Consider the following 967,105-nt stretch of genomic DNA (forward strand, 5'->3'; position numbering starts at 1 on the left):
GTGGTCGAGGCCCTTGCTGTATTTTGGGGCACCGTATTAATGCTGCAGTGGTCACATTGGGTCAGATTGTTATGCCTTGAGCACAAGCCTACTACGCCCCTCTAGAGATCTTTGAATTAGCACCAACCCCAACTTTACAGACTCTAACGGCGAGAGGGAGAACTCAATGCTCAAAGCAACGAATTGCTCACATTGCAGAACAGAGCACTCGGCATTCAAAAGAAACATTAATCCTGTTCCAAGAAATTGGACACCCAGTCCAAGAGGCCATAGGAGACGCCGAGTTTCATGATGGCACTCGACTAAGCCTGTTCCTGCAGCCTGGGAAAACCTTAAGGCTGAAGTGATCTTGGCAGTCGGCCTGTCTCCGAGAGGTCGGCCTCTGATTTTACGATTAGTTGGCGGCGCTGCGGACAGTCCCGCCCCCCGGACTCCGTGAACCGGCCGAGGTGGTGTTGTGGGGAGCTTCGAAAGCCACGACCAATAGAAATACCGATGCCGGCCTTCGGGGAGTTTTCATTGGTTTTTTCCATCAACGCATGAAAGGCGCGCCTAATCCATGAAGCATCAAGTCGCAAATACACCGCTGCCAAGGCCCCCTGTCAGAAGGTTGGGGGCTGGGTTAAGCTTGGTCACCAATAATTCCACGATCCGCCGGCGGCCTATTCCCCGAATGAGCCTATTTGGGAGGTGGGCAGCGGTCTAGAATGGCTGCTCGAGTCAGTGAGCATACTTTCTTTAGCAACCTGTCAGCAGTTTTGGGTGTAAGCGAGGAAGCATGCTGTTTCAGTCCAAGCCCGCAAACTCCGACAGAAACAACCAATAAATTGTTTCGGGTGGCCTTTGATGGGAAACCTCAGAAAATGGACAGACTTTCTCTAGCGGCTATGATTTGATGGTTTGACTGTAAGTAGCAAAGGCCTGTCCAGTATGACAAAATATCTCAAGGCAATTATGTCAGAGTAACATGGTCATTCGCATATGCTATCCAACGAATATGTCGATTTATTGAAGAAAACGAAAAGGCAGCCACCATTTTCTTCTCTCAGTTCCACATGGCTCGTGACCCAAAATAGCATGTTTTAAAACCACTTTATAGAATACCACACTATCTCTCATATATGTCGTCCGTTAAGGTCACCCGGTCTGACATATATATAGTCTAAACGGGGGGCTCTCGAGCCATTTAGAGTATCTAGTAGTGTTAGTATCCCTATTACAGGGTAGTTAGTTCGAACCGTAATTAACGAAGAGATTAATTAAATTATATAAATATCTGCGTAATAAGTATAAAAAGGAGGTTCTAACTATAAGTTAGGCTAGCTATAATAATCCTAAATAAGGCCCCTAATTAGCCCCTATATAGTTAATTATATACTATAGTTAAATTAAATTTCTAATTTAATACTAACTTTCTCTTTTTCTTATTAATTTATTTACTATAGTTAGAGGTATAATTCGACCTTAGGTCCGTTTACTAAGTCGTTTCTTTTTACCCCTTTTTTTTATTCTTTTTATATAACCTATTTTTTTATTTATATATTAACTTTTTTATTACTTATAAATTACTCTAACCCCTTATTAAGGGTTACTTTTATAAAAGCGTTAGCGAGGTTATTATTATTATTAATCTAACGGATCTTAAATATCTCGCGCCTTTTATACGATTACCTAAGGGCTATAATATTAATTATAAGCCTCTTTTTTTTTTATCCCTAATTTAATAAAGTATTTATATAGCGAATAAGAATCTATATAAATAACCGTTAGAATTAATAAAAGGCTAAGTTAATTAGTAATCTTTTTTAGCGTTATTAAAATTATATAAGAAAGGTTAATGCTGTTAATTATATTATAAACCTCTAACGTTAGTATATTTCTTATTATTTACTTATTTTTAGTTAACGAATAGTAAATTATATTATTATATATAATAAATTCGCTCTTATTTATACTCTCGTTAGTTAGTATAATAATATATTTTAATTACGAAGTAAGGTCGTTATTATTTATAAATAACTTATTAATAAAGATATAGAGCTTATTAATTATAAGGTCGATTAGGTAATAAACGAGGCTTTAATTAAAATTCGTTTATTATTATTTAAGTTATTTATTAAATACTTCGACGTCTTATTTAGTTAGATCTATAGCCTATGCTACTCTAATATAGTTAAAAATCGCCTCGGGCTAATATATATTTATAATATATACCCCTCGTATAAGCTTAGCCTTATATTACTTCTTAATATTAATTATATTTAGATTAATAAGGTTAATCTTCTCGCCCTACCCCTTTTATTAAAAAATAACGGTTTCTTTTTTAATAATAAGAATTTTATTATTAAATACTAAGGGGGCGTTTATTATAAAGACCTCTTTTAGTTTTATTATAAAGCCCGCTTTTTAAAGCTCTTTATGTTCTTTTTTTATAAAGTTAATATTAAATAGGCTTAATATATCGTTAGTTTATATTTTAATAATTTTAAATTAGTTACCTTAGTACTTAGAAATTAGTAAGTACAGGTCGTACGTAAATATAATTATTAATTATTAATTAATATAAAAATCGTAGTATATAGCTTATTAATAAGTACCCGATTTTACGAGCCTATATAGTAGCTTAAGCACTTTAATAATCGTACTTTCTAAGTACTTACTAGCTATTTCTTTTAGTAAATAAGCTAGGATTTTTTTTATAAGCCCTATAGCTAATTAGGTATAAGCCTAGGTAATATTATAGCTCTAAATCTTATATCCCTTTTTTTATAATAATATTATTAATACTATTATTAATTATTAATTATAGCGCTATATAATAAGTAATTATATAAGTAGCGTCGCTTTCTTAATATTATTATACTCCTATATTATATACTTAAACTTCTCGTACGGTTAAGGTATTCTTTTCTTTTTAATCTTACGAACTATTCGTAATTTAAATATATAGAGGTTTATATACTTCTCTAAGTCGTAAAAGATAAATTAATAGACCCCTCGATCGTAAAGAGTATCTATTTTAATAAAATCTAATCCCTTAAATAGCTTTTTAGTAGTTATAATTACGCTTTCTTTACGTAGTTTAATTACTAGCTCAAAATTAGCTTTTTTTTTTTTATATAAAAAGTATTAATTACTTCGTTATTAATAATAAATTACTATATTAAGGCTTACCGTTATATTTTTTCGTAACGACTCGTTAGTAATATTAGTACCCTTTTAGTAATTTCCTCTTCTTTATTATTTATTAATATTATTATAACGATTTTATTAAAGATAATTTCCTATACTTTTATTACGGGTTATATAGTTTCCCTTAGCTCTTTTTCTTTTTATAAATTAAAAATTACCTTATTAAAATCTATATAATATAATCTAATTACTATAATTAATATTTCGAGGGGCTAATTATAATTCCTTATAACTATATAAAATCGCTCGTTAATAGAAATTAATTTATATAGCCTAGTTTATTATTAAGTAATTTTATAATATACTTATATATCTAAATTTAATAATATATCTAAATTACTCCCTATATTAGGCTTATTACTTATAGTAATTACTTCGTTAACTTACTTTTTTATACTTACTTTACGTAGTACTTATATTACTTTTTAACTACTTAAGCTCGTTAGCTTATATTTAATAATAATAACGAGGCTAAGGTCGTTCTTAAATATACTCTAAATATTAATAGCGTTAGTATAAACCTATTAAGCTTTATAATATTATTATAGTATTTAAGTACTATTTAGAGGTATTTATCGTTAATAAAATTAGGATTTTCCTTTTTAATAATTCTAAATACCCTTTTTAGCTACTAATATACCCTTTTTACTTTTTTAATATTATAATACGCTTTAACGAGTACGACTTTTAGCTATATACTATAGGCCGTCGCATTTTCTCTAAATTTTATTAACTTAAAACTAGTATTAGCGTCGGTTCTAATACTATTTAGCGGTCCTTAGTATATATCGATCTATCCCTTTTATAAAGCTACTTATACTATTTTTATTTATAAATCCTAAAAGAATTATCTTATTTAAAAAGATATAGCTATATTAATTATATATAGGACTAGCCGACTATTTAAATAAAAGATATTAATAACGATTTCTTAATTAAAATTAAGCTTATTACGTAATTTAAACTTAAATTTACGTAGGCTCTGCGTATTTATTTAGCACTAATAGTATACTTTTATTAACTATTCTAGCGCTCCTATTTTAATATTATTATTACTTAATTACTTTAGGAGGTTATATAGCCTCGTAATTAATAAGTACCCGAATCTTTAGTATAGCTATCTAAGCTCACTTTTTATTAAGTAGTTAATTAACTTCGTATTATTAATAAGCTTTATATAGTGGTTTTTTTCCGGCTTTATAAGTATAAAAGATCGACCTTAACGGGATCACGCTTTTAAGGGAAATTATATAATATAGTATACTTTTTAACTATATAATACGCGTAATATATCCTAAGTACGCGCTTAACGTAATATAATAATTTTAATACGAAAACTACTATTTAATTCGGGATAGGTAAGCTACCCTACTACTTATTAACGATAGGCTAAGTAATATACTTACGTAGTAGCGCCGGCTAAAAAGGTTAATAGTAGAAGTCGGCTATAATAATTAGCTATAATAGTTAGAAGCGGCTTTCCTTAACCATAAAGGTTCTAAACTTTAATAGTAACATAGAGGTTTTTAAAAAAAGGGCTAAATAAGCTAATATCTACTACTTAGAGCTCGTAAAGATTCTTTTTATCTTTATTATTTTTAATATCGCCTAAAGCTACTTTTTATTTAAACTAAATAAATCTACTAAACAAATTTACTAAACAAATTTACTAAACAAATTTACTAAACAAATCTACTAAATAAATTTACTAAATAAATTTACTAAATAAACCTATTAATATATAAACTACTACTTAGATAGCTAGTTAAATAACTAATTAAGAGGTTAACTAGTTAAAATACTACCTCGATAAGAACCTACTCTCTTAGTATATAGTTAGTAATTAATAAGCTAAAGATGCCCGTTAATAAGTCTACCCCTCTCGGGCTAAGTGCCCTCGGTTAGCTCAACGCTATAACTATCGTAGCTAATATAAGTATGCCTAAGGATTAGTAAAGTACTTTTTAATAATACGGAATTTAGCTAAGTAATAGTACGAATATTATAAATAGCCGGGCCGGTATAGACGTTAAGATTTAGTATATCGACGCTAACTTAGTTATAATAATTATAATAAATAGGCTAGAGGTATATAGGGTTAAGGTAATAAGCCGGCGCTTTAAATAGCTCTTACGGGACCCCCTGGGTAATAATAATACTTATATAAAAAAATAAATTATACTAGACCTAGTTACTTACGTAGGCTAATATTAAGAGGTCTTATACGTATTAAAGTAAATAAAGCTCGCTTTATAAGCGGGTAATAAAAAGTTAAGAGCTATTAATAAAAGGGAGATAATAGTCGAGTTAGTTAACTATTTTAGTTAGTAATTAGGTATAGAGCGTATTATACTTAGTTTTCCTTAATACGTAATATACGGTACGGCCCCGGCGGATTGCTCTATCGGGGGGATTAATAAGCTTTATAAACGTATACCCCTATTATCGTTCGACTATTTTAAAATACTTACTACTAAAGATTTTATTCTTCGTATTATTAAATATAATACCTAGTCGATCTATATTTTTTAAATATAAGAGAAATAGGGTATTAATAAATAAAATATAAAAAGTTATCGTTCTGAAGTATATCTCTATTTTTATTATACTTAGGGTAACGATTTCTTTACTTAGGCTAAAGCTAATCTTTATAATACTCGCTATTAACGTATTAAGTATTACTAACGTAATCTTTTATAGCGCTTAAAATTACTTTTTTTATTATTAACTATTATAATACCTTAGTATTTAGGATAATCCTATAGAAATTATCTAAGCCGTACTTTTTATTCGTATAAAATACTTATATAAGCTTATTATTTAAAAGATCTAAATAATATAAAAAGGACCCCTCTAGCTACCCTTAAATTTACTTAATATTATATTCTTTTTCTTTAAATATTAAAAAAAATAACGTCTTTTCTTTAAGTATTAAAAGAATAGGCTTTTATTTTATTAAATTCGCCCTTTTAGCCGCCTCTATATCCGTTATTTAAAGGACCTTTTTTATTATTTATAAATAAAAGCCTACTTATTAAGAGCTTTTACTACACTCTATTTATTTAGCCTTGTATATTTTTTAGAAACTAACGGGGTAAAAAAAAAGTAATTAACGTCGTTAATTTCGTTATAATTTAATTTATTAATATAGGGGGCGAGATTTTCTTCGTTTTTTAAATTTTTTATAAGGGGCGGATATTCTAAGCCGCTACTTTAGCTATTATTACTAAGTTCTATACCCCCAGATCTATTTTTATATATAATAAAGAATTAATTAAATTAATAAGGGCTCGTTTTATTATTTATTACCCTCGATCTTTTATATTATTTATACGATTTTATACGCTCTTTTTTAAAATAGTTACTTAATTAATATTTATCCTTTTTATAAATATAATATTACTTTTTTTATTACCCTATTCGTAAGTTAAGTCTTTATTTATTTAACAAATCTAGGCCTCTCTATTAGTAATTACTATATTTAGCCTCTTTTCCTTTCTTATTATATATCTAATTAACTTAATATTATTAATAAGGGCCGTTATATACTTAGAGGTAGGTTTAGTATAGTATTCTCGCTTTAATATTAAAACTAGATCTTAGCCTTAAATAAAGCGTCTCGTAGTTTTTAAGTACTTAGTATAGGGTTATTTTTACTTTTAATATACGCTAAATTATAATATAGAGATATCTAACTTTTTACTTATTAATTCCCTTATTTAGCTAGGTTTTTACTAGCTTATTAATTTAATTAATAAGCTTTTTAAGGATTTTTACTTGCAATTTACCCTCTATTATCCTAACTATAAATATAAAAAAAATCGCTCGTAGCTTAAATAGGAGCTTTAGGTTCTTATTATAAGTTTTAAAACGGCTTCGGATTATGTTAATAATATTAAAAAAGTCGTTTTAATCGAAATTACGTACCGCTTTATAATAATAATTAGAGACTTTATTTATAAAAATAATATTAATTACTAAATAATATTAGTATTCCCTAATCCCGACCTTTTTATAATAATTATAAAATATTATTAAGGTTTTTTATAAGACCTTATACTTCCCCCTAAAGTATAATTTCCTTTTTAAAAAAATATTTTTAAGGTTTATAAATTACCTCGTATTTATTATTATATTTTTAATATTTATATACGATCCCTGCGTTACTACGTATTATTAATAGCTTCGGGTCGTTTACCTCTTTTTATATTAACTAATTAGTACCGAATTTTATATTAATAATAATAACGAATTATAGATCGAAATAAGTAAAATTATTAATTATTATACTTTTAGTACTATATTTTATTTTTATATATCCTTTTATAATAATAAATTACTATTAATAATTATAGGGAGGAAATCTACGTCGGTTACTATTTTTTTAAATTTATTAAAGTAATTATATACCCTATCGACTTATACTTAGTTTTATAATATAAATTCCTTTTTTATAATTATTATTATTAGGATTTCGTATAGTTCTTATAATTATAACTACGCTAATAATACCCCTTATACGTAGAGGAATTTATTAACTACTTTCGTAATTCCTAGGCTTATACTTATAAACTATTCGTTTAGCTAATAACTAAGGTCGTCTATAATTTTATAAAATAGGGGTTACCCCTATAGCCCCTTTTTTTTATAAACCTTAATTAAATAGATTAATATTATATTAATTTACTTATTATTAAGCTAATTTACGATTTTATATATTTACGTCCCTTAATAGTTTAGGTTAATATTTACTTATTTATAAAGGATTAGGATCCTATTTAAAATCGGGTTCCTCCCTTTTCTTTTTTTTTTAACTTATTAAAAGTCGTATTCTAGCTTATACTTATATTAGTAATTATTGATATATTTAATTGTAATAAGAATATATTTAATCCGCATACTAGCTATAATAAATCCGTACTTTTACTACTTAATAAATTTATTAAAGTCTAAAAGATTTTTATTTCTTTTTACTATCTCGTTACTACTCTCGTTTTTATTATCTCTAACGATTATTACTACCCTTTTAAATTACTAACTATCGTACTTATTAAGATCCTCCTTTTTATTTAATATAAAAAAAGTTAGTTTTAATAGTTCTTTTTTTTAATAATAGTAATAGACGTTTATATTATTACAAGAAAATATAATAATTAATTTTAAGATCTTTATTAATTACTAATTTCTATTATTCTATATACTTCTAGCTTTTTAAGCCTCGTACTCTCTATAATCTCTAAATAAACTTCTTTTTTTAACCTATTTTTTTTAGGGTAGTATTCTATAAGAATAGTTAAAAATAGATACTAGGCGGCTCGTAAAAGAGCTATATAAGCTATTAAGTATAATTAATAAAGTTAAGCCCTCTTTTTTATAAAATCGTAAATATTAAGGACTTATTAAAAATACTTATTTATTACTTATACTTAGTAAAAGTAAATACCTTAAAGATCTTTTTTTATAGCTTTTTAATACTTTATTTTATATTTTTTAAATAGTTTTTTTTATAACTTAATTATAATTAAGTACTTATTGCTTATTAATAATCCTTTCTATTACTTAATTAATTTCTTAAGATTAATAATATTATACTAAGAGCTAGTATAAAAAGAAGCTTTTTAATAATACTTTAAGTAATTCTTTTTTTTTTTTAAATCCTCGTTTTTTTAGCCTTTTCTTAAGCTAATAATAACTATAATAAAAAGTTATAAGACTATTTCAAAATAGCCGCCTTTTTCTTAAGTTAATTTCTAAAATCTATAATATTTTTAACTTAATATTATTAAAACCTTTAAATCCCCTTGTATTTTATTAAACCGTCCTTTATATCATATTCTTAAATAATACTCGGGGGGTAGTTAATAAGGCTACGAAGAGATCGTTTAAATCGTAAGCTTTAAAGTCGTATTTATAAAATCTTTATAATACTAAACCTTTTTATATACTATAGATTTCTTAGTTTTATAACTCTTATAAAGGTTCTTATTATATTTATTAAAAATATTTACGTTTAAAAATCCTTTTTTTTAATTACGTAGTACTTTTTTATATTATATTAATAAGCTTATTTATTATACTAATTAATTAAATAAGTAGTCGCTTTATAAGTATTTCCTTTTACTAATTTAACTAATTAATTTCTAATTATAAACTAGCTATAGAAAAGTTATTTAATAAAAAAGCTATTTAAAACGATAGTAAAAAGTTAGTTACTTAAGTAGTTTTATTAATTAATATAATTTAATATAGTAAACGTCGACCTTTTATAAATAATAAAAGGCTATAATTACTTAATTCCGTATAGTATTCGAAGATTACCCCTTTTTATTTACTTTTATAAAGTTAATTAGTACGAATCTCTTATTTCGTACGGTATTAAGAGGTCGTTTCTTTTATATAATAAGATACTTTACTAATTTATAATAATAGAATTTAATTACTAATTAGTATTAGTATCCTTATTATAAAGTAGTTAGTTCGAACCGTAATTAACAAAGAGATTAATTAAACTATATAAATATCTACGTAATAAGTATAAAAAGGAGGTTCTAACCGTAGGTTAGGCTAGCTATAATAATCCTAAATAGGGCCCCTAATTGGCCCCTGCGTAGTCGGCTGTATGCCGCGGTCGAATTAGACTTCCAATCCGACAAGTAGGGCTGGGTGCGTGTGGGGGACGTAACATACACAGAGGGGCAAAGTGCCAAGAAACAATGCATTGAGTGACTGGCCTTGACTTGTTCAGCTCTTTACTGCAGAGCCAGGTAGTATGGTTCAGCTCTACAGAGCAGAATTAGGTAGGTAGTATTATCGGCCTTGTTCAGAATGGCCGTCCGCCGAGCCGCACCAGCCCAAAATGGCTTTGAGATAGTCTTGGATCAATCAATATGAGGTTCATGGAGCCATCTAACCGAAAGGTGTTCGGACGTCACGAGCAATCGAAACCCGCGCCGAGAGTCCGGTAAGACTAACGACCTTGTCTTCATTGCCTTAGAAGGTCTTCAATAAGACCTTCATACTTTTCCCCTGAATATTCACTGCCCCCAATATGGAGTCTTGAACGTCAAAATCAGACAGGCCTCAATCTCGGAAGGCTTGGTTAAACATCGTGTTCTGGCGACTGGTTGGCCTTGATGCCACCCACGGCCCTCAACTTGGTCAGGCCAACTAAAGACGTCTAGAAGTTTGTTTAATTGCTATTTTCAACGTGAGACGAGGATTATTAATGCTCAGCTCCTTGGCAGATGCTTTGGTGATCTTCAAGATAGTAATCAAGACATCATACAAGCAAAGCATCATCATCATCAGATATTCGAGTATAAAGAGCAAGCCTTCGTCCTTTTCCAAAGCTATCATTTCTTCTTCATTCATCGCATCAATTTCCTTCCTTTCACTCAGACTCAACTTTCATTCGCTTTACAGCACACCCACATTCACTTTTCATTCATTTGATTCCTTAACTTTCACAATGGTTTCTTTCAAGGTCTCCAACATCCTGGCCCTCGCTGCCGCCGTTGCAGCCGCGCCTACTGAGCTCCTTCAGTCCCGCGCCGTTGTGGCTCACGACTCCATCAGCCCCGTCGCCCAGAGAATCCAGACTGGCGGCCTCGGCAAGGTCATCGAGACCTTCAACCCCCTTCTCCACATCGCCCACGGTTGCCAGCCATATCCCGCCGTTGCCGATAACGGTGATACCAGCGGTGGTCTTCAGGACACCGGCAGCTCCACCGGCGGCTGCCGCGATCAGTCTAAGGGTCAAACGTATGCCCGCGCCGGCACAGTCGACGGCAAGACGGTCATCATGTACTCTTGGTACTTTCCCAAGGACCACCCCACCGGCGGTGACGTCGCCGGAGGCCACCGCCACGACTGGGAGAACATTGTCCTCCAGATCGACGACCCAGCCGCGGCTACCCCCAAGATCATCGGCGGAGCTGCCTCCAGCCACAGCGGCTACAGCAAGGCCAACGGCGCTCCGCCCATGGACGGTAACAGCGCCAAGGTTGAATACTTCACCACCTTCCCGACCAACCACGAGCTTCAGTTCACTCAAACCAAGGGCAAGACTTACCCCATCTCCGACTGGGATGCTCTCCCCGCCGCCGCCAAGACCGCTCTTCAGGATACCAACTTTGGAAAGGCCAACGTTCCCTTCAAGGATGGGAGCTTCGAGAGCAAGGTCCGCGAGGCTCTCAAATAGATGGGCATTATATACATGACATAACGGCTTTATGGGCGCTCCATTACGATTTTTACGAATGTGTTCTTTGGTCAACCATTGTTGTGAATTTGGGTTCATTTTTCATTAGCTAGCTATTTCTGATCTATCTTTCCAATACGATGAGTCTGAGTTGTTCTTTCAAAACTTTGCAATGTAACGATTGACATTGAGTTGTTGTGACATGCCGGACTCTCATACTCTATCAGGAGTACAATGCATGCCAAGTATGCGCTTCGTTGAGTTCTTAACTCAAATTTCTCTTATCTATAATGTTTCAATTTCAAAAAGCGCCTTCGGTTGACGTGTGTAGAGACACTGTTCCGAAATCTTGAAATGCCAGTGTTGATTATCAGAGGCTGGCAAATTGTCAGCAGCTTTTTCTGCCCTCCATTGACTTCATGCGCTGTGCATGAGACACGAGATGGCCCGACCTCTCGGCCTGTATCCACATAACATAGGGAACTTCAGCGCGAAGATCCGTTATCTTGCCGATCTCAGACGGGAGTCGATTGACTTTCCGATGTGTTTGGTTGATCTAAATTCTGCTCACCTTCTCCGTGGATTTTATGCCCAACAGTTGAAACGAATCCTTCAGCTATCCGATGTCGAAGGACCGCAACCTATTTATCTACGTAATGCTCAAAGAAAAATAAATTCGATATTGCAACGACTAGGCTTCAGTATTTCTTTTTCATCAATCTTCATAAAATCATGTTAATTTCTGACAATATGACTTTCGGTATCCTCTCTCGGCCTGGGCGAATTGAGCTGGCCCCTATTCCTAGGTAGGTAACTCATTGTAATATCAAACAATCACGGCCAGAAATATACAACTTACGATTCAATCTCTGATCTTTCAATAGCTTCATTAGCCTCACTATTCGTTCATCACAAGATAAGGTAGTTCTTCCGACATGCTGGGCCCAGCTCATACTTTCGGATAATCACAGTCAGCCTGACAATTGATTCAAGGAACTTTGACAACATTACACAGGCTATTTTTGACAATTTTGTACATCAGACACCTTGATACACGAATAATACTGATTGGTCCAGACAATTGAAATTTCGTCGGCTCGGTCTTCATTAATGCCGAGAACATCATTTCCCCATGCCGGGTGAATCTACGTCTTCCGACGAGTCAGTCCCGCCCTTCATCCCGTCTTCGGCGGAGACGTTTACTTCCTCTTATTTCTCAACTTCATCACCCGTGTTGAAGCACGGATCGATTGCAGCAATTCCTAATTCAATCTCATCATCTCACGGCGTTTTTGAGATGTCAATTAATGGCGTGGTGGCTTACAATGTGGCCGTCTTCGTCAGCACCCTCTTCCTTCTCGAGGCCGGCGCCGACAAGTTCGTGGACAACACGGCCATCGTCGCTCGGCGCACCGGCATCCCGGACACCCTCATCGCCCTAATCACCGCCGGCGCCGAGTGGGAAGAAGTAAGCCCCGCCTCATCCTGACTCTCTTTACATCTTGTCAACCACATCATTCTCTCGGAGAACAGCCTAGACTCACAATACATCTCCAGCTCGCCGTGGTCGTCAGCGCGCTGGCGCAAGGCCGCGCCTCGCTCGCACTCGGCAACATTGTCGGCTCAGCCATCTCCAACATCCTCGGCGCATTTTCGCTGGGTCTCATTTTCCGCAAGCAAGGGGACGCGGTGGAGTTTGATCGCAGCGCGCGCATCTACTCGCTGCTGTTGCTCGTTATTACGACTGCTGTCATTCCTATCACGTACTTGCCACGTACGCTCCTTTGGCGGGTCACCGGCATCGTCTTGGTTGTTGTATTTGTGGTCTACCTACTATCGATAGGATGGGCAATTAGCCGAGGAACGCTGATAGCACCAGAAGGTTCAGACAGCGATAGCTCTAGCGATGGAGATGACACTTCATCCAGTTCTTCAGACTCTTCCATTTCTTCTCGGAGAAATAGCCGCGCTCCAGCATCGCAACCTGTACCAGAAACTAACGACACCGACGGCGAGCGACAACCCCTCCTCCGTCCCTCGGACCGATTCCTGCGCCGTCGCCGCGGGCTAACTTACCACATCGCCTACCTCTTCGCCGGCTTCCTCGCGATCTGCCTCTCAGGCTACATCCTCTCCCACGCAGCGACCAACATTGCCGACGCCCTCGGTGCCTCCGAAGTGCTCTTCGGTATCGTCGTCCTCGCCATTGGCACAACCCTGCCGGAGAAGTTCATCGCCGTGCTCAGCGGCCAGCGCGGGCACGGCGGCATCTTGGTTGCTAACACGGTAGGCAGCAACGTCTTCTTGCTGACTCTCTGCCTGGGTATCGTCATGGTTGGCACGGAGGGGGCGTTGGGGAGCGCGGGGAGCGTATCGGGCGCTGAGTTAGCTGTTCTATGGGGTAGTACTGCACTATTTACGGGGTCGATGTGGTTGAATAGGACTATTCAGCGGGTGGTGGGTGGTATTATGTTGATTGGATATGTTGGGTTTATTGTTGCGGAGTTTACTGTGTTGCGTAGATCGGGAGATTTGTAGGCTGATCATGGGTAGAGTCGTCTGTAAACCTAGTTGTGTCGTGATGATACTTTAGGATGACTGTCCTTATTCTCTTCGTCTGAAGCACGTCAGAATGTGAGGATGAATCTTCGGAAATTATCTTTCAAAAACAACTACGTCAACCATCTCACTCCAGCCGTGCCTTCATCCATAGATCAGGGGAGATAGAACCACCTTTCTTTGAACCAGTTGTAACTCAATCCTAGTAACGGTCTGCTTCGCTGTCTGGGTACCCAGAGTGGCAACCCATTTGACCGGTCAGTTTCCAACTGGAAGGTGGTGTTCACAATACACGCAATTCAGGCAAAACCCGTCTTGGCATGAATATCGTCACTTACCAAAGGAGCTTTTTCCGCTCCAAGGGATCATCTGCTCTTTGACCTAGTACTCAGATCCGTTTCATTGGGTAATTCTACACCGCAATACCATCAAACCTGTTGTTATCCATGACAACAAGGTAGCCTCACCTGGACTAAGTCTGGCACTTTGCCGTTTCAAAGATCGAGTTCATCCGGCGCACATATCTACTATGCCGCGCGAAACTGTCACAATTCGACTGTTGCTGGTCTTCTACACTCATAAATGCTACATCTATTCGCCTCTAGCTTAAATGCGGGATGGGTACACTTCAACGTAGCATCGGAACTTTCGATGTATGAAGTCCCGGCAAATATCTGCAGGTGAACAACCGGTTGGCATATGGAGATCCTCGTCTTGGCGCCTCCCCATTTCAATTTGAGAACCCCCAACTTGTCCTGAACGTTTTGGCGAATTGCCGTTTGCGGTAGCTTCTAAATGAACCATGATAGATGAACTGTCTCTGGGAAGATGAAAGAGGCAATAGGCTTAATCCCCGCAAACTCGGTAGTTGAATATTACCATCAGCTCGATCCCGCATACTCGCTTGGCCGGCGTGAGCCGTAATGCTAATTGCGTTTAAGGATCTGACAGCCATGTCTTGAGTCTCCATTATTTTGAGTATAAATAGAGTGTTTAAGCGTCTTGAGACAGATGATAAAAAGCCTGCACCAAACAAACTAAACCAAACACTCAAAACCACAAGCCATGAAGTCCATCATCATCGCAGCCACCATCTCAGGCGCCCTCGCCTCCCTCAACTGTACGGCCACAGCCGAAGTCAAAACCTACTGCTGCCCGGACACCAAGTCCGAGCTCGTCAAGACTGGGCCCGCTGGTGCCCTCATCATGATGGGCTGCGCTGCCGACAACACCAATAAGTACATCAAAGTCTTCCTGACCCTGGCTCAATAGCTCTGAGATTACTGATGAGAAAACAAGGAATTGGTATTGGAACTACAACGGCCTCTACACGGCCTACTCGACCCAGTTCAAAGATTGCTACCTTAACACCATCCCTTTCAACGACCTCAAGGGTAGGCCCAACCAGATTCCTAGGAATTCAATGCCTACATCCTCATATGTCCTAAAACATGCTGCTTGCTAACGATACTCACAATGACACAGTCCTCCCCGATTGCAAGGACGATACATACGTTCTCGACCTCACCCGCGGCAAGTCTGGACCCCTCGACAAGTGTAACCCCAACTGCGTCAGCCAGAACAAGTTCCCGGCCAACACCTACTTTGGCGACCGGCAGAAGGAGACCAACATGGCGTCTGATTTTCCGCGTCCCAATCCGAGCCCGGGATGGCCTGGGGTTCGTAGAGGGCGCAGAGTCTAGACTTCGATCCCTTTCAGCAATGAGGCGGAAGACCTCGAGTTCGATGTTGCGAGATGTGGTCACGAAATGAAATTGCAACGAGATTCGTACTTTCTTTTAGTTAAGGTAGCAGCGATATTGTGAAATTCAATTATAGTCGATCTTGCAGACCATCCAGTCTCTGATCCAAGTAAAGCAATGTCCAAAGACGGGGAATATCCAAGTAGAAATAGTCAACGCCGTACCGTTGCGGTAAATCCAAACTCAAAAGGTATCAAAGATATAACGTCAAAAAAAACCCATACCCACAACCCCTACCATTAATGGGCCGTCGAACTCTCCCCTCCTCCATGATGCCCCGGCTTCAGCATCCTCTTCAGACTACTCGGGTCCTCCAGCGCATCAAGCGCCTTCTGCGTCGTACTCTTGACCGGCTCGCCATCATATCCCGCCTGGTCCATGTGCTCCAGCGCGCTCTCGTTGGAGCTGAGCGAGCTCGAGCTGGGACTCCGCGCCACCATGTTGATCATCTTGCCCTCCTTCTTCTTGGCCTCGACCTGCTCCTTCTTGAGCTTCTGCAGCTTCTCGTCCTCGCAGTGCATCACCACGATGCCCAGCCCGGGGAAGTTTGCCTCGAGGAATTCTTTGAGTTTCGGCAGGATCGACTTGTCTGGTCGGTAGGTGCCCGAGTCGTTATCGATGTAGAGCTGGTAGTACGACGGGTTATGCGGCGGGTGCTCGTTCGGCGGGCCGTTGGGCAGCTCCTCCGTCGGGTGCGTCCGCTCAGGCGGGTCCGCCTCCTCCGACGCATCGGGCTTCTCGAGGCGCCGGATGAAGAACTCGCCCGAGCAGGCGATGTACGTCTCGACGTCGCTGTGCATGGTATGCTTGCTAAGCATGTCGATGCTAAACTCCTTACCCGTCTCCGTAAACCGGAACATGCCGTCGAGCGTCAGCACGTAGGTGAAGATGCGGCCGCCCTGGTCAAAGTGGACGAGCTTGAGGAACTGCAGCGCGGCCTCCTCGGAGCGGGCCTTGAAGACGCCGTACTCTGTCGAGCTGTCAAAGTTGTAGACGCGGCTGTGCTGCTTGTGCAGGGCCTTGTTGAGGATGCGGCCGCGCAGGCCGCTCTTTGCGAACATGAGGCCGATCATGGGGCGGAACTCGACGTAGCGGTGGTAGAGTTCGGGAGGGACGGGTCCTGAGAGCTGCATCTCGTTTGACTGGAAGCTGTGACGGCGTGTTAACAACGTGTTTGGCAGGACGGTGTCGGGAGATGAAACCTACTCGTATTTCTGGGTCTTGTTGTCCTTTTCCTTGTTTTCGGCCTCGTCAAACAAATCGGACCGCGCGTCGTTCTCCTCGTCCCGGTTGACCTTGATACCAGTAAGACGGCCAATCATGGGACTAAAGTGCTTAAAGTAGGTGGTCGGCCCGAGTGTGCACATCTGCGCGTGCGGCGGGTCAGACTGTCCTAGGAGCTCCATACTAATCCACAGCCTGGGGGACATATCAACGCGCGGGTCAAAGTGGCTGGTGATGGCCTTGACAAAGTAAGCCCGCTTGCTTCCCATGCGTTTCTTGGCCGTGAACTCCTGGCCGGGGCGCGGATACCCCTTCCAGTCCGGACCGACGTGGGGCACCCTGACGGTGACGTTGCCGAGACGGTCGTCGTGGTCGGGCCAGTCCTCATCATAGAGGCGGCATTTGAGGATGAAGCCGTCGGCGGGGACGTTGGCCACCACCCACTCGGTATCCCAGACGGGCTCCGTCGTCTTCCGGATGGTTTGGGTGCGGAGGGTGAGGTCTGGGTCTTCCTTGTGGCGCTTCGGAACGGCGGCGCGGAGGGTGACGTGGATAAAAGGGTCGGAGGACTGGGTGCCAATGTCGGCGGCGGGGAGGTTGCTCGCCTTGTGGAAGATGAATCGCACGGTGTAGCCGGGAGGCGCGTCGGGTAAGGGTGTCGGGTCGAAGCCGCCAGAGGGCTTGGTCTTGTCCTTGACCTTTTCTTTGCCCTCGGAGTAGAGGCCCTTGAGATCGCTAGAGTGGTGATGGGGCTTCTCGTGGGGCGGCTTGTGACCGTTAGCATCCGGGTTCTGTACGCCCTCGATCTTGTTCTCGAGGGCTGCTCCCTCTCCGTGCTTGGGCTCATGTTCGTTGGTTGGCGGCCCACCGTTTGTTGTTGTTGATGGGGCTGTGCCATCAGTGATCTGCTCGTTGGCGGCGGCCGGCGCGCCGTTGGGCGAGGATGAAGGTGACGAGTGCCCGTTCAAGTCCGGCGCATCGTGGGTGGTGGCATTGCCGTTGAGGGCCGCCGGGGAGTGAGTTGTGCCATTGGGTGCGTGGCCGTTTGTCGAGGGACCGTCGGCTGCGGTGCCATTCACCGTGTGGCCGTTGAGGTTCTCAATCGGCTCAGAGGTTGTTGCTGTTGTTGTCGCAGGCTGGGCGGCGCCGAGATCTGTTGGTGGCGCCGAAGTTGTGGCCGTGGTGGTGGAAGTTTCGGCGGCGGCGGCAGAGGTGGACGGGTCGGCGGAATGTGGGTGTCCGTTGGGCCTTTGTTCGTCGGCGGCCGACATGGTGCGGATGGTGGCTATAGTGCGCGATTGAAACAAGAAATACTTTGATTGGAATTACGGGAGAATGTCTGCGATCGCGACACAGACAGCGACAGCAGCGACGGCGATGGTGGCTTGAAATGCGCCCGTCGGGGGGGCCGGAGGAGGCGTTGGGAACCCCGGCAAGTGTTGGTTTGCGGAAGAGACAAGTCCCTGTGTCTTTCTCTCTCGTGTATCTCAATTTCTCAGAATCTGTAGGGCGCAGATGGAGCGAACAGAATAGCGCCAGATCCTGTCAGAAAAACCCTGCAGCGCCGTGGTGGCCGTTGCCAAGACCCGAGAGTGTCGATCCCCCCAAATCGTGGAGGGGCAGCGCGCTGCTGTGTCTTTCTTCAGTGCGAGTGCGAGCTCTCAGTCACTCTGTCTCTCTCTCAAAGCTGGGCTAAGCTTCACTTCACTTCTACGATGAGCTTGAGCTTGAACCGGGAACCGAGTTTGGGTTTGGAGAGCTGTGTCCAATGATGTCTTTGGGGGGAATCACCAAAAGCTTGGCATGGGGTCCGTGGTGTCCGCTTGCAAACGAAACGAAGCTTTGGCGGCGGGCGGGAGGAACGTTGGTTTGTTGAAGAAGATGCGCTGGCCGAGGTGACAAGGGGATTCGAGGTACTAGGTAGGTAAGGTAAGGTAGATGGCGCTTATTCGTCTGTTGTGTTTGAAGGAGAAGTATCTATGCTGACGGCCAAGGGGGTATCCAAAAGAACAAGATATGACGATGGCAGGAGAGAGTTGTTTGGAGGAAGGAAAAAGAGAAAAGAAGCTTTGAAATGGGAGGTAACCGGATGGAGCGAGAAGGAAGAGAAAGACTCAGTCAGACCAGACCAGACCAGACCAGACCACTGACCAGACAGACAAGACGATGCGAGGGGCTGGGGGGGTAACAGAGACGGGGTCCGAGGGAAATCACAGGCCGCAGTCCAAACCATCAAAATTGCCCTCTTTTGGGTTAGACGTGATCCTTGACTCTTGCGCGAGCTAGCTAGCTACTCCGTTCGTGTAGGCATAGTACGAATAGAGACTAGGACTCTTTGCGAAAAACAAGGGACCCTGCCCCCTGTTCATATCCTCAGCCTCTGTTCCCCTGTACAGATAGATCATCATTAGAGGCATGGCATGGGTACGGAGTAAAGGAAAAGAGAGAGAGAGAGAGAGAAACCGAGCCAACATCTCAGCATAGTGAGCACCTACACACCCACTCAGCATCACACAATACGAAAAGAATAAGATACGGAACCATAGAACGCAGCAAGATCAACAAAGCGTCGCAAGCAACATGCAACTCGCGCCTGCGCCTGACGTCATGGGCCCCTCCAAGATTTGGCGTCGAGGGTGCGGCTAGAAGATGTCGAAGCCGGGGTCATGCTGCCCAGCTGAGCCAATTGCCATCCTAATCTCGAGCCCCCATTCCGGCCATCAGCAGGCATAAGTTCCTCGAGCCTTGAGCCATGAGCCTTGAAGTAAGGTAAAGCACAGTAAGCTTCCATGCGCCATAGCCGGCCATGTCCGGGATGCTGCCGCCAGCACTCGCAGCGTTTCACCATCACGAGCCTTTTCCAACTTTGCCTTTTCTTATTACCCTACAGTAAACTTGGTAAACATTGTGCCGCTCCCCTTGCATGACAGGTGCTGCAGTCGCCCACCGGGACCACCAGTACGTAAGAAGACCAGCATCTGCGCAAATCTTATGTGGAGAGATGATGGCAACAACCAAGATAAGGTGAACAAGCGTGACACAAGGTCTCACCAGCTTGCCGACCATCCGGCTTCTCGTCCATTTTTTTTTCCTGTCTCTTTTCCTGAGCCCTGCCAAGATTTAAGGTAGGACCACTTGATTAGCTGATCTGCCGCCCGGGGCCCTGCGCTGCATTCCCGTCTCCGGCACAGTCCGTTCCGATTGTCTCGGCGCTGCTCCACTGAAACTCGGCCTGGCCACTCCGCTCCGCTCCGGGTTCTTGTTGACACCGACACTCCAGAAAGCATGCTGATTGGAACGTCTACAAACGTTGAGGATTGCTTTGAGCATTTATTCTTCACTTTCTTGATGTTGTCTCATCCATTCATGAGCTCGAATGGCGAGACGTCCCCACAAATCCATCTCATGTCAGATTGGCCAATTGCAGGATGGCGCATAGGTACCTTACTATAGTACTTGTACCCTCCACAGAATATCGCAACATCAGGATTACAGAGGCATCTCAAGTGTATTTTTGATAAGCGTCATGTCATCGTATCAATAAAGGAGATATCATCATCATCTTTGACTCACTCCAAGACATCATTTCTTTCTAGCCCAGACTCGAACCTTCGAGGTCATGTCCACTTTTCTTCAACATGATGTGCCCTGATTTTTTTATAATCACCTTCGTACCTGGAAAGGACTTGACCATTCGATTCCCTTTCAGGTGAAGAGAATCTCTATCTTGCCCCATCCAACTATTCCTCTCTACCAATTTTCTTTGCAGGATCTTGCATTCATTTTCCCTAGCCCTGTCCAGAGTTGTTCACCCTATTAATACAGCAATTCACGAACAAGCAAGTGATAATGGCAGGTCTCACCAATGCGAATAAGCTTACAACTATCTTTCAAAGCCGTTACCCAGATCAATCTCATTCCAAAGTTACAGCCCTTTCCCTAGTCCGGGCCCGACGGTGCCAATGATGAACTTCCGGGAGATAGAAATTTCCCTCTTTCTCCCGGGCCCGTCCCATCCATAAGACATATCGCTGCCTGACAACCATCTCTGAAAGCTACCATTCTTTGAGACCAATCTTCTCACTTTGACCTTGCAGTGTCTCAATATCAAGCCTAACTATTACTTTCACTGCCTAGTAATAGTTTCCGGGAGCTCCCTCTCTCATCGGAACCCTTCTACCCGCCTCGCCCTCACTTTAGACCATACCCTAAGATAATTTTCACTACCTGATGATGCACTTTATGGATTTGAGAGGAATCGAATTTCCCTGTCAGTCATGACCGCCTCGCTATAGCCTCGGAAAGCCTTCTTTCTCATCAATTATTGACCTTTATGGCTGTCTATCCCTCGATCTTGCTCATGATATGATTGGTAACCTGGCAGCCGCCTGCGAAATGATCTCTGCCTGTCATGGAAATAGGTCTTCCTGCACCGAACAAGTCCTCAAATCGGCTTCAGGATAAGGCATGGCAGATCGGCCACTTGCTCTCGACCCACTGCATATCTAATGTGATTTCTCACGGCCTGGCAACAGTCCTGTCTGGCTCCTACTCTTGAGGATCACTCGGCCCTCCCACTTCTCGCCCTGTAAGGCTATGCTACCTATGCTTAATGATGCTATTCACTGCCTTGGACCAGCCTTTGGAAGCTCTCGCCCTCTGCGTTCTCCTAAATCTTATCCTATTTCTCATGCTGTCTTTTTCTCCCTATTTGTCGTGCTGCCTTCTCGTGCCCCTTTTCCGTACTGCCTTTCCTGTACTGGAATCTTCTCGCGCTGTCTCTCTTGTCCTGCCTCTCTAATATTATCTCTCTCTTGTGCTATTTCTCTCACTTACGATGTTATCCTTATGATATCTCTCTTATGCTATCTCTCTTATGTTATCTCTCCTGTGCGGTCTCGCTTATACTATCTCTCTTATACTATCTCTTCCTCCTAGTCCCTCTGTTACTACCTTTTATATACTACGTCATTGATATCGTCTCTCTCCTTAACTTCAATTCTCTGTCTTGTATTATCTCTCTAGTGTTATCTTAATCTCCCGTGCTGCCTCTCTCTATTATAGTATCTCTTGCTCTAGTCCCGTACTATCTCTCCTTTTTACGCTATATCTCTCTCCCATAGTATCTCTTTCTCTTATACTACCTCTCTTTCTTTTACTATCTCTATTTCCGTACTGCCTCTCTCTCTTATAGTACCTTTCTCTATTGTGTTACCTCTTTCTCTTATAGTATCTTTCTCTCTCGTGCTATCTTAGTCTACTATATTACCTCTTTCTCTAATACTATCTCTTTTTCTAATGCTATCTCTTTCTCTAATACTATCTCTTTCTCTAATGCTATCTCTCTCTCCTATGCTGCCCCTCTCTCCTGTGCTGCCTCTCTCTTCTGTGCTGCCTCTCTCTTCTGTGCTGCCTCTCTCTTCTGTGCTGCCTATCTCTCCTGTGCTGCCTCTCTCTCCTGTGCTGCCTCTATTCCCCGTGCTGCCTCTGTCTCCCGTGCTGCCTTTCTCGTCCACCCCTCTTCCCTTCCTAGCTCCCGCCCCTTTCGATCTCGCCCTATCCCGTAGCCCATGATATTATCCACAACGAATACGGCGAGAGCTAGGCGGGGCAAGCGGTCATAAAGGGCTTTCTTTCCCTTTCAGCCTTGTCAACAAAACTTCTCCTCCACATCCACATCAAAAAGTCCATTCAAGATGGACCAGCAGTACCACGAGGGTAAGTCTGCCAACCTTTCTTTCATTCCGGTGTTTCTGGACCCCTCAAAATTCTGATCGAGGGCATTGGGCCCCTGGTTCACTGCCTCTGAGGCTTCCACCTCGATCGCGGTATAAAAGGAACTCTCTTCTCCCTCCTCGCAGCTCGATCCTTGGCTACCAGACACCGGTCTCTCGGCCCCAGAGGCCATGGGAGATTGGCCTCCCGTCGCTTTGAGGTGCAAGGAGAGATGCTGACGATGTATATTAGAGGAGCGCAAGCGCCTAGAGTACTACCAGGCAGACAGGGCCAGAATGGCTGGTGCTTACCAGTACGTCCCGTAAGTTCACCCCGAGTCTCGCTCAAAATATCCTCTTCTGATGCCAGAAATATAGGCCCGAGGAAGCCTACCCGGCCGAAGCTCTGGCGGACCACAACGAGATCGAGGGTCCCCGTCTTCACGACAACTACCACGAGGCCGCTCAAGGCGCCCACGAGAATCCGCTCTATGTCGAGCACCTAGGCCAGAACGTCGTGCTTCCCCAGCAAGCCAACAACGCTGTCGAGGGACCGTTTTCTCAGCAGGGCCAGAATGATGCCATCCAGGCCGAGCATTATGCTCCCATCGACCCCGAGCTCCAGAACCAGGCCATTATTGCCGTTCAGCCGGCCGGAAACGCTCTCAGCGAGCCTCACGTTGCTCCCGCAGGCGATTTCGCGCACCCGAATTTCAACGATCTGCTTCCCGATTACATCTATGACTTTCAGACTGGCGCTGCGAACATTCAGCCAGGCCACGCCGGCCAGATCGACAACTTGCTCCAGGACGGCTTCAACATCCCGTACCCTGACTTGGGCCCGATCCCTGCACCCTTCCCCGACTTTGGCGATCCCGCGATGTTCCTTCAAGAGCACGAGCAATGGCAGCATTACAACAACCAGGGATTCGAGCAGTATGGGGAGCAAATGGCCGACATGCAGGCTCAGGAGATACCTCATCAGGACGTACAGCTCCAGTATCCTGAGGAACAGCACAATGATGGCCAGGAGTATCAGCGGATGCCTTTCCAGCAGTACGCGCAAGACAATGGATATCATATTCATGGACAGGGCCATCACGACCAAGATCTTCACCAGCAGCATGATCACCATGTCCACCAGAACCACGCATTCGATCAGCCGCAGCAGGAGCAGCACCATCATGACCACAACGAGGATGCCCCTCTTCAGCAAGACGACGCCCAGGACGCCGCCGCCGCTCCCGACCCGCTCGCACAGGACAATAGCCCTCAGCCGGCCGCCAACGTTCAAGCTCCTCGGGCAAGAAACGGAAGACGGTCCCACAACAGGAACATTGAGTATTGTCAGTTCAACGACGGAACGCCAGACCCTGACCCCGAGCACTATGGCCTGAGAATGGTCTCTCCAAGACCCCCTTGCCGGGAGCTCCCGAGAATGGTGGATGGCGTCCAGAAGGTCGCGATCGAATGTAATCGATGCGACAAAGTTCTTTCGCGTAAGGACGAAATGCGTTGGCATCTTCGCCTTACTCACTACGGCAAAAGATACGGAAAGAAGGGGGTCCACATCGAGAAGGGCCGCCAACAGGCCCTTCTCGATTGCCCCCAGTGATTATACCTAGGATGGAAGGACTTGGGGATGGTTCTGGAGTTTGTTTGGTAGCTAAATAAAGAAGTGCTTTCCCGTAGACACTCGTCAGTAGATTTAACGTGACGATTCGTCAGAGAATAAACAAAGCGTGAGCGAGCGATCACAGAAGGGGCCAAAGAGGGTTAAAGTGCTGGCTCAAAGAAAACGTCTCGTACAATCCATACCAAGATATCCTCTTTTGAAAAGTCTTTCCCGCAAAGACGAGATACGCTGGCATCTTCGCCGCGACCACTATAGAGAATAATATCGCGCAGAGGGATTCCATATCGAGGTGGACCGCCAGAAGACCCCTTTTCATTGCCCTCACGAACGCAGAAGGAAGATGATGGAGTATTCTGGTGGGATAGAGTCGGTGGTCAATCCAGACGTGCTGACTGGGCAGTCCAGGAGATAGTGACACATTGGCCAGGGTCAAGATCAGGTCTTGCCAGAATGCTCCAGAGATGGTTATTAATCCCCTTTGGGCGAACTGGTGTCGAGGACTAGAACGGGCTTAATAGTTAATAAGTGAGCCTTGCTTGAGAACTCATCAACTTAACCACTTGATGTACGGACCGTACGGTAAACGGTGCGGGGGAGATGATGAGCTGAGTGAGAACAAAGCACCAAATACACGAAGCTATACCGAAGGTTCTAAGTGAAAACAAGGAGCAAGTGATTGACGACTTGAGCTGCAAATGCTTGCCCTTGAGTCGGACTCCAGTCATCGACTAAGACTAACTCTACCTACTCAAGGGATTCCATAGAAAGCGGTTTTGTAAGCAGGACTTACTGGGATGTCTAGCCCATGAACGATCGTACCATATATAAGTAGAAGGTAATTAAAGAGACTAGAAAGATACGGGAGTTCCGTCAACTGTATCTATAAAGAAACTTGTTTAAAAGAATCCAAGAAATACCATCGGACATATAAGTCTCCCTCAACCTTGGAAGCACGTTCTACGTGAGGATTCGATGACGAATAAACAACGCGAGATTGAGCGTTCACAGAGGAGAAAACTGCTATAGTTAGGTATATGTAGTCTAAGAGGTCTACCCACCTTATAGTGAATGGCGCCCAGAAGGTCGTAATCGAGTGCAATCGATGCGACAAGATTCTTTTGCGCAAAGACGAGATGCGGTGGCACATCTGCATAGTCTATCACGGGTAGTAAGGTATTTAAGTAACTGGTAGGAATTACGAGATGATGCCTTTGTGTAAGGGCAAGAGCAGGCCTTGCTGGCCTGCCCCAAGAGCGATTGATTACAATCAGGTCGGCCGAGTCTGGTGCGTTGGAATCCTTGGAACTTGATAGGATCATCTCTAGTGTATGCAGAACCGGACGATAGCTTCCAGCTGAGCCCATGTTTTCTGCACATCTCATCTGCCTCGGTATCAATTGTTGAGAGAGACCAAAAGAGACATCAGAACACTGGAAGAGTTGCCCCAGACATTTAGACAAACGTCAGATTCTTATTCTTGAAGGGAATCAGAGCTAGAATGACAGCGTGGTGATAGTACGACGTCCGATCAATGACACCATCAGTCAACATGCCAACAGACCCCTTGCTCTGTTTGTTATTCGTCTGGCCAAAGATCAAATCATCCGCGTGCCCCAACTCCATGCCCTGGCGCAGTAGCGCAGCACTCTCCTCGGGGAGGTAATACGCGCCGGTCCTCGCCTTGCCCACACGTCCGTCGCGGCTGATGACGACGATCCAGGCAAAGTTCATGATGGGGGCGCTCTGGCCGGCCGGCATGTCGATGCCGCCTTCGAGGCCGATGCAGTAGTCTGCGTCCTTTTCGACCTCCCGGGCGTTGCGGGCCCGGTTCAGGGCTCCGCGGAGGGTCTCTTCGTCGGTGAGGGGCTGGTCTGGGACGCCGGAGGGGACGCTGACGCCGCGGACGGTGTAGGTTGCGTCTGGGAGGGCTGATTCGAAGCCGAGTTTTGCGGCTTGGACTTTGACTGGGTTTTTGGAGGCTACAATGATTGAGATCGGGGTTGCCATGTTTGCTGTGGTGGTTGGTGTTGTGGTATGGAAGAAGGTAAAGCAAATTCTAGGATAATGGTACTGGCTGAAATGCTGGATTTGTGGTCACAATGGAAACTCGAAAAGATTGAGGTATGCTGGTATGGAATCAACTGAGAATGAGGTTGCTATTGAGTTTCTTATGAGATATCTAGAGTTGAGGCTGAGAAAATGAGTCATCCGGGGAACACCTGATGGAGCGAATTGCTTTGGTTAGTAGATAGCTGCATTTTCATGAGGCTAAAATGAGTGGATTTTGTACCTTTGAACGTGCAATTGGCAATTGCAGCTTACCTTAAGGTACCTTACTGGAGACGGCGGGCGGGAAGGTCGCCGGCACCCCTGGCCGCTGCCAGGCGTTAGGGGAGTGGAGTGGGCCCGAATATCAAAGTTAAGGGGTAGCACGCTGCACGGGCCAGGGATCCCACAGGGCTGGGCCGATTCAATCAGCGACCGTCAGCGACTATGACCCCTAACGTTGGTGGCATTAGATAAGCAAATCTTGAAGCGAGCTGGAGGGGAACCTGAACCTGAGGAGACACCTCTGGGGCTCTGAGAGATGGGATTTTGGGGGGCCATTTGAAGCATCTGGAGCAATTTGGGGGGCATCCATGTGCTATGAAATCTCACCACTGTGGCGGACTGCGCCAGGGCCCAAACTGCGGCGACGGGATTGGCGGCAGCAAAATAGCCTCGTCTGACGACCCCTGCGCCGTGGGCCGACCAAATGTCCCCTTACTACGGAGTACGTACTTGTAGCTTCCTGAAAGTCTGAAAGATGAACCACCCCCCTGGTCGAACCTGTCGTCCCTCGCCAAATCTCCCCTCCTCGTCGGTGATTATTTGGGGAGGCTTTCTTCCTGGCCCCGGTCAGCTCAGATAACCTAACCAAAAAGCTGCCAGAACGACGCGATTTCCGTCCGAGGTTTCGCATCCTCCTTTTTGCGGGAGATTCTTTCTTCTCTTCAGTCCTTCCCTCCACCCTTTCGTTATCTTCTACCGAATTACTTACCTCTGCGCATACCTCGACTTTTGCAAAGTCGCCCCCCCAAAAGTCAAGCGACAGCCAATCGCCCACCATGGCGCGGAGACAACACCTCACGCTCATGGTCCTCCTGGCCGTCGTCGCCTTCTTCAGCGTCTCCTACCTCTTCTCGAGTGGCACCAGCGAACCCTCATCCCCCGCGCCCCCGGCCGCCGCCGTACCCCTAAAGGGCGATTCCGTATCGTCGAGCGGTGACACCCCCGATCTTGGCCACATCTCGAGCAGCATCCTGTCCGGCGAATCCATTGCGCCCAAGTTGGAGAATGCGACGGCAAAGTAAGCCTCCCGCCCTCTTGCATGAGAAGAATACCCACATCCCGGGACCGTTCCCTCGGGTCTTCCTGGTTCTCAAGGTTATGCTAACACAGTCTCCTCCCCGCAGAGCCGAGCTCGGCCGCGCTTCCTGGAAGCTCTTCCACACCATGATGGCCCGCTTCCCCGAGAAGCCCACTCCCGACGACAGCCTCGCTCTCAAGACGTACATCCAGCTCTTTGCCCGCCTCTACCCCTGCGGCGACTGCGCCTCCCACTTCCGCAAGCTGCTGGCAAAGTATCCGCCCCAAACGAGCAGCCGTAACGCTGCCGCGGGCTGGGCCTGCTTCGTGCACAACGAGGTCAACACCCGGTTGAAGAAGGAGCTGTTTGACTGTAACAAGATTGGCGACTTTTACGACTGTGGGTGCGGCGATGAGGATAAGAAGAAGACGGAGGGCGGTGGTGATAAGCCCAGCGCTGAGCTGGCCAAGGACGGGTGAGTTATGTTGCTTGTGGCAATGACATTGGGATTGCTCTACATGGGGCTTCTTTCGCTGACATTATGGCAGTCTGACCAAGGGCGGTTAAAGTGTTGATTGATCGATATGTTTTGGATATCCGAGGCGCGTGACTGTTGTACCATATCTACAAGAATACCTGTACAAAGATGCATTTCCTGGGCTGGCGTTGTGGATGACCACCGGATCCAGCGGAACAAATTGATTTAGAAGGTTTGGACGCATTTGCTCTGATCTGTGTTGGAACGGAAATCGTCTGTATTGGGGTTAAATTTCACATGCCAGTATCTATGGTTCGTGGCAGAATCTCCATCCTATAAGCTATCATCCTCACGTGGGCCTCTCTGGAATAGCATTGAACAGCTATTGAAAGGGTGATACTGTGACCCTAAACACCCAAGCCATAAGATGAATTTTCCGTATAACGATATGAATTTTGTGAAACGATCACATTTTTCGTTGAATTCAAATCAGCTCAGTATCTTCCAATGCGCATGGCATCGTTGCGCGCGTCACCAACGACTGATTATGTCAGCAGTCACGTGGCTCATCCAATCGACCCGGGCGGGCAAGGCCAACGCGTTCTGGAGCTGCCTGAGCTTCGTCAAGCTCCGTTCAGCCTTCCACCGACGACACATCAAACCAATCCACCCCCCTTCGATATCTACGCCGAATCCTCCCCCCTCCCTCCGACCTCCAACCCTCGACAAACCGAATTTTCACACAAAGTAACGAGATACACACCACACATAAGTCATCAAAATGGAGTTCACCACCACCGGACAGCTGAACGAAGGTACGGGCGGGCAGAAGCTTGGATGATGCTATTGCGGGACCACACACCCCATAACGGAACACTGAAGCTGATGATTGCGGGCGGACAGACGGCATTCACATCGACATGGAGAGATTAAAGAAGGGAGAGGTCAAGTGAGTGATGATGCTACATCCTCGGCCCCCCACAGAACCACTGCTAACCTATGTCGTAGCCTTGGAACCTCAATGTAAGCTACCCCTCCGATCGCCCCTCCCCTCCCGCATACATCTGACACCTCGCGATAGTATGGCAGTCACCTTCAAGGACGGTGTTATTCTCGGTACGTCAGATTTACCCATACATGTCTTCCCAAACGCATACGCCCCCACGGCGGCCACTGTAGACATTGGTCACTTTTGGAGGGGCAAACAACCAGGGACCATACGAGGAACGTACAATTGACGACGAGTCACTCCATCTAGGTGCTGATTCCAGAACAACGACGGGCGCCTACATTGCCAACCGAGTCACCGACAAGCTCACACAAGTCCACGACACCATCTGGTGCTGCCGGTCAGGCTCCGCCGCCGACACCCAGGCCGTCGCCGACATTGTCCAGTACCAGCTCGGCCTGTACGCCATGCGCAACGGAAAGCCTCCCATGACCCAGACCGCCGCCGCCATCTTCCAGGAGGTCTGCTACGCCAACAAGGATCGCTTGACGTAAGTTCTCTTGCCTCCTGCTCTCGCGGAAGTGTCTCCGAGCGACCATGGGACATAGGGACGCTAGCATCTGGATGAAAACTAACTCGAGACGATTCACAGCGCCGGTCTCATCATTGCCGGCTGGGACGAGCGACACGGCGGCCAGGTCTACTCCATCCCCCTCGGCGGATCCCTACACAAGCAGTCATATGCCATTGGCGGCTCGGGTTCGACGTACATTTACGGATACTGTGACGAGCACTGGAAGGAGGGCATGGAGGAGAAGGAGGCCGTCGACTTTGTGAAAGGATCGCTCAAGGAGGCCATCAAGTGGGATGGCAGCTCTGGTGGTGTCATTCGCATGGTCGTCCTGACCGCCAAGGGCGCCGTGCGGCATCTGTACCTACCCGATGAGGACTACAAAGTGCAGCACTAGGTGGGAGTAGTTGAATGTGGGAAAGCCAGAGGAAGAGGCAGAGAAAGGGAGACGTTTATTGTGATGTGGCTTGAGGAAAGCCAACTGGTCGCCTGCATCGACACCGGCCGGGCATGATGAGCAGCAAGACGTCACACAGGCTAGTTTGCCGCGCGGTCACGAAATTGCCCCCCGAGTCCCGAGGAGAGAAGACAGAGCGAAGAACGTCCATGCCGGGGCGAGATCTCGGACTTGGCGACAAACGATGAATGTACAATAAATAGATTACCCGCAAGACGAGATTTCTTCACGAGAGGCTTGGGGGTTACTCCATGGGCTGTGACACTATGACACCCCAGAAGATTGCGATAAGGTACGGTACTCCACAGCACGGAACGGGAGTAGGTACGGGTAGTTCGCGTGGTCGATATGATAAGATGCGATTGCGTGCGATGCTGCAACGCCACAATAGACGCGCGAGAGCATCAGAGTCTGGGGGTAAGGTTAAAAGTTCAAGTCCTGGTATTGGTAGCAAGTGGCTGAAGGAGATGCCGGCACGCGAACGCTGCCACCCCGTATGCACGATGCAGGGAGGCCGGCACAGTCACTCTACGGAGTACCTACACGGTAGATTAAAAAAAAAATAAGGGGTGTCGGAGTGTCACTGTCGCTATCACTGTCGAAGCCTCGGATTCGGAGGCGGTGAGGGATGGTATGGGGGAGGAAAGGGGACTTAGCGCTGCTCGGTTCTGCGGGATGGTGAGTGATGAGCGGGAACAAATCAGCGGGCGGGGGCGGGGGAGGACGGGGGGGCGGGAGGTGCCTTTGGCTTCTCGTTGGAGGATTTGCGATGTGATGGTGCTGTGTAGGTTAGCTTAACCTGTAGGTGAGGTTAAAGGTGAGTTTGTGTACCCGAGGCACGCTTGATGGCATGGTGTGTTGTCTGGGCAAAGGTATCCGGAAGTTGAGTACGCAGTATGGTTCTTGGGAATCTTGACGCTGAGAGAGAATATCGACTACACAGTACCCAGTCGACACGAAGCAAAGCCATCCAAGTTGTAACATACGGAGTACGAGCAAGTCAAGCGCATGACTAAGTTGGAGAATGATGACGGAAGGGTGATTGCAAGTCGTTGGCCGTCGGTAACGATTTAGGAAAGGTCATGGAAGGGCGGTGGATAGGAACGTGGGACGGGGCTGTCGGGCTGCGGGCTGCGGGTGTGCCACGATGGCTGCCATGGGCTGCGATATCTGGCGATTGCGCGATATGCCTTGCTCCGTCCAGATTGATCATTAGGGTATCCGTACCTGGGGGCCGGGGCGGTATTGCGGTGAAGGCCTCATTATGTGTGTTGTACCTATCCATAAGGTATGGAGTAGTGTTGATTAGATAGGGGAATGTCTTGGAAACAAACCCCAAGATCCCAAGACCTCGTGCCGGAGGGAACGCCGGGTATTGGCCGGGAGTCACCATCCGTGCAGGCCCCGGGGGGGCGTCAAGGCGTCTTGGAAGGGGGAAAGGGGAGCTGGGCGTGGGATGGATGATGATGAAAGCTTGTTTTTGTGTTGCCCCTTTTGGCCGTGTTGGTAGTGGCAGTGGGCATTGCCGTTGACTAAGGTATCTTACTCTTAGTGTACGTAGTACCTAGGTAGGTAATGGGTGTCAGGAGGTGGGATAGCGGCAGCTGAGTGTTTGTAGATTGCTAGCGGTGTAAGCAGCAGACAACCCTTTGGCGCGAATGCAACGATCCGGCGGGCATTTGGTCGTCTCATGTGCCGTTAGTCAACATTCAGTCGGTGTTGACAGGTATCTCGCGTTGGACGGGCCCGGCGGGTACCTGGGATAGGTAGGCGACCAGGAACGACGGTCGGTCTGTTTCTATTTTCTGAGCCCCGAAATGACCGGTCGTCAAAGTCGCCGTGGCCTCCGTGTCCGTTGTCAGAGCTCGAGACAGCTTTCTTTTTGAGCAGTGCGATACTCTGTGGAAAGGGGGAAATAATGGGGAGAGCGTGGCTGGCTATGCGATTATGGAGTCAACAACGACGATGTTGCTTGATTTGGACGGAAGTGAGGTCCAGATTCGGCCGGGACTTGAGCGGGGGATACTGGAATAGAAATCCAGGATACCAGAGGGGCATGTACATACATACACAGTAGTGTAATGCCACTGCGCGGTGTTTGCGAATTTGCAGTACGTAAAATGGGAGAAGCTTGTCGATGTTTCCTCCGAGATCCATTTTGTGCCATGGCCAAAGTTGCATGCTGCAGTTATTTTGGTGGAGCTGGAAGGCATCTCGGGTCCAGCGTGTCGTATTACGGCAGGCAATTGGCGATTGGAATTACGATGCGAATGCTCCGTACCCAGGTATCTTACTGTGGTAGGTACGGGGTACCTATCTTAGGTATTGCTACTCGATTGGTTCCATTGGGTGTTCAGGTCACCTCAGGCCAGAAAGGGAGGTGGCAGGGCTGGCGGGCGGAGAGGAGGGGAGAGGGGAGGAGAGGAAGATACGTACCTTATCTTATCCGATAAGACATCAGAACGGCAGAACGTGCCAGGGGGTGAAAGTGTCGAAAAGTCGAGGTTCCAGGTTCCCCTGCCGGGCTCAGGTGGCCCCCTGCTCGCCAAATCTCTTATCAGCGGTATCGCGTTTCTGAGAGACCAATGGGAGAAGGGCATGGGCACACCCTCTCCTCCCGACGATGCGGATGGGTCGTCTGTCTTTCCGCCGCGTGTCAGTTCCAGTGGTCCGCCGTCTTTTGCAAGCGCTCTCTCTATGATTTCTTTTCATTTTGCGTTTTTCTATGCAGACGCTCCGACTCGAGGCTGTTGCCAACTTGCTTGGACGTGCTGCGAGTGCGACCTGTCAGGTCAGTCAGTCTCTGTTGAGGCGAAGTTGAAGCACGGTTGCGGGCTGGGGAAGCATCCAAGCCATTCAAGGTCTGAGGCACAAGGCAGAGAGAGAGTTGCTCTATGGCGAGAATAGTATTCGTTGGGCAGCCATCCATCCCATCGGGAAATGTTGGAGACTTTGGTACTCCTCATGTTGGGAGAGCTCGGGAATGCTTTGCTTAAGCAAGGACCGGGGCTTGTGAGGTTGCGGCTGGAGAGGAGCGCAATTTAGGTCCATGTCGAGGTGAAGCTCCAGCCTCCAGGACCTCGGCGCGAGGGACGAAAGAGTGAGAGAGAGAGAGAGCAAGAGAAGAGTGAGAGCTGGATCATGGATGGAAAATGGCGAGAGCAGGATCGCAATGAGGCTGTGCTTGGTTCGGTTGGGCCCGCCGACTAGGAACTGGGAGTTTCCGACTTGCAACGATGGCACGAGCAGAAATCCAGATTCGGGGGGCAGCCTGGGAGGCACGGAGGACCCTTGGATTTCTTGGCCCACAGGTGACGGGTGGTGTTGCTGTTGCGGGAGCTGTGAGTGGCTGCTACCTCACCTTACCTTGCCTTCCATCCATTGCTTGCTTGCTCGTGGGAGTGGCACAGTCGGGTGTTGGTGGCTAGCGCGGGCTTCTGTCATGTTATGTTTCGGGTGGCTCCTCATCTTTTTTTGCCATGCCGCCACACGAGATGCAGTGAGACATTCAGTCAAGATGAGATTCATGATGGTCACTAGCTGTACAGGTAGACCTTCTGCAGATTTCGAGCAAAGACGGAAGAGGTGATGAGTGAAGAGTGATAAGACTTGGGTTTCCATTGCTGAGAATCACTCACTCACTGCTCACTGAATTCTCACCGAGTCTTAGAGTGAATCTCAGAGTGAAGCTCACATGCCTGTGAATGACAACTCACGCGCGGATCCAAGACACGCGGGGAACCACGGCCGTGGCATCGCAACTGAGCGTGCATGCTGCCAGCTGCGCTGCGCTGTAATGAAAATGGAACAGTTCCGCTGCACGGCACTACTTACTTTTGAACCCGTCAGCCACCATGAGTGACGAGCGACAGACGGTTTGGAGTCTGGAAACAGTCTACAGTGTAACAGTCTGAGGGAGAGAGTCTGGAGTCTGGAGTCTGGAGTGATGCATCTGTGCAGTGTGCCGTCATTCGGGGAGCTGCTGCACATCAACAGGTGGTAAGGTCCTCTCAATGCTCTCTCATCCACTCATCCATGAATCGACTTAACCTAGCTGAGCCTTCTGGCGGCCATCTTTTTGCCATCTACCTCATCCGTCTCCACCAGACCGCCAATCTCATCAAGGGTCCCCCTCTAACCATCTCACTCACTCTGAGTATCTATCCTCTCTCATCAGGTCACAAAAGTAAGAGAGCTGTTTCCCTTCTCATACATCTCGAGTAAAGACCAACCAAGCCACACAAGTAACTCACATTCATGACCTGATACCATCATCTTTACTCGATATCTCATCCAGATAGGTGAAGCAAGGTGCCCATCCTCAGCAACACCAGCATCCACTCCCCAAGTTCCAGGCCCAGTCCATCGGCCATTGCGTCTCCAGCGCTCTCTCCACCAGCCCGCTGCCCCCTCTACCGTCCCTCTAAGGTCCCGCTGCCCAGGTACCTAAGCATTGAGCGCTGTTTCCTGCCTTCACCAAGTTTCCCCCTCCATCGCTCCTGCGCAGTAAAGGGTCACCCACCTGCCTGCCGCCTGCCACCCACCGCCGCCGCCGTCGCGCCCAAATCCTCCCGCCGTTCTTCTTTTCCCATCCCCCCCCCCCGTCTCTATTACCCGTCGCCCATTTTGCCAACCCACGCCAGCTTCTCCCCCGATTCATCCTTCATCCACCATCCATCCATCCATCCACACACACCCATCCAACCCGCTCTCCTCCAACCTTTTTTCTCTCTTCCTCCTTTCCTCCCCCAGTCTGCTTTCCTGTTCTGGCTTGTCTCGTCCTTCCTCTAGACTGGACGTCTTTTCAACAAGGGGGGCTTCTTTCGACGACTTCCTCTTCCTTTGATCTCGCCGACCCCCTCCCCTCCATCGGTACCTTGATTGTTTCTTGGTACTCGACATCGCAGACGCTCTGCGAAACAGAACAGAAACAGATTCTCGAGTCGCATAGTCGGACGAGCCCTCTTACCGCCTCGAGATTCCTGCTCCGCCAAAAGGTCGCCATCGCCGCCTCCTTCGACACCACCCAACCGTCTCTGTCAGGCCTAACGCGTCTCGTTGTGAGCCTACTGCCCTTCGACCCGACCCGACTAGACCTTGTCTACCTACGACCTCTTCGCACTCGACACCTCGTTGCTATCTCCGACGAATACTTCCTGCGACCGCGGCAAAGATACACCGTTGCCCCTTCATCGCGTCGACCTTCCCGCCTCTCTACCCAAATACTCAGTATCTAGTAGATCCATCGCCTGTCGACAGGCCCTTCCGCCTCTTTGTTGGACGACTTAGGTGAGTTCGTTCCGTCTTGCCTTCCGCCTCGGCGATTCTCCATCTTCCCTGCCTTTTCCCTACAACCCATGTCGCACTTCACTTGATTCGTCCTGGCAATGAGAGGCGCCCCTGTGACGTCGTTCGAGCCTGCGCGCGATGCTCAAGGCTGCCATCAGCTCTGCACCCAAGGCTGCTGCCATCACGATCAAGACGTTGGGCTGTGGTCTCAGCACGCTTGCCTGTGTCGTTGTTTCCCTGCTGGTGGATTCCGGCTGCTCATCTGCCATCGAGCTGTCCTTCTCATGCCTTGTCCTGCATGTGCAAACACTCAGCCTTGCTTGCCCACCCTCCGCTGCCCATACGCACTCCTCTTCTCCTTCCCCACGATTACGGCTCTTGCCTCACGTCACCGCCCTCGCACAAGCTCTTGAGTTAGCCTGAGGTTCGAAAAAATCGGCCTTGTGCCGCGCTCGTTTTCTCGGTCGGGAGTCTTGGGCGCCAATGTCATCACACGGCAACCGTTGCTGCCCCAATACTACTTTGGCCTTGTATAAGCGCAAACCACAAGATGCAATTTAGACATGATGCTAACTCGTCGTTCCTGCAGTTGCCTGTTCCAACCATCCTAATTGTAATTCAGTCTTGCTGGAATAATACGATGCTATGGCAGCTGTAATCGGTGACTACGTCTCTGATCCCTCCCGTTTCCATAACATGATTGCCAACCCGGGCATTCAACACCAACACTCGCACGATTCTCACTACCGATCCTCAAGTCGGTCAAGAGACGTCCCTGCACACCACGCGTCTGCGAGCCCGAGATACCAACATCCTACGAGCACCCCACCCACGCGTCAAAAGCGCCCCGAACAAGACTCGGCCGAGAAGCCCGCGCCCCCTAGCGCAGGTGCATCTCGCTTCCCCTCGCCTCCATCGTCTTCGTCGCCAACAGGTGCCAGGCCCCAGCATGCTGATAGCCCCGCATACATGGCAACCGATTCTCGCGATGCCGGCCATGCTGGTTCCGTAGTCGCCTCTGAACAGGCTCACCCCGCTCCTAGCCAAGACTCACAACCTCAGCAACCTTCGCCCGCATCCGATGGAAATGGTGTTGCCGGCGCCACAAACTCATACCCCCTCTCCGATGCCTCATCTCCCGTACAGCAACCCCAAGGCCAGACAATTCACATTCGCGACTTGGCCCATATCCAGAGTCTCGCTAAGGCCGACCTATTATCGGGTAATGGGCCGGGGATACTGAACGATCCGCCGCTGCAGGCGATGAAGTACGAGATCAGTGCGATGCCCATTGGCGACATCATTGAAATGGTCGCTGCCCTTCTCACCAAGATCACCACCACCAACGACCTGCAGCATGATGCTATGCAGCGCAACGTTGCGCATCAGCAACAGGCGAGCCAGAACAGCGAGTCAGGCAACGGCTCGCAAATGAGCCCGTTGAGCACGTCTGTGCTTGCTTTCCATGGCAAGAACATCCCTGCTATCACAATTCTCAGCTACTTGTCCCGCATTCACAAATACTGCCCGACCACCTATGAGGTCTTTTTGAGTTTGCTAGTCTACTTTGACCGCATGACGGAGCGAGTCAACGAGATGGTGGTCAAGCACGAGGAGGCACGGAGAGTGTCTACTTCGCAGTCAACTCCAAAGGCACAGTCGGCCGACGTCGAAATGCGTGACGAGGACGACGAAACCGACTCGGATCTTGCCGACGATGACGATGCGGACGAACAGAACACCAAGACGAGCGAGAGTACCGGTAGCATTGTACCTCAGCCGACACCTCCTGGCGCGCCCCCGGCGGCTACGTACTTTGTTGTCGACAGCTTCAATATCCATAGACTGGTCATTGCGGGCGTAACTTGCGCGAGCAAGTTCTTCTCAGACGTCTTTTACACCAACTCCAGATACGCCAAGGTATGTAAATGGTTGAAGTTGACCGATTTGTCTCGTCCAGTGCTCATTCTCATGTCTTAGGTCGGTGGTCTTCCGTTAGCCGAACTCAACCATCTCGAGCTTCAGTTCCTCCTATTGAACGATTTCCGCCTAGCGGTTCCCGTCGAAGATCTCGAGGCGTACGCGACCATGCTGGTCGAGTTTTACGCGCGGGAAGTGGTGGCACAGCGATCACGCCCTGCTGCTGTGACCGGTGGTGATTCCTAAGCAAATTTGCAATATTGCAATACTATGAGATTAATACCCTAAACTACGCTGATTTGGGGTCGAAGTGGTCTGCTATGGCTTGCTGGTACCTTTTACTAGCATCGCATCCTGGTAGAATCAACTTTTATACGTTTGGCTCGTTGGCACCTCAGAGCTTGGGAGGGATATTGGACATCTACTCATCCGACTGGGCACCAGAGGCTCGGAGCAGATTACAATTCTTGGGCGAACGGTGCCCACCGTTTCGTCAGGGCGTGTTTGGTATGACGTCGAGCGACCAATGGACCGATGACCAAGGAGAATGGATCAGTTTTTTTCCTCGAAATACCCGGATAGAACGGGTCTGTATGGAGTTTTCGTGGGCGGTATTATATTGCAAGTTCTGGTGGAGCGCATTTGAAGGCGACTTCATACGTTGATCTCATTACGAGTGGTGGATTTCGCGCGCGAGCTGTACATGGGCAACCAGACAGACGAAAGACGGAAGACGGGTTCTGTGATGAACGGGCAGGGGTTGGACTAGGCTACACTACACGCTACGTTACGTTCTAGACTTTGCGCGGGCATACTTGGGACAAGGCATTTGGTGTTCCGAGACTGACATAGATGGCGAGCATAATGAAATGTCCTGAGTACGAGAAATTTAATTGGAAGCCGGCCGAACTGCAGTCTTTGATTGATTTGTGATGGGCATGTGATAGGCAGTGTCTGTATGTGGATGACTCTTATTAAATGACCATGACAGGAATGGATTTGAAGCTAACTAATGATAGATAGTCTCGCCGCTCATCGAAAACTATCTTTAGCTACTCGCAAGGGAAATGCGGTTGAATGTGTGTCGGCTGCTGTCTCAACTTGCTCAGATTTCTCTTATCAAGCTACTTTAGGAAGAGTAGGAAGATGGTTCTCTTTACCAACATGTTCCTCGTAGGGTGGAAGAGCAGGTCAATTTACTGGAGCGTTGGGCAGGCTGACTGGGTGGGAGCAAATCCAGACGAGATGAGTTAAAAATGCAGTGTTAACTTGACATCACTACTTGCTTCACTGTGATTTTAACCCTTCCTGAGCGCTTGCGATTGCATCATCTACCGACGCATGAAGTATGCAAGAGGCCTACCTCCATTAGGCCTTGGAGAGAACGTGGGACTCAACACTGATTTCTGGATGTTCAACTACCTATCGGGGTGACTTACCTTATCTTATTTCGCAAAGTACCAGAGGGTTGCCTTTGTGGCAAGCCAGACATTAGGTGTTCAACCATCCAGGTCGTCTGTCTGACACGCTTAGCGCCGTCTAGCTTCGCGATGATGAAGTTGGACGGCGGGTGTGAAAACTGTGTATTCTGATGAAGAGCTGCCATTGAGGGTGCGAAGAGAGTAAACCAGGCCTTCCAAGACTTGCTATGCAACATAGTCATGCTGAGTATGGTCATCTCGGTGGTAGAATCTGGCGAAAGATGGTATGATCCTCCGTATTTTAACACAATTTTGTTGTAAGCATACTGAGGCTCTGAGCAGAGAGCACGGGAGGGGCTGAAATCGCAGTGTTCATGCAATCTTGACAAAATTATGTAGTCCAAATCAAGCGTCAAATGATTGGGGGCTTCCTCATGGTAACCTTGCTGGAGGCTTGCAGTCCTCGTGAATCATTCGTCCATCAATGTGCCCAACCCCAGCTGCCGCAGTCCCATGTTACATATGTTGAAAGCGATCCTGCCATTGAGAAACCAAACGCCAATCATCCCCTCATTGATCTTTTACTCCGTCACTTCCGGCATGTGGCAGACAACCTCGACGTTATTCCCCGAAGGATCAATCACAAATGCGCCGTAGTAGTCGGGATGATACTGCGGCCGCAACCCAGGCGCGCCATTATCCTTCCCCCCCGCCGCAAGAGCAGCCTTGTGAAACTCGTCAATTACTTTGCGGTCTGTGTTGAGGGTACATGATCAGCCAAAAACTTCTACAGCGTTACGAACCCCCGGCCACCAAGTACATAGTGAAGAACTTACTATCCGCCTTGAAGCCAATGTGGAGCGGGATATTCGCCTTGTCGACCTGGTGACAGGCGATCCAGAAATCGGGCCGCTGTACGCCGAGGCCGCAAGCGTATTCGTTTGGTTCGACGAACTTTTTGAAGCCGAGGGGGGCCAGGGCGGCGAGGTACCAGTCTACTGTTTCCTTGTAGATTGAGGCGGGGACGTAGAGGCCGATGTGATCGATGGACATGTTGGATGTAGTGGACGAGTACGCACTATGTGTGTTGAGGGATGAGAGAGACAAGATTCGTCGGATTTGTATGTTTGTATTGGGTTGAAGCTTTTGATAGTAGAGGAGGAGAAGAGAGGAGGGGAGGTTGGCGGGGTATTTTGTAGACAAATGGCGGTTTCCCTCTCTGCACGTTATCGCGTGGACTAGTTCGCGGGTATTGGAAAGTTCCGTCTTGGAATTGCGGCGCGAATGAGGCGCGAGTACACGTGCAAGAAGGGGGAACTGGGGGGCCAGGTATCACCGCAAGCAGCCGCCGGGTCTAGGAGGAGCACAGGAGTTAGACTAGAGTCGTGCCGGTCTGACTCAGATGGGAGCTACCGATGCCAAGCAATTAGGATAGTTGGTTTGCTGGGTAAGGCGCACGGGAATGTTTGCCATCTTTGCGCATTCAGATCATGTCTGTCAGCAACGTTGCCTGTTCGGGGTGGACTTTGGGAAGCTGTTGTACCTTAACACGGGAGATCCCCGCCCGGGGCTATCGGCGGGCTGAAGGCGCCAAGTGGGGCCGCGTAGGCAGCAGCTGCGCCGGGGCCGATGATTCTCGCCTTGTCTGAGGTGGGTCGTGCGGGGGAGATAAGTTTGGACGAATGGCGAGTGAAGAGATACCAGGAAGTTTTCACGGGTGCCTGCGGAGAGTCTGGTGTCTCTGCGTGAATCAAGGGTCCGATGAATACGAGACTGTAGAGGCTGATGTCACATTCACCGCCCCTTTGCATCACTCGCCGGCCGGCCGGTCTACGGTGTCTATGAGTACTGTTCATCCGGCCGGACTTTCGGCCAACGTCTGTCCTGGAAGGAGGTTACTGGTGATGAACCTGGAAACATGCTTTCCATCGTGTTACTACAATTTTGGTACAGGGTGCTATGCAACAGCGACGTTGCCATTCACGTCATTCTCAAATCTTTGCCAAGATGCTGCTGTTTATGCGGAACCTGACCATGGCGACTAGGCCAGCCGCCGCCAATGACAGAGAGCCAGCGTAGAACATGGCCGGACGGTACGCTTGAAGACCTCCCTCGGCGCCGCCATAGGCTTCAAGAAGATATCCGGCAATCGGCGAGCCCTACGTCGACCGCATTAGTATACCATACTTTTGAAAGGTAGTCAATATTGAAATCGTGCAACTCACCATGAGATAGCCGCCTGCCCATCCAGTCACAATCATGCTCATAGCGACAGAGACCCTCGCAGATCCAAACGTGTTCCCGACCACCGTAGGCATAGTCGAGAAGAAACCACCGTTCGAGACGCCATTGATAATGACAAAGGCAACCATGGGACCGAGCGACGTCGAGACGGGCCAAATGGCCAGGATACTGACCGCAGACAGCAACAGGGAGACGAAGAGCACGTTGAGCGCGCCAAATGCGTCGCAAAAGGCACCGCAGCAGATGCGGCCGATGGCAGAAGAGAAGTTGAACCCCGCTACCAGGCCGGCGCCCGTCGAGGAGGAGAGGCCGATGGATTTGGAGTAGAGGGGGAGGAAGAAGGGAGGGACGAAGAGGGGGAAGGTCCCGACTGCGCCGGCTAGGAAGACAAGGACGAAAGTGAGGGATTTGAAGAGACGCCTGCATTTCTGTGTTAGTGGCTGATACATGTTCCATCTCGGAGATCATGGCGAGAACGGGAAAAGAGGGCTTCTTACCACTCGACGAACCCAGTGCTACGGACGGGAACGCGCTCTTTGATGAGCCATGCTGCTGGGAGTCCCGTGGCCAGGGTGACAAGGGCAAGGACGCGGTAGGCCCATGCGGATCCGAGATGGTTGAGGAGGGCGTCGAGGGCGAAGCTGTTTACTGCGCCGCCGAGACCACCGCCGGCGAAGACGATGCCATTGGCAAGGCCGCGCTTGCGGCTGAAGTACTGTGCCGGGACCACAGAGACGATCTGGATGATCTCGTCAGCAACAAAGCTCAAAGCATTGGGCTACTTTGAGGAGCTCAGCTCACCGTGAAACATAAGCTTGACGATTTGTTAGCATATACAATTCGCAAAGAAGCTTCACGAAGGGACGACGTACCTCATCCCCAGGCCCATGATGACACCGCTCGTTGCAAACATGGCGCCCACATTCTTGACCGCGAAACTACTCAGCAACTCACTAACCCCCAACAGCGAAATCCCCAATAACCCCGTCTTCCTCGGCCCGATCCGCCTCATGACGCGCGAGTTGACAATAGCCAGCGCCGAGATGAGCGCCGCGGCCAGCGACCCGACGAACGAGAGCACGGCGGGGGTGCCGAGACCATCTTCGATGAGGGCGCCCTGGATGACGCCCCACGAGTACGAGGTGCCGATGATCCACCAGGCGACGACGAAGCAGCCGCCCACGACGACCCAGCCGTAGCCGCCTTCGGGGACGGTGGAGTCTGCTTCGCGGGAGGCTTGGAGGATCGGATCTGTGGCGTCGTCGACGTTGTGGGATGTGGATGTGAAGGGGGAGGGCTTTTGGGATACGTTGGCGGGGAGGGGACGGAGTTCTATGCCTGACGTGGAGGCTGAGGCTGATGCCGTTGCTGTTGTTGTGGTTGTTGACATGACGGCGAGTATTGGCTTGGTATGAGCTTTCCGGTGAACAATGCGAAGAATCAACAGCCTTCTCTCCTGGTGCGATTGTGCTCTCCTTGAGGGAAGACTATGCGATGAGCCAAGGAGTTGAATTGGTATCAGAGGTGAAAAGCGAGGTCAGCAATGGATGTCAAAAGTCGACGTGCCCCACCGACGCCCAGCGCGCCCTTCCGTTGACAGGCTCCGTTTCGATTAGCTTCCGGCTCGGCGGGGGAGTGCCGGACGCCGAGTGAATTGACCGTGGGCCCGCCAAGGTCCGTTGAACTGTGTTTCCCATCTTCCGGGGTGCCGGGACTGGAGCACGGGTTTAAGTTGACGGAGCCAAGATGTCGTTAGTATTCAGCACCACACTAGTGTCGTGATGGATGCATGCAGCTTGGGACATGTGCTTGTGGGTACAGTTATCGATACCGAGCTCAGGGAGCCGGTGTAAGTGAGAGGCATCCATCTTTCCTGGGAAAATTCCTCGAGCTCCTAAAGAAACGACTCTTATTCTACCACTGAATGTTTAAGTTGCAACGCTATCTAGAAAAAAAAAACCCACCATTATCTGTATTCGTATGGATATACGAAGTACATGATCCAGAAAGCTTGTCTATGAGATCGCCATCCTGCGGGGAAAGATGGCGAGGGCGGGGTTCTTCAGATTCGTCACCAATTAAAGTTAAATGACGTTGCATCAGCCCAAAGAGCAGCCCCATTCCGCTCGGGAATCGGCTAGCGAGGGCTCGGAGGACCCCTGCCAACCGCCAGGACAGGAGCGGGAGCTAGGAAACTGTAACTTGCGCCGGCCAGTCTCTGGGGTTGCAACTTGATATGGTGCTGTTGTGATGAACGCAGTGGAAAGTATCATCGAGCTTTCTTGGGTTTCTTGAGTCTTGTTGATAGAATCATGATCGATCAAGTGGGGATGGTCTTGGTCTTGTGCTGTTCCTCACTTAGTACCTGTAAAAACCAGAATTAAGGGCAGGTGTAATTCATATGCAAGTTGACGTGGTATTACACACAGAAATCGTCACAACATGACCTTGAATGTGAGAATTCACATGTCCATACAGATACTATGGAAAGTCTAATCCACAAAGGGGCGTTGGGAGACAGAACATGCCGGTGGGATGAAGAGGTTTGGGTCGGGCAAGAACGAGTTAGACCGACAGCATCAATTACATGGAGTGAATCCTAGCGCATCTGAAGTAAGGTCTTCCCCATGATCTGAGAGCGGATGAGATGGGATGACAGAACCTTGAGCCCGTGGCAGCATCCGAACTCCATACTACATAATGTATGAGCTTCACGGTTGGATATGATCTCATGCTGCGCGTCTCAACCTCTGAATGAATTAGGCGAGTACTGATTGGATTGAATTGGAGGACGGCCGTTTTGCGGTGTCATCCGGTTTGTGACGGAATCTGGAAGCGAGATTGAGGCACCTGCCCTGGTTACCTTAGGTAAAGGTAAAGGTAGGAGGAATACGGAATAGGTACGGAGTACGGAGTACGTATGAGATACGGGTATGCTAAACCGAGCAAGTCCCATCCCGTCTTGGCATTCGGCAGGCGCGCTTGCCAGTCACGATGCTTCCATTTCTTCCAGGTACCTTATCTTCTGTGACCAGTTTGCAGCAAGAAGGGTATTTCGTACCTTGTTCAAGTTGTGCGTGGCTTCCCTTTCTCAGGCCAGTGACGTACCACATCACGGGATGCTTGGGGCATTGGATGAAGCAAGGGAAGGTACGAGATTATTGAGGGAGGCACAAAAGGGAGAAAGAGCAGGAGAGGAAGGGGTGAGTAAAAATACACGGAAGTTGCTGCCGGTGGCTCTTGGCAGCTGGAATTAGGTGTGTTAGTCAGCCAGAAGTCGTCGTAATGCTTTCCCAAATTTTTCTCCAGGTGTGGATCCCCTCGGACCCTCCTCCTCCTCCATCGTCCCAGTCACCACCCGCGCCTTGCCCGCGTCTCCGCTGGCCTCGCCTTTCCTCTTCCCGCCCCAAAGGACCCCAAGACCAACGAGGACCCAAGACCCCAAGACTTTCTTGTTTTCCCCCCCATTCCCGACTTACTCGGACACACACACACACATACTCACCCCTCCAAGCGTCAAGACTTGCAACGTCCCGCCGCGCGTTCAACTCTTTCTTCCTCTTTCTCTTGTCCTCGTTCTCGTCTTGATCGCGCCGGCCCCGGATTCAGTCTCACCCTTAACCTAATCTCATCTTATTCTACCAGAGATCAGGTAGTCTCTCTATCTGTCTATCAGATCTCCCTTTCCGGTCCGAACCTTGTTTTGCGCACCTCGCCCTTCCTGGAACTACACCCACCAAGTACACACTTCGCTTCACTTCACCTACACCAACTATGGCTGCCTCCTCTTCTTCCCAGCAATCCAAGGTCCTCATCCTCGATGGTGGCCTCGGCACTTCCTTGGAAGACAAGTACGGCATCAAGTTCGAGTCAGCCACCACGCCTCTCTGGTCTACCCATCTTCTCGTCGATGGCCAGGACACCCTGCTCGCCTGCCAGAAAGACTTTGGAGATGTACCCGTTGACATCATCCTCACTGCCACCTACCAGTTATCCATTCACGGCTTTGCCAACACCCGCACTGCCCAGTTCCCCAACGGTATCGACAAAGCCAACATTGGCAACTTCATCCAGGACGCCATTCGTATTGCCGATGAGGCGGGACGTTCCCAAGGGAGCAAGACAGCTCTCAGCATCGGTCCCTATGGAGCTTGCATGATCCCTGGCCAAGAGTACAGCGGCGCTTATGACGCCGACCACGATACTCTCGAGAAGCTCCGTGACTGGCATGCCGAGCGGCTCCAGCTGTTCCAATCTGCCGCCGCCTTCTCTTCCCCCGTCAGCTATGTCGCCATTGAGACGATCCCACGCACAGATGAGATCAAGGCCGTGAGGCAGGCCCTGGATAAGACCCAAGTCTTGGCATCTGAGACTCCCATTCCTTTCTGGATCGCGACGCTTTTCCCGAGAGAGGACGGCCTTCTGCCCGATGGTTCTTCCATCAAGGAGGCTGTGACGGCTATGCTCAGCCGTGACGTTGCCACGAGCCATCCCTGGGGTATCGGCATCAACTGCACCAAGGTGTGGAAGTTGGAGTCTCTCATTCAGAGCTACGAATCCGCTGTCAAGGAACTCATCCAGGAGGGCGCCGTCGACGCCGCTCCCGCCCTTATTCTCTACCCGGATGGCACCAACGGTGAAGTCTACAACACGACGACCCAAAAGTGGGAGCTTCCCCAAGGATCACAACACCCTACCACTTCATGGGAAGCCCAACTCTCACAAGTGGTCTCTAACGCCGAATCTCGAGGATTGTGGAAACAGATTGTTGTGGGTGGATGCTGCAAGGCAAGCCACGCTGATATTGCTCGGCTCCGAACTGCAGTAGAAGGCCTATCTCGGTAGAAAAAAACAGGACCAACATTTCTTGACCGGCTTCCACCTCCGACTCCGACTCCGTTCTCGGCGTTCGGTACCGTGCCGAACGCCTCTCTCCCGGCCCTCCGAGATTGACCACCGCCGGCCTGGTTGTACCATGCACCATGCACCTTGCACCATGCTCCAAAGCAAAACAAAGACGTATCCCAAAAGGAAGCCCTCTATCCGGTGGTATCGCTGCCCAATGCAAAAGAGGGAGTCTCCCCTCTAGTGGCCAGTACGGCCAAAGCAAAAGAAAAAAAGAAAAGGCATTTCATGTCATCATTCCAAGTTGTCTTTTTTCCCTCATTTCTTCCAACCTTGTCTCGTTGTTATCGCTTGGGCTTTCCAGTCGTCGAAGCGCTTCTGTCTCTTTTGCTGTTCCTTCTCGTTCCACGCCGCGATCGGCTGGATGGGTAGCCTGGCGAGCATCTCGTCCAGGTCGAAATGGCGTCTGAGTTCGCCGTTGACGCGGATCTGAATGGTCCCGATGCCTTCGTACAGGGCGGCGCCGAAGTCGGCCCAATCACGATACATGGACAGGAGACCTCCGATCTGGCAGCACATGAAGAAAGCCAGCTTCTCGACCGGGATGAGGTGCTCCTTGCCTTGTGGCGGACGGGGCCAAGTGATCCCCCGGCTCTCTCGCTTTTCCGCGTCCATGACCATGGTGGTGAACCTTTCAAACATGTCATGGGCGGGCGGCCGCGGTGCACCGCCGGAGACGAGCCGATCGTGCTTCTGGCCAGGGGGCGGTGGCAGAACGTCGAGCACGAGGTTCTTGATGGTGAATTTTGCCGGGTCGGCGACGATACTACTGAAGGCGGTCGGGCCATACTGCAAATAACCAGACAGCATGGCGTAGAAATTCCAGACGATGAAGGGCGGACCGCCGCTACCGCCTCGAAACTGTTCCTCGTTCTTCCAGTCAGGGTTGACATCGGAGGGGGGGTCGAAAATTCGAAATTGGACTCGGACGCTGTCGGCATGGCGGGTCGCTCTTGGCACCGCGAGCCAAGTCGGCCACAAGCCACATTCTTTGACATACATTACATCGAGACGGCAATGCGTCCCCCTTGTCGCAAGCAGCGCCTTGGCTTCGGCGTGTATCTGTCGATTGACGAGGAAGATGTTGGTGTTGGGGGAGCCGGAAGGCGGGGAGCGAATCTTCTTCTCAACCCAAATGTCGTGGCCATCGAAAAAACCTTTGCCCTTGTATTCGCGCCTCTTACGGTCCTGGCTGACTGAGGGATTGGGCGGCGGTTGGCGGTCGGGAAGGAAGATGCATTCGCCGAGGATCAAGTCGCGAATTTCCCGCGGGATGCTGAGCAAACCGACGACCATGTTTGTTGTTGTGGTGTTGTGCGATTTTGATGTTTGCTGCAAAAAAGGGAATTTGCCTATACAAACGCAACCGCACAACTGGAGAGACGAACAGACACTTTGGGTGAGAGTGTCGCACAGAGAGGGGGTGGGCAGTGGGCAGTGGTGGTGGGCAGGGAACAGGACTAATCGACAGAAATTCGATGGGGTGGGGTGGCAACGGCGGGCAGCAAATGGAAACAGATGGGATGCAGGATGAACAGCAGTCTGGAAGTCAAGGACGACTGACTGGCAGGCTAGTACAAAGGTATAGTACAAAGGTACGGTGACCCTGACTGACCTACTGACTACCAGGTATCACCTGCAGCAGCAAGCAGCAGGGCAGCCAAAAAGAAGTCGGTCGAGTCGTGGAGGGCGAAAATTTACTCGAAAAAGGCACCACAGAAAAGTCGGGGTTCGAGGTCGAGTGAGGCGCAGCACGCAGCTCGCAGCGGCAGCGGAGTCGGCCCTTTGACCAACGACGTCATTCGACGGTGCGAAGGCGGGCCAAGAGGAGGAGACAGAAAAAAAAAAGAAGAAGGGCAGAATTTCGAGGGGCCGACGAGAGATCCAAAAAAGCCGGATACCGAATCAACGAAAAAGGCGCGATGAAAGTCAAAAAAGTAATGGGGAATTTTCGGATACCTGGACACGACGGGAGATGGTAGACGGGAACGGGAGGATGGATGATGGATGGGGTGGGCCGGGTAAGGTATTGTGTGTGTGCTTGTCGGTGTCGGTGTTGTGCACGAGGCCATCTACCAGTTCCCAGGAATTATCTGGGAGAGGGGATCGGATAAATGGGCTGCCATGCGATGCGTATTGTAGTAAGTTGCAGCGCCACTGACTGACTAACTGTGAGATGCAGGGGAACTTCTTTCTTTCGTTCTGGATTTGAGTTTTTGGGTGCTGCTTCGTGCTGCTTCTTTCGCGCTGAAAAAGTTGATGGCGAAGAGGGCGAGGTTGCGTACGCGCGAGTGCGTGTGCGTGCTTGTGCTTTTGCTTGATTCAGCTTGGGTTCTTTTGCTCCAGGGAGTGCAGCTGTAAGTAAGTAAGGTAAGGTAAATGTAGGTCAACTCGGTCTGGAGCGCGCCGAGCTGACCATATGGGAGAATTGTCAATGGATGATGGATGATGGATGATGCTACGCCTCACTCGAGCCCATGTCCATGCGACTGACTGACTGATGAACAGTCTACCTAATTCCAAGTAATTACCTACTACAAAGCAAAGCGGCAGCAAGAGAAGAGAGAGCATTGACCGACGGGCCAGACGTAAAGAGCTGTGGCCCGTGGCGCGGAACCAGAGTCATCGGTAGCCTCCCCGTTAGCTCCCCGAGACAGACACAGACAGAAACAGGAACAAAAGAAATTTTGGGAAATAAAAATAAATAAAAATCATACACCAGTGCCAGTACCAGTCCAGCCAGTCTCCAGTGAGTGAGTGAATAGTGGCCAGTCATCAAAGGAGATACCGGGAGCGGAGCGAGTGCGTGCGGGCGTTTCTGCGGTGTGTGGTTGTCAAATGCAGTGCAGTGCCGTACCTTTTACCCCATATCCTCTCGTCTCTCCATCCGGAAGAGAGGGGGGAAAGCCCATGACTGGATGGGGGGGATGGATCGGGGATCCATTACGCTGCTGCTGATGCAGAAACCAGCGGCCGGACTGACTAAGAGCAAGAAAGAAAGGAAAAGAGAGAGACGGCCAGGCCCAAGCCAGTTTCTTTACTGTGAAGCTGCTGCGCCTCGGTGGTTGTTATATAGCGCTGCCTGTGAGTACGTAAGTATACTTGATGTATGTCTGCTTCAGTACGGCGTTCTACATCTGTGTCCGAATTTCTGCGTATGTAGGCGCATGTCTTGACCGGTTTGGGGTTGCTGATGGCTCATACTCGTGGCTGGGTTTGCTGGGCATCGGCATCCAGGGTTCTTGGTCCTGCTCTGTTCTGTCGGGTCCGTCGCCCCTCTCACTCACGCGAGCTGCCGAGGGTTTGCTCAGGGTTCTCTTGCCAGGCCCTGCTGCTGTTTCCTCTGCGTTGCCCGGGCTCTACGTAGTATGCATTTCTGATGGGGGATCCTCTGGCACACAGAACGGAGGATGGAGCCCCCGGGATCGGTAGCTGGTTGCTGAAGGGGGTTTAGTAAGAGGGATTTTGTGTCCGGGGCATGTGCTTCGCGCCGCCGCTGCTGGTGCTCGTGGGACGTGGAGACCATCCCCATCAGCCAAACCAACGGGCGCGGGCGCGACGATGAAGAGAACTGGGATGAGCCATGGTTGAGAAGCTGGAGGCCGCCTACGGGACTGGGTCTACCGGCCTTGAACATTTTTCTCTCTCGCAGGACGCACTATCTTTGCAGTGAAGACCAGTTTTGGCGGGGGCGCGCGTGATGGGATCGACACTACCTTGGTTCAGCGGGTTTATCACTCACTCACTCTCACTCTTACACCTCACTGTGGGGGGGTTCCCAGTCTGAGGGAAATGCCGTTGATTGTGGTCAACGTCAAACGAAGCCAAATTAACAGCGCGAAAAAAAAATAAACCCCCCATCTAAATTAAGCGCGGCCGAGGAGGGAGCAGCGCGAGTGCTCTATACTCCGTACGTAGTAGCTAGATTATTTCCCCTTCCTTCCAGGGTTTCGGCGCCGACCAGTACACACACTCTCCTGGGCAGCAGAATGAGAGTGAGAGTGAGAGTGAGAGTGAGAGCGAGAGCAACGGGGCAAGCCTGACTTCGGCTTGAGAGGTTTTTTCTGTCTGCCCAGTGCAGTTGTTACAATGATGAACGGGCACAGCCCCAGGCCCTAAAGTCGGCACTCACTACTGGCACATACGCAGGACGGAGTAGGGCGCGGCGGTGATTTGTATTGATTGGAGACTCTTCGTGGTCGATCGCCGGTCAGAGACCAGATTTGGGTGTATCTTGAGCGGCCGTTTTGGATCTCTCTCGTTTTCGCCTTTCTTTGAATGACTGAGGTGCAAATGCGGCAAGCATCGCTTTGCGGTAGATGAACATTAAAGGCTTGGAAATCGCAGGCGAGTGGCAGTGTAAGTACGTACACACTGATTTGCCATCTAGACATGTAATTCAGTACGCAGTACGGATACCCAGTACATCTCTGCTTCGCTCTTCAAGTCGCGGCCCGAGGACTTGCTTCTGGTAGAAAGAACAAGAATAGAAGCAGGCATTGAACTAAACAACAAAGGAGTCGGCACATGGGAATGTAGGTAGGTAGGCGGCAAGCCAGGCCGGTTTAACAAGCGGCAGACTAACAGACCGCCGAAGAAGCGGGATGAGCTTGTTTGACGATGCGATGCGGCATCACCGCCTCTTCTTTACTGTGGGAGACCGCAATAAACAAGCATCGACGGATCATGGAAAGACGGGCTGGAGGGCAACGCGTGGTGGCCGCCGCAGCCTCTAGAAGTTGGCTAACGCCTCAGACACCTCACTGAGTTAGGGTGGCTCTGCTTCTCCAAATAACTTGCCCAAAAGTCGGCACATGCCGACTTCAAAGTGCCTGAAAATGTAAGATTGATGGCCGGCATGGGCGCCGGCGAAAGGGCCGGGTTGGATTTGGAGTGTGGTCCCGGGGGCTGTGGAGTCCCACAAAGATGAGTTCGTGAAGAGCAAATGAGTATCCGTAATCCCTCGGGTGTCCGTATCCCAGAGTGAACAGAAAAAGGCGCACAGCGAAGATGACGAGAGAAAAACATGAGGATAGCTGGCTTGAGCTGCACTGGAGCTGGCTCCTGAACACTCTCCAATTGGACAAATGACGCGACGCGGGATGTTGAAGCTGAGCAGACAAAATTTGGGGGTGAGGGAGGAGGACTGGATTCGGCATGCGTCTCGTCTTAGCTCCCCCAGCTTTCTTGTGTAACGAATGTCGCATTGGAATGTTGCGACCATGGATGGCACTTTGAACGCAGCGACCTGGCTCAGAGACGAAAGAGGATGCAGCCAGGCCAGCCAGCCCTGAGCCAGCAGCTCTCTGGATGTGGGCATCCCGGACGCGGGCACCGCTAACTGCTTGCAGCAAACCGAGACATGGCCACTGTTTTCTCCACACCTCACAACTCACATTGCAGCGGCGGTCAGCTCCTGCGCTGTGCCTGTTCGGCCGGTCCCCCGTGGTGGTGGGTGGGTGAGTGTTACTGGTGATGGGAATGCGTTGTTGTTGTTGGAGAAACGGTGTAAGAAGAAGCATGTCGAGCACTTGCACCAGAAGGGGACAGATGGATTGTGGCAGTGCCAGCGTAGCAAGCTCTTGAGTCTCCCCTCCTGCATTTCGTTCCTCTCTGATCGCCTTTCAACTGCTTTGCAGCGGCACTGCAGCAGTGTCTCTTGCATGTTCCCATATAGAACCTATAAGCCAGCGGCGGCAGACCGACAATCATCGGGAATGGAAACTTGTAGCGGGACCAATCTTGTTGGTTCTCTGCCCTCAATCTATCAAAGGTACTCGAGTAGCGAAGCTGGTAGCAAAGCTGGATTCAAGCTACACGGTAAGCTAGCTGAGAGGATCTCGAATGGACGGATGGATCGATGGTTCGGCCAGTGAGATGAGTGCAAAAGCTAGATGCAGGGCTGTAGAGGAGGGCAGACCGTAACGGGTTCTGCGGGCAAGGGAAGCGAGGGGCGTGAACGTGGACTCTCGAAGGGGGTAGGGGGTAGGGGGGCATTTGGAGGGTAAGGGGACCTTTTCTGTGTGTCTCAGTGAGTCTTGTCATGGACTACTCATGGCTCTGGGACTCGGGAGAGATGATGGAGGCCGAGGGAGGTCAAGAGACAAGAACAGAAACAAGAACAAGATCAGAGGATGGATCATGGACCAGGACGCACATGGGCGCGGGAGCCCTCTTCCTCCTCCTCCACACATCCTCTCCACAACCCGCACCAAAGCCAAGCCGAGTAATAAGTGGTCAGCATCGCCAACCTGGTCAACCATCTCTGGTCAGTGGTCAGTGGTAGGTCATACCTACTCCGTCTCCGTAGTGTAACTGTCTATAGTACGGATCCAGGAAGGGCTAGGTAGGTAAATAAACCAAAGGACCAAGGGACCAAGGACCCAAGGCAAGGTAGAGGACGGGTATCGAGCGTAGTGCCGCGAGCACGGGGCAGGATGCGCCAAAACCTTGATTGGTTGTCACTGGCAAAGTCCTTTGAGAGCCTCTCTTGCGCCAAGAGATACTTGGATATCCAACTCTCAAGACTTCACCAACGTGTAATTTCGCATCAACGCCTCCAACCCTTTCTATGAGCGATTTATCACCCTCAATACTTGCACCCTTTTCCCTCCTTTCATTAACTTTTTCTACCAGGCCCGTTGTTTACCTACCATGGCCGCTCTCTTTCAGTTCTGCGGCTCCCATTTTTATTTTATTTTTCCTTTTCCCGTTCTAAACGCCCTCCCCCCCCCCCCCCCCCCCCCAGCCAGACAACCAACCACCCCCCGTCCACCCCATCATCGTCTCCTCCAAAGCGCAACCGAGCCTCCTCCTGGCAGTGCCCTTCTCCCCCTTGGTCCTTGGTGCGGCCGCACGCAACGTTGTTTCTGTGACACGCCTCTCGCTCTTGATTTGGACACCTCTCGTCTGCTCGCTGGCCCTGCTCATTTCAAAACAGCCCGGCCTGGCTTAGCCGCGCCGGAGCAAAAAACAAAAAAGTCTTGCGCATGAGGCATGAGATTCCCGTGTCCCCGTAGGCTGTCAGACGTGTCGGCCACAGTACGCTCGGCACGTTGGATTCTCAGTGCCATTTCACCGCCTCCTGGCGCCGTAGATACAACCGCCGTCCAACCTCCATCCTTCTTCGCACGTCGCCCGTCGGCTCTGCTCGTCGAGTCGTTCGTCTAGTGCTCCGTAAGAGTAGTTGCTGATGTTGCCTTTAACGGCCAGGTCTTGGCCCTTGGGGCCTTGTTCCTGTTTGTCATTGCTCACCACATTCGTGCTCGTCTCCTCGCCCATGCCTTGTCTTGTCTCTTGTATCGTCTGCCCTGAACTGGGGAACGCGACTTGTGAACTTGCACCCCCATTCCCTCCTCCTTCTCTTGACTATACGCCCTGCCCATACCATCCCATCCCATCCAACCGACTCCTCGGGAGTCAGAAGAAAAAGCCGCTCGCTTGGTGTTTCCCGTGTCTCCCCCCCTCCCTTTCCTGCGACCAAAACAGGCTCTTGTTGTGTTCCTCTTACTTGACACCATCCCAAGTCGATCCAAGTCAAGCAAAGCGTCGAGTCCCAGCCCATGCCATGTGATGGAATAAATGCGGATGCCGCAATCTCCGCAATGGCGGTGCGGCGTGTACGGTACCGTACCTTTTGGGAGAGGCTGATTGTCTCTCGTAAACATTTGCATACCCAAATGCCAAGAGCACATGATAGACATGAGGGTTAAGACGGATACCCTCTTCTGGACTTCCCGTCCCGTCTATTGTCTCGTGGCCCTGCCTTGTCCATTTCGTATATAAGACCCTGAATGTTTTGCAGGACGTTGCAGTGCAGATCTGCTCACAGACTCGCTCACTTCTCACTTCCCTTCCTTCTCTCCCTCTCCTCTGAGTGAGGCCTCCCTCCTATTGTTGTCGTTGTTACTCTGAGCTGTCCTGACAACCCGGAAAACCCTATTCTACCCTTATTCTTATCTTGTGATCACGTTGCATGAAACTTGCCAACCCGGAAGAAAAACACCGCATAGAAAAAATGGACGACGAATCTGAGCTCAAACACCAGAAGGAGGCGGCCGGAGACCGCATTCGCTGGGACGCCGACGAGGAGGCCGGCAGGAAGGCTCACCGCTCTAACGCTGATCCGGCTCTTCATCATGCCCGGTCAAACACGTCAATGTCTATACACTCCGTCCGGTCGAGACGCAACTCCATTGACGCTGCTGCTGAGCTTCCTATCCAGTACCGCACGGTGTAAGTGTGGAACAACATGCGACAAATCAATGACAAGAAATGCCTCATCAACATCTTTCTCTCGGCTAACAACCCTCTTCGAAAAGTTCCTTTGAAATTGAAGAGTACAAGACAAAGACTGAAGCCGTCAAGAAGGCCAAAAATGTCGCAACAGGTTCGTGAAGCAGTCTGAAAAAACCCTCGTCTTGATCTATTGTGTTTCGAAATCGACGTGAACTACAGCGACTAATACCATCTGCATCTCTGCAGAACTCTCGGAACTCGAATGGCACACCCTCTCCGTCGACGAGCTTCTCAGACGCCAGTCGTCCTCCCTCGCCGACGGCCTATCCGCGGACCAGGTCCAGCGCCGCACAGCACACTATGGCAAGAACGCCCCCTCGCCGGCCCCGACAAACCACACAAAACGCATTCTCGGATACTTCTTCAAGGGCTTCGGTACAGTTCTCCTCGTGGCTTCCATCCTCGTCTTCATCGCATGGAAGCCCCTGGGAAGCCCGCCCGCCGTGGCTAACTTGGCGCTGGCCATCGTGCTGCTTGCCGTCTTCTTCATCCAGGCTGCCTTTAACATGTGGCAGGACTGGTCTTCTTCGCGCGTGATGAACTCCATCAAGACTATGTTGCCTGAGAACTGCATGGTTATTCGTGATGGCAACCAGGTTGAGCTCATGGCTGAGAACATTGTCCCTGGTGACATTCTCATTGTCAAGTCAGGCAACAAATTGCCTGCTGATGTGCGTTTCCTCAAGGTCTCTTCGGACGCAAAGTTTGACAGAGCCATCTTGACTGGTAAGTTATTTTCTTGTTGTGGCTTTCGTTAAATTAGGCACTGGTGGTCCAGAGGTTCCCTTCCATTCTGACGTTGGGAAAAACCACTGACAAAGTACAAAACAACAGGAGAGTCTGTCCCTTTGCCCGCTTCGGTTGACTCGACCGATAACAACTACCTCGAGACTCGATGCATCGGTCTTCAGGGCACACATTGTGTCTCGGGCACTTGCACTGGTGTTGTCGTGGCCACCGGTGACAACACTATTTTCGGACGCATCGCCAAGCTGACCAACGAGCCCAAAAAGGGGTTGACAACTCTGGAACGCGAAGTTCTGCACTTTGTGTTGATCATCTGCTCCATCATGTTCCTCATGATTGTGCTTGTTTTGATTGTTTGGTATGCCATCAGGCCAGATACATGTTTTTTTTATACAAAAAGTAAACGCCAACTCCTAATTTCCATTGACAGGGGTGCATGGCTTAGGAAACAGTATCCTAACTGGATCAACGTTCCCAATTTGATCATCTCTTGCGTCTCGGTCGCTGTAGCGTTCATTCCTGAGGGTTTGCCTGTTGCTTTGACGGCCAGCATGACCATCAGCGCCAACATGATGCGGAAGAACAAGATTCTGTGCAAGTCGCTCAAGACTGTCGAAACACTTGGTTCTGTCTCGATTATTTGTTCCGACAAGACGGGTACTCTGACCCAGGTAAGTTGCATAATTATCCATACCTAGTTCGTTATAGTATGGGAACTAACCAATCATCTTGCAGAACAAAATGATTGTGACCGAGTGTGCCATCGGTACCATGAAGATGACGGCCGACGGTGCCCGGGACAAGATCGCAGTCGACAGACACAACCACCCCAATAACAACTCCTTGGAGCAGCTTCGTGCGCTCGCTGGTCTCTGCAACGCCGGCCAGTTCGATGCCGCGACCGTCCGCTTGCCGCTCCACGAGCGCGTCATTCACGGTGATGCCACGGACCAGGCCATCCTGCGCTTCTCTGAGAGCCTGGGGCAGACCGCTGAGCTGCGCCGTTGCTGGCAGACAAAGTACGAACTCGCCTTCAACAGCAAGAACAAGTACATGATTCGCGTTCTCGGCATGTCACACCCTGATGGACTGTCGCTTGCTTTGCCTTCCGATACTGCTTCAGTCTTCCAGCCGGGCGATGTGTAAGTTTCCACGTCGAACAGGACTTCAAACAAATGGCATAATCTAACAGTGCAACCAGCTTGTTGACCATCAAGGGTGCTCCTGATGTGCTCATGCCGAGACTGAGCAACTACGTTAACCCTGCCGGATACACTACCGCTCTGGACCCTTCAACTCGTGCATCCATCGAGCAGATCAAGGACGAATGGTCAGCTCAGGGGCGTCGTGTGCTGTTGCTCGCTCGCAAGGCCATCTCAAGATCTGCTCTCAAGGGTCACCCGTCTGACAGCGCGTACGAGATGGAAATCAATAACCAGGCGAAATCCGGTCTTACGCTCGTTGGTCTTGTCGGAATTGTCGATCCTCCTCGTCCCGAGATCCCCGAGGTTATGAACACCCTCCGTGGCGCAGGCATCCGCATCTTCATGGTAAGCTTCTCCCGGTACTCTGCACTTCTAGGTTACGCAGAAGACTAACAACGTGTAGGTTACTGGTGACTTCGCTCTTACTGCCCAGGCCATCGCAGCCGAATGCAACATTATCAGTGTTCCTCGCTCGCAAGTCGACGACATCTCGGCTCTCCAACGCATCAATCACGTCGACCCCTCGATCAAACACATCGTGGACGACCTCGAGTCTTCCCCGCGTCAAGCCCTCGTCCTCTCCGGCCCCGAGTTGATGACCCTCAACGAAGAGCAGTGGGACCAGCTGGCTCAATACCAGGAAATCGTCTTCGCCCGCACGACGCCGGAGCAGAAACTCCGCATCGTCCGCGAGCTCCAGTCCCGTCACGAGATCGTAGGCATGACCGGTGACGGCGTCAACGATGCACCCTCTCTTCGCGCCGCTGATGTCGGTATCGCCCTCGGTTCCGGAAGCGATATTGCCATCGAGGCCGCCGACATGGTTCTGCTTGACTCCTTCTCCAGCGTCGTCGAGGCCCTGCGGTACGGACGCATGATGTTTGACAACCTCAAGAAGACCGTCGCCTACCTCCTCCCGGCTGGTAGTTTCTCCGAGTTCTGGCCCGTCATGACCAACGTTCTCTTCGGCATTCCCCAGATCCTCAGCAGTTTCCTCATGATCATCATCTGTCTCTTCACCGACGCCGCCGCCGCCATCGCCATGGCCTACGAAGCGCCCGAGGCCGACGTGCTTCTTCGTAAGCCTCGTGTGCCCGGTAAGGACCGCCTCGTTGATTGGCAGCTCGTCGTACAGTCTTACGGCCTGGTGGGTGTCTTGGAGACCCTGTCTTCGTTTGCCATGTCCTACTGGTACCTGGAGCGCAACGGCATCAAGTTCAGCGATATTTGGTTCTCCTTTGGCAACTTGCCGTCATCAATCGACCCGGACTACTATCAGCAGAAGCTCAATGTCGCAAGTTCAATCTACTTTGTCAACCTTGTCGTCATGCAGTGGTTCAACCTCCTGGCCATCCGCACCCGTCGGTTGTCGCTGTTCCAGCACCCGCCCATCGGCAACAAGCGCACGCAGAACTTGTACCTCTTCCCCGCCATTATCTTTGCGCTCCTGATGGCCATCTTCTGGCTGTACGTTCCCGAGTTCCAGACAACGCTCGCCACGGCCCCTGTCCCTGTCGAGTACTGGTTCCTGCCGATGACTTTTGGTCTGGGTATTCTTCTCATTGACGAGGCGAGAAAGTTTGCTGTGCGGACGTGGCCTACGGGCATAATTGCAAAGTGTGCGTGGTAGATGTAGATATCGGCGTTGGATTCGGGGGCTTGGGTCGGGGATCGTCTACTGCAAAGGAAATACCCCTGGGCTGAAGGTTCTTTCTAGTGGGAGTCAAAGGGAAGGCATATTGATGTAATATTGTTTTTCCATACAGCAAGCGAGCCAGCGTTGACTCTGCAAGCGAATTTTATATCTTCTTGTGTCAAAATTCATATGACGTTTTGCGCCTGTCTTAGACCCCGTCGCTCAATAACCAATGTTGAGAACCGTTTTCACACATATTTCAACACCTATAGCTTGAGGTGTGAGTAGTCAGGACATCATGCAAAATGATTTTGGCAGCCAATACCATGGCGCTGCTGGAGATGCAGTAAATATCTCTAATACCACATAGTCACGTCGTCCACGAGACGATATTGGATAATTTACAATCGGCCCATATGGTCAGCCTTCCTCAAGGCCTTGATCATGTTACAAAAAGCGGGCCCACTCAATGTGGGCAGCATTAACCACATCCATATCTCGTGACAGATCAAGACCTAATCGTAATTCTTGCCGTTCACGCATAGCGGTCATCTTTTCACACCTCATCTCTTCGTTGTATATTTCAATTTCCATCCATGATCAGCGGAATTGGGAATTTATAGCTTAGCTCTGAAAGAGCACCTTTTGATGCATGAGTCTACAGGGGCCACAGGACGTGCCACTGTCGAAATCCAGGCATTGCAATCATCTTCCTTTTCTCAGTGGATGATGCAGTGGATGATGAGCAGCTCGGGAATTTACCATACGACCAGACGTTGAGGAGGGAGATGCTACTCTAGCGCAGTTTGGGTCGCCCAGTACTCGAGGCGAGCTGTGGCATTTCAATTGAGTTTTGTCCTGCCAACGTTCCGGAATTTCTGGAAGAAGGTTCGTCCTGTCGGTGGTAGTCAATCAAAAAGTTCCTCTGTAAGCTCCGGTACTTATTGCGTTTCAAGTGGGTTAGATCCGGCAATGATTCCTGAATTCCAACCTGTCGCTTGATAGTTGCGGCTATAAGATGTTGAGCGAGGTTTGACCTCAAGCCGATTTCTTCCGAATTGTTCTGGAAGATGATCAGGTTGAGTGAGTTGCAGCCTCCGCGCGGCCGCTGATGACAGTGCGTCGCTAGCTGAAGCATTGCATCTTGGAGTTACGAGTTGTTGCCGCTTCTGGAAAGGCTGCCTTTCGAACCGAGCGACCCCGACCTTGGCATACGGCGCCGATCTATAGGCGATCTTGGCGACGCAGGCCTGGCACGCCTAGCGACTGGGATGAGGTAGATGGCGTAGACTTGACACGGACATTGCTGACGCGCTGTCGAACCAGCGTGAATCTTTCCCGTCTGCATTTACGAGCGACTTTGATGTACAGCGGTTTCGTGAAGCTCGTGCCAGATAACGTCAGCACTAAATCAATCCTTCGTGAGGGACAAATTGTACGTGTCACACGTTCTGACCGTTCAAACCAAAGTGCCTCCTATGGCTATGGCCGCTGATCAAGTAGATTTAGCCAGTAGCAAGTAAATCCTTCAACCCCAGGCAAAGCAAGGATGGGATGAAGGAAATATAAAGCCGCCGTCAATGCACTTTGGGATTTTCTAGTCTGCGAAAAGGTACCCAGAACTATTTGAAACCCCACGCCACCGCCCGGATGAAGTCTCCGAGTTTATTTCGTGCTACCTTCAACCCGTTCGAGGCGCCCAACGACACGGCAGGAAACCTGCAGGGAACTGGATTCCGACCCACAATCATGGGTTCAAGTTGGGCACGCATCAACGACGGCTGGGACGCGGCAGAGCTGCTCTTTGAGAAGCACCACGTCTTTCTCGAAATCTTCTGGATTTCGAGCACGTACCTGCGTTTTCTAGTCCCAAGTTGGAGGAAGGTTTCGACGCCGACTCATGCAAAGTATACGGCGCTGCCATGGATTCCTCTCATGATCCATGTCATTCTCGGGACCATCGAGCTGGCCCGATACTACTACCCTCTCGTCATCACCGGTGAACCCCCCGTGCCAAACTTGATCGACCTCGTTCTAGGACTGGCTTTCTCGGCCGGAAGCTTCCATCTGGCTGGGTATGTCCGCGAGGGGAATATTCCCTTCATTAGAGCCACGTTCCAGGCAACGTCTTTCCAGCGAGCGCTCGCCTCCACGTTGGGGTACGTGCATGGTGACGCGCAGTGGCACCGAGCGTCCATCAAGCTGCTGAACAACTTCACTTGGGTCCGATGGCTCTCCACGTTCGGGAAGCATCTCCAGGGATTCAGAACGTACGGGGAAACCTTCACGGCCACCGTGGTCATGGCTCACCCGCTTTCTTTGTGGGAGGGAGACTACCCCGCGGGGATTCCTCTCTATGCCTCCATCGTGCTCGCGTTGCTGGCCGTCGACAAGTGGGCATCACGAAAACTAGACGGAAAGTGAGTTGCGCTAGAAGACCGGACGATCCAATACCGCCGTCCGAAAATGTGGTTTTTGGGCTGACCTGAACGTCACAGACCAGGGTTCGTCCCCCGCGTTCTCGCGCATTGCGGACTTGTCACCGTGAAGAAAGCGTATTTCGAAACATCGACGTCTGGGGAAAAGCTGGAGTAGCTTGGTTGCGCGAACATGAGTGTTGGAGGTTGGAAGAAGGAAGCTTTCTGGGCACGTCACGGATTCCGCGAGAGGTTTTGCTTTCGGCTGCGCCCATTACAGATACGCACGCCTAGATTCATCACGGAACAGGGTGGAACCATGGCTCGCAATTGACACATTGTTTACAGTCACATCAGACTGATTACTTACTCACAGAATTCAACGTTTCAAGTTCCCAGACTCTTGGCTGCTCCTTGTTGAGTAACGTGGTCGTAAAGAGTTTGCAATGAGTATTGGCAAAACAGTCACAAGAGAGCCGCAACCGCAGGAACAATGTGGACTCGGTAAACCTCCGAAGCGCGGATGGATCACCGAATCTCGCATGCAGGTTACGGACCCAATCCCAAGTGCCGCAGCTAGTGGTCATACACCTGCATTGGGCAACGCTCGCCGTGAAAAGGGAGAGCGAAGCCGATCGGCTCGTCGCATTCGTAGCGAGTGCCGTCACCCGCCAGGGTCCGGCCGGCGAGGTAAGGAACACGAGGGCCGTCCTGAGACTTATATGCTTCCAAGATTCCACGCCGCACCAATGGCCCCTTTCCATACATGAGATCTGATCGAAGGGGAAGGGAGAGGAAACGGGCGCGGGCCTTATGCCGTTACCTTATTGCGCGTCTTCTAGAAGGCATAGCGCGTCTTACTAAGTTACGCCGTGTATTACGCCGTCGTCACTATCCCCGTTCGCGCCGTGTTCTCAGAGGCCGCGAGTCAGCAAGCCGGTCGTGACGTGGGGGTCTTTTCGGTTCGCACATCCACTGATAGTGGTCCTTTTGGTCAACTCTTGGCCTACGTTGGGGCCTTGGCATCGCATGCTGCCGTCTTGGCTGCTGTTGCTTAATTTTCGCCGCATTGCATGGCATCGTTATCAGTGCTGGGCGGATCATCTTCAACGGTTCAATCGTTCAACGACACTTCAACAGAAGCGCCGTGTGTTTGTAGGTGGAACCCTTTTCCCACAATCCATACACCGAACCATCCATTGCATCCGTAGTATTCTAAGGCCTGCATCTAGGCTCGTACGACCAAGCTTCTTTGGCTTTTTCTGCCCCCCTTAGCCGCCATGTACCATAGGCCGGTTCCGCAGCTTGCTTGCTGGATGGTGGGAGGGATTTAAGCAGCAAGGCGGGACCTGGGAGGGTCGTCATGAGCGAAGGCGGCGAATAGGTGGAACGACAATTCGTCTGAGCGTCTCCACGGGGGAGGTGTGATGAAGCTATCGCCCTCAAGGAAACGGGACGGGTGTGGCTGGCTCGGTCGACTTCCGTCCTAGCCCTGGCCGAGTCAACCGGGCCACGCACAACGGAGCGTAGTCGGCATTGACGACACAGGAAGGCCCGCCGTCGCCCGTACGAATACTTCGTAGCTTTGGTTCACCTTACGCTGCGGCTGGGTTACTCCGTCCTACTCCCTGGTACACTCGATACCTTGTCGAGCCCTCTCCAAGACTCCCCAGGCCCGCCAGGGCCATCTCCCCTCTCCTTCTTTTCTCCATCTTTTGCTCGCAGCCCCTCCACATTGCTGACCCTTACCTCAACGGAGAGGCAAGCTCGTTTGGAGTTTGGATTATGAATCTGCCTTTGCGGTCAGAATCCCGCGGGGTCTCCGCAGACCTTTCCCCACAAGGGACAGTCACATTGAGATGAACGCGGTCCGCTAGATGAAATTCCTTAAGAACGAGGTCGCCTCGCCTCTATGTCGTGTGCCTTTAGTTTGGTTTCTCTATCCCATCCCTTGTCGACTGTCTGTTCTCACTTCTACCGTGCGGACATACTCTCAGGCTGAACCTTCACCCGTCACCTGAAGAATTCGGATCACAGCCGTGCGTGCGCCCACAAACATCAGTCCTGATAATGGGTGCAAACTACTTCGGTCAGACAGGCAATGCCCTGAGCGTTATCCAGATCGCTCTCGTCGTCTGCCCGGCCTTTATCCTCTTCGGATACAACCAGGCTGGCCTCGGTGGCCTCCTGACTACTGAGGACTGGGTCAAGACCTTCCCTCAGATCGATACCGTCAACACCACCGGCGAGACCAAGAACGCCAACTCAACTCTCCAGGGTTTCGTCGTTGCTACTTTTACTATTGGTGCCCTCTTTGGCTCTCTCTCATGTTCCTGGTCTGGTAACGCTTTCGGACGACGCAATGTCATCTTCTTCGCCGGTATCTGCACTCTCATCGGAGAGATCCTCGAGTGTGCTTCCTTCCACCTGGCACAGCTTATCGTCGGTCGCCTCATCGTTGGTCTCGGAGTTGGTCAGCTCAGCTCTATTGTGCCCGTGTGGCAGAGTGAGACCTCCGGCGCCAAGAACCGTGGTCGCCAGGTCGTCCTGACTGGTCTCTTCACCTGCGTCGGTTACGTCTTGGAGAGCTGGATTAACCTTGGTTTCTGGGAGTTCAAGACTGGCCCCGTCACATGGCGTCCCCCTATCGCGATTGCCATTCTCTTCTCCTTGATGCTGATGGGTAGCATCTACTTCCTTCCCGAGTCGCCCAGATGGCTCGTCATGAAGGCTCGCTCTGCCGAGGCCCGTTCCATCATCGCTGCTTTCCGTGGCCTGCCTGAGGACTCCCTTGAAGTCCAGGCCGAGGTTGCTGGTATCGAGCACTCTCTCGAGGAGACTACGCAGAACGCCGCCAAGCTCTCCGACATGCTCAAGATGGGCGATGACAAGCTCGCCTACCGATTCGGACTCTGCATCCTGCTCCAGTTCTACCAGCAGATGTCGGGAAGCAACCTCGTTTCCGTCTACGCTCCCATCCTGTTCCAGCAGAACTTGGGCATGGAGCCCGAGCAGTCCAAGGCCCTCGCTGGTGGTGCTCTGACATGGAAGTTCCTCTCGTCATTCCTGGCCTTCTTCGCCATTGATCGATTCGGTCGCCGTGCTGTTTTCATCTTCAGCGGTTTCGGAATGGCTGCCTGCATGACCTGCTTGGCCATCACCACATCCTTCCCCAAGGACAACACTGCTGCCCAGATCGCCGCTGGTTGCTTCATCTACCTGTTCAACACCTTCGTGCCCATCGGCTTCTTGGGTGCCAACTTCCTGTACTGCACCGAGATTGCACCCATCCGTCTCCGCATGGCCATGTCTTCCATCTCTACTGCCAACCACTGGCTCTGGTAAGTCGCAACTATGTTTCTCGTTCTCCATCATCTCTCCTTACTAACAGTTGCCCAGGAACTTCATTGTTGTCATGGTCACCCCCGTTGCCCTCAACACGATCGGCTACCAATACTACATTGTCTACGCCGTCATCTCGGCCTGCATTCCCGTCAGCGTCTACTTCCTCTTCCCCGAGACTATGGGCCGCAACTTGGAGGAGATCGAAATGCTGTTCAAGGACTCTCCTTCCGTGTTTGCCACGGTCAAGTTTGCCAAGAACCGGCCTATCGCTATGCCCCAGGAGTTCGAGAGCGACAAGCCATCACAGAAGGCCGACTATGTTGAGAAGCAGACGGATGACTCTGCGTAATGTGGAATCTAAGAATATTACGGCCGGGAATTTGCAGGATGGACACTACAGGAACAGTTCAGCATTAGCAAGCGGAAGTCTTTTTAGCGAAATGAATCAATCGTGATGATCTTGGTATCTGCGAATACCACACCCAACTACTGTTACTCTTTCCCTGATTATACGTGAATATGCCTCAGCCTCAAAGGCGATCTTGATAATTCGTTGAACTACTCACTACAGAATCAAATGAGGAATAATCGAGAGTGCCGACAGAATGACGAAGCCAGTCGGCAGTGGTGCAAGAGTGGCGCTCGGGTTCCCTTGAACGTTGTTGTGTTGGTTGTTATTCCCGGGCCCACTCAAAGATTGCCCTTCCTCTCCAGCTTACCTTCCCTGGGACTTGACAGCAAGGCAGATGCAGCTCACCTAGGTAGACACTGACATCACCCCATCGCGTGTCGTCCGGGTGACTCGTACCCAGTACGAAGTCTTTAAGCCGGGAAAGATACTATCACTAGCGTTCGCTGTGACTATATTGTTGATGAGGGGGTGGGCCGGTGAGAGACAGTGCTGAGCGCTCATGATGCGTATGTGAGAATGGCGAATAAACCCCAAACGAAGGCCAGCCTTGATCGAATGCTTTTCGAAATCGAAAGAGGGGCGGATGGAAAAACTCGATTGAGTTTTCCGTAAACCTCGTCGCGTCAAGCAAGACCAACCACATCAGCGTGTTCATGTGGGAGAGTCAATAGTGCTTATCTATGCATATTGGATGCCCTTGATCTTGTGAGATTGCAGAGAGGTCAGACGCGTACCTGTCCGGGCCGCATCTGATAGTGGTCACCAACATTTCCCTGGTCTTACTTGCAGGTAATACACTAAGCCCCAATCTGGCAGGAAAGACAGGCTCGGACGTAACATCAACAGGGCTGATATGCTGGGGTAAGACCGCTGTGCCTGCTGGAGTGCTATCCTCCAGTTGGCCATGGGACGATCGAGGCCTCTGCCGCCTGTTGGCCGCAGAATATTAATCACCGCGACATCATTTAAGCTTGCAACGGACGACCTGTCAGCGACGCAATGCAACAGCAATGCAGCATCTCGTATTCGTCTATGTCTTGGCAGCCTCTGCACCGTTGGGGTGCGATAAGTTTCAGGGCTTATTATATCGAGCCTCCGCGCTCTCCGGGTAGAGGGTAATTCGGGTCTTTGCAGGTAGACTTCACTTTTCAGACATTTGCTTGATTAAATCCAGCGACAAGATGCTTGGCTCAATTCTCAAGACTGTGCTATCGGCTGCGGCTGTCGTATCAGCGTGCACCCCTCCGACGGAACCTCTCTCGAACAACATCACCGACGGTTTCGGAATCCAGGTTCAGAACGCTTCAGTGCCCATCATTCACAATCGCTACATCAACTTGTGGTCAGCAGGCGGTGGTGACCAGCATCTCTATTTGAGCCCAGCTGGAGACTCTGCTTTCAACTTGACCCTAGTCAACGGCGTGCTGTCGAGGGGCATCATCCATGCCGTCATTAACGGAGAAGTAAGTTGATCGATCGCAGTTTGGCGTTGGCGTTTTATTGACACTTCGTAGTACACCGCAGACGACAACACGACCAAGATGTTCATGACGGAACGTGGAGACCCCAAGGCCTTCTTCCAGCCGGTGTATGGATGCAACCCAGACACGGATGCTGTGCAGGTCGAGTTGGACTTTGTTTCCAGAGCCGCCGTGCCAGGTGGTTTTATCTGCTTCAGAAGTGCTTCCGGCGAGAGGCACGAGGCCAGATACTCTCCTCCCGGTAACACTGGTGAGTGTCTGGCTTCCTATCCTTCGATCTATGATTCTCCTCATACCAAGCCTTTTTTCTCTGATCTCGAAGCTAACTGAATATCTTAACCCAGTCGTCAGAGCAGACCGTCCTTGCTACGAGGTTACCTTGGCTGTGGTTCCTGCCCCGACAGCTTGAGAGGAACTGAACGCGATTGTGTCCACGTTAGGAAGAGAACCATGTAGTTCGTATAAGAATGTAGCGCATCCTAGTCGATGACTGTTCAAGTAATTTCAGAACTTTTCAAATCGCGACGACTTGATATTCAAGTCTGTGATGTCTCCGAATAGAGAATTGCTTCTCCATGATTCAATGACTCCAGCTCAAAGTTGTTGACCAGAAGTGCGCAACGTATCCCATCGGGTGCTTGATAGCGTCAGCATATCTCTACTTGGAATAATAGCAAGTTTGGAATTGTTCCTTTCAATCCATACTGTTGCCGTTCTAATCCTTTTCGATACGCCTAATTGGAAAATTCGAAAAGAGATCAGCGTTAGGGAAAACAGAAGGTCAATGTACTGACGCTATCCAGCATGTTGAAATAGGTCCACAAATCAATCCTTATGAACTATGACGGCAGGTACTAGAAACTTCTGATTGATATTCTTGAGTGTCAATCCAACTTTGGGTTAAGTACTAATTCATATGGCTTAGTGGTAACTGGCTGGCACCTATTATGAAGCTTGATGCACTGTTTACTCACGTGAAACATGCACGCTGAAAGCGCTGCGGAATCCTTGCCGAGGTCCAGCTCGCTTGTTTGGTAGCGACCTTTGGACTTCTAGGTAGCAACTCATCGCCAATTTCGCGTTCAATACACAACAGCAGCGCCTGTGCATTAACTACTCTACAAAAGGAGCTTTGTTTCATCATGAGTCGAAATCAGATTGACGGAAACTTACCGGAGACGGTCGCTGAACTAGAGGCCCTCCCTTGGTGTCGCGCACTCCTCAAAAACCCGTCAGTCGTCACTTTCATTCCGCCATCCCGGGTACCAGAAAACGCCAACCCACACGACAGGTTCTTCGGTAAAACACTCAATAACTTGACCGGTATACCAGCTTGCATCAGCTTTCACACCGAGGCCCCGGGTCGATCTGTCATCACCGAACTCTCGTCCCTATTCGCGCTTTCAAGAGGGGTTGATGGCTATCCCAACATCGCGCACGGTGGCATGACTGCAGTTCTGATCGACGAGGTCCTTGGCGTCTTGATTCAGAGGAACATGGACACGGAGAGGGACGACCCGATCTTCAAGATGAACACAGTCACCTCTTCGATGAACATCAAATACCTCAAACCCATCAAAACGCCTAGTGTTGTGCTAGGAACCGGGCAAATCAAGGAAATCCGTGGGAAAAAGATCCTGCTTAAAGCTGTCCTCAAAGACGCGGATGGTATGGAGCTAGTGATCTGCGACTCGATATGGATTGGGATTCCCAGAGTCAAGATGTAATACTCTATCGATGATAATTGGAGACTCGGAGGGACATCTAAATACACTTGCGCCATTGAGGGTTCGGTCTACACAACGTCAGGCCACATTCATTTCTTGGAAGTTATTGGAACCTTGACAGGGCTTTATATCTGCAGACATGATAGTCCACATGACTGTGAGACAGTTTTAGCTTCTTTCAAAGAGAGACACATGTTGAGCTTCTAGCTTTTGAACCTCCATGAATATGCACAAATTCATTTGAATTTCGAACTTGTAGATCCCCGTTCCCTGACATCGCACCGCGACTTTTTGTAAGTTCAAGCCTTCCAAGCAGTTTCCAGGATTTCCTTCACAGTCCAAGCCTTAATGTCAGGGAAGATCTGGTTAAGTGTTTTCTTTCCAGCGGGGGGGATATCGAAGCTTCCATTTTCAAACCAGAGACCGAATACCGAGGCCATGCCCTGGTATGCTTCTTTGGGAAAGAATTGATATGCAGGCACTTGGCTGGGAAGTTCTGTCGTCTGGCCAGTCTTGAGTTTCTCAACGCTGTCATACGCAACGTTGAATTTGGTGCCTTTTTGTATCGTCAGTTAGCCTGGGACCGTGCCTCCTTGAGTGGTGCATCCAATATGAAAGTACCTTTGGCAGCTTCCGCAAGCTGAACAAACTGGTTGAAAGTAACCTTGTCGCCAACGATGAAAGTGTCAGGCTCCCACTTGTCCAAGTCCAGGGCAGCCGCTACAAACTTCCCCACATCTTTGGTGTGAGTGAAGGCTGAAGGCGTGTTTCCCGAGCCCGGGATAGCTGCGGCATTGCCTGGAATATCGATAAAGAGTGTAAAAGGGCTCATATACGAGGGGACAATAGGTGTCGCCCAGTAGTCAAGGAAGAAGCCGTTGTGGACGACGGTGTACTCGAGATCCTTGGTCTCTTTCAAGAGAGCGGCGGCGCGAAGTTTGTTGGGCACAGAACCCAATTGGCTGCCTTGACTTCATTGATAGTTAGTATCAGGGTGCAATTCTGAAACTCTGGATATCATCCGCGTTCGATCTAAACTAACCTCTCGTTGTGAGGGACGCCCCATCCGCTAGATATCATTCTCTTGGTCGATGCTGATGCGTCGGCGGCGCGAATTAGCTCAAACTCAAGGGGAGTCTCTCCTGGTGGCGGCATCATGTTGATAGCTGAAATGACCGTATGGACATTGTGCTCCTCCAAAATCTTGGTAGTAGCTCCTACATCGGCGTAGTCAACTACGACGATCGAAGCTCCGAGTTTCTTTTCCAACTCGGGGTTTGCCTAAAGAAATAAATTAGTACCAATTCTAGTAGAATGACGATTCCTTAGCATTGTGACCTACCTTTCTTGCGAGAATCTTGACCTCATGCTTGCCAGTGGCCACGATTGCCTCGACCAAAGTTCGGCCCACGTTTCCGGTGCCTCCGGCAACTGCAATGACTGCCATTTTGCGTGTGGTGCTTTCGGAATACAAGACAAGATGAAAGTTTTCACAGTAATCATGCGAGTGAGTAAAGGTAGAGTTGCTGTCTAATTAATAGCTCTACGATAATAATCATGGCCGTGGTGGCACTGGCTCTTATAGAGGTCCATCATGTATTCTACGAGCACACAATTGCAGCCCCATCAATACCCCGCTAGTAGTTAGCGGAGTTTGTAGTGGTGTACCCCTATCCATATCCCCTCATTATCCTGGCGGCGGAAGCAAACAAGGTTTTCGGACTTTGTATTCGTAAAGGCGGATTCAATCGACACAGTTGTTAACTTATCGTGGTCGTGGTGGAATTAAATATTCGTACTTCGTACCCCGTAGTGAATCCCATCCAGATATCTCGGTAACAATTTGCTTCCGTGGAGCCATTGAAGGATCCATAAGTCTAGTGTGCAGACTCCAGAGTGCTCAAAGCGGTTGTGTCCCCATACGGCATAGATTACTTGCGGAAAGTTCCCTTTGCGGCGGTTTAACTGAGTCGGACCTGAGCAGCCTCCTTACCTAACCCTTTAGCACGGATGCATTTTACTTCCGGAAATTACGTGACCGGGCCAATCATGAAACTACTTCCTCTTCCTCTCTCATCTATTGTGAAAGTTTTCCTGCATTTTGTCCGATTCGATCCTGGAGCCTTAGTCGGATTCTCAATCTACTTCTCTTTTGCGGACTGCCGGCTGCTATTCGGAGCCGAGGTGTCATTAGCATATCGTAACGCGCCGCCTGGCCGAGTGGGTCGCTCAGTCCGGACTCATTCCCGAAACAGCCGTCCGATTCTCAACTGAACCGTCCGGGGTGTTGGCGGTCCGGTATCCCCACACCCCCGCGCACCGGCGTGGCACACCAACATACATGCTTTGCCATGGACGCTATGGATACTGAGTCCGTCCAGAGCGGACGGACCCAAGACAAAGCTTCTCGCATTGCGAAGGTTTGTGAGACCCTGAGAAGTAAGGACGTTCAACGACAGACACTTACACGTGGAAACAAAGGCCTGTCTCCGATGCCAATCGAAGAAGATCAAATGCGATGGAAGGACTCCATCATGTACACCTTGCGTCAATCGCAGTCAGGAGTGCGTGTACCAGCAAGTACAGAGGCGCCGTGGGCCTGGTCGAAGGTACGATCATCTCGTAGCCTGCTCACTTACATGACTCTTGGCTTTCTCAATTGAATATTGAAATTGACTTGAATATTAAAGCAAAATGTACATCCAAGCTTTAGAGGAACGACTATCCAAAATGGAAGCCGTGCTCAATCAAGCTGGGCTTCCAAGACCAGGAGCACCGCCGACAAGAATATCGCCGTCAGAAACTGATGCCGCCTCCGTCTCCGTGTTTGCAGGCCCGGCCATACCAAACAGCACAGTCCCGATAACGAACCACCGACTTGATGCGCCGCAAGCTGCAGCTAGTCATGTTCCGTCAGATCACCCCATGGGTGATGAAGCGGTATTGTCGGCGCCTGATTCAAGAAGCAGTCAGACACCCGTCCCTCAGCCTCGAGAGATCCCCGAACCGCCGTCACAACTTTCGGGGAAGATGCCAGTTTTTGCCGTAATTGCAAGCCGTATGAGAGAGGTCAATTCCGCCTCTTACTGCTCTACATTCAACAGACAAGTCTTCACTCCTCGACTCGAAAGGGAGGAAGCCATCACTATTTTGATGCCTCTCTACGACGACGTCATCAGCAATTACCCGCTTTTGAACTTTCATTACTTCGTGCGTCATTTCGAAACATTACCGGAAGCGGACGACACTTTCAATAGTACGTCGGGATGGGCATACATGAACGCCGTCATCTCTGTAGGGACGCGGTGGAAAACCATCAACAGCGCGTTCCAAGAAGTTTGTCAACTTGCCTGGCCTTTCTTCAAAAATGCATTTTCTGTCCTGACAGAGCTGATAGTGAAGGGTGGCGACTTGCTCTCTGTACAGGCCATTGTCGCCATGGCGGTTTTCATGCAAGGAACTACATGTACCAGAACTGCGACTCTGCTATCTTCTGCGGCAGTGAGACTGTCTCAAAACATCGGACTACATCGGCAGCCTTGTACAATGATGTCCATGTGTGCTCAGGATGTTGAAGCACGGAGTCGGGTGTTCTGGGCGGCCTACATACTGGATAAAGAAACGGGTCTCAACCATGGCCTGGATTCGATACAAGACGATGACGACATTGAGACTGAACTGCCCAGCGGTTGGGGAGAAGGTGTTGACATATTGAACCTCAGAGCGAAGCTTGCGATGGTTGAGTCTTCAATCCGAAGACGATTGTACACGGCGAAAGGACTCCGCCTTACCGACGCCGATCTGGTTAAGGCCATCATCGATTTAGATGCTCTCCTTGAAGAGTGGAGATCAAGTATGCCCGCAAACCTCCAGCCATCATATGAAGCCCCTGCATTGGGGTCAGACATTGCACCAGATATCCTCAACCTGCAGTTGGCATTCTATAGGTGCACAATGATGGTCCACTGGGCGGCTAGACGGCATGACCAATACTCGACTGTAGCTGTCCTCATGGGAACGCCCGCTGGTTTCGAAATGCCCTACATTCAGCTGTCTTTTTCGCAGAAGCGATGCCGCATGGCGGCGCACGCGACCTTGGGATTATTTAGGACCATTTCAACGCCCCAATATGCAGACCTATGGTAAGTCTCCGCGCACGAAGCTGTCACCCTTGGTCTGAGACACTCGACTCACATTTGCAGGCGAATCTTGTGTTACCCCCTTTGCGCAAGCATTACTCTTTTGACGGATGTGCTCGAGACTCCAGGCTCTGCTCGTGCTCGAGGGGACTTAGCAGCAACAAGGAATTTCGCCCATTTCCTTCAAAAGTTTGAAAAATCTGAAGGTTGCGACTTGAAGCGTGTCTTGACGGCGTGCGCCATGATGCAACGGACAGCGCAATATGCCGTCGATGATGCCCAGAATATAATGCGCGCCCAGAATTTGGTCGGCAACAACGGCGGTGGTGTGCCACTCATCCCGGGTTTTAGTCTCGGTGAAGATGCACAGGTGAGACATGATCTGAAGTGCGAGCTTTGAAGCCACGACCACAGACTAACGTTTCTTTTCTTTTGATACTCAGGTTTTGCAATCTTTGCTCGGCACGGCAACACATCCGATGTATCTCGTCCAAGGACTGATGGGGAACTTGCCCAACCGAGACCAGAATCTCACAATGAGGCTTGCGCAACTTCTTGGTACTCCCTTTGAGAGTGGCAAGCCTGGTAGCCCACTCGGATCTCAACCTTTACAACCGGAGACGTACGGTTTTGGGTTCGGTCAAGGCCAGGCTGGTAATGACCCGACGGCCAACTGGTCTTGAGATTGGTAAATTTCGCTCAGCAGACTGGAGCAGACCCATGCTGCACGAGTTTACCACATTGAACGATGGGAATTATCCGGAGCTATACGTGCTCGCTTCGGAAAATGAAAGGTGCCTGAGAGATGCCGAGACACTGTTGCACAACCATCAGGGACTTGAGCTGAGCTAGTCTACCGGCGTTCCATCAGGCAAGGGTCCGGGATCTTAGATGGGAATTGAGGCCAAGATGTGGCTGTTATTTTATATACGTCCTGCGCCGCAGACTTTCTTAAGTGTGTGCCCGGGTAACGAGCCTGATGTTGAACCTCAGTTGACTTCTAATCAGTACATATTCGCATTTTGCCCTCGAGTTGCGCTTCTTGCGAAACTTGCGACGTAAAGCTCTCAGTAGCTTTCTATTAGACAATGCATTTTATGATCATGTATCACTGCATGATTTGCAACAATCATTAAGATAGCATGAAAAACAAGTTGACCAAGCCGTCTTAATCTCTTAGATAACCCAAAAGCCAAGTGTCTCTGCCAAGTTGCGGGCTGCCGTCAGCCGCCACAGCATCCCAAGGTCGGGGTGTAAGGGCCTCTTCCGGTCACTGTGCGGCGTGCCTTATCGTCGACGGCCCATCATTTCTTCAATATCATACAAAAGTTCTTTCCAAGGCGAGCCAGAGCCCCTTGGCACACGATTTTCTCCTATGAGGAGGCGGATCGGCCACACAATTTCGGCTTCTTGCCGCCTCGGCTTGACTTGTTTCAAGCCTAATCGCAGGGCAAACGCCACGTCACCTCGGCTTCCTAGGGAGCAAGCAATTCAGCAAGGAGTATCTGTGAATGAGATAAATTTCACTTTGCCTGATGTCTTGCATGCGTACTGTATCAATATCATATCAGACTGATCGCAACCCGGGTTGACTGGTTCGATAAAGAGGCCCCTCTTCTTCATTTCTCCCCATCAAGCGTTTAGTCCAGTTGCGTTCTTATTAGCTTGGACTCTTTACACACTCTCTTTACACTTGCCTGGACTTTCGATCATTCCTAACATTCTTTACTTAGCAAGTATCCCGAAATGTCGGTCCTCAAGGATGTAGCATCTGGCATCATGGCGTGGACGAGGACGCCTATCAGGCCTCGCCGGTCAGGCCTCGTCGGTTAAGGAATAGCTTAGGGGGGTATAAAGAGGGGGACCAAGTAACAAAGGAGCAGCTTAGGTATATATAGAGCGCTAGTAGTATACCTCGAGGGAAGGGTAAATTTTAGTAATTCCTCTTTTAAACCCTAATAGTAGTTAGCCTCTATAAGCTTTTTCCCTATATCGCATACTTATTAATAGTCTAAAATCTCTACTTACGAAGGGGACTAGGCTAGAAGCTTAAAATACCGGTAAGAACGAGACGTAGCGAGAGAGCGCAGTTAGCGCTATAATAATAAGAAAAAGACGACTCTTTTCTATCGGACCCCCTAGAGTCGCCTCCTCCCTAGTAAATAATATAAGAACAAAGCGTAGTAAGATTATTAACATAGCGGCGACGTAAAAGGACCGTATCGCTAGGAGTATTAACGAATTTCGAATAAAATAGTAAACCTCCTACCCTTACTTACTAATACCTAAACTAAATAATAAGTAATAAGCTAATAGAACTATAAGAATAAGAACGATAATTAAAAAAAGAAATCCTTATCGTAACGTATAAAGAGCGCCTATATAAAAAACGAGTAAATTTAGAACGCTTACGGAGCTCCTCGGATAGCCCGGCCCCCGCGCTAAGGGCTACGGTTTTAATTATAGTAGCCTCGGACGTTAGCTTTAATATAAACGGAAACGTAAACCCCCGGACTAAGGATAGTTCGATAAGTAAAGCCGTACCTAAAGCGCCGCTCGAATAATAATAAAGCAACGAGTTCGTACTACCTAAGCCCCTATTTACTAGCTCCCTCCTAACTTAAATAAGCGCCGTAAGTAGAACGTCTACGTTTAGACCGCTATCCCTCCCTAACTTATTATATACTAATAAATCGGTACGGGATCTATAAAGCTTCTTCTTTAATTATTATTATCGCTTCGACCTATAAGCTTAATAAATAAGAATAGACCGTAATAAAGTAGCGTATATAGTTAGCTACCTAAGTAGTAGTATAAAAACCTCCTAAATATACTATATTTTCGACTACTAAAGGACCCTCGGTTTTATAATAGACTAGGTTATATAAGAGGAACTAGAGACCTTTTTATAAAATAACTTATCCGATCCCGCTAGCTAAGGAATAGTAATAAGTATATAACTAAATAGCGCCTCACAAAGCTAAAAAAAAAAAATTAACGAGTTCGTTAGCCGCATTAATAAGCTCGAGATAGAATTAAAATATATCTTAATAAAGAAATAGAGGATCTCTACGCTAATAAGTAAGCTACGGCCCGAACTACGCCTTATAATAGTATCGCAAATAGAACTTCTGCGGACTTACTTATAGCTAGTATCGCTAATAAGACGTATTAAATAATCCTCGCTATTAGTAAGGAGCCTACGAACGTCCCCTAGGTAATATTCTAACTTAAACTTAAATAAGCTAGCGGGAAGATACTAGGGCGCTAATAAGTCGAATATATAAAGAACACGCCGTAACTCGCCTAGTAAGGATACTACGTACTATAATTATAAAAAGACTAGCTATATTATAAGGGATTACCCGCGACCGCGAGAGTAGTATTAGTAATACTATAACTATAATAAAACCGGGTACCTCGCTAATAGCTACCCGAGCGTTATATACCGTAAATATAATTAAAAGGGGTATAAGGCCGCTAGCTATTAATTAGACCTCGCCCTAGCTAAGTAGCGCGGACCGGTAACGAGCTCGAATACTATCCTAGTAAAGAGAGTAGCTAGCGATTAATAAGGGCGGTACTTAGACGTCCCGACCTATATACGCCTAAACTACGTATAGGAAAAGCTAAGCGCCCTTATCGATTTAGAAATAGAAAGGAACGTAGTTAGTATCGGGCTACTTAATAGCTTTAACACTAATTTACGAATTTACCTATTACTATAACTAGTAAACGTCGAGGGTAAATAGATAGAGACGCTAAGAAGCTACTACTTATAGCTTCGAATTACTAATAGTAACTACGTAACGGAGACATAGCTATATCGCTTCGTAATAGCCGATATTACGGTACCTATACTTATCCTCGGTTTCCCCTAGCTAGAGGATATCGACCCGCTAATTAGTTAAAAATAAAAAAAGTAGCGGTATTTAATCTACGAACGATATATCTACTTAGACACCCTAAAAAAGGGGCTATTAGATAACTTAGTTTTAATAACACTCGCGCACATCGTAATTAACCTAGCTATAAATAGCGACGTAGTACTGGCGAGCGTAGCCGAGGACTAGAAGCTACGTTACTAAGACTTTAATAACTTATTTTTAGAAAAGAAGGCTATCTCGTTACTAAATAGAGCACCGCACGACTACCGTATCGAACTAGACAACGCGGCGCCTATCCCCTAAAGACCTATTTACCTACTATCGAACTATAAGCTCGAGATCCTGCGTAACTATTTAATAAAAGCAGAGGCTAGGGGCTAGATACGCCCCTCTATAAGCCCGGTAGGAGCACCTATCCTCTTTATACTTAAGAAAAGAGGAGAGCTATAACTTTGCGTTAACTATAGAGCGATTAATAAGATTATATAAAAAGATAGAACGCCGCTACCGCTAATTAAAGAGATATTAAATAGACTATTTAATACCTCTATTTTTATAAAGCTAGACCTTAAGAACGCGTACTACTATATACGTATAGCCGAGGGTAATAAGTAAAAAACGGCTTTTCGTACTAAATACGGGCAGTTCGAGTACTTAGTTATACCTTTCGGGCTAACTAACGCGCCCGCGACTTTCTAGGCGCATATTAATAACGTTCTAAGCGGCCTAGTTAATACCGTCTATATCGTATACCTAGATAATATCTTAATATATAGTAACGACTACGTAGCGTATAAAGAGTACGTATATAGCGTACTATAAAAACTACGGTAATAGAACCTATATCTAAACGGTAGTAAATATAAGTTCTATATATCGTATATAAGATTCCTAGGGTATATTATATTTAATAAAAGCGTAGAAATAGAACCCGCGCGCACCGAAGCCATAGCGAATTAGCTACTTCCGAGGAGCGTTAAAAATATATAGACGTTCCTTAAATTTACGGGGTTCTACTACAGATTTATTAATAACTATACCAAGATAATAGCACCTCTAATAGACTTACTAAAGAAAGCAAAACCGGGATAATTAGAGCTACTAATACTAGCCGTAAAGTTATTTAAAAAGCTATTAGTAATATTTACTAACGCGCCAATACTACGATATTTCGACCCTACCCTGCCCATATGGTTATAAATAGACGCTTCGGCTCGAGCTATTAGCTTAGTAATTACGCAATTATTTAAGGGCAATTAGTACCTAATTACTTATAGGTCGAGGAAATTAACGGATATAAAGAGCTGCTATAGTATAAAAAACGCAGAGCTACTAGCTATCGTAAACGTACTAAAGAACTAGTAATACTACCTCGCTTATAGCCGAGATTAGGTCGTAGTATTTATAAATTATTTTAACCTATAGTTCCTAAATATAAAAAAGAGACTAAACGGGAAATAGCTACGCTAGCTAGACGAACTCGTAGCGTTTAATATCGAGATTAAGTTTAAGCCGGGTATAAAGAACCTAGCGGATAGACTATTACGAAGACCTAACTACGGCAAAGGTAGTAACGATAATAGAGCGGAGGAGCTACTATTAAAAATAAAAGAAGACCTTTATAACGCTAAAAATATATAAGAGCCCCTTAGAATTACGGTAATAAAGTATATAAGGACGAGCCGCGGGAGCGGCTCCTAAGTAAAAGGGATAGTAAGTATTCTAAAAGCGGAACTAATAATAATATAAAGAAGTAAGCAAAAGAGGTTAAGAGCTCCGGCTCGAGGGAACTCCGAAGAGCACCTCGAGAGGCATAACGGGGCTACGAGCCTAGGGCGTTAGAGTTATAGCATAGTACTTAAAAAGCTACTTAAGCCTACTACTAAAACTATAAATTGCGAGCTACTTATTTTACGGGACTCTAACACAATAGGAGTACCTAAAATAGTATTTAGTAAGGAGGGGTTACTAATAATAAGTTAACTACGGGCCGCCTAATAAGAGGACGCTTTTATAAAGGATAAGTAGTAGACTAAGAGGAACCGACGGCCTCGCTTAGTTAAGAAAAAGTAACGACAGAGCTAAGTATACGACTCTAAAAAGCTATTATATTACGGCGGCCGCGCCTACGTACCGCTATATAAGGGGCTAAGGAGGGAGGTTATTAAAACATATTACGATACGCCTACGGTAGGATATTATAGTATAAAGCGGACGATAGCGCTACTAAAACGCTACTATTACTAAGATAGAGTAAGTAGGAATATAAAAAGTTATATTAATACTTATATAGTATATTAGTAGACGAAGCCTTATTACTATAAGCCGTATAGCTTACTACGCCCCCTACCTACCCTAGTTAAGCTATAGTAAGAAATATCGCTAGACTTTATTACGGGCTTACCTATATTAACTACGCTAATCGGGAGGCGCCCCTACGACGCGGTACTCGTCGTAATAAACCGATTTACGAAATATAACGTCTATATTACTACGAGGACGACCCTTATAGCCTAGGGATTCGCAAACCTCCTATTCGTAAAGATCTTTACTAAGTTTAAAATACTTAAAAGGATCGTCTCTAATAAGGGGTCGTTATTTATAAGCAAGTTTTAGACTTATCTCTACTATTTTTTAATAATAAAGAGGCGTCTTAGTACTACGTTCTACCCGCAAACGGACGGTTAAATAAAATAGTAGAACTAATACTTAAAGTAGTACCTTCGCTACTTCTATACCTAGGACTAATTAGATTAGGTATAACGTCTTTACCTAGCCGAGTTTATATATAATAATACCTAGTACTTAGTAATTTATAAAGCGCTTACTAAGGCCCTACTCGGGTTCCTACTTACGTACCCTATATCGATCTTAACGGGGACTCGAGATAGTATATAAAATATCTCGGCCGAGGAGCGTGCGGCCCGATTACGAGCTAACTAAGAAGCTCTACGACCCCTTATATAAAAAGCACGCGAGACGTATAAGTAATAAGCTAATAAAGCTAGAATAGATATATCGTACAAAGTAGGCGACTAGGTACTACTATTAAAAAAGAATATTAAGAGGTAGCGTCCTAGCTAGAAGTTAGCTAATAAGTATCTAGGCCTATTTAAAGTCAAATTAATAGTTAGAACGGCGGGGGTCGCTTACTAACTAAACGTACCGACGTAGTATAAAATATATAATATATTCTATATATCCTTACTCGAGCCGTATTAATACCGTAAGGAAGCCCCTCAGAAGCCCTTACCTATCGGGGATATAGATAGGGAGCTATTTTACGAAGTAGAAGATATTATATAATATAGAGGGCCGAAGAGGAGGTAATAATACCTAATCCGGTAGAAGGGATATAGTAGCGATAAAGATACGTAGGAGCTAGCTAGGCATATTAAAGACGTAGCGTTAATTAGTATATATAAAGAACGAGTTTTAATTAAGCGGCGCGCCCTAGTTCCTAAGGAGCTTAATAACGTAGCGAACTAGCTACTAATAACGAAAAAAGGGGGCTATATAGCTATAACTAAGTAGTATAAACGCGCTAATTACTAACCGTTTCCCTAATTCTTACGACGCGCGGAAGGACCGCCCTTATTTATAGAGGGACCGCCTTTGTGCGTAGAAGGGCCGCCCTAGTTATTATCCTAGGGGTCGTTACGGAAGAAATGATCTCCTTACTATTAGCGAATTTATAAATAATTAGCTACGAATACGGAGCGTAGGCAGGGTAACTATATACTAACTAGAATATTATTAGAGCGGCGTACTTCGTTATAGATAGTACGAAATAGCGCAATTATAGCGTCGTTATAAGATAAAGACGTAGCGCGGGAGGAGCTTATAGCTATTTTATTATCGTTGCTATTAATAACGGGGGTCGAGCGGGCCTCTTTACTAGCGCGCTTAAGCGCCCTTTACGTATTGCTAGCGGCGATTCGGTAGGTTTACTAGAGCTATAAAGTAATATTAGCGACCTAAGTAGTAGCGATAATAGAGCGATAATAGAGTAATAAACCTCCGAATTATAAACGTCGCTATTAGAGGCGAGTATAGTACTCTAAAGGGTTCGTACTATAGATTCTGCGGACTTAGGGACTTAAGACGTTATTAATATAATATTCGGGAGAAGCGATAGAGTAGTAATAGTACTAAGCGCTCACCGTATTTTTATAAAAATAGTTCTGCGTAGTATACTTAATATAACGCACGCTAGATCTTAGAGAAGTATTAAATAAAGGAGCGAATTAGGGGCTATAAATTACTAACCTAGCTAATTATAGTACTCGGTTTTTAGATTAAGTACTTTGTGCGTAACGTAAGTAGGGTAAGAGAGCGGGCGCACCTAGCCGACCCCGATCTTCTTAGCGTTTACTTTTTTCTTTTTTTTAATAAGAGTTTATAATAGTTAGTATAAATAGCGTATAAGTAGCGATATATGTACGAGGTTAGGGTAAGTAAAGGGGATATCGGGCTTTTTAAGTAGATTACTACTGCGGCCGCTACTAAGCGTACCCGTAGCGCTAATAACCGTTCTGCTATTAATAGTAGCGACGCCGCGATTAGGGGCTATAGTTATATTAGAACGAGTTAGTAATAACTACGGAACGACTTTAGAAAAGACTTACTTAGGCGCGGAGAGTATATAAGAATAGGGATCTAAAAGATATTCGTTAGCCGTAATATCTACGTAACGAGGGAGTAGCGTAGACGCTAATAAAAATAAGAGACTATATATAAAAAAGATAACTACGGATAAAAAAAAAGAAAAGAATTCGGAATTATAGTAGCTTAGAAGGGGGTTAATATTAGTAAATAAAAGTAGGGCGACGACTACCTAGGTACTAGTAGTTGTAAGGATAGCCTATAAGTAGGAGCGGCCTGGGTATAGAATTATAGGGCTATTATCCGGAGTAAGGGGTCTATATTCGGGCTAATGGGCGCTGCCTATACCCGCCCTCGTACTATATATTTAAGGACCTCCTAAGTAAGGGATTAATATAGCGTATACGAACTATAAGCGGGCTTTAGGACGAAGCCTAGGAGAGGGAGTACCCTATTAGGCCTCGCTAGTTAGGCCTCGTTGGTTAAGGAATAGCTTAGGGGGGCATAAAAAGGGGGACTAAGTAATAAAGGAGTAGCTTAGGCATATATAGAGCGCTAGTAGTATACCTCGAGAGAAGGGTAGATTTTAATAATTCCTCTTTTAGACCCTAATAGCAGTTAGCCTCTGTGAGCTTCTTCCCTATGTCGCATACCTATTGATAACGCCGCGCAACCAGACCTATAGAAAGCTTAACGCCGAGATTGATGCTAAAGCATTACGATCCCCCAGGTTATATGATAAGCAAAGCTCCTCATATAGACTCTATAGGATGTCCCCTAAGGCTTTGGTAAAGCTTATTGTTCTTGTCATCCTTTTCTCTGGACTACTATTTGCCGTTGTTAGTATCCCTCTGCCTCGCTAGGTGACAGCACAAGTCCTGACACATACAGAGTCACACAGATATCACACAATACATACCCGATTCGACCAGAGACGCACTGTCATCGTTGCCGCCTGTGGAGAAAGGTGGTCAGCGACGTCTCAGAATCATCGTGCCGGCCGATGGTCCATCTCCAGGATTATGCAAGATGCTCATGTCGGGTATTGCATCCGGCTATCCCAGCTCGGTCATTGTGAACTGGGGCCGCGACATTCAAAAGTCTCCTGGCTGGTTCGGAGGCTCTCATCTTGGCAAGATCGATGGCACCCTCGAGTTTCTTGATTCAATCACTTCTGAAGAAGCCCCAGACGATGAACGCCTTGGACCAGATGACCTCATTCTCCTCGTCGACGCCTACGATGTCTGGTTTCAGCTGCCGCCATCCGTCCTCATTCGACGATATATGGCGCAGAATTACGCTGCAGACGAACGCATTCGAAAGGAGTGGATAGGAAGCCCTTCTTGGTTCTCGTCAAACTCAGGAAACAATCTCATACCGCGGCAGACTATCATCATCTCGACCCAGAAGAAATGCTGGCCCGATGCTAGTCTTGGCTCTGACCCCCACTGCGACGATCTTCCCGAGTCTAGTGCACGGAAGGACATGTACGGGCCCCATACGGACGAAGATCCCAAGCAAATGCATGACCTCCGCCCACGGTATGTCAACAGCGGCAGTCTTATGGGCCCCGTCGGAGATATGAAGCGTATGTTCCGTCGTCCCCAAGAGAAAGTCGATGAAAAACAGTCTGCCGGTGCAGGTATATTCAGCGACCAAGGTATTTTTGCGGAGATCTTCGGCGAGCAAGAGATTTGGCGGATTTCTAAGCGACAAAACCACGATGAATGGGTGAAACTCCAAGCTGATCAGCCTGAAAAGTCTGCTCAGGAACTTCAGCAAAATGACTTCAGTGTCGGTCTAGACTATATCCAAGATCTTTTCACCCCTACCGTTTTCGAAGAAGATGATGGGCTATACATTGCATCGTCAGATGGTCCTGGACTCCGACAAGCCGCGGCCGATAGAGGCATTGATCCTCCAAGGGTAGCTGGCATCCCAGGAGACATGCTTGGTTTACGCAGTCCTATCCAAGAGACTGCCATTGACAAGAATATGGGATGGCAAGATCTTCCGCTTTACACCGATTTCTGGAGTACTTCAGTGCCAGTTGTGGTACACCATAATGCCCATCGTAATGGCTTAAAAGGCCAGAGACTGCGCGATTGGTGGAAGAACAACTGGTTCTTTCCTTATCTCCGAAGTTTACTAGAGCTGCACTCAAAACCACGAGAGGCCCTGGAGCCGCTGCTCAGAGTTCCGGGTCGCAATGGAGTGGAAGACTTGGTTTACACAGCACCGGCATCAGATGCTCAGAAGAGGAAGCCCCGCATCTTCTAGAAACAGGATCTCAAAGAACAAGGGTCGGCAGAAGCAGACTGGGACAGTCTGTGTAAGTCTGAGGGTCATGACGAGTGGTGGAACGACGTTTTGCAGGATGGTGACGGACCTCTCTAGATCAAAGGGTCGATGTGCTGTACGATATTACTTTCATTCCAATTACATTTTCCGATACAATTTCTTCAACGAATGTACATAGTTCCGAATCATTACACCTTGCTTTAGCATTCAATTGAGTTCGTGCTGTTCTCAGCAATGAATCGATCTGAGGGGGAAGATACATGGACAAGCAGGGATACTCAATCATCTTGATTGCTATTCTCTTACCTCTTCATCTCGTCACAGATATTTCGCCACACTTTCACTCCAATGATCGATGATACCATGTTGACTGATAAGCTGTGGACAACGAGATACACATAACGCCCTGACAGATTCATGTTCTATATGGATTGAGCTGGACTCGGGGAGAGGTTCAGCTTACAAAAATGATATCACTTTTTTTTTTTTTGCTTCACAGTCTTCAACTTACTTCATTGGCTCCAGTTTGTAATTTCAATCAATCTCCACGGCATCAGGAGCGTTCCACTCCCATGCACGATTGATACGAGGAAGAAATACGTCTTGGCAGCATGTGTATGGCTTTAGGCTAGACCCAAAACACAGCCTGCATCCTCGGGCCCGAGGCCACGAGCCATGGCAGACCGTTAGAGGCCACGTAAGCTCTCCCCATCAACAAAGAAATGGATCGATAAAGTATAGAGCTAGGTCTGTCACTCTGACTTTGATTCTCATACCAGCGGCTAGCCTCTTTCAAGTTTGACAAGGCTGCCTCCATCCACTGTCAGAAACTGTGTCTCGTCGAACCCCTTTCATATAGCATCTAACAACAATGTTCTTACCCCAAACACTGCTTGTACGTCTCTGTACTTCCTTGAGTACGTCAGGGTCCACTTTGTTAGACAATGCCCAGTAATCATTGTCACGAGGCCTCATGGCTACGGACCACAGACCCTCAAAAGCATCTCCAACCAGGGTTTTTGAAGTGCGGAGAGCCATATCCCAGGAATTCTGAATCCTCATTGATATCCAAGCCGGTTCAATCCACTAAATCATAGTTCCTGTATGGCTGTGGAACTGAAGACGGATTCGGCGATCGGCAGGGAGGGAACACGAGCTCTAGGTGCTATTTTGAGACGGCCAGGCAGCAGCATTTAGAGCGCTACATTTCCCCGAAGGATTCGACTGCCAGAACGGGGAACGGGCTCATAGTAACGAATGAGGTAACTTTTTGGCACAGGTCTATTTCGCTGGCCAACAGTGTCTCTGCCACGATGTAATTGGTTCCTATTGATAATGCCGGACAACATGGCTGGTAGAGCCTTAACAATGACTTACAGCGATGCATTCGGCGATATGCAACTGACGTCTGGTAGACTACAGATGGCAGGTTCCGTGTTTCATCAAAGGAACTATCCCACAGGTGCCGTGATTATTGGTCAACGGGGTTGCTATCCGTTGGTTGGGTTCCATGTTATTCGAGTGTGTGTTCCATGTCTATATGAATGCCTTTTCCCGGGCCCTTGACTATAACTCCTCATCAGTTATCTCATCCAATCTCAACCTAATACAATACTCGTTTTAGTTGCAATCCCAGGCATGAGCAAGAGTGAATTTGGTAAGATATATCATCTCTAGGCAGTTTCCACGACTTAGGCTAATTGGGACCATTAGAAACGATGTCGAACGCTCCCGAAGATTTCAGTATCCGATCTCCAGTTCCTCAATACCAACCAATGCATACTCCCGCGTCAACTGCCATCGGCAGCCATGATATTGCCGGACCTAATGTCAAATACTGTCACGTTGTCCACTGCAACCATGGCGAATCTCTAGGTGAAGGCTCCCGGGCAAACGTCGTGCCTGTTGCCCTCGTTGAGAGATGGCCTGCCTTGATCGAGTGCCCTGCTTGCAAGGGCGTCACTCCCACTACAACGGACCATACCATTGGCAAAGGAGCACAGTACGTCGTCCCCATGCCGTGTATCTCATGATTACTCGAAACGTTTGACTGATACTTTTATTTCTGTAGCTGGATGGCCGTCATGCTGTTTTTCACCACTGGTGTTGGCGTATTCGCTCCGTATGCCATGAGGCCTTTCAAGGACGTCGTTCACAGCTGCCAGCGATGCGGACGAAAGGTAGCGACTCGGCGATTCGGCGGTGGCACTAAGACGCACCTTATGTGAAGTGAAAATTATAAGCAGATGCAGGGACCATGATGCCATTATGTCATATCCTGCTACGATTCTTCTATTTGTTTGTGTCGGATTAGAAGTCCAATTCGACCGCGGCATATAGCCGACTGCGCAGGGGCTAATTAGGGGCCCTATTTACGATTATCGTAGCTAGCCTAACCTATAGTTAGAACCTCCTTTTTATACTTATTATATAGATATTTATATAGTTTAATTAATCTCTTCGTTAACTACGGTTCGAACTAACTACTTTATAATAAGGATACTAATACTAATTAGTAATTAAATTCTATTATTATAGATTAGTAAGGTATCTCGTTATATAAAAGAGACGACCTCCTAATACTATACGGGATAGGAAATTCGTACTAATTAACCTTATGGAAGTAGACGAAAAAGGGGGCGATTCTCAAATGCCGTACGGAATTAAATAATCGTAGCCCTTTACTACCCACGAGAGGTCGACGTTTATTACGTTAAACTATATTAATTAACGGAACCGCTTAAGTAACTAGCCTTTTACTATCGCCCTAAGTAGCTTTTTTACTAAACGATTTTTCTACGGCCGGCCCGCAATTAGAAATTAACTAGTTAAATTAATAAAAGTACGGTATAAAAAAGTACTACGCGATTAAAAAAGGGGATTTTTAAACGTAAATATTCTTATTTAATAGCGAAGGTAACCCTATAAGAGCTATTAAGCTAAGAGATTTATAATATATAAAAAAGTCTATTACTATAAGGATCTTATAAGTACGACCTTAAGCCCGCGATCTAAACGACCTCTTTATAGCTCCTTTAACTACCCCCTAGGTATTACTTAGGAATATAATATAGGGGACGGTTTAACGAGGGAGGAGGGGATTTAAAGGTCTTAATAGTATTAAGTTAAGAGTATTACGGATCTCGGAGATTAACCTAAGAAGAAGGTAGCTACCCTAAAGTAGTCCTACGACCTCTCGCTAGAGTTACTATTAGCCTAAGAAAAGGCTAAAAGGACGAGGATCTAAGGGGAAGAAAAAGAATCCTCTAGAGGGCCGCTAAAAGGCTTCTTTTTATACTAGCTCCCGGCGCGAGATTACTAATTTTAAGAAATTAACTAAGTAATAGAAGGGATCGTTAGTAAGCGATAATTACTTAACCGTAATTAAGTTATAAAAAAGACTACTTAAAAGATATAAAATAGGGTACCGAGAGGCCGTAAAAGATAAGATTTCTAAAGTATTTAACCCCACTACGTACGAGTAATAAGTAGGCATTTTTAGTAAGTCCTTAAAACCTACGATCTTATAAAAAGGAGGGCTTAACTTCGTTAACTATACTTAACGGCCTATACGGTTCTTAATAGCTTATATAGCTCCTTTACGAGCCGCACGGCGTTTATTTTTAACTATTCTTATAGAATACCGCCCTAAAAGAGGTAGGTTAAGGAAGGAAGCTATTTAGAGATTATAGAGAGCACGAGGCTTAGGAGGCTAGAAGTATATAGAATAGCGGAAATCGAAAACTAATAAAGATCCCGAGACTAATTACTATATTTTCTTATAATAATATAAACGTCTGCCGCTATTATTATAAAAAGGAACTACTAAAACCTACCCTTTTATACTAAACAAAAAAGAGGATCTTAGTAAGTACGATAGCTAGCGATTTAAAAAGGTAGTAATAATCGCTAGAAATAATAAAAACGAGAGTAGTAGCGAGACGGCGAGAGAAAGCGGGAATCTCTTAAACCCTAATAAATTCGTTAGGTAGTAAAAGTACGGATTTATTACGACTAGCGCGTAGATTAAATATATCTTTATTAAAATTAAATACGCTAGTAATTACTAATATAAGTATAAACTAAAACACGACTCTTAGTAAGTTAAAGTAAAGAAGAAGAGGACGAAACCCGATCCTAGATAGAATCTTAATCCTTTATAAGTAAGTAAATATTAACCCGGATTATTAGGGGACGTGGATATATAAAATCGCGGATTAGCTTAATAATAAGTAAATTAACGCGGTATTAATCTATTTAACTAAGGTTTATAAAAAAAAGGGGCTATAGAGGTAACCCCTATTTTATAAGATTATAAACGACCTTAGTTACTAACTAAACGAATAGTTCGCGAGCGTAAGCCTAGGAATTATAAAAGTAGTTAATAGATTTTTTTATGAGCGAGGGGTATTACTAGCGTAATTATAATCGCGAGAGCTATATAAAATATTAGTAGCAATAATTATAGAGGAGGAATTCGTACTATAGAACTAAGTATAGGTTAATAGAGCGTATAATCGCTTTAATAAATTTAGAAAAAGGGTAAACGACCTAGATTTCCTCTCTATAATTACTAACGGAAATCTATTATTATAAAAGGATATACCGGGGCAAAATATAGTACTAGAAGTACGATAATTAATAATTCTACCTATTTCGATCTATAACTTATTACCGCTATTAATATAAAATTCGGCGCCGATCGGTTAATAAAAAAAAATAGATAACCCGAAGTTACTAATAGTACGTAGCGACGTAAGGATTGTATATAAATACTAAAAATCTAATAGCAAATACGAAGTAATTTATAGACCTTAAAAAGATCTTCTTAAAAGAAAAATTATACTCTAGGGGGAAGTATAAGGTCTTATAAAAAACCCTAACGATATTTTATAATTATTATACAAAAGTCGGAATTAGGGAATACTAGTACTATTTAGTAATTAATATCGTACTCGTAAATAAAGCCTCTAACTATTACTACGAAGCGGTGCGTAATCTCGATCAAAACGACTTTTTTAATATAATTAACGTAATCCAAAGCCGCTTCGAGACCTATAATAAGAACTTAGAGCTCCTATCTAAGCTACGAGCGATTTCTTTTATATTTATAGCTAGGATAATAGAGGGTAAATTACGAGTAGAGATCCTTAAAGAGCTTATTAATTAAATTAATAAGCTAGCGAAAACCTAGCTAAATAAGGGGATAAACGAGCGGAAAGTTAGATATTTTTATACCGTAATCTAGCGTATATTAAAGGTAAAAATTACCCTATACTAAGTACCTAAAGACTACGAGACGCTCTACTCGAGGCTAAGATCTAGCTTTAATATTAAAATAAAAATACTATACTAAACCTACTTCTAAGCGTATAACGGCCCTTATTAATAATATTAAGTCGATCGAACGTATAATAAAAAGGGAAAAGAGGCTAAATACGGCAATCGCTAATAAAGAGGCCTAGATTCGTTAAATAAGTAAAGATTTAACTTATGGGTAGGGTAATAAAAGAAGTAATACTATATTTATAAAAAAGATAGATATTAGTTAAGTAATTACTCTAAGGAAGAGCGTACTAAATCGTACGAATAGTATAAAAAGTCGAGGGTAATAGATAGTAAAACTAGCCCTCGTCGGTTTAACTAATTCCTTGTTATATATAAGGGCAGATCCGGGGGTATAGAACTTAGCGACGGTAGCTAAAGTAGTAGCTTAAAGCATATACCCCCTATAAAAGATTTGGAAAATAAGGAAGATCTTACCCCCTATACTAACGAATTAGATTATAACAAAATTAACGATATTAACTACTCTTTTTTTGCCCCGTTAGCCTTTAGAGGATATACGAGGCTAAACGAATAAAAGGTAGTAAAAGCTCTTAATAAGTAGGCTTTTATTTACGGATAGTAAGGGAAGGTCCTTTAGATAATAGATATAGAAGCGGCTAAAAGGGCGAATCTAATAGGGCCAAAGCCCATTTTTTTAATAATTAAGGAGAAGACGCTATCTCTCTCGATATTTAAAAAAAAGGAATATAGTGCTAAGTAAATCTAGGGGTAGCTAGAGGGGTCCTTTTTATACTACTTAGATCCCTCGAATACTAAGCTCGTATAGGTATTTTATACGAGCAAAAGGTACGGCCTAGATAATTTCTATATGATTATTCTAGATACTAGGGTATTATAATAGTTAACTAGAGGAAAAGGGCAATTCTAGGTATTATAAAAGACCGCGCTAGTAACGCTTAATACGTTAACGGCGGGTATTATAAAGATTAGTTTTAGCTTAAGTAAGGAAATCGTCGCCCTAGGTATAATAAAAATAGAGACGTACTTCGGAATAATAACTTTTTATATTTTACCTATTAATACCCCATTTCTCTTATATTTAAAAAATATAGATCGACTAGGTATTATATTTAATAATACGAGGAATAGAATCTCTAGCGGTAAGTACTTCGAGGTAATTAAACGACGATAGGGGTATGCGTTTATAAAGCTTATTAACGATACGAAGTCGATTAATTACTTAATAAAAAGTAAGCTTAGAAAACTATACTAGAGATTCGGGTACCCGTTAGTTACGAGGCTATATAACCTCTTAAAGTAATTAGGTAATAATAATATCGAAATAGGGGCGCTAGAGTAATTAACGAAAGTATACTATTAATATTAGATAAATGCGCAGAGCCTACGTAGATTTAAGTTTAAATTACGTAATAAGCTTAACTTTAACTAGGAAATCGTCGTTAATATCTTTTATTTAAATAGTCGGCTAGTACTATATATAATCGACGTAGCTATATCCTTCTAGGCAGGGCAATTCCTCTAGGATTTATAAATAAAAATAGTATAGGTAGCCCTACGAAAAAGCTAGATCGATATATACTAGGGACCGCTAGACGGTATTAGAACCGACGCTAGTACTAGCTTTAAGTTAGTAAAATTTAGGGATAATACGACGGCCTACGGTATATAGCTAAAAGTCGTACTTATTAAAGCGTACTATAGTATTAAAAAAATAAAAAGGGTATACTAATAGTTAAAAAGGGCGTTTAGAATTATTAAAAAAGAAAATCCGGATTTTACTAACGACGAATGCCTCTAGATAGTACTTAAATACTATAACGATACTATAGGGCCTAACGGACTTATATTAACGCTATTAGTATTTAGAGTATATCTAAGAACGACCTTAGCCTCGCTACCGTCGCTAGGTATAAGCTAACGAGCCTAAGTAGTTAAAAAAGTAATATAGGCACTGCGCGAGGTAAGTATAAGAAAGTAAGTTAATAAGGTAATTATTATGCATAATAGGCCTAATATAGGAGATAATTTAGATATATTACTAAATTCGGATATATAAGTATAGCGCGAAATTACTTAATAGTAGGCTAGGCTATATAAGTTAATTTCCGTTAACGAGCGCTCTTATATAGTCGCGAGAGATCGCAACTAGCTATTCGAAGTATTAATTATAATAGTTAGACCGTACTATATAAATCCTAATAAAGTAATTTCTAACCTATAAAAAGAAAAAGAGCTAGGGGAAACTATATAACCCGTAGTAGAGGTATAGGAAATTATCCTCGATAAAATCGTTATAGTAGTATTAATAAATAACGAGGAAGAGGAAATTGCTAAAAGGGTACTAATACTATTAGTAAGACGTTATAGAAGACTACGACGGCAAGCCCTAATATAGCAATTTATTATTAGCGACGAGGTAATTAATACCTTTTATATAGTAAAAGAGAAAGCCGATTTCGAGCTAGTAATTAAACTATATAAGGAAGGCGTAATTATAATTACTAAAAAGCCGTATAAGGGATTAGATCTTATCGAAGTAGATACTTTTCGCAATCGAGGGGTCTATCGATTTATCTTATACGACTTAGAAAAATATATAAACCTCTATATATTTAAATTACGAATAGTTCGTGAGATTAAAGGGAAAGGAATACCCTAGCCGTACGAGAAGTCTAGATACGTAATTTAGGGGTATAGCGACGTCGAAAAGGCGACGCTACTTATATAATCGCCCACTATATAGCGCTATAGCTAACGATTAATAATAGTACTAATAGCATTGTTATAAAAGAAGGGATACGAGATTTGGAGCCGTAATATTACCTAGGCCTATACCTAATCGGCTATAGGGCTTATAAAGAAAATCCTAGCCTATTTACCGAAGGAAATAGCTAGTAAGTACTTAGAAAGTACGATTATTAAAGTGCTTAAGCTACTATATAGGCTCGCAAAATCGGGTACTTATTAGTAGGCTACTTATTACGATTTTTATATTAATTAACTATTAATAGTTACCTCTACGTATAACCTATACCTATTAGTCGTAGAGTATAAAGGCGACTAATTTAGGATTATCGGAATATAAACTAACGATATATTAGGCCTATCCGATATTAATTTTATAAAAAAAGAGGATAAGGAGCTTTAAAAAGCGGGCTTCGTAGCAAAGCTAAAAGAGGTCCTTATAATAAATACCCCCTTAGTATTTAATAATAAGATTCTTATAATTAAAGGGGAAACCGTCGTCTTTTAGTAAAAGAAGTAGGGCGAGAAGATTAACCTCGTCGATTTAAATATAACCGACGTTAAAAAGTAATATAAAGCTAAGCTCGCGCGAGGGGTATATATTATAAGTATTTATTAGCCTAAGGCGACTTTTAACTACGCTAGGGTAATATCGGCTATAGATCTAACTAAATAAGACGTCGAGGTACTTAATAAGCGGCTTAAGTAGTAATAAACGAATCTCGATCGAGGTCTCGTTTATTACCTAATCGACCTTATAATTAGTAAGCTCTACGTCTTTATTAATAAGTTATTTATAAATAATAACGACTTTATTTCGTAATTAGGGTATATTATTATCCTAGTTAATAAGAGTATAAGTAAGAGCGAATTTATTATATACGGTAATATAATCTATTACTTATTAATTAAAAGTAAGCGAGTAATGAGAAATATACTAGCGTTAGAGGTTTATAATATAGTTAACGGCATTAACCTTTTTTATACGATTTTAACGACGCTAAGGAAGATTACTAATTAAATTAGCCTTTTACCTATTCTAACGGTTATTTATACCGATTCCTACTCGCTATATAAATACCTCGTTAAATTAAGAACGACGAAGGAAAAGAGGCTTATAATCGATATTATAGCCCTTAGGTAATCGTACGAAAGGCGCGAGATACTCGAGATCCGTTAGATTAATAATAAAAATAACCTCGTAAACGCCTTTATAAAAGTAGTACTAAATAAGGGATTAGAGTAATTCGTAAGTAGCGGAAAAGTTATTATACGAATAGAGGGATAAGTTATATAAAAAGAGTAGAGAAAAGGAAGAAAAAGAGATAACTTAGTAAACGGGCCCGAGGTCGAATTATACCTCTAACCGTAGCGGTTAAATTAATAAAAAAAAGAGAAAATTAGTATTAGATTAGAAGTCTAATTCGACCGTAGTATATAGCCGACTACGTAGGGGCTAATTAGGGGCCTTATTTACGATTATCGTAGCTAGCCTAACCTATAGTTAGAACCTCCTTTTTATACCTACTACGCAGATATTTATATAGTTTAATTAATCTCTTCGTTAACTACGGTTCGAACTAACTACTTTGTAATAGGGATACCAATAGTTTGGGCATACGGTGTAAATGAGACACGACTGGTTCGTTAAACACTATCTCCTACCTAAATAAATCTAAGCTTTATTCCATCCCGTTCCAAAGATGGACCCTTGTCATCGTCAAGTCTTAAGCGTCCCAATGAAAGCCCGCCTGGGGATTTATCCCAGGCAGCCTTCTTATCGCGAGATGCAGGGGAGTTGACAACTGCCGCACGGCAGAAGGCAGACGAGGTTCTGAATTTGGGTCAGGATGCATTCACACGTTGCATCCTGGTATCAATGAACTGGCGGAGCAGATTCCGTCCGAACATCACTGATAAAGTAGGGTGACTTCAGATGGATGAAGAGTAGCTGATCCTGGTCGAGATTTGTTCAACTTCCTGAAATGGATTATGGGGCACGACCGTTGCAACCGCCCATGGCACCGTCCCGATTTTCTGTGAGACTGGTTGCAGAAGATGTCAAGATAAGTTCGTAATCTTTGGGCATAAAAGGCCTAGGTAAGTACCATCTGGATACATCACTTCGTCTCGTCTCAGTGGGTAGAGGACATTGCGGCTTTCATCCTCGGCTTGAGAGATCTAACCCAACATCAATACACCGCCAAAATGCATCGCGCAATTTTCGTCCTCCCTCTACTCTTTCTGGCCAATCCAGTATCGGCGGTGACCTGGTATTTCCTCCGTTACTACCCCGCTTCAGGTCAGAAGTTCACCTCTCTCTCGGGCGAGATGGTGATCCCGTCACTACCGCGCGCCGGCGTTTACTACCTCTGGCCAGGCTTGCAACCGACCGATAACAGCGGCGTATACCAAAACGTACTCGACGGCCGTAGCGGAACATGGTGGCTCGGCTCCGGGTGGTGCTGCTCCAACCCGAGTCTCCCTTGGGGCGGAGGTTTCAACACGTACGGCGGGGAGACGATTTCGTTCCAGAACATCCTGAAATCGGACAATTCGGCGTGGACCAGCACTGTGACGAGGCAAACTGGTGGCCAGGTTGTTACCAATGACTTCGACTTGGGTAAGCCACCATTGGATGATGGGGGATGCCGTGTAGTAATACTGACTTGAGGTGCCTACTCCAGCCGATAAATCTTTCAATCAAGTGCTCTTTGCCATTGAATTGTGAGCTTCACCCGATGTCAAACAACGGATTGTCGACTAATGTTCTTTAGGTACGACGTCTCATGGGACTTTGGTCCACTAGCATTCGACAACGTTGTAATTGTATGTCCAACTATATCCCAGCGTCAATCAGGGAACCCAATTGACAACCTTCAGACCTCCACTGGCAGTTCAGATTCAAGTTGGTGCACCAGCTTGCCGCAGAATTACAACTCCGCGACCAACTATACCATCACCGGCACGAGTGCAAGTGTGAGCGGCGACACAGTCACTTGCGATATTCAGTCAGTTGTGCTCAATGCACCGGCGTGAGAGACGAGCCTAGGTATTGCGACCATAATTGGTAACATTATGTTATTCTAGAGGGGCGATCCTCTGCGCTCAACATAAGGGGCTATCAAGAAAAGCCAGCTCAACGCTACATATCAGCCCGCAGCCTCATCCATCTCTTTCTCTCTCATATCTATCTTAGTCATGATTAGACGTTAATCAACGAATGTATGTGAATCAAAGGATTGATCTAACGGAAGACCCGCCGCGGTTCACATCATTGCGTGCCCAACAGAAGCAGTAAACGCTCAGTGGGACAAGCAGCGATGAAGCAGCTCAGGGGGCGGGAACCTGGGAGGGGTTCCACCAAGGGTAGAAGCGTTCGCCCTCGGCCAGGGACTTGAGAGTACATGCGGAACCCTCGCAGCCGGCGCCGATCTGAGAGGTGCCCCACCAGTTGACTTCCGCGCCGAGCCACTGCACAGTGAAGAGCATGAGAATGCCCGAAAGTGCAATGCCGGCGGAGAAAGAGGCCGACAGGACAAAGTTATACTTGGACCAGAAGGCCAAGTAACGGGTTCGGACGTAGATCCAGGACAGCCAGGCGATGGGGACGGCGGGCCAGGCGTAGGAGAAGCTGTACGGAGCCCAGTTGATGCCTCCGTAGAAGAGAGCAACAGGGTGGAACTGGCGGAGGTAGCGGTTCTTGGGGTAGAACTTGATGAGGTAGTAGAACAGGACCGGCAGAATGATGCCCAAGGGGAATCCGAGCAGGAGGTAGTTGTACTGTCCCTGGTGACCGAAGACTTTGATGGGCCCAATGGTACCCCAGAGCACGGCAGCGGTGAAGAAGGTGTTGGGACCTGGGCAGAAGAAACGCATGGGCGCATCGGGAGTGCAGACGTTGGGGATGTTGATTTGGAAGTTCATCACACCGGTGCAGACGAACGTGGAGATGAGAGTGGCGACCATCTGGCAGGCAAAGGTCTGACGGGGAGGGATCTTAAGGTAGTGAGCCACCTTTAAGTCGTTGGCGAAGTGGACGGCATGGGCGCATGTCACGTAACTAATCAAACGCTATTAGAATCAGGCGTAATCAAAAGGATTGAGAGACTTTTAGGACTTACCCGAAAGACTTGAAGAAGTTCATGGCCAGAGCATTGCCCTGGACCCACATACCACCGATGAACTCAGCCAGAACATTGAGGGTAACCTCAATACCTGTCATGGCCTTGATGATTCCGATAGGAATGACGAAGATAACAGCTAAGAAGATACCGTAGGGAACAACGCCTGGCGTGGTGTAGGTAGGCCACGCCGCAACACCCGCAAAACCGAAGCCCGCAGCGACGATGAGCGTGCCAAGGTACCACCACTCGGAAACTAGAGAAATAATCAGTGTTTGCCGCATTTAGTTGCTGTGGGAAGCAACTTGCCTTCGGGATATGCAGCCATGAGACGGTTGTGGACATCCTTGTACTCGCCAGAGTCCTCGCCTTCGGCAACGGTCTTCTTCTGGCGGCGAATGCTCGCCCACATGTTCTTGAAGCCCATCACAATCTCGTAGCGGTGGAAAATCGCAACGTGGGTGACAGCAGCAGCGTATAGGGCAAAGAACGCGCCATAGACCAAGGTGTTGGCGGCTGCGAGGTAGGCAGCTGAGTAGTTCATGTACTTCTCGTGGTCATACATGCCGCGGTCATCGAGAGCGCGCGAGACGTTATAGAGGTTTCCGAAATGGTCAAAGACACGGTTTGAGTTGATTGGGAGGTAAGCGGTGTTCCACGCGTTCGTGTAGTAGAGACCCATAATCACGAATCCAAGCAGCCACATGCCGAGGGTACGGTTGAAAGTGGAAAAGGCAGGGACCATCTATTTAACATCAGCGAAGCCCGGAATAAGACGTCATGAGAGGACCAAATAGCACTTACCAAGGGATCGACACTATCGAAAAGCCTATACCGAGGGAATCAAGTCAGCGAGAAGTTCATTTGGATACGAGTAGTGCATGGTGAGCCGAGAAGAGTCCACTCACATGACGTTCCAGTCAAAGGTAGGCCAGGGGTTGAACATTCCCAAGCCATTGCGGAAACCTGTCAAAATCTCCAAGTTGTGGTTGTCGGGCGAGATCCAAGTCATCCAGCTGAAGAAGGTGAGGACTTCAAAGATGTAATTGGGGAACCAGAAGTACACAAACATTGCGGCAAAGGACCACAGGAAGAACTTGTATCGAGTCATCGAGTACAGTCTCTTGAATGGTCCCGGGACCGCAATATTGTTTTCGTTGTGGAGCGCCGAGTTGAGGGCGATGGTGACGAGAGACGCTGGCCACACGCAGTACGAAGGGTATACGATGAACCGACGGGTGAGGCCTGCTCTGCTGTTAGCATGAAATTTCCCTCAAAATTACGCCGTTGCATCACTCACCAGCGAGACCGTAGCCAATGAAGTTTGTAGAGAGCGCAATCAGGATCTGGTAGGCAAAGCTCTTCGCGTACGGCTGGTTAAAGTACTGGGGCAAAACTTGAGTCCACACGATGTACTGGGTGTACGGCAGACTCTTGGCAGTGTTGGCCATAATGGCAATAAGCATGTGCTCCTTCTTATTGAATCGGCCTGGGTTGAGGGGGATCTTGTAACCGAAGACGCTGAAGATAGTGTTCGGCATGAACTTCTCCCATGCCTTACCGAGGGGGAATGCGAGAAGTTGGGCAACGTTGGATTCGATGCTGATGAGGGGCTGACGGATACTGAATAGCTGTTTCTGTCGTTAGCACTGTGGTGCGGACTGGCGGAGCGGCAACTTACCTGGTTGATGAAGGCCAGGAAGACCGAGAAGAAGACGCCAATGGTCCACGCTCGGATCGTTCCACACGGAAGGGAAGGGTCGTCCTTGTTGTCAACGACGGCTCGCACCTCGGCGTAGGGGCTGTTATTTGTGATCAAAGCAGCCTCGAGCTTCATCTCCCAAATCAGTTGCTCGTGCTTCTCGGGTCTCTCGAAGACGTCCTGGTTGTCTGCCGCTGTGTCAGTCTCACTGGCGCCGAAAGTCGCCATCGTTGCGCGTGCTTTACTCACCAAGGAACTCGTGGATTTTCATGAGAACACTGTGAGGAAAGTTCGGGTCTCGGTTATGGATTCTCAGGACAGTCTCCATCATCTGTGTCCTGTGTCAACGACTTCTTGGTGCTATTTAGGTCGTATCTAGACATACCTTGCGCACTCCCTCCAAGGAGAGGGTGGCAGCAACGGCCTTGGCCTCAATTAGATCGTCTTCTGTGACATTGAGGTGCCTTGAGAATTCGTCAGCTCTAGCTAGTTATGGGGATGATCAAGGCGTTTGTTGGGAAACTCACGATTCAAAGGCTTCTTCCTCGGAATTGAGACGGTGGAGCTCCTCGGTATGTGCGCCCTTCATAAGTTGGTTAACTAAATCCGCACTGTTTCTTGCTATTAGAACTTACAGCAGCAAGTTTCTCGTCAGTCAAGACGCCCTGGTCCCTCCCAATGTCAATGGGAGAGACCGGCGAGTCGTTCTTCTCGTCGTTCGCCATCACGCTTTGGGCGGTTGTGAAGTTGGACCTGGGTGTAGAGCAAGAGGCCACGACACAAGACCAAACCCGGCAGCGTGGGACGCAGCGATAAATAAACATTTTCGAGAAGACTGAAGACGGCCAGGTCGCTTATCAGCGGTACCACATGGTCGGCGCCCAGATGCCAACCGGGTACCTCACACATGATGGGCTGCCACATCTGAATGATGCGAACAGGTCGGCAGGTGGCAAGGTATCCAAGATGATTTTCGGAGGCAGTCCCAGTCTAGGCCGGCTGGGCAACATCTTGGCTGTCTGGTCGAAAGGATCGACCTTCTCGGTCAGGCAGAGAACCGATGAGATGGGGTGGATAGCAGATATGCAAGAGAACGAGGATTGGTCCGTACCGCCAGACCACTGGCTTCCAGTTGCGAAGACGGCGACCACAAAGTCTCGGCGCGCGGTGCCACCAGACCAGGAGGCAGGGGAAGCATTTGGGTTGCCAGACGACAGCCCAACCATTGGTTCCTCTGATGGAACAGAGGGACAGGGAAGGGTGGTCACAGAAGAAGCAGGGTCTTGGACGATATCCTTGCACAGTACTGTCGGATACGTGGGGGAGGGTCAAAATTGGTAGGTTAACGACAAGGCTGGTGGTACGCGCTTGTTGCTTGCCACGTTCTGTGCACACGGGGAAGGTAACGGGTCTAACCATGCTCTCGTACTTTGTGACCAGAGAGTGAAAGTGTGTTCAGTGTGACTTGGGCGGGATTTGTTGTTCGATTATAGATTCTTTTCAGAGACTTGCAGCAAGCAGGAGTACCAAAGACTGCATTTGTCGTGATCAGCCTCCGGCATCAACATGAGAAATCGAGGGTCTCTGACGACAGGTCACGGTGATGTTGAGTAAGAACCTGCTATGCCGTCATCATAGCAAAGAATGAGTCCATTCTAATGGGCCCAGTCTGCCTGGCAGAGGCAGAGGAGTAGGTTGACTTAGACGCCCAGTCGGTCGCGCTATCTTTCCTGACCGCGCTCCAATTGCCCCTTATGTTGAACATTGTAGATAGGGAGGCCTTGGCAAGTCTGATGTTTCCCAGAGGAGCGTGTCAAGGTTCAAAATATGAGAGACGGGAAGGAGCCCAATGTTCAAATGGAGCAGGGATTCAGCCACAAGACGCAGAGAAGTGGTTAGCTCGAAAGGGTGCATGCTTGAAATAAGCTAAATGCAGTTCTGCCCAGCCTTTCAAAAGGCCGACGGGTACTTTTGTCGTTCTTGGACAATCATATAAGCCGGAACGATATCCGTAGGTTAGGAGGAAATGGAAGAGAGCACTCACAGCACAATAGAGAAAGAAGAGGGAAAAGGGACGAAAAGCAGCCCCCAAAATGGGCACTGAGCATTGTCACGTGTGGCTGTGTGGGGGAAATTAAGGTTAATTTGGCGCTAGCACGGATCACCTACGAACCGATCCGGCTCTTTTTTGTGGCGTAGTGTTCATATGTGGCTGGTGCAGTCTACGTACCGATTGGTGACAGCCGTCGCCTTTTCCCAGCTGCATCCATCTCTACCTACCGCGTATATTCACACTGCTCTTCTCCGTCCAAATTCACTGCTTGCGATAACACGACCAACTTGTCGGGATTCCGTCTCGATGCGAGACTTATCCGCCGACGACGCTAATGATACGATCCTCCTCGCAATCCTCAATTAGGCGCCATGTCGGGAACTTTTGCCAGTCACTCACGAGCTTACTTTATCTAGGGAGGCCTTCCTCGCATCGCAATGACTGTGAAGAGCGGGGAAGAAACATTGTATGACAGGCCAATGCCGTCTTCATGGAAGGCAAGCCGCAAAAGGGTCTCGTTCTCGGTGGTTTTTCTTCTAGCGGCCGTTGCTGGACCCCTGCTTCACACCCTGTCTCTCCCACTCCTCGAGACTCCTTGTCGGCAGTGCCCAGATCTCGCTCGGGGCCAGTCGAATCATCTCGTTGCGCGCAAGTTGTCCAGCCGTACCTTCAACGTCCCGTTCAGGCAGGAGGATAACACCCGCTTTATATAAGAACGGCACCACCACTCTCTTGGCTTTCCTTGGTTTCTCTTGGAATTTGCTTGGAACAAAGCCACCGTCGGCGATTAATCCTCGTCCACTCTCGCTATCAGCCATTTTCTTCGTCCTTGGCTCCTTGGCACGTTCTGCTATCATTCTCCTCTTCGCCAGAAACTCTCCTCTGCGCGATACCCCTCACGACTCACGAGCGGTGCACACGATCCCTCTTCCCACCCACTTCAAAGTCAAACACCATCAGCACCAACGGGAACAGGCACCAACTTGCGCCTCGCAGTTACATCCATCAACATCTCGGATAGCTGACGTCTCCCGTCTTGCCCTGCTGCAAGTGGCGTTTCTTAGCTTCTTCGCAGAAAAAGGAAGGTTTTCTGGAAGAATTTGAGGAGAGAGGCGAGTTCAGCTGACGTCGACCGCGGCTGTTGTATTATTCGTCAATCACCCCGGGCTTATCGCAATCTCTCGCCAAGCAATCAAGACCCCTGATGCTCCAGACTGAGCGGGTTTCTCTTTGTTGGAGTCGTCGTATCCCGGTTCACAATTGCCATAGTACGACCCAACCGCCGATGGCAACGAATTTGCGGTACGGTTGCTGCAGCTGATCTCAGTGGCCCCCTCCTGCTGTTCCACGAGCTTCCTACCTCAGGTAGCTCCATGCAGTCCAATCCTGGCGTCGACTTTGTCGGACTGTGAGCGCCAACTTCGAGAGTGTCGCCCCACATCCCGCGTCCTTGCGTGCCGGTTGAGGACGAATGCTCTTGGGTTCTGAAGCAGATACCTTGTAGATTACGAAAGGACGCTTCTTGACCCGCGCCAGACGGAGCCAATTCTCACGATGCGGACTGTCGAATTAGCATTTGCCCACCATCATCACAAATTTCGTGTGGACCACCTCTTCTTCTGCAGGCAGGAACATCCGAATAGTCCATTCGAGATGCAAAAGGACAGAGCTGTATCAGCCGACATACTGTGGATGGTGGCGTCTTGATACCTTTTTCAATATTGCCACATCGATCTTCAATCAAATCGTTACGCGAGACGAAACGGCAATGATGGTATTGGCTGCAGTTGCGTCTACACAGAAGGTCGTCGTTTGAGTAGTCTCGCCGATTTCCACCATCAAATCGTGTTGCGAACTGGCCAATCCGAACGACCTACCTACACGAGAGACGGGGCAGACTTCCTGTTCTAGCAGTCGTGGGATTCAAGTCCAGAGGCCACATCACGCAGACATTCAGCTGCGCCGCAGGTGCAGCGGTCTGCGTTCAATTTTCTCAACCAACACTCTTCTCTTTGGACCTCGGTATCGTACAGCTGTACGGTGTCAATGCAGTCTGGTGGTGCCATAGTCAAAATCTACTAACATGTATAGATGATAACAGGATACCGTCGGCTCGAAACGCTTTGCAACACTCGGCCATTTGAATGGCGCCCCCAAGCTGATGCTTACACCAGCCAGCAAAGTCTCCACGGATGATGAACTCCTCATTGGTTGAAACGACAGATGCGACGAAGTCGTTGCCACCAGCTGTGTGGTCCCTTGCTCATGTATCACTGCAACGAGTTTGTGGTATACGAGAGCTCGATAAACGACACATGCTGCTTGCCTTTGACCAGGCGCTATGGCATCAGAGCTGCACGGCGAGTTCTGCGAGCCCGTCAAGAGACTGTCACTGTCTCCTCTAGAAATGTACCAGCAAAAGAAGGTGAATCCAGGAAAGTAGACCCGGCTGGTTGGTACCATTGTGGCATTGCAGAGACAGACGCACATGACATCCACGTCCCTCCGAACCCCCCCAGTCTCTTGCCTTCCTCGACCCTGACATACTGTGCCACTCTTGGATCGGCTCGGGTTACCGATGATAAGAGTGTATTCAGACCCAAACAAGTAGGTGAAGGGGTGGAAAGTCAAGTACGGTAACTGGACCGGTTCTAGAGGAACTTAACCGAGAACACGGGGGGCAAAACTCAAGATTGTCAAAACCAAAGCAACCCGATGATTTTCGACGCAGCCCAACCGACTAACACGATGTTCTGCTTCATGCGCCGAGGCTGTGGCAAGTTTGTCTTCGCCGCCGCCTTTCACACAGATATCCATGCTGCAGCTCGCAGCTCAATCCCCTTCTAAGCCAAGAAGTAGTAGAATCAGTCGGTTACTCCAGCAGATGTGTGAATGCCACTGTCATTGCATGCGCGTCGTACGGTTGCTCTCGGAGATCCGCAATGTCGGAATATCGCTGGCGTTCGTCGTCAAGAATCAGAGACATCTTCCTTTTGTTCCTTATCATAGAAGGGCTTGGCTTAGCAGCACACAGGGCGGGATATGATATCAGACGTGCCGAGTTGAGCATGATTTCTCATTCTCTCGCCTCACATCTACTCTCGTTCCAGTCACTTGAATTCTATGGCCGAATGGCAATGTCATCAATTCTAGCGCCACGCTGTCTTCTATCGTCTTACTTTGGTGCCAAAATCTTCCGATCATTGATGATTCTTTCCAATATAAGGGTCCTACCAGCTGTACCGGTGGTTCACCGCTCCAAGCCGTTCTCACTGACGTGGAAATCAGTCTTGTGTTACGGCTTATTGACCAGCACCTCACTCAATAGTCAGATATTATTGTTCTAATACTGTCGTTCACTCCTCCGAATCTTCCTCTGCTATCTGCCACTCTATTCTCAACTTATGTCAAGGATCATGAGGTCATCGTCTACGATTTCACTTTACGGATGATATTGCTTAGCCATATGGAAATGAGAGTTTGTCGAGCAGGTCTCCAAAAAGTACCAAAAGGTCACACTTACCTTCAACTTGAAAGAATAATAACAACATGTGAAACCCTATCTGACGACATTTGATCGCGGTCTCATGTTAACAACTCGCTGTTGCTGACCAGCTTTACGTGGAAATATGCGCAGAGGGCTCTTGGTGAGAGCAACCTCTCATGTAATTGTCGTCATGCTGGCTTCCCATATCTAAATAGAAGGATGAAGACCCCATTGAGCCACGTCCTCCCTCTCGTCTCGTCTGATTCATTCTTCTCTTGCTAAGAAGTAGACAGAACGTGAGAACGGCTGTGAGGTAGTACCCTTCGAGAGCCATAAGAGTCATTCAACCGAAACGTTGAAAGTTCTACCGGTCGACGATAACTATTGAAGTTCCTTCGAAAGCATTAGCAAGCACTACCGTTTCCAATTGAGACGCATCTCTGCAACTGTCCATCGGGAATCCCGTCAACAAAGAAAGATCAATCACCGGTCGACATCATGACGTTGGCAGGTCCCCCCAGAGCCCTCTTTAGACCTGCACTGGCCGTCATTGACGAAGTAGTAAGAGAGCTACAGCAGCGCAGCACTTCGCTTCCTCGGCTTGGGCCACGAAAGTAACAACGTCACATTACGAATGCTGGCTCTCAGCTTCAGACGACGAGATATATTTGAGTGGCTGATATACTCAACCTTTCAAGGTCTGCCGCATGATGGAGTCAAGATCGCGGCTGTGCCTCATGCCGATGGGCCGATGAGGAGGTCTCGCAGGAATAATATATACTTGATGGGTGAAAGACTGACTGCTGTCTCCGGCTGGATTTCCGGCGAGAGACGAATCCTTGGAAGGCCGAAAGGCCCGAAGCCACGCTATATGTTCATGGCACAGATGGATCCCTTGGGGGGACATCACCATCACAGCGCTGTCGGCTTCCAAGAGAGAATTGGGATGGAAGGCTTCGAACCCGACGTGGGCTCGACCATGTGGCACCGAGCGGCAGACTTCGGGCTTATCTTACTCAGTCTCTGCACGCAGGTCTGGCTGTGAAATGCCGAAATGCTTGTCTGAACAGAAGCTGAGGACCACAATAACGCAAGGTGTTCTTGCCGGTCCCGCCCACCTGGGCGGGTTTCCGTAATGAGATGTAGTCTCATCGTACCTTGAAGGCCCGGACTTTGTCCTATCATTCTCGTCTCTGAAACCCGCTGTCTCAGTCTTTACCAGTAATCGACCTGACAGCCCTGCCGCCCTCCTTGCTGCATTGTATATTCAGAGACGGAATAATTTCCGATGGGTGTAGTATTAGCAGAGCACAGTAGACATGGGGAAGCAAACAGGTGTCCAGGACATTCATCATCCAGTTGGAGTGACGATTATCTGGTCAAGTATCAATTGATACATGCTCTGTCACATCTAGAGAGAAGAGGTTCGGATCAGCTGAAGAGAAGGATGGCCAGAATGTCGCCGAGGAGGCCGTTTCGTATAACACTGACGAGGCACATGGTATTCGCACTCGCAAAGGATGTTGAGAAATGATGATGGGCCCATAGTACTCGGGGGCAGATCAAGAGCATACGACCGATGAAAGTGGTGTATGTGTCATGAGGGTTTACATCCTGTCATTGATTGACCAAACACTGCAATTCGGAAAGCTCGTCACGAACCTGAAGTACTTCTTCAGCCGGTACTCACCCTTCCAATGATGAGTGAGGTTACTCACATAATATTCCGACAAGCTGAAGGCGCTTCTTGAATGCTGCGAGACCTAACTGCGATTAAGCTTGAAAACATTCCGTCCGTTGCACGCGCCGCGTGTTCCCAACTGCTGTGCTCCCACAGCTATGAGAAATGCCATTCATGTTAGTCTGTCCCAGCCCTTTCTTCATTCACGTTTCAGCGGTGGCTACGGTGTTGAGATCTTTGTCCTTGTAAAACCCTCATCTTTTACCAGCGCCGGGTGTTAGATGCCCCTGGAGATGTCGTCAAGTAGCCCATGTCGATAATTGAGGCTGCGCACGCCAGATCTCGTGACTGTCGCGAAGGGATGTGGCTGAGTTTCTTGTGTCACAGAGAAGTGTTTGAATACACACACCCGCGAGACAGTGACCATAGATTTTCCGGTGTCACCGGGAACATGGACTTTGAGATTTGGGTGGATTGAATATAGGATCCCCCTTCCATTAGACTGCACACCTGGATCACGACCACGGATATGGTGGAGGAGCGCACACACACCACACACATCTGTCGCTCGGCCCAGTTCGTCCCGCAGATCGTCATCAAGGTCAGGGTCCCGGCCAACTAAGCTAGATCTCAAAAGTATTTTGTCGCACAGAATTCTTCAGTAGAAATAAATGACCTTTTGATTCAGATCTGCTGAATTCGTTCTCTGACTGGTGAGACACACTCATCAATTGGGAGAGTTGCCTTGTGAACCGGCTAGCTCGGGGCATGGGGAATGCAATATCTGGTTATTAATAGCATTGTATAGAAAAGAAGGAAGAATGAGAATGAGGCGCCTAAATTGATTGTTGTGCCATCCGCCAACCTAGTCTTGCTCGACTTGCTTCCGCGACTTGGATGGAATGTTGGCCAGGCATGTCTCATATTCGATGTCATTATTGTCATTATCACCTGAGGAGAGCCGCACCTGAGAGGTTCTGGCAGTGCCGGTAGTACCATTCACTGTGGCCCTGGCGACGATGTCGCGACAGCTGACTGGTAGCCTGACAATGTGACCAACACTGCGAGCTAGGATTGATGCCTAGGTAACGTTGAACATCACTACTGGGTACGGCCATGAAGTAGGTCCTCGACCAGAGCCAATAGTTATCAATGCTGATGCTGCGGGATACTCTGAAACACTTCAAACTGCTCTGGAATATGGCGAAGATGTAGGCTGATTCGTTGTTCACCAGAAACATGAGAGATGGATTGAATTCCTCAACGAAGGCGCCGCTTCCTGCCAATGCAAGTTTCGGTGGCCGACTCTGACAGCTCGTGGTGATGTGTCTAGCCCATTGCCCTGCATGCATCAGCAACGTCACGGAGGACAGCTGGCATATGCAGAGAACGTGTCCCGCTAGTCGTTAGAGACGCCTTGACATTCGCGTCTTGGGAGCTCGGTCGGTAGTGGTTTTCAGCCACCGCAATGCGAAAGACTTGAGAAACCAACACAATTTTTTTTGTTTAAGCCTGATGGGGAAGCGCGATGCCGGCAGCTCTAGCGGCGATTTCCATAGAACCAAGTACGGATAAGCGCTGGCGGTCTGCAGTAACCCTTTCAACGGCGTTGCACCTGGCTCGGGTTGGTGCAGCGCTTATCGACACCATTGGAAGGCACTTGCCGAGAAGCTTGGGTACTGTCAGCATAGGTAGCTTTCATTCAACTGTTCTGAGGAGGCTGGGGCCAGAACCCAGGAACTTCAGGAGCTTCAGAAACGTTGGTGTTGATGATGACCCCGAGGTCGCCGACAGCCATGTTCGCGGGTCTTCTCAGCATGTGCTAGGCCGTGCTTCATAATGTTTTGACCCTACGTTACCAAGAAAAGATAAGGGCGGGTGAGGATGACTCGGGTCGTGAAGATGGGATGAAGGTGCTGCGGCTGGCTGGACGTCATTGTGCCCGGGACAGATGGCAAGAATAATCATGTGCCATTGCTTCGGATGACCAGAGCCAAGTGCACTGACACTGCAAAGATATACTGGAAGAGGTTGAGGACGAGAAGTTACCTCAACGAGAGTGAGCCGAGGAAATGATGCCGTCATGGCGATTGGTCGTGTTTGGTGCAGGCGCTTACTGAGGTCATCGCGGCGGTTACTTTATGCCCAAGGTCGTATCAGACGCGAATGAGTAGTCGATCCAGATGGGCGATACCGATGGTGAGGGCACCTACGTCTCGCGTTGCGGACTCGCTGTTCGGATGAGATGAAATGCGGCAGCATTGAACAATTGTGAGAGGAAGAAGAAAAGAGGCGTGTTCGAGGAACCGTCGCATCACAGGATAAGGTTAGTTGGATGATGTGCAATGACGGCAGGCCTCCAAAGTCCTCAGCGCGAGAAACAATCAGAAACGGCCGGGGCGTTTCAATTGACGTGCCCTCCAGTTCGTGGTGAGTCTGACGGTGCTCGACCATCGTCTGAGGTTTTGTTAGGTAAGCACCCGAGAAGGGAGGAAGACGTGCATGAACTCAGTGTCATGTCACAGAGGTGTGGACTGTGAGTGACATGAGTGTGCGTGTGGCAGTGGCCAGTGAGTGAGAGTGTGGATGGGAGCGGCACTTGCGAGTTGAGAGTAAGCACTCACTCAGAGTCTCAGGTGCAGTGAGAGTGAGTGAGGGGACGGGAAATGACACTGGAGACGGGAGATGAGTGGATCGGACCTCCGATGGGTCCGAGTGAGGCAGTGAGCGGGCGGCCGATAGTAAACCCGGGCCTGGTTCGACGCCGGGCCGTTGATCTCAGCTGAAGTGTGGTGACAATCACAGCTGGACAGGCGGCGATGGGCAGGGCGAGCAGGCAGGAACCCGACAGCTTTTTTGACGGTTGAGAGACTTTTGTGGGTGCCGTAGATGCGTTGTTACTGGTGCAAATGGTGTGCGTCCTGTCGACTCTGGCGAGTGACTGAGTCGCGAGAGGTGGAGGTACACGGGGGGAGGTATCCTTGCGGACCCGAGCCAGATTGACGTGGGTGGAGTCCCCGGTGGGCGGTACTTGCGATCTTGTACCTAAGCGAGAATTACATCTGCAGCTGTGGGCGGATTTGGAGGTCTCGACTCATCTGGCCACTGTCTACAGCATTTCCTTTCCATTTCCTTTTGATTGTTGCCCTCTGCAGAGTGCAGACCGACAGTTGGATTGACAGCCTGCGCACAGCTGGCCAAATTTGGCAGTGCATATTCTCTCAACGTCAGAAGCTCGATCTCTCAGAGCTCACTCGAGTAAGGTAATCCTGGACTTCGGGCCAGACCACGGCTGCCGTCTGCATGCTGATATTTGACAATGTCCGGGTGGATCAAGGACATTGTCTCCCCGTTGCCATGGCGGCCTCTGAGTGGTTCAAGGTCCAGGATTAACCTCCCACCCTCCCATGCAACTTCACAGTGAGGTCGAGTGCTGGTGCGTGACTGTGACTGAGTGTGTGTGTGTGTGTGTGTGTGTGTGTCCCCTGGCGGTGCCATGTTTCGCGCGAGGTTCTGCAGCCAGAGAGCCTGTTCTTTTCTTCGGTTTCCCAGCTGGATGGCTGCAGTGATGATCCAGGGCCAGCACACCCACTTTGACACAGCCTGCATTCGTCCAATCTGCCGCCTGCATAAACTGAGATCATGATTGCAACTCTTGTTTATCACGCTGGTGGGAGTCAGGATTTCTGGGATTCATGGAAGGAGTATTCTCTCATAGAACATGTTAGTGTTGTGTACATGCACCACGGACATTGCGCTCTGCAGTCGTTTTGACCACTAGCAGAGTACGTACCCGATGTGGAAATAGAACCTGTCGAGATACCTCACAGATAGTACCTCAAGGTAAGTACCTGCCGTACAGAATACCTGGAAGGAGAGACTTTTGCATTGCGGGAAGTGAGGAAGGAAGGGGGAGAAAAGGTACGTCCCCTCCAGGTACCGCCGACATCTCCGCCCCCAATCAGAAAGGGGAAGAAAATCTTCTCCACGTCCACCACCTCTCAGGCTCTCCCTCAACCGCGAGTCTCCGTGTCTCTTCAAACTCCTCCCATCCATGATCCCTATCCCGTCCCTCTCTCTCTCTCCTTGATTCTTCCCCATTGGCATCTGCATCGGATCCTGTTTTCCCTCCCCCCCTTTTGCCCCGTTTTGCCCTGGTTTTTTCTTCGACAACACCGCCGGAAGGTTGTTCGTCCTGTCTCGTCCGCTGTCTTCCCTGTCCCTGCTCACTTCACTCTTGTCTGCTGTATGCATAGCTCAACTCATCGTTGATTTGCCGCTCATTTGCTTGCTCTCTCCAATCTGCCGTCATTTCGGCTCTACCCAATTGCCCATTGCGTCTTCACCCCTCCTCATCTCCCGTCATCTGTTTTTTTTTTCTCACTATCCTCTGCCATTTCGAAAGTCTTGGACTCGGCTCGCCATCTACCTACCTCGAGTCTCCTCTGGCATCCCATCCATCATCCCACGCTCGCTACTTTTACCTTGCCTTAGTATTCTTTGGATCCCTTTCGTTTCACTCACCCCTCCAGCCCTATCCCGTCCGTGCCTATCAATTGACACCTCTGCATTATTGTCCGGGTCTTCATACACTATTACATGCCGTCGCTCGCTACCTCACCTTGCCAACAACGCATCCATACCTTAGACCTCGACATACCGCACCAGTAACTGTTACCGCTCTTCTTACCGCTAGATTGTCGCCGTTCACGGACTTTACATCGCTGTTTCCTCTATCCGTATCCGTACATTCGTTCACTCGCCCGCACCGCACCAACAATCGCCAACACGCACATTCTTCCATCACGTATCATACTATACAACAAGTCCCGTACAATATCAATAACCGGACCCGAGGTCAACGCTTTCGGCTGCCATCATCCCATTTTGTCCTGATTATCGACGCATACTCCCATCACTGCGTGCTGTCCATACAACACGTCCTGTGACCTTGACAACCGGCCACCCCGCCGTCACTATCCCAGCCATTTCGAGACACTTCACCTGGGCTTTCGTACACGCTGAGCATCAAGGGGTCCCTCCCCACAGACAGTCTGCCTTCGTCTCGTCTCATCATCCCTCGTCAGAAAGACAAGACGACCAAGCACCAGCCAAGCCCTGAGCCAGGGATTGCCCGCTACGCATAATTGCGCCTTGCGAACCACCCGCGCAACCCGCAACCACTCTCCCACCTCAAGGTTCCAACGCCCAGATCCCAGCAATCATTACAGCATAGCCTGGTCCATTTCCCTTGCTCCACCAACCCGCACCCAGACCCAGGTCCCGACTCCCAAGCAACCTGCCCAAGGGGCCCTCCACCATCCACCCTATTCTGGACTGTTGCCCCGTCCTTCCAAGGCCTGGCCACGACAATCTCGACCAGAGATACCGCCAAACAAGCTTTTTTTCTTGTTTTCTCTTCCTCCCATTCGTTTCCTTCCTTTTCCTTCTCCTCGATACTCGGCGATGCAATGATGATATACGGGCATCAAGACGTTGATCTCGCGGGTCCCAGTCCAGGTTCACCGCCAGGTATGACGTCCTCAAAGTCGTCAAAGTCCTCTTCCTTCAAGTCCTTCCATTCCGACGACAATAGCGTCCTGGACGACGTTAGCCATTTTGAAGAAATCGGTCTAGATGACGATGCTTCTCATTACGACACACAACGCGTTCGCGAGTCCCATTCGAAGCCCTCTCAACCTTACTCGAGATCCTACGCCAACGACTTCCGCCCTCCGTCATGGAAACCACCCCATTCCCGCTCTCCGCCGGTGACACGAGACCTCGCGAAGCCTAGAAGCTTAGGTCCCACGGCAGACCTCGCTCCCCACTCTCGCGGTTCCTCTCGACCCCCTTTCTTGAGCTTGAAGACCGACAGCCACGTTCTCAACCGCCGCAGCCCAAGCGCTGGCCGCCTTCCCGATCCCCGTCGAAGCCCGGTGAACCCGGTAAACCCTCGAGGTTTCGCGAGCCACTCGACGACTTCCCTTCAATTCCCTCGCAAGAACCGCAGCCCGAGCCCGAACTTCTCACTATTGCCGAGAGACCCCAATGTACCCCTGAAACCGCGTCGGGGCAGCTGGCAGTCGCAGTCGAACCAAGACAGAAAATCCACATTTGAGTTGGAAAAAGAGTGCGACGAGGATGACACGGACGACATTCCCGACGGCCTTATTCTCGACAATGTTCCCATCTCTCCTCGACCCAAGCTTGAGCGGACACCGAGCAGGCCAACTTCCTCTGGAGCATCTCCTAACCGGCCGCCAAAGGAACGTGTTCGCAGTGTTGGCAACGGAACATCTCCAATCCCAGTTGAGACGGGATGCCTGCGTTCACCGTCGTGGAAGTCCGACACTGCTCTGTCCTCGATTGGCGAACGTGGCCCTGAACCGCTCAAGACACGGGCAAGAAGCTGGAATCTCGCACTGGCAGAACTCAATGCCGATGCCAAGGACTTGACGGAGAAGCTCGAGGAGCACTCGGATTATGTGCGTGAAAAGGCCGCTGAAAATGCCAACCCTACAGGACGTCACACGTGGAATGGCAAATCTCTCGAACAACACGCCCAGAAGCCCCGCGTCAAGTCCGCTCTTCCCGAACTTCCTTCACTCCGGAGTCAAACCAACATCATGATCGACCCACTCCCAGTTTCCAAGGAAAAGGAGGCTGTGCTCAGTCGCACCAGACCATCATGGCTTCCTCCCAAGGATCCCGCGGAAGAGAAGCGTCATCTGCGTGAATATAAGAAGATGATGGCACGCAGCGCCGAGGCAGATCGCCGCCGTGAGGCTTCGCGTCTCGCGCGGAAATCTTCACGCGATCTGAAGGTCGACAGCCTGATGCATATTTGGGAGGACGACATCATTCCGAGATGGACCGACGCAATCCGCGAACGTCGCACCCGTGAGCTGTGGTGGAAGGGAATCGCTCCGCGCAGCAGAGGTCAGGTCTGGTCCAGGGCCATTGGCAACGAACTTGGCCTGTCGGAAAAGTCCTACAAGGCCGCCCTCGGCCGGTCCCAGGAGCTCGAGGAGCGAGTCAAGGCTGGCAAGGGCGATTCGGAGGATATCCAGAGAGCCGCATGGCTGTCAGCTATCCGCAAAGACGTGGCCGAACACACATGGCAGGATCTTCGAATTTTCCAAGTCGGCGGGCCACTTCACCAGAGCCTCGTTGACGTCCTGTTCGCCTATGCGCTGTACCGGAGCGATATCGGCTACGTCAAGGGCTGCAACGTAAGTCCATCTCAAGTCTCACAAACATCGTTTGGGGTGCTATCATGAACTAACTCCCTTCGCAGACCGTCGCCGCCCTTCTGTTACTGAACCTTCCCTCGCCGTCCGCAACATTTATCGCCCTGGCCAACGTCCTAAACCGCCCGTTGCCTCTGAGCTTTTACTCAGAAGATCCCGGTGCGAAGGCTTCAGCCTACAACCTCGTGATGCAGACTTTGAGCGTCAAGGCTCCACGTCTTCACGAGCACCTGACCAAAGATATTTCCGAGGGTGACGCAGATTTCTACCTCGGCAACTTCTTCATGGGACTCGGAACCACACATCTGGCTATGGACGAAGCCGCTCGCCTGTGGGACGTCTACGTCTTTGAGGGCGATGCGGTCTTGGTGCGAGCAGCTGTGGCCACGCTCATGCGTCACGAAATGGCACTCCTTGGCGCCAAGTCGGCTGGAGAAGCCAAGAAGCTGGTCGAAAGCAGCGCCAACAAGGATGGCCGTAAGGCTGTAGTTGGCGACGATGGTGCCGAAGACCAGTGGATGCGATCCGTTCGGGAAGCGGGCAAAGCCTAGTCTGTTCCGAACGGTCTCGTATTGAAAAGTCCTTTTACGCTTGATGAATATTTCGGCATTGGAAAAATACGACATGATCCTAACTGTTTATATCTAATCTCCTGGGCCGGTGTCGTACCGGCCCTTCCATCGGAGGTAATCGCACATACAACGGAAAACCAACAGCACTCAACTCAGCTCACATAAGGCAGTCCGCTGCAAGCTGTCTACTAGTGGGCGTGTATAAAGAGCAACCGGCGTCTGCGGCGCGATGGACATTACCTGTGGGAGCTGGTTTTTTGTAGCAACCCTTTTTGTTTTTTTTCGTCTCTTTACCTGTACGGGATATATACTATTCTCCTCTGTCGCCTGGAAGTTTCGCAGTGCGCGAGCATCCTCATGGGCAAAGACAGACATTCTTATTGTGGCATGTAGATATACAGACGCTGGGCGCCGAGGAACTTGACCATGCGGAACGTGGCAGGCCCGGCTTTCCCTGCGGATAAAACAATGTTCATGTTTCTCCTGGGACGAGAGACGATCCCGGATAGAGGATGTAACCTGTATTGGTTCTACACCGTCGTCGTGTAGGGGCGCGTCGTTTACCCCGTAAGACAGACGACCCAGGGGTTGGATTTTAGCATCAAACATTTTCTGGCGTCGCTAGCGATCCGCATCTTGCTTTATTTTCTTGAACCGGGCGGGGTTCATGGCTTTATTTTTTCCCCAGAGCAGAGGTGTCGATCACCTCTTTGATATCCCATTCGTATCATAGTCGTATTGTAGAAGAACCCATGTGTGCTAGTATTACAACTCAAATCTGCGTCTATGGTCCATCCAGACAGTGAGACAATCGTGACAACTACTGTGACGTAGCTTTACAAGGACTATCACAAGGTCTTTCACAAGGCAAATATGACTTGTCAAAGACTTCATCTGAGCTAAGATATACTTCGATGTTATGTGACGTTCGATTACCATTGGCTCTACAAGAGTATCGTCCATCTCGCATATCAAGCAGGATCCCTTGGGCTGTATCGTCGTGTATGCCATCACCGAGATACCCCCAAACATTTAGTCACGATAGACATCATGAACAGCTTGACTTCAGCTGCACTCACGAGCGTCATGCAATACGTGTGTCTTCAAATCCGTGAATTAACCTTCCTGTGCAGATGCCTCAACCTCACCTAACCGCCCAAATGGGAAAACAACTGGGAAAGGCTTGTTGTGACGGGCCCCCTTTAGACTTTTCACTCCTCATCATGGCCCCCTTTTTGGCTACTTTTTCCAGGAACTGCGACGACAACTTGTGGGCGGACGATGGCTGGTTTGCTTCCGTCCTCATCTAAAAAACACAACGAAAAATATCACCCAACCTCTCCATGTGTCATCTCTTGCCTTAGCTAACCCTTTTAGTTGACAATCTCCTCCGTCTCCTCGAGAACCTCCTCCACAATCTCCTCAATGATCTGCTCCTCGCCCTCGCTGGCCTGCGTCTTCTGGGAGAGGAGGTAGGCGACAATGTCCAAGGGCAGGCCGAGGTCCTTGCGCTCCTCGGCGACCTCCTCCTCGATGGACTCGCGCCAGGCGACCCACTCGGCGAGCTGGCGACGGCGGGCCTCGACGACCTCGCGGTCGGCAGAGGCACCACGGTCCATATCCTCCTGCTCGAAGACGCGACTGTACTCGCGCAGGTTCTTGCGGATCTGCTTCTGCTCCTCCTTGGTGAGCAGCGTCGGGGGGCGAGGGCGCCACGCGAGCTGCTTGAACTTCTCGACGGGCTCCTCGCGGAGAGCCTCACCCTTGAAGTCGTAGATGTGGTATCCGTTTTCCATCTATAGTCCGTTTCGTTAGTAATTGCGTTCATTTGGTCAGGGAAAAAGCATGACCACATACAGAGTGCTTCCAGGCGGAGGCCCAGGTGGCGACGAAACGTCCTGAGGGGTCCCACTCAATGTCGGTGACACCGTAGTGGTCACCAGTGTTCATGAGCTGGATGTTGGCGGTCAGGTCCTTGTCTGACTCGGGCTTCTCACCCTCAAAGTCGAGGTCGAAGAAGTCAAGGTCGGAGCTCTGCTGGTTGTGGACGGTGGCGATAACGACGAATCTACCGCGGGGGGACCAGTAGATGGCATTGCTGTTCTTCTTCTCCAGGGTGCGGAGGTGCTTGAAGTTACCAACGACGTTGCCCTTGGCCTTCTCGGGGCAGAAGAAGGAGACGGAGGTCTTGGGGGCGACGGCGACAGCGCCGACGGGCTCCGTTGTCGTGATGATGACGAATCTGTCACCCTTGGGCTCCCAGGCAAAGTTAATGACTGTGTCCTTGATGGTGTCGACAACCTCGACGGGAACGCCCTTCTCCTTGATGCGGAAGATCTCGAGAGTGGTGGCCTGGGACTTCTTGGACTTGGAGTGACGATCGACCTTGACGCAGAGGTATGAGGCATCGGATTGCCAGTGGAGCTTTGCGTCAGAGACGCTGAAGAGGGGCAGTTGACGGACAACCTCCTTGCTGGGGATGCTCATAAGACCAACCTTGGCGGGGTTGCTGCCAATTTCGGGTGTCCAGTAGGTAAGAAGCTGCTCATATGTCTTGATACCATCTCTTTGGACGCTAGCCGGGGCCCAGTCGAACTCCATGATACCCTCGATCTTGATGGAAGTCTTGTCGAGGAGGTTCATGCGGGGGAGCTCGTAGACGGAGATACCGGTCTGGTAGTTGAGACGCGCGACGTACTTGTCATCGGCGGACCACTTGAAAGCGGGCCAGAGCAGCTTGCGCTGCTTCGCCTCGTCCATACCCTCCATATCCAGGTTGGCGAAGGAACGAATGGGCTTGCCAGACTCGACACTCCAGATAACGTAGTTCTTGCCATCATCATCGACAGACAAGGCCGGGTGGCCCTCGTCGGGGATGGAGATGGGGCGAGCAGACCATGTCACCAGGTACTTCTCGGAAGGAGACCAGTCGACAAAGGTGACAAAGGGGTGAGGGAAACGCTTCTGCCTTGACCATGACGGGCCACCCCAAGTCTGAACACCCTGGGCGTGGACCGAGGTGAGGTAGGTTCCCTGTGGTGACCAGCGGATGAAGCTGTCTGTCCAGTTTTGACGGTCAACAACGTTCTCGGGGACGTCCTTCTCGTTGTTCCAGAAGACGCCAACGGTGTCGCCGCGGTACATGGCGAACTGGTCTCTTCCACGTCCGCTAGGGTCCTTCATGAATGATCTCAGGTGCTCGGTCTCGGTGAACTCCTCAATGTGAGGCGGGGTGTACTCCTCGTGGACCTTGCCTTCGCGGCCGTAGCGGTCGACATCGGTGAGCTTGTTGACGCGGAGGGTGTGCTTCTTGTCGAGAGGGACCTGGTCGAGTCCACGAACGGCAGCGGCGGCTTCGCTGGGGGAGGAGTACTCGACAAAGGCAAATCTGAGCGGTCATCGTCAGCATCGCTGTCTTGTCTCGAGCGCGATCTCCATCTCTCTGGGTCAGATCCGAGACGGGGATCCACTAGACCAAACGTACCTCAGCGACTTTCCATTGTCGCCCATGGGCATGTAAATCAGATCCTCTCTCGTCTTTCCAACAGAGTTCAGCTTCTTCAGCAAGAACTTGACCAGCTTGGGCTTCTGGTCCTCATTGACTTCGGGAAGGCCATCGATGACCACGAAGGTGTCGTATCCCTGCTCCAGCTGAACCTCGTACTTCTCGCGCAGGTCGGAGATGTCGATCTCCTCCTCATCGTACTCGTCGTCGTCGAGATCTGCCTCGCGCAGATGGTCGAAAGAAGGCGCCATGATTGCGACGACTGGATCAGTCAACAGTCGAGGTGTGGCGGTTGTGAATTCTTCGGATCGGGGGACGGAAGGGGAAGGGGGTGCGTGTCTCTCGGCGAGGAAGCGTTGCGATGGCCTTTCTGTGGTGGGAAGGAAAAAAAGAGGTGCCAAATAGAGTGGGGTTGGGGTGGCTTTCGAGTGGTTGAAAAGTGCCCCGCGATTTTCTCGGTTTTTTTGTGAGGGTTTGCGGCTTGCGGAGCGCTTCAATGTGGCTCTGGGTGCAGGGCAAATTCGGTGCAAACTCTACGAAACGGCTCTGGAGATTTGGATGCTAGCGGCTTATCGACTGGATGGATTTCACGTCTTGAAAGGGAGTTCTACAGGGGGTGGCAAAGGGGACCAAACAACTATCGCGCACACAATTTGGACCTCGTTTTGGAAAGTTTTTGGTGATATGGCACATTCGTGTGGGCTGGATTATTCGGTTGTTCCGGCCCCGAGAAAGCCCCTCGCTACTGCCTGGGGCCTTGGGTAAGGTACTTCAATACCTCGTCGCAACGGCCACCTCTAGGAGAGTCACGTGTGGATTCTGCCGGCCGTCACCGTCAGGTACACTTTCCCAATCGGACTGCTTCAGGGTCACGTCTCTCACCGCCCAGAGAAGCTCCCGCCATAAGAAGTACCCCGCCAGGTGCCCATTGCTGCCATGAGCGCGCACTGACCACTAGTAATTGCTACAGTGGAGGATGGACGTCTGTAGAAACACCACAGCAGCTCTGCTTCGCTGACCACACTGCCTGGAAGCTCCTGCCCAGCACACCCCACTTCGCCAGGCTGAACCCCCCCAAATTTTCTACGACGATTTTCTCGGTGAAGCTCTCCCAAGGCTGAGGATTGTACAACCCAGATACCTTTGCTTTCCCCCCACCCACCCAGTCACCGATTCGACTTTCGATACAGAGTGTCTGCATAATACACATTCACCATGGTTCGTCTCAAACACCTATACCCCCTTGGGTGTGGCCCAAGATGCTAACAAATGGGTGCCCCTCCAGTCGTCCTTCAGCCCGACACAAATCTTCGAGGACGGAACTACCGAGGAGAAGGGTGAGAATGCCCGTCTCTCCGCCTTCGTTGGCGCCATCGCCGTCGGTGACCTCGTCAAGAGCACTCTCGGCCCCAAGGGTATGGACAAGATTCTGCAGTCTGCGTATGTTGAACCCCGCCAAATTCAATAACCCCCCATTTACCGCCTTGATCCACTGACATGGCTGACAAACGTCCAGATCGACTGGCGAGATCATGGTCACGAACGACGGCGCTACCATTCTGAAGTCCATTGCCCTCGACAACGCGGCGGCCAAGGTGCTGGTGAACATCTCCAAGGTCCAGGACGATGAAGTCGGTGATGGTACCACCTCCGTTGCCGTCCTTGCGGCGGAGCTTCTGCGCGAAGCTGAGAAGCTCGTCGACAAGAAGATCCACCCCCAGACCATTATCGAGGGATACCGGATAGCAAGCCAGGCCGCCCTCAAGGCCCTGAAGGAGTCAGCCGTCGACCGCAGCAACACTCCCGAGGCATTCAGAAAAGACCTGCAGGCCATTGCCCGCACAACCCTCAGCTCCAAGGTCCTGGCCCAGGACCGCGACCATTTCTCCAAGCTCGCCTGCGATGCCGTGCTGCGACTCAAGAACTCCTCCGACCTGAGCCATATCCAAATCATCAAGAAGGCCGGTGGCAAGTTGAGCGACTCGTACCTCGACGAGGGTTTCATTCTCGACAAGAAAATTGGTGTCAACCAGCCCAAGCGCCTCGAGAAGGCCAAGATCCTGGTCGCCAACACCTCTATGGACACAGACAAGATCAAGATCTTTGGCGCTCGCGTCAAGGTGTCAACGACGAGCAAGCTGGCCGACCTCGAGAAGGCCGAGAAGGAGAAGATGAAGGCAAAGGTGGAGAAGATTAAGTCGCACGGCATCAACTGCTTCATCAACAGACAACTCATCTACAACTGGCCCGAGCAGCTTTTCACGGACGCCGGCATCATGTCTATCGAGCACGCCGATTTTGATGGTATTGAGAGATTGGCGTTGGTGACGGGCGGTGAGATTGCCTCAACTTTTGACCACCCCGACCAGGTCAAGTTGGGACAATGCGAGCTTATTGAGGAGGTCATCATTGGCGAGGACACCTTGATCAAGTTCTCTGGTGTCGCTGCTGGCGAGGCATGCACCATTGTGCTGCGTGGTGCCACAGATCAGCTTCTGGACGAGGCAGAGCGCAGTCTGCACGACGCGCTTGCCGTCCTGTCACAGACGGTGAAGGAGCCATGGACCACTCTGGGTGGTGGATGTGCTGAGATGGTTATGGCCAAGGCTGTCGAGGGTGCCGCCACTCGCGTTGAGGGCAAGAAGCAGATGGCTGTCAGCAGCTTTGCGACTGCGCTGCGCCAGCTGCCCACCATTTTGGCCGACAACGCAGGTCTCGACTCTGGCGAGCTTGTGGCCCGTCTGAGAAAGGCGATTTACGACGGCATGACGAATTATGGTTTGGACCTGCTGTCGCCCGGCGGTGGTATCACCGACATGCGCGACTTGGGTGTCGTTGAGAGTTACAAGCTGAAGAGAGCGGTTGTTTCGTCTGCCAGTGAGGCAGCAGAGGTACGTGCCATACCCGCCTAGCAACGCCTTTGGTTTTGATTGAGAGATGATGTCCGGGATGAATGACTAACACACAGTAGCTTCTTCTCCGCGTAGACGACATCATTCGCGCTGCTCCTAGACAACGGCAGCGCGCTTAAATGACATGCCAGTGATGGCAGCACATGAGGGTTTTCTCGGCAGGAATGGGAGGTCAAGAGAGAGCAAGAAAAAAGTCATATTCGCATGTTGACGTTGGGTCAAAAGACAAAAAGTGAATACCATAGACCGGAGGGGATCAATCTTGGGCTGAATGAATCAATGGCAGTGTCATGAATGATTTGAGCGTCCATTGGTGGATTTCGATGATTGCAGCGTGACTTGACAGGATGTCGACACTATTTGTGATGGCCGAATAAGGTGGTATTCACAGATTTGATGCTCCCGATGAGAGCAAGAGACCGGCATCGGACAAGACGAGGTCAGGAGCTGACATGTGGCTGAAATGTGAGGCTTCCTTCGTCTTACCGTATCGGACGGTAAGGTATGGTGTATATCTTGCATGGGAAAGATGCGGCTTAGAATTGGACGACAATAAGCTTTGCGGTGCCGTTGGCTGGCGAGGAAGAGGAAGGTTTCCTTGTGCATGATCGACGCGGAAAGCCGATGACAGCTAGGGGTACCACGGTAATTGAAATAGGCAGAAGGATTAATGACTTGATTTCTCCGCACGACATTGGTTGAGAAGTTGAGTTTCTGGGTGTCCGTGCAAGTTGCAAAAGTGCCAGGAACTCGTGTTTGTATCAGCAAATGAATGATGAGTTCTTGGAGTTTCGTCCTTCCATCCTTTGCGCTCATGACATCCGAACTCTGGCCAACGTCGTTCATCTCAATCTTGCCAGCCGTACTAGCATTCCTTTCCGTCTCTTGTATTCTCCCGAAACTACGGCTCCGGATTTCTGGGCCAAGAAAGATGAGAAAAGGATGGCAGCATTGAAGGTCAGGTCCACCGGGCCCGTAGATCGGAATGTCGAGGGATGGAGCCGGAGGGCAAGCATTGTCCATGAGTCGCAATGATTCCGTTCTTTTTTCTCCACACACAACCACAGCCGCTTTCACCAATGACCAATATGTGCGGTACGAGGTACACGTACGACTGTGGCCGTGCAGAAAGCATCCCTCCGGATCGAAGTCAGGAGTAAGGCGTACGAAGTAAGGATTCGACTCTTATTCCTATTCTCTCTGCCGGTTCCAATTACTTGGGCATGGCTTGATGAACCCGTCAGCTAAGGTAAGGTACGGACCTAAGTACTTACGCATCCCGCTCCTGGGAAAGCCACATCAACCGTTACAGAAAGCTGCGCCCATGACGCCATGCTTTCGTCTGTTTGTGTTTCCCGTTTTTTTCCCCCTGGTACTCCATACTCCGTACGACTTCTTCGTGTTCTTCAACCCCAGTATACAAACGGCCCCGTTTGTACGCAGTCTCTGTAGCGAAGCGACAACACAGGTCCAGGCCCAGGCCCAGGCCAAGGCCCATAAGCATCCCAACCCGTCGCGTCCAACGCCACGTTCCTTGGACGACCATTGACCATGGACCAGTGTCCAACACGATACGGGCCAGAGAGTCGGAGAGACTACTACCTATTCCGTACCAGACGGGGATTTGCAGCTTCCAACCAAGGTTCTTGGTGCACCCTCGTGTGTGGACCGGCTGTACGGCACAATGACGGTAGAATGCTACGCCGTACTGGACGGGAGGCCCGCTAGAACATGATTGGCCCGTACCTTGGTCAGAGATAGAAAGAAGGCACAGCAAACGCTGGATGGACTCTCCCAGCCCCTCCAAGTTCCCCGAGTCCTAACTAAAGGGTGAGAAAGAGGAAAGGTTTGGCACTTGGCAGTCGTCGTTGGTGCCATGGTGGTTGCTTGCTTCCCTTCCCGTCTGCTTGTTTGCCTCGTGTTACCTACCTTACCTACCTCTCTGTAATTACCTTACACAGCAATCAAAGCAATTAAGTGCCTCATTCGATACGTCTTGGGTGTGTGTAGCGACAGTAGCGACTGCAGCCAAGCAGGCCCCCCATTGCCCCAAGATACCAGATACCTTAGTATTACCTGATAGTCTCCGTATCGAAGTATCCCATCGGGTGGACGTCTCTGTTTGTCACTCGTGTGTGTGTCGGGCGTACGCTAGCCATTCTTCAGAAAGCACTATCCTCGAGCCGGCCTTGTCTTGCATGTTTCTTCTATTCCTTCTTCCCCCATTCCCCCATTCCCCCCCGTCTTTGTCCTTGTTCCCTCTCTTCCATTTCTCTATTTCTGATCTTGGCTTGGTTCAGCTTTGACCTTGCTTTAGCCTTAAATCCCTCCGTCAGCTTACCTACCTACAAGTACTTACCTCCCCTTGGGTTGTCTTGTCACCTTGCCTGCCGCTTCCATCCTTTTCATAGGCGCGCGCCGCGACACCACACTAAAGCAAAGTCCTGTTTGCCTCGGAGTGTAGGAATTAGACCAAGGAACGTCATGGTCGCATTGGACTTTGCTTACCTCACAGTAGCATGATCCTTTTGGCATTCTTCTTTGGTTCTTCTTCGCGCATCCCAGATCACTTCCCCGTCATGAATTTATCCCGTTACATCTGGAGTCGACGTCTCTCTGCTTGCCAAGCCGGCGCTGGGTAGGGCAAGTTGACAAAGGCCGATGGCGGCCCCGCTGAAGAGACATGGCATCTTGGCGGCTTGGTGAGTAAACGCCCTCATTCCTTGCTGCACTATGTGTACCTTCTACCTGCTATGCGGTCTCAGATGGCATCAGAAAAAGTCTCAAAACTTGCAGCTTTTTGACACAATTTCTCCCATGTCTCGCCTAGTTGTATTTGGATTTGCGCCAGTGACATTGCTGACATTAACTCCGTTCCAAGTATTCTACTACTTGCATGCACAGCATGGATATCCTCACGGTTTAACAGCAGCGCTGCTTTTGGTCAGTAAACCCACGGACTCTCTCTACCTCACCTTGCTTACAGATTGCGACATAACCATTGCATGGACGACAATTACTAACACCAAGCAGAGCGGCCCATACACTTCTCCATCTTGACGCTCCTCGAGTCCGGTCTACTCATTGCGATATGGTGCAGACAGATCTCGCCCTGGAAAAGTGCAACCAGCAGCGGGTATCAACTGGCAACCTTTTCAACCTCGAAAAATGACTGGCGAAAACGACTCCAAGCTGGCATCGATGTCGCGCGCAACCCTCGGTTCTTGTTGTCGCCCTATTTCTTCCTAGGATGCGCTATCGTACTGCGATCGCTGCTCTTTTGGCGCACTATCCGCACGATCCACTGCTCTTGGGAGAGCTTCGAGGTTCGTAGACCGAGAGCTGTCGCAATGCTGAAGAATTCCCATGGCCGCGAAGAACTAACACGCCGCGCACAGGTATTCCTCCCAGCGCTTGTCGTCCTTTACACAACGTTTTCTCCCTCCACCATACGACTCCAACAACACAATGGTGACCAAGCTCGATCTCGACGCTGCTGTAATGTTGCTCACTTGCGCTACTTCGTCATCGCCATCGCTTGGGCCTGCGCCACGAGGGCCACTCTCGCCCTATCAACACAGTCGGCCGGCGCAATATGTCCAGCAGGCTTTCTTCGGTGGGAGAGACAGATCCCCATAGCCCAGGTCGTTACTGTCATTTTGGATGCGCTGCTGCTGTTTTACCTGTCGAAATGGCGGCAGGACACTGTGGAAGATGCACCGCAGGCTTGGGGATTCGTGTCAAAACTCTTTCTAGGGTCCGCAGGTGTTCTGGCTTTGCTTGCCTGTTTCTCCCTCCATAACGCTCGAAACACCCGTTGGGCGTTTGGACTTCACTTTGTCGAAATCAGAGATCTACTGACGGACAGCACAGTGGCGTCGCTGGGGCTGATATTGGGATTTTATGTCATGAGTGACATGCATCCTAGCACGTTGGGCATGATTGTCACTGCTTCAGGCGTTTATGCCCATCAGCTCGTCCGCATGCTGCAAACCGCGCTACCCATGGACGGCTCTCTGCCCTACATGATAGCTAGTGGTCTTACGATAGTCGGCGTCGGCCTCCTTTTGCGATACGAGAAGGATATCGCCAGCGCTTCTGGATCTTCGCCGGGAGATCCACGGCTCATTAGGTTTCTCTTGATGTGGTACGTCGTCCTGGTTGGCGTCCTCTGCGGAACCTACCTTATCTTTTACCCGGACTTTAACTCCACCGATACTCTATCCTTCCCCGATCTTCTGTCTGCGGCCAATACCAAATCCGACGCCTGGATCGCGAGAGCGAATCAGAGCTCCACCCTCGAGGTCGCGGCGAAAGAATATCAACAGCGTTATGGTGTGGCACCGCCTCCCAACTTTGATAAGTGGTACGAGTACGCTGTCGCCAACGGTTCGCCCATCATCGACGATTTCAGCCAGATAAACGACGATTTATTCCCGTTTTGGGGCGTTGAGCCGAAGGTCCTGCGAGATCGTACCAAGCATTCCTTGGAGATACCGTGGCTTGGCATTGGAGGCATTCGGATTCGGGGGGGAAAGGTTAACGTGGCTCCCGGTACGCCTGGATCCCACATGTGGATGATGACCTCTATGAAGAACATGATTGAGGACTTTGCCGAGCATCTCCCCGACATGGACCTTGCCATCAACCTGAACGACGAGCCTCGCGTGGCGATCCCTTTCGAAGACATGTCTGGACTTCACGGCGTTGGCTTGGAATCGAGGACGAAGCTCCTCAATTCGGAGGATCGAAAGACGTTTGACAGATCCAAGTCAGCAGTTTGGGGTGATGACGATGCTGTTAAGGGACCTGAGCAGCGGTCACCCTTCTTCGAAGACCGCATTCGAGATCAAAACTACTACGACTTTGTTGCTCCAACCTGTCCGCCCGACTCGGCCGCCCGGAACACGAGATGGTGGAGTCGTAAAGAGGCGTGCCGTGGATGTCTCCTGCCGCATGCTATCCGCGTCTTTGAGGCGCTCGAGAACCCCGTTGTGTCGAACTGGACCTCAGCTACAGACCTCTGCCACCAACCAGACTTGGCATACCTTCACGGATTTCTATTGTCTCCGGCGCCGGCCCTTTTCACCAGAGATGCGTTTCCCGTGTTCAGTCAAAGCAGGACGTCAGGGTTTGCTGATATATTGGTGCCTTCGCCTTGGAATTACGACGACAAGGCCGCGTACGATGAGAACGAGGACATGGAATGGAGCAAGAAGAAGAACACCATGTTCTGGAGGGGGTCATCGTCGGATGGGTATGCAGCCTGGGGCTCGTGGCAGGGTTTCCTCAGGGCTCGGTTCGTCCAAGCTGCAAATTCGATTATGAGGGTTACGAAACTCCAACAGGATGGTCGGACACTGGTCTTGGGACCGGATGATCTGCCAAATTTTGATGTTGGCTTCGTGAGCAGATGGACCAAGTGTCACCGAGAGGACTGCCAAAGCGAAAAGGATACCTTCTGGGGCATCGGCCAGGACTCACCCGACAAGTCCCAGGTCCCCTTCACCGACCATTGGAAGTACGCACACCTGATGGACCTCGACGGCGCGGGATTCAGCGGGCGCTTCATCCCCTTCCTCCGCAGCAAGAGTCTCGTATACCGCTCCGGCCTCTTCCGGACTTGGTTCAACGAGAGGGTCCACGCGTGGCGTCACTACGTCCCGGTCGATGTGCGACTCCACGAGCTGTGGGATCTCCTTTCGTACTTTGGAATTGACACGGAAGGCAAGAGGCGAGCAGAGGCCATTGCGGAAGAAGGCAGGGCGTGGAGCCGCAAAGCGCTCCGGAGAGAAGACATGCGTATCTACATGTTTCGGCTACTGCTGGAATGGGGACGACTTGTGGACGATGAGCGAGATCAACTTGGTTTTGCGGTTTGATGAAATACCCCTTTTTTTCTTGATCTTCATTGCAACACCGGTTCGATAGCATTGGATGCATGGCGTAACTTGGATAAGAACTGGGCATCCGGCGTTGGGTTGATCAGAAGGCTGGCTCATGCTTGACATCCCATTGATAGAGCATCTAGGGATAACGAGGAACGAACACGATTATAGGTAGCGGCTTTTGGCCACCTTAGGCACATAAATGAGGACATCGCTGTTATGTGGCACTTCAAGTTGGTTCTGTTCAGATCCATCATTGTAAACTGCTAAGGTCTTCTCATCAGAGTTGTTATAATCGGCTTTCGCATTAATTCATTGTGCTGTGTATACCCACTTCAAGTATCGATAATAACCTCCCGGCCATCGATTCGCAACTATGAGTTTCGACTAAGCCATTCTCCGTGCACTCAGGCCGAGATACCGCTCATTCTATCCGCTGACATCCATCAACAAAACATATCTAATCTTCAGTGTGTCTCTAAGTTCTGATTGGAAGGTTAGGCTTGCCGCATCTGCAGGAGTGACAGGATAAGCGCCTGCCTTCACAATCTGCTTGGGCTTACCTTACTCCCATTGGCACCTTGCATTGAGGCAACCGCCGCAGCAGGCAAGAGGCCCGGCCGGCTCTTGACCGTATTCAATCATGCAACAGGCTGGTGTAATGACATAACCGTGACCCCAAAATGGCAAGTTACTGATTTCTCACACACCGCGAAACTTCAGCCTGATCACATTTTCTTGTCATCACCCTCATGACGAGGCTTCTCCAGTGCTGCATGCCCTTGCCTCTTGTTCTGCCTTTTCAATCATGGGCATTAATCGCTAGTATCCTCGTTCCTCAAGTCTACCAAGTCTTCCGAAAACAACGACGATCGCTCAGATGCTGGCACCGACTTTTGAAATGATAGTCCATCCTCCAAGGACACCGCAGGAACAGCAGGCGACAAATTCTATGGCAATCTGGACGCGCCTGCGTGGGAAGAAACGACCTCCTCACGAAAGACAGGTAAATCTATTGCACGTACCGCTACAAAGAAACCAAATGCATCTCCTCACGGCATCATGATCCTGGTCCCGCAACCGTCGGACAAGACAGGCTGCTTAGACATTGTGGCCATTCACGGGCTCAACGGTCATCGCGAAGAGACATGGACGGACTCCGAAACGGGATTGCAGTGGCTGAGCGACCCTTCATGTCTGCCGAAAGACATGCCCACGGCACGAGTGTTGACATTTGGCTATAACTCCAAGACTTACTTTAGTCGATCTGAATCAGATATACCGGATTTTGCCTCAGACTTACTCTGGGCACTGAAAACCCAGCGTACAAGCGAAGAAGAACAACAACGCCCTATTGTCTTCATTTGCCATAGTCTTGGGGGTCTGATTTTTAAACAGGTACGCGCAGTACCCTCTATTCCTGCTCATTTTTCCTGCCTTGTCCTCTTTTCGCGTTTCCTCTGCAATCTTCCGCAGGACTTCGCTGCTTTGTGAAGCCACGAGGTACTTCTTGCTGACAGAGAGTCAGGCCGTAATCATGGCCCATGTGCAGGATCGCCACTACTCCTGTATCTTGGACCGTATTCACGGTGTGGTTTTCTTCGGCACCCCACATCGTGGCTCAAGCCTAGCTACGTGGGACGAAATCGGCACTCGCATTGTCAAAGCTACTACACTCGGATACGCGACCAATAGCAAATTATCAAGCAACCTGAAAGTCGATTCAAAGTTTCTGAAAAGTATATCAGAGTCTTTCGCAGCTCGTGGGGAAGAGTTTGAAGTTAGAAGCTTCTATGAGACTGAGCGGATGAAGGGTCTAAATTGAAAGGTACCGTGGTCAGCTAGGCATTAGGATCCTCCTGAGCCATGTAGTATGTGTGGAAACTGACAACTAGAACTCCAGGTCGTCGAGAAAGAATCGGCCACATTGAACTGGCCTAAAAAACTACCCATTGCCTCGAACGCCAACCACTCAGCCATCTGCAAGTTTCCGTCACCAGAAGACTCAAGATACCAGGCTGCTTCTCTAGCTATCCGTGAGGCGGTGGGAAAATTGGGATCAAGAAGTGATGTTCGTGAGTAGAAGTAACGGCAAACGCTAGTGACTATCGACATATCGACTAATGGGCCCTGAGGGTTCGATCCGGCGGCAATGGCTTGTCCAAGGAAATTGAACTCAGAATACGAATACCATCTTGGCCAGATCGACGACCCGATACCCAAGACTTGCGATTGGGTTACATCACATGAGATATGGACTCTATGGGGCTCGGTACCAGGCTCAGCCCTCCTATGGATCTCAGCCGATGCTGGCTGTGGAAAGTCGGTAGTAGCGAAGTATCTTGTCGACTTTTTCCAGAAACGAACCTTCGGCGCACATCTCCACACGCATGTCTGATACTTCTTCTTCAAGGAAGGACTAGAAAATCAGGACAATGCTTCGTCAGCTGTTTCGGCGGTCCTTCACCGGCTACTCTCCAAACAAAGTCAGGTCATGCATCACGCCATGGCCAAATACCTCAGCATGCCGAAGAGTAGCCTCAATCGTTTTCCCACACTTTGGTCTATTCTCCTAGCGACAATGAATGATAGAAACACAAAAAGCATGGTGTTTATACTAGATGGTCTAGATGAGTGCGAAGAGAAGTCCTTGGATGAGCTCGTCAAAGCTCTGGCGGACTTCTTCCAGTCTCGCAAAGAAATAACCGCCGAATCGAGACCAGCCTGCAAAATCGTTCTCCTAAGCCGACCGCTCAACTCAGTCGAAAGCAGGTTTGGACTCCGGTCGGGTAATGGTAAGCTTAACATTGGCTCACAGGACAGGAAGAATGGTTGCAGTTTCAGGCTTAGTGCCGAGGAAGAGAGTGTCTCCGTTGCGAAGGATATCGCTCAATTCGTAATATCAAAAGTTTCGGATCTTGGTCAGCAATCAGAATTGTCTACCAAAATTCTTGATCGGCTGAAAAAACGGCTTATCAGCAATGCTGATTACACTTTCCTCTGGGTGTCTTTGGTCTTGAACATCGTAAAAGAAGCTGAAGTTGACGGAATTTCAATGGATCAGATCGAAGCCATCTTGGCCACTACCAGGCTCGAAGACGTTTACGACAAGCTTTTGTCCGGTCGAGCATCACCTTTGAAGACCAGGAAGGTTTTACTACTCATCCTTGCCGCCGTTCGCCCATTGACTTTAGATGAATTATGCGGAGCTGTGGAAGTCAATCAAGACTACCACCAACAGCCAGATACAAAAGAGTCAAAACGAGCTTTGAACCACTCAGAATTGAGGCTCTCTGAGGATCATCTCGGAAAGCAGACGAAGGTGTCAGAGCTCGAGGCCTTCCAAAAGCCCAAAACTGCCAGGGCCACGACGGTCTTATCACCAAACTCCTCATCTTCCGCAGTCAGACCAGTGAAGAAGAATACGAAACGAAGAGTCATCACTAGAAACGGAAGCATAATGAGATCAACAAACCTTACGCCGAAGCTGAGAAATATCGAAAGACGAGGTATGACGGCTGCTTCCCTCCGGCCTAAGGCGAATTATGATACCATCAATCGACAGCCAGCAACGCAGATGCGAACGGTTTCTAATCTGCAAGAGCTGCAAAGTTTTGTGCACAGGCCGTTCATAAATCATCTACGCCAAATTTGCGGCCATTGTGTCAGGATCCGCAATCAGAAAATATATCTAGTCCACCAGACAGCCCGCCAATTCCTTCTGGATAGAGACAGCGAGCTGGACTCCAGGATGATTTTTCGATGGAAAAGGTATTCTCTAGCCACAGACCAAGACAGGCAGAAACCAGGAAGCTCAGAGCTTGTCTCGCAATGGCAACATTCAATTAATCTGGCGGATGCAAATATGTACATGCTTCAACTTTGCGCTGATTACATCAATTTGATCTAGTCAGCGGAGCCATTCAATAAGACTGTCTTGGACCACCACGAAGCGAGCGTTTATCTCAAAGAGTGTCGCAACGATCCTCGTCGGGCATTCCTAAGATACGTTTCACGTCACTGGCTAGACCATTATCGACCTGTACGGGAAGATCTGAAGCGCCCCTACGACTAGCTCCTTCAACCAAACACTTCTCACTTCAACGCATGGATTATCTCCCATGATTCTTGGGTGCCGGAAGGGCAACGGAGAGGTCTAGAAGCATCGGGTCTCTCCCACCAGACGGGCCCTGGCAGAGTCGAACTACGTCAGGATGATGCCAACGCCGGCCCTTCGGAGAAGAGAGAACGGGAACTCCAAGCGGCTCTGCAACATTTCAATCTCATGGGCAACGAGATTGATTTGTACGATGAAGAGTATATTCATGGGGAACGATACTGGAAAGCAAAGGACTACATGGATTCAGGCGATGCCAGCACCTCAGACGAAGATGAGGAACTTGATAAGGACTCGAAGGAATCGAAGGCAACAATTCCTGATCGTATGCAGTACTATCGCCAACAGCAGAGTCAGCGGGTGGTCGAAAGCATTGCCGAGGGTCGACGCGCAACTTCAGCTTCCATGGCAAATCCGATTTCGTCTCGTTCCTGGCTGACGTGACGAATCCATCGAAGTCGGATGTTCACCACCAGACCAGTCGTGGAATAGCTGTAGATATCCAAGCTACTAGACGATGAATGGAGAGACATGGCTTCTTCAAGTCAAACCTGATCTTTTTGACGACCGAACTTGAGCTGCTGCATACGAAACGTCATAGGGAAGTCGTGAGGTAAATGAAAGGATATGATCAGGTGAACGAAGGCGGTTCAAACAATTGTGATGCTCGCCATTTCCACACATGAACCAAGTTATGATAGGATCAGTGGAATGATCCATTGTAGAGCAGGCTCACGGCTACGAATATGAGTTTCACTTCATTAAGAGGTTGAGAGTATACAATCCATCTTACGTTCAACTTTTACCTACCGAATATCACGACTTACGTGCGATACGCACCATCTACCACACCAGCTCTGCTTCAATCGGGGTTGTACTCAACGGCTTTCCACCTGCCTACTTCAGAGCAGCGCCTCCTGAGCTGCACATCTATATCCCAGCGCCGGCAGTCATACGGAAGCACGGGGAGCTCCACATGAACAGTAACTCCGGCTAACTCAGCACAAGAAGTGGAATGCCACGACACCCTAAGAGATCCAAGATACCTACACTTCCTGTCAAGCTCTCCTCTGTGACTTGGAGATGGCGTCTCTGAGACGCGGGGTCGGATTGTTGGGTGTCTCAGCCGCGACGGATGGGGCTGGCGCTGTCTGACAGGAGGCGCGACTCTGAGCGCTTCTGATAGGTAGGTATGCCGGTGACGCCTTGCAGAGGGTGTCAGGTAAGGTGGTAAGCTACAGATCGCAGTCCGGACCTGTGCTGAGGTCTCGTCTACAGAAAGTCATGCAAATCTACTTGCGGAGCAAGCCGGGAGACATCAAGCGTATTGCAGCACCTGACGATGAAGCTGTTGAGAACGGCGGCATGTCAGGGTGGCACGAGTGACATCAGAGACGTGATATTCGGGCATTTCCTTGGGGAGGGAAGTGTATTTTCACATGTCTTTGATATGATCTGCGTTTCTTTCGAGAGGTAAGGCAGCCAAACAGCAACGCAGGTTAGTCGGATACCGTGACATTGAGCCTGCGCTAGGTATTGTTCTGCAGGCTGTCACGAGGCCCTGGACGACAGGTATTCTTGATAAGGATATGAGTGATAATAGGTGTCGAAGAGGGGCTTGTTTGTTATGCAGCAGGCTGTCTGGGTGAGAAACGGTATTCGCGTATCGTGTGATTGGCGGTCAGGGAAGCGTTGTTCCACGTCTCGGGACTGAGGCGGTGAATAGGAGGCCAAATATGGACCTGACTGAGACTTGGGGGGATCCTCCGTAGTGGTAATCTGTGACACGATTCGCTGCGATTTTGAACCGGTTTCAACAAGTTCGATTACCTACTTCAAGTGAAGACAGCATGTGAGTAATTAGTGGTAGGCAAGACTGAGAGAAGCATGAGTAAGGTAGGTATGCTCGAGGCTGTGGCTCTCGGGGATGTCTCATCGAAAACTCGCAACTCGTAAACTCTCCTCGAGTGACATGCTGGAGCTAGAGCTGTCAGTCATCCGGACTAGTACTGGGGTAACCGAGACAAAAGTGTCGTCAGCTGAAAGCCCTACGAGACATGGTCATCTATAACCGCAAGAAGCAAAATCTTTCACAAGCTACTGTTGATTGGTGCTACTACGAATCTTCTCCTCTTCTTCCTCGAAGAGACGATGCGAAGCAGATACGGAGTAGGTACACAACCCTGGATTTCCTCCAAAAAAAGCTAGGGTGAGTAAACCTGCTTGAGCGTTAGCCCTCCGCGGCCAGACGGGACGAAGGGAATGTTCCGCCTCTAGCCAGTGGCACTGCTAGGCAAACGATCTCTCGCCCCCGAGTCGTGCTTGGTCCGTCAACTCGCAGGACACTTTGCCGAGAGGGGGAGGTATCAGCAGAGTGCCAATACCATCGTTCCCTGATTCCTCTGCAAAGCTAACGGAACGGATATACGTGCTAGCAAGGGGTGAAAAGAAATGTCGTGACCTTTGGAGTAGGTTGTGGCGCCTGTCAGTGGTCACTGCCGCCTCTTCTCGCTATCCTATGGAGGGGAGCAAATCACATGTGAAGGAGGTCGGCCCTGTGGTCCGTGAAAAAGGGCCCGGCCTCGGGTTCGTTAGGAATGAGAAGCGGACGGCACCACACCACAAGTCCACGACAGTAGGCGACGGTGGGCCCGACTTGCACGAGTGCCACGATGAGCAGACAGATTGCAGAAGCGTCGTGCAAATAGCCGTTGTCTGTGGGCCGTGGCCTCTGAGTGATGGATTGAGGAGGCATACTTTTGCCCCTGGCGTGCTCTTCGTCTACTGCCAGAACGGATATCATTCCAGGCTGGGCGGGAGACGGAGCAGGATCAATATCGAACAATTACCATGTGATAATTGAAAATTGGCTGTAAGCAGCAGAGAGACCTTACCAACAAGCTACTTGCCAGCTTGTCCCAATCCTTGTCCCCCGTGTAATTGAGTATGTTGGGATTGGTCCTTGGGGATCTCGATGGTCTCAGCGTTAGGTGGAACTGAAACCTCGATAGAAGGTCTCCACGATAATCGGGATTCTGAAAAGGCGATGGAGCTTTGTTTCCCAGTCCACTGAATATCATAATGGCCGGCATTGCTGTGTGCTTTCACCGCAAGGTATCCATCGGATGTGAACATTCCAGGCTCAAGAAGGAATCAAGACTGGCGTGTGCTAAAGTTCCCGAGGTACGTATCCCTAGGAAGAGAGCAGGAAGTCACGACTTGTGAGAGCAAAGACCGGGGATTCATCCATCTGAGTGGGGTTCTGTCAGTACGTACCAATGAAGCTCTGCCATCGCGACAAGGCCCTGCCCTGGACTGCAACCATCTCAACAAATTTGAACCCCAACAGAAAATTTCAAGGGCAGCAAATGAAAAATAAAAATAAAAGAGTAATAGAGGGGGGGGAAGGGAGTGACTGATCTTCACAGCGCTACCTACAGAAGCGAAGCAGGCAAAAACCGGACCCTGGAATGCCATGATGCTTCCAGAAAACGGCGTTCCCACCCTTGTTTCAGGGTCTTTACGTCCTGTTCAAGCTGTGAGCTGTGGAGGTCGTCGAGCGACTCGATCCTGGGTCGTTTCATCCTCTGTCTCGCGGGTTTGCCCGAGGCAAGTCGAGTAGAGTCCAGTCCAATTGCCGTAGTGTCTATCATCGGTCTTCCCTTGTGCATTGAAAAATTCCGGTGTGAAATTTGGATGCCATGCGAAGCGATTGAGAAATGTTGCCAGCTGGTGAGAGGCTCATCTTTGGCCACTTTCTTTCCTTGGACGTCGTCGACGAAAGCGAGGGCGTCAATTCAAGATTCAAATCCCTTCCCCAGCTGCGGGCCCTTGATTGGCTAGCCGCGTCAGCAACTTGCTCTACTCCCGATTGGCTGGAGCAGGCTGAAGACGTTGCTGGCCAATCGTGAGGCTCCAGTCTGTCGCGTCTTCCCAGTCCGCTCTGCTTTCCGCTGCTTCGTTCGTGGGGTTGAAAGAATGGGAACAGAAAACATGGAGGACCACTTCCTTGCGTGCAGAGGTACGTATACTTTGCTCATCCCTGTCATCCCACCAAGAAGCGTGGGGAACCCGGGTACGTACTGCCGTCCCTGAAGGCTGAACGACGGCGGGCACCTTTTATCGATCGTATCCCCAATGATGCCTGGATCCTGTCAACAATTCGAAATCCAGCATGTTGGCCCTGGCCTACTGCGACGCAAGAGGAGTCTCCGCCGTGTACTTATATCAAGTCTCGCCCCAGAGACATCCCACAATGAAGTCAAATCTCCTGATCGCGAATTAGTTGGAGGAAGTCGGCGGAAAGGACTTCTCAACGCACGGCAACCAATGTACAGAGTGACTGCTGCGGTGCGGTTTTCGGGCATGTAGTGAGATCAAAACGGACCAGAATTGCTGTCGCTGGTCGAATGGTGCAGGGTTGGGGGCGGTTGTTGATCTGACTCGATATTGGCTAAGCTGCCACACCACCGCCGTCTACGACTGGAGGATTTTCCGATCTGAATCTTGCCCCGAACAAGCGCCATCTTCACATGCACGGACGAACGCCGGTTTGTGCCAAACGTAGGCGACATTTGCGTGAGTGACTGGTGGGCGCGCGGTGACTGCACCACCTTCAAGAACAAGGCCAATCGACAGTCTGCGTGTTGCATGTTTGCTACGAGACAAGACGTCAGAGAGCGCAAGTATGACCCGGGAGGAGGCAGAACGGGAGCGGCAGGACGCCTGATGCATCTTGGGCGGCAAATCAGCTTCAACTTACATGGTTGTGTCTTGGATACTGCCAGCCCGTAGGTTGAAGGCCTGGGTACCACAGCAGTGACAGCATAGGCTGTCTTGCGCAAGATATGTCCAACTCGGGTCTCCAAAAGAGGCTGTCCTAGGATCTGCAGGCCTCCGATGGAAACGGTAGATACAGTAGGTATTGTGGTTGAGTCCGACGTCAAACTATCGAGGCCATCCGGGACCATTTGAGGGATCTGGCATTCTGTTGCTGCTGCTGCTGCTGCTGCTGCTGGTGATGAACCAAATTGACTTTGCCACAGTCTGGCTCTGATCTGCCTCTCAAGCTCCAGAGTTCAGCCGGCTAGCTCGAAGGGCGGTGAAGTTGGAGCATGGCCAGAGTGGGCCACAGGTAAGGATGCATCAGCATGAGCCAGGCGGTAGTGAAGCACGAGGAGACAAGCCGCAAAGTGCCAGAGTGCTTGAGAAACGGAGGGCTGAGGGGGAGGCATGGGGCGAAGAGATACGGTTCAAAGTCTCGGTACTCCTAACCCCGTCGAGGTATGTCGGTGCCGAAAGGTACGGGTACCTGGTAAGAGCTTCAGAAGAGAGCTCCAAAGTCCAGACACCAGTGACCAAAGAGACAGCGGATATGGTGCCTGTCTCGCGTTGCAATGGAGCGGTCCATGTGTTGCCCTGCCAGGCATGAATTCGCCTCCCAATAGGGGTAGATTTGCTGCCGGGAGCTGGAACATGACCCAGATGCAAACAGTGGCAATGGCGGGGACGGCGAGAGGATCTAGACTGATGCAAATACCGTCGCGTGTCAATAGCGGCTCCAAGAGGAAGGGGAAGAGAAAGAGGGCGAAATTCAGCACGGTCAATGGAAGACTCAGAATGCCTTGCCTCGAGTCTGTGCGGTAAATGCAGCATTGCAGCGTGGGTGAGGAACGGTCAGTCAAAGGCACTTTTCCATTGCTTCAGGTCTCCAAGTACCTTACCGTACCTCACTGCTGCAAGCTGCGTCTGATGCAGGTGGACTGCATAGGTTGGGTTAGAAGGTAGCGGCTACAATGTGTCTAGGCAAAGGAAAGTCAGAATCTAGGCGGGAAGAATCTTGGTGGATGTAGATGTACATCAAAGCACGACTGATGCATTCCCAACTCCCATTCCTTCCTTCCTTTTCGCCTTATACTAGAGCCGGGTACGTACCGAACCAAGACCCTTCAGACCGCCGACTTCGTCCCAAAAATTCTTTTTCAGCCGATCTTTTGCCTTCCCCTCTGGCGCGGAAAAAGAAAAAGAAAAAAAGGTGTGCCTTCTCCAATAAAAGGTTTGGGAAAGCTGCAAGAATTCTGTTCATATTCGGCATCGCCAAGCTATTCATCCACCAAAAAAAAAAAAAAAAAAACGGTACGCCGGGTTTTGGCTCGTGAGTGTCGAGTTGTTGCTGCTGTGGGGAGGCGAGCAACTCCCGTTATCAAGAATAGCCGAGGAAGACGAAGTATCTGACAAAGTATGCCGTGATCCATCGATATAATGAGTACCTGAATACCTAAGGTAAGGTATTCAATGGCATTTGGCATAACCAAAGCCCGGTGTCTAGATGTCTGAACGCCGTCCAGATGCGCCCCTCCTGCCTTCCAGTGATATGAACTGCAATGCCTTCCTTACCTAATGATACTCCGTATGGGAAGGAATAGATCCAAATACTTGACCAGGCACATCTTCCAGCTTCGGTATTTCCTTCCGTCCGGCCTCTCATGGGATTCGGAAAGGCTACCTGAGGTAAGGTAAGGTACTCGCATAGATGGAAGGTAGTGACGTTACGGAGTACCTTAGCCCATAGACGGAAGGAGGTGGAGAGGAAAGATACCTCCCAACACATGATAATTGATGCAACAATCTTGTATCTCGCCCAAATAGTGGATGTACGGGTTACTTGACTTAGGTTTCTTGCCTCCTCCTTCCTCCACATCGTCCTCCTTTGGTGGGTAACTCAATCAACATCAAGGCCCAGCAGAAAAATCCAACAGCAATTGGGATTAGAAAGGAAGGAAAGCAACCGACCACCACACGGCACGACTTGACACGAACACATTTCATTGCTTTCACACCCCCCGGTGCCCCGGTGGCCCCCCATCCCTCGTTCCCTGCCACGCATTTCGTCCCTCCCGTCCCTGGTCCTGCTCTTTCTCCCCTTGCACCGTGCCCTGCAAATCCCCGCAGGCCACAAGCAACGGAGCTACCTCTCTTTCCCTCTCCAGTTCGTCCCCAACAAAAACGGAACCGAGGCCAGACAGACAGCACACAGCATACCATACACGGTAAGGTAGAGCACAGAACACCACCACTACTCCGTACGGATACCAAGCAGACCTCACCTCAGTTTATTACAGATGGTCCAGTTTACCTGCACACCACTCACTCCTCCGAAAAAAAAGTCACAGGGATCTCCTTTCGCTCCATCCGTTACGGTACCTGACCGGCCACTTGTTACTACTCGGTACTAGCGAGCCAAGGCCCTGGAGAGACACAGTTGACAACGGGCCCCGTCCCGACCCATCGTTTGCTAACTATTTTGTCTTTTCGCCTCCGCCACGACCCGATACCGACCTGAGGTTTTTCCCAGAGTGCCTTCATTTATTACTCCCCTCCCTTCCTCCTTTTTCCCGCTTGCGATTCTTGATTTCTGTTCCCTCCCCGCGACCCAATTGGTATCCCTCTCTCTTCTCCCAAGGGCCATTGGAACTTGTCAACCGTTCCTCTGAGTGTATTCATCCAATACCGAGGCAACATCACCCAAGCTGCTCTCATAGTCCCTCTTCTCTTCCCTAGCAGCAGCAGCACAATAATACCAGCCGCTATGGCTTCTACCACTTCGTCTGCGCCGGCCGGCCAGAACCCCGTTCTCCGCCGCACCGTCACCAGCAACACCGCCGAGACCGACGCTTCGGTTCCTTCTACTGCCATGGCTTCGCCCGTGGATTCGCCCCGTCCTTCTGCTTCGTCGACGTCCTTGTCGTCTATGGCTTCTGACGATGCCGTCCTCGAAAAGAAGGCCAACTACACCAAGCTGTACGACACCTACGGCAACGAGTTCACCCCTCCCGATTTCACCATCAAGGACATCCACAACGCTATCCCCAAGCACTGCTTCGAGCGTTCTGCTCTCAAGGGATACGCCTATATCGCCCGCGATATCCTCTGCCTCACCACCACCTTCTTGATCTTCCACAACTTCGCTACCCCCGAGTACGTGCCTTCCAAGGCTGCTCGTGTCGTTCTCTGGGCCGTCTACACCATTCTCCAGGGTCTCTTCGGAACCGGTCTTTGGGTCATTGCCCACGAGTGCGGTCACCAAGCCTTCTCTCCCTCCAAGACCATCAACCACGCCACCGGCTGGGTTCTTCACTCGGCTCTGCTCGTTCCCTACTTCAGCTGGCAGATCTCCCACAGCAAGCACCACAAGGCCACTGGCCATATGGAGCGTGACATGGTTTTCGTGCCCCGCACTCGCGAGCAGCAGGCCACCCGTGCTGGCCGCTTGGCCCACGAAGTCGGCGAGCTGGCTGAGGAGACCCCCATCTACACCCTCCTGATGCTTATCGCCCAGCAGCTCGTTGGCTGGCCCAACTACCTTATGACCAACGTCACCGGCCACAACTTCCACGAGCGCCAGCGTGAGGGCCGCGGCAAGGGCAAGCACAACGGTGCCGGCGGTGGTGTCAACCACTTCGACCCCAGCAGTCCCATCTTCGAGGCCAAGGACGCCAAGCTCATCATCGCTTCTGACATTGGTGTCGGCATCACCATGACCGTTCTCGCTCTCCTCGGCAACAAGTTCGGCTGGTCCAACCTTCTGGTCTGGTACTTCATTCCTTACCTCTGGGTTAACCACTGGCTCGGTAAGTGTCAAAAGGCTCGTTTCGATTCTGTGACTGTCAGCTAATTCTTCTTCTCAGTCGCCATCACCTTCCTCCAGCATACCGACCCTACTCTTCCTCACTACACCGCTGGTGAGTGGAACTTCGTCCGTGGCGCCGCTGCCACCATCGACCGCGAGATGGGTTTCATCGGACGCCACCTCCTCCACGGCATTATCGAGACCCACGTCCTTCATCACTACATCAGCACCATTCCTTTCTACAACGCCGACGAGGCCTCTGACGCCATCAAGCCCGTTATGGGCAAGCACTACCGTGCTGACGTCAAGGATGGCCCGGTTGGCTTCATCAAGGCCTTGTACAAGTCTGCGCGTATGTGCCAGTGGGTTGAGCCCAGTGCTGATGCCCAGGGCGAGGGCAAGGGTGTCTTGTTCTTCCGCAACCACAACGGTCTCGGTACCGCGCCTATCAAGGGTGCGGTGAACTAAGTTACGGAGTTGAGCGACTGAAAAAAAGAAAGAAAGGTCGTGTCTTCTCATGAGCTGGTCCATGACGGCCCTCTCTACATATGCTAGTGTAGGATTTTGGTGATTCGTATCGCCGAGTGCTTCTGGCTCTGGGCCATGCCGTCGAGTCTCCGTTTAATGTGCGATCTTCGAGGACGCCGTGGTAATGTCGAATCGAGCACGGGAGCTCAGGGTGGCCTGGAGACGGTACAGAAGATAAAGTGCAAATAACTGGCAAGGCGTTAGCATTTTTATACCTGCACCAAATGGATAGATCCATAGACACAGAAGTCAGAGAGAGAGAACAAGCAATAGAATGATAGCTTCCGAGCATTCCGATCACACCGCCACCTCTTGACAAGCGTGTCCAACGTGATGAGCATGGCAGCCGCATTCAGCGCCATCAACCGGGAGAAGGTCTAATCCGCGATCACTTCGTCTGTCACGAATCCTTGTACCGGTGTTCTGCTGCTTTGGGGTTGCTTCTTCGAGGTGATGTGAATCTGGGAAATAGCCCAGGAGCTAAGAGAATACGCAAGGTTCGGCTCAATTCATCCTGATCGTGGAGAGAATGCGGGGTGCACACGCGACCTTGCGGACGCCGGGACGCCGGACGCCCTCGAATCCGGACGGACCAATGAGTGACCACCCGATGGTAACAAAAGGCAGGCAGACAAGACCTGGGGTCCAAGGCGGGAGGATGGTGCTCAGGGTTGGAAATTAGTCTAGTCTAGTCTAGTATTAGTATACTAATTAGTATGTATTGAAAAAAAGATTTTTTTTAATTAATAATTAATAATTAATTATAAATATTAATATATATTAAAATAAAAGTATCAAAAGCTTATTTTATATAATTTTAAAAACTAAAATATTATTTTTTAAATAGAATACTCTTAAAATTTTAGTTTTTTATCAGATTTTTTAAGAATTCAAAATTTGAATTATAAATATTTTTTCATTAAATAGTTTTACTCATATTTACTATAGAAATAATTTTTATTATATTTTTTAGAATTTTTTTAGAATTAATTAAAACTAATATTTAAATTTTTAAAAATAATAATAAAATTACTATAAATAGTATATTTCGTACTAATTAGTATACTATTAGTATACTAATACTAGTCTAGTATTTTCAAGGGTGGACTAATACTAGACTTACTAGTACTAGACTAGACTAATACTAAATACTAGTAGTATTTTTTCCAACCCTGATGGTGCTCGTGGCTTGGGGGAGGAAGGGAATAGGGTCCGTGACCGCGCGTCTACGCGGTACTCGGCGTTAGTGCGCATGCGTGTATCTCGTGGGTATTTGCTAACCGAGATGACATTGTACCTCTGCCGTACTGCCGTTCCGACCGCTCCGGGTCGCGCGGATCCGAAGGTGGGGAGAAAAGAGGGGGCCGGAGTGCCGTTTAAGGATCCGAGGCCGGTGGTATGCGGGTGTTGTTATCTTGACGTCTTGCTTGAATTTTTCGGCGTACGCTATGTGTTTGCTATTGTATTGGTACCGGCTTTGGGTAAAATCTGTTTCACGTATCGAATATGATGTATTGGTGTGATCAGTCTAGTTGTCGAGGCTCTTTGGGTGAATGTATGCACTACCCGTCACCTCGATGCTTGTATCTGCCTATCTTATTAGCCTAAAGGTGCTCCTTGAGATTTAGACACCTTGATTGTATGAAACGCTGCAGCAAAATTGAAAAACGGAGTCATTGTTGATCCACCTGAAGAAGTGACATAAACCCGTTCCCAGAGTGGAAAGGTTTCCTTCTCGACATTCTATTCTAGAAGAGGGTGCTTGGCCCGTGAGGGCTGGCATGGAACACTTCGTAATCAATTTTCTCTCGCAACTTCAGATATCGGTCAATGTGAAATCAAGATATGAGCCATCTTGGGCTTCAGTCGACTTTGCCGTGTCACGCGGTTTCAAGGTACAGGGGAACTTCCACAGTCCCGACTACCTTTCCCACATAGGGAGCACACATTGCATATGAATCACCGAGCATGGCTTCTCTCTCTGCTTTAGTAGTCTTCCTACCACTCATTTGCCCCCCCAGGCCCCTGAGCTCTAATCTTACCACGCCGACCTCTGATTCCACTCTGAATACCCAATAACCCATCCTAAGGGCGATTTTTGCAAATTTCAACGCCGGTCTATTGATTGTATTACTTCAGTCGATGTGAATATGCGTCAGTAGTCCCCCAATCATCTTGCCTCAAGCAGTGCATTCGTGACGGTACTAAACTGCCACAATGCGAGACAACGTCAGCTACCTTGATGAACAAGTCCTCTGCTGTGATAATGGTCTTAAGACTAAATAAAGAACACCAATATATGAAAGAATGTTCCTGAATATCGGAAGAGTACTGGCATCCTACTTTACGTATTATATTACTGAGAAACAGGTCAGCCTTGAAGTCTGGATACGATATCTGAGTTGATCCCCTCGGTAATACTTGTCGTGGTTTCAAGATAGTATTTCGCAGCTGAGACTGAGATTGACTTATTCCTGATAGCTGAGGATACGTTTAGGCTTATAAGGCTATTGTGACTCTTCGCTTTGACAACATCAAGCAAGATTGGGAATTTAAGAGAGGGGGTACAATCATTGTAGGTGGAGATATTGCTTCAGCAGAGGAAAGCTTTACGTGTATGAGCATTCGGCGCGAAACTTCAACAGATGATTCGAAAAATTAAGAGGCTTGAAGACCGCTGGTCTGGTCTGGTCGTGATGGTGTGTGGTGTGAACCTAGGTCTTGCAGGGCATTGATACTGATGGGTTCCGCGCTATCGTAACAGGTTCTACTAGATACGACCGTAATAGTAATCGAGTGCTCGACTAGAAAAGGATACTGCAAAGAGACAAGTTCGAAAGAGACTAGGGCCTAGTTGGACGTATCCCTGATCAATTTGAAATATACTGTAGTGCCAGTTACGTTGAGTTGCTGACCGCCACACTTGACGAAAACAACCTGCAGCAAGACCTTGGACTCTCTGTCTAAACCCGCTACTCCATAAACTAGTGAACCCCGACTTCAAGCACGTATCAAATGTAAGCAAGAGACTTCGTCATGAGTGTTCTCGACTCTGGTCTGCGTGGTGTCTCAGTCACGGCAGTTGAAGCCGTGGACCGCGTGGACTTGTGCTGCAAGAAATTCTCCGTCTTCAACGATGCTCGTGGTCCTTTTGCGCGGGTCTAGCCTCGGAGCGCCGTGAACGTGGAAGACGCGTGAACGTGTTTGATGGATGCGGAAAGAGAGTACGTCTTGGGACAGCAGATCGTTTTTTTTTCTCAAGTAACGGCCCTACTCTAGGGAGGGGGGCAACGCCCGTCAAATGCACGGCACGTCGGAGTGGGTTCCGAATTGTCCAGGGTCCGGGCCTACATTCGACTTCTCTAGTCTGTGGAACCGTGATAGTATTTGGATCAGTATCGGAGGAGGACGAAGGACACATTCGAACTGCATGCGGAAGTTGGAAAAGCCATGCTTGCGACCCTCATGGCAGCAGAGAAAGAGGATGCCATGCGGAGAAAGCGTTTTCTCACGAGGGACTAACGTGGTCCACACGAGGCGGGACCGAGTCTCGACCGTCCCATTGCTGACAGCGATGTGGCGAGAAGAGCCAGGGCTCTTTGGTATTAGCAGTCTACCAACAGAAGAGAACGGCGGACGGGCAGTGTGGGCGGGGGCATGAACGACAGCACCGAGACATTGGGGCCGGCGGGCTTCCAGTCTCGAGGCCGCCGATTTTTTAGATTGGCCGCTTTGTCCGAAGAGGCAACGTCTCTCCGGGCTCTAAAGATTCGGTAGTTGTTTGGCGCCTTGTTGATATTGCCTCTACAGGTGCTAAAGTCGACTACTGGAGTGTTGTCGTCCACGATCCACGGGAATCGGAGCGGGATACCTAGTTGCTGGCGGTGATCTGAGACTATCTTCCCGTCCACCCCGGGCATCGGCTGATGTGACTTAGATTGAAGCCGAAATCCTGCTCCCGAGAGTCGGCAAGGAGAGGAAGGACAAGATGAAGGGCACACAGGCGCGAGGACTCTAGCCCAGCCTCAAAGAAGAGAAATGGGGTTAGGTACCTCCCGATCCTAGAAGAGTTAGAGCTATCTAGTCCGAACACGGCATATTCCTCTGAGACATCCTGACTTGGACGTTTCCTATGCTTACTTACACAGGCCCTTCCGGAACAATGTGATTTGCCTCGTCGTCACATTCAGCTGGTCGGCCAGGTTCCCCCGTAGACCATGCCCAGGCCACGTTTTCGAGACACGTTATTTTTGACGTTTGCAAAGAAGCTCTCGCGTGACAGGGTGCCTGGATTTGACAAACGGACGTATGATTAGGACCAGGTCACGATAGGAATGTCATACTGAATCAGATAGGGAGGAAGGAGGAAGTGAATCGACAGTTTGCAATAGTTTGACAGGTGGTGTAACGAGGAAACGAGAAAATATCGATTTCGTGTGACTTGACTAAGTTGCCGAGACGTCCTAACCAATCGTGACATCGATCGTCTCACTTTCAAATTCACCCGTCAAGACCCCTTCGCCAAACTGCAACTTCTCGAGCGTTGCCTGGCTAAGCTTGTCCGCCGTCGTGGGCCAAACAACCTGCCACTTGCCCTTGACAGCCACCCGTGCCGTCTTGCCGAGCGAATCGAGCGCCACGATGGGCTCCTTGAGGACAATCTCCTGCTCCTGGCTCTCACCGGGCTGGAGGGTGACGAGGTCCTCTGGGCGCGGCGGCATGATCCGGCGGAGCTGAACAGTGTGGACCTCGATCGGCTCGCTCTTACCCTCGGGCGTGATGGAGACGAGGCCTACCTGGATGGCGAGGGGGTCGAGGGGCGTGTTCCAACGGAGGATGGTCAGCGGGGCGTCGTGCTTGTTTTCCACGGAGAAGGATAGGGTGGGAGGGTTTTCCGACGTCTGACGGATGCGGAGGGCGAGCTTGGATAGCGCGCCGGCGTGCTGGTTCTCTTCCGCCATGGTGTCTCGGGAGGAACCGCTGCGATTCCAGGTTGAGAGGACGAAGATGAGAGCTACGATGAGGACGATGGGCCGAAAGAGCGAGCGGGCTTGGAGGTTACTCATCGATCTTGGCGGCTGGCTGGTGAGATGGTGTAGGAGATGGCGGTAAGATGGCGGTAGGTAAAGGCGTGAGCGAGTATCGGGGGTTTGTTGCAAGGGCTTTTTCTTCTCTCTCAAAAGGTATGTTATGTGGGATTGAGAGAAATAAGGCTACTCTTCCCAAGGCAGGCGAAGTGGACGTGGTCAGCAGGATGCGCCTGAAGCGGAACAGCTTCCTAAGGCGGGCAAGTGGCATGGAAGATTCCGGCTGACGTCAATTGATCAAATGCGGCCGCCTACCGGTGCCGCTGGGAGGATGGCTTTTGTTGTTCGAATGTCTGGTAAAACAAAGAGGCAACGTGGGTGAATTGGAATGACTTTTGTCGCGAGAACGCGCGCACTAAGCTTGAAATAGGAGAAGAAGCCGTCTGCCGAGGAATGCCCAGCGGCTTCAGCCACGCAAGTTTGGTTCCGTTCCTTTGGGACGGACGAAATGCCATGCTTGCCACGATCCATGGCTTGAAGCTACGAATGCCATAGCCTTCATGCGATGGTGTCAGCGGCGTAGTTGAAGTGTTCTACGGGAGAGTTCCGATGTATACGGCGATGCGATTCATGGTGGACCAAGCTTCCATCTAGAGAACCCGGCAGATCGGGTTTGCGCTTCTATCCGCGACGGAGGCTACCCTATCGCCAGCTAAACTTGCCTACTTGCGATGAACTACCTTAACTAGATGACAGATTCGGCCGGACGGCGGGAGACCCCGCACTCTGCAGGGTATCGAAGGAAGAGATGCGCCTTACTATCCCCTGCTCTTACACCCCTCTTAGAGACCACCTACCTAGACTCTAAATCGGTCAAGCTGGCGGCACAACTTCAGACGACGCTACATTGGCATGATGGAGACGCAATCCTTCGGCTCCAAGCTTGGTGTAGGAAAAACTTCGCGCTGGTCTACGGACGAAAGAGGAAGGTCGCCAAAATGCTGCAGGTAAGCAGTGATACGGGGACACGGCGCCGGTGACCCATAATTTCGGCAGACCCACTCCGAATGGCAGTTGCCTGCGCGACCACTGATCTCAGGGCCGAGACTCTTCGGTGATGTTTCCGTTCTGCTGCCGACGTCATCTCGAACGAGGAAAACGTGAAGACCGTTTCTAGACTCCAACCCATCACAGCTTGTCTCAGTTGATGTGCCGGCATTTCGGGACACACTTCAATTGATATGAGTAGGTACTTTGCTTGCTGCTAGGTCGGTGGACTGCCCCCCGGGCACGGAGAATTCCTGTCTTACTCGTCAGCCAGCCCGTGTCTCGCAGCGGCCTAGGGCAAACCTTTGGTGCCAGCCATGTCTCACTTTCGCTCCTTGTCTCTAGGAGATATACAGCAAGGTGCGGTGCGGTTAGCATCTACAGAAGAGGCTACGGCTCCCCGGGCTCCTTGCACAAGTCTTTATCCCCACGATCCCGGAGGCCGTTTGCGGATAGTGGACCTGCTGGCCTGAACAAAGACCCATGGAGCCCGCTCCGACCGTAGGATTGGGTCTGTTGGAGAATCTTTCACCCAAGGGGCACGGCAGTTGAAGACTCGTGGTCCTCGTGGCGACTTGCTGATCACTTGCTGATCGGCAAGAGCGTGTCTTTGCTCGGTCGTTATGTCTCCTCCCCTCCTGGTCTCCTAGCACAATCACACGCATGGTGCTTTCACCAACTTCCAAAGAAATTGGAAGACAACATGGGACACATGTCTAGTGGCGCCAGATGTCTCGTCCATCACCTCAATGAAGTTTCCGCATCTGCTCTTCGTGGCTTACACCAGCCAGGCTTACCCATCGAGTTGGAACCCATAGGTTTCCTCTGCTAGACCGCTTGAGGCCGACGCCTTTGCCGATTCTAGGCACTGCCTAACTTGTCGTGGAGGATGTAGGTCCCCAGCCGCGCTCCAGCCTGCTATGCTTTGGGATCATGATACACTCACCCTCCTTCTTGGGGTTCTCCTGTTAATCACAACTCAGGTGTGTCTGTCAATTCTTTAGCTCCGACAATGGGCAGAAGCGCCTCCCGCCCCATGGACTCTTCTTAGCCATCGGACCATCCTCTGGAGCCTCCAATTCCTTCCAGACAGCGATTCTCCGTGGCTTGAACCACGGCCGCTCTGCTCCCTAGGCCGGATCGGGAAGAGAAGCCCAGGTTTCATGTCACCTCGGAGTGTCATCGTGGGCTGAACGGTGAGATCCGTTGAAGCCTTGATTTCCTGTATAAAGACGATGAGAATTCCATCGACTGAATGGCTTTCTGTTTTGGATCATCACTCTCAACTCCAAACGGCCCTCTCTCAACTTCTCAGCTCCTCAGCTTCAACAACCGAGACACTCTCCACTTTGCCAAAGTCAAGATGAAGTTCTTCACCGGTCTCACTCTCCTGGCCTCCCTTGTGAGCGCTTCTCCCATCGAGCTCGCCCAGAGGGACACTGCGACTCCGCTCCAAGCCAACATCACCAAGAACGGCAACACAGCAGTCAAGATCGCCTTGAAGAACATTGGCAAGACCGATCTCAAGCTCTTCACTCCGGGTACCGTTTTGGACACGGCCGCCGTTGAGAAAGTCGCCGTCTTCAATGGAGGTAAGTAGTAGTACTCTCCCACATTTCAATATCAAAATGCTGACTCAACCTACAAGACGACCGCCTCCCCTTCGACGGCGTCCGCCTGCGCATGGCACCTCAAAACCTCCTCACCGACGCCTCCTTCCGAACAATCAAGGCCGGCGAGACAATCGAATCCGCAGTCGACTTTGCCGAGCTGCACGACCTGGGCGCGGCCGACGCCTTCAAAGTGAGAGTCAACGGCGGCATCCCCTACGCCGAGGCCGGCTCAACCACCATTGCCGGCGTCTTCAACATCGACAGCAACACGCTCAACATCAACAACGTCAACGTCACAAAGGCCGCCCTCGTCCGCACCTCGTACAAGCAGATGATCAAGCGCACCATTGTCCAGTCCGACTGCAAGGGCACCCAGAACACCACCGTCACCAACGCCCTCGCCAACTGCTCCAGGCTCGCCCGCGCCGCCGCCGACTACGTGTCCAAGGACGACAAGCGCTTGAACGAGTACTTCAAGTCGACGACCGCCGCCAGCAAGAAGATTGTCGTCGACACCTTCAACAAGGTCGCTTCCGAATGCGGTAGCCGCAACAAGGGCGTCTCCAAGCAGTACTGCAGCGACGTCTACAAGTCTTGCTCGCCTGGTGTCTTGGCTTACACCGTCCCGGCTTACAAGTACATGGTTAACTGCCCCTTGTACTTCACCGCGCTTCCTCTGCTCACCACTGGTTGCCACAACCAGGACCAGTCGACCACCACTCTTGTAAGTACAGCACTTTACTGAAGATCATCGAGCTTGAGCTAATCAGTTGGACTTTTTCAGCACGAGATGACCCACTTGCTCGAGGTCAAGGGAACACTGGATTATGGCATCTACGGCTACACTGCCTTGAAGACTCTCACGAGCGCTCAGAACCTCAACCACGCTGACACCTATGCGGTCTATGCCAATGGTAAGTCGATTAAGCTCTCAAAACACAATAAAGAAAGCCACGGCTAACAATGAGATTTCCAGCTGTCAACCAGGGCAAGACTTGCTAGTCGCAATCAGGAGTTGAGAGTTTTCGTACATATCCACCACAAAGACTATCCAGTTCTTCTGTGCATATTCAACGGGACCGACTACGCTAGGAGTTTACACTGCTCCATGTATGGGCGCCGGTTCCTCTTAATGGTTAATTACTAGTATCAGGGTTTGGGATCGCGAATTAGAGGGCATTTAGATCTGCCATTTTCAATCTTTTCCATAGAAACGAAATCACGATTCATTCAGCTTTAACAAGTGCCCGATTATATGATTAATGACTCAAATATGATAGGGATTATTGAAAGACTCTGCAATTACCCGCAGATGGCCTGAAATGGAAGCAGAAGAGCTAGGCAGGGCGCTTGTTTGCTCCAAAGCCTCCCGAGGCGACACAAGATAGTTTAGTTTTGCGAAGCAACGCTGACCGAAAGGCCGATGGCTCATTCTTTGTGGTACACAAATAATAGACATTAGCTTATCAGGGATTCTAGACTAAATATGAACGAGGTTGATGAATCGTTTAAACAAGGTCTTTGGAGAAGAGTAGTAGGAATAGAGCTACACACAACAAGACCACCGATTAGTGCCTGTCTGAATTTCTCCGTCAGTTACGTTCCATGTAAACCGTTCCGTTGGGGAAGGAAACGAGCAGAGACAAGTCTTTGCCAGAGACATGTAAGCCGGTATATACTTAGGTGTTGCACCAAACATGACTGACCATGGTCTCACTTGGTAACTCGCTGTGTTGCATTCCAAAGTCCCAACGTTCAACCAACGACAAGTCTGACACACAGCCCTGGGCCCTCGTACCCGTTGGAACCGAGACCTTTAGCGACCCAGGGGGTGCCCATCCGATTTTGGGGGTTAGGGGCGGCACTTGGACACAGATAACACGTCCGACAGGGCAGAGACAGTGACGTGCAGAACGACCCGATCCTCGCCTGTTGGGAATGGAAGCTTTGGAAGCTCGTCCCTGTTTGTGAGCCGCAGTTTTTGCAGATTCCGACTGGGGGGCCGGCTCTACAGGATGCTCCGGGCGGCGGTCGGGTTGGGCATACGTGTAGTCCCCGGGCGCTAACGGCAAGGCGCAGTAGCACAGTAGATGCGAGCTTGACATTTGTTGTAGGGCGAGGATATCCTGCCAGCAGCTCCCGCTATTCTGCCACCAAGTGTAGCTACGGCCGCCACACGACCGCCGGTCTCGGGCACACACGTAAGCTAGGCTCTGCGTAATCAGTATTTAAATAGATTAGACTAATTAGAGGCCGTTAATTAACTTATAGTTAATTAAATTATTTTAGTAAAAAGTATAGTAATCGACGAATTAGCCTAATTTAACGTAATTAACGAAGTAGCCTAATTAACTACTTAATTAACTACCTAATTAACTATTAATTACTCTATATAGCCCATAGCCCGTAATTTAATAACTTCTTCTACTTTAGCCTCGTGCTCTACTTTAGCCTCGTACTTATTAATAAGTTTATTTATCTCGCTTTCTATTATAAAATTAATATCGTAAGTATAATCCTCGTTAGCTGAATCTTATAGTACGTCTAACTACGTAAAATTACTAATTAATTAAGATCGTAACTTTATAAGCGTTAGCGGCCGAGGAGCCCCTATAAGATTAATCGTATCGCTATTAACTATATTAATTACTTCGTTAATAATAGCCCGCTAGTACTTCCGCTATATCTTTATACTAAGTTCGTACGTATTAAAATTATATATAATCTCAAGGCCTCGTTAAGTAGAAGTGGCCCTGCCTAGCGCTAGAAATATTATTAATAATAGCGGCGCTAATATAAGTACTACTTTTACGCGTTTAATAGCTTCTTTATACTTAAACGCAGAGGGCTCTTATCTAAAGGAGGTACTTCGATCGACGGCTAGCTTTTTTAACTTACTTATTATAACTACTATAATACCCGCTATAGAGCCCTATAGGTAACCCTTACCTCGGACTTATAGGGGATCGAATAAGGAGATAAAAGTACTATTATTAATAATAAGCTCTAAACGTCGCTAGAACTAGTATAAGTAGATCTCTTTTAATAGTATTAAGGTACCGTCCTTAATATATTACTAAAAGACGTAGTAATAAGGTAGCTTATAAATAGTTTAAATTAAGTAGTATGCGCACTCTTTTAATAGCTTTTTTAATAAACCTAAATTTAACTATCTACTTAGCGTACTAAGTTCTTATAAGAGTCGCTTAAGGGCATCGTAATATATATACGGACGTACTTTTTTTTAAAGTAACCCCGTAGTAGTACTTAATACCTTAGCTTAGTAACGGGTCTAGTAAGCGCTAATTATAGCCGCTTAACCTACTTAAAAAATAACTAATTTATTAAATACGGCTTTAAGGTTACCCGTATAGTAGTAGACTCGTACTTTAATACTCGCGTATAAGGATTCGATAATTAATATAATTAAGTAACCGAAGTACCTAATTTAGTTAACCTAAATAAGTACGAGTTTCTTATACTACGGCTTAAGCTAAGTATTAATAGTATAATTAACTACTACTATAGGGTACTTAGTAGTTTAAAATTTAAATAATTAGTCGTAGTATATAGTTATTAATTAGCTACGGAGGAGATTACCCTAATCCGTAAGGAATTATTAGAAGTAAAGGTTACGTATAACTGCGCTAGTCTCGTCCCTTATAGCTAGGCTAAAGTAATACCGGGTCCGGGCTAGTATATTAAGGTTAACGTACTAGTAGTAGAGTATATATAATATTACTTTAAATTAGGTATTATTATTAAGGGTATTAAGTAAAGTAATCTCGTAATCCGTATATATAACTTATAGAAAGGGAATTTCGTAAGCCCGGAATAATACTAATAGCTAGTTAATAGCCTAACGGTAGTTAGCTTCCTTCTTACTAAATAAAAAGTAGCTCGCGACTTAGAAGGTATAACTATTATTAGTTACTCCGCAGATATTAAATAATAGCATATTAAATTAGTTAGTTTTATATATAAAATTTATTAATAGAACATCCGGGTGTTATTAAAGTAGAGAAATCGCGGTAATAAGTACGATAAATAAGCTCGTAATATGGCCCGCGTCGTTATATTAGAAATAGTACTAATACTTCGTTAAATTACATAATTAGTTAAATAATTACTTAATAGGGGTCCTACTACTTAATTCGTTATAGCGGTAGGTAGCTAATATATTAAGTATATTGCGGGCGACGATGCCGCTATAATCGCTACTTTTTAACTATAGGTTTAAAAGGATTTAAATAGGTTAAATACCTTTATTTTATTAGTCGACGATTTAGTCCTTCTTACTGCGTAGTAGCGCGCGGTAGTAATATATAAAAGCGTTAATATTACTAAATCTAGCACGTATAGCTTTAACGAGGTAATGCGGGATATTCTTATAAAGAATATAAAGAGTGAATATTCATATAGAAGCAAGAATATATGAATATAGGGGATATAAGCGTATATAAAAGAGGTTTTTGTAGTAAAGAGAGTAATATAGTTGAATTACTATATGAGAAGTTGCTTGCTTAACGAAAGGTCTAGGTAGGCAAATATACGCCTATATATAAGCATAAAAACCTCCTACTAGAATATTCCATTGCTTATTAATTATGATATAATTAATAAGCGTATACGTAAGTGAATGCGTAATCGTAGTACGTAATTCCGCCTCGAGTAAATTCCAGATTATTCAGTTACCTTCCAGTACTTTCCATTGCTCACGTAAGCTTATATAAGCAGTATTGCTTACATAATCAATACCTATAATAATCTACAGAAATCGTAGATTAATATGGTATATAGTTTGCTTACGTAATACTGATAATAAGGCGAATAATAAGGTAAACAAAGTTACCTTCGTAACACTAAATAGGTAGTTATAGTAGTTACGGAAGTCGCTAATAATAAGATAAAAGAGCTAATTATTACTCGAAAAGCTAGTAGCGATTTACTAGCGGCAGTCTATAGACGAGGTCGAGGATTTATAATACTTATTTAAGTAAGTTAACTTTGCGAGGCGTTATTACTTTTAATCGCAACGCGGGCTATGATTATAATAATAAGTAATAATAATTAGCGCCTTAGTAAAGGGCTTATATTAAATAATTCGGACCGCGAAGCTAGCCTCGTAAATAGCCTCGTTAAGGACTACTTTAATATTAGATAGGGTAGGGAATCGCTAGCCGTAAAGTAAGTAATTATACTCTACGTAGCCGTAATCGTCGTAATTAGCTATATATTAGTAAATAAAAAGATCGTTAACTTCGCGATTATTCTCTTCTTATAATATATTAACGTTAAGAATAGCTTTAATTAGTAGTAGCGGTAGCGGTAACGACGGCGAGGTCGACGAAGTAGTGGTTATAGGTGGGTAAGTAGGTGGGTAGGTAGGTAGGTGGGTAGGTAAGTAGGTAGGTATGGGCAGCTGGCCTCCGGGCTCGGAGGTAGGGCCTGCCGCAGCCACACTTGGGGGCGGGATAGCAGGAGCTGCTGGCAGAATATCCTCGCCCTTGTTGTAAGATGTCTTCTTCTACGGAAGTACGGATACCTTAGAATGAGATGAAGTCCCGTTCTTAGTTCCTCAATTTTGAATATCAAAGGCGGGCCCGGCCTTGGGGGCCGAGAGGGGCGAAGCTCAATAATTCACTCGACAATTTCACATGGAATTGAATAGTTGGAAACAAGTTCGGAGTCCGGGCTGGAAACTCGCAAAGACTCGAAATAACATCGTATCAATCCCGACCCGCTGGGACATTGGACCGGGGGTCGCCGGAGCCAGCCGTTGGCCTGAACCTGAGATCCAAATCACACAATATTGAGCCCCGCTGAGTGGGATCGTCGGCCGTTTGTTCGCACTCGGGCCCATCGGCGGGTGCCGGCAATCGAACCTTCGAATGACTCCTCAATGCTCACAGTGTCGCACTTTGTACTCAGGAATCCGTAAGTGGATATTGCGAGATGCGTACGCATCGATCTATGGGCATTCGGGTGCCACTACTGTTTGCTCTGCTCGCCTTGGATGCGCAAAAGCCACAGACGCAAGATAGGTACGAGGTCTGCAGACTTAAGGCTGTCGTCGTGGGGGTCTTTTGATACGTGCTAGTCCTGCAGGACGAAAAGTATGCCGAGTCGTGGGCTGCATCTTGTCCGTGCATTATTACACGCGCGGGCGTCAGAGCCTCGAAAGGTGAAGGAGCAGAGGCAAGGTTTGCTGGAATGTTCCGTGAGCCCTTTTTGGTGCGTTTGGTACAATCTTTTTTTATTAGGTATCATTGCGGCGGACCGAGGAACGGCGCAGGGCACCCGCGTAGAGTTTTGGGCCGTTCGGACTGGGAAAAGTGTAAAGCTTGCGAAGAAAGCACCGAAGCAAGGGATATGGGATGAGCTTGCGTTGCAGGTCGGCACGTTGCGAAGGGAGACGGTCGCAGTGGGAGGAAGGGCCAAGACGAAAGGGATGGCGGGATGTCTGGGATGTCGCGTCTTGTCACTTGTCAAGTTCCAGATGGAGGAAAAATTCCGTACGAAGGCGAAGGCTGAGGGGTTGATCAACTTTGGGAAGATTTCGTCGGCTGAAAGTCGAAGAGCATGACAGTTCTTGTCGCGATTTGAGCCCAAATACCAGCGGAAAAGATGGTTACACATGTTCAAGCCATCAAGACTCGACAATCCATCCAGTCAGTCTCTGTATCCATACTGTATGCCGTGCAAAACACCTTGGGGGATAGCAACATGGTTGTTTGCGTGCGTTCTTGTCGTGATTTGGGAGGCGGGCTGTGGACAAGTATCAGGGGGTGGCGAGTTACGTAGTGGGGTGGTCTTCCATGTGCCGACAGGATATATCTTCTTGTGTGTCTTGCGAAAAAGGTACGAACGAATGCTGCAGCTCTGGGGATGCCGACACAGTGTGATAGGGCCGGTTCGGCTATTCTCCCGTGGCATGCCGCACCGAATTCTGGGTGTCCGTCGTCGTCGCTTGCTTCCCGCACCTCCATCCGCTCCTATTTTGCCAACCAGTGACGACAAAGCTGCAGGAACAGCCGGCGTCGAATGACGACGATCAGATAGCGGCGGTGCTAAAGAGAAGCATCCCTTGAGGACACTGTGTCTGACACACCTGATCTGCTGGATCAGCGATTCCGTCAATCAAGAATCCAAGATGGTCCTCCGCATCGACAGACTCGGCGAGTGATCCGTTGCTCGACGGGCTCGACGGGCTTGAGGGCGGCGTTGGATAGGTTCCGATTCGGCAGCCAACCATGGAAACGAATGGGGCAAACCCACCACTGACCTCAGACAGCCACGATCTCTCCAAGACACTGAAGACAGTGACGGGACCGCCTGGCGCCGTGTACACTGTAGACCGAGCCTTTGAGTGTCTGTGCTGCGTGGTGCGTGTGTACTATGTATTCGTATGCAGCGTAGTGGACAGCAGCAGGCCGGCCAGCAGCTAGCTCCCGGGAGCGGTGGAGAGTCGAGGTCGCAGTCCAGTCGGGTCTTGTGGATCGTCGTCTTCAAGAACGCAGGTCCAGCCACATTCGCAGGCTCGCAACCCGTCACAGAAGTTCCCCGGTGGTAAGGTACGGCGTAATGGTGGAGGACTCGATGGCGACGGGCATTTTTGCTTGGTGAGGAAGTGTGGAACGCCGGTACTGAGTATCCGTACGGAGTCCAACAGTGCACTGTGCTGAGCTGACCTCATCCCTTTGCAGCGAGCGGGCGAAACCTTGTAACAGAAAGCCTGGCAACTGCAGGATTGCGACACCGGCCACTAGGCAACTCGGGTCAAGACCGGAAAGCCATGTCGATTCGGACTGGGCGAGCGGCTAGGGGGGCTGGCACAAGGGTTCGGGACGCGGAGCCCTAACAAGGACCCTGAATTCTCTGTGTTGAATATCGGGAGGTTATGGTAGCATTGGTGGTATTGGTGATGGCTGAATCTAGGTAGGTAGTCGAAGGCTCGAAGCTACACTGCGTGTCTGGTTAGTAGATGGGGCGGTAGCACAGAGACTAAGGTAAGGTATGGAGGTTTGTTGGACGAACCTGATCACCAAGCTGGTGTTCCGCTTTTCCACCGGTTGTTATGGAGTTTGGCAGATCATGCTGTTTGGGTTAGAAAACTTGGGAAATCCCCGCGATTTCAGTTTGCCACGGTTTGAGGCTTCCAAGGGGTGGTTCTGGTGTCGCGAGAGTCTACCACGAAGTATTCGTAGCGGGAGGAGGAGAAGTTAGGTGGATGTACGTACTCCGTACTCCGTCGAGGAATAGAAGTGGTGGTGGTGGCAGGTGAAGGCGGTGGTGCAGTGGTGCGCTCTTTCCCCTCCCTTTTGAAACTGGGGGAGAAGTTGCGAGCTCTGAGTGGCCGAGGTGAGGCGGTGGGTGGGGCTCGCTTGACGGGAATGGCGGGGCTGGACAGTGCAAAAGCCCTCCATCGTGGCTAGCACAGTATACATGGCCTCTCCAGTGGTTTGTCTGCCCAGTGCTGTGCGCGTAGCCCGTGGTGTTTCCTCTCTCTCATCTCCTGGCCTTGCACAAGCCTGCAAAGGCCCCAAGGCCCCCCTTTCGGTCAAAGGTGATCCCAGTCAGCCGGGCGCTGCCCTGGTCGTACGACGGACGCCCACAAACTGTTTCTGTACTGCACTGTGTACTTGCAATACCCCCAAGAGCTTCCCTTGCCTTCCATCCAGAACCCGCCTGTCGCCAGTTCGACCGGGCCTTTCTGACTTCCCATTCATTGGCATGGGGCAAGGTACGGATTGCGGGCACTGGGCTGGCTGACAGAGACCCCAACTTCCTCCCTCCTTCCTCGAGGAACCGACCTTCGAGACTCAAAGTGACTTCCATACTTGGCTTACCCCCGGTGCGTGTTCGTGTACCTTTGCTTCACCCCCCCAAAAAACCCAAAGCTGACAGGGTCAAAAAAAGAAGAGAAGGTGAGCAAGAGCATTCAAACCATCCGCTCCTGCTCCCTCCTCCCGAACGAACCACCACTTCTTCCCCCCATCTTCAACTCCATCTTCATCTTCATCTTCACTTCCGTCCAACGAATTCTCCCATCCATCAACAAACCTTTGGTTGATACCCCAGACGCATCCACAGCTGCATCCATCCCACTTGTTGTGTGTGTACCTACTCTTCCTCGTTGTGGGCTCCGATTTACTTCGCTAGCCCAACCCACATTCACATGGTCCTCTGCCGCCGTCGGACCATCGACACCACCACCTCGAACACAACCTCGCCGACGCCCTCAGCTGCTCCTATGTCTCGCCTGCTCTGTAAACAACACTGGGAAGCGTTGATGTAAATCCCTTCCGCATAAAACACACACAGATCATGCTGCGACGGCCTCCAGGCGACGGGAGGCGCGTTGCTCGTCAGCGAACCTACCTCCTTGCTCTCGCTGTACTCGCCATCTCATGCCTCCCACTCGCCGATGCTCAACAACAGCAAAAACCCATCGAGCCGGTAGCTCAGATACATAGAATCCATCAACACCAAACCCCTGCTGGAAGCAGTCAACACGAAGCTGTTCGTGATGCCCTCCCCGACGCTGCCGCCCGCAACTGGGCCGCTACCAACATCAAGGCCGACAATGCTGTCGAGTCTCCGAGGCGCCGAAACTCCGTAACCTCGAAGCAACCCCAACCTCAACCCAATAACAAACAACCACACGACCGTCGGTCCAACCCCGACAACATACTTATTCCTCACGATGCGAGCGCCATCGCAACTTTGGCTCCGGCTCAGTCCGTCCGAGCACCTCCTTCTGGACATCGACCCATTGCCTCCCGCGTTGGCGGTGGTGGGATCTCTACGCAGCACCATGCGCGGAGTCTGAAGGATTGGGAAGTAGAAGACTTCGTTCTTATGGCGACCGTCGATGGACACCTCTATGCCACTGATCGCAACCACGCCACCGAACGCTGGCATCTCGAGGTTGACCAGTCCATGGTTGAGACCAAACATTACCGTCTCAACGCCTCCGACCTGGACGACGACTACAACCACATCGATCACTACATCTGGGCCATCGAGCCCAATCGCGATGGAGACATTTACTACTGGTCTCCAGCTGGCTCCACCGAGCCCAGACTACTATCCACCGGCTTGACCATGAAACAGATGGTCGACGAGGGCGCCTCGGCCCTCGACAATCCGCCAATCGTCTATACTGGTACCAAGAAGACTACCATGATTACACTCGATGCCGCTACAGGTCGTGTGCTCAAGTGGTTTGGCTCTGGCGGCTCACACGTCAACGAAGCAGAGAGCTGCCTACGCCCGAATGCACTCTACGACCAGAATAACGAAGAGTGCAGCTCGACTGGTACGATCACGCTTGGTCGTACCGAGTATGAGGTTGGCATTGCCCGCAGAGACGGTCGCCCGATCGCTACACTCAAGTTCTTTGACTGGACTCCCAACACAAACGACTACGACCTGCTTAACCAACACCACCAGTCCATCGACCAGCGCTACCATACCACCACCCACGATGGCAAGATTTATGGTGTTGACTACGCCAATGCCCACAAGGACAAACTGCCCATTTTTTGCAACGCGCAGTTTGCTTCGCCTGTAGTCAAGGTTTTCGACGTCTGCAGGCCCGTGGGATTGGAACCGTTGAGCAACCCCGACCTCATCGTCCTTCCTCAGCCTGTCCCACCAGCCAAGGATGACAGCAACGCTCGTATCCGAAGTCAGCGTATATTCGTCAACCAGACAGACATGGGCAACTGGTACGCCTTGTCTGGGCGCTCCTATCCTCTCATCTTGGATGCTCCCGTAGCCAAGACCTCGTCGCCAGACTGGCTGCAGCTTGCTCAGCCATGGGGCAAGTTAAACGAGACGCAGCGGGTCGGCGCAATGGTTGGAACCCACTACATGGATGGTGTCATCAGGGGCAAGATCTATCAGCCTCCCAGTCTACCCGGACGCGCAGAAGCGTCTGATGCAGTGGTGGACCCTGAAAGTCACCCAGTGCTGCCCACTACTGTGCCGCACGACGATCCTGTCGAGACGCCCACCATCGTCAACAAAGTCAAGTCGATTCCTCATCACGTTTCCAACAGTGTAATCGACTTTTTCTCCAACCCTGTCTTGATTGTGCTCATTGTTTCTGTTCTGTTTTACTATCAGAAGGATCTACGTCGGTGGTACAAAACTAAGACGACAAAATGGTATATGCGAGACGAGGCTGCTTCCGATACAGAGGATATGGGTGCCGATGCCACTCCTGAGCAAACGGTACATGACGAGATCCCACCATCCGCTCCTCAGCGGGCGGCCGCACCTTTAGTACCAGAAGAGCCTGTTGCCGACAAGAAGCCAGTATCCGAGGATGGGGTTCCCTCTGTTGAGCCTGCCCCTGAGAAAGAGAAGGATGATGACAAGATGCCTATCGCTGATCCATCGGCTCCCGGTGCCGAGACCCAGACTTCTGCCACCCCCCCTGAACCTGGCACCCCTGAGGTCAAGAAGAAGAAGCCCGCTCACCGTGGCCGTCGCGGAGGCACGAAGCACCGCAAGGGGAAGAAGAGAGAAGAAATGTCTCAATCTCGCGATGACGAGCCACGTGCTTCCGTTGAGGAAGCTGTCAATAAGGCAAAGAAGTTGGGTGTACAGGCTACTGGTCTGGAGCCCGATGTCATGACTATGACAAACGACATGCAAACTGTGGGAGAATCGATCATCAAGATGGGCGGCATCGAAGTTGACACCGAGAACCAACTCGGCACAGGCAGCAATGGTACCCTGGTCTTTGCCGGTCGATTCGATGGCCGCGAAGTAGCTGTCAAGCGGATGCTTATCCAGTTCTACGACATTGCCTCCCAGGAGACAAAGTTGCTGCGAGAGAGCGACGACCATCCCAATGGTAAGACAGAAACATGGCTGCTTTCAAGGAAGTATCTAACAATTAATTCTAGTCATTCGATACTACGCTCAACAGCAACGCGACGGGTTCCTGTACATTGCTCTCGAGCGCTGTGCAGCCTCTCTGGCTGATGTCATTGAGAAGCCTCATCACTTCACCCGACTGGCTCAAGCAGGCAAGATGGATTTGCCAGGTGTCTTGTACCAAATCACTAACGGCATCCACCATCTACACAACCTTCGCATTGTCCACCGCGATCTCAAGCCTCAGAACATTTTGGTCAACATGGGCAAGGATGGACGACCGCGCCTTCTTGTATCCGATTTTGGTCTCTGCAAAAAGCTAGAGGGTGGTCAGTCCTCCTTCGGTGCCACTACTGGCCGCGCTGCGGGAACGTCTGGCTGGCGAGCCCCTGAACTGCTACTCGACGACGACGCCAGGGACACTGCCACTATGGAGTCCAGTATCCAGAGTGGATCGGGCTCTATCCTGGTTGGTTCCGACATGATGTCCAACCGTCGTGCTACTCGCTCCATTGACATATTCAGCTTGGGCTTGGTGTTTTTCTATGTCCTGACGAATGGTTCCCATCCTTTCGACTGTGGCGATCGCTACATGAGGGAGGTGAACATCCGCAAGGGCAACTACAACTTGGCGCCACTGGATGCTCTTGGCGACTTTGCCTATGAGGCAAAGCATCTCATCGGCTCGATGTTGGATGCGAATCCGAAGGAGCGCCCTACAGCTCGCGATGTCATGGCTCATCCGTTCTTCTGGTCTGCCAAGAAGCGCCTTGCTTTCTTGTGCGACGTTTCGGACCACTTTGAGAAGGAACCCAGAGACCCCCCAAGTGATCATCTTGTTCATTTGGAGAAGCATGCTCCGGCGATCACCAAGGGAGATTTCCTTCGGCTTCTGCCACGAGACTTTGTGGACTCTTTGGGCAAGCAGCGCAAATACACTGGGTCCAAGCTGCTTGATCTGTTGAGAGCTCTGCGCAATAAGAAGAACCATTACGAGGATATGCCCGACGCGCTAAAGCGGGCAGTTGGTCCTTTGCCAGAAGGTTACTTGGCGTTCTGGACAGTCAAGTTTCCTAGACTTTTGCTGGATTGTTGGAACGTGGTGTGGACCGTGGAATGGGATAGTACTGATCGGTTCCGGGAGTACTATGAGCCAGCCGGTCTTTGAGATGTCGATACGCATAAAAGTCAATGATTTTGCCATGCTTTCAAACTTATTCTACTTTTCCGTGACCTGATAAGCGCTCCGAGTAAAATTGCAAGAAATGTTGGAGAGCCTCCTGATACCTACTCAGAATCTTCGATTCCAATGCTGTAGTAATAAGTATACTGCAAAAAGTAGTCTACTTTTCGTAACCCGAAGTTATATGTATCAGATCCACTACTTGCCCTTGCACAGACAGACGCGTAAGAAAATTACCTTTGGCAGGTCGCCAGGTCTATCCGGGTCCTCACTGCTCGAGACGATCTACAAGGTACATGTCATGACCCAGAGCGGTAGGTAGCCACACATTTGCTCTATTCATTCAAGACCTGTTACTTTTCTCTGGTCTATTGTGTCTGTTACTCTTTCTTTTCTTTATACCTCCTGAAAACTGCAGACCACCCACGTATGGCCAACTCCTTTAAGTGTTCAGCAATCTGTTACACGCTGCGAGGCTCGATGTACCGTCAAACAGTGTCGTTCATCACCCCCATCTCAGAACGCCTTGTGAGGCATCTCCCAGCTTCTCAACCCCACTGGACAAGCACCTTCTTGCCCTTCTTCTTCTTGCCACCTGTGCTCTGACCAGCTTCCTCGTCTTCCCTCTCCGAAACATTCTCGCTCGCGGCTCCGCTTCCTGGGGCCGATCCCCAGCTGAAGTTACTGGCAGCGCCGCCCAGATCGCGTCGCACACCTCGTCCCGATCCATAGCCAAAGATTGTTGTGAGGGGCTTCTGTGCCGGAGGCAACGCGGGGAAAGCAGATGATGGTGGCGGTCGACCGGCCGGCGTCGAGCGCACGGGTCCTGCGGAGCCCGAGGATCTCGAAGCGGAGGGGTTGTTCGGCCCAATCCAGGATGGCTGTGGTGCCGACGACTTGGAGGACGAGGCCGCGGGGAGGGCAGGGAAGGCCGATGGCGCTGGAGGGCGAGAGGAGCCCGACGTGGAAACCCAGTTCGCCGAAGCGGCCGGGGCCACCGGTTTAGGCCCCGAGGCGCCGGCTCGGGTGCTGTTCTTCAGCCTCAACACGCGGTTGGAGTGCTTTTGGTTCGAGCTCGGTGCAGCAGCTGGCGCAGTGGGGGACGGCGAGGCTGCACTAGCCCAGCCGCTTGAAGCCGTCGTCGCGCCGTGCATACCGCCCAAGCCAGGCAGAGACGGGTAGTCTTCGTTGATGGCTCTCCAGTCCTGCCACGCTTTGTGCAGAGCCGCGACCTTGCTCTTATCCTCGAATAGATCAGCAACTTCACGGACCAATGTACCCAATGCGTTTGATGATGTATCAGCGAAGAGCGAGAAGAAGGCATCCACCAGTTGAGGGGCGGTCAAACTCCCTTTTCGGAAATTTGAAATGTAATCGCGGAACTCCTTCATCTTAGACTGGTCGTGGCCAAGCAGGTTTGAAGCGCGCTCAACGACGCCTTGGTGGCGCAGCATCACCGCTCTCTCCTGAGGAGGCAATGATGCAATGTCAGTCACATTGAGCTGCTCCATCTCGGCCGTAGGCAGCGCAGGCGCAGGTGCGGCCGCAGCTGCAGGGGCTTGACGTGATGAACCTCCAGGCGCCGGCGCACCATTACCTCGGCGAGACGAAGAAGCGGGTGTCGTACTCGCTGGCTGGGAGAGCGAACCGCCAAAGGTACGGTTAGAAACTGACTGTGCCGAGTGGATTGCCATTTGTCTTTGGAAGGCAAGCTCATCCCGGCGGAGCGGTTGCGCAGAGCTATGAGGTATGGGTTCGGCATTAGGATCCCGGCCACGGCCACGGCCTTGGCGTCCGCTGGAGGGGCCATCACCACCACCGCCGCCGCTTCTACCGCCGCCACCTCCTCCACGTCTCTCGGTCTCGTATGTCGATCTGTAGTCAAAGCCTGACATGTTGACTACCCTCGCATCTCTCCGAACATCCTTGGACAGAGAGTTGGCATGCTCTTCCAGTTGATGCGCCTTCAAGTCCATTTCCGACTCAAAGACGACGAATTTCTTCTCTAGGCATTCCTTGTCCAGACAGGGGAAATGGTCTTTCTCAAAGTGCTTCTCCAAAGCATTGTAGTTGACAAAGTAGTGGGGGTGTCTCGAGTCTCTCCGGTCGCAGATGAAACATCTCTCGTGCTTTTCGCGGCAGTGATCAAAGAGCTTATCGTCGTCGTAAAAGCGCGATCCGCAGAACCCGCATAGGGGATGTCCCTTGAAGCCCGTCTGGTCAATGGCACCTGGCCTGTCGTCTCCGTGCCTCATATGCTTCTCGAGCTCCTTGTCCGCAAAGAGTTCATGCTCATGGGTAAAGACCTTCTTGTTTCTGGTACACAGGTCGCACATCTTCATGTGATGCGTTGACCGAACGTGTCTATGAAGATCTGGCCAGCCTAAGCCGGCAAAGACACAGTCTTCCGCGGGGCAGTTGTATCGCAGGAGCACGACAGTGTCGCCGACAATTTCCTCATTGGTATATCGGATGCCAATGTTGCTGTCGAAGCTCGTGATGTCGGCGTCGGTATAGTCCTCGTATCGCTTGTTCGCATCGTCCGTGAAAACGACAAAGGGAGAAGCAGTCTTGCTTGAAGTTAGTCTCGGCGTATCAATGGCGCGTCAGTGAAAGTAAGACTTACTCGACAATGAGGACAGTCCTTGGTCTTGTACAGGGCTCTCATGCGTAGACCACAGATGTGGCAGGTCTTATGGTTGCATGGTGCAATCGAGTGGAACTTGATGGGCTCTGCGCAAATGAAGCACACCTCTCCGTCGCTGCTCGCGGTATCATCGTCCGCTGCAGCCGTACGTGTGAGCACCTTGTTATCGGCTTTGGTGACGGGGGCCTGTGATGCGCTCGAGGTTTCTGGCTGGGTTGACGCAGCAGCGTTATTCCCGCCTCTGCCACGTCCTCCTCTTCCTCTTCCACGGGTTCCAGCGTTGGCTCCTCCTCCACCTCCACCACCGCCGCCGCGACCTCTTCCACGGTTGCGATTACCCCTCGAGGGGTTCGAGTCGCCGCCGGCAGCGTGAGTATCGGCCATCGGGACAGTCGTCTTTCTCGTAGATAATGAGACTGTCGAGTCGGCTGGACAATCCTGTCGAGACCAACGGTCTTACACTGGCAGTGCCTTTCTTGGATGCGCGGAAATTGGTCCCCCACTTGAGCTTGCTTGTGGGTTGGTGTAGCTGCAACTGAACAGCTCGTTCCAGATTGCGTGCAGTGACTTGAAGAGGTAGCGTGAATTGGTAAGAGAGTAGGAAAAGGCCGGGATACAGACGGGCAACCCGGTACTTTTAATCGGGCGCTGCGAGACGATGTACGTCGAAATTAATGATTATGTGTGGCTCCCAAGGGAACCGCGAGTGGGTTGGATTGGCTCTGGCATTGGTGGGTGGAGGGAACTCATGGCGGGGTCCAGCAAAAAAAGTCCCCTTCCATTGCTCGTCGAGGTGGCAGCTGCTGCCACTGAGGGTGCTAACTTCCATTCTGGTAAGCGACCGCCGACCGGGGTTTCTCCGTGCTCTCGGTGTGCGTCATTCACCCCTGCAACCGCCATACCGCCATGCCGCCATCTGAAGAAGCTTCGAGGCTTACATAACACAGCAACAACCACGAGCTGAGCTTCGCGGAGTCACCAGCCGGTTCCAGGCCACATTTGTGGCTTTGCACTCGACTCATCGAGGCGGTGCAAGAGGCATTCGAAGTCTTTCTCAATGGATGTCAGATATCTCGATTTAGAATCGCCTCTGCCTTACCTCAGGTACCCCAATATGAGTTGCATACAAAATGACTCATCTGTAATCATCGTTTCTCTGCTGTAGCTGAAGCATTGTTGTGCGGTGCCAGTTTCTCTCTCATTCGATGCCTATGGTCTTGCATCATTGACTTCCCAAAATATGTTGCGTCATTGGACAGGCAGAGGACTAAACCAGTATCTTAATAGAGTGTATTTCAAGGGAGACTAGTCTCGACCGATTCCAAAGGCCGAGCTAGCCTAGATTCTCTACCTCAGGTAGCGTAGAGCCTGCAGTTGCAGCCACAGCTGCAACATCCAGCATGGCCAAATACTAAGTATGTAAAGATGCCATGGCGACAACGAACCCACCCTCTACTGATATCCTCCTCCAACAACCACACTAGAAGGCACTTCGCGATTCGCCATCCATTTGCTGCCTGTACCCGGATGTCCAACCAAACCGCCCGGAAAGTTCTGATTGCCCATCCCAAACCAGAAAGACGCCATTGCTTTAAATCGCACCGCTTGTCCGTGTTATTTTCATCCTTGGACCATGTCCCTCCTTAAATATGCTCTCACTGCTCCTCAACCGGGTAAAGATGGGCCCCGATCATCTTGTTCATTTGGAACATATCCACCTTGGATTGTTTGAAAATCGCGTGCATCTTGTCGTCGCAAATGATTTGTCTCTTGTTTTCCGGATCCTGTAGGTCGTTGCCCTTGATGTGTTCCCAGAGCTTCTTGACAACCTGCGGGCGAGAGAGCTGGGATAAAAAGTCAGCATGTTGTTGTCAGACAGCATGTAATCCCGGAAAAATCATACCTGAGGTTCGCCAAGCAACTCAGACAACGGCTCGCTCAAGTTGAAGGGCTTTTGGAATCCACCACCAGCCTTGCGTTTCGGCGCTTCGCCGCTGTCCTCGACGTCGCTGTCGTCAATCTTCTTGTCGCTCTTCTTGCGGGGCGCCTTCTTCTTCTTGGCCGCTTTGGTACCCTTACTGCTTGCGCCATTGCCGCCTCGAGTTGTCCTTCCTCTTGCCATTTGGTTTTCCTGAGCTTGTAGCTTCGCAGCGAGCTTGGCATCGGCGTCTTCAGACGAGTCCTCACGCTTCTGTCTCTTCCGGACAGGCGCGACGGACACCTCAATCTCGCCATCAATATCATCGTCGTGGCCGTTGGCTTCGCGCTTCGGGGCGGGACTTGCGGAGTACGAGTCGGGGGCTGCGTCGTTGGAACCCGAGATGGCGTCGAAACGCTCTTCTATCAGCGCCTTGATGGCATCCTGCAAGCATCTGTGTTAGCTTTGACCCAGGTTATTGGTAGGTGTATGTCTGCAGCTGGCAGTGGGATTACTGGGTATATAATTACCTTCTGAGCAGTCAGGTCCTTCCCGCCAAGAGCTTTCTCCAGACCCAAACGGATCTTCTTGCGAGTGATGGTCGTCAAGTCCGCGGTCGCAAGGATGCCATCTATGATGGCCGTGTAGTTATCCTCATCTTCAGAGCTCACTGCAGAAATCAGTTTAGCGACAGCGTTGCAGGCAACAAGACCTAAAGCGCAGGAACATACGGGGAAGAGACATGTTGCTGCCAGAGTGTATGATGTTCCTGGAGTAGTGTTTTGTAGATGTGTCGATATTCGATCCGGAGCGACCGATAGTCGCAGGTGCACGGTCGGTTGGAGTTGTCGCGCAAGAGTATTGCGAAGCACTTGGAGACGCAGCTGGCCGGTCGATTGTGGAAGAAGCTGAGGGATCGGCAAGAAGAGAGTTGGTAGGTGGATTGTTTGGTTGGCCTCGAATCAAAGCATATCTTTGACGTTCCGTACCTCAGCTTGGCATCAGTGGGAAGGCGCGAGGGGCATGAGAATTCGAATTCGAATGGAAGATGCAAAGTGGGACAGCACGATCCACGCCTCTGGCTTCTTTATATCGCGGCGGAGTGCATCAACGTGCCGGCACACACACACACACGCACAAGGCTGAAGAGAGGACGATCTCTTGGTGGGGCGTGGCTGCCAAGGCGGGAGTCGCGAAAGAGAGCTGATGCACCTGATGGATATAACGTGTCGCTGGGGGACGTGGAAGTTGATCTGGGGGTGTGAGAATGGACCGGCGAGGTTTTGTCCCAAACGACCAGATGCGACGGATGTGCGGTGTCGGTGCAGTGTGTGCAGTGTGTGCAGTGTGCAGTGTGTGGTGCGATCTGTGGCCCGGGCAAGAAAAGGTGAGGCTCACACTTTCCGATGTTTGGTTCTTGTTCGGTCGGCACCCTAGCGTGTGGTCTGTTCTGAAGACCGGGTAGTCTGTTGGTAGTGTATCTGTACGTAGTACGGGAACTCCGTAAGGTGAGGTAAGGTCAGGTATCCGCAGCAGGGGAGAATGAGATACCTCAGCAACCAAAACAACGCCGACGAATAGAAAGCCCAAGTGCGGGTTATGTGTGGCTGAAAGGATGGAAAGACAGAAAAAAAAGTGGTCTTTGGGTTCTTTCTTGTCTTGCAGTTGTGCATTAGACGTTGGCTCGTGCTGCCATCAGTTCCAGACCTCGACGCCGTGCCAATCACATTGCCGAATTGACTCCCGGCTGATGTTCCTTCGGCAGCCCCACCCCACACCGGTCGCCTGACAAGCATCACGTGGCTCGGCTTGCATCGTACGGCCGGGGAAGGCGCCTCTGGAGGTTTCACCCAGTCTTATCTCATTGTCATGGTATATCTACCTTGGTAAGCAAATCAGGTAGTCATATTCAGTCATCTTCAAGTAAGATAATTACCATATATCAAGATGAATTAAAGTGCCTATAGAGAGTATTTTCAACCTACCTACCTTGCTAAGTATTGATTATGTCTTATGTCGACTTCGATCGCATGTCAGCACCTTGTCTGGCCGGTGGGATTCTTTTTCGGTGTGTAAGCCAATCAAAAACTAGATTAAGTCTCGGTGAGGTCTAGAGCTGTTCCCAAATCGGCAAAGGCGCACTCCACTATCCACAGTTAGCTTCGGGCCAATGAAGTCTCTGGCGGTCACTGCTTGACCATCTTCTGCAGACTATCAGTCTATCTACTGCGCTTGTGTCTAACCGTTGGATTGGTGACGTCGGTCTCTCTGATCGCACTTGAGTTATTCCATATTCTTATTACTCTCACTACTTCTGTCCTACATCGTCTAGGTTACGCCGTTTCTTGCCTCGAGATTGCTATAAGGGAGGCAAGTCAGGATGCTCAACCCTTTCAGCATCTTCACCCAGGCCTTTCCGCCGCGGCCGCAATTCACAGAGAAGGATATTCCCGATCTCTCTGGCAGAGTCAGTATCTCACGTAATACCCTCATCATGACTCGCTTGATACTTACACGTCGCAGATCTGCATCGTTACAGGAGCAAACACCGGTGTTGGCAAGGAAGTCGCACAAATTCTGTACTCCAAGAACGCCACTGTCTACGCTACCTCTCGTTCGGAAGAAAAGGGCCGTTCAGCCATCAACGCTATCAAGGAGGCGGTACCTAATTCTACAGGAAAGCTGGATCTCCTCACTCTGGATCTGGCCGACCTCACCACCATCAAACCCGCAGCCGATGCCTTCCTCGCCAAGGAGACGCAGCTGCATCTTCTCATCAACAATGCCGGTGTCATGATGCCGCCCCAGGGGAGCAAGACAGCCCAGGGGTACGAATTACAGCTGGGAACAAATTGTGTCGGCCCGTTCCTCTTCACCAAGTTGCTGACGCCGACTCTGGTGCAAACGGCCAAGACGGCACCCAAAGACAGTTGTCGTGTTGTCTGGGTCTCCAGCTCAGCCGCGGAGGTCTTGTCGCCCAACCCTGCCATCGAGATCGGTAATCTCGACTATAGTAGAGATAGAATCAAGGAGTTCAAGTACGGCATCAGCAAGGCAGGCAACTACTTCCACTCTACTGAGTTCGCCAAGCGACACAAAGCCGACGGCGTCATCAGTCTAGTAAGTCTTGGCAAATATCTGGTCAAGAGCATGTGAAATGGATAACTGACTATTCAAAGGCCTTGAACCCAGGAAACCTTTCATCAGAGCTGGATCGCCACATCACGGCGCTGATCCCGACGCTGTTCAGAAAAGCCACCACATATCCTGCCATTAATGGCGCTTACACGGAATTATTTGCGGCGTTATCTCCCGATGTGACCATTGAGAAAACGGGCGATTGGGGTGCGTCCGACCTTGTCTGCTGAATTTTATGAGTTGCTAATCGGACGTCTTACAGTTGTTCCCTGGGGTCGTTTTTATGCCATTCGGGATGACCTTGTCCAGGGCTCCAAGTCCCGCGAAGATGGCGGTACGGGTCTCGCCGAAGACTTTTGGAAATGGACTGAAGAGCAGGTAGCAAAGTATCTCTAGTGTACGAGCTTGTTCAATCACCTAATAAGGTCCAAAAATCTGCCAAATTTCGTCGTTCACCACTTGTTACTAGAGGCAAATCCAGCAATACAACACAGCCAGGGAGTCGTCAAGTGGTGAGTCACTAGTTCTTCATCACAGTTCAGACATCAAAAGAGCGGGCAGCTTTGGTATCGTACACTGAAGAATATATTCAAAACTAAGTCCAATAGGCACAGTGACAAGTCTTATATGCAAAAATGATATGTACATCAGAAGTGGTCCTATCCTCGCTTCGAAGTCCAAAGGGACACCCGAGCAGCGTTCGTTCTCCTCAAGCTCCTATCAACAGCGGAAACGCTTAGTTGTGCTTGGCGTGGTTGCGGCGGCGGCGGCGACGGCACGCGGGCTTGGCGCTGGCAGAGGCAGCGGGGGCAGAGCTGGTGGTAGGGACGGCGGTGGTGGTAGGAGCCGCAGTGGTAGGAGCGGCAGCAGCGGGAGCAGAGGAGGAGGCGGCGGCGGCCGAGGTGGCGGCGGGGGCAGCAGAGGAAGCAGGGGCGGAGGAGCCGGTGTCGGAAGATCCGGAGCCGACGGCCTTGGTGATCTCGCCGTTCTCAATGTAGACGCCGGAGAAGTAGAAGTCCTCGGTCTCGTCGGCGTAGCCGTCACGGGGGAGCTCGAGGACACCGACGTGCCAGTCGGCACCGTTGCTGGAGGCGGAGGCAGTGACGGGGGCAACGACCTGAGTCAGGGCCTCGGCGCCGGTAGAGTGCCAGAAGCCGACGGAGCCGCCGTCAAAGTCGATCTCGTAGGCAACGTTGTGCCAGACGTCAGCGTCCCAGTTGACGCTCCACTCGGTCTTGCCGCCGACGACCCAACGGAGGAGGGGGTCCTCGGTGCCGGTGGCGCCGCTCTGCCAGCCAGACTTCATCTCGACGAAGTGGCTCTCGAAGAAGGCGATCTGGTGCTCCTTGTTGAGGGAAGGGGCGTTGGTGTCGCTGCGCTTCAGGGAGAAGTGGTAGAAGAGCTTGCCCTTGCCGATGGCGGCGGTGGTCTGGGGGATCAGCTCGGTACGGCGCATGGTCTGGCCGTTCCAGAAGGAGGTGCTGGTCAGGGAGATCTTGGCACCCTGCTTGGAGCCCGTGTCGGCCGGGTTCTTGAAGTCGGAAGAGAGGTTGACGTAGTCGGTGGTGGCGCCGGAACCGTGGATGTAGTACTGGTAGGGACCGACCTGGCTGCTCCAGGACCACTTGTCGAGGTCAGTGGCAGAGGTCATGTCGTTGAAACGACCATCCCAAAGGATCTCGCACTGGGCGCGGGTGGCCAGCAGAGCCGCGCTGGCGATGCTCCATGTGAACTTCATTTTTGCGGGTTGGTTGTGTGGTTGGCTTGGGAGTTTTGGGTGTAAGTGAGCGTGTATATGCCTAAACCGACAGGGCGGCTTGGAGAAAGCTTGAATTCAAGGGTTTGAGCGAATGGAATGTTTCGAAAAGAAAGAGAGGACGCAGGACGCAGCAATCGATGCCTTGGCCTTGCTTGAGGAAGTTCAATGTACGATAGAGAATGTAGCTAAGCTCAAGCGAAACGAGGCATGCGTTACGCGTTGGCAGACCAGCTCCTTTATGTAGGTCTCCCTCGGCTTCCTGGACTTTAACCCTTGGGATGAAGATTCAACTCCATCCTCGCTCCGTGGTTCCTGGAAAGGAGATGACCCCGCAGGTTTAGCTGCGAGGAATAGAGTAGAAGGCTCCTTTGGGGAGATGGGCCTTGCAGAAGCACTTTGTTTCACGGCAAGGTTTCCCGGGTCAGCGGATGCATCTTGCAAGCCTCTGTCAAGCGAATTAGGCCTGTACGCACTACTACGTACTCCGTCCGCAGTGAGTGGGATTAGATTGCGGAGTTGTCCCTGACTTCAGGTGAGGCCATGGTTTATGAGGCCACGCCCTTTTCCGTACGTGTGCGGCCTGCAGGTCCCAGGTTGCGGCGGCAAGGCAAGGCAAGGTAAGGCATGCTCCATACACAGTAGCAACTTTGGCTAGGAGCAAAGAAGCAGAAACTGTAGGATCCCGCAGCGAAAGGAGTCATGGAAAGACCAGGGCCTGGGCTCGGGTGGGAGAGACGGACCAACACAGCCAGAGAGAAATGAACAGGGTGTTGAGTGGGCGCTTGACATTAATGAAGTCGAGCCCACATCTCGTTTGCATCTTGTATGGATGACGATGCAGGGGGTGCTACAAGACTGCGAGAACGCACGTTGAAGTCGAGAGAGAGCCGCCCAGGTGCGAAGCTTCTGCTGGTGGGAAATTTGCACACGGGGCTCGGGGTGGGCCCGCTAGGCCGGATCGGGGCCGTCTCCAAACGAGCAAGCCGCAAGCGCCCCTTTTCGGCACAACCGGGAATACCCTTCTTTGGGCCTTCGCCGTAGTGTACATACAATTGCCAATATTCAAGCACCCAAGTTCATCCCAAAAACTCAATTTGAGAAAGCCACCGCCCGCCTGTCAAACTGTAAGCCTTTGGCATGCCGCCTTCATCGGCTGCCACCGTCGGATTGTGGGCGACGGCGTGGCGGTGGGAAAGACTTCCAATGACGTGATGTGTTATACCCGAAATAACGTTCTTTCTTTCGGCTATCGCTCACCTTAATTCACCTTAAGTATGTAATAGGACACAAGGGTACGGATACACTGCTTATTGGGATTGAATGTTAAGAAGTGCGAATAAGGCGGGAGATCTCCCGAGATAGGCATGCATACCCGGGCCCGAGACTGTGGACTGTCCGCAAGCCGCCCCGATTTTCTCCCTAGGGCTTCACATCAGCCCTGATCAATGGACAAGCAAGATATGCAAGACAACAATCATCATTATGGAGAGAGGACAGCTATGTCAGGTCGAGAAAGGGCAGCAACCGTTGAATTGGTTCATCATTCCTGCTCTCCAGATACTTTCATCAGTCCATCTTATATTCCTGGCTAACCGACCAAAAACCCGCTTCTTCATCTTCTCTAGTCCTGGCTCTCATCACGACCTGAGGTACTCACAAACACTTTTGCCCCAACGCGACGCCCCTTTGTATACCCACATGCCAGGCGCATTACCCGTCTTCAACCCTTCTATGGCGTCCGCAAGTATGAGCCCGCACCCCTCCTTCTTCACCTCTTCTATGGGCGTGAGATACGTCTTGAATGAGAACATGATCGCTCCCGTCTTGGGAAGTCTGGTCAAGGTTTGTAGTTCTTGGCGCAAACGAGCCTGAGTGGGTGGTATGAGCTTTCTGGTAAACGGTACATTGAGTGTCAAGGAAGGCCATCTCACCTTTGAAATATCGACATCCTCATCCTCTTCTGTCTTGTCGCCTTCATAAATGTGCAAGTTGCTCGGGCTAAAGAGGTTCTCATGCGTCGAAACAGACCACTATATCAATTCATCAGCGGAAGGCCTCCGTATCCAAGAACAAGCAAGCTCACGTTCATCCGCTTCACGCTCTTCCCAACTTGTAATCGAGAGAAGAAGCGCTCCATGCTTGCACCAATCTTCTCATATGACGGCACCGAGGTGTGAATGTCCTTCATCAGCTTTCCGAGCTTGTTGGACGGATCGAATCCAGCAGGATGGCAGCAAACGAACGCCACGCAACGATGGCCCTCTGGTGTCTCAACGAGCAAAAAGATGTCGTCTTCCACGGTCTCTCCAAGAGCTTTGAGGGCAGTCACGGGGTCCTCCGGCGGCGCGAGGGGCAGTGATGTCTGGGTAACATGGTTATGGAACTTAGTCTTGTCCTCGGACAAGGAGAACATGGTTGGATATCGCTTCGGCAGATACTCTGAGAGTATATAAGTCCAGACCTCATGGAGAGCAGGTAAGCCTTCTGGCACAGCGCCCGCAACGGTTGACGTATGCTCTTCCAGAAGCTGACGACGCTCGGTCACTCGATCAAGGTAGTTGTTGTCTATAATGATGAGGTCTTCTGGCGGACTTGCTTGGATGGCTAGTATGATGATCCGTTAGAATGTAAGCAAGATTCATGTGCAAGGTTCGTGGTACCCATGGTGATGTGATAGACTGGCTCGAATGGCCGATGCTTGGCAGGATCGATGTTCTGCCAGTCAAAATCTTTCAGAGGCGTTATGTCGGTCTTTTCGTCTGATTTCTCCTGCAAGCTAGTCCCGACGAGCTTTTCCTTTACACAGTCAGACGTCTCCGTGGGATCTTTGAAAGATAAGGAGACACACCTTTGTGGCATATCGCCACTTCCACCTCCATGCGGAGAATAGCAGTACAGCTACAGCCAAAGCCGAGAGGAGGAACATATCGGCGTTTGGAAATAATGTGAGAGGCGAAGTCTAGAAGGCAAGATGTTTAGAGTGACTGTAAGAAGATGGGATGAGTTGAATCGTTTCAGCGCAGAAACGAACTCTTGACGTGACTCAGGATAACAGCCAACTTATACGGCGAGGATCCCTGATACAAGTCGAGGAGCCGAGAGGAGACCGTTATCGGCCCAGACAGCCGGACTCATTAAGTCTCCGCTAGTACTGGGTAGACTTTCCGAATCGTGGGATCCCGCCCCAGAGCCACGATACCTCTTTTGGGCAATAGATTGAGACCACCAGCAATCATCTGGCCTCGATTGGCTGGGCCAATGAGATGCACCTCTTTTGGGTAGTGAAAAGAGACCCTATCCTTCAACGCATGCCGTGTTCTCCAACTTTGCATGCATACATCAGACCCAGCGTAAATAGCGTATCAAGCACATAGCGTGGCATTCTACCACGCAGTAGATCTCCCGCCTGGAATGTTGACTTGACTCCGATGCTTCCCCGCAAACGCCTTGGCTTGCCACCCCACAAGACGACTCCAACGGATCTGATGATGTCGGGCTGTAGTGTCGCGATGTCAGGTTTTTGATCAAATTGTACGTAATAGAACCTGAGCATCGCATGCGACAATGCTTCAACCATCGGCTCGACCTTCCTGCCCCAGCCACATGTAGTTTACGGAAAGGGGTCATTTCCCTGGCTGTAGCGCACGCAACGTCAACATCCATCCTCACATACCTTTAGTCAGTTCCCGAACTGACGGAAACAGGGCCTACGAGGTCTCAAAGAGACACGAAGGTGAGTAGGTAATGCAGCTAGCTTCACATTCTCATGTCACTGAGTACTAGGATCGCTTATGGCATGTCTCCGCACAATCAAGCATTTGAGGAATCCTCACCAAGCAGAGCCAGGACGTGGTTATCAGACAATACATCTCACTGCCAGTAGTGGTGGACTCGAAAGACTCTTGTAAACAATGAAGCTGATGATGGGGAGTGAATGCCTCCCTGCCTAAGGTAGTGGTGACTATGCATGACTCTAAAGATAACGTACCTAAGGTACCTACCCCGCAATCGGACCTGACATGCCGGCAATCGATAAGGGTAAGGGAAGATAAGATAAAGAAACCAAGGATCCTGAGATTAGTCATCGTTCTTCAAAGTCGTGAGTGCTTCAGAGAGCTCATAAGTCAGCAAGAGCTTATCTCTTCAGCTACGTAATCACGCAAGCTCTGGCAGGGGTGAGCTCCTCATTCGACTCCACGCTCTCACCATCATCCATGTCATTGACCACTCACGTTGCCGAAGTCGCGACCGAAGAGAAGCGATCACTTCCCCGTGTGCCCCTCCAGATACTCCCAAAGCTCATTGTCGTCGGCGATGTCTGCGCTCTGGGTTTGAAACGTCGGCCGATAATCCAGCCGAACCGTCAGTCACCTTCTTGATTGGGCCAAGGGCTCCCCCAAGGAACCCAATCCTCAGAGCTTTGGGGCCAATATAACATATCCCTTGCTCCTAGAACTTTTCAACGTCTGCTATTTGATCGTTCTTGCTTCAAACAACACCAAAACGTTAGGTGTTGTCATGGATTCGGAAAAGAGCGGCATGTTGCCGCCGTACAGCGCCGCGGACCTTCCGCCGCCCTCGGCCCCCCGGCACTCTCATCATCACAAACGATGGCTACGACCCAGACGCAGCATGAAGCTCATCGTGGGATGTCTGGCGTTCATTGCCTTTGCTCAGTGGAAACAGATCTCGATACTGCCTTCCCGCGAGCCATCCTCCTCACTTTCTGCGGAGCGTTTGCAGCAGGACTTGGCGACCTGTGCAAAATTGCGACACAAGCCACAGGATCCAATTGGTCTCGGTCGAGAGAAGAATGCTCGTTTCGTCGACGGCCAGCGCCCGACGCTCATCCGTAATGCCACAATCTGGGTTGGCGAGGCCGCTGAGGGAACATCTCTAGAAGATGCGCGTGCCGGCAAAGGGTACTCGTGGATCACTGCCGACGTCCTCATCGATTACGGCCTGATTCAAAAGGTCGAAGCCGACATCTCCCTCGACTCCCTTCCTAAGGATACCCAGATTTGGGACGCCAAGGGCCGCCAACTGACCAGCGGTATTATTGACATGCACTCCCACGCCGGTGTTGGTGCCCTACCCGAGCTCGTCGGCAACCAAGATGTAAATGAGATGTCCAACGACATTACTCCCTACGTTCGTTCAATCGATGGACTCAACCCCCTCGACCCACAGATCCAGGTCATCAAGTCTGGAGGTGTAACTACCTCGCTGGTTCTGCCGGGCTCTGGCAATAACATGGGAGGCGAGGCCTTTGTCATTAAACATGCCGTTGGCAAGCCCGATGGCCGCACCGAGCTTTCTGCCGAGGATATGCTGGCGGACCCGGATCGCAACTGGCGGTACATGAAGATGGCATGCGGAGAGAACGCGAAGCGCGTCTACGGAAAGGTCGGGCACAGCCCCTTCTCCCGCCTCGGCGAGAGCTGGGAGTTCCGCCATGCCTTTGAGCAGGCAGCAAAGCTTGTGCAAGAGCAGGACGACTGGTGTGCGGCCGCCGACAAGTTTGGAGTGGAGAGCCAGTCATCCTACTTGCCCCAGGACCTCAAGTGGGAGAGCCTCAGTGCTGCCTTGCGAGGCCAAGTGCACATCAACACCCACTGCTACACGATTCCGGACCTTGAAGCATTCGTTGACCACACCAACGAGTTCAAGTTCCCGGTGCGGGCTTTCCACCACGCCCATCAGACCTTCTTGGTTCCCGAGGTGCGTCTTTCTACCCTCTTTGCGTGTGATCCTCCCATCACTAATAAGCTTATGTAGATCCTGAAGCGCGTCTGGGGTGGTCGCCCCCCTGCTTCTGCGCTGTTTGCCGACAATATGTATTACAAGTCCGAGTCGTACGTTGGCTCCGAGTACGCTGGCAAGATCCTTTGGGAGAACGGTCTTACTCCCGTATACGTCAGTGATAACCCGGTCTTGAACGCCCAGCATGTCCTCTTCGAGGCCGCCAAGGCTTACAGATATGGCCTTCCTTACCATGCAGCTCTGTCCGGTGTGACATCTGCCCCTGCCGAGTTGCTGGGTTTGGGCCAGCGCATTGGCAAGATCAAGCCCGGATTCGATGCCGATATTGCTGTGTGGGATAGTGATCCTCTGAGTGTTGGTGCCGCGCCTGTGCAAGTGTGGATTGATGGAGCTGCTCAATTCTCTGATCCTTTTGAGCTTAAGAAGCCTCTTGACGGCCCTATCTTTCCCGACCCTAAGCTAGCCAATACTACCGAGGACATCACCGATCTTAAGGAGGTCGTTTTCACTGGCATTTCCAACGTTTGGCTGTCGGGCGAGGTGGCCAACACAGCCAACAGCGAGACGGTGAACGTCGTGTTCTCAAACGGCGATATCAAGTGCATCGGCGCCTGCACCGAGGAGGTTGCAGCTGCCAAGTCCTCGTCTAAGAAGGTCGTTGACCTGAAGAATGGCCACATCACCGAGACTTTCACTGCATTCGGTTCTCTCATTGGCCTCAACGAGATCGACAACGAGGCGGACACGGACAACGGCCGTAACCCCACCGGGTTCAGTCGTGGTCTTGACGGCCTTGTGCTTGACAACAAGAAGCTGCACGTAGCTAAGAAATACGGCGTTACCAAGGCAATCTCGGCGCCCAAGTTCACAGGTGGATTGACGCACTCTGGAACCAGTGTTGGCTTTAACACTGATGCCAAGCACTCGCTCGAGAAGGGCGCTGTTTGGGCCGAGGACGTTGCCGTTCATCGTACATTGACTCTCGCCGCGAAGAGAGGTGACAACCCGTCCATCTCTGATGCCATTGGCAAGCTCCGACACACCCTCTTGGAGGCAGTTGCGACTAACGACACCGGATCGGATCCTTTCTCAGAGGCGGCCTACCTCAAGAAGGTGGTCAATGGAGAGCTGCCCTTGGTCCTGACAGTCCATAGTGCGGACACCATTGTCGCCGCCCTCAGAGTCAAGGCCACAGTCGAGGAGGCCTTGGCTGCAAAGAGTCAGTCCAAGGAGTCTCCCAAGCTCCGTGTTTCCATCATTGGAGGCGCTGAGTCTCATCTCGTCGCTTCAGAGCTAGCCGACGCCGGTGTTGGTGTGCTTCTTGCACCTTTTCAGTCGTACTCATACACCTGGGACCAAAGACGTTCTCTGACCGGCGCTCCTCTCACGAACGGTACCGCCATCGACACTCTCCTAGACGCTGGTGTCGTCACTGCCATTGGACTGGAGGAGGATTGGTTGATTCGTGACTTGGGACTACTCGCCGGCATTGCGCAGAAGAACGGCAATGGTCGGTTGAGCGAGAAGAAGGCGCTGGATCTGGTTTCCTCCAACGTCTACAAGATTCTTGGCATTGAAGAGTCGCAGTCGAGGAAGGCTCGCCACTTTGCTGTGTACGAGGGCAGCCCGCTTGAGATTGGAGGCAGAATTCGTGCTGTCGGCAGCGGCCGTGCCACCGTGTCTGTTTTCGTGTAAACGAATCGTGGGAAGGTTCCAGGCCTACTTTTACAACGGGTAGTTCATATTCACCGAAACCTGAAAGACCCATTTAATGACTCGGAAACTATTCCGATCCCGGTTCCGAGCCGCGCGGGGAAGACAGTAATACAACGCATGATCAAACTGCATTGGCGGCTCACTTGACAACAGATAGTGATACTGAGAATGGTCCATTCTAAGCACATTAGATCCAGCTGAATCAGCTCTAGCCGTTATGATTTGCCGCAGGGTCGTGGCGTTGATTCCTTTGCCATTGTGGTCCCGCGCGGGTATTACCAATCTGATCCCGGACGGTGACAATCCCGGCGTATCATACTTTGACCAATGAGAAAGGGTCAAATCGAAGCCAACTAAACGGATGCCGTTGCTATTTGAGCCTCCTGGTCCCCCCACCATCCGTTGGTTTAGTAAGGGTCTTAATAGCACTTGAATAGCATCGGATGACAACAGAAACAAGAACTCTGTCCTATTTGACTAGAACTCTACGACTTTCAAAAATCAATTGGATCAACAGACGAAAACTCAGAACATCATCATCTACAATGACACGCGCTGCAGCAATTTGCGTCGCGCACGGCGGAGGTACGTTGAGCTCCATTGAAGACCGATGGAACCCGCAGTGCTGACTTACACATCTTAGGTCCCATGCCTGTTCTTGGAGACCCTGGTCACGCTTCCATCACCGCATCACTCCAAAAGCGCGTGCCCAAGATTTTGAAGCTCAACACACCAGACGCACCCAGAGCTATCGTGGTTGTGACAGCACATTGGTCAGAGGGTGCACCGACCATCTCATCAGGGGATCACCATGACCTGTACTATGATTACGGCGGTTTCCCGCGGGAGGCATACTCACTCAAATATCCCGCTCCGGGATCGCCAAGTATCGCAAATGAGTTGAAGCAGGCTCTCGAGAAAGAGGGTCTCTCACCGGTAATGAACTCACGTCGTGGTAAGTACAAGCAATGGCACGCAAGCTGTAGTAAACCTAGATTAACGTTCAACCCAGGTTGGGATCATGGCGTCTTCATTCCACTCCTCCTCATTCACCCAGCCGCCGACATTCCAGTCATTCAGCTTTCAGTACTGGCCTCTGAGGACCCCGAGGAGCACTTCCGCATGGGTCGGGCCCTCTCAGCTCTGCGCGACACCAACGTCGCCGTCGTCGGGTCGGGTTTTGCTTCGCTTCACAACATGGGGAAGTTGCGGTCACTCATGATGGGAGACCCGTCAACGGCAAAGAGGATCGGGACGCAGGTCAACGAGTGGAACAAGGAGTTGACGGGCGCCGCACTCCTAGAGAAGCGGGAAGACCGGATCAAGGCGCTGTCCAACTGGCGAAAATTCTCTCACAGTTACGAAATGCACCCTCGTTATGGCGCGGAGCACTTCATGCCTCTACTGGTATGCGCGGGTGCTGCTGACGACGAGGTTGGCCGGGAGTACAATGACGACTTCCTTGGGGCGGATATCAAGACATACTATTGGGGAGATGTACGTGTCTGAAATTATTCTAACTAGCACCGTGTTCCATCTATATGCCCATTCCGAAGCGCCAGTTCCAAATCCGCATCTATCCAAGCGGATTGTGGAGAGGGCGAGATACTTCTCAGCCCTTCTATCCCATAATACATTTAACTCGTTATATCATGATTCTTTCAATGTCCTCCTAGCCAAAGAACTCCGACGCCCAATGCTAATGGAGAAATAATACAGTCCCCTGAGTGGGAAAACCCGCGAACATCCTCCAGTCCCGTCCCACTGAAACATCTTTTGTGAGCGATAAGAGTACAGAAAGTGGTGTAAACCATTACAAATTGGGGGGCCACGCTAGCGTAGACCAGGTCAGACAAGATTGTTAAAACTTGCCTCCAATGCCCATGGCATCGACGACGTGTGCCTCTTTTTCGACGACCCAGCCGGTTTGCACGTAGTTGGAGAGCCAACTGACCTCGCGTCCACGGTGGCCATCACAGTCACGGCATCCGCGTCTCGCCATCTCGAGCCCGGTGACACCGTCCATGACGCCGCTTCTGCCGCCGACAGTCGCTCCCAGGCCAGTCCAGCTGAGGCGGCGGCTGTCCTTCCGGGATCGGCGCGTCTGCGCGTAGTTTGCCATGGCAGCGAGCTCGCGCTTCTCAGCAATATCGCGGTCGATCATCATGACGTAGTCGAGGATACTGCTGGGTGCTTGCGGCGATGAAGGGTCGGGGAAGAGGGCCGAGAGGTAGTCTGTCAGAAGCATCACGGGTCGCTGGTCGGGAACCCAGTGGCCAGAGGGTTGGGGAACCTGGTTCTGGATCACGAAAACGCCGCCGCAGAATCGGCCGTCAAGCTTCTTTTGAACAGAACGGAGCACGCCCATTTGCGCAAAGGGGTCATTCGCGTAGGCGAAGTGCTCGATGTGAGGACCACGCTCTTCAACCACCGCGGTGGATCCATCCTCAAAGCGGGTGACCTTGCGGCTGGTTTCTCCGAGAGGCGCCACGAATTCCGAAGCCGCAGCACCAAAGGTGTAGATCTCCAGTTTGGAGAGCTTTTCCGCTTGGATGTCGGAGCAGAGGCGAGCGAGAACGTGCGCAACGGGCAGAGAGCCGTTGTTGTGGGCGAGTACGGCGACTCGGTGGACGGCGGCGTCGAGGAGGGCTGTGCGGAGCTCGGTGTAGAGGGCGCGCGAGGCTTGGGTGTCGAAAGGGAAGCACCGCTGGATGGCGAGGAGGAGCATGTCGAAGGGGAGTCCGTAGGTGGCCATCTGAATACCGCTGAAAGAGCGCCCAAAAAGGCGGGCGAGTCGAGGAATTGTGCATTGTTTGAGGTGCGTTGAGCTTCGTGAGTGTTAGTTTCCGTAGGATCGCTTCCAAAGAGGTGAAGGAGAAGGGGACTGACCTCGTGCCCATCCCGCCAATGAAGATCCATCTCTCCTCATCATCGTCAATGTCTGTTGTGCTGTTTCCAAACTCGTCGCAGTTGGTCATAACTTCGTTTCCGTTCATCAACCAACTCAGACCCAGGACCATGCTCATTGAGATTCCTAGCCAAGCCCCGAACAAGATCCCCGGAAGAATAACGAACAAGGGAACGGCAAGCGTCACTATCCCAACTTCAACAATGGCCAGACTGAGTTGGATGACGATGTCCTTGAGGTGGCTCTTGGAAAGGTGCTGACGATGGTTGGCGACGTGTGTTCTTAGCGAAGCCATCAAACCCGGCATCATCTGCCACATTTCCCGTAGATCTTCATGAAGCAATGGCAAAGTCGGCTTCTGTGCTAGTGGTACGGTTCCACAAGCTCCATCTATAAGTGGTGGTATGTATGTTACTGAAGGTCCGCATGTCTTGATCGGTCCGCATGTGCTGTTCCTTGGTGATGTGCGTGGTGAGCCGGTGGGTGACTGATACGATGGTGATCTCGATAGCCACGGCATGACAGGCGAGGTCGTGGGAGATCTTTTTGCTGCTATGAACGGCATCGAAGCAACCTCTCTGGGAAAATCCAAAACGCAGAATGAAAGAAGGATATAGAGAAAGATGGCAGATTGAGGTAGGGATGTAGCTAGTGAGCTCGGAACGAAAGCAAGGGGGTTCGATCAAGAAGTTAAGGTTACATCCATGAAGATTCACATGCAATCCCGTATTCTTTTAATCTTCGTTTCGTTGTTGTTGTTGATGTCTCGTCGTTCACGCCGAGTTTTAGTGCTCCCTCTCCCTTATCATTCCTGTTGCCGCTCGGGCAATCTTGTTGCAGACACCGGCGCAAAACGCTTGTTCGGTGGCGCATTCCTCGGCCAAATTCGCCCCGTGCCTTGACCATCTCGAATTAAATCGTACCCTATTTGAGCCAGAGTGAGAAATTGGTTTAGGAAGTCTGTTTGGGTTCTCGTCGAAGCTGGTTTGTTTACTTTCGAGCTCATCCTACTTACAAGACTTGCTGCGATCTCACGAGGGGTTCGTTGGACATTGTCTTCAAGAAAGCTGATTGGTGATGTTTTACACGATAAGTTGATGGTACCTTAATAATAGGAGAACAAGATCCCCCAAAAGCTAGCCTCCCTCAACCTTGCAGCCTTCAAAGACCTTGCAGCGGTCCGTCGATTCTCGTCCGAACTCTGGGCACAATTCAGATGGCATTGATCACCCCGGCTACTCGGGTTCCAGAGCCGGGTCGATCCCGTTGCGGCTGGAAGCCAGGGTCTTGCAGGAATTTCTTTGGAGTGAGCGGTGCACCGAGCAACAGACTTCCACCTTGCAGCCCTAAGAGAAAGAGGCGCACAGATGGGCCATTATTTCTGCCCGCTCTTCTTCCACTAAGCCGCTTGAGCTCAGGGTTCTGGTGAGCCTCAGGGGAACTAAAAGGCGAGAAGGCGATGGATTGTAAGCCGGTATTTTCGTCTAGGCTTTAGTAGCGGACTTTAGCCGCATGCTCCCTTGCATGTGAAGTTCTGACGTAAGTTCGTCTAGTCTCCCGCGCGCCCGGCAGAGCACGTTTTCCTTTGTGCCCGGATGGTGAGCTTCGATCTCCGATGGGGCCGTGATTCCGGCGTAAGACTCCAGTCGAGCTTCAGCCCACCACCCAGCGATGGGGAAAATGCGGGAGGACGAGGGCCTCTTACACACTAAGTAAAGCCAATTGAGGGTTGATCCCCAATATGATGGAGCAATTCAACCGTTTCAAGATCCCGAGGTTCCCATTTGGCACGGTATCTGCGGGTTAGGAATGGAACACTAATAACCCTGTGCATATATGGGTCTCGAGACCCTCGACGACGCATTGCAGACCAGCGCTTCCAAGGTGACCACATGCATTCTTCAGCAAGCTGGCCCGACTACTATCTTTGCCCAGGCACAGAGGTATCTTTATCCAGGTGAAAGTTTGCCTGGAATAGGAAGATTGGATTGAGATCTTTCTTGCCCTGGAGGTCAACGCCCATTTTCAAACACGAGGCGTTCAGCTTCTGTGAGTGAAAGCACGGACTGAACGTGGCGGAGGATTGCTATAGGCTGACCGTTATCCGTTTATCATTGATGGACTTGAAACTGTTTCTTTGAGACTGTCTGGTGCGTTGCAAACAGATTGTACATACGGAGTAGTCTTATGGGCGTCAGCCTGTGTTACTATGGCACTGAAGCTTGCGTGGTAGGGGTAGAAGCTTGGTGGCCACGCCGCCTCACACGAGGCGTCTCTATGATGGTCTTGTCTAGCCTTCCTGCCTCCGTGAAGAATGGCATTGTAAGTGGCAAAGAGAATAAGCCACGCTAATCAGCCACTCGAAGCCACATTTTTATCATGCCCAACGAATCCAACGCCATCTAATCAGATAGGGGTTGCAGCTCTAGCAACCGCGTTGTCAGAGACGACAATCTCGAACAAGGACACAATCACGGGCGTCGAGATTTTTTCGCTATCATCATGACAAATATCTAGCGAAAGATACGCATGTCTGAATACACCCAACCTGCGAAATCCTTTACATAAATATGGAGAGACGATGAACCTTCCACTTCCCGAAGCCCATGAAGCTTCAAGCACCATCCTTGTCTTAATGCCTCATCTGATCTTGAGATCGAGGTTCTGGGTCAAGCGTTGCATTACTTTTCTCTTCGGCAGTCCTTCACTTTAAGATTGTTAGTTGCTTAAATCCGAGATTCTCGCGAGTCGTACGAAAATCTATGTAAAACCCTGTCGGTGATTTATGCTCAGTGTCACAGCAATACTCGACAAGACAACGAACCACGATCTACAAGTGTCTATCGAGATTTCCTTTCGTGTGAATGACAATTAATAGTTTTGCTCTACTCAGAACCCACAACTCGTTTGGATGATCTCTTTGTCCATGAAGATGATATCGATCACAAGGTCGAACGGAGTTACGGCAATACGCGGGTCAGCAAGTAGCATCTTACAAATTGAGTCAGAAACTAAGGCTATTGGCTGATAGTTACGGGGACAGTGTGACAATACCACAAAGTAAGGTAATTTGGGTGACCTGAAAGTTTATTGGACGATCAGCAACAGCCATATGAAATACACCACAAAAACATGGATCTTGAGTCAATATCCTTCCTTGTCTCCTTTCCTTGGCAGATCTAATTGCGACATTCTTTAGCTTCCCGATCTGGCCCTCGATAAGACCAGCACCAAACTGTAACGGCAATTGATGGTTTAATATGCGAAGCCAGTAGCTTGCCCCCGAGGCCCTCATCGCCTGTGGGATGCCCGCACAACTTTGTTGATGCCGGCTCCTTACCTTAGTGGGCTGACATGATCTTACTGGGGTGGTCGAAGCAAATTTTGCTATTAGGGGCATTCATGTGGATTTGCAGAGTCATGAACTACGAAAGAAAACGCGAATGTATCAAACAACCCGCTCCGTGTCCTCAACTGGGCCGTCGACTGCTCACGGTGGCCACTGGGAGAAACATTGTCTAGAAAATTCACATAGTATTAGAACGCTGAAATTTTGGTATATGCAGGCTTAATGCTATTCAAGGTACTATGTACAGGAATGCAGAAGTGAGGTCGAGTTCCAAAAGACGGAAACTCGTGCCTCTAGAACCGTGCACCGGGCATGACACAGTAAGCCTGGATTGCACATCTGGTGTCTATGATAAAAAAGAACTCCAACTTGAGACTCGTGAGACCATCATGATTGAAAGGACCATCTATGACCGCTTAGTCTTACAACTCTATCTCTTCTCCATGGCTCGTTGCGCAACACTAATTTAGTGAGCAGAGCGGCGGGCCTTGCGGGAGCGGCGGCGCTTGCAGCCGGCGCTGGGGGCCTTGGTAGGAGTAGCGACGGGAGCAGCAGCGGAGCTGGAGCTGGCAACGGGAGCAGCAGAGCTGACAGCGGTGGAGAGGGTGGTAGGCTTGGCAGCAGCGGCGGAGGTGGCGATGGGAGCAGCAGTGGTGGTGGCAGCAGCGGAGGTGGCGGCGGCGGCGGCGGTGGAAGAAGCAGCGGGAGCGGCAGAGGAGGCGGGGGAAGAGCCAGAGCCGGAGCCGGAGCCGCCGGTCCAGACCTCAGGGCCGGGAGCCTTGTAGGTGGAGGCATCGGCGCTGTAGAGGTTGAAGTGGATGCCGGCGTCGGTGTACTTGTAGCCGGTGGTGAAGTCGAAGTTCTGGGGAGGAACATCGGAGCCGGTACCAGTGATCTCGAACTGAGCGCAGGCGGGGTAGAACTGAGCACCGCGGGCAGGGTTGACATCGTAGGTGGTGTCGGACTCGTGGTGGGCAATGATCTCCTGGCGGACGAGGTACTTGCCAGCCTTCAGGGTAGAAGGAATGGTGACTGAGGGAGACATACCCTTGTTGGCAACAAGAGTCTCAACAGCCCACTTGCCGCCCTCGTAGGTAGACTCCTGTATCTTGGTCCAGATGGCCTCGGCACCGCTGCCCTCGGTGTAGGGGGCGATCCAGGTGCTGATGGGACCCTTGTGGGAGAGGTCGATGATGTCGTCACCACGGCTGTTGTGGTACCACTCGAACTTGAACTCGTCACCGGCAGCGGCCTTGACGAAGCCAGTCTGGGCCTTGGCACCGTTGACGTTGCAGACAATGGCGTCGCTGGTGATGTCCTTGACGGGGTTGTTGTTATCGGGGGAACGGATGTACTTGGTGGTACCGGTGCCGGTGGAACGGCCATCGCCCTGGTCGGCACCGTTGACCCAGACGTCAATGGTGAGGGTGTGGGCGGCAGAGTAGCCGACGAGGGTGGCAAGAGCCGCGGCGGTGAATGAGAACTGCATCTTGATGGTGATGGGGGGAGTTTTCGGTTGAAAAGTGGTTGGATTTGAAGTGAAAGTGTTACTGAGGTTGTGCTTAGTGAGCGTGGGCGAACGTCTAGTTCGTAAATGAGTGTATGGCACAGCCAACAAGAGAGAGACTTGAGTACAGGGAAAGAATGACACCGATGTGATGATGAAGAAGGAGGAGAGCAACAAGATGGTGTCCTGAAGCAGGACGAGAGACTTTTATAAGACGTGTCTATGCTGCTACGGTTGCATGTAATTAGAGCCCCATCCACAACATCTCCCGAGCCGTAGGGTAGACCAGTAGCCCTTCTTTCCTGCTTCAATCTCGAATCATCTATGCCCATCTCCGACCCAGGCCCATCCAACCGCACTAAGTCGAGGTAGGCAGCCAATCTAGGATTGCATCTCGCCCCCCTCATCGCGCGGCTAGAGCTGGCGATTCCGTCAGTTGCCCAGCAAGACAGCCTGCTAGGGCCCCTGACCACTCCAAGTGGTCTTACACAGTAGTCCGCAATACAAAGTGTTGATGTGGACTCGTGGAGGGCAGGGGTTTGTCCTGGCAGTGCGTATACTTCGATGGAGTCTTTCGTCTCATCCTCCTCTCCTGCCAAGAGCTGCAGGAACGCTGCAAGACGTAGAAAATGAGATGAGGCTAATGGGTCCGTGGGGTGTTCTGCCCGTGGATAACGTGTTGGATCCCGCCAGGCCCTGTCAAGCCCTGCTATTCGGCCGCAACCGAGGATGGATTCATTAATGAAGCCGTTGCGATTAAAGTGAGGATGGGGTCGTGAAACATGCAAACAGGGTGGTAGTGGATCGTGACGAGGCCCCTTGCAGCGGCGCGGCTAACCCAAACAACCTTCTTGGGCCTTGATTCCCGGGGTTGGAGCGACTGGAAGACCCGGTCGAGTGGCCACACCCCCTCCAGGTCTCCGACAGGGGCACCCTCGAAGGGCCATCATTCCCAAGCTGGTCAAGCACTCGCTTGAGAAACATGGTCGAAGAAATGGAGACTTTCTCGTTGGTGGCTCACTGCCTACTGGTGGACTTTGGAGCCACTTGACGGCTTGTCAACTCTGTAATCAGGCTCTTGGGGAGCAGTGGGGAGGTGGCATTAATAAAGTAGAATGCAAAAGGAAGCAGTTAATCGCCCAGTTTCAGGTCGTTGATGCACGACGCGGCGCTAGCATCGGCCATCACAAGTTGACCATAACCCTCAGAGCCTCAGAGTGCTACGTCGAATAGCATTGGACTAGTCTTGAGAGGCTAGATCTGGAATTTGACCTGCTTGCCAGATGCCTCCAGTATGGAATCAAAAGGGCTGATGAGAATTGGATACGGAATAATGGCAGAATCATTCGCAAGGGCAGCTCGCCCGCCACGGTAAGGGTACCCAAAGCGCGATCTCCAAAAGATAGGTACTCCGTACATAAGAGTGTGATGGTTGAAGCAAAAATCAAGACCTGGGGAATGGGTGGGGAGAGTGGCACAGACAAGAGAAAGGGATCATTGGGAGATCGAGAGAATAGGAGAGAGCAAGAGAGAAAGCAGCGGAGATTATGGCGTGAAAATTGTGTCGGAGCCGGACCCGGACATGCACGTCAATCAATTTAGGGACCAGTTCTGAGAAGCTGGCTGGGACTCCGGGAGCCTTTGTTGAACCGAGCTGAGAAGCCAACCTGATCTGAGACGAACCGTGAGGCCGGTCTCTTGGTAAGTTGGTCCCACCACCAACTTCCGAGCCATAAGGCATGAGCTTTAGCCACTTGACTCGGGGATTGGACGAATTGTATGGTGTCTGTGGACGAGGGACGGGAAGTGGAGGTTGAAAAATACTGTGACGATGATGGCATGTATGGTTCAACGATCGTATGTTGCATGATCTTGCTGCTGACCACAGAACATCATTGCGACTCTGAGGTGTCTGCATTGTGCTGGGGGTCCAGTCAAGAGGGTTGGCCGTTGGATAGTCTAGCCGCTACGGCGAGCTAAGCGGCGAGAACCACACTCGCCTGTTCCCCTGTTCGGGTTCCTGGTGCCAGTGGCCGTCGAAGAATTAAACATACGGGCCAACATACTTCGTACAAGAAAGATTCGTCGAAGCGATAGAAGGAAACTGTGGGGGGTTTTGCTACTCGACCGAAGAGCAAACTCGATAAAAAGGGGCCAATTCCTCCCAGGCTGGTATGAAGACACCAGTGTCCATTTAGGCATGTGGCGGTGGAGATTGAGTACAAGTAGTGTAGAAGAAAACCATGCTGGGTTCGGGAGACGGGCCAACTCGGGGGGCATGGCAAACTCATTTCGCAAGAACCTGGCAGATCCGCCCGATGTTGGTGGTGATGCCTGCTAGCAGGACTGCGGCGGTGCAGGTTTATCGAGTGGCCTGCGGTAGGCATCGGAGTATTTGCGTCCCGTCTGCAATTTTCTCCCGTCCACCGCTCAATTCTTTGCGGTGTGAGTTAATAGGAGGCGGCCGAGGTGAGTAAGGTATGAGTTGTGATTGTGGGAACTTTGGAAGCTCGGGAAGAGTCCAGGCCCCGGTTCTGCTGAATAAGGAAAACATCATCCGCGGGATCCGTAGGACGGGGAGTCGCGGCAGTCCTTTACACGCGACGCACTCATACCCGTACCAAGACTTTCGTATGCCTTCCAGGTTCGAAGTGAGGTGGAAGTGTAAGGTATTAATAAGTCTCCAAAACTCTTCAGTCAGCCAAAAACGCAGTGTCACTGTGTCAGTCAAGCTTCGTGCCGGACTAAGACACGGGATCTGACAGCGCTTCTGAGCCGAGCTTGTGTTATATTGGCGATTGGTGTGGCTCTCAAAAGCAACGGTATGTCTCTCTTACAGTTGCCCTCCACATGACGGTTCTTGGCAGCGACAAATAAACAAGGTGTATCTCTCGTGCCGGTGGGTGCCGGTGGGAGGTGGAACTTGGGAGTGGACGTATGGGCAGCGCGGTGGTGTCCAACCAGGGAGAAAAAAAGACCAAAAAGGGGGGATATTGGCAGCTCTGTCCCTATTCCGTGTGTCTGTGTACAAAATGGCGTAATAAGAGGGGGAAAGAGAGATAGGAGGATGGATGCAGGTGGATTATCAACAAAGAAGCATCGTGGATACGTACTATTGTCGACGTGGAAAAAGAGGGACGAATATGGTCAAAATAAGGGCGAGGATATTCTGCCAGCAGCTCCCGCTATTCTACCACCAAGTGTAGCTACGGCCGCCACACGACCGCCGGTCTCGGGCACATATATAAGCTAGGCTCTATATAGTCAGTATTTAAATAGATTAAACTAATTAGAGGCCGTTAATTAACTTATAGTTAATTAAATTATTTTAGTAAAAAGTACGGTAATTAACAAATTAGCTTAATTTGACGTAATTAACGAAGTAGCTTAATTAATTACTTAATTAATTACTGAATTAACTATTAATTACTTTATATAGCCTATAGCCCGTAATTTAATAACTTCTTTTATTTTAGCCTCGTACTTTACTTTAGCCTCGTACTTATTAATAAGTTTATTTATTTTGCTTTTTATTATAAAATTAATATTATAAGCGCAATCCTTATTAGCTAGATCTTATAATATATCTAATTATATAAAATTACTAATTAATTAGGATTATAACTTTATAAGTATTAATAGTCGAGAAACCCTTATAAAATTAATTATATTACCGTTAATTACGTTAATTACTTTATTAATAATAGCTCGCTAATACCTCTACTATATTTTTATACTAAGCTCGTATATATTAAAATTATATATAATCTTAAGGCCTCGTTAAATAAAAGTAGCCCTACTTAGTACTAAAAGTATTATTAATAATAATAGTATTAATATAAGTACTATTTTTATACGTTTAGTAGCTTTTTTATACTTAAATATAAAGGGCTCTTATTTAGAGGAGGTATTTTAATTAATAACTAGCTTTTTTAATTTACTTATTATAATTATTATAATACCCGCTATAAAGCCCTATAAGTAACCCTTATTTTAGACTTATAGGGGATTAAATAGGGGGGTAGAAGTACTATTATTAATAATAAGCTCTAAGTATTACTAAAACTAATATAAATAGATCTCTTTTAATAATATTAAAGTACCGTCCTTAATATATTACTAAAAAACGTAATAATAAAGTAGCCTATAAGTAGTTCGAATTAAGTAATATACGTACTTTTTTAATAGCTTTTTTAATAAATTTAAATTTAGCTATTTACTTAGTATACTAAGTTCTTATAAGAGTTATTTAAGAATATCGTAATATATATATAAACGTACCTTTTTTTTAAAATAATCCCATAATAATACTTAATACCTTAGCTTAGTAATAAGTTTAATAAGCGCTAATTATAGCTACTTAACTTACTTAGAAAATAACTAATTTATTAAATACGGCTTTAAGGTCGCCCGTATAGTAATAAACTCGTACTTTAATACTTATATATAAAGATTTAATAATTAATATAGTTAAGTAACTAAAGTACTTAATTTAGTTAACCTAAGTAAATATAAGTTTTTTATACTACGGCTTAAGCTAAGTATTAATAACGTAATTAATTACTATTATAAAGTACTTAATAATCTAAAATTCGAATAATTAGTCATAATATATAGCTATTAATTAGTTATAAAGGAGATTACCCTAATCCATAAGGAATTATTAAAAATAAAAGTTATGTATAACTATACTAATCTCGTCCCTCGTAGCTAAGCTAAAATAATACCGGGTCCGGGCTAATACGTTAAGGTTAATATACTAATAATAAAGTATATATAATACCATTTTAAATTAAATATTATTATTAAGGGTATTAAGTAAAGTAATTTTATAATCTATATATTTGTTTTTTTATTTCTGCCTTTGCTGGCTGCTCGGGCGATTCTCGATATCGATTACACGGTAGTAGTACACAGTATCAATGGATACTCCCACTGTCTCGATAGACTATAATCTATATATATAACTTATAAAAAGGGAATTTCGTAAGCTTAGAGTAATAGTAATAACTAATTAATAACCTAATTATAATTAGCTTCCTTCTCGCTAAATATAAAATAGCTCGTAATTTAAAAAATATAACTATTATTAATTACTCCGTAAATATTAAATAACGATATATTAAATCGGCTAGTTTTATATATAAAATTTATTAATAAAACATCCGGATATTATTAAATAAAAAAATCGTAGTAATAAGTACGATAAATAAGCTCGTAATATAGCCCGCGTCGTCGTATTAAAAATAGTATTAGTACTTTATTAAATTACGTAATTAGTTAAATAATTACTTAATAGGGGTCTTACTACCTAATTCGTTATAATAATAAATAGCTAATGTATTAAATATATCGTAAGTAATAATACTATTATAATTACTACTTTCCGACCGCAAGCTTAAAAGGATTTAAATAGGTTAAATATCTTTATTTTATTAATTAACGATTTAGTCCTTTTTATTACGTAGTAGCGCGCGGTAATAATATATAAAAGCGTTAATATTACTAAATAAGTAGTTATAATAGTTATAAAAATTTGTTACGAAGGTAACTTTGTTTACCTTATTATTCGCCTTATTATCAATATTACGTAAGCAAACTATATACTATATTAATCTACGATTTCTATAGATTATTATAGGTATTGATTATGTAAGCAATACTGCTTATATAAGCTTACGTAAGCAATGGAAAGTACTAAAAGGTAACTAAATAATCTGGAATTTACTCGAGGCGGAATTACGTACTACGATTACGTATTTACTTACGTATACGCTTATTAATTATATCATAATTAATAAGCAATAGAATATTCTAGTAGGAGGTTTTTATACCTATATATAGGCGTATATTTACCTACTTAGACCTTTCGTTAAGCAAGCAACTTCTTATATAGTAATTTAATTATATTACTCTCTTTATTACAAAAACCTCTTTTATATACGCTTATTTCCCCTATATTTATATATTCTTGCTTCTATATAAATATTTACTTTTTATATTCTTTATAAGAATATCCCGCATTACCTTGTTAAAGCTATACGTGCTAGAAAATTACTAATAATAAAATAAAAAAGCTAATTACTATTTAAAAAGCTAGTAGCGATTTACTAATAATAATCTATAAACGAGGTTAAGGATTTATAATACTTATTTAAATAAGTTAACTTTACGAAGTATTACCGCTTTTAATTATAACGTAGGTTATAAATATAATAATAAGTAACGGTAGTTAATACTTTAATAAAAAGCTTATATTAAATAATTCGGACTATAAAACCAGCTTTATAAATAGCCTCGTTAAGTATTACTCTAGCCTTAAGTAGGTTAAAAAAGCGCTAGTTATAAAGTAAATAGTCGTACTCTACGTAATTATAATTATTATAATTAATAATATACTAATAAATAAAGGGATTGTTAACTTTATAATTATTCTCTTTTTGCGGTATATTAATGTTAGGAATAGCTTTAATTAGTAATAGCGGTAGCGGTAGCGAGGTTAACGAAGTAGTGGTTATAAGTGGGTAGGTAGGTAGGTAGGTAGGTAAGTGGGTAGGTAAGTGGGTAGGTATGGGCAGCTGGGCTCCGTGGTCGGAGGTAGGGCCTGCCGCAGCCACACTTGGTGGCAGAATAGCGGGAGCTGCTGGCAGATTATCCTCGCCCCAAAATAAACACCATGCACAAGAGCACCACTTGTTATCCAGAAAAGCGGTTTACGGATACCTTAACGATAGAGTTATAGAAAACCTTGAACTCTATTGAGGAAAGACCTCTGTTTGTCGGCAAAATCGGCCAGGCACGGCAGGCGTTGCCGGATTCCCACCCTTTAACGCAGTATTTGTCGACGGCAAAAATGAGCCGGTGCGTGGACACTGGGCAGTCAATCATAGAAGCGGATCTTAAGGTTCTCTCGCTGCTGGGCATTGCCCTGTGCTCGCTTCAAATCGCATTCTGCTGCTCGTTGCACTTAGGCTTTTTTCCCGTTTCTTCTTCTTGGCAGCCGGGGGGATATTCACTTATTCTTGCCTTAGTCAGCGAATGGGCGATTGGAGAAAGGTCATCATAGATGCCTTAAAATAGAACGCCAGGTCGCCAGGCACGAAACAGCTCTTATCTTATCGCAACCAGAACCTTCTCCAATCGTAACGTCACCGACGCAAATGTTCGTCGCGTACCGCCAACACCAATTCCCGGCGCATCGCACCTTCAATCGTTCCACGAATTGACCGAAAATAACCGAATATCACACCCCGAAAATCCTGCAGAATTCGAAAGAATACCTTCTATCGAAATGTCGGAACCTCAGAAGCCTGCGACGGCCGCACCCGAAAAGGTCGACGAGACCTACACCGAGAGCAAGGCCAAGTTTGAAGGGTAGGCCGGCCTGCGTGTCACGTTCAACCTCGTGACAATCGCTCAAACATATTGCGTAGGAAGGCGAAGAGCGAGTACTTTGATCCTTGTCAAGAGCTTGCGCAGAAGAGCATTAAATGCCTGCACCGGAATGGGGGAGACAGGGCCATGTGCGGAGATTACTTTCAGTAAGTGGGAGTTGCTACCTTTTCTCTGTTGTTCAAGGCTCTTGGCCGCCTTCTGAGCTGCGCGAGAATACTGGACTGACTTGATATCCCAGAGCATACCGAGATTGCAAGAAGGCTTGGGTACGCTACCTTCCCCCCTCACTCCGTTGGCGCAGCTAGCCGTATTCTCAGGCCCTAATTCTATAGCAGTTCGACAAGCTCAAGGCAGACCGAAAGGCGCAGGGTGCTTGGTGGTGATGTGAATGGGTGTAAACGACGTTCGCCAATGCCGATATGATACCGAGACGATCCGAACCGAATCTAGTCGACGAACTTTTTGCGGGTGCAAGAAGATACGACATTGTACATTTTGTAAAACAACATGCATGCATGGAAAGGAGTATTCATGTGTATGAGTAATTCGGTCATGTTTCAAGATAGATACCAGCTCTTCTCTTTGTGTCTCGATGGCTACCCTTAGACCAAATCTGCCATGTGTCTGCAGGCTAAGGTATCCAAGTCCAGGTGGTGCCCTGTAGAGACTTAGTTACTGCATGCTCGACAACGTGCGGAAGATGCGCCTCGTTTTATGATAGATTATGTGTCCCATCCAGTAGTCGACATGTCTCACTAGAAACCATAGCCAGCCCCGATCCGGGCTTGGAGGTTAATCGGCAACGTCGGCCGGATCGGCGTCGGGCTATCGGGAGAAGCGCGGCCGGCCAACGGCGCCGGAATCCCTAACGTGGGGGGTCGGCATTTCGGGAAGAGTGTTTACCCGAGCAACCAATCAAGCAACACAATGCCCATCCCTAAACGTCTCACAAGCTCCTGCTGCACTCTTACAGCACAGTGCCCCTCCAAGCTAATTCTGCCCCGCCATCCGATCAGAAGCATCACCATGTCCTGGAACCGGCCTCAGCTGAGGAGCGGCACCGATCTGCAGCTGCAGTCGGCTTTCAATGACGGACAATGGGCCAACGCCATCCGTCTCGCGGAGCAGCGATTCCGGACCTTCAAGGATCCTTATTTTGAGGTTTGCTCTCACCTCACCGCCAAATGTGAACCCTAAAATAGAACTAACCACATCATTCAGGCTGTGAAAATATGCGCAGAAAGTCAGTTGGACTCACCGTTGGAGAAGGCATCGCCCTTCATTGCTATCCGCAAGCTGGTTCAGGATCCGACTGCCGTGAGAGATCCTGACACTTTGGAGTTGCTTGAGTGGGCTTCAGAGGAGTTTATTGAGGACCGAGACTTTTCCGAGACCTTTGGCCCCCTGAAGCTGCGCTACGTCAAAGCCAAGCCCAAGGACAAAAATGGTGGAACGAGATGCTTGGAGTCATGTCTGCTACACTGGGATCTGGTTAGCGCGCAGCAAGTGAGTTCATCTCTGTCCTGAGCCCATGAAGGATTGAAGATGCTGATGCAGGCAAACAGATTGCAGCAGTGCTCGACAAGTCATTCCCTCAAGAAAGGAGCTTCCTTTTCTGGAACATCGCCATTACGCATCTGCTAGCAGTGAGTTCTTGATACCCTCTCAACGCCAAGAAGCACGCTAATTCTGTGTGAGACCAATGAGCAATGTCCAGCTGGAAAGAAGCAGCTCTATGGCATGCTCGCTCTGAAGCAAATGCAGCGTGCCGCGCAATTTGCAGAACAGGTAAGATTGATGGCAGTAATCCATGATGGCGGCTAATCTAGCTGATAGAGCGGTGCCGAGAAGAACGGCGAAGTCTCCGACCGAGCCATCAAGACGGAAGAAGAGATCCTTCTCTTCTACCGCATTCTCGAGGCTCATGGTTCTACGGCTGAATGGGAGGCGGCTCTGAAGGGCCCAACCCTCAACCCTGTCTACCAATTCAGGAAAGGACGCAAAGACTTGTTTTTACAAGCGATAGAAGTTCTCGAGCGGAAGGGCCAGTGGAAAACTGTCTACGACCTGTGCAAGGACTGCCTGTCAACGACAGACGAAAACCAGAAATTGAGCCTCCTCGCCTGTGACTATGCGGTGTGGAAGAAATTCCTCAATGCTGCTGGCCAGATAGGACAGACCCAAGAGTAAGTTGGACACCTTTGATCGATGACAACTTTGGCTGATGGTAGCAGGGCTTCGACCGAGGTTTCCGAACTCATTAACCGCTTCCTGACTCAAGAGGGTGTACGATCCATCTATAAGCGCAACGTCCGTCTGGCCAAGGTTGAAGCAGCTTTCCTCTTCCCCAAGAGCACGCAGTCTAGCTCTGATGCCGCATCGAATGAATTCGAGGAATTGCGCCAATACATTGAGGTTGAGTGCGAATCGCCCGCCTGTTTCGACGACGTCAGGGGCTTTGTCGAGCGGTTGCCACCACAGGAGATCAAGGCACTGGCATACGAATTCCTCATTGGATTGTCAGAAGAGTCTCAGGACTCCGCGAGATCAGCGTCTGTGAAGGCGCTTGCGTACAAGCTGCAGTACCTCGGACTATCTTCACCCAAGACCCTCGTTCGTGTCCCGAATGAGGATGTAAAGAAACCAAATGATTGGAAGTGTATAACTTGCAACACCACCAACAAGTCATCTACCTGCACCACCTGCGTCAAAAAACTCCTGGAGTCGACCTTGACTTTGTACTCCTCTCTCCTCAACTCTACTGAAATAGGCCACCTCGATTGTGTTCCGGAACTTGCTATCCTTGCAGCATCATGCTGTGTGAGGCTGAGCGGCGCGCACGAGCGTGGTATCGACAACCCTACCTCTCTTTCGAAGAACGGTAGACCTAACCGCTTGCTTCAAGCTGCCCTCATCATCGAAGACCAGCTCACCAGAACACCAAAGCACACACGACTCACGTTGGTCCTGGTGCGCATATATCTTGTACTTGGATGTGCTTCTCGTGCTCGCGAAGTGTGGGATACCGCAGACGTGAAGCGTACTATTATTGATTCGCTTGGCCCCTACTTCTTTGACCGTCTGGCAACCATTGCGCCCACTTTAGTTCTACCGCCAAATAGACCTGAAAGAGGGCTGATGCAGGGACTGAAATCCCACTACCGGGCGTCTCTCAAGCTGAGAATGCCTAGAAGGCTGGCTGATGCTTTCGAGGCCGAGAGCTACACTGCCATTCTCGATATCCCTAGCTACACCGAGCGGCTGAGGTCAAGCTGCACCCTGGTGATGGGATATGTGGAGGAGTCCCAAGCTGCTCGAGCGCTGGATATCCGCAGCGACTCGATCTTTGAAGAACCGGCGGTTGGTAAGTCATGACTAGGCTAACTTGGTTCCCTACGTCGTTCCCTCGTGCTGACTATTATTCGTAGAGGAAGTCACCGACAACTCTGTGCTGAACGAAGTCATCGACTACGGATCTGTGCCTAACTTCGAAGCTGCCTCGGGCCGCCCGATATACGACGTCCTGCGGCTAGGCCCTGATCCATCGGTATGTCCCCTTCCACTGTACTAGGTACCATTTCTAACGTCTCATCCAGAACCTGCGTTCCCACTTAGCCCTCGCCGCAGAAAAGTTCTTTGAGGTTATGACCTTCAAGCCCGCAACGTCTTACAAAGTGGCCAACGTTGCGCAGACGACCGCGGCAGAGCTGGCCTTCGTCCTGGAATCCCTTCAGAGGTTGGGCAACACCTTCAGCAGATTCCTCCACACTCGCGGAAAGAATCTCACTCAACAGGAGGAAACCTACTACGAAGTCGTTTCACTTCTGATCACCCTGATTCCCCTCACCATCTCCGCCAGTCGCAGCCCACCACCTCCCGAGCTTCTGGCAAGCATTGCGTCCGCGATCAAGTCTGGCCTGGAGGTCCTTCGCGCGCAAGCACTATCGACGCCAGCTGATGCAGAAGGGTCCAAGACACTAATGATGCTGGGCTCACTCCACGGTCTGTCGATTCTTCGCGACGCTGCCGCCGCCGTGAAGCTAGCGACGTCTTACATAGTGACTTTCAACGACCGTGAGAAGGAGAGGGACCGTTCCGGGCAGAGTAACGTGCCCAAGGACGTGATGGCGCAAGTCAAGGCTCTCGAGAATGCGGCTAGCACTGCCTTCACGGAAGGCAAGGCACGGGTGGCTCTCCTGAAGCAGGAAAGCAACACGCTGAATGCGAAACTGGGCTCTTGGACGTTTGAGACGGATTCTGGGGACGACTTGTCAAAACAGATACGCGAGGTGGCAGGTTCTCACGTTGGTGTTTGGTCACAGCGGGTGACCGACAGCTGGTGGACGAACGTGAAGGGTTGGGAATCGGTGCGATGGGAGTAGACGGCTCATTGCATTCATGATGTAGCCTATACCAACTCATGATTTTGTTTCAAGTTACCTAGAGTAGGAGGCTGTCACTCATAAGCTCGGGAGCCCAAAAATAGAAAACCGTCATGTCGCACATCAAATGATTATTACGCCGAGTATGCCCTTTTTCGTAGCGCCTGCCATCCCAAAACTCCACGCAATGCTAAAGGGGCCACGCAAGCGGCCCGAACCTTCCGGTAGCGCGGAAGCATATTCGTCTGATCGCTCCTGTGGTTGGGTGAACGCAACGCCTTCAATGCCTCCAGCGAACGGCTTAGTACACTCGATAGGCCTGTCGCTCAGTTGTACCCTGACTGGCTTCCTCTCCTCTTGTGTTGGTTCTTACGCTGGAACTCTTCCTGCTCCTCGCGCAGGGTCATCCAGACCCAGAACCAGCATAACATCTCGAGGAAGGCAAAGGTCAAGAACACACGGTTCTTGAGGCCGTCACCGCCCCAAGTCGAAGGTGTATAGCGCGGATTATTCGACTGGACGGAGGGATGGGCGAAGCGACTGCCGCCTTTCGAGGTTCCGCCATAAAGGGGGGATGAAGGGCCGAAGAGGAAGGTGTAGAGGACAAAACCGAAGGACATGACCATACGAGTTGGTGCTATGATTGGGTTGTGAGAAACTGCTTCGAACTACCAGCATAAGAAGGAAAAGCACGTTGCTTACCCTGTGTTCCCCAGTGGTAGATCAACCAGACTTCTTCGGGCATGCTGAGGGTAACGAGGTCGCTGATGCCTAGTATCCCAAGCACGGCAGCGAGGAAAGCGAGGGCGGGAGACCTGTTTTCGAAGCTTCGCGCATGGGGCTAAAGAGGAGATGTTAGCGCTCGACCTTGTTACGAATGGACCATGAAGTGAGGCTTTGAAGACTTGCCATGCCCATCGACTCGCCCAGCACGTACACCATCGCCTGGTCTGCGATGGTCGCCGGGTTCGTCAGAAAGAAGTATGCGAGGGTGACATGGAAGAGGGAGAGGGAGGTAATGATTGTCTTCGCTGATATGATCGCCATGATTACGGTTCTTTGCGATGCGCTGTATTCATCAAGGTGAGGGAACTGAAGCAAGGTCGTTGAGAAAGAGAGGGGGGGGGGGGGCAATTGACGTCGCAGTCGCAGGCGTAGTCGCGTCGGACAAGAAAAGAAATGGACCACCAGTCCAGCGCATGTCTTATCAGCAAGCAAACGAAGCGAAGTACCCAGGTAGTGGCTGCGAGGCTTATCGATCTGGAGCTTCTCATTCGTCCCATCTGTTGAGACGGGGCGAGGCTTCAGCGCCGTTCAGCGGCCTTCTAGTGGACCTCCTCCCTGCTAGCGCTGTCGTTCTTTCCAGCAGCTCGCTGAGCTAAACCTGCTTAAGCTGAAGGTGCAGCTTTGGTGGGGGGTGGGGTCCGTTCCTGATTGTGTCCTATGCCGGCCTGGGGCTTGAGGTGGGATGAAAGGTCCTGAAAACCATGGGGGGATTTTGTTCACTTGACCAAACGTCCCGGAGCTAGGTAACAAACCCCACCAACACTCTTCCCACCCGACTACGATCCTCGAATCCATCACGACCAAGATGGCAGCCGACACAGTCATGCCGCTCGAGAAAGCGAGGCACATCAAATACTGGCAACGCTGCCACAAGACCTTCCTCCCGCACCAGTATACGTCGTCCGACAGCACGCGCATAGCTCTCAGCTTCTTCATCCTCGCCGCCCTCGACATACTCTCCCCCTCCGAGCCGACCAAGGATGCCCCCCACCTCCTCACACCCGCCGACCGAGCTGCCGCGCGCAAGTTCGTTCTGGGTCTCTACCACCCCGGCGGCGGCTTCTGCGGCTCTCCGAACCATGCTCTGCCAAGCGACTTATACGCCGGCTGGGACTTTGAAAAGGCAACGCCTAAAACGAGGAATGCGAGCTCGGCGAATCTGGCCTCGACATACTTTGCGCTGTTGATCTTGGCCATTGTCGCGGACGGGCCAGAGGAGGCCAAGAGCGCCTTTGCGGGCGTGGATCGCGTTGCGACGTTGCGGTGGTTGAGGCGGCTGCAGAGGACCGATGGCAGCTTTGGCGAGCTCGTGCTGGACGACGGGGCCATTGCTGGCGGGAGGGACATGCGGCTATGCTTTCTGGCCGCCACGATACGGTGGGCTCTACGGGGCGATGCCAAGGAGGGAGACGAGGACTGGGTGGAGGACATTGACGTTGATGGCCTCGTTCGGCACATCCGCCAAGGACAGACCTATGACGGTGGAGTCGCTGAGAGCTCCCATGCAAACGAGTCTCATGGTACGCTCCTGCTACAATGGTGATGATGCTGAATACGTGAAGCTGATGTGAGGTTTGAAGCTGGCTACGCATGGTGCGCCGTCAGCGCGCTGGTCCTCCTCGATCGACCCCCAGACCAGAGTGGAACTCCACACGACAGCCAGATACTTCAGCAAGGCGTCCCTGACGCGTCCCTGTTGGTCAAGTTCCTGGTGTACCGCCAGTTCGAATACCTCGAGAAAGAAGACGACTCGGACGATCCCGACCATGCCAACTTTGCGCTGCCCGCGTCGTTGAGCGAGCTGACATTGGATCCAAACCTGCGCTTCGTTGGGTTCAATGGAAGGTGTAACAAGGTCGCGGACACATGCTATTGCTGGTGGGTAGGAGGGACACTACAGGTACAAGGAATATAGATTGTCGACTGCCAAGGGCCACGGTTTGCTGACGTTTTTAAGATGCTTGGTCACACCGATCTCATTGACGCCGAGCCGTCACGACGCTTCATCACCAAAAAAACACAGCATCTCATCGGTGGGTTCTCTAAGTATCCTGGAGGCCCGCCAGACATTTTCCACGGATTCCTTGGCCTAGCTGCACTCGCCATCATGGGAGACGCAGACCTAAAGCCATTCGATGCGTCCGTATGCGCGACAGACGCGACTATGCGTAATATCATATTTGCGAGAAACGGGCTCATCGAGACTACCAAGGCCACCAAGAAGACCTGAACTTGATAGACGCTATATCCTGGCGTAATCTGATCTACTTGCGCGCATTCGCTAACGGGAGGCTGGGAACTAACGCAAAGCACAATGACAGAATCACAGCGAGGTTTGGACATCATTATAGAGGAATACATCAAGCGTTGACTCGAAGTTTTATCTTCACTGCAAAGAAATCTCAACACCCTTTGTTTGGTACAAGGTATCCTCTAAGTATAGTACAAGTCGCCAAAAGGGGAATATACAGAAAAAAAAAAAAAACACTATGAAAGCTTTTGCCTGGACTCGTTCCTTGGAGCGTGTTTGATCAAACTCGCAGTAAACATTGTATTTGAGGAGAAAAAAGTGGCCATCATCCTCCTTGATGGACGGCAGAAAGGGTAGTTGGGGTTGATCATGTCGGGACAGGGGCGGCTGATGCTTTTGGCGTTACCGGAGGAGCATCTTCCTCCTTCTCCTCCGCCTGCTCTGCCAGTGCCTCTGTCTCGCTGTCTTCAATAATTTGCTCCTCGATGCGCTCTCCTGGCCCCCCAACAACGGGGCTGAAAGCGTCAACCTCCTCGATTTCTTCTTCCGCTTCTTCGCCTTCCTCCTCTTCCTGGATGGGAGCTTCGCCCGACCGTCGTCCGAGTCCAGAAGCACTTGCACTGCGTGAATGGTTAGAACTTGTGCTTCGCGAGCTGCCGCCCCCTCCTCCGCCACCGCCTGCGCTGCCACCTCCGCCAAAGGCCAGCATCGGACCCTTGAAGATGTTCCGCTTTCGCTTGGCAAATTGGATGCCCCCTCCCAGGGCAAAGGGATTAGGCGAGCCTGGAGCCTGCATTCCTGACGTTACCGGTGGGGGAGGCATGCCCTCATTGAATAGAGCAAGGGGAGCCGGGGGACCTGGCCCTCGAACTAGACGGATATTCGACGGGAAGGCGGTCGCGGTGGGAGTCGCTGGAAGAACTTTGACAGAGTGATGAGGCGACTGCCCGCGCTGGAGAGTGTTCTTGGACATGGAAGTCGAGACCGATCCGTTTGAGCTTGTTGATGAAGCTTTGGAATGAGAGTGATGATGATGAGGCATCGAACGAATGGACGAGACCGATGAAGAAGTGGACTTTCGGCCCCTCAACCCTGCCGAAGAGCGCCGCATCGTAGTTCGTGGGGTCATGGGAGACGGCGACAGCGATTGTCGCTTGTAAGATGTTGTGATCCGGGACGGTACCCGCGTGGGGACAGAGCCTGCACCAGAGGCCGGACTGCTGAAGCCTCCAGATCCTCCGTGACTTGGCAGTGCCTTGTTGGCATGGCCATTAGCCACTACGCCACGAGGCAATCCGGCCTTTCCTTGAGGTACGCCAGCATCCGTTGTTGGGTACTTGCTCGTCTGCGGCCGAGGACTCGTGTCCTTGGAGTGTTTACTGCTGCTGCCGGCAACACTGCCGTTTTTATCGACCAGGTTAGGCGTTGAGTGACTCCCTCTCTTATTCGCGTGCCGTCCCCTACGGGTGTTCTCGAAGAACCAGTGTGTCCAGTTCTTCCAATGCGCAATGATGGCCTGTGAGGGCTTCTTGCGAACCTTTTGTTGTTGTTCAGGTGGTCGCTCTGGCGTCCCGTTAGCCGCCAAAGCTTCCGAAGTGGTCACTAGATGAAGGGTCGAACCCCGAGATCGTGCGCTGCGGATCACGCCCTCCTTAGGAGGCGGAACCGGGCGACGATGTCTAGACGTACTGGCAGACCGGATTGAGTCCTTATCGATTGGTGGAGGTGGTTCCTCTGTATCGGGACTTCCGTTTTCCTTGCTGTGCTCGGGCAGGCCGGGCAAGTCCCCCAAGTCGGCGTCATGCGCGCTTCTTCTCTCTGACCGGCCTCTTGTCCGTGGCGTGATAGGGCCGTCTTCAAGTCTGATGAAGCGGTTTGTCAGCCCGCCGTCCTCATCGACCTCTTGCAACACAGGCGCAATCCGCTCGAGTCTGCTGGATGCGGCGGACAGACGGCGCAAGCTCCTATTCTCGGCCTCTCTTTCCCGCCGTTTCCTCTCTCTTCTCTTAACTTTCCGCTGCTCCTTTTCAATAAGCAGCGTCCACCAGCCAGCCAAAGCGTCACAGCGCTGCGCAAGCACGCTTTCGATGACGGAGTCAATATCGACACCCGCTCCCCGCATGCGCTGAAGGGTCTCCTTCTCTAGATGCGTTGAAAAAGGCGGAGGCCTTTGCAGTTTTAGGATCGCTTGTTGTGCTGGGGAATGTTCGGCAAGGAAAGGATTGGTGAGGATGTCGGGGAGGGAGGGTCGGAGTAGGGGTCGCTTAGAGAGCAAAGACTTGAGTAACGGAATGGCGGCAGTTGGGAGATGGTCGGGGAACTTCGGTTCTTCGCTGAGGATCTTTGTACGTGTAACGTTGTCGTCGTCATCGTCGAACGGTAGCTCTCCGCATAGCAGGGCATATAGGATAACGCCAAGACTCCAGACATCGACCTTTTCTCCAGCGTACTTTTCGCCTTTCAGCATTTCGGGTGCCGAGTAGCATATTGTGCCGCAGAATGTCTGCAAATAATTCGATTTCCCCTCGTATTCTCTCGTGAAACCAAAATCTACAAGCTTGACGTTTTCGTGCTTGTCGAACAGGATGTTTTCCAGCTTGAGGTCGCGGTGGACACATGATTGTTGATGTACGTATGCGACAGCGCCAACGAGTTGGGCAAAAATCTTCTGGACTTTGTGGACGGGAAGAGGGCCATGTTCGAGGAGGTAGTTGTAAAGCTCGTCGCCTATCGAGTCTTTGTCAATCGTCGTTTCTGTATCAGCAATAAAACGATAAAGCCTACCAGCACAGTATTCCAACACCAGCCACACCAGATTCTCCGTGACTATGACCTCGTACAACCTGGCAATATGTGGATGGACGAATTGTCGATGGTGATGTATTTCGCGTGCGAGATTCGAGTCGCCTTTATTTGCGGATTTGAGGACGACCTACACCCCAGTCAATGAGTATAACCAGCCCAGACTCGACAGTATTGTCCCAGCACGCATGTCGGCCGTTGCCTACCTTGGAGCCATTGGTGAGCTTGTGGGAGGCCAAGTAAACCTTGCCAAAGGAACCCTTTCCGATAAGACGACCGAGAGTGTAGTTGCCGACGGAGCTGAGGTCTTTGTTGGAGAACTCGCTGGAAGCAGCGGAGGTTAGCCTAGGATTCACACCGGAGCGGGCGGATAGTGGAACTCACTCGAGGAGCTCCTGGTACGAGCGAGCAAGCTGTCATAGTAGTATTAGCCAAATGGCCAACTTGGTGGAACACGACGCAGGGCGATTGGGAGGACTGCGAAACAAAAAGATGGATGGCATGATGGATAGTGGTATTTTTTGGGCGACGCACCTTGGCCTTGCGACCCAGGGCCTCAGCGTTTCCTCTGTTGGCCTGCATCCCTCCGCAAGGCGATGACCAGGCACGTCAAAGCCGACCGAAGCGAAGCCGGGCAAGGTGGGCGGACGGGCTCAGGCGAGACTCGACAAACTTATGGAATCGGGGTTTGGGTCCGGGCAAGCGTGAGGAGGTTTAGGATCGACTTTCGGGAGCCCACGGTGGCGCGCAAAGAGTGCAAGCTGCATCTAGAAGGGACAAGATGGGCGGAACGGATCGAATGGGCCTGCGAGGAGTCGAGTGCGCGTGGGAAAGATCGGTGGAAGGGATCACGGGGTAGCAATTGAAGCTGTTGGTGAGCGCAAGTTGAGGTTGGTAGCTCCAGGATCGTGGAATGCAATGGCTGGGGAAGTTTGCTGGGTTCACGAACGGCCCCTGTCTGCAAAGGTAGTGTACTACCTTAGGCGGTGCTCATCAATCCTTTGCTGGATTGCTGCTAAGGAGCGTTAGGTATGGCGAGGCAAGGCGAGCGAGAAGTGAGGACGGGGAACGAAACAGACCAGGTACCTGGGGGAGGTACCCCCATTTCAGCGCTCCAATCCAACTGCGTCCCAGAGAGGCAAGGAGCAGCGGCCAAGTGGGTCGCCCAGCGGTGGACACACGACCAAAGGCACATCACCTCGAGTAGATATCTACTGCACAGTAGGTACCTTGATACATGCTAAGGAATCCTTGGTAGGCACCTCAAGACGAGGAAAGAGTTGCAACATTTACATAAATGATGAGGTAAAATCCTGGTGGGGTGCAGACTGGAACTCGATGTCCACTGAGTTTGCCCAAGATTGGCAGATCCGGGGAAAGAGCGGGCGGACCTGTTCCCTCAACGGCGTGGAATTCTGCAAAGGTAAGGAATATCTAGCACTGCCAACTGCCATTGAACTCCCCAGATTGGACACTCCCGTCTACGCATCCCCGTATCTCGTTCTTGACTGGGCTTTGGTCATTGATTTTCAGTGTCTCGGACCGCCTGGATTAACCATTAAAGACAGCTGTGCTCAACGTCATTACCTAGGTACAAGAAGGATAGTATTTGGCCGTTTGCAAATAAGAGATGGTCACGTTGGCCACATCTTAAAACGGTTCGTTTCAGTCGCTTTGCACAGATTGCAACAAGAGCTTCGATACTACCGGTAGAGGCTGGTTAAGGTAGACTAAGTACCTAAGATGGGCGGCTCATAATTAGGTAGGTACCTAAAACCAGGCACATCGGTTGCTACCACTAATGATATTCTTCACCATTGGGAGCCTGACGCGGGAGAAACAGCACCTCAGCTAGACGGCAGCCGTGCAGTCAAGTGGATTGCGAGCACTCCAGTATCCAAATGTGTGTAAGCATCACTATCCCCAAGTCTACCTCGTTTGTCTGAGACGCTCGCTGAGACTGCACTGATGAGGCTCTCTCCCCCCACCGCCATCTCATTGGATCGAGGGACCAACCTGGAAAGCTTGGATCATCTCCCGCCCCTGCGGGAACATGGGGGTGGCTGACGGGGAGCAGTCCGTGCTCTTGGCTGGAGCCAATGACGGGAGCTTGGGATGGAATGACCTCATTCTCAGACCTCGCACCTCAGCCTGCACTCTGCAGATATCTGACTCTTATCACTCATATCGCTCACTTTATCGCACTTCCCGTCACCGTGATTGAGGCTTGAGCTCCCAGGCTTACCTTACCAGGTCGATCTCCGCCCACTTCGTTCCGACACCGCTCCGTTTGCGGTTGCACCATAGCCAAGTCTCCGGGAAACTCTCGCGCCCGCCGCCGGCTATTGATGATTTGTAGCGGCGACCAATCTCTCCAATTGAGACCTACATCCTTTGATCAATGCTTGTGAGCCGTCAAAAGCAGCCAAATTTTCTATAGGCTTGAAGCTCCGCCACCACCATGCGTGTCTCTCAGCTCATGACCTTGAGCTCTGTGCTCTCCCTTGCCGCCGCCTCTCGCATCCAGCAACCCATCGGCGTCGAATCTTCCCCGCCAACGCCTCACTCACCCTCATCCGCCGCTCCCTCCTGGCGCGACGACCTCATCTCTTTACATCGATCCCTCATTGAGATCCCCTCCATCTCAGGCAATGAGAGCGCCGCCGGGAAGTTCTTGGTCGATTATCTGACCGGCCGCGGCTATGTCTCCTCTCTGCAATTCCTGCCACCGCGCAACAACAACACGGAAGAGACCCCGAGGTTCAATGTCCTGGCCTGGAAGACGAACCAACGCCAGCCCACACCTCGCGTTGTAGTCACTTCGCACTACGATGTTGTGCCGCCTCATATTCCTTACGGCATATCCGATGACAAAATCACTCCCGACACTCGTATTAGTGGAAGAAGAAGCGTTGACGCCAAGGCTAGTGTTGCGGCTCAGATCATTGCTCTCGAGGACCTGTTCGAGGCCGGCAAAGTCAACCCCGAAGATGCCATGCTCTTATTTGTCATTGGTGAGGAGGACACTGGCGATGGAATGCGTTTCTTTTCCGATTCCCTCCAGGCAGCCGACCCGCCGGTACAATTTGAATCCGTCATCTTCGGAGAGCCTACAGAGAACAAGCTCGCTTGCGGTCACAAGGGCGGTGTCTTCTGCGATATCTCGGCCAAGGGCGTCGCTGGACACTCTGGCTACCCATGGCTCGGCAAGTCGGCCAACGAAATCATGATCAAGGCCCTCGCCAAGATTATCACGACAGATCTCGGAAGCACTGACAAGTGGGGCAACACCACCGTCAATGTTGGCCAGTTCAACGGCGGCGTTGCTCAGAATGTCATTCCTGCCTCTGCTCTGGCAAGGATCGCGGTTCGGGTTGCCATTGGCCCCGAAAAGGACGGCGGCAACATTGTCAAACAGAGAATCCAGAAGATTCTCGACGAAACCGATGCCGAGTCCCTCGAGTTGACCTGCACCCACGGATATGGCGTGGTGGAGGCCAACTGTGACGTTGATGGTGAGACCCATGCACTTTAACCAAGCAACCTGTGCAGTTTGAATAATTACTGACGACTCATCATCCAGGATTTGATACCCTTGTGGCCAACTATGGAACTGACATTCCTAACCTCAAGGGCTCGCACACTCGCTACCTGTATGGACCAGGCACGATTTTGGTTGCACATGGCCGCAACGAAAACATCACCGTTGCTGAGCTTGAGGAATCCGTGGGAGGTTACCAAAAGTTGATCCTGCATGCTCTCAAGGACTCTGCTTAGTGTCATGAGACAACCTTGAAGCAGTGTCCTGCTAATACGCTATATCCCCTATAGACAAAATTCAATTTTGAACATACATCGGGCTCCGAGCTCCAGCTCCAGTCTCTAACGCAAAACAAATATCATCATCATCTACGCTTGAAAGGAGAGATTCCCATCACTGGGCGACCACCTGCGCCCATCTCTCGGGCATGATGTGACGGAAATCAAATTGACCCTCGTCGTTCTTGACAATAGCACCCTTCTCCGTAACAACAGCATCGATCAGGTCGTGCGGAGTAACATCAAAAGCAGGGTTCCAGACGTTAATGCGCTGGTCCGCCGTCGCCACACGCGCTGTACGAGCGATATCGACGTTGCCATCAGCCTGGACGATAGCACCGGAAATCTGCGTGAGCTCCTCCCCCTTGCGTTCCTCGATCTTGATGCCGGCGCCGGTCTGGGTCTCGAGGTCGATGCTGGTGGTGGGAGCCGCAACAATGAACTTGACGCCGTGATGCTTGGCCAAGACGGCGAGTTGGTAGGTTCCAATCTTGTTGGCAGTGTCACCGTTGCGAACGACACGGTCGGCACCTACAATGACAGCAGCAATGTTCATCTTGTCCTTTTGCAAGTTGAACAGCGCGGCAGCCATGGAGTCTGTGATGAGAGTGCTGGGGATCTTTTCGTAAACAAGCTCAAAGGCGGTCAGCCTGCTACCCTGGTTGTAGGGTCTTGTCTCGGTGCAGTAGGCGCGCTTTAGAAGGTTGTTGGACCAGAGTGTTCTGATGATACCGAGGGCGGTTCCGTGACCAGATGTTGCCAGAGAGCCAGTGTTGCAGTGAGTGAGGACAGATACTTTGGCATCAGGTGAAGCACCAGCGACCTCTCTCAACCATTGCGCTCCATGGTCACCAATAGACAGATTGGTCTGAAGGTCTTTTTGCAGAATCTTCTCGGCTTCCTCAATGTATGCAGCAATGACGGTCTTGGAATCATCCTGAGGCGCGCTCCTAACGCGGGCCTTTAGTTGGTTGATAGCATTGGTCAAGTCGACAGCAGTCGGTCTGCTTTCCTTGAGGTAATCCAAACGCGAGTCGATGTAAGTGACGGCATCTTGTGATGAAGAGGCGGTGCAGCTGCCGTTGTGTAGCTCGACAGCGTGGGCGAGGGCGGCGACGATAGCAATGGCGGGGGCACCACGAACTCTCATCGACTTGATGCAGTCAAAGGCCTCCTCGCTGGTGGACACCTCATCGTAGTGGAATTCATGAGGCAGTCTCAGTTGGTCCAGGACTTCGAGACGACCCCGAGTGTACTTGACGGCTTGAAGTCCAGACATGGCGAAAACAGAGAAATTACGATGATGCTGTTGGAGAAAGAAATAAAGCTAAAGTCTTTTTCCTCAAGAAATATAGGGCACTTTATCGCTTCCTGATCCAAGGCAGAGGAGGGGCATTTCTCCCCAAAGCAAAACCAAAAAAGATTCTGCCGTGCCCCTCCATTGATGTTCAGCAAGCAGCGTCATCTTGGGCCAATCATTCCAGCACTGGGTAGCACACCGCTCTCGGGGAATCATCGGAGGCAGAGCTACCTTTGTACCTACCTTACATTATCGAGGTTCCTAGGTACCTCTAGGCCGGGGCCGACTAGGGGATCCCGCCGTTGGCTGGCGCATTTCGCCAGCTCCCATCCTCCCGCCCAGTGCTCCAAGGCTCCAATTCCAACAAACGGGACCGAACCCCTTTGATGTTCCAGCTCCAAGCTCGCTGAATCGCGCCCAGCGTCTCCACCGAAGCTAGAACCTCACCGAGGCGAGTTGTACACCTTGCATTCGACCGGCACCCACCCGCCGCGCAATTTAGTAAATGAAGCTGCGACGGACCATGTAATTTAAAAGTCCAAATTGGAGGAGCCGTTCAAGATGGAGCGGCCTTTTTCAACCTCCAAAGTCACAGGTAAGCTCTACGCGTCTCATGATCCTGTTGTTATCTCGTTGGCCTACTAGTCGTACCTTGACTGCGCTTCCCCCCAACTGACCAAGCATGCTATTCGCAGTCGAGTACTTCGATCCCCACGACGTTTACAAGCTCGTCACCCCGGGCCTCATTCCACGACTGCCCCTTCGAAATCTTCATTGGCAGTCGCATGCTGGACCTTTGCGCTCGATCGATACCCTTCACGTAGAGCTCACGCCCGCTGGCGGAGACCCTGCTGCCCCAATCTCGCCAACCATCTCCCCTTCGCTCCGCCGGTCAGTAAGCGCCGGCGCAAAGGACGATGGCTTCCAAACGCAGTCTATCGGAGGCAAAAGCACGTCTTCAGATATTTCCGATACCCCAACGATAGCGGCGCGACAGCCTGGCAAGGAACGGCGCCACCAAATACCCGGCCTGAGGCGGACACCTTACCTCAAAGTCCTGCTCGTTCGATGCGACGACAGCGATACCTACAAGTCCCAAACAAGGGCAGAGATCAGAGAATGGATCAAGAAGAATACACCGCCTTCGCAGTCTACCCGGAAGCTGAACACACAAGAGAACCATGATGCATTTGAGTTCCTGATTATTCATGTCGTAATACCCAACACTTTTGCGGCAAATCAACCTAGGGTCAGCGGAAAGGGCCTCGATGTTGCCGAGAAAGCAAGATCGTCAAGATGGGGCTCCGGATCCTCCACGTTATTGGAGAAGCTTCGGTCCGACTTCAACAGCTCTAGCAAGGGCGCGATCGATCGTGTGGCCCAGATCCGTATCGGCATCAACGACGTTCCATACGATGTACTGCCTCGAGTTGTTCCTGCCACGCCAACCGGTTATACCGAGTCGCGTCAGGATGCCGAAAACGCATGGGATGACCTCGTTGGCAAATTCAAGGAGCTGATTCTATCATCCTTTGACATGAGGGTGTCACAGTACGAGGAAGACATCAAGGAGAAGGATGCTCAGCGGGCTCTACCGGGTTGGAACTTCTGTACCTTCTTCATACTCAAAGAGGGTCTTGCGCGTGGGTTCGAGAGTGTCGGTCTTGTAGAGGATGCCTTGGTTGGCTACGACGAGCTCAGTGTCGGTCTCGACACAGTCGTCCAAGAACAGGCCACCTCCGGAGATCCCCAGACCCATGGGGGGTCTCTGTTGAGTCACACGCAAGACCTCGTGAAGCGAGCTGAAGCTGCCGTTGCCGCACTGGGTGCTGAGGACGGCTCTCTAGAGGATGACCAGCCTGTTGATCTACAGGCCACGGATGCCTCCAAAACCGACAAGTTCGACGATATCCCTATTAGCGCCACAAAGAAGCCGTACCGCGAAATGATAGTAGCCAATAATGTGTCAGTCTTTGACTTTCGCTGCTACATCTTTGCGAGACAGATATCGCTGCTGCTCCGCCTTGGCAACGCCTGGTCAACTAGGGAAGATCTCCTGGCAAAGCTTAGAGAGCAACAGGAGTCTGTCCTTCACGGCGTTGCACCGCAAGCGCCGCCCCCAAAGCAGACAGATGAAGCCGAAAATCTGTCCATGTTGGCTGAGATCTGCCGAAGGACCCTAGAATTCGTACCGGCTGTCTCGCAAGTTATGAGAGCCGACATCATGGCTGCGCTGAAGAACAAGCTTACCGAGGAAGATTCCCCGATTCTCAACCCCGTCCTGGCGGAGGCTATTGATAATCTTGTTGCATCATTCGCATTCTCCGTCGCGCAGCAGATTCTTGCTCAAACGTCGAGCAAAGCACTGCCCATCCCCCCATCGAGTTTGACTCCCTCCGACGGCCATGAGCCAAAGTCATCAATTCCAGAGTTGAAAACCATGCTACACCCGGCTCGAAACTCGTCTTTGCGTGTGGGAACGGGTTCCAATACAAGTACCAGACCACCGCCCAGTCCTGGAGTGTTTCCCGGGGGAACAGGCCCCAACCTTGATGACAATACAGCACCCAACGCCCAATTTCTCAAAGCTGGCCTAGAGGAACTCGCTGCGCGTCGGGCAGAGCTCTATGCTCTGTCTAGGAACGTCCTCCAAGGCAGCGGAAAGAAACGAGGCTGGGATATTGGATGGACATCTGCGCCGGTACTAGGGGAAATGGATGGCAACGACTTTGAAGACGTTGATCTCGACGGGGATGATCACAAGTCTCAGACAGACAACCCGGATCCGCTCTGTATAGGGCTGGCTGGTATCGAGAACGGTCTTCTCCACACTGCCCTCGACAATCGGGACGACTTCTATCGCCTGTACGAGACACTCACGGACAAGGCCTTGCGTCATTACACCGTGGCCAACCACACTCATGCAGTCAAGACAAGCATGGCCGACCTCGCCGTGCTCAAGTATCACCTTGGCGAGTACGGCCCGGCCGCTTCTTACTTCTACATGACCACTCCATTTTTCGGGGAGAACAGCTGGAGCCTATTGGAGCTTTCCATGCTTGTCATGTACTCTCGATGTCTGAAAGAGCTTCAGCGTAAGGATGAATTTGTTCGTGTGGGACTGAAGCTCTTGACGAAGGCAGCAGCTGCAGAAAATGAGAGGCTTCAGCAGAAGAAGCCCTCGCTTGTAGCTCACTCGGAGGTTCAGTACCCCGAGAAAAATGCCATCGCTGGCTTTCTCGATGAGGTATTGAGTACAGCTAAGACCCTTTCCAACGAGGTCAGGGTGCCTCTGGGGCATCTCTTCACCCAAGTCGAAGTTGTCGGGCATCCAGCCTACCACACCGGCAAAGATTGCTTCTCTCTTACCATTAAACTAAGAAGCTTGCTCATAGATGACCTAAGCCTGGAGAAGGCCGCCATACGCTTGTCCAGGACGTCATCCGGGGGGACAAAGGAGGTTTGGTTACACACTTCCGAAGCGAACATTCTCAAGCCAGGGATCAACGAGTTGCGGCTTACCAGCACTGTAAGTAGTATGCTGACGATACGAGAGAAGCTGAACTAACAGATGCTAGACCAATGTCGCCGGTCACTACAGGATTGACCGGGCAGATTTGATTTGCAACAAAGTTGACTTACACTGGGAGCGGGATGTCAACCAAACACCCAGCAAGACGGCGCAGATCTTCCGTCTTCCCGACCTGGAACTCTATCGCCCCACTGGCGGTTTGAGTTGTCGCTTAACGGCGGCAAGAGACATTCAGTTGGACAAGAACAATTCACTTGATTTGGAACTCTTGACGGGATGGAACACTATCAAGTCCTGTGAGCTTTCGGTCAAGCCATCGACTGGCGGCCTTCGAATCATTTCAACCGAAGCAACGTTTCTTGGACCTGCACTAGAATACGAGAAGCCTTTGGAGGCCGGACTTTTCCGCTTCGGAAGCATCTCCGCGTCGTCCGCCATCAAAATGCGTTTCCCGTACACCATCGAGCAAGATGTTCCGAGCATATCGGCTAGAATCGAAATCACGTACACTACAGACGAGGGCACTTTCACATACTCCAATGTATTCTCAGTCCCAGTGGCACTCGCCTTGGGCGTCAATGTACAGGACGTTTTCAAGCACAACGCCTTATTCTCCCGCTTCAGCGTCTCAATAGCCTCGTTGAGCCCACTCAGAGTGTTCAAAACACATCTGATCGACTCAGATGTCTTTGCTGCCCATTCTGCAGCTCCACCAAACAAGTCCATCATGGTGTTTCCGAAGCAGCCTGCCAGTTTGCTTTACAAGATCACACGCAAAGCTTCAGGCAACACCACACCCAAGACCCAGCGGACCCTGTATCTTAAGCTTCATTACAGCGTTGTCTTGGATGAGATTATTGCCCTTGTTGAAGATTCCCTGTCAAAGTACATCGAAGAATCTCCTCTTTCCTCCTTCTCAGGCCTTTTGATCAACCGCGTACTGGCAGAGGTGCGGTCTAGCCTTTCGGCTTATGACTTGGAGCGAGCTGCTCTCCTCGGCGAGGTTTCTACGGCCTTCGTATCGCCTTTACTAACAGGGAATATCTTCAGAGGTCTGGGCACAGTCCCGGGCGGCAAAGAAGACACCTCTAAAGCTCTTCAAGCATTCCTTGTTTCCTGGCAGTCAACGTATCCAAAGTTAACCATCAAAGGAATCGAGTCGATCAGTCGATCAATCCTCATCCCTGTCGACGTCCCCTCCATTCCCGTTTTCCACTCGGTCGACATTCAGCTTCCGCCACCCGACGAACAAATAGCAGGTTCGACCCTGGCCGTCAACCAGTTGCTGTCTGCTAATCTACGTTTGCGCTGGACTCGCATCTGGGACACGGCTGTCAGTGATGGCAAAGGCATCAATAGGGACTACGAGTTCAGCTTTGATGTGACTGGTCCAGGTGACACATGGCTCATCGGCGGCCGGAAGCGCGGCAACTTCAAGAGTCTGGGAGTAGACAAGTCGGACGCCAAGTTTGGAGAATCCGAGTTGCATGTTCCCGTGCTCATCGTACCGCTGCGCGAAGGACGGCTGCCCTACCCCAATGTGGAGATTCGCGAGGTCAAGAAGGAGGAGAATGACGAGACAGCTGGTCATCATGAGATCGATTACCAAAACATTGGCGAGACAGTACGGGTCGTTGCTGACTTGCAGCGGGTGACCCTAAGTCTAGATGCTAGCGGACCCAGTGGTGGTCCATTGGTTCTCGAGAGCGAGCGGCGCGAATTCCATCATCGGATCTTACTGTGATGATGCGATAGATGTCTTTCTCCAGCCATTTACCTGGCTGTGTATGATAGATAATGAAAAATACAACGTGAATAAGTCGAAGCCAATTCGCATTGGATTCCATAAATAGTGAGCTGAGATAATGTTTATGGCCATGCCGGCAAGCGCGCTGCCGCTCTTCTCGGGGTTGCCGTTCTCCCCCTACCAGCTGGCGGCAACTTCACGTTGCCCGACGAATCCATGTGACTGCCCGCTCGTTCCACTTTGAGGCTCCGCGATGGCTACCAAGCCAATACGTGTTTGCAAGCGACCAACATATCCACTTCGAGCCCAGGACAGGAAGGTGCTAGAGCTGTGCCTCAGTCCTCGTGACCAGCTGGGCGTTGCTCCCCGCTGCGCCGTAAAGTAGTCAACTAACAAGGCCTCATTCGTCACCACGGAAGTGGCCGGCACTTCATTCACTGTGCCAATGCACCTGGGCAACTGGAAGATCCAGTTATAAATATCGGCTACGACAACTCCTCTACATGTATTCAACTTGAGTCTACAACAAATCAAAATAATAATCACTTGGCGCCAAGAAAAGACGATTTGTGCCAGCACATCACTCGAAGACTGTTAATCGATTGTCCTCTGCTCAGAACCAAATCATATCAAGACTGCCTTCCGCCTACACTTACTCTGAACGAAACTCCCGCTACCAGGATCGAGAGCTGTCTACGAACCATTTTCTCTGAAGCACACGCGTTCAGATCAACATGTCTGATCAACTCAGCAAAACCGATAGTCAAACGCCGCTTATAAAGCACGAAACTTCCGAGTCTATGCCAATATCCACGTCGAAGAAAAGATCACTCTATCAACGCATACAAGACCGAAACAGAGTTGAGATTTTAGAGGAGGAATTGCAAAAGTACACGGGAATGAGCAAGGCGGGTCTGCAGGATTGGGCCAAGGACCGCCCGGGGGTTAGAGCAAAGACACCCGCTAACACGGGGAAAGAATTTGAGTCTTGGGAATCTATGCGTGTCACTACAGGGATTATGTGACGTTAGTGATTTGCATTGGTTGGGTTTGAGTATATAGTAACTGAGTTGCATTGGTTAGGTCTGAGGCTATCGTAACTGAGTTGCATCTTTTGATGATAGTCAACCCAAAACACTAAGTGAATACGTAACAAATGGTATGAAATTCGTTGTAAAGTCAACGGCTGGAACACATGTTTTGAGATGGGCTTATGATGCTCCTGGTGCCGAGTATGTGGCAAAAGATTTTCAGACCACATAAACTTCCATATTGAAATTTTGATTCATCTCCCCAACGACTAGGGTACGACAATGGCACAAAGACCTTCTGATATCATGATCTACCTAGAGTCATTCTAGACCCACTACGTACTCAGGACCTTTCAACCCAACCACAGGCCGCCGTCAGAATTGATTTAGCATATTGATGTTTTCGATATCTTCCTCGAAGGTCACAGAGTTGCTATTCTTGCATCATATTCGAGCACTGCGGGTGTGGTGTAATGCCTATCTGATTTCCAAAGAGAGAGATTAAATGCGCATCAAATAGGCTTCGATGAGTTTGCATGTAAGAAAGTGAGTATATGCTTGACCAGGCCATCCCATATTGCTTCTTTAATATCAGCAGAAGCTGATTGGTTTTTAATCATGTTTCCCCCAGTAGCTTTAACTGCTGTCCCTCGAGCGAGTTGCAGTGTGGTCTCATCATTGACCCCGGGTCCGAGCAAATTTATCTCAGACCACCCCTTCAGACGATACCAGGTGAGGCACGTCGGAGGGACGACGCAACTATTCTGCCGTATTGCTTGAGGACCCGAGCGGCGGGACGGCAAGTGGACTCCACGCCATCCCCCACTTTCCGTGCCGGGATTCGATACGACGTCGGCAGTGGGTTTGAGGGGCGGGAGCGGGGGATCGACACGAGCCGGGGCAAGCGACCATCGTGGTTCTGGGCTGAATAATACGAGGTTTATATGTGTTACAACTTGAGAAGGTTCCAAATGATGCTGTCAAACATTTCAAAATTGAGTACTGCTAGTATTTACATAAAGTCCGCTTATCAGATTGCGAATCTGCCTGGAACCACACCCTTCCCCATTCAAGCTCAACCCTCATGGCCGCAAACCAGAGTCTCGCGGGCAAGATTGCCGTGGTTTCCGGTAGTTGCAGTGGTATCGGGCATGCAATAGCGAAGGAGCTCAGCGCTCGAGGAGCCCACGCCGTAATCAACTACCCAAACGCCTCCCTAGCAGATGAAGCGGCCGCAGCAGTGGCGGCACTTTCCACCCCAGGAATCACGATCGAAGCCAACATTAGCACTGTGGACGGACCGAGGAAGTTGATAGAAGGTGCAGTTGAGGCTTATGGTCACATTGACATTCTTGTCAATAACGCCGCAATTGCCATCAATTTGCCATTTGAGGAACAAACGCTCGATCACTGGGATTCTTTGGTCAATCTGAACGGTCGTGGAACATTTCTCTTGACGCAGCAGGCTCTGCCATACCTTACTCGTGGAAGTGGACGCATCGTCAACATCTGTTCCATTAGCTCCCGCGCTGCCCCTCCTCTACAAACTATCTACGCCGGGACCAAGGGGATGGTAGATTCTTTCACCCGTGTTTGGGCAAAAGAGCTTCCCCCAAAATATGGATGCACCGTCAATGCTGTGTCCCCTGGCCCTACTGCGACGCACGGGTTCTTGAGTGCCGGAGAGGAAGCCATGAAGGTCCTAGGGCCTACAATTGAAGCAACGCCGGCAGCGAAAAGGCTAGGCAAGCCAGAAGAAATAGCGGATGCTGTGGCGTTTCTTTGCGAAGAACGATCCCGATGGGTCAATGGAGAACACATGTTCGTCAATGGGGGGCTATACATGGACTGAAAGCGACGAGGTTGTCGGAAAAGCCATAGGAAATTGTCACGTTAACCTAAGGCATATATGTTGAAACAAAGCGAGCAAGTCACTAGTTCCCTCTTGCTTTCTTCCTTCCAAATATTGCCCGAGTATCTACTTACAGCGACGAAGGATGTTGCGGGCACTGAATAAAGCGATTGCTACAGTAGCCTATTCGCCGACCTCCCGATCTGGGTGCCAGTGCAGGAACTGCCTGGAAAACTTCCACTTCCATGTTGCCTGTCGCATTCGATTTCCAAAAAAGTAAAAGGGTATGGTTGACAAGAACACAGCCGCCGATATACCCGCTAAGGTTCCAAATACGGAGAGATATCCTGACTCTTGGACCCAAACATTCACGTAAAAGCTGAGAAGAAATCCAAAAACGGCTACTAGAACATCAGCTACATGAACACAAAGAAACGCCCCCTCAAGGGTCGTATCTCACAAAAATATGTCATAGGCACATCTCAGGAATTGGCTCACCTTTGAAGAAAGACTGCGTTACTATAACCTCACCGGCTATGGGCCGATAAGAATCAAGAATATACACAAGAGCCACGTTGTTTGACTGAACAGTGGTGAAGTTTACTATCCAAGTTAGCTTGTGACGCCCTAATATCCCTTCCATAACATATGCGTGTCTAAAGAGACCGAGAGGAAGGCGGATAAACGTACCAAGGCCGATACCAATAGTGGGACAAATCCAGTGTAATTTCTTCGCGAAGCCTGCCCCGTATAAAATGCATGATAATGGACCCGTGATCAAGCTGATTATCATTGCAGGTAACCGCATTTCGGGGATCCTGGTTCCGCCACTCCGAATCGTCAGTTTGTCTGCCATCCAATCTGTGAAGTGTCCCCCGCAGAAGATGGCTAAGAAGGAGCCAAATATCGTAGAGAGATACGTTAAACCGGATTGCCAGGTATGAAAACCGTAGACCGTCGAGAAAGCGTTCGAGAAGTTCGCGGATATCACAACGATCATGCCAGTGGTGATTGCGTTGATTAAGGTCGCCCAGAATACGGCTGGCAAAGTAATGGCGACAAGAGGACGAAACATCAGAGCCAGTAGAGGTTCGCTAGTGTAAGTCCCCGAGAAGACTCTCATAGTCGCCAAATAGGTCTTCCACGTCGATGGAGATGACGTGTGCGACGAAGAAGGAGGGTTCTCAAGACACTGAGAAGACGGCTTGGTGGATTCGTGTCTGGATGGTACCACCTCTAGCTCCGTTGCATATCGCCTTCGATAGTGTGTTTCGGGGAAGGTGAACAGTACTAGAACCGTACAAGTTCCGACGAAGGCAGAAAATACCCAGAATATCATCCTCCAGCTGTAAGCTTGTGTGATCAGGCCCGAAAACACCACGCCCACACCAACACCCGCAGATAAGGAACATGTGTAGATACTAATGCAGATTGTCAGAATCGGTTCATCCTAATTGAGGCGCTCCTGGGATGTAAGCAAAGAAGGATAGACTGACACCATGGCACGCCCGCGTTGGTGCAAGAAGAACAAGTCAGTGATTGTCAAGGGTGCGACGATTTCTGCAGCAGCACAAGCAAAGCCGAGAAAGAGCCTGCCAACAAGTGCACTGCCAAAAGAAGCCGCTGCGCCACTCCATATACAACTTGCCGTAAGTAAAAGGTAGGACGCGATGTAAACGGGCCTTCTGCCGTATTTGATTGCCAGAGGCACCCAAATAAGATTGCCCGCACCAATCATGAGTGAACACCCGGTTTGAAGGTATGATGCTTTAGCAATGTTGTTTGGCACAGTGTCAGGCCCAGGGCCGAAGAATTCGAGAGTGATCAACTCTAGGGCAACAGCAGGCCCGACAATGACGGCATGGGCGAAGAAAATTCCAAAGCATGTCAGCGAAAAAATGTAGTATTTGCGTGTTGGTGACCTGGTACGTTATGATTCAGCGCAAGTCTCCCTCAGTTCGTGGTATTCGTAGCAATTTGGAATGAATCAACACTCACCAGTTTAAAGGATCGTTGGGGTCATTTGAGGGCGTGGGTACCAGAATGATTTCATTGGTTTCATTGTGGCGAAGCTGAACTGTTCCCAGCGTTTGTTCTTTCAACTTAGTGTCCACATCTTCTTGCAGCCGAATCTCCTGAACAGGCAAGATTGACATCGTGTTACTTTTGCAAAGAATACCACGATAGTCGAGAGCAGAAACGAAGTGAGATGGATGATATGATCACGGGTGAGGAAAAGGGGTCTCAAGAGCGTCCCGGGCTCGCCCAAATGGCTCATATTTAAAGACAGACACTACGACGACCGAACTCTGGGAGGTATTGGGTTGCAAATTTTCCAAAAAAAGTTGTATAGAGGCCCCGGGACCACCATGAGGTTTCATTGAGAAAGCATGAGGAGTGTCGGGATGTCCTGCTGAAATGCGGGGGTGGGGCCTCGGGGCGTGATAGCTGAGGTTCGTTCTGTGTTGGTGGCGACAGGATACGTGATTGGGAGTAGCCACCAAGGAGGAAGTACCTAGGAAAAATAGCATTTCCTGTCACCAATCTGAGAAAAGTGAGGTATAGTTGGCAGGTTACTACGGCAAAGTCACCGGCACGACGACACCCACTTTACCGAGAGGCTCCAAGAAGCGCCGTACCCCAAACGCATGAGACATTGCGAGTCTCCTGGCATAGTGCCCCAGACAATGAGTGACTCTTCGCGAATATTGTCATTGCTCATCCGGGAAAAAAGGCTGCCTGTATCGAATTGACATCATCAAGGACTGCGTGATGCCAACGTTCGAGCTTGAGGTATGCTGAAGGAATGTGCCTACCTTAGTTGACAACCTTTTAACTAGATTGAAACAAATCGATCTTCGGAGAAGCACTAGTGGGGGGACGATTCAATTACAAGTGTAAGTGATTAAATGTGGATACGTCTCTATGCTCCCCATACGCAAGGAGTCAACGATAGAAGCTCTATCCATGTTCCATAGGAGGGCAAGATTCATTCTATGAATCCACCCCAAAAGCGTAGGGGCTAAGATACCGTCCTATTATTCAGAGCCTCAAAACAAGGATTAATAAATGAATTCTACGCCAAGTTCGAAATGCTTTAACTATTAGCACGTCGCTATTATACTAAAACTATCGGATTAGAAGTCTAATTCGACCGCGGTATATAGCCGACTGCGCAGGGGCTAATTAGAGGCCCTATTTACGATTATCGTAGCTAACCTAACCTATAGTTAGAACCTCTTTTTTATACTTACTACGCAGATATTTATATAATTTAATTAATCTCTTTATTAACTACGGTTCGAACTAACTACTTTATAATAAGGATACTAATACTAATTAGTAATTAAATTCTATTATTATAAATTAGTAAAATATCTCGCTATGCAAAAGAAACGACCTCTTAATACTATATAGGATAAGAGATTCGTACTAATTAACTTTATAAAAATAGATAAAAAAGGGGGCGATTCTTAAATACCGTACGGAATTGAGTAATCGTAGCCCTTTATTACTTACGAAAGGTCGACGTTTATTACGTTAAACTACGTTAATTAACGGAATTACTTAAGTAAGTAGCCTTTTACCGTTGCCCTAAGTAGCTTTTTTACTAAACGACTTTTCTATAGCCGGCCTATAATTAAAAATTAACTAGTTAAATTAGTAAAAAGAAATACTTACGTAACGACTACTTACCTAATTAATTAGCGTAATAAACGAGCTTAATAATATAATATAAAAAAGTACTGCGTAATTAAAAAAGGGGATCTCTAAATATAAATATTTTTATTTAGTAATAAAAGTAACCCTATAGGAGTTATTAAGCTAAGAGATTTATAATATATAGAAAAGTCTATTACTACGAGGATCTTATAAATACGACCTTAAGCCTACGATTTAAATAACCTCTTCGTAGCTCCCTTAACTACCCCCCGGGTATTACTTAGGAATATAGTATAGGGGATAGTTTAACGAGAGAGGAGGGGATTTAAAAATCTTAATAGTATTAAGTTAAGAATATTATAGATCTTAGAAATTAACTTAGGAAAAAGGCAGCTACCCTAAAGTAGTCCTACGACCTCCCGCTAGAGTTATTATTAGCTTAAAAAAAGGCTAAAAAAACGAGGATCTAAGAGGAAAAAAAAAAGAATCCTCTAGAGGGCTACTAAAAGGCTTCTTTTTATATTAGCTCCTAGCACGAGATTACTAATTTTAAAAAATTAACTAAGTAATAAAAGGGATCGTTAATAAGTAATAATTACCTAATTATAATTAAGTTATGAAAAAGACTACTTAAAAGATATAAAATAGGGTACTAAGAGGCTATAAAAGATAAGATCTCTAAGTATCTAACCTTACTACGTACGAGTAATAAGTAAGTATTTTTTAATAAGTCCTTAAAATCTACGATTTTATAAAAAAGAGGGCTTAACTTCGTTAATTATACTTAATAGCCTATACGGTTCTTAATAGCCTATATAGCTCCTTTATAAGTTACTTAGTATCTATTTTTAACTATTCTTACGGAATACTACTCTAAAAGAGGTAGGTTAAAAAAAGAAGCTATTTAGAAATTATAAAGAGTACGAGGCTTAAGAAGTTAGAAATATATAAGATAGTAGAAATCGGTAATTAGTAAAGATCCTAAGACTAATTACTATATTTTCTTATAATAATATAAACGTTTACCGCTACTATTATAAAAAAGAACTATTAAAACTTACCCTTTTATATTAAATAAAAAGGAGGATCTTAATAAGTACGATAGCTAGCGATCTAAAAAGGTAGTAGTAATTATTAAAAATAATAAAAACGAGAGTAGTAGCGAGATAGTAAGAAGAAGCGGGAATCTCCTAGACCTTAATAAATTCGTTAGGTAATAAAAGCACGGATTTATTATAACTAGTACGCAAATTAAATATATCCTTATTGAAATTAAATATACTAATAATCGCTAATACGGGTATAAGCTAGAGTACGACCCTTAGCGAGTTAGGGTAAAAAAGAAAAGGACGAAACCCGATCCTAAATAGAATCCCAATCCCTTATAAATAAGTAAATATTAACCCGGATTATTAAGGGACGTAAATATACCGAATCGCAAATTAGCTTAACGGTAAGTAAATTAATATAGTATTAATTTATTTAACTAAAGTCTATAAAAAAAGGGGCTATAGGGGTAACCCCTATTTTACGAAATCGTAAACGACCTTAGTTATTAATTAAATAAATAGTTCGCGAGCGTAAGCCTAAGAATTATAAAAATAGTTAATAGATTTTTCTATAAGCGAGGGGTATTATTAGTATAATTATAATCGCGAGAGCTATACGAAATATTAATAATAATAATTATAGAAAAAGAATTCGTACTATAGAACTAGGCATAGGTCGATAGAGCGTATAATCGCTTTAATAAATTTAGAAAAAGGGTAAACGACCTAGATTTCCTTTTTATAATTACTAATAGAAATCTATTATTATAAAAGGATATACTAGGGTAAAATATAATACTAAAAGTACGATAATCAATAATTCTACCTATTTCGATCTATAACTCGTTACTATTATTAATACGAAATTCGGTACTAATTAGTTAATAAAAAAAGAGGTAGACGACCTAAAGTTATTAATAGTACGTAGCGACGTAAGGATCGTATATAAATACTAAAAATCTAGTAATAAATACGAAGCAATTTATAAACTTTAAAAAGATCTTTTTAAAAAAGAAATTATACTCTGGGGGGAAGTATAAGGTCTTATAAAAAACCCTAACGATGTTTTATAATTATTATAAAAAAGTCGGAATTAGGGAATATTAGTACTATTTGGTAATTAATATCGTATTCGTAAGTAAAGCCTCTAATTATTATTATAAAGCGGTACGTAATCTCGATCGAAACGACTTTTTTAGTATAATTAACGTAATCCGAAGCCGCTTTAAAACTTACGATAAGAACCTAGAGCTCCTATCTAAGCTACGAGCAATTTCTTTCGTATTTATAGCTAGGATAATAGAGGGTAAATCGTAAGTAAAGATCCTTAAAAAGCTTATTAATTAAATTAATAAGCTAGCGAAAACCTAGCTAAATAAAGGGATAAACGAGCGGAAAATCGGATATTTTTATACCGTAGTTTAGCGTATACTAAAAATAAAAATAACCTTATACTAAGTACCCGAAGACTACGAGACGCTCTACTTAAAGCTAAGATCTAACTTTAATATTAAAATAAAAATACCGTACTAAACCTACCTCTAGGTATATAATAGCCCTTATTAATAATATTAGGTCGATCGAACGTATAATAAAAAAAGAAAAGAAGCTAAATACGGTAATCGCTAATAAAGAGGCCTAGATTCGTTAAATAGGTAGAGATTTAACTTATAGGTAAGGTAATAAAAAAAGTAATACTATATTTATAAAAAGGATAGATATTAGTTAAGTAATTACTCCGAAGAAGAGCGTGCTAAATCGTACGAATAATATAAAAAGTCGAGGGTAGTAAATAGTAAAACTAGCCCTCGTTAGTTTAACTAATTCTTTATTATATATAAGGGCAGATCCGGGGGTACGGAACCTAGCGATAGTAGCTAAAATAATAACTTAAAGTATATACCCCCTATAAGAAATTCGGAAAATAAGGAAGATCTTACTCCCTATACTAACGAATTAAATTATAACGAAATTAATAATATTAACTATTCTTTTTTTACCCCGTTAGCCTCTAGAGGATATACGAGGCTAAACGAATAGAGGGTAGTAAAAGCTCTTAATAAATAGGCTTTTATTTATAAATAGTAAAAGAAGGTCCCTTAAATAACGGATACGGAGGCGGCTAAAAGGGCGAATTTAATAAGGCTAAAGCCTATTTTCTTAATAATTAAAAAAAAGACGTTATCTCTCTTAATATTTAAAAAAAAAGAATATAGTACTAAGTAAATCTAAGGGTAGTTAGAGGGGTCCTTTTTATATTACTTAGATCCCTCGAATACTAAGCTCGTATAAGTATTCTATACGAGTAAAAAGTACGGCCTAGACAATTTTTATAGGATTATCCTAGATACTAAAGTATCGTAATAATTAACTAGAGGAAAAGGGCAATTCTAAGCGCTATAAAAAATCGTATTAATAACGCTTAATACGTCGATAGCGAGTATTACGAAGATTAGTTTCGGCCTAAGTAAAGAAATCGTCGCCCTAAGTATAATAAAAATAGAGACGCACTTTAGAACGATAACTTTTTATATTTTACTTATTAATACCCCATTTCTCTTATATTTAAAAAACATAAATCGACTAGGTATTATATTTAATAATACGAGGAACAAAATCTTTAGTAATAAGTACTTCGAAATAGTTAAACGACGATAGGGGCATGCGTTTATAAAGTTTACTAACGATATAAAGTCGATTAATTACCTAATAGAAAATAAGCTTAGAAAACTATATTAAAGATTCGGGTACTTATCGGTTACGAGGCTATATAACCTCTTAAAGTAATTAGGTAATAATAATATCGAAATAGGGGCGCTAGAGTAGTTAACGAAAGTATATTACTAATACTAAATAAATACGTAGAGCCCACGCAAATTTAAGTTTAAATTGCGTAATAAGCTTAACTTTAACTAAGAAATCGTTATTAATATCTTATATTTAAATAGTCGGCTAGTATTATATATAATCGATATAGCTATATCTTTCTAAATAAGGTAATTCCTCTAGGATTTATAAGTAAAGATAGTATAAGTAGCCCTACGAAAAAGCTAGATCGATATATACTAAGGACCGCTAGATAGTATTAGAACCGACGCTAGTACTAGCTTTAAATTAGTAAAATTTAGGGATAATATAACGGCCTACGGTATATAGCTAAAAGTCGTACTTATTAAAGCGTACTATAGTATTAGAAAAATAAAAAGGGCACACTAGTAGTTAAAAAGGGCGTTTAGAATTATTAAAAAAGAAAATCCGGATTTTACTAACGACGAATACTTCTAAATAGTACTTAAATATTATAACAATACTATAGGGCCTAACGGACTTATATTAACGCTATTAGTATTTAGAGTATATTTAAGAACGACCTTAGCCTTGCTACCGTTACTAAGTATAAGCTAACGAGCCCGAGTAGTTAAAAAAGTAATATAAGTACTACGCGAGGTAAGTATAAAAAAATAAGTTAATAAAGTAATTACTACGCGTAATAGGCCCGATATAGGGGGTAATTTAGATATATTACTAAATTCGTATATATAAGTATAGCGCGAAATTACTTAATAATAAGCTAGGCTATATAAATTAATTTCCGTTAACGAGCGCTCTTATATAGTTATAAAAGATCGTAACTAGTTATTTAAAGTATTAATTATAGTAGTTAGACCGTACTATATAGATCTTAACGAGGTAATTTCTAACTTATAAAAAAAAAAGAGCTAGGGGAAACTATATAACCTATAAAAGAGGCATAAAAAATTATCCTTAACGAAATCGTTATAGTAGTACTAACAAACGACGAAAAAGAGGAAATTACTAAAAGGGCACTAATATTACTAGTAAAACGTTATAAAAGATTATAATGGTAAGCCCTAACGCGGCAATTTATTATTAATAACGAGGTAATTAATACCTTTTATATAGTAAAAAAGAAAGCCGATTTCGAGCTAGTAGTTAAACTACGTAAAGAAGGCATAATTATAATTATTAAAAAGCTATATAAAAGATCAGATCTTATCGAAGTAAACACTCTTCGTAATCGAGGGGTCTATCGATTTATCCTATACGACTTAGAAAAATATATAAACCTCCGTATATTTAAATTACGAATAGTTTATAAGATTAAAAAGAAAGGAACACCCTAGCTATATAAGAAGTTTAGATACGTAATTTAGGGGTATAGTAACGTTAAAAAAGCGACGCTACTTATATAATCGCTTATTATATAATACTATAGCTAATAATTAATAATAGTATTAATAATATCGCTATAGAAAAAGGGATACGAGATTTAAAATTATAATATTACCTAGGCCTATACCTAATTAGCTATAGGGCTTATAAGGAAAGTCCTAGCCTATTTACCGAAGGAAATAGCTAATAAGTACTTAGAAAGTACGATTATTAAAGTGCTTAAGCCACTATATAAGCTCGTAAAATCGGGTACTTATTAATAAGCTACTTACTACGATTTTTATATTAATTAATTATTAATAATTATTTTTACGTACGACCTATACTTATTAATTACGGAGTATAAAGGCGATTAATTTAAGATCGTTAGAATATAAACTGATAATATATTAGGCCTATTTAATATTAACTTTATAAAAAAAGAGGATAAGGAGCTTTAAAAAGCGGGCTTCGTAGCGAAGCTAAAAGAGGTCCTTATAATAAACATACTCCTAGTATTTAACGGCAGGATTTTTATAATTAAAGGAGAAACCGTCGTTTTTTAATAAAAGGGGTAGGGTAAGAAGATTAACCTTATTAATCCGAATATAATTAACGTTAAGAAGTAGTATAAGGCTAAGCTCGCGCGAGGGGTATATATTATAAATATTTATCAGCTTAAAATAACTTTTAATTATACTAAAGTAGCGTAAGCTATAGATCTAACTAAACGAGATATTAAAGTACTTAATAAGTAACTTAAATAATAAAAAACGAATCTCGATCGAGGTCTCGTTTATTACCTAATCGACCTTATAATTAATAAGCTTTACGTTTTTATTAATAAGTTATTTATAAATAATAACGACCTTACTTCGTAATTAGGGTATATTATTATCCTAGTTAACGAAGGTATAAGCGAGAGTAAATTTACTATATATAGTAATATAATCTATTACTCGTTAACTAAAAGTAAGCGGGTAATAAAAAGTATATTAGCGTTAGAGGTTTATAATATAGTTAACAGTATTAACCTCTCTTATATAATTTTAACGACGCTAAGGAAGATTATTAATCGAATTAGCCTTTTACTTATTCTAATAGTTATTTATATTAATTCTTACTCGCTATATAAATACTTTATTAAATTAAGAACGATAAAAAAAAAGAGGCTTATAATCGATATTATAGCCCTTAAGTAATCGTATAAAAGGCGCAAGATACTCGAGATCCGTTAAATTAATAATAAAAATAACCTCGTAGACGCTTTTATAAAAGTAGTATTAAATAAGGGATTAGAATAATTCGTAAGTAATAGAAAAGTTATTATACGAATAGAGGGATAAGTTATATAAAAAGGGTAGAGAAAAGGGGGAAAAAGAGACGACTTAGTAAACGGGCCCGAGGTCGAATTATACCTCTAAACGTAGCAGTTAAATTAATAAAAAAAAAAGAAAGTTAGTATCGGATTAGAAGTCTAATTCGATTGCGGTATATAACTAACTATATAGGGGCTAATTAGAGGCCCTATTTACGATTATTATAGCTAGCCTAACCTATAGTTAGAACCTCCTTTTTATACTTACTACGCAAATATTTATATAGTTTAATTAATCTCTTCGTTAACTACGGTTCGAACTAACTACCTTATAATAGGGATACTAATAGAAACTGCATAATTAGTGAATATCTAGAAACTTTTTAATAAGTTAATGTCGTGTCAACTTGAAGCTTAAGTTGCTCGTTTATCTTCAGAATCGAGTTTTTATTTGAAAGTTAGTTGTGTTAATTATTTATGAAAGCTAAAATCGACTTTTGAATAAGCAAAGACTTATGAATCTATGAGCACGAATTTCGAGTTTGCGACATTCTGATGCACTATAGAGGCTACTGCGTTAACTTGATTCTAATATTGGCATTGATAGGTTTAGGATCTAACCAAGTAGGCTAAAATGGGTAAGTTATAGGACTCGTAATAGCTAGATATAGCATTTGAAATAGCTTCTTAAAAATCATTCCCCAGCGGTCTTGCAGTTTGGGCTTATCGAAACAAAAATCTTTTATATTTAAGTAACTAACTTAAGTAATTTGACTAATCCGCCGAGGCATTTTGAACTACTATGTGGGCTTGTTATTGTATATTGATTTATGCGGTGTAATCGACTGCTCCTAGTAGGTCTGAAAGAGTGTGAAAATTGCCTTAATCGCTCACTATTTACTCCTTGAAATCCTGAGGCGTACGGAAGTACTCGAACCTAATATCTAGAGATATTTAGAGGATATAACCCCGCGAGAAGTTAGGGTTTACTTAACGTGTAGAAATGAATTCTATACTTTACTACCCCTGTTCGAAAAACGGTCTATTATTACCCCGTTATATATCGCAGCGCGTATTTTTTACCTCCCCGGGACTAAGATGAGAAAAGTAGCGTGGCGAGGCTATCGTATTTCTTCGGTATATATCCTATTTCGTTTACGGGGTTCTTACTTAGAAATCACTTTGCCGATCTTGCGAGTATAACCCTAATATTAATACGACCTGTTAATTAAGAAGAGAGGGGTAGTTAGGGGGTAAGGGAAATAGCGGTGAACGATCGAGGGCTATGCGAGGGGCGCCGAGGAAGTAGATAGTTTTATTCGACTATTATAGGGTTATGCGCGGCTTTTAACCCGGACAGAATATCGGCCTCGATTGGAGGTCGGTAGAGTAAGTAGATAGTGGAGATAGTAGAACGTGGCTAGGCCCGCTCTTTAATACGCCGAGACTCGTAGTCTTATTTATATATATAATATTTAGGGTTTTCTAAAAGGGAACTTAAGACGACGTTTTGTATATAAATAACTTAAACTTTGAGCACGGTTGGCTCGGTCCGGGGTTTGCTCCTAAGATAGTAATCCTAACTGTCTAGCGAACTTTGAGCTCTAGTATTTATGCCTAACTACTGTCGAGCTTTGTGAGGGATGGGACACCGGACGAAGATGTTGATTTTACTTGACTTCCTAGAGAAATTGAGTTTTGCTTTGTAATTAGTGACACGCCCCGTATTGTGTAGGAGCCGGGGTAGGTACCGCGGGGAAGATAACTTAGGGGACTTATGTTTAGCTACCCGGGCCTCGCTCTATTATGATAGCCGCTATTATGGCGCTATCTCGTAATGTGGGATATTCGTGTTTTAAGCTAGGTCCGGACTACTAGGTCCTAGTAGACAAAACGACTCGATAAGTAGTACGAGAATAATGCAAATCTAGGAATCTTTATTTTGAAATAACCGCGCGAGGGAAACTTTATTTAGAGTTTAATACTAGGAATAAAGTTTATTACTTTCTATCTTAAGATATTTAGCGGAGACGTAGCTTAGACCAGAGTTATATTAATAGATAAGGCACCCTATATTCCTCGGACTCCGCCTTATAATATATAGATAGTATCTATCGAGCTTTTAGATAGTTTAAATTAGAGATATTCTGCTTTAGAATGTGGTAATATCGTTCGTCTAGTCCTAACTTACCGAAAACTTTCTAAGTTAAGACGTAGAACTCGGCTCTCTTAATATGTTTGCGACGCTTCGAACCGAAGACCGAGATAGAGAGGTCGTATGTATTTTAAGTATATATTAACTATCGTAACCGGGTTAGAATATAAACTATTTTGCTTGTAACGGCTGCTAAGTAAAGAAGGTATAATTAATTAATTGACTAAACTTTATAAGAAACCGCGCTAACTTGCTTACTTAGTTGAAATATACTAGATATAGATTTGGCTATTAACGATGCCGAGACCGAAATCTAGTATATATATATTTTAATACTCTATTATAAAGGCGTCGTAAAGGTGGAAGGCCCCTAGCGCTATATAAAAGCGTAACGCCTCGCGAGATCATGCCGTCTACGTTAGAAGAACTGCTAATGATAGTCCCTTCTGAATTACCTAAAGAGCGATTATAATTAGCGCAATTGGAGTATTTGTCTGAACCTAAATGTGTTTTAAAGGGTGCTGTATCGGATTAAATCTTGTTACCGGAGCGAGCCGAGATTGATATGGACTCTGAGTTAACTAATTTGCTTATCTAAACCCCGATATTCGTTAGCTCGGGCTAATTACTAAGCACCCTGCTAGAAGAGGAGTCGTTTGGCATACCGCCTGATTTTGAGGATCTGGCCCTTCTAGATTATATAGAGTTAGACTTATATAAGTTTGATATGGACGACTTATAATTACTTGATGCCGAGATAAACTTGTCCGAATAGGAAGCTGAAGGCCATGACCTAAGCAAAGTATTTGTATCTAGTATAACCCCGTTTAACGTCTAAATTATATGGGAAACTAGCTTTGCTAGAAGTAGCTCATCGTTAGGTGAGTTAGAGCTCTTTAGTTTTTAGTTATGCAATACTACTTCTAAAAGCTTCTGCTATTGTTTAGATTATATGATTGATACTAAGTGGATGTAAATGATTTTTAATAAAATGCTATTTAGCGGTCTAAGAGCAATTATATAAGGGATGACACTTCTTATAATATCTCTTATGATTTCGTTGCCCCTAAACGGGCGCCGTCTAGTCTCTTATCGCACAGTATTAGCTCTACGGTGCCTTTTACCCCTTATTACTACTTATACAGCTTTCCTTTAAATGCCCTAAGTCCGTTATTTATTAACCGTAGCTATAGCAGCCTAATTACTGGGCCGGGGTTATAGACGAGCATCGTAGCTATAGCGCCTTGCCGCTATGTTGGCGTAACGCTAAATTTGCTTAAAAAAATGTAGACGTAGAGCAAAGTAATAACCTTTTATATAGCGGAAACCTCCCTATATCTACTTAAAAAGTCGATAACTATCAGATTAGAAGTCTAATTTGACCGCGGCATATAGCCGACTGCGCAGGGGCTAGTTAGGGGCCCTATTTACGATTATTATAGCTAGCCTAACCTATAGTTAGAACCTCCTTTTTATACTTACGTAGATATTTATATAGTTTAATTAATCTCTTCGTTAACTACGGTTCGAACTAACTACTTTATAATAAGGATATTAATACTAATTAATAATTAAATTTTATTATTATAAATTAGTAAGGTATTTTACTATATAAAAAAGACGACTTCTTAATATTATATAGGATAGGAGATTTATATTAATTAATTTTATAAAAGTAGACGAAAAGGGGCGATCCTCGAATACTATACGGAATTAAGTAATCGTAGCCCTTTATTATTTATAAGAGGTTAATATTTATTATATTAAACTACGTTAATTAACGGAACTACTTAAGTAACTAGCCTTTTATTATTATTTTAAATAGCTTTTTTATTAAATAACGTTTTTATAGCTAGCCCGTAATTAAAAATTAACTAGTTAAATTAGTAAAAGAAAATACTTATATAGCGACTACTTACCTAATTAATTAGTATAACGGACGAGCTTAATAATATAATACAAAAAAGTACTACGTAATTAAAAAAAGGGATTTCTAAACGTAAATATTCTTAATAAGTATAATAAGAACCTATATAAGAGTTATAAAACTAAGAGATTTATAATATATAAAAAGGTTTAGTATTATAAAGATTTTATAAATATAACCTTAAAGCTTATAATCTAAATAACTTTTTTATAGCCCCCTTAATTACTCTCTAAGTATTATTTAAAAATATAATATAAAGAACGGTTTAATAAAAAAGGAGGGAATTTAAAAGTCCTAATAATATCGAGTTAAGAGTATTACGGATCTTAGAAATTAATTTAAAAAAAAGGCAATTACCCTAAAATAGTTTAGTAACTTTTTATTATAATTATTATTAACTTAAAAAAAGCCTAAAAAACGAGGATTTAAAGAGAAAAGAATTTTTTTTTTAAAGTACTACTAAAAGGCTTCTTTTTATACTAGCTCCTAGTACGAGATTATTAATTTTAAAAAATTAATTAAATAATAAAAGGGATCGTTAGTAAGTAAAAATTACTTAATTATAATTAAGTTATTAAAAAAACTCCTTAAAAATATAAAATAGAGCATAAAGAAGTAATAAGAAAAAAGATCTTTAAGGTATTTAGCCCTACTAAGTATAAGTAATAAATAGGTATTTTTAATAAGTCCTTAATATTTATAATTTTATAAAAAAGAGAGCTTAACTTCGCTAACCGTACTTAATAACCTATCTAGCTTATTTATAAGCTACTTAGTATTTATTTTTAACTATTTTTATAAAATATCATTTTAAAAAAAGTAAGTTAAAAAAAGAAGCTATTTAGAAATTATAGAGAATACGAGGCTTAAGAGGTTAGAAATATATAAAATAATAGAAATCGGTAACTAATAAAGATCCCGAGACTAATTATTATATCTTCTTATAATAATATAAATATTTACCGCTATTATTAAAAAAAAGAACTACTAAAACCTACCCTTTTATACTAAACGAAAAACAGGATCTTAGTAAGTATAATAGCTAGCGATTTAAAAAGGTAATAGTAATTACTAAAAATAGTAAAAACGAGAGTAATCAAAATGAGAATAGGAAAGCGAAAATTCCAGAATTTTGGCCTTCCGCTGTCGCCTGTAACTTGGGATTGAAGTCCACGGATCGCGTGAATGAGGTAGGGTTGTCTGAGTACTCTTTCAATATACGATAATCACACCGGTTCTTGATGCCCTAAATCATGCCATTCTTATCGATCGAACACAGGACAGAGTAGTTACGCCATCTGATCCCCGACTATACCATGATAGTTTCACTCTCCTTATCCACCTCCGGATCCCAATAGCCAACATATCCTTCTCTTCCAGTCAAGTAAGTCCCCGTGGCTTGCTCCTCGGCTGTTGCACGAAACACGGCATGTTTCTTGTTCGTCCAGTCGAGGCCCTTCCAAGTAACACCTTCCGAGTTAACAAACTCTGCATCCATTTCAGGTCGCAAGAGGTAAACAATAGAATACTTGTGACGCGTGACTTCGTCCTTGTGGGGAATTATGCGGTGCAAGCTCGACTCCAGAAGTCCCCCAGAAATGAAGCGAAGCGCATCGCTGACGTTCACAACTGCGTGCACGGGCTTGGGCGCAATGTAGTACCACTGATCCTCATTCGGTTTTAGAACCTGGAGACCACCAACCTCGGTGAAGACGATTGAGAGACTTCCAGCATCAGTATGAGCAATCTGGCCCACTTTTTCAGGTTCAACGTCTGCGAGGGTGTACTTGAGAAGACCCAAGGCTGTTGGGCAAACGGCGTTTTTACGGTGATATTGCTGATAAGCAAGCTCTTCATTCAAACCCAAAGCGGCAGAAAGTCGAGACAGTAAGAGAATGCTGATTTCCCGGAAGTTTGCTGTAGCACTTTTCAACACGTCGAGCTGTGTTGCGATCACACTAGGTCCTGGAAAAGTCGAAGGATCGCTGATCTTCGAGATTGGATGTTCGAAAAGCTTCTCAAGTCAGGTTTTGCTCATATGAATGGGAGTACGAGACGTTGGAATTTGAACGGAGCCTCACCATAAGCCCTTCGAACCCGTCCTTCTTTCCTTCGACTGGCCCGTTGCCATGCCCTGCTGGTTTGTATCTATTGCAGCAGAAGGCAACCCATCGTCAGATTGACAAAAGCAGTGCACTAGTAGGAGATCGAACTGACCCCATGACTAAGTGCTCATCATGATCCCGGTCCACAAGCCACGCCATCTTTTCATCTTGAGGTAGATCATAGAAGCTTATGGCTAGGTCATACATGGATTGTACATTTGCCATGACCTGGCCAGAAGCAACCTCCCGACAGTCAAGATAGAAAAACCCGAGATCGGTACATGCTTTCAGCAAATGCTCACGGCACACCTCATCTCCATCGACGAGTTGCTGGAGGGAGATAACGCGCAAAGGAGCATTCTCCTCAGCAACCCTGTCAGGCAGCGACTCGGGATTCGGCATATTGAAATAAAGAGGTACTGTGAATCGTAAACTAACTGGGCAGACTGAAAGCCAGACGAATGAGACAGAAGACGTACACAACGTCGGAAATGAATCACAAGGCTAAAGTAAAAAGCGCAATGCTCATGGGTGGCTTTCGGCGGGTTACTACTTCGGGCGAATCCCGACTGTCGAATGCTCGGGCCACCATTTGTCAAGACCTCAGGCCCTTAGTAGTGTGGGTGAATTTTATTGGGCATCAATAAGTTATGAGACCAAAGGTGCAATATCTGGCAGAAGATCGGTACAGGTATTGCGCTTTGCGAGAGCGGGATTAGGACAGCTGGTGTGATTTTTGATGCACCATCTGTGGCACCAACAAATTTGATATATTCACACACTTACTAACTAACTTTTGCTAACATGAAATACAACGACTTAATCTCATTAGCGAGGAGAGCCTTGGCGGATGACTTACGTCTCCTATGTTTGGGGAATATCACTCATTGTAATGTGACTCGATGCATCAGCCGCTTGAAAGTTCTAGCACACATGGATGGACGTTGGGATTTTGCGGCTCATCTGTGCTCACCGACGAAGGCCCTCGTTGCTCTGATTGCCAGGTTGACGGAAGCGAAATAGGCCAAATAAGGCGGGAACTTCAAGAGTGTTGGTATCCCTATTACAGGGTAGTTAGTTCGAACCGTAGTTGACGAAGAGATTAATTGAACTATATGAATATCTGCGTAGTAGGTATAAAAAGGAGGTTCTAACTATAGGTTAGGCTAGCTACGATAATCGTAAATAGGGCCCCTAATTAGCCCCTGTATAGTCGGCTATATACTACGGTCGAATTAGACTTCTAATCTAATACTAACTTTCTCTTTTTTTTATCAATTTAACTACTATAGTTAGAGGTATAATTTAACCTTAGGCCTATTTACTAAGTCGTCTCCTTTTCCCCCTTTTCTCTACTCTTTTCGTATAACCTATCCCTCTATTTATATAATAACTTTTCTATTACTTACGAATTACTCTAATCCCTTATTTAGTACTGCTTTTATAAAAGCGTCTGCGAGGTTATTTTTATTATTAATCTAATAAATCTCGAGTATCTCGCGCCTTTTATATAATTACCTAAGGACTATAATATCGATTATAAGCCTCTTTTCCTTCGTCGTTCTTAATTTAACGAGGTATTTATATAGCGAGTAGGAATCTATATAAATAACCGTTAGAATAAGTAGAAGGCTAATTTAATTAGTAATCTTCCTTAGCGTTATTAAAATTGCGTAAAAAAGGTTAACGCCGTTAACTATACTATAGACCTCTAACGCTAATATACTTCTCGTTATCCGCTTACTTTTAGTTAATAAGTAATAAATTATATTATCGTATATAATAAATTCGCTCTCGCCTATACTCTCGTTAACTAAGATAATAATATACTCTAATTACGAAGTAAGGTCGTTATTATTTATAAATAACCTATTAATAAAGACGTAGAGCTTACTAGTCGTAAAATCGATCGGGTAGTAAACGAGACCTCGATCGAGATTTATTTATTATTACTTAAGCCGCTTATTAAGTACCTCGACGTCTTATTTAGTTAAATCTATAGCCTACGCTACTCTAGTATAGTTAAAAGTTACCTTAGGCTAATAAATACTTATAATATATACCCCTTGTGCGAGCTTAGCCTTATACCGCTTCTTAACGTCGATTACGTTCGGATTAACGAGGTTAATCTTCTTACCCTACCCCTTTTATTAAAAAATAACGGTTTCCCCTTTAATTATAAAAATCCTATTATTAAATACTAAGGGGGTGTTTATTATAAAGACCTCTTTTAGCTTCGCTACGAAGCCCGCTTTTTAGAGCTCCTTATCCTCTTTTTTTATAAAGTTAATATCGGATAGGCCTAATATATCGTTAGTCTATATTCTAACGATCCTAAATTAGTCGCTTTTGTACTCCGCGATTAATAAGCACGGGTCGTACGTAAAGGTAACTATTAATAATTAATTAATATAAAAATCGTAATAAGTAGCCTATTAATAAGTGCCCGATTCTACGAGCCTATATAGTAGCTTAAGCACTTTAATAATCGTGCTTTTTAAATACTTACTAGCTATTTCCTTTAGTAAATAGGCTAGGATTTTCCTTATAAGCCCTGTGGCCGATTAGGTATAGGCCTAGGTAATATTACGGCTCTAAATCTCGTATCCCTTCTTCCGTAGCGATATTATTAGTACTATTATTAATCGTTAGCTATAGCGCTATATAATAGGTAATTATATAAGTAGCGTCGCCTTTTTAACGTCGCCGTACCCCTAAATTACGTATTTAAACTTCTCGTATAGCTAGAATATTCCTTTCCCTTTAATCTTACGAACTATTCGTAATTTAAATATATAGAGGTTTATATATTTTTCTAAGTCGTATAGGATAAATTAATAAACCCCTCGATCGTAAAGAGTATTTACTTTAATAAGATCTAATCCCTTATATAGCTTTTTAATAGTTATAATTACGCCTTCTTTACGTAGTTTAACCGCTAGCTCGAAATCGGCTTTCTCTTTTACTATATAAAAAATATTAATTACCTCGTCGCTAGTAATAAATTACCGCGTTAGGGCTTATCGTCGTAGTCTTCTACGACGTCTCGCTAGTAATATTAGTACCCTTTTAATAATATCCTCTTCTTTATCGTTTATTAATACTACTACGACGATTTCGTTAAGGATGATTTCTTATACCTCTACTACGGGTTATATAGTTTCCCCTAGCTCTTTTTCTTTTTATAAGTTAGAAATTACCTCGTTAGGATCTATATAATACGGTCTAATTACTATAATTAATACTTCGAGTAGCTAGTCGCAATCTCTCGCGACTATATAAGAGCGCTCGTTAATAGAAATTAACTTATATAGCCTAGTCTACTATTAAATAATTTCGTACTATATTTATATATCCGAATTTAGCGGTATATTTAGATTATCCCCTATATCGGGCCTATTATACGTAGTAATTACCTCGTTAACTTACTTTTTTATACTTACCTCGCGCAGTGCCCGTATTACTTTTTTAACTACTCGGGCTCGTTAGCTTATACTTAGCGACGGTAATAAGGCTAAGGTCGTTCTTAAATATGCTCTAAATACTAATAGCGTTAGTATAAGTCCGTTAAGCCCTATAGTATCGTTATAGTATTTAAGTACTATCTAGAGGTATTCGTCGTCGGTAGAATCCGGATTTTCCTCTTTAATAATTCTAAACGCCCTTTTTAATTACTAGTATGCCCTCTTTACCTTTTTAATATTATAATACGCTTTAATAAGTACGACTTTTAGCTATATACTATAGGCCGTCGTATTATTTTTAAATTTTACTAATTTAAAACTAGTATTAGCGTCGGTTCTAATACTATCTAGCGGTCCTTAGTATATATTAATCTAGCTTTTTCATAGGGTTACCCACACTATCTTTACTTATAGATCCTAAAGGAATTGCCCTATTTAAAAAGATATAACTACGTCGATTATATATAATACTAGCCGACTATTTAAATAGAAGATATCGACGACGATTTCCTAATTAAAATTAAGCTTATTACGCAATTTAAACTTAAATTTGTATAGGCTCTACGTATTTATTTAGTATTAATAACATACTTTTATTAATTACTCTAGTGCCCCTATTTCGATATTATTATTATTTAATTACTTTAGGAAGTTATATAGCCTCGTAACTAACGGGTACCCGAATCTCTAATATAGTCTTCTAAGCTTACTTTCCGTTAGGTAATTAATCGACTTCGTATTATTAGTAAGCTTTATAAACGCATACCCCTATCGTCGTTTAACTATCTCGAAGTGCTTATTACTAGAGATTTTATTCCTCGTATTATTAAATATAATACCTAGTCGATTTATATTTTTTAGATATAAGAGAAATGGGGTATTAATAAATAAAATATAAAAAGTTATCGTTCTAAAGTACGTCTCTACTTTTATTATACTTAGGGCGACGATTTCCTTACTTAGGCCGAAACTAATCTTTATAATACCCGCCGTTAACGTATTAAGCGTTACTAGTACGATCTTTTATAGCGCCTAAAATTACCCTTTTTCTCTAGTTAACTATTACGATACCTTAGTATTTAGGATAATTTTATAAAAATCGTCTAGGCCGTACCTTTTACTTATATAAAATACTTATACGAGCTTAGTATTCGAGGGATCTAGGTAGTATAAAAAGGACCCCTCTAGTTACCCCTAGATTTGCTTAGTATTATGTTCCTTTTCTTTAAATATCGAGAGAAATAGTATCTTCATTTTAATCGTTAAGAGAATAGGCTTTGGCCCTATTAGATTTGCCTTTTTAGCCGCCTCTATATTCGTTATTTAAGGGACCTTCTTTTATTATCTATAAATAAAAGCCTACTTATTAAGAGCTTCTACTACTCTCTTTTTATTTAGCCTCGTATATCTTTTAGAGGCTAACGGGGTAAAAAAAGAGTAGTTAATATCGTCGATTTTATTATAATTTAATTCGTTAGTATAGGGGGTGAGATCTTCCTTATTTTCTAAATCTCTTATAGGGGGTATATACTTTAGGCTACTACTTTAGCTACCGTCGCTAGGTTCCGTACCCCCGGATCTACCCTTATATATAATAAGGAATTAGTTAAACCGACGAGGGCTAGTTTTACTATTTATTACCCTCGACTTTTTATACTATTTATATAATTTAGTACGCTCTTCCTTAGAGTAGTTACTTAATTAATATTTGTCTTTTTTATAAATATAATATTACCTCTTCTATTACCCTACCCGTAAGTTAAATCTCTACCTTTTTAATAAATCTGGGCCTCCTTACTAGCGATTACCGTATTTAGCCTCTTTTCTTTTTTTATTATACGTTTAATTAACCTAATATTATTAATAAGGGCTGTCGTACGCTTAGAAATAGGTTTAGCGCAGTATTCTCGCCTTAATATTAAAGCTAGATCTTAGCCTTAAGTAGAGCGTCTCGTAGTTTTTAAGTACTTAGTATAGGGTTATTTCTGCCTCTAGTATACGCTAGACTATAGTATAGAGATATCTAACTTTCCGCTTATTTATCCCTTTATTTAGCTAGGTTTTTATTAGCTTATCGATTCGATCGATAAGCTCTTTAAGGATCTTTACTCGCGATTTACCCTCTATTATCCTAGCTATAAATATAAAAGAAATCGCTTATAGCTTAAATAAGAGCTTTAGATTCTTATTATAGGTCTCGAAGCGGCTTCGGATTATATTAATTATACTAAGAAAGTCGTTTCGATCGAGATTACGTACCGCTTTATAATAGTAATTAGAGGCTTTGCCTACGAGTACGATATTAATTACTAAATAGTACTAGTGTTCCCTAATTCCGACTTTTTTATAGTAATCGTAAAATATTATTAGGGTTTCTTATAAGACCTTATACTTCCCCCTAGAATATAATTTCTTTTTTAAAAAGATCTTTTTAAAGTTTATAAATTACCTCGTATTTGCCGCTAGATTTTCGGTCTCTATATACGATCTTTGCGTTACTACGTATTATTAATAACTTCGGGTCGTTTACTTTTTTTTTTATTAACTAATCGGCGCCGAATTTCGCGTTAGTAGCGGTAACGAGTTATAAATTAAAATAAGCGGAATTATTAATTATCGTACTTCTAGTACTATATTTTGCCCCGGTATATCCTTTTATAATAACAAATTTCTATTAGTAATTATAAGGAGGAAATCTGGGTCGTTTACCCTTTTTCTAAATTCGTTAAAGCGATTATACGCTCTATCGACCTATACTTAGTTCTATAATACAAATTTCTTTTCTATAATTATCGCTATTAGTATTTTATATAGCTCTTACGATTATAATTGCGCTAGTAATACCCCTCGCCCGTAGAGGAATTTATTAACTACTTTTATAATTCCTAGGCTTGCGCTCGCGAACTATTTATCTAGTTAGTAGCTAAGGTCGTTTACGATCTTATAGAATAGGGGTTACCCCTATAGCCCCTTTTTCTTATAAACCTTAGTTAAATAGATTAATACTACGTTAATTTGCTCGCTATTAGGCTAATTTGCGATTCTATATATCTACGTCCCTTAATAGTCCGGGTTAATATTTACCTACTTATAAGGGATTAGGATTCTATTTAGGATCGGGTTTCGTCCTCTTTTTTTTTACCTTAACTTACTAAGGGGCGTGCTCTAGCTTATGCCCGTATTAGTAATTCTAGCACGTATAGCTTTAACGAGGTAATGCGGGATATTCTTATATAGAATATGAAAAGTGAATATTCATATAGAAGCAAGAATATATGAATATAGGGGAAATAAGCGTATATAAAAGAGGTTTTTGTAATAAAGAGAGTAATATAGTTGAATTACTATATGAGAAGTTGCTTGCTTAACGAAAGGTCTAGGTAGGCAAATACACGCCTACATATAGGCATAAAAACCTCCTACTAGAATATTCCATTGCTTATTAATTATGATATAATTAATAAGCATATACGTAAGTGAATGCGTAATCGTAGTACGTAATTCCGCCTCGAGTAAATTCCAGATTATTCAGTTATCTTCCAGTACTTTCCACTGCTCACGTAAGCTTATATAAGCAGTATTGCTTACATAATCAATACCTATAATAATCTACAGAAATCGTAGATTAATATGGTATATAGTTTGCTTACGTAATATTGATAATAAGGCGAATAATAAGGTAAACAAAGTTACCTTCGTAACACTCCCTCTTTTGCCTTATTAGCTATGTTGAAATAGCTAACCAAGTACCCTAGAGTAGATTTCTAGTACCCTAGAATAGTTTTTTGGTACCCTAGAACAATCTTTTGGTACCCTAGAGTATTTTCCTTAAAGTATTCATAAAAATATAAGGAAAATAAATACCTATATTAGGGGTATAATATAGGTTAAATAGGGTTATTAGGATTGTTTAAGCCTATTAGCTTAACGAATTCCTTATGTTTAACCCGAGGTAAGGGTTTTGTTAACCCATCGGCAGGCATTATAGTAGAAGGGAGATATTCTACTTTAATATTCCCTTTTTCTACTTCCTGTCGAGTATAATAATAATATAGGGCAGTATGCTTAGTCCTTTGGTGATATTCAGGATTATAAGCAAGAGATAATGCCCCATTATTATCGGTTTTAATAGTAATAGGTTTAACTTGATAACCTATTTCCGATAATAAATTCTGAAGCCAAATAGCTTCCCGAATAGCTTCCTGAAGTCCATTAAATTCAGCCTCTGTAGTAGAAAGTGCTATAGTAGACTGTTTTTTAGACTTCCAGCTAATCGGACCTCCATTTAGTGTAAATAAGTACCCAGAAGTTGATTTTCTAGTACTTTTACACCCGGCCCAGTTAGAATCAGTATAGCCTACTAATTCTACAGGCCCAATATTACCATTATAGGTAATATTATAGTGAATAGTGCCACTAAGGTATCTATAAATACCTTTTACTACCTTAAGTAGGTAAATAGTGGGCTTATGGAGGTATTGGGAGACGAAAGAGACTGAAAAAGCTAAATCAGCCCTAGTCACAACCATAGCGTACATTAAAGATCCTACTAGGTGCTGGTAGGTCTTTAATAGCTCTTTTGAAGGTAAATAGTCATCTTTTTCGTTCCCTAAATCACTATTTAATATACCCGGATTTATAGGTATATTAGTGATTTTAGCTTTGGAAAAATCATTATTATTAAGAATTTCCTTAATATAATGACTTTGAGAGAGAGAAATAGTCTTATTAGACCGATTTCTAGTAATTTTGACGCCTAGGAAATTCGAGGCTTCGCCTAGGTCTTTAATATCGATATATTTCGATATTTTACCCTTAATTTCCTCTATATATTTAATATTTTTATTAAATATAAGGAAATCATCGACGTGGGTAACAATAAAAGCAGGATTTTTGAAATCCTGGTTGAAATAGGTAGCCTCATCGGATTTTAGAGGTAAAAAGCCTATTTTATTAAAAATAGACTTCAGCTTTAGTTGCCATTGTCTAGGGCTTTGTTTGAGCCCATATAAGGCTTTTAAAAGCTGTAATAACTGATTTTTTGATTTATCCCAATTTATAGTATTTAAATTAGGGTATTTTTCAAAAAATTCAGTTAAAGGTATATTAGAAGGGTCTATATATACCTCTTCTAATAAATCCCCATTTAAAAAGGCACCAATAACGTCAATTTGGTGTATATGCCAGTTTAAAGGGGCAGATAGGGCTATAAGTACCCTATAGGTAGTAGGATTACTTCCAGAAGCAAAAGTTTGGAAATAATCGACTCCATACTGTTGTTCGAAGCCTCTAACTACTAATCGGGCCTTATATTTATCAATATTACCAGTATTAATATTGATTTTTCGTTTAAAGACCCATCTAGTAGATAGTGGATTTTTATTAGCTTTATAGACCTTATTTGGGTCTATAGCTAATAAAGTACCCTTTTTAATAATAACCTCTAGCTCAGAATATATAGCTTTTAACCATTCTGATTTTTCTGAGCTATTTAGAGCCTGTTTTAGTGTATTAGGCTCTGGAGGTAGGGTAATACTCTGAGTAAAATCTTTATATTTAGATTTTTCTTCCTCAGATAATTTGGGAATTAATACCTCTATTTTAGAAGGTATTTCCTGAATATCTTCGATTTTATCAAAATTTTAGAATATAAAGGAGGATTTACGCTTTCTACCCCCTCTATTCTATTATTTTGAATAAATCGAATATGCGAAGTCCGTAATAATCGAGATCGAAAAGGATTAGAAGGGCAATATATAACATATATATTATTACCTTCTTTTCCTAAATATATACCATTTTGAGTATAGGTATACATTTTATTCGAAGTGACTCGCTTTTGAGTAGGGTAATAAATAAGTACCCTAGAGCCGATTTTTCTTAGATTAGATAAATCCGGCTTATTATTTCTTTTTGGGAAGAAATAATCGAGAAAAGCCTCGATAGGGGTCTTTTCAAGGCGTATATTAGCGGTAAAATTAACTAATTTAGTTAATTCTTTCAAAATTACGTCCCATAAATATAGGGGTAATTTCTCTGCTAATAAAATAGTTCTAGCCTTTTCGATAAGGGCCCTATTAGTCCTTTCGGCTATACCATTTTGCTCGGGCGTATAGGGCGTGGAAGGCTCTAAAATAATGCCTTTTTCGTTAATATAGGGTAATAATTCCCCTATATTGAATTCCGTACCATTATCTAAGCGTATATACTTAGGGTAGGAATTAAACTGGTTAAAATAAAATTCCAGTTTGTTTTTGAGAATATTAATTATATTCTCTTTGGTTTTTGAGAATTCAACATCTCGAAAACCAGTAAAATCATCCGTAAACGGAATAGCGTAATTATTTCCACTAATAGTAGTAGGGGTAATTTTAACTGTATCAATACAGACCCTTTCTAGTGGAAATAATGCCCGATTATAGTTAATTTTAGGCTGTTGCCTAGTTAACTTAGCTGTAGTACAGCTCGGGCAATTTAGGTCTTTTTCCTTTAATTTGTCTAAAGGAATTCCCTTAGTTATTTTCGCAGTTTTTAATAAATAAGGGTAAGAAGGATGACCTAATTTTTCGTGCCATTCCTGGGTGATTGAATAGGCCTGATTATCTGAATTTTCAGATAAATAATCAGTATTTTTCTCTATATTACTATTATTAATAGTAATATTATGAAGAGAATTTTGAATGGATTCTAAAATATTTTTTAGATCCAAATACTGATTTTTAGGGTCCAAATCGTTTTGTTGGTACCCTGTAGTAGGCCTTCGATTTTTCCAAGCAATATTAAGGAAAAATCCATGCCTTTTGAAATCCAAATAAGCAAATACATTGCCCTCAGAATCCACTAAATAATTCTTTTCAATATATCCACCATTTTTGTAGTGTAATATACCTGAAAAGATATTAAGTGGGAATTCTGGAATATATAAGGTATTTTTTAACCTTATAGGTATAATTTTACCCCGTAAATAGATAGGTAAAATTAAGTCCCCAATACCCTGTGGGTAAACTGGGCCAGCTCCGGTTCGAATAGGGGGTAAATTGTCCCTATTATCGAAATTTTCGAATAAATCCATACTATTAGTAATATGGACTGTTGAACCCGTATCATACAACCACCTTTCAGTTGTATTTGTGCCCATATTAGCCGAATTATTGGTATTTTCTCCCGAAAGGCCCAAATTATCATTTGGAGTCGAGTTGGGTAATATATGAGGGAGAAAAGGTTGATAATTTTCATCAAGTGGGTCTATGGTATAGTGGTCGGAACCACTAACCATATAATTCCTTGATTGTAAGGGCTGAGGGTTCAAATCTCCATGTGGGCGTTGGTTTTTCGTAAAAAGATTGGGCTGGTTTGGTTGGTTTCGGGGCTGGTTTCGGGGTTGGTTTGGTTTGGGTTGATATGAGGGCTTATTTGAGGGCTTATTTGGGTAATTTGAGGGCTTATTTGGGTTGGTATTTGGGTTGGTATTTTGCTTATAATAAGTCTTAGACTTATTATACTTATTTCGAGAGTATTTATTACTCTTAATAGTATTACTAGACATAGGAGTATCGATTTCTCTCCTATTTTCGTCTAATATATCCGTAATAAGAGCCTCTAAAGTAGGGGGCTCTTTAAGTCTTAAATTAGACCTTTGACGATCAGCCCAAATCGGAAAGATATTAGTTAGGGCTGATATAAAGACCGTTTTTTGGTCTATATCCTCAATAATAGCTCCTACGCTTTTTAATTTGGAAATATAGCTTTTAAATGAGCTAATAAACTCATTTAAGCTATTAAAATGCTCCAATCTAATAGCGTGGAATTCGAGGTATAATTGTTGACGTAGAACTGGTCCTGTACCCTCATAGGATGCTTTAAGGGTATTGAGAGCCTCTTTTGGATCAATTTGATCAAAAATAAGTGAAAGAGGCTCAGGTTGAATATTTTGCCTTATTAATAATAAGGATTGGGTTTTTTGCTCTTCAGTAATATTTTCATATTCGTTTTCAACTTCGAAATAGGTATTTAATTTCAAAAGTCGAAGATAAATATGAAGAGTAGAAAGCCAAGTAGTCCAATTTTGACTACCTTTTAGGCGTTGATTTTCAGGCATAAGGCAGCCTGTAATTGCCTTAATAATATCCGCCATTATATATATTTTAGAATATATATAATATAAATATATACTAGTATTGTTCCTAGTATAAATAAGCTTACTTTAAGCTTAGAATTCAAGCTTGTTTTTAAGCTTGAAAATAGACTTATTTCAAGTCTAAAAATATATATAAGAAAAAGTCTATTTTGACTTCCTTTTCTTATAAATAGATATTTAATAAAAGTAAGTATATAGTATAAAAAGGGCTTACACTTCGTCTGCCTTTTTATATATATAAATCCTTTATTAAATATAAAGGTCGATTTCGAATTTTCGAATTCGAAAAAGTGATTTTGGGCGGAGTAAGGTATCTCGATATATGGATATGCATATACCGGATAAAGGCATATACCTAAATGATAATAGGTATAATATAGGCAAATAAAAATAGAAGAGCTCGGATAAGTGAATAATATTCACTTAAGTAAATAAAACCTCAGTTATATAATAACTGGGCTCATAACCTCTAGCACGTATAGCTTTAACGAGGTAATGCGGGATATTCTTATATAGAATATGAAAAGTGAATATTCATATAGAAGCAAGAATATATGAATATAGGGGAAATAAGCGTATATAAAAGAGGTTTTTGTAATAAAGAGAGTAATATAGTTGAATTACTATATGAGAAGTTGCTTGCTTAACGAAAGGTCTAGGTAGGCAAATACACGCCTACATATAGGCATAAAAACCTCCTACTAGAATATTCCATTGCTTATTAATTATGATATAATTAATAAGCATATACGTAAGTGAATGCGTAATCGTAGTACGTAATTCCGCCTCGAGTAAATTCCAGATTATTCAGTTATCTTCCAGTACTTTCCACTGCTCACGTAAGCTTATATAAGCAGTATTGCTTACATAATCAATACCTATAATAATCTACAGAAATCGTAGATTAATATGGTATATAGTTTGCTTACGTAATATTGATAATAAGGCGAATAATAAGGTAAACAAAGTTACCTTCGTAACAGTAATTACTAATATATTTAATTTTAACGGGGATATATTTAATCCGCGCGCTAATCGTAGTAAATCCGTACTTTCGCTACTTAACGAATTTATTAAAGTCTAGGAGATTCCCGCTTCTTCTCGCTATCTTATTACTACTCTCGTTTTTATTATTTTTAGTAATTACTATTACCTTTCTAAATCGCTAACTATCGTACTTACTAGGATCCTCCTTTTCGTTTAGTATAAAAGGGTAGGTTTTAGTAGTTCCTTTTTATAATAATAGCGGCAGACGTTTATATTATTATAAGAAGATATAGTAATTAGTCTCGGGATCTTTACTAGTTATTAATTTCTACTATCTTATATATTTCTAGCCTCTTAAGCCTCGTGCTCTTTATAATTTCTAAATAGCTTCTTTTTTTAACCTACCTTTTCTAGGGCGGTATTTCGTAAGAATAGTTAAAAATAGACGCTGGGTAGTTCGTAAAAGAGCTATATAGGCTATTAAGAACCGTATAAGCCGTTAAGTACGGTTAACGAAGTTAAGCCCTTTTTTTTATAAAATTATATATTTTAAAAACTTACTAAAAATACTTACTTATTACTTATACGCGGTAGGGTTAGATACCTTAGAGATCTTATTCTTTACGGCCTCTCGGTACCCTATTTTATATTTTTTAAATAGTCTTTTTCGTAGCTTAATTATAGTTAGGTAATTATCGCTTACTAGCGATCCCTTTTATTACTTAGTTAATTTCTAATCGCGGGCTAGCCGTAGAAAAGTCGTTTAGTAAAAAAGCTACTCGGGGCGACGGTAAAAGGCTAATTACTTAAGTAGTTCCGTTAATTAACGTAGTTTAATATAATAAACGTCGACCTCTTATAAGTAATAAAGGGCTATAATTACTTAATTCCGTGCGGTATTTAAAAATTACCTCCTTTTTTATTTATTTCCGTAAGGTTAATTAGTACGAATTTCCTATCCCGTACGGTATTAAGAGGTCGTTTCTTTTGCGTAGCGAGATACCTTACCGATCTATAATAATAAAATTTAATTACTAATTAGTATTAGTATCCCTATTATAGGGTAGTTAGTTCGAAGCGTAGTTAACGAAGAGATTAATTAAACTATATAAATATTTACGTAGGTGTAAAAAGGAGGTTCTAACCGTAGGTTGGGCTGGCTATGATAATCGTATATAGGGCCCCTAATTGGCCCCTGCGCAGTCGGCTGGATGCCGCGGTCGAATTGGACTTCCAATCCGACAATAGTAGTATTGATGTGCAGCCACGTGAAGGATTCTGGATCGGTGCATAATTGTGCTCTTCATGCTGCAAACCGAGGAAGTCACGAATCAGTCGCAACTAGGCTAGTAGAGATAATGGCTACAATCCTCCAGCAAGATGAGATCGCATCGGCCACAGAGACTTCGGCTTACGCAGGAGCTGTCAAGCCCGTCAATGCGCTCCAAGCTCTACAAAGTGACAGGAAGAAGTTCCACTCAGAACAGAATGTCGAGGCAGTAATCATGGCGGGCCAGGTATCCAGGCTCCGTTGGTTGATTGATCGTCACTGAGATAATATTATAGAAATTCCATATGACTCCCTTGCTACAGCAGTGCTCGACCTTCATCTGCACACGGTGCGATTTCTCCTTGATCAAGGGCTGAACGTCGAAGCAAGCAGCCAATTCGGGACACCAATACGTGCTGCAAGTTCAAAGGGGCACGAAAAGATCTTCGAAACGTTTTTAAGCTGCGGTGCAAACATTGTGAGTACGAGGGAGTTTTGGCAGCTGTAAGGAATGGCCATCTCTCAACATTGCAACTTTTGGTGAAGGTACCTAGCGGAAAAGGGGTCACATGTCGGGTATGATTCCGAAGTCGATCTCGCGCTAAAAGCCGGGACTGCACATGGTCACTTGCCTGTTGTCGAGCTTTTGTTTGGATCTTGTTCTGAGTCCAAGCAACACTATTATCGATACGGCTTGCAAGACCGGGCACGGGCATAATTATCGTGGAAGGGTTTGATGATCCTAATGATCACTTCCCAGACATTCCAACATACAAACGGTCATTAGGCCTGAGTAAGAAGGAGGGCTCACATCTACTGAGATTGCTGATAGCCTCTGAAAAATAGACAATATACATCTGTCTCAGTTCCGATCTTTTTTCGTTAAGTGAAAATCAATCGCAAGTGTAAACAAGGTAGACAAAACTTGAAAAAGCTATCAACGTACCAAACCGAGGTAATTTACCAAGCCTGAGCTCATGTTAGGCTTGGGATTGGTAACTGTCTACGTTCCAAAGTGGCGCTATATTCCATCTCTTAACTTGGTCTCCTTCTGTTTAATCAACGGTCATCTGTACAACTGCACAGATGACTTCCAGGACATCAATATGACAACATGCAGCAGTCAAGCATCACAAGCTACTTCATCATTGGTAAGTCACGTATGTTTGAATGACAGGAAGTTTTGAATCTGAAACTGAACCAAGCCATCAGTCTTCCATCTAATGAGATGAACGGCAAGCTTTGGAAGATAGAGAATATAGGCGCTTGCCCCTGAGAACGAGAACAGTTTATCATAAGAAGAAACGCATGGTCCTAACATGGCCGACTTGACCGAGTCTGACGATGGCTGTTCGCACGGATTCTGATTGAGGTAGAACAAGAAGATACTTAGATGAAATTAACTGCACTCATCTCTCATGCGTTGGCCAGCCTTCGCGTCAACATTCTGACCTAAGCTTTGGCCTGCTCGGTTATGTGCTTTGTTCATTGTGCTTGCCTTTATTTCACCTGCTGACGCCAATGTGAGCCAGGCCCCTTTTCTTGGACCGGCTGTAGGCCCAATCGCAGGTGGCTTCCTGAGCCAGGCCAAGGGCTGGCGATGGCTTCAAGGCCTGATGGCCATCTTCACTGGTGTTCTTTGGGTCCTCGGTTCACTTTGGGTTCCTGAGACTTACGTCGTCGTAATCCTGCGTCGCAAGGCAGAAGTTCTGTCCAAAATTACCGGCCATGTTTACGTCTCTGAATTCGATGTTGGTCACCCCAACAAAGCGTTGCTCGCAGAGCTCAGAAAGGCTCTGCTACGACCATGGCAACTCTTGTTTTTGGAGCCTATCGTTCTGCTCTGTTCTATCTTCCAAGCTATTGTTTTTGGGACCTTATACATGATGTTCGCCGCTTTCCCGATTGTTTTCCAGCAAACCCGTGGTTGGTCCAACGGCGTTGGTGGTCTTGCGTTTCTGGGTGTCGCCGTAGGCATGATGTTTGCTGTTGGGTACAGCGGCTACGACAATATTCGTTACATCAAGGTCAACAAAAGCTATGATGGCGGTGCACCTCCGGAAATGAGACTACCCCCTGCTCTGATTGGATCAGTTCTCCTACCTATCGGCCTGTTCTGGTTCGCCTGGACGAACGGACCAAACATTCACTGGATCGTTCCTATTGTCGGATCGGGCTTTTTCGCGGCTGGTCTTGTCCTGGTTTTTTTAAGCCTGATGAACTACCTGGTCGACTCTTGTGAGTATTCGGACTTTGTGTACATTTTCTCACGAAATGGAGACGTCTAACGTTGTAGATGTCATATACGCTGCCTCCGTTCTCGCCGCGAGCTCCGTCTTGCGAAGTCTTTTTGCCGCAGCGTTCCCTCTTTTCACCACCAATATGTACCATAGCCTTGGCATCCATTGGGCAAGTTCTGTTCCGGCTTTTCTCTCCCTTGCCTGCGTTCCGTTTCCGTTCCTGTTCTTCAGGTACGGAAAGTCGATTCGGTTGCGATGCAAATATGCAGCTCAAGTTGCCTGATGTTGTGTCCCTTGAGGGTTGAGACGAAAACAACTCGACTTCGAGGTCTAAGTTGAATTGATTGAGGGCAAAACCGCAAAGTTGACCAAGTTCATCGTAACTTGGGTAGCAGGAAATAATCAAGCGTGGGGCGACCTCTTTTCACTCAAAAAGGGAGACTTCTCCGAATGGTATATGTAAATATTCTACAATCAGTCTAGACAACTTGTACAATTGAGCTTAGCCTAGAATTTGAGTTGGTCAAGAGCGGGTTTCTGCACGTTGACTGAATTGGTGACGAAGTTGATTATTGAGGTTGTAGTGAGTGAAGCGTTGAGGAGGCTGATGAATGAGTCGATAAGCTGTGACTTTCGACTTTGTCGTTTGCATTTTATCAACGCCCTTTAATTCAAGACGCATATCGCCAGACTCACCTTACTAAACCATGCCTAAGCTAGAATTCAGCTGAGACTTAGCCTACCGCCACATTCACCAGCTGAATGAGCTTGGGATTGGCTGCGCCATCATCAAGATTCCAACCGGACTGGCTTGGAAACAGAACATAATGACCGGCGCGGTAATGCCTTATTAGTATTAGCTTCTTCTCACATCGCAAAATGCGAATCTCATGAGAGTCAGATCAGTGATGTCGCGCAAACCTCGTCATGCACTTGAACGAATCACAGCCCCCCAGTCCGCTGGAAAAGAGTCGCAAGAGCACCACTAGCCAGCTATGCCATTCCACAAGCTCCGACGCCGTTGCTGCGAAAGATATAGATCAATTATAGTTCTCTATCGTCGAACATGTTACAAGGGCTGAGGCATGCTGCGCCATCTTCCGGTATAGCGAGATGTACCGACTAAACTAGGCAAGCGCTGCAAAGCCAACCCTTAGACCTGTTCTTAGAACGATAGCTGCAATATACTGATGAGGGATATTAGACATTGACTTGAAGGCATTCGCAGGCGTATTTCTGACTTTTGCCTAGCCCATCAGTATCGCCCATTCCTAAATAGTAATAGATGTCTGAAAGAGTGAGAAAGTTAAACTAACAATACAACCCCAGTGTATCCCATCGACTGCTGCAAGGCGACAGTACATCTGAGTACGGGGAAAGAACTAATTAGGCGTTATTCCGATTTATTTCCACTATATCCGCAAATCAAAAAATTCATATCTCAGAGAATTTAGAGAAAAGCTGGAGACCATTGTACTGTCGCCTTGCAGCAGTCGATGGGATAAGCATTGCTTATCCCTGTGAATACTATGAAGGATAAGGCCCGGAAGCTAGCACAATGATATAGACTGCGCTAGTAAGTAGCGCCGATACGATAATTGGAGCGCAGAAGCTAACTAGTTAGCATAGGTCCAGGACGTAAGTGATGCTCCCCTACGAGAAAATGATCGACACAGACGGTGCAGAAGCTAACATGATGGGGTAGAAGAAGCCGGTAAATTTGGTGTTGTCCGCAGATAGTACGGACACTAACAGTGTTATTATAGCCTCGAGTAAGTATCGTGTCAAGTCTCGCTGCTGAAATGTCTTATTGTACCTTGATCCGAGACTTCTCCTTTATTCCCTACGTAGTAGGTTGCTTTTGTAAATGTCTACGTACAGAGTTGTGCACCATTATTTCCCAGGGAAGGCGGGGCTTCCGGTGAAGGGAGGTATTCTCGCTGGGTTCTGAACCTTTCTGCCTCTTTCTCTAATTATTGTGTCTTTGTCGCTCTGTCGTTTTGGGAATGCGACTCCGCCGGTAAACGGCGGGACTTTGGCTGCGTTCTTGACGCGACTAACACTCTCAACCCCACTAGACATAGAATTAGCACAAATATAATTACTCTACCTGGAGCTTTCGCCAGACTTACATTGACTCAACGGGAAGTGCGCTAGCCTCGAAAAGAGATACAGCGATCACAAGTGTAGAGAAAAACTTCATGATTACTATCGTTTAGCTGCGACGTAAGTAGTTTGTTTTGGGTAAAGACAACTCTTTCTCAGCTGTTAGCGAAGTTGGTGAGACTTTATAGTATTCTTAAACATTAGATCGGCCTCGGTGTTTTACATAAACCCCTTAAAGACCGTGTTGCTGGTGCACACAAGGTTCAAGACGACGTTTCTGTGTGTTTGGGAAACACGACTCGCGCTCCAATGTCGTTTCTAGTCGCCCGGAACGGCCGTTTTTTGCCGAGTGATCTCGAAATAAAGACGCCGGATAAACTTTAAGGCCTGATTCAGAAAGCACGCCAAGCCCAAAAATAGGTCTTGCAAACCATCCGAACTTTTGAGTGACCTCTGGAGATCATTGTAGGCCTGGTATATCATTCCGGGCTGGTGCACGTGATACAAGTACGACGAATCTTGGGTTTTGATCCATCATGTCTTGGATGTCACCTCGAATGTCCGTTCAACACAGGGTTTGAACCCGGTCCGATTCTCTGGGAAACATCTATAGAAGACAGACGCGATGATCGATCAATACTATTACCTCCATCACTTGGCACACTTGAATTCTAAATCATTAGTTGATCCTCAAGAACACGCCTTGTCATCCATAGTTCAATCGGATTGCATCGATGCTGTATCTACCACTACTTTTTGCCTGACATGCCATCTAAGCAAGTGACCTTGCTCGTTCTAGAAGCTCAATATAAGACATCAACCACCTAGGCAGCTTCAGCGGCGGCAACTCCAGCACCCGTGGACAAGTTGGCTTTCTTGCCAGTTTCTTTGCCGTTACCTCCGTTCTTCTTCTTGCCGTCGTCAACCGCTGTACCGTTGTTCTTGTTTCCAGCCTGGTTTCCCTTGCCGTTATCCTTGCCCTTATTCTTATCGGCATTCGCGTTTCCATTGTTCTTCTTGCCATCCTTATCGTTGTTATTTTTGTTGGTGCCGGCACTGGCGCCGGCGTTGGCAGTTCCATTCGCCTTGCCATTGTTGTCCTTCTTGCCGTCGTTATTGTCCTTGCCGTTGTTCTTCTTCCCATCGTTGTTCTTCCCCTTTCCGTTGTCTGAGGCCGTACCATTGTTTTTGTTTCCACCAGCACCATTATTCTTCTTGCCGTTGTTCTTGTCGGCATTGTTATTTTTCTTTCCGGTGTTCTTGCATCTGCATGCTTTGCCCTTTGCGTCTTTACCCCTCTTCTTTCCCTTGGCGCATCCTTGACAATTGTTGTTGTTCTTCTTCTTGCCGTCGTTGTTGTTCTTCCCGTCGTTTTTCTTGCCGCCTCCTGCTATTTGGTTAGCCTGATGATAATAAATGGTGCACTGTAAATTTCCTACCGGCGGTATTGTTGGCCTGACGTGCTATGAGCTCGCCAAAAGTGGCAGCCTCCTCAATGTCACGGGTGGTGAGATCATTCTCATCATCCTCCTCTGCTCTATCTTCAATCGCAAATGGATGTAAAGTTGAATCTTGTTCGTCTCTATCAACAAGAGTAGGGCTTCCCGTGATGGCCTCAAGGTCTCGGGCAACCTCGTCGCGGGTAGCGATGAGACCCGCGTCTGTAATAGCTGCGGCGGCGATGCCAGCCAGGAAGAGAATTGAGATAGGCTTCATTGTCGTTGGAGTGAATGTGAGAGCCTTGGAGACTGGGTGAAGTGGGAATACGAGATGTCAAATATCTAGAAAGACGAAAGCTGAAGTGAAAAGAAAGGAAAGCGTCCGGCGCAATGAAGCAATCTGGCAGCTGATGGTGTGATGATGGTTTCAAGGCCCAAAAGATTCATGGGAATATCCTGAGCTTTATAGAATCCATCGGTATAGAGTCGATGGACAGATATGAACATCGCAATCAGCCACATATCGAGGTGTGCTGGCCTGACGCCCCCCACACCCCCGGTCTGTCAACTCAATCACCTACACATCGTGCCGGCGGAACCGAAGGCTGTCAAAATAATCAAGATGATGTCTACAGGTCCGTGGGAAAATGGTGTGCATGCTACACAGCCATCGCGGATTTGTGTTCGTCTGGTGTCATGTAAGTGCTGCCATCCCTTCGCCTGGAAAGTCTGTACGGACAATCCAAGTTCGGATTCGGCTGTAAGCGGAATTTTCTGCAACACTTTAGACGAAGCCCTTGCTTGGAGAACCAGTACGTATTGAGCAATATGGTTAGGTTGTATGATCAGCAAACCAAGCATTTGTTATTCTGCTTGGGCCGCCGGCGGGTTTGTGCCGGTTCATTTAGCATTGCCTCCATTGCTTCAAATTTCCATGGAAAACTGGGAGTGATGCGAAGCTCGTGTCGCAGATCACTGTCGCCGTGGGGAAAGCATCTGCGGAGGCCGAGGCCAGCGATTGAAGTATTGAAGGTGAAGGGAATAGGCGGCCTGGGCTAACTGACTTGGTCAGTTGGCTCGTGCCGAACAGCTCTGACACCATACTACAGGAGCTAGTGAGTGAGGATATGCTGTCTCGTGTGGGCTTCCCCTTTGGGCTTTCTGAAACAGCGCTTTTTCCAGGCCATCGACAAGCGATCCTTTCAGTCTCATTTTTGAGATGGATTAGAGTTAAAATGTTGAGTTGAATAGTTCACTGTTCATGAAATATCCATCAACTGGTCGGGCTTTGACTTAGGTACTGAAAAATTCAGACTAAGATGTGTTGCGCGTCCCTGCTTGCTTGGACGCCCGATCCGGGCGTTCGGCCAGATCATCATCCCAGCTTCTTTTCACAGTTCTCTCTCACGGCGTCTGGAGTAATTGATTTCGATGTTGCAGGCTGTCCGATTATCCGCGAACTCTTTACCTGACGGGCTAGGAGCTTTTTTGCCGCGGAAACTAGTTGCCGTGTCTTTGTTAGCGACAAGCTAGGATTTAAGTTGTCTCAAGTAAAATGAGTGTTGAGCAGGTTTTACCGGGTGGGTTGAGCCTCTTCTATGAGCCTTGGTCTTCCAGCCAGGTGTATCCTTGCTCGAAATCTATCCCACGACCATGGAACTATCATGATGCTCTGCCGTGATCCGAGCTGCCCGCAAGTTAAGGAGAGCATCAGAGAATGTGCCCATTGTGATGAGATGAGTTCTGTTAGATCGAATGGCAGGCTGCATCTTTCTCCGCATGTGCAGAAACAGTCAGAGGAGGTGGATGAGCTCAACCGTGCGGTATTAGTCAACACTTGAGTCAGTCAGTAAGGATGACATGATCGTTGACGCTTCAACTTCATTGAGGCTGGAAAGTCACCGGTCCGTGTTTAAAAATTCTCACGTGGCAACGATCTTCTCAATCTTCCGCGGGATCCCATGATCTGTCCCGACGGGATAGGGTACTTAGGTCTTCATCGATGCTCGGAGCTCCGAGAGTACTCATACGTGACGGCCAAGAAATCTTTCAGTGGCTCTGCATCTCGCTTTAAGAGGCAGTAGCCATTCAGATCGCCACATGATAGACGGTCTTGAGAAGAGAGCCTGCTGAGTAGAAAGAAAAGCAAGGCCGACTCTTCTTATTAAGTCGGAACACCCCCATTCGGCCACCCCCCCATTCGGCCACCCCAAAAATCCCTCCTAGCTACCCTAATTAAAATCCTACCCTTAATCTATAAATAACTATAATAATTATAATTATTATCTAAATATATTCTTTTTTAATATATATATTTTTTATTATATTATAATATCGTATATTAAAAATAAAGTTATTTAAGTACTCGAGGTAATTAAAAATAGTACTTTAATTAAAAAGGCCTCGATTAAGTTCGGAGTTCTAAGGATTATATTTTAGAATTATTAATAAGGTTAATAAGCTAGGGTAATCGCTTTTATAAATTAATAAAGACTTCCCCCTTAATAAAAAAATAAGCTAGCTAAATAAGTTTATATTTAATATACTCTAAGAGTTATATTAATTTATAAATAAGTTAAGGAATTTATTAAATAAGTTTTATAAGCCTAGGGGGATAATTATTTTTTTAAAAAGAGATAAATAAATACTTTTTTAAAAAAGAACTTATTTATTAAGGTTTAAAAAAGTCGTTTTATAAATTTAAAGTGTATTAATAAAGTAATTACTAAAGTAATTAAGCCTTAGTTCTAAATACTTAATATACTAAAGATTAAGGATATTAAATAGGTTAATAAATATAATATAAATAAGATTAATATCCTTAAGGGTAAGGGATTTAATAAGCTAGTCTTAAGCATAGCTAAGGCTAATATAATATAAAAAAAAGAACTTAAATTGCGTTCTTAGATCTTTATTATTAAGTATATTTTTATTAATAATATAACTATTAAACTATTACTAATCTATAAAAGAAAGTCGGTTTAATAATAGTAGTTCCCCTTTAAGCTTAAGGATCTCGATAGTTAAGAGTTTATAATAATAAATAATAAGTAAATTATAAACTAAATTATTTTTATATAGTTAAGGGTAGTCTTTTTATTATAAACTAAGCCCCCCCTAACTAAGGGACTTAACTTATATTTAGAACCTCGACTATTAATTCTAAATAAGTATAGGAGTTATATAATAATAAAATTTATATAAGAATATATTACGAAGGTAACTTTGTTTACCTTATTATTCGCCTTATTATCAATATTACGTAAGCAAACTATGTACCATATTAATCTACGATTTCTATAGATTATTATAAGTATTGATTATATAAGTAATACTGCTTATATAAGCTTACGTGAGCAATGGAAAGTACTAGAAAGTAACTAAATAATCTAGAATTTACTCGAGGCGGAATTACGTACTACGATTACGTATTTACTTATGTATATGCTTATTAATTATATTATAATTAATAAGTAATAAAATATTCTAGTAGGAGGTTTTTATACCTATATATAGGCGTGTATTTACTTACCTAGACCTTTCGTTAAGCAAGTAACTTCTTATATAGTAATTTAACTATATTACTCTCTTTATTACAAAAACCTCTTTTATATACGCTTATTTCCCCTATATTTATATATTCTTGCTTCTATATAAATATTTACTTTCTATATTCTTTATAAGAATATCCCGCATTACCTTGTTAAAGCTATACGTACTAGAGAATATTATATTAATAACGTCTATTTATTATTCTTATTACTATATACTTCTTATATCCTTTAGTTATTAAATATAGCTATCTTTAGTCTTATTAAAACCTATTATAAAAAGGAGCTTAGTAAGGAGGATATAGTAAATAATTTTATTATTATTAAAAAGCGGTATTTCTTAGCTTATTATATTATAACTTATTTATTTAGTTTAATAAGGGATAATATACGAAGTAGTTAGAAAATAACTAGCTTATTATAATAGATTCGGGATGCGGCCGGCGATAGGACGCCGATAACTTAGCGACTAGTATACGGATCTTATTATAAAAGAACTTTTTAAAAAGCAGAGCCCTTATAAAGGACTTTATAAGCTTTAGTTTTATAATATACCTATACTTATATTATAACCTCGTTAATTAAGTACTTATAGCCTAATCTTTTATAATTCTGAAGCTTTTATTTTTATAAAGTAATTAGTATAAGTAATAATAAATTATAAAAACGAACGGAACGTTAACAAAACGATACTTAGTTATTAATAAAAAGCTGTTAGTATTAACGAGCTATAACTATCCGGAGTTAATTACTTAACCTTATTCTGTCCGGGAGAACGAGCCTATTATAGGGCGAGTCCTACTTAAATACTAGCGTTTATAAAAGAGCTAGACGAAGAAGATAATTAGGGTAAATTATTCTTATAAATTAGTTACCCCGTTAATACCCTAAAGACCTTATTTATTATAAATAGGGCGTTTATTAGTAATTAATCGCCGGATATACGAGGTTAAAGTGTGTATAAAGGCGCGGGTAGTATTAAAATAGCTAGTTTAGTAGACCCTATAGGCCTAATAATAACCTATTTCTATAAAATAATAGAAATAATAATTAAAGATTAAAACTAAAAACGGCGTTAATACGAGGAGCTCGTTTAATAGCTTACTAAGTAGCTAGCGACGCGTCTAAGTTAATAAAAATATAAAAAGCCTTTTTTTTATAATTATAAACCGATTAAAAAAGAGTTTACGAGTACTTAGGTAGTAGATTAGATTATTATTATAGAAGTAAGTAATAAGCTTTATATAAAAAGTATTATAAAATAGTATATTAAATAGGCCCTATTTAAAATATCCTTATTATTATAAACGTAATAGCGTAATTATAAAAAGAGCCTCTAGGATCCCCTCTCTTAGGGCGACTTCTTAGCGTTTATTTATTAATAATACGTAAACCCCGAGACTTAAGAACGGGAATATTATAGAGAGCTAAGAACGAAGAGGCTAAAAGAGGGCTAGACCCCTACCTAGTTCTTTATTAAATAGTTAGCGATCTATTATAACTTAAGTATAAAAAATATAAAGAATTCGAAAGTAGAAGTATATTAGTTCTTTTTTAAATTACTATCTTAGCTATAGGACGATTTAATTTATTATAAAGTCTTAATTAAGAAAGTACGTAATATAGCTTACGAAGTTAATAAATTATAATTATTAAATTAGTAAAAGGGCGGCGACTAGTTATAAAAAGATAGTAAAAAGAGGCTATATCCGTTATTAAAATAACCGCGTCGAATATCCCCCTTTTATAAAAAAAAGAGTAAGGAGAGCTCTAAAGGGCTAGGCTCTAGGGACTTACTAAGAGTAATATTATAAAAGTTATATAATAAAAATACTTATGCTAAGCTATTATAAAAGCGTTGTAATAATAATATTAAGTACTTTACGTATAATAAAATAGGCTATATATTTAATAAATATTAAAAAAATAAGTCGGGAAATAGGGGCGACGATAAGCCGACGTACCCCCGATCGAAGTTAATATTAGTAACTATTTAACGGGTTATTACTAAGCCAAGAGTTATAGAGGTTAATTCGTTAAAAAACGAGTAAATATAAGTAATATACTTAATATACTTATACTAAGTATTAAAAAAGTATTAATAAGAATAATTACGAAGGGTAGGGCGATAGTTTTGCGAGGTATTATTAAAAAGCTAATAAAAGTTAATATAAATATATACTCCGAGATAGATATTATTAATACTAGGCTCGTAACCTACTTAGGGTTAACCCTAGCTACTACTATAGCTCCTTTATTAAAGGACTTTTAGGGTAAAACTATAGGCTAAGGAAAAGCTTATTAATTAACGCTCTTTTTTATTAACTACTATAAGTAGCTAAAGAAGATTTAGTAACTATTTACCGTAGTTAATAAGGATAAAAAAATAATAAACCTCTTATTATTATAACTATTAATAAGCTAAGAAAGTATTCGTATTAATATAGCGACGAATATATAATTATACGAGCCTATTTTAGTTACCGAACTAGAGGTAATAGTTTATAATATTGTTAAGAATTACGAGAGGGCGTATATATTATATATCGCTATTATAAGAAGTATTATAGAGGTAACGGAGACTAAACTACGAGGGGGTCTATTACTAAAACTTTAATTAGAAATAAAAACGTTTAACGAGTAGTTAGCAAAGGGACCGTAGTTATATAGCGGGGTAGAATACTTTATTAACTTAGTTCTAAGTACTAAACTACTGTATAGTCCTATTTATTTATTAAATAAGAAATAACTTAATAAGCTTCGCGCATATATTACTAAGAACTTAGTAAATAGTCGTATTATACTTTTAGTTAATAAGGCTAGGGCACCGATCCTTTTTATATTAAAAAAGGACGGTACGCTATGCTTTTATATAAATTACTACGAGCTAAATAAAGTAATTATAAAGAATTAATACTTACTACTACTTATTAGCGAGCTCCTAAATAAGCTTTATAAAGCGAAATAGATCTTAAAAATAGATATTAAGGATACTTATTACTATATCTAAATTAAAAAAAAAGACCGATAGAAAATAGCGTTCCGGAGCCGATACGGTTATTTTGAGTATATTATTATACCTTTCGGGCTAACGAACGCACCCGCAACGTTCTAGGCATATATTTACCGAGCGCTAGCTAATTTACTAAATACTTATTATATAGTATATATAAATAATTTAATAATCTACTTAATAATAAAGGAGTAGTATATAGAGGATATTAAAAAGGTCCTCTAACGTCTACGTTTATACAGGCTTTTTACTAAACTATTAAAGTACTCGTTTTATTAAAAAAGGGTCGAGTTCTTAAGTTATATCATTATATTAAAAGGAATCGAGATAGACTCGTTACGAGTACGAACGATTACTAACTAAAAGGCGCTAGAGTTTATTAAGGATATTTAAGTATTCTTAGGGTTCTATAACTTCTATTAGAAGTTTATTACTAAATACTCGGGTATTATTATACTAATAATAATATTATTAAAAATAGAAAAGGGGTAAATAAGGGACTTTTAGTAGACTAAAGAAGTAGATAAGGCGTTTAATTAATTAAAGGTCGCTTTTACTTTAGTAACTATACTTATATATTAAAACTTATAATATATTATATAAGTAAAAACCGACGCTTCGGTTAAAGCTATTGCGGTAATCTTATTATAATAAGCTAATAAAAAATAGCGACCCGTTACTTATTAATTATAAAAGCTTATAGATACGGAGTAATAATAAGCTATGGGCTAATAAGAACTACTTATTATAATAAAAGGGCTAGAGTACTAGGCTTACTATTTCTAAGGCCTTTTATAAAAGTTTATAGTCCTAACGGATTATTAAGTACTTAAGGGAGTAATTAGCGCACTAGCACGGGACCTTTAGAAAAAGCTCGTAAAATAAGTATATAAACTATTAATATTTAATTTTAACTTAAAATACTAGCTAAAGAAAACGAACCCGGCGGACGGTTTATTTAAAAAGTTAGATTATATAGAGAGGGAAGTGCTTTATAAAAACGTCTTCTTTACGCTAGTTTAGAAGCTATGTTTTATTAATAAACTACTACCCAACGTCTAGTAAAGGATAATTAACCTAAAAAAATAAAATAATACTACTAAAGTATATATTTAAGTAGTTAAGGCCTCCCTTTGCGATCCTAGCTAGATATTAACTAGCTCTAAGGATAGGGAATCCTCTTTTTTATATTAATAACGTATTATAGGGCGTATTAATAAAATAGTAATAGTTATTATTATAACGACTCGAGGTAAGAAAGTAAAAGAGTTATTAATAAACGCTCGTTAACGGTCTAGTAAGGATAAAAAGGAGTTAGATAGAGCTAGGGTTATTATATTAAAATAGTATATCTTACGCCCTATTATAAAAGAGCTTATAAAGGGCAAAACGGTATTCGCTTCTCGTTTTTTATTAAAAATTAAAGAGCTCGTTAGAGGATTATAAGCTAAAGATAAGTTTTATATATTATAATTAGTAAGAGTTTGCGCTATAGCTAGCGAGCTAAGAGTATATTTATTTAATAAATAAGGTATACTATTTTTTAAAAAAAGACTTATTATTTTTTAGGTAGAGTCTTTTTAAATAAAGATCTTTTACTAATATTACGACGATTATAAGGTAGGTTATATAGGAGCTATAAAAACTCTCGAGCTAATCTAAAAAAAGTTCTATTAAGAAGATATTTAATAAGATATCTAAAAATACGTTAAGAACTATAAGTATTATTTAAGAGTTATAACTTTAAAATATAAGCTATATAGGTAGCTATAGTTATTATTACTACCCTTATACTTATTTTAAGAAATATTTATAAACTTTATTACGGGGCTATCGCTAAGCGCTCGTAATAACGGTATAAAGTACGATAATATTTTAGTTATTATTTATTATATAATAAAGTTCGCGAAGTTCTTACTTACTATTAAGACACTTAATATAGTATAAATAATAAATATCCTATACTAAGAGGTCGAATATAAGTTCGGTACGCTTAAAAGTATTATTATAAATAAAAATAAGCTCTTTATAAGCGTATTTTAAGAAGAGTTTACTAAGGAACGGGCGATACGTTACTAACTATTTATTACGTATTATTTATAAACGGACGGCTAAACGGAGCGAACTTATTAAATATTAAAAAAGTATTTAAGGATTTATACTAAGGGCTCGCTAAATAAGTAAGTAGCGTAGCTAGAGGAGGCTAAGTTTATATATAATAATAACTAATACTCTATTATAAAAGTATCCCTGTATATAGTATTATATAACTATTACCCTAGGTGCGTTAAATATATACCTAATTATAAGGTTATAGTCTAGGGGGTTTAGGAAAGGGTTTAGAAAATTAGGGAAATTAGGGCCTAGGCTACGTAAGCGTAGGTATAAGCCTTTAAGAGCTAAGTAGCTTATTATAATAAAAGATATATCCTAAAAGAGTTTAATTATAAAGAGGTCGTTAGCTTATTAATGAAGAATATATAATTTAAAAATAATAAACTAGCGCCGAGATATATTAAAATAATAATAGCTAAAAGGGTAGAGAAATAGGCTTATTAAGTATATTTATTAAAGTAATATTAGAGAATATATAATATTTTCTTAGTTTCTTAGCTTAAGTTATAAAAAGATTACCGAACGGTTAGTAATTAAATAGCAAATCTCCCGGAGTTAGAGGATAAGTAAGACGTTTAGGAAGTTAAAGAAATCGTTATAATATAAAATAAGAGAGGAAACTTATAATATCTCGTTAAATAAGCTAAGTAGTTTATTAAATATAATATATAAGAGCTTATTAAGTATTTTAAAGGGGTAGCGGAAGTAGTTAATAAATTCGAACGTTATAAGAAAAGGGTATATATAAAATAGGATAATAAACGTTAAGTTTATAATAAAAAGTCGCCGAAAATAAGTTAATTAATAATATATTATACAACCCTTTTTATTTAGCTTAGCGCAATCCTTAAGAAAAAAATATAATATTATAACCCTTAGTAATACGTCGCTAAGAGATTACTAAGATCTAGCTACGTAAAAAGAGTAACCTATGTAATATTAATAATAATAATAGTAGCTCTAGTATATACTTCTAAAGCTTAATAATTAGTAATAATAATTTATTTAGTAAGCAAGAAGCGGAGAGGCTTTATATATATACTTAACTAATTACTTAAAATAAAGCCGTTAACTTTATTAATATTATAATAAGTAAAAAAAAGCGGTTAAAGTTACGTAGAGTATTATATATATTAATAATAGCGGTTCGTAGAGCGTTTACTACTTAGTTATTATTAAAAGCTATAATAAAAAATATAACGGGAGCTATAATAAGAAGTATAATAAGAGTTATAATAAAAAGTAAAATAAGAGGCGAAATAGGGGCTATAATGCTATTATTATTAATAATAAGTCGGGGATAGGGGACGTTATCCGAGGTAACGCTCTTATAATCCTAGTCGAGCTAAGGGACCTTAATAATATTAATATTTATAAAGAACTTATTAACGTCGAACTACTTATTATAACCCGTAGCTTTAACTTTAGTACGAGTAATAGCCTTATTAAGCCGTTATAAAGCCTTTATTTAGAGCGAGAGGAGCGTAATACTAGCCTTATTAAGATTTAAAATAATATAACTAAGGGCTAGAGCACCCTTATTTATGTTAAAAAGAGCGTTATAAGTAGGGGTTAGCGAGTTATTAATATTAAAATAGTAGCGCTTATTATAATACTAAAAAAGAAAATTCTCTAAGTCGTTACTAAGCTCTTTAAATTTAGTATCCTCGCGCTAAGACTTATTAAACTTAAACCTAAAATCGTCCCGCTCGTTATTATTATTAAGAATATAGTTAATAATAAGAGTACGCTTTTTAACAAAAATCCGAGTCTTAGGACTATAGGAAATAGGAGTAGTACTATATATAATAATAATATAAGTAAGTACTTTATTTACTAAGAACTTAGTAATATATTTATAAAAAGTAGGGAAAGTAAAAAACTCCTAAATATATATAATAATAACGCCCTTAGGAGTCTTTTTATAATACTAAGCTAGAGTATTAAGGTTATTTTATAAAGTAATCGTACGGCTATTATTATAAAAATAAGCTAACTAGAGGCGACTAAAGCGAGAGATAATCTTAGTCTTATTATTAGTATTAAAGATACTAACTTAAGAAAAAAAATCTAAATTAGTAAAAAAAATTTACTAAACGATTACTAACGACTTATTATAATCGAGATTAATAAGTTTAAATACTCGTAGTTAATAATAAGCTCCTAGAGAGTAGCCTATTTAAAATAGACCTTTTTTACCTTACTACCCGCTAATAAGTTAATAATATAAGTAGCGACCTTTTTTTATATACTAATAATATAGTTAAAAGTATAAAAAACGTAGCTACGTTTATAAGAGTTAAGGCTACTTTGCTCCTCGGTATTACGGAACTTTATAAGGGTATTTTAAGTAAACTAAGCGGCGCTATATAACTCCTTAAGAACCTAAAAAATATCGTTAGCTAATATTTCGGTAATAAATTAGCGAGGACTCGACGACTTATAATAAAATACTTTTTTTTATTAATTTAATAAATAATATACTTAGCGACGTGAGCGTTAGTAATATAAACGAGCTCGTTAATATCGTAATATAAGCTAGCTAAGTAGTATATATAGGGAGTACCGCCGCGGAGACTACGGAAACCCTTTTTAAAATTATATTTTATATTAAGTATATCCTAGATATATAAAATAATAAATATTTTAGTAAATACTTAGCGATAGTATAGTAAGAGAGTCGTAATTAAGAAATAATGCGGAATTAAAATATCGTAAAAAGAAAAGTATAGTTATATAAAAAAGAATTCGTAAAACGGTCGCTAAATAAAAAGAGAGAAGAAAAAGTAAATACGTAACTAGTAATAGGGAAAAAATCTTTTACTATACTTAATAGCTTAGTAATAATAATAACTATAAAGTTAAGCGGGTTCTTATATATTACGACGGTCGGAATATTTTATTATAAATATATACTACTAACTTAGTAACTAGTTAGCGCGCTATTACTAAATAATAATAATAAGGTATTTATTAAATAAGGAGATAGGAGTAATACCTTGTTCTTAAGTAAGAAAGGATATTATTAACGCCTTACGGAATTTATTATAAATAACGATATTAATAGCTTTATTATTAGTATTAAAAAAAGATATTATATAATAACTTTAGGGACTAAAGTTACGTAAGGGGGGAGTAATTATAATAAATTCGGGATACGGCCGGTAATAAGACGCCGATAACTTAGTAACTAGTATATAGATCTTATTATAAAAGAACTTTTTAAAAAGTAGAGCCCTTATAAAGGACTTTATAAGCTTTAGTCTTATAATATACTTATACTTATATTATAGCCTCGCTAGTTAAGTGCTCATAGCCTAATCTCTTATACTTATAGCTACTTAATATAACTATACTTCTTAATAATCCTATAGTATTATTTAGCTTAGCTATATTATTAAATAATATTATTAAAACTAAGTAAATAACTATTAATATTACTAAAGTCGTTAATTAGACCTTTATAGCGTTTATTATTAACTAATTAATTCTTAAGAAAACTAGCGATTTTTATAAATAACTAAGGCTATTTATAAAGCTTAGGCCTAATTATAATACTTAACGCCTACTTTTTTATAAAGTTAAAAAAGCTTTTAATAAGAAGTCCTTTTAATTAACCTTATTTTAATAATAAATTCGAGTTTTAAAAGCTAAAGTTAAGCGCATAGTTTTTAAAAAAAAAAAAGAGTATTTAAATAGACTTAAATACTAAGTTTATTAATATTAAGGATATATAAAGGGCTTAAAAAGACGTTAATAATCGTTTAATTAGTCTTAATTAAATCGTAAAGGTTAAATTACTTAGTAAGGGTAGTAGCTATATTATAGTAGTAGTAGAAAGTAGTTAATTAATTAACTATAGTTAGTAGCGATGTGCCTAGATATACTTTTAATAGGGTGGCCGAATGGGGGGGGTGGCCGAATGGGGGTGTTCCGACTTACCCCCAGCAAGACCAGGCATTGGAATATTCTTACTGTCAAGAACCGTTTTCTGTCTACTTTGACCCTAGAAGAACATGATAATGATTTCGAATCTTCAATAAAGCCATAATTACGACGAGCCTCTACCTCTAAGAAATGCGAATTGCCGCACTATTGTGGTAGTGAATATCGAGGATGGATTTACTTATTGTGAATTCGTTGCATATTTACTTGTGTTTCGCTTCAAGTATTCAACCAAGAGAAATCAAGCAATGTCCCTGCGGATGGGCGTTGCAAAGGATCGTAACGGAAAATGGCCCTCAGAAATGACACGATCTGCTCTTCCTCCTCATCGCTAATATTGGATGCCTTATGGACCTTTACTAGCTTTTCGAGAGATTTGTGGACTTGTGGCGGAACGCGCTCACCTAACTCGAGTCCCGACCCATCCACATCTTCGACTCCATCAGAGCTACCATCTATCGAACGACAATCAGAACTGCTTTCTTCAGTGAACCCATCTATGATATCCGTTGGGACAGTGTCGAGTCTTTCTCCGCTAGAACCATAGTATTTTGCTGCATTGGGCCATTTCACCACAAGAGTCTGTGGGAGAGGTCCAATGATGTCGGTCAGCTGTATCAAATGTTCGTCTTTCTTCTCGCTATCGCTAAGGCCGAAAGGAGGAAGTTGAAACAGTGCGGCGCCTGTGACAAGCTCGTAGACGATACAACCAAAACTCCAGATGTCAATGCCTGTCCCGATAGCTTCGTTAAGGATCGCTTCTGGTGCTCGAAGGGAGACTGGAGTCCGAACAGACAGCGGCGGATCATCAATGCAAAAAGCTGGACCCATGTTAACTTCAAGAATTATAGAGACTCAGATGTGCCTACCTCCACCTAGATCTGATAGCTTTGTCACTTGGCATTGCCCCTCAAGCATGAAATCTGACAGGGGATCCGATACGGCCAGATATTTCGGCGCCCACCTGTCGAGCTTGCCATCAATACGCCGCAACATGTCTATCTTTGAGGCGTCATTTTCATCTTGCTTGAGCACTTGACGATCCAAAAGATGAAAATCTTGTAAAGCGAACAGGATGTTGCCTGATTGAAGGTCGCCGTGCACAATTCCAATGCTGTGAAGGAAGTTGAGGCCAGAAAGCACATGCCGCAAAATGCGTTTTGTTTTATCACTCTTAAAGCGTCGTACAGGAGGGTTTCGGGGATCATATATCTCGACCGGGGCGTTAAGGACCGAAGACAGGCTGGGACCCATAGGTTCAAGTACGAGGCAAAGGTGATTACCGTTGGGACCGTCGTGATAGAAGTAGTCCAAAAGACCCACGACAAACCTCGAGCTTTGGTCATTTGATACCTTATTGGCCAGAATGCGATATATCTTTACTTCAGTTGGATCCTTTCGCTTGGCTACTTCGATCTTCAGAGCAACGTAGCGGTCACGGCTGGATAGGATATCAACATCGCTGTGAAAATAGAAATATTGGAGATATGGATACAGTTGAAGACTTACGACGAATCGAATGCCAGCCAAACCGTGCCACAGGAACCGTTCCCAAGCTTACGAAGAATCTCGTAACGGCCTTTGAAGACGTCGCCAAAGTGGACCGGATGAAACCCTCCTGGACGATAAGACTCGGCCCACTCGCATGGTGTACCACTTTGAAGAAATCTGAAGTTCCTCTCAGAGTTTGGGTCCTTCGGAGAAGGCGTTGTTGCTGGCGAAGACATCGCACAATTACAGATGGCCTGAGAGATGTGGCAGAGAACATGCAATAAGATCATGCAGAAGTTTGGAGTGTTTGGAGTGTCGATTTGGACAAATTGTTCAATAAGCCTCCTAGTCTAAAGGAGAGTTGGCGAGCTGCTTTTAGGAAAAGGCGAAATGCGGATCAACCTGAGAGGTCCGGTTTTTAATGACTGACTGGGTGCTCAATTGGCCTCAATTCCGCCCCACCATTGACTAGAGTTTCGACGATTTGTCTTTGGTAACGATGAGTCCAACTCCAAAGGATGCGGCAAATTAGACAGCACGGAATCTTCGATCATCATTTAATGCAAGGGGAATAACCTCATCTTTCATCGTCGGTACTCCTCTAAGTTTCTCTCCAGAAGTTGTCAGGGAGACGCGGCTTCCATTGGTGACGAGTTCGAGAATGGTGAGGATACTAGCCACCTTTATTAGGAGGATACAACTCAACGCGATCTTTTTCGTCTTAGAGGTGGATTGTCAAACCGCCTCTGCGGACTATACGAGCATCTGGTTTGAAGTATTTTGCTGCAACTTCCTCAATAGATCATATTTCAAACCGCTGAATCGAATAATCGGGTTTTGATCCCGCCCCTCCCCACAATCTGATAGCCTGACATGCTGCTCTTGTAGCGCAGTAGTAATTCGAGGGCAACCAGCATCCAATCCCAGTTTCCAGACTTTCAATTAGATGCACACTCTTTCAGGAAGGTGTGTTGGAGTCATTGTTCTTCGGCTCCAGGCATCAAAATTTGCGGACACATGTAGTACCCGGTTCCGTTGCAATCAAGCAGACGAAGTGTCTTGGCCGCCTTACTTTGTTCCTAAATTCCTGGCGAGGGAATTACCCCTCATCACCTCACCTACCACGCCATGCAGGGTCTTTGCCCAATATTGCATGCTTGGCACCGCTCGGGAATAACTCTATACGACAAGACAGGCATGTCAGAACGAATCAAGGCAGGGCTCTGCACGTTACCATATTTGAAGGCTCGGCTTTTGGCTGGGGACCTTCTAAGGTGAATATTGTGTAAGACTTTAGTCAGTTCAGCGGCCTGCCAGCTAGAGTTAACTTCCGATGAATGACGATCAGCCCTCTGTTCCTGATTTTACCCGCAAACCTTCCATCTCGTAACGGATTTCCTGTCAATAATAGACGGCCGACTTCGGATCTTCGACAAGGATCCCGATTAGGCTTCGTTCCGAACCTTTCACCTTGACTTCTATCACAAGTTATGGCACGCAACAATAGGCATACAGAGTATAATAAAAGTAGCTTAACTATTAAAATAAAAATAGATAAAAAGAAAAGGTCTATATATATAATATCTAAAATAGATACGTGATTTAGTACGTAATAAGCACTTTATAAAATATAATTATTATCCTTATTACGTAATATACCCCCTAATTACTATTATTAAGGAGCTATTATACTTAAAATAGAATTTTTAAATACCCTTATAAAGGCCTAATTTAGTTAAATATAAATTAAAAAAAAATAAGTATAAGGGATATACGTTTTTTAAACTACGTTTATTATAAATATATCCCTTTATTTAAAATAAATAAAATCCTAACTTAAAATAGTACGTATTTTATTATTTTTAATATATAAATTACTAAAGGTAAGGCTACTTAGCCGCTTTATATATATCTAAATTCTTATAATATTACTTAGCTATTATTTTTTTATTTTTTTTAACCTCTCGTAGTTATTATAAATACCCCCGTTTATTATATACGCGTACTTATATTATTAAATCATTTATTAATTTTATTTTAAATATAAATATTTAATATATTTAGAAATAATAATAAGTTTTATATAATTTTTATAATACTTCTTATATATATATTATATAGTTTATTAAAAGTTTAGATAAGTAATAATATTAATAAGCTTTTTTAAGTTATTACTCCCCTTTATAACTTCTTATTTATTTATTAAAGCTTAGTTACTAAGCTCTCCCTCTTTAACTAAGAAGATATTAAAGTTATTAATTAAAATACTAAAAACTTTATTAAGTTCGAGGCTCTTTTTAATAACTATAATAAAAATAATAATAAAATAAATAATAATAATAAGAGCTTTAATAAGCTTTTATTTATCCCCCCTTCGGAGTTTAAAAATAAAAATAAAAATAATTTAAATAATAAGCTTTTTAAAAAAAATATATTATATACTTATTATTTTAAGAGTTTATATTTGATATTATTTTAAAGTTTAAAAAATATAAAACTAGCTTTTTTTAAAAAAGTAATGAGAAGTAAAAAAGAACGCTAAGAGATTAAAATACCCCCCGTAATAAATATAGTTCTTTTTACTATTTTAAGCTTATTTAATATATATTTAGTTCTTAAAAAGCTTAAAAGAGAGGTTTTTAAAGAATAAGAGATTTAGTACTTACCCTATTTTAAAGTAGCCCTTTAATATACTAATATTAAGAATAGTAATTATTATTTTATAAAAAATGGTAGCCGGTATATATACTATTTTAATAGCTATTTAGCTAAAGGGTATATTAATATACTAATTATTTTATAGCTAATAGCCTAGGCCCTTACTAAAGCTATTATAAATAGCGCTCCCTTTTTTATAAATATATTATCCTTTTTTATTATTAAAAAGCGCACTTTTAACTATAGTTTTAATAAAATATTACTAAGCTCCGTAATATTATTTATTAAATATATAATAATTAGAAAATATATAAGAACTATATTAGTTTTTATATAGAGGACTTTTTTAATACGCACCCCTAGTCCTCTTTTATATTTATTATAATTATTTATAACTAACTTCTTATTATATTACCCGCTTTTATACTTTAAGTTATTAATTTAATAATCGTTTTAGCTCTTATGCCCCCCGCTACCCCTACTACTCTTAGTTTTATAAATTTTAAAATACGTAAAACGCGTTTTTTAGCACGCGTACTAACCCTTTTTTTTAATAATATTATATTTTTAATAATTACGTATTTCGTAAACTAGGAGTTTAAATAATAAATATAAGCCTAGGTTTTATTTTTATATATATATACTTTATAAAATAAGGTTATTTTAAAAGTTTAGGCCTTTAGGCTATAAGAGGTTTTTATTTTATTTATTTTAAGCCTCTAAGCTATACTCAAAGTTCTATTTATTATTTATTTTTAAATATTAAGTTTTTCTAAGCGTAGCCTAAATTAATTATTTTTAACTATTTTAAATATTTATAATAGCTTCTTATATATTATAAAAGTTAAGAAGTATATAGAAATATTTAAACTTAGTTTATAAAAGGTTTTTAATAAGTCTATTTATTAATATATTTTTTATTAATATATAAATAATTTCAAAGCTATTTTTAGCGTACTCTTATTTTAGCTATATATTTTATATATTAATATAATAAAATTAAGTAGCTATTTCTTTTCTTTTTTTTATAATAAGTCGAATTATTTATTAATTATTATAGTTAACTAATTATACTTTTCTTAAATTAAAGGTAATATCCTTAAAAAGGCGCTTTAGAGCTATAATCTCTTTTATAGTTTTTTTAAAATAAAGAAGCTTAGCTTTAATAATTAATATTATAATTATTACTTAGCGTACTAATTTTTATTAAATTAGGCTATTAAAAAGGAACATTATATATCCCTAAAATAGTTATTATATTACTTCGTTATTTATAAAACTAATATTCTTAATTAAAAATAATAATTACGTACTTAATATACTACCGTAATAAAGCGTAAAATATCTCGTTATATAAAATATTAAATATAATAATTAATTATTTTAATATAAGTTATGCTTAAGTTAGTTAAGAATTATAATAATTATAAATAAGTAAAAGTAACGTTTAGTTTAATTATAATAATTATATAAAGTATATTCCTAACCTTTTTTTAGTAATTCTTTATTTCCTCTTTTATTACTTACCCCTCGTTTAGTTTAAACTCTTTTTAAAAAAAAGAGGTAGCTAAATATAATAAATTTATAAAGTTAAAGCGCTTAGTAACTCGCTTAATATATACGTTATAAATAAAATAAACTTTATAAATAGTATAGTTTTATAAAATCCGTACTTTAAAAAAGTAATTAATTAGGTTATTTTCCTTAAGGTTAATATATTCTTTTATATTATTAACGATCCCCTAAGCCGCCTTTTCATTATTTTAATAATATAAAATAATAAAATTATCGATATAAAATACTAATATTACTTTCCTATTTATAGTTTAATAAATATAGATTTTTTATAGCTATATATTATATTTATATTATAGAGTATAAAAATAAAAGTTTAGAACTAGAGAATTAGTAAGTTTTAAAAGCTATATAGAGCGCATTAGAGTTTATTTATTTTATTAATAATTTTATATTTTTTTAAAAGTTTAATAATTACTAGCTTTTCGCTCTTAAGAAGCGCGTTAAGGAATGCGTTAATAATATTATATTAATTTATTTTAAGGTTAAATTAAATAGTTATTATTATTATAAGCCTAAAGGCCTTTATAATAAGTATTAAAGCGTACGTATTTTATAAGGGGTTAAGTAGTGATATATCCCCCCTTATATATATATATTTTTTTATTTTACTAACCTCGTTATTAACGTCATACTTATAAATATATACCTATTTTAATAGAAATAAGATCTCTTATTTAAAATTATAATTAACCTCTTTTTATATATTAATATCCCTTAGCTTTTTTATTTTTATATTTATAATATCTCTAAGTAGTTTTTATAATTATAATAAGAGATATTTAATATTATTAAACTTTTTTAATAAGTTTTAAAAGTTAATTTTAATAAGTTATAGTTTTTAAACTCCTCTAAAGCGCTCTCAATAAGTCTTATAAACTATTCTTTTTACTATTTAATAAAGTATTATATATCTTATATTACTTTTTTTTATAACCTTTTACTAATTAAGTATAAAAATAAAAAAAGAATAGTCCTAGAGACGGTTATAATAATTATTATTTTTTATATTTAAATATAAGAGCGTTACGAAAATATTATTATTAAAGTATTCTAAAAGTTTACGGGCCTAGTTTAAACGTTTAGGACCTAATAGAGCTTTATTTAGTACTTAATAAAATAGTTCTTATAAGCTCTATTTTTATATAATAATAAAGGTTTATTATAAAAGTTCTTTACTAACGTCGATTTTAATATTAAGAATTATTCTTTTATAATTAGTACCTCGTTTATTACGTACTTTAGCGTTTTATTAAGAGCTATTAGGAATTAAAAGCTTAAGAACCTTTATAATATATATAAATACTTATAAAGAAAACTATAAACTATATAAAGCTATTTATAATTTAGTTATTATATCCCCTTTTTTACCCCTACCCCCGAGCTTATATAAGGGGGTTATCTTAGGGGTTAATAATAATAATAAGACTATATTAGCCTCTTTAGCCTTATTAACCGCACCCTAAAGTATATTTATTAATTACTTAGCGTCCTAAATAGTTAAAAATCTAATAATAATACTATTTTTAATTATAAAATTATTTTAAGTATTAGTATTTTTAAAGTTTAAATCTACTTTTTTAAGTACTTAAACTAACTTATTATTAATATTAAAAAGTTCTTATATTTCTTAAATTATTAAATTTACTTATTTACTTATAATAGCTTATTCTTTGTATACGGGATTATAAAAAACCTTTTTATTAAACTTAATATTTTTTATAATAAATACTTACTTAAGCGCAAGTATTTAAACTTTATATAAGTTATACGTTTTTAATATATATCTAACTAAGTATCCTATATACCCGCGGGGAAGTATTTTAGACTCTTTTTAATATATACCCCTTTTATAATCCTTATAAAAAGGATATATTTAATAACTATATATATAAAAGCTACTAAAATACAAAATAATCGGTTTAAAATCCCGTACTTAGTAACCCGTTTATTATTAGTATTAATACCGCTTTTACTAATTAGTTTCTATTATAATAAATAAATCTCTTTTATTAGCCTCTTATAAAGTAATATTATAAATAAAAATTATTATTAATACTATTTTATTTTATAAATTCGTAAAGAGGTTTATAAAAAGGCGCATTTTATAAGCTTTAGTAATTATAAATTAACTTACTTTTTTAGTATTATTTATAAGTTCTTTTATATATAAAAATAGAAGTTCTATTCCGATTTTTAGCTTACTATACTATATTTTATATATATATTTAACGTTTATAATTAAGAGAGCGGTCTTATTATTATTTATAAAAAAGTAAATTAAAGTCCCTTTTTAATAATGAATCGCTACCTTAAGGCTTTATAATATAAAAAGCACTTCTTTTTCTATTTTAATTCTTAAAAAGAACCCCCTAAACTACTTATTATATTTATTAAAAGCTATAAGTATATATTATTATTTATCAAAAAATAGTTCGAAATAGAAGAGATCTTAATATATATAGTACTATAGCTATAAAGCTCTTTTCGAGGGTAGTCTTTTTAAGACTACTATCTTAGTTTTAGATAATATATACACTTTATACTTAACTTATAATAGAGGTTTAATACGTATACTTTAAGTCTTATATAGTAATTAATAAAAAGTATTAAGTCCGAAATAACCTATTTTAAAGTACTAAAAGAGCGCGCTATTAAACCTCTTATAAATACGTTAATATAAGTAACGGAATGTTTTATAATTAATTAGTAATATAATACTAACTAAGCTCTATAAAATGTACTTAAAGTTTATAAAAAAAATAGGATTAAAAAAGCTTATATTTAAAAAAGAATTAGATTTGTTTTTTAAATAAGCTACTTTTTAATAATACTCTTATAAAACGTTCCTTATTATAAAGTATAATCTAAACTATAATACTAAAGTACGCTTTTATTTAATAAAGTTTTTAAGACTATATTAATATAAAAGTTTTTAATATAAGCGACGTTTTAAAGCTTTAAATCGTAAGTTCCCTTTTCCTTAAATCCGTTTAAAATACCCTTTATAATATAAGTACTATATATAATAATAAGTAATATAATAATTCCTAATTTAACGTAATTTTTATTACCTAATAATACGTAAGTCTTAAGTTTAAATAGGCTTTTATTATTAACTAAATATATTATTTTATAGCTATTTATTATTATATTTTAAAAAAGGGAATAAGTATTATTTATAAAAGTACTAAAGATTACGTTTATTTTTAAGTCCTAACTCTTTATAAATATAATAACTACGTAGCCCTCGTTTTAATTTATTAATAAGCTCGTTATAAGTTAATTAGAGGATCTTTTTAAAAACTTAGGTTTTTTAGGGGTTCTATTATTCCTTAGTTAACTAGCTTTTTTAAACTTATTATAAAGTAATTTCTATTTATTTAATTTAATAATAATAAGGACTTCTTTTATATAGCTCCTTAATATTCGTATTAATAACTTACTAACGTTTTAGCTTATAAGTACTTATTTTAATTTTTAATATATTATAAGGCGCTATAAATATACGTAATTATAAGGGTATATAACGTTACTTTTATTATTTACGTTATTAACTAAGTTAGAGTATTTAATAAAAATAAATTAAGCCCCTTTTTAATTTAAAAATCGTTTAGTATATACGTCCTAAGTTATTAAGCTAAATATATATATAATCTCTTCGAGGGTCCTCGTATATATTTTAAAAACTATTAATTTATTAAAGGTCTTATATATACGTTAGCTTTATATAGGGTTAAGTCTAGACTTAATTATAATTAAAAAGTTAAGTATAATAATCTCTTTATTAATTTTTAAAATATTATATATTTTAGCTTAAAAATAAATAAACTATTACTTTTTATATTAATATTAAAAGTTAATTCCGGTCCTCGCTTTATTAAAAACTTATTAATATTCTTTTTAAACTATATTTTTAATTATTAATTTAGAGGGCGTAAATTCTTATTTTAAATATCTAACGATTTATTATATACTAAACTTAGCGCTGTTTTTAATAGCTTTTTAAAATACGTATTTATATAATATAACGTTAACTAATTTTACTAATTACTAAATAAGGACTTTAATATATATATTAATAATATTACGTTTATAAACTATAGGTTACTTATATTTAATATTGAGCTCTCATTATTTTTAAATACTCTTAAATATATAAATCCTCTTTATAAATATAATATAAAAATAAATTTATTTATATAAAATAAGTAATATAACTAGCTTTATAAAAAAAACCTTAGTTTAGTTTTATAAATTACTTATATTTAAAGAAGTTAAAAAGTTCGTATTAAGAGTTATATTTAGAAACTATTAATAAAGGATTTCTTAGTTTCTTTAGTCGTTCTTAAACGCCTTATAACGGGCTTAATAAGCTCGTAGTTTTTTTTTATTATAAGTTGTAACTAATTATTTAAATTTTAAAAATAAAATAAGTATTATAAAGGGGTTAAAGAATACGTTAAAATTTAAAATATTTAAATTAATATATTTTTAAACTTTAATACCCTTATTTATAATACGAAGTATATTAAACTATTTAATTTAATTATTATAATTAGTTAGTTTAGTTTAGGCTAAAATAAATATAAGTAAGTTAGTTATTTTAAAAAAATTATAAAAATGATATTAATAAGTACGTTATTATAATATAAGGTCTTAATTAAGAGCTAGGCTTATAATTATTATAAATTATAGTACGTAATAATAAGTATATAGAGTATAATAAAAGTAGCTTAATTATTAAAATAGAAATAGATAAAAGGAAAAGGTCTATATATACGATATCTAAAATAGATACGTGATTTAGCACGTGACGGGCACTTTGTGAGATACGATTACTATCCCTGTTACGTGACAACTTTAGCAAACAGGCCGGGACCTGCATAAGATGCCGGAGCAAAATCCTCATTGGAACGCACAGTGGTAGTGTAATGCCTCTACATTCAGTCCGTGATGGTCTTTACTCCTGCGTGATGGCCGGGGTAGAAAGTCATTACCACCATTATGCTCGGCGCGATACCCGAGCTGGAAAAGTCTCGCCTTCTACTACGCCAGTTCCGTGATCCGTTTCAAAGACTTCAATTGGCGAAGATATGCCAAGATCCGACCACGGATGTCACCTCGGTAGAAACAAGGTGACCACCGACTATCACCGAGCAGGAAGCTAGCATCTAATCTAATCTTTTCCGTCTTGCTCGATCCACTCGAATGCAACTGAGTACAACCAAATCCCTGCATTCCACTTGATCCAGTTGACAAGATACTCCGCGCCAGTCGGGACGAGGAGCATTGGGAATTTTGGTAACATCCCCTACCTAAGTGTCTACGCCGTTGGCTTCCGTAGTACATAAGGTGACAAGAGCCTGCATCGTTGGTCATTCATGTTGCACTATCCCACCGGCTAAGGCTCAATGCTGCCTTGTCCCTCTCGTCAATCAAGACCTGCCCTGAGTCCTGAGTAATCGTTGTCAGACGTTACTTTTCATCATGGGAGTCAAGTCCCTCTTGGCTTTGGCCTCCTTCATCTTCTGTGGAGAAGTCCTAGGTCAGACGTCTCCAGATGACCCTGAAGCAATTCTTGGGCCAATTTCTCCAATCTCCATCGAAAGCGGCCGATACATCGTCAAGTTCTCATCCTCCGGCTCAGCCAAATTCAGAAAGCGTGACGGAGATCTTGTATAATTATCTCAGTCCCTGATTTTGTTTTACGAAAGAAATTAATTTCTCTGACACAACTACACGACACTGCCGGCTTCTTTATCACCCTCCAGAATGCCGGCAAAGATGCTTCCCCAGCAGTGAGCTTCAACTCGCAGCTGTTTCACGGAGCTTCCTTTGACTTGGGGAATGACACCTCTGAAACTGTAGCCGATATTCAAGCTCTGCCGGAAGTTGAGAAGATATGGTCTGCTGCACTTTTCTCACTTCCCATCACGACTGAAGCGGTTGTACAGACAGAGTTCCCCACTTGGAGCCCTCACAATGACACTAACGTCGCTCTTGCACATGCCAACGGCCATTTTGGCGAAGGGGTGACCGTCGCTATTGTTGACTCCGGCATCGATTACAATCATCCCGCTCTCGGTGGCGGGTTCGGCTCTGGGTTCAAGGTTGAGAGTGGCTACGATTTTGTTGGCGACAACTACGAACCTGGAGATATCTACCTCCCAGACGAGGACCCAATTGACTGCAATGGCCATGGCACACACGTTGCTGGCATCATCGCTAGCAGTAACGAGTTTGTGCCTGGTGTTGCACCCTCGGCTCGTCTTCGTGCCTACAAAGTATTTGGGTGCGGAGGTAGCACCTACGAGGATGTAATTGTTGCGGGCTTCCTTCGAGCTCACGAGGAGGGCGCAGACATAGTCAGCGCCTCGCTTGGTTCTAACAGAGGATTTGTTGACACCCCTCTTGCGGTGGTGGCAACCGCCATCCAAGCTGCCGGCACTTTTGTTTCTATCGCCGCCGGAAACGCTGGTGAAAGTAGTGAGTTCTCCTCAATCCAGGAAAAATCATTTCTGACTGATTGGCGTCAATAGATGGCCCGTGGTATACTAGCAGCGGCGGCAATGGCATTGGCAGCACTGCCGTTGGGAGTGTAGAGCATGATGAGCTCGTTGCATGGACGGCAACCGCGCGTTCCAGTAGTGGCGAAACTCGTGATTTTGTTCGTATTTGATACCCTAGCAACCGCAGTGGTTGTATCTTCCCGATTGGCTCGCAGCTCATACATGTTTTCAGATCTACCTTGCAGACAACGGGGTCCAGTGGTCTCTTAACAGAACGGCCCCAGCTTCATGGGCCCCCAATCCTCGGGACCACGCTGATCAGTGTGGTATCGACTTCACTATTCCTGACACCAATGTTTTGGTCCTGCCGTAAGTTCAAATGACTGCCAGTTTCCCTGAATCTCTCTAACACAGGACTCCAGCCGGGCGGACTGTGGATGGCAAAGAACCGATAGTGGCTTAATGGAAAAGGTGGACTGGGTTCTGATTTACAACTATAACGGCTCCGATTGGGAGATCCCTGGCCGTGTTCGATACGATGCTGAGCGGCAAGCCAAAGGGTGTAAGTTAGATATCTCTCGCGTCATGCACAAGAATGAGTCTGACCACTACTACCAGACAGCTTGATCAACTACGAGGACGGAGACTGGCTCGTCAGCCAACATGAAAGGAACTACACCGTGACCTTTGAGTTTGTCAACGACAACAAACCTGCTGCGATTGATCGTCCTTCCTTCGCAGGAGGTAGGATCGACCAGTTCACATCTTGGGGGCCAACCCTAGATGCGCGCATGGTTCCCCAAATTTCCGCACCAGGTAGGTTTCCCAATCAATCTAAGAGATTATGCGATTGACACTTTAGAGGCGGCTCGATATTCTCGACTTTCCCGATAGGCTCAGGCAGTTGGGCAACACTTTCAGGTACCAGCATGGCTACTCCTTACGTGAGTGTTGTATCGAGAGTACCGATGCGAGCTGGATGTTTGACTGATACCCATTAGATATCCGGCGTTGCTGCCTTGTTCTTCTCATCGCGGGGTGGACGCGCTGCCCTCGGGGATGGCGGTGCCAAGTTGGCTCATGAAGTCATCGTTTCCAGCGGCAAGCCCATTCGTCATTACGACGGCACTGATAGCCTCGCGTAAGTGGTTCCTTCCTGTCTCGTCTTTTTCTTGGGAGACAAACGCTGATACAAGTTCTATGCTCTTAGCTCTGTGATTCATCAGGGAGCAGGTTTGGTTGATGCCTTCAAAGTTGTGGGCTACTCGACCCTCGTGAGCCCAGCGGTGCTCAACCTCAACGACACAGAGCATTTCCAGGGTACTCAAAGTGTGCAGATCACCAACTCTGGGGATGAGTCTGTGACATACCAGTTCTCACATGAAGCCAGCATTACTGCCCTCACTAAGAGTGCCGGAACTGCCTGGGTATCCGTTTCACCTCCATACGTCTCCGGGGATGGGAATACTGCCACAGTCGAGATTTCCCCCGCCGATCTGACCTTGAGTCCCGGTGAAAGTGGATTTGTCTCTATCACTTTCACTGAGCCGTCTTCACCTGATGCTGCCACTCTTCCAGTCTACGGAGGGTCAATCGTGGTCGCTGGGTCTCAGGGAGAAGCAGTACGAGTGTCGTACATGGGTGAGTCGGGTATATTCCAGAATCCACATCCGTTTTAGCTAACCAGGCTCCAGGAATCAAGGGCTCTCTGTATTCCAGTGATATTTGGGAAATGGAACGAGGCGTTCCCCTACTACTCAGTGGATATGGCGGTCTCATGGAGGAGGGCCACAACTACACATTTGAGGAGGGTGGCGATGTCCCGCAGCCGTACTTCAATGTTCTTTGGTCAACTCAAGAAATCAGCTTCGATGTAAGACCGGTCACTTCACTTATTGGTACGAAGCTCTAACACTGCACCACTAGTATGTCGCTCGCGACTGGAACGAGACAGACTGGGCCTACCCAGCAGTCCCTGGGCAGGCCAAATACTTAGGTTCCTTTATCACAGTTCCCCAGGGGCTTTCGGACTCTATCACCTCTTTTCCTCTAAGGAACTACCCGCGGAACGGTGGCGGTGTCTATGCCCCTCCACAGAATGTTTTCGCTCATGGGGGTGATATCCCAGCTGGCGAGTACCGCATTCTCTGCCGCGCACTCCGTACCTTCGGTGATCCCAGCAACCTCAATGACTGGCAGTACAAAGTCTCACCCTGGTTCCGCATCACTAGGGAGAAGCCTCCGGTAACTGCAACCCCCACGACGGCGGAGGCTACCCCAGCCCCAACGACCTCTTCCGTCAGCTTGCCGGAGCCATGCGCCGCAACTTCGACACCAGTCAGCATCGAAGCAACCCTTGCTTCGGGCGAAGGTCCTTACAACCTATACCTCTACGCTGACTTTGCATCGATTGACCTGAGCGGATCTCAAACCCCGTTGAACTTCTCCATCACCAACGGCACTCAGGTTGAGACCTGGTTCAACTCCTCTTGGAGGTTCCTCTCTGTGCATACCAACACCAACAGCTTAATCTACGTGTACGCGTCGAGCCGTGTGACTGGCGCCTTTTCTTTCCTCGGATGCACAGTAACAGATGGTGTTTTGGGGTGCGAATCCAACGGCAAGTCTGCGCTTTACGTTTGCGATAGCACGACTGGACTTTTGCGTCACGGAACTCAGCCTCTGGATGGGTGCCAGACTGTCACGCTCAAAGTCGGGCCAAGAGAAAATCCGAACTGCGCAGCTACAACGACTTCTGTCACTGCTACGGAAATAACAGCGGCGCCTACTACTTTTTCGACTGCAATTGTCTCGGTCTCGTCGTCTTAGCTTGAATTTGCGGGAACTTTCGGATGTGATCCTGGGTAGCTGCTAACCAGAGTGGTACCGCCGATTCAGTAAATACTGTCATTCAACTCTGTATATAGTATGTTACCTTATCTGATGTAGCTACAAACGCTATGGGCACATTAAATCCGATGCACAAATTTCCCTCAAAACCTAGATGTTGCCTTGAATGCGTCAACGAGATGCTCTTAGCTATTTGCGTATCTATTTGCTTCTTAAACTATATACACGATGAGCTCATTGCACCGGAAAGTTTCCATTTCTCGAATGGTAAAGATTTCACTCTCAACTCCAGTCATAAAACATTTTTGCTTTATCTCTTAGTTGGGGTAGTCCTTCAGTAAAATTCCGTATCCCTCAAGCAGAGATGGGCCACCGGCAACAACCGTGATCTGGTCATTGGTTCCGACAACAACACCATAGAGGTACCGATCTCCGTTCTCGTTGATCCAGAAGGGACCTCCAGACTGTCCACCTTGAGCATCGGCATCAGTCACAACAGGAGAACCTCTGTCACACAGAGTCGCGGAAGAAGCTGTAATAGCCTCTTGACGGTAAGGCTGTTGTCCGCCCTTGTCGCCAGGGTATCCGTAGTGGAAGAACATGGCGCGGTTGAGCTGAGTGTCAGGGTTCACCGTCTTCAACCCAAGCCAGCCGTTGGTGGATCCAGCCTTCTCGCCGAGGACGAAGATGGCCCAGTCGTAGGCGTTGGCACACCAGCCTTCCTGACCGTAGTCGGGTCGGAAGACGCGGATCACGTCGTAGCCGCCGAGGGCCTCGCCGTTGTCGTAGGCGGGCTGGAAGCGGGCGGTTGCGCCATTCTCTGGGATGCAGTGGCGCGCGGTGACGACGTGGCGGGAACCGATCAACGCACCACTGCAGATTGCGCCGTTGGAGAGTGCGATTCTGCCCATGGCACGGTAAGGGTAGTCATTGTTGGTCCAGAGGACGCGGTTGTCGACACCCCCGATGATACCGCGCTTAGAGGGTTGAGAAGATCCGGGATTTGAGGGGGGGAAGTCCGTGAAGTTCGCATCCTGGCCGGTAAGGCTAAGCGTGATGACCTCGGGGACAACTCCTGCGACCTTGCGCTCCTTTAGCGAGGAGACAATGGTAGGGTCGAAGCCGATGGGCTTGATCAAGGTTGATGGATCTGGCAGTTTGGCACCTTCCACCGTGGGAGCAGCGAAGGCGCACGATCCAAATGAGAGAGCCGCTGTGGCTGCAATAGGAACAAAGCGAACCATTGTGATATGAGGTCTTGAGAATAACCGGTTGATAGTCATCGGGATGTGAGACTGGGATGAGCTGATTCTGGACTCCATGATGTCTGCGAGCAAGACAGACTTTATACTCCTGTATAGTAAGCTAAATGTCAACTTCTCATCAAATCAATACTGCATGTGAGATAATCTCGACCCGGCCATGACCCAAAGCTGGGGATGTTCACTAGAATCATTGCTGCCTGGGAATGCATGCTACCTCGACTTGGACCCCATCAACCAAGATCTATACGATGTTGCTACGCAGTCAGACTGAGCTGGGGAAGTTGGCCCCCATCGTCGGACTGGAAAGCGAGCATAAGCGCCTGGAACGTTCGTTCGGAAACTAGAGAACGGGTGAGATCCTAAGTCTACGCTATGAGTACGAGCGGCTATTCTGACTTCTGCCCTGTCGATCCAACAAGGTTCAGAACCATCAGCCGACGACCAGAGACCTTTGCAAAGGACCGCTTGGCGCATCCAAAGGAAGATGAGAAATGGCACGGTCTTCAGGGGATGTTCAGACAGTCTTGCAGCGCTGATAGGTGAGATCGCGTTGATCCCTGTCTGTTTTTTTAGGTTGCGAGATTGAGCTGAGGCGGATGCTACCCGCCGCGGAAGCAGTCAGACGAACTCCACAGAATCCTTCAGGGCCATGTTAAGTTGAAGCCTATTCGAGGATGCGGGTTGTGGAAACAGCACAACCGGATGAACGGTAGGGTGCATTTACGGTTGTCGGTATCGTTTTCAGTATTACTAATTACCGCACTTTCGCATAATATCCACATTGAACAGTCCTCTCTTGATCTCTACTTTCTCACCAAAGGCTTCAAGTTGGTCGCTAACCGCAAAAGACCATGTATCTCCAGTCATCTCAACTCTCCAAGCACCCGAACTCCGTTGGACATCCAAGGCAACATTCGCCGTTGACAATTCTAAGCACATGAGATGATGCACATTTGAGTTTCTGGTTAGTGAGACGAGAATGCAGCTTGATGAACTTTACCTTTTCCGTGATTGTCAGCCCGACCTCTGGGTAAGGTAGTGATCCCTCGGGGTGGAGCTGTGCAAGTAAGCAGAGCGTAACATCGACTGAGAGGAATTGAGTGCCAAGCTTCACAAAAAGCATTCACCAGTCACGGTAGAATCAATCGAATCACGCAACATTCTAGATTCCTCATTCTCACGCGGAGTATTTCTCTGTGCCTCAGTCGTCAAAAGTTAGTGTGGCTGTGTGCATGTTCGAATCCCAAAAATACACTGGCAACCTTGAACAGTTTGTAAGTCACCTTCTGTGGGGCCGCCGATGCAGGTGAGCCTCCTTCGTGGGCAGGGTAACTTCGCTCAAAGTGTCTACTACTCAACTTCTCAAGCTGTCTTAGCTCATGGTAAAAGCAAATAGCTGGTACGATTTTGGGACCGGCTTATTCATCGTTAACTTTCAATTGGGAAAAACCATGCGCAACTCTTCTGAAGCCCATCTTCTGTGAAGCACTGGAGCATAGGACATTGGGATTATGGTCCACTTAGGGTAGGTAGACCGCAGAGCTAGTTTACAAATGGAGGCACGCAATGACAACCATAGGGCCTTCGGCCGCAAACTCCTGCCCAGAGCTTCGGCCCGAACGGCATCAGAGTAACCACTACTGGTAAGGAAAGTGATAGATCGTGTAATACACTCTACTCTCATGATCCGTACTCGGCGGAAACCAGCACAGTAAACGTCATACAATCAACGGTCGACACAGATGATAGTGTACGGCGGACAGTGGATCCCGAAAACACGGCTGCAACACTCGCACAGGACTCGATCTCGGATCTGTCGTCCAGAGAAATCAGACGGAGCAGCTTCACAGACTCCTCAGTATCTTGTCGCCAACCTCCCTTCTACCTACCCAGGCACCGTTTGGAGGCAAAACAAGGTCCGTCGTGTAGCCGCGCAATCGACCTCCATGGCACAACCCAGATTGAGAAGTTTGCGCGCGCGTGGAAAGAGCCATTCCAAGTGCCTACGTGATGTGTAGCAGCGTCACAGACCCAATGGATGTATTTTCCAACTTTTGAGACGGTCGAGCTATGGTGGTAGGAGGCACGACACGCCGCCGTATTGGAAGGTTTGTGGCGGTGTGCTGTAATGTCTTAAATGTTGTCAGGTTCGGTGGTCCATCAACGGTCAACCGTCCCGACTGCATTATGGGTCCGGCGTCTTCAGAAATGTTACCAGGTGAAAGATTAGAAGATGGGGATCATAAGAATTGCTGTTTCGAGCAAAATGCAAAAGGTTCGGGCCCTAACCAGGATTCGAACCTGGGACCTCTCCCAGACGTGTCGCGAAGACCCTAAGGGAGAATCATACCGCTAGACCATCAGGGCGGTGGACCAGATCTGGGAACTGATTCGTGACTTCTCGAGTCAATTTGGGACTTATAAATGGTCATAGCCTCTCGGAGAGATGGGTTCCCATTACATCTGGTACAAGAAGCCTTTGGCTTGAATGACAAGAGCTTGCGTGGCAATCATAGCAGACGGCAATTCTTAGTTGACTAAGAGGTGTGAGATTTCGCACCGATAGAGACACGTCGGCTATTACATCAGTGCATCTCTTTGGCCACAACACATTTCCCCCAGTGCAAATATCATCCATTCTCCTGAGAGGTTGTTCATGACATCAAGTCTAAGTGAATAGACAAGGTCTTGTTGAAATTTCAGTCCTGTGCATTACAAGGTGTACTGGAAGTCTGGCCTCTTGTCACCGAGCGCCTCAATCTCCTTCTCAGATTTATTCTCAACCCAGTGATCTCTCTTCCCCTGCCTCCTCTTCTTATTCTCGATCCTGAGCAAAGTCGTCATGAGCGCACTGCCGCCACACAAGAAAATGGACATGTACGCCAACACAACGCCATGGCCCTCTGGGAACCGCGGGCCGTGGAAGTAAATGTTGGAGCTGACGATACCATTCAAGTTCCCCCATCCAATCACAAAGCCCAGTACCACGCCGCGCTTGTAGACGCCCTCATTGCTGTTGGCGACCCAGGTGATGGTGTTGGCGATGCATGGGTAGATGCCGAGAGCTCCGAGAAAGGTGCCTGCGTATTTGACTTGGGCGCTCTCGGTAGCGATGAGCATACAGAAGCCTACCATGCCGATGAGGCTGACTCCAATGTTGCATAGACCACGCTGTTTCGTCCTGTCCGCCACATATCCGATAAAGATGGTGAAAATCGCCGCCGCAGCATAAGGCGGGACCGTCATCAGCTGCGATCGTACGATACTCGTATTCCACCCAAGTTCGTTGACGATGGTGGGCAAGAACAGACTAAAGGCGTAAAGCGGCATGTCGCAGCCCATGTAGATGACCATGCCCAGCCACATCTTCCAGTCTTTGACGGCCTGCCAGAAGAACGTCATCTTGAACTCCTCGTGGTTGGCAGAGGCCTGCTGGTCCATCTTTAGACGTCGGATGACGCGGGCCCGATCGTCGTCGGAGAGGAACTTAGCCTCGTCGGGGAAGTCGTGGACCATCCAGAAGGAGGCGACGCCGAAGACCACGGTGAGGAGGCCTTCGAGGATAAAGATCCATGCCCAGCCCGGGCGGCCGCCGACGCCGGCCATTTGCTCGATGCCTGCTGCGAGGGCGCCACCGAATGAGCCCGAGATGGCTGCAGCTGAGAAGAAGACGGCCTGGACAGGTAAGCTTGGAGGGACGTCTAGTTGAGCTGAGAACTTACAGCGCGGATGCCAAATTCTGATCTCTTGTACCAACATGATAGGTAGTAGTTAACGCCCGGGAAAAGACCAGCCTCGGTAAGGCCCAAGAACCAGCGCGCGGCCATCAACCCACTCCAGTTGTGTACGAATCCCATGCCCGTCATTGATGCCCCCCAGAGAATCCTGTACTGGGTCAGCACACCATGCCAGATAAAGACTGGAACTAGGCTGTCCTTTGCTCACATGATGATGGGAATGAAGATTGACGGTCGCAATTTCTTGAGCAGAATGTTCGTCAAGGGCTCGAACACCGCATACGAGACGAAGAAAATTGTGAGCGACGAGTTGTACATGGAACTCGTCAGGCCCAGGTCTTTGTTCAAACCGGCGATTTTCGCATTTCCAATGTTGGTTCTATCAAGGAAAGCTAAGAGGTAAAGGATGCATAGCTGCGCCGGCGTCAGTTAGCCCGCAGGACATGAGCATGCATGATACGTACCCATGGAATCAGGATCCAGTCGAGCCTCCTGACTAACTTTCGCTCCTGCAATGTGTAGGTCAGTTTACTGGGCATTTGATTGGACACGAAGGCGTGACATACGACTTCAAGCCTCTCTTCTTCACTGAGGTGCGCGTCAGGGTCACGCGGAATATCCTGCGTGCCTTGGTCTGATGTATGGGAGGCCGCAGCCTTCTCTGTGTCGCTCATCGTGGTGGGGTGTATCTGAAGCCGATATCAAAGTTTGGTTTCGGCCGCGTTTGAGACGAAAAAAGAGAAAAGCCTCGCAATAGAAGGCTCAGATTTTGAGAACAGACGTAGTCAGATGTGGGGGGGAAGGCTGAGTAAATGCTGGCTCGGGTGGCGAACGAATGAGTTTGGGGTGGTAACCAAGATGCTTGACGGAAGCCAAACCAGAGCGGCGGGAGACCTGGTCAAATATAAACTAAGGAGACCTGCCCGCGACGGCGGGAGGTGGGGAACGTAAGAGCAACCTGACCCATCACCGGCAGACGACCTTCGGGATACACTCGGCAATGGAACCTTCTCTGTGACTGGTAGCCAAACCGCTGCAGCGGAACAAGTGGCTTATCGTTAGTAGCCATTGGGGGCTCCACGTTTGACGTGGAACAGAGGACCCGGTCAAGGGATGTTGATGCGCCGCTTTCGAGCGGCGTGATGAATCTGACAGAATACAATGCTAGGGTCTCCAGTACCGATTAGACCGCGTGGTTATCCTGCAGGACCAAGACCAGGAACGCGGGCGGCGACGTCAATAATAAAGGGATGAACCTCAGCAGCAGTATCTGCTTCTCGAAGGATGCGAGGGAAGCCAAGGGGAAGACATCGGAGACACGCGCGCATCGGTTGATTTCTCTGACGTGTCTTAGCCTTGCGAACTCCAGTCCATGACCACGAACAGGTATTCACCATGGACCGGAATCCCGAGACCCATGGTGGCTTGCGAGGTAGTCTAGAATCGTTGGGTTCACAGCATATTCTGACTCCATGCTTGGGGAAGTCACAGGTAGATGGGAGAGAGGGCGCATCTCATCCGCATCGAATGCTTTTCCCGACAAGGTGAGAGCTTGCCAGTGGAGCTAGTTGACAACATTGTATGAGCCGGGGGCTCCATCCGAGACTCCATTTGCCCGTGGGGAGAGTCTGGGGAGGGGGGTTCTACCCGTCGAGACTAAGAAGAGAGGGGGAATATAACGGTCATCGGTCCGCGTGGGCAAGCAAAGACTAGCTTATCTCCGGCGTGACCCCGCGGTTGCAAGCTCAGTCACTCGACCACAACAAGCATTGATCTGCGTCCTAGGCGCTCTAGCATTGGGGCGGGCTGATGCCGGGCAAGCTTGATTTGACGGCCGACACTTCGAACGGAAAAGAAGTACCGCTGGATCTGCAGTAAGCTCGGTCAATAGCAACTGGTTGACGGTTCCCCAAGATGATGCCAGCCACTCTGCCCTTCCTGCTAGTCTTAGTGGGACGGGGAACGGGCTGGGTCGTTGTGCACGTATTTGAAACACACCCACGTGAGGACAAGGGTGACGCCGTTGCTCAAGATCTGTGCAGTAGTCGCACGAACACCGCCGAGTGGCACAAGAAACACCGTATGGCGAGGTTGGATGGCCAATAATGCAGCCTGCTCGGTTGAGCTGGTCTTTCTGTGCGACTTAGATGTAATGCAGATGGCCGCCCCACACATAAGTCTTTGATAATCAGAATAGGCAGGTCCATGACTACAATGGACTGACGTGCGACCACGGGCATGATTCAAGCATATCGCCGGTTCGAAGAACGACGTTACTTGGGGGTTCGTCAACAGATGGGCCCAAAGATGCTGGCCGCATCTGCGCCGTTGAACATCCCCGGGATAGTAGGTCTTGTCCCGGCTTGGCATGCTGCAGCACCATGGTCCCTGGCAGAGAATGCTAGTAATCATGATGGGTCGTTGGGCGGATCGATGATCAGTCGGTGCTGAATATTCATCCGAAGATGAGTGGACAGAGGCTAGGTATTTGGTGCCATCCGAAGTTCTGAATAAACGTAGGTAGGCCCACTGACTGCACGAAGCCGAAGAGATATCCATGTCGGTGCGGCGTCTGGTCCCGAACCGGCCGTAACGGGTCCCGACGCCCTGGCTTGGCAATCCGCGCCCGGGGCCAGGCTGGCGGTAAGGAGGGCCCGTAGCTCGGGACATGGCAGAAAGCCGTCGATAGTTCTCTGTCGCAAGCCGACTGGCCGTCGTTGGGCCGCTCCGACCATCAGCCGTCTCGAATAGTCCCTGCTTTCATGTTCCAAGCTTTCGGGGCGGGAGCTTGCCTCAGAGTCCATTGACTGAATGGTTCTCTTCAGACTTCGGGAGCTTGCGGATAGCTGGACTTCCAGGCTCGGCGTCCTGGACTTGTTCGACCATTGACATTGGTCGAACTCAACCTGCCCGGAACAAGACATGAAGGCTTCCAGCATGGCTGGCATTCTGGCGGCGCTAGAGCTGACGATGCATGCCCACACGGTATTGCTTGTCAACTGCGGACGTTTCGTGCCTCAACTGCATTGCATAGATAGCGGACGTGTCGCAGCATTGTGTAACTAATGAGACAATGAAATTTCATGATGACATATTGGCGTGCGAAAAAGGCGATGCTTAGACCGCGAGCTGCAGTGGATGCGATGATGGAGCATGGAGAAAGAGGGTTGGGAGATGGTGATGACAGAGGCCAGTGGAGTGGACGGGAGTTGCCAGCCGGCAAAACGTCAAGCCGGCTGGCGCCCAACTAGACCAACCCAGCTGAGTCATCGCGGATAGCGCCGGCGTCGATCGGCGACAAGCCCCACCATTGCCGCTAATCCCCGACTGCGACGATGGCGCTTTCGGCGGTGGCTTCTGACGTGAGAACTTCATCTCTCAGGCGATGAGAGGTTGCAGTGCTCACCGTCACATGTTCCCGTCTTCAAGGGAGGCTATATACGATACCCTTCCCCCAATTCATCCCGAGTTCGACTTCCTAACCCACCCAACAGGGGTTTGATTCTGTCAGTGAGGGGCAATTCACTCACACACTCTCATACACCCCACCATCCCCTGCGTTGATACCCATCACCATGGCCAAACGTGTATGCATCGTCGGTAAGGACAACTTTCTCTCCCGCGCCCGAGTCTTTGCTAACACCATAGTCTCAAGGCGCCGGCCCCTCCGGCCTCGTCGCCGCAAAGACTCTCCTCCAAAACGCACCAAAGGGCGCCTTTGACGTGACAATCTTTGACGCCCAACGGCGCATCGGCGGCTTATGGCCCACGCGCCGCGACGATATCGACGGCCTCGTCCACCCTCTCATGCTCGCCAACCAGAGCAAGCACACCGTGCAGTTCAGCGACCTCGCCTGGGCCCCTGAGGACCCGGACTTCCCGCGCGCCTGGATGGTTGGCCGGTACCTGGAACGCTACATCGAGCGCTACCTCAAGGGCACTGATGCTGCCGCTGCAGCAACCTTGAAGCTCGGCCACCGTGTCGTCGAAACGAAGCTCTCTTCCAAAGACGGCTCATGGACCGTCACCGTCGAGAGCGAGGCTGGCGGAAGGGAGACGAGCGTGTTTGATTACCTGCTTGTGTCTTCCGGCTTCTTTGGCAAGCCCATTGTGCCAGACGTCGTCTCTGGCAGTGCCGGTACGGATATCCCCGTGGTGCACAGCAGCAAGTACCGGGATCTACAGACCCTGTTCCCGGACGGCGTCAAGAACGGCGGCAAGATTCTAGTCGTGGGAGGGCAGATGTCTGGCGTCGAGATCGCGGGGACCATCGCCACGCACATTTCCTGCGCCATCAACGCACCGGACCCGAACCCCGTGCCGAACGCGGAGAAGCTCACAGTCGAGCATCTCACCCAGCGTCCGACGTGGGTGTTTCCACTCCACACCACGCCAAAGGTATGCCCCATCTTCCAGACATGGAGAGACTCGACTTGCTGACACCAAGCTCAAGCCCGGCGCGAAAGCAGCCCCCTTCCTACCCCTAGACTTCCCATCCTACAACCTCAGCAACCGCCCACACCCCCTCGAAAACAGCCAAGGCCACATCACCCCAGACGCCGCACGCCTAACCCACGGCATCTACACAACCTCCCTAGGCCAAGACCAATCCGACTTCTCCCCCTCCGTCGCCGTGACGTCCAAACACCACTCGGACCCGGCCTACCTCGCCGTCTCGGAGAACTACATGGAATTCGTCCGCGCCGGCCTCGTCAACATCACAACCGGCAAACTCGACTCCGTCACCGGCACAACCGCAAAATTCACGAACCCTTCCTCCTCCTCCTCCTCCTCCGCCGCCACTCCGGAAATCGAGAACGTCGCAGCCGTCATCCTCGCAACGGGCTTCGACCCCTCCCCCTGTCTCTCCTTCCTCCCCTCCTCCGTCCTCACAACCCTAAACCACTCTTCCTCCCACCCCTCTCTCCCCCTCGCCCTCGCCTTCCACGGAACCCACGTCAAAGACCTCCCGACCCTCGGCTTCGTAGGCTTCTACCGGTCCCCCTACTGGGGCGTAATGGAAATGCAAGCCCGTTTCCTCTCCGCCCTCTGGACGTCCTCCCCTTCCACACGCCCGCCGGCCCTCACCGAAGCCCTCCTAGACGACGCCTCAGACTGGCGCACCGTCTCCCTCCGCGACGACCCCCGCGCCTCCCAGTTCCCAATGGGCGACTACGCCTACCTAATGCAACAATTCTCCCTCGCTCTCTCCATCCCCATCTCCCCGCCCGCGAGCCCCTTAACCCCGGCCCTCCCTCACAACAACAAACCAATGGACATACTCACCCCGGCACGCTACCTCTCCCCACTCGCCTCCGAATCCGCAAAATCCGAAGCCGACAAGTCTCTAGCACAAACAAACGACACAGCAATCGCAGGCCTAACCACATCCCGCTTCGTGCCCCGCGCCGTCTTCCGCAGCTTACTGGGAACATGGAAGCTAGAACGCGATCTCACGAGCAGACTACCGAGCCACCCAAGCGGCCACTTCAGCGGGACGGCACAATTCCTCCTCCGCAACAAGACCGCCGACGGCCTGAAGTGCGCCTCCGGACCCGCCTCCGCGGATGAAACCCCAGACGCCAACGACGACGGCGCCCTGGCGACAGAATACCTCTATATCGAAGACGGCGAATTCCGCGCCTCAAACGGCCTCGTCTTCCGCGCGACCCGCCGCTACGTCTGGCGCTACGACGAAAAGAAAGACACAATCAGCGTCTGGTTCGCAAAAGTCAACGAGCCGAAGCGGGCAGATTACCTCTTCCACGAGATCGAGTTCGAAGGACCGCCACAAGATGACCAGAAGAACCCCTGGCAGGCAAAGGCTGGGCACCTTTGCATTGATGATTATTATGACGTAAAGTACGACTTCGCCTTCAAGGCTGTCAACCTCGAGGAGTGGAATATCAAGTATACTGTCAACGGGCCACAGAAGGATTACACGATACATGGCATCTATAGACGCTAGAAACATCAATGACTAGAAGACGGATGAAGCGAAATCTTACATCTCAGGCTTTGAGAATCTAATCATTTCTATAAGTAATGCTTTTCTATCTCCTGCAATCGTGCATCATTCGCTATAGGCCAGCATTGCTGAAACCAGCATAGCCCAGTGTGCAGTCTCGCTATTGCACAACTCCAAAGATAACATTTTCCATCCTCGCCACTGTAAATGCATCAGTATCGCTCACCAGAATGTCAGTGTTTCTCTTGTGCCGCCTAATAGTTCATCGTCAGTGACCAATCCTAGCCCGCCTACAACATCGTCAAATCCCCATCGCCGTCCACCTTTCGCATGCTTCCGTCACCCAAGATTGCATGCCTTCGCACGAGCTTGGTGTTTCCGGTGTTCAATGTCCAGCAACGAGCCAAGCCCTCTCTTCCAAATGCCCAGATCATCATATCAGGGCCTGATCCCATCGAAAGGTCGACGATGCCGGAGCAAACGGCAACGACTTGGCCGTAGACATCAATTGGAAACTTTGGCCTTGAGTTCCGGTTGTCCTTGCTGTTCAATCCGCCGTTCTTGGCTTTGAGAAATTGCTGAACTGTATGCTGCAATGTCGGCCACCAATGAGCCCATTGATGTTCCCCTTGGCTGTCGACCAAACTCAGGAGGCTGTTAGTGTTTGAGAGATCTCGGAACATATCTGGTGGGATGGTGTAGAAAGCGAGAATTTGCTCCCCTGGTTGGAACCCTTCTCCTTCCGTCCACCGTGTCGTTGGGAAAACGGCAGCAATTCTCACACCATGTACCAAGTCCCTCCCAACGGCATACATGAGCGGCGCACTTTCGCATGCTGCCGCTGGTGGACAAAACTTCACCTTGGTCACAATGCCAGCCCTCGACCATTTGGGATCATCACAAACCAGGCTCAGGTACCTAGTCTTGGGGTCTGTAAAAAGGATGTGAGACCCGTCGCTCAAGGGCACGGCTCGATAGTTGTCGGCAGTGGATAATCTAGGCCTTGGGAGGACTCTTCCCGTTCTTGTCCACTGGCTTCTTTGATTGGCAAAGGGACCGAGGGAGGCGGACAACTGCTGCTCCATGATGGTATAGACGTTCGAAGCGTCTTCCTCTAGTTCAGACGTCTCAAGTCGTGAGATGATAACCGGGACCTGGGGGGTGAAGTCGATTTCATTGAAGCCAAGACCACCCAATACGTCTTGCAGCGAGCCGGCGTGGCAGTCTGAGATTGACGCGGCGCTGATCAGGCGAAGTTTGCGTCTTGGGTCGTTTGCGTCACCCGGAGGAAGAAAATAGATGTAGTCGCTGGGTGTGGACAAGGCAAAGCGGCGGGCATTTTGCTTTGCACTTCTATCATTGTTATGTATCTCGATAGCCGAAGAGCTGCCAAAGGCGACGTAAGAACGATGAGGGCAAATGGCGACGGAGCGAGGAGGACAGTCGGCCGTGCCCACGTTGTAGTGGGTGGATTGTAGCTTTGCCTGCAAAGGCAGGGAGTGCGATACTTGCCGTGCGTTACAGTTACACAGTTTGTTTTGGGTTGAGTACTTGATGGGCAATACGGGTAACCCTTGGATTTCGAAGACAAGGCCAAGACGGCCTTGGACGAGCACAGCAACATGGTTGCGTGCCCATGTCGTGTCCATGGCGCAGGCAAGTACAGGAGATCCGCAGGTAATGGCAGTGATAAGTCGAAGTTCGCCCTTGCGGCTCTTGCGATAATTCGAGTGCTCCTTCTAAGAAGATATGGGCCATGGACGCGAGAAGCTCTCTTCGCACTGGTGATGCAACTCATAGACCAGGATGGTGCATCCGTGGGTGACCATCAAGTATCGACCGCACACACTTGCGGTGTAGACAATGTTTCGTTCGTCGCTGGTAGATATCGGAGAACCGCCGATGAAGTGCGTCTGGCCGATTTCGACGAAAGCGGGCTTGCTCCCGTTGTGACGCGGGCCGAGAGTGCATTCTCTCGTGAGCCATTTGGACATGACAGACGCTCGACTTGGCACCGGCTTGTCCGTGTTGCTGGAAGCTTGATGGCCAAGTATGCTATTGATGCTCGAGGTCCACCCGCCCCTCGACAACATGCGGCCAAGAATAGTCTCATTCATGCCGGCTAAGAACCAGGAGCGGCAGGTGTGCCGTGAGGAATTGAAGTCGCATGGATCCAAGAGCAAGTAGATACCAAGCAATATCTCGATTGGGAGCCTTTGAGAAACTGGCAGCTGTTGCATCGCGTGATAGCCATGGCCATGGCTGTACAACAGCGGACGCTGGCCGGGCTGGTTCGTCATGGCAGAGTCAAGCCAGGGATCTGAGGTCTGAAATGTTGTCGAAGAAAAGATACCTAAAGAGAGTGATAGAGTAGAGACCGGGATAAAGGTTCAGGGCGTACTTCGGGCAATGATAGAAGTCCCTAGAACTGCTGGTGATGCAAGTGGTGACTTGGGTGATGTTGATGCTGGTCGGGGCTTGATGATTGAAGACGATGTTGTAGTCAAGAAATGAATTTCCGGGGACTCGCGATTCTGCAAACTCATAAGTAGGATACAAGCTCTATGCACGCCCCTTGCCAGCAGGTGACTAAAAGTTTCTGCAGTTTCCATCTTTCCAGTTGCAGTGAGAAGGTGAAGAGATAACGGCAGGTGAGTGCTGGCCGTGTGGGTTGCAGGAACCCAGAAAAGCAGTTGCCAACGACATCAAAGTGCCTGAAAGAGCAACATCTCCTGATTTAGATACCAGAGTGCTCCTCCCCATCCAAAGCTGTCTTCATTAGAGAGAGTCTGGAGAACACAAAAAGCGACAGGATGCACGGCAAAACTGAGGGGGAGGAAAAGTCGAGGAACCGAGCAAGCTGAACCTCCAAGAATGAGCCAGCTCTGGGGGGTTGTCACCAACTGGTCGGTTAGCTCAGTTGGTTAGAGCGTGGTACTAATATTTCACCTGCAATATTGTGTAATGCCAAGGCCGGGAGTTCAAGCCTCCCACTGATCAATCTTTTGCATTTTGATCGAGATAATTCGTACAAAACACCCATTACGTGCCCATATTATTATTGAAGACATTCCTTTTCGCGATTTTCGTGAGTTTCTTGTTCAAAAACGTTGTTGTGGTGGTAGCTTTGTGCGACGACTCTCGGATCTACACTCATTTGCTGACTCATTCAGTACCTCGAGCGTGTGTGTGGACCTGAGAGGGTGCGTTCATGTAGTTGAAGACCCAGCCCGGAAAAGCATTTAAGGTGAAGAGACCGATTGTTTTCATGGTTGGTTTTCCAACATGCATGAGTGAAGATGAATCTGAGTATCCTCAAATTCGTATTGTCTCGAGTCCTCAACCGTGAAGCTTGTGATGTCGATGAAAACGCTCAGATGCGACTGAAGAATTACTGGGCTCCCCTGAAGATCCAGGGCAGGGCGCCTGACAGTTCCTCTGACAGGACCGGACCCAGTGGGGTTGTAATTCTGCTTTCGGTTAGCGAGATGCCCAGAGCTCCCGACCTGGCAGAAAAGCATTCATGGATGGCGGGGTAGCTCTGGGCGCAAGCGAATGGCATTCACCACGCAGTCAAGCTTAAAAAAGAGTAGCAGCTGCAGTTGGGGGTTCATCCACGTCATATGGCAGAGTTCAGCTGGAAACTGATTTTGAGCGCCGGATTGGGCAACCACAGGAAGATGCTGACGCAGATTTTGCCATTGACACTGACATGGAGGAGGAAAGAACGCGGGCACTGCACTTGCTGCTCCCAATGCGGCACGAGGCAAGATGTACCTTGGATAGGTACCTTAAGGTAGCTACCTAAGGAAAGAGAAGGTAGGAGGGAGAAATGAGGAAGGAGGAAGGAGGCATGGCCCGTCTGCGGGCAGCCAAGAAGGAGAAGGAAGGAGCTGACGCGCGCCTTTGCTTGGCTTCGTTCGTTCCCGGCCCTCCTCCTTCTTCTCCTCTGTCTCTGCTCTCCCTCATCTTCATACAAAATCCCCTCAATTCGTACCACCAATTCCGATTAACTTTCCATCCTGCTCTGCACCCTCTTCTTAGACACCTTTACAGAAGACTCTCCCCAAATACCTACTCAGCCAGCTACTGTCTCTCCACGGCATCAATCTCTACCCCTCAATTGCGTCCGACCGCCACAATGAAGCTCGCCGTCTTCAGCGCCAAAGCCTATGACAAGAAATACATCAATGCCGCCCACGATGTCAGGAAGGAAGAGTTCAAGAAGCACAACGAGAAGCTTGTCGACGACAACACTGACTTTGGCATCATCTACCACGACTTCTCCCTCTCTACCGAGACCGTCTCGCTCGTCAAAGACGTCGATGCCGTCTGCGTCTTTGTAAACGACTCCCTCACCGCCGACGTCGTCGAGGAGCTCCACAAGGCCGGCTGCAGAGCCATCCTCCTTCGCTGCGCAGGCTTCAACAACGTCGACCTTAAGACTGCCGAAAAGTTGGGCATCTTCGTTGCCAATGTCCCTTCCTACTCCCCCGAGGCTGTAGCCGAGTTCGCCGTCGCCCTGCTTCAATCCCTCAACCGACGCACCCACCGAGCCTACAACCGAACCCGCGAGGGCAACTTTAACCTCGATGGCCTTCTCGGCAAAACTGTACATGGCAAGACGGTGGGCATCATTGGTACCGGCAGGATTGGCGTTTCCATGGCCCGCATCATGAAGGGCTTCGGCTGCACACTGTACGCCTTTGACCCCTACGAGTCAGACGCCTTCAAGGAGCTCGGCGAGTACCTGCCTCTGGAGGAGCTCCTTCCCAAGTGCGACTTCATCAGTTTGCACTGCCCTCTGATGGAAAAGACGAAGCATATCATCAACGAAAAGACGCTGAAGCAGATGAAGCCTGGCGCTATGCTCATCAACACATCTCGTGGCGGTCTCGTCGATACCAAATCTGTCGTCCACGCCCTCAAGACTAAGCATCTTGGCGGTCTGGCCCTGGACGTATACGAAGGCGAGGGGGATCTCTTCTACAATGACCACTCTGGTCATATTATCGACGACGACTTGCTGACCCGTTTGATGACCTTCCCCAACGTCCTCATCTGTGGCCACCAAGGTTTCTTCACCGAAGAAGCGCTGCAGGAGATCTCCGAGTGCACATTCCGCAACCTCGAAGACTTTATGCTGGGACGCAAGTGCGACAACTCTTTGGTCAAGGAAGAGTTTTTAATGTCTCGCAGAGAGTCTCTCCCGGTGCGTATTGTCTGAGGTTAGGAGAACCCTGCTGGCAGCTGGTGGATATGAAACAAAGACCTGTAGATTGGTGAATACCCTTCTCTTCAACTCTTGAGCAAATAGATGGCTACAGATTACGACTTACGAATAGACGATTCCCTACATCCACTGTCGCATCGCTCCTCTCATGCAGATGAAAAGTTTGACGAAGAAAGGATTGATATTTTCAAATGGTTGCATTACCCACATGTGCATGCACTTGAACCCGACTGTTTTAATTTCAATTTTATTTAGGATTATGAACGGCGCCGGCCGTTGGGCTTTATATGCGTCTATAGTCTAAATGCCTTTCGCTCCTGGATTCCACTATCCAACGCCAGCCTCCTCTTTACGCCGAATAAACAAAGATTACCATCGAATCCAGGGCCGATAGCCAAGGCGCCAGGAACAAGTCGCTGAGATACAGCAGCTCTCTGGGTGTTTTGCTATGTATCGAGATGTATACATATCGAATATCCGAATCGCTTACGAGGGCTCAAAGGTGCGGGTAGGAGCCAACGCGTTCTTCGGCGGCTTGGCCTTTTCCTCATCGGATCCCGACGTCTCCTCGTCATCACCAGAGTAGGCGTACTTGCTCCTGGCACGGATACGGGCTCCGTAGACCCAGAAGAGGAAGGGAATCGCACAGCACGCGAGACCGAGGAAGGCGAGGAGGGACGAGGCCCATTGGTCGCCGAGGCGGTCGTACATTTGCTCGGTGAAGAGGACGACGGCGGCGCCCCAGAAGGAGCGGATGCAGGTCTTTGCGGCGAGGGCGGAGGCGGCTTGGTGCTGGTAGGAGTCGACGAGGTAGTTGTTTGCCGAGTTGTACAAGAAGATGAAGCCGAAGCCGACGGGGAAGCCGCCGAACGCGGGGCCGGCCCAGTGGAGATCTGCGTAGGAGGTCCAGGCGAAGATGAAGAGGCCGATGGGGATGAACCAGCAGCTGAGCATCATGGGGATGAGGCGGGCCTCGGCGGGCGGGTGTCCGTTGTGCTTCGCGACGAGGGTGAGGTAGTGCTTGTTCACCCAAGGGGAACAGGCGGCCGACAAGAGAACGCCGACGGCGAGGGGGATGAACATGAGACCCGTCGAGGAGGCGGAGTAGCCCTTGCGCTTCTGGTAGATGATGGGGAAGGCAACGAAGAACATGTAGAGCAGGCCGTAGAGGACGGACATGTAGATGGAGATGAGGAAGACGATGAGCTCGCCAAAGAGCAGCTGGAAGGGCCGGATGAGGAAGATTCCCAGGCGCTCGCTGAAGGGACGCATGTCGATGTCCTGCTCCGTGACGTGGGTCGCGTCGCCGGTCTCCTTGCGCATCTTCGCGGCACGGCGGGCGAGGATCGTGGGCGCGTAGGTCTCGGGGACGGTGAAGGAGATGAGGACCCAGACGACGAAGGCCATGATGAGCTGGATCCAGTACAGCCACCGCCAGCCTGCCGCGTCGGAGAGGAAGCCGCCGACCAAGGGACCGATGGCGGGGCCGATGAAGGGCGCAGCAGAAAAGGCTGCCATCGGAACGCCGCGCTCCTCGTTGCGCCAGAGGTCTGCGAGGGTGCCGCCCACGAGGGTCATGGGCGCGGAGAAGGCGATGCCGTCGATGGCGCGGCAGACAAGCAACGTGGCGAGGTTCTTGGCGACGGCGCAGGGGATGATGAAGATGACGGCGAGAAGGAGGGTGGATGCGTAAATCACCTGGCGGCCGTAGATTTCGGAAAGGGGCGCGAAGGCCATGGGACCGATGCCGAAGCCGATGACGAAGACGGTGATGGAGACGAGGGCGGCTTCCTCTGAGACGTGGAACTCTGCTGCGACGCCCTCGATGTCGGCCGTAATTACCGAGGAGCAGAAGGCGACGACGAAGCAGGTTAGGGCGACGACCATTGTGCAGTACCACTTGTATGCCTTGCTCCAGTTCTTTGGGTTCTGGGGGTCGTTGGGGACGAAGGTGACGAGCTTGTAGTCTCCCCGACCTGCTGGAGCCGAGGCGTCGGTGACGGCGGGGATCTCGCCATTGTGGGTTTCCACGCGGTACTCGTCGAGGTTTGCGTTGGGGGAGAGGGTGCGGTAGGGGAGGTTTACGTCCAGCTCTGGGTCGATTTCCTCCTTCGTCTTTACGGGGTGGAGGACGTTTGAGGCGATGGAGGAGCGGCGGTTCGGGCGGGCGTTGCCTGATGGTGTGCGGGTGTGGGAGGATACCGGGGCGTATTGGGGTGCTGGTGCGGCGCCGTCTGAGTCTGAGGAGGAGCCTGGCGGTAGGGTGTGTGATGATGTTCGTGATGGCTGATCCATCTTTGCGGTTTGGGTGTGTTTGCTTTGGTTGATGTGGTCTGTCTTCAGGGGGTCCCTGGTGGGAAAGGGGGGTCTTGGGAGGGAAGTCTGAAGAGTTGAGGGTTAGGGGGTATGGCCCGGTATGAACACGATGATCAAGGAATAGTAAGATATCCTCCCGGATGAAAGGGGGGGCATCACCCTGACTTTATACTCGGCCTCATCTTGGGGAGAAGAACCACACACGAAGGGAACTGAGTCACTGTTGGTGTGAGATGAACAAGGTGCCTTGCATCAGGAAAGATACGCACGCCCCCCTCCCCTGCACTCCATTGAATGGGTAAACAACCTGAGAATAAGGGAACCGGTCGCAATTCGGGCTATGGCTTGGGAATGGGATACTTCGGCGGCGGCATTCGGGGTGGTGTCCCACTTATCTGGATGGACGGAGACCCGCTTTTCCCGTCCGAATCGCCCAACCCGGTTTATCGTCGTGACCCATTGTTCTCCCTCCTACCCCCTTGTTTTCTCTCAAAAATTTGCAGGTATAGTCGAGTCTAGACGCAGCGATAACAGCATGGTCCGCGAGTCGTTCATGTGAGGTTTTCCCTCCTTTTCTTCTTCTTTCTGGTTTGGACGTGCTGAGTACACGCGCGTAAAGTTTTCGCGGACCACTTTCTGTGATTATCTTTCCGCCATTCCATTCTTGATGGGGATGTTCCCCACCGCGGAAAGGCGAAGGGGGCGTGTGTCAATCAGCAAAACCTGCGAGAACGGAGGGGTGACATTCCAAGCTGCCTAGAGAGAAGAAACATGTGAGAGGTACGAGATAACGTGCTGCCCGTCCGCGCCGCCCTAGCAGATGCAATGGCAGGCTCCCTGCAGCGTTGGGTTTGGCGGCTCTGGTCGAAGAAGGTAATGGACGGCCATCACGGGGAGGCGAGAGCCAAGAATTCGGGTTTAAGGTGGGGAGCAGTAACAGTTTGTGTGGCCAGCGCGAATAGAGCCTCACAAAAATGTCGGCGGCGCGCTTGACACGAGCGCCGACTGTTGCTTTTTTGGCTTTGCTCTACGGAGGGCGGTACTGGGTTTGGGCGCGCGTGCAGGGGACTTCTCTGACCTTTCATATTCAGAAAGACTGAATCAGATTTTGAGGCTATCCCAGGATCGGACTAGAGCGAGAATGTGGTCTGGTCTGGTCGACGGGCCTTGTTTGGAAAAAGCTTTATTCGAAGTACTTACGGCTGGAAGAACGCGCAGCGGGAACGGGTCCAGCAAATCGACATCGCAACTTCACCCGTAATTCTCATGGGGATATGTGCACGGCGACCCCGAACTCAACAGCTTTTGAGGGAAAAATAAATGCTATTCCAAGTTTGAGATCTCAGTCAGCCAAAACGAAACCCTCAATACGCTTCTCGTTCTCTTCAAAGGTACATACTTCCTCGCGGCTCTGTCCGGTGACGCAAAAAAAGCAGAAGCGGGACGGGTCTGGGAATAAGAGGGAATGACTTTTGGGCGGCACTAGAGCGTCTTGGCCTCTGGATGACAGGGGTAGTCCCGGTCCGACGTCCGCGATTGTGTGGCCTTCCCAGGGCTGAGGAACAGGGGGGAGAAATCTCGGGACGAGCTCGGGGTGTCGTCATACTAAATCAAACTTGAGGCGATCCGCACCCAATTTTTCATCTGTTTTTTTTTCCAAGCCATAGCCGAGGACTTGTCAACAATTGAGGCTGCGAATTGTTGATATTTCTATCTGCGAAGCGATTCTCTTGTCTACTCCCCTTCTGGAGACGCCTACTCACGATCTCTCTCCGTCTGAGCCTCGAATAGCTTCATTCATCCTTCTTTGTCGGTATTCAGAAGTCAAGAACCACGGGCGTTCGAAGCCTGGGATACAGCTAACTGTATCGGTTGACCAGTTGGTGTTTACCGAAGCACCTTGCGAATTTACGATTCCAGAGCCGAGCTGGGCCCCTTTCGTCCGGGATGCACGGACCGTGTGGATCCCCGGCGGGCTTGAAAGTGGGTCCTCCGGCCGGACACACACAGTCAGTCGCGCAGATGGCTTCCCGAGATTTCGTTGCCATGGAACTTGCCGTTGGGATTGGCAGCTTCTTGAACTCACGAGTTGATCAGCTTGCTGCAAAATCCACATCTTTTTTTCGTTGAAATTCTTTCTATGTGCCTCCGAAGTCTTGATGATTGGGGTCTCGTCAAGGGTAACCAGCCAAGGTACATACTTCAGCTGGGGATGCTCCTCTCCAGCCAACATGAACGACACCGGTGGAGGTTTCGAAGCACGATACCTTCAACGTAGCAACAGCAAGTGGATACCGCTGCAAAAAGGTTTTCTCGAATTCCAAGGATCTCAAGACTCTTAGTGCATGCATTTGATTACGCTTGCAAGATTGTGCTTATTCCCGCCGGACCCAAGTGGGGGGGCCATGGGCAGGAACTCACTCCTTGATACCTTACTCACCACAGGCTTGGCCCCGCGGCGTTATCAGCGAGAAGCCCAAGTCACCTCGGTGTTTGGGCGTATCACCATTTCACTGATAGGCCACTAGGAAGTTCCGAAGTCGTGCTGCCGTTGTTCCCACATGGCGGTGGCCCCGATTCTCCTCCCTTGAGATGTAAAACCCACGAGGCGAGCCAAGAGGTTAATAAGAGGGCCCAGCGGGCGTCTCTCGAGCAATTCGAGACCTTTTCGACTGGGCGACAGTCTGACAGATGCCACCGATGTCGCAGAGATCAACATGTGATGATACAAGAAGAGGCTCCAGAGGCTCCAACGGTTCCAGAACTGACTGCAGGTGGATAAGGGCATACTGCAGTCTGCAGTGCACCTATCAAGAGTGGGGTGTGGGAGCCCGCGATGACAGAGCATCTTACGATTCTCCAAGGGGTGCTTCTCCCTGAACGCAGACCTGCGAGATGAGCCCAGAATGGTGGGAGTGAGAATAGGGGCAAGCTTAGGTTTCATTCTAAAAGAGCCTCTTTCTCGTGGTACAGATGGGCTACGATGTGGATGGTACGGGATGCTGACATTTCTTGGGAGATCCTGTGATCTCAACCATTGACGTTGGTTGCACTTTGGCGATCGCTGCTCGATGGACTAGCACCCGGTATCGTGGATCTTATCCCATGATCGCCTACCTTACTCATGTGTACGGCTACTAACCCTCGAAGGTAGGTAAATAAAGGTGTAAACAAACGGGTATCAACGAACCGTTGAACCATAACCAGCGCTATCGCGTACCTTGAGCTCACGAGGTAAAGACTTCAAAAGTAGTGGGTCCTATTTCAAAAAAAAGTCGGAGCTCGCGCCTACGGTTCCCGCGCCCCCATCCGCCCCGGCACACCTCGTGGTCGGCGTTTCCAGCCCTCTAGCCCCCGTCCCTAAAGCCGCCAAGCCTTTAAGGAAAAGCTTCCCTCCTGTGATCGTCTCCAGACAGATAGACGGAGTGACGCATTTTGAGCCTTGGGTTTTCGATTATCTACTCCTTTGGGCCGTTTGAGAAACAGCGCCGGTCGGTCGGCCACTCGGGTCTCGAGCTCAAGCAGTCAGATCTTGGCTGCCTACCCGTTACCGTTGCCGATGGGTGTCAGAGACAACCAAAGATACACACGCAGACCTCGCGGGGCTTTTACTCTCCGCGAGTAGACCAGCCGGTGTGATAGCCCATCTGACATGCAGCCAAGCAGAACCTGTCAATCTCTCTGCCCTCGCCTCCATTTCCGCCGACTGCTCACGACCTCCGACCGCGAACGTAGACCTCCTTGTCATTTTCACGATCCGGAACGGCCAAGCTCCGCTCATCGCGAGGTGGAAGATTGTTGATTTTAGTGGTCGATGATGGCGCTTTGGAAGTCTACGAACGGAGTGTAGCACCAGGGCAAGGATCCACTGAGCTTACCAGCTTCATCACGAGTTTTGCGATTCTTGAAAGTATTCTTTGATTGACCATAGCATAAACCCGCGGTCGGTGTCTTGGCAAGACCTATAAACCGGGGGGGTTCGTCTTGAGACTTTGACAGTATCACCACATGGACCAGCCTGTCACTGAATCCGTCTGTCTGCATCGTTCATGAATTCTCATTATCTTGATGGAAACACTCAATCACTCCAAACTCCAGTGGTATAGTGCTGTTACCCCCGCTACCCACCCCGGCGTCTCCTAATCATTAAGCAATGTTCCCTTATGCACACATGAGAATATCTACAAACGCAGCTGCGAACAGCTAGGCGAAGCTCCTACGCACTAGCGATTGTTGCTGTCAGCCTGCTGTCGCCAGATGTGCGTGTCGCCCAGGCTCATTGAGCTGTCTGAGGCAGCCGAGGCCGTGTTCTCGGGAGCATTTGGAGTCTCCGTATCCGGGCCGCTCTCTTCGTCGTCGTCCGTGTTATTGTGGACTGGCGGCGGATCCTGGTAGATCCACGGCTCTTCTAGACTGCGGAGAGTTAATGAACAGGAAAAAATCGACATGATTCAACATGGTTCAACATACCGAGAGGTCAAGCTGGGATTCGCAAAGGTCAAGCCCTTTTCTTTATCCTCGTCAATGGTGCTTCCGCGCCTGAGCAAACCTTGCGAGGGTCTCGGCCCCTCAAAGTCTTCGTCAAGTATAGCCGCATCCTCAGGGTCAATCTCAATGCGGATGCTGCGCAGAGATATGTATCGCGTAAGCGGCTCGAAACGACGCTTAAAGTAGAAGCTGTACCAGACCGTAAATGCAATCAGAGGCAAGACAGCAATAGACTGGACAAAGGCAAGCGACAGTGCCATGATACTGGAAAGTATCACCTGCGACACGAACAGACCAAGAATAACGCGGTAACTGATGATTCTCCAGGCGCCGCCGGTCGCATGCTGAGGCTGGTCCATTGCGTAGAGCAGTTGGTATTTGTAAGTGAAGTAGCCAAGGATGAAGTAAAAGAGGCCAACGGTCAGAATGAGCCAACCGAATCCCAATGTGCTGTACAACAGGCACAGCATGAAGATGAGCATTGCCGTCGGTAGGTAGAATCCGTAGCTGAACACAGTTGGCTGCATGATTTCGGCAAAGTCCCTAGGGGTCTTGGCGCCCATTCGATAGATCGGGTAGAGGAAGACACTGCCGACCTGGAGCAGCCTAAAGGGAAAGAGGCCAATACCTTGAAGCATGATGAAGTTGGTGTAGAATATTCCGAGGTCCTGGATCTGCCCGGCAATTTGTCGCGTCAGGGTAGCAGGACTTTTCCAGATATCCTGGATCTGACGAACCAAGTTGGCAACGGTGAAAGCTGCGTTGGAAGTGGCAAAGACAACAAAGATGTTGAAGAAGGTGAAGAAGAAGTTTTTGGAAATGATGGAGAGCTCCACGTCACCCTTGGAGATCATACCTTGCTCGTACGAGAGGTATTCGTAGAGATATGGCACGGCAACGTTCAGCAACGAAACGAGAAGCGTTGGCAAGCCGGTTTCGATCAAGGCACGTAGTGTTGGATATTGGTCGAAAAATCCAACAATGCCAGGGAACCACGTCTGGAAGTTGCGAACGCTTAGCAGACTAGCAATAGACGCAACGATTGTCAACCACAGCACGGAGAGGACGGCGACAAATATCGTAATGATCCATGAACGGAGACGACGAATCCCACGAGGTGCGTACGTGTTGGGCCACATTACATCAGAAGGAGCGGGTGCGGGCTTCGTAAGAAGCTGTCCCGGTCGAGGGTCGATGCGGGCCTGGATTGCCATCTGACAAGCGGCGATCGAGTCCATCGTGACGAAGGCCAGATCGGCCGGGGTGAAGTTCTTCTTTCTCGCCTCGCGGATTCTGTCGTCGAGGCGTCGCAGCTTCTCCTCGTAGTAGTCAAGGGCGTCTATCTTGCGACTCTGAAGTTTGAGCAAGCCATACCATAATCTCACTTTGGGGCGCGGTCTCTCGACGAGTTCGGGGTTGATGTTTTCGTGCCCTAGTAATCCACCATTCTCTCCAGCCTCCTCGTCGACTTCGTCTTCTCGAGGCTCCAAGACTGAGGGCTCGGCCTGGGGGTCGCGGAGGCGCTGGACTGACTTGGGGAGCGCTGCCTGTTTTCCGAGATACACGCTCCAAGTCTCTTCAAGCTGAGCCAAAGCCTGCGCTCTTTGAGCAATGAGCGAGTCGAGCTCCCGCCAGTCGCAGCACAGATTGACATGCTCGACCTCGCCAATTTCTAGCTTTTCGATGAGTTTCTTGATTTTCCCTTCGTCGCGTAGATTTCGAGGAATGCCAGTAAGGCGGAATGTTCTGTCGGTGATTGTAGACTGTGTGCCGAGGTACTCTTGACGGACATGAATGACTCTAAAGGTCGCCTTGTTTAGGACGTAGAGGGTCAAGCCCGTGAAGAAGTAGCCAAATGCCAGCCATGCCCAGATGTAGCTCTTTGCCATGTTGAAACTCTCGTCGTCGCCGTCCGGAGCATCCCAGACCGAGTTTTCGTCGTGTGAATAAACTCCCAGAGCGCGAGTCTCCATCGCGATAGAGGCCGTAGGAGTTTTACTAGGTTTTGGTTTCCTTGGAGGGAAAGTCTCAGGTCCGAGCGCAGCATTGATGGGTAGCATCACGGTATAGGCGAAGAAGGCCAGTATAGCCAGAATGCGGATAGCCATTTTGAAGAAGGCAAGAAACTGTTCCCGTCAGATAAGTATGCCCAGTCACGAGTGGTATCTTCGGACTTACGACAAAGGCATCGAGACCGGCAGAGGCGAGGACTTGCTCCTCAGTAACGCGATAAAGTCCCGGAATCCACCCAAAGAAGGTATCCGGCAGTGCGGGCAAACCAATTTTGGGGTCCAGTCTGCGCTTGCGCGCGGCGTACAGGGTCGGCCATCGTGGGCGCAAGAAGCAGAAGGTGGTGAATGCTGTGAGGCCAAGAACCAGGGACAAACCGAGTTGGACCCAAACGTCACGATCGCTCGGTTTGATGGCCTCTGGCGGTTTGTCTTCAAACACCAAATATTCCATCTTGCGTGAAGCAGGTCTCCCCGATTCGGATGCGACTGATGGAGCTGTTGAATCGCGAGTCGTTGGGTAGAAATTGGTGATGTGTTGGAGAAACTCCAAATCGTGAGGTACGGTAGTGGGTTGAAACAGGTGCTGGGAGCTCCAGGCACGAGGGAGGTCTCCACTTTCATCCGAACCTGTGACGTGATGATGCGTCGGGTGATTGTGGTTCTGGTGGTATTAGATAAGCAACGCCACAGTTTTAATGAGGTGGCTGGGATGAACCAGCGCTCCAGCCACACGAGGGATCGAAGGGCGCAAGTGCGCACGCTGTGCCTGCATTCTTCTGCATCAAAATGCACAAAAAGGCCCCTCAAGAGTACGGGGTGTTCCGGCAGCCCTATAAGGCTTTCCTTTTGCTATCCGGCCATGGTCCTAATTGTTCATTGAGAAGAAGAGTACGCAAGGTTGCGGCCGGCACATTGCAGATGCCGAATGAGAGGCCCTACGGCACAGCTTACTTTTTCGGCAAGCCACTTGACCTTAGATTTCATACGCGGTGCTTCAAGATACTCACCCTTTACTCCGTACTGTTCCTTTATCTGCAAGACAATTAGTGACGGCCAAGACGGACGGCTGCTCGGCTGCTCCCTCAAAAGTTTTGGCGATCATCGGCCCCACTGCCGTGGGGTGGGACCTAGGTAGACCGACGCTCTCCCGGCTTATTTCGGCCCTTCCACTCTGTTCACCACCGCTGATCCGAGGGAGATACTTACCTCCATTCTTGCAGGGGAAGAATTCAGAGCTCATGAAGTGAAGCTGCAGGGCTTACACAGCCACGCGGCGCTCTGTCTAGCTAGTTCTGATGCCCGGTGCTGCAGGCGAGCTGCATCTCGAACGAGCACGCCGAAAAGCTTCACCGTGAGACAGCACAGCCTCAACGAAGAAGCCGTTTGGCGGAGTTTTCCATGCTATCTCTGTTCCACGGGCAGAGTATTTGGCAGCAATTACCAAGTGCTCGGACGACCAAAAGTTGAGATGGATGGGAATTTCCGCCTGAAAATTCCACAGGTTTCAACGCGTTCCTGGTGAAAGTGCCATCTGGGCAAGCCGCGCACTGACAAGTAATGTTTGCAGTGTGCCCATCACAGACATCGGAACCATGTTCCAGCTTCGTGCATCGTACATCGTGCATTCATACCGATTATTGGGAAGGCGGTGCATCGCGGCGTTGTACCTCTTCCTCGATTCTTTGAATGACAGTGTGGTCATCTGCAGTCGGCGACAAAGAGCAAGATCATCGGGCGCCAGTGGCTGCAGAGACTTGGCGTCTGCAACGCGCCTTGAGTAACACCGTTTGCAGTACAGAGTTCAGAGAGGCATGACGCCCATGGACGCAGACGATGACAACTGATGCGCCCGTCTACACATGGCCAGATATGGCTTCTGCAGAGAACAAGTCTGGATTTGGCGCATGTACCTACAAATGCTGTGGACATACTCCGTCGGAAGGGTGTTGAAGTTGAAAACAACGACATGAGAAACGGGAGCAAAGAGCAGGCAGCAAAGGGAATAAAACGTCTTGCTTCAGTTGAGACTCGGGCGAAACAGTCTGCAGGGCCACTTGAGTGCCAAGGTGCGGCCCGGCCGGGGGCGAGTGCAGCGCGGGTGGCTCTGATGCAAAGACGGTCGAAGAACCATCTCATTATTTGATTGTTCTTGTTCTGGCTGGCCGCCGTTCTTTTTTATAACCGAAACTTCAGCAAACTTCATCGAAGCAAGGGGAGCGGCGGCCATTGCCTTTGTTATCGACGGGTCTGGATTGGTTCTCCTAGTGTCACTTTTCTCTCATGTCAAAGGTCTCAGTCTCGAGGTTCCCTGTATTTGGGTCTGTAAGCGGACATCCGTACCTTGATCGAAGTGACAAACTGCGTCCGGCGACATTTGGAGACGTTCCCAAGGTTCCTTAAGATGACCGGTCCCTGCCGCCGTGGTTATTAGCGCTCGTCTTCCCGCCCCTTCCCCTCCATTTACCCAGTTCCCGCCCTCCCTTTTCCCCAGTCCAGTCCCGTCCATTCCCGTCCAGACTCCAGACTTCCAGCCCTCCGCTGCACCGCATCCCCTCCCGAGTCGCTCTTTCCCGACGCTGTGGAATTGGGATCAGCCCTTGCCTTCCCATCCAATTGGACTGCACCTTCCTCCAAACCGACCTGCATTGGATGCACCTGCCTCCACGGCTTTTGTCGGCCCACAACCGGTACAAAGTACATCGAGAAAAAAAGGAAGGAAGGAAGGAGAGGAAAAAAAAAAAAGAGGGAAACCACTTCCCCGGTCGTTCCACTCCTCCCGGATTCGCCAATCGACCACGAAAATTTCGGCAATTTCCAATCTTTTCTGCCCCATTTCACGAACCCCTCCATGCCCCTCTCTCCTCCACAAACTGCCCGCCGACATCGACGACGATCTCCGAGAGCAATTGAGAAACAGGGACATGCTCGACACACTCAAGATGAGCGAGACCCAATTGACCTTTGGTCGGACCGACGACTACATCTTCATCTCCAAGCCCAAGAAGGGCATCGCCTATGTTGAGGCCCGTTTTAAGGATGGCAAAGGTGTACGTTCTGCCCCGCAATGCTCATTTTCACGAGCTTTTCCCCCCAAATTCTGTCGGACAGTTGCTTACAATGAGAACAGCTTGCGCACACAGACAAGGGATGCCAACTGGTATGTTCAGTTCTCTGATATGAACCTCATTGATCCCATTTTCCGTCATCTAACGTGCCTCAGCTTCTCTCCAAGCTTGAAAGAGAATGGAGCGCACCCAAACTCAAGGATGACACTGTCATCTCACTTGAGGCTGACCTCTTGAAGGAGCCAGTTTGTAAGTTTCTTCATTCTCTTTTGGGATCGCACTGCTTACCATCTACGTAGTCCACAAGGAGATCCCAAGCGACATGTTCCACTCTCTTCGTGTGGTTGAGTTCCAAGGCCTGGATCCATCTACTCGTGTCGTCTCTATCCGCGACGTTGCCATCAAAGTCAACCTCTACGGATGCACTCCAGAGTCACCTTCCGAGTCGGATGATGAGTTGGTGGACATTCTTCCAAGCGCCACTAAAGTCGATGGCATCTGGGAGCTGTAAGAATACCTCTTTCAACTTTAACGTATATATCACTGACCTTCTGGCTCTCTAGATGCTGAATCTGATCACTTCCTAGCTTGGTCACTGATTAAGCTACTTCATCTGAAATCAGCGAAAGAGACGCAAATACTGTGGCCGGTTCCCGTTAACTGGGACTTGGTACCGATCTCTCCCGGCGACATCTCGTACCGCCGTGCTGCTCACTGGGGGACGTCGGAGATCCGGAAGAGCGCTGGGCCGAGAACGCCGAACACGCCGAACACGCCATCATCAGCTACCATTGTGGGCGATGTTAAGAGCATCGGCTGACATCGCGAACCCGATGACGTCGAGCCACGAGTGTGCATGGCCTAATTATGTGCATCACAGACGCTCATTCAAGCAGCCTTAACAATCTAAGGGCGCGACACACTGTCTCAGGCAGGGCCACACACGGCATGATCGTCAGGCTCGACGACAACCTCTACGATCGAACATACGTCGTATCGACGAATTACGGCAGGAGGTGTCGGAACATGCGATAGAACTCCGATGCATGGAGTTGCAAAGTTCGACGGACAATGAGTCTAAGCAACATCGGCTCCTCGTCAGCTTGAATGCTATGCAGCTCTCGCCGATGATATCATTATCGAAATAGACAAAATCGAGGACTTGGGGTCACGCTTGCCCTGTCACTCTTGTTGCTACCAGTGTCTAGAGAGATGGATGCTCCGGGCGAGGTTGACGCAGAGGTCCGTTAGCTTCGGCGCAGAACAAAATATACTGTCATCACCGACAATAAGGTTTGGTGATGAACGTTGAAGACCTTCAAGGCATGACGAGAAGGATAGACATTCGATTGAACCTTCTACGGCCTTTTGATACTCATTGTGTTTATGATGAACTCAGTGAACGTTGGCTGTAGTCATTAGAAGTAGATCAATGAAAAGAGGAATTCTCGATCCCAATAGTTCCGCACTTGCCTTGCCATCTCCTTGGCCAATCGACGAATCAAGCAATCGCTTTGTGGTCAATCACCGACCAGGCATTTCTCTCGAGGGGAGAGCTTGAGACCTAGGGGTCTGTCTCGTTGCATTCATCCAGGGTTGTTGCTCAGCCGAGACACAGGTCTCGGCCAAGCATCAAGATCATAGCGCCTAGAATTGCCATGTTGAAATAGCGACTTCAGCCGCCGCGTGCCGTCCCCTTCGCCGGCAAACGCAGTGTTGTTATTGCTGCCGGAACGATGGGTCTAGACCAAGCCAGGGATTCAGCTTCACCGAAGATGCCACAATCTTTTCTTTGGAGGAAAAGTGCTTGCGTCTCGTATGGTGAGTCGGTCAAGTTCTTTGGGAGTTCCCCGCACTTGATCTGGACGCCAAGCTGAAAGTTCTAGGAACTCTCGCTTCTGCTATGTCTTGGATGGGAACCCGAAAACGGCATCGATCAATAACGGGCGGGAATGGGCCCATGGCGGATCGCCCCCAATTTCGAAAGGATGATATTGCTGGAATTCCCAATGATGAAGCCAAAAAGCCATCAATTGAAGTTGATTGAAATGCATTGTGTACGTATGCCTTTTTGTGTACTTGATTACATGAATATCAGTCGTTGCAATTGGTATCGACCTGGCTGGCCAATAAGTAGCACTTTCAACTGACGAAAACCACGACTGAGTAGACAACATCGTACTAAACAAGCCATGATTTAGTAATCCTTAATCCGAGATATCTATCAAAGAGCTTGAGAGAAGAAGCTATCCGAGCTGCCTGCGGATCTCGACCAATCGCATAATCAGCTTGAGTCACTACCGGCGTCTCTCTCAACATGGAAATTTACGTTCCCAGTGTTTTCAGGGATGGCATTCAGCTGGCGCTAAGCAAGCCTCAAACAAAACCCCACCGCCGGAGCAACACAGTCCATGTATGCAGATACCGCTTTCGAGAAATGGAGGTTTCCGTGATACTCGCAAGTATGAGCCATGTTCTAGGAGATTGAACCTGACGAGGAGGAGATGGTCCTGGCCAGCTCTGTCTCGGCCGCTTCAGCTTTCAGGCAGACAGCCACAGGACTTTTCAGCTGCCGGTAACGAAAAGGTGTTGTTTTTCGTTCGTTTCTCACGCCATACACACGAGTTCAAGACAAAGATGCTTGACCGCACAGTATCCTGAACGCCAAAAAATCACATAAAAGCCTTCAAGAGAACGGCGACGAAGCATAATCCCAATCTTTCTTCAGACTATAAGATGCTCATCATCGACCTCGTTGCTCGACTCTTCTGGTTTCCCTTCAAGCCATTCAGAAGATATCTGCCTCCTTCTCCTCCGTCTTCTGCACCTACCTGCAAACCCGTCACTCCTCACCACAAGCCCAATTCCCCTTCCATCAATAAACCTGACTCCTCTACGGTGACTATCAAACCTTCCAAGATGTATATCTACACCGGCAAGTTCACCGGGGACTATGGATCTGCCCAGGCTAAGGACGAAACCTTCATCATCATTTTGCCCAACGGTCACGTCAGCAAGGACGATGTTGCCTACGTCTTCTTCCAGTGGACCAAGAACGGGTACGGCCAGGAGAACGTCAACTGGTTCCAGACCTTTCCCATCGAAGACTTGAAAAAGATTGGAAGCAACGATGAGTTCAAGCTCAACCACCACAAGTTCAATTGGGAGATCATCGCCCTGGATGGATACCAGACACTCAAGGTCTACATGAGAGGGCCAGGAGGCGTTAAGAAGCCTGTCGAAATAATCCTCGAGCGCGTCTGGGATTCCGAGTCCCACGGCGGAAAGGCTAACGATATCCCGCTGGTCTGGACCGGTAAGGTCAACTACCAGGACAGCGCCAAGGACGAGATGGCCATGTTTGTTGTCACCGAGGGATTTGGAGCCGGACGACCCGTCGTTGCGCTTTGGCAATGGTACAGATACAACCTTCCCAAGAACGACCCGAGAATTGTTTGCTACGAGCCGACCGACAAGCCCCCGCCAAGAGTCTCGTTCGTTCAGTACGGAACGCAGAACATTGAGCACGAGAGTGATGAAGGCGTCAAATTCAGCTTCAAGCACGACTACGAAGTTTTCGCCTCCTGGACCCAGGGCAATGGCAAGCTTGCCCTCCGCTTGAAGGAACCCGATTCCAAGACCCCCCAGAATCTTGGAGAACTTAGCCTTTCTGGTCGCTTTGACCGCAACTCCTTGTAAGCTGTCCCGTTCTCCTCCTTCTATGATAGGCACATGTACTAATGTCTGACGAAACAGTGGCTTCCACCCCCCTGAGTCGAAGCCGGAGCACCTCAAGCTGGATGTCAGACTCCCCCAGCCGCAACCCTCGCTGCCTCGGATCACTGGCAAGATGCCTTTCCCTGAGACCCTTACGGAGACTTTGGCGCACACAGCTGCGTTCGTCGATCAAGCTGGCTACCTTGCCAAGTACGCTGAGGAGGTACGTTCTCACACATCTCCATGGTCAATAGGATGTCTCAGGCTAATAATGTCCCTCAGCAATTCAACGCTCTCAACGCCAAATATGGCCTGCGCGGCCAGCAACTCGGTGCTCTCAAAAGCAAGAGCGAGGGTCTGGAGAAGAGTATCAAGCAGAAGGAAGCCGATCTCGCAGCTGAGAAGAAGAAGCTTGAGGAGCTTACCAACACTCTCAACGCCGCTCAAGCGGCCGCAACCAAGAGGGAGACAGAGCTCCAGAAGAAGATCGACGATGCCCTTGCGGCGCTTGCGAAAGCCAGCACTCACGACAAGGCGGATCACGCTGCCATCGAAGAGCTGAAGAAGAAGATCGAGGCTGAGCGAAAGACTCTCAATGCAAAGATCTCCACCCTGCAACAACAACTTAACGATGCCAAGACTGAACTGGCATCAAAGGAATCTTTGCTCGAGAGTGCGCGGAAGGAAGCCCGGACCCTGAACACCACAATTATCGTGTTGAAGGGCAAGTTGGAGGCTTCCAACAAAGAGAGAGATGACCTGAAGAAGAAGGTCAGGGACCTCGAGGCGTACAAGAGGAACGCGGAGAACGCCCTGGACGATGCTCAAAAGGCATTCGATGCTGCTCAAGCCGAACTGAAGACTGAGAAGAAGCGGTTTGACGCACTTGCGAAGAAGCTTACGGATGAGATTGCGCTCAAGGACAAGGCTATTTCGGACCTCAAGGCGTCTGAGACTGCAGTCAAGAAGCTGGAAGAGAAGATTGCCGAAGATGAAGAATACCACAAGAAGGATAAGGAATGGCATGACAAGGACGACAAGTTCCATGAGGAAGAAAGAAAGCGGGCGTCGGAAATACAACCCTTTCACGCTCATTAGCCAACTTGTGGTATAAGAGAGGATGTTGAGTCTGGAATAGGACTTCGAAAGGGGTGATTGGGACTATTGTTTCATTTGTTAACTTTGTTTAATCATTTCAATCTGTTTGTTGTTTCATTCAGCTTTCCGTTAGTAATACAATCATTTAAACCGCCGCAATGGCTATACCCATCATGCCTGCATTCAAGACATCGTATTAGGCCGTAAAGGACTCCGAAAGCTCGATGTATGGAAATCTACTAATGGTTATGGTCTGACCCACATAAGTCATGAGATTAATCTAGATGTGCTGTCGGGCTGAGCTTATCATGTGCCGCTGTCGACCCGGCCTACACGTACCACCGACACCATGGTGCGTACTTATCAGAAATGTCGATGTAGCATAGGGCTTTTGGTTCGAGCTTCTGTAGACTTGGCAATCGACACTTGGCTTCGTCCCCCCTTCCCCCCGGTCTCTCCGTCTTCATAGTTGTTGGCGAGTACCCCGGCACTCGATCCAGACAAGAATCTAGGAGTGCCAAGACTTCTGGACTTGGAAGTTATTACGAAAGATAATCCAAAAGCGGTAACAATTCTCAGCCGGCGGAAACAAGCAAGCTAAAAGATGTCTTTAGGCATACCGATGAGCATCACAGAGATATTTTCTCACTGCTACTTATTGAGCTCAGGTTGCGCACTTCGTTGCCGCGTAGCCTCTCGGAGAAGTCCCGACAGGCTATGGAATCTGGCTTCTATGCCAACCCCACAGCCTCAAACTAGTTTTGTATAGATATCGAGGAGACATCATACACGTTACCAAGCGAACAGTCAACGGACGTAAGGAGATCTCCTCACGAAGCTCCAGAAATTTGCGGGATCTAGCCAATCCCATGGTCTCTAGGAGGTCTTGAATGGTTCATTCGCAGCAGACTTACACATTCTCATCGTTTGCGGAGTATACAAGCCTTAAGCATCTTCTAGAAATGTGGAGTTCCGTTTGAAATTTGATTGCAGTTTTCAGAATACCTACTCATGTGGCATGAGATTCACATGTTCCTCTTGTAGCTACTCGGTCACTGTCCAATAGGAATAAAAATAAGTTTTTTATCAGCTCTGTCTTGCCGGCCTCATCATTCATGCAGCAACAGAAACCATATTCGGCTAGCTGTTGTCAAAAGAAATCACACATAGCAAAGGCGCGATGATAAGCTCGAAGAAACTCCAGCTGACGGCAAAGCCCCTCTCGTGTCGTGTTCCGGACACTGCTATAGCATGAATTGCCAGGAGAAGAACAGAAATTGTGGTCATCCCCCATCCCACATTCTATAAGGTGTTCATAGGTTTCATCTTTATAATTATCACGGTCTATATTTATTCATATTCTCTATTTTACAGCCAACGTCGTACTTATTTCTAATTTTAATAAAGAACCGTTCTGTGTATTTGATATTGATGCCTCTATTATAACTATACGACAAAGATACTATAGCAGCAACATGTAGCGATATTATGTCCGCAGAATGAATTTCTATTTCAGGATACCTCGGCACGATCTAGTCCGCTTATTGACTGCCGACTTACAGTCTAAGATGGTTGCCAAGGCAAGAAATGAGCACGAGGGCTGTCACATTTGTGGGAGTGATGTCTGGAGGGGAAAAGGTTCAGTTGGAATTAAAATACGAAACCAACATATTCCAGCACAGCACCGCCATCTAATCCCAACCACCTAAAACCCTTCTACATAACATCATTATGTGCTTTGTAAGTATAACACTCAAATCTCCTTGACAAATCCAACCTCAACAACCCTATCCATCGCCAACCTCAGATTCGCAATCTTGGCCCGAGTATTATCCCGAATCCACAAGAAAGTACCCAAAGTGAAGCGCCGGAGAATACTCGTCCCTGTCCGGATATGCATCTGCCCCTTACCGACGATATACAGCACCTTGTGCGAATAAGCACGATCCAGCTTCGCCAGCTCCGCCGCAACTTTCTCGTCCCGAAGCTCCACAGGGCCTTCCGTGTCCTCCCACGAGGCGTCCGTCGTCGTCTCTCCGCATGCAGTAGCCGCCTTGCTCGCCGCCTGCTGCACGACAAATTTGCGCACCTGCTCGTAAATCAAAGCGCCGAGATCGGGACTGACGACCTCGTCCATGAAGCCGTGGCGCACGACGAGGCGGTAGCACCCTGCCAGATTTGCGAACCGCGAGATGTGGTAGCGCTCCGAATCGGGAACAGTAGGAACCTCGACGGGGTGAAGATGAAAGAACACCACCACGTCGGGGAGCGCGCCGAGCTTGGAGGCAAAGTGCGTGAAAACACTTGGCGTCTGCACGCCTGTCTTGTCGAAGAAGATACCGAAGCCGCTGACAGGGGAGAGGACATCGCCGCCCCAGCGCTGGGTGAGCGCAAGCATGCCCTCCTTGTTCTTGGTGACGAGCGTGCTGGGCTGGAAGCGGTCCTCGGCCTCGGCGCGCCACTGGTTTTCCTTACCGAAGCGCCAGAGGAGGAACATGCCGGCCATGAGGGCGGAGATGAGAAGCGTGAACCAGGCGCCGTCGGGGACCTTGTTGAGTGCCGAGGAGAGGTAGAGGCCGTCGAGGGTGGCGAACATCAGGGCCGGCAGGGCAATGAGCCAGACGGGCAGGCGCCAGACGAGGATGGCGACGAGGGTGACCATGAGGGTGTCGAAGAAGGTGACGAAGATGACACAGACACCGTAAGCGTGGCCCAAACTGGTTGTGTTGTTGTAGACTGCCGTGACGAGGATGGTGCCGAGCATGAGGAGCCAGTTGAGGAGGGGCACGTAGACCTGGCCGTGGAAGGTGGAGGAGGTGTGGACGACCTTCATCTGGGGGCAGTAGGAGAGTTTCATGATCTGGCTGGAAAGCTGGAAGGTCGCCGTGATGATGGCTTGCGAGGCGACGATGGCGGCGAGCACGGCGAGGATCAAGCTCGGGTAGAGCATGCCGGGCGGGACGGTGTTGAAGAAGGGGTTGGTGTACTTCTCCGGCATGAGGGCGAGATGGGCGGCCTGTCCGCTGTAGGCGAGGATCAGGCAGGGGTACGTCCAGAGCAGCCAGCTCATCTGGACGGCGCGCATGCTGAAGGCACCGAGATCGGCGAAGAGGGCTTCGACACCGGTGAAACAGAGGAGAACGCCGCCGAGCATCCTCCAGCCCTCCGTCTTCTTCTCCATGAAGAAGTGGATCGCGTAGTAAGGGCTGAAAGCCTTGAGGACGGTGTAGTCATACTTGACGAGGTTGTAGATGCCAAAGGCGCCGTTGAAGCCCAGCCAGATGATGACGATGGGCGCAAAAGTGGTGGCGAGCTTGGTGGTGCCGAGGGGTTGGATCAGGAAGAGCAGGACGAGGATGCCGCAGGTTGTGCCGACGATGGTCGACGTGCTGATGTCGGGCTTGACGACGGAGAGACCCTGGATGGCGCCGAGGACGGACTGCGCGGGGGTGAGAATACCGTCAGCGATGACCATGGAGACGGCGAGGACGCCAATGGTCTTGAGGAAGCCTCGTGTGAATTTGGACTTTTCAATGGCCGAGCGGATGCCGCGCGTGACGGGGCGGACGTCTTGGGTGTTGTGGCGTTCGATGCGTACTGTTGCCTCTTCGCGGGGATCGAAGTTTGTGATGTTGGCCTTGGTGGTGTTAGAGCACGTGCGCGTAGAAAGGGGAAAGCATCAGTGTTTGAGGCTGATTCGACTTACAAATCGGGTCAAGAGTGAGTAGCACGAAAAAGTACCACCCTCGCCCTCGTTATCGGCGTGTAAGACGATGAAGACATATTTGACCGTGACCATGAGAGTGAGGGACCAGATGATGAGAGACAGAACCTGAATGAGGTCGTTCTTGGTTGGAAGATCAGTGAAGGTAGACGAGTAGACGTAGAGAGGACTAAACCATTGTTAACAAAACAAGGAACTCCCGCATATGTTTCTTGATATAGACTCACCTGGTTCCAATGTCGCCGTAGATGACGCCAATAGACTGGTACGCAAGCCTGCCGAATCCGTCAGCACATAAACCCCCTCAAACCCTTACAGAGGGAGCGCATCACGGCCAAACAACATACCACATCAACGTCGTGCCGGTGAACACCTGCTTCTTCCTCCCATCATCGCGACGCCAATCATCGCCACCCTCATCAGCCTCGGCATTCGTTTCCCTGGTAATAGCGCGCGAGAGGCGGTTCGAAGCGACGCGGTTCAGGTCGCGGCTCGAGTAGATACCGCCGGCGATGCCAGAACTGGAGCCTCCATCAGGACCGGGGCGCGGGAATGTAGTCCACTCGTCGACGGTCGAACCGGACTTGTGCTTCTCGAGCTTGTCTTCGATTGTGATTCTAGGAGCGCTCGGGGTTGTCGGGGTGCCTTGAGCGTCCATGCCAGGCTGGAATGCTATTTCAGGGGATGGAAAGGTTAAGAAATGGGAAAGGAGAGGGAAAGAGAAGGCGCCGGCGTAAAGCACAGCGAGTGAGAGATGGGACCTAACAAAATAGTAGGATCCTGATGGCAGAGAATATCTAGTAAAGTGGTAAAAAGGGGACTTCACAAGAACCAATACACGGTAAGATCTTTCGGTTGAAGATTGAAAGGGCGGGATGCGACTTCTTTAAGTCCCGGGAATTTGGAATGACAGGGTCTTGATGTTTCTGGGTTGCCCTACCCTAATCTCAGGATTAAATCTTTGTCTCAAAAGACAAAAGACAAAGACGGCAAAGTTGGATGAAGGAAGGGGAGAGAGTGGGGGTGCCATGAGGGATCTTGGTTCATCTTGCCCATCTCGGGGACCCTCGAAGAGAGTTACAGAGAGGCAGGCCAGCATGGCGGTCAAGGCTAGCCCGGCTAGTGTAACGGGAATTTCGATGCATCCTTGATGAAGCGGACCTAGTACCGACGCGGCCTCTACTTTTTGTCAATTAGCCCCGGAGAGCAAAAGCCACCGGGCCCATATTAGCATCGAGGAACGACTGGGCGGTCGACAACGACGGCCATCCCCGGGGGTGGAATCCAGCCCACTTGTCCCCCTTCCCACCTTCTTGACGTTACCCACCTCGGGGCCTACTTGTGAGATCCCATGTGGCATGTGGCGTGCAGGTTTCCCATCTGCACATATGCACGGGCTTATCTGTGAACAGACGGGGATGCCCCTCCCCCTTTGGATGCTTATGAGAAAGAGTTTGATGACAGAAACAAGACTGTCACAAGCTTTCTTCGATAATGGGGGTTGGCCCTTCGGAAGCGGAGCGGCTATGACTAGGTGCTCTTCCTTCGGCTCTGGGGTTGGATGGGCTCGTGTAGTGGACTTCAGGCGAAGTGCGGCAAGGTGTGCCGGGTGGGAGGAAGGCCGGATGATGCAGGTGAGGGAACGAGCGCCCGCTGCTATGTATGTGCCGGCATGCTGTAAGTAGGCTGTATCCATTAAGTGGTGATGATGAACGTTTTTTCTGCGAGACTGCTTGCGAGTAGGTAGACTGAGTGGAGGGGCCGGTTGGCAGGGGTAGCTTGCGTAAAGGTAGGGGTAGAGGCGGCTCTCCTCCAGTCAGAGATGGTGGGAGAGCACGCTGTACCTAGAGTCTTTGACTCTTCTGAGACTAAGAATGCGGTGTTCGCGGGACCCGTAACCATAGTTGAGTTGGTGGTGTCAATTTGCACACGGCCATTGAGGCAGCTCCGGCGGCTTTGGACAGCCAAAGGATGAGGCTCGAAACTTTTGGCTTTCCATGGCAGAAAACGGGCCACACTCGCAAGAATGATGACGGCGTCTCTGTCCCTCTCTCGCGCGAACCTTGTTGAAGGTGGGATGCCGCTGGCCATGTTGTCTCTTGCTAAGAGTCTCTAGCGCGTTTTCAGCTCTCGACTTCTACACCCTCTCGCGATGCTAGGTATGTCTGAGTTGTTGGTTTTCTCTGCCAGTCTGACCTGATGTTGCTGCACGTGCCAGTGATCCAATATGCTGCCAAGCCCTGACTACAGCGCGTCTGTGAGAGCAGTCACCAAGGTGGGATGGATCCTTGGCCCTTTACTTTTTTCCCTCCGAACAACTAGGTAGAGCCAACTTGCCAAGGCGGCGCCCAAAAGAGCCAAGCTGCGGGCGTAGGGGAAATTGATGTTGACGATGTGGTCCGTGGATGGATGGGGGGCATCCAGGGAAGTGAATACCCAAAGAAGGATGGGATCTGTCAGACTGTGGCCGGGCTCTGCTCTTCAACTTTGAAGCAGCAATATAATGCCTCACTATATCCACAGTCCAACTCTGGCCACTTTACGCCGGATGCCGGTCTTTGCCGTACCTAGGTAAATGGTCCGGGCTGTGTAGACTGTAGGCCTAGGGCATGACTAGACGGTGATGGGCAGAATGACAGACCTCGGGAGGTTGGATGGACTCTTAGCTTTGGAGTGAAAGAGAGAAGAGAGACGGGGCAAAACAGAATGGAGGGAAGATGGGCGTCGGGAGGCAGCCCGAGCTAAGATGCTGGGTTCTAACATAGTAGCATGTACTCCATGTGTACCTATCCATAGTAAGAGTCGAATGCAGACAAAGAAGGGGCAGGTGGTGGGAGGTGGGAGGATGCAAGCGACACGCCCGTAGCTACCCCTGCCATCCCCGGAGGGTTTCTGCGGGGACATGCAAAACAAGTGGGTCCTCTCGAGAATAAAGTGGACCGAATGTTCGGAGGCAAGAACGGGTATCTGGACCCACCCGGCCGTGTTTGGTTTGTTTAGAGCTGCTAAGCTTCTGCTAGCGCCCGCCAAGCGTGCCGCATCCATTTCCTTAACAATTTCCAAGAGGTCGGCTATCCGCCCTAAGAAAAGGCGACTTTGGTCATGACAATCTCATCTAACTGAAAAAAAAAGCCTCATATTTGAGTCTCTCCGTCAAACTTTTTGGCGTGAGGGAATTTTTGGGCAAACATGGTCCCATTGGACCGCCAAGACATTGCTCACTTTTGTTTGCCAAGACTTTTCGTCTCTTCTCCCACTCTTTGGAGTCTCTGGCCTGTTTACTGCGTATGTGTACGAAGCACACGGCTAGTTGTTTTGCATAGCCACGCGGGATACTCGATACAGCTGTCGTGCCCGTCACTTTTCCAGCTTTCTTTTGCCTTCCCATCCCATTAACAGACTGGTCACCAGACGATCAACAGAGCTGACTTGCCCATGTTGATGACAACTGACAGATCCAATCCAGTTTACGCCCGCGTGTCGCGCCTGGCACGGACTCTGGCGATGCTGGTAAGATTGCATCGCATGCCTGACCGTCCCAGACTGTTGGAATCAAGCCAGGGTGAACATTGGTCTGTGACACCCGTGATGCCATGAACCGAGAGATGCTTACTGTCGGTTGATCTCTCTTCTCTCCGTGACCTAGCTAGGGCAATGTCCGATGTTACACGGGACTCGCGAACCACAGCCTGTCGCATCTGTCAACCCAAAACTCAATCTTTCTTCGGGACTGACTATCAGAGTAGTCCGTCAAGTCCCAAGTAGCCTGCGTCGCATGGCGCCGACACCATGGTACACCGCCCAAGCCAAACAGGCGTGACAAGACGCGCATCATTCCTACGCGAGGTCCGGTAATCCGTACATCTGGGTCCAATCAATGCTCTATTTCATTTTTGTCGCTTTTTGTGCTTTTAACTGATTTACTCCACTCCGATCAAGCCCTTCCCGAAACATATGTGCGCCACAGAAACTATGCCACTCTAGACAAGTCCTGGCGACGATAATGTCGTATCATAGACATGACTGACCCTTCCAACATCCTCTTCCTAAAAGAACACCCTAATCCATCTGATCAACAGTCTGCGCAGACCCATTCGTCTTGGCCTCCCCCACGACCGCCGTGCCGTCCGCCTCGCTGACGACAAAGTTCCATCCGAACTCGTCCTTGAGCTTGCCGAGCTGGATAGCCTGCAGCGTCGACAGAAGCTTCAGGCAGATATCGCCCGCCTCCTCCTGGCTCTCGGGGATGAACGTCACCGTCTCCTCGCCAGCCTTGGCGCTGCTGACGCGCTCCTGCGAGCTGCCGGCGAGGGACTGAGGGGAAGAGGCGTCGACGCGCCGCGTGATGGAGCGGATGGGGACCAGAGCTGCTGCCGTGCCGGCGGCCATGACCTCGGTGAAGGTGGGGAGTTCGCTGTACTTGATCTGTTGGTGCATCTTTGATTAGCATAGTTCCTTGACCTATCCCAAAAGAAAGGGGTGAGAGCTCAAGACTCACCACTCGCTTCTCGACCGCCCAGCCGAAGCTACGTCCAATATCCTGGATACTGGCGCTCGTCACACTGTCGATAACGCACTTGGAATCCGGCACGACGAGGGTAATCTTGTCGCCCTCCTTCTTGGCACCAATGAAACCACTTGTGCTGAACTCGTCAATCTCCTCGTGCTTGACACTGTCGAGATGCAGCGTGATCCCGTATCCCTCGCTCCTCGCGCGGTCACTGAAGCGCAGCACGGGCGCGTAGTTTCCGCCCACCTTGGCGTGTCCGGTACCATTCGGCGCAGCACGGTCAAAGTCGTCGAGGATCAGCGCGTTTACAGGGTGGCTGCCGTGGTAGACGCCCGTGGGGATGACAAACACGGCGAAAATGTACTCCTCGGGCGGGCTGAGGCCCAGCTGGGCGGAGGAGCCGTAGAGCTGGGGGCGGATGTACATGGCGGCGCCGGTCTCGTGGGGTGGGACGTAGCCGGCGTTGAGGGAGACGGCGGCCTTGACGGCGGCGATGAAGAGGTCTTCGGGGACGCGGGGCATGGAGGCGACGTCGGCGGAGTGCTGGAGGCGTTTCGCGTTCTTGTCGGCGCGGAAGATGTTGATTTGCTTGTCACCCGGGGCGCGGAAGGCCTTGAGGCCTTCGTAGGCTTGTTGGCCGTAGTTGAGGGCGGGCGCCATGCCGTGGATGCGCATGAAGGGGTCGGCGACGAACTTGAGGGGCGTCCATTTTCCGGTCGTGACGGAGTAGGTGGACTCGATGTGGCCGTTGACTGTAGTTGACGACGTTAGTTTGTGGTTGCTTAACGAACACGAGCATTGCAAGAGAGGTGGGGTTGAAGGAGGGGCAGTGTTGGGAGGAAGCTCTCACCTTCGCGGATCTTGAAGCCGACGTTGGACCAGTCAATGGTGTTGACCGGAGGGGGCGGGAAGGCGGCCATTGTGAGTGTCGTGTGTGGTTGAATCCAGGATCGTGGGTTCGCGCAACGTTGATTCTGTTTGTGTTCGGGACTCGCGGAGGGGTGGATGGCGGGGTGACTCTTAAGTCAATTGGATTTGACAATTCGATGTGGTTCGATGCTGACGAAAACTGATATCCACTATGGATCTCACGTAATAGCCTCCGTAAAGCTGGTTTCAATACAATTCAATGGAAGATTGATCGTGGAGGGGAAATTGGGTCAGGAGTCATAATTTCGTGATTTGCTTGGGCAGAGTTCAAACTTTTGGAGGGGCGCCGATCTCGGGACTGCGGGGTGCCCGCCTCCGCCGTGCGTCTACCCCTTTTGGTGTGCCGTGATTGGCTCATTGCTTACTGAGATGGTGGGGCGCCCCCTGGCGTAGCCTCCGTCTGCCGGAGGGCCGCATCTGCCAGACGCGAGGGGCCAACGGGATGGTGGTAGCAAATATTTGACAGCTCGATGGTAGGTAGACTATTCGTGATTAAGTAGGATCCATTGACTTGATGTGATGTCATTCCTGTAGTCTCGCACACGCGACAGCTGCAGGATGGACGGTCGAGGGCACGTGTAGATCAGATGAACTCTGCCGTCGTTGAGGGGAATGTCTTGGGGTTTCTGTTTTGGTGTCCAAGTATAATGCATGCATGTTGTATCAAGTCTATACAAGGCTGCTTGAAATGTACGCAAAGTACTGTCTATCCATTGAATAGACAATGGTTCAACATACAGGTCTTCACATGAGGCATACCAGGGAAGGCACATCGATCGGAGCGGCCCGGTTGATGGCTTCCACGTGGGCCTCTCGCTATGGGTCTTGTAGGTTCCCAAGATGAATAGTCACGTTCTCATGGGGAGCAAAATCGAAGAGGCGGATATAACCAACCACATCTTCTTGTTTTTGAGGAGAAGTCTGTAGGTTCTCTAGGTTCTAGAAGGCAATGTATACGTTAAGCAAGACCGAACGGAGTTTCCGTTCCAAAGATGAGTATCTGCTGCTCAAGGTAACACAACACCATAGAAGAATGCAGAGCTGAAGAGATGAACCTTCAACCAGTTAGAATTGACCTCGTGATCGGCTCTATACGGCGAGGACCACGAACTTGGGTTGGAGAAGGAGAAGAAAGTCAAAGAGGAGTCTTATCAGCGGTGGGTCTTCCCCACGACCGGGATGTGTCACCCGGGCCGCCTGTTTATCAATTACCCTGCAAAGCAAATGTGCGGGGACATTCCAGTCTCTGCCATCTCCCATCTGCCACCCATTCATCCATGGTTCAAACCCATGCGAGCCCATATCATGCCGATAAGACGGGGGGCTGAATCCTTAACCACTTATCGCCTCAGCATTAACGAGCTATCTTCAAGTCCGAGTCCAGCCCGAAGACCCCGGATTACAGACTGAACATAGACTAAGCTGGGTTCAACTACCATAGCGACTAAATTTCCCCTAATGGAACATGCCTCCCGATAGTAGCCTCATACATCTTGACGACTCATACATCTCTACGTACGGGAACAATACATCTCATTGACGCGTCTTGGATCATCCTTCACTGCGGAGCCTGAACCCTCCACTCCAGAAACCCACCCTATCGCAGCAACGCCAGCCTCTACCCTCTGGGGCTTCTTGACGTCTCCCTTGTGGTGATGGACGATGCTCGATATGCCAAACGAGCACGCCAGGCCTGCGAGCCATGTCGGTACGGAGGATCCGTAGTTCTTGCTATTCATAAGACTCTAACAACAATGGTAGTCGCAAAAAGTCAAAGTGCCCAGGCGAGCGTCCGACATGCTCATATTGTGAGCGACTAGGACAGCAATGCGTTTACAATGCGCCTGGCGGCGAGGTGCCAGACTCGCAACTCACAAAGCACAACAGAGAGATGGTTCGTTTTCCAGTCTAGGTTTGACTTGAGTATGCGACGGTGCTAATTCGAGGCCCGCGTCGTTAGGAAACCCGACTCAATAGTCTAGAGGATAAGATGGACCGCTTGATCCAGCATCTGAGGTTCGCCAACATTGTTCAGGCAGCACAGTAGCAAAAGCAACTCACGTTTCTAACTTGAAGTAGTCCCGTGTCACATCATACTCAACCATCCGTCGCGTCTCGCCATGTGCTCTCACCAAGACTCAGCGTATCTGCAGAGGAAGTAGGCCCAAAACCAGACTCAGCTCCGCCAGCATGGAGTCCTACGTATGTGAACCTCAATCATGCAATCGGTTCCATCCCTATCCCAAACATCTGCTTACACTCGAAAACCTAGAAGCCCATCAAGTGCCGCCGAGGCGCAGTTGATGGACACAGGGCGTCGCTACCTCTTATGGTTCCACGCCCAGCCCATCACCCTATTCGCCGAGGAGACCTTTCTGCATTCTCTCGCCTCGCGAGATCCAGAGCTGATCCTATCGCTCCAAGCCCTGGTCCTACGATGTCCGCCAGGGTCCCTCACGAACCAGATCAAACAGCAGGTGGACGACCTCGCAAGATCGGCACGCCGCATGGTCATGGAGCGAGTCACGGAAGGGCGCGTCGAGTTGTCGACGTTGCAGTCACTATGTCTCCTGAGCATGTTTGATTTCGCCAGTAAGTGTTCCGAAAAAGAGTCCTTCCTTCATCATCATCGACATCACCTAGCTGACATACCCTCGTAGCTGGTAACATTATGCAGTCCGGGCTCAGCATCACCACGGCGAGCCACCTCGCACACAGCATCCCACCAACAAACAACCCCAACAACGCTCAAGAAAGGAACTACTGCCTAAGGACAATCATCGTCCTCCAGCATCTCCAGGGCTGCATAATGCCCGCCCCGCGACTCATGGGCGCCCTCCCGGGCCCCTCCTCCACCAACAGCGGCTCTCACGTCCTCGGTCTCACAGCATACTGCGGCATCCCAGAGTACAACCTCGACGACAACCCAGACAAGAACATCTCCACCGTCGCCTCCGACTTCTGCGTCGTCTGGAGAATGGTTCGTGTCTACGCATCCTCCAAAGTCAGCCCCGACGCACCCCCGCCCTGGGACTCTCGCTCCGATTACTCCATGGTGCTGCAGAGCCACCACGACATTGACTGCCGGGCGCCGCAGAGGTTCCGCTTCGCAACGAATCGTATCGATCAGCAGAGTCCTGAGTCTCTACAGGCGCAGCGGCAGTATTGGATTCCCTTCCTCTTCAGCCAGTTTGTCCACGAGACTATCCCGTGTCTCCTGAACCACCCTTTCCTGCTGTCCATGCGCCTGCGGCATTTCCGACACACCATACCCGTACATTTCATCCAGCAGTCTTTTGAGAGTATGAATCGGACTGCCGGCTGGATCATCTTCTTCTTGGACGTGATTGAGAAGAAGTCGCTGCCGGTCATGGATCCGGTCATGGCACACTGCGTCGTCATCGTGGCGACAATCCACCTACAGCATAGTTTCGTCCATGATCAAGTACTCAGGAGCAGAGCAAAATCCGGCTTCGAAAAGTGTATGAACTTTTTACGGAAGACAGGAGCCGTTTGGCCAAGCGTCGCCAACATGGTGCGTCACCCTTTGACCCTGTCCAATCTACACTCTCAAACTCTTCATAGACGGAACTAACCATCTCCCAGGCAAGCAACCTCCGACGCCTCCAAGACAGCGTCGTAATGAAATCACCCCCTGATCGCGGCGACAACACCTCCCAAAACCGCTCATTCTCCATAAATACCCAACTTCTCTGGGACCTTCTCATCTACGACCGCGCCTGTCGCCCCGACGCAGGCTGGGACCAGTCCATGTTCGGCGCCACCCTCCGCTCCGACGCCCGCGAGCTCTCCACCGAGACAGGAGCCGCTGAATTTGACCTCGTCGGCTCAGCCGGCATCTCGGGCCACAAGGCTGTGCCCAACGACGTGGGCGTGTACGCTCCCAATGACGACATTGCGCCTGTGTCGATTGCGGAACAGGCCCCAACATCGTCGCACCTGGTCGGGCAGGGGTTGGGTGATATGGGGCCGTCGTTTGAGGATATCTTTTTCGAGGGCGTAGGACCGTTTGGGGATCAGTCGAATCGTTTTATTGAGGCGAATGATTATGGGAGAGCGATTGACGATTGGTTGAATCTTGAGAATTAGCACATTATCATGACAAAAAGCTGTACAGCTACAACGACTCTATTTCCATCCATAGTCCATCACAAGGTCTTCGTGCCCGTTAGATGATCTCTTAGTGTGATCCTTGGTTGCTCCCAGTTCCAGCCGAAATATCCATATCGGCCTCAACATCGTTCTTGTGGCGATTCCAGAATGTCTTCATCTCCTGATGATTGGCCCAAGCATTATCACCAAAGGCTTGGGAACGAAACCGGTCTGGATGTAAGATCACCTTACAGGCAGCACAATTCGAAGTGATCATTCTGATCAACACGCCAGAGAAGTCGCTAATCAATTTGTCTCCTTGCGCACCCAAAATCAAGGCTTAAACCAAACTCGCGCAGTACTCAACAACAAACGAAACGCTAGTCTACAATATGACGTCCACTGCTCTCCGTCGATGCTCACCAAGCCAACCCCTCAATCTGCCCCTGCCCAGCCCCACAATCAAGACTCCGACAAAACGACACATCCTCCCCCGTCTTGTCAGAGACATCATGCTTGGGCGTCGCTGGCCAAATCTCGCCGCCCTCCTTATCTTCTTGCTCCTTGTGCCGCATCACAAGGTTCCGCGTAATCTCTTGGAAGAAGAGCGGTCCCTTTTCTACGCGCGGGTGGAGCTCCCCGTTCATGAAAACGCCCGCGTTCAAATTCTTCTGCGCGCCGTTGCAGAGGTCTTTGTCTTCGCGGAGGACCTGCTTGAAGAAGTCTGAGATGTAGTTGAAGTCTTCGTCGGTGGCTGTGTTATGGCGGTAGACTTCGTATTCCATCTTGGATTGGGTTGATGAGACCGGGACGCAGCGTTGGATGTACATGAAGTCTGGGCTATGTAGACAAAATTGTTAGCCAGCATTCTTATGTGCTTTGAAAGTTTGTGAGTCGAAGGTGAGGGATTCTTACGTGACCGTCATGGATGCGTTAGGGTAGAGGTAGCAGCTGTGAATGCCCAGACCAGGAACGGTCTCCTTGTCGACGTTCCAGTGCTGGATCCAGTTTCCTTGCGTTTCGACCCAGTACCTTGTCAGGTCAGTGGTAGCAGCCACTGCAGGGTGACCAGTCTGGCAATGATAGCACTACGTTTTGATATCACAGTCAGCCTCAAAATCCAGAGAACACCCAAGCCCTCACAACTCAAGGATAAAATTTGCAAACGAACCTCATTGTAGTTATCCGCAAGCGTCTTCCAGTTGTAATCACCCAGCATGTCCCACGTGTGATCAAAGTGGTAGTCATCCAAATTAAACCCCTCCAACCGCGACTGCGTATCCACCTCGGCGAAGAACTCCTCCCACGGTACCGACGGCTTCTCCGCGCCATCCAGATTCACCCAGATGAAGCCGAGCTGATCTACATGAACATGGACCTTGAACAGACTGTTCTTGCTTTTATCGAACGAGGGCAGCTCTTGGTACTTGGGCGCCTTGGCCAGCTTGCCGTCGAACCCATACGACCATGCTAATATACCAGGGTAAGCATTGCACATTCTGACAGATAGAATTTTGCTGAATAAATCAACTTACCGTGATAGTTGCAAGCAAGCACACTCATATGTCCGCTGTCCTTCTCCACCAGGGGATACGCGCGGTGCCGGCAAATGTTGTGGTGGCCCCTGATCTCGCCCTTACGATCCTTGACGAGAAAGAAGTTAAATCCCGCCTGGGTAATCTGCACAAAGTCACCCGCCTCGACGAAGCGCGCCTTGTGAGAGACGAGCATCCACCGTTTAGAGAAGATGGCTCGCCTCTCTAGCTCGTACATGGCTGGAGAGCGGTACCATATCGCGGGCAGAGCACGGACGGCCTTTGGCTCGTCGGGTTCCGTTGCAGCGGAAGGTTTGCTGAGGCCGAACCAGCTCATGTCTGCAAAGATACGCTGGGATACAAGATAGAGAGATTTTGGTATAAGTCTGATTCAAAAGACTTTGTTGAACAAGCTCTAAAGTATGACAGGCAGTTGGACTGACAAAATGCGGAAAGAAATATTGTCTTTAGCTCACGATTATACTAGCTTGCGGAAGATGTTGCAATATTCACTATTTGTAACAGTACACACAATCCCTGTTCGTGATAACGACTCCGCAGTCCGGAGTCTACTCCATCGCTGTGAGGTATGCAATGGGGATCATCCCTTCGAACGTCGGAGTACGGAGCCGAGAAAGTGGGGACGGACCGGGCCTCCGGATCCATCTAATCGGGTGGATTACCCCGATCCAGGAGATAAACGTCCTTGTCCACCTCCGTGGCGTCCCTATCTTGAGCCATTGAGAAACTCTACGCCTATCGGTTTGTTATGATTGTCTCACATTCGATCTGCTCAGAGGATATGGAGGTTTGATGTTGCAATGGGAACGACGCCCGTACAGTTTGTTCTTATCTGCACTCCCGCATCACACGGGCCGTCTCCGATCACTCTAATCACGCGCAGCCATCTCTGGCCCTGCTTGTCCGCATCATGCAATGACAGTCTCTGGACTTATCAAAATACCTTACCTGCATTAAACTTTGACTTGTGACACTACATCATTGGCATATCAAACTTATCTCTACACTTTCTGATCTTGATTCTAAGACTTTCACAATCTGGCACCTGCAATATCAATCCCCCTTGCAAACTTGATCAAAATCCATTGTGACACCTAGCAGAGGCTCATGACCTTACAATGACGGCGAATGGTAAAGTAGAATTGAGTGCCAACGGCAGCACACATCACACCGTCAATGGTGTCAATGGACGTCTGAATGACAGTTATTCGGCGGCAGAGGCACCGCACAGCACAAATGAGACCTCATCACATGTCCATATCAACGGCACCTCCAACCGTGTCAACGGTAGCTACGTTGATCAATTTGACAATGACAATCCCAAAAAAGATCGTCAGCGGCTTCGTGTAACCATCATAGGTGCTGGGTGAGTAGACAGACCCATGGAATATGAGAGAGACTCTTGGCTTATGGAACTGTGACAGAGTATCCGGGATCTCGATGGGTGAGTCTCGATGATTCTCACTGGCTACTGTCGATCCCGTGGCTGACCCCTCTAAACCACAGCCTACAAACTTCAAAAGCATCTCAAAGACTATGTCGAGATACATATCCTTGAAAAGTCACCAGAACTTGGCGGGACTTGGTTCGAGAACAGATACCCAGGTTGATACCCCCTTGATATGACCTGCAAAGATGACTTCGCTCACTTTCCATAGGCTGCGCATGCGATGTTCCAAGCCACTGCTATCAGTTCAGCTTCGCGCCAAATCCCGACTGGTCACGGTTGTAAGCATGGCATGTCTTCGAGCAAGCAGCATCCGGTAAACTGATTTTATCACGCAGCTATGCTTCATCTCAGGAGATTCAGGCCTATCTTGACGGTGTAGCACGCCATTTCGATCTGCGCAAGTTCATCAAATTCAACACAACAGTGACCAAAGTAGAGTGGTCGGAAGATTCCGGCACATGGTCTGTAAACACCGCGGATGGATCAACGCTCGTATCCGAAATTCTCGTCAACGCCAGCGGCATTCTCAACAACTTCCAAATGCCAAATATTGAGGGATTCGAGAATTTTGCCGGCCCTGTGCTTCACACAGCCAACTGGGATTCGTCTATAAACCTGAGCGGTCAACGAGTCGGCGTTATCGGGGCGGGCGCAAGTTCCGTTCAACTGCTCCCCGAGATCCAAATAGAAGCTCGCAAAATCAGTGTCTTCATCCGAACACCGTCGTGGATATCTCCGCCGGTAGCCCTGCCAGAGGCCAATCGTCCCGGACACACATACGGCATAGACGAAAAGGAAGCGTTCAGAGAAGATGAGAAGGAGTATCTCGAAACCAGAAAAGGTCTAGAATCGCAGTTCAACGGAATGTTCCAGGCTTTTTTCAAGGCGAATCCAGAGCAGAGAACTATGCGCCAGCGGTTCGAGACGAGAATGAGGAGTCTCATCCAAGACAGGACTTTGCAAGACCAGCTCGTCCCAAAGTTCGAAGCGGGATGTCGACGGATCAACCCAGGGGAGAGGTATCTACTGACACTACAGGAGCCCAATGTCGAGCCGGTGTTTGACGGAATTGAGAGAATCACATCCAGCGGTATCGTCGCGGGTGGTGTTGAGTACCCTGCCGATGTTTTGATCGCTGCGACAGGCTTCAACACCTCGTTCCGACCTCGTTTCCCGATTCTTGGCCGCAACGGCGTCAACTTGCAAGATCTGTGGGCTGATGAGCCAACATCATATTGCGGGACCGGGGTCTCTGGGTTCCCCAATTACATGGTCTTCCTAGGCCCCAACACACCAATTTCAAACGGAAGCCTCATGGGTACGTCGTCTTTTGAGTAGATGTCATTGTTGTTGAGCGACGACTAAGTAGGTCCCTCCAGGTCCCATCGAGGCGACGGGAGATTACTTTATCAGAATCCTCTCAAAGGTCATCAGACAGCGCGTCAAATCCTTTGACGTAAGACCAGAAGCGCAAAGCGACTTTGATAAGCATACTCAAGAGTTCATGAAGAACATGGTGTGGACGGGCACATGTCGCAGTTGGTGTAAGTAAACAACAACCTCCGAGCACCAACCGCGCTCTCAACTTGAGAGAATCGCAATCACTGACAGTGTGTACAAATAGTCAAGAAGGGCGTCACAGGAAAAGTCAGCGCCCTCTGGCCAGGAAGTTCCCTTCACTACATGCAATGCTTGGCTGAGGACCGGTGGGAAGACTACGACTGGCGCTACGACGGTGAAAGGTACTCGTACTGGCGCGAGGGCTTCTCCTGGATCGAGCAGCCCGAGAAGGATCCACTCGGTATCGACCAGCGGGAGTATGCGACGTCCATGACTACCATCCCCCACAGGGCTTCTGATCTCAGCTTCTACCTGCAGAAGGCCGAGTCTCTCCCGCCAGGAGCGGTTGCGTTTGTCCCTCAGGCTCACGAACAGAAGCAGTATGTTGAAGAGGACGTGAAGATAGTGAACAATTTGGAGGGGTCTGGAAAGAAGGATGTCTCAGATGTCGTCAAAGACCAGACTTGTGCGTCTGCTCAGAGTATCCAGAACATCGAAGCTCTCAGACCGAGTGTTATGGTCCCGGTCTAAGAGGCAGGCGGTCATAGATGATTCCTTATATTTGCAGCTTCCTTGCAACCGCGATCGGACTCTATTAGCATAGAATTGTCGGAAATACTAGAAATTAGAGGAATGATTCTAAAGCATCTAGCAACAGCTGTGGCGACCAAGTATTTTATGGATATGAAGTAATGCCCAACACTAGAGGGAATCTACAACAAGAAGATATCTAGGAGAAGAAGGCTCACCACCGAGGGGTAAGCTGTGAAGCGTCAAGGGAATTCGGTGCGAGTAGTTCCTGTGGACATGGTCAGTGTAGTCAAATCTTTGATTCAAGGGTTCGATTTTGTTCCGTGTGTCTGTGAGTTTTACCAAAGGTAGAAAGGGTAAACGAAATTGATCGTCGGATGCTCGTCCATGCTAGCAAGAACATTTTCAAACTCCATAATTTGCTTACAGGAATTCCGTTGCCTAATCCGGCTCAAGAGAATCAAGACGATGTATCGCGGTATCAAACAGCCACGTAGAAGTCTCAGGGCTTAATGAAGAATAAATCGAATTAAGCCCTCCAATTTTTGAACCCTAATTCAACTACGATTAGGTATGATTCTGACCAAGGCGGCGATTATATACTACTCAACTCGTGGAATTGGTGTTTTCCACGTACCAGGAACCAAATCACGTCTTACACGCCCAAGAGCCCCCCCATTGGAGTTTATATCTCCACCCCCAGCAAATCATCCCAGTCTTACCCCAGACTTGCCAACCTCGCCAGCAATTCACCCACTTACAATTGATCATGGCCTAGCTTCACCAAAATCAAACCACATGAATTTCAACGTCGTACCTAGCTGAACAGAGTCTCACGTTCAAATTCATACATCATTGTCTGGACCGGAACGCGGTCCGGACGTGTGTCATTGTGCAGGACGAAAGTCAAAGTGGGGACGGACCGGTATCTCCGTGGCCCACGGGGACGATGAACCGCATTTCAAGGTGTTCCCACTCCACCACCATCCATCCCCTCCAATCCCCTCCATTCCCCCGCCTTTTGTCTCGACAGACGAGACGAGTTATGGCCTGGCTTGCTCCCACCGATAGCGGGCAATAAAATGGTAAGCAAAAAAACTTGCCGAATCAAGCAATTCTTCCCTGTCCTTTCGCCCCAGAGTTGACATATCAGCTACCTTAGAATACATATCTCGTCTAGCAATACATACCTACATGCTCCAAAATAGACAGACCCTGTAAAGAATAGAACCTTGGTCCCTCCTCTCCCCTCTTAGTCCACCTGAAATCACCCATCCAAGCGCCATCTCTCCCGTTTTGACTAACACTCATTCCGCACTTCACAAGACTCTCAGAACAAGCCATGGCTTCATCAATGGAAGTAGAATGCTACCTCCTCTCATCCAACCCAGACGCCCCGAACAGTCCCCTCCCCGTAATCCACTACAGAAACGTCCTCCCGGAACCCCGGAATGAGGAGTCGGTGACGGAGTTCCTGACCCGGAACCGGTGGGAGAAGAGGGTGAGTCTGTCATGATCACATCACAATGTGCAACCTAGACCTCAACTCTCCTTTTCCGCCACCCTTCTCTGTTTCAAGATCTCTCATCACCGTCACGATACGTGCCTCATATATATAGTGAGAGTAACCATCCATTCTCAACTGACACTTCCGCGTCCCCGGCAAAAGGGTACCTGGGGCCACATCCCCATCCGCCACTTCCACCCTAACAGCCACGAGTGCTACGGTACGTCCAACTAAACTCATTACCCCAACCAATTATTTTCCATTCCCTCCCATACCACATCGACTTGATATCGAGCCGCGAAGGAGGAAGCTCTAGACAAGTATCTGACCATCTCAAAGGCATCTTCAGCGGCTACTCAACCCTCCTAATCGGCAAAATCAACGAAGGCACAGGCCAAGAAATCTCTGTATCGACGGGCGACGTCATTGTTCTTCCCGCGGGCACGGCACATTCTTGTCTCGAGAGCTCGGAAGATTATCGATATATCGGCGTCTATCCCGAGGTCTGTCTACTTACTTCTGTTCACGCCACCCCTATCTACCTATCCTTCTCTTAACACATCCTCCGTCTTAATCATGCTATCCTGCTCCATTTTCTTTCTCCATGGAGATAGACCAACTACCTCTAGCTTCATCTCATCTTCCCCCAAACCCCAGGACACAAACGTGCACGGCATCTAGCTTACACTATACACATAATCTAGGGTTGTCCAAGATGGGTGAATGAGATGGGCAAAAAGCCAGCCGGTACTTTCAGCCCCGTCATCAAAGATGTAGGCATGCCGGAACGGGATCCAGTGTACGGAGTAGACGGGCCGTTGATGAGACTCTGGCATCGGAATGTGCTAGCAAAGTTGTAAAGAGCGGCGGTGGAGGAGGGATTGATTTGTGACGATACACATGATATACATCACTCACGAGAAACGTCACGTAACTTGGTGGGAAGGCTAGTCATTCATCCATATGTGAGCATGCCGTGATAGTTGGTATGATGCTACCCACGCCTCGATCTAGACCTCTGCAATCCTTCTAATCTTCATGCTTCTTTCCTCATCCCGCTTCGTACAAATACATGGACAGGTACCCTAATGATACCAAGGGGGCTCGTCTCAACCCTTAGCCCCCGATTACACACGATACGTAACAACAAGAATTTGATAATACAGCAGAGTAGGGGGTTGTGTACTCAGAAAAGTGGTGAAGCGTTTCAAGGTCAGTCATCTGCATCGTCACAAGCTTCACGTTAAAATCCGCAGGCAGCGAACATAACTAAGCGTTAACTCGTGAGGTGTGTGTGGTACTGAAGAGGAAACAAGAACTGGGAAAAAGAGTAAAAGAGAAAAAAAAGACATTAGGAAATATTCCTTTGCGAGAGTCGCCCCTCGTATGCGTATGATGCATGCCAATGCAGTCGTCATCGTTTCCCAAATGCCATGTTCGTGATCCTTCCTTCGCCGGTAGGAAAGAGTTCAAAAGAAAAAAAAAAGGAAATCCTAGCTGCCCTGTTTTATACGCCTTTGCGCTCCGTCTCTCCATGCTATCCCACTGTGGTATCATTCGCCTGGTGGCATAGCCAGGTCAATTACGATCAAATGTAGTGCGCCCAAAGTTGGCAGCACAGGGTTCACAGCGTAGAGCCGTTTGCTCGACTTCACCATAGCCCTATTAAGAGCTCGCTTTACTGAGTAGTGGCAAGCTTCTGGAGAGCGAGCAAGACACCTAGTCACAATTAATACTTGAGTACGAAATTGAGCAGAGACAATCAACTTACCACTCACACCTTGTGTCAATGTCGCACCAGCCTCAGTATTGCGGCTGTGCAAGCTGACAGTTACAACATCCTCGACAACCTTGTCTTCTCCAAGGGCGTTGGCCCACTTGAACACCTTTTCATCCTCACGCCCGTCACCAACGACCATGAGGAAGTCAACAGGGCTCTTGTGCTCCGAGTCAGGGGCCATGTGGACGCGGAGATCATCAAAGATCTTTTCTGCCGCGGTGCTCTTGGTCCAGTCAATGGGCTCAACGACAATGGAGCCATCGAGAGGAATGGCGTGGACACGCTGTGCCTCGCATGCATCGTTGACATGACTGGCACAGTCTCCAGCCTGGCGGGCTGCGGACTCGTAATCCTCGGCGCTCTTGTAGTGGAAGATCAAGCTGCAGCGTCGCTCTTCGATTTCGGCACCGGGGGTACGCTCGAGGAAGTAAGTCATGATGGACTTGACGGACTCTTTCCAGCTGGAAATCTGCTCTCTGTCCGCCATCTCCTGCCAGGTGTTCTTGCCGCAGTCCTTGAGGAAGCAGCCGTTCTCGGCAATGAGACCGAGGTTGGGTACGCGGCGGAACAATCGGTCGAGCTCTTCCGGGCGGCGACCGGACATGATGTAGACGGTGTTGCGCTCGTCGAGCAGAAGCTCGTTCAAGACATCCAGGGTACGCTGCTCCAATTAGACTTGTTAATAAAGCAGAGGTTCTTGAAAGGATTCTTACCTGAGGGCTGACAGGGATGATCTGGTTCATTGGGCCCCAACTAACCAAAGTGCCTTCATAGTCGAGGATAAAGAGGCGTCGATTGCTGCGAGAGTATCGCTGAGCCAGAGTGTTGATGTTGAGACGCGGGACCGAAGTTTGGTCGTGCTTGTGCTGCTCGTCGTATACGCGATCGAGGCGAGACAAGAATTCGCTGAACCAGTGCGATCCGGTGTGGTGCATGACGGCCGAGTAAAGCGCAGTCCAGCGGCGTTCCTTTTCTTCGTCGCCCATCTCGAGTGCTGTCTTGATCGCGTCGGCGCATTGGCGGTAGTCCCAGGGGTTGACCGAAAGCTCGTTGCCGCCAAATAGCGACGATGTACCAGTGAATTCGGACAAAATTAGCGAGCCATGCTTCTTCTCGGAGAAGACCTCGCCATCCTGGCAGAAGAGATACTCGTGCGATGTCAAGTTCATGCCCTCGCGCTGGCTCGTGATCATCAGCGCATCGGCCATGGTCAACAGGGCAAGGTACTGGGGGTAGTCGATATCCTGCTTCAAGTAGACGACGGGTTGGTAGGCCAGGTTGGCCCAGGAAGAGTTGACTCGGGTGACAATGTCGCTAACAGTCGCATCCAAATCAGACTTTTCGCTACCGGAGAGGGCGACTTGGATAAGGACAATCTTGTCGCGCCATTCGGGATTCTTGTTCAGGAACAGCTCGTAGGAAAGAAGCTTCTGACGAACGCCGCGAACGTGGTCGAGCTTGTCGCGAGCTACAATGAGCTTCTTGCCCTGGTAGCGCTCCTTCATGATCTCGACCCATCTCTTCACATCGTTGTCGCCGCGGTGTTCGCTGAGGTTGACAGGATCAATGCCGATGGGCAAGTTAACCACGTCGACAAAACGATCCTCCAGCTGCAGTCCATCAGTGGTTGCTTCGACACTCAGCAACCTGCTGCAGGTCTGCAAAAAGTGACGAGTGTACTCGTGGATCTGGAAGCCAATGAGGTTGGCACCCAGCATGCCCTCGAGAAGCTGCTTGCGCACGGCCAAGCATCTGAAAACCTCGGAAGAGGGGAAGGCAACGTGCAGGAAGAAGCCAATCTTGGCGTCGGGCAGCTTCTTGCGCACCATGCCGGGAACGAGCAGCAGGTGGTAGTCGTGTACCCAGATAACGTCGCCGCGCTTCCAGTTCTTAACAATCTTGTCGGCAAAGGCCTGGTTGACGTTGACGTAGTACTTCCATGAGTGATCCTCGAAGGCCTTGCTCTTGGGGTTGTCGGGGATCTGGTAGTGGAAGACGGGCCAGAGAATCTGCTTGCAAAAGTGCGAGTAGTGGCCGTCAAAGTCCTTGTCGGAGCAGAAGACGGTCAGCATGTCGTGCTCGGTGGCGAGCCTGTCCTCGATGTCCTGCTTCTGCTGGGTACCCTCGAGGGCGTCGGTGGGCATGCCGAGGGTGCCAACCCAAGTGTATTCTCCAAGCTTGCCATCGCGGGCAGCGGCCTCGGCGGCGTTGCGCAAACCACCGTTGCCCTGGTCGGCGTTCATAACGCGCCAGTTGGCGTGGGAAAAGACCCGGTCATGGCTGTCGCTTCTAACGAGCGGCCGAGGCTGGGTGATGCCCTGACGACCAAGTTCTCTGGCCTTCTCGAGGGTGCGACTATGCTCGGCGATGAAGGCAGGCGGGGGCGAGCTCGCGCGGGACTTGGGCTGGGTGGCTCTAGCACCCCACTTGGGAGAACCTTTGTCGATTGGCGCACCACGCTTGCGCTCTTCGTCGGGGAATATACGGAAACCGTCCTCGTTCGTGAAGGGATCTTTCGGGACAACGTCTTCGGTCGGGGTAATGGGAGGTGTAATGTCGCGGATCGGGTTGAAGAGACTGGGTTGGTTGTCGCCTTCGGTTCGCTGAGACTTTTCGGACTTTTTGGCGCGGCGCAAAGGGTCGCCACGTTGAGGCGTTCCAGGGAGGGCGAAGTGGACGGTTTTAGGGAGAAATCTGGACGTTGGCAAATTAGTTCTTGATCTTGCATGACAAGGCGATCAAGATTGAAGCCCAGCAGCCGGTGGGAGTCTTGGATGGTTGCATGAGAAGTATCTGCGCAGAGGGGGGTATCCTGGCAGATACTTCGTTGACGTTGATGTGACGGAAAGGCAAGTAAGGCAGACATATCATAATCTTGAGACGGAGGAGAGCTTACAATGATGCGATAAATACCGTCATGTTGGGCAATCTGGCTAGTGGCTAGCCGTCTGTGTCGTGAGAAAGTGGGAAAAGGCCTCGGGGAGGTAGATGGTCCGGTTTGGAAGAGGCCGCCGAGTGATGGCAAGGGATGGAGGTTGAATAGAAGTTGACGAGGAGGTCGAGACAGAGGAGACGGGTAGCTACTAGCAGCTTTTCGTAGGGCAGAACATGTGGGAAGAGTCAAAGTGGTGTGTGGTTGAAAAGATCAAGTGAATGTGTTCTGGGTTGAGAGGTTTCTCCGTTGTCAAGGCGAGGGAGAGGAACCGAAGGCGAGGTGACGTTGTTCGTTTGTAACAAAGTACCTCTTGCTGAGAAAAAGCGCCTACAAAAGGACGGGATGGTGGATGAACAGACGGAGGGGTGTGTGTTTGTGGCTGAGGTAAAATGTGGGAGAGCAGTGAGAGGTGATTGGATTGATGCTTGTCTCAGACACAGCCGTAGGTGAAATGTGAATGAGGATTCCTTTAGGTCAGGTAAGAAAAGTGAGGATGTGTGTAAAGGACTGGAAGATGAGGCGAGGGAGAATTTGGAAATAAAGAGCTGCCGGGAGCTGTGCAATTGTAGTTGTTGCTGTGGCTGCTGCTGCTGCTGCTTGCTGTTGTGTTGCTGGGAGCTGCGCAAAATGTACCGTCAGCTTTGAGCTTTTTTATTTTCTTGGTTAATCAAGTGCTGGTCCTTGTCCCCGGACCAGCCAGAGCCTGAGCCTTGCGTAATGTAAAATAGCACTGGCTGACACTGGGCTGGGCGGAGGCGCATGCGTCAGGGAAAACACAGAAAACGGTTGGGCCAGTGAGCGATGCAGCTGCGAGGAATCGATCGGGGTGTGTGGAGGGGGAAAAGGGAACAGTGGAAACAGAAGAAGTGAGGGTAATATGACGGGTACGGAGAGTGTTGTTTGTGTCTGTACAGAGAGTATCGTGAAGTGTTTGTCTTCTTCTCCTTCTTCTGTCTTCTCCGCGATGTTTCGGCATGCAACGTTTTCTCGAGAATATTCCAAAGTGGGGTGGGAATGCCGCTCTCTCGGTCTTTTTTTCTCAAACTTTTTTCTTCTCTCACCCTCAACCCTGGGCGAAAAAAGTCACGATGAGAGGGTGGGATTGGACGGGATGGGATGGGATAGGACAGGACGGGGATTGTACTTTAGTGCGAGTTTAAGGTGAGGGCGAAGTGGATGTGGTGTGGGCGTGGTGGATGTTGAAATTTGACTGGACTGTCACTGACCGGGAGAGCTGCAAGTGTGAAAATGTGGATGGAGCAGCGGGATTGGCCCGGAGGGAATTGGACGGACTCGACTGGGGTGAAGGCTGATGATGATGGGCTGGTGGATGGTCCAGGGATGTGGAAGCTCTCGGGATGGATTGCAACTGCAAGAGCCTGGAGAGCACGGGAAGTGGAATTGTGAGGAGGAAATGATGAAAACCGTCTCCTTGCTGTGTACTAAAGGCATGGGCTGGGGCATGACGGACTGCAATGAAGCAAGCGTAGTTTTTGAAGGTGACGCCATTCGCGGAACGGCCCAGCCCACTCACTTATTCTCTCATTCACTCACTCATCCGATTTTCTCTCTCTCTCTCTTTCTCTCTAGCCCTCTTACTCTTAGATAACCGGCTGTTTGAGGCCACGAGTGAGATGAGAGAGCGAGGTAGAAAGTGAGAATGAGATGAGGGTGAGGATGAGGTTGAGGATGAGAGTGAGAGATAAATCTTGCCGGGAAAGGAAAGAACAAAACAACAAAGGTGGACGGACGGGAAGCAACTGCCAACGGGCGAGGAACGTCACTGACGTAATGAGGAAACCGAGCTACGTACCCTGGACTCCTAAGCCTTGAGCCTTGAGGCGACGAATGCGAGTGGGAGCTAACGCAGTGCACGGAGACGTACCGTCGACAAGTCGAGACTGCGCAAAACGAGGCTAATGCACGCCGTCTACCAAGACGGAACCGGAGAGATACTCAGAGTCGATGTGTACCTCTTCGTATTGCGGGATAAGTGCTGGACAAGAGAGAGCCTGGAGAGGCAGCTGCAAGATGAGATGCAGCGGGCAAGGTAGACGGGACCTCGAGCCTAGAGATAGAAAAGAGGCTGCCGCTAGCCAGAGAAGCTACCTTGATTCGAACCGGCTATGCGCTCCCTGCGATTGGTAGGTATTCGTATGGTAGATTGTACTTTGGGTAGCTCGTCCGTAGCTTTGGTTGGATTTTGTTGGCCTTTGAGGCTTGCGTGGTGGTTGTGGCGGTGGTGCTATGTCGAGAATCCCGTTGGACCTGTCTTTTTTTGATTCTTTGAGGAGATAGGATTGTAGATTATTCCCCCTGATTTTCTAATCTGAATATGTTTCGCGTTTCGGGTCTGGTCATCAGCGTCCTTCGACTTTTTCTTCGCGGCGTCAAATGTCGTTTTAAGTTGGGCGCCCGGGGTAGGGTGTTCCACGTCGCAACAGCGATGCACCCTCGACACTGGAGACCGGGTGAACGGCTAGGTAGACGGGGGGAGCTCGACTTCGAGCGAGGGAGGGGTGGGATTGGGAAGTGTGGATGGGTTGGGTTCAATGGGTTGGCCAGCTGCAGCCCTGGCAGTCGACAACTGAACGCACGTGTGGAATGCGACAGACCCGACGGGCCCACGACGGAGCAGACGTCCGGGAGAGTGGACGGCGATGTTCAGAGAAGGGCGACGAAGATGATGAAGTGGACGACGATGAGGCCAAAGACTGGAGAAGATGGAGGGACGCTGAAGTTTGGCGGTAATGCTGACGACGATGCTGAGTTGTGGTGGATAGCTTCAGGAGGTTTTGTTCCGCCAGAGGATCCAACTACACGGAGTATTTTGGTTTGCAGATGTTCGATGAATTTTGAGCTCCAGAAGGTGACGGAGATGGCCCAGGGTAAATCAAGGAAGAGCCGAGAAGACCAAAGAGCTAGTGTGGGGAACGAGAGGACGAGGGACGGGAAGGGAATCGAAGATCGGGATGGCAGGAGACTTTTAACTAGTCACACCCTCACGGCTCGGGGGTGATACTGCGTGGAAGATGGAAGAGCATGATTGAAGAATCCAAGGGAACTCAGTGATCTTGTCCCATTTTCCATGTCTGTCCTGTTCTGCCCGTCCCTCCTCCACATCGCTGAGTGTGAGAGATGCCTCTTTCATCCTACCCTAACCACCCCCCCTCGAGATAGCATGCAACACCATGCCACGCCATGCAACGGACATTTTCTACGGTTCCAGAGCGAGCGGGCGATGGGGCCCAGGCCAGCCGCCGTCTCGTCTGGGAAAAGCTCAATGTGAGAAATGCAACGTCTCTCCTTCTCGGTGAGGCCTCTCCTTATCCGCGTCTACTAGGTAAAGAGGAGGAAGTACAACTGTGTACATTGAAGTTGGTGTTGCCCATCACTTGTTGCTGTTGTAGTCTGACAACTTGACAAGCATGTTTCCCACCAGAATAGAAAGGAAGCTTGTCGCCGTTGGTGTATCATCCCCGAGCAACACGACCGAAACAGAATCCTACCTCATGCGGGAAGAATTGGAAGAAGCCAGGTGCCGCGATGGCTACTACCGGAACGGATTCGCGGTACGAACATCACCACCCTAGCTAGACCTTTGTCTTACTCCGTCCAGTACGTATCCGCAGAGACACCTCGGTTTCCGTGCCGCTGTGACTTTTCAGAATCTTGGGGCTGACAGGGATGGTGATGCTGCCCATCTTCCCTGGTCAGTGGTCCCAAGGCAGCGTCAGGGATCCTTCGGGAATGACTGGACGGAAGCCACAGCGCCGCAAAAAGACTGGCCAGTTTCGACAGCCATGTTCCTCATTTACAGGCACCTAGCGAACCACCAAAGGCTGCTCCGTAGCTGACCGGACGACCGAAAGGTTTTCTTATTACCCCAGGGTTCAAGACATTGAGACACGGTGGCGTGCCAATGATTGAAGAAAGCCAAAGCTGGGAAGCGCAAAAGACAAAAAGGCAAATATGACTGATGATGGACTAATGATGTGTCGTTCCCTCAAGGCCGACAGGAGCCGTGAGTATGACCTTTATCGTCCATCATCAGCCGGGACTCACAGCATCACACTGCGAATGGTCGGATTCTCTCATTTGTGACTAAAAGAACTCCCTTTGGTCAAGCTTTCGGTCTGAAATTCCAACATGTCAGACCAGGACTGGCCGGCCTGGACTGTGCTCACTCAAGCACGCACTCGCTCATTCACTCCCATCATGAACAGCACGAGCCAGTAGGAAGATGATGCGCTTCGTGACCCTGGGTTGGGTCTGCTGATTTCATGTTACCATCAAGATTGTCGAGACAAGCCCGCTTGCACCCCTTCTTACCTCGTTCAGTCCGCCTCATTCAAGCTGAAGGGGCATGAACTGAGACTCATGTCATGGACGCTCTTTTCAACAGTGTTTCTTGCCTCTCTCTCACCCCTCCTGTCACGTCAATCAACCAAGTGCAACGCGCCAACAAGCCACTGCTATTTGGTGAGGTACACTTGCTAGATTGGCACAAACGGGGAGCGGAAGGGGCCCCTTTCGTGGGAAATGGAGACGAAAATACAATCATGCGTCGGCCGTGGCTGCTACAAGAAACATCCGGAAAGCATCACATCTGGTCTGGCAACATCACGTAGTCTTTCGCTTCTGACGTCTCTCTCACATCTTCGTCCAGTCTCTATCATCGCAGCCCCCTCTTCTTCTTGACCTTCACCTTGACTCCTCTTTTCTCCTTTGGGTTCGAATGAGGGGGAAACAAAAGACAAACACTAACACTAAACAATACCACCACCACCATCATAGCCATCACTACGACCACCTTGTTCATCTTTCTTCAGCAGCAGCTCCAACAAATCATCACTGCCAGCCAGCCACCACATCGCCGCTTAGTTTTGCCCGACGAGATTCGGCACGAGCATCGATCACCACCACCATGGCCATCACCAGGTCCTCCAATAGCTCGGCGATACCACCGAGCGAGGACGTTCCCTTCCCTGAGAGCGTTGCCGCCCACCACCCTGGCGCGCAGACAAGCGTCGTTCTACAGTACAGCACGCCTGCACATCAACATCGACGCCGCATATGCACCTCGTGCGACCCCAGCACAGCCCGATATTCAGAGATAACCTGGTGCTTCGCCTTACGACGAACAAAACCCTTTGGATTGACGATACGCCACCCTGGGTAACCCATCCACTCGCCGCCCATCGCGTGGCCACCCTTTGACCATACGTCTAAGCACGCCTCGCTGACGAAATCCTCAAAGCTGAGATGAATGATTTTCCGGGCGGCTGTTTGTCGCCTGCAGCGCCTCTGATAGACAACTTTGAGATCTTGTCATCGTCGCGGAGCATTACGTTATTGATCCATCTGCCGTCAAGGAAGACTCCCTCGTACCACCGCCAGAGAGCTTCAACAAACATTACTACGGGCCACGAACTAACATCGCATATTCCCCGGCAATGGTAATCCGAGAGCTTGTCCCCAGGCCTCCGTTGCCCACGTTAGACCTGGTGCAACGCGGAACCCCAAACTCAATCCATCATGCAAGCTCTTAATTCCACCATTTTAGGCTCTCAAGCAATGCCTGGTTGGTGTCGCCCAGTGTTGGGAGAGCTCTACAACAAGCTAACAAAAGACAGCTTGGGACCAGCAGAGTCTTGATTGAAGCTTGTGCAGTTTGACCGAGCGGCCAAAGCAACCTTCCAAACATTTTTCTTCTTCTTTGGCTCGCATGTCATGCTTCTACACCTTGGGTGGAATCTCTGGCTCTAGCCGGGTCCCTGGTCCCTGTGGAGTTGGGCTCGCGTTCCACGTTTTTGTCTTCTTCTTTTCTCCTGCCTTTCTCCCCCTCTGTTTCTTCAACGCTCAAGACTTTTAATGGACCACTCTGATATGGAGCAGCTTGTTCATGTGACAGGAGGCCCCCCTTGAAACTAAAAAGGGACTCGGGGAGAGCCCCAACTTTGTCTCCATCTTCAAAGATCTAGTCAATCACCCGGCCAGTTCGGCCCAGCTTCCCATCCACCTTCATCCACCGAAGCGGGTGTGGCTCAACAGTGCCCACTTCGATCTTGAGGTTCGGAGAGACCACGGCGCGGGGAAACTTCGCTCTGGGTTTTCGGGTTCCGTCAGGATGCGTCTTATGAAGAAATTCCACAGGAACCCATGTCTACCCTCTACAGGCCCTATCATCGTTCAGGCTATCGCCCACTCTCACAGTCATCCTTATTCCATAGTAGAAGCATGTGCTTCCTGCAACAGTCCCAAAGGAGCGACTCGCCAGCAGATATCCAGGCAAGCCGTAACCTCGTCTGCCCCAACAAGGCGGAGACGGCGAGGGCCCGACAGCCTAGAGCACCGAGAGGTCCGAACCTGAACCAGGACGCGTGTTGCTACAAGTCTGGGCTATCGTGCAGCGCACCTGGGGTCCTGTACTGGTGTGTTGACTTATCATTTACCTCCACGAATTCTTTGGAGGCCTCGGGAAATGGTTGAGGAGCGACATTGGCCCCCTTGTTCCTGCTTACCATTCTTCACGATGCAGCCACAACCAAAGCGCGATATTACTGAGCCTTGGTCCCTGGAGTTGTTAGTCCACACATTCACAACAGTGCCATTCGCGTTGGGCAATATGCCATTGCCAAGGGTCGACGCACTCGCAGGCCTTTCACTGCAACGCCGATCGGCAACTAGTACGGCAATATAAGCTCGGCTGTGAGTCTCTCCTATCGCTAACCGCTTTGCTTGTTAATGTTTGGGTTGGGCACCAGAACCAAATATCACCAAGTAAGAAATGCCTCAACAGCGGCCGTTCAGCCGAAGTGGCTGTGACTCTGAGAGTTGTAGCGGCCCAATCAACCTCGGGGCGAAAGAACTGGTTTCGAACATGAAGTCTTCCCTCCAGTCAAAGCTTTCATGTCAACCTCGTGGCATCCCACAACACAATCCACAGGAGAAATCCACAGCTTAATTCACTTCAACTCCAAATCGATGTCCCATCCTTCCCCACACAATGAGACCCCAGTCCAAACGACATGTTCCCCTCACATCAACCGCAGCCGCTATGCACCCCATTTCTGTTCTATTCCTTCGATCTAAACTTCTCAAGTCTTCCTGGACACCCTCATTGATACTACATCGCCGACCACTTCGATAGCACGCGCCGGTATATCCCGATGGTGCAGTGGACACTCAGTCCTCCTTGGTTCTATAGGCTGAATGCAAGACGGCAGAGAATCATCCCTTCGGCGCCCAGCGCGTCTCAGAATCAACTTGATCGAACAAGGCGCCGCTGAGTTGACTGAGAACAGCTAGTCGATTGCTCGACTGTCCGCCACATCATGCCTCTCCTCTCTAGGCGCCAACCGCAAACCAGCCGCTTGGCATATGCCCCCTTGTCTAGACACGGAAAAAGAAACATCATATATGATAGAATTTCCCCGCCCATCTCGTTCGAAGCCACTCCCAGGCCCTGGGCTCGAAGTACAGGTCAGCCGGATCTTGGTCACTCCGTGTCAAGTCGGTCCAACAAGGAACATTTGAATCCCTCCCCGATGTTCCAGGATCACCCGTTTGACACTCTGTCCGGATTTTGTCAGTGTTCAGAGGTCAAGCTGAGGATTGAAGATTCAAGCACTAGTAATGCACCTCCATTAGCGCTCGGCCGGTCAGGCAAAGCACCAAACGCCCCGGTTCGACTCGGTGACGGCGCTGCCTGGCCTCACTCGATACTTTTACTAGGGGCGGCCCGGCCCTGTAGTTCCGCCATAGCACTGGGTAAGGTAGCCACGAAATAGTGTGCACTTCCATGCACCGCCGATGGGATGCCATTATGCTCATGCCAGAACGAACCGATGGGATAGCCCAGATGCACATCCCATCAGCACACCAGCGGCACGGGATTTCTAGCCCAATCTGGATTTCAGATGGTCACGTTTGCCCATGGTGCGGAGAAGGACGTAAGGCAGTACATATTCTTTCTTTAGGCTACATGATAAGCTGTTGTTGGGGAAGAGGGACGGGCCAAAGATGGAACGATCGGGTTTGACGGACTAATGCCAAGGGCCCATCGCAGAGGTGCAATCGCATGCAGGCCGCGACGACGTGCAGCAGAGCATTCTCACTCTAGAAGGGATCTTCGGTACGCCTGTTCGTGCTGTCGCTTTCGTTCAGCCTCCTTCTGCCTACACAGATATTTAGGTGTTTGCTGATTGGTGCCATGGGATACCATGCTTAGAGACTACAGTATGCAGGGCATCCAATCCCATGGCTCGCTCAACCACAGGTACACATGGCGAATAGCACGTCTATCTCCATTCCCGACTTCGAAATTGACGAGGTCTGAGGGATGTTAGGATGTAGCAACAAGTCATTGCTGTCCTTGCGGTTGAGTGATGGCGGTTTGATTTCCGCCAGCGCACATCCTACACGTAGATCAGTGTGGTGGGTATATGGTGATCATTGCTAATGCCTGGGCTGCATGCAAAGGCAAAACTCGTGTTGCTCAACATTCGACGACAATGACACATCGGCAATACAGCACGTCTGAATCTCACGACTAACATGAGCTGTCTTGATTGTGTCCTCGATCTTGTGAAGTCACCCTATTGTGGACTTGCACTGTATCCACGGTAAGACCGCGGCTAAGGGGAAACAACCTGATCTGATCTCCCGGCTTGTTCGGCTACAAATCATTGCCATGACTTGTTTTCCCCCGCTCCCTTTGTCCCGACTCCCGACTAAATTCCGCGATTATGCTCCGATTTCAGGTTCCCGTTAGTCCGTAAGTGGGGCCGATGACATACAGTTCGGATGGATGGAGTGGGACTGCGTTCGGTGTGGGTTGAGGCTATTCGGGAGAGGGAGTGGGATTCAAGGCTGGCTTGGATTTACAGCAAGTGTGAACTCGCTAGACGCTATTTCATCAACAGCCATAATCAGTCTGTTTGTCGTGGTCATCCTTCAGCTAAACTATCTCTGGCCTACGCCTGTAGCACGAGATGATGATGCTAACATGGAGGTGCTTTAGGTGCTCTATCCTGAGGTACATAGTCCAAGATGGAGACGAGAGAACGGCAACCATACAGGGACTATTATATATAATATCAAGCTGCAATAGGTTTAATTCTGGGGGAAATACTATTCAGGCACATAATTAAATCAGATGCATTGCCTTCATGTCTTCATCAATGGCTGGCAATCGCCAACGAGATACCACCGAGGTTCTGCCTCTCAATCATAGTACTGCACCGAGAAACAGAAATCAGCACTTGACATAATTGAAGAGATAGGGAAAAGCAAAAAAGAGTTCACCACCGGTGTGGCTACATCTCTTGGTGCTCATGCTGGGATTCGAACTCGGGTACTCGTATGCGCTAAGCCTGTCGTCGAGTAGGCTGGTTGGCGATTTTAATTGTTGACCATGAACCACTCCACCACCCAGCCAGTTTGACCTGACCCGTCGACCTAGACGGGCGCCTGCTGGCTGGTGACGGGAATGGAGTTGAGGGGGGGTATATACCTTCAGACGGGAATATACTAGGCAAGAACGGAATACTCATACATTTAGGTTCGGAATACCCACTACGTCTATCTCGAGACTTCAATGATGCTATGCACAGCAGACTTCAACCTCCAAATATTGACAACACGTAATCCAACCGAGGTAATAAGCTCCCTCCACTGATCCTCTGTCCGCTCTTGACCGGCGACCATGGCCATCATCTGGATATCGAAGGCGGTTGTCTGCGGATGTGCTAGAGCCGTTTCGACAATGTTATCGTGGATGAGTAACTTGCTGAATCCGGGCGTCATGGCGTCTCTCTGAATTTCTAGAATCTTGCGGGCTGGGGCGTCGGACCAATCGTGGAGTATGGAGTGCAGTAGGTATGCTCTCGCTCCTGTCGCATGTGTGAGGGTGAGTTCTAGCCTACAGACCGGAGTAAATCAACTCACCTCTTATCGGCTGTGGTGTAAAGAAGTCGTATGAAACCCTGTGTACCCCCTCAGGCAAGAAAGCTTGTTCTACCACGGACCCTAAATCCTCGAGATACAATCGGGAGGCTGTCTCTGGGTAGAAGGAGTGGAACTTGAGTACATCGTGCCCGGTACTCCCGCCAACATCCACAAGCAAAGGCGTCTGAGCATCATCCCCTTCCATCAGTCTCTCGACTTGGAAGATCTCTGTCCACGCAGGATGTAGCCCTGAGATTGTCTGCTGAATAGTACTAAACTGCTCTTGCTGTTTGGGGTGAGCTTGGTAGTAGGACCATAGATCGCCGTCCCACCTGTGCGCGTACTGGAAGACGGTGTAGGAGGAGTCTTGCGGATTGGTGTAGTCCGTTTTTGAAAAGTATTCTGGCATTTTGGCGTACATTGGGAGGATCGTGTCATTGCTTGAGAGTGTCAGTCCAGGGATGCTCTTCTAGAAGATGATGGAGGGAAGGTTCCCACAAGCTGTGGATTAGACTGTCGAACAATGGTGCTGTGACGGAACCTCCGAATGACGTCGGCTTGAAGACACCTACGGAGGTTTCTTCAAGAAGATTATTCGATGCCATTAGACGTAGGAACCGATCTATATCGTTAGACATTATCAACTTTACGACATGAGAGGAAGACTCACAGAGTAGCGCGGGATCACAAGTGCCTCCAAGAAGCTCAGCAAGCTGGCAACTCGTCATTGGCTCGCCGTTCCGAGCTTGCCATTTCTCAAAAAGTTGCAAGTCCTTCAGAATCTTCAGAGTTGCGCCAAGGGCGGGCTGTGTCTGTGTGAGAATTAATGCAGCGAGCTGAGGGAAGTTGATTGGATATGGAGTCTATCTCTTACCTGTGTCATACAGATCCTCACCAATGTCTCCCATGGAGATTCTAGGCGCGCCATTAGAGCGTATGTTCCGAGGAGTGCTTGCATGCGGTCATCTTCACTTGCGAAAGAGGTTGAGGTTACATCTTGGATGCCCTTGAGAAACGATGCTGTTGTGAGTTTCGTACTACTCCCATCCTCCGACGCCTTTTCCCCCTCATTCTTGCTGTTCATTGCGTAGTTGGAGGTCTCAAGTATTTAGCTTAAAGGGTTTTCTTTAGGGTCATTAGTTGAGGTTAGGAACCTATCTTCTCGTGACCGAGGCTTTTGGCTTAAAAGGGCCTATTCTAAGGTCGCCGGTAGACGGCGGTTATTTATTTTAACGCTGTGCAGATCAAACAAGTCTGCGGAGGAGATTCTTCCATTGAGTCTTGGCCATCCGGGGTGATGCTGGATGTAATGGCCCATGCTCTGGGCAAAGCAGAAAGGCAAACTTGTGTCACCATTCCAGAAACGTAGTTTGGCTTTTGACAAACGCTTACGAAATGAACAACTGGTCTAGGTGTAGAGTTTATCTGGTACAGTTCATGTCAGATTGAGGCGAATGTGCAGTGCCCAACGACACAGTCCTGCGACGTCGAGCGGAGTGGTTCAAGATGTCTAGCAATGCAGGCCAAGGCAAAATTCGTGAGATAAGGCATGGGCAGCTTGGGAACAAATGGGGTATATTCTCTTTTGTGTATCCGTATTCTAGTTGCCAAAAACCCATCCATGATATGCGCAAGACCACGCATTGCAACAGTTGCCCAACTTCGCGCAGCAGAGACGCGCAAAACCTTGCCCCCTTAATGACACCACAACCTCACAGCCTTATCCTTTCCACCACTGCCCACGCGCTGGCCATCTCTGGGACTCCAGTCAACGGCATACACCTCATCCTGGTGCCCCGGAAGGTCTACAGCCAGCTTGTGCGTCGCCATGGACCACACCTTGAGCGTGGTATCTTTTGATGCCGTCACAAGCAGCCGCGAGTCCGCGGAGAAGGCGCACTGGTACACAGGCGCGACGTGTCCGCGCAGCGTGTTGATGAACTTGCCATCTCTCGCGCTCCAGAGCTTAGTATGGTTGTCCCAGCCCGCGCTGGCGATGAGAGTGCCATCCGGGGAGAAAGTGACGTGGTTAACCTGTTTCTGATGACCCAGCATACGCGCCACGGGCTTGGTGCCTTGTGACGGATCCCAGAGGTACATTGTGAAGTCGTCGCTAGCCGAGACGATGCGTTCGGCCACCTTGCCCTGGATCTTGGCGGCCTTCTCGAAGCGCTCCTTAGCCTTGGCGCGGCGAGCCTCCTCCGTCTCCGGCGTGGGAGTGTGGTCGAAGAAGCCCGTTCTTAGGGCAAAGTCGGAAGATAGGGCGAGGTGGTTGACCCAGTGGGCGTGTGAGGAGAGCGTGTGTACGAGAGTGCCCTTGACCGAGTCCCAGACCTTGACCGTCTTGTCGTGGCTGCCCGTGTAGACGAGCCCCGTACCGCCCCATTTCACGCAGCTGACGCTGCTCTTGTGGCCCGACAGGACGTGCTCTGTCCGACCCGTGTTGACGACCCAGATGCGCACCGTCGCGTCCTTGCTGGCGGATGCCAGGCGGGGAGTGCCGTCGCGCCAGAGGTGATAGGGTTCCCAGGCGATTCCAGTGACCCATTTTGCGTGGCCAGATAGGGGCTGGCCGACAGCGACGCCTTTGTCCGGATCCCAGAGGCGAACCGTCTTGTCCATGCTGCCCGTTGCGAGGCGGCGGCCGTCGGCGGACCACGCAACGCAGAGCACCCAGCCGGAGTGGCCCGAGAGTGTGAACTTCGGGGTGCCTGTCTCGGTATCCCATATACGAGCTGTCTTGTCTCCACCGCCCGTTGCTAACCTCTTGCTGGTCTCGGGGGAGAACTGGGCTGAGAGGATGGCTTCGCCGTGACCTGGGATGCGATGGGCCATGCGGGTGACGGCTTGCACCTTGAATACGGCCTGGGGCTCGGCACTAAGAGTGACTGTTGTTTCGAAGGGGTTTGCGACGCCATGGCTGCGAAGGAGCTCGAGGAGGTTGGTGGGGTATTGGTCGACGATGATATCTGTGTCGGGGATGTGGATTCGGAACTTGTACGGGAGGAAGTCTTCTCTATCCTGTGTTGGGGGTTAGACAATGGTCGTATACGGTACTGCCAACAGAAAGTATATGGCTGACCTTTCCTTGCAAAGTGTTGAGAAGGAGAGTCAAGTTCTTCTCAGAAGCGTCGGCGAGGGGCACCTCGATCACCTCAGCCAGCTGCTGTCCGTCGCCATCAACGAAGCGGGCCTTAAAAGAGCCCTCAAGGCCCGGAGCCATTGCTGTGACATCTTGCTGAGTCTGTGTCTTCTCGAGCGTCTCGCGCTTTTGACGCTTCGAGGGCGGGGGGAGTACCGTCGCCATGGTTGTTGCGTCGGTTGACCGCCTGCTCGATAATAGTCCTTTTTTGGTCTTTGAAATTGTCAGAAATATTTCGACTACGGCGATGCGGGATGGTGGGGCAGAAATTTTGATGCGCAGACGGGACGGTGGACCAGGGACCATCGGTCAAAAATTGCCCGTGGTTGCGACGCCCCCACTACAACGGCCTGAAAAAATGGCATCGCTAGCATTTGCAAGTGGAGAAACAATATGTTGTCTGTTAGTGCGGGCATTGACAAGATAAAAATGACCCCCGGTTCAGACGATGAACAAACTCCGAGAGCCATCCTGGCAGCTCTCTCCCGGAACTGTGCTTTTCCAGCGAGAAGAAAACTAAGTATGTCCGGGTCAGCTTGCTGCGCTGGTATCCTTATAAACGCCATGCCCCAGTTCCTCCATCCGGTAGGGTATCTGTAACCCTCTTACACATTACACACACTGAGCCCTCTCAAGCTCATCATACACAATCTCCCCTCCTCTTCTTCCAATGACTAACGGCACAAGCGGCGACTATCTTCCCATGTGAAGGCTGGGGTCGAGTGTCTGGTCCATAGCTGTCTTCTTCGGCCGGCCACGCCTCTTTGAGCCTGTGGCCGGCGAGGCACTTGACGCTCCCTTTGACATTGCATTATTCGTAGGAGCCGCAGTGTACTGATGGAACACTTGCGGCTGACCTTGCGCCGACTGCATGCCGAATTGAGGCACAGGAATAGGCGTCTGTTGGACAGCATTCTGCTGCTGGAAGGTGTTGTTAAGGTGCTGCCCGCGCATCTGCATCGTCCTCTGGTTGCGCTCCTCGATCTCAGCTTGCCGATCTCTATACTGCGCGTGCTCGTCGTGGGTTGTCTGCTCAAACGGGTGCTTAGGCATACCAGCCATGCCATCCCGGGACATCTGGTTCATCTGCTGCTGAACCCGATTGTGGTTATGGCCATGATTGTGGCCAAGATTATGATTCTGTACTTGTTGCTGCTGGTGCTGTTGGGGATGTTGTTGATATTGTTGATGCTGCACTTGCTGATGCTGCTGCTGTTGTTGCGGTTGAGGGGGTTGCTGTTGTTGGTGCTGTTGCTGTTGCTGGGGCGGTGGCTGTGGTAGTTGTTGCTGTGGTACCTGCTGCTGCTGTTGCTGCTGCGGCTGTTGTGTGCTTTGCGATTTGCGTCGACTTTCTTCGATCTCTTGATGCTTCTTCTCCTGCCTAGCCTGCCTTTCTTGTCTCTGCATATCCTCGTTCTCGACGGCATATATGGCTGCGATGCGCAGTTGCATCTGGGCTAGTATACCCAGGCGTTCAGGTTTCGACATCTTGCGGTACTCGGACTTGAAGTTGTGAAAGGTCTCGCCGGTAAGTCGCATCGTGTTGGGAGCGGCTCCCACCATGAGAAGGAGGGCAGCTGTTGTGGGATCTGGCGCCGGACCAGAGTTTTGCACTTCCGGAACTAGGAAGGTTAGCAAGGAACAACGGATTGCACCGGGGTAGGAGGCATACCAATTGATACGTCCTGAACGACGTCGGCATCTCCCTCCGCATCAGCATCCTCCTCATCGGTCGGCGGGTCGGGCGTACGCGCTTCATGGTTGTGTTCGCTGCATATGATGGTCAAGATCCATTTCCCCAGCGTCTTACGATTGACGGCTTTGGCCTTCCAAGGGCAATTGGTCTTCTTGGTGGATGTCTTCAGCTGCGTCGCTGTGCATTTGTAAGGCTGGCCACCACGATCGCAGACGAGGTCACATCTGACGACCTCGCTTCCTTTCTCGTAGGTGCCGCCGACCTTGTTTCGATGGGTACGTGACTTGACGACCTTGTACCCATCTTTTTGCATGCGCGTCTTCAGCGCCGCGAAGAGCTCGTCGAACGAGGCATATTCCTCAGTGCCGTCGCTGCGGTCGCGGGCGCCCAGGATGCCGAACATGTTGACGGCGGGGCGGGGCGACTAAACACCAATGTCGCGATGGCTTCAAAAGCCTGGTCCCGGATCGGTGTCGGTCGAGATGGGCAGTTCGAGTCGTGGTGTCGCGGCGCGACGCGGTTTGGCTTCCTGTGCGGATTGGTTTTCCAAGCCTGTCGCAAACTCTTCCTGGCGTGTCAGGGCCGTGGGGATGACGACTTGACTCCACCGGCCGACATCTCATTACTTTAGTGGCTGTGCATCCGATAGTTATGTGGCTAGTGCTTGTGGCTCCACTCCTGACAAGACCGGGGCAACCCCGGCTCGGCCGTGTAAGTCAGGCAGGAGCTGTTGCCCGTTGCTGCGATCTTGGTATGAGGTTCTTCGATTCTTCTCAACGACGCCCCATCTATTTCTTTCGAGTAAGGATAATCCCGATCTGTTCTGCTAGTTGAAGCCTCACCTCCCATCACTGTAGTCTACCAAATATATCCTGAACTGCGAGACCGCCAGTATCTCGGCCGGTGTAGTCCACATCGCCACAAGATGGATGCTCGATACTTGCGGCCGCCGAGACCTTCGACGGGTTACATGACCACTCCTTCTCAGACACCAGCGCCATACGGGAGGGCGTCTCCTTACTTCCCCCAAACAACCTCAAGAACGGGCACAAGCTCAGCAAATCCGAGAGAAGAAGGCTCCTACACGGCAACGCCGATACCATCTTCAGCGGAAGATCCTGTGTCTAGTTCTTACTACACCCCAAGCTACGACTACGGTACTGATACTAGTGGTATTATATCGAGACCTCGTACGACCCGGCCGAGCACTTCCCACACTAGTCGCACGTCGCGAACCCCTTTTCTGCCCAACAGCGCCAAACACACCATTGTGTGTGCCCTGAGCGAGGCTCGCGGAATCACTCCTGCTGTTGGAATTGTATTCTTCAACGTTGATACCGGAGAAGCTATCCTCAGCCAAATCTCCGACAACAGGTTCTTCGTTCGCACTCTCCACAAACTTCAGATCATGGAGCCAACCCATCTCCTGATCGTCAGCTCGTGCTGCCCCCCGAATCCCAAGTCGAGGCTTTACAGCCATATCGAGGAACATATGCCAGATACAAAGATCACATCTCTTGATAGAAAGTACTGGTCAGAGATGGATGGGCTCAATCGTATTCAAACCTTCGCATTCCGAGAAGACGCCGAAGCTGTAAAAGTTGCTATCGAAGGCAGCTTTTATGCGACTTGCTCATTTGCCGCGGTAGAAGTATCCTCGGAAATCCACGCTAGCATAATCACTGACTTTACGTCAAGGCTATGAGTTTCTTGGAGACCGAGTTCTCCGTGCGTGTTGTTCCACACTCTCTTCGCATTCGTTACCAGCCCTCGGAGGATACAATGATGATTGACGTATCTGCCATCATGTCTCTCGAGATCCTGCAAAATCGACGCCACGCGGCGTCTAGCGACAGCCTTTACGGTGTTCTCAAGCATACAATGACGCCCATGGGCGGCCGGGTACTTCGAAGTAATCTATTGCAGCCGTCTACACTAAAAGAGTCATACCTTGAGCCAAGATTTGCTGCATTGGAGGAACTTCTTGCAAATCAAGACATGTTTGCAGAGGTCCGAACAGGTTCGATTCTCCCATCTTTTTGTCATCGGCGACCGACTAAGATTGTGCAGCTTTGAAGGCTTTTCCTGATGTCGAGAGCATGCTGACCAAGGTACCGAACCACGATAACTGCTGATATCTTCCAGGCCCTGCTGACTGGGATAGCTTGTCATCATCCCTAACAAACCGTCCGTTGAGGCGTCAGAAAGAGCAATCAATCATGTTCTGATGGTCAAGACCTTCATAGATGCCGTTCCACCAGTGTTCCAGGCGCTAGGCCCTGCCACGTGCCCTCTTCTCACCAAAATCAGAGATCTCTGCCAGCCAGAGTTGACTGCAGCCGCCAGAGAGCTTGTGTACCAGAATATTCATGAGGATGTTCATTATGTCAAAAGCGCTCTAGACCTACGAAATCAAAGAACTTTTGCGGTCAAAGTAAGTGGCTTTGCGGTCAATGATGCTGAAAATTGGCTAACAATGCAGCAGCCTGGAATCAACGGGCTTCTCGATGTTGCCAGACAAGCCTATAAGGAAAACACCGATGACGTCCATAAACATGTTGAAGAGCTGAATCGTAATTGAGCTGACCCTCCCCCACCGTCCACTCCTCATTCTAACAAGGATTGCAGGCGAGCATAGTATCGAAGCTATCCTACGGTTTGATAACGGGCGCAAGTACAGCCTCCGAATGCGAGCAGTGGATTTCGAGGACCGGGCTATTCCTGCGGTGCTTGTCAACCGGACGATGAGGGGTCGTTACATCGAATGTCTCACAATGCATCTCAAGAAACTGAACCAGAGAATCACCGACTCCGTTGCGGAAGTGGTCATGCTGAGTGACAAGGTTATTCAGGACCTCATCGACAGCATCCGGACTCAACTGCAGCCCCTCTACCGCGTCTGCGATTCAATCGCACTGCTCGACATGATTGCGTCATTTGCACAGGCAAGTTCGACCTTCGATTGGAGAAGACCGGAAATATCAGATACTCTAGCGCTGAAAGCTGCTAGGCATCCCATCATGGACAAGGTTTGGCCTACCCACTGGCTGCCTCAACACATGCTGATCGTAAGCAGACTCTGAAGGGTGGCTTTGTACCGAATGATTATTACGCTACCGAGGAGCACCGTTTCCAGATTGTGACCGGCTGCAATATGAGCGGGAAAAGCACTTACATCAAGAGTATCTCTCTGCTTCAGATCATGGCACAAATTGGCTGCTTCGTGCCTGCTGAATACGCCAGTTTTCCCATTGTACACAATATCTTCGCTCGGGTGACTACCAACGACAATATTGAGTCCAATATGTCAAGCTTCTCGCTTGAGATGAGAGAGATGGCTTTCATCCTTAGGTACGTAGTGTTGACGCAGGAGGTTCCAGTACTGACGTGCCCAAGCAATGTCACCCACAAGAGCATCGTCATCATAGATGAACTAGGTCGAGCCACAAGCACTCGAGATGGACTTGCTATTGCGATCGCCATAGCCGAAGCCCTTATACAGAGCCGTGCCATTGTGTGGTTTGCAACTCACTTCACAGAGCTTGGTAGGTCCCCTGGCACAATCCCTTGACTTCGTTACAGGTGGACCTGGTCGGGAGCTAACTCAATATGCCTTAGCCGACGTCCTAGCCGATCGTCCCGGAGTGCTGAATCTTCGTCTCGTCACGCAGGTTTCGACGACGGACAATAACGTACCCAAGTTAACTATGATGTACAAGGTTGAGTCGGGAAAGACTGAGGAGTTGCTCTATGGCATCACACTTGCGAAGGCAATGGCATTTCCCAAACGGTTCCTGGAAGTTGCCGAGGAAGTTGCTATATCACTGCATCAACGAAGGGAACAGAATAAGCAGTCTTCTCAAGCGAGGAAGATGCTCAACCGACGCAAGCTGATACTTAATCTTCACGAACAGCTCAAACAGGTGAAAAGTTCAGCAATGGATGATTCATCGATGAGAAGCTACTTGATACGTCTCCGAGAGGAGTTCGTCTTGCGTATGGAGGCCATCGAGAACGGCGGCAATCAAAGCAGTAGCAACGCTAGTGAGGCTCTCGGAGACGGGATGGACGGGGAGGATAAGGAGTTCGAGGACGAAGACGTCTTCGACACTGTTGATGCCGAGTCACTTTGGAGCAGCTGAGTGGAATACTTGAGGAAAAGCGATCTGAAGATGACTTTCAAAACAACATGGTTCTTTCGTTGCTAGGTTGTGTTATAGGTATGGGTCGGCCACCTACTTGGCTGTTGTTCATGAGATGGACGTGTATCGTAGTTCGCTTCTTCTCATAGGAACACACAAGATAAGGCGAGAGGTCTGGTTCGCTCAGTGATTAGAAACGGTGTCTCCTAGCAGCTTGAGCTTCTGACATGTCTGTCCAAGACTGCGTACACAGAGCCATGAGGACAACTAGTCTTGTATTGGTCTTCAAATGGATGGTAGGAGCTTCTTGTGCATAGAAGCAGCAAGGTGCATCATCCCAGTGCTCTTGGATTGATGCCATACGCAATTTGGTACGTGTTGAGTCTGGCTTGGAAAGGGCAAGAAGCACCCACCGCTCCTTCCCTCCAGGGGATAGGGAGTTTACCGATCGAACGGAAGGCACCAACCACCCTCGGACCTTGCATCTTTCCCTCATCGCAACCTCCACGGTCGGTACCTCCCCATCCACCCACCTTGCCGCGTCTATCCTGTACAACGGTTTTCTTTCATCGATCGACTTCCCACTCTGCCTTGAGGCCTTGTCTTTTACATCCAATTCATTCCTCACCTCTGGTCTCGAATATCTTGTGCATTGTACCACGCCCCAGCGGCCTTTTGCGCGCTATGAAGAGCCCGCCTTGTGAGTATGGCGAAGAAGCCATGGAGGAGTTCGACCTACCATCGTGAGTTCCCCCAAGGGTCTATTTATCTTCACCTTGCTGACGTCCCATAGCCTCTGGGAGACGAAGAACGACGCCGACATTCTTCTTACAATGGGTGCCAGCAAATGGGAACTTCATGACAAGGCGGTACGCGGAAAGAGCGGCTTGATCGACCACATCCTAGAGATGGTTCAGATGGTAAGCTCCTCATGCAGCGTATCGTCTCGCGAGGTCTCGCATGGCCTTTAAAGTGGCTTTGACTACTAACGGCCGTTTCCAGAAAGAAGGAATAAGAAAGATTCCACTGAAGGAGCGCATGTTCCCTCATTCAGCTCTGAACACAGTGTTGAAGTACTTCTACTTTGGAGGTGGGTGATTTCTTCGGCCTTACGAAGGCGGAGTGTGCTGACCATTAGCAGAAAGCCTGATCACGGAAAAGACTGAAGTGATAGACCTCCTCTCCTTGTACGAGGTGTCCGCGACACTCGGCATTCTCCCGTTGCAAGAGAGGATTGCTTTCCAGGCAGGCTACTTGCTTGGCGAGATCCTCTCCAGTGGCACTGACAGAATGGGAGATTTCTACATCGTCATCGAGGTCATCATTGCGGAGCAGGACGACTTGTGGGTTTTCATGCACGAGGAGATGCAGCGAGCACTTAGCCCCTGTCTCCTCAAGCTTCTTCAACAGGACACCTTCGTGGACCTCATCAAACAGAACCCGGCATTCTGTTTGGAGATTCTTTCCACCGCTGTTGATCGCATCGAGATACTCGAAGACGCTACAAAGGAGGTGACTAGTGTGAAGGGCGCGAGTGACGTCGGCACTCAAGCTGTGATCGAACATGGCAGTGGTATTCCGAGACGTTATGGTAGGTACTTGGTTGTCGAGTATCGGCTCCGCCTTCACTGACACAAAGAAGTCGAAGCAGGAACACAAGCAGACATTCCGCTGCCGCACACCCCGAAAACCATCCCTTCGGCTACAGGTAACGATGACCAGCACCCATGCTCCGACGATGAGACGATTCCTCGGCCCAGAAAGCGCGTATCCATGGTAAATTTGGGCACAGAGTTCATCAGTCGACCGGATGATGCTAAACACTCTTCGCAGTCTATCCCTGGACCGGCGAACAAGTCTAGAACGGCGGAGAATCCCAATCCCACCTCCAAAGATGCCAGAGGTAAGTCCTTTTCCAGCCATTCGGCGAGTTCTGGATCCATTTTCGAAACACTTCGGGATCCTTTTCACACGTTTCACAGGCTGATTGTGCGATAGTGAGCCAAATTCCGCAAGACTTCAAGTTCGACTTTCAGGCAAAGAGCCCCGAGGTCAAGAGTATCTCAACAGGTATCAACCAGAGCCAGGTATGCAGTCTTTCGGCGACGCCGAAAGTGGTCACTGGAAACGGGGCTGTTCCGAATGTTCGCCCTCAATCATCATCATCATCACATGCATCTACTCACTGGGAGTCTTGCAGCGAGGGTGGTGAGAGAGCCGTCCCGGTCACCGAGATGAGCAAATCAATCGCTACGTCTGCCTCTGTCGAGCTTTCATCGCACATTGGTGTAGCGCCAGAGTCTCAATCCAAAGATGAGAAGGCACAAGTTGGCTCTGGAACCAAGAAAGACACGATTTTGGGGAATTTATCGTTGAATTTCTCTAGCCATATTCAGGGGGTATGCCTACCAATTTCGCTGCCCGAAGACTCCGGTGCCCGTCAGCCCGAGCAGACTGCAGTTCCAGCCAGTTATGAGCGGTCAAGTCGCTCATACGCTTTCAAACGCGACAGCCTCCCTCGAGGCTTTCAGTTCTTCCAGTCCTCTAGTGGACCGCAGCCAGGGCAATGCGATGTCTCTACTTGCAAGGCTGCTTCTGGTCACTCTCAGGAAAATAAGACAGCTGTTACGGGAGTCGTCGAAAGACAGCGAAGAGAATACGTGTTGCGCGGGTCTGAAGTCACACAGACCGAGGGGACATCTGCTCCCGCCATTCCGGAGCGGCCAAGTCGCCCGTACGGCTTCCATAGCGCAGACCTACCACGAAGCTTCAAATTCTCTGAGGGGGCCCAAGGAGAGCACTCCAAAGAGCCGAGTGTCAAAGCATCAGGCAGTAAGACACCTAACACCAAAGCCTCCACCAGCTGCGCTCAGCAGAGTACCTCTTCGTCTTCCCACACCAGAGTGAAGCCGAGCCCTTGGAAAGCCGACAAGGCAACGGCGAAGCAAATGAGAAAAGGACGGCTGATAGTCGAGCCTCCTGGTGAGTTGCCAAAGCCGTTCAACTTTTGGTGGTGCGGGGTTCTGCCTTGCCACTGGCTGCTCTGTTATCCAAAGGCCTTCTTCTCACCATCACCACAGAAATCTCCTCCAGCTCACGAACAAACTTCAACCTCGAAGGGGACAACTTGGAGGAATGCTGCAAACCTTCTTGAAGTTGACAGATCTCCCGAAGTTCATCAGGGAACTCAGTGACGCAGCATCATGCGAGTTTTTGGCCGGGATTCAGTATCCAAAGATACTGTATGAGTACTGGATGAGCGACAGGAATGTTAGGAGAGGATGCATTCGAGGACAGAGGCATCCAACACGTGTTTATCGGTACAAGGTATGGAGATCCCTACAGAACATCGCAGAGTATGACTGACATCACCTCAGTGCTGAAGGTTTCCACCCAAGAAACAAACCCTTGTGGATCATGTATCCCTGACCATGATGGTCTGAAGGTATTGGAGTCTCAGAGGGGATGATGATGGAAGAAGCAAGTGAATGTAGTAGCGGCCATCACGGAAGGCATGGCATGATACAGACTTCCCAATGTCAGGGTAGCCTCGTAGATAGATCAAGGCCAAGAAGACCGAATGCAATTTACTGCCTACAATTGGGCCTTCTCCGTCCGGTTGCCCTGCTCGTCAAACCAGATCTTGGTTCCCTTGATCATTGACTCCTGCAATGCCGCACCGATCTTGACAGCAGCCACTGCTGAAGTCAACTTGATCGGCACAGGCTTATCCTCCAACACACTCTCGGTAAACTCAATCGCCTCGGTCGTGAAAGCAGCCCTGAACCGATCCCAGTACGTTTGCGGCAGCTCTTGCCGGATGCCTCCCGGTGTGTAAATCTTTACATGGTTCTCCGCCGGCAACAGGTTGACGGACAACTTGCCCTTGGTACCAATAATCTCCGTTGAATCCTCCTGGCCCGCGGCCATCATGCGCGAAGCATACAGATACGCGATGCGCCCATCGTAAAACTCGACCGTGCCAACAGCGTTGTCGCGATCGTTGTGCTTCCGCAAGTCCGGTTCGACGGCTGTGATGCCCACGGCGTGGACGGACTTGACCTTGGTGGTCTCCTCGTCAAAAAACCAGAGCGCGAGGTCAATGTCGTGGATACTGCAGTCGACAAAGATGCCGCCCGAGAACTGGGCGTAGGCGACGAAGAAGCCTGAGGGGTCGAGGACGTCGCAGGTCTGGCTGCGGAGGATGGCGGGGCGGCCGATGAGGCCTTGTTGCATCTTTGCGTGGGCGTCGCGGTAGGAGGCGTCGAAGCGGCGGGAGAAACCGCACATTACTTTGAGATCTGGGCGTTTTGCGGCTGTGTCGACGACGGTTTGTGACTGTGGCCGTGTTGTTAGTTCCCTCTCGCCGCACATGTTCAGGTGGGAAGGACAAAACACTTACAACTTCAACAGTGGTGCCCAATGGCTTCTCGCACAAGACGTGCTTGCCCTTCTCAATGGCCTTGTTGGCTTGCTCGGCGTGGACAGAGGTCGCGGACGCCACGCAGATGGCCTCTAGGCCTTTGTGGGCGAGCATGTCGTCGTAGGACTCGTAGACGGTGACGCCGTGGGGGGCGAGGTTCTCGGCGGCCCATTGGCGCTCGCCAGCGTCGGGCGAGCTGACGGCCACGAGGGTCGCGCGGGGCACATTTTGGTGGAAGTTGAGAGCGTGGCGCTTGCCCATGCGGCCGAGGCCTGCGACGCCTACTGAGAGCTTCTTGGTTGACATTTTGCTTTCTTTGCGGTTCTGGTGACGTTTCGTGTGGTGATTACTGAGGTGGTCGTAGTGTAGTCCGGTGTTCAGGGTTTGACTTGTGATCGTGAGGAGGGTGGATTGCGGTCTATGTCTATGTCTATCTTCTCTGGTGCGCAAATCGAACGGGAGCTTGACGGTCGTAAGGGTACTAAAGATGAAAGAATCTACGAATAATGGCGGTGACGAGGACCGGTGGGATGCTTCTCCTCTCTAGTCTAAGACAATTGGCGCAAATGTACGACCTGGGAGGAGTCGAAAGGTACCGAGGACGGCTTAACATAGCTCTACAAACAATCAGGGACCTCTGGTGTCTTATATTTCACAGCCTTTCATACGGAACCTCACCGTCCTCGGAGCTCTATCGGAAACCATTTCCCGACACGAATAAAGAGCTCCATCGCGGGGCACCTCTGACGCCGTTGAGGGGACCATCTCATGCCAATTGACCAGTGGGAAAGTGGAAGCGCATGTCGGAATCCCACAAAAGCGCGCTCAGGAGTCAAGACGCGTCGAGGAGCCCACGTGAACTTGCAGCAATGCTGAGCTGTAAGAAAGCTTTGAGGCATCTCGAAACTTGGCTTGCAACCGGTGTAAGACAGCCCACTTTCTCCTTTTTGCGAATGAGGCAGGTGGGGGGTTGGAAATTAACAAAAAAGAGCTTCGCATTGGTTGCTCAGCTTGTCGGGGCAAGTTTCCCCGAATCTCGAATTGGCGTCTGCGGTAATTTTGTCCGGTCTTTATGTCTTACGGCCAGATTACGTGAACGAGACCGAGCTGCGCGTAGAAGCTCGCCACCATACGACTAAGTATGGTACATTACGAATATACCCCAATATCCCAAAACTAAAGAAGAAACTAAGAAAAACTTGTTGGATTCGTTTAGGAACCTGGGGTAGCCGACAAGTGTGCGTTCCAGAACTGGTCATGCCCTGCATGTGTCACAATCTTAGAGGTAACATGTATTAACCCGCATTACAGCTACGGGGTAATGTCCGTGTTCAATGAGTCTATCTGATCCTCCGCATTACCTAGATCCGCTTTGTCGGGATCACCAAATTCCATCCCCGTACTTCACCCCCTCCCTTTTCCCTATCCTTGGTGCCGGTTTCCTGGGGTACGGGGTAACAAGGGGGATCAGATGACTGGAAATGAAGTCGTTTAGTCCTGTCTGTACGTGCCCTTATCCCCATGTTTGTTACGGAATCGTCTCCGTGATTATTGGCCGTCCATAATAAGACATGTAGGCACACCTACGGGCAATTTTCGGAATCCTAATCCCGAACTTTTCATGTAACGTGCTGTGACTAAAGACACAAAAAACATCAACGTGGTATTACTGCAAGGTACAGTAGGCAATTATGTTCAGTACTCAAAGACATATTCAGTCATGAATCGTCCTCCCACCCCCACGCCCTCTTCAAGTGTGACTGTGCCGAAGCAGTGGGCCACATGTGCTCAACATCCGTCTTGACTAAAATATCCAATAGTGCTTTTTGCTCGGCATATTCGACGAACCTGTCCCCGCACGCCGTGACACCCATACAGGCCGTGAACATGGCTGGTATCGTCTGCTTGTTTGATAGCGCGGCGCCACATAGTTCTCGGACTTGCATACGAATGTCGTTCTTAAGTTTCCCATGTTAGCTAGATCTCAGGTCGAGATTGGTAGAATGATTGGAACCGCTTACATCTAGCTTTTTTCGAGCTCGGATTCGACTAGGTCCTATCTTGGGAATGCTCTCGTCGTGGCACATCAAGAGCGCTCGTGCCAACGCCCCATGCACATTTCCGATCACTAGGCTATGTTAGTGGGCTCGTTCACCATGTCGCCACGAGCAAAGACTGGAAAACAAGTCCTAGCTTCAGGGAAGGGAGAAGACTAACCGACTGCATGATTAATGTAAAAGATTTGCGGAAACACCAAGCCTGAAGCAAGGTCCGGCTCAGAGTACGCGATAGGCAGCCAAGAAAGCGGCCTCGCGCGTAGCCAATTATAGTCATACTCAACCAGCCGCTGATACTCACTCTTGCGGTTCTCCACCTCGCCAAAACAAAACTGCACCACCTCGGCGCAGTGCACGACGATGCGATTCGCCCAGCAATCGTCATCAGCCGGCGAAAAGGACCGGTCAATGAAGAGGTGGTCGAGCTTGACCTTGATCGGCCGCTGCGTCGCAAACGCCATGGTAATTTCCTGCCGGAGGCCTACCCAGAACGAAGCCTGTCGGAGGGAGCTCGGCGGGTCGAGGGCGGATGCGTTTTGCGTGTTCATGAAGAGCTGGATGCCGAGAAGATGGCCCTCGTGGTCTGTTCCTATGAGCGGGACATCGAGCTCTTCAAGGGTGCGGAGGAGGATTGTCGCCGCGAGGAGGTCATCGTTCGTGAGGGCCGACGAGTCGTTTGAGATGGTAGTGAGGTGTTTGAGGCATTCTTGGTGGTAGCGGTCCGAGGCGTAGGGGTCATACTGTTCATGGAGGCTGAGGTGGCGGGAGGAGAGGGCGAAGATTGCGTTGAGGAGGGTTGGACATGTTGTTGCTCTTCGGGGAACGACGATTGCAAAGTGCCGTCTTGCGTCGCATAGATCGAACTGAAAAGGGGGTTAGAACAGCCGTGGAGTTGCCAGATCATACTCCCTCCGAAGGTAAAAAGCGTATGACCACTCACCCAGGTGCACATGTACTCTAGATAGTACTTCATCAACCTCACCTCATGAGGCTGCGTGAAAGGAAACACGACATCGTCATGATGCTCAAAATTGGCTAGTCCGAGAGTTGACCCAGATGGAATAGCGCTGTAAACAGATGGCAAAGTTGTTGGTGTCTGCACCTGCACCTCTCTCCAACTCGCAGCCGGCGTAGAGGCGGGTTGGCTGTGAGGACTCGGGACTAGAAGCCGGGCATCACGATAATCTCGGCTATGCGAGTCGATGATGGGAGCTGGGGATGCGGATGCGGCGTCATCGGGTTGCCGTTGTTCTCGGCGTCGTTGTTGTTCTAGATCCACTAACAGCGCGGATGATGATAATGATGAGCCAGGATCAGGATGTGTCGCTGGCAGTGGTACCCGCCGACCCTCCGCCGGTGCAAGCTGCGGCTGTAGTGCTGCCGGTGGATGGAGTTGCAGTTGCGCTTGTGGTTGCGGCGGCAGACTGCCGTGTTCAGACCAATAAAGAGCCTCAAGTTCCTGGGTTTCATCGACAAAGTGTACTATGTGACCGAGTTAGGCAATTTTGACAGGAAATAAACGATGTCGGGATAAGCTTCGTTCCAAGATGATTCCAAACAAGGCATTTCTCGCCGTTTTTGCTCGTAGATCTCCTCCTCATTTTCCCCAACTTCTCCAACTTGCAAGGTCTTGGAGGTGGGACTGATAAACTTACATCGCCGCGGATAGGGCACCCACGTCTGCTCCGTAGCGCTCGGCGTCCTAAATCAGCGAGACAAAACCCATAGTAAGCGATCAGCGTTCCCGCAAAAAAAGCAGTATAATATGGCGCATTACGGAGTCTAGAGTTGCAGATTCGTTCCCGTGACGAAAACGAAATGGGGGTACAACGTATTGTAGTCGTAAACGGGGCGGGCGAGACCATTATCTCGGTTCCGCTTTGCGTAAATCTTGACTCTTGCTTCACCAATGTCGCAACTTGCACATTGTGTAGTGTAATTCGCAATTGAGCGGGGAGCGACTGGGGTGCCACAGAGCCAAGTACAAGTTTGCCAGAGTTGATGATAGGGAATGAGAGGAATTTGGCCGTCACTTACTCAGTGGCATGCTTGAATCGAATTGCGGGGGCCGGAATACAGTCCTTGCCAGTTGCTCTGCATCGAATACATGATTTCAAGTAGACGTCGGGCCGAGCAGAAGATGGAGACGCATCGTCATCTGTGCTCCACGCGCATTTGAGATGTTGCTTTTTGCAAGTCTATTGTTCATGTTTGTTAGCTTTGGAGTTGAGCATGTCCGCCAACGTAGGTACGGTGGGAGTCGGAATGGGATGCAAAGTCCGACCGGCAGGCAGTCCAGTTTGGTCATCTCATCCCACAGATTCCACATCGCCAACCCCAGATCTCTCAGTCAGCAGCAATTCCACAACTTCTGATTGCTTAGGCGAAATCTGGGGTAGAACACGGATCACGGAGGGTCGGGCGTGGGCGACAGACTCTGGGGAAATGGGGTGAATAGCCAAAGCGAATAGGGCCGACTTACCAGACATGTCGTCGACATGATTTGACTCCCGCCTCTTTCAGTCTCTTTTCGTCCTGCCTTGTCACGGTTTCGTGAAATTGAGACGATCGCGACGATGTAGGGAAGTTGGGGGATTAAAGCATTCCCTCCTTGGTGAAATCAGGAAATCTATGCACCGGGGCAAACTGCTTATTAGTGTAAAAGAGGAAGAAAGCTCCTAGCCTCTCACCCTAGGCCCTACAGCCGTCGCTGAGGCTCCTTCGGTTCAAATTTCCACGCCAACCATGTCCTGGCCTCCTCCTCCTAGCCTATGACGAAAGTGTTAATGCAGGTTGGAAATGGCCCCTGACTCGTGTTGGGGAGAGGCCACCCCCTGGTCGGCCAGCCCCCATCCAAATCCATGGAGGCTCGGCACTGCAAATCCACGGCCAGATTCCGGAGTATTCTGGTATTTCGAGACATAGCGTACAGAAACCCCACCTAACCCGTCAATTCCCCACGGGCAACTCATGTGCGAGAATCTTCTGACAGACGGCCCCTGTACTGCGTGGAAACCGCGTTCTTATCAGCTTGGAATTGCCAGAAGCACGCAGAAGACTCTAATCATGTGCAGCCAGTATCTTGTCCTCTTCGACGTCCTTCTATAGTCCCACCCAGGTACTCCGTAGTCGATGGTCGAACGGTGCCTGGAAGGGGCGCACATCGTCTGTTAAGTTTTGTCATCGAACTTGATCTCGAACGCGTCTTCAATTCTTCGCAAACACCCCCAAAACTCCAACTGCCAAGTTCTCCAAATACCGTGGGGCTGACGAGGGCGGGCATAACCCCGGCCGTATTCTGTCTCTCGCTGGTTCGTCGTCAGTGCCTGAATTCGTCCTCTCTGCCGGACGGATGGCCGAGGGGTGCCCCATGCTGTCTGTGTCTGTCTCTCTTCTTCCCACCCCCGTATTTGGTGTAGCGTGAGTCGTGATTGGCGTCTCCGCGCAAGGAACGCTGGAAGCCTGACACGGTTTCCCCAATATCCCCAGAAAACCCATCTTTGAAGCACACCCCGCGATTTAGCGGCTCCTCCACGTCCATTCTTGACCAACTAGCATCCGGCCATTGGTCGTGTTACTCGTGGCGGCTATTGTGCGCAAGCGTATCCGTAGCGTTCCTCTTCCCCATCCCGTCCTGTCCTCTCCCCCCCGGTGCCCACCCTCGTCACTCATCAAGGCTCGGCGTAAACAAGTATCTACGGCTTTCCAAAGATGTGGATCCCCCCAACCGTGCCCCCTAGGCCGTCAATGAATCTACTTGACGGGCGTAGTCGGGATGGCTTGGCCATGGGCCAGGCGGTGGCCCCGAAAGTCTCAGAGTTCTATAAAGACGACGTTGCGTGCCATGTTTGACGTTGATCTCGACTCCCTCTCCTGCGACTCAGGCGGGTTCGACCAAAGCTTCTTCCTTCTTCTTCAGTGATACCCCTCCCGATTTCTTCTATTCCAGTTTCATCAGACTGAACCGGTCTGTCGGATTCGTGTAACCTAAACCTCGTCCCTGGCTCATCCAGTGCAACTCCAGAACCTCAACCTCACGGCTCAGTCCGAGTGAGTTCATCCCAAGGACCCCTATACACCAGCTTAGTCACAAACCTGTTTCACTACACCACATCCATACAGCGAATTATGAAAACTTTGTCGAACTCCCCTCATACTGACGTTTCCACAACAACAGCTCAAAGATGGGTGCACGATCAACCTCCGCCTCCGAGGTGGAGAAGTCCTCAACCAACTACCCAGGCGTCTCTACCGAGCAACAAGAGACCGTCCTCTCCGATGCCTCCCTCGAGCCCTACGGACCCTCTGGCTTCAGGGGAATCTTCGCATCCCACTATGTAGCTCTCTGCGCTGCCTTCTCAGCAATCGGTGGTCTCCTCTTCGGTTACGATCAGGGTGTTATTTCAGTTACCCTGGTCATGGACCAGTTCCTCGAGCGTTTCCCAGAGGTATCTGACCACGCTGCTGGCTCTGGCTTCAAGAAGGGTCTCATGACTGCCATGATCACTTTGGGTGCCTTTATTGGTGCCATGAACCAGGGTTGGCTTGCCGACATGATCTCCCGAAAGCGATCCATTATGGTTGCTGTTGTCATCTTCACCATTGGCTCCTCTATCCAGACTGCGGCTGTCAACTACGATATGCTCGTTGGAGGTCGTTTCATCGGAGGTTTGGGCATTGGCATGTAAGTTTCGTCAATTTCCCCTTTTTGAACATATCGAATACTGACAATTCTAGGCTTTCCATGGTCGTCCCCCTCTACATCTCCGAAATTTCACCTCCCGAAATCCGCGGTTCTCTCCTCGTGTTCGAGCAACTTTCCATCGTCTTCGGCATTGTCGTAGCCTTCTGGATCACCTACGGCACCAAGGACATTCCCAACCACTGGTCCTGGCAGCTTCCCTTCCTCATTCAGATTCTCCCCGGTCTCTTGCTCGGATTCGGCGCCGTCTTCCTTCCCTACTCCCCTCGCTGGCTGGCATCCAAGGGCCGCGAAGAAGAGGCCCTCTTCAACCTGGCCAAGCTCCGCGTTCTTCCCGATACCGACCCGCGCGTTCGCCGTGAATGGATGGAAATCGTCTCCGAGGCTCGCTTCCAGTCCTCGATTCTCGCTGAACGCCACCCTACACTCGTCGGAGGCGGTAGCATTGCCAGCACTATCAAGCTCGAGTTTGTTGCTTGGGGAGATTGCTTCAAGAAGGGATGTCTGAGACGTACGCACGTTGGTGCTGGTCTCATGTTCTTCCAGCAGTAAGTTTATGTTACAGTGACAAAGAGTCGATGTTTGAAGGTTTGACTAATATTTCGATAGATTTGTCGGAATCAACGCCTTGATTTACTACTCACCAACTCTGTTTGCGACGATGGGACTCGACCACAACATGCAGCTGATCATGTCCGGAGTTCTTAACTGTGTTCAGCTGGTCGGTGTTATCCCCAGTCTGTGGACCATGGATCGGTTCGGACGTAGATCGCTGCTGTTGACGGGTGCCGTGGGCATGACGATCTCGCAGGCCGTCATCGCTATTCTTGTCGGGCTGTACTCGAACGACTGGCCCAGCCATACTACTCAGGGATGGGTCAGTGTGGCTTTCTTGCTGATGTACATGTTTGTCTTTGGCGCAACGTGGGGACCTGTGCCCTGGGCTTTGCCTTCCGAGGTGTTCCCTTCATCGCTCAGAGCCAAGGGCGTTGCCATTTCTACTTGCTCCAGTAAGTCGATAACGGCCTCTTGCCATTCAGCCCTATTTCATTTGCTGACACTTATCTTCTAGACTGGATCAACAACTTCATCATCGGTCTCGTTACTCCTCCCCTGGTCCAGGGCACCGGTTTCGGCGCATACGTCTTCTTCGCTGCTTTCTGCCTCCTGGCCTTCGTTTGGGTTTGGTTCTGCGTGCCGGAGACGAACGGAAAGACTCTAGAGCAAATGGACGAGGTGTTTGGTGACCGTACTGGACTTGACGACGTGGCGAAGAAGAACCAGATCTTCCGGGAGGTTGTGGATGAGCAGACCCATGCCACGGTTACTCTGTCAGCTTAGATACTTCTGAGTGATAGAGAGAGGAAGCAAATGATACTGAATATAGCAATCAGTGGTACTACTTTTGGTACTCAAGAGACTACTCACAATACGATGATGTTAAGATCTACCCACGGCTTCTTCGTGTGAAGTATGAAGTTTACGTCAGCGTAAAGGATGGAGAATATGGTTACCTATGTGTGATAGAGCAGGTATCCCCTTTTAGAATATTCGTTCTATTGGTAAGTGAGTATCCCATCGAGTGCTACAAGGCGATAGTATATCTGAGTGCGGGGGAAGAACTAATCAGGCGTTATTCCGATTTATTTCTACCATATCAGCAAATCAAAAAGTTTATATCTTAGAGAATTTAGAGAAAAGCTGGAGACCATTGTACTGTTGCCTTGTAGTACTCGATGGGATACCACGGTCTTCCGGCTTCTTGAAACATACGCAAGATGGTGCCCCGCTAACCTGGAAAATCAGGCAAGGTTGGCAAGTACTGAACTTCACCTGGGTGTCCTTACCATTTACCTTGGGATGAAAGGTGCCTCCTTGTTGTTTATGCCCCTCCGTGCGCCGCCAAACTCCCGCAATCCTTCCGAAGCCATAGTGGTGATGGCCTAAAGGTATGATTTTCGTTGTGGGGGCTACTGTTCGAACCGGTGTTCCGTCACAGTTCGGCTCCATTCCTTCTGATCAAGGAACAATGCTTCCTTGCTTTCAATAACTTGATATCTTAGATGTCTCATCTGTAGTGTGACGAAACATTGAGATGGTCAGGCTGATTCTCAATGAATTTCCCAAATGAAACAGATAGAACGATAGTTGGGTATGTTGGCTTGCTTTAAAACTATAATACAGAGAAGTTTTGGTATTGTACAAATGTGCCTTCTGCCTGATATATCGGACCTGCCGTAGTGACAGCGCTGGGGACAATGTCATAAGTCAGTGGCTCATCTGCTCCTCTTCCTCCGAACCCTTCCACGCCACTCCAGTTGCTCCGCTCTACGGTAGAGGTTGCCCCTTGTTGGGATATTGGTGAAGTGAGCTGGGATGAAGTTGAGGGGCCAAGCATCGGTGTGCTATGGGTAATGATTTGCCTCGGTGTCCCGTCCTGAAACCCCGGCCAAGCTGGCAATGGCCTCTGAGAGACGGGTGCGTTTGTTGCGAACGAGTATGTTTGCGTCATGGGAGTACTATCTGAGTAGGACCGTGAATGACCTTGGGTCGATCCCATTCGCTGCCCCATACTGGTGCTTGTCGCCATGACAGGTATCTTGACGCCGGCGTGGCTCGGGTTCGGGCCCCACGGTCCCGGTGGTATTCCTCCTATCTTTCTGGGACCACTATCGGAGGTTTCTGGCGGATATGACTGTGAGAGTATGCTCGATGGCAGTGAACCGAAACGGAAACCTTGGATTCGCTGGCGTACTTCGACGGGGTATCTGTTGAAGAACTTGTTCGTTTGCGAGGGGATGTAGCCAGCTGTACCCTTCCCTAACAACTTTGCATGCTCTTTCGTGAGCTCTTCGAGGTACGCTCTAGACGATCGAGAAGATTCGGCCTCGTTGCCGATTGCCGAAAGCTGGTATAGGCACTTGCTAACGAGTTCGGAAGAAGACGAAAAGGTCTCTGCTGCCATCGGAGAGCTGGCGAACGAAGGGAGTCCGATTCCAGCGCCTTGGTCTTGGCGGTCGTTGGTATAGTGCATCCCGTGGACGTGAATCGTTCCGGCCGTGAAGATGCAAAAGGAAATGAACGCCGGAAGTTCCAGCAACTTTGTCTGCATGGCGTGGTCGATCAGCTCAATGATTGCCGTGGCGTGTCGGAAGGCGACTTCCGTTGCCTCGATCACCCAGTGTTGTATCATCATGGCCCCGGCCGGCTCGCTAAGGTGCAAGGGGAGAAGCGGGCGGTAGATGAGGCAGTGCACCAGGTGGTAGATGATTTGGCACTCGAGCATGGTGTTTGCTTCTGCTCCTCTCGGGTCTTGGTAGAGGTAGTCCGGGTTGCGGCTGATTTCTGCCGCCCATTGATCGAGATCATGCCGGATCTTGTGGCGATGTGCGAATGCTGCTTGTGTTGTTGGGTCCGTCACGAGCAGGTATCTGTTGGCGTCGGAAAGGATGTGGGCGACCCATACCATCTTCTGTAGCCCGTTGTCTGGGTTGTCTGCGCGTTCGCTTGGAGGCTCGCATTCGACCGCCAAAGAGCACTCGTTGTTTGGTGGCCAGCCAGCCGGTGAGGCTTGTCTGGACGACTGGATAGTCGTCTTGACGAGGGCATCGTCAATGAGTGAGGGTCTCTCGAGCCATGTTGATACGAAAACATTCATCACGTAGCAGGTGCAGAACAACCTCCTCCTCATCTTGCCCTGCGTATGGTTGTAGTCGTCGTGTTGTTCTGATTCTTGGTACAACTCGAGCGCCAGGACTACGCCCACAGCTTGAGCTTCGGTTTTTCCGTTAGTTCAGTGTAAAGGAAAACGATCACACTCTCTCAACACTCACAAAGTACGCTGTAGGCTTTACGGCCGTTCCCCATTGCCGCAAAAGCTGTCACTAGCAACAGCAAAGCCTGACAGTTTTCGATTGTAGTGTCTCCTAAGTCTATGTCCTTGAGAGCCCAAGAGGCGTACGTTTCTGCGGAAACATGGCTGCTTGGCCCTCTACCGGGCTGTTCTGAAAATCTACTTTCATGTCAGGTTCATATGGTTTTAGTATCCTGATGGTTGCAAATCTACCTAGTTGACACTGCACAAATAGCGTACAGTAACGACTTTGGCATCTTGTTGTTTCTCAGCTTCTGTCTAGTGACCTCCTCGTCAAGGATACGGTACGGATTGCGGTGGAAGTGCGTAAAATAGGTGTCCACTAAGCCTTCTGCGTTGATGATGAATGGGAACTCACTAGCTCTTTGTCAGTCGGGGAGGTCCTTGGAAAAGTCGATGGATGTGAGATCGTTCTACATACTTATTGGCCCCAAAGCTTCCCTCGTGAAAAGCACTGTAGGGAGAAACATCTGATGATGCAGAGCCACAAGGGTCGGCACTGTTGTTGCTGCTGTAGACATACAGTTCGTTGAAATCGGCTGGAATAGCATCGGAACCAGGCGGGGTTGGGGTCTTGTCGGATTTGAGGAGCTCTTCGAGGCCATCGATTCGTTTGATCAAAGCACTTAGCGACTCTTTCTTGGGACCTCTCTTTTTTGGAACACCCTCTGGATTATGGTTTAGTTGCTCTGATGCACAGCGACAGTGATGATGGATGCTGTAGTTTACCATAGAAACATGACCTCTGATAGAGTTGACAGACTCCACACGCTGGTAACGCTCTGTCGCATTTGATCTGCATGAGTGCGGGACGCCGATCAGAAAACAATCTTATCGGCGGCAGTGGAAACAAAATACCTTGCGAACTTGACATGGCTTGCAATTCATCACACCCCGTGATGTCTTGGTAGCTGGGCTGTCCTGAGGACTCTGCGATTGTTTTGTGCCCGACATGTTTGCACAGGATAACGTCCGTTGTGCAATGAAGTGATCTCGACAGCCGAAAAAGTGCCAACCGTCATCCCAATCGAGTTCAAAAGTGTGCCGACACGGTCGATAATAAGTGTGGCTGATGTTTGGCTTCCAGGCTGGTCCAAAACATCACATCCAGGCTGAATCGAGGGCGATGAAATCCATGGGTCGTGTTCCGGCACCAACATTCCCGGGTGGGACGCTTGTTTTATGAAGTCATGTATTGTCTTCGCGGTATTTTCTCCAAGTAGTTACTCAACCCCCTCGCTGTGATACCAATTGCACATGGGGAAACTTCAGATGAGCTTATCCTCTCCCCTGAGCTTTCCTCGTTGAAACTGTCTTCACACCGCGGCCTGGTGGGGGTGGGCTTGGGAAAACAAACATGTTCGCTAGGGCCAGGGACCGCCCAGCATCGCTGTTCAAAGGTTGGGCCAGATGAAGTAGCCCCCTAGAAGAGCTCCAGAATCAAACGTTACCTTGTATGCAGTAGTGTTGTGTTCAGAACTTCAGAGGGGCTTGCGTCGCTAACCGCTGGGATGGCACAGACATGTCTGCCATCTGTGACGACTGACGTCTTGTGACAAGTGGCTAAGTGTCAATACATCAACTTCAGATGAAGCAGACTGAGACGAGTGCAAGGTGCCTAGTCCATCCATGGAATGATGATGAGGTACTCTTTTTCACGATTTGCGTCTTTTGGGAACCAGCGATGCCCTGGTATCTACCATCCCGTTGATTGCCGCGTCAGCGTGAACGCGGTTAGTGCACATCATTCCTCGGTTGTGCCCAGCAGTTCTTCTTCGCATGTGAGCAGATCATAACAATCGATCGCTAAAGAAGTCAAAGTTGACACCGCGCGGGTGGGCAACCTGCCATTCGATAGTTTCACGGTAGATAATGTTGCAATGCCTCGTCGTATGCGGGGCTCAAGCGAAGTCCATGTCGAACTGGTAACCATTCAGAGATAGTTGTTGGTAAGATGAGGTGCCGAAATTACCCACCTAGGTTAGTAGTTAATAAGGGCACTGCTGTTGCTTAGACAAAATGCATCACATCCGGACCGATTGCGAGTCGACTCTTTGGTCTTTGACAATGACTTTGGTAAATTGCTGCCTGCGTGAAGTCTTCTCAACAATTCAACATGACCTGATCTTCAACCATGATTCCATTCCGACAAGCGAGCTTTGGGCATCTGTGGATCTCCTAAAAAGGTTATTTCACTTGTAGATCACGACCCAACCCTACGGACTGAGGCTTAGAGATCAACAAAAGGTCTTAACTGACAGTCTTATTGAATCCGAGCACAAACCACATCGGGGCAGAGGCACCCAGTTTCAGTTCCCGTGTTCTAACACCACCTTGGGCGCGTGCAACCTCATGCTACTCGCAACGAATCTTGGCCCGCCCAAGAGTTGAAAACAGTCGGTTGTTTCCGCTTGTTACGAAGAGAAGGGTTTCCTGTCAGCTGTCATCCTAAACTCGTGGCAGCTCCGGCGTATCGATTCACGAGACGCTTGGCAGAAAAAGAGTATTGGTCCCGAAGGATCAAATAAGCTTGTTGCAGGTTGGGAGCATGGAAGGTCCATGACCAGATTCATAAACCTGAGACAGGAACGCGGCGATCGGTCTGGGAGCTCCCGGCTATCGACCAGGGGCTCTGTGAGCTGTCTACTAATGTCTTCTCCGTCGGCGTTTTGGGGGGAGAAATTCCGATGTGATCCGGTTTTTGGTATATTGCCCATTCCACTTGTAGTGTCGCACACTCCATTGTCGTCTTGACGAGTAGCTAAAACATGCTCACTCGCGGACTTGGGATGGCGTTGAAAGGGGAGCGCGGTATTCGTTCGGGCACAGCGCCCGAATGCTGGTGTATTCAACCGATAGGCCGCCGGCCTTCGAGCTCCCCCGCCGCCGAATATGGGGTATCATTGAAGTAAGGATTCCGCCCCCGAGCTGCTGTCTCTTTCTATGCCGGGTGATCCGCTTGTAAGGAGGCCTCTCCGACCGCGCAACTACATGTGACTCGGTCTACAGCTACCGGATGGTTTAAGACGTGCACTCGGCCGAGCCACATTAGTGTTGACTTGATATGCACGACTTCTGATGTCGTGCCTTCGAGCCTGTATGTGGTATATGCTCATACTAATCACAAAATAGGCTTCCGGGTCTTTCAGACACCACAACATGGTAGGTGCATGTGTAATACCCCACGCAGTTAATCTCTGAGTTTGGGCTGACATTGAGGCGCTCGAGCAACCTCGCCTTACTGATACACGCTCGGAGCTGAGACCCGACGCAGATGCCACATGGAATCAGCTTCTCCGCCTGTCTTCAAGGCTGTCATATCAGTCCGGTACACTAAGGTATGTCAAGACCATGTTGGGATGAGGACGTTTGACATGTCAGACGCCAGTGCGTCGGGCCAAAAGGTACCGGAGAACTTCACATCGTGACTCTGACTAGTTTCGTCTCTTTTCATAAGACATCCCACGGCTTGGCAAATTGATTCATTTCTTTCTTCCAGCGATTGGGACTTCACGACTTTGATCGCAAAGGCGTTGATGCTACACATGGTTCCTCAAGATTGCCGCCATCTAAGATTCTGCAAAGGAAGGTTACCATCGGCACTTTAGGCTGCTAAACTGAAGTCGCGACTAAAACGATTAAGGACTCTAGTGGGTTCTACTGGCGCTCTAGGGGCTTCGATTGCAGGGAAAGAAGAACAGACCTTAGCGTTGCGTCCAGCATTGTGATCCGCGTCAAAATTTGAGTAAACTGTTCAAGCCAGGGTTTAATCCTCGAGGGTTTTTCGGGCCTTCTCTTGCATCAATGATCATACGATCGTTAACACTTTTTTGACGCGGTTCCATCCTATGAAAAGTCTGTTCGCGGCCTCAATATTTGGATGATTGGTTACGACATCAAAGGGCTGATGTTAAGGTTTGCCGCTAATGTCAAGTACCGTGGTGATCGAATGTGGATGCAAGAGAGCCTCACTGAGTGGTTGGTATTGCATGAAACGGCATTGCCGATAGTCTGCAGCGAGTTGTTACCTGCAGTCCATAGGGGTAGTTACTGGGGTCGTCGGACTCGGACATCGCATAGCGAGATGCGCATAGCGCTGTCTTTCCAACGCTCAGCCTTTCCCAATGTAGTAATTACATGTAAGCGGTCTCTTCAAGCTAGTAAGGCAAGTCAACGCAAGCATTCAGCACATACTCATTGATCAAAATAACGCATTCGGGGCCTCGGGCCGAGGGAGTGGACATTCGCAGATCGAATACACGAGCTCGCAGCTTCACTTAGATGTGGACTAACGATCACCATCTGCTCTTCGGCCTTCAGGTTGCACTACGTGCTGCATTGACTTCTTACATGATGAGATTCATGCACTGGCAGATCCTCAGCTTATCCTGAAAGAGAGAAAAAGGAGACCCCAGAAGTATGAGGTATTTCTTGGGAAACTCGAGCGCCAATAGTCGCAGGGTACACCATGGAGTTCTAGGCCATGCTCGCATGCAGTGAAGCTCAAGATTGTAACCAGATAGTTTACTTGTCTGGTTCTCCGGGCTATGACTGAAAGTCAACTTCGTACGACTGCGGGCTGCGGGCTGCGGTGAAGCCGTAGATGGTTCTAGACTCGATTTTACAGGTCGATCGAAAGGATAATCAATTATCCCTACAATGGCAGAAGCGCCAGTAACTTTCACAAAGACAGGAGACTAAGGCTGGATCTTTCTGTGGCCCAAGTGAAGCGCCAGTACCAGCAAGAAACAATAATAGTTTTCATGACTCAAGCTGTTCACTCAATTGCTATCCTCAACTCCGCTATGCCAATGTCTTAATCCATTACATTACAGGCTGTCATTCTCGAGTATGGGTGGTCAGAATAGTGCCTTGATTCAGGTTCAAACTGGAGATCGTTTCGCTCTGTAGCCAGAGTAAAGGAGCCTAAGACTAGGGTTGAGAGTCTAACTGAAGGCCAAAGGACCAAATAGCCAGTGCTTTGGCAACGATCAATGTGTATACATGCAAGAGCACACTTACCGTAACACAAGGGATGAGTCAAGTGCGAGACTGACACACTGTGGTTTGGAGCTTGTTACGTACAAAGTTCTATCCGAAAGAACTCCTGGAAAGACAGCTATCCTAATTTCAATCAAACTTCAGGTTATTTTACCTCTATACAGGATCCACCCAGAACAATAATTGGGTAGAGAAATACAAGCGTAAACGACAGAACACATGCTTATGCGCTCTTGCTTGCAATGAAAGAAGTGACCATTGAATTATGCTTTACTGATTCAGGTCAATGTATGAGCAGTGAGCGACCTTTCTCGCTGAAACACCAGCCAGTCGCTCCCATCATCAATGAGGTCTAAGATGAAATGAGAAGAGAAGTACATGTACGCACTCATAACGATCTCCATGAAAATTCTTGATTGTTCGTCTGTTTGATTCGTGAAGGTGTACGAGGTTGTCAAGCTTACCTCGGATCTCATATTGGGTTATTTGCTGCTTCCGTAATACTCGGTAATACGTTATGCTAGGTAAAGTAGTCTACGAAGGTATCCTAAGCCAGGTAGTAGCTGCGCTTCACTCAACGCAATTAACGCGTTAATGACATCAAACTTGGACCGATTGAGCGTCGATTTCTAGGAGCTAGTTGTTTTGATTGTTGAGTTAATTATTAATGTTGCGTTGAGAGGAGCGCGAGAAATAGTAGGGAGTTGAAGCAGAATGTCTCCAAATCTGCGAGACCTGTACCAAGCTTGCTGTGGGCATTCTTGAGAGAAGCAGCGTTTTCAGTCTTTAGATCTCACATTTATAGATCACACTCAAGTACTATTAGACAAAAATTTGATGAGTCGGTCGGATGGGATGGCGTCCGGCTTCCCCACCGGCCTGAAGTCATGGACGGACCCACCTTCCCCGGAGGCATAATACGTACATACTTCGCCGGAAGCTTCGGCGTGGAGACCCCGCAGGAGCCTTATACAACGGGATCTTGGCCCGTACTTGCCCTCTATGGAGTTTGATTCAACGGCAGATCATGGATTGGGCAGGATCACAAGCAGTCTCGACCGAACTTTCGAGCATTTAAAAAGGGGCTATTGCAAATCATGCCGATCTGTTGTTAGCCTGAAGATTGCTTGAGGCATCTTGAGATCATGGGAACCTATCTTCGTTAAGCTCATTGTGCGTGCAATTGCTGTCTCGAGTCATTCTTCAAGCAATCGGCCGACTTCTATAAGCACGTAGCCAAAGGATGTATGGAATGTGTTGCACTTTTTGAAAGTTAGATCTTGGAACCAGAAAATGCGTCTTTAAGCCCTATCCGATCGAAGGTTTCATTGAACGATCAAAGACTAGAAGGTCTTGAATCTCGCATCAAATCATCGTTATCACAGGCGGCACCCGATTATCCTGGTTGATGAGAACAAGAGTTGGATACATCTAGCAAGGGACTTCTTGATTACGAATGCATGGCCAAGCATTCGCGTCAAGGACGTATTGTAAAAGACTTTCCACCAGTAGCTCGGCAGCTTTCCGGTGTAGCGGCGCCACTATCGCGTTATTGGAAGAAGTTTCATATCAAAGTCCATCTGCATCATCAGGCTAGGAGAACAACCGATAGAGTGGAACCCATCCCTCAGAAACGACGTCATTTTCAAGAACTGAAGCCAAAGCCCTGACCTAACGACCAAGGCCCAAAAGCAAGAACCGTTCACCGTAGGTGAGGCGCTCGCGGCTCACGTTGAGCGACCCAGCTCAGCCCCCTATCGCGGAAACTAAGGTACTGCAGCCAATCCCGCCTGACGTTTTGTAGCGACGAAGGGCCGATGTGCGCCCGCGCGGCTGACGTGAATTTTGAGGTCAATTTAGACACCTCACCGCAGGGTCACATAATGATTCTTGTGTGCTTTGAGTTGCCAGTGGTCCAGATATTGCAGGAAAAAACGGGAAAGGCTCCATTGTCTCGGAGCAGAACCACAGAGCCACAGGTTCGCTCAACATGTCACACCGTTCTGTGACCCGAACTGACGCCCCTCCTCCATCTTTCTCCTCAGGTTCTCTATCATCCCCTCATCCCCAGTTTTTCTCTAGTGACAGACAAAAGTCCACCGTAGGCTGCCTCTCTCACCTTCAAACCGGACTCTGACTCCGACCGTCACGAAGCATTTCTCTTGCACCTAACAGGCGGGCAGAGAGGCCCTGCGTTCTTTTGCAGTTGCTTCCAGGATCTCGATCCACTCCAAGTACAAGAAACTTGGTTTCTCGGTGTGGGGCCGAATTTGCAGAATTTTCCGGCCCGGTGAATCGGCGATGTTATCGGCGATGTTATCGGCGATGTTATCGGCGATGTTATCGGCGATGTTATCGGCTTGGCACTCCCGCCTCCCGTGCGCTGTCACAACAACACCAAAAAAAACTGAAAGGTTGATGCTCGATTTAATCGATTGAATCGAGTACTACTTACTTGATGGCAAAAGAAGATCTCCTTATTGTCCCGGGATATGGGCAGTCTCAAACAAATCCAATCTGTCCTGGGGTGGAGTTTCCATTATGAGTCTTAATCTCCCGTCCAAACCCCACGCGAGTCTACCCGATGTGTGAGACTTTAACTCCGGCGTTGGATTCCACCGATGGATTTCAGGTCAGCGAACCAATATGTCTACCATTCGAGATACATCGCAAACGCGCATACGAGGACCCGGTTTTCCCATGCGCCAGGCATCACTCGTCCGATGTGTGGAGACAAGCGGTACAGACAATCCTTCCAAGACGCCAAAGAGAATGCACAGCCAGGGTCCTGCCTTCTTCGGTTGACGATTCGATGTCCTAAAAGCATGTGCTGTTATGAAGATCTCTGCAAAATTGCAGTGATAGACGCTGCGTGTGCGTTGTACGTCAACAAAGGGGCCTGAAACATAACATGGAAACCACGTTCTGCCAGGGACCTCGACAGTTGACAGCTTTGTCAAACCGAGTAGTTGGTAATGAGATCGGCAGAACTTTGGCCCATCGTTGAGGCTATCACCAAGGTTAAAGGCCTCCAAATGACATTCGCGACTCATAGAGAGAGCCTGAAAAGTGATCATCCACTGCAATACGTCAGTGTACATACAGATGCCTGACACAAGATGCAGAAGATTGTTGCGCCAAGTAGGTCCAACATCGGCCTCATTGCCCATTTTGCGCAAACGTCAACCAACAGACTGTATATTTGTGGGCCCCCGAGTCAGTTCATTTTGGGTTTGGGGGAAATTTGACTGGACGTTCAAACCACACAGTCTTTGTCCACACAGGCCCATTTCTCCAGTTCAGTTCATGCGGGAATGCGGGTGAAAAACGGACTTGACACGAGGATACAAAGGCCCGTCAGTTTTTCCGTTCGTTCTCGCCGGGTCTTGGAAGCTTTTTGTCGCCTTTCATTGGTGTTGGTGCGAAACTTCAGTCGGCTTGCTGTGGGCTTGGCTCGTCTGCTGATGCGCCTGGCGCGCCTCTTCGGATTGCCCAAATGGGTAATGCCGAGAAGGGAGAAAACTCCTACAGTGTCGACGTCATCCCGAGATACTTGGTTAGTGTAGATCGGAGTTGAGATTTCAACCTTTAGCTCCAACAGCCTCCACAGTTAGCCGCCATTGGTCTTGGAGACTGGAAGCCATAAGAAATGAGGATTCACAATACTAAGGGATAAACATTGAACAAGCAATGGACAAGAACATTGGCATAGCTGCCAATGCCCGCGGTTCGTCTTGTCAAGGCTTGTGCTTGTAGTGCTTATTCTTAGCATCTAGTCAAGCTTTTAGCATCCTAACGACATGTGCTCGGTTCAGCATCTGCTTAATTACTCCAAAGCGACATGGGAATCACGAGTCGGAGAAAAAGACAAAACAAAAACTAAAGTCTAACCTCCAGAAATCAATATAGCCTGAACCAGTACGTCATGTGGTCCACCAATCTCGACGCACCTTGCTACCAACAACTGCCGACATTGACAAATCGCGTGCGAGTATTTTCAACTTGAAACCTGGTTCTGTCGCCCGTCGTCCCCACGACCGCAGGTCCAACTTAATCTGCCAAAGCAGCCAAAGAGAGAGATGACAATGGCCGGGCGAGCAGATAATTGATAGTCAGAATCCGCAGCTGCAAGCGCTCTCAGCGGTTACGATGCTACCCTGCCTTCTCAGTTCTTCCTCTGGCCAAGTCCCGTGTCCTCGGCGCTTCTCGAGAGGGAGGGCGGCGGTGGTCGGCTCAAGGTTGCCGCAGGGTTCGCACAGGGCCCCCTGACTCGCAGACGGCGCCGCTCGGACAGGAATAGTTCCAACCCAAGTCTGACTGAGCCAACGGTATTGGCCCAAGTTTAGATGTGAGATGCACAAAGGGCACTCTCGAGTCTCGAGGTACTTTTTCCCTTGCATTACTTATCAGTCTGCTATCAAAGTCTTCAAGGTATGACGTCGTAGTCTCCAGTACTTCTCCATCTAAACTCCACCGACAATGTACGATTACGGACACAATTGCGGCTCTTTTGGGTACTCTTTGCTCCGCTTTCGCACTGGTGCTGCCTTATCCTTTGGTCAATCACGGGCGTGATGGCAAAGGTACCATTCTCGCGTCGGTGTCTCTCCGAATTCTGCCGCGCGATAGGACGGAAACTCCACGAGTGTTCGCGTCTCAGAGCGGTGAAGCCACCGTATTGCAACGTCTTGTAATGTACGAACCCGCAAAACTCTTACCCTTCCCGGCGCCGTATTGGCTACAAGCGGCCCCGCGCGTTCCATGACGGCGTCTTGGCCGGACCTGACGACATGTCACCAACCGTTCTTTGTGTCCTCCCCTCGAGCCCCATTGTCCACCCCCGTGGAACCGGATGTGGAGTCGTTACCCCCCCCCCTCCTCAAGGTCGGAGAATGTCCCCTCCCCTCCAGAGGGATCTTGGATCGTACGGGGATTGGGGGAAATCGGGGCAGCCTTTCGTGGGACGGCTGGGGATTGGCTACTTGGTGTTTTCTGGGTTCGGTGTAAACAGCACCAACGCCAGGGTCCGAGGCTGGCACGAGTAGCCATGTTACCATGTCAGTGCAGGTTCGGGCATGTACTTGCGTCTTGTGGTATGAGCGTGAGTGGTGAGGAGAAAGAAGTAATTCCTGGCGTCGCGCTGAAATTGCCGATCTTTACCCTGTCGCGGTAGGTTTGGGATTTTCATCTATAAGGTCGACACGTTCGCCATCTCAATTCGCATCTGATCTTCTTGTTGTTACCTCTCATCCCGACTCAACCTCATCCCCTTCACCAACCGATCTACGACCTACAGCCCTCGACATTGTTTGGAACCCGTCGATCCAACACTGTCCGCTGTGAAAGAGTCTCCAAGATGGGCAAGCTCAACTACTTCGGCCTCAGAGGCAAGAGCCTTAATTGGGCCATCAGTATTATCGCAGGATGTGATTTCTTGCTTTTCGGATATGGTAGGTTTCAATCTCACATCACGGACTTGACTCCGAAACGGCCAAACAACATGGACTAACTTGTCATTCTCATCCAGACCAGGGTGTCACTGGTGGTATTCTCACTCTGCCTGCCTTCCAGTCCCAATTCCCTTCCATCAACCCCGAAGAGGCCGGCCTTCTTCCTCACATCAAGAGCATGCGCTCTACCAACCAAGGTATTGCCGTCGCCTCCTACAACCTCGGCTGCTTCCTCGGCGCCATTATCACCATCTTCATCGGAAACCCCCTTGGTCGCAAGCGTATGATTATCCTCGGTACCTCCATCATGGTCATCGGAGCTGCTCTCCAGGCTTCTGCATTCTCCATCGAGCATCTCATCATCGGACGTATCATCACTGGTCTTGGAAACGGCGGCAACACATCAACAGTCCCTACCTGGCAATCTGAGACTTGCTCATCGCACAAGCGCGGCAAGCTCGTCATGATTGAGGGTGCTCTCATCAGCGGTGGTATCATGATCTCGTACTGGATCGACCTCGGCATGTCATTTGCCCCCGGCTCTGTCGCATGGCGTTTCCCCCTGGCTCTGCAGATTCTCTTCTGTCTCTTCATCCTCGCCTTTGTTTGGAACCTGCCCGAGTCTCCTCGCTGGTTGATTCTCAAGAACCGTGATCAGGAGGCCAAAGAGGTTATCGCCGCCATCGCCGATCTGCCAGAGGACGATCAATACTGTAAGAATGAGTACATTGTCATGAAGGAGACGGTCGAAGAGATGTCCAAGGGCAGCTTCCGCGACCTCTTCACCATGGACAAGAACCGCAACTTCCATCGCGCCGCTCTCGGCTACGTCAACCAGATGTTCCAGCAGATTTGCGGTATCAACCTGATCACCTACTACGCCGCCGTCATCTACTCCAACCTCGGCATGACCCGCTTCATGGCTCACTTGCTGGCTGCTCTCAACGGTACCGAGTACTTCATTGCTTCTTGGCCCGCCGTCTTCCTCGTCGAGCGCGTTGGTCGCCGCAAGCTCATGCTCTTCGGCGCTGTTGGTCAGGCTGCTACGATGGCTATCCTTGCTGGTGTGAACTCCCAGAAGACCTACGCCTGCCAGATCACTGGAATTGTCTTCCTCTTCGTCTTCAACACCTTCTTCGCCGTTGGCTGGCTCGGCATGACCTGGCTCTACCCCGCCGAGATCGTTCCCCTGCGTATTCGTGCTCCCGCCAACGCTCTCTCTACTTCCGCCAACTGGATCTTTAACTTTATGGTACGTTTCTTTCCGAGCCTACTTACTATCGTGTCAACACTAACGTTGGAACTACAGGTCGTCATGATTACTCCTGTCGCCTTCGACTCCATTAAGCACCACACTTACACCATCTTCGCCATCATCAACGCCATCATCGTTCCTGTCACCTACTTCTTCTTCCCCGAGACCGCCTACCGCTCTCTTGAAGAAATGGACTCCATCTTTGCTAAGGCCTCCCCCGGACTCAAGGGTGCCTTCGACGTCGTCGACGTCGCCCGCAAAGAGCCTCACCGCTACGGCAAGAACGGCGAGCTTCTCATCACCTACGACGACGCTAAGGAGACTGGTCACGCCACCACCCGCGAGAACCGTCGCGAGGGCAGCACCAGCAGTGGTGAGCCTAACGGGCTGTGGGCGCGCCAGGACGAGGAGACCCAGAACGTTGAGAAGGAGGAGAAGTCTTAATTTGCGGTTCATTCCCGCCCTCAAGATTGCGCACTTGAGTCCCCTGGTCGGGATGCGGAACTTGGCCAGGGTGGCCCAAAACCGATATACCCCATCTCTACGAATTATGTCCTTTGCCGGGCAGTTTCCGGCCTTCTCAAATTGGGCACGGATTGATATCCGATGCCATTAATTCCTATTCTCTTATGAAGCCTGTAGGACTTCGACTGTTGTTGAGATACCACTACCTAGTTTATCTAGATTCAAGCATAGATACCACAACAAATGATTCAATTATCCAAATACCATGAATCTACGTCTCGTCTGCTTTGATCGTGGCCAACGTTCGTAACGCCTCTTGATTGATACTGCCGTGTCTCGGGATTGACTATTGCCGTCGACGTCAGTTAGTCCATTGCCACTCGAACAACATTGGTTCCAGTTTGCCTCCCGGACGTTGCCCGGAGTTGCCAGCAGGCTAAGGTAGCGCTTACAGCAACTCCCGGGTTTGACTCGGAGGCAAAACCAAACTTTACACTTCGGATTCAGTAGTCGCCAAGATCCAAATTCACCCGTTCAGCAGACTGGTATTGCCGACTGCAGGAATCCGACCATCAAATCAATCAGTCAGCCACCGGCGGAGTGCTGTCCGGCCTCGCGAGCCTCAGACACACTACTTCTTGATGGTTGCTCCGTAAACCCTACCCCGCATGTCCCCCAGGATTTTGCCGTCCCTGTCCCCGGAATGCAAAAAAGGCACCATTGCGACGCAACTAGACATCCTGGACCACCATAAACCACGCCATCTCATCTCTAACCGGGTCCTGACAAGAGTCTCTTTTGTTTCTTTGCACGGTCTCAGTCTCGGCTTGCCCCAAGAGGAAATCCCGGACAGGAATGTGCAACCGCTCATGCGCCGCTTCGGCCTCCCAACCTGTATCCGTAAACGGCTGCGTTCCTGATGCACTACTTACTTTTGTTGGTTGCATCTTTGCGGCTCCCAGGGGTCCAATTTCTAGCCGATTTTCCGCAACTCTTCACTTGACTCTCCGGCCCGGGTAACACGCCACCGGAAAACTCTATCTGGGCCTTTTCATCATGGATCGTGACGAACCCCATGGGGAACCACGTTGACTCGGGGCCATCCAGAAGCAGGGTTCGCGACGGTTGGCGAATCTAGGTACCGTACTTCTGGGCAAGTGAGTCAGGATCCGCACAGGGTGTTCGTTCTAGACTTATGCAAGAGAAGCCATTCCTGCTTTAGGTGCGTCTTCGCTAGTAATACCATCCCAGACTGTTGATTCGTGTTCTTGAAGTGAGATACACCAAATTGTTACGGACAATCAGGCTTGATATGTATGCTTGAGAAGTGTATAGAAAACGGGAGAAATCGATGGATCTGAACTATCAATCTCCTAACACCTGGAAGCCAACTTCTATCATACACTATGATCACGGCTTTCGAGTCTCTCGAGCACCCAGTGAGGTAAGCTCACATGTCCCCAAGATTCCGCGTCTGAATTCTAGCCTTCTCGGCTATTTCATGCGCAGTTTGCAGCTTCTCAATGACTCCGTCATAGTGCGAACGTCTCTCCATTGTCTCGTCATCCTCGCGAGCGAGCCTGTGAACTTCTTCATCAGTCAACGTGAAGACCCAGTCCGTGGACAATCCCAAAAGGGGCCCCTTGGAGAAAGATACGAAATCTTCGACAATATCGTTGGTGACGTATCTGATGAAGGCCTCGAGAGAAAGCTAGACGGTGTGTTAGAAACTTCTCAAGGTGTGGCATTGCAAGGGGCTCGTCTTACTTCGTAGTAAACTTTAACAACGTCATGCACATCGTTAACCATGTTGCCCTCGATTGAGTGATGTAACTGGTGAAAGAGAACCTTGGAGCTGCTCAGGTCCAGACCTTTGAACGAAGAAAAGCTGTTGCCAATCGCTTCGAGAAGTCGAACAGTCCGCAGAGCCTGCAGCCTTTCGTGAAACCTTGCGTCTGTCGTCTGGAGGTGAGTTTCTCTCTCGCGCCGGCAGTGCTCTTTGAGCTCTCGTAAAGCTTTCTGCTTGGCTTCATGCTGAAAGTGGGTGAGGGCTCGAGCTAGCTCCTCGCACAGAATTTTTGAACAATTGTCAGGCGAACAGACATCCTCGAGAATCGAATTAGAAGCCCTTTCTACATCGTCCGCAATGTTCTCAATGTGCTGTTCAGCAATCCGTTGCCACTGCTCTGACTGCGTTTTGTAGAGAATCTGAATGACCTCTGTGTTCACCATCCCGGGGAGTTCTGTTGTCTGCCAGATGTGAAGCTGCTCCCGGATTTCATCTACGAACGACGCGCCGCGATGGGACTGAGACTTGGTAGGTTGTTGAGGTGGCGGTGCATGTCACTTCTTTGGCGGTGTTGTCGGTGGCGTAGTAACTTGCTCATGCCCGGTTGGTGTCGGAGCTGTGGCCGGTTGTGGATTTGACAAGACGGAGATCGTGTCAGAGAGCTGGGTCAAAGGGTCAACTCCATGGTCTTCAAAGGCGTGCGTATGCCCGCGTGCAAGCATTTGAGCGGTGAAGCTCTCGTTTGCGCGACGAACTAATCCTCTGACCCGTAGACTGTCCTTGGCCAACGATCCGGGGCTCTTGAGAGCCTTTGTCGCCACTGTGTGGTACTTCTCGACCACATCCCTGATATATCGCTGGCGGAGACTATGGTTTGGGCGAGGCTCTCCGAGGCTCTTCCTGCTGTCCTTGGCGTCTGAGAGCAACTTCCGGACTGACTCTTGAATCGCGGGAAAGTTTCCTCGAATTTGAGCGCAGAGAAGATTGCCGAGATATTTCTGAAGCTGTACGGAGCCTCGTCGATTCTCCGGGATCCTGTCCCAAGGCGAGCGACTGAAGAGTTTGCGTTCAGCTTCTTTGAAGTCAAACTCTTCATCGTCGGCATCGGATCGATTTCTCACTACAAACCAGCCATCCTTGATAGATCTTGTAGAGTCTTTGCCATATCCACTTGCGATGTCAATGACCTGACGAGGATTAGCAGACATCTAGCAACATGAAGTCTCAGTCGCAGCTGACCTCGTTTGGATTCTCCAACCTGTCACACTTAGTGAAGACTCCAACAAGACGACTTTTGTCGACAAAATTGGCGGCCATCTTGAAGATCTCTTGCGTAGACAAATCAGCCGTAGCGGCGGCCACGCAACTGCTACTCATCAGCTTTACGAATGGCCAAACCGCGAGGTTCAACTGACATGACAATGTTCGCTGTTTGTCTCATGTACTCCTCGACCATCTGTCTCACACCATGCTCTTCGGCCTCGTTGACATCATGAGCGTAAGAGAAGATGCCAGGTACGTCAAGAATGCTGAAATGTGATCGGGAAGGACCTGACAGTTCTATCCGAAGTACTTGAGAGGCAAAGTTTTTCGTCGAATGTCCTTTGCCTCTCTTGATTCCCATGTAATTGGTGGTGATCTGCAGTGTCTGTAAGAGATGGCGCTGTGTAAGGAACATGAAGGGTTGGACAGGGCTTACACTTTCCATCAGCTGCGTAAACTCTTCGACGCCCAGATGATCAGTTACATAAGGCGGAAATTCTTTGTACGTATCATCCGGTGGATAGCCAAATTTGTCAGTAACATCAGGCTCTACTATTGTCACCTTGACGGAGCTACGACTTCCAGGCGCGGTTCTCCGAGACACGATCCTTGTCGCGAAGCGAGTGCAGCAGCCTGAACCGACTGGAAAGGGAATATCGGTCAAGCTCTGGAGTAATGACGACTTCCCTGTGGATTGACCACCGACAATGACAAGCTGAGATATGGATCAACTTGCAAACTTTGATAAGGTGCTAGGAGATATGCTAATCTTACCTGAGGAATGGCCAGCTCTTGGCTGACTCCACAAGATTGAAGCTTGTCAATGGCATCGAATAGAACCCTGCTGCTCTCACTGTCGAATGGATTTTCGGGTATTACATCAGATTTGTCTTGATAGTGACCGTTGTCGTAGCATGGAGAGGTGGCTCCAGAGCCGGCGGCATAGTCGACCTGCGACTCGGTACCCTGTGACTCGGGGTAGGTACCGACTGGAGATATGGGCAAACCTGGCGACTTGCGCTCGAACTCGAACAAGCTAGACGGGATTGAGAGGGTTGTTGGTTGAGCCATTCTCAATCGAATAAAGTTATTGTATAGTTAAAGGGAGTGATAAATTGCGGGTTGATGAGAGGGAAAGATAAGAAAGAGATATGACGATTTCGGTGTGCTGTGAAGACTTGCTGTGTGTGTTCATCAATACAAAACACGGGAACGAGACTTAAGACGAGTTAAGACATCTTTATACTCAGAAAGAGGAAGAGAATTTCAATGCCCATTTCCCTGTGACTGCCATTGTTAGTTGGCATAGGGATAAGGTTTCATCAATAACACTTGGAATTCTGCGCCAGGGGAGCTGACCCGACGAGGCAGATTCATCGCAGGTACGTGGTGTGAAGGCTGTGATCTTGGCATTGTGAAGCAATGGTGAGCAATCGAAGTGGACGTTGATTGAATCACCAACTCAATTGAGATGTAGCGGCCGATTCTGAATGCAGGGGTTGTTTGAAGTCGAATAGCACCATATTGTTGGTAGCAGGTTGGACCAGGGGCCTTTCAGGAGGCAAGGAACGACCCAATCTAGTTCGTCAACGAAAGAATGCTTATCTACCCCAAGAGACCCAAGACAGTGGTCGCGAAACGAGCTGAGCGCGATCCTGGAACCGGCCACGCCGATGTAACCACGTTTTGAATGCAGTCAATAGAAATGGGTTCTTACCGCCGTGCCGGGCCGCCTCGGGCTGGACCGCAACGGGCAGGTTACTCCGCGTGGACCGAACCAACAGGACTCTGGAGTGAACTCCGCTGTTACCCTCGAGGATAAACATATCGAAACAATTCTCAAAGAGGTTAATGAGACCACATCATGAAACAACCTAGCCTTTCCGTGGCCACATTCAACCACATTCTGCTACCAAATCTGGATTCTGGCCAGAATTATTTCTCGACTAGTAAGAGAGAATAGCCCCTACATAGGGGCTGAGCCTCTCATCAGTTGATGAAGGGGCGGGCACAGCACAGCTTTGGGAAACATTGAGATTTGGCAACGTGAGATTTTTGCCCCTGAGTTTTGCTCTTGGTTCAGGAATTAAGATAGATCATCTAGTGACCGCCGAATATAGCACTACCAAAGACTTCCTTCCGTGTTACGCCTTCTCCGTGTGTCTTGCGGTCACAACAACCCCGGCCTTTTCGCCGTCTTCTGGCGTAGCCTGAAACATGTCCTCCGCCTTGTACTTGCCGAATTTGCGCAGCGGGACCTCTTCGTTGAACATCCGGTCGATCTGTTCGAGAGACTTGCCCTTGCATTCAGGGATGCAGAACCACGTAAAGACAAGCGCCAGCACCAGGATTCCCGCAAAGATGAAACCGACTTTCGAACCTAATCCTGCGCCAGGAGTGTAGAGCAGGTATGGGATGCTGAAGTTGACGAGGAAGTTGGCCAAGACGTTGACCATTGACGCCGTTCGTTGAGAGGCGTCGCGCAGTCGGAGGGCCGGAATCTCGGTCGTAACGACGTAGTTCAGAGGCGCCCATGCAAAGACGTAGCCGGCGGCAAAGATCGTTAGCATGGCCACGATGCTCGTTTTGACGGCGAATGATGGTTCGGCCACTGTACCCAGGGAGCCCATGGTTACAATGGCGGCAAATTGCCAAACTGCACCGATCAGGAGAAGAGGTCTATGAATTTATGAGATTAGTACACTTATGGCCCAGAAGGCACGACAGAGACGGTCTGTGGTAGAGATCTACGTACCGACGTCCCACACGATCATTCAGGTAGAGTCCGACGAAGACCATGCAAAGGTTCACGACGGCATTGATGATGGTCATGGTAAAGGGGTTAACGGTGCCAATGTCCTTGATGAAGATTGCACCGTAGGTAGAGGCGAAAGCCTGCCCGGTCGCTTGCTGGAAAAAGTTCATGGCCATCACGATACCAGTTCTCTTCAAGTTGACACCCTTGAAGAGTTCCATATAGTTTCCTTGTTCGACTTCCTGTTTCAAAGCGTACTGGAGGGCGGCGAACTGTTCATCGATCTCGGAGTCAGAGATAGTGCCGGCTCGGAGTTTCCTTAAGGAAATTTGGGCTTCTTCGACTCTGTCCTGGGTCAACAACCAGCGAGGTGACTTGAATGAAAGTCAGTAGGTGCAGTCTATCGCATGGGGGGTTGTGGTCGACATATGCTTACCTCGGGGATGAAGAAGATCAGGCCCATGACGATGACAGGAATGACATAGAATAAGCCCATCGGAATCCGCCAAGATGCATTGCCATCCAGGGTGCTGGTTCCTCTGCAGATAGAGTTGACAATCAGAGTGCCAAACTGGACAAAAAATTGTTAGTTGAGCAGGCCTGTTACCTTAACTACTCCACTGACTGGAGACAAAAAGCTTACCATCAGACTGAATTGGTAGGAGCCGACTGCAAAACCACGAATCTCCGAGGGGACAATCTCAGACTGATACACTGGGACCACAGCGAGTTCCATACCAACGTAGATGTCTGCATGCTCCAGTCAGCAACTCTGATGCAGGACGAGGGAGGAACCGCTTACAGTTCAGAATGCGTGCAGCCATGATCTGCTCTCGGGTACTTGAAGTAATCGCGATTGTTGCAGGGATAACGGCCCACGCACTCATTCCAAACATGCACCACCGGCGACCCCAGCGAGCACTGACGAGGCTACCGATGATGACCCCGGCCGCGAAGCCGATGTAGTTGAGACTGTTGAACAAGGCGAGCCAGCCGGTGGGAAGCTTCCACTTGCCAGTTGTGGGGTTCTGGTCGCCAAACTGGCGCTGGAACGCGTCCATCGCCTGTGTTGTTGAGTAGCCGGCGTTATCGAAGCCATAGTTGAAGGTCGAGACGGCAATTACGGTAAAGGCCGCAGCCAGGGTGCCGTTGAAATGTTTAAGGATTCGGTTGGGCGCCATCGCGAAAGTGAGACCTCGGAGATCTTTGTGCGACTGTTCGAATAACCTCAGCTCCTTGCCTCAAGTGACAGGGTGCTCGGGCTGAAATTGGCGATGCATTCTTTGCCCGGTCTTTATGTATTCAGACGCGTTGAAGGAATCAAACTCTACGCCTCGTGCTTATTACGTTACTACGTCGTTCCCTGTCAAGTGGAGCCAGGACTCCCCGTTGATCTGAGCTAATCACCCCTTTCACTGGCAATAGAGTCGTCCGATCAGACGCACGAGATGAACCAACACATGGCCGAGGAGGTTTCCCCAACTTGGGGAACCCACTGGGGAAGCAAGCCGTTCACGGCGCTAGGGACGAATTCCTGGAGGTGAGTGGAGGAATGGAGAAAGCCACGCTGCGACGGAGCGACCCAGCGTACCAGCAGAGAGTCCAGAACGAAAATCTTTTGCGGGTGAGGAACCCGGTGACCGCCCGCTTGGGATTTTGGCGTCCAACTAGGGTGGCCCCCGGGGCCCGGAACTCGGGCGGATGCGAGAAAGACAAAATCAACGCGGAACTCGGGCGGAAGACATGTCATCTCTTCTTCCCCCGACTTCCCACCCCGTCCCCCGACCTTATGCATCTTCACTCTTTTGATCAGAAAATACTGCGGGTAAGACTCGAACATGGAGACGCCTAATCCATATCGCGCTTCGGGTCGGCCCCGAAAAGGGTTGCAGATATGTTTCCAGTGCCGGAACCGCAAGGTAAGTCGCGGTCAACTTGCACCCGGAGTCTCCCTGCCGCGGTCCTTCGGGAAGAGGGTCCCCTAACCCGTAGCCGATAGGTCCGATGTGACGGCGCACCTGGAGGTTGCGAAAATTGTCGTCGGCTCAAGTTTCATTGCTCCTTTGCAGCACCTGATCAGTTGCCGGATGCTGCAAATTCTTCCACTCCTAGCAGCAGTGACCCAAGCCATCTGAGGCTGGAGAAGCGTCGCGTGCGTACTGCTTGCATACAATGTCGTGACAAGAAGACAAAGTGCTGTGGCACGCAGCCCTCATGTCAGCGATGCTCTCATCGGGGTGTGGACTGCCAGTACCCAGATGTGTCTAAGTCTTCATCAACCAGAAACCCAAATTCGGATCTCCGACACCAACCACCGGCTACAGTGCGTGGTGGTTCGGAAAACAGCATGGAAAATAGAACTTCATCTATGAATCGAGATTCCTCCGTTGCGCATTCACCAGCCTCGTCACTTGGGTTGTAAGTTGAGTCCCTTGCAAGTCTACTTGGCAATTCCCTGTGTGCTGAAGTTTACTGAAATATGTTCTGTTATGTAGTGAGTTGAACTCGAACAAGACAATCATCAAGCAACACATCGATGCTTTCTTCGACTTTGTCTATCCAATACCCTGCTATGGCTTCATCCACAAGGCAACCTTCTGTCAAAGCTGGGCACAGGACACATACAACCCGCGCCTTCTGAAGGCAATGTGTGGTCTGACAACGCGCTATATTGCATCAGGGGACAGTAACCGTCTGCAACAAGCGACTAGATGGATCCAAGAGTCGGAGATGCAGCTCTTTATGCGGCTCAGTGAGCCTTCCATGTCGGATATCGAGGCACTTATGCTCACTACACTGGACCACATCATCGCTCGTCGATTTAGTAAAATGCTAGTATCTGCTTGCCTTGCAGCAAGACTAGCATTCATGATGCGACTCAACTATGAAGATGGCCGCCTAAGCTTCCTTACTCAAGAGCGTCGCCGGCGTCTCATGTGGGGGATCTACACCATGGAAACGCTTTACTCCAGCGGAAGAACAGAATTCACCGGGTGTCCGAAGGAAACAATACACCTCCAACTTCCCTGCCACGAGCGATCTTTTACTCTGGATATTCCTGTAATGACAGAACCTCTGAAGCCCCCGGAAAATCAATGTTCTCTGGAGCTAGGTCTGATGGCGTACAATATCCGAGTCCTCGACATTCGAGATCGAATACAAAGGTACAGTATCAAGATTTTATTGCTGCCTTGACGGTCTGTCGGCCCCAAGCTAACCAGTCTATCTAGGTTATCGCACACAATCACACATCATCGGAAGCCCTTAGTTGAATGTGTTTCGCTCCTCAAAGGACTTGTGGACGAACTCGATGCGCTGCGCCGTTCGCTACCGCCACAATTTGCATTCGACAAAAAGAACCTCTTTCTCCGAGCCTACACCCCACAACGCACCCCTTTCGTCATGTTCCATACATGGTGGCATCAGTGCCAATGCGATATGTACAGGTTTACGATACCGGGCTTTCGGGAAGGTCTCCCCGTGGAAGAGTTGCAAACTCTGCCTCAGGACTTGGTCTCTTTCTGCAGAGACAAGTGTCTCCAGCATGCGCTTGCTGTTGCGAATATCATGGCAACAGTGAATGAAATGGGGAGAGACATTTTTATCACAGATCCGGCCTTGGTGATGTGTACTTTCCACTCTGCCCGTGTCATATCACGGCTTGGATCAAGCCAGTTCGCCAACTTGCCCAAGGATGTCTTGATATCCAAACTGAAGGCGTGCTCAGATATTCTGGAGACGCCAGCTGAGATATACCCCACCACCAAGCTGTTGCGAGGTGGAATTGCAGATCTCATACACGATGTGGAGCGTGACTCTGGGGACTCCAGCCCGCTCAGATCTAATTGGGAGGCCGAACAGCCAGGATCCGACAACGAGGCGACCGGGGCTCAACAACCTGGTGTGGAGAGAGGTACGCAAGGGTCGGTGACGGAGGTCTATTCAAAATACAGCGTCACAGATGAGATTCGGAAACTGAAATTCCAACAAGACGGTGAAGAGGACAGGGATGAGTACCAGTCAAATGCGCCGGCAATAGGGGTGGGCGCAGATGGTGTCACACCTCAGCAGTTCCTGATGACCGATATGTCAAAGGAGCATGGCCCGCAGCCATACATGCCGATGCCTCAAGATTTGACAGCCAATGGCTTTGGCTTTTCAGAAGCTGGCTTCGGTACAAGTGCGGCACCGTACGATGTATCAATGACTCTGGGTTTTGAGCCGAGTTACGGGGAATGTCAGCCAGACTTATTTCTAGATACCTTCATGCCACTCCAAAACGACTGGAATATGGCTGATTCTGGTTGCTTTTGATCGTTGGTAGCACCGATCTCGAGATCTGGAACCCCAAATTCACAACGCTCTTGGCACTGCTGTCATCTTGCAACGGTTTTCAGTGACTTTGTAGCAGGCTACATGGAGCTATCGATGAGATCCTCAAGCCCTAAGCTTCGAGGCATTACGCAAGGTCTTTGTCTGAAGTCTCTATATAGAACAAATACTTGGTGCGTAGGTATGTGTACATGTAACATCTGCTCAAGCCCGACCACGCATATGGGGGCCTTTACTCAAAGGCCAGTCCAGAACACGTCCTTCTCAAGCTCAAAGGAGCCATCTAAGATCGCGCCTCCTGCAACGATTGAAGCAGTATATCGGCCTCTTTCACAACACCAACTGTTCCTCTTCTCATCCCAGACAGCGGTGCTATATCTATCGATAGGAATTGAGACTCTTCTTCTCTCCCCTGGCTGCAAGAGGACTTTCTCGAATCCCATAAGCGAGCGAACGGGACGCGAAAATCTTGACTTGGGAGATGTAGTCGAGTAGTTGATGTACAGGCGGACAACTTCTGCGCCTGCCATCCGCCCGGTATTTTCTATGCTGATGTGAACTCTGGAGGACGATACCTGTATCTCCGAGATTTGGAAGGTAGTGTAACTCAGACCATGGCTGGGAGAACGTCAGCTTGCAGGCTTCTGCAAAAGTACAAGCAAGTCAACTTACCCAAATGGGAATGCAACCTCCATCTTTCTCGCTTCGTACCAGCGGTACCCAACAAAGATGTCTTCAGAGTAGTAGACCTTGCCATTGTCGCTGCCGAATGCAAGGTACGCAGGATTGTCTTCTAGCCGAGCAGGGAAGGTCATAGGCAATTTGCCGCTGGGGTTGATGCGTCCAAATATAACGTCCGCTACGGCGTTGCCCGCCTCATTGCCGCCGTACCAGCTGTGGACCATCGTCCTGGCGCTATGCCTCCAAGGTAGGCTGATTGGATTCCCGGCTTGAGTAATCACGATAGTGTTCGGTTGCGCATCTAGAACCGCTGCGATAAGGTTATCTACTTGTGGCGGCATGTTCATCGTGTCTCTATCTTTGCCCTCCTTTTCCAAGTCCGCCTAGAGTAACTATCGTCAGCTTTCTGGGATGCAACAGTTGTTAAGAGTTTCTTACGTTTAGTCCGGCAACCACAAAAGTGTATTTGCATCTCTTCGCTAGCTCGACGGCTCTTTGGATGCCCTCTTCAGGATCAATTTTACGGCAACCACCTAACCGGCACGCGCCACCTGGGATCGCTAACAGTGAGCCACCCTTCACCTTTGATGTCGCAGCACTGCCGGCCTCAACGCGAAGGTGATACCGCTTCCCAGCTGTCATCTCATACGTTGCTCGCCTTTCGGCTGAGCCCTTGCCGAAGAACATGCCTCCCGGTGTCTGTTCTGTTGAGTTGTCAATGACGAGCTCATCATTGATGAATAGGTCACCAATGCCGTAAGTCGCCAAACCGAATTCGTACGTGCCGGTGTGTTCTGGAACGAAATTTGCACGCATAGACATGAAGAAAGTTTCTCCCTTCTGGGGATGCTCGTAGTCCATCAGTTGATAGGTGGTGTCCGGTATCGTAACACGATCAAACGGCATTCGCTGTTTGATCATATGCGGCTCGTTGAATAATTCGATCGTCACACCTCGTTGACCTTCATCATTGCACACGTTGTCTTCTGTGAAAGGCGGTAACAAGATATATCCATACACACCCGGCTCATGGTGTACTTCAGCTGTAGGAGGTAGTGAGTCCCGTATGCCCTTGAGTACGGAACTGGTGTAGTATGGTCGAAGACTCGCGCTGCCTCCTCCACAAGCAGCTGCGAGCTCAGCATTTGGCCCGATGATGGCCACTTCACTGCAGTCTTCGGTTGATATTGGCAATAGATTGGCAGAATTCTTCAACAGCACGATACTCTCGCCTGCTAAACGGCGATTCAGGGCCCTGTCTTCAAGAACATCCCGCATATTCTCTTCCTTCTCGACGCGAGCTGAAGCCGCGTCATTGACAAACTGTAAAACTTTTCGCGCTCGCTCGTCTATGGTGTGTTGTTGTACTTTGCCGGAGAAGACTGCGGCAAGGGCTTCTTTCTCTCTGTAACGACTAGGGCCGGGCATCTCAATGTCAACGCCAGCGTTGAGCGCTCCCTCACAAGAGTAGGTGCCGTACCTGCACGTGTTAGCCGATACACTGTTGAACGAATGGAGCATGAGACCTGCCAGTCACTCATAATGAGACCATCAAACCCCCACTCTTTCCGCAGGATGTCTTGAAGAATCATGGAGTTCTCAGAAACATGCAGGCCGCCAATTTTGTTGTAAGAAGACATCACTACTCTGGGATTGCTGTCTCTCAAAGCGATTTGGAAAGGTAAGAGATAGACTTCTCGAAGTGCCCTGTCAGACATGCGCACGTCGAGAGACATCTTTTCGGTCTCTTGATCATTAGCCACAAAGTGCTTCAGAGCTGCCAGAGTCCCTCGAGATTGAACCCCCCTGATGATAGCAGCTGCAAGCATTCCACTCAAGTGCGGGTCCTCAGAGAAGGACTCGAAGCCACGACCATTCAGCGGGGAGCGAATGATATTGACCGTTGGGCCGAGCCAGACATGGGCACCTTTGGCGTCGCATTCTTTGGAAAGCAGCTGGCCAGCTTGCTCGATCAACTCAGGGTTCCATGTTGCTCCTAGGCCGCTCCCACAAGGGATGCAAAGCGCAGGCACTGGGTTGAAGAATCGTGAGCCTCTGACGCCATTGGGTCCATCGGTGCATTTGATGGCCGGGACGTTGTGCTGGGGAAGAGGGGTGGAGTGCCAAAAGTCGGAGCCTTTGCCCATAAACTGTCAGTACTAGGGACTCAGCTTGATGGGTTTCTTTTCTTGGGGGGTTCTCACCGGCAAGCAGCGAGACCTTCTCTGCGAGTGTGGCATTTTCGATGATCTGATCAACGTTGACAAGCTTTCTTGGAGGCGGTTGCATGTTGGATGAAATCAACTCGTTGTCGTGAGACACCATGTTCAACACCAACAACCAGTATAATAAACGATCTCAAAAAAGATGAATAGAGAAACTATTGAAATCGAAATATGGAGTGAGCTCCTCAAACGAGAGCTGAGAGGTATACGGAGAGCTACCCGGATACCCGGGCTGCCGTTTCGGATGTCGGGAGCCGGAGCAGCCCGGAAGTCGCCGTATTTGGTGCGCTGCACGATGCGAAGGTGGAGTGAGCTAAAATAAGCTAGGTACTTGTACATTGCGGAGTGGAAATAGCGCTGAGGGGCATGTAGGTTAGCCTTCCAATTGCATGTGATTAACCACTGTGCCACTGTAATAGTGTGAGGACTCGTCTTTCTCATGAATACGTTACGCAGTATTCTGCAAGTCGGGCATGAAGACATGAGCTACGACTTGAACAGCCTTGTGGCTTCTTGTGATACTTCAATTTATGAATGGCTGTTGCCGTCAGATTGTCGGTCGCGGCGACCCCTTCCATGATTGAACTGATGGCAGAATCATGATATCCGACTGACAGAGAACGATGGAATGTTATGAACGTGGCGAGTATGATGGGACATGGGAAGAGGTGTGGAAGTCAAGTGAGTATTATTCGTAAGTTACCGTGGTTGATTCATGTACTCTATCTGAAAACGTCCATATAGGTGATCCAATATGTTGAGCCATAAAATCAGCCAAAATGAGCAAGGGTTTGACGATGTCCACCGTTTGCGCTGACAGCAGCTCCGTTGACCCAACGTCCCTCTTCACTCGCAAGAAATCCCACGATATAGGCGATATCATCAGTGTTCCCAAGACGTGGACCAACAGTCATGTACTCGATCTGCTTGTCGATGAACTCCGCATGCAGTTCCCTCGCCTTAGCGAGCGCATCGGTCTCCGTGGGTCCAACCGCCACGCTGTTGAAAGTCATTCCCTTCTCTGCGGCAAAGGTGTCTGCAAAAGACCTCGTGAAGCTATCGAGCGCGGCTTTCGTGGCTCCGTACGTCATGATCGGGCTCGGATTACCCACTCTACCGGCAATACTGGAGATGTTGATGACGCGACCACCGTACTTGGGCGCATGCTCCATGAAAGCCGTTGTCAGGCTGACCGGGGTGTAGACGTTTGCGACCATGATGTCGTTGAAGTCCTTGGCTTGCAGCGTCTTGACGTCCGAGGTGTTGGTAATATCAGCGAGAATCGCATTGTTGACCAGAATATCAATAGTCGTAACTTTCAGTCCGTTCAAGGCATCCTTAATGATCTTTGGGGCGATTGTGGGATCGATTGAATCCGCTTTGATTGCAACAGCATTTCTGACACCCAATTCGCGACATTGTGCGAGAGTATTATCGGCAGCGGCCTTGTTTGCCACGTACGTGATGGCGAGGTTTTCCACGCCCTTGCGGGCAAAGTGTACGGCAATTCCACTGCCGATTCCGCGGGAGCCTCCGGTGACGATGGCAGTTTTGCCCTTCAAGGACCACGGCTCAGCTGGAGAAGTTGTGCTAGACATTTTAGACTTGTTGACGATGTGTTCTGATCGGATGATTTTGATCGTTGGTGGATAGCTTGTATGGGACGTGAATGATGTTGGAAGAGATCGTCGGGTTTACTACCTGTAGACTGTAGGGTCCGACAGTCTTCATAAATAGTACGTTCGAACAATGTTCGCGAGTACGAGCGGTTTTAAATTTCAGACGGTGATATCATCGAAGCATAAGTAGGTTTGTCATCTTCGTTCGAGCATGGCGGACCGCAGATAGGTATGGATCCGGGGTATCTCAAACGTCCGAGCTGTAGACCGACCGCCAAGTCCGCAAGCGCAATGTTGATCGTCAGGGTATTTCTCATTCACTGATATGACAATAAGCATTATTCCGATTCAAGAGTATAGATGCAATGACATGAATGAATAATTCATACGGAGCCAGCAAACATGCCGTCTAGGTACGGTGTAACGGCGCTGTACTTCGTACTTGGTGGGAAAGGATGCTTTCGTCCGTTCTACTATTTCCCAAAAATTGGACGAGTTTTGCGCAACACTGATCTACACACATTCAGATCTCCCCACTTTCAATTCTTGCTATGCAGTAAGCCATGTCATCTGCGCCTCTGTTCACTTGTGTGTCAAACAAGACTTTGAGCGCTGGCTGCTTCGTCACTGGAAAGATGTGTTCCTAGTGGAGTTACTTGCGGAATTCATGCGGACTTGGCTAGTCCTAGTTCATCTGTTAAAAAATTGCAGTACAGCTTCTCGTATCCATGCTCACTGATGATTCGATGTGAACTGCACATCGGTTCGGCGGAGTGACAACGTTGCATAATAACCGGGCCGAATTCATTTGACATTAGAAATATGCGCCATAGGCCATGTCAGCTTGGATCCTGAAGACCTTTGGAAGAATTTTGAGAATTTTGTCTCGGCATGGACCACTAAGGTTGTGTTCAATCGCCACCTGGGCAATAATACTCGAGACATGTCACTCGGGCCGTGAGTTGGTTGGCCACTCGTTCAGCACTACGGTTCTCCTCAGTCTTAACCATGGTGGATTATGTCAGGTGCTGAGCCGGCCGGTCCAACACTCGGACGAACTGGGTGGGATATGGAGTTTGCGGAGGTTAGCGCCGGCACACCTTAGCGGAGCGGGTAGTCAGCCCCCCCATGTCACTGACCCGGGTCACGATCACGATTCAACGTTATCCTTTAGGCACATCCTCCTCCGGGAGGCCTAAGGGCTCCGATCCGGGCGAAAAGCTGCTTTTGATTAGCATTCTAGTTTCCGGAGACTTTCGCGCCCCCGTAATAAATAAGATCTACCCGACTATCCAATTCGCCCACTGACTTGATAGGGCGTCCACGGAAACCAAAGTGCTTCCCTCTCGTCGGAGGTATGACTTTGGTTGATTTTGTGTTCTATGCCGGTTTCTATAATAATCTTCTAACCTGGTAGAAGCCGTTGTGTTTCCCGAAATCTTCCAAGCAAGTATTAACCCCTCGATCTAGTTTTTCTTCTGGTTGATGCCGAACGTTGTGAGATGCGGCCAATCTAGAAAGCCTCATTAGCAAAGGACTCGATCATTACCAGTGAAGTAAGGTTGAAAGCTTACCGAAAGTCGTTCTGTCCGAATTAACGCGGGAGATTCGCGCTTTCTGTCCCACGCTTAGTATCTCTCCAACAGCTGATCCAAAGCAGTACCCATAACGTCCAAAGACAGGACTATACTTGGCGCCCTTGTCAACTCGGCGATCTTTATTCAGCTTCTTCCACACCAATCCACGATCGTCACTCGCAGTCTTGCCAGTTTCATAGTCAACAGTAATGCTCTGGCAACGATAAAAATTGGCCGTCAGAGGCATCTGGACACCGCCGTCGAACGTCAACTCGCCCCAAAAGTCCTCTGCAAAGGGACCGCTTGCGCCTTTGACGACGAGGTTCGGGCGGAACTTTCGAACGTCCATCGTCAAGTCGCCTTCTAGGCGAGAAGAAACCTCCGCGGTGGACTCTTCAGTGACGACGAGGTAGTGTGCAAGGTCGTTGAAGACAAGACGCTCCTCGGGAAACCGGGCAAATGGGACGAATGACCTGAGACGTCTAGCGAGTCTAGCCTTTTGCAGGCCTGCTTTGCTGTTTGGTGCCAAAGACCCCAGGACAGGTCGAGAGCCGTCACCAATATAGGCGAGTCTCGCCTCAACACCGAGGCGCTCCGAGAACCACGTCGCAAGTTCGTCGCCCATGTCGTAGGCTTTGGCCTGGCTCACGTGAAGGCTTGTGTCGATCACTTCTAGCCCCTCTGTACTTGGCGATAGGGCGAATCGGATTTCATCAGTGGTGGTGATGTTCGCTTCGTTGATAGATTTGCCATGCTCCGTTCCCCGGCCGTGCCATTTTACTATGACTTCTCCATCGGTCGCGTTTTCTTGCCTTCCATCATGCTCAATTGAAGCCCGGAATAGTGCCATATAGAGATAGTAGCCGATGAACATGGTCTCATACGTCTTCTTGGATGGGTCGGTCTTATCCCGGATGACCTTTTGCAGGGAAAACGTCCTATCTCCGACTAAGCCGTACTTGCCCAAATGTGCTCGTTGTACAGCGCATCCTCCTAGCCCTTTGATGGGATATATGTATAGCTATGAAATTTCAATCAGAATCATTCAAATTGGCTATTTTGCACACTGGGAGGCCAAGTCGTACTTGTGTGATTTCTAAGGGTTCACTCGCTGGTTGCGGTGACCGGGCTAGCCGGATGCCCAAAATGAGAGCTATGATCGAGCAAGCTACCAGTGCAACGGCAGTGCTCATAGTTGTCAATGGATTGAGCGTCATCTGGACTTCAGCCCATGTCTCATTCGTTGCAGGGTCCATTGTTGACTTGTCGTGAAGAGCTTACTCTTTATCGGGGTCGGTCGTTTGTCTACTCGAAATTTTGCAGCCATTGGGTTCAAGACGGATTATGACCGCCCACCGGATGGGCTTCCGACGCGTTCTCTGATCTGCAAAACAAGGTTTGATCCCGGATAACAGTTACAGCTGTCACACAAAACAGTAGACCGGGTCATTTTAACTGCCGCTAAACCCCTTGGGGAAACTAGATGGACCAAATCTCGCAAACTTTGGAGCTTCGTCGAGTCAATCCAGCCCGGATCCCATCCGTGCTCATCCCCCTATTCCCCCGCACAGCTTCCCCATCTACCGAATCCTTCTCGAGCACTTGGGAGGAGGGGCCTTGATACCAGACGGGAATCCGAACCCTGCTGATAGCAAACCACAACATCAGGCTTGGATCTCCACTCACTCGTCACTATCTGCTATCGCGAACGTCGCCGAGAGCTTACTAGTACCCAATTCGACATTGACGCAGCCTTATAAAACATCCAGCTAGCCGTCTCTTGACCGTTGGAGCCCCAAAGATGCCCACAAACAGAGTCAGGGTAGTCGAGGGATCTTGTTGGCCCTGCAAGAAGCGCCGCATCAAGTGCGACCTGACAAAGCCGCGGTGCAATCGTTGCGCCAAGATTGGCGCGGATTGCGACTTCAACGCTCGCCGCCTGAAATGGAGCACCCGGCCCACGATCAAGGCTCCGGCCATCTACCAGATCGCCACCAGAGACGCGCAGCTCGCGTCCTGTCTGGCTTCAGACGAACGGCGCGCCCTGGACTACTTCCACCACCGCCTGTGGCCGCTTCTCACGACGGCCCCGGAACCTTGCGCGGCCCCAATCTTACAGGCTCTTGAGCATCGGGTCGTACTTCTCGCGGCGTGCGTCATTGCGGATGCGCACCGGGTTCTCCAGGACGGGAGAAACAGCCGCAGTCTTCTTCGTATGAAGCGACTCGAGTGTCTTGCGGCCGTACGTGGTGAGGTCGGCGGCGCTCACATGGTCGATAAGAGTTCACTCATGACCCTGTTGCTTGCTGTGCTCTTACTCTATTTCCACGACGGATACCTTGAATGCGCTCAGGCGTCTGCGTCAACGTCCAGTCATCATGGGGGCGTGAAGGCAATCATCGACAGTCTCGGGGGCATTCTCCCGGTCCTGGAGACGAGTCATGAGTCGATCCACATGCTCCTCTCCGAATTTGCGTCAACGGATCTCACAACTATCATGCTCAAGGGAGGGAAACCCTCGTTCCCTCACGAAATATGGGATTCGATTGAGAAGAGATCCGTATGGTGGGGAAGAGACATCCTTGGACGCTCATCCCTGGCCTCAGTTTTCCAGCAGATATCTCGGCTAACAGAGTTCCGAGATGCTCTGAACAACGGCACCGAGCAACTCTCAATGGAAACTATCCGCAAGTTCGAGACGGCCTTGTCTCCGATGTATGCCAAGATCACGGACACATGTTCAGATACTGGAGATGTCGATCCGGACTCGGAGGCAAACAACGATTTCACTTTAATTCGCGCCTTTCAGCATACGGCTCTCATCTACATGTATCGAGCCATTTGCGGCCTATTAGTCTCTCATTCTCTCGTACAGCAGCACGTTCTGCCGTGTCTAGAGTGCATCATCGATATGAAACAGCCGTCAAAGGTGCTGAATTGTGTCATTTTCCCTTTGCTCGTTGCTGGTGCGCATGTTCAGTCCCCGAGACACAGAAAAGCAGTTCTGGGTATCCTTCATATTATTCGTGATGAGATGCGGTTTGCTAGCTTACATACTGTCTCTGAGGTTTTGTGCGGTGTATGGAAGGCCGCTCGAGAGGACGTAACGTGGTCGGAAACGTACTCCGACTTGGCGTCAGATGCCGTCGTGCTATAATTAATTCAAAAAGGAAGTTTGGGGCTGGCAATAGATCGTGTGGCTTTGGGCTTTCAAGATTTCTCTACTTGACCAGTTCACAGCTTGAACCCCATGTTGACGTGCACTGCCTTTGTCTGTGAGTAAGCAGCCAGACCAGCTTCTCCCAATTCGCGACCAATGCCACTTTGCTTGACGCCACCGAATGGAACACGAATATCAGAGTCATTCGAGCTGTTGATCCAGACCATTCCAGATTCGAGGCGGGCGGCTACGCGATGGCACCGCTCGATATCGCGTGAGAACAACGCAGCGCCGAGTCCGTATGAAGTGTTGTTAGCCAAAGAAACTGCCTCTTCCTCCGTCTTGAAGGGCGTGATGGCGACGAAAGGACCGAAAACCTCTTCTTGGAAGATCCTCATATCTTTCTTCACGTCGGAAAAGACTGTTGGCTCGATGAAGAATCCTTTGCCATCCCCGACGTTCTTGAATGGAACTCCACCAGTCACAAGCTTGGCACCTTCATCCTTACCGGCTTGGATGTATCCCAGAATCTTCTCATATTGGACCTTGATGATCTGCGGTCCCTGGAATGTGTCGTCGTCGAAGGGGTTGCCCACCTTGTTCTCAAGACATATCGCTTTGAACCTTGCAACATAGTCCTGGTAGACATCTTCATGAACCAGGATTCTGGATGTGGATGTGCAGATCTGGCCCTGGTTGCTCATGATGCCAACATGGCCCCATTTGCTGCTTGGTCGAGATCGGCATCGCTGAAGACCACGAGAGGTGACTTTCCGCCGGTCTCTAGCGTGATGTTCTTCAGGTTAACGCTCGCAGACTTCATAATTTGTCTTCCGGTTGCTGTGGAGCCAGTGAAAGCAATTTTATCAACATTGGTATGAGAAACTAGGGCGTTGCCGGCTTCCCTTCCAAGTCCATTGACAATGTTGATAACGCCTGGAGGAAATCCTGCTTCCTTGATCAGAGTTGCAAAGTACAGGACAGAGAGTGGCGTTTGTTCGGCAGGTTTCAAAACCACTGTGTTGCCACACGCCAATGCCGGACCGAGCTTCCTGGAAGTTGAATTAGTTCGTGCCTTTTAACTGTGAAGAAGAAATTTCACTAACCATGCTGCCATCATGATTGGATAGTTCCACGGAATGATTTGTCCACAAACTCCAATCGGCTGCTTGATTGTATACGCAAACTTCTGAGGCGTTGTCGGAATGGTCTCGCCGTGAATCTTGTCTGCCCAGCCAGCATAATAGCGTAGCGTTGAGATTGTTTCCGCCACATCTTCTCCGAGGGCCACGCCATACGGCTTACCGCCGTTCCACGTCTCAAGGGTGGCCAGAGTCTCTTGGTTTGCCTCGACGAGGTCGGCGAGCTTGAACATCAATCTGCCCCGATCCGTAGCAGAGATGTCACCCCAGCCTGGGGCATTTAGTGCTGCCCGTGCTGCTTTTACAGCCTTATCAACATCTTCAGGTGATGCGGCTTCAACTGCAGCGATCTCAGATTCATCACTATGATGTCGTCAGTCTCGTGGGATTCGACGAGTAACTTCAACTTCTTATCGTACCTTGGGTTGATGGCAGTGATCTTGGATCCTGAGCTAGCCTTCACGAACTCATTGTTGATGAAGAGCCCTGTAGGCAGGGAGATCTTCGTGCCATTCGGCGCTGTGAGGCTCAAGGTAGCAGCTGACATCTTGGTGCGAACTCCGGAGGGTGTGGGTAAGGGGAATGAAACCAAGACACAACTGCCGTAGTTGAGCAAATCAGGGCAGGGTGACTTGCTTCAAGTCGAAGACGTGAGGCAGCCCGCCCTCTTATTATCCACGCAAACTGTCAATGCATGTCGGACAGACTAGGCAATAAATGGGATCATTGTGTCTCCGCCATCAAAGTGTCCCAGACAAGTGGGGAAGCGGATCTGTGAAATTCTGCAGATCGTCAGCGGCTAGCTATCAGACGGGGGCCACACTGGCGGCTCGGAGATCCTGAAGCAGACAAAAGATGGACAAGATCCCGTCTCCTAGTCGTAAGTGCCCACCAGGTTCACATGTGTCCGGATACTTCTCCCCACCTTAGTAACTCCAAGCTGTGCAGCGTCAATTTCAACCATCCCAACGCCAATGAGAGGGGTGCGGGGTTTCCCGCAGGAGCTGTCCGAATTAGGCAACTTTTTTGACCATTGGCGCGGGGCTGTTGAGGTGCAGCAGCACAGGGTGGTCGGATAGCTTGAATTAGAGGGCCGGGAAGTGGAAGCTCAACTCGGTGATTGCTTGACATGATTCCAAGTTGCGGATACGAAGCATGAGACATTTTGCCCAGTCCCAAGTCGGGACTGGATATCCGAGACAGGCAACACACCACTACATGTAGTGACGCTCAAGTTGCAGGTTGGTCGCATAGGCCTCAACTTTGGCCACGGCGGTCCATCACTACCCTGAGAAGGTTTCTCAACTGGAGCAACCAAGCTCAAGTTATTTAAACTTACTTCAGTGCCGCCAATCAGAATTTTGCCAACAGTGAGCTTACTTGCGGGTTGCGCCACCGCTGCATTTGCAGCCGACTTTGTATCAGGATGAACTTGCGTCTTGGCTTGGACCTTCTACCAAAAGTATAGAAACTAGCGGTATCGTCGCAAGCTCGCAATGATACGTCGGAGTATTATTGGTGGTTAGTTAAGGTGAAGTTGAAAACTAACCTTTTTACACTCTCGGTATTCTACAGCCTAGCCATGGTCCCTTGAAGTCCACAAGGTGGTCCAAGGGCTGTCTGCAGTCACATAGTTGCATGTACTTGAAAGCATCAGAGTTGAGTGATTTTACAAAATTTCGCTCAGTTTGTCAAAACAAATGATGCACGGCAGAAGGCTATACGATGTTGCACTTGGTGACTGATGATGCTCTGAAGACAGATAGCCGATATGGTACATAAAGTACCCAAGACACCGCGCCGATGTTGATCGTGTCTAACCCACAAGATTGGGAAAGTTTCTCTTGCATCCTACATCCATGTTCCTTAGACGGGGATCAACGCTTCAACTTCGATTTCAACCTGCATCCCTTCCAATCCAAGCTTGCCAATTTGGATGCACGTCCAGATAGGTCTATGATTCGGGAACAGTGTCTTGAACGTCATCGTCATGATGTCGAAACTCGAGTCCATATTAAGATGATAGGAGCGAATCGCATAAATGTCCTTGAAGTTGAGGCGTGGGTGAACGGCTTGAAGAGCTTTGAGAGCATTCTCGAACGCAATAGCGATCTGCTTTTGGAGGTCGGTTGTGATATTCCCTTCCTCGTCCCAGCCGCCCTGACCTGATGTGCGAACGACGTTTCCGATCTTTACAGCTTGGGAGTAGTGGTGTTGCTCCGCGTTGGACTCAGTCCCTGGATAGTTGAAAAATTGGGCAGAAGCCATATTTGGGACTGTAGAGGATTGTGGTAGGCTTAACCTAGTGTGCTTGAAAGAATAGAGAAGCAGTATTGATACATAAGATTCGTCAGACGGGCAACAGTACCATAGTTAAGCTAATTATCTACGCGAAAGGCAGTTGAGAAGGGCAGCCAAGAGGCTCAAGTAGTTTGCATGCAGCTAGTGCGGGGGGTCTGTATGGTGAAGTAATGCCAAGCTCGTACCGCTTTAGTATTGCAGGATATGCTCTCGGGTTACCGCTTTCAGATGACCTGTCTTACTCCTTAATTGAGAAACCAAGTGAATCAACGATGAGGGCTGGCTTGAGTGGTGTTCCACAACGTAAGTCTCGAGTTGGTCCATCTTGTTGCCCCTTTGGGAAGGATGTTGCTCGTAAAATGGAGGGGACGGCTAGATTTCCAGTTTAACGTGATAATGAATCAATTCTTCCTATCTACCTTAGAAGCCCTCACACAACTCGGCTGAACTACTGCCCGAAATGCGATGGCTTGCACTCGTATTCGTGTCTCGCCAAATCGGAGAACCAAGATTATGTCCTTGGCTTGCCTCATGAGTAGCACTAGAACGAAGGGATCCTCTATGAGACTTGGTCGCCGTGACTTTCAAAATGCTTGGGTGTAGGGTAGAAATGTCAAAGACAAAAATGTATGCGGGCAATCCAGGTGTACTGGGTGGCCTACAAGGATTCAGCTGCGCGGTATTCAGCGCTGACAAGTATCACATGTGTAGAATAAGCTTAAGCCTAGGTGTAACTGCATGTAGGTTTTCATAACACAAACGCAGTGTGGTTAAAAGACCTCCTTTACACGTATGGAAAGAGCGAGAATTATTGCATTAAACTCTCTGTAAGACGTAGCTAATTTTTATGCAAAGACTCAGTGTCCTGAAAGGCTATGCTTTTCTACCATGTCCCAGTAATGAGCCGCCGCCATGCGTCGCAACGGTTTCCCTAAGTACATCATGACCAGACACAGTGCCCAGAATGTCACTCCAAGAACAGCTGTGACTATGAAGGCATCGCGAAGACCAATGCTATTGATCATCGGCACTACAGCATAGCTGAAAGCGAAGCCTGGGTATGGTGAGCTTTGAATCTGACGCCAAGAGGAATGACGGCGTCAACTTACCCATCGTGTTGCGAATAAGGATAGCTGACACGAAGCCCTCGCCAGCGAGGTCCTTGAAGCTGTCGAGGATATATGTGAACGCCATGCTGGTTCCCAGAGGGAGAGTGACAGAGATCAAGGCCAGCCCGAAAGCAATACCGACCCAGTGGATTTGGTATGAAGCCCCCACGCCGTATAGGATGCAACCGACAGGGTGGGCCACAATAGCCAGGAAGCATAACCAAAGACGATGCTCTGGTTCCATTACTCCTCCATGTCGGCGGGCCATCCACACTGACAAAGTATCGCTCGCCAAGCTTGATATCAGACATCCGATCGATACTCCAATCACCGAAGCAAGGTAAAAGAGGCCGATAACGTTGGAGCCAAAGTTGTATGGTGGGTTGCCAAGGATGAGAGCCAGAGACCCGCCAACTACGTTATATCACGAGAGAACACCTCCAACCAGAATACCGGCGAAAATGACGGAAGTAAATCGAAGGAGGTAAAAAGGCAACAGAGACTGCTTCAGCTGTCTTGGTTTTCTGTCGTCTTGATATCCCCATAGCTTGAATTTCAACCAGAAAGGGTTTTCGGGTGCTACATTGACGCGGTTCGGTATAGTGCGTGTCTCGATTTCAGAATTGACACTGGCTGCACCTTCCGCAGGCTGAGGCTTCTGGTCTTCGGTCCGCTCGGTATCGATTGCGCTCTTGTCGCTATCAAAGAGCCCCCGCTGCTGATCGGTGATGCCACCAACATCGACTTGTGAACTAGGCCTGCAGAACATGGTCTCTTCGAAGAAGAGAAATGTCAGAATGGTTATTACGCCACCTGTAATGGATAGGATGTACTGGATCCAACGCCAACCCAGGTCTTCGGCGATGAATCCTGTAGCGACTGGGCAGAGGAAGGCACCACACCACAACATCCAACTGTAGATACCCATGTAGAAGCCTCGTTGGTGGACGAAATACAGGTCGTCAATTACGACTTCGATCAGAGTCTCCATTGGCGAAGAGACAATGCCAATGATGATGCGATTAACAAAGAACTCGGCTCGAGACTTGACGTAGGCAGTCCAGAGACTGATAAAGGTCATCGCGACAATCGAATAAACGAGAGTCGGGCGCCTTCCGTAGTTGAGCGCGAAGTTCTGGGTGAGCAGAGTGCCCCAACCGAGAAAGAGGAACATGAGGCCATTGCCAGTGCTAAGGTCTGCTACAGAAATGCCGGTGTCTGCTTCGATTTGCAGGTAGGCGGGAGACAGGCCGGATATGATTGCAGCGCCGAAGAAGCACCATATCATGACCCAGGAGATGTTGAACGTCTTGCGCTTTCGCGTCCATGATAGCGGATCGTTCGGGTCGCTGCTCGGTTGTGGAACAAGAACGATGTTGGTGTGCTCCGAGCCATGCTTCACGTCGAGGACGCCTTGTGTGTCGACTAGCTGCACCGTGCCCGGGATATCGAATGTGATAGTCGTGTTTGTCATGATGGTTGCTGGCACGGCCCATACGCGAGACCATCAAGAGCCCCAGCGGTGGCTCGACAATGATATACCAACCGACCAAAATTCTGCTCTTCTTCCATCGACTAAGAATTCTACACTACCACCTCCTTTTCTACCGATTCAACGCCAACGAGGCGGACTGGTAGACCATTAAACTGATGCATGGACCATCGGGCCCTTTTCCAAACTCTGAGGCCTCATCCATGCCGGCGCTAAACCGTACGAGGGTAGCAGATGGTCCAGCACTGCTAAGCCAGCCCCTCGAAGCATGTGTTAGGCGTAAATTAGTTGGCTGCGAATGCCACCTTTCTAGGCAGTCTTATCAATGCGGTATCTAAGTTCTGGAGATTTACTGCCCAACGAGGCCGTGCACGCGCGAGGATTTCTGCGTCCGATGCAACGTGAAGACACAAGCCGGCCCCGCGATGATTCACTTCCGGACGTTTGGCCGTGGGGGGAATGCCTCCACTTGAACCCGGAGACGCGGTAAGACGTGCATCTTTAGATAATGCAGGTCCATTGGTGGGTTCGACGTGCACTGAATGAGGTTGCAGATCCGGATGCCAAAGAAGTGGTCCAACATGTTTCCGAATTTGGCCATGCCTATCTAGCAGAGTCGCCCGGTTTGATAAGACGAGATAACCCCGTGGATACGGAATCAATGTCTGCAATCTCTACGTTAGGTATGATGTAGTTGGACGGGAAAACGTGCATCACGCGACTGTTATACGGGCATGGCATGGATTATTGCGGCTTCGAAATGCGCGTGACATTTGATACGACCCAGGTGCGAGGCCATTGGTGCGATGGAAATATTGAAATCAAACATTCATGCCGGTGATACGTATGAGTACAACATGAAGTTCCGATGCATACTTGCGTGGCAGTCAACATGGGAATGTATCACCAATGATTGAATTCTGCGAAGAACGAAGAGACAACGACTTTGATATGAGTCTTCAGTCTCCTTGATTGACAGTCACACTCATAAACGGTATTATCGGTGCAGATAGTAAACTTTGATATTTTGATATTTGAAAGACTTGGCAACTTCAATCAGGGCATAACTCCAGCAGCGGTCTATTTGTGAGGAAAATCTTCTTCCCCATATCATTACAAGTAATCATGTAAGACAGCCCTGTTCTTGTGAAATAACCGTTATCAACATTGAAACCTCCCTATCTTCTCTCAGGCTCTCAATCTGTCAAAACGTAGGCTTATCCGCGGGATCAACGTTGAGCGAAACGTGTGGTATCCGAAGTCTCAATCCACATCAATCACAACCTTCAAAGCACCATGTTTAGACGCTTCTCCAAAGGTATCATATGCCTTCTCCATGTCACCAAGCTTGAAGTCTGAAGCTCCTGTCAGTCATGTTCTCATGGAATGTTGCACGGTCTTAAAAACAGATTCTTACGGTGAGTAATAAGTTGCGAGGGTTGCAATTTGCCAGACTGTACAAGCTTCAAAAGCATTGGTGTCGTTGTTGTGTCCACAAGTCTAGTGGTAATTGCTGTATGATGAATTAGAATTGGCGTCGATGTTTTCGATCACCCAACAGCTCGACATTTTGAACTCACAGATATTCTTGTCCCAAAGATTTTGGAGGTGAAGGTCAACCTTGGTTCCATGAACTCCCACATTCGCTAGAATACCACCAGGTGCGAGCAGGCTCTGACAGAGATCAAAGGTGGCTGGAATTCCCACCGCTTCAATGACCGAGTCAGCGCCCTTGCCCTCCGTCAACTCTTTGACTTTGGCTGCAGCATCTGCCTTGGAGCTGTTAATAGTTTCGGTTGCGCCAAATTGCCTTGCAACATCAAGTCGCTTGGGATCCATATCGATGGCAATGATTTGAGACGGGGAGTACATCTGAGCCGTGATAATAGCCGCCAGACCGATCGGACCTGAGCCGACAATAGCGACGGTACCGCCCGGCTGTACCTTCCCATTCAGCACACCACATTCGAGTCCTGTCGGGAAGATGTCGCTTAACATCACCAGTGAGGAGTCATCGGCGCCGTCCGGGATCGGGTGGAGACTGGATTCGGCGTGGGGAATGCGGACATATTCGGCCTGGGTGCCGTCAATGGTATTCCCGAGGATCCACCCACCGGACGTGCAATGACTGTACATGCCCCGGCGGCAGTACTCACACGTAGCGCAGCTGGAGATGCATGAGATGAGGACTCGGTCTCCTTCCTTGAATCTTGTGACCGAAGCTCCCGCCGAGTGGATGATACCTACACCTTCGTGACCCAACGTGGTGCCTGGCTGGCATGTCGCTACGTCGCCCTTGCGAATGTGGAGATCAGTGCCGCAAATGGTTGTCTTTGTGACTTTGACTATGACATCGGTTGGCTTCGAGATGGTGGGGAGAGGTTTATCCTTCAATGACACTAAGTTTGAACCGTCGTAGACGAGGGCCTTCATCGTTGACAAATGCCTCATCAACAGCGAGCCGGCAGGGCTCAAGTTTGTGCGAGTGAAGGCTGGGGAAAGGCAAGTCGCTCGGCTCGAAGCTGCCGGTGCAGGCAATATTGATCTTAAAGCTCGAAACAAAAAGGATCTGGCAGCTCGTGAGGTTGCAGCCATAATACAAGGTATTCTTCAATTACCTACTGGCGATTCAGAATAATAGTAGTGAATTATATAACATTCCAGGACAAACAAGTATAAGGCAATCATACAATGACGGAGTTAGATGTCAGCTCGGTAAATATCATTGGCAAACGGTCCCGAGGCTCTGGACTAGGAATCGTTAGATCATATAAGTAACAAGCAGGCTGTAAGCTTATGGGCTAACTATTAGTATCCCTATTACAGGGTAGTTAGTTCGAACTATAGTTAATAAAGAGATTAATTAAATTATATAAATATCTACGTAATAAGTAGAAAAAGGAGGTTCTAACTATAAGTTAAGCTAGCTATAATAATTATAAATAGGGCCCCTAATTAGCCCCTATATAGTTAATTATATACCGCGGTTAAATTAGACTTCTAATTTAATATTAACTTTTTTTTTTTATTAATTTAATTATTACGGTTAGAAGTATAATTCAACCTCGGGCCCGTTTATTAAGTCGTCTCTTTTTCCTTTTTTTTTTGTTCTTTTTATATAACTTATCTTTTTATTTATATATTAACCTTTCTATTATTTATAAATTATTCTAACCCCTTATTAAGTACTACTTTTATAAAAACGTTAGTAAGGTTATTATTATTATTAATCTAACGGATCTTAAGTATTTTATACTTTTTATATAATTACTTAAGGGCTATAATATTAATTATAAACCTCTTTTTTTTATTATCCCTAATTTAATAAAGTATTTATATAGTAAATAAGAATTAGTATAAATAACTATTAGGATTAGTAAAAGGCTAAGTAAATCGGTAATCTTCTTTAACGTTATTAAAATTATATAAGTAAGGTTAACGTCGTTGACTATATTATAGACCTTTAATATTAATATATTTCTCGTTATTTATTTATTTTTAATTAACGAGTAATAGATTATATTATTATATATACTAAATTCGCTTTTATTTATACTCTTATTAATTAGGATAATAATATACCTTAATTATAAAATAAGGTCGTTATTATTTATAAATAACCTATTAATAAAGATATAGAACTTATTAATTATAAGGTTAATTAAGTAATAAACGAGGCCTTAATTAAAATTCGTTTATTACTACTTAAGCCGCTTATTAAGTACTTTAATATTTCGTTTAGTTAGATCTATAACTTATACTACCTTAGTATAGTTAAAAGTCGCCTCGGGCTAATATATACTTATAATATATACCCCTTATATAAGCTTAGCCTTATATTACTTTTTAATATTAATTACGTTTAGATTAACGAAGTTAATTTTTTTACTTTACTCTTTTTATTAAAAAACGATAGTTTCTTTTTTTATTATAAAAATTCTATATTAAATACTAGGGGGGTATTTATTATAAGGACCTCTTTTAGTTTTATTATAAAGCCCGTTTTTTAAAGCTCCTTATCCTCCTTTTTTATAAAATTAATATTAAATAGGCCTAATATATTATCGGTTTATATTCTCACGATTTTAAATTAGTTACCTTTTTATTTAAAGATTAATAAGTACGGGTCGTACGTAAATATAATTATTAATAATTAATTAACATAAAAATTATAATAAGTAGCTTATTAATAAGTACCCGATTTTATAAGCTTATATAGTAGCTTAAGTACTTTAATAATCGTGCTTTTTAAGTACTTATTAACTATTTCTTTTACTAAATAAGCTAGGATTTTCTTTATAAGCCCTGTAGCTAATTAGGTATAGGCCTAGGTAATATTATAGCTCTAAATCTTATATCTCTTTTTCTATAATAATACTATTAATATTATTATTAATTATTAACTATAGCGCTATATAATAAGTAATTATATAAGTAGCGTTACCTTTTTAACATTATTATACTTTTAAATTACGTATTTAGACTTCTTATATAGCTAGGATATCCTTTCCCTTTAATCTTACGAACTATTTATAATTTAAATATATAGAGGTTCGTATATTTCTCTAAGTTATAGAGGATAAATCGATAGACCTCTCGATTATAAAGAGTATTTATTTCGATAAGATTTAATTCCTTATATAGCTTTTTAATAATTATAATTACGCCTTTTTTATATAGTTTAATTATTAGCTCGAAATCGGCTTTCTTTTCTACTATATAAAAAGTATTAATTACCTTATTATTAGTAATAAATTACTACGTTAAGGCTTATTATTATAGTCTTTTATAACGTCTTATTAATAATATTAATACTTTTTTAATAATTTCCTCTTTTTTATTATTTATTAGTACTATTACAATAATCTTATTAAAAATAATTTCCTAAGTCTTTATTATAGGTTATATAATTTCCCTTAGCTTTTTTTTTTATAAATTAGAAATTACTTTACTAAGATTTATATAATATAATCTAATTACCGTAATTAATATTTCGAGAGGCTAGTTACGATCTTTTATAACTACGTAAGAGCGCTCGTTAATAAAAATTAATTTATATAGCTGAGCTTATTATTAAGTAATTTCGCGCTATACTCGTATATTTAAATTTAATAATATATCTAAATTAACCCCTATATTGGGCTTATTATATATAATAATTACTTTATTAACTTACTTTTTTATATTTACTTTACGTAGTACTTTTATTACTTTTTTAATTACCTAGGCTTATTAGCTTATATTTAGTAATAATAGCGAGGCTAAGGTCGTTTTTAAATACGCTCTAAATACTAATAGCGTTAATATAAGCCCGTTAGGTCCTATTATATTATTATAGTATTTAAGTACTATTTAGAGGTATTCGTTATTAGTAAAATTAGGATTTTCTTTTTAATAATTCTAAACGCCTTTTTTAATTCTTAATATACCCTTTTTACTTTTCTAATATTATAGTACGCTTTAATAAGTACGACTTTTAGCTATATACTATAGGCCGTCGCATTTTCCTTAAATTTTACCAACTTAAAACTAGTATTAGCATTAGTTCTAATACTATCTAGCGGTCCTTAGTATATATTAATTTAGCTTTTCCGTAGGGCTATTTAAACTATTTTTATTTATAAATCCCGAAGGAATTACCCTATTTAAAAAAATATAGCTATGTTAATTATATATAGGACTAGTTAACTATTTAAATAGAAAATATTAACGACGATTTCTTAATTAAAATTAAGCTTATTACGTAATTCAAATTTAAATTTACGTAAGCTCTGTGTATTTATTTAGTATTAGTAGTATATTTTTATTAACTACTTTAGCGCCCCTATTTTAATATTATTATTACTTAATTACTTTAAGAGGTTATATAACTTCGTAATTAATAAGTACCCAAATCTCTAGTATAATTATTTAAGCTTATTTTCTATTAAGTAATTAATTAACTTCGTATTATTAATAAGCTTTATAAACGTATACCCCTATTATTATTCGACTATTTTAAAATACTTATTACTAAAGATTCTATTCCTTCTATTATTAAATATAATACTTAGTCGATCTATATTTTTTAAATATAAAAGAAATAGGGTATTAATAAGTAAAATATAAAAAGTTATCGTTCCGAAGTACGTTTTTATTTTTATTATACTTAGGGTAACGATTTCTTTACTTAGGCTAAAGCTAATTCTTATAATACCTACTATTAACGTATTAAGTATTACTGTTACGAAGGTAACTTTGTTTACCTTTTATATACGCTTATATCCCCTATATTCATATATTCTTGCTTCTATATAAATATTCACTTTTTATATTCTTTATAAGAATATCCCGCATTACCTCGTTAAAGCTATACGTGCTAGATATAGAAATAACTAAAAAGGCAAATTTAATAAGGCCGAAGCCTATTTTCTTAATACTTAAAAAAAAGACGCTACCTCTTTTAATATTTAAAAAAAAAGAATATAGTACTAAGTAAATTTAAAAATAGCTAAAGGGGTCTTTTTTATATTACCTAGATTACTTAAATATTAAGCTTATATAAGTATTTTATATGAGTAAAAGGTATAACTTAAATAATTTCTAAGGGATTATCTTAGATACTAAAGTATTATAATAACTAATAATAAAAAAAGGGTAATTCTAAGTACTATAAAAAATCGTATTAGTAATTCTAGCACGTATAGCTTTAACGAGGTAATGCGGGATATTCTTATAAAGGATATAAAAAGTGAATATTCATATAGAAGCAAGAATATATGAATATAGGGGAAATAAGCGTATATAAAAGAGGTTTTTGTAGTAAAGAGAGTAATATAGTTGAATTACTATATGAGAAGTTGCTTGCTTAACGAAAGGTCTAGGTAGGCAAATACACGCCTACATATAGGCATAAAAACCTCCTACTAGAATGTTCCATTGCTTATTAATTATGATATAATTAATAAGCGTATACGTAAGTGAATGCGTAATCGTAGTACGTAATTCCGCCTCGAGTAAATTCCAGATTATTCAGTTACCTTCCAGTACTTTCCATTGCTCACGTAAGCTTATATAAGCAGTATTGCTTACATAATCAATACCTATAATAATCTACAGAAATCGTAGATTAATATGGTATATAGTTTGCTTACGTAATATTGATAATAAGGCGAATAATAAGGTAAACAAAGTTACCTTCGTAACACTATATCCGTTATCTAAGGGACCTTCTCTTATTATTCGTAAATAAAAGCCTACTTATTAAGAGATTTTACTATTTTTTATTTATTTAATTTCATATATTTTTTAAAAACTAATAAGATAAAAAAAGAGTAGTTAATATTATTAATTTTATTATAATTTAATTTATTAGTATAGGGGGTAAGATTTCTTTTATTCTCCGAACTTTTTATAAGGGGTAGATATTCTAGGCCGCTACTTTAGCTACTTTTATTAAGTTCTATACCCTTAGATCTACCCTTATATATAATAAAGAATTAGCTAAATTAATAAGGGCTAGTTTTATTATTTACTACCCTTAACTTTTTATATTATTTATATAATTTAATACGCTCTTTTTTAGAGTAGTTACTTAATTAATATTTATCTTTTTTATAAATATAATATTATTTCTTTTATTATCCTATTTACGAATTAAATCTCGGCCTATTTAATAAATCTAAGCCTCCTTATTAGCGATTATTATATCTAGCCTCTTTTTTTATTATTATATATTTAATTAACTTAATATTATTAATAAGGGCCGTTATATATTTAGAAATTAGTTTAGTACGGTATTTTCGCTTTAATATTAAAGCTAAATCTTAGTTTTAAATAGAGCGTTTTATAATTTTTAAGTAGTTAGTATAGGGTTATTTTTATTTTTAATATGCGCTAGATTATAATATAAAAATATTTAACTTTTTACTTATTAGTTCTTTTATTTAGCTAAGTTCTTATTAGTTTATTAATTCGATTAATAAGCTCCTTAAGGATCTTTAGTCGCAATTTACTTTTTATTATTTTAGTTATAAATATAAAAAAAATCGCTTATAGCTTAAATAAGAGCTCTAGGTTCTTATTATAAATCTCAAAGCGGCTTTAGATTATGTTAATAATACTAAGAAAGTCGTTTTAATTAAAATTACGTACTACTTTATAATAGTAATTAGAGGCTTTATTTATAAGTACGATATTAATTATTAAATAGTATTAGTATTCCCTAATCCCGACCTTTTTATAGTAATTATAAAATATTATTAAGGTTTTTTATAAGACCTTATACTTCCCCCTAGAGTATAATTTCTTTTTTAAAAAGATCTTTTTAAAGTTTATAAATTACTTTATATTTATTATTATATTTTTACTATCTATATACGATCCTTATATTACTACGTATTATTAATAACTTTAATTCTTTTTTCTTTTTATATTAATTAATTAGCGCCGAATTTCGTATTAATAATAGCAATAAGTTATAAATCGAAATAAGTAGAATTATTAATTATTATACTTTTAGTATTATATTTTACTTTTATAAGTTTTTTTATAATAATAAATTACTATTAACAATTATTGGGAGGAAATTTACGTCGTTTACCCTTTTTTTAAATTTATTAAAGCGATTGTATACCCTATTAACTTATACTTAGTTTTATAATATAAATTCCTTTTTTATAAGTATTGTTTTTAGGATTTTATATAGTTTTTATAATTATAATTATATTAATAATACTCCTTACTTATAGAGGAATTTATTAACTATTTTTATAATTCCTAAGTTTACGCTTATAAACTATTTATTTAGCTAGTAACTAAGGTCGTTTACAATTTTATAAAATAAGGGTTACTTTTATAGCCCCTTTTTTTTATAAACCTTAATTAAATAGATTAATACTACGTTAATTTACTTATTATTAGGCTAATTTACGATTTTATATATTTACGTCCCTTAATAGTCTAGGTTAATATTTATTTATTTATAAGGGATTAGGATTTTATTTAGGATCGGGTTTTGTCCTCTTTTTTTTTTTTTAACTTACTAAGGGTTATACTCTAGCTTATACTTATATTAGTAATTATTAATATATTTAATTTTAATAAGAATATATTTAATCCGCGCGTTAGTTATAATAAATCCGTACTTTTACTACCTAACGAATTTATTAGGGTTTAGGAAATTCTTACTTTTTTTTACTATCTCGCTACTACTCTCGTTTTTATTATCTTTAGTAATTATTATTACCTTTTTAAATTACTAACTATTATATTTACTAAGATCTTTTTTTATATTTAGTATAAAAAAGTAGGTTTTAGTAATTTCTTTTTTTAATAATAGCGGTAGACGTTTATATTATTATAAAAAGATATAGTAATTAGTCTTAGGATTTTTATTAATTACCGATTTTTATTATTCTATATATTTCTAGCCCCTAAGCCTTATACTCTTTATAATTTCTAAATAGGTTCTTTTTTTAACTTACTTTTTTTAGCGTAATATTTTATAAAAATAGTTAAATATAAATATTAAGTAGTTTATAAAAGAGCTATATAGGTTATTAAGTACGGTTAGTAAAGTTAAGCCCTCTTTTTTATAAAATCGTAAACGTTAAGGACTTATTAAAAATACTTACTTATTGCTTGTATTTAATAAAGTTAAATATTTTAAAAATCCTTTTTTTTATAGCTTCTTAGTACCCTATTTTATATTTTTTAAGTAGTTTTTTTTATAACTTAATTATAGTTAGGTAATTATTATTTACTAGCGACCCTTTTTATTACTTAGTTAATTTTTTAAAATTAATAATTACGTACTAAGAGCTTAATATAAAAAAGAGCTCTTTAGTAGCCCTTTAATTTTTTTTTTTTTTTTAGAGCTATATCTTCTTAGCCTTTTTTTAAACTAATTATAACTTTAATAAAAAGTTATAAAACTACTTTAGGGTAGCTACTTTTTTTTTAAGTTAATCTCCGAGATTTATAATATTCTTAACTTACTATTATTAAAACCTCTAAATCCCCTTTTTTTTTATTAAACCGTCCCTTATATTATATTCCTAAGTAATATTTAGGGGGTAGTTAATGGGGTTATAAAAAGATTATTTAAATCGTAGGTTTTAAAGTCGTATTTATAAAATCCTTATAATATTAAGACTTTTTATATATTATAAATTTCTTAGTTTTATAACTTTTATATAAGTTCTTATTACGCTTATTAAGAATATTTATATTTAAAGATCTCTTTTTTTAATTACGTAGTACTTTTTTATATTATATTATTAAGCTCGTCCGTTATACTAATTAATTAAGTAAGTAGTCGTTATATAAGTATTTCTTTTTACTAATTTAACTAGTTAATTTCTAATTATAGGCCGGCTATAGAAAAGTTATTTAATAAAAAAGCTACTTAAAGCGACTATAAAAAACTAGTTATTTAAGTAGTTTTATTAATTAACGTAGTTTAATATAATAAACGTTAACTTTTTATAAATACTAAAGGGTTATAATTACTTAATTCTATATAGTATTTAAAAATAGTTTTTATTTTATTTATTTTTATAAAGTTAATTAATACGACTTTTTTATTTTATATAGTATTAAGAAGTCGTTTCTTTTACGTAGCGAAATACCTTACTAATTTATAATAATAAAATTTAATTACTAAGTAGTATTAATATCCTTATTATAAAGTAGTTAGTTCGAACCGTAGTTAATAAAGAGATTAATTAAATTATATAAATATTTATATAATAGGTAGAAAAAGGAGGTTCTAACTGTAGGTTAGGCTAGCTATAATAATTATAAATAGGGCCTTTAATTAGCCCCTGCGCAGTCGGCTGTATGCCGCGGTCAAATTAGACTTCTAATCCGATACTAACGTTCCGTGACGTCTGGGGTTGATGTGGGGATGTTGCTTGTAGAAGAGGGGAAGTACCTGATTCTAGGTCTGTGGTTCGTCTCGGCAAGCACGGGAACCAGGACTAACTTTACGGAAAGCCTGTTGAATGTAAGAGTATTCCCCCGCAATTGGCTAACTGGATATCTTCGCTGATTATGGGGGACGATGTTCCCTTGTTGTTGCGTTGGGGACAAGGTACAACATCAGGAGTTGCGGTTCCGCAGAGCCCATGCGGTTCCGCTCTGGACGAGTCATTGCCCTGTCATTCCCCAAAAGGCACAGCTTCAATTTATTCCAACGTGATCAGCGCACCACAGTATAGGATGTCGAACAAAGAGGCCCGAGTCTCGGGCTTCACATTCATAAAGGCAACCTGCAGAGAGATATCTGAGGCACGTGGCGTTGATACCTTCGATTCTTAGCTGTTTCGTTACTTAGATGTCGAGACTCCGGCAGGTCCTGTAGCATCATGCAAACAAGTCAATTGCTACTGCGGTCCATCATAGACTGACTTATACTTCTAGAGCTGTGAAAGCATCACTCGTGAATATCGAGGAGAGGCCGTAGTAGCGCTATGGCTAGTGTAAATGTCCGCTCAGCATGAGTCAGAGAATTTGGTCTCATACGGCCTTTCGTGTGTGGAGGTCTATATCTAATGCAGGCGGAATGACTATTCTGCTATTCTAGTCCACAACAAGACCGATGAGTCTATCCAGCATCCCAGGATTCTGGGTCTTCATCTTCACTTGCGGGGAGCTGCCTTTGTGAGCCATTCCCGAACCCTCTCTGATGCCAGACGAGGAACACCATCGTACTTCTTGTCTTCATATGTCGCGTCGATATCTTTCGCCAGGCGCTGAGCCTTGGCAATGGTAATCCTCTTCGCGTTGGTCCAGTGTGTCGTCGAAACAAAGTCATCCGCGTCGTTTACCAGCATTTGGCGCTTCTGGCGCAATTTGGCGTCGTCGGTCTTCTCACCAGCGCAAAGAGCGCAGTTGCACTCGAAGCCCCACGTCGTCATAAGAGCCTGCTGTCTCGCCTCGTAGTTGCTCGACTCATCGTAGCTGTGGAAGATTTCCTCGCCCTTGGCAATTGGTCGTAACGCGCGGAGGACCATTAGATCGCCGACGTAGTCCTTCTTGGCGTTGGCAATGCAGGAATGATTGATGTAAGCCGCCCAGACCCAGAGACCGGTGCTTGCGTTCCTCGCGCCCTCCTCTCCGTACTGGCCGCCGGGCCCAAAAGCGTTACGAGAGACGATATCGTGGATCCGGAAGACGTCGACCACCGGGCCCTCTGAGGTCTCTGACGTGGCCTTACCCTCACCCTGGTAATCTCCGTAAAGATCCAGCACCTTGGCGATTTGCGAAGGATTCCTAAGGAGCTTCTGAGAGATGGCCTTAGTTAGGCCGACGGGTGCCACCCTAATCTTGTCGTCGCGGACATCGTAGGTCATTGCGGTCAGAACCTCGCTCTCATGACCCCAGACCACACAGAAAGCCTTCTCAACCATGACTATCTCTCCAGCGGCAATATCGCAAGTTGCGAACAAGCCTCGGCCTCGCCCTTTGCTATCCTTGACCTCAGTCTTCGCAGTGAAGGTTGCCGCGTCGACCCGTGGTGAGACTCTCGTGAGATTAGCCCTGATCTTCTGCAGGTCATACGACCCCTTTTCCTGTTCGCGAAGCCGCATCTCCACCTTGCGCAGATACACTGCCGCACCTCTTTCCGCGGGTGCGAGTTCGTGAGCCTTTTCGAAGTACTGCTTGGCCTCTTCAAATTGGCCCAGGTTGTAAGCGCCGCTGCCGGCGCGGAAGTAGGCTTTGCTGTCGAGTTCCTTAGACTTCTGATCGTCGGCGCCAATGAGAGAGGCCTTAGCGTCAGCGATGGCTTCGTCTTGTCGGTCCATGAGCAGATGCGCGTGAGCTCGGTTCCGTGCAATGTCTCTTGCGATGTCCGGGTTCGTCTTTTGGACGGGCTCTTGCCTGGCAACCTTGAGTCCTTGGCTGTAACTTGTCCGAGTAAGAGGGAGGTCCTTCTTTTGCAGTGCCGCGTTACCCTTGTCCTTGCACTTCTTTGCAATCTCGTCCCCCTTGGTCCCATCCTCGACCTCGCTCAAGCTGCCTTTCACGATCTCCTCTCTAATGATGACGAGATCGGAGGGGTGGTCGATCCGCAGGGTAGCCTCACCCTCTTCCGTCAGCGTGAAGTACGGCTCCTTGATGATGAATCGCCGTGCCGACTCAAGGGTGTCTTCGCCATCTGTTGTCTTATGCAGGACCATCTCCAAACGTTCCGTCTCCTTCTCTTCCTCATCTTGGACAACAGTCCATGACCGGGCGGCAAGAGCCACCACCGGACAGCGCCTCGCACGCTGCACTGTCAAAGAACGCCCACGGTGATGAGTCTCTAGTATGAGTTCCGAAAATTTCATAGGCTTGAGTTCATCCAGGGATACGGTGCTTGGTGGATATGCCTGACCAACACCAAGAGCTGGGATTGTGTCCTTCTGACCCTGTCCACTCATTTGACCCATGTCCATCATGAGTGATGTACCAGTTGCCTGGCTGACAGTAGCGTGAGCATCTCGAAACTCTCTGGCGTTGCCCTTTTGTGTTGAGCATTTCTTCTGTGACTCTTGTACAGTGGTCCGAATCCGCTGGGCCTCTTCTTCGGTCAGCAAGACAGTGTTCCCGCCGTTCTGATGCGCCATTTTGGAGTACTGCTGGTGGTACGGTCTTCGCGTTAATGAGATTTGGACAACTGCTAGGCGACACAGCTGAAAAGAGCTGCTAGATAGAGTCGGCTATGCTCTTGGTCGTAGAGAGACGGAAGAACTAGAGGTGCCGGAGCCAACGAGGCCGTGAACTTAGATCAAGTTCTGTGTGCAGTTGTTCCGAGCAAGCTTTAGGGTTCGATCTGCATGACAAAATTTACGCATGCCACCTCCGCCGTTGTTCCCACCGAAAAACTCAGAAACTAGTCAATTCGCCCAATGGTTTGGCATTTCCACGGACCTTTCCTGCGTCATGCTGCCCACTCATACCCCACCATCCTCAGCGACGTCAGTGTCACCGGGATATCCTAAATAATACTAGAGTTAACGTGATGAGAGGTTGATAGGATTCATTGTTTTCCCCCCCAATACTGATAATGGCACTCTCAAACACAACCACTTGATGGGCCATGGAGACAAGCCCAAGGTATCCTCCCGAGCAATGTTCCAAGAGGAGTATACGTCCCTGGCATTGTGACTTATCGCGGCGCATCCTGTCAATGGTCCTTTCTGGGGTGCTAAGATGTTGAACCGCCAAGTCTTTGAGGTCCAACACTCGATAGCCACTACCGTATTACTCCCAAGGTAGAACAAACGTGAAGGGACCGAGTTTCTTCTTGAACCGGTTATCCAATTTAACCAAATTAGATGCCCTTGTTAGGTAAATGCATTCATCATGGCAGTCGAACACGGACTACGCAGGCGCTTGGGAATCTACGCTTGTTCCTGCAACTTCTACCCTTGGAACAACCTATCAAATTCTCCCATCGTCATCCGCCATTTCATGAACGACGGGGCCTGCAAAATGGCAATCTTACACTCGTCCGATATCTCTCTCGTTACAGAGGTGCTTTGTCGCAGCATGATTTTGAGGAGACTGTCGCTCAAAGTGCCCGAGGAATCCAGGTAGAAGTCGGTGGGATGAGGAGGTTACTACTCTAGAAGTCACCAGAGTCGTGCCTCGTTGTAACTCAATCCCGCGGAAAAATGCAAATTTCAACTTCAAGATTCCTTGCATTGACTTCACTGCGCGAAGGGGTACTGCGATTTTAACACTACCAACAATACTTCTGGTGACATGCAATTTCCACTCGATTCAAAAAAATAATAAAAAATAAAAAAGCCCGACACCCTCGGAAGCCGTCTTGTGGTAAAGAACCCTCTAGGCTTTCTGCTGACTTGCATGCGTTCACATGCATAAGCATACTCGTGAGGATTCTTGGGGCACCTAGTCTGTACGATCGTTGGATCTGACCCATGAGAGCTCGTGGGCTTTGCCAGGATGGCTCAGGTCGGCGTCCCACCATCGTCATACCCATCTACCTTATCTCAATCGAAGCCACCAGACATCAGCATCCGCCACATGGCCAATTGTTCCTTCAGACCCAATTATTACCTAAAGATTGTGTCTGGCATTCGGCTTGATTGGTTCTGGGAAAAGTTCGCCTACGCGCATGAGTGTTTACCAAAGTCCCTCATCTTTGGAAGTAGGTCAGAAAATGGCGGATTTGGCTTGAGGGCCTCGGTACCGTAGCTTATGCAGGTACGGACACAGCTCCGCTTCAAGTCCAATCCCTGGCAAGAATTGAGGCCAATCCTGACGGCCTAGGCCAAAATTAGCTGCCAATCCAATTCATGCCGTCTTCTTTCTCATTCTTCCCTGGTGTAACACAGCCTGTGGCACAAACCCACGCTTTAACTATGGCTTACGGGTGAACATCACGAGCGGCAAAGCATTCTCGTCAATGGCCGTCTGACAACTTACCGTCGCTCGAGATGATAGGGCTGTGCCACATGTATTCAGCCCCCAAAGTTCTCCTCGTGATCTGCCTCACCGCCCGAAGGCCGTGTAAACGCTTGCTTTGTTGGCTGGTAACCTAGGCTGACAGGACCAGGGTGTTCGGTCGAGGGCGGAAATTCATTACGGGGTCAGACAACGGCCAACGGCGCTCTTCGGCCCTATCAAGCGGCTCAGATTTCAACCCGCAATCAGCGCCAAGATGCGCTTTGTAGGCAGCCGGGCGGCACAGTCAGAAGCTTGTCCAGACTAACGTTGTCGGGTACCATTGAGTTAACCTGGAAGGGAAACTGGTTGACTTCGATTTCAGCTTGCCCTAGAAAATTCATTTCCTCGCTGGAGTCATCGGGCAAGGGTACCTTTGGTTGCTTGTAGGCATCAGCCCACGATGAACTGAAACTGTTGCTGGTCTCCCGATGATAAATAGTTGCTCTGTTCCGGTTGCGAATGAATGTCCACGATCTGTAATTGCATCAATAACCATTTTTAGGCCTCTGTCTCTTTCGAATAGCACCTATCAAGCCCAACCCACCTTGAAAAATCCTCCTACTTCGTCCTCGTTACTGAATCAACATGCGCGTTGCTACCGTCATCTTCGGCGCTTTCGCCGCAACTGTTGCTGCTGCCGCCGGCGACGTCCACCTCCAGCTCCATAAGAGAATCGAACCGACCAAGATCATCAAGGTCCTTGAAGCCCGCGGCACCCCCGAGTGTACAAACGCCGTCTACGCATTCGCCAGCGCCGTCACCGGCAGCGACCCCCTCCCCACCCCGAACTTCGCCCTTCAAGAGTGGGCCGCCACCGCGTCCCTTGCCAACGGCACGGTCGACCCTTGCAGCACCATCTCCGTCACGGACTCGATGAGCGCCCAGTACACCTCATGGTCGAACGCCGTCGAGTCATGGCAGACTGCCCATATGTCGGAGATGCGAGCCGTGTGGCATGAGTGCACCGATATCCCCATCATCGCGGCCGAGGTCAAGAGCCTTCTGGCCTCTGGAGGCTACTGCAGCACCAAGCTGGCAGCGCTCACCAGCGAGGGTGGGGCGGGGGCGACTGCCACCAGCAAGGGCGCCGCACCGAGAGAGACTGGAATGGCTGTTGCTGCTGCCGCTGCTGCCGGCTTCGTCTATGCTGCTATGCAGTAACGAGAGCTCGATACTGTTGGTGGATGTTGTCATGGTCTGAATATCCGCGATGCTCTTGGTGTTTGGTGTTGGGAATTGCCGGGATACAACAATTGGAACTTCGCCTGCTAGAATACACACAGTGTATGGAAGGCCTGCGCTTCATGATGCGTCAATGATATTTGATACCAATAAGCTTTTCAATATAATGGTTGTTTCTCGTCATATTCTTCGTCTTGTCACTGTGTTCTATAATGATAGTGCGTAACCATTTAGAGTTCAACATTCATACAGTCCTTGATTTTCTGTGAGATCCACGGCGCTTCCGAAATTTCTGCCAAGCTTCTAGAATATGGCCAGGGCATTTGGCGGCGATCCTACAAGACAGGAGACGTTCATAGGCGCAGAGGTCAAGAAGAACGAGTACCTTCCTGTCTTTTGGCAGTATGTCGACAGGCGACTGAGATCCCATAGCTCGCCGATGGGCATGCCGAAAAGACTCAAGAAGTAGGGATGAAGAACTGCAGCAAGAGTTAGCCGGGCTCGTTCTGCCATTGTTTCCTTCCAGCTCATCACAATGACGTACCAAGATCAGTCATATCTGCCAAAGTTCCGTCTGACTTGACAGGTGGAAATGCCTCAAAGGCATTGGAGTCGCCAGCAACAGCGGCAAAGTGCTTGTTCCAGAACCACTTGGCCGTCTCTTCTGTGCCATGCACGCCGGATAACTTGTACTGCCCCAGCTTTGCAAAATCCTCCGGCGTAGGCTTATCTAGGATCTCAGTGATGCCTGTTCTAAGCAAGAAAATATCGCCCTGCTTGAACTCTACGCCTTGATGCTTGGCTACAGCCTCGATATCTTCGATAGTGATACGGTAGCCCTCCATGGGATGGTAGTCTATCCCCTTCGCGTCGGCATATGCCTTGTAGTCGATCAGAACCCCGCGTCCCACCACGCCACCCCGCTCATGCCAGTGATCGATGGTGGGCATCTTGTTTGTCGCTGTGGACGTCGCCGAAAGTTCTTCTTGAGTTGGCTTGAGGCCATTGTAGGCGAGTCCCGTCGGCTGATGCTGCCAGTGGACAAGACTGTCCCACTGACTGCTGCCTTGTGTGTTGAACTCTAGCTCGTCGTCCCAGCCAATCCCTTGACTGAGGCCGGCGGTCTGCAGCGTGTGCACCTTATGAACCGATTGCTTGCGTCCAGGGATAGCCAGCTTGTTCATGCTGTCCAGAGGCCAGCTATATAGCGATGTGTTAGCCATGGGGCGTTGGCTCTAAGTGACTAGGTAACATGGGCATCTCACTTCAACGAGATGGACACGCCATCTCGTATTTCAGCGCCTGCTGCCTTCACCACTGAAGGGGTGAGCAGGTTTAAGGTCCCGAAGAGGTCTTTCTTTCCATCCTTGTCGAAAAGTCCCCAGGCACAGCCCTTGGGCATGCCCTCGACAAGCGGAAGGTCATCGTAGTCAGGAAGATGCAAGTCATCCATTGTGACGGAAGCCATGATCCCAGGATGCTTGAACTTGAGGTCAGCTATGATAAATGGGTGTGTGGGGGATACCTTGAACTCACTTACAGATGTTTTTTGGCTGAATACGTGGTTTCGTTCGATGCAATCATTCACTGGAGCAAGCACAAGAGTGAACTGGTCTGGCGATGATGCACCCGCCTGGAGTGTCAAATACCTGGCTTCTCCATAAACCCTCTGTTTCGCTTGAGGGGTAAATTCAGGGGGTCAAGGTGAACAGGGGGCCACTAGTAGTGCGATGGGCATGTACGAAAGTGGGTAGAAATGCCAGTCGGTTGTTAGATCGCGAGCCGTCGATTTTCAGTTGCGTCCAATTTGGATGCACGTGGGATCCACAGTTCAATTTTTGAACGACGAATACAAGCAGAACATTGCGCGAGACTGTTCGCTTATTCACAAACTGAGACTGGCACCTTAGTTGAGTGCTTCGCGTACATCCTTACTTACTTACTTATGTACTTCGCCCAGGTTTGTGATGGGCTCTCGGATCACTCAATGAATTGACATCGAGAGGGGTAACGTTTATCTTCATTCTACCGCACTGGTTGGAGCACCTGGTCCATAGCCATGGCTACACTGATCCGCGCCATATGGTTGCAAGAATGGATGAAAACCTGGTCAATCGGTGCTTCAGGTATCGGACTCAAGCTCATGCACAGACTAACTTACATCTGTCGCCAGCATGTGGTCAACATAGGCTCGGCCATCCCATACCCCGCTGCATCAAATTTGAGTTGATGCAAGCTTATCCCTAGCTTTAATACCACATCACTATGAGACTTGAGTCTGAAGACGAGAAGCGCATAAACATCAACGTCGCCCGTCCGTACTCACTTTATCTATGCTGTTGCAGGTCAATTATGACACCAGGCGAGCTGGTTGTGGCACACGGCGGTCGCTCCCGCGCAGTCTAGCGGGAAGTACCCGTTCGTGGAGTCGTCTGATCGGTTTCGGTCTCGTAGCGGTGGGCCAGTCGCGTTGGAGTCTCGAAACCGAGCGTGCTGCACGGAGCAATGTGCATCTAGTCGTTAGACAATGACACCATGGATACATGATGCAGCAGATGCGCCACTCGCCAGGCCCCAAGCGAGACACGCATGTTCATCTCCAAACGTCTTGAGATATCGACCTATAATAGTACTCTTAGCCACGATAACCCATCAAGACATGCAGGTGGTGTTTGAGGCCAGACCACGCGGAGTTTGTTGCATCTGGCTGTCTTTGGACGACAGCTTCTCCGCAATGGTTACCCATGCAGCGGAGCAGGAGCCAGGCCCTTAGAAGCTTGGTGGGTCTATGTAGATCCTGAGATCGTTTTAGTCTGGCAAAGGACAAGATCCACCATCAACTACCGCATTATTCTTTAAGCGACGTTGCTACGTTGCACTAGAAATGCGACGAACGAATACGAATACGTTTGTGTCGATCTGGACGCACTGATCCCTCCAGTAATGGCTCGTCGGGCTCACAGTACTCCCCGACTAGCCATAGAATTATGCTCCAGTACGACGACCCGCAGACACGCCCCGGCTCAGAAATATCGTGGTAGGCGGGGACGCTTGGCCCTCTTCTAGGGAACCCCAATGGAGTTCAGATGACAAGTGCGAGCATGGAATATGTCAATGGACCTGTTTGAGGACACCGCTTGGACTGTCCTCAACGGACATGTACCCGCATATTTTGGCGACTCAAAACTAGACGATTCGCCTCGTAGATATGATACAGAGGTCACCAAGCAGAATCACTTACCTCAACTACACCTCTATTCAACCTGCAAGTCAAACGTCAACATGGCCGCACCTCCACAGATCACGACAGACACCGCGGCCGGGGCTGCCGCGGCCGACTTCATGGCTCTCAACAAGAAGTACACAGAGGAGAAAGAGAAGCGCCAGCGGTCTGACGGCAACGCGCAGTACATTGAGATGGAGACAGACGCGAAGTTCAGCAAGCTGGCCCAAGACCCATGGGTCGATCATGAGAAGCTCAACGCCCAGACGCCGAGCCTCAAGGATGGCGACGAGATGAAGTTCATCATCCTCGGCGCCGGCTACGGAGGGCTGCTGTTCGCAATTCGATTCATCCAAGCTGGTTTCAAGCCCGAGGATATTCGCCTGGTCGACGCCGCTGGTGGATTTGGCGGCACGTGGTATTGGAATCGTTACCCGGGTCTAATGTGTGACGTCGAATCCTACACCTACATGCCGCTCCTCGAGGAGACGGGCTATGTTCCGAAGCACCGATACTCGTATGGCCACGAGTTGCGGGCTCATGCGGACCGAATGGCAGAGACATGGGACTTGACAGATAAGGGTGTGTTCCGCTCGCAGATCAAGAGTTATGAGTGGGACGAGGACGCTAAGCGATGGATCGTGGTTATCGAGCAGGTTCGCGGCCCGAATGATTCGCCCATCACGATGACGGTTCGATCACAGTTCGTCGTTCTGGCCAACGGTGTTCTGAACCATCCCAAAGCGGCCAAGAATCTCGAGGCATTTGAGGGCGACATGTTCCATACTGCGCGGTGGAACTACGAAGTCACTGGTGGGAACGCGGAGGACCTCGAGAATGTCCAGCTTACTGGCCTTGAGGGAAAACGTGTTGGCATCATTGGTACTGGCGCAACCGCCATTCAGCTCGTTCCACAGCTCGCCAAGTGGGCGAAGGAGCTCTACGTCTTCCAAAGAACGCCGTCATCTGTGGAAGAGAGAGGCCAGAGGCCTACTGATCCAGAAGAGTGGAAGAAGATTGCCGACGGCCCTGGCTGGCAGAGGCGTCGCCTTGACAACTTCAATTCACTTGTTTCTGGCGGCGAGGTAGAAGAGAACTTGGTAGATGATGGCTGGACGAAGATTCAGACTTACAAAGGCCTTGTCGGCGCACCACACGAGAAACCTCTTGGATTGGAGGATATCCCCAGCCATATCGGCAGTCTTCTCGCCCTGGATGCCCCGAGATCAGAGAGGATTCGACGTCGAGTTGAGGAAATTGTGAAGAATAAGTCAGTTGCTGAGGCTTTGAAGCCATGGTACCCATCATGGTGCAAGCGACCGACCTTCCATGACGACTACCTCCCGGCGTTCAACCTACCCAACGTACACCTTGTTGATACAAACGGCAAGGGAGTTGACCACGCCACCAAGAATTCACTAGTCGTCGACGGTACAGACTATCCCCTCGATGTCATTGTGCTGAGCACGGGATACAGGCCGCCTGCAGCAGACATGGCCGAGCCATCGGGCAGATCCAACATGACCATCAAGGGCCGGAACGGCGAGCTCCTATCGGATAAGTGGTCGGGAAAAGGCCCGTCTACCTTCCACGGCGTTCTCACCAACGGTTTTCCAAACCTGTTCCTGACCGGCCCTTTGCAGATCGGCGCCGCGGCAAACTTTGCTTATGCCCAGGACGTCCTTTCTCAACATTGCGCATACATGGTAGTCGAAGCTATGAAGCGCGCGGGGAAAAGCACTAATAAGATGACTATAGAGAGCATATTGGCGGGGGAAGAAGCATATGTCGGTTTCATTATGCAGCATGCGGCTTGGTTCTCTAGTTTGTCTATATGCACACCAAGCTACATGAACAATGAGGGCGAAAAGGCACCACTGGAGGCACAAATGAAGTTGGCCAGAGGAGCGCCGTTTCCACATGGTATCAATTCCTATGTAAAATTCCTGGAGGACTGGCGGGCAGGTGGCTCGATGAGCGGTATTCAAGTCACAGCATAGCAACAAGCTATATTAAAGTGACATGGACATTTAAATAAAAAGGCTAGGGGACTCAAATAGATAATATTATATTAATATATCGTAAAGTTACTATAGGGGTATCGACGTATATAAAGAGAACGGTTATTTATTAAAAATAAAAAATAAGTACGAAGCTCGCTCTAATATAAAAAATACGAGCGAAATAAGCTTTAATAATTATATAACCGAGGTTACGTAATATATAATAAGGCTATAAATAGTTAAAACTATTATAATATACCCCCTTAAATAAATATATATTTAGAAAAAGCGCGCTTAACTATTTATATTATTATAAAAAAGTCCGCTAAAAACGGAAAACTAAATACTAATATATAAGAATTTATTTATAAAAGGAATTATAAAATAAATCGGTTTATATATAAAGTTATAAACGAGGGGTAAATTAGTTATAAATTAACCTCCGTATTTATTATTATAAATAATCTTAAGGCTATATTATTAATAAAAAGTACGACTAAGGGACGGCTTTTTATTAATTAAATAATTAATTTATAGGTTAAGGGTAGTAAATATATAAAAAATTTATTACTACTTATAATACTAACTTTCCTTCCCTCTTTAATTTATATTTATATTATTATTATATATATATATTTTTATTTTTTATTTTTATACTCATATTTTTATACGTACGTATTATTAAAAAAGGATCTTTATTAATAGTATTATTTTTATTTAAATATTACTAAAATAATTAATTAAAAACTACGCTCATATTATTATAATATAAGAGATTAAGAAGTATAAATATAAAGCTACGGCTTTAGGGGAAAGTAATAGCTCCCTTAGCCCCCTTTATAAACCCGAGATAAGTAACTAATATTCCCTTATTTTATATTTCGGTCGTAGTACGTCCTTTATTTATTTAATATTAATTTAATTATTTTATTTAATAAGTAATAGCCTTATAGCTAAACGAGTTATTTAAAAGGGTAATAAAAACGAGGAGGGTTTATAGCCCCCTCTCTTATTCCTTTTTAAAAATTAAAAAAACGTCCTCGTTTTTTAAAAAGATAATATAAATAAAAAAAGGTTTATAACCCCCTCTTTTACTTCTTTAAAAAAAAAAAAAAAAAAAAGACTTTTTTTAAGAAAATTAGAAAAATAAAATAAATTTATAACCCCTTCCCTCGCTTTTTTTTTAAAAGTATAAAGTAATTAACTATATATATAATATTTTTTTAATTATTATTATTTATAAAACTAATTCTTAATAACGGACTTTTTTAGTACTATCCTTAGTATTAAGGTTTAATATAAGCTAGTACTTCTACTTCCCCTATTTAATTATAAATACTTTAAGTATATTAAGAGTACTCTTAATAGCCGTTCGAATAGTACGTACCTCCTAAGTTCGTATATTAATAATAAATATTAACGCTACTAAACTTATAAAAAGTTAGGTTATACTCCTATTTTTAAAGGGTATATACGGTTCTTAAGTATAAAGTTCTTATATTTTAAATAAAAAGTAATAAAAAAGTTAGTAATAGCCGTAATTATTAATATAAAACTACTTATACTTTATAAAGTATATTCTAAGCCGTCCTCGTTCTATTTATTATTTATAACTTAATATATAAACCTTAACTTATATAATAATAGCGTTACGGAAGGCCCTTAAATATAATAGTTTTTTAAATAAAAATAAGAATAAGGGGGTTTATATAAACGAGGCCTTAATAAAAAAGGTATTTATAAACGCTCTTTTTATATTAAAAGCGTTATTAAAAAAACTTATTAAGGACGTAATAGTATTAGCTATTTTATTTAAAAAAATAAATAGTATTTAAATTAGAATTAATACTCTTATTAATTTATATATCCCTTTAAGTATATAGCCTACGTTTAAATCTTTTTTAAATAAATATACGCTTACTTTCTTAAATAAATAGCCTCTTTTTAAGTAACCCGACGGGGTTACTAAAGTAATTTTATATTCCTTAATTATAAACTACGTTTTTTAATTAAGAACCGGGCCCCCCGGGCCGTTTTATTATTTTTTAAACGTCCCCTTATTTAATATAATTATCTCTCGTATATCTTTTATATTTAAAAGCGATACGAAGTACTCGAACTTCGCTCTAAAAAGGTTTTTTATAAAACCGTTAGTTAATATTTTATTCGTTAATATATAAATTATTTAGAATAAGCCTCTTAAGTACTCTTATCGTAGCTATATATTTTAAATATTAATATAATATAAGTAAGTTAAAATACGTTCCCCTTTTTTTATTACGAGTTTAATTATTTAACGATTATTATAATATACTTTTTATATATTACTAAGCTTAAGTAAAATATTTTAAAAAAAAGCGTTTAAAAACGAGTATTTTTTTAACTATATATTCTAAGTTTAATAATTTAGTTTTCGTAGTTAATATAATTATTATATTTTAATAAGCTACTTTTTACTAAATAAGGCTATTAAAAAAGGAGATTATAAAATCCTACGAGGATTTTTAAATCTTTTTATTATTTATAAATAAAGCGTTATTTATAATTAATAATACCTAACTACCCCCTAAGATCTTAAAGTATATTATTAAGTATTATATATAAAAAAGGTATTATATAACTTAATTTATAATAAAATAATATTAATAGGACGGGTTTATTAAGAACTAAGAGAATAGAGCGTATATAAAAGCGACGTTAAGCCGAATTATAATCGTTATATATAATATCGATCTAACCTTTTTTTAAAAAAAACTTAGTCTTATTTAAAAATATAATCCCTAAGTTTTTTTTAATTAGGACCGTTAATAATAGGGTTATAAGAGTAGTAAAGTTAGTAAGATTAAACTTTTTAATTACCCTCTTAAAATACTAATTATAAACTAAATAGATTTTTTTATTTAGTTAATTACGGACGACCCTTATTTTAAAATATTACGAAACTAGTCTCTAGTTTTTTATTTTATACTTTTTTTTAAGTCCCTCGGTTACTTAACTAACCTCGTAAACGTAGTCTTTATAATAAAAAATAAAGATATCATTTATATAAAAGAGGACTAGGACCTTTTTAATAAAATCTTAGAATAAGTATAAGTCCTCGCTTATAAATAAGAGACCTAGATTTTCAAAAATTAATATTAGCTCCTCGTATTATAATAATAAAGCGTTACGGGTATTATATAAGGCTTATTTAAGTTCGATATATATTTTTAGTTTATAAAAGCTATTTAAAAGCTTATAAATAACAGGGGGGTTACTTAGCTTTTTAATTATATTTAAAAAAGCGTTTATAATATTATATTAATAGATTTTTGAATTAAATTAGGTAGTAATAACTATAGCTACCTTAAATATTTTAATAATTAGCGTCGCTACGTAGGTTTTTTTTAGGGGGTATTATTTTTAAAGGTCCCCCCTAATATAAATTCTTATTTTATACTAATCGAGGTAATTATTATTATTAAGTTTATAATTAAATACTTATTTAAAAAGTATTAGCTTAGAAATAACTAACGTTTTACTAACTACTTTCCAAGTATTTATTTATTTTAGTTTTTAAATTTTTAATTATATTATTTTTATAAATTAACTTTTTAAAAGTTCTAATATTTTAAAAATATCCTTTTACTTCCCTAGAGAGGTAATTAATTAATTTATATAGATTTAGTTAAATTAGACTATAGTTAATAAAATATACTTTATTTTATTAATTATAGTATAAACGTAGTAATATAATATTTAATATCCCTAGGTCGCTTTATTAACTACTTTTTATTAATTAAGTATATACGTATTAAAAAAAGAGTTTTAGTTTCTTTTTATCTAAGTATAAAAAGAGTATTACTTAAGTTATTCTTATTAACTCGGGTTTTAAATAAATACTTTTAGTAATTAGTTTTTTAATTTTTAGTTTTATTTAATATACCCGTCCTCTTTTTAGCTATATATACTAATTATATTAAAATCGTTAACTAGGTCGTTTATTATTTTTATTTCTTAGTATAAGCTCGCTTATTAAAGGGGTTCGTTAGGGTTTAGTTAAATAAAAGGATCTTTTTTATAAGAGCTCTAAGAAGTCTCTATTTTTATTTATATATATATTATATTTTTAATTCTCTTAATAAGAAGATTAACTTCTTTTATAACCTTATTTATAACTTTAGTTAACTAAATAAAGTTCGTATTTAACTCCGGATTTTTAAAATCTACAGTTAATTTAGAAATAAGTAGCTATTTACTTTATTTATTTAGAAATAAACTAAGCTTTTTTATAGCCTTATTTACTTTTTATAAAACGAGTATAAGTAATAATAATTACTTTTTATTATTAATTAATATAGCCTCCTCTTTATTTATAATTTTAAGTAATTAAAACTTAAGTTCGATTATTATAAATAATTATTAAATTTTATTTACTATAGCCCTTAACTTAAGCAAACGAATTACGGTTTTAATATTATTTTTTAAGTAAAAAGCTATTTTATTAAACGTTATATTTTAAATAATAATAACTTTTAAAAATAAGGGGATTTAGATTTTATATAAGTTATAAACGTTCGGTATATAACTTACGAAGTACTTAATATATTCCCTTTATTTTATTTTAAAATATCTTTTATTAATTCTTTTCTTATAGTCCTTTTTAAAAAAGTACGTTTTATAGCCGTATATATACGTTTACCCCTAATAAGGACGTAAATTATAAATAAATTTTAGTATATTTATTAGTTATTACTATTTAAAATAATAAGTAAACTAGACTTTTTTAATTTAAATTAGTAATAGCTAGTTAATACGTTACTTAGGGCTAATATTATATAAATAAGCTACGGCTAATATAGCTTCTACTTAGAGTTCGTTTAGTAAACTAATTATTAATATTATATTAATCGCTTTATTAATAATTTCCTAACTAGCTCGTTCCCCTCCTTTATTTAGTTTTTTTATATATAGAGGAGTAGTTTCTAAGTCTATTCCTAGCTCTTATATTTATATTTAAAAACGAATTTCGCTATTAATTACGATTATTATACGTTCTACGTTTTATTAAATCTTATAAATAGCTACGCCCTTTTATATACGTACTTATTATTTAAAAAAGTATAAAACCCTAAATACTATATTATAAGTCTTCGTAACTTATAAAAAAACAAAAATCCTATTTAAATACTTATTTTTAATTAATATTAACTACTTACTTCGTTTATAAACTAATAAGTAATTAAAAAGGTCTTATAAAATCTTATAATAAAGTTAAATTACTTTTTATTTTAAAATATATTATAAAATAACCTATTTTATATAAGTAGTTATATAGTATTAGTATTCTAAATAGCTTAAATTTTTAATCTTTACCCCCCGAGCGGCTAGGACGAGCTTTTTAAGTACTATTAGTATAAAATATTTAGATTTAAAGTACTGAAACTAGGCCGTATTTAATTAGTCGTTTTTTAATTAGTATAAGGAACGTAAGTACTAAGCGCTACGTACTAAAATTATATTAATAAGTAAAGACTAACTTTTAAATAAAAAATAGGATAAATAGGGCTTATATTTAAAAAAAACCAAATTAACTTTTCTCTCGAGCTACTTAATAATAACGTTCTTAAATTCGTTACTAAACTAAAAAGTATAATTAAAACCCGAGTATTAAATATTAGTTTTTTAAAAAAGAGCTTTTAATACAATATTTATATAAAAGTTCTTAATAAAACTAATATTATAAAAAGTAAAATACTTTATTTTAGGCCCCTTTAGTCCTATAAAAATATTATATATAATCCTCGTTCCCCTTATAATAATAAAATAGGAGGCCGTTTTAAAATTTATATTTTTTAAATTATTACTTTATTAAATAAAATCCGGCTCTAAAAGCGATTAGTTATTAACGAAGTAAATAGTACTATAGTTATTTATAATTATATTCTTAAAAAAGAAGTATAAGTTAGTAAAGAGGATAAAAAATAATAATAAAATTACTATTCCTATTCCCTTTTATACTTAGTTTAGGGAGTAGACTAATATTAATAATTATAATAATAATATTTAAAAAATAAGTTCCTTTAGAGTTTTTTTATTACTTAGCTTATTAATTTTAATCGTTTTTTTAAAATAACCTTAGTTATTATTATTCTATTCAAAAGGGGGTTTTATATAAATTTAGCCTTTTTAAACGAGGTTAATACGGAGGTTAATATATTTTTTTTAATTTAAATAGGAAATTATTTTCTAAATATTATTAGTACTTAGCTAAATGTATTTTAACTTTGTTTTATTTATTAAAATAAGCTCTATTTTTATATAGTTTATTAGCTTTTAATAATAGGTCCTTTTATAAAAGTAATTAATAAACGAGTTAAGAGTCGCTTTATTTTATTTAAAAAAATCTAAATAACTTATTAATATTACGAATATTATAGGGGTTCGTTTATAATTCTTATTATATACTACCTTTTTATATAAAAAGTCGTTAAAAATCTTAGTATAATACCTTATATTAAGGATCGCTTTTCCTTTTTATTTTAGTTTAATAATCTTAATAAGCTTTTAATTAAATTAGTTTAGAGTAAAACGACGTATAATTATATAAAAAAAAGTTTTTAAAACGAGGGTCCCCTAGATTTTAAATAGCTTAAGCTATATTATTTAATAATAAGCTAAAAAGAAGTTTTTAATTTAAATTAATAAGTTAATACTAAAGTTTACTCTATTTATAACTATATTAAATTTCTTTTTTATAATTATAAATAAATTAAAGTTACTTAATACGTACTTTTACTTAAGAACTTTAATTATAATATAAAAAGAGTAATTTAAAGAATTAATAAGCTCCTCTTTCGTATCCTTTAAAATTTTTTAAGTAATTATAAGGGAGATTTAGTAATTTATTAATTCGTATAATCTTTCTTTTTATAAATAAAAAATCGTTTTAAATACGGTTTACTAAATAAAAGAGGTATATTTTTTAATAAAACGTACTTAATTTGCTATTATAGCTTTTAGTTTTATTAAAATAATTAATTATTTAATTTAATTAATTAGTTATTTAGTTCGAGTATTTTTAATAAAAAGTTTAACTATAGTCTTACTTTTTAACTATTCGGTTTATTATTAAGTAAACTCCTTAAGTTTTTATTAATATTTAGTTAAGGCCGTTTTATATATTTAATTTTAAACAGTATTTTATATTTTAATATATTCCTTAATTAAAAAAAATAAACTTAATAAAAAATAATAAATTTAATAAAAAAATAAGGTTATTTAGGTTTAATAAATCCTAAATATCCTTCAACCGGGCTTTAATTTATAGAGCGAAGTACTACTTAAACTAGTCTCGCTAATAATTAAGCTTTTATTTAAAAATATTAATAATTTCTTTAAAAAATATTAATTTATTTAAGAATAAGGTTAATAAATATAATAAGGGTTAAATAATATTATAAAAAAGGATATAATAAACCGTAGTCCCTAAGAAATAATTTTTTAATAAAAGTATAGGGGTCTAAGTTAGAGCTAAGTTTATAATTATTATAGAGTTATTATAGGGGTATTAATATATATAAAGAGAACGGTTATTTATTAGAAATAGGAAATAAGTATAAAGCTCGTTTTAATATAAAGGGTATGAGTAAAGTGGGCCTTAGTAATTATATAACCGAGGTTACGTAACGTGCGGTAAGGCTATGGATGGTTAAAGCTATTACGATATAATATATATATAGCGTATACGTAGCTCTTCATCTAGCTTAGCAGAGATGAGAAGCTGAAGGTGTTTTACTATGCCTTACTTTATGGTAATTGGCCGCCATTATGCTTGTCGGCGTTCTGTTCGTCTTGAAAAACGTTTGTAGAGCAGCGACAGCAACGAAATCCTGTCGGTCGCGGGTAACGAATAGGCATATGCCCACGTCATAGAGTCAATGGAGGTGACAATCGGGTAGATTCGATTTCCGGTGAAAAGATTTTAGTACGGGAGAGCTCATTTGGATATTTGAATCGACATCAATCCGCAGTTAGTCGGGTGTAGTAAGGTAGTGATAAGACTTGGGTACATAGACACATAATCAAACAACTCGACAGGAAAGAGTGATCACACGTACAGCTTATCTGTCCTCGAGAGATGACTCATTCGATGCTCCAACTTTCGGAATATAGGTAACTTTGCGTTTCGGAATTCATTAGCAGACTTGGAGTAATCTGCGGATAGTGATCTAAAATATGTTCCTTTCCTTTAAGTCTTGACTCATCTCACCAGAGAGTGCTATTGACATGGTACTCAAAACATTATTCATTGTTGTTCAATATACCAGTAACAAAGGCGATACTAAACGTGGACAAACCCCAATTACTTGAATGCCAGAATTCTAGTACAGCACAGCCAGGATACCGATGGCCACCGACAGCCAACTGCCAGGTTGTAGGGCTTGCGAGCCGGCTGTCGGAACGACCACGACTCCTGTGCCTGAAGCCGGACTTCTAGTCGTCGCGGTCTGGCCTGAGCCGCCGTTACCGCCGCCAGAGCCGCCAGAGCCACCGCCATTTCCTCCGTTGCCGCCGCCAGAGCCACCGCCGCCGGTAGCACCACCCCCGGTGCCACCTCCGCTACCTCCTCCATTGCCACCACCGTCTCCTCCATTACCACCGCTTCCACCTCCGCTACCTCCCCCACTACCGCCGCTACCTCCACTGCCACCACTTCCACCGCCACCGACGGTTCCAGTGGACGCAGGGGGGTTGCCAGCTCCGCCAGGTACAGTCGCACCCGGCACCATGCCTGAAAGATTATGGTCAGTGGTTGAACGCGAGCCTCGAGATTGGAATATGTCACTCACCACCAGTGGGATTGGCCCCGGGAACGCCCATAGGTACTGTTGGCAGGCCTGTAGGTATGACAGCGCCCTTAATAATATCAGAGATTGCTATTAACACATCTTGGGAACAGGTCAAACTCACGGAGCAATCAACCGTCGACGTCAGGGACATGACCCTGATCTCAGTAGTGACTGCCGCCGTCGAACATGCGTATAGCGCAACGCCTAGCACCATGTGGGTCTTCATTTCGGCGGTAGCTCATTCAGAGGAACTTGAATGTGGTTGTTCAGAGCCCAGTGAAAACGAACCGGACTAGAGGGCCGATGTGTGTTGAGTTTATATGCCGTGGGAAGGTAAGCAGTTGGAAGATTAACCACATCGGATCCGTGCAGATGATGTCAGTCTTGTAGAAAGCCGCAAGACAGCTAAGTTCTTGCTCATCATTCAAATATTCCGGAAGAAGATTAAAGAGTTAACTACCGGGGTAATCGGTGGCGTTGCTGTTGAGAGGACATCGCGTGGGAATAGATCCAGCGTCAGGTGGCTTCAGCCTTTGCAGACCTAGCCATTCTAAGTCTGCGCTCTAGTTTCTGTATCGCGCCATTGAAGATCCGCGAGGCTATCCGCTTGCGTCTTTGACTGATTATGAAATCTCAAGGTGAATGGGTCGTCAAGGTTTAGTGATGGAGATGTACTTGGTAATGAAGTATCCTGTACCTGTTCTTGTAGACCATGCCACGAACTCGGTGAAAGTCCGTTCGTGGCCTAGCGAACGACGAGGGTGTAAGCTTAACTCAAGCGTCATCAATGGATACTTCGTATCCGGACAAGATGCCGTCCTGAGCCCGGCAAGGAGGTACAGCCACAAGGCTATGCAGGGTCGAAGGGATGCCGGCCCTCGAGCTGAGCATGACTGTTAGTCTGGAAATATTCGTTTGGGATACTACTAGCTAAGCACGAGCTGGATCAAAGACTTGTGATACCTGCCTGGTACCCCACGCCGATCTAACTCCTCTATCATGCTAAGCTCATGCACCCCGGTCTTCTCGAAGCTGCTTGCAGATTATGAACGGACGTAGAGTTCCTGACTCGAAGCTTGAGCGTGTTCTAGGTCGACCCCATAGAGGTGAAGCTGAACTATCACTCTTGTAAGTCTCTTTAGGCTACAAGCCATAAGGTCGTTCGCTGCTAGGAATTCTCCCCGAAGCTTTTGCCTTCCTGTGGGGTCAACACCCAGCACCAGACACCAAACCTCGTATTGGAGTGAGAGAAGCTTCTACGAACTATGTTCTGCTAGCTGAGCTCGAGGATTTAGACAAAGTAGCTTATTCTTTGACCGCGATGCTACGTTGTTAGTTGCTTGGATTTGACCGCAAGCGTCAATAGGAGAGGTTGAGATTTCCGAATAGATCCAAGGGTTAGGCCGGTGTAAGAAGATTTCGGGATCCTGATTCCATGACCGACGAGTTAGTTAACGTATTTGAAAATGTAACATCTAGAAACAGCCTAAACAGGAATGCCAAGTCTAGTGTCTTTATTCCTTTACTTTCAAGATTCCGAAGTATCCTCTGCTATAAGGTAATTACTAAGATCCGAAGATGTTCCCATAGGTAGCGGATGGTATATGCGGCGGCAAATTTGGTAAATTCCAGCAAATCCAGATGATTTTACTGAGTTAGCTGACACAAACTGGAATGTGGCGGCGAAACCTCACACTTACTCTGGCTACCAAACGGCGAACGGCACAACGCTTCTGGCCGACGCAATGGAACTAAGAATCCCCGTGCCTGAGACTGGATCTGGGTGATCGCCCACACAGAACGCCCGCCGATTGTTGGCACTCAACGTCGCGGCACATTGTCTCAGTTGAGTCTCCACACAGTGTTCGCGCTACTGACGCTATTTCTGCTCTGGGTCGAGCTAACTTCTGGAGATGGCTTAATTGCCGAAGTTTATCTTCCAAGGAGGCCAGTCAGCTTTCCCCATTTGGACGACAGCGTTCTGTTTGCCGATAATGGGTATACCTGAAAATCTCGTCATGGTGCCCTTTCCGGGACTTCGGCAATACCTTTTTTCTCGCCTCTAGTCTTCCCAGCGGCACGGCCGCTACATGTGCCGGGCAGTGCAACCACCAGTCGGATGTCTGAATGGCCGGATTCTCGGACGTAATCCACTCAGCCTTGGGAGGATGCAGATATCGAGGAATGATGGAAAGCACAGGGCTTGCTGCTTTCCATTGAAGTTACTAAAGGCAAGCAGCCATCTTAGTGAGATCATATTGTCGTGATGTCAGAAGAAGAATGTGGCGAGCGTCCTATCACTAAGTACTGACTGGGGCCGGAACCGCTTGATCAATCCACAACTTACACATAAGTCGGCCCGCAAGAGGCTGTGATTGTCAGCAATAAGGTCCAATCAATCTTTAACAAAAGCTTCGCGAACTTTACTGCCCAAGTGGACCGCAGTCTCACAATACCCCTGATCACATCAACATGACCAATTGCGTCGGCGGGATTATCGGTATTGTCTCATAGTCAGCATACATGGCTAAAATCCGAAATCATAAAATCAGCATGTTCAACACAGGTCCAAGGACCGAATTCCTCATCTGCATGTAGCGAATTTTTACACACAGTGGACCCTCACGAGACTAGTCTGTATGCGAGCGGTGCGTCCCGTCCTCGCTGGAGCCGCTAGACGATCCAGTCAATCCACCAGAGAGCGGGTATCAAGCCATCTTTCCCCCATGCTTCAATTGTGCTAAGGGGGAGGTTTGGCATGCTCCGGATCTGGGAACTAACAGATAGGGCACGGCATGTGTTGTGAGCGATCAAAAACACCTAATCCGGGCACGAGATTAGCAACATTGACGGTCCCTTGGCTGCTATTACTTCGGAGCCTGCTCCTATTCCGAAGAGCGACGGCACCCCACACGCCCCCCCGCATGACCACTCAATCACAAGAACATTGATCCAACTAGCAAGCCTTGTATCTCGTCTATACATTGCAATCAAGTACATGGTGGTTCATATACTTTGCTCAGCACCGTCAGCCAGGCCCTTGGCACTCAACTCCAGAGTCATGTTGAACGGGCTCCCTTCAACCCTGGTTTCGGGCTCAAGATATTGACTGATTCCAAAGGATTCACGCCGCGCAAAAAGTTTCCGAGTTCGGTCTCGACTGAGCCGAGTTTCATATACTTCTTGTGAGTGTATGTACAAATAACTCTAGATGTTAAGATATTAAATAAGGAACGAAATGTTCTTGGATTAAAGTATGACCAACAGAGTGTGAAGCGTGCTTGATTCATGCAGGTACAACGCTCTAACAATCGTCAAAGGCTGTTTTCTACATATCTCATTTTGTAACAACCGGCTTCCTATAACTCTGCTGAATGGAGTTGCCATATCGGCATGCAGCATCAACACCAACTTGTTTTGGTCATTTAGTCATCTCGCCGGTGCTTCCGAGGCGTCAAAGGGCTTGCCTATTTTGACCTAGTCTTTCGAAGAAGAATGCTGACAGGCTAGCGAAACGCTAAGTTTTTCTATAGTCAAGCCTTCAAGCGTGCGAACTAGCGTCATTAGATCCCGGACACTGTACACTCCACTAAGGTACTATTCAACCGTACACCCTCAATATCTCTCGTTGTCTTTTGCACCAGGTACCATGACAGTCTAGTCAATCGCAGTCACAGTCTGTTCCAGTCTTGTTCCAGATAATAACGATACCACGCTTATGGGAACTAACGTGGTTTTGGAGCAAGAAGTATTGGCTACCTAACAACCAAACCTGCATAGGGATACGAACTTTGCCTCTCAACCATGGACTTTTGCTTCGTCAGTGTGACTGAGTGACACCCAATTAGAGTCTTGGGACAGGCTGATCACCAATGTCAGACAGCATATAGTTCCATGACGCAAACAGACAACATCTATCGAAGCGACTGAAGGCCTCAGTTTCCAAGAGATGTCTAGGAAGACCGGGTAGGACCTTCTCCGGCCGAGAAATACAGCATGTCTGCTGTTCCTAGTAGCAACGCCTAACTGGGTTGGCTGATTTGTTTGTTCGCAAGGCAAAAGAACGATCATCATGTTGAACGTTTGCGGAATTCTGCGAGGATGGCGTATCGCATGGAAACATCTTCAATTTGTTCTATACAACGACGAGCAACAATTCGAGATTAAAAGACGACCGTAATCTCTCTCTTAGAAGCCTTTACTCAGCCAGAGCATCAACGACATCAAGCTTCCTCTACTGGATCATCAGAAGCTCAAGGTAAGTATCGCAACAGTCGGATTTGCCAGTTACACGACAAGATGAAGTGGAAAATCCCACTGTCTCTCGTCGTCCACTGGACGGGGATTGCCAACGCCGCAGCCCTCTCCAGTAACCCACCATGTCCAACAGATGCCAAAGTTGTCATCGAACAGCAACCGTTCGCGATCCAATGTTCCGGGAGCATCACCCTCTCGACCAGGACTAGGTATGTCATCTATCTCAGACTCTTGGGTTGAAGAGAACAACATTCCTTAACATCTTGCAGGACCTACACTGAGTGGGTGACCACCACCGATGTTGTCCAGGGTGGGACCACGTCAAAGGCAACGATAGTTTACACCACTTCTAATCCTCCTGGTCTTATTACCGTCACTTCGACCGGCACTCAGACGGGAGCTACGACCATTCCCCCAAAGAATCCCGGCGATCCGACCACTATCGTCACCTATGTTCCACCTCTGCCCACCGTCACTTCCCTCGACAGCACCGCCGGCGTGACTACTGTTCCGCCTGGTCCAAACGGTGGCCCATCGACCGTGGTCACCTTTGCGACAGGCCCTGTCACGGTGACCTCGTCGGCAAAGACTACCGGCCTTACCACAGTTCCTGGTTCAAATGGAGGTCCTCCTACCGTCATCACTTTTGCCACCACCCCGTTGGTTCCAGTGACCGTAACTTCGACCGCTTCAGTCACCGGGTTGACAACTATTCCTCCCGGACCGAACGGAGGCTCGCCCACTATAGTAACCTTCGTGACACCCCCTGCTGCAGTCACGATCACCTCTTATGCCTCCACGACCGGCTTAACAACTCTGCCTCCTAGCCCGAACGGTGGCCCCCCAACTATCATTACCTTTATGACTGGGCCTCCGGGTACGGTAACAATTACGTCTTTTGCATCAACTACGGGCCTGAGCACCCTTCCGCCCGGTCCTAGTGGCGGCCCGCCGACTGTCATCACTTTTGCTACCACACCCCTAACCCCTGTGACTATCACCCAGACGGCATCCACGACCGGCTTGACAACAGTCCCTCCTGGTCCGAACGGCGGCCCGCCGACGGTTATCACTTTTGCCACGGGACCTCTGCCTCCCGTGACGATCACATCGACAGGATCAACGACCGGCCTGACCACGGTCCCGCCTGGTCCAAATGGTGGTCCTACTACCGTCATTACATTCATTACCGGTCCCCCACCAGTCACCCTCACATCCACTGCGTCGATAACTGGCTTGACTACCCTCCCAGTTGGACCTAACGGCGGACCTCCCACCGTTGTCACATTCGTCACGCCTCCTCCTCAGACCCCCGTGACCATCACCCAGACGGCATCAACCACCGGCTTAACTACTCTTCCCCCGGGCCCTAACGGCGGCCCGCCGACAGTCATTACCTTTGCTACCGGCCCTCCGGGTGTCACTCCTCCCGTCACAGTGACTTCGACCGGAAGTACCACCGGCCTCATCACAATCCCGCCCGGGCCGAACGGTGGCTCCACTACAATCGTTACCTTGGTCACCGGTCCTCCGCCGGTTACGGTAACGTCCTTCGGAAGCACTACCGGATTGACCACTTTACCTCCGGGTCCTAACGGAGGCCCGCCTACTATTGTCACCTTCGCAACCACCACCCCGCCAGTGCCGGTCACAATTACTCAGACTGGCACTACTACTGGGCTCACAACCGTTCCTCCAGGACCCAACGGTGGACCTCCCACAGTCATCACTTTTGCAACGGGACCTCCTCCTGTGACTCTCACCCAGACTGCTAGCACAACCGGCCTGACAACGATTCCCCCTGGCCCCAACGGCGGTGTCCCCACAGTCATTACTTTCGTAACCCTTCCTCCATTGACCCCTGTCACCCTCACTCAGACTGCGACCACCACTGGTCTCACGACAATACCTCCTGGACCCAACGGAGGGCCACCAACAGTCATTACATTCGCAACGGGCCCTCCCCCCATTACTATTACTCGAACTGCCAGCACAACTGGTCTCACCACCATTCCCCCTGGCCCGAACGGCGGCGTTCCTACTGTCATCACTTTTGTAACCCTTCCGCCGCTGACTCCAGTGACTGTCACTTCAACTGGTACTACCACAGGTCTTACGACTGTGCCTCCTGGACCTAACGGTGGCCCCCCGACGGTCATCACTATCGTCCCAGGCCCGTCCCCGGTAACTCTCACTCAGACTGCAAGCACTACTGGTTTGACTACCGTTCCTGGCGGCCCCGGTGGTCCCAACACAGTCATCACCTTCGTAACGACCCCGTCCCCGGTAACTCTGACTCAGACTGCAAGCACTACTGGCTTGACTACCGTTCCTGGCGGTCCCGGTGGTCCCAACACGGTCATCACCTTCGTAACGACCCCGCCCCCGGTAACTCTGACTCAGACTGCAAGCACTACTGGCTTGACTACCGTTCCTGGCGGTCCCGGTGGTCCCAACACGGTCATCACCTTCGTAACGACCCCGCCCCCGGTAACTCTCACTCAGACCGCCACAACTACCGGCCTTACAACTGTGCCCGGAGGACCCGGCGGCCCTAACACCGTTATTACCTTCGTCACCGGCACTCCTCCAGTTACCGTCACTCAGACAGCCAGCACGACGGGCCTCACCACTTTGCCTCCGGGGCCCAATGGCGGACCGACTACTGTAGTGACCTTCGTCACCGGCACTCCCCCAGTCACTGTGACCCAGACCGCCAGCACTACTGGTCTCACGACGTTGCCTCCCGGCCCCAACGGAGGACCGACTACCGTGGTCACTTTCGTTACTGGCACTCCTCCCGTTACCGTGACTCAAACCGCCAGCACTACCGGCTTGACAACCGTTCCGCCCGGTCCCAATGGGGGTCCCACCACCGTGATCACCTTCGTGACGAGCCCTCCCCCAGTTACTTTGACCTCCACCGCTACTACAACTGGCCTCACAACTTTGCCCCCGGGACCTAATGGAGGACCTCCTACTGTGGTCACTTTCGTGACCACCACCCCCCCAGTCACAATCACATCAACCGGCACCAACACTGGCCTGACTACAATCCCTCCTGGAACCGCAGGCGGACCTCCCACTGTGGTGACGCTCGTGACCACTACCCCTCCAGTCACCCTCACATCCACCGGCACAACCACCGGTCTGGTCACGATCCCCCCCGGCCCAAGCGGTGGTCCTCCTACCGTGATCACCATCGTACCTCGCATCGGTATCATTCGGACTTTTACTCAGACCGCCAGCCAGACCGGCGTCACGACTTTATCAAACTCCGATCCCTTCGGCACGACTACCGTCATCACCTTCGTCACGGTGCCTACTGGTGCTCTGACTACTGTCACTTCGACTGGTACCCGAACTGGAGCCACAACCATTATTCCCACGGATCCGGCCGGCACTACTAGTGTCATCACATTCGTCCCGCTAGCGACCGGATTCGTCACGACACTCGTGTCAACGGCAACCCAGACGGGCGTCACCACTTTGCCCCAGACGGACCCCACTGGCACAACAACCGTCATCACTTTTGTCCCTGTGACGGGAGCCATCACAACCCTCGTATCGACGGGTACTCGAACAGGCGTTACAACTTTACCTCAGACAGATCCCTCTGGAACAACAACTGTGATTACGTTCGTTCCCCCCGTGACAGGCGCGGTCACAACTCTTGTATCGACAGGCACGCAAACGGGTGTCACAACCTTACCCCAGACGGATCCATCGGGCACAACAACCGTCATCACTTTTATCCCTCCCGTAACAGGTGCGGTCACAACTCTCGTGTCGACAGGCACGCAGACGGGTATCACAACTTTACCTCAGACGAATCCCTCTGGAACAACAACTGTGATTACCTTCGTTCCCCCCGTGACAGGCGCAATTACGACTCTCGTTTCAACGGGCACGCAGACAGGCGTCACGACCTTGCCCCAGACAGATCCCTCTGGTACAACGACGGTGATTACTTTCGTTCCCCGTATAACAGGCGCGATCACGACTCTTGTCTCTACGGCTACCCAGACGGGCGTTACGACTTTGCCCCAGACAGACCCTTCCGGTACTACGACCGTCATCACTTTTGTTCCTCCTGTTACTGGCGCAATTACGACTCTTGTCTCTACGGCTACCCAGACTGGCGTAACTACTCTGCCCCAAACCGACCCGACTGGCACGACTACCGTGGTCTCGTTCGTACCCCCAGTCACTGGCCTCGTAACTACCGTGGTCTCGACAGGTACCCAGACCGGCGTGACTACACTACCCCAAACTGATCCGGCTGGCACGACCACCGTAGTGTCATTCATACCTCCGGTCACTGGTGTCGTAACTACCGTGGTCTCAACAGGAACGCAAACTGGTGTAACCACTCTACCCCAGACTGACCCTGCCGGCACGACTACCGTGGTCTCGTTCGTACCTCCGACGGGCGCCGTGACGACCGTAATCTCAACAGGAACTCAGACTGGCGTGACGACCTTGCCCCAAACCGACCCGGCCGGCACGACTACCGTCGTCACTTTCACGACGCCCATCACCGGTGCCATAACGACTATCGTCTCAACGGGTACCACGACCGGCGTGACCACCCTCCCCCAGACCAACCCGGCCGGCACAACCACCGTCGTCACTATCACGACGCCCAGCTGCACCCCGGGACTCCGATGGGCCTACTACGGCTTCTCCCGCGCAGCCTCCGACACCGTTAGCACAGCCGGTCGCATCCCCTACCACAACAACGACGACACCTCCAAGGCGAACTGGAAGACCACCTACTTCAACATTCCAACTGTCCTCAATGGCCAGACCCCGAGCAACACGGGCTACACCACGACCATCGGCCTCGCCCAGCAGTGCGACACCACCACCCGGACGGTATACGGTACAACGACAAGCGGCCAGTCCAACTTCATGATCGTTCAGCACATCGGCTACTTCCACCCTCTCACCACCGGCACCTACACTTTCAGCTTCAGCGGCGTGGATGACGGCGTCTATCTCTGGCTCGGCCAGGGAAGTGCCGCAAAGACGGGCTTCACCAACGCGAACGCGCAGAAGAACGTTGATTACTATGACACGAGCAGCTCCGGCACGTACACGTTCGCGGCAACCGCGGGGCAGTACTACCCCATCCGTCTCCTCTTCGTCAACGCTCAGCAGTGTGGTCTGTTCAATTTCTCGCTCACGAACCCCTCCGGTGGCGTCGTCGTCTCCAACACCCAGGCCGTCACGAACAACCAGCTCGTGTTCAGCTGTCCCACTGTCGCAGACGCTCAACCATTCAATTTCTAAGGTTTCTTTTGTCTTTTTTTCTTGATAATTTCATATTGGTCTACATTTTACCCTCATCTTCCTCTTCGTCACCTGGCAACAATATCTTGTTTGGTTCCTGTCTTGTGGCGTCTTCGGGGCCGGAAGATCATACCTCCTCTGTGTAGAAGGGGGATATCATCTCAATGGATATAATCGGGAGTCGCTTCGGACACGGATAATTATGTGGTTGTAATTGATCATGAGCTAGCATTATAAAGATTAGTTTTCTTATTTGCCTACAATAGGGTTTCTCGCAACTTGTCCTCATCTGATGACTGTTTTGAACCACAATTTTGCTATCTCGTAGCACGTATAGAACACTGCAAGCGAGTATATCAGTCGTGGATATAATACATTCCTTACATGAAGCATATCTTTCCAAAGGTAACTCTCAGTTGGTTCTCTACATGAATACTAGACATGATCACACGCCTCTGAGGGCGTTGCCAATCAAATGATAGGCAAACCGGTTGTCCTGACAGTGACTTCTACTGCGTTCGATCTTTCGAGTAAATTTGATGTGATTAAAAAAGAAGCTCAACTAAAGTACTAATTTCGCTCTCTTCTTGTGGTTGAAAGTGAGAAGTACGTACACGTAAACTAGCTTCAGCCCCGGATCATTCGTTCTCTCACTTGCATGAGGCACAGTGATGAGTTTGACCAAGGTTCCATACATTGCAGTTTGATGAGACTTTATTCAGGCTGCAAACTATGTTTCGCGGGAGCGAAGAAGCAACAAGTCGGATGAACTGAATTGCATCACCTTGGCACGCTCACAATCCGAGGTCCCACCCGTATTGATTATTTTTCGGCGGACATATTGACGAAGTATTGTCGTAACACAGTGATATCTTTACACCAACAGAAACCGGACTTGTAATGCCCTTGATAATTTTAATCACCATTTTTCGTTGCATTACTAATCTACTACGACGAGTTAGTCGCAGTAAGTTTAAGTAAGTCGGTACTTTGCCGTCTATTAGGATCTATTATCATGACTTGCTCTTCAGGGGTAATACAGGCCAGTCATAATCCCGGACAAAAATCGTCTTAAAATTCCATTCCCCCACACCTACCACCTCCAGTTTCTCTCCCTCTTCGCTCAGTAGCACAACCTCGGCGGTGACACCATGAGGTATACTCAGTCTAACATGCAACATCTCTTTGCCTCCATTGACCACTTTCGTCTCCCAAGAGCACTCGATAAGCCCATGACGACTCATATGAGACGCCGAGGCGTGGGAGAACTCAGCTCCAATAGCTGGAGCAATGCGGCATCTCGTCCACCCTGGCTCAAGTCTCTGAAGACCTGCTATTCTTTCAAACAGGAACTTTGCAATAGCACCGAAGGCATAGTGATTGAAAGAGGTCATCTCGCCTGGATTGATGCTTCCGTCGGGGAGCATAGAATCCCACCTTTCCCAGACCGTTGTAGCCCCCATAGTGATGGGATACAGCCAAGACGGGCATTCTTGTTCCAAAAGCATGCGGTAGGCTACTTGAACATGCCCTGTGATGAACAGTGCCTCGCAGAGGTATGGTGTTCCAGCAAATCCTGTTGCAATTTTGAAGTCATTCTTCTTCACGAGTTCCGCCAGACGTTGGCCGGCCCGAACTTTCTGCGACTCGTCCAACACATCCAAGCAGATGGCTAAAGCGTATGCTGCCTGGGTGTCTGACACAATCCGCCCATTTTCAGTCACGTATTCTTGATGGAACTGTGCTTTGGCTGCCCTGAACTCTGATTCAAAGTCGACCTTCCTGGTCTCTTCACCTAGGATGCCAGATATGCGAGCCATCAGCCGCAGACTCTGGATGAGAAACATGTTGGCGACCATCTTCGCGTCTGTCGGGGATTTCCACGGCGCGTCTGGGGGGGCGGTAGGATCGAGCCAATCCTGTCGAACATCAGTATGACCGCAAAACTTAAATCAGGAGAGCCACGCACGCCGAGCTGAAAGACTGAGTTGTCCCACAAGTGCTTTGCACCAGATTGGTTGCGCGGCAACTTGACCATCCAAGTCAGCATGCTGTCATACTGTTGGGATAGAATGCTGTCGTCTCCAGTCTCTTGATAGAGCGCCCAAGGAGCTAGAATAGTAACATCGTGCCAGATAGCGCAAGGCACTCTCCTACACCATATCGGATCTGGAAGTGTGGCATTCGGACTGACCATGGGCGGCACACCACCCAGAACCTCTTGGTCGTATGCTACATCAATGAGCCAGTTCTTCAGCATTCCATAGCAATCAAATAACAAAGTTGCCGTCGGTGCGAAAAGCGCTAGGTCACCCGACCAACCAAGCCTTTCATCTCGTTGAGGGCAGTCTGTCGGTACAGACAGAAAGTTTCCGCGCATGCCCCAAACAATGTTTTGGTATAGCTTATTCAGGAGGGGGTCGGAGCAGAAGAATGACCCAGCAGCCTTCATATCTGTATGGCAGACTATGGCTTCGACTGATGATATCAAGTCATGATCACTAGTCCACCCATCGATCTGTGCATATCTGAAGCCGTGAAATGTGAATCGAGGTTCATACCCTTCTCCTTCCGGGGCACCGCTCAAGATGTACTCATCTACAGCTTTACAGATACGCAGAGGGCGCGTTCCGAGCTCATCGTTCTCTAGCACCTCGGCGTGTGAGAAGGTAATTTTGTGATTTCTGGGTCCTTTGATGTTACGAAACTTGAGACAGCCGACGAGATTTTGACCAAAGTCGATGATCGTCTTGCCGGAGGGAGTCGTTATTTGGTTGACAGGCCCGACGGCTTGAGTTCTCCGCACCGGCTCGCCGTATCCAGCGACCAAAGTGGTCGAAATCGGCAAGAATTCCAGAGTTATCACTTTCTCAAAGCGAAGTCCGTCCGACATGCTGGCGGCCACCCATTTCGACCAATTTGGCAAGTCAAGGGTGGCGTCATACTTCTCTCCGTCGTAGATCTCAGCAAGTATGATGGGGCCACGAGCGACCTCCCAGGATCCGTCTGTCGAGATTCTCTGGATAATCCCATCGCCAGATATGATTTCCAGCTGAGCAATAAGTGCTGTGTGAGGACCCCAGATATTGCGCTGACCGCCCTCGAATCCTATACGCCCAGAAAACCACCCTTCTGCAACACGGACTCCAATGCAGTTCTCAGGCTGATTGCTAGAAAGCAACGAAGTCACATCATACGTCTGATACTGAAGTCTTCCTTCATAAGATGTCCATCCTGGAGCGAGGAAATAGTCGCCAACTCGCTGACCGTTAATTTCTGCCTCGTAAACGCCCTGTGCTGTGACGTACAATCTAGCCTGAAGGGCGGGGAAATTGACTGAGAATTGCTTGCGAAAGAGCTGCTCTGGGTCGGGAGCGACTGTTCCGGGGCCCCAGGGTGCAGCGATGCGCTCACTACTCCAATCTGTCCGAGCAAGAAGACCGACCTCAAGGTGCGATGGTTTGCTCCAATCAGTCGCCTTCTCGTCCTGGTCCCAGATTCTGATTCTCACCGAAATCCGCTGACGTGAAGAAAGTGGCTTTCGAAATGGCCACGGCACCAAACTTGATGCAGATGATACACATTTAAGGGTCGATACGACCTTTGAGATAGTAAGAATCGTCTCAGAGAGCTCAATCTCAAAGGAAATTTGACGAAAGTCTGTGGAGACTCCCTCGATTTTCCAAGAGAGTCTTGGTGTGGTCTCATGAACTCCAATACAGCCAGAGGCATGATAGTGCTCGAACTGAACAGAGGTAACCGTAGCCATGATGTAAAACTCGCTGTTGTGAATGATGAACTGTGATGGCGTCTTTTCAGAAGTCGGTCTTGATGTAGCCAGCGAGAATGGGTCTCAATAATCCGCAAAGGTCGTGAGCTTGCCCATCGATATGGCTCATCACACAGCATCTGTAGTAATTCCGACCTGAAATTCTTAAAGCCGTAGGCAGCATCTTCTCGGGTTCCTGGTAAGCCCCGAAAGATTGTTGTGTCGGCGCAACATACAGCGACCTCAGCTAGGAACCATCTTTATTGTCTTGTTTTGGTAATTTTCGCCTGGAGCACAGCGGCGGAAAACCAGGCGCAGATCTTCTAGTGACCTAAGTCCAACAGTCTCCACCCGTATTCGTACGTATATCGTATTGATGCCAAGTTACGAGGGTACTTTCAAGCAGGAAGCTTGGTTTTTGACGTGTCAGTTGAGCCTAAGGTGCCTATCCTGACTACTCCTCGTTAAGCATCCATGCTGAGTTATGAGCCCCTCCCCGCAGCGAGCTGACCAAGAACAGGATGATCGCTGTATCATCCGAACAGGCTCGGTGAATGTTGATACGAGTATTTGCTGCAGTATGTTGGTACTTAAATTGTCCCATTAGTCTGATCGAAGACTGCTTGACGCTTGCACCCAGCCCGGCTGGCATTGTCATCATCATTCCGATCTCAACCAGGCTTGTTTTCCAATCATGTCCAAAGAAGCGGCCATGTTCCAGGCTGGAGACCTGGTGGCATACAGTCAGTCAACCGGCCATAATCTCCTCCTTGAGGATCTCCGACTTCCGTCAGATTTTGTCTGGGGCACCGCCACTGCCGCCTTCCAGATCGAGGGTGGCATTTCCCAAGATGGAAAAGGGAAGTCGATTTGGGATGTGTACACCCATCTCGAGCCGTCAAGAACAAATGGCGAGAATGCCGATGTAGCATGCGACCACTACAACAGGGTAGCCGAAGATGTAGAACTCATGTCCTCCCTCGGCGTTGACGTCTACCGATTTTCTCTGGCCTGGACACGCATAATTCCTCTCGGGGGACGCAATGACCCTATCAACGAAAAAGGTGTCGCTTTCTATGACGATCTCATCAACCGACTCTTGGCAAACAACATCGAGCCTGTGGTGACTCTTTACCATTGGGATCTCCCACAAGAGCTCTACGAAAGGTACAAAGGATTACTCGACACAGCTGAGTATAGAGCTGATTTCCAGAACTACGCCCGGATCTGCTTCTCTCGGTTTGGCGATCGAGTCAAGAAATGGGTGACCTTCAATGAGCCCTATATTATCTCGATCTTCGCGCATCACAGTGGCGTACTGGCGCCAGGCCGCTGTGCTGCCAGTGGTGCCAACACCAAGACAGAACCTTGGCGCGTCGGTCATACGATCATTTTGTCTCATGCTTCCGTGGTACAAGTTTATGCGGAAGAGTTTCAACCATCTCAGAAAGGAGAAATATCGATTGTTCTCAACGGACATTTTTACGAACCTTTTGAGGAAGGCAATCAGAACGACGTAGAAGCCGCTCAACGCAGAATGGAGTTTTACATTGGCTGGTTCGGAGACCCAGTGTTTCTGGGAACAGACTACCCATCCTCAATGAGAGCATACCTCGGCTCGCGCCTCCCTGAGTTTACGGCGGAAGAACGTGCTCTTCTTCGGAAGACTGCCCCAATCAACGCATTTTATGGTATGAACCATTACTCTACCAAGTACGCGCGTGCTCTGCCAGACCCCCCAGCAGATGATGACTGGACTGGCAATATCGAAGAGACGTCAGTTAACAAGCAAGGAGTGGAGATTGGACCCATGTCGGGCGTCCAGTGGCTACGGCTTGCGCCAGAAGGATTCCGGAAGTTATTGAACTGGGTGTGGAATCGGTATCAGCTTCCCATCATAGTCACGGAAAATGGGTGTCCCTGCCCCGGTGAAATTGATGTCGATGTTGCGCGGAAAGATCACTTCCGTCAGAGATACTTTGGCCTCTACCTTGACGCTATATCTCGCTCCATTTATGAAGACGGGGTCAGAGTAGAGGGTTATTATGCTTGGAGCCTTATGGATAATTTTGGTAAGTTAACCCCCTCGAAGATCAGTTTTCGCAAGTCGACCCGAATGGATCTAACACAGCCCAAATAGAATGGTCCGCTGGGTATGGTCCACGGTTTGGAATTTTTCATGTAGATTTTGAGACGCAGAAGAGGACGCCCAAAGGATCTGCCCTGTATTTGAGAGATACATTCCGGCGACGAAGAGGGTCACCCTACTAGCTCTGCTCTTCTTTTATGTTGCTAAGAACAATGCAAATGACACAGGAGTAGTGCGATTGACCATGAGACCGAAACTAAACTTAGACCAGTTTTTAGATGAATCATTGGTGGAACAACGAGATGTCGTTGTACAAAAATAGAATCGGAGAGCCGCTTGAGTTCAATGATGACTCTTAGAGGTGTCCTGGAGCTCCAAAGTACGTATGAAACTCGCCCAGATCTTGCAGTCTGGCAAACACTTTCTCTCGTGATTGCAACATGCAGACATCTCTATTACGGTTTATTGGAAGACACCTTATTATGCCTTCAGGAGAATGGGTAGTCGGGGAGGATTTCCATTCCCACGACCGTAGGAGACTTTTGACCACATGGCATCCACTTGAGGAAGGTAGTATCGGGATAGACTCAGACGGAAACAAATTTCAAAGAGGGGGTGCTATTGGCATCTAGCTTGTTGTTCATGAGTCCACAAGTCGAGTTAGCATCCTCGCATGCTGAGCCGTATTCCGTATTCATGGGCCCCAATTTTCATGAGCGACGCTGTCTCCAGAATAGCCCGAAAGGTTCGTATCGGGATCTTCACGCCAGATTCAGGTCCGAGAGTTTTCCATGATCATAAAGACGACTGCTGGTCGCTGAAATATGTGAAATTGAGAGCACGGCTATATAGATGTGTCACAACGTTGTCGAGAAGCGAATTTCTCGATTTCACACAACTGTCTCAGCCATGTTATCTTCTATCCTCGCGGTTGCTCTCACAGCCAGCCTCGCAACGGCGGATACCGTACCTTCACCCCCACAACCAGAAGTATTCCATATTGTTGAGCTACCTCTTCCCCCCGTAGCTCCATCTTCCGATGAAGGTTCTTGTACAACTTTGATCAACCCTCGTGGAACAGGATGCATCGCCAAAGCCGTCGGCGACTTTCAGGCGGGAGACTTCACACCGGATGGCAAAAATGTTATCGTCAACGTGGTCTTCACCGGCGCCCCTACAGCTCCCAACCCTGCAAGCATCTACGATGGGGAGCATGTTCTTCTCATCAAGGCAGATGGCACCAACTTCACCAACGGCGATCCATGGAAGTGTCTGAGCTGCGGTGTTCCCGCCGTCAACGCCATCTCTCTTGACCCACAGAAGGACTACCCTCACGTCTTCCGCAGCGGCGACAAGGCGCTTTGGGGTCACAACATTCTGGACTGTGGCGGGGCGCCTCTGGAAAGCGATGCATGCACCCCGAACAAGACACACATCTACCCGATCCACTGGAACACTGCAGCCGATGGCTCGGGGAAGGGCGGCAGTCCTCGCGAAATGCGCCTGCACCCAGACGACGTTCACATGGGATGGAGCTCTTTCACCAGTACCGGCGGTCAATTCGCTTACACTGGCCGCCTCAATTTCAACGCTGAGCCAACTGTGGGCGAACCACTCGCCCCTCGCTATGATCTCGTCGACGTGAATTTGCTCTTCGACCCTACGCGCGCGAACCCCATCACAACCAATGGCTCCGAACTCATCATCCACAACAATGCTATCGCCGTTGGCGAGCTGCGCGGTTTCAGCGGAAACGGCGAAGAGATCACCTATATTGGCAACCCCGTTGAGTCAACCAACATCGACGTCTTCGCCGTACATGTACAGACGGGCGCCGTCCGCCGCCTCACTAGCCACCCAGAATACGTGGATCCCATGGCCTTCTCTGCCGATAACGACTGGTTCGTTGCCATGGACACGCGAGGTACGAACCGCCAGATGTGGATGTCCGGCATGCGTGGGATCCCGCCCCTGATCGACCTCGTTGCTGTGACTGTAGCCGCCTCCACTCGCAACAACGGCCCCCGTCGCTTCTTCCAGCCAATCTTAATCGATCGCTACGGCGATCGCGGCGACTATTATGGTCAGCGGATCAATGCTGCGGGGGTCGAGAGCGGCAGTGCCATCAACGACCCGAACTGGAATGGCAGAGCGGACCCGGCCTTCTCCTTGGACGGAACAAAGATTACGTACTGGCAGGCTCTCGTGGTCTCCCCTTCATGTGGTGGTGCGAATCCCCTTCCTTGCCCCGAGTCTACGGCCCAAGGAGGCAGGGAGTATCGCTTGATGTTGGCTCAACGGATTGGTCGCGAGGCTACCGCGCCGGCGCCAATTTACAAGATTCCGGACGTGATCCCTTGGGCCACGCCATTTCCTCCGGGCACAGCTATCCCGGAGTCGCCGTTCACGGTCGAGCCAGGCAACTATACACTCCGTGGGAAGGTTTCTGGTATTGCTGGTGTAAGCATTGCCCCGGACTCTACTAATGTGAGCGGGCTGGGCAGCGTTGCAGTGAACTACACCAACTACTCGGATGATGGGGAGCACATCCTGAATGGCTTTGAGGACGTCACGGTGAAGATTCTTCTCCCCAACTTCTGGACGAATCAGGTTGACTGGGTTTCTGATATTGTTCAGACTGGGGTGGTCAATGGGACTAAGAAGACTAGCGAGGGGGGTTTTCACTTGATTATTGACGCGGAGCTGAACTTATTCAACGCGAGTGGGACTTTGGTCACCACCATCGACGGTGTTGAGTATAAGCAGCCTGCTAACGGTACTTGATCATGGAGTATGTTGTGCAAGAGGTGACATGTACTTTGGGATGGCGGGTTTATCAAGTAGATTACGTCTTCTCTTGCAAGTCGACTTTCAAATGACACCATTATTCTGATTAATCAAATCAATTGCACCTTTCAGAAATCTGATCTTCCTTCTCCTTACCTGATATGCGAGTACTTGAGGGTACATGTAGATACGATCAACACAGTCTCAAAATTTCAAGGGGAAATGTCTTCGCCATCCCCCTCTCGTAAACTTGACACCTTCAGTTCGACCTACCTTATGTCATCCAGTGTCCTAGTCCTCGCATCCTCATCAATGACCATGGTGCCATTCCCGGTGACTCGGGTAGTCTTTCCTCAAAGCACCCAATAGTCACCCAATTCCGGTCCATCTTTTGGAGAATTTTCGTACGTTTTTTCGTACTCTCATCCAATGAGAGATATGGACGTTTACTAGCCCCAACCACCACGTCGCATTGCATCGGAGTTCGTTACTGCATAGTAAAGCGTAACTGACGACAGCCCAATGGGAAAGCCCTGTGTACGGCATACGGAAGATACGAACAGTCTCCAAGCTTGACATCAATCGTGTCAACGTCCCAATTCATAAAGGATTATGCGTGCTTGTCCCAGGTACTAATTAGCGATAGCTTCGGTATCCTCCGTACTTGTTTATAGTCCGAAGCCTCGGAACGCCCATCTTGGGTAAGTTCCCCTCCCCCCCCCTCCAAAGTAACCTAGATTATCCCCGTGGGGTCCTCGCGGGGTCCCATACCCCGGATCGTTCGTCATGAGAAGGCTTGGGAAAATAGACAACGAGCAGCGGACCCACAATACGAATGCGAGCAAATGTCCATGGCAGCGGACAGAAGTGTCCATTCTTTGGGCAAGTCCATCACACTATTGTATACGAAGGTCTTTGGTGAGCTGGACACAAGACGTTGTTTGCAGACTGTTCCGATAGGTCTAGACCACCACCGTCTCGACGAAAATCGATTCGTTTCGTGACAACACGTGCCGATGTGTCAAGATAAAAACCAAGCCAGATTCCGAAATAGAATAGCAATCATCATACCAAAAAGTTAGTAGCCATACTCTTTTCTGGTTTTGCCCTTTATCCTGTGCAGTAATGGCATCTCCACGTGGAACTCCCAAGAAGCCGGTCGACAACGTGGCCTACGTTGAAGACCCGGCGGATGATGGCCTGAAATTCAGCGACGCAGCTGTCGACGCGGCAACCCGCGGCCAAAACATTTCGGGATACGAGTCTCTATCCATATGGGAGACGGTCAAGCTCTTCAAGATCGCCTCAGTTGCGTGCTTCGCGGCGGCCTTCAGCGCCGCCACTGATGGCTATCAAATCGGGTACGTTTCACACTTTGCTCCTCCTCGCGCATCCATTTTGCCCCAATCTCTAGTTTACAATGCTAACCCCGTCACTCCACCCACATCCAGCATGAACGCCAGCATCGTAGCAAATAAGGGCTTTGTCCACCAATTCGCGACCCTTGCCGACGCCTCTGGAAAACCTTACCTTGACTCCCCCATCCTCTCGGGCTGGTCCTCCATCATGTCCGTCGGCCAGGTCCTTGGCATGACCACCATCCCCTTTCTCTCCTCTCGATTCGGCCGGAAGGTTGCCATGTATACCCTCTGGCTTGTCCTCGCCGTCAGCGTCGCCGTTGAGAGCGTCGCGCGCGCTTGGCCCGCCTGGCTCGTGGCAAAGCTCCTTGCCGGCGTCGGCGTCGGCTGCCTACAGTCGACCCTCCCCGTCTACATCGCCGAGGTCGCACCTGTTCGGATCCGCGGCGGCCTGCTCATGTGCTACTCCTTCTGGTGGACCGTTGGCACCTTCTGCGCCCACGTCGCGCTACAGAACCTGAACAAGAACGAGCCATACAACTACTTGAACCCTATATACACGCAATGGGCGCAAATTGGCCTCATGATCCTCATATACGTCTTTCTGCCCGAATCCCCAGCTTGGTGCGTCAATCGTGGCGATGAGTCGCGCGCAAAGAAGTGTCTCGCCTGGTTATATCGCGGCGTTCCCGATTTCGACCTCGACCGACAGTACGCAACGTTGCTGATGACGGTGGAGCACGAGCGTTCCGTAGCGATGGAGCAGAAACGCGAGAAGTGGACGGCGATATTCCGGGGCACCGACGGACTGCGGACGCTGATCTCCCTCTGGACAAACCTGTCGCAACAGTTTATCGGCCTCACACTGTTTGCGACCTTTGGGACATATTTCTTCCAGCAGGCGGGGCTACAGGACCCGTTCCTTATCAAGGTCATCACATCGTCGATCAACATTGCCACAATTATCGTGACTATTTTCACGGCTGATTGGCTTGGTAGACGGTGGATCGCGTGCGGAGGCATCACGCTGTGCTGGGTCTCTTGCGCAGTCATCGGCATCATCGGCGTGATAAAGCAGGTCAGGGCGTCGACATATGTATTCGTGCTGTTCGCCTGCTTTTGGAGTAAGTTTTCGTCGTACAATTCATCAAAAATGGGCGGACTTTATGATCATTGTACACGTGCCTGCTAACAAGATTGTTTTTGAAGATATTGGCATGACGGCTAGCGGGGCGGCCGGTTGGGGATTCATCGGCGAGATCTCGTCGCAGCGGCTACGCCCCCACACAGCCGGCTTCGGTGCCGCGTGTACCTGTGTCATTGGTATCGTCATGAACGTTCTAGTGCCTTATAGTACGTTGATTAACTCCGAGACGAAGGGGTACTCGATAGAAGAAGTGCTGACAATATGATCTAGTGGTCAACGCCAATAAGTGGAACTGGGGTCTCAAAACAGGCTGGTTCTATGCTGGCGTTGGGCTGCCTTTCGTGATTGGCATCTGGTTCCTTATCCCCGATACCGCCGGGTAGACAATCCATCCTACACATTTTGCCAGCAGAGTCACTTGCTAATACAAGTTCTTCTGCAGACGATCCGCAGCCGAGCTGGACGAGCTCTTTGAAAGAAAGATCAAACCGTGGCGGTTCCACAAGATTCAGACGGCCACACAGACTTTGGTCAAGCAACAGGAGTCGGAGCATCGCTGATTTAATCTGCTGCCGCAGGTCTCGCAACTACAGTGGGCAGCATGTGAGGGGTATTTCATCTTGGGAAAAAGCCAAATTCGTGGAAGTAACGGCTTTACAGTCAGCCATGTAGCAGTCAGTCTTGTTTCCCCACTATCTGCTGTTAGAACGGACTTCTGTGCTCCTGGTCTTTCCTACGGATCACTGCTCTTGAGCACTCTTGTCAGCACATATAAGCTTGTCAATGACCCTGTCATGGCGCAGCTACTCCGCTTATTGTGAAGTATTTGCACTATTCATCATGCGAGGACGCTTTCCTTACTGGAAATCTCCTATCCAGCGCTTTCTACGTTCCTTCGTATACTTGATATGTAATGAAACTCTAGATCGTCCATCATCCTAATCGTATAATACCTCATCTGCTCGCATTCTCTCTAAAATTAGCCAAAGTAGAACGCTAACTCAAAATATACCCGTATAACTTATCCGAGGATATTATTTGAACTAAGTGGTAGATACGCCAATGGAGTCAAAAAACGAGATTCAGAGGACACCCCTTCACTGGGCCTCTAAATCAGGAAATCTCGACTGTGTACGAAAGCTTCTCGACAAAGGCGCTGATGTGGAACCAAGAGATCGCGATGGTATGGCGGCGCTTCATTTTCCTGCCGAGTCGGACTACTTGGACGTTGTTGAGGTACTTCTCCAACAGGATTCGAACACCAACTCGGTGGCACACAAAAGACAGACACCATTGATGTTAGCGGCCAGAGCTGGTCAAAGAAAAGTCTTGAGGTTCTTGTTCAACATGGCGCCAAGTGTGGTTTACAAGGTGCAGAGGGCAGCACTGACTTGGAACATGCAATCAAAGGGTGTCGTTCCGAGGTTATCCCTCACGTCATCAAGACTCTAGTCAGGTTGGGTGCTGAAATAGATGCCCGCGGGAAAGCGGGACGTACACCTCTATTGGCCGCTGTTAGTGATAAGCATATCGGACCTGCGCTCCCAGCTGTGAAGCAATTGCTTGATTGTGGCGCAGAACTTGAAGCCACAGACTTGTGAGACAGAATAACATGGGAATTGGCTTCTTGTTGGGGCCGTGACAATTTAGCCGAATTTCTGCTATGGATCCGAAGATCGCGTAGGCTGCAAGTTGCTGAATAGTACACATGGCCTCTTGAAAGTCAATTTTTGCAGCTAGCCGGATACGGCCCGTCTCTGATATTCATCCTTCGTCGTAGTTGAGTAGTCAGTACCGGGATATCTTCTAATCAAGTATACAGACTTATGGTGTTTTCTGACGGAAAATTCGTATGCCACAAGAATCGCCTTCGTTGCCGTGATCGTAACCCGTAGTTAAGCTGCCTGGCACGTTCGCAACACACCTTCACCCGCAGCTGGAACCGCGGACGTAAGCATGGTTCTGCTGACCACCTGCCGAGTTACCATAAGCAGACCCTTGATAACTTCTCAGTAAACTACAGCTTGTGCTACTGCCCTGATAGAATGAAGCAGCGACACACGCTGAGTTTGCAGCACACTTCGAAATGCAATCACCCAAGCTTGTGGCATCGACGTAGCCAAGATAGTCTCCGGAGGCAAGCCTTCCGCAAATGATCTGGAACTTCTTCGAACTCAATGTCCAGCAGTAGCCGTTGTTTGCGGAGCAAGTTGGGTTGCTGGTCACCGTACCTGCGCATGCTGAGCCTGGGCAGGTTGAACACGTCCCTGGTGAAAAAGATGTCTGGCATCCAAAGCCACAGAAGTCGTCGCCGGTGTTGCAGTATCCATTCTTCGAGCTATAAGATAACTTGTCAGTGGTCTACTAATGCAAGAGTATAGGAAGAAGTATTGTCTATGACTTACCAACACAAGCCAGAAGGGCATGTATAGCCATTGGAGCCACCACAAGTGTTGTCTGGACTCATCTTGACGCCAGTGGATGCAGGCTGCGCTGCTGAAGAAGAGGCTGCAGCCCCTCCGCCTGAGGACGCAGAGCAGGTTCCAAAGGATGACTGGCAGCCGGTGCTGCAGTGATCGGTAGACGAGCCACAATATCCCCACTGACTGCAGCAGTCACCGAAGTTGCTACCTCGACACGTGTTTCCACCTGTTCCACCGCAGGTTCCATCCTGGCTGACCGTCTTGCCACCGTTGGTGACGGAGCTGCAGTCACCAAACTTTGACTGGCAAGAGTTGAGGCAATGGGCATCTGTGTTGCCGCAATATCCCCACTGGCTGCAACAGGTTCCGAAAGTGCTTCCCTTACAGGTGTATCCCGCGGTGCCGCCACAGGTGCCATCCGAGCTGACCTTGCCGTTAGTGCTGGTGCTGCCGCTCCCGCTGCTGCTAGAGCCAGTGGTGCATTTGCCGAACTTGGATTGACATCCTGTTCCGCAGTGTGCGTCAGTTGTTCCGCTAGTGTACCAGGTCAGCTTTGGTAATTCTTCGCAGTCATGTCTATCATCATCGAGGTTAACCTTACCACCAGTTGTATTGACTACAGCATTGAGATCCTGGGCAGGTGTAACTGTTGGAACCTCCACAGGTCTGATCCGGAGAGGTGGCCGCTGCAGCGATCCCCGCCAAGGACAGCAGTCCAACAATGGCGATTTTAACCATTCTTCACAAGACGACAAAGTATTGATGTTGATGGACCTTACAACAAAGAAAGCCGCGGTCTGCGTTGGGGGCTGATAGAATTGACGACAGTTCAGTCTGGATGACACGGTACTTAAACCTCCCGACTTTTGAGGCAGCCTCTAGTTGGAGATTTTGGTGCTTTTTGGGCGGCCATCGCTTGCGGATGCATGCGGCGGTCATGGGAACATTCCCAGGCTCTCTAAAGCGGATCTTCGATACGGAAATTTGGCTTCTAGCTTTACTCCAGTCTGCACTCCATATGATCCGTTTCCGGTCATCATGGACCACAGCTGGTCACTTCACCCATCCAAAAAGAGTCGAGATGAATTCTTCGGCCGGATCTGTCCGATCTATGCGGCCGGCCCGAGGAGATGGCATGACTATCGTCTCCAAGATCGGATCTACAAGATTAGTGCTGCCGCTCACGCCGCTCTAGACTTCCGAGAATTTGACTTGCCTTTAAGCGGAGCTACAGGAATGTGCGGGTGCAATGAGGTGTTGACTGAAAACGGAATAGATATCGAAAGTAACAAAATGGCTTTAGTCTAGATTACGTGCCGTAGAAATGGAAAAGATTAGCGCACTTGCGGTGATCGAATGGATGTTGCCGTCTGCCGATGTATGCAGTCATCCAGCCGGCTGGGTGCCTCGTGCCTGCGCGCTTCGTCTGATGACAAGCAGATGTCTCAAACCTTCTTCACTGTTGCTTTCTTCGGCTCAGCTTCAAGCCACCTCCACGCTTTGTTCAAATAAGGTTTGAGATTTCCATGTCGGTGTTCAACCTCATTTCCAACGTCAATGTCAAATTTTTTTCTTTGATCCTCTCCTAGTTGAGGGACGTTCTTCCCCCAAACACTTCTTCTCAGAATCCGAATACAAACAAGTCACGCTGTAGTTCTCCGGGGACTATCGCGCCAAGTCTGGGGATTTCCAGGGCTCGACGGCGTGATCCAGGCCATGATAGGGCTGTGGTAAGCGGCTTAGTAGCGCTGGACCGTGCGACGGTCTGGACAAGGCAAACATCTTCAGCGCTCAACTGAATCACGAATATTCTCAGTTTCCAACAAAAGCATTCCTCCTATCCCTGACATAAGGCTGGTACTTCAGCTGTGAGAGGACTTGTGCGTGGAATGGTAAAATGCATCGGAGTTTGCTTGTATGCAGGATATCAAGTCGCGGGTCGACCGCTGCAGACGCGTTCTTGTTCAATGATCCATGTCTCTGCCAGAGAGTGTGATTACGCCGAACGTAAGTGATTGCTGAGTATGCGGCGAAATGTCCCCAGTGGATTGGAATACGAACCTGAAGAGAAACTCTGATATTATGAGGCACTCGTCAGCGCAACGCATGGCAAGGACACAGGGTGGGCTCTCTAGCAGGCCGATTGGCAACATATACACAAATTTCGAGGCGGAGATCCAACAATCGGAAGGGTGGCCGAGTTGGTTATGGCGCCAGGTTAAGGTCAGCTTAACATCTGTTTCCTGGTGGGGCAACCCGCGCGAGTTCGAGTCTCGTCCCTTTCACTTTGAAGTTTTTGACGGGTCTGACGACTTTTCGGTCTTGTACCATCAACGTCTTGCTGCTCCTGGTCGTTAGTCAAACCTTTCGTTACCAAGATAAGTGGAGGGCTCATATCTTATGCCATTGGAAAGTGTAAGGCCGATGTGAGTAGACCTTCTTTTGTTTCTTCCCACAAGGCGAAGTTGAGCGTTTGAAAAGGAAATTGGTCAGTCTCCAAATGGCGATTCCCATGTGCTAGTGGGTGGGCTTTATCACTGGAGCTTGATGTATTTGAGCTTGGGACTCAATCCACTTCGACAAACTTTTATTGCTGCCTAATAGGTCTTACCATGTCTGAATGAAGTTGGCTATCTCGATCTTTGGCCGTGCTTAGTCTCTATCAGGATCTCGGAGACATACTATGCCGCAGTCCTTGAGTATCAAACGCTACAAGATACCTTGACTTTTATCTCACATGATGATTCATCCCATGAGCCAAAAGCGCAGGATTTAAGTCCCGTCAAGCAGCACTATTCCCACGCAGTGAGGCATTAGACCTGCCAAACAGCGCCCAGCTACTGCATTCATCGGGAATGCCCAATTTTTGGCCATGTATGAAAATAAGGAGGTGACTATTCCGATCTTTTCACATGGACCGTTAAACTTGCTGTTGGTGACCGAGTCATTCGTTCTGCTGGAGTATTTGGCTCAGCTAAGATTCTGTTTCGGAGTGAGTATTCCCCTCTCAATCCAATAGCGAGATGACTGCTAACACTCTCGAAAGGTGGGATTGGCCCGAAAGATCAGCTAGAGACTGCCCAGAAAACCGAAGGCGACGTATTCATCGACTCTACCCAGTGGATTGATCTTCCGGTCGGTCACAACCTCGACGACCATGTGAACGTAATACTTGCTTCAGCGTAGTATAATTAAGTTAATCCTCCTCAGACAAACATTCTCTTCGAGTACCCAGGCATAGCCAACTATGACTTCAATAGCACTTACGACAATCCCAGTCCGGATGACGCTGCAGCATACCTATGTGAGATAACAGACCTCTCCATGCGAGATGGTTTTGCTTTATTGACTGATAGTAATCTTGCGGCCAACCGATCAGGCATACTGACCCAAGCAGCCCCAGACATCAACCCCATCTTCTGGGATGCGGTCAAAGGAGAGGATGGCATCGAAAGATGGTTTGAATGGACGAGCTATGTTGGCGGGCCGCATAAAGGCAAGACATACAGTGCGTAGCCATATTTCTGTTCTCAGATGATCATTACTGATAGCCACAGATACTTCTGGCATGGCAGCTGCCCTTGGACTCGGCAAGACTTCGAGTGGTCGCACCACAATCAACTCGTCCCTCATCATGAACGTCAGTGTGTTTTCTTACTTCAATGACGAAGGGGATCACGACTTTGAGACTGTTGTAGCCACAGTCAGTGGAGTTGTCAAGGCAATTTCATCCATTCCTCGCGCTACAATGATCAACCCCGCCCCTAGTCAAGACGTGCGAGACTACGTCCAAAAGGTGAGTCAATCTTACTTTTCGCTCGGAAGTCGTCGATATGAAAGCAAGTACGCTGAACATATTGTGTGAGTAGTTGTTTGTGGATATTGGCCGTACTGCCAATCACTGGGTTGGAACCACCCGTCTTGGAACCGACTCTGCTCTGGAAGGTGGTAAACCCGTCGTTGATCTCAACGCGCAAGTCTATGGAACGAAAAACCTGCACATTGTTGACGCAGGAATACTCAATGGGATTTTCACTGCGAATCCGCAAGCTGGAATTGTTATTGCTGCCGAGAAAGTAGCCAAAGAGATTATCAGATTGCATGGATAAACGAGCTTCCAGAGTTTCGGCAGCGTGTCTACATGTAGCGGTGGTGGAGATTTAAGAGGCTCGCTCGATTGTTTAAGGTTAAGGTATCCTGGCTTAGTATGTAAACCTCGGTAATTGTCGCCTGGCAGACAAGCTTTCTGACCCGACGGGCTACTCCGGACTGATTGCCTGCCTTCGTGGGTGACACTTTAATATCGTGCCGCGATTGTGGCTCTCATCATCGTCTCCGTGATTCGTGAAGACTTTGAATTCGACGCAATCACGTCCAGGCAAGGATGGCCTCAGCACTTGAAGTTCATCGATCCCAGAAAACTCGTAGCCATACGCGCAGCTTGTACCCACGTCCGCGTTTCCACAGGCTTGTCTGTCAGCAGCTTAAGCCCCAGACTTTACCGGATCTCGGCACGAACGCCTGGAGCTCGAAAGTGACATCCTTAGCGCATTTGCAACTCATTTCCATGTTCAGATGACCTTCCTGTTTGGTCATCGTTCTTACATTCGTCCCCCCAATCTCGGGACTCGCATTCAGCCGCCCGAAAAAGCTTGAAATCTCTCGTACGGCTCACCAAGATGAATGATTCAACGTGTAATTCGTCACCAACTCGAGATTCGATGATCAGAGCTCATCCAGTTGCTAGTGGCACCGTGCTGTGGTAGCAAATCTTTGAAGTCCCGATGCCCTTCAAACACTAGCAGCATCATTGTCGCTATTGTTGCGCCAGATTGCGAGTCATAGCCCGACTCACAAGATTTCTCGCGTCCTGAAGCAGAATGGACGCTGTTTCCGTGTGAACTTACGATAGCACCCCAAACTTGCCGCCTAGGCGCATCAAGGGATCCTTGGCTTGATTGGCAGCACCGCATAGTAAAACACTAGGCGAGTTCGTCCAACAAGAGGTTCCTAAACTGTCAACTTGCAATTTCATCAATCGTCGCAGCCGCTATGGACAACTTCACGACCATCGCCGAATGCGAGGGGTCTTTTGGCCCCGATGCAACCGTATGCAGCGATCGATTTGACTTCACCCTACTCTTCGAACAATCTATCATGAACATTGGTCCGTCTGCAGTATTGCTTCTGGCCCTCCCCTTCCGGCTACAGCAGCTTCTTCATCAACGCCGCAAAGTCCTACGACATCCCTTGAATGTCGCAAAGATCGCCACCTGCATCGTCTTTGGCGGACTTCAGATCGCCTTGCTCGCGCTATGGACGCAAACACCGCTCTCCAACCGCGTCTCTATCGCTGCCGCAGTCCTCGGCATTCTAGACGCCTTGGCCCTCACTCTCCTCAGCCATGCAGAACATCTCCGATCCATTCGACCGTCCACCACGATCTGTGTCTACCTGGCGTTCTCGCTCATCTTTGACGCCGTACAATGCCGCACACTATGGCTGCTTCCCGGATTGCAAAACTTGGCCAGCGTCTCCTGCGCAGCGCTGGCAATGAAGTTGACGATGTTTCTTCTCGAAGTGCAAGGCAAACGCACATTCCTCCTCGCTGCTCTGCGCCACTTGAGCCCCGAGGCCACGAGCGGCATCATCGGCCGCGGTTTCTTTTGGTGGCTCAACAGCCTGCTAGGAAAAGGATTCAAGGCCACCTTATCTCCGTCGACACTCTACGACATAGATGATGATATGCGGTCCGAGCCCCTGCTCCAGAACCTCAACATCGCGTGGAATGAACGACGAGGACATGGGAAGCGGGCCCTATTACGCTCGATCTTCAGCACGACGAAGATGGCTTTTTTGGTAACAGCTGTACCCAGACTCTTCCTGATTGGATTTAAGTTCTCGCAACCGTTTCTCATCAACCGAATCATCAAATACGTCGATGGGGACCGCGGATCTGATTCCAAATCTGTTGGGTACGGTTTGATAGCTGCGACGGGCTTAGTCTACCTGGGCAATGCGGTGGGTTACAGTGAAGCTGCTCGGTTGTAGTTCTCTCCGCTGATACGGCTCGTCTTGTGTTAGTTGTCGACAGGTTTCTACCAGCACAAGCTCTTCCGTTATATCACGATAATCCGTGGATCTTTGGTTTCCCTCATCATGTCCAATAACCTCGAGTTAGACACAGCGAAGGCCACCGATCCGTCTGCGCCATTGACCTTGGTCAGCACCGACGTGAGAACCATTTGCAGGTCGTTCGAAACGATTCATGAGGTGTGGGCAAATCCCATCGAGATAGGCATTGCCATATGGCTACTTCAAAGACAGCTTGGTCTTGGAAGCGTTGGACCGGCTGTAACCATTATCGGTGAGCAACTGTTTCGAACTGAAGTATGATGCTTTTGATCTAACATCGACTTGAGCTTGCACAATTGGTATGGCGAGGTTGTCGAAACTTATGCCTCGAGCCTCGAAGATTTGGAACGAAGAAATTCAAAAGCGCATTACAGTCACTTCAGAAGTTCTTGGTGCAATTAAGGAGACGAAGATGCTAGGAATGGTAGACTTCCTTCAGCGTGCGATTCAAGACCTGAGAGTGGCAGAGCTGCGCAGAGCAAAGCAGTATCGCCGGTTCATCACTTATATGAACATGCTCGGTAAGCTTGAGGTTCTTAACCTTTTTATATCACAAGCTGAAACCTCGCTATCCAGGCAACGCTCCATCAATGATCGGTCCTGTTGTCACGTTTGGCCTTGCCATCCTTGCGCAGAAGATCAACGCCGGGTTGTCACTCTCTATCGCCACTGTCTTCACTTCTCTGACCATCATCGACTTAATTGCTGGGCCTCTTGCGCAGCTCATCACCTCGGTACCGAGCTTAGTGGCATCTTTGGGAAGTTTTGAGAGGATTCAGGCCTTCGTTGAACAGGGTAGGCCATCAACGGTCACAGATCCTGATTATCTTGAAGCTGCAAGCCACTCTGACGGCCTTGGGCATGCCGGAACTGATCATGGCATAGAGATGGATACGATACGGCCGCAAACGTCGTCCAAGCCATCTTCCGAGCAGAGAGATATCGCGACAGTTCAAAACGGTTCGTTCTGGCTCAAGGCTGACGAGGAACCCATTCTGCGCGATATCAACCTCCACATTGCCCCTTCCACCATGACTACCGTGATTGGCAGAATTGGCTCGGGGAAGACCACCCTTCTTCGGGGACTCCTCGGCGAACTTCCGACCAGCGGATCGGTCAAGACTCTTGGAGGTCCTGTAGCGTATTGTGCTCAGACAACCTGGCTGACGACAGCAACCGTCAAGGAAAATATTCTCGGTGAGACACCGACTGATGAGGACTGGTACGAAAGGGTGGTGCACGCTTGCGCTCTCGTACCCGACTTCTCTCAGCTAGCAAACGGAGATCACACAGTGGTTGGAAGCAAAGGCCAATCCCTGAGCGGAGGTCAAAAGCAACGGGTTGTAAGTTAATATTCTTCATCTTGCTGTCAATCGTGCATAATCGCTCACTGGCTTTGACAGGCTCTAGCGCGAGCAGTATTCTCTAGGAAGCCTGTCCTAGTTGTTGATGATGCGTTGAGCGGGCTGGACAACGCTACCCAGACTCACATCTGGGACTGTCTTTTCAGTCCACGAGGACTTGTCCGCCAATATGGGGCAACCGTGATCCTAACAACACACTCACGTAAGTGGAAACTCATATAACCCCGGCAAGATTTCACAAAATAGGCTTTGTACTCATACTGTCTGCAGTGAAATATCTCAAATTTGCGAATCAAATCCTCATCCTAGGCGATGACGGATATATTGCGAGCCAAGGCAATTTTGACACTATTCGGGAGAGCGCCTATCTTCAGAGCCTTTCTTTCGTGGATGCGCAGCCCAGTGATGCAAAGGACGCTGAGACTATTTCAGTCGCAGGATTTCGACAGCAAAGTCAACCACAAACCAAAGGGGTAGAGGCTGAATCAGAGCAGGACCTCTTGAGAAAGGCGGGTGACACTACCCTCTACTGGTACTACCTGAAGTCCATCGGTTGGTGGTATGGCTCCGCCGGTGCGATATCCTTGATTCTTGACTGCTTCTTCCGAGTCTTCCCTCGTAAGTTCATGTTCCCTTCAAATAATTGTGTCGACTATGGTTTCTGACCTCTGATAGAAATTTGGCTCAAGATCTGGACGGAGGAGGACGCAAGGACCGGTTCATCAGATACAGGCTTCTACTTCGGAGTCTACTCTGCGATTTCTGTCGTGGGCTTGTTTGTTATCGGCGTCAATATCTGGTACATTGCCAAAGCATATTCCTGCCGACTGATAATCCCGGCTCTGCTAACAGAAGCCTACAGGATCATGTTTGTTCTAATCGTGCCTAAGTCTTCTCAAAGCTTGCACTGGACACTTCTCCAGTCTGTCATGAGGCGGGTCACACTTTGCCAAACTGTGGTGCACATCGTTGCTTACTACTTTACAGGGCCCCGTTGTCGTTCTTTGGGTCAACAGACACCGGCGACTTAATCAATAGGTAATCATATCAGAATCATCTCTAAAGCTGTAGATGCCTAACATGTTCTACAGGTTCAGTCAGGACTTGTCTCACATTGACCGAGATCTTCCTACAGCGTTGTTCATGACCTCAATCGGTGAGTGGCTTGTCCCGGGTATCAGCGAGACTACGTAGCTAATCCCTCTCAGCTGTGCTTGATTGCTTGGCAGGAGCTGTCCTGATTGTCATTGGTGCCAAATATCTTGCAGCTGTCATCCCGTTCGCCTTGCTCGCTCTCTACTGCCTACAGGCTTTCTACCTCAGAACTTCTCGCCAGATGCGATTCCTCGATCTTCAGGCGCAGGCTCCTCTTCTGACCAAGTTGATCGAGACCATCGATGGCCTGTCAACCATCCGCGCCTTCGGCTGGCAAACTGCCTTCCGAGAAACTTCACTTGAACTCTTGGATGAGTCCCAACGGCCGTACTACCTGATGTTTTGCATCCAGCGCTGGCTCACTCTGGTTCTCGACATTCTTGTCGGTGCTATTGCAGTATTGCTGGTCTCAATGGCCATGATGATACCGGACGCTACTAGCACCGGAGCCATTGCCATTGCGCTCTACAATGTGCTCAACTTCAACCAATCTCTGGCAACTCTGATTACCTCTTGGACAGAGCTCGAAACATCCCTAGGAGCAATCTCGCGTTTGCGATCCTTCGTATCTCGAACACCAATCGAACCAACGGCTGAAGTGCTTGACAAAATCCCACGCCAATGGCCTGCACAGGGCCAGGTCGAGATACAGAATATCACGGTGTCTTACTCCGCGGAAACGAGACCGGTACTCAAGGGAGTTTCGCTATCTATCCAGCCAGGAGAGAAGGTTGCCATCTGCGGGCGCACAGGCAGTGGCAAATCGACCCTCACTCTCTCTATCTTCAAACTTCTTGGCCTCGACGCAGGGAAAATCCTGATCGATGGTGTTGACATTGGCAGTGTTCCAAACGATGTGCTCCGCCGATCACTCATCGCCATCCCGCAGGAGCCGCTCCTCTTGCCCAGAAGCCTGCGCACGAATCTGTTCCCCTTTAGCGACGACACAACCGCAGGCGATGCGCCGTCCGATGCTGATGTCAGGCCTCGCCGGTTAGGCCTCGTCAGTTAAGGGATAGCTCAGGGGGCATAAAGAGGGGGACTAAGTAATAAAGGAGCAGCTTAAGTATATATAGAGCGCTAATAATATACTTCGAGAGAAGGGTAAATTTTAGTAATTCCTCTTTTAAACCTTAATAATAATTAGTTTTTATAAGCTTTTTTTTTATATTATATACTTATTAATAGTTTAAAATTTTTATTTATAAAGGGGACTAGGCTAAAAGCTTAAAATATTAATAAAAACGAGACGTAATAAGAGAGCGTAGTCGGCGCTATAATAATAATAAAAAAATAACTCTTTTTTATTAAACCCCCTAGAATTACCTCTTTTTTAATAAATAATATAAAAACGAAGTATAATAGGACGAATAATATAATAATAACGTAAAAAGACCGTATTATTAAGAATATTAATAAATTTTAAATAAAATAATAAACCTCTTACCCTTATTTACTAATACTTAAACTAAATAATAAGTAATAAGTTAATAAAACTATAAGAATAGGAACGATAATTAAAAAAAGAAATCCTTATCGTAATATATAAAAAGCGCTTATATAGAAAATAAGTAAATTTAAAACGCTTATAAAGCTTTTTAAATAGCCCGGCCCCTGCGCTAAGGGCTACGGTTTTAGTTATAATAGCCTCAGACATTAGCTTTAATATAAATAAGAACGTAAACCCCTAAACTAAAAATAGTTTAATAAATAAAGCCGTATTTAAAGCGCTGCTTAAGTAATAATAAAGTAATAAGTTCGTACTACCTAAGCCCCTATTTATTAGCTCCTTTTTAACTTAAGTAAGTATTATAAATAAAACGTTTACGTTTAGGCTACTATCCCTCCCTAACTTATTATATATTAATAAATTAGTACAGGATCTATAGAGCTTCTTCTTTAATTATTACTATTACTTCGACTTATAAGCTTAATAAATAAGAATAAACCGTAATAAAATAGTATATATAGTTAGCTACTTAAATAGTAATATAAGAACCTCCTAAATATATTATATTTTTAATTACTAAAGGACCCCTAGGTTTATAATAAACTAGGTTATATAGGAAGAACTAGAAACTTTTTTATAAAATAACCTATTTAATCCCGCTAGCTAAAAAATAATAGCGAGTATATAACTAAATAGTACTTTATAAAATTAAAAAGAAAAAGTCGATAAGTTCGTTAGCTATATTAATAAGCTTAAAATAGAACTAGAATATATTTTAATAAAAAAATAGAGGATTTAAATATTAATAAGTAAATTACGGCCCGAATTATGCTTCGTAATAGTATTATAAATAGAACTTCTGCGGACTTATTTATAATTAGTATTATTAATAAGACGTATTAAATAATCCTCGCTATTAATAGGGAGCTTACGAACGTCCCTTAGGTAATATTTTAACTTAAACTCGAACGAACTAATAAAAAGATACTAGGGCGTTAATAAATCGAATATATAAAGAATACGCCGTAACTTATTTAATAAGGATATTATATACTATAATTATAAAAAAACTAGCTATATTATAAAGGATTACTCGTAACTATAAGAGTAGTATTAATAATACTATAACTATAATAAAACTAGGCACTTTATTAATAGCTACTCGAGCGTTATATATTATAAATATAACTAAAAGGGGTATAAGGCCGTTAGCTATTAATTAGACCTCGCCCTAGCTAAGTAGCGCAGATTAGTAACGAGCTTAAATACTATTTTAATAAAAAAAATAACTAGCGATTAATAAGAGCGGCGCTTAAACGTCCTAATTTATATATACCTAAACTATATATAAAAAAAGCTAAGCGCCCTTATCGATTTAGGAATAAAAGGGAACGTAGTTAGTATCGGTCTACTTAATAGCTTTAATACTAATTTACGAATTTACTTATTATTATAATTAGTAAACGTAGAGGGTAAATAAATAGAAATACTAAAAAGCTATTACTTACGGCTTTAAATTATTAATAATAACTATATAACGGAGATATAGCTATATCGCTTTATAATAACTAATATTATAGTACTTATACTTATCCTTAGTTTCCCTTAACTAGAGGATATTAACTTACTAATTAATTAAAAATAAAAAAAGTAGTAGTATTTAATTTATAAATAATATATCTACTTAGACGCCCTAAAAAAAGGGCTATTAAATAACTTAGTTTTAATAATACTTATATATATCGTAATTAACTTAGTTATAAATAATAATATAATATTAGCGAGCGTAGTTAAGGATTAAAAACTACGTTATTAAGACTTTAACGACTTATTTTTAAAAAAGAAGGCTATTTCGCTACTAAATAGAATATTATATAACTATTATATTAAGCTAAACGACGCGGCGCCTATTCTCTAAGGATCTATTTACTTATTATTAAACTATAAACTTAAGATCCTACGTAACTATTTAATAAAAATAGAAGCTAGGGGCTAAATATACCCCTTTATAAACTTAGTAAGAGTACTTATCCTTTTTATACTTAAAAAAAGAGGAGAGCTATGACTTTATATTAACTATAGAGCGATTAATAAAATTATATAAAAAAATAGAACGCTACTATTATTAATTAGAGAGATATTAAATAGATTATTTAATACCTCTATTTTTATAAAACTAGACCTTAAGAACGCGTATTACTATATATATATAGCCGAGGGTAATAAGTAAAAAACGGCTTTTTATACTAAATACGGGTAGTTCGAGTACTTAGTTATACCTTTTGGGCTAACTAACGCGCCCGCGACTTTCTAAGCGTATATTAATAACGTTCTAAGTAGCCTAGTTAATATTATTTATATTATATACTTAGATAATATCCTAATATATAATAATAACTACGTAGCGCATAAAGAGCACGTACGTAGCGTATTATAAAGACTATAATAATAGAACTTATATTTAAATAGTAATAAATATAAGTTCTATATATTACGTATAAGATTCTTAGGGTATATTATATTTAATAAAAGCGTAAAAATAGAACTTACGCATACTAAAGCTATAATAAATTAGCTATTTCTAAAGAGCGTTAAAAATATATAAACGTTCTTTAAATTTACGGGGTTTTATTATAAATTTATTAATAACTATACTAAAATAATAGTATTTTTAATAAACTTATTAAAAAAGGTAAAACTAGGATAGTTAGAGCTATTAATACCCGCTATAGAGTTATTTAAGAGGCTATTAATAGTATTTACTAACGTGCTAATATTACGATATTTTAACCCTACCCTACTTATATAGTTATAAATAAACGCTTTAGCTCCAGCTATTAGCTTAGTAATTATATAATTATTTAAGAGTAATTAGTACTTAATTATTTATAAGTTAAAGAAATTAATAGATATAGAGAGCTACTATAGTATAAGAAATACGAAGCTACTAGCTATTATAAACGTACTAAAGAACTAATAATATTACCTCGCTTATAGCTAAGATTAGGTCGTAGTATTTATAAATTATTTTAACTTATAGTTCTTAAATATAAAAAAGAGATTAAATAGGAAATAGCTATACTAATTAAACGAACTCGTAGTATTTAATATTAAAATTAGGTTTAAGCTAGGTATAAAAAACCTAGCGAATAGACTATTATAAAAACCTAATTATAATAAAAATAATAATAATAATAAAGTAGAGGAGCTATTATTAAAAATAAAAAAAGACCTCTATAACGTTAAAAATATATAAGAGCCCCTTAAAGTTATAATAATTAAGTATATAAGGACGAGCCGCGGGAGTAGCTTTTAAATAAAAGGGATAATAAATATTTTAAAAACGGAATTAGTAATAATATAAAAAAGTAAGTAAAAGAGGTTAAGAGCTCTAGCTCGAGGGAACTTTAAAAAGTACTTTAAGAAGCGTAACGGGGCTATAAACTTAGGGTATTAGAGTTATAATATAATATTTAAAAAGCTATTTAAGCTTATTATTAAAATTATGAATTATAAGCTACTCGTTCTATAGGACTCTAATATAATAAGAGTACTTAAAATAATAATTAATAAAGAGGGGTTATTAATAATAAGTTAATTACGGGCTGCTTAATAAGAGGATACTTTTATAAAAAATAAATAGTAAATTAAAAAGAACTAACGGCCTTACTTAGTTAAAAAAAAGTAATAATAGAGCTAAGTATATAACTCGAGAGGGTTATTATATTACGGTAGCTATACTTATATACCGCTATATAAGGGGCTAAAAAGGGAGGTTATTAAAGTATATTATAATACGCTTATAATAAGATATTATAATATAAAACGGATAATAATACTACTAAAACGCTATTATTATTAAAATAGAGTAAGTAAGGATATAAAAAGTTATATTAATACTTATATAATATACTAGCGGATGAAGCCTCGTTATTATAAGCTATATAGCTTATTATGCCCCCTACTTACCCTAGTTAAGCTATAATAAGAGATATTACTAAACTTTATTATAGACTTATTTATATTAATTATATTAATTAAAAAGCGCCCTTACGACGTAGTACTTATTATAATAAACCGATTTATAAAATATAATATTTATATTATTATAAGAACGACCCTTATAGCCTAGGGATTTATAAACTTCTTATTTATAAAGATCTTTATTAAGTTTAGAATATTTAAAAAGATCGTTTTTAATAGGGGGTCGTTATTTATAAATAAGTTTTAAACTTATCTTTATTACTTCTTAATAATAAAAAGGTATTTTAGTACTACGTTTTATTTATAAACGGACGGTTAAATAGAATAGTAAAACTAATACTTAAAATAGTACTTTTATTACTTTTATACTTAGGACTAATTAAATTAAGTATAGCGTCTTTATTTAACCGAGTTTATATATAATAACGCCTAGTATTTAATAATTTATAAAGCACTTACTAAGGCCCTATTTAAGTTCTTATTTATATATTTTATATCGATCTTAACGGGGGCTTAAGATAATATATAAAATATCTTAACTAAGGAGCGTATAGCCTAATTACGAGCTAACTAAGAAGTTCTACGACCCCTTATATAAGAAGTACGTAAGACGTATAAATAATAAGCTAATAAAGCTAAGATAAATATATTATATAAAATAGGTAATTAAGTACTATTATTAAAAAAGAATATTAATAAGTAGCGTCTTAGTTAGAAATTAGCTAATAAGTATTTAGGCCTATTTAAAGTTAAATTAATAGTTAGAACGGTAGGGGTCGCTTACTAACTAGATATACTAACGTAATATAAAATATATAATATATTCTATATATCCTTACTCAAGCTATATTAATACTATAAAAAAGCCCTTTAAAAGCCCTTATTTATTAAAAATATAAATAGGGAGCTACTTTATAAAATATAAAATATTATATAATATAGAGGGCTAAAGAGGAGGTAATAATACCTAATTTAGTAAAAGGGATATAATAGTAATAAAAATATATAAGAGCTAGCTAAGTATATTAAAAACGTAGTAATAATTAGTATATATAAAGAACGAGTTTTAATTAAGTAGCGCGCTTTAGCTCTTAATAAGCCTAATAATATAATAAACTAACTACTAAAAAAAAAAAAAGGGGGCTATATAGTTATAACTAAGTAGTATAAACGCGCTAATTACGAACCGTTTTTTTAATCCTTATAATACGCAAAAGGACTACCCTTATTTATAAAAGAACTACTTTTATATATAAAAGGGCTACCCTAGCTATTATCTTAGGGGTCGTTATAAAAGAAATAATCTCCTTATTATTAATAAATTTATAAATAATTAACTACGAATATAAAGCATAAGCGGGGCGACTATATACTAGCTAAAATATTATTTAAGTAGCGTACTTCGTTATAAATAATACGAAGTAGCGTAATTATAATATTATTATAAAATAAAGACATAGCGCGGGAAGAGCTTATAACTACTTTATTATTATTATTATTAATAACGGGGGTTAAATAGGCCTCCTTATTAGCGCGCTTAAGTACCCTCTACGTATTACTAATAGTAATTTAGTAAGTTTACTAAAGCTATAGAATAATATTAGCGACCTAAGTAATAGTAATAATAAAGTAATAATAAAGTAATAAACTTCTAAATTATAAACGTTATTATTTAAAATAAGAGCGGTATTTTATAAGGTTCGGACCGTAGATTTTATAAACTTAGGGACCTAAAATATTATTAATATAATATATAAAAAAAGTAACGAAGTAATAACCGTACTAAGCGCTTATTATATTTTTATAAAAATAGTTCTGCGCAGTATACTTAATATAACGTATATTAAATTTTAAAAAAATCTTAAATAAAAGAGCGAACTAGGGGTTATAAATTACTAACTTAGCTAATTATAATACTTAGTTTTTAAATTAAGCGCTTTATATATAACGTAAGTAGAGTAGGGGAGCGGGCGTACTTAGTTAACCCCGATTTTCTTAGTATTTTTGTTTTTTTATAAAAGTTTATAATAATTAATATAAGTAGTATATAAGTAATAATATATATACGAGGTTAAAATAAGTAAAGGGGATATTAAGCTTTTTAAATAAATTATTATTACTATTATTACTAAGTATACTTATAGTATTAATAACCGTTTTATTATTAATAATAGCAACTCCGTAATTAAGAACTATATTTATATTAAAACGAGTTAGTAGCGAATACGGAATAACTTTATAAAAGACTTACTTAGGTACGGGAAGTATATAAAAATAGGGATTTAAAAAATATTCGTTAGTTATAATATTTACGTAACAAGGGAGTAGTATAAACGCTAATAAAAATAAAAAACTATATTTAAAAAAAAAAAATTATACAAAAAAGAAAAAAAGAAAAATTTAGAATTATAATAGCTTAAAAAGGGGTTAATATTAATAAATAAAAATAGGGTAATAACTACTTAAGTATTAATAATTATAAGGACGGTTTATAAATAAGAGCGACCTAGGTATAGAATTATAAAGTTATTATTTAAAATAAGGGGTTTATATTTAAATTAATAAGCACTACTTATACTTACTCTTATATTATATATTTAAAAACTTTTTAAATAAAAGATTAATATAATATATATAAATTATAAATAAGCTTTAAAACGAAGCTTAAAAAAGAGAGTACTTTATTAAGCTTTATTAATTAGGCCTTATTAATTAAGGAATAGCTTAAAAGATATAAAGAGGGGGACTAAGTAATAAAGGAGTAGCTTAAGTATATATAGAGCGCTAGTAATATACCTCGAGGGAAGGGTAGATTTTAATAATTCCTCTTTTAGACCCTAATAGCAGTTAGCCTCTATAAGCTTCTTCCCTGTGTCACACACCTATTGACAGCTGACCTCATAGATGCCCTGACCACGGTCTCACTATGGTCAGCCATCTCCTTGAGTGGTGGTCTCGACACGGATGTTTCTAACCTACCACTGTCCAAGGGCCAAAAGCAGCTGTTGTGTCTAGCCCGGGCTATAGTCAGGAAGAATTCTAGCAAGGTCCTGGTACTTGATGAAGCTACCAGTGCCGTCGATCAAGAAACCGAAGACATGATGGCTAGGATCATCGAAAGCGAGTTCGTTGATCATACTATCATATCTGTGGTTCACCGTCCTCAGGCCCTCCGTGGCATCGATAAAATTGTCACCTTGCAGGACGGCCGAGTAGTAAGCGTGGGGTCTGCAGAGAACTAGGAATAACGCGGGCTTTAGAATGCAGGAGCGGGAAAGATATATCTAGACAATATCAATGACAAGTAGGATAAGTTTGGATCCTGGTTGTTCATTGTTTTTGTCTTGGCTAATATGAAAAAGCTGACGGTCAGCTGTTGGTTCTCACCGTAGGCTCATAGGCCTAGTTCCCTGTGTATTATACTGTAATTTCCAGAACGGAACTCCTTGGTATTGCGTCTTCAGCACGATCCGCCGGGTAGCTATCCGCCCTGCGATGCCGCCAAGGCTTTACTTCGCATTAGCCATTATGATGAGAACCAGGATGTGCAAGGGGGTCTTCAACGTCGATCGCTTTTCTGTTGCCGCAGTTGATGTTTGCTGGTTGCGTCAAAGTTGCCGAGGATCTTAATCTGACATGCGTGAAGTCTAAGAAATGGCGTTACTTTTTCACATAAATACACAATAACGCCTTCGGAATTTCTTTCATTCGACCCATGTACCTTGATAAGTGGCTAATACCATGCGTACTTGCACACTGATAGCCTATCATCTATATTGCGTTTCGTGTGATCCGAAGTCTCATTGTTTAGTGCTGTACTCCACCGTGATTGTCTTCGTCTGGACAATATTGTTTCCTCGCATGATGGCTTTCTCTGATGAATCATCCTCTGTCGGATCACCCTCGGTATGACTAGTCGCGATAGTAACTGGGTTATTGGACCCCATGCTGGCCATCACAAATGCCTCGCCATTGTTGTCGCGATCGAATTGCGAATACTCGGCTCTATTCCGCGTTTCATTTGTACCACCGATAGTCATTCGTGATATGGGCTTGCTCCCAGTACCACCGACAGTCTTGGTTCCCTTGCCATATGTGCTTTCGCCGATAATCTTGGGTGCGACGTGTCGGAAAAACTTGCGTAAGGTCGGCAGAGAGGCGCAAATTACGACTAGGTTCGCTTCAACGATACTGAAAGATCGATTTGTCAGAAAATACAGCCACGGATATTGGGGATAGGATCAAAGGAGGCCGAGCTTCACTTACATCCACAAACTAGCCCATGAGATGACCCAGCTTTGGTCCATGCTTGTAAGCATGGCTGGAAGGAGAGAAACGCGGACGATCGAAGTGACGACTGTACTACACGTCTTGTTAGCTTCGCCAGAGTCTCGCTACGTGTACCAGCATCTTGAAGAATAGTGGCGATGCTAACTTACAGTGACCCAACTGCGAAAATGAAGAACAGCCCAACTTTCTGCCTACGCGGAATCTGTAGCTTCACAACGATGGGTATCGGAAGCGCGAAAAGTATCAAGTCCGAGATGATGTTTGCCGCAGCAGTCGCAATGTATAGTGATGGTCGGTTGATGCATGCGCCTTCCGTGATGGTAACGTCCCAGCTCATTGCGATTGGATCACAGGCGAATACCAGAGCAAAGAAGATGCCGATACTGTAACCGGCAATGATCGCAAGAGAAATCCACACAGCTCGTTTGAACCATCTCTGAGGTGATAGTCGGAAGTCAAATATCAAGAGGGAGACTTTGGCGAAACTTCCACAGAGGGTATAGATGGCGGCGGCGAGGAAAACATCCTGCGTTGACGATTACGTTAGTACACCGGGCTCGCAAAAGAACATCCTAGTCTCCAAAGACGGAATGAACGGACAGTGAGATCCGGTCCCACTTACCATCATGTATATGTTGTACTTTTCGATAGAGATCTCCCATCCGTGGACACCTCCAGACCCATATGCAAACATATCTACCGAGGGCTTGTCAGCAACAACCTGGTAGCCGACCATCTCAGCTTGGCATTTCCACTCACGAACACATAATCCAATGGTAGCGATAGAGGTGAACTATAATACAGTCAGCGAGACTGGTCTCAACAAGTTGACCAAGCTTGTCAGCGTTGTGTGGCTGGGCTTGAGGCTGCACGTTGCTGCAAGTCGCGACCCGGTGTCCGAGATACTGGGACTTACCCAAGCCAGAAGAAGAAAGACTACCAAGACCAAGCGTTAGTCCACGCAGCTTGCCAAGTCGCTGCTTAAGATATGATAAAAGTCAAGTAGTGACGATACAGGATAGTGTAGGAAAGGAATCTCATGGTGCTTTTTGTTGGGTATTCTTACCATCGTCCCACTGCAATCGACCGATCAAGAAGGCTTTCGTGTACAGCCTTTGCGCCATGAGCAAAACACTGAGAAGTGTACCAAATCCAGCTACATAGTAAGCTTCGGGTACAGCCTGCCGCTGTGGGTTATCGAAATTGACCACATAGCCTTCAGGAGGCGGAAGAACAGTGACAACGCCCTTCACCAATGGCATGGCTTGGATACTACAAATCGGATGGGCAAGCTGCTGATTCCGTGCTGATGCTTGCGGTGAAATGTGTCACTCAACAAAGTCGATCAAGTGGCAGGAACACAGTATCATAAGTATGTGGGCGCCCGGTGGCTTAAAGGACATTACATCCTTCGGGCGAAAGGTATTTTCGGACGCCATGGTCGTTATGTACGAAACGATACGAGAGCAACCGTGGAAGTATTAGTTTTAGCATGTATCATTCTCGACTCCTTGACACCGACACTCTTTGCACATCGTATATAGAGTGTGATTCGCAAGCATGTTCACGTTTATGTTAAACCTGAGCTTTGAAGAGCGGAAGAAGGGAGGCCACATCCTCGGCCCCCCGTGCTTCCTGATGCAAAATGCCCTGTTCTTGTTCCACCGTCCTGCAGTCACAAATTTCTGTTGGAACCAACGCCGTAATACCCTTGACTAGCGGCTGGCCAAGATAATTCTGCGCGATATCACTTCATCCGGCATTCTGGCCCGAAGAACAGCACGTAATTGTCGATGTTTCCACTTTTACCTGTCGCTCAACAAGCCCGGTCACAGGGATGAATTGTGTTGGAACTAGGGTCTTGTGAAGTTGAGACAAATCCATCATCCTCTCTTTCGGCGAAATGCACGAGAGAATTTAGCAACCGCATGGCGGAACCGACGACCAGGTCGTTCGATTACCTATCTCGAGGCTCAAATACACTCGCATAAATGCGCCTCGTGCCTGCAGTTCTTGGCTGCAAGAGGCTGCATCTCAATTTCAAATGTCTTGGGAGTTATTTGCAGCATTTTTTCTCACTTGCCACTTGTCGGGTCTTGATCTCCGGTCCGACCGCTTTCCGTGCCACTATGTGGAAGGAAGTTGTAACAATGGCAAGTTCGATCGATGCCCCTTTTGCAAGGTCGCTTGGATGAAGAGGTATAAGATGCTGATAATTCCGGAGAAAGAGGTAGCTTCAGCCTTCCAAATGGACAACGCCGATCAGACTTTGTCCTAGCATACCTTCATCTTGCATTGTGGCGCTGTATCTGATAGCACCCGTACCGTCGATGAGCTACCCCGGATGATGGCGGGGGCTAAATCGTTCGATGCGGCATGGCCCCCCGTGATCGGCTCAGTCCGTTGAAGCGTGGGTCAGTAAGCATTTTCATCTGGCCCTGGCCGAGGCGATGTTGGTTGCTCGTTGTTGTCGGCGTAATGCCTGTAGATTGTCAGGGTTTCCAGAAGGATGGGCTTACGCGGAGGGCACGGAATCGAACCCCAGTGCCCGGTAGCAAGTTAATTTCTTCCCCGACAGCAAGGCCCAGGATCTTGGGTGGGACAACGGAGCTTCGGTGACTGGGATGGTATTCGGTTACTTCCAACAACATCGAGCAACGTTGTGGAAAGACATAGGATGGGAAGAGGGAAGAGAGCAACAGGGGTTGAAATCGCACCAACGATATTCTGTGCTGCCAGACGGGGGAAAGAAGCATGTTTGCCAAGTCTCCAACGCAAGGATTGCAGCAAACTTAGCCACATGCAATGGATGCTACCCACCCTTGCCAGAACTGAAAGACTGGACCGATAAACATCACATCGATGACAACTGGACGGTGCAAGCCGTGATGAGGGGCTGTCTTGTTCTACACTACTGCATCACGGCAGTAATGTCCCACCTTCATCTCAGTCCTTCGTTCGTCCAGGCCCTTTCATGGACCAATATTCCATTTCGGGCTTCTTGCGGTCCACCGTGCTGGATTGCAGCTCCGAGGTTGCTTCAGGACAGGGTAATATAAAGGACAAGCTGACGGCTTATCACAGAAAGTCTGCCTTCGTGTTCACATCTGTCAGTGCAACCCACTCCCGTTGGTCTTTTTTCACAAGTCGCTCCTTGGCTCTGGTGTCGGCCTTGTCACCAAAATTCTCCCCGTCCGTCCTATCAACTGACCGTCGCATTTCAATCCTTTCCAGCCTCCATGATGAAGTCTACCATCATGGCAATGAGCACTGCAGCAGCTTTGTTCGAAATCGCGTCTGCTGCGACTTGCTACTCACAGTCAACGGCATGCGTGAGTTCCCGTAGCTACAGACACACCTCCGTCGTAAAAGTTCAAACATATTACTGACTTTGACCAGTGCTTGAAATTGAACAAGGCCCCAGGACTCGCTGGCAAGATCTACTTCCCCAACTCCACCGAGTATGTGGAACGTATGGACTCGTACTGGTCCATCACCGCTGCCCTGGACCCTTGGTGTATCGCACAGCCCTCAACAGCCGAGGATGTCTCGACCATCATCACCACCCTCGCTGCGTCTAACTGCACATTCGGCGTTCGCGGCGGTGGCCATGGCTCCTTCGCTGGATCCAACAGTGTCAACGATGGTGTCACCATTGACTTTGGCTTCTTCAACAGCACCACCTACAACCCCGACACCAAGATCGCCTCCATTGGACCCGGCGGTCACTGGCAGACTGTCTACGACACCCTTGCCCCGTATGGAGTTGTCGTCACGGGTGGCCGTGCTGGCACCGTCGGAACTGGAGGCTTCATTCTCGGCGGCGGCAACTCTTTCCACTCGGCGTCTCATGGTTTCGCATGTGACCAAGTTGCCAACTTTGAGGTGGTCCTTGCTGATGGATCCATCGTTAATGCCAATGCCACTTCCAACCCTGATCTGTGGCAAGGCCTCAAAGGAACCGGCGCCAACCTTGGTCTTGTCACCCGCTTCGACATGTACGCCATTGACTTTCCCGACCCAACAAAGCCGGTAGTCTGGGGAGGCAACCTCATCTACGACTTGGAGTCCGGGCCCAAAGTCATCGATGCCCTCGTTGAGTTCACGGAGAACGTCCACAAGGACGAGAACAGCTCTTCCATCGTCTACTGGGCGTACCTCCCCCAGCTCGGCGGTATGATCCTCAACGCCGCTATCGAGAACACCTTGGCCGAGGTTGCGCCCCCTGCCTTTGACGCTTACTATGCGGCTGGCAACATTACCCAGGACACTACCAAGGTCGACTTAATTTCCATCGTCGCAAACGAACTCGGTTCCGGTCAGCCCGCCGGCTTCCGCAACGCCTGGTTCACGCTCGCATTTGACAACGATGCTCGGATCATGAACTACGCCGTCGAGAAGTTCTACAACCTGAACGCGGATCTCGAGAAGGCCGTCGGTGCTGACTCAGGCTTCAACACCCTCTGCATGTTCCAGCCCATCACCAAGTCCATCGTCGACAAGGGCATCGCCATGGGTGGGAACAGCATGGGGCTGGACCACTACATCACCAGAGGCAACGGCATCATGTTCCTCATTACCTTCGCCGTCAACGGAGCTGAGAATGAAACCATTTCCTTCCCGTACATCCAGGCTTACACAGAGGACGTCGAGGCTTATGCTGCGTCTTTGGACTTGAACTGGGGTTGGATCTTCCTCAACTATGCTCACAAGGTACAAGATGTTATCTCGTCGTACGGTGAGGCTTCCATCGAGAGGCTGAGGGCCGCTTCTACCAAGTACGATCCTACTGGTGTTTTCCAGAACCTTCGTCACTCAGGCTTCAAGATTCCCTTCTAGATTTCCGGTGTAACAGTTGGCGAGAGAGAGAGCCTCCAGCATCAGAGATCGTCGATCTACTTGGCACCTTAAAGAAGAAGGTCATTATCACATAGACTCATAATATTAGAAAACACAACCTCCCACTCTGGCGACCGTGTACACTCCGTGCTAAATCTACGTGCTCAAATTCCCAATCATCCTGACACTTCATTGGGAATTTTGATAACACTCAGTATGGAAGAATTAGAATAAGTGACTAGGTAGTTGGTATTAAATTCACAACCGCTAGAAGGAACGCTACGTTTGCTATGTACTCTGTGCAGAAAGCGACCTCTATCGAACAAATCCGACTATCAACAGGTGCAGCCACCGCTCAGGGCAAAACACGGCAGCCAAGTGCAAGACTCCCAGAAAGATCCATCACTTGCCACGCAAGTACAGCAGTAGCAACCAGCGCAACAACAATCCTGACCCAGACTGCCGCCCACATTGGCACCACTCCTCAAAGGATCCATCTGTTTTCCAGCCTCATACGCGCCATACACGATTCCGGCTCCCGCTCCCGTGGCAGCGACACCCCATAGCCCGTTCTGCATCGAATTCTGGAACCCCTTGACGGCCTTGTCCGGAGTAATCTCGGTGAGTCTATGAGTTGGTGTCTCAAGACTTTCCTTGAACCAGTCATAGTCTAGTGCACATCCTTCAGGCGTCTTGATGATGCTGCCGAACCTCTTGAGCAGCTCCCGGCAGTCGTCGTATCCCAGATCTTCAGCGGGAATGGATGAGCGCGCGGCAGCCCATTCGGTGTTGACTTCGTCTTTCGTCAAAGTCGTCCAGCCGATCTGACAAACGGTATAGTCACGGTTGTGATAGCCCTTGGACGGTGTCGAAAGCTGAAGTGCTCTGAGCTTATTCGTCTCTTCCTTTAAGGACCATGCAGCCACCCTCGCTTCATACACCCGAGCAGGCTCGAAAGAACTGGTCTTTTCGCTCTCTGGCACTGTTGGATTACGAGGCAGAAAAGGGGCCCTATTAGGTAGTTAGGTAGGGGTGGTAGGTAGGCAGTCTGGGCCCGTGCAGACGGACCCTTCCACCTACCTATACCCACTGAGGGACCGCGGGCTCTGCCCACGATCTTCCCCTCCTACACACACACATACGCAATAGACCTATACTAACCTATTAACCTAGTCGCAACCTAAAAAGTCTAACCTACTTACATATATACTAACACTAATTAGTAGTTAAATTATATATATATTTTTACTATAGGTTAGTAAGAATATAACCGTAAAAGAGATAGCCTCGACCTACCTCGCTAGCTATTCCGACTTATTAACTTAGTTCTATCTATCTAATTAATAATAAGCGGCCCAGTCTATACTACCTTAGCTCTCTTTTATTATTATTAATTAATAACTAATTAACTAGTCGTAGGCCGTTAAGAGCGCGCTTTATTATATATAATCTTTTTTACTAAGACTATTATTATAAAAGGATTAACTACTTTACTATTATTATTAACCTCGCTTTTATTATTAATATTATTTTTGCTAGCCTTATTACTATTATTAACTTCTCTTTAATCGAACCGCTCGTAAAAAAAATCTATTTTAAATATATTATAACTAAGCACTACTTTAAACTAATAATAAATAAAAAGAGATTAATTACTAAGAGATTAATTTAATAATCGCTAGCGTACTAGCGCTTAATAATAATAAGACCTTCGGAATTATAAATATGTTAATAACAAATCTCTTATTAATAGTAAAATATTCCGAGATACTAAAGAAAGGAAAAGATCTCGATAATAGTAGTAATAGGGATCTATTTTATATTATTAATAAATCTACCTCTTTCTAACCTAATAAAAGCTCCGAGACTAGATTAATAAAATAAAGTACGAGAAGTACTAAAAAGAATCGCTAATTAATAACTAATAAAATCCTCTATTTATTACTAAAAGTACGGTTATAAAAGGCCTTTCTTCCCTTTTTATAACCTTTTACTAACCTTAATAACCTTCCGTTTATATACCTCGTTAAAGGAGTAGAATTTTTTAATTAATAATAACAGCCCGCTTACTATTATTAAAACGATCGCTACGACTAACCTACTACTCCTTTTACCCTAACTAACGTTATATTATAATTATAATATAACGATTATATTTTATAATAATTTTTTACTATATAACTTACCTCGTAAATATATTATAATAACTACTAGCCCTAGTAATAAGTAAAAAGGGTTTAATAATTAGTTAATATTACCTCTAGCCTACCTATACTCTTAAATTATAAAACTATACCTAATTCTAATTCGCTAATAAAACTACGTTAACCTAACTTAATAGGGCTTATTTAATATTATACCTACCCTTATAAACAATAGAAAGCTTAATACCTTTATTTTTTATATAATAAAATACTACTATCGAGACGGCCTAACGGGCAAGGAGCTATAAAAGGACTTTAAAACCGACTTTTAAAGCTAGGAGGTAGGGGACTTTTTAAAAATAGAAAGTACGATTCTTAAGAAGCTAAGAAACTTCTTTATAAATAACAGTATTAATTTAATAATTAAAGATCGTAGTTAAATAGTAAAAAAGATCGCTAGCGCCTTTAATACTTAATACTTCCTTATTTAGATTTTTAAAAAGATTATAGCTTATTATAGCTATACTAAATACTTTAATATATTATATTATAATCCTTACTTCTTCTACTTATTACTTTTATAGTTAGTAAATACTAATAATCTTGTTTAATAAGCTAGAGAAATAGTAAAGGAATCCGCATAACCCTAACTCGCTTAATCTTAGTAATTAAAATTCTAACCTTAGCTTTATTATTAACTAACTAACCTACTACCTCTTTAAAAAAAAAAAGGAAGAAAAACTAGAGAATAAAGTTATTATTACTTAATAACGAAATCTACCCCGTTAGATACTATACTTCGATATAAAAACTAAAGATAATATTATACCTAATACCCGCTAATTAATTAACCTCGCTAAGCTCTATAATAATAAAAATAAGTATAATAACGAGAAGTACGATATTTTTAATAAAAAACTTCGGATTTTTAAAGTATTATACTAACGAGCGAGAATTAGTAAATAATACTATTTTAGTACTTTCCTAAATATATTTAAAAAAAAAAGGGCGTTAACTTTTTATTTTAACTAACTTAGTAATACCTCTAACCTGCTTAGCTTCGACGTAATATACTAGAGGACTTAAGAATATTTCGAGCTACTTATGAGCTATTAAAACTACCTCGCTAAGCTTTATAACCTCTACTAATACTCTATAGTTCGTAAAAACCTAAGTAAGTCGAACTAATAAATTCTATAAGTACTAATTAACTATATTATAATCCTTTACGAGGCGCTAACTATTTAGGGATTTATTTTTAATATAAATAACTAACTCCTCTACTACGTAAGTAATATACTAAAATATAAACTTACTATACTTAACCCGGTACTTATATTTACTAATATTTATTACTAACTTAGTACTTTAATTAATACTATAAAAAGAGAGTGCGACTATAATAAGTAGTAATAGTATCTCTAAAATAGTACTTATAATAAAAAGGTCCCTATTACTTATTAAACCGACCGCACTTACGGTAGCTCTAATAAAAAGACCTAATTTAATAAACGGAATTAACGCGGCCGCGGTATTACTAATAAAAAGTATTTTATTTATTATAAAACCGGCTATTAATTAACTAAATACTTAGAAAAAGAGCGACGTTAAGTATATAAGAAATATAAAAATAGTAAAAAAAGAAATAAGAAATCTATACTAAGCTTATACTTATAGTTCCTCGCTTTTTATAAAAGAACCGCCCTTATTAATAACGACGACGACGATAATAATATTATAATTTAATATTTTAATAGCCTCGACTTTAATTATAAGAATAACTATAAGAATAAAGTCTAGATTTTAATAATATACTTTACGACCACTACTAGTAGTAAAACCCTTATAAATATCCTCGCTACTTAGGTAATAGAGTATAGCCTTATTAATATTATTTTTATTAATAAGTTAACTAAGCTTATAGAACTAATAACCTCTTTTTTATTAAATAGGAGGTACTTATTAAGGGATTTTTAAAATATTATACTTAATACTAGTACTATAGAATTCTTAACTACGGGCTACCCTTAACTCCTTATATTATAATAATAACGACCCGAAGTTACTCTTAATACTTCTAGAGCCGGCGAGGTAAGTATTCGATTTAATAACGGCGAACCTATAAAATTATTAAGATCTATAGTTGTTAATACCCTATTTAGTAATATTATTTTTTATATCTTACTAACTAATACTCTTTTTTTATACTACCTAAGAGATATAAATAAGCTAGGAGTATATTTTAATAATATTAATAACTTATTAGTTAAAAGAGATATTATAATACTTATTATTTATAAATAGGGATACCCTTAGCTTTTATTTTTTGATAATAAGAAAGCTATTATTAACTATTTAATAAAGAGCGAATTGCGCTGCTTATATCGGCGCTTCGGTTACCCTTTAGTTCTTTATCTCCTAAAGCTACTTTAGTAGTTTAGTAATAATATAAAAATCGTAGCCCTTAAGAAGCTTATAAAGATCTATTAATAATACTAACTTAACGCTACTACTCCTAGCTAATTTAAATTTACCCTATAAAATAATTACGATTTTAATTATAAAATCGTAATTAACGTAATATACTTAATAAATTATAAAAATACTAACTGACTAATACTTTACGTCGTCGATATTACTACTTCTTTTTAAGTAGTAAGGTTCCTTACGAATATAATTACGAAGTATATATAAGAAGCTCTTTAGCTATATTAGATCGACGTCTACCTCGGTCTACCGGACTAGATTATTATAAATATTAATAAGAACTTTAGCGCTATAAAGTTTAAATCTTTTACTAAATCTATATTTATTAAAATTAAGGAAGTACTTATTAAAGCTTATAATAGTATTAATAAGGCTAAGAAATACTACGTAGTACTTAAAAAAGTATACGATATTATTTAAAATAAGTACTTATTAATAAGCACAGAGGCTATACTTTAGGCCGTAATTAAGGTAGTTAATAATATAGTTAGCCTAAATAGCCTCGTTCTTATACTCCTCGTTTTTAAAGCTTTTCTACGTACTTCTAATAAATCTTTACTATTATTAAATATTACTTAACGTATAGAAATAGTTAAAAAAGTAATAAGGGAAGTCCGCAGACTTTATATTAATAAGTAAATAAGCGAGGTACTAGCTACTCGAAACGGACTAGATATTTCCTATACTATTAATTTATTACTATAATTAGATATTAAAGTCTAGCGAGAAGGTAAGGGATAGAAAGGCCTATTTAAGCTCGTTTTAATAAATAGTACTACTTACGTAATATAATTACCTTATAGCTTAATAAGCTTTTAGGCTATTATAATTAAACCCTAGTACTTAGAGGAGGTTAACCCCGAGCCGCTAGCTATAATAATAAAATACGTTAACTACTTATTAATCCCTATAGTTAACTAGCTAACTAATAATAATACCGCTATAAATAAAATCTTTAATAAGATCGTTATTATAATTAACGACGACCCTTTATTATAAAATAAAAGGACTAAAAGAATATTAATACGGCGCGGCTATAGTAATATTTTTATAACTACGACCTACTTTATATTTAAAAAAGAAGTAAATTTTAAACTAGTTATTAAGCTCCGTAATAAAGGTATTATTATTACCCTAAGAGTACTTTTTATAGAATTTATTAATAAAGAGCTTTTAAAATTAATAGAGAGAGGGGTAATTAAAGTTATTTAACTTAGCCCTAAATATAAGGATATAAGGATATTTAAGTCTCGATTTATTAACGAGATTAAGAACCTAGGACTTAACCCTATCGAAAAGTCTTACTTAGTTATATAAGGGTATAATAACGAGGAGAAAAAGGAGATCTTTATATAGTTATTAATAATTTAAAGAACTAATTAACGTCTAATCCTTACCCTAGCCCCGACCCTAATTTAAAAAGGTTACGTTATTTAGCTATAAGATATTACTTAAATATATATATAATCAAACTAACCTCTTTATTATAAGGTTTTTACTTAATTACTAGCTCGGATCCGTTATTTATACCCTAAGGGCACTATTTTATACGTTATATAGCTACTATACGGTCTTATAAAATTTAGTACTTACTAATAAGTAATATATAATAAGTATTATTTAAAAATGCTCTAAATAATAATATCTACGTTCAATTTATACTTACTAGTCTTAATAAGAGAAAGCGGATTATTTAGTATTATTAATATATAGACCGATAATACTATTAAACTATTAAATAAGACTTTTAATTAAAAAAAAAAACCGAGCTTAAGTACGCTAAGCTACTAACTAAACTAAAATAGTAACTATTAACTAACGAGCTGCTTATTTTTAATAATAAGATTATCTTACTAAAAAATATCAATATAGTACTTAGATAAAAGAACTAAAAGAAGAAGTTTAAGTAGGTTAACCCCTCGGTATTAAATACTAAATAATAATTTATTAAATAATAAGCTCGAGGTACCTATATTATATTAATTTACTAATTAGAGATAGCTTTTAATACGTCGTTTACCGCTTAATATTAAGTAGATCCGTTATTTATTAACTACGCTATGCTAAACCGTTATATTAAATAATAAATAGATTACTTAGACTAAGGGCTTATATTCGTACTATTAGATCTAATTATAACTAAACTCTTCGTTTTTATAAATAAGTTATTTACGAATAACGCTAATTATATTTTATAACTAAGTTATATTATTATTTTTATAAATAAAGAATAGACTAATAAGAGCTTTACGATTAATAATAATATTATTTACTATAGCTCTACGAAGAGTAAAAGGATTACCTAGAGCGTATTAATATTAGAGGTCTACGGAATAGTTATAAATATTAACGTTACTTATACTATCTTAACTACCCTAGACCTTATTACTAAATAACTTAACGTTCTAAAAATCCTTACTATAGTCTATATAAATTTATACTTATTATATAAATACCTCGTTAAGCTAGGTACTACGAAAGAAAAGCGCCTTATAATAAATATTATAATACTTAGGTAATTATATAAACGCCGTAAGCTTTACGAGATTTGTTAGATTAGTAATAATAATAACCTAGCTAACGGGTTTATAAAAAGTATACTAAATAAGTCCCTCGAACGATTCGTTAGTAAAAGAATTATTATAGTTAAAATAGAAGGATAGGTAATATATAGTTAAAATAGTAATATACTATAAATAATAAGTTATTTAGTAAACGTATACGCCTCTCGGGCTTTAGCTTAGAGAGAAACGTACGTATTCGGGGCGTAATTAAACTAATAAAAAGCTCTTTTTTAATTACGCTAGATTTAATAATTTCTAAGGAGTTTAAGTATATAGATTATATATATTAGAGGATTAGGAAGTAATTAAAAAAAGGGGATACTAAAATTTCTATACGAATAATTATAATAAAAGCTATATTAAAATTTTAGTATATAGCTTTAAGTACTTCTGAATAGGGGATTAATTATAAATTCTACTACTAGTTCTTATTAACAGGGGACCTAGCCCCTATTCTAGCCTTTTTTATTATAAAAATAGAAGACTACTAATATTAAATTACGAGGTAGAAAAGGGGCCCTATTAAGTAGTTAGGTAGGGGTAGTAGGTAGGTAGTCTGGGCCCGTGCAGACGGACCCTTCCACCTACCTATACCCACTAAGGGACCGCGGGCTCTGCCCACGATCTTCCCCTCCTACACACACACACACGCAATAGACCTATACTGACCTATTGACCTAGTCGCGACCCAAAAGGTCTGACCTGCCTACGTGTATACCAACAGGCACCTTGTCCTTCGGGTTCGGGACACTGCCATTCGGTAGGCGGAGCTCGTATTTCTGGCCGTGCGTGATGATGGCCCAATGTAAAAGACACCCGTCGTCGACGCGGCGAGAGTACCACACTTGTTCGCCCTTGGTCGTGTCCTGTCCCTGCTTGCCGCGAAGGTTCACTTCCTCTTTCAACCTCTTCCTATTTTCTTCTTGTTCCTCTCTGGCCCTTAGGACCTCCGAATTCTTGAACATTGTATAACGAATTCGAGTCTCGTGTAGAGTTATCGAGGCGTGTGGCGTAATGGTCTGTAAGAATTTGACGACGATAACCTCACAAATGGAGTCGGAACGTATGGCAACTTTCGCTCAATAGACATCGGCATGTTACACTCCATAAAATAAACGTGGGATCCTGGTTATCAATGCTTCAACGAAGCCGCTGACGGCATGAGCTGCAGCAGTGCGGCGTGTCCAGACATCGCTGCGTGGGCTGCGCGGACTGCGCCGCAGATAGCTGCCAAGTCTTCCCCATATCATAGGGCAGTTCGCTCTCACGCATTCTCGGATTGACCAATGTCAGCCTACCATCAATGGGATGTTTTTGGGGAGGGTCTTTTCTGTCTCTCTTTACTACATGCAGGGAGGCGCGCCGCCTAAATGGACGACGAATATGACATCACCCCCTAGTCACGGGAAGATCTTCCCTGCATCGCCTCTGCTAAGCTTTCGGGCGGTTAATGTGGGGCGGTCTAATACCGGTCTCCTTCCTCCATCCGATCAGTGAAAGACTAAACGATACTTCATATGTGCACGGGAGACACGTCGAACTACATGTAAGTTTCGCGTGCCACTCGGCAGAGGTGATGGGCCATCCTTGGCGCGTGGTGATTTCGCCTTCTTGGTGGCTGGTGCCATCGGAAGACTTGCTCCCTCCAGTCCTGATGATATCTGTGCTCACTGCGCGCGGTCCTTTTGTCGTACCCTATTTAGACCCAAGCATGCAAGCAAAGTACACAAATTTGACATGAAATACTGACTGCAATTGTTACTGAATGATGAGCATGTAAGCTACCTAAATGTTTAAGCAGCTGTGCTCCACACGACCTGCCGGAAGAGCTTCGTACTGCCCTTCCGCCTATGGTATGCCTTTCGACGCCTACTATTCGATCCTTACTATTCTGGAAAGCATACTTAGTGGATGGTCGGTCTCAAGTCACTGGCGACAGGACATTCCGTCTCTTCATTGGCCATCTTCTTAGTCTTTTCAAAAGAATTCATCAATCGGTCGACACTCAAGTGGGTAACAAACCAAGATGCCAGTCAAGATGAGAACGCCTACCTACCTGCTTATTATACTTAACGTTCTTATTCTTCTTATCCCCTTTATTATTCTTATTACTATTATCATCATTTTTTATATATTTATTAAAGAATACTCTTTAAAAGATACGAATGAGAATAAGGACAATAGGAATAGGGATAATAAAAATAGAAACAATAAGAATATAAATAATAAAAAGAGAAATAATAAGTAAGAGCTAGGGAGGGTACTAAAAGAGCGGCAAGCGATTTTATCACCCGCTTAATACTTTAAATCTACCTCTGTCTTTATCTAACTCTCATTAATAGCGTGCAGCGATAGGTCGTAACCCGTTAATGAAGAAATAGGCCTATCCCATCGACTGCTACAAGGCGACAGTATAATAGTCTCCAGCTTTTCTCTAAATCCTCCGAGATATGAATTTTTGATTTGCGGATATAGTGGAAATAAATCGGAATAACGCCTGATTAGTTCTTCCCCTGCACTCGGATGTACTGTCGCCTTGTAGCAGTCGATGGGATATAACACTGGTAAACTGACTACCTAGCCATTGCTCAAAGGAAGCCAGCTGAGAAAAAACTTGACTTTCCGAAGCCGTCAAGTACCCTTGCGATTCAACGAAACATCGAAGCAAGGTGTCGCAAAAAACCCACAACACACTAATCTCGTCCTCAACTCATAAAGGTTTGACGCACCACTGCAAGACCCGACTTTATCCTCTTTCACGCGTCAAAGCTAAGCTCTGAGAATAGAATTGCGCAACTCACGAGCGCGGAGCTGCAGCCTCATGCACCTGCTGCCGGAAAACGCGGCATGCAGCAACGAGCCGCGACTAAGATCGCTGTTACCCAAGTGAGACTCCACATTCAACTAATGGCAACATGGCCGAGTGGTCCAAGGCGATAGACTTGAATTGTTCACGATTCAGACATCTATTATCTTCGGATGCGCAGGTTCGAACCCTGCTGTTGTCGCAAATGTTTTTGCTTGGCAGGCTTTCAGGATTTCTTTGCATCTTCGGCCAGTACAGCTGGGCGACGATACATGAATGGCCAGCTGTTGTGGCTATGGCTTGGCATGTCTGAGAAGAAGTGTGGACCTGGGTATGGAGTTCATGTTGGACATCAATAGAGCAGCAATCTCATCGAGTACATGTATCATTACAAAAGCCTCAAGTCGTTGCCAAATGTCAATAGATGTCTTGACTATGGCTTCGACAAAGTGTACGAAGCAATTGATGATGTATTGTAGTTAAGTGCGTAGCTAGCGTGAAATAAATCTGACCTGACCTGGCACTCTTCCCAAAGCAGGAGGAGTGAGTGCCTTTTGGTATTAAACATTAGAACCACGATGCAGAAAACTCTCCGCTCCCAGGTTCGTCACCTTGACAGACAACAGCAAAAGTTAGCCCACAGGGTTCTCAAAGCAAGTGGCCACGGGGTAAAGGAACCCAGAAAACATACCACGATCAGCAGCCATCCGGCCGTTCAGAAAGGCACTGGTCCATGCAGTGATTGCCCACAATAGCACCATACACCTTGCCAGAGACGTAGCTGCGCATGATGTCACGGCAGTTATCGTACACAATCTCCGCGGCGGGGACGAGCTCCGCGACGGGCGTCGGCTTGTCAATGAAGGCGGTCCAGCTGACGCAGCACCGCGCCGTCTCGATCTCGAGACAGTAGTCCTGAGGGGTACCGCGGATCATGTCGTTGGCCTTGTCCGTCTTGAGGACCTTGATGAGGCGATAGCAGATGCTGGCCATGGCCTGGTGGCCCTTGTCGCAGACGAGCTCGTTCTCGCCGCACATGGCGGACGACGGCTCGCCGGCGTCGTCGTTCTTGGCGGCGGTGTTGTCCTCACCGTCAGCGGCGGGGGTCTGGGTGATGGTGATGTCGGTGTAGTTCTTGCGGCCCCAGACGGAGAAGGTACCGATGTCGTTGGTGTAGAGGTCGAGGACGATGCGCGAGGGGAACTCGGCCTCCATGGCGAACACGGCGTCCGCCTTGGGGAGAAGGTGAGGCGGGAGAGCTCTCGCGACCTGCATGTTGGCACTCAGCGCCGTGGTGGCCTCGGGGATAATCATCTTTGGCGACGGTGCACTATCGATGATCAGTTGTCTGTATATTGCACTCTTTACACTTGGTAAGACTTGATGTGACCTTACCTTGAAGGCAAGATTGCCTCGACTTGCTTGTGTGAAGGAAAGGCTGTGAAAGAGGGAAAGATAGAGCTGCGAAAGGCAGTCCGTACGCCGCAGGATTTATACACGCCGTAGGAGAGAAAACATGTAATATGTGTACGTGTGCGTGTGGCTGACGAAAAATCCCTACCTAGGAAGTAGACAGCGAAATGAGAGACCGTGAGTGTAGAGCCCTCGAACTAAAGGAGTGCAGGAGAATAGTATCTGAAGTGTGGGAAGGACAAAATGCCGTCAAGGTCACGATACTCGAAAAAGCGTATCAACTGGTAGACCACCCTGCTAGAAAGAGAATGGCCCTGCCGCAGACCGGGGCACGGGGGATTGAGTTCTTTTCTAGACAGGCTATGTAGTTGTGGACTCCGAGACCTGCTCAGCAAGGTCCAAGGCAACGAATGATCTATCATGAATAGTAATGCCGGTAATGAGCCCTCAACCAAGTGACACTGAGTGAGCAATCAAATAGTCTCAGTGGCTGCATCCTCTGTAGCAAATACAGAACTTAATGCGTCCTCACCGCAAGGGTCCACGCTCTTTTGCGTCCCTCTTCCCAACAGAGCCTGCCAGCTTCCCACAGCTCGACGGCAGGTGGCTGCATATATACTTCTTCGTAAGCCCTTGCGTGAACGTCGGCGTCCCTCTGGGATGATGTTAGGTTGAGCTGAGCAGGCCCTCAGGTTCCAGACCGATAAGTTGAGCCTGGAGACTAGAAACTTAGAGGGAGGGTGTAAGTAAGGAAGTATGCCATAAGAGGTTAGTCACCAGGAAGCAGATAGACCGGAACACACGGCCATTAGAGTCACAAAAGTGTGGGAAAGCAACAAGGTTTGAGGTCTTGACAAACTTGATTTCACCCAAAGGTCCCTCTCTGCCCGGAGCGGAAGTATCCCTACTCATCCACCAACGCCATTCGCCCAACGTGGGAAGCCACTAGATAAACCACACCAAGCAATCTGCTTTTCGCCCAACGTACAGCGAGGCACACTCCCAAGTCCCAGACCGAATGATCATCAAGATTCCTACGCCAACCACCATCGAATAGCGCCAGCATGACCCTCTCGTTAAGAGAAACAGACAACGGGTTAAAAGGACCATGATACAAGGCGAGGACGCACAGCCTATTTAGTACTACAAGCAGCGGCAAATTCGTGAATGACTGAGGGGTATCGCAACTGCAGACCAATGACCGACCAACTAGCAAAGCAAACAACAGGATTGGTTCACACGCAGAACGGTCACGAACAAGTCAACAACGTGGCGAAAAAGCAAACTAAAAGCTAGGAAATCTCTGTTGGGGGAGTCCCGTGTGGAAGTAAGACGAATAGAAGGGGCAACCAAGTCGCAAAACCATCCGAACCCGACGCCCAAGACAAGCCCAGATGTCCAGGGAGGTAACTAAGGCCGCAAAGCATGCAATCGTCGTTCTCGTGATGTCTCACAATCGTATCCGCTATCCGTATGCCTAACATCAAACAAGTCCAAAGAAATATGTGTCATTCGCCCAGGTATCCATCGTGCAGCGTTAAGAGTCCAAGGCGGCGGCAGCGAACGAAGAACGATGAGAGAAGCTCGAGAAAGGGTGAAACAATAAGACAGTTGAGAGCGCAACTCTCAATATTTCCTCAAGTGCTCAACTTGAGCCCAGAGGCAAGGGGGCCGTCCAGGAGACCCTTGAAACCTTCGATCTACTACAGAGGATGTTAGCCCAGGTGTGTTCTGACACATGACCCATGGATGCTTACCTGAGGAGGGGCACCAGGAGGGCCCTGAGGTCCCGGAGGGCCATGAGGACCCGGCGCACCGAAGTGAGCAGGTCCGTAGGCGCCAGGGCCGGGAGCCGGAGCGAAGTAGTGAGGCGGGGGAGGGGCAGGACGGTAGGGGGTACCAACACCAGAGTTGTTTTGGCTGCGGCCCCAGCTCAAACGGACACGGGAGTTTCCAATAGGGTATCCCTGCATCTGGTTGATGGCCATCTCGGCAGCGTGGCGATGGACGAACTGGACGAAACCACAGCCCTTTCCAGGCGGGATCTTGACGTAGGTGATCTCTCCGAATCCTTGGAAGAAGCTTCGGAGCTCATCCTCAGTGACGTAGCCAGACAGGCCACCGACGAAAACGGTCGTGTTGTTGGGGTCGGTGAACTGGTTCATCTGCTGACCGGGAGGGTTGTAGGGGGCTCCGTAAGCACCGCCGTACTGGGCAGGCGAGGGAACGCCGTAGAAGCCCTGCTGGTGAGGGGGGAGGCCAGGCGCCATCATCTGGTTACCATGGTGCTGCTGGTAAGGGCCGCCGTGGTTGCTTCTGCTTTCGTTAGTTTCTTATATTCAAAATTTGGCAAGACGTGCAAGCTCACCGGTTCTTGGGGGTAGCGGTGGAGATACGCATGGGGCGGTTGCCGCAGTAAACTCCCTGCATCTCCACAAGAGCACGCTGCTGGTCCTGCTCGTCGGTGAAGCGGACAAATCCGTAACCACGCGACTGTCCCGACATGGCATCGGTCATGATCTTAGCAGACTTGCAAGAGGGGAATCGCGCCTGGAAGAGAGACACGAGAACGTATTCGTTGACCTCAGGGCCAAGGTCGCCAACGAAGATCGAGTACTCGGGACCACGATCGTCGCGGCGGTCGTTGATGCCGCCACCGGAAGCCCAGTTGAGCTTGAAGGCGCGGTTGGAGTTGGGGACGGGGGATCCGTTCAGGGTGAGGGCCTTGCTGGCGGCCTCGGACGAGGTGAACTCGACGAAGCAGTAACCGGCATTGCCCGAAGTCTTGTCACGAATGACCTTGACGTTGACGGGTTCTCCGGTGGCGGTCAAGAAGACACCCTTGATGAAGTTCTCATCCATCCAGGGCTCGAGCTCGCCCATCCTGTCTTGTGTTAGTCCAAGCTAGAATGCAAATCTGGATGGTCACGTACCAGAGAGTGTTCTTATTCGCGTCCTGCTGGATGGGGGCCTGGCCGCCCGGGATCTCTCCGGAACCATTGTTGCCGGGGAAGGGCATGCCGCCGGAGACGGGAGTACCGAAGCCATCGCCGTTAGCGTTGGGAGGGGGGGCACCGTTGCCCTGAGCGGGGTTGTAGGGGTTGATTCCGTCCATTTTGGTGGTAGGATAGTAGTGACAAGTTCAGAGCTGTAGCTGTCCGCTTTCAAAAAGGGTTGATGGTTTCGAGAATCGAATCAGAACGGCCTGTTTTAAGACGCAAAACCTGTACTCCGAAGGGAACTTGGTAAAAAGTCGATTCTCTCTGACGCCTGCACGCCCCGTTGTGAAAACGAAAAATCGAGATGTCGCGGGATGTTCGTGCAAAAATGCTTTAGCCGCCGACTCAAAGAACCGAGCAATGCTTCAAATTCGACTTTTAGGTCTGTTTCGCCGTGGCCAACGTGAACTTTGAACGGTTCGAGAAAAGGTCAGAGGAAGAATCCGAAATGATTGGACCTGACTAGGGTTAGCGTTCAGATGTACACATGTCATCCTGTCAGCTCGTTGTGACAGTTGCATTCACAATCGCATTCGCAGTCACTCCGCAGTTGCTCGTCCAGCAGCTGTGCCCGCAGGAATCATCGTGGGTGGTGGTTGAGAGCGCAGCACATGCGGCATGTGTCCAATGCCGGTCAAATTGGTACCGTGGCAGGGACGTCCCAGACAATCCTTCGCAAACGGACGCCTGAGGGCAGGTATGGTGTAGAGAGCTTGCAAGCCCTTCAGTCGCATACCTGCTTGCAGTTGAGGTGTAGCAAGCTTTGAGAGGGCGGTGGCCGGGCAGCTTGTGAGGCAATTGACGGAGGTCATCTGACCGTCTGCCTTTCGCGAGACACGTCATCTTCTCAGCAACGAGAGGCCTTGGTGACACAAGACCAGATATTGCCATCTAGCCTGGTGCTTTTTCCTGTCCTCGGTGTGTGATGCGCTGCGAATCCAATCTTCGCCCTCTCCAGTGTGTTGCGGCATTTCGGCTAGGCGTTGGGCTTCATGACGAGAGAACCGTGCCATACGTCAAGCCGATATTGCAGAAGTTCGTGATGAGGCCTTCCTTCCTTCCCCATGGCCAAAAGAAGCTGCGAACACGGCGCGGCGGGTGAGGTAAGACGGGACTTGCGGATATTTTGGGTGCGGGGGTGAGGAAGAGCCGGTTGCTGATGGTGCATATTTCGTTTTCCCGGGCGTCTGACGGTGACGACTCGTTGCACGACACGTCGAGGCTGAATGGCTTCGGCATTTGGTTGTCGATCTTCAAGCGCGATCCGGGATGATCCACGATGCATGGAGGGGTTCGATGATGCGCCCAGAACTGCAATTCCATCTTTTCTCCGACCAACATCCTCCAGAATCGCTCTTGGGGTCAATTCGAGGCGAGCAACGTCGAGGTACTCAGCAGAGGATTGCCGAGGATGCCGAAGGCCGGATGGTCGGACACGAGCGTTCGATTTGCGACTGCGGCTGCGGTTGCGGATGCGACTGCGAGAATGCGACGGAGGAGGGGAAGAGGAGTAAAGGCAGAGAGAGAGGTAGGAAGAAACAGCGAGGCAGAGATAGAGAGCATTGATTACTTACTTTTGGGCGCCAACAAAAAGACTCTTTTTCCGGATGACCAGGAAGAAACGTCGTGCGACTCGTAAGGAGGGTGGGTGAGAGTGGTGAGGAGGAAGAATTACAGAGTAATTTTCGTGTCGAGGGAGGAATTTGGGAATGGGGGGGTTAAACGACGTGGGAGGAACCGGACAAGGAAGTTGCGCGAAGAGATTTTTTTTTTCGCAGCTGGTGAAGGCCGTGGATCTCGCTCTAGTCAGTGGTGACGTGAGGTGGACAAAAAACGCGGCAGCTGGAGCAGCACGGATTTCTTTTGCAACAACCAAGACAATCGCTGAAAAGGATGCTTCGATTTTTTAGCAAAACCCGCAGAGCAACGCAGAGGAGCAGAGCAGATCGCAGAGAGCAGACAGAGAGACGACAGAAGAGGCAGAGAGAGGTGCAACTCTAAAGAAAGAGGAAGAAGGAGAAATGGACGATGATGGGGGTAGAGGGGGGAGTGGGAAGAAGAAGGAACCAAGGGAAGGGAAAGTGGAAGGAAAAGGAAGAGACCACCAGCCAGAGACTCACGCCAGACGCCAAACGGGGTACCTAGGCAAGTACCTTCCTTACTCACTGGCAATGGAGGACGCAGGTGCAGGCGCAGGCGCAGGCTCGGGACGTAGAATGTGGATTTTTGGGCGAGGGGGAAAGGGAAAGCACGACCTGAACTCTAGGGGTGAGAGGGGGTGTGCGAGGCGGAAGGAAGACAGGCAGGTACCTTCCTGGGTATTGATTTAGTATGTGCGTGTGTGCGCAAGAACCTAAGGTTGTGTGTGTCCATATGTGTGTGTGTGGGTGTGGAAGGAACCTTGGGCCCTTAGGGTGAGGTGAGCTAAGGTACCTTACCACATACTTGGCTATTCTCTCTGTCTGTTTCTCCCGTTTCTTCCGTCTCTGTTTTGCGTGTCTCCGATGCTGTTGCTGGGGACGGCAAGTGCTTGTGTCCGGTACCTAAGGCAGCTAGAAGTATGGGATGTCTGTGTGCATGTGGTGCTGTGCGTGCCTCCTCCCCAGCTCTTCGGAGCAAGCAGGGCAAGGTATCTCTTACCTTTAGGTAGCTTAGCTCTACTTTTTACAAGGTACCGGTGGGAGAAGGTAGGTACTTTTACCAAAGCTAGGTAGGGAAGGTATGGAGTCGAGGTTGAGGTGCCTTCCAGGTTGAAAGTTGAGCGCAGGTGGAGCATCAGCAGACGAGCCTGTTTCCTTACGTACCTACCTCGACTTAAGCCGCACTTTACTGTGTGTGTACTAGCCGGGTGCATCTCAGCAAGCAAGCGCACCGGGTCAATCCAGGTCAGCCGCAGCAAAATAGAACCTAAGAGGCTCAGACTCCAAATCGACGAAGCAGCAAAGTGGGCAAGTCTCCATTGGCCATAAGTCCATGGAGGGTTGGTGTGGGTCTGGTGTCGGTGCTGATGCCGTGCGCTGGAGTTGGGGGAGCCGTGGCTGCCACCAGCGAGCTTTAATAGAACGCCGGCAACAGGCGGACTGGCATCGCGTTTTTCAGGTCAGGTACGTGCATCTACGGAAACAGCACGAGGCGCCCCAATGTGTTTGTTTTTCTCTCTTGGTTTACCCTTGCCTCCATGTTGAAGTCGTCAGCGAGATTTTACTCCAGGACATTGGATATATCGATGACAGTTTGTGGTGAGGCAAGTACTCTCAGGGCTGGCCTGGGGCATCCACCTCGTGACTCCGAGGCCAGATTACCGAATCAGAAATAGGGTGTCGTGTGTGGGAAGGAATGAAAGGAAGGAAGCCGACAGGTACGGAATACAAGCAAAGGTGCAGGTGCAGCTGACAGCCCTCGCGGCAAGTGACAACCGACTTTCCTCGCGACACTTTGATTCTGTCCTGGAAAGGAGTTTGCGCTTCCCGTGTTCTTTCCACCTGGCCGGATAATATTCAATTCGATATACCTTAACGGAGCACCGATGCAATAGGTAATAAGCTCTTTCCGTCCGTCCGTTCATGCCCAATTGATAATGGATTGGCGCGTGCTCTGTCCCTTTCTACCCTGACCCGGGAAAAGAACGAATGGAGAGCGCCCCAATCCAATCCGGCCCAGCTTGTCCAGGTTCTTTGCACCTTGCAAATGGCAACTGTACGAAAAGGCAATGTCCGGGACTATGGGCAGCAGAGACTCAACCTCGGAGGCTCAGGTTGGCCCGGTCACTGGCGGCGTGAACGTGGACTTGCCCTGACAGGAAAGGCATCCCGGCTCCTGCCCTCGCGTCCCCCCATCTGCCTGAAAACCTTGTTGCTGCTCATGGGCTCCATCTTTTGCATCCTTTTTTGGCTCCGTGACTCCGTCCGGTTTCTTTCGTGGACCTGTTCCGCTTCCCATGCGTCTTTGTATCTTTTCCTCCCAGCTACATGCCGTACCGCATCCGCAAGATGTAGATCGCCCCAAAGCCAGACGACAGAGAAAAAAGACTTTCAGTCACTTCTGATGCATGCCGCCGGCCATAGCCAATCTACGATCTTGCACCAAAACGACGGTACCTTAGGCCTCATTAGGGCGAGGTAGGGCAATCCTCCGGGCAGATCATACGGGGGCGGGAGAGACACGCTAAGCGCAAAACGCAGTTGCCCTACGTTGACGCCTCGTCTCGCCTGCCTTACCTTGCCGTGCTTGCCTTAGCTGGAGGGGAGCTCACGGCGCGAATCCCAGTACGTACCGGATCAAGACGCGAAATGGCGTCACGCAAAAAGGGAGGAGCAGGGGGGTCCGCCGGATTGGGGAGGGGCTCTTTTCTTGACCCTGCAGCCAGGTGTCGCCTTATCCCCGATGCCTCACCTCAAAATCGGGAGGAAGGCACGAAGGTACCTATCTTACCACGGGAGGTACTTCGATATCACAGTTTGATACGGCAGTGAATTTTCGATCAACCTAGTATCTGCGCAACATGCAATACCCAGTCTGCCAGAAATCCATTCTCAACAGATAGGTAATACCTCATCATCACATCAATCAACCTTTTCATATGCAGCCACCTTGGTATATTGGCCTCAGTAGCCTTACTCAAGACAAGTCATCTCTCCACCTTCACGGTCGTCGGAAGCCCCAACCACACCAGCCACAGCAACAGGAGTGCGAGCTGTTTTTACTTCACCTTCACTGCGAGCCTCGAGGACAATCATCCCAGGCTTTGCTTGCTTTTCCGGTTGAGGCCATGCGAATTCACTCGCTACTCGCACCGCATCCAGCCGGACTCGAGCAACGTCGGCCCGGCAATGGTTCGCTTGAAATGCGCCGGCTCAGTCCCTCATTCCAGATGCCGCTCACCGATCGGGCCCTTCCCGCTCGCATGTCTCTCCATAATCAGCCGCTGGCCGCTGGACGAGCACGAACGACGAGATAGCGGATGCGACAAACACCAAAGAGCGAGCCGCATACAAGACATGGGCCTCCTTTCATTTCTTTTTCCCCGTCGCTGACTTCCTCCACGGAAACCTCCTCGACAACTTCTACATGCGCCAGCCGATGTTAGTCTTCGACGCGTGTTGACTCGGCCCCCCCCCCCTTCCCTTCGAACATGTCCCAGAGTCAGCGGGACATGTCGTGATATTAACCTTTGCCGCAGCTGTCTTCGAGCCTTAACTCGCTAACCGATTGTGCGCGCACCATGTTTCGAAACAGTTCGACGGTGTCAGTTTCTGCTCCGATCCAAGGACAGTCCTCGCTCTTGGCCACCCGTTCGCTCCCCCAACAGTGCAGAACACTCGAGCTTCTTCTGTCTGTGCAACTGCCGCACGACCGCCCTCATCTATATCGAAGAAGCCACTCTACAGTTTTGTACATAGTTCCGATTATCACTTCTAGCAACGAGATCAACAAGTAATGCGCCAGAGTATGCTATTTGCACACGGTGGACTTGGCATTCGTGGCCTGCGACTATCTCCTCCCAACTCGTCACGACAGCCAGCTAGTATGACCGTCACCGAAGATGCCGGCCGAGTAGGAGTCCTGGCCGACCGGCTAACCTTGACCACGAAAAGACACGTCAAAAGGCTCTGATATCGGCAAGTCATGGCTGCCTTGCCTTCCTTGGTACCCCCGTCCGGGAGATGGTCGAATAGCAGCGTTGACGTTGCACGGTACTTGCACCGCACTTTACGCGATCCTCGTCCTCTGAACAGGTCACCCCTGGCTTACCGGTGACGTTGGCAGAGGCATTGATTAATTGTTCGTCTACGGATACCGCGGTCGTCAACCCCGAAAGCCCCAGCGGCCAGAACGGCCCCTCCTTACGAAATCTGGTTAAAGTGCTGTCTCCGCGCCTCATTGACACGCTGGCACTCCGGCAGCTAAGGCACGCGTCTCCTTGTCCGGGGCGGACGGCTGTGAGGTTCAACAAGGAGCCGAAGCCTCGGGATCTGGGCATCGTCCGCCGCTGTGCCGCATCCACCCTGTCGGCTAATTGCCCGAGCGATGCCCAGTGGTGGTGATTTTACGACTTCGAATGGGCTGAGAGTACACCGCGCGTCCGCCATGGGTACTATTCAGGATTGTCCATATTACGGATTAAATCTTATTCGGATCGCTCAAGTTCTCATGTATGCAAAGGGCCAAAGCTGTCGTCGGGCTTGCAGCATTTGCACAGCACCCAGTAGCAGCCAGCACGACTCGCATGACGGTGAATGTCGGGTCTCCGTCGCATGCCGACTGACGCTTATTGGGTACATCAATCATTGGCTTGACAGTATTTTTTTTGCCCTGAGAAATGAAATCATCGGTCGGACCAGGGTGGAAGGGGGTGGCCGCATGAAGGAGAGTTCCCACTGCTACCGTGGATCGAGGTGTGGGAAGAGTTAGATCTCTGGATTTTCTAGCCCTTCTCTCTCACTGGTCGCTGCCTCGACGCGCCATGTGGCCCGGCCTCACTCAGAGATGCTGTGGGCTTGGATTGGTGGTGAGTTCAAATGACTCCCTTTCCCTCCTTCATTCCTACTCGTGGGCAGTGGTATGCTATGCGGCAGCTGTCTACATATGTAAATTACCCTGTAGGTCTCGGCCGATAATAGGCATCAAGTATCGCCCGCCAATTGATACCTTAGTCTGCCGTTGCTTGCTCCCGCGGCTCAAGTTGGAGCATGATTCAGCTCGCACTAGCAATCTCCGGTGCAACTCTTGAGCACTCGTCTTCTCGAGCCGATTGATGGCACCGTCCCCTATCGTTCGCGCAGGTCAGCCAGCTCACGGACGCAAACCTGGAACCTCTCGCTCAATGTCCATTTCTCCACACTGGTCGTCAAAAGAGCCTTCCTCAGCAAATGCTCAGTGTACGCCCCAAAAAGAGCATCGGTATCACAGGGGCATCAACATATCCCTGCCCGCCGTCGTGACCATTTCTGCGACGCATCAACGATCATACGAAGACTCGTCTGGCACCAAGGAAAAAAATTGTCGTTCCATGTACATCATGTCCGTGGAGGGCATTAGTCTCGATGCTAGCCCCAGTTGGTGTATTCCTTCTGGCAGCAGTGACTTGCGTCCTCATCAGCATGAAGACTAGCAGGGTTCGGCATGTCTCAACCGCATGTTGTCGCGACGAATCATCAAGGCGCTTTTGCAATTCTACCAGGTCGTGAATGCATCTTCTCCCTCATCAGGACACGTATACCAGCATCGTGACCTGCGCACAAATCCTCTGGCAGGTAGGACTGGCGCGGGTGGGTGAGACGTGCAGCTTGTTCCTCAGAGTACCCCCTCAGTGGCTCAGACCACATTAATTGACGAAAGGGCTTCTTCTCGAAGCCAAGCTGACAGGCACCTAGCTCCTCAACCGGACGTGTAGGTATTACCGTATCTCGTCTGATGATCCAGGGTCACATAGCCTGCAGACCACAAAGTACAGACTGCGAAGAAGCAATTTCCCTCCCTTTCTCGCACCCTTCAGTTGCGTTCCCCAGCTTTTGGAGGGGTCTAGGTACAGACTTGAGACCTTCGATCAGCGACTTCGTGCATACCACAGACAGGCCGGCGCTCTCTGCCTCGTCTAATTCTTACGTTCCATGGCTCCCTCGGTACCGGGCTAATTAGTCCGCAAACACATGGCCCCGGCGCCCACGGATTCAGTTCCTCATGCCTAAGCCCAGGAAGCTGAAGGGCCCAGGAATAACTCGTCGTGGGACTTACGCCCCGACGTTGAGGCACCAGGAGCCTGCCAACTCGCATTTATTTGCGCAGAACGAACTGGCTTCACCTTTTGAACTCATCTATCATTGCTTTCGTCTATGGTACCCGACAGGGTGTATGTCTAATAAATTGGTGAGCAACAACCTTCCCCCTTGACTCGCGTACCCAATTCTTGGTCTCAGTCTTGGGCGGAACCTGAGGTACTGGTCGTACTCTTGCTTCTTTCCATCCCTCTCCGGCTACCCGGCCATTGCGCTCAGGCAATGCAGCGGATACCACTGCTGACTGCCCAAGACGACATCGTAGCATCCAGTCGCGGCGCTTTGAATGGCAATATCGATGCCAGCTTTTTGCATCAGTCAGGGGAGCAGGCTTCTAGGTTCCTCCATAGGTACAGGAGGAGTTGGGATGGACTCGTTTGATTTTTTCCAACGAGTTTAGGAACTAGTCGCAACGTTGAGTGTCGTTTGCAACTCGCCAAAGTGGCTCGTCGCAACCTCGCCCGTCATGAACCATGGAATATGGAGCTCATCGACTCGGCAATCTGCCATGGATTGAATCTTCGTCCTCAGATGGTTTGGGGGCCTGATGACACAATGGTCACGCCGTCGCCCAACTTCTCTTCTCCCTAATCAGCTTCAAAACAAAAGAAAATGGTAGGTTGGAGTGCGTACGGGATACCGATATGGGGTTGGCTTGCAAGCCTGGTAAAGCCTGGAAAATCCGTACCTTCCAAATCGCGAACTTTAAAAATGAGTTTCGGAACAGGAGCTAGTTGAGAAGTAGCGTCTTCGATTAAGTGTGGGTGTGTGGGAGTATCGATGTGATGTGATGAGGTACAGGAAGACTTTGTCATGTGAAGCTGACTCTTCCCATGTTGCGGGGATGGTTTGGCGAGAGGGGAAGGAAAGGGGGGAAGATGTAGTGTGATATCAGAAGGACAGATGTGAGTCCTTTTTGAGTTTCTCCTACAGCTACCAATGAGGCTTCTCCAATGGCACTCCGCGTTGGTGAGGTGGTGAAGGCGTGCTGGGATCATCTCTGTAGAGTTGTGGGATTCTCGCGGTTTCGCTGTGTGCGTTTACTGCATACCAAAGTGGTGAATCGATAGTCGATGTTCGTGTTTAGGCCGATCTCGGATCGGTCTTGGTAGGATTGGAGAAGTGATGGGGTATGGCAGACAGGTTGGTAGGTAGACAACGTTGACGCGTCGATGTTGTACTCTGTGGTAGGTTGTAATCTTCCCCCGGGGCCCCGGAGCGGGCGCGCTTAGCGGGCGACGGTACCTTACGCCGGCCGCACGGCGCGCGTTCCATCAGCGAATGCTGTGTCCAAGTCGTATCTTTGCTCAAACTGCCGCCAGACTAAATTCTTACTAGGTTTGACAAGCGGTTATCGTTTAGCCGGCTGGAAAGGGGGGAAAGAAAGGCTTCCTTGATGGTTTGAATGTGCATTTGAGGCCCCTAGTGTCGAATTCTGAGTAGTTAGATGATCTGCCGGGCAAAAGTCAATCAGACTATCCTTCTGTGATGACTTTGGCTGAGTTACATCGTGGGCGGGGTTTATGTCGTTGATGCGCAAGCGTTACCGGTTGGCGATTTGGTTCGTGGAGACGATGGTGGGAGCTTGAGGCTAATTGTCAATGAAAAGACCGCATTATATGTTTTGTTACAGCCAGGGGACTGAGAGCATAATTGAGGCTGATTATTTAACCATCGGGTCAACAGCAACCTGATGAGTTCAACGTTTAGTTCAGCTAGAAGAAGACTATGAGGTGAATGCTCACACTGATAGGGGTCCTTGGTGTTCTCGGAAGGGCAACCAAACACATATTCATCAGGGAGTGGTAGTTTCGTCTCATGTGGTGTTGCAAGAACTGTTAGTTACCTAGGTTCAAGGGGCTAGCCTTTCACTTACTAGTTATCCCTCATGTTGGGGTTTCGTCTGGGATCGGCAGGCGGGAAGGAGTGACTAGGAAACTCAGCATCTGCGATTTGTTCCGGGTTGCTAAAGTAGATCCGAGTTTGGCCGAAGGGTTTGTTTGATCTTTAAGGTAGAACGCGATGCCCTCAAGGGCTTTTGATAGGTTTATCTGATTTCCCTCTTTCGGCGTCTGTTGATATCGATCAGGATCAGGGCATTGCAGAAGAGAATACGGATGGTAACTTTGACTTGAAAGCATGAGAATCATTGGACTCATGCTGCAGGAAGTGGTGGAGTTACAGAGAACAATGTTCACAACGCAGGTGTTGAGAGATCTTGTCAATGTCTATGTCAAGGGATCTTGAACACTTCTATCCAGCTGGATGGCTTATGAGAGTTGGGGGTTAGGGGGGAGCGTGACAGCTTTTGGCTGACATTGGCGATCTCATTTGGCACCTGAAATATACCGATGCTATGCTTTTGAGGATCATGCAGATTACATCCAAGATCTAAGCGGTCTCTGGCAATCAGAATGCGAGCTATGGGCTTTACGACCGTCAGGTAATCAAAAGATTTGGGTATGCTGTCAAATGCCTCCAGGCATCAATAACGCCCTGATGGCCAGTCCAACTCGGAAGATAATAATTCCGGTCATGTGCCTCTACTGCCATGAGTTCAATTGTCTCTGATCGCAACAGTACCACTGGATGCTTGATGGAGACACGCGCAATAAGCCTGATACTATGCGATAATTCAAATGGAGGGCATAGTTCATCTGACCTTGGCCTCAAACTTGGAAACACCTCGCAACTAATGGTGACAAGAGATATTCTGGAATATTATTCGAGACAGATAAAGAGTCTATGCAACTCACTTTGATGGAGGAAGTTGAAACTTGGGCAAATGAAATGATCTCGCGTTTGCGCGTGTGGCTCGACGACTTATATCGGCAGATAGGGAAGCTTTCAGTGAACTCTGCCTTAGCTCGTCCTGTCATACAATTACATGCCTAATCACTCTAACCAGTGCTCAATTATTGACACAAACCTCACGTTGAAATAGAGCTTGATGAGTTCAGATTCTCACTTTTCTTGAACGTCACTCCAGAGCCTACCCATCCAGTATATTCACACTTCGCCAAGAGTTCAAGGTCACTTCTGTACATATGGCTCTTTATTCAGGTAGCCTTAACCATAAGTTCACCATAGTTTTAATCTTGCAATCAAAGAAATTGAAAAAAGGCTTTCATCCCAATTTCCTTTGACTTCAGTTCACAACTCGACATAATCTAGCTTACTATCATCCACCTGCAGCAAAGTGCACATATCGAGGCCGTTACGGTTGCAAGCGATGTGACCTGACTCAACGGGTGTTCGACCATTTCTGTGGCAAAGAAGTAACAAGGGACCCTGAGGTAAGGTATAAAGCGCCCGGCTGAAGCTTCAATGCCGGATTTCATAGCACCTTTGCGCTTGCGAGCAGAGGGAGAGGCGGGTTAGGGTTTCACTCCCTTCGAGTTTCAGTAATTCGCCTGTGCCATATTTGTAAGTGACTCCATCTATCTTACTACTTCGCCTGATTCTTTACATGAAAGTTCTAGATTTCAAATCTCCTCATCTCACTGGTAGCATATGTTTGGGAACTGCACCCCGATGATTAAAGACAGATGCGGCTGAATGTGAACTCCAAGATGATAAAGCCCTCGCATGTTCTATGTGATCAAGATAAAATCACCCGGTAGATCGTGATTGCTTTTTGCTTGCCTTGTTGTTCCCTCACACATCCTGATAACAATATTCACAAATGAAATAGGACGGCACTGAACTGAGACGGCGAGTGCTCTCGCCTCTTATGATTAAGTGAAGGCTGCTTAGAAGAATTGTACCAACCCCCCTCACCTTGCATTGTTCAACTCTCTAGGCAGATTAATCCTGCAGGGCCATATCCTTAGGGAGAAAACCAAAAGAGGACAGTGCAGAGGTAAAATGGGGAGAGCTCTCGCCTTGTGTGGTTAAGACGACTATTGAGTAGACCCGCATTAATTACACGTCACCTTGTCTACCTCTCATGACACGCTGTACAGAAATACAACCAGAAACCAAAATAGGACGGTATAGAAAAAACCAGCGAGAGCTCTCGCCTTGTGTGACCATACACTTTGGAGCTGGGTAGCACCCGCCCTCCTAGTTTGTTTCTGTCTCGGAGTCTCTCGAAAACATCTCCGGCGTTTACTCGCTAAACCGATTTCGGAGCAAACATTGGCCACATTGTGGCGGAGGTAAGTTGCCGCCCCCAACTGTTTCTCCCCCTGTTCCGTTCCGTTTTCTGTGGAATTTCTGGAACCACTCGGACACCAAGCTTAATCAGCTCAGGCAACCGGAAGCAACGTCGACTCTTCCCACAGCACACGTCAGGTACATTTACATGTACCCCCACATCTCTCTCTCCATCATCACCTCTCATCATCAACCCAAATTCAACGCTGCGACAGCTTCTTCAAGATGTCTGGCGAATCTCCCGAGGCTAAGGAGAAGCGCCTCGTGGGGACTGTCCAGATTCGGCTTCTCGAGGCGTCAAACAACGAGACCAAGTTGAATGAGTTGTTGGGCAAGTACCTGTGCGCGCTGCTACTTAAGGCCAAGAGTGACTATCCTGCAGTCCGCACTGAGGCGAGAATCCACCACAAGCTTCACATAATTATTCCTGATACTGACGTTCGAGTTAGGTGATCACATTTGCCGGCAAACTCAAAGGCCTGATCATACACCCGAGGTCCGAAATTCCTTGTCTTCCGCGTCTTCCAGGATTTGAGTGTGGGCACTAACGGTGTACACAGCATCATTCTTCCGGTGGAGAAGCTCATCGACCAATATCAAGAGGTCGACTCACCTATTCTTCGCGTCTTAGATATTTCCTTCATCCAGCATAGCATTCTGCGTCTGGATGATTACGAAAGACGTCATCTATTCCCCAAAGTGGCAAAGGGCATTTCATCGCCCAACCATGCCGCCACCCAATCATCCATGTTCAATGTTCTCTTGAAGATCATTCCCGATATCCAGGTACCATCACGCGGCAGCGAAGAAGACGCGGTCTTGAGAGAAGCTAGCGGTCTTTCAAAAGATGCAGACGCCCTCTTCGTCGCAAGATGGCTGGGTAAGGTGTTACTCCTCAGGATCCCAGGTGGCTCGAACCCAACTCGACAAGATTTTGAGAGGATGAACCCGGCCCTGCTTGCAGCGGACCTGGACTTCCTGAAGCCGGAGCAGCGCGATACCGCAGCTGCATTCCAGAATATGCAGGCCCTCCGGCGCAAGATTGCTCAGCTCTTGGCTAGCGGTGCTTTCAAAGATGAGGAAAGACTCTTGCCTGCGCTATCTGCTGCAGCGAGCCCCGACTATCAAGTCTCACAGGCCGGGGAAGACATCTTGAAAAGAATCACAATCGACTTCGAGAAGGCGTCGGTTATTGAGGAGTTGTATAATGCACACGCCCGACTTCCTGCGCCCCACAGAATCAAGATTCTCCCTCTGCTTTCGAAATCGAAGCTTGCCACGACAATGCAGGATAATATCATGAACGTCGTGACGCTCGACTTTGGTACAGAGACTTCATCCATTGCACCAGCTCATTTACAAGCAGCAAGTGGCCTGGAGCGTACCAGACTTCACAAAGCTCTGTTTTATTTCCTCAACTGGTGCGCCAACATCGGACCTACTCAGGCCCCCTTCACCATCGGTCCTAAGTTGATCGACAAGATGCGGACTTACGTGGAAGACCAGGGCTGGCCTGTTTCACGGACACTGACGGCAGACGAAGAGAAGCTTCGGTCTATGGCCTACGACTTACTTGGTGTTCTTGGCGCGGGAAGTGCATCCAGCACACAGGACAAACTGCATCTCGTCGGTTGGCTCTTTAGATCCATGTCCGAGGACCCTACCGTGGAGGCGGTCTCTGCCATTGAGGGCTCACTTTCGGGACTGACCAGAAGCTTCGACCCAAAGACAGTCAGCGGCGACGGTCGCGGCAGTGGTATGATTAGCCTCATCTCTCTCCTCCTGCACTACATGAATCTCCCCGAGGAGAACCCTGCCGTGCGAAGTGCAAGATTCTCAGCGGTCAAGTGGGCGAACCAGACCATCGCATCATGGGATGTGCGAGGCAGATGGATCGATATCCTGGCCATAGCCGGCCGCAAGTCAGAGCGCACAGAGGTCGTCGAGGAAGGCAGAAAGGGCTTGGATCCCTGGACGTACAGAGACGCCGAGGCGCACAAGATGCCGGATTGGATCCAACTCATGACGTACTTCTTCTGCGACAAGATATCTGACGAAATCTCAAGTGACGAGTGGAGCAGCTCAGCGCCTCCCAAGCTTGACTTCGATGATGACCGTACGATGCAGAACTTTCAAGGCGAAAAGATGATGGCTTACTCTGTTGCCGTCGAGTATGTCAAGAGGGCCCTGTTCGTCGCCGCGCTTCCAGACTTTCCTTTGGTCCCTGATTGGAGTTCCCAGCTCGACACTCTTGTTCGGAACGACGTCAAGACCCGGGAAACCATCAGAGCCTACTTCCGTTCCGTTGAGCCGGAGTACATTGGCCTGTTCATCAAGATCTGCTTCGATGGTGTTCGTTACCTGAAGAACCTGGATGGAACCGATCGCGTCGTTGAGAGCTGCCTGAAGTCCATGGTTGATGTCGCATCACTCGCCCCCGCTGGCACTATCAACTACATTGCCCCCTCAGCATGGGTTCTGCAGAAGTGCATCGCATCAAACAACAGACACACCCGTGCTGCCGCCGCACAAGCCGTCGGAATTCTCCTTCCTCACCCCCTTAATAAGGTGGACCTGGCGATTCCCGAGGCGGCTCCCCACCAGACGAGGAACGAGAACGTTCAGAAGTTCCTGAGAGATCTCAAGGCTATGATTTGGGGATGGGAAAAGCATGTTGGAGCAGTCGCCAATGGTGTCGAGGGAGCCCTGCAGGCATTCGGCCACATCTTTTCGAGGGCCGTGTACTATGGTCTTCCTATCCCGATCGACGTTCATCTTCCAGCAAGGATGCTCATGGACAAATCGCGCCATGGCCCAACGTTGGAGAATGCTATTCTCGAATGTTACGGAGAACTTTGGACCGCGGGACTTTCCCAGTATATTCCGGACAATGTTAACAACCTTACGGCGGATTATGTGATTGAGAGACTCACGGAGAATGCAAATGCAGGAAGCGACAAGTCCATCTTTGCACTCGGCCGCCTTGCCTTGGCGTTCAACGAGCCGAATGAAGAGGCCACCCCCGAAGACGGCCTGCTGTACCCGTCTAGCAAGACTTCAGGCATCGATAGCGTCCTAAAGAGCCTTTTCGGACTTCACGCGAGAAAAGAGACCGAGATCCAGTTCACTGTCGGCGAGGCCATCACTGCCGCTATCGCCTGCTGGGAGTCTGACTTTGTCAAGCTCTCCATGAATGTCGACTGCACCGACGGTCCCTGGAGAAAGGGCAAGCGCAGCCAGAGAATCACCGCCGTGCTCGACAAGCTGTTCCGCGACTGCAAGACGACAAAACCCAGCTTGCTTAAGGCCTCTGGCATCTGGCTCTTCTGCGTCGTTCAGTACTGCGGACATCTCGACGAGGTCCAGTCACGTCTTCGAGAGGCCCAGGCCGCATTCATGAGATTGCTCAGTGCGCGTGACGAGTTGGTGCAGGAGACGGCCTCCCGGGGTCTGTCACTGGTGTATGAGAAGGGCGACGAAGGATTGAAGCAGGATCTTGTCAAGGACTTGGTCTCGGCCTTTACTGGGAACACCACGCAGATCAAGGTTGAGGATGAGACGGAGTTGTTCGAGCCCGGCGCTTTGCCTACGGGCGAGGGCAAGTCGGTCACGTCCTACAAGGATATTGTCAGTTTGGCGAACGAAGTCGGTGACCAGAGTCTCGTCTATAAGTTCATGTCTCTTGCGACGAACGCCGCGACCTGGTCTACGAGATCTGCCTTTGGCCGCTTTGGTCTCAGCAATATCCTCTCCGAGTCAGAGGTCGACCCTAAGCTTTACCCTAAGCTGTTCCGTTACCGCTTCGACCCGAACTCCAACGTTCAACGATCCATGGACGACATCTGGAAGGCGTTGGTCAAGAACCCGAATGAAACGATTGGCGAGCACTTCGACGCCATCATGCAGGACCTCCTGAAGAACGTCCTCGGCAAGGAGTGGCGCGTCCGACAGGCCAGCTGTGGTGCCATCTCCGACCTGATTTCCGGACAGCCCTTCCACAAGTATGAAAAGTACTATGCCGAGATCTGGACTGCGGCACTGAAGGTGCTTGACGATGTCAAGGGATCTGTCAGAGAATCTGCCCTCAAGCTGTGCATGGGTCTGACCAACACTATTGTCCGTCAACTCGAAGAGGGTGGGTCTTCGTCGTCAGCGCAGGCTATGCTGAAGCAAGCTCTTCGTTTCCTCCTCTCGCCCAGCGGTCTCGAGAGCGGTGTCGACGAAGTCAAGATGTTTTCGCTCAAGACGATTATTGACATCACTAAGAAGGGCGGCCCTAATCTGAAGCCCTTCATTGTCGACTTCATCCCTCCTCTTCTGGGTCTTCATAGCACAATCGAGCCAGAGCAGATCAATTACGCTTACCAGAAGGTTAGCGAGGACTCCCGTGACCAGCTTGATAAGCTCAGAGCAAGATGGGTCAACCAATCGCCAATCTCGGAAGCCATCGACAACTGCCTTCGGCAGCTTGACGCCGAGGGGATGAAGCAGCTTGCGCCGAAGCTCGAGGAGATTATCAAGACCGCCATCGGCATGCCGACCAAGATTGCATGTGCTAGACTGATTGGCGATCTCGTCATGCGCCACGCCGTCGACTTCAAGCCGGTATCACCAAAGTTCATGCAGATTATGGAGAAGCAAGCACTCGACCGCAACGACGAAGTCAGCAAGGGCTACGCCAGAGCCGCGGGATACCTGATGCGCATCGTTCCCGACGCATCCAAGGAGCGCCTCGTCGATAAGTTTACCGAATTCTACTTTGCCAGCGAAGACGAGGCCCGCCGCGCCAAGGTATCCGACGTTGTTCTCGGCGTGTCCAAGCTGGCCCCTGACCACTTCAACGCCCTGGCGGCCAAGTTCATCCCGTTCACCTACATGGGAATGCACGACACGGACGAGTATACCCGAAAGTGCTTCGACGAAGTCTGGAACCAGCACGGCGGCAGCTCTCGCACCGTCGCGCGCTACGTTCCCGAGATTGTAGGCTTCATCAAGAGAGGCCTCGAGGCGCCGCGATGGAATCTTCAGCATACCGCCGCCTTCAGCATCGCGAGCATGATCAAGGCTGTTGTTGCCTCCAGCGATGCCACTGGCGGACAAATGTCCGAGGCAAACCTGAAGCTCATCTGGCCCGTTCTTGACAAGGCGCTCGCGCTCAAGACCTTCCCCGGAAAGGAGAAGGTTCTCGAGTCCTTCCCCCAGTTCGTCGGCAAGGGCAAAGCTCTCTGGCAGAACGACTCGACCATCGCCGCACAGCAGCAAAAGATTGCGATCCGCGAGGCGAAAAGAAACAACGAGGACTACCGCCCGCTCGCCTTCAAGGCTCTCTGGCAATTTGCAGAGCAGCGCGACGACTTGGACCTTCTCGAGACCATCTCCACCATTGTGAGCGGGCCTCTGGACGACTTCATTGACGAGGACCGGATGGATGTCGACAGCTCCGGCGACGCGACTCGCAAGGCGGCCGTCAACGGCATTGAGACTGTCGCGCGGGGCTACAACCGCAAGGAGATCAAGGAGAACCCCAGCGCCGTGCTCAAGAAGATCTTTGAGCTTCTCAAGACGTACCTCGACAACGCCAAGTTCGAGGGCATCAAGCGAGAGGTGTGGTACGAGTCCGTCAGAGACCTGATGGAGGCTGCGCCTGCCCCTGCCTCCAGCACCCCTGCCAGCAACGAGAAGGAGGTCGCTCTGGCCTATCTCCGCAGCCTGGATCCCGAGTCCGTCGACAACGGCACCGAGGCCCAGCGTACGATGCGGGCCCTCGCTATTGGCGGAGTATTCAAGGCCATTCAGCGCGGGGTGTTTGGGGAGGGAGCGGCGGCGGCGGAGGAGAGGAAGAGCTTTGTGGAGATGGTGAAGAAGGCTTTGGGGGCTGAGAGGTCTCTTGAGGTGCAGAAGCACCTCAAGGAGATCCTCGCGGAGTTGGAGAAGTAGGAGGACGAGGAGAGGATACTTCTTCCTACTTCTCCAGCAAGGGAAGCTGATGTTTTTGGCCGCGAGGCGGCAGGATATGGCTCGCGGGGTGTTGATACCCCTATATTAGAACTTGCTTTTTGAATGACTGTTACAATGACGCCAGCCTTCCTCTCAACGTTTGATTTCGCAGAAACAATTCATCGATGTACACATGAAAGATAATGGAAAGAGGGCAGAGCCAATGGGACAACTCTGAAGCGCACTTTGTGTAGCTAAGGTTGGTTACGTATATATTGATGGCACCGGCTCGGAGTTGCAAGCTAGGGGATACCTGTCCAGTCCCGGTGCTGCTGCCTCGAAGCCTGAGTGAATCCTCTGATCTATGTCAGACTGCACCAGCTACTTTCCTTTCAATAGTGCGGCAGACCACAGAAAGCCTAGATGATAGTTCTTCTTGACAGGGACCTATTCGCAGGTAGTAAGATTCCTACATCTTGCAATTTGTGGGTGCGGGACATCGCGACGCTCAGCCAGATATCCGTTTCTTGAGATGGCAAAACCGGAAGCAGAAGCTATATCTTCATATCTTGATGTAGATAGAAATGGCAGTCCAAGGCAGGATGAATCTAGAGACGGGCCTGTGCATATAGTCAGAGCAAGAAAGAAGCAGGCTGCAATACTCTGCGTGGGGTGCTCTTCAAGACAAACATCTTTGTGTGTGGCTGAGTACAAGCCACAAGGTCAGCCACACGAGATTGAGCACCTTGGTGGCCGTGGCGCAGTAAATCACCTCATCGCATCAACATTCCACCATTTCTCCGAGACAGCCCAGAGCAGGAAGGATGGCTCCGAGGCTCGACCGGCGGTTGCGTCACAGAGTTGGACGCCTTGAGGGTGGCACTGGCCCGATAGCAGCACCTGCCCTGCGCTTCCACCCGTGCCTGCACTCATTTGCCTTTACACGCGCCGGGACAAGCCCGCAACACCATCCCGTCCTCAGATCAGTGGCGGCGCAAACCAACCAAACCAGCCTTGCCTTTCCTCTCCCAACAAGAAGCTGAACCTGAAGCTATCGACTTTCTTTCAAGTTGCTCGTTCGGAAACCGCCGTGGACTTCTTCACTTGACGGGGCCAGACAATTTAGACCCAAAGACCAACGCGCCCGACGGTGACCTGCAGCTACCCCTCCGCCCCGTGCCAGACTCCAGCACCTTCGGTTCAAGGTGGGGCAGAGGTGCCATCCGTCTCCCACCTTCAGCGACTCTTCTTCATTCACTCTTCTGACCGCCACCAGAAAAAAAACAGAATATCTTTCGACTCATTGCTGGCCGGTACCAACTGCTGAAGGACATCTCACGAAGCCACGCACGAAGCCAAACTCTTTTCAGCGACCTTAACAGTCAAGCGCACACCTTCGCCATGGACGAGGATATCTCCAACTTCGTCGCCATCACGGCAGCTAGCCCGGAGGCCGCTCGCGGCTTCCTGGAGATGACCAACAACAATCTGGAGCAGGCTATTCAGCTTTTCTTCGAGAACCCCGACATTCAGAGTAGTTTCAACCAGCCGTCCGCCACCTCCTCGACAGCGCCGCCAGTGCCCTCGAGCACCCGACCGAATGTTGGACGGCAGGACGAGCGCGGGGTCATTCACATAGATAGTGATGACGATGGCGATACGGCCATGACGGTGGACGATATGGACGATAACTTTGGACACGACGACTCCGAGATTGCGGCAAACGAACAGGTGGCGGCCATTGCCCGAAGCGCCCAAGAGGAAGAGGATGCCGCCATGGCCAAGAGATTACAAGAGGAACTTTACGGCGGTGGTCCTGGAGGTGGTGGTGGCGGCGCTGGAATTGGCGGCGGTCAGGATGATGTCAGATCACCCATCGCCAGAACCACCGAGACGCTGGTTGGAGGCTACGACGGTGACGATGGTATGGACATGGACACCATCATCCGGGCACAAATGAGACAGAGAGAAGCCGCCAGGGCAGCTCGAGGTGTGTATTGGGCAATGTCTACGTCTTTGGGTTTGCCATGCTAATGTTTTGGGCACCAGCTGGTGGTGGAAACCCCTTTGCTCATAACCTGTCCATCTGGGATGATGACAGCCCAGCTGCCGCCCAGCCCGCCCAACCCGCTGCAACGGAAGGCGGCACGCGAGCCCAGAGACTGGCAGAGCTGTTCCGGCCGCCCTACGACATTATGTCCAGACTGGAATGGGACGAGGCGAGACAGGAGGGCAAGGACGAGAAGAAGTGGATTCTGGTTAACCTCCAGGATATGAGCGACTTCAACTGCCAAGCCTTGAATCGGGATATTTGGAAAGATGCGGCTATCAGGAGGCTATTGGATGATGCCTTCATCTTCCTGCAGTATGACAAGGACGCCATGGCGGCACAGCAGTACATCAACTTTTACTTCCACGGCACCGGCCACGAGAACCCAGACAACTACCCGCATGTCGCTATCATCGATCCGAGAACAGGAGAGCAGGTCAAGGTTTGGAGTGGAAGACCGTTCCCCAGCGCATCTGACTTCCACGCGCAGCTGGCCGAATTCCTGGACCGCTATAGCTTGGCGGCGAACAGCAAGAACCCCGTAGTGGATCAAGCAGCGCCCCGCCCCAAGACCGTCGATGTCGACCGAATGACGGAGGATGAGATGCTGGAGATGGCATTGCAAAACAGCCTTGCAGCGTCCAACGGCGGTAGCAGCAGCAGCTCCAAGCCTAAGACGAGCGTGTTCGATCCTGATGCGCTGACCAAGTCGGACTCATCCAGTGGCCGAGGCCAGGGCATTTCTCCAGTCGAGGAGGCGGCAGGCGGCATTACTCCCCCTGCTGAGCCGGCAGCGGCGCAGAGCGCCTGGGCCCGGATTGCGGGTGACAAGCCGCACACGGAGCCAGAGAACAACCCGGCAACGACGACAAGGATACAATTCCGACACCCTACTGGACGTGTTATCCGTCGATTCAACCTGGAGGACCCGGTCAGACGCATCTATGAGTGGCTCAAGGCGGAGCCCCTCGAGGGCAAGGAAGGGATTGAGGTTGAATTGAAGCGTATGCCGCAGGGCCAGGACTTGAGTGACGGGTTGGACACGACTATCATGGAGGCTGGGCTCAAGAACGGCACCGTCATGATTGAGTTCATTGAGGACTAGAGCTGGCCTTGGTTCGACTCAGCGACTGATGATTCGGGCGGGAAACGTCGGTTACGGGCAAGGTGCATTTATTCAGCAGGGCCAGGGCCAGGGCATGGCCGATAGAACCGGAACTGGACAGGCGGAAGGAAGCCTTCTTTTAACATTGTTCGTTTGGGTTCTTCTCATACATAGTACGATATCCGGCGAGGGCAGGCAGGCATGCATGGAAGGACGTAGTTTATCGAGGACCACGGGTAGCCTAACAGAGTCAAACAGCGGGCCAGAAGATTCGGACGGCCATCCACCGTAAGTAGACGCTTGTTAACACAGAGACGGCATCAATAGACAGGGAAATGAAAGCAATGCTGGTCGCGTTGTGATACGATTTGAATCATTGAGACGCGCATACAGTGAATGACTTGACGCGCATGTGTCCCTAACGCGTGTAAAGGAACAGAGTACCAACGTCCAACGATCCGATGCCAATCATCTTCAGCCTCTGCTGTCGTATTCAGTGTAGATGTATTAGTGGAAATCCACACCCAGGGCTGAACGGAATCGACGGCAAGGTCAACCAAAAGAAGAAGCCAAAGGAACAAAGATGGCTCAAAGGTGCTCCGTAGATGTCTTGGGCTGAGAAATGTGGGTGTTTCACTAGGCTAGAGCATGAACTATCTATCTTTGGGAAGTGTGCTTGGCTCACCTGGGCATCGGTGGTGGCGCCGGTTGGAGGGGAACCAATCAGAGGGGGATGACGGACGGGTTCCTGGACGGGACGTGTCACTGCATGGGAGATGGATGGAGGGGTGATTGGACGTGGTGGGTTGCTCTCGTCTGTTAGGTATAGTGCTAAGGTAGTACCTATATTGATGTTGGTGTTGTTGAAGCTGAGATGGCGAGATGGTGAAATGAGAGGTGGGAGATGGATGTCTGGTTGGCAGCGTCTGGGTCGATTCTGTGAGGTGCAGTGCCAATTGATAAGCAGGATGTGATCTGTGCACGCTCGCTTACGTTGGCGATAATGCATTGCGTATGTAGATACTCCGTACCTTACGGCATTCCATTGTTTTGACTGCTGGAGGTCGCTGACGTTTTCACTGGACAGGGCCACCCCGAGGACCATACCGATAGCAGGGGGGGGGGGGGGGGGGATCTTGGGGGGGGGGGGGGGGGAACGGGGAACCCAATTGAAAAAAAAAGGGGGTGGTGGTGGGGAAACGCCCCCCCGGTTTCCCTTTAAGATTCACGGAAAAAAAAGGGGGGGGGGGGGGTCGGCGGGGGAGGCAGGGGGGGGGGGGGGGGGGGGGGGGGGGGATACTTGAGGTGGGATGAGGGGAACCTGGGAACCCAATTGACATCAACAGCAGTGGTTGCTGGTGAACCGACCCCTCGGTTACCCTTTCAGATCATGGCATAAACAACGGGCGATGGGAGGTCTAATACTACGTAGACACCTCCTGATTCTGTTTCTGCCTTACTTTGGCCATTCCAACCTGTTTACGAAGACCTTAGATTCAATACTTCCTAACGCTGGAGCGTCGCATTTCCGTTTACATGTATTTGGGGAGTCGATCTTACCAAAACAGTCCAAATCTCAAGGTGCCTACCTACCTACCTACATAGGTACCTACGAAAGTCCAAGCCCCGGACTAGCACCAACACCGAGACCGCACCGCAAACATTGACAACATCCCAAGACAACATTCAAGAAAGCGACGACGACGCAAAGACAGCCACGCCACCGCCCTCTTCTTTGTGGCCTCTTTCAACCGTCCAGAGGTCTGACTGCTTGGTCTCGGTCTGGCTTGGTGCCGTCTCTTGCTACCCCACAATCTGCCTCGTGTGCCCAAACATCAGATTCCCGTCCGTCGTTCCCTTGGGACCAAAGCACAGGTACCAACCGCAACCCCACGACGCTTTCTTTTTTGCGCGGCTCTTCCTTGCCATACCTTGAGATTGCCCATCTCTATCCGTACTCTGTAGGTCTCTTGAATATCCCCTGCTGTTTGTTGTGCCTATCTATGGACTTTCGTCTACCTGTAGTACCGTGGCCCGTGGCACTGACGTCTTTCCTTCCCTCTCCCTTTCCTTTGGCTCTACCAAATCCACCGACTCGCGAAGAACGCGAATTACAGCGGCCCGCTACAGTGTCTCACCACCACCTCTGGAACTTTTTTTTCCTCATCCTCACCTACCTCACCTACCTACCGTAGTGGTTTTCCCCTCTCCTTGTTTACCTCGTCATTCTGTCTCTGCATCTTGAAGAAAAAGGAGAGACGAGACATTCGACACGCGACAAGAGCCCACGTACGATTGACGCCGCCCCCTTGGGAACTAATCAACCGTTAGGCTCCGGCCGACTTTGTCTCTAGCACATTTTTTGCTAACCGCTCGCCTTGAACCAGATCGCTTTCTTTCTCTCCTTAGTTTGGGTCTTCAGAACCAGCCGTCTCGGGGGCCACTTGTGACCACCTAGCCCGGCCTCAATCGCTTCTACCTCAGCTCGACGACAAGCCGTATCCGTCGTCCCCCACCGCCTCTGTCCCTCTCCAGGTCGCTCGCCCTCAACTCCAGGATCCCCTCTTCAACCAGCTGCCCGCTGCTCGCTGCCCGCTGCCCGAGCACCAAGGGAAAAAGAGACTTTCCAGTCCGAGAACTCAATTTCCCGCCAACCGAACATTTCTCTGCCTGACGACAAGAGGCATCGGACCAGAGACGAACCACCACCGCGCCGACGCCGAACTACCGCTAATCCCACTGCGCTGACGAACTTTCGGACCCCTTGCAACCCCGCGATCCTCTCCTTTGCGACGGACGACAGCTCTCGACGGATCAGCCTTCTGTTGTTGCGCGGCGTCAATTGAACGACGGCTCCTCTCTGCTGGGAACACACCACCATCCTTCGCAGTGCTAGACCGCAATCATGGGCGATCGCGATAGGGATATCGAGGAGGGCAACGAGGCGCTTGATCCCGAGCTGCTCTACACCAAGGAGTACTGCATCGGTATGCGCGCTGCTTCCGTGCTTGGTGCGGCATGTTGCTAATACACTGGATTTGTCTAGGTGGAGGAAGCTTTGGCAAGGTCTACAAGGGGTAAGTACCGCCGAGTTCCCCTCCCCTCTCCAGCGAGAAGCACCAGAGGACTGACCATAACTCGTACAAACAGAGTCGACAAGCGCACCGGTCACGCCGTAGCCATCAAGATTATTGATATCGAGAGTGCCGAGGACGAAGTCGAAGACATTATCCAGGAAATCGCCATCCTGTCCGAACTGCAGTCCCCCTATGTTACGAAATACTACGGCTCGTATGCCAAGGGGGCGGAACTATGGATTGTCATGGAGTTTTGTTCTGGCGGAAGCTGCGCAGACCTCATGAAGCCAGGTCTGATTGGCGAAGACTACATTGCCATCGTTATTCGCGAGCTGCTACTCGGTCTCGATTACTTGCACACGGATAAGAAGCTGCACCGCGATGTCAAAGGTACGTGGATCACTCTGCAATGCGCACCATTTGCTATTTTCCTAGAGCTGACATGCGGATTCAGCTGCCAATGTACTACTCAGCTCCAACGGGCAGGTTAAACTCGCAGATTTTGGCGTTTCGGGGCAGCTCTCGGCTACCATGACGAAGAAGAATACTTTTGTCGGCACACCTTTCTGGATGGCCCCGGAGGTCATCAAGCAGTCAGGGTACGATCATAAAGCTGACGTCTGGTCGCTTGGTATCACGGCGCTGGAGCTTGCCAACGGCGAGCCACCGTATGCTGATATCCACCCCATGAAGGTGTTATTTCTAATCCCCAAGAACCCCCCACCACGGCTGGAAGGAAACTTTACAAAAGCATTCAAAGATTTCATCGAGGTGTGTTTGCAGAGGGACCCCAAGGACCGACCTACGGCCAAGGACCTGCTCAAGCATCCGTTTATACGCCGCGCAAAGAAGACGAGCTACCTGACCGAGCTTATCGAGCGCCACAGCCGGTGGGCTGCGACGCACAAGGGCGACGATGACGAGAGTGACCAAGGGGGTGAAGAATACTACGAGCGCCGGCAGGTCGACGAGGACATGTGGGATTTCGGCACAGTGAGGCTTGTAGGAGATCGTGGCGGCGTTGTTCCTCGTCCCGGACTTGGTGCTCTGGACGAGTCTGCCACCAACGCCAGAGCTGCGAGATCTACGGAAAGCATAGATGATTACGGAGAGCGTTCGAGAGACAGCAGTCCGACCAAGATTCGCGACTTTGGCCGAGACCTCGCCGTCGCCTCTGATACCCTCAAGGCGGCCAGTGCCAACACGGGGACCTCTCGACAGGCATCGCCGCAACGGAAACCAGTGCCGTCAGTTGCGCCTGCGCCGCAGTCGCCGGCCAAGGTGCCTCTTCCAATGTCACCTGAGAAGTTGCAAAGAGGAGGAGGAGGGGGTCCAGAGACACCGCGACCCGTCTCTCGATTGATTCCTCCTGCCGTCCCGGTCAGTCAATCTCCGGACTACGACCGAGAATTACAGGTTCAGTTGCAGAAGGACATGGGCTTGATGAGTCTAGGCCCTGTAATCCAGCCCGCCGACTTGCAACACCTCGATGATGCTACACCCCCGCGACCCCCTCTCCATGGGCCTCGGCCAAACAACAAGTTTGCACCGATTACTCTTCCAGAAATCCCACCATACCGCGGCAGCCCGCAGGCGCAACAAACGCCGGTCAGGATACCGAGCCAATCTCCGAATGGGCAACATCGCCAACCGTCTGGCCAGGCGGCGCCGCCTCCACCACCAAAGGCATACGCGCTGCCCTCAAAGACGCAGACACCTACTCCTGAACCCGCGGCTCCTTCATCCTTCCCCCCGCCAGCGCCGTCTAACCCCAACGGGGAGTTGGACGCCTTGAACGATGTCATTTTCCCTGCACTCGAGGAGGCGCTAAAGAGGAGACAAATTAGGCTGCAACAGGCATTCCGACCTCAACAGGGTTCGTCTAGCCTCGTGGCCATGAACCAGGTGACCCCAAAGCAACAACGAGCGGAGGCGGCTCACGAGAAGCTGCGAAAGCTCGTATATAAGCTCGCTCATGTGTGTAAAGAGATTGACCACTATGACAAGGCGGAGCCCGTGGGTATGGGCAGGGACGTTGGCACCTTCCTGGAGGGGTTGTTGGAGGAAATTCTCGTCAGGGTTGAACCCCTCGACGAGGAGGATGTTGCGGCGTGAACCGTCTGATGGTCCAGGCGGCTGTGTGTGAGGCGGAACGACAGACAGGGGTAATGCTTGGTGGGGCACCCGACGAGCACATGCTCGGATGCTCGCGAGTCGTCGCCGGCTGACCGGCGAGGTGGGATGGAAGATGGGAACGAGCTGCCCCGTTGATGACACGACAACACACGGGGTTCTGGAGGATATCTATCGCCCCAATGCGAAAACGAAGAGGCTTATTACGTACGATGCAAAGGGCTAAAGGAGGGAAAATCGGGGTTGATGGAATGCTGGAAACGACAAAGATGACAAGACGACGGATATGACATGACGGATAGGACACACACACATACACATACACACACTTGGCCCGTTCCCCTTCTCGTCTTTTGACTCGGAACTGGGAAGTAAACACCGGGTGGCGGATCCAGGGTTTGAGGAATAGAGGATGGGATGGGCAGGGAAGGGGACGCAGGAGTGGTTCACAAGACGCCTTTTTCCTTTCTGTTTTTCCCTTTTCTACAGTTCCTCATGTATTATACCCAGCATTTACCAAGAATAGAGTGCGTGCTCTTTCTCTGAGACTACCGGGCCACCACACCCCCGGAGAAACCGATGCAAGGCTGAAGAGGGAGGCTTTGGTGCACTAAGCCGTATGGGGGGGTTAATTCTTTTCTGCCCAGTGGCAGTGGCTGTTCCCGTGTCTGGCTGGGTATGTCATGTATGGGTCTATCCGTATGGGAATCGTTAGATGTTGCCGAGAGTCAATACTTTACTGTAAGCGAGCGAGCCTTGGCTTTGCCGCTGCAGAGACAAGGCAAGGCCTAGGGAGAAAGTCTCGCTCTTCCTTGGGGCCTGCCCCGGCTCTCCTGAACATTCGTAGAGCGTTCGGCTGGGGGAGGGGGAGGGGAAAGGAAAGACCGGTGGATCGACCGTGGAGTTTATATGGTATACGGACGCCAAGGCGCCGTATGTGTGTGGTGGTGTTGAGCCATGACTCTATCTACGACGGACCCATGTCCGGCGCGGCTGAAGAGGATGGAGGGGCCTGGAGAAAGGGTTGGCAGGCCGTACGAATCGATCGAATGGGGATAAAAAAGTGCGTGAGGGGGGAAACGAGGAATATGAGTCTTTTGAGGTTTCCGATGGCGGGATTCTGGGTGTGATGTTTGACGTTGTCTGTGTGTCTTTGAAGGCCCGTGGAATCCTTGTTGGAGGGATGAATTCCGACCAAGGCAGCACGAAGTTTACAACGGGATCCATCGAGGTATGATCTTTCTGCACTCCGTACGGATGGACATCCGTAGCTTATGGAAGAAAAGCAGGTTCCTGTAGCCGGCTTCGGCCGGCCTTGTGTTGGCAACCTCGGAGGGACTCTCGAGTCTTGAGTCTTGAGTTTCTTGGAGAGAAGGTCGCAGCGGCAGATAACCTGAAACCAGACGCGCGCGTGGGGCGGATGCTGCGGTGCTGGGCAGCCAGGAAACCCTGCGGCGAGTCATGGACCCTGAAAAAAATGCCACAATCACAGATACACTCACTGGTGCGAGAGAGCGAAGAAGGTGGGAAAGCTGCTGAAGGAGCTGGAACGGCATTGACGATGGCTGGCCTTGCTGGGCAGAAACTAGGCCGTGGACCTGGGTTGTTAGTACCCACAGATGGCGCTACGGCGTTACCCGTTGCTGACACCATGATCCCTACATCCTTTTCCCTATTCATTCAAGTCTGACTGGTTCTGTTCCCAAGATGTACGGACAGACACAGGCAGACCATGTTCTTCCGGGTCTTCTTCAGGCCAAGTCTGGGGGGGCCTCTTCTTGGGACGAGTCAATCGAGTCAATCGTCTGCGCCTCCACCCCGGTCTCTCCCTCAAAGTTGGGACGCTGGGCGCTGCAGGACAAGCAGTGCGGCTTGGCTCTTGGAGGATGGGATCCACCATCTCTTGTGTGTGTTCTGTATGGTCTTGTCCGGGTGCGGCTGCGGCTGCGGCTGGGCTGGCTTACCTACACATTATATAGTATCCGTGAAGAGTTGTTAAGTGGCATGGTAGCATGACCCCCGCGGGTCGGCGTGCTGCCGGCGAGATGTTCGTGGAGAACGGGACTTTTCTTCCCCCCCCTCATAATTCCCTCCTCCTGGGCAGCTTTTCTTCACGAGACCGATCCAAGAGGCGAACTCTGGATATGGGGCAGATGTGGTGGAGAGAGAGAGAGGAAGCACGGATCCAGACTGCCGTGGAGAGGAGTTTGGGATATGTGACTTCTCTTAAGGTCTGGCAGCGCCGCCCTTTTCTCGTTCGTTTGGAAGGAAGGTTTTCGGACTTTCTTTGCAACTTCTTCTCGCTCCTTTTTTGTTTGCTTCCTGCTTCCTGCTTTTCTCCTCCCTCCTTTGAAGATGAGAACGTGTTGATTACGTTTTCTCTCCCTCTCCATCTCTACGAAACCCGAGCAGAAAGAACCAAACCCCCTTCCACTCATTTTTAGCTTGTCCTTCTTCTTGTTCAGCTACTACGCCTTCTCGTGGAGGTAATCTTAATCCCACGGGGGAGGATCAAGGAGCCTTCTACTTATCTTTGCCCTTCTCTGCTACTGGTCTGGTCCGTCTGGTCTTTCTGTCTTCTCGAAGTTGGTTCCTGTTTCGAAATCCCTTGGAAGAGAAAGAGCGAAGGTTGTCGCCTTACCTCAAACACGTTGGCACACCACCACCCATAGCCCAGCTATTACCTGGCAGAACATCTTATTACTCCTCCTCTCACATCGCCCACCCCACCCCTCTTCTACACATACCACCACCTCCATCTCATAATCACTCCCTCTACCTATTCTTCTCGCCGTCGGACTTTCTCTTCCCTTTCCGACCTCCTTTCCCCGAACAAACATTCCAGCCTTTTGGGGGCCGGAGCCTCAGACTCGTCGTTCCTTTCGTCATCGAGCATCCCCGCCTTGTACGATCGATACCTTTGCGGCTCTTTTGAACTACTGTTTACGACTGCTTGGCAACAATAGAGGCTGGTTCTCTCGACTACACATCTTCTTGTCTTCGGCATCGATCTTGGTCGGGTTACCCTCTTCGGAATTCGTATTCGCTGGGCCAAGTGTATTTGGGAAAAGCAGAATCCCCTGGCCTAGTCAACTCTCCCGGCCTCTCTTACCGGGCTCAGATTCATTTAAACGACATCAAACATGAAGACGACGACAACAAAGGTGGTGCTGCTCACGCTGCTCAGCAGCAGCGGCTTCGTAACATGCGCCCGGGCCGCGGCGAACCTGTGCTTCTTCCCCGGCGGCGTGCAGAGTCTGGACGTCCCGTGCGATCCCAAGGCCGAGGTCAGCATGTGCTGCGGGAGCGTGAATGCGTGTTTGAGCAACGGGTTGTGCAAGCTCGAGGATACGTCGAATAACACGGGTATTGCGTATGCGAGAGGGACGTGTTCGGATCCGACGTGGCAGAGTCCAATTTGCCCGCAGCATTGCGTGTTGAGTAAGTCGAATCCTTTCCGATGACACAGGAGAATAGTTGGTCATGGGAGATCATGGACCGAGACTGGCGAACCTGAGATGGAGGGGTGTTTGGATTCAGGAAGGAACAGGAGTACTAACATGAGGACAACAGACCCCGACACAAGAAAGAACAACACGGCATACGACTTCAGATTCAACGGTGTCCAGGTATGGCAATGCGACAGCCAAGGCTTCGGCGTACCGGGCAAGTTCTGCTGCGAATCCGCCGCCGAGAAGACGAGATGCTGTTCCACGCCGCCCGCCATCTTCGGGCCCCTCATCGCCGCAACACCCGGCAATGCCGTCGCCGTGCAGACCCTTAACACGGGCGCCAAATCCACTCCCACGCCCTCAGGGTCGGGACGCGCCGGCGTCACGGGCGGAAGCAATTACCCCTCGCAGCAGACGCCTGAGATGACGGCCGTGCCGACGATGACGAGCAAGATCCCCGCCACGCCTGGCGGCGCGGAGGCCAGTCAGCCGACGGCGGATACAAATACCGGAAGCAGTGGAGATGGCGGGCAGAAGGGTATCGGGAACGTGGCTGTCGTGGGACTGGGTGTCGGCGCGAGTGTGGGTGGTGCGCTGCTCGTGGCGGTGGGCGTGATGTGGTACCTACGCAAGGAGAGGTCTCGCCAGGGACCCGTGGAGCTTGATGGGTCGAGTATCAATGGTGGGTACGGCGGCAGCAGCGGGGCGAGCGATCTTTCGAGGTCGAATACCGGACATACCGGGCGGATCGCGTACGGGGGGATGAATATTCACAATATGAACCAAAACGGGGGCACGGGGACGATTAGCTCCATGGGGACGGGAACGTATAACATGTCGGCGACGCCTGGGATGATGACCGTGAGGAAGGCGAGTAGTGAGTGGGATGGGAGTCCCGGCGGGTTGGGCGGGAATTATCAGATGGCGGAGATTGATGGCAAGGAAGCGATTGTGGTGGCGGAGCCGCAGGGGAGGAAGAAGAGTCTGTATGAGCTGCCGTAGCCCGGTGGTCTCTGGAGATGGCGACGATGTTGAAGATGGAGGTTTGGCACGAGGCAAACCATACTGAGATGGCATTTGTATAAAAAAAGATGAAGAGGGACGGAATGGTGTATGGTGGTGTGTGATACCTTGACACTTTTGATAGCGGGGGGGGTTCTTTTCTTACTCCCCCTTTTCTTTCAAGTTTATGGCTCATGAGAAATCAACTTTTATGAACTTTAGACGCCATTCCTTCTGGATGTCTTCAGCCTTTGTGACAAACAGGTGACAATTTGCACCTATCTACTCAGTCAAATCTTGATCTGACGTGACTTAAGCTTATCCCTCATCTATCTGTGATCTACAAGTCTGGCGGTTGGGTTGAGAAAACAAGAGCTCGGACGGGGAACAACGATGCTAGCGTGGGAAACAACGATGATGGGCACTAGGGCCTATTGGTTGACAGCAAACATCACGACATCTTCACCATCACGAAGCAGTACGAGATCAGCAGACACGTAGAAGACGCTAACGAGGTATGGTGGTACGGAGAGGAAGGGAAGGGTGCTACCAGCACTCCGGAACCTGTCACGGTCGGAAGCGCATCCGAACGGATCAGCGACCACCCAAACGGTATTGTGCTTTGTCGTGAAAGGCCCGCCAGAGACTGGAAGGGGGGAAGAGAGGGAAGAACGTGGTTTACCGGCCTTCTCGATCCGGCCACCAACACGTGCAGCGCCCTACGGCCTTGCTGGTGGGTGGTACTGTAAGTGGATGTCGACCCCCAAGGAGTGCAGGGGCACACTTGAGGGCTGAGGGGCTTGAGGGGATCGGGGACGTCTCCAGCCGTTGCTTCATGGTAGGGTAATGATCGGCAGGGGAGCGCTCTGCGGCTCTCTCGTCGTGCTTCGATGTGACGTTGGAGGGGGAAGAGCCGAAGAGGGACGGATACAGTGCGGCGGGCCTTGGATCCCACGCGTAGTGTTGGTAAGGGTTTCTGCAAGGTCAGAGAATCGTTCAATCGTCTTTCCTTCGTCTTCGTTGCCTTGGCCGCTACTCTGCGAATTTGACGCGGGGAAGGCAAGGAAGGACTGCCTTGGTCTTGTCTTCTTACCAGACCCGGATACGTCGATCATTCGCCATCTTCCATGCTGGGAGCGGGTAAATGATCGAGAGGAAATGCGGAGCAGCGAAAAGAGGGAGCATAGGAGATTTTGATGTCATAGCAGTGGCGCGCATTATAGATCAGAGGCCTTGTTGCTCGTACAAGACAGAGTCTGGGATGGTATCCTGAAGGGTGTTTGTCGTGTGTGAGTGGGCGGAATAGACGCAGGGACCTCGATGAGACTCGAGAGAGTGATCGAGGAGGGGATTTCGTTGCCGACGGCCCTGTCTGCGCTATGTGAGGGACCGGGCAGGGATGCAGGGGGTTAGAGGGCATAGAGTTTGCCGCGACGTCTCATGAGGTATGATTGTCGATGGCATAAGAGCGATGGAGTCGATTTGTACGGCACATTTGTTGCCTTTCTGATTGGTGTGTCTGTTGCAGGCTCAGTGTACACATTTTGATTTGGCGATGTTGGAATAATTGTATCTGGCCGGCTTATCGACCATGTTGATCTACTTTAAATCAGCAGCTTCACTGGGCTTGGAGGTCCAAAGAAAAGCCGTTGAAAGTTTGACTTGGCGCGTCTCTCTTGACATGTCTTGGAGTTCGGGTGGTGCCTTGCGGTGGAGGTGTGAAAGGGGACGAGGGACGAGACGAGTGGCAAAGTGTATATTAACCAGACACACGCTCGTCAATGTAACTTTTGGACAGAACCAGATATCCAAAGAATTCGGCACCAACGATGGTTGCATTCAGTATCCAGCCACACATCACACGCATCACATAGTCCGAAGAAATCGGACTCGGAAAGAGAACGAAAAAGAATTTGCATTGATGATCGGATTCTTTCGGTTCGACACAAGACGCCATAGTAGACGGTTGAGTATAGGTTATGTGGAACATTTTATGATACGGATCTGCGAGCCTATGAATAAAAGCCGCAAATGCGAGGACCTTGAGGGTGAAGTACACTGGAAAAGGCACTCAGTCAGCCAAGGGAAGCCGGGCGAGAACGGAGTGCGGGAGGACTGCGCCCCCTAGACAATGAACATCCCCGGCCCCACCGGTCCCGGGGTCGACCCACCACCGTACCGGGGCCTTGAGAAGAAAGCGGAGATGCGGTTCTGTCATCGGCTCGCGTAACTAGTAAGCAGAAGCGTGTGCTCACGACGGACCACTGACTGCCGGAACATCGCTTACTTGGGAACGTAAATTACCGATGACTGCTGGTGCGTCTGTGCCGTGTTTCCACTGCGGCGGGCGCAAGATGGGAAGTCTGGGGGCTGATCTTAAGTTTCTTGCTTCAGACGTTATAGGGGCCGCCCACGTACTATGACGCTGATGTGCACGGCGGTAAACGGGGGCCCTTTTGGGGAATTACGTGCTGATGGAGATTTTCTGCAAGTTTGTCTCTTGCCTCTGCCTGTGCGAGTCTGTGTGGAGAGTGTGTCGCTTCTGGGGGCCGTTTCGAGGAAAGATGGGATGATGCGCTATTCTTGTCGATCGGTCGCTTCGAGAATGTTGAGGAATCTGGGGTGGCATGATATTGGGCTTTGTGATCTGCTGCATCAAGTGCTTATCTTGCTGATCGATCATTAGTGGGTGATCATGGTCCTTCTGCTCGGTATCGCTGCCGGTAAATCCTCCATTGCAGTTACATCTGCGCTTGATCGACGTGATGTTGGATGAAGAATTCTACCCTTTCGAGAGGTATAGTAACCGGGGGACACCGTACCATGGAACTCTGTGAAAACTCTCACCTGGATGGTCATGTTGGTAAATGGCTTGATTGAGAGGAAATTTGGCCGAGATGAATGATTCAACTTCTTAACTTTCATTTAGGTGAGATGTCGAGATGCAGCTATGAAGGTTCTCCATGTAGAGTATTAATAGCAGTGAGAGTCAAGATGAAGTGCGCAGCAGTTATAGCAGGTGTGGCAGTACCACCCCGTGGGTAACATGTGAATCAGACACTTCGAACGCGAGACTGCGTATCCTATACGCATGGTTGTGATCCGGGTCAAGGTTCTCGATAGAGATTATCTGCCCACAATACAGGTTGTTTGAAGTTCAATAGATCGCGAGAGGGAGCGTGGATGCCGCGGGGAGGCAGAAACTCCCCGAACACGAATGAACCCCTCGATGAACCGCCCCCAACAATACGCATGAAGTTAATGAAGAGTGCCAGCGCGTTCCTGGAGTCTAAAGTTTCCTTATAAGGCCAGAAGCGTTGAGTCGCCGATGAGCCTTAGTAAGTCATCCAAGGGTTTGCCTGTAAACCTCTGGAAGAACCGTGATATTATGACACCATTTAATGTCCCGTATTCGGTAGGACACATTTTTGCACCAGTTCCCTACAGTGAAGATTCAACTTTGACACACACAGCACTATGACTGATCGAAAAATACCAGATAATCACACAAAGATTCTAATGGCATACGAGAAATAGAGGGTTCATTGCTGTAAAGACAGAAAATGAACTTCCTCGAATCTATCACTTCGATCTCTAATACCCGCAGCCGGATGGACGTCCTAGGACTGAGATGATGAGCATGAACAGACTGGGGTTGTTAGAAGCCACGCTGCCAATGTAGACCACCTCCACAGCCCAAAGGCAGCCGCTGCCGCGAAGATTTCAGCCATCTTTGCCCTAGTAAGTAGTGCAAACAGGAATGAGAAAATCATGGTAAGGACAATGACAAGTCCTATTCTATGCAGCATGTTCTGCACGAAGTACAAGACGAGGGTTGCAAGAGTCGGCAGTGCAGCGGATAGAGCTGCCAAAATGGTGTCACTATAGCGTGAGATCTTTTCCTCGTTGTAAGTACGCGTATCGTCCGGCCTAAGCTTTTCACTGAAATATGCGATACGAACATTAGTCGGAATCATTCGGAAACCATACCACGGGGAGGTTCGTGTAAGATGAAGTCTAACCTTGCTGTGTTGTTCGATCACTTTGTGATTCAAGTTGAAAACTTTGCCGTTCATGAATTTAGTGAACCTGTCCGTTTCGACCGCTGACCCCCAATATTGAAGGTATCGTCTTGTTTGGCCTGATTCCAGGCCATTGCTTCTATGCCTGTCATGTCAAGAAACCCATTTCTCCTTTGGGCTCGCGCAGCCATACTGCGAGAAACTTCCAATCGCCGTCAGATGTGTGGCCGAGGCAACTTACGTAAGGAAGAGGCGTGCCGAATTGCTTGATCTGGAATCGGTTTTGAAGATGAGATCATGCAAAGAAGAAAAGAAGTCTTACGGTATTCTTCTAGTTTCTTCCTAATCTCAAGCAGGAGTTCGTACTGTATTGAGTCCGGGTCTTCTGCGTGCTGCTTCATCACCCGAAAACTAGATTCGTATTCCCGTCGTATGGAATTTGTAGAGTTTCTGTCCTCTTCTCTGGTATCTTCCAGCTGCTGTTCAAGATCTTGGAGCTCAGACTGAAGACTACATTCCAGCCTGATCCTATTTCAAGTAAAACTGTTCTCATCGTGAGCGCAACTTTCAAGATCTCCTGGTGCCATCGCCCTTTACCTTTCAATAAGACAGACCCCTTGGGTTTTGTCGCATCGGTTTATGGGATCATATTCTCTCTTTCTGAGGCTCAAAATGCTTTTCGAATAGCATTAAGTCGCTCTTTCGAAAACGTGGGCGCCCAAGAGAGTTTACGGCGATCGGCTGCCTCGATGACGATGCTCAAGTTCGTGTATGTAGACTTTGGCCCTAAGGATCTCTATTATCGCATAGAGGCCGAGCCGGCCGCTCATAAGCTCGAACTGACTGAAGAATTTCACCTGGCCCAACTAAACAAAAGTCTCACTTGTCCGAGTGACAACAGATTGCGGAAAAATTATTTCAACCACGTGGCTGGAACGCCCGAAACGGTAATGCAGCGACTGAGGGATATTGAACAAACGTTGGTTGAAACTCAGGCTCTGAAAATCTTACGAGTGACTAACCGTCATAGCCTCATATTGCGGCGTATTGAGAGACTTGTCGTCAGATCCGAACAACTCCATTTGAAACGAGAGGCGGAGAGCAACAAAACACAACAAGCGGTAGCAGAGATTGACCAAGCTCTATCACTATACAAGTCACATATGGTAACGGATGGGAGAACACCGGATAATATTATTTAGCAGGCGTTAGCCGAAATCGGCTACAAGTTGGCGAAAATCAGCTCATTATCTGTAGGCGGAGATGCTTCAGACCGAACTTTTAACGAGCTTTCCGCAGCACTACAATCAACCATAGACAGATCTTAAGGCTTTGGACGGAACCGAGTCGTTTCTCTATTCGTCATACCAAAGCAAGGGGCCGAGGATGTGATAGCTAGAGTCGTACTCGACACCGGCGTACAGAACAATTAGATTAATACGAGAATACTGGATAGAACGAATGTGACATATGATGAGAGAGCAGGGGCACGTGAATAAAATGGGTGAATCGGGAGTTTAGGCATTTGGTTAAACCTATCATCTATCTCAAGAAGGCATAATGATACCTTTCATCTTTTCCGCAGCAATCCCGTGATCGAGGCCTTTCCGAAGTGAGCCGCTTGCCTCGCACCTCTGGACAAGACAGATCAGTTGCTGAGCAAGACCGAACGAAAAAGGCGGAGGAAATAAGAGGCTCCGTTGCCAGGTTGTATTCTCTACTCGCCCATGTCCCAATTAATTCGCTCAGAGCAATGGCTCTACGATTGAAGTTGAGCAAACATGAAGACATGATGGCAATCGGGCCTTTCGAGGTCCAAACGTTGATAACTTTTACTCAACACGGGACCAGAACTTACTCAAGAGGTGCGAGAGTGATCTACATTATCTGTATCAGGCCACAATACCAAGCATAGACTCTCAAAGTTGTGCTATACGAAGAGATCATGAGATCATGAATTCCCTGCTCACACAATCGCTGAGCACGCTCTGCGTCGACCTGATATCGGCCCGTCGCATTGACTACGAGCAATGCCCGAATGGAAATTGCTTGAGAACTTCTTGGCGAAAGGTTGACACTCAGAGCAGACATGTCAACTTCATGTTGCGTTCTACTACAGAGAATGCCATGGGCAGCTGTAGAGAGAATGATTGTCGTCCGAGCTATGCGCTAGAGTGGCCGTGTACCGTGTTTACCTACAACCGTGTGCTTATCAGCAAAGTTTGGACCACGGTTACCAGGACGCCATCGGATGGTTTAGCGCCCGGTTGACGGCATACGAAGAATTAGCAAATATAGGTTCGGTATGCTGAGATTGTTTCTCGTCAATATTTGCAAGGAGCTGAAGTTGAGGCAAGAATGCGGTAGCATAGAATTAAGCTCAGAGGGTATGATGAGAGTATACTTTGAGACCAAAAGAACAGGCTAACAGCCATACCGAGGCAATCTGCAAGCGTCAGCGACTCTTCGAGTCATTCTTTGTGCGGGGGAACGAGTAAGTTGGCAACCACAGTACGCTTGGCGCCATGTTGTGGCGCTTTGGTGAAGCTAAGGTGGCATCCCGCGGGCTTCCATTGAAGACCCTAAACAAAGCCAGCCTACATTATGGACTGGGATAGACTTCAGCGGTGTCTTGGGTGGGATGTATGATGGCTAAGAATGTTCGGACAATTTCACTCGTCCGTTCGACTTTGGGACGGATTACACGGGAGGAACTTGGGTCTTGCGCTAGACACCCTGCGATTCCTATTGCAGTAATCCTAGCAGCACTACCGAACTCTAAGATCAGCAAGACATACAATAGCACCGAGAATTGGGCATTTCCATTCGTTCCCCCACCTGAGAGATCGACAAAGAATCCCCCAGAGCTAGCTGATCGTCAAGTTCTCCAGCTCCCCCCAGAGAGCTTGCTCACAACACCTTGCCTAAATCCGCTCAACACGTCGTTAGGTGCAGTGTCACGGATCCGCTCTAGGGCCTCCAATGCCGGTAGCTTCGGACACGTTGTGGCGCGCACACTTTTCACACTTTGTTCTAGTTCTTACCTCATTTCAGTCCGATGTAGCTTGAGATATAAGTAGCTCCGGATCCTGATCCGAAACTGAGATCTTGAACTCTCCAAGTCATCAGCTTCCAAAAACAACCCAATTCATTCTCTCCCAAATCTTCAGTCTTTTCTTTCCTACTTAATCATTAGCAGGACATTTCTAATTTCACAATCCTTCACATAATAACTACAACAATGCGCTCACAGATTCAGCAACTCGTCCTGGCCGCAGCTCTGCTGCAGTCCGCTGATGCCGCCCCGGCCGGCCTTCTCGACGGTCTCGGAGTCGTAACCCAGCTACTGGCACTTCCGACCAACTATGTGTCCAGCTTGACCGGTGTTCTTGGCACGAAGCCCGGGAGCGGCGTCGGCGCCGGAGTGCTCAACGTCGGAGATCTCCAAACGAAGCTCGGATCGATCTGGAACACGGGAAGCACTGGTGACTTTTACGGAAAGCTGCAAAAGCAAATCGGCCAAGGTCTCGTCCCGAACAACCTCCTCTCTAGCTTCCAGGGACTTCTCGGCACTGGCCTTCTGGGTAGCTTGGACCTGGCCAACAATGCCAACAAGCTGATTGCTCCTCTCAACGGCATCGATTCGACGAGCAACAACAATCCGGTCAACCCGGCCAAGTCTGTCTACCCCAAGAAAGATGCCTCGGATGCGCCATACACCCTCTCCGAGCAGCAGCTTCGCCAGGCCATCTACATTCCCCAGACTTTCACCTACGGCCAGAAGCCTCCTGTTATTTTCATTCCCGGCACTGGTGTCTACGGAGGAGAGACCTTCAGCCCCAACTTGTTGAAGCTTCTCACGAACGTCCCTTACGCAGATCCCGTCTGGCTCAATATTCCTGGCGCTCTTCTTGGCGACGCCCAGGTCAATTCTGAGTACGTCGCTTATGCCATTAACTACATCAATGGCATCAGCAACAAGAACTCGAGCATCATTTCTTGGTCTCAGGGTGGTCTAGACACCCAGTGGGCTTTCACCTTCTGGCCTTCTACCCGCAACGCTGTCGCCAACTTCTTCCCCGTATCTCCCGACTTCCACGGAACCGTTCTTGCCAACGTTCTATGCCTTTCACCTGGCAACGGAGCCCTCAACGCTCCCTGCGATCCTTCTGTCATTCAACAGCAATATACCTCCGTTTTCATTAACACCCTTCGTTCCCGTGGAGGAGCCGACGCCTACGTTCCCACAACAACTTTCTACAGTGCTATTCTCGATGAGGTTGTCGAGCCCCAGCAAGGCACGGCTGCTTCCGCCTACCTGACCGATGCCCGCCGTGTCGGTGTCACCAATATCGAGGTCCAGTCTGTCTGCCCTGGCCGCCCCGCTGGCAGTATCTACGGCCACGCGACGATGCTCTTCAACCCCTTGACAGCCGCACTGATCAAGGATGTTCTTCAGAGAGGCTCAGGACCCGCCAAGATTAGCAACATCAACCTCAACGACGTTTGCAAGGACTTCATCGCCCCTGGCCTGAACCTCGAGGATGGCATTGCTACTGCTGGTTCGATTGTTGCTGCTGGCATTCGCTTGTTGGCCTACCTCCCGAAGCTCATTGCCGAGCCCACCCTCATGGCTTACGCACGTTCTTGAGCACTCTCTTGTGTAAACAAGATGTATTCTCTAGAGAGGCTATACTTCTTATGAGAATGAGGACGAGGTTAATGCGGGTGCTTGGGACGAAGTAATGAAGATGAGGGTGAGAATGAAGTGAATGTAAATCTTCTTTGTAACACTGTAATTAGATGTACAATTGGGTATAAATAGACGTAATTAGAACAGTTGAACATCGACCGCAGTTTCAACATTGGGGCGCTCATTCCACACGTGCACTAACGCCATTTAAATGAAGAAATTTGTGAACTCCATGGCTCGTTGAGTCTTGATTGGTTTGTGAAGGTATGAGTATGATTTGCAAAAGATCAATTCTGGATACCAGAAAATCCCAGAAGGCAAAATCACATCTTCGCATCTCTCCCAATACCCGTCTGCCCCACAGCAAATTCCTTTCTCTCATCCACTGACAACCTCGTCTCGGCTAGTTCACCAGTTTGTGACTGTTCCTCTACAGCTGCAAGTCTGTCGGTCTCTTCGACTGGGACGTGGTCTCTGACCACCAGCCACGTAGGATAAACGGCCAAACCTACATCGATTAGCATCATCTTCAACTTCATCATGGACTCTGCATGGCTTACCCAGGAGTATAGTGTTGACAGCAAGTGGTACTCGACCTCCCTTCCACTTCTGTGTGTTCAAGCCAAACGAGACAGCCTGGGAAAAGCTCTCCTGGCCTCTAAGAATACCCGAGAAACGAGTGAGCTCCGAGATGTTGTCCGTCTTGGTAGCAAGAAGGTAGTAAAGCCAGCTCTGCAGTGCTTGACGGGCGAAATCCCACAACAACAGCACAAAGAAACCCTCAGTAAATCCCTTATCTTCCCAATCGTACGCAGGTGGGTTGCGGGTGTACTTCTCTTGAATGACCCAGCCGTAAACCCACGCAATGACGTGCCATACAATGACGTAGTAGAAGCCAATAGTGATGCGCTTCTTTACACTGAATTTCTTGTAGTCGAGGAGAGTGCTAATCAGCTGCGATGACAGAAGCGTGCCGAAGTTGCTAACGAAACCGATGAGTGCGCGAGCTCGGATGCCGAAATAGTAGGCTTGAAAGTTTCCGCTGTACTGGTTGAAGTAGGCAGCCCAAAAGATGGGGAGAAGCAGCAGGATGTCTTTGCGCTTCGACACGCGGAGCAGCTCTCTGAACTCGGCCTTGAACGACTTCTCGGCTTTGATAATAACTTTGCTACCGTCGGATCTTTGGACCTTCTCCGGGGGAGATAGAGCGAGGGCAAGGGGCACGCTGAGACATTGTAGAGCAACGAAGACCAGGTAGGTCTGGTATCCAACCTTGCCCTTCTTCTTCGCAGCCGCATCGTTGTTGAGGGCCAGAACGATGGCTCCACCGACAAGAGGACCACCGGTTCTGAACCAGAGCCAGATGTTCATGTACTTGCCACGCTTAGACGGCTCTGGATATCCAAGAGCAACAGCGCCCTCGGAGGCCCAGAACAAGCCGGCAGAAATACCGCAGGCGGCAGCTCCAACAAGAACGAGCCAGACGTTGCCGTAACGGTTGTTGGTGTACAGTCCAGCGGAGTAAAGTGGGTAGCCAACAGCTCCAAGCAACAGCGTTCTTGAGAGCCCAATGCGGTTCGCGATGGGCCCACCGAATAAGCACAGGAAGGCCATGAGTCCGAAGACAAGCGCATTGGCGGCATTGACGAGGAATGGTTCCTGGGCACCACCTGCGCCGAGGGCGTTCATCGCATTCCACAGGCCAGGGGCCATGAAGCCTGGGTGATGTTAGTAATTGCTACTCTGACAGTGCACATGGCTTCATACCAACTCCTCCGATCACGAAGGCATTGAACAAGGTGCTGTGGTACCACACCCGCTTCACCGGTGGGTCAGAGACCGCATCGTGGACGTCCGACGACACGGACTTGGGTGATTCTTCGGCCATCTTCACGGGTTCTTGGACTCGAGGTTGACGAACTTCATTCACATACGTTGCTTAGAACCATCGTTGACTTATATGATAGCTCGTAGCCTCGGCTACCATCGCCACTTTGACGATGTTCTGGCCATCTCATGTTCAAAAGTCCCTCCAAATTTTTTCCATAGGATGAACTCCTCATTCTCTACATGAATGACGAATATGCTAGTGCAACGTTGAACCCACCGTTCAAATGACAATCGTGCAGCTCATTCGGCAGTTGATCATCGAGGTCCACTAAACTCCGCGTGGGTTCCTACCCCTCGGTCGAACTCCGTCGGAAAATTAACCGTAATGGGTAGGTCTATCGCGAATTCGGCTGGGAATAACACGCAAAATCGCCTATAGATCTCGCGTAGGAACTGGCGTCTTGGCAATGAGAAAAGATGGGAAAGCATTTGGTTAGAAAGTTGCGCTTATGAGCGGAACAAAGCTTGTCAAAGCAAGGGAAATTTCCTCTGTTATTCTAACACAAGAGTCTAGTGATTAAAATCCACTTGAAGCCGAAGCAACATGGTCCTGTGTGCTCCTACGGTCAATGTGCATCGAGCCTACAACTTGGACTGGATTTTCTTTGCCTCCTCTTCCTTCCTCTTCAACTCCTTCCACCACTTTTGCTTCAGTGCCAGAACGCCGAAGCCCAACAACGCCCATTCATCTTCCCACGCAGGCAACTCATAAGCATCCGTGTCCGGTGCAGGAGGTCCGGCAACACCTCGCAAAAACTCGAAATATTCTGAAAAGTCGGGCTTGATTTCGTGGAACTGGGACGTCGACCCCTTGTACTGCAGTCGCTTCACTTCCCACTCGTCCTGCTCTCGTGGAGAAGGCAGACCGCCTCCCCGGTTCGCGAAATAGCGAGCCACGGCAACGGCCTGGTACTCGTAGACACGGAACGAGATGGCCGCCTTGACTTGTCCAACGACTGTGAGTGACGGATCCGCGATGTTAAAGACGTGTTGGTAAAATCCTGAGAGGCGCCCACTTGGCGTCACGGGATCGGGACGCAGGAAAGGGTAGGAAAGTCGATAGCCGGTGCCGAAGTGAACTTTCTCGATACCGTCGACTTCACTGCCGTCCGAGAATTTGACTTTGACGGTGTTTCCAGATCCAACGGACACTCGTGTGATTTGCGGCTTGAGAACGACGTTGGGTAGTTCCCATGCATCCTGAAGAATTTCATTAGAGCCTCGCTGCGAGACATAAAGGGGCCCAGACACGATGCTGTGAATCTCTGAGACTGTGTCAGATGCAGAAACGTTGCCGCCGACGACAACGACTTTCTAAACCCTCGCGTTAGTCATGTTCATTCATCTCATTCACGGAGAAGGATAGAAGTAAGTAAGTACCTTGCCAACGTAGTCCTCAGGAGACCTGTAAGCCTTCGAGTGCTCAAACCTTTGAGGCAAAGCAGCAAAAGTCTCTTTAAGACCGTCAATATTCGGAACGAATGGTACACCGTAGTGCCCGGTGGCCACAACAACGGCATCGAATGTGTCTTGCCACCAGTAATCTCTCTTCTGGTTCTTCAGATAATGTTGAGTTTTCCTGAGAGTCAATTGCCATTTCTTGCTCACTTTCTCCACACGCTCCACATGCGTATTGAAAGTGAACAAGTGCGAAAACGGCTCTGCAATCTCCTCGAGGTAGCCAGCGACTTGCGCGAAGGGATGCGTCGGGTTCCTCTTGCCAAAGCGGTTGATGGAAGAGGCCGAGTTCACATCCGGAAACGGCTTGTAGGTGAACGCCATCACTTGGGAGCCGACATTGCTGTCCAAGGCGGGATAGAGACCTGTCCGAGCCGTGACATTTTCAGATGCTGGTGGCAGTGACTGTGGTAGCTTGGCTGGAATTTCTCGCACAGGTTGCGCCGAAGATGGCGAAAAAGGTTCTGGCTGCTCATCGTAGATCCTGGAGGCATATGTCAAATCGAGTTCAAGCATTTTATGATGTGGATTGCATACCATGTGCCACCGATGCCTTCTCTTCTGTCGAACAATTGGATTCTTTCGAAGACATTCTCTTCACTCAAGGCTTTCACAGCGGAGATGCCAGAAGGCCCAGCACCGATTACTGCGACACTGGAATATCTGGGAGCCATGGTTTGAAGTCGAATGCGAGGATGCCGTTTATTGAAAAGCAAAAAGCAAAAAGCTTGGTGAATCTGTTCCGACAATTTACGCCAAGTGAAGAACATATAGCCTCGAAAGCTCTGACGAATTGGTGTTGCATATGACGTGCTTGCACAACACTCAGAACTAGATGGAGATAGTGAAAGTCCCACCGAGGGCTTATCGCCATTATTTCCTTTGGGAGCTCGACTTGCATGTTTCGTTGGGGCTCTGATTAATACGATATGCTCCTCATCCAGTTATTACTTTACGTTGAGATCTGGGCCGAGAGTCGAGAGACCTTGAAGACGGTATGGAGGCTTTCAGCTTTCATGTCAATTGGTTAATTGATAGGCAGGAGGAATCTCATAGAACAGGCATCCTAGCTGATATTCAATGTTGTTTCTCCTTAGATCGTAATCTGTGTGACGTGATTGATGGATGCTTGCCAGAGCCACTTCGCGCAATCCTTCCCTGCTATGTCGCGACAAACGCAGCAGACAATAACAGCCTTAGAGGGGCAAGTCCTATCTGTATCATGCAGTCGGAAGCATTAATAGGCGACTTCCTATCAAGTACTACAGCCAAGCCTTTCTACTCGATTCCTCGGCCATTTTCTCATCAGGTTCGCATATCAAGTCTGCATTCATCAACCTCCGATCATGTTAGACATACACTTATTGATTCACCAAGCACATGGAGTTCCTCGAAACATATTCTCTTCGCTTTCCTCGGAATATGCGAAATGAGAGAACTGTTCAGTCAAACGTCTCACAAGTAACGTCTACGACTTGCAACACATTGAGCGTTCAGAGTTGAGTGTAACCAGGTGTTCAAGGAAGACCAGACATGCGATTGGCAGGTGGGAGAGTCAATTGATTTCCGCATTTGTTTGCAAAGTAAGCGGGTTCAACTTCCGCTTCCAATTTTACTCAGCTATTCTGTTATCAGGATCTGCGGGAAAACAAAGACTATCAAAAACGCATCTCCACTTGCGTTTGTCAAATCGACGGAAAGTTGTCACTTGTCGGCTCGTCCAGCTCAAGTCAGCTAAAGGTCTTAGAAAGCCAGAGCTACTAAAAAGTCTGAAAAAATCTGTATCATGCCAAATCACACGGAAGATTGCATCTCGGCAATTGGATGACATCCTGCGGAAGGCGCGCTGGACTTGGACTTCCGAGATGTGTTTCCTGATCATTGCGCGATCACATGCTTTCGTCTTCTGATACATCAATATTGAACTAGAAAGCTCATGATACTATAATCATTACCGTGAATTCTGTGTTGTGAATCACTATTAACAGACACATGCTGGCCTGAGTAAACCCTTGAGACTAAAGTCCATACATGTATTGAGTCCCCAAGCAGAATCCTGAACCTAACTCCGGATGACACCTCAACTTCTATAGCGATGCTCGTCACATATCTGGAGCTCATGATAAAATTCAAGTCGATTTCGATAATTTTCTGCTCAGTCTCTATCGAGCGTTGACACCAGCGACCTTTGACAACTTGTTGGTGAAGTCAAGAATCCAAAGGGCTCTCAACATAAATTATCAAGGCATGGCGGATGGCAAGACTTAGGCTGTCGATACAAAGAGTCTGGTCTCTAATTCTTCATTCCCCAAACCAAAAACAGTCCATCAAGAGATGGAATCCGATCACGAAGCGCTCGACTGTTCGAGAAGACATGCAGTGATCCAAATCGAAAGGGCGGCGGCGGTGGGCCCAGCATCGGCAGCTTTCGGAAAGGCAATGCTCCACCAACACGTGGCAGCCCGAACTGATGTGCCCCGCTCCAGCTCCCGCTACCGGCGTCGACCCGGGCCTGCGGTATGCGGGGCAAACAGCTGGTTGGATTCCTCAACGGCTCAAAGGTCGACGGACTCGGGGATAGCGCTGGGTGATCTTCAGCCCGGCTTATTTACTGAGTCTTCCTTTGGTCCTTACTGCGTAACTGGAGTCTTTCCTGTGAAGCTGTGTCAGGTTGAGATGGCATTAGGGCTCCGCGACACCCTTCCGTCTGGGCAACTGAAAGATCTCAAGCAGCGGATCATTGGTGGTTCTGTTGTGTGAGTGTGTTCCGATGTAGATGAATTGAATAGAGAAACATTACTCATCACCTGGCTAGATTATCAAAGTCAAACGCGACCAATGTGACTTATCGTAACCACTTTTTGTACTTATTTGTAGTGAGATTGCTTTCAGTGGCCTCTGCGGGCGAATTTTCGTCGCAGTTGGCTCGTTCACACCTAGGAAGACTTTCACATGCGTCATTCGTCCCCTGCAGACGCATGTTTCCTGCCCCGACGAACCCCATCGAATCCTCAAAAATGTTCCCGGCTGAACTAAACAAAGAAGCCAAAGGACTAGGGGTATAGGCGCGAGGTCACATTCTCACTCCATGTTTCTGTCTAGCGGATAGGGCCCATAGAGGCAAGCTGCAGGACTGCGTTGTGCGAGAGAAGGGCGTTGGACGCCGCAAGCCAGTCGGAGAGGCCCGTTGGTTTTGGGCCCTCGGTCTCCCGGCTCCACCCCGGGAAGTTCTCTAGTTTTCATTAGGCAGTTCTGACGGCAAAGACGGGCTCCATAAAAGTCAGGCCACCTCGACCCCATCCGCCTTGAATCATTCCCTCCTTTCTCGGGGCTTCCAGCCGTCACTTGACATGCTCTCGTTTGCGATTTTGCGGTACCTAGACATGGTTGCCGAGCATTCGGATACGCTTGATACGCCTGGCCAGCCATTGCTTTGCAGTTCTTCTTCTCTTCTTGGTGCTGGTTGTTGGCGCTATCCGAGGTCATGTTCAAGGCTCAGGCCAGTGACGAGAACCAGCAAGAAAGTTACAGTTACAACTAACTTACATGAACGCCCCCACGTAAGGTACTCGGCAGGCGGATGTACCATAATATGTGTTGCTCGTGTTACTCGGCGTGATCCTTTCACAAGCCCTGTGCCTCCCTCCATGTCGTGGGAGCCAACCAACCCGTCCAAGTCCGAGCGTGCTCGTCGGAGGTCCCACCTTGCCGCCGGGCCGCTGTCGGTGAGGTAATCACCTGGGGAGGTTCCCATTGTCCCAAAAGGGTCTTTCAGGTATCATCCCCGGGTTGCCTCTCGAAGAATAATTTCTGCCCGTTTCCTTGCCGTCAATCGTCGAACTTCCTCTTCTACACCACACTTTTTCTTTTTGTCCTTAATCGTTTTTCTTCCTCAATAGACCAAGTTCCTCTCTCTTTGCCTTTTCTTTTTACGACAGATCGGCCACGTATAGATCCAGGCCATTACATCTGCAGAATCATAAAACCAAGTAAGCCGTGATCATCCTACCTAATTCTCGCTCGGGCCAAGATACCCCGCGAGGTCGCAGTCGCATTCGCTGACCAGGCTCGCGTGACTCCAGATTCCGAGCAAACCGAACACTTCGCAACAAAGAAGTGAGAGTCAACAACACTCAATACGCACGTAAACACCAACAAACAAACCGCAACAATGGTCCTCATCACGCGAGCCATCTCTCTCACCAACTTCCTCGTCGCTTCGTCGGCCCTCGGCTTCCAGGTCTTCGTTCTGTACCCATGGCACGAGCAGCTGTCCCACGACTTCGAGGAGCTTAAGAAGGAACACATCCGCGTTCTTGACTACGTCAAGGGTGTCGACGCCGGCCTGAGAAAGGGACAGGGCGGTGCTCCCGCTGGTCAATCTATCCTGGAGAGACTGGGCTACAAATGAGCGGGGCCAATGGCCTCTTTGGGTAGCCCTCGGACTTTTCCTTCTTTTTCTTTTGGGGTTCAATAAGGGTCGGTCGGTCTGTCTATCTGTCCAAGTTGTCTTTCATTTCCACGATTGCATGCGATACTCCCTGAGAGCGAATTCAAAAAGAGCTTATTCCCCCAATTCGCAGCAGCCTCATTTTGTGATTGTTCCACAACATTGCGGACCGTCTAGTGAGTCGTCAATCTCTGAGATGCCACGTTGGATCGGCAACAGCCTCAACCAGAAGCTTCGATTGGCGCGATATTCTTGCAGGAGTGAGGAGACGTGATTGAATCGCCCCAAACTCACATTCAAGCGATTGGAGAACTGGAGTAACTCAGTACACCTCATTAAATGAGATCGCCTGCCGCAACAGAACTCGCTCAAACCACCGATCGGACACCACCAAGCATCCCGTGGGGGGAGACCCGCTTCACCGCCGGCAAATACAGCAGCTCCGGAGCCCGCTCCGGAACTGCGCCAGCGAATCGACGCGAAGATGAGCGATTCAAGCACTCGATGCATCTCAGGTCACTTATACACCTTGCGCGATGAGACTTAGGGCAGCCTGAAGCTTACCTCGCCCGGGTTTGGCTCATCCAGAGCGCATCCGGAGCGGTCAAGAGGGAGCACGCAGCACCTGGTTCTGTCTCACCCACCTCGAGGTCTGATGAGCGTGGCTCTCATTTCATACATATGTCCAAGAAGCGCTGGCTTAATTTCATGAGGCAGAAGTCGGACCGACCAACAGTGCAGCCATTTTTCATTGTGATGCGTTCACGAGGCTCATGAAAGCACTTGGTGTCTCATTTGATCTCATTCAGCCAGACGAAGCCATATTGCTCACGCAATTCAGCCAGTCTCAGCTACCTATGCTAGGGTATCGCGAATTCCAGAGTGAAGCATCAGTTTTCGTGGGCCTCCCTCCCGTCCTTGCCCTTCCATATCAGTATTGTAACGCCCGAGGTTTCTGCTTCTTCGATCCAGCCCAATTTTATCACGCGACTTGTAACTCCTGAATTGGCGAATCATTTCGAACGTGTCACTCAAAGAAAACGCCATCGTGGTAATGCTATGGTGCTCGACTAGGCGTAGCTCTCGGCCTCGGCGGGCCAGGTAGCGACCCAGGCGACGCCGAAGATGAGAAGCCACATGATGAGCCAGGTAGCGTAACGGCCGCCATTGCCAAGGCCGATAATGCTGCCGACGAGGATGGCGGCGTGAATGAAGGCGGTGACGAGCAGGAAGATATCGAAGTGCCAGCGACCCTGGGAAAAAACAAAAGCTCATTAGCTGTGGTCCTCTCATCTCACCAGACCCCACCTCATCTCAGACAAGTACTTACAACCATGACGCCCAAAACCTTGCGGCGACCCTCGGCCTGACCGATGACGGCAAGGGCCCAGGCGATGAACAAGAATCCCAAGATTCCGAGAATAATGTCGAGAATCAGGCTGACGATCTGAGCGTGGGTAACGTCGTGGACGATGCCGATGATGGTGATGGCGGTCCGAATACCGAGAATAATGATCATGCAGATACGTCGAAGGAGCACAGCCTTGTCGGAGGTTTTCAGGTTGTACGACTCCCAGGAGAATGCCCAGCAAGTACGCATGTTGGGGCACATGCGATTCTGGATGCTGCTCTGGCCGGCGGTAGTACCACCACCAGCGCCAGCGCCCTGCTGATCGCCGTAGGCCATGATGTCGCTGTTGGTGAGGCCGAGAAGGGGCTCAAGCTCGTCGTCCGAGTCGGAGGTGAGGTCGCCGGGCTCGAGGGTTGTGCGGTAGGTGATCTCGGGCCAACCACCAAAGTAGAGAAGAGCAGGATCGGTGCCGGGAGGCGGGGGGAAGATGAGCTGCGAAGGGTGAGGCATGGTGGGCGCTTCTTATATTCCTGTCCCCCACACAGACGGGTAACGGCCACAAGCGAGATGGGGAGAAAAAAATAATTGTCTTGGTGTTTGCGGATGGGGATCCCTGTGCTACGTGGCGCAGCGGAGGTTGTGCGAGGGTAGATGGTTTGGGGGTGGTGATGGGTGGAAGAAGAGGGTCGTTGGTTTCATTGCAGGGGAGGCTTGCTACCTAGGTAGCTTCGCCCAGGAAATCCATGGTGGGTTTGTTTATGATTTATTTTTCTTAATTGGACGAGAGTTATCGCGGTCCTCTTCTTGAATAGGCGGGTGCAATGGCTCGAGAGTCCAGTTGCTCTCGCCCTCTGGGGTTGTTGACGATAGCATCACGACTAAGCGATGTCGTGAGTTTCAAGCGGGAGTCGAGTGGTTGTCCAAGATGACTTGTGACTGCTCGAAGTGGGACTCAGCCAAATGGCAAATACTTCCTTCATTTAGACAAAGAACTGAAGTTTACCGTATAGTTGCAGAGTAAAACGTTTCATGCCGGTTCACAGCAACTACAATCTTTACCAAAATCATCACAGACAAAGACTTCTCAAGTTTGTTCGTTATCTTCGGGGTTTGGGCTTGTGGTTGGCTTTACCGGTGTAAGCCACCAAGCTGCGTCCATTGGGACCACCACCACTGACTGCAGGGGACCATGTCTCTCCAACAGATTTTAAGCTTAAACCATCTATCAATAGACAAGCCACCGTGGATCACTTGTTGGCTCTGGGAATAGACACCTGTCTGACAGCTCCAAGTCGTGGAACAGACGAACCATGACTGCAATAGACATGACGCCCCCTCCATCTCGACCTTCGATGTTGAGAATTAGGGCCATGAGACGCTTTGATTTCAGGGGATGGGACCCTCAATCTAGCGACTTCAGCCCTGTCCACTGTGGAGGTAGTAATTAATTAGGCAACGGCTTTCGGAAGCTCTGGCGTCTTGGCACACAATCCTCACGGATAGGTAAGCTTTGTAATTGCCTGCACCAGCCACATCCTGAATCCTTTGGTGAAGGCTTCCTAGAAGTTGTACCCAGGTCTTATAGGAGGAGTGTGCTGCCTACCTTAAGTTTTCATAAGTCCTACAGTGGAATCTAGAAAGAAAAGAGAATGAGTCACCCAAAGTTCTAGTCTAGGATTCCATCCTAGGCGACAGGAATTTGCAGCGCATTCAAGAAAGGTTTCTCATGCCCCTGTCACGGAGGTGGACTCCGATTACTAGTATGAATCTGGTCCGATTGGACCTCGTCGCGGCCAAGATACACCGAGCCATAGGGCTACGCCGGCCGGCTTAGAATGCCCGGGCACGTTAGGCAGCCGGGCGATCCCTGTTCTCATCCGCCGCCCCGCTTCCCGGAGCTCGGAGAGAGCGATCGCTGAATACTGAGTCCAATGAATGATGGCTTTTCTCTTCTGCTGGTCGCAACTTCTTCGAGTTCAACCTTGCTATACAGCAGGTAAGCAGTCTGGTACGTTGAAAAATAGAAGTTAGGGGCATTCCACAAAGACTTATAACAGGTGACTATTGACATCGGTGAATTCATATGGGTGAGTTATCTCATGTTAAATCCATCATCTGGAGATCTCCCCAGTTAGCAAGTAATTACTAGTCGCGGGGAGCCATTCACAGTCTGGACACAATAAGACGAATGTAGAATGATTGAGTAACGAAATTTATGAGATTAATCTTTGACAAAAAATCTAAAGACGATATGTGTGCAAAATGCTTGCTGCTGAAAATCCAAACCCTTCTCTGATCCAATGGTATACGTAGACTAATCCCGAAATAATCCATCCTTCACCTTCAGTTTCTCAAAAACTTCTATGCTGAGGCAGTCTTCTCAATCTGGCTGACGGCCGCCATGGACTCCTTCTCGGAAATTCTGTCAGTGGACTGAGCTCCGTGAGTGAGACCAGCAATCTCGGTCTTCCTGAACTTGCGTGCCGGAATGCGCTGATCAAAGAGAATCTCGAGCTCGCCATAGGTGCGGCCTCTAGGCTCAGGCAGACGGAACCAGGTCCAGACGAAGCAGATAGCACAGCTGACGGCCCAGAAGAAACCGATCTTGGCGCCCCAGTTCCACGCAGAAGGGTTGAGCATCAGCGGGGTCAGGATGTTGGTGGTGATTCCGGTGATGTTGTACAGGTTACGCGCGAGCACGACAGTCTTGGTTCTCAGGCGGGTCGAGCTCAGTTCAGAAACGAGAGAGTAGCAGACGGGGCCGACAGTGCAGTCGTACATGAAGGTATAGACGAGGAGCAAGCTGCCGATGGCCCACTGTGCAGCGACGTTGGACTTTCCAGCCAAGGAGGCGAAGCCAATGGCTGCGAGAATGGCGCACATGATGCCCTGGCCAGAGAGGTAGAGAGTGCGTCTGCCAAAGTGCTGCATCAGGAACCAGGAGAAGACTGTGCCGAGGGCGCCGAGAGCGTACTGGGCCAAGGACATGGTGAATGCGTTCTCCTTTGCCATGCCGGCTTGCTGGTAGAAGTATGTCGAGTATCCCATGAACGTCGAGCCGCAAAGAGTCTGAATGGCCCATGTGACGCAGACGATCTCGGTACGGCGAAGATCGGTGCCCTTGAAGCAGTCGATGTAGCTTGTTCCACTCTGCGCGGCCTTCTCGAGCTCGTTGGTGTGGACCATCATGGAAATGGTCTCGTCGGCGTTGAAGTTTTGCTGTTGGTTGCGGCTGGTGAGGCGGATGAGAGACTTCTTGGCGTCGTCGAGGCGCTCCTTGCGGATGAGCCACCAGGGAGATTCGGGAGCGAAGAAAATGCCGATGATGAGGGGGACGGGCCACATCCACTGAAGGGCAAAGGGAATCTTGTATCCCCACTCGTCAGTACGGGTGATGACACCTCGAAGAACACCGCTGGCAATGAGTTGACCAATGACCCAGCAGAGATTGACATAGGTAGTCTGAATAGAGAGTTAGCGATTAGCCCAAAAAAGGATCTGGCGGGAATATTGTGGCTCACAAGGTAGGCTCGCAGATGTGTGGGGCAGACCTCGGAGGCGTAGGTGACAGTCAGGGTCTGGAAGATACCCCATGGAATACCAATGAGCATCTCTCCGATCAAGAGCTGGACAAGGGTCTCGGAGAAGAAGATGATGAAGATGAATGCCGTAACGCCAACGAGGCCACCAATCATGGTCTTGCGGTATCCGTATCTCTCGGCAATGATACCGTTGAGGAATAGGCCGGTGATCTCGCCGACAAGCGCGCCGTTACTGAGGCCAGCCTGCCACGCCGCAGTCAACTGATAGCTGCCGTCGGGCTGGATCTCACCAAACTTGCGCTGGAAGACGTCGTAGGCATAGAGGTTGCCGATGAGGGTCTTGTCGAAACCCTCCATGATGACGGCGGTGCTGAAGAAGAGCGACCACATAACGGCCCTGGGGTAGAGCTTGATCGATGCCATGAGGCCCATACTGAGCTCGGCCTCGGTCGCTTTAGCCGCCTCACGAGCGAGCCCGGCGGCGTCGGCGTCGGCGATGGACATGCGGCGGGTGGCCTCCGAGTCGATCTGGATGGTCTCGGTCGGCGCCCTGCCCGCGGATGATCCGATGTGCACCATGGTTGCGGTGTACTGGTGTAAAATATGGGGAATGAAGAAGGATTGATCAACCGGGGATGAATGTGGGTTCGGGCTCGATCTTATAAGATCAGAGCGGGTGTTCTGAGACTCCTGTCAAGGGGAATCGAAGATGCTCGAGCTTGAGTTGTTGTCAATCCCAATGAAGTTGCTGAAGCTGATGTTCTGAAGATGTGTTGAGACTGGGGATATCAGATCATCTTATATCTTGTCTAGACGTTTGCTCGATCAACCTGATGCTATGCGCCAAGGAGGTGGTGGTGATAGTTCTTCCCGGAGAAGCAAGGTAGTCGATTAAGCGGCGCGGCTTCTCACTGGCTCGCTCAAATTCAATTCCAAGGTGGCGGAAAGAAGGTATGTATGATGTTGACGTTATGGACCATCCGTGTCTTAAGTCGCCGCACTTCAATGCGAGAAGACAGAACCAAAGAACCCCAAGGCTTCCTTTTCGCCCGTCCCCCCTAGCAGTCTAGGACCCAAGGCTTGGAATCCGGGACTAAGGACCACGCTATGCTCCACTTTCTCCGCGACCCATTGGCTCGCGCGGGGAAAGTCGAGGGATGGATGGTCTGGGGTTGGAGATGCAGTGTGGTTGGTACTTGTTTGCTGGTTGGGGATTGACAGCGAGATGTCTCGAACGGCTGGGTCGCATATGGATGTGGATGGGCCAAGTATTGGGAAAGGAAAGGGGTGGGAGGGTCACGGCAAAAGGAGAAGAAACCCACATCAGACAAAGTACGGGATAGCATTGCTTAGGCTCTGGCGGACACTTCTCGCCTCACCCAAAAGGAGAGAAAAACTGTCAGCCCAAAACTCAAAAAGACAAGGCCACAGAGTGAGACGGTAGTGCCAGCTGGATGTCTAGACTGCCGTACCGTACACTAGAAGTGTTCGCCGGCGACACCGCGTACATCCCTGCGCACATGTGGCGTACCTGATGCTGCTTCGGGTCAGCGAGCCTTTCCCACCAGGGAGTAGCTTGGTAGGGATCCTGTGCAAGAATCCATGTCTGACGAATGGCGGCACAGAGAACATTCGGCGATTCCACCCACCGGCAATTGGGGCGAAGATTTCTGCGAGATTTCGTATGGCGGGACGGCCAATAGGTCTTCTTGCCTGACGTCGCTGAAACTAGGCATCCCTGCCACAGACACTTGCAGATGGGATGACTGTCGCTGTGGGTGTTCTGGGGTTGGCGTTGGTTGCTCCTGTTGGTTCAAATTCCCTTTCTTTACGATCCTGACAGTTGGGGGCTGCGAGTGAGAGGAGAGATCTAGCAGCGATCGACCCCCATCAAGTTATCCCACTATTGCCGTACACTACTGCGTACGTGTGCCGTATCCGTACCAACTCCCAACAGACAAGCGCCTTTTTCTTAGCAAACCGCCTGATGATCGAACGGCGAACGGCAGCGTTCTTCCCCGCGTAGCCTCCCGCAGATACATCAAGAATATTGCGGGACGCTAGGCGGGGATTGGTGCCAGAGTTCCAGCGATTGGCCGGTACCGTCTTTACGCAACGTTGAAGGTTCGTTGGTCTGGTCTCTGGTCTCTTGTTTGAGTCTCTGGCGGGGGTACGGTGGAGTGAGGATACTTGGGATTTCAAGAAGAAGGTTGGGCGGGTGAGCGCCCCCAGACTGAACGAGTTCCAGGTCCGCGAAACTCAAAAAAGCACACTGGCGTATCACGCGCGAGCAGAATTTCGCTGAAATTAGGAGCTCCTCTCAACCATTCCCTAATCTTTCTGCCCAATTTCGTTCGGCGCGATGCCGGCCTCACCTGGATTCCTGGGTCAATCGTCGAGGCTCGACCAAGTCAACAGCATCTCTCCCCACGGGGACAATGTGGAACAAAGAGGTCGAGTCCGGGGATGGAACTTGTGGTGGACACAAGATCAAGCAAGCATCCGACAGAGCCAATAAGTCCCCTTTCCACCTGCCACGTTGTCGTCATTGCTCGCTTATGCGACATCCCCCCGCAGCCCATCGTGATCATCCCGAGTCTTGGCCCTCCAATCATCTCCAGATGTAGAAACCAAGCTCAACGGATAGATCTTACACGTGCCTCGGATATCGACGGGCAGTCAGCAAATGATCGAATCTTCTGCCCAAATCCATCGTATCTAAGTGACACGACAGGATATATGATATATCTCGATTTCTTCAGGGCAATGCATAGTGCGGCTCGGTCAGATCTACAGTCAGATCCTTAGACAGACAACCGCAAACCTGGCCAACCCAGATTTGAAGGCGGCTTAGGGCGAACTCATTATCGTGTCAATGAGACGTGAACCTAGAAAATGACTAGCAATTGAGGCTGACGAAGGCTACCACACAAGACTGCCGACGGGAGTGACAAGGATGGCACGAGTATCCCGCTGTACGATCCGGATAGGATTATCGCGAGTCACGAGTCACGGCTCCGTTCGATGTGCACCGTAAGTGGAGCCATAGGTAATCGGGTTCGGGCCTAAGCCCATCGTTACCGCAGCATCAAAATGGGGCAGCACCAAGTGGCCGGGTCCGTCTCATCTCCACGGCTCCGATTATCACATGCTAGGCCCGCCGGCTGTCTTCCGAAGTTTCCGGAACCCCTGAGCCCGGACCCGTCCCCGGGCACCAGGCTCCGCCCCGCACCAGTCACGGAAGCGGTAGAAGTAGTACGGACAGAATACCCCGCCATCGGGAGAGCACAGCAGAACTTGGCCATTGTAGAGATAACAATAGCCCATAGTCCTGTGTGTTCCTGTCGCAATCCATTCATCTCTTAACTACCCGCCTAATGAAAGTCAGGTTATCGTTGCCTTATGCAATCAAAAGTATGGCTCTATGGTTCTGACACGACAACATGATCACGGGTTAGCAGATAATGCATTGGCTTCACGACTTGGGGCGGAATGATGATTATTAGGAGTTGAACGCCACGCTAAGCTCAAGGACAACGAGCGGGTCTGCTTGAGCAAGTTCGCAGACAACCCCTGGGCATGGATGGAGCCTACTTTGAGACTGTGGCTGCCACAATCCATGATGCGCCATTGAGCTAAGCTTTTTTGAGGGATATTTATGATGGCAAGAAGCGTAAGAGTCACCTCGTGCAATGTTCATTCGCTTTGATGTTGAGAATACCTACGATATACCAGCATCCGGTGTCCCTCTGTGCCGACTATTCAATCATCGATATCAAGGCAAGTAGTATTGGATCCGGCCGTTCTTCGTATTCGTGTCCATGGCTCTGCGAGCAGCACGGACAGGTCAGACCGGCGCCTTTCCACAATAGGCTCGAAATATGGGTCTCCCGAAGACCGGCAATTTCATCAGAAAGCATGGTAAAGCGGAATGATGCCTGCAGAAAGGACAGAACGTTTCGAGAGATATCCACAAATTTCATCAGAATCCTCCATTGAGTGAGGACACGGCTCTACGGGAGCGAACGGGTTGTTGCATCATCTTCGCGATCCACCGTCTTTCCCATTTAGGCAGGGTTGACGAATCAGAGAGACTCCAGAGCTTTGCCCGAGTTAACGGTTCTGGCATCCGCAGTGGGGGTAGAGAGGCGCATTCGTATTCGGATTTGATTGCCATCGAGGAGCTTATCACGTATTCGTGTCTGACATCTCAGCCTTCCTTACTGTGTGAATGATAGAATCAATATGTCCAACTTATTGAATTGATGGTTGAAAGCAACGTTGAAGAAAAATCACTTAAAAGCAGAGGAGACGCTCGTGTTGATAAAAATGGATGACAACACTTCGAGAAGTACATCTTTCAACAACCTCTGCCAAGTTTCTACCAATTCTGGGCATCGCAAATCAACCGTTTCCAACTCGATTACAAGTCACAGTCATCTACAAATCCGACCTCGTCATTCATCATAATGGTTGGAACTATTCCAGAGGAAGGGCAGATGCTCTTGGCCAGAGATGCCACGTTTGAGAAGATTCTCCACAAGGGAACGTCCAAAGACGTCGGCATGTCAGCAATGTTGAAGAAGGACTACGAAGCCCAGAAGGCAGCCACGGACGAGTACTTCAGTCATTGGGACAATAAGAGCGCACAAAAAGAAACGAAAGAAGACCGTGATGTACGTCCAACATTACGACCACACTTTTACCCAACTTTGCCTAACTATTGCTACCATACAGGCTCGTACAGCAGATTACGCTTCTCTTACTCGGCAGTAAGCTCGATTCTCACACCAATAAGCAATCCTGTGGTCTAATTGTTGGCTTTCTAGATACTACAACTTGGCGACCGATTTCTACGAGTATGGCTTCGGCGAAAGCTTCCACTTTTCTCGCCCTTCTGCCGGTGAATCTTTCAAGCAGAGCATCGCAAGACACGAACACTACCTCGCCCACGTTATCGACATTAAAAAGGATATGAAGGTACTGGACGTTGGCTGTGGCGTGGGCGGACCTGCTCGGGAGATTGCCAAGTTCACAGGGGCGTACATCACCGGTCTCAACATCAACGAGTACCAGGTGGAACGGGCCACGAGGTATGCTGTGAAATCAAAGTTAGATAAGCAGGTCCAATTCGTCCAAGGCGACTTCATGGTATAAACCCTTACCTTCGATAAATCACACCTGCAAGCCTAACTAACAACAAATGCTCAACAGAACATTCCCTTCGAAGACAACACCTTTGACGCGGTCTACGCTATCGAAGCCACAGTCCACGCCCCGTCCCTACAAGACGTGTACTCCGAGATCTTCAGAGTCCTCAAGCCTGGTGGCGTCTTTGGCGTCTACGAATGGGTCATGACGGAAAAGTACGACAACGAAGACCTGCGTCTGCGCAAGATCCGCATCGATATCGAACAAGGAGACGGTATCGCCAACATGGTCAAAGCATCAGAAGCTGTACGCGCCTTCCAAGCAGCGGGCTTCGAGATGATCCAGAACGAGGACATGGCAGAGCGTCCGGATCCGAGCCCGTGGTACTGGCCGTTGGACGCGGGTAGCTGGAGACACGCGCAGACGGTGGGCGACTTGCTCTACACCTTCCGCATGACTGGGCTGGGACGGGCTTTTACGCATGGGTTCCTTGGACTTATGGAGACTTTGAGACTTGCCCCTCCTGGGATGATGAAGATGTCAGATAGCCTTTGTGTCGCTGCTGATGCGCTTGTTCTTGGTGGCAAGGAGAAGATTTTCACACCCATGTACCTGATGGTAGGACGCAAGCCTGCGAAACAGGAGTAGAGGCTTGCGCAGCCATTTCATCTTCCCACTTCGACATTGAAGCAAGACTAGAACTATAGACCTTTACAAGTTAATAATGCCTGGCAAGTTGCGTTTCACATCTTCTTTGTGAAGGTCCCTGAAGGGGCCCGGGGGGGGGGGGGGGGGGCGTGATCCGACTAGAACTATAATAAGGAGCAGAGAATGAAGGGCAAGGAACATGCAAACAAAGGCAAAAAAAAGCAAACGCCAAAGCAACCAAGGCTCCAGGAAGCAAAAGAATGGACGATCTGGGAATCGAATCCAGGACCTACCGCATGCTAAGCGGTCATTATACCATTAAACCAATCGCCCATGATGATCTAGCCCGGACTTGAACCGGAGACCTTCAGTGTGCTCAGGTCGAGTTGCCTCGAATCTGTTAGACTGACGTGATAACCAACTACACCACCAGACCATTTAAATTGTTGAAGACTGAAGTGGAAATTAGGCAATAGGAATCATTGCGGCGGGACGGTGAGGAAGTGTGGGATTTGAGTCGTGAAGCGAGGGAGGAAAGCCCTGGTGGGGCCGTGTCTGCGGGGCGGAGTCTAGACCGGTGGTTGAGCCGGAGCTGAGGCCCCGAAGCAGACGTGCCTGGCCGAGAGGGCTGAGGTGAGACCGCCAGCGCCTCGAAAGCCCCTTACGTAAAGTTCTCCGCTGGCCTGGAATAACCCTCTTAGAACAACAGGTGAGCTGTCTCAGAAGCCTCCGAGACTCTCCTAGAAATCGTTGAGAAGTATCATGATGATAGGCTGATAGATGATCAACCGGATTCTTGAGCTCGACCAACATTGAGAAAGGTTTGACCCACTTCCTGGAGAAATGAGCACGTCAATTCATAGAAGTTGGTTGACTAGACGCAGTGTTACTCGACAACGTGGTTCATGGAAGAATCTGGACAAGGGCTCCGCGTGGCTTGGATTCCCGAACGCCTCCGAACCCAAAGAATGAAAGGACGATTGAGTCTGAGAGCATTTCCGGACGAGACCCAGCTCCGCATACATGAATTTCACAGGCTGATTTAGCCTGGGCGTCGCGGCATTGCATATGCGCCCTGCATCATGTGCATTTCGTGAGGGGTAATGATTCTCTAGCCCCTGGAGTAATATTGAACTTCAGACATAGGACAGCAAGAGGGGATTATTGCTCTCTCCCTGCGACTGACACTCGACACAAAGGACCTTGGATAATTGATGTTATTCCCGATCGGGGCCGCATAGAGTCTCTTTTTGACTTCCGGGAAGTCCATAAGCTTATTCCACGGGATGATGGACCCAACCAATGTGAAGTATTTTTTTTGCATTGGAGCAAGGTTTACCCCATTTTCCGTAGATTAGGCTTTACCACCAGCCAACTGCATTTCTTACCTGTCCCTGCAGCCTGCCCTATTGCACCTGCAGATATCCTCTAATAACCCCCATCACACACCGTCACCTCAGGCAAAATGATGTCCATCTCGCTTGATTTTCAGCGGTCGGAGTCAACCTTGGCTGCGTCCAACATCTCGTCTTTCCCAACAGGCAAATGCTCTGCAACATCCCGTGCCATTTCTGCTGCATCCCATCATGGCCCGGAGTCTCCATTTTCCACCACTGGCAGTGGAGCGCCATCGCTAGCCGGATCTTGGCATGGCCTTTCCGTGGTTGCGTGGCTTGCCCAAGATGCTCGACCTGGTATCCTAGATGACTATCATTGGTGATGGTTTCTGCAATTTCTGCAAGGCATGTAGGGTTCTCCGCATGCTCGTAGGAAAATGTTCATGACGTTCATAGAATCGCGGAATAGCTGCAGATCCAGTAGCTTGGAACCTGGCTCGAGGCTCGGTTCCGGGTTTGAGGGATGCTGATTGACTAGCAGACTGTGAGCTCATGGATGCAATAGATGGTATATAAGTAGGACCAGGCACTGGCCTTCCAGTCAATGGGCCGTTCTTGTAGATCACGCAATCTGTTGTCCGTAGTGGTCATTCTCCCCTCTGTATCTTCTTTTCCGGCCCCAGTTCATTCTCAAGATAATTACCACTATGAGAGTCAGCGTCTCGGTAGTTTTCTGCGCCTTCCTAGGCTTAACCACTGCCAATCCCCTCGATTGGCTCGGCCTTGCCTCTTGGGAAGTTGAAGGCTTCGCGAAAGACAACCCACTTGGCAAGACTGCCGGAGGCAAAGGCGGCCCGACCGTGACAGTCTCAAGTGTTCCTGAGCTTCAGACCGCGGTGGCAGGCAGTGATCCCAAGATTGTGGTCCTGAAGGGCGAATTCGTCTTGCCTGCACGCCTAAACGTCGGATCCAACAAGAGCTTAGTTGGCTACAAGAACACAGCACATATTACCGGCAAGGGTCTCAATGTCTACAACGCAACCAACGTCATCTTGCAGAATCTCAAGATCAGCCACATCCTGGACAATGACTGCATCACGATCCGTAACTCTACTAGGGTCTGGGTAGATCACAACGAATTCACCTCAGATATTACCAAAGGCCCGGACTTCTATGTAAATGACCTTCTTCCGCATGAGCTTCCTAATTGGATATGTTGCTAACTCCAATCAAACAGGACGGTCAGGTTGATATTATCCGTGCCTCGGACTGGATCACTGTTTCCTGGAACTACTTCCACGACCACTGGAAGTCATCCCTCGTTGGGAACGATGCCACATTCCGCGATCTCGACTTTGGCCATCTTCACGTTACATACCACCACAATTATTGGAAGAACGAGGGCACTCGCGGGCCTGCAGGTCGCTTCGGACACCAGCACATCTATAGCAACCTCTACGAAGATTTCCTCTATCAGGCCATTCACTCTCGCTCCGATAACCAGGTTCTCGTCGAGGGCAATGTCTTTCGCGGAAACACCCGTGAGGCGCTCAGCACTTACGGCCTCGTAATCCCCGATGATTCTCCAAATACTTGTGTCTGTGGTGACGAGGAATTGGATGGCTTTGCTAATCTTGGTGCACGTATGTATTTGCTTATCCCGTCACTTGTTCGTGACTATCTTAGGATATGCTAACATGGTAATAGCCAATGACTGGGGAAAAGCTGGTGTCAACATCACCCAGAAGGGTACCTTCTACAAGGCGCCCTACCAGTTCAAGCTCACTCCTCTGCATTTGGTAGCACCCATTGTCAAACTTGGCGCAGGAGTTGGCCGAGTTTGAAATACCTTACTAGAGCCGATAGAGTGAGAGAGCCATATAAGTAGACAGAGTACTATCCAAGAAACTCAGATAAAATTGCGGGACTTTTGCTAAGCTGGCGCGAGATCCTACGTGACAGATCGCATCAAATCGCTTCTTCGAGCTTAGGCGGACGTTTGTGTCATCGCAAGTCGGTATCAGACGACAACCGCATTGGCCACACTGACACTGAGATGGTTATGGGGGTGGCCAGGGCGACTACATGTACCCTTCATGGAACAATAATCGGCATGTAGTCGTAGAGAATTGATTCAGTCGAGTATTAACTGATAAGAGCGGCGCCGCAGGTGCGCATAGCACAAACGCCAGTGATGTCGTTGCGAAAGGCCATGTCTTTCCAACCCCAAACTTCAGAAGACCATAGAGTCCAGCTCTAGTCCCCAGACGAACCGTAAAGTCTCCCACAAATTTAGAAGCGTAATTTCTCTACATTATTCAGCAAGAAGTTGAAGCTGTCCTGTCGGAAATCATCATCTATCAAATCCGCACTCTTGGCCATCATGTGCAGCATCTTATTCCCGTCTCTCCACTTAGGCCAATCGATCAACTTCACCTTTGCCTTCCCCGTGCCACCAGAGGAGTCATTGGGGTCCAGATTGTAAGCAAAGTTAAAGTAGTACGCCCGCGTCGCCGAAGCAGCGTAGTTCGGCTTGATCCCGTAAAATACCTGGAGGAGATCAGATCCGTGGAATGTTCCGAGTACAGGAGTACCGTAGTCGTAACTGGCGAGGTAGCTCCAGGTGTTGACTTCTGGCTGGACTGTTTGAGAGATGTTGAACACAGCTCGACGGGTGAGGGTGAAAACCGTGTCACCTAAGATGGCAGCTAGTCTCTTGAACTGCGGCCGGACTTCGTTGAACCCTGCGGTTCTGAACGGCGATCCTTCAGAAGGGCGGGCAGCGTAAGTGCCTACTAAGTCCTTGATCTGCTGCGGGGAGGCATTTTTGAAGTAGAGTTCGCCGAGGTATTCTTCAACCTCTCGAGTCCTGGTGATGTTCGGTTGGAACAAAGCGAAAAGGGTGCCCTCGTCTTCTTGATCTCCTAAAATGAAGGGCACCTTGGGGAGCTTCCCAGAAGTAGCAAATACTTCTGGGCTTGACACTATGTTCTTCCCGTCAGGTCTCGGGAGGTAGGAAAGCGCCACTGAGCTGTAACTCAGAAGGCCTGGCACAGAGTTTGCAGCTTTGCGCATGTCCTAGCCGCATATGTCAGCCATAAAAGTCAGAGATAGAGGTACGCTAGATAGCCTTACATCGTAAGAGAGATCTCGCAGGCACTTTAATCGATCAGGCGCTCCATCACATCCGGCAGCAGACAGAACCTTGTTATAAACCTTTGTGGCTTTAGGAGAGTCCATTGGATCAGTCGGAACAGCAGATCCGGAGTTCATTATGGCACCGCGGAAGAGGGCCTTGCTATTGCGTGTGATGTTGCCGTTGTAGAGAGAGAGTTGACTGAAGATTGATAAGTCGACCTACCCCCTTTTGGCCACCCCATCAAAACATAGTATTAAAACATCGCTACTAACTACACTTAATTAATTAACTATCTTCTACTGCTATAATAATATAGTTATTATTCTCCTTAGGTAATTCGACCCCTGCGAGTCGACTAGGACTAATTAAATAGTCACTAAAGTCTTTTTAAGCTCTCTATATATCCTAAATACTCGTAAACTTCGTATTTAAGTTTATTAGTATACTCTTTTTTTTCCGCGGCCTTAATTAGTTAACTTTAGCTTTTAAAACTCGAATATAGTACTAAGATATTACTAAATAGTAAGCTTACTTATTAAATACCTTTTTTATTTTTTTAAATAGTAGTCGTTAAGTATTATAATTTAGACTAAGCTCTATAAATAACTTTAATTAATTATAGAGCTCGCTAGCCTTTTTAAGTATTAATTAGTTAATAATAGACGCTACTAATACCTAGTTAATAGCTTTTCTAGTATTACTAGTTATTTACTTAGTATTTGCGGTCTTTTTAATTAGTATAACTAGGTTAAATAGGACTATTAAATTAGTAAGTAGTCTAGCTATGTTAGGGGAATATAGTTTAGTTACTTTTTACCTATTTTATATATTTAATAATATTAAACTAGCTAAACGAGCTTTTTAATAGTAGCTTAAGAAGTACTACTTTTTAATAATAATAGGATTGTTTACTATATCCTCCTTACTAAGCTCTTTTTTATACTTAAACTTAATAAGTCTAAAAATAGTTATATTTAACGGCTAGAGGATATAGGAAGTATATAGTAATAAAAATAGTAAGTAGACGTTATTTTTATAGTATTCTTATATAAATTTTATTATTATATAACTCTTATAGCTATTTAGAATTAATAGTTAAGGCTTATTAAGTATACTAAGCCCCCTAAGGGGGGGGGTCTTAGTTTATAATAAGAATACTATTTTTAACTACTTAAGGGCAGTCTTATTAATTATTTAATTATTATTTATTACTATAAACTCCTAACTAGTATAAGGGTTAAGTTTAAGTAAAAACTATTACTATTATACCGACTTTCCTTTATATATAATTAGTAGTTTAATAGCTCGACTATTAATAAAAATATACTTAATTATAAATACTTAAATACGCGAACTAGGCTCTTTTTTTTATATTATTATAATCTCTATTTTACTTAAAACTAGGCTATTAAATCCCTTACCCTCTAGGATACTAATCATATTTATATTATACCTATTAGCCTATTTAATATTACTAATCTTTAATATATTAAGTAATTTAAATTATAACTTAATTATATTAATAGTAGCCCTATTTAGACGCCTCGAATCGATAGTACGACTTCTCTAGATTTTAATTAATAAGTTCCTCTTTAAAAAAGCGTCTATTTATCTTTTTTTAAAAGGATTTATATCCTCCTAGGATTTTAAAACTTACTTAGTAAATTTTATAAGCTATTTATAAGTTAATATAACGCTTAGATTATATTAAATACGAACTTATTAAGCTAGTTAGTTTTTTTCTTATAAAAGAAGTTTCTAGAGGTTTATGAATATTATTACCCTTATTTAGTAGCCTCTCTTATAATTACGAAGAGTTAACTTTAGAACTCCGAACTTAATCGAGGCCCGATTAACTAAGAGACCTCTTTTAATAGCTTTAAGAACCCGAATAACTTTATTTTTAATATACGAGACTATTATATATTAATAAATAAGTATATAAAAAAGAATTATATTTGGACGATTTTTGTAATTATTATGGTAGTTTGAAAATCGTGGGTAGGGTTTTAATGCGGTGGCTGGGATGGAGAAATAGGGTGGCCAAAAGGGGGTGGGTCGACTTATAGCGCCAGCCGACTCTCCCCATAGAGTGACCTTGTCCGGGTCGCCACTAGAAGACAAGCAATCAGCATCTTTGACTTTTTCATTTTGGTTCAGAGGGACTTTGAGACCTACCCAAAGCTAGCAATGTTGTCCTGGACCCATTCTAGTCCCATTCGTTGGTCCAGAAGACCGGCGTTAGAGCTGCCTTCCTGCATGAGGTCCTTGCCCGGCATGAATCCCCAAGCACCCACACGGTAGTTAACTGCTACGAAAACGAATGGCTTGCCGGTAGACATCCCTTCTGCGATAAGTCCAGCACCATTGTATATGGAGGTGCTGCCTAGTTCAAACCCACCGCCAAATATCCAATACATCACCGGTAGCTTATCTCCCTCTTTGGTTCCGGCGGGGCGTTGCACATTAATAGTGAGACAGTCTTCTTGCCCAACGGCTAGGTTCTTGAGAATGGGTAGATTGAGGACCTTATCGAGAAGGTCTGGAGGGATAAGAGGCGAGCCAAAGTCTGGTTGTAGGATGAACTGCGGGCATGACTCTGGTTGTTCTGTGGTGGCATCGACTTCGCCCATGGCTTCGGTAAGCCGTACAGGTGGCTTGAACCTCAAGTCTCCAATGGGAGGCCTGGCAAAGGGGATCCCATTAAATGATTCAACTTCACCAGCCTTGGCTCCAAGAAATCCTTTCGTTGTACCTTTCAGGTTTGCTTGAGGTGCCTTGATGGTGACTCGAGGGGTTCCACCGCCCCCTTGCTGTGGTGCAGCCCATGTCTGAGCACATAGAGAGACGAAGACCAAGGTCGAAATAATCATGATGAGGTAGCAAAGTATGCAAGAGCGGAGAAAGGCTCATCTGGCTTGTTCTCATCCTTCCACTAAGGCGAATCCATCGATCCAAATGGGGTTGTGGCGGCGGATTGGGATCGATATATGGCGCGATGGTCATTACGCCTGGAGCTTGTCTTCGGAATGGATGGAAAGGCAATGACTTCATTACGATCGATGAACCAAGATTCCATCGCTGCCGTCTTGGTTTGTCCAATGAGCTTAATTCCAGATGAACCAGGTAGCGCCGCGCGGGAGGTAGCGATATGGCGGACACTGTAGGTTATTCTTCGCATCGCATGGCCCGAAACGGAAGTGTTTCTAAAATTTGACAGCATTCCAAGATAGGAGGCTGCTCGTTGAACCTCTCAAGAACTTCAACAAGGGGCTCTCCCTACAACTCGATCCCATGGGTGGAAGCACGTTTCTCTCCACCCTCGGCAGCGAGATCACATATGATGGGTCGGCAGCTGTCACGCGATTATGCTATCAGATGGCTGCGACTTGGGATACGACCTTGGATGAATGAGTAGTGTAATGTAGACGGGGGCGGGGGGGGGGGGGGGCACAAGGGCTGAAATCGGCCTGAATTGGCTGCATCGGCTACATTGGAGATAGTGTTAATTAAAGCATCGTCGCCGAATCAGGCAGAAACTTATGTTCTGCGACGGTCTGTGTTGCGAGGATTCGAGGGAGATCAGACGAAGACCGCTTCAGCCAATCTAGGATCCGAATCATCATACTTCCGAATTCGTGTTCGGCACCGTAATTTAAGTAGTATTGGGAGACAGATATCGGGGAGCGCTGATAGCTGAAGCGAAGCTTCGTCAACGTCTTGGAAGTGTCAATCATTGCCAGCTTCCAGGGAGATGCTGGCTAACTTGTGTACTCTTGACGCTACACAGAATCATTGGGAGAAGGCTAAAAGAAAGATCTGATTGGCTCTACCTTCATTACTATTCAAAGGTTATCTAGATCCTTCCCTGCGCGGCCGACTTAGACATGTCCCGAGATGGCCTTGGGTTGGTACAGTTCTTCAAGGTACTTCTCCTCCTCATCGGTTAGGACCTTGCCGTCAGCAGTGATTGCTTGGTCGATTCTCTCGACGCTACTGAAGCCGATAATGGGGCTCGTAATTCGTTTGTTGATCCATGCAAGAGCCACATGGGACATGGGCCAGTCCCGCTTCTCCGCAATCTCCTGAACTCGCTTGATGATGGTCAGGTCCGGCTCCACCGTTCCATGGCTTCCGGGCTGACCCTCCTTCTCGGTCTTGCTGCGAGAGGTGGAGCCGAAGTCCTTTGGTGGTCGGGCTAGGTGACCACGGCCTAGTTGATGTCACCCATTAGCGTGAGCCGAACCTGAATGTGAGGGCCATTGACTTACAGAGAGGAGCCCACGGAATGAGTCCGACTCCAGTGTCGTTACAGAATCGGTTCATCTCCCTTTCTTCTTCGCGATACAATAGATTGTATTGATTTTGCATGCTCACGAACTTCGTCCAACCATTCTTCTCAGCGGTGAACTGCATCTGGGCAAATTGAGTACCCCACATGCTGCTGGCACCGATGTACCGAACCTTCCCCGTCTGCACCAAGTCGTGCAGCGTCTTCATCGTTTCTTCTACGGGTGTTCTGGGGTCAAATCTGTGGATCTGGAGAAGATCGATGTACGGAGTGTCCAGTCTCTTCAAGGACGCCTCCACCTGGTTGAAGATAGAAGCTCTAGACAAACCCCACTGGTTTTGGTAGTCCTTCGATTTGTTGATTTCCTCGCGGTAGTTGAAGTGACGAGTCTCTACAATGTGAGAAATTCGTCAGCGATGCGACCATGATTGTCACAGCATCAAGTACCGAGTCACATACCAGGCTCTTCACCGACAGCAAAGAAACACTTGGTCAAAATGACCACCTTCTCGCGGGGGATGTTGTATTTCTTCAGGGCCTTGGCAATCGTCCGCTCGGATGCGCCATTCGAGTATGCGTTGGCGGTATCCCAAGTATTCAATCCCCGATCGTAAGCCGCCTTCAGAAGCGGAAGTGCCTACATGTTATGTTTCTTAGCCACGCTGGTCGATGATCATCGCGTAAGCGTTCAGTATACCTCATCCTCATTCAGAGCCCAGTCGATGGACTGAGAGTCTCCAAAACTCATACAGCCAAAAATGGGAACTGAGACACGCAATCCGGACTTTCCGAGCTGGCGGTACTCGACCTTGGTGCTCTCGATACTTTCCCTCAGGCGTGCTGGGAGCTCCTTAGATGCCATTGCTGCGAGTTGTGCTGAACTTTTGATGAGTAAGTCGTTGTACGGGTGAATATGATCTGCTGAGACCGGCTGGCAGGCAATTGTTGGATTGAAAATTTGTAGACGGTTGTGAAGGGCAGAGAGATGGTCTAAATAGCTACGTTGCCAGCACAAACGTCATCAAGCCCGATCGCGACATACTTTGGAGCGGTCACAGCGCGGGTCGGTGATGGAACCGAGAAGCGAAGAGCTACCCCGCACTGCGCTGATCACTGGCCTACCTCTTTTAGCCCACCATCTGGTGCAGCTTGCTGACCATCAGAGCATTGGTGATTCGGAATTAGCTCTTAAACTAAGCTTGAGCTGTGGTCACCATGCAAGGGCATTGAAATCGATGACTGGTCCTGAATAAGCTCCTCTGCCCCTGATTAGGAGCCGGACTTAGGATATATCCCATCGACTGCTACAAGGCGACAGTACATCCGAGTGCGGGGGAAGAACTAATCAGGCGTTATTCCGATTTATTTCTACTATATCCGCAAATTAAAAAATTCATATCTCAGAGAATTTGGAGAAAAGCTGGAGACCATTGTATTGTCGCCTTGTAGCAGTCGATGGGATAAACTCCGCCGTCCACCAGGAAGACTGGCAATACGTTGTCACATCCGTTTCGCTTGGGGCTGTGGTTGTTGGCAAGGGCCATTATGCCCAACGATTGAAAAATGGCTTGTATTGAGGGAAGAAGTTAGCATCTCTAACTGAAGCACTCCTCAAAAGTTCCCACAAATGGTCCAGCGCCACTGGGGTCGTTGTTAGGTTCGCAAGCACCGCGAGTGCTGCAGGTTCCTCTACCATTGTTACAAGCAGCGCCAGCATTGACTTCAGCATCCTGGTTACCACCTCCCAAGATGAAGTCGTCGACTTGAGATCGTCCGTTTCCAGTCTGACATTCCTTGAAGTTACCGACAAACGGGCCAGCGCCGCTCGGGTCGTTATTAGGCTCGCATCGTCCGCCTTTGCAAAAACCCCGGCCGTTGTTACAACTTTCTAGAAGTTTCATTAGTTTTGGCTTAGTTCAACCCCCATTTACACAGTTCAATCATATCTTATCGGGCACGGGAGTCAATTCGAGCAAGTCGGTTACCAAGTGATAGCCGATTCATTTGTTCCAGCGAACGAGGACACCAAAGTCGACCCTTACTACGGATAGGAGGCGAAATACTTACGGGCCAATACCGAGCTCGCTAGAAGCGTCAGGCAAGCTGTCAGAGTAATTAGCCGCATTTTGAGGCATGAAGAGACGTAGATGAGATGAGAGGTATTTAATAACAGATGATTGAATAGATGCTAACGAGATAGGTGGTACGAAATATGGCTCTGCGATTCTGTACCAGACAAATGAGAATAATATGAATGAAGTCCAATCGAGGGATGAATGAGATATTTTCTTTGGATAAGAGGGAAGTTGTAGCCAAATTTATCTCCAGTGGCCGATCCAGATTTGTCCTTTAGTGGGTTCTTGAAATTCTCTTACCATGCCAATGTTCCAGAATCTTGGCAAATCCGAGGTTGACTCAGGGATTGATTCAGGAGATCTTAGTCTGTCATCCCATTTGTTCTCGGTGTGATCGCTTTCAACGGGAAATATAGCCCTATTTTACGTATTCGGTATCGTAAAAGGCATCCTTTGACCTGTCTGACACGTTGTCCCGTCACATAGTCACCTTGTGGGGTTCGGGGGGATCTACGCAATGTTCTAGGTCAGTCTGATCGCCGTTAAGATGACATGCTATGATCTGCCTGACATGGAGTTTCCAGTAGTTTCATTGGACCGTTCATATGAAACTCAAAGAATCTCGTGAAGCTCGAATTAGCTTTGTTACTAGGGTCGAGGATACCTTGTTTCAGTGATTAGGAGCTGTTGCACATCGAAACCGCAGCATTCGGACTGCACCGTCAATGATCTCGCCTGCAAATAACAGACTATAGGGATAGCGTGCACAATCCCTCCCACAGTGAATATTATCTCGTTAATGGCATGCGTCAAAATATGTCTGCTACGAGGCGTTGCACCAGCTGAAATGAATACCGAGCCAGGCCTCGGCTTTCACGACCAAGATTTGCATCAATGCCACCAACTGAAACTCCGTTCAATACGAAGCGCGTGTACAGGTCACTTGTTCAAAAAGACAGAGGTTCTGCAACCTAAGTGATAGTAGTTACACCTCACCTCACACCAGGGCAGCAGCGACTGTAAGATAATGAACTTGCCTTAGAGCCGGAAACGAAGAGTAATAGTAGGGAGCCCTCGTCTTCGGGCTCAACTTTGCCCATTTTCATCTGTACTTGCACGCCTTTTCGCAAAGTCATCTCATATTTAAACACCATAGCTGGTCAGTGGACTTAGTAGGTCCTGACGGACACGTTGCCAATGTCGGTTGCCAGTGTTCAGCATGTGTACAAAGCGAACGGAAACCACGTTGCTAACATTGCTGCTTCCCATCTCGAATCTGGCACTGTAGGGAAATGACGAGAGATCTGTTGTTAGATCCCCCTTACCCCCTGCTAAATCGGTAATAGTACGCTGGTAACTCTTCAGGGCCGTAGCGTTGTACTATTTCTGGCTCTGGTTACTAGCTACTAGCAACGAGCCATGTTGCAATCTCTGTCACCAGAACACAAAGGCAGAACGGATGTCATATCATTACTCTCTGCCGCTTTCTTCTCAATGCAGAGCTGCAGCAATAACTGAACGTGGCATTTGTCAGATGCCCCTCAATCGCTGTCCTAGACTAGGTAGACGACAATGCTACTTCTTCTATCGTTGTTGTGCCAGCGAGCCAGCCTCCTCCACTTTTCGCGAACCTTAATAACTCGATGTCAATAGGTATACGACACAGGGAAGAAGCTCACAGAGGCCAACTGCTGTTAGGTCTAAAAGATGAATTGCTAAATCTGCCCCTCCCTCGAAGTGTACTCTCAGCGCTCTATATATACCTGAGCTGCTCCTTTGTTGCTTGGTCCTCCTCCTATTGCCTCTTATACTATCCCCTATCCGGCGGAGCCTGACACTCGACCCTCCCCCCCCTTCTTCTCTAACCTTTTCTGCTTTCCCATCCTCTTCCTCGCCGGGATGATCTCTTTGGCCCTCCATACTTACTGCTTGAGATGCCTCCAATTCGGACAGCAAAGTCTTCCGCAGCGAAGAAGTCTGGCTCTGTTGCAGCCTTCTTCGTAAAGGTAGACAGAAACAAAGCTCTAGCTCGCGCTATCAAAGTCCAGCCAAAGGCACCAAAGACGCCAGAACGCCTCAACATGTAGAACCCCCGCTAATGTCACAATCGACCACAGCGCTAGCCTCTTCAATGACAACAACAACGACGGACTCTTCGAGTCCACCTGAGGAAGGATACGACGTCATCGACTTGGTGACGACGGACAAAGTGGGCTTGCCTGACCCGGTGCCTCAGACAGTCACTGTTCCTTCTGAGCCCCAGCCGTCAAAATCAAGAGCATCATCAATCCAGCAATTGAAACACATCAGGCGCCCAGACACTCAGAAGGGCACTAAGGGTATCCTTTTCCAAGGCAATCGGAGTTGGGAAACGGAACATCTAAACAGACTGGGATCTTCGACAAGACAAATTATTCTCGGGACCGAAACGCAACTGACACGGTAAGTTAATATCTAATGACGCATATCCCATTCACCCTCGGCCAGTTCGATTGTAGAAGGAATAAGATTTGATTTTCTGCTCATGGCACCGCTTAACTCAGTAGCGTTGCATCTGCTTACCATTGTCCCCAGCGAAATCATCGACGACCTCATCTCTTTTCCCAAAGTTTGCCGTAACCTGTGGCACATTGAATTCCTACACTTGTACGACAGCTATCATCCCGATAACCACGCCAGAGACTTGACGGACGACACTATCGTGAGGCTGGCGGCGGCGTGCCCTAATCTTCGTTCTGTCAAATTGCGGACTACCACCCAATTGGGACACAGATCTTTGATCGCATTCTGTCAACATTGTCCAGGACTGGAGCACTTGCAGATAACTGGCTAAGCTGCCAATAGAACTCTCTTCGTGCACGAAGAATTCTTTGTGAGCTAGCGAGACAGCCCAGCTGGGCTCCCGAGCTCAGGAAGGTTGTGCTCTACGCTTATGGTGGTTGGCTTTGCGGGCCTTACCTGGAGCACGTGCTTGCATTATCGTGGACGAGGCCAAGGATGTCCATAGAACTTCAAAATATTCAACTGAACAGGAAGCCGAGATGGACGGATCCAAGGTCTTACCTTAACTCTTTCGACAGGACTGGATACGCAAATGGGAGAAAGAGATATGAGAAACATGGTGAATATCGTCCCGACGTGTAATTTCCTCAGCACGCCGTTGGTCGTATCATCTATTGCAAAAATTCTTCTCTCAACTTATTTCAAAACTAAAGGTGATTACATGTAGGCTCAATGCAGTCTTGAGATAATTGACGTGACAGCGGCGATGTACTCAACACCTTCGACCATTGGTCCGGCTTTGGCTTTGCTACATGTACTCACGTAGTCTAGTGTGGGAAGCCAGCAAATGTTCCAACATTCTTATGGCGGTTCGCAACAGATTGTGATAAAAACTAGCCAGTGAATGCGGCCAATTAGTCAAAGTAGTTAGCTAGGCAAAAGCTCTTTTCTTTTGCTATCACGTTTGTCTAAACGCCTCATTTCTTGATACCTGCTATGAGTACACGGGCGCTTGATTTTGTTAGAGACACTTGAGCCCTTGAACGGTAGTTGGGTGTTCCTCTAGCAAAACGACTAACTAATCCCATCAATCAAGTAGTATCCATATGCGACCACAATACCAACGCGATTCGGATCATTGGGCCCGGACAGGTGGGGGTGGTGGCAAATCTCAACAGGTCATGAGCAGATTTTGAAGAGCAACTTCGTAACTCAACGTCATGTAGCAAACTTTACAGTGATATGACGTTTTACAATACGTCTGAGCTCAAAGCATCTGATTTAAGAGTCCTAATGCAGGAGGACTTCTTCATCTTGGCTCAATCTACAGATGGCGAGCAAAGGTGAATAGATCCCTCTGTATGTTAACATTGTAAAGCCGCTTGTCACTCCAAGGATGATTCTCTGAGGCTCAATAGAAGCACTGAAAGACTCTTCGGCAGAAATGTGGCGGCCTTTCATGAGGACCAGTCTCTGAAATTTTACAGACGGCGGAACAATCAGAGCATTATGTTGATATGCGAAGTAAGAATTGAGTGAGTCACTCGAGAATGGCAAAGAAGGATAAGCGTGTTTTTTTCGCAGCGAGTTATTCAAAGGCAAATGATGCATATTGAGGCAAGCGTTGTATCAAGGCATAACAGCCAAAAGAGCATGCTCTATTCCGTCAGGAGATGTGTTAGTCCGTGACCTAACCACCTTGTCGTATCTTCGACACGCGGAATGAGTCCTCGATTTAAGACATGGGTCACCCGTTAGTTCTTGTATGAATATCTTGTTTGCATGTTCCTACAGCACCCGTATGAACAATCGCATGCAATCAATGTAGACTACCGTAGAAACTCGTCCAACTCGTATTTACGCTAGGCCGTGCTCCCGCTATCTCAGATAGCTTTCGACCAATACTTACCTCGATTCAGACTATACATCTCAATCAGTGGCGGATATCAGCAAAATTTTGATACCAAGAGAGTCTTAAATCATCTAGTACACGGGCTAGCGCAAATATGAGTTGGACGAGTTTCCACGGTAGGTATCAAAGTAAAGTGGCGAACCGAAGTCGAATACCGTCGATAGCCATGATTGGTTCTCCCAACCGATCTTTATAGGCGATAAGCTGGGTTGACTTTGAGCTTGGACTCCAACCATTAGAAATGAGACAGGCCACGCCACTCCTGGTACGGACGACCGCATGGAATGAAGAGGCCGCCGCCAAAGACCCTAGCAAGTCAACAAGTCTGCCTAAGCATCTGGCAGCCAAACGTATGGGACGAGGTAAGCCCTGAGGATAACAAGGCATACTTTGAATAAACCCATGGGCTAAGCAATATGCGGACCGGTCCAGGCCGCATTTCGACTATGAGAGCAAGGCAGTGCCTGATACCAAGCTGAGGCTATTTGTAGTTCAAAAGACAAAAATGACGACGGTTGGATGACGAATGTGGCAGAATATGACATGTTATAGCTTAATCAATCTTGAATAGTCTGTCCTCTCTGATCCATGGAGCAGTTTCACCGTATTGACAGCTCACACACTTATCACATCTCTCCGCTGGTGATGAGTCCACGACGTAACCACACTTCGGAAAAACAGCTGAGCCACACATGGCGAAACACAAGCGGACGCAATGACCTCTGGCGCCCTCGCCCTTTCACCGGCGCTTCATGTCCGCTTTAACCACACAGCTCCAGCCACATCAGCCCTATCGCGACGAACGCGGGATCCGCGTGCCATGCCGACCGTGCTTAATAAAGTGGTTTAAACTGGGACTAAGCAGGGAGGAATCGGGCTTTGATAATAATCCACCGGGAGTAAGCCGGTAAAAAGAACAACAAAATTTTGGAGGCCATGCAGAGAGCGCCACAATGACGTCGAAATGCAACAAATATACACACGCAACGAATGGAAAACAGCGGGACAGAGAAGCCAATGGACAAGGGCAAATAAGAGAGAGGCGCAGAATGCGATGCAACAGCGGACGTGGTTGTGATGCGGTAGAGTCTAGACAAGAACAGGACCTTTACAGTCACACACGCCGCAGCGCAGGACAAATTCTTTATCGAACTATCAGGTGGCCCCGGAGGTGACTCAGCGCGTAAGCCAGGAGTCGAGTCCGTCCGCTGTGTCCGCTGCCCGCGGGTTTTCCTTTGCCTCTCCCTCTATTCTGATGTGCTCGGAGCTTTCCAAGGCGCTGCTTTTTCCGGCCCCTTGTGTTATTAGCTGATGATGGGCTGGCTGCTAGCCCCAGCGCTGGAGCTCCCGTCCTCTTTAAGTGGTCTGGTGATGGTTGGACCCAGTCGGAATCTTCGGACATACCTCCGTCCATCCCGAGCAGCGTCACGAGAGATTAGAAAGCAATCCGGTTTGCGGCTCCGTCAGATCTTTCTCCGTTCTTTGACTGGTTGGTTTGCCATTCGGTCATTGATGATTGATCGAATGCCAAACAGACGAGTAAAGAAATGAGAGTACTATGTATAAAGGACTTTGGGCCGCCCATCACCTGTCCCCTTTCGCCTCTCCATCATTTCTTGGATGCACACTGTGATACCCAGCTTGTTTGCCTTCCTGCCTCTCTTGATTTTCTCTCTTCTGTTGGTCGTCTTACCTCTCACCTGCGGACAGAACCACAAGCCCCCTGAATTCCCTACAGCCGCACGTCATCTGCCATTCCACTCGCAGCCATGTCAGCAGCGGCAGCGATTGCGCAACCGCCATCGGCGACAACAATACCTCACATCGGTGATACGAGTCCCAGTCCCAGCGAGACCTCAGATGACGTCTCAACATTGAAGCCCGCCGGTCAGGCATCATGGAAGAAGAAGCATGGCCTGCATCTTGGCCGCAGCAATAGCGACCACAGCAACAACAGCGCAAAACATGAAATCAACCGCACAGCATCGCCTAAGCGGTCCAAGACGTTCTGGAAGTCATTCAAGTACCTCCTCGACTTGACGCCAAAACAAGTTGACGATTTTATGGCATCTTATGTCATTTACAGCCTTGACTGGGCAGATGAGGAGCAGATGGTTAAGACGCTCGGCCCGGATTACAAGACCAAAGTCGGCGACTGTTTGCAAGCTTACTATGGAGTCCTGAATCACCTCTGCGCGCTGGGCGACGTGGAGAAGATGTACATCCCTCCCCTGATGGACAAGAAGGCGTCCGTTCTCGATAATCAGATGCTGTACGAGGAGTCGATCGCCCAGGATATTGGTCTGAAACCGGGAGACAGGGTCCTGGACCTTGGATGCGGCCGCGGAAGAGTCGCGGCCCACATGGCGGCTGTCACCGGCGCCGTGGTCACCGGTCTAAACATTGACCCGAACCAGATCGCCCAGGCCAGGGACTTCACCGAGCAGATGGGTCTGGAAAACAGCTTCACGATTCAGGACATGAACGAGCTGCCGCTGCCCTTCAAGGACAATTCTTTTGACGCATTCTACCAGATCCAGGCACTTAGCCTGTGCAAAGACCTCCCGAAACTATTCAGCGAGCTGCGCCGCGTCCTGAAGCCCGGCGCCAAGATTTCGTTGCTGGATTGGGTTAGTCTCCCGGCGTACGATGCGACGAACCCGGAGCACGCGGAGTTGATGCGGCGGACAAAGCCACTGATCGGAGCTGTGGGGACACCGACGCCCGAAACTTTCGAAAAAGCCTTGAAAGATGCTGGTTTCGCCATTTTGAAGTCGGACAATGCCAGCATAGATGGACTACAGGCGCCACTCATCGACAAAGCCGACGTGTACTTTCGCAGTTTGCGACAGGTTATTCTTGGTCTGGTCAAGGTGCACTTGCTGCCGCCCCACTTCAAGACGCTCATCAACCGGCTTTGTCTGGATGGGCAGGCCTTTGTCAAGATGGACACCTTGCGGTTGGTGACGACGAGTTATAGAATCATTGCGCAGAAACAGTGATTCTTTGTGAGGCGCTTAGGGAGTGTGGATATTTGTTTAAATGGCATGGCATTGATTTTAAAGCTATTTGATGTTACTTTGACAGCGTGGCGAAGGGCTGGTCCACGCTCTCGATGGTCGTCTCGAGCACGTAGCATACGTGCTTTTCAAACTTAATTGCTGGATTCATAATAGACCATAGATCATGAGGAATCGTAACGATACTATGAAAATCCAATACATCCATCTCACCATGCATTGACTGAGACTCCAACATCTAACGATCATGAAGTATAAGTTGTATTGGAACGAGAACTTCATCCTTGCAGTATTCTTGAGTGACTATGCAACAACGCAATCATAGTAGACGGATTGGCTAAATGGAAAGTTTCGGCATAATGTAAGCGTGGCTGCGCCACCACTCAGTGCGGTGTGAAGGAACTTGAGAACAGCTAGTCCAAGGGGAAGGGAGTTACGGCCATGACTCCTGGCCTGGCTGACCACTACATCGCGTAACACAAGTCCCCAAAGGTGGAAGCCAGTCGAAGTCAACCCTGACCGTCATAGCTTTCAAGTTGATGATGTCTGACCACGTTTGACGCTATCTGGGTACCACTGGACTCATAGGTCTCGGGTTCAACTTCATGATTGCCCTATTTCGACTCAACATCAGAAGCTCCAGAACTAGCACCGTACTTTTAATTCGATGATAGCCTGATGACCTTGCCTTCTATGTTGTCGATCGTGATGTTAATGTAGCAGGCTCTTTTACGGTACAGCCTGGAATCTATTCGATAAACTATTGCCGAGCTAATTAACATCTGCATCAAATTGCCCATATCGCTCACCAGTCAACCTGGCACCTGATCTGAATGTTTTCATTCCATCTGCATTTGGTAGAACGCAAGCGTACTTCCAGGCTTTCCTTTGCAACTGTCGTATAGGGGTTTGAATATCTAAGTAATCTCTACAGCCTCACCTTTGAAGTTTGACATCAACGAGAGCTCAGAGATAATAAAGCCAAGTGGTACTATGTAGACTCGCTTTACCGGTAGAAAATGCTTGGTGTTACCCGGCGGAGAAAAGCCCGGGGATTTCAATGTTCAGATTGTGGCGGTGACGAAATAGATTCCTGCGGGTATCCGGGACGAGGACAGTCGCCTCGGACACAACAGACCACACATCTTAGATCGGAACTGTGGAGAGGTTTCCGCGGTGCCTTTTGCCAGATACACAGATGCGGCTAAGTGCTTTGGTGCTCTTGATCGAGGTCACATGTCACCTAAGAAGTTGTGGTGAATGCCACGATAGTTGCTCAAAGTCTGCTGTTCCCTTTTACGGGCGCCTAAAAATGGTCATTCTTGAGCCAAAGAAGTCAGCGATAAAAGGCATTGGACCACTTCCGATTCGTCCTCTTGAGGTTCTCAGGATATCGTGGCGTGAGACAAACGTGCGATCGTGGGAAATGGTTGCCTGATATCACGATGGCTATGCCGCTTTGGCATAATGTCCGCAACACTGCCATTACGATGTCGAACTACAACTTAGCGTGTCTCATTCTCGGTGGTTTCGGAGGCATTCATTGTACAATGTATGACGACTTCGTCGGAATGTTTCTTTTTCACGCTTCGTGCAATCTTTAGGCAATAGCATAACTTTGGTGGAATCTCATCCCAAGGTGTATGGCCTTGAGCTCATCTGATGTCATAATAAACTACGTGCGAGCTGAAAATACCATGAGTCTGGAACTAGAGAAAAAACCCTGGAGCTGGAACTGTATCTGTATAGTCATCCAGTCGGGGTCCAGGCATGAGCTGTGACGGCCCGGCTCGAGAACCCGAGCGGCCTTCAGTTCCGAACCTGGCACTGACTCGGTGATCTGGATAATTTAGGTCACGGGAGATGGCTTCCCAAATATTGGGTGGCAATCATGGATTCATGGTATACAGTGCCATGCCGTGCCTCCTGATGTGGCTGTGTGTTGGCCATCCTAGGCCAGATGAATACCATTTGTTTGCCTTGATGTAGCCTGAATATCATCAAATTTCGTGTCATCGGATTTGTGACTGCGATCTCAAGTTTGACCGGGAGATGAGATGTCTTGAGCTCTAGACGAGGGCCTTGTTTGTGGTCACACTGCAACGGCACAGAACGAAAGGCGTGCATCCCTGTTGGATTCTCTTTCGATGGTGGGACGAGCTTTAGAGAGGCAAAAGATAACATCGTGTTTGAAAATTTTCGCTCTTACCACCTCGAGGAACTTCGTTATCGTGTGCAGCGTTCTTGTAGTGACACAGATCATCAGGGACTATATCTCCTGAGTAAGCAATGATTGACGATGATTGGCGATATTGAAGCGTTGCTGGTGTTTTCGAGACGATACGGCCGACGATAAAAGGGGCAATGACAAGACCAACTTTCTCATGACCTCTTCTCTTCAGCTATTCAATCATTCGAATTCATAGCAGTCGCCAGATAATCATCATCAAGTACTTGATCATCCAAAGGTTTCCGCTCTCGCTTTGAAGCATCGCACTTCTCATTGCGCCCATCTCTCGTTACACAGGATCTTGATCTCATCCATAATGCTGGCCATCTTAAGCCTACCCTGGGTGCTCGCCGCTGTGCTCGGCATCGCCCAGGCTTCTCCAACCAACGTTGTCGATGTCGATCTCCCCGAAGCCGCAAAGCCCGCAGCTCCGACGAAGACTTTCATCCTCACTCAAGAGGACGTCGACGCCTACTACGAAGAGAACAGCATTACTGGCGTAGTGGGAATGAATGGAATGGACGATATCTCGCTCTCAGACTTGAATGACGCTCCCGTCTACAACATCACCTGCCCCGACAAATGGCAAGTCTATTATTATAATTGGTGGCCGTAAGATACCCTGTCCCCTGATCATAATGCTCATTGAGCATACTGAAGCAGACTCATCGCAGTTTACTCAACACGATGTGCCGCACAATAACCAAGATGGGAGGAGCTTGGACCGACGGGCCATGGACTGGCGTCTTCGGTGGCAATCAAGCCAAAATAGACAGAGCTAGAAAAGTCACCTTCGACTGGGTACAGACGGGTGAGGATTGCCAAGGAAGCTGCGTGCAAGTCTTTAGCACTTTGCGCAACGCGGGTTCGTGTAAGTGAATCTGCCCCCATCAGCTTACTTTACGTCCTACTACGGCCTCATGCCATCGCCTAGATGAGCAATACTGACGGTATCTCGATAGGCCGCGGCGACGAGTTCTGGATGCATGAAAAGATTAACATGAACTACGAGGGCTGCGGAATCGCAAAGTTCGAGTATCAATACCAGCAACAAGGGGTACTGGAAAACGGAAGAGGAGAATGCTGGAACACCAAGGATTACCGGCCGACATACCTGCCCGTGAAAGCAATTGTCAAGGATTTCTGTGAACAGTCCATCAAGACGATCCGACAGCGAGGAGCCGATCAGTTCGTCAAGGACGTTTCACGTGGAAAGGACGGACACTATTTCACGAGCTATAACCGCCAGGTCGACGATGCGTTGAACAATACCAAGCTGTACGATGTCGGCATGATTCACTTCTGGATCAAGCCGAGGAACAATACTATTGCTTGTCCTGCGGGCAAGACCGTTCAAGACATCATCGAGGATAAAGTACACGGGCTCAACGAGGCGATGTGCCAGCAGCGCATCTTGTCTATCGAGAATATGGACTGTAAGTACCCTTTGCGTCCAGGATAGCGAAGACGGCACATTGGCTGATTCTGAGATGAACCATAGGTGGAGCTCCCCTAGGCAAAAGCGATGGCGGACGCTTGTTTGCAGACTGTTTCGAGTGGGGAGTCGAAGCATCTGGTTACAATGGCATCGACATTCTTGATTAAGCTGTCGGGACAGGGCCGTACTCGCTTCTTTCGTACGGACTCACCACATTCATTGGCAATGTAAAGGCTGGCTGGGCTAGCCGTTGTGATGTTTTGGGGAGGATATCTCCGCGATTTCGCAGCCACAGCAATCTTTGACTGAGAATGCTGGCCAAACGCTAGGGCTTTTTTCCTGATTTTGACGAAATTCAATCATATTGTAAGCTGAAATTGATCTTGTCGAGATAACAACTGCGGGTTTCATTCTGCTGGTATCCGTGTTGTAATGAGTAAAGATCGCGCTCGGCCGAATAAAGTCGCAACATCGCAGATACGGCCAGGGAGGCCTAAGACCGACTTGGCGGTCTCACAAAAGGAGTGGAGAGGTGGGCTGGCGGGGATTTCTCCGGAAAGGATGGGCAGGCGCGGCTCACTAAGATATGAGATAGCCGACGTTGACCGAAAACGCCCGTATGAGAACTACGATTGCTGATGAGATGAAGCCTCAAATCAACACATGAGGCTACATATGAGCACTCATTGAGAGGTCAACGTGAGTTGATAAACCGAAGATGAGAATGAGCGAGTCACAATTGAATTGAGACACGTGACGTCGTGGGATACTGTAAATCCAGATCCGAGGCTCAACCGCGAAGAAGAGGGAACTGAGACGCTAAGACCGAAAAAGGTAGGGTGCCCCACGTTTGGTTCCTTCCCTTCCCGAGTGACAGAATTGCTGCACTGGCTGAACATTGAAGCAGGCGCGGGCACGGCGCAGTCTCTCTTTCCCGCGGATGTCGCCCTCCATTCTTCCGACCGCCCGGAAAAGAATAAAGCGGGTCTGATGGTCAGTTCCAGCCATTCAGATAACTGGAAACGGCAGAGAATTGGAGACCAGCCACTTACGGAATCCCCATGGTGCCCCACCTGCGCAGGCGTTGGAGAGAAAGAACGGAAAGCACGACGGCCAGCCGAGAAAGAGCAGGAGCAGAAAAAAAAAAGCCTGCCTCAGTCAGTATCTGCCACCTTCGGTCTGTACTTTGACCGTGTACCGTTCCCAGTTACCGTCCCCGTCTGTCGCCGTGGTACCTTGCTCTTGCGGCATTTGACAGCCAGCAACTCTGCCTTTCTCGAATTCCACTCTTTTTCTGAATTCTTCCACTCCCCAACTCCTCCGATCCCGAACAACATCTATTGCTCCGCGAATACCCTCACGAGGCACCAACGACCGTCACGATGCTTTCCCGAGGATCCGCCCGCACTGCGCAGGTACGTCGCCTCTTTGCCAACTCTCAATTGAGTCCCTTTCCTGCTGTGCCAGCCGCGACGTGGTTTTTTTCTTGGTGTGTGTCTGTGCATCGTGATCGCAGAGGCAAGGCTGCGATGTAAGAGGGGGAGAAACAACCACAACGAGCACCAAATTACGACCTGGTAGATAACGCAGAGAACATGACGACATCGGCCAGGATGAAAGATTTTGAAAGGAAGACACGAGAAGCAGACATAATCACAAGCACACAAAGCACACGGCCACCAGAAAATGGCCACACATGCAGCCAGATATGCCACGATAACCCACGGACAAATGGCTAACAATCCTCCCTCATACAGATTCTGCGCACCGCGCAGCCCGCGCGCGCCTACGCCACGGTCGGCTCTGACATCTTCAAGCCCACCAAGTTTGGCGGCAAGTACACGGTCACGTTGATCCCTGGTGACGGTATCGGTGCCGAGGTCGCCGAGAGCGTCAAGACCATCTTCAAGGCCGACAACGTCCCCATTGAGTGGGAGCAGGTCGAGGTCTCTGGTCTCAACACCACCACCCCCGAGAAGACTGAGGACCTCTTCCGCGAGTCCGTCGCCTCCCTTCGCCGCAACAAGCTCGGCCTCAAGGGTATCCTTCACACTCCCATTGAGCGCTCCGGCCACCAGTCCTTCAACGTCGCCATGCGCCAGGAGCTCGACATCTACGCCTCCATCTCCCTCATCAAGAACATTCCCGGCTACCAGACCCGCCATGAGGGTGTCGACCTCGCCATCATCCGTGAGAACACCGAGGGTGAGTACTCTGGCCTTGAGCACCAGTCCGTCCCCGGTGTCGTCGAGTCCCTCAAGATCATCACCCGCGCCAAGTCTGAGCGCATCGCCAAGTTCGCCTTCAACTTCGCTCTGGCCAACAACCGCAAGAAGGTCACCTGCATTCACAAGGCCAACATCATGAAGTTGGCTGACGGTCTCTTCCGCTCCACCTTCCACCGTGTCGCCAACGACTACCCCACCCTCGAGGTCAACGACATGATTGTCGACAACGCCTCCATGCAGGCTGTTAGCAAGCCCCAGCAGTTCGATGTCATGGTCATGCCTAACCTGTACGGTGGCATTCTGTCCAACATCGGCGCTGCCCTTGTCGGTGGTGCTGGTATCGTCCCCGGTTGCAACATGGGCCGTGATGTTGCTGTCTTCGAGCCCGGTTGCCGTCACGTCGGCCTCGACATCAAGGGCAAGGACCAGGCCAACCCCACTGCTCTGATTCTGTCCGGTGCCATGCTTCTCCGTCACCTTGGTCTCGATGACCACGCCAACCGCATTTCCCAGGCCATCTACGGCGTCATTGCCGAGGGGTAAGTTCTTTCGTCTCTCCTGGGATTGCAATGAGAATAGCTGCTAACAACCCAACAGCCAGGTCCGCACCCGTGACATGGGCGGTGAGGCCACCACCCACCAGTTCACCAAGGCCATCCTCGACAAGATGGATACCTTGTAAATACAGCTACAGACACACAAACCACCATCCCTGTAGCTATACGATAAACCAACCACAGCGGGCGGCTTCCCACCTTCCTCAAAACGACCCCCTATTTACCTACCTTTTCCCCCGACAACGCGATTAGACTCGAAATGAGGCGAGACTGGGACGGAGATAGATACCACCGACGCGGTCGAATTGCATAAACAAGCGGAGGAATAGATTTCTGTTTTGGACACTGGGAGGAAGGCTCGGTCTTGCTGGGAGATTGTAGTTGTACCAGTTGTACGTAGCATAGGAGTCACGCAAAGCATATGAGTTCCTTTTTCGTTGTTTGAACCAGACCTGACCAAGCTCCACTGGCCCCATGTGCTCTCTTTTATATGTTCAAGGTGACAATTGCCCCGGATTCTAAACTTAGTCCATTATCTATTGATGACGAATACCCGCGCTGCTATTCGACGACTCGTGGCCCCTCGAACCAGTTTCGCATTGTCATCAGGTATCTACTATCACCGACGTTGCTCGGAGTACATATAGCCTTGCGCCGAACGAAACGGCATCATTCTCATGAAGTTCTCAGCCTCGCCTCAAGCGTGGGGCATCTGCGGACTTGACAAACCAATTAGCGGTCGTGCTGGCTACATGGCCTCGGACGTGAGTTTGGCTTCGGCTCGGAGAGCTGGCGGCGTGCTGACTCGGATAACATCGGCAATCCGAGGTGGTGCTCGGGCGCCGATGTCTCGGCCGTTTGGTTGGTGGGCCTTTTGGTTTTGCCGAGGTTAAGCCTTTTGGGTGCGATATGCTTTCTTCAGTCTTGAAGATGAGTGAAGAATGTGGGTCGGTTGTGGATAAGAGACAACTTCGTTGCTTTTGTCACAGCAACGAGGAGTCTTTGGGAACAGTCTGATCGGTGTATTTTCCAGTCTGGCGTTGTAAATGTGACAGTTTTGTAGTGTCAGTTTGTGTTGAAGTTTAGGTGCAATCGCGTAGCTGGACTGTTTGCTACCTTATCAAAAACTGAGAGCCAGTGTTTAATTGAGTTGAGTGGTAATAATTGTTTACTCAAGAGATACTCTTGAGTTGTCTGAGTCCCGAATAACTGCAGCGACGCAGACACCAATGCCGACGACAGCAACTAAAGTAAGTTTTCCGGTATCTGCAACCCGAAGATTGCTGCCCAGAAGTTTCTTTTGCTCTCGACAGATTTCGAGGTTCACGTTGCTTCATCCAGATTTTGAACATCCTTTACAAGCATCGCTGGTCCCCTAAGTCTCATCATGCAGTTATTACCTATGATCAGTGATGCCACCGCGCAGGCAAGCAATGCTAGCAACTTATGCAACGAGGTAATGGATTAGCCTCAGAATCTGAGGAGTGTTGCGGGAGAATGCTTTTCAACTCAGGGCAGAAAAACATCATACAATTGACAAGAAAGCCACACTTCACCATTTGTTCTTGGTAAGCGAGCTGAAGATTGACAAACCTCCAGAGAAAAATACGGTCCTTGTCAATGCCTGAGCTAAGAGAGCTTCACAGATGCGTACTTGGCCAGTATTTCAGCTCCTCCCGACCACTCTCGCCAGACAGAATCTCTGTACACATTCAAAGCCTCCTAGTGCCAGTACGTATAACTTCCCTATCTGAGTCAACGAGGACAGGATCGATAGTCCGTTCATCTCATGTCTAACAAGCTTAAATAGCAAACCCAAAAATAACAGCTCACGTCTGACGATCAGCCATCCAGAGACAGTTACTCGCACACGACCGATCTAGCAGCCAGGCTCCTGGGTAGACCCAGATTACGCTCATAGTGTCTTGTGTCACATCTCACACCGAGGGGTTCAGTAATCTCTGATGACAATCTGCATCCACTCCGGAGCTACCTAGCTGGGGTGTCAAAGGGGGGTTGGAGGTGCACGCAAGCGCGTGACAAGATTGCTTGCCGCTCTATAGGTACATTCTCTGGCTCTTTTCCTATTGTGTCTATTTTATTGTCACTGTTCTTTTTTTCTCTATTTCTATGATCCCTATTTCTATGAACCCGATTCCTTTTCTGTCTTTGGAGAGCATTCTTCAATGGACATGTAGAAAGAAAAGTGATAGCAGAAAGAATCAAAAAAGGAAAGAACAAGATCAGGTAAGAGGGCGTGAAAATCTTGTTGACTAGCATTCTATTCTGTCACCAGATTGGCAGGAAGAGAGACATCTGAGATCTTGAGAGTGGTTGAAGCTGAGACAGCCTGTAATCTCTGACGAGCTTCCCCCTACTTTGTACGACTTGCGATTTTCTCTATGGCTTGAGAGCGTAACTGACTACCTCTCACAACTCACTGAGATAGTCATACAGTCCTGTACGAGATTCTTGAGTCTTGACTCCTTTTCCATCCTTGTATGTGGTTCACTGTGCTCCCATCACAAACCTACTATACCATATCACCGGACATCAGAGAATCCCCGACCTGACATCTTCAGAAAACTCAGTCGCCAAAGAAGCAATACAATCGCAGATCGCCTCCATCTTGCCTCAATTTTACTCATGAGAAACAGCAAAACAGTCCACACTGGCCTCGAAGCGCCGTGTCAGTGTGCTACCGTACAGGGCTCGCGGAAGTCAACTACATAAGTCCCCATTGGCCGAGTTTCAGCCACCCAATTTGTGTAAGCGATTCTCGGGAATCGAAGACGGCCGGAATTCTGGGTCCTCTGGTAGATAGATCTCTGTACGATCGATCGCAGATGCTCCGCCGGATCAGAAACAGAAACAGGTTCATGGGAACCGACACACAGTCACCCAGCATGAGCGAGCGATATATCGGTGCCCAGAACCCAGATCTGGCAGACTATCCTTGCCAAGCAGGGCATTTTCGGCGGAAGCACTGTCTGCAACACCGAATCACACATGCCCCCCTTGAAATGTCTCCTCAACATGGAGGCATCTGTCCATGTCGGCTTTATCACACAGGAAAGTCAGCGGAGAGCACATATATATCCACCAATCGCGAGACGAAATAATCAATTCAACCTTGGAACATCTCAAAGTATGCATGAGATTTACTTCATCTCGAGCAGAGCATGCACTGCGGGTGCATCTCAAAAATGACGATGCAGCAATAACCCGTCTTGCAGGGCAGGCCTCGAGGAGCAAGAACCCGAGTTCGCGCTGGGAGGTGGGGGGATGGAACGGGACAGGCGTCTACCCAACAGCCAACCGCTCAAGAGGCCAAGAAAACAGCCAACTCGCAAAGACTTCCCAACTTGTTACGCCGACATCAATAGTTTCCCCTTTTTTTCTCTCTCACTGTCTCCACCCCAGAATGATTGGATGGTCGGGAACTTTCGAAAGTTGGCATACGGCAAATCTACACGCCTTGAATTCAGGTGTCTCTGTAGGCAGACGCAATCTCTGTTGTCTCATTCGACCTGGAGAACGAGTTGCCGAGAGAAGGGGGTGCCTTGTTCCAAAGATCCGGGACCCGTGTAATCTCGCGGCAGCATCCGCTGTGGCCGGCACACATTGTATGCCATATGGTCTTTACCCTGTAACAAAAGCCATGCTTTCCAGCGGGCGTTGGCAGCTCTTTTCACCTACCCCGCTTCAACGGCACAATCCTAATGAGTTCAATGGTCAGCATGATAATCTCTGTCAAGGCAGTCGTGGAAGAAGATTTTGTTTGCCCTCTTGGCGCATATGCTTCCTTTTAACCCCCCTTGCACTAGACATTGCTTACATTCTCGTAGGAGTTTTGCGGATCGACTCTCCTAGCGTGGGCGTCAGCCATGCGGGAGCAAGGATCAGTCTCACTCTTGAAAATCCTGAGATTCTCTCTTACACCCGCTCCCCCACCCCTCATTAACATCAGGCCCTCCTCGACAGGGATGTGAACAGCGAAAGAAGCACTCATGTCTTTCCGGACATGCAGATCCAGTGGCTTGATTCCTGTGTTACAACAAGACTTGAATTATCGTTGTCTTGTGATCAAAGAAGTGCAGATGCCGGGCCAGGGTCATCCTGTCAAACATTTCTGGGAGTTGCAGTTGGTGGCGTTTTGACTTGGGTGGAAATTGTTTGCCTGTCTTGTCTTCGATACCGTTGGTCCGGACATGGCTTGGAACACCCCTGGCGAAGGATTGTGATGGCTTTATGGGGGGTAAGCATCGAAGTTGCAGATTCGGTCTAGGAAGAAATCCCTTTGGGTGACATGTTTGGCGGGTCAAAGGCCCGGTAGAAAATGGAAGCAAAGGTGAAAGGTGGAATATCGACAATGGCTTGCTTTTTTCTCCTCTGTGTTTTGGTATTCCTTCCTTAAAGATAGGTCTTCGCTCCTTCTCAAGGAATGTCGTCCGATCTTTTGGGAGCTCTAGACGTTTACAAAAAAGCTCAATTCGACTTCCAATCTACAGGCTTCACCTTTCCGCCTTTCCACCCACTTCGCCTTTTCACCCTTGCCTCCCTTTCTACCCAACCCATCCAGTTTTCGTTAAGAACTCTGGTAGCGACTCTTCTTAACCTTGATCCTAGTCCATCATTAATCTCTTCACTATTATCTCTCCTTCCGACCTGGACGTTACGCCATCCTTGTTCTTGCCCCTTGCCCTCGAACCATGGCTTTGAAGCTCTGCACAGGCATATCGCTTCTACTTGCAACTATTGGCATCAGATTCTTGTACCTGGATCTTTCTACTGCATTCAAGATCTTCTTGACTTCATTGACCTTGCAATGTACCGTTCTCTTAGGATATAATGCTTTCCTCTATCCTTTCTTCCTATCGCCGCTGCGGCACCTTCCAGGACCAAAGGTAAGGAGTGCCAACTTTTCTCACATACACAACGGAAGGATCGACACGACCACTTGAAAGATATGAGATATTGCAGAAGCGCTAATTCACAAAGCTTATAGGGCGGTCATTTCCTGATTGGTCAGATGCTCAATCAGATCAGAACCCCGGGGCCAGCCGATATCTTCATATCTTGGACAAAGCAATGGCCCGACGCGCCTTTTGTCCGCTACCTCTCAATGTTCAATGCTGAGACTCTCATGGTCAACAGTCTGGCGGCTTTTAAAGAGGTTCAACAGACGAAGGCATTCTCATTCCGAAAGTCACAGTTGGCAGCACGCATGTTCTCCCCCATCACCGGACATGGACTCATGTTCTCAGAGGGCGAGGAGAGAAAGAAGCAGCGAACCCAGTTGAACCGTGAGTTCCTTCATTTCAAGTTACCCTTTATTCACGTTATTTTTACTGACATTGCTACATAGGGGCGTTCTCAAACCAAAATACGCGCACGATGCTGCCAGTCTTCCAGCTCAAAGCCAATCAGATGTGTGAAGCAATCTTCCGAAACATGGGCGGAGAGGACGTCAAGCTTGTTGATGGTATGCTAAAGTACTGTCTTCTCCTGACTAACTGATGCTGACTTCTGTCTCAAGTCGAACCCTACATCCGAAAAGCAACTCTCGACGTCTTCGTCATTGGCTCGATCGGCTGCGATCTCGACGGCATCTCCATCCCTGAAGCCCACTTCTACGACGTGTACGAGCGCATTATCCGCCAGCCTCCTTCCGGCCACGTTCTCACCTTCATCGATGGCCATATCCCTGTCCGCTCTTGGCTCCCTCTTCCCAGTAACAAGAGATGGCTGAAGGATGTTGCCCTGATTCGGACAATGCTCCTCACCTGCGTTGAGAACCGCCGTGCTGAGATGATTGCTGAGAAGAAGCTTGGTCTCAGTGAGAAGATAACTGAGCATCGCGATATCTTGACCTTCATCTTGGAAGATTGCCAGTTTGACAATACCCAGACCAATTGGACTGACCTGGAGCTTCTGGAATACGTACGGAGACCTGTGATCCCGATGCTTTGATGTGTGCTGACATTTCATGAACAGATGCTAAACTTCATCGCCGGGGGTATGACAAGACACAATGTGAACAGCCAAAGATGCGCGCTAACCCTACGTTATAGGCCACGAAACTACTGGATCTATCACCATGTGGATTGCCCATATCCTTGCCACGGAGTCCAAGGTGCAGGAGCGCCTCAAGCAAGAAGTACTCGGTCTCTGCGCCGGCAAGCCTCGAGACTGGAACCCTACCTACGAGGAGACCGAACATTTGGTCTACGTCAACAACTTCCTCAAGGAGATGCTGCGCTTTTACTCCCCTGGTAAGCCTTATCGAACCTACATACTTCGGGTTCGATTTGCTGACCAGATTCATGAATAGGAATCTTCCTCCCTCGTGAGGCAGCGGAAGACGTCACAGTCTGCGGGACCTTCGTTCCCAAGGGAACACAAGTAACTCTCTGCCCGGCTGTGGCACACTTCAACCCCCTTGTATGGGGTGAGACCGCCGACATCTTCGACCCCGATCGCTGGTCCGACGGCCGTGCATCCAAGGACTCGTACGCCATGGAGTCGTTCCTCCAGGGCCCGGCAGGCTGCATCGCTAAGAACATGGCTTTGCTGAACGTTAAGAGCGTAATCTTTGCTCTTGTACGGAACTTCAAGTTCTCGCCACGTCCCGGATATACTGGCGTGGTAGAGCTTGCCAATCCAAACTTTACCCTGCGGCCCAAGGGTAGTATGGCTGTTAAGATGGAGAGAGAGAACAAGATAGACGGCGCTTATAGAATGCTGCGCTAGAGTCTACAGGGCGCCGAAGCATGTGTATGCTGGCACCGCGTACGATGGGGTCCTTATGAAAGGACCGATTAACTATACATAATTTGGACAAGGGGCGAGGTAGACTAGAATTCGCTCGTAATTACATTGAATACTAATGAAACTGGCGCTTTCTTCTATTCTCCCCATGATGCGTGAGATGAGCTTTATACTTCAGGAATAGTGATCGAAGCCTCAGGAAGCACTGTAATGTCTTGATAATATTGTCTGTTGATAGAAGTCTGAGGATTTACCTGAGTCTCTCTTCATCTTGACCGCCGTCTTGTCCCTCAAAACTACCTTATTCCCTACACCTGGTTTCTCAGATCAATTTCTAAACGAATTCCCAAAGGAGTCTTTGGCACATCCCAACTCAGGAAACTGACTCATTTTAATCGAGGATTCAGATATTTAGTTAGATGATGTAGCCGTTATAATTTTTCTTCTCGTTGAAAAAGAAGGAGGCTTAGACACATTGACCTGGTTGCTCCTGCCTTCCTGAATGATTTTGAAACCCCAATTACATCTGGAAGGCACGTCAAACAACTTCGCTCTCAAACGCCCCTTCCCGTACTCGCCTTGGACCTGCACCCATTTGAAAGCCCATATCGCCGCCTGCTTGGCCACCCTATCTTTTCCCTTCACCACACCTTTCCACCACTTTACGCACTCCCCTTCTCTGTGATACCCAACCCAAACACCAGAATATTCTTCAAAGGTACCTACTTAACACTACTGGCATCGCGTGAGAAGAGCTCTTTTGGCTTTCTTCTGTAGTGCTAATTTCACGTTGTCGTCATCACATACAACATTACATCTTTTATCAATACTAGCATCGACCCAAAAGACAAGGCCCAGGTCTGATCAGCGATTCATATCATCGTCATCACAGTAAGACCTCCTTTCATTTCTTCATCTACTGCTTCCCAAAGTAATCAGAAACGTTCAGCAAATCTCATTATTCACCCCCAAACCCTTGCCACGATGGCGGCTCCATCCAAGGTGATGCTCGAGTCTGGCTCTGACATGGATCACAGTGTCATCAAGCCTTCCAAGCCTTTTGACCCTCTGCAAGGCACACTTCATGAGAATCATGCTGCCTTCCAGACCATGCTCACACTCAAGCCTGATGATATACCAATCTACAAGGTCGACATGGGCAAGCCTGCTGAAGAGCGCTACATTGAGCTCGCCAAGGATCTTGCTCCCAAGATAAGAGAAGTGAGCCCTCTCTTTGACGAGGTGATTGAGGCGACCGTACCTCGGGGCATGTCTGGATTTGCCAAGTTCACTTCCCGGTTCACCCTCCGTAAGGTCTTTGACCCTGAGCAGACCAAGGAGATCAAGTCCATCGCTGAGGTTGCTGGCATCCCCGTTCACCAGCTCATGGCCCTCAACACCTTTCTTGACCTGATGCTCGGATGTACATCTGGAGCTGCCTTGGTCAAAAATGACTCCAAGCGCAAGATTGACGACGGTAATCCTGACCATCTGATGCACTTTCGCACTCTTGAGGTATGGCTATATCCCTTTCTAAACAAAAAATATCTAGCACTAACGACTCATCGCAGTGGGGCATGGATATCCTGCGTGATATCCTTGTCATCATTGAGTATGTCAACACGAACAATGGCTCGAATGAGGTGATTGCCAGATCAGTCACCTATGCTGGCTTTGTCGGCATGCTGACTGGTGTCCGGTAAGGTGCACTTGGATTTCCATTGAGGACTGACATAAGCTAATAATTATCTTAGCAAAGGTCTATCCGTCTCTCTCAACTTCCGCCCAAACCATTAGTGTGGTTCGGGCAGCCTTCTTAGGCACCAAATTAAGGTCCTATTCGGCTTGCGCGAGTCCGTTCCCTCAATGCTCCGCCGCATCATCCTCAACGAGGATATTTCCTTCAAGAATACCAAGGCCTATGATACCAAGGACCCAGACCCCCGTGAGGACAGCAGAAAGCTCACTCCCATCACATCCATCGGCAAGAAGCTTGCCTCTTCCGACGCGTCGCCCTGCTACCTGACCCTCTGCGATGGAAGAGAGGTAGTGAACATCCTCAAGGACCTTTATGACGGCAAGATCAAGACGAGCAGTGTCTTCCAGATCCAGTGCAACCACGACCCTGACCATCGACGCTGCTGTGGCCCCATGACTGTACGCCACGGTGCCGACCCTGTCCAGGCAAAGCTCATGGAATCTGAGGACTGGATAGAGGTGTCTGCGGATCGTCAGAATGCCTTCCACGACAAGTGGATTGAACATGTCCGTGCTATCACCAATGGAAATGACATCACCTGGGCCAAGCAGAATAGGTGCTGCACGGATCTTGAGCTTGATGCTGAAGCCAGCAAATGTGGCGAGATGACTGGCGTTGACGAGGCCAAATTTCGCGAATGGATCGCTAGCTATCCTACCACCAATGAGTCGACTCACTTCATGTGCATCATGGATCCTCTGACTGGTGAGATTCGCTGGATCTCTCGTGGTCCTGACCCTCTCGCAATGTTTGAGTTTGGCGACGAAGCTTAGTCGTTGGCCCTTATGCAATCAAGAGAGGAAGCAGCTGGACTTTGCACAGCGATGTTTCTCGTCTGACAGTGCTAGGAGGATACCAAGGAAAGGAGTTCTCGAAGCACTACATCGACACCAGGCCTTTGCATTTACACAAGAGCACAACAAAAAGTCGGCAGTGCAAGAGAGTGGCATTGGATGGCCTCAGGGTATGGGGTACATGAGAATAACGTCATGTAACGATAACAAAAGTCGTGAGAATAGAGCATGCCGCCAAAAAGGCCACACAAGGCTGTAACGATCAGGTGGTGATTGTGAGTGGTGCCTTTAGAGAGACCTTGGTGTAAGTGAAATGTGCTGGGGCTCAGCTTGCACGCTGTAGGGTGGGGAACACCTGCAGCGTAGCTTCTTCAGCGCTTTCCAAGAGCGACCCAGCACCATATCACCCTCAAAGAGAAGGCCAGAGGAAGGAAGTGCTGTCCAACACCACAATCCAAATTTCATGATTGAAATCTTGAAACCTCCACACTCCAACGACCACAAACCACCTCGTCGCGATTTCTTTCCATCACAGCTCCTATCAAAGCCGGATCAAAAGACCGCCAAATGCCAGCATCAGCACCAGCTCTTGCTCTGAACCAGGGTCCAATGACCAACGAAGTCCTGAGGGGCATCTTCGCGTCCGACCAAGACATGTACCCCGCGCCGCTGACCTGGGACCGCCTCCGGAGCTGGACGACTGCAGCGCCCGAGCTGGCCACTTGCTTCTACCTCTCTGCCGACGCCGTGGAGAACGACGACACCCAGACACTCGTCGGAGCCGTCATTGCACTCCCGATACTGGCACCTGCGTGGCGGGATTTGCTGGCGGGCGAGGTCAAGGAAGTGGATGTGGATGCTGGGACTATGTTTCCTCGCGATGGTGCTGAGCATCCAGAGGTCGGGCTGCACGTCTTTCACGTCGAGAGGTTCGATGTGCCTGAGGCGCGGGGTAAGGTGCGAGGATTCGCCGAGACCTCGATGCAGGCTGTCGTAGCTGCTGCAGAGAGGAAGGGATGGTCGATCATCGGCTATTCAGGTAAGTGATTCGTGGTGGCTGGCCATGCTGGCGTTACAGGCTTTCGATTGACATCCATTGTGGGAGGGAGATATCGATGTGATCTGACCTTTTGGCAGCACTCACAGCAACGCCAGAAGGACGAAGATGCTTTGAGAAAATGGCCTTCGAAGCGACGGGCTACGAGGAGTTCTGGGTTGACGATGGCCGCAAAGGTGTCCAACTGGTTACAATCACAGCGGATACCGCGCCCGAGAAACGGGAAGTGCGAGAAGCGGCGACAGTCCGAGGCCAGGCGAGGATGCTAGTGAAGCACTTGCATCCAGTCACCGATGCTTAGCTGCGCTTGAGGGTCATCGGAGATTTCGAGACTTCGAGAACAATCAATGAATGATCGACGATGCGGAGGGAGGGGCCTCCCGTGTGAGTACGGAGTACAACGCAAGGAGTGGAATGCCAGCGGAAATTTGGCTTTGAAATCAGAAATCCCATCACGAAGTGAAAGTTGGGTCGAAGCTCCTTGACGCTGGGGCAATCATTCAACCGAACATAGCAACAAGCCAACAATTGCCCCGGACCCCGTTTTCCTCGCCAGAATCCCGTTGCTATCCATCAACAAAGTGCGAAACGAACCTCGGCTCCTGTCACCCAGCAGACGTGGTCCAGACTCGCTGCGGATACCTATGATGCTACGAACTACCCAGTTGGCAGCTCCGTACGGTACACCAAACCTCGGCCTCCCGCCCCGCGGACCTGGCAACCGGCACGGCTCAGGCGACTACCGATGTTTTCTGCGCTGTTCTTACTTTATCGGGGCCCTCCTCCACCGAAAGGGGCAGCCAGCTCCGGGTGGTCGAGCGCCAGAACAATAACGGCATTGAGCTTGTGCTTTGTCATCATTGCTTCATTGGTACGGGGTAGAGATTTTCTTATGGCACGTTTTGGAGAACGGAGAGGCGACTTCGAGCAAGATTGGGTCAGGACTAGTCAGTGATGGGCCTCACCCTGACTCGAGTTTCCTGAGGCCGAGGCCATCCCGTTGAATCATCAATTCCTCGAAGCAAGAAGAACGATACAGCAAGACGGGCCCACCAAACAACAATGGCGGGAGCTGTGCAAGTCAAAGTCTACATACGACCACGACGATTGACGAAGCGATCTTGACCGCAGATCAGAGAGTCTGGGAGGCCCTGGCCTCTAATGGCCTTTATGGTGACATCGATGAGCTTGATTGGGCCTCTCAGACACACCGCCTACCCAAGCGATATCTGGTATGTGTTTCCGCATCTCAAAGAGGGATGTGCCCCGCCATGAACCGCGGCATATTTCAACAAGAAAAGATGGAGGGGCAAATGGAAAGGAAGAAAAAATCTAGTGCCCATGTTTAAGTGCTGCTGCTGACAGATCAAAAGAAAGGGTCCGTGGGGACAACAGCGGCCAAGTCCCGTTTGACAATTCCGCTATCCTTTTTCCAGGAACCACCTCACAAAACACGGTTTATTGGGCATGGCCAATGCCGGCGACCCCCGGGCTGTCGAAGAAACTCCACCGGTCGAACAAGCAAAGTGGGTGCCCCTCCTGGCAGTTCTTCCATCATGACGTTGCCGTTTCCAATGCCTTCCGTCGCCCCGTGTTCACCAGGAAGCTTGAGGAGAGCTGAACACTGAACCGTTCCAAGCGGATCACAGGGTCGGACCCGGCGCGGGCCCGATGGACCCTTTGACGGGATTCGTCATGATATGGAGCAGATGGTTTCTACGATATATTTAACACCAAGATAATCCCATTGTTTCCAGTCGAAGTTTGAAAGAATCACTTACATCTCTTCCCTATATATCCAATCCACTACATATTCCCTTTCTTGATATCCCGCCACTTAGACACTCACTATTGAAACACTTTTACAATGGCTCCTACTCCCAACAAGTCTTTCATCTTCAAGCAGGTCCCCAAGGGCCTGCCTGTCGCCGGCCAGGACCTCGTCACCGAGGATCGCCCCATCGACCTCGAGCAGGACCTCAACGGCGGCATCCTCATCAAGGTCCTCTACTCTTCCTTCGACCCCTACATGCGCGGCCGCATGCGCCCCGCCGAGGCCGGCAAGTCCTACATTCCTCCCTTTGAGCAGGGCGCCGTCATCGCCTCCTCCATCGTCGCCCGCGTCGAGCGCTCCGATGCTCACCAGTTCGCCGCCGGCGACCTCGTCACCTCCTTCATGGGCCCCAACGCCGAGTACGCCGCGATCCCCGCCAAGTTCCTCCCCGGCTTCTTCAAGGTCCCCAACACCCACAACGTCGACCTTCCCCTCTTCGTCGGCGCTCTCGGCATGCCCGGCATGACTGCCTACGAGGGTTTCTACGACATCGGTAAGCCTAAGAAGGGTGAGACCATCTTCGTCTCCTCCGCTGCCGGTGCCGTCGGCCAGATTGTCGGCCAGCTCGCCAAGGCTGAGGGCGTCAAGGTCATTGGCTCCGTCGGCAGCGACGAGAAGCTCGACTTCATCATCAACGAGCTCGGCTTCGACGCCGGCTTCAACTACAAGACCGAGTCCCCTCACGACGCCCTCAAGCGCCTCGCGCCCCAGGGTATCGACATGTACTTTGAGAACGTTGGCGGCGACCACCTCGAGGCCGCCCTCGAGTCCTTCAACCAGCAGGGCCGCATCATCGGCTGCGGCATGATCTCCGACTACAACACCCCGCGCGAGCAGCAGAAGGGCGTCCGCGGCCTCTTCCACCTCGTCGCCAAGAAGCTCTCCTTCCAGGGCTTCCTCGTTAACCTCTCACCCGAGAAGTACAGGCCTTTCCAGGAGAAGGTTCAGCCCATGATTGCCAACGGCGAGCTCAAGGTCAAGATCCACCAGACGGATAGCATCGACCAGGCTGCTGAGGGCTTCATTGGCATGCTTACCGGCCAGAACTTTGGCAAGGCTGTCTTGAAGATTGCCCAGGAGTAAGAGTCTCGAAGCATGGACGGATGGAAATATTGCATTGAATAAAGGTTTGGGAAAAGCATGTTATATGTATACTATAATGACAATTGATGACCAATGAACCAACGATAAAATTCCACTGTGATTGTACCTGTCATTGTCTGCTCGATATGACAGGGTGATGCGATTTTCGTCCTGTCTTGAGCTTACCGGAAAGGCTCCGAGCTTGCGTCCTTCTCTCAAGTGATGTCGGACCAAAAATGTGCATACTGGCTACGTGACATGGTTTTAATCGCAGTGTCGCAAGGCGTCAGGTCTTCCCTTTCACTCCGGATTGCTTTCTCAGGGCTCATAAATCACGTTTGCAAAGGTACGTGTTCGATTGAAGTTGTGTATAATTCTACAGAAATGGTATCAAGTACTATCTATCTCCAAGCCATCGCACCTGGCAAGTTCCCATCCCATGTCCCTCTGTACCAGAGACCACTATCTACCCAAAATGGGAAATCGGATCATTACCAAACGCCAACAGATCGTATCGCTAAATTTAGAATCCCATGCTCAAACTGAGGCCTGTCTCTCGGTCTACTCTTCCCTTTTAACCTCTACCAAACAGCTTCTTGGCAGTCACACGTCTCGTAGACGAGGGCGCGTGCTCATTGGCGTCATAATACCCTCCGTAACCATTAGCGTGCTGCTGCTCCGAAATCGAAGACTGCGAGCGGTGGCTATACGCATCCGACGCCGCATCCTCTGGCCTTAGCTTCTGGGGACGAGGAGGCGGGGGAGGTGCCTGGGCCGGCGCGGAGGCCTGTTGGGAGGAAGGGGCTCTATAGTACTCTTCATCTTCCCACTGAGATGTGCTGGTGTTTGTCCTAGCGGGCTCGGTGCGCTCCGGTCTCGAGGTTGGGACGGGAGGAGCCTGGGCCGGCGCTTGGTGGCCGCCGTAGGAGTAGCCGTTCGTCACCGACTCAGTGGGTTGTGTTCTCGCTGAGGGACGCTCCTCGCGCTCGTCGCGAGAGCGTGTTGAGCGGTGAGTTGTTTCGCGGCTCGGGCTGGCATTGTTGCTGACAGGCTTGCGCGTAGTTGTCTGCTTTGGCTTGTCTTCGTCTGAATCGGAGCTGTTGTCCTCTAGATCGCGGTCTTCATCGGCGTACTGTGAGTTAGTCGTTAGCATTGTCGATTGTGATGAGGTAAAACAGATGTGGCTTACCATTCTCAGCTCCTTGCGCATGGCCAAGCTGGCGCAAATGTCGCGGGCCTCCTCGATCGCAGTCTTCTGCGTCTTGAGCGTCATTCTGCGGTCGCGCGTCTCCTTGTTCTCGGCGGCGATAGCTTCGACCGTCTCGGCAGGCATGCCGAGAATCTCAACAGAGTTGAAGATGCTGTACATGCCCTGCAGCAAATGTCTCTCGACGACCTGTGTAATGGTGTTGCGGATGAAGGTCTTGGCCGCAAGCTCGTAGAAAATCAACATCTTCTCGCAGACTTCCTGCGCCTCGGTGTAGGTGGCACCATCCTTGGTGGTCTCGATCTGCCACTTGCGAAGACGCTCCTCGTATTCGGGGTCGTACGGCTGGATTTCGAGGTTCATGTCTTGCGTTAGGTGCTCAAGCTCGACCTGTGCGTCGGCCAGCAGCTTCTTCATCTGAACATCGAGGAATTGGTAGCGCAGGGGCTCGCGCATACGCTGAGGCCACGCGAAGTCAATGACCTCACTGAGAAACTCGTTGCACACGACGCCGAGATTGTCCTTATGCTCCTGAGCGAGCTTTGGCCAGTTCTCTGAGTAGCTCTGGAATAGCATGTAGACAGCGCGAGGCTTGGGATCCATTGGAAATTCGGAACCACGAATCTGTCGCAGAAGCATCTCGACTTCTCTACCGACAAACTCTCTCTTGCTGCTGTCGCTGATGGTAACACCATCTGCGGTACCGGGTGCAGTGGATGACGAGAAGCCAAACTTGCGACCGTTCTGGCGGATACGGTGCGAGAACTTTTCGTTCTCCTCAATGGCGCGGGCACGCAAGTTCTGAGCGGGAGTGCCGCGGGGGTCGGCTGTGGCGCGGAAGAAGTTCTTGCGAGGAGGATTCTTGTAGAAACCGTAGACGGCGGGGATAACTAGTTCCTTGGAACTGGAGAAGAGCTCAACAAGCTCGATGCGCATCTCCTCGACAGTGTCCTTTCCAGTGCCCATGGACTTGAGCTCTGAGTCGCAGTCGTCGAGCGCCTTCTGGATCTGCTTGCGAAGTGTCTTAACGTGACGACCAATGTGACGTTGCAGCTGAACACTCAGCTTTTGCTTGAGCGCATTGGCACCACACATGGAGCTGGGAAGAGCACGCCATTTTCCGCGGCCAAAGAATTCTTCCTCACGTTGACGACGTTCACGAGCTGAAGGCCATGGCTGGCCTTGGTCGCGGGGTCCAGGGTTCAGCAGAACGTACCAGCCGAGCTTGAAGTAGTTTTGCTTATCTCTGTTCTGGACGAGCTCGATGAACTTGTCTTCCAGACCGATCGACTCGCAAAGATCGGGTTTTGTCAAGACACCAATGGTACGGCTGCCAGAGGGGTCGAAGTGACGTGCCTTTGTGAGAATGGGTGCCTGAACGTAATCGGTGTTGCCGCCAACGACAGCAAGGATAATGGTTCGGGAACTCTTCATATATCGGTCGCAAAGGGTCTCAATCGTCTTGATATCGTCCATCGACTGGTCGTTGTTGGCGTTTTTGACGAGACCTGGAAGATCGACGAGGGTGAGCAGGGGCATGTCGGGACCTCTCTTCTCAACCACCAGAATGTCGCGAGCGGCGAATCTGCCCGGAATGTTCTTGGGGGCAATCATTTCCACCGCAGATCTCATGAGAGACTCAAAGGACATGTCTGTGTCGACAGCTCCGCCAAATTGTTTCAATCGCTCCTGGTCTCTGAAAGGCTTGTTCTTGTCGGGGATGATGGAGACGTTGAGACTCGCTTCGGCCGACCTGCGCAGGCGGATCTCGGTTGCGAATCGTGTGCAGGCGCCGGCATCACGAGGGAACGGGGTGCCAGTGATGGCCTCGAGGACGGAACTCTTTCCCGCCGACTGGTCGCCGACGACGACGATCTGTGGCAGCTTGACATTGTCGAGCTGGGCAAACTGCAGCTTGTCGATGAGCTCGAGAAGGCCGCGCTGCTCATTCGCCATGTCCGCCGTCCCCAGCGCCGAGTCGATATTCGGAGCCATGTCGCGTTCGGGTCTGATAGAGACGTTAGTTGGGCGGTGACGACTGGTTTCTGGAACCTCGTACAATGATCCCATCACAGTCTGGTCTCGATGTATGTGTGATGTGGGTGATTGCGCAAGGAAAAGTCTTGGACCTCGAAAACAGGGTGCGAATACAACACGGGGAAGGGAGAGCCTTTTAAAGAGGAGACTACTGTTCGCCCAGCCCAAAGACCAAAGAACAAGCTTATGTGGGATTACGCAGTTACGCAGCGCAAGCCTGCATTACGGCGCGAGACGTGTCTCGACCGAACATCACATGCCCCCCAGGTGTGAGTGTGCCCAATAGCCTTGAAAGGGTGCCTGGATCTGGGCTCCAAGTCGTCGCAAAGCCGCGTCGTCAGCCCCCAGTGACGACCTTGGGGCGTGGAGAAAAGGGTAAAGCTTCGCCTACTTCTGCGTCGCCACCGGGGAATACGGCGGTACGGCGACATTAGAGTTGGCATTCCATGGATGTTGCTTGGCTTGAGGCAGCCCAGCAAAGAAGAGGCATCCGTTTGGGCCCTACATCTGGCCCGCCACGGCAATACGGATACTGCAATTTCGTCTGTCACTCGGCGTCGGATACCAAAGCCGAGACCAGTCAAGGAGACTGGCAGATTGGATACTGTGGGCTAGAGCCTTTAGGACCACTCGGTCTCCGTTATGCAGGGCGAAAAAGACTTTGAACAACAGCGAGAAAGGTGAAAGCAGTCCCATGTGCGCAAAGCCACCGAACTTTGGGACGGGGACCAACGCGTTTGTGTCGAGTTTGGACGAATGACGTCGGTAGCTCGGCAGTGGCACAGCCTCATTTTCCCTGTCTGGCACATCCAGGAAGCCCGCCGTAAGAGGTGGAGGGCCATGGAGGCACACTTTTTCTGTCAAGCTTGTTGAATCGGCCGCCGCAAAGTCGCACTTCGTCTCGCTTCTTCGCCTGGTTTCGCCCTACGCATGACGAGCGTACGCGTCGGGAGGCACTCGAAGCCCCAATCAAAGGCGGATATGTCCGTCTAGGCCGGTGTGGGATGTCGAGCCAGCCAACGTGGTGCTAGAGACGACGACGTTCAACGCCAAGATGTTGCTGATGGTTGTTTTTTCGCCACTCGTTGGACTGCAAGGATCAGCCGGTGAAACAATTGGAGCCCAGTGGCTGTGTAAAGGAAACTGTGGCTAAGCAAGCACAAGTGAGGAAGTTTAAATGATTAGGTAAGTGAGAATGCCCCTCTATGTGGCTATGCTACAGGCTTTTCGAGCTGTGGCGAGTGCTCCGAATATGTGGCTGAAGCTACCCTCCCATCCTCCATCTCCAAGGTCCGCCGAGACCCTCGAACATCCCGTCCTCGATCGCTCTCAATCCTACTTACCTGTATAGCTACCTGACTCAGGTCCAGTAGTGAATCTATTCAAGCATCTTTACTCATATCTAATGCTCACTTCAGCAACCCCAAACCCCCCAAGGCATCAAGCATAACGGCGTTCGGATCTTTAAGGAATAACAGACGTCAAGGAAGTATGAGCGAGCGAAGGCGGGGGACGAAGTCATGAGAAAAAAGTCAAAAGTTCAGGACTCGAACTTGTGAGGTTCGAATTCCTATGAATCTCGGTTGTTGTGCCACGTCGTGATTCTACCGGTTGTATGCCGCTCGGCTACTGCGGGCGATGGCTTTAAGATGAAAGTTGTATTATACACAAAGTTGTATTATACACAGCCGTGTTTAACGAGAGGGAGAACGGAATTCACATAGTCCATCTCAGTATCTAAACTCCTGCCCAACAAGCTTCTCGCTCAGAGCCCACAGCATCTCCGCGTCGACTTTGCTCCTAGCCCAAGGATATACCTCCTCCTTCCACGGGTCGGCAACACGACAATCAGTAAGAAACTCCCCATTCTTGTCCTTTAGCTCTGGATCAAACGCCGCAAACACGTGCGTCGCGGCACCCTGGTCCATATCCTTGGGCTCGATATCCCCCATTCCCCACATATACTTGCTCCCCACCACAACATCAGCCTTACGCAGTGCTTCGAGGAACCCGGGGAAGTCATGCGCCTCGTGCGCGGCAAGGTTCGTGGGAACGTACCCCGGGCACAGACTAAACGCCATCACACCCTTTGATGGGCCCAGCCTCTCGGCAAGGGCAAGGGAGAAGAGGCTGTTGGCCGTCTTGGACTGCCCGTAGGCCATCCACTTGTCGTAGTGCTTTCCTTCGTTGAAGTTGTAGTCCGTCCAGCGCACGTGGCCGAGCCTGTGGGCGTTGCTGCTGACGTTGACGATGCGCGGGGGGGAAGGGGATGCGAGGATTTTGAACATGATGAGGTTTGTGAAGAGGAAGTGGCCTAGGTGGTTTGTCTGGAACTGGCTTTCGAAGCCGTCTTCTGTGAGGCTGTAGGCCGAGGCCATGATGCCGGCGTTGTTGACGAGGATGTCGATGTGGGGGACGTCTGGCCATGAGGTCACTGTCTCTGCTGCTTTTCGGACGCTGGCGAGGGAGGTGAGGTCTAGAGTCAAGGGCTTGACCTTGATCTCGGGGTGTGTGATTCCGAGTTCGTCGATGAGGGGTTGGGACTTTGAGGGTGAGCGGCCGGCTAGGATGAATGTGGCTGGCCTAGCTACGGCGACTTGTTTGACGAAGCTGTCGCCGATGCTGCCTGGGGAGACGCCCGTGATGAGTATCGTCCTGCCGGCGATGTGAGGGGCGTAGACGGGCACCAGCTCGCTCGCTTTGGTTTGGTTGTTGAACGAAGGAGACATGGCTTTGGTGTTCTGTGTCGTACTGAACAGTTTAAGAGTGCTTAGTTTGGGAAGAGAGAGTGAGGTATTGCTTGTAACTGCCCCTCGGACAATATGATGAGAACGCAGGAACGGCCTCTATATACCCACCAGTCTCAATCGATACCGAAAATCAATACTAATAAAGCATGTAAGACGCGAGGCAGCCCGCACTCACTGGAAGCATGCTTGGAACGGATAACTTTGGAATTGGTTCACCCGAAGATCACGACGCGTAAGATAAATGGCCTGCTCATGTTGTTCCGGGGCCATAGTTACCCGTTCTGCTACATGAACCCATCAGAAACCCCTTACAAAGGATTCGGTGCCGGAGATAGGTATACTTCATTGGGTGTTGGCAGTCTTGCTTTTCCTACATGGGAGACCTCAAGCACGGAGTTAACGGTCCTAAGAGATCATACCACCGTCAATAAATATCGTCAACGGGCTATGTTGGCACTGTCGGAGAAGTACCTGCGGCACAGATCATCTATAGTCATCTTGAAACGCGCAGAGAAGACATGTGGTATTATTGCCTATCGTGAAAGATTGCAGTCACATCCCCTTTAAAGCCCAACCTGGAAGTACACCATTCCGTTTCGCTAGCCTTCACGCATGTACAATTGTGTCCCTATTTTATCCCAACGCCCAGTTATCCATCCCAGATTCCGTCCCTTAAAACACCCGGAAAAAACCCATCGACTCTTGTTGTCGATGAACGCCTGCTGCTGTGCGGCGTTCGACGCGGCCTGACTCTGCGCTCAGTTCTGACGGCCGTGCCCGCTACCCCACGTCGCGCCGTTGCTACTCGGAGCGGGCGCGGGGCCCCGCATGTTCGCGCCGCCGGCGGAAGCCGAGGCCGACAATCGGTAGGCGGCAATGTTGTGGAACGGCGCCGCCGAAGCAGGGGCAGTCAGCCAGGTGTTGAGACCGTCGGATCCATTGGGTTGATTGTAGGTGAAGACGTTTGAGAATTGTGCTTGCCTGGGCTGGGGAATGGCGGTGTATTGAGAGGGGGAATGAGCTCGGTTGGAAGACATCTTGGCGGCTGTGAGAGCAAGACTTGGGTGCTTGTTTGTCTTTGCTGCGACTGAGATGATATGTGTTGTGTGAATTGCAATGAGAGATTGAGCGGCCCAGGGCAGGGGAAAAGTCACTCGACGGACCAGCTTTTGTATTCATGATGAATGCTCCTCATGATCCTCGCTCCTCACCATCATGAGGAGTGAAGCGGGAGGGTCCTCCTCCTCTTCCTCTTCTTCCTCCTCGCCCTCCTCCTCACCGACAAAAACATCAGGGGCTTTTCAGCGGGGTCTTTTTGCGGCTGACTCCAAGGTATCGAAGAGATTAATAAAAGTCTAAAAGTCGTTGCCCATGATGATGATGAGGTCTGAGAGCCGGTGATGATTGCCTCCTATCACCGCCGCCAGACGAGAGACTGGGCCGCCGCTCAAAAGAACCCTGCAATTCAAACCAGGCAAAAGTACGCAGGTACTTTTGACTCCCGAAGACTAGTGCAAGGCACGGCCGCTCGCCCTTGGTCCCTGATTGTCCATTGGATCATGAGGATTTGCGAACGGACGTGAGATAGCGGTGCAAAAAGACCATGACAGAATGCGAGCGGAATGGAAAGTTCGATGATCGACCGCTAAAGGTCTGGCACTTTGTCACCGAGCTTTTTGCTTAATCCTTCTGGCGTGGACTTTTGCCGCTTGGCCGCCGTACGGGTCAAGTTCCAGTCAACAAGAATATGGCTAGCATGGGTCATGCAGGGTACTTCTGCCTTGAGTTGGGCTTGATTGGCCGCCTCACCGAGGCCGCAGTCCGAGAACACTATATTTCAGAGATGGTCGCTTGCGTGGCAGGTCATGACTAGCAGGTTGGTACACGCATTAACATGTGAGCCTGGTGGCTCTCTTCATGGTTATGTGTTGGGAAATCCATACGCAACTCGTCTGTAAGTTCAGACAAAGTCGGCTGACCTTTAGTGCAAAAGAGCCGCACAAGCAGCACAACGCCAAGAGGAGCCTTTTGACTGGAGAAGATCCCCAGGTATCTATTCTCTCGCTCCTTTTCAGGGTTGATAATACCGTAGTTACCGTAGACTACCGACATATTGTACACACCACATGCTCGGCATGTGACATCCGTCTATTTTTCGCTGACGCTATGAGAAGATCAACTCCGCTCCCATCCGACTGTTCTGAAGACTTCCGCGAGCGCACCAAGAACTGTATCTACGATAGACTTGACGAAACCTTGGCGCTTGCTCTTGCCAGAGGAGTCCCGCAAGGGGTCTTCGCTTCCCATCGTAGGCAGGACGTTGTCGCTAGCGGACAAGCTCACGAAGAGAGCAAAGGGAATGAGCCAAACGCAGAGCCCAAAGTATGAGGCGATCTCGGTGAAGCTCGGGACGTCGGGTTGATCGTAGTAAGAGTGCATGTTCGAGTACGATCTTTGCTGCGCGGCAGAGAAGTGGCGGAACCAAATGTAGTGGTTGACGAGGACCAGAACTAGACAAGCAAAGGTTAGTTCCGAACGCGGATGTATAGCAGCACAGAAACATACCACAAGAGGCCAGGAACAGAGGGTCAGTCAGCCTAACGAAAGGGAATCGGCGCATGTTGCCGAGGTAGACGACATGGGAGACAACTCCCATGAGGGTCAACTTGAAAGGAAATCGGTCGACGATGCATAGCAAGAGCTGCAAAACAATAACCGAGTAAATCAACTTTGTAAGAAGGCGCTTCGCAAAAACGGTATGCTCCTCGACAAGCTCCGATAAGTAATACAGACCGGAAGCTGGACACAGGGGTGTTAGTAAGGAAGCATCCTCAACCTGAGTGCCAAGGGAGAATCCGGGGGATCAGGACGAACCGATGGCGAGGGTCAGAAAGCAGAAGCCCACGATGGAGCCAAGGTAGCCGACCAAAGGTAGAATCCACATGGTGACGGACGTTATGTTTAGAATGTCGTCGTAGTATGTCGCATGAAGTGAAGTGAGAAATGCAAAGAGAGAGTGTGTGAAGTTGTTGAATTATTGGTCTGCCGGGGGAGGAGGGTTGTGCACAGAAGCTCCCTACATTGTCTCTTGAAGCTATGACGGAGCTGGCCAGGGCGCGTCGTGAAATCCACTTTGCGAAAGCGTGGCCTCTGCGCGTCGGGTAGGTACCGCAGTGGACGGGCACTCGGGAGATTCCATGATCCGCGGTGAATGAGATAAGCGATCGTTTGATTGGACGCATCCTCCGGCCTTCGACCTCACTAATCTGAGTACCTTAGTGTAACCCCCGGCTGTCGCCGGGGACCTTATCCTTATCGATAATGATTGATGGTGGTTGTCGGGTTTCTTATCGATAACTATCCGTGACCCCCCAGTTGTGAATTTTTGAGGATTTCTCACGACACACAATTCACCGCCCAATTCTTCGATGCGCCGGCTTGACGACAGACTGCCTTGAAGCGAATATTGACGGGAGGCTCCATTCAAGATCAGCCGAGTTCAATCCTCCAACAGAAACTGCCCAATATGTCGCGCCCTGAGGATACCCTGTAGGCTACAGGCCTCCCCTCCAACCCCGCCATGTGCCTCCAGCTGACCAAATCTCTCTGCTCTCAGTGCGGCCGACATCCACTACAATGACTCCGAAGCCCGCAAGTACACGACGAGTTCTCGTATCCAGAATATCCAGGCGTCCATGACCCGCCGTGCTCTTGAGCTCCTCGACCTCAAACAGCCTTCCTTCATTCTCGACGTTGGCTGCGGCAGCGGTCTCTCCGGCGAAATCCTTACCGCTGAGGGCCCTGAAGATGGTGGACCACACACCTGGGTCGGCATGGATGTCTCACCATCCATGCTCGATATTGCTCTCCAAAGAGACGTAGAGGGCGATCTCCTCCTCGCAGATATCGGACAGGGCGTACCATTCCGCGCCGGTTCCTTCGACGCTGCTATCAGCATTTCCGCAATTCAATGGCTTTGCAACGCCGAGAGCAGTGATACCTCGCCCGAGGGCCGCCTCACCAGATTCTTCAACGGCCTCTACGCGTCATTACGCAGAGGAGGTCGCGCCGTGTGCCAGTTCTACCCCAAGAACGACACCCAGCGCAACATGATTACTCAGGCCGCAGTTAAGGCCGGCTTCGGCGCCGGTCTGCTCGAGGATGACCCCGAGACAAAGAACGTCAAGCTCTATCTTGTGCTGACTGTCGGCGGTACCGCAGAGGGCGGTCGCGGAGGAGACATCACAAATGTCGTTGATGGTATGGACAACGTTGATGTCGAGGACGCGAGGAGGAAGGCCAGTCAGCAGAGTGGTAAGGGTGACATCAAGAAGGGAAGTAAGGCGTGGATCGTCAAGAAGAAGGAGCAGATGGAGAGGAAGGGAAAGGTCGTCAAGTCTACCTCCAAATACACTGGGCGCAAGCGCAGAACCGCTTTCTAGACGGACGGTGCTTGGGCGGGGTTTCGGGGATGTCGCATGGCATGGCGTTCAGGGGTACAACGGAAAACTTGTTTTAAGAGATCGAAAATTGAATCAGATACCCTCATTTACCTCTCAGAGTCTCTCTTCTCCACCCGAATCTGTCCTCGTCACGAATTCTGGACTTGGAGAGACCAATGATCCCGGGTTTGCAATACGGAGGGAAAAAGGCATCTGACGACACCATGAATTGAACAACGGATGCAGTAATACCTCGGGAGACTTCATCGAGGTAGACAACAACTCAAGCATCCAACTCATGATGTGACAGATGACAGATGAGGCAACTTTGCATCCTATGACCCCTTTCCCCTTCATCTCAAGACCGAATCCACCAAGGTATATAGCCTGATACGGTATGATCCTTTACCACTTGCCTGTGCCATAGAGCGCTTTTCGAATGCCAGACGTCTTTAAAATTCCACCTTTCCAGCTAAGCCATGGATTTGATAAGATACGATTCTTTCCTCTTCATCAATAAGATGAGATAAACAGCATCTAGTAAGCGTAGATAACAGATCCACAGGAATATTTGTGCAGCTCATTTACGATACCACATTCTCGACGTTCTTCCCTGTCGCATCTTCCGTTGCAGTTGCATCATTCCATAAAGCAGCGCCTCGCTCGTGGGCGGGCATCCAGGAACATAGATATCCACCGGCACCAAGCGATCACAACCACGGACTACAGAATAACTGTAGTGGTAATACCCTCCGCCGTTGGCGCAGCTCCCCATACTAATGACCCAACGCGGTTCCGGCATCTGATCGTAGACTTGGCGGAAAGCGGGCGCCATCTTATTCGTGACAGTACCGGCGACTATCATGACGTCTGACTGTCGCGGTGATGCTCGGAACATGAAGCCGAATCGGTCTTGATCGTATCGTGGCCCAGCGATTTGCATCATCTCTACGGCGCAGCATGCGAGGCCGAATGTCATTGGGTACATCGATGACTGACGACCCCAGTTGGCGAGCTTGTCGAGGGTGGTTCTGGCGAAAGAGTGATTAGTAGCAACACAAGGGTGATGCGCCTGGGACTGGGGTACATACACAGCATATTCCACAAGGGACTTAGGCTGTGATTGTGTAGGAAGAGCGATCTCGCGACGGTTGGGGCGTGGAGAGACAGATTTCTGGTAGCTTAGGGACGTTGCTATGCATCGAACGCTGGCCGGTGATGGAATTGATCTCGTCGCAAGTCCCACGGCGCGGGGCACCTGGCTTGCAAGAGACTTTGACATAATGTACAGGAGAAAGGAAATTTCCTTCCAGAAGTAGGAGCAATAAGGATTGGAATAGACGGAGGAACGGAAGGGGTAGCGGACTTCTTAAAGCCCGGGAAGTGCGCATGGGTCCCAAGCTCTGATACTCAGGGCTAGTGGTAAGGCATATAGGAAGAATAGAACCAGGGGATAGGATCTCAGGGACTTACTAACTTGGTTTCGACTAGAAATTGAAGAGAGCAGCCAATTCGACTCACAGCGTCGTGAACACGAAGCTTTCATGAGGCTTCAGCTGATGCTTGTCATGGTCCAAGTCTATGCATCTTGCGAAGCCAGGCTTCAGATAAGTTTACCAGAGCCAGAGCAAGTAATCCAGAATAAAACGATAGCTCAAATACAATGGTATTCTCAAATACAATTATGAGATCCCTCATCAAGTTGTTCAAGATCGCGAGCTAGTAGGCCTTTCGCGCAATTCGTTGATCATAATTGGCCCTCCATCTAAGTCGAAGCGCAGCCCCACTTCGTTCTCGTCGCGAGTCCGAAGTGGGGCCAAGTGATCCGAACCCGCCTGCGCGGGCCCCGTAAATCCGTCGTCAGTAACTCGACCGCAAAGGCAACCCGTCCGCTTCATTCCTTTGACAGAACAACAATCTGATCAAGACAACCCGTTATGCGTTTTACCAGCTCCCAGACTCGCCGGTGTCGATGCTGCTAGATCCCTGGAGCAGTAACCCCTGACCTCGGCTGCAACCCACTGACGCTTGCCGCTGGACCCCTAACTACTTGATCCTTAATGCCCGCCAGAGCTGTTAACGCTAGACATTGACATGGAATACCTTCCTTCCTTGAGGAATGGGCCTAAGAGAGCTCATAAAAAGGTTCGAACGGGATGTGTTGCGTGTAAGACGAGGCACGTAAAAGTAAGGCAGGCGGCCATCCGAGGCCAAGTTGAGCCCATATCTAACTTCTATTCGGGACAGTGCGATGAGAGAAGACCACAATGCAGCCAATGCACCAGGCAAGCTATTGCCTGCAGTTACCCTTCACCAAAACCATACCCTCCCGCGGAGACTACGACATCAACTCTGTCTCATAGTCTTTCCTTCAGGGACGGAGCACTTGATCTCAATATGCTTGATCTCGAACTCATACATCACTGGACACTCTATACATACGATAGCTTGACAGTCAGCCCTGTGATTCGGACTTTCTGGCTGAGGAATGCGGCGCAAATCGGGTTCCGCTGTGACTTTGTCATGCGGAGCTTACTGGCCCTGTCCGCCGTTCACCTAGCAACTCTGAACCCAGCGCGAGAAGAAGCCCTCTTTCGACATGCACTGAAGCACCACAACACATCGACAGCGGCAACTATTGCATCAATACATCATATAGACCAAGTGGAAGATATCGCAATGCGAGAAAACCTTTTCCTATATTCAATGTTCATCATGTTTTATAGTACGCATAGTCCACTTCCCTACTCGACCAACATGTGGCGCTAACATCCCGGGTACTCTCGTAGTCATCTCACAGACGGAACACCCCCAAGATGCCTTGTTTGGCCGTCCGAGTCGAAAAGAAATATCATCACCGGACTGGATGGTGTTCTTCCACGGATCAAGATCAATCGCGCTGGCGTCAATGGCACTACACACCACGACCAGTCTAACTCACCCAGTCATTGGCTACACGATAGGAATGCTCGCAGACCGTGAGAGGACGTCAAAGAAGCAATACCTCAGCACCTTACTTGCTCGCATAAGACAAACCGAACTGAACGAACATTACGAAACGTACCTGCACGCCGCGGAAGAGCTTGAAGCGACTTTTGCGGTCCTGGCCGAGTTCCCTGAGAGCAGAGACATCTTTCACGGGTTCCTCTGGATTAGCAACGTATCGGACCATAGGGGAGATTTGATAGCTTTGATTCAGGGCCATAATGCCTCCCAGGAAGCACTGGTCGTGTACACGTACTTTTGCAAAATAATCCAAAGGCTTCCGACAAGATGGTGGTCTGAAAAATGGGTCCGGGGACTCAAGGATGGTGCGTTTGCCTCTCTTGATGAGGAACATCGAACCTGGGTCGTTGAACTGCCAAGTTGGACTTGATTCGTCCTCAAGCGCATGGCTTTATTCAGTCGCCTCGGACATCAGGAGTCACCCGCAGACGTGCCGGTATGATCTCCATATTCCCCGACATTGACTCGTCTTTTACGAGCATCCATGTTCCCCCGAACGGTCCACGGACAGCTCTGACAGCTAACCGATGACACCCTCATCGTCATTACCTTATGCACATGGCGTAAACTAGAAAGCAACGCTGATCCTAGTGCCGAGATGTCGGAAAGCAAACGTCAGACGTTAGGACCAATGCAATACCTTGGCTTTCATTGGCTGGACGCTAGGGTGGACATTGCGCGATAGGCGAGGAGCCGTTAAGACAAGGTCCGCCGTTCGGGAAACGGCCCCCGGCTTGGAAATTGAGACCCGAGCTCCTGGGAGATCGGCGGGCCGGGCGGGCTGCGTTGCGCAACCGAGCCGGAGCCAGGGGACGGACTGATAGGACAGAGTTGTACTTTTAGGCCGTTGCTCGGCGGACGACTCAAGTCGGTCTTGCGAGCGTACATGGAATAGAAATACCCTAAATGAACCCCTCGGCATCTGTTTACGTGGTTTTTGGAGCAAGAATCATCAAACCAAGCTACAATCTCCGTTACAAGATCTCAGTTGATACTCGTCTTCTCACTATCTCCCAGCAGTCACTGCAGCTAAGTCTGTAATCACATTCGCGATGCCTTCAGCCGCGTTGTCGCTCCTTGTTTCAGCGGCCGCGGTATGTCAGCCGGAAACAAAAAAGCCTTACCCAAGCTAATCACTTTCTCAGCTAAGCATCTACGGTGTGGCAACGGTCATCTACAACCTCTTCTTCCACCCCTTACGCCGCTACCCGGGACCCAAGCTATGGGCAGCTACGCCTGTACCTGCAGCCGTCAACATCCTCCGAGGCACTCCCCACCTGACCATTCTGGAACTCCACAAGCGCTACGGCGACGTCGTGCGCGTTGGACCCAACGAGCTGGCACTTGCACACGCTGACGCATGGAAGGATGTCTGCGGACATCTCAAGCGCGGACAAGACGAGAACGGAAAAGATCCAAAGTACGGCAACGAAGAGATGGACAAGAGTCTTATTTCGGCATCACGCGAGAGGCACGGGCCCGCACGACGACTTCTGTCTCACGCGTTCTCTGCTCGAGCAATGGCGGAGCAACAGCCCCTGATGGACCGATTGATCAGCCTCTTTATTCAGAGAGTACATGAACACAGCAAACGTGGAACGGTGGCTATGGATGCTTCCAAGTGGTTTGAGTGGACGACGTTCGACATTATTGGGGATCTGGCCTTTGGCGAGCCCTTTGGATGTCTGCAGAACTCGGCCTCGCACCCTTGGGTAGACAGCTTCTTCGCGTCCATGAAGATCATCCCGTGGATTCAAGCCATTAGCGACTTCCCTCTCTTCTCTGTGTTAAAGCCTCTCTACTTCATTCTTTTTGTTCCCAAAGATGTGCTGAAACAGCGGCATCTAAGCCAGGTGATGGCCGAGGAGAACCTGAAGAAGCGGCTGGCTATTGGGGGTGATCGGCCAGACTTTGTTCAAGCCTTGTTGAAGAGCGGCGAGAAACACGTGAGTACCAACTATCGAACCCACAGCCCAAATCTCCTGCGTTTTCATCTCACAGATATGGTGTGTAGGAAATGTCTCCGATGGAGATGAGGGATAACATGGTCCTTCTCACCACCGCCGGCTCTGAGACAACTGCTACGACTCTCGCGGCAACGACATACTTTCTAGGCAACCACCCCGAAGTCCTCGCAAAGCTGAACGCCGAAGTTCGCTCAGCATTCAAGAGCGAGCAGGAGATTGATGTCAACAGCGTCCAGAGTCTTCCTTACATGCTTGCTGTTCTCAGAGAGTCAATGCGAGTTTATCCTGCTGTTGCGATTGCCTTGTTGCGTCAGACGCCTCCGAGCGGTGCGCAGATCGCCGGGGACTGGGTCACTGGAGGAGTGAGTTTGCCTACCTGAATGATGACGCGGCTTGTTTGAGTTTCATGCTAACATCAAATACCATGCAGACGACTCTTGGTATCTGGCAGTATGCTGCGTATCACGATCCCACTAAGTTTCTTTATCCGGACGCGTTTATCCCGGAGCGTTGGTTGGATGATGAGCGTTTCGATGGCGACCAGAAAAACTTGCATCAGCCGTTTTCTTATGGCCCTCGCAATTGTTTAGGCATGAAGTATGTTTTCTGGTACTTGAACGTGCTCTTCCTCGACCTTGAGGTCTTGATCGAGATGGTTGCTAACATCATGCGTGTCTAGCCTTGCTTTTGCTGAGATGAGGTTAATTCTTGCCCGCATAATTTGGAACTTCGACTTGGAGCTGGCGCCGGAAAGTAAATCTTGGGCAGCTGGTCAAAAAGTTTTCTTCTTCTGGGACAAGCCTCCCTTGTGGGTGTACTTCAAGCCCCGACAAGAGCAATGAAGCAGTTGGTACCCAGTATGTGCAGATGAGGTGATTTCAAGATAGGTACGTTAGTATCAAAGTCTGAATGGCAACATCTTGCTTTGCATACGATACCTTGGTCTGCTCTCACTTGACGGCTCTATCACAATGAGTGGAATGCGCCGCCTTAGCCTCGGATTGCGGCCTTCATGTTCAGTGAGAAGTTCTTACATGAAACTACCAAGTTAGTTGTCGCTCAATTGAAGGTATGCAAATCCGCTCTTGTAACCTTGACAATTGCAAAAAGAGTGATCGAGTATATATATGGTAGCATTATAGGCAGGGAGGGAACAATTATGCATGCAGGCTAGAGACCAGCCAGAAGGATCTTAATATTTGCAGTTCTTGTTTGCCGTCTTAGGCATGGAAAGCAGTCGGAAAGAAAATTCTCGTGAAAGCTTGGAAATTTGGTTTCTCTTTTGTATGACCCTAAGAAGTAATCACGTAGGAGTATCAACATCATGGTATCACGATTGCAATCACTTGAGTACTGGAGACACCAAGCGCGGACACATTGTTTTTTGCATCCTATACTTTGCTGAAGACAGACTTAGCCAGAAAGATACAAACAGGACGCTCTTGAAGCCACTTACTTGAATGCTACGCCCGCGTCGCTTGAACTGATCCCAGTTTGGATAAAGGTATCAGACCACACCTTGTTATACCTGAGGTGCCAAATGTTAGGTTTTCGCTGATAGTTTGAAATCTGACGCTCGAACGGGAAGGGCGAACCTATTGCAGATATAATAAGGGTTGTAGGCACCGCGGTTGAATTGAAGAACCCTGTAAAGGAAGACAGAGGCGCATTGATCTTTGTGAAGAGAGTGTTAGACGTGAAAGACGGCTCGTGGATGGAGTAGACTGACCTGTGCACTTAGAGAGACACCACTGCTCTATTCCGCTCGTCACTCCCTCGCTTGCGCTATCAGAAGTGGCATCGTAGTCGGCACTAGCTACTCCATCACGCTCCAAAACCTTAGTAAAGCCTTGGGGAGCATCACTCCATGTCGGTTTTGGTGGCGGGGAAGGCTGTGCAGATGCCGATGACGAAGGCGCAGCAGAGGTTGGAGCTGGAACAGAGGTCGAGGTCGGCGCCTTTGGAACAGAGGTGCTGGTGGGAGCTGCAGAGGCAACGGAAGTTGCCTGACAGGAACCAGCGCCTCCCGAAGGCGCTGCTTGGCGACGTCTCCCCGCAGAAGATCCAGGGGCAGAACATGCCAAACCACGAGGGTCAATACCGTTCCAGATGACGGCGGGCTCGCCCTCGACTCTTGAGTATGCGAGAGATTTGACCATCTCCTTGACGTTTGTGGCGACTGAGCCCGGGACCTGAAGACGCGCCTTGTGCTCGTCTTGAGATAGCCAGACTGCAATCACGCCAGCGACTGCGGGAGCGGCTTAAGATTGAGTGTTAGTCATGTGTGCCTTTCAGACTGTAGTCTTTGTCAAAATATGTCAACTACTCACCGAACGAAGTCCCATAAAGCTCCTGAGAACCGGCAGATCTACCAGAGGCACAATCGACGAAACCGGGGGCAGAAACAGTTAGTTGATCTCCAGTGCCTTGGGAGAAAAATGCACGGTAGCCGTCATTCTCAGTCGCTCCAACGACGATGATATCCGTAGTAGGCCCGAAGAGAGCAGGGTACTCTGTCACATCATCCACGCCGTATTGCTGAACAATGAAACGTGATTAGCAAGATGGAAGGCCAAAGATAGAAGGCGCAATTTTGGAAGACTTACAGCATCATTTCCAGACGCCGTGACGATGACAATATCTTCGGCCATAAGGGCTACAAGCAGTAGCTTGTACGCGGTGGTGGTAGACGACAATTTGTCGGGGATACCTGCCATAGGTGGATGGTTAACACGTTCTGAGAAGTGCAGCACAACCAGGCCGATAGGGAACGAGCCTTGTCGTGAGACTTACGAGATCCTAGGGACATGTTGATGACAGCTTTGCCTTCAAGCTTCTTCTGGAAGACATCGTTGCTAATCTCAATCAAAGCTGTGAAGATAGCGGAGAGCGAGAGAGTGCCTGGTAGCTTCACAGCAATCAAATCAGCTCCCTTGGCGGTGCCGTATGCTGGTCCGGCTGCTTTCGAAGCTACACAGGAGCCATGGTTCAAGAAGTCAGTCTCGTCCTTCGTCGCGCCAGGGGCGTACATAAAGCCCTTCGTTCCCGTCATGCCCGTCCATTCCTGCCATGAGTTAGCAATTGGTCTCGGACGAGGGCATTCTTTTTGAGGATTTCATACGGAGTTCTCAGCATTGGCGCCCGTGTCAATGGCATAAATCGTGACTCCCTTTCCTGCTTCAGAAGCATATCCGAATCCAGGCAAGTCCGCAATGCTTGCTCCAGCTGGCTGCGAAATTGCCTTGAGTTCATCAACTGCATCCGATTGTAGCGCAATGTCAGACGGGTTAGGAACACTTGTCTTTGGCGAACCAGGAGGGCCAGTCGCTGTTGGCTGGCGCGATGCAGATGAAGGCGGTGCAGAAGATGACGGCGGTTGCTCTTCTTCCAGCCTCTCATCAGGAGTGACACCGGCAACCTATGTGTTCTTTTAGTATTGTGAGCACTTACGTACTTAAAGAAACTAAGACTTACACCAGGACGCTTGGACATAGCGTTTGCCTGCTCAGTAGTGATGTTCGCCTTGAACATGGCCACCAAGCCGGTGCGGTCACTAATGACCTCCTCCAGTGACCTTGGTGCAGCATCTCTTGAGAGTGTGTTGTTGAGGTCTTGAATCTCTTGTTTTGTGGAGTTTTGCGAAGTGAGAATGATGTAGGGCGTTGGTACAGCTGTGGATGACGGTGTGGAAGACGATGTTGCAGATGTTGAAGTAGGTGCTGCGGAGGTAGAGCTGGGAACAGACGGAGCAGAAGAAGGAGGCTTGGATTCTGCCGGATCCGAGGTTTGCGGATTTTGTGATGGGGCCGGATTCGAGATGTTTTCAATCTCAGGAGTATCACCGTTCGCTCCGGTACCGATGATTGACACAACAGCTCCGGGAGCTAGCGCGTGGGTGACACCTGCAACCACGAGAGATCCGCCGCCAGCGCCAGCTACGTAGGTTGCTCCGATAACTGCTACGACGACCTCTCCACCAGAGATTGTCTGAGTTGTCGGTGCTGAGCTTGACGTCCCGATGGTTGTCCATGTGGATGATACGCGTGTGGATGTTCTAGGGTCGGGAGTGATTAGGGGTTGTGTGGAGGAGGCCCTGGTGCTAGCTGGTCTTGTGGTGTTTGAGACGGGAGCTTGCCTCGCCATCAGGTGGCGTCTGCTGTGCATCAGATCGTTCCGGCTATCCTGGTGCGGGAGAGAGACGGCCCCGCTGCTGAGTACCAGCAGGGTGAGCCCGCGGAGTAGGCCGTTGAGATGCATATGAACGAAGGGGTAGGTAAAGAATGACTGTGCTCAAAGAGCGAAGGTAAAGATTGAATGAGTCTCAAAGGATTGTGAGCGGTGGACAGATGCAATCGATATGGAACGAATCATATTTTGGTACTAGAATATATAGAATTCTTACCGTCTAAGACGGGTCACCAAGGCTTCTGCTAGCGGCCGACGAACTGAGGCCCTAGCTGTCATCTCAACTTTCCCGTCTTGGCGTAAAGTTCAGTCAATCAATTTACTGTCAGGAGAACTTTGCGCCATGTTAATGAGCATGATCGCGAGAAAGCTCCCCCACGTGCCTGGGCTGACTGAGAGCTGCTGGTGCGGTTATTCTTAGCGATGGTGCAAGTCGCTTACACGATGCCGATAATTTAAGCCATACGGAGATAAACTTTAATAATGTTTGGACTGACAGCTCCAGAGGCGTGGCAGCCCTACGAGTTCATGACTCGTGGACGAAGAGTCCAGGCTCCGTCGCCCCTCCTTCAGGATCCCGCGACTTTATGTAAAGCATGGATATTGGCTGCGTGGTAATAAGAGGCTGTGTACCGCGCGCATCTTGACCAATACATGCCGGTTTAGCCGTTCAGGTCATGTTTCGGAATCCGCAGTGCCTTGGCTTGCGGATAAACTTGGAAATTCGTGGCCGAGCCCGAATCGACTGTGGGTTGACCTAATAAAAGAAGCCAGATCATGACGCGGTCGATGAAGTTATGAACAAAGTGCAGGGTCCATCTGGCAACTCCTCGTTATCGCTATGGAGGAGACGAATAGCCCTAGTAACAACCTAGTGATAGCTGTTCTGGACATGAATGTAAGTACTGACGCGCGTGTGGTGCGTCTGCGGCCTCGGAGGGTTCGGAGTGAATCTGAGACGCTCTCCATGCCTTCTGATTGATTACAAATAAGGGGCCGATGATGAGACCTACTCGATATTTGCGTCAAGCCAGAACTGAATATCCCAGTAACAGCCAGATGGCGTCAACGTATGTGGACGGGTTTTCCTATAAAGTGATAATGAATTATAATGACAGTCAACCTTACTTCCAATGTTTTCGTCTCTGGAAGGTTCAGAATTAAGCGAAAGCTGGAGAAAGACTAGTGACGGATATACTGACGGCTTCTAGTAGTTGATGGGATAACACGGCATTTTCCTAGCAACTCCTTAACGTGTATCCGCCAACAGTGAGTACCTGAGTGAGTCTTGAAGATCTCACAATGAGATCACCCGCTCTTGGCATGCTTTGATGGTTTCAAGGTGATACTGCGTGTCCGTTTGTTTCTCATCATTACATTGTTGATCTCGATGCCACCTCGACCTATTACTACTGCTCCGTTACCGCGATTCCCCTCTCGTGGTGCAATGTCGAGACGTTCGACATCCTATTCAAGGGCCGAAGTCACGTTCTGGAAACCAGGAGGTCCTGTCGTCAACTTAAGGCAATCTGAATTCCTTCTCATATCCACGTCGCTAATAAATGCTGTACTGCTCTAATTACAATTGATTTGTGAGCTGATCGTTTAGGTGGCACCAAGGACTAATGAGCCTAGCGACACTGATCATTTTCCAGCGAGCCAATTGGGAAGAGACGCTAAGTCCTGAGCAGTACCCGACACCGCTTTCCCCTCCCTTACTTTTCTCTCTTCAACATCGCACAGCAACCAAGCGAGACAGGTCTACAGCGCTTCATGCATCGGAAGTGATCGCTGCGTTGCTGTCATTTTGCATGTACTTGGCGCCAAGTTTTCTAGTCTAGTGTCCTCGTCTGCCGACAGCAGTAGCCTGGCGATGGCTCTCTTCTCGACGTTGAAGGATGCTGAACCTGAAAGATCCGAACCACAAGAGTTCGCCTACGCTCTCCGATGCGTTCAATTGCTCGCAGGCTATGGATCTCAGCCGATCAGTTGCAAATTGAAGCCATCTGTATTGGGACAGATCCAGCACAAGTATGAGGCGTTATCATACGCATGGGGCGACACCACGAAGAAAGTCGAGATTATTCTGGAAGGACAACCATTCAAGATCACCAAAAACCTCGAAACGGCTTTACGTCGCCTGCGGTTGGCAAAAGAAGATCGCTTGTTATGGATAGATGCAGTATGCATCAATCAACATGATCGTCCCGAAGTCAATCTGCAGGTCAAGAGGATGTGGTCAGTGTACAGATACGCTTCGAAGGTCATTGTTTTCCTAGGCGAGGGTACGACTGGTACTCATCACGCCGTCGATCTGATACAGGCTTTGGCGAGAGAGGGTAACCGGCTTGGCCATCGGCGCGTCACGTCTTTATTATTCACCAAAGATGCTCAGCCCACGAAAAAGGCTCTACAAGGGTTAATGAGCAGTCCATGGTGGAGAAGATCCTGGGTCATCCAAGAGTTCGCAGTTGCGACCGAGGTTGCCTTTGTCTGTGGTGACCTGGAGTGGTCCGGTGAATCCTTTTCCGAGGCACTGCGGACCCTGGTAGATGTCAGATTCAATGCAGCTCTACCGCGCGGACAGGAATACTTTATGAGGGAGATCGCATCGACACCAATAAGTCATCTGATGACGGCGCGCAAAGACTACCAAGATAGCCATTCGGAGGCGTCAAGGTCCAAAGGCGCCCCCAAACGAGACCCGCTCAGCCTTCTCTACAGATTTCGGAGTTTCAAAGCTTCCGACCCTAGAGACAAGGTATACAGCTTGTTCCATCTAATCGGAGAGGTCTCGATGCTACAACCGGACTACAACCGCCCTGTCAAAGATCTCTTCATAGATGTAGTCAAAGCTTCCGTCGGCTCGTCGGGAACTCTCGAGGTTCTCTGCCATCACAACAGGACAAAAAGTTGCATGCCCGACTTGCCGACTTGGTGTCCTGATTGGACCGTGCAACGAGGCCAAAGGATTCTCCTATGGCAGAACGATTATGCAGCTGGGGGTAACGGAAGCAAGCCTTCAGCTAAATTCGAAGGAGATGAGCTACTGTTGCAAGGTAAGGTCCTGGATAATATTGAGTGTGCGGTGTCTTTTGAGCCAAAGATGTTCAGGAAACCGGGGTTGGTCTTTGATCAGATTATGACAATCCAAGCCCAGGTGCTAGAACGGGCATCTTTACTTCCGAGTGGAAGTCAGGGGGCTACTTCGTTGGTCGACTCGTTTCGAAGAACTTTGGTGGGATCCCGCGTCAGGATAAGAGGGCCGCGTCACGAGGCGACGGTTCTCGGTCAAGGTGAAGCTGACAAGTTCTGGGACGCCTGGTATGTTTTGATGACTGACCAAGAGTCATCGGGAATGCATGGAGCTGCGAAAGCCTATAATGACGCTTTATACAGCGCATTAGCTGGAAGAGTCTTCTTCATTTCTGAGAAGGGCCGCATGGGGCTGGCTGACAACCCGGCAAAGGCCGGCGATGTCGTTGGCATTTTTGCTGGTAGCCGTGTCCTCTTCTGCTTGCAGGAGAAGGCGGGAGGAAGGTCAAAGAGCGATGAAGATTCGAGACGCACTTATAGTCTGGTTGGTAAATGGCGAGTGCTTCCCTAATCTTTTATGAGAATCCCAACTGTCTGGCTACTTACTAACAGTGTTGAATGGTAGTTACTTGCAAGACTTCATGGAAGGCGAGGGCGCCTCTCCTGAAGAGACAATGTCACCAATTTGTCTGATTTGATCACGTATTATAAGTGATTCCTAAGTCCCCTCATTGTCCATGGTGGAGGGCTAGGTTTTGAACAAACCATAAGGTTCGGTTCACTAGCGGAACCCTCCAAAGCACACGTGGTTTACAGGAATGAAGAGAACGCAGCTGTTTCGGTGGCTACAGGAGGTCCAATGTGAGGTAGATAAGGGAGACCCCAATCTAAACAAAACAACAAAGACGATGATAGCGAAGAAAAGCGCGCTTCGAAGAATTAGCGAGGTGTCCTAGTCCGCTACTGGCATACCACAAATTATCAGATGGCCCCTTGCCTCTTCCGAAGAAGGCAATTCAATCGTCGGTGCAATGCCAAGCACCGAGGCCCCTTGTGATTGCGGCCCGGAGCTTAACCCCGCAAGAATGGATTCGACTACACTACGAATAGTCTAGTCTCAACAATGAATAGGTGGATGCAACAGGCCACGACTGTCCTAGGTAGGCCAGGGGCTGGGAACATAAAGTGTTGCTGGGGCATTCCACTCCCCACAAATAGTCGAGAGCCGTTCATGCGCCGGCAAGCTTCTCGCCTTGACTCCAGTCTTTTCCAGATCTGACCTTTCTCTTCATAGACGTTCCCAACCACGCCAGATATTCTTTCCATTAAATCCAGTCTCTCCATTTATCTCTACTCAAGCAGCAGTATCTCTGGGGAATTGTCATTGTTGGCTTACACATAGCCCCCGAAACACCGATAAGAAAGAGATCGTGTCGTCATGACGTTAAGCGAAATCACCCCTGTCCCTGCACCATGGAAGCTCAAGGGCGACGTCTACTTCTTCAGCTTCTGGGTGCCCAGAAAGCAGGCAGAGCATCCTCCAACGATCACATACTCTCCACTCGAAGCGAACTCTTCATTTATTTGCCCAGATGGTAGCCGTCCCCTTGGAGGGATCAGCATGATCCAGATCATTCGTTACACTGAAAGTCCAGTCGGTCCCTATGATGAACTGATCTTGAGTCCGGGATTTCACGAGTATACGATTGAGGAGAACGGCAAACGCATCAAAAAGAAGAATGCAAGAATCACCAGGATCTACGTTTCGCAGAAGTACACATGCTGGAATGGGCGAAAGAGTGAGTTTCCTTTGTCATTCACCACAACGCTACGCTAGTTGCTCACAAAGGAGGAAGATTGGAACATTCCTAAACATCTAGCAACCTTCGACTGGAAAACAAACTCCGACGGTAGCACTTCTGTGAGAGTCTTCCCTCACGACACATCCGGTGACATCGAAGAAACCGCGGCAAGCACCACACCTCTCTTCCAAGCCACGTTCAAGCCTATCCCCTATGTGCCGTCGTTCCCCCTCTCTCTTGACATTTTGAAGTACGTTGGTGTGGATGCAACTCTTGTTCAGCCCCCATTGCCCCAGGGAAGTGGAAGTCAGGGGGAATTACCAGGGACCGATCGCTGGTGCAGCATTGCGCCAGGTCAAAGCTCAAAGAAGACGAGTCTAGGTTGGTTCGATATCCGACAAGCTGATGAAAAGGGTCGCATTATCGGGGAACACGAGAACTTCTGGCCTATGCTTGGAAGATGGCAAATTGGCATGAAGATGGAGGATTCAGTTGTTTCCTTTCCCGAACCTAAATATTGGGACGCACCCAAATCGGTCCTGTAACTAAGTATCGAGCCATTGAGACCAAAGGACCGGACTATTGTGCCAGCGCCTGTGTCGTAGTAGTAGACCTCAAGGTGAAGTGCCATGGGTATTGTACATGTATACATTATGTAGGACGCCAAGTAAGTTAGCAAGGAGACCAATTCGGGATCTTTCGCGCTTGACGAAGCCTGTCGACCCAGTCTAGATTGTTCCACCCATACCTCTGCAAACCCACCAAGGGATGACAGCTCATCGACAGGGGAAAAGACGTCTGGCGGTTGTCTCACTGATTACGCGGGGCTTTCCAGCCAAATCGAGTTATCGTCTCTGCCGCCCTAACTCAAGCTCGCCTCAGTGTGAGTCCCCCACTGCCTTAAGTATATATCCTGACAGGTAGGTGACAACATAAGGTAGGATGCTGGCCAACAAAAGATTGTGTAATGCTCAAGTACCTGCTTATTATTCTTTTGTATTAGTTTTTTATTCTTATTTTTGTTATCTTTATCATTTCTATTACAAGTCTTATTTCTTTGCCCCTTCTCATTTCTACTGCTTTTATCTTATGTATATTCCTTCGTGAATGCTATTTAAAGAAGAATAGGAATAAGAATGATAATAGGAGAGCTAGGTAGAGCACTTATAGACTAGCAATCGAATATTATTATTAGTATCCCTATTATAGGGTAGTTAGTTCGAACCGTAGTTAATAAAGAGATTAATTAAACTATATAAATATTTACGTAAGTATAAAAAGGAGGTTCTAACCGTAAGTTAAGCTAGCTACGATAATCGTAAATAGGGCCCTTAATTAGCCCTTATATAATTAGCCGTATGCCGTAGTTAAATTAGATTTTTAATTTAATATTAACTTTTTCTTTTTTTTATTAATTTAACTATTATAGTTAAAGGTATAATTCGACCTCGGGCCCGTTTACTAAGTCGTCTCCTTTTCTCCCTTTTTTTTACTCTTTTTATATAACCTATCCCTCTATTTATATAATAACTTTTCCGCTACTTATAAATTACTCTAATCCCTTATTTAATACTACTTTTATAAAAGCGTTTACGAAGTTATTTTTATTATTAATCTAACGGATTTTAAGTATTTCGCACCTTTTATACGATTACTTAAGGGCTATAATATTAATTATAAGCCTTTTTTTTTATTTTATTCTTAATTTAACGAGGTATTCGTATAGCGAGTAGGAATCGGTATAAATAACTATTAAAATAAGTAAAAAGCTAATTCGATCGGTAATTTTCCTTAGCGTTATTAAAATTGCGTAAGAGAGGTTAATACTGTTAACTATATTATAAACCTCTAACGCTAATATACTTCTTATTACCTACTTACTTTTAATTAATAAATAGTAAATTATATTACTATATATAGTAAATTCGCTCTCGTTTATATTCTTATTAACTAAGATAATAATATACCCTAATTACGAAATAAAGTCGTTATTATTTGTAAATAATTTATTAACGAAGACGTAGAGCTTATTAGTTATAAGGTTAATTAGGTAATAAACGAGACCTCGATTAAGATTTATTTATTACTACTTAAGCTACTTATTAAGTACCTCGACGTTTCGTTTAGTTAAATTTATAGTTTATACTACTTTAGCGTAATTAAAAGTTACCTCGGGTTAATAAATATTTATAATATATACCCCTCGCGCGAGCTTAGCTTTATACTACTTTTTAATATTAGTTACGTTTAGATTAATAAGGTTAATCTTCTTACCTTACCCCTTTTATTAAAAAATAATAGTTTCCTTTTTAATTATAAAAATCCTATTATTAAATACTAAGGGGGTATTTATTATAAGGACCTCTTTTAGCTTCGTTACGAAGCCCGCTTTTTAAAGCTCTTTATCCTCCTTTTTTATAAAGTTAATATTATATAGGCCTAATATATCGTTAGTCTATATTCTAATAATCCTAAATTAATTACTTTTATACTCCGTAATTAGTAGGCACGGGTCGTACGTAGAGGTAACTATTAATAGTTAATTAATATAAAAATCGTAATAAGTAGCCTACTAATAAGTACCCGATTTTACGAGCTTATATAATAGCTTAAGTACTTTAATAATCGTACTTTCTAAGTACTTACTAACTATTTCCTTTAGTAAATAGGCCAGGATTTTCTTTATAAACCTTATAGCCGATTAGGTATAAGCCTAGGTAATATCGTAGCTCTAAATCTCGTATCCCTTTTTTCGTAGCAATACTATTAATATTATTATTAATCGTTAGTTATAGCGCTATATAATAGGTAATTATATAAGTAGCGTCGCTTTTTTAACGTTACCGTACCCTTAAATTACGTATTTAAACTTCTCGTACGGCTAGGGTATTCCTTTCCCTTTAATCTTATAAACTATTTATAATTTAAATACATAGAGGTTTATATATTTTTCTAAGTTATATGAGATAAATCAATAGACCCCTCGATTATAAAGAGTATTTATTTTAATAAGATCTAATCCCTTATACGGCTTTTTAATAATCATAATTATACTTTTTTTACGTAGTTTAACCGCTAGCTTAAAATCGGCTTTCTCTTTTATTATATAAAAAGTATTAATTACCTCGTTACTAATAATAAATTACTGCGTTAGGGCTTATTGTTATAGTTTTTTATAACGTCTCGCTAGTAATATTAGTACCCTTTTAGTAATTTCCTTTTCTTTATTATCTATTAGTACTACTATGACGATTTTGTTAAAGATAATTTCTTATACCTCTATCGCGGGTTATATAGTTTCCCCTAGCTCTTCTTCTTTTTATAAGTTAGAAATTACCTTATTAGGATCTATATAATACGGTCTAATTACTATAATTAATACTTTAAGTAACTAGTTATAATCTCTCGTAACTATATAAAAGCGCTCGTTAATAGAAATTAACTTATATAACCTAGCCTATTATTAAGTAATTTCGTACTATACTTATATATCCGAATTTAGTAGTATATCTAAATTATCCCCTATATCGGGCCTATTACGTATAGTAATTACCTCGTTAACTTACCTTCTTATACTTACCTTACGTAGTACCCGTATTATTTTTTTAACTACTTAGGCTCGTTAACTTATACTTAGTAATAGTAATAAGGCTAAGGTCGTTCTTAAATATACTCTAAATACTAATAATATTAGTATAAGTCCGTTAGGCCCCATAGTATTATTATAGTATTTAAGTACTATCTAAAGGCATTCGTCGTTAGCAAAATCCGGATTTTCCTCTTTAATAATTCTAAACGCCCTTTTTAATTACTAATATACCCTCTCTACTTTTTTAATATTATAATACGCTTTAACGAGTACGACTTTTAGCTATATACTATAAGCCGTCGCATTATCCCTAAATTCTATTAACTTAAAACTAATACTAGCGTCGGTTTTAATACCGTTTAGTAATCCCTAATATATATCGATCTAGCTTTTTCGTAAAGCTATTTACACTATCTTTACTTATAAATCCTAAAGGAATTACCCTACTTAGAAAGATATAGCTACGTCGATTATATATAGTACTAGCTAACTATTTAAATAGAAAATATTAATAACGATTTCTTAGTTAAAGTTAAGCTTATTACGTAATTTAAACTTAAATTTACGTAGGCTCTGCGCATTTATTTAATATTAATAATATACTTTCGTTAACTACTCTAGCGCCCCTATTTTAATATTATTATTACTTAATTACTTTAGGAAGTTATATAGCCTTATAACTAAAGGGTACCCGAATCTTTAATATAATTTTCTAAGCTCACTTTTTATTAAGTAATTAATTAACTTCGTATTATTAATAAGCTTTATAAATATATACCCCTATTATCGTTTAACTATTTCGAAGTACTTATTACTAGAGATTCTATTCTTCGTATTATTAAATATAATACCTAGTCGATCTATATTTTTTAAATATAAGAGAAATAGGGTATTAACGAGTAAAATATAAAAAGTTATCGTTCTGAAATACGTCTCTATTTTTACTATACTTAGGGCGACGATTTCCTTACCTAGGCTAAAACTAATCTTTATAATACTTACTATTAACGTATTAAGTATTACTAGCGCGATCTTTTATAACGCTTAGAATTACCCTTTTTTTTTAGTTAACTATTATAATACCCTAGTATTTAAAGTAATCTTATAAAAATTATTTAGGCCGTACTTTTTATTTATATAGAATACCTATACGAGCTTAGTATTCGAGGGATCTAAATAGTATAAAAAGGACCCCTCTAGCTACCCCTAGATTTACTTAGTACTATATTCCTTTTTTTTAAATATTTAAAAAAATAGCGTCTTCTCCTTAATTATTAAAAAAATAAGCTTCGGCCTTATTAAATTCGCCCTTTTAGCCGCTTTTATATCCGTTATCTAAGGGACCTTCCCTTACTATCCGTAAATAAAAACCTACTTATTAAAAGCTTTTACTACCTTCTATTTATTTAGCCTCGTATATCCTCTAGAGGCTAACGGGGTAAAAAAAGAGTAGTTAATATCGTCGATTTCGTTATAATCTAATTTATTAATATAGGGGGTAAGATCTTCTTTATTTTCTAAATCTCTTATAGGAAGTATATACTTTAGGCCGCTATTTTAACTACTATTACTAAGTTCCGTACCCCCGGATCTACCCTTATATATAACGAGGAATTAGTTAAACTAACGAGGGCTAGTTTTACTATTTATTACCCTTAACTTTTTATACTGTTTATATAATTTAGTACGCTCTTCTTTAGAGTAGTTACTTAACTAATATTTATCCTTTTTATAAATATAATATTACCTCTTTTATTACCCTATTTGTAAGTTAAATCTCTACCTATTTAACGAATCTGGGCCTCCTTATTAATAATTACTATATTTAGCCTCTTTTCTTTTCCTATTATATATTTAATTAACTTAATATTATTAGTAAGGGCCGTCGTATACTTAGAAATAAGTTTAGCGTGGTACTTTTATTTTAATATTAAAATTAGATCTTAGCCTCGAGTAAAGCGTCTCGTAGTTTTCGGGTACTTAGTATAAGGTTATTTTTACTTCTAGTATACGCTAAACTGCGGTATAAAAATATCCGACTTTCTACTTATTTATCCCCTTATTTAGCTACGTTTTTACTAGCTTATTAATTCGATTAATAAGCTCTTCGAAGATTTTTATTCGTAATTTGCCCTCTATTATCTTAGCTATAAATATAAAAAAAATCGCTCGTAATTTAAATAGGAGCTCCAGGTTCTTATCGTAAGTCTCGAAGCGGCTTCGGATTACGTTAATTATATTAAAAAAGTCGTTTTAATTAAAATTACGTACCGCTTCGTAATAATAATTAAAGGCTTTACCTATAAGTACGATATTAATTATTAAATAGTATTAGTATTTCCTAATTTTAACTTTTTTATAATAATTATAAAATATCGTTAGGGTTTTTTATAAGACCTTATACTTACCCTTAGAGTATAATTTCTTTTTTAGGAAGATCTTTTTAAAGTTTATAAATTACTTTGTATTTATTATTAAATCTTTAGTATTTATATACGATCCTTACGTTACTACGTATTATTAATAACTTTAGGTCGTTTATCTCTTTTTTTATTAACCGATCGGCGCTAAGTTTTATATTAATAATAATAACGAGTTATAAATCGAAATAGGTAGAATTATTAATTATCGTACTTCCAATACTATATTTTATTTTAGTATATCTTTTTATAATAATAGATTTTTATTAGTAATTATAGAGAGGAATCTAGGTCGTTTACCCTTTTTTTAAATTCGTTAAAGTAATTATACGCTCTATTAACCTATACTTAGTTCTATAGTACGAATTCCTCTTTTATAATTATCGTTATTAATATTTCGTATAGCTCTTATAATTATAATTATACTAATAATACCCCTCGCCTATAAAAAAATCTATTAACTATTTTTATAATTCTTAAGCTTACGCTCGCGAACTATTTATCTAGCTAATAACTAAGGTCGTTTACGATCTTATAAAATAGGGGTTACCCCTATAGCCCCTTTTTCTTATAGACCTTAGTTAAATAGATTAATACCGCGTTAATTTACTTATTATTAAGCTAATCCGCAATTTTATATATCTACGTCCCCTAATAGTCCGGGTTAATATTTACTTACTTATAAAGGATTAAGATTCTATTTAAAATCGGGTTTCGTCCTCTTTTTTTTTACTTTAACTTACTAAGGGTTATACTCTAGCTTATATCCGTATTAGTAGTTATTAACGTATTTAATCTTAATAGGGATATATTTAATCCGCGCGCTAGTTATAATAAATCCGTGCTTTTATCACTTAACGAATTTATTAAGGTCTAAGAGATTCCCGCTTTTTTTTACTATCTCGCTACTACTCTCGTTTTTATTATTTTTAGCAATTATTACTACCCTTTTAGATTATTAGTTATTATACTTATTAAGATCCTCTTTTTTATTTAGTATAAAAGGGTAGGTTTTAGTAATTCTTTTTTATAATAGTAGCGGTAAACGTTTATATTACGATAAAAAGATATAATAATTAGTCTCGGGATTTTTATTAGTTACTAATTTCCGCTATCTTATATACTTCCCGCTTTTTAAGCCTTATACTCTTTATAATTTCTAAATAGCTTCTTTTTTTAACCTACTTCCTCTAAGGTAATATTCTATAAAAATAGTTAAAAATAGACGCCGGGCGGCTCGTAAAAGAGCTATATAAGCTATTAAGAACTATATAAGCCGTTAGGCTATTGAATATAGTTAATAAAATTAAGCCCTCTTTTTTATAAAATCGTAGATTTTAAAAACTTACCGAAAATACTTATTTATCGCTCGTACGTAGTAGGGTTAGATACTTTAGAAATCTTATTTTTTACGGCCTCTCGGTACCTTATTTTATATCTTTTAAGTAGTCTTTTTTATAGCTTAATTATAGTTAAGTAATTATCGCTTACTAACGATCCCTTTTATTACTTAGTTAATTTTTTAAAATTAGTAATTTTATACCGGGAGCTAGTATAAAAAAAAGCCTTTTAGTAGCCCTTTAGAGTATTTTTTTCTTTTCCCCTTAAATCCTCGTCTTTTTAGCTTTTTTTTAAACTAATAATAACTTTAGTAAGAGGTCGTAGGACTACTTTAGGGTAGTTACTTTTTTTTAAATTAATCTCTAAGATTTATAATACTCTTAACTTAATACTATTAGGACCTCTAAATCCCTTCCTCCCTTATTAAACCGTCCTTTATACTATATTCTTAAATAATACTTAGGGAGTAGTTAAAGGAGCTACGAGGAGGTTATTTAAATCGTAGGCTTAAGGTCGTATTTATAAAATCCTTATAATAATAAACTTTTCTATATACCGTAAATCTCTTAGCTTAATAACTTTTATAAAGTTACCTTTATTATTAAATAAAAATATTTACGTTTAGAGATCCCCTTTTTTAATCGCATAGTACTTTTTTATATTATATTATTAAGCTCGTTCGTTGTGCTAATTAATTAAGCGGGTAGTTATTACGTAAGTATTTCCTTTTTTTAATTTAACTAGTTAATTTCTAATTGCGGGCCGGCTATAGAAAAGTCGTTTAATAAAAAAGCTACTTAGAATAATAATAGAAAGCTAGTTACTTAAGCGGTTTTATTAATTAACGTAATTTAATATAATAAACGTCGACCTTTTATAAGTAGTAAAGGGCTACGATTACTTAATTCTATATAATATTTAAAAATTACCTCTTTTTTTGTTTATTTTTATAAAGTTAATTAGTACGAATCTCCTATCCCGTATAGTATTAATGTTACGGCAGTGGGCATTAGGGCCCCTGTGGGCCCCGTGGCTTAGCCTTAGGCTACGAGGCTAAGCTCCTAGTAGTTACGTAACGAGCTAGACCGCTAGGCCCAAAGGGCTAGCTCGCTAGCTTCTACCTACTATTCTATTTTTTCCCTCTTTATGTTAAGTCTTTAGTTAATTAGGTTAATATAGTAGCGTTCCGACCTACCTTAAGTTCCCTTTTATAATACTACTTAACGTTACTTAATTAACTATTCTCTAGAGACGGAACGATAATATCTTAATTAATTAACTACTTATTATATTAACTAGCTACCCTTATTAAGAAAGCGTATAAGAGAGCCGAGCGATAGCTAACCGAGTTAATCGCGCGTAAGTAGCGTAATCGATACTCCCTAAATATATACCCCCTTTACTAAACGCGATAGTTAAAGAATATAACTAGGGAGGCTAGGTCTCCTTTTATACTAACGGCTTTTAATAAAGTTACCGCTTTTACGAGTCCCGATAGAGCGTTATAGGCCTTAATAAAGGCGCTAAGCTCCTAGTTATCGACCCTAAGGTCGCGCTATTTAACTAGCTAGTAGAGCGCTTTTTACCCTCTACTACCTAGGCCGATTACTTAGCATACTTTAATAACGTAACTAACTAGCTTACCTCGCCTATTTATATCTATAACGATATCCTTTTTAAAAAGAATACTAAGTAATATATCGACCTCGACCTTATTTAGGAGCTATATTTTAAAAACGACGGAAAGACCTTACTTAAATAGATCGAATAGTAGCTAAAAATACGTATTACTTAGTATTAATTAGAGTAGGTCCTAGCTTTTATTATTAGCTAACTAAGTAATAATACAGAGCGCTTATATATAATAATTTATAAGAACCTCGACCTTATACGTACTATTATTATAGAGCTCTATATTATAAAAAAAGCCCTTATCCGAGCTTATATTAGTAATATAGCTATAGCTAAAAGACTAGAGTAATTAAAGAACGGCTCCTAGGCTAGCTCTATTTAGGATATTACTACCCTTAGCGCGCTAAAGTAACGGCTAATATACTTAGAGACGTAAGGTAGCTACGAGACTACTCTAGCCTCGTCCTATCCCGTTACCTACGGCTCTTAAAAAATGCTTAACGTGCCTATTTTTATAAGTAATAATACTAGCCTTAAGTTCGATTACTAGCTCTAGCGTATTATAAAGCGCTTAGAAAATGCTAACTATAGTACGGATAGGTACTACTTAGAGTATATTATTAATAAGATTAGAGGTAGTACTACGGAGTTTATATACTTAATACTAACTTCTAACGAGATTACTACGGCTAAGTAGCTATTCTACGAGCTTAAGTCGGCTTATACTAGCCTAACTACTATAAACGACGCTAGTTATAAGCTAAACGTACTTATAATTATACTTAAAAATATCTATTAGAAGCGCTCTACGTTCGCTAAGCTCGCGCATATTAATAAGTTTTTAAAATCTTAATAGAAGCGCCGTTTTTATAATAAGCTATTTATATATTTTCGTAACTAGGCTATATTAAAGTACTTAGATAACACGGCTACTTTTTAAAAGTATACTAAGTACGTCGCTTAGCTAGTTAACGTAATATAGCCCCTTTTTATAAAGGACCGCCCGGTTAAGGCTTTTAGCTAGACTCGCTAAACCTTAAGTAGAAATAATAAAAATAATAGAAATAATAGAAGTACTAGAGGTACTAAATAGGATCGAGGTTGTACCTCTACTTACGAAACGATCCCCAAAGCCTTATATTAAAAGCTTAAAGATAGTAGCGCTTATTTCGTTTATAATAATACTAGATATATCTCTAAGGACTGCTTTAAAAAGCCGAAGACTATTATAGCCGCTATTAACGCTACCGAGGGCCCTACTAAGATAAAGTCGGGTTCGGAAAACTAAAACCCTTAGTAAAAGTAAACTCCTAACTAGGGGATACGTATAAAAAAGATAGAAGATTAGTAATTAATTTAGTAAACCTATAGGATCTCGTAGGGGGCTAGCCCCTTAAGATAGAGCTTATATTAGTATTTAATAAATATAGAATTTGCCTAAGAGCCTTATTTAATACGGGAGCTAATAAGTACGGATTTATAAATAACCGCGTAACCCTTTTATTATAACGGTTCTGCGCAGCCCTATCCCGTAAATTATAATGCCTAATCCCTATCGCTAGATTTAATAAAGAGCGATTAAATAATACTAGCGTAGTATAGACCGCTAACTTATATATTAATCGACGGGTCTTTTTAAAAGCACCCCTCTTTTAGCTTAATACGGGCCGTTATAACCTAATCCTAGGGCGGAAGTAGTTCGAATACTACGGGGTAAACCCTAATATTCGCTACTAACGTTTAATATAGCTTAAGGACTTATTACTATAAGAGACGCCCTCTACTATTATTAGGGATATTAAGGACCTATATACCCCGGAAGTTATTAACGTATAATACTAAATCGACGCCGACCGCTAGTAGGACTTATTCGAAATAGATATAACTCGCTATAACTAAAAGCTCTAATAATAGCGGGCAAAGGGCATACCGATTAGGATATTACTATGCTTATTAAAAACAATAGCCCGTTAAATATAGCGGTTAGATAAGGCTAAGAATACGAGGAAAATAGAACGCGCCCTTAACGGTACTAATATCGCCCCCGTAGAGAGGGCTAGGTAGTAAAAACTATACTTAGTAATAGTATAAATAGATATTACTTTTATTAGCGCTCTTGCTTTTAAAAAAAACCTAAGGCGGAACGACGTTAAAATAGGCTCTATATTACTCTATAAGCTTAATTATATTATAAAAAATAAGAAGGAGGAAGTAGACCCCTTATATAACGACGACTAGGTTACTTACGACCTTATAATAACGAACCTACTAAAGTATCTACGGCCCTAGACCGACGTCTTTAGTAAGGCTATTAGCGATATATTAGTGCTTTATAGGCCGTATAACTATAAGATCGAGCTCTTAAATAGTAATAGGGAGAAGCTAACTTATTACCCTTTATATAAGTAGTTAGTACCCGAGCTAGAGGCTATAAGGGCCTATTTACTAAAGTACTTATAAAAGGGATTTATCGAGCTAAGTAATACTCCTTTCGTATTACCGACGCTATTTATAAAGAAGTATAATAGTAGTCTGCGCTTTTGTATTAATTTCTATAAGCTTAATAAGGTTATAAAAAAAGACCGCTACCCGCTACCGCTTATTAATAAGACCCTCGCGCGGCTAAGTAGGGTAAAGGTATTTACTAAGCTAAATATTAAGTAGGCCTTTTACTATATCCGACTCGACCTAGCCTCCGAGGACTTAACGACGTTTAGAACCTACTACGGGGCGTATAAGTATAAAGTAGTACCCTTTAGGCTCTATAACGGGCCTACTATATATTAGTAATATATAAATAAAATACTAATAAAGTACTTAGACGACTTTTATATAGTATATATAAACGATATCCTAATTTTCTCTAACGACCCCCTCTAGTACTAGGAGTACGTTACTAAAGTACTAGACTGCTTACGGAAGGTAGGCTTATAAATAGATATTAAGAAGTGCGAATTTAGCGTTATTATTACGAAGTACCTAGGCTTCGTAGTTTTAATAAAAGGTATATAGCTAGATAAGGAGAAAGTCTTTATAATTAAAGACTAGAAACTACCCATATTACTTAAGGGTATCTAGTCTTTCCTTAGGTTCTATAACTTTTATAAAAGGTTTATAAAGAATTACGGCCGCTTAGCTAGGCCCCTTATAAGGCTAATAAGTAAGGGAGTTCTCTTTAACTTTAGCGCCGGCCGCGAGACGGCTTTTAAAACTATAAAGCTAGTACTAATATTAGTACCTATCCTCTATTATTTTAAGCTAGAGCTACTAACGCGGCTAAAAATAGACGTTTCTAACTTAGTATACGCTAGGGCGCTATTATAATAATAAGAGGATAATAGGTTATAGTACTTAGTAGCCTTCTATTTAAAAATAATAAGCGGCGCAGAGCTTAACTATACTATTTATAATAAAAGAATACTAATAATAGTACTATACTTAGAGGAATAGCGCGCGGAGCTCGTAAGTTATAAATATAAGTTCGATATTATTATAAACTATTAATTACTACTATTCTTTATAACTAAGCGCTTACTTAACTTATAATAAGCCCGCTAGGCTAGTACGCTAGCGGACTTTAATTTTTAAATCTACTACTACCTAGGGAAAGAGAACGTGCTAACTAACGCCCTCTTATAGAAAATAAAAAATATCCGCACTTAGTAAGTACTAAAAAAGGCTAATAAAATATAAGTCCTTATATTATTAGGACTATTATTTTTTAATATCGTAGCGGAGCTACGGGCGCTATTAAGCGCCGCCGTTAGCTAACTATAGCTTATAGTTAGCTCATTTTTATTAAAAAACGAGCTATAGGGGTCCTTACTAGTAGAGAAGATTTTAAAGCTTAATAGGGACTTTATTATAACGTCTCTCGCGCTAATACGAGCGCTAGCGGCCGAAGGACGCGAGCGCTAGTCTATTTAAAATAACGGATTATTAATAATAAATAGGAAACTTATAGTACCCGAGGAGGAGAACCTTTATATTATAATTATTCGCGAGGTTTATAAATAGAAACTCCTCGCCTACCCGGGGCGTAATAAGGTTATAAAAATAATTAAATAGCAGTACTACTAGCCGGGCCTAATGGTAAATACTTACTAATACGTTTAGAACTACTATACTTATTACTAGTTATAGAAGCCGTACGATAAACCCCTAGAAGAGCTAAGACCGCTACTAGTACCCGACTACTCGTAATAGCATATCTTTACCGACTTTATAACTATCTTTACTAATTAGAAAGGATTTAATAATATATAAGTAATAGTAGACCGCTTAGGTAAAAGGGCGATATTTATTCTTTACTATAAGATTATTATAGCGAAAAATATAAGCCGGATGTTCTATAAGCGGGTACTACTTATTTTCGGCCTATTAAAAACTATTACGTCGGACCGAGGCCCCTAATTTATCTCTAACTTCTAGGGGGAGCTTTATAAGATTTATAGAGTTAAGTTATAACTATTAATAGCGGATTACTTATAAACGGACGGCTAAATAGAGGTACTAAACTAGTATATTTTATAGCGGTTAAGATTACTAACTAACTAATACTAAAATAACTAGAGCGATATACTACCCGCGGTCGACTTCGCTTATATTACTTAGCTTAGCAAGACTACGGGGCTATTATTATATAAAGTAAAAATCGGTCGCTAGTTACGGCTTTTTTTTAACTAATCTAAGCGAACCCGCTAATTCGGCTTTATAAAAGAGAAGCTAAACCGCACCGACGCGTAGTATATAGCTTAAGAAATATACGAGGCCTAAGAGATCGCTAAGGGTAATATAAAAGTCGCTTAGGTATAATATAAAAAGTATACCGACCGCCGCCGGTACCCGGACGACCTAAAGATAGGAGACCGGGTCTTTATTAATACCTCGTATTAAAAATCTACTAACGCGAACAAACTATAGTAGCTATAGGCCGGCCTATAGCCTATTATTAATACTAAATAGGGGGGTATATAGGTCGTAGAATTGCTAGTAAATAGCCGGGTATACCCGGTCTTTTACTTAAGTAAGCTAAAGAAGGCTACTAATAACCTACTACTTAGGTAGAACTAAGAGCCGCTACTACTAATTACTAATAATAACGGCGAGCCGGAGTACGAGGTCTTTAAAATAGTTAAGTTATGCTTATATAAGGGAAAGCTATAGTACTAAGCGGATTAGAAAGGATATAATACGGATCTAATATAATATAACGTAAAGAGCTTTAAGTATACGCTAGCGGCGCTATAAACGTTTTATTATTAATATTTAATTACTAAGGGTCCGCTACGGAACTTAGATATATAAATAGAAGCTACCGCGGCTAGCGATTTATTATTACTAAGGGACGACGATAATATAATAGTAGTAATTACGGCTATAGATTTATTAGAATAAGGGGTAATTAAGAGGTTTATTTTTTAGCGCTGCGGATAGCGCCCTCTAGTATAGAGGGGGGGGTAATATTACGGTAGTAGGCATTAGGGCCCCTATAGGCCCCGTGGCTTAGCCTTAGGCTACGAGGCTGAGCTCCTAGTAGTTACGTAACGAGCTAGACCGCTAGGCCTAAAGGGCTAGCTCGCTAGCTTTTGCCTACTGTTCTGTTTTTTCCCTCTTTACGTTAAGTCTTTAGTTAATTAGGTCAATACAGCAGCGTTCCGACCTGCCTCAAGTTCCCTTTCGTAACATTAAGAGGTCGTCTCTTTTACGTAACGAGATGCCTTATTAATTTATAATAATAGAATTTAATTACTAATTAGTATTAGTATCCCTATTATAAGGTAATTAATTCGAACCGTAATTAACGAAGAGATTAATTAAATTATATAAATATCTGCGTAGGTATAAAAAGGAGGTTCTAACCGTAGGTTAGGCTGGCTACGATAATCGTAAATAGGGCCCTTAATTAGCCCCTGCGCAGTTGGCCGTACGCCGCGGTCGAATTAGACTTCTAATCCGATAGTTGTCACCTACTCGTCTCCTAGAAGACATATGTTGGCGGCGGTCTGGCCATCTGAAACGACTAGGCAATAGCATCACAGGGATTTCCACTATAGTACTCTCGTATCAAAGTAGGGATTTCTCTGTCTTAAGCCGGCCGCTCCATTTAAGGTAGGCTTGTCAATAAATGTGTTCATCCAGGTATCGACCACTTAGTTTTGGGTTGTTTTGAACGGCCTGAAGAGCAAGAAGGGTCCTTGAGTTGATATTCGATTGTGAGACACTTCCATTAGTCGTGAAGACTTGATTGTGGAAGTGAAAAGATAGGCGGAGAAGATAAAAATGTGACGCTCGCTCACGAAGTAAGTTATCTGTCCGTTGAATCTACCTAAAACGCATTCTGTCCTTCATCAACAACCCGTGATTTACTGCGTTTACGGCCTCCCCCTTCATCAAACCCTGCACACACGACTCACCCACCAAAAGCCAGCAGTCTCCCTCCTTACGCACACAGTACGGCACATCGCCGCCTGCAAGCACGACAACAGCATCTCCCTGCCGAATATTTGATGGGCCAATGCCCATTCTCCCGTCTGCCGTGACCAAGAAGGCCCTATCGAAACCATAGTTGTGAACCAGGCTCTTGTAGTAGTCTGCAGCTCCACCGGATGATAAGTCCTGGAGTACGGAAAGAGCGTTCGGATCCCCGCTCTGCTCTACGCACAAGGACGAAAGTGATATGTCGTTTAGCAGAAGATGATGGATATAGGCTGCGCCGTCCGCGACAGACTGTTCCCAGTCCCGGCCAACAAAGGAATGCTGCTCGACTGTAGTTGCGCTAACAAACTGTCTCGTCCAGGCAGATATGGTCTCCCGTTTGAGTGTCTTCAGCGCCTCTGACAAGATGCGCGTCATCTGCTCTGTAAAAGGCTGCTCGGGTTCAACCTTGCGAGAAGGATTCACACCAAACGGCAAAGCTACCTCGACTGTGGTCACCCTGATACCCACGAGTGAGAGTACTCGCGGATCGCCTTCATGACGAATCTCGAGTTCAAGCCCAGACGCTGCAGAGAATTGTTCGAGAAAGCCGAGTCTGGCTGGCCTAGACTTGTCTCCGGCATGAACCCACGAGAGACTTGTAGCGATGCCCTCGTTGGGATTCTTGAAATCGCTCCAGTCCGGGCACCACGATGGTATATCTAGACTCTCCTCCCGCTGTCTTCTGGTGATACTGCCATCGACACAACGTGCTCGGGTCAAGAACGCAAGCGAGCGGCTCTGTTGCAGCATGTATCGCCCAACCCTCAGGTATACATCCGTCACGTCAATCTGATAGTCTGGTCTCAGCTCGAGAGGCATAGTAGCCAGATCCTGACATTCGCAAGCAAGACCCATGAGTCCATAGATCTTGTCCCTCTGGTCGGTGGCGTTGAACTTGACCTGCGTGATTGAGACGAGCGCATCAAGGGGCCACAGCGTCTGCGCTCGCTGGAGATTAGCCATGGTGTCGATATTACGCAGCTGTTCGGGCACTTGAGACAGTCGCATGTAGCCATTTTTGCGCAGCCAAGCCGCCGCCCAGCCAAAGTGACTCCAGGGGAAATACTGCTCCCCGTGGAGGAAGATTGGATCCTGCGTCGACAGGGCGACCTCCTGAACGACCCAGATCCTAGAAAACCACCGCCTCCTTACGAGGTTCTTAAGATGCGACCACCGAAAGTCTTCCCATGGCGGCAGGCCGGAGGCTTCGTGTGCAGAGGGTCGGTACATGCGGGTGGGTATGTCATTCGGCTCCGTGGCTCTGGGGTTCTGTTGCCTGAAGATGTGGTGTATGCTGTCCAGCAGCTCCCACGCGCCGTAGCAGTCGCTGGAGTCGGGACCGAGCCAGATAAGTGTTCTGATGGCGCTGCGGTACAGCTGACCCATGAGGGAGACTTGAGCCGCGCGCTCGTCGAGATTTGACTGATCGATGCAGATGCTGTCGATCCAGATGTGACGAACGGGAGGGTCGAGCTCGGAGTTGCTTCTTGCCAATTGCGAGAGCCTGTGAACGCAGGCGGCGAGATCAGCTCCGAGCGTGACGACTTGGCTGTTTATGAGGACGTCCTGGTAGCTGTGCTGGCTCGTCCAGCTGTGACTAAGGGCGTAATATGGAGGAGCCTCGCGCAGTTCCACTACTTCTAGATTTCCCACTTCATCTGAGTCGGGGTCTGGATTCAGTCGCAGAAGCCGAACTTGGTTGGTCTTGAGAGGGTTGTAGAGGCCGGCCTCTTTCGGGCCCTGGTGAGTGCTCATCTTCGGTTGTCACTGGAAAGATTTGAAGAAAAGCAGCGGGTTGTGGCTCCCTTCCGTAATTTGTACGAAGTCCTGTGGAGGATGAAACTTGGGATGCAACCCTCGTCGCAATCAGCCTGGCCTGCCTATCCCCCGCCTTCTTGGAGAGGAACCTCACGTCATTCGTGGAACTGGATTAAGTGCACAGGCTTACAGGGTTTACATGTGGCGGCGACAGCCACATACGGCTACTACGAAGGGGCTCAGCACACAATACTCTTCACTACGCATATGTCCTTCTACTCATGAGGCGGAATTCGTACAAGTTGAAAAAATTGGGAACCATTCTTGTGCATCCATGCTTGTATAGCGCGCTTAAGGCTGGCTCAGGAACTCCTCCGGATAGCCATCCAAAAAAAAAAAAAAAAATAGGCAGAACCCATGAGACACATGGGGTTGTTACTAAGGCTCCTAATCTGGCTCCTACACAGTGATCCCGCCGATTCTCGCGAGGCAAGGTACCATTGCAGCACGCTCGGACGCTGGAAACGTGGGTGTTCATCTAAGCTTCTCATGTCTTACATGACGATATGGGCAGAAGTGGGACCCTGCTGCTTGGGACGGCCCGAAGCGAGTGCCAGCGGTTTGACTGACGCCAAACTATAAACACCTGGTCACCAGAGTCCGACATGAGTCAAGACGGCCTCCCTGGCCTGCTGTATTCGCCGAGGAGTGTCCCTCATCCGCGTTCGAAGTTACACGCGATTTAACATGAAGATGGGGAACTCCAGTCTGGTTATCTGAGCTTGCATTAAGAGCCGTCCCGGGTCGAACGGTCCTACTATACAACAAGAACTACGAGAGACTCAACACTGAGATTGCGGCGCTAAGAGTTTTATGTGATCATTCTTTCGGCTCATACTTGACATTCACACTGAGTCAGAAGATCCTTCATGGTCATCAATATCACCGGTAACAATGGAGGATGTGGTCATGAATCGTAAATTTTACAGGATATCTAATGCGCCGAGCTCTCTACATGAATGGTGAAATCTATTGAACTCTAAGCTCTGACCCTCTCCTGTCCAACCTTGGCAGCAAGCTCCAAGCCCTCAGCGACGTCGTTCGGCTGGGACAGGAAGGGGGAGTGGGAGGCCTTAGAAGAGTAGGTGATGGCCGTAGGGCCGAGAAGAGTGGCCATACCCTGCTGGACGGCGAGGGGGATTGCCTTGTCCTCGTCGCAGAAAAAGAACATGGAGTCAATCTCGTGCCACGGCTCGTAGGTCACAACATCGTCGAAGACCTGGGCAGACTGGTGCTGCAGCTGCTCGATAGCCTTGGCGCGAGTCTCAGGCTCAACATCGTGGTAGAAAATCTCCTCGGGGGTCTGAGCGTAGACGTAGTTGCCCTGTGACAGTGTGAATATCGGAATGGCGAAATCGTTCAGCTTCATCTTACCTCAAACTTCATCCACGGGAGGAACTGGCCGCCAAGCATCTCTCTGATGCACTTGCCCTTGGGCACAACGAAGGCGGTAAGGTAGACGAAAGTAATGACACCGCCCTTCTTACCCTCTTTGATGCGCTGCTTGTAGCCAAGACCCTCGACGGCATTGGCTCCGACAAGACCACCGTAGGAGTGCACAACGAGAACGATCTCCTTGCCCTCGTCAGCGAGTCTCTGGAGGACAGCTCTGACGGCATTGGCATCGTCTGTGAGGCCCTTGGTAGGGGGCTCAGCGCCGACAGAGGGGTACTCAACGGCCTCAACGGGGTAGCCGCGAGACTCGAGGAGTTGCTGAGCAGGCGAGTAGCAGGTCTCCTTGTGCCAGGCACCAGGTGCGAGGACGAAAGTGGGCTTGGTGGTAGACATGGTTGGTAGTGTGTGGGTTGTGTTGAAGAGTTAAGCGAGGATGGTGAGCTCGGCAGGGGAATTCCAGAAAAGTCAAAAGCTTGAATCATTGACTGGCAGAAGGAAGACGCTGCCATGCTATTAAATATGAGTGATATCTGATCATGGGAGCCGGCGCTCAACTCGCGTCTGCCCCTCGCCTCACCGCAATCCATCCTTTCCCCTCACCTTTGTAAAACGGCAACTTTACGGCCCCGGTGATATCCCTGAAAGACGCGCCTTTAGCACGCCTCTAGCTCCCTGGAAACCCAATCCGGAACTCGGGAAACCCTGGAAAGAGCCCACTAACGTACGGCAACTGCCACATCTCTCGCGAGAGCTACGGAGTTGCGTGCGGGTCGGGCGACTCATGGGCTTCATTGCGTCGCACTCAATGCGGAGCATTCTTCAGCGGCACTCCCCAACGAGGTCGCATTGTCCAGTAATGGGCCGAATTCAGATTGATAGGGGTCTTGTCAAGAGGTGCGTGCGCACGTCAAGAGGGGACCTCAAGGATACTGTTCCCGGACGACTATGCCGGCGACTTTTCTCTTCAGGTGTCCTTGACTGGGGTCACTTCCGATGATTCCCTTGCCAAGTTGATTTCTGCACCGATTTCTGACAACAGCGTCGTAGTAGGCGACCCTTGTGTCATTTTGCATGCTTTGTTTGGAATGTTTGACCCTCAGCCCACGTGTAAAACGAGAGGGTCTTCGGAAGCAGGGTATTGGTGGAGGGGTTGCTCGACGATCAATGACCTGGGTCAGTCTCTGTTGGGGTGACGTTGGGCAAAAGCGCTGTTCAATCCACCACTCCCCGAAAGCTGACATCGCCGCTACCTGCTACCTAGGTCGCCTGTACATAATGTCTCTTCACGAACTTACCCAGCTAGCTCACGTTGCGCTACCCGCTCTCGCAAAATCTGGGACGTTGGGAGCATTATTTCTGATAGGGGCCGTATAATCGGCCCATCGGAACAAATTCATGAGGGGGAGAGTACTCAGCGAGGCAGCAAATGCCATTAGGCTGCTGATACGTCGGAAACAACCTGCGCGCATCATCGGTCGTCATCAAGACAAAGAAATAATTCGCCGCGGATATTGTCACTGCTGGTTTACTTGTGAATAGTGAGGATTGTTTTTAAAGTCATGAGCAAGGTTCAGAAGTGGTCAGCATCGTCCGCCGCTCGTGTTAAAGAGGGCTGGCTGGGTTTTGCCGCCTTCATGCGGTCTTGATCCCAAACGGTTCATGCGGCTGTAACAAGAACGCATAGCTGAGCAGGTCCATTGAAGGCTGACATCTTCGAAGCGTCCGCATTCGGTCCGCCCTACTGCGATTAAGTGCCACTGGTGCTGACGAGGCCATTTGGGAAGAAATAGGGCTGAGTGTGATGCAGGCCATCCTCAAAATGGTTAGATATCACCCAACGAAGTGGTCATTCGGGAGAGGATTCTCGTAGACAATGACCAATTAACTTACTCCGCAAGACGGAGTGAGACTGTTTCATTTCCTGCTCGGCAGAAAGGCGGGCGGGCGGAGACGTCAAGTCGCCATAGATCTTGCTTTAGTTTTAGTCTGGCACACACACGGCCTTCATTGGCTTAACGTCTAAGCCGCGAAGCCAAGTTTCCTGACCACATAGAAAAGCCTTCACGGAGACCTCAAGCATCTGTACTACCTATTTAAGGAACCTGCCAACACCTACTGAGCACCGTGAGTGCCAAACTAATGCTCGAGGCTTATGGGACATGATGCAGATGACCTGAAGCACATCTGGACTCAAACATGGCTCACGAGTGTAGAACAACAACGGAGTTATTCACAATGAGCGAAGAAGCACAGGCACTGACTCATTCATATGCCTCAGATTCAAGAGTGAGGCCGCAAGTCTGAAAGTCATGAGACGGTTAATGATATCCATAGACTAAATCTAAAAGAGACGGCAATGTTTGACGAGGGACCACGTCAAAGTAAGTCGTCGCATCTTAACCAAGACACAGCTAGAAGTCCTACTTGCGTGAGGGAGTAAGCAAGTGAAAGTTCAAAGTTATTACCGACTTTGTCAACTTGTCAAGAGGGCTTCGTTTCATAGGTCCTCTCAAAGACGAAATCAACTTAGCTCATTCACGTAAATCTATCGCCAATGTCACAACTTATTTGACGATAAAAATCTGGTTTAATATTGTTCTCACCGATGAGAGTGCTTCATTTTACCAATCTGTTGGGAACGGTGTGTTTCGATATGAACACAACCATGAGTGCATATGCACGATCTTGTGAGGAAAGCCGCAGCAAAGCCTGACTGTCTCACTGTGTCACAGATTAAGGCGCTTCCATCAAACGATTGGCTCCAACAAGCGGCGTCAGCCTTCGATCTAGATTCAGCGAATTGGACTATGCCACATCCCGTCATGCGTCACGCTGATTCTTGGATCCATTGGGCTAGCGCCGCATACCGATTTCAGTTGAGTTCCAGGGTAAGCGGACATCGGTGAGACGATCCAGGCAGCCTCGTTTCTGCCTGAAGCTTCACGTGGCTTCATAAAGTACCTTGCCTCGCGAAACATCGCAAAAGACTCTTAAATTCAAGGCTGGCCCCCAATTTGTTTTCTTCATCAGACTTTTACAGCTCAATTACGTCGTGAAAGCGATCATGAGTGAACTCTTTAGGCTCACCAAAGCCTCGCTTCTTACCAGCGCTACTGGCGCCACTGATGCAACGTCTCAAAAGTTATACCAAGGACTCAACGACTTCTTAGAACGTACTGCACCAGGATTCAAATTCTTTACAACTTGGCTTAAACTCGACATCACCACAATTATCCTCCTAATAACCTTGGGAGGAGAATTGCCAAGGGCTTTGACGGGCATTCAAAAGCTGGGAACTCAGATCTACTGGTGGATTACCCGCTTCTTCACGGCTTCCATCTCGATAGGGAGTAACGACAAACTCAACAGAGAGGTTCTCAACTGGCTAGGAGCGCACGTTCTCACCCGGCAAGGCACTCGTGTCCTAACAGCCCGAACTGAGGTGATCCAGAATGAGGCGTGGTATTATCGGAAGCCTATCGAGCGAGACGACCTCCATCACGAAAAGAGGGTACCAGTGCAATATTTGCCAACCTTTGGTACAACCTGGTTTATCTTTGAGGGAGGGTTCTTCATGGTCCGAAGAGTGTCTAACGTACGCGTCGGCTCTGCGTACACCGGTGTTCCGGATGAATACTCTGCCGCCCCGGAGGGCGATGAGCCGCTCGTCGTGATGCGCTTGGGGCGCGCTGTCCAGCCCGTCAAAGACTTCCTCAACAACTGTCGGCTCTTTGCGTACAAGCAACGTGAAGCTTTTATCACGGTGAGAGCAACAAAAAATCAGTATAATCAAGAGAGTTGGGACACCACTATCCTTCGACCGATACGGCCACTAGAGACTGTACACTTTGACGAGAAGACGAAGACAGAGCTTGTCAATGACATCGAAACGTATCTCAACCAAAAAACCAGGAAGTTTTACACGGAAAGAGGGATACCGTACCGGAGAGGCTATCTCTTCTACGGCCCACCCGGTACAGGCAAGACGTCTCTTTCTCTTGCCCTAGCAAGCTACTTCAACCTTGAGCTCTATCTACTCCATATTCCTAGCATCAGAGATGATAACGACTTAGAAAACCTATTCACCGCGCTGCCGCCGAAATGCATCGTCTTGCTGGAGGACATTGACGCGATTGGAATTCAGCATCGCAAGAAGTTCGAGCCGGATGATTCCTCATCGGAAGACAGTGACAGCAGCGCTAGTAGCGCAAGGTCTTTCGGGCGATGTCGTTGTACTTTATCAGGTCTTTTGAACGTCTTGGATGGAGTTGCGTCCCAAGAAGGCCGCATTGTCTTGATGACGTCTAATGTGGCTCACAAACTTGATAGAGCGCTCGTAAGACCAGGTCGTATCGATAGAATGATATTTCTAGGGAACATTTCAAAGGGAAGCGCCAAGGGCATGTTTGAGCGCATGTATCGACCGCACCTGTCAACCGAGACTCTCTTAGCGGACAAAGACGACGAGGCTCTGAAGAAGCAAACCTCAGAATTCGACAAATTGGCAGAAGGATTCAGTTCTCAAGTCCCAGACGACATATTCACCCCGGCACAATTGCAGGGATTCTTGCTCAACCATCGAAATGCACCGGAACAGGCCGTCAGGAGCATTGCTGCATGGGTTGTAGAAGAGAAAGCCGCGATGGATGAAGCGCAGCGACGGAAGAAAGCGGCAAGCGAGCGGAAGGCGAGGAAGAAGAAAGCCCTCAAGATGAAGGCGCTTAAGGCACTGGCTTCGGAGTCCGACAGTGAAGGAGCCAATGAGAAAGCTGGCGCAAAGGAAATTGAGAAGGCTAAAGGGGCCGTGGGAACGAAGACCAAAACCGCTAGCGACCAACCCCAGAGGCTTCCAGCTGACGGGATAGGGGAAGAGAAGGCATCTGAGGATGAAGAGTCGCGAATTGAAGGCAAAGAGCCAACTGAATGATTGATGATAGAAGCAGACATGAGGTTAGCGAACGGCATCTAGCATAGCATCGGAGTTACGGCAACTTCAACTTCTGGGCAGAGACTGTATTTGAATCCGAGTTGCTATGGTCATCAGTAATCACCATAGTAAATACGAGCAAGGCAACAGCTTACTTCTTGACGTAATAGGCCTAGTGCTGGTGATGCTAAGAGGATTTCGATCGGAGGCGGCTAGCCGATACGGCATAGTAGGGGTAGACAACTGTCAGGCCTCGCCGGTCAGGCCTCGTCGGTTAAGGGATAGCTTAGGGGGGCATAAAGAGGGGGACTAAGTAATAAAGGAGCAGCTTAGGCATATATAGAGCGCTAGTAGTATACCTTAAGGGAAGGGCAGATTTTAGTAATTCCTCTTTTAGACCCTAATAGTAGTTAGCCTCTATAAGCTTCTTCCCTATGTCGTATACCTATTAATAGTCTAAAATCTCTACTTACGAAGGGGACTAGGCCAGAAGCTTAAAATACTAATAAAAACGAGACGTAGCGAGAGAGCGTAGTCGGCGCTACGATAATAAAAAAAAGACGACTCTTTTTTATTAGACTCCCCAGAGTCGCCTCTTTTTTAGTAAATAATATAAGAACGAAGCGCGGTAGAACTATTAATATAGTAACGACGTAAAAGGACCGCATTACTAAGAGTATTAACGAATTTTAAATAAAATAGCGAACCTCCTACCCTCACTCGCTAATACCTAAACTGAATAATAAGCAATAGGCTAGTAGAATTATAAGAATAAGAACGATAATTAAAAAAAGAAATCCTTATTATAATGTACGAAGAGCGCTTATGTAAAAGACGAGTAGATTTAGAACGCTTATAGAGCTCCTCGGATAGCCCGGCCCCTGCGCTAAGGGCTACGGTCTTAGTTATAATAGCCTCGGACGTTAGCTTCGATATAAATAGAAACGTAAACCCCCGGACTAAGGATAGTTTAATAAGTAAAGCCGTACCTAAAGCGCTACTCGAGTAACGATAAAGTAACGAGTTCGTACTACCTAAGCCCCTATTTACTAGCTCCTTCCTAACTTAAATAAGCGCCGCAAGCGGAACGTCTATATTTAGACCGCTATCCCTCCCTAACTTATTATACGCTAATAAATCGGTACGGGATTTATAAAGCTTCTTCTTTAACTATTACTATCGCTTCGACCTATAAGCTTAATAAATAAGAACAGACCGCAATAAAGTAGTATATATAGTTAGCTACCTAAGCGGCGGCGTGAAAACCTCTTAAATATACTATATTTTCGACTGCCAAAGGACCCCCGGTTTTATAATAGACTAGGTTATATAGGAGGAACTAAAGACCTTCTTATAAAATAACCTATCCGATCCCGCTAGCTAAGGAATAGTAGCGAGTATATAACTAAATAGCGCCTCGCAAAGCTAAAAAAAGAAAATCGAAGAGTTCGTTAGCTATATTAATAAGCTCGAAATAGAATTAGAATATATCCTAATAGAGAAATAGAAGATCTCTATGCTAATAAGTAAGCTACGGCCCGAACTACGCCTCATAATAGTATTATAAATAGAACTTCCGCGGACTCGCCTATAGCTAGTATTACTAATAAGACGTATCGAATAATCCTCGCTATTAATAAGGAGCTTACGAACGTCCCCTAGGTAATATTCTAATTTAAACTCGAACGAGCTAGTAGGAAAATACCGGGGCGCTAATAAGTTAAATATATAAGGAACACGCCGTAACTTGCTTAATAAGAATACTACGTATTATAATTATAAAGAGACTAGTTATATCGTAAGGGATTACTTATAACCGTAAGAGTAGTATTAGTAGTGCTATAACTGTAGTAAAACTAGGTACCTCGCTAATAGCTACCCGAGCGTTATATACCGCAGATATAATTAAAAAGGGTATAAGGCCGCTAGCTATTGATTAGACCTCGCCCTAGTTAAGTAGCGCGGACTAGTAACGAGCTCGAATACTATCCTAGTAAAAAAAATAGCTAGTAATTAATAAGGGCGGCGCTTAGACGTCCCGACTTATATATACCTGAACTGCGCATAGGAAAAGCTAAGCGCCCTTATTAATTCGGGAATAGAAGGGAACGTAGTTAGTATCGGGCTACTTAATAGCTTTAACGCTAATCTACGAATTTACTTATTACTATAACTAGTAAACGTTAAGGGCAAATAAATAGAGACGCTAAGAAGCTATTACTTACGGCTTCGAATTACTAATAGCGACTACGTAACGGAGACATAGTTATATCGCTTCGTAATAACTAATATTGCGGCACCTACGCTTATCCTCGGTTTCCCTTAGCTAGAGGATATCGACCCGCTAATTAGTTAGAAATAAAAGAAGTAGTAATATTTAATTTACGAACGATATATCCGCTTAGACGCCCTAAAAAAGGGGCTACTAGATAACTTAGTTTCGGTAATACTCGCGCATATCGTAATTAACTTAATTATAAATAGTAACGTAATACTAGCGAGCGTAGCCGAGGACTAGAAGCTGCGTTACTAAGACTTTAATAACTTATTTTTAAAAAAGAAGGCTATTTCGTTACTAAATAGAGCACCGCACGACTATTATATCGAGCTAAATAACGCGGCGCCTATCCCCTAAGGACCTATTTACTTACTATCGAACTATAAGCTCGAGATCCTAGGCAACTATTTAATAAAAATAGAGGCTAGGGGCTAAATACGCCCCTTTATAAGCCCGGTAGGAGTACCTATCCTCTTTATACCTAAGAAAAGAGGAGAGCTATGACTTTGTGTCGACTATAGAGCGATTAATAAGATTATATAAAAAGATAGAACGCCGCTACCGCTAATTAAAGAGATATTAAATAGACTATCTAATACTTCTATTTTTACGAAGCTAGACTTTAAGAACGCGTATTACTATATACGTATAGCCGAGGGCGATAAGTAAAAGACGGCTTTTTGTACTAAATACGGGTAGTTCGAGTATTTAGTCGTACTTTTCGGGCTAATTAACGCGCCCGCGACTTTCTAAGCGCATATTAATAATATTTTAAGCGGCTTAGTCGATACTATCTATATCGTATACCTAGATAATATTTTAATATATAGTAACGACTACGTAGCGTATAAAGAGTACGTACGTAGCGTGCTATAAAGATTACGGTAATAGAACTTATATCTAAACGGCGGTAAATACGAGTTCTATATATTGCGTATAGGATTCTTAGGGTATATCGTATTTAACGAAGGTATAAAAATAGAACCCGCGCGCACCGAAGCTATAGCGAATTAGCTACTTCCGAGGAGCGTTAAAGATATATAGACGTTCTTTAAATTTACGGGGTTTTACTATAGATTTATTAGTAATTATGCTAAGATAACGGCACCTCTAATAAACTTATTAAAAAAGGCAAAACCGGGATAATTAGAGCTACTAATACTAGCCGTAGAGTCGTTTAAAAAGCTATTAGTAGTATTTACTAACGTACTAATACTACGATATTTCGACCCTACCCTACCTATATAGTTATAAATAGACGCTTTGGCTCGAGCTATTGGCTTAGTAATTACGTAATTATTTAAGGGTAATTAGTACCTAATTACTTATAGGTTAAGGAAATTAACGGATACGGAGAGCCGCTACGGTATAAGAGACGCGGAGTTACTAGCTATTATAAACGTATTAAGGAATTAATAATACTACCTCGCTTATAGCTAAGATTAGGTCGTAGTATTTATAGATTATTTTAACCTATAGTTCTTAAATATAAAAAAGAGACTAAACGGGAAATAGCTGCGCTAGCTAAACGAACTCGTAGCGTTTAATATTAAGATTAGGTTTAAACTAGGTATAAAGAACCTAGCGGATAGACTATTACGAAGACCTAACTATAGTAAAAATAGTAATAATAGTAGAGCGGAGGAGCTACTATCGAAAATAAGAAAAGACCTTTATAACGCTAGAAATATATAGGAGCCCCTTAAAGTTACGATAATAAGGTATATAAAGACGAGCCGCGGGAGCGGCTCTTAAGTAAAAAGGATAGTGAGTATTCTAGAAGCGGAACTAGTAATAGTATAGAGAAATAAGTAAAGGAGGTTAGGAGCTCTGGCTCGAGGGAACTCCGAAAAGTACTTTGAGAAGCGTAACGGGGCTACGAGCCTAGGGTATTAGAGTTACGGCGTAGTATTTAGAGAGCTACTTAAGCCTATTATTAGAACTATAGATCGCAAGCTACTCGTTCTATAAGACTCCGACGCGATAGGAGTACTTAAAATAGCATTCGGTAAGGAGGGGTTATTAATAATAAGTCGACTACGGGCCGCTTAATAAGAGGACGCTTTTATAAAAGATAAGTAATAGACTAAAAAGAACCGACGGCCTCGCTTAGCTAAGAAGAAGTAATAATAGAGCTAGGTATACGACTTTAAAAAGCTATTATATTACGGCGGCCGCGCCTACGTACCGTTATATAAGGGGCTAAAAAGGGAGGTTATCGAAATATATTATAATATACTTATAGCGGGATATTATAGCGTAAAGCGGACGATAGTATTACTAAAACGCTACTATTACTAAGATAGAGTAAGTAGGGATATAAAAAGTTATATTAATACTTATATAGTATACTAGCGGACGAAGCCTCGTTATTATAAGCCGTATAGTTTACTACGCCCCCTGCCTACCCCGGTTAGGCTATAGTAGGAGATATTGCTAGATTTTATTATAGGCTTACCCGTATTAATTACGCTAATCGGGAGGCGCCCCTACGACGCGGTACTTATCGTAATAGACCGATTTACGAAGTATAGCGTCTATATTATTACGAAGACGACCCTCATAGCCTAAGGATTCGCAGACCTCCTATTTATAAAGATCTTTACTAAGTTTAGAATACCTAAAAAGATCGTCTCCGACAGGGGGTCGTTATTTATAAGCAAGTTTTAGACTTATCTCTACTACTTTTTAGTAATAAAGAGGCGTCTTAGTACCGCGTTCTACCCACAAACGGACGGTTAAATAGAATAGTAGAACTAATACTTAAAATAGTACCTTCGCTACTTTTATACCTAGGACTAATCGGATTAGGCGCAGCGTCTTTACTTAGCTAAGTTTATATATAATAACGCCTAGTACTTAGTAATCCGTAAAGCGCCTACTAAGGCCCTACTCGGGTTCCTACCTACGTACCCTATATTAATCTTAACGGGGACTCGAGACGGTATATAGAATATCTTAGCTAAAGAGCGTGCGGCCCGACTACGAGCTAACTAAGAAGCTCTACGACCCTTTATATAAAAAGCACGCGAGACGTATAAGTAATAAGCTAATAAAGCTAGGATAGATATATTATATAAAGTGGGCGACTAAGTATTATTATTAGGAAAAAACATTAGGAGGTAGCGTCCTAGCTAGAAGTTAACTAATAAATATCTAGGCCTATTCGAAGTTAAATTAATAGTTAGAACGGCGGGGGTCGCTTACTAACTAGACGTGCCGATATAGTATAAAATATATAATATATTCTATATATCCTTACTCGAGCCGTATCGATACCGCGAGGAAGCCCCTCGGAAGCCCTTACCTATCGGGGATATAAATAGGGAGCCACTTTACGAAGTAGAAGATATTATATAATATAGAGGGCCGAAGAGGAGGCAATAATACCTAATCCAGTAGAAGGGATATAGTAGCGACGAAGATACGTAAGAGCTAGCTAGGTATATCGAAGACGTAGCGTTAATTAGTATATATAAAGAACGAGTTTTAATTAGGCAGCGCGCCCTAGCTCTTAAGGAGCCTAATAACGTAGCGAACTAGCTACTAATAATAAAAAAAAGGGGCTACGTAGCTATGACTAAGTAGTATAAACGCGCTAATTACTAACCGTTTCCCTAATCCTTACGACGCGCGGAAGGACTACCCTTATTTATAAAGGGACCGCCCTTGCGCACAAAAGGGCCGCCCTAGCTATTATCCTAGGGGTCGTTACGAAAGAAATAATCTCCTTACTATTAACAAATTTATAAATAATTAGCTACGAATACGGAGCGCAGGCGGGGCGACTATATACTAGTTAGAATATTATTAGAGTAGCGTACTTCGTTACGAATAGTACGAAGTAGTGCGATTATAGCGTCGTTATGGGATAAAGACGTAGCGCGGGAGGAGCTCGTAGCTACCTTATTATCGTTACTATTAATAATAAGGGTCGAGCGGGCCTCCTTACCGGCGCGCTTAAGCGCCCTCTACGCATTGCTAATAGTAATTCGGTAGGTTTACTAAAGCTATAGAGCAATATTAGTAACCCGAGTAATAATAATAATAGAGCGATAACGGAGCGATAAACTTCCGAATTATAAACGTCGCCGTTAGAAGCGAGTATAGTACTCTAAAGGGTTCGTATTATAAATTCCGCGGACTTAGGGACCTAAGACGCTATTAATATAATACTTAGGAAAAGCGACGGAGTAGCGATAGCGCTAAGCGCTTACCGTATTTTTATAAAAATAGTTCTGCGCAGTATACTTAATATAACGCACGCTAGATCCTAGAGAAGTATTAAATAAAGGAGCGAACTAGGGGCTATAAATTACCGACCTAGCTAATTATAGTACTCGGCTTTTAGATTAAGCGCTTTGTGCGTAATATAGGCGGGGTAGGGGAGCGGGCGTACCTAGCCGACCCCGATCTTTTTAGCGTTCGCCTTTTTCTTTTTTTTAATAAAAGTCTATAACGGTTAGTATAAGTAGCGTATAAATAGTAATATACGTACGAGGTTAGGGCGAATAAAGGGGATATCGGGCTTTTTAAGTAGATTACTACCGCGGCCGCTACTAGGCGTACCTATAGTACTAACGACCGTTCCGTTATTCTAGCACGTATAGCTTTAACGAGGTAATGCGGGATATTCTTATATAGAATATGAAAAGTGAATATTCATATAGAAGCAAGAATATATGAATATAGGGGAAATAAGCGTATATAAAAGAGGTTTTTGTAATAAAGAGAGTAATATAGTTGAATTACTATATGAGAAGTTGCTTGCTTAACGAAAGGTCTAGGTAGGCAAATACACGCCTACATATAGGCATAAAAACCTCCTACTAGAATATTCCATTGCTTATTAATTATGATATAATTAATAAGCATATACGTAAGTGAATGCGTAATCGTAGTACGTAATTCCGCCTCGAGTAAATTCCAGATTATTCAGTTATCTTCCAGTACTTTCCACTGCTCACGTAAGCTTATATAAGCAGTATTGCTTACATAATCAATACCTATAATAATCTACAGAAATCGTAGATTAATATGGTATATAGTTTGCTTACGTAATATTGATAATAAGGCGAATAATAAGGTAAACAAAGTTACCTTCGTAACACTCCCTCTTTTGCCTTATTAGCTATGTTGAAATAGCTAACCAAGTACCCTAGAGTAGATTTCTAGTACCCTAGAATAGTTTTTTGGTACCCTAGAACAATCTTTTGGTACCCTAGAGTATTTTCCTTAAAGTATTCATAAAAATATAAGGAAAATAAATACCTATATTAGGGGTATAATATAGGTTAAATAGGGTTATTAGGATTGTTTAAGCCTATTAGCTTAACGAATTCCTTATGTTTAACCCGAGGTAAGGGTTTTGTTAACCCATCGGCAGGCATTATAGTAGAAGGGAGATATTCTACTTTAATATTCCCTTTTTCTACTTCCTGTCGAGTATAATAATAATATAGGGCAGTATGCTTAGTCCTTTGGTGATATTCAGGATTATAAGCAAGAGATAATGCCCCATTATTATCGGTTTTAATAGTAATAGGTTTAACTTGATAACCTATTTCCGATAATAAATTCTGAAGCCAAATAGCTTCCCGAATAGCTTCCTGAAGTCCATTAAATTCAGCCTCTGTAGTAGAAAGTGCTATAGTAGACTGTTTTTTAGACTTCCAGCTAATCGGACCTCCATTTAGTGTAAATAAGTACCCAGAAGTTGATTTTCTAGTACTTTTACACCCGGCCCAGTTAGAATCAGTATAGCCTACTAATTCTACAGGCCCAATATTACCATTATAGGTAATATTATAGTGAATAGTGCCACTAAGGTATCTATAAATACCTTTTACTACCTTAAGTAGGTAAATAGTGGGCTTATGGAGGTATTGGGAGACGAAAGAGACTGAAAAAGCTAAATCAGCCCTAGTCACAACCATAGCGTACATTAAAGATCCTACTAGGTGCTGGTAGGTCTTTAATAGCTCTTTTGAAGGTAAATAGTCATCTTTTTCGTTCCCTAAATCACTATTTAATATACCCGGATTTATAGGTATATTAGTGATTTTAGCTTTGGAAAAATCATTATTATTAAGAATTTCCTTAATATAATGACTTTGAGAGAGAGAAATAGTCTTATTAGACCGATTTCTAGTAATTTTGACGCCTAGGAAATTCGAGGCTTCGCCTAGGTCTTTAATATCGATATATTTCGATATTTTACCCTTAATTTCCTCTATATATTTAATATTTTTATTAAATATAAGGAAATCATCGACGTGGGTAACAATAAAAGCAGGATTTTTGAAATCCTGGTTGAAATAGGTAGCCTCATCGGATTTTAGAGGTAAAAAGCCTATTTTATTAAAAATAGACTTCAGCTTTAGTTGCCATTGTCTAGGGCTTTGTTTGAGCCCATATAAGGCTTTTAAAAGCTGTAATAACTGATTTTTTGATTTATCCCAATTTATAGTATTTAAATTAGGGTATTTTTCAAAAAATTCAGTTAAAGGTATATTAGAAGGGTCTATATATACCTCTTCTAATAAATCCCCATTTAAAAAGGCACCAATAACGTCAATTTGGTGTATATGCCAGTTTAAAGGGGCAGATAGGGCTATAAGTACCCTATAGGTAGTAGGATTACTTCCAGAAGCAAAAGTTTGGAAATAATCGACTCCATACTGTTGTTCGAAGCCTCTAACTACTAATCGGGCCTTATATTTATCAATATTACCAGTATTAATATTGATTTTTCGTTTAAAGACCCATCTAGTAGATAGTGGATTTTTATTAGCTTTATAGACCTTATTTGGGTCTATAGCTAATAAAGTACCCTTTTTAATAATAACCTCTAGCTCAGAATATATAGCTTTTAACCATTCTGATTTTTCTGAGCTATTTAGAGCCTGTTTTAGTGTATTAGGCTCTGGAGGTAGGGTAATACTCTGAGTAAAATCTTTATATTTAGATTTTTCTTCCTCAGATAATTTGGGAATTAATACCTCTATTTTAGAAGGTATTTCCTGAATATCTTCGATTTTATCAAAAATTTTAGAATATAAAGGAGGATTTACGCTTTCTACCCCCTCTATTCTATTATTTTGAATAAATCGAATATGCGAAGTCCGTAATAATCGAGATCGAAAAGGATTAGAAGGGCAATATATAACATATATATTATTACCTTCTTTTCCTAAATATATACCATTTTGAGTATAGGTATACATTTTATTCGAAGTGACTCGCTTTTGAGTAGGGTAATAAATAAGTACCCTAGAGCCGATTTTTCTTAGATTAGATAAATCCGGCTTATTATTTCTTTTTGGGAAGAAATAATCGAGAAAAGCCTCCATAGGGGTCTTTTCAAGGCGTATATTAGCGGTAAAATTAACTAATTTAGTTAATTCTTTCAAAATTACGTCCCATAAATATAGGGGTAATTTCTCTGCTAATAAAATAGTTCTAGCCTTTTCGATAAGGGCTTTATTAGTCCTTTCGGCTATACCATTTTGCTCGGGCGTATAGGGCGTGGAAGGCTCTAAAATAATGCCTTTTTCGTTAATATAGGGTAATAATTCCCCTATATTGAATTCCGTACCATTATCTAAGCGTATATACTTAGGGTAGGAATTAAACTGGTTAAAATAAAATTCCAGTTTGTTTTTGAGAATATTAATTATATTCTCTTTGGTTTTTGAGAATTCAACATCTCGAAAACCAGTAAAATCATCCGTAAACGGAATAGCGTAATTATTTCCACTAATAGTAGTAGGGGTAATTTTAACTGTATCAATACAGACCCTTTCTAGTGGAAATAATGCCCGATTATAGTTAATTTTAGGCTGTTGCCTAGTTAACTTAGCTGTAGTACAGCTCGGGCAATTTAGGTCTTTTTCCTTTAATTTGTCTAAAGGAATTCCCTTAGTTATTTTCGCAGTTTTTAATAAATAAGGGTAAGAAGGATGACCTAATTTTTCGTGCCATTCCTGGGTGATTGAATAGGCCTGATTATCTGAATTTTCAGATAAATAATCAGTATTTTTCTCTATATTACTATTATTAATAGTAATATTATGAAGAGAATTTTGAATGGATTCTAAAATATTTTTTAGATCCAAATACTGATTTTTAGGGTCCAAATCGTTTTGTTGGTACCCTGTAGTAGGCCTTCGATTTTTCCAAGCAATATTAAGGAAAAATCCATGCCTTTTGAAATCCAAATAAGCAAATACATTGCCCTCAGAATCCACTAAATAATTCTTTTCAATATATCCACCATTTTTGTAGTGTAATATACCTGAAAAGATATTAAGTGGGAATTCTGGAATATATAAGGTATTTTTTAACCTTATAGGTATAATTTTACCCCGTAAATAGATAGGTAAAATTAAGTCCCCAATACCCTGTGGGTAAACTGGGCCAGCTCCGGTTCGAATAGGGGGTAAATTGTCCCTATTATCGAAATTTTCGAATAAATCCATACTATTAGTAATATGGACTGTTGAACCCGTATCATACAACCACCTTTCAGTTGTATTTGTGCCCATATTAGCCGAATTATTGGTATTTTCTCCCGAAAGGCCCAAATTATCATTTGGAGTCGAGTTGGGTAATATATGAGGGAGAAAAGGTTGATAATTTTCATCAAGTGGGTCTATGGTATAGTGGTCGGAACCACTAACCATATAATTCCTTGATTGTAAGGGCTGAGGGTTCAAATCTCCATGTGGGCGTTGGTTTTTCGTAAAAAGATTGGGCTGGTTTGGTTGGTTTCGGGGCTGGTTTCGGGGTTGGTTTGGTTTGGGTTGATATGAGGGCTTATTTGAGGGCTTATTTGGGTAATTTGAGGGCTTATTTGGGTTGGTATTTGGGTTGGTATTTTGCTTATAATAAGTCTTAGACTTATTATACTTATTTCGAGAGTATTTATTACTCTTAATAGTATTACTAGACATAGGAGTATCGATTTCTCTCCTATTTTCGTCTAATATATCCGTAATAAGAGCCTCTAAAGTAGGGGGCTCTTTAAGTCTTAAATTAGACCTTTGACGATCAGCCCAAATCGGAAAGATATTAGTTAGGGCTGATATAAAGACCGTTTTTTGGTCTATATCCTCAATAATAGCTCCTACGCTTTTTAATTTGGAAATATAGCTTTTAAATGAGCTAATAAACTCATTTAAGCTATTAAAATGCTCCAATCTAATAGCGTGGAATTCGAGGTATAATTGTTGACGTAGAACTGGTCCTGTACCCTCATAGGATGCTTTAAGGGTATTAAGAGCCTCTTTTGGATCAATTTGATCAAAAATAAGTGAAAGAGGCTCAGGTTGAATATTTTGCCTTATTAATAATAAGGATTGGGTTTTTTGCTCTTCAGTAATATTTTCATATTCGTTTTCAACTTCGAAATAGGTATTTAATTTCAAAAGTCGAAGATAAATATGAAGAGTAGAAAGCCAAGTAGTCCAATTTTGACTACCTTTTAGGCGTTGATTTTCAGGCATAAGGCAGCCTGTAATTGCCTTGATAATATCCGCCATTATATATATTTTAGAATATATATAATATAAATATATACTAGTATTGTTCCTAGTATAAATAAGCTTACTTTAAGCTTAGAATTCAAGCTTGTTTTTAAGCTTGAAAATAGACTTATTTTAAGTCTAAAAATATATATAAGAAAAAGTCTATTTTGACTTCTTTTTCTTATAAATAGATATTTAATAAAAGTAAGTATATAGTATAAAAAGGACTTACACTTCGTCTGCCTTTTTATATATAAATCCTTTATTAAATATAAAGGTCGATTTCGAATTTTCGAATTCGAAAAAGTGATTTTGGGCGGAGTAAGATATCTCAATATATGAATATGCATATACCGGATAAAGGCATATACCTAAATGATAATAGGTATGATATAGGTAAATAAAAATAGAAGAGCTCGGATAAGTGAATAATATTCACTTAAGTAAATAAAACCTCAGTTATATAATAACTGGGCTCATAACCTCTAGCACGTATAGCTTTAACGAGGTAATGCGGGATATTCTTATATAGAATATGAAAAGTGAATATTCATATAGAAGCAAGAATATATGAATATAGGGGAAATAAGCGTATATAAAAGAGGTTTTTGTAATAAAGAGAGTAATATAGTTGAATTACTATATGAGAAGTTGCTTGCTTAACGAAAGGTCTAGGTAGGCAAATACACGCCTACATATAGGCATAAAAACCTCCTACTAGAATATTCCATTGCTTATTAATTATGATATAATTAATAAGCATATACGTAAGTGAATGCGTAATCGTAGTACGTAATTCCGCCTCGAGTAAATTCCAGATTATTCAGTTATCTTCCAGTACTTTCCACTGCTCACGTAAGCTTATATAAGCAGTATTGCTTACATAATCAATACCTATAATAATCTACAGAAATCGTAGATTAATATGGTATATAGTTTGCTTACGTAATATTGATAATAAGGCGAATAATAAGGTAAACAAAGTTACCTTCGTAACAGTTATTAATAGTAGCGACGCCGTAATTAGGGGCTATAGTTATATTAAAACGAGTTAGTAACGACTACGGAACGACTTTAAAAGAGACTTACTTAGGCGCAGGGAGTATACGAGAATAGGGATCTAGGAGATATTCGTTAGCTATAATATCTATATAACGAGGGAGTAGCGTAGACGCTAATAAAAATAAAAGACTATATATAAAAAGGATAACTATAGATAAAAAAAAAAAAAAAAGGAATTCGGAATTATAGTAGCTTAGAAGGGGGTTAATATTAGTAAATAAAAGTGGGGCGACGACTGCCTAAGTACCGGCGGTCGTAAGGACGGCCTATAGGTAAGAGCGACCCGGGTATAGAATTGTGGGGCTATTATCTAGAGTAAGGGGTCTATACTCGGGCCGATGGGCGCCGCCTATACCCGCCCTCGTACTACATATCTAAGGACTTCCTAGGTAAGGGATTAACGTAGCGTACGCGAACCGTAAGCGGGCTTTAGGACGAAGCCTAGGGGAGGGAGTACCCTATTAGGCCTCGCCGGTTAGGCCTCGTTAGTTAAGGGATAGCTTAGGGGGGCATAAAAAGGGGGACTAAGTAATAAAGGAGCAGCTCAGGTATATATAGAGCGCTAGTAGTACACCTCGAGGGAAGGGCAGATTTTAGTAATTCCTCTTTTAGACCCTAACAGCAGTTGGCCTCTGTGAGCTTCTTCCCTGTGTCGTACACCTATTGACAACAACCCCCGACTCGAATGTAAGCGATGTATGGAACTCCGTAAGAATATTTCGAAATCCGCTTTCTCCCTTTCATGCACACAACTTCGATTCTTTTCGTCGAGAGATGTCCTCACTGACGTCGTTGTCTTTATAAGCCGGACTACGTCGTACGAGGCGGGGAAACGTCAAATACCCAACTAGCCCACAGGGAGTTTGATGTTGTTCTCTGTGACCTTGAACGCGCTTTTCTGACTCGCTTATCGACACTCGTTAATCATTCACCTGGCCTCGATCACTGCGTGGAAGTGCCAATTTGAGCTCGCCAAATCAACACTCTCTATTCACAATTGCATCATGCCATCTCCACTCGTTTCAACCCTCTCAGGGGCTCTCCTGCTACTGGGCAACCTCCCCAATGTCGTCGCGGAACTTGATATCAGCAGCGCAGACCGCATCAAAGAATCATCACGATCTCTTGCTAAGGACCTTATGACGTTCTATCAAGGCGACAAGCCTGGACAGACTCCAGGTATACTTCCGTGGTCGTCTGAGGATGTTAACAAATACTGGTGGTACTTGAGTGGCAGCTTCTTTGCCACCTATCTCGACTACTGGCATTTGACAGGAGACGACAGCTAGGCGGCTACAGTCAGCAAGGCACTACAGTTCCAGGTTGGACCCGAAAACGATTATATGCCCCCTAATCAGACAGCTAGTCTTGGAAATGAGGATCAATGTTTCTGGGGCACGGCTGCTCTTATGGCTGCCGAGTATGGGTTCCCCGAGGTGGATGGAAAAGCGAGATGGATCGACCTTGCGAAGAATGTGTGGACGACTCAAGCATCGCCTGATCGCTATGATGAGACCTGCAATGGTGGCCTTCGCTGGCAGATTCCATTGTCCAATAATGGATATGAATGGAAGCATAGTAAGTTACGGTGCTTCTTTTGATAAGACTAAGTGCAGTCAAAGCTAACCTTACATAGCGGCCTCCAACGCGTGTTTCTTCAACCTTGGAGCCCGGCTTGCTCGGTTCACTGGCAACACAACTTACTCTGACTACTCTGATAAGAGATGGGACTGGCTCACTGGAGTCGGTTTCGTTGACACTAGTAACTGGAAGGTCTACGACGGGGCACTGGCAGAGAACAACTGCACCCAAATCGGCAAAGCTCAATGGTCTTACACACCAGCCATGCTCATTCAGGGCGCAGCGTTCATGTATAACAACGCAGGTCTTCCTATCCGAGCATAAGTCTCGAGGCTCAGAGAATATGACTAATATCGGTGTAGACAAACGGCTCCGAAATCTGGCGTGACCGTGCCGCGGGACTCTCTGACACTCTGTTGAAAGACTTTTTCCCTGACGGCGTCATTTTCGAATCGGCTTGCGAACCAGCTGAGGGTCGCTGTCCCACTGACGCCCTTTTCTACAAAGGATTTGTGCACCGGTGGCTCTCCTCGGCCACTCAACTCGCCCCTTTCTTGGCAGACACATGGCTTCCGGTCTTGAAAACTTCCGCTGAAGCTGCGGTCAAGCAGTGTGAGCCCGGAAATTCGGAGATCAACAATCGCTGCGGCTTCTATTGGACCAGTGGCAGATTTGTCGACCCTATGACGGCTGATCACACTACGGGTATTGGTGAAGGATTAAGCGTTCTGGCTGCAGTCTCGAATCTGCTCATCAAGGATGCCAAGGCACCGATCGTTGAGGCTGCTAAAAGTGGCGGAAGCACTGGCAAATCTCCTAGCGGCACGACCGGGGGGTCTTCGCCGACTTCGACTACCTCGACGACGGCTAATCCAGGATCAGGAGCTGGGAAACTTGAACTGTATATCAAAATTCCTTTCCTCATCTCATCATTCATGCTTCTGGCTTGGCACCTCTGATTTCAGGTGACGGACTCAGGACTCAAAACACATATATCTATCCTCAGATGAAGCTTAGACAAGCGTCAGAACAGTCACGTGAAAGACGAGCGAAGGCGTAGGACTCGAACCGGAGTTGAAGATTAAAGATGTAGAGATTGCTATAGCAAGATACTAGTTTGCCGCTCATACAAAGTAAAATACGGCCCCATTTAGCCCTTGCGCCTAACCCAGTCAGCCCCGTGACATTATGCATCATTCCGTCGTAAGCGTCGTAAGTGTAGTCCAAGCCCCGCCTATCTATGAGACCTCCTGGCTTGACCTGCAAACCCCAAATATTCTTGAGTATCTTGTAGTATAATACCAGATTCCTCCTCATTATCCATGACATACCTCGGCATCGTCGCCGATCCCATTCCGATCAAAGTGTTGTGTATATCCTTGGGATTAATTGTGTCTTTTGAGTAGTGACCTTGAGTAGGGTAGTCAAAGGGGAGGATCTGGTCAGTGTCCATGGTGTAAGAGTGGTAGTCGGATGGCACAGTTGATACGACGTCAAAGACGGGCTCAAAGACTTCAAAGCCTGAGGCGTCGAGGCTGTCAAAGTCGTCCACCGTGCCGGAGTGAGAGTAAGTTTGGTAGTCTGCTGGAAGTTGCACGCCCGCGTAGTTAGCCTCGGCGGGTCGACTATTCGATCGGGTTTTCCGAGAGTCGTGTGATGAGGAGGTGACGCCAGATGTGGTAACGTGTTGTGTAGAGTCTGTGGCAAGAGACATGTTGTCCATACCCCAGTTCTGGTCTTGGTAGCCAGAGTTGTGATAAGTATGCGAGCTGTATCCGTGGCCATTTCCAATGGTCCGGCTGTATCCACCGGAGCTCGCAGAAGGGTATGCGCTCGAGGCATCTGTTGATGATGCACTCGGGCTGGATCCGGAAAGCCTTCGGTACTCGCGAGATCTCTCCGAGTCCGCATCGCTTCCGTCAGAGTCGTAGTGCGTGGCGTACCCCCTTTCCCATCTATCCACTGCCTTTTCCATCGCATCAAACATGAGCTGCGTAGGCAAAAGACAGGGAGAATAGGCGTCGTGGTCTGTGCCGTTCAGTTAGCTTGTTATGTCAACTACTTGTAAGTGCGCTTGAGTCAACTTACAAATCTCCACTTTCTTCGCCCAGTCTTCCTGGCCGGGGTAGAGCTTCATCAGAAGCTTGTGGCGATACTTGTAGTCGAGCGATTGCCCACTTGCCCGCACCGAAATGTTCTCCAGAACCCGTTGTTGGTCCTCGGAGAGCAATGGGGGCTCGTGAAGCGACCACACCTTGGTGCAGCTGCGCGAGTGTGATGACTTAGACTCCGCTGGCTTTGAGCCGAATCGAGCTCCACAGTGATGGCACTGCTTGTCACTTCTCAGATGAACTCGCTTGATGTGCTCGCTGGGTTGGGTAAGTCAGAACGCCATACCTGCATGACTTGGACAGGGGTCGTAAACTCACATCAATTTACCGATCCCACCCTTGATGTTTCCATCAGTACAGGAGTTTCGGACATGAGTGAATGCTGCCGGGTTTTTGATGAAAAGAGGGCAGGCCAAGTTGACGCTCTTCTCATCAACGTTGTCCTTGGATTGGTGACGGTGCAGGGGTAGACCCATCTCCCTCCTGAGCTCCGTCATGAGGAAGTCCTTCATGCTGGACCAGCCCATTGGTGACTGGGGAGTAGGTTGTTGGATGACATCGACAGGGACATTGGTGCTAAGTTTGGGTCGCTTGACCTCCAAGACCTGGCTGGACTTGCCGTGAGTGACAGACTCACGGCTTCGCTGCCGGACTCGCTTGCTGTTCTCGCCCATGATTGCTAGACGGCCAAAAGTGTGGTTTTCTTGGCTCCTGAAACGCTGCGAGGTTCTCTGTGACCTCTTCTCCTATCTGGTAAATGCGCTGAACACGATGTTCAGTGACCTTGGCCTCGGTTTTGAATCCTTGCTCGGAGAGCTTGATGAGGTTTGCCGGAAATGTGGCTTGCTGTTCCCGAACCCACGCTTCTGTGAGTCTGTTGCTTGGTCCAATGTACTTTGGGTCGCTGCTGACAACCGAGCCGAGTGAATATGAAGGCTGTTGCTGCCGAGTAAAATGACCCTGCGATCTTGTAGATCTACCCTCGACCGAATCGCCAAAGTTAGTTCAACTCTCAATGATTATAGCGTAGTTCCATGGCCAAGGATATGGTTCGGCTTACACCCGATTGGGGATAACTCACCTCTTTGGCGTGTTGTTGAGCACCATTCGGTTCAAGTCAGATAGACATAGAGAGCAGCCATCAACCCGGAACTACACACGAACGCGCAAATACCGGATCCTAGATGATGGGAAAAGACAACAAAGAGTCGAGAACAACTTGAGAACACTCTTGAAGGTGAATTCAGAATGAGAGAGGAAGAGGGAGTCGATCCATGGCTCAACGGGGCGGCTTACGACTAAGAAGCAATCTTCGATCGCAATTGCGATCAGGGCATCCCGGCCCCGTCCGCCACCGCCAACAAGTGCCGTTGGTCGCAATTGAGAATGTGGAAGGGGTCCAAAATGAAGCAAACATATCTCTTGAATCCATGGATTGATTTCCAATCGTTTTGAGGCGATTTGGGTGGGTTGTGGTCGTTCGACATGGCTTCACGGGTGGTCTGGGACGGGATTTTGGCATCGGATCTCACTACGTGGGAAGACTGAACCCAGCAACGATGTTCAACTCAGCGTTTTTCATATGCAAAGACTGTTCAATATTGTTTCTGAATAGTCTCTTTGTGATTGGTCGTAAAAGAACGAGTATTGATTTGCTCTGGCAACTTGCGCACTCGCTTGGCGTCGAAGGGGAGGTCTGGAAGCCAACCGTCCGCGCTTGCATCAAAGAAACCCACGACTACATGTACCCGAACAACACGCAAAAGGATTTCGATCTTTTCTACCACGAATTTGGAAACTCTGAAACTAGTGCCATTACTTCAAATCGAGCCACAATGAGCCCTAGATCACCGTCCAGGGTCGTTCAACTGGTGATCCTATGGACGTGCCCTCGGAGAATTAGCTCAATAGCGCTAGACTCATCCAGGGACCAGGAGTCTGGAATGCTTCTACGGATATTCTAGTACGTGGAAAGGCCAGCGTTGCATCGGCAAGCTTCAAGAGAAGGATGATAGACTTCTTCACCGCCTGATTTAAGGTTTTTTACGGGAGTTCTCAATGGACGAACCCTCTCTATGTGGAACAGCCGATGGATTCCTGTTCCGAGCCTACGGTCTCGTGACAAGGGGTTCATGCGGGCGATCTTGGATCAGGGTTGACGACTTGGCCATCACGAAGGGGTGATCGCAAAGTCGCAAAGTCGCAAAGAAGCAGGAGCAGTTGCACTGATTCTGGAGATGTGAGAGAGTCCCCAAACCCGGGGTTTCGGCAGAGTAGCGGTCAGAAATTGTGTTCCCCTGGCGGAAACGGCCGTGTCAAGTGCGCTTCTGTGCAGGCCTACTACTAGTGGCCAAGCGGACTGGATCTCTGCTGTTCCGGCCGTCGCCATTTTACCGCTCCGGATGCTTCGACGCGGGGTGGTGTTCCCAACGACGGGTAAAAACATCTGCCCTGCCCTCCATCTCTCTGCCACATAAATTACATAAACCAACCACTCGTTTCGATTGTTTCGACATGGATGCCCAGTAGGATGATTGCCACACCCTTGCTTGGATCCGATCCACCAAAGGCCGATTTGCTCCGTGTCCCTGGATCTGTGCTCCGCTGGTCCCATACCCATCGATTCCGAGTCGCTGGGTCGAAGTAGGACAAGACGCCTCGCCATTGGAAGAGGCGCAGCAACCTGCGACGCTGCCCCTGATTCCGATGGAGACTTTGAAGCGGTGTGAGCACGCCTGAAGCAGTTTACCCGTGACCGCGGTACCAACAACCAGGTTTGCCAACGACGAGATTGGCATCCCGGATCCTTCAAACCCTAGTCTTCAGTCCGCGGCGGAGTCTTGCTTGTAATTCGCGCTGGAGCCGTTACTTGTCAGTCCCAAAAAGCCTTCACGAAAAGTGGCCAACTTACCTTGACGAGACGAGCAATTACAGGATCGGATGCAGGCTGACGTAGGACGCGCAAGATCATGCAGGCGTAATCTCTTGAACCAACAAACTGTGAATGGTTGCACGATTCCGGCGCGAATCTGTGTCGCCGAAGGAAGACGCCGCAATATGGACCAGAAGTGGTGCAGAAATCCCAACCTCCACCCTGTCCTCAACGCATTCGTCTGGTCACCTGCTCTTCCTTCGATGGGGTCGATGCTGATCGGCCCTGGCGCTCTCAAGTCCGTGGAGTGATGTCGTCGGAAAGTCGCCGAGAGGCTGATGATGATGGCTCGCTCGCTATGACCTATTAGACCACCGCCCTTGGTCGGCAGCGAGCACCAATACGTTGAGGAGCGTTCTTGCGATACGTCAAGAAGGCGAAGCTTCAATCAATCATCTTTTGAACTGAAAGCACACCGTGGTCGACGGACCCCGGCTTCTTGACCTGTTCGGCTGGCCATTGAAGCCATTGGGCGTACTGAGATGGTAGAGTAACGAACAGCCCTTTCATGAGATGCTCCGACCAGCCTTGCATGAACCAGAAATGTTCGAGGGTTTGAACCAGGACATTGAAGTGCCCTAGCAATATCAGTGATAGCGCTTCCTTTTGCTGGATGCGAATTACAAAGTCGTCGCTCATGCTATACAGCCATCGCATAACGACCTCAAATCGGCCCTGGACGTGCGCCTCCGGCTCCGCTTCGGTGCCAAATGTTTGCTTGAAGCAGTCCTTGAGCAAGTCAAGTGAGATTGTGTACATTTGGCGCTCGGGTTCAGGCGTGGTGGCCACCAAATCGGCGAGCTCTTCGAACCGTTGTTCCCATGAGACCATCTTGTGCACGGGGTTGGGCAGTGGCGGACAGTGAGTCCAGGTATGTTCGAAAGATATGTTTCCGTCATCCCAGCCCGCGATGATGGCTTGTATACCCATCTTCTGGACGACTATACGGACTCCTCGGAGTAAGCCCCACCAAGGAACCTCGCCGTCCGCTGCGAGGACTAGGAGATGCCCTGGGCTTGGCTTCTTCGCAAACGTGTAGAGGCAGACGAGCACCGTGGTATGGTATAGCGCTTGACAGTTGTCTATATTGATATTCGGTATAAGGTTCGTGATCGCCGGTAGGGCACTTGTGGAGTGCCGCTCTGCGAGGGTCTCGTACCGCAGGGCCTCTGCTGGCCGGAGTCTAGCGAGGTGCTGTGCTGATATCGCCAGAACCATGTGGAAGACGTATTGATGTTGGAAGCCCAGCCGGGGCACATATTCTCGCCATACACGTGCTTCACCAAGGGTAATTGCTGTATGGCACATATAGTGATGCAGGAGTTCGAGATCGTCCCGGTTTAACACCGCGGGGGCGATGGAGGAGAAGGAGGGCTCAGCGGACGTTGTAGGGGCCGGTATACGCGGTGTCTTGGTCGCATCGGATTCGGAGGCACTCGGTGTCGGTAACTTCCGGACGGCGTCCCAGTCCTTTCGAGGACGGCCCCGTTTTCGCGGTGCCGGTGGCGGCGCCGGTGGCGAGAGGTCGGTAGGAGATTGGGTTAGTAGGTTCGTGGGCGGAGGAGCGAAGTCGCAGTGCATCGAGAATCTCAGACAGTTGCCACATTCAGGCTTGGTCTCATCGCACTGTCAGGTCCATTACAGTCAGCATTGGTTACTATTCAAAGTCCAATTGCGCGGTATGCGTGGGTGGGCAGCGATTCAGCGTCACGAGAAGGTATGGAGACACGCGCCTTGACTTTTCTCCTTTTACAGTTGTGGCACCCATTGCGAGACTTCTTATGAGGTCTTCTCTTATTCTTGCGACACGTCCCGCAGCAGCAACCACTGCCACTCGTGTGCTTGTCCGACGCCGTGCATACTGATGCTGTCGGGCCGGTCTCGTTCTGGCCCTCGTTCATGGTTCGCGATCGTGGGGCAGCGCTCGTCGAGCATGGATTCGGTTAGGCTGGGTAGCGGTTAGGTAAGGTCTGGATCGGTAGCTCGAGCGGGACGGCCTCGTCCATTCCTACGAGCGCATTCCGCATATGACGTCGCTTGGCATCAGTTTGGGGTGGCTGGGAGTCAGCATTGGATTAGTCGACACATAATTCAGCGCCTCAAAGAGCTTGAAGAATTGCAGAATGTCGACTTGGCCTGCTCCAAAGCTGTTCGGGAACCTCCCCGCACGTGGGTCCACGGCCTCGCTTTCGGGGTCTCGGATGATTTATCGTATTTGATCCGAGAACTGATCCGGTTTGATTGGCTGAGCGGCACTCACTCTCCCAATGAGTTGAATCTCTATACATCAAGATCTCATCAATTGAACCATTCTTATTTCGACTCACTGCAGCCTGCTTCTGTGCTTGGCCTATGAGACTCGAATGAACGTATTCAATAATCTTGACTCGACTAGGCTCCGACTTCTCATATCAGACACAACAGCAAACATCGTCATTCAACTCAACACCTGAGCCATAATGCCCAAAATCAATCCTCCATTAACATTCTGAATTCCGCCGCAAAATGAACCTCATGGATAATTCTCCGCCAAGTTGGCGCAACAGAGATGAAGTCCCTTTTATATCTCAAATCTTCTCTGACGTTCCATAATAAGTATGATCGTCATAGACCCCAGCTAAATTCAGCGTTTCAGTCTTACAGCTGTTAGCAATCAAGGCAATTAAGGTAGGTACATCTAACAAAATTGACGTTCTATTGCATTCGAGTAACTTCTATATCAAATCTGGGGTATCAACCTCTAACCTTATGTATCAAATGGGTATCTCTAAGTCATGCTCGCGTTCTACATCCAGGTCTTCGTATTAACGACCCCTCTCAAGTCTAACTCGTACTCTGCATTTGCCTCTCTTCGGAAACTCCTGATGCTCATCGGGGTCATCGGCGTTCTAGGAGCCTGCAATGTGGCGCTATCTCTCCACGGAGGCTGATAACTAAGCGGCTGTAATGGCGCTGGTGGCAGTGGCTTCATCCTCGGATCGAGATGCTCCGAAATGTGAACCTTGATCATGAATGAGTCCTCTGAAGGCGAGGGCTCGGGGGATGGTACCGTTCGGGGCCGTGATGTGATGACGGGAGCTGGAGCAACAGGCTTCTTGTCTCCGAATGAAAGCCGGCTGCTTGCCCTGTTCAAAGTTTCCTTGACTTCAACCGTCGGGCGTGTGCCTCGGATAGTCGTGAGAAGTCCCGGGATCTTCTTGAGAAGAGGTCGTAATGCAGGAAGACTACCGCACATCAAGGCGCACGAGATCTCGGCCATGCTCCATGTCACCACATCGACGTTATCCCCTGGCTATGTCAGTCCTCTGCTTGGGATGTAGTCTAGCGCCTGAACTTACATGTGGTGTCATAAGACTCCGCAAACAGTACGAGCCAGCGCAATCGCACAATGGAAGTGATGCATGCGCTGAAAGAGATTTGAGTTAGCCGAAAGACTCGAAGTTTCAATACAGCGCTAGGACTCACAATGATCCAAGACTCAGCATGAAGCCAACCGCAATCTTCTTTTTGAAACCCAATTGGAGCCTGCTGAGCTGCTGGATGGGCATAGCGAAAATGACGATATCCTCAACGATGCTGAGAATTGCGCTGGCCATGGCAACGGCGTTGACATTGACGCATTTGCGCTCGATAGTTCGGTCCCAGATTCCAGCGATGGGGGCACATTCGAACATGATGACAAAGAGAAAGACCAGTCCATGGCCGACGAGGAATACAAATACCAGTTTGTTGATGATTTGGAACTTGCGATCGGGGAACACGCGGGCGAAAAGGGCAACGATGGACAGCTTTGCTAGGATGAGGACGACGACGTAAAGCATTTGAACAGCGTAGTAGAGCTATGATCAGTCCATTAGTGACATTGAGCTTCGTAGCCGCGCGGCATGTTCAACCTACTTGAAGAATCTTCTGGGCATTTTCCGGGTTCACGTTCCAGTAATGAAGCCCGAAGCCAAGATCGGCGGCTTTGAAAAGTCAGCAACTGAGTTGTACCAAAAGCAACATAGATGACGGCGTGGAATACTCACTCGCAACTACGCAACCAAGGGTGGTAGCTAGTATAGCCTATGATAGATATCAGTCGCTGAGGACTAGGTGAAGTATAGTTGAGACATCAATCAACTTACGGCAGTGACTATCGTCATCCAATCATCGAGCTCTAGGCGGCTTGCTATAATCCATCTCGAAACCAATCTCAATATCACAATCGGAAAGGTTATCACGGCCAAGACCGCCACGACCAGCTTGATTTCAGTGTCTCGAGATGGATGAGGGTAAGGACGGCAGAGGTCATCCGTCATATAAGATAATGCTAAAATTCATCAGTAAAAGCCAGGCTAGGTACGTCAAGCTGAGAACTCACACAGCTGATCTTGCCAGCTACACGATGTTTGCACGCATCCAGATAGTCCATCTAGGAGGGTGACATTGGTGCAAACACATGAGGCGATGTTGTCTAGTCCGCAGCCTGAACCGAAAAACGCTGTCGTAACACAAGAGACCTGCCATAGGGTGAGATGAAGTCAACTGGAGGCTGAAGGTATCGACACTTACGGCGCATTGAGGGATCTGAGACATGAGCTCCAACGGAGAAGTTGCTGCATTCGTGCTGTCTTGGCCGAGAACGGCACCTGCTACCCAAGGTAGCAGCGCAAGAAACCACCGCACGTGGTTCTTCATGGTTATATGAAACGTGGAAGAACCAGAATACGGGGACCTATCGAGTTCTTGTTTATCTGAAGAGTGTTATCCAGCCCGAATATACGTCTCGGGAGACTCGGGGCATCGTTCCTAAATGCGGCTTTCGGCGTCTCCAGCAAGCACGCATGAGACGGGAGTCGAACCAGAGGAGAGCTTGGCCTTGAGATAAGTATGTTGAATCATCGTGCCTCGGACGGACTTGACAGCCCGGATCCAAGATTCGAATGCCCTTGGATATCCGCAAACCGTTGGTCAATGTCTATTTTCGACTAGGTTCTCATGTACGCGAGCCCTGCGAGTCTGTCATCTGCATCTTGGCAGAGAGCCCAGAAATACTACACATGCATGCAAAGCGTCTGATATTGATTCGACCCACGCGAGTATTCTTGAGTTGGGGTTACAATAGTCTCCGAACAAGGCAAAACGCTATGAGCCTCGCAGCTCAATTCGGCATGAGCGACCACGATGGTGGGCGGGGTGAATCTAAGTCTGAATCATGAACCCTGGTGCCGGCAACGAGGTCCATTGGTTCGTCCGATGTCCGCTGGGTCGGGGTTTCAAGTTGACATGCCGTCTGGTGAGCCCGTGCAACCTTTCCGGCCATCTCTCTGGGTCACTGAGAAACGGGTGGGCAGATCATATTGCTTGATCAATATAAAGAAACTCAAATATCGTGGTGGTTTTTGGCGGTTTGCTGCAAGCAGCACTCTATCGACCTATCCACTCTGGCGCAAGCGGCCCTGCCTTTGCTTCATGCACCCGCACGAGTTGACAAACACCCCGCCCGCTATCACATTTCGGCTCCATGTGGCTAACCACGTGTAGAGCGCGTGCGATTCAAGTCCGCGCGCGGTGATGCCCTCACATGGGGTTGGTTGTGGAGCAATTGAGTTGAATCACGTCAAAGTCCCCACGCGATAGTCGCAAACGCGGGCCCGGACTCTGAAGAAGAAGCGATAAAGAATCAGGATATTGACGTAACCTGGAGGCGGGATATTGATTGAGCTATCCGCAGCCACACCCGCAAATACGACAAGTCATATCTTCCTCCTCAAAGTTGAGCTTCCCAAAGGTCATGTGCGATGGTGCGACCTTGCGGAACCACGAGAACGAGGAGCTCGGGTCGGCGTGAATTGGCCCAGTTACGCTAACGCCACAGCCGCGCTTCTCTTACGAGGTGTTCCCTGAGTCAAGCGCCCGCCTCAAGCCACGCCAAGTGCTGCAGATTACCTGGAGTATTCAAGGGGTTTTGGAACCAAGCTTTAGCTCATCATCGTAAGGTGTGATGCAACAGACGGATACCGTTGGTCGGCCTTCCGCGTACTCCGGACTTTTTCGGCCGGGACCTCTACATACCATGCCGTGGCCACATGCTGCACACCGGTGTGACAACGGTTGCTTAGCGTGCTCCAAACCCATGGCAAAGACGTGCTGCCGCATGCCTATTTTGCACTTAAACTTTGAGGCAAGGGCTGCCCCCAGCTGCAGCTGTAGAAGCCGTTATCTCTCGTGCACTGGCTTGGGTTTTCCGATCCTGAGCAATTTAGCACTCAGCTTGCGCCTACCTCTAGGCTTGGCTTGCCTTACCTGGCGTTGTGATTGTGAGAGTTTACTAGCTCAGGCAAGTCATTAACCTTAGCCAATCCGGGGTTGCACAATGTTTGGTCTTGGGAAATACTCGCTGTTTCTGGTAAAATGAAAACTAGCCCAGACGAAATAATAATCAGTTGACTTATGAAGACAGGCTTCAGCCGAGGAATCAAGATACGCTTGCTACCGACGAGAAAGTAAACTTTCATCCAGCGCAATTGATTGATCAAATGAAAGACATAGCGTTGCATAATAATCGTGAAAGGAGAGCCAAGCGAAAGCAGTCTTGGCACTGTGCCGCCATGCCGCAGCCCTCCCACGCCGATAGCGTAGCAACGGCATTGAAAGCTGTAGGAAATGAAGATTTGACACTTGCGTAACCCTATCGGTCATATCCGCAATCTGACAGATGATGTGACAAGAAGGCAGGATAGCATTATCTTCATACCCATGTTGTTAAAGTGCGTGCCTTTTCCGACATGACCTTGATTTGTTCAATCACCACTGCAATTGACCGGGCTTTTCCCCAGTGATGCACTCCCGTCATGCCGAATCCACTCTATGGACTTCTCCCGCCGGCGGGAAGCATCCAGGTCCTCAGTGTCAGACCAGGCGGTGAATCGAGCGTCCTGGAGGCGGGTTCGGAGGCGGGTTTCCAGGCGGGTTTCCAGGCGGGTTTCGAGTCATTAACTCCCGAGACTCCTCACGACTGCGTCTTTCCTGCACGTGGAACAGGTTCTCATTAGCCAAGACAATGAAGATTATTCGTGCGAGCTTAGCAGTGGAACCGCGATGTTGAGGTGCCTTGAATCAGTAGCAATTCACCGATTGCGACATTTGCTCATAAATTCACAGATTCCTTGCGCCAATGTCGATAGATATGTTCTGTATCACTCCTGATGTTGTTGACGATCTAATTCACTAGCTCCACCAACTAGTCACGAGACATTCGTAGATAAGTAAGTAGACGGCCCAGAAGCGATCAGATGACTATGTATATGAGAGAGTGTCATCTTTTCTTACATCAAGTGAAGAAAAGAGGCATTAAGTGCATGGTGGTAAATTTCGAATGGACTCCGTTGGGACTGGAAGTGTCTCTTGGTCGTGACAATCTCGATGAACACAATAAGACTTTTCCAGTCTCACCGGTTGTTCCTCGCGAGAGCTGTGTCTCAACATAGGTGCGTGTACTGCACTGACCGGTCCCCCATCGATGCTAAGCCGGAATGAGGCTTGGCCTTGAGTCCTGAACCAGCCGAGTGAACAGATTATTTGCTACCGCCGTATAAAAACGGTAGTAGTGCACAGGATGTTAGCCCCAAAAAGGCTGCTGCATTTCTTCACGACAGAGATTAATACAGTCATATTCTGTCATTGGTGAAATACATCGAAGGCTAAAAGAACTTCATCTGGCGCTAGGCAGACAAAACTCAGCCAGGTACAACTAGTATCAGGCCCGCTTCCAATCAGTACAACAGTTGAACCAGTGTAACTTCCGTTTCTGAGTCGTTCTGAAAGAATATCAAAGATCGGTCTTCATGGAGCATTCATGTCTCGGAAATCGAAATCCAGACCTAGATACATTATATCAGATCTTACACTTCGGATTAGGGCGGATCAGACTCTGGCGAGCTGCCCTTCCAAAGAATTTCAGACTGCCTCTACGCACTAAGCATGTATACAGTTATCACGCCTCGAGCGGTGTGATGACGCACAAGGACCAAGCCTCGTCAGCGTGCTCGCCAGTGTCCATGAAGAAGTTCCAACTCCTAGTACGGCCATGCTCTGATGTGCAATAACCTCCCCACTTCTTTGGCTTGAAGACCTTATCAAGAGGCATATGTCGTCGAGTCTTGAACCATAAGGAAGATGGAATTCGAACTTGCTCGATCAGCTCACCGAGATAGCAAAGGACTGCTGTAACATGTTATGGTATGACATTGCAGATCGCTCTTAGTGTTTTTAATTCAATGTATGTTGGCCAAAAGCAAAAGAGCCAAGAAGAACTGGGTAAAGACCAAAGTCGCAAAGTATTTATCATTCATCAAACATAACATTATCTGCGTGACTTGACCCATGTCCTGCGATTACACCATCGTCGAAAGATGGGTACCGTAAACCAGGGTGCTATGGATGGTAGCTGCCTTAACTACGACCTGTGGGAGCATTTACGGTGTTATCACTAGTATCAAATATGTCTCACTATCTAAACAAGGCGCTGACACCGCCAATGTAGTTGAGTTCGGATGTCATGACATGAACGCGTCACAGGTGGTTATAGTCGCGAGATTGTATTGGAAAGAGTTCTCATCTTGTAGGATGAAAGGGCATTCGCATCTGGTATTGAATTTTGGCGCTGATGATATTCTTCAGACTGCCCTCAGCGAATCACTTTCGGAAGTGAACTGGAATCAGAGCAACGCCTGGGAACCTCGATATTGAGGAGGAAGAGAGCATGCATGTATGCCTTCCTCAATCTCCCTAAGTCCTAACAACCCACGCGCGTACATTCGAATCATGTCGTAAATGAGCGACTGAGAAAGACGAAACAAAGACTGGCATAATCTTATGAGGGCCAGCATGAATCTGATATTAGCATCTTTTCGTAAGGTAGAATGATGCAGGTAGTCTCGTGTATCACAAGGTCAAAGACAATGTATTGCTGACAAGGATGCATCTTCCGGATTTGTGTGCCGATGAGCATCAGGGTGCCTTCCGTACCTTGATATGCGCGTCGACTAAAACACCTTGTTGCGGAATACGTGGTCTTACTGCTCATTTTCCCACGTGTCCTATTAGAAGCCTAATAGGGTCCCTTGAATCTCTCCCTTCTGCGGCCAGCCGAGGCATCAAGACCCTGTCCCTCTGCCCGAAATATTTCTTATTCATCACCATGCATTCCGACGTGCATCCGCCCATCAGCAATTGGCCCTTTTGACAGAGTGATGAGCACGCCTATCTTGTCTCGGCGGTAAGCGACGATTTGTCCGTTGGGCGTTCTCTTGTGTCGCAGGACAGAAAAACCAGACCAACGGTAACCAGATATAGGAAACGAGAACCCCGATGTCACCCCAGTCTCATCGCTTTTTTGGGAAGGTTGCAACAGATCTCGCGGGTGTTGATTCATTGGGACTCGGCCCGTAGCGGTCACAAGTGAAATCCTTCTCCCATCGGCCTTTAACCTTTGCGAGATGCATGCAGGCTTGCTGGTCCAGACCAATTGGCCAGATACCCGAGTGCGTGTCCAACCTCCTGTCTTACCTGCATGTTCCATTTCTGAATCCTTTCAGGGCTAGGTCCAGTCAGCCTGCGTGCTGCTTGCCCTGCTGGCGGTGGCAATATCACTAGGGCTTTGATAAGACGTGCTGACAGGGAGGTTCAAATCTTTGGTGAGGGTTCGAGATGGAGTTAAAAGCTTGAGTTCGGCAGTCGCATCCTCCCCCGCAAAGCCAAGTCGTCTGCCCCAGAAGTTCGTCTGATCTGGTTTTCCCGGTTTTCTGTCCTGCTCTCGAGCTACTCAATTGTCAAAATGGAGTCCGACAGCGCCCAAGTATCAGAAAAACACGCTCGCACCGAATCAATCGAAGTTGGCGAGTCGCAGCCCTTCGACCAACATGCGACTAAGAAGCTCTTGAGGAAGCTAGACTGGCACATCATTCCCTTCATGAGTCTGATCTACCTGTGAGTCGTCGCACAGACATAGCGCCAATGCCACCACAGCATCCGGCCATGCGACACTGGTAATTACTAACCTGGATCAAGACTCTGCTTCCTTGACAGGACGAACATTGGAAATGCTAGGTTGGACCATTTGGAGCAGGACCTCAAATTGAAGGGCATTCAGTACAATGACTGCCTTGCCATTCTCTTCCCGTTCTACATCGCGGCCGAGATCCCGAGCAACATGATGATGAAGCGCCTTCGGCCGTCGATCTGGCTGACATTCATCATGGTCTGCTGGTCTGCGTCGATGATCGGGCAAGGATTCGTGAAGGACTACTCAGGGCTCATGGCGACTCGCGTATTTCTCGGGATCTTTGAGGGTGGCCTGTTTCCCGGCGTCAACTACTACATCACGCAATGGTGAGGCCTCTCCTCTGATGCTCCGATGAACACGTCCTTGGCGTGGACGAGGCTCTAAAAAATGGTTGCATAGGTACTGCCGAAACGAATGTGGCTTCAGAATGGCTCTCTTCTTCTCAGCAGCGACTCTCGCCGGTGCGTTCGGTGGTATCCTTGCGCGAGGAATTGCCGAGATGCACGGAGTAGGCGGCCTCTCGGCCTGGGCATGGATCTTCATCCTCGAGGGTCTTCTGAGTATCTTGGTGTCCTTCACTGCGTACTGGGCAATCTACGACTATCCTGCCACGTACGTTGAAAATTCAGACAACGATGGATGTGGAGTATGAGCTGACAGTCATCACTAATAGAGCACAATTCCTTTCGGAGAAGGAGCGATCAGAAGTCCAACGCCGACTGCAAGTAGACTCAGGCCACCTATCTAACGAGTTCAACATCAAGTATGTCTGGCAGGCCATCAAGGATTGGAAGATCTACATCCACATGCTCATCTGCATGGCGGGCTTCTGCCCCATCTACTCGATTGCCCTTTTCCTACCAACCATTATCAAGAACATGGGCTACACCTCCAACACCGCTCAACTGATGTCGGTGCCGCCGTATTGCTTCGCTTGTATCTTCACGATCGCCGCCAGTTGGTATGCGGATCGCGTGAGACAGCGTGGTATTTTCCTGATGGGCTTCCAGCTGGTGGGAATCCTGGGCTTCGGTCTCTTGGTCGGTACCAGCAAATCCTCTGCGCAGTATGCCGGCACCATTTTTGCCGCCATCGGTAAGCTTCTACACCCGTCGTCCTGATGGGGCACAAATCTACCTACATGCTAATCTATCATGACTAAGGCATCTATCCTCAAATCCCACTTGGTCTCGCCTGGAACAGTAGCAACATCGGCGGAAGTTTGAAGCGGGGAACCGGTATTGCGATGCAAGTCATGGGTGGTAATTGCGGCGGCATCATTGCGTCTTACGTCTACCTTAGCCGGGATGGACCTCGCTACACTACCGGCCACAGCATTCTCATTGGCTTTGTGAGGTAAGAGAGAACCATAATGATACTTTGGCCAGTGATGACGCGTGCTGACTTTGCCTAGCATGGCCTTCTTCTTGACGTTGTTCATGACCACATGGTGCAGAAGGGAGAACGCCCGCAGAGACCAAGTTGCTAGTGATGCCGGAGCGCAGGAGTTGACTGCAGAGCAAAAGGAGCTGGAAGCTGAGCTCGCAGATAATGTGCCGTGGTTTAGATACACGATCTGAGAAGTGTGGTCTGGATGATCGCCTCTCTCTCTCAAAGGGCTAAGGCTATAGGGATCAAATAGAGGGGCAAATCCATCCACGCAGGTTGTTCGACGCCTTGTCTGACGGTATTTTGCCCCGAAATCAGATCGTCCGGTGATCCCCTTAGACCCATTGTATAGGCCAGGAACGGTGCTGTGTAGAGGGACCATGCACTCAGCGACTGGCAAATAGAGTAGGCTCCACTGAAGTCTCGGCCACGATCCGGGCTCTGGTCATTGGAACCTTTTTGTAACAAACTCAGTCGGATCGCAACCCTAAAGTCGGGAAGATCTAATCGCTACCGTCGCTATTATAGCTCTTCTTATTGACACAGGTTCTCGGCAATGACATCTGACACCTCCATTTTGGGTCCGAACAAGTGAGAGCCGCTACGTCCCATGTTTGTGTGAGATTCGATGCGGCAGTACATTGTAGACGCCAGCAGGCGACGTGGCCGATGAAGGGGCCTTTCAGAAACCTGGGCGCCGCGGCGGGTGGTGGGCGGGATCAAAGTAAGCTTTTGACGCTTCGTCGATCCCGGAGGAGTCCTTGCGCGGGACGAATCGTTCCATCGCGCTTAATCTGGGGCCTAAACGACGTTGAAGGAACATGGAACCCAGGATGGCGGTTTCAGAACAAGGGAGTGTTTCCGCGAGAATGTTGGTGGTTTGAACTGACTGACATTGTCATGAGAGACTTGGAAACTCCAACCGGTCGAGAGCGAGCGAGCAGAAGAATTGAGAATGATCCAAACATGTTTGGTCGTTAGACAGCACGATATCGAACCTTTGCAATCATCAGATTGTATCCGTCATACCCGGTGTACGAGAATCTCCGGGTAGCTCAGCCACTTCATCGCCTAAGAATGACAGAACCGACCGGTCTCGAACGTCATACGACAACGAACACGACGAATGCGACGAACACGACATGACCAAAGACGTCAGTTTCCGAAGCCAAGCCACAAGACTACAAAGCCGGAAATATGCATGGACTTTAGAGTATGGCTAGGAGTAGAGATTTTCGATCTCTGTAAGATAAAAACCCGCGAGTCCGTGGGGCTATGTTGGTTGCGCGATCAAATGGATACAGGTGAAGAATGATAGGTACCAGGGCACAGAAGATCATTGTTCTTCTAGAAGACCTTTTCAGGGTTCGCTCGGTTTCGGTTTCATCGATACTCTCCGGCCCCGTGGCTAGTGGGCTCGCGCCACGAAAAATGCTTAGCTAGCCTAGCGCCCCACGATGGTAGATGAGCTGATTTCCTTTGAGCGCACGTCCTTGCCGGTAGAATGGGACATTGGGCCGTTTTATGCCCTCGATGGACCTCGTTTGGGATATAACTCGGCGAGGTGGAATGCAGCCTTACAGATAGTAGTCTGTAACGCCCCCGGAAAGGTTGTGGCTATCCGTAGCAACAGGTAAGCTACGAGGGGGAAAGGGGAGGGATGGCAAGTGTGCCTTGCTGCCGGGCTGACAGCCGTCAAGAAAGATTTGGATTGATGGACACAGGGGACCGGGTAGTAGCGGGAGCTTAGGGTTCATGGAGGTAAAGGGGCATAGCAAGGCCCCGTCCTGCCCGTTAACCCCGGAAGCCTAACACAAATCTCGTCGCCGGGATCACGGCGTGATGGCGTGGGCACTGGCCAAGACGGGAGGATAATTTTGGGAGGAACCTTGGTAGGAACCTTGGTAGGAACCTTGGTAGGAACCTTGGTGACAGAATGCTATGCTGCCACACTGACTTATCTCATCTGCGTGGACGTTGAGTGGTTGAGCGGCGTAGAGGATCCTAGCCATACACGTATTGCCTGTGGTGCGTTGCCCACCCAATACATGTATTTGGGTATGCCACTCCACGCAACGCATGTCGACGTTTAATGGAGGCTTGGTGGAGGAATTGACGTCTTGATGCCGTGGCTCTTGGCCACATGAGTGATATTCAGGTGTGCATGTCTACAGATACCTCCTAGTTGGCGGTAGTCCCCTACTAGTGCTTCCAACGGGCAGGATCAGGAGCCCCCAACCCGACGTGGATCGTCATTTAGCGAACATGGATCTAGAGAGAGGTGTTGAATCTTTATTAGAGTGCTGCCCCTCTCGTGGCACCCCTGAGCCTAAGCCGGAGCCTGAGCCACCACCACCATTGCCACCACATAGGAAGAGTCCTTCGGTCTGATGATAGCTTAGACGAAACGTAACCGTACACACCGACACACACCACTCTTGCTTCTTTACAATCCTGCCCATCCCCTCCCTTCAATCTCTACACTCGAGAGTCAACAACAGGGCTAGGCTCCAATAGGAACGGGCAGCATACGGCCTTGTTCGTTTCACTTTCTCCACGCACACGCCATTCCAGATCCGTACGAGCCGCTATGTTATTGTGTTTCTGACGCACGCACCCGTGCTTCGGCTTGACTCGTAAGCAAGGCGCAGTTTGGAGCCAGCTTTTCTTCAATACCCGCCCCGGCGCTGCCCAGTACGGGACGGGGCAGACTCACTCCCAGTCACTCCGAGAATCCCAAGAACCATCTTCCCCGTCTAGGTCACTGGTCACTGCTTCGCTCGCGTCTCCCTTCACGATATAACTCGAGTGGCTTGCTCCGCGCTTCGATCTTGGGCGAATGTCCAAGACCGGCCCCATTCGGATTTGAACTCAACCACGGCTTCGTCGCGCCAGCAGAAGCTTCCTCCCCGACAACAGACAGGACTGGACCATAGATACATCACATCACCACAACTCGCACTCACCTTAGTAACCTAACTTTACCTTACACTACATCCATCACTTATTCACGCTACCGTCGACACGCGAAGCCATTACCTCAGCCGTTCCGCTGCAGAAAATACCACAGACCATCTCCGGCCCCGGCGCTCATCTCCCCGACTTGCCTCTCCTCTTTCAGTCCCAACCTATTCACCATTTACCATTCACCAACCGACCATCCATCCATCCTCTCAACCCCACATATTCGCTTTCGGTCTCCTCGACCTGCTTGTCGAGACCTCCAACGACACGCCAAACGATCGTTGTCTACGGTACCTTTAGCGGACCGCGCCGCTCTTGAAGTGAAGAAGAGCCACATCTTGCTGACATCTCGTCACCGGTACTCAACCGATTCGTCAGATTGCCGCCTCCTTCCCCTGTTCATCGCTCTCATCGGATTTCTGTAGCAAGGGGGTTTGAGGTCTAGGTGTCCCCCCAAATCGTGAGGGTTCTCTTCTGGCAGCCCAAAGGCACATCGCTCGCCTGTCTGGGGTCCAGCCTGCCCACTCTTCATCGGACGCGAGGTTGGGGAAGTTACGGCAGTGTTGTCCCTTTGCGCCAATCTAGGATAAGAGCCAAGGTCTAAGAAGGAATAACGAAAGGGTTGCTTATTCTGCTTGCTGCAAGATGCCGCGCCTAGGGTACAAAAAGTCTCGCGGTGGCTGTGCAAGGTGTAAACAGCGTCGCGTAAAAGTACTTACCACCTTTCATCCATTCGCATACACATGCACACTCGTCAACACCTCTACCACTCACAAACCATCTTGTATATGCGGCCCGGCTGACACTTCTTAACCCAGTGCGATGAGAACAAGCCGTGTGGCGCCTGTATCAGGCACAACACCCAGTGCAGTCTTCTTGAGGGCTCAGTGGACGGAGGCTCCGGTGACAACATGAGCTGGGAGCCGACATCCAATTCCAACGCAGCGGGACTTTCAAGAGTGCCGAGTTTCCAGCGAAGGAGCTCATCGCGAAAGGGGTCCAGCGGCAGCCGCAAGACGCAAACGCCATCAATCAGTCCGATAGACCACTCATTGACGCCGCCTAGTCTGCTCGAGGCCACCCTCAACCTACCAGCAGACTTCGTCAGCGACCGGGGCTCATCCATCGGAAATAGGAGGTCATCTATCGCCGCCTCGAGCCCTGACCCCTTTCCTTATTTTGTCAAGTTCTCAACCGAGCCCGTGGAACCGGTTCATTTGAGCAAGTGGATTACAGATCTCGAGCTGATGCACCACTACTCCACGGCCACTAGTCTCACGCTGCCCAGGTCATCAGACGTGAGCAGCATCTGGCAGTTGGAGGTACCGAAGCTTGGTCTGACGTACATGTTCCTGATGCACGAAATCCTCGCCATTGGTGCTTTACATCTGGGTTATCTGCACCCGGAGCAGCGCGAGTCTTATGCCTTGCATGCCTCACAACATCAAAGCGATGCGATAGCGGGCATGAGAGAGTCACTCATGAACATCACGACCGAAAACTGCCACGCTCTGTTCGCGGCGTCGTCATTACTGCTGCTCAACGCATACTCCACTTTCCCATATCAAAGGGGAGCGCCCCATTCACAAGAGGCACCGACAGTCGACGACGTCCTCGACGTGTTCTTACTAGTGAGAGGAATGAGTCATATCCTATCGTCATCCCAGCCCTCTATCCAGAGTGGGCCATTGAGAAACTTCTTCACAGAGGTGGTCACTCCTGCGTCTACACCGTTGCTAGAGGCAGTCACACAGCACCTCGAGAACCTCCAAATAAGCTTAAAGGCATCCAGCGCCGACGAACCGACCAAAGCCATCGTCAGCAAAGAGATTGACGTGTTTTTCGGGTGGATCATGCACGCCGTCGAGACAACGGCGTTTCCAGAGCTGCGAGTGGCCTTGACATGGCCCATTAACCTCACGGAGGAGTATCTGCAGCTGCTGCGGAACCGCGATCCGGCGGCTTTAACTCTGCTAGCTTACTATTCAGTCGTCGTTCGCTCGACCGAAGCTACAACGTGGTTCATGCAGGGATGGGGCATCAACTCGGCGCGAGCGATAGTATCAGACTTGGATCCAGAGTGGAAAGAGTTGGTCAAATGGCCTTTGGCATTCATAAGCGATAGAAGTATACAACTTTAGTTGTTATCTAAATAAATCAAAGAACAAAACATTTAGACTACCATATTCCGCTCATGCCCTGATTTGCCTCGTCGGAGATCACACTAGCTCTGCAGATTTGAGAGCAGAGTCCAGACAGTCAGGGCTACCGCGGGTCCTACGAGCCGTGTACGATGATCCAGTGCTATTCTACGACTTGGCGGTGTCGCCAGATTCCGCCGCCAAGTAACAGCTGTTCCGTTGTTCAACGTCTACCCGATTACCCGTTCGTCTACATCTTTTAGGCTCGAAAGTCTAACGAGCCGATTACCAAAGGCCTAAAGATTTCGGCCGAGCGGCAGCAGAGCGCATTGCGGGCTACAGTGGCCCGGAGATGTCTTGGCGACTAGAGCTCGTTCGACCTACCTACTTGGGATAGAACTCATTAGCATTGAAGGTAAGGCATATTCAACTACTTCGTACAGAAGCTACTAGGAACACAAATGAGCTGTAGAGTCAGAGTGTGAGCGATTTGAAACGATCAAAACAGGAACAGACGGGTTGTACCTCAAACCCCGAAACCGAAACCGAGGTAGGTGGGTGCGCCTGGTTTGGTGCTACGACTAGTGGGGGTGTTGCGAATGTGCGATCGTCCTGGAAGCTTAAGTGATCCGACCTAGGGGTAATACTTAGCGGAAAGTGAGAATTGTAAGGCTGATTATGACTCTGCCGCCAGATCTAAACACTGCTTGACGCGCTGCATAAGGCTTGTCACTACCTTTGTAGCCCGTTGTCCCCGGGAGAATTTGTCGGCAGGCTGCAGCTAGGGGTCCCCGATGACATTGGATCCTAGCTTTTCGCTCGAAAAGAAGCCACATGATGACCATGACGTCTGAAGGGATAAAAAGCTTAATGATGCTAACTGACGCCGCGGACGGCAATAGTCGGATGAGGATGGGGTCTAGACGCGTCTAACGCGTGGGACTACAACTATGGGTTGCGAGGTGCATCGTCTCTGACTGGCCAAGTTAACAAGTCTTAGCTTCTCCGGTTCTGCGGTCATGCCGATGAATCTTGACGATGGCAAACTTGCCAAGTTGTTCTCGGAACTTCCGTGCCTATTCATACATCTCCTTGGGCAGAAAAGTTCTACGAGTCCTGCTGCTTACAGCGATGGCGGCCATGTTGCTGATGAGCTGTTTGCTCTCGCATTCAATAACGTTTCCTGGCAAGGCTCTCGACGTATCTCCCTGGAGCGGATTCGAATTAGCCCTCTATCAAGTAACCTCATTATCGCCGCTAACATGTCAATTTTACCTCCTGATACAGGTACAGACGATGAGACGAACGATTAACCTCATAGTACGATTCGCGAATATTCCAGACGAACAGACGAAAACGGATACACATCTCTCTATCCAAACAACATTGACAAAGCCTTCGAAGCGCGGGTGACTGTTGGACTTCAATGGTTGAAAGCAATCAGTACAGTCGAGATCATATTTGGACAGCAAACTTTTCGAATATGTACAAGAATTGTAGGCTCGATCAAGCCCAGGTGTCAAAGAAGCGAACAGCCTGGAAGAAAGCCTCCTCCTTGCCGAACTTCTGTCTGGGGTCCGAAATATTGGCGCGAACGCCGAATCCATGCGAGGTACCACCATACACAGCGAGGGAGAAGGGCTGGCCAGTCTCACTGAGGAGTGCCTCGACCTCGGCACGACGAGCGGGTGACATGAGGTTATCAGTTTCTACAGCGGCATTGTCAATAACAAGGAAAAGTCCAGGTACCCTTCTGCAGGTGCTCTCCTGGGAGGAGAGGGGCCGGGATTATAACGTACCGGCGGCAGCGACACTCGCGGGACCAGTGATGGCCGTAATCTCCTCATCGGTAAGAAGACTTGGGTGCGCGGCGAAGCCGACATCAGCGCCCTTGCCCTCGGCGAGGACGCGGAAAGAGTAGCGGCCTCCGAAGCAGTATCCCGTGACGGCGACCTTGCTCACGCCGAGTTCCTCGCGCAGGTACTTGATGGAGTTGGCGATGATCGGGTCAGTAACGTTGGGTCCGTGCTGCGCAAGGAACGCCGTCGTGTTGAAGCCGGGGATGTTGATATCGTTCGGGGCGGGGCTGCCGTTGAACAGGTCCGGCGCGACGGAGATGTAACCGGCGCGAGCAAAGCTGTCGGACAGGCTGGCCGTTTGCGTTAACATCGGTATTGGCACGACGGTGCCATATGGCGGCCCGAGGTCTATGGCTGGTATAAGGTACTCACAGCTTGTTTTGCGCGAGCTGGATTCCGAAAACGTCGGTCAGGTAAAGGACTCCAACAGTCCTATTACCACGCGTGCTTGGCTTGGTGACATATTGGGTCACTGCATACAAATCGCGTCAGCTTGTGCGCCAGATAGACGTCGCGACGAGATTGAAAAGACTCACGCCCATTGTACTTGACCTCCTCGCCAATTGGAGTGCCAGTGTGGGCAATGGCGGAAACGTCGGCAACGGGGCACTTCTTAGCAGCATTGGTCAGAGATACGAGGCCCAGAAGGGCTGCGACAATAGTTTTGCTGAGCATCTTGAAGGTTTTGGACTGGAGGTAGGTCAATCACAAAGCACGGCGGACGGAGACCGGACGGAGGAAATGGGACGGGACGGGATAGCCCAACATCTTTTTAAGATTTAAGCTTCTCTCCGTTCCACGCGTCTAATGATTACAAATAAGCCAGATCGGAACCTATTTTCTTGGATGGTCATCCGGACGGAGATACGGGTGGTATCTTGGAGATATCCTTTGCCAAGGCGGTAGACATGGCGCAAGACCCTTGAAGACGTCATCCAATCCTCTAGCCGTGTGCTCCGCGTCTCCGCAAACACACCGTGAACGGTGAAGGATTGAGAGTTGCCGGGGCGGGGAGAAGGTTCCAGTCTGGGCCCAAGGAGGAAGCCGAGCTTTTTCTTCTCCGCTTCAGAATTGTGCGCCAATCATTGTGCTCGGTGCCCCTGTTTCGATGGTGGCTTTTGTTTGCTTGTTTAATGTTTAAATGCAACATTGATGGACGTGATGATCCTTGGATTCTCCCAAGGCCAAGCCGTGCGGCAACGGGAAATGAGCATCGTTTAGGACGGACTGCCGTTATTTAGATGAGGGGTCCGCGTGGGGCAATTGCGACTTATCAATGGCCGGCTCGCTGCCGAATCGGCAAAAGCGTTGAATGTTGAGTCTTTATTACTAGTTCTTAGTAAGGTTTCGGTGAGGGTATTCATTCATCAGACTCGGTCAAAATGATCCAGCCTATCCAAGTCTCCATGACGTAGATCACCATGGCAGCAATTCTCTCTCAACAACCGTTATGCCGTATCTCAGCTCTTGAATACCAAGGCTGGCTAGCTTTCATTCAAGCTTCGTCTCAGACAAATCCTAAAAGACCCTCAGTAGTGAACAGCTTTGCGCAAAGCGTCAGAACCGCCCCGACCATGCAAATGACGCCGCCAAACACGGAAATCTGGTCGTAACCGTGGTACCGATTGAGCAACGCGCCGCTGACCGGTGGCCCAATCAACACAGCAATTGATGCGAATGCGATGCCCATTCCCATATAGGTGCCGATATCCTTCGGCGTCTTTGGGCACAGGGTGAAGACCACGGACCCTCCTGAGATGATGGCGCCAGAAGTGAGACCATACGCTGCGGCAAAGCCAATGATTCCAGCCTCAGTCACTGCCTTGGGCCAGCAGAGAATCGAGATGGCGGTTAACAGTCCTGCAGTGAATAAGATGTTGATGCGACCAAACTTGTCGCCGAGGACGCCTGGAATGATGCGGCCGGGGATCGAGGCTCCGTTAATGACTGCCACCAAATAAGACGCCAGTGACGGGCTCAAGCCGTGATCGATACCGAATGTCGGCAAGTAAAAGAAGGGGATGAACATGCCCACAAACATGAGGCACACGCCACCAGTGAGACACAGAAACAGCGGCTGTCGGAAAGCTTTCCAGATGAAGAACTGGCTCCTTCGAGGGGGAAGACGGGCCCTGACGGCGACGGACGAGTATAAGAGGAATGGCATCATGATGAAGCCGCATATGCGAACGGCCCAACCGAATCCCAGCGTGTCCAGAAGCTCTGAGAGAACGATGGGGAAGACGACTGCGCCCAACGAGGAGCCGGCAATGGCGAGACCCATGGCTGCTCCTCTCCTCCTCTTGAAGTATTGAGGCGTGGCGGCCATTGCTGGGAACATGATCAATCCGTTCGATAAGCCGCTGAGCACACCTTGAGCGAGCATGAACTGCCAATACTCGTTGCACAAGCTCGTCATCATCACTGAGAAGATGTATACTATCGCGGCGGGACGAATGACCTAGTCAAGGTTAGCTTCTTCTCGATGGCGATACCAGCACGCCTGTGTCTTGTGTGCACTCACCCATGCGCCATAACGGTCAAAGATTGGCCCTCCTATAGCACCAGACGCAAACACCAAGAATGCCTGTATTGATCCGATCCACGATATGTCGTCTGGCGTATGGTTCGAAAGCTGATGGCGCGTGTAGTACGCTTGAAAAACGCCAAATGAGTTGGTGTACCCCAGAGAGCAGAACAAGATGGCTGCTGTGCCGGCCGCCACTGACCATGCTCGCGTGCCGCCTTCGGGGAAGTCATCTTCAGCCGATTGAATAACCTTTTCGTGTTTCTCCTGCTCGCCTGATCGTCCTTGGTCTGTCGATGGCGTTGACTTACTCTTCTCCGACTCGGCGCGCGACTGTTGAAGTACTTCCCCGCGACCCTCGCCCGAATTGGCTCTCGACGGACCGCCCTCGACGATATCCTTCACCTCATCCTTGGTCTCGGTTGGTTCGTTCATTGTTGCGTTGTTCTCAGAGAACTATGTGTCTTTGAGAGATTCGAGAAGCTTGGATCAGCTCCATCCTCAAACTGGGCACAAACAAGGCGCGTCGCTGTCTATTGAATGCCACCAAGACCTCCCGCACCTCGGGACCGACTGCCCGCGGCCACCGTCACGAGATGCCCACCTGTGAGGCGTACATGAACTTTTGAAATCTTCACGCAACAAGTGGGCTCTGTTTCTGCAGCTTGGCAGCTAGTCGGGAGGAACGTGCCAGTCTGAGCCCTTGGGACTTCACCGATCGACTTGCTTGACTGCGGCTACGGCACGGCCGAAAGCGCACGTGCGCCGGCGAGCTCCCGGAGGCTGATATGTTTACAGTCAGTTTGAGAAGACGCAGCCCAGCCCGACGGGAGCCCCGTTAGAGGCGGATCTCGCAAGGCCGTGGCATCTGCAAGCTCGTTGGAGACGTTTTAGGAGTGACAATGACTTCATGGTTGGCAAGTGGCATAAGCTCTGTATACTTTAGGTTCATGACGCTATCCACGGTTTACAACCAACGTCGTCTGATCACAAACTCGCAAGTACCGTGCAGCACTGCAACTTTCTCAAACAGCACGTAGCGTACTTGAATCGACGCCAAGGGGATGCGAATGCGGTCCTCGACACTGCAGCTCCTGTCGATCAATAATAGTCCCCGACGCAGGCTGTACGTCTGCCCTCGCATGTTTACCTGTGTCATCATGACCAACAACCTTAAATCGATGAAAGCATTCGTCTGTCGCGTCCGCACCCATAACATGACTTGTTGCCTATATGTAACTCATGCCCCGAATTACTCTATCGTTCTTTTGGTGTAGCAAATTCTCGTACACATTGCATCCTTCACGAGTTCACCAGAATTCAACAAGGTTTTACCCTCAGGCCTCTGACCCAGGCTTGGGGGTCGACGAAACCTTCCAGGCTTATCCAAATCTCATGGAAAGATGATTGCGCTATGCCGATCAAAGCGTTTGAAGACATAGCGAGCTCTTCGACAACAGTGAGGTGGCTCATCACAGATTCTGACCCCGTCAAGTTCCAACCTTATCAAATGGCGGGCGCAGTCCGTGTGGTTGACAGACTTCGGAGTATGGGTTGAAGTCATCCTGTCTCTTCGGAGAAGTTGGGTCAGCTATGGTGCATGTTTCTTCGTATGCAACGAGTCTGCGCCTTGGTGGACTTGCAACAGCTGAGTTATGCTCATCTGCTCTTGAGCTCACTCTGTCCTTCCGAACTTCTCAGCCTAAATTGAGTCCAACGTTCATTCGTCTGATGTCCTGTAAACGCCCTGCTTGCCAAGCCGGCTGAATCTCTTCATCCGGCACAGCTATACATTTACATTAGATGCTAGAGATGCTCAGACTACACCGTTGACTCCCAGACGAGTCGTTCCGCGTTCAAAGTTGTCAGGTTGACGGTTGTCACACGAAGAAAAGAGCAGCTCCAGACAATACCACGAGCAGGCAATTCCTATGAGGCCACCAATGCTAAAAGCCCCGTTCTCTCCTTCCAACCATGACGTAGCTTAGTGAGCGCCATGAGAAGCTAGGGTGAAAACTTTGAGTGTATGTTATTTGGGACTCTCAATCCTCCGAAGGCTAGGCCAGTGAGTGAGGAAGGTCCGGTGACAGTAGACTCAACGTTGAACATTTTACTAACGCGCATCATGTAATCTATACACAGATTACTTCTTCGCATAGAGAAAGACTTCGAGAGCGTGTTGCATTCAATGTCCTGGTTCCGGCCCACGTTTCGACTACCTTGAAGGTCAACCTCAGCTGGGCCATACGCAACTTCTCCAACCTACGTGTATGAACATAACCAATACGCAAGTTGGTCTTCAATGAGAGTTCTTTCCACTTTACTAGGTAACTAGGCGGAGTTTGCACAACATGAGAGAAACGGCGTTACATCGCAGATTCCAAGAGGAAGACACATTATCACCGGCAAAGTCACACATGACGAACCCCTTAATATGGAAAAATGGCATCACGAACGGAGCTACAACCTCCGCGAACCGCGATGTTTGCCCGTCTACCCCGCTACGGAACCAAGGGGTCACAACTATTTAGCCCCGGCTCCCCTGCGATCGCTGCACGCCGAGACTCACGCCGAGACTCACCCCGCAGATCCCCCAGACGCCCGTTCGGCACAAACTTCGAGCCAAGAGCAAAGTTTCGGACAACGCAACGTCTGCCGTCCATGGGCTGTCAAGCAACTGGTGGGTAACCACCTATCTTTCGACGATGCTGAGTGAGGCTTTCTGTCTGGAGGTCCGGTTCGCTTGACACCCCTCAGCACCAGTCTCCTGAAATTCCCGCTTGTTCCGTCTGCGCATTTCACAACCAGCCTTCGTTGGTAGTCGCCAAGAAAGCTTACGATGTGAGTAATGGCATACTGTATTCGTATCGCAGATCCACCCCTGTCACATTGACTGACTCTAGCTGCGTAGCAGAAGGTAGATTGCCTTGACGGAAGTACTTGAAAGGTGGTTCAAGCCTCGAAACATCCGCATATACTTCTCGTCGTGGCTCGGTAGGCCATGGAGCTACTTAGCGCCAATTGAGACCTGGTACTATGCTGGAGGGTTTAGGAAGATAACATCGCCGAGCCTTATTATCCACACAAGTCTGCTTCGACGTTGATCAAGCTCCGACACGGGTAAGGGAGCCCTGCCGGACAAGTTCGGACAGTGGGCTAGCGAGAGCCGAAGACAGGCACGATCGGCAAGGTATCGCGGCCGTTCCTGACGACCGTCGTTCACCTCATCCCGTACGTCCCGGAACTATTGCTCAGTCTTACCGCCGCCGAGATCTTGGCTCTTGGAACCTTGACTTGGCTCTCCATCACCTGGCTACCACATAACGTTAACTCTCACCAACAAGCCAATGGAGTAGACTTCCTCTCCGCTTACAAGACCTTGGCAGTCTTTTGATATGGGATTGCTTCGGTGCGACAGTCCTCAGATCCGCAATCCAAGGGTTTCTTTCCCTGCATCAAACACTCAACTTTTGCCAACTCTGGGAGTGGGGCTTAGCTGCCGACGGGAATTTCGTCCCGGTCAACTCGTTCCAAGACTTGGACGACAAGGTGTATGCGATCTAATGTCACATGGCACGCGTTCGAGAAGAGACTTTGTCCTTGCGGGTAATGGCGATGTAACGATTTGACACTTTTCGTCGACTTTCGAGAAATGCTAGAGACTCGATCACTGAACTGAACGCGATGTTGCCGGAATCCGGGACGCTAGAGAGAATCTTCTCGGGGAGCCTCATTCCGCAATATCAAGAGGCCGAATACCTTTGGAAGAAGATAAGAGCATAAATATGGCGCGGAGATCCGCGTTCAACTGGAATGTAAAGTAGGCTTCTCACAACTTACGCTCAGCATTCACTTTCCAACTTCCAAGACGATTCTTCAGCCTCTGCAGTTTCCTTCACGATGAAGTACACTCTTTCAGCACTTTCCATGCTAGCCATGGTTGTGGCTCAGCAGGTCGGCACCGAACAGCCTGAGACTCATCCCAAGCTGAGCTGGCAGAGGTGTACTTCTTCGTCATGCTCGAACGTCAACGCTGAGGTCGTCATCGACGCCAACTGGCGCTGGGTTCATGGCGTTGGGTAAGTGGCGATGCTGACTGTTGTCTTTCTTCAGATGATGACGGACTCCACTGGCTGACACTGATCTAGCGGATACCAAAACTGTTACGATGGAAACTCGTGGACTGGATTATGCACGACCGGAGACAACTGCGCCCAGACTTGCGCTGTCGAAGGAGCCGAGTACGGCGGTACCTACGGCGTCTCGACCAGTGGCAATGCCATGACTCTCAAGTTCGTTCAGGAGCACCAATACGGTAAGAATATCGGCTCTCGTATGTACCTCATGAACGGGGACAGCAAGTACCAGACCTTCCAGCTCCTCAACAACGAATTCGCTTTCGACGTCGACCTGTCCAGTGTCGAGTGTGGCATGAACAGTGCTCTGTACTTCGTTGCCATGAAGGAGGACGGCGGTCTGTCTTCGGAGCCTAATAACAAGGCGGGAGCCAAGTACGGTACTGGCTACTGCGACGCGCAATGTGCTCGCGATCTTAAGTTCATTGGCGGCAAGGTAGGCCACAACCCTCCATGCTTGACAATACAGGAAAAAAGCTCCGACTCACAGTGACGACGAATAGGGCAATGTCGTAGGCTGGGAGCCTTCTGAGACCGATGACAGTGCCGGTGTCGGCAACATGGGCGCCTGCTGCGCCGAAATTGATGTCTGGTAAGACATTCAGACCAATTCTCACTCGAGAGTTGCTCAAGTCCTGACCAATACCCAGGGAATCCAACGCCTACGCATACGCTCTGACTCCCCACCCTTGCGAGAACAACAACTACCACGTCTGCGAGGGTTCCAACTGCGGCGGCACCTACTCCGAGGATCGCTACGGTGGCGGCTGCGATGCCAACGGTTGCGACTACAACCCGTACCGCATGGGCAACCCTGACTTCTACGGCCCCGGAAAGACCATTGACACCACCAAGAAATTCACCGTCATCACCCGCTTCTCTCCAGACCGCATGTATCAAGTCTTCATTCAGGACGGAAGAACCATTGAAGTTCCCGGCGCCAAGTGGGCGGGTGTGCCCGAGACCTCAGAGATCACGCCCGAGTACTGCGAGCGCCAGTTCGCTGTCTTCAACGAGCGAGACCGCTTCAACGAGGTCGGCGGATACCCCCAGCTCAACGCCGCGCTCAACATTCCCATGACTCTTGTGATGTCCATCTGGAGCGACGTAAGTATTTCCACCAATGTCTCTGTCAGCCTTTGACTATGCCAAGCTGATGTTCCGCTGTAGCACTACGCCAACATGCTCTGGCTCGACTCCACCTACCCGCCCGAGAGGGCTGGAGAGCCCGGCACCGAACGTGGACCTTGCGCTCCGACTTCTGGTGTCCCGGCCGAAGTTATCGAGCAGTTCCCCAATTCGCAGGTTGTCTGGTCCAACATCCGCTTCGGTCCCATTGGCAGCACCTACGCTGTCTAAAAGGACGGAAGGAAGACTCGAAGTTGCACACGACCCTGATCGCTTCAAGAATGTCTCCAAGAGTATACTGAGTGGAGGATATCTCTTCTTTCCCCTGTATATAACTTCTCTTCTTCCATCGCCGGCACCATTTCTTTCATCCGGCTTTGTCCCATAGACTCGGACCTGAATACACTTATCCACACTATCCAACGCAACGAAGTCTTTCGGTGTTTGTGTCTCGGAGTCAAAGAGGTCTGTCGTGAATGCAGCTCATCAACTTCAAGCGATGGTTGATACGAGTAGCATTGGAATATCAGAGAACCGCACACGCGTTGGCAACAGACCGCAGTATTCGACAAGCATCTTGGCCAAGAGCCTCCTGTAGCTTTCAGGAGCGGGAGGAAAATGTGCCTTTGGCTATTAAAAGTATCGACTCCACCCTCTTGCTGACTCATTTTGCTGGCAAGTACCGCGGTCAAGCCACGGGCGCGGCGGCGTTCAAGGGCATCGGGGAGTATCGGCTTTAGGATAATCGTGATCAGCTGAGTCGGTGAGTCGTTGGAGTCGTGGCATGTACGATGATCGATTCGCAGGCTCGGGCACTTTGACAGAGTTCGTCTCGATGTCGGCTTGGTTCGGCTCGGTGGTATTTTGCTACCGCATCGATTCTCGATCGGAAAAGCCAGATAGAAGATAGGTCCTGAAGAACGAGGGCTATCGACTTCTATCTGTCCGTACGGTAGATGAACAATACGACTACGCCCCTGACTCGTGGTGATCGTGGTAGACCCCGAAGTGGAAGCGAGCATCCGCTTAGGGAAAGTAGAGAGTTGTGAGATAGAGAGTTCTACATATGGATTCCTACGGGGTGGAGGACGTGCCGACTAGAGATATGGGATGATTAGCCAAGGCATTAATTCGCGATTGGGAAAGTCTAACAGTTGAATGTTGTGAGTGCACCGACGTGATGAGCCAGCCTCAGGCTGTAGCTCCAAAGGAGAGCGAGAGCGAGTTACTCTAAACAGGGATAGCCCAGACGCTCTCCGCGTCTTGATTCGTCAGTATGAAGAGACAAACGTCAGTCTGCGGACGCTAATGCAGACTGCTGACACGCTAAAATCTGGTTAGAGATCAAACAGGGGCTTTAAATCCGTCCGAATACACTCCCGTCTGGGAGAGTGCTTCGCCTCGCCGATGACAACGGCCAGATAGTGCTTGGATTAGCAATCCATCTCGAAGATAGTAATTCACAAAAAGGAGAAACATAAGGACAACACTAATCCTCAGTTTTGCTTTTCCTCAAGTTTCCGCAAAAGGCCCTCAAGTGTTCAAAAATACAAGAGATAAGTCGTGGGCAACCTCGACTTTGCTGAGCCTATCCGCACAAACTAGGCCTGAGTCAGTAGGAGTCCCCACCATCGAAAAAAAGGCATCGACGCCGATTCGACCATTTAGGTTCCGGCCTTGTGGCACCATCCCTGGCACTTAGACGGTGGAAGGCTGTCAGCAGGCTGCATATAGTCTTCTGGAGGACCAGTCTCATCTCCTTCGAGCATTGTTGTCATCCGTTTGTCAAAGATTGACCAGATCTCGGAGCTGCTGACTGCTGACGCTCCCGGCCTTGTTTCTTCGGCTCTCTCATTTGCCCAATCGCCTTTTTGACCAATGTCTTTCGAGGATATCTTTCCACATACAGAAGCGACGGCAACAATGGAGATGTGTTTCAGTCCCGGCCCGGCGATTCCTGCCGGGACAGTCATCCCAGTGATTGCGAATCCTCGTTTGGCTGAACTACGGGATCCTTCAGAGGACTGGACCGGAGTTACGAGTACGGCGGAGAGGCGTAAATTACAGAACCGGCTGAACCAGAGAGCGCGAAGTGAGTCCACCTCGGTACCGATCTGCTGACATCTACTACCCGCACGGGCAAGGCTAGTGGTATCATTCAGCTAACGGTTACACGCGTATTACAAGGGCGGAGAGCACAGAAGAAACTCGGCAAACATTCTCCATCAGATAGAAGTCCGTCAACCGAGGTGGAATCCGACCCATCGACAGCCTTGGTGAAGAAAGAGTCCGCCTCGCCAACTAACGAAAATACCCAGACAGCCCTGGCGGCCATCGTCGCAGGGAAGATTGGAAAGGCCGCCGTTCCAGATGTCTGCCTCCTGGGCAAGACAGGCATGCCAGCCATGCTAGAAAAGTTCGCCGAGGGTGCCTACGAGGACTATATGCGCGGCCGGCCCTGTACAGACTACCTCACGACCCTCGTCCGCGTCAATGTCTTCCACGCCTTTGTTCGCAACGCCAAAGCCCTCAGCTTCAACAAGGAGTGGCTGACCTACGACGCTATCTCGCCCTTCAACAAAGCCGGTCCTGACCTGGGTCGCGCCACGATATCGGCATCGTGTCCGTCCAACATGCTGCCCACGGCGCTCCAGTTGTCCGTCGAACATCACCCCTGGATCGACTTCTTCCCGCACCCCCGAATGCGAGACAACTTTCTACGAATCGTGGCCGAGCACGGCGAGGACTACATTGACGAAGACGAAATGTGCCGGGACGTGGTCGATGTGGGCGCGGGGGCGGGAGTCGAAGACGCGGCGCTGATTGTTTGGGGAGAGCCGTGGGATCCGCGGGGCTGGGAGGCCACGGAACCGTTTCTCCGGAAATGGGGCTGGTTGCTTGACGGCTGCACCGAAATGCTCGAAGGCACGAATTACTGGAGGGAGAAAAGGGGCCTGCGGAAACTCAAATTTAACTAACCAGAATCCTTGCCCAAAGCAACACTCCCTCCGCCCATGTCGAACACAACGAAGTATGGGTCCACATGGGTAGAAAGATACCAGGTCATGATGCAGGGTCACTCTGATGTCTTTTGACTATCCACTAATCTTATCATCAAGAGCTCTTGCCCTTGGCCTTGTCTAGAATGTCCATCAACTCGACAAAGTACGGGAGAAACGCCTCGCATTCGACTCTGAAGCCCTCGTGAGCACCCGCGACGTCAAGCTTCGGACACCCCAGAATCTTGGCCTGCTCGTCGACCGCCTGAGCATACCACGCCTCTCTGCTCCGAATGCCCCTCATCAGCCCGATGCTCGTTCCGTTCTCCCTGATGCGATACAAACTCGGCAGATAGCCCAGCAAGACGGCAAACTCGTTGGCCCAGTGATTCGGGGGATTCATTGGATCCGATGGCCCCGTGCGAGGAACACCTTCATCGAAATAGCCGATCAGCTTAGAGCTGAACTTTTCCTGCGCAGCATCGACGCCTGAAGCCTCATATATGTCGAGACAATTATACAAGAACTCAAAGACTTCGGTGGCATTGGGGAGAAGCATGAAGGTCGGAGCTTCGTGGGAGATGACGTGTTCGACCATGTCTGGAAAGTCGAGGGCGAACTGAAATGCAAGGATACCGCCCATACTACTCCCGAAAAGAGTGGCTTTGTCGAAGCCGAGGGCCTCGATGATGGCGCGAATATCGCGGGCTTGCTGTGGAGGATTCAGCCTCTTGTTGACTTTGGCTTGACTTGCTGACATTTGACGACGGTCAAGGGTGGCGCATGTATATCTATCCGATAGAGAGGCTATGATCGTGTCATATTGCCGTCCATGGCCATTGCCTCCCGGGATGAAGACGATGAGCGGACCTTTGCCTTGGGACCAATAGTGAATATCGCAATCCTCGATGTGTAGGACTGCGCGGGTTGGAGCAAATTCTGGTGCCATTATCGTAGCTGCTACTTGCTCTCAATTGTATGGAGGATGATAGAGGATCAGACTTGGTCTAGCTGGAAATGGTACTGAAGTCGGTGGATTCCGTGGAAGTAGATGAGACACGGTGATACAGACGCCGGCTCGCTATATAAAGCATGACTGAAAGATTGAAACTCGCATCTGATGACTTCAATTAAGATACGTGATCAAAGACCTGCGGCCGTTTGATGACCCGGCTTACGGCGTTCTCGATTAGAAATACAGAGGACGCGTTGTCTATCTGCGGGGTGATGATCCTGTCAGCATGGGCAGCTTAACCCGGATCAATCACAACCAACAGCGGATGATACGGGCCGTATCTCCTAAGTAAGCTGATGAGAAGGCGTAAGTGATCAAAGATGATGACTTCTGGATCCGGATCTGAGCGCACCGGAAAATGAATGTCGGGGTCGGCGCCCGGCCCCACACTGCCGGGTCGGCCATCTTGGCACTGATGATGGCTCAGGTTCTTACCTGCCTCATCTAGAGTCCGGGCGGCTCAGTTTTTATAGATTTGAAATACAACTTACCAGAATAGATAGGTAGATTTGATTTTATTGGTCACAGTACTTGTCAAGCAAGACTCTGAGCGCGACCCAGGTCCTTCATACTTCCCCAAACCCTTCGGCGACTCTCGGGAACGATGGCTAACATGGCAACTGTAGTACCTGTCACCACACCATAGAGAATTGGATGGTTGTAATGTGCAGCTCATCAGTTTTGGAGGACTTTCTGACGGCTACTCAGTCACACTTTATGGCATTGTCTTGTGTACTCCCTATAGGGTACCTATAGTGAAGGCCTAACCACCCCACCTTGTAGTGGTTTCCTCTCACAACCGATCGATCTGGTGGTAGAGTCTGGAGTGAATGAGCAAAAGAGTCAATGATCAAGTATTCTCATTCTCTGTAGCGAATCCAAGTATTTCAATCTCTTTCCTCGGCCACTGCAGGAAATCCAAGTACGCAGCATCTAGATTCGACGCCACGCCTTGTAGAATTTGATCAGCCCAGCCGCGCATGTACCACAGCCACTCGAGCTTCTTGACCAGTACGGCAAAGTGGCCCAGCACAACCAGGGCGATGGTCTTTTTCATTTTGAGACATCGCACGAAGTCGTCGTCGGTGCGGTAGATGCAAGCCATAATGACCTCCATCTTGCCCTCGGACGCGGTGGTGGGCTCAGCGAATGTTCCAAAGGTTTCTTGGAAGGCGGAGGATACGTATTGAATCATATTTCTGTAAGTTGCTTCGTCGGGATCCGCAGTGTCAGCAATGAGCTGTGCGATGCGCCCGAGAGCATGTTCCCATGTAACAGGTCTTGACGCTGTCGGGCTTGAACGCGATACTGAAGCCTGGCCTGACGGGTCCTTCCTCGGTGGCGGCTTTTCTTCTGAAGGCGTAGGAGCGAGGACGCCTGAGAAGATGGCCTCGAAGCCGACCGTCTCAATGACGAGCCTGACGCCCCTGAGCAGCTCGAACCAGGCCACCTCAACGCCATCCGAGACTATGAGCAGATTTCCCGGCGCGGGACCGCGGGCAAAGCTACAGGAGCAGATGAGAGTGGTGGCGATGTAGAGGACGCCAGCGGAGTCGAGGCTGAGGCGGGGCATGAGTTCCATGGTCTGACGTAGGCCGGCCTCGTAGTGTTTGTCTGCCAGCCCTCGATACCTCGTTCGCTCGTCTGGTTTTATGGTAGCTAGATGAAACGCGGACACGGCGAGCAGGAGGTGGAGGACGGAATGGTTTTCGAAGGCGAGGAGGGGCACCTTTTGACGCCAGAGGATTGCGTCGCCGTGGTCCAGAGCTGGGCAGGTGAGGAAGTGGTGCAGTAGGGCAAGATCATCAACGGTCCATATCCATGGGATGAGTCCTTTTAGGGATGTTCCCGGAAGTAGAGAGTCTGGACCGGCCGATGTGCTGCTGCCTGGCGAGGAGGTGTAGCTCAGGGTGCTAGAAGACGAGGTATCCATTGGGACACCGAGCTGCTGGTTGTGTCTAGTAGAGTAGTCGCTTTGAGGCATATCATGCCGAGATCCGTTTGCCTTCGGGTTCTTGGAAGATTGGCCACGATTGAGGCCATCATGAGAGGCATTGGCTGGGGTGTCCAGGCCTGAGCTTAGTGTTGAGGACTCGAAGCTGCAGTTGTGTAGGGCTTTCGAGCACTGCCCGCACTTGGGCTTGACTTCGTCACACTGTGCTAGTCGGTAAGTTTCGTAGCCATGCAACGTATTATGAGAGACTTGCCTTGATCCTGCGCTTCTTGCACGTTTCGCAGCCTCCCCTCGACTTTTTATGCGGCCGCCGCTTCACGATGTGGCATGTTGTGCATGTGCAGCTCGGATCAGCGTGCGCCGCATGCGGAGGACCAGCACCCAGCATTTGTAGGGTATGGGGGGAAATAGCTAGGCAGGGTCGAATCACTCAGCGTCCAGAAGACGGTTTCAATGTATTGGACGAAGTCATCAATTATAACTTCGATTTTGGGCGCATTGGGGATGGTCAATGTGAAGAACGGGATACGAGACGAAACGAAAAAGATAAAAATCAAACAAGGACGCAGGCCAACGAGGTGGGGAGCAGTAGCCAATCACCAATGAGCAGTGACTGAATCATTTTGGCTCCGTCCAGCCCCTTTGGCTTAGTTCAACCGACTTCAGGGGATCTCGACCTCAAGGAAGATAGGAAGCAAACGCGTCCACAGGGTGACTCAATTCTCAGTATTTAAGGCTATCTCATCGGCCCCGACGATCTCCATATATATCAGTGACGACCATTCTATGCCTATCACTCACAATCAAGACCACCGTGTAATAGCAGGTCACTGGTGTGACATATACAGCTGATAAAGTGTCGTGAAGACAGACTCACGAATCATGAAGCCTTTCATCCGCGGCCCTTATTTACGGAAGACGCCTGAAGAAATCTAAACTATTACATGTAGAATACAGCAACCCCCCACATTATCTACGTCACGAAGCCCATGCCGTGAGATGCATCAATGAAAAAGAATAGTTCGAAGCAACGTTTGTGAGTGATAACGAAAAGGCCTAGTCATATCAACAAGTCGCCTGAAGCCTGCAATCTGACTAGAGCCAACAAACTGACCCCCGTTCTGCCAAACCCTACCCGATAGCCAAGGTGCCAAGTATCAAGTTTATTCAGAACAAGACCAGCAAGAAGTTGCGTTCTTGCTCGCACACGCGTCATCAAACCTCGCCTTCTGCGGATACGGGCACAGCACCTGCTCTTGCGTCGATCCATCCGGAAGCGTCACGATCACTGGTGAAGACTCCGGCTCCGTCCCGTTCTCGACCCAGGCCCGAAGCTGCGCGAAGATGGCCTCGGGCTGTCCTCCTCTACCACCCCAGCAGTGCTCGAGCCCGGGGACGCGATAGTATTTGTAAAAGGAGCTAATGTTGCCGCCGACGACGTCAGAGACGGTATTGTAGTATCGAAGAGTGCCGCCAGGAGAGATGCTTTGATCGACCTTTGGAATATTAGCTCAATACAATGTACGGTAGTTAGAGATCAAGCAATGGAAGGGGCATTTACGAGTCCGTGGTAGGTAATGATCTTGCCCCCTGCGTTTTTGAAGTCGCTCAGGTCCGCCTCGTCGGTCTCCATGTTGGAGGCAAAGACCAATTTGGTGGCGCGGTGGATCGTGTCAAACGTTGTGTCTGTAAGAGTAGGCACCGTAGCATTGGGGTCTTTGGAGACGAAAGCCTGCCAGGCAAAGGCAACGTTTGCCTCAGCAGTGCTGCTCGTGCAGACCTTGCCGGTGCATTCTGTCGGTGCGATGACGGATAGATCGCTGCCCATCTCGTACCCATCGTAGATGAACCTCCCAGTGGAAGAACGGGGACCGGTCCAGGAGGCATTGGCCACGTTGGCGGCCGCTTGACTGATTTCGAGCGTTGAGTTAGTCTGCGCGCACGTGAAAGACTTGCCAACCTGCGCGGAAACGTTGAAGTTTGCCCTGCAGGCCTCGGGATCACTGACGAGGCCGTCCTTGACACCGTCTAGCTCGTCGCAGGCAGAGATGGCAAGGGCGGTGATCGCGTTGAGTTCGCACCCCAGCGGGAACTGCTGCGTGTTGAGCATGTAGTAGCTAGGCCAGATCGAATTGAGGTAGAACTCGGCCCAGTTGACGGCGGGGGCGGCTGACATGATGCCGTCGTAGGCGTCTGGGTATTGTTGCGCCAGTTTGAGGCCCTGACGGCCGCCCTGGGAGCAGGCGTTCCAATAGGATCGCGCAGGAGGCTTGCCGTAGAAGCTTTCAATAAGCTGTTTCGTTATAATAGCCTGTTGCGAGAAGTTTTGGTTAGCATTGTGGCTTGGTACATGTATCATGTTGTCGACCAAGAAAGGCAGCGTACCTCATCATTCAGGGAGACCTGACCAAAGTTTTGCAGAGCGTTGGTGTCTAGGCTCCCCGGGCTTTTAAGCAGCCAGTCGATGGGGTTCGAGGTAGTAGGGATTCCGGCGTCGGTGGTGACAGTCGCGTAGCCGTTGGCAACGGCGTTGATCATGGCTGCGTAGCTGAGGATGAAGCGGCCGGGGTTCCAGCCACCTCCGCCGACTGACTGCAAAATCCCGTTGTAGCGGTCTATGGGTGGTAGCCAGGCCTCGGCTGTGATGGTGTCGTTCTGTCCTGGGTGCGTGTAGGTAACGGTGACGTTGCAAAAGGTGGCGTTCTCAACGTTGAGGGCCGGCTGAGAGTAGGTCCATCCCTTTGGAACGTCGAAGCTGTAGTCTTCCACCAGGTTAGCTTGCACCGCGAGAATACTGGCCCCTAGTAGTATAGGGGTCCCGAATGTCGCGCTTGCGCAGCGGCTTCCATTGACGGCGAGGGCCATGTCGGCTGAATGAGGTATGATGACTTGAGCTTCGTAAGGAGGTTTCCAAAGGAGTGAATTTGTGCGAGGAAACATGGGTGAACAGGAAACCACCTTTCTTATATAGAGTAGTGTACCGGCAACAATGACGAGAGCTCTCGGCATGTGTCTCCAGGATGAGGCTTTGCAATTGCGGAAATTAAGCATCCACTTTCTGCAGCATTGTAGACCCATCGACCGGAAGAGTAGGGGATCAAATGAAAGGATGTCAATCCTCACCGTCGGTATGATAAGTGATGAATCAGGACTGGTATGCGTATATTGAATGGCTCAACCACGACTGGGACCACTACTCTTCTCATTCATCCTGTCATGACGCCAACAAGTATTCCCGAGGCCTGGCAACAATCTTCAGAGCCATCACTCCGGGGTCGCCGCAGCTTGAGGTGGAACTCTCCATTGTTTATTCCTGGGCCTCTGGGTGTCAAATCCTTTCTCGAAGACGCAATGTAGAAGTCTGCGTCGGGATGATGCCAAAGTGACCTCGACACGTTGAGCTGGGGTCCACCGGCACAAGTACGTGACTAAAGTAAGTGACTGGGGTCGTATTTTATACGACCCCTGCAGACGATCTGTTCGTCGGCCGCTAATGGATCCTGCGACTCGCGAGGAAGTGCCCACATATGATACTAACGTTGCACTAACTACGCGGGGCCTAGGCTTGACGACAACATTTTTGGTGAGAACAGAACCGAGCGGACAACATTCGGCTGTCATATGCCGTTCTTCTAGTTGAGGTAACCCTTTCCGGCAGTTTGGGCAAGTCTCGACTTCTCAACTCGTTTATTGTACGGACCTAGCAAGCTGATAATATTTTTCATGGCACACCTTTGCAAGGACACCCTTGGTGTCGTCGATATCCTCCTATTCGTGTGGACCCGGTGATGGCTTGCCAGGTATCGTACCTTCCGTGATGTGGATTTGGAGATATTATGCATTGAGCAATGTTGAGGTCGATAGCCTAGGTAGGCAGTTTGTGGTTCGAACCTGTTCGGCTATTATATAAAGCCGGGAAGCAGGAACCTGTTAGTAGAATGGTCAATGAGCTCAGCCAGACTTCTCAACCTGTAATATTCTCATCACTCGTTACGGCAGTTAATGGTGTTTTCTCTATTATAAATCAGTCATACAACAGAGCGGCTCTCTTTTGTCAATACTTACGGCTTCTTTAAGCATTCTTTTACTTTTGCTTTCGCTTGATTCTGCTTCCCAGAGTCGAACCCTTGGAGACCAAATCGAGTATATCGGCAGCTGTGTATTCGATCAAGCTGACCTCGGAAGGGCTTATCTACATTCATAATCTGCTGGTTTATCCTCGCCCTGCTCTCACGATGCCGAGTCAAGAATGGCAAAGTGATCTCATGGACTGCAGCCCATGCGGCACCTGCATGATGGCCTCATTTCTTCCATGCATGGGTACGTCAACTAAACCTTTCCCCAAACCATCTTACCTTAGTACCTTATTGCCGATAATCCATCCAAGTGCTGACTTACATACCCCTCGTCTCCTGCATCAGTCTTTGGCAAGACCTCCGAACGGATGCGCGACCCCAGCCTCTCAGACTACTCACCCATCAACGGAGACTGCTTCATGATCTCGGCCCTTGGCTCCATTGGTCTCGGTTGGCTGTAAGTTAATAAGATGCTGAGCCGGCACCTCCTGCCATCTTTCCCCTCAAAGCACCTACGGCACTCTTTGGCAGCTCGCTGACTATGCCTTTCTGACTAGGTTTCTCATGAACAAGCGCGGCGATATCCGAAAGAAATTCCACATCGAGGGAAGTACATGCGGCGACTGCTGCGTGTCGTTTTGGTGTCCCTGCTGCGTGCTCATTCAGCATGAGAACGAGGTCGAGGGGCGAACCGATTATGGGCCGATCAATACTGGGTACCAGTCGCAAGCACAGAACATGGAAATGAAGTAATCACGCGGGTTCATGACCTTTTATTTGTCTAGATGTTAGATGGCTGATACTGCGCTCTACCTGCCCGCGAGGTAATTCAAGGGAAGGGAATCAAAACTGTTGGTGATTCTTGTTGTGGAATCACGTTTGATGTCGTACTCATCTTCAGACTGCACATGTAGTCTGTCAGAACACATAAATTTATGGATAGAACTGCTTGAAAATGATGACTGAGTGATTCAGATTATTTAGTATGACTCTGATTCAAGAGATCAAGCTTGTACTTTAGCCGATCCTGAAGCCGCATACGGCAGCTTGAGTGCACGTCTCGCTCAGCGTAGCGCCGACATCCTACTTGCGAAGTAAGTTGCGAGTACCAAAACCACCGATATTGCCTTCATGTTGTCTTTAAGAAGGCTGGATCCAAGGTCTACACCTCGTCGCCGCGCAGAATCCGTTGCAACATGGCCCGACGTACTGCCCGTTGAGATCGTAGCACATCCCGTACGTCGGGACACAGATACCGACACAGCTGACTCCCGTGACGGGCTGCGGTGGTCCGATGATGACCTGCTGGAGACCCTGGGGCGTGATGCCGCCGACCAGAGCCTTCTCGCCGTTTGTATAGAAGGTGCACTGGGAGAGGGCGTTGTAGTCTGGTGCGTCGATGATGTTGACGGAGATGTCGTTGTCTACGTGTGAACGGTTTAGTGTTCCTTCTTACACTCTCAACGATGCGAACAATTGTGTAGGGTTGGAACTGACTTGTAGGATACACCTGCCCATCGGCAGGAATTGTCATCTCGTAAGACGCGGGGCCCCCGTGGAAGGTAAGGTGAACTGTCTGAGGGGCATCGCGATCCTCGAGTGGGTGAGAGAGGGATGGAATGATGAATGAGATTGAGGTAAGAAGCACTGCGAACTTCATATTGAGAATTCTTGAATTAGAAAACTTCCAAGGTAGGGCTGAAGATTGAAATTATGTTGGTGCTGGCGGGCCGGTAGATTGATGGTTAAGGTAGGACGAACGTCTGACCAACTTTATCGAACCTAGTCATCGAGACTTCACCAGCATCTTTATACTCACTCAGAAACACGATGCGACCTCAACCACATCCTCCTGACTTTGCGAGGAAGCAAGATGCCTCGGTTCTTCCTCACGTAGATTAGTCCAGCGCCTACGCTGCTGTACGATCAACACTCGTCCTCCCACAACCGTCAATGGCCCGTCTTCGGGAATGACACCCGTACGACGGATACGAACTCACATGGTCTACGCCTCGAAAATATTTTCGTACCTTGTCAGCCATCATGACGATGTCCTACTGGCAGAACATTGACAATACCGTCTTCCTCCCAGGCTAAATCCTCACCACTGCCGATCGATCTCGTAAAAAAAGAAGGTTGTGGCAGAAAAACCAGGGAAAACGTCCCGAGAGTGGCGTCAGTCGGACCAATGCCACGATCTCCCCGCAAGACACTAGAACAGATTGATCCTCGGGCTGACCTGGGTTCAGTCACTAGCGTGCGTGCGTGCGAATCCCTAGGTGCTTTAGGTAGAAGCTGAAATGGCACCGGCATGGAGGGGAAGTGGAACACGTTTTGTGTAATGCCCTCTTTTACCGGCTTTTGTTGGGGACTGTTTGGCAACATGAGGAAGGGGAGGCACCGGTACCTAATCGCGTCTTCGTTGGATGCATGCAGGTTGATCGCCCCTCGGTCCCAAGCCCGGTCTGGGGAACCTTAGATCCCGGATCCCAAGGGCGGACTAACAAAAAACCTCGTATCAGGGCGGAAGGAGAGGGGTTGCCCTGCGCATCGTATCGAGCATGATACTGACGTCCATCTGGGACCATGTCTCAGTTTGGCCTTCTATCAAGTGTAACCTAGAAGTCGGTGTGGATTTGAGAAGGATAAGACATACTATTTTGTGATAGGGAGTCAAGTATGGTATTCAACGATGGGACGAAAGTGTTTCTCCCATCACTCAGTCGGATTAGAGTAGGACTTCCTGCGGCATCTCTTGAAATTTCGTGGCAACACAGTCAAACTCGGATGTCGGATGTGAGATCGGCTTTAGCTCCGCTCAGCTAAACGTGCGTCTGACATCTGCATACAGCGGTCAGCAGTGGTATCTCCAGAACAAGCACCCAGTTGTGATCAGGTGCTTCTCGGAAGCATCTTTCATGCAAGGGTTCAAACGTTACAAGTAAGCTTCAACGTCTTACGTTTCATTGAGATCGTTGAGCAATGTCTGACTTTCTCAGTGTCTTGAATCTACGATTCTAACAGGTAGCTATTTGCTGTTCTCGTATTCCCATGGTCACCCTGTGGAGGCGCATCTACGAATACCTCTATCCTCGCCATAGACATTTCCCGGATCTCTTGTTTTATCCCATCTTGCCTCAATAGACACGGTGAGATCTATCATGCGGCGGCGCAAGAGGCGCCACGTTGACGCTTAAGCTATCCGACTCACAGGCGTCGCCATCCCAAGGGCCACAATCAGGCTGGCAAACGGTCCCACTCTCCGGCACTGTCCCATGCTCAAGATACTCCCGAAGGATCTTGGTCGTACACTTGCTCCCCGTGGCAAAGGCAGCGTGGCCCACCGACTCTTGAATCACGACAACTGACCCGGGGTGTCCCTCACTCGCTTTGAAGGCGTTTCTCAATGGCGTCACGGGATCGAGTCGCGAAGACATGAAGAGCAGCGGCGCTGCGGGCCGGCCTTCTACAACCGCAGCATCGTGCGGCGGTGTCGTAAACGGGCCTGTGAAGCGCCACTTGGGGCGGACGAGCCAGCTCGTGCAGGCGGAGCGAATCTGTCCCCAGTAGCCGGCGAAGGTCGGCGACTGGGATTCGAGCACGGCGACGTAGGCCCTGTAGTCGGCGAGGGTCATATTCGTGTTATCTTCGCCGTCGCCGCAAAGGACCGCCTGGCCGCCGTCTCCCCAGGAGAGCCTCAGATCTGTGGCGTTGGGATGGGTACAGGCTTGGTCGATCTTGGGAATCTCGGCGGAGGCGGACTCCAGGATGGCGGTGTAGTTTCCCTCGATGGCAGCATTGATTTCGTTGGCAAGTTTGATGAAGCGAGTGTAGGGCGCGTAGAGCGGGTTCTTGAAGGAGAGGATGACATCGTAGCCCGTCAGGATATTTGTCACCTTGCCGTTGAGTACCGCGACGGGGGCTTCGTCGAGACGTTTCACAAGCTGATCGACTCGATCACGAATGTCTTGCCACTGCTTGTCTGAAGGCCGGCTCAGCGCGCATTTCTCCTTAGCCTCAAAGCATGTCTCGTAAAAATAGTCAACAAGCTTCTCCGTGTCTTGAAGGTTGGTCTTCCAGCCCTAGTCACACGTGTGTTAGCCGCATGCGAAGAGGTGAATGGGAATATAGGTACACTCTTACCCCTGCCACGTAGTCATTTGAATCCGCGATGCCATCAACGATGAGCCGGCCTACGCGCCCAGGATACATTGAGGCAAACGTATTGCCGAGGATGCTGCCGTATGAGAAGCCCCAGTACTGAATCCGCGGCACGTCCTTAACCTTCCGGAGCTCTAGCGACAGCTCGGGTTGCGAAGCTGCAGCTTCTCCCTTGCGAAGCTCGTCAATCTTGTCCACCATCTCGACCATGTCGCGGCAGACAGATGCCGTCGTAGCAAATGGGATGATGGAGCCGTTGCCCAGCTTCTCGGTACAGAGCCTGCCGTACCCCTGAATCCTCGCCCACTGCCTCCTCAATGCATCCGGGCTGGCATCAAGCGGCCCGATGGCCAGACGTTGGATGTTGTCCGTGTCCCTTGCAAGTTCGTCCTCGTAGCAATCAGCCACAGGCGTCGTGAATTGCACGCCGCGCGGATCCCAGCTCAGCATCTCGTACTTTTTGCTGCCGCCGCTTAGCGTGCGGCGCATATCGTGGCCATTGCGGAGCAGCATGCTCACGCCGGAGCCACCGGGCCCGCCTGGGTTGGTGAAGACGGTGCCGCCAAAAGATGGGTCGTCGTCGGGGACGGTGGCAGGGAGCTTGATGATTGCCAGAGCGACCGTGTGCTCGTTCGTCTCGTCGAGCCAGTCGAGAGGGACGCTGAGGCGGGCGCATTGGTATTCTTTGTAGCATGGGTGGTATTCCAGCTTGCGGGCGGGCGTGATGGTATCCCAGTCAAAGTCGGTGATCTTGGGAGGGTCGGGCTTTTTGGCGGCAGTGAAGCCGGCGAGGCCCGTGACGGCGGCCAGGCCAATTGAGACCTTCATTGCGTTCGGGCTATGAAAGACTGTGATGAAGCGATTGTGTCGTGATGAAGTTGACGAATACTTATCCCGATGCAGAGAAGTTGACGAATGTCGGAAAGATGCCTTTGGCGAAGAGACGTCGCGGCTTCCACCGTGTTCGTCGCTGCTACTAATCACCTGGCGCGCTTTAATTTATCGCCGAACAGCAGCTAATGTTAAAGAAGGCGCCGGTCGACACGATTGAGATAAAGATGAACGGCGTGAGGGGAAGCTTGTTTTCATGGGCCTGAAGAATGAGTTGATCAACCGAACAGCCTTTTGCTGCGTCAGCATGGCCTGCCTGTAAACCCGTAAGCGCGGCGCGCAATGATCCCGTCTTACGCCCTTTTGTTCACCAGAACACCAAATGTTGGACGCCGCCAGGCGGAATGAGGAAGGTAAAAAAAACACCCCATGATAAAGGCGAGATTGGTCAGGTCATTTGAACAACTCATTTGAAGATTCATTCTACTATTATAAGTCCAAGCCTATTGGGATGCATGAACAATTATGAAAACGCCGTGACGCCTGCTGCTCAAAATCTGACAGTTTTCCACCCACCAACTCACTCACTCACTCACTCAACCACGCTCATTCACTCATTCGCTCACTCATCGCTCACTCAAGCCTTCGCATCCGACAACCGAATGAGCGATGATCCAACCCCCGTACTGCTTGCCCACTGGCGATGGGCATCCTGAATTTCTTCGAGCTCCCACACCTTCTTGATGGGAACGGTGATCTTGCCCTCGGCCACCAACTCAAGTAAAGCCTTCAGATTCGGCTCAAACGTCGCGTCGTCGCGCGTAATGTAGTAGAACTTGGTCCTCTTGCCGCAAAACGGCACCATGCCCCGCGCCATAAGCTTCATCGTCGGCAAGATCACAGAGCCATGCTCCGAATCGTCATTGAGTGAGCGCAGATTGCCGCCGTAGCCGACCAAGATGCCGGTAGGCGACAAAACCGAAAACGACTCATCCCAGCTCTCGAACCCGAGGGGATCGAACACGGCGTCCGCCCCGCCGAGCTCCTTCACGGCCTGCATCCACTTCTTGTCCGTATACACGAAAGGGTGGGCCCCTTGCTCCCGGGCGGCGGCGTGGTTCCGCTCCGATGCCGTGCCGTAGACCTCGGCGCCTTGCAGCTGGCACAGCTTCATAAGGGCATAGCCGACGGCCCCGCTGACGCCGTGGATGAAGACGCGCTGACCTTTGCTGACTTTGGCGACGTCAAAGACCATGGCGTACGCTGTGTTCCAGTCTAGGATGAGGGCTGTGGCCTGCTGCAGGTCGGTCCCGGGGGGTACTCTGATGAGGTACTTTTCCGGCAGGTTGACCAGCTCGGCTTCGGCGTCGTAAATTGTGAGGCAGGCGACGAGATCACCCGGCGAGAGCTTGGATGTGCACCCTGGGCCGGTGGTCTTGACGGTGCCGACCAGGCAGTAGCCCGGAGTCAGCGGGGCCTTCTTCTGCATGGGGTAGACGCCTTTGCGCATGTTGATGTCGGCACCTGAGAAACCGGAGTAGATGGTTGAGACCTGGACGTGGTTTGCCGGAGGCGGCTCGATGGTGTCCTGAATGATTTGGACCTTGGAGACGTCGCCGAACTCCGTGATGACGGCCTTGCGGATAGTGGTTGCAGACATGCTGAAGTTAAGAGTCTGATATGAAGTTTGTGATGGTGGTAGTGTGTGGTGAGGGCGAACCTGAAGATATGAGAGGTCGGAATGTGATGAATGTCTTGATTGATGATCTTGTAGTCTCGATTCTAAAATCACAACATCTAGTCGTTCCATCATTCATTACTTATACCCATCCTTCTTTATCCCGAACTTGCATGGCAATATTATCATTCCTAGGTTATGCTATGCCTCCCGCGCTGCGACCCCGCGCCGTGAGACGGGAGGCTGGCGTCGCGGATGACGCCTCATGGAGTCCTGTTGTGCCGACATCTTCACCAAGTGGCCTTTGCTCGAAGCACTAAGGACGCCACCATGAGCTTGATTTCACCGCTCGACGGATGAACTCCAGCAATATGCCTGAGTATCCCATACTCCACTTGTGGCAGTACAGTTGGGGCCGGTGCGAAGGATGGGAGTGTAAGCGGTTGGCTTGCTGCAGGGAGGGGATTCTAGAGAGGAGTTGTGCCGACCAACGGCGCTAGCACCTCCATTGGCTTTCGAATGTTTCACTGGCGCATCCTTCGTGGGCGTCGCTCTCGCTCGGTCTGACATTGGACCGCCTCGCTTCATTCGCTCTTACGCGGCGCCACAGGAGACGGAGGGTCTCGCTCTTGCTGCATGCAGTGATATCTTACCATAGATTTGAACCCACAACGGATCGGAGCAATCAATTGTTGCTGATTGTCCAAACACCACGGCGCAGGAATGCCTCATAGGACTGTGCGGGGGAGCATATCTGACTCTGTACATGTGGCCTCTGGCGCCAGCATTTAATTTGGCCACAGCTCAATATCCATACATGTCAAGCCACATGGAAATGAGTTGCTTTATTGTCCGATTCGGGATCTTCCCCCGTCAATGTCGCGTGGATGAAGCTCAAGATACCACGTACATTCGACTTGACGATCAACCCGGATAAGATCATCATGCACCACGAAGCCTACTGCCAATCTCGACTGGCAGTTGCTGCTGGACTTGTCGTCTGACTTAGTACCCAACCTGAGGCAAAGTAGTGGTAAGTTCGAAGCAGATGAACCTCGCTCATCTCTTAATCGCGGCATAGAAGCCGTGGCATTAATGATTTATACTGATGCTACAAAAAGTATCCAGGTAGGCCTCACCCAAAACTGTTTCCTGAGTGACAGAGCAGTCACAATAACAGAGCCGCATTGAGTATAAAGTTGCGAGGTTCTCGTAACCTTTTCCGAGTATCTGCGCGACACGATTACTTACTGAGTCTTGCCCCGTAGGTAATATGACATCACTTTCCACGAAAGCTCGTCGAACTCAATTGTCTCTTGAACACATGATCATTCACAAAGCATACAGCGAGGGGCACAGGGTTACTTCATAAGTGTGTGATATTGAAAAAGATTATTTGTCGGGTCCCCTTTCTGAGGCCGGCCCATGCGATTAAGTACATTTATCGAGTCCAACCAAGGAAGATTGAAACACATTGGTTTTAGCAGGTCCTCGACATGCGGATAAGGGGTATGATGAGTCCACAATGCCTAGTCTCTGCCGGATGGCTAGAAACACATGATGAGAATTTTGGTCCATACGGACTTGGGGTTGTCCCAGGCTGATAAAAGGTAAAACGGATTCGTTTAGAAGACGTTGCCCTTGGTCTGGGTACCCTTCTCGCTCTCGACCTTCTTGATGTTGATGTGCTTCCACAGGAGGATGGAGGCCAAGCAAAGGGGAACCAAGCAAGAACCGGCAATGACCATCTTGTGCTGAACATCAGCGTAGGCGGCAACGATGGCGTCGCGAATGGGGTCGCCGTCCTCGAAGGACATCTGGATCGTGACGTCGCCGAAGATCTCAGCGGTTCTGTTCTTGGCGTAGTCGGGGAGGTTGTTGTACAGCTCCGTGGGCATGATGTTGTTCCACAGGCCACCAGCAATGGCGAAACCGATGGAAGAACCGATACCACCGAAGAGGGAGTAGATGGCCATAGCGGAGGCAATCTCCTGGTGGGTGACAACGGCCATGACGGCGATCTGACCGCAGGCGGCGAAGAGACCAGTGCCGATACCGTTGAGCATCTGCATGACGACCAGGGCACCGACGGGGGTGCTGGGCTTACGCAGGGGAATCAGGAGAGCGGTACCCAGAAGCATGAAGGGAACACCAGCAAGCGCGGTGTACTTGTAGTCACCAGTCCATCTAATGATCAATCCGAAGATGGGACCGAAGAAGGAGGAGGTCAGGGAGAAGGCGTTCAGGATGTATCCGGCGTAGGTGATGCTCTGTCTGTGGACAACCAGGAGGTAAGACTGGTAGTAGGTATCCCAGGTGAAGATGGAGATGAACATGATTCCGTAGAGAAGGAAGGCGCCGATAAGGGTCGGCTCCTTGAGGTACTTGTAATCAATGAAGCTGACGGGGGCGAGGTACTTCTCCCAGACGTAGATGATCGGGATGAGGACGACTCCGACGACCTCCATGGCAATGATGTAGCCAGTCTTCCAGCCGTTGGGGGCGTAGGAGACGATGTTGAAGGGAAGCATGATCATGGAGAACATGGCAATGATGAGGACAATGCACATGACTGTTGGAATCATGGTTAGCGCCTGGTCCCGCGAATTATCCAATCAGCTGAAACGGAAAAACTTACTATCGAACTGAATCAAGTAGTAGATGAAGCCCTGGAGGTAAGAGCGGTCGTTGGACTTAGCCTTGGCCAAGAGACCAGCCTTCTCGGCCTTGCGCTGCATGAGCAGCATGATGGTCAGGGCGGGAATGCAGACACCAGCAAGAATGATGGCGAAGGCACCGAAAGCCCAGCGGAAGTTGAGGTTGGTGTAGAAGAGGTCGGCGATCTTGGGGCCGGCGAAGGTGACGGCAATGGTGGGGGTACCGTTGATTCCGAACATGATCATACGGTTCTGCAGCGAAGTCATATCGGCGATCATGATGTCAATGACGAACATCATGCCAAAGTGACCAACGTAGTAGATGGTGTGGGCGGCAACGTAGGTCTCCATGTTCTTGCAGGTAGCCTTCATGATCATACCGATGACAGAGCACAGGATCATGATGGCGAAACCCTCGGAACGTCCCCAAACGTCGATGATCTTTGCAATGACAAGCTGGCAGCATCCTGACAGAATAGTAGCGAAGATGCTGACGATGGCCAGGAGACCGTGCTTTCCGAAGGATGATGTGACGAAGGCGTTCAGGGAGCCCTGAACGGACTGCAGAAGCAGATCGGCGAAGGAGACAAGGTAGAGCCTTTTCAAAACGAACACAAGTCAGTCATTTGCTTCAGGGATCACTTCGAGTTGCCCAGGTGGCGGAATGCGAGATACTCACAAGCAGAACATGATGATCATGGTCTTCTTGGACCACACGGAGGTGATGGCTCTGACACGCTGAACACCACCCTGGAAGTTCTCGCTCTCGGCGTCAGACTCCTGCTTGGTGTCATGGTTGACTTCTTGGGCGCCATTGTCGTAGGCAATGTTCTTCTCATAGTCGATGCCAGCCTCTGTGCGGTGGGCGGCCGTCTGCGGCTCGATGGTAGCCATTGTTGATTATCGGTCGCAAGAAAAAAGGCGACGAAGTGCCACAGTAGAAAAACCCAACGAACAGGGTTTTCAAGAGGGTGGAAACGGGGAAGCTGTTGGCAAGAAGGAATAGTGTATTGAAGGCGAATGCCTGTTTGACCTTGCTTGAAGAACCAAGAGAAGGAGAAAACTCAGATCGAGGACACGAGGTTCTATGCGGGCCTTTCTATATTGGCAGATGGACCCCCCGTCCCAACATCCATAAAAATCTCCAGCCGATGTCGCCCAATCTTTGCCTTTATCAGATGATCAGATTAGATGGCAAGGGGCGAATCAAACCTTGGGGCCCATCGGAGGTATGGTTAGGTTCGTGCTAGCGTAGTGGGATCGACCAGGCCGGACAGCTCTAGGTCGGAGGCCGCGTAGCTGGCTAGACCCTCATTGCGACTCCGTCTTGTGGAATGCCCAGGTAAATGGATCGTTATGGATGGGCGGTTTATACCGGAAAGTGAAGGGATCAGCGAATCCGTTGGTTCAGCGGTCATCATTGGCAGCAAAACTTCGAGAAGAAAAGTGGCGTGAAAGGGTGTGAAGGCCCTTGAAGCAGGTGGAAGGGTCTGTCTCTGCAACTCTGGTATTCGGAGGGCTCCATCATCCATCGTGTCTGGTCGGGCCGCCAACGTGGTGGTGGGGGTGGAGCGACTGGTTTCTGGTTCCTGGTCACTCACATCTCACCAGAATATCTCCAACTCTCCAGTTGCTTCCTGCTGCATGTGGCCGCCGTGTTCCAAGGTCGACGTTGCAAGTGGGTGCGCGGGAGTAACCCTCCTCTCCAGATGCCATTTCCAGCCTGCTTCACATGCCTCGGGAGCTTGTCATCGTACGCACCCTCCTTGAAGCTCTTCATGCTGTGAGTGTTGAAGCCGTCGAACGCCTCCCGAAAAGCTCACCGGGACAGTGCTAAGCTTCTGCAACTACCGGTAATAGCGATCTTGATTTTCTTCAATTTTGCGGCACAGCCGTTGGTGGTAGAAAGGTTTTTTTTCCCTCAACACTTGGCAATGCAGGGAGCATCGCTGAAAACATGGGTGCAAAAACGAGACCAAACAAGGGATCATCTCCCACATATCCGCAAGCTAAGCCAAACCCCCACTTTCAAGCGGGCTTATTATCCATGAACGATCGAATGGTCATATCCCGTCGGTCAGTGCTGGAGTGACACCACAAGGATCCTTGCAGAAGTAGTCTGTCACCTCAATGTGGCCAATCAACAGCTGTTCCCGTGAAGAGAAATCCAAAAACTCGGCGCCATCCATGCAGACAAGGTGTGCCAGGACGCACATCGCGGCAAGTGGGATCGAGCAGTGAGCAGTGCGAGCCAAGGCGGTGATGGTGTCCTCGGTCTCACTCTGTTTTTTCGCCTCCTGCCCGTCACCCGTCTACCATCTGTCCAGGTAGTGATGAGCACCCATAGTGGACTAGATTCCAAAAAGACACCCTATGGGACCATGCGATGATCTGCTGGTGTCTTGATCCGTAGGCTTGGCTTTTTCCCGGAGGGAAGGTTATCATGTACCTCGGGCCACATCAGGGCGATTCCGCCGATCACGGTCCACGGTCGGCGAGGAACGGGAACGGCTGCTGCGTCCGACTTATTGCCAGGACGCCGGCATGATGTGCCGTTAATTACTGTGCCGTTATCCATCTCGAGTGAACCCCCAAATCGTCGAGTCATAGAGAAGGGTGTGATGGTGGGTTAAGCGCAGCTGACGTGGCGCGTTATGTGTTTGATTTCTCTGGTGTCACGGTGTGGCTGTTCAGTTGGTCTGAGTTATTTTGAACTACGCTTTCAATAAAATGCAATTTTCTATGTGTCAAAAATGCTTGTCGGCGCCAGAGCGACACGAAAAAGGCTCCACGATCGGTCCTCGTCGCGGAAGTCAAGCGATATTGAGTCTCTCAGCCGTCAATGCAAAACCTGAACGCCAACAGGGGCGCGCTGACCGACCAGGACAATTGCCCAAATTCTCACTGGCCGGTATCGATAGCGGCGGCAGTTCTCGACTGACACCTGAGCGATGTGGGTTTATGGAAGCATCCTTCGACAGGTCAGAAGTACGAACCAACCGAGCAAGTTACTGGAAAGGGAAAATACCCCGAATGGGCAGTCCCCGAGAAGAAGAAAAAAAAAGACTCATCAAGAGAAGCTGAGTTTCCAGGCAGTCTTGGCCGAATCCGATCCAGAAGGAAAAAATCATTTAGTATTGCCACAAGCGCCCCAGGCGGTTGTCTCGTAACTTCAATTCTGACTGGATCGGAGGTAATGTGCATCGCCGTCAAATGTCGGTTTTATCACGACGTGCTCCGAGGGAAAGTCCTCACGAGCCCACTGACTCAAGGAAACAAAGACAGCACAGCACCCCAACTTGACAGCCATCGAAATCATCTTTCAGTTTCACACGCCAGACCGTTACGACGATGGGCAAAAATGATTTTCGAGAAGCCGCAATAGACGAGTTGCAGACGACAGTGTCCGAGTTACCCAAGGATGATCCGATTACTCTCCTGGACTCACGGCCTCAGCCTACGATGAACTCGAAAACCTCTCGCTTAGAGTTTCCACGTCCAGGATGAACTAGGACGAGGTCCAACAACGAATAGGCGCGTCAACCCGAATCGAGCTCCGCCAAGAGACGTCCAGGCCTTTCTCAGCCGAAAACTTTTCAGCCAGCAATCTAACACAGCAGGCTGCATTTCTGCTGAGCTCATCATTGCGTTTGCCGACAAGTTTCTCTGAGCGTATGTCAACAAATTTGACATTGTCGAAACAAAGACCCAGCCAATACCGCTTTCTTCGGAGTTTCCGAAGGTATGCCTCGGAGACAAGACACCCATTGACTCTGTGCGGCTTGAATCACCAGAAGTCGAATTAACAACATTCTAGAAAGCCATGATTTCTGAGCTTTGGCTTATGTCGCTTTTTACAACACTTGGACAAAACTAATCCCCAGCTACAAAACGAAGTTTTTGTGAAGTCAAACATTGCCAGTAGAATTGTCGGTAGTTCCCTTGTCAAGCTACTTTCTCAAACATGCCCAGAGATCTGAGCTGCGAGCACAGATCACCACTTATACGGCTCTACTAGGCGTGTCTTGGCCAGGCATTGAACACAAAGAAATCACCGAGTCCTCGCTGTTTCTCGTCATGAGGTTACCAATGAGTTGAGTTTCACGACATAATTCGAATTCCGGGCCAACACTGAAGCGAAGAAGAGCGATCATCCCGGTTTTGGGATCATTTACAGTCTGAAAGACAAGTCTTTGGCACGATCAAATAGGCGAGCAAAGATGACATTGCATTCGAAATGTTTAAGTTGAGGTCTTGGTGCTCCTTGCTGCGCGGAAGTAGAGACTTAAGTCAGAATTTCCACCATAATACTCTGAGTATCTGTTCGATAACATTTGATGAAACGAGTTTTGCTTCAAGCATAGAACATTGCAACTTTCTCGTATAGTTCAACATCCACGTATCTTCAGTCTTTCTAGTGTTGAAAGCCTCAGAATGGTAACAGCTTTTCGAAAATTGCTACATAATGCGAACGGATTATAGGTGGTAAGATTTGTGGTTCCTGTAGAGAGTAGACAAACTCATGGCAGATTTCGATATATGCTGGGTAAGTCACAACTATGGGGCTGCGGGCTGAGTTGTAGTTTCAGAGTCTACATATATCATCGAAAGTCATTGGTTTTCTTTTGAAATCCTGTAAGAAGCCGCCTAAGGGAGAACCGCGAGCGAATGTACGCCGATGGTACAGCCTTGCAAGAATCTTATCACAGGGTACGACAATTTCAACCAAAGTCCCGATGGGCTACCAAAGTACAACTTAGATCGGAACTGCAATACGCAGGGACCTGCAAGGCTCGCAGCCTCGCAGCAGCAGGATCCCAACCCAGGCTAGGCCGCGATGGAGACGGGCAGCAGCTCCAGCCAGATCTAGACCTTCTTCAGTGTCTCGGACGAATGGTGACACAAGTAGTGGTGCCTCAGTGAACTCTGCGATCTTTAAAGCTCTAGACTTTCCTGAATGCACTAGGACCAAATCCACGTCCTTCTCAGCACGGAGTGTCTTAGAGAAGGAATCGGAAGTTGGCCGGTCTTCAAGGTCATTTGGCACTTGGAAGTTGGAAGCAGAGTTCGCCGCCTCGAGATGCGAACTGAATGCATAATGTCATGTCTGCGAACCAACTGTTGGAGATGAGAAGCAAGCTCCAGGCCTGTGCTGAGCCGCCTTGGCACTTTGAGCTTATTATTGACAGGAGACCCAAGGATCTACGAGGCTCCTCAAAAAGAAGAGACGAAGGCACGCAAATCCACACTTTGCCCATGGGTTCACTTTTCACGACTGCAGTTGCAGAAAGTTCGTCCAAGTCATATCCAATAGCTCAGCTTACACTACAGATGGAGTCTTCAACCTGCAGGACTGCAGGTTTCGCAGTTACCGAATTCAGGGAAAGAATTGGAGAATCGCGAGAGGGAATGCATGGTCGTGCATGCATGCTGTCACAAAAAGCGGGCCCACTCAATGTGGGCAGCATTAACCACATCCATATCTCGTGACATACCCCCCAGACGCCTAGAACTATTATCCATATAATAGGCGTCTATACTGCGCCTTAGCCCCGAAGGTAGTAGACTAGTTAGAAATAAGCGTCTATACTATACCTTAGCCCCGAAGGTAGCAGACTAGTTAGAAAAACCCTGCTTATACGGAGACTCGAACAGTTGCCTCTTGCTTTTTAAGTACACGACCTATAGATAATATAGTACTTAACTATTATAATAATAGCGAATAGGAGCTAGGCTTATAACTATTATAAGTTATAGTACGTAGTAATAGGTATACGGAGTATAATAAAAGTAGCTTAATTATTAAAATAGAAATAAATAAAAAGAAAAGGTCTATATATATAATATTTAAGATAAATACGTAATTTAGTACGTAACGGGTACTTTATAAAGTACGATTACTATTTTTATTACGTAATATACCCCCTAATTACTATTACTAAGGAGCTATTATACTTAAAATAGAATCTCTAAATGCCCTTATAAAGGCCTAATTTAGTTAAATATAAATAAAGGAAAAATAAGCGTAAGGGATATACGTCTTTTAAACCGCGTTTATTATAAATATATCCCTTTATTTAAAATAAATAAAATCTTAACTTAGAATAGTACGTATTTTACTATTTTTAATATATAAATTACTAAGAGCGAGGCTACTTAGTTATTTTATATATATTTAAATTCTTATAGCGTTACTTAGCTATTAAATTCTTTTTTTTTAACCTCTTATAGTTATTATAAATATTCTTATTTATTACGCGCGCGCGCTTATACTATTAAATTATTTATTAATTTTATTTTAAATATAAATATTTAATATATTTAGAAATAATAATAAGTTTTATATAATTTTTATAATACTTTTTATATATATATTATATAATTTATTAAGAGTTTAAATAAGTAATAATACTAACGAGCCCCTCTAAGTTATTACCCCCCCCCCCCCCCCCATAACCTCTTATTTACTTACTAAAGCCTAGTTATTAAGCTCTCTTTTCTTAGTTAAGAAGATATTAAGGCTATTAGTTAAAATATTAAGGACTTTATTAAATTCGAGGCTTTTTTTAATAACCGTAATAAGGGTAATAATAAAGTAAATAGTAATAATAAGAGTTTTAACGGGTTTTTATTTATCCCCCCCTCGGAGTTTAAAAATAAAAATAAAAATAGTTTAAATAATAAGCTTTTTAAAAAAGGTATATTATATACTTATTATTTTAAGAGTTTATATTTAATATTATTTTAAAGTTTAAAAAATATAAAGTTAGTTTTTTTTAAAAAGGTAGTAAGAAGTAAAAGAGAATACTAAGAGGCTAAGGTACTCCTTATGATAAGTATAGTTTTTATTATTATTTTAGGCCTATTTAATATATATTTAGTTTTTAAAAAGCTTAAAAAAGAGGTTTTTAAAGAACGGGAGATTTAGTACTTACCCTATTTTAAAATAGCCTTTTAGTATACTAATTTTAAAAATAGTAGTTATTATTTTATAAAAAGTAGTAGTTAATATATGTGCTATTTTAATAGCTATTTAGCTAAAGGGTATATTAATATACTAGTCGTTTTATAGCTAATAGCCTAGGCCTTTACCGAGGTTATTATAAATAATACTCCCTTTTTTATAAATATATTATCTTTTTTTATTATTAAAAAGCGTATTTCTAACTATAGTTTTAATAAAATATTACTAAGTTCCGTAGTATTATTTGCTAAATATATAATAACTAGAGGATATATAAGAATTATATTAGCTTTTATATAAAGGACTTTTTTAACGTGCGCCCCCGGTCCTCTTTTATACTTATTATAGTTATTTATAACCAATTTTTTATTACGCTACTTATTTTTATATTCTAAGTCGTTAATTTAATAATTATTCTAACTCTCGCGCCCCTTATTACCCCTACTATTTTTAATTTTATAAACTTTAAAGTATATAAAATACGTTTTTTAGCGCACATACTAACCCTTCTTTTTAATAATACTATACTCTTAGTAATTATATATTTTATAAATTAGGAGTTTAAATAATAAATATAAGCTTAGGTTTTATTTTTATATATATATACCTTATAGAGTAAGGTTATTTTAGGAGTTTAGGCCTTTAGGCTATAAAAGGTTTTTATTTTATTTATTTTAAACCTCTAGACTATATTCTAAGTTCTATTTATTATTTACTTTTAGGTATTAAGTTTTTTTAAGCATAGCCTAAATTAATTATTTTTAACTATTTTAGCTATTTATAATAGCTTCTTATATATTATAGAGGTTAAGAAGTATATAGAAATATTCGAACTTAGCTTATAAAAAGTTTTTAATAAGTTTATTTATTAATATATTTTTTATTAATATATAAGTAACCTCGAAGCTATTTTTAGTATACTTTTATTTTAGCTATATATTTTATATATTAATATAGCGAAGTTAAGTAACTATTTTCTTTTTTTTTTATAACGAGTCGAATTATTTACTAATTATCGTAGTTAATTAATTATACTTTTTTTAAGTTAAGGGTAATATTTTTAAAAAGGCGCTTTAGAGCTATGGTTTTTTTATAGTTTTTTTAAAATAAAAAAGCTTAGTTTTAATAATTAACGTTATAACCGTTACTTAGCGTACTAATTTTTATTAAATTAGGCTACTAAAAAAGAATATTATATATTTTTAAAATAATCGTTATATTACTTTATTATTTATAAAGCTAGTATTTTTAGTTAGAAGTAATAATTACGTACTTAGTATATTACTATAATAAAGCGTAAAATATTTTATTATATAGAGATATTAAATATAATAATTAATTATTTTAATATAGGTTACGCTTAGGTTAGTTAGGAATTATAATAATTATAAATAAATAAAAGTAACGTTTAGTCTAATTATAATAGCTATATAAAATATATTCCCGATCTTTTTTTAATAGCTTTTTATTTATTTTTTTATTACTTACCCCTCGTTTAGTTTAAACTCTTTTTAAAGAAGAGGGGTAGCTAGATATAGTAAATTTATAAAGTTAAAGCGCTTAGTAACTTACTTAATATATACGTTATAAATAAAGTAAATTTTATAAATAATACGGTTTTATAAAATCCGTACTCTAAAAAAGTAATTAATCGGTCTATTTTTTTTAAAGTTAATATATTTTTGTATATTATTAACGATCCCCTAAGCCGCTTTTTAATTATTTTAATAATATAAAATAATAAAGTTATTAACGTAGAATATTAGTATTACTTTTTTATTTATAGTTTAGTAAATATAGATCTTTTCGTAGTTATATATTATATTTATATTACGAAGTATAGAAGTAAAAGTTTAGAACTAGAGAATTAGTAAGTCTCGGAGGCTATATAGAGCGCGTTAAAGCTTATTTATTTTATTAATAACCTTATATCTTTTTAAGAATTTAATAATTACTAACTTATTACTTTTAAGAGGTACGTTAAGGAATATATTAATAATATTATATTAGTTTATTTTAAGGTTGAATTAAGTAGCTATTATTATTATAAGCTTAAAGGCCTTTATAATGAGCATCGAAGCGTATATATTTTATAAGGGGTTAAGTAGTTATATATCCCCCCTTATATATATACGTATTTTTACCTCGCTAACCTCGTTATTAACGTCGTATTTATAAATATATACTTATTTCAATAAAAGTAGGATCCCTTATTTAGGATTATAATTAACCTCTTTTTATATATTAATATCCCTTAGTTTTTTTATTTTTATATTTATAATATTTTTAAATAGCTTTTATAATTATAATAAAAGATATTTAATATTACTAAACCTCTTTAATAAGCTTTAAAAGTTAATTTTAATAAGTCGTAGTTTTTAAACTCCTTTAGAACGCTCTAAGTAGGTCTTATAAACTACTCTTTTTATTATTTAATAAAATATTATATATCTTATACTACTTTTCTTTATAGCTTTTTACTAATTAAGTATAAAAATAAAATAAAAAGTAGTTTTAAAAACGGTTATAATAATTATTATCTCTTATATTTAAATATAAAAATATTATAAGAATATTATTATTAAAGCGTTATAAAGGTCTACGGGCCCGGTTTAAACGTTTAGGACTTAATAAAGCTTTACTTAGTATTTAATAAAGCGGTTTTTATAAGCTTTATTTTTATATAATAATAAAGGTTTATTATAAGGGTTTCTTATTAACGTCGATTTTAATATTAAGAATTACTTTTTTATAATTAGTACTTTATTTATTATATACTTTAGCGTTTTATTAAGAGCTATTAAAAATTAAAAGCTTAAGAACTTTTATAATATATATAAGCGCTCGTAAAGAGGATTATAAACTATATAGAGCTATTTATAACTTAGTTATTATATCCCCTTTTTTACCCCTATTTTTAAGCTTATATAAGGGGGTTATTTTAAGGGTTAATAATAATAATAAAACTATATTAACCTCTTTAGCCTTATTAACTATACTCTAAAGTACGTCTATCGGTTACTTAGCGTCTTAAATAGTTAAAAACTTAATAATAATACTATCCTTAACTATAAAATTATTTTAAATATTAATATTTTTAAAGTTTAGATCTACTTCCCTAAGTACTTAAACTAACTTATTATTAGTATTAAAAAGTTCTTATATTTCTTAGATTATTAGATTTACTTATTTACTTATAATAGCTTGCTCCTCGTATATAAGATTATAAAAGACTTTTTTATTAAACTTAATATTCTTTATAATAAATACTTACTTAAGTACGGGTACTTAAACCTTATATAAGTTATATATTTTTAGTATATATCTAATTAAGTATTTTATATACCTATAAGGAAGTATTTTAAACTCTTTTTAATATATACCCTTTTTACGATCCCTATAAAGAGGGTATATTTAATAATTATATATATAAAAACTATTAAAATACGGGGTAACTAGTTTAGAATCCCGTATTTAGTAACCTATTTATTACTAACGTTAATACTATTTATACTAATTAATTTTTATTATAATAAATAAATCTTTTTTATTAGCCTCTCATAAAATAATATTATAAATAAAAATTACTATTAATACTATTTTATTTTATAAATTTATAAAAAGGTTCGTAAAAAGGGATATTTTATAAGCTTTAATAATTACGAATTAACTTACTTTTTTAACGTTACTTACGGGTTCTTTTATATATAAAAATAAAAGTTCTATTCCGATTCCTAGCTCGCTATACTACGTTTTATATATATATTTAACGTTTATAATTAAGAAAGCGGTTTTATTATTATTTTTAAAAAAGTAAATTAAAGTCCCTTTTTAATAACGAATTACTACCTCGAGGCTTTATAATATAAAAAGTACTTCTTTTTCTATTTTAATTTTTAAAAAAAAAAACCCTAAGCTATTTACTATATTCGTTAAAAACTATAAGTATATATTATTATTTACTAAGAAATAGTTTAAACTAAAAAAGATCTTAGTATATATAGTATTATAGTTATAAGGCTTTTCTCGAGGGTAGTTTTTTTAAAACTATTATTTTAGCTTTAAACAATATATATACTTTATACTTAACTTATAATAAAGGTTTAATATATATATTTTAAGTTTTATATAGTAATTAATAAAAGGTATTAGGTCTAAGATAACTTATTTTAAAGTACTAAAGGAGTGCGCTATTAAACTTTTTATAAGTATATTAATATAAGTAACGGAATTTTTTATAACTAACTAATAATATAATACTAACTAGGCTTTATAAAATATACTTAAGGTTTATAAAAAAAGAATAAAATTAAAGGAGCTTATATTTAAAAAAAAACTAAATTATTTTTTTAAATAAGCTACTTTTTAATAATACTCTTATAAAGCGTTCTTTATCGTAAAGTATAATTTAGATTATAATACTAAAGTACGCTTCTATTTAGTAAAGTTTTTAAGACTATACTAATATAAAATCCCTCGATATAAGCGACGTTTTAAAGCTTTAAATTATAAGTTCCTTTTTTTTTAAGTTTATTTAAAACGCCCTTTATAATACGAGTGTTATATATAATAATAAATAATATAATAGTTTTTAATTTAATATAGTTTTTATTACTTAATAATACGTAACTCTTAGGTTTAAATAAGCTCTTATTATTAACTAAATATATTACTTTATAACTATTTATTATTATACTTTAAAAAAAGGAGTAAGCGCTATTTATAGGGGTATTAAAAATTACGTTTATTTCTAAGTCCTAACTCTTTATAAATATAATAATTACGTAGCCCTCGTTTTAGTTTATTAATAAGCTCGCTATAAGTTAATTAAAAAATCTTTTTAAAAACCTAGGTTTTTTAAGGGTTTTATCGTTCCTTAACTAACTAGCTTTTTTAAGTTTATTATAAAATAATTTCTATTTATTTAATTTAATAATAGCAAGGACTTTTTTTATATAGCTCCTTAGTATTTATATTAATAACTTATTAGCGTTTTAGTTTATAAATACTTATTTTAATTTTTAATATGCTATAGGGCGCTATAGGTATATATAATTATAAAAATATATAACGTTACTCTTATTATTTATATTATTAACTAAGTTAGAGCGTCTAATAAAAATAAAATAAGCCCCTTTTTAACTTAAAAATCGTTTAGTATATACGTCCTAAGTTACTAAGCTAAATATATACGTAATTTCTTTAAAAAATCTTTATATATATTCTAAAGGCTATTAATTTATTAAAAGTCTTATATATATATTAATTTTATATAGGGTTAAATCTAAACTTAATTATAATTAAAAAGTTAAGTACGGCGATCTTTTTATTAATTTTTAAAATATCGTATATTTTAGTTTAGAAATAAGTAAATTACTACTTTTTATACTAATATTAAGAGTTAATTCTAGTCCTTATTTTATTAAGGGCTTATTAATATTCTTTTTAAACCGTATTCCTTATTACTAATTTAAAGGGTATAAATTCCTATTTTAAATATCTAACGATTCGTTATATACTAAACTTAGCGCCGTTCTTAATAACTTTTTAAAATATATATTCGTATAGTATAACGTTAATTAATTTTATTAATTACTAAGCAAGGACTTTAATATATATATTAATAATATTATGTTTATAAACTATAAGTTATTTATATTTAGTATTAAGCTCCTATTATTTCTAAATACTCTTAAGTATATAAATCCTTTTTATAAGTATAATATAAAAATAGATTTATTTACGTAAAATAAATAGTATAGCTAGCTTTATAAAAAAAAACCCGGCTTAGTTTTATAAGTTACTTATACTTAAAAAGGTTAAAAAGTTCGTACTAAGAATTATATTTAGAAACTATTAATAAAGGATTTCTTAGTTTTTTTTAATTATTTTTAAACGCTTTATAACGGGCTTAATAAGCTCGTAGTTCTTTTTTATTACGGGTTATAACTAATTATTTAAATTTAAAAAGCGAAATAAGTACTATAAAAGGGTCGAGGAATATATTAAAATCTAGAGTATCTAAGTCGACGTATTTTTAAACCCTAATATTTTTATTTATAATATAAAGTATATTAAACTATTTAATTTAATTATTATAGTTAATTAGTTTAGCTTAGGCTAAAATAAGTATAAATAAGTTAATTATTTTAAAAAAAATTATAAGAATTATATTAATAAGTACGTTATTATAATATAAGGTCTTAACTAAGAGCTAAGCTTATAACTATTATAAGTTATAATACGTAATAATAGGTATATAGAGTATAATAAAAATAGCTTAATTATTAAAATAAAAATAAATAAAAGGAAAAGGTCTATATATACGATATCTAAGATAGATACGTGATTTAGTACGTAACGGGCACTTCGTAAGGTGCGATTACTATCCCTATTACGTGACAGCTTCATACAAGGAGCCCAGCGTAAAGCGCTTCGTGCTAACTTCATTATCGTTAACGACATTAGCCGCGAATCCTGAAACTTTCATAGAGATGAAGGGGGCGGTTGTGACCGAAGACACTTGGAGCCCTGACGCGAAAGAACTGGCCTGGACGCCGGGCCCGTGGGGTCCTGAGCATGGCGCTTTCGTCTATGTTGCCAGTAAGGTTGAGCAGGAGCAAGCCGTTTGGAAATACCACGAAGAGAACAAGTCCAAACGCCCTGACCTCGTTGTCAATTCTGGTAAGAAAAGCTTGCATTGTGAGCTCCTATGCTTTTCGGTCTCGGATATTAACTGTCATATTAGTCCTGCCCAGCATGAACCTGGGAAAGAGTCTTGATGTTGTAAACCAAGGACACAGGTCTACTTCAGGTTTCATCCTGCCTTTCCTCGAGGGACAGAGAATGCCTCCTCACTTCAGCCACCCTCGTAAGTGCTCAAAGTGAAAGTTGGACAGTCCTATAGCTAACTTTGTGCTAGAATACTTCATCGATGTACAGGACGACGCTATTCTGCATGTGGCTGCCGCTATTTTACCTGATGTCAAAAGCGAACGCATCTTTGGTTTCGCTGAGTCGTTCTGCTGGGATGATGTTCTCAAAATCTTGCGCAAGCAGCACCCGGGCAAGAACATCCACGAAAACTTTGCCAGCGAACCTTTCCCAGTTATCATCAAGCCCGTCGACCGCGCTGAGGCACTATTGAAGAGGCTGGGACAGCCTGGTTGGACTTCCCTAGAGGATAGCTTGCGGATGAACACAGAGGACCTCAAAGCTGAAATTTCTGCCTGAGAACAGGGCTTTCATGGATTTCGATGTTTTGGTGTAGACGTCGGGGTTTGGTAACTTGAAATCGAAAAAGCCACCTTCAGCTAGACAATCTAGGGCTGAGACTTCACATCAATATCGACCAATAGTAACTAATCAGCCCGCAAGTCGCATTTCAGCTACACGTTCTAAAGCAACCGGCATCACAAATGTACCCCGCATAAGCGCCGGCTGCTGCCTGAAAACGGGTCACTTGTAGCCAAGATGCGAGTTCGATCAAATTGGACTTCTTCTGGTCAGCACGACCATCGGGATCTTTCTGATACCAACATGCCTCGTTTCAATTTTTTCAATGGGCTCGAGAACAGCACGGAGAGTGATTGACTGAGTCAATAACCCAACACATCGGGGCCGACATGGACCCTTGCAAGATTTGCCGGCATTTTATTGAGTATACCGCCCGCTTAAAGTCTCTTGTCAAGTTCCAAACACCATGGATCGTATGGGAGCAGGAAACCAAAGAAATCTTCGTTTCCAAGAAAGATTGCCCGTTGTGCGCGGCTCTTTGGGAGTTGCTGATTGAACACAGTCTGAACCAGGCTAGAGAGCGTTTCAAGCACGTAACAACAGAAAGCTCACATCCCGTTGCTCTGAAAGTACTGGAGGTAAACAACACTGGTAGGATTCTCTGGGCAAGCCTTGAAGTTTCATTGGAAATCACACGAGACAGTTTTGTGTATCTTTCAGAGGCATCAATAGGCATTTCGCCACAGGATCCAGATGAGGGTATGTCTCAACCCAATTCTTATTCCTAAACCAATACTGCAGAAAGCTTCACACTCATGTACTGACCACTTCCCGTAGCATGCCAGCATCCTTCTTTCTGGATGTCAGGTCGGACATATTCACTCCGGACTTTGGCAGAAGACAGGATACTATGCGCAAGGACTTGGTTGAATACTTGTGAGAGCACGCACGGTAGCTACTGCCAACCACGCAAGGGAGAATTGCCAAAACGTTTCATCGATACGAGACCGGATCAGCCTTTACGCCTGGTGTCTACCACGAGTGAAGTATTCCAGCAACTCTCCGCCGTTGTGCGATATGCAACATTGAGCTATTGCTGGGGAACATCGACTCCATTAAGAACTACAAAAGCTACGGAAGAAGACTTTGGCGTTTCTATACCTGAGAACCTTCTTCCTAAAACTTTCCGACACGCTATAAGATTAGTCCGCTCATTAGGTATCAGCTATCTTTGGATCGACTCCTTGTGTATAGTACAAGATGACCAGGCAGAGTGGGAATTGGAGGCATCTCGCATGGGGGATTTCTATGCTGGAAGCCTTATCACTATAGCAGCAAGCGACGCTTGGGATAGCGAAGGAGGCTGTTTCCCAGGAGACGATAATAGCATGGAAGCAGTTATAGATGGCAAAGACTCGAGTCCAGGAGACACTAATGATCCTGAGGGTGCGGCAAGAGCTAAGGCAGATCCTACAGTCCGGATGTTCACCTACAAGGGAGAGGACGGCTACTCCCAAACGTCTTGCACTAGAATGATCCGTTTTCAATGCCTTGACTCCCGCGAAATTCCACGACAAGCACAGCTCAGCACACGAGGATGGGCGCTTCAAGAGCGAATCTTGTCTCCAAGGATTCTCCACTGTCTGAAGTCGGGCGTTCACTGGCAGTGTCAATACTTGTACGAAACTCAAGCTACTCAGACCTACCAGGTCCACCATTCTACAGCAAGTGATTTGACATACCCCATCACGCAAGTTTCCCAATGGTGGCCTGAATGGATCGAAGATTACTCCAAGCGAGACTTTACTATCGCCTCCGACCGGCTGCAAGCTTTCGCCGGGATTACCAAACACTACACAAACTTAACTTCAAAGAAACCGATTCTCGGAATTTGCCCTGACAATCTTGCTCGAGACTTGGCTTGGATCAGAAATGGCCAAAAGAAGGGCCCCGGTATTCCTGGAGCACCCTCTTGGACCTGGTTTTCTTGTAACGCCCCAATCATGGTAGATGATTGGGGCTTCAAACTTCAACGCCGCTTCAAGGTCTCAAATGGCGTGGACTTGGTCGCCTTTGGCATCGAGTGGAAGGGAATCCCGATGACGTCCCAGATTGAGTCTTGTCATCTCATCATACGTGGAGTTGTCAAGAGTATTTCAGTCCGCATACCGCCAGAAGCCATGCTATACAATCCACCGTACATGCTGCTCAACGATGAAGAGACCGATTTCTCCAAAGGCTCAATACCTTGGACCTGCTCAGGACGATTCGACGATCCCGGTCATCCGGTAGATTCCGGACTCCCATACCCTTGCTTGCTTCTCAGGACGAGGATGATTGAGGAGGCCAAAGGTGGCATGATTTTCATGGATACGTTTCTGATTCTTTCTCGTGAGAATGACCCAGCTAAAGTAAAGTCGACTGAGCATGGGAGCTTTCGACGCATCGGAATCGCATCATTCAGAGGCAAGGACAGAATCTTCGTGGACAATTCCGACAGAAAAACAGTATTCCTCATCTAGAAAGATTATACCAGACAATCCCGTATACCTACATTGAAAGAAGCTTTTAAGGGTCAAATGTTTATTTTAGGAGATGTTCTCGGAAAGTACTGAATAGACCTCCACCACTCCTTCTTATTCCTACTTTAGCGAATGATGCCGCATTCTGTAGTCAATAGTATCAGTCGTTTCACGACATCCATACACGCAAACAGGATTTGCCACTGCTGGATAATGTGCAAGAGTCCAGTGCCAGCTACTACGCACATTACACACGCTTGCGTAGGGCTTGAGAGGGGAAGTTTGAATGATGACTTGAGTAGAAGGTGAGCTAACTGAATCAACTGGGCTATACCTGTTGTATTCGACTCTGAATATGTGCAGTGTTTCACATAAGGTTCAAGGAGAACAATTTCGGTTATTTCAATCTAAATGAGCGCTCAAGGTAATAAGAAATGAGATGGATTATGGCAAGCTTTAATAGCTCGTGATCTTCAGCCTCAACTCAAAGAGCATGTTCAACACCTTATTATTCTCTATCCTCTTAGTCGTCCTTGGGGTTGCGGAAGAGTACAGGCTGAGGACTTCCTGGCCGTTGTCCATCAAATTGCCTTCGGGAAAGCGTATTCGGCTGCCAGACATAGGTCAAACCAGGCCTTTCCTGCCTTGCGGTGGCAGGAAGAAAGACCGCCGTCATGCCTTCTGGTATCTGCTGGGATATGTGTAGAGGGTGAAGGGAGACTGTGCTTGGCAGGCCCGGAGTAAGTATTCCAGTGTGACCTGCAGTTCATCCTCGTTCGGATAACGTGAACATCCATCGATGGCGCAGAAGACCACCGCTCCTGGAATAGACAACAAAGTTATCTCGAATAGCTGCCGCAAGGCGTTGAAAATCCCACTCAGATAATAGCGCATAATCGACACCCATGGCCAACGTTCGCTCAGCTGGTAATTTCTCAAGCAACTGAACGATCAAACTGCGCAAAAGATGGAATCGACCTTGCGCGCTATCCTCGCGGAGGATACCACAAAAGTAGTGAAGAGTGACGGCTGGCTACATATCTTGGAGACTGGCAAATAATGACAATCAAACGCTTGAAAGGGGTGTCGTCAGTCTTCCGGGCTCATGAATTCGGACAAATAGGATTTGTGACTGATTTGACTGCATCACGTGCGAAACGTTTCGATTTGTGTCACTTTCTTGACGATATCGCTTCCGTTAATTCCCTCCACCCTGGCAACTGATCCGATGATGTCTAAAGCCATCTCTATTCGCTGCGAAGAAACTCCAAGCATGCTTTGAAGAACCTGTCGACTAAGTCGCGACGTCTCTTGCGGTGCTTGCTGGAGCATCATGAACACTGCATGAGATGGTGACGATATTTGACTACTTTGATGCTGGCCAAGCAGCTTCATTTCTCCTGCGAAATCAATTAATTAGCTTTTCCTATTTTATAAAATATTTAACTCGGCAAAAACTTCCGCTGTTCTTCCAATATTTTGTTCTGGACTGATTCAAGTTCCTCAAATTTCTTCTTTAAGATCGCGTGTTCCCCTGTGTGTTTGGGGACGAGTTAGTGACTAAATCACACTCAAGCGGAGATTAAGAGTTCATGTCTATCAAGGAAGAAATAAATGTCACCTACAGTTCGACTCCGTTGCTATGGAGCGAAGCGTCAGGGAATCATCGCTCAGAAGCGCCAAAGCACCTCGTTGAGCCATGGCAGCTGCTATTGGTATCTCTACCACAGAGTTGTTGGTTCGGATCGCCTAGTTCTTTGGGTGATGAAATTTATTGGTCTACATCTTTATTTTGCACAAAGTGAAAAGGGCCGTTTTCAACGGTAACTTGACTGGGCTGTTGCAAGTTGATATAGGGACTGTTGCCGGCCACTGCGTGCCCTAGCTTCGCTGGTCGGCTTGGACCTCCAATTCGACAGCTGCTTTCATACTCTGAACAGTGCCTTTGGCTTTGATCCCGTGCCTGCTCGTAATTAAGAACATTGCTCGCGAAAGGCTGGTGCAAAGGGCTCGGTCTTCTGTATTGTACAGAGAGTCTCCACTCTGACAAACACACATCTTCGCGATCAAATGAAGGTCGACCGACAACGCCCCAACGTTATCGTCTACCCCGGTAACGCTGTGACCATACTTGTCTTGTAATTACCGTCAGAGCTTTGCCATTTCTTCTATCATGTGCTTCAGTCAACTCATTTCTTTTTTCAGTGTTCTCTCATCTGCTCACAAATTGAAGCCAGGACGTCGAAGTGTTAGGAGTGTAGTAACTATTTTGGGGTTGACACACGAGGTTTTCCCGTCTTCTTAATGGGACTTTACGTCAACGTTGGCCATGCGACTGCCGAAGTACTGAAGTGGAGAATGAGGGGTAAAGCTGCTTCTCGGACAATAAGAAGAGGGGACAAATGCACCCCAGAAGCTAGTTAATTCTTCAGAGCTCCGACGAAGAGTCGGCCGCGCAGGGCGGCTTCGAAGGAGACAACCTTTCGGCCAATGCTACCAACTCTGGTTTCTCATCTATTTGGGTTTTCACACTGGCTGACGTGAGCTACTCTGACCCCTGGCGACTAGCTTTCAGCTCAACCTTGGCCGTCAATCGGCAAACAATACATGTCTGAATGAATTGACCCCTCACTTTGCCCCGCCATGTAAATCCGTTTGCTATAAATCCGGTTGCCCCGCCTTCGACACTAGGTAGATCAGCCACCCACCGAGATATCGCGACCTTTAAAATTCTTGACGTGAGGGGTGTTTTGTAGAGTACAGAGACATACATCTTACTTCCCGGCATTCCATTGATACCAGTAGTCCTTCCAAAATGTCCACCAAGCTCCACAAAGCGCCCCCTTTCAGGGCAGAGCACATGGGCTCTCTCCTTCGCCCTCAGAAGCTCCTCGATATTCGCGAAGGCAAGATCCGTGATCAGGGTCTGTCAGAGGAGGAAGCCGGTCTTCCCGCCGTCGAGAAGGAGTCTGTCGCCGAGGTCGTCCAGCTGCAGCGCGATCTGGGCATCAAGGGCGTCACCTCGGGCGAATTCAACCGCACCCGTTTCTGGGGCCTCATGTGGGATGAGTTCGAAGGCTCTACCCGCTTGCAGGATGCCGAGGCCAGCATGTTCCGGCTGTACCACCCCGACGTGGTGAGCCTTATCGAGAAGGACCGCAAGGTCATGCCCGGCGACTCTGTCATCGCCGGCGGAAAGCTGTCTCACTCGCCCTCAAAGTCCAAGTCCAACTTGCATGAGCTGCGTTTGGTGCAGGCTGCCCTGCCGAAAGAAGAGTGGAAGGACATCAAGTTGACCATGATCACGCCAGCTTGGTTCCACATGCGCTACAAGCAGGGCAGAGCATACACCAAAGAGGCGTACGCCAACGATGCTGAGTACTTCAAGGATGTTGCCAAGGTTTACCAGGCCGAACTCCAGCAGCTTTACGACGCTGGCTTGCGCAACGTTCAATTCGACGACCCCGGCATGGCTTGTGAGTAAGCTGAGTCCGGCAACACTACAATTGCTAATCTCTCGCAGACTTCTGTTCGCAACAGTTCCGCAAGGGCTGGGAGGAGGACAAGGACAATGAAGGCACCGTCGAAGACCTCCTTGACGCCTACATTGCTCTGTACAACGACACAGTCAGCAAGCTTCCCGAAGACATGCACACCGGTATCCACCTGTGCCGCGGCAACTTCGTCGGGGGCCGCCACTTCGCCGAGGGTTCTTACGACATCATCGCCAAGAAGCTCTTCCAGAACCTCAACGTCAACACATTCTATCTCGAGTACGACACCGAGCGCGCCGGCGGTTTCGAGCCCCTTCAATTCCTCCCTAAGAACAAGAACGTCGTTGTGGGTATCATTAGCACCAAGATCCCCAAGCTCGAGGATAAGGAGGAGATGAAGGCCCGCGTTCTCAAGGCTGCGGAGTACGTCGCCAAGGGAAGCGGTGAGACCAAGGAGGAGGCGCTCAAACGTATCTGCGTGTCTCCCCAGTGCGGTTTCAGCACGCATGAGAGCGGATACCCGTTGAGTTTGGAGGACGAGAAGAGCAAGCTTTCTTTGATTAGGAAGATTGCTGACGAGATTTGGGGCGAGGCGTGAGGGAATTTACCTAGGTGCACGTGAGAGGAATGAAGGCGAGAGTGGTGGTGTAACATTCAACATGACAGGCTCGAGGGAGCGGGTGTAGATTACTGATTGCAAGCGTGTCTAAAGATGTTTGGTCTTTTTTCTTTCAACCTAGTCTTAGGAATCCAATGTCTTTGATGACAAAGTACTTCAAAATGATGGCGTCGAGTTCAATCCTGCGATTATGATTGCTTGGAGATCTTTAGAGTACTTGGACCCTCGCTGACCCTAAGCACGAGGGTCAAAGGTCTAGCTTGCTCTAAGTAAATTCAAACAGCTTCAGCCGTCTTGCAAGCTTAAACTCGAGTTACCAACAGACAATTCTCCACATAATGGTAGACAAAGTTCAGGCCAAAATTGAGATGACACAGTAGTGAATTGGTAGCTGACTGCCAACTATGGACTGGGTGAGAGACATGAAGAATGGTACTAGTACTATAGTATGTTGGTTGAATCTCTTCAACCGGGTATTGAGTTAAACATTGAAGCGAAAGAAAAGTGTTGGGCTACCGTCTGTGACGTAGTGTGAGAAGAAGATGGCCTCGAGAACGCGTCATGTTACGTCGCCTTCACAGCCAAGAAGATTCGGGCAAGCTCAATCCTAAATAGCCTTGACAGATCTCAGAAGGCTCGAGACCCTACTCGAGACTTTGGTCAGAAGAGAAGACTCGGATTTTGTTGTCTCGGCTGTCATAACACTCCGGCTGGTCTCGCTGGACCGTCGCCTGGAGTGCATCTCCCGGACAAACTTAGGCCAGGTGTTTGTCAACACAAGATACTTGATGTGGTCTTGTGCGCTATCAAACACCGTAGAGCTGAATCCCGCGGGGATATCACCGGTGTAGCGAGCTTGATGCCGGTTATCACCGCTGCTTCCCGAGCTTGACCCTGTGCGTGATCTAAGGTAAGCGTCATCGAAGGGGACAGCAGTGTTGACAGAAGCGTCTTCCCCAAACAAGATGCGGGCAGGCTTGTCAAATACCCGGAACAGCTGCTTCATATCCTGTGATGGAAGGTTCAGAGGGAAATCAGCATGCTCCAGAGAGATGAAGTCGGCGTAAATCTGGAGGGCGAGATTGTATGCATCAAGTTTCTCTTCGTGAGCGAGAGACTCGCGAGATTCCGAATCCGAAATGGCATTCGGCCAGGATCTCGACTTCCATTCGGAGACGCGAGCGAGGAAGGCAATGTTCTCGCCGGAGAAGTCGCTGAGGGCAGAAAACTCCTGCAACGCGCCCTGATTCTCCCTTAAAGCGTGATCGAGTGCGGTCATTGTCAATAGACGACTATCAATATCTGTACCAATATCGGCGGAATCCGTTTGGCAGACAATAGGCTGCCCCTTTTCAGCTTGGCTGGAAGAGACTGGATGTTTCTTGCCATGGAACGACGTTACAGTCGACGCCCTGAGTGTTGTCTGTGATTCAGTCTCCCATTTTGCGTTGGCTTCCGTGACGTTCCTGAGGAGGATGCGGAGTCGAATGATTTGGAAGAGTGGGACAAAAATCGTGAAAATCTCAAACATCATGGTTGAGAGATGAATCCTAGGTCCTTGCATCAGCAACTACAAGGCTTTGGAGTAGTAGGGTTACCAACCATTGGCTTGGAGGGAAGTACATGTTGATGGTGTTAAAGGCTGGTACATATGATGCAATGAGAAACATCGGTGTTGCATGAAGACTTGGAAGTCAATGCTGTCAGCAAAGTTCGAACGCGAAGACGGCTAGGAATTGTAACGCACCCTGAAAGGCAGCAACCGATGGTCTGAGTTCGCCATCCCATTGTATCTCGGATACTCCATGCCCGCCAGATGAGTGTCGGCGCAACCTTTAGGCAGTCAGCTATCAGTGTATCACGCGGAGCTGAGGGTTATGAATCAAAGCAAGGAAGGAGAAAGTCATACAATCCAAGTCCAAATTAACTGCCAAAGGAGGGTTGGCCACCACTCCCATCCGCGGCCCAGGTCAATCAACTGCTCTACTATATTGTCTCCGCGGATCTCTGTGCCGGGAATGCCGAAGGTAGGATGATATTTCTTGCAGGCAACCCACATGCCGGTTGTGAGTAGGCACTTGAGAGTGTCAATATCGTTCAGTTGAATAGGGCTTTTGAGTTCTATCATCCAACATACCTGAAATATCGCACCGATACCGATGAAAATCAGGATTCTCCTCCCATAGTCCATATTCCTAAAGCGACAAAGCCACGACGTCTTCGAACCATTGCATCCTCTTCGGATACTACCAGCGCCAGTGCCAGTGAAGTGAAGCCTCTGCAACTTCGCAACGTGTAGAAACCTGCTGTTAGAGGCGTGGAAGCACGCAATACCGAGCGGAAACCAGATACCCATCACAAAGTACTGAACGTCGTACGCAATGACCACGGGCATCGTTCCGCCGATCGGGTATGTAATCTGAGCCATGCACCAATACAAGTGCAGAAAGATAATGGACCCAAAGGCCAGAGGCAGGCCGCGAAGTCTCAAGATGGGGTTTCTTCGGTTGGCCCAGAGGAAAGCCATACCCGCAAAAACGATTGCTGTCCATGTTGCGCAGAATGTGATGTAAAATATGCCAATTCTATCCCATTTTGGCGGCATGGGTGGGAAGTTGTAGATCGTGAGGCCGGCCAATGCTGCTGGATCCATTGTTAAGGTGGTATGTCGTAGTGTCTGTACGTTGCATGAAGAAGGCAAGGGAGAGGGGGGTAGTCGTGATCTTCTTGAAGTTCAGATATGGACTTGGGCAGGGGGCAGCCGCACTTTTCAAGACAACAGCATTTTCGTGGATGTGGGTTGCAAGACAAAGTTTTTGCCGCAGTAAGACCTCGTCAACGCTTCACACACGACAGCATTGGCACCTGAGAAGTATGGGGATCGCCCATCTTAGATCGCTAGATCCAGCCGTGGGATAGCGTGCTTGGCGATAATATCAATGTGATACAGATGCTCAGTCCCTCCGAGGCAGCGAATCCCATTGTTCCGTGCTGTCCCCCTCGCATTGTGGCGTCCCTCAGCTATGGCGAATACCTTGTTTGGCACTTTGGCAAGCCCGCAACCCATGAAAAGCAGGGTGTTCGCCTCAACTCGGGCTGCCTCTGTTCCTCCCCGTCTTCTTTGCTTCTCTTCTTCATCTTGTCGATCTTTCGATACCGTCTGTGCTCCAGTGCCCCCGGACCAGACCGAGTTCGCTAGACGTTGCGACTAGCCCGCGCTAGATGAGAGATGGCCCAATCAGAGGAGTACCGTTTTGTCTTGGATTTTGCGATCTTCACGACTCAATCTCACCCAGGAAAAGCGAGATGGGGTGCCTTGCATGCGTCAAGTTTTGGAATCTTAGTACTCAACAATGACTTAGTCTGAGAAGTCCGAGTCAAACAGCCTGCTCGAAGCCCCGCGAGATCCCCTCATCCAAACGGCACACATACTTGCTTACTTCATTGGGATGGCTACGTCCTCGACCTGCTGGATGTGCATTAGCGTTGGGATTGACGGCAATAGACGTCTGTTGATCTTTCCTTAAAGCTCCAACTTTCTCAACGACCGGTTGGCACCGTCAGCCTCTTTGAGACACGGCATTTACGCAGACGAATGAACAAATATGAAATGGAACCGCTATCCTCCTATGCAGTCCCGGCTGGCTTAGAGGCCCTCAAGCCCTTTCGCGCTCGTGTGTAGATGACAGAACCACGTGGTTGCACATATAGAGAAAGCAGATGTAAGTCAAGAACTCCAAACTTACGCATAGATGAATGTATTCCTTGCACATGGGATCAAGTCTCTTATCATCAACTCATGCCGCACAGTCATGATTCAGAATACCCATCTCGTAGAAATCGGGCCCAGAGCGCTGGAGCAAGGCGATGCAACCAGATTCAAGTCCATCCCAAATCCAGAGACTTGGGACCCCAGAGCATTCAGGGGCCCTTGTAAGATGCACAGGCTTGGGCAGATCCCGGGCATGCGGCTGTCTCCCCCGGTCGATACAAAAAATGATTCCATAGAAGTCATCAAATTCAATCGTGCCAAGTCACTCAGTGTCACTAGTCTCGAGTGTCATGTCTTATTTCTTTGGTCCGGTAAACCATTCCTCACCTTGGAATCGGCATTTCAAGAGCCCGTGCAAATTGGATAACGATTACGATCGTCGCTGTCAGCTCGGATCCCAGTCTAGACCACAGCAAGGAGCCCTGCATGATTTCGCGAAGACTTCAAGATGGCTTCATGTGACCAAATCTCCTTCAACGCTTGGTAACTTCAATTGAGGCCCCAAGTACCTTCAATTTTGCCCAAAGACGACGAAATGGTGTCCTGTTTTGGTCCAGGACCCTTCTCTCGCAAGGTTTGACAGGAAGGGAAACTAACCTGCGCCACCATGCGTTCTACTGCCGACGCCTGTTCGAACAAAGACGGCACCCAAGCATCCGTTAACCGTTCCAAATGCCAAGAAACCGGCCAATCGTCTGTCATTGTAGCAGCCGGCTGCGCAGATAAACAATACCAGTCGAAAGTTCGCGGCTCAAGCGCAATTCTAGTTCGCCGTTCGACTGACCACAAAGGGCCTCGGGCCGGTATTGTTCGATGACGGCGCAAGAGTGGTATCAGTGGAAAGTACTACGTTGCGTATCTATGCCACGCTATTAGTCGCCGATCCTCATGGTGTTGTGATGTTCCGAACAATGATACGCCTGAAGTCATGCTGTAAGACCGGCAGCTATCACAGCGCCACATACGAAAGGCATCTAAGCATCGCCAATGCCTCTCCTGATTACGCATATCCAGGCCAAGTCTAAAGATGATTTGAGGGTCAGGTTCCATTAAATGTCTTGATTGAGCGCCTGAAGAGCATCCAAGTCTATCTGTCTTCAAGACGTGATACTACAGGTTCATATCCAGCACATTTTGTCGATCCTAGGTACCTACTCACAAAGGAGCCTAACGTGAAGTCAAAAGTATACATTCACCTTGACTCTATGGAGCCAAATGTCATGGCTTCTTGGCTGCTCCCAACGTTGGCTCATTGCACCATGCTTCCTTCGTTGTTGGACCGATTGAGAATATTGAGGAGGATTGATTTTTCTCGTGACAAGCATTCTCGTTTCAAAACAGAGTCATTTGAATGCCCAAGTATATCAACAGTAACTGTTCCTGGGCCTTGGTGATTTGATGCAGAATATGCCAAGTTGCGCTTGCTGTAAGCTCCATGAGGGTCTGTTGGTGGATTGAAAGGTACTGCAAATCGTATCTAACCATGAAACATTTACCCCTTGGGAGCACCATCAGGCCATTTGTTCCTGTGATAGTTCGAAACTCTTTGAGTTCTCCGTAAAGACACCTGGGATAATATTGCAGACAGCAAGTGACGTTTTTTATAGTCGTGGTCTTCGTAGGCTCAGATTGCTAGGAACATCCACAAGTTTCGTATCTATATCCTGTCACATGCCGTTGTCGCGAGATTACAACTTTGGGTGTAAAAGTCTCTCAGAGTCCGAAAGGGGATCAGATACCGGTGCATGACTACAAGTTGTCAATGGTAGGTACTTTAGACATCTCATTACTCTTCTGGAGCCCCGGACCATACTAGCCAGACTAGAAGAAGCAATCGTCAAAAATAAATCGGCAGTCCGTGGCGAGGCAGTCGGCAATCATTGACAAAATCTTGAACCCGATCCTCTTTACATAGACCGTTCGATTTTCGCTAGAAGTTGCATTTCATCAAGCCCAAACTTCGGTTCATCGCAGGAGCTGAACCATCTCCGTCGCGATAATCTCTTTCTCCCCCAGATCAAAAATTCCAATGAATCGAAGATTCCGGTAAAAGCTTCTCTAGCGAGGCACAAGCAAATGTAAAACGCTTACTCTCCAGCTCGCTTCCCGAATGTCTCTGAATCGACTGTTGTGGCTGTTAGCCTGTGCCGTCTTCGGGATGCCTCACTTGCCATTCTCTCAGGCTGACGAGCGCCACATTTCGCCTGCCACGGATTCTTCGTGTCTTCAAAACCATGTGGCCGCAGTCGTACGAGCACGTGGCACCGACCCCTGAGGGGCTGAACGGTTTCCTTCCAGAACTTCTTGCGTGGAGAGCTTAGCAGAACGGGTACACGAGAACTCCTTCGGTTGCCCTTGGCGTTATCTTGCGAGAACGAGGCTTGATCCCCTCCTTGCTTCTCTTTGCTGCGTTGTGTAGTTGTGGCTTGGTGGGCAGTGGTCTGACGGTCCGACGGATGATGCTTGGCTTGAAGCTTGGTCGCACCTGTATGCTGTGTACGACGCTGAAGGACCTCATGTCTCAGGGCAAGGTCTGGGGCTTCGGGCAGAGAAAGGGAAAGAGAATGGGCAATCGACGATGGTCTCTGTTGAGCCGTTTGTTTTTGTTTTTCCAATAAGGCTAATCATGTTTCTCCTACTGCTCAGACCATCTTCGGTCTCCCCGATTGGACAGACGGAGTGTCTACTGTCTCGACAGATGGAAGATTGAAGGTGTCACGACATGGAAGGTGGGATACCGAAACTTTCCGTGCCGCTTCGTGGTGAATCACGATCTTCCGGCCGAGATGACGCTCGCGTTCCTGGCACGTCGCTCAGCTGGAAGTTCGATGCCTTTCGCGCCTGAAGTTTATTGACTCGAGTGCTGTCGTCCCACGTCGCTCTGCCAAGGTGTCACTATTCTAGTGTATCGATGGGGGCCACGGTTGAACTTCCAGACACGTCAGAATGATCGTCAGGGGGAGGCAATAGAATTCTTCTGCCAAGCGTAACTGTTTCGAGATATGTAGACTTTGTATCTCGTAGCGTTTCCCTGGTGTGTGTACTGTTCACAGCCTTGGCTGTTCTACGAACAGCGTTGAATCTACGTGGTCGCTACGCACACTATTCATGACATCCCGCGGAATCGCAAGCCTATGAAGGTAACAACTGTAGAGGTACGACAGGTACTAGACCGGGCAGAATTGATAGATCATCATATCGATGCAATCGCCCTTCGTACCCGGACCCAAACCATGCAATCCATGTCGGACACAGAAATGTAGCCAGCCGCGGGACAGATCAGGTCGACCCCGGGCCCCGGCTTCCGGACATAGCAACACGGCACCACGAGTCTACAACAGCCCTTATTCCATCGAATCGCGTATCCTTCCGAAAGTCAAACAACTGGTTCCAAGATGTCGGTCGAAATGCAGGTCTGCCCGAGCTTCCCAATTCCCCTTCCCCCTCCCCGGGTGCGCAAAGGTACATGTAGCTCCGAGCGCAGGTCTCGGACGGAGAACGAGAACCAATATTTCCTTCTTCTCAATGTTCGACGGCGTCGATGCGTAGCTGCACTATGCCGCGCGTGCATCTTCAGCGGGAGGAGGAGCGAGACCTGTACTTCGGACAGCTGTTCGGGCTCGAATGCTTCGTGCGCGCGAGGATCCTGTTTCTCGAAGAGGAGGGCCCCGACAGGTGGGTGCGTGGCGGGTTGTCTTTGCAGGTGATGCTGAGACATTACAACGTGGGAAGAGTCCCACGGGAGCCAGGTGTGAGGGGCAAGGTTTTGATGCTCCGAAGATGTTGACATTTTTGTAGACGGGTGGTGGCTTTTACCAAGATTTGGGAGCACTTTCCCACGGAGAAAGAGATCTTCTGCTCGAGAGGAGGGAACGAACCGTCTTGCTATCTGTAGGAAACATACACTTTGAACATCACCTAAAGAGAAGACTCAACTTCCAAGTCAACCTCTAAGTTCTTCGCTTTTCTAGCAGTCACATGTTGATATGCAGTCCTTACGCAATAGTCTGCCGTACTGCGAGGGGAAGAGAAAAACTAGCATGGAAACCACTAGTGCAGTGCAACATCACAAGTCGTACTTGTGCTCGTACACTTGACACTTTTCATGGGGCCGCACAAGAAGCCATGCGGTGTTGCGATACTGAAGCGGTTCCCTGGATTCGTCGAGCAGCCTCCTCGAGAAAGTATGTGCCACCGGTGGCGTATTGAGGCCTTGGCTAGACGTGACTTTTATTTTTTTGAGTATCTTGTCGGTGAATTTTGTTGTCATGGATAGAAGTGAGCGGTGGATTGAGCTGACGATGGGAAGGAGATTCATGCGGGCGAGAAAGGAGTATAAAGAGGGGCTCGAATCTCATGAGTTGGTGATCGGAAGATGGAGAGACATCATAGACATCACTTGGATCATCATCTTCCCAAACAATAACTGCACATCGATACTCATACTCTTACCTTCAGACACTCAACAAGAATCAGCAATACCTAGTTCAAGGTATTCAGCTATTCTCAAACAAGGGTATCTTTCAGGTACCTTACGAAAGACAAGATGGGCAAGCATACCTCCAAGCAGTCTTCCTCGAAGTCTAAGAGTAGAATCTCCCCGATCCTCAAAACTAAGAGACCATAGCTAACTGAATCCACTACCGGCCAGGCTCCGGCACCAGGGCACCCAACGGGCAGAGCTCCTCCTCGTCCAGCACCGTCCCGGTTGACCGATCGCTCGGCAGGAGCCAGACAATAACAACGACCATGGGGGCTCACGGCAGTCCGATGGGTATGTGGCTAACGCAGCCGTTCCATCAGGAGCCATACCACAACATCGCCGCGGTGTCGGCGGACGGATCGGCGGCGGGGCAGGCTGACGGACGTCAGGGGTCCGGGGCATCGGCGACGTACGCCTCATCCCGGCCGCAGCAGCAGCAGCAGCAGCAGCAGCAGCCGCGCTGAAGTACCTACTGCATGGTCCTTCAAGAGATCTTAGTCTGGGTACGGGACTGTTCTAGTTCGTTTTTGTTAGAAAAGTCTCGTCATTGGATTAACGTCGCCTATTCTCTCTTCTGTCACCACTCTTCACTTCAAAGATAGACTTAGATGCACTTTGCAATCAACAACTTCTCCCGTGCCTAATCGGAAGAGCCTCTCGATTCTCTACCCCGCGCATCATCGTGGAGATGAAGGGGTCCAGAATCCGTGCGCACAATGTCAGAAGACGCAGAGGGCTATGACTGACTTGGTGTCATGGCTTGGCGATGAAGTTGGGATGTGGCTCGGGAAGAAGCCAGTGGATTCGGGCTAAAGTTTCATGAGGCTGATGAGGAACTCTGAGAGATTGGGGCCAAGGTGGCTGAGAATGGCGCGCTTTGATTAGTGCCGTCAGCCCCGACTCGATGCAGCGTAAAGTTGCTGTTGAGCAACAAGTCCTCATAATACCTACTACTCCGTCCGAACATGTAAATCTGACATCGCCCCCAACAACGAACATTGAAGACAGAGTTCCGAAGCCTTGATATCTAATCCTCTTCTTCGGGACCCGCGAACGCAAAGTGCCAAGGGAATCTTCGTATTTGCTTTTTTCGGTTCTTCCCCTGCCTGGCCCATCTCTTGGCTCTTGGCCCTATTCGGCACTCGTTCTCTCGGACGCATCCGGGCAAGCGTGCCGAGCCCAACGGCGCAGCTTGGCAAGGCCTCCCAAGGACCCAAAGCACAGATGGAGACGTCATGCAAGTTGCACAGTCACTTGCCGCTGTCCCCCGCGGGCTGCAAGCAGGCGGCCAAGAGGCTTAGGAAGCACTTGAGAACTCTCTTGAGAGAGGCTGGAAAGAAGATACGGAATGTTGGGGAGAATTGAAGTTGAGTGAATACCCGGGCAACCCTGACGGTGTGCGTGATGTCCCGATGCGTGTGTATGTGTGTGTGTGACTTGTGAATTCGATAGTCTGGAGTTTGAGTATCAAGTTTGGACTTTTGGCGAGATTGAAGAGTTGCAGCGGTGGTCGTAAGCTGACTGAGAGCCGAATTATTTTTGGGGATGGGCGTCCCTTTGTCCGGGGTTCAATTTCCCTATTCTCGCATGCTCGCTTGTTGACAGCTCGACTTATGTCAGCGGCACAAGTCGACGAGATGAGGTCAGCAAAATACGTACCCTCTCACCCTCTGCACAGAGTTGCTTAGATTCATTCTCACTCTCACTCTCATTCTCAATCTGGTTCACCTTACCTCTCACCTGACTCTCAAGAGTCTCAATCGTCTCAAACATCTGAATTGCTTTACTGGTCCAGGCTAGCCCATGTTCACCCTTCCCTGCCGGCTAGGGACAGCAAAAAGCATAAGCATAAAAGCAGAAATGAGACGGACAACCTACATGACGTCAAACACCCCAAATCAGAAGGCCGCCATCCTCAGTAAGCTTTGACCGAAATTAATTGGCAGCGGACGATGGGCACTGTTTTTGGTTTCACACACAAATGAGTTTTCTGTTCAGTGTTCGTGGTTGCTTGTGTTCCCCAGGTTCAAGCCCCCCCAAAGCGAGCCAAACCTAGCGCGACCATCGAGTCTACAGTGGAGGGAAGGGAAAATCCTTCGAGGTAACAGATCTCTCTATGATGTGCACTAGCTGCCCATGTTTTGCGTTGAGATCGCTTCGCTTCGTCTTCCATCATCGGCCCCCTTCTCCACGTGGATGCTCCTTCGTTCTCTGTCGAGAGAGGGTCAAGAGCCCACCCCTTTTGCGCCTCAGTTTCAGTGTTTTTTGAGTGTTCCGGCAGGGAGGACGGCGTGGACGGCACCAGGGACAACACTGTATGAATAAATGTGTGCGGTAGTTGGAGGGTGGAGAAGGGGCTTCAAGGGGCGATGAATTTGTTTATTTGCAAGGGGGCAGCAAGGGAAAGGAGTCGAAGAGCGGAAGACAACTGCAACACAGCGACGAGAATGTCACTGAATGATTGACTGAGAAGTGTTTGCAGCATGCGCTGATCGCTGGATGCAGGGCCGGTGAGACAGAGAAACGACTGTTTGGGTCCCAGGAAGACCCTCTCTCGAAGCCTTCTCTCAGTCCTCGCCCAGTCATTCAATCACTCTCTGACTTCCCGCTCCCGCTTTCTGCAGAGTTCCCAATTCATTTGTTCTCGACCAGTCCACTTCGTCCCTGACGAGCTTTCCTCCACAAAATTCCTGCAGAAAGATTGGAAAACGAATGACTAGATGGGCATAGCGCGCCCCTCCTCACGCGTAACCCAGCCACCCCCTGCACCACTTGACTCTTTCCGTCCTTCCGTCTTGTCACTCTGGAGTCTGTTGTCTCGAGTAAGAGACGGAGAGAGGGAAACCAAAACGGAGAGCTAAACGCTATAACGGTTGACAGCGCTGAGAGCAGCTAGGTAGGAGCTGGAGGTTGGCGCACCTTTTCAGCTTTTGTTATTGACGCCTCGTGCAACACGCGCGACACCTTTGTTGACCGGGCCCTTTGTTCCCTTCCTAGACAGCTAGATTGTGTCGAGCAAGGTATTGTCCGCGTCTTTGCAACCACAAAGAAGGGTCTGGTGGCAGGGAACGCAGTTGACAGGACAGCAAGCCATGAGAACGCCCTGTGCCGCAGAGGTGCCGTGATGGTGTCTTCGATAGCCAAGCCTCGTCCTTTTCTCAGATGGCTGGCTCTGCCGTAGAGATGTGCCCAGCTCGCTCGGCCGGCCCGGGTAGCTCGACTCTTTAGCTCGCTGGCGCTGCACCGCCCGGTTTGTGCTCTTCCATCATCGATATTGGGGGCCAATGGGGCCAATCAGTCAGAGACATACGCGGCAAGGCCAGTGAGTTGACGAGCATCACGGACTCCCGTGTTGCGTGCAGCAGGCTGCATAGGTGTCAGCAAAACGATGTACGGATACGTGAGAGCGAGAATTGCGACCGTTGCAAGATAGTGTCCGAGGACCGCTGACAACAAGTTGAAGAGAAGAAAAAGACAGTTGCAGTTGTGACCGAGCCTTCCGAGCTACGGCGGGACAATTCCCAATGCAGATTCCACCATTCGGGCTCCCATGAACACGGTACTCCGTACAGAATACGGAGCCCAGTAGAGGAGGGGGAGCCATAACCTAAACCTGAAGATGCAGCAATCCTTGTCCCGCCCTCGATCAGGGACCGGACTGCTTTTCGCAGCTCGCTAGAGGGGGAACGCTGGTCAAGCTGGAACCCCGGACCCAGTTTCTGACCCAGCCGGTGGCCACTGGTCCGTCGAGTTGATGAGGAGCCCGTCGTTCCCGCAGCGCTTCCCATGCTTTCAGCGTAGCAAGGCCCCGGTGATCGTTAGTGTTTCCCCTCTTGGGCCCGTCGACAGTGTGTGTTGTCACTGTGGCTAGTGCCAAGTTTGTGTTCGTTGTCGGGAGTGTCGTGCTGTGCTACATACATAGTGAATGCTGAGATGCAGAAATGGTGGTGCCGTGTACGATGGATGAATGGAAGATGGGGGAGGGATGCAGGCGCTGTTTAGCCGTTTGCTGGGGCTGGCGCTTCTGCATCGGCAGGTCAGGACAGGCCGGGAAATGTACTTGTGCACACACCTTGAAAGTGGTGGCAACGAAGGTACCGCCCCTGGGTCGTACCATCCCATCGATCCATCGCCCGTCCTTGGTCGGGTGTCTTACCGCGCATTTCTTGCTTTTTTGCCCTGTCGATTTCTCCCAATTGCCCATGTTCCATCGGCTCTGCCATCCAAATTCAGTCCCGTCATCAATCATCCGTTTCCCTCATCTTGTCTCCTTCTCACCACCTTTCCTCCCTTCCACTTCCTTTTCCTGTTCGTCACCTTCACTTTCGCCAAATATCCGACACAATTAAACAAACCACAGCCAACCCGGCTTCAGTCTCCTTCTCCTCTCCCGTCCTCTTCCCTTCTCTCCTCCATCTCCCCACACACTCGCTTCGTCACTACAACAAGGAGAAGCCTCGAATCCAGTATCAGCCGTGCCGACCGACATCGTCAAGCTTCACGCACTCGACGTTCGCTTCCCGATTATCGTCACTCGCTTGTACCACCTCGCCCCTGGCCGACCGACGTACAATCGACGAAGGATCCAGATCAAAGTCCACTGAAACGCCGCTTCCCAGGACCCGTCCTACGTATACGAGAATCTCGCTTCCTCCAAATACCTACGCTCCATCCTCCGAAGCCCGGCCCGACCGAACGCTGGTGACAAACACCCGCAATTGTCAGAACCCACGCTTTCTCGACGTCACAAACCGAGACACGAAAAATCATCAGAAGGACTTGCATCCGCACGGAATCTCTTCCGGAAATTTTCAGAACTTGGCTTTCGTGCATCGAAACGCACATTACGACGTTTTGAAGCAATCTGTGCGGCAGAACCTGGGACGGCAGCTGGACCTGGCTCAACCTCGACCGACTTGGGACGAAAACCACACGCTGACGTGCATATCCGCCAACGGCATTGTTCACAACTCGGGATTTTTTTTGCTGTGACCAAATTCAATCTGCGAATTCACCGCTGCCAACTGTGCATCGCATTCCTCTCCGGCCGCCAATTTTCTGGGCTTGACTCGCTGGATTGTGGCTCAATTTCGCACTCGTGCCACCCGACGTGTCTTGGACCACCGCAATAAGGAGGGAATACCTACCATCGATTGCTCTCAACGTCTCCGCATTCCAACGACTTGTTTTGGCCGCAACGGCTGATAAGTTGCCTACTTCTCTCCGAATTCCTTCTCCTTTTTCCATCTCCAACGCTCCATCTGTTCCCTTCCTCTCCAACAAATCGCCAACACCGTCAAGATGTGTAAGTGACAATTCCGCAATCTTGGACGATGAATCCCTAGCTAAACATGATGCAGCTGGCCTTTCAACAACGATTATGCCCTTTGCGCAGTTGCCCGCGTGCGCTGTGAACTGTGGCCCCCTATACGACGCCAACGGCGCCTGTGTTCCTCCTGCTGTCGCGGCGGCAGATGCCAATACCTACGACAGGTGTTTCTGTAGTCAGGGTGTTCTGCAAGCCTTCTCAACAGCCGCCGGCGGTGTCTGCCCCGCTGCTGGATGCGACGACGCTGGCTTCAGCAGTATCCAAGGATGGTACACTTCATTCTGTAATTCCGTCACAGGCGGTGCTGCGACTGCATCCTCGTCCTCGGCAGGATCTTCCTCAACAAGCGGAGCTTCAAAAGGATCCTCCAACAGTGGAAATGGCGGCGATTGGTGAGAATATTCCCAGCCTTCCATGCCCCGCTATCGCTAACCTTCCAATATAGGCTCTCTAATCACTGGAGATGGGTCGTCATGCTTGTCATCCTCGTTGTCGCCATTGCTGGTATTTGGGTTGGCGCCTGCATCTGGCGCCGACGCTACCTCCGCCGTAAGGACCGCATGTACGAGCTCGGCAAGCACGCGCACAAGGGACCTAGCGGCATCATTGCCGGTTCTGGTGTCAATGTCAACCAAGCTGGTATCGTCAACTCTCCCGGCCAGTTCATGCCCGGCCCGCCGCCTGCCGTGTACGATGAGAAACCCCCCAAGGAGAAGAAGAAGTGGGTTGTCAACGAGCGGACATGAGAGTGCGACTTCATTAGACATGTTGTGTGGCATCACTCTTCATCACTATCTCTCAACGGCTTAACGAGACGGCGTTCACATATTTCACGGCATTGGTGTTTGGATATTCACACATACTTGTTCCCAGGCAATACTTGTTGCTCTTCCTTTTTTCCTTTGGTCATTGATTAGGCGTACGGCTGGAAACAATGGAGGGTTCTGTCGTCGGACATAAACAGCATTGGTGGTCCTGGTTCTTGACAGTGAAACCACGCAATCAAAAAGGGCGAGTTTGAAGGGGTGGAAACAGGCCGATGGCAGGAGACCCCCAGTCTCACACAGCTGCGTAACAGAAGCGGCCTGTTTCCCTTGGGCCCCGGGGGAAATGTCCTTTGAAGAAAGGCCCCGGAAAGCGGGAGGGCTCGTGTGGTCAGCTTAGCATCATCTCGAATCAAATGATAATTTCTTATACCCGTTCACAACCACGGCCACTGAAACGCTTTACATTCAGAGCACCAGCAATGTTTTGTTTTGCAACTGTAACTGACTCGATGCCGATATCCCGTGGTCGTATGCTTAAGCTTTTTCTTCTTTCAATCCCTTGCCAAAGAGTATTATCCACAATCATGAGGCTTGTCTGAGCGGGTCGATCAAACTGCCATGTGGGCGCAGAGGTCCTGGCACCTGCAGGATGTTTCGCAGGCATCGCGGTGGATTTTTCGATGGTTCCTGCTCATAATTGGTTCGAGCTTGCGTGCGGGACGAGTATCGTTTATGCTCCGCTACAGCTTCACTTCTTGGAAGAGAATTCGGCGTCCGCCACTGTCGAGCTCTGCTATTCAAATGACGGGCATGATTACTGCTGGTATTTGTCGTTCGAGATGATGAGACTCTACAGGTAGGTTGGACGAGATATGTTGAAGGGTGGAGCTCTCCGTCCCTCTGCAACGAAGGATGGCAAGAAGAGGCGTGGACGCAGGTATAAGATCTCTTTGTTTTGGCAGTATGCTTACAGTCTTTCGTTCCACATCTGACCTGTATGACGAGCCCAACACTTCTGGTTGATATCTTGATCAGTTCAAGGTTGTGGAAGAGGACTTACGATGTACATGGTGCTCCAGGGTATATCAACCTACATGTTCCTGCCAATCATTTCCTGAAGTGGAAGCATCCTGACTTTCGTCCGAAGACACAGCGAACACGGATAGGTAGATTTCTACATCTGTAAAAAGGTTCCAGCCGGACACATGATCTGCGAATGAAGGTCTTCGGCTATTATTTTGCAACAGGATGTCTTTCGTGTACGCAACAGGTCCTCAATTGGGACTTCTTCCTCACTCAATCACAGACGTGGACACCGATTCAACGGCTGCCGGCACGCGAGCTCAAACTAGAGAGGGCGCTCCTCATTCGTGCACCTATGAATGGTACTGAGGCTGGCATGAAGTCTATCACACGCCATACGTGAGTTCATCCGAGCACTAGACGTGCACCCAACATGAAGTCCAATCGGCTCCGATTATCAAATAATCCCCGACCGACGGGACTTCCCCAAGCTCGCCGGCTCCCAGCTACCAGCACACAGACATTTACAGCCATCCGCATGTCTTCTAAATACAAGACAAAGACATCATCCCCAAGCATCTTGATTCCCCTCGTTCTCCCATACTTGACTTGGCAAATTGACTTTATCTTCATCTTTCTTACAATCGTTCTACCACATCCCGTTCTCTACAGCCATGACCGATGAAGCAACCCCCAACCTCCCAGCCCACCGCATCCCCACAGACCGAGACCCTTCCCCCTCTCGAGGAACATACAAAAAGGCTCTTTATAGAATACGCAAAGATCCCAGAAGCTAAGCTCCAAGACCATCTCGAAGAAGCAGTAGGTCGCTCACCGCCCGACCTCTCAAACCCACACTCACTTTTCCTCCCCCCCTGGACTTTCCCAAACCCGACTTCCTCAGCATCGTCAACGTAGCACTAACCCACGGCCTCTCTCTCTCCTCAGCGCAGAAAGGCATGGAACGACTGTCCCTACCCATGCATAGGCCTCTGGCTCTTCCTCAAGCTGCAGCTCCGAAGCAACAAGGAATTCGACGAGGCCGTGTGGCGTACGCAACGAGGCGAGAATCTCGTCGACTTCGGATGCGCCGTCGGCCAGGATCTACGTAGTCTGGTGCGTCTTTCCTTTCCTCTCCTTTTGCCCTTCTTTTTTTCCTCTCGTGCCTGACGTCTTACACTCTACGCACCCTCACCATCAACTCCACAAGAACGCCATACAATATCATGAACCCATCCCGACCAGCAATCAACTCACAACTCCCCAGCTCCACGCAGGTTCACCCCCACAATCCCTCCACGGCATAGACCTAACCCCCTCCTTCTTCTCCGCCGGCAAATCACTCTTCAACGACCCTCACACCCCGATAACATTCCTCCCGGCAAACGCCCTCTCCCCGCCCTCGACCCTCCCCTCCCCCTGGCGTAACAACTTCACCATCATCACAGCAAACTACGTCCAGCACTGCTTCAGCCTACAAGACCAAGAAACCTACGCCGCCTTCCTGCTAGCTTTACTCTCGGGAAACCCAAACGACTTGATTTTCGGCCGCACGGCGGGCACGACGGAGGGCGAGGCGCGGAGGGAGGAGATGCACAAGGGCCAGAGGCTGTATCGTCACACGGGAGCGAGTTTTGTCGAGTTTTGGACGAGGGTGGCGGCGCAACATGGGAGGAGAGCGAGGGTTGAGACGTGGGTTGATGAGGTTCCTGCTTTTGAGCTCAGGGGCGAGGGGATGGAGAGGTTTGAACCTGTCAAGAATCTCATGTATTCGATTCGGTTTGAGTGAGGTGTTTTGACATGTGTTCAGCACGCGTGAAGAGTGCGCAAAGCCAAAGGTTATTCACCCTCGTGTACTTGGACTATGCGACATCTACAAGTGTGACCAAGCGAAGAGGACGTAGTTCAGGTGTACCATGCTATTATTCATGCAGTCTATCTATATGCCATTAAACGCGTGTCGTGTTCGGATCCAAAAATCAACAAAGTTCATACTGCTTTTGATCGGGCCCAGGGTGTCTTTTCTGCATCATCCGCGTGGAAACTCTCAAAGCGCCTAACTAATTTGAATACGGTTCCCAGTAGGAGTTATTAGTTTTCGCAACGTCGAATCATTTACTTGGTCCTTACAGGTAAGGCGATTTTGGCTTTGTCGCTTTGCTCTTCAGCCGCATCCATGTACAAGTCAATCAGACAACCGGCAGACCACGCCTGTGTAGGGCACTATTGTTTGTCAGCAAATGAGCCACTGTTTACAATCAGAAACAACTTACAGAATCGGGGCAATCTTCGCCATCCTTTTGCGTCAGCTCCGCGAGTCCGGCCCAGACGCTTTCCCGGATCATCTGCTTGCAGCCCATGAGTCTCCGCGTAACTTGCTGGAAGGCCTCGATGCGTCCAGCCTGGTCACCTCTTCTGGCGAGGTCAAACTTGAGCAGGGCACGGAGGAAGAAACCAGTTGGCCACAGCCATTCCGGGCCCTGGTGGTAGTTTCGTCCCTTGCTAGTGGCGAAGTCCTCACTGTCTTCGCTGTTGCGGTAGTACGGCCTGTAGTTGAGATCGGCGGGGTCGAGGGTCGCCATGCCTGTAGGCCCACGGATGGACTTGTCGGCTACCAAGAGGGCGTGCAGCGCATGCGCGGGATCAAAGAGCTCGGGTGCCGCGCACATGGCGATGGGGAAGTTGGCACGCAGCTGGTAGTCCTCGTACTCCTTGCCAGACTTGTACAAGTCCTTGTAAATTCCGCGACGATTGATGACCTGCGGGTTGACATCGTACTTGCCGTCTTCCTCAGAAGAAAGAGGAACCCAGTAGCATCGCTCAAAGCTGTCGCGAATCAGGTTGGCCCACTCTCTGTGAGAAATTGTCGACTCGTCTGCCTTCTTCACGGACGAATACTGGTACTTGCCTTGCTGGTTGAGCGACGCCACCCACTTCAGAGTGCTGTATAGGAGACCAGTGATCTCAATGGCAGCGCCGTCACGGGGTGTACCGGGAACACCCTTTGAGCCAGCTTTTTCGCTTTCGCCCATCTTGTCCATCCATGTACCGCAGTTATTCTGGTTACCACCAAAGATGATGCCAGTGTCCCAGTCAGTCTTGATGGAAATGTTGAAGCCATTGTCACTCATCTGCGAGTCGATCGAGGGACCAGCATTGGCCTCACGGAAGGACATGCCAGATGCGTGTCTCTGCAGCGCTTCCTGGATGATATCCTCGATGGTGCTCTCCTGGGAATAGGTGCGAGAGTCATCGACATCGAACCAGGTATCGTCGTAAGGCAGGAAGCGTCTCTTGACCTTTTCCTGGAGCAGGTCCAGTCCATTGGGTGCGAACTTGGTGTAGTCTTGGATGCACTGAAGGAAGAACCAGATGGAGTCGCGAGAGTTGTAACGCGGCAAAGCTCCGCTGCTGAGCAGGTTGGGAATCATACCGTGCTTCAGAACGCTGGCAAAGGCAAGGATGTGCTCCTTTGCTTCGTCGAAACGGCCGGTGCCAAGGTAGAGACCACGCAAGGAGATGAAGACATCACGTCCCCAGCATCTCGCCCACTCGACGGCAAAATGAGGCAGACCGGCAGCCAACGATGGGACCAGCTTCTTGGGCCACAAAGAGCCAGATTTGACCAGGCCAGTCTCTTGCACGCTGACCATGGCGAGACTTTGGAGGAACCATTGTCCTTCGCGAACGTTGTCGTTCATGAGTTCAAGTCCACGCTCCCAAGAGGCAGTGTACAAGGTGCGCAGGACGAGGCCAAAGTATCTTGGCAGCAAAAAGCTGGGGATCTTGCGAATCGCATCAAACCGCTCCTTGAGCCAGACGGCGGGCTTCTCAAGGTTCTCAAAGTCGGGAGTCTTGCTGATGCGCTCCAGGCGTCCGACAATGTAATCCAGAGCCCATTGGCCGTCACGAAGATTCTGGCACAGAGGATGAGCGAGGTTGTTGTCCCGGATGATATCCTTCAGAAGACTCCACCATCCCTGGAGACCGGCATAAACGAGCTTGCCGTAGCCGGGAATCTCGTAGCAGCCATCGTTGCCACCGCTTCCATCACGTTCCTCGGCCTCACATCGGTAAAGCAGGAAGTTGAGATCCACCAGGTTCAGGTTCTCAACCGCGGACCTAGCACCCGAGGTGACGTAGTTGTCGAGACCAGATGAGTGCTCAGCTGCCGGGATCCATGTCTCGAAAAGAGCAATGCTGCCAGGAGGGAACTTGTCGCGCACAGTAATAATGGTATCGTCGCCCTTGACCTCCATGCGAACGCCGGGGACATCTACCACGCGACTAGGCAGGCCACGCAGAAGCTTCTTGTCCTCCAGAGCCTCCTTGCGAGCCTCGTCGCTTGCATCCACCTCAAGCATCCAGCTGCCAAGATGACGGGCTTTGGTGCCTCCAAGGTGTACCGCGTTGAAAGCGCCATTGCCGTTGCCGTAGCCAGGGAAAGCAGTGTGGGCAATCAGGAAGTATCCCTTTCTCGACTCAGGGTGTACTCTGTGTACGGTGATGTACTGATCCTCATGATGAATGTGAGTCTCATCGTATCCGTCCTTGCCCATGAGGGTGTGGATCTGGTTCAAGAGCTTCTTGATGCCGCCAATGCCGTTTCCGCCGCCACCAATCTTAACAGGCTTGGAGGATGACTCAGACGTGTACAGCCTAGTCTCGTTGACGAGGTCAACAAGTTTGGGGTAGATCTCATCATAACCCATGACACTGCCAGTTGCACTGGCGCACATGTTGACCAGAGCGGCGTTCGGGAGGGTATCGCGTGCATCACGCTTCTGAGCCGGGGTCTCGTTGTCGTGAGTGCAGTCCATGAAGAGGGCCTGAACTGGCACAGGCTTGATCCTCCGGATGATCTCTCGCGAGGACGGGCTGCTCCCGTTGAGCAGGTCGCTGCCTTCGTTGGCCGGGCTCATGGGGCTCATTGGAGACTTGGGGTCTGCCTTTGAAATCTCGTCAACCTCGAAGCTTCCAATGGGACGACCGCCGTGCTTATGGACCAGGCGGCTGAGCTCTCCAGTGCTCCATGCTTGCATGGCTTCACGGATCAAAGCACTCAGACCCAGCCTCTTTACGAAGACATAGTCCATCTCCTCGGAGCCAGAGAACAACTCTGCCACGACATACAAATCCGGTCGGACTCGGCGTGCCTCGTCCAGAATGTGCTCGGCAACATGGATTGGCGTAGAGTGGCAGTTGTCAATGCGGAAACCGGCAAAGTACTTGGCGAGCATACGGGCATACTTGGTCATGAACTCCCACAGGAAAGGACTGTCCGAGGGACCCTTGCCGTAGCGGAGCTTGACGCAGTCGCCCCAGACAATGACCTCGCGTCTCAGGTATACGCGAGAATCCGGGCCGGCATTGTCGACCAAGGCGTTGCCGCCCCAAACCCAACCGTTGTTGACCAAGACATTCTCCTCGGGCTTGTTCTTGGCCGTTGTGTCGTTCTTGGGCAGACGAGTGAAGTAGGTCTCGATGAGAGGGAACTCCTTGTTGATGGGGCCCATGCGCGGGCCATGCTCATCAAGTCGGCAGTACTTGATACGATTGAAGAGCTGCTGCAGGATCTCGCTGAGCTCGTTATCATACTCTTTGTAAAATGGCAGGTTGATCTCGTCGAGTATAGACACCAACTTTGACTTAGCTGCCGCCTTGGTCGGACCGCTACCCTCTTCACCCTCGTAGCGTCCAAAGATGGTGGACAGAAGTCCAGAAGCCACCTTAGGGTCGACCTTTCTCCTGAACCTCTCGCCCATGCGGTCACCGCCCTGAAGGCCGTTCTTGATGAGGAAATCGGCCTGGTCTTTGAGAGATGCGTCTTTCAGTCCCGTCACATTTGCGTCGCCAGTGGTGTCTTGCGGCAGGGTGGTGCTGCCGGCAACCCAAGCCTCCAAGCCCGCCTCAACGTCGCGCTCGACGTCAATGGCGTAGTATTCCCAGAGGCGAATCTCGGAGATGACCTGCTTCTTGATGGCGTCCATAATCTTGATGAGGTCATCGTCGCTCTTCACCTCGGTGGGAAGTCCAAGCTTCTCAAGGTTCTCGCTAAGCTCCAACAGCTTCGAGTCCAGCAGCCACGCGGACTCTAGCCAAGGTGCCGTGACCAAGTTGTATCCGGCATCCGGGTGATCTTGCAGCCATGCGGTATTGTGTGCCGTGTGATTAAGGACAATGTCGGTCAAACTAAGGAGGGAATACTGCTTTTCCAAGCTCTCCACCAAGCCCTTAATGTCTTTCTCGCCGGCAGGGAAGCATTCGGGATCCCAGCCCAATTGATCGTACAAGCTGTATGGGGAATTGGAAGCACCGCGAACCTGCAGCGGGGTGAAGTGAATCATGTTGTAACCGCGATCGCTAATACCGCGAAGATGCTTTTCCCAGTCGCCTGGGTATTTGCCCATAAACTTGCTAATGACTGAGAAGATGGACAGAGCGGACAGTGGCAGCGGGCGGCCATCGAGACTGAGACGCGGGGCGACATCGATGTAGTAGAGGGGCGTCTTTTTGTTGGTGGCGCCGGTCTGGGGAGTCGAGTCGAGCTCCTCTTCAAGCTCTGGCAGCTCGGCATAGGTGGTGTAGAAGGCGTAAGCGCCGGCCTGGAAGATGGGGATGGAGATTTCAATTGTCCGATTGAAGTCGGGCTTCAGTCTAGAAAACGCATGAGTCGCAAGCTACATACACGAATACACGCCAGAAACTGGACAATGGCAATGAGGAGCAGTGGAAGCCGCAGAGAAAGCTTACTTGAACTCGCGAAACTGGTCTCTGTGAAACTCGGCGCCCTGCTCTGGAATGTTGACCCACAGACTGCCATGGCGACAGATGGATGAGGTACCCTCGATTGCAAAGCGAATCGTTACAGGATCGTTTGTCTTTGGGGCGAGATAGATGTATTCGCCGGCGACCTGAGGCGAGCCATCATCGTTGAGGGGGAGGAGGTATACTTCGTTGGATACCATGGTTTTCGGGACCATTTGCGTAGGTTGTAGGAGGCAGCTTTCGTGCCCCGCGGACAGATCGGCGGCGTGGGTATCAATGAGGGCGAGGTCGAGGACGCGGCCTGGGGACGACGGGCAGCAAGCTGTGGCCGTGGACCGTGAACCTTGGGCGTGGATGGGGCCTGTAGATGACCTGGACGTGGAAGAGAGCGCACTGGCTTATGCGGAGACGATTCCGGCCAGAAAAAGAATGGGCCGGTTGCTGGGGTTTGAGCGAGGGTGAAGACGCAGCTAGATGGAGCGAGTGGCAATTGCAGGTGCAATTGATTGAGAGGCGACAGAGATGGAGGCGAAACGATTCGACGGTAGAATGAGCTGGCCGTGGGCCTCGAGGATAAACGGGCTGCTGTAAGAGGTGGAATAGGCAAAGGTGATAGGAAGAGAAGAAGTTTGGAGAGTGTGTGGGAGAGAAGGAGGAGGAACAGAAAAACACGGCCGAGGACGGTGACGATATGACGGATTGGGCCAGAAAGAGAGACAGCACCATCAGCTTAGCTCAGGTACATGGCCTCACCTTCCCAACAGCTCCCAGCCCGGCCGGTCTTCTCATGTACCTTCATTACTTCTCACCTTGTACCAAAGTACGGCAGGTAAGATCAGGAAGGGCAAGACATGGCGGGGTTTCGCTATGCTCCTTACCCTGCCCTGCCTCATTTTCGTTCCTAGGCCAGAGTAGCAAGGCTCACACCTAAGAAATTCCAAGAGCTCAGCAAAGCAGCAGAAGATCCAACAGAAATCCAGGCCAATCCAAGGTACGGAAAGCAAAGCAAGGTGCCGGGGGCTGCGGAAGCTCTGGTCAAAATGCGATGAAGAACGCTGGGATTCCGTGTATCCCGTGTTAGTGCTGAGAGTTTTGCTAGGCCATCTCGCCTAGATCCTTCTCACCAACACAGCTACAAGGAAAGGAAAATTTGACGAGATACAAGCTGCCTCACCTCATCCTGAGGTACTTATCCAGCTATGGCTTTTTTCCCCCCTGGCACCTATGCCAATCTCGCCAAATGCAAGAGCTTCCAATGTCAGTCAGTTCGGGAAGCCAAAGGACGAAGAAAAAGTCTCCAATGCTCCAGTGAACAGAGACTCGAACGACAGGCGGGGGGCGGGGCAGCCATGTATCTCTCCGCCAAAAGCATGCGGAGAAGGTACATCCATGGATGTCATCGCCCGCAGCAAACCCGCAATTGTCAAAGCTGCCAAAATTAAAATAAAATAAAAAATGACGGGCACGGCAAACATGGGAATGTTTGGCAGCGCCCAAACCGGATAGCTTGGGCGGGGACAACACAGAGGCTCGCACGCTCGGTGGGGTCTCCCATGCTGCTCTAGACGCCCTAGCGGAGTTTGGTCTTAGCGCTGCGCCGGTCGTGGGCCGTCATCGCGATCCTCGAGATTCCAGACCGCTGTCGACACTGAGAATTCCCACTCTTTTGGTGCTTCTTGGATCGCGATGCAGAGAGACTGGTGTGAGTTGGCCAGTGAAAAGCCAGCCAGTGTGCCTATGGCCCAGTGCGGCGAGTGTTCCATATCGTGTGTGCAACAAACTTGAGCGGTAACCGGGGGGTTTAATGTCGCATGCCGGGGATGGAGACTCGGACTGAGACGAGACGGGGAGAGCACGGCAGGCCGCAGCAGAGATGAAAGACCAGGACAGGCCAGACCGGGATCAAGTCATAGAGAGGAGTCCGACAGCTGTAATCCTTGCCCAATCTTTCTTGGAGTATCATCGTCATATCCCAACGGTTTGTAATGTCAAAGTTTGTCTTATCGATGTGCCGTCTCAGGTCATCGCAAAGATGGACACTGAAGATGTTTTCTGCATGGTCTGCCGGTGGTGGCCTCTACCTGATTTGGCTTGAAGCAGGCACTGGCAGTGAGGCTCGCTCGTACGAGGGGCCGGGAATCCTTTGGGCGACCATGATCTGACTCGGAAGCTGTGCGATTCTCGGCGCATGCTGCTGTCCACGTCGATGTGCACCAACTAAGGCAGGCTCTAGCATGATCTGATGCGTCTGGCATGCCATATCTCGTTGAAGACCTTCGTGTTTCTTTTCATTGTCTCTCCTTTCCTCGAGTTCCATTACTAAGGTAGAGTCAAGGATAAGAGACGTGGATGGAAACGAAGCAATCGGATGAAGAAAAAATAAACAAAAAGATGGAAGACTAGAATCAGAAAGAGCTCCATCCCAGCACTCAAAAGAAAGTGACGTCACCAGCTATCCCTCCGCATCAGCTCTAGCGGCTCGCCTTGCTGCACAGACGCGGTTTCAGGCCCCGCCTTCCTTTCTCTCTCCCTAGCACCTTGCACCTTCCTTGCTCTTTCCGGAAAGATAGCTCCAGCTCAGCTTCCAACGCACGATCGGCAACCACCACCCTCCTGGGCTCCTTCTTGCCCTCGCCGGTGCTTTCCTCCTCCCTTCCTCCTGAGGTATCGGTAGCCTGTCACACCTTCCCGTTTCCTGGCTTTGCTCTCGCTGATCAGCAACCAGCGTTACTCGTAGCTACCTTCCATGTGCCACTCCAATTGACTTTCCGTGCCTGAATATCACCCGTCGCAACGCGACATCGAATTCTTCATTTCCCATTCTTCACCCCCATTATCCGAACTCTCGAAAATGAGTATTTCTTCCCAACTCCTCCTTCTTCCAAGGTCCTCCTCCGACTGGTCCACGTCTTCACTCTTTTGCAGATGCTATGGAGCCGACACCGCTTTTGTGCTCCCATGTCTATTTCTCCCGCCATGACGTATCTCATGCAAGACGCACTTAGTGCTCATCTCTTATATGAGTCTAGCCTGTCCGCCCCCTGTAACCAGAGATAGCCTCACCGTGCCCATGTGGGAGATAGCTCAGGCTGCAAGGGTGGCTTGGCCAGGCTCGTTAGCAACATGACTGGATAACATCAACGGTGTTCTGTGCTTTCTTTCATCTTGCGGCACTGTCCAATAGCGGCCGTCCGCTAGACTTGGTGTAGGAGAAGGCTGTCTCAATATTCATGGTGGGCGGCTTTGACCAAGGACTTTTCCCATCGGCAGTCTGGACGTGATGTGTATCATAGTATCTCGAATGCAACAAAGCCATGAGGGTTTCGGATTTATTCTAAATGTAGGTAAAGAAGTCGAGAAATTTCCCTGCCCCAATGGAAAACTATAATTCCACTTGCTTGTCTACAAGGTGTTGCCTACAGCATCATGATGGGCATGTGTCATGTCAGACTACCATACCGTCTCTAGGCTGGTGAAGCAGTGTCGACTAAGGCCACAATGCTAAGTGGCAATGCATTTAGTTGTAACCATGAAATCTATCTTCGGGCTGAGAGAAAGCACAGATGAAGCAAAGCACTCAACGAACTAGTTTTCCAGGGGCGAATATCTACTTTCTCATAATGTGAGGTGACACTGGAGGAATATCACAAACTCTTACCCGCTGCATCGCCCAAATCTGGTGACTCGCCGTCACTACTTAGACAACACACAAGGCATGCCACTAGAGTTTGAATCCCACTACCTAGAACCTGGCAATTATGAGGATACAACTGTTCCAACCCTACATAGTTAAGATCACTATGTAGAGATCAGTCTGTTCCATTAACGTTGCGAGTCTGCACACCTACGCCCATTCAAAGTCGCTAATTGCATTCGCATCAGGGGAATAAGTCAGTGTGCGTTCATGATCCAACGGCAAGGCGGTCTGTTTACACGTACTTGATACTCGCTGGAATGACTGAGCCTAGGGAGTTCGCATCGCGTTCGGAACCATTAAGGAGGTGGACCTCTTCCGGCATTCACCGCGGCGTAGACGCATACTCCTGTGGTAAGTGCGGGTGTCTGACAAGCGACATCTATAGATACACCATACCCGTCTTGGCCCTCCTAGTATTTTGCTAAGCTATCGTTCAAGTCAGAAGCTGTCCCAACAGCTGTGCTGCTTCTTAAGCCATAGAACAACGCCTCGTAGCTACGTAAGCTTAAAGTACTGGCAATTACCATCATGCCGGGAAGGATTCCATTTTGCGAAGTAGATAGTTATCGGCGATTCAGCAAGAAGCTGGTGCGATGTATTCATAAATAGAGTCTCATGATGACTGAAGTGTGGTTGAGGATCTTCCGGAGCCAAGTCCGGCGTACCTCGAGGGCAGAGCATGTGGTCGAAAGCGACGAATGAGACCTTATCCCAGCGCCATATGGGGTTGAGCCTCATTATGCATGGTGAACATACCCTGCCCGCGATCTCTCGGTCTTCTTTCTCCCGGCATTGACGCGAGTCTCAGAATCTTTCGGGCAGGACATGTGCTTTATAACCATTCCACTTGGGTTAGTGCGAACCGTCCCTTTTACCTCTCGAATAGAATCGACTATTTCATTGTCAGTAGGATTGAGTCATTACAGACGAGAGGAAGCGTGATTTTGCCTCATCTCCCCTTTTCCTTGGGGTTCGCTGTCACTACTTCTAGTAATATTAGGGCCAGATCACCATGCAGAGTCAACGAGACTACAGCAAAGACGAAGTTTCTCCAGAGCTGTTGTGTGGACCACTAGTAGAAGTCACCGGGGCATCTTAATTGCTCTGAGCTTAATGGGGCGGCTTCAGGCAACTGACCGTGAGATTGGGCATACCTACTCGTCCATGTAGCAACAGCTTCATGTGCTCGGGAGACTGACTGACTAGCCTCAGTCCGGCTTACTCCATCAAGCTACGAGCAAAGGAGTTCCATGCTGCATGAACGTCTGCTCTCCGATAGTATATCTGCTTCGCGAAAGAAGCAGGATGACGTGTATTGATCGTACGCATGCTACTTCGAACCTTCTTGAATACATCTGTAACTGCACTCATTCGCTCATCTACGTTTCTGGGGCTGGACGGGCGTAGAACCATCAGGCAATTCAGCCAGGGAGACGTGTGGACCCCTACTCCAGGCTGCCAGATGTCATACAAGCCTCGAAGAGCGACTGTTGAACAATGACATTGTCAAAGGAATCTAGCACATGTCAGCCATCGTGGGGATCGTCACTCGGCCGCAAATGTTCCAGAGACAACGACGGCAGGACCATGCCACATTGAGGAAAGGCGGCATGTTCAGATGTCACTCGGGAAGAAGGGGCAATTTAGTTTAGCGACGGCGGTGGCGAGCGGGATGTAGTCGACGGGATGTCTGGCGTCTGCCGCGGCGCGGCCACAACCGCACGCCGCGTTGCCGCGATATCTCGTGGTTGTGCCAATGAGGAAACAGCAGAAACATTTGAGGAAGCCCGAGCTCCGTTAACATGAATCCGCGTGGCCCCATGCGACGATCAGCATCGTGGGCTAACGATTTACCCCCGCGGTCGGGATTCAGGGACGCCGTCCGCCGCACGACGTCGACAGGTGAAGAAGCGAAAGGGGTAAGACGAGCTGGCATTCTGGCATGTGATTTCCCATCTATGGATCCTGGCAGTGGGGGGCGAAGTGGGAGGATTGGAGTGCCAATGGTGCATTGCATCTAATCTTGGATCGGTTTTATTTGTTTGGGTTCCCACCCAAGAGTGAATCCACTTTTAGACACGAACATTGGAACTGCGGACATGGGGAGGCGGAGGCAGAGGGGACAATTGATAGGGACGGTGGGGTGAGGAGCAATTTGTTGACCTTTTTTTTTCGTTTCTTGTCTTGTGACAAGCCGAGCTTTGGGGTCAATGAGGAGAACATGATGGAGACGATGGGGACGGATAGAGGGAAGTTGACTCGCTGTTTTCACGATACAAACAAACGTGCAAATGTCAGATTCACGGGCCCCTACTTGCCTCGGCCAGGGCCGGGGGAGGCGGAGTGTCCGGCCGAGGCTCTCCGGTGGTCAGGGACCTTCGCCCGCCCGGGCCAACTCAGCACTCAGCTCGGTCCTGCCTGCCCCAGAAGTTTGAACAGACAGCGAGTGCTAAAGATGGACCGACCAGAAAAAATTAGGGAAGGGGCCCGCCGACTCGGCCTCAACCCCCTGGCATTTCGTTGAGCGACTATACCTGATTGGGAAAGCGGTCACGACTGCTGCCGCGACCCTGCTGGTCTGGATGTGCGTCATGCTGGTTCTCAACACTGCCGCTGGGCAGGAGCACCCCGGCACCTCAGGTACTAAAGTAGGTAGGTAGAGTTGAGCAGACTGCGGATTCTGGCTGCAATTGGTCGCAGCTTCCCTCACAGGACGGGGATGGAACTGGGGTTACTTGCGGCGGTACCTAGTTGTGGTGGCAGGAGCAAACCGACACCAAAATGCAACAGCATTGAGTGCGGTGGGCGTTGGTGGATTCCCGGAAAGATTCAAAGACACTGGACAACCGGGATAGCTGGAGACAGACAGGGGAGGAAAGATGGAGGGGCAGAACCACATGCTGAGCTGCACCCTTTTTTTTTCTTCTTTCTGCCATCTGCTGCTCACTGCTAATCAATTGCTTTTTGCTGCTGCTGCTACTGCCGCGCTTCCATTCGATTCGTGACCGCCGAGTGACCCTCACCAGGACCCGTGAACCAAGACACGACACGCACGACACACACCGAAAGAAGAGCCGGTGCCGATTCCTGTCTGGACCCTCCCTTGCCGTAGCTGTCTTACCTGAACTTCCCGGCTTTACCCTTCCTCCACTTGACCTACCTTATCCTTGGGCCTTACCGTACCTCACCGTACGGATACTTCCTCCAGGTCCCGGCCAGTACACTACTTATTAAGATAACCTTCACCCCCTCCTTTTTGGCGCGTTTCCTACCTTACCCTCTTGCTCCACTGTACCTCATGCTTTTCAGACTGCGTCCTGTTGTTTCCATCGCCAGAAGCAGCTTTCCCCTACGACGATTCAACTCCACATCCGCAATGGCTTCCCTCGGCGTAGAGAAGAAGCACAAGGTGACCGTCGTGGGCTCCGGTAACTGGTGAGCTAGTGCCTCTCATACACCCCAATATCTCATATCGCGACCCCCATAGCTTCCTCCCCCATAGCTTCCACCGCACCGACTAGATGAACAGACACTAACATAACCCAACTCAGGGGCTCAACCATTTCCAAGATCGTCGCCGAAAACTCAAAGGCCTTCCCCGACCTCTTCGAAGAAGATGTGCACATGTGGGTGTACGAGGAGGACGTCACCCTCGACTCGACATCGCCTTACTACGATGCCTCCGTAGGCGAGAAGCCCCAAAAGTTGACCACCGTCATCAACAAATACCACGAAAACACAAAATACCTGCCCGGTATCAAGCTCCCCCACAACATCATCGCGAATCCCTCCCTGCAGGACGCCGTCAAGGACTCCACCATCCTCATCTTCAACCTCCCCCACCAGTTTATCGGCAATGTCTGCAAGCAGCTCAACGGCCACATTCTGCCCTTTGCTCGTGGCATTTCCTGCATCAAGGGTGTCAACGTCTCCGACGACGGCGTCTCCCTCTTCTCCGAATGGATCGGTGACGGCCTCGGCATTTACTGCGGCGCCCTCTCCGGTGCCAACATTGCCTCCGAAATCGCCGCCGAGAAGTGGTCCGAGACCACCGTCGCCTACGACCCCCCGCCCATGGATAACTCGCGCGCCCCGACCCCGCGTGCCACCTCCCCGAACCCCAACGCCAACGGCGGCAATGGCCTTGCGCCCCTGACACCCGTCGACATGCAGCACAAGGACGCCCGCGGCCGCACCTCCAAGACGAAGCTCACCGCCGTGCCCGCCGAGTACCCGCCCCTGGACCACCAGATCTTCAAGCACCTCTTCCACCGCCCCTACTTCCACGTCCGCATGGTCTCCGATGTCGCTGGTGTCTCTCTAGGCGGCGCCCTGAAGAACATTGTCGCCCTTGCTGCCGGCTTCGTTGACGGCCGGGGCTGGGGTGACAACGCCAAGGCCGCCATCATGCGCGTGGGGCTGCTGGAGATGGTCAACTTTGGAAAGGAGTTCTTTGGCCAGACGGTGCACACGGGGACGTTTACCGAGGAGTCGGCCGGCGTGGCGGATTTGATTACCTCGTGCAGCGGTGGCAGAAACTTCAAGTGCGCCAGGATGGCCGTTGCCGAGGGCTTGAGCGTGCAGGAGATTGAGAAGCGCGAGTTGAACGGTCAGCTGCTTCAGGGTACGAGCACGGCGCAGGAGGTCAACAGCTTCTTGAAGGCGAGGGGCCAGGAGAAGCACTACCCTCTCTTCACTGCCGTGCACGGCATTCTCGAGGGACGATACAGCGTCGACGATATCCCGACCTTGGTGTCTACTTCGGAGAACTAAGGTCTACTTGGTGGGAGTTTGAATATCAAAAAGAGGCATGTGGATAACACGGAACATTATTGATCGTGACGGACAGAGGTCCAACGGCACGCTGGTGTGTGCGAGTATGTGGTAGTGGCCCGAAGTATTGGGTTTGTTATCGGTTTTTGAAAGACGTATGTTGATATCCCTGGATCATTTACCGCAGTGGCATGGTGTGAAGGAACGGATTTAGACAGGTTAAGCAATGACACACATTGTTCTGGTCGATCTTGTGGTTGGTGATATATCCTACTTGCTACCAAGTGAATCATCCGTCCTTCATCCTTGATATACCCCTCCAATTTCATTCCCGTCACCAGCCAGCAGGCGCCCGTCTAGGTCGACGGGTCAGGTCAAACTGGCTGGGTGGTGGAGTGGTTCATGGTCAACAATTACATTTCCTACGCCAACCAGCCTACTCGACGACAGGCTTAGCCGGTACCCGAGTTCGAATCCCAGTATGAGCACCTTATTATCGACAAGAGATGTAGCCACACCGGTGGTGAACTCTTTTTGCTTTTCCAATCTAGTTACATAATCGTATAACGTCCTCGTTGTCTGATGGAGAGTTACAAGCAAGCTAAGCCTAGATCCTTCAAGACGTAATTCTCTGTACATGTATCCCCCACATATATGTATATCTCCATACCCTTCAGTAATATCCCCAGACGACATTCTCAGTCCATATTCTCAGTCCATATTGTCGAGCAATCCCATCTTTTCCTCATCACCACACCCAACACGTCCACTCCATGACCTGCCCCTCACCCACCCCTTCCTCTCGTCGTCCTCCTCCTCCTGCGTCCTCTCCCCATCCCCAAAAACAGGCCTCAACACGGCATCATACGCCATCCAAAGCAAATTAAACACAACCCCCAACGTGACCCCCAACCAAACGGGCACTTTCCCCTCCTTGTCGGCCACCTTTTTGTTCAGCGCGAAGAACACCAGCAGCACGGGGAGGAAGAGCGCCTTCAACAGCCACTGCGCCAGCTTCTGTCGCGGCGAGGTCGGGGTGTACGGCACGAGGGAGCCGAGCCAGCGCTGGTAGTCGTCCGGGAGCTCGTGCTCTGCCGCGCCGGAGGTGATGAGGTTCAGGTACCGGGGGGAGGGTTGCGCGTAGGCGGGGTCGGGGCGGCGGGTCGGGCGGAGGAAGCGGTAGTACCATTTTCTGCGGGGGTCTGTCGGGGTTTTGTCGTCGTCGCCGCCGTCCTTGGCGTTGCTGTAGTTGTGGTAGGAGGAGGAGGAGGTGGAGGTGTCGGGCTCCTCGGGCGCGGCGTCCGGGATGGACGGGGAAAAGAGCGTGTGCGCGAGGAACGGGCGGGGGATGTCGATGGGCGGCTTCTCGGGGACGGAGACGCGGGGCGGGAGCGGGATGCAGGGGGTCAGGATGTCCTTGTAGGAGGAGCCGCCTCCCTCCGTTGCTACGATTGTGGCGTAGTCTCGGGGCGTGACTTCGTAGACTACGCCGATGAGGCCCTTGTCCCAGCCCAGGTCTGGCGTCGTCGGTACGGTGTTGTTGTTCCCCCTCTTCGTCTGGTTCGACGCGGCGGACGGAGGCGGCAGCGGCGGCACGGGCGGGAATTTGGGAGGATCGCTCGGGTCCGGGAGGCTGGGGATCTTCCGGGGCGCCGAGTTGGCGAAGCATGGTTCCGTGTAGGGGAGGCCGGGGAGGTCGAAGACGAGGGAGAGACCTGGGGCGGAGACGTTTACTTGGGAGATTGGACGGATGCCGCGGGCGCCCAGGAAGGTTTCTGCGCTCAGGTTGGAGCCGTAGGCTAGGTAGAGGACTGATGTCTGTTCTGCGGCGACGGCGACGGCGGTTGGGGTGGAAGGTGCATCGTTGCTGGAGGCGTCTGGGGAAGCTGCCGCTGCTGCTGCGAGGCGGGAGGGGGATGTGCGCGGGATGCTCTTGATGGAAGGGTAAGATTTCTCGGACGGGGCGGAGGAGGTTGAGAGGGTGGCGAGGTCTTTTAGGCGGCGGAGGAGGCAGATTGGTTCTTGGGGGAGTGAGGTTGTCATTGTCCCCCGTGCTTTAACGTCGGATTGCGACGGACGAGGTTGAAGGTATTGTGGGAGGCGAAGCCAGGTCGGTCGGTTTTATTTTCCGTGATGAGAGGCACTGGCGTTCTTGTGGGGGAATGAGCTCGAGCTCAAGCTCAGGCTATAGATGAGAGGTAAGGTAACGAGACCGAAAAAGCTGGGATGATGCCAGAAAAGTCCAAGGAGTGATGAAGATGGGATGTTGAAGCGGGAAGGGAAATGATGAAACTGATGAGTTGCGCCAGGGCACTACCTAGCTGGTTGTGGGTGGGCGCGGGAGACTTTTTGTGTCGCCCCGTGTTTCTCTGACGTTCGGACTTTGGGGGTTTGGATGACGACGCTCTGAGGGAGGTTCCCGGCCTACTAATAAGTGCCTTTATCTTTACGGAGTAGGTACGGATACCTTAGTGTCAAGTAGTATTCGCTGCGGGCGCGCCGGGGGAGCCGGCGGACGGAGAATGCGCGCGCGTCGGAGTTGGAGGGGTTTGGCTTATGTAAACCCCGGGCGGTGGGATGCGGGATTGGCGGAGGTGAGCTGCGGAATCATTTTCAGACAATAACTCGCACCTGTCAACGTCGTGAGCTGATGGGATTCGAAGCTGGTCTAACAAGATGGCATAGGGTATTTGGAAGATACTGTGCAAATGCTCCAATCCCTTACCTGAGATTGGAAATGCCATTGCCCTTGAGTCTACACTACTCTGCGGAGAACGGACCACAATGCCTGTGCTGCATCATCTGATCCTTTCTTCTTACTTTATAAGTCAACGAGATCCCAGAGCTCGAAGAAATAAATGTATAATTTTAACGATCTGGCTATGCTCTCCATGTACCTCATTCGGGTCGCACTAAGCATACGTAACTGACCGATGGTGAGTAAGTTGCGTTCTCGCTGACTTGAGTCTCAGCAACTCTTGAGTCATCATGTTCGCGAACCTCGACTGCAAAAGTGAAAATCCAAGAGACCAGGAAAACATCGCAAACCTCTAGAAAGGTACCATAAAAGGGCTTCACCCATGTTTACATATTGTCTCCACGACACTGGAAGATATATCCCATACGTGATGTGGGGAGCTTGTGGGACGTCTATAAACAACCAATTGAAACAAGATGGTGACATATCTCTTGTCCTCCAGGCTTGGATACAACTCGAGGACATCACTTCCAGTGGGCGACCCACAACGTTGCCTGCAAAAACGATATCCTGGTCTTGGTATCACTGTTTGATTCTTTTTTTATTTCAATATTGTTTGATATGTGGCTACCCGCTGATCGCGAATCTAAACCACAATTTTTGATCCTACTCGATGCTCGCAGGGAATCGCTCTCATAACTTGGTCATTGCTATTCAGAACCTTCGCTCGGGGTCAAGAAGGTTTCGAAAGTCGGTAACGAGCATCATATCGTTGCCTTCATCATCATCGCCCTCGACTTTAATCTGATCCATAGCATTCTCATCTCCGGCCTCTGTCGCGAGTGCAGCCTTAGCCGCAGCCGGGACCCCATTACCATTGCCATTACTGTGATCGCCATGGCCCCTGACAAGTTCGTCCTCGCCCTCAACCGCCCGCGACACGGACGAGTACTTCTTCGGCACGAGGTACTTATCCATGGCGCCCGCCTGCACGTTCCTCTTTGGCGTGGTGCCCTTTCTAAAGTAGAACCTCTGAATCACGTGCTGCGGGATGTTGGACTCTGGCTCCCAGGTCGGGTTCATGGAGGAGGGCCAGTTGCCCTTCCACCGGACCTGGAAGAAGCGGCCTAGTTTCTTGCCGCTGCGGCGGGAGACGCGGTCTTCGAAGCCTTCGATGCGGAGGACTTCGTAGACTTGTTCGTCTTCGTCTTCCTCTTCGTCATCATCTTGTGTTGCTGTTGATGCTGCTGCAGTTCCGGTTTTCCGCGCGGTGTGAAGTTTGGTTGTGGTGGGTTTGGAGTTTGTGGCTGCGGTTTTGCTGCCTGTTGTTGTTGCGGGAGGTGCTGAGGCGGTTTGTGGTAGGGCTGCTTGTTGTGGTTCTCGTAAGGTTGGTGCGATGTGTGGTTTTGGGCCCGGTATCTTGGGTAGTGGTATAGGCGTCGTAGAGATGGGTTGTTCTATTGACTGAACTGGCTGCGAGGGCGTCAGTTGGGAGTAGGAGGACGAGGACTTTGAGGCCGCGAGGGAGATCGTCCAGGGGGTCGTGTTTGATATCAAAGGCGTGGAGCCGGGCTTGGGTATTGGTGTGTGATTCCAGCCTGTATTTGTGCCCGTCCCGTTCTGTGTCGGGTTCAGCGCGGGGGGCGCCGTGGCTGGCGGGGGAAGCATACTGCTCGCTTTTGGTGTAGGTGTTTGCACCTTTGGTGAGGACGATTGTTGAGGCGTGGAAGGGGGATCTCGTATTGAGAGGAGGGACCGCTTCGGCGGTTGCTGCGTCTTTGCTACCCGCGGAGCCGTGGGCGTGGATGTGTGGTTCGCAGAGGCCGGGGGTATCGGCGGGAAGATGGGCGTCTCCCGAGGCCGGCCACTACTACCCTGGAGACCCGGCGCTGGCGGTTGTGGTAGCGGCGGCAGGGCCGGTGAGCTGGTGGCGCCTCTGGACGAGTCGAAAGGCGTGCTCCGGCTGCTGGTGTCCGTCTCAATTCCCGGCATGAACCGCGAAAAGGCCGGTCTCGGTGACCGGGTCCTCTGCTTCTTGCTCGGGGGTTCTAGGCCCGCGGGTAGACTGCTCTGTTCGCCAGAGTCGTATGAGTCCTCCGTCAGAATCAAAGGTGTTGTTGTCCCGGTCCCATTGAGCTGCCTGAAGATGGCCTCGTCGTCGGCCTCGTCATCGGCCACTTCTTCCATCTCGACGTCCGCGTCGCCTTCCGTGTCGAGCTCCTTGAAGTCGTCCACCAAGGCGCTCTTGGACGGCGTAGAAAGCGAAGGCGCATTCTTCCTCGGCCTGCCCCGTTTCTTCTTCACTCCGTCCGCGGCCGTGGCGGGTGGTGGTGTCCTCAACTCCTCCGCCGCTACATGCTTCCTCTTCCGGCCCCTCTTCGCCCCCTTTCCACCCTTCTCGCCTGGCATCGCGACGCCCCTCTCCCTCGCCACAGCCTCCTCCACAGCGCGCACATTCTCCGCCTCCTCCAGCCGGCGCTCCTCCTCATCCCGCTCCTCAGCTCTTGCAGAGCACCACTCCTCGTATGCCATGGGCGAGACGTAGTCGCATATCTGCTCGGCATCGATCACGACCCGCGCGGCCGGCAGATCGGTCCATCCCACCACGTACTGAAGACGCTTCTTACCGTCGTCAGAGAGCGCGGGCGGGACGAAAAACTCGTCGCGAATGTAGGCCGTCGAGTCGCGCGGCGGAGCGAGGGTTATCGGTCGCAGAGGGGGTCCGGAGCCGCGTTTATAGCGGCGGTAGGTCGGGAGGTCTTCGAGGACTACGGCGAGCCTGCGCGGCTCGGGTTCGGGGTTCTTTCGGGGCGGTTGGGGTTGCCGGGTCGGTAGTGAGGATGCGGAAGATGTGGTGGTAGTGTTGGTCGTGGCGGCGCCGTTGCTGGTGTCGGCCGGGGTGGGGGGTTGACCACCGAACCAGACGAGTTTCTTTGAAGGTCGCGACATGGTTTTCTTGCTCCTTTCGGAGAAGTCCACCATGCCACGCCTGGCGCCTTTTTTGTGATTCCGTTGGACGAAACGGTGCAGCGGCAGGTCGGAGAAGGCTTCGGTAGGATCGTCCGTCGTCTAAAGCAGGTATCTGTGGTTTGGGAATCGGCGTTCGTGTTCGTCTCGTGTCGTGTCGCGGTTTCCGCCAGTAAAGACAACGCTTTTGTTCTCGACAACGCCGCTGGCTAGAGGCGTCAGAAAAATACGACAGCAATTGAAGAATTTCATTCATATCACGAAATTTCGTACCTGATTTTTGCGCGTGGTTTGCCGATACCTGCGCTGTGTTTCGTGGCAGTGGCGCCCGGTTAGGTGGGAGAGGTAAGAAACTTAGAAGCCTTAGTACTTTAATTAGCTTATTCTCCATCAGCATGGCCACTACAAATCCCAATAGTCATTAGAATTAAATCAGTTAGCAGTAGTACATTAGGATATATTTTATTTCATTACAAACTTCTTTAATCATCAAAAATCAATTATTATTTAATATTATTTTTTTGGTCTACTTCTTAAAATCAAAATATAAAGAAATAAAAAAAAACCCTGCTTCTCAAATAGCTTGCTCAATTCTGTTCAACTAGTATTTATCTTTAATATAACAAATCCTACCACCTTATACAACACCTTTAGGTAGTAATTAGCTGAGCGTGATGCTGTATTACCTAAGGCACCAAGTACCCTTGGAATTCAGGATCATGCGATCCGGGGAAGCAGGTGCTGCAAAAGGGTCCGTGCAGAAGCTGCGGCTGGGCGTCTACCGGCGCGCTGCGCAGGGCGTCAAATCTTTGGTGGGCCGAGCTTGACCTCATCGCGAGGAGCACAAAGCTCCATCCACCACATCCCAGCTTCGGTTTCCATTTCTTTCTTCGCAAACCAAAGCCAAACCACCAAAAGAAAATCTCCCCTCCACCCGCGCGCACCGCAACGTCGATGCCCACGACAACCCGAACCTAATCAACACTCTTCGCCAAGGCCTCGCAAATATGCTGACGCCCACGAGCACCTTCGCCATCCGCCTCGCCGGCCAGGGCGCCGCCCGCGCATCGATTGCCTCTTCCATCGCCCGCACCACCGCATGCCCGTACTCGACCGCCTCCATGAAGCAGCACCAAGCCTCTGCCCGCCCAATTGGTCTCGCCTCGACAACCGGCCCCATCGCCCGAACCAGCGCCGCCTTTGCCGCATCCCCCTCGTCCTCCATCGTCGCCCGCGTTGTCCGCCAACCCTGCTCCCAACGCTGCAACGCTACCGCTACCGCCTCCGCTGCGGCGCAACAAAAGTCCGCCCCTTCGCCGGGCGACAGGTTGGACTGGGAGACCTTCTTCCAGCTGCGCAAGTCCCGTAGAAGGTGGCAGCTTGGCTTCAGCGTCATTTCTGGATTGGGATCCTTTGTTGGCGGTGCTGGCATCTTGGCTACTGGCATTGCGGACCCGTTGGTGACACAGATTCCGCTGGATCCTTTCATTACGATGGGTCTTATGACGATGGGCTTCGGTGCTCTTGGATGGCTTATTGGACCTAGCGTTGGTTCTCTGGTGTTCTACACGCTGAACAAGAGGTGGAAGACTCAGATGACGGTGGTAAGTTGCCCTCTTCTACGTTCCGGACGACAAGGACTTTTTCTAATCTGGATTACTGCTGCAGAAGGAGAAGGAATTCTTCGCCCGCATCAAGAAGAACCGTGTTGACCCCTCTGTCTCCTCTGTTGGTAACCCTGGTAAGTACACTCCCCATCAATATGCCACGCTCTCACGTGCTGATCTCTACTAGTCCCCGATTTCTACGGCGAGAAAATCTCAAGCGTCAAGGGCTACCGTCAATGGCTCAAGGACCAGCGAGCCTTCAACAAGAAGCGTGTCAGCTTCGTGTAGAGTACCACCCAACGACCACCCAGCACGGCTCTCTGCCAACAACAGTTTCTTTAGGATTAATCAGGATCATGGCTAGCGGGCGAAGGCAGCCCTCCTCTCTTTGTAGCAATAGGGGTATCGCGTAGGAAAAGTATGTATCATGACGACCCAGCCCCCCTCGTCAGAACAAATTCAACTTTTTTATATCCAAATCTTTTCTCTCCAGTGGCCCCGTTTCGCTCCATCTCAGGTAAAAGGCAACGTGGGGTCCACGTCTCTCTTCCACGCCCGCATGCCACCGTCAATGTCTCCAATGAATCTTTTGCCATTGTTGTCCAGCGCTAGATCTTTCAAACGCTTTGCCGCAAGCTGTGAGTCGTTGCCGACCCTGCAAACAAGGTAAATGGGCGAATCCTCTGGGAAATCCGACGGCAGCCACTCAGGTTGAGGCTGAACTCCCTCGCTGGACCGCTGCGTCTCCTTCATGAACTTTGCAATCGGTACGCTTACAGCGCCATCGATGCTACAAATGTCAAAGTTTTCGCGCTCTCGAACGTCCAGCAAAAGATGTCGGCCACCTTTCTCCTTGGACACCCGCTCGTATTCGGTCGCAGAGACACGCTCCTCGGGAGCGAGTATGCTGACCGGCGCAGACACACCGCAAAACGACACATAGTCCAGCGATCCCGATCGCAGAGTCTCGAGAGAAAGCGTCGACGCCGCAGAGCAAGCGAAGCAGTCCTTCCTCCGGCCCCGCATACGAACAGACCTAAACTGTCCCGACGTCGCCGCGCCCGAGAAGATGAGAAGCGAAGGCGCCGCCGCAGTCGCGCTCTTGTCCGTCACATCGGGATCGACCGCCCCCAAGGCAACGAGCTTGATCGCCTCGAGAGCCTGCAGGACGCCCATGACGCCAACCACGGGCCCGAGGATGCCGCCTTCGCCGCAGCTGACGACGCTGTCGGGTGGCGGCGGCTTGGGGAACACGCAGCGGTAGCATGGTCCTGCGCCTTCCAGAGTCCCCTGCGGCGCGGCGGGGGAGTTGAGGATGATGAGCTGGCCGTCTGTGCGAAAGGCCGAGGCGGAGACGAGGGGTTTCTGGAGGAGGACGCAGATGTCGGAGATGAGGTAGCGGGAGGTTGGGTGGTCGGTGCAGTCGAGGACGAGGTCGTATTGGGAGACGATTTCTTCGGCGTTGGTTGGGGTTAGGTGTGTTTTGTGTGGATGGTATGTTACTAGGGGGTTGAGGCTGGGAGGGGTGGGTGAGTGTGAGCTTTCGTGGAGAATGTGGTTAGAGGAAATGGGAGGGGAGGGTGTCTGCGTACCCCTTTAGGTATGTGATTGCGCTTTCGACCTTTGAGATGCTGACCCTGTCGGTCGAGTGTGCGACTTGGCGGTGGAGGTTGGAGACTTCGACGACGTCGCCGTCGACGAGGCCGATGGTGCCGGCCCCTGCTCCGGCGATGTAGGCCGCTGCGGGGCATCCCAGACCCCCGGCACCGATGATGAGGATCTTGGACTTTTTCAGTCTTATTTGTCCTAGGAGTCTCGTTTCAGTGGAGTTATTTCACAAATTGTGTGCCATTAATAAAGCTCACCTTTGACACCTACTTGGGGTATGATGAGCTGTCGTCCATATCTCTCATAATCCTCGGGTTGCAGGGGCCATTTCCAGGGTTGAGATGATGATGATGCTGAAGCTTCGTCCTGTGCCTCTTTCTCTGCGCTGGCCAGCTGTTCCTTGAGGTTCCTAAGGTCGAGTTCAGCCTCTGCGACTTTGCGTCGCAGCTCTTCGACTTTGCCCATAATTGCGTCGGTCTGCGCGGTCTGCGCGGTCTGCGGTGTAAGTGAGAATCGATGACTCCCCAAGCGCGGAATTTGTGAGCGGCGGGGCGGACCTGTATAAAATGTCGGAGGTTCCGCCCCCGATCTCCGACCCCGCGATTCTAGAAGACCCACATCTCTCTGTCTTTTCGGCCCCACCACGAATTTTTGAAGCTTTGGGTCAAGTCAAGTGCGTCCTCAAACTCCAGTACTTTGCATCCCACTTTGTCCCAGATCCGACTTTGAACTCGAGCCGTCTCAACCATACAACTCTCTAGAACCTTCAGTACACAGGTCACTCAAGATGGTAATGCGATCTGATTCCTCCTCGTCGCCGCTCCCCAAACTAACGCCTCCAAGGCGCCCACAGCACCAACAAAAGCCCTCTCAGCCCGCGAAAAGCGCATGGCCCGCATCCGCGGCGACATCCACCCCCTCGCGCCGCACAAGACCCTCCGCCCCGAAGCCCAAGTCGACGACGGCTTCCTCACCAACAAAAAAGACAAGCGGACGATGAAACACAGCGCCTTCCTCAGCAAAGTCGCCAAGACGGCCCCCGGCAGCGGCAAGGCCCTGAAGCGCCGGAGACCGAACAAGAAGCTCGTCGCGACCATGGAGTCGCTCGCCGACGCGCTGCCGGAGCTGGAGGCGGGCGCGCAGACGCTGGATCAGCTGCGCGAGGGCAAGGTCAGGCATAAGAGTCTCAAGAGCAGGCCGGGCGCGCTGAAGAGGAAGGAGAAGGTTGTCAAGGCTGAGGTGGCGAGGTTCGGGGCTAGTATGGCAGCATTGGCTTCCGTGCCAGCTGCTGTGAATGCCAGCGGTGCTGGCGCTGGTGCGATGGCGGTTGAGGAGGCGGGATCGCACGAGACGACTACGAGTGCGACTTCGAGCCGGTGGGCTGCGCTGCGGAAGCACATTTCGAGCACGATGGAGCAGAACCCTGCCTTCAGCACATAAGGCTTGATGGTGGTATATTTACTACTATCACCGGCAGAGAGGGATCTTTGACGGACTTGATCACGACAGCGGCTGAAAGCATGGCGCACCAGAGCATGATTTTTCCGTCTACGAAAGGGGCCTGAGACTTTCTCATGGTTCCGCAGCACACTTGGGATATATCCATGAGCAGACGGTCCATCTTTCAGAGGATTCCTGATGCTAGAGAATCGTTGGCTCCGAGCGAGACATGACGAGGGAAGCTTTCCTTGAGACGTAAGGGAACCCCTAGAGGGTCCCATTTATTGGACGAAAAGTCGAGTGCGGTAATCCTTGATTGGGGATACAACTGGAAGCTGGCAAACAGTCTCGATGGCGCTCACTATTTTATTGCCTGGCGACCGCGATCGTGTCTACGACGTTTATAGAGTTGCCAAGGCCGGGAAACCTCTACAAGACGCGAACCGTGTCAAGTAAACGTTGTGGCGGAGAGTGTACACGGAACCAATGTCGTAGTTGAGCTGCTGTTGGTCCACCACTACTTTCCGATGTTCAGGCTGCAGACTGGGTACAGACTGAGAGCGTCTTGGAGGCACTGGAACGGCATCAAATAGGATGGGCAGTACGAGGAACCGAGGAGGTCCAATTAAGTAGCCAGGGAGGATAGACCCCTAATGCACCCTGTTGATGGAATTTGTGTCTACATCAAAAGAGATATCAAACATAAATTCGACGTGCTTCTTGGGTTTGCCTGATGAATATCATGCGGTGAAGATTTCGTTTGTCACCATGTGCATTGTTTACTCTGGCAGGGATATCAGCCTAGCGTTTCAAGGATAGCAAATCAGAAAATATCCCAATGACGATCTTGTGAGCCGACGTCATTTTGCCCAACGTCAAGGGTGCGAACGCGTCGCAATACGATATTCTGTGTGGTCAAGATTAAAGAAAAGTAAACAAACAGATCGTCAGACTAAGGTGCGCAGGGTATCTCCAACGGTCTGGAGTGGTCTATAGGGGCGTTTTGTGGACTTCTTGGCAGGTTTGACGAAGGGGTGATGTCAGTTCAAGTCCAGGCATGGCGGTTCTAGACAACTTCATCGCCAATCAGTTGGTCTCTGGCGACATGGTTTGTTCAATCTGCACAAGATTCCAGCAATTTAGGTAGTGCATTTGTGAAGTTCTTCATGGTGTTAATTTGGGGTAGAGCGTGCAGGTGTGGTCTTTCCTCGTCATATTATGTGGTTGGCAACAGCGATCTACAGGAGGGGAAGGCTCGTTTGCCTAGAACAAACGTCACAAGGAAGGAACTGTGCAGCTGAGCAGGCAACAGCTGCACCTATCTCTTATTGAGCAGCTCCTCCCCTACCTTTCTTAAGTACAAAGGTACTCGTCTTTTGCAGTTGATATAAAGATCCACGAAGCTCTCCTCTTAGCCTCGAATCGTCATTTCCACATCACACCCACGAACAATCACTTCCCATCTCAAGTCGAAACCACTACCACTTACACGAATTCCATACCTCAAATCATCATCATGGCCGACACCAACCCCGGAAACTTTGCTAACCGGTATGTTTCTCAGTACCATTCCCCAGCGTCTACATATCTCTTGACTCTTGAGTAAGTGCTAACGGAATAAAGTCCCACTGAGGAGGTCCGCGAGATCGCAGCCAAAGGCGGCCATGCCAGCCACGGCGGTGGCATCCCACAGGAGGTACCCAGCGGCAACACAAACCCTGGTAACTTTGCGAACCGGTACGTTATTTCTGCCGTGAGATATGTTGTCTTTCACTATCATGTATCTGACAATCTTCAACAGCCCCACGGAGGAGGTTCGCGAGATTGCGGCCAAGGGAGGTCACGCCAGCCACGGCGGCGGAATCGAAGCCGAGACCCACTCGGCCACCGGCAACACCAACCCCGGCAACTTCGCCAACCGGTAAGCTGGCTTCGTATAATCCTCCGGCGTCCGGCTCCTTCACAAATCAAGCTTAACTCAACATTATGCCTCGCATATGCGCTTGTATTGTATGGAAAGATTGCTAACGCGACCGCAGACCCAAGGAGGAGGTTCAAGAGATCGCGGCCAAGGGTGGGCACGCAAGCCACACGGGCGGTTTCGCCAGCATGGACGCCGACAAGCTGCGCGAGGTTGCTTCCGAGGGCGGCAAGGCGTCGTCCGGCTCGTTTGAGCCCGGCTCAGAGAGAGCGCGCGAGGCGGGACGCAAGGGGGGTCTTGCGGGTGGATCGGACTGAGATGTTTGTTATCGCAAGATAGCAGCACTCAGAGCTCTACTCCCATGTTTATTTGAGCGCAACGACACAGGACAACAGGACGAAGCAACGATTGTACGATATCCGGAACACAAAAGGATGGAACATGAGACATGATTGATGGGCGAGAAAGATAGGATTGCCTCCACGACAGGGTCTACCCTGAGGAAATACCACAATTGAGATTCCAGGATTCTAGATGCCTGACCAACGACATTGCTGACTTCCTATTGCATTGCCCTGTCAGGCGTTTCGTCCCACTTCCGGGCCGTGAGCGGATGGCTCCGAGGTTTTGCGTGCTCTCGGCGCCTCCCTTTCCTCTCTCACTCTCTCGGACCCCCACCATATCAATCCCGGACGGTCGAAGAAGGTGGCAGGGTGGTGCAAAAACGCACGATTTTCAAAGTCAATTGTTCAAGACCCCCTTCGGCATTTTCCAACCAGATTGATCCTACCTATCTTGCTCCAGGATAAGTGTGCTACGAGAGAGAGTGCAGCAGCTGAGATGCATTGAATCCATGAGTCCTTCCTTTCCCAGACCGAATCGACCCTTTGGCTAGGCCATTCTCCACCGGCACCCCATGTCCGTTCACCAGCCCTGCGGGTGGGTTGCTTGGGCTAGTTGATCAACTTGGCGCTCTGGGTCGGGGCCCTTGGGAGGAGCAAGCCACGTTCGGCAGACGCCGATGCAAGTGACGAGCGTTTTCCTTTCCTCCCCCCCCCCCGCCTGCGCTTTTCCACCTCTTGATGGATTGACGTACCCAAGTACTGCGGATTGAGGGTCCACTGCACCAGTGATGGACTTGGCTTCGTCACTGAAGCCGCGAGCGTTTTCGTGCGACTCGACCTGTTGGCGGGAGTACGTTCTCTACGGTAAAGATTTTGGGCTAGGCAAAAAAGTAGCGAGCGGCTTGTTCTAGTCCCAGGCGGGAATGGCTAGACCCGGCCGATGACATTGGGTGCCTTTTTCCTTTCCGTGACTTTCGTCCCAAAAGGGTTTGCGGCGGGAAGTGCGCCAGGTGGGTGGTATCGCAGATTCAGCAGCATCATGATGCCGCAGCACGGTGACGTACTACGTAGACGAGGTGAAACTTGGCTGCCCTTTTTCTTCTCCGTCGCTCACCCCCAGCGTCTTGCTTTGAATTGAGACCGCGAGGAGATGGAGAGATGATCGAATTAGAGACTCAGCACCAAGCAATTATCTCACCTCCAGTTCAGTTTACCTTGTTCAATGAAGGATACCTGATAGTGAGGAGGAGGGGGAAGGGGGAGGGTCTGTAAGTGAGACTTGACTGTGAGAGAGAAAAGGTTTTTCTCAGTTAGAGGCTTAGCCATGGCTCCCACCCCCTCTTCCTTCTCCAATGGTGACTCCTCCCTTCACCGTCTCAATTCAGTCGTCACAAGCAGGCAGGCAGAGGGGATGTTTCTTTGGTGGGAATCGAGAACAGAATCGGGATGCAGCGGCAATACGTAGAGTTTCTCCATACCTACTCCAGGCCTCGGGGCCCTTTCTTTTTCCTCCTCGCGTACCTTACCTTTACTACTGTGGCATCCTGCCCATCCCTGTCTTTTAGGTAGGTACTGAGGTAAGGTAGGGCAAGGTAGGTCTTGAAGATGATCGGCCATCGAGACTAGCACGTTTCGTTTTTTGTTCCCTTGGGACGCATGTTAAAGTCGTGTGTTTCCCCCCTCGCCCACGCTGCCACGCAAGTGCTATGGTCTTTTTGAAGCAAACACTTTTTTGACTCCTTGCTATACCCCTTCCCACCGACTGTATTGTGCAGCTTTTGCATCCTCGCCAAAAACACCTTTTGCGAGGATCTCCCGATACCCCCAGTCCCTGGTACTCCCTCGGACTCGGCCGGTGCATCACACCTATACGATGGCCGCGGCAGTTGATGTTCAAACAGCAGCAGGTGTACCGCATACGGGTATCAGCCGGTTAAGCAATTCAAGGTACGATTAGGCCTTTCTTCCTCTCACTTCCAGTTTCTCAGTCCTATATCCTCTGCCTGCTTATTCAAACGAGAACATGGCGGGAACATCATCATCGTCATCCCTTGGGTTCTGGAGGGTGCGCCGGAGGCACCATGGGAGAGTGGAGACCCTCTTCCGAATCAGGTTAAGCCCAGGATAGTGGCCCTAGCTCCTCGGCTCCCCCACAAGTGTGGCTTGTCGGCACCTCGTCACCTCGTCACCTCGCATTTTTCGTCTCTTTTTCCTCCCATCATAGTGCTGCGCCACTCCTGGGCCACGTCTCACCCCGTCGTCACTCGTCGTTCAAGCCCCATCTTCTGATCCTCAGAGACTCAGAGAGTCAGCACCTCTGTGCCTCTCTCATCCGAGCTGCACTGCACACACTGCCCGCTGCATGCACGGAACCAGCCCAACTCCAGTGCACCTGAGGTACCCAGCCAGCCCAGTCAGCCCCGTTCATCGTCTTTTCTCCCCGTTCGCTTCCCCACCGTCGTCCATAGCGAACACCTACGCTCCGCTCCGTCTACAACCTGTGACCAGGAGGATCCTGAAGTTTCCCACCGCCCACGCAGAAACAACAGAGACCCTCGTCCCTCCCCCCCCCCCCGCTCATCAATCCCGAGCGAGAAAAAAAAAAGAGCGGATGCGAAAAAGGGCCCTGAATTATTTTTTTGATTTCATTTCTTAGCCTTGGCTAATTAACCCCCCCTCGTCCTCCGTTCTCTCTTCCCACTCTACTCCCGATTGATCCTATTCTCGGAACCCTTCTCTCCCCGTCCTTGTTCACAGTCTTCTTTCTATCCGTACTCTGTACCGGTTCCTCAAGTTCCCTACCACACACCCGTCAACCTACGTACCTACGCAGTACTTCACCTACCTTACCCCAAAGTCTTTCCTGGAAAAGATCGTCGCTCTTCTGGAACCGAACCAAAGCATCCCCCCTCTGACGCAACTCCCTGCGAAAAACAGCCGCTTCTTACCCTTCCGCTCCTCTCGCAACCGACAACCATCGCCGCCCCGAGCGATCAACTCCTCCCGCTCCGGCTCGACCTCGACGACGTCTTCGATATCCTCTACCGCATCGGCTTCGGCAGTATCACCACCAGCATCCCTCCAGCTTTCCCCCTCGACCTCCCCGACGAGCAGTACAAAGTCCGGCCACAGGTCCGAGTCGCGCCTGAGCATGCCTTTCAGGAAGATGGCCCGTCACTTTGGTGACACTGTAAGATCTTTCTTCTTGCAACCTCCTGCTCCTTCCCGTCTTTGTCCTTGGACCTGGCCAAGCTTGCTCTCACCTCACCGTCGCCGCCGCCGCCGCAGCAGCACTGGGAAGTGCGACCTGATGAGGTCACAGTCTTTCATCATCTCCTGCACTCCAGGTCGGACGACAGCCGCGGACGGGCAAGCACATGCCCATCTCGTCTCGTCGCTGCTGGTCCCAAGTGCCGTCGGTGGTGAGGCTGGCAACGGCGGGGTAGTATGAGAGGGGCGGCCGTCCTGTTTCAGCGCAAGCGCCAGTGAACTGACCCGAATCGCGTCCTAGCTCTCCCCGCAGCAACCTTACTTGTCGTGTAAGTCGCACTCCTCCTTGCTCCCAATGAAGCGCTGCACCTCCCGCGGTGTTATCCTACCACCCCGTGATGATCATGGCCCCGGCTGACAGCTTCTTTTGGACGATGCAGATCACGATATTCTCCGTATGTTAAACCCTCTGATGGATGACGAGGTGCCGGGACCCTACCGAGTCCGCAGGTTCCGGCTACTTGAACCTCCGATTTAGCACACGGGAACCATTTGGGCTTACTCGTGTTGATTGCAGTCACCTACGAAGACATCAAGTCGCTCAAGAACGACTGGTTGACAGACAACGTACGGCACACCTCCTACCCTGCGCTTGCTCCTACCTGGCTAACAATTGCACAGAACATTGCTTTCTGGGAAGAGTGAGTCCCAAACGCTTACAGTTTGACGATAACCACCTATTCTGAACCCTCCTAACAACTGCCAACTGCAGATGGCTGGAACGCGAAGTCCTCCCCAAGTACCCTCAAGCCCGCATCATCCTGCTTCGGCCCTCAATGACCTTCCTCCTCATGAAGGAGCCCGACATGCGCCAGATCCGCTCCGCCCTCCCCGACTTCTCCAAAGTAACACACATCTTCCTCCCCATCAATGACGCCCGCAACGTCGCCCAGGCCGAGGGCGGCTCCCACTGGTCCCTGCTGCTCGTCAGCGCCATCGACGGCGTCGCCTTCCACTACGACTCCCTCGGCGGCGCAAACTACGCAGAAGGCCGCCTCGCCACCCACAAGATGTCCGAGATCCTCGGCCGCCCACTCCGCTATCTCAACCTCGACGACTCTCCCCAGCAGGAGAACGGCAGCGACTGCGGCGTGTTTGTGTGTATCCTAATGCGCCACCTGCTCATCAAGCGCCTCCTCAGCGCCAACGCTCGCGAAAAGGTCAGCATGAGCATGGCCAATAAGCTGATTGACAGCCACGGCGGACGTAAAGAGATGCTCAAAATTATCGAGAGCTTGCGCAAGGAGGGCGAGCGGAGGAGATCGTAAGCGCTAATCCCTCAAATTACCCCCTCCACTGAATTTGGTCTTTGTCTTTTTTTGGTCTCTGCGGCATGTGGATGATGGCAGTACTATCATCCTCCTTACTGTACCTGTACTCCCCAATCTTTGAAGCGTCAAAACCGTAAACTTGTCTTGAGGGTTCCCTGACACCCCTTCCTTCAAAAAGGAGAAGCGCATCACCGTACTCGTCAAAGACGCCGCCACGGATCGAGTAGTCAACCATAGGCCACCCTCCGTACCTTACCCCTACAAAACTCGAACGAAAGAACGACAACGAGACCGTGATTCAGCACAGTCACATCCTTGTCGACGACTTTATTTAAATGTTTCGATATACGATATCCACGAACGCATGCACAAGTGTATTTTATTCAACCACATGAGAGAGGGGGCAGAGGAATGTAAGCATTTGGTAGTGGAAGACGGGAGTGACGAGCGGAAACCGACGCGTCCGAGAGATCCCATCGAGCCGATTCCATCCGCCGAGATACGAAACGACGATTCAGCGACGATCAGAGGTTGTGGGCAAGATGAGGCACTGTGAGATGATGGACGTAGAAGGCCGACGCTGCGGGCCATTCTGGCGGGGCCACGTTGGAGTAGAAAGTCCAAGACGGATGGCCGTAGTAGAGGAGCAAGAGAGGGGTCCAAATCAAGACAATGCAAAGGCGAGGCGTTTTTGGCGTCCCAATGTCGGACGGTTAGCCAGGAGAGATACATTTGATCTTATTCCCATTCATCCTCATCCTCGCCATTATTTGTAAGGTATGTTGGATTGCTTTGATGCATCGTGCATGCATTGCCGCGAACTCTCGACAAGCATCACCTCATCATGCCTTCGTCAAAATTACGCGTTTCGCTTGGGACCTGAAACTCATGTAAACGGAATTAGCTGTATCACGCTAGTTGAGAATCTTTCTCCAAACCATCTCTGAGCTGGACCATCAATCTATCGCTCTGCGCTCACCAACCAAAGCCCAATAGACCGTCCACAAGATGGCAAAAAAGTCGTCATCCCGACACGCAATCGCAAGATCCCTGGCCGCATTCTTCCCCATTCCTATCCACTCCCGTTACCAAAAGGGGCCATCATCCTTGCGAGCCTTCTTGATGCTCGCTTCGCGCTTGTCTTGCGCAACCCGGGCTGCCAGCTTGTTGAATCCTGCCTTTGTGATTCCGTGCAGGGCTACACCTCTGCTCATGACCGATGGAGCGACGGACGAAGGAGCATGGTTCATCTCCTGAAGGCGCTGACGGAATGCCAAAGGCGTAGTCGGTACATTGGTGTTCGGGATCGACGGAGCGTCTAGAAGAGACGGGACTCCCAGTCCAGTGTTACCGCCGACGCGGTTGTACTCGGTGCCGGCAATTGGCAATACGGCAGTGACGGGAACTGATCGATCGTTGCCCCTCATACCAATGGACTCCGCGAAAAGCTTGGCCGAGAGGTTGGAGCGGCGAGCGGCCGATCCGTCATTCAAAGACTGCTCTGCGTCTCCATCAACGCCGCCGTCGTCAACGATGATTTGCTGTTGCTGTTGGCGCTTTGGTTAGCGTCATGGTCTTGCTCATGTTGCTTCTTATTCTTGGTTCGAAGATAGGCATTCACCTTTCGTTGATCAATCGCGCCAGTGCTCTGGTATATCAAATCCGCAGTCTGCTGGGTATAAGGGTTAGTGCTGTCGATATTATAGTGCAGCCATTCCTTCTGCGACTGCTCTGTGGTGTAGGCCCAGCCAGCAGAATACCACATTTGAAAGGCACCTGATTTGGAATCTTTGCGGTGACGAACCTCTTTTCTCTGATCAGGATCATAAGCCATGTACTCAACGGCCTCGTCCCAGTTTGCGCCTTTCTCCCAAGTAATGGGCTTCTGTCTTTCTCGGAATGCATCGAGCTCTGCCTCTTCCTCCGGATCATTTGAGTGGGCATTCGCAAGCCATGCCTCTTGATAGCGCTGATCCTCGGCCTCAGCCTCTTCTTTGGTCTGAAAGCCGCGGGCGTTCTTTGAGGAGATGGCATCGGTATTGAATGAGCGGGATGTAGGGAGGTGTCGAATCTGGAGAAGATCATCGAGCGAGGCATCGCACGGGTCCGGGCAGAAGATGACATCGTGCCCCTCGCGTGATCCGCTATAAAGAGGGGATCCGATGATACACTTACGAACAAGCACAGCTGACTCAATGCTGGAGAATGAGATCTGAAAGCTTTTCTCGTCGGTGTACGCAAAGTGCGTGATGACTTCAGCGAAGGTGGACGCCAGCCCAGCTCTTTTGAGAACCATGTGCAGATCCTTGACGGGGAATCCGGTGACGGTGAGGCATCGAGTATTTCCCTCGCGAATCATGGTGAGGATTGAGTCCTTGAGGGGAAATGAGTCCGTGTTGGGCATGCTGATGCGGACTTGAACTGAATTACCATCAGCCGTGGTGAATCCGATTTCGCGACCGCGGTCCAGGCTGTATTGAAAAAACGCCTTAGCATCCTCAGGAGAGGTGAACTCAATGTACGCATGGTTGAAACGATTATCACTAGTTCCCATCGGCATCGCGTGGGCCTTGAGAATTCGACCGCCTCGGATGTGCTCAAGGATGCGCTGGACGTGAACCTCATCGGGAAGTCCAGTCATGATGATCGTCCTGGAAGACACATCTGATACGCCATTGTCGGCGGTTAGCTTCTGACCAGCCCCATCGCGTATATACCGAAGGCCGTATTTCAACATACCCGGCACCGCTGAAGGGTGACGACTTCCAACGGTACGCTGGTGCGTCTGCAGCGCGCGCTCCTTCTGAAATGGACTGTCCCAGATGTTATCGCTGCCATCACTCCAGTCGAGCCCAGTCATGGTGTCGGCCGTGCTAGTTGCAGTCTCGGTGTTCTGGTTGTCAAGGTGTTCAATGACGGGAGCAGGGTGCTGCTTTTCAGCCAAAGCGTCGGGCGTGACGAGGGCTTCCTTGAAGGTGGAGGGGAACTCGGGCTTCGGGAAAGTGGCCTGGTTGTCTCGATCAACGTTCTGGGGCTTGGAAGGTGTCTGGAGAGCTGGAAAATGGTCCTCAAATGATATCAAAGGCTCGTCATTGATGCCAAGAACCGTCGAGAGACCAGGCTTCGTGGTTGTGCCGTCATCAGGAGAGACTCCAATGACTGCGAAAGCTTCTGTAACCTCTGGGTGATCAGTGATAAAGGAGCGCATGAAGGCCTCGTACATCTTGGCCCGCTCAACAGCGTTGAGAAGGCAGTTCTGCATGGCCTGGAGCTGAGCAACGAGAGGTGCATTGTTTGCGACCGCTCCGGCATACTTCGCCTTGTATTCTGTGAGCTGCTCTTGACTATGGTCGAGATCGTCTTGGAGTCTGCTCAGTACTTCTTGATCCTTGCTGCTTCGCTCATTCTGTTCGACAGAGTAAGTCTGCGCTCTGCATCGGAGAAGATTGGCCTCCTTGATATCTTCCCTGAGCTTGGCGATTGTGTCCTGGTCCAAGTTCGCTTGATGCCTTAGCGATTCGTTGACGTATTCGAGGCTCTCATTTTCGCTTTTGAGGGCTTCGTGATCGGCCTCGAGCCGGCTGAGGCGAGACTTCATGGCGAAAAGGCCAACTCCCGCGTCCAAACTTTGGCGAGCATCTGAGTAGGACGAGAATGACTGCTTTGACGACAAATTGTCTCTGTTCGTGCTGCTGGGGGTAAACTCGGCTGAGGATGGGTTCAGTGGCTTGCGACCAGAAACGAATGACTCGATCGGGGAAGGGTTGTTCTCACGAGGCGGAATCGCGGTCTCTTGGGAATCGCCCTGCTTAATGACAGCGACACTCGTAATCGTCCGGGCATGATTGGTGTCCGAGACAGTAGCTTCCAGATCCTTGGGGTCATCGAAGTCGTCGCCAAAATCAATGAGCTTCTCCGACTTTGACTGGGGAAGGATCGGACGAGCAGGGGCGGGTGGGCTTCCGGCGTCGCTTTTGTCATCATTAAAGCCATCGTCAGTCGACGCGTAGATGCTCTCATCACCGTCATTGTTGTTCTCCTGCTTGATGACACGGCCGGGGAAACGGGGGTCGTATTTGTCAACCATTTTGGCCGCCGTTGCGTTGTGCTGCTAGTAGAGGAGTCCAGAGGGTCTATCGAGACGTAGGAGCTTTCGGCTGATTCTGTGGGAAAACTGTAAATGAATGGTGTTAACGAATGGACCGACGATGCTTCTCTTGAAGAGAGAAAAATGCGAGATATGAATGATGAAGATGATGCGGGAGTAAAGATAGGAATCACTGGCTGAAATCGATTCTTGTAGCGATTGGATTGGAAATGACGATTGAGAGTACCGCTTACTCTGCCAGCCTTTGACGGTTGGGTCCTCGAAAGTGGTGATATAGAAGGGGAAAGACGAAGGGCGAAATCAGAATGTGAAGGGAGGAACTCTTGGAGCCCCCGTGTTTTCATTCCGGGAAAGGCAAGAGCGGCTGTTGACGCGGGCGGAAAGCGCCATTCGTAAGATGCTGTAACTAAGGCAGGTGTGCAGGAGCGTCGGGAAGTAGGGGCAGGTTCTTGGGGCGGTGAGCAAGCAGTGCTGAAACATATCATGACTTACCTAGCTGAGTCTGAAGGTGCTTGAGCTATCTTGACTCAAAGAGACCAAGAGTTGCAGTAGGCCGAAATATCACCACGAGTGGATTCTTTGCATTCAGCGTTGCTGCTACCTGTTGTTGAGGTAGACGATATTGGTGAATGATCTAAATGATGTTGTTGCGTTGTCGATAACTGGCTTATAGAAGGCTTGTTCTATAAGAGCCAAGGCGCGCCGATGCTGACGTCAAGAACGCTGAAAAGCAAGGCGAAATCTCCGTCTCTATGTCTATGCTGCTGTGTTGTTGTGCGGTTGCTCTATAGAATCGAGGCCAAGACTCGGAAGCAGACTTGTTCGGGAGAAGAAAAGATTGTTGCTTCAGGTGGAAGACTGTAGACGACCTGAGATATGTTAATGATGCTCAATGCTGATCTCAAAAGGTGAGTGAGGCTCTTGCCTGGATGACATACCTGAGTACTCCGAAAGGGAGAGGCGAGGATATTAAGGTAAGTGAAAGTGCTGCCTCTGCGTGTTGATGTAGATGTAGGAGGAAGAAGACTCTGTGAAGAGGCGGGAGGAAGAGATTCCCTCTCTTATGGACTCTACCCAGAGATAGATTCAGCATAGAAGGGACTACCGCGGAGCTAGTCGCGGAGCGAAGCGCAAAGTCGAGAAGGGCGAGGCGGCGAGGAGTTTGGCGGTAGGTAAAATGAGAAGCTGGAAAAGGGAGTAAAGGAAGAAGCCCCCTTCTCATCCAGATCCTCTGCAGATGCCAGAGGGAAGAGGAAAGTTGCTGAGGAGGAGGAAGAGAGGGTGGTAAGGGAGAAGAGGTAGGTGAAGGTGAGAAGAAAAAGAAAGAGAAGAAGAGGACTGGTGAGCTGAGAAAAGAATCTGACTTTTACAACCCTAGGGCAGCCGGAGACGGGAACTGAGGCTATGCGGGGACTGTGGTAGATGGAGGAGCTCAAAAGATCAACTTCACGGGAGACTGAAGACGGCACAGATGGACCAGAGAAGTATAAGACGAAGCAGGTCAGACGGGAACTTCACATGAGGGAAGTTAGAAAGGCATTGGTTGAGACCACTGAGACTTGGTAGACACATTAGAGCAGACAGTCAGAGACTGAAAGGGGTTCTTGGGAAGGGAGGGGCTGTTCTCATTATGAAGAATGATGAGTTTGAGTGCAGTCAACCCCAAAAGGGGTCCCAAAGAGTTGCGAGACCACTAGGTCCTGTTATTGAAATGTCACAGATGAGCCCAGGCAGTCCAGTCTTCATGGGAAGATAAGTCACCGTGAAGACAAGTAGGATGTGAACAAGTCTGAAGAGGCACAATTGCTATGAGGGGACCCTGGTCCCAATTCATTGTAGCTTCCAGTATCTTCTGAAGACGATCCAGTGAAGGAGGTTAAGTGAAGGGAATCAAGTGAAGTGGACAGAATGCGTGTAGTCTGAAATAAGCTTGTTACAAAGGCCTCGAGAACTTATAACAGCATTACTAGAATTGATGAGGTATGTTAAGTTAAGGGTCACAGGAGTTGCAGTAAACAATCACCAAGACTTCAGTGGGAGACAAATATGACCACATGTATCGGAAAGCATAGTCTGAAATCTGGTATCTTCAAATCTTGGAAAGGAAACTGATACTACGCAAGGAAAGGGGGTATACATGCTAGCCCAACGCCGTGCTTTGTTAACTCAATGGCCAAGGGAAACCCTTCAACCTCCCCTACTGATACTCGTTGAATACTTGTCTTATACTTCAACGACAAAATCTCGAACCATGTTGAGGAATCTCTCCCGATACTCCGTAGGGTTGGCAGTAATGCTCATGGGGCCGTGGCCGGCAAACACGTTGTACGACTTGACGAGCCCAGTCATGGCCTTCGCGCGAAACTTTTGCTTGGCCCAGAAGAAGTCGAGAACGATCATGCGGTAGGTCCAGTTGCCGTCGGCGTCCGTCAGACCGGTGCGCCAGGGAGGTGCGTCGGATTGGATGGTGGGTACGTCGCGAGCTTCGTCGAGCACATTGGGGCCGGGGAAGCGCACCATGAAGAGGGAGTAGTCGACGGCGTTGTTCTCGGCCAGGAGTTGGGTGTCGGCTTCGAGAATGTCCAGCAGCTCCTTCTTCTGGGCGGGTTTGACGCGAACCTTGTCCTCAAACTCGTCAATCAAGCGTTCCTTGACGCTCTGTGGTGCAAGATTGCCGTTGGCGATATCACGTTCGGGGAAGAAGTAGTCGTTGGGCTTGAGGTCGTATGTCTCCCACTGGTTCCTGCGATGATCGGTCTCCTCCTCCTTCTTACCGAACATCAGGTTCTCCATGATGATGTGGTGCGTCGGCGCCATGCCGAGAATGCCACCAATCGTCGCTTTCGCGGTATAGGCCATGTCGGTGATGCGAACCAACAGGCTGTGCGGGTGCTTCTTCATGTGTGCAACGTAGGCGTCAAACAAGTCGTGCGTGAAGAACTCGTGCTCGAACCGGCGGGGCAGCGACTTGATAAGGAACTTCCCATCGGCCGTCGTGAAGAAGGTCGAGCCGCTGTACCCCAGATCGCCGACAGGCACGAGATCGGATTCGCGGCCCTTGCCCTTGGCTGCCTTCTTTGCGAGGTGGAAGGAGTTTGTGTACTCGTCTTCATCAAATTGCCAGACATTGTGTCGGAGTTCGAGGAAGTCTGCGGCGCGGTATCGAGCAAGAGGGAGGTGGAAGACGGATAGGAAGGAGGTGAAGACGCGAAAGATGCGCTTTTTGAGGCTTGGTTTGTCGGGGTTGTTTGAGTCGCCTGAGATGGCTGCGAGGATCGAGGACGAGATGGAGGTGCTCCGGATCTGCATGGTGGCGGTTGGAGGCCAAAGGGCCCAGGCAGGTCTTTGATATCCCGCTCGTGGTAGTGGACAGTGTCTGTAGGGGAAATGTCTTGAGAAGGAAGAACGTAGGCACCGTTGGAAAAAGAAGTTGAAAGACGTAGCTTGAGCTCGGTACCTTGCCTTAGGTGCGAAGGGATGGGAGCTTGACGGGAGCTTGTCTTAGACCGACAATGGTGGAGAGCTACTGACGTCACTTTACCGGGGAAGGCGCATGTGCCCGCCAAAAGCCACAACCAAGCGGAGCAAACGTTCCTGCTCAGCAATGCGGCAACCATTTAATCCATGGATGAATATACGCGCAGGATTATACATGAATCTCTTGGTCCAAAAATCTCCATGGTTGGAGAGTCAAAGGGAGAAAAAAGAAGACTGCCTTTATTGCCCTGGCTTTTGAAACCCTTCATCTTACCCACCCTATTGCGATCAAATGATAGGCATCTTACGCTATCAAGGTGTATTCTGAAAGAAAAATATAAGAAGTAAAGAGTACTAATGGAAATCATAACAATAACAGCAAGGGGAGAAATAATTGCAGTTAGCAGAATTGGTGGAAATGAAAACAAGGTTCTGAGTTGTAAATTATCGCGTGACATATCGCTGAGACAGCTCTTGAATCAACCCACTCTGATCAAGATAGAGACATGAGTCTTCTTTAATTATAGCTGGAGAATGATGCTGGTTCCCGGTGTTGTCATATCTGGAAGTTGTATTTTCCCTAAGCTCGGATCTTGACTAGAAGTCTACCTTACACTACGACGCATATTGAATCAAACTTACGGACTGTGTCGAGTGTTGTAAACTTCTAGAGTCTCGACCCTGTCCTCAAATAAAATATAAGTCTAGCTGAAGCTAAGAAGGTTGCAAAAGTCTCGTTGTGAGAGGGGACTTACATGCTGTCAGTCCATATTACATGGGTCTGGAGAGCTTCACGATACGCCATTCGCTCACCCGTCTACCCACTCATCATTGGCCAATGATGTCCAAAGTCCCGCGACCCCGCAGCCTCTGGTGTATGATAAACTCTCTGACGGCTGCCTGGCTTTATTTTCCATTCGCTGACTTCAATGTGAGACAGTATCTGACAACTTGAAGACCCAACCATGAGCAGAGAATGCAACAAACATGTCCACACACTTAGACGGCAGGGACGGTAGCCGCCTGAGGGATTGCATTTCCTGTTCAGATAGCAGGAACCCCATCATCCCCAATCCCCTTCTTTGCAATGATTGCCAGCCATGGAATGACTTTTTCCATGTTGTCTATTGCTGCTACGCATCACAAGACGTGGACGTCTCAGCTTTCGATCCCGACTTTGATGAATCGGAATCTGCCTCCTACGGCTTCCAGTCTCTGACCTTTCGATCGTTGAGCAGCACCGCCAATAGCCCAAATTGTATGATATGCAGCTTCATCAGCTCGGAGATAAGCACGGTAGATGGCGCCGGCGATGACACTGAATTCGCAGTCTGCGGGCTCTTCCCGAGTCGTAGGACGGACCCAAGCTCTCGTACCCTCATATCTAACAGGGCACATGAGACTTCGTCCTTTGCCGAGAGCTGCGCCTTGGCTATCTGCGTTTCGGGGCTTACACCGCTATCGGGCAGTAAATCAAATCACATTTATCGACCTGTGGTTCTGGGGATTAGACTTAAGTATGGGTCTAAAGACGGAATCCGACTTGAGCTGGCAGAACTCTGGGATCGGCGATACATCAACGTCAGCCTCCTTCGCAGCTGGCTCGCGAGCTGTCAGGACTACCACGGACCCAAATGCAACGAGCCCTTGACAGAATCAAGACTCCCTGCCGGGTTCCGCGTAATAGACACCAAATGTAGGCGGATTGTCCAGCCAAAGACCCAGGTTGCCTCTGTAGCATTGAGTTATACGTGGCGGCTTGCAACTGCTTCAGCGGATCGAGACCTTCATTTGACGACGTCAAACGCAGAAAAGTTGAACCGGACTGATTCTCTTGTGGCGGATCTGCTGCCGGAAGTAGTTGGGGACGCCATCCACTTGTGCCGGAACATGGGCCAGCGATACCTCTGGGTTGATCGCTTGTGCATCCTGCAGGACGATGAAGATCTCAAGATGGCACAGATCAACGCTATGAACGACATTTACCAACTCGCAGAATTCACCATTGTTGCAGCTGCGAATGGTGTTGGTGTTGGGCTACCCGGTCTCACTACGCGGCCCAACATTTCCACTCACAAGAACCATTGCTGGCAATTCATTAAGCACGTGCCTAAAGCAGTCGAGGGTACGACATCGGGCGGGAACTCTGCCATGGAACATGCCGTTGTCGGGATAGCCCCTCTCAGCGAGAACCAGGTCATCAGCTCCAGCGAGTGGAACTCGAGAGCATGGACATTTCAGGAGAAGCTGCTCTCCCGGCGGCACATCTTCTTCAGCTCCGGGCACGTCTACTTCAGCTGCTTCCACGAGGGCTCTGAGCTTCATAGGTACCCGGACATCAGGCACTACCGACCACAGGAGGAACCAGAGACTGCCGGCGTCACAAGGACAGGTCAAGACCGGGGTGGAAGAGGTTTCGAAAAGGGCCTCCGATCCGATGAGTACAGCGATGACGGGGTCCTCGGATTTTACCCGCTTCTAGTGGACCAGTATAAGTCAAAGCACCCACTTATGGGCCCCCCCCCCTTTTGGGCCCCCCAATAAACATAGTATCAAAACATCGCCACTAATTACAATTAATTAATTAACTATCTTCTATTACTATAATAATATAGTTATTATTATCCCTAAGTAATTTAACCCCTACGAGTTAATTAAGACTAATTAAATAGTCACTAGAGTCCTCTTAAGCCTTTTATATATCCTAAATACTTATAAACTTAATATTTAAGTTTATTAATATACTCTTCTTTTTTTTAAGCCTTATATACTTAACCCTTATTTCTAAAAGTCGAATTTAATACTAAGATATAGCTAAGTAATAGGCCTACTTACTAAATACCTTTTTTATTTTTTTAAATAGTAATTATTAAGTATTATTATCTAAACTAAGCTTTATAAATAGCTTTAAGTAGTTACTAAGCTCGCTAGCTTTTTTAAGAATTAATTAGTTAATAATAGAGGTTATTAATACTTAGTTAAGTAGTTTATTAGTATTACTAATTATTTACCTAGCTTCTATACCCTTTTTAAATAGTATAACTTATATAAGTAGGATTATTAAGTTAAGAAGTAGCTTAGCTATACTAAGTAACTATAGTCTAGTTACTTTTTATTTACTTCGTATATTTAATAATATTAAACTAGCTAAATAAATAAGCTAATAATAGCTTAAGAAGTACCGCTTTTTAATAATAATAGAATTATTTACTATATTCTTTTTACTAAGCTCTTTTTTATAATAGGATTTAATAGGACTAAAAATAGTTATATTTAACGGCTAGAGAATATAAGAAGCGTATAATAATAAAAATAATAAGTAGACGTTATTTTTATAATACTCCTATATAAATTTTATTATTATATAACTCCTATACCTATTTAGTATTAATAGTTAAGGCTAGTTTAGCTTACTAAGCCCCCTAATAGGGGGGGTCTTAGTTTAAAATAAGAACACTTTTTTTAACTAATAAAAGGTAGTCTCGTCGGTTATCTAGCTATTATTTATTATTATAAACTTCTAACTATCGTAAGAGTTAAGTTAAAATAGGAACTACTATTATTATACTAACTTTCCTCTATAAATACCTAGTAGTTTAATAGACCTATTATTAATAGAGATATACTTAATAATCGTTATTTAAATACGCGAACTAAGCTCTTTTTTTTATATTATTATAGCCTTTATTATACTTAAAACTAGCCTATTAGCTCCCTTACCCTTTATTATACTAGTCTTATTTATATTATATTTATTAACCTATTTAATACCGCTAATTTCTAATATATTAAATAATCTAAACTATAATTTAATTATATTAGTTATAGCTTTATTAATACAACATAAATTTATTAAATAACTTCTCTAGACCCTTATTAATAAATTCTTCTTAATAAAAGTGTTAATTTATTTCTTTTTAAATAGTTTAGTATCCCTTTAAAATATTAGAACTTACTTAGTAAATTCTTTAGCTTATTAATAAGTTAGTATAATACTTAGGGTATATTAAATTCGAACTTATTAAGTTAATTAATCTTTTTATTATAAAAAAAGCCTCTAAAGGTTTATAAATACCCTTACCCTTATTTAATAGCCTTTTTTATAATTCTAAAGTATTACTTTAAGAACTCCGAACTTAACTAAGGCCCTCTTAATAAAGAGACCGTTCTTAATAATATTAAGAGCCTATTAGAGCTTATTTTCGGTATATAGGACTATTATATATCGATTAATAATTATATTAAAAAGAAATATATTTAGACGATTTTTGTAATTATTATAGTAGTTTATATATTGAGGGTAGGGTTTTAATCAGGGGGCTGGGCGGGATTTTGGGGGGGGGCCTAAAAGGGGGGGGGGCCCATAAGTGGGTGCTTTGACTTACTAAACGAACACTCGGCCGTCGGGAAGACGTGCTGAGCGCCTTTGCTGGCGTCGGGAATGTTGTCGCTGCTCGGGCCAGAACGCAGATGCTGCTGGGGCTTCCGGAGAGATACCTGGCACATAGCCTCCTGTGGTCGTTTTGCTCTCCTCTAGGAGTTACATATCGCACGACTGAAGGGCTGAGACTTCCGTCTTGGACATGGGCTACCCGAAAAGGCTCCGTCATTTATCAACGGTCTCTCGGGGGCAGAATTGACGGCGACTGGTTGGACCCGATGTATCAGATTCACTTTGGACATCTCGTCTCCTTTTTCTACTGTGACCCGATCTCTACTGGCCCCTCTAGGCTCAGGCACATTTGTGAAGGCAAGGTTTGGTTTCCAGAAGATCGAATTGATGGTTCTATGCGGCAGGAAGACTTCCAGCGAGATATTGAAGCCTTCTTTCAACCTAGGGGAAAACTTTGCCAGGTCACTGAGTACAAGGATCCTCGACAAGAGGCACCGTGGATCTCCGTGGTTGACATGTGGAAACGGTCTCCGCAGAACCCTATGACAGCTCGCCACCACATCGAGCTTGATGATAAGACCAAAGCCAGGGCTGAAGAACACCCTCGCTGTCTCGTTTTCAACACCACAGTTGCCAGAGTCCGGATAGGGTCATACCTTCGCGGCGATGATGACGGAAGTCAACTTACGATCTATAACAATGATGGCACAAAGATAGGAACCACTGCGCCTATGCATAGGCAATGGGCTTTAAAATGTCTGAGCATGGGGTCGAGCCTCTACATGATAGTTGTCGCCGCTGGCCTCAAGTTTCCTGAAACCTGGGAGCATAATGCTGTGTTTGCGGGAAGCCGAGGATTTGGGTTCTATGTGCTAATTACATCTCGCACGAGCGGGCTCTACTCGCGTCTTGGGATCGGCTTTATTTCCTTGGATGGATGGGCCTCTGTTGAACCCAACTGGGAGCCTGTTATTCTAGTATAGTGGTATAGTAGAGCGAATCACTGTCACCAGGAAGACTTCTATGAGTTTCTCCGTGGGCGAATAAAAGCAGACGCATTAAGGAGTAGAGTAGAGATTTGCACTGCTAGGTCTCGGTATCTTAGAAGTATGGGGGCCTAGGTACTAAACGAAGTTAATGTCCTTACTAAGTCAAACCACCCACTTTTGGCCCACCCCCCCTTTTGGCCCACCCTAACAACATAGTCTTAAAACATCGATATTAACTATAATTAATTATTTAACTACCTTCTACTACTATAATAATATAATTATTATTCTTACTAAGTAACTCGACCCTTACGAGTTAATTAAAACTAACTAAATAGTTACTAAAGTCTTCCTAAGCCCTTTATACGTCCTAAATATTTATAAACTTAATATTTAAGTTTATTAATATAATCTTTTTTTTAAGCCTTATATACTTAACCCTTATTATTAAAAATCGAATTTAATACTAAAATATAGCTAAGTAGTAGGCCTACTTATTAAATACCTTTTTTATTTTTTTAAATAATAATTATTAAGTAATATTATCTAAACTAAGCTTTATAAATAGTTTTAAGTAATTACTAAGCTCGCTAGCTTTTTTAGGAGTTAATTAGTTAATAATAAAGGTTACTAATACTTAATTAAGTAGTTTTTTAATATTACTAGTTATTTACTTAGCTTTTATACCCCTTTTAAATAGTATAATTTATATAAATAAGATTATTAAATTAAGAAGTAACTTAGTTATATTAAATAGCTATAGTTTAGTTACTTTCTATTTATTTTATATATTTAATAATATTAAACTAATTAAACGAGTAAGCTAATAATAGTTTAAAAATATAATAAATTTAAGATACGGCCGGTAATAAAATACCGATAACTTAGTAACTAATATACGGATCGTATTATAAAAGAACTTTTTAAGAAGTAGAGCCCTTACGAAGGACTCTATAAGCTTTAGTTTTATAATATATTTATATTTATATTATAGCTTTATTAATTAAGTATTTATAACCTAATCTTTTATAATTTTAAAGCTTTTATTTTTATAGAGTAATTAATATAAGTAATAATAAATTACGAAAAAGAACGGAACGTTAACGAAACGATACTTAGTTATTAATAAAGAGCTATTAATATTAACGAGCTATAATTATTTAGAATTAATTATTTAACCCTATTTTGTCCGGAGGAACGAGCTTATTATAGAGTAAGTCCTATTTAAATATTAATATTTATAAAAGAGCTAGATAAAGAAAATAATCGGAGTAGATTACTTTTATAAGCTAATTACTTTATTAATACCCTAAAGACCTTATTTATTATAAACGGGGCGTTTATTAATAATTAATTATTAAATATATAAAGTTAAGGTATATATAAAAGCGTAAATAGTACTAAAATAGCTAGTTTAATAAACCTTATAAGCTTAATAATAACCTATTTTTATAAAATTATAAAAATAATAGTTAAAAATTAAAACTAAAAACGGCGTTAATATAAAGAGCTCGTTTAATAGCTTATTAAGTAGCTAATAATATATTTAAGTTAATAAGAATATAAAAAGCCTTTTTTTATAACTATAAACTAATTAAAAAAGAGTTTACGAGTACCTAAGTAGTAAACTAAATTATTACTATAAAGGTAAGTAATAAGCTTTACGTAAAAAATATTATAAAATAGTATATTAAATAGGCCCTATTTAAAATATCCTTATTATTATAAACGTAATAATATAATTACGAAAAGAGCCTCTAGGATCCCCTTTCTTAAGGTAACTTCTTAGCGTTTATTTATTAATAATACGTAGACCCTAAGACTTAAAAACGGGAATATTATAAAGAGCTAAGGATAAAGAGGCTAAAAGAGGGCTAGACCCTTACTTAGTTTTTTACTAAGTAATTAGTAATTTATTATAACTTAGGTATAGAAAATATAGAGAATTCGAAAATAAAAGTATATTAGTTCTTTTTTAAATTACTATCTTAGTTATAAAACGATTTAATTTATTATAAGGTCTTAATTAAGAGAGTACGTAATATAGTTTACGAAGTTAATAAATTATAATTATTAAATCAATAAAAAGGCAGCGATTAGTTATAAAAGGATAGTAAAAAGAGGCTATATTTATTATTAAAATAACTACGTTAAATATCCCTTTTTTATAAAAAATAAATAAAAAGAGCTCTAAGGGGCTAGGCTCTAAGGACTTATTAAGAATAATATTATAAAAACTATATAATAAAAATACTCGCGCCGAGCTATTATAAAAGCGTTATAATAATAATATTAAGTACTTTATATATAATAAAATAAGCTATATATTTAGTAAGTATTAAAAAAATAAGTTAAGAAATAGGGACGATAATAAGCCGATATACCCCTAATTAAAGCTAATATTAATAACTATTTAACGGGTTATTACTAAGCTAAGAGTTATAAAAGTCGACTTATTAAAAAATAAGTAAGCGTAAGTAATATACTTAATATACTTATACTAAGTATTAAGAGGGTATTAATAAAAATAACTACGAAGGGTAGGGTAATAGTTCTACGAAGTATTATTAAAAAGCTAATAAAAGTTAATATAAATATATACTCTGAGATAGATATTATTAGTATTAAGCTCGTAATTTATTTAAAATTAACCTTAGCTTTTACTATAGCTCCCTTATTAAGGGATTTTTAAAATAAAGCTATAAGCTAAGGAAAAGCTTATTAATTAATACTCTTTTTTATTAACTATTATAAGTAGCTAAAGAAGATTTAATAATTATTTACCGTAATTAATAGGGATAAAAAAATAGTAAACTTCTTATTATCGTAATTATTAATAAGCTAGGAGGGTATTCGTATTAATATAATAATAAATATATAGTTATATAAGCCTATTTTAATTACTAAACTAAAGGTAATAGCTTACGATATTATTAAGAATTATAAAAGAGTATATATATTATATATTATTATTATAAGAAGTATTGTGGGGGTAATAAAAACTAAACTACGAGGGGGTTTATTATTGGAACTTTAATTAAAAATAGAAACGTTTAATAAGTAATTAGTAAAAGGACCGTAGTTATATAGCGGGGTAAAATACTTTATTAACCTAGTTCTAAGTATTAAACTACCGTATAATCCTAGCTATTTATTAAATAAAAAATAATTTAATAAGCTTTATATATATATTATTAAGAACTTAGTAAACGGTTATATTATATTTTCGGTTAATAAGGCTAAGGTACTGATCCTCTTTATATTAAAAAAGGATAGTACGCTACGCTTTTATATAAATTACTATAGGCTAAATAAAGTAATTGTAAAGAATTAATACTTATTACTGCTTATTAATAAGCTCCTAAATAGGTTTTATAAAATAAAATGGATCTTAAAAATAGATATTAAGGATACTTATTACTATATCTAAATTAAAAAAGAAAACTAATAAAAAATAGCGTTTTAGAGCTAATATAATTATTTCGAATATACTATTATACTTTTTAAGCTAACGAACGTACCTATAACGTTCTAAGTATATATTTACTAAGCGCTCGCCGACTTATTAAATACTTATTATATAATATATATAAGTAATTTAATAATTTACTTAATAATAAAAAAGTAATATATAGAGAATATTAAAAAGGTCCTCTAACGTTTACGTTTATATAAGCTTTTTACTAAACTATTAAAGTACTCGTTTTATTAAAAAAGGGTCGAGTTCTTAAGTTATATTATTATACTAAAAAGAATTAAGATTAACTTATTATAAATACGAATAATTGCTAATTAAAAGGCGCTAAAGTTTATTAAGGATATCTAAGTATTTTTAAGGTTTTATAACTTTTATTAGAAGTTTATTATTAAATACTTAGGTATTATTATATTAATAATAATATTATTAAAAATAAAAAAGGGGTAAATAAAGGACTTTTAATAAACTAAAGAAGTAAACGAGGCGTTTAATTAGCTAAAGGTCGCTTTTATTTTAGTAATTATACTTACGTACTAAAACTTATAATATATTATATAAATAAAAACTAACGCTTTAGTTAAAACTATTATAATAATTTTATTATAATAAGTTAATAAAAAATAGTAACTTATTACTTATTAATTATAAAAGCTTATAAATACGGAGTAGCGATAAGCTATAAGCTAATAAAAACTACTTATTATAATAAAAGGGCTAGAGCACTAGGCTTATTACTTCTAGGGCCTTTTATAAAAGTTTATAGTTTTAATAAATTATTAAATACTTAAGGGAGTAATTAGTATATTAATATAGGACTTTTAGAAAAGGCTCGTAAAATAAGTATATAAATTATTAATATTTAACTTTAATTTAAAATACTAACTAAAGAAAACGAACTTAGCGGACGGTTTATTTAAAAAGCTAAATTATATAAAGGGGGAAGTGCTTTATAAAGACGTCCTCCTTATACTAGCTTAGAAATTACGTTTTATTAGCGAACTACTACCCGACGTTTAGTAAAGGATAATTAGCTTAAAAAGATAAAATAATATTATTAAATATTATAACCTAATACGTATAATAAAGTTAGGGCCTCGCCCTATAGGACTTGCAATAGCTACTATACTATATATATAAAAATACGGATTTAAAGTAATTCCTTTTAGAGTAAAAGAACTATAAATAAGTTACGTAACTATAATTATAAAATAAAATAAAGAACGGATACTTATAAATAAATAGGATAAACGATTATAAATAAATAGAACGGACGACCGTTTAGTAAATAATTAAATAATAATAAATAAAATATTATAAAGGATATATTTAGGAACGAGATTTATATATAATATAAACTTAAGCCGGGCTTAAGGATAGACTTTTTATAGCTTTTTTAATAATTAACTTAGTATTAGATCTTACGATCGTTTTTACCTATTTTTATTAAAAACCTCTTTTAATAAGACTACGATTAATTACTAAAGCCTTATTTACTTTATAACTTATAAATATAGCTTTAAAAAAGCTATTTATAATTACGATACTATTTACTTAATACTTATAACCTTAACTTTTATTAATATACTTATTATAACTAGCTAGCTATAATACTTTAATTATTCTTATTTAGTAAGTTTACTTTATAAAAAACTAACTAAATAATACGAATATATTAACCGCTAGTAATAATAGTATAGCATAGCTTATTAAAATAACTATACTTACTATTTAATAACTATACGATATAATACTTAAACTTAAAAACGAGAATAAGTAATTTTACGTTTAGCTTATAATACCCCGACCTCTTTTAGTACCTAGAGCTAAGTACCCTAAACCGGAACCCTATAATAGGTCCCCGGATACTCTTTAAGGATTCCTTACTTAAACTAGGGCCTACTTACGTTATTATAAAACCTCTTTTATTACTAAAGCTAATAAGGTTTATTATATAGCTTTATTTTTTAAAAAGGATACTCTCGTTTAGTTCGAACCCTTTATAAAAAACTATTTTAAGAACGAACGTAATATTTAGGACAAAAATACTAAGAAGATCTTTAATAATTATAATAAGTTTAAAAAAAGACTTAAAGAAACTTTTAGTAACCCTAATAAAGAATAAATTATTCAATAAAGGTTTATAACCTTTATATAAAAGGGATTAGTTAATAAGTATATATTTAAATTTAAATAAATTATTTCTAAGCTTAACTAGGGTAATAAAGTACTTATAGTAGCCTTTTATCGCGGCCTAAAAAAAGAAGTTAAGGACGACCTTTCTTAATAAGACCGGCCTAATAAACTCTATAATTATATTAATATAATTATTATGATTAATAATTAACTCTACGAACAACGCTTTAAATAAAAAGGGTAAAACGCTTAGAATAACCGATCTAAGCCTAATAATAAACATAAATATAAACTAACGACTATTACGACCGAGTATTATAGTAGACTTATAGATCTTAACGTTATTAAAAGAAAATAACCTCGCTAAAAAAAGGACTTTAAGTATTATAACTATAATAAGTTAGGATATATAGCTAGAGACTATTAATAACCTAAGCGTATTTAATACTAACCTATTTTAAAAAAGCGAGCTAATATTATAAATAAGGAAGTTCCTTATAAATAACTCTTATAAATAGCTTATTATAATAATAGCTACTTTACTTATTAAAATAGTAAAGAATAAATAGGATAGTACTTTAAATAACCTAAGAGTAATAGACGATTTATTTTACTACTTATTAAAACTCTAATAGTAAAAAAAAAAAAACCGATACCCGCTTATTAACCTTATACTCTTAAAGAGAATAATATCGAATGCCTTACTATACTTTTTTAAATTTATAAAAATATAAAAGAGAAGGGTAAAACGGACCCCGTTATAAAAAATACGCTTAACCTCCTTAAAGGATAAATTAAATAAAGACTCTTAGTTAATATAAAGGAGTAGTTCCTTAAGCTTAAAAAAAAGGACTTAATATAAAAGAAATTATAAATAGCCTCGTATATATAGCGTAACGAAACTATATAAACTAAAAATAATTTATTAAGTTTAAAAAAGGATTTAATTTAAATAAAATCCTAACTAAGTCTATTTATATAATATAAAAAGTAAATAGTAATAGAAAATTTATTTATAAAGTTAGGGAATAGCTTAAAGACCTTTTACGTAAAAATAAGATCGAAGTACTTAAAAGACTAATTCTTAACTTCGGAGTTATAAAAAAAAAAAAATTTAACTTTAATTTTAAAAAAGAAAATATCGAAGTTAGAACTAGTTCTTTTTATTTTAACGAAATAAAATTACTTTATAATTCGGACGAACCTCGTAACGTTACTTAATAACGTATTTAAATAGAGATTAATTATAAAGTACTACTTAGTATTAATAATATTAGCTTTAAAGAGGATAACGACGAACTACGGTATAAATATATTTATTTATTTAAGAATAACTAAACTATTTAGTTCTATAGAACTAAAGAACGTAAAAAGGTTATAATAACCCCCTATATAAATAAAAACCACTCTTTACTTAACCCCAAAAACCCTTTTTATAAGGAATTATTTTAAGTAGAATGCCTAGATAATAAATGTTTTTAGTACCTTATATATAAATAAAATAGTCGTTTCTACTTATAAAAACGCGATAATAAGCCTATTAAGGATATTTATATAAAAACCTAACTACTTAGCTAGATATTACTAAGCTTTAATAACAATAATAAAATAATATTTAGCCTAAACCCCAACTTCTTTATAAAATACTTTAATAACGAATATATAAATTAAGAAGACTATAAGTATAATTAATACTAAATTTATTACGTTAAAAAAACTAAGGTATAAAAGGAATATTAAGAGAGATATAAATAAAGGAACCGTCCGAAGAGATAAATAATAAAAAACTAAAAAAACTAATTATAAAGGAACGATAAAAAGTAAAAAGAAAAAAGAAAAGTTCTTATATATAACTAAATAACGTAACGACGCATACTTATAAATTAACTTCGATATTTATAAACGAGGATTAAACGCTATTATTAATAGCGGCATATAAAAAACTTATATTTTATTAAAAATAATAAACGAACTTAATTTACTATAAGTATAGAAGAATAACTTATACTAACTATGAATAGTAAAAAGAAAACGAGTTAATTATAATTATAAATATATTAATTAAAAGACCGTATACCTCTCGATATATATTAATAATTAATAAGAATAATTATAATACGATATTACGGAGATTAAAAATATCGACGTTATTTTAGGAATCTCGTAGTTATAAAAGCATAATTTATAAATAGATTAGATTACTAACTAGGTCCTTTAGAAAAATCTAGTTACTAAACAACTTAAAAAAAAAAGGGTTTAAATAGATTTTTAAGAACTCTTAAAAAACGAAAATAAATATAATATATAGCTTTTATTAAAATAGTAAAAAGCTCTAAGAAGTTTATAACTAGTACTAATAATTAAGGATCGTAACGACTTTAGATTATATTTAAAGAGTACTAAATATATATAAAATTATTTATAAAACTTAAAGAAATAGGATTACTAAAATATAGTAACTAGGATATAGAAATCGAACTTAAAGAAGGAATATAACCCGGGTTTTATTTAATATATTTAATAAATTAAAAAGAATAAGAGTACCTTAATAAATATATCGATAAGGAACTCGAAAAGGGATATATTTAACTATCGAATTCTCTTATTAAATTCCCTTTATTTTTTATATTAAAAAAAAGAGGAAAATTAAGACCTATTATCGATTATAAAAGACTTAACGAAATTACGAAAAAGAATTATTACCCCTTACTACTTATTACTAAACTTAGAGATTTATTTTATAGAGCTAACTGGTTTACTACTATAGATCTTAAGGAAGTATTTAACTAAATTTAGATTAAAAAAAGAGATAAATAGAAAATAGTATTCCGAACTCATAAAGGAGTTTTTAAGTACCTCGTTATACCCTTCGGACTTATTAATACTCTAATAACTTTTTAAATAATAGTTAACTACGTACTCCGGAAGTACGTTAATATCTTTATTATTATTTATATTAATAATATTCTTATTTTCTCTCCTAACCTCGAAATATATAAAGAATATATCTATATGATATTTTAAAAACTTTAAAATATTAAACTATATACCGAACCCTCTAAGTACGAATTCTACGTATAAAAAGTAGACTTTTTTAAATATATTATTATACTAAGATAAATTTATATATAAGTATTAAAAATAAAAATAATTAGGGACTAGCTTATATATAGAACGTTGAGGACGTATAAGGATTTTTAAGATTCGTTAATTTTTATTAACAAATCTTTAAAAACTATATTAATATAATTAGACCTTTTAATAACTTAATATAAAAAGATACCCTATTTATTTAGGATCCTAAGTATAAAAAAGTATTTATTAAAATTAAGAATATAGTCGTTTTTAAATTAGTTATTATAATCCCGGACCCCTAAAAACCTTTCGAAATTAAGATTAATACCTCGGACTTTATTATAAGAGCGGTTTTAGGATAATAAGATAAATAAAAAAAGCTTTACTTATATTACTTTTATTTTAAAATATTTTACGGAATAGAATTAAATTAGTAGATCTATAATAAGGAACTAATAGTTATTATTAAAATATTTTAAAAATAGAGACTATAGTTATTTAGAACTAAATACGAAGTTATAGTTTATATAAACTATAAGAACCTTATAAACTTTATAATAAATAAGAATCTAAATAAATAATAAGTTAAATAGAGCGAATTCCTATTTAAGTATAATTTCTAAATTATTTATTAAAAAGGTTTAGAAAATAGTAGAGTAAACGCTTTTAATAAAAGACCTAATTACGAAGTCGTAGTCCCTAAAGAAATATAAGTTATTTTTAAGTAAGAGAAAGATAGTAGTCTTATACTAATTACGAAGCTCTTTATAATAACTAAAAGGATTAATACTAGCTCGATTAAAAAAATAACCCCTAAGCTTATTATAGAAATTTATAGTATACCGGTATATAGCTACTAAGGAATTATTAAAACGTAAAAACGGATTTATTAATACTATAATAAATCTACTATATATACTAAAATTATAAAAGTAATTAAGGACTACGCGACTTATAAAAAAAGTAAAAATAGCTTATATAAGCTTTATAATAAGCTATAACTATTATAATTACTAACGGAAGTATAGTAATTAATTATATAGGACTTTATTATTAAATTACTAAAGTCTAGAGAACTATTTACTAAAATATAGTATAATAATATTTTAATTATAATTAACTAACTTACTAAGTTTATATACTTTATTCTTTATAAAGAATTAAGTACTATAGAAGACCTAATATATGTATTTATTAAGGTTATACTTTCGAACTATAGTTTACTAAAAGAAATTATCTCTAATAAAGATAAGCTATTTATTTTAAAGTTTTAGAAATCCCTAATTTTATAACTTAGTATAAACTATAAATTATTAATATTATTTTACTTATAAACCAATAAATAAATAAAAAGGATTAATTAGATCCTTAAAATAAACCTTTATTATTATATAAACTATAACTAGGATAATTAGGTAGTACTTTTATTAATAACTTAGTTCGTATATAATAATATAGTTAGTAAAAATATAAAAAAATCTCCGTTTTACTTTAATTATAAATTCTAGCTAATAGCGTATAGAGAAGTATAATAAGGACTATAAGTTATAAAAGTTATAATAAACGTAAGTAAACTTAAAGAGATTTATAAATAAGCCTTACTAAACCTCGAGTTTATATAATAATATATAAAAAAGAACGTAAATAGATTAAAGATTAGAGGACTATTTTTAAAAAAGGGGGATAGTACTTATTTTTTTTATTATAATATTAAAATAAAATAACTAAGTAATAAATTAAATTATAAAAAACTTAAACTTTTTAAAATTATTAAAAAAGTCTTATTAATTAATTACGAATTAAGATTACTAGATATAATACGATACTATCCCGTTTTTTATATCTTATTACTTAAACCTATATTAAGAGGATTATATATAAAAAATTATATTATTATTAAACTAAATTAATTAAAATACGAAGTTAAACGGATTATTAATTATAGTGTTAGGAATAAAATATAAGAATTCCTTATTAAATAGAAAAACTACGAATATAAAAAAAATATAAAAGAACTTATTACGAACTTTTAGAACTTTTAATAACTTTTTAAGGAGTATTAAAATTAAAATTAAATCTAAAACTCTTAGTTATTATAGCGTCCTAATTAATAATTCTAAAAGTACTATTAGCTTATACTTTACGGGCCGCTAAGGAAGTGTTTTTAGAGTTTTTAAAAAACTCCTCTAATATAACTTAACTCTTTTTAAATACTATTTACTTTTAGGAACGAAGATGCTCTAACTTAAATAACGACTTATTTAATTTAGCCTAGGCTTATTAATAAGCCTTAGCCTTTTTTTATAACTCCGTAGCCCTCTCTTAAAACTATAACTCTTTTATTTCTTTTTTATAATTAAGACGATTAAACTCCGTTATTAACTAACTAACTATACTTAGTTAGCTAAGACTTATAAATAGAAACGTAATATTTATAAATATAAATAGTATTAGTAAATATATTATATAAAATACTTAAATAATAGTATATTCCGTAGACCTCGGAATTAAGAAGAACTAAATAATAGACCCCTCGCGAGCGATAATTTAAATAAAATATTATTTCTATACTTTTATTAAAAAAGTAAATAATACGTAATAATTTACGACGAGACGTAGCTATTAGAGATTTCGATTTTTTAATTTAACTTAATATCGTATTAATATATTTTAAAGAAATACTTAATAATTCCCTAACTTAAGAATAGACGACCTATTTATAGGCCTAGAGGACTAGATTTTTAAGAGGAGAAGTTAATATTACGACTTAATACGTATAATAAGGTTAGGGCCTTACCTTATAAGACTTATAGCGGCTATTATATTATATATATAAAAGTACGGATTTAAAATAACTCCTCTCGGAATAAAAGAACTATAAATAAGTTATATAATTACGATTATATAATGAAATAAAGAACGGACGCCCGTAAATAAATAAAATAAACGATTATAAATAAGTAAAACGGATAACCGTTTAGTAAATAGTTAGATAATAATAAATAAGATATTATAAAGGATATATTTAGGAACGAGACTTATATATAGTATAGACTTAAGCCGGGCTTAAGGATAGACTTTTTATAGCTTTTTTAGTAATTAACTTAGTATTAGATCTTATAATCGCTTTTAGCTACTTTTACTAAGAACCTCTTTTAATAAGATTACGATTAATTACTAGAGCTTTATTTATTTTATAATTTATAAATATAATTTTAAAAAAACTATTTATAATTATAATACTATTTACTTAGTACTCGTAGCCTTAACTTCTACTAATATACTTATTATAACTAGCTAGCCGTAATATTAAAGTATATATTTAAGTAGTTAAGGCCTCTTTTTATAATCCTAGCTAAATATCAACTAGTTTTAAGGACGGGGAATCCTCTCTCCTATATTAATAGCGTATTATAAAGCGTATTAATAAAATAGTAATAAGTATTATTATAATAACTTAAAATAAAAAAATAAAAAAGTTATTAATAAACGCTTATTAATAGTCCGGTAAGGGTAAAAAGGAGTTAAATAGAGCTAGGGTTATTATATTAAAATAATATATTTTACGCCCTATTATAAAAGAGCTTATAAGGGGTAAAACGGTATTCGCTTCTTATTTTTTATTAAAAACTAAAGAGCTTATTAAAAGATTATAAACTAAAAACGAGTTTTATATATTATAATTAATAAAAGTTCGTATTATAACTAGCGAGCTAAAAGTATATTTATTTAATAAATAGGGTATACTATGTTTTAAAAAAAGACTTATTATTCCTTAAGTAAAGTCTTTTTAAATAAAGATCCTTTATTAATATTATAATAATTATAGGGTAAGTTATATAAAAGTTATAAAAACTCTCGAGCTAATTTAAAAGAAGTTTTATTAAGAAGATATTTAATAAAATATTTAAAAATACGTTAAGAACTATAAGTATTATTTAAGAGTTATAACCTTAAAATATAAGCTATATAAGTAGTTATAATTATTATTACTACTTTTATATTTATTTTAAAAAATATTTATAGACTTTATTACGGGGCTATTACTAAGCGCTCGTAATAACGGCGTAAAGTATAATAATATTTTAGTTATTATTTATTATATAATAAAGTTTACAAAGTTCTTACTTATTATTAAAATACTTAACGTAATATAAATAGTAAGTATTTTATATTAAGAGGTTAAATATAAGTTCGGTATATTAAAAAGTATTATTATAAATAGAAATAAGCTCTTTATAAGCGTATTTTAAAAAGAGTTTACTAAAGAACGGGTAATATATTATTAACTATTTATTACGTATTACTTATAAGTAGATAGCTAAATAGAGCGAACTTATTAAATATTAAAAAAGTATTTAAAGATTTATACTAAGAGCTTATTAAATAAATAAATAGCATAGTTAGAAAAGGCTAAGTTTATATATAATAATAACTAATATTTTATTATAAAAGTATCCCCGTATATAATACTATACGGCTACTACTTTAAATACGTTAAATATATACTTAATTATAAAGTTATAGTTTAGGGGGTTTAGAAAAAGGTTTAGAAAATTAAGGAAATTAGGGCCTAAGCTATGCGAGTATAAATATAAGCTTTTAAGAGCTAAGTAGCTTATTATAATAAAAAATATACCTTAAAAGAGTTTAATTATAAAGAGGTCATTAGCCTATTAATAAAAAATATATAATTTAAAAATAATGAACTAGTACCGAGATATATTAAAATAGTAATAATTAAAAGGGTAGGGAAATAGGCTTACTAAGTATATTTACTAAAAAAATATTAGAGAATATATAATATTTTTTTAGTTTCTTAGCTTAAATTATAAAAAAATTATTAAATAGTTAGTAATTAGATAGTAAATCTCCCGGAGTTAGAAAATAAGTAAGACGTTTAAAAAGTTAAAGAAATCGTTATAATATAAAGCGAAAAAGGAAACTTATAATATTTTATTAAATAAGCTAAGTATTTTATTAAGTATAATACGTAAAAGCTTATTAAATATTTTAAAAGGGTAGTAGAAGTAGTTAATAAATTCGAATATTATAAAAAAAGGATATATATAAAATAGGATAATAAACGTTAAATTCGTAATAAAAAGTTACCGAGGATAAGTTAATTAATAATATATTATAAAACCCTTTTTATTTAGCTTAGCGCAATTTTTAAAAAAAAGATATAATATTATAACCCTTAGTAATACGTTATTAAGAAATTACTAAGATTTAGTTACGTAGGGGGAGTAACTTATATAATACTAATAATAATAATAGCGGCTCTAATATATATTTTTAAAACTTAATAATTAATAATAATAATCCGCTTAGTAAATAAAAAGCGGGGAGGCTTTATGCGTATACTTAGTTAATTACTTAGAATAAAGCCGTTAACTTTATTAATATTATAATAAGTAAGAGGAAAGTGGTTAAAGTTATATAAAGTATTATATATATTAGTAATAATAGTTCGTAAAGCGTTTATTACTTAGTTATTATTAAAGGCTATAATAAGAGGTATAATAGGAGCTATAATAAGAGGTATAATAAGAGCTATAATAAGAGGTATAATAGGAGTTATAATAAGAAATAGAATAAGAAGTAAAATAAGGGGTATAATATTATTATCATTAATAATAAGTTAGGTATAGGGGACGTTATTTAAAGCGACGCTCTCGTAATTTAGTTAAACTAAGGGACCTTAGTAATATTAATATTTATAAAGAACTTATTAATATTAAACTACTTATTACGACCTATAGCTTTAACTTTAGTATAAATAATAGCCTCGTTAAGCTATTATAAAGCTTTTACTTAGAGTAAGAGGAGCGTAATACTAGCTTTATTAAGATCTAAAGTAATATAACTAAGGGCTAAAGTACCCTTATTTATATTAAAAAGAGCGTTATAAGTAGGGGTTAATAAGTTATTAATATTAAAATAATAACGCTTATTATAATACTAAAAAAAAGAATTCTCTAAGTTATTACTGAGCTTTTTAAATTTAATATCCTCGCGCTAGGACTTATTAAATTTAAACTTAAAGTCGTCCCGCTCGTTATTATTATTAAAAATATAATTAATAATAAGAATATACTTTTTAATAAAAGTCTAAGTCTCGGGATTATAAGAAATAAGGGTAATACTATATATAATAATAATATAAATAAGTATTTTATTTATTAAGAACTTAGTAACGCGTTTATAAAAAGTAAAAAAATAAAAAACTCTTAAATATATATAATAATAACGCCCTTAAAAGTCTTTTTATAATACTAAGTTAAAGCGTCGAAGTTATTTTATAAAGTAATTATATAGCTATTATTATAAAAATAAGCTAGTTAGAAGCGATTAAAATAGGAGATAATTTTAGTTTTATTATTAATATTAAGGATATTAGCTTAAAAAAAGAAATCTAAGTTAATAAGAAAAGAGTTTACTAAACGATTATTAATAACTTATCGTAATTAAAATTAATAAGTTTAAATATTTATAATTAATAATAAGCTTTTAAAAAGTAGCTTATTTAAAATAGACTTTTTTTATTTTATTACTTATTAACGGGTTAGTAATATAAGCGGCGACCTTTTTTTACGTACTAATAATATAGCTAAAAATATAAAGAACGCGGCTACGCTTATAAAAATTAAAACTACCCTATTCCTTAGTATTATAAAACTTTATAAAAATATTTTAAATAAACTAAGCGGCACTATATAGCTCCTTAAGAACCTAAAAAATATCGTTAGCTAATATTTTAATAACGGATTAATAAGGATTCGACGACTTATAATAAAATACTTCTTTTTATTAATTTAATAAATAATATACTTAATAATATAAGTACTAGCGATATAAACGAGCTCGTTAATATTACGATATAAACTAATTAAGTAGCGTATATAAGGAGTACTATTACGAAAATTACGAAAGCCCTTTTTAAAATTATACTCTATATTAAATATATCCTAAATATATAAAATAGTAAATATTTTGGTAAATACTTAGCGATAGTATAATAAAAGAGTTATAATTAGGAAACGATATAAAATTAGAATATTATAAAAAGAAAAGTATAGTTATATAAAAAAGAATTTATAGAACGGTTATTAAATAAAAAGAGAGAAGAAAAAGTAAATACGTAACTAATAATAAGAGAAAAATCTTTTATTATACTTAATAGCTTAGTAATAATAATAATTATAAGGTTAGGTAGGTTTTTATATATTATAATAATTAAAATATTTTATTATAAATATATATTACTAACTTAGTAACTAATTAGCGCGCTATTACTAAATAATAATAATAAAGTATTTGTTAAATAAAGAAATAGGAGTAATACCTTATTCTTAAGTAAAAAAGGATATTATTAACGCCTTACGGAATTTATTATAAATAATAACGTTAATAGCTTTATTATTAGTATTAAAAAAAAATATTAAATAATAACTTTAGGGACTAAAGTTACGTAAGGGGGGAGGAATTATAATAAATTCGGGATATAGTTAGTAATAAGACGTTAATAACTTAGTAATTAGTATATAGATCGTATTATAAAAGAACTTTTTAAAAAATAAAGCCCTTATAAAGGACTTTATAAGCTTTAGTTTTATAATATACTTATACTTATATTATAACCTCGCTAGTTAAGTACTTATAGCCTAATCTCTTATAAAGAAATACCGCTTTTTAATAATAATAGAATTATTTATTATATTCTCTTTACTAAGCTCTTTTTTATAATAAGATTTAATAAAATTAAAAATAGCTATATTTAATAACTAGAGAATATAAGAAGTATATAGTAATAAAAATAATAAGTAGACGTTATTTTTATAGTACTCTTATATAAATTCTATTATTATATAATTCTTATAGTTATTTAGTCTTAATAATTAAAGCTAGTTTAGCTTACTAAGCCCTTTAATAGAGGGGGTCTTAGTTTATAATAAGAATACTTTTTTTAACTAATAGAGGGTAGTCTCGTTAGTTATTTAGTTATTATTTATTATTATAAATTTCTAACTATTATAAGGGTTAAGTTAAAATAGAAACTATTATTATTATACTCTCTTTTTTTTATAAATAACTAGTAATTTAATAGATCTATTATTAATAAAGATATATTTAATAATTATTATTTAGGTACGCAAACTAGGCTCTTTTTTTCATATTACTATAGCTTTTATTATACTTAAAACTAGCTTATTAGCTCCCTTACCCTCTATTATACTAGTCTTATTTATATTATACTTATTAGCCTATTTAATAGCACTAACTTTTAGTATATTAAATAATTTAAATTATAATTTAATTATATTAATAATAACTTTATTAATATATTACGAATTTATTAAACGACTTCTTTAGACTTTTATTAATAGACTTTTTTTTAAAAAAAGCGTTAATCTATCTCTTTTTAAATAGTTTAGTATCCCCCTAAAATATTAGAACTTATTTAGCGAGTTTTTTAATTTATTAATAAATTAATATAATACTTAAAGTATATTAAATTTAAACTTATTAAGCTAGCTAATCTTTTTATTATAAAAGAAGCTTTTAAAGGTTTATAAATACTATTATTCTCGTTTAGTAACCTCTCTTATAATTCTAAAGTATTAACTTAAGAACCCCGAATATAATCGAGGCTCTTTTAAAAAAAAGACCGTTTTTAATAGTATTAAGAGCTTATTAAACCTTATTTTTAATATATAGTACTATTAACTATAGATTAATAAGTATATAAAAAAGAAATATATTTAGACGATTTTTATAATTATTATATTAAATTGAAAATCGTAAGTAGGGTTTTTAATCAGTAGTTAGGAAGGAAATTGGGGTGGGCCAAAAGGGGGGGTGGGCCAAAAGTGGGTGGTTTGACTTATTGGGAGATAGTAGACTTTTAGTCATCATTAAGTCGATTCAACTAGAGAGGGAAAAATCAGCGGCGGAGTGGTTAGTTGAGCTGATGATCTGGAAAGCTGAAGGGGTCGTTGCCGAGACCTGGCCCCTATCGGCCCATGTCAACTCAGGCTGAGGTGCCACTGCTACCGGCCTCGCCTCCAATTATGCGGGAAGGAAACTGAACCAAACGGCTTGCTATTGTATGGTGTATGGCTGCCACAACATGCGAGTCTCCAAGTCACTCGCACGACCTTCAGACAATGTATCGTAGACCTAATGCACTGACATTTCCAGATAATCAGAGTCACAATTACTCATGGCAGAAGAGGAAGGCCCACGGACGTTGCAGATAGTACTAAGTGAAGTAAGTCTCCCATTCTTTCAGATTCTATTCATCTGCGTTGCGCTGGTAATTCTACAATCAAAAAATTTAACCATCCCTTATACTGTCTATAGTCTCCCGTCTAGTGAGATCATTTACAACTTGCTTCTCAGGTTCTTTCTCTCATCCTTCTTGAACAGCACCTTACTGTTGGGGTAGGGGTCAAACACGACGCTGTTGAGCGGGTTGTCCTCGCTGGCGCGCTTGAACATGTCCTCGTACACCTTGCCGTCATAGCGGCCCAAACTGCTGTCCAGGACCCAGTCGTCAAACTTCCAGGCATCGACCAGGCGGACTGCGTGAGGGCGGATCTCCTCCAGGAGGGTCATGACGGCCTTTGTCCTCGCCAGCGTGATCTGGCGGACAGTGACAGCCGCAGAGCTGTAGAACTCGCTGGCCTCCTGCTCGAGGGTGTTCAGAGCATACAGTCTGAAGAGCTTGTGCAGCAGGCCGACGGTGTCCTTGTCGAGCTGCTCGGTGGTAGCCTTATCGTTGAGAGCCTGGTGGAAGTTCTTGACGACCATGTACTGGGCGTGCGCGGTGCTGAGGCGCCAGAAGTCGACGAGAAGGCTGTTCCAGGACTGCTTGTCCTCGTCTCTGTGGCGGAGGGCCTCAAAGGTGAGGAAGGACACGCGCCAGGCAAAGGCAGCGACGAGGTCCTCGTCTGAGCCGAGGACATCGAAGGCTGCGCCGATGTCGCGGCGGCGGAGGAACTCGGAGAGAATACGAGTGGTGTCGTTGTTGCCGGCCTTGCCCTTGAGAACGGAGCGAGCGGACTTCAACAGGTAGCGGGATACTTGCTGGGTGAGCATGTAGTTGTCGCCCTCCCAGGTCAGGGTTGGCAGGTAGTCGGCGTACCAGGAACCGATACCGCTAAAGGAAGAGTATCCGTGGCCTCCGCAGGCGCGGCGGCAGATCTCGAGACCCTCACCAGCGACGGTTGAGCCGTAGGCCTTGAGGGCGCAGGAGGTGGCGTGGAGATCGGCGAGGAGGTCGGTGCCGGGGTTCAACTCCTCGGGGCCGGGGTTTCTGGTTCCGTCGCTGAGCTTGCCGACGTCGCCCTTCATGCGCTTCTGGTTCTCGTTGTAAAGGTTAATCATACCGCGACCGGTAAAGTGAAGGGCAAAGGTGGCTGCCAGGAGGGGGAGCAGACGAATCTGCACCATGGTGTAGTTGAGAACTTGGTTTTCACCAGGCTCACCCGCCGGCGCATCTCGGTCCTGGAACTGTCGGCGGACAGCGCAGTAGCGGGTGGCGATGGTGACACCCTTGGCCAGGACGGAGCCTGACTGCAGGACAATGTTGGATCGCACCCATGTGAGGGTTCCGTAGATGAGAGAGGGGTTCGCGGGACGGATGTACTTGCTCGTGTTCGGGTCGATGGACGAGAATCGGGCGAGCATGTGGTTGTGCGGGATCTTGACGTTGTTCAACAGCAAGAAGCCGTTGTCCATGGTGTTGTAGCCGAACTTGGGGCCGATATCGCCGACGTGGACGTTCGGGAGAGGCTCGTGAGTCTTCTTGTCGCGGATCGGCACGACGAAGGGGTGGGGGCCAATCTTCTTGCCGTTGAGGATCAGCTGGGCCATGACGACGGCATGGGTGGCCGTCTTGCCCAAGGAACCGATCCACCACTTCGAGGCCGTTAAGTGAGGCGAGTGCAGAACGAAGCTCTTATCAGACGGGTCCCACGTTGCCGTGGTCTCGAGGCCACGAACGTTGGAGCCGTGGCCAAGCTCGGTCTGGGCGTAACATCCGAGGATCTCGTAGTTCTCGGCGGGCTTGAGGAAGAGCTCGTGCTGCTCGGGAGTGCCCTGCTCGCGCAGCGTGACGAGGAACATACTGGCGTGGAGGCCATACGGTGTCGGCTCAGCAATCAGGTCGTTGGCAACGATGTAGTCTTGCTGAGACCAGTTGTGCTCCTTGGTCAACTGGAACAGTCTCTTGCCTCTCGCCAGCGCAGCCTCGATACGGGCATTTCGGCCGCGGAAGTAGTTCTGGGTCTTGTCAAAGACAGGCTCCTTCTTTAGGATGTTTAGTATCCTCTCGCTGCGCTCGAGAGCCTCATTTGTGAACATGAACGACGCGAGCTGGTCGACGTTGAGGTTGGACTTTGCGCGCTCCTGAGCGAGGAGCTCAGTGCCCTGGGGGCCAGATGGCTGGAGGGCCTTGACCCAATCCGGGGTATTCGGCATCGTGACTTTTGTGTGTGGGGATGATAAGCTGGGGTAAGTGAAGGGCTGGGGAAGTTTGTCTGGAGAAATGGAGGCTGCAGATGGGATTTTGTAGGATATGCTGTTCTTGAGTCGTGAGGTGTGCGCTGTCCAGATCTAATCTAATCGAGGTTTCGAGAGTTCCGACTCGGAGAGCAGCTATGATGCTTTGAAGGGCAGTGCCTCGGTAATTACTACATCTAGTTAGACTCTAGCTCTTGGTTCGCGTCGAAACTCCACAAAAAGGCTCTCTGGAAACCCCTTATTTCACCAGGTAGCCCACCAAAAGCCAAACATGTCTGCTCCCGATCATCGGACATGCTCGGCGCCGACTCCGACTCCCGAGGGAGAGGGCACCCCTAGCCGATTTCCCTCGGTTGGTTTTCTCTAGTGCCGGGTGACCGCTTCTAGACCTCCGGGACACGCGGGGTTTAACTCATCTTACCATCCATCACTATTACGCGTGCCTTATGACACCAACCAGCTCATGGCCAAAAAGCATGGGAAGACAGTTGACGATTGGGGCAATTGTGAGATCGCACATGTTAGTTTTCACTGGCTTTTCGTGATGAACTAAGCTACCTTTTTTCGGAGAAGAGTTTCGTCGACATTGCCAAGCGGGCGCAGTGAGCAACTCCATTCAACTACTAGAGCTCAATGCAACTTTGAGGCACACGTTCTACTTATCCTTCGACGGTCACAAACTTTATTTCTGATAGTTTATCTTTCACAAGCTACTCCGTAGAAGCTCAGGAGAAGCTCTGTCAACCACAGAGGTCCCCCGCCGCCGGTCGCCACCTGGGAAAGATTCATTCCAAGTTCCTCAATCCCCTATTTAACTCCAATTACATCTCTTTCAGAGAGGCATTCCCCTATACGAGAAAAGAGTCTCGACCCGCAGATACTCGACCATCCCAACCGGATTTCATCCATGTCCGGGGCGCTTGGATGATGGATCCAGATAGTCGGATCTTGATCCCTGCCACAACAAATGATGCGTCATCCAGCACCAACACCTGACAGATCCACCAGACGCTTGGCGGGACCCAGCAACAACGAACATGTGAAATTGTCTGCTTGAGTCGTGCCATTGGGGATTTTCTTGGAATAGCTGTTTTCCTTGTGTTGACGCGGTTTGATCATCCGGTTGAGCTCAACGAGTGCTATGGCTATGGTGCTTGTTGCATATTGGCAAGGCTATGCGGCTCATGGAAGAATGGTCTATGCAGGCGTAAGATGCACACCATCTATCTTGGTTGACAGGAAACCGACCACCCTTTAGTGCCAATGTCGCCACTCCCGATGGTGAGCCATGCAGAAGATTTCCATAATCCCGAAACTCCGAATGGATGGTTATTCGAGAGTCTGAGACCCTGAGAGTAAGTAAACCATGCGGAGCATTCGTGATTGGTCCATAGTATGGGCACCGTGTTTGCGCTTAAGCGGCACGTTCATGTTGGTGCACTGTACAATGAAGTTTGCTTGAGACAATGAGCAAACATTGGCAACCAACATGGAAATGATGGAGCCAAAGGGACGAATCAATAAGACTATCTCAAGCCAAGAACTCACGTAGGTATCTCCGGCCCCATCGTATTTCAGCTTCTGCGGTGTGCCTTTGGCGTCGCCCCAGTGCGCGCTATCAACGTGCGACACATCTCCCTCCCAGCCTAGATAAATCCATCTAATTCCGGAGGCGAAATGTGTGTTTGCTACCCCAACAACAAGTCAGTCCCTGTGGCGTCACGATCCTTGCCAAGATCAGTTGTTCGTTAGCTGAAGAAAGTAGCTAAGCTGTCAGATTCACCGGCAAGGGCCGCCATTGGGCGAACCGGGAGGGTTTCTAAGACCAACTACTATCGCAACAAACACGAAGGTTGCTTCGTCGGTGGCTCCTGTCCAAATTCAATAAGGCCCTTGCATGATGGAACATCGCCGAGACCTCGACACAGGATGTGAGCTTTGAGGTGCATTTCCGGATCCTCGTCCCTCGACGGCCGGGTAGGCAGCCTGATGTGACCGGCTTTGTCCTGACCCTTCAGGACTTGAGCCTCAGAAGTCCGGAGGAGATGGTACGGCTAGATCTCCTGGGTCTCATTAAGAGAAGATTGATATGAGCCTCTGTTCACATAAAAGGGCCAAGTTTTCCTGCGATACTTGGAGAAGATTTTATGTTGTGCCATCACAAAAGCAATCACCGCGAACTATTTCCTCAAGCTCCTTTACCTTACAGCCCATCATATAATGCCTTCCAGAATTGATATGGCTATCCCAGAGGCCCCAATGGCTAGACGCAAGAACAATGACCCTCCACGTTCCCACATGGTGGGACGACTTCACCCATCTGGGTTGAGGATCACCATGGAGGTCAACAACTACTTCCTCAACAACTGGCCTTTCCCTGATGAGCGAACCAAGCTCCAGTTTGTTGCTGAAGGTCTGCCAACTTGGCACTTGTGCCAGTACCCGATGGCCCGCGAGGACCGGGTCGGTGCAGCTTGTCGCTTCATGGTCATGCTCTTCCTTATTGATGGTAAGTGGGACTTGTTTGTGCCCATGTCAAGAGTATGGTCTGACTCTTCTGGATCTTTAGACTTGCTAGAGCATCTTTCACTGAAGGAAGGCTCGTCCTACAACGAGCGGTTGATCTCTATCGTTAAGGGTGAGACGGTGCCTGCCCAAGATTCGCCGATTGAGAAGATGGTTTTGAATGTCTGGGAAGATATGAGATCCATCGACAAGAAGCTCTCGGATGACATTGAAGAGCCTACTTTCGCCTTTTGGCGGTCTCAAAATGACAAGGATCGTCTGGCGAAGAAGAGTGTGGCAGAATATCTCAAGTATCGAGAGCTCGACGTCGCTTCTGCGTAAGTCTCATGATGTTAAACTTCAAGCTTCGATCATCTGACCTTCTGCAGCGTGCTTCTAGCTACTCAGCGCTTCCAGGATGCAATTTACCTCAGCAAAGAAGAATTGGCCTCAGTTGCTGATCTGGAACTCAACTACACGCACCACATCTCCGTCATCAACGATGTCATGAGCTGGGATAAGGAGCTTCGAGCTTCCAAAGATATCGCGGCTGAGGGCTCCATCGTCAGCAACATTGTACAGACTCTGGCTGATGAGAGTGGCCTTGACTACGATGGCGCGAAGCGAACCTGCTGGGTCATGATTCGGGAGTGGGAGAGACAGCACGATGCCATCGTCCAGCAGAAGCTCCAGGAGGGCTGCTCTGATGCACTGAAGACCTACATGGATGGGATCGAACTGCAGATGAGTGGTAATGAGCTGTGGAGTCGAACTACGCACCGCTACAACGCCCCTCATCTTAAGTAGATCCATTCAGACATTGCTATTTGTTTAGTTAGGTATGGTAGTTTGCACTTCGTAGGTATCAATACACGATGTCTTTGAAATGTGTTATCATTGGCTAGAATCTGTTCGGAAGCGGATGTTCAATACATATAAAGTCTCTCCACAAATCAAAGCCTTCGGAGGACTCTGAAGTTTGAGTAGTGATTCTTAGTCTCCACAACTGCTAGCTTTTGCAGAAGGCGCAAGACTTTTGGAGAAGATTCAATGAAACCTTGACGTTGGAAAGCCTTATGTGTGTCATTTATTTCTAAATTCTGTAGATGTCGAAGCACCCTAGAGATTGTTCGCCAGCAGCAACAGTTCGCTTCATCATCCGGCTGTAACCTTTCGTGCCAAGCCCATCTTGGCGATGCCAAGATATGTCAGGTTCCGTTAAATTCGACGTCGTTCATGTTGCAGACTCCAACTACGCTAGCCGATAATTCAACAGCTAGATGGGGCTCTTCAAGTATTGTCGATCTTATTCCTTCTGGAATCTTAGTTCCAGACGGTTGGAAGCCGAGATATTTCGGCAATCTGTACCCGAATAAAACTACTGCTCGTGTTCGGATGTCCGGCATCATACCTGCGCGGAGGCGAAAGTACAAGGTTACCCGCATATGCTTACAAGAATGATGCGACCATCTTGTAAGAGAACATCTGTCAGATTACGTACTAAGTACCCGTTGTGACTAGTGAGGAACGAACATGCCTTACGCTCTATTGTGCAACGGCTGTTACTTGGCAATGAATATTTCGTACTACCTTACTTTCAAGGGCAGGCTCATATTGAAGGCATAAAGTTGAAGAATGTAGAATCTTTGCACACAATCGCACAACGGTCCTTCAAATTTCGCGCTGTTCCTCGTTTCCATCCTATTCACTTGCAGACCTCTTCTCACCACGGGAAAAACTCCCACTTGTCAATTCCGTCCAAACAATGGCCTCAGCTGCATGGACGCGTCTTCAAACTGCCGCCCTTGCATGAACACCTGGAAATCGCCAATCGTATTCTGTGCTCTGTTTCCTCTATGAGATGCCACGGCTTCGACGGTAAGTGTCTGGTTCCCGGATGCTGCCGGTACCTGCACGCTGGGCCAAGGCGAAATGCTGATTTGAGGAAATTTCCCAAATGTTTACCCCGGACACCCACCCCCCGTCCTGCAGTCAAGGGCTCAACTTTACATGACACAAGACGTTTCCCCACCGAATAAAGAAGTCATTAGCGGACGGAAAGCTTCAACTTAGTAAACAAGCTTGTTTTGGACGGCGCCTCCTCTTTTGTGATTCGCCTGTGTTCGATGGCGTTAGCGTGGGCAATCTCACTACTTCTGGTTCGCAATTTGCCTACGGAACAGGGGTCTCTCTACGACAGCTGGAGAGCCAGCGGGAGACCAGCTCGAGGGGTCGATGAGCTCCATACCAGGAGCACGCTGCCATTCGCGGAATGATCATGTTTTCTAATCCGTCCATCAATGTTACCTTCTCGTACCTTGAATCTCAGATTTCGAGGGCTTGCCTGAAGCTATGCCTGCATTTCGTGAGCGTAAACCGTAACCCGTGGAGACTCAGCACCATCTCGTGATCATAGTATCCCTGTTGCGTTGACGGAAAAGCATCCGATCGAAAGCTTGAAGATGTTGTATAAAGAGATGGTAATGAAACATGGTTTCTGGGTTCTGGATTGCTCGGCATCCTCTACCCTCGACCTTGATATCTGTTGGCAGACCCTAAAATTCCCCTTGATACCCTTCTAATCATCATCGTTGCACACGGACTTGCAAGATGAAGATCACCTCCGCCTTGGCTACGCTGTTCGCCCTTGCGGCTGCGACTCCGACCCCTACCGTCGATTACACTGCGGAGAAGGCCCACCTCGTGAAGCGAGCCTCCATCTCAGACAAGGCGACTCTCGGTTATGCCACTCTGAACGGCGGGTAGGTTTGATAGCGAGGAATCTTGAAACGCAGCAAAACTAATAGTGTTGTAGAACTTCAGGAGGATCCGGTGGCACGGTCACTACCGTCTCTACCCTGGCCGAGTTCACTGCCGCTGTCAACGAGAAAGATACCGCCGCAAGGATCGTGGTTGTCAAGGGCACCATCAGCGGCACTGCCAACGTTCGCATCGGCAGCAACAAGTCCGTCATTGGCGCATCTGCTGGTGCAGGTGAGAATCATTCATACCTCATGTTGCCCGCACCCTGTCTTACCTTCTCGTCTTGCAGGATTCAACGGCATTGGACTGCACGTCCGCCGCATGTCCAACGTAATTATCCGCAACATCAAGTCTACCAACGTGCTTGCCTCAACTGGTGATGGCGTGAAGATTGAGGTGAGCAGCCTTCTTAGATGAGCTATAATGCCGAGCATCAAACCTGACGGATCTTTTCTCCTTAGGAAAGCATCAATGTTTGGATCGACCACTGCGAGTTCTCTTCGGCCCTTGTATCTGACAAGGACTACTATGACGGTCTCGTGGATGCTTCCCACGCTGCCGACTACATGACCATTTCCTAGTAGGTCTTCTACTCAGCCGGAGTGAGGGATGCTTGCTGACATTCATCAGCACATACTTCCACGACCACTGGAAGACTTCTTTGGTCGGACACAGCGAGAACAACGGTGCAGAGGACAGCGGCCACCTGCGCATCACCTACGCCAACAACTACTGGGCTAACTTCGGCTCTCGCGGCCCGTCTCTGCGCTTCGGTACTGGCCACGTCTACAACTCCTACTACCTCAAGTATGTACCTCGTCAATGTTTAAAGTTTACATTATTACTCCCAAGACAAAGATCAATATGACTAACGCCTCGTGTCTAGCGGTAATTCTGGAATCAATACACGCCAAAATGCCCAGGTCTTGATTCAGAGCAACGTCTTCAAGAACGTCACTGTTCCCATCACCTCTCAGGACTCCGACATCGTTGGATACGCTGTTGCCATTGACAACGATCTTGGTGGTGCTTCCAACCTGGCCCCCGTCGGTACCATGAACGCCAACTCTCCCCCTTACTCCTACAGCCTGCTCGGTTCCGCCAATGTCGTTGCTACCGTCCCTGGACAGGCTGGCCAGAAGCTTACCTTCTAAAGAGTTAAAGTAGCGGCTCAGAAGGGTAATCAAGGCATGAGGAGGCTTTGAAGTCATGGAAGCCCGAAATTTGTACATAAATCGTCCCGAATTTGGGTTCAAGTCCGGATCGAGGTGCGAGAGGGCTTGAAAGCACATAGCATTAACTTCACTGTATATATTATGAAATCAGAATCTTCATTTTTTGAGAGACGCTTGTTCAGCTGTGAATAAACATCCAACTGATAAGCGCTGTCGGCCCAAAGCAATAATACAAAGCAGAGCACTATGCGGCTTGAGGGATTTTGAACTGATGGAGCATTGATTTGAACCAAGTCAGAACATATAGCATTGTGTAAAGATGCCGCCGGTAATGAAAATGCGCTACCAAGGTATGTACAGGAGTTGTGAAGGGTATCTTCGTTCCTAGTCTTGTGTATGTCGCTCTCAGCTCTTTATGTGTCTAATCATGCGAGTGGCCATGATGTCCTGAGCCCTAGCATCCTGGTTAAGTCCAAATGCTCAACCTGTAGACATAAGAGGATCATCATGCAATTGCCACCCAATTCCACACGTCATGTACCATATCCCGCGCAGCTCTTCCGGCTGACTACCGGGGAAAATTCAAGTTCATAACCATATCTCGCACTCTTGACTCGTAATGCTTCGTGTTTGTCGCATTGCTTTTCGAGCGCGCGAATCGATCTTGCGCGTCATTATTCTTGCTAGCGACGCGGCGATCTTAATCGTCGAGGCGACGGCGCCGTGAGGATAGTTTGCAGACTTTCGGGTCTGTGAATTGGGCCCCTTCATACCATCTTCAGCTCCTCTTGTTGTGCAGGATCTACAGGAGGTATTTGAAGAGGCTGTTGAGGCGGCGGGAACATCAAAGGCTGCTCGGCAGCCTTTTGTTCAGCGGCCTTTTGTTGTTCCAGCTTTTGCTGGTTCTGTTGTGCCTGAAGTTTCTGAAGGTTCTCATGCTCCTCGACCTTTTGCTTTTGTTCCTCGGGGGAGAGAGAGTTGAAGGCGGCGATGTCCTGGTCCCACTTGATGACGCACTCAATGTTCCAGTTGCATCTCTCTACCTCGCCGAAGATAGGATGCCTGAAGCGGGGGTGACGACTCGGCCAGTTGGAGGCGTGGTAGTGGTGCTTGACAAGAGCGCCCCTGGAGTTATGGTTCCCAGAATCCGAGTGTCCCTGGCCGGCGGCAAAGGACTCGACATCGCGAACGAGGATGTTGCTGACAACTTTTGACTCGTCAATGTCGTGGAATGTGTCCCAAGTAACTGGCCCGGATCGAGAACGCGCACTCATAACTTCCAGGACGGCTTTGGTGAAGGCCGAGGGACCGGTACCGCTGATGACCTCGTCAAAGTCAAGCTTGATTGCTGAGATGGGCACACGTTGGTTCTTGGAGACCTCAGTAAGCCATGCCATGATATTCTCAACAAGCTTCAGCATGACGGGGTGACCAGGTCGCGACATGAATGTCCATTGACAGAAGGACATGGACTTCTTGCCGAGAATGGGATGGTCCTTGAAGTTCGGTTGGTCAATCTCGACGCCAATGACGAGATCGAGGTCGGCCTCTTTGTATCTTTCCGGGATCCATCGGCTGACAGGTCGGAGATCCTCGACATCAATATCGGCGTACACTCCTCCCTCGGCGTACATGATCATGTAGCGGAGCAAATCCGCCTTGATGATGGTGGCATTAACGTTGCGATACATGTCGACGATATCCGGGCGATCGAATCCGTCAGGGCCGTAGTGCTCTTCGACATACTCCATGTCGTTGTTGTCGGTTAGGACTTCATACCGGTACCCAGGGTTCTTGTCCGTCCAAGTCCGTGCAGTGAGAATCTGTTCGGCTTCGAATGAGAAGGGCGCAACCTTCCAACTCTGCCATATTTTCTTAGGGAATCCACGAGTGCTTGCTGTTGCGTGGCGACCACCGCGCTTGGAGAGGTGGACAGGTTTGGGCATCGACCCGAACAAGTCGATGTTGAGAACGAGTAGAATTATGCATACACAAGCAATGTACAAAGGCAGACATCTCCTGAGTTGTGTCGGGACTCTGTTTCTGAACAAGTTTGCCTTGGTCGAGCCCGTAGGGCTCAATGGACTCAATGGACTCATGATGGGTGAAGACATGTTGTCCGAAGTCGTCCAGAGAGAAGTGGAGGTGTTCGACCGAAGAAGCTTTTGAACCAAGCTTTGACAAAGATGCGACGAGCATAAGAACAAGCAAGACGAGTGGGATGCATGTCGAAATTTGAGGAGCTTTCTCCATGCAGGCACACAACCCCAGAGTATCCTCATCGCCGAGGCGGGGATTTCCCTACAGTTGTTCCGGCCAATTCCCCCACTCTCCTCGCCTATCAGTTGCGCATCATTGTCACGAGCCGGGTGCCAGGGTAAAGAAGGGAAAACGCCGAGGTCACCAAAAGTAAAGTCGCATCGTGTTCATCCCGTCTGTGCCTTACTGACGCCACTGCCTTGCCTCTGTTATCTAATTAAGTTTGGGACCTTCCGTGTGTGTGAGTGGCTGCTCTCACTGTCCTTCGATACGAGCAAGGCTGGAACATGAGCTCAACGGTTCCTATCCTCTTTCGTGCGGCCGGATAGCAGCGAGCAAGCCACCATCTTACACTACCAAAGAGTCAGACAGCTGGAGGATCGAAGCCATTCAGGCCAGCGGGGATGTGATGAGGACCACTCATTGCAGCTGGTCGCATTTTGCGCCATAATAGCGCCGGGACGTTGAGCTTGTTCGAGCGTCCATTGGGCCGATCCTGGCCACCGGCACCAACGGCTCTGATAGTCAGGGGAGGCAAAGGCGGTGGAACCTTCCAAATCAGGTGGGCTTGCAGGTGGATAATGCAAATTTCACGAGGGGATTTTTGCCCTCTCGATTGCTCAACCGGCCGAGTGCTCGAGTCGGAGGAGCGGTTTGTGTATCGGATGATAATCCCAAGCTAGGCCGACTGAATGCTACGCCGCTTGTGATAGCTGCCAGGGACGCCCGGTTTGATTGCAACCAACGAAGGGGGAGATGCGTCACGATGAGGGAGATGAGTGATATCGCTCCTACGCCGCTTAACTTTGATCATTTCGTTGTTGGACTTTGAAGTCTTAGCCTGGCTCTCCGCATTCTACCCCGGTCTATCCCCCGCATATCGAACCAGGAGCCCCCGGAAGGATTGTGGACCTCTGATCCTGGACTTACAGCGCCACCCCGCATGCTGTCTTGGCTCGACCGAGGAATCTTTGTCAGGTTCAGCTGGTTATTCCTCTTTTCCTGGCTTGTGAAACTCTGGATGAACGACTTGTTGACACGAACTAAGTCTATGGGCCTTTGACTTTGCGCGGAGAAGGCAACGCAAGGTTCAGTCGATCAACGCCAAGCCGGACTACACCCGCCCCAGGACTCAAGGAGCAACCTCCTGGCTGACGACTACCGACGAGCCCGTGCAGGATTCGTTGATACTGAAAAGAACCCGTGCCTCTTTTCCCAAATCATCAAAATTTCCGGAGAGGCAAGGGTCGAGAACACCTCTTCCTGCAGCATCACGCAAGCGAGGACACCCGGCGGCCGTCCTCGACCGTAAGCACGCATCAAGTGTCAGCTTGAGGCTGAAAAGACTCCTTCTTACACGATTCATTGTCTTCAGCAAAGTCTTCAACAGCCTGAAGATGCCTCCACGAAACGAAGGCACTCTCGACAGCCACGAGTGGGATGAAGTTAAGCCTACCTGGTGCGACAAGTCCAAATGGCTCGCAGATGAAAGCGACTGGAAGCCTGCTTCCCTCGTACGAATTAGGCGGCCATCTCGACTGAACATCTCCAGTCTGAGCACCTTCTTCTGGCCCATCAAAGACACCAAAAATCCAGAGAAGCTGCGGCCCACAGCATACCTTGACGGCTTGCGAGGTTTCGCTGCCTTCTTGGTGTACTGGCACCACAATCAACTATGGGCTCATGAACCTCACGTCCAAAACAGAATCTTTGAAAACGCCTTTGGATACGAAAACAAATATCACTTTATTGCCTTTCCTGGCATCCGCCACTTATTTACTGGAGGCCACTTCTCAGTATCAGTCTTCTTCGTCATATCCGGCTACGTCCTCTCCGCTAAACCTTTGAGCTTGATCCAGTCCGGAGACCACGGAAAATTCGCAGAAAATGTCGGATCAGCCTTATTCAGGCGATGGCTAAGACTTTATATCCCATTGGCGGCGACAACTTTCTTCTACATGACATTCCTCCACATGTTCAATATCTGGGTCGACAATATTGAGCGTGCGCCAACTTGGAGAGATGACGTCTGGCTCTACTATTGCGAGCTGAAGAACTTTAGCTTCGTCTTCACCACTGGAGGCGGTCCTTTCTTCAGTTGGAATCCACACCTTTGGTCCATCCCTGTTGAAATGAAGGGCTCAGTCATCGTCTACACATCTCTGGTCGCATTTTCCAGGTGTACCAGAAACGCTCGACTCTGGTGTGAGGCTGGTCTGGCTTTTTACTTCATGTACATCGCCGACGGATGGTACGGAGCCATGTTTGTCATGGGCATGATGCTCTGCGACCTCGACCTCCTGGCGAAGAAGAACGATCTCCCCAACTTCTTTCAGCGACTGGAACCCGCCAAAATTTTCATTTACTACCACCTCTTCGCGGTTTCGATGTATCTCGGTGGTGTCCCATCTTACACCGGAGACGTCATGAAGATGCGAGAGAACCGCGGGTGGTACTATTTGTCGTTTCTCAAACCTCAAGCCGTGTTCGATTACAAGTGGTTTTACCTCTTCTGGGCAGCCACAATGCTGGTATCCGCGGTTCCACGAATTTGGTGGCTGAAGAGATTCTTCGAGACACGCTTCTGTCAGTATCTAGGACGAATCTCCTTTGCCCTCTACTTGGTCCACGGACCCGTTTTGGGGACTCTGGGCGATCGACTCTACACAGCCGTCGGGTACCACAAAGAGACGGAGCGACAACATCTCGCGCACCTAGTCGACAGGTTTCCGTTACCCAAGGTTGGGCCCCTCGGCTTGGAACCGGCCTTCCTCATTCCTCATGTGATACTTCTTCCGGTCACTCTTTGGATCGCTGAGATTGTCACGAGGTTCATTGATGAGCCTAGTGTGAAAATTGCTCAGTGGCTCTACCGGAAAACTCTGCCAACAGCGCCAGCAAAGGCTTGAGATAGGCTGAGGGGGATTTGGCGTTCGGGCACATGTATTTCGGGACTGCCGAGACATTTACGGCATCTAGCACGAAGTAATGATTAGTGTAAACCACTTATAATTGATCAATTGACAACACTGTTCCACCACGCAAGACTAGACGAAAGACGCTCAGACAAACGAGGTGCTCAGTGTCACGGTGCAATCGGATTGGCTGCTATCCAGAACCATGGACCTGAGCCTATTCTAGTTGAACTCTAGAGCCCGTCTAGTATGCAGCGACGATAGACTTGCCACGCGGGCCGCCAGGCTGAGCCAGCGGTACTGGCGGGACTGAGTCCGCCACGCGCTGTCTAGTTGACTCAGCCTGCAGCAGGTAAAGTTGGGGGTTTGCCCTTCCCGCCCGAACCTCAATTTCTCCTGTGTCTGCTTTTCCTATCGACTTGCAGCTGTATCACACCCAATGACGCTGCAAGAGCGGATGCTTTCCCCAAAATGGAAGTAGTGTGGCAGCTCGTGAGGGGAATAGGATTGCAACTCAGGCCAGGGGTTCGCGCAGCTCACCGAGGCAACTCACATGCTCACATGCTCGAAATAGCGAGATTATGCTTTACCATTCACCAATCTGCTTGAGGAGCTAATCTTTGATCAAACTTGAGAGTTGATCTGAGGGACACTCCATCACTAAGCTTTGTGCATGCATCCCAGTTTACCTGACCCTTCGCACTAAAAATGCGGGTGGCTGGGGTTGACGAGCAATAGTCGGCCGCGCTTGTCAACTTGTAAGTGAGGGGAAGTTGAAAGCTCCAACTTCCATGGTAGTATTCACTTGCTCGTCTGTCGATCCCCATCACACGGCATACATCTCCCGAACACCTCCCCGTGTTTCTCATCTTAGCTTTACTTCGACAGCCTTGCATTCTAGGTCCCCCACATCCCTTGGAACTCTCATTTGTGATGCAATCGTGATCCATCGTCCTGGAGCTCGGCCAGCACATGTTGCGGGGAGATTTCGCGCAACCCCCAAAGTCCCAGACCTGCTCTTTCACGTAACCTCACTATCGGAATTGAGCACCCCAAGTGCCTACCTACACATTCACCGCAAGGTTATCTGTCAATAGGACTAGCTTGATCACTTGACTCTGCATGCTCCGACCCCACGTTCGACGTGCCGCCCGTTCCAGTCGCTTGTCCCTCGACACCTCGGCGCATGCAGACAATCCTCCCACCTCGCGATGATAGCTAGAGACTTCAAGCGCGTCATCCTCATCGTAGGCCCCTTCTTGTTTCTCGTTTATGTCGGTATACGGTGTCTCGACTTCAGAGACTCTGCTTCGGGGTTCAATTCCTGGTTCGATCACATCTTTGCACCGAATTGGAGACAAGGCGATGAACTCAAACCGCACTCGCGGCCGGCGTCTTCGGGCGTAGCGACGGAGGTACAACCTGTAGATGGCGCGCCTGAGCATCCGCCCGCATCAAAACAAACACATCATGAGATATTCTCGACGTCAACTTTCAACAAGAAGTTTTTCGCCATACGATTTGACGATGAAGGCGCGATCAATCCTAATATCATCCCGCATCCCACCATTGAGAATACCTATGTTATTGTTGCGCAAAGGCGGAAAATCAATCACGACGACTCTGAGCATGTGGGAATCACTTGTAATGCCACCTTCACGCTGGAAGGTCTCGTCTGTGTCGATGCGCCCACGGTTCTACCCATCGCAGCCACGAAGAGCGGTGATGACAAGTGCCCACCGAAACTGGCCTACATCGCCATGAACGTTGGGCCTCACGATGCGCGGGTTTTGTACGGACCCAAAGCCCCGTTCATCGTATACGGTTCCAACTCGATATTCGCCTGCTTCGGACAGTTCATGCAGGACTTCCGAACTCTCGGAGACTGGGGCTTCGAGATGTCGTTGGATCAAGGTTTCGCGCTGGGAACGGAGCTCCAGCGTCCTGCGCCTTGGGGCATGATGGAGAAGAATTGGTTTCCGTTCTGGGACGAAGAGGGCGCAGTCTACGTCCACCACGACGTGGCGCCGAAGCGAGTCTTTGCGAAGTTGAACGCGGACGGCTCCGTAGGCCCGAACCTCGGGCCATTGGCTGCCGGGGATGAGGCTTGCATGAGCAAGTACATGCCGAAGCTCCCGCCGGATCTCGAATCGATACACCAGGCGACGAACTCGCTGAGCATTACGTTTTGCAAGCGCAGCGACCCAACGTGCAAAGCCACTAGTGACAATACCTTTGTCTTTACGGTGTTCCAGCACAAAACTTTCTATCAGTTCCACAGCGAGTACGAACCGTATGTGATGGTGTTCAGACAAAAGGCCCCGTTCGAGGTATTCGCCATGTCAAAGAGACCCATATGGATACACGGGCGGGAAGAGAAACTTGGTGGAGGGTCCGACATGTTTTACGTAACCTCCATGAGCTGGAAGAGGCAAGACCAGAGGTATCACGGATTCTTGGACGATGTTTTGTTCCTCTCGTTCGGCATTGAAGACGAAAGAACCGGCGCTATTGATGTCTTGGCTGAGGACTTATTGGCTGAGCTTGGGACTTGCTTGGAACCGTGATAAACTTCAGCTCTCCAACATAGCAAATGATTAATACCACATATTTCATACGAGCCTGAGCTCAAATATATTTGAAGGAGAGTGTATCGGAAGTCCATGAGGAATGATAGCACATTTGACTTAAGGTCCTCCTCCAATCATTTGCCAGTGTGCTCGACGAAGCTTTTCAACGTGATAAACAGACAATTTTGGGCCCCAGCTTTGTCTCACTTGTATACCCGACTTCAGCCAACGGTCGAGACCCTTCCACGCCTTCGTACTAGTATTGACTCGCTCAACAATGAATCCGGGGAATGCGCACTGGCTGAGGCCCGTAGCCAGTCCCCCCAACATTCCACTTCTTTGTTCGGAAAACGACAGAATGAGTAGGAGAGCTAAAGAAGAGGAAACACTCGGCCATCGCCTGTGGTTCCCCGACAGTATCTCTTCATGGGAAGAACCTTTTTATGGACTTGAGATTGACCAGAAGATCGGCCACACATCAAACCCCGTGATGGTGCGATTGTGTTGAAGACCCAGGATTAATGATCGGCCGAGATGATGTGAATGACTTGAGACTTCCGCATTCCGGCCCAGCGTAAGCCAGAGTCGACTCTGGACAGGCACGGCAACGAGCGCACTCATTCCGCAAACGGAAGCCTCCCAAACCAAAACTGGTAATAGTCGTTGCCACTTCCAGCCGTCCCATCATATTCATAAACCATTCCTAATTCATTCGACAACGACAATGCAATGGCAAGTCACGAGAGCGTCACCGTAAGCCAACCAAGTATCGTTCCTTGCCGGAAGCAGAGCCTTGCCTCGGGAATTTGTCAACCATTGGTAGCTACCAGATTTCCTGGCGTTTTTGGGGAAGCCATCTCTCACATGTCTTTGCCTTATGAATGGAATGTGCCCCCCTGTAAGCGCCCATTTTCATCTTCATCCGGACTTCCGCCACATTACTGAGTTTCTGCCACGCTTGGCGAGAAATCCCGACGACGCCGCGACCACTCCATCCTTGCACCCTTACGGATACTTATACTCAGCACATAGCACCCAAGCGCGCGCCTTTCGCACGGAAGCCCTAGGATGTACAACCCAAACATCAGAATGATTAGTCCCGATCATTCCCTCACATTTAGCAACTTGGCGTCACAGAGCTTCGAGCTCACGCAGCACAATGTACCAACGTCTCCCGATATCCGGATGATTCAGGACATCAGTCAGGTCACTTTGACGCCTAGAGATGGAGAATCAGTCATGTCGTGGACAAAGGGGTGCTACTTTGGGAAGAGCGGGTTCGACGACGTGATGCTCTGCTGGCAAGAGCTGGAAGCCTTGACGTCTTTTTGTATCGGCATTGAGTCTCCCGAGCGCGGCTTCTTCAAGCCTATTCGGTCCCATTGGAAAGTGAAGTACAACGACGGCACGACAATCAAGGACTGGTTCTTTCCTTCAGACGACCCGTCAGATCCGTACACGTTTCCGAGCTCAATGGATGTTGACATTTCGGTTACGAGCCATTCGGTGAAGGATCAGCTAGAGCTCAAGATTACGATCAAGGATAAGACACCAAATGCTGAGCTTAAGTCATAAAATATTGTAAGTAAAGGCACTACCTACTATGAACCAAAAGCTAGCGCTTACCATCACCAATCCAGTATGTCGACGAACCACTGCACGTCAATACTTTATAGACATCCGTACGGTTTTGCGGGACACAACAGTTCAGATAGCAGTTAAGATGAGATAGGATATCCGAGATGGAAAGAGATGGTGTCGGATTGGAAGTCCAATTCGACCGCGGCATACAGCCGACTGCGCAGGGGCCAATTGGGGGCCCTATTTACGATTATCGTAGCCAGCCTAACCTACGGTTAGAACCTCCTTTTTATACCTATTACGCAAATATTTATATAGTTTAATTAATCTCTTCGTTAACTACGGTTCGAACTAACTACTTTATAATAGGGATACTAATACTAATTAGTAGTTAAATTCTACTATTATAGATTAGTAAGGTATCTCGCTATATAGAAGAGACGACCTCTTAATACCGCACGGGATAGGAGATTCGTACTAATTAACCTTATAGAAGTAGACGAAAAAGGAGGCGATTCTCGAATGCCGCACGGAATTAAGTAATCGTAGCCCTTTATTACTTACGAGAGGTTAACGTTTATTATATTAAACTACGTTAATTAATAGAACTACTTAAGCGACTAGCCTTTTGCCGTTACCCTAAGTAGCTTTTTTACTAAACGATTTTTCTATAGCCGGCCTACGATTAGAAATTAATTAGTTAAATTAGTAAAAGTATAGTATAAAAGAGCACCGCGCGATTAAAGAAGGGGATCTCTAAACGTAGATATTCTTATTTAGTAGCGAAAGTGACTTTATAAAAGTTATTAAGCTAAGAGATTTATAGTATATAGGAAAGTTTATTATTACGAGGATCTTACGGGTACGACCTTAAGCCCGCGATCTAGATAACCTCCTCGTAGCTCTTTTAACTACCCCCCTAAGTATTATTTAGGAATATAATGTAAGGGACGGTCTAACGAGAGAGGAGGGGATTTAAAGGTCCTAACGGTATCGAGCTAAGAGTATTACGGATCTCGGAAATTAACTAAAAAAGCTATTTAGAGATTATAAAGAGCACGAGGCTTAGGAGGCTAGAAGTATATAGGATAATAAAAATCGATAACTAATAAAGATCCTAAGACTAATTACTATATCTTCTTATAGTAATATAAACGTCTACCGCTACTATTATTAAAAAGAACTACTAAAACCTACCCTTTTATACTAAATAAAAAAGAGGATCTTAGTAAGTATAATAGCTAGCGATTTAAAAGGGTAGTAGTAATTATTAGAAATAGTAAAAACGAGAGTAGTAGTAAGACGGTAAGAAGAAGTAGGAATCTCTTAGACCTTAATAAATTTATTAAGTAATAAAAGTACGGATTTACTACGACCTACGCGCGGATTAGATATATCCTTATTAAAATTAAATACGCTAACGACTACTAATACGGGCATAAGCTAAAGTACGACCCTTGGCGAGTTAGGGTAAAAAAGAAGAGGACGAAACCCGATCCTAAATAGAATCCTAATCCCTTATAAATAGGTAAATATTAACCCGGACTATTAGGGGACGTGGATATATAGAATTATAAATTAGCCTAACGGTAAGTAAATTGACGTAGTATTAATCTATTTAACTAAAGTTTATAAAAAAAAGGGGCTATAGGGGTAACCCCTATTTTACGAGATCGTAAACGACTTTAGCTACTAGTTAGACGAATAGTTTACGAGTATAAGCCTAGGAATCGTAAAAGCTATTAATAAATTCCTCTATAAGTAAGGGGTATTACTAGCGTAATTATAATCGCAAGAGCTATATAAAATACTAGTAACGATAATTATAGAGGAGGAATTCGTGCTATAGAACTAAGTATAGGTCGATAGAGCGTATAATCGCTTTAACAAATTTAGAAAAAGGGTAAACGACCTAGATTTCCTCTTTATAATTACTAACGGAAATTTATTATTATAAAAGGATATACCGGGGTAAAATATAGTACTAAAAGTACGATAATCGATAATTCTACCTATTTCGATCTATAACTCGATACTACTACTAACGCGAAATTCGGCGCCGATTAGCTAATAAGAAAGGAGGTAGACGACCCGAAGTTATTAATAATACGTAGCGACGCAGGGATCGCATATAGAGACCGAAAATCTAGTAATAAATACGAGGTAATTTATAGACCTCAAAAAAATCTTCTTAAAAGAGAAATTGTACTCTAGGGGGAAGTATAAGGTCTTATAAAAAACCCTAACGATGTTTTACGATTATTACGAAAAAGTCGGAATTAGGGAATACTAATACTATTCGGTAATTAATATCGTACTCGTAAGCAAAGCTTCTAATTATTATTACGAAGTAGTGCGTAATCTCGATCGAAACGACTTTCTTAGTATAATTAACGTAATCCGAAGCCGCTTTAAGACTTATAATAGGAACCTAGAGCTCCTATCTAAGCTACGAGCGATTTTTTTTATATTTATAGCTAGGATAATAGAGGGTAAATCGCAAGTAGAGATCTTTAAAGAGCTTATCGATCGAATCGATAAGCTAGTAAAAACCTAGCTAAATAAGGGGATAAATAAGCGGAAAGTCGGATATTTTTATACCGTAGTCTAGCGTATACTAGAGGTAAAAATTACCCTATACTAAGTACCCGAAGATTACGAGACGCTCTATTCGAGGCTAAGATCTAGCTTTAATATTAAAGCGAGAATGCCGCGCTAAACCTATTTTTAAATATATAACGGCCCTTATTAGTAATATTAGGTCGATCGAACGTATAATAAAAAAGGAAAAGAGGCTAGATACGGTAATCGCTAATAAGGAGGCCCAGATTTATTAAATAAGTAGAGATTTAACTTACGAGCAGAGTAATAAAAAAAGTAATATTATATTTATAAAAAGGATAGATATTAGTTAAGTAACTACTCCGAAGAAGAGCGTACTAAATCGTACGAATAATATAAAAAGTCGAGGGTAGTAAATAGTAAGACTAGCCCTCGTCGGTTTAACTAATTCCTTATTATATATAAGGGTAGATCCGGGGGTATAGAACCTAGCGACGGTAGCTAAAGTAGTAACCTAAAGTATATACCCCCTATAGGAGATTCGGAAAATAAGGAAGATCTTACCCCCTATACTAACGAATTAGATTATAACGAAATCGACGATATTAACTACTCTTTTTTTACCCCGTTAGCTTCTAGAGGATATACGAAACTAAACGAATAGAGGGTAGTAAAAGCTCTTAATAAGTAGGCTTTTATTTATAAATAGTAAGGGAAGGTCCTTTAAATAATAAATACGGAGGCGGCTAAAAGGGCGAATCTAATAGGGCCGAAGCCTATTTTCTTAACGATTAAAAAAAAGACGCTCTCTCTCTCGATATTTAAAGAAAAGGAACATAGTACTAAGTATATCTAGGGGTAGCTAAAGGGGTCCTTTTTATACTACCTAGATCCCTCGAATACTAAGCTTATATAAGTATTTTATATAAGCGAAAGGTACGGCCTAGACGATTTTTATAAGATTATCTTAGATATTAAGGTATCGTAATAGTTAACTAGAGAAAAAGGGCAATTCTAGGTACTATAGAAGATTGCGCTAGTAATATTTAATATATCGATGGTAAGTATTACGAGGATTAGTTTCGGCTTAGGTAAGGAAATCGTCGCCCTAGGTATAATAAAAATAGAGACGCACTTCGGAACGATAACTTTCTATATTTTACCCGTTAATACCCTATTTCTCCTATATTTAAAAGATATAGATCGACTAAGTATTATATTTAATAATACGAGGAATAGAATCTTTAGTAATAAGCACTTCGAGATAGTCGAACGACGATAGGGGCATGCGTTTATAAAGCTTATTAACGACACGAAGTTAATTAATTACCTAACGGAAAGTAAGCTTAGAAGACTATACTAAATATTCGGGCACCCGTTAGTTACGAGGCTATATAACCTCCTAAAGTAATTAAGTAATAATAATATTAAAATAGGGGCGCTAGAGTAGTTAACGAAAGTATACTACTAATACTAAATAAATACGCAGAGCCTACGTAAATTTAAGTTTAAATTACGTAATAAGCTTAACTTTAACTAGGAAATCGTCGTCGATATCTTTTATTTAAATAGTTAGCTAGTACTATATATAATCGACGTAGCTATATCCTTTTAAGTAGGGCAATTCCTCCGGGATTTATAAGTAAAGATAGTATAGGTAGCCTTGCGAAAAAGCTAGATCGATATATACTAAGGACCGCTAAACAGTATTAGAACTAACGCTAGTACTAGCTTTAAGTTAGTAAAATTTAGGGATAATATAACGGCCTACGGTATATAGCTAAAAGTCGTACCCGTTAAAGCGCACTATAGTATTAAAAAGGTAAAAAGGGTATACTAGTAGTTAAAAAGGGCGTTTAGAATTATTAAAAAAGAAAATCCGGATTCTATCGATAACGAATACCTCTAGATAGTATTTAAATACTATAACGATACTATAGGGCCTAACGGACTTATACTAACGCTATTAGTATTTAGAGCATATCTAAAAACGACCTTAGCCTCGTTATTATTACTAAGTATAAGCTAACGAGCCCGAGTAGTTAAAAAAGTAATATAAGCACTGCGCGAGGTAAGTATAAAAAGGTAAGTTAACGAGGTAATTACTATGCGCAATAGGCCCGATATAAAGGATAATCTAAATATACTACTAAATTCGGAAGTACGAGTATAGTGCGAAATTACCTAATAGTGGGCTAGGCTATATAAGTTAATTTCTATTAACGAGCGCTCTTATATAGTCGCGAGAGATCGTAACTAGCTACTCGAAATATTAATTACGGTAGTTAGACCGTACTATATAGATCCTAACGAGGTAATTTCTAACCTATAAAAAAAAGAAGAGCTAAGGGAAACTATATAACCCGTAGTAGAGGTATAGGAAATTATCCTTAACGAAATCGTCGTAGTAGTACTAATAAATAACGAGGAAAAGGAAATTATTAAAAGGGTACTAATACTACTAGCGAGACGTCGTAAAAAACTACGATAGCAAGCCCTAATATAGCAATTTATTACTAGCGACGAGGTAATTAATACCTTTTATATAATAAAAAAGAAAGCCGATTTTAAGCTAGTAATTAAACTACGTAAGGAAGGCGTAATTATAACTACTAAAAAACCGTATAAGGGATTAGATCTTATCGAAGTAAATACTCTTTACGATCGAGGGGTCTATCGATTTATCCTATACGACTTAGAAAAATATATAAACCTCCGCATATTTAAATTACGAATAGTTCGTAAGATTAAAAAGAAAAGAATACCCTAGCCGTACGAGAAGTCTAGATACGTAATTTAGGGGTACGGCGACGTTAAAAAGGCGACGCTACTTATATAATTACTTACTATATAGCGCTATAGCTAACGATTAATAATAATACTAATAATATTACTACGGAAAAAGGGATACGAGATTTAGAGCCGTAATATTACCTAGGCCTATACTTAATTAGCTATAGGGCTCATAAGGAAAATCCTAGCCTATTTACCGAAGGAAATAGCTAGTAAGTACTTAGAAAGCACGATTATTAAAGTACTTAAGCTACTATATAGGCTCGCAAAATTAGGTACTTATTAGTAGGCTACTTACTACGATTTTTATATTAATTAACTATTAATAGTTACTTCTACGTACGACCCGTACTTATTAGTCGCAGAGTACGAAGGCGATTAATTTAGGATCGTCGGAATATAAACCGACGATATATTAGGCCTATCCGATATTAACTTTATAAAAAAAGAGGATAAGGAGCTTTAAAAAGCGGGCTTTATAATAAAGCTAAAAAAGGTCTTTATAATAAATACCCCCCTAGTATTTAACGGCGGGATTCTTATAATCGAAAGGGAAACCGTCGTTTTTTAATAAAAGGGGTAGGACGAGAAGATTAACCTCGTTAATCTAAACGTAACTAATATTAAAAAGCGGTATAAAGCTAAGCTCGTATAAGGGGTATATATTACGAATATTTATTAGCCCAAGGCGACTTTTAACTATATTAGAGTAATATAAGCTATAGATCTAACTAAACGAGACGTCGAGGTACTTAATAAGTAGCTTAAGTAGTAGTAAATAAATCTCGATCGAGGTCTCGTTTACTACCCGATCGACCTTACGACTAGTAAGCTTTACGTCTTCGTTAATAAGTTATTTATAAATAATAACGACCTTACTTCGTAATTAGAGTATATTATTATCCTAGTTAACGAGAGTATAAGTAAGAGCGAATTTACTATATATAGTAATATAATCTATTACTCGTTAACTAAAAGTAAGCGGGTAACGAGAAATATATTAGTATTAAAGGTTTATAATATAGTTAACGGCGTTAACCTCTCTTATATAATTTTAACGACGCTAAGAAAGATTACCGATCGAATTAGCCTTCTACCTATTTTAATAGTTATTTATATAGATTCCTATTTACTATATGAATACCTCGTTAAATTAGGAACGATAAAGGAAAAGAGGCTTATAATCGATATTATAGCCTTTAGGTAATCGTACGAAAGGCGCAAAATACTCGAGATTTATTAGATTAATAATAAAAATAACCTCGCAGACGCTTTTATAAAAGTAGTACTAAATAAGGGATTAGAGTAATTCGTAGGTAGCGGAAAAGTTATTATATAAATAGAGGGATAGGTTATATAAAAAAAGTAAAAAAAAGGGGGAAAAGGAGACGACTTAGTAAACGGGCCCGAGGTCGAATTATACCTCTAACCGTAGTAGTTAAATTAATAAAAAAAAGAGAAAGTTAGTATCGGATTAGAAGTCTAATTCGACCGCGATATATAGCCGACTGCACAGGGGCTAATTAGGGGCCCTATTTACAATTATTATAGCTAGCTTAACCTACGGTTAGAACCTCCTTTTTATACTTACTACGCAAATATTTATATAGTTTAATTAATCTCTTTGTTAACTACGGTTCGAACTAACTACCCTATAATAAGGATACTAACAAATAGGATAATTCAATACCGGCGTTGTTTTTAAAAGCATTTTGGGAGGCGACTTTATTTAGATACAATAGTTCCTCCTTAAGATTTAATTATTCGATCAATGTCTTTAAATGTTTTCGTAAACTTCGTACTATAGGAACATTTGTTATATATTGCCCGTCTTGAAGTTTCACCTTTTATTCCCAAACCTGCATGGCGTGTAAGTGCTTTCTACCCGAGTTTCGTTAGGCTAGCAATAACCTGCTGATGATCTTGACGTACACCAGACTCTTCTGTGAGAATTCATAGGAGATCTAAGCTGGTATTCGATTGTTGTAGTCTACGCAGTCTCGCCAAACTTGAGCCGCTTGAATGACGACTATCACTCCCAAAATGAACGATGACGTCCCGTTTCCCGGTTGTCAACGTATCTGTGAGATTGCTTCAATCGAATATAGAAGAATTCAAAAGTTCCATGCAACGGTCTTCTATCGTACTGATACTCACCTCACTCATAAGCCTCACTCCCATACACGGTTGCCTTCAAACTCAGGCTATTTTGAATCGTGGTTGGAATACAGCCAACACCTCTTGAACTGAGCGATCGATGACCAAAGCAGGTAAAACTTCTCTCTCAGACCCGTTGGGTACTGTTAAGTCTTTTGGAAAAAGTGAATGAGTCACAGTGCAATGGCGATTGCCCACTTGAGCTCTGCTCTGTCAATCGCCAACAGCGTTGAATCGCAGACACGACACAAGAGTCGTGATGTACTTCCCCGCAATTCCATTCTTGCGGGGATTGAATTTTTATCCTCCTACTCTGTTGCTAACAAAGAGATGATCGCTTCGGAAATTGAGGCTGACTTCATTCTCCGTTCCAGGCTCACAGTATTATTGTAAATGATCCGGGTCAAGGCATGATACGTTCTCTCCGTAGGATTTGGCTTGAAATGATGCACATAAGGTAAACAGCTACCCGCTCTTTCAAGCTGTCCGCACTCGAATGAAGCCTAACTTCCTCAGCTGTGGATCCGTGAGACAAGGCTTGGCTAAGCTTCAACTCTCCACAACTCGTACCCAACCATCTTCTTCGCTTCACGAACTTCTGCATCGGGACTCTGGGAGCCACTCTTGGAGCTATCCACTCCGCAATCTCTTCATCATAAGATGGTCTGGTGGTGTAGTTGGTTATCACGTCAGTCTAACAGTTTGAGATCTTCTCATCGAACTCTCCCCCTGTTTCACTGAAGGTCTCCGGCTCAAGTCCGGGCTAGATCATGACTGGGCGATTGGTTTAGTGGTATAATGACCGCTTAGCATGCGGTAGGTCCTGGGTTCGATTCCCAGATCGTCCATTTTTGGCTAGTTATCATGCATGTGTGGTTGAGAATGAGCCTCATGTTGACTTTTTAGTCTCTCAGGATGCTGCGTCACCCAATAGCTGTATGTCAGACACAAGGTTGCATCACCCCTGGCCATCTCGACAATGACAACCCGGCAATTTGGAAAGCGACATTTTTCCGATCAAGCCAATCGTTGAGAGATCGCCTTCGCCCAATGATAAGTGAGAGAAAGCGGATTTCCGTTTACGGTAGAGTGGCTGCTTACACGCGCTAGGGTCTGGAGTGGAAACTCTGGGAGCTGACATCGCGCTAAGGATCAGGGTCTCGGCAGGCTCTGCTGGGCGTGCTGGGGCAGGACAGCCGTAGATAGTACGGATATTGACTCGAATGTGTAAAGAGAAGTGGCATTTGCTGTCCTTACCCAAACAATGACAAAGGCGACAGAGTAGGTCATAAATGTGTTTAATACAAATATGTATGCTGTTATTGTTCTAAGAGCTCAAGATTAACTAACTTTATTTCATCGTTACCAAGGATTTGGCCAGTTGGAGCTATTGGGGTTATGATTGTTTGTGCATGTATTGATACAGAATGACAAAAAGAGGCTCATGTTGCCCATCAGACATACAGAGTCATATTAGCAGAGTGCGAAAGATACTTGATTACTCCCACGGGATCCGAGACAGCCCTATGAAGCCCAGCTTGCCCAGGCATCCAAATTACCGCCATTGACTACGTGGAAACGGGCGCGCTAAGAGGATCACCATCCCTGTTTGGCTTCCCTGTGAGGCCCACCCGCCTCCAACTTTACAGCTCAAAGCTCCAACCAGCGTGGTTTACTCTAGCTAGCCAGCAGATGGGATGGAATCTGTCAGCATTTAGGGACCCCTTTAAAGCTCGAATGTTTCGCCCAGATTTCCGGCAACATGTGGTGAATTACATCCCGCATCTCTCTCGCTCAATCACCACGACAGCGTAATTGTCTGTCTTTGCGAACCAAGATGGCGCCCATATCACAGCTTCTCCCACCAGTTGCCAGCTTGTCCGGTGTCGGCTTGCTTGCGCTGGGGTCAGTGGCACTGCTGTATATCATCAGCCGACTATTTCTCAGCATCCCTTACCCCAAGGGCATCCCGCTCATTGGCGAGCCTGATGGTGCCACACGATTCAGCATCCGCACGTATTTGCGGTTCTATACCGATTGCCAGGGTCTGTTCCGTGAGGCCTACGATAACGTACATCCTGTCTTGGTCCTCGCATCTCCTCCCGTTCGCTAACCTCAGGCCTAGTATACCAAGAAGGGAAAGCCGGTAATCATTCCAGGCATCGGTTTCCGCCATGAGGTCATTATGCCCACGAGCTCGATGCGATGGGTTCAGACACAGCCGGAAAGCCAGCTCGATCCCAGCACCGCTTTTGCAGAGGTTGATCAGGTTCATTGGGCTCTTGGCCACGACCGATATGTGGTGGATGCGTGGCAAGGCCACCTGGTCAAGACCGAGATGAATGCGATCCTGGAGAACATTTGCGCCGCCATGAACGAGGAGCTCGGTACTGCCTTTGACAAGTGGTTCGGGACCAATCCGGAGTGGAAGGAAATCGACCTATTTGAGTCGTTGAAAATGGTCGTTGCGCAGGCTGCGAGCCGCTTCACCATCGGCCCAGGCCTGGGCCTTTATAGGTACCCTCCATATAGACGGCTGCACAGAGACATCAAGCTGACGGAAAGTAGGTCGTAATAAAGACTACCTCAATCTCAATTTCGATATTATTATCGGATTAGAAGTCTAATTCGACCGCGGCATACAGCCGACTGCGCAGGGGCCAATTAGGGGCCCTATTTACGATTATCATAGCTAGCCCAACCTACGGTTAGAACCTCCTTTTTATACCTACGTAGATATTTATATAGTTTAATTAATCTCTTTGTTAACTACGGTTCGAACTAACTACCCTATAATAGGGATACTAATACTAATTAGTAGTTAAATTCTACTATTATAGATCGGTAAGGTATTTTGCTACGTAGAAGAGACGACCTCTTAATACCGTATGGGATAAGAGATTCGTACTAATTAACTTTACGGAAGTAGACGAAAAAGGGGGCGATTTTCGAATGCCGCACGGAATTAAGTAATCGTAGCCCTTTATTACTTACGAGAGGTCGACGTTTACTACGTTAAACTACGTTAATTAATAGAACCGCTTAAGCGACTAGTTTTTCGCTATCGCCTTAAGTAGCCTTTTTACTAAATAACTTTTCCGCGGCCGGCCCGTAATTAGAAATTAACTAGTTAAATTAATAAAAAGAAATACTTACGTAGTAACTACCTACTTAGTTAATTAGCGCGACGGGCGAGCTTAATAGTATAGTATAAAAGAGCACCGCGCGATTAAAAAAAGGGATCTCTAAACGTAGATATTCTTAGTTAGCGTAGTAAGAAGCGTGTAGGAGTTATTAAGTTAAGAGATTTACGGTATATAGAAAAAGTCTATTATTATTAAGATCTTACGGGTACGACCTTAAGCCCGCGATTTAGACGACTTCTTTATAGCTCCCTTAACTACCCCCCGAGTATTACTTAGGAATATAGTATAGGGGACGGTTTAACGAGGGAGGAGGGGATTTAGAGATTACAGAGAGTACGAGGCTTAGGAGGCTAGAAGTATACGGAAAAGCGGAAATCGGTAACTAGTAAAGATCCCGAGACTAATTATTATATCGTCTTATAGTGATATAAACGTCTGCCGCTACTATTGGAAAAAGGAATTGCTAAAACCTACCCTTTTATACTAGATAAAAAGGAGGATCTTAATAGGTACGATAGTTAGTAATTTAGAAAGGTAGTAGTAATCGCTAGAGAGGGTAGAAACGAGAGTAGTAGTAAAACGGCGAGAGGAAGTAGGAATCTCTTAGACTTTAATAAATTCGTTAAGTAGCGAAAGTACGGATTTATTACGACTAGCGCGCGGATTAGATATATCCTCGTTAAAATTAAATACGCTAGTAACTACTAATATAGGTATAAGCTAGGGTACGACCCTTAGCGAGTTAGGGTAAAGAAGAAGAGGGCGAAACCCGATCTTAGATAGAATCCCTATCCCTTATAAGTAGGTAAATATTAACCCGGACTATTAGGGGACGTGGATATATAGAATCGCGGATTAGCTTAACGGTAAGTAAATTGACGCGGTATTAATCTATTTAACTAAGGTTTATAAGAAAAAGGGGCTATAGGGGTAACCCCTGTTTTACGAGATCGTAGACGACCTTAGCTATTAGCTAGATAAATAGTTCGTAAGCGTAAGCTTAGGAATTGCGAAAGCGGTTAATAGATTTCTTTATAGGCGAGGGGTACTATTAGCGTAATTATAATTACGAGAACCTTACGAAATCCTAGTAGCGACGATTACGGAGGAGGAATTCGTAATATGGACCTAGGTATAAGTCGATAGGGCGTATAATCGCTTTAACGAATTTAAAAAAAGGGTAAACGACCTAGATTTCCTTTTTATAATTACTAACGGTAATCTGTCGTTATAAAAGGATATATAGAGGTAAAATATAGTATTAGAAATACGATAATTAATAATTCTGCTTATTTTAATTTATAGCTCGTCGCTACTACTAATGCGAAATTCGGTACTAATCGGTTAGTAAGAAAGGAGGTAGACTACTCGAAGTTACTAATAGTACGTAGTAACGTAGGGATCGTATATAGATACTAAAAATCTAGCGGTAAATACGAGGTAGTTTATAGACTTTAAAAAGATCTTCCCGAAAGAGAAATTGTACTCTGGGGGGAAGTATGAGGTTTTATAAGAAACCCTGACGATGTTTTATAATTATTGCGAAAAAGTTAGAATTAGGGAATACTAGTACTATTCGGTAGTTAATGTCGTACTCGTAGGTAAAGCCTCTAATTACTACTACGAAGCGGTGCGTAATCTCGATCGAAACGACTTTCTTAGTATAATTAACGTAATCCGAAGCCGCTTCGAGACCTATAATAAGAACCTAGAGCTCCTATTTAAGCTATGAGCGATTTCTTTTATATTTATAGTTAGGATAATAGAGGGTAAATTGCGAGTAGAAATTCTCGAAGAGCTTATCGATCGAATTAATAAGCTAACGAAAACCTAGCTAAATAAGGGGACTAACGAGCGGAAAGTTGGATATTTTTATATTGTAGTTTAGCGCGTTCTAGAGGCGAAAATAACTCTATATTAAGTACCTAAAGATTACGAGATACTTTACTCGAGGCTAAGATCTAGCTTTAATATTAAGGTAAGAATGCTACGCTAAACCTACCTCTAGGCGTACGACGGCCCTTATTAGTAGTATTAGGTCGACCGAACGTATAATAGGAAAGGAAAGGAAGCTAGGTATAGTAATTATTAGTAGGGAATCCTAGATTCGTTAAATAGGTAAAGATTTAACTTGCGAGTAGGGTAACGGAAGAAGTAGTGTTTTATTTATAAAAAGGATGGATGTTAGTTAAGTAATTACTCTGAGGAAGAGCGTGCTAAATCGTACGAATAATATAGAAAATCGAGGGTAGTAGATGGCAAAACTAGCCCTTATCGATTTAACTAATTCCTTGTTATATATAAGGGCAGATCCGGGGGTACGGAACTTAGTAAAAGTAGCTAATTTAGCGGCCTAAAGTACCCGTACCCTATGGGAGATTTAGAAGATAAGGAAGATCTTACCCCTTATACTAACGAATTGGATTATGATAAAGTCGACGATATTAACTACTCTTTCTTCGCCCCGTTAGCCTCGGGAGGATATACGAGGCTAAACGAATAAAAAGTAATAAAAGCCCTTAATAAGCAGGCTTTTATTTATAAATAGTAAGGGAAGGTCCCTTAGATAACGGATACGGAGGTAGGTAAAAGGACGAATCTAATAGCGCAGAATTCTACTCTCTTAATATTTAAAGAAAAGAGATAGGGTACTAAGTAATTCTAGGGGTAGCTAGAGGGGTCCTTTTTATATTACTTAGATTACTCGAATACTAAGCTTATATAGGCATTCTACGCGAACGAAAGGTACGGCCTAGATAATTTCTATAGGATTATTTTAGATACTAGGGTATTATAATAGTTAATAAGAGGAAAAGGGTAATTCTAGGCGCTATAGAAAATTGCGCTAGTAATGCTTAATACGTCGATAGTGGGTATTGCGAGGATTAGCTTCGGCCTAGGTAAGGAAATCGTCGCCCTAGGTACGGTAGAAGTAGAGACGTACTTTAGAACGATGACTTTCTATATCCTGCCCGTTAATACCCTATTTCTCCTATATCTAAAAGATATAGATCGATTAGGTATTATATTCGATAATACGAAGAATAGAATCTTTAGCCATAAGTACTTTAAAATAGTCGAACGACGATAGGGGTACGCGTTTATAAGGCTTATTAACGATACGAAGTTAATTAATTACCTAATAGAAAGTGAGCTTAGACGACTATACTAGAGATTTAGCTACCCGTCGGTCGCGAGGCTATATAACCTCTTAAAGTATTTGGGTAATAATGATGTCGAAATAGGGGCGCTAGAGTAGTTAACGAAAGTATACTACTAATACTAAATAAATGCGCAGAGCTTACGTAAATTTAAATTTAAATTGCGTAATGAGCTTAACTTTAATTAGGAGATCGTTATCGATATTTTCTATTTGAATAGTTAACTAGTCCTATATATAATTAACGAGGCTATATTATTCTAAGTAGGGTAATTCTTGCGGGATCTATAAGTAAAAATAGTATAGGTAGCTTTACGAAAAAGCTAGATCGATATATATTAGGGACCGCTAGACGGTATTAGAACCGACGCTAGTATTAGTTTTAAGTTAGTAAAATTTAAAGAAAATGTAACGGCCTATGGTATATAGTTGAAAGTCGTGCCCGTCGAAGCGTACTATAGTATTAGAAAGGTAGAAAGGGCGTACTAGTAGTTAAAAAGAGCGTTTAAAATTATTAAAGAGGAAAATCCCGATTCTGACGATAACGAATGCCTCTAGATAGTACTTAAATACTATAATAATACTATGGGGCCTAACGGGCTTATACTAACGCTTCTAGTATTTAGAGTATATTTAAGAACGACCTTAGCCTCGCTACCGTTACTAAACATAAGCTAGCGAGCTTAAGTAGTTAAAAAAGTAATACGGGCACTGCGCGAGGTGAGCGTAAAAAGGTAAGTTAATAAGGTAATTATTGCGCGCAATGGGCCCGATATAGGGGTTAATTTAGATATGCCCCTAAATTCGGATATACGAGTATAGTGCGAAATTACTTAATAATGGGCTAGGCTATATAAATTGATTTCCGTTAACGAGCGTTCTTACGTAGTTACGAGAGATTGCGACTAGCTACTCGAGGTATTAATTACGGCAGTTAGACTATATTATATAGATCCTATCGAGGTAATTTCTAGCCTATAAGAAGAAGAAGAGCTAGGGGAAGCTATATAACCCGCAGTAGAGGTATAGGAAATTATCTTTAACGAAATCGTCGTAGTAGTATTAATAGATGACGAGGAAGAGGAAATTGCCGAAAGGGTACTAATACGTCGCGGGAGATTATAACGGTAAGTACTAACGCGGTAATTTATTACTAGCGACGAGGTAATTAATACTTTTTATATAGTAAAAGAGAAAGCCGATTTCGAGCTAGTAGTTAAACTACGTAAGGAAGGCGTAATTATAACTGCTAGAAAGCCATATGAGGGATTAGATTTTATCGAAGTAGATACTTTGCGCGATCGAGGGGTCTATTAATTTATCCTCTACGATCTAGAAAAGTATATAAACCTCTATATATTTAAATTATAAATAGTTCGTGAAATTAAAGGAAAAGGAATACCCTAACCGTACGAGAAGTCTAGATACGTAATTTAGGGGTACGGCGACGTCGAAAAGGCGACGCTACTTATATAATCGCCTACTATATAGCGCTATAGCTAACGATTAATAATAGTACTAATGGTATCGCTGCGGAAGAAGGGATATAAGATTTAGAGCCGTGATATTACTTAGGTATATACCTAATCGGCTATAGGGCTTATAAGGAAAATCCTAGCCTATTTACTAAAGGAAATGGTTAGTAAGTACTTAGAAAGTACGATTATTAAAGTGCTTAAGCTACTATATAGGCTCGTAGAATCGGGTACTTATTAGTGGGCTACTTATTACGATTTTTATATTAATTAACTATTAATAGTTATTTCTACGTACGACCCGTACTTACTAGTCGCGGAGTACGAAGGTAACTAATTTGGGATCGTCGGAATATAAACTAACGATATATTAGGCCTATTTAATATTAACTTTATAAAGAAGGAGGATGAGGAGCTTTAGAAAGCGGGCTTCGTAGCGAAGCTAAAAGAGGTCCTTATAATAAACACCCCCTTAGTATTTAACGGCGGGATTTTTATAATTAAAGGGGAAACCGTCGTCTTCTAGTAAAAGGGGTAGGGCGAGAAGATTAACCTCGTTAACCCGAACGTAACTAATATTAAGAAGCGGTATAAGGCTAAGCTTGCGCGAGGGGTATATATTATAAGTATTTATTAGCCCGAGGTAATTTTTAACTATATTAAGGTAGCGTAGGCTATAGATCTAACTAAACGAGACGTCGAGGTATTTAATAAGCGGCTTAAGTAGTAGTAGACGAATCTCGATCGAGGTCTCGTTTATTACCCGATCGACCTTATAATTAGTAAGCTCTACGTTTTTATTAATAGGTTATTTGCGAATAATAACGACCTTACTTCGTAATTAGGGTATATTATTATCCTAGCTAACGAGAGTATGGGCGAGAGCGAATTTATTATATACGGTAATATAATCTATTACTCGTTAATTAAAAGTAAGCGGGTAATAAGAAGTATACTAGTATTAGAGGTTTATAGTATAGTTAACGGCGTTAACCTTTCTTATGCGATTTTAACGACGTTAAAGAAGATTACCGATCGAATTAGCTTTTTACTTATTCTAACGGTTATTTATACCGATTCCTACTCGCTATACGAATGCCTCGTTAAATTGGGAATAACGAAGGAAAAGAGGTTTATAATCGATATTATAGCCTTTAGGTAATCGTACGAAAGGCGCGAGATACTCGAGATCTATTAGATTAATAATAAAGATAACCTCGTAGACGCTTTTACGAAAGTAGTACTAAATAAGGGATTGGAGTAATTTGTGGGTAGTGGAAAAGTTATTGTACGAATAGAGGGATGGGTTATATAAAAAGAATAGAGAAAAGGGGGAAAAGGAGACGACCTAGTAGACGGGCCCGAGGTCGAATTATACCTATTAGTATCTCTATTATAGGGTAGTTAGTTCGAACCGTAGTTAACGAAGAGATTAATTAAACTATATAAATATCTGCGTAGGTATAAAAAGGAGGTTCTAACCGTAGGTTAGGCTAGCTACGATAATTGTAAATAGGGCCCCTAATTGGCCCCTGCGTAGTTGGCTATATGCCGCGGTTAAATTAGACTTTTAATCCGATACTAACTTTCTCTTTTTTTTATCGATTTAACCGCTACGGTTAGAGGTATAATTCGACCTCGGGCCCGTTTACTAGGTCGTCTCCTTTTCCCCCTTTTTTCTATTCTTTTCGTATAACCTATCCCTCTATTCGTATGGTAACTTTTCTGCTACTTATAAATTACTCTAATCCCTTATTTAGTACTATTTTTATAAAAGCGTTTACGAGGTTGTTTTTATTATTAATCTAACGGATTTTAAGTATCTCGCGCCTTTCGTACGATTACTTAAGGGCTATAATATCGATTATAAGCCTCTTTTCTTTCGTCGTTCCTAATTTAACGAGGTATTCGTATAGCGAGTAAGAATCGGTATAAATAACTATTAGAATAAGTAAAAGGCTAATTCGATCGGTAATCTTCCTTAGTATCGTTAAAATTGCGTGGGAGAGGTTAACGCCGTTAATTATACTATAGACCTCCGACGCTAGTACACTTCTCGTTACCCGCTTACTTTTAGTTAACGAGTAATAAATTATATTACCATATATAGTAAATTCGCTCTCGCCTATACTCTCGTTAGCTAGGATAATAATATACCCTAATTGCGAAGTAAGGTCGTTATTATTCGTAAATAACCTATTAACGAAGACGTAGAGCTTACTAGTCGTAAAGTCGATTAGATAGTAAACGAGACCTCGATTAAGATTCGTTTATTACTACTTAAGCCGCTTGTTAAGTACCTCGACGTCTCGTTTAGTTAGATCTATAGCCTGCGCTACCCTAGCGTAGTTAAAAATTACCTTAGGCTAATAAATACTTATAATATATACCCCTCGCGCAAGCTTAGCCTTATACCGCTTCTTAATATCGGTTACGTTCGGGTTAACGAGGTTAATTTTCTCGCCCTACCCTTTTTACTAAAAAACGACGGTTTCTTTTTTAATTATAAGAATCCCGCTATTAAATACTAGGGGGGTGTTTATTATAAGGACCTCTTTTGGCTTCGCTACGAAGCCCGCTTTTTAGAGCTCCTTATCCTCCTTTTTTATAAAGTTAATATCGGATAGGCCTAATGTATCGTCGGTCTATATTCTAACGATCCTAAATTAGTTACCTTCGTACTCCGCGACTAGTAGGCACGGGTCGTACGTAGAGGTAACTATTAATAGTTAATTAATATAAAAATCGTAATAAGTAGCCTACTAATAAGTACCCGATTCTGCGAGCCTATATAGTGGCTTGAGCACTTTAATAATCGTACTTTCTAAGTACTTACTAGCTATTTCCTTCGGTAGATAGGCTAGGATTTTCCTTATAAGCCCTATAGCCGATTAGGTATATGCCTAGGTAATATTACGGCTCTAAATCTCGTATCCCTTCTTCCGTAGCGATACTATTAGTACTATTATTAATCGTTAGCTATAGCGCTATATAGTGGGCGATTATGTAAGTAGCGTTGCCTTTTTGACGTCGCCGTACCCCTAAATTACGTATTTAGACTTCTCGTACGGTTAGGGTATTCCTTTTCCTTTAATTTTACGAACTATTCGCGATTTAAATATGCGGAGGTTTATATACTTTTCTAGATCGTAGAGGATAAATCGATAGACCCCTCGATCGCGCAGAGTGTCTACTTTAATAAGATCTAATCCCTTATATAGCTTTCTAGTAGTTATAATTACGCCTTCCTTACGTAGTTTAACTACTAGCTCGAAATCGGCTTTCTCTTTTGCTATATAAAAGGTATTAATTACCTCGTCGCTAGTAATAAATTGCTACGTTAGTGCTTGCCGTCGTAGTCTCCTACGACGTATTAATACCCTTTTAGCAATTTCCTCTTCCTCGTCGTCTATTAGTACTACTACGACGATTTCGTCGAGGATAATTTCCTATGCCTCTGCTACGGGTTATATAGCTTCCCCTAGCTCTTCTTCTTCTTATGGGCTAGAAATTACCTCGATAGGATCTATATAATATAGTCTAACTGCCGTAATTAATACCTCGAGTAGCTAGTTGCGATCTCTCGCGACTACGTAAGAACGCTCGTTAACGGAAATTAATTTATATAGCCTAGCCTATTATTAAGTGATTTTGCGCTATACTCGTATATCCGAATTTAGGGGTATATTTAAATTAACCCCTATATCGGGCCTATTGCGCGTAGTAATTGCCTTATTAATTTACTTTTTTACGCTTACCTCGCGCAGTGCCCGCATTGCTTTTTTGACTATTTAAGCTCGCTAGCTTATGTCTAGCGACGGTAGCGAGGCTAAGGTCGTTTTTAAATATGCTCTAAATACTAGAAGCGTCGGTATAAGCCCGTTAAGCCCCATAGTATCGTTATAGTATTTAAGTGCTATCTAGAGGCATTCGTCGTTATTAGAATCGGGATTTTCCTTTTTAATAATTTTAAACGCTCTTTTTAACTACTAGTGCGCCCTTTTTACCTTTTTAATACTATAGTGCGCTTCGACGGGCACGACTTTTAACTATATACCGTAGGCCGTCGCATTTTCCTTAAATTCTATTAACTTAAAACTAGTACTAGCGTCGGTTTTAATACCGTCTAGCGGTCCTTAGTATGTATCGATCTAGCTTTTTCGTAGAGCTATCTATACTATTTTTACTTATAGATCCCGTAGGAATTGCCCTGCTTAGAATAATATAGCCTCGTCGATTATATATAGGACCGGTCGACTATTTAAGTAAAAGATATTAACGACGATCTCCTAATTAAAGTTAAGCTCATTACGTAATTTAAATTTAAATTTGTATAGGCTCTACGCATTTATTTAGTATTAGTAGCATACTTTCGTTAACTACTTTAGCGCCCCTATTTTAATATTATTATTACCTAAATACTTTAGGAGGTTATATAGCCTCGCGACCGACGGGTAGCTAAATCTCCGGTATAGTTATCTAAGCTCACTTTCCGTTAGGTAATTAATTAACTTCGTGTCGTTAGTAAGCCTTATAAACGCGTGCCCCTATCGTCGTTTGACTATTTCGAAGTGCTTGCGGCTAGAGATTCTGTTCCTCGTATTATTAAATATAATACCTAGTCGATCTATATCTTTTAGATATAGGAGAAATGGGGTATTAACGGGTAGGATATAGAAAGTTATCGTTCCGAAGTACGTCTCTATTTTTACTGTACTTAGGGCGACGATTTTCTTACCTAGGCCGAAGCTAATCCTCGTAATACCCGCTATCGACGTATTAAGCGTTATTAGCGCGATTTTCTATAGCACTTAGAATTGCCCTTTTCTTCTTATTAACTATTGCGATGCCCTAGTATCTAGGATAATCCTATAGAAATTATCTAGGCCGTACCTTTCGTTCGCGTGGAATGCTTATACGAGCTTAATATTTAAGTAATCTAAGTAATATAAAAAGGACCCCTCTAGCTACCCCTAGAATTACTTAGTACCTTATCTCTTTTTTTTAGATATTAAGAGAGTAGAATTCTGTGCTATTAGATTCGTCCTTTTACTTACCTCCGTATCCGTTATCTAAGGGACCTTCCCTTATTATCTGTAAATAAAAGCCTGCTTATTAAGGGCTTTTACTACCTTTTATTCGTTTAGCCTCGTATATCCTCCCGAGGCTAACGGGGCGAAGAAAGAGTGGTTAATATCGTCGACTTCGTTATAATCTAATTCGTTAGTATAAGGGGTAAGATCTTCCTTATTTTCCGAATCTCCTATAGGGTGCGGGTGCTTTAGGCCGCTAAATTAGCTACTTTCGCTAAGTTCCGTGCCCCCGGATTTGCCCTTATATATAATAAGGAATTAGTTAAATCGATAAGGGCTGGTTTTACTATCTACTACCCTCGATTTTTTATATTATTCGTACGATTTAGCACGCTCTTCCTCGGAGTAGTTACTTAACTAATATTTATCCTTTTTATAAATAAAACACTATTTCTTCCGTTACCCTGCTTGCGAGTTAAATCTCTACTTATTTAACGAATCTAGGATTCCTTATTAGCGATTGCTATACCTAGCTTCTTTTCCTTTCTTATTATACGTTTAGTCGACCTAATGCTATTAATAAGGGCCGTTATATGCCTAGAGGTAGGTTTGGCGCGGTATTCTCACTTTAATATTAAAGCTAGATCTTAGCCTCGAGTAGAGCGTCTCGTAGTCTTTAGGTGCTTAGTATAAAGTTATTTTTGCTTTTAGAACGCGCTAAACTGCGGTATAAAGATATCCGACTTTCCGCTCGTTAGTCCCCTTATTTAGCTAGGTTTTTGCTAGCTTATTAATTCGATCGATAAGCTCTTCGAGGATTTTTACTCGCAATTTACCCTCTATTATCCTAGCTATAGATATAAAAAAAATCGCTCGTAGCTTAGATAGGAGCTCTAGGTTCTTATTATAGGTCTCGAAGCGGCTTCGGATTACGTTAATTATACTAAGAAAGTCGTTTCGATCGAGATTACGTACTGCTTCGTAATAGTAATTAGAGGCTTTGCTTACGAGTACGATATTAACTACCGAATAGTACTAGTGTTCCCTAATTCCGACTTTTTCGTAATAATCGTAAAACATCGTTAGGGTTTCTTATAAGACCTTATACTTCCCTCTAGAGTATAATTTCTCTTTTAGGAAGATCTTTTTAAGGTCTATAAACTACCTCGTATTTATTACTAGATTTTCGGTATCTATATACGATCCCTGCGTCGCTACGTATTGTTAATAACTTCGGGTAGTCTACCTCCTTTCTTACTAGCCGATTAGTACCGAATTTTGCATTAGTAGTAGCGACGAGCTATAGATCGAAATAGGCAGAATTATTAATTATCGTACTTCTAGTACTATATTTTGCCTCTATATATCCTTTTACGACAATAGATTGCCGTTAGTAATTATAAGAAGGAAATCTAGGTTATTTACCCTTTTTCTAAATTTATTAAAGCGATTATACGCCCTATTAACTTATGCCTAGGTCTATATTACGAATTCCTTCTCTATAATCGTCGCTATTAGGATTTCGTGAGGTTCTCGCGATTATAATTACGCTAGTAGTACCCCTCGCCTATAGAGGAATTTATTAACCGCTTTTATAATTCCTAGGCTTACGCTTGCGAACTATTTATCTAGTTAATAGCTAAGGTCGTCTGCGATCTTATAAAATAGGGGTTGCCCCTATAGCCCCTTTTTCTTATAGACCTTAGTTAAATAGATTAATGCTACGTTAATTTGCTCGCCGTTAGGCTAATCCGCGATTTTATATATCTACGTCCCCTAATAGTCCGGGTTAATATTTACCTACTTATAAGGGATAGGGATTTTATCTAGGATCGGGTTTTGCCCTCTCCTTTTTTACCTTAACTCGCTAAGGGTCGTGCCCTAGCTTGTGCCCGTATTAGTAGTTATTAGCGTATTTAATTTTAACGGGGATATATTTAATCCGCGCACTGGTTATAATAAATCCGTGCTTTTGCTACTTGACGAATTTATTAGGGTCTAGGAGATTCCCGCTTCCTCTCGCTATCTCGCTACTACTCTCGTTTCTACCCTCTTTAGTAATTACTATTACCCTTCTAAATTGCTAGCTATTGTACTTATTAAGATCCTCTTTTTCGTTTAATATAAAAAGGTGGGTTTTAGTAGTTCCTTTTTCTAATAGTAGCGGCAGACGTTTATATTACCGTAGGACGATATAGTAATTAGTCTTAGGATCTTTATTAGTTACCGATTTCCGCTTTTCTATATACTTTTAGCCTCCTGAGCCTCGTGCTCTCCGTGATTTCTAAATCCCCTCCTCCCTCGTTAGACCGTCCCCTATATTATATTCCTAAGTAATACTCGGGGGGTAGTTAAGGGAGCTATGGGGAGGTCGTCTAGATCGCGGGCTTAAGGTCGTACCCGTGAGATCTTAATAATAATAGACTTTTTTTATATACCGTAGATCTCTTAACTTAATAACTCCTATACGCTTCTTACTATACTAACTAAAAATATTTACGTTTAGAGATCCCTTTTCTCAATCGCGCAGTGCTTTTTTATATTATATTATTAAGCTCGCCCGTTGCGCTAATTAACTAGGCGGGTAGTCGCCGCGTAGGTATTTCTTTTTACCGATTTAACTAGTTAATTTCTAATCGCGGGCCGGCTACGGAAAAGTTATTTAGTAAAAAGGCTACTTAAGGTAATAGCGAAAAACTAGTTACTTAAGCGGTTTTGTTAATTAACGTAGTTTAACGTAGTAAACGTCGACCTTTCGTAAGTAGTAAAGGGCTACGATTATTCGATTCCGTGCGGTATTTAAGAATTGCCCCCTTTTTCGTTTGCTTCCGTAAGGTTAATTAGTACGAATCTCCTATCCCGTGCGGTATTAGGAGGTCGTCTCTTCTGCGTAGCGAGATACCTTACTAATTTGCGATAATAGAATTTAACTACTAATTAGTATTAGTATCCCTATTATAAAGTAGTTAGTTCGAACCGTAGTTAACGAAGAGATTAATTAAACTATATAAATATCTGCATAGGTATAAAAAGGAGGTTCTAACCGTAGGTTAGGCTAGCTACGATAATCGTAAATAGGGCCCCTAATTGGCCCCTGCGCAGTCGGCTATATGCCGCGGTCGAATTGGACTTCTAATCTAATAATACTTCTAACCGTAGTAATTAAATTAATAAAAAAAAGAGAAAGTTAGTATTAGATTAGAAGTCTAATTCGACCGCGGTATATAGCCGACTGCGCAGGGGCTAATTAGGGGCCCTATTTACGATTATCGTAGCTAGCCTAACTTACGGTTAGAACCTCCTTTTTATACCTACGCAGATATTTATATAGTTTAATTGATCTCTTCGTTAACTACGGTTCGAACTAACTACCCTGTAATAGGGATACCAACAATTATCAACCAGCTCATCATGAACGCCGGCGCTTCCGGAGCCAGCCCTCGGGTTCTTCGACCTGTTGTAGGTAGGGCTGTCAACTTTACGATACATGGCAAGATCAACAGACTCAGGAAGATGTTCGAGCCGCTTTGGAAGGAGCGTCTCGAGACTTTGAAGTACGCTCGCGATGACCCAGACCACATTGAGCCTCAAGATCACCTGCAGATGATGGCCCGTTACGCCAAGGACCACCGCCAAGAAGAGTTCAACGATTTGGACATGATGACGCGCCGTCTGATTGCAGCCAACTTCGGATCCATGCATCAGACCAGTATCCAAGCCACCAATATGCTTCTCAACATTTTGGGATCAGACACGGAGTTCAACACCATCACGATCCTCAGGGACGAGGTTGATCGTATACTGTACGCCGATGGAGACAACAACTGGACAAAAGCCAAAGTGAGCAAGATGCTCAAAGCCGACAGCGTCGCCCGAGAGACCCTGCGCCTGAATTCCTTTGGCGGACGTGCCGTCTTCCGAAAAGTCTTGGTCGACGGCTTCAAGACCCCCGACGGCTATCACCTCCCCAAGGGGACCCTCATCTCCTTCCTCGGACAACCCGCTCAGACGGATGGCGAGGTGCTTGAAGACCCGCTGAAGTATGATCCCTTCCGCTTCTCCCGTATGCGTGAGGATGCAGCCGCAAAGGACGAGAAGGCGCCCCCGGTCACCTTTGTCACCACGAGCCCCGAGTATCTGCCTTTTGGGCACGGGAAGCACGCATGCCCCGGTCGATTCCTGATCGACTTTGAGTTGAAGATGATCATCGCCTACGTTCTGGGTCACTATGACGTGGAGTTCCCTCCTGAATACAATGGCAAGCGTCCGGAGAACTACTGGCTCACAGAGGCATTGTTTCCACCAAACGGCGTGAAGCTTCGAATCAGGAGGAAAACGGAGACCAAGGGACAGTGAAGCAGCCTATTGCTCGAGACATAGAAGCCTGAGATGCGGGAATAAAATTATTTTGAGTTAAATGATATGAAGCCGGTGGGATAGTTTGGGAAGTCTAAGAAGCACATGGGATTCATGGTCATACACAACAACCGACCGATCCGGGAGACTTCTTAATACTTGCAGCCAGTCTTAATTAGTTAATTCTTTCCGCGCCATTGCATTGGCACATAAGAACTTTGAAGTCGTCTTGTAGCAAGTCTGTGGGGCCTGAATAGGATCTGGCCAGATGTGAAGGCCGAGTCTATGCCCTTTAGATCTTGCATCATACTCAGCCATTCTAAGAATCCGGGAGTTCTAAATGAGCCCGGGCATAGTCCAGCATAGAGGGACTCTGTGCATCCGTAGACCCGGAAACATCGTTTCGCCAATGTCAACATGCAATTCACAAGTCATTAAGTCGACCCACCCCCTTTTAGCCACCCCCCCCTTTTGGCCACCCTATCAAAACATCGCCACTAACTACACTTAATTAATTAACTATCTTCTATTATTATAATAATATAGTTATTATTCTCCCTAAGTAATTCGACCCTTACGAGTCGACTAGGACTAACTAGACGGTCGCTAAAGTCCTCTTAAGCTCTCTATATATCCTAAATATTTATAAACTTAGTATTTAGGTTTATTAATATACTCTTTTTTTTTATAGCTTTAATTAGTTAACTTTAGCTTTTAGAACTCGAATATAGTACTAAGATATTACTAGATAGTAAGCCTACTTACTAAATACTTTTTTTACTTTTTTAAATAGTAGTTATTAAGTATTATAGTCTAGACTAAGCTTTATAAATAACTTTAACTAATCGCAGAGCTCACTAGCTTTCTTAAGTATTAACTAGTTAATAATAGATACTACTAATACTTAGTTAATAGCTTTTCTAATATTACTAGTTACTTACTTAGTATTTACGGTTTTTTTAGTTAGTATAACTAGGTTAAGTAGGACTATTAAATTAATAAGTAGTCTAGCTATGTTAGGGGGATATAGTCTAGTTACTTTCTACTTACTTTATATATTTAACGACGTTAGACTAGCTAAACGAGCTTTTTAGTAATAGCTTAAGAAGTACTACTTTTTAATAATAGTAAAATTATTTACTATATCCTCCTTACTAAGCTCTTTCTTATACTTAGACTTAATAAGTTTAAAAATAGCTATATCTAACGGCTAGAGGATATAGGAAGTATATAGTAATAAGAATAGTAAATAGACGTTATTTTTATAGTATTCTTATATAAATTCTATTATTATATAACTCTTATAGCTATTTAGAACTAATAGTTAAGGCTTATTAAGTATACTAAGCCCTCTAAAGGGGGGGGTCTTAGTCTATAATAAGAATACTATTTTTAACTATTTAAGGGTAGTCTTATTAATTATCTAGCTATTATTTATTATTATAAACTCTTAACTAGTATAAGGGTTAAGTTTAAGTAGAAACTACTACTACTATACTAACTTTCCTTTATATATAACTAGTAGTTTAATAGCTCGACTATTAATAGAGATATACTTAATTATAAATACTTAAGTACGCGAACTAAGCTCTTTTTTTTATATTACTATAGTTTTTATTTTATTTAAAACTAGGCTATTAAATCCCTTACCCTCTAGGATACTAGTCTTATTTATATTATACTTATTAGCCTATTTAATATTACTAATCTTTAGTATATTAAGTAATCTAAACTATAACTTAATTATATTAATAATAGCCCTATTTAAATACCTCGAATTAATAATACGACTTCTTTAGACCTTAATTAATAAGTTCCTCCTTAAAAAAGCGTCTATTTATCTCTTTTTAAGAGGATTTATATCCCCTTAAAATCTTAAAACTTACTTAGTAAATTTTATAAGTTATTTATAAGTTAGTATAATGCTTAGATTATACTAAATATGAACTTATTAAGCTAACTAATCTTCTTATTATAAAAAAAGCCTCTAGAGGTCTACGAATACTATTACCCTCGTTTAGTAACCTCTCTTATAGTTATAAAGAATTAACCTTAGAACTCCGAACTTAATTAAGGCCCGATTAACTAAGAGACCTCTTTTAATAACCTTAAGAACCTAAATAACTTTATTTTTAATATATAAGACTATTATATATCGATAAATAAGTATATAAAAAAGAATTATATTTGGACGATTTTTGTAATTGTTATAGTAGTTTAAAAATCGTGGGTAGGGTTTTAATGCGGTAGCTGGGATGGAGAAATGGGGTGGCCAAAAGGGGGGGGTGGCCAAAAGGGGGTGGGTTGACTTACCCCAGGCGGCTTATAGTGTAGTCTACTTTATTTAAATATCCACATGCCACAACGCTATGCTATTGAGCTACAAAACGAGGAAAGCTCCCATGATCACGCCTTCAAGCTATCGCAAGGGATGTTGGAAGGCACCCCCGTCGGGTTGACGAAGTAGTCATGGTACCAGTACACCTGGTGGTCGGGCTTTGTAGACAAATTCGGCGCCGCGTCAACGCCTTCTGTAGTCTTGAGGACAGTGTACTGCGTCTTGTAGCTAAAAGTCAAGTCCGGTCAGAAAAATACTTTCTCACTCATACTACTTTAAATCGAGCCTCATGCTTGACTTACTAAATTTGCGAGCAGTTGCCCGCCTTGAAGTTATTCTCAATTCGTCCATGAGCCTCGTAGACAGTGGCTGTCGCATTGTTGTCTGCGATGAACGTCGTATTGGGGAAGTGCTGTCCCATCTTGTTAGCCAAACAGACGATTGAAGCACATTGCATGCACGAAGGTAATATGCATGAAGAATGCGAGGTGTTCTCATACGGTAAGTGACATGCTGCCATCGGTGGGCAAGAATCGCTGCTTGCACTTGGTGATGGCATCTGCACCGACGCAGTGGATGCTCAGCGTCGTCTGCATGCCGTCCGCGGTGAAGAAGTCGGTGTACGCCGTCGTGGCGGTGGGATCTTCTGCGGGGGTGACGAGACTACACATCACAGACGTCAGTATCAATTCATCGAAAGAGGAGTCTTCCTTTTGGGAGATTGTTGAACAACTTACGCCTTGAGGAAGGCCTTGAACTCGGGTTGCACACCAGGCTGCGGGTCGTAGTCTGTGAAGTCAATCGCCGCGACGAAGCGCGCGGCGAGGAGGGCGGGGAGAGCAAAGGTGAGCTGCATCTTAGGGTTGAGAAGTGCAAACAATTAGGGCACAAAAAAAGAGAGACTTCTATGAACGCGCTTGAAACGAATGGGTAATGCTTGAGGCTGCTTGAGAGAGAATGAGGCTCTCGTGAGATGGGGCCGGTGGGATTTTATAGAAACATGAAATGCGTCTCGATAGCCTGTGTACACCGACGGGTTGAGGTGGGTGACTTAGTCAACGCAGGGCTGTGTCTACTATCGGCGTTTCGTACAAAAGATAGTAATGCGACAGAACGAACTGTATAATCATGATAGCATAAGCGCCCAGGCCCCTATGTACTTACTACGGCGAAAGCGAGAGGCTCTTTGAGTGGGCAATATGCTCAACACTGCACTTTTTGCGGCCGGTTCGCCCCTTATTTCGGCCCAAGTTGACCGGTCCGTCCTAAAGCTTAATAGACGACCATCTGGCGATTAAGCGGGTACAAGAAGCAGAAACCGCCAAAAGTACCAACGGTACCAGCGGAAATCGTCCCCAGATATACGGGAAAAGGCTGGGCCCGAGCTGGGGTGCACCCTGCCGGACATGGGATGAAGGTTTCCCAGGGCCTCCCGTTCCCGCAGAACGCCGCGCCGCCCGCCCCTTTTCTTTTCCTCGGGGCATCCGGCTGGACCGGTGCCGCCGACGGGGGAGAGCTGACCGCCTGAGATGCCCCCACGTCAGAAGGGGCTTTGGATCGGACTTGGTATGATCGAAGGCGGGGTCTTTAAAGAGCTGAGTGAATGTCCTGAGAGTGACGACAGGCTTCAGCATCCGTTGACTCCTCGAGAATCCCACAGTTCTTGAACTTCGTGTCCTTTCAACAAGCCCAGTCTCTACCGCAAAAGCAAACAACATATTGCCAAACATGAAGCCCTCAACTCTCCTCCCGCTAGCCGCAACCCTCGTCGCCGCAGTCGACATGGCGCCCTACAAACCCTCCGCCGGCGTCGACGTCGCCTTCGCCGACTTCGTTTCTGAATACTACCGCACATCAGAAGACAAACCCGCCACCACGACCTTCACCAACTTCTGGCCCGCCGACGGCAAGATGATCCTCGCGGGACGGACGTTTGAGGGCGCGACGGCCATGCTGGGCGTCAAACAGTCGCTGCTCCCGCCGAACGGGAACAAGTCGTGGTGGCATCTGATCCGCGGGGCGACGGTGGGCGGGGAGACGGAGACGGATAAGACGTTCGTGGCGGAGATTGTGGTGCAGACTACGTATGTTGGGGGGAACTGTTCCCAGGCTTAGTAAGTTCAATTGCCCAATCCTGCATGCTCAAATTTGGGATGATGGTACTGACGATGTCTTTCTTAGCGGGAGCGCGGCGTTTACGGTTCTGAAGGACGCCCAGGGTGCGCCGAGACTAGAGCCGCATTCGGAGAGTTTGAGTGTGTATAACCTCACAGTCTCGACGACGGATTCGCCCACGGATATTCCGTGCAGCAGTTCGTAGTGAGCGGGCAACCATGATACAAGTAGCATTAGCTAGAAAGGATCAGATTTACAATCAGAAGTCAAAAAGTACTGGAATATGATCATTGTGGAAAAAGCTCTGTTCAGTTCATCGTACTGGATACTGTCCCGTATCTCGAAGCAATGAACATATTCTATCGTATCATATCGTAACCAATAATGCAAGTATCGCTCTCTAATGCCGTAATGACAGGTTTTGCCCTCCGTCCCAGTGTGCCGAACCATTCCACACGTGAATTTTGGTGCCCCGAGCCCCAATAACGCCCCGTGAAACAAGACTAGATTGGTCTTTGGTGTATGTTGTAATACCCACCGCCAGTGGTATATATACGTGCGCAAAACAGAATCCGGTCGTAGAATCGTGCCAAGGAAATAGAAACAAGAACAAAAGGCCGCACTAAATGGTATCGTAGCTAGTAACATGTAACAGAGGAATGGAAGTATATGCCAAAATAAAGAGCCTGTGAAGAAGCGGATCATCAAAGACAGTGGCTGATCACTGAGCCTTCTCAACATCTCTGGTGTTTGTGTTCTCCTCCTGGGTGGAGATGACAATCTCGGGCGCAGCGACCTTGGCGTCATCAGAGCCTGAAGAAATACCAGCGTCCTCGGATACGGCGTCAGCCTCGGTAGTCTTCTTGCGACGGAAAGCGGCACCGATTGTGGTGAAGAACCTGCCGAGGGCGCGATAGACGATAACAACGGGTCTGCCGACCGTCTTTGCAATCTTCTCGAACCAGGGATCGGGGAAGAGACGGATGAGGACGGCCATTGGGAGAGAGACGGATGCGAGAACGATGGAGACGGCCCAGTGCTCGCCGCTGATACCGCCTGGTGTGATGCGGAAGGCCTTGCCACCGACAAAGATGATAGCAACCTGGGCGCCAACCATGATGCAGTTGATGACGATGAAGAAGTAGTTGCGGTGCACGCCCTCAAAAATGTTGAACTTGTTGTCCAGGCGACGGTTGTTGAACTCGTTGAAGATTTGCATCCACACAAAGGTGTTGAAGATCATGGAGTCGAGCTCCAGCTGCTGGTCTTCGTTGTGGGCGTCGTAGCCAAAGATGGCGTTACCAGCGAAGTGGAGAATTAGGGTAGCGGTCAACTGGAAGATTGCCTGACCGATGATCATCTTCCACATGTTGATGGTGATGAGGGGCGCCTTCTTGCCTTGCGGCAGGCGGTCGAGGATCTTCTCGGTCGGGGGGTCCGTGGCGAGCGCAAGGGCGGCGAAGGTGTCCATGATGAGGTTGACCCACAAGAGCTGGACGGCGGTGAGGACGGATTCCATGTCGGGATCGGAGACGGCGGTGATGAAGGCGAGGAGAACAGCAGTGATGTTGACCGTGATTTGGAACTGGGCACAATTATGTTAGCTTCAATCGGTAGGAAAAGGGTTGTGTGTATCTGCATACCTGAAGGAACTTCTGCACGGCGTCATTCACTGCTCTTCCCCACTTCAGGGCCGTAACAATCGAGGTGAAGTTATCATCCATCAAGACGATAGAAGACGCCTCCTTGGCGACCTCGGTACCGGAAATACCCATGGAGAAACCGACATCAGCTGCCTTGAGCGCAGGCGCATCATTAGTACCATCGCCAGTGACGGCAACGGTTTCACCAAGAGCCTTGAGTCGGGTGACCAAGACGCGCTTGTCTTCTGGCGAGGAGCGGGCAAGAACTTGCAGGCGGGGCAGCATCTCGTTCATCTGCTCGACAGAAAGCTTCCTGAAGACGGGACCCTCCATGATGAGACCACCTTCGGTGAAGATGCCGCACTCGGTGGCAATAGCCTGGGCAGTGACAGCATTGTCACCAGTAACCATGCGAACGACAACACCAGCATGCTTAGCCTTGCGAACAGCTTCGGGAACACCAGGACGGACGGGGTCCTGGATACCAACGACACCGGCAAAGACAAGGTCGTGGAGGACATCTCCGAGATCAACGTGTCCTTCGATGGTGGCGTTGACACCGTGAGGGGGCCATTGGGGAAAGTCTTGGTAGATGAGAGCGATGGTGCGGAGAGACTGCTTGGCGTAGGCGTCAATCGTCGCCTCGAGGTTGAGGCGGTCGGACTGCTCCAGAGTCGAGATGGAGAGATCGTTGACGTTGACCTGTTGGCTGCAGTACCCGAGGAGAATCTCGGAAGCACCCTTGACTACAAGGCGGTACCCCTCGTTGTCGGATAGCTTGATGACGGCAGCCATGCACTTCTTGCTGGAGTCGAATGGCATCATTTGCGCAACTTCCTCGTTGGCACGAGTCTCGGCCAGTCCCTGCATGCCGAGGTGGTCCTTGGCGAACTGGAGAAGGGCGGTCTCGGTCTTGGAACCAATGAATGTAGCTTGGCCTTCCTCCTCACCCTCGAAAGCGGTTGAGTTGATGGCGACAGACTGGACGATGAGCTTCTTCGTAGCTGTAGGAAGTGATTGAGCAAATTCAACGGCGCCGATTGTCTTCTCGCCCTCAACCGACTTGGAGAAGCTGGCAGATCCGAAAGTGCCGGCAACAACAGTCATCTTGTTCGTGGTCAGAGTACCAGTCTTGTCGGAGCAAATCGTTGTGGCGTTGCCCATCGTCTCGCATGCCCTAAGGATACGGACCAGGTTGTTCTCCTTCAATAGACGGGTGGTGGCAAATGCCAAAGCCAAAGTTACAGCCAGAGGTAGTCCTTCTGGGACGGCAACGACGATGATAGTGATGGCGACGATCAAGATATCCATGAAAGTGGAAGCTTTCTCGGCGCCAGAGCTGTTGTTGGAGCCCAGGCCAGCCAGGAAGCGGATCAGGAGGACGACGAAAAGGAGAAGGGCAGCACTGCTACCAAGCTTGGCGATAGCCATGGCCAGGCCCTCGAGCTTCTTCTGCAAAGGCGTTGCCTCCATCTCGGTGCGTACCGACATCATAATCTTTCCAAAGCTAGAGTTGGTACCGACGGAGGTGCAGACAAACGTGCCAACACCCTCGAGAACCTTAGCGCCAGAGATGATAAAGGGGTCGAGGTCCTTGGTAGCGTTTCCAGATTGCAGGGCGTTGTAGACGGCATCACCGCCCGTCTTCTTGAGAGCGTCGGACTCGCCTGTCGCCGAGGACTCGTCGCACTTCAAGTCATGGCCGCTGATGAAAATACCGTCCACAGGGACGAGATCACCGGGTTCGAGATGGATAACATCGCCAACCAAAATCTCCGCGACGTTCAACATGTACGATTTGCCGGATCGGATAACCTTGACCTCTCGGTCTTCCTTTTTGGCGTTGAGCTTGACAAAGGCTCGTTCCTTCTGCCAGTCATTCAAAGATCCAACCAAGGTGACGATAAGAATAGCAGCGATGATAGCTACTCCCTCAACCCAGTCAACCGGCTGGCCTGCCTCAGGGTCGTGCTCAGCACCAAAAGTTTCGTAAAGGCCAAGCGCAAGCGAAATAGCGGCGGCGACTGTAAGCAAAATGATAACTTTGTCGTTGTATGCACCCCACATGAGTTTCCACAAGGGTGTCGCCTTCTTGGCGGGCAGGACATTCTTGCCGTAAACTCGGGTTCGGTCAGTGAAACCATTGGCATCAGCGTGGTGTGTTGTGGCTGGTGGCTGTGCACCGGATGTGGCGAAGGAGGGCTCCTGATGGCCGGTGGCCTCCTGGAAGCTTACTCTGCCCCCAACGCCCACCTCATCTTGGGATAAACCGGCTTTGACATCTGTCTGTAATCCTTTTTCGATACCGCGCAGGCCGCCGAGCGCGAAAAACGCGGCCAAAGATTTCGGGTTGAGAAGTTTGTTGAGGTGCCCAGGGCTAAAAGCAAAAGGATTATTGTCAACGACAAACTCGCCTTCCGTGCCGGGATCGGGGTGAAGAGCTGTATCCGGATCTTCCGTTAAAGCGGTTGAATGCATACTTGTTGCAGCGCTGATTGCCGGGGTGAGAAACGGATTTGAGTGCGTCGATATAGGTGACGGTGTTATCGCGTCGTCGTTGTCATTCCCGCGAGAATTGCGGGTGTCGACGCGCAACTGGGGTGGTGCGAGAGACGCCATTAGCACCGATGCAGAGTAGTCTTGAGTTGATGCTATGACTTTCTCATGGACGAGGTGAAAATGAAGTTGAGGAAAGAGTTCTAGGGAGAGAGAAAAGAGAAATTGGTTGCAACAATAATGATGCTAGGTAGCAGGAGTTGGTGTAACCTCCGGCGAGTTGAAGAGTATTAAGAAGGCAGAAGGGCAACACACGAGCTGTACAACAAGGCTGTGTAGGAGGCAACTTGCGTACGGAGGTGTCTTCGCGTTCCTTCCAGGTAGAGAGAGCCTCAAAGGCGTACCAAGAATTCCAAAACGCTGAGCGTGAAGACTTCCGTGAGCCTTGGCGTAACTGCGCCCTTAGCCCCGTCGAAGAAAGTTTCCGTTTCTTAAGTGTATACCGACGCCGTCAAGTCAGCCTGCGTGCCTGCTGAATGGTGACAGCAGAAGAGGGCAGTGCAGAGAGGAGGGGTTCGATTCCGGGCGAGAGGCGATAGTCTACTTTCCGTCGGATGGCGTGTGGAGTTGAAAAGGATAGTGCGGGATAATCAACCTTGAGTAGCCGTCATGTTTGAGATGACCTTGAGAAGTCCTCACACAAGACGAGACTGATGATGAGGAAGAAGAGTTTTCAAGAGCGTTAGAGGTATAGGCTGATGTTGTCTGGAATCTTGGACCGGCGAGACTTGAGAGTGGCAGTGCAGAACGAGCGTTCACAACGACATGCCCTTCTTGGCAAGTCAAGAGGGTATGAAGTCAACCGAGACCCCACAGAGGCAGGATGGATTGGCCAGAGAGAAGCCAAATGATACATGCATCAGAGGAGGGGAGAAAAAAAGCGCGCTTGCTTCTGGACTATCACAGCAGGAAGCATATGTTGGTCTTGGCGGTCAAGTAACAGAACAAAAAGTCTTGCACGACGTGATCAAGAGGGGAAGGAGCCAAAAGAGAGGAGCCAAAAGAGAGGAGCCAGGAGAGGAGTTCCGAAGGAGAGATAGAATGATGTGCCGGGGGGAGAGGCTCTCATCTTGGGTGAGATTAGCAAGACTAGCTGGTGCAAAGGTGAGCCAAAGGGTGAGAAGGAGGTAACCGCCCAAGGTCTGGGCATTGAGGCTGTGCAAGAGGGAAAAGTGCAAAAGGACCCAATGAGGGAATTAAATTGGAGCATCAAGAAGCGAGCTCTATTCAGTGGAAGAACGGCTTGAGTCGGGGCCATCCTAGAACCGCTGTGCAACAACGAGATGGGAAACCAAGCCAGGGGGAAGAATGGAGACTGACAGCGTGTAAATGGGATCTTGGCAACATTGGCCATGCCAATGTTTGAACCTTGGCGTTTTGTTGATGCAAGTGCCGGGACCTTATCGCGTTTGATTCCGAGGTATTCGTTTTCAATCTGGCTGGACTTCTCCAGACGAAACCGAGGTTTGCAAGTACCGCCGTGAGCGTCTGTCGATATGGACATATACGGATATTGCGCCCGAGACTTGAGTGGCGTGCCCATCCTTCGGGTCGCAACAGGTGCGGTGCAGTATCGTGCCATGCGGCCGCCCAGCGGGGGGTGGCCACCATTAGATAGACGCCGTGGGCATCCGTGCTGTTCCCGTGTCCGATCGGTGGCCGGCCGTAATCCAGATGGCGTATCGCTCTCAACCTCTTGATACTGCCAAGGGAATGAGACGCACGCAAGAGTTTGGGGAACGAACGCAATGGAGTGCCCGTCCTTTGAAGCCCGGTAGATCCGCTTCTCTCCCGCGCTGGCGAAGAGAGCCACCAAACTGCTGTGGTAAAATGGCGATGGCTTTATCGACCAGCATTACCCGAGCAGTGACCGACCGATGCAGGGCCGAATATACACGGCGGCGGCGAATGACCACTCGGTGTCAGCGGGAAACAGTTTCCCATGGAGGATGGTCGGAGAGGTTTCGGACTGGCAAAGTTTGATGACGGAATGGGTGCATGGATCGGGACATTGTCCGTTCATGGTCTCAGTCATATCCGGCTTCTGTGCCACTGCCCCGTACGCTGTACTTGGGAATCGATACCTTGGGGGCTGCCAGTAGCCACAAGGAGATATTGAGAACGAGATCCATCAATATCATCCCGCGGTGGAGTTGTTGGCTCAAGTCTGGGCGGCCGGGTCAGCATTTCGAGGTGGAGCTTGGAGGCATTGCGGGAGTATTGAGACGTGAAGCTCGAGACGAATCAGTTGACGGGCAGCAACAATAAGCTAGCGATGATAAGCTCTTGGCTGAATCCATGCGGAGTGGTGATGTAAAGAATGAACATGGGGAAGGTTTAGGAGAGGACCGGAGCAACAGTGTGGAGAAGAGGAACGGGAGGAAATTGATTGAGGAAAACAAAGTTTGTGAGATGAGAAAAAGGAGGAGTCACGGTACGGAGTGAACAAAAAATGTGTAGACAATGTCGAAAAGACAAAAAGAGGAGCCAAGAAATGAGAAAAAAAGAAAAGAAAAAGAAAAAAGGGCGGTCGCGATGCACAGTCACAGTCGAATCAAGCTCGGAGTGGAGTCCCCGGGGGTCGTGGGGGACCGCGCTAGTCAGCGCCAAGAGTGGCTGTGGCAGGCACGCTCCAAGGGTTCCATTGGTTCGCTTAGCTCAAGCCGAAGGAGGTGGTCCACATTGGTCCATATCAGGTAAGCAGCTGCAAGCAAGGATGGCACGCACCTGCCTTCCCGTGCAGCTGGTGGCAACTGCTCTTGCTCGCTCTTTCCTCTATGGAATTTCAAAGTTCCGGAACATCTTCGGGAATCCGCTGGGCTGGTTGACCAATGAACTCACAGCATGCTCGATACGTACCGCCAGATGTCCATGGAAGTCTCCAGGTCTCCACCGTCTGATCCAACTTGTCATTCTGCAACCTGCATCGATGCAGACCACATGGCTTGCACCACATCATGGAAGCTTCAATTTCCATCCTGGTCTCATACACAACCTCTCAAGTCCAAGAGCGTTTGGCCCAGTCCAAAACTCTTGGCCAGCATTACACCAATGGCCCCAGCGCTCAACGAACGCATTGACTCGAGCATTTTCCCGAACTAATATCATCTAGCGCCACCTCGAGCGCTTTCCCTTTCTGTCTAAAGTATGGTGTATCTCTCAGCATCCCGATATCTGCAATGTTTCAAGCACCAACTACCGTGATTGCGGAAGAATGTCAAGGTCACCATCCCGGTCGCTGCATACCTAACGCGGGGAACGCGGGGAAGCTTGTCGTCTAGCCAGAGAATCTTGGCCATGATCCCCTGAACAAGACGGTCTAGCTTCGACTCAATTGCATCCAACTTGTCCACCTGATCTCGAAAGGGTGTATCGCTTGAAGCATCCAGGTCAGGAAACCATCTATCATCAGCATGGGGTTTTCCGCCAGTCTACAGTGCTGTTCAGTGAGATAAACTAGCGTCGCGTTGATCTGTCAAGTCCTACAACGTAACGATGCCATGCAGGCAAACATGCTGCCATGTCGTATCTCATCCATAAAGGAGACATTATCGCCTTTGCGCATGTCAATCAACGAATCTGCCTGGCTATCCAGTTTTTTGGGTATCGTGGCTGGTGTCATTGCCCGTTCCATTTGCGAGTCCTTGCGTAGCTTACGTTCGATTGCCATCAAGCTTTCCTGCCACTGCGGCGCCAACAGAGACGGCGCTTCCCATCATCATTTCGTTGAACCTGCCAAGAAATCGGTAGTCCAAGGCTGATCTGAGGTCATACTCGTTCCCGCCACGAGGCTGAGCACTGAGCACTGAGCAAGATGGGGTTCAACCTCCACGCCGATGGGACGAACGATCCCAGTGAAGTCCGCAATTGGCGCATTCACATGATAGCGGTCATTGCCTCAATGAGTGCTATCGCCAGTAAGTTTCACTTCGCCCCCAAGCTCACCAGAGACGGCACCTAGACTAACACAGCCCAGTGGGTTACGACACCTCTGTCATAGGTGGCACCATGGCTCTGGACTCATTCCGCCGGGATTTCGACCTTGCAGATAGCTCGCCAACTGTCCGTGATACTCTCCAAGGCAACATCGTCTCCACGTTTCAGGCAGGATGCTTCTTCGGCGCCCTGCTCATGTTCCCCTTGGCAGAGTGGCTCGGCCGCAAGAGAGCAATCATGATCTCTGCTCTCGTCTTCCTGGTTGGCGGGACTCTCATGACAGCATCCCACGGAGAGATTGGGCTCCTGATTGCCGGAAGAGCCATCGCTGGCTTGGGCATCGGTGCTACATCCCTCATTGTCCCTGTGTACATTTCGGAAATCAGTCCGCCGTCCATTCGCGGCCGCCTCGTTGGGCTTTTTGAAATTGCATCACAGGGAGGAGGGATGTGCGGCTTCTGGGTAAACTACGCGGTGGACCGCACAATCTCAGACTCGACACAAACGCAGTGGATTGTACCCCTCGGCTTGCAGTTGCTTCCGGGCGTGCTTTTGTTCTTTGGCATTTTCGTGTGTCCTGAGTCGCCGAGGTGGCTGGCAAAGAACGATAGATGGGAAGATGCCACGAGAGTCTTGGTTCATGTCCGCGAGCTGCCAGCAGACCATGACTATGTCAGCACCGAGATCAGTGATATCAAGCGCCAAGTAGAAGACGGCAGCGCGAATCGTATGTCAAAGTCTCAAATGTTCAAGCGCTTGTTTGAGAAGGGCTCTCGCAACCGTATTGGCATCGGTCTGCTTCTGATGGCCTGCCAGAATCTGACAGGGGTCAACATCATCACATACTGTGAGTAAAAGAAAACGTTCTCATGATCTAGGTTCTCTTCCACTAACATGAAAAAATAGACTCGCCTCGTATCTTTGAGACTCTTGGCATTACAGGCACGAGCACCAAGCTTTTCGCCACGGGCTTCTACGGTATAGCCAAGACCCTCGGCATGGTCATCTTCACCGTCTGGCTCGCCGAAAAGGTCGGTCGGCGCAATGGTCTCATCTGGGGTGCCTTCATCGGATCCCTTCCAATGTGGTACATTGGTGGCTTCACGTTTCTTGCGGACCCTGCGGGCCAGGCGGCTGCTGGTAATACCGACCGCAATGCATGGGGGTACATCGCCATGGTTTGCGTGTATCTCTATGGCTTGATCTACTGCGCCACCTGGTGAGGCTCCTTTTACTAGTATCTGTAGTCTATGAGTGAGGCATAAAGTCTAATCAACCCTACAGGCAAGGCATCACATGGCTGTACTGCAGCGAAGTGTTCAGCTTAGACATCCGCATGCTCTGCGTCGCAATCACAACAGCAGATCAATGGCTGTGGAGCCTCATTGTCTCACGGACCACGCCTTACATGATTACGTCGCTCGGCTACGGAACTTACATGTTCTTCGGCGCTCTCATGATCCTGATGGGCGTGTGGGCTTTCTTCTTCGTACCGGAAACCAAAGGTAAGTTTTGTTACCCACTCTCACTGGTCTCTACTGCCGTCAGAGTGTATTATCCTCAGCCACTTTCTCCGTCGTCGTTATCCTTGTGGCTGACGCAGGCGCCCCGTGCTAGGTCTTACGCTGGAAGATATGGATCTACTCTTCATGAGGAGCATGCACACCACGGTCTGGACCGCTTTGCGAGAACGCGAGAGCGTCAAGGATGTCTTGGCGAATACTTCGCCCGCCGCTGTGTACGCGACTGGTTCGGAGGAGAAGGAGATTCGGTTAGAGTACGTGGATACTGTGGAAGACAAGTCAGTGGCAAGATGAGATGGCGCAAGGAGACGCAACGAGCTGGAGGCGGACGGACTGGGTAGTTTCGAGGCGGCCTCTTTTGCAAACATTTGGTAGGGAATTTGGATGTTTCCTTCATTCGTTCGACTGATTGCTCGTTCAATCAAATGGTACTGACGACTCTGTGCGAGGTACTTTCGGGTTTGCCAAGCCCCGCTGTTTACTTTTGCACTGCCCAGCGCAAAAATATGCACTGCCACCGGTAATTATGCGGTGTGACGTAGTTTTTAACTCTTGTCTTTGTAAAGAGCAATTAGATCTCACCGTTTCGTGGTAAAATTCTGGCTGGGATGTGGTGTGTGTCCCGACTCTCCAGAGGTTGGTCGGATGCGCCAAGTCTTATCTTGACGAGGCGCAGTTCACCGACTTGCAGTGCTTCGAGTGGTTGGGAGCCAAACTTGCACTGATAGCTGCCACACTAAAATTGAACAAACTGAGCTGTTTTCTGCAGGCCGATTTATGAAATGTACCGCCTTTTCTGAGAATTTTCCATCGGCGTATCGCGGAAAATATGTTGATCTGATAGACACTTGTTGTTTGATCCCAAGCCTCATACCGTGCAATGTAATTGGTCGCTCTAGACCTACTTGGCGGCCCGATATCCAACCTTCCTAACTTTAATCAGGGTGGAATAGCCCCTGGTGAAGAGGGTGGTCTTAGCATCACTTCCATAAAACGGGCCGACGCTCGCCGAAATAGGAACATGTTAATTGCATTGAGATTCGTCGATCAGGCAGACTCTGCGTTGAGGGCCTGATAGGCACCCCCGCTGGCAGTGTCATAATGCTAGCCTGCATGAATACATCGCAGCTTACATGAGCTTTTGAAATTGTACTAGGTTCGGACTTGGAGTCATCGTTTATTGCATCGCCAGTTGTACAAAAAAGTCGGCGTTCTCGGTGACGCCTATTCCCGGTGGGATTGATCTTCCTAGAGTCCGGCCTCGGAGTCAAGGGGCCTTGTTCGATCCCCCGTCTGTCCGATCGAATAGGTCGGCTAACACAGCCTCCGCCCAGTTACGCGGGGCCGGAGATTACTGCTGACCTTACTTACGACTGCGGGAACGAGAACGAAGGTGTTCGTTCCTCACTCACCTCAGCAATTCCCCTCTCGCCCGAAATCTTCCACGACATCTTCACCAGATTGCTCAAGCCATCAACCGTCCCATAAGCCCCCTTTCTTCGGAGCAAAATCCCTCGTCCCCAAAAGCAACACCAAGACCTCGGTAAGATCAGATCCCCATCTCTGCGGCAAACTAGGCGGGTCATCGGGCGCGAACTCGATAAAGATATCATACGTCTCAGCAAGTCTCAGGAAACACATTTCCTTGACGTCGCCGCCCTCGTAGATGCCCTGCATGATGCTCAGCCGTAGGCCGCGAACAATGTGTCCGTCGAGCGTGACGAAGCCCGACGAGTGTCTTGTGGTCCAGCGTAGAGAGAGTTTGGTTCAACTGAAAGAAACCTCCGGTAGCTGAGTTGCTCCCATCGGCCGCTAAGTGTGAGTGTTGCGCCAGAGTACATCGCATACATGAGAGCCGCTTCGTGAGCCCAATCTTCTACGAAATATTGAATGATACAAAGCCGACCGACTCAGAGATAGTCCAGTTCCAATGTCTTTGCTGCATGAACTATATCTCCTATCGTCTCTGGAAGTTCGCTGATTGAGGTATTAAAGTTCTGATGAGCCTGGTAGCTATCTTTGGTAGTGATGAGGCCCGGGCCTTGGGCTCCAACAGTGGCTCAATGCAGCGTAACTACCTTCAATCCCCTTTGTCTCTTCTAGATAAACTCGTGAGAGATCCTGGCCTTGCAACACCAAGACATGAAACGGTAGGATATGCGGTGAGGTTCCTGCACACTTGGAACATCTTTTGCAGCAGTTATAGAACCATGATTTGGCGAGCTAGGTAGCATTTTGCAGATTCCAGCCTGCCAAATTCTTCTTTCTTCTTCTGCTGGAAAGATTTTGTTGACGGGCATCTCGTGAGACGAAGTTGTGGGGAAGAGGTTAGCACTCTGAGTCTGATAAAGACTCTTGATGAAGAAACTCTTTGCGCAAGATATACTTCTGATAGATGAAAGGGCTCACGAGCATCTCCTTTTCCATATCCGCAGCATTTCGCCCCCTCCTGGCATATTACTTTTCCCCGCGCATTTCAAATTCTTCTTCAGTTGCAAGATCAGAAACAATATAGATCCTCAATCAATCCCGCCACTGTTTCCTGATCCTGATTGTAACTTTCTCATCATCGTCAGGGGGCCACTTGAGGCCTTCTGGAGGAGACTGAGCAAACAGTCTCCACACAAAAGTACAGAACACACAGCTTCTACTTTCAGCGACTTCCTTGAGTGTACCGCCCTTTACTGAGAATTCCTCGTAAGGCCAACGGTGCATGTCAGCCGACTTGACCTCCAGCGGCTCGATATCTTCGCAGACGGGGCAAACGGTAGGCTGCACTTGCACTAATCAATGGCCTGGGTCGTGATCAATGCCCTGACCGGGAACGACTACGCAAGTCGAACAAAGGTCTGCCTGCGTTCTTCCACAGTCTAGACACCAGTAACGGAGGCCGAGATCAACTCATAATCATCTAGATCATTGCGTAGCTTCTCCTACCTGTCGCAAGTTGCGTCGCTATGATTCGGCGGGTCGAGAATGAGGCGATTGCGAAAAGCATCGTGGAACTCGTACAAAGAGTTGGCAGCTTCAGTTTCAGAATCCTGCCGTTTTTGGATGGCTCTCTCGCGGAGAGGTAAGTCAAACCCCCTACTTTTGGCCCACCCCCCCTTTTGGCCCACCCTATTTTGGTAGGGCTACACCAAAACTTACTATTTTTAATTATATACTTAACTAGCTTATTTATATATATTAAATTATATAAAAATACTTTAAGTAGAATATTAGTTAAATTTAAAGAGTATAGTATTTTTATAATTATATACTAGGTCTTTATTACGTAATAATACTAAAGCCTTAAATACTAAAAATTATATAGTTAAGAAGTATTATTTTATATCTAAATAACTTGAGTAATACTTAGTTATATACGCTAAAATTCAGCTGTATATAACTTACTTATATAGATTTTTTAAAAATATCTTTTTTTGATTAGTAGTATTTCATCTCGCTTAGTAATATTAAGTTAAAATTTCCCCATAGTAAATTTTGTATAAGGAAAATTAAACTTACTATAGCTATATAGGTATACATTATATAATATTAACAACTAGTATATACAGTATATTTAAGTATAAATAACCTAGTTAACGTTAAATTCTTTTTTTTAATCCTAAATACAAGATTTATTTAAGTTTTTTAAATGTTAGTATATACTAGTAATCTATATATAAACACTAACATTTCTCTAACTTTAGCTTTAAGTTACTATAACTACTTTTATACTTGATATTACGTAATATAGTACTTTTTAATATAAATAATAGTTATTTCACTACCTAGATAGTAAACATGATAAATAAATGTATAAAAGTGGATTTATTAGACGTATAATAAGAAGTAGAACATTTGGTGTAAAAGGGGGTAAAAGGGTGGGCCAAAGGGGGGGGTGGGCCAGAAGGGGGTCTTTTGACTTAAGACATGTCGGGATTTTATCCAGTGTAGGAGTGACATGATTCAGTTGTCTCGTCTTCGGGGCACTGAGAGTTTAGATCCAAGTTGTGCTCCAAGATAGCGGTTTATAACTGACTTGCCCTTCGTATAGGATATGCGACTTGCGTGTTGATCGCAGACAGTACGCATTTTGCGCCTCAGCCTCACATGCGCTCCAGGCTCCTATACTGTAGTGCGTCACTCTGACTAGACCGCAACGTGGGCTAGGCAGAGGCTTGTGCGGAAAGCATCACCATTGTGACGCTGGGTTAACTTCGGATCTTGTCCCCCACACTAGGCAGATGCCACTGTCAGGGAAATGGATTTGATCAATGTTCACCGTAATCACCCAGAATCTCGCTTAGGTACTCGATGTGATACGAGCTCCAATAGAAGTAAACACATACACAACTACCCACTTCAACCACATGCAATAGCTTCTGTAATTCACAAGCGCCATCAATATGTACGCTGAGGGCCCCTGAGTGTTTGGTGTTAATCGATGCAACAGAAACATCGACACTATGTGAAGTAAGTAGTCAGCGCTATCAGTTCCTTCGAACCTCACCGTGCTTGTGGGCTTTGAGGTGCGTTAAGTTTGTTGCCCACTGGTTTCCAATACATCGAACCCCCGGATTTGCTTCTTTCTCTGGCAAGGACAGATCTGGAAGTAGAACGCAAGGCTGATTTTCATCGCTCAACATGGTCATTTTACGTGATACTTCCGGCTCACGTATGTCCATCTGTGTGATCCACTGCTACTCCCTTGATCAAGTATTTTCATTAGGGTATCATCTTTGAAATCCAATTTGGGCATAGATGGGTCGCCGACAGGGGCCTCGGGTGGTGTGCGGACGGATGGGGGTGCTTCCGTAACGTACCTAAGTATGAGAGTCAATCGAGACCTTAGTCTGCTCTATCAAGCCATATTCCACGAGGGAAAGACCGAGCCATCGGCAGACTGTGGAGTGACGATAGACTAGCTCGTGCGAGGTGAATAAGGCTCAAGACTAGACATGGACAAGCTCGATCTTTTCATCCAAGCTACCTCGTCTTATATCATCCTGGCCGAGGTATGCTTATTCAGAACTCATCACAGTAAAGTCCATCAATACCCAACTAGTACACGATTCGCTACCGCACCATTGGTAAGTTGACCCTTGGTGACAGGGACCGGGGAAATTTGGACGAGAGACATGTGCATTTCTCCCACCCACCGAGCATTTCTTGCTGGGGAGATCGTAATGCAGGAGGAGAGAATGTCGCCCTGCTACTGGCTTCAGTCCTGTTGAAGATTGCCCAAGGTAGACGTTGCGAACGTTAGTCTAGATCCTGCGCTGCAGAAGTCACATTCGGATAGGCCGACCCTGCCAGTGGGATGGTGTTATTGGGGCTCGTCGGATCACAACATGAAACGCCTAGGACGCCCCATATGCCAACGAAGCAGGGAATGACTGCAAGACTTCGCATTTCAATGGGCAAAGTGGCTGTGCCGCTACATTGCATATTTGAAAGTGAGCATGAAAGGACAGCCACAATAAACAGCAGTGAGCGACCTACAATGAACACTCATCGGTAAAGACGGATGAACCCCTACGTCTGAAAAGAAGAGTCAAACGTGCAGAGCTGACGTTGGGTTTGGACTCCATCTGAACTTATTAATACTCGACTGTATCATTGGTTTGACGCTAAACTCTGTTCTAGACCAGGCCCAGTAGATCCTAAAGCTTGTTCTAAAAGTCCCCCGCAAAGCGCCCTGCGGAGGCGGGACCCGGACTCATAGAGACTTAGAGTGCCTACCAAAGGCCTGGTCCCCTTACATTAGAGTGTGACCACAGCGTCGGTCTCGGTTCTCCTGCTCGGAAATCGAGGTGGCCTCGGCAGCTCGGCCGAAAGGTTGCCTCGAATTATCGGTATTCACGAGATCATGGACGCGAGTAAAGCTTCATGAACTTGCGTTTTCAGTCTAGCTCACGGGTTCGGCTGTGGTTTCGGGTGACTGACCCCTGAACAGGGGATGAACTGGTTTGTTCATGAGTCTTCTTTCGAACTCTGGTTGAGGAGGTATAACATCATGTTCGCCTGGCCATCAAATCTTAATTCTTTGTACCAATCAGTCTCTTGATATTACAGTAGATCCGTCTTTCGATATCAATCTTCCAGCAAGTCAATGTGTCGGGTTCCCTTCCACGCGAGGCTCTTCGGGCCGTGGCTCGCCATCGCTGCGGTCCTGGTCCTCGGCCAGGACGCAGCAGACAAGGCAAAGTTTGGCGACCCTATCAACGTCCTCGGCAGTGTAAGTGCCCTTTCCATCATCCCAAAATTCAACTTCCATTTGCTAAAGACAACGTCCATCAGATGGAAAGAACCGACCAGGACTTCCAGGACGGCTTAGCACTAGACCTCTTCTCACCCAAAAACCGCACGCTGGTCGTCCAACAGAACCTCACCCCGCTGCCGGGCAACTTCGTGACGGGCACCACTGGCGGTCCCTTCATGGCACTCCAGAACTACTCGTACGTCATCAGCCTCAACGAGTCGGCAAACGACCTCATCGCCAAGATCGAGATCCCCTACGACCCGGCTGCTCTCGCCGCGATCGGCATACAAGAGAGCAACACCTACGTCGGTACGCTGGCCGGTGACAAACGAAGCTGGATCGTCAACGATGCGACGCGTAACGTGCATAGGGAGGAGAACAATACTCGGATCATCAAGATGACGTCGCTTCAGGGCGAGTATATCCTGCTTGGGCGCAAGACGGTGGATACGGCCAACGAGTTCGTGCAGTACGGTCAGGGAGCTACGAGAACGGTCAACGTCACGGCGGGGAATCGACAGGAAGCCGAGTTTATCGACGGCTTGAGGTTGAGTGTTGTGCCGAGTACCGACATGGGCATCAACATTGATATCGTGAATGGGATTTCGCCGCAGGCTGTTCCGCTCGGGTTGGTGCCGGTTAACAGTTTCGCGTGGGTTGTCAACTCGAGTTCACCTGGCGCTCCTATGCTCGCAGATATGAAGTTTCCGTGTAAGTGCTCTTGCAAATAACGCCATCGACCATAAATGATGTACCCCCTGAACTGACAGTCTGGTATCTAGTTAATCCTTCAATGCTTTCCGCCGTTCGGGATTTTGTTCAGCCTGCCCCTGTCAGGGTGGCAAAGAAAGCACTTGGGACTACTGCCGAAGTACCGTTTCAACTTATGGCCGGGGAGATCATTGGAATCTTGCCAGACAACTCGGTTACCATTCCCAATGTAACACAGGTAGACGGGCAGTATGTGTTGCTCATGGTATCATAGGTTCAATTCATAAGTAGATAGTACATACCTTGCTACATATCAGTCACAATGACACAAGTGTTTTCCGCTAGCGTGACCAATGAGTGTATTTGAACGTGCCACCTGGCTTGAAGGTTGAGCTTGAAGATAGTCGATGCCGTATAAGCCGTAGCCCCATGTATCCAAATCTTGGCAAAATATGATTAGAAAAGATGCTGGTAAAACATTAAACATTGAAACTATGCAGGCATGTAATCACACTCTTCTCGTCCTCAAGTTCAGCCCCTTCATCAACATCACATGCAACCTCCCCCTCCGACCCCATCTCAACCAAACCCCCTTAAGCACAAAGCGTCAAAACAACATCCTGATCCGCCGTACAAACCTTAACCTGACTACCCCCGGGACTAACACCGCCCTCCCACACAATAGCAGGACAACTCGCAAGCCGACTCGCCACGACAATCTTGCTCCCCTTGAACCCGTCCCCGAACACGGTGCTCAAGTCGTACCATACTCCCGCGCCGTCCAGGTTATACGCGTACACGAGCTGCGGCGCGCCGGTGTAAAGGCCGTCGCGCGCGCGGGTGACTTTGAGGGCCCGGCCGCCGGTGGTCGGGTCCCGGGTGAAGGTCTCGCTGTAGGAGCCGCCCTTTGCGGCCAGGGGTCCGGCGGCGCGGACGTCGCCGCCGACGGACCAGAGGGAGACTTCGGTTGCGCAGTTGTTTACTACCGTTGCTTTGCCGAGGGCTGCGGTTTGGGTTGCGGCGGCGAGGAGGGGGATGAGGAGGGAGGTGAGATGCATGTTGGAGGCTGGGGAGTTGTGTGCTTGAGTGGGAATTTGGTAGATTCTGGAAGGCTGAGGATTGTCTATGGCTTGAGACCTTCGTGGTTTCAATGGATCGTGGTTATGTTATCGCAATGAAGTTGAGGCTGATGCTGTTCAAGAGGTTTGATGCGAGAGTCTATCTGTGATTTATATATCCAGCCGGTGACCGCCTTTTCGCAGAAGTTCCGAGTGAAGTCATGCTATGTTGTCATGAAAGTCTCAAGAGTCTCAGCTGCCGGGCGACGGCACAGAGACCAAGATTCTAGATACGAGCGTCGATCAGATTAAGAATGTCACGATATTTCCCAAATGAGCGCTCATGACACCTCCAACCTCTGAGGACCTCTGCCCTGCCACCTCTATCATGGAGGAACTTATGACTAAAGATCATCCTACCCTACATAAAATAGACTTAACCTCCAAGACAACCCCCAGACTACACGAACCGATGTGACAATGCCACGATGTCGACAGACGAACACGAACTTGTATCTCGGCGAAATAGGTTGACTGAGGTCACTCCGCCCCTCAATCGGGAACTTTGGGGGATGATGGTCAGGAGGTTCAAGACAACATTTTAAGCATGGTGAATACGAGCTTTCCCCCTCCGAGGCATAGCTGCATGCAACATCGGTTACGGAGCCTATTCGACCAGTCATGTAGATGGTGGTTCTTTGGGGAAACAGGGAAAGTTGGGGGAAAACTGGCCGGTGGGCTGACGTGAAAGCGTTGTGTTTTGCGATAGTTTTTGGAAGAGTGACCTCGTAAGTGATCTGCCGTGTGGGTTCATTCACCTTCCCCGCATCCCTCCCCCTCGGCGCGGCTCACCGGAGACATTATGCTGTTAGCTGTGGAGCCGAGTTGTCGCCGCCGCCGCCGCGCAGCTGCCTTGTGCTTGCACAGCTTCACCCCGGCTCATCCGCGACCTGCCGCAGACTAGGCAGATTGAGGTACAGGACGAGAGGAGCGGGGGAGGGAGCTAGCTTCGGGCGGGAGGGGCATTTCTGTCTTTGTCTGTCAAAATAGCATCCCCTCAGCTGCGTCGCAGTGTGTCGAATGCGGATGAGCTAAAGTCAGACACTCGACGTCGATGGTCAGACACGGGTCAGCCCTTGCTTCCGCCTAGCTGTCAACGGGGGCAAGATCTGTTGAGCAGAAACGGTACCGCCTGAGCCTCAACGAGACATGGAGATCGTCTGCTATTTTTCAGCCACTTTACCCACACTTTAGAGTAACGTTGCGATGCGTCGCGGTGTGGCATAATAGGTAGTAGTAGTGATAGAAGGCAAATTTGATTTGATTCTTTGGTCGGGTATATCTCATAATCCACCTGTCCGTTGCGCCAAACACCAGCCGAAATAAGGTCTCCCAATAGAATAGAGAAGAAAAAAAAGAAAAGAAAATCAAAAGAAAAGTAGTCCATATCCATCTCATCATGTTGGGTATCAATGCCTAAAAGCAGCTTCCAACGCCTTGCAGCCGTCTCGTCATTCCATTTTTCAGAACCGATCATAGATTGCTCTTTCTGCCCCATATATCCGTCGACGTAGCTTAGTGTAAATAGTGAGGAAAGAGATGAAGAAAAAAAGAAGAATAAGAAGAGAAATTATAAGGAAAAGATATATGAGAAAGTTAGCGAGATCCAAAGGTGGGCATCGTCGATTCCTCTTTCTTGCGCTCGCGTTTGGCGTAAATCAGTCCGCAGACATTACACAGCGTACTGGGACCGTCGGGACCAGGCCGCCATTCCGGGGTATCGACGCGGTGACATTTGTGGCACGAGAAATCAATCGTCTTGCGGCGATGCCTGCGTCCTGGGGGACTGCCGCTGTTCCCGGCGTGGCTCCTGGCCGCGGCGAGCTGTTGCTGTTCACTACTACCCTCGGCCCCCGACCTGCGCTTGTGGGCGTTGGGATCTTCCCTTTGCAGGGTCCTGATCTCGTGTATGTCGCGGGCGATGCTGTGGGATAATCTTGACATGGCACGCAAGTCGTGCTCGGTGGGTAAGGCGTGATCGTTGGAGGCATTGTAGCCTCCTTCAGGGCTGGCAGCATTGTGGGCGGGGAATCTGCCGGTTAGGCGAAGTAATTGCTGGGCACCATGACGGATCTAAGGAATCGAGAGGTCAGAGAGAGGAATTACTGCATTGACATGACGAGGGTGAAGTTGCCCACGAGATGATGAAGTTAGGTATGTTCTAACAGAGACGACGGGTGGGCCCGATAAGGTCACTCGATAAGGGACGGATGTAGAAGGGGAAGGAGGGCAGAAGGAAGATAAAATAGACTCACGCGCTGATGACTCTCGCCCTGACGAAGATGATTCCAAGAGACCCTATTGGGAGACCCGGGTTCGTCTTGGCCATCACTGCCGGTACTGATAGCAGTCGGGCCATGGGCGCCAGCGGGCGACGACCCTGATTTCGGGGTGGAAGCGGATCGTGGGTTGGAGGGGCCGGAAGGCATCAATCGGAGCGGTGGCCCAAGGGCCGGCCAAGCACGGAGGGAACGCACCCGGCAGAGAGGGGCCGTAATCCCCAAAGACGAGACGAAATAATAGACAAGGCCTGGAGTCGAGGCCGAACGAATTGAACAAGGCCGGGGGTCTAGACCCGGAGCGATCGGAGCAGGTCCGCAGACGCAAAGGTCATGGAGCTGGACGGTGCGGTGCGACAGGCAGCAGTAGCGGCAGCGGCAGCGTCGGGGACCACGGCGGGCTGGTCAGGTCACAGCGACAGCGACAGAAGCACAGGCTGGCACTGCTGGCTGGCCGTGCAAAAATGGTACGAGTGTTGGTTGTGTGTGGTGGTTTGTCCAGGATGTCGAGGAGGGCCGATAGATCGGTGGTGTTGAGGCTCGATCTTCGGACATGGAGCGAGGAATGGGGATCGAGAGCGATCGAAAGGAGGGTGGTTTTAAGAGGGAAAGTTGGCGTCGGGCCCTTTGTGAGAGGTGGCGAATGTTTTTTGCGGCCTTTTGCGGCTTGCGCATGGGAATTTGCTAACAAGGGGAAAAAGCAGAGGCGGCAAAAGATGCTAAAGTCAGCAGAGAGGGGCCAAGGGGGTGGGCCAGTGGCACGGGAGAGGGGGGCCATGGGGGGACCATTGGCGGGGGATTGGACCCTGAAAAACTGGGAAATTCGGGTTTGGGGACGCCGATGGCCCAGCGAAGCCCACCTCGGTTCGCCGTGGTGGAGTCACGTTTTTCTGCGGGTGTCGGGGTCCTTCGAGATGCTCTTATGTAAGCACTCTAAGATGAGGTAAGCGTCTTTTTCAAGCGGGCCTTTTCCTCCGGAGACAGACACAGTTACCCAGTACCTCCAAGGTGCCGATTTGCCATTGGCGGACCACACTCCGGGAGAACCCTCCGGAAGGCAACAAGACCACAGTTCTATCATCCATCCACGGCTTTCCATTCCACGAAATCATGATATTATTTTTCTCTACCGATAGGACGCGATTCAAATTACTACGCCGGACATGGAACACAATCCTCCACTACATGACTCCAACACTACAACTCGTCCCTGTTCCACTCGGGCTTCGGGCAACTTTCTGATCGCTTCTCGCAGATCCACGAGTCCTTCTTGTCCGCATCGCCACCGACAAACTTGACAGTCGCGGGATATGCGCACAACGGTCTCGTCGGCGCCGCGCTATCGTTGCCTCCGCTAAGCTTAAACCCGTCCATCACAGCCGGCGTCTTCCCCTCCTCGACCCAAGCTCGCAGCGTCTCCAACCCCTTGAGCGGGTAAAACGTTCCATTCAGCCCATAGCAGTGGTACACTCCCGGCGCTTCGAAGTGGCGATAATACCCATCCGCGGCAGCGTCCACCGCCAGCACCCGGTCGTAATAGTCCCTCGACGTGCGCATCGTTACACACTCGTCGGCCAGCCCGTGCCAGCTAATCATCTTGCGCCCAAGTCTCTTGAACTCGGACAAGTCTGGATTGTTGGCCCCGATAATGCTGTCAAACTCCCGCCTGCTAGTCTCATATGCCGCCTCAAGATCGGCAAACGTCATGCCGTTAACGTCGTAGCTCGGGTCCTTGTGCACGAGGTTGCGGATCCATTCCACCGACATCTGGAATGGCCGACCGACGCACGGCGCGTCCGGTACACTGCAGTTTGTGTTACCGAGCCCGAAGCGACCTGTGAAGGGTGCGCCGACTGGATACCCCTTTGGCAGCCAGAGCGGTTTCCCGTCCGCGCCGTGTGGGCCCCGCCAGATCTCCCGCGCGACATCAGCTGCTGCGGCCGACATGACCATCTTCATGTTCCCACAATCGAGCTCCTTGCCGACAACGCTTGCCGGGTCGAATGCGCACTTATCTGGGTCCGCAATGATGTTGTCCTTTACGCCGTCAAGCTCGTCGCATGCGTCGATCGCGAACTGCGTCATGAGAATCAGTTCACAGATATGCGGGTACACCCCCTTTTGGTTCATCACGAATTGAGGCCAGTACGTGCTGATGATGAGACTTGGCTGGTTCACGGCCGGTGCACCGGACAGGATGCCGTCGTAGTCTCCCGGATATCGTTGCGCTTCGATGATGCCCTGCCGGCCACCCGTCGAGCAACCGCTCCAGTACGAGTACTCTGGCGTCCGAGAGTAGTATTGCGTTACAATCGACTTTGCGATGACGGTCATGTCGTGCACCGAGACGTGGGCGTAGTTCACGAGTAATCGCTCATTGACCGTGCCATCTTTCTTCAACGCCCAAGGCGCCTCTTCCCACGTCGTATGATCGTGCCCGGCGTCCGTTGAGCTTGCTATCGCCCCGTTAGTCTGCGCTCACCCGTCTGACATTCCAGCAAGAGCACCCTCGAGCAGAGAGGAATCAATGACGGAAAACATACTCGCATATCCCTGCGCCAGCGTCGCAACGGCCTTTTCGCTCCCAAACTGCCCGGCCGAGTACCCTCCTCCTCCGACGCCCACGAACCGTCCGTTCCACGCCTCGGCAGATGGAAGCCATATCTGCACCTGCGTCACGTCCTCGAAGCCCGTGTGGACGTACTTGACCGTCACGTTGCAGAAGCTGACACCCGTCGGCGGGATGGCTGCGCGACCCTCTGGTGTCAATGGGTTGAACGTCAGGTCTCTGACCTCGGCCGCCGTTACGCCCACGAGGTTTGCGCGCTCGAGCTCCGTGGGGAATACAAAGGTGTCGGGGGAGCACGGCTTCGCGGCCGTGTTGCTTGATGGTGTTGCCTCGCTTTGGGCTGGCGTTACCCATTCTGCCAGGCGCAGCAGCGAGAGGAAGGTTGAAAGGCTTCTCATGATCGCTTGTCAACTAAGGAGCTCCCAACTACACGATTGGCATCAAAATCAACCAGGTCAACTTGAAAGAGGCTGCCAATCGATTATCTAGGTTGGGTGTGGCGGTGGTTGGTAACTGAGGCGTTCCCGCTGGCTCGGTGCTCAGACCTCGAGCATGACACGCAACGAACACGTCAGGTTGATGCGTCACAGTTCTCCAACAGCTCAGACGGAATTTCGGACAGTATGAAGGCCCCGTCGCATGAAAGAAAAGAATCACACAAGTGGGTTCGTGGTATGGTATTAAAGACTGTCGAGAATAAGCGGCATCGCCACTCTTCAGCTAAGGCGCGCCTGTTGTGGGATTACATGTCATGGCAGATGTGTGGGATGAGTTGGCAATGCGGCCAGGCGCGTAGGCGGGAGCATGTTTCCCGTCTTGCAGCTTCAATTACCCCACAAACGGGCGATCAAACCTGACCTTACTAGTCGTCACATGCGAACCGCCGCGTTGGCGCGTACATCCAAGACAGTAGTAGCCCTGCAGCGTGAGCCGGCGGGCTGCACAAACACGTCAGCCTTATTGACTTGGCAAGTGTCATTTGGATCATCGTAAGCCTTGCGCTTTCCCCCCCTCTCTATTTTTTCGAAATCACACACAAAGTATGAGTGCAGCCAACTTAATTCAAGTCGAACGTTACTCTACTTTCCTATCTAAGGTAGGTAAGGTGGGATGGAAAATCGGAAGCTTCCTCGGGTCCGGAAGCTTACCTACTAAGTCTGCACGGTTCTGTACCTGGTTCGGGTTCGCACTGCAACAGATGCGATGAGTGGTCAAGCTTCAGGCGAAGCAAGATACGAATCTTGTATGGTTCACGCATGAAATATTTAGACTATCGTGAGGAGGCGATCCTATCGGAAGCATTCCTATTTGTTCGCCACATCCCGACACCAGGCGTGGCGGACTATCAGACTCTACACCTTTTGAGTTTACATGGTTGAAAGATATCCAACATAAACTATCCAACTTCTTGTTGTCAATATCTCCTCTCTTTGATCAACCTCGTGTGGCAGCACATGAGCTTCGCCGGAATGAAGAAGAGACTCTGGGTAGGGAAATCAACTCCAGACGTGGTTCGACACCTATCAAGCTTGAGCTCGCTACATTAGCTGCGATGCTTTACTCACATGCAATGCAATCAATCAACTGTGAGGTTTAAGTTGAGTTGATTGTGAGCGATATTCTGAAAGTTGATTGTATGATTTGTCAAGTTGGTTGTTGAAGTCGCTTTAAGTGCAGTGTTGACTACCTGAGTCCTATCACTTGAGATTTACTCTGAAATGCATGCAGATTGTCTACTTTAGAAAAAGAAATGTGTTCAGTCTGCACCTCGAACAGCATTATTTCGTTCATTCACATTCTTTCACGCCTTGGCTTTGCTGAGTGTATATCCACGCTGTGCTGTCAATGAAAACGCCTTCCTCAACTTGCCTCGAACAGGAACACATAGCTGAGTGGAGTGCAATGGCATTATCTTGTGTAACTCAAAGACCTCAAAGACTTTGTGGGCATTATCGTAGGTTGACAAAGCCCAGGACTATTCTTGGTATTGTGTTTACGCAGACTTGTGAAGAATTGGTTGATGCTCTCCTTTGACATCGGCTCAATATCATTGTGCAACTAAGAGATCTTTCTCCTCATTGTCATATTTAGAACGAGCAGCCTCATGATGTTGCAGCTGTATATGAAGACACAAGATGAACCTCATCTCCTGTCTCAAACTTCATCAACATACATACAAACAGACCCAAGAACCAATTTACCACCTCAAATCAATCCAGCTTCGCTTACAGAACAATCCATTCCCCTTCACTCTCAAGACACCTCACCCCAGTACCTGAGAACCAACCAGACATGATGCCCGCCGAAAGGAAGATGTCCATCATCGGCAAGGTCCTTAGCGGCGTGAAGATCAAGATGGAAAGAGCCATCAACGGCAAATACCAGCGCCACTTTTGCGAATCCAACAAGGTCGAGCCCTCGCACTGCCGCCGACTCGTCATGATCGAATGCACCTTTGACTTCTGCGTCAAGGCGGACGAGTTTGACAACATCATCACGAACTGGTTCGACCCGCACCACGGCACGCTGCCCACGAAGCTCTACAGGAAGATGGCCAGCATTGGCGTCAGGAAGGAGCACGCTGACGGCGTGCGCACCTCCTTTCGGGTGTTTTTGCTGTTTGGCGAGGATATCCCGATCGACATGGTCATGAAGCGGGGCGATCCGGATATCTTGCCCGATGTTTTGAAGATGTTGTTTCCGCTGGATAGGGCTTCTAGTGTGAAGCGGGAGATTATCACGTGTGATTGTTCTCGGGATGTTTTTGATTCTCATGTTACGCTGCATGAGACTCGGTGTTTTAAGGGAGTCTGGTATGACAAGGATGGTGGATCGGTGAAGGCACAGGTGATTGGAACAACGGAGCCGGTGGATTGGAAGGCTTTCCGGGAGAACTTGGACTGGCGGCCGAAGTATGGGCATGGGACTTATTAGACTGTTAGCTTCTGTTGATTTTATTAGCGGTAATATATAGATTGGGCATCAAGTTGTTTGGGGATAAGAAGATAAATGCCATCAAACTCTGTCGCGAATTGCTCGACTTCACTACAAGACTCTGAAATGCTTTGACTAGGCCGAATGATGATTAATTCTTAGGGACTGCCTGTTCCGTTATGTGCGTGTTATCGTCAGTATACGAAGACGTTCTCAAGTGAGGCATAATAGCGTGACGTATCATACTCTGACCTTATTTCTAATATTTTTGCATGCACGTATAGAATACTTTCCAAAACCTTCGAGTTGGAGAAAACCTGGAGGAACTTGTCTTGACGTCAACTCGTACTCGATTCGGTGGGATAGACCGTCGTCGAGTACGCAAGCCATGACTAGCATAATTCAGGCCGCGGTTGCATTGGGGAACAAGCTGCTACCCGCCCGGTGATCTACTTCGGCGGGAGCCGCTTTGTTGCACACATGCTAGTCCCTGCATCCGCTTGAGGGCGCGAACGAAGGAGCACAGCGGGAATAGCCAACGCTCATAGGATCTTCCATCATCCCATGTATGTACGGCCGATCTAACCCACCGACGGTCCGTTGTAAGACTGAGCCAGAATGCTTGTGACGAACTCAGTGGTTTCTCAGAACATGACGCAGTACTCATTATGATTATGACTTGACCCCATTCTGTTAAGTCTTAAATGAAAGCTGTTACAATCATCGAAATCCTGACAGGATATTCGTACTGCTGAGTTGACTACCCACAATAACAGGCGGCTGGACAAACACCAATTATCCCCCGTTCTGAGGGACCATACTGTGACCTTCATACAAGCGGGTAGCTCCTTTCTATATCTGATGAAAAACAACCGAGGGAGAGGATTCGACTGGGCATACAGCTGGTCATCCAATTTATGAGGTGATGTTGACATTGGTTCGTGTTTCTACTCCGTGCGCGCTTCATACTGCCGAGTGTGTGGAGACTTCAAGTTGTTTGTTGGTTCCAAAGTCTAAATAGCGTCAGGACTTGGCTCCCACTTCGAAACGCTAGGCGGTACCAGAGACGATGGGATGAAACCCCTAAAAGAGGTCTGGCCCCAACAAGAGACCAGCACAGGGCACGGCACATTGCCGCTTGGAGAAATATCGTGATCTTTCATGTTCTCAGAAACAGGTTCTCTAGCGATGATTTGGTATCATTTATTTTGTCGGCCGACCGATGGCTGAGGGATCTTGGAGAGGGCTTAAGGCTGCAACGCAAGCCGAAGGCTCGCAAATGCCGTCTTACTGGGTGCTGGATGAAGCTATTGGAATAGACATTCAATCGCACTAAACAATTCTGTACTTTATTCGTCTCGGTTTTACACGTATCGTCACTAAATATGGTATCACTCCTCAAAATCAGTCTGATAACTGGAGCCGCCCAGGTTTGGTATCCCAACTCCCGCAATGTAACCTCATATGCGCCCCAAACCATTATGCTCAAAGTAGCCGACGCCATCTTGCCAACCCTGCCTGAATCTTACCACGTACAATTACACCCAAAATATCGTTTCAACCATCGTCATATCAAACTTCGTTCATTAAAAACCTGGCCTGACTGATACCAGATACGTCTGCAATGTAACGGAGGCGGCCCCTCAAATACCGTCTCTGTCTTGGCGTGGCGTAGTCGCTCTTCAAGGCCATAGCGAGCGGCCACATGACAATGAGACCGGCCTCGCCCTTGAGCGGATCGTCTGGCTTTGTCGTGCCGCAGGGGAACTGGGAAACAATGACGCCGTACCCGTTCCAACTGCAAAAATACGGGACTGCTGATACAATGTTCGCTACCCGGGCGCTCGCGGACTGAACCAGATCGCCGTACTCGTCGTAGTCGCTCAAGCCTTCTCTACCAGCCGATGCTAACCATGAGCTGGCGCGGATCATCGTCGTAATGAGGTTGAGGTGAGAACACCATGTGACCAAATGCAACACAGCCATGGGTAAGTTGAAAAACTTGTACACTTGGCCGTCAAACGTGGGTTCGGTGTCGAGTTCTTCGTCGGTTCGGTCAAAGACCCATTCGGCGACCTCGACTTTCCACTGCGGATTCGGATTCTCGCTGAGCTTTCTGAACTCGTCTTCGAGTTTCCGGCATTTTTCGAGTAGCTCGAGCATCTTATCCACAGTCTCATCTGTAGGGTTTCTCGCCAGGGCGATAATGCGATCCACGCCCTGCTGGAGTTGGTTGCAGAGGAGATTGATGTCGACGGTGGCGCGATTCGAACGCTGAACCGCCTCATTGTACAGTAGCCATGAGTAGCCGGACATTTCCGACTCTTTGAATAGGTTCTGGACGGATATGCATTGGTTGCGTGTCATGGCGAACATTTCCCGACCCTCATCCGTCTCTAGGCACTTCTGGCCACGTACTTGAACAATCTTGGCGGCACCTTTGAGATGGCTGATATATTCCTTCATTGAGTCCTTTGACATTAATGTCTGTAATATATCAGCATAGAGTAGAGCCAAAACAATAATGATAGCTTACCTCGTAGAAAGCCAGCATCAGAACGGCCCCTAGGGTTTGATCGCTGTCGATCTCCTTGGGATCGGCAATCGCTTGGCCAACTGCTCGTAAAGCGGCCACATGGTGCTCTTGCGCACGAAGGAGGGCAGGGCCTCTTGCTCCTTTAGACTGTCGCATCGCCAGGGCGGCCATAGAGGTTGCCTTGAAGGCAGCTGAAAGGCAGACTGAGATCTGACCACGGCCGAGGAAACACGGCAAAAAGGCATAATAGCCCCGAGCTGTTGGTGTCAAAGGTACGTTGACGAATTCGGAGAGAAAGAGACACGAGGCTTGCTCGTCGAGCGGATTTGTCAATCCTCCTGGAACGTTTTTGAAGCATTCGATGAGGTCACCCTCTTCATGTCCGATTTTGAATGGGGATGAGTTTCTTCTTGGCGGGCTTAATGACGATGTTTTGTCGCAACAATATCCGGGCGACCCGATCTTAATTTTTGTCGATGAGTCGGCGGAAGACATATTGCTATCGGTGCTATTTGTTCTCATCTTCTTGAATTTGTCGGCGGACTTTGACGAATCGCGAACAACGGGGCCGTAGCCTGGGCAGTGTCTCTTCGACTTCGTGCATCTCATGCAGAAGGGCTTCGCCTCATCGCACTTGACCTTTCTTATCCTACACAACTTGCATCCGCCCGAGGGCTTCCCCGTGTAAACCATGTTGATGAGATTTCGTGTATTTCGGTAGTATGGATGAATGGAAAAGAAACCCAAGAACGATCCAATCTTAAAAAGGAAGGCGGGAGATGGGCTGAAGAAGGGAAGGGAATCGGGGGGCAGACCCTGCGGCTGACTCGAGCAAGCTTTCGAGCTTGTCGCCTCCAGGGTTTTAAACCAGAGAGCCGGGAGATCAGTATCCTTGGCCCCCCCCCCCCTCCGACACGGACCAAGAGCAGAATGGAGTGTTCCTCAGGTCATGTGATGAGATTGAGCTGCTTGTGGTCATGATTTCCGCTCGAATTGCTATCACAAACCCTGGCGAGGCCCCTTTGGTAACGGGTCGTGTCCTTCCCGCCCGCTTCAGCACGAGTGTCCGAGGACGGCATGCGCATGATATGATGTCGGTGCGCTCAGTTAGTCTGCAAGCCAAGATCACAGATCCCATCGTGTTTTGCATCTAGGCTATTTACAGCTTGACATATCCGCGGAACATTCGTTTAGATCTGATGCCCTAAATTTGGGAATCAAGCCCCTCGCTTATGGTTCACTCGACTGGGCGTGCAGGTGTGGAGGGCACCCAGGCACAGGAAGATTCTAAACGATGATGCAGCTTAGGGCTTCGGATCATCACCAATTGCTGCAGGTAATGATGAAGCCGTGCACGCTGTCAACGTGTGACAGGAACCAAATGCGGCATCGTAACGCATGTGTTCTTTGACCTTTCCACGGTCTCGGTCTCGCACGGAGAAAGAGGGCGTTTCAAAGACACTGAGGGTGAACCTCCTCAGCTCTCTTTTTCGGGGTTAACATATCGGCCGAGCGACCCTGAAGTTGTTTCGTTTCACTAGGTCTCTGACGGATCCGAAAACCACTACGCTTCACACGATCTGAGCTCTAAGGCGATCTGCTCCAGCTCTTTGCTTCGTCCAGTTTCTTCGAAGAGACGAACGTTGAGTCACACGGGGCAGCTACAAGACTTGATGGCTGCAGAATAAGGATGACGTTGGCCATGTTTGACTCGTTTAGAACAAGGGCTTTCCTATCTAGGTAGTGGAAGGGAGAAGCTTGTTTTGATCTGGCCCGGATGTACTCCACAACCCGGCCGATCATGCCGTCCGATCAGGAGTTGAAGAAACACTAGGAGAGAAAGCTTCGATATCAAAGGAGCTTAGTACAGTGATCATCACGTATGAATGGCAAACGCGATCAGACTTAGCCTGTGCAATATGCACAAGGAACCCCCACATTCCGGGTTTGAAAATGGTCAAGGGCCAGCTGTTGCAACATCGAGTTGTTGAATAGAGGGCGTTGGTACGCGGTTCAAGAACACCGATGTGGCAAAGGTAGTGGTGCAACTTTATGGTGAGCAAGCAGCAGTCAAACCAGCGTTCTGGTATGGTGTTCTGGACTCGCATGTGGTTTTCCTCAAGATCAAATCGGTACGTTTCTGTCACAAAGTAGACTCGCTGCGGAAATCGATTTGTAAACAAGTGTTTAGCATTTTGACATTATCAAAAAGAGGGCTAGAACTGTGACCTGTTCAGTGATTACAGTTGGCAGACGGCCCATTCCGGCTGTCCTCTGTTGTTATGTAACGAACGTGAGTATTGAGTCGCAGAATGCCCAGCAATAGCCCAGACAGCAAAAAGGGAGAGGGCATGTTATTGTCGATTTCCTTCCGTAAGATCGCAGGTCGCAATGATCGTACTCGGTCGCTCCGTTTCGATTCGCTGCCTTAATAGAGGATTCAATAATGAGTTTAAGAGAGTTGTCTAACGAGGGTCGGAAAGAGTTTCTCGGATCTGTCCTGTGTTTTAATTCCAATGCGTACAACCTGACACATTGTCAGTCAACGGCACATGATACCTCTGTAGGTTTGTGTTTGAAGAGTTGACAATTATACGTACGCACTTCTTGGACGGAACGGATAGAATTCATTAAATCTCCGCGACTTTCAGACAGAGAATTATCACTGGGCTCAGTTGATTTTCTGGCTTGGGCCGGAAAGTGGGACTCTCCCCTTTCGACGTGCAACCCACTCCGGCATACTCGAGCCTTCCGACGAAGACTCCATGGAGTTCTTCATCTGGCCAACGGTGAGTCTATGAATTCGAACAGTTTGACTCAGCGACAGCCGTTACTTACTTCGAAGTCATGAAGAAGTCCGTCATTCTCAGTGACCATGGCACGAGGCACCGCCTGCACCACAACACCCGCGAGCAAAAACAAAGCAATCTTGACCCGCATTCAGAAGAGCTGTATTCATTGGCAGGGTGATGCTTCTAGAACGTAATTGTCTTTCAGAGATAAGTACTAGGTCGCCAACCATTTTATCCTCCCACTGGGGCGGTCACGGTAGTGCTGGAATATATGGATCATTGAGCAGTATTGCGATACGGTTGATCAAATGTTGCAAACTTTTGGTATTGAATATTGGGAATCCCGAGGGTTCATTTTCTGCGGGTCACATTGGATGTTTGAATTACTTGGAACTGATAAGCTCAAGATCTCCGTGCAGAGAATCGTGCATGGCGTAAGAGATCCTCTGGCTGGTCCAATCGTGAAGTGGTCATCCGCGGAGTAAGTCGATCCTGCCATGAAACCAAAGTTTACAGGCTAGGAATGCTCAACATGCTCCTGAGATCTTGTATCGTTGACGGCGTCAGACTTCGTCAAGAATGGTCATCCTAGGCCATAGTTATAAGGATAGGTGATATAAAACCGAGGAGGACCCTGATAATGTCTGTCGGTCTCTTGGATGGTACAGCGTCCGGCGAGGATGACTGATCACAAGTCTGATATTATGGGCCGCTCATCAAATTTCAGCGGCCGCGTAAGACAAATCTCAGTTCGTGTCTGCAACTATCTACGATCAGTCGCGTTTGGATATGTCGCATCATTCGCAAACGAAGACATGTGCCTCGACCGTCGTATCGTCGTTCAATGATTGAAGCATGCTCATATGGCCAAGAGGAAGCATGTCGGATAACGTGAGCGGAGAATGAGATCTAAGTTGGGGCTTGCAGTATTTGCTGCCCAACAACCCATATACACCAAACGCGAGATTGGATTAGGATTTTCGGTTCGTCAGCCGCGTGAAACTTTGCATTGGAAAGTTGCGGTCCTCCGGAGGGGTCGTTGCTCGTCAGCTTCGGTGGCAAGGTTTGAGACCCGGCAAGACCCCCCACAGCGTATCCGCGTTATGTGGTCAACTCAAGGTTCCATTGTGTCTGATCATGTTTTGACCCCACCCAGTAGATCGGGCATTCCAACGCTTTTATTGGAGAGAATTTCCCGAATTATCCCAGCTATCATCTACATAGGAAGACTACGCGGGTCTTGGGCGGGTGTGATATCGGGTGGAGTAGTGGGGTTGTTCCAACTTTAATGAGATGGATGGCGCAGGGATCCAGTGACTGACCTGAAGCTCTGGGATTTCCCTTCTCCCGTCGGCTGAAATTTCACTGACTATTTCTTTAGCTGTAATTCTGCTATCTTATGGTGGTTTGTGAACAGCATACCCTTCATGGTGCCCTAGGCCGTACTGAAGCAGGCTTCCTAATATTAGACTTCCACCTTTTTGGGGCTGGAAAAGGCAAGATCTTCATACAAGTGTAATCAAGTGAGGCAAAGCGCTTTGGACAAGAGTCTCAGCCAAGCCTAGATCGATTTAAAAGGCGTGATTGTTCGAATGTGACAGTTTCCTGCTGTCTTGTGCAGTGTTGCTGTCGGCACGGGCACAAAGCTATCAAAAGAACAGCCGACTATTACCAAGACAGCATCTTCAAGCGATCCTTTCACGAGTCTAATCATCTTTTGTATGTTCAGTCAGCCCTATACTTTAATCGACCGCATAATCTGCCCACTGATAGTTCAGGGACGATGAACCGATTTGTTGGCTCGTATGACAGCTTCAAACCGAGAAGGATTTCATCTCATCGACATCAGACCAAAGCTCTTACAGAACCCACACGCCGTTGTCATCATTGCTACTGCGCCTAAACTCAGGGCTTGCTTCAGTGCTACTGTCGTACTAGAAACCGGATCCCAGTATAGCAATCATCCCCTTCACTCTTCAAAGGACTGGGGGACACCTTACGGATCTCAATTCTCAACCTAACATCAAAGATGGTTGGATCCGCTTGAGCAATGGGCTTTTCCTGAATGCCCGATATGTAGCAATCTCAATATGCTGAGATACTTTTTTTTCCAGAAGAGTAGTTCTTTTGGGTACCCTGGTCCCTACTATCGTCATCCTTTGGCCGCATTTGTCTTGGGTGTTACTCTTCCAACCGAAGGAGAAGACATACTCAATTCGAATCTTAAGCTATGACCCGCTGATTGTATATGTTGTTGAGTTTGTGTCATGGGTGGAAAGAGCCTATTTACGACGTCTTGGGTACGTTAATATCACCGTCAAGTCTCTGTGGCTAACAAGCTCCTTACAGGAAGCCGTTATTTGAGAGATCGACAGTGTACAACAATGGCGCTCAAGAGATAGATATGGATCGAACGAGCAGCACCGCATATCTTGCTGACGAAGGCCGCATTGGCCAGCGACACATTAGACGAGCCTCCGAGATTCAGGGCTACGCAAATGAGAGCCTTCACAAATCGCTACAACTTTCGCGATATGGCCCCGGCCAGCTCTTCAGTCCCCACGTAGACCCTCCTGAGGACAGTGCCAATGAGACCTCTAACACCGACTGACAACCATTTTCGCAATCGTCGAAGCCACATGCGATAGGTGCGGGACCCAGTTCCCGAATATTCTCCTCAACTGGACATTAGAAGATCCAAGCTGGTGCAAATTTGTGGAATGTCGCGACGTCGTGGCCCTCTCAGTCAAGGCTGTCCCCGGTAATGCATTATTCTGGTAGAGCTGGACGAACTCAGGGAGACTCGACCCGAGAACACTCTACGCTGGGTTAGCTCCTGAAAATGATATCAAGACTGGTCTTAACATATGAACTGATGGCTAGATTAAGGTAGTTGATTTATGTTACGTCACTTTTGTAATTGGTATATCGACGAGGCATTCGAAAACTTTGCACTGAACACGACACGCATCAAGTGAAGGTCGACATGGTTGCAATTGTGATTATATGTACAGAATTACATGACATTATTACAAAGCACTTCGTATCCAAGAGTCCGTACCCTCTTGAGCTCCAACTGCCTTAAGTGCATTGCGAGTAGTACTGGTTCAAGACTGTGCATGTCGAGCCAGAAGCACAAACAGTCCCACCTGTCCATCCTTGTCCTCCACATTGACCATATTTAGGAACGGTTCCACTACCGCCACTCGCGGCTGTGGTCGTCGTCGTTCCAGCTCCGGTGCTGGTCACACCCGCCGCAGTGGTAGTCGTCCTTAAGTTAGTCGGACTGCTGCCACCACTTCCTCCGGCCGGTGTTGCGCTCGACGTCGCGGTGATGCGGGCAGTGCTCTGGGCAACGGTCGAGGCAAGTCCCGAGACCAGGGTAGGGCCGGGAACAGGGTAGACTAGAGGGCTCGTGTAGAGGTTGAAAAGAATGCCCGGGTCGTCAGATTTGTACAGCGCCGTGCCCTTGACGCCGGCCGGGGCAAGGGAACCTCCTCCAGTGACCTGCAGGTTGAAGCACTGCGGGTACGCCTGCGCGCCATTGACATTGCCGCCAGAGTGGAGAGCAATGATCTCGTGACGTAGCACGTAGTTGCCTGGGGCCAGAGTCGAGGGGATCTGGACGGTCCATGTGAAGTTGTTGGCCATGAGGACATCGTCGGCCCACTTGCCGTTGGTCAGAGACATGTCAATCAGACCACCAGCATCAATCTTGAAGAAGTTGAGGGTGGTCTTGTCGACAGACTCGCAGTCGCCGGTACACTTGGCGAGATAGTCAATCACCGGGCCCTTGTGTGACTCTGGCCATGTGTTCCAGATGAGCTGTATGTTGGTGCCTGCGGCGACAGTGGCGTGTCCACCGGCCGGGCTTCCGTTCTTATGGCAGATAATGTCGCCAGTGCCGAAGTTGACTGGTTCAACGAAGCCATTATCAGGGGCATCGATCTTCCAGCCCACGACAGGACTCGTTGGAGGCGAGTACGTGAACGCAGGAGAATCCCAGCCGCGATAAGCGACGCCATTGGCGACAAGCCAGTCGACGTGGCCGTGGGCCGCGACGGTGGCCGCCAAGGCGAGTAGAATGAAGGGAGGAAGAAGATTGCCCATGGTTTCGACGGCTCTGTAATTTGCCTGCCTTTCCGAGAATCTGGTTGATGAGCGCTGCCTAGTTCAGGCAGAATGCATTCTAGACAGACGAGGAGCGTGGCATATATAGTGCTGCATTGGTAGTACCAGACGGCGCGTTGACAGCGTCGGAATCACGGCATTCGATATTAATTAATTCACACGCGAGCCAAGGTCTCTAGTCTATGGTGAAGCCTAGAGTCAGGCATCGTGCCATCGCGAGGTAGTCACGCTGACACGTTGGCGTAGCATACCAGATACAACTCCCGAGTCAAGAACAAGACAAACCACCCCAGAGAAGTTGATTTTTCTCCATTTCTCGTTGGTCTCCCGTATCCCTCCTTGCTTGACAACGCGGCAGGCACCTGTCACGAGCACACCCAGAGGAGACGCCATGATGGAATGCATTCATCCGTAATGCCTGAATTGGACGTTTTGTATAGTGCTACCTACCACAGGAAGACTTGATTGGGAGCTGACAAAGTAGTTGGGTGGACATTCCGGAGGGAGGCTATGTGTGGCCCTGAAACGTCGGTAGCGAAGAGGCGCCATTGGAAAAGAAAACTGCAGAATTAGGAAATCTCGGTCGGCTGCCACCGAGAAAATGTGACGACGCGCAGAAGGCCGGGGTTGCATCGGAGCACCGGAGTTGATGCTATATGATGATTGATGGTTAAGGAAGGGAGGACCAACTTCATTTGGAGAAAATTTGGTCGGGATGTCAATCCTGCACTCCCTCCCCTAAGTTTGATCCTTCTTAGTAAAGTGGTAGAATCTCGAGGAAGAATTTCGGGGGCGGCTTGCATACGTCTGGATTTTGAAGATTTAAGAAACGCAGTTCATCCGCTGACGCTCCAAGAAGATAAAAGGCGAGATCGATGTCGCTTCTAAATCATGACTCTCACAGACAGGGAGATGCAGTCGATACTGTACTGCTATCATCACGTCTCTAGTGCTTTCGTTGCATTTCTTGTCATGTTTCGACTCCGATAGCCCTTGTTCTATCGAACAATAGAGACCAAGGTTTACACGATTTGCTAGCGGTGTCAAGCTTCCCTGTTCATGAGCCTACAAATAAAAAGGAAGCCACCGGCGGCGTCAGTTGGACCTAGACAGAGTTGGGGTAACCATCAAGGTTGGGTTCAGTAGTACTAGCAGGAGGAAACGTTAAGCGACACTGTTATACAGCATATGAACAAAAGTAAGGAGTGCCCCGCCCCTTATACAGCATATGAACATTCGACACAAAGATCTACATGGATTGTCTGCTCGATACTGAGGCATTCAGTCGCTACCTAGACTACAGGATGTGATTATCACTCTGAAAATGTGTTGGAGCCTAGCCTTTGCCTCACAGCCAAGCTGCCCTCTTAGGTATCTGTCTATGTAAAATTATGAAGTGCCAGAAACGAACCAAAACTATGTGCAAAGTCTCGAAGCTCGAACGTGTCACCTACTCAAATAGTGAGACCCATAACGAGCATCGTCTCCGCGATCTAGCATATCTAGGATTTTCGGCGAGGGCTTATCTTCGAAATAAGAAGCTGCTTCAAGTTTTGAGCACTCGTGATGAGAATCACTGATTCATTCTCACAAACACTTCCCGACGTCAGTCGTTGACCCTAATGGGCCTGTAATTTCATTGAGACCCGTTCGTTTGGTCTGCCAGATCTGATATTGGGCATGCTGGTGGGTTTCCTTGCCATAAACGAGGCGACCAAATGGTGTAAAAGTTCTATGATAATCAAGCGATATGGAGTGAGAGTTTCGTGTTATCGTGCTTCCAGTGCTCAAATGCATATTCCAGCGAGTATGTCGATGCAATTCTCATGGCACAAGGGGATTTTGGTCAATTTCGTAATTAGACACTGGATCGCATGTCAAGGTCTGAGGCAGATTGAAATGGACCACACCAACTATGCCAGAAGCGGCACGGTGTGAACTAAGCGTACCTAGGGATTTTAGTCTCAAGGCGTTGAACTGACTGGTCCTTCAGGACTGGGAGTGAACGCATGACAGATAGTTGGTTGAAGTGAAAATCGACCGCGGCAAAACTGAAGAAATGACTTCAATGAACGCACGGGCCGTAGCTACACATTTTGTAAAGTCGTGCAAATCACCTTTGGGACTAAATGTGACAAGGAACATGAAGCTCAGAAGTGTCCAAGATCTGAAGATATCTGCGATTTGAAGTTCGCCTTCTCATCCCGAGTTACGGAGTATACTACGGAGCTTAATCAAAGTATGTCGACCGCATTGCGCTTACTACGGCAGACTGCAAGAGGCACTCCGCCAAAACCGTTCTTTCCAATAGACCTACGGCCACCGTAAATTTTAGGCATTAATAGCGCGACTTTCTTATATATACAAATAAATATTATAATAAATCCTATATATTATTATAAGGAATTACTTATAACCGTAAGTAGTAGTAATTACGTAAGGGCGGTTATACTACTTAGCGAAAGTAGGGTAGCTAGGGGGTATATCCTCCCTATTAATTTCTATTACTAATTAATTTCCCTTTCCTCTTAACTAACCTAGTATTCCTTAAGTAAGGTAAGTAATCTACCTACGCCCTTATAATTACTTATTAGCGATTATATTTTGCCTTATTATACTTTATACCCTTTTCTACTTTATTTTTATTACTATTACCTAATTATATACGTAATTATAAGTATAATATTCGCGATTTGCTAATTAAAAATATTAATTAGGTATAATTAGGCAATTTTATACGTAATTACTAATATAATTTTTACTAATTAGTAATTGTACTTCTTCTTAAGCTAATATATACGTAATTATAAGTATAATTACGTATATATACCTATTTATAATTTAATTCTTTTTATTTACTTTTTTCTTTAGTATTAACTATTTACGTATATATATTAATAATTTCGTATAGGACACTCCCTTTTTTAATAATCGCATATGCTATATAATATTTATAATAAGCGCTTAATATAGCGTTCCGGCCCGTATTAAGGATATATAGCTCTTAATAGTCCTTATATACTAACCTATATAGTACCCTACCGACTTTATATCTTATAAAATAACCTCTTACTTCCTTATTAATACGTATACCTTTATATAATAGCTTCTTTATTATACGGATTCTTACGTTATTTATAAGCTCTTTATTTTCTTTTTTAAAGACTTTTTATTAGATCTATAACCTTAGTATTATATAAGTTAGTATATATTACCCTATATTATTTAATATTATTATACTAACCCGTATAATCTAGCCCTAGCGTTAGATTAAGCTTAACCCTAAGATTACTAAGAATAACCGTTATATACCCCTAGATATTACTATAACTCGTACTTAAGCTACTAATACTATTTAAACGACTATATATAATAATACTAAAACTAGTACCGAGTTATGCGCCCGTTATAAAGCTAGTAAAAGTATTTTTACTAATTACGTTACTTTTATAAATAAGGGCTACTCTAATTATAACTATATATTTATTATATATAAGTATACGCTCGTTACGCCTCCCGTTATTACTTATATATTACCCTATATTACTTTATATCTATTTATAATCTATTAACGGTTCGTATTAGCTCGTAATACGCTTACTAAGGTCGTTAAGCATAGTTATAATTATAAAGGCCGTAGTAAAGTCCGTATTAGCGCTCTACTTAAGTTTTTAAGTACTATCCCCGCTATATACCTCTATATAATAATAAAAGCCCTTAAATAAGTAGTTAAGTAGGTTAAAAATAATAAAGAGGGTATATATAATAGCGTATAGGATTATAAAGAGCGTTACTAACTTATATAAACTCCGAGTAAGGAGTAATTAATTTAACATTCTTATACGGCATAGTATAGGAGTTTATATAAGTATATATTAAAATATAGTACGGTTAGGCTTAATACCTAGGTAATAAGGCCCCTATAGAGTCGTAAAGTACCTATTAGCTATAAGCTAAAATACACGCGCTTAGTTTAGCTTATAAAAAGCCGTAACTAATTATATAAAGGCTCCCCCTAAAGTTCAACGTTTTTAATAAAATTATAGAACTTTTATTTATTATATATTATTATTATATACTTTTCTATTCTTTTAACGTTATAAATCCCTATAAGCGTCTATATTTTTATATATATACTTATAAAACCTTATAAATAAAAAGATACCCCTATATATTATTATAATTATATATAAATATTTACCCCTTACTTAAAATTTCTTTCTTAGTTTCTTACTTTATATATTATTATTATTTTAAAATAGTACGACTGCTTATTAATTTTTCATTATATTAAATAATAATTATTATAAAGTTAGAGAGTAATTAGACTTATAATATAATTATTATATATATCTTTATAGTTTCTAATACTAGAATTATAAAGCGAACTTTTAAACGTTAATTTATAAAATAGGACTTATAATAAGAAGAGCGTACGGTCTTTTCTAAGGATCTATTAATTCGTATTTAAGAATTATTCTTTTAATAATACTTAAATAATAAAAATATCCTTTTTTAACTCTAGTCTAAAGGATTTATAATTACGGCTATAGGATTATTAATACTTCGTTAATAGAATTAGCTTTAGTAATAATAAATACTAAAATAGCTCGTAATTATATAATAATAATTAAAAAAGTTCTTTTTTAATATACTAGAGGTTACTTGCCATACTAAAGGGTATAGTAAAGAGTATTTTTATATATAGGTTCGCTAATAAGCTTATATTATTAGCTAAAATAAACTATACTTTATATATTATAAAACCTTTCTATAACAAGTTTAAAATTAGTTAAGTAAAATAAGGTACCGTCGTAAAGGGTTTACGACTCCTAAACTAAATTATATTTAGTTTTTAAATACGTATAATAAGCTTTTATTATTTAGATTTAAGATCTATGCTAGTATTAATACTTATTCGCAGTTTATTATATAGTTCTATATAGGGGTTTTTACTTATACGTCCCGGAATATACTTATATAATATCTTATTATTATTTAATAACGGGGATTTATATTATTATAAGTTCGTTTAGACCGAGGAAAAGAAACCGTTCTTATGTTTAGTATTTATTACTACTTTTTATAACACCGTTTAATAACAAAAAGTCTAATTATATTCCGTAATTACTAAATCTTTAGCAAAAGTATCCATAACGTTAAGATTAAGAGTTAATAGAATCGTCTTTATTAAAATAAATTAGTATATTAGTAAATAAGTAATATATATCTTAATATATATAAATATACTTACGTTTATAAGAATACTTCTAACTACTTAAGTTCTAAGGGCTATTTTATATAAATATACTTTCTAACTAAATTACACTTCTATTTACGTATATACTACTAATTCGTTCTAATTTTATTAACTTTATATAAATTTAGAACTCTTATCGAATTCGTTATTAAAAAGGTCGCCCTTATATTATTTCTAGTTAGCTATAGTAACTATACTATTAACTTACGTTACGAACCGTATAAGACTTTATATAGCTAATTAACTAAAACTAAGTTTAATAACTATTAAACGCTATTTAGAATAGTAATAATCTAGATGCATATCTTCTTTAAGCTACTTTATAGATTTATACCTTAATTATTAAGGGCTCCCTAACTATATTAGCTAAAAGTACGAAGTTTAGTAAGGCTAATTATCCTTATTTTAAAGTATATTAATATCTTTATATTCGTTTAAAGTAGTATATATATAATAAGCTCTAACTAAAAGTTATTTTACTTAGTAAACTATAGGGCGGTATTATATAGGTTAAGTAGAGATTAAAAGACTTTAGAATTAATTTTAGAATATTAAATAGTTTCGTAATTACGAGTAATACTAAGGACGAAGAGGAATTATAAATATAATTATAGTTTATTTTAAACTATTTATTAATAAGAATGCTCGTTTCTATCTTTATAATATACTAAGTTATTTACTATTATAAACTTTATCTTCTTATTAAACTACTATAATCTCGTCTTTTTTATTATTTTTATCCTTTTTAACCTTTTTCTTAGCCTTTACCTCCTTCTTAACGATCTTCTTTTCTTACTTAACTAATAATTCCTCCTTAATCTTTATTATTAATTTAATATTAATACTTATTAAAAGCCGTGTTTTTAAAACATTTCTATACGTCGTTTTACCTAAAGTTTTAGTTATAATTAGCTTTATACGACCTTTTCCCTTCTTTACTAACTAAGGTTTAATAATTAGCAACTTAATTCTAGTTTAAAAAATAATAAAAAGTTAGTAATTATTTTTTTTATATAAAATCGTAGTTTTAAAAAAGAATCTCTCTAAACTTATAGCTTCGTACGCTACTTTATAATATTCTAAAATATCATAAGGATTCTTTATATTAATTAGAAATACTATCCACTCTATTAAAAAAATTTACTAATTTATTATAAAATATAAAATAATAAATCGTATTATATCTTAATATAAAATAAACGTTAAGAAGCGATTAAACTAAACTTTCCTAATAAACTTCTTAATAACTTAAACGTTAATATAAGTCGTTATTTAGAAACTATTAAGTTTGTTCTTAAAAAAGGATGCGTTATATAATATAATAAAGATATTAATTATTAATAATTACTTTAGCTCTTTTTTTATTTATTAAATACTTCGTTCCCGCTCCTTTAAGCCTATAAAAAGAGATTTTATTAATATTAAGGTTTATATATTTATACGTTTTTATTATATAAAAAGGGTAGAGCTTATATAAGTATTATTATTAATTAATCGTTTCGGAATAGCTTTACGAGGAGGTATCGTAAGGTTAATTAGTTCGGTAACGTCTTATATAAAAACTAGAAGTTATTATAGATTTATATTATAATATTTATAAGCGAGCTATTAGTTTAATAACTTAAGTAAAAAGTGATTTTTATTTATAAGAGGGTAAAAAGTAGTAATTACTTCTATAATAAAGTTATAAAAAGAAGAAAAACTTTTACGTTAGAGTACGATATTATGCGATTTTATATACCGCTATATAGTCTAATATATTACGAAATTAAAGTATCTCTTAAGCTATAAATCTTTATAATCCCTATTTATAGGTTATTATACTAGTCTAAACCCTATCCTAAGTAGTGGGGTGACCGTAAAATACGATTTCTGCTTTAACATATGAAAAAAGTGTTTTGGCGGAGTGCCTCTTGTAGTCTGCCGTACTTACCATCGTTTTTCATGTTCTCCACTGGTCGAGGACCCAGAGTTGTGCTTCCAACCTCATGTGCAAACTCATATGAATAACGTGAGTTGAGCATGGTTTTTATGAATGAGTGAGGCGGTCACAAAACACCGCACATTTCCCTCCTGAAGCGCTCCTCAACGACGATTGGGATGACTCATGACGTGCACTAAGATACGGAGGACGGACAGAGGCAGAAAAATCCCCATTAAAGTCAGTTCTAGATCATTTCTAGAAGCATCGTGACTAATTGGCAAATCCCCTTTTGATTGAGGATCCGGGAGAGTGCACCGAAATAGGCCTTGAAACTAACGACGTGTCTTCAGGTTGCAGTGCTAGACCCCAGTCAGGGGGCGGTTTGTCACCGTGAGACAAATTAGGGTGGCATGAGCGGCCCCTGCATCAATGCGATCTCCGGGCCAATTTTGTTTACTTCACGTGATCCCCAGTGGGGGAATTTCCTCCCCCCTTTGGCCTTGGGAATTTCGTCGATTCCGAAAGAATTGAACACGACAACCTTGACTTTATCCTCCCAAAAGGAAGGGGTCAAGCAGTGCGGAAACACACCATGTCGACGACTAAACATGAACGGAACAACGACGAGTGGAAGGGCCCGCGACGGCTTCCCTCCGTCAAGGAGAAGCTGTCGAGCTTCGTGCGCCGCGGCCGGGAAAAAGCAAAGAAGACAACACTGTCTGTCTTGGGCGAGTCACGACAGGAGCGGCCATCCCTGGACGAGAGCATGAAAGCTCTCCCGCGGGTCCAGGTGTCAGATTTCGGGACCTCGAGTCTTGAGATCGACCTGCAGTCTCTCGAGGCTTTCCGCATTGCGCCGTCGCAGCCCGCGAGGGGAGCAGAGCAAGCGAAGCAGGTCAAGAAGACTTCTTCGCGGACCTCGACAATGACGCCAATCGCCGACATGTTTGCCAGAAAGGCGACAGCAGCTGCACTCTCCACGGTCGACATGAGGACCCTCAACAAATCCTCGCCGTCATTACTCACCTCTGTCGCCAGCAGCAAGCCTGCCGAAGCACGTCGCCCTGGTCAAGCTCCCTCCATGTCTTCGAGGTCCACTGTTGTTGCTACTGCTGCTGCACCAAGCACTGCATCGAGCGTCATCATCATCAACAACAACAGCTCGACCGGCCAGCCACAATCACACACCTCGAAACCCTGGCCACCACCAGAGACTCCCCGCACAGCTGCAGCACCCATTCGCACTCAGTTTTCCACGGCATCGACTACGACATCGAACCAAGCCAACAAGCTGCCGCTTCACGAACCGCCACGACGCGCCGCCTTCGTACCGGCCTACGTCCCGTCACGGGCCGCCCCAATCGTCACGCCAGTTGGCCCTGTCATTAGGCCCCACCACCAAAATGCCGACACCGTTGCCAGACAGCAACGGCTGCAGCACAACACGGAAAAGCGCCACTCGAATCCCTCAGGAATGCCCTCGTCGTCAACGACGACCACGACCGCCCCTGCGCCGAACAAGCTTCTCCTCGCAGAAATCACCAACACAGACCGGAGACGGTCTTGGCAACCGGCGCCGACATCGGTCCCATCAGCTGCGGGAACGCCAACATCGTCCGGCCCACCATCTGCATCCGCCCCGTGGCGAGGTCGCGATCTTGATGGCAGCAGCAGCAAGAGAGCATCATCCCGCATCGCCTCGGACCGCCTCGCCTGGATCCGCGAGCTGGAGGAGGGCAAGAAGAAGAAGTCGACAATCAATGGCGATCTTCCCGTTCTCAGGAACATGCAAGGCAGCGTGGCAGACAAGCTAGCCAAGTTTGAGCAGCAGAAGCAGCAGCAACAAATGCAGCAGCAGATCCCCCTCACCCGGTCCAACTCGACCAGGAGCCGCATCTCGTCTGTCGCCGACACGACCTTCTCCTCGTACAACGGCCCGGCCACCGCCCGATCGTCTCTCGATACCTGCCGCACCTCCTCCGTTTTCTCGCACTACGATGACTCGTTCCGCGAGAAGATGGAGATTATCACGGGAGCTGCCAACAAGACAGCCGACGAGGAGAATGAGGAGAAGCCTGCCTTGAACAAGGTCACGGCTACTTTTGTGCCGATCGAAAAGAAGGAGCCCATTGTGGCACCTGTCACCCAGGCTGCGGAAGACGAGAGCGCCGCAAAGACCGCTCCCGAGGATGTTGCGCCTGTCTCACCATCAGTGGAGAAGATTGAGCCCTCCTCGACCGATGCACCCATCCCGGCAGATGTTCCTCTTCCGGAGGACGTTGAAGAGAAGGCCGGCCCGATCGAGGTCCCGACCATCTCTGTGTCATCAGAGACCGAGAAGATGGAGCCCACCACGAGCGAGGCTCCTCTTGCGGCGGATGTTCCTCTCCCGGAGGATGTGGAGGTCGAGGAGAAGCCCGCCCCCGAGGAAGTCCCGTCTGTCTCTGTGTCAGTGGAGAAGGCGGAGCCCATCGCGATTGATGCTGATCGTGCGACGGATGAAGCAGCAGAGGAGAAGCCCACTGTGGCCGAAGTCTCCACTGCCGTTGTGGCAGCCGGCGAGATGACCAAGCCTACCTGCGCCGATGGGCCTCAATCCGTTTGATTTTGGTCACTTATCTTAGTTGGACGACAGAGTGTGTCCGCATTTTTGTTTTCTTGTTTTATTTTGCATCCGAAGAGATGTAGGCGCGCAGCGCACAGTTTGATACCAGTAGAGCTTTCTCTACTCTTTTGCATGATATTCCCCCCCACACCCCAAAGACAATTCGCTGAGACTAGATTCTCCAGCGCTGGGTTTTGTTAGGAGCGTTTCTATTCACCAGGCTTGGGAGTTTGCATTGTTTCTTGTGTACTAGCTGTAAGATGATAATGATAAGATGTCTATAACGATGGAAATTCAAATTGCCATGCACTTCGGCGATATTACCGAATGAAGCTACTTGAAGTCACGATGTGAGCTGAAGTGAGGGAACATAACTGATGTTATGCGTGTAGAGTCAGAATTCTGTATCCGTGTGCATTGATCATGTACTCATGAAGCTATCCTGGAGACATGTATTCCTGCGCGCGTGCATGTAACCGTTAGTTGCGTCTAACCGATGTCAACGACTTTTTACCCGCTTGGGTCTCAATCCGGTCGTGAACATTCTTTAATATCACCATTGGCATTGATTATATGTTGTTACTTGCTGACTCGAAATTCCTGATAGATGGAGACAGCTGCGGGATCATCCGACCAATCACCTTACATATAGGCATACATCATTCACCATCCCTAGGATGATGCAACACAGGCTCCTAGAATGCGATCCCCCCCATTGAAACATGAGAAAACATCTAGATAATCCCCTTGAGAGGAGCATATTCAACCGCCGGCCAGAGTATCATCTGCAACCTTGACATATTGTTCAACTGCCCTTCTACTGTCAAGATGGGGGCTGGCTTATCAGCAAGCTCCGGTGACATTTCGCGACAAATTTCCCTTAAGTGCCCAGATAAGAAGGTGGGGGCGTTGCCGCGCTGATCGCAGTCGGCGCGTTCCGGATTTTGCTTCCCCTCAACAACTCGGACCGGTCCGGCGGTCTCCATTTCCCCCGATGACCGGTCATTGCCCGCTTCACGCATTAGAAGTCAAACGGCGGCGGTCACCTTGTTCGTCTGATCGTGTTCGAGTTGTCTCACCCCATGGCTTTTGCTAGGTCTGCTACCTCTCAGGAGTTATCTTTTGCAAGTAATACTCAGTCACAAGTTGTGTTCAACGCGAGCGTGCGAACATCAGTCGAGTACCATGGAGGAACGTCGCGACGACGAACAGGGACTGGGAACAGATAAACAAACTGGACTCAACCCCGTGATGCCTCATCGATCCTCGAACGATCACGCAAGCATCGAAGCTTTTTCCAGTGCCCCTCAGCACACACTTCAAACTCCAAAGACCGCATTGGACACAAGTAAGTTTGAGCCAACTCATGCTCTCCGGTCTCGAAAGCCCTTTGAACGAGCTCTAATGAGACTCAGTAGACGATGAGCTCCACGACGACGAAATCGAGTATCCCGACGGCGGGCTCCAGGCCTGGATGGTGGTGGTCGGCGCGTGGTGCGCCATGATCCCGCCGATGGGCATCATCAACACCATTTCCGTGCTCCAAGGCTGGCTGCTGCAAAACGAGCTCAAGGGCGTACCTGAAAGCAAAGCGGGATGGATCTTCTCTTGTTATGCGTTTTTCATCACGGCTTGCGGGGCACAAATTGGTCGGTGTTCTCTGGAGTGCCGGTAACCCAACTGAGACTGACGATGGAGTCAATCACAGGACCAGTGTTTGACGCATTCGGCATCAGGGTGCTACTCATCCCAGGCTCCATTGGCATGATTGCCTCAATGATCTTCCTCAGCTTGTCGACAGGTAAACCCCCTCACACCAGCATCGCACCGACAGCACCATGGTCCGCATCAGTGCTGACACAACGCCTACGTACCCAGAGTTCTACCAAATGCTGCTCTCCTTCGGCGTCTGCGGCGGCATCAGCGCCGCCTTCCTCTTCAACCCGGCCCTCTCCGCCATAGGCCACTGGTTCAACGAGCGCCGCGCCTTCGCGACAGGCGTAGCCTGCACGGCCGGCGGCCTCGGCGGCATCGGCTTCTCCCTCATCATCCAGTACCTCGCGCCACGCATCGGCTTCCCCTGGGCCATGCGCATCATCGCCTTCATCTCGACGGGCAGCCTGGTCGTCACGAACCTCTTCCTCCGGAAACGCCTCCCGCCCAAACGCAAAGCCAAGGCCCTGATCGACTTTCGCCTTCTGCGCGACTCCAAGTTCGGCGTTACCGTGGTGGCCGTCTTCTTTGTCGAGTTTGCCGTCTTTATACCCTATTCGTACATATCGTCCTACGCTATTGAAAAGGGGCTCGGCCTGCAGAAGTCCTTCCTCCTCAACGTCCTGCTCAACGCTGGCGCGATACCGGGCCGGATGTTACCGGGTTACATTGCCGACCGCGTGGGCGCCTTCAACACAATGTGCGTCACGTCCCTCTGCTGCGGCGTCTTGATTCTGGGTTTGTGGCTCGCCGCCGGCGACGTGGACGCCAAGATCATGTCCTTTACCACCCTATTTGGATTCTGGTCCGGGGCGGCCATCAGCTTGTCGCCGGTGTGTATCTCGCGCGTCTGCAAGATTGAGGACTATGGCAAGTCGACGGGCATGGCGTACTTCATTGCCAGCTTTGGTGCGCTGGTAGGTATTCCCTTGGCCGGGTTCCTGTTGAAGACGGGGACCGAGCTTTATCGGAACTTGATCATCTTCGCGGGGGCGGCGTACATGGTTGCATTTGTTGCATTCTGTGGTGCTAGGGGCATCGCGGGCGGGTGGAAACCAGCGTTGTTCTAGAGGAATCGCAACTTGTGGATGAGCCCTAATAAGCGAAAGCTTAGCGGCGAAAAGTAGCATCTGAGCAACTGGGTGATAGGAAAAGATGCCGAGCAAAGGGATCAGCAGGATTGATCGTGGCATTGATGGTTGCGATAATGTTCTCAGTAGCAGCAGCGTTATCAGTAGTATTGAGATCATAAGTTGCCAGCTTAGTTACTTTACCCACTTGCCAGGGTACCGCAGCGAGATGGTGTCAACTGTCAAGACAGAATTCATGTTCATGTTTCTTATAATTCATTGTCGACTAATCATCATAATTATTGTGCCTAACTGGTCAAGCTGTTCAATCATTTCGGCTATGATGTAATCCACATCTTGTCATTCACAATTCTTCGTCGGCCGAAGTGCGGGAATGCCAGACTCCACTAGCCGGAGATGAGATTCCTTTCCGCCACTTCGCGCACCAAGCCTGCAATCTTGCAAGTGGGCTTTAACATGACTGATTTGATGGTATCCAAGACTGGTTACGGCATTCCCCTTGGCGAATAAGTCATTTCACTAGATAGCTCAATTCACTTTGACAACTTCTGTACCTCAACGAGCGGACAAGAGCGATAGTGAAGGAGCGTTAGTCAGACTGCGCATGTGGGCCGACGCTGTACTTCGCACCCTCCGTTTCCGCAGAACTACTATCCCGCAATTTGACTCATTGGAACGTAACAATTGCCGTTGGGATTCCTGCTTAGCCAGAAATGGCAATCACTGTCCGGTGGCTCTGCAATGCTGTAGCGGGAATAAACCCAACAAACTCGAGACTGACCTGGGATGGCATGCGTATAAGAGGTGTATGCATTAAATGGGCTCATGCTGTGTACTTCAAACTTTCACCACCACTAACATCCATTCATGATCACTCAGCTAGCGCTAAGCCATACCTCACACACTAGCACGGCTTATCACAAGTTGGAAGAGGAGGCGATGGCTGCCTGATTATAATGGACAACTCTTAATATCCAATCAAACATCGCGTAGCCAACATCACCAAACGTCAACAACACAATGACCCTTCAGTGCCATTTTATATAAAAAGGAACCCGTCTGATAGATCGAGTTCACACTGGATAAGTCTATTGGCCAACCTAGAGAACTCCTCATCCTCCAATAAACAAATTTCAGTTTTCGAATCTTGTATCACGCCATGGCAGACAGCGCTCCCAAAGAAGCCGAGCCGGAGCGGCGCGAGGCTCTTGACATCCTCGACGCCAAAGCCTCTCAGTTGGCGAACCTAATCAAGAAGAGCAAGCACTTCATTGCCTTTACCGGTGCAGGTATCTCTACCTCTGCAGGTGAGCTTTATCCTCCATTAATATGAGATGCAAGTCGCGCGATTCGGCTGGGCCGCCCTAGTTGTTTGGTCTACATAATCAAAGAAACATTCAGGGCTAGACAACGGTATCTTAGGAATTCCCGACTTCCGCGGACCTGAAGGTGCCTGGACACTCAGAGCCCAGGGAAGGCAGAGAACGGGCAAGACGACGGACACGCTCCAGGCCATCCCTACCAAGACGCACATGGCGCTCGTCGAGCTGCAGGACCGCGGCATATTGAAGTATCTCGTCAGTCAAAACTGCGACGGCTTGCACCGGAAGAGTGGAATTTTACCAGTAAGTTTCTGGCTTATCACTGCTGGGGTTTGGAGAGTTGATCAGACAATCGCTATTACCCTTCGTCCAGGAGAAGATTTCCGAGCTTCATGGAAACAGTAACCGCGAGTATTGCAAAGACTGCGGTAAAGAGTACCTCCGAGGTATCGTACCCCCTTTTCATCACCAAACCCCCATCATCACTGCAGATACTAACGAAGAACAACCAGACTTCCGCGCCGTAGCAACCTACGAAAAATCAATCCGCGACCACCGCACCGGCCGCAAATGCCCCCTCTGCAACGGCACCCTCCTCGACACAATCATAAACTTTGGCGAATACCTCCCCGCCCAACCCCTCGCCCTCGCCCGCTCCAACGCACGAAAAGCAGACCTCTGCCTCGCCCTCGGATCTTCCCTGACCGTGCCCCCCGCCTGCACGATCCCTGAGACCGTCGGCAAGAAGAAGCGCACAAAGACGTACCCGGACGGCGGGACGCTCGTGATTTGCAACTTGCAGAGTACCCCGCTGGATGACCTGAGCGAGGAGCTCCGCGTATGGGCTACGACGGATGATTTGATGGATCGGGTCATGGAGAAACTCGAAATCCCTATCCCGCGGTTTGTGCTGAGGCGGAGGTTGGTGGTTGAGGTTGAGGCGGTAGGGGAGGAGAGGTATCAGCTTACGGCGAGGGGGGTGGATGTCGACGGCACGCCCGCGAGCTTTTTGCAGTCTGTGAGGATGCAAGGGAACAGGCGCGTTGCGCGGACTGAGCCATTTAAAATTCCTTTCCGGGGCGAGGTGGTTGGCGAGACGGAGGTCAAGGTGGAACTGGAGTTTATGGGACACTATGGCGAGCCTGTCTTGGAGATTGGGATGAAGTATAACGGAGAGGAGAAGCTGGAGAGGATGTATCTGCTGGAATATGATCCTTCGACTGGGGCTTGGAAGGTTAGTACACAAGATGATGGGACTTTTGCTAGGCGGGGTGGCACGGCCTGGACAGACGAGGACATGGAGGATTCCCTGATGATTTCGGCCGAGGACGCGGGTGTGCCTAGCCATATCATCGCCTCGTCTGCGGCCAGTGAGGTCATCGACCTAACTTCACCTTGATGTTGCGTGCCTGCTTCTGGAGGACTGAATAACGAACGGTTGATCTGGCATGAGAAGTAGCTCTCTGCTGTCGGGATTTCGAAAAGGATTAAGTATGTCATCTATCTCTTGATGAACGAATCCATCAATCGTAATGAGTAGCAAATCAGAAATGACATCCGAGAACTACAAATATATCATCAACATAGCTGCATGAAAGCAGCATTACTCAATTTTTGTAAGGTACGACTATAGCTATGAACACGCATTACATATCCCATATCCACAAAGTGTCGTGTGAACGTTAATTTTCATGAATTACACATTAAACAAAAGCTCGCTTGAACGTCCATTAAGCATGCGCATGGCTCGTATCAGAGCAGAGCAGCAACTACGACACCAGCGGCTGCGGCCATGATGCCGGAGCCAAGACGCTCAGCAGCGTTGGTGACCTGGACTGGTCCGGTGGTGGTCTTGCTGGGCGAGGCGACGGGCGTCGTGGCAGCGGGAGGAGGGGTACCAGCAGGAGGAGTTTGGGCAGGAGGTGCAGAAGGTGTGCCAGCCGGAGGGGGAACGGGAGTACCGGCGGGAGGGGTGCCAGCGGGTGGGGCAGGGTGAGTGCTCGCTGGCGGCGCGGGAGGAGTGCCAGCCGGGGGAGTACCAGCAGGAGGCGCCGGGTGGGTGCTGGCGGGAGGAGCAGGAGGGGTTCCGGCAGGAGGGGTGCCAGCGGGCGGCGGAGGAGGCGGGCTGCTGGGCGCGGGGTGCACAGTGGTGAAAGTGTGAGGCACGCTCTCGGTGACAGGGCAGATGGTGGTGGAGACAGGAATAGTCTCGGTGGTGGTGTGAGGACCCTCGGGGCAGTTGGGAGTATCAGGAGGGCACTTGGTGATGGTGTGGACCCTGGTAGTGTAAACTGTGGAAGTCGTCCAGGTCGTTGGTGGAGGAGCTGGGTGGGTGGGAACAGGCTTTGTGGACTCCTCGGTAACGGGGCAGATGGTCGTCGAGACGGCGATTGTCTTGGTTGTGGTAACAGGCGTGTGAGGGCAGTTTGTGACGCTGGGAGGGCATCTCGTCACGGTCTCGACAGTCGTAGTGTAGACGGTGGAAGTCGTCAGCTTGCTGGTGCGAGTCTTGGTGTGAGGAGGCTTCTCGGTTGTCGTGTTGGCGTAGGGGGTGGTCGTGGGAGGAGGAGGGACCCAGGTGGAAGACTTGCTGGGGTGAGAGTGATGGCTCTTGGTCGTGCTCTCTCCCTTGGTGCTGCTAACGGCAGTCTCGGTGGTACAATCCTCAGTTGTAGTAGGAGGGGGAGGAGGAGGGGCATGAGTCGTGGGGGGCTTGCTTGAGTGTGAGTGTTGGCTCTTGGTGCTCACGGTCGTCTCGGTGGTGCAATCCTCCGTGGAAGTGGGAGGGGGGGGAGGGACATGAGTCGTAGGGGGTTTGCTAGAATGTGAATGATGGCTCTTGGTGCTCACTGTCGTCTCAGTGGTGCAGTCTTCTGTCGTCGTGCTGTGGCCCTTGGTACTGCTTACAGCAGTCGAGGAGGTAGTGCAGTCCTCACTTGACGTAGAGGTGCTGTGGACCTTGGTCGAGCTGACAACTGTAGACAAAGTAGTGCAGTCCTCCGATGAAGTGGTTGTGCTGTGGACTTTGGTGCTGCTGACGGCGGTGGAAGAGGTAGTGCAATCCTCGGACGAGGTGGAGGTGCTGTGCTCCTTGGTCGAGCTTACAGCCGTTGACGATGTAGTACAGTCCTCAGAGGAGGTGGAGGTGCTGTGAACCTTGGTGCTGCTGGCCCAGGTGGACGATGTGCTCGTCTCAGAAGTGACGGGAGTTGAGGATGAGTGCTCCTTGGAAGACCAAGTGGTCTTGGTTGCCTCAGTGGTACTGACGGTGGTCGGGGGAGCGGGAGTGCTGGTAGTCCATGGGGCCGAGGTGCTGGTGGTGGGAGGAGCCGTGGTGCTTAAGCTGTAGGTGATGCAGGAGCAGGCAGAGGAGACAGCCTTGACATCTCCACCACAGTTGTTGAAGTCGGTGGGAATGGCAGCGGCAGCAGTGGTGGTTCCGTGGAGGAACTCGACACAGAAACCTTTGGCCTCCTCGGCGAAGCGTTCGTCAATGAGGTTGCGGTAGCACCCATCGTGTTCCTGTAATGGGTCAATGGAGAGTTCTCATCAATTGTATAGTTCATCCCATGAAGCAGTGACTGAATAAGACGAAATAGGGAATATGATATGGTGTAGTCAAAGTAGACAGGGGTATGAGGAGACGTACACAATAGGGGTATTCCCAAGCATTGACGGACGCCAGGGCAATGGCGCCCAGTCCCATGTAAAGGCCGCGCATATTGAATCTTGTTCTTTTGAAGCGAATGACAGTGACTTTGAAAGTCTACTAGTTGATTGGAGCGAGAGGACGATTTACTCGTAGCGACCGTGGGTAAGGAGAGAAAGAGGAGACACGAACCATAGTCTCGGCGCGGCGAAGGGGACTTTATCAGAACGTAGACGAGGGTGTGGATGGTTGCCGGTTGCTGGAGGCTACGTCGGGCCACGGCGGGGAGTGATGCATCCATCATCCATCACCCATCCATCCCACCAGGACGGGCTGGCTAGCAGAATACGAGCTGGAGCCGCAGCACGGCTCGTGGATGATCTCTTGGTTGCCTTTTACCCATGTTCCCACCCAGCCATCGCACGAGATGAGGCACCATGTCGATATGCAAGGTAACAGTAGTGCCCTTGCTGTCAGGCCGGGCTACATCATGGCCATGGCATAGCTGCCAGTAGGCAGAAGGTTGCGCCGGTTGTCTACTAGCGAGCCCAAGGCCACTCACACCACGTAGGGCGAGTTCAAGGTTGACCAGTCACCGGTCAACCGTCGGTGATTCTGTCGAGTTTGGGTACATGGCGTATAGGCGATGGTGGCGTCCGTCAGCTCGTACCGATGGCTAGTGTGATGTTCTATCATGACTTGGACGGACCAGGAATACAGCACTCGTAGAAGACGGGCGGAAGTTGACGGCGAGATATGGTCGCCATGGTGAAGGAAACCACCCGGAGAAAGCCGGGTCTGTCAGAGACGGGAGTGACTCTGGATTGGAAGCAGTGCTCGAGAAGTGAAGGGCCCGGCGGTGTTCCAGTGATGATCTCAGAGGGTGGAGATGGCACCAGGAACACGGTGGATAACTTGCTGGAAGAATCTGGAGGATCTTCAAGCATAAGGAGAAGCGGAGTTCGATGGAGCAAGGTTGTCGAGTTGATAACCCTTGCGTTGCTCCGGTCATTGGACGGTTGTTTCGACGTTTGTCGACGGCGCATCGGCCAGGTCCACAAGAGGCAGTTGAAAGTGGAGTTGAGGGGTGAAGTTTCTTTGTAGGCTTGCAAAGTCTGTTTCTTTTCTTCCGCTGGCCGCCTCCAACGGTGCGGTTCGACGGCGTGGATGGCGTACAGTAGACGGGTGGACTCGAGGTTGGAATGACAACTCGCGTGGGAAGAAGACCGGCGGAAAATCCAAAAGGTCCCATCTTCCTGCCTTCCCAAGTTTCCCCCCTGCCTCATGGCTTTCGCTTAGCGTGCTCTAGCCAGGGGTAGCCTAGCCTGTCGGATGACCGAGACGACCGATCAAAGCCAATCAGTGACAGCCTTAGCCAAATTGGGACGGACATGTGGGGCATCGCCAGCTCTATCCGGTGGGGCACTCGCTGCCTCGCTGGGCAACTGCCAACTCCAGGAAAGCATCGCGCCTTCCTTGTACAGGAGGGCACAGCTCGGCTAACACGGAAGTCGCCAACTGAGATGTTCTTGCCGTCTACCTTGGGCACCATGTTTCTTTCTTTTTCTACACAATTCTTCGAGACTTTGTGCGTCTGCCTACGTCCTGGGAAAGTTAGGTAAGATCGGTACGTGTCTTGAATTTATGCAACCTGGAAGTGCGCTCTTGCATTCGCAGCCGGGTCTCCTTTCGCTTCCCCAAGGCTTCTTATTCTCCCGCCCGCATTCCTCGACGCTTGACTTTCCACTTCGCATGAGCTCGACCCAGGTAGCTTACCATGGCTACTCAGCATGGTATTCAAGCTTAATGCTAGTCATTCTTATACGATGGGACAACAATCACCAGCTTCCAACCTCTACCCCTCCGTCAGGTGCTGGGCTGGCTTGCCGTTCCTTCCACCGCTAATCCCAATCAGGACACGACAACAGCGTGCTCTCAACTTTTCACTTTGGCCTCACGATCGCTCCCTTCTCGCTCAACTTACGAAAAGACCGAATTACGGCCATGGCCTAAGAAAAGAAACCAAGCTTGAGGCGTTTTGGCACCCTGGCCGCGCCTAATGCACAACGCTGCACCCCGTCGCCTTACTCGCCCGCCCTTTTCCGTCTTGTCTTCCTTGCAGCTCGCCGCTTGCTAGCTCGCTGTTCCCCTCACGCCGCCGCATCATGCGTTGCTAGGAGGGTTGCTACAACACCTGTTGTCTTTTGCTCACTCGACGACCTCATTGGAAAAGATCTTTTATCATAGCGAGATGACGATGGACGCCCATGAGGTAATTTCGCGCGGATTTCCACCTCTCCATCCCACCATCTCCTAATACTTACCCGCCTAGAGTATTGCTACTCACACTTGACTTTTCTCCGCAGACTGTCGGCACTTTACAGCATCATCCCACCATCTCTGGCACGTAGGCTGCCTAGCAAGGTCCGTCGCCGGCTGCCTTCGCCTGACCAACCACCTGGCTGAGTCACCTTATTGCGGCACAGCGCTGCGTCGTCACATCGTCGCTTGACCTAAATCTCACGATGGATACGAGAATCCCCTCACTTCCGGCGAGGGCCGCGGGGTTCCCGCCACTCTGCATCGCATCGCTTCGCCCCAGTTCTGACCGATCTTCGTCAACCAAAACAAGCTTTTGACCTTTACACCTGCAGTAAATCGAAGCGTTCTCACGACGATACTCACCGCAAGTCGACCGTGCCTTCGATGAAGTTCCACGGCCAGTCGATTCTCTATGTGGTCCCAGTTGCACGTACGTCGTCAGTTGCCAGACATGCTGTCGCGCTAGTCTGGCTGAGATCTGGGGAAATTGAGCGGCACAACATTCCATCCCATCACCAGTTCCACGACCAAGTCCAAAAACGTCGATCAACCCTCACCTAACCCTCGCACGTGATTCTCGTTCATGGAACTCCTATCGAAGAGACAATCGGCCGCTGGTCCAGGTAGGTGTGTGGTGGTCGAGTACTGTAGTTTACTTTAGCTGGCAGCTTGGCAATCAAGCCACTCCCTTGCACCCGCAGACAGGCGCAACGTTGCTTCACGTTGAGCCAACACGACGCCGCTTGAATGGACTGCGCACAGCCAGGTCTCTCAATGCAAGCATAGGTGAAGTCTTGGAACAGGGTCCTTGGTCGACATGCAACTCTTTTCGACTGCATAGGTTTGGATCACCGACTGAGACTTCTTCATGGACGCGCCCAGCTTCCCTTCCTTCTAAGTTGGCTTCTGCGATCCCTCGGACCCGCCGACAAACACGAAGTACAGCTAGGAAACGCTTCCTTCGCATCCATGTTGCAGCCGTACCTTCGGGTGCCTCGGCTTCTTCAACTCTACCCTCTAACTTGCTCTTTTTTCGAATCAGACCATTGTGCTGGACTCGTCTCGTGACGTCAAGTCCCCCCCCCCCCCCTGTTCCACCGGTCAAGGACCACTACGCTAAATCGCCTCGGCCCCGCGGGATTTCCTCCGTGAGTGCTAGGCGGGCCAAGACTAAAAGGCCCCGAAGCCTTCGATCATTTAGCTTCTGTCGATTGGCCACTCACAACACGACACTCTAGTGATACAAAACGCGCTGCCATTGATAGTGTCTCCCGAACGTTTGGCTCTACTTCGCTAGCTGAACGTCGATGTATGCATCTCGATCTGTTGATTGGACCTCGTCTAAGTCAACTAAGGCGTTATTCGCCTTTTTTCTTCTTTTTAGTTATCGACATCAATGAACTCGTATCCACAGCCTTCAGCTATGATCTAGCAGAGTTAACCAGAGGTGGGTGCTACTGAGAGGGAGAGACCCAACAGGTGGTGCAGGAAAGCTAGGACTAGATTCAACGCTACAGTCCTCATTCGCGATCGTTGTCGGAGCAAGAGTTGGTTTTACTCCAGAAGCGTCAAAACTGGAAAAATGGCAGCCACATTTGACATTTAAAAAGGAGTCAGTTATCGGTAGGTGATACGACATCCAGTGGTCTTGGTGTTGCGAATGACGAAGTGAAATGAATATGTATTGAATACAAGAAGTCTTCAAGGAACTTACTTTATTATAAACCCGCATATATATATAACGCGTAGTATAGAGATTGAACGCTCTTAGCTTGCCTATCTTGTTATCAAACAAGTAAAAGTGCGAAAGATACGTTTTCTCTAGGCTATCATTAAGGAAGGCTTGCGTATTTATTTACCGGTTATACGCTAAATGTCGAAAGAAGTCCTTAGAGGCGGCGATACTTTTAACGGCGTATACCTGCTGGAGGGAACTCGCGTTAGATACGCGGCGCAGGGGACTTTTTGCTAGGCCGAAGTCTGGAAATAGGATAAGGATATAGACGAGTTTTGACTGGGCCGATGGCTTGAGGTAGATATGGAGAGATTGAAGTTGATGGAAGGAACGCTCGAAATTATGGTTGAGCATGGGAGATGGAAATGTCTGGGGAGGAACGTGGCGGTGATGGAACTGCAGAAGGTCTTCATCGAGGTATGTTCCCGTCACAATCTGGCGCGTGTGGCTCGTGCGAAGACAATGTGCTGACGCTCAAGGTAGTTGCTGCGAAGGTATGACCTGGTCCTGTGTGAACCGACGAAGCCGTGGAAGTCATTGAATTACGGGATGTTCCTGCAGTCTCAGTTCTGGATCAAGGCATATGCCATAAGAGAATACGTATAATGCGGAGACCGTGGGGAGAGTGTCGTGCCCTTGGCTATCGTTGGTCACTACAGACGAACATAGATGGCGGCAAGGAATGTTTGCACTGCCGCTCGTTTCCAATCTAGCAATGAAATGATGTCTGCGTCAATGTCTGTCTTCTTTTTTCGACTTCAAATGGGCACCAGCTAGACCAAACAGGACTGGGGATATGAGAATCGAGAACAGTGCTGTGTGACACTTTAGCATTGTCTATGCACGGTTGGCCAGGCTTGAACAGATCGTAGGAGTCGTCCTGACATTCCCTACCAAATGGCCTGATATGCCGAGCGACGGAACAACTGCGCCGGTCGAGCTTCATCAACTGAGGGTCAGATAGTCGGAGAAGATGTGGCGTGCATGTCCAATTGCGTCCTTCTCAAGAAGTAATCAGTTGGTGAGCGGCGCATTGAGAATGGGCGCGAGAACGTCTGCAAGTGCCAAAGAAGACAAGATGACGGTTGAGTAGGAGAAGGAGCGGTCAAATACCATAAGCATTGAGGAAGAACAGAAGCTCGAGGAGGCAAACAGCCATTCCGTGCATCCAGCCGGCAAAGCACGACACCGGCGGGAGGCTGCAGAAAGACTCCCAGACCATCCTGTCCGCTTTTGACCCTTGGCCAAACGAAGATGCAGACGAAAAGAAGGAGTCGGGATTCCATCCAGCCTCAGAAATAGCTGTCTTCCAATGCCCTGATCATTTGATTGTTCATGTAAAGCCAGTTTCCCAGCTGCGTTCCCTGTTGGTCGACCTCCATGCCAAGATCTCCGGGCATCGTGAACGACCCCCCGGACATCCAGCTACTTCCTATGTTTTGCCCATCGAATGCGGCGTCCAAGCAAACCTGAGACTCTTCCGTGGAAGGAAACTCCGTTTGAGGTCCATCTTGCGTGCCCAATCCCTGACCTGTCAGTGCTGCATTTTGGTGGACGGAGGACGGCGTCATCAGTGATGTTGCAGCAGCAGTCGCCCAGACGTCGGCACTAGGGTCAAGTGTCTGAGGCGACTCGTTTGTCTTCATCTTGATATAGCTGCAGGCAACGTCGTACAAAACCTGAAAGAGGCGAATCTCCTTTTTGACACCTGTGGAGAAGTCGTCGGCTAATAACGACTGAAGAGAGCCAATGAGCCCGCCTAGACGTTGGAGATCTGCTTCGTTGCACGTCTCGATTACATGGCAGAAGAGAACTGTGAACGGCACGAATGGAGATTGCAAGAGAGCCCTAGTTACAAACAGTGTCAGCCTCGTCCGGCAGGTAGTTGTGTTGGAATGATCAGAATGTACCAATTCACGTAAGTCTCAAGAAAGTCTTCGTCTAGGTTATGTATGATCGCCATGCACTTTTGGTGTTCTTCGAGGGCTTGGCGGGCGGTCGCAATGCACTCCTTTCCGAAGATGGTGCCCTCACCTTGCTCTGCTGGGATAGCGCGGTATATAAGACAGAAGAGCGATAAGTGAGTCAATCTTTGAGTGCTAACGAAAGCTTCGTAAAACAACTCCCCGACGGCAACTTTCATTGCTTGAATATACCGTTTCTGTAGCGTTGTAAGATTTACCCGTACCTTAAAGAGTCGGGAAGCTGGAGCATTTGATGCGAAATCACTTACATCTTCTGGAGAAACCTTGGTCGTATGCGCCCCTAACTCAGAAGCCAGACGTCTTGCTTTGGCCACCCTGACTGACTGAGGTTGAATTAAGGCAGCGGGACTGTAGATCTGATCATACACCATGCCCTGTAGTCGGGCTAGCTCCGTCCACTTCTGTAACTGGCCAAAGATAGCCTGCTCGGACCTTGGATTAATGGCCATGGGCGGGACGGTGATGTCATTGTCGCGTATGGTCGAGGATCGACCAAGCCGGAGAGAGAGCCCCTTCTCATGGACATATATCAACCAGAACAACTTGAGTTTCTCCCTCTTAACTTCAGGATCGTCATTGATCATAGTGACGATACTATGCATGCCGAGGGTCTGGCTCATGTGGCTGGCTGTGGCTATGAAATTCCATGCCGCAGAGGGTTTGCAGACATCGAGGCAGTACGTTGCCTGTAGAGCGTATTAGCGGTGACAGGTGATGAGTTGTGTAGCGCATGCACGTACAGCCAATGTCATCGCACAGGTAGTGTCCATGGTCGAGGGTAGGTGGAATGGCAGACTCGAAAGGACAGTCTCGAGATTGGCTCGACACATGGTGGCTTGCTCAGTGTAGTCTGCTTTCTCGTCTGGATCTGTTGTGACATTCTTGCACTCCAGGAAGAGCCAATAAAGGCCTGCGTTGACAATTATAAGATCTGCATGGGCTGCATATCCAGGAGAATACACCTTGAGAAAGTAATCTGTGAAGGCAGACACTGAATTCGCTTCATGGTTCCAGAAGAACTTTACACGACGATGCTCTGCAGGAGTATTAGTGTACTGTAGTTACCGTGTTAATGGATACGTGTACCTTTGGCCAGTCTAAGACAAGCGAATGCGGATTGCACAGGGGGCATAGGAAGATCGCGGAGACCCTTGCCCGGCTCGAGGGTTCTGGCATGGGGATAGAGGTATTCGGGCTCTTGCTCCCTCTTTTGGTTTCCGATGGTGCGACTCATAGTGTCCAGGACCGAAGCCATCTCTCCAGTGATATCAACCGACGGCTTGTTGCTGACGGCATCTCGGAGAAACCTGTCCGCGAAGGCAGCCTGGGCTGACAGTGATGATTCCCCCTCGTATTCAAGTTTTGGTGTCAAGATTTTGCCATTGTCGCCGCTAGCTGGTGAAGGTACAGTCAGATTTCCTGCCGTGCTGTTGTGAGCAGATGCAGGGCTCACAGATGACGATGAGCGATAGGGTTTTGTGGATGAGTTTTGTGGCTGAGACCGGCTGTCTGCATCTCCCAGAGCATGGCCGAGTTCCTCGAGCTTCTTTGCTATGAAGTCAATCTTTCTTTCACTGTTTCCTTGGTTAATCAGACGTCATCTTGAAAGGTCGCTCATCACATACTAGACTTCCGAAATGAAGACTCTTTGTCGTCGTTCTTTGGGCCTTTGCCTCTCGGGATACGTACACGGTGCGTCTATGCGAAGACAATAGGCACACGGATGTCGGCGATCGCATCGCACTTTGCGACGGCGACATCGATCACACTTGATCAGGAAAGTCAGCACACCACGAGCCTGACCTTGGAAGGCGTGTGGAGATTTTACGGATATTTTAGACAGTGGAATCTCATCATCTTCATTTTCTTCGTTGTCATCATGGGCCTGATCCATGGCTTCGTGCAAGGTGCTCGCGGTCCCGGGGTCTGCGTCCATCTTGTCATCCAGCGCAAGTGCAGACGATTCCAGCGGATTGGGTCGATGTCAGTGCGGGTGCAGCACGAAGGCGCCGTTGAGATGAACGCGAAAAGAGATGATGGTAGGAGGCGGAGCTGTTGTTGGTCAGGGAGGCGCAGCAAAGGTGCGGAGCGGAGCTCGCTTCCAGCAGCTTGCGATTGGTCGAGCGATGCGATTCGTAACTTGCGACGAATTGAGTTATGCAATACGCAAAGCGAGAGCAAGAACGGGAGAAATAAGGTACGCCTTTCTGCACCAGTGAATCTCTTGCCAGAGGCAGAGAGATAGGCGGACGGTTGGACGGGGCGTACGAGCTGCCCGCGGGACCCGGTTCTCGGGGTTTCTGGGTTTTTAGGCCACGATATTTATCTCGAAATGACACCTGAAATGACGCGCAGGTCTCAAAGTTGGGTGAATTCGGGCTTTCTCCTAATTCACGTTGTCGAGGTAGCTGAAAACGTCGTGTTCTGTGGGTTTTCTGGGGCAGGGGGTGCGGTCGAGGACTCTTGGATTCCCGCACTCCGCGGTTGGCAGGCGCATGGCAGGCGCATGGCAGATGCGCGGACAAGGGGTCTTGGCGTCCCGCCCTACCGGCGCCCCAGTGCGGGACGGAAGGCGCTGGGCCACCGGCGCAATCGATCTGCGCGTGAACCTAGACCGGCCCGGGGCGAGATTGACCTCCTTTCTCTGCCTGCTGCCCATTTCGGCAGGCGAAGCCATGAGTAGGTTTGTTTTGAGACGCGAGCTTCGTGTTTTGAAAAGAGCCTCCAGCGCTGCTTTTTTTTTCGAGCCGTGCGTGGAGGAAGCTTTCCCTGCCCTGTCTTCGTCTCAGTCTTTCCCTTTTCTGCATCTACTACGCGGCAGCGGGCAACAACACCATCCTTATACTTTGCTCGCCCCGTCTGAACCTCGCACCTTTCATCCCTTTTTGATCTCGTCTGCTCCTTCCCACACTTTCTAAGTACATAAATCGTGTGTCTCCTCCCCCCTCTCCCACCGGCCTGCTGCTCTTGCTCGATACTCGCATTTCTTCGCGAGACGCAGATCAAGCACGATGGAGAAGGCAGGTGTCTCCTCGAGCTCTGCATCCGCCGAATCAGCAAAGATCTCGAACAAAACCGACGGCAAGACGACGACAGGTTTCGGGGGATTTCTGGTGCGGCACTCTTTTTATGTGATGGGACTGGCAGGCAGACGGACTAACACCGTGGCAGAGAGTCTTCAAGTATGGAGAACCGATCGACTATGCCCTCGAGGCAGTCGGCATTCTTGCTGCCATTGCCTCTGGCGTGGCCCTGGCGATGATGAACCTGATTATTGGTGGTATGATGAACCTGATGAGCGACTTCTCATCCATCACGGCAGACCCTGATAAGTTCATGGCCAAAGTCAGCAAGAACGCGTACGGAACCTGTGCAACGCGTCCTGATTCTAAAAGTTATCTGACTATTTCTCAGACTCTATTTCGTTTACATTGGCATCGCCCGATTCGCCACGACTTACGTCTACTCCGCACTCTTCACCTACGTCGCCTTCAAGCTTACCCGCAACGTTCGACGAACATACCTCCAGGCCGCCTTGAGCCAAGAAATCAGCTTCTTCGATCACGGAACTGCTGGCTCTATTGCGATGCAAGCCACTACGAACGGCAAACTGATTCAATCAGGAATCGCTGAGAAGCTCGGCCTCTTCTTCTCCTCCATCTCCACATTCGTCGCCGCCTTCATCATTGCTTTCGTCAGCCAGTAGAAGCTGACTCTAATCATCAGCTGTATTGTGCCGGCGATTATTGTGGTCAGCGGAGGAATGGCAGCTCTCGACTCAGGGCTCGAGACTAAGATCCTCCAGATCAACGCAGAGGCAGGAACCTATGCCGAAAGCGCTCTTGGAAGCATTCGCGCTATCAAAGCCTTCAGCCTTGAATCCCGCATCATGCACAAGTACAGCTCCTACCTTGGCAACTCTCGTGCCATTGGGGCGAAGAAAAGTCCCATCTACGGTGTCATGTTCGGCTGGCAGTACTTCATTGTCTACGCAGGCATGGCCTTGGCGTTTTGGCAAGGAATCGCCATGATAGCCCGCAAGGAGGTGGACGGTGTTGGCACAGTATTCACGTCAGTTTCCCGCGAATCGACAATTTCCTTCTGCTAACCGTGATTTCTGCAGAGTTCTCTTCTCGGTCATTATCGCCTCAACATCCATCAACGGTATCGCTCCTCACATAATGGCGTTCAGTCGCGCGGCAACATCTGCTTCCGAACTTTTCGCCTTGATCGACAGGCACTCCGAGATCAACCCCTTCGACGAAACCGGCAAGGTCCCTGACACCGTATCCGGCCACATCGACATTCGAGGGCTTACCTTCAGCTATCCTACACGACCCGACACTCGAGTTCTGCAAGATTACTCTCTCAGCATTCCCGCTGGCAAGGTCACAGCTCTCGTGGTATGTTTTGCGGTCCCTCGAATGTCAGAATCCCACACTAAATACAACGCAGGGAACCAGTGGCTCTGGTAAAAGCACCATTATCGGCCTCCTGGAGAGATGGTATGACCCCGCCTCCGGTTCTATTCACCTCGATGGAACCAATATCCGTGACTTGAGTCTCGGCTGGCTACGCACCACTATGAGACTAGTTCAACAGGTACGGCAAAGCCCACGATAGACATCAGTATATCCGGGAGTGTCAAGTGCTGACCAGCCACAGGAACCTGTTCTCTTCAACGGCACGGTCTTTGAGAACATTATCAATGGTCTAGTTGGAACTCCTTGGGAGACGGCTTCGAAAGAAGACCAGATGGAGCGCGTGAGACAAGCTGCTAAGATTGCGTTCGCTGATGAGTTCATCACCAACCTCACCGAAGGCTACGACACACGCATCGGCGAGCGAGGTGGGTTATTGTCTGGCGGCCAAAAGCAACGCATTGCTATCGCTCGAAGTGTCATCTCTGAGCCAAAGATTCTTCTGCTCGACGAAGCGACGAGTGCCCTGGACCCTCACGCCGAAGGCATTGTACAACAAGCCCTAGACAGCGCCTCGAAAGACCGGACGACAGTGGTCATTGCCCACAAGCTTGCCACAATTCGCAACGCAGACAACATCGTGGTCATGTCCAAAGGAAGGATTGTTGAGCAAGGAAAGCATGATGAGTTGGTAGCACTCAATGGAACCTACGCGAAGCTGGTCAAGGCTCAAGACCTGTCCATCAAGGAGAAGAGCAGCCATGATAATAGCTCTGAGGACGACTCGACCGAGGCGGCTGAGCCTGTTCAATCGCTCGCCAAGTACGACACCGAAGTCGCCCAGCGTCTCACTTCGTTCAAGAACATGGAAGACTTCAAACTCTACAAGCAGACTGGATTGGTCCACACAATCGGTAAACTGATTCGTTCAACTCCGGAGCTTAGGATGTGGTACGGAACGGTTTTCATCGTGTGTATACTGGGAGGTGAGTTGAGCTTAGCGAAGAAGCATCGGCATGAGCTAATCCAGCATCAGCTGCTGTTTACCCTGGACAGACGCTTCTGTTGTCCAAGGTCATGGATGTCTTCTCGTCGCCGGATATGGTCAAGAGCGGTGAATTTGTTGCCTTGATGTACTTCGTCATGTCAATCGGCACCATCATTGTGTATTTCATCATGGGATGGGCGACGAACATTATTGCTCAGGTAAGCTTCTTTGGTTTGTTCTATTTCGCATCGAGTCACTAACTCCTTAAGACCCTCAGCCAGAAAGTCCGCAAAGGTCTCCTGGGCGGTATGCTCAAGCAAGATCTTCGCTTTTTCGACAGAGCAGAGAACACGGTCGGCGCGCTCAACAGTCGCATCGACTCAATGGCCCAAGCTGTGCTCGAACTGATGGGCTTCAATGTCGCCCTCGTCTTTCTTTCCTTTTTCAACGTGGTCGCTAGCAGCATCCTTGCTATCGCAATCTCCTGGAAGCTCGGCCTTGTCGGTGTCTTCGCCGGTATGCCTCCGCTGCTTGGTGCAGGCTTTGCTCGTATCCGCATCGAGACAAAGCTAGACTCCAAGGTGGACGAGAAGTTTTCGAAGAGTGCCTCTCTAGCATCCGAAACTGACAATGCAATCCGAACGGTCTCATCGCTAGCGATAGAGAAAAGTGTCATCAGGAGATACACCGGCGAGCTGGACAACGCCATCTCCAGCTCGACCATGCCTCTCTTCAACATGATGATCTGGTTCGCCCTTACTCAATCCATTGAGTTTTTTATCCTGGCGCTTGGCTTTTGGTAAGCACACTACTGTTCTCGCCCTCCCGTCTGCTTTTTGGACTAACAAATCAGGTGGGGATCTAAACTCGTTTCTCAGGGAGAGGTCTCATTCTCTCAATTCATTGTTTCCTTCATGGGTGTCTTCTTTTCAGGACAAGCCGCAGGCATGATCTTCAGCTTTTCCAGCAGTAAGTACCAGTCCCCGATGGGGATCTTCGATTACTGACCGCATGGCACCATCAGGCTTCACCAAAGCAAACGCTGCTGCAAACTACTACTTCTGGCTCACGAGTCTTGAGCCAACGATCCAGGACACAGATGACAACCAGGAGAAGGGCCCATCGAATGGCTGTAGCTCCATTGACTTTGAAAACGTCCAGTTTTCATACCCCTTGGCCCCAGACAGCCGCGTCCTCAAGGGTGTTTCTCTCACAGTGAGTCTTTCCATCTGCTTGAGATGGTCCAGCTCAACTAACAACCGTCAGATCGATTGCGGCCAATTTGTGGCATTTGTGGGTGCTTCCGGTTGCGGCAAAAGTACAATGATCTCACTACTCGAACGCTTCTATGACCCAACCAGCGGGGCCATCACCATCGACAACTCCGCTCCCCTCACGGCCATCTCTCCTCGCCTCTATCGCAACAAACTCGCTTTAGTCCAACAAGAACCCACCCTCTTCCCCGGCAGCATTCGGGAGAACATCGCAGCCGGAATCGATATTGGTCCTGAAGAGCAAGTCGACGATGCCGTAATTGAAGAAGCATGTCGGGCTGCCAACGCATGGGACTTTGTGAGCTCCCTTCCCGAAGGTCTCAACACGCCGTGTGGTCAAGGAGGCAACCAGCTTTCAGGAGGACAGAGACAACGCATCGCTATCGCTAGAGCGCTGGTCAGGAATCCCAGCGTCATTCTACTGGATGAAGCCACCAGTGCCTTGGACACGGAGTCGGAGAAGGTGGTTCAAAAGGCTTTGATGGAGGCAGCCGCAACGGGGGATCGCATCACCATCGCGGTGGCGCACCGCCTCTCGACGGTCCGTGATGCCAACCGGATTTGCGTCTTCTACGGCGGGCGCATTGTGGAATCGGGTACCCATAATGAACTGATTGAGCAGGGAGGCATGTACAAAAAGATGTGTGAGGCCCAGAGTCTGGATAGAGCGGCTTAGACGTGGATGTGAACGAACGTGAATCCGAGTTCGGCGCGGCGATTTTCGTCATCTGCATGACATGGCGAGCAATAATTCGCTTTCACTTCTTGTAAGATCTAGATTTTTAGAATACCCAGGAGTGAGCTGTCTCCTCCGGATTGCCGTAATAGGAAAGTAGTTGTTAAATAGTACTTTCGCCGCGAAGGAACGACACCTAGAGAGGCGGCCCAGCGCTATTCGACTCACCCGCGTCTGTCTGGCGCCTTCATTTCCGTGGCACTATGGTCATATTCATGCATCACCGTCCTCTCGCTTGTCAACCTCCCATCCGGTGTTGAGTAGTTCACGAACACAATTGCTAAATCTGTAGGGCTAGATCTGTAGAGCTAAATCTGTAGAAAATCAAAAGCAGCCGGTACTCCATGTATGAAGTGCCGGGCACGACGGTTGTCGTCTGGAATGACTGGCTGCCGCGCGCTCTCACTACGCAGATGGACTTTGGCCAGCCATTCGCTGACGCATCAAATGTTAGACGTAGTTGATAAAATTTCCAGGTCTGTATATCTCCAATCCACGGCAGTCAAAAGTAGAACGTCAAACGTGCTCTTTGTCACGCCGTAGAGATGGAAGCTTACGCCGGGGCCTCTCACGGCCATCTTGGCTGTGCAGTCAATCCAGGACCATCGGAAAAATTGAACTTAGGGAAACATTTGAGACCACTGAAGTTTCCTGGGTACTTCTGATGTTGAGCTACCTTACCTTGGCGTAGGTATAAGGACCATTGTGGACAGCTTCGCCGTTCATCACAAGTGAGACCTCTACAGCGTAAGGCAGTCTATGCATGTCAGCGTCTAACTATATGTAGATGATAGTCACCAGTGTACGGTTACAGGCTGCCGTAGCCGGCCCGGCGCCAGCCCTGAATGATCTCCCCACGCTCCCCAACACGTTCAGACACTAGCCGAAAACGCCACACCGCAGCACATGCTAAGCCCTGCAGTCCTGGGCGATCGGCTGGCGGTGTTTTGCAAGGCAGACAAAACCATCTGCACATCCATGCCTGTGAAGTGCCTGTGAATGGGCAAAAGGAATGCCAGAGAACCAAGCTATTGTAGCATCTACTAGTTGCGGTTGAACAGGATCATTTTGAGATAGACGCCAAATTTTCAAGATACAGACAGATGCGTGAGGATCTCGTTCTTAGCTACTGGGTTACATAGAGCTCACGCATGTACAGTGGGGTGTCAAAAGTTCGTGTGCAGCGCACAGTATCCCGCAAAAGTACTACTTTTCAACAGCGAATAAAAACTTCAATATAACAAGAAAGAAAAATCAAATATTACTATATAACTAATTAGCTATTAAATTAGTATACATCTAAGTTGCATTACGTTTTACTCAATTATAAAAGCGTTAAATAAATGTTTTAAAAAATAGGTTTTAAGAGATTTTTATTATAGTGGGTTATAGGGCCTTTTAAGTGCGAATAGTACTGTACCTCTTAATTAATTCTTTTTTATATTATATTCTACCTTTATATTATATTATAAAGTACTAATATAACGTGTTTTAAATTATATAAAAATAGTTTTATATACTTTATATACTTAAGTATTTTAATAAAAATTTTAAATTATATTATTTATACCTAAGTTAGGAAGATATCTATAGTAATAAAGAGACGTAGTTAGTGGGCTATAGGTGACGCACTGGGAGGGTGTACACGAACTTTTGGCACCCTACTGTATTATCCAGGCGGGCCAGGAGACAGCCAGGTACCTAACGATGTCTCAATTCCTGCGCCGCATACCTCATTTTTGCAACAAATTCGGGGTTCTAGCGGTGACCAATCAGCGGCTGCCACTCGAACAAAAGTAGAGTGACATGAATTCTCTTCTTCAGGCTTAGTGCCTGATAGCGCTCACTGCCTCCAGCGTATTTTCCAAACTGAGAATAGCCTCCTTCTGTCAGTCACGACGTCACTGTCACCCAAATATGCTATATATCAGTTCCCAAGTGACGCCGAGACGCCAAATCTCTCAGCTTCATCACGATCTCGCGAAAAAATAGTTGAACGAGGCCATCACCACTCATAACTTCCTCAACGCTAACGAAGCTACAGACACAGCCAACTTTCTCTCCCACGAAAGATTGTACAAGTTATTCCATTCCATCAGAGCACTACAATAGCAGCATACCGACCATTCCCAAACCATACCCATCATGAGTTCAGTCTCGTCTGGAAGCTCGGACTACAACGACGCGCCACCTGGTTACAAGGAAGCAATCGATTCGGGAAGCTTCGTGTCACCAAGCGACAGCGGCATAATCAGCCAGCTCGACATCCAAGCCATTGGCTATGACACAACCCAGGCCCTCACGGGCAACAAGCTGGAGGATATCCCGGTGTGTCGCGTTGGCTCAGGCGAGCTAGAGTACACATCCATCCGGCTAAAGAAGAGCTCCAACTCCTGCGCTCTCGTCCGCGGTTCCGACTCTACCCAGACACCTCTGATATCGACAATCTACCGTTGGGGCCCCGGCCGACGTCCCAGAATGAAGATCCTAGCACCGGGAACTACCGCCACGGTGGAAGAGGCGATCAACTCGGATCACCTCGTCTGCGAGGTAGTCGAGGTCAAAAGCCGCAACATGATGTCGCGCACGCAGGAATTCAAGACGTCTTTCGGCACATTTGAGTGGCGCTACGGCGGGCGCGACGAGCGCAAGGAAGCCTCCGAGGCGTCCTCCCTCTTGGTCTTGGAGCGTACTGACGACGCCGCCACGGCCTTGGCTGGTAATAGTGGCAAGGTGGGCAAGCACGGCGTCCCGGTCGCGCAGCTTGTGCGCAACAAGGAGCTCCGTACCCAAGGCACGAGTCGCTGGATGGGCGGCAACGGCGGGCGTTTGATTATGAACCTTGGAATGTGGGCGGATGATAAGAAAACGATGACCAAGGACGCCGAAGCTTTCGTCGTCGCCAGCTGTATCCTCATGCTCAAACGAGAGGCTGATCGGTTCAAGGACAACACAGTTGCCGCCGTTGTCTAAGTGAGATGAGATCGTGCGTGTGTAGACGATGAGACTATTTATGAGGAGGCCTGTGAACGGCGAATGGGTTTTTTTTTTCCTCTTTCTGTTTTTTCTTTTTTTCAAAAAACAACAACAACAACATAGCGTCAGGTGTGGAAGGAAGTGCTCACGAAGGTTGCGTTGATATCCTGATGGTATTCGGGTTTTTTCTAGCACTTAGGAACACTAGACCGTTTTGAATCAAACTCAAATCAAACCTTGAATCAATACGCTTTTGTTTGCAAATACAAGTCTGATAAATGCAGGGGGCCATACGATGGAAGCCGATGCACGTTACTTGCAACAGCTACCTTACACGTGGTAGTTACTTGAATCGCAGAAGGGCATGAGTATTCAATCAAAGACTTTCCATGGGATTTTGTTTAGAGAAATGAATCCAGGTCACTCAACTTTTGGTTCCAGTGGAAGGGTTAAGGGAAGCCAAGCGCGGGTTCAAGCATAGTTGCGACTCACCCGGAAGAGGCTCGGCATGGAATGAGCAAAGGAGGCATCGCATTCTTCCAATGCTTCATAGAAAATGATAGACGCTCATTCAAGTGCACAAGCATGGTGGATTACTTAAAGTCTGATGGTTACTAGTATGATTTGTCTGCTTGAAAGGATGGCGTCAGTTTACAAGGGCCAGAGAAGCATTTAAGAAAGTGGTTCAATGTCAAGTCCCTGTTGAGGCACTCTCTACTATAGTCCGTGGCAGTAAATCGAAAATTGTAGAAGTATTCTTTCGTCGACCTTGGCAGACGGCCGGTTTCAATCCTGCCGTTTCTGGCACCGTCGAGTTTGAAGGAATTGGCTTGGGAGAAAGGCAATAATGCACTACATAGAAGTCGCCTTTGACTGGAGATGATGCAGTACTCGGCGTTGAGACATCTTCCCTTCCAAGGATGCGCAACAGAAGATTTGGGAACCCATTTCTGGTTGTTTCCAAACCACAGACAGCAGCCTTTTCAAGTTGGAACGTTCTGCTCTCAGACTACTTTACCTGCCCAATAGCCTCCATTTGTCAACCATGAAGCATCCAAGCCTCATGGTATTATCACTTGTTAGTCTTCCAAATTCCGACGCATCACCATGGCTCCGCCAGGTATTACCGGTAATTCTTCGCGCAAAAGATCAGCTTCACCGTTACCTAGCGATGAAAATCATCGTTACGAGTTACGCAGCAAGGCAAAGGTAGTTTTCCTATTTTGTCATCGATCCCACGCTTCTAAACATCACTCAACGGGACTTGCTAATTGACTTCCACTTGTTAATTGATTTGTCCCTGGCCACCGAATGAAAAGCTAACATCCTCAAGAAAGCGAAAGTTGGCCAGAAGCTAGGTTTCTTGTAAGTCTCCACGTCGAATGTGTAAAGTGGGCTTATGCTGACAAGAACGTCCTAGATCACTGCCAGCCGAGTTACGCAACATGGTCTATGATCTCACTCTCGTACAAAGACGAATCATCATCAACTGTGATCGTCGCAACATGCGTTTTCGACACAATCGAAACCATCCTGTCTCTGGTCCTCTCTTACGCACCTGCAAGACGGTTTACGCTGATGCCAGAGCTCTAATGTACTCAGCCACATTCGAGCTTGAGAACATGGATTACCTCGAGAAATGGCTGAGAACCCTCGGTTCAGGAGCTGTCGACATACGAGACATCAGATTGACACGGTCATTCCAAGCATCCTCCGCTCAACGTTACGGAGTTAATCTTCCGGTGTGGAACCAGCGAGATTACAGAGCTACCACGCGACAGGTTGCCAAACTCCTCAGTGGCTGCCGACATCTCGTAAATCTGGACTTGGGCTTCTCGTACACTACGAAGTACCAGACGACGCCCCTCATTGAGAACAAAGATAACCCTGCGTACTGGCAAAAGGAGGCACGACTTCTTGCCGAAATGGTGTTCCGCGATTTGTTCGTCCTGCTAGTAGCGGCTAAGGCTTCCGGCAAGACAGTGGACCAAGTGGCGAGCTTACCCCAGAACTTTAAGTGTGCCATATCACTCCGTCCCCGCAAGGTGGGGAATGGCCATCCACAACGAGAAACAGCTTGTCACATGAAGTTATTGATTGCGAAGTACATCGGAAATCGATCACACCCCCGGAAACCAGATAGCCCAGCTTCTTTGGCATAGTACATCTATGTCACAGCAACTGGATGCTGGATGAGCATCAACGGCTAAAGATGTGTCGAGTTTACTGGAAAGCGAGCAGCGTTCCAGCAATTGGAATGCCCTCAATGATATCCGGTTATACGCGACAGAACGAGCAGATAGCGGCGTCACAGGCACCACAAGCATCGCAGGCGAGATGAATCGTGCAGTTGAGCATTTGATAACACCGGGAAACACGGCATCTGCTTGGGCAGCAGCAGATGAAGACTGGCAGCGGATTAGGAAGAAAGTTGAAGGTCAAAAGCATCATAGCTATTGATCCCTGTATTTTACATTAGTTGTTAGCGGGAGGAAATGCAATTCGTAAATTGAACATGGCTTTACTTACAAGCAACGCTGAGATATGCGGCTTATTCAGTGTATCAGCCTCGCGCATTCTCAAGGCAGAACATGATCCCTCAATGTATGCTAGTGATCAGTGATGTTTCAAGTAGGTTTTTGAAGGGGAAACCCAGCCGGAAAAGGAATCAAAGATTGTCATGTCTCTCATTGAAGGAGAGAACGATTTTTGTCATCATGGTGAGCGGCGTCGGCTTGTGGATAGGGAAGACTGAGAATGGACTTATCGCATTGAAGGCGGTCCATATTCGAAATCTCAGGCTCGAGAAAGAAAAGATGGTCAACGGACTGTTCTGCGGACTTCGGGGGAATTTGGGTGAAAGAGATTAGCCTCTTTTAGGGCAAGCTTGGCCATGCCTTTCGCCTGGAAACAGTCAGTCGCTCATCAATATTTTCCAATTCAGATGTTGCACAACTTTTAGATGCAGGAGACCCATCGAGCCACAGATAATTACCTAAAGCATAGAAGGACTTATTATCACGGATCGAGCATGCCATCATGATCAAACACATCACTCCGAGGCGACGCTTGAAATCAAACAAATCCGCCTTTATCATAGTTTGTTGAAACAATTCCGTGGCGAATGGCGTAGCCGTTTGGCGCATTGGCCAGTATTCTGGCAGGAATTACGGAATGGTCTTAATAGTATGTAATGACTAGCCAGAGGATTAGGATCTGGTGTCTAAATTTGGCATTGTGATAACAAGGAAGAACATGGCTCGACTTCAAACAAAACATACCTCAACACTGGCCACTGATCCCAGCCCAAGTCTCCGAGCAATCTGTAACTGTTTGCGCTAACAAGCATTTCTAATCCACCTCTCGCGCAAAAGTTCAGAATATGTAATTTGAATGCTTATACGAATTTATAGGGTATCAAAATGGAGCTTCTGCTTCTAAATTACAAAGATTGGTATGGCCAAATGACATCGCTTTGTAAAAGTTGTCGTTGCCTCTGAACGTTGCCTGGTATCTCGTGATATTTGGCAGGTCGACTTCGGATTGCTAGCGGGACATGGAGGTACAGGACATAGGCCGCCGTATCGCCTTGTTTGATTCGATATCGATTATGAAGACTCTTTGTCTATGCCAATGTGACAAGTATCGCTGGTGTCCTGCACCGTGGTTTGATGTGGGGTTCACTTAAGGAGCGTTGTACTTGATGTTTGCGCTGTCTCTATTTCGGTGTTCGCGGTCTTTCGTAATGTTTGTGGTGAGTGCGTGGTTACTGCAACCTAGAGTTGCGTACATTAGCTTCTGCTGTTGACTAACTGGTCCATCATAGAGAAGATTTGGCTTACATTTTCGGTGTCGTTCGTTGTTCACCGGTGGTTGATCCAGTAAATGAAGCCGCCCACACCAAATATACATGTGCCAGCTGTGCACATAAGTCAGCGAAAGTTTCGGTTACAACCACGCAGCTCTGGCGTAAGTCCACTTACCCACTGCCAGTGTCTCTAGTACAGTGTGGTCGACGCTCCTTTTCATAATCTCGTGACCAACTTCCATCATCCCCTCCTGGATGAGTCGCGTATCGAGAACAGGCATGTTGATTAAGTGGGTAGTAGATAAAGAAACGCGATTCCGAGGGACCAACGATAGAATGCAAATAAGTGCAACTAATCAGAAGGAGACGCGCAACGATCGCCGGGATCAAGAAACTGAACGAGCCTTTCTTTTGCAGACGAACTAGAACAAATTTGTGGTGCTGGGTGCCCATATATCATCAAATTCTAGGTCTCTCCGATCGCGTCGGTCCCACATCACAACCATGCCGGTGCGACGGGGGAGGGCCAGGGTTCGTGGGATAATCACCAGATAATGCCAAGAGATTCGAAGCGCCAACCTGGGTCCGTATGGTCATTCCCACACACGCGGGCTTGGGAATGGGCTCATGTCATCTCATTTCGGTTTCAAAAGGGGGTGCAGCAAATGCGAGAGGATTGCGTTATCACAGTCAGAGGAGATGGTCCCATTGACCAAAAGGTAGTTTCGGGGCCGCCCTTGAACTGGGCTGGTACCGGGCCTTGGGGTCGCATTCTCGTCGAAGAACCCCACCAACTCATCTGTCACCTGGGGTTTGTGGGTTTTTCCAACCTTGATTTACGGATCTACGAACCACTACCGATGACTACTAGACATTTGAACTAACTAGTCTACTTCAATCCGCTGTCGCCTGCACGTCTAAGAAGTTGAAGCCGTTCAGCCACCCATTCTTTTGTCATTCATATCTTCCATTACAGCATCTCCTGTCCTTTCCCCCTTCAAGTTTTACCAACAGCACAGCCTCACACCATTGTCCTGCGACTTTATCGCGATGTGAAGCCCAAGTGAGTCCATTCTGAGGCGAGAACAATGTGGCCCCCCACCGTTTCAGCCTCCTGAAACAAGGAGGATCTACGGAGAGTTGCGTGAACCCCTGCCCAACTGAATGCCGCGTCGGCTCATCTACCCTCTCCGTCCGCCGGCCGGAGCATTTTATTACATTAGACGGCGAGGAGTTCTTCATCGTCCAATGTCAGGAACCAATCCAGCGATCACGTTCCTCGGCTGTGATCTTACGGGCAAGTGGAAACGAGCGCTGCTTCAGCCGCATCGGATTGCTAGACACCACTCGCTCAACTTCGTCCTATTAAAATTTCCGAGTCCGACTGACTTAAATGCCCACAGCTCAACTGTCCATGAATGGCTCATTGCAATAAAGTTTTTACCTTTTGTAACGTTGCTAGCCAAGCTACAAATCTCACTTGGCAGCCGTGGCTCCCCCGATGTGACAAGCCGCGACGTCTTGGCCAAGCTCTTGGCCTCGTGTCTTCCAGCGCTGCCACGTCGGCACTTACGTGATTTGAGACGACCCAAGAATTTTCGGCCGCAGAAATAATCAACGGCATCTTCTCCAACTGGCAGTACCCACGGTTGTGGGAAGCACTAGTTCAACTGTCGAAGAACAATCGAACACGCTCGGTGGTGATCTTGTCGACCAAGGATTTTTATAAAGTCTTTTGCCTAGCCACTCAACCCAGCCTTCTTTCGCCCCTCTATCAGGCCTACACCAATGGAGAGCCTAGACATCAGCGCCACTGTGACGCGAACGTAGATAAGAAGAATACCACCTGTGCATTAGTTCGGTAGCCGGATGATGCAGAGGATACCACACCAACTCTCATCGATGTGCTTCATCGTTCAGGGGCTCGCGTTGCAAAAGCCGTGTGAGGAATTCTAACTGATAAACTTGCCATCCGTCGTCGAAGCTTTGGTTATGCACAGCCTTCGTCGACATGCGTTGGAGTCGGTTCACGGTATGATACCTCGGAGCCGGTCATCCAGCTCAATTCTCCAATAATTCGGCAAATGGATTGTTTCAGTAGTATCAATGATGAGGCTTCAGGTTCCTGACCATGTTCCATTGACAGCAAGCAGCAATAAACCTATTATTTTCTAATTCTTTGAGGGTAAGCGATATCACCATGGGATTCCAAGGCTGAGGTTGCGAGATGGATTCTGCGGCTACTCGGTATCCAGGACTTAAAGGAAAACATCCACGCTTAGATTGCCGCACACGCGACGTATTGTGGCACTATCCTCAAAGGTAGAATCTCGCCGCAGATCGCGAAACGTAAGGTAGGTATAGATCCAAATGGGTAAAGCAACTTCATCTTGAGGTTCTTAAGAAATCGACCCAATGCATAAGCTCATGCTGTCCTGGTATACCTCATGTGTTCATAATGTCTCGGCAATGGGCATATTGGTTCAATCCTCGTTCAGAACTTAGCCAAAGGACATCCTTCTCATTCGAGAGCTCATGCATACGGGCACACTCGTGTAGTGAATGACGAAGCAGAACCCCCACCCCCGAGCCAAATCATAGGACCTTGATACGTTGACTTAACGTAGTTTAAAGCGCACTGCTGACCTCCAAGATACTAAGATGCATCTAGTTTAGAGCGACGCAGAAGAATATGTCTTGAGGCCAAAAGACGTTGAGAATCTATATCTTGTCCCAGATTGAAAAGAATAAACTCTAGGTCGATCTCACTTAGCTAATCAATGCGGACTGAGATACTTCAAATCGACAATTGGTAATAGTTGCACAACGCAAGCAGACGCCATAGAAAACTAGGACTCGTCCTAACTCAGTTGAATATGCAGCGCGCGGCGTACTAGGAAGCAAGTATAGTGTTGGTAATAGCATGAGTGATCTAATTTTACATGTATTGACCAAAATGCCCTCCATCGATGCAGATGCCCGCAAAATCATAAGCATTATGCTCGAGTGACATTGTTGCAAGGTTCGATCCAGAGACACCGACGTTGGATTTTAATCCGTGACTCTTTTACGTCCTATCAAAGGGGCATGAAGCTTTCTCCTAAGAGCTCTCCACAGGAAGATTCTCTCCTCTGCGGATCTTATTGGAGAGGTGGTAAACGCATACATAGGAATTGTTCCGGCATTGCCAATAATCGTGATCGGTGGCTCGTTGACAAATGATCTTACGAGTAACCTTGATGCTATCAGAATGATACTCCGTCGTTTGATGAGCGACCTCGAGCCAGTAATCGCAAGCCTGATTCCATCGTAGTATGCAAATTACAATATTCAAAGTTGTCAGCTCGGGTTCCTAGCGCGATGTGATCTATTTTGGGGATGGATGCGTGATGGACTAACCGCCAACAATTGAGAAAGTAACTCCGCAGACTATTATGAGTTAGTCTAGCGAGATTCCGCTGGCGCGGCCTGCATTACCTGATAAGCAGTCCATGCCCTTGCTTCCTGTCCAGCCACGTTGTCTATCGAATGCCTCGGGCTTCTGGTTCGTGAGACATGCGCCAAAAGCTTCTCGATGTTTTTCCGCATTTAATGTCAAGCTAGGCCTATTTTTGATGGTTGACGAACCTCTTTCACTTAGTTTAGATGCTTCAGAATCAAAATCCGTGGGCCGATATTTGAGTGGCCTAGGCTGCATTCAGGCTTTAGGGCAAATGGTTGGAGCAAACTTTTGCGTGAGACCTCGTGATCTTCACGTTGAGATGAGCAATCGCCACAGCAAGCCAGATACCAATTTACGCGAAAAGTTATACATCAATTTTGCTGCATTAGGCCATACGATGAGCCCTGGAGGAGAGTCATATTGTATTTGAGGCTTACCATAGCATCAAGTCAAAGCAACCATGAATAAGACTTGACGTTACCAATGTGGACCCAATTCTGAGTCGGGCGAGCCGGAGTAAGACCACAGAACGATCCTAATTGTTCCCGTGCAAAGGTTTTCCGAAGCTCAAGCAAGAAACATTGAGCATTCAAACCAACTAATATATCGCCAGGTGGGATATGTCAGATCTAAGGTAGGTGATGTACCACATGCCCACGGGCAAGTAGGTCAACCAGGATAAGATGTCAACAATATGGAGGGAAACTGATAGAGGAGTTGTAATTGAATCCTTTTCAGCCAGGCTAGTGAACCCCCGAGAAGTCTGATGTTGCCTTTTGTTTTACCTCGTTACAGGAACTTCATCGCAAGCCCCCGTTCAAGAGACTATCAACGAATGCTTCTGCCGTACTTACTCAGAGTAGTAAAAAGCTGACATACTCATTAACGGATTACAATAGAATTAAACAGACTGGGAGCAAAGCGCGTATAGAATGAAGAATGTAGAGGGAGGGCTGTACTTCAGACAGACAGTTGAATTGCACTTGAAAACACACATTCAGACAGACTTTTCTCATTTTACTCGTCTAGATTGCCATTCGGCTTTTTCTATGTGCTGTGCTCCTTGATGTATCCCCTGACAACCTCCCGCAAGTCACTTTGGGGAAGTTCCAGAATCTTGTTTGACTTATCTTCCTCCTTGATAGTGTGGCCGGGTACGTCGCCAAACCAGTACTTTTGCAAAAACTCCTCAAAGGGGAAACGTCCCCCAGCCTTGAGCTTCTCCTTGCCCTCCTTCTCTGCCTCATCGGCAGTCTTATGCTCGACCGTGAACTTTGACCCCGTCTCCTCCTCAAAGAGCTTGTGGAGCTGGTTCTGTGTGACTTCGAATTCGACAATGTTGATGTACTTGTTGGCGGTTTCGGCGGGGTGTTGCAGCACCGCGACAATGCCCTCAGCGAGGAAAGCAAGCGACGTCGTCGAGACCTTTTGGTTTCCGGAGTCGAAGATTGTGATGCTCTTGTTTTCGAGTGAAATGCCGTAGATTCCTCGGGTGATGCTCTGTTAGGAAGCGGTTAGTTACACCCTCAGGAAGTTAGACAAGTTGAAGTGTCGATGGCGAGGACTTACCCAGTCGAAGAAAAGACTTGTTCCAATACCAGTCCAGGTAAAGCTTGGGTTAGCCTCCGCCTTCTTGATCAAGTAGTCGACAGCGGCCGTCTTGGACTTGAGCCAGTCGCCAAGAATCTCACCCTCCAAGGTGCGTGTGTTGAGGCCATACTCAGACGGGATGAAGCGCTTCACGCCAGCAGCGATCGCCGCATCGATGAGCGGGTCTTGTGAACCGGGAACGATGACAGCGACAGTGGAGATGGCAGAGATGACGGCATCCTGACCGGCAAAGGCGGCCGTGAGGGATTCAACAGACGAAAGGTCTGCCTTGCGGACGGCGACCCCAGACGGGAATGTTGCGGTGGAAGCTTCACGGGAGATGGCGGTTACTTCAAATCCCTTTTCTAGGAGGGCTTTGACGACTCGCAGACCAACGAGGCCGGATGCCTAGATTCAGTTGTGAGCTTCGGTCTCATGTCGCAGTGTTGTCCAATCACTACTTACACCAACGACGGCAACTGTTTTGATGGACATTTTGAATAGTATTTGATACTGATCGACGAATAGAGCGCAACAAAAACCCGAGAGAGCGAAGATTTCGCATGCAAGGCACCAGATCTAGCTATTTATACGTGAAGATAGAGCTAACAAACAAGGGGATTTCTGCCCCTCCAACCCCTCCATCCCCGTCATGAACTCTAAGGTTTGCGCCATCTGGCATGCCAGTTCTGGTTCCGCGGAGTGCAACCCTACGCGGGGGCTCTATATTCAAGCTTCCCCGAACACAAAAAATAGTGACACTTTCGCAGCGATACCCACGCAGTTGCCCTTGCATCATTTTAGATCGACGATATGCCGCTGGTGGCCCTGGCAGAGCCTGGCAAGGTGGCATGAGACCCCATATAGTCCTTGTTTATGGGTCGAAGCCCGGGTGTCCTTGCCGGGTAGCAATGGCGAGTCAGGGCACGCGGCTCCCACTTTGTGCAACCTGTTATCTAGACGGCTCCCACTCCTCACTTTCCACCGTCCATCGATACGGAGTAGGTTCTTGAATAACTTGGCACACACTTCCATAGCCCTCGGTTTCTCCAGGCGGTTCCTTCGCCATCGGGACTGGCCGTCTGCGGTACCTGACGGCAGCACCGTGACAGGGGGTTTCCGACATTCCGCACCTGGATATGCTTGAAGATAAACTGCCGCAGCTGCGAGCCGAACATGGGTCACGGCTGCGGCCCGGAAAGAGATTTAGCTCCGTGGAGTCCATTACTACTGTGACGTAGCTGGCAGTCGCACTGCCGGCCCATCTCACGAGATCTTTCGTCTCTTCAACTTGACAGCTTTGAGAACAGGACTCAATTGGGCTTGAGCCACCTATATCAAAAAGTGGCAATCTCGTCGTCTAGAAACCCCATGACCAAATCACATTACTCGTAGATCAGGTATCGGAAATGAGTGATGGTATCTCTGTATAACTTTTTGCATGTAACTAATCATATGTACAACACAGCCAAGGAGGCATCTCAAACCGCCTTGTTCAGCTTCCAGCCACCAGCAAACCCGCGCGAAATGCAAATCGTGACACCGCTAGCCGCAAGGCAACATCCCGACCAGATCCAACCGCTCAAATATCCATGCGACCTGGACAGCGCACCAGCAATGGGCGATCCGAACAGGAGTGCCACCGACATGACAGTAAATGCCATGCCAAATCTGGTGCCCATGTAACTTTTGTCAGCTGTAAGCTTGACGAACGTAGTCGGCTGCAAGCCGAAGAATGTTCCGCTGAAGAAGCCATACACCATAGTGACGGCAATGAGTGAAGCCTGGCTGTTCGTCGCCGCGAAGCAGAAGGCGGCAATCGACATGACGAAGACGGCGCTAGCAATCATGTTCATGATGCCAATGTAGGGTGCAAAGAAGTTGGGGATGATGCGCCCAACAATAGAGGCGCCGTTGAGCATCGAGAGGAGGTAGAGCGCGACATTCTCGCTGGCCATGTGGTTCTCGAGGGCGTAGCTCTGCACATAGACGTACGGCGTGTACATGCCCAGGAAGAGCAGACAGCAGGCGCCGAGGAAGAGAAGGAACGGGAGGTCGTGGAAGACGGACTTGTCGACGAGCGGTCGCCGCTTGAGAGGGATCTTGAGCTTCGATGTCTTGATGACGAGGTTGGCTACGCCGAGCGTCACAAGCGCGATGAGCGCGAAGACGAGGACTGTCCATCGGAAGCCGATCTTAGGTTGGATTGCTCGGAACATTGCTGGTAGGACGAGACTGCGCACAATGTTAGTCGACTCTAGGCTGTAGGCTCTCGCTCAAAGCGACACTTACCCCCCAACACCGCTACCGTTGGCCGCGATGCCATTGGCAAGCGCGAGCCTAGTAGAGAACCATTGCGATGGGAGTGCGACGCCTAGCGTAGACAGACATCCGGTTCCCAGGCCGATGATGAGACCCTGGCAGAGTAGGAACTGCCACAGGTTCTGGCAGAAGGCTTGGAGGATAAGCCCGATCAGCACCAGGATAGATCCTACTACCACCAGCAGGTATCGTGAGTAGCCCAGGTCGTAAATTGGGCCGATGATGAAACCCAAGAAGACCATAAGGAAGTTCTGCAGGGAACCAATTGTCGAGATCTCAAAGGCAGTGTTGTTTTTCAGGAGATCAGACTGGTAGTAGGCCTGAAAGGCGCCGAAGCTCGAGATGAGACCTGGAACGATACCCGGTCAGCGAACCACATTCCAAGAGGAGGTTGTCCCATGTTGGCGTTGCTGCTGTAACAACATCTCACGATGGTTGCATCGCGTAAAACGCGAGCCCAAAGATCGATCTTGCTTACCCCATGTGTTAAAGTAGATGAAGAAAGACCCAAGGATGTGGAGCCATGCTTGCAAACCACCGTCTGGAGGTCCAGCAGGGGTTGTTGTTGACTTCTCTGCAGTAGGTGATGCTTGAGACGATGATGTCGGAGGGCTGTCGTTACTGCTTGTGTTGTCTGTCGCAATAACGGAGGTATCTATCGCGGCCTCGCGTGTGCTGGCGTCCTTCTCCTGGTCCCTTGGACTCTCATTCGAAGTTGAAGCCATGGTCGACTGAGCAAATCATCCGAACCCAGATCCGTCCTATGTTAGCGGCTCAGGGCGGGATGCCAAAGTCTATCCCGGCTTCAAATGATCTGAAAGATTGCGATAACCGCCTTATCAGTGCGCCAATGCGACAAAGTAGAGAACGAAAGAAAGTTTAAGTGATTGAAAGGGGGTGTGTGAGTTAGCATCAATTGGACAATGCAGGGTCTCAGTCGAGAAACGCGGTTCGGCTGTAGGCAAAATACTCCCGAGCCACGTCTTCTTACGCTCATCTAAGCAAAAAATTGCGTTGTCAAAGGCCCCTTTTTTCATGGGTTGTGGGGAAATTTTTTGCCTTGGAATTTTTCTTCTTATTCAATCGACTGACAAGATGAGCCGATGGTCTTGTATTGATTCAACCCACTTCCCTGTTCTCAATGCAACCCTTTATTGTTGATGTGATCGGGTCCCCCGACAGTACCCGCTCCGCACCGCGGCACCTGCAGGAGATCGCATCTACAATATTAGATGTGGCGCCTCGGTATGGCATCGGAACAAAACCGTCTCGAATTCTTCCTTGGGAATGAATAATCTTCAAGTTAACAACAGGTGCCCTAGGTGTTAGGTTCTACCAAACTTGCACTCCGTATTAATCAACAGCATCGCTTGAAACGGCATCTATGAGACTCAACTCACTCCTCCCATCTTCTCTCAGATGGATGGCCAACAACATTGAGAATGTGCTGGCGAAAGCGAGACCTCGGCCGGTGCCCGGGAAGGATCATCAGAGGTGCGGAATTCAAACCGGCGACAGCGCCAGTTTAGGCAGGCTAGCTCACTGATCTGCCGCGCGCGTCGGGTCGCCACTGGGGCAGAGTCCAGGGTTATGCTGGCCAGAATGCAACGGGTTTGACAACCTGCCAAAATGGGCTGACAACCCATCCACAGATCCAGCGGGATAGTTTTGCCCATTTCGGGTCAGAAACTGGGGCCGGATCTGACCATGTTTCGGCCGTTCTCCATTGACCATTGGTCGTGCGTTTTCGGCACTGGCCGTTGACTGCTCGAGATTGTCGTAACCAAATTGAGATGGTAGTGAAGAAATGACGTACAGTCATCACTATCCGTCGTGTTGTTTAGGTTCAAAGTAACCGTGGTTGCCATGGAAGCTGGGCCAAATAACACCTTTTCTGAAAGTGCTCTGCTCAGCCCTGCCTTACCGTCATTTCCATTCATCAAATTTGATTTAACAATAGGAAGACGACCAGAGCAAGTCAACCAAAGGCTTTCAGAAAAAATCAATAGGGGAGGAGGGACTGGTAATGGCTGTTCTGACTAGGGTGTCTATTGCACGGACGCGACGACCCGAGGGTTCATATTAAGGAGGATGAGCACTTGACGCGCCCATTCCAAGAACTCAATCTTGCGCACTAAAACAAGAACTGGCGGCAATATTTGACGATCGCAACGGCTATCCATCATCATCATATCTTGATATGTCACAATGCAAGCGCATCATTAGATTTGCCGGAAACTCTTGTTTAGTGGCGCTACGCATAGAATGCAGATTGACTGGGCACTTCGAGAGGACTCTTGATGGAATGAATTCGGTCTAGAATAATTATTCCCCAAAATTCCTCGCCAGTGAGATAATGAGCGCAAAGCGACCTGTCATCGTTCATGGTCGAGAAGCTTCTAGAATTCTCAACCTCATTGTGCTTACGCCCTAAGCTTGATCTGGATTCTATGGCAACTACACTCTCCTTGGCGACAAGGTTCCGCGACCTGAAATACCTCGTGTTGCTACTAGAAAGGAATGTTCCAGTAGAAAGAGAAAGGATTTACGCTGTATGGTTGGACGCCCTCAAGAGTTCATGCGTAGTCAATTGCTAGGTTAGCAAACATGTTCAAGTTGAGATGACAGTCAAAGGGCGTCGCTTAAGCAGGCACCAACGTCTTACAACTTCTGTAGGCTTCTCCAGCGGCTTGGTTCGCTCTAAGGGCGGGGAACTAAGATCACATCATTACGATTATCACTCAACAGATGTTTTGGAAGAACAGCTGGCAAGTGTAAATAACAGGCCCTCAGGATGGTCCGCGGATACACATAAGTAAGTGAGTTTATCATGGATCCGAGAGTTCGGGAAACAAATGAACAAGGAATTATTATCATTTAGCAAAGACACAACCTTCCAATCTTCACGACTTTCAGAATCATTATACAATGTCTTCAACATCAGTTTTATCGAAGACGCTTCAGTCCATCACCAGTACTAAGATTCGCGAGTTGGAGAAGCAACGAACTCAGTACGAAAACCGCAAGGCCAAAATCCTCCAAGAGGCCGAAGAACACATCAACCAGGGCGACCGTATCAGCTGCTTGCTTCGAGGGGTCAAGGAACTTTACGCAAAAGGACGCGACGACAATCCTAGCATCGACAATATCGACAACTTGCTGGCTCAGTCCAAATATGACACGTCAGTGCCTCCGTCAATGTTGCAGTCATCCGAGGACCTGTTGAGGTCTAAGCTTGACGTACAAAGCCATAAGCTTAGCATGGCTCACTTGTACTCCCGACTTGTTACCGAGTGGATCAATCCTGGAAGTCCCATGGAGGATTCCGACGCCGCCAAATTGTCAAAGGAGGACTCCTCTTTCGAGGTCATCGACCAGGAACAAGAGCGTCTTCAGAACCTCCGTAACCAGTTCGAGAAGGTGGTGTTCACACCATTGGAGACTGACGAGTCGGAGATCAATGCATATCTGGCAAGTCTCTTCAAGACGAGGGAGAGTGAAAGGGCGCTTGAGGACGTACGGCAACGGACCGCGCGAGCGAGCGAGGACTTTCTCAAGAGACGGAACCCGTTCACCACTACCACGCTGAAGATGTGCATTGCCAGCCTCCTCCAGCAGGATCTCTTAAGCGATGAGAAACAGGCTATCTTACGCGAGTTCGAGTCCAACAATGTTGTTCTACGGGAGATCGCGGACGTCCTTAACACAAGGTTCGTCGATTTCGAGAACTGGGAGTGGGACGCCGGCGAGGATGGAGTATCGTACGTTCCGCGCCAGCAAGCCAACGGCAAGTACCGCATCTGGATGGACGAAGATGTACTGCAGGCTATCTTCATTCACTGGGTCGGTATCAACAGCTGCGTGAGCTTGAAGCGGACCCTCACAGACCTTGTTTCTCTGGACGGGACCGACCAAGTCTGGAGGTGGCACGCTGAGCCATCCATGACTGAGAGGCAGATCCAGCGGCGAGCCTATTATCTCAGCGAACTTCCCACCCTGGTTCTTGATGAATCCTCGCATTCAGCAACAACGAGATGGCCTAGGGGAGGTACCAGGGGGCGCGGAAGAGGTGGAAGGGGAGCATCTTTCCGGACTACCCAACGTCGACCTGCAATCTCTGATGATACGGTTGCAGGTCTTCGCAGGAAGAATTTCATTGACCACTTTTGCCTCGCCGCCCTGCCGAGCCAGGTAAACACGCTCAACGAGGAGATGTACGCCGATGGAAGAATGTCAGAAGAGGAGGACGACGATGATGTTTCCTCGTCTGAATGGGGAAAGGCCAAGAAACCGGTCCTGAACATCAAGCAACTTCTTTTGCGCACGCTTGCAACTGAGACGATGCTTCATCAAGCGCTTGATGGCACAGCTGCCGCGTTGCAGTCTGATCTCAAGTGGTTCGGGGCCGGCCTGTCCCACACGTCAATCTTTGCCGTCCTCCGCTTCTTTGGGTTCCCGGAGAACATGCTTGCGTTCTACCGGAAGGTTCTTGAGATGCCGGTGAACCTAGGCTCCATTTCGTCTTCCGAGTCAGAGTCCACATCAAACGCACCGCGCATCAGGCGCAGGGGTATGCCGATGAGTCGATCGCCAGCAAAACTCATCGGCGAGTTGGTCTTGTTCGTGATGGACTTTGCCGTCAACCAAGAGACAGGGCTACAACTATACCGCCTGCATGACGACCTTTGGGTTGCAGGTAGTCCTGCGGACACTGCTAGGGCATGGGCTACCATGCAGCACTTCGCCAAGGTTATGGGGTTGGAGTTCAACATGAAGAAGACTGGCTCGGTGTACTTGACCAATGAAGGAGTTCCTCGAGATGAAGCTCTTGATGAGCAGTTGCCTAAGGGTCCTGTCAGCATCGGCCACCTCGTGCTCGACCCTAAGGCTGGAAAGTGGACCATCGACCAGGCGAACGTCGCGGAGCACGTGAAGCAGCTTCAGAAACAACTCGCCGAGTGTCGAAGCATCCTCGACTGGGTACGCACATGGAACAGCTGCATCGGCCGCTTTTTCGGTCAGGCGTTTGGAGAGCCGGCCTATTGCTTGGGCAGGGAGCACGTTGAGAGCGTCTTACGAACCTACCAGAAGATGCAGCACGACATTTTTGCGCCATATTTAGCTGGCACCGGCGACGAGTCGATTGCCGGCGCGGCGAACAGCCAACTCAGTGCAGTTCACTACATCAAGTCCAAGATCGAGCAGCGTTTTGGTGTCTCGGATGTGTTGGACGCCTTCATCTTCTTTCCCGACCAACTAGGTGGCTTGGGACTCCAAAACCAGTTCATACCATTTCTTAAGGTCCAGAAACACCTGTGTGGAACAGGGGTATCACCAGAAGAGATGATTCAGAGCTTTTTCGATCGAGAACGCAATGACTACGAGGACAAGAAGAGCACATTCATGTCAAACAAGGCCACTGAGGCGCGTGAGCTAGGGGATGAGCCCCTCAGCCGATTCGACGCGCAATTCCTCAGCCCAGAGGACTTGGAGACGTTCTTCACCTACGATGAATTCACCAAAAACAGAAGTACCACGAGCAGTCACTTGAAAGAACTCTACGAGCGTGTTCAGGGAACCCCAGCCGTGCTCGGCCCCAAGGCTGACCGGCAAGTTTATCAGGCATTGGGGGACTTGCCCATCCAATCGGCCAATTTACGGTCTGAGCTGAGATGGGTGGTCCAGATGTATCATCAGGAGGCGAAAGAGCGATTCGATGGTCTTAGGCTCATTGAGGAGCGATTCTTGCCGCTGGGTGTCGTTGACATGATGAGGCAGAAGGCCGTGAGATGGGGTTTGGTTCTTTAACATACTGTGCACAGAAGTAGTCAATGAGGCATAGATGGCGTAAAATCCGTGTTACAGTATACTGTGATTTGCATCGCGTGCATCGGGCTTTTTGACTGCTAGTCTCACGAATATTTGAACTCGCCTAGCTGAGTATATTTACAAACGTCTTCAATGTTCGCCCTTGACCTCAATATCGACTATCAAATGGACCAATAACTTTGCGAGTCTCGCCTTCGGCTTTTATTAGTAGTGAATGTGGTATTGTGTGGCCTCAAACAACACTAAGCCCACATACGACTAAGATGACGAAATTGTATGAGTATGCAGTGATTCAGGAGCCTTACTGAACTTGTATATAAGTCACTAGCTATTCTTCAACGAGGAGTTGGACTCCTCATTTTACACCACTACTCAGGTTGAGCAAATCCCACTACAGACGCAATCATTACAAGCGAGAACGAGAATCAATTCCGGCCAAGTCAACGCATTTACGTATACTTGATTCAAGTAAATCGCAACACAACAGATCATGTGCAAGCCAAAGCACATCACAACTCCATACATGGACGGGCCATTGCTTCCGGCGGCAGAAGACCGACATCGGCGACAGCGCCTACGCGCCAGAGGGCCCAGCAATATTCGCCCGCCTAGATCAGTTTGATAGTTTCAACTGCCTTGGAACAAGAGTGCCGTTGAAGAGGGGAGCGGGTCAGAATGGGAGAAGCCCGTAGCAATGGACCTTTCATACTCCGGTATTGGCGATGTTGCGAAGTAAGAGTGATCAATTCGGGGATTGAAATCTTTCAGGTCGCATCCCTCTAATATGGTAGCGGGATCCCCCTTTCAATTAGACACATTCTGAAGTTCATAATAGAAGTCGAAATTGAGCGGCAACTCGCTGACTCTGCTTACTTCATGTCAGTGACATTGCCATTTGCGGGGTGTATCATAGACGTATTTCATCAAGACCGGTGGATCACATGGGTTCCATCACTACAATCGTTCAGGCTAGTAAGTTTGACATATTATTATTGACTTCTGTGCAAGCTAGTAGTCACATTGTCGACCTATTGTTCTATTTACTTCCTTGGGTCCCAATTAGCATCAACATTATCAAGGAGGTTCATAGCCTTGATCACATCGGCCCCCAGAATCTTCTCCAGGCTTACTAGCTTAAAGCTAGCTTCGGTACTGGTACTACCGTCAGGCAGTTGATTGGCATCATCGTGAGTAACGAATAATCCGTGAGGGAAGTCCTTTCCAAGATGTGTCCCGACCGCGGTGATGCCATCGGTATTCGAAACCGCATCAATCTGTCCATCCGACGACTTGGGAATTGTGAAAGTTGTCACATAGTAGTGTGGATCGGCTCGAGTATACACGTTGTAAGAACTGACGCCCTGATTAGACACGAGGATGTATCCTTGATCAGGTTTTACGCCGTAGACGAGGGTAACGCCCTCCACGTCGGCGAAGGTCTGGCCGTCGCCTACAAAGGCAATTTGAATGGCATCATCTTCGGAAGAATCGGGCTCGGCACCATAACGCCACAGGGCAGAGGGCTCTTCGCCGAGGAAGATCCAGCCATTCTCCTCGTCCGTTACACATCCCTCAACCTGGCCGCCTGAACCCCCTGTAAAGTCACGAACGAGAGTGGTCTGGTGTCACGAGTTATGGCACGCAGCAATGGGCATACGGAGTATAGTAAAAGTGGCTTAACTATTAAAGTAGAAATAGACAAAAGGAGAAGGTCTATATATACGATATCTAAGATAGACACGTGATTTAGCACGTAACGGGCACTTTATAAGGTATAATTACTATCCCTATTACGTAATATACCCCCTAATTACTACCGCTAGGGAGCTATTATGCCTAAAATAGAATCTCTAAATACCCTTATAAAGGCCTAATTTAGTTAAATATAAATAAAGGAAAATTAAGCATAAGGGATATGCGTTTTTTAAGCCGCGTTTATTATAAATATATCCCTTTATCTAAAGTAAATAGAATCCTAACCTAGAATAGCGCGTATTCTACTACTTCTAGTATATAAATTACTAAGGGCGAGGCTACCTAGCCGCTTTATATATATCTAAATTCTTACGGCGTCGCTTAGCTATTATTTTTCTTTTTCTTTTTAACCTCTCGTAGTTACTATAAGTACCCCCGTTTATTACGCGCGCGTACTTATACCGTTAAATCGTTTATTAATTTTATTTTAAATATAAATATCTAATATATCTAAAAGTAATAATAAGTTTTGTGCAATTTTTATAATACCTCTTATATACATATTATATAGTTTACTAAGAGTTTAGATAGGTAATAATACTAACGAGCCTCTCTAAATCGTTATCTCCCCCTACGACCTCTTACTTACTTATTAGGGCCCGGCTACCGAGCTCTCCCTCCCTAGCTAAGAGGATATCGAGGCTACTAATCGAGATACCGAGGACTTTATTAAGTTCGAGGCTCTTTTTAGTAGCCGTAATAAGGGCGATAATAAAGTAAATAATAATAATAAGAGCTCTAATAGGCTTTTACCTATCCCCTCTTTAAAGTCTAAGAGTGAGGATAAGACTAGTTCGGATAATAAGCCCTCTAAGAAGGGTATATCGTATACTTATTATTTTAAGAATTTATATTTAATATTATTCTAGGGTCTAAAAAACGCAAGGCTAGCTCTTTTTAAAAGGGCGGTAAGAAGTAGAAGAGAACGCTAAGAGGCTAAGGTACCCCCCGTAATAAATATAGTTCTCTTTACTATTCTAGGCCTATTTAATATATACTTAGTCCCTAAGAAGCTTAAGGGAGAGGCTCCTAAGGAATAGGAGATCTAGTACCTACCCTATTTTAAAGTAGCCCTTTAGTATACTAATACTAAGGATAGTAGTCGTTATTTTATAAGAAGTAGTAGCTAGTATGCGCACTATTTTAACGGCTATTTAGCTAAAGGGTATATTAATATACTAGTCGTCTTGCGGCTAATAGCCTAGGCCCTTACCGAGGCTATTATAAATAGCGCTCCCTTTTTTATAAGTATATTATCCTTTTCTATCGTTAAGAAGCGCACTTTTAACTATAGTTTTAGTAAGATATTACTAAGCTCCGTAGTATCGTCCGCTAGATATATAATAACTAGAGGATATACGAGAACTATATTAGCTTTTATATAAAGGACTTCCTTAACGCGCGCCCCCGGTCCTCTTTTACGCTTATTATAGTCGTTTATAACTAACCTCCTATTGCGCCGCCCGCTTCTATACCCTAAGTCGTTAACTTAATAATCGTTCCGGCTCCCGCGCCCTCCGCTACTCCTATTACTCTTAACTTTATAAACTTCGAGGTACGTAAGACGCGTTTTTTAGCGCGCGTACTAACCCTCCTTTTTAACGACGCTATACTCTTAGTAATTACGTACTTCGTAAACTAGGAGTTTAAATAATAAGCGCAAGCCCGGGTCTTATTTTTATATACGTATACCCTGCGGGGTAAGGTTATTTTATTTATTTTAGGCCTCTAGGCCGCACTCTAAGTTCCGTTTATTATCTACCTTTAGGTATTAAGTTTTTTTAAACGTAGCCTAAATTAATTATTTTTAACTATTTTAGCTATTTATAATAGCTTTTTGCGTATTATAGAGGTTAAGAAGTATATAGAAATGTTCGAACTTAGCTCGTAAAAGGTTTTTAATAAGTCTATTTACTAGTATATCTTTTATTAATATATAAGTAACCTCGAAGCTACCTCTAGCGTGCTTTTATCTTAGCTATATATTCTATATATTAATATAGCGAAGTCGAGTAGCTATTCTTTTTCTTTCCCCTACGACGAGTCGAATCGTTTGCTAATTATCGTAGTTAACTAACTATACTTTTCCTAGGTTAAGGGTAATATCCTTAAAAAGGCGCTTTAGAGCTATAGTCTCTTTTGCGGTTTCTTTAAAGTAAAGAAGCTTAGCTTCGGTAGTTAACGTCGTAACCGTCACTTAGTATACTAATTTCTATTAAATTAGGCTATTAAAAAGGAATATTATATATCCTTAAGATAATCGTCGTGTTACTTCGTTATTTACGAAGCTAGTATTTCTAATTAGAAATAATAATTGCGCACTTAGTATACTACTATAATAGAGCGTAAGATATCTCGTTATATAGAGATATCGGATATAGTAGTTAATTACTTTAATATAGGTTGCGCTTAGGTTAGTTAAGAACCGTAATAATTGCGAATAAGTAAAGGCGACGTTTAGTCTAATTATAATAGCTATATAAAGTATACTCCCGACCTTCTTTTAGTAGCTCTTTATTTCCTCTTTTATTACCTACCCCTCGTTTAGTTTAAACTCTTTTTAAGGAAGAGGGGTAGCTAGATATAGTAAATTTATAAGGTCGAAGCGCTTAGTAACTCGCTCGATATATACGTCGTAAATAAAGTAAACTTTGCGAGTAGTACGGTCTTATAAAATCCGTACTCTAAGGAAGTAATTAATCGGTCTATTCTCCTTAAGGTTAATATATTCTTTTATACTATTAACGATCCCCTAAGCCGCCTTTTGGTCGTTTCGATAGTATAGAATAATAAAGTTATTAATATAGAATACTAATATTACCTTCCTATCTACGGTTTAGTAAATATAGATCTCCTCGTAGCTATATATTATATTTATATTACGGAGTATAGAGGTAAAAGTTTAGAACTAGAGAATTAGTAAGTCTCGGAGGCTATATAGAGCGCGTTAGAGTTTACTTACTTTATTAGTAACCTTATATCCCTCTAGGAGTTTAATAATTACTAGCTTCTCGCTCTTAAGAGGCGCGTTAAGGAATACGTTAATAGTATTATATTAGTCTGCTTTAAGGTCGAATTGGGTAGCTATTGCTATTATAAGCTTAAAGGCCTTTGCGGCGAGCGTCGAAGCGTACGTATTTTATAAGGGGTTAAGTAGTTATATATCCCTCCTTATATATATACGTACTTTTACTTTGCTAACCTCGTTATTAACGTCGTGCTTATAAGTATATACCTATTTTAATAAAAGTGGGATCCCTTATTTAGGATTACGGTCGACCTCTTCTTATATACTAATATCCCTTAGCTTTTTTATTTTTACGTCTATAGTATCCCTAAGTAACTTCTATAGTTATAGTAGGAGATGTTTAATATTACTAAACTTCTTTAGTGGGCTTTAGAAGTTAACTTTAGTAAGTCGTAGTTTTTAAACTCCTCTAGAGCGCTTTAAGTAGGTCCTATAAACTGCTCTTTTTATTACTTAATAGAGTATTATATATCCTATACTACTTTCCTCTATAGCTTTTTACTAATTAGGTATAAAAGTAGAGAAAAAGTAGTCTTAGAGACGGTTATAGTAATTACTATCTCTTATATTTAAATATAAGAGCGTTGCGAAGATATTACTATTAAAGCGTTATAGAGGTCTACGGGCCCGGTTTAAACGTCTAGGACCTAACGGAGCTTTACTTAGTACTCGATAAGGCAGTTCTTATAAGCTCTGTTTTTATATAATAATAGAGGTTTATTATAAGAGTTCCTTACTAACGTCGATTTTAATATTAGGAATTACTTCCTCGCGATTAGTACTTCGTTTACTACGTACTTTAGTATTTTACTAAGAGCTATTAAGAATTAAAAGCTCGAGAACCTCCGCGGTATATATAAGCGCTTATAAAGAGGACTATAGATTATATAGAGCTATTTATAACTTAGTTACTATATCCCCTTCTTTACCCCTACCTCTAAGCTCGCGCAAGGGGGTTATCTTAGGGGTTAGTAATAATAATAAGACTATATTAGCCTCTTTAACCTTATTTACCGCACCCTAGAGTACGTTTATTAGTTACTTAGCGTCCTAAATAGTTAAAAATTTAATAGTAATACTATCCTTAATTATAGAGTTATCTTAAGTATTAGTATTTCTAAAGTCTAGATCTACTTCCCTAAGTGCTCGAATTAACTTATTGTTAGTATTAAAGAGTTCTTATATCTCTTAGATTACTAGATTTGCTTATTCGCCTACGATAGCTTGTTCCTTGTGTGCGGGATTATAAAAGACTTTTTCGTTAAACTTAATATTCTTTATAATAAATACTTACTCGAGCGCGGGTACCTAGACCCTATATAGGTTATGCGTTTCTAGTATATATCTAACTAAGTATCCTATATACCCGCGGGGAAGTACTTTAAACTCTTTTTAATATATACCCTTCTTATGATCCTTATAAAGAGGGTATACTTAGTAGCTATATACGTAGAGGCTACTGAGATACGGGGTAATCGGTTTAGAATCCCGTATTTAGTAACCCGTTTATTATTAGCGTTAATACTACTTCTACTAGTTAATTTCTATTATAATAAGCAAATCTTTTTTATTAGCCTCCCGTAGGGTAATATTATAAATAAAGATTGCTATTAGTACTATTTTGTTCTATAGATTTATAAGGAGGTTCGTAAAAAGGCGTATCTTATAAGCTTTAGTAATTACGAGTTAACCTGCTCTTTTAGTATTACTTACGGGTTCTTTTATATATAGAGGTAAAAGTTCTATTCCGATTCTTAACTCGCTATACTATGTTTTATATATACGTCTAACGTTTATAGTTAGGAGAGCGGTCTTATTATTATTTTTAAAAAAGTAGATTAGAGTCCTTTTTTAACGACGAATTGCTACCTCGAGGCTCTATAGTACGAAAAGCACTTCCTCCTCTATTTTTATCCTTAAAGGGAACCCCCTAAGCTACTTATTATATTCGTTAGAAGCTATAAGTATATATTATCGTTTATTAAAAAATAGTTCGAAATAGAAGAGATCTTAGTATATATAGTACTATAGCCGTGAGGCTCTTCTCGAGGGTAGTCCTCTTAAGACTACTATCTTAGCTTCGGATAATATATATACTTTATACTTAACTTATAATAAAGGTTTAATACGTATACCTCGAGTCTTATATAATAATCGACGAAGAGTATTAAGTCCGAGATAACCTATTCTAAGGTACTAAAGGAGCGCGCTATTAGACCTCTTATAGGTACGTTAATATAAGTAACGGAATTTTTTATAGCTAACTAGTAGTATAATACTAGCTAGGCTCTATAGGATACGCTTAAGGTTTATAGAAGAAGGATAGGATTAGAGGAGCTTATATTCGAAAAAAACTAGATTATTTTTTTAAATAAGCTACTTTTTAATAGTACTCTTATAAAGCGTTCCCTATTATAAAGTGTAATTTAGACCGTAGTACTAGAGTGCGCTTCTATTTAGTAAAGTCTCTAAGACTATATTAATATAGAATCCCTTAACGTAAGCGACGTTCTAGAGCTTTAAATTATAAGTTCCCTTTTTTTTAGGTCCGTTTAGGACGCCCTTTATAATACGAGTGCTACGTACGGTAATAAGTAGTATAGTAGTTCTTAATTTAACGTAGTCTTTATTACCTAATAGTACGTAACTCTCGGGTTTAAGTAGGCTCTTATTATTAACTAGATATATTACTCTATAGCTATCTATTACTATGCTCTAGGAAAGGGGGTAAGCGCTATTTATAGGGGTACTAAAGATTGCGTTTACCTCTAAGTCCTAACTCTTTATAAGTATAGTAACTACGTAGCCCTCGTCCTGGTTTATTAATAAGCTCGCTATAGGTTAGTTAGAGGATCCTTTTAGAAACTTAGGTTTTTTAGGGGTTCTATTATTCCTTAGCTAACTAGTTTTTTTAAGCTTACTATAGAGTGATTTTTACTTATTTAATTTAATAGCGGCGAGGACTTTTTTTATATAGCTCCTTAGTATTTATATTAGTAACCTACTAGCGTTTCGGCCTATAAGTACCTATTTTAATTTTCGGTACGCCGTAGGGCGCTATAGGTATGCGCGATTATAAGGGTATATAACGTTACCCTTATTATTTACGTCGTTAACTAAGTTAGAGCGTTTAGTAAAAGTAGAGTAAGCCCCTCTTTAATTTAAAAGTCGTTTAGTATATATATCCTAGGTTACTAGGCTAAATATATACGTAATTTCCTCGAGGGTCCTCGTATACGTTCCGAAGGCTATTAATTTACTAAAGGTCTTATATATACGTTAGCCCTATATAGGGTTAAGTTTAGACTTAACTATAATTAGGAAGTTAAGTATAGCGATCTCTTTACTAATTTCCGGAATATCGTACGTTTTAGCTTAGAAATAAGCGGACTACTACTCTTTATATTAGCGTTAGGGGTTAATTCCGGTCCTCGCTTTATTAAAGGCTTATTAGTATTCTTCTCGAACTACATTTTTTATTATTAGTTCGGGGGGTATAAATTCCTACTTTAAATATTTAACGATTCGCTATATGCTAAACTTAGCGCTATTTTCGGTAGCTTTTTAGAATACGTATTCGTATAGTATAGTATTAACTAATTTTATTAACTACTAGGCGAGGACTTTAATATGCGTATTAATAATATTACGTTCGTAAGCTATAAGTTATTCGTATTTAGTATTAAGCTCTTATTATTTTTAAATATTCTTAAGCGTATAGATCCTTTTTATAGGTGCGGTATAAGGATAGATTTATCTACGTAAAGTAGGTAGCATAGCTAGCTTTATAAAAAGAAACCCGGCTTAGTTCTATAGGTTACTCGTACTTAAAGAAGTCGAAAGATTCGTACTAAGAGTTATATCTAGAAGCTATTAGTAAAGGATTTCTTAGTTTCTTTAGTCGTTTTTAAACGCTTTATAACGGGCTTAGTAAGCTCGTAGTTCTTTTTTATTATAGGTCGCGACTAATTATCCGAATTTTAAGGGCGAAGTAAGCGCTATAGAGGGGTCGAGGAATGCGTCAGAATCTAGAGCGTCTAGGTCGACGTACTTCTAAACCCTAACGCCCTTATTTATAGTACGAAGTACGTTAAACTATTTAATCTAACTATCGTAGTTAATTAGTTTAGCTTAGGCTAAAGTAGGTATAAGTAAGTTAGTTATTTTAAAGAGATCGTAAGAATCGTATTAATAAGTACGTTATCGTAGTATAGGGTCTTAACTAAGAGCTAGGCTTATAATTATTACGAGTTATAGTACGTAGTAATAGGCATACGGAGTATAATAAAAGTAGCTTAACTATTAAAATAGAAATAGATAAAAGGAGAAGGTCTATATATACGATATCTAAGATAGATACGTGATTTAGCACGTGACGGGCACTTTATAAGGTGCGATTACTATCCCTGTTACGTAACATCTGGAGAGTACCATTCGAGTTGGACGTCAGCTCGTATTGTAAATAGCGAGCAGACTTTTCGTTAACAAAGAGATATTGCTTGCCGCTGGTGGGAGACTTGTACACGCAGGAACCATAGACCTTGTAGTCCTCCGGGACAGGCTGAATGCCACCGGGGATGTCTTTCAGGGTTCCATTCGAGGTCATCTCGAAAAGACTGCAAATGTGTCAGTGTAAGGTGTTTCAGGCGACTTGAAATACTCAACTCACCAAAGCGTATCGTCGCCACGGCAGGCAGCGAAAGCGAGATCGACAGTCCTGTTCCCAGCCTGGAAGCCATAGATCATATCGACGTTGTTGGGCTCCGCCGCCGGCAGGGTTTGGAGCAGCTTGCCCTTCAGATCGAAAACACCCAAGCCGGCACCCTCAGTGGACTTGGTCGTAGTAATGATGCGGGACTTATCGGCTGATTCCGGCGAGATCCAAATGGCGGGATCATCTCCGTCGCCGCCATTTTGGTCAGTTTCGTAGGAAGCCTCGACTAAGACAGCCGAGCAGAACAGTCCTCCCCATCCATTCTCGCATTTGCACTGTTGCGGCCCAATACACTCGCCATGTCCAGAGCAATCCTTCGTGCACTGGACCCGTTCGCACTTGTCGCCGGTGAAGCCAGCGAAGCAGCCACATCCTAGAGCATTCTCTTGACAGTAGCCGTTGCTCGAGCAGGCGTCGCAGATCGGAGAACGGTCGCGGGATCCAGTTGCGTTCCGAGGATCATACGCGGTGTTGGCTTCTATCCCGAGATCATCGAGAGCACTATCCAATGACACCACTCCAAATCCAGCGACGTTGTCTGCTTCGACAGCAAAGCCAAGAGCGCCGCTAGGGTACTTTGAACTTGAGCCCTGATAGATACTGAGGCCCTGGACTTCGATATCCTCGAGGCCATTAAGCTTGATATTGCCGACAAGATCGAATGGGTACTTGTAGACAGCAATGCTACTTTCTTGAGCGACAAACAGGTAGTCAGTGCCGGTGGAATTTGAGACATATGTTGCAATACCAGTGACATCTTCCGCAGCCTCGCCAAGCTTGGTGATTTCTGGGGCAATGGTCGATTCCTTGAGATTGAAGACGTAAACATCCTTGTCATCGTCGGCATTAACGACCATTTTAGCCTGTGATTGTACCACAGCACAGCCGGAGAACTCTGTTGGGACTGGGATGCTTTGAACCTGTTTGAAGTTTCAGTCAGTGAGAAATGAATTGAGGAGCTGGAACCGGGCTTTCTCACCTCCACCAGTTCAATGGAGTCCTTGGTCGGGCGGACCACATACTGCACTACCACACTCTTGCCGAAGAGAAAGACGTAGTCGTTCAGACTGTTGGTTCGCCACGAGCACATGGCTGCCCAGTCTCCAAGCATGGTCACTTGGGCTGACTCGATTTCCTTGAATCCTGGCATCTCGTAGACGCGAATTATGGAGTCCGGCATCGCAATAGTAACCGCATAGTCTTTCCCCGTGACATTGTAGACTGTCGTGATGATCTTTGTTCGGCCAGTGATCATGGACTTGACCTCGGACAGTGGCGAATCGCTGTTCAGATCCCACGCGTGAAAGCCTCCCGTCGCAGCACCTCCATCGTTTCCTAGCAGTAGAGGCTTCTCTTTGGAGTAGAACATGTTTGTCCAATCGGCTTCGAGTTCGCCACCAGTCAGGGCTGTGATATTGGCCTCGACGTCGGCGGCCGTGGCTAGCCAGGGATGCATCGCGACCGCGGATATTGCCGCGGCGCATGCGAGATATCTGAGGCCCATGGCGGTTTGGTCAAGTCGAAAGAGGTCTGCCTGACATGGCAAGACGTGCAAACTGAAGGCTCGCCTTGTGAGGAGGAACAGTCCATTTATCATGTCGTCTCATTGCCTGCCCCCTCCAAGCGGGCGGGCAGCGGAGGAGCGGGTAGCCCCACGCCTACAGGGCCGGGATGGCAATGCAAGTTCAGCCCCTCCAGGTCCCCTTCAGGGATGAGAGACTAGGCTGCGACCTTTTACCGAATCTGCTTTCAGTTTGACAATTTGATGGACGATGTCTGCGTCAATACTGCGGGTGGTGGAACACTGATGGTTCCCTTCGGGTGAAACGCGTGCATGAAAGGGGGAAAACAATTGGTGGACGCGATGGGACGAAGAATATTGGAGCTTCCACTTTTGGAGTCGTCCGTCTTGGCATTGGAACACCATTAATCCAAGGTGAAGTCACAGGTCCGAACGAGGAGCTGGTTGAGAGAAACTCGACTTTTGATTCTGTCAGAAAAGTTAAATGCCATGCATCCCAATACCCGCTATACTTTAATTGTACGGTGACATCGGGGGGAACTTCCGAGACCGACAATCGGTTTCCGCTTTCTGTCCTTCGCAACTTCACAATTGGCTCGTGTTCAAGGCTGAGCCGATTTAACGCGCTCGGGTCTCGTCGCGGGCTTCAGACGCCAAGTTCCAACTTGTCATCATTTGTTTTGACTTCTCGATTTGTGTGAAACGTGACTGGACGCAGCTTGGCCAAATCAACCATCGTCCCATGTCTCGGGCAAATGACGATGAACTTCAAGAGCGCATGCAAGTAGGATGGATTTGCCGCGGTTCTTTCACCTTATCAGATGAGCACCGACAGCGTGCGTTTTCTTGCGGCTTGTGATTGGGAAGTACTAATAGTCCGTTTCTTGAACTTTTCTGACTTGCGCTCCCTTGTCCTTCCCAGACACGAAAGTCGACTGAAAAGTCGTCGACATTATATAATCGTTACCAATATAAAGTAGCATCAATGCGAGTAATTCAATGCTTCTAATAGTGGCCAAAATAAGACAGACAAGACGGTATCTTCACACAAATCGCAGAACAGTGAGATCGGGTTAGAGTAAATATCATTCAATACCCTAACGAGCTACTCGATGTTCGAAATGCAGTACATTGAAGGAGAGTAAGTAAGAAGATCCATCAAGGTAAAGCGGCCTGGCGTGAACCTTTGCCGCAAGCCTTGACAGCGGCGTCGCCGAAGAGCTTTATATCTCAAAGGCGTGAATCCCCATGTAAGAGCATCAGCCAACAGTAGCTCCAGTTACGGTCAGAATAGTATGTCTTACCTACCTTAAAGTATGTACCCAACCAAAGGCTACATCACGTCGTATCTCATAGCCTCCTTCGAGACATCTTTCTCCCCGGCATGACTTTTAGGCACTAAATCCTCTCCTAGATTTCGGAGGCCTGGGTTAGATTAAATCAAGCAGACTAAATCAAAATTAGGCATCTGCCTCACCTGGCTTCTCTAGTAGGATGATCACCACGGCATGAGCCAGAAATCTTCAGCAAAAGTATCTTCAGTACATATCAGCTGGACATGTTTGGAAGAAAAATTGAAGTATGGATGAAATGGTATTTGCGCGCTCAATCCCATTGAGATTGTATGTTCAATGCATCTAAAGGTATTTGAAGTTCTATCATACAAAGAAATTGTAACAGGTAGCTCTCGAAGTCCTGCGTCAGGCCCGTCGACTAAAGTGCCTTACGAAGGGGGAGCAGCAGTGCCGGAAGGAGGGCTGCCGCTCATGGTGCCGTTGCCACCGGGGCCGCCGGAGCCACCGCCACCGCCAACAGTGGCACCAGTGGAGTGGCCACCATCCTCATCAAGGTAGCCGGCAATGTTGTAGTAGTCGTCATCGGTGTAGTCAGCGGAAGCATTGACACCAATCTGGATCCAGGCGAAGAGACCGTCCTGAAGGTCATCGCTCAGGTAGACAAACTGAGGGAAGGGGTCGTAGGAGGCATCGGCCTGGAGGATGGACCACATGTCGTCGGCGTTGGAGGTGACGTCCTGCGTGTTGGTGTTGTAGGGGTAGAGCTCCTCGACGGCGGAGCGAATGGACTCAGGCCAGAAGACCTGGCCGATGTGGCTGACGGGAGCATTCCAGACGGAGATAGTGCCGTTGGGCATCAGAGTCGCGTTGGTGTGCGAGAGCAAGTGGGTGTGGGTGGCGCGACCTTGGTAGTGGCCGGGGAAGATGGTCTCGAACTGGGCGACACCGTCGGCATCAGTGAGCTGAATGCCGCGGAGGAACGTGCTGTTCATGCCGTCGGCGGCGTAGTTGCCGCTGGTGGAGATGCCGGAGTAGATACCGGTGGCGTTGCAGTTCCAGATGTCGACGGCGACCTGGGGAATGGGGTCACAGGTGGCGACGTCGACATACTGGACCTCGAGGAAGACGGGGACACCGTCGCACCACTGTTGCTCAATGACGTTGGAGCGCATGTTCTCGCCGACGATGTAGTAGGGGCCGTCGGTAATCTCGGGAGCCAAGACGCAGGAGGTGTTGGCGCTGAATACATCCTCGAGGGGGGTGAAGATGCCGTTGTTGCTAGAGCCGGTCATGTTGTGATTGACTTCCTCCCAGGCGGTGAGCGCGTCCGCATCACGACGGTACTTGCGGGCAGCTATGGAAACGTCAGTGAATATTCGCAGAAGTCTCAGACAGATGGGTACTTACGGGTCTTGAGGCCCTTGGCGGCGCGGATGTCCTTGACCTTCTGGGCACGGCGCTCAACGGCGCGCTTCTTCATGGCCTGAGCACCAGCAGTGTTGGAGCAGGCGTTCAGGGAGCGCTGGCCGACGGCGGCGACGTTGTCACGGAGCTGGATGTTGCGCTTCATGTGCTCATGGCTGTGGTGCTCGCCGGGGTGAGCAGAGACGCAGCCGGCGAGGGCGAGGCCGGCGGCCGAAAGGGCGGAGATGCGAACCATTGTTGATGCTGTAGTAATGAGACCAAATTTATAGCGAATGTTGAAAACGATTGTAGATCTTTTGTTGTAGAAGCGACTGCTGTTGCTGCGATGGTTGCGGCTGATGGTTCTTTCGAAATCCCAGATATCAGGCGCTGGGACCAGTCTTTATACAAATCGATCTGCGTTCTACATCTCCGCCATCTTCCATTATCAACGCGTTCATCTCTACGTGATGTGGACAGTCGATGGAGACTTCGCTCTCGTCCGATCCCCCTACATGGCGGAGCCCTCGTCACCTCCCGTCCCGCCCTGCTATTTTCGACTCTTCCATCGAGCGTCTGCGGTCCATCGTCTGAACATCCGTCCAACCAGGACCGCGCAAAAGGTCATACGCTACCCGTTGCCGTCGTGGCGCGCAGGGATTCCGTACTTCTGAGCCTCACATACACGACTTCGTTCCCCGCTGAGGGCGCATTCTCAACTTTTCGAGTCAATGCGTCTCCACGCCAGTGCCTGTCCTTAAGCGTCCCTGACGTCCTTAACTCAGCCTCAGAGCACACGCCAAGCGGTTAAGAAATGCTTGGAGAAGCTTGAGATGGAAAGAAGGTGGTTCTAGAGCGGAACCCGGGGTCGATCCGGAGTAGGGACTGGTCCCGGGAGCGACCTTCGGGCCTCCCACATTCCGTTTCGTCGTTGGGGATCCCGACGTTGGCGGGAAGACTGCCTGAGTTTGGTTCCTTGACATTTTGGGCCTTCTCAGGTAAAAGTTCCCAGGGGCACCGGATGACGAGGCCACTCTCCACTTGGCGGGTGGCGCCGCTGCGCGTTTGCGCAAGCTTCAATGAGATTGGACTAAATTCCGCTGACTTGAACAAAACATGCTTGACGGAGCTCGGGAGACAGTGGGCTTCAGCGGAGAGACCATGTCAAGCTTGTTTATTTCCCTGGGCCACATCGGTCTGTGGGAGAGCTTTGGAAAGGGGCGGAGAACGCTCTCGCGGGCCCCGAATTTTCATCCCTTTTCGTCTTCTATGCATCAGTCAACGCGGAACAGTTGCGGGCTAGATGGGAGCTGTGAGAAAGAAATTGGAGAGGCAACTCCTACTCAAGATATTGATCTCCAGCTCAATTGACTTTTGACTTTGAACTATCTTCGTCATTGAGCAGACGAGCTGAGCGTGCATGCGTGGTGTGGAGCAGAAAATCTCCCATACTGAAAGAGAGTGTCGGAACTTTTAGGCCTTGCGTAACTTTATTCAGGGGGGTTCATCTTGTCTCAACGTCCCGCGGCTCAGCCTATGTAAACCAAACAAACATGAATCGTCCAGCGAAGATGCCCTACTGCAGTCTATCTGCCTCCCTGTGCCCGGATTCACCGGCACAGCGATACTTTGTCCGGGGTCCCTAATTCTCTATTTCTAGGACGAGACGAAATGGACCTATCTGGGCGCAGCCAATCAATCTGAAATGCCGTCATTGGCTGTCGGGCTAGTTGTGACCCTCAACCGCAATGAAGGTCTGGAGGGGGGGAGGGGTGTTCGGAGTCGTCACTTGACGCGTGTCAGTCATGACTTGTCTAATTCCGGGTAAGTGCGCCCTCTATCATTTCGTAATGCGACGCCGCAACGGTTCTCAACAGCACATTGATCTGAAGTCGGTCTCCAGCTAAGCACATGCACCGCTGAGACTAAACCTTTTCAGTCACGTCTGGAAACATTCTCCGGACAAGTCAGAGAGGACTGGCCCTTGACCGAGGCTCTGTCCAGAGTCCAGACTCCAGTGAGGAAGATGGAACGAAACTTGCGCACAGCCAATTTGCATTTTCATTTGGATCGACACGTTGAATGACCAATGTGGTTACTTTTGACAATTTCACCCTCAAAGTGACAAAACCTGAGTTTGTAAATTTCACCGGTCACAGCTCTCCATTCAACACCACCACTGCTTAAGATACATTCTCAAAGACAACATCGTTGGTCATTCCATATGTTCTCCAAGTGAACATTACAAGCACAGACGTATTTGGCCCCTTAATCTTTCGACCAAGAAGATTCCGTCTCCGTGCGCGGGAAGATTTGGCTGACCTATGGATATGCATTACCCAGAACGAAGAGTTGACCATCCCAAACAACCCCCATCCACATTGACATAATGTCGATCCTATTTGAACGATCTTTCACTGAGCGTTCATTCAAAGGCATCATTCCTACTTCCGAGCATCGACTCATAGGAAAGCAAGGCCAATACCTTGTGCAGCATCTGCGAAAGATCTCTCAGGTTCTACCTTGAAACGCCAGGGCTCCCAAAAAAGGATGATTGATGTATCCTACCCCTTTTTCCAACAATTCGACATCACACAATCTTGTAGGCAATAGCATCGGAATCAAGCGTTAATGACAAGGCGAAGTGAACCATCCGCACAAGACTTCAGCAAAGCGGCAGCAACCTAACTAGACACAGGCACATCGGCGCCAGACGCGTCGAGGAGAGTTGACAAGATGCCTCGTGCACATCTCTAGTTCATCCCATTGTCGAAGCAGGGCACGACGATGGCAGGCTGATTGGAGATACTGACATGGAACGAGGACGTTGCTGAACCCTCCAATATGGCACCGAGTGCTATTCGTGTCTTCGGACAGGCCGAGAATATGTGTTCCTGGGCCAAAGGAGTCCAAATGATGCTAGACAATGATTATCACTGGTTTAATATCATGTGCATGTTCACACGTAGTCCTAGATTTCATTTCAAATCTGCACATCATTATAGGTCGTTGATCATGATTATGTCGTCGGCCGATAGTAAGTACTCAGCTGGGCATGAGCGTTTGGGGAGCTGTTCACATTACGCACGCATGTCCCTTCGCTTAGGGCGGCAGTCTCAGCATTGACCGAAGGGACGACGGCTTCGACAAATTCTCAATCGCATGAAAGTTAAGAAACTCCAGCTACACAAAGTGCTCTTCAAGTTTTGTTTGAGATCTTCGGGAGGTGAATCTATGCCATGAGCGTGATATCAAAGCATACATGTGTCAAAGTAGCCTGAACGTACTCCATCTCGATTGAATTTGGCTTTGCCGAGAATCAGGCATGTACTATTAGTTTTCTAGGGTGCAATATCCTCTAAGCACCCGGTACTTAGCTTGGAGCCAAAGTGATTCAGGAGGTTCACTCGAAGATTTTACTCGACAACTCCACATGATGCTCCCCGAATTTGTCACGATGTTGCCAGGTACTTTCGATATCACCCATCTAGGCACGATTATAAGCAATGTTTCTCGGGAATTATTTCAATACATAGCTTGAAAACATTTCATGCGGAATCACATCCTTCTCGGCCACTTGAGATTGAAGTATACGAAAGAGTCTAGTCCGGTAGAGTTTTCAGGCCTCGATTTGCATCATCTCGGTACAGGTGTTCATTGACGCGGACCTAGACTTCCACTCTCTTGCCTGATTGAGCGTAGATTTCATCAATCAAACAAGAACTATCCTCCAGACATAATGCACCTATATGGCAGTTCGCAATCCCTTCTATATTGAGTACCTTAGCTCGAAGAGTCCGATGTCAATTTCTCAAGCATGCCCCAGTGACTTACTTTTACAGCTTTCCGGCAAACATCAAATCTCAAGGCTTCCAGTTCCCTGGTGATTTTGCACAAGGTTTCAGTCCAACCTTACATGTAGTTTCTCACTCATCAACACCATCATGTGCTGATCGCACTGGAGGGCCGAACATTCAAGATGGGACGTCCCTTCCAGATCTACATGATTGCACGGGTTCATGCTGGGCAGCAAGGACGACACTGGCACCAAGATTTTAGTATGGCTAAAGTGACGAGCACAATCCGTGAGTAACGATATGCAATTGATCTCATTTCCAAACGCCCGCCTGTAAATACACGCAAGCGCATGACGCCGAATCGATCTCTCGAAAGAAACCACCCTAGAAGACTGCCAACTAGTGTCTATACAAACCTCGACACGCATGGCATTCAAGCCTTTTCTCTGGGGGTGAGATAAACATTGACAGGGCCCTTTTCCCAAAGAAGATAGACTTGGCTCTTGTCGTCCCAGCCTCTACTTTCCTCCGATAGCTTCATGTCGAAGTTCCAGATCATTCTCGCAAGAATGAGAGGCATTTCTGCGTAAGCCAAGCTATGAGGAGACGCAGCAGATTAGCATCCGACGATTGAATACGTTAGCATCAGAGGCGGAGGATGATGCAACTTACTTTCTGCCAATGCAGTTTCTAGGGCCGACCGAGAACGGTTGGAACGCTTCCTTCTTGTCGCCAGAGAAGCGAGCATCATCGAGCCAACGTTCGGGGATAAAGGAGTCAGGAAGGGTGAAGTTCTCCGGGCTGTGGAAGGCAGGCCAGTGCCAGACCTGGACCAGCGTCTGTGTATCACCACCTTGTCAGCATGATGTTCTTACCCCCTCTCAACGCTTAGGAAAAAGGTAGAAAGTAAACTTACCCCGCTGGGCACGTATTGACCCAAGAATACGCCGCCATCGTCGGTAACTCTGCGGACGATTCCTGTAGGGACGGGAGGGTACATTCGAAGACCTTCGTTCATGACTGCCTGCATGTACTGGAGCTGCTGCGCGCTGACCATCTCGATCTCCTCCTCGGAGGAGAAGGCTGTTCGAACCTCGTAGGTGAGCTTGTCAAGAGCCTGGCGGTTTGTGCAGAGGTAGTAGGTGATTGCCGACAGAGCTGTTGCGGTAGTTTCCGAGCCGGCGATGATCAGGACCGAGGAATTCGATTTGAGTTCTTCAAAGGTGAGTTTCTGGTGTACCCAATGTTAGAATGTGTAGGCAACTTTGCGGCTAGTAGGTTCGAATTACCTGTGGCCCCTTTGTGCGCAGCATAGAGTCCATAAAGTCTGGTCGGTCGGTCTCCATGGCAAGTCTCTTGGAAACCTTCTCCTTAGTGAGTGCAATGTGCTGATCTCGCTTATTGCGGAGGTCAGCCGGGATAAGGTGTATCAAGAGCTTTTCGATCGGCGGGAATCGTCGCATGCAGTTCTTGAAAGAGTTGCCCTTGATCCCGTCAAAGATGAGCTTCACCCAGGGATGGTACCCAGAGTCATCCAAGCAGTGAAACGGCTCGCCAAAAGCCAAGTCCCCGATGACATCAAAAGTCGTCCAGTTGTACCACGCGACCATGTTCAGAGCCTCGGCACCGCCAGCGCACTTTTCATGAAGTCGCTGGAAGAGAAGATCCACGTATTTCTTGACAATGGGTTCCTGCTCCAGCATAGACTGCGCGGAGAAGCCATGCGACAGGGCCCGTCGGAACCGCGAGTGGTCTTCGCGGTTGGCGCCGATGATGCCATGCCTGCTATCCTGGGTCGCGACGGGATCTCGTCCGTGGTCGCCGGTGCCGTTCTTGAGGTGTCCGTGGAGATCCTTCCAGGCGTCAGGAGAGTTGTATGCGAGCTCGTTGGGAGCGACGCGGACAATGGGTCCGTATTCCTGGTGCAGCGCCAAGATCTTGCGGTGGACCTGGCCAGAGAGGGTGGCGCGAGTGAAGGGGATGCGCGAGGCTGCCCAGAGCTTTGGTCCGGGGTATACGCGAAGGGGGTGGAAGAAGACGTTGTAGATGATGGTCCCGAAAAGGTAAGCGACGCCCTAGATGAGTGGTCAGATGCGGTCAGCGTCGAGGGCTACAGTGAAATCTAATTGGTCACTAGATTTGAAGGATTGCAAGTCATCACGTACCAGAGTAATAACTAAAGCAAAGGCTGAACAGAGGGTACGGATATTGAGGATTTGGGCTGTGAAGCCAGTACTGTGGTCCGACATGTTGAGTAGCGTGGGTTCCCCGCGAAACCTGAAACTGTCAAGATGATTACAGACGGGATGAACTTGATAGGTGGCAGCTCATCAATCCCATCTTCAAGTCTGGCACCAAGGCACTTTTTATCAACTCATGGTTGATTTAGGCGACGGAATTCGGTCCAAACCTTGAAAGCCGAACGCCCTGTGAAACGACGATCTCTCGTAGGACTACTGCGGCATACCGTTACATACTTGTGGAGAATCTGGAGATAAACCTAAGCCTCCGCGGAGTGTAGCGGCGGGCGAGCGTCACCGTGGGTCGGATGGTCTCCGTGCTTTGCACATTTCGTGCATAACTCGCCCGGCTTGGCCCGCCTCCGGTGTACGTCGGCCCCCACTCGTGATCTAGATCCCGGCACTTGCTACCCGTCCAGGAATCGGCAGTTGGAGGTTTGTTTGCTCTGGTGCTGTACGGAGTACTCCTTAGCGCTCGGCTCTGGCGCGGGAATGATAGGGCGAATGTGTGACCACCTCCACGAATGTCCGCCAATGTCCGCGGTGTCATTCCTTGTGTACGATTCACGTCAAGCATCAACTGGCTTTTGCTGATAGGTGCTTGCACACCCACTGTTGTGTGAGGGTGTGAAGTGGCATCTGGGGAAGCTTCGTGATCGACGGCTATGCCACCCTTAGACTCTGACTAGAGAACTCAGTTCCTCTACTCTGACCCCGAGCGGGCAATGGTAAAAACACCTGAGAAGCACAGGACAGCTACCAAAACCACTAGAAACTTAAGTCTACTCTCCGGGGCCTGTCGCAGTCCGTGGACATAAAAACCTTGCCGCTATTGGTTAGTTCATTCGGCTCACAGAGTTCTTTTAGAGACCGCTCCGCTCCGTCTGGGTTTATTCAATTTAGATGTTGTACGTATGAGCCTTGCGTAACAAACGCAGCCAGGCGTTGCAACTTCCTGTGTGGACCTCTCGATTTGGCCTGTTGTGCATGTGCATCGCTTCGTCCCTCGTATGAGCATAGCGGGTCCGCATTCTATGCATCTGCAAGCTTCTTGACATTTCACCCCATGACGTTTTCTTGACAGATTTAGAGCTGCGACTGCTGGTGCCCAGACGGTCATAATTCCGCGTCGGATTTCGAGATAATCAACACTCGCATGGTCCCGCACCGGCTTTGGCGTTGCAGGTCAGAGCGCCCTGAGGAGAATTGACACTGAACCCATACAGACTGTTGTGCAGCAGCAAACTGCAGTCTCTGTCTCACTAACTGACCGCTCATATCGGTTCCTTTTCGGCTTTCAGCCGCCGATTTGAATGCGAATCACGTGCAGGCTTTTCAAAACTCAACATTATAGCCACTTTGGTATACTTTACAGCATGTGGTAGTCCTCACAGATGCTACATGAACCCTGATCTTCTGGGTTCTTTGAAGAATCTTGGGTCTTCATTGCACTGTCGAAGACTCTTCTATGCGTTGTGCCCTGGACTATAATCTAAAATATGAATGATGGAATAGTTTGGCAAACATTACTACGTGTTCGACAGTTGGCCTGCCAACACAACAAAATAATTAATCGCAGAGACAGAATTTCAAGTTGTGGTCGTCATACGGAGTAGTCCTCATTATTGTGCCACCTCAAAACTGAGTAGATTGAATAATGAAGCGGGGGATAGTATGTCTAGCCAAGGGTACCCCGGACCTAGACCGATCCGCCCCGGTCACAGGGCGGCCCCACAGCGGGATTCAGCTCTAATGCCTCAGGCTGCAACTGGGCGATTGGCCGAACCCCTCGGCGGGGCAAGACCCTTGGGCTGGCGGTGCATTGGAACTTTCGAAGCTTTGGTCCGAAATCTCAGCCCACTGAACGCCACTCTACTCCTACTTCTTCGTCCGACGACAAACGCCTCATCACGATTGTAACATCTCAGCAATGGCGAAATCAAAGGCCGCGAAGAAGCGCAAGCAAAACGCGCAGGAGGAGCTTCCGCGAAAAGCTCCCAAGACCGCAGCGACAACAGTTACGCCACCTGACAGCGATGACAATACCGCCTCAAACCTCGAGCCCAAGAGCCTCCAGACGGTCATATCGGACGAGGAACTCGACATCGCCATTGACACGTTGAATACACTCGCCAAATACCCGAATCTTATCAAATCGAAGCAATGCCGAGATCTTCGCGTTGCCGTCTATGATTTCCGTCAGAATTGCGCCAGTGGTGTCAACAATGCCCGTGTGTAGACCCCATATCATACGATGTCGCTATCTGCCAGGAACTGACAATTGTTTGCTTCAGCCGGTACAAATCTTGGACTTACGGCACGAATCACCGGCGCGCTCACCGACGAGAAATACGATGATGCCAGAATACTGCTATCCGAAATGAGAATCCGTGGCCAGGAACCGAAGCTAGGAGCACTGTGTCGCTGGGTACGAGACCTAGACGTCATTAGCGGCCTATCCACATTGCCTGAAGGGGAGGGAGACGGCGTCACCCTACAGAGGACCGAAAGGGACAAGCAGCGACTCTTGGTTCTTGATGCCGTCTTACGAGCTTGTGGGCACTCCGACAGCAATTCCAAGGCCATGCCTTTGCCGCTCTCTTCTACACCCGGAATCGCCCTGCAGGACACCTGGGATCTCCGTCCCACCACGCCATCCCTTCAGGTATACGCCTCTGTACTTGACAAGACAATCTTTGAATCAGCGCCGGCGAATTTGGCAGCGTCTCTTCGCGTCATCGAACGAACCCGCGGCCCGCTTCGGAAGCCACCCAACCACCACGACGCACTCCTTTACACGACCGCCCCAAACACGATACCCCTCGTCGACGAACGGTCACCAGTAACAGCACACGCACACCCTGTCGTGCCAGGGCTCAGCCTCCTGAAAGACGTTCTCTCCGTAGACGAATGCAAAGCAATCATAACCGCCGGCGAAACTGTCAACTTCCTCCCCGATGCCCCTCTTCGTGAGGATGGGGACATTAGCATTCTTGCGCACAACTTCTACTGGGTCGTTGATACAGCCTTCCACGATGCGCTTTGGTCCAGAGTCTCGTCCTTTGTTCCCCAGTCAGTCGACAGACGAAAGGTGCGCGGCCTCAACCGGCGGTTCCGCGTGTACCGCTACGTCCCCGGAGCCGAGTACCGCGCGCACATTGACGGTGCCTGGCCGCCTTCTGGTATTCTTCCAGACGACACATATGTCTACGATGCATCGCCCGAAGACAAGAAGCAGAGCTCCCTGTTCACGTTCCTAATCTATTTGAACGACGAATTTGAGGGCGGCGAAACTACTTACTTCCTTCCAGCGGCGCGGGAAGGCACGCTAAATGCGTACCCGGTGCGACCGGTCATGGGCGGAGTTGCCGTCTTCCCGCATGGAGATGCAAAGGGTGCACCTCTTCACGAGGGTACTGGTGTAAGAAAGGGTGCCAAGTACGTGATTAGGACGGAAGTCGAGTACGACGTTAAGCCAACGGAGGAGGCATGATCAAGTACACATCCATCAGAATGACAGCTGTTATCACATGGCATTTGGAGCTTCGGATGTGGGCTCTCGACCGACATATTTGGAGCAAGTCTGAGCCTTTGCTATCAAATCAATACCAAAAGATGGCCGTGGGCTTGAGCCTATGTCTCGTGGTGAATTGACTACGATTCTCTGCTAAGCCGCTGTGACACTGGTAACTTGAGGTGCCGTGAGTCCAACCAGGATTTTACTTAACTCCGTACTGGCTTAAGGGCGTCTGTAGGGCTGGGGTGCACCACACCAGCGGCATCGAAGTTGAGCTTCCACTTTCGCATCAACGAGCAGAAACCTGGAGATGCCTTCTGGCATTGTCGTCAAGTGCGTAGCAGGGGGCTCTCCGATGCCGCACAGCTGGCCCGTCTGCTAGACCCAGGACCAGGATGCAGGGCCACATTTACTGCCTGGGCTATTGTAGACAGCCTCTTCAATCTCAGCCTCTGAGCTAGCTGGGATATTGGCAAGGTCTCGACAATCAGCTAGACACGGCAGCAGCTTGTCGGAATCGTTCTTCTCCGCAAACAGTTCGATGGGCAGGCGTAGAAGGGTAGGCGAGGGTCAAAGGGCATAAAAACAGACACTAAGATCGGCCTGACTTCTACGCCTAGGCCCAGTCTGTTCGCGGTCTGGTATGGACGCGGCCGGATGCAGAGGACAGGCGCAAAGGGTGCACCTGGCCAGATGACGGGATTTGAAATGCTGAGGCTCGTATATAGACACACTTCGATTAGATACTAAGTACTTAATCGAGCCCTTCAGCAATCCATCTAATACATATCCCGCTTAAACATGTCTGGGGCGTTCAGGCTCTGACCCTCTGATAGAGTATGTATCTCTCGATCAGCTCCCAGTCTTCTGGGCCTTGAGGGTTTCCCATCACTCTGTTTGATCGAACCAAATTCAGCTGTAGCCGGCGCGAGGCTTCAGCAGGACAAGCTTCCGTCGTTGTTGGTCAGGCAGGTATCTAGAAGACTGTAAGTTTTGAAGGCATCTAGCTGGTTATGACACAATGCGTGTACATACCAAGGTTCAGCGAAGAAGGCTGCTTAGTTCCAGTAGAGTCGGTGCAACGGCAGTTCAAAATCTTCTTGTCACTGCCAAGACCGCAGTCACAAAACTTGAAGGATGGGCTGGGGAGAGACATATCAGTACTTAGGGGATTCCTTAATCATCCTGATCTTTTTAAAAAAGACTTTACCTCTTAGGACGGCACTATGCATAGTTAAGGAGTTAGTTAATTATCATAGAGTTACTATAGGGGCATCGACGTATATAAAGAGAACGGTTATTTATTAAAAATAGGAAATAAGTACGAAGCTTGCTCTAATATAGAGGGTATAAGCGAAATAAGCTTTAGTAATTATATAACCGAGGTTATATAATATATAATAAGTCTATAAATAATTAAAACTATTATAATATATCTCTTTAAATAAATATATATTTAAAAAAAAACGTACTTAACTACTCGTATTATTATAAAAAGGTTTATTAAAAGTAGAAAATTAAATATTATTATATAAGAATCTATTTATAAAAAGAATTATAAAATAAATCGGTTTATATATAGAGTTATAAATAAAGGGTAAATTAGTTATAAATTAACCTCTATATTTATTATTATAAGTAATTTTAAGGCTATATTATTAATAAAAAATATAACTAAAGGACGGCTTTTTATTAGCTAAATAATTAACTTACGGGTTAAGGGTAGTAAATGTATAAATTTCTTATTACTACCTATAGTACTAACTTTTCTTTTTTTTAATTTATACTTATATTATTACTATACGTATATACCCTTATTTTTCGTTTTTATACTCGTATTTTTATATATACGTATTATTAAAAAAAGATTTTTATTAATAATATCGTTTTTATTTAAATATTATTAAAACGATTAATTAGAAACTATACTCGTATTACTATAATATAAGAAGCTAAAAAATATAAGTATAAGGTTATAGTTTTAAAAAAGAGTAATAGCTCCCTTAGCCCTTTTTATAAGCTTAAAATAAGTAAGTAATATTCCCTTATTTTATATTTTAATTATAATACGGCTTTTATTCATTGAATATTAATTTAACTATTTTATTTAATAAGTAGCGGCTTTATAATTAAACGAGTTATTTAAAAAAGTAATAGAGGCGAGGAGGGTTTATAACCCCCTCCCTCGCTCTTTTTTAAAAATTAAAAAAACGTCTTTATTTTTTAAAAAAATAGTATAAATAAAAAGGGTTTATAACCTCTTCCCTTACCTCTTTTAAAAAAAAAAAAAAAAAAAAAAAAAAAAAGACTCTTTTAAAAAAAATAAAAAAATAAAATAAGTTTATAGCCCCCTCTTCTACTTTTTTTTAAAAAATATAAAATAATTAATTATATATATAATAATTTTTTAATTATTATTATTTATAAAACTAATTCTTAATAGCGGACTTTTTTAGTACTATTTTTAGTACTAAGGTTTAATACGAATTAGTACTTTTATTTCTCTTATTTAATTATAAATATTTTAAATATATTAAGAGCACCCTTAGTAACCGTTTAAATAGTACGTACTTTTTAAATTCGTATATTAATAATAAATATTAACGCTATTAAACTTATAAAAAATTAAGTTATACCCCTATTCTTAAGGGCTATATATAGTTCTTAAGTATAAAGTTTTTATATTTTAAATAAGAAATAATAAGAAAGTTAGTAATAACCGTAGTTATTAATATAGAACTATTTATATTTTATAAAGTATATTTTAAGCCGTCCTCGTTTTATTTATTATTTATAACTTAATATATAAACCCTAATTTATATAATAATAATATTATATAAAGTTTTTAAATATAATAGTTTTTTAAATAAAGGTAAGAGTAAGGGGGTTTATATAAACAAGGCCCTAATAAGAGAGGCGTTTATAAGCGCTCTTTTTATATTAAAAGCGTTATTAAAAAGACTTATTAAAGACGTAATAGTATTAACTAATTCGTTTATAAAAATAAATAGTATTTAAATTAAAATTAATATTCTTATTAATTTATATATCTTTCTAAGTATATAGCCCGTATTTAAGTCTTTTTTAAATAAATATGCGCTTATTTTCTTAAGTAAATAGTCTCTTTTTAAGTAACTTAACGGGGTTATTAAAGTAATTTTATACTTCTTAGCTATAAGCTACGTTTTTTAATTAAAAACCGGGCCCCCCGGGCTATTTTATTACTTTTTAAACGTCCCCTTATTTAGTATAATTATTTCTTATATATTTTTTATATTTAAGAGTAATACGAAGTACTCGAACTTCGCTTTAAAAAAGTTTTTTATAAAACCGTCGGTTAGTATTTTATTTATTAATATATAAACTATTTAAAATAAGCCTCTTAAGTACTTTTATTATAGTTATATATTTTAAATATTAACGTAGTATAAGTAAATTAAAATATATATTCTCTTTTTTTTTTTTATAAATTTAATTATTTAATAATTATTATAATATACTTTTTATACGTTACTAAGCTTAAGTAAAATATTTTTAAAAAGGCGTTTAAGAGCGAGTATTTTTTTAATTATATATTCTAAGCTTAGTAATTCGGCCTTTATAATTAATATAGTTATTATATTTTAATAAGTTATTTTTTATTAAATAAGGCTATTAAAAAGGGAGATTATAAAACTTTATAAAAATCTTTAGGTCTTTTTATTATTTATAAATAAAGCGTTATTTATAATTAATAATACCTAGTTATTCCCTAAGATCTTAAAATACATTATTAAATATTATATCTAAAAAAGGTATTATATAACTTAATTTATAATAAAATAATATTAATAAGACGGGTTTATTAAAAACTAAGAAAGTAGAGCATATATAAAAATAACGTCGGGCCGAATTATAATTATTATATATAATATCGATCCGACCTTTTTTTAAAAAAACTTAGTCTTATTTAGAGATATAATTTTTAAGTTTTTTTTAATTAGGACCGTAAATAATAGGGTTATAAAAATAATAAAGTTAATAAAATCGAACTTCTTAACTACTTTTTTAAAATATTAATTATAAACTAAGTAGATTTTCTTATTTAGTTAATTATAAACGACCCTTATTTTAAAATATTACGAGACTAGCCCCTAATTTTTTATTTTTTATTTCTTTTTAAATCCCTTAATTACTTAACTAGCTTCGTAAACGTAGTTTTTATAATAAAAAACGAGAATATTATTTATATAAAAAAGGACTAGGACTTTTTTAATAAAATCTTAAAATAAGTACGGGTCCTTATTTATAAATAAAAAACCTAAACTTTTAAAAATTAATACTAACTTTTTATATTATAATAATGAAGCGTTACGGGCGCTATATAAGGCCTACTTAAGTTTAATATATATTTTTAGCTTATAAAAGCTATTTAAAAGTTTATAAATAATAAGGGAGTTATTTAGTTTTTTAATTATATTTAAAAAGCGTTTATAATATTATATTAATAGATTTTTAAATCGAATTAGGTAATAATAGCTATAGTTACCCTAAATATCTTAGTAATTAGCGTTATTATATATGTCTTTTTTAAGGGGTATTATTTTTAAAGGTCCCCCTTAATATAAATTCTCGCTTTATAATAATTAAAATAATTATTACTATTTAGCTTATAATTAAATATTTATTTAAGGGGTATCGGCTTAGAAATAACCGACGCCCTACTAACTACTTTTTAAGTATTTATTTTTTTTAGTTTCTAAATTTCTAACCGTATTATCTCTACGAATTAACTTTTTAAAAGTTTTAATATTTTAAGAATATTTTTTTATTTTTCTAAAGAAGTAATTAATTAATTTATATAAATTTAGTTAAATTAGACTATAGTTAGTAAAACGTATTTCGTTTTATTAATCGTAATATAAACGTAGTAATATAATATCTAATATCCCTAAGTTACTTTATTAACTGCTTTTTATTAATTAAGTATATATATATT

General features: G+C 47.3%; 294 protein-coding genes and 8 non-coding genes across 302 annotated transcripts; 157 read left to right on the top strand and 145 right to left on the bottom strand.

The window, feature by feature from the left end:
* Positions 1-5,634: 5,634 nt before the first annotated feature.
* On the bottom strand, positions 5,635-5,865 carry CLUP02_11507 (uncharacterized protein; the record flags this gene model as incomplete). Its single annotated transcript, XM_049290475.1, has 1 exon — positions 5,635-5,865. A coding segment is annotated over one exon (231 nt), but the record flags the coding sequence as incomplete, so codon positions are not given.
* Positions 5,866-10,660: 4,795 nt separating this feature from the next.
* CLUP02_11508 (necrosis- and ethylene-inducing protein) lies at positions 10,661-11,392 on the top strand (the record flags this gene model as incomplete). Its single annotated transcript, XM_049290476.1, has 1 exon — positions 10,661-11,392. The coding sequence occupies one exon, from the start codon at positions 10,661-10,663 to the stop codon at positions 11,390-11,392; it is 732 nt and encodes a 243-aa protein (XP_049147621.1).
* A 285-nt stretch (positions 11,393-11,677) lies between these two features.
* On the bottom strand, positions 11,678-12,400 carry CLUP02_11509 (uncharacterized protein; the record flags this gene model as incomplete). Its single annotated transcript, XM_049290477.1, has 6 exons — positions 11,678-11,807; positions 11,863-11,906; positions 11,964-12,008; positions 12,140-12,167; positions 12,252-12,290; positions 12,348-12,400. 6 exons carry the CDS (start codon positions 12,398-12,400, stop codon positions 11,678-11,680), a joined length of 339 nt encoding a protein of 112 aa, XP_049147622.1.
* Positions 12,401-12,524: 124 nt separating this feature from the next.
* CLUP02_11510 (uncharacterized protein) lies at positions 12,525-13,930 on the top strand (the record flags this gene model as incomplete). The annotated part of the gene is made up of 2 exons (XM_049290478.1): positions 12,525-12,860; positions 12,950-13,930. The coding sequence occupies 2 exons, from the start codon at positions 12,525-12,527 to the stop codon at positions 13,928-13,930; spliced, it is 1,317 nt and encodes a 438-aa protein (XP_049147623.1).
* A 1,086-nt stretch (positions 13,931-15,016) lies between these two features.
* On the top strand, positions 15,017-15,654 carry CLUP02_11511 (uncharacterized protein; the record flags this gene model as incomplete). The annotated part of the gene is made up of 3 exons (XM_049290479.1): positions 15,017-15,189; positions 15,251-15,345; positions 15,437-15,654. The coding sequence occupies 3 exons, from the start codon at positions 15,017-15,019 to the stop codon at positions 15,652-15,654; spliced, it is 486 nt and encodes a 161-aa protein (XP_049147624.1).
* A 299-nt stretch (positions 15,655-15,953) lies between these two features.
* CLUP02_11512 (C2 domain-containing protein) lies at positions 15,954-18,209 on the bottom strand (the record flags this gene model as incomplete). Its single annotated transcript, XM_049290480.1, has 2 exons — positions 15,954-16,863; positions 16,921-18,209. The coding sequence occupies 2 exons, from the start codon at positions 18,207-18,209 to the stop codon at positions 15,954-15,956; spliced, it is 2,199 nt and encodes a 732-aa protein (XP_049147625.1).
* A 54-nt stretch (positions 18,210-18,263) lies between these two features.
* Positions 18,264-19,355, bottom strand: CLUP02_11513 (uncharacterized protein; the record flags this gene model as incomplete). The annotated part of the gene is made up of 6 exons (XM_049290481.1): positions 18,264-18,401; positions 18,465-18,578; positions 18,647-18,713; positions 18,775-18,854; positions 18,926-19,114; positions 19,233-19,355. 6 exons carry the CDS (start codon positions 19,353-19,355, stop codon positions 18,264-18,266), a joined length of 711 nt encoding a protein of 236 aa, XP_049147626.1.
* A 3,279-nt stretch (positions 19,356-22,634) lies between these two features.
* Positions 22,635-24,267, top strand: CLUP02_11514 (uncharacterized protein; the record flags this gene model as incomplete). Its single annotated transcript, XM_049290482.1, has 3 exons — positions 22,635-22,656; positions 22,906-22,975; positions 23,031-24,267. 3 exons carry the CDS (start codon positions 22,635-22,637, stop codon positions 24,265-24,267), a joined length of 1,329 nt encoding a protein of 442 aa, XP_049147627.1.
* Positions 24,268-25,740: 1,473 nt separating this feature from the next.
* On the bottom strand, positions 25,741-26,295 carry CLUP02_11515 (uncharacterized protein; the record flags this gene model as incomplete). Its single annotated transcript, XM_049290483.1, has 1 exon — positions 25,741-26,295. The coding sequence occupies one exon, from the start codon at positions 26,293-26,295 to the stop codon at positions 25,741-25,743; it is 555 nt and encodes a 184-aa protein (XP_049147628.1).
* Positions 26,296-27,395: 1,100 nt separating this feature from the next.
* CLUP02_11516 (Erv1/Alr family protein) lies at positions 27,396-28,204 on the top strand (the record flags this gene model as incomplete). The annotated part of the gene is made up of 3 exons (XM_049290484.1): positions 27,396-27,637; positions 27,744-28,112; positions 28,186-28,204. The coding sequence occupies 3 exons, from the start codon at positions 27,396-27,398 to the stop codon at positions 28,202-28,204; spliced, it is 630 nt and encodes a 209-aa protein (XP_049147629.1).
* Positions 28,205-28,542: 338 nt separating this feature from the next.
* Positions 28,543-28,866, top strand: CLUP02_11517 (uncharacterized protein; the record flags this gene model as incomplete). The annotated part of the gene is made up of 1 exon (XM_049290485.1): positions 28,543-28,866. One exon carries the CDS (start codon positions 28,543-28,545, stop codon positions 28,864-28,866), a length of 324 nt encoding a protein of 107 aa, XP_049147630.1.
* Positions 28,867-28,896: 30 nt separating this feature from the next.
* On the top strand, positions 28,897-30,032 carry CLUP02_11518 (proteasome component PRE3; the record flags this gene model as incomplete). Its single annotated transcript, XM_049290486.1, has 6 exons — positions 28,897-28,930; positions 28,998-29,064; positions 29,124-29,138; positions 29,197-29,300; positions 29,374-29,614; positions 29,717-30,032. The coding sequence occupies 6 exons, from the start codon at positions 28,897-28,899 to the stop codon at positions 30,030-30,032; spliced, it is 777 nt and encodes a 258-aa protein (XP_049147631.1).
* A 55-nt stretch (positions 30,033-30,087) lies between these two features.
* CLUP02_11519 (uncharacterized protein) lies at positions 30,088-32,305 on the bottom strand (the record flags this gene model as incomplete). Its single annotated transcript, XM_049290487.1, has 8 exons — positions 30,088-30,262; positions 30,341-30,576; positions 30,677-30,872; positions 30,924-31,010; positions 31,106-31,583; positions 31,639-31,714; positions 31,800-32,025; positions 32,163-32,305. The coding sequence occupies 8 exons, from the start codon at positions 32,303-32,305 to the stop codon at positions 30,088-30,090; spliced, it is 1,617 nt and encodes a 538-aa protein (XP_049147632.1).
* Positions 32,306-32,455: 150 nt separating this feature from the next.
* Positions 32,456-33,713, bottom strand: CLUP02_11520 (uncharacterized protein; the record flags this gene model as incomplete). The annotated part of the gene is made up of 4 exons (XM_049290488.1): positions 32,456-32,769; positions 32,826-32,984; positions 33,044-33,431; positions 33,501-33,713. The coding sequence occupies 4 exons, from the start codon at positions 33,711-33,713 to the stop codon at positions 32,456-32,458; spliced, it is 1,074 nt and encodes a 357-aa protein (XP_049147633.1).
* Positions 33,714-33,786: 73 nt separating this feature from the next.
* CLUP02_11521 (uncharacterized protein) lies at positions 33,787-35,804 on the top strand (the record flags this gene model as incomplete). Its single annotated transcript, XM_049290489.1, has 10 exons — positions 33,787-33,936; positions 33,994-34,035; positions 34,089-34,248; positions 34,314-34,336; positions 34,394-34,509; positions 34,574-34,668; positions 34,736-34,843; positions 34,905-35,321; positions 35,382-35,451; positions 35,510-35,804. 10 exons carry the CDS (start codon positions 33,787-33,789, stop codon positions 35,802-35,804), a joined length of 1,476 nt encoding a protein of 491 aa, XP_049147634.1.
* A 222-nt stretch (positions 35,805-36,026) lies between these two features.
* CLUP02_11522 (cyclin) lies at positions 36,027-38,279 on the top strand (the record flags this gene model as incomplete). The annotated part of the gene is made up of 6 exons (XM_049290490.1): positions 36,027-37,301; positions 37,362-37,526; positions 37,613-37,888; positions 37,950-38,043; positions 38,100-38,172; positions 38,249-38,279. 6 exons carry the CDS (start codon positions 36,027-36,029, stop codon positions 38,277-38,279), a joined length of 1,914 nt encoding a protein of 637 aa, XP_049147635.1.
* Positions 38,280-39,303: 1,024 nt separating this feature from the next.
* On the bottom strand, positions 39,304-39,775 carry CLUP02_11523 (glyoxalase/bleomycin resistance protein/dioxygenase; the record flags this gene model as incomplete). The annotated part of the gene is made up of 2 exons (XM_049290491.1): positions 39,304-39,476; positions 39,559-39,775. 2 exons carry the CDS (start codon positions 39,773-39,775, stop codon positions 39,304-39,306), a joined length of 390 nt encoding a protein of 129 aa, XP_049147636.1.
* A 938-nt stretch (positions 39,776-40,713) lies between these two features.
* On the bottom strand, positions 40,714-42,356 carry CLUP02_11524 (major facilitator superfamily transporter; the record flags this gene model as incomplete). The annotated part of the gene is made up of 5 exons (XM_049290492.1): positions 40,714-40,881; positions 40,948-41,386; positions 41,464-41,705; positions 41,768-41,780; positions 41,839-42,356. The coding sequence occupies 5 exons, from the start codon at positions 42,354-42,356 to the stop codon at positions 40,714-40,716; spliced, it is 1,380 nt and encodes a 459-aa protein (XP_049147637.1).
* Positions 42,357-42,932: 576 nt separating this feature from the next.
* On the bottom strand, positions 42,933-43,239 carry CLUP02_11525 (uncharacterized protein; the record flags this gene model as incomplete). Its single annotated transcript, XM_049290493.1, has 2 exons — positions 42,933-43,026; positions 43,124-43,239. The coding sequence occupies 2 exons, from the start codon at positions 43,237-43,239 to the stop codon at positions 42,933-42,935; spliced, it is 210 nt and encodes a 69-aa protein (XP_049147638.1).
* A 1,501-nt stretch (positions 43,240-44,740) lies between these two features.
* On the top strand, positions 44,741-45,794 carry CLUP02_11526 (homocysteine S-methyltransferase; the record flags this gene model as incomplete). Its single annotated transcript, XM_049290494.1, has 3 exons — positions 44,741-45,295; positions 45,515-45,630; positions 45,731-45,794. 3 exons carry the CDS (start codon positions 44,741-44,743, stop codon positions 45,792-45,794), a joined length of 735 nt encoding a protein of 244 aa, XP_049147639.1.
* Positions 45,795-46,129: 335 nt separating this feature from the next.
* On the bottom strand, positions 46,130-47,167 carry CLUP02_11527 (uncharacterized protein; the record flags this gene model as incomplete). The annotated part of the gene is made up of 1 exon (XM_049290495.1): positions 46,130-47,167. The coding sequence occupies one exon, from the start codon at positions 47,165-47,167 to the stop codon at positions 46,130-46,132; it is 1,038 nt and encodes a 345-aa protein (XP_049147640.1).
* A 2,819-nt stretch (positions 47,168-49,986) lies between these two features.
* On the bottom strand, positions 49,987-50,265 carry CLUP02_11528 (uncharacterized protein; the record flags this gene model as incomplete). The annotated part of the gene is made up of 1 exon (XM_049290496.1): positions 49,987-50,265. One exon carries the CDS (start codon positions 50,263-50,265, stop codon positions 49,987-49,989), a length of 279 nt encoding a protein of 92 aa, XP_049147641.1.
* Positions 50,266-50,694: 429 nt separating this feature from the next.
* On the bottom strand, positions 50,695-51,393 carry CLUP02_11529 (uncharacterized protein; the record flags this gene model as incomplete). The annotated part of the gene is made up of 1 exon (XM_049290497.1): positions 50,695-51,393. One exon carries the CDS (start codon positions 51,391-51,393, stop codon positions 50,695-50,697), a length of 699 nt encoding a protein of 232 aa, XP_049147642.1.
* A 519-nt stretch (positions 51,394-51,912) lies between these two features.
* On the bottom strand, positions 51,913-52,065 carry CLUP02_11530 (uncharacterized protein; the record flags this gene model as incomplete). Its single annotated transcript, XM_049290498.1, has 1 exon — positions 51,913-52,065. The coding sequence occupies one exon, from the start codon at positions 52,063-52,065 to the stop codon at positions 51,913-51,915; it is 153 nt and encodes a 50-aa protein (XP_049147643.1).
* Positions 52,066-52,308: 243 nt separating this feature from the next.
* Positions 52,309-53,064, top strand: CLUP02_11531 (uncharacterized protein; the record flags this gene model as incomplete). Its single annotated transcript, XM_049290499.1, has 2 exons — positions 52,309-52,410; positions 52,891-53,064. 2 exons carry the CDS (start codon positions 52,309-52,311, stop codon positions 53,062-53,064), a joined length of 276 nt encoding a protein of 91 aa, XP_049147644.1.
* CLUP02_11532 (uncharacterized protein) lies at positions 52,946-53,152 on the bottom strand (the record flags this gene model as incomplete). The annotated part of the gene is made up of 1 exon (XM_049290500.1): positions 52,946-53,152. One exon carries the CDS (start codon positions 53,150-53,152, stop codon positions 52,946-52,948), a length of 207 nt encoding a protein of 68 aa, XP_049147645.1.
* Positions 53,153-53,888: 736 nt separating this feature from the next.
* Positions 53,889-57,751, top strand: CLUP02_11533 (Na+/H+/K+ antiporter P-type ATPase; the record flags this gene model as incomplete). Its single annotated transcript, XM_049290501.1, has 8 exons — positions 53,889-54,106; positions 54,193-54,260; positions 54,356-54,895; positions 55,004-55,274; positions 55,347-55,587; positions 55,652-56,058; positions 56,118-56,466; positions 56,525-57,751. 8 exons carry the CDS (start codon positions 53,889-53,891, stop codon positions 57,749-57,751), a joined length of 3,321 nt encoding a protein of 1,106 aa, XP_049147646.1.
* A 1,656-nt stretch (positions 57,752-59,407) lies between these two features.
* Positions 59,408-60,352, top strand: CLUP02_11534 (uncharacterized protein; the record flags this gene model as incomplete). The annotated part of the gene is made up of 2 exons (XM_049290502.1): positions 59,408-60,177; positions 60,256-60,352. 2 exons carry the CDS (start codon positions 59,408-59,410, stop codon positions 60,350-60,352), a joined length of 867 nt encoding a protein of 288 aa, XP_049147647.1.
* Positions 60,353-60,620: 268 nt separating this feature from the next.
* Positions 60,621-61,232, top strand: CLUP02_11535 (uncharacterized protein; the record flags this gene model as incomplete). Its single annotated transcript, XM_049290503.1, has 3 exons — positions 60,621-60,864; positions 61,017-61,101; positions 61,157-61,232. 3 exons carry the CDS (start codon positions 60,621-60,623, stop codon positions 61,230-61,232), a joined length of 405 nt encoding a protein of 134 aa, XP_049147648.1.
* A 1,012-nt stretch (positions 61,233-62,244) lies between these two features.
* CLUP02_11536 (uncharacterized protein) lies at positions 62,245-63,868 on the top strand (the record flags this gene model as incomplete). Its single annotated transcript, XM_049290504.1, has 2 exons — positions 62,245-63,515; positions 63,574-63,868. 2 exons carry the CDS (start codon positions 62,245-62,247, stop codon positions 63,866-63,868), a joined length of 1,566 nt encoding a protein of 521 aa, XP_049147649.1.
* Positions 63,869-65,112: 1,244 nt separating this feature from the next.
* CLUP02_11537 (uncharacterized protein) lies at positions 65,113-65,821 on the top strand (the record flags this gene model as incomplete). Its single annotated transcript, XM_049290505.1, has 3 exons — positions 65,113-65,394; positions 65,446-65,662; positions 65,757-65,821. The coding sequence occupies 3 exons, from the start codon at positions 65,113-65,115 to the stop codon at positions 65,819-65,821; spliced, it is 564 nt and encodes a 187-aa protein (XP_049147650.1).
* Positions 65,822-66,554: 733 nt separating this feature from the next.
* CLUP02_11538 (thioesterase superfamily protein) lies at positions 66,555-67,139 on the top strand (the record flags this gene model as incomplete). The annotated part of the gene is made up of 1 exon (XM_049290506.1): positions 66,555-67,139. The coding sequence occupies one exon, from the start codon at positions 66,555-66,557 to the stop codon at positions 67,137-67,139; it is 585 nt and encodes a 194-aa protein (XP_049147651.1).
* A 37-nt stretch (positions 67,140-67,176) lies between these two features.
* Positions 67,177-68,586, bottom strand: CLUP02_11539 (uncharacterized protein; the record flags this gene model as incomplete). The annotated part of the gene is made up of 6 exons (XM_049290507.1): positions 67,177-67,207; positions 67,330-67,409; positions 67,475-67,695; positions 67,761-68,110; positions 68,182-68,420; positions 68,482-68,586. The coding sequence occupies 6 exons, from the start codon at positions 68,584-68,586 to the stop codon at positions 67,177-67,179; spliced, it is 1,026 nt and encodes a 341-aa protein (XP_049147652.1).
* A 602-nt stretch (positions 68,587-69,188) lies between these two features.
* On the top strand, positions 69,189-69,802 carry CLUP02_11540 (uncharacterized protein; the record flags this gene model as incomplete). The annotated part of the gene is made up of 2 exons (XM_049290508.1): positions 69,189-69,323; positions 69,395-69,802. The coding sequence occupies 2 exons, from the start codon at positions 69,189-69,191 to the stop codon at positions 69,800-69,802; spliced, it is 543 nt and encodes a 180-aa protein (XP_049147653.1).
* A 67-nt stretch (positions 69,803-69,869) lies between these two features.
* CLUP02_11541 (uncharacterized protein) lies at positions 69,870-71,961 on the top strand (the record flags this gene model as incomplete). Its single annotated transcript, XM_049290509.1, has 4 exons — positions 69,870-70,992; positions 71,275-71,281; positions 71,372-71,648; positions 71,722-71,961. The coding sequence occupies 4 exons, from the start codon at positions 69,870-69,872 to the stop codon at positions 71,959-71,961; spliced, it is 1,647 nt and encodes a 548-aa protein (XP_049147654.1).
* An 8,429-nt stretch (positions 71,962-80,390) lies between these two features.
* CLUP02_11542 (uncharacterized protein) lies at positions 80,391-82,050 on the top strand (the record flags this gene model as incomplete). The annotated part of the gene is made up of 2 exons (XM_049290510.1): positions 80,391-80,609; positions 80,662-82,050. Coding segments are annotated over 2 exons (1,608 nt in total), but the record flags the coding sequence as incomplete, so codon positions are not given.
* Positions 82,051-82,259: 209 nt separating this feature from the next.
* On the bottom strand, positions 82,260-83,109 carry CLUP02_11543 (uncharacterized protein; the record flags this gene model as incomplete). Its single annotated transcript, XM_049290511.1, has 5 exons — positions 82,260-82,269; positions 82,378-82,493; positions 82,621-82,673; positions 82,834-82,891; positions 82,960-83,109. 5 exons carry the CDS (start codon positions 83,107-83,109, stop codon positions 82,260-82,262), a joined length of 387 nt encoding a protein of 128 aa, XP_049147656.1.
* Positions 83,110-83,418: 309 nt separating this feature from the next.
* Positions 83,419-84,299, top strand: CLUP02_11544 (uncharacterized protein; the record flags this gene model as incomplete). Its single annotated transcript, XM_049290512.1, has 4 exons — positions 83,419-83,594; positions 83,655-83,728; positions 83,785-84,073; positions 84,143-84,299. The coding sequence occupies 4 exons, from the start codon at positions 83,419-83,421 to the stop codon at positions 84,297-84,299; spliced, it is 696 nt and encodes a 231-aa protein (XP_049147657.1).
* A 4,013-nt stretch (positions 84,300-88,312) lies between these two features.
* Positions 88,313-88,552, top strand: CLUP02_11545 (uncharacterized protein; the record flags this gene model as incomplete). Its single annotated transcript, XM_049290513.1, has 1 exon — positions 88,313-88,552. A coding segment is annotated over one exon (240 nt), but the record flags the coding sequence as incomplete, so codon positions are not given.
* A 3,782-nt stretch (positions 88,553-92,334) lies between these two features.
* Positions 92,335-93,165, top strand: CLUP02_11546 (uncharacterized protein; the record flags this gene model as incomplete). Its single annotated transcript, XM_049290514.1, has 4 exons — positions 92,335-92,749; positions 92,814-92,853; positions 92,904-92,955; positions 93,058-93,165. 4 exons carry the CDS (start codon positions 92,335-92,337, stop codon positions 93,163-93,165), a joined length of 615 nt encoding a protein of 204 aa, XP_049147659.1.
* Positions 93,166-93,459: 294 nt separating this feature from the next.
* On the bottom strand, positions 93,460-96,776 carry CLUP02_11547 (OPT oligopeptide transporter; the record flags this gene model as incomplete). The annotated part of the gene is made up of 11 exons (XM_049290515.1): positions 93,460-94,189; positions 94,251-94,506; positions 94,584-94,995; positions 95,055-95,079; positions 95,159-95,495; positions 95,551-95,881; positions 95,932-96,140; positions 96,202-96,283; positions 96,338-96,416; positions 96,480-96,535; positions 96,588-96,776. 11 exons carry the CDS (start codon positions 96,774-96,776, stop codon positions 93,460-93,462), a joined length of 2,706 nt encoding a protein of 901 aa, XP_049147660.1.
* Positions 96,777-98,158: 1,382 nt separating this feature from the next.
* Positions 98,159-98,371, top strand: CLUP02_11548 (uncharacterized protein; the record flags this gene model as incomplete). Its single annotated transcript, XM_049290516.1, has 1 exon — positions 98,159-98,371. One exon carries the CDS (start codon positions 98,159-98,161, stop codon positions 98,369-98,371), a length of 213 nt encoding a protein of 70 aa, XP_049147661.1.
* Positions 98,372-104,038: 5,667 nt separating this feature from the next.
* CLUP02_11549 (uncharacterized protein) lies at positions 104,039-106,782 on the bottom strand (the record flags this gene model as incomplete). Its single annotated transcript, XM_049290517.1, has 13 exons — positions 104,039-104,208; positions 104,276-104,515; positions 104,565-104,651; positions 104,779-104,844; positions 104,881-104,995; positions 105,028-105,310; positions 105,383-105,630; positions 105,697-105,707; positions 105,798-105,845; positions 105,874-106,218; positions 106,280-106,366; positions 106,428-106,623; positions 106,762-106,782. The coding sequence occupies 13 exons, from the start codon at positions 106,780-106,782 to the stop codon at positions 104,039-104,041; spliced, it is 1,917 nt and encodes a 638-aa protein (XP_049147662.1).
* A 1,925-nt stretch (positions 106,783-108,707) lies between these two features.
* CLUP02_11550 (TBC domain-containing protein) lies at positions 108,708-110,977 on the top strand (the record flags this gene model as incomplete). The annotated part of the gene is made up of 2 exons (XM_049290518.1): positions 108,708-110,408; positions 110,474-110,977. The coding sequence occupies 2 exons, from the start codon at positions 108,708-108,710 to the stop codon at positions 110,975-110,977; spliced, it is 2,205 nt and encodes a 734-aa protein (XP_049147663.1).
* A 1,394-nt stretch (positions 110,978-112,371) lies between these two features.
* Positions 112,372-114,754, bottom strand: CLUP02_11551 (eukaryotic translation initiation factor eIF2A; the record flags this gene model as incomplete). Its single annotated transcript, XM_049290519.1, has 3 exons — positions 112,372-112,794; positions 112,856-114,386; positions 114,483-114,754. 3 exons carry the CDS (start codon positions 114,752-114,754, stop codon positions 112,372-112,374), a joined length of 2,226 nt encoding a protein of 741 aa, XP_049147664.1.
* A 964-nt stretch (positions 114,755-115,718) lies between these two features.
* CLUP02_11552 (T-complex protein 1) lies at positions 115,719-117,534 on the top strand (the record flags this gene model as incomplete). Its single annotated transcript, XM_049290520.1, has 4 exons — positions 115,719-115,721; positions 115,789-115,943; positions 116,020-117,394; positions 117,475-117,534. The coding sequence occupies 4 exons, from the start codon at positions 115,719-115,721 to the stop codon at positions 117,532-117,534; spliced, it is 1,593 nt and encodes a 530-aa protein (XP_049147665.1).
* A 1,205-nt stretch (positions 117,535-118,739) lies between these two features.
* On the top strand, positions 118,740-118,964 carry CLUP02_11553 (uncharacterized protein; the record flags this gene model as incomplete). Its single annotated transcript, XM_049290521.1, has 1 exon — positions 118,740-118,964. The coding sequence occupies one exon, from the start codon at positions 118,740-118,742 to the stop codon at positions 118,962-118,964; it is 225 nt and encodes a 74-aa protein (XP_049147666.1).
* A 1,184-nt stretch (positions 118,965-120,148) lies between these two features.
* Positions 120,149-128,806, top strand: CLUP02_11554 (uncharacterized protein; the record flags this gene model as incomplete). Its single annotated transcript, XM_049290522.1, has 17 exons — positions 120,149-120,265; positions 120,320-120,362; positions 120,449-123,283; positions 123,347-123,390; positions 123,475-123,561; positions 123,715-123,773; positions 123,831-124,043; positions 124,212-124,701; positions 124,832-125,117; positions 125,199-125,378; positions 125,439-125,647; positions 125,717-127,212; positions 127,261-127,345; positions 127,379-127,847; positions 128,146-128,403; positions 128,484-128,569; positions 128,633-128,806. 17 exons carry the CDS (start codon positions 120,149-120,151, stop codon positions 128,804-128,806), a joined length of 7,131 nt encoding a protein of 2,376 aa, XP_049147667.1.
* Positions 128,807-128,971: 165 nt separating this feature from the next.
* Positions 128,972-133,188, bottom strand: CLUP02_11555 (uncharacterized protein; the record flags this gene model as incomplete). The annotated part of the gene is made up of 16 exons (XM_049290523.1): positions 128,972-129,199; positions 129,268-129,401; positions 129,538-129,709; positions 129,767-129,902; positions 129,958-130,229; positions 130,315-130,381; positions 130,443-130,561; positions 130,637-130,670; positions 130,859-131,183; positions 131,277-131,564; positions 131,613-131,765; positions 131,808-132,477; positions 132,553-132,639; positions 132,695-132,838; positions 132,901-133,120; positions 133,154-133,188. The coding sequence occupies 16 exons, from the start codon at positions 133,186-133,188 to the stop codon at positions 128,972-128,974; spliced, it is 3,084 nt and encodes a 1,027-aa protein (XP_049147668.1).
* Positions 133,189-134,028: 840 nt separating this feature from the next.
* Positions 134,029-136,958, top strand: CLUP02_11556 (fatty acid desaturase; the record flags this gene model as incomplete). Its single annotated transcript, XM_049290524.1, has 7 exons — positions 134,029-134,073; positions 134,157-134,325; positions 134,372-134,469; positions 134,883-136,050; positions 136,108-136,508; positions 136,605-136,742; positions 136,851-136,958. 7 exons carry the CDS (start codon positions 134,029-134,031, stop codon positions 136,956-136,958), a joined length of 2,127 nt encoding a protein of 708 aa, XP_049147669.1.
* A 3,224-nt stretch (positions 136,959-140,182) lies between these two features.
* On the bottom strand, positions 140,183-140,497 carry CLUP02_11557 (uncharacterized protein; the record flags this gene model as incomplete). The annotated part of the gene is made up of 1 exon (XM_049290525.1): positions 140,183-140,497. The coding sequence occupies one exon, from the start codon at positions 140,495-140,497 to the stop codon at positions 140,183-140,185; it is 315 nt and encodes a 104-aa protein (XP_049147670.1).
* Positions 140,498-141,040: 543 nt separating this feature from the next.
* On the bottom strand, positions 141,041-141,643 carry CLUP02_11558 (uncharacterized protein; the record flags this gene model as incomplete). Its single annotated transcript, XM_049290526.1, has 1 exon — positions 141,041-141,643. The coding sequence occupies one exon, from the start codon at positions 141,641-141,643 to the stop codon at positions 141,041-141,043; it is 603 nt and encodes a 200-aa protein (XP_049147671.1).
* Positions 141,644-143,906: 2,263 nt separating this feature from the next.
* On the top strand, positions 143,907-145,266 carry CLUP02_11559 (deuterolysin metalloprotease; the record flags this gene model as incomplete). Its single annotated transcript, XM_049290527.1, has 4 exons — positions 143,907-144,243; positions 144,300-144,988; positions 145,049-145,178; positions 145,241-145,266. The coding sequence occupies 4 exons, from the start codon at positions 143,907-143,909 to the stop codon at positions 145,264-145,266; spliced, it is 1,182 nt and encodes a 393-aa protein (XP_049147672.1).
* Positions 145,267-149,904: 4,638 nt separating this feature from the next.
* Positions 149,905-153,102, bottom strand: CLUP02_11560 (uncharacterized protein; the record flags this gene model as incomplete). The annotated part of the gene is made up of 13 exons (XM_049290528.1): positions 149,905-150,054; positions 150,118-150,255; positions 150,300-150,491; positions 150,565-150,919; positions 150,956-151,077; positions 151,134-151,259; positions 151,376-151,627; positions 151,662-151,755; positions 151,819-152,029; positions 152,101-152,224; positions 152,302-152,361; positions 152,505-152,730; positions 152,792-153,102. The coding sequence occupies 13 exons, from the start codon at positions 153,100-153,102 to the stop codon at positions 149,905-149,907; spliced, it is 2,361 nt and encodes a 786-aa protein (XP_049147673.1).
* Positions 153,103-153,591: 489 nt separating this feature from the next.
* CLUP02_11562 (uncharacterized protein) lies at positions 153,592-157,324 on the top strand (the record flags this gene model as incomplete). The annotated part of the gene is made up of 2 exons (XM_049290529.1): positions 153,592-156,133; positions 156,186-157,324. The coding sequence occupies 2 exons, from the start codon at positions 153,592-153,594 to the stop codon at positions 157,322-157,324; spliced, it is 3,681 nt and encodes a 1,226-aa protein (XP_049147674.1).
* Positions 157,325-157,887: 563 nt separating this feature from the next.
* CLUP02_11563 (zinc finger protein) lies at positions 157,888-163,821 on the bottom strand (the record flags this gene model as incomplete). The annotated part of the gene is made up of 15 exons (XM_049290530.1): positions 157,888-159,909; positions 159,966-160,414; positions 160,490-160,553; positions 160,651-160,852; positions 160,881-161,039; positions 161,086-161,151; positions 161,338-161,372; positions 161,432-161,540; positions 161,646-161,830; positions 161,890-162,348; positions 162,435-162,574; positions 162,636-162,893; positions 163,039-163,337; positions 163,405-163,689; positions 163,787-163,821. 15 exons carry the CDS (start codon positions 163,819-163,821, stop codon positions 157,888-157,890), a joined length of 4,767 nt encoding a protein of 1,588 aa, XP_049147675.1.
* A 463-nt stretch (positions 163,822-164,284) lies between these two features.
* Positions 164,285-165,438, top strand: CLUP02_11564 (short-chain dehydrogenase; the record flags this gene model as incomplete). Its single annotated transcript, XM_049290531.1, has 4 exons — positions 164,285-164,371; positions 164,428-165,024; positions 165,084-165,249; positions 165,305-165,438. The coding sequence occupies 4 exons, from the start codon at positions 164,285-164,287 to the stop codon at positions 165,436-165,438; spliced, it is 984 nt and encodes a 327-aa protein (XP_049147676.1).
* A 142-nt stretch (positions 165,439-165,580) lies between these two features.
* CLUP02_11565 (uncharacterized protein) lies at positions 165,581-166,780 on the bottom strand (the record flags this gene model as incomplete). The annotated part of the gene is made up of 2 exons (XM_049290532.1): positions 165,581-165,618; positions 166,123-166,780. 2 exons carry the CDS (start codon positions 166,778-166,780, stop codon positions 165,581-165,583), a joined length of 696 nt encoding a protein of 231 aa, XP_049147677.1.
* A 397-nt stretch (positions 166,781-167,177) lies between these two features.
* CLUP02_11566 (uncharacterized protein) lies at positions 167,178-167,327 on the top strand (the record flags this gene model as incomplete). The annotated part of the gene is made up of 1 exon (XM_049290533.1): positions 167,178-167,327. One exon carries the CDS (start codon positions 167,178-167,180, stop codon positions 167,325-167,327), a length of 150 nt encoding a protein of 49 aa, XP_049147678.1.
* A 1,111-nt stretch (positions 167,328-168,438) lies between these two features.
* On the bottom strand, positions 168,439-169,727 carry CLUP02_11567 (uncharacterized protein; the record flags this gene model as incomplete). The annotated part of the gene is made up of 5 exons (XM_049290534.1): positions 168,439-168,669; positions 168,733-168,831; positions 168,885-169,405; positions 169,462-169,597; positions 169,650-169,727. 5 exons carry the CDS (start codon positions 169,725-169,727, stop codon positions 168,439-168,441), a joined length of 1,065 nt encoding a protein of 354 aa, XP_049147679.1.
* Positions 169,728-171,015: 1,288 nt separating this feature from the next.
* Positions 171,016-174,259, top strand: CLUP02_11568 (amidohydrolase; the record flags this gene model as incomplete). Its single annotated transcript, XM_049290535.1, has 3 exons — positions 171,016-171,163; positions 171,312-172,522; positions 172,580-174,259. 3 exons carry the CDS (start codon positions 171,016-171,018, stop codon positions 174,257-174,259), a joined length of 3,039 nt encoding a protein of 1,012 aa, XP_049147680.1.
* Positions 174,260-174,723: 464 nt separating this feature from the next.
* CLUP02_11569 (uncharacterized protein) lies at positions 174,724-176,062 on the top strand (the record flags this gene model as incomplete). The annotated part of the gene is made up of 5 exons (XM_049290536.1): positions 174,724-174,865; positions 174,924-175,235; positions 175,293-175,777; positions 175,843-175,871; positions 175,957-176,062. 5 exons carry the CDS (start codon positions 174,724-174,726, stop codon positions 176,060-176,062), a joined length of 1,074 nt encoding a protein of 357 aa, XP_049147681.1.
* A 79-nt stretch (positions 176,063-176,141) lies between these two features.
* Positions 176,142-177,507, bottom strand: CLUP02_11570 (uncharacterized protein; the record flags this gene model as incomplete). Its single annotated transcript, XM_049290537.1, has 2 exons — positions 176,142-177,108; positions 177,356-177,507. 2 exons carry the CDS (start codon positions 177,505-177,507, stop codon positions 176,142-176,144), a joined length of 1,119 nt encoding a protein of 372 aa, XP_049147682.1.
* A 3,496-nt stretch (positions 177,508-181,003) lies between these two features.
* On the bottom strand, positions 181,004-182,026 carry CLUP02_11571 (glycosyl hydrolase family 61; the record flags this gene model as incomplete). The annotated part of the gene is made up of 1 exon (XM_049290538.1): positions 181,004-182,026. The coding sequence occupies one exon, from the start codon at positions 182,024-182,026 to the stop codon at positions 181,004-181,006; it is 1,023 nt and encodes a 340-aa protein (XP_049147683.1).
* A 1,462-nt stretch (positions 182,027-183,488) lies between these two features.
* CLUP02_11572 (uncharacterized protein) lies at positions 183,489-183,962 on the bottom strand (the record flags this gene model as incomplete). Its single annotated transcript, XM_049290539.1, has 1 exon — positions 183,489-183,962. The coding sequence occupies one exon, from the start codon at positions 183,960-183,962 to the stop codon at positions 183,489-183,491; it is 474 nt and encodes a 157-aa protein (XP_049147684.1).
* A 4,758-nt stretch (positions 183,963-188,720) lies between these two features.
* On the top strand, positions 188,721-193,821 carry CLUP02_11573 (N-acetyltransferase B complex non catalytic subunit; the record flags this gene model as incomplete). Its single annotated transcript, XM_049290540.1, has 17 exons — positions 188,721-188,755; positions 188,813-188,948; positions 189,016-189,074; positions 189,152-189,418; positions 189,478-189,585; positions 189,678-189,705; positions 189,772-189,808; positions 189,890-189,927; positions 190,104-190,130; positions 190,208-190,600; positions 190,661-190,945; positions 191,005-191,085; positions 191,138-191,227; positions 191,276-191,625; positions 191,674-192,803; positions 192,868-192,986; positions 193,036-193,821. 17 exons carry the CDS (start codon positions 188,721-188,723, stop codon positions 193,819-193,821), a joined length of 3,969 nt encoding a protein of 1,322 aa, XP_049147685.1.
* A 326-nt stretch (positions 193,822-194,147) lies between these two features.
* Positions 194,148-194,868, bottom strand: CLUP02_11574 (uncharacterized protein; the record flags this gene model as incomplete). Its single annotated transcript, XM_049290541.1, has 3 exons — positions 194,148-194,458; positions 194,524-194,636; positions 194,759-194,868. 3 exons carry the CDS (start codon positions 194,866-194,868, stop codon positions 194,148-194,150), a joined length of 534 nt encoding a protein of 177 aa, XP_049147686.1.
* A 544-nt stretch (positions 194,869-195,412) lies between these two features.
* Positions 195,413-196,837, top strand: CLUP02_11575 (prenyltransferase and squalene oxidase; the record flags this gene model as incomplete). The annotated part of the gene is made up of 3 exons (XM_049290542.1): positions 195,413-196,127; positions 196,188-196,507; positions 196,565-196,837. 3 exons carry the CDS (start codon positions 195,413-195,415, stop codon positions 196,835-196,837), a joined length of 1,308 nt encoding a protein of 435 aa, XP_049147687.1.
* A 388-nt stretch (positions 196,838-197,225) lies between these two features.
* CLUP02_11576 (uncharacterized protein) lies at positions 197,226-200,242 on the bottom strand (the record flags this gene model as incomplete). Its single annotated transcript, XM_049290543.1, has 4 exons — positions 197,226-199,790; positions 199,867-199,984; positions 200,045-200,073; positions 200,195-200,242. 4 exons carry the CDS (start codon positions 200,240-200,242, stop codon positions 197,226-197,228), a joined length of 2,760 nt encoding a protein of 919 aa, XP_049147688.1.
* Positions 200,243-200,441: 199 nt separating this feature from the next.
* Positions 200,442-201,891, top strand: CLUP02_11577 (uncharacterized protein; the record flags this gene model as incomplete). The annotated part of the gene is made up of 7 exons (XM_049290544.1): positions 200,442-200,498; positions 200,559-200,616; positions 200,690-200,863; positions 200,919-201,369; positions 201,427-201,563; positions 201,620-201,736; positions 201,797-201,891. The coding sequence occupies 7 exons, from the start codon at positions 200,442-200,444 to the stop codon at positions 201,889-201,891; spliced, it is 1,089 nt and encodes a 362-aa protein (XP_049147689.1).
* A 230-nt stretch (positions 201,892-202,121) lies between these two features.
* CLUP02_11578 (uncharacterized protein) lies at positions 202,122-203,437 on the top strand (the record flags this gene model as incomplete). The annotated part of the gene is made up of 2 exons (XM_049290545.1): positions 202,122-203,175; positions 203,244-203,437. 2 exons carry the CDS (start codon positions 202,122-202,124, stop codon positions 203,435-203,437), a joined length of 1,248 nt encoding a protein of 415 aa, XP_049147690.1.
* Positions 203,438-203,594: 157 nt separating this feature from the next.
* CLUP02_11579 (S-methyl-5-thioribose-1-phosphate isomerase) lies at positions 203,595-204,758 on the bottom strand (the record flags this gene model as incomplete). Its single annotated transcript, XM_049290546.1, has 1 exon — positions 203,595-204,758. The coding sequence occupies one exon, from the start codon at positions 204,756-204,758 to the stop codon at positions 203,595-203,597; it is 1,164 nt and encodes a 387-aa protein (XP_049147691.1).
* A 582-nt stretch (positions 204,759-205,340) lies between these two features.
* Positions 205,341-210,055, top strand: CLUP02_11580 (uncharacterized protein; the record flags this gene model as incomplete). The annotated part of the gene is made up of 3 exons (XM_049290547.1): positions 205,341-205,374; positions 205,475-208,308; positions 208,358-210,055. 3 exons carry the CDS (start codon positions 205,341-205,343, stop codon positions 210,053-210,055), a joined length of 4,566 nt encoding a protein of 1,521 aa, XP_049147692.1.
* Positions 210,056-210,792: 737 nt separating this feature from the next.
* CLUP02_11581 (uncharacterized protein) lies at positions 210,793-211,083 on the top strand (the record flags this gene model as incomplete). The annotated part of the gene is made up of 1 exon (XM_049290548.1): positions 210,793-211,083. One exon carries the CDS (start codon positions 210,793-210,795, stop codon positions 211,081-211,083), a length of 291 nt encoding a protein of 96 aa, XP_049147693.1.
* A 1,090-nt stretch (positions 211,084-212,173) lies between these two features.
* On the top strand, positions 212,174-212,941 carry CLUP02_11582 (3-oxoacyl-(acyl-carrier protein) reductase; the record flags this gene model as incomplete). Its single annotated transcript, XM_049290549.1, has 1 exon — positions 212,174-212,941. The coding sequence occupies one exon, from the start codon at positions 212,174-212,176 to the stop codon at positions 212,939-212,941; it is 768 nt and encodes a 255-aa protein (XP_049147694.1).
* Positions 212,942-213,568: 627 nt separating this feature from the next.
* On the bottom strand, positions 213,569-215,934 carry CLUP02_11583 (uncharacterized protein; the record flags this gene model as incomplete). Its single annotated transcript, XM_049290550.1, has 7 exons — positions 213,569-213,597; positions 213,632-214,362; positions 214,438-214,863; positions 214,940-215,076; positions 215,234-215,486; positions 215,551-215,680; positions 215,835-215,934. The coding sequence occupies 7 exons, from the start codon at positions 215,932-215,934 to the stop codon at positions 213,569-213,571; spliced, it is 1,806 nt and encodes a 601-aa protein (XP_049147695.1).
* A 4,137-nt stretch (positions 215,935-220,071) lies between these two features.
* CLUP02_11584 (uncharacterized protein) lies at positions 220,072-220,311 on the top strand (the record flags this gene model as incomplete). The annotated part of the gene is made up of 1 exon (XM_049290551.1): positions 220,072-220,311. A coding segment is annotated over one exon (240 nt), but the record flags the coding sequence as incomplete, so codon positions are not given.
* Positions 220,312-228,322: 8,011 nt separating this feature from the next.
* Positions 228,323-229,733, bottom strand: CLUP02_11585 (gibberellin 20-oxidase; the record flags this gene model as incomplete). The annotated part of the gene is made up of 4 exons (XM_049290552.1): positions 228,323-228,472; positions 228,542-229,243; positions 229,308-229,374; positions 229,444-229,733. 4 exons carry the CDS (start codon positions 229,731-229,733, stop codon positions 228,323-228,325), a joined length of 1,209 nt encoding a protein of 402 aa, XP_049147697.1.
* A 3,830-nt stretch (positions 229,734-233,563) lies between these two features.
* Positions 233,564-233,803, bottom strand: CLUP02_11586 (uncharacterized protein; the record flags this gene model as incomplete). Its single annotated transcript, XM_049290553.1, has 1 exon — positions 233,564-233,803. A coding segment is annotated over one exon (240 nt), but the record flags the coding sequence as incomplete, so codon positions are not given.
* Positions 233,804-244,295: 10,492 nt separating this feature from the next.
* Positions 244,296-245,712, top strand: CLUP02_11587 (fluconazole resistance protein 1; the record flags this gene model as incomplete). The annotated part of the gene is made up of 3 exons (XM_049290554.1): positions 244,296-244,340; positions 244,647-245,427; positions 245,486-245,712. 3 exons carry the CDS (start codon positions 244,296-244,298, stop codon positions 245,710-245,712), a joined length of 1,053 nt encoding a protein of 350 aa, XP_049147699.1.
* Positions 245,713-247,322: 1,610 nt separating this feature from the next.
* CLUP02_11588 (uncharacterized protein) lies at positions 247,323-247,632 on the bottom strand (the record flags this gene model as incomplete). Its single annotated transcript, XM_049290555.1, has 2 exons — positions 247,323-247,503; positions 247,562-247,632. The coding sequence occupies 2 exons, from the start codon at positions 247,630-247,632 to the stop codon at positions 247,323-247,325; spliced, it is 252 nt and encodes an 83-aa protein (XP_049147700.1).
* A 727-nt stretch (positions 247,633-248,359) lies between these two features.
* On the bottom strand, positions 248,360-249,251 carry CLUP02_11589 (uncharacterized protein; the record flags this gene model as incomplete). Its single annotated transcript, XM_049290556.1, has 2 exons — positions 248,360-248,922; positions 248,975-249,251. 2 exons carry the CDS (start codon positions 249,249-249,251, stop codon positions 248,360-248,362), a joined length of 840 nt encoding a protein of 279 aa, XP_049147701.1.
* A 982-nt stretch (positions 249,252-250,233) lies between these two features.
* On the bottom strand, positions 250,234-252,256 carry CLUP02_11590 (uncharacterized protein; the record flags this gene model as incomplete). Its single annotated transcript, XM_049290557.1, has 4 exons — positions 250,234-250,288; positions 250,370-250,474; positions 250,552-250,810; positions 252,247-252,256. 4 exons carry the CDS (start codon positions 252,254-252,256, stop codon positions 250,234-250,236), a joined length of 429 nt encoding a protein of 142 aa, XP_049147702.1.
* Positions 252,257-261,817: 9,561 nt separating this feature from the next.
* Positions 261,818-263,325, bottom strand: CLUP02_11591 (serine/threonine-protein kinase SRPK3; the record flags this gene model as incomplete). The annotated part of the gene is made up of 3 exons (XM_049290558.1): positions 261,818-262,419; positions 262,474-263,039; positions 263,108-263,325. 3 exons carry the CDS (start codon positions 263,323-263,325, stop codon positions 261,818-261,820), a joined length of 1,386 nt encoding a protein of 461 aa, XP_049147703.1.
* Positions 263,326-272,812: 9,487 nt separating this feature from the next.
* Positions 272,813-276,663, top strand: CLUP02_11592 (subtilase; the record flags this gene model as incomplete). Its single annotated transcript, XM_049290559.1, has 11 exons — positions 272,813-273,001; positions 273,097-273,811; positions 273,865-273,992; positions 274,067-274,203; positions 274,257-274,396; positions 274,453-274,650; positions 274,729-274,778; positions 274,836-274,975; positions 275,045-275,475; positions 275,529-275,707; positions 275,761-276,663. 11 exons carry the CDS (start codon positions 272,813-272,815, stop codon positions 276,661-276,663), a joined length of 3,210 nt encoding a protein of 1,069 aa, XP_049147704.1.
* A 338-nt stretch (positions 276,664-277,001) lies between these two features.
* CLUP02_11593 (uncharacterized protein) lies at positions 277,002-277,928 on the bottom strand (the record flags this gene model as incomplete). The annotated part of the gene is made up of 1 exon (XM_049290560.1): positions 277,002-277,928. One exon carries the CDS (start codon positions 277,926-277,928, stop codon positions 277,002-277,004), a length of 927 nt encoding a protein of 308 aa, XP_049147705.1.
* Positions 277,929-279,952: 2,024 nt separating this feature from the next.
* Positions 279,953-285,061, bottom strand: CLUP02_11594 (major facilitator superfamily transporter; the record flags this gene model as incomplete). The annotated part of the gene is made up of 17 exons (XM_049290561.1): positions 279,953-280,149; positions 280,324-280,447; positions 280,510-280,591; positions 280,666-281,624; positions 281,672-281,834; positions 281,895-282,100; positions 282,151-282,195; positions 282,253-282,375; positions 282,464-282,547; positions 282,606-282,834; positions 282,943-283,041; positions 283,102-283,250; positions 283,440-283,653; positions 283,689-284,166; positions 284,226-284,702; positions 284,759-284,815; positions 284,872-285,061. 17 exons carry the CDS (start codon positions 285,059-285,061, stop codon positions 279,953-279,955), a joined length of 3,876 nt encoding a protein of 1,291 aa, XP_049147706.1.
* Positions 280,230-280,316, bottom strand: CLUP02_tRNA239. Its single transcript has one exon. It is a non-coding gene; the product is annotated as a tRNA-Pro (tRNA).
* A 200-nt stretch (positions 285,062-285,261) lies between the features above and the next one.
* CLUP02_11595 (uncharacterized protein) lies at positions 285,262-287,654 on the top strand (the record flags this gene model as incomplete). The annotated part of the gene is made up of 3 exons (XM_049290562.1): positions 285,262-285,286; positions 285,342-286,084; positions 286,140-287,654. The coding sequence occupies 3 exons, from the start codon at positions 285,262-285,264 to the stop codon at positions 287,652-287,654; spliced, it is 2,283 nt and encodes a 760-aa protein (XP_049147707.1).
* A 290-nt stretch (positions 287,655-287,944) lies between these two features.
* Positions 287,945-289,771, bottom strand: CLUP02_11596 (F-box domain-containing protein; the record flags this gene model as incomplete). Its single annotated transcript, XM_049290563.1, has 2 exons — positions 287,945-289,161; positions 289,504-289,771. 2 exons carry the CDS (start codon positions 289,769-289,771, stop codon positions 287,945-287,947), a joined length of 1,485 nt encoding a protein of 494 aa, XP_049147708.1.
* A 788-nt stretch (positions 289,772-290,559) lies between these two features.
* On the top strand, positions 290,560-290,654 carry CLUP02_tRNA201. The gene has a single exon. It is a non-coding gene; the product is annotated as a tRNA-Ile (tRNA).
* Positions 290,655-291,795: 1,141 nt separating this feature from the next.
* On the top strand, positions 291,796-292,881 carry CLUP02_11597 (D-isomer specific 2-hydroxyacid dehydrogenase; the record flags this gene model as incomplete). Its single annotated transcript, XM_049290564.1, has 1 exon — positions 291,796-292,881. One exon carries the CDS (start codon positions 291,796-291,798, stop codon positions 292,879-292,881), a length of 1,086 nt encoding a protein of 361 aa, XP_049147709.1.
* A 492-nt stretch (positions 292,882-293,373) lies between these two features.
* Positions 293,374-295,182, bottom strand: CLUP02_11598 (major facilitator superfamily transporter; the record flags this gene model as incomplete). Its single annotated transcript, XM_049290565.1, has 1 exon — positions 293,374-295,182. One exon carries the CDS (start codon positions 295,180-295,182, stop codon positions 293,374-293,376), a length of 1,809 nt encoding a protein of 602 aa, XP_049147710.1.
* A 4,244-nt stretch (positions 295,183-299,426) lies between these two features.
* CLUP02_11599 (uncharacterized protein) lies at positions 299,427-302,915 on the bottom strand (the record flags this gene model as incomplete). The annotated part of the gene is made up of 5 exons (XM_049290566.1): positions 299,427-299,616; positions 299,674-301,817; positions 301,870-302,364; positions 302,655-302,735; positions 302,910-302,915. The coding sequence occupies 5 exons, from the start codon at positions 302,913-302,915 to the stop codon at positions 299,427-299,429; spliced, it is 2,916 nt and encodes a 971-aa protein (XP_049147711.1).
* A 1,068-nt stretch (positions 302,916-303,983) lies between these two features.
* CLUP02_11600 (uncharacterized protein) lies at positions 303,984-304,103 on the top strand (the record flags this gene model as incomplete). Its single annotated transcript, XM_049290567.1, has 1 exon — positions 303,984-304,103. The coding sequence occupies one exon, from the start codon at positions 303,984-303,986 to the stop codon at positions 304,101-304,103; it is 120 nt and encodes a 39-aa protein (XP_049147712.1).
* A 521-nt stretch (positions 304,104-304,624) lies between these two features.
* On the top strand, positions 304,625-305,279 carry CLUP02_11601 (thyroid receptor-interacting protein 13; the record flags this gene model as incomplete). The annotated part of the gene is made up of 4 exons (XM_049290568.1): positions 304,625-304,750; positions 304,831-304,860; positions 304,924-305,017; positions 305,068-305,279. The coding sequence occupies 4 exons, from the start codon at positions 304,625-304,627 to the stop codon at positions 305,277-305,279; spliced, it is 462 nt and encodes a 153-aa protein (XP_049147713.1).
* Positions 305,280-307,504: 2,225 nt separating this feature from the next.
* Positions 307,505-309,583, top strand: CLUP02_11602 (uncharacterized protein; the record flags this gene model as incomplete). The annotated part of the gene is made up of 3 exons (XM_049290569.1): positions 307,505-308,463; positions 308,525-308,708; positions 308,768-309,583. The coding sequence occupies 3 exons, from the start codon at positions 307,505-307,507 to the stop codon at positions 309,581-309,583; spliced, it is 1,959 nt and encodes a 652-aa protein (XP_049147714.1).
* Positions 309,584-311,336: 1,753 nt separating this feature from the next.
* On the bottom strand, positions 311,337-313,965 carry CLUP02_11603 (potassium uptake protein; the record flags this gene model as incomplete). The annotated part of the gene is made up of 4 exons (XM_049290570.1): positions 311,337-313,220; positions 313,290-313,476; positions 313,535-313,582; positions 313,655-313,965. 4 exons carry the CDS (start codon positions 313,963-313,965, stop codon positions 311,337-311,339), a joined length of 2,430 nt encoding a protein of 809 aa, XP_049147715.1.
* Positions 313,966-317,366: 3,401 nt separating this feature from the next.
* On the bottom strand, positions 317,367-318,737 carry CLUP02_11604 (branched-chain amino acid aminotransferase; the record flags this gene model as incomplete). Its single annotated transcript, XM_049290571.1, has 3 exons — positions 317,367-317,732; positions 317,806-318,569; positions 318,668-318,737. 3 exons carry the CDS (start codon positions 318,735-318,737, stop codon positions 317,367-317,369), a joined length of 1,200 nt encoding a protein of 399 aa, XP_049147716.1.
* Positions 318,738-318,943: 206 nt separating this feature from the next.
* CLUP02_11605 (uncharacterized protein) lies at positions 318,944-320,049 on the bottom strand (the record flags this gene model as incomplete). The annotated part of the gene is made up of 7 exons (XM_049290572.1): positions 318,944-319,079; positions 319,113-319,257; positions 319,292-319,373; positions 319,507-319,563; positions 319,600-319,649; positions 319,717-319,802; positions 319,859-320,049. The coding sequence occupies 7 exons, from the start codon at positions 320,047-320,049 to the stop codon at positions 318,944-318,946; spliced, it is 747 nt and encodes a 248-aa protein (XP_049147717.1).
* A 163-nt stretch (positions 320,050-320,212) lies between these two features.
* Positions 320,213-322,857, top strand: CLUP02_11606 (uncharacterized protein; the record flags this gene model as incomplete). Its single annotated transcript, XM_049290573.1, has 8 exons — positions 320,213-320,262; positions 320,336-320,455; positions 320,509-320,641; positions 320,708-320,763; positions 320,827-320,949; positions 321,020-321,339; positions 321,408-322,282; positions 322,354-322,857. The coding sequence occupies 8 exons, from the start codon at positions 320,213-320,215 to the stop codon at positions 322,855-322,857; spliced, it is 2,181 nt and encodes a 726-aa protein (XP_049147718.1).
* A 422-nt stretch (positions 322,858-323,279) lies between these two features.
* Positions 323,280-325,061, bottom strand: CLUP02_11607 (cytochrome P450 oxidoreductase; the record flags this gene model as incomplete). Its single annotated transcript, XM_049290574.1, has 5 exons — positions 323,280-323,700; positions 323,776-323,948; positions 324,032-324,330; positions 324,396-324,781; positions 325,045-325,061. 5 exons carry the CDS (start codon positions 325,059-325,061, stop codon positions 323,280-323,282), a joined length of 1,296 nt encoding a protein of 431 aa, XP_049147719.1.
* A 473-nt stretch (positions 325,062-325,534) lies between these two features.
* Positions 325,535-327,957, top strand: CLUP02_11608 (uncharacterized protein; the record flags this gene model as incomplete). The annotated part of the gene is made up of 7 exons (XM_049290575.1): positions 325,535-325,782; positions 325,841-325,860; positions 325,923-326,021; positions 326,075-326,144; positions 326,202-327,184; positions 327,246-327,410; positions 327,491-327,957. 7 exons carry the CDS (start codon positions 325,535-325,537, stop codon positions 327,955-327,957), a joined length of 2,052 nt encoding a protein of 683 aa, XP_049147720.1.
* Positions 327,958-329,299: 1,342 nt separating this feature from the next.
* On the top strand, positions 329,300-330,145 carry CLUP02_11609 (uncharacterized protein; the record flags this gene model as incomplete). Its single annotated transcript, XM_049290576.1, has 4 exons — positions 329,300-329,458; positions 329,627-329,684; positions 329,804-329,967; positions 330,122-330,145. 4 exons carry the CDS (start codon positions 329,300-329,302, stop codon positions 330,143-330,145), a joined length of 405 nt encoding a protein of 134 aa, XP_049147721.1.
* Positions 330,146-331,142: 997 nt separating this feature from the next.
* On the bottom strand, positions 331,143-334,163 carry CLUP02_11610 (glycosyltransferase family 20; the record flags this gene model as incomplete). Its single annotated transcript, XM_049290577.1, has 4 exons — positions 331,143-331,183; positions 331,236-331,905; positions 331,958-333,938; positions 334,141-334,163. The coding sequence occupies 4 exons, from the start codon at positions 334,161-334,163 to the stop codon at positions 331,143-331,145; spliced, it is 2,715 nt and encodes a 904-aa protein (XP_049147722.1).
* A 1,981-nt stretch (positions 334,164-336,144) lies between these two features.
* CLUP02_11611 (uncharacterized protein) lies at positions 336,145-336,327 on the top strand (the record flags this gene model as incomplete). The annotated part of the gene is made up of 1 exon (XM_049290578.1): positions 336,145-336,327. One exon carries the CDS (start codon positions 336,145-336,147, stop codon positions 336,325-336,327), a length of 183 nt encoding a protein of 60 aa, XP_049147723.1.
* A 187-nt stretch (positions 336,328-336,514) lies between these two features.
* On the top strand, positions 336,515-337,198 carry CLUP02_11612 (uncharacterized protein; the record flags this gene model as incomplete). Its single annotated transcript, XM_049290579.1, has 1 exon — positions 336,515-337,198. The coding sequence occupies one exon, from the start codon at positions 336,515-336,517 to the stop codon at positions 337,196-337,198; it is 684 nt and encodes a 227-aa protein (XP_049147724.1).
* Positions 337,199-337,380: 182 nt separating this feature from the next.
* CLUP02_11613 (uncharacterized protein) lies at positions 337,381-339,299 on the top strand (the record flags this gene model as incomplete). The annotated part of the gene is made up of 4 exons (XM_049290580.1): positions 337,381-337,522; positions 337,627-337,751; positions 338,191-338,203; positions 338,977-339,299. 4 exons carry the CDS (start codon positions 337,381-337,383, stop codon positions 339,297-339,299), a joined length of 603 nt encoding a protein of 200 aa, XP_049147725.1.
* A 1,889-nt stretch (positions 339,300-341,188) lies between these two features.
* CLUP02_11614 (uncharacterized protein) lies at positions 341,189-343,667 on the top strand (the record flags this gene model as incomplete). The annotated part of the gene is made up of 13 exons (XM_049290581.1): positions 341,189-341,254; positions 341,333-341,354; positions 341,409-341,434; positions 341,487-341,957; positions 342,060-342,120; positions 342,239-342,342; positions 342,422-342,514; positions 342,615-342,718; positions 342,775-342,944; positions 342,983-343,073; positions 343,117-343,195; positions 343,418-343,566; positions 343,619-343,667. The coding sequence occupies 13 exons, from the start codon at positions 341,189-341,191 to the stop codon at positions 343,665-343,667; spliced, it is 1,485 nt and encodes a 494-aa protein (XP_049147726.1).
* A 97-nt stretch (positions 343,668-343,764) lies between these two features.
* CLUP02_11615 (WD domain-containing protein) lies at positions 343,765-349,371 on the bottom strand (the record flags this gene model as incomplete). Its single annotated transcript, XM_049290582.1, has 15 exons — positions 343,765-344,075; positions 344,131-344,570; positions 344,629-344,752; positions 344,801-344,936; positions 345,005-345,206; positions 345,381-345,473; positions 345,523-345,538; positions 345,606-345,790; positions 345,842-347,151; positions 347,213-347,459; positions 347,516-347,639; positions 347,727-347,876; positions 347,948-348,070; positions 348,130-348,894; positions 348,945-349,371. 15 exons carry the CDS (start codon positions 349,369-349,371, stop codon positions 343,765-343,767), a joined length of 4,653 nt encoding a protein of 1,550 aa, XP_049147727.1.
* Positions 349,372-349,893: 522 nt separating this feature from the next.
* On the top strand, positions 349,894-353,110 carry CLUP02_11616 (MutS domain V; the record flags this gene model as incomplete). The annotated part of the gene is made up of 8 exons (XM_049290583.1): positions 349,894-350,613; positions 350,667-350,988; positions 351,039-351,079; positions 351,133-351,402; positions 351,454-351,541; positions 351,597-351,997; positions 352,045-352,513; positions 352,587-353,110. 8 exons carry the CDS (start codon positions 349,894-349,896, stop codon positions 353,108-353,110), a joined length of 2,835 nt encoding a protein of 944 aa, XP_049147728.1.
* Positions 353,111-353,943: 833 nt separating this feature from the next.
* Positions 353,944-356,264, top strand: CLUP02_11617 (uncharacterized protein; the record flags this gene model as incomplete). The annotated part of the gene is made up of 6 exons (XM_049290584.1): positions 353,944-354,030; positions 354,113-354,200; positions 354,252-354,701; positions 354,762-355,013; positions 355,109-356,092; positions 356,167-356,264. The coding sequence occupies 6 exons, from the start codon at positions 353,944-353,946 to the stop codon at positions 356,262-356,264; spliced, it is 1,959 nt and encodes a 652-aa protein (XP_049147729.1).
* Positions 356,265-356,566: 302 nt separating this feature from the next.
* On the bottom strand, positions 356,567-362,079 carry CLUP02_11618 (uncharacterized protein; the record flags this gene model as incomplete). Its single annotated transcript, XM_049290585.1, has 15 exons — positions 356,567-356,639; positions 356,709-357,448; positions 357,513-357,967; positions 358,035-358,150; positions 358,212-358,476; positions 358,754-358,795; positions 359,117-359,202; positions 359,271-359,491; positions 359,555-359,661; positions 359,751-360,453; positions 360,531-361,072; positions 361,150-361,292; positions 361,419-361,508; positions 361,628-361,788; positions 361,909-362,079. 15 exons carry the CDS (start codon positions 362,077-362,079, stop codon positions 356,567-356,569), a joined length of 3,915 nt encoding a protein of 1,304 aa, XP_049147730.1.
* A 275-nt stretch (positions 362,080-362,354) lies between these two features.
* CLUP02_11619 (uncharacterized protein) lies at positions 362,355-363,131 on the bottom strand (the record flags this gene model as incomplete). The annotated part of the gene is made up of 5 exons (XM_049290586.1): positions 362,355-362,496; positions 362,581-362,650; positions 362,713-362,757; positions 362,831-362,898; positions 362,941-363,131. 5 exons carry the CDS (start codon positions 363,129-363,131, stop codon positions 362,355-362,357), a joined length of 516 nt encoding a protein of 171 aa, XP_049147731.1.
* A 643-nt stretch (positions 363,132-363,774) lies between these two features.
* On the top strand, positions 363,775-365,633 carry CLUP02_11620 (uncharacterized protein; the record flags this gene model as incomplete). The annotated part of the gene is made up of 4 exons (XM_049290587.1): positions 363,775-364,274; positions 364,328-364,840; positions 364,902-365,302; positions 365,365-365,633. 4 exons carry the CDS (start codon positions 363,775-363,777, stop codon positions 365,631-365,633), a joined length of 1,683 nt encoding a protein of 560 aa, XP_049147732.1.
* Positions 365,634-366,465: 832 nt separating this feature from the next.
* CLUP02_11621 (fungal specific transcription factor domain-containing protein) lies at positions 366,466-368,957 on the bottom strand (the record flags this gene model as incomplete). The annotated part of the gene is made up of 5 exons (XM_049290588.1): positions 366,466-368,066; positions 368,126-368,304; positions 368,386-368,523; positions 368,588-368,832; positions 368,910-368,957. 5 exons carry the CDS (start codon positions 368,955-368,957, stop codon positions 366,466-366,468), a joined length of 2,211 nt encoding a protein of 736 aa, XP_049147733.1.
* A 5,589-nt stretch (positions 368,958-374,546) lies between these two features.
* Positions 374,547-376,244, bottom strand: CLUP02_11622 (uncharacterized protein; the record flags this gene model as incomplete). Its single annotated transcript, XM_049290589.1, has 7 exons — positions 374,547-374,708; positions 374,788-374,819; positions 374,899-375,000; positions 375,048-375,227; positions 375,341-375,614; positions 375,676-375,744; positions 375,810-376,244. The coding sequence occupies 7 exons, from the start codon at positions 376,242-376,244 to the stop codon at positions 374,547-374,549; spliced, it is 1,254 nt and encodes a 417-aa protein (XP_049147734.1).
* A 419-nt stretch (positions 376,245-376,663) lies between these two features.
* CLUP02_11623 (uncharacterized protein) lies at positions 376,664-377,513 on the top strand (the record flags this gene model as incomplete). Its single annotated transcript, XM_049290590.1, has 3 exons — positions 376,664-376,723; positions 377,077-377,085; positions 377,280-377,513. 3 exons carry the CDS (start codon positions 376,664-376,666, stop codon positions 377,511-377,513), a joined length of 303 nt encoding a protein of 100 aa, XP_049147735.1.
* Positions 377,514-378,242: 729 nt separating this feature from the next.
* Positions 378,243-380,316, top strand: CLUP02_11624 (uncharacterized protein; the record flags this gene model as incomplete). The annotated part of the gene is made up of 4 exons (XM_049290591.1): positions 378,243-378,260; positions 378,464-378,617; positions 378,695-379,869; positions 379,927-380,316. The coding sequence occupies 4 exons, from the start codon at positions 378,243-378,245 to the stop codon at positions 380,314-380,316; spliced, it is 1,737 nt and encodes a 578-aa protein (XP_049147736.1).
* Positions 380,317-381,787: 1,471 nt separating this feature from the next.
* CLUP02_11625 (vacuolar sorting protein VPS1) lies at positions 381,788-384,460 on the bottom strand (the record flags this gene model as incomplete). Its single annotated transcript, XM_049290592.1, has 6 exons — positions 381,788-382,048; positions 382,105-382,650; positions 382,894-383,313; positions 383,366-383,492; positions 383,542-384,104; positions 384,164-384,460. The coding sequence occupies 6 exons, from the start codon at positions 384,458-384,460 to the stop codon at positions 381,788-381,790; spliced, it is 2,214 nt and encodes a 737-aa protein (XP_049147737.1).
* A 1,073-nt stretch (positions 384,461-385,533) lies between these two features.
* On the bottom strand, positions 385,534-387,325 carry CLUP02_11626 (sugar transporter; the record flags this gene model as incomplete). The annotated part of the gene is made up of 5 exons (XM_049290593.1): positions 385,534-386,068; positions 386,145-386,518; positions 386,581-386,715; positions 386,788-386,894; positions 386,947-387,325. The coding sequence occupies 5 exons, from the start codon at positions 387,323-387,325 to the stop codon at positions 385,534-385,536; spliced, it is 1,530 nt and encodes a 509-aa protein (XP_049147738.1).
* A 657-nt stretch (positions 387,326-387,982) lies between these two features.
* On the top strand, positions 387,983-390,458 carry CLUP02_11627 (uncharacterized protein; the record flags this gene model as incomplete). The annotated part of the gene is made up of 4 exons (XM_049290594.1): positions 387,983-388,063; positions 388,144-388,562; positions 388,640-389,308; positions 389,375-390,458. 4 exons carry the CDS (start codon positions 387,983-387,985, stop codon positions 390,456-390,458), a joined length of 2,253 nt encoding a protein of 750 aa, XP_049147739.1.
* Positions 390,459-390,712: 254 nt separating this feature from the next.
* CLUP02_11628 (Cel3c) lies at positions 390,713-395,318 on the bottom strand (the record flags this gene model as incomplete). The annotated part of the gene is made up of 12 exons (XM_049290595.1): positions 390,713-390,774; positions 390,820-391,094; positions 391,149-391,540; positions 391,596-392,637; positions 392,721-393,294; positions 393,362-393,461; positions 393,602-393,739; positions 393,794-393,842; positions 393,905-393,967; positions 394,086-394,104; positions 394,188-395,035; positions 395,167-395,318. The coding sequence occupies 12 exons, from the start codon at positions 395,316-395,318 to the stop codon at positions 390,713-390,715; spliced, it is 3,714 nt and encodes a 1,237-aa protein (XP_049147740.1).
* A 1,149-nt stretch (positions 395,319-396,467) lies between these two features.
* CLUP02_11629 (uncharacterized protein) lies at positions 396,468-397,834 on the bottom strand (the record flags this gene model as incomplete). The annotated part of the gene is made up of 3 exons (XM_049290596.1): positions 396,468-396,514; positions 396,576-397,599; positions 397,664-397,834. 3 exons carry the CDS (start codon positions 397,832-397,834, stop codon positions 396,468-396,470), a joined length of 1,242 nt encoding a protein of 413 aa, XP_049147741.1.
* A 545-nt stretch (positions 397,835-398,379) lies between these two features.
* On the top strand, positions 398,380-399,735 carry CLUP02_11630 (uncharacterized protein; the record flags this gene model as incomplete). The annotated part of the gene is made up of 1 exon (XM_049290597.1): positions 398,380-399,735. One exon carries the CDS (start codon positions 398,380-398,382, stop codon positions 399,733-399,735), a length of 1,356 nt encoding a protein of 451 aa, XP_049147742.1.
* Positions 399,736-399,812: 77 nt separating this feature from the next.
* Positions 399,813-400,442, bottom strand: CLUP02_11631 (aldehyde dehydrogenase; the record flags this gene model as incomplete). Its single annotated transcript, XM_049290598.1, has 1 exon — positions 399,813-400,442. One exon carries the CDS (start codon positions 400,440-400,442, stop codon positions 399,813-399,815), a length of 630 nt encoding a protein of 209 aa, XP_049147743.1.
* A 2,304-nt stretch (positions 400,443-402,746) lies between these two features.
* Positions 402,747-403,148, bottom strand: CLUP02_11632 (endoribonuclease L-PSP; the record flags this gene model as incomplete). The annotated part of the gene is made up of 1 exon (XM_049290599.1): positions 402,747-403,148. One exon carries the CDS (start codon positions 403,146-403,148, stop codon positions 402,747-402,749), a length of 402 nt encoding a protein of 133 aa, XP_049147744.1.
* A 1,021-nt stretch (positions 403,149-404,169) lies between these two features.
* Positions 404,170-405,764, bottom strand: CLUP02_11633 (uncharacterized protein; the record flags this gene model as incomplete). The annotated part of the gene is made up of 3 exons (XM_049290600.1): positions 404,170-404,195; positions 404,291-404,704; positions 404,930-405,764. 3 exons carry the CDS (start codon positions 405,762-405,764, stop codon positions 404,170-404,172), a joined length of 1,275 nt encoding a protein of 424 aa, XP_049147745.1.
* Positions 405,765-407,045: 1,281 nt separating this feature from the next.
* On the bottom strand, positions 407,046-408,377 carry CLUP02_11634 (alcohol dehydrogenase GroES domain-containing protein; the record flags this gene model as incomplete). Its single annotated transcript, XM_049290601.1, has 3 exons — positions 407,046-407,146; positions 407,200-407,295; positions 407,363-408,377. 3 exons carry the CDS (start codon positions 408,375-408,377, stop codon positions 407,046-407,048), a joined length of 1,212 nt encoding a protein of 403 aa, XP_049147746.1.
* A 9,026-nt stretch (positions 408,378-417,403) lies between these two features.
* CLUP02_11635 (tetratricopeptide) lies at positions 417,404-419,374 on the bottom strand (the record flags this gene model as incomplete). Its single annotated transcript, XM_049290602.1, has 1 exon — positions 417,404-419,374. The coding sequence occupies one exon, from the start codon at positions 419,372-419,374 to the stop codon at positions 417,404-417,406; it is 1,971 nt and encodes a 656-aa protein (XP_049147747.1).
* A 2,434-nt stretch (positions 419,375-421,808) lies between these two features.
* On the top strand, positions 421,809-422,384 carry CLUP02_11636 (uncharacterized protein; the record flags this gene model as incomplete). The annotated part of the gene is made up of 1 exon (XM_049290603.1): positions 421,809-422,384. One exon carries the CDS (start codon positions 421,809-421,811, stop codon positions 422,382-422,384), a length of 576 nt encoding a protein of 191 aa, XP_049147748.1.
* A 324-nt stretch (positions 422,385-422,708) lies between these two features.
* On the bottom strand, positions 422,709-423,873 carry CLUP02_11637 (uncharacterized protein; the record flags this gene model as incomplete). The annotated part of the gene is made up of 3 exons (XM_049290604.1): positions 422,709-422,884; positions 422,950-423,605; positions 423,671-423,873. 3 exons carry the CDS (start codon positions 423,871-423,873, stop codon positions 422,709-422,711), a joined length of 1,035 nt encoding a protein of 344 aa, XP_049147749.1.
* Positions 423,874-425,513: 1,640 nt separating this feature from the next.
* CLUP02_11638 (cyclohexanone monooxygenase) lies at positions 425,514-427,628 on the top strand (the record flags this gene model as incomplete). The annotated part of the gene is made up of 1 exon (XM_049290605.1): positions 425,514-427,628. The coding sequence occupies one exon, from the start codon at positions 425,514-425,516 to the stop codon at positions 427,626-427,628; it is 2,115 nt and encodes a 704-aa protein (XP_049147750.1).
* An 8,366-nt stretch (positions 427,629-435,994) lies between these two features.
* Positions 435,995-436,688, bottom strand: CLUP02_11639 (uncharacterized protein; the record flags this gene model as incomplete). The annotated part of the gene is made up of 2 exons (XM_049290606.1): positions 435,995-436,404; positions 436,463-436,688. 2 exons carry the CDS (start codon positions 436,686-436,688, stop codon positions 435,995-435,997), a joined length of 636 nt encoding a protein of 211 aa, XP_049147751.1.
* A 4,073-nt stretch (positions 436,689-440,761) lies between these two features.
* Positions 440,762-446,014, top strand: CLUP02_11640 (uncharacterized protein; the record flags this gene model as incomplete). The annotated part of the gene is made up of 2 exons (XM_049290607.1): positions 440,762-440,928; positions 440,989-446,014. 2 exons carry the CDS (start codon positions 440,762-440,764, stop codon positions 446,012-446,014), a joined length of 5,193 nt encoding a protein of 1,730 aa, XP_049147752.1.
* A 1,013-nt stretch (positions 446,015-447,027) lies between these two features.
* Positions 447,028-450,041, bottom strand: CLUP02_11641 (uncharacterized protein; the record flags this gene model as incomplete). The annotated part of the gene is made up of 3 exons (XM_049290608.1): positions 447,028-447,933; positions 447,984-449,813; positions 450,039-450,041. The coding sequence occupies 3 exons, from the start codon at positions 450,039-450,041 to the stop codon at positions 447,028-447,030; spliced, it is 2,739 nt and encodes a 912-aa protein (XP_049147753.1).
* A 436-nt stretch (positions 450,042-450,477) lies between these two features.
* Positions 450,478-454,656, top strand: CLUP02_11642 (uncharacterized protein; the record flags this gene model as incomplete). The annotated part of the gene is made up of 3 exons (XM_049290609.1): positions 450,478-451,855; positions 452,195-452,251; positions 452,954-454,656. 3 exons carry the CDS (start codon positions 450,478-450,480, stop codon positions 454,654-454,656), a joined length of 3,138 nt encoding a protein of 1,045 aa, XP_049147754.1.
* A 671-nt stretch (positions 454,657-455,327) lies between these two features.
* Positions 455,328-455,534, bottom strand: CLUP02_11643 (uncharacterized protein; the record flags this gene model as incomplete). The annotated part of the gene is made up of 1 exon (XM_049290610.1): positions 455,328-455,534. The coding sequence occupies one exon, from the start codon at positions 455,532-455,534 to the stop codon at positions 455,328-455,330; it is 207 nt and encodes a 68-aa protein (XP_049147755.1).
* A 250-nt stretch (positions 455,535-455,784) lies between these two features.
* CLUP02_11644 (sugar transporter) lies at positions 455,785-457,724 on the top strand (the record flags this gene model as incomplete). Its single annotated transcript, XM_049290611.1, has 5 exons — positions 455,785-456,020; positions 456,111-457,141; positions 457,227-457,370; positions 457,435-457,543; positions 457,607-457,724. The coding sequence occupies 5 exons, from the start codon at positions 455,785-455,787 to the stop codon at positions 457,722-457,724; spliced, it is 1,638 nt and encodes a 545-aa protein (XP_049147756.1).
* A 502-nt stretch (positions 457,725-458,226) lies between these two features.
* Positions 458,227-458,497, top strand: CLUP02_11645 (uncharacterized protein; the record flags this gene model as incomplete). The annotated part of the gene is made up of 2 exons (XM_049290612.1): positions 458,227-458,400; positions 458,468-458,497. The coding sequence occupies 2 exons, from the start codon at positions 458,227-458,229 to the stop codon at positions 458,495-458,497; spliced, it is 204 nt and encodes a 67-aa protein (XP_049147757.1).
* A 593-nt stretch (positions 458,498-459,090) lies between these two features.
* Positions 459,091-460,526, bottom strand: CLUP02_11646 (lectin; the record flags this gene model as incomplete). The annotated part of the gene is made up of 3 exons (XM_049290613.1): positions 459,091-459,502; positions 459,570-460,361; positions 460,411-460,526. 3 exons carry the CDS (start codon positions 460,524-460,526, stop codon positions 459,091-459,093), a joined length of 1,320 nt encoding a protein of 439 aa, XP_049147758.1.
* Positions 460,527-461,773: 1,247 nt separating this feature from the next.
* On the top strand, positions 461,774-461,872 carry CLUP02_tRNA202. The gene has a single exon. It is a non-coding gene; the product is annotated as a tRNA-Leu (tRNA).
* Positions 461,873-462,459: 587 nt separating this feature from the next.
* Positions 462,460-463,696, top strand: CLUP02_11647 (cellobiose dehydrogenase precursor; the record flags this gene model as incomplete). The annotated part of the gene is made up of 5 exons (XM_049290614.1): positions 462,460-462,579; positions 462,798-462,891; positions 462,985-463,095; positions 463,163-463,383; positions 463,457-463,696. 5 exons carry the CDS (start codon positions 462,460-462,462, stop codon positions 463,694-463,696), a joined length of 786 nt encoding a protein of 261 aa, XP_049147759.1.
* Positions 463,697-464,639: 943 nt separating this feature from the next.
* CLUP02_11648 (ABC transporter) lies at positions 464,640-469,253 on the top strand (the record flags this gene model as incomplete). Its single annotated transcript, XM_049290615.1, has 9 exons — positions 464,640-465,608; positions 465,672-465,954; positions 466,010-466,243; positions 466,299-467,065; positions 467,126-467,288; positions 467,357-467,704; positions 467,762-468,024; positions 468,158-468,242; positions 468,316-469,253. The coding sequence occupies 9 exons, from the start codon at positions 464,640-464,642 to the stop codon at positions 469,251-469,253; spliced, it is 4,050 nt and encodes a 1,349-aa protein (XP_049147760.1).
* Positions 469,254-476,575: 7,322 nt separating this feature from the next.
* On the top strand, positions 476,576-476,917 carry CLUP02_11649 (ABC transporter; the record flags this gene model as incomplete). Its single annotated transcript, XM_049290616.1, has 1 exon — positions 476,576-476,917. A coding segment is annotated over one exon (342 nt), but the record flags the coding sequence as incomplete, so codon positions are not given.
* A 558-nt stretch (positions 476,918-477,475) lies between these two features.
* CLUP02_11650 (uncharacterized protein) lies at positions 477,476-479,227 on the bottom strand (the record flags this gene model as incomplete). Its single annotated transcript, XM_049290617.1, has 6 exons — positions 477,476-477,866; positions 477,942-478,037; positions 478,115-478,491; positions 478,588-478,758; positions 478,882-478,901; positions 479,032-479,227. 6 exons carry the CDS (start codon positions 479,225-479,227, stop codon positions 477,476-477,478), a joined length of 1,251 nt encoding a protein of 416 aa, XP_049147762.1.
* Positions 479,228-480,939: 1,712 nt separating this feature from the next.
* CLUP02_11651 (FAD binding domain-containing protein) lies at positions 480,940-482,804 on the top strand (the record flags this gene model as incomplete). Its single annotated transcript, XM_049290618.1, has 3 exons — positions 480,940-481,093; positions 481,200-481,297; positions 481,365-482,804. The coding sequence occupies 3 exons, from the start codon at positions 480,940-480,942 to the stop codon at positions 482,802-482,804; spliced, it is 1,692 nt and encodes a 563-aa protein (XP_049147763.1).
* Positions 482,805-482,980: 176 nt separating this feature from the next.
* CLUP02_11652 (uncharacterized protein) lies at positions 482,981-483,944 on the bottom strand (the record flags this gene model as incomplete). Its single annotated transcript, XM_049290619.1, has 3 exons — positions 482,981-482,991; positions 483,259-483,786; positions 483,941-483,944. The coding sequence occupies 3 exons, from the start codon at positions 483,942-483,944 to the stop codon at positions 482,981-482,983; spliced, it is 543 nt and encodes a 180-aa protein (XP_049147764.1).
* Positions 483,945-490,676: 6,732 nt separating this feature from the next.
* Positions 490,677-490,964, bottom strand: CLUP02_11653 (uncharacterized protein; the record flags this gene model as incomplete). The annotated part of the gene is made up of 1 exon (XM_049290620.1): positions 490,677-490,964. One exon carries the CDS (start codon positions 490,962-490,964, stop codon positions 490,677-490,679), a length of 288 nt encoding a protein of 95 aa, XP_049147765.1.
* Positions 490,965-492,908: 1,944 nt separating this feature from the next.
* Positions 492,909-493,007, top strand: CLUP02_tRNA203. The gene has a single exon. It is a non-coding gene; the product is annotated as a tRNA-Ser (tRNA).
* A 494-nt stretch (positions 493,008-493,501) lies between these two features.
* CLUP02_11654 (uncharacterized protein) lies at positions 493,502-494,119 on the bottom strand (the record flags this gene model as incomplete). Its single annotated transcript, XM_049290621.1, has 1 exon — positions 493,502-494,119. The coding sequence occupies one exon, from the start codon at positions 494,117-494,119 to the stop codon at positions 493,502-493,504; it is 618 nt and encodes a 205-aa protein (XP_049147766.1).
* Positions 494,120-495,855: 1,736 nt separating this feature from the next.
* CLUP02_11655 (RNA recognition domain-containing protein) lies at positions 495,856-497,333 on the bottom strand (the record flags this gene model as incomplete). Its single annotated transcript, XM_049290622.1, has 4 exons — positions 495,856-495,918; positions 495,976-496,534; positions 496,587-497,102; positions 497,152-497,333. The coding sequence occupies 4 exons, from the start codon at positions 497,331-497,333 to the stop codon at positions 495,856-495,858; spliced, it is 1,320 nt and encodes a 439-aa protein (XP_049147767.1).
* Positions 497,334-498,207: 874 nt separating this feature from the next.
* On the bottom strand, positions 498,208-498,456 carry CLUP02_11656 (uncharacterized protein; the record flags this gene model as incomplete). The annotated part of the gene is made up of 1 exon (XM_049290623.1): positions 498,208-498,456. The coding sequence occupies one exon, from the start codon at positions 498,454-498,456 to the stop codon at positions 498,208-498,210; it is 249 nt and encodes an 82-aa protein (XP_049147768.1).
* A 3,340-nt stretch (positions 498,457-501,796) lies between these two features.
* CLUP02_11657 (uncharacterized protein) lies at positions 501,797-505,583 on the top strand (the record flags this gene model as incomplete). The annotated part of the gene is made up of 18 exons (XM_049290624.1): positions 501,797-502,049; positions 502,139-502,302; positions 502,453-502,548; positions 502,636-502,770; positions 502,812-502,883; positions 502,953-503,257; positions 503,380-503,460; positions 503,517-503,587; positions 503,646-503,725; positions 503,926-504,042; positions 504,095-504,272; positions 504,332-504,443; positions 504,503-504,515; positions 504,591-504,606; positions 504,671-504,822; positions 504,892-505,066; positions 505,246-505,342; positions 505,400-505,583. The coding sequence occupies 18 exons, from the start codon at positions 501,797-501,799 to the stop codon at positions 505,581-505,583; spliced, it is 2,301 nt and encodes a 766-aa protein (XP_049147769.1).
* Positions 505,584-508,859: 3,276 nt separating this feature from the next.
* CLUP02_11658 (proteasome component ECM29) lies at positions 508,860-518,242 on the top strand (the record flags this gene model as incomplete). Its single annotated transcript, XM_049290625.1, has 13 exons — positions 508,860-508,879; positions 508,958-508,985; positions 509,062-509,300; positions 509,366-509,531; positions 509,600-509,646; positions 509,711-515,083; positions 515,129-515,175; positions 515,233-515,274; positions 515,342-515,435; positions 515,604-515,934; positions 515,982-516,303; positions 516,364-517,077; positions 517,137-518,242. The coding sequence occupies 13 exons, from the start codon at positions 508,860-508,862 to the stop codon at positions 518,240-518,242; spliced, it is 8,529 nt and encodes a 2,842-aa protein (XP_049147770.1).
* A 1,536-nt stretch (positions 518,243-519,778) lies between these two features.
* CLUP02_11659 (uncharacterized protein) lies at positions 519,779-523,678 on the top strand (the record flags this gene model as incomplete). The annotated part of the gene is made up of 10 exons (XM_049290626.1): positions 519,779-519,823; positions 519,891-520,117; positions 520,208-520,373; positions 520,438-520,568; positions 520,701-521,079; positions 521,139-521,229; positions 521,289-521,319; positions 521,393-521,709; positions 521,774-523,430; positions 523,483-523,678. 10 exons carry the CDS (start codon positions 519,779-519,781, stop codon positions 523,676-523,678), a joined length of 3,240 nt encoding a protein of 1,079 aa, XP_049147771.1.
* Positions 523,679-525,159: 1,481 nt separating this feature from the next.
* On the top strand, positions 525,160-526,541 carry CLUP02_11660 (uncharacterized protein; the record flags this gene model as incomplete). Its single annotated transcript, XM_049290627.1, has 5 exons — positions 525,160-525,359; positions 525,464-525,815; positions 525,897-526,041; positions 526,125-526,357; positions 526,419-526,541. 5 exons carry the CDS (start codon positions 525,160-525,162, stop codon positions 526,539-526,541), a joined length of 1,053 nt encoding a protein of 350 aa, XP_049147772.1.
* Positions 526,542-526,595: 54 nt separating this feature from the next.
* Positions 526,596-527,906, top strand: CLUP02_11661 (uncharacterized protein; the record flags this gene model as incomplete). The annotated part of the gene is made up of 2 exons (XM_049290628.1): positions 526,596-526,893; positions 527,026-527,906. 2 exons carry the CDS (start codon positions 526,596-526,598, stop codon positions 527,904-527,906), a joined length of 1,179 nt encoding a protein of 392 aa, XP_049147773.1.
* Positions 527,907-529,524: 1,618 nt separating this feature from the next.
* On the bottom strand, positions 529,525-532,119 carry CLUP02_11662 (uncharacterized protein; the record flags this gene model as incomplete). Its single annotated transcript, XM_049290629.1, has 12 exons — positions 529,525-529,610; positions 529,680-529,964; positions 530,058-530,136; positions 530,194-530,323; positions 530,375-530,658; positions 530,754-530,819; positions 530,938-530,989; positions 531,045-531,188; positions 531,302-531,347; positions 531,435-531,532; positions 531,594-531,948; positions 532,017-532,119. The coding sequence occupies 12 exons, from the start codon at positions 532,117-532,119 to the stop codon at positions 529,525-529,527; spliced, it is 1,728 nt and encodes a 575-aa protein (XP_049147774.1).
* A 106-nt stretch (positions 532,120-532,225) lies between these two features.
* Positions 532,226-533,320, top strand: CLUP02_11663 (uncharacterized protein; the record flags this gene model as incomplete). Its single annotated transcript, XM_049290630.1, has 5 exons — positions 532,226-532,317; positions 532,374-532,907; positions 532,959-533,094; positions 533,158-533,181; positions 533,246-533,320. 5 exons carry the CDS (start codon positions 532,226-532,228, stop codon positions 533,318-533,320), a joined length of 861 nt encoding a protein of 286 aa, XP_049147775.1.
* Positions 533,321-533,881: 561 nt separating this feature from the next.
* On the top strand, positions 533,882-534,199 carry CLUP02_11664 (uncharacterized protein; the record flags this gene model as incomplete). The annotated part of the gene is made up of 1 exon (XM_049290631.1): positions 533,882-534,199. One exon carries the CDS (start codon positions 533,882-533,884, stop codon positions 534,197-534,199), a length of 318 nt encoding a protein of 105 aa, XP_049147776.1.
* Positions 534,200-535,169: 970 nt separating this feature from the next.
* CLUP02_11665 (uncharacterized protein) lies at positions 535,170-536,579 on the top strand (the record flags this gene model as incomplete). The annotated part of the gene is made up of 1 exon (XM_049290632.1): positions 535,170-536,579. One exon carries the CDS (start codon positions 535,170-535,172, stop codon positions 536,577-536,579), a length of 1,410 nt encoding a protein of 469 aa, XP_049147777.1.
* Positions 536,580-536,828: 249 nt separating this feature from the next.
* CLUP02_11666 (uncharacterized protein) lies at positions 536,829-538,509 on the bottom strand (the record flags this gene model as incomplete). Its single annotated transcript, XM_049290633.1, has 4 exons — positions 536,829-536,974; positions 537,034-537,129; positions 537,182-538,339; positions 538,389-538,509. The coding sequence occupies 4 exons, from the start codon at positions 538,507-538,509 to the stop codon at positions 536,829-536,831; spliced, it is 1,521 nt and encodes a 506-aa protein (XP_049147778.1).
* Positions 538,510-539,093: 584 nt separating this feature from the next.
* Positions 539,094-540,643, bottom strand: CLUP02_11667 (dimethylaniline monooxygenase; the record flags this gene model as incomplete). Its single annotated transcript, XM_049290634.1, has 3 exons — positions 539,094-539,825; positions 539,892-540,453; positions 540,507-540,643. The coding sequence occupies 3 exons, from the start codon at positions 540,641-540,643 to the stop codon at positions 539,094-539,096; spliced, it is 1,431 nt and encodes a 476-aa protein (XP_049147779.1).
* Positions 540,644-540,966: 323 nt separating this feature from the next.
* CLUP02_11668 (uncharacterized protein) lies at positions 540,967-543,000 on the top strand (the record flags this gene model as incomplete). Its single annotated transcript, XM_049290635.1, has 7 exons — positions 540,967-541,409; positions 541,467-541,698; positions 541,775-541,870; positions 541,958-541,992; positions 542,063-542,171; positions 542,238-542,725; positions 542,847-543,000. The coding sequence occupies 7 exons, from the start codon at positions 540,967-540,969 to the stop codon at positions 542,998-543,000; spliced, it is 1,557 nt and encodes a 518-aa protein (XP_049147780.1).
* A 67-nt stretch (positions 543,001-543,067) lies between these two features.
* CLUP02_11669 (uncharacterized protein) lies at positions 543,068-543,723 on the bottom strand (the record flags this gene model as incomplete). Its single annotated transcript, XM_049290636.1, has 2 exons — positions 543,068-543,203; positions 543,512-543,723. The coding sequence occupies 2 exons, from the start codon at positions 543,721-543,723 to the stop codon at positions 543,068-543,070; spliced, it is 348 nt and encodes a 115-aa protein (XP_049147781.1).
* Positions 543,724-544,140: 417 nt separating this feature from the next.
* CLUP02_11670 (uncharacterized protein) lies at positions 544,141-544,380 on the top strand (the record flags this gene model as incomplete). The annotated part of the gene is made up of 1 exon (XM_049290637.1): positions 544,141-544,380. The coding sequence occupies one exon, from the start codon at positions 544,141-544,143 to the stop codon at positions 544,378-544,380; it is 240 nt and encodes a 79-aa protein (XP_049147782.1).
* Positions 544,381-545,489: 1,109 nt separating this feature from the next.
* CLUP02_11671 (uncharacterized protein) lies at positions 545,490-546,280 on the bottom strand (the record flags this gene model as incomplete). Its single annotated transcript, XM_049290638.1, has 2 exons — positions 545,490-545,672; positions 545,750-546,280. The coding sequence occupies 2 exons, from the start codon at positions 546,278-546,280 to the stop codon at positions 545,490-545,492; spliced, it is 714 nt and encodes a 237-aa protein (XP_049147783.1).
* A 108-nt stretch (positions 546,281-546,388) lies between these two features.
* On the bottom strand, positions 546,389-547,142 carry CLUP02_11672 (uncharacterized protein; the record flags this gene model as incomplete). The annotated part of the gene is made up of 4 exons (XM_049290639.1): positions 546,389-546,480; positions 546,553-546,648; positions 546,903-546,947; positions 547,022-547,142. The coding sequence occupies 4 exons, from the start codon at positions 547,140-547,142 to the stop codon at positions 546,389-546,391; spliced, it is 354 nt and encodes a 117-aa protein (XP_049147784.1).
* Positions 547,143-548,131: 989 nt separating this feature from the next.
* CLUP02_11673 (sugar porter family MFS transporter) lies at positions 548,132-549,891 on the bottom strand (the record flags this gene model as incomplete). The annotated part of the gene is made up of 2 exons (XM_049290640.1): positions 548,132-549,232; positions 549,292-549,891. The coding sequence occupies 2 exons, from the start codon at positions 549,889-549,891 to the stop codon at positions 548,132-548,134; spliced, it is 1,701 nt and encodes a 566-aa protein (XP_049147785.1).
* A 3,890-nt stretch (positions 549,892-553,781) lies between these two features.
* Positions 553,782-555,111, top strand: CLUP02_11674 (uncharacterized protein; the record flags this gene model as incomplete). Its single annotated transcript, XM_049290641.1, has 4 exons — positions 553,782-553,988; positions 554,050-554,084; positions 554,142-554,463; positions 554,527-555,111. 4 exons carry the CDS (start codon positions 553,782-553,784, stop codon positions 555,109-555,111), a joined length of 1,149 nt encoding a protein of 382 aa, XP_049147786.1.
* A 261-nt stretch (positions 555,112-555,372) lies between these two features.
* Positions 555,373-555,444, bottom strand: CLUP02_tRNA238. The gene has a single exon. It is a non-coding gene; the product is annotated as a tRNA-Ala (tRNA).
* Positions 555,445-555,448: 4 nt separating this feature from the next.
* CLUP02_tRNA237 lies at positions 555,449-555,547 on the bottom strand. The gene has a single exon. It is a non-coding gene; the product is annotated as a tRNA-Val (tRNA).
* Positions 555,548-557,155: 1,608 nt separating this feature from the next.
* CLUP02_11675 (pectate lyase) lies at positions 557,156-558,292 on the top strand (the record flags this gene model as incomplete). Its single annotated transcript, XM_049290642.1, has 3 exons — positions 557,156-557,623; positions 557,686-558,091; positions 558,156-558,292. The coding sequence occupies 3 exons, from the start codon at positions 557,156-557,158 to the stop codon at positions 558,290-558,292; spliced, it is 1,011 nt and encodes a 336-aa protein (XP_049147787.1).
* A 301-nt stretch (positions 558,293-558,593) lies between these two features.
* CLUP02_11676 (carboxylesterase) lies at positions 558,594-562,460 on the bottom strand (the record flags this gene model as incomplete). Its single annotated transcript, XM_049290643.1, has 5 exons — positions 558,594-558,704; positions 558,762-559,526; positions 559,584-559,746; positions 561,668-561,700; positions 561,766-562,460. 5 exons carry the CDS (start codon positions 562,458-562,460, stop codon positions 558,594-558,596), a joined length of 1,767 nt encoding a protein of 588 aa, XP_049147788.1.
* Positions 562,461-563,468: 1,008 nt separating this feature from the next.
* CLUP02_11677 (aldo/keto reductase) lies at positions 563,469-564,740 on the bottom strand (the record flags this gene model as incomplete). Its single annotated transcript, XM_049290644.1, has 4 exons — positions 563,469-563,800; positions 563,859-564,269; positions 564,338-564,515; positions 564,576-564,740. 4 exons carry the CDS (start codon positions 564,738-564,740, stop codon positions 563,469-563,471), a joined length of 1,086 nt encoding a protein of 361 aa, XP_049147789.1.
* Positions 564,741-565,473: 733 nt separating this feature from the next.
* Positions 565,474-566,003, bottom strand: CLUP02_11678 (uncharacterized protein; the record flags this gene model as incomplete). The annotated part of the gene is made up of 2 exons (XM_049290645.1): positions 565,474-565,766; positions 565,946-566,003. 2 exons carry the CDS (start codon positions 566,001-566,003, stop codon positions 565,474-565,476), a joined length of 351 nt encoding a protein of 116 aa, XP_049147790.1.
* A 1,895-nt stretch (positions 566,004-567,898) lies between these two features.
* Positions 567,899-568,786, top strand: CLUP02_11679 (uncharacterized protein; the record flags this gene model as incomplete). The annotated part of the gene is made up of 2 exons (XM_049290646.1): positions 567,899-568,308; positions 568,528-568,786. Coding segments are annotated over 2 exons (669 nt in total), but the record flags the coding sequence as incomplete, so codon positions are not given.
* Positions 568,787-571,224: 2,438 nt separating this feature from the next.
* On the bottom strand, positions 571,225-571,605 carry CLUP02_11680 (uncharacterized protein; the record flags this gene model as incomplete). The annotated part of the gene is made up of 1 exon (XM_049290647.1): positions 571,225-571,605. A coding segment is annotated over one exon (381 nt), but the record flags the coding sequence as incomplete, so codon positions are not given.
* A 531-nt stretch (positions 571,606-572,136) lies between these two features.
* Positions 572,137-573,503, top strand: CLUP02_11681 (methyltransferase domain-containing protein; the record flags this gene model as incomplete). Its single annotated transcript, XM_049290648.1, has 2 exons — positions 572,137-573,326; positions 573,455-573,503. 2 exons carry the CDS (start codon positions 572,137-572,139, stop codon positions 573,501-573,503), a joined length of 1,239 nt encoding a protein of 412 aa, XP_049147793.1.
* A 2,430-nt stretch (positions 573,504-575,933) lies between these two features.
* CLUP02_11682 (uncharacterized protein) lies at positions 575,934-577,222 on the top strand (the record flags this gene model as incomplete). Its single annotated transcript, XM_049290649.1, has 4 exons — positions 575,934-576,229; positions 576,292-576,488; positions 576,580-577,053; positions 577,119-577,222. The coding sequence occupies 4 exons, from the start codon at positions 575,934-575,936 to the stop codon at positions 577,220-577,222; spliced, it is 1,071 nt and encodes a 356-aa protein (XP_049147794.1).
* Positions 577,223-577,487: 265 nt separating this feature from the next.
* Positions 577,488-579,965, top strand: CLUP02_11683 (isocitrate dehydrogenase subunit 1; the record flags this gene model as incomplete). The annotated part of the gene is made up of 7 exons (XM_049290650.1): positions 577,488-577,587; positions 577,651-577,672; positions 577,705-577,754; positions 577,837-578,470; positions 578,523-578,544; positions 578,813-579,822; positions 579,881-579,965. 7 exons carry the CDS (start codon positions 577,488-577,490, stop codon positions 579,963-579,965), a joined length of 1,923 nt encoding a protein of 640 aa, XP_049147795.1.
* Positions 579,966-581,985: 2,020 nt separating this feature from the next.
* Positions 581,986-583,804, top strand: CLUP02_11684 (uncharacterized protein; the record flags this gene model as incomplete). The annotated part of the gene is made up of 9 exons (XM_049290651.1): positions 581,986-582,087; positions 582,172-582,339; positions 582,398-582,430; positions 582,506-582,656; positions 582,752-582,916; positions 582,990-583,103; positions 583,168-583,207; positions 583,264-583,574; positions 583,689-583,804. 9 exons carry the CDS (start codon positions 581,986-581,988, stop codon positions 583,802-583,804), a joined length of 1,200 nt encoding a protein of 399 aa, XP_049147796.1.
* Positions 583,805-583,892: 88 nt separating this feature from the next.
* On the bottom strand, positions 583,893-584,418 carry CLUP02_11685 (uncharacterized protein; the record flags this gene model as incomplete). Its single annotated transcript, XM_049290652.1, has 3 exons — positions 583,893-584,067; positions 584,150-584,232; positions 584,359-584,418. 3 exons carry the CDS (start codon positions 584,416-584,418, stop codon positions 583,893-583,895), a joined length of 318 nt encoding a protein of 105 aa, XP_049147797.1.
* Positions 584,419-584,552: 134 nt separating this feature from the next.
* Positions 584,553-586,593, top strand: CLUP02_11686 (cytochrome P450; the record flags this gene model as incomplete). Its single annotated transcript, XM_049290653.1, has 7 exons — positions 584,553-584,747; positions 584,849-585,146; positions 585,209-585,325; positions 585,380-585,783; positions 585,838-585,859; positions 585,915-586,115; positions 586,175-586,593. The coding sequence occupies 7 exons, from the start codon at positions 584,553-584,555 to the stop codon at positions 586,591-586,593; spliced, it is 1,656 nt and encodes a 551-aa protein (XP_049147798.1).
* Positions 586,594-587,595: 1,002 nt separating this feature from the next.
* CLUP02_11687 (uncharacterized protein) lies at positions 587,596-589,143 on the top strand (the record flags this gene model as incomplete). Its single annotated transcript, XM_049290654.1, has 3 exons — positions 587,596-588,126; positions 588,183-588,310; positions 588,432-589,143. 3 exons carry the CDS (start codon positions 587,596-587,598, stop codon positions 589,141-589,143), a joined length of 1,371 nt encoding a protein of 456 aa, XP_049147799.1.
* Positions 589,144-589,731: 588 nt separating this feature from the next.
* Positions 589,732-590,522, top strand: CLUP02_11688 (uncharacterized protein; the record flags this gene model as incomplete). Its single annotated transcript, XM_049290655.1, has 2 exons — positions 589,732-590,203; positions 590,302-590,522. 2 exons carry the CDS (start codon positions 589,732-589,734, stop codon positions 590,520-590,522), a joined length of 693 nt encoding a protein of 230 aa, XP_049147800.1.
* Positions 590,523-590,582: 60 nt separating this feature from the next.
* On the top strand, positions 590,583-591,842 carry CLUP02_11689 (uncharacterized protein; the record flags this gene model as incomplete). The annotated part of the gene is made up of 6 exons (XM_049290656.1): positions 590,583-590,605; positions 590,736-590,825; positions 590,887-591,067; positions 591,130-591,168; positions 591,244-591,556; positions 591,595-591,842. 6 exons carry the CDS (start codon positions 590,583-590,585, stop codon positions 591,840-591,842), a joined length of 894 nt encoding a protein of 297 aa, XP_049147801.1.
* A 246-nt stretch (positions 591,843-592,088) lies between these two features.
* Positions 592,089-593,138, top strand: CLUP02_11690 (zinc-binding dehydrogenase; the record flags this gene model as incomplete). Its single annotated transcript, XM_049290657.1, has 1 exon — positions 592,089-593,138. One exon carries the CDS (start codon positions 592,089-592,091, stop codon positions 593,136-593,138), a length of 1,050 nt encoding a protein of 349 aa, XP_049147802.1.
* A 574-nt stretch (positions 593,139-593,712) lies between these two features.
* On the bottom strand, positions 593,713-596,415 carry CLUP02_11691 (dynamin family protein; the record flags this gene model as incomplete). Its single annotated transcript, XM_049290658.1, has 2 exons — positions 593,713-594,270; positions 594,328-596,415. 2 exons carry the CDS (start codon positions 596,413-596,415, stop codon positions 593,713-593,715), a joined length of 2,646 nt encoding a protein of 881 aa, XP_049147803.1.
* Positions 596,416-598,112: 1,697 nt separating this feature from the next.
* On the bottom strand, positions 598,113-599,111 carry CLUP02_11692 (short-chain dehydrogenase; the record flags this gene model as incomplete). The annotated part of the gene is made up of 1 exon (XM_049290659.1): positions 598,113-599,111. The coding sequence occupies one exon, from the start codon at positions 599,109-599,111 to the stop codon at positions 598,113-598,115; it is 999 nt and encodes a 332-aa protein (XP_049147804.1).
* Positions 599,112-599,890: 779 nt separating this feature from the next.
* Positions 599,891-600,169, bottom strand: CLUP02_11693 (uncharacterized protein; the record flags this gene model as incomplete). The annotated part of the gene is made up of 1 exon (XM_049290660.1): positions 599,891-600,169. The coding sequence occupies one exon, from the start codon at positions 600,167-600,169 to the stop codon at positions 599,891-599,893; it is 279 nt and encodes a 92-aa protein (XP_049147805.1).
* A 1,138-nt stretch (positions 600,170-601,307) lies between these two features.
* On the bottom strand, positions 601,308-602,076 carry CLUP02_11694 (transmembrane adaptor Erv26; the record flags this gene model as incomplete). Its single annotated transcript, XM_049290661.1, has 3 exons — positions 601,308-601,642; positions 601,698-601,931; positions 602,007-602,076. 3 exons carry the CDS (start codon positions 602,074-602,076, stop codon positions 601,308-601,310), a joined length of 639 nt encoding a protein of 212 aa, XP_049147806.1.
* Positions 602,077-602,658: 582 nt separating this feature from the next.
* CLUP02_11695 (methyltransferase) lies at positions 602,659-603,574 on the top strand (the record flags this gene model as incomplete). The annotated part of the gene is made up of 2 exons (XM_049290662.1): positions 602,659-602,681; positions 602,749-603,574. 2 exons carry the CDS (start codon positions 602,659-602,661, stop codon positions 603,572-603,574), a joined length of 849 nt encoding a protein of 282 aa, XP_049147807.1.
* A 103-nt stretch (positions 603,575-603,677) lies between these two features.
* Positions 603,678-604,672, bottom strand: CLUP02_11696 (NADH-ubiquinone oxidoreductase 19.3 kDa subunit; the record flags this gene model as incomplete). The annotated part of the gene is made up of 3 exons (XM_049290663.1): positions 603,678-603,856; positions 604,163-604,605; positions 604,662-604,672. The coding sequence occupies 3 exons, from the start codon at positions 604,670-604,672 to the stop codon at positions 603,678-603,680; spliced, it is 633 nt and encodes a 210-aa protein (XP_049147808.1).
* A 1,810-nt stretch (positions 604,673-606,482) lies between these two features.
* Positions 606,483-609,389, top strand: CLUP02_11697 (cytochrome P450 monooxygenase; the record flags this gene model as incomplete). The annotated part of the gene is made up of 6 exons (XM_049290664.1): positions 606,483-606,885; positions 607,601-607,674; positions 607,726-608,526; positions 608,595-608,909; positions 608,978-609,144; positions 609,227-609,389. 6 exons carry the CDS (start codon positions 606,483-606,485, stop codon positions 609,387-609,389), a joined length of 1,923 nt encoding a protein of 640 aa, XP_049147809.1.
* A 610-nt stretch (positions 609,390-609,999) lies between these two features.
* On the bottom strand, positions 610,000-612,804 carry CLUP02_11698 (uncharacterized protein; the record flags this gene model as incomplete). Its single annotated transcript, XM_049290665.1, has 8 exons — positions 610,000-610,075; positions 610,143-610,221; positions 610,277-610,807; positions 610,878-611,085; positions 611,154-611,284; positions 611,341-611,611; positions 611,669-611,965; positions 612,022-612,804. 8 exons carry the CDS (start codon positions 612,802-612,804, stop codon positions 610,000-610,002), a joined length of 2,376 nt encoding a protein of 791 aa, XP_049147810.1.
* A 1,801-nt stretch (positions 612,805-614,605) lies between these two features.
* Positions 614,606-616,339, top strand: CLUP02_11699 (uncharacterized protein; the record flags this gene model as incomplete). The annotated part of the gene is made up of 1 exon (XM_049290666.1): positions 614,606-616,339. One exon carries the CDS (start codon positions 614,606-614,608, stop codon positions 616,337-616,339), a length of 1,734 nt encoding a protein of 577 aa, XP_049147811.1.
* An 867-nt stretch (positions 616,340-617,206) lies between these two features.
* On the top strand, positions 617,207-618,115 carry CLUP02_11700 (uncharacterized protein; the record flags this gene model as incomplete). The annotated part of the gene is made up of 2 exons (XM_049290667.1): positions 617,207-617,567; positions 617,649-618,115. The coding sequence occupies 2 exons, from the start codon at positions 617,207-617,209 to the stop codon at positions 618,113-618,115; spliced, it is 828 nt and encodes a 275-aa protein (XP_049147812.1).
* A 3,827-nt stretch (positions 618,116-621,942) lies between these two features.
* CLUP02_11701 (uncharacterized protein) lies at positions 621,943-622,173 on the bottom strand (the record flags this gene model as incomplete). The annotated part of the gene is made up of 1 exon (XM_049290668.1): positions 621,943-622,173. A coding segment is annotated over one exon (231 nt), but the record flags the coding sequence as incomplete, so codon positions are not given.
* Positions 622,174-632,521: 10,348 nt separating this feature from the next.
* Positions 632,522-634,787, bottom strand: CLUP02_11702 (uncharacterized protein; the record flags this gene model as incomplete). The annotated part of the gene is made up of 3 exons (XM_049290669.1): positions 632,522-632,574; positions 632,969-633,932; positions 634,185-634,787. The coding sequence occupies 3 exons, from the start codon at positions 634,785-634,787 to the stop codon at positions 632,522-632,524; spliced, it is 1,620 nt and encodes a 539-aa protein (XP_049147814.1).
* Positions 634,788-635,829: 1,042 nt separating this feature from the next.
* Positions 635,830-636,638, bottom strand: CLUP02_11703 (uncharacterized protein; the record flags this gene model as incomplete). Its single annotated transcript, XM_049290670.1, has 2 exons — positions 635,830-636,174; positions 636,225-636,638. 2 exons carry the CDS (start codon positions 636,636-636,638, stop codon positions 635,830-635,832), a joined length of 759 nt encoding a protein of 252 aa, XP_049147815.1.
* A 2,671-nt stretch (positions 636,639-639,309) lies between these two features.
* On the top strand, positions 639,310-641,172 carry CLUP02_11704 (uncharacterized protein; the record flags this gene model as incomplete). The annotated part of the gene is made up of 1 exon (XM_049290671.1): positions 639,310-641,172. The coding sequence occupies one exon, from the start codon at positions 639,310-639,312 to the stop codon at positions 641,170-641,172; it is 1,863 nt and encodes a 620-aa protein (XP_049147816.1).
* A 13,871-nt stretch (positions 641,173-655,043) lies between these two features.
* Positions 655,044-656,579, top strand: CLUP02_11705 (glycoside hydrolase family 76; the record flags this gene model as incomplete). Its single annotated transcript, XM_049290672.1, has 4 exons — positions 655,044-655,269; positions 655,339-655,617; positions 655,676-655,924; positions 656,044-656,579. The coding sequence occupies 4 exons, from the start codon at positions 655,044-655,046 to the stop codon at positions 656,577-656,579; spliced, it is 1,290 nt and encodes a 429-aa protein (XP_049147817.1).
* A 275-nt stretch (positions 656,580-656,854) lies between these two features.
* CLUP02_11706 (uncharacterized protein) lies at positions 656,855-658,405 on the bottom strand (the record flags this gene model as incomplete). The annotated part of the gene is made up of 3 exons (XM_049290673.1): positions 656,855-657,648; positions 657,709-657,989; positions 658,050-658,405. The coding sequence occupies 3 exons, from the start codon at positions 658,403-658,405 to the stop codon at positions 656,855-656,857; spliced, it is 1,431 nt and encodes a 476-aa protein (XP_049147818.1).
* A 1,496-nt stretch (positions 658,406-659,901) lies between these two features.
* CLUP02_11707 (uncharacterized protein) lies at positions 659,902-660,396 on the bottom strand (the record flags this gene model as incomplete). Its single annotated transcript, XM_049290674.1, has 1 exon — positions 659,902-660,396. One exon carries the CDS (start codon positions 660,394-660,396, stop codon positions 659,902-659,904), a length of 495 nt encoding a protein of 164 aa, XP_049147819.1.
* A 157-nt stretch (positions 660,397-660,553) lies between these two features.
* On the bottom strand, positions 660,554-660,823 carry CLUP02_11708 (uncharacterized protein; the record flags this gene model as incomplete). Its single annotated transcript, XM_049290675.1, has 1 exon — positions 660,554-660,823. A coding segment is annotated over one exon (270 nt), but the record flags the coding sequence as incomplete, so codon positions are not given.
* A 224-nt stretch (positions 660,824-661,047) lies between these two features.
* Positions 661,048-662,564, bottom strand: CLUP02_11709 (C6 zinc finger protein; the record flags this gene model as incomplete). Its single annotated transcript, XM_049290676.1, has 2 exons — positions 661,048-662,289; positions 662,526-662,564. The coding sequence occupies 2 exons, from the start codon at positions 662,562-662,564 to the stop codon at positions 661,048-661,050; spliced, it is 1,281 nt and encodes a 426-aa protein (XP_049147821.1).
* Positions 662,565-663,448: 884 nt separating this feature from the next.
* CLUP02_11710 (uncharacterized protein) lies at positions 663,449-665,343 on the bottom strand (the record flags this gene model as incomplete). The annotated part of the gene is made up of 8 exons (XM_049290677.1): positions 663,449-663,951; positions 664,002-664,069; positions 664,129-664,502; positions 664,561-664,628; positions 664,692-664,728; positions 664,791-664,975; positions 665,027-665,165; positions 665,218-665,343. The coding sequence occupies 8 exons, from the start codon at positions 665,341-665,343 to the stop codon at positions 663,449-663,451; spliced, it is 1,500 nt and encodes a 499-aa protein (XP_049147822.1).
* A 3,687-nt stretch (positions 665,344-669,030) lies between these two features.
* Positions 669,031-669,396, top strand: CLUP02_11711 (uncharacterized protein; the record flags this gene model as incomplete). Its single annotated transcript, XM_049290678.1, has 2 exons — positions 669,031-669,068; positions 669,120-669,396. 2 exons carry the CDS (start codon positions 669,031-669,033, stop codon positions 669,394-669,396), a joined length of 315 nt encoding a protein of 104 aa, XP_049147823.1.
* Positions 669,397-670,017: 621 nt separating this feature from the next.
* Positions 670,018-673,512, top strand: CLUP02_11712 (high-affinity nicotinic acid transporter; the record flags this gene model as incomplete). The annotated part of the gene is made up of 16 exons (XM_049290679.1): positions 670,018-670,094; positions 670,156-670,190; positions 670,245-670,343; positions 670,404-670,635; positions 670,717-671,037; positions 671,111-671,323; positions 671,385-671,806; positions 671,875-672,067; positions 672,126-672,269; positions 672,376-672,426; positions 672,505-672,561; positions 672,647-672,691; positions 672,748-672,824; positions 672,933-673,025; positions 673,082-673,254; positions 673,405-673,512. 16 exons carry the CDS (start codon positions 670,018-670,020, stop codon positions 673,510-673,512), a joined length of 2,340 nt encoding a protein of 779 aa, XP_049147824.1.
* Positions 673,513-675,975: 2,463 nt separating this feature from the next.
* CLUP02_11713 (uncharacterized protein) lies at positions 675,976-677,413 on the top strand (the record flags this gene model as incomplete). Its single annotated transcript, XM_049290680.1, has 2 exons — positions 675,976-677,153; positions 677,293-677,413. The coding sequence occupies 2 exons, from the start codon at positions 675,976-675,978 to the stop codon at positions 677,411-677,413; spliced, it is 1,299 nt and encodes a 432-aa protein (XP_049147825.1).
* Positions 677,414-678,243: 830 nt separating this feature from the next.
* CLUP02_11714 (uncharacterized protein) lies at positions 678,244-678,618 on the top strand (the record flags this gene model as incomplete). Its single annotated transcript, XM_049290681.1, has 1 exon — positions 678,244-678,618. One exon carries the CDS (start codon positions 678,244-678,246, stop codon positions 678,616-678,618), a length of 375 nt encoding a protein of 124 aa, XP_049147826.1.
* Positions 678,619-678,711: 93 nt separating this feature from the next.
* CLUP02_11715 (dienelactone hydrolase) lies at positions 678,712-680,487 on the bottom strand (the record flags this gene model as incomplete). Its single annotated transcript, XM_049290682.1, has 7 exons — positions 678,712-678,914; positions 679,005-679,354; positions 679,437-679,536; positions 679,601-679,754; positions 679,880-679,985; positions 680,048-680,164; positions 680,438-680,487. The coding sequence occupies 7 exons, from the start codon at positions 680,485-680,487 to the stop codon at positions 678,712-678,714; spliced, it is 1,080 nt and encodes a 359-aa protein (XP_049147827.1).
* An 84-nt stretch (positions 680,488-680,571) lies between these two features.
* On the bottom strand, positions 680,572-682,210 carry CLUP02_11716 (riboflavin transporter MCH5; the record flags this gene model as incomplete). Its single annotated transcript, XM_049290683.1, has 3 exons — positions 680,572-681,525; positions 681,589-682,047; positions 682,196-682,210. 3 exons carry the CDS (start codon positions 682,208-682,210, stop codon positions 680,572-680,574), a joined length of 1,428 nt encoding a protein of 475 aa, XP_049147828.1.
* Positions 682,211-685,491: 3,281 nt separating this feature from the next.
* CLUP02_11717 (glycosyl hydrolase family 7) lies at positions 685,492-687,086 on the top strand (the record flags this gene model as incomplete). Its single annotated transcript, XM_049290684.1, has 5 exons — positions 685,492-685,670; positions 685,740-686,163; positions 686,231-686,319; positions 686,378-686,834; positions 686,898-687,086. The coding sequence occupies 5 exons, from the start codon at positions 685,492-685,494 to the stop codon at positions 687,084-687,086; spliced, it is 1,338 nt and encodes a 445-aa protein (XP_049147829.1).
* A 1,647-nt stretch (positions 687,087-688,733) lies between these two features.
* Positions 688,734-689,833, top strand: CLUP02_11718 (uncharacterized protein; the record flags this gene model as incomplete). Its single annotated transcript, XM_049290685.1, has 2 exons — positions 688,734-688,947; positions 689,043-689,833. The coding sequence occupies 2 exons, from the start codon at positions 688,734-688,736 to the stop codon at positions 689,831-689,833; spliced, it is 1,005 nt and encodes a 334-aa protein (XP_049147830.1).
* Positions 689,834-689,969: 136 nt separating this feature from the next.
* Positions 689,970-690,803, bottom strand: CLUP02_11719 (acetyltransferase/esterase; the record flags this gene model as incomplete). The annotated part of the gene is made up of 1 exon (XM_049290686.1): positions 689,970-690,803. One exon carries the CDS (start codon positions 690,801-690,803, stop codon positions 689,970-689,972), a length of 834 nt encoding a protein of 277 aa, XP_049147831.1.
* Positions 690,804-691,719: 916 nt separating this feature from the next.
* CLUP02_11720 (uncharacterized protein) lies at positions 691,720-695,688 on the bottom strand (the record flags this gene model as incomplete). Its single annotated transcript, XM_049290687.1, has 5 exons — positions 691,720-693,029; positions 693,625-693,653; positions 694,033-694,319; positions 694,385-695,134; positions 695,209-695,688. 5 exons carry the CDS (start codon positions 695,686-695,688, stop codon positions 691,720-691,722), a joined length of 2,856 nt encoding a protein of 951 aa, XP_049147832.1.
* Positions 695,689-697,267: 1,579 nt separating this feature from the next.
* CLUP02_11721 (PLAC8 family protein) lies at positions 697,268-697,652 on the top strand (the record flags this gene model as incomplete). Its single annotated transcript, XM_049290688.1, has 2 exons — positions 697,268-697,356; positions 697,457-697,652. 2 exons carry the CDS (start codon positions 697,268-697,270, stop codon positions 697,650-697,652), a joined length of 285 nt encoding a protein of 94 aa, XP_049147833.1.
* A 387-nt stretch (positions 697,653-698,039) lies between these two features.
* CLUP02_11722 (uncharacterized protein) lies at positions 698,040-699,487 on the bottom strand (the record flags this gene model as incomplete). Its single annotated transcript, XM_049290689.1, has 7 exons — positions 698,040-698,323; positions 698,397-698,569; positions 698,719-698,817; positions 698,877-698,953; positions 699,086-699,133; positions 699,207-699,364; positions 699,412-699,487. The coding sequence occupies 7 exons, from the start codon at positions 699,485-699,487 to the stop codon at positions 698,040-698,042; spliced, it is 915 nt and encodes a 304-aa protein (XP_049147834.1).
* Positions 699,488-700,036: 549 nt separating this feature from the next.
* On the bottom strand, positions 700,037-703,551 carry CLUP02_11723 (uncharacterized protein; the record flags this gene model as incomplete). Its single annotated transcript, XM_049290690.1, has 3 exons — positions 700,037-700,981; positions 701,043-702,052; positions 702,579-703,551. 3 exons carry the CDS (start codon positions 703,549-703,551, stop codon positions 700,037-700,039), a joined length of 2,928 nt encoding a protein of 975 aa, XP_049147835.1.
* Positions 703,552-705,194: 1,643 nt separating this feature from the next.
* On the bottom strand, positions 705,195-707,120 carry CLUP02_11724 (siderophore iron transporter mirB; the record flags this gene model as incomplete). Its single annotated transcript, XM_049290691.1, has 3 exons — positions 705,195-706,141; positions 706,208-706,824; positions 706,906-707,120. The coding sequence occupies 3 exons, from the start codon at positions 707,118-707,120 to the stop codon at positions 705,195-705,197; spliced, it is 1,779 nt and encodes a 592-aa protein (XP_049147836.1).
* A 341-nt stretch (positions 707,121-707,461) lies between these two features.
* CLUP02_11725 (uncharacterized protein) lies at positions 707,462-708,804 on the bottom strand (the record flags this gene model as incomplete). Its single annotated transcript, XM_049290692.1, has 5 exons — positions 707,462-707,808; positions 707,835-708,007; positions 708,050-708,146; positions 708,322-708,538; positions 708,607-708,804. The coding sequence occupies 5 exons, from the start codon at positions 708,802-708,804 to the stop codon at positions 707,462-707,464; spliced, it is 1,032 nt and encodes a 343-aa protein (XP_049147837.1).
* Positions 708,805-709,756: 952 nt separating this feature from the next.
* Positions 709,757-710,032, top strand: CLUP02_11726 (uncharacterized protein; the record flags this gene model as incomplete). The annotated part of the gene is made up of 1 exon (XM_049290693.1): positions 709,757-710,032. A coding segment is annotated over one exon (276 nt), but the record flags the coding sequence as incomplete, so codon positions are not given.
* A 1,627-nt stretch (positions 710,033-711,659) lies between these two features.
* CLUP02_11727 (uncharacterized protein) lies at positions 711,660-711,749 on the bottom strand (the record flags this gene model as incomplete). Its single annotated transcript, XM_049290694.1, has 1 exon — positions 711,660-711,749. The coding sequence occupies one exon, from the start codon at positions 711,747-711,749 to the stop codon at positions 711,660-711,662; it is 90 nt and encodes a 29-aa protein (XP_049147839.1).
* A 7,797-nt stretch (positions 711,750-719,546) lies between these two features.
* On the top strand, positions 719,547-720,423 carry CLUP02_11728 (aldehyde reductase II; the record flags this gene model as incomplete). The annotated part of the gene is made up of 3 exons (XM_049290695.1): positions 719,547-719,874; positions 719,939-720,061; positions 720,113-720,423. Coding segments are annotated over 3 exons (762 nt in total), but the record flags the coding sequence as incomplete, so codon positions are not given.
* Positions 720,424-720,815: 392 nt separating this feature from the next.
* CLUP02_11729 (uncharacterized protein) lies at positions 720,816-723,220 on the top strand (the record flags this gene model as incomplete). The annotated part of the gene is made up of 5 exons (XM_049290696.1): positions 720,816-720,952; positions 720,989-721,189; positions 721,264-721,351; positions 721,401-722,933; positions 723,143-723,220. 5 exons carry the CDS (start codon positions 720,816-720,818, stop codon positions 723,218-723,220), a joined length of 2,037 nt encoding a protein of 678 aa, XP_049147841.1.
* A 251-nt stretch (positions 723,221-723,471) lies between these two features.
* On the bottom strand, positions 723,472-725,721 carry CLUP02_11730 (uncharacterized protein; the record flags this gene model as incomplete). The annotated part of the gene is made up of 12 exons (XM_049290697.1): positions 723,472-723,673; positions 723,740-723,981; positions 724,125-724,288; positions 724,574-724,697; positions 724,747-724,829; positions 724,930-724,991; positions 725,058-725,116; positions 725,173-725,212; positions 725,260-725,294; positions 725,390-725,441; positions 725,504-725,635; positions 725,687-725,721. 12 exons carry the CDS (start codon positions 725,719-725,721, stop codon positions 723,472-723,474), a joined length of 1,230 nt encoding a protein of 409 aa, XP_049147842.1.
* Positions 725,722-725,763: 42 nt separating this feature from the next.
* CLUP02_11731 (5-methyltetrahydropteroyltriglutamate- homocysteine methyltransferase) lies at positions 725,764-727,040 on the top strand (the record flags this gene model as incomplete). Its single annotated transcript, XM_049290698.1, has 2 exons — positions 725,764-726,424; positions 726,472-727,040. 2 exons carry the CDS (start codon positions 725,764-725,766, stop codon positions 727,038-727,040), a joined length of 1,230 nt encoding a protein of 409 aa, XP_049147843.1.
* Positions 727,041-727,346: 306 nt separating this feature from the next.
* On the bottom strand, positions 727,347-729,714 carry CLUP02_11732 (uncharacterized protein; the record flags this gene model as incomplete). The annotated part of the gene is made up of 7 exons (XM_049290699.1): positions 727,347-727,463; positions 727,549-727,608; positions 727,684-728,611; positions 728,664-728,747; positions 728,809-728,894; positions 728,971-729,138; positions 729,199-729,714. The coding sequence occupies 7 exons, from the start codon at positions 729,712-729,714 to the stop codon at positions 727,347-727,349; spliced, it is 1,959 nt and encodes a 652-aa protein (XP_049147844.1).
* Positions 729,715-729,801: 87 nt separating this feature from the next.
* On the top strand, positions 729,802-731,413 carry CLUP02_11733 (uncharacterized protein; the record flags this gene model as incomplete). Its single annotated transcript, XM_049290700.1, has 10 exons — positions 729,802-729,856; positions 729,918-729,933; positions 730,020-730,231; positions 730,304-730,372; positions 730,430-730,536; positions 730,591-730,735; positions 730,773-730,783; positions 730,844-731,118; positions 731,181-731,291; positions 731,332-731,413. The coding sequence occupies 10 exons, from the start codon at positions 729,802-729,804 to the stop codon at positions 731,411-731,413; spliced, it is 1,083 nt and encodes a 360-aa protein (XP_049147845.1).
* Positions 731,414-732,165: 752 nt separating this feature from the next.
* Positions 732,166-734,623, bottom strand: CLUP02_11734 (uncharacterized protein; the record flags this gene model as incomplete). The annotated part of the gene is made up of 11 exons (XM_049290701.1): positions 732,166-732,400; positions 732,526-732,582; positions 732,656-732,763; positions 732,925-732,958; positions 733,001-733,337; positions 733,411-733,516; positions 733,553-733,714; positions 733,756-733,864; positions 733,937-734,000; positions 734,060-734,134; positions 734,216-734,623. 11 exons carry the CDS (start codon positions 734,621-734,623, stop codon positions 732,166-732,168), a joined length of 1,695 nt encoding a protein of 564 aa, XP_049147846.1.
* CLUP02_11735 (uncharacterized protein) lies at positions 734,390-735,780 on the top strand (the record flags this gene model as incomplete). Its single annotated transcript, XM_049290702.1, has 3 exons — positions 734,390-734,508; positions 734,893-735,017; positions 735,485-735,780. The coding sequence occupies 3 exons, from the start codon at positions 734,390-734,392 to the stop codon at positions 735,778-735,780; spliced, it is 540 nt and encodes a 179-aa protein (XP_049147847.1).
* Positions 735,781-737,675: 1,895 nt separating this feature from the next.
* CLUP02_11736 (uncharacterized protein) lies at positions 737,676-739,346 on the bottom strand (the record flags this gene model as incomplete). Its single annotated transcript, XM_049290703.1, has 8 exons — positions 737,676-737,843; positions 737,911-738,032; positions 738,086-738,119; positions 738,236-738,554; positions 738,627-738,682; positions 738,717-738,923; positions 739,005-739,183; positions 739,235-739,346. The coding sequence occupies 8 exons, from the start codon at positions 739,344-739,346 to the stop codon at positions 737,676-737,678; spliced, it is 1,197 nt and encodes a 398-aa protein (XP_049147848.1).
* Positions 739,284-740,021, top strand: CLUP02_11737 (uncharacterized protein; the record flags this gene model as incomplete). The annotated part of the gene is made up of 1 exon (XM_049290704.1): positions 739,284-740,021. The coding sequence occupies one exon, from the start codon at positions 739,284-739,286 to the stop codon at positions 740,019-740,021; it is 738 nt and encodes a 245-aa protein (XP_049147849.1).
* A 596-nt stretch (positions 740,022-740,617) lies between these two features.
* On the top strand, positions 740,618-741,391 carry CLUP02_11738 (uncharacterized protein; the record flags this gene model as incomplete). Its single annotated transcript, XM_049290705.1, has 3 exons — positions 740,618-740,621; positions 740,677-741,037; positions 741,091-741,391. 3 exons carry the CDS (start codon positions 740,618-740,620, stop codon positions 741,389-741,391), a joined length of 666 nt encoding a protein of 221 aa, XP_049147850.1.
* Positions 741,392-741,579: 188 nt separating this feature from the next.
* CLUP02_11739 (uncharacterized protein) lies at positions 741,580-742,838 on the top strand (the record flags this gene model as incomplete). Its single annotated transcript, XM_049290706.1, has 7 exons — positions 741,580-741,633; positions 741,724-741,794; positions 741,882-741,940; positions 742,043-742,268; positions 742,375-742,430; positions 742,492-742,578; positions 742,660-742,838. The coding sequence occupies 7 exons, from the start codon at positions 741,580-741,582 to the stop codon at positions 742,836-742,838; spliced, it is 732 nt and encodes a 243-aa protein (XP_049147851.1).
* Positions 742,839-743,116: 278 nt separating this feature from the next.
* On the top strand, positions 743,117-744,224 carry CLUP02_11740 (uncharacterized protein; the record flags this gene model as incomplete). The annotated part of the gene is made up of 3 exons (XM_049290707.1): positions 743,117-743,257; positions 743,384-743,551; positions 743,703-744,224. The coding sequence occupies 3 exons, from the start codon at positions 743,117-743,119 to the stop codon at positions 744,222-744,224; spliced, it is 831 nt and encodes a 276-aa protein (XP_049147852.1).
* Positions 744,225-744,550: 326 nt separating this feature from the next.
* On the bottom strand, positions 744,551-750,002 carry CLUP02_11741 (glycogen debranching enzyme; the record flags this gene model as incomplete). The annotated part of the gene is made up of 4 exons (XM_049290708.1): positions 744,551-744,658; positions 744,709-749,092; positions 749,189-749,564; positions 749,957-750,002. 4 exons carry the CDS (start codon positions 750,000-750,002, stop codon positions 744,551-744,553), a joined length of 4,914 nt encoding a protein of 1,637 aa, XP_049147853.1.
* Positions 750,003-750,789: 787 nt separating this feature from the next.
* On the bottom strand, positions 750,790-751,393 carry CLUP02_11742 (uncharacterized protein; the record flags this gene model as incomplete). Its single annotated transcript, XM_049290709.1, has 2 exons — positions 750,790-750,938; positions 751,330-751,393. The coding sequence occupies 2 exons, from the start codon at positions 751,391-751,393 to the stop codon at positions 750,790-750,792; spliced, it is 213 nt and encodes a 70-aa protein (XP_049147854.1).
* Positions 751,394-756,276: 4,883 nt separating this feature from the next.
* On the top strand, positions 756,277-757,673 carry CLUP02_11743 (glycerol-3-phosphate dehydrogenase; the record flags this gene model as incomplete). Its single annotated transcript, XM_049290710.1, has 2 exons — positions 756,277-756,335; positions 756,452-757,673. The coding sequence occupies 2 exons, from the start codon at positions 756,277-756,279 to the stop codon at positions 757,671-757,673; spliced, it is 1,281 nt and encodes a 426-aa protein (XP_049147855.1).
* Positions 757,674-758,384: 711 nt separating this feature from the next.
* Positions 758,385-759,716, bottom strand: CLUP02_11744 (gliotoxin biosynthesis protein GliK; the record flags this gene model as incomplete). Its single annotated transcript, XM_049290711.1, has 1 exon — positions 758,385-759,716. The coding sequence occupies one exon, from the start codon at positions 759,714-759,716 to the stop codon at positions 758,385-758,387; it is 1,332 nt and encodes a 443-aa protein (XP_049147856.1).
* A 1,369-nt stretch (positions 759,717-761,085) lies between these two features.
* CLUP02_11745 (chromo domain-containing protein) lies at positions 761,086-763,353 on the bottom strand (the record flags this gene model as incomplete). The annotated part of the gene is made up of 1 exon (XM_049290712.1): positions 761,086-763,353. One exon carries the CDS (start codon positions 763,351-763,353, stop codon positions 761,086-761,088), a length of 2,268 nt encoding a protein of 755 aa, XP_049147857.1.
* A 704-nt stretch (positions 763,354-764,057) lies between these two features.
* Positions 764,058-765,233, top strand: CLUP02_11746 (uncharacterized protein; the record flags this gene model as incomplete). The annotated part of the gene is made up of 4 exons (XM_049290713.1): positions 764,058-764,150; positions 764,208-764,942; positions 765,007-765,079; positions 765,133-765,233. The coding sequence occupies 4 exons, from the start codon at positions 764,058-764,060 to the stop codon at positions 765,231-765,233; spliced, it is 1,002 nt and encodes a 333-aa protein (XP_049147858.1).
* Positions 765,234-765,458: 225 nt separating this feature from the next.
* CLUP02_11747 (ThiF family protein) lies at positions 765,459-767,216 on the bottom strand (the record flags this gene model as incomplete). Its single annotated transcript, XM_049290714.1, has 3 exons — positions 765,459-766,461; positions 766,538-766,751; positions 766,811-767,216. Coding segments are annotated over 3 exons (1,623 nt in total), but the record flags the coding sequence as incomplete, so codon positions are not given.
* A 225-nt stretch (positions 767,217-767,441) lies between these two features.
* Positions 767,442-767,993, top strand: CLUP02_11748 (uncharacterized protein; the record flags this gene model as incomplete). Its single annotated transcript, XM_049290715.1, has 1 exon — positions 767,442-767,993. The coding sequence occupies one exon, from the start codon at positions 767,442-767,444 to the stop codon at positions 767,991-767,993; it is 552 nt and encodes a 183-aa protein (XP_049147860.1).
* A 1,516-nt stretch (positions 767,994-769,509) lies between these two features.
* CLUP02_11749 (stress-induced bacterial acidophilic repeat domain-containing protein) lies at positions 769,510-770,231 on the top strand (the record flags this gene model as incomplete). Its single annotated transcript, XM_049290716.1, has 4 exons — positions 769,510-769,544; positions 769,617-769,730; positions 769,795-769,914; positions 770,033-770,231. The coding sequence occupies 4 exons, from the start codon at positions 769,510-769,512 to the stop codon at positions 770,229-770,231; spliced, it is 468 nt and encodes a 155-aa protein (XP_049147861.1).
* A 2,327-nt stretch (positions 770,232-772,558) lies between these two features.
* On the bottom strand, positions 772,559-773,411 carry CLUP02_11750 (uncharacterized protein; the record flags this gene model as incomplete). Its single annotated transcript, XM_049290717.1, has 2 exons — positions 772,559-772,650; positions 773,207-773,411. 2 exons carry the CDS (start codon positions 773,409-773,411, stop codon positions 772,559-772,561), a joined length of 297 nt encoding a protein of 98 aa, XP_049147862.1.
* Positions 773,412-773,635: 224 nt separating this feature from the next.
* CLUP02_11751 (Ulp1 protease family protein) lies at positions 773,636-775,026 on the top strand (the record flags this gene model as incomplete). Its single annotated transcript, XM_049290718.1, has 6 exons — positions 773,636-773,680; positions 773,770-773,797; positions 773,909-773,923; positions 774,046-774,169; positions 774,241-774,792; positions 774,978-775,026. 6 exons carry the CDS (start codon positions 773,636-773,638, stop codon positions 775,024-775,026), a joined length of 813 nt encoding a protein of 270 aa, XP_049147863.1.
* An 858-nt stretch (positions 775,027-775,884) lies between these two features.
* Positions 775,885-778,886, bottom strand: CLUP02_11752 (uncharacterized protein; the record flags this gene model as incomplete). The annotated part of the gene is made up of 2 exons (XM_049290719.1): positions 775,885-776,340; positions 776,421-778,886. The coding sequence occupies 2 exons, from the start codon at positions 778,884-778,886 to the stop codon at positions 775,885-775,887; spliced, it is 2,922 nt and encodes a 973-aa protein (XP_049147864.1).
* A 2,244-nt stretch (positions 778,887-781,130) lies between these two features.
* On the bottom strand, positions 781,131-782,216 carry CLUP02_11753 (uncharacterized protein; the record flags this gene model as incomplete). The annotated part of the gene is made up of 1 exon (XM_049290720.1): positions 781,131-782,216. The coding sequence occupies one exon, from the start codon at positions 782,214-782,216 to the stop codon at positions 781,131-781,133; it is 1,086 nt and encodes a 361-aa protein (XP_049147865.1).
* A 1,428-nt stretch (positions 782,217-783,644) lies between these two features.
* CLUP02_11754 (uncharacterized protein) lies at positions 783,645-784,928 on the top strand (the record flags this gene model as incomplete). Its single annotated transcript, XM_049290721.1, has 1 exon — positions 783,645-784,928. One exon carries the CDS (start codon positions 783,645-783,647, stop codon positions 784,926-784,928), a length of 1,284 nt encoding a protein of 427 aa, XP_049147866.1.
* A 1,926-nt stretch (positions 784,929-786,854) lies between these two features.
* Positions 786,855-787,760, top strand: CLUP02_11755 (uncharacterized protein; the record flags this gene model as incomplete). The annotated part of the gene is made up of 1 exon (XM_049290722.1): positions 786,855-787,760. One exon carries the CDS (start codon positions 786,855-786,857, stop codon positions 787,758-787,760), a length of 906 nt encoding a protein of 301 aa, XP_049147867.1.
* A 10,419-nt stretch (positions 787,761-798,179) lies between these two features.
* Positions 798,180-798,362, top strand: CLUP02_11756 (uncharacterized protein; the record flags this gene model as incomplete). Its single annotated transcript, XM_049290723.1, has 1 exon — positions 798,180-798,362. A coding segment is annotated over one exon (183 nt), but the record flags the coding sequence as incomplete, so codon positions are not given.
* A 7,477-nt stretch (positions 798,363-805,839) lies between these two features.
* Positions 805,840-807,939, bottom strand: CLUP02_11757 (acyl-CoA oxidase; the record flags this gene model as incomplete). Its single annotated transcript, XM_049290724.1, has 1 exon — positions 805,840-807,939. The coding sequence occupies one exon, from the start codon at positions 807,937-807,939 to the stop codon at positions 805,840-805,842; it is 2,100 nt and encodes a 699-aa protein (XP_049147869.1).
* Positions 807,940-810,201: 2,262 nt separating this feature from the next.
* Positions 810,202-811,293, top strand: CLUP02_11758 (aristolochene synthase; the record flags this gene model as incomplete). Its single annotated transcript, XM_049290725.1, has 3 exons — positions 810,202-810,490; positions 810,551-810,824; positions 810,876-811,293. The coding sequence occupies 3 exons, from the start codon at positions 810,202-810,204 to the stop codon at positions 811,291-811,293; spliced, it is 981 nt and encodes a 326-aa protein (XP_049147870.1).
* Positions 811,294-813,096: 1,803 nt separating this feature from the next.
* CLUP02_11759 (pectate lyase) lies at positions 813,097-814,403 on the top strand (the record flags this gene model as incomplete). Its single annotated transcript, XM_049290726.1, has 6 exons — positions 813,097-813,248; positions 813,302-813,480; positions 813,539-813,645; positions 813,711-813,829; positions 813,880-814,056; positions 814,136-814,403. The coding sequence occupies 6 exons, from the start codon at positions 813,097-813,099 to the stop codon at positions 814,401-814,403; spliced, it is 1,002 nt and encodes a 333-aa protein (XP_049147871.1).
* Positions 814,404-815,191: 788 nt separating this feature from the next.
* Positions 815,192-816,538, bottom strand: CLUP02_11760 (glycosyltransferase sugar-binding region containing DXD domain-containing protein; the record flags this gene model as incomplete). The annotated part of the gene is made up of 1 exon (XM_049290727.1): positions 815,192-816,538. The coding sequence occupies one exon, from the start codon at positions 816,536-816,538 to the stop codon at positions 815,192-815,194; it is 1,347 nt and encodes a 448-aa protein (XP_049147872.1).
* A 1,542-nt stretch (positions 816,539-818,080) lies between these two features.
* Positions 818,081-819,592, top strand: CLUP02_11761 (acyltransferase; the record flags this gene model as incomplete). Its single annotated transcript, XM_049290728.1, has 1 exon — positions 818,081-819,592. One exon carries the CDS (start codon positions 818,081-818,083, stop codon positions 819,590-819,592), a length of 1,512 nt encoding a protein of 503 aa, XP_049147873.1.
* A 1,217-nt stretch (positions 819,593-820,809) lies between these two features.
* Positions 820,810-822,165, top strand: CLUP02_11762 (uncharacterized protein; the record flags this gene model as incomplete). The annotated part of the gene is made up of 1 exon (XM_049290729.1): positions 820,810-822,165. The coding sequence occupies one exon, from the start codon at positions 820,810-820,812 to the stop codon at positions 822,163-822,165; it is 1,356 nt and encodes a 451-aa protein (XP_049147874.1).
* Positions 822,166-823,257: 1,092 nt separating this feature from the next.
* Positions 823,258-823,743, top strand: CLUP02_11763 (uncharacterized protein; the record flags this gene model as incomplete). Its single annotated transcript, XM_049290730.1, has 1 exon — positions 823,258-823,743. One exon carries the CDS (start codon positions 823,258-823,260, stop codon positions 823,741-823,743), a length of 486 nt encoding a protein of 161 aa, XP_049147875.1.
* Positions 823,744-831,923: 8,180 nt separating this feature from the next.
* CLUP02_tRNA204 lies at positions 831,924-832,032 on the top strand. The gene has a single exon. It is a non-coding gene; the product is annotated as a tRNA-Val (tRNA).
* A 5-nt stretch (positions 832,033-832,037) lies between these two features.
* Positions 832,038-832,109, top strand: CLUP02_tRNA205. The gene has a single exon. It is a non-coding gene; the product is annotated as a tRNA-Ala (tRNA).
* Positions 832,110-833,098: 989 nt separating this feature from the next.
* Positions 833,099-833,836, top strand: CLUP02_11764 (cytochrome P450; the record flags this gene model as incomplete). The annotated part of the gene is made up of 2 exons (XM_049290731.1): positions 833,099-833,332; positions 833,387-833,836. The coding sequence occupies 2 exons, from the start codon at positions 833,099-833,101 to the stop codon at positions 833,834-833,836; spliced, it is 684 nt and encodes a 227-aa protein (XP_049147876.1).
* A 13,650-nt stretch (positions 833,837-847,486) lies between these two features.
* On the top strand, positions 847,487-848,431 carry CLUP02_11765 (cytochrome P450; the record flags this gene model as incomplete). The annotated part of the gene is made up of 1 exon (XM_049290732.1): positions 847,487-848,431. One exon carries the CDS (start codon positions 847,487-847,489, stop codon positions 848,429-848,431), a length of 945 nt encoding a protein of 314 aa, XP_049147877.1.
* A 2,406-nt stretch (positions 848,432-850,837) lies between these two features.
* On the bottom strand, positions 850,838-851,625 carry CLUP02_11766 (uncharacterized protein; the record flags this gene model as incomplete). Its single annotated transcript, XM_049290733.1, has 4 exons — positions 850,838-850,997; positions 851,072-851,181; positions 851,270-851,432; positions 851,507-851,625. 4 exons carry the CDS (start codon positions 851,623-851,625, stop codon positions 850,838-850,840), a joined length of 552 nt encoding a protein of 183 aa, XP_049147878.1.
* A 926-nt stretch (positions 851,626-852,551) lies between these two features.
* Positions 852,552-853,089, top strand: CLUP02_11767 (uncharacterized protein; the record flags this gene model as incomplete). The annotated part of the gene is made up of 2 exons (XM_049290734.1): positions 852,552-852,853; positions 852,951-853,089. 2 exons carry the CDS (start codon positions 852,552-852,554, stop codon positions 853,087-853,089), a joined length of 441 nt encoding a protein of 146 aa, XP_049147879.1.
* Positions 853,090-853,605: 516 nt separating this feature from the next.
* Positions 853,606-860,705, bottom strand: CLUP02_11768 (calcium-translocating P-type ATPase; the record flags this gene model as incomplete). The annotated part of the gene is made up of 16 exons (XM_049290735.1): positions 853,606-854,469; positions 854,528-857,269; positions 857,339-857,477; positions 857,531-857,555; positions 857,725-857,810; positions 857,898-857,975; positions 858,044-858,225; positions 858,324-858,923; positions 858,981-859,127; positions 859,154-859,316; positions 859,631-859,679; positions 859,765-859,810; positions 859,884-860,004; positions 860,079-860,181; positions 860,280-860,514; positions 860,631-860,705. 16 exons carry the CDS (start codon positions 860,703-860,705, stop codon positions 853,606-853,608), a joined length of 5,655 nt encoding a protein of 1,884 aa, XP_049147880.1.
* A 192-nt stretch (positions 860,706-860,897) lies between these two features.
* Positions 860,898-862,836, top strand: CLUP02_11769 (quinate permease; the record flags this gene model as incomplete). The annotated part of the gene is made up of 5 exons (XM_049290736.1): positions 860,898-861,000; positions 861,060-861,866; positions 861,926-862,238; positions 862,304-862,524; positions 862,637-862,836. 5 exons carry the CDS (start codon positions 860,898-860,900, stop codon positions 862,834-862,836), a joined length of 1,644 nt encoding a protein of 547 aa, XP_049147881.1.
* Positions 862,837-863,020: 184 nt separating this feature from the next.
* Positions 863,021-868,121, bottom strand: CLUP02_11770 (uncharacterized protein; the record flags this gene model as incomplete). The annotated part of the gene is made up of 23 exons (XM_049290737.1): positions 863,021-863,053; positions 863,125-863,145; positions 863,224-863,389; positions 863,448-863,546; positions 863,600-863,646; positions 863,676-863,835; positions 863,914-863,993; positions 864,076-864,280; positions 864,325-864,451; positions 864,722-864,930; positions 865,079-865,146; positions 865,204-865,325; positions 865,386-865,402; positions 865,480-865,604; positions 866,570-866,707; positions 866,892-866,994; positions 867,041-867,121; positions 867,195-867,353; positions 867,408-867,433; positions 867,495-867,550; positions 867,616-867,742; positions 867,823-867,967; positions 868,033-868,121. The coding sequence occupies 23 exons, from the start codon at positions 868,119-868,121 to the stop codon at positions 863,021-863,023; spliced, it is 2,403 nt and encodes an 800-aa protein (XP_049147882.1).
* A 368-nt stretch (positions 868,122-868,489) lies between these two features.
* CLUP02_11771 (uncharacterized protein) lies at positions 868,490-869,777 on the top strand (the record flags this gene model as incomplete). The annotated part of the gene is made up of 4 exons (XM_049290738.1): positions 868,490-868,548; positions 868,606-868,768; positions 868,831-869,503; positions 869,575-869,777. 4 exons carry the CDS (start codon positions 868,490-868,492, stop codon positions 869,775-869,777), a joined length of 1,098 nt encoding a protein of 365 aa, XP_049147883.1.
* Positions 869,778-870,096: 319 nt separating this feature from the next.
* CLUP02_11772 (Bys1 family protein) lies at positions 870,097-870,561 on the bottom strand (the record flags this gene model as incomplete). Its single annotated transcript, XM_049290739.1, has 1 exon — positions 870,097-870,561. One exon carries the CDS (start codon positions 870,559-870,561, stop codon positions 870,097-870,099), a length of 465 nt encoding a protein of 154 aa, XP_049147884.1.
* A 1,656-nt stretch (positions 870,562-872,217) lies between these two features.
* CLUP02_11773 (uncharacterized protein) lies at positions 872,218-872,980 on the bottom strand (the record flags this gene model as incomplete). Its single annotated transcript, XM_049290740.1, has 2 exons — positions 872,218-872,653; positions 872,877-872,980. The coding sequence occupies 2 exons, from the start codon at positions 872,978-872,980 to the stop codon at positions 872,218-872,220; spliced, it is 540 nt and encodes a 179-aa protein (XP_049147885.1).
* A 1,117-nt stretch (positions 872,981-874,097) lies between these two features.
* Positions 874,098-875,867, bottom strand: CLUP02_11774 (tannase and feruloyl esterase; the record flags this gene model as incomplete). The annotated part of the gene is made up of 2 exons (XM_049290741.1): positions 874,098-875,356; positions 875,444-875,867. 2 exons carry the CDS (start codon positions 875,865-875,867, stop codon positions 874,098-874,100), a joined length of 1,683 nt encoding a protein of 560 aa, XP_049147886.1.
* A 1,894-nt stretch (positions 875,868-877,761) lies between these two features.
* CLUP02_11775 (uncharacterized protein) lies at positions 877,762-878,403 on the top strand (the record flags this gene model as incomplete). Its single annotated transcript, XM_049290742.1, has 1 exon — positions 877,762-878,403. One exon carries the CDS (start codon positions 877,762-877,764, stop codon positions 878,401-878,403), a length of 642 nt encoding a protein of 213 aa, XP_049147887.1.
* Positions 878,404-879,975: 1,572 nt separating this feature from the next.
* Positions 879,976-881,632, bottom strand: CLUP02_11776 (uncharacterized protein; the record flags this gene model as incomplete). The annotated part of the gene is made up of 2 exons (XM_049290743.1): positions 879,976-880,890; positions 880,940-881,632. The coding sequence occupies 2 exons, from the start codon at positions 881,630-881,632 to the stop codon at positions 879,976-879,978; spliced, it is 1,608 nt and encodes a 535-aa protein (XP_049147888.1).
* Positions 881,633-882,858: 1,226 nt separating this feature from the next.
* CLUP02_11777 (uncharacterized protein) lies at positions 882,859-886,602 on the top strand (the record flags this gene model as incomplete). The annotated part of the gene is made up of 20 exons (XM_049290744.1): positions 882,859-882,895; positions 882,935-883,071; positions 883,131-883,232; positions 883,482-883,502; positions 883,564-883,728; positions 883,793-883,905; positions 883,992-884,095; positions 884,151-884,212; positions 884,400-884,548; positions 884,604-884,622; positions 884,707-884,823; positions 884,891-884,991; positions 885,060-885,140; positions 885,353-885,450; positions 885,544-885,611; positions 885,670-885,807; positions 885,931-885,995; positions 886,081-886,313; positions 886,367-886,492; positions 886,529-886,602. The coding sequence occupies 20 exons, from the start codon at positions 882,859-882,861 to the stop codon at positions 886,600-886,602; spliced, it is 2,010 nt and encodes a 669-aa protein (XP_049147889.1).
* A 210-nt stretch (positions 886,603-886,812) lies between these two features.
* CLUP02_11778 (glycosyl hydrolase family 61) lies at positions 886,813-887,841 on the bottom strand (the record flags this gene model as incomplete). The annotated part of the gene is made up of 1 exon (XM_049290745.1): positions 886,813-887,841. One exon carries the CDS (start codon positions 887,839-887,841, stop codon positions 886,813-886,815), a length of 1,029 nt encoding a protein of 342 aa, XP_049147890.1.
* A 7,797-nt stretch (positions 887,842-895,638) lies between these two features.
* CLUP02_11779 (uncharacterized protein) lies at positions 895,639-897,651 on the top strand (the record flags this gene model as incomplete). The annotated part of the gene is made up of 1 exon (XM_049290746.1): positions 895,639-897,651. The coding sequence occupies one exon, from the start codon at positions 895,639-895,641 to the stop codon at positions 897,649-897,651; it is 2,013 nt and encodes a 670-aa protein (XP_049147891.1).
* Positions 897,652-898,836: 1,185 nt separating this feature from the next.
* Positions 898,837-900,434, top strand: CLUP02_11780 (riboflavin transporter MCH5; the record flags this gene model as incomplete). The annotated part of the gene is made up of 4 exons (XM_049290747.1): positions 898,837-898,999; positions 899,067-899,300; positions 899,360-899,452; positions 899,530-900,434. 4 exons carry the CDS (start codon positions 898,837-898,839, stop codon positions 900,432-900,434), a joined length of 1,395 nt encoding a protein of 464 aa, XP_049147892.1.
* Positions 900,435-901,614: 1,180 nt separating this feature from the next.
* On the top strand, positions 901,615-903,176 carry CLUP02_11781 (NAD-dependent deacetylase sirtuin-7; the record flags this gene model as incomplete). The annotated part of the gene is made up of 4 exons (XM_049290748.1): positions 901,615-901,762; positions 901,878-902,080; positions 902,151-902,205; positions 902,290-903,176. The coding sequence occupies 4 exons, from the start codon at positions 901,615-901,617 to the stop codon at positions 903,174-903,176; spliced, it is 1,293 nt and encodes a 430-aa protein (XP_049147893.1).
* Positions 903,177-903,529: 353 nt separating this feature from the next.
* Positions 903,530-905,498, bottom strand: CLUP02_11782 (uncharacterized protein; the record flags this gene model as incomplete). The annotated part of the gene is made up of 2 exons (XM_049290749.1): positions 903,530-905,299; positions 905,427-905,498. The coding sequence occupies 2 exons, from the start codon at positions 905,496-905,498 to the stop codon at positions 903,530-903,532; spliced, it is 1,842 nt and encodes a 613-aa protein (XP_049147894.1).
* Positions 905,499-906,118: 620 nt separating this feature from the next.
* On the bottom strand, positions 906,119-906,712 carry CLUP02_11783 (uncharacterized protein; the record flags this gene model as incomplete). The annotated part of the gene is made up of 1 exon (XM_049290750.1): positions 906,119-906,712. One exon carries the CDS (start codon positions 906,710-906,712, stop codon positions 906,119-906,121), a length of 594 nt encoding a protein of 197 aa, XP_049147895.1.
* A 105-nt stretch (positions 906,713-906,817) lies between these two features.
* CLUP02_11784 (uncharacterized protein) lies at positions 906,818-909,209 on the top strand (the record flags this gene model as incomplete). Its single annotated transcript, XM_049290751.1, has 14 exons — positions 906,818-907,014; positions 907,085-907,219; positions 907,272-907,355; positions 907,454-907,625; positions 907,793-907,833; positions 907,894-908,027; positions 908,059-908,178; positions 908,241-908,371; positions 908,450-908,534; positions 908,590-908,738; positions 908,791-908,822; positions 908,855-908,896; positions 908,987-909,057; positions 909,163-909,209. 14 exons carry the CDS (start codon positions 906,818-906,820, stop codon positions 909,207-909,209), a joined length of 1,440 nt encoding a protein of 479 aa, XP_049147896.1.
* A 616-nt stretch (positions 909,210-909,825) lies between these two features.
* On the top strand, positions 909,826-910,447 carry CLUP02_11785 (pisatin demethylase; the record flags this gene model as incomplete). Its single annotated transcript, XM_049290752.1, has 4 exons — positions 909,826-909,900; positions 909,967-910,083; positions 910,153-910,220; positions 910,315-910,447. 4 exons carry the CDS (start codon positions 909,826-909,828, stop codon positions 910,445-910,447), a joined length of 393 nt encoding a protein of 130 aa, XP_049147897.1.
* A 328-nt stretch (positions 910,448-910,775) lies between these two features.
* On the bottom strand, positions 910,776-913,404 carry CLUP02_11786 (fungal specific transcription factor; the record flags this gene model as incomplete). The annotated part of the gene is made up of 6 exons (XM_049290753.1): positions 910,776-911,331; positions 911,394-911,644; positions 911,717-912,154; positions 912,209-912,504; positions 912,555-913,042; positions 913,094-913,404. The coding sequence occupies 6 exons, from the start codon at positions 913,402-913,404 to the stop codon at positions 910,776-910,778; spliced, it is 2,340 nt and encodes a 779-aa protein (XP_049147898.1).
* Positions 913,405-913,963: 559 nt separating this feature from the next.
* CLUP02_11787 (uncharacterized protein) lies at positions 913,964-915,174 on the top strand (the record flags this gene model as incomplete). Its single annotated transcript, XM_049290754.1, has 4 exons — positions 913,964-914,151; positions 914,470-914,581; positions 914,640-914,827; positions 914,883-915,174. The coding sequence occupies 4 exons, from the start codon at positions 913,964-913,966 to the stop codon at positions 915,172-915,174; spliced, it is 780 nt and encodes a 259-aa protein (XP_049147899.1).
* A 57-nt stretch (positions 915,175-915,231) lies between these two features.
* Positions 915,232-918,827, top strand: CLUP02_11788 (ATP-binding cassette sub-family B member 5; the record flags this gene model as incomplete). Its single annotated transcript, XM_049290755.1, has 9 exons — positions 915,232-915,539; positions 915,592-915,871; positions 915,924-916,070; positions 916,134-916,875; positions 916,926-917,095; positions 917,147-917,676; positions 917,731-917,846; positions 917,902-918,092; positions 918,144-918,827. The coding sequence occupies 9 exons, from the start codon at positions 915,232-915,234 to the stop codon at positions 918,825-918,827; spliced, it is 3,168 nt and encodes a 1,055-aa protein (XP_049147900.1).
* Positions 918,828-921,032: 2,205 nt separating this feature from the next.
* Positions 921,033-921,860, top strand: CLUP02_11789 (uncharacterized protein; the record flags this gene model as incomplete). Its single annotated transcript, XM_049290756.1, has 1 exon — positions 921,033-921,860. One exon carries the CDS (start codon positions 921,033-921,035, stop codon positions 921,858-921,860), a length of 828 nt encoding a protein of 275 aa, XP_049147901.1.
* A 1,110-nt stretch (positions 921,861-922,970) lies between these two features.
* CLUP02_11790 (uncharacterized protein) lies at positions 922,971-924,025 on the top strand (the record flags this gene model as incomplete). The annotated part of the gene is made up of 3 exons (XM_049290757.1): positions 922,971-923,088; positions 923,201-923,228; positions 923,284-924,025. The coding sequence occupies 3 exons, from the start codon at positions 922,971-922,973 to the stop codon at positions 924,023-924,025; spliced, it is 888 nt and encodes a 295-aa protein (XP_049147902.1).
* A 115-nt stretch (positions 924,026-924,140) lies between these two features.
* CLUP02_11791 (uncharacterized protein) lies at positions 924,141-925,952 on the bottom strand (the record flags this gene model as incomplete). The annotated part of the gene is made up of 10 exons (XM_049290758.1): positions 924,141-924,326; positions 924,393-924,472; positions 924,568-924,691; positions 924,945-925,020; positions 925,145-925,223; positions 925,310-925,409; positions 925,504-925,519; positions 925,564-925,671; positions 925,731-925,782; positions 925,847-925,952. The coding sequence occupies 10 exons, from the start codon at positions 925,950-925,952 to the stop codon at positions 924,141-924,143; spliced, it is 927 nt and encodes a 308-aa protein (XP_049147903.1).
* Positions 925,953-930,160: 4,208 nt separating this feature from the next.
* On the bottom strand, positions 930,161-931,198 carry CLUP02_11792 (isoflavone reductase; the record flags this gene model as incomplete). The annotated part of the gene is made up of 3 exons (XM_049290759.1): positions 930,161-930,613; positions 930,683-931,111; positions 931,169-931,198. The coding sequence occupies 3 exons, from the start codon at positions 931,196-931,198 to the stop codon at positions 930,161-930,163; spliced, it is 912 nt and encodes a 303-aa protein (XP_049147904.1).
* A 986-nt stretch (positions 931,199-932,184) lies between these two features.
* CLUP02_11793 (major facilitator superfamily transporter) lies at positions 932,185-935,411 on the bottom strand (the record flags this gene model as incomplete). The annotated part of the gene is made up of 11 exons (XM_049290760.1): positions 932,185-932,938; positions 932,996-933,374; positions 933,456-933,756; positions 933,883-934,052; positions 934,118-934,152; positions 934,250-934,321; positions 934,426-934,488; positions 934,569-934,659; positions 934,716-935,064; positions 935,125-935,200; positions 935,284-935,411. 11 exons carry the CDS (start codon positions 935,409-935,411, stop codon positions 932,185-932,187), a joined length of 2,418 nt encoding a protein of 805 aa, XP_049147905.1.
* Positions 935,412-935,953: 542 nt separating this feature from the next.
* Positions 935,954-938,833, top strand: CLUP02_11794 (uncharacterized protein; the record flags this gene model as incomplete). Its single annotated transcript, XM_049290761.1, has 1 exon — positions 935,954-938,833. One exon carries the CDS (start codon positions 935,954-935,956, stop codon positions 938,831-938,833), a length of 2,880 nt encoding a protein of 959 aa, XP_049147906.1.
* Positions 938,834-940,080: 1,247 nt separating this feature from the next.
* CLUP02_11795 (uncharacterized protein) lies at positions 940,081-940,443 on the top strand (the record flags this gene model as incomplete). Its single annotated transcript, XM_049290762.1, has 2 exons — positions 940,081-940,130; positions 940,224-940,443. The coding sequence occupies 2 exons, from the start codon at positions 940,081-940,083 to the stop codon at positions 940,441-940,443; spliced, it is 270 nt and encodes an 89-aa protein (XP_049147907.1).
* A 7,325-nt stretch (positions 940,444-947,768) lies between these two features.
* On the bottom strand, positions 947,769-949,855 carry CLUP02_11796 (phytase; the record flags this gene model as incomplete). Its single annotated transcript, XM_049290763.1, has 4 exons — positions 947,769-947,773; positions 948,069-948,253; positions 948,307-949,271; positions 949,331-949,855. 4 exons carry the CDS (start codon positions 949,853-949,855, stop codon positions 947,769-947,771), a joined length of 1,680 nt encoding a protein of 559 aa, XP_049147908.1.
* Positions 949,856-951,596: 1,741 nt separating this feature from the next.
* On the bottom strand, positions 951,597-952,828 carry CLUP02_11797 (uncharacterized protein; the record flags this gene model as incomplete). The annotated part of the gene is made up of 2 exons (XM_049290764.1): positions 951,597-952,522; positions 952,576-952,828. The coding sequence occupies 2 exons, from the start codon at positions 952,826-952,828 to the stop codon at positions 951,597-951,599; spliced, it is 1,179 nt and encodes a 392-aa protein (XP_049147909.1).
* A 90-nt stretch (positions 952,829-952,918) lies between these two features.
* CLUP02_11798 (uncharacterized protein) lies at positions 952,919-956,757 on the top strand (the record flags this gene model as incomplete). The annotated part of the gene is made up of 18 exons (XM_049290765.1): positions 952,919-953,344; positions 953,414-953,635; positions 953,724-953,884; positions 954,139-954,172; positions 954,233-954,326; positions 954,376-954,396; positions 954,465-954,649; positions 954,732-954,871; positions 954,916-954,923; positions 955,008-955,087; positions 955,179-955,216; positions 955,271-955,299; positions 955,330-955,340; positions 955,396-955,523; positions 955,578-955,609; positions 956,415-956,470; positions 956,537-956,657; positions 956,717-956,757. 18 exons carry the CDS (start codon positions 952,919-952,921, stop codon positions 956,755-956,757), a joined length of 1,827 nt encoding a protein of 608 aa, XP_049147910.1.
* A 45-nt stretch (positions 956,758-956,802) lies between these two features.
* CLUP02_11799 (cytochrome P450) lies at positions 956,803-958,618 on the bottom strand (the record flags this gene model as incomplete). The annotated part of the gene is made up of 5 exons (XM_049290766.1): positions 956,803-956,965; positions 957,042-957,208; positions 957,286-957,600; positions 957,659-958,444; positions 958,535-958,618. 5 exons carry the CDS (start codon positions 958,616-958,618, stop codon positions 956,803-956,805), a joined length of 1,515 nt encoding a protein of 504 aa, XP_049147911.1.
* A 1,921-nt stretch (positions 958,619-960,539) lies between these two features.
* Positions 960,540-962,102, top strand: CLUP02_11800 (prolyl 4-hydroxylase; the record flags this gene model as incomplete). The annotated part of the gene is made up of 2 exons (XM_049290767.1): positions 960,540-960,840; positions 960,904-962,102. 2 exons carry the CDS (start codon positions 960,540-960,542, stop codon positions 962,100-962,102), a joined length of 1,500 nt encoding a protein of 499 aa, XP_049147912.1.
* A 33-nt stretch (positions 962,103-962,135) lies between these two features.
* Positions 962,136-963,282, bottom strand: CLUP02_11801 (uncharacterized protein; the record flags this gene model as incomplete). The annotated part of the gene is made up of 6 exons (XM_049290768.1): positions 962,136-962,276; positions 962,345-962,443; positions 962,511-962,651; positions 962,718-962,837; positions 962,953-963,074; positions 963,162-963,282. The coding sequence occupies 6 exons, from the start codon at positions 963,280-963,282 to the stop codon at positions 962,136-962,138; spliced, it is 744 nt and encodes a 247-aa protein (XP_049147913.1).
* Between the last annotated feature and the right edge of the window lie 3,823 nt (positions 963,283-967,105).

Source organism: Colletotrichum lupini, chromosome 6, assembly GCF_023278565.1.
Source record: "Colletotrichum lupini chromosome 6, complete sequence".
In the NCBI taxonomy this organism is placed as follows: domain Eukaryota; kingdom Fungi; phylum Ascomycota; class Sordariomycetes; order Glomerellales; family Glomerellaceae; genus Colletotrichum; species Colletotrichum lupini.